A 1,153,433-nucleotide genomic window follows, 5' to 3' on the forward strand; every position below is an offset into this window, starting at 1 on the left:
AGCAATCTCCTGCTTTAGTATCCATGATGCTGAATTTCACTCTCAGGACCAGATTCCTCCACATGTCAAACTGATGAAGTCTTTTTTGACAATTTGCTCACGTTTATAAAAATTGATCATATATCAATATGAGCATAACTTACACTTTTTCCCTTAAACTAGTCCTGAATTAACGAGTACCTCCACAACTTTGACAACGTTTGAAAGTATTTGACCACAATGGGGTAATGAGACTATTGAGATATTAAGGTCCCTTGTCCGAGAGCTGGGTAGGCAAGCTGTGTCGGAATCTGAGGAAACATTTTTGTAGAACATCTTTGAATCTAACATTGTAGATTTGATTTGGACTGCTCAAGGAGTGACTTCTTCCACTATTAAATCATAATCCTCCACTGAGGATATTCTCTAATTTGTAGATTGTAGCTTTCTTATCAAAATGTTGGTCATAAATTAGCTTGCTGGTTAAAAGTGGCAAATTTGTTTGTACAATCCAATCGCGACAACACTGATACAGATTGTCTAATGGGCTCACTACTTCCCAGATATATTTGGCAGAATGTACATCATTCTATTGGTACATGTTTATTTAGTCTGATACAATTTTCAACAGTATTTACCACTGTGCATAAGCCCTCATTTTATGTTGCCCCATTTAATGTTATTTCACTTTAATATTGATTTGGAGATGGCGGTGTTGGACTGGGATGTGCAAAGTTAAAAATCACACAACACCAGGTTTTGGTCCAACAGGTTTAATTGGAAGCACACTAGCTTTCGGAGCGTCGCTCCTTCATCAGGTGGTAGTGGAGGGCTCAATCCTAAAACACAGAATTTATAGCAAATATTTACAGTGTGATGTAACTGAAATTATAATACCTTGATTGTCTGTTGAGTCTTTCATCTGTCTTTCAGAGACAATCAAGGTATTATAATTTCAGTTACATCACACTGTAAATATTTGCTATAAATTCTGTGTTTTAGGATTGAGTCCTCCACTATCACCTGATGAAGGAGCGACGCTCCAAAAGCTAGTGTGCTTCCAATTAAACCTGTTGGACTATAACCTGGTGTTGTGTGATTTTTCACTTTAATATTGTGTGGTTAGTAGGCCCTGTAATCTCATTGAGAGTGGTTCATTTTCAATTTTCAAATCTACAATTTGCACCCTCTCCCTATGCCTTCCCTGAAACTTGTGGAGTCTCTCCATAAATTCCCCACAACTTACAGCTTCTCACCCTGATTTGGCGGTATTGCAGTGTGGGTAGTGCTGGCAAGGGGGAAGGGGCAGCTTGAGCAGTCATTTTTTAAAAAAAATCATGAATTCTAACAGCCCCAGGACTTCTGTAGCAACCCTGGAAATTCTTAAAGAAGTGGAAGTGCTGAGGGAGGGAATTCCTGTTCAAAATCAGAAGTTGAAATAGCATCTGTCACATTATGAAACCTAAAACGAGAAAATAGGATTTCTTCGTGAAAGAAATGGATCACAATTTTTGGAAAATTCTGTGTAATCAGAAAGTTACATTTTTGTTTTGCATTTCTAAATTTATTTGAAATGTGATATAGCAATTGAAGGTACTTCAACTTCCATGGTATGATGTTGTAATATTTTCTTTCCAAAATGGAAGTTCCTTCAGAATCTAATTGCAGCCTGTACATTGATTCCTATGGGAAGCTATGTTTCACTTAAGGTGATTTTCACAAACTTAATCATAACCTTTAAGTGCATGAAACATTGATGTTTCTTCTGTGACGTGCCCTCTGCCCCAAGGCAATGGGTGAATATCTCCTTCTTGTTGGTCACTGCCATCTGCAGACGATCCATATCCATCGCAAGCAAACAGGTCTTAAAGTCCAAAATCACCTGCAAGAGAGGTCATTGGGCAGAATTATCATAGCTCATCAACAATGTGGGCAATCATGAGAAAGTTGGGAAAATTTGGCACTCATTAAAAATGAGATTCTCAATGTCGACAAGATAAAATTCAATTTTCTTAAGAGTTTTAACAGCCAGCTGAGAATCTCACTAGTGAACAGCACGATTGCTTTTGTCTCACCTCATTTATACGCAAGTTTTTATTTTCCCAGGTACCAATGAGAAACCATGTGATGCCAACTCCTGACTTGACAGTCAAAGTGGTAAGGCGGGAGTGGGTACTGCAGATGCTGAAGATTAGAGTCAAGATTAGAGTGGTGCTGGAAAAGCACAGCAGGTCAGACAGCATCCAAGGAGTAGGAAAATTGACTTTTCGGGAAATAGCCCTTCATCAGGAATGAGGAGCCCTCATTCCTGATGAAGGGCTTTTGCCTGAAACGTCAATTTTCCTGCTCCTTTGATGCAGCCTGACCTGCTGTGCTTTTCCAGCACCACTCTAATCTTGGGTCAAAGTGGTAAGCTGGTGGCTGAAGTTTGCCAGCATTTTCTCTTGGCAGCCACCTTGACCAGCATTTCCCAACAAGTCAGGGCATGTTTCAAGGCAGTGAACAGCTTCACCCTCTATCCATGGGAGTTGGCATAAGCAAAGCACCAACATCACCTCATATCATGGCATATTTCAGACTAACATATACAATTCAGCAGCTCAGTGCTGTGCTTTGGGGCACATTGACACCTTACACTGTGATGCTGCTGCCAGACAACTTTGTGCTCAAGGGCAGACATCCATCTCATGTTTCTCCAATGTAATAATTGATAGAGATAAAAAAAGGATGCCCACATACGCAGAGCTGTACTATTGTTCACTGAAAAATACTATTCTTGTAAAACTTGAAACTTTACAATTTTGATGTATATTAGTTCCATTTGTTTAAGCATTCTATGATTATGCAGTTCTTCTCATTTAGCTCTACAGAAGCTAATTCTCAGCCACATGAGCAAGCACTGCAATGAAATGTTCTGAGTTGATTTGTGACACTGATTGGCAATATATCATTTTTTGTAAATGAGTAAGCTATGCAATTGGACAATATTCTTCAGCAGTTACCAAATTTCTTTTCTTAATAATCAACATGCAATTTTAATGGATACGGCTATTCTTGAATGAACATCAGAAATAGGAAAGCTTTTAGGGTGTAAATTCAATAACCCCTGAAACCAAATGCACAGATTGCAGTGTGTGATTAACCCTCAGCCATTCACTGCCATGCAGTTAGCACAATGATTTCACACTGCCTGCTTTTCACACATTTGCAAAGACTAACCAGCACTAGCTGCATTGTGGATTGACTGGGTACATGAGCAGAGGGTTAAAATCAGAATCGCATGCACAAGCCTAAACCTGCACCACATAAAGCTGACTGCGTCTTTTAAAGAGAACTATCTTTTTGTCAGTTCTGTGGGAGCTAAATCTGACTTGGAAAGGATAGAAGAAGGTCATGCTTTGGAAATGAGCAATCCCCAAGGTTTTTGCACATTGTATTGGAAATGCAGAAAGTGGAGATACCTATCTGCTGATAAAAGACAGCATGTCCTCCATTCAATATGCAGAAAGAAATGAAAGCATATATAGGTAGCTGGCAATGCAAGGAGTCAATCTCTTGTGCCTGTATCCAATGCAGTAAGACATTCAAGTGCATGGTCAGGGTCAGCAAATGTTGTTTCAAATCCTTGGTTGTGCGAATACAGTTGACTTCTGCTACATTCGTCACTGCTCCATCATTCACCTTCCAGCAACACCTACTTATCAGAACTCATACCTGAAATTCATGCTTCACCTCACTGTTGCAGGCTTACCATTTCTGCAAACCACACACTCACATTTCACAATATTCACTCAACACCAGATATTCAGCCATGAAAACCCGCACATCAGCAAAAAACAAATTGCATAACACTCGCTTACACAAATTTCTCCGCACAAAACTGTACAGAGATAACAGAAGCTAACCAAAGGGAATAGGCAGACCTGCATGTCCTAACCCCGATGTAATTGGAAGACCAATTGCTGAGACCATGGCCAGCGGTGAGGCTGAAACCAATGAAGATCAAGGTATTCTCATTCTTAGTCCTCCTTCCCTTATCTAACCTGCCCCTTATCCCACATCCTGTTCTGATGTGCAAATTATATTTGTTATAAGCATGCCCATCTCACTTTACTCTATTACAAATCACAACCTCACCCTCATGGCTTCCTCCTTTCAAATGTACAAGAGGCACAGCCCAGTTAGGCACTGGGGGAATACCTAGCAGATAGTGATGATGAAGGTGCAACTCTGTCATTTGATTCACATTCACAACCATTAGTTCAAATACTGACACTGAGCACAATTTAGAGAAAAATAAAAATAAGAGATCTGTAAATGGTGAGGCAGCAGGCAAGGAGCAAAATTAGTGCAGGTGCTGGTTAGCTAGAGGATGAGGGAGCATATGAGTTCTGTTGTTGAGGAAGCAATTGGTAAGGCAGTCTCCAATAAAAAGCTGATGAATATTCATAATGAATGCTTGATTCATTAGGAAGGCTGCTGGAAAGCACGGGGTCACGGATAAGCAGTATGTAAGAGTGCAGTACGATTTGGCACAGGAATTTGCACAGATCCTTCAGCCCATCAATCTCTCATTGATGTGTTGGAAAGTTACATCAGTACTCTAGTTGCACCTACCAATGATGCAGTGCCTGCTGGACAATGTCTCTGTTGTAATTGCAGCACAAGTACCTTCCATCAGAAGTCTGAGTGAAAGATTAGACTGGAATTGTTCAAGCTCAGCTTATCCCATGCAAATCCAGACTGCTGCCACCATGCTTGTTGTTAATGGTTTTTGAAATAACATGCAGGACATCTCAACAATCCAGCAATCTGTCCTTGGTTCAAACAAAGATAAAGCAGTTGAATTCTAGTGGTTAGATCAGAGTGATTATCCTTGACATTAAGGCCACATTCAACTGAGTGCAACACCAAAGAGACCGAATAAAACTTGAAGTCACTGGGAATCGGGGGGAAAACTCTCCACTTGCTGGATTCATATGAAGTACCATCAGTAATCTCAGCTCCAGGATGTCTCTGCAGTAGGTCCTCAGAGTAGTGTCCTGGGCCTAACCATCTTCAGCTGCTTCAATGATCTTCTCTCCATCATGAGATCAGAGTGGGGCCGTTCATTGTGCAATCATCAATACTCAGCACCATTCATGACTCCTCGCACACCGAAGCAGCCCATGTCCAAATGCAGCAAACCCGAAACAATATCCAGTTTTGGAGCTGTCAAGTAGCAAGTAGCATTCCTGCCACACAAATGCCATCTTCTTTGATATTCAATGGCATTACCATTGCTGAATCTACCCTCAATCAACATCTTGGGGATGCCATTGACCAGAAATTAAACTGGACTAGCTGTATAAATACAGTGGCTTTGGGAATAGGTCAGAGGCTAGGAATCCTGACATGAGTAACTCACTTTTCAACTCCCCAAAACCTTTACATAGCATAAGTCAGGAGTACGAAAGAATACTCCCCACTTGCTTGGATGAGTATGGCTCCAATGACACTCAAGTAACCTGACGCTATCCATGACAAAGCAGCCCTTTCAATGGCACCTGATTTGTAAACATTCACAAATGTCCACTCCCTCAACTATAGGCCCTCTGTAGTAGCAATATGTAAAATCTATGAAATACACTACAGAAATTCACCAAGGTTCCTTTCACATGACAAACCCACAACCCCTTCCATCGAGAAGGGCATGGACAGCAGATACATCATTGCTCCTTCACTGTCATTGGATCAAAATCTTGGAACTCCCTCTCTAACAGCATTGTGGGTCTACCGACACCAGATGGACTGCAACTGTTCAAGAAGGCAGCTCCCCACCACTTCTCAAGGATAAGTAGAGGTTAAGAATAAATGTTGATCCAGCTAGTAACACCCACATCCCTTGAATGAATTTTTAAAAAAATGTTACAAGGATTGGTGGAGGGCAGTATAACTCTAAATCTTATTTCTGGGAGAGAAACTAAACTTGGTCCTAAACTCAACACTAATGTCTTCTGAAATGAACTGAAAAACTTCTTTCTGAACTGTATTTTAAAACTTGCTCATTTTAGATTCTTCTGAACTGAAAGCAAAGTTCGTGGCCTTTCATGTTTACCCTACCTGTCATGAACACCACAGTATAAATATCTTTCTATTAACCCCACAGATGCTTGCAGTCACCTGCTCTCTAACAAATACTGGATTTAATCTCTGTTCTGAAAAGACTGACTAACCTTGTTTTTGTTTTGAAAGGTAGCCAACACCAATAAACCACTATTTTGAAATCCACACTCCAAAACCGATGATTATCCTTTCAACAGCAGTTCACTGTGTATTAATACAAAAATACACTAACATCTAAATACACTAATCTTGGATGCTGAACAGGTGATACAAATTTCACATACCACATCTCCTAAGGGAATTTAAGTTAGATGTGGAGCAGTTTGCTCAGTTTAAATCCATTACCTTCTAGCTAGTCATTAAAATGGGATTGACAATGGTCACAAAGAAGCCTACAAACCCTTCTCACACCTTAGCTGGAGAATTTGCAGTTGTGAGAAAATGAGGTGGGTAGGGAGCGAAATAACTAACATAAAAGGATGCCAGATTGTCAATAAAGTGATAGTCGTTTTAGCTCTCCTTTTTGTGTTTGTTCGTGGAATATGGGCCAACATTTATTGCCCACCACAATTGCCCACCCATTGTGGTGGTAAGCTGCTACCTTGAGTCCATTTGGTATAGGTATACCCAGAATGGCACTAGGGAAAGGGTTCCAGAATATTGACCAAGAAGAAACAGTGATATATTTTCAAGTCAGGATAGTGAATGGTTTGAAAGGGAACTTTCAAGTGATGGTGTTCCCGCGTATCTGTTCTCCTTGTCCTTCTACATTGTAGTGATTATGGGTTTAGAAGTTGCTTCCAAGGAACCTTGGTGAATTTCTGCAGAGCTTCTTGTAGGTGATACACACTGCTAGTACTAAGTGTGGGTGGTGGTAGCAGTGAATGTTTGTGATGCCAATTAAGTGAACTGTTTTGTCCTTGATGTTGTCATGCTTCTTGAGTCTAAGTGGAGCTGTACTCATCCAGACATGTAGGAAATATTCCATCATTCTCCTGGACATGTTTTGGTGAGTCAGGAGGTGAGTTACCATAGGATTCTGAGTCTTCTAACTGTTCTTGTAGCCTCAGTATGAATATCACTAGTCCTGTTCAGTTTCAGGTGTTGATATGAGAGTATACAAGGATGGTAATATCACTGAATGTCAAGGAACAATGGTTAGATTCTCTCTGGTTGGAAATGGCCATTGCCTGTCATTTGTGTGGCACAAATGTTACTTGCCACTTGACAGCCCAACCTGGATATTGTCCAGGTCTTGCCGCATTTGTGCATGGACTGCTTCAGTATATGAGGAATTGCAAGTGAAGCTGAACATTCAGCAATCATTGATGTACATCTCCACTTCTGACAGTCATTGATGAAGAAGGTAAAGCTGCAAGGAACACCTGCACAGATGTCCTGGAATTTTAATTCAATAAAATATTTTAATTAAGAACCAAATGATTAAACAGTTGCTTATTGTTAGACAAACCTATCTGGTTCACTAATCACCTTTAGGGAAGGAAACTGCCATCCTTACCTGGTCTGGCTACATGCGACTCCAGACCCAAAGAAATGTGGTTGACTTTTTATTGTCCTCTGGGCAATTGGGGATACAAAATAAATGCTAGCTCAGCCAGCAACGCCCACATCCTGTGAATGAATAAATTCAAATTCTCCTTTACCACCAATAGCCTTTGTCTTTGGCTTTGTTTCTCCTCCCCCACTGCCACCATTTTCCAGCTCCTTTCAGTTCCGAAGAAGAGTTAGATTTGATTTTGCTTCTGTCTCCACAGACGCTGCCAGACCTGCTGAGTTTCTCTAGCACTTTCTGTTCTTGTTTGTTTTTCCCTCTTGAGAGTTCCCTCAGTATCTGCCACAAACCCAATCTTGCAACTGTGTTCTTATAACTCAACCAGCTCAGTAGGTAGTGGTGCTGCCAAGCTACTCTTGGTAGTGGACATTGAAATTCCCACACAGAGTACATTCTGCACGTGGCCTCTCTGAATACTCCCTCCAAGTGGTGTTCTATTTGAAGGACACAAAAAACAAAAATTGCTAAAAAGCTCAACAGGTCTGGTAGCATCTGGACCCAAAACATTAACTCATTTTTCTCTCCACAAATGTTTCCAGACCTGCTGAGCTTTTCCAGCAATTTCTGTTTTTGTTTCTGATTTACAGCATCCGCAGCTCTTTTGGTTTTTAATCAATTTGGAGGAGTTGCATTAAGATCAATTCTCACAAAGAAAGAACAAAATACAAATTGAAAGGAAACTGAGTAACTTATTAAAGCAGGTCACTCAGAGAATTCCAAAATAATCTTTCATAAGAATTCAGCAGGGTGGTGTAAAATAAATATAGTTCTGAAGTCTTCCATATTCCATTGCGTATGATTATATGCTTTGGCATTAAAATGCCCTTGCAAGCAAATGACCTGTACCTCTGTGCCCAATCCAAGAAAACCTACACACTATTTTCACAGGGTGTATATTAGATGCTTAGTTTGTATGATCATAATTCAAGAAAAATTCAAACCAAATAGGCAAACATCAAGCAAAAGTGTTCTTTATGAAAGGAATTGTGTAAAGTGAGTGCTCTGCTCTTTTACAAATATTCAATTAGTGTAATGTTTTCTTCTGAACTAAATTGGGAAACTTTCTATACTTTTGTTACACAATTTTGAAATTGATAGAGTCAATGTAGAAGTTAGCTCCCCCTTCACTGAAGAAATGGAGGCTAGAATACATGAATGTTAAAAGAGGCAAGTCATTTGATCTCTGGTGAGCCCTAATGCAGGAACCTCTTTCTGACATTAACTATATAGATTGCAGCATGAGAAGTAAAGGACATCTGTTATGTAGGTTTTGTTGTTGTTGTAACATTCAAAAAATGTGCATTAATTCAGGGAAGGGAGGCAGAAGCAGTTATCATTTACTCTAAGATTAAAACGAACTCTACTCTAGAAATAACATAATTCTTCTTTGATACCAGACTGGATCCCACCTAGCTGTATTTACATAGACTTAAGTGAGCATGACTAATACTCCCACTCCATTTTCCACAACCTTCGCTCTAAGTCTGATCAAATTTTCCAAAGGCAGCAACCCAGAAATGTAGTGGAACCACCTACAACCATCCATTGATAATAAGAACTCTGCGAGACACGTTTTGTGGGTTAGTGGCATATTCACGTTGTTGGCTAGAAGGCCTGTCCTTGCTACTATCTCAGTTAACACTCCAAATAGGGAAGAATTTATCTCAAAACCCCAGTTTCTTCCATCAGTGAAGAGTATGGTTTCAATTAGGGGCAAGTAGTAAAGTGTCTGTGCTTACAGACAAATTCATTCCATATTAAGTGGATGCATTATGAGAGAAGCACTGTTCTAAAGCTCCAAACCTGGGTTGTTCAAAAGCACTGCTAGGTGAATAAGACAAGGTCAAGATATGGTTTCCATTAGCAGCAACAAATAAACTGGCAATGACAGGAATGGGCTCTACATCAAGGAAAGAAATCAAGTTTCCAGTTCCAGAGTTTCAAACAGCACAAAGAAATTAATCAGGATTCAAGTAGCTGACTTTCAAGTGGGGTGTATTGCTCACCATCACCATTCCCTTCCAGTAGTAATGTTGGACACATGCCAATTGGCTTTAAAAAAGCGATAATATGTTGGGAATGGCCTTTAATGAGCTGTGACTGGGATTTGCAGCCTTCAGGGAAAGAGAATGCCACCCTTGAGTGGATCCAACAGCCCCAGAACAAAGCAGCGGCCACTGCTGGAACTACAAACAGTCCCAAGGACAAGATCCACAGTGACAGGACTTAAAAGTACCTCTGGGATTCTTGGGTGGGGAGTAAGTGGGTGTGGGAGGGGAAGGAGGTCGTTAGCAATTTAGGGTGTATAGTGATTGTAATGAGGTCAACCATCTGGACATCATAGAATATGAGTTCCCTGATAAAGCCTGTTAATCTGGTTGACATATAAAAAGGGTGAGTGTCAGAGGTACTGCACTGGTGCCTGACTCTGTCAAAGACCGTTCATGTGTAAATAAAGGGTGACTTGGTGATAGAATACTGACCTGTGTGGAATTATTTCAGGGTGTGGAGAGAGATATGAGTATTTGGGCTATGGAAGCCAATTGGCAGAGGAATATCACCATGTGGGGGCTTCCCCCCCCCCCCCCCCCCCCCCCCAGGCAAAGGGCAATCCACAAAATGCAGCATGTCCACGCCGCCCGCACCCCCCCACCACCACCACCATTCCTTCCTGCCTTTTCACATGAGATGGTGAAACCGTGAGTTTGTCTCTTTCAGTTCACCTTTCCCAGTCACGTGTTAACTGACCTGCCAATCGCCTCGATGGGCTGAAAGGTAAGCAGGTTAGCTGATTCTTTAACCATCTATTGCATTACGGGGACAACTCAAGTATGGGACAAAATGCAACCTAGCTAATCAACCCGTTTGTGAGGGAGAGAGGGCTGTAAAATCTAAAACAAACATGAGCACATCAAAATCATGTAATTATGAAAATAATTATCTTTTTTCTTATGTTGAAATAGCTTTTTTTTAGATAGTACGATTCTAATACTGTTATTTGCCTACTTTGCCTTAATCTGTGTAAATGTCAGCATTTTACTTCTAGCTGGAATGGAATATGTCAAACATTTTCAATAACCATGAGACATCTCAAGTAGCCATAACTATGGCTCGGGATGTTTATCGGATCCTTAGCATCTTTCCAATTCTAATGTTGTTGGTTTCAGTTCAAACGTTCCTTGGGTTGCCTGTGGAAACTACCTCTCTGTCATGAGCATTGACTAATAATGTGAGGTCCAGAACGACTGGCAAGAAAAATATTACTTGGAGACTAAGAATTCTATTTAAAGTTTACATTTAAGTAAATTGCCAGAAGACAAAACAGCAATTACAGTGAATTCAGAAACCCAGAAAAAAAATGTGGTTAGTTGAGTAGAATTGACTTACTTTGTCAGAAAAACAAAAGGGAAACCAAAAATGTGATGAAACTAAAATTAAAAGGTTGGCACTGGAGAAGGAAAAGATACACTGCAATCATGAAAATGAATATAATGAATAAAAGCATCAGAACAAGAAGAAAGAAAAATGTCAGTTTAAATATAAGGCTCAAGACAAGGAGAGTTATGAAGCAGAGCATTACATGAAACATGAGATAATTTGAATTGGATTAACAACTCTCAGATTCAACAGTGGCAGATGAATGTATGATTCATCAATCAAATTTAACTTTCTTCCAAATGTAATTAAGGGAACGGGACCAGCTTACATATTTCTTACATCACATCAGTGACTACACAAGTATCTCTTTAGTTGTAAAGCTATTGTGATGCAGCGAGATTATGAAATACACAATAGAGATGCTAGTTGTTGTATAAGTACACAGATCACAGAAAGGCACTGTATCTTTAAGAAAGCTAGATGGCTTCATTGCATCTCGTCGTCTGATGTAAAAGGTCTCCATCTCACTATCTGCTCATTTAGACAGCAGATAGATAGTCAGTCGGTCAGCCAATCCGAAGGTCGGTCACCACAGTCCTTTTGGACCGTAGAGCTGCTTTCTCATTAGAGAGAGATAACTGACAGTGGTACAACCTGAGGGTCACCACGCCTCAGGAAAGGAAGTGGTTGAGAAGGAGAGTCGTTCATGGTAAGCTCAGACAGTGTGGGAATTGAATGCATGCCGTTGACATCACTCTGCATTGCAAATCAACTGTCCAGCCAAATGAGCTAACTGACTCTCATATAATGTAGCAATAGTCTAAATAAGCCCATACCCTATTCTGTATAATGTAAATCTGAGGCATCATATTAGTGTACATAGTTAGTTGCTAATAAATGTCCAGATATCTGATTCAATACAAATCCATCTATGGATCTATGTGTGGTACATGTCATTTTTAGATTAGATTCCCTCCAGTGTAGAAACAGGTCCTTAGGCCCACCAAGTCCATACCGATCCTCTGAAGAGTAATCCATCGAGACCCTTTTCCCTCTGACTAATGCACCTAACACTATGAGCAATTTACCTCACCTACACATCTTTGGACTGTGGGAAGAAACCAGAGGGAACCTACACAGACACAGGGAGAATGTGCAAACTCCACACAGACGGTCGCCCAAGGCTGGAATTGAACCATGGTCCCCGGCGCTGTGAGGCAGCAGTGTTAACCACTAAGCCACCTTGCCATCCTTTGTAGAACATCCTGAAGCAGATTTACAGTTGTGCTTTTCTTTTAGATTTCTTTGGGGTTTTTAGATGATCAGAAAAGCATCATGGGAGGAAGAAAGAACTGTAAGCTATCTATATCCTTATTTTCAGCTGCTTTCCATCCAACTTCCCCAGCTGTCTTTGTAACATCATCAAATTACTTACGTATATAGATTTAATTCTTCCAATCCTATGTGGGAAAACATGTAGTTGTTACACTCTGCCATTGGCCCCAGTCCAAGACAATCTCTTTTGCTCCAGCCCAGGTGGTGTCTTCATGTGGAGAATCTCCAAACGACAAAGTTTGCTATTGTAAGCTGATTGTTATTTGTGGCTTTTAACATGATACCAGCGCACCTTAAATACAACAGTTCATAAGATACAGACTGCCAGGATTGTAGTTAGTTGCTCTCTAATTGAAAAGTATGATTAGATGAAGGAAAAAGAAAGATTACATTCAGTATTCCAAACCTTCATACTTTCAGGATAGAGTCTTGCATGCTGGACCCACTGTAAGGTCATATAAACATGTAGACTCTTTAAACAGTGCAGTCACCAAGTAAGACCAGATAATTATTATAATTGTAATCATACTGGTAAAATCATGTTGCTGAAAATCAACAAACATTAGAACAGGTTTCAGTGCTGGACCTTCCCTACTAGGAATATCAGTCAATGATCTGACTGAAGGGTCAGACACTGGTTTCCTAATTGTAAGATCACAAGCAGTGCCAGCCATTCAGTGGATCAAAGCAGCCACAACTTTTATTGAGTCTATATTGGAAAGGTAGTCCCTCTGGATGAAGTCTTCGACCATCATTAGGATTCAAGCCTATGACAGATGAGTCCTACATCCAACACAGAACTGGAGGTGTTGTCTGATTTTTTTGCTGTATGAGCTGTCCTTTGCACCCTAGACTGTAGCAAAGTAAATTTACAACCTGGAATTTCACCAGGATGCTGGTAACTAAAACAAGGACCCAGTCAACACTAACCTCAATTACAGGGACTTCTACTCCATTTCCAGTGAATGACAAATGTACATTGATTTTCAGAAGGCATTTTCTGAAAGGCTTAAGCAGAACCAAGAGTTCCTAATAATAGATCAGTCTGTGAATTAGCTGCAGCTTCAGAATAAACCATAATAGATCCATAAAGTGAAATACTTTAGCAGAATGAATGGCTGGAAAAACAGCCAGAGCCCCATTCTCCCTCCTTCAGAACTTCCACCTTGCAATTTGCGGCCCTTAGAGAATTGGGTGGCTCCAGTGGTGAGACGGTTGGTGTGCATTCTAGAATACAGGTTGTACCTCTCTAATCTAGCACTTTCTGGTCCAACAACCTCTGTGCTCTGGCAGTCGCAATATTTCTGATTTTCCCTGTGGTGGCATCTACTTGCTCTTCATCGATCTATATTCATGTTAGTTCTGTTATACTTTATGAAGATGCCCTGAATATTGACTTTGGTGTTGCTTTGGAAAATCCTTCATCCATTAAGTTTGTGAAATGTGCAAGTCGAGGTGAAGTCTTACCTTTTGAAGTATGTGTGCATTGAATATCCTTGATGCCACTGGTCCAGTAAATTCTCTGATCTGGTGAATGCCTGATTCCAAAGCTCCCAGATTAAGGAGATACAGCCTGCAATGCCAACAGAGTGGGTTTGATTCCCATTTTGGCTGAAGTAGACTTGGGACCTCCTTCTTCATCCTTTCCTAAGATTAGTTGGTAAAAGAAGAGAATCTCTGGGAAAAGAAATTCCGAAAAAATGTCTCAGCATGAAGCATCAGCAAACAATGAGCCCAAGGACCTGCCTTTGGGCAGAGGCACATGGAATGCAGTGCCTTGGTGGTAAGGGGATATGAGTGCTTCAAATATGGGTGGTATGGTGGCTCAGTGGTTAGCACTGCTGCCTAGCAGCACCAGTGACCCGGGTTCGATTCCACCCTCGGGCGGCTGTCTGTTTGTAGTTGGCACGTGCTCCCTGTGTCTGCATGAGTTTCCTCCCACAGTCCAAAGCTGTACAGGTTAGGTGGATTGTATGGTAAATTGCCCACAGTGTCCAGGGATGTGCAGGCGAGCTGAATTAGCCATGGGAAATGCAGGGTTACAAGGATAGGGTAGCGGGATGGGTCTGGGTGGTTTTCTGTTCTGAGAGTTGGAGTGGAGTTGATGAATCAAATGGCCTGCTTTCAGACTGTAGGGATTCTAATATCAAACATCCTGTGCTTCAAGCCTTGTAAGGATTGTGATTAAAGGGAGTCATGGGCAGTGTGGAAGGTAGCCTTACAGTATTTCCATCACCACTTTTTAGTCAACTTTCTCTCTAGAACTGCAAGAGATTTTCAAGGCCATTCATTTGACATTGAATAGTTTGCCAAAAGTAGAAATAAAAGCAATGAAGATTTACACAGTAGCAGTTGAAAATATAACGTATTAAGATGTTTTGCTGCTCTAAGAATTCTTCCTTGATTAGAAAAAGGTGGTGGAAAGTGAGGGAAATAATGTTACTCCTTTGTTGTCAAGTTCTAATTATGAATTTGTACAGTTGCTGCTAGCTCCAGCATCAAATGAATGTTTCAATGCTTTGCTCCCGGTCAAGAGCTGGCTGTAGTGAGTTTAAAGGGAAAATCTCAGCAGCACATAGCATCAGGAGTCATCTTCCCATAAAGATGGGTGTAGATATTATAAATGAGTACATCAAAGTGCAATAAGAACAGACCGTCATGTAGGAATGCAAAGGAAACAGATGGTATACCATTCATCAGTCAATTAGTAAAACGTCAGCATCATTCACAATTCCTCAGATACTCAAGCAACTTGTGTCTGCAGTAAGACCTGAACAACATTCAGGTTAAACTGAAAATTAGCAACTAGGCAGAAGTGGGTACTGCAGATGCTGGAGATTAAAGTCAAGATTAGAATGGTGCTGGAAAAGCACAGCAGGAACCTGATGAAGGGCCTTTGCCTGAAATGTTGGTTTTCCTGCTCCTCGGATGCTACCTGATCTGCTGTGCTTTTCCAGTACCACTCTAATCTTGACTGAAAAGTAGCAAGTCACATTCCTACCACACACATGCCAGGCAATCACCATCTCCAACAAGAGACAATCTAAATGTCTCCCCTTGACATTCATTTACAGTACCAATGCTTGAATCCCCCATTATTAATATCATGGAACTTACTATTGACCAGAAATTGAACTGAACTAACTTTATAAATGCTGTGGCTACAAGCACCAATCAGAGGCTAAGAATTCTGTAGTAACTGACTTCCTAACTTCACCCTCTACAAAGCAAAAGTCATAGTGTAATGGAACATTCTCCACTTACCTGGATGAATGAAGTTTAACCAATACTCAAGAAACTCAGAACTAAAGGAACAGGAGAATCGACATTTCGGGCTTATGCCCGAAACATCGATTCTCCTGTTCCTTTGATGCTGCCTGACCTGCTGCGCTTTTCCAGCAACATATTTTTAAGCTCTGATCTCCAGCATCTGCAGTCCTCACTTTCTCCTAAACTCAGAACTATCCAAGACAAAGCAGCCTACTCAAGTGGTAACTCATCATCACCCCCAACATTCATTCCCTCCACCACTGACATCCAGTGACAGCAGTGCACTGCATCAACTCAATGCGGCTCCTTTGACAGCCCTTTAAGATCCATGGCCTCCAAGCCCTAGAAGGACAAGGGCAGCAGCTGCACAGGAACATCCCCACTTTCAAGCCACACACCATCCTTCCTTGGAACTATACTGCTGTTCCTTCACTGAAACTACCTTCCTAATCGCACTTTGATGTATCACTGCATTTAGTGGACAGTAACATGTTCAAGACGTCAGTGACACCCATAAACTAAATAAAAGCAAGCTATACTTGCACTGAACTCACCCCTTACGCTGTTTAGATCTTCATTGCACCAATAGGGGCTGGATCAGTGGTCATACAGCAGCAGGCCATATTTCAGTAATACCATTTAGGAAAAGCATCCAGACACTTTACAAGAATGTGGAAAAAATAAATAAGAGAAAATTGCAGTTGACTCAGTTAAGGTTGCAAAATCTGATTTGTCAGTCACTCTTATTGTCATATCAAGGTTATTCTCAGTTAATGATATATATTGATATAAAAGGTATCAGCTTTCTTTATTCTTTCCACGACTCAAGTTAACAGAGGTTTCAGGGTTAGATAAGCAATATTCAGGTATATTCAGCTTACTCTGTTTTCTGCAATCATTCAAATGAACGACAGTAAACTGGACAAATCTTGGACGTCAAGGTCACTTTGACAGATACTGACCAGAGCCTTCAACTTTAAAGTCTAATATTTGTCTGTGCAAGTATTAGCAATGTTAACCACAGAGAGAAGTTTAACAAGGAGAAATCCAAACAAAGTTTTTTGCAATAATAAGCCAAGTTCACAGCATTTACTGCTTGCCTTGTGATTATCATATCTGTGACCTTGATCAGTAAAAAGAATAGATATCATTTATAAAAACTTTAAAATGAAAACAAATGCAACTCATATTTCATGCAGCTGTTCCTGGATGTCTTTTCATATTTTGCTAATATCTCAACTCAATAAATTGCTCCCCCCTGTCCCAAGAAACTCTGAAAGCAGACACTACATGTCACTTCTCAAAGATAGACACTCAATTTGACCTAAAGTTGTCGCTTTTCCCCATAAACATAAAAAAGACAAGAATACAATGCTGTTTTTCTGATGGAGTGGAGTTCAGTTCCACCCAATTGCGGGAGGACTAACCTGTTGCAAGTTTTGGAGTCAGATTCATTCAAATATGGTTACAAACAGCTTTCAGGGAGCATTCAGGGAGACACTGTGCTGTTGAAGGATTTAAAGGATTGCAGCAGTTTAAAATGTATTAAAATAATTAAACTATCACATTTATCTTTGCTGTGCAAATTTGCTTCCAGAAAATAAAAGACAGATGCTCCCATTTTCTTTGATGCACATTTGGAGAGACAAGGAAAGAATGCTATGTTGAAATCATGAGCTTCAGTCTCCCAGGAGGCACGATGAGCATGTATTTATATAACATATTTTGCATTTTTAAGACATTTCCAGCCAACGAATTTAACTTTGAAATATATTCAATACTCTTATTTGAATTAGCAATATAACACCCAGAAAACAACAAAAAGTTGCTTATGGACAATCATGAATTGGGGTAGTTTGTGACTATTAGGTGAAAAGTTCCACATGTACCTACATAAAATATTTAATAATCTAACCGGGTCAGCTAAATTCAGAAAATAACAGCCACACCTTCCAATAATGTAGTATGCTTAGCATAAACACCAATTACAATGACTTGCAATAGGTTGTTCCCTTCCCTGCAAATTTTGTGTGTGCCTTTAGAAAATCTTTCCCCGAAACACTGAGCATGTGTTATATACGAGCCATGGGGGAAATGGCCAAGGCATGAGGGACCTCAAGGGGGAAGGCAGTGAGAATGGAGGTAAAATAGGGTGCTAGGCTACTTAACACTCATGTATAAAACTGGGCTGATGTCCCAGTGAATGGAGGCAGGCCTTCCAACCTGCTCAGGTAAAAACAAAAACTGCAGATGCTGGAAACCAGATTCTAGATTAGAGTGATGCTGGAAAAGCACAGCAGTTCAGGCAGCATCCGAGGAGCAGGAAAATCGACGTTTTGGGCAAAAGCCCTTCATCAGGAATAAAGGCAGAGTGCCTGCAGGGTGGAGAGATAAATAAGAGGAGGGTGGGAGTGGGGAGAAAGTAGCATAGAGTACAATAGATGAGTGGGGGTGGGGATGAAGGTGATAGGTCAGAGAGGAGGGTGGAGTGGATAGGTGGAAAGGAAGTTAGGCAGGTAGGATAAGTCATGGGGACAGTGCTGAGCTGGAAATTTGGAACTGGAGTGAGTGGGGGAAGGGGAAATGAGGAAACTGGTGAAGTCCACATTGATGCCCTGAGGTTGAAGTGTTCCGAGGCGGAAGATGAGGTGTTCTTCCTCCAGGCGTCAGGTGGTGAAGGAGCAGTGGTGAAGGAGGCCCAGGACCTCCTTGTCCTCGGCAGAGTGGGAGGGGGAGTTGAAATGTTGCGCCACAGGGCAGTGGGGTTGATTGGTGCAGGTGTCCCAGAGATGTTCCCTAAAGCACTCTGCTAGGAGGCGTCCAGTCTCCCCAATGTAGAGGAGACCGCATCAGGAGCAACAGATACAATAAATAATATTGGTGGATGTGCAGGCAAAACTTTGATGGATGTGGAAGGCTCCTTTGGGGAGCCTTCCAACCTGCTCAACATGGTATACTCACAACTCTGTTCCCACTTCAGCCTTGCTTTAGATGGGAACAGCCCTGACTCCAACTCATCTCTGCTACCTTACCAGGACAATAGCATTGGCAGACACTGCCTTGCCCCGAGTGACATTTCACACTGGCTTTGCCTCACTGTATCATAGTTGTACAGCAGTGGGAGAAGCATTCTCAACAATACTTCAATGCAGCCCAGAGCAACCTACTTTGGTTATTGAGACAATCACTGAATCTGAAAAGGGCTCTTGATAATGGTGGCAGATGAGCCCAGGGTTTCTAGCATTAATTGCTGACAGCTTTCACTATCTCTGGTATGGAATTGGCGGGTCTCCTATAATCATCATAATAGAAAGGGGGACCATTTCTCACTAAGAGGCCGCAAGGAAACACTACTAAACTATAGCTAGTTAGCCTGGAATTTTGGCTCACCAAAGCAACTACCTGCCAAGTCCTCTGTCTGATCCTTAAAGTCTCAGTTGCAGCTTCCATTCTCTCCAGATGCTGCTCGACTGAAGTGGGACTCATCTGTGTACCTCTCCTTGCCTGCCCCGTCCCCTTCATGCTTACAATGGCAATCACAGCCAGTGGCAGTGGAAACAAAGAATGTATGTACTTCCTCTTTGCACAAGTTTTGGAGCCAGCCCAGACTTCAGACTGGGTGAAGTGCATTTGGTTGCTGCTACCTTAGAGTTTGCAAATGTCCAGGTAATGTTAAAATTGACTGTCCCCTGGCTCTTTCTACATAATCGAGCAATTCATCCCAGTGTACCATTTTGCTGTGATAAATACCCAATACAACTGTTTCAGAGAGTGGTTTTTGGAACTTGGAGTGACTCAGTGTTCACCCTCAGGTGAGTTTACTCAAAGTCAACCACCCATTAGAATCCTTCTAGCTAATGGACACAGAACAGGTACAATGTAACAGCACATTCATCTCCCACTTTGCACTCCTCGCAGCTTGCGGTCAGTTTATATGATACCTGGTCAATTCCCCTCTTTCTTATCACATACATAAATAACAAGCTACACCAGGTTCCATTCTGTTAACTTGGAATATCAACATGGTAGCCTGATTTGAGTGATCCAGATGCTTCAAAGGGTCTCTTTTTCACCTTGTTTATGCAATGCAAAGAAAGAATATCAATATTGTGTTACTGAGTTTCATAATTTCTTTATGATGCAGAAAAGAGTTTGTAACTAAGGGACCCAATTTCGAACAGAGTCACATGAATTCTGCTGTTCTCTTTCTGTAACTATTTAATTGGCTAGTAGTTGCTGAATTTAATCATACACTCTTGTTCTAAAATGTGTGTAACTTTACAAATAAAGGTGTCACCCCTGCATTTAAAGAGGATTAGAAGATCTTGGTAATTTCTTCATCAATTTTCACCCTTACTTCCTTAAGCATCCTCAGATGCAGCCCATTCATTTCTGGGGACCTACTAACTTTCAAGTAAAGTTATCCTTTATAGTACATACTTTTTAAAAAAAATCAATTTCCAGCCAACCAGTGTCTCAGTTCCGTCACATTTTTTTATGTCTTTGACAACACAAACTTCTTTGAAAAAAGAACAGATGCAAAATACTCATTTAGTACCCCAAACATACCATCTGCCAACCATGGACAAAAAAAAACTGACATCCCTCTAAAAATATGTTCAAATCTTCACATAAGCAAGAAGGCAATTCAGTGGAGGATTCAGTGCAATCACCCATTCTTTATCTCCACATTGCCCCTCTCCAGAAGCTTGAACGTCATGAAGCTTCAGCCTTTTTTTAAAACTTGCTGGGCTGGAGTATTGAAAGCTGCAGAAAACCTGATCTCCACTTTCTGTAAGTTCATCAATCAGGCAACAGCTTTTTCTAGTCCTCCAGACCTTGAATGTTTAAAGACCTAAAAGTGACCACTTGATAAAATCAATTTTTTCCACATCTAAATTAGGGAGAAGCATCAGAGATTCTGAGAGTTAAAGTAAAGAAGTTTATAGACCAGATAGCTATCATTTTGGATCCATTTGCTCTGGAGTGGCAGACACCTTAAGATAGTTTGGAACATTTTGAAGACAAATGTTGCAATAATATGTACAATCCCAGGTGTAAAGATTCAGATTAAATTAAGATCATTTGTCATTTTCAATGTTTTGGCAGACCTCATTTACTTGCTAATACATCTTTATATTTGGGCTTGAACATAATCAGGAACTTCCAAGGAGCATGCTTTTGCTGATGACTAATTCACTATATTGCATTTTTGACCTTTGTTAAATAAGTTACAATAGATACAGTCACTTTTCTTTTAAACTGACCTGAAGCATTGAATCTCTATAATTTTTCAATGTATTCACAATCTACTTCATACTCTAATAGTTGCGATCAATCAATTGGAAGGACTTCCTCACTCACTTGTAAAAAGACTTGCGTTGAATGCTTAATGGCAGGAAGAATAAAAATGTAAGTTACTTTTCAAGAATTGTATCCTGTTTAAATTGAAATTACAATTTCTAAGTGACATTAACTCAGCTGTTACACATCCATAACAATATTAGTTTCACAAAGTTTGAACACAAAGATTGCATAGGGCCCCCCTGCTGAACAGCTTGTGGGTCTGAATGATAATGTGAGAAGCCTTTGGACCTCCAGGAGGGGAGATAGTGGCCTGCCTTCTCCAATAAAACACTTTAAGCCTCAAGAAAACCAGTTTACCTTGTGTCACAAGGTGTTGTAAAGTGATCATTTTAATCAATAAGTCAGAGACTTTATCATTCATGATCTAGTTACTCAATGCCTCCCAAGTGAGAGAACCTGAAGGAAAAGGTCAGAGAACTCAAAGATGTAAAAATGGTATACGGTATCAAATCCTGAAGATTGGTGCTATTGAACTGTTTCCACAGTGTTTTTTTGTTTGTCTTCCTACCATAATATCAATGTCTTTTTGTTTATTGTTGTTTGTTTTCCTGGTACAGCTTTATTTTTATCATTTTGTAGATATTTACTGTGGTTGAAATCTGTTAATTTGCAATAAATAGTTCTTGGAAGTACAGGAACCTAGTCTGTGTTTTCTGGGAACATTACATACTTTGATTTCATTTTTAACTTGTGGGAGCACTGGGAATAGCAGGGCTTGATTTTGAGCCAGTTACCCCAGTGAGGCATGATAATGGGAGCACATTCCTGTTATGTGAGTATAAAATAACCTTGGATAACCTTGAATTTGGTTTCAGAATGATGTGAGATGGGCTGGAATACACTTGCAGAAACTTCATATAAATTGGACCTCAAATATTATTAATATAAAATTATCTTTAAAGTCATTAGGAATCAGGAAAATACTTCACACGTTAAGAGTCATAGGTTTCATACAGGATGATGTCAATAGCTTCTGGGGGCTAATCATCCCTGTCCTTAGACACCAATGTAGGAGTTCCTCAGGGCAGTGTCGTTGATCCATCTTTCAACTGTTTCAAAGTCCTTCCAACCATCATCAGATCAGAAGGGGGAATATTTGCTACTGATTGCACAGTCATCAGTTCCATTTGTAACTTTTCAAATAGTAATGCAATTAAGTCTGCATGCAACAGGACCTGGATAACTTTGAAACTTGGGCTGATAAGTGACAATTCGCATTCGCATCATGCATGTTTGAGGAAGAGACAGAGAAACAGACAATAATATGCCAGGTGTAAAAGCTGAATTTGTGCATTTTCAGAGATTAAATCTCATAACTTCCAAAGATGAGTTTGTGAATGTGGGAGAAATATTTCATGAATATTATCATGACAAAATATTATACACTAATGGTCCGATTAGTTGGTGCATTATCACTAAATGCACAGTGCAACATAAGCCTTAAGCAATCACAAAAGAATTTAAGCACACCGCCAAGAATTAGCCATGTCCGGTATGCATGCACTTTGTGGTTAGATCCAGCCTAACCATGAGAATAGTAGCAACTACAATTAAAGTGTTTGATAAGGCTGTTGACTGTTTTTAGAGGCACACTGACTGCAGTCTTGAGGTTTTTGGCCAGACTACATCGCTGGACCAGTTAGATCAGTTTAACCATATCAGCATTGACTGCCTGGGCAAACTCTAGTAGCAGAGAAAATTACAGCTAAATTCCACAAAGTTTCCTTTCTAATACAGAACATGAAATTAGACACAGATGTCAGTGTTGCCAGTTTCCAGATCTTCTAATTATTATAATTAATTTGACCTTCGCATTCAATACCTGGTATATCTGGTAATGCAATTAAGTCTGCATGCAACAGGACCTGGATAACTTTGAAACTTGGGCTGATAAGTGACAATTCGCATTCGCATCATGCAAGTTTGAGGAAGAGACAGAGAAACAGACAATAATATGCCAGGTGTAAAAGCTGAATTTGTGCATTTTCAGAGATTAAATCTCATAACTTCCAAAGAATTTTCATTTTTTAAAATATCTGCTGTCTTTTATTTCAAGTTTTGTCTTGTGTAACCTCCCTTTCCTCCACAGCCTTGCCCCAGTATGACTGGCTTGCTCTTGGATGTCATGCTTACGTGATGTCAGCTGGTTGATCTCAATCTAGGTCACTGTCAATTACCTCAGCAGTCAACGCCAGAGACTGTGTATACATATCTTTACAATGGCAGTCAAAGGGTCCAGGAATTTGATTATACAGAAGTCAGTAATTGGAATCACTACAAGCTGCATCAGTTTCTGGACCAGCAGGCAAAAAAAAATGCCGAATGATGCCATCTGGTGTGGATTGTCTGCAGAAATGGGGCAGGAACATGTGTTGGAGGGCATCTTTAACCATGTGGGCTTCCCACCCTAGCTCCTGCAAACTGGATTACACCTCTTCCAACCCTACCTCCTGCAAAAATGCCATTCCGTATTCCCAATTCCTCCGCCTCTGCCAAATCTGCTCCCAGGAGGACCAGTTCCACCACAGAACACACCAGATGGCCTCCTTCTTTAGAGTTAAAAATCACACAACACCAGGTTATAGACCAACAGGTTTAATTGGAAGCACACTAGCTTTTGAAGCAACACTCTTTCATCAGGTGATAGTGGAGGGCTTGATCGTAACACAGAATTTATAGCAAAAAGTTACAGTGTGATCTAACTGAGATTATACATTGAAAAATTGATTGTCTGTTAAGCCTTTCATCTGATAGAATACAGTGATAGTTTCACTTCTTTCATGTGTAAGTCACAAAACCTTTTTTTAAAAATTGCGTTCTCGGGTTAGCTGTTAACAATGGTGATAGCTAGACAATATGTTGAAGGTGTTATCCCCTGTGTTCTCCGTCTATGCCATGATGTTTAGATTGATTCTAATCTAAAAAGTGAGATAACAGAGTTTTACATAAATTCATGCAGTTTTTGAGCTCAGAGTTCTACATGAATGCATGCAGTTTTTGAGCAAAGTACAATGTAACTCTGCAAGTACAAATTCACCCCACAAAATATATGTGTGCATGTGGGTTTTTGTCTGTCTGTGTGTGTCTGTCTGTCTGTCTGGGATGGGGGTTGTGAGTGTGAGAAAGTGCGTGTGTGTGTAGTGAATGCAGAGTGTCTTAAGTCTGTGAGGGGGTGCATGTGGGAGTGTGTGTGTCTATAAGGGTGTGTGTGGGTATCTGTGTGCGCGTCTGTGTGTCCCTGTGTCCATGTGTATGTGAGAGTGTGTGTATGTGTAGGAATATCTGTGTGTGTGTAGTGCAATGGTGATCACCTGTAATGTGACATGAACCCAAGGTCCCGGTTGAGGCCCTCCCTATGGGTACCAAATTTAGCTATCAGCCTCTGCTCAGCCACTTTTCTCCGCTGCCTGTCCCGAAGTCCACCTTGGAGGATGGTCAGCCTAAGGTCCGAGGCTGAATGCCCTGGACCACTGAAGTGTTCCCCAACTGGGAGGGAACCCTCCTGTCTGTTGATTGTGTGGTGCCCATTCATCCGTTGTCATAGCCTTTGCTCGGTTTCCCCAATGTACCATGCCTCCGGGCATCCTTGCCTGCAACGTACATGCCCGGAGGCATGGTACATTGGGGAAACCGAGCAAAGGCTACGACAACGGATGAATGGGCACCGCACAACAAACAACAGACAGGAGGGTGCCCTCCTACTTGGGGAACACTTCAGTGATCCAGGACATTCAGCCTCGGACCTTAGGGTGACCATCCTCCAAGGTGGACTTCGGGACAGTCAGCAGAGAAAAGTTGCCGAGCAGAGGCTGATAGCTAAATTTGGTACCCATAGGGAGGGCCTCAACCGAGACCTTGGGTTCATGTCACATTATAGGTGATCACCATTGCACTACACACATACAGATATTCCTACACACACACACACTCTCACATACACACGGACACAGGTACACACAGACGCGCACACAGACACCCACACACACCCTTATAGACACACACACTCCCACATGCACCCCCTCACAGACTTAAGACACTCTGCACTCACTACACACACACACACTTTCTCACACTCACAACCCCCACCCCAGACAGACAAAGACCCACATGCACACATATATTTTGTGGGGTGAATTTGTACTTTCAGAGTTACATTGTACTATGCTCAAAAACTGCATGCATTCATGTAGAACTCTGAGCTCAAAAACTGCATGAATTTATGTAAAACTGTTGTCTCACTTTTTAGATTAGAATCAATCTAAACATCATGGCATAGACAGAGAACACAGGGGGTCAACACCTTCAACATATTGTCTAGCTGTCACCATTGTTAACAGCTAACCCGAGAATGCAACTTTAAAAAAAAGGTTTTGTGATTTACACATGAAAGAAGTGAAACTATCACTGTATTCTAACAGATGAAAGGCTTAACTGACAATCAATCAATTTTTCAATGTATAATCTCAGTTAGATCACACTGTAAATTTTTGCTATAAATTCTGTGTTACAATCGAGCCCTCCACTATCACCTGATGAAGGAGCATCACTCCGAAAGCTAGTGTGCTTCCAATTAAACCTGTTGGACTATAACCTGGTGTTGTGTGATTTTTAACTTTGTACACCCCACTCCAACACCGGCATCTCCAAATCCTTCTTTAGAGACTGCAATTTCCCTTCCCACGTGGTTAAAGATGCCCTCCAACGCATCTCGTCCACATCCCACACCTCCGCCCTCAGACCCCACCCCTCCAACCGTAACAAGGACAGAACACCCCTGGTGCTCACCTTCCACCCTACCAACCTTCGCATAAACCAAATCATCCGCCGACATTTCCGCCACCTCTAAACAGACCCCACCACCAGGGATATATTTCCCTCCCCACCCCTTTCCACCTTCAGCAAAGACCATTCCCTCTGTGACTACTTGGTCAGGTCCACGCTCCCGTACAACCCATCCTCCCATCCTGGCACCTTCCCCTGCCACCGCAGGAATTGCAAAACCTGCGCCCACACCTCCTCCCTCTCCTCCATCCAAGGCCCTAAAGGAGCCTTCTACATCCATCAAAGTTTTACCTGCACATCCACCAATATCATTTATTGTATCCGTTGCTCCCAAAGCGGTCTCCTCTACATTGGGTAGACTGGATGCCTCCTAACAGAGCACTTTTGGGACCATCTCCAGGACACCTGCACCAATCAACCACACCACCCTGGGGCCCAACATTTCAACTCCCCCTCCCACTTTGCCAAGGACATGGAGGTCCTGTGCCTCCTTCACCGCCGCTCCCTCACGACCAGACGCCTGGAGGAAGAACACCTCATCTTCCGCCTCAGAACACTTCAACCCCAGGGCATCAATGTGGACTTCAACAGTTTCCTCATTTCCCCTTCCCCCAACTCACCCCAGTTCCAAACTTTCAGCTCAGCACTGTCCCCATGACCTGTCCTACCTGCCTATCTTCCTTTCCAGCTATCCATTCCACCCTCCCCCCCTTTACCTATCACCTTCATCCCCTCCCCCACTCACCTATTGTACATTATGCTACTTTCTCGCACCTCCACCCTCCTCTAGCTTATCTCTCCACCCTTCAGGCTCTCTGCCTTTATTCCTGATGAAGGCCTTTTGCCCGAAACGTCGATTTTATTGCTCCTCGGATGCTGCCTGAACTGCTGTGCTCTTCCAGCACCACTAATCCAGAATCTGGTTTCCAGCATTTGCAGATATTGTTTTTACCTATACTATCACACATACCAATGCCTGCCCCTCGGGAATTTTGACAAGTATTTCTAAATCTCCTGCACCTTTGGCTTTACAAAAGCTCTTGATGAACCTTTTTGGGCAGCAGCTTGCAACACTCACTACCGCGACCTTTCTAACACCTTGGTTAATGACAACAGTTACATGGGAACATACCACCTGCAAACTCCCATCCAAGCCCCACACTATCCTGGCTTGGAAATATATCACTATTCCTTCACTGTCATGAGTTAAGATCCTGAATTCCCTTCCTAAAAGCACAGGCAAGTGTACCTTTATCCCAAGGATTGCTGTAGTTTGGGAAGGCCATTCACATCCACCTTCTCCAAAGTGGAAATGCTGGCCAAGCCAGACAAACGAATATCTGAGAAGCAATTTTTTTAAAGAATAATCAGTCATACCACTTGTATCTTCTTACAAATACAAAGACTGAGTGGTAAAATTGTGGTCAAAACTCAGGTGATTTTTTGTTCAATACTCAATGCTGATTGACAGAGAGCAAGTCACTAAGTTGCCTTTAGCAGGATAATTCAGGATCACTGCCATCCAGAACACAAACAATCTGTTTGGGATAATAATATTTCTCACTGAAACAATATGTACACATCAGGAATTAGGTATAAATAACTGAATATGTACTACCAGCTACAAACCATATCATGACATAGGGAAATTATTCTCCAGAAAAATTGATTTCCAATTATGCACTTCTTTTGCTTTTGCACTGAGAGTGTTTCTGGCAGCAAGGATTAGATTCTAGAGATGCACATTAAATATTCTTAAGTGATGTGGTGTGAAATCAAGCAAAAGAATGTAAAATATTTTCTCCAAGTATTTTTTAATAATAAACATATTAAAATAAAGGAGTTCTAAGAAATTTAATAAGAAACTGCATGGAGTATGATCCAAAGCAATTTAAAATGAAGGTCTCATAGATTACAATTCAGGATGCTACAGATAACAAAGGTCCTTAGCTCAATGCTGTCTGAATTGAGTTAACTGATCCAAGCCCAGACACACACTGGGACATCTATAATTTGCCTTACCACCTGGCGCTTGATAGAAAAAAAATCAAATGTTTCCATGCCATACTCCCTCATCCAGCACTCCAACCTGAGCAATCCACAGGTTGCATAACCAACTGAGAGTTAATGAGAACACCTCCCTGCTCTCTAACAAGGTAAACAAATGATTCAGCAACCACCATTGTGGATTTTATTGATGGATTACAATCTAGAAACAATCATAGAGCTGAGGATGCACGTTGGATATGTGATCTGAATCCATACCGAAAGAGGTGGCAAGTTGTTTCTACATGCTGCATGAACATTGGAATATTAAGAGATGGAATATCTGTGAGGCTGCTAAAAATAAGAGAAAAAAAATCACTTTCATTCAATGCATTATTAACATCCTAAGAGGAAATGAAATATTTAATTGATGTAAAATTTGTTACAATAGTGATAAAAATGAACAATCAATTTTTGACTTCCATTATTTGATTTTAATACATGGTAATTGTCATGGACTAAAATAGTTTTTAGAAAAATGGAAAGCACCAACTTAAGATGGCTGCAATGGTCACCTGATCAGGTTGCGCCAAGCCCATTTAATCACTAAATTTGATGAGAAAGAAGTGGATGCCTTTTCCATCTCTATTGGGTGTTTAGCACAGCAGTTAAAGTAGCCAAGCAACAATGAACAGTGCTATTGTAGCACAGGCTAAGGGAAAGCTCATGAGGTAACTGGCAAAGACAGAAGTCAGCATGCTCCATGACACTGGTGCCCACAGACCTTATTCATGCAAAGATTATTCCTTTGATGCAAGCTAAATTCCAGCATGCTAACAAAAGTGTTCACAGAAAGAGGTGTCACTGGTTAATATTTAGCTAGAGTGGGAACTTGTTATGAGCTTGGCAACAGTGTGAGTAATCCCAAGCTTCCATTGCCAAGGATAGACATTTTATTGAGGACAACTTATCTGACAGGAAACTCTTACCCTCAATTACAAAAGACCAGTCCAGACAGACTGCAAAAGCTGGAGAAAGCCAGTAGCAAATGTCAAAAAAAGACCAGGAACAGAGAGACATTCAGTAGTCTGAAAGGGGATAATAAAACCCATGATGTTTGAAGTAACTCTCAAAGAGTCACTTCAGGCAGAGAGATCTCAGTGTCCAGATACATAGATCCTTGAATGTTGCCACCCAGGTTGGTAGGGTTGTTAAGAAAGCATACGGTGCATTAGCTTTTATTGGTAAAGGGATTGAGTTTCAGAACAATGAGGTCCTACTGCAGCTGTACAAAACTCTGGTGAGGCTGCACTTGGAGTATTGCATAAAGTTCTGGTCAGTGCATTGTAGGAAGGATGTGGAAGCTTTGGAAAGGGTTCAGAGGAGATTTACAATACTGGATGTTGTCTGGTATGGAGGGAAGGTCTTACAAGGAAAGGCTGAGTGACATGAGGCTATTTTCATTAGAGAGAAGAAGGTTAAGAGGTGACTTAATTGAGACATGTAAGATAATCTGAGGGTTAGATAGGTTGGACAGTGAGAGCCTTTCTCCTTGGATGGTGTTAGCTAGCACGAGGGGAAATAGCTTTAAAATGAGAGGTGGTAGATATAGGACAGATGTCAGGCATAGTTTCTTCACTCAAAGAGTAGTAGGGGCATGGAACGTGCTGCCTGCAACAGTAGTAGACTCGCCAACTTTAAGGGCTTTAAATGGTCATTGGACGAGAATGAAATAGTGTAAGTTAGATGGGCTTCAGATTGGTTCCACAGATCAGCACAACATCGAGAGCTGAAGGGCCTGTTCTGCGCTATAATGTTCTATGTTCTAATTAAGCAGGCTGAAGACAGTTCCACAGAATTAGAAAGGAGTTAAAAAGGTTGGAGTTAGAGCTACAGAAATAAAAGAAGGCAAGAATATTGCACAACAGGTGACAGAAGCTGGAAAGACAGAGCCTGAGATCTGATAAACAAATATTTCCATAGACAATTTACAAGAGAGCAGAGAAGTTCCCAGATGGGCCAGGAGGACGTGAAGGTGGATCTTCACTTGGGAAAGAGCCGCAGGGGAGCATAGCAAAGACTGAACATGCACCCAATGGAAGATATATTCCAAGAAAAGTGGAAGAGATTAAGGGAAAAACCTATTCCCAAAACAAAGAGAAAAGTGAAGGGAACTTGAAGCATACACTAGCAGCGGTAAAAACAGAGTCACCTGTTGGTGGATCAAAGGAACAGAACTACGGTTCAAACCTCTATCAATCCACCCAGGTGGATATAAAGTTCAATGAGAGAGAGAGAGAGGTGCAGGATCCAAGGCCAGACACTCGAAGGGAACCAAACATCTGATCATCCCTCACCCTGAAATCATAGAAATCACATTTGTAAAAATGCTTGAATGCAGTGCATAAATTAAACAACTTGGCAGGGTCAAAACTTGGAAAGCTTAGGCACCCAGGAAAAGTGTCTGGCTGCCAATCCCAAAGAAGATTCTGAGCCCAGATTAGGCCAAAGAGATGAAAGTGGAATGTATGCCTGTTTGTATTTCAATGTTTGTATTGTTATTTCACACCAATGTTGGAACAGAACAATAACTTTAAACAAAATAAAAAATATTGTTTGTGTTTATTTTGTGCGGCGATAAGTGTTACAACAATGGAAAAACCAGATCATTAATTTTCAACTTCTATTAACCTTCATAGATCAAAATTTTTTTTTTAAAAGGTAAAACACTGGTTGAAGACAGTTGCAGAGGTTTCCCGAGGTTGAGCTGAACTCATGAAACCATCAATATACAAGCACCACTCTGAGCTGAAATTAACATAATCACCAAAATGACTGAAACCAATCTTTGAGATTTCTAACTCCCATCTGATTTACCCTTTTTTGCTGGAAATATCATGTATTGAGATAAAACTCACCTGCAAACTAAAAAGCTTGAGAAAAACAATGAAGACAGACAGAGAAATACATAAAGGAAATGTATTTCAAGCAATCACTTCTGACACAGAGCAGAGGGAATCAATTGCATTTGTAACAGTAGAACTGAATGCTTGCTTTCTCACACTTGGTTCCTATCAGCTCCTTGAGAAACAAAACCCAGTCTTCCTTTATATTACTGGCTAGCTTACCCTCATAGTTAATCTTGTCCCTCCTTATTTCTTTTTTTGTTGCCCTCTGTTGGTCTTTGTAAGATTCCCAATCCTCTGGTTTCCCATTGTCCTTCGCTACTTTATATGCTTTCTCTTTTGCTTTTATGCTATCCCTGACTTCCCTAGTTAGCCATGGTTGCCTCATTCTCCCTGTACCATGCTTCTTTTTCCTCAGGATGATTCTCTACTGTGTCTCCTGAATTACTCCCAGAAACTCCTGCCATTCCCGTTCCACTGTCTTTCCTGTTCGGCTCCTCTCTCAGTCAATTCTACCCAGCTCCCCCCTCTATAGTTGCCTTTATTCAGCTGTAATAGTTACCACTGATTCTATCTTCTCTCTCTCAAATTGCAGAGTAAATTCGATCATGTTATGATCACTACCTCCAAAGGGTTCCTTCACCTTAAGCTCCCTTATCAAATCTGCCTCATTGCACAACACTAAACCCAGAATTGTGGTGGCCTCCACCACAAACTGCTCCAAAAAGCCATCTCGGACAAATTCCACAAATTCCTTTTCTTGCAATCCACTACCAACCTGATTTTCACACACCACCTGCATATCAAAATTCCCCATGATCACTGCAACTTCACCTCTCCCGCACATCTTTTCTATCTTCTGGTGTATCTTGCACCCCAGCTTCTGACTACAGTTTAGAGGCCTGTACATAACTCCAACTATGTTTTCTTGTTACCTTTGCGGTTCCTCAATTCTACCAACACAGATTCTACACAATCTGGCCCTACCTCATTTCTTACTATTGATTTAATTTCATTTCTTACTAATAGGGCAACCCCGTTCTCTGTGCCCACCCACCTATCTTTTTGATAGGATGTCTATCCTTGAATATTCAGCTCCCAATCCTGATCCCATTGCAGCCATGTCTCCACGATGCACACTACATCATACCTGCCAATTTTGACCCACGCCACAAGCTCATTTACCTTATTCCTTATACTGCGTGCATTCAGATATAACACCTTCAATCCTGTATTAACCATCCCTCTTCTCATTGTCATTTGTTTGTTCAGTGTACTTGAAGTTTGATTGCTAACCCTTTCCAGATACTTTGACCTATTTGTGTAGGAGAGTTTAATAACCTGTCCTGAGATCTGTACTCTTACCTCCTCTTTTAATTCAGTTTTTCTAATTTCTCCTATAAGTGAACTCTCCACATACACTCCCCCCCCCCCACAACTCCCAATTTAGTTTAAAGCCCAGTCTGTATCCCTAGTTATGGGCTTTGCAAGGCCTCTGATCCAATCACGGTTCAGATGAAGACTGTCCCATTGGAACAGGTCCCTCCTCCCCCAGTACTGGTGCCTTTGTCCCATGGATTCAAATCCATTTCTCCCACACCAATCTTTGAGCCACACATTTACCTGCTTAATCTTATTGATCCTGTGCCAATTAGCTCATGGCTCAGTAGTAACCCAGAGATTATTACCTTTTCAGTTTTGCTTTATATTTAAGCTTCTAGCTGTTCATACTTCCTTTGCAGAACTTCTGCCCACATTCTATCTATGTCATTGGTACCTATGTGGAGCATGACCACTGGACCTTTACTCCCACTCCAAGTTTCTCTGCAGCCCAGGTGAGATATCCCAAACCTGAGCACCAGGCAGACAACCTTCAGGACTCTCGATCCTGGTCACAGAGAACAGTCTATGCCCCTAAACTATATTATCCCCATTTACAACAACATTTCACTTCTCTCACCCAATTTGAATGGCTCCCTACATCATGGTGCTGTGATCAGTGGCTCATCCTCCTTGCAGTCTCCATTCCTGTCCACACAGGGAACAATACTCTTGAACATGTTGAACAAGGGTAAGGGCTGAGGCTCCTGCAACTGTACCTCTGGATGCCTCTACCTACCTCACTCACAGCCATACCCTCCCATCCCTGACCACTGGCTGAATTTGAGTTAGTTAATCTAAGGGGTGTGAATGTCTTCTGAAACACAGCATCCAGGTAACTCTCCCCTCCCTGATGAATCACAATGTTTGAAGCTTAGACTCCAGCTCATTGACTCTGAGCCAGAGTTCTTCCAGCAACCAACATTTACTCCAGACATGGTCACTGGGAACTACAATGGGGTCCACCAGCTCCCACGTCATGCAGAAACAACACATCACCTGACAGTCTGTCCTTATTTAATTACTTTTGAATTTAAAAAAATTAACTGTTTTTGTTTCTCTGCTTATGCAAGATGTAACCAATAAATTCATAGGATTCAATTCAGCGCTGATTCAAATCAAGCAGACCACTTATTAGCCAACCAAATCACAGCCTCCTGTGACATTACCTCTCAGTTTCCCACTTAGATTCAAACAGAATCACCCACCTTCCCAGACTGCCCTCTGCTCAGCTCCTCTCCTGAAGTAACGGCCCCATGTCCACGCAGTACATTTTTGTACCTCTCACATTCCTGGACTGCTCTCCACTCGGCTCCTCTCCTAAAGTGAAGGTCCCAAGTCTGCGCAGTAAGATTTTATAATTCTCACTTCCTTATACTGCTGGCATTATTGGTATTAAATCATTTGAGACTTCATTTCAATCTGCACTGCTTTGGAGATTGCTGAGCTAACAGCACCTTTGCTGCCACAGACATCCTATCCCTCTGACAGACATGTGTACACTTACTGACCTTCCAGATGGTTCCATCTTCCAGAAAGAACTGGTTTCTTATCACTGCTCCTTGGATGCTGCCTGGCCTGCTGTGTTTTTCCAGCATCACATTTTCCAACTCTGGTCTCCAGCATCTGCAGTCCTCACTTTCTCCTGGTTTCTTATCACTGTCTCCTCTCTCATAGGACACCTTGGTGCTAGACTCTTTGCCTTCTAGAGCATTGAACCTTAACATTTTCTCATGTTTTGATGTATTAGATGCTTGTTATGTAGTGTATTGTCTGTGTTCATTTTAGTCTGTTTGTGACAATTAAAGCCTTAACACAGCCAGTTTATTTCCAATGGTCATTTGGAAACTAATTAAAACTGTTCACCGTCACTCTAGGGACAATAACAGAAGCAATAAGAGCAAAGGCCAAGCAAGTTCCTTCATCTCCTGTTACTGGGTTGCCCGTCCCACCATTAGCTGCTAAAGTGTATGGGCTACATTCCAATTTTCACAAGTCATTGTGAATCAAATCAGCTGACCCATAGAAACCTTGCATATTAGATTAGATTACTTACAGTGTGGAAACAGGCCCTTCGGCCCAACAAGTCCACACCGCCCTGCCGAAGCGTAACCCACCCATACCCCTACATCTACATCTACACCTTACCTAACACTACGGGCAATTTAGCATGACCAATTCACCTGACCTACACATCTTTGGACTGTGGGAGGAAACTGGAGCACCCGGAGGAAACCCACGCAGACACGGGGAGAACGTACAAACTCCACACAGTCAGTTGCCTGAGGCGGGAATTGAACCCGGGTTTCTGGCGCTGTGAGGCAGCAGTGCTAACCACTGTGCCACCATGCCGCCCAAAAGCATGTCAAGTCAAAGCAGTCAACATAGAAAGTCAAGCCCCTTATTTTCCATTTTAAGTTCACAACATATTTAAAACAAAGTAAATTATGTTGTTGTTGAGAATATTAAAACGGTGATGTGACATGTTGTGAAATGATAGATGATGGATCCGTGCCATTGAATCACAACAGTATTTGTCCCTAATCTCAGTACTGTCGCCATGGTGATATACAACTAACAGCTAGGTGTTTATCCAGTGCAATATGTAAAAATCAATAGTTACTTGCCAATGCTGAGATCAATCAGTACATCAAATTGTTTTGTGATATTTGCTGGATAAGGTCTCCTATACTTCTCTTGAGAACGGTGTGAAATATGAGGGAAAAGGAAGGGACCAAGATGAGAAAGTAACCCAAATGTATTGTCTTATTTTTAAAATGAACTGGAATTACACATTGAATTCAGAACCAAAACCTTTCCCTCCAACCTTCAGGCCTGACATATTTCAATATTTCTTCAAGCATTTCTTTGGTATCAACACCAACAGGAATGGTACGAGAGAGATTTTCGAATTGTTGAAATTCACCATTGTCAGCCAGTGAATTTTCCACTGTTATAGATGACTGAGGCTGGCACTGCATGCAGTAATACAGTGGAGGCTAGGTGAGAGGATGCTGAGGCAATTTGAGGTTCTAACAATTGCCTCATTCATATCCTGGAGTCAGGGAGCCTGACACACCATCATGGAGGAGCTATATCAGCTAACAGCCTGAGGGACATCATCTCAGTGGACAACAAGTTTGAAATGCCACTCATCAACCCATGTGCCAATGCATGCAGTAAGTGAGGCCAAGGAGGGAGCATTTGCACTGTGTAAGAGACACAGCAACCCAGCGGATTCCAAACCCCAGACTACCTGATAACGGCCACCATAACCAACTCATGCAATGTGGCTCTGCAGTAAGCAGCCTGCTGCACCACTGATAAGCAGGTCAGTGTCACACCACAGCACAGTAATGAGAAATGTAAGGTGTTATGAAAGCACAAATGTGGCACTTTATGAATTCCAATGTCATCTGTAAGTAATTTATTTCAATTATTTTATTTGTATGTGGTGATTGGCCAGGTTTTTGAACTTGTGAAAACACTGATGGTTCGTAAGTAATTATTTATTTTCTAAGCATTTATTGTGTCTCTGGAAATCATTAGTCATTAATGGGCTGACAAGGATGTGGTGGCTTGCCTGTGCACATTGTGAAATGGCAATCATTTCATTTCTCAAGCTTTATTATTTCACTGGATTATCACTGGGAATTCAGCATATTGTAGTCCTCTGTTATTTCACCAGAGCAGATGTTGTCACAACAGAATCTGCACTGTTACACATTGCTATGAACCCAATTCTGAAAATATCAGATTTTTGTTATGATCTGGCTTGGTAAACCATAATTGTCTGAAAAACGAAATACATGGAAAACTCATGCACAAGAAAATATGCACCAGGATTCCAGGGTTAAACAAACACTGAAAGACTCTTTACTACACAAACTGAAACAAAATAAACATAAGCAATAATGATGACCAAGTAGACTGGGCAAGTAAGAAAATGATTCTAAACTATATACAGGTTGGTTTGAATCATATGTTTTTGGGCAAAGTGAGAGTTGTGTTGGCTTCTATTGGAAGAATTTTCACTTCAAGACCTTTCTCTCCATAACATATCAAGCATGCCTCAGTTACAAATACAGAGAGTGCAGGAGAAACACAGCAGCCATCATCTAAAGAGAGAAAGACATAGTTAACATTTTGAGTCCAGTGACCCTTTGACAGAACTGGAAATAGCTGGGAAAGGGTGGCAATTATGGCGGGATGTGAATGGAGAACATGGAGATAGGGCTCAGAGAGAAAGTGAGAGAAAAACGGGACAGACAAACAAAGAGATAACTGATGATAAGCTGAAAGAGAGACAAATACTAAGTGGGGTGCTAACAAGAAGTGTGAACAGTTGAAAATGGGTTGGCCGTGCAGGGAGAACCCTTACACAACAGGACCCTAAGGATGTGGGGTGGGTGACAAAGAGGAGGTTATCACATCTTGAAATTGTTAAACTCCATTTTGAGTCCTGAAATTTGTAAGATGCATAGATGGAATGTGAGTTGTTGTTCCTCTAACTTGCATTGAACTTTGCTGGAGCACTGCAGCAGGCCTGAGACAGAGAGGTTGGCACAGGAATACAGTGATGTGTTGAAATGACAGGCAACAGGAAGCTCAGGATCATTTTACATCTGTTTTCCATCTGTCTAATGTAAAGGAGACCACATTGTGAGCTGTGAATACTGTAGACTAGATTGAATGAAGTGCAGTTAAATCACTGATTCATCTGTGAAGGTGTGCCTAGGGCCTTGGATAGTGAGAAGGGAGAAGGTGAACAGGCACATTGCATGGGAAGATCCCATTGGGGTGTGGGGAGATCTTGGGAGTGGAGGAGGAGTGGACCACAGTGTCCTAGAGGAAATGGTCCCTGCTGATTGCTAACAAGGGAGGGGAGGGGAACGTATGTCTGATATTGACATCCCGCTGCAGACGACAGAAATGACAATATATGAAGCACCCATTTTCAATTATTCACACTTCTCATTAACATCCTGCCCAGAATTTAGCATTCTCTCAGCTTTTCATTAGTTATCTCTTTGCTTTCCTGCCCCATTTTTTAAAAATCTGTCTCTGGACTCCATTTCCAAGTGCTGTATTCATCCCACCCCCATCCCATCACCAACGTAAATGCCACTCTTTCACAGCTACAATCAGGTCTGATGAAGAGTCAACTGGACTCAAAATGTTAACTGATTATCTCTGTGCAGATGCTGATGGCCCTGCTGCGTTCTCTATCACTCTCTGGCTATGATTCAGATTTCCAGTATCACCTGTTCTATGTTTATTTATCCCTCATTAATTACTTGCTCTGGCCTGATGGCATGCCTCACATTTGATTGTATCTTGACATATTGTACCATTCCTGAAACAAATCGTCTCTCACTGAATATCTGCCAAAAGACCTCAAAGAGAAAGAAAATCTCAGAGTAAGATTTGTTGCAAAGATTCATATTTCTCAAATAATGGTCATCGACAAAAACACAGAAGTGGGCTTCCACCCCAGCCTGTTGCCCACAAAATGGAGCCATGGAAATTAAAATAATAAGCAGTACTCCCAAAAGTTTCCTATTAAATTTGACATGAATTAAATATATTGTCATTGCTACGTACAAACATTTTGCAAAATTTAAAACCCATAATTCACACCAGTTGCAGAGTTTAACTTACAAGGTGTACCATTCATAACTCACACATCAACAAATCAAATTGAACAAAATGACATTGGTACAATTAATATTTAAATAGGTATTGTAAAGCAAGTCTCTTTTAATTTTCTCTGACTCGAACTTTATTATCAAAATGTTGAACCTAATGTATAAGTTATTCCCTATCTCAAGTAGCTTTGCCTTATACACAGCCATTCTGGCTGGTATTCTTCACAGAACTGTAACGTAAATGAATGTTCATTAGGGCCAAGTAATTTATTTTATTTCCTCATCACTCACTTCACATTTTCATTTGCAGCTCATTCACAATAATTTGAATATTGTCCTTGCTTTGTCCGTGACCGGAGATTGAAATGTGGGAGTAGGGTGGAACTTGCACTTCCTGTTCCGAACACAGAGTATATTTTAAATTTAGAACGAACAACTGAACTCACTTTTAAATGTAAATCACAATAAATTCAATTCAATATTAATTAATCATTTTTTCTGAAAAGAGAGTATGATGGAAATGGAACTATATTTAACAAGTGACTGAATACAATTGTACCATCCTCTTTGGTTTTTGCAATTTGACTCAGTCTGTAATCCCAAATGAGAGAAATCACTGTATGCAGCTTTTTTTTAAAATACATGTAACACCTTTTTACTGACTTTAGGTCTACAAAGTATAATTCAAACTGAGTTTTTCATATTTTTCCCACATTATATAGGGTTCTTGTAACATGGCTTTCTGAAAGACTGCACTGCATGTGATTTGTTCAGGCTGTCCTGTCATCTAGCTTCTGGACCAATATGGAGTTTACTTGACGACTGATAATGCTGTTTCTACTTCATTAGGTGTATTTACAGAAAGTAAGTCAATTTCTGAACTGTATCCCAACTATTTTAAAGAAAGCATTATTTATACATTTTTTGTTTATATTTAGATGTAGTTTTAAAATAATCTGTATGAAAGCACAAATAAACCTTGTTACAACATGGCAGCGAACCCCTCTGTTAATTAAACCAAACACCCAGAAAAGCTCACCTCACCTCATAATCTGTTAAAATATGAATGGTAGAGAACTCCAAATTGCACTATTTAAAGGAAATAGTATCAATTTATTCTTTAACTCTAAAAGTGAACTCTTAAACAACAACTACTCACTACTCTAAGCCCTCCTTTCTTTGAACTGCTTATTACCTGCCTCCAACTCTATAACAATATGCTGTTCCAATAAGACACTTATTAAAATTGCATCAACTTAATTTCAAAACCACACAGCAGCTGTCATCGTTGATGTCTATCTTCTTCCAGCTGAAGATCTCCCTGGGTCATCTTCTTTCTTTTTACTACTGATATCTTTCATATGAAAAGAGAATTTTTTCTAATTTCTTCGATCTATGTTGATGGCAGTTGCTCTGCCTGCAATTTTCAAGATGTCTGGCTTTTTATATCCTCAATATCAGATTGTCTCATTGGTTTGATGTTGGCAAAACAATAAATTCAAGTTCGATTGGGTTTTGGTATCCTAGGGCATAACTTAAATTGATTGGTTAAGTTGTTGTCAAAACAGCAACCACCTTAGGAATCCATTTCACAGCCTAATATTACTTACTTTCAATTTTCTAGTATACTCTGAGAGTGCCATATAGTCATATCTCACAGATGATCTAATCTGTAATCTAATCTAATCTAAAAAAAGATGCTTGTAATCTCCCAGTTCACAACAACATTCACTCTCTCCTAAAGATAAACTACACACCTTCAACTTCATAACAATCTGACCAAGCCCAAACAAACAGGAAAGTGTTACATTCCATAAAATCATCTTCTATTTCCAGGTTTTACATTTGGTTATTATTCCAGGTATTTTCAATGCACTTTTCTTTCAAAATTTTATTGTTTTAAATTGTCATGAACAGTAGGAGACCATGTTTTGATTATTGCATGTTTTGGATTCACCGATACAGAAATTGAGTTCTTCAAGTTTAATATCGTCAGATTCCAATCGACTCCAACAGATCAGTTGAATGACTCATGATCAGATTTGACCATTTTATCTTAACCAGAGCCTGTTAGATTGATGGAAGGGAGGTGGGGCTGTTTTGACACAACCTATTCAAAAATGGATTCATCCATATGAGCCAAGAATTCAATAGTCAAAATAAAGATGCCTAGACCTGATCAATCAGCTCACTTGTTTCTAATATTGACTGTTCCACCAATACCTTACACTATTCCGACCATTGTTTGTCATGTGATCACTTTAACAAGCAAATTGGGCGGGTAGTGAGACTAATCCAATTGCTGCAACAGCACTAGGTTAGTTAGAGAGAAGGTGGAAATCAACATCTCTAATCACCATCTGGTGAATTCTGCTGGAAATGACAGTGCATGCAAGTTTGGGGATAAAGTGTGGGCCATGTTAGAGGTGTCCACTCCAGAGAGAAGCTAATCTCTAAGATACATATGCAAAGAACCATTTGGACAAGGCACCAAAGAGCTTTTTCACAAGAACTAAACCATAAAGTAAGTTGTGTTTTCCAACAAGATATAAATACACACACATACACATTCAGACATACCACACCCACTCTTGCCTGCAAAAGTCACCACATAATTGCTGTGTTTACAGGAGCCCCACTCAGCGGAATTTTCTTTATGAGCAGTAGCTAGTGCTAACCCATGACAATGTTCTTAAAGTTGCACTCAATTTATGTTTCCATGCATATGTATATAGTTTTAAATGAATTCAGTTCTCAAAATATATGAAGTTACATTTTTTTATCATTATAACATCCTATTTCAGCCAAGGACTATTATACACATGAGTAAAAGAATTTGCCTGTCTTAATAAGCCTATTAATCTTTCAGTGTCAGCTAAACTGCCATTGTGATAACAGGAAGACGATAGATAACAAAGAACTTCTTTTCCCTATACCCTGCAGAGACTGTCTCTATCAGTGATAATGAACTCAAAATGAACTGTTAACAATGTTCTAACACATCAGTATCTATTCTAACATTTGGCATTCTACCAAACTGAGAATTGATTTAGATTAAATGATTATCTATATTCTTGTTTTTAAAATGGCAAAAATAAAAGGCACAGATGAGGCTTTGCTGTTAGAAGGTAGAGCTGAACATCTGTGTGACCAAAAAATACAGTAGTTGTAATTGAGAAATTTTCCAATGAGTTTCTCTTAGCTGGGCGGAGTTTAAATATACCAGGAATATTTCATGAAATATTAACTCTTTACAGAGTTGAGCAGTTTGTAACTAAACTGCTGGGGTTAGCATGAGAGTTTTATAAAAGATCATTACTTTATCCACCAACCTGAGTTAAGGTCTTCAATTAGTTAATTGTTCTAACTCAGCCAAAAAAATTAGAAGAGTCAAGATTGGACTGGTGCTGGAAATGCACAGCAGGTCAGGCAGCATCCAAGTCTTGACATTCAATAGATGCAGCCACATTTAATGATCAGATTGAGATATTAACCAAGAGATGGAAGTAAACTCATTCTGATTTTCATGATAAACAGAATATTGGATAATATCTGTTGAGTAAATTAACATGCTGGCCTCTTTAGTTGGAAGCATAAGACTAAAGAGCCGATAAGCACCATCAATGCTATCTTGCTCTGCCAGCTAGCAGGTCTGACTAAGTATTGTAGAAAATTGTACCCATGTCTTCAACATTGTACCCATGTCTTCAACATTTAGCTACTTACTTTTTAACATTAAAGCATGGGTGAGCACGGCATTTATCCATCTCCTCCACACAAAGTAGTAATGTATTGAAATTCTATTAACAATAATCCTACTATAAGAATGTCTCTTTGTCTTTTTCTTCCTTGACTTTGCCTCATGTATAAGGGTGGCACGGTGGCCAGTGGTCAGCACTGCTGCCTCACAGCACCAGGGACTGGGTTCAATTTCAATCTCGGGCGACTGTGTGGAGTTTGCACATTCTCCCCATGTCTGTGTGGGTTTTCTCTAGATGGTCCAGTTTACTCCCACAGTCCAAAGATGTGTAGGTTAGGTGAATTGGCAATAGTGTTCTGGGATGTGTGGTTTAGGTGCATTAATCAGGGGAAATGTAAAGTTATAGGGTAGGTGAATAGGTCTGGGTGGGGTACTCTTTGGAGGGTTGGTGTGGACTTGTTGGGCCAGTGTTTTTACACTGTAAGGATTCTGTTATGATTTTTGTCACTAGCTGATTTCTAATTGGCTGAAGGTTAAGAGGGAATGATGGTTTATAGGTAATGTCACTAGTTTAAATATCCAAGTGTAAAAAGTTGAATGTTTCGGGAATGTGAGTTTGACTCCCACTATGCCAGCTGGTGGAATTTAAATTCAAATATTAAAATCTGGAATTGAAAATTTGTTGCAGTGACTATGATAATATCAACTGTTGTTAAAAAAAAAAGCTGCTCTACTTCACTATTGCCCTTTAGGAAAGCAAACATGCCACCTTTACCTGGTCAACGTGTGATTCCATACTCACAGCAATGTGATGTCACTTCTCTACCTTCTGAAATGGTCTAACAAGCCACTCTGTTCAAAGACAATGATCAATGATCACCAAATGCAGGTCTCGTCAACCATGTCTACATCTCATGAAAGAATGAAGGAGGTTAAAAGGATTAAAGAGAAATGAAATATCCTCCATTACTTACTCAGATTTGCATGGATTTTTTTTTGTATTGAATTATTTTAATTGCCAATTCTGTAAACTGACTATTACAAGTAACAGGTTGAAAGCATGTAGAGAGGCAGGACCAATGGAGATAGGAAGAGAAAAGAAAAAGTGGAGATCTGAAAGAAGTAAGGAGAAATTAATTGGCGAATGAGGTGATGGTGCAAGACAAAGAGGATGGTGATTGAACAGAAAAGATTAAACAATGGGTTTTTTTAAGAGATGGAAACAACAGATTCATTACTGACAGCTGCTATTTAGAAAATGGGGCTGAGGTTATGATCTGAAACTGATGAACTCAGCGTTGAGTCTGAAATGTCTCATCAAAAAGTGAGGCGTCAGCCCTCAAGCTTATGTACTGTTCATTCAAACTGGGTTTGTGCTTCCAATGCAAAGTGAAGACTATATCATGAACAGTGAATACAATATTGTGCAGGAAATTAAGTACAGATAAATCACTATTCAGATGTAATGTAAAACTCTAAATGTCCTGAGATTTAGAGGAAATGGTTCTGAAGTATCTTCAGAACCTGTGCATTGCTGTCACCCTCCTCCTTCTCTAGCATCGAGTCCTGGTCTGCATAGCCTCTTTACATTCTCTTAGGCTACTTTCGTTTGGACGTATTTATACATTGTCAATTGTCATTGTTTTTTAACTTAAGAGAAACAGGCATGTTAGAGGCCAATTTCAATTATTTCTTTGTTATGGAACCACTGAGCGGCCTGTAGCCCGTCCAAATAAACCATTACAGCCTGATTTGCATACATATAGAAGGGGTTTGCTGCTTTTTGCATAACTCTTACTTATGAGTATATTAAAATTTCACCTTGCAGGAAGCCAACAAGATTGAAAAGCGTAAGTTACTGCAGCAATTTTAATCACCCTGTTTCACTGAACTAAAGTCTTTGCTGCAATCTGCAAAATTGATGCTAAACACTATGTTAAATAATCTGTCACATGGATATTTCACATTTGTTGATATGTACAAGTACCACGATTTTAAATATTCTATGAATAATTGTTTTTTATTCTTCTATTTTGTCACAATTTCAAATATAAAGGAAACCCTGTTGACTCCAAACAGTAGGGGGAAAAGAAAATCAGTTTTATAATGGCATAGATGGTATAAAATCAAACTTCTAAATGATTACATGGTATTCTAATATTCAGAAACAGAGCATACAGAGGCTTATTGCTTCTACAGATTGAGATAAAAGTCTCATCACATTTTTATAGCAGCTCGACTAAACTAGCAGACTAACATCAGATATGTTGGTTAAACAGAAACTTAACCAACACAATACTCAGAGACAATTACTGCTGTGAAATGTAGTAAAGAAATCATTTACAATGCTGCTTCCAAAATGATTTTCCTTGAACATGCCGATCCTTTTGGCTGTGTGTGCCAGCACTGAAATTACTTGGCATGAATCAGATTGAAAAGTATTGATGAGTATATCAAAATCAGCACAGAGCTGCCTGCTCAGACAGTCGTCTGTCTTTTTCAATTTGCTTTGGCATTAATCTCTACTTGAACTCTCTGAACACTATGTTCTGGAGCATTTGCTTAACACTCATCGTATGATGGAATGTTAGCAAGAAACAAAAAAAAGGAGAAAGTATCACAAGATACTTAAGAAACATAAATATAGAAGAAATAGACCTTTAAAAAAAAATTGAATTATCCTCCAATGCAAGACATTAAAATCAGCAGATTGATGATTTATGCTGGCTGTGGAAGCAATGACTGCAATAAATGAATGTCATTATTAAGCTAAGGTAAAATGATATCTTGAAATGAAAGTGGGTGGGAAACTAATAATGTAATGAATTAGAATAATGGCTTAACCGGAGTTAGATAAAGCAGTCAACTGGGCTTTTGAACACTGATCTGTATAATTCACTCAGAGATGTTATGATGATTCAGGAAACAATGCATTAAGGATACTCCATGACTAGAGTTAATTTCTTGTTGCCATGGCAATCAAAGAACTCTACCTGCCATTTAACACATGCTTCAGCCAATTTGGAGCACACAATAGTTAATGTTTGTACAAATGTTTACTTGTCACTTCTGAGATCCTCTTACTCCAATTACATGCCTACCAAATACGAATTCAATAGAGTAGGATTATTTTTCTTAGAGTGTAAGGTAGAGCGCATAGCCAAAAATTGTTATTCCTCTGGTATTTCACAACTAATTGTGAATTTCTACAAGTTTTTGGAAGAACTTATTCCAGACAATGTACACGTAATTTTCTGCTAGTTCTATATTGTGAAATTGTGAAAACCATGTAAATAATAATGAGTAAGCAGTGATTATCTAAGTACTAGAAAAGTCAGAAACTTGGCAGAATTCTGTTCCCATTTCACATTATTGGTTTATTGGTGGCAAAAGGAAACAAGTTATTGGCTGTGCAGAAGAATTTGTCTGTGACCTCCTTGTTTGGGTGCTGTTGGGTGCAAAGTGGCAACCAATGAATTGGCAAAAAAGTGGCACATGCAAGCAGAGGCAGGCCATTCAGCCCTAAAACCTGCTGCTCTATTCAAGTAACTTGTGGTTGATTTGTCACTCAATATCAGTTCCCAGACTTAGACTCATATCTCAATATACTTGTCAACTGAAAATCTGTCCACCAAAATCTTAAACATTTCATTCAATCATTCTCTCAACATAGCTTTGAAGATCTTTATTCTTCAATCTGATATATTTTCCAGATTTTTGTTCCTACTATTTTTTACATCACTTGTTACCTGTTTTTATATCCTTTTATTGTTATTATTTATCTCTCTTTCAATCAGCTGGATTCCAAGTTCTTTTGCATTTGCGTAAATCTTGTCTTTTAAGTTAATACTGTCTCTTTCTTCATTTGTTGACTACGCTGCATTAGTGTATCTGTTTCTTTTAAATCTATGCATAAGATTTGTATCGTACAGAAAACATCCTTTAAAACTTAATATTGTTCACCTATACATTTGTTGGCTTTGAGAAAATGGTACCAGTACAACTTAACATTACAAACACCAATGCCCTACTGCCACCTTTTTCCATGACACAAATAATAACAGAACATTAATTAAAGTCCTCATTGTTGTGAATTTTTGACTAAGTAATTGATTGAAACCTTGATGCAGGTGAAAACCTTATCCATTAACATACACTTTGTACATGTTGAAGAACAAGAAGGGCATAATGTGCATCACATGAGTAGAGTGTGAAGGGAGTAACATTGTGAGTTCCTAAATTACAAGCAGTATTTCCCAAATAAATACAGTCCAGGATGAAATTCATCAAAGGATGTCAACAAAACAAAAGCAGATAGAAGTCTCGTTTTGCTATCTACCTTTTTTCATTATTACTGAGCAACTGAACCACTTCTATATAATATAGAACACTCAAGCCAAATCATGCCGTGAGAACGTAAGGCAAGAAATGTACTGGACTGGAAGCATAGATTCACAGGGCTGAATCGTGCACCTTTTTTGCTAAATATGAGTTGTATAGTGTTTTTATTATGAGGGATATCCACCACAAGGCCTGGCAAGATTTCTCATTGGATCTTGCCAAATGCATTTCATTAACAACCTACCCTGCCCCTATGGCACCATGTCCAGGTCCAGCCCATCTTATCACAGACTTTTCCTGGAACAATTTACTATTCAGCAGATATCCACTGAACTATCCACCTTTCCACCCATGCCACCTTGAAAATGCTATGTACACAGCAGGTGAGCAGCAGTTGCACGAGTCAAGGACATTGTCTGAAGATATTGGAGAAAGTGAAGTCAACATTGCGATTCTCTGACAGACTCCTGGAGGATTTGTTTGAGGGGATAGTGCAGAGGGAGGTCTTCGTTTCCACGTATGGACCCAATGGATTGACCATGCACACTAACCACACAGACTGATGCCTGTACATCTCCAAGATCATGTTAGCCTCGCTACTTGGACTACATGACTGTGACCCGTTATCAGATGACAGAGATACCGACCACCTGATCTTGAACACCCAGAGGAAATCCTGACCAGGGCCAAACCCCTAAACTAGTATTGGAGGCTGCCCCTGACTCATTGTGCCAGAACCCCATGACTGATGGAGGCCTCCACAGACTTTGGTGCTGAATGCTATCTAAGACATAGAGGCAAGATTCCTTACTAGCTGTACACTGTGTAAGTCCCATTAGCTAGAAGATCATGGTGCAGATGTGATTTTGATGTAGTACACTGGCCAGATGTATACCCTCTGACTAAAGACTGTTGACCAGCAATACAAGATGTCTCATCCTGTGACTGCATTAATTGGTATGGCCTGCAAGACATGGATGGCAGAGCACACAGATAGATATGAGGTTTGCAAGCAAGACAATAGCTAGCAAAAAGCCCTGTGATACAGCCTTTCCAATATCTGAGCTGAGTCCTTGCTCATACACGCAATGTGTTTTTAGAGCAACCTTTCAATGCCAGTTGCCAATGCCAGACATAATCTGCTATTGTCTGAGAGGTGCCATGATGGTCATGAGGTGCTGGCTAATGTTGGATGCCAACATCCATAGAAGAGAGCTGTGTGTGGCTGGTGCCGTGACTCATGCCCAGAGATGCGCTTTGATCCCAAGAAACATGCAGACCATTCGGAGCAAGAGATGAGCTGAAGTGTTATGGACCAGATCAAAGCCCCTCAAAATATTCAGAAATGGGCTAGACCATACCTTTTCTGACTTTAAAGGTAAAGGTAAGGTATTGTGTTCTAGATGAAATTTGATTGTTCAAACCACTGGATTAAAAGCAAAACGCACTTTATTCATCTACTATAGTTAAAATACAACAAAAGAAAGAAGGAGTTGGAATAACTTCAGTCTATTGGAAAATTTAACAGAATAATAGATACAGTAATTGTTACTAATTAACTGTTCCAATATAGTAACATTCCAAAAGCACATCCCTTGGCAAAAGGCAAATTCAAAACAGATTGTCTCACATACAACTCTCATGGCAGTCAGAGATCCCCAGCTTTTGGTTGTCATCAAGAGAGGGAAAAAATAGCTTCCACTTTTTCAAGCCCCCAACAGGAACTGTTGAAAGCTAATCTAAAGATCCTGGTTCTGTGATAGTTTGGCCACACCCAGTCAGGCTGCTTCTATTGCTGTAACTTTAAAAAAAGCACCAAGGCCTCACAAGCTCTTTACTATAGTGGTTCTGGTAGATTGATCACTACCTCTGCCTTAAAACCTCTCTTCAAAAAAAAACAAAATAACCTCTTGAAGCCACGGCATCGCAGAAGTCAAGAGGTATCTGCCCTGTTTTCCATGTACAGCTTTCTCAAGGTTCTTCAGCATGTTTAGTATAGTAGGAATCTGAATACTAATGAGATGAATTGTGTCATGAACAGCACAATGTTCAATTAGCAATAAATCCCCTTAATTAGAGCACGCCCTGCCTGGCAAGAAGCTGGCATTTCACTTGTGAAAAATAAAGTAGATGGAGTGTTCTAGATAAGCATTGCTGGATTTCTCAATGGATTCTGCCACAAATCTTGCCCTAGGCTATGCCATTCAATGGAGAGTGCAGGAGGGCATGGCAAGAACAGCACCAGGCATACCTGAAGATGAGGCATCAACATGGTGAAGCTACCAAACAGGGATACTTGCATGCCAAACATCACAAGCAGCAAGTGATAACAGATCACATCTGCACCTTGATCTTGCAGCTAATGGCACTAACACACTGTATAGTTAGTAAGAAACCATGCCTCTGTGATTTAGATAGTATTCAGCCCCAAAGTCCATGGAGGCATCCATCAGTCATGGGGTCCTGGCACAATGAGTCAGGGCCAGCCTCCAATACTATTTAAGGGGTTTGGCCATGATCATGGTCAGGATTTTCTCTGGGTGTTCCAGGTCAGGTGGTCTGTATCTCTGTCATGTGATCACAGCAATCCCACAATCAACGGATCAAACCTAAGCTCCAAGGTCCTGCCATATCCAATCGTAAATGGCACCTACCCCTGCAACTGCTGAAGGTGTAACACCTGCCCATTAACCTCCTCCCTCCTCAGTATCTAAGGACCCAAACATACCTTCCAAGTGAAACAGCGCTTTACCTACACTTCACACAATCTATTCTACTGCATTCACTGCTCACAGTGTGGTCTCTTCTACACTGGGGAAATGAAGTATAGACTGGGTGACTGCTTCGCAGAACATCTACATTCTGCCCGCAAGAAAGACCCTGAGTTTCCATTTGCCTACAACTTTAACACATTACCCTGCTGCCTGGCCAACATCTCTGTCTCAGGCTTGCTGCAGTGTTCCAGTGAAGCTCAGCGTAAGCTAGAAGAACAGCAACCCATTTTCCGCTTGGGAACCCTGCAGCTCTCCGTACTCAATATCAAGTTCAATAATTTTAGGGTCTGAAATCTCCCATGTCAGACCCCCCTACCACATACACCAGGCCTTGTTATCACATAGTCTGCTATTACACACTACCTTTTGTTAGCCACTAACAGTCTCCATTTACAGCTATTCACCCTCCCAGTCAGATGGTTATCAACACCTTCACCTGTCCAACTGTTCTTCTCTCTCTTAGGGCTCATACCCTAACTATCATTTACTCCTTATCCATTTCCCCACCTTATGTTCTGCATAGAAACTGACATTTTCCAAGCTACTATCAGTTCTGAGGAAGGGTCACCAGACCCGAAACATTAAATTTGATTCTCTTCACAGATGCTGCCAGAATTGCTGAGCTTTTCCAGCAACGTTTTAAGGTGAAGGGTGGAAGGTATAGGGGAGATGTCAGGGGTGGGTTCTTTACCCAGAGAGTGGTGGGGGCATGAAATGCGCTGCCCGTGGGAGTGGTAGAGTCAGATTCATTGGCGACCTTTAAGCGGCATTTGGATAGGTACATGGATGGGTGCTTAATCTAGGATAGAAGTTCGGCACAATATCGTGGGCCGAAGGGCCTGTTCTGTGCTGTATTGTTCTATGTTCTATGTTCTATGTTTGTTTTTTGTTTCTGATTTACAGCATCCGCAGCTCTTTCGGTTTTTATGTACGATCTACAATTGCACTACAGAAATCCTTCAAAGGTCCTTATACTGTACACCACTTTCCAAACTCATAACCACTCCCATCTAGAAGAATAAGGGCAGCAGAAATAAAATAACACTCAAAATCTAGTATCCTAAGAGAACATAGTATTCAGGGTACACTGTGCTTCCAGGCATGTTCTATTTAGTTATTCCAAAATATTAATTACATGTAATTCTGTCTGGAAATAGTGGTGAAGCTGGTTATAAGGTTTTCAATAAGAGAGATAGACAGACAGACAGAAAGAGACAGATTGATAGCAACTCCATGTTAGACTGCTTTTGGCTGTACTGCTGGGAAGTCAATTAAACTGTGTGCTGTGCAGAGAACTCTGAGAATTACCAAAGGCAGTTAGAAATTTGTATGCTATTAAAACTCAGGTGCAGGTTCTAAAGTTAGTAGGTAGCTAAGTATTGGAGTCAAGGCTGTAGAAAATTTGGGAGTTGTAGAGGCTCAGAAGAAGCAGTGCACCATTAATAATTCAGTCCAGTTGAGAGTGTGGTTAAAAAGCCCACAAGCAGCATTTGTTTGATGCAACCGAGTAAGATTAGTGTTCAGGGAATTTCTTTGGGGTAGTTCTAGCTTAGTGAGCCTAGCTGTCTGTAAAAAGCTGGAGTTGTGCCTGTGAGTAAGAACTAGTTTATGGAGTCCAGGAGAATGTAAGCCCAGGATAAGAGGAAAAGTCATTGATTGGAACAGGAGCAGTCATTGTGGCAATCAAGGGTTGGTTGGATCAATTGGCTGGATAGCTGATTTGTGACAGAGAGCGATGCCAAAAGCAGGTACTCAATTCCCACACAGCCTGAGGTTACTATCTCAAACTGTCCCCTCACCTAAGATGTGGTGACCCTCAGGTTAAAACATTACCAGTTATCTCTTTCTAGTGAGAGAGCAGACCTATGGACAAGTCAGACAATGGTAAATTTGCAACTACCTTACCATGACAGAGCGACTCATGAGAGGAATTTTCAATGCCAGATTGACAAAAGTGAAGATGTGTAATCCTTTGTGAAGTTCAATAAGTTTGATAATCCAGTATGTCATTAATACTCAAGGGGAAAGTGCTGAGAAATCTGTGGGGCCTGCTTTGATTACATTTGATATTTAACGTGCAGCATATGATGTCTAATCACAGTCTATTTCCACGTATTAATGTTGCATGTATGTATGTTGCATATAAATTGTAGATTGTATTACTGCTCTAATGGTGTGTAGTAACACATATTGTTTTTCAATTCAATACCATGCAATCTGTAGCTTTGTTCTCATCATATGTCCCCTCGATCTCACACTTTGTCAATTTAAAAACAAAATTATTGCTCCCTAGCCAGAATTTAACCAAACACATGGTCTGAGACCACAACAACACCTGCACACACCTCTACCTCTGTGTACTCAGCTGATATGTTGCTAAATCCATCAAATACAAACACCTTCAGATACCAACACTTCCATGTTATCCTTGCAGGCATCCCCATCCTCTATCTAGATAAACTTAAGTTCATTCAAAATATTACCATTGAAAACTATTCTGAACTAAATCCCATTCACCTATCACCTATCCTCTCTAAATCTTGAAATCCCAAATCCTAATATGTTAAATTCAAGCCCCTTATGTAGTTCAATTGCACTTGAACTCACAATTGGCTCCCGTACCTTCAGTCACCTGGTTTGCACTCTTTCTGGAATTCCTTCCCTAAAACATTCTCCTACCCTAAGACGGATTCCCTTAAACCCTATTTGACAAAACTTTATGTTTCCATTGTAATCTATTTCTCTACTCTGTGAAATGCCTGTGGCCATTTTGTTACATTGAAAGCATGTAGTTGTGACAGTTATTTTGATGTGCTGTCTACCTGGTTCAGGTGGGACAACCCACTACAATGGTAATTCTTAGAACAATCATGCTCTGGACTTGAAACTGTAGCTCACTAATCAGAGGCTTAAAGTGAAGAGTCCCTTATGGAGAAAATAATAGTGCTGGTCCAGTTGTCACATAAACTAAGCACACCCAGCATTCTTCTCTTTAATCTCAGAGAGATTAGATTCCCAACAACTCGGTTAAAAATGACCAACTAATGAGAAATCCTGGACAATTTGTTTTACTATGAATTCATAGCCACTGGAATGAGACTAAAAATAGAAGCTGTTTCCCAAGCAACAACTGCTGTGACTTTGACATATGTATCATTTCAAAAGCTTTTTTTTTGGTATATATAGAGACTGTTGATTAGAAAAAATTGCTATGGATCTGTGAGCTGGGCTCTAAGCCAACTGAGACATATGTGATTAAACTCACCCTGCCTGATAGCGAAAAGCCCTAAGCTTAATTAGTTTGAAAACGTTCAATCCAATTCCCAGGAAAGTGCAGGACTGCTGTTACATGTAGTATTGGCTGCCACCCTAAAAACACACAGATTAAGAGTCAGGAAATAAAAATTCCTGTGGTGGGAGGGAAAAACCTTCAATACGTGCTACTCTGCAAATGCTGTTGATTGTTTCAATAATGTTCATCCTGGCCTAGAATGAACTCAGGTAACAATTTGTATTTGTCACACACGTACAATGCTTGGAAACGGAACTTAAGATAATTGTGTGATATTTTAACAAAGGTAGCCCAAATATATTTGGAATGGTGAGGAGGGAATAGGGAGGTCAGTGGTTCCACTGGGAGAGAAAGTCAGAATTCTGGACAATGCGGAGATCCAATTGAATTTAATGGAAGAACCAGGTTTCTATTCTTTTCTCTGTTTCCCATCGGTCAGCCAGACTGAGAAGCTGGTTAACTGGAGATGAAGCAAGGAGGATTCAGATTGTGTGGTGTGGGGTAGTATTGCAAGGCAGTGAAATTGCCCGGGAAGATCTTTCGAATATAGGTTGGCTTCAGATCACAGGATGAGGCTGTGACAGGTTAGTTTTGGCAGTGTGGACTGAAGCATGCTTGCTCTTCCTGGCCCACAAATACATGCTTGAAAGATACTCTACTGCTCAATCCCACTGTCCTAATTTAGCAGTTCATTAAAATGTGAAATATACAGCCTCCTCAGCATAAATTACAGATCTACCTCTGCAGAGCACCATATCTACTGGCGCCCAAACCCACCCTGGTTAAACCATTTCAGAAGTTGAATCTAGCTTTCAAAAGTATTGGAACTTAAACTCTCCTCTACTAGCAATTCTGCTACCCCACGTCCTATCTTTCAATCAAGTTCCATCAGCCCACCAGATCTACTCTCATTGTCTGTATTAATTTGGAGTGCTGCAACACCTCAGTATTTAAAATGTCATGATTGTGTTCAAATCCCTCATGACTTTGTTCTTGTAATTGTAACTGTATCCTTCACCAGTTCTGAAACAACCCCTCAGCCTTTCATCAATCCTTTATCTCCAGCCTTATTTGAATTCCACCCTTCTTCCTATGCCACACTATTGATAACAGTGCCCTTAACCACTTATCCCTACTTTATGGGACACCTTCCTAAAATTTCTGTACTTTTCCAACTCATATTCCTTTTTTATAATCACGTTTTTGACCAACATTTCTGACTCACATTATCTTTGGTTTGGTGTCTATTTTTCCTTCAGTTTGATCCTAAAGCCCCTGATGTATCAGTAACTACATTTTCAGCTCAATATTATGATGTTTGTTATAAGAATAGCCGTGTGGAGGCTTGGAGTGTTCAAATAACTAATCAGGTAGAATTGAAGGCCCTCCCTCAATGCGTGTTTATAAGCAGGAAGGTGTTTCATGGGTATGAGGGTGTTGGGCAGGGACACCACACTCAACCTACTCTACCCTGATAAAGTTTAGGCCCAAAACTCTCATGGCCAGTCTTCCTGCTGGATGCCAATTGAGGAAATTAAATGGGCAGTTAATTCAGGAAGCCTGACAAGTAAAGCACAATGCTGTTCTTGGCAGCTGTCCAGCTGGCAGTGAGACACCCATTGCTTTGATTAGATTCTACCGTCAGTGTTTGGACATCTTTTTGATAGAATAGCCACAAAGCTTTGTATATTTTCATGATTCATGTAATTAAGTTTATCTTAAAAGAAAGAATAGATTCCTGTTTCAATTATTTTCTCTGGCAAAAACATTCCATACACGAAAAATCCAGCAGGCTAAAGAAAAGTCTCTTACTCTCTCTCCTTCCTCTCAGTGATAATTCACAATTAATGAGCCCTTGCCATTGATTTGCCAACCAGAGGAATCTGTCTTTGCTTTATGAATGCTACATTCAGATTCCACAGCTGAGTGTCCTATGTATTCTCATTAAAGGAGGCTTTACAGAGGCTTTCTTTGGCTTACTTTCATTCCTTTTATTACAGCATGGTGCTTCTTATTCTGTATAATGCTGACTCAAGCAATATCTCCAGTCAATACATACATATGAACATATCATTTAGGAGCAGGTCTAGGCTACTCAATGCCACAAGTCTTTGATAAACGTTCAGCCCTTGCTTATCAAGAGTATATCTTTTCTTTGTTCGTACACAGGATGAGGGCATCACCGGCTAAGTCAGCATTTATTGCCCAAAAATCAGTTAAGAATCAACCACATGGCTGTTAGTCTGGAATCTCATTAGGCCAGATCAAGTAAGGATGGGTCTTCAGTTTCCTTCCCTAAAGGACATTAGTGAACTGGATGGGGTTTCTCCCAACAATTGCTTCATGGCCATCATTAGAGTTTGAATTCTAAATTTTATTTTTATTGAATTCAAACTTCACTATCTGCTGTGGCAGGATTTGAACCCAGGTTGCCTGACCATTACCTGGTTCGCTGGATTAACAGCTCAGCAGTAATACCAATAGGTCATGAGACCTCTGTCTCAGCTGATTAAACATTTTCAAAAGCTCTGCTTGCACCATGTTTATTTTAAAGTTTCAAGGACTCAAAACCTTCTGACAAAAAAAACTCTCATCGTCTCTACTTTAAATGGTCGATCCCTTACATCTGCACAGTGAGCCTCTTGTCCATGAAATTTCTACAAGAGGAAATATCTTCTGGGGCTGGATTTTCTGAAGAGTATTTTTATGGTTTTTGCAAAGATTTGTAGCTCATGCATCAACAAGCATGTGGAAATAGATCCCATAAACAAACCACTGCAGAGAAAAACCGGAAATGACAACACCCACCTTAACAGACCAGATCATGTAAATATCAAACAGAGGAGAGCAACAATGCTTCATGGAAGTCACACTGATGAGGTTACCTAGCATGGTGACAAAATATCTGCATGACAATCCACCAGCTCGGTGAGCAAACCAACAACCACTTCTGTAGAGTGGCAATCATAATCAGTTTGTCATTGTGCTCCTATATTCTTAAATTAAGAAAGTGCTGTATATTTCTGGCAGGAGATTTTGATCAAGGATCATGCAGAATTGCAGAGTTTGACTTCAATCCAATGGTGTCCAGTCGTACAGAATCACCAGAAGGCAAACTACCTTTGCTTTCTCACAGCCGCAGTCACCATGTTCTCTGATTAAAATGTCAGCAACAGCACAGACATCTTTTACACTTCCTGCGAAAGGAAAATTAGGTAAGGGAAGTTTGAGGTTAGATTGCCAAGTGGATAGGTGCCAGGGTGCCTGGTAGATAGTTGGCCAGAGTGTGCCAGGTAAGCAGAGTGCTCAGTGAGTACACACCAGGATTCCCAATGTGCAGGATGCCAGGTAGTAGGACTGTGAGTTGGCAAGTTACAAGGTGGATAGGGTACCCGAACGCAAGATGGAAAGGGGACTAATAATTAAGGAAATGTCAAGGTCACTAGTGGTTGTGTATTAGGTCCAGCAGAGAGGTGATGGGTGTCAGGTCCCAAGTGAGAATGGGGCGTGGTGTTGGGTATTGGGAGAAAGGGAAGGTTTCAGGTACAATGGCAGTGGGGTATTTATTTTCTACAATATCCTTTGATGTGGCAACGTATCAAATGCCTTCTGGAAATCCAAGTCCAGTAAATACACATGTTGCCTCTTATACCTGCACATGTTAGTACTGAAAGAGCTCCAATAAATTGGATAAATATGATTACCCTTTCATAAAATCATGTTGACTCTGCCTAATTATCCTGCATCTTTCAAAGTGCCCTGTTATAACATCTCTTATAGTAGCTCCTTACATCTTCCGATGACAGATGTTAAGCTAACTAACCTGCAGATTCCTGCTTCTGCATCTTTTACTTTTTGAATATAGGAATTGTTTATACTATTTTCCAGAATAATTAAATTATTTAAATTAAATATTTTCCGAATTAATGGAAATTTCCCTGAATTTGGGACATTTGGAAAATTAAAACTAATTCATCAACTATTTCACTAGTGACTTATTTTAAAACCCTGGGATGAAATCCTTCAGGATGCAAAGACTTGTCAGTCTACAGTTCCAACAATTTACACCGTATCGCTTCATTGGTGTTTGCAGTTTTCTTGAGAACCTCCCTCCTTTCCATTTCTTGATTTAAAGCTATTTCTGAAAAGTTACTGGTATCTCTATAGTGAAGACAAATTCAAAGTGCCAGTTTAATTCATTCACCATTTCCTTATTTTCCCTGATTAATTCCCCAGTCTCATTTTCTAAAGGATCAATGTTCAATTTTTTAGTTAGATTTATTACTTTTTAAATATCTAAAGAATCTGTTACTGTCTGTTGTATATTTCCAGTTAATTTTCTCTCATTCTCTATTTTTCCCCAAATTATCAATCTTTTACTTAATTTCTGCTTCTAGAACAAAGAACAGTACAGCACAGGAACAGGCCCTTTGACCCATCAAGCCTGCTCCGACACATGACACCTTTTCAAAATAATAACCTTTTGCCTCAACACAGTCGATATCCCTCCATCCCCTGGTTATTCATGTATCTGTCAAGATTTCTCTTAAATGTTGCTATTGCATCTGCTTCTACCATCTCCTCTGGCAGTGCATTCCAGGCACCTACCACCCTCTGATGTCTTTCAACTTTTCCCCTTTTACCTTAAATCAATGTTCCCTACTAATTAACATTTCTATCCTGGGAAGAAGACTCCAACTATCCACCCTATCTGCACCTGTCATAATGTTGGAAACTTTTATCAGGTCACCCCTCAGCTGTTGTTGTTCAAGTGAACATAAAACAAGTTTGTCCAATCTTTCCACAACACCCTCCAAACCAAACAGCGTCCTGGTGAACCTTTTTCTGCACTGTCTCCAAAGCTTCCACATCCTTCTGTAAGTATGGCAAACAGAACTGTACACAATATTTCTGATGTGGCCTAACTAAATATCCGTGCAGCTGCAAATGACTTCTCCATCTTTATATTCAATGCCCTTTCCCTTGCTACCTTCATATTCTTTATATATACATAAAACACCTTGGGATTTTCCGTAATCCTGTTTGCCAAGGGCACTTTGTGGTCTCTTTTTGCCCTCCTAAAATATTCTTGAATTCTTTCTAACTTTCTTTATATTCTTTAAGGGCTCTATCTTCAATTTCCCAAACCTTGCATGTGCCTCCTATTCTGACTAAGCTCGTATCAGCCAAGGTTCCCAAATCTTGCCATCCTTGGCTGCCTTTTTCACAGGAATGCACTGGTCCTGAACTCTAATCAACTGGCCTTTAAAAGATTCGTGCATGTCAGATGGACTTATCAACAAACAGCTGCCCCCAGTCTACATTCTCCAGTTCCTGCCTCAATATTGTGGCAAACAAAAAACAAAAGAGCTGCGGATGTTGGAAATCAGAAACAAAAACAGAAATTGCTGGAAAGTCTCTGCAAGTTTGGCAGCAATTGTGGAGAGAGATCAGAGTTAACATTCCGGATTCAGTGACCTTTCTTCAGAACTGATGGTAGCTAGGAAAATGTTGGTTTATATGCAGAAGATAGGGTGAGGGGAGGGAGTAAAGAGTAAACGTTCGGTGAAAATAAAACCAAAAGAGAAAGAAAACAGTTGGGTAAACAAACGACTAATAACAGTCAGCCTAGGAGAATAAATAGCTACTATGGGGGTCTGTTACTGGCTAACAATGAGTACTATGTAATAGCAGACTTTGTGCTAACAAGGCCTGGTGTGTGGGGGTTGGGGTAAGGACATGGGAGAAGATGCCTCAAGCCCTAAAATTGTTGAACTCAATATTGAACCCAGAAGGCTGGTGAGTTCCCAAGCAGAAAACAAGGTGCTGTTCTTCAGTTTGCACTGAGCTTCAATGGAGCACTGCAGCAAACCTTAGATAGAGATGTTGGCCAGGGAACAAGGTGGTGTGTGGAAGGTGGTCCAGGCAACCGGAAACTCAGGGTCTTTCTTTTTGTGTTCTGCGGCATCAGTCTATGCTGCGATTCCCCAAAATAGAGGAGACCACATTCTGCGCAGCGGTTGCAGTAAACTAGACTGAGTGAAGTGCAGGTAAAGCACTGTTTCACCTGAAAGGTGTGTTTGGGCCCTTGGATACTGAGGAGGGAGGAAGTATATGGGCAGGTGTTATACCTTCGGCGTTTGCAGGGGAAGGTACTGTGGTGCTGTGGGTGGCTGTTGGGAATGAGGTTGGAGTGGACCATGGTGTCCCAGTGGGAAGGGTCCTTGCAGAAGGCTGACAAGGGAAAGGAGGTTAATATGTGTCTGGTAGTGGCTGGAGGAGACTAAAATGGCAGCTAATGATCTTCAGGATGTGGGTGCTGGTGGGATGGTAGATGACAACCCGATTGCTGATGTGGAGAGAAGAGAGGATGGTGAGGGCTGAAGTGTGGGAGATGGGTCGCACCGGGCTGAGGGCTCTGTCAACTGCAGCGCTGGGGAATCCTCAGTTGAGGAAGAAGATGGACATTTTGGAAGCCCCTTTGTTGAAGGTGGTCTCATCAGAATAGATGCATTAGAGGTAGGAGAATGGAATAGAGTCTTTGCCAGAAGCAGGGTGTCAGATTGTGGTAGTTAGACTTCCCCAAGTTTAGTACTTTCACATTAGTACTACTCTTATCCTTATTTTATTCATTCACGGGATGAGAGTGTCATTGTCTAGGCCAGGATTTATTGTCTATCCCTATGGCTGTGAGATCAGAATGGGTAAGGAAGAGTTTCCTTCCCTAAAGGACATTAATGAATCAGATGGGTTTTTCCAAAAATTTATAGTGGTCTCTTAATTTCAGACTTGCATTGAATTAAAATTGCACCATCTTTCATGGTGGGATTTGAATGCAGGTCCCCAGAACATTACCTGGGTCTCTGGATTAGTAGTTTAGCGACAGTATGATTAGACCATCACCTCCCCTATCTTTATCTATGTGACTTAAAACTTGCAGAATTATGGTCACTGTTCTGAAAATGATGCGCCAAAACTCCAATCACCTGGCCACACTCATTCTTCAATACCAGGTCTGGTATAGCCCCTTCTCCAATTGGACTATTTACATATTTCTTCAAGAAGCCCTCCTGGATGCATCTAATAAATGCCAACCCCCACCCCTCCCTCAGTCCCCTCATCCAACCCGCTGGCACTAAGTGAGTCCCCGTCAATATGGGGGAAGTTAAAATCACCAACCACAACAACCCTGTTGTTTTAATATTTTTCCATAATCTGTCCACATATCTGTTCCTCTATCACCTGCTGGCTGTTTGGAGGCCATTAGTACAATCCCATCAAAGTGATTGCACCTTTTCTATTCCTGAGCTTTACCCATATGGCTTTGCTGGATGAGCCCTCCAAGATGTCCTCCCTCGGTACAGCCGTGACATTCTCCTTGATCAGTAACACAATTCCTCCACCTCTGTTACATCCCTCTCTATCCCTTCTGAAACATCTAAATCTCAGAACATTAAGCTGCTAGTCTTGTCCTTCTCTGAATGAAATATCTATAATAACTACAACATCATAGTTGTAAGTACTAATCCAAGCTCTAAGTTCATCTGCCTTACCTGCCATACTCCTTGCATTTAAAAAATCCTCTTCAGACTGCCGCTTGCACCATGTTCAGTAACCTCTCCCTTTCTGCATTTCCTCTTAGCCTTATTGGCCTTAGTCTCAGACCCTTCCTTGGTCATTTCACTTGCTGACCTGCTGCTGTGGTTCCTGCTCCCTTCCCACATGGCACTCCCTACCATCCCTATCACCAGCATAAATACCACTATCTCCCAACTGCATCATATCAGCTGAGATGAAGGTTCTCTACAGTCAAAATGTTAATGCTATGTTTCTCTCTGCAAATGATGCAAGGCTTGCTGAGTTTTGTCAACACTTCTTGTTTTTGTTTCAAATCTTCAGAATCCACAAGTTCATTGTTTTATTATATTGTGATGTTCCCTACTGGACAATGACCAGATGTAGGTATACAGTGAGCACTGGGCACAGGGTAGTGCTGACTTAGAGGGTGTTTAGACAGGATGTAACTAATGACAGGTTAAAATGTGTGTTTAAGTTGTGACTAGTGTAAGAGGATGGGGTGTGTGTGATGGAATGACAGCCATGTTGGTTAGGTGCTGTGAACCAGCGTGGTTTTGTGGCCATAGTGCTGTGAGACTGCCAGGAGGGGATAACAACAGATTGCCAATGTTTGTCCCAATGCACATCAATCTTTTAAAGACCATGCTGGTGTAAGGGCTGCTGATTTTTCAGTGGGTATCCATTAAGTGGCACATTGTTGTAGGAATGATACTTAGTAAGATTGGGTTGTCATCAGACGTCAGGGTACCATAGGGTTGGGGTAAGTAGTTAATGACGTGAGTTTGATAACAAATGGCAAGAAAACTTAATAGGGCCTTGTGGTGTAAATCCATTCAAAGAACTTGACACAACTCGCACTTAGCCAAAAAGGGTTTAACCCTAAGTCTCTGCTACACAGCTATAGGTTATAGAAATAACTAACAACCAACAACAAACTGACCAGCTCCTCCCAAAGGCAGAGGCAGTCATTTATAAATCTGTAGGTGCAGTTGTTCCAAAGTTTTCAAGTTAATCTTTTCAGACCAACTGTCTTAAATAACAGGCTCCATTTTCAGCTTCTTTCATTTCTTGTGAAAGGCTGTGTCCACAACATTGAAAAGATAACATTGTGCAGTGAAACAGAAATGGATGCCTCATCCACTGCGGCTGAGACTGTTGATTTTACCTTGTGTTCAGGAGAATTGCCAGGGAAACTTTGTGCTGTGTTATGGAGGAATTTGGCACTAATTTAAAATCCACAGAGTCTGTGGTGGGCCAAATGGCCTCCTTCCATAATGATTCTGTGAACACATCATCCTGCAAGGAAGCTTCAAGCTACACTTGTTTCATTTACTCAACTGATGGCAGAGCAACATCCACTCCCACAGGAGAGACCTGGGAAGCACTGGATTGATTAGGAATCATTTCACCTTGAATTAAACAGCTTGGACACACTTCAGATATAATTGCTTCCATCCACAAATAAATACCTTTTGTCCTGGAGTTTCTAAAGCTTTTCTTGGCTCTTAACTTTCCTGCTGAGCCTCGGAATAGTGGAACAAGTAGAATTGCCACTCCCTCCACCAGAATTCAAAGGTAGTTTATAAATGGAGCAAAAATCCAGAGTAAATAGATCTTGGTCCAAATTTCTGCTCCCCCTGGAGGAAATCACTCTCAGCTGTTCCAGGAATGTAGGGGACTCTCTTTCTTGCCAGAGCTCTGCCCAGAGTTTAAAACTTCATGTTAAAATTCAGATTATTTAACCATTAGGAAAATCACTTCACATTTTAACCTTTCGATAAGGAAAAGCAAAACTCAGCACTGCCTACACAGCGGGGAAAGTGAGGATCAGAGTCGAGAGTGTGTTGCTGGAAAAGCACAGCAGGTCAGGCAGCATCCCAGGAGCAGCAGAATCAGGAAATTTCCTGATGAAGGTCTCCGGCCAGAAACGGCAATCCTCCCGCTCCTCGGATGCTGCCTGACTGCTGTGTTTTTCCAACAACACGGTCTCGACACTGCCTACACAGCTACAGCTGGAAAGTGTGAATCAGAGGAGCTGGACTACAGTATTGTAGAACTTTCACGGAACCACATCCAAGATGAGAATGCTTGAACATCCATTGACCAAAAAGACTTCATGAAATCATGTAATAAAGCAAATAAGGGATTGGAATGAATTTCCTGCCACACAAAGGTTCATGTTACAACACTTCATGCAAACTTCAAGCCATGTAGGATTGTCCACTAGAAGGTTGCTAGTACAGTCATAGCAATCAATTAATTCCTAACTTATAAAGGCTTCTTCTCTGTTGCATATATTCTGTATATTCTGTAGGTACCTGAATTCGATAAAAAGAGTTGAAGGCCCAAATCATTGATTTGCCACTTCTTATATCTGTTCCCAGGGCTTTTCCATAGGGCAGAGACGAGACTGCTCTGCCTAAGGAGGACATAGGCTAGACAGAGCACTAGGAATAATAGGGAAGGCTGGAATCTCAGCCTCCTCAATCTGGTTCTCTCAATTGTGCTTAATCTTTGGGCAGACTTACACTAAAGGATAGACAGAAAGCTGGTGTTGCAGCCTGCCCTGAAACCTAATGACGAGAAGGTCCTCAGGATTTCAGGTCAGGCATAAATCTACTGGTATGTTGCAATTTTTAAATATTTCTCCTCCTCGTTCCAGACGTTTACATTCCATCTGAACTAAACAGTTATGATCACCCAGCCTAGACAGCAGGCTTTGGACTTGATGGAGTTTCCGAACTCTGGTGCTAGGCTCAATCTGCACAGGGCTTTTACAGGGATATTTAATTAAGGAATCATGAGAGTCTCAGGGCAGGATGTGTATAGGATTCGTGCAAAAAGAAATGGCTTTAGTATAGTCACTTTAATAACAATGTGAAGCAAAGACATTTTCTCACTGGTACGAATGTGGCAGCATAACTATGTCACGCTGCTCGAAAGCCAAGAAGTATATTTGTATTTGATTACATTGCTTCACTGCTTACTAAATTTCTCTTGCCAGTTCTGTGTTCTAGCTTATTTATACTGTACAGAATTCGTTCTGTTATTCTTGGCTGCTTAAGCTCTGAAATGACTCTGGTTTACAAGTGCAATAGCAGCAACAAAAACAACTGTGCGTGCTTAATCTTGCAGCTGTTTAAATGCTATGAAGCAGGACTTCATTTTCAGGCTGCTGGCTGTCAAAGGACAAAGCACTAACTGCTCAGCTCATTCATATCCACATACAATTGACCGATAGCTTTCAGCAGGACCAGTTGTAACCATTTCTTTCCTGTTGGCAATACTGTGCCTCCAGCAACATTAGGGAATTAAACTTCTTTGGGTAATTGCCCATGGTTCCAGAAGCAGTGGAACCACCTGGTTCACTTCACACTGTAGCTGGGGGAAGCTGAGGGCTTCCACTGTTGGCAGGGTTATTGTGTGAGTGTCGTATTATAAACTATTTTAAAGTTGAACCTCATGATTACTGTTTATTCTGAACTCGTTCTCTTAAGGGAACAGAAATTAAAAGTAAACCTTAGTGAAATAACAACAAAGCTTACTTCTTATTACATGGCTATTTACACATTTTGTACATAGTAAGCAAATGATTAATTCAATCTCTGTACAGTATCAAGGCAAGCCTCAGAAAAACACTCAGAACAGCCTATCTGTTAAACAGTTCAGTGCTCAGAACATTTTACCTTTGAAGATAAATGGTCTGGAAGTTTTTGTAACCTTGTAAAGATCAATAAAAATGTTTTAAGCATTGATGAACAGAAAGAAAAGGAAAACTCTCTCTGCTTTCTAAGTAACTGGATGTACAATATAGAGAACATCTTCCATATTACATTATAACAAAGAGGAAAATCTTCTTCCAAGAAACTGTAATTTTTCCAACAACAGAGAGACCTGTCACGCCCACTATCCTTCAAAGTCAGTTTATAAAATGTCTTCCTATGAACTTAATTTCACAGCTAATGTAGGAAATGTATAAAATATGCCCCAAGATTTTGGTCAATGGGTCAAAAATGATCAATTGTCAAAATAATAGTCACTGGTAATTGGTTAGACAATGACTGTTCTTTCAAAGAGTCAGCACTGGCACAAAGCGCTAAATACTGACAATTCCAACAGTCTGTGATTTCACTTACTAAAAGTTGCACGTTTGGAAGAAGAAAGACAGAAGAGGTAGACGTCAAGAAGAAAAAATGTTATGTTGATTTTGAATCTTGAGTGTTTCTGAATGGTTAATCTTTAAATCATAATCAAGTCATTGCAGATATATTACCAAATTGTTCCATCTAAATGTAAAATCACTTCTTAGTGGAAAGAAATTGCTTACAGATGAGTAAACCTTCACTTATCCTGTCATGTGCCACAGACAGGATTTTGGATGTCATATTTGTATTTCTCTAAGTGTATCAGAGATTCAGTAACAGACAAAAACAGGGGATCTGAAAATCCTTGATTTTTTTTTGGTCTCCATAGAAGAAATTACATTGTTTTTCTGCCATTTCCAGCTGCCTATATAAAGAGACATCCTCCATAACCTAACTTTGTGATTCATTCTCCCAATTCTAGCCTTGAGGTCATTAATGAAATTCGAATAAATCAAAAGTTATAACACCAGTCTTAGCCAACTACCACCACTAACAGATTTGCACTCATTGACAACAAAATTATGCTTGTAGGCATTCAGTCAGTTCATAAGCCACAACAAATGACTCATATCATATGTTTTTAATTTTGTAGAGAAACCTAACTGGTTTCCATTTGGTGTCTCAGAGTCATACAGAACTCTGGTCCAACCAGTCCATGCCAGCCATAATCCCTAACTAAATTCATCCTACCTGCTTGGCCCATATCCCTTCAAACATTTTTTTTTATTTATGTACTTACCTAAATACTTTTAAATGCATCCATTACTTCCTCTGGAAATCCATTCCACACACAACTCACTCTCTGAGTAAAATAAATGCCCCTTGTCATTTTTAAATCTTTTTCCTCTTACCTTAAAAATATAGCACCTAGTCTTGAAATAGCCCACCCTAGGGAAATGGCATAGATGGCACGGTGGCTCATGGTTCAATTCTATCCTGGGGTGGCTGTCTGTGTGGAATTTCCATACTCTCCCTGTGTCTCCATGAGCTTGCTCTGGTCTTCTCTCACAGTCCAAAGATATGCAGGTTAGTTGGATTGGCCATGCTAAATTGCCTATGCTGTCCAGAAATGTGCAAGGTCGGTGGATTAGCCATGGTAAATGTAGGGTTGCAAAGATAGGGAGGGTCTGGGTGGGATGCTCTTTGGAGGACTTGATGGGCTGCTTCCATACTGTAGGCATTCTATGGCATGTGCAATTCACCTTATCTATGCTGCTCATGATTTTATAAACCTCTACAAGGTCACCCCTCAACCTCCTACATTCCAGTAAAAGAAGACCCAACATTTCCAGCCTTTCCTTATAATTCAAACCCTCAAACGAAAAAGTGAGTTTAATAGTACACTGTTCTTGCTGCACCTCCAAGCCAATGATGGCCCAACCAATCAGACCCTTGTCTTCTGTTACATAATTTAATGTCCCTTCATTTACATTTATTTGCCTTGTGTCCTAATCCTCATACATGGAAACTGAAAAGCTTTGATTTCTTGTCTCCTTCTTGTCTCCTTATATGTTCAAATATTAATTTCTATATTTAGAAATTAGAACTAACATTGGCCATTTCTGTTCTTGAAATATTCAGTTTAAATCAAAGTTAAGTGTTTCCTTCAGAGGATTTTGTACCTACCAAATGCATTTATCTCTCAGAGAGAAACTAAACAGACCGACATCATCAGAGTTATAGGCTAGCAGCTAATAACTTGTTTCATAATTCTGTGCTGTAAATTGCCCATAATGCAGTGTGTAGTGAGCAAATTAAAATGTTCATGCAGTGGCTGCAAGCACAATTCACAAATCATATGTCTTTTTTTACTGTGACCCAACCATCCATCTAGAATGGAGATTACCAGCTCTAAAGGGTGGCATATTAATCAAGTCAGTGCCAGGCTGTCTGGATATAAAATGATGATTGTGTCAATATAGGCTGAAGAAATAGCATCACTTGAAAATGGTTCATAAGGTCAAACAGAATTGAATTTCAGCCTTTGAGTCAGTTATGAAATCCTATTTCAATACAGTAGCTTAAAGTATAATAAACATATACATTTGTAGTGTTAGGCACAGACAGGTTTATGTTTGGTGAAAGTGAAGGGAATTCAAAAGGATCTATCATGTTTCCATCGTTAAGGCAGTACAGGAATATTTGACTGGGCCTGCAGCAATGATGTCATGTTTCCAGGAAAAATAATTATTTAGTAAGGGTCTAGAGAGGGTCACTGGAAATGTCCAACACTACAAATATCAAAATGCTTTCTTGAAGAGGAATGGGAATGAAGGGATGGAATGGTTGGTGTGTGTAAAATTTGTACTCTATTGTCCTGATCTAGGATGTAAACAATACCATTGTTTCTACCTTCATGTGCTGAGACAGAACAGCTTTGGAATTTACTACATTTGAAAGCCTCAGCAAATTGGTAGATATGCCGATTTCTTCGCGAATGTACACTCTGCTGTTGCCATTGGTGCTGATGAAACTATTGACCAACACAGTAAATCACAGTGAGTTAGAATATCAGAAACCCCAGGAGCACTGCTCACCCTGACTGCCAGCTCATAACTGCAATTGTGATCTACCAAGAGTCAGTGACATGATAAAGCACACCAAAATTTTCGAATTAACACCAAAACAGTTATTATTCATTGGACAAAATGCACATATATCTCCTAGTGAGGTTTTATTTTACTCATTCAGGGGATGTTGGGTACTGCTGGCTAGGCTAGCACATTTGCCCAACCCTAACTGCCCAGGAAAAGGCAGTGGTGATCTGCTGTTTTGAACCACTGTAGTCCTTGAGTGTAAGGACATCCATAGCGATGTTAGGAAGAAAGTGCTAGGAATTTGACCCAGTGCCAGTGAAGGTATGGCAATATATTTTCAAGTTGCAATGGTGAGTGGCTTGGAGAGGAACTTGGAGATGGTGTTCCCATAAATGTCCCATAAATCATAGGTTTTTAAGGTTCTTTCAAAGGAGCCTTTCGGAGTTGCTACAGTACCTTGTAGATGGTACCGCCATTGTGCTTTGGTGGTGAAAAGAGTGAACATTCAAAATTGTGTCAATCAAACAAACTGCTTTGTCCAGGATGGTATCACATTTCTTGAATATCACTGGAGCTGCACTCATCCAGGCAAGTGGGGAATATTCCATCACACTTCTGACTTGTGCCTTGTAGATGGGGGACAGACACTGCCAGACAGATGAGTTATTTGTCACAGAATTCCTAATCACTGACCCGTACTTGTAGTCACAGTATGTAAACGGCTGGCTTCCAGAAACATAGAACACTCCCCTCCACAGCTACAGGAGTCTCCTAGTGTTGCATTCTTTTTACAGCGGTCTAGAAGTTCTTATTGTGTTAGCAGAAGTGTATGAGAAAATTGATGACTACGTATTTATGTAAGTGGATGCGATGAACGAGGTAAGTGGGTAAGGGGTTAGGTTAACAGCTGACATGTTGTTAACAGGTGACAAACTGGTAGGGTGGGTATGGAGTGGAATGGCAGCTCTGTTGGGTCAGTTCAAGTTGAGAAGATCATTGGAGAGTCAAGGTGGGAAATTTGGGAGTGGGGTCAGTTGTACAGTTATCAAAGAGTTAGAGCTGGTTTTATCAGTTTAGCATTTCCTGGTTAACATTCTGGATAAACACATCCAAATCCATAATCCATAATCTAGCTCAGGATTGAGAATTTTTTGGAGTGCTCCAGAAACATATTCCCCATTGGAAGTTTAACTTCACAGCCAGTTTACATGTAGTCATTGCATTTAAAGTTCTGAAGGGGTTGTCCCTAGACATACCTGAGAGGGTACACCTGGTCTCCACCTAGTCAGAGAGCAGAAGATCCAGGCCTGAGTCAGAAAAGGGGTTAAAACATCAGCAAGGGCAAGGAGGGGGCCTATCCTACTGACTGTCCCAGCCCAAGTCTGTGTGCTGAATGCTGAGTCATTTCATATCCAGCAGAAACTGATTGAAGACCCTTCAATCCTACCCCTATGATTTTTCAACTTTAAACGGAGGATGTGGTGACAGTCTAGCAGTGATTACCAATACAGTGATTGAAAACACAGAATGGAAGCATTATAGAAAAAAATGAATTAGCGTGGAGGGAAAATATATCATTGTAGATTAACACACATCTATCCTTCAGCAGATAAGAAGATATCCTAAAGAGAGAATGTCTAAGACCTGGAGTTTCACTGAGTTGAGAGCCCTTTACAAATGGTGGGCAGGAGCCATTTTAAGGATTTCTGGTCACAGTGCCTCTTTGGCAGTAGTGTTTATATAGAATACTGGTGTGGGGTAGTCCCACATAGCACTCCTGCACTTGACATCGCTGTTGCAGGGGTTTGACAATTCAAACTCCATACTGCCATTCTGAGGAAGGGTCACTGGACCTGAAAATGCTAATAGAAGACCTCAGAGGCCAGATTTCTGCTTTAGGTTTGAGAAACACATTAGGTCCATTCACATTTCAGAAGGCCAACTCACTTCGAATCCCAATACATCTTTACTTTTGAGAGCTTGGGCAGGGAAAGGTGTGGCCTTGTGGACCATGATGATGTATGGAAAGAGTATCAGTGGGGAAATGATCTGGCTAGAAGGCTCTCAATGACTCTCAGGAACAGTAGCCCAGCTTTGAACAACATTCCTTAGCCACCCCCAAAGGGTCATTCCCTCATCCCTCAACCCCAATCAGCTAAACTGCCTCTTCATAAGCTCCTCTTACTCTCCACGGACACATTGTGACCCACCAAATCCTTACACCTCCTCCATTCTCCTCATGCTTCCGATGTATGCTGTATAGCCACTCACAATATCCACAATAGACGGACCTCAGGAGCTATAGCTTTGAAATGACATTTTATATGAAGAACATCTAACAATCTCGTAGAACTGCCTTATAAACAAACTTCAATTCTTTCATGAAGAATTCAACAAAGTTAATGCTCTTCAACCAATCAATCTGTTGTGTTGTGTTTAAAGGCTTCCAAAACAAATACATATTTGTTTATCTTGAAGGCAGATAACACTTTAATGAAACTGTCACATGTACTGTGAGCACAGTCTCCAGTTGAGATAAGTGATTTCGTAGCTTTTAAATCTCAGTCAATAGTTTATAATAGGCACAGGTACTAAAGAAACCCAATGAAACATAAACAATGGAGACCTTGAAATTAGAAACTAGACTGCATTTTTTTAAGCTACATGAGATGTCCTATCAATCAAAACATTCCACAAGCAAGTGGCTGTTTTCCTTTAACCAAGGGAAAGCTGCTGATGGTTATTTTCTCCCTATTTTAGAAAGTTCTTTGCATACTAAAGTCACTTCAGGATGTTACACCAATGTTTACTAGCAGTAGTTTCTTCAACTTTTCATGCATTAGGACACATTTACCAATGGAAAATGTACTTTAGTGCATTTCAACTCTTGAACAATGGCAATTCATTTGTTGATCAACTTGTGTTTTCAGATCAGAAATCTTCGATGAATCACCGCAATTCAAAAAAGCATCTACGTTAATATACATTATCTAAATAACTTGTAATTTTATTAAGAGGTACCTGTCAGAAAGTTCATGATTCCTCCTTTGGCTTCCCCTCACAAATTCTCCATTCAGGTGATATATTTTAAAGCTTCCAAATCTCATACCAGAATACAGAAATAGTGTGTGTGTTGGGGTGGGGGAAGGAAATACAAATCTACATTTTTTTAATTACCAATCCCATTCCCACCTTTATCATCAGACAAATATCTGGCCCCATGTAGATTCAAAAATCAATGGAACTACATCACTTTCCCTGTCAATGTATTCTGCCATTTTACTGAAAGTAAAATCAGTTTAAAGGATAGATATATAAACCTTTGGACAAAAGTAGAAAATGTTGAAATTTCAATGATACCAACATTTGTTATCTCTTCAATCATTTGCAGATTGAATATCAGAGGACATGGAACCCTTATTATACCACATCCCAATATACAGTGCCTCTTTCCCTGTTGATGGACATTTAGTATGTTCTTTGCACTAACTGCCCCACTTAGGTAAATCATTTGTTAACATTAACAATTTGCATGAACATATCACCTTAATTATAATGTTTTAAAGTCACTCATAAATACCAGTACTAAAAACAGATGTTGTGCCAAAGGAGATGACATTAGGAAAGGTCACCAAAGGTTACTCCTAGAGTTTATCAAGGAGAAGAAAAGGTTTGAAGGGATGCTAGTGGAAATTACAAACAGCTTTCTCTCAATGGCAATGTTAGGTTATATGCAGAACAGCATCGATTTGGTTAGCTTTCAGAAGAGATTTGGCTGTTTCCAATCCTTAAACACAATACAAATATTGGAAGCACTCTTCATCACAGTGGAAGCTGACAAATGGAGTACTCTGGTTCTGGTATTAGTCAGTACATGCTGAGCTTGTGTACAGGAGTGAAACATAGCATTAATGTCAGATTTACTTCATACCCTGAAATCTAGAATTCTTTCCTTCAAAAAAAATGGAATCAGTTTGTATTTCCAAAGTATGAAAAAAATGCATATACCTGAGGGCTGTGCATACATTCATGATCCTCAAATAGCGGCACAAACTATCCACACAAACCATGTATGGTCTTGCATTATATTCAAAGCCATACAGTAATTAGCTACATAATTCTACTTTGAAAAAAACTGCCTCCCATTATGAAGTGAGAAAAATGAAGGCTTTATGTCAGCTACTAATGGTTTAATATTGAACAGCATGAGTTGTTATGCTTTTTTGTAAAGATTCTTTCCCACACCTCAAATGCACCATTTTGCAACAGAATAATTGATTGTTATCCCTTATGAGTGCTTAGGTGGCAGTGGGACAGAAGTTCAGAGTGGTTGACACTTACATGTTCACCAATAGCCTTACTGACTTTGCAGATCAAACTGCATCAAGCCGCAGAGCTCATGGGTTATTTCTATGTTCACATTATTCCGTGCCCTATGGTTAGTTTCAGCTGTTTTTCCATAATGCATCGTTCTGGGGATAGGTTGATGAAACTAAGCAGAGTCTCCGAGAGCCTTCACTTACCTTGGAAGCTAACACCTCCTGTAGATCTTTCACAACACTACAATTTTGTTTTTACTACTCTGTTTAATCAAATAAAAATTTCCTGTTTCAAACCAATTCTTACTTCAGAAAAGTTCCAAATGTTTCTAACAAATTGACTTCAACAAATAAAATTAAGATGCCAATAAGTAGTTAGCAAGTCCCTGACAAAACTCTACTTTTTCTCCAAGTAAAATATTTGCATTTAGACAATTTTTGCAGATAAAGAAATCACAGGTGAGAATGACACATGTATATATTCATAAAACAACTAGCTTTCTTCAATTCTTTTCTTTAATGTAAATTCTTTTCTGTAATGCTTTTTACACTGTGAAAATATTCTCCAATATCACTGGAAGTTAAAAATGTAAATAAAATAATACAGTACTTAGTTGAGCAATCTAGACATAGAAACAATATTTTTCAATATTTGAGCCATCAATCCAGATGCTGGAATGAGACATCTCACAACATGTTCCATTAATTGGAGTTTTTTCATTTCTCACAACTCAAAAATGGTTGTGCCATAACATGCTAGAAACACCAGCTGAAAAGTATATAATGAAGACAGTCAAAGCAAAAAAGGGAAGCAGGGATTGAACTATTTAATCTGTTCTAATTCTAGGCCAAAGGTTTGATCAGCACTGCATTAGCAATGATCATAATGTTGAAAGATACTTATGGTACTAAATTCTGGCTCTAATATTCTGTAATGAGTTTAATGGTCAACAAATGTGCAAATATAACAATACCTTGAGGACACTAAGGAGGCTAAGTGCAAGCTCCTGTTTGCACAAAGCTACCCAAGATATATCTAATAATTCCTTTAATTGCAGTATATTAACAATGAATGGCATTACTTTTCCCAGGTGATCCAGTCCATTATTCATTAACAGTCAATGTACAAAAAAACATTAAAGTTCACCTCTTATTCAACTATCAACGGAATACAAGCAACAGGCTGTTGCAATTTTGGGTTATTTGATTTGTCTTAATAACAAGTGTTACTTTGAACATAGAGTTAATTCATAGGGCATGCTGGATCTTGTGGTAGTGCTATTTTGCACCAATGAAAGATGCAATTAGGTTCTTTAACTCACTATAAGAATACTAAGTTGGATCCCATTGAGGTTGAGCAGCTGCACAGTAAGCACATTCCAGTACACTTTTTATATGCCCTGAGGTGGAATATCAGTTATTCTTAGCATCTTCACAAAATTGTAAATTCACTAAGAATTATGCATAATCTTGTCTCCACTAAAACCTGGGGTGAGAAATCATCAAGTCTATTTCATACAAGGAATTGACTGGCAATAAATTAGGTTATGCAGAAGGCTGAAATTTCCCATTTTCAATCAAAGTCTTTTTTGAACTGAGATTCTTGGCTCACAGTAGAGTTTATCACCCAATCTTCCACTTCTAACCTCATTAGTTATATATCCAGGCAATATGGCACTCGTCTTGAGGAATCACATAGCAAATGAGGCTGAAGTGCTTGCCACACAACGTTCACACAGCTGGCGCCTTATTTAAAGCCCAGCAACAAATCACTTCCGATGCCACAATTGAGGAACTGCCCTCACATTATGGCACTGGGGTGTCTACATTTAGCATATGGCCCAGTAAGGAAGATCTTAGTTCCTCACTTCGCGAACAGCCATCTGGAGGTTCTGTTTGAAGGGGTGTTGGAGAGGAAATCAGTGCTTTATTCTTCTGACTGGTAAGTAGTAGTTTATGTGCTGTCTGTATGATATTGAATGGTAATGGGTTAATCACACATTCCTGCATCCATCTTTAAGGAGATTAGATTAGATTAGATTACTTACAGTGTGGAAACAGGCTCTTCGGCCCAACAAGTCCACACCGACCTGCTGAAGCGCACCCACCCACACCCATTCCCCTACATCTACCCTGCACCTAACACTACGGGCAATTTAGTATGGCCAATCACCTAACCTGCATATTTTTGGACTGTGGGAGGAAACCGGAGCACCCGGAGGAAACCCACGGAGACACAGGGAGAATGTGCAAACTCCACACAGTCAGTCGCCTGAGGCAGGAATTGAACCTGGGTCTCTGGCACTGTGAGGCAGCAGTGCTAACCACTGTGCCACCGTGCTGCCCACAAGTTTAAAATTGTGGAATGATTAGATTAGATTACTTACAGTGTGGAAACAGGCCCTTCAGCCCAACAAGTCCACACCGCCCCGCTGGGGGCGCAACACCCATACCCCTACATCTACCCCTTACCTAACACTACGGGCAATTTAGCATGGCCAATTCACCTGACCTGCACAGGTTTGGACTGTGGGAGGAAACCGGAGCACCCGGAGGAAACCCACGGAGACACGGGGAGAATGTGCAAACTCCACACAGTCAGTCGCCTGAGGCGGGAAGTGAACCCGGGTCTCTGGCGCTGTGAGGCAGCAGTGCTAACCACTGTGCCACCGTGCTGCCCACAAATTAGGAGAATTAGGAGCATGTGCAGAAAATAGTCATGGAGGCTAATGGAATGCTGACCTTCTGCAGTTATACAAAACCCTAGTTAGAACCCACTCAGAGTAGATTAGATTACCCATAGTGTGGAAACAGGCCCTTCAGCCCAACCAGTTCACAACTACCCTCTGAAGAGTAACCCACCCAGACCCATTTCCCTCTGACTAATGCACCTAACACTATGGGGCAATTTAGCCTGACCGGCACATCTTTGGATTGTGGGAGGAAACCGGAACAAACCTGCACAGACAATTGCCCGAGGCTGGTGCTGTGAGGCAGCAGTGCTAGCCACTGTGCTGCCACTAAGAGTACTGTGAGCAGATCTGGGCGCCACAACTTAAGAAGGATGTTTTGGTCCTGGAGGAGTACAACACAGGTTAACAAGGATGATACCTGGACTTCAGGGGTCAAATTATGAGGGAAGATTAAACAAATTAGCCCTTATTCTCTAGAATCTAGAAGGTTTGGGGATGATCTAATCAAGGTCTTCAGGATATTAACAGGGGAAAGCAGGTTAGATAAACATAAATTATTTCCATTGGTTGAAGATTCTAGAAGCAGGGGACATAGTCTAAGAATTAGGACTAGGCCATTCAGAGAAGATGTTAGAAAGTACTTCTACATGCAAAATGTAATGTAGGGTTGGAATTCTTCCTCAAATGCTAGTTGATACTTCTCAGTTGTTAAATTTAAATCTGAGATAGACAAACTTTTATTAAGCAAGGGTATCAAGGGATATGGGCCCAAGGCAGGCATATGGGGTTAGGCCACAAATCATTGAATGGCAGAGCAGGCTCGAGGGGCTGAATGGCCTTCTCCCGTTACTACTATGATTATAATTTTAGCTGGTATTACATGAATCACGTAGCAGATTCATATCAATGTAAAAATAAATTATGTAAGCTGCGAGCAGTATTAACTGAACCTAAGTTTCAATATGACCTAGGCAGAACATTTTAAACAGCAAAATAAGCAGTACGATACTGAGTATTTATTTTCAAATGAGTCACGCCCATCTAAATATTTTCAATTGGTGTTTTACTCAACTTGCTGCATTCGTTTATTTTCCATGCCGATTTTTCTCTATTCATGTTTTCTACTGAAGGTGTTGATTCCACACACATGAGCTAAACTTTCAGATCACATCTAAGAAGTTAATTTTCCCCATTGAGTTTGAATATAAGAAAGACGTGGAACTATAAGAGAAATCACAGCCATGCTTGAATCTATCCTCAGCTGCTTCAAAACGGTATTGCTCCTAAACTATTTTGTTCTACCAAAGATCGCGATAAAATTTCTGTCGTTCCCCTAGGCTGATTGAAATGAGATCAGTGAATTATACATCGGAGATTGAAACTGAGACCTTTAGTCTGTAAGACTCACCAATTCACAGGAGAAAAATCCACAGTAAAGACTTACTGTGTCATTTGGGAAATTCCACGTTAGCTTATTATATTATGTTTAGCGCTGTGGTTTTATGAAGTAACTACAATTACTATAAATATGAAGCGACCTTCCTCTACGGCAAGATATCACAGCTACACAGTAACAAATCAAGGATTAGCAGGCATGTACATGCCCAGTATACACATATAAGTTGACTGCAAAGGCTTTTTGTGCAGTAAAATAATTTTCAATGCTCAGCACCCAGAGTTTACCAAGTAACTTCAATCAGGCAGCTTGTTACAGCTTCTCGATGAAAAGAAAGCCAGCTTTAAAAAAATTAGTATAGTATATGGCAACCATTTATGATCCATAGTATAATCTTTGATAATACAGAAAATCATCATTTTACCTATCAGATTACTCTATTGAGAAGCATAGGGGTTGTCCTGTTGTAGTGTTACATGTATTTAATGCATGGTTAAAAAGCTAAAAATGACAATATTCATATTCCTAATCACTTAAATTAACTATTATAAAATTTAACTCTGAAGTAAAGATTTTTTTTTTATTTCAAAAATATACTTTATTCATAAATGATTTGATGGTCTGTACATTGGATCATGCCATACATATGTCCATATTTACAAACACAGATTCGACTTTATTCTTGTCCTTTACAATCCTGTGCATTTTTTCAATCTTGTATATATACATATATTTGGCTGAGGCATCAGCAGAGCCCAAAAAAACGTCTGTATGGGCCCCCTGTTCTTCTTTCGGCAGGCCGATCTTACACGGTGGTCTTTCCCCACCGCGCCTTGGCGGCAGCTGCCCCAAGCTTCAGCGCGTCCCTCAACACGTAGTCTTGGACCTTGGAATGTGCCAGTCTGCAACACTCGGTCGGGGTCAACTCCTTCAGCTGGAAGATCAACAGGTTTCGGACCGCCCAGAGAGCGTCCTTCACCGAGTTGATGATCCTCCAGGCGCAGTTAATGTTCGTCTCGGTGTGAGAAGTGGCCATTTAATATTGCTTAACAAGTTTAAGACTGAGGCCTTAACACAGCTGACTCCTTGATACACTGGCAAAGCCACTTCTCAATCACAGATGCATGGTTGCAGGCCCTATCAGAAATTCCTGTCAAATGCTTTACAAAATACTTAACAAAACAAATTCAAGAATCCCACTAGCAGTAACACAAGGTACTGAGCTACAGGTCATTCTGCTATAGCATGCATTTTGTTAATGCGAATTTGCAATAACACGATTGGTGAATTGGGGACATTGGTTCTAAAGCACAAACTTTTACAATCTGCATTGGTTATAAAGCGATTCCAGCCCCATTAGTTTAAATGGTGTTGCTATTATATCATTTCCTTATAACACAGATTGCACGAAGATGGAACCACCGTTTTACAGCAGAACCAACTGTATATGGATGGGGAGGGGGAATCGACTACAAAGAGTAAAAAGGAGATAGAGCTTGAGAACAACTACATTTTTAAAAGGCCTTGGTCAATTTGATAAGATGGAAATGAATATCTGATAAGGAAATTTGGCAGCTGCAAGACACATAGAGTCATACAGCAACTTGTCTTTGTCAATGAGGTTTCCTAAACTGAACTAGTTGCATTTGGCCCATATCCCTCTAAACATTTTCTATTCATGTACTGTCCAGGTGTCTTTAAAAGTTGTAATTGTACTCACCTCGAACATTTCCTCTAGCAGTTCACCCTCTGTATGAAAAAGTTGCCCCTTCGGTCCCTTTTAAACCTTCCCCCTCTCAACTTAAACCTATGCCTTCTGATTTTGGACTCCCCTACTCTGGGGAAAAGACCCTGCTGTTCACCTTATCTATGCCTCTCATGATTTTGTAAACCTCTATAAGGTCATCTCTCAGCCTCTTCCACTTTGGGGGTAAAGGTCCTAGCCTATCCAGCCTCTTCTTATAACTCAAACCTTCCAGTCTCCGTAACATCCTTGTAAATCCTTTTTGCACCTTTTCAAGTTAAATTACATCCTTCCTAACAATGAGTGATCAGAATTGTGCACAGTACTCCATAAGTGGCCTCCCTAATGTCTTGTACAGCCACAATTTTATGTTTCAACTCCTATACTCAATGCTCTGACCATTGACATGCCAAATGCCTTCTTCACCACGGTGTCTACCTGTGACACCACTTTCAAGGAAGTATGAACCTGTACCTTTAGGTTTTTCTGTTCAACAGCACTCCCCAGGCCCCTAGCATAACTTTGTAAGTCCTGCCCAAAGGAAAGGTTAGCTGTGACCAATACAAATGTTAAATTAAAGAAAGCAGTAGTTTATATTTAGTGAGTCTTTTGTGAAGGAAGCTTACTTGCAAGTCCTCTTTTTAAATTGCTGTCATTATAGCTGAGTGCTTTTTTCACAGTTTACATTCAAAGCAGCTACACTTGATGTTTCTGTTTTTATACACTCATGGGATTTGGGCATCACTGGCTGGGCTAGCATTTATTACCCATCCCTAATTGCCTTGAAGGCAGTGGTGAGCTTTCTTCCTGAACCGCTGCAGTCCATTTGGTGTAGGTATACCCACAATGCCATTATGGATGGCTTTCCAAGGCTTTGATCCATCATTACTGAAGGAATAGCAATATATATTTCTAAGTCTGGATGTGAGTGGCTTGGAGGGGAACTTGCAGTTGGTAGTATTCCCAATTGGTACTGCCCTTGTCCTCCTAGATGATAGTCATTATGGAGTAAGGTGCTTTCTTCAGAGCCATGTTCAATTTCTGTAGCTGTTGCTACTGAGTGTCAGTGTTGGAGGGATTGAATGTTTATGGATGTGGTTACCATCAAGTGGGCTTTTTGTTGTAGATGGTGCCAAACTTCTTGAGTTACCTTAATAACTTGTGTTGGGATATTACTAAGTTTCTGATAATTCTAGCACTTGATGTTGCGCCTGCCACTTCTATATCTTACAAAAGAACTGCGAGTCAACTCCATAACAATAAGCAATACTATTTATTTATTTGACACAATTAATATTATCACAACCAAATACAATATAAACTAACAATTTCCTCTACAAATCTATTTGCACTTTAATTTAACCCTGGAAGATCATATCACACCACACTAGAACTTCACCTTGCTCCATCTGATGTCGCCTGGTCTTCTCCCGATCATCTCAAGTGTGTCTTCTCTTCTCGGTGGGAGGTCTCAAATTGCCGATCTCCAGTTACCACTCTCCAGTTACCTCACCTGACGGTGGTCTTTCAGCAATTCTTATACTCCAAAATATTCATGCCCTTTTGGGAGGGTCTTGAGTGTCCTCCAATAGATCCATCAGGCTTGATCACCCTGATCAAACAGACCCAACCAGGCGTGGACATGTTGATGGCAAGATGGTCCTTAGGGCTGCATTCCTGGAGGTGCTGGTTACACATAGTCACATCCAAATAAGGGTGTGAGGCGCCTCTGTGTCTGGTACACAACTCGATGTTTCCAATCGCCCTGAGGACAACATCCATTGCCTCCATTCAAACCCAAATTCAGGTGTGTATTGTAGGGTCTGCAGCTGCCAGGGTTAGTTGCAAACTGTCTGTTGGTGGCTACAGCCAGTCTGGATTCCGCAGTATGTTTATTTGCACAGTCAAGGCTGGGTTCCATTTCCCAGCATGCTTGAATCATTGTTCATAACTCCATGAGGCGTTCATCATTTTACATCAGAAGTTCATTATTTTGAGTGGCCCATCTGGCCATATTAATAAATTAAAATATTCCAATAATGCCCTGAGTAATTAAATCTTAGTTTCTTAGACAAGTTTGACTTTTGTACTGGTTATGTTTACGAGCTCATTTGCCCACATATTGATATACCTGGATTATCAAAAAGCTGTTCCAATGAGGTGCTCAGAAGTACATGTTTTACTAGTGTGTTTTGAAATTCAGACACAACTGTTCTCTACCTAATAGGACTGTGGTGTAACTACACCACATTGTATTTCATTGGACAGTTCACCACCACCTTCTCCAGAAAGATTAGGTAATTGATTCCAGCTTCGGCTGACTGTCTGTGTGGAGTTTGCACATTCTCCCTGTGTCTGCTTGGATTTCCTTCAGGTGCTCCGGCTTCCTCCCACAGTCCAAAGATGCCGCCCACAGTCCGTGGGCGGCACGGTGGCACAGTGGTTAGCACTACTGCCTCACAGCGCCAGAGACCCGGGTTCAATTCCCGCCTCTGGCTGTGTGGAGTTTGCACGTTCTCCCCGTGTCTGCGTGGGTTTCCTCTGGGTGCTCCGGTTTCCTCCCACAGTCCAAAGATGTGCAGGTCAGGTGTTAAGTAAGGGGTAAATGTAGGGGTATGGGTGGGTTGCGCTTCGGAGGGTCGGTGTGGACTTGTTGGGCCGAAGGGCCTGTTTCCACACTGTAATGTAATCTAATGTAACCTAATCTAATCTAACGTGCAGATCAGGTGAATTGGCCATGCTAAATTGTCCATAGTGCATTAGTCGGAGGGAAATGGGTCTGGGTGGGTTACTCTTCGGAGGGTCGGTGTGGACTTGTTGGTCCGAAGGACCTGTTTCCACACTGTGTAGGGAATCTAACTTAATCTAAAAAAAATGTGGCCATACCAGCAACACCTATATCCTGTGAATTAACAGGTAAAACAGCTAGGAATTGCATGATAACAAAAAACGTAATTGAAAGTCTTAGTTGTAATTAAATGAGAAAGTCAGTGTGTGGGTTAACCTGCTGAGTTGTCCTTCTATTAATCTACACTGTCTTGTAACAGTGCTGCTGTCAAAGTCCCCAGCTTTTACTTGCTGAGTTCTGAGTTATGCACAGAAAATGTCAATTCAGCATCTGTACCATCTCAAGTCAGCCACCGAGGATAGACAAATGGACTGCTGTTCTCCAGTTTGTAATAAACTTCTCATTGGAACTATTCACAGATTTTTTTTTAAAGAAGCATGTACACTTTTAAGTGCACAAGCAAGTAGACTAAAGGACTCCAGTATTTCTATGTTCAGAAGAACTGTGAATAAAACAGATGGCCAATATCACCACGTTTATGAAAGTTATAGTCATGTTTCAAATAGTATTACTTTTTTAAAGGCTCACTTCATCATATGACTTTAACGTCCTCCAGGGTATTTTAAGACTGAGGTTTGTGTGCTCTTTATTTTTTGTTCGCTACAGAACATAAAGCATGATAAATGGGGAAAAGAGTGTAGTTGGATTATATCCAAAAAGACACAAAACCACCAATTCGTTTAGGTCACGTCCTGAGCTATGCAGGAGAACTACCTTTTTCACTTCACACTTTTGAGAAGGTTAAAATTGTAAAGCTGACTTCAGTTAAAATTTAAATCCATGAATGATATATTCCAATCCAGATCATCTTTTTTTTATTCATTGGATCAATCTCTTTGTATTTTCCAAAATAATTAAGTTGAAAGTTAGAAATTTCATTATTTATAATTATAAAGTTTACCTGTTGAAACATATGTAAACATTTTATAATTCACCAAAACATATCAGATGATTACAAATAAAAATGTAGCTTCAGTTTTGTAAGTTTTGATGGCCAATGTCTATGAAACACGCCATAACAACTGAGAGTGTGTTTAAAATTAAGTGTTGAGATGGTAAATCTATTTGCTCCATGCTTTGAGTTGATAGACCATCAGATTAGCAGGCATCTGACAAATTGAAATATGAGATGTGGTTTTTCAGCAAACTTCGTGACTGTTCTGATCTTGGGGTTTATTTACAGCAGACCAGCCTTCAGCTGGAACCTGGTTTCAACTTTCCACATCGTCCATTGCTCCAATAACAAGAGGAAGCCCAGCCTCAAAGGTAGCACTCACCCTGAGCACTTGAGATACATTTGTCAAGGTTGATTAACTCTATTCCTGTTCCCTCAGCCAGAAGCTATAGTACTTTTTTTCCTTCAGTATCATCAGAAAAGGGATGCTAACCTGCATCATTTCACAGAAAATTTCCAAATGTTTCTATGAGGTGATGGCAGAGGCTGTCAAACTAATGAAGTGGTTGCGTCTGAAGCTGTGAACCATGAGATGAGGTTTGACAGCTCTGGGTATGCTGCTGAGTACCTAGTTGCTGGCTAAAAGTTAGGTGACTGACCAGCTCAGAAAGCAATGAATAAGCAGTGAGGCTATTGAAAGACAATCAACCACAATGAGACAGGAAAAGTTCATCCTTCCCATTGTTACTGTCTTCTTTTGAAAAATAAAATCCATCTGCTGACTGTGAATGTGCAGCATTTGACAATGAGGTCAAATATGGACATTCTTCCCATGTCTGCGTGTTCTTTCCCACGTGCTCTGGTTTCCTCCCACAGTCCAAAGATGTGCATGATAGTGGATTGGGCATACAAAATTACCCATAGTCTTTTCACAGATGTGAAGGTTAGATGGATTATCCACAGGAAATGAAGGGTTACAGGGATAGGGTAAGGGGATGGGTCTGGGTGGGATGCTCTTCAGAGAGGCAGTGTGGACTTGTTGGGCCTGTGGGGATTATATATATAAATATATAACTACTCAAACCTGACTTCATTATGTATCATAGATTATAGAATCCCTACAGTGTGGAAGCAGACAACTTGGCCAATTGAGTCCACACCACCTATCCAAAGAGCATTCCACCCAGATCCACCCCATCCTGTAACCATGCACATCCCATGGCTGATCCACCTAGCCTGCTTATCCACCGACACAATGGGGCAGTTTAGCATGGCAGTCCACCTTCCCTGCACATCTTTGGGAGGAAATCAGAGCACCCGGAGGAAACCCACACAGACACGGGGAGAAAATGCAAACTCCACACAGACAGTTGCCTGAGGCTGGAATCAATCCCAGGTCCCTAGCGCTGGGAGGCAGCAGTGTTAACCACTGAGCCACCATGCCACCCCCTGCATGTACATTTTCCCCTCAGCTTATGTTACATGCTCCTAGCTCCGAATTCTGGATTAGTGGTGCTGGAAGAGCACAGCAGTTCAGGCAGCATCCAAGTAGCTTCGAAATCGACGTTTCGGGCAAAAGCCCTTCATCAGGAATACTGTTTCCCTGGCCCCCAACGCCTCATCTTCACCATAGATATCCAATCCCTCTACGCCTCCATCCACCATGACCAGGGCCTCCAAGCCCTCCGTTTTTTCCTCTCCAGACGTCCCCAACAGTACCCTTCCACCAACACTCTCATTCATTTGGCCGAACTGGTCCTCACCCTTAACAATCTCTCCTTTGAATCCTCCCACTTCCTCCAGACCAAAGGGGTAGCCATGGGCACACATATGAGCCCCAGTTATGCCTGTCTCTTTGTTGGCTACGTAGAGCAGTTATCTTCCGTAATTACACCGGCACCACTCCCCACCTCTTCCTCCGCTACATTGATGACTGCATTGGCACCACCTCGTGCTCCCGCAAGGAGGTCGAGCAATTCATCAACTTCACCAACACATTCCACCCTGACCTTAAATTCACCTGGACCATCTCTGACACCTCCCTCCCCTTCCTGGACCTCTCCATCTCTATTAGTGACGACCGACTTGACACTGACATTTTTTTACAAACCCACCGACTCCCACAGCTACCTGGATTACACCTCTTCCCACCCTACTTCTTGCAAAAATGCCATCCCGTATTCCCAATTCCTCCGCCTCCGCCGGATTCCTCCCAGGAGGACCAGTTCCACCACAGAACACACCAGATGGCCTCCTTCTTTAGAGACCGCAATTTCCCTTCCCACGTGGTTAAAGATGCCCTCCAACGCATCTCGTCTACATCCCGCACCTCCGCCCTCAGACCCCACCCCTCCAACCGTAACAAGGACAGAACGCCCTTGGTGCTCACCTTCCACCCTACCAACCTTTGCATAAACCAAATCATCCGCCGACATTTCCGCCACCTCCAAACAGACCCCACCACCAGGGATATATTTCCCTCCCCACCCCTTTCCGCCTTCCACAAAGACCGTTCCCTCCGCGACTACCTGGTCAGGTCCACGCCCCCCTACAACCCACCCTCCCATTCTGGCACTTTCCCCTGCCACCGCAGGAACTGTAAAACCTGCGCCCACACCTCCTCCCTCACCTCTATCCAAGGCCCTAAAGGAGCCTTCCACATTCATCAAAGTTTTACTTGCACATCCACTAATATCATTTATTGTATCCGTTGCTCCCGATGCGGTCTCCTCTACATTGGGGAGACTGGGCGCCTCCTAGCAGAGCACTTTAGGGAACATCTCCGGGACACCCGCACCAATCAACCACACCACCCCGTGGCCCAACATTTCAACTCCCCCTCGCACTCTGCCGAGGACATGGAGGTCCTGGGCCTCCTTCACCGCCGCTCCCTCACCACCAGACACCTGGAGGAAGAACGCCTCATCTTCCGCCTCGGAACACTTCAACCCCAGGGCATCAATGTGGACTGCAACAGTTTCCTCATTTCCCCTTCCCCCACCTCACCCTCGTTCTAAATTTCCAGCTCAGCACTGTCCCCATGACTTGTCCAGACTTGTCCTACCTGCCTATCTCCTTTTCCACTTATTCACTCCACCCTCTCCTCACTGACCTATCACCTTCATCCCCTCCCCCACTCACCCATTGTACTCTATGCTACTTTCTCCCCACCCCCACCCTCCTCTAGCTTATCTCTCCACGCTTCAGGCTCACTGCCTTTATTCCTGATGAAGGGCTTTTGCCCGAAACGTCGATTTCGAAGCTACTTGGATGCTGCCTGAACTGTTGTATTTTCCAGCACCACTAATCCATAATCTGGTTTCCAGCATCTGCAGTCATTGTTTTTACCTAGCTCAGAATTGGCAGGCACAGTGTGCTCTTGTTGGCCTATGTTCTTGCTTCTTGCTGCACTGAGGGAATCCCTTCCTCCCTAACTCCTCTATTCCCATGTTATGTTCCTCAGCCTCTGTCCCTCAGTGTCTATCAGTTGTGGCTCATTGCCTATGAGTCACAAAGCTGTGGGTTTAAATCCCACTCCACAGACTGAAGTACAAAAACTTAGACCGATGCTTAGTTCATTCCTGATGAAGAGCTTATGCTTGAAACGTCGACTCTCCTGCTCCTCAGATGCTGCCTGACCAGCTCTGCTTTTCCAGCACCACCCTTTTCACTCTAGTTCAATACTGAGGGATTGCTGCACTGTCAGAATTAGTGTCAGTTGGATGAGACATTAAACATCTGTTCTCCCACATGGATGGAAACGATACCTTTCACGGTTTTTGAAGGAAAGAGGGATAGTTCACCCCAGAGCCCTGAACAACTTTAACCTTCAATCAACATGACAACAGCACATTATCTGGTAATTGCCACCCTGCTGTTTGTGAGGGTTTGCTGTGTGCAAATTGGCAGGTGCTCTTCTAACACTGTCACTAGTGAACTATTCTTGAAGCATAGTAACTGTGGGAAAGTGCTTTGGAATGACTTGTGATTGTAAAGTGCTAGATAACTTAAAGTGTTTTATTTTCCAAAGTTTGATTAGATTACATTCCCCACAGTATGGAAACAGGCCTTTCAGCCCAACAAGTCCACACAGACCCTCCAAAGAGTAACCCACCCAGATCCATTTCCCTCTGACTAATGCACCTAACATTATGGGCAATTTAGCATGGCCAATTCATCTGACCTACACATCTTTGGATTGTGGGAGGAAGCCCATGCAGACATGGGAAGAATGTGCAAACTCCACACAGACAGTCACCCAAGGCTGGAATCAAACCTGGATCCCTGGTGTTGTGAGGCAGCAGTGCTAACCACTGAGCCATCATGCCACCTGTAAAACAGTACCTGCAAAGTGCGAACCTACCACGAGCAAACCCCAATCCTATACCTGGTCAGTGCAGAGAATGAACCCACGACTTGACATCACTCACACCAACCTGATGAACATGACTCCAATTGATCTCAAAAAATTCACAACTGATTAGTTTATACTTGAAGAAACGTAATTTTTATACCAAACCTATTGAGTTTTGAGAGTTGCTTATAATTTATGATCATTGGGGTGGACCTTACTAATCTGGCGATTTGTTGAAAACACCGAAAGCAACATGTCTTTACACATTGGTTTTGTTGGTTAAACAATCATATCCTATGAATAAATTCTGGTTTTACATACAAAATAAAGTTATAACACAAATGTTTGTCACACTTCTTTAGGTGTCAAATAATTATTTCTAGTTGCTTATCTTTCTATTCTTAGCTTTTGGTGTTAAAAATTGAACATTCCACCCATCAAACATGCCCATTCTATATGGCTATTTTAATCACACTTCCCCTCCTTTACAAACATTGTGATTTGCTTCCTCTTTACATGAATCAGAGAGAATCTTCATAACTCACTTCCTCCTTCAACAGATTGTGATTGAGTCGTTGTTCAAAGACATAATTATCCATAAAATTGACTGAATTTTCTGGAAATCTGAGAGTCAAACAACTAAAATAAAATAAATTCTTCTAATGTTGCTTGAAGTTTGTAATTGTTATAATTGTATTTATTAGTTACCTACTCATCAGTCAGGTTGTGTGCATGCCTCTGTATTTCTTTACAGACTTTAACATGTATGTTCTCCAACTGGCATAAATTCATGGATGTGCAACCATCCTGTTTGTGAATTATTTACTGCAAATCTTTTCAAAATAGCAACACTACTGAAATAGAGAAAAGAGTCTTAAGTAGAAAATATAGCTAATATAGGAAAGTGCATTAGGTCGAGAACAGAAGGTCCATTAACCTCCCCACCTATAATTCACTTACTGGAGCAGATTATTATATACACCCAAAGATCAACCTCAGTCACAGATATATCTATCTAGGATGCATTGTCTGGGAAGAGTGCACTAGTGGTAACAGTTTCCTTCTTCAGATGTTCTGATTGCGATTTACTGTCTTGGAAGGAGAGAAAGGAGACTCCGCTCCCTGGGTCCAGTGATTCTCTTCAGTTCTATTAAGAAGGCTGGGAGCAGAGCCTGATGCTTTTTTGTTCAACAATAGGCACATTCCGTGGATTGGGTGATAAATACGAGTTGAATGTCGTTTATGTCTTCTCCCCTTCATGGCTGCAAGTGAAACATTCCAAGATCATGGAGAAATGCTTGGAAAGCATTAAGAGGATTCCTGGCTGTCTACCTTTGTGTTTATAAGCATTCGGGAACCAAACATTTTCCAGCAGTCAGACAGATTGCTTTCACAAGGCAACTTCATGACTCATTGAGGCTTGTTTTGACAACAACGTTTGTATTGGAAAGCAAATATTTTTTCCTTTTGATGTGAGCAATAATCACCTCCAAGTCAGGTAGACATCCAGATGTTGCAAAAGTTCCATCTACTCTATTTCAGCAGTAAATGTCAGTACTTGTCATGCTTACTTTGTACTTTTATTTGTAAATTGATTTGAATTGAATTGAAGCCTTAAAGAAACATTCAATATTAAACTGGGCAAAAATGTTTCCACATAACCATAAATTCCAGGTGTGGATTTGACACTATTTTAGAATTATCACAGTAATTCACTTCAGCAAGAGTATCCACATGTTGAAATTAAATCAGTGGATCAACGTTTAGAAAGAGCAATTCTGGTGAAAGTCAATGGTTAAATATAAATTTCACTTTAGCATTAGGTAAGACTTTCCCACCATGAATGTTTATGTCAATGAATCACAATGTTGCACAACCCTGGATTTTGCTTCTAACATTTCTTTTGTTCAACATGTTGGAAAATGAAATGATGACATCAGTTCAAATTACTGGCAAATTCCCAATTAGCGCAGGATTAAAATCTATAAATAGGATTGGGAACAGTGCAACTAAGGCATGGTGGCCTTCTATCTTGTCCTCAGATCTTCATTCCCATCATGTGAAAACCTGTAATATGTCACGGACAATTTACAGCTCTAAAACAAGCGTTTCTCCCCATTCTTAACATCTGCCCATAAGCAGATTGTTGATTCTTTCTCCCCCTTTGTTTTCAAAATGATTGCACTTTGCAAGGACCACAATAACACTGTGGTTTATCTCCTACATTCCTCAATGTGATGTGTGTTTGTGGGGGAAGAGGGAAAGGGAGAAGAGGCACTCACAGCACAGACAAACCTACAAGGATACATGAAAAAAAGAATTGGAAAAGATTAAACAAAAATTCAGCTGGAAACAACTTAACTGCAAAAGAAAAGAACAGAGGGATACCAATTTCACTATAACCTTGTTTTAAAGCTGCTACTGTTCTAGAGGATCATAGAGCTGATTTCTCATTAGACAGTAATGCCTGGTGGTGACCTTAATCTCTGCCGGGCTGGTTCGCTCAGTTGGCTGGTTTGTAATGCAGACTGAAGCCGACAGTGAGTTTAAATCCTACACTGACTAAGATTACACGGAAAGTCCTATCTTCTCAAATTTGCCTGAGCTGTGGTGACCCGCGGGTTGATCTCATCTCTCTCTACTGACAGAGCAGTCCCCTGGGACTACAGTGACTTTGTTTGTATTGTTATTTTTACATTTGGAGTCCAAAAATCTAAATTTGGCATTTGGCTAGAACGCTTTGTGGATGTGGTTAGTTGGCTAGCCAGCAGATGAACAGTAATAGACAGTTTCCTGTCCTTGAAAATCTCTTCAAAAATCTGCTGAAGAAAGTTTTGCTGAGTTTTAACTTTTAGTTCACTATTTGAGTGAAAGATATTTACCTGTGCAGATTGTTGGCTGCTTTTTACAGGAAGGAAGTTGAGTTAGGGGTGGTGATATTCAGCAGATGTCCTATCAAGCAGCGCTGACCCATAAATTATCTGCTACTTCAAAATCCTGGACTCAAAATGGTATACTGTGAACCTGTGGAAGCAAGTCTTCTGATAGCTTCCTCAAGCAACTTTTGAAGAGATTATCAAAGAGAGGAAACTCTGTACAACTCCTCAGCGCCTCCTCCCCCTCCCCCCACCCCATCCCAGCTAGACAACCAACAACTCCTTCTGGTAGTCTAAATTTTAAAGTCATTTAAAAGAAACAATTTTCAGTATAGATAAAATGGTATAGTGTAACATATGAAGTAAGAAAGACAGGAGCACAAGGCAGGAGCTGTGATATAACCCAGTACTGTCAGGCTGAGGTTCATCTGTAGCTGTAAGATACTAATTTAGTGATGATTATTGATTAACTTTTGAGTCATAACTACTCAGATTGTTGTAAAAATGAAAAATAAATCTAATATAAACTGAAAAGTGCTATGGGGTGACTGCCTGCAGGACAATTGTTGCCAGTTATAAGATGTTAATTGACAAACAGCACTCAAGCTTTTTTAAAAGAGTTATGCATCATTAGAAGTAGTAAACTGATCATATTCCCATGAACTGTAAGAAACCCAAACTGAAACTGACCTACAAAGGAAGCTTGGCTTTGCGTGTCAATTCAATGTTGACAAGGCATTCAGCAAAATATTAGACTAAGTTCAAGTAAGAGGTACTTAACTGGTGAATAATTAATGTGGTAGGCTAGGCATGAAGTGGAAGTTTCTGGAAACTAAAACAATCATCAAAAAACACAAAGGCAAGAAATGTCACTAGTGGATTGTTCAAACTGAAAGAGATAAATTTCCCCTGCAGTTTCAGGAGACAGAAATTGGGGCTGTTTTGTCAAATGTCCCTTCCCCAGGGCAGTGGAGTGAAAATTCACCCATTGGGATTTTCCCTATACATGTACTGTAATTGACATGGAGCCTTGTTCTCTGTACAACTAAAAGCACTAACATTCTCAAAACTGGAGGGCCATTCAGAGGCCTTCCACTTTCAGAAGGTCAGTCAGTTGTAAGAAAGGTCTGATAATCATGGCTGAAGTGTAGATGTTGGTAAATGTAACTTTACTCTCCAAGAATGGGGTTACCAGAATATACCACACAATAGTTACTCCATTCGTTGGCTATCACAAAGGCCAGTAGTTTCATGGTTTTACTTCAAAAGTAGTAATCGACAAGTTAACAGTTTATATCCCTGGGTGGGAGGGAGTCAGGAGTCAGTTCGCATGTCTCCTTCCTGCAGAAACCATGACAGAGTGTAAACAGGAAGACCCAAGGGTATGAGGCTCCTATTGGAGGAGATCTTGGTGGTCATCATTGAGAACTGAGTTAAGTATCTGTTTTCATGTCTTCCTTGTTGTCCAGAGCTTAAAAATGTGCTGCTAGAAAAGTGCGGCAGGTCAGGCAGCATCAAAGGAGCAGGAGAATCGACGTTTCGGGCATAAGCCCTTCTTCAAGAATGAGGACGGTGTGCCAAGCAGGCTAAGATAAAAGGTAGGGAGGAGGCACTTGGGGGAGGGGCGTTGGGAATATGATAGGTGGAAAAAGGTTAAGGTGAGGGTAATAGGCCGGAGAGGGGATGGGGGCGGAGGTCGGGAAGAAGATTGCAGGTCAAGAAGGCGGTGCTGAGTCTGAGGGTTGGGACTGAGAAAAGTCGGGGGGGGGGGGGGAAATGAGAAAGCTGGAGAAATCTACATTCACCCCTTGTGGTTAGAGGGTTCCTAGGCGGAAGATGAGGCACTCTTCCTCCAGATGTCATGTTGCTATGGTCTGGCAATGGAGGAGGCCAAGGACCTGCATGTCCTTGGTGGAGTGGGAAGGGGAGTTAAAGTGTTCAGCCACAGGGTGGTTGGGTTGGTTGGTGCGGGTGTCCCAGAGGTGTTCACTGAAAAGTTCCGGAAGTGGGCGGCCTGTCTCCCCAATGAAAAGGAGGCCACATCGAGTGCAGCGGATGCAGTAAATGATGTGCGTGGAGGTGCAGGTGAATTTGTGATGGATTCGGAAGGATCCCTTGGGGCCTTGGAGGGAAGTGAGGGGGGAGATGTGGGCGCATGTTTTGCATTTCTTGCAGTTGCAGGGGAAGGTGCCGGGAGTGGAGGTTGGGTTGGTGGTGGGTGTGGATCTGACGAGGGAGTCGCAGAAGGAATGGTCTTTCCGGAACACTGATAGGGGAGGGGAGGGAAATATATCCTTGGTGGTGGGGTCTGTTTGGAGGTGGCGGAAATGACGAAGGATGATACGGTGTATCCTGAGGTTGGTGGGGTGGTAGGTGAGGACCAGTGGGGTTCTGTCCTGGTGGCAATTGGAGGGGCGGGGTTCAAGGGCGGAGGAGCGGGAAGTGGAGGAGATGCGGTCGAGAGCATCGTCAACCACGTCTGAGGGGAAATTGCGGTCTTTGAAGAAGGCAGCCATCTGGGTTGTTCGGTATTGGAATTGGTCCTCCTGAGAGCAGATGTGGCGAAAGCGAAGGAATTGGGAATATGGGATGGCATTTTTACAGGGGGCAGGGTGGGAGGAGGTGTAATCTAGGTAGCTGTAGGAGTTATTCGGTTTATAGTAAATGTCCGTGTTGATTCGGTCGTCTGAGATAGAAATGGAGAGGTCTAGGAAGGGGGGGGGGAGGAGTCTGAGACGGTCCAGGTAAATTTGAGATCGGGGTGGAAGGTGTTAGTAAATGAGATGAACTGTTCAACCTCCTCGTGGGAGCACAAGGTAGCGCCGATACAGTCATCGATGTAGCGGAGGAAAAGGTGAGGTTGGTGCCAGTGTAGCTGTGGAAGATGAACTGTTCCACATATCCAACGAAGAGGCAGGCATAGCTTGGGCCCATGCGAGTGCCCATGGCTACTTCTTTGGTTTGGAGGAATGGGAGGATTGGAAAGAGAAGTTGTTCAGAGTGAGGACCAGTTCAGTCAGTCCAAGGAGGGTGTCAGTGGAAGGGCTCTGGTTGGTTTGGAGGGAAAGGAAGAAGTGGAGGGTTTTGAGGCCTTTGTGATGGGGGATGGAGGTGTAACTTTCTCCTTCGTTGTTGTCCAGTAAACTAACATATTGTGTAGTGTGGATACTGCCAAGTAGTTTAATGGAAAATGCCAATATTTTGCAACCAGTAGAATCCAGATTGTTGCCTTGGCTTCAGAAAACATGAACTGGCCCCATTCCCAATTTAAGAAACAAGTGTGGAATGATATTGGCTTTTGCTGAGCATAGTCCAATGCTAGAGCAGTGAGGGAGCAATGTGGGAGCAGAGATCAGCAGGTTAGAAGAATCCCCTTCATTCACAGGAATAACAGTTCAGTTCTTACCAGTTTTCCTATACTGCCAGAATTCAAGCCTCACACCTCCATTACCCCGTGCCACCAAAGCAACTAGAGCCACTCACCCAATATCCACCAATAGCGTACTGCAGGATGTTTTTGAAATGAATCTTATAAATAAACCAATAAAGCTGTCATTGAATCAAATCTCATACTGAAAAGCTGTCATTCACAAAGAACAGCATTCAAAAAATGGAATTCCATTTAAGGATCAATTTGTTGTAAAAGCAAACAAACGCTTATTCACTTACCATTTCAAAGACTACTAATCCTTTAATGGACTCTTAAAACTGTCAGACTGTAAACACCGGTTCCTACTGAGATAAGCACTTCTGTGGACTTTGACACTCACACAAAACTTTCATATTATGGTGGATGAGGGCGTTGCTGGCTGGCCCGTATTTATTCCCTGCCCTTGGTTGCCCTTGAGAAGGTGTTGATGAGCTGCTTTCTTGAACTGTTGCAATCCACCTGCTGTGGGTTCACCCACAATGTCCTTAGGGAGGGAATACCAGGATTTTGACCCAACAACAGTGAAAGATCACCGATATAATCCCAAGTCAAGATTTTGAGTAACTTGGAGGGGAACTCTAAGGTTGTGGTGGTCCCATATACCTGCTGCCATTGGCCTTCGAGATGGAAATGGTTGTAGGTTTGAAAGGTGCTATCTGAGGATCTTTGTTGAATTTCTGCAGTGCATATTAAAGATAGTACACACTGCTGCTACTGAATGTTGGTGGTAGAGGTATTGGATGCTTGTGGATGCAGTGCCAATCAACCGGGCTGGTTTGTCTTGGATGGTGTCAAACATTTTGAGTGTTGTTGGGGCTGCACTCATCCAGGCAAGTGGGAAGTATCCCATCACATTCCTGACTTGTGCCTTGTAGATGATGGAAAGGCGGTCAGGAGTCAGGGGGTGAGTTACTCATCACAGTATATGTAGTCTCTGACCTCCTCTTGTAGACACTGCATTTTTGTAGTGAGTCCAGTTGAGGATGTTGAGAGTGTGGGATTCAGTCATGGTAGCACCACTGAACGTCAAGGGGCAGTGGTTAGATTGTCTCTTATTGGTGATGGTCATAGCCTGGCATTTGTGTGGCGTTCATGTCACTTGCCACTTGTCAGCCCAGATATTGTCCAGATTTGGACACAGACTGCTTCATTGTCTAAGGAATTACGAATAGTGCTGAACATTGTTTACCGATGCTTGCACTTCGCCACTTCTGACCTTACGATGGAGGGAAGGTCGTTGATGATACAGCTACAGATGGTTGAGTCTAGGACACTAGCCTGAGGAACTCCTGCAGAGATGTCCTAGAGCCAAGATGACTTAGATCCAACAACCATGACCATCTTTCTGTGTATCTGCTCTGACTCAAACCACTGGAGAATTTTCCCCAATACCCAATGATTCCAGTTTTGCTAGGGCTCCTTGAGGCTACACACAGTCGAGTGCAGCCTTGATGTCAAGGGTTGGCATTCTCACCCCACCTCTGAAATTCAGCTCTTTTGTCCATTTTTGAAACAAGGTCAGGAGGTGTGTGGTCTTGGCAGAACCCAAGCTGAGCATCAGTGAGCAGGTTATTGCTGAGCAGGTGTTGTTTGATACCTTCCATCACTTCAGTATACTGATGGGACAGTAATTGGCTGGATTGGATTTGAGCTGCATTTTATGTACCGGATATACTTGGGTAATTTCCCACATTGTCAAGTAGATACGACTGTTGTGGCTGTACTGGAACAGTTTGGCTAGGGGACTAGCAAGTTCCGGAACACAAGTCTTCAGTACTATTGCTGGAATGTAGTCGAGGCCTGTAGCCTTCACAGTATTCAGTGCCTGCAACCATTTCTTGCACATGGAATGAATCAAATTGGCTGAAGACTGGTATCTGTAATACTTGGCACCACTCGAGAAGGCTGAGATGGATCATTCGATCGGCACGTCGGACTGAAGATTGCTGCAAATGCTTCAGCCTGATCTTTTGCACTAACGTGCTGTGCTCTTCCATCATTGAGGATGAGAATATTTGTGGAGCCTCCTCCTCCAGTGAGTTGTTCAATCGTCCACTACCATTCACGACTGGATGTGGCAGGACTGCAGAGCTTAGATCTGATCCATTGGCTGTGGGATTGTTTATCTCTATCTATCTTGCTGCTTATGCTGTTTTCATGCTAGTAGCCCTGTCAGGTGGATTCACCAGTTTGAAACCTTAACTTCAGGTATGCCTGATGTTGGTTAATAATCAGAAGTGATTTAAAATCCTCAGAATCCTTTTAATTTGACTCAAAATGTTCAGCATTTTTCACTTAAAGATAAAGAGTCATTTGCTTCTAGAGTACTTTGATTGAAGGCAATATGGTGTAGCTGAAAGAAAAAAAAAATCTTCTTTCCCAATAAATTATCTTTGTATTTCCAGCAATGGTTTCTATAGCTGAAATCATTTGGAAAGGGAAAGGGGATGGTCGAGTGATATTATTGCCAGACTATTAATCCAGTGACGCAGGTAACGTTCTGGGGACCTAGGTTAGAATCCCACCATGGCAGATGGAATTTGAATTCAATAAAATAAGAGTTTGGAACTAAGAATCTACTGATGACCATGAAATCATTGTTGATTGTCAGAAAAATCCATGTGGTTCACTGATGTCTTTCAGGGAGGGAAATCTGCCATCCTCACCTGTCTGGTCTACATGTGACTCCAGATCCACATCAATGTGGTTGACTCTCAATTGCCCTCTGGAATGGCCTAGGAAATCTTTCAGTTGTAGCAATCGCTACAAAGTCTCGGCATTGACCTAGGCACCAGAAAAGGCAATGGTAGAAACAGTCCTATTGACCCTGCAAAGTTCTCCTTACTAACATCCAGGGGTTAATGCCAAAATTGGGATAACTGTCTCACACACTAGTCAAGCAACAGCCTGACATTGTCATACTCATGGACTCATACCTTAGAGAAAATGTTCTGGACATTACCACCACCATCCCTGGATATGTCCTGTCTCATCAGCACGCAGACCCAGCAGAGGTGGAAGCACAGTGGTACACAGTTGGGAGGGAGTTGCCCTGATGGTCCTAAACATTGACTGTGGATCTTCAGCTTCTTCTGTTTTGAATGCTTAACAGTATTTTATCCTAATGGTAAAAGTACTCTTAGCCATCTCAATTTTTAAACCATTTTATGATTAACATAACTTTACAGGATAAATGGCTGGAATGAACCACTGCAATGTAAACCCGTCCACATTGTAATTCAGTAGCTAATTGGGATATTTAGAGTTGCCAAAACTTTTAACACTTATTTGTTAAGACATTCCTGACTGCTCAGCAGGTTTCTGCCCAAGGGTCACCAAGCCTCCAGCATGATAGGGATTTTCTTCAGGCGTTCAAAATCTGTGACGGCATGAAGAATTAGCTGGGGGGAGGAAATACACATTTCTTCTGCTTTCATTATCCTTTCAGCTGCCCATTACTGTGTCCAGGTCATGTAGCCTTGTGCAACTATTACATTTTGCTAACATCATCTTACTGTGTGAAGGAATTTCTGTCTCAGCAGAAATTATAGGATACAACGTCATTGCTTGCCCTCTCTCTCATATGCTCATGAGACATAAGCAGTTTGCTCCAAACTCCAAAGGTACAGGAATTGATCCATATTGTCCAATGGCTCATTGCGATTAAGACAGCCAGGGACAGCATTGACAGTAAGAGCAGGCTGGTGGAGGACCCTTGCCTTCCAGACGTTTAGTCTAAGGTCCATTCTCTCATACACCTCTGGAACTGCATCAACGATATTTTGGAGCTGAATTCTGAATGTGAAAATCTTCAAGTGTCATCTCAATGACAGAGGTTGGGGTGGTCTTGGTTCTAGACTGGAGGTGACTGAGGTTGAAGAGTTTCCCACTCAACCTGTTGATTAGTTCCACACCAGAGAAGTTTCATGGATTTGAAAAAGAGTGTTGCAGCAGTGAAGCTGGAGCGGAGTGTTGGTGCTTGATCCCAATTTGCACATGCATTTGTTTTGGTGAGGATCTCAGCTTGCATGCCATCCTGCAACAGGTGATTAATTTCTACAGGAAGCTAAATTTAAGGAGAACTCTCTATGGCTGTTCCTGGTCGACAGAGTTAAAGACCTTTGTGAAGTTGAAGATCTAATGCCATGTATAAAGGTTGCTGTGGCTCTTTGTTTCAACTGGATTTCATTTTGCAAGGACCACAATAACACTGTAGAAAAGCAGAAGTAAGGTTTATCTCCTACATGCCTCAATGTGATGTGTGTTTGCGGGGTAAGAGGGGAAAGGGAGAGGGCGGACTCTCAGAACAGACGTACCTACAAAGATACATGGAAAATAGGATTGGAGAAGATAAAAAAAATGCAACGACAAACAACTTAAGTGCAAAACAAAAGAACAGAGAGATACTAATCTCACTATATCATCAGTTTTGCTATAACGCATCTTTTGTTAACATGAATTGGCTGTAACGTGGTTGGGTGCATAGGGAAGGCGGTTTCTAAAACGCAAACTTTTAAAATGTGTGTTGGCTATAACTCTATGACATCGTCAACACTTTATATGTTATTTGTATTGTTCAATTTTTGTATAGCTTGGTGTCATACAGGGACGCAACTATTGCCTGGACCCTTGTTTTAAAGTCGCCATTGTTCCAGAGGACCATAGGGCTGATCTCTCATTAGACAAAGATGCCTGCTGGTAACCTTAATCTCTGTCAGGTTGGTTAGCACAGTTGGCTGGTTTGTAATGCAGACTGAAGTCAACAGTATGAGTTTAAGTCTTACACTGACTGAGGTTACACTGAAAGTCTATCTTCTCAAACTTGCCTGAGTTGTAGTGACCATCAGGTTGATCTCACCTCTCCCAACTGATAGAGCAGTCCTCTGGGACTATAGTGACTATATTTGTTTGCATTGTCGTCATTTTTATATTTGGAATCCAAAAGTCTAAATTTGGCATTAGCAGTCTGGGAATGCTTTGTGGATGCGGTTGGATGACTAGCCAGAAGCTGAACAGTTATAGACAGTTTCCTCTCTTTGAAAATATCTTTAAAAAAACCTTCTGAAGAAGTTTTTCTGAAATATAGCATTGACTTCACTATTTGGGTGAAAGCAATTTACTTGTCCAGCCTCTTACAGGACGGAAACTCCATTCCTTTACAGTCTGGAATGATTGAGGAGGATTTTTGCATTGCTTTCCCTATGACAGACAGCAGGTATATCCCACTGTGATCACTAGACTCGACCTTTTCTCCTTTCTTGGAGGTTTAGATCAACGTCCAAATCGTGAGAGTTTCCTTTTTGCAAGATGAGGCATGGCTGATGAAATTCAATATTGCCTCCAACCATGGCCACCCGAGGAGCGGACTGTTTGATGACAAAAATCTCAAAGTGAACAGCAATCCCATGGCCTGCAGGGCAGCGGCATAACCTCCCATCCTGTACATGGTGAACACATGGAAATGTATCGCAGAGATTTCAACCTATTCGAGAAATATCACCAACTGTGCTTCTGCAAGATCCTGCAAACCCACTAGCGGGATGGCTGTTCCAATATCTGTGTCCTTTTTTATGCCAACATTCTCAAATCAAAACATTGGTTACAGTCAATTAGCTTGGTCAAACCACATCCTTTACATGCCAGGCACAAAGCTCACAAAGAAAGCTCTTTACTCTGAGCTTCATCATTGCAAGCAGTTTCTTGGAGGGCATAAAAAATGCTCCAATGGTGCCCACAAAGCTTCCCTGAAAAATGCAATACCATGACCAGTTTGTGGGAACTTCTGGCCCATGACCACCCAAGCTGAGGAGGAAGCATCTGCAATGATGCCAACTATTGAATGCATCTCCAACAGAACTGGATGGAGGCCAACTGCAAACAACGAGGGGATATGTGAAGACACCCGAGTATCCAAGCTGCTCCAGCAGCACCACCTTTGGAAGGTTTGCAGACCAAGTAGTAGACTACCTAAACTAGTAAAAAAATGTTATCCTTGATCGAGAGGGCCTGTCTAAAGATTGATCTGTTTGTGAAGGTCACTCAAGATCAGTTAACGGGTTCCCAATACTCCGATTCTCTGCCCACTTGGCATCTGCACTCTATGGGCATCAGCTTAGATAGGATAGGCAGGCCATGTAGCCAGAACAGCTAAGGAACTGAAACAAGTGTTCAACGGTAGATTGATCGAACCAAAATGTTCATATGGTGTCCAGAAAAAGTGCTTCAAGGTTACCCTGAAGGTTTCAACATCACCCCTGAGGCATGAGAGATCCTCACACAGGATTGCTGTCTAAGACACCATATCATCAGCAAAGGTGTGACCCCCAATGATCAGAACAGTATCACAATGGTCACCTGAAAATGGGAGCTTTGCAAGCCCAGAGCTACAAGCACTTCTTCCTCACAATGATGCACATGCACAGATCTTTCCATGCTCAAATTGCATTTATTTTGAAACTTTCAATTAATTCCAGCTGATTGCATGATCCTCTTCAACTATAAAAGAATGATCTCACAGCCATGTGCAAGAGTTGGTCCATGTGACACTGACTGTTTGATTCATCTGTCTCCATACTCACCGTACTGTCACCCTCTGGGCAGTCCTGTTCTGGAGGCCAACATTTCAGTCTCTGATCCTTGCCCATATCATCTCCCCATAATACATTTCTGGAAGTATCCACCGCTGCTGTTCATTCTGCCAGTTAAACGGTTCTGCTGCCTCATTACACAGTGACTGCATCCACATGACTTTTCTTGCCTACTGGCACTTCACTGTGTTTGTTCAAATTAATTACTCAACTTTCCTGATGGGATGTGAATCATTTCATTGTCCAATTCAAAATACTGAAATAGCTCATCCTTTCATGTGACCTCCCAACCAGCACGGTCTTGGTCTGTTCTCAGTCTTTTTACTCTCTACTTATTTTATAATACTCTATACCAGTGAATGAAAAAGTAAAGTAAATAAGGAGAGATCATTGGCAGCGATTTAACATGAGGGTCTCTGCACCTCAGACAGGGGCAGAAGTTGTGAAGGAAAGTCTTTCATGGTAGCCTAGACAGTGTAGGAACTGAACCCATGCTGTTGGCATCACAAACCAGACATCCAGCCAACTTAGCTAATCAACCCCTTTAATGTACTGCTGTGACACACTTGCACTGACAAATATGGTTAGGTGAATGGCTGACTATATGGGGTGGGATTTTACAGACCCAGATGAGGCGAGAAGAATGATAAGTGAGTTGACTTAATAAGGTGAGAAGAAAATAAAATCTAATTCTCATTGTCAAGATGGACTTTAGTCATTAAGTTCTCCAAAAGACGAGTGAACTTCTTAATTGCAGATGTCAGCAAGTTTATATTCCTGTATCAGCATGATGGAGTTGTGGCTTAAACTTTGTGCATAACTGAAGGGACACCCCATTAATTATGAGTCTAGTGGATGTAGACCATGGTGCTTTGAATTCCCACAAAATCAGCAAATCAACATAATTCACATTATCACTTCTAACAAGAGCCATTGCAAGTGGGAAAACGTCTATTTTTGTTTAATGTCACCTTTCACTTTGATTCAGTGGGGAGAGGAAAATTTGCAGCCACTGCGTCTTATTCAGCTCTTTCCATTACAGCCTGCTTATTGTTCTTTTTCTGTGATTTCATAATACCTTTAACCTTTTTCTGCAGTTTCTGTCTTCTTCATTTAGTAACTATGCTACTACACAACTCTTCAACGTTCAATCTCAGCTCTACTTTGATGCCATATTACAAACTCGCATTTCTAACAGGCCCAATGCCATTTTTAACTCCAGAATGTAAAGGTCTGGGAGTTTGCTTTTAAACTTCACTTCAAGCATAAGTAATGTCAGATGTAAAACTTTATCTTTATGATACAAAAGGTGAAAACCAGGAGTCTTGCTAGGAGAATTATACCCCAAAAATCCATGGCTTCAAACAAAATAATATTCTCCTAAACAAGACATAACAGTAATACAATGTACAATATGTGTACAACTTATTTTTAATATCCAGAATTGACAGATAAACATGAGCAATAGACTGTGGATGACTGGTCCACAGTGCACACCTAGCAGTAAATGCTTTCAAGACAATTCCAATGGATTGTTTTAGCAACATCCCGCCCCCCCCCCCCCCAAAAATCAGTAATGACGCAATGAATAATCAAATCTCATCATATTTGATAAAAGATGTATTAAAAACTTTGCAATATCCTTTGCCCCTCTCTCAGGGCAGATTTGAACATTGCCATCCAGCAACTTTTGGATCTGTCCGTTCTTTGAATGCTATATTGCACAGAGAATACTGGTTTGCTCAGTAAAAATTAAAATGGACACAACTAAATTATTTCATCACAGCACCCATGATTAGTGCTGACTACTATAAACCTTAGATACAAGTCTTCCATTGCATAATTGTCATTGAAACAGATCATTTGGCAGAACTAGTCCACGCAAGTGATTAGATGCCACGAGGTTCCTCTCACCTTTTCTTATCATACTCTGCCATCACAAAACATTAATCCCTTCTATCACCTACGTTTGCCTAGCTTTCTCTAAAATCTGCCTATAATATTCACTTCAACCATACCTCGAAGTGGCGAGTTTCAGATTCTCACCATTGTTTATGTGAAGAAGGTGCTTCTGAATTTTCAATTAGATATCTTCGCGATTATGCTACAATGCAATACTTCCATGAGAAAAGACCAAGCTGGTCAACCCTTTCCTGTTAAGTTTATCCAAGCATTTCATATCCAAGCAATCAGTGTAAATCTTCTCTGTGCCTGCTTCAGTCCTTTCTATAATATGCAGACTAGAACTGCACACCGTCACAGAAGTGTGGTGTAACGAAGGTTCAATACAGGTAGAACAAACTCTCTACATTGCAATTCTGTCTCTCTAGAAATAAAGTCTGTGCTTAGTTTGATTCTTTTTTTAATGTCCTCACTAATTATGATAAAGCATTCAATGATATTAAAATATGGAAATCCGGCAGTAACCCAACATGTCCAAAGATCTCCCAGTCACAAGTCAACCTGTTCAACCACATAAGAAACACATCAAAAGCTGACAACCCTATGTTGGCATCCTCCTCAAACCAAAGGACAGCCGATGACAATGATAACTAATTGTTATATTGAGCAAGAATGAATGTCTTCCCAATGCATTTCTCAAGCATGCATTATGAAAGTTTTTTTTATTAGTAGCTTCATCAACATGTGGCTGAAATAAGTTGCAATTCAACTATAGTTCATTAGCACCCCCTAGTGTGATTGCTGAGACTGACAATACTTTGAGCTTTGCATTGCCCAGTAGCTATATTTCCTCCAGGTTGATTTGCCATTTAGATAACTGTAAACTCTGGAATAAAATTATGTAGGAGATCAGACAAGTGCCATAAAAACTAGATCAGCTTCTTACATCCCAGGTAAATTAAAAGCACAAAATAGTCCTTGGGGAAATCTATCAAACTAAAATCTACCATTTTCGTTATGGGGTACATAGCCTAACTGGGATGCTTGCCCCCAGCAGAAACCAAGCCTATTATGTGGGCAAGCTGGTAACAAACCTGTTCTACCTTCACTGACTTTGCATACATTTCAGTCTTCAGGAGGCCTTGAATGAAGAGAAACACTCCCAATCCTCCTGAAAGACATCAGACTCCACAGCTGGCCCTCAGAAAAACTTCATTTTCTCAAAGGGTCTAAAACTAGCACCAGGCCAATTAATCTTTCTTATGCCCAGCATTGTAGATGAGCTAGGAGATGACACTGAAGATACAATGGAGAACAGGAGTTAGAGTAAACTCAAGTGAAAGGACAATTCTTCAGTAGCGTAAGCATTAAGAAATACAAGTTTGCAGTTTAAACAATTACATTACATTAAAAGTGCTGAATCAAATCACATTTAGATTTGTTATTTATTAATAATACACTGCTTGTGTAGCGGTCAGATAATTGATTTTATTTCCACATTGTGTAGCTGTCCAACTTTTTCTGCTGGATTTTCTGATTGGTTTGGATTTTTGACCATCTAAAAAGAATGTTTAATCTCATCAATAATGCATGATAGTTGGGTGAAATAGGTTAAGAAACTGTTCCCTAGTTCTTCAGACTGCTTCACAATTCTGGAATTCTCCATTAAAGTCAAAATTGTTCCTGATACAACCACTCAACATAGAGAAGATATAGGGAAACTAATCACAAATTGTAAGATTCCCTCCAGGACAGAAAATATGATAAGGAAATAATTGAATTGATAGATTTTAACAAAGTGAATTGAAAGAGCAACGTTTGAATGGTACTGAGCACCTCAGTCAAATCTTAAGATATAGATATTGTGGTGGCTTGTCACCATTCTTCCAGTCTTTATCAGATAGACCAGATGAAACACCAAAACGTATAGAGCGGGAGTAGTCACTCGGCTTCTCCGCCATTCAATATGATTATGGCTGATCTGATTATGTGAGTACCTCCACTAAACTTTCATCCTATGGTTTATCAAGTATCTATCTAAAAGGTGGTGGAAGCAGATGTAAAGATGAGAGTTCCAATCATATATGATCCACTGAGATAAAAACTCTCTTCCTTGCCCATAAGGGTAACTCTTCCTTTATAAACAATGGCCCTTGATTGTAGTCCCTCTTTATTTATTCATTAGTGAGATGTGGACATCACTGGTTAGGCCAGCATTTATTGTTCGTTCCTGGTTGCCATTGAGAAGGTGGTGATGAGCTGCCTTCTTGAAGTCCTGCAGTTCACCTGCTGTGGGTTGACCCACAATGTCATTAGAGATGGAATTCCAGAATTTTGACCTAGTGACAGCGAAGGAATGGCAATATATTTCCAAGTCAGGATGGTGAGAGGCTTGGAGGGGAACTTGAAGGTGGTGATGTTCCCGTGCATCTGCTGCCCTGATCCTTCTAGATTGAAATAGGTTTAGAAGTCTGAGGATCTTTGAGGAATTTCTGCAGTAGCTCTTGTAGATGGTACATGCTGCTGCTACTGAGTGTTGGTGGAGGAGGGGGTGGCTGCTTGTGGATGCAATCAAGGTGGCTACTTTGTCTTGGATGGTGTCAAGTTTCTTGAGTGTTGTTGGGGCTGCACTTATCCAGGCAAATGGGGAGTATTCCATCACACTCCTGGCTTGTGCTTTATAGACAGGCTTTAGGGAGTCAGAACTATGTAATTTATCACAGCATTCCTTGCCTCTGACCTGCTCTTATAGCCACTGTGTTCATGTTGTGAGTCCAGGGGAGTTTCTAGTCAATGATAACCCCCAGGCTATGAACGTGGGAGCTTCTGTGATGAATGTCAAGGGTTGGTGGTTAGATCGTCTCTTATTGATGATGGTCATAGCCTGGCATTTGTGCAGCATGAACGTTATCTGCCACTTGTCAGCCGAAGCCCAGATATTTTCCAGATCTTGTTGCATTTGGACACAGACTGTTTCAGTGTCTGAGTCACGAATGATATTGAACACTTCAATCATTGGTGAACATCCCTACCTCTGACCTTATGATGGAGGGAAGGTCATTGATGAAGCAGCCACTACTCTGGGGAACCCCTGCAGCGATGTCCTGAAGCTGAGATGACTGACTTCCAACGACCACAACCATCTTCTTATGTGTCAGGTATGACTGTAACCACTGGAGCGTTTATCCCTGCATTCCCATTGATTCCAGTTTTGCTAGGGTTCTCTGATGCCACACTCAGTCGAATGCAGCCTTGATGTCAAGGGTTGTCACTCTCACCTTATCTCTCTAATTCAGCTCTTTTGTCCATGCTTGAGCCAATGCTGTAATGAGGTCAGGAGCTGAATGGCCCTGGTAGAACCCAAACTGGGCATCAGTGAGCAGGTTATTACTGAGCAGGTACTGCTTGATAGCACCGTTAATGACACCTTCCCTCATTGTACTGATAATCCAGAGTAGACTGATTGGGGCAGTAATTGGCCAGGTTAGATGTGTCCTGCTTTTTATGTACAAGACATACCTGGGCAATTTTCCACACTGTTGGGTAGATGCCAGTGTTGTAACGGTACTGGAACAACTTGGCTAGGGGAGCAGCAAGTTCTGGAGCACAAGTCTTCCACAAAAGGAAATTTTTTTCCACCTCCACTGTCAAACCCCTCAGGATCTAATATGTTTCAATGAAGGCAACTTGAATTCTCTGAACTCCAGCAGATCCAAGCCTCGTCTGTCCTCATTAGAGCACCAACTTAATAGAGGTATCAGATGATAAACCATCTCTGAACTGCTTCCAACATAATTACATTTATTATTAAATATGTAGACTTATACCATTCATAATGCTCCAGATGTTCACCAGTTCCCTGTACAGCTGAAACAAACTCCCTACTTTGTACTCAATTCCATTTGCAATAAATGATAACATTCTATTTGCTTTCCTAATTATTTGCTGTACTTACAAACTAACCTTTTGCAATTCACGTACTAGGAATGAAATACCTCTGCATCTCAGAATGCAACAGTCTTTCAATATTTATACAATATACTTAATTCTTCCTACCAAGATGGACAATTTCACATTTTCCACAGATTATAATCTATTTGATAGGTTTCTTTGTCCACTCACTTAATCTATTTATATCCTTTGGCAGAATCCTGGTGTCATCTTCACAATTTATCACCTGACCAATCTCAGTTTCATCAGCAAACTTAGCAATGTACAATCGCCACTTCATCCAAGTATTTAGATAAATTGTAAAATGCGGAGACCCCACTTGTTAAATCCTAACAACTAGCAAAATATCTATTTGTGCCTTCTATTGGACATTAGTCAGCCAATCTTCTAACTACACCAATATTTTACTTGCTATACCATTAGCTTTTACTTTCTGCAAAGCCTATGTGGCATCCTATCAAAAGCTCTCTGGTGATCTGAGTACAATAAATCTATCAGTTCCCCTTTACCTATAGAATGTTACATCTTCAAAAGAACTTTAATAAATTGGTTTGACATTTCTGCTTTCTCAAAACCATTTCGCCTGTCTGATTACCTTGAGATCTTCTAGGTAACCTGCTCTAGATAACAGTTTCTAATATTTTCCCCATGACATATGTTAAACTAACCTGTCTGTAAATTCTTACTTTCTGGGTTCCCCATTTTTTAAAATATAGGAGCTGATTTCACTATTTTCCAACCTATTTGATCATTCTCCAATTCAGGAACCTTTGGAAAATTTAAACTAATGCATCAACTTTCTCACTAGCTATCTTTAAGACCTTGGGATGAGATTCATCGGGATCCAAGAATATAACAGTTTGCAATTTGTCTAACAATTTGTACCAATTCCCTGGTGAATGTAATTTTCTAGAGTTTCTCCCTCCCTTCCATTCCTGATTTACAGCTACTTCATTAATTTTACTTATATCTTTTATAGTGATGGAGAACATCTGTCCAATTCATCCAACATCCCTTAATCTTACATTACTACAGTAATTCCCAGACTCCAGATGCTATGGTGCTTCGCATCATCAATAAAGCTTATTTATTTTACTCAATACTTCAGGCTCTTGAAATTACTGTTCAGAATTTGCTACGAACCTGTAGAATACCAGCTCTTGGCTGAGGCGAGGCTGAGCACTGTCTGCAAACAGGAAAACTAGCCTGCTTCCACACTATAGGGATTCAAAGTTTGGGAGAAGATTTGTAGCTCGGGTGCTCATTGTTGTGATTCTGTTCGCCGAGCTGGGAATTTGTCTTGCAAACGTTTCGTCCCCTGTCTAGGTGACATCCTCAGTGCTTGGGAGCCTCCTGTGAAGCGCTTCTGTGCTGTTTCCTCCGGCATTTATTGTGGCACTCATCCACAGACTCTATCAACAAACACATCGACCTGGACCCAATATACCGGCCACTACAGCGGACAGCTCGAACTGACAACCGGAAGCGGCAGAGACAGGCCACAATAAATGCCGGAGGAAACAGCACAGAAGCACTTCACAGGAGGCTCCCAAGACTGAGGATATCACCTAGACAGGGAACGAAACGTTTGCAAGACAAATTCCCAGCTCGGCGAACAGAACCACAACAACACTATCAGGATTCTGAGAGGTACAGTGCTCTGAATTTCAAAATCATTTTAAATACATTCCTTGTTAGAAAAGTAGTTTTGATTGAAAAATAAGAAACTAATTATTGTCTAACACAGGCAGATGTTAAAATCATTTAAAGGTAAAGCTTTATCTAAGAGTTTGCCATGAGAAATTCCATGGGAGATGGAGACAACAACACATTTTAAATTAGTGTTCAATACAGACAATATGAATAGTTTAATGGCTAAAAAGAATTCCTGGAAAGACACACCGCAACATCATAGCTGGGCATGTAATTAAAATGTTAATTAAAGGAGAAATACAACTGATAAGAATAAAAATGCTCCCTATCACATTGAATCCCATTCAAAACCAGGAGAAGAGAATACTCAAAAAGAAAGAAATAAATCACCTTTATTGATAAATCTTTAACAAAGGTTTGTTTAAAATTGAAAGAAGAAAAAGGAGATGAAAGGAGTGTAAAACGTTGACTAGATAAAAGCTCACAACTTTATAAAGGAATATTATTCAATAATTAAGGAATAAATGATACAGTATCACATGAAAGTGGAAGGAATGTATACAAAGAGTTGACACCCACATTAGCAAAGCAGGAAATGTCAGCATAATATAAAAAAGACCCTCTTCGTGAAACTTTTGAAGTATTTGAAACACTCAGTAATACTTCTTAAAAGATATTTTCTACCATAAGAAAATACCTTTTTCACTCACAGCTTTAAAAGTAGAATTTTGCTTTCAATGTTTATGGATATTCTATTCTTAGATATTGTTATATATTTTGTCCTTAGATAGCCCTATATGTATGCAACAACTCAGAATAAGAAAAATCAATTAGTGCAGAACTGACTTCAATGGGACAAGAAAAGAACAGGCAGACTGACTGGAACAAGAGATTGTTGGGAAATACAATAACTGAACCACAGGCTACCTTCAAAGGGCAGATGTTTCGGGTACAGTTGACGTATATTTCCTCAAATGAGAAAGGTAGGACAAACAAATCCAGAGTTCCCTGGATGATAAAGGAGGCAGAAATGACCATTAGAAAGAAAAAGTATGACAAATGTAAGACAGAAAATACAATGTGTTCCCAAGAAGAATACCAAAACTTTAAAGGGGAGGGGGAAAACTAATAAAAACAGCAAAGACGAATTACGAAAAAATGACTTTCAGTTAACATAAGGGGGCAATCCCAAAGTTGTCTATAGACATATAAATAGTAAAGGATTGATTAAAGGAGGAGTGGGGCTGATGAGAAACTGAAAAAGGGATTTACACATGGAGACAGGGACCTGGCTGCAATATTAAATTAATACTTTGCATCTGTCTTTACAAAAGAAGAGGATGCAGGGTGAAAGAGGAGGAAATGGCATCACTAAAATGGGTTCAAAATGAATAAGGAAGAAATCTTGGCTGGACAATTGATACTTTAAAGTTGGCACTGGGATCAGATGAGATGCATCCAAGGGTTTTGAAGGAAGAGAGAATAGAAATCGCAAGGGCACTGACCATAATCGTTGAGTCTTCCTTGAGCTTGGAGGAGGTGCCAGAAGACAAGAGAAATGCAAACATTATGGCCTTCCTCAAGAAATGATTATCCCAGCAATCACACATCCATTTAACTTCAGTGGTGGAGAAGCTTCTAGAGACAATTATTTAGGATAGAATAGTAGTCATATGGAAAAGGGTAAGTTAATTAGGGAGAGTCAGCATGGAAATCTGAGGAAATTGTGTTTAACTATCTTGCTGGGATTTTTGAACAGAAAGCCTTGAAGAGGATAATGCTGTTGATGTGGTGTACATGGATATCCAGAAGGCATTCGATACGGTGCCACATGACATGTGGGGAAAGTTAGAGGTCATGGTTCAAAAAAGGAACAGTAGCAATGTGAATATAAAATTGTCTGACAGATAGAAAACAGTGAGTAATGGTCAATGGATATTTGTTGGGCAGGAGGAAGGTTTGTAGCGGAGTTCCCTGGGGTTTGTTATGGGCACTCCTGCTTTTCCTGATACATATTGATAATCTAGATCTTGGTATGCATTAGATAACTTATGCTTGAAGATGGCATGAAACTTGAAAGCATTGTAAACTGTGGGGAGGACAGTGTATAACCCCAAAAGGATAATGACATGTTGGCAGAATGGACAGATGGCGATAGATGAGATTCAGTACAGAGAAATATGAGGTGGTGCATTTTGATAGGAAGAACATTGAAAGGTTATATAAAACTGGGATTATAATTCTAAACGAGTGCAGGAGCAGAGGGACCAAGGAGTATGCATGCATAGATCATTGAATGTGGCAGGAGAGGTGGAGGGAACAGTTAATAGAACATGGAGTGTCCTTATCTTTATTAATAGGGACATAGAGTATAGGAACAAGGAGATAATATTAACTTGTATAATGCACTTGTTAAACTTCTACTGGAGTATTATGTAAAATTCTGGGTGCTACATTATAGGAAAGATGTGAAGGCGAGAGTGCAGAAGTGATTTACAAGAATGCTTCAGCAATGAGAAACTTCAGTTATGAGTATAGATTGAAGAAGTTAGGACTGTATTCCTTGGAGAGAAGAAAGCTGAAAGGAAATATGGTAGAGCTTTTCCAAACTATGAGTGGACTGAATAAAATGAAAAGGAAGAAGCTCATTAGAGGAGCAAGAGGGCACAGATTTAAAGTGGTGAACAAAAGAAGCAAGAGTGAGAAAATATTTGATCACACAGTGAGTAGTTAGGGTGTGGAATGCACAGCCAGGAAATGTGGTGGAGGTGGGTTCATTTGAGGCAGAGAGAGGCATTGGTTAATTATGTCAGTAGAAACAGTCTGCGAGGATATGGTGGGGGGGGGGGCGGGTGGGGAGAAGGAGTTGCCACAAGGTAATGATGCTCAGTTAAAGAGCTAGTACAGGCATGATGTCATCCTTCTCTGCTGTAATACTGCTGTGGTTCTATGTTCTTAGATATTCTAGAATAGTTAAAACTAACATCCAACTGGATTCTATTGGATTTGATCTTGTGTCTTTTGATAAATATATGGCTATGCTAAAACTATCTATTTAAGAAGTGTATTGTTTATTAATTTCTGTTAATGAAGTTGTAATATTAGCAAATCATTTCATGTGTATTTACCTGTTACTACTGGAATGAATCCAAATATCTGAAACACTTCCTTAAACAGGAAGGAATATTAAATCATTTCACATCAAACTTTAACATAGTTTTAAAAAATGATTAAGGGCGAAAATTCCCACAGCTCTCAACAGGCAGGGACCCCACCCGCAGCAGCAGTAGCAGCAGGGACCCCTTCCCGACCCCCTCCCGCAGCAGCAGGGACACAGCCTTACCTGCAGAGGTGAGCCTGATCTCAGAGATCGTCAAACTCCAGGAGAAGATCGACATGTCCATCGAGGAGGCCCGGTCCAAGTGGGAGTCGAGCATGACCGAGAGATCAAAAAACTTGAGCAGTGCATTGGAGGGGCGGAGCAACAGCCCACAGTTTCGCTGTTCTTTACTCTTTCTCGAGTCTCCTTTTTATAGCTTATGTGGCTTATTTGATTTGTGGGGGAGGGTTTTCTTTTTTCTTATTATTTAGTTGCCAAATACTTGCTGGGATTGTAATTTTGTAACTTCATATATTTGTATCTTGTATTGTTTTTATTAAACGTACCCAGGTGTTGGTGTGTGGGGGTGGGGGGGGGAAGGGGTTGGGTCACTCACTTTTAACTCCTGTTTTACAAGACACTTGAATTTATTTATTCCATTTTGTAATGCCTGGGCCGAGGGCAGGGCCCTAGCTGGGAGAGGTTATGGTGGAGTTATTGATAGATAGTTATGTCCCCTGGGAGCAAGGGGGCAAGTCTCCTTTCAAATATGTTTTGAGTTATTTTTATTTAGAAGTAGTTCTTAATTGTGTTGATTTAAATGTTTTAAAGAGTTTTTTTTTATTTGTGAACTTTCTATTGTCTTTATTCAATATCTTTTGGGTGGGGTTCTTCCTCCTCAGGGGTGGGGGGGGGGTCTTGGGCTTGCCTGGACGATCATGGCTAGCCATTCGCTTAGGTGGTGCACCTGGAATGGGAGCCATTTGCCAATCAAAAGGAAAAAAAAATTATCAAGTCTTAAAAAAAGAAAGGGTTGATGTAGCTCTCTTACAGGAGACACATCTACTTGATAAAGAATGCTCAAAGCTACAATGGGGTGGGTTTGGTTAGATATTCTTTTCATCTTTCAGCTCAGAAAGTAGGGGAGTAGGCATTCTTATTCGGAAGAATCTTCCTTTCCAAATGTTAAGCCAGATGAAAGATGAGTCTGGACGATATATATTGATCAACACCCTAATACACAAAGAGGAATACGGAATTTTGAATCTTTATTGTCCCCCGGCCCACCCTTTTAAATTTGTAACGGAAGCATGCAATTATAGGGGGAGATTTTAACTGTATTATTGACCTAGAGACAGATAGAATACCTAGGAGCACTATGGGTATATCTCTGAGATCTAGACAACTGGTGGATCTGAATAAGGAGCGAGGGCTAGTAGATGTGTGGAGGTGTCTTCATCCCCAGTGTAGAGTCTTTACTTTTTACTCTAACCCACACAAGTGCCATACCAGAATTGATATTTTTTTTTTGCCCCTTGACCCTTTTGAATTCGATACGGTCTTGTAAAATAGGTAATATAACTATTTCTGATTATGCTACAGTATATATGGAAGTCAGGACTAGGGATGATGGGATAGGTCCACAACATTGGCGTATGGATCCTTTCTTATTGAAGGATAGCAAATTTATAAAGTATTTTTCTCAGGAATTCAAAACCTTCTGGGATATTAACTCAGGTACGGCCAGTAACCCTTCAATGATGTGGGAGACCACGAAGGCATATTCTGCGACGCGGAAAAGACAAAAGGGAGAGCAACAGCGCCTGCTCGAGGCTCACTTGAAGGCAGCTGAGACAGGGTATGTTGATAGTAATGGAGGGCCTAAGCTACAAAAGATCACAGCCCTTAGGGCAGCCTTGAATACCGCACTTACCCAAACAGTAAAGAGGGAAATATTATTCGCAAAGCAGAGATTATTTGAATATGGCGACAAGCCTGGCAGATATCTAGCGTACCTTGCCAGAAAGAAAAAGGCTCCCCAAGCTATTACTTCCATTAGAGAAAGTGCTGGTACCCTAACTTGTAAAAAGATCAATACAGCCTTTAGAAAGTTCTATTTTGAATTGCATAAGTCGCAGGACTGTAGGGATAGAACTGGTAAGGTGGAGACCTTCTTTAAAAATTTGGCCCTTCCAGGCATAACCTCAGAACAGGTGTCGATCTTGAATGCCCCCGAGACAACCCAGGAAGTACAGGACACGGTTAGGCAGCTTCAGAGTGACAAAGCGCCTGGACCAGACGGATTCCAGGTTGGCCAGGCCACTCATAAATATGTACAATTACTCACACAATCAGGGCTGCCTCCCGCCTTCGTTGAGAGAAGCAAATATTTCTCTCATTCTCAAGAAGGGAAAGACCCCATATAGACCAATATCCTTGTTAAATGTGGATTTTAAAATTCTTTCAAAAATGTTAGCATTAAGACTGGAGAGAGTTTTACCATTCATTATAAAAGTGAACCAGATGGGGTTTATAAAGGGTCGCAGGTCAACTACTAACATTAGACAGGTCCTAAATGAGGTACAAGTCTGTCAACAGGGAACAATACCGGGTTTAGTTTTCTCCCTAGATGCAGAGAAGACATTTGATTGGATAGAATGGCCATATCGTTTTTAAATGCTGCAAAGGTTTGGTGTTGGAGAGGTCTTTATATAATACTGAAACCCATCTCGTAATGATCCCAAAGCAGCAGTGATCACCAGTGGTTTAAGTTCAGATAGCTTTAGCATTGGCAGGGACTGTTGTCAGGGATGTCCTCGTTCACCATTACTATTTACACTAGTGATTGAAGCACTAGAGGAAGCTATACAAACTGACCCTAATATAACGGCTCCGAGGGTTGAATCGGGCAAGCACAAAATTACTCTCTATGCAGATGATATCCTCCTTTTCTTACGTGCTCCTTTGACATCAGTACCCACTTAATTCAAGTGTAAATCTATTCAGTATGTTCTCAGGTTACAAAATCAATTTTATGAAATCAGAGGCTACGCCAGTGGGAGGCCTTGCCAGTATATCCAATTTACCGGACAGATCGTGCTTTCCTTTTCGGTGATCACTAGAAGGTTTCCTGTGCTTCAGTATTTTTATCACTCCAGTATTTGGTCAGCTGTATAAAGCCAGTTACGTACACTTATTAGAGAAAATGAGGCAGACCTTCAACACTGGGGAGATCTCCCAATATCCTAGCTAGGCAGAGTAGCCTTAGTTAAAATGAATATCCTACCTTGTCTTCTATATCCTATGAGAATGCTCCTCCGATGTTGCCAAGACAGGCGTGGCGTAAGCTTTATGGCTGGCTCGGCTCCTTTATTTGGAATCATAGACTGCCCCTTATCAAATTACAAAAGCTGCAGCTCCCACAAGCAGGGGGAGGAGTGGACTTTCCAGATTTCAGGAGGTATGAATTGAGCTCCTCATTATCTTATGTAGCTGATTGTGGGTCACAAGAGATCCAATCGGGTTAAATATCGAGACCTCCCAAGCAAAATGTCCCCTCAATCTATTACTTAGGGACAAGATGAGAGTTATTACGGACTATTCTAAAAACCCTATTGCACGAAATACAATTAAAGCCTGGAGGACAATGCAACAAGATGAGGGTAACCTGCAAAAAACCTGCCCTTCTACCTCATAGCGGGAGCATCAGGATTTCAGCCAGGGCTGACAGATGCTACATTTAAAACTTGGGAGTCCAGAGGTATCACCTGCTAGGGAGACCTGTTCAACGGGGAGGTTACAATGTCCTTTGAGCAGCTGCACCAGAAGTTTGGACTGCCTAACAAGGACCTCTTTCAGTATTTTCAAAAACAAGACTTTATACAAAAGAAGACCACACCGATGGCCAATCCTTACAAATCGGAAAGAAATGTGCTATAGCTGATGGGGCTGCCCTCGGTCAGTACTCTTTATCATTCACTATACAATAAGGTCTCTAAAGACATGGAATGATTATATAAAACCTAGAATCAAGAATTAGGGTTGGAAATCACTTTAGAAATGTGGGAGGACATCTGGGAAAATGCCAGAAAGATCTCTATTTGTAACAGAACTCAAGCTATTCAATTAAAGATACTCCACAGGGCTCACATGGCACCTGAACGACTCAAAATTCAAGGCAGGAGCATCCCCAATGTGTCCTAAATCTAAAATAGAAGTTGGCACTCTCACACATTGTCTATGGATATGCCATAAGATCCATAGGTATTGGGATAGAGTAGCGAATGCCTTGACAGACATTTTGGGTGCAGAGTTTAGATCGGATCCAATGTCCCTACTTCTGGGCTCTCAAATTTTCCCTCCCTGGTTGTATACAGGAGGAAATTATTTACTATCCTCTCCTTTTGTGCAAGGAAATATATTTTAGCGAATTGGGTATCCGAAGGTCCCCCAGGATTTTCAAACTGGCACAAGATAGTCATGGAATATATCCCCCTTGACTTCCTCACTAATATGGTGCACTAAAAACAGATTTATTTTATAAAACATGGCAGCCCTTTTTGAACTGTATTGACACAGATATTTCAGCCATATGGTCCAGGGCTTTTGTTTGGTTGTGGTAATGGTTCTGGCTGGTTCATGGGCCCCCCTGGGAGGAGGGATCCTCTATAAATACAGGTTCTATTATGACTTAATGTAAATCTATTTTGAGCATGTATCTAGTTATTTAATTACTTTGCTGTTTGTAATGAATGAAATCCTATTTTATGTTTTGGTTGTTTGTAGAATAGATTAGTAGTTAGTTGGGCTTTTTCCTTTTTTTTTATTTAATTTTATATTGGTGCTGTTATCATATTGTAAAGTGGAATACACTTGTTTGTATTATTTTTGTAATTTTGTAAAAAATCTTAAATTTTCTTTTTTCAATAAAAATACCTATAAAAATAAAATCCTTATATAGGTTTGGCAATTATTAAGAATACAGCCTTTTCAAAATTGCAAACATAGCAGGTTCCATTTAGCAGGGATTGGTTGTCAATCATTTTCATCAACAACATTGAAAGCTCACTCTTTGAAAGCAGAGGTTTTATGAAATACCTAGTTTACAAAACTGCCTAAATTAATGACATTTAGATAAGATGAATGGTCTCTGTGGAGCAGAATTGTTTTAAAATTGAATTTTGTTTCTTACTCAAAGCTACAAACAGCCCATCGATTCTTTTTATTGATTCTAGGTAACAATCCATAACAGGCTAAAGTAATCACAAATTTATATGATCTAACTTGTAACTTTACAAGACAGATATAGTCGAGGAAGACCATTTAGTTCATCAAATTCTATAAATAATCAAGAGAATAATAGTCAGCTTCATATTTCATGAAATTGGAGTTCTTGTTTTAAAACATTATATTGTGATATTGAAGGAAAATTAAAAGTATACGGTAAATGAACCTTTGGAACTCATTTGGCAATTGCTAATGAGAGTCAAAAAGTGCAGTGCTGGAAAAGCACAGTAGATCAGGCAGCATCTTAGGAGCAAGAGAGTCAACGTTTTGGGCAGAAGCCTTTCAGAAATGTTTTCCCTCTCAACAATTGCTAATAAGACATTATTAGCACACAGCAAAGGACATGGAATAATGAACATTATAATAAACTGGATTTAGGGAGAACACAGTAGAAATTAAGGTTAGTTTTTTTTCAGAATATTGGAGGGATGCCCATCTGATTCATTTCCAGGGCCACTGTTCCATTGTAGGGAAAACCCTAAACACACAGTTAACACTTGAAAATTTTAAAACAAAAATGAAAGAATGGGTGAACAAACCTTCTATAAAGAGTACTTTGCAAGCAGGAGACCAAGTATTAGTATTATTGCCATTATAAGGTGAACCTCAGAAAGCAAAATTCAGTGGTCCCTACAGGTAGTTAAGAGGGTTAGTGAAGTGACTTCCCTGATAAATACTCCTGATTGTCGTGAGAAAAATCAGTTATGTCACATGAATATGTTAAAGCGACATCATCACAGGGGAAAAAAATAAGATAGGCCAAATTTGTCAGGTGGTAAGAGTGGTGGAGAATGAACAGGGGCAGTAATAGTGCAGTAGACACAAAGCAAACTCCTACAGTTCAACTAGTCAAAACAGAAATATTGGGACAGACACAGTCTTCTTTTATTTAGAGGAAGGATAATGTTATGGTCAAATACGGCTTTTTGGATTGTAGAATGAAATCAGTAGAAATAAAGCAGGAAGGATGATATGGCATAGCTAGGCATGAAGTGACGTAGGAGACTCAATGCTGATAAAAACAGCACTAAAACAATTGAGCTCAGAAAAACAAGCTCGGGTAAAAATGCAAGACTTAATACATGATGGAAGATCATTTGATTGAGCCTAGCCAAAAGTAGCTGATGTTCCTTGGTGATGTTAATTCTTAAACCAGATGGATCAATTAGATTCTGCATGGACTGCAGAAAAGTAAATGAAGGAAGGAAAACAGATTCAACCCAATCCCTCAGAAGATGCTAATGATAGGATTGGCACTGCTTCATTTCTTTCCGAGATTTATCTGTTGAAGAGGTTCTGGCAAAGGTCATTAACATCAACAGCTAAAGAGATGTCCTTTGTTATACCAAATGGGCCATATCAAAATTGAATAATGCCATTTGGATTTAAAAACATCCCTGCTACATTCAACAGATATAAATTAAATCATACCTGAAGTATCTAACTGTGCAGTTTATTTAAATGATGCTGCAATATATAATAACACTTAGTAACAACAGTGGGCTGTTTAACCAACTTTTCATAGCTGGATAAGTAAAAAACCTGGCAAAAAAAAAGTGAATTCGATAAAGCATTAGTAACTTACATAGGATATTTCGTAGGTGAAATACAGGTGCTGCCAACAACAGCAAAAGTGAAGGCTCTGGTACTCAGTGGATTCAGAAAATTAAACTGGAAATCATGAGGTTTTTAAAGAACATGTGGATCTTAGTAGAAAGTTGTGCCTTACTTCAGAACAATAGAACCTTCGACATATTTATGTTCAGGAAAATAGAAAAATATTAAACAGCCTTTGAGGAGCCAAAGGCAAAGGCAATCCTAATAAAATGAATCAGTGTTTACTATCCCTGACTTTTATATAAAGCTTTTAAAATGATAATTGTTGCTGGTGTCTTATGAGTAAGTTCAATCTTGTGTAAGACGATGAGTCAGGAATAAAGAATCAATTTTAAGAAATTAAACCAGTAGCAGAGGAAGTATTGCACAGTAGAAAAAGAGACAAAGAATTATTATTGGCTTTTCAATACTTAAAGTCTTTATCCAACTGTGAGTCATGACGCTGCTCTACCACTGGGGTGGCACAGTGGCTGGGCACTGCTGCCTGGGTCCCAGGTTCAATTCCAGAGGGTCGATGTGGACTTGTTGGGCCGAAGGGCCTGTTTCCACACTGTATGGAATCTAATCTAATCATACTTTTCAGAGAAACGGTTTAGATGGGATACAAAGGAAATCTTTGACAGATAATCTCAAAAACTCAATGAAGGTCTGCTGTGTTTTTAAAAAAAAAGGGTATTAATGCTCAATTACAATCAAAATGCCGATGGATTAAAAATTCCAATTGACATGTGCAGTCACTAAGAAAGAACAGTGAGAGAAATAAAAATAGAGGCCACAGATAATCAGCATCCATCACCATTTCTACCAGCTGACAATCAATGGCTTCACTATGTGAAAGTGCAGAAGACTAAGTTTCAAAAGTCATTTCTCAACTCCAAACCAACATTAACATCTCACTTAAGCCAGGAAGGAAGAGTCATCCTTGATGCAAGGAATTACTGATGACGACGACGATTGGTGACGATGACGAGTGAGCAAACCAGTGCAAAACAAATTCTGGGCAGTGCAGTTTTGAATGAACTGGAGTTTTCAGATCAGGGCCAATGGGAAGTTTGTAAGGAGAGCATTGGAATAGTTAAATCTAAAAATGAGTGTCAGGAAGAGGAGGAGCAATAAGGATTCATCCTTGGGGTATTCCACAGTTAATGATTCAGGGAGGAAAATAAATCATTGCCAAAGGAGCTCAAACTATAATTTAATAGACAAAAGTGGAAGACAGCACAAACGGGAATAGCTGGAGGAGGTTGTGGAAATGAGGAAGAAAAGTGCATCTCAATCAGTTACAGAAGGTACTGGAAGGGATTTGCTCAGGGTCGTTTAAATGCTGTGGTGGCGATGAAAGTCTAACTGAAGAGATTCAAACAGGAGACAGCAGGAAAGATTTTGGGAGATGACAACACCTTGAAGGAATCAAGAGGAGGGGTGTGTTGAATAAAAGATGGCAGTGGATGAGGACAGTGGGGTTGAGTGTGGATTCTTTGAGGTAGAGGTATGAGATTGACTTGCAAGTCAAGCATGGAAAAATGAGTTACTCAACAATTTTGTAGGTCATGGAGTCAAGAATAGAGATAGGTCCCAAGGACAAAGGGGAATTCAGGTGCTCAGGACAGAAATGATAAAGATATAAGATTAGTGGTCAGGCTTACTGATAAATGGAAGAGAGGGAGGCAGAAGAGGGAGTTGACTGAATAGCCTCAATTTAATGGCATTGGAGTTTATAAAACTCCCTCATAATTGCTACCAGTGATGTGAAAGGACCAGATGAGGGGGTTAAGGAAGCATTTGTTATCAGAGAAAGAACTGGAATTTTCCCCTTCCTCCTCTATGCAATTTTGGAGTAGTAACCAGTTTCAGCAGAGGGGAGTGAAACCTGATATTGCTTGAGGACTTGCAGGTGAATCTCAAGGTGCAATGAAACTAGGTATATTCAAAACTTCACAACAGCAAAAATTGCCAGAATTGGAAAAAACTAAAAGTTCAAACTGAACAAGTGTAAGGTGATGTAATGCTTAAACAGATTGAGACTATGAAACATACATCAAATGGAATGTTAAAGGGTAACAGGCTGCACTTTAAAGTGCAGCAATAAGCAGTTTTCAGTAATTGAGATGTCTAAAACATGGACCATACACTGATAAATTAAATGTAAAATTTAGAATAAAAACACTAAAGTTCTGAGGCTGAGGAATTCACTTCCAGGATTTGTGGGTGATCTCAACAGTTGATATGTAATCATCATAAGATCTAAGGAGAGGGGAACATAGTGGACAATGTGATGACTATTTGCTTGCAAAAAAAAGGGGAAATATCAAGAGACTGGGAAAGCCGAATTACCAATTTCCACATAATAATCTGCTCTGATATTTATTTTTCCAATATTTACTAATATTACCTTATTTATTTTAAATTGATCAATTATTCAGCTAATAATAAGTAAAACATTTGCCCACTATTATCAGTCATTTCTAGGCTTCATTGCCAAGAGATATATGATTAAGCTATTGTTCTGGACATTATTGGATAAGAGTTCCAGCTTAACACAAGAGTGCCCTCCAGTGAGCAAGTTATTAAATGGCCAGATTTTCCATTCCATACTTATTCTCAAAAGTACAGCTTTGCAAAACAAAAAGAATTAAATTTCATAATATAAATACAAGATTTAAATTCTATAGCACAAATGTTATATTGGTAAAACTTAAACTTCTTCAGAATTATTAAATGTTCCAGATTTCATTTCCCTGGTGGTAGAGGATAGAAACCCATGGATCAATATCCAATTTAAGAGTCTCAACTTAGCATTAACTTATAAAATGAGGCTTTTTGTATTAAGTAAGGCAGACGAAAAAGTTGAGGAGTTTAAAGTTTTTATAAAAGTACCAGTTGTGAAAAATAGTTTTGTTAGATAGTTAAAATATTTATATTTATAAAGGTTAGATTTCGCATGAAAGAACTAAGTGGGAAATATTGGAGAATGAAAGAAAACAATCAGTGTAAAAAGATTATTAATGCTTATAGAAATACATATATCTGTATAATATAAAAAAAAGTTGCTAAAGTATGTGTTGGTTCTTTACAGGTGAGACAAACTTAGTTCCTCTGGTCCCATGGACAATGGGATAATGGGCAACATGGCTGAGTTACAAGCCCAACTTCATTGCAATCTGTTTTGCTCCAGTCCAGTGGTGTCCCACTTTTGGGAAACCCTCCTTAAATGCAATTTGTCAGGTCTTCTTTGGCCAACATCTTTTTCCATCTGGCTATAACATGAAACTTAGGCATACAGATAGCCCAAAGATCATGAAGCAAGGATTATTTGTTTCACTGACAACATGAAGGGAAACTTAAAGGTTAAAGTAAGAAAACAAAATATTTATTTGGAATTAAGCCTGCAGCTCACATCTGGTTGAAGAAATCTTTCATTTGTCTCTCTCTTACTTTCTGACAAAAACATTTTTTTTTCTCCACAGATCAACTGCTTGAGCAACCTTGCTCAGTCTCTATGCTCACCTCCAGTATACACTTGCCTGCTTGACTGTGCCATTGTAGCAACTAGACATAGTGTACAGTGACCATTTACCAGATCAGCAAATTCAATTGAGCTATGATAGAGCAAATTATGGGCAGCATTCGCTTCTTCCATCACCTTTCTGTGCAAATGGTAAGAGGTGGTGTAGTATCCAGCATTCACTTGAGTGAACCTTCTCAGCCTATTTTTGTATTGGCACTTTCCGTGGGATCCAGGTGCTGTGATGGATTATCCACATGGGGGTTCAGGTCAGTCAGGTCTTCAGGAATAATGTCAGATATTTTGCTTCAGTTGCTACTTCCCAGCAGATGATTCCTTTGCCAGCTTTAGGTCAAGAATTATTTCCCTTCACTAGGTATAACCTCCATGATTCCTCATCACTACCCAACTCCCCTCCAGTCATAGCATTTCAGGTTCTGCATCGCTACTCCACATCATCCACCAGACTTTTGACCTCAAAGCAACTCCCCTGTGTGAACCGAATTTCAAGGCTGCTGTCCAGCTATCAAATCAACAACATAGCTGTGGCTTATTGTATCCAATCACTTGACAATTTACTGGAGCTCTGGAATTCCGGATATCCTTTATTGCATTCTGACACCTGGTAACGTCTTGAGGAATAGCCTCACAATTGGGAAGGTCAGTCCAGTCAGCCTTGCAGTCACTCGTCCATTTTCTACCAGACATTTGTGTCTCAGTCCTCGTGCATGTCATCTTGAATGCTGGCTTAGCTTCATCTAATCTGGCAGCATCAAAGAGGAGAAATCAAAGTTAACATTTCTGGTCCAGTGACTCTTCCTCAAAACAGATGGTAGCTAGGAAAATGTTGGTTTATATTAACCGGACACAGATCGTTAACTTTGATTTCTCTTCACAAATGCTGACAGACCTGCTGAACTTTTCCAGTAACTTCTGTTTTTGTTTCTGATTTTCAGCATCTGCAGTTCTCAGGTTTTATTTAGCCTCCATCTGATGTTTGGTTAATCACTCTGACTTGGTTACCAACAGGTGTGGTAAGCCTAAGGAAATGATTTCTGGAAGGATTGGATCTCATAGAAGAATAGCCCATGGATGAATGTGGGATGCTATTATAACCATGAACCAGCTTTTGAAAGTTCAGTCCACTTTTCTTTACTCTTAAATGGCAAGGTGCGCAGATAATATGGATTTGTTCCTGATCTTCCCACCATGAAGTCGGCTTTTGCTTTTAGCAAAATATTTGTACTTAACTAGAAATGGATAACCTATTACTGAAATTTTCAACAAATGGTGACTCTAGCTCCAATTTGATCTTGGTTAAGATGCAGATTATGACATCTATACATTCAGACCATATGCAAAGATATGATTTCATGAGCATGTTTCTTATAAGCATTCTAAATGGCAATCTCCACCTAGTTTTCTACCTGCTCATCCATCATCTATCTCTTTTTTTTTAATGCTTGAAGAATGCCCTGCTTTTCAGAATTAACTAGACAATTGGTTATTAGACAGATCATTTGCATTTCACACATTCATTTTATTGGTTCCTTCTACATTAGTGCTGCATGAAAATTCAGCAATATAATGTGAGAGAATCTTGCTATGCTGAGTTCAACAGTTGAGGATCATTGATAGTACACAACAAACAAACATTCCACAAGACCGTTTGAGTAAGGATGATAGGACATCAAAGTGAGAATATGCACTCCAACTTAATGCACAAATCGTTAAAACAGTCTGAAGGTGAACTACAGTCCCTTGTCAAACATTTTTTGTTATGCTACACAAACTGAATACAGTCATTACCGAATCCGTAATGGTGACACAATATTATTCTACTAAGTCATGGATCACAGGCATGCAAGCTTCACCACACACGTAAGTCACAAGTGAATGAATATTTTGGTTAACTTCCTTAATATTAACAGGTCATCTTTAGAAAATAGTCTTTTGCAAACTTTGCAGTTGTTTATCTTCAGCAGTTGCCTATTGCAACGGTCTACACCAGCTCTGGGCAAAGCGTAACAAATTTACTTTGAATTTAACTTCAATTAATTAATTGCATTATGCCTAATTTGTTACACTGTAGTGCGGTGATTTGAATCTCATGAATTTTGATTCTTTTGATAGAACATGGGTACCCAAGATGATTCTGGGAAACCAAAATGAGCTTGTGTATTGGCACTGCAGTGTGATTATGTCAATCCATGGTCTCTCGTAGACTGCACCATGGAGCAGCATCACTTGCTGAGGATATGTTATAATACGATAAAGCTCTGAAGGCCACAAATGCTGCCAAACTTGTCACCACGCTCTTGCAACTATGTGCACAGCTATCTAGGTTTTGACTGTTGCTAAGATTTTTCTTGGAGTGAAACATGATAGCCAATAGTCAAAATGTTCAAATAAAAGCCCAAAAGTTAGCATTTAACTTACAGGCAAAAAAGCAAGATGCTTAAACTAGTGACAGAATTTAGAATTCAAAAGGAGGGAAATGTGCGATTACTATAAATTAGCCAATATCCCGTTAAAGAAAAGATTGCAATAGCAGAAAGAGAGAAATGAAGGGAAAAATGAAGGTGGAAATAAAAAAAAGCTTGAATTAGCAAAAGACGAGAAAGTAGTAATTTGAATGGAAATGCAATTTAAAAGCTTCAATTCTAAAGAGGAAATTCAGGGTGTTCTGGTAAATACACTTATGAATGCTTATCAGAATATCAAACTGCAGACTACAGAGCTATTACTCAAGGTTTGCCCCGAAGCTTACCAATTGTAAAAAGCAGTTGAACTTAAGAAACCCAATCAGGCATTTGTAGAATTTGTAGAATCAGCTGGTTCAGTGCGCTACGTGTTTGATGTGGCAGGTCAACGACTCTGGTGTGTCTGGCTCGTATATGTGTGGAAAGTGTGCGCACATTCAGCAATTGACCGAGCATATTGCAGCACTGACGAAAGAACTCGAAGACCTTAGGCTCATCCGAGAGAACGAGATCTTTCTGGACAAGACCTTCAGTGATGTTATTACACCAATCATGCCAGAAGAGAGCAGAAGAGTGCAGACGATGAGGAAGGCAGAGAGGAGTCAGGTGCAAGAGACGCCGGGAGAAGTACCTGTCAGGAACAAGTTGAAGCTTTTGGAAACAGTAGAGTCTGATGACACTGCCAGTTCGCAAGGCGGCCATGTTTGTCAATCAAAAGTTGCCGCAGAAGCAGAGCGGAAGAGTCAGACATCGCACAGAGCCGTGGTAATAGGGGACTCCATCGTGAGAGGAACTGACCGGGGTTTTTGTGGCAGCAGACGGGATTTAAGGATGGTGTGTTGCCTTCCTGGTGCTAGAGTGAAAGACATCGCGGACAGAGTGCAGGACATCCTCAAGGACGAGGGTGAAGAGCCCGAGGTGGTGGTACACGTCGGCACAAATGATGTCAGGAAGAGGAGGAGGAACATACTACAGCGAGACTTCAGACAACTAGGAAGGCGGCTAAAAAGCAGGACGTCCAAGGTGGTTATCTCCAGTTTGCTTCCAGTTCCTCGGGCTAGTGTGGCCAGAAACCGGGAGATAATGGACTTGAACGTGTGGTTGGGGAACTGGTGCAGGAAGCAAGGTTTCAAGTTCTTGGATCACTGGGGTATATTTTATGGTAACCATAAATTCTACAAGAGAGACGGCTTGCACCTTAATAGATCAGGGATCAGCATTCTGGCAGGCAGGTTTTCTGCTGCAACACCGCTACATTTAAACTAAGTAGCGGGGGGGGGAGGGGACAAGCTGGATGTTTAAAAAGGAAATTGAAGGGGTAGTTAGAACAAGAGAAGTCAAGAAAGACAACTGTATCAAGGAGGCAGAAAACTGGAAAAGGCATCATGCTGTAAAGTTGAGTGAAATAAGGGTTGAGGGGAAGGGTGAGAGCAGTAACAAATTAAAAATTCTATATATGAATGCACGAAGCATTAGACACAAGGTGGATGAGCTTGAGGCTCTTTTGGAAATTGGCAGATACGATATTGTGGGGATAACAGACGTGGCTTCATGGGGACAGGGCCTGGGAAATAAATATTCAAGGCTACACGTGCTATCGTAAGGACAGACTGACGGGCAGAGGGGGTGGGGTGGCCTTGTTGGTAAGGGAGGATATTCAGTCCCTTGCGTGGGGGGACCTAGTCAGGGGATGTAGAGTCAGTGTGGATAGAGCTTCGAAACACTAAGGGTAAAAAGACCCTCATGGGAGTCATCTACAGGCCCCCAAACAGTAGTCTGGATGTCGGATGTAAGTTGAATCAGGAGCTGAAATTGGCTTGTCGCAAAGATGTTACTACAGTTGTTATGGGGGATTTTAACATGCAGGTAGACTGGGAGAATCAGGATGGTATCGGGCCTCAAGAAAGAGACTTTGTGGAGTGCCACAGAGATGGATTTTTAGAGCAGCTGGTGCTGGAGCCGACCAGGGATAAGGCGATTCTGGATCTGGTATTGTGTAACGAACCAGAATTGGTCAGTGACCTCGAAGTGAAGGAGCCATTGGGAAGTAGTGACCATAATACAATAAGCTTCAATCTGCAATTTGAGGGGGAGTGGGTACAATCGGAAGTGACAATATTTCAGTTGAATAAAGGGAAATATGGAGCTATGAGGGAGCAACTGGCCAAAGCTCAATGGTGCAATACCTTAACAGGGAAGACCGTGGAGGAACAATGGCGGATATTTCTGTGTATAATGCAGAAGTTGCAGGATCAGTTCATTCCTAAAAGGAAGAAAGATCCCAGGGGGAGACATGGGTGGCCGTGGCTGACGAGGGAAGTAAAGAAACATATAAAGTTAAAAGAGAAAAAGTATAACTTAGCAAAGATAAGTGGGAAAACTGAGGACTAGGAAGCTTTTAAAGAACAGAGGATTAGTAAGAAGGAAATACGCAGAGAAAAAATGAGGTACGAAGATAAACTGGCCAATAATATAAAGGAGGATAGTAAAAGCTTTTTTTAGGTATGTCCAAGGCAAAAAAATGGTTAGGACAAAAATTGGGCCCTTGAAGACAGAAACAGGGGTATATATTACTGGGAACAAAGAAATGGCAGAGGAATTAAATAGGTACTTCAGATCTGTATTCACTGGGGAAGACACAAGCAATCTCCCTGAGGTAACAGTGGCTGAAGGACCTGAACTTAAGGGAATTTATATTTGCCAGGATTTGGTGTTGGAGAGACTGTTAGGTCTGAAGGTTGATAAGTCTCCGGGACCTGATGGCCTGCATCCCAGGGTACTGAAGGAGGTGGCTCAGGAAATCGTGGATGCGCTGGTGATTATTTTCCAGAGTTCAATAGAATCGGAGTCGGTTCCTGAGGATTGGAGGGCGGCTAACGTTGTGCCACTTTTTAAGAAGGGTGGGCGGGAGAAAGCAGGAAATTATAGACCAGTTAGTCTGACCTCAGTGGTGGGAAAGATGCTGGAGTCTATTATAAAAGGATGAAATTACAGCACATCTGGATAATAGTAACAGGATAGGACAGAGTCAGCATGGATTTATGAAGGGGAAATCATGCTTGACTAATCTTCTGGAATTTTTTGAGGATGTAACTCGGAAGATGGACGAGGGAGATCCAGTGGATGTAGTGTACCTGGACTTTCAGAAAGTTTTTGATAAAGTCCCACACAAAAGAGGTTAGTGAGTAAAATTAGGGCGCACGGTATTGGGGGCAAAGTACTAGATTGGATAGAGAATTGGTTGGCTAATAGGAAACAAAGGGTAGTGATTAACGGCTCCATTTCGGAATGGCAGGCAGTGACCAGTGGGGTACCGCAGGGATCAGTGCTGGGACCGCAGCTTTTTACAATATATGTTAATGATATAGAAGATGGTATCAGAAATAACATTAGCAAATTTGCTGATGATACAAAGCTGGGTGGTAGGGTGAAATGTGATGAGGATGTTAGGAGATTACAGGGTGACCTGGACAAGTTAGGTGAGTGGGCAGATGCAGTTTAATGTGGATAAATGTCTGGTTATCCACTTTGGTGGCAAGAACAGGAAGGCAGATTACTACCTCAATGGTATCAAATTAGGTAAAGGGGCTGTTCAGAGAGATCTCGGTGTTCTTGTCCACCAGTCAATGAAGGCAAGCATGCAGGTACAGCAGGTCATGAAGAAGGCTAATAGCATGCTGGCCTTCATAACAAGAGGAATTGAGTATAGAAGCAAAGAGGTGCTTCTGCAGCTGTACAGGGCCCTGGTGAGACCACACCTGGAATACTGTGTACAGTTCTGGTCTCCAAATTTGAGGAAAGACATTCTGGCTATTGAGGGAGTGCAGCGTAGGTTCACGAGGTCAATTCCTGGAATGGCAGGATTGCCTTACACGGAAAGACTGAAGCGACTGGGCTTGTATACCCTTGAGTTTAGAAGACTGAGAGGGGATCTGATTGAAACGTATAGGATTATGAAAGGATTGGACACTCTGGCAGGAGGAAACATATTTCCGCTGATGGGGGAGTGCCGAACCAGAGGACACAACTTAAAAATACGGGGTAGACCATTTAGGACAGAGATGAGGAGAAACTACTTCACCCAGAGAGTGGTGGCTGTGTGGAATGCTCTGCCCCAGAGGGCACTGGAGGCCCAGTCTCTGGATTCATTTAAGAAAGAATTGAATAGAGCTCTTAAAGATAGTGGAGTCAAGGGTTATGGAGATAAGGCTGGAACAGGATACTGATTGGGAAAGATCAGCCATGATCATATTGAATGGCGGTGCAGGCTCAAAGGGCTGAATGGCCTACTCCTGCGTCTATTGTCTAATTTGCCAGAGAAAATTAAATGTTGATCACAAAAGTTAGAAAAAAAAATTGAGAATGAGAGATATTATGGAAGAATTCTGAAATAACATTCCAGTAACCCTTAAGACTTAGATCTTTTGGGAGCTTGGACCGTCCTCTAAGTGGCAGGAGGTCGGGCAGATACCTCACCACACAGAAGTTACAGGAGGAGAAATGGTCACATGGTTCCCAGTTCACAGTACTAAACAAAAATTACTTTCACTTTATGAAAATCAGTGACAGCTCAAACAGCACAAACATACCAAAATTTAAAAGGAGGAGAAATCTCAAAAGGGATGCACAAATGACTTCTATTATTTCAGATTAAACAAAGATATTGCTGTAAGTTAAACAAGGAACACTGCAGTAATGCCAAAGGAATACTCAAAAAGGGTGAAGCAGGAAATATAGATATTAAAACCGTAGCAGTGACACAGGTTTTCACTCAGAACTTACAGCTCACCTGTGATAGCACCAAAACTTCTCAAAGGTTGTGTGGATTATCACTTAAATTTTGTGATTGCAAAGAAGATTCATATATGGATCCCATGTTTGGAGAGGATTGTACGAGAGAATAGGATAAGCAGTTTGCTGCAAAGGTCAACCTGTTAAACAGATACTGGCAGATTCCATCAACCTACAAAAGCTTTTTTTTTGGCTGTCACACAGGTTAGAATACAAGAACCAGGAGTAGGCCATCTGGACCTTTGAGTCCGCTCCATCATTCAATAGGATTTGACTGAATTTTGTGGCCGCAGCTTCACTTACCCACCCGCTCACCATAACCCTTAATTCCTTATTTATGCAATATTATGCCATTTTGAACAAATGCACAAGCAACTTCACAATGACTAAACAAAAAAAGTCTTCGAGGGATTATGAACGGTGTTGTACTGTATATCCAGCCCAACCTGGGAGGTACATTTACAACACAAGCAAATTTGTTCAAAAGAACCAATGTGTTCATAAGCCTGGCAAGAGTGAATTTGTTGAAACAAAAAGGTAACCCAGTTAGGCCACACTATTGGACAAAGCAAAAGTAACACAGAAGCAAAAAGTATAATCATGTCCATGCCAAAGGCAAAATGTAAACCTTTGCAAGATATCAGCACAAGTGGATTTACAGACATATGTCCTAAATCTCAGCACATATTGGCTCACTGGACCAAGTTTAAGAAAGCAAGAAATTTAAAAGACAAGAGAAAGACAGGATCTTTGACAACTTTAAACCTGTACTAACAGGTTTAAGGACCATATAGTTTCCCCTCAGTAATTAAGGACTCCCTCAACTGCATCTCCTACATCTCTGCCCTCAAACCCACTCCCCCAAGGATAGAGTCCTCTTAGTCCTCATACCACCCCACCAACCTCCAAATCCAATGCATCACCAACACGTCCCCACCTACAATCAGCCCTCACCAAAAAGATAGATTTCCCCAGAAACTGTTCACTCTACGACTCCCTCATCAACTCTACATTCCCCGTCAATGTCTCCACCATAACTGGGAACTTTTGCTGCAAGTGCAAGAGGTGCAACACCTGACCCCACACCTCCACTCTCACCTCTAAGGTCCCAACAATCCTTGTAAATCAGGGAGATTACCTGCAACATCATCCAACCCTATCTTATGCATACTTTGCACCCAACATTGTCTCTTCTGTATGCTTGGGGGCGGCGGGGGGGGTGGAGAAGAAATCAAATGTAGACTCCGGAGCTGGTTTGCAGAGCATCCATGTTCTATATACATTAACCAACCAGATCTACTCGTTTCCATCCACTTTAATTCCCCCTCCCACAGCAACATGTCAAACCTTGGCCTCCTCCACTGTCACAATGAGGCCGAACAGAGACTGGAGGAACACCTTATTTCATCTGGGAAGCTTACAGCCCACAGGCCTAAACATCAACTTTACCAGTTTTGAGATCCCACCTTCCCCAAGGTCTAGCCCCACTCTTCCTCACCTCCCTGACTTACCCATCTTCCTACTCACCTACCCACTCCAGCTCTCCCACTGGCCAATCACAATATCCCCCTTCTTGCATCCACCTTTCACCACCCAATCTACCCCTCCCCAGCCCTATCCATTCCCTCTATTTCTAGGATCTCTTCCCCTCCCCAGTCCTGAAGAAGGGTTTCTGCCTGAAACATTGACTTTCTGGTTCCTTAGATGTACTTTTCCAGCTTCACATCTATTGACTTTAAAACCAGCAAAATTGATATTAGGTCTAGTGTTCTTGCTTGACAAGATGTGGATCGAACAAGTTATTTTTCACATGAACTAAAGTGTATGCCAGCAGAAATATTCAACTTTGGAGAAAGAAACCTTGAATTTATAGTGGTTATACATGTTAAGGTTACTTATCACAACTCTGCAGTAACAGTTGTTCATAGAGATCATAATCCTCACTTCACTAACAAGATTCTATAACAAATTGAGACTGTCTTTGAAACTGAATGCCATGCTGCCTGGTTGTAGCAATCATTCAGGTCTTAGGAAAAACTAAGATAGTGGATGCTTCATCATGAACATGGAATAGAAATGATCAAAAGGGCCACATAGGTGATTTTTAGTAAGTCTTCCAGCACTTAATGTAAATGGTACTGTTAAAATCTCTAGAAGTAGCATAATGCAGGGGAAATTGTAAAAGAAGTGAAAGTCCCTCAAAAATATTTCTTTCCCCAGTGAGGTATGATTGCTCACTATGCATTATGATTTACTAAATTTGGACTGTAAAGTGAATAGAAGCATGCATAGCCTTAAGTACGATATTTTTATATTGTGTATCTTAAGGGCTTGGTTTTATTTGAGTCTGAGTAATAGCATCAGGGTTACATGCATTTAAATGAGGCTTTTAGAAAAATCCCTTTTTGAGGTGAACAGCTCAGCACTTTAGAAAAAAGGAACAAGGCAGGGAGACATGTAAACAGTATCTCATTACCGAATTAGCCAGAAGACAAAGCAATGTGCAAATTTACATTGGGAGTAAACAGGTCTATGGCATCAAGACTGTTAGCTGCAGAGTCTTCCAAACAGTTTAGGTTGAAAAGTCCTGAATGATTTAATAGGAGGAGATAGCTCTAGCAATCCTAATCCATAATATAGATTCCTTAAACAGGAGGCTAAGTGACAATAGGCATGGGTTAGCAGTTTAGTCTCATGAAGAGATATTAATTAAAGCCAACATCAAGTAAAGGCAGAAGTTTGCTAGAAACAAACTAAGTACAGCCATACCAACTGAAGAAACATTGAGATGGATATGGCAAGCTTTCACGGAGGTTGGTATATTTGTAACACTGTCACTCAAAGAAAAATGGTTGAACCTTCAATGCGGATTCTCCTGGATGACAATTTCAACAGTTATTGCGTGGAAAAAAGGTCCTCCTCCACCAACCCCTCCCCACCCCGGGTGCGTAATAAGCTTTGATGTTTTGTTAAAGATACCCTGGCAACCTCATATGAATACATTCAACCACAGTAATAAAATTGCACGAATAAAATTTATGGCCTATCAAGTCAGGTTTTGTTTTGATCTGACTTGTCAAGTATTACCGTTACCTGGAATTATAACTGGCACCTCATCGCCATAAGGGCATTTTAAGCAAACTGTTTTCTTAGCATTAGCATTGTCTATTGTTACACAATGTGCAAGAAAGCAGCCAGCTGAAACATAGGGTTTGCAATTATGTGCATTATAGAATATATTTTACCAGCCATATCTTAATGAGATCTACCTTTTAAACAGAATGTATGAGTGAATATTACCATCTGAAATAACTCTGCAAGTTATAATAGTTAATGAAGCCAAGTTCAGGATTTCAATATTTTAGCTATCTGGAATGGTCAATATCAAAATGTAAAAATGTGAAAACAATGAGTGTGTCAACAAGTAACAAAAACACTGAATGCATGTTATACAACATTTTACTGAAAGGAAATTGAAGATTGAGACTACTTATAAATCTTTGAAATGAATCAGTATTTCACAAGGGAAATATAAGTTTATACTTCAACAGAAACACAGCAAAAGTAAGCTATTTCCAATCACCCACAGCAAGATTATTGCCCTGTGCAGGAAGGCATCTAAGAGTTGAACATGTTGGTATTAATAAGGCACTGCCACCAAACTGGTTATGAAGATAATGTACAGAGAGCACATCCCCTTTAGTTGCATTAAGAATAGCAAGAACACAAATGTCACTTATGCTTGGATCCTTCAAACTGCCAGTTACAATTTGCAGGCATACACCCATTGCCAGAAATGGCTGGCCACAAACACTTGAGATGCTTGCAACTTCTCCACTGAAATTAGACAGAAAATCATTACTCATCGTTCTAGCATTCTTTTCATAACCCAGTTGGACTAGAAACATGCTAAGCAGATTTTTAAACCGATGTTGATAAAGTTTACTCAAAACTCAATTTGGGATTTCTAACTATTGGCCAGAAAGATCTTTGGATGATAATATTAAAATGTCAATACATTCAAGTCTCCAGGGGTTAGCAACTTGACTTCTGACTGTAATATTAAATATTACAACATGGGCAATAATTTTTTGCCCTTCCTTCCCCAGCAAGTGAAGTTACATTTTGAGCCTACAGTCTCCTTGCATCTATGCATTTATTTGTAAACAAATTTGCCCTGGACAATGACATTACAATCCAGGTGTCAAAGCATTCACCAATTACGATCTTTAGGCTATAGTTCAGTATGACACCATACAATGTTATGCTTTGAAGAGAATCACAATTTGCTTCAGAGTAAAGTGCTCAAAGCCAATCACTAGAATCATAAGCATACAGCAATACCTACAAATTCATTTTTATCTACTATGGTTCTGCACAACATGGAATACTCCCTATCAATGTTCCCTCTAAAGTGCAAAACCTAATAGTTCCACAACAGATACTACAAAATTTGGCTTTTAAGTAAGTGTACAACTTCGTTAAAAAAAGATAACACAGTAGAGAAAAAAAAAGTACATCAGCCACACCACCAGTATTCAACTTGACAGCCTTCATTTGATCTTTTTAACGCTGCAGAAATAAGTTAACAGTCGACACTAACAATTAACAAAACAGCACATATCCAAAGGCCAGTATCTTGAAATGAAAGGTAAACTTAAAAGCCACAAATTGATTAATGTGTTACACTGGATTTAACAAAGACTTCTGATCAAATCTAACTAGATTTGCATCATTTCACAAAATACTAAAATTCAAACACTCACTCAACAGTTCTGATAACAATCCTCTGTGGACAAACTATCAATTTACTTGTTAAAACAGCACAATTTCAGTAAATCAGACGTGTCATAGAAATTTTAATCTGTTTTTCCTGAAGATCTTTTATATTACCAAAGAATTATGCAAGTGTACAGCATGTTAACCAAAATGGTCTTGAAGTTAAACTCTACATTCCATGCTTCAGTGATGCAATAGTAATTAACCTCCCAGAGCTGATTGTAATCTTTATTACTGCATTAAGCCAAAGACATTCACATGGGAATTGTATTAGAACAGATTATTTGTGCATGGTTGAAAAAAATCTATTCCAAAACTCTTCAAATTTTCTAACTAACAGTGATAAAATAGGAGCTATAATTCAGCACAGTTATATGCAAAATATCATTGAAAATTTCAACCAAAAAATGTAACAGAACTCTCATAGATTACTACAAAAATGTGTTTTATGGATGACAGCAAGGTGGCAAGTTTGATTCTTACGTTGCATACCATAAAAATTTTAAATGAAATCAAAGAGCTTCTATGTCCATACAAGATAATGGACTGTCCAAATATAATACCACACAGTAAGTTATCAGGAGAAGAGAATTTTTAGTGGTGGATGTATATATTGGACAGCACAAGTGAACTTGAATTGCACCTCAGATTTCATTGTCAGTTTTAAAATCAGACTTGCAACACAATACAAATTGTCACTAGGTTAACAGTCAACCAAAGACCAATTTCAATTCTGAAGTTAAATGTAGCTTAATTAAAGATAAAGCTTTTAGAAATGCTTGGCAGGTATCAAATATTTTGAATAAAATACCATATAGCTATAGAAATCAAAATTACATGATGAACCCATGACTCAAAAATGTTTTCGAAAATACATTTTAACACTATCTATATACTTCAAAAAGACAAAATAGTCTTCTGAATGATGTCCACACATTCTCTTAATTCATCTTCCTTGATGACAAGGGGTGGCGCCAGTCTAATGATGTCCCCGTGGGTTGGCTTAGCTAGCAGACCGTTATCACGTAGACGAATACAAACTTTCAGTGCATCAAAAGCTATAAGAGGAATAAAAGTTAAAGAAGCTATTGAGATGAAGTGTTCTAAAATCATTCAAAACAAATCTTCATAGCTTGTTCATTGTTTATGTAGTGGAAAGTTGTCATTAAAATATCTTTCAACAGTAAGTACAATTTTAAATATCACCTTGCTTTGAGCAAAGCAGTAGAAGGGGCACTAAAAATCACCCTGCACTGTTGAGCTGGAAATGCAAGATAACTAGTAAGGTTGCTACCCAATGGCTTTATGTACAGGCTCTGACTAGCTTGGATTCAAATAGAATGCTTTAGTTAAATAGCCAACAACTAAAAGTATAGCTCATGTTCACTTCCTCCTAAAGGTAGTGGCTATATGGAAGGGCGAAGGAAATTAAATCTTTTAGGTGAAGCAAGAACTCAGTAGAACGGAGTAGAAAGCAAACAAGTCATGGTTAATACTTCATCCACTATTTTGGGTCAACTTTGTTCATGCATTTTATGACCCCTAAAGGATTAAAAAATTGAAAAATACACTTACCTAATACAGAACAGCTTAGACTAGAAGGGTCCAAAGTTTAAACAGGTCACAAGTTAGCTGATCTTAGTGGGGATTAGTAGGAACGAGAAAGTTACACGTCCATAAATAGAAACATTCGCTCAATATTTAAAACAAAGAATGTTACCTACTTCTGGCGATATTAAAATGTTCACTCTGCATACCAGAACGTTTATTATATTGCAGTTTAACCTCTGGCAGGAATGACCATCATCTAGACCACTCAAGTGACGACAACTTCCACTGACAGGCATTACCACTGTGCTGCTGACCTAACAATCAGGATCAGACAGATAGTCTATATTGGCATAGTGAATATCTTGAATTGCGTTCCACAATCTCTGATCCTTTGGCTTATCATCTCTCTCACTGTAGCACTACTATTCAGGCAACCCAAACCTGGCTCAATGGGTGCAGAAAAGCAGGTTAGGAGTAGCACCAACTTAATAGAGGCAAAGAATAAAATAATATGTAATTAAAACTCTCATGGCATAGAAAGATGCATCAGTTTTTGAACACAAAGCTTCATGTAGACTAACAACTCAGATTTCCCACCCTCCACAATAACCCTACAAATTAGTTCTTCTCAAATATATGCCCAACAGAATAGAATTCCAGTACCCATTGAAAGGACAGACTGACATTTATCTCAGTTGTTCATATCAGCATCTGAGTGTAAACTTAAATGAGTAACGTGTACAGATTAAAAAAAAGAACAGCAAGTGATTTTCTATGCTCTTCCTCAAATGTGCTTAAGGGAGCACAAAACCATTTCCTGAAGGAAATGCAACCACATTCAGCTCTTCTTTCAAAGGTTTGACAGCTTTGTTGTTGGCCACTGCTCATAATCCGAAACATCAGGCCCTCACTTGAAACAATGGTTAAAGGGCAGCGATGACCCTGACACCATAAGTGAACCTGCTACCCCCAGTTCCAGGATATATCAGTAGTGAGATGACAGGCTCTCCAACTGCTTACATGACTACAGCCCCAATAACACAAGATGTTTGTCATCCAAGGTAAAATAGTCAGTCTGATGGGCACTAACAATTACTTTGAATACACACTTCATCCGCAATCAAAAGATTGCAGCTGCAGCATGCACCAACTGCACGATCACTGCATCAACTCAAGGCAGTTTTGTTTTTAAAAACAGTACATCACAAACTCATTAGCTCTATCACCCAGCAGGGTGGTATGAGGTGCATGAAATACCACCACCTCAAAACTCCACTTCCCAGTCACACAACATCATCTGACTTGGTGCATGGAGGCTCTTGACATTGTTCTTTGGGCAACTACAGTACATAACTATATAGTTAGGTATAGACAAGTGAGATCAAGTGACTCTTGAAGAATATAAAGGGACTAGGGGCAGTCTTAGGGAAATCAAGAGGGCAAAAAAGGAGATACAAAATAGAATTGGCAAACAAGGTTTTAGGATAACCCAAAAGTACATTAAGAGCAAAAACAGCAACTCGAGAGAAAATAAGGCTCTTTGAGGATCAATGAGGTCCTGTGCATGGAACTACAGAGGATGTGAGAGAAACTAAATGAATATTTCTCATCAATTTTTGCTACATAAAAAGCAAATGGAGGCTCTGGAACTTGGAGAAATAAATATTGATGCCATCAAAACAGTCTACATTACAGAAGAGGAAGTGCTGGAGGTCTTAAACGTAAAGGTGGATAAGTCTCGAGGACTTGATCAAGTGTATACTAGGACATTATGGAAACTTAGGGCAAATATTGCAGGGCCCCTAGCAGAGATATTTGTATCGTCTAACAGGTGAGGTACTGAAGAGTGGCTAATGTTATGCCTTTATTGAAGAAAGGCTGTAAGGAAAAGCCTGGGAACTATAAACCTGAGAGTCTGACATCAGTGGTGGTTAAGTTATAGACTCAGTTGTACAGCATGACCCTTCAGTCCAACTCATCCATGTCAGACTGATACAGTCCCAATTGTCAGCATTCGGTCCATATCCCTCTAAACCCTTCCTGTTCATGTACCCATCCAGATGCCTACTGAATGTTGTAACTGTACCACTTCCTCTGGCAACACATTCCATACACTCACCACCTGGTGTGTGAAAAGATTGCCCTTCAGGTCATTATAAATCTTGCCTCCCCACCTCACATTAAACCTATGCCCTTTAGTTTTTTTCCTCTCCTCCCTCGGAAAAAGACCTTGGTTTTTCACCCTACCCATGCCCCTCTTGATTTTATACACCCCTATAAAGTTACCCCTCAGTCTCCAACGCTCCAGGTAAGAACACCCCTACCTACTCAGCCTCTCTTTATAGCTGTAAACCTCCAATCCCAGCAACATCCTTTAGATGAAGCCTTTCAAAGTTTAACATCAGGGAGACCAAAACTGAATGCAATATTCTATAAGTGGCCTAACCAATGTTCTGTTTTGCCACCACATAACATCCCAAACTCCAGTACTCAATACACCGACAATAAAGGCAAGTGTACCAAAAGCATTCTTCACAATCCTGTCTGCGATTCCAACGTCAAGGAACTATGAACCTGATCCCAAGGCCTTTGTTCAACATATGCTAGGGACCCTCATCTGCCTTACCAAAATGCAACAGTTCACATTTACCCAAAAAAATCTCCATCTGAGAGATGCCAAACCTCCATCCTCAGCTCCAGGTTCTCTAGCTTTTGCATTCTTCCCCACAGTAAATACTGACAAAATACTCATTTTGTATCTCACCCATCTCCTGGAGTTCCACACAGATGGCCTAGCTAATCTTTAAGAGGCCTATAATCAGCAGTGTTCAGCAGGGATCCACTGTGGCTTGTCATTTATATATATACAATTTGGATTAGAATTTAGGAGGCATGTTTATTAAGTTTGCAGATGACACCAAAATTATTGGTATTGTTGATGGTGAAGAATGCTGGGGCAATGGGCTAAGTAGTGGCAGATGGTGTTTGTTTTACCAAAATTCATCCAAATTAAACAAGGACGGATTTATATAATTAATGGTAGGGTCCTGGGTACTGCTGTCAAACAAAGACCTAGTTCTTTGGAAGTTGCATCACAGGTAGACAGGGTGTTAAGACAGCAATTAGCATGCTTTCCTTCACTGCACAGACCACTGAGTATAGGAGTTGGAATGTCATGTTGAGGTTGTACAGGATATTGGTAAGGCCACTTTTGGAGTATGTGTACAGTTCTGGTTTCCCTGCTGCAGGAAGTGTATTATTAAATTGGAGGGGTTTCAGAAAAGATTTACCAGCATGTTTCAAGAAGGATTTAAGGATAGGATGGGACTTTTTTCACTGCAGCAAAAGGAGGTTGAGAGGTGACCTTACAGGGTTTTTTTAAATCATGAGCAGCATAGATAGGGTGAACAGCAAATGTTTTCCCTAGGGTGGGAGTGTTCAAACGAGGGTGCATATTTTTAAGGTGAGAGTTGAAAGATTTTTAAAAACAAAAAGGACCTGAGGGGCAACTTTCTCCAGAGGGCAGTTCATATAGAGAATAAACTTCTAGCAGTAGTAGTAGATGGGGGTACAGTTGCACATTCAAAAGACATTTAAATAGTTACATGAATAGTAAAGGCTTAGAGGAACAAGGCTAAACACAGGCAAGTGGGACTAGTTTAGTTTGGGAAACTTAGTCAGTATAGTCAAGCTGGATGGAAGGGTTTGGTTCCACGTTGTATGGCTCTGACTATAATTTTTTATGTACAGTAGAAGGTTAGACCATTCAATGAGCTGCATGAAAGGAGGTCTAAGGTAATGAAACTGATGAAGAATCCAAACACAGGTTTAATTGTAAAAGATGTCAAAGAATACCTATCAAACTTCTGGTTGTAGAATGCAAGACTGTGGGCTCAGCCTCATACATTTGGCTTTGCACTTCTAGATACAGTTGGTCTCCCTTGTAGTACATCAATTATTTTACAGATAATACTCTACAAATGCTCTATGTGCTGGAATCTAAGCTCTCTGTTCGGTGTCCAAAGAAACTTGAGAGTTCTCTAACAATTGGAGAAGTTGAGCTAGTATACGGAATGCAAGTGAGCAAGAGGTATTGAAAAACTGCCTAGCCCATACCTTTTGTTTCTCTAATAACAATGGCATTCAATAATCCTTTTCCTCTTACAGCAGTCACAACATCGGATGGCAATTTCATCAGCTCACTTCGGAGAAGCTTTCCCATTTCCTCTGAATTTTCAGCCAAATTTTCTTCTTCAAGAACCTGTATATTTCAGTTAAAGGACAGGGAGGATAAATAATTTAGCCCAGAAACAAAACCACAGACTTAAACAAGCTTCCCTCTTTTTACATACATTAACTACCATCTAACTGTTCATGGTTCCATAACAGAAACAGTTTGTCTATTTTATCTACACAGATGTTTTCTGATGACAGTTTCAGATTCCACTAGATATGCCTCCTAACTTCAAGTTTCTTCACTTTTAAAAACTTCCTGCAGTTCATATGTGAAACCTTGAAACTGAACAACATTACTTAGTTACTTCACATTTCTGAAAACTGCAGCATGAAATCATATTGAAAAGGAAAGCAGCCAAAACAAATCATTAGAATTTTTGTCATATTTCCAAACGACCTTTTCAGATACCATCCAAATTTGTAGCCCTCTGCTTTCCCTAAATACCAAAGCCAATTTCTGATCTGCCCACATGACCACAATTGTTAAAGTTGTCAACGTATAAGATTTAAAGTTCCTTAAAAAGGAACATTCCCCATTAATCTCAAACATAGCACACCTTCAGTGTTTTCAATTCCAACGTATAAACTAACAATTTGTTGCCAACATTCTATAGCATTAGCAAGATTGCATCCTTTGCTTTCTTTTACCATTCACATGTTATGGAAAGCATAAAGCAATTGTGTCTGTGCCAATGATTTCCACCATGGCTGTGAAGGACATGGTTACACTATGAGATGCCTTTCTAATTTCAGAGCCCTGGGTACATTCAGTTTCCTTTCAATCTATGGGAGCAAAATCAAAGTAATCATTTGGAATTCAAGAGGAATGGGTCCTTAAGCTCAAAGCTTGGTACCCCTTCCACCCCACAAACTAGCCAAATGATCCTCCACCCCAAACTATATGCATTAAAGTATATCCTTCCTTAAAACAGTTACTCAACGTATGATCTCATCAAGCCTCAACAGTGGCAACAAAACTAACAACCTGAAGGTTACAATTGATCAGAAACTCAACTGGACCAGCCAAACACATGGCTCAAGAACAGGACGAAGGTCAGGAATTACACTGCAAATAAGTCACCTCCCAACTTTCAAATGCCTGTTCACCATCTACTAAAGAAACCAGCAGTGTTATACCACATACGAGTATAGCTCCAACAACATTCAAAACAGCCAACTCCATTGAGTACAATGCAGCCAATTTGATTGGCACCGAATCCATCACCTTCAACATTCACTGTGTGTCAGCAGTGACTTGTGCTCCATCCACAAACTGCACATAGCAATTTGCCAGACTCACCTGAGACCTTACCAAACCTATGGCCTCTACAAGCAAGAAGGACAAATGCGACAGATGCATGGGAACACTTAACCACAAGTATGCTCTCAATCTCACACCATGTCCACTTGAAACAATACCAACAATTCTTATCTGTTACTCAGTCAATACACTGACTCCTTTCCTATCAGTATTGTCAATGAACCTATACCATAAGAACTACCACAGTTTGAGAAGGTTCACCATCAAGGGCGATTAAAAATGAGCAATGCTGACCTAGCTAGCAATGACATCTATGAATGAGCACCAGAAATTCCTTATTTTTGCATTATTCCATTTACCTTAAATACTTGTTCTATCTGCATGCTAATTGTTGATCTAGAATGACACCTGGATTATGTAATACAACAATTTCAGTCTCCCCCATTCTAATAATACCTCTATTATCGGAATACCTGATTATCCAAAGGGGATCTCAAGCTCACAATAGAAACATTACGTCAAAGAGCGGTTTCAACCCCGATTATGTCTTTTGTTTACAGGTATAATGATTAAAAACAAACTCGGCTCACTGAAATGCTGCCAAGAACAGTCGTGGACAGCCGAGGCACTGTCTCCAAATGAGTGACCTTCTGCCCTCTTCCCCGCATCGTCCCCCCAGACCCACACTTTCACTGGAGTTCTACACAGGGATGAACCCTAAACCCCTCTTCCCCAGATAATCGCTCCAACATTGTCCTGTACAGGACAGAGGTGGAACCTATCAAAAAGGTTGTGTATGTGTCTGTGTGCTATTTGGAGACTTACCCCACAAAGGCAGCAGCAGTCTTACTCTTGGTGTACAGTCCGGCTGTCCTGGAGACGGTGGGGGTGGACAAGGGTGCAGGGTCGAGGGAGCAGGGTTGGGGGCAGGCGGGGGGCAGTATTGGACAGGGTCCGGGATGAGCAGGGGAGGGGTCTCGCATGCAGTGTGCTTTTGCCTCATCTCCTAAACGAAGATGAGACTTCACAGAAAACTCCAAGCCCCAGAGGAAATCAATTAACCAAATTAAATTATCCCAACAGTGTCTGCCCATCTCGTTCAGATAATCGAGGTTCCTCTGTACACTTTTCCTAATTTCCCCAGCCAGTGTTGTATTGCCCATATCTTTTAAATCGGTCAATTTTTTTTTTTACTTATTTGCTTAATCTAGATTCCTTAGCAGAGGCTGATCCTTTCCCAAAGCTTGCTTTCCTACTCATCTTCAGAAAACGTGGTGACAATACAGTCACTCCTTTGATCCAAGTTATTTACATGGACCATGAACAGCTGATGTCCCAGCATTAACAAACTAACTAGTGAGGTTTTGGGCAGCACAATGGCTCAGTGGTTAGGACTGCTGGCTCACAGTGCCAAGGACCTGGGTTTAATTCCATTCTCAGACAACTGTCTGTGTAGGGTTTTCACATTCTTTCACTGTCTGTTAGAGTTTCCTCAAGCAACTCATTTTCTAACAGTTCAAAGATGTGCAGATTAGGTGGATTGGCCATGCTAAATTGCTACAATATTAAATTGTTCATAGCGTCCAGGGTTGTGCAGACTAGGTGGATTAGCTATGTGAAATGCAGGGGGTTGGATCTTCAGAGGCAGTGTAGACTTGATGGGCCGAACAGTCAGGGTTCTATGATTGATCCCAGCTTAGTTTGTTAATTAGCAATTTCTCTCTGCACACTAAGAGATGACCCAATCTCCATCAACTCTGATCTTGTGCAGCCTTCATGGGCAGTGTGGATAGACAGGAACTTGGAAATGTGTATTTGCAGTCCAAAACAGATTCAGTCTGCCCACACTGCTCACCATATTTTACCACAAAATCATAAGTTTGTAGTTTCAACTGTCACTTGCTTTGTCAATTTGGCAGAACATCAATCAGATAGGGTTAAGTGGAATTCTGAAATTATACAGACCCTTTTAACCTCTTACTTCAGTAAGGTCTTCAAGGTTCCACATGGTAAACTGGTTAGCAAGGGTAGATCATACAAATAGTGAGAACTAGCCATTTGGATTCAGAACTGACAGAGGGTGGTGGTGGAAGGTTGTTTTTCCAGACTGGAGGCTTGTGAAGAGTGGTGTGCCATAAGAATGGGTGCTGGGTCCACTGCTTTTCGTCATTTATATGGAACATAGGAGATATGACTAATAAATTTGTAGATAATGCCAAAATTGAAGGCATAGTGGACAAAGGTTACACCGTCTACAACAGGATCTTGGTCAGATGGGCCAATGGGCCAAGGAGTAGCAGAGGGAGTTTAATTTAGATTAATGTGAGGTGCTGCATTTTAGAAAGACAAATCAGAGCAAGACTTGTACACTTAATGGTAAGGTCCTGGGGAGTGTTGCCAAACAAAGAGACCTTTTGAGTGCAGGCTGACAGTTCCTTGAAATGGAGTCGCAGGTAGATAGCATAGTGACAAAAGGTCTTTGCTAGGTGTGCTTTTATTTGTCAGTGCATTGAGTATAGGAGTTAGAATGTCATGTTGTAGCTGTTCAGTACATTGCTTAGGTGACTTTTAGAATACTGCACGCAATTCTTGTGTCCCTGTTGAGGACATTGTGAAACTTGAAAGGGTTCAGAAAAGATTCACAGGGATGTTTCCAGGGTTGGAGGGTTTGAGCTGTAGGAGTGGTTGAATAGACTGTGGCCATTTTCCCTGGAGCATCAGAGGAAAAGGGGTGACCTCAGAGGCTTACCGGGTCATTAAGGGCATGGATAGGGTACATAGACAAGGTCTCTTCCAATTTTGTTTGGGGGGGGCGGATGGTTTCAAAACTGGAGGGTATAGATTTAAAATGGACCTGAGGAGCAACCTGTTCATAGAGGGTGGTGAGCATATGGAATGAACTACCAGAGGAAGTGGAGGCTGGTACAATTTACAACATTTAAAGGCCATCTGGATGGGTATATGAATGAGAAGGTTTAAAACAATATGGGCCAAATGTTGGCAAATGGGACAAGATTAACTTAGGATATCTGGTCAGCATGGACAAGTTGACTGAAGGGTCGGTTTCCTTGCTGGATATATCAGATTCTCAGATCAGCTATCTAGCTTTAACTTCCCCTTCATAACTTTGCCAAATTTTCCTCTGTTGATGAATGAATGCCTTTAAATCATCCTAAGGACTGGTTTCACGAATGGCTCTCAGGTTTTCCTTCCTTCAATTTTTACACATTAATCCCAAGTTATTTTGTCTCCTCAGTTTGTGTACCAAACATTTACTTGGTTTCACAAGTCAATATTCCATCAGCTCAACCAAAAAGCTGATCTTATTTTTCAGAACTCCACCAATCGCTGATTATCTTTCTTAAATCTACTTCAGCTAAATGTATTATGTAAATCCTAGGTCCCTTAAGTTATATACTACTACTTAACATTGGTCTCTTGAACATTGGATAAGTACTAAATCAAGGTACATAGGAACGGGGGTCTTGTTGTTCCATTTCTTCCAGCTAAAGTTTTAAAGAAAGATGGGGCTCACGTCAATTTAACTCCTCCCTTTCCCAAACCACTTCCCACACCCATCACCCCAATAATTTTTTCATATGCCTGTTTAGTATTCTCTCCCACTTGCCAGGAACAAATTATTTGTATCTAAATGGCAGCTGTTATTTTAATGCTTATTCACTATAACCATGATAATCTAAGATCAAATTTATTAGCAGTGAAAAATCAAACTAATTACACATATTTCTAATCAAACATACCTCAAGTGCAGCAATAGAAATACGACATGCCAATGGATTGCCACCATATGTTGACCCATGCTGACCTGGTTTAATAGTTAGCATAACTTGATCATCGCTCAAAATCGCCGAGACCTGTAAAGAAATATTACCAACTGTATTCCAAGAAAAACAGACAATTGTCAGCAGTGCGATGCACAGCTAAAGGCATTCCTGCTGATATTTCTAAACAAGTCTCATTCACTGGAAGATTAAATTTATTTTGTGTCCATCCATTGCGCAAAAATTCTCCAAAAGTTCACAGTAATTTTAAGCTTTCTGGAGCAGAACTGGGAAAAGTATGGTCCACAGGAGTCTTAATTTGGTCTATGCTGAACCAGAATTTCCCCAAATACTTCATAGGCCAAAAGAATAACAGAACTGAAACTAAGTTGGAGTTGGCCAAGGAGACAGATTTATATGAGGCCAGCATGTTATGAGACAATCACACAGGAGAAATGAGAGGGGCAAGTATTTGTTTAATATTGATTATATTACTGCAGCACTGATGTACATTTTTATTTGGCAAGCTTATACTCCAATTTCAAAACTGCAACTTATTTTTCACTACAGGTTAAATACTCTATAAAGAGTCAAGTCAATTCTTTTATAGTTGTGTTTCCCATTTTTCTCAATCCATCAGCGAAGGTGTGATTCTGACTGCCATTTGGTGCCAAGGGTGCAGCCAGTTAAATCTCCTTCAGAATTTATAGATAGACTTAAATAGAGGTGCTCAAATTCAGGAAGGATATTGATTTCATAAATCAGGAAAAACTATTCTTAAGGTGAGAAAGTCAGTCTAGGGGACAAATTTAAGCTAATAGAAGACAAAATGAACAAAACAAAATTTGGTCAGAAGTCAGACAACACCGGGTTTAGTCCAACAAGTTTATTTGGAATCACAAGCTTTCGGAGCATTGCCCCTTTGTCAGTTGACTTCTGGTGTCATCTGACTCTGACCTTGTTCACCCCAGTCCTCCAAGTTATAGAAAATTTGGATTATCCTGCCAATGACCATGAGCTTTAAATATTGAAGTAGAAGTGCCGAGATATACATCCATGAAGATCTCAATCTGCAACCTGCTTTAAAAATTTTAAAGTGGGTATATTAGGGATTTGTTGATGCACTTCCAAAAATTAGAACTGAAAAAACACTTTTCCTGCCAGAGATAGCTAAAGTTTAGATTTTGGGAAGGATAAGAAGAACAGTGCAAGAGAAAGTGAAAAGCGGACGTTTCATGTTAGAGTTGCGTATTCGAAGAAATTGAAAAACAACCTCTTTAACAGAGAAGATATGGAAAAGATCAGATTCATTCATTCAATAGCACTTTTTAATGTTATTAAATCCTAGCTTTAGGAATTAAAGTTGGGAGAGGGCACATGACACTTCTTCCTAGAAGACAGCAGAGACTGCTTGAGATGCCTTTTCTTTATGACATTGTCATCATCTTTTCTTTACTATTTTCCCCTTGTGGTTCTTGCAACACCATATTGCAGACCACAGTAAAAAGTATACATGGCTGACAACAAAGAGGTTAGGAATCTAAACAAAAATTGTTGGAAAATACTCAGCAAAACAAACAGCATCGTAAAGAAACGAGATAGAACGCTGGAGATTGTTGATGTTATTGTAAAGAGGCATTGTTCATATTAAGCCAAGGTGTGAAAGGAAGGCACACTTGGTTTCATTAGGGTGGCACGGTGGCTCAGTGATTAGCACTGCTGCCTCACAGGGACACAGGTTCGATTCCAGCCTCAGGCGACTGTGTGTGGAGTTTGCATTCTCAGAATCTGCGTGGGTATCCTCCAGTTTCCTCCCACAATCCAAAAGACATGCAGGTCAGGTGAAGTGGCCATGTTAAATTGCCCATAGTGTTAGGTACATTAGCCAGGGGTAGATGTAGGGGAATGGGTCTGGGTGGGTTACCCTTCAGAGGGTCAGTGTGAACTTGTTGGGCCGAAGGGCCCGTTTCCAGACTGGAGGGAATCTAATCTAATCATTATTCAATCCTATAGTCATCCTAAAAAAGGTATTTTTGTTTCAAAATTTCTTTATTATAAACTGTTGCTAGCTATTACATAACTTGATTACTGAAGACTAGGTAGGGCAAAGGTTTTTCATCTTTCACTCATCAGGACAAATGTAAAAATATCAATTTCAAGAGGAGCAACAATTTATGCTGCATGTGAGAAGCGTGCAGCTTTGCTGTGGAGAATGATTAATTTACAGTGCGCCGCCCTGTACAACTTCTATAGCTGGTCAAAATACATTCCCACTACTGGTCTGGAGTCCACTTTACAGTGCTGTACTACTGTAACACATCCCCCACCCAATGTGTGTTATGGAGTGTCTGACAACACTGGTTTAGATAATACTGAATTTGATGTATAGTCACTTCCCAGGATAATTACTTGGCAGAAAATTCGTCAAACATTTTCTTCAGCCAACTAATAACTTCAAGCAATAATATTTGTTCCAAATATTAAATCTAGATGAAAAGTGATTACTGGAGTTTTCAATTCATCAGCCTACATTTTCCTTATACTCATTTATAGGCATACTGTTGAATTGTTAAATATTTTCTTTAAAATACAGGACATTTTATTTACCCAAGACTTTTTTCTCTAGAGGGCTTCAATGACACCAGAAACGGTGTATTTCAACTAACCCTAACAAATTGTGTTGCGAGTTCATGCAAACTGACTGGATTAAGGATTAACTAAAACATTGTGGTTAAGTCACACATCAGTTCCAGTGTGACAGGCTCAATTTCATGAAGAAGTGTTGATCTTAGTTGAACTTCTACAGCAACTTAGTACCTCCAACCACATCACTCACAGGATACACTCCTCCAGAGAGGGCTTTTCCAAGCATAACAATATCTGGTCTGACATCTTCATGATCACAAGCCAAACGCCGCCCAGTCCTTGCCAGACCAGTCTGCACTTCATCTGCGATGAACAGAACCTGTGTAATGAAACAATCGTAACTAAAGATACTCCAGTTAAATTTATTAAACTAGTAATGCTTGTAACTGCAATGTCTCTGCAACTCACATTATGCTTTGTACATAATTCTCTCACTCCTTGAAGATAGCCTTTGTCAGGAACAACTACTCCAGCTTCTCCCTGAATTGGTTCCACCATAAACGCTGCCATGTTAGGATCCTGGAATGCACGCTAAAGAGAGATTTGCAATTATATCATAGTAATGCCAAGAAAACGTAATTGAAAGCATTGTTTTGCAGTTTACAACTGTTAATACCTCTATTGCCGGCAGATCATTGTATGGAATAATTTCGAACCCAGGCATAAATGGTCCAAACCCTTCATAACTACTCGAATCTGTTGAACTGGAAATAGCAGACATGGTTCTACCCCAAAAATTACCAGCTGATGGAAGAGAGTTTAAAAAGGATAAAATTGGTTAACATGTCTTGAATATTAGGCACTTGAAACTCTAGCTCCATTTACACAAGTATTTCCTACATGAGTTCAAGATGCAGGTCACAAATTTGTGGTATTTCAAGAAAATATGTTGGCTACCCAAATTTATGTTTTTCTAATCTGATTTACTAGACTTAAAATTATGTAATAATCAAATGATAAAATAAAGAACTATGAACAATCATACTCATTGCCAACTAAAGTAATAATTTATGGTTCAGTCCTAGAGCAACCTGAAGTGTAAAATAATGCACTTGCAGAGTGCCAACGATGCAGGTGATTGCACAATAAAGGGTAAGACTCTGGAAAATACTTCTATCAGAGGGAGCTAGATATATACATCCATAGATTCCCTAAAGGTAGATGAGGTGATTAGCCAAGGCATATGGAACATTTGTGTTCTATGCCTTGGCTAATAAATGCAAGAGCAAAATGCTTACGTTGGAGCTACACAAAAAGCTAGTTACACAACAGCTGGTGTACTACACATAGCTCTGGTCACTACATTATGGTAAGGATATGGTTACACGAGAGAGTACAAAGGAGATTTGCTAGGATGCTGCCTGGGCAGGAGGTTCAGAGATATGACAAATGGATAGGCTGGGGCTGGTTTTCTTGAAGCAGGAGGTCAAAAGACGACCCAATAGAGATTTTTAAAATTATGGGGTTGAACAGGGTGGAAAGGAAGGCACTTTTTTTCCATTAGCAGTTGGGTCAATAATCAAGGAGCAGAGATTTAAGTCAAGTGATGAAAAAAAAGAGAACGGTGGAGAAGAATTTTTGTTTCACTCAAAGTGATGGCATTCTGAAAGTCACTGCCTGAAACAGCAATCGAGTTATAAGCTCGACATTTAAGCAGTTTTTAGATATTCACTTACATTGCCATATGCCCCACAGCCCTGAGGACTAAGCTGGAAAATGGAGCTAGTGTAGTCAGATCTTTGGGGAATGGCAGACACAATGGGCAAAATGGCTTCCATTTGAGCTGTAAACATCCAGGTTAAGGGACCAATGTTAAATTTCATACTTTACTCAATCGTGGGCAGTCAGTAAAAGGTGTTTCAATAATAGAATCTTGTATCGAGCTATGTCCCCCTTAAAAATATCTTACCTGCAAAAAGGATCTTTGCTTTATATTTGGGAATTCCTTTAACTTCATATGCCCATTTACGAGCCAACTTGCAAGCACTTTCTCCTGCTTCCACACCTAAAATCAAATTTAAGAATACAAAAACAAGATCTGAAAACAATTACCAAAAGTCAAAAAGAATTTGGTTTGCAAAGCAAGATTAAAGTTCCAAACTCAAATTCCTACATTATTTTGTTAACCAGAGGCAACATTAGGAATGTTAGAAAATTTTGACATAGCAAGAATGTAAAGTCCATACTGCCAAACTTCAAGTCATATTCTATGCATTATAAAGTGCACTCTTCACAACAGGGATAGTTCATGACTTCCATTCTATTATGTTGGATGTAATTTCACGTCCTTCCAGGGACTGGAGTACTTAGCCATCAGAAGTCATGAATAGAAAGTCACAAGACTAAAACTTTCAAATGTTGCTAACTGCTTTCAAAGTGAAATGATTATGTTTATGTTGAAAATGTCTCATTTTGAATTATGACTGGAAAAGAATAGTGACAAGTAAAGGATTCAGCAGTAAGCAATATGAAGTTGCTACTTGATCACCAAACTAGAATACTGGACAAGTGAACAGGACCATAACAGGCCAGACTGCAATTAATTTGAAAAATCACACCACCAGGTTATAGTCCAACAAGTTTATTTGGAAGTACGAGCTATTGGAAGCTGCTCCCTCATCAGGAAGCTGTACAGCAGGATCATAAGATGTAGAATTTATAGCAAAAGATTACAGTATCATGTAACTGAAAAGAATGTATTGAACAAACTGAGATTGCTGTTAAGTCTTTCATCTTTTAGAATGGGCTGCAAGTTTTGGTTCATTAATATGTAAATCCCAGAACTTCTTTCCAGTCACATTCGAGATAACACAAGGTTTTATTAAACTGACATCTCAGCTCAGATAGACACACAATGTATTGAAGGTATGAGGTTAGAGTCTGTCTGTATCCCAATCTTTAGTCAGACTGGTTCTATTTCCAATGTAGGAATTTATAAAATGTTAAATGGATTGACTGCCTGCATATTGTATGCTTTGAGCAAAATAGAAGGTCGGCAAATACGAATTCACCCCATAGACCTATGCATGTCGGAGCATGGAGCAGAGAGAGAGAGACACAGCATAGTGTAGTGGGGTCACTTGGGGTAATGTGACATGAACCCAAGACCCCGGTTGAGACCATCCTCGTAGGTACCGAACTTGGCTATCAGCGTCTGCTCAGCCACTCCGTGTTGTTGCGTATCCTGAAGTCTGGCTTGGAGGATGGTCACCTTAAAATGTGAGGCAGAATGTCCCTGATGCATTCCCCAACTGGGAGGGAACATCCCTGTATGGTGATGGTTGCACTGTGACCACTCATCTGTTTTCACAGCGTCTGTTTGGTCCCGCCAATTTACCATGCCTCAGGGCATCCTTGCCTGCAGCATATGAGATAGACAATGTTGGCAGAGTCACAAATACCTGCCACGTACATGGTGGGTGGTATCTCCACATGTAATGGTGTTATCCATATCAACACTGACACGTCTTGCAGTGGTTGCCATGACAAGGTTGTACAGTGTTGTGGTTGATGTTATCCTGAAGGCTGGGCAGTTTGCTACAAACAATGGTCTGTTTAAGGTTTGGCAGTTGTTTAAAAGCAAGAGGTGGAGGCATGGGGAAGTATATTGGTGAGGTGCTCATTCTCATTAATAAAGTGTTGCAGGCTACGAAGAACATTGCTCTGCTCCCAGCAAGTACTGGACAATGAAGGATACCCTATCAGTTGCATCCAGTGTCTGTATCCGGAGGAGGTCATTACGGTTTCTCACTGTGGCATGTTGGAACTGGCGATCGATGAGTTGACTGTTGTACCCTGTCCTTGTGAGGGCATCCTTCTGCACCTTCAGGAGTCCATCACATTCCTCTGCATCTGAACAGATCCCGTGTATGCGTAGGGCTTGTCAGTTGGGTTTGGCTGTCTTAATGTTTAGGATGGAAGCTGAAGAAGTACAGCATTGAGAGGTTATCCGTGGGTTTGCAGTAGAGTGAGGTACTGAAGCGCCCACCCTAGATGGATATATGTGTCCAAGAATGAGACAGATAATAAGAGTAGTCCAGGGAAAGTCTGATGGCAGGACGAATCTAGTTGATCTCACCATTTGACTCCTCGCCATGGGTCCAGAGGAAGAAAATGTCATCAATATATCTAGTGTATAGTGCTGGTTGGAAGTCCTGTGCAGTAAAAGTAGTCTTGTTCCAATTAGTGCATGAAAATGTTGGCACGTTGGGGTGGAAATATGGTTCCCATGCTGTTGTGTCTGGATGAAGAACTGGTTGTCAAAGGTGAAAATGTTGTGGTTGAGGTTGAAGCGGATGAGCTGAAGGATGGTGCTTGGCAGTTGTTGGTATTGAGTACTGAGGCTATTGCAGCGATGCAGAGTGCCAAAACATTCTATTTTGTTCAAAATAAAAAGCATACAATCTGCAGGTAGTCAATCCATGTAGGATTTTATAAATTTCTATTAGGAAATAGAACCAGTCTGACTCAAGATTGCGATACAGAGACTCTAACCTCACTTTTAATGCACAGAGCTGAAATTTCACTTTTTAAAAATAAAATCTCAAGTTATTTCAAGAATGTGATTTGAAAGAAGTTTGGGATTTACATATTAATGAACCAAAACCTGCAACCCATTCTAAAAGATGAAAGATTTAACAGCAGTCTAGGTTTGTTCAATATATCGTTTTAGTTGCATGACACTAACCTTTTGCTATAAAGTCTGTGTCTAATGATCCTGCTCCACAGCTACCTGAAGGAACAGCACTCCAAAAGTTGGTATTTCCAAATAAACCTGTTGGATTATAACCTCACGTTGTGTGATTTTTAACTTTGTCCACCCTAGTCCAACACCAGCACCTCCACATCTTAATCAATTTAAGTATAACTAATCAAAATATTAGAAATAAAAAAAGTTGAAGTAGTAACAAGACTTAAAATCTTCAGTCTATTGATCAATCATTATCTCATTGTGAACAGGTAACATGTTAACATCCTGCAAGAAAAAGGAAATCATACTGTTACCAAATTTTCCAAAAGACAGGGATAACTGGGTTCATAAGAAGGAAACAGACAATTAATTCTGTAGAGGAAAATCAGTGAAAGAAATCTACCATGTAAAGCTGCATGATGGGGCATATCTATTAATAAGCACTGGTGGGATACTAATCAGTAAGACATTGACAAATACTTGCACCCTGATAACTTATGCACCGTATAATTTGCTTTGACAGCAGGGATTTAGTCATTCAGTTGCTATCTGGTTCTAAATCCAAATTAGTTTACTCAGAGAAGAGCACTTTTTTTTTTACATTGTTGAAATGTTCTGTTTGCAAACACAAGAAATAACCCAACCATGTATAAAAGACAATAATCTGAAGGTTAAATTTAATTTTAAGCATCCAGTCTCTGAAAACTAATCGGCAACTAGAAGCATTTACCTGAAAAGCAGATTAACTTCAAAAAAATTCAAGTTAAAGAAAAAAAAAGTAACAAAAAATTGGTAGAATTGCAGATCAAAATAAACGGGGAAATTAAGCGTTTTAGCAATTAATAAATAAAAGTTATCCTTAACATTAGCAAATAAGCAGAAATTTTGTAAAATTAGTCAGATCAAGATTGCACATGTCAAATAGTGCCAGATCTTCAATTTTCTACACAATGAGATATTGAACAGAGGATAATTACATTCTTACAGTCATCTACAAGTATCCCCAATGCATACTTAAAAGATGCACTTCAGATATTGGACAATACAAACTAGTGCCTTATAGAAACTGAAATGGAATAGAGTTTTAGCATACCATAAGAAAATGTCCTTTTTTAAAAATCATAGCACTGTGAAGAACTATTAAATAAACATTGTCTACTAACCTGTATTCATTGGCAACACCTTGTTGTAGTTGAACAGCTTTGTGACATACTCTTCATACTCTCCCAGTACATTATTATAGAAAGCTCGTGAAGTGAGAGTCAATTTATCAGCTTGAGATTTAAGTGCTCCGATAATCTTTGGGTGACAATGGCCTTGATTCACAGCACTGTAAGCACTCAGGAAGTCAAAGTACCGTCTGCCTTCCACATCCCATACATAAATTCCTAAAAAGACGAGTATGATCAAAGCTAAGACTTCAGTTAAATAGGTATTCTTGTAAATTAAACAAGTCCACTTTAGCAAAAATGAATTCACTAGTAGAGACAAAATGCCAAATTCTCGCCTCCTGTGCATCTTTTCACAGGTTTCACAACAAAGCAAACAAGATCAATTTGAGGATGATTCCAAAGTGGGAGATGCTGTAGAGTTGAAGCAGGCAGCATAAACATTTTCAGTCAGACCAGCTCTGGGAATAAGATTAGTATACCTAAACGCATCAACTTGTGTGTACTCAATATGCCCAAACAAAACCAATAACCTTCAACAATTGTTAAAACAGTTTGAGATAAGTCCAAGGAAATTATGATAAAACTGCATAATGCTCTAGCTAGATTATACTGGTGAATTGTGTCTAGTTCAGGTCTCTGAAGCACAACAAAAAGACAGCGAGAAAAAGGACTTTGATTTCAGTAAAGCTCCAGATAAATTTGAACTTTTCAGCCTAACAAACACCATTGTCTGCAGCCAAAAGCAAGAGTCTAGCCACTGTGTTGCCTACCACTGCTGTATGTGGGACATCTGCTCAGGGCTGATATGGTATTGGGAGGGGGAGAATCCAATGGTTGTGGTCATCTTTCAATAGGAAAGAGGTTCCGCACAAAGAGTAACTAAGCACTATACTAAAAAGCAGAAGTTCAAAAATTATGGTCACTGGATTTTTACTTGAGCAATATGTAAATTGACAGCGTACAAGCTAGAAAAATTAATCAGTGGGCTCAAAGACTGGAGAGAGAAGTGGGCTCCAGTTGTGGGGCACTGCCACAAGTTATGAGGAAAGTAGGAACTGTACTTTTGGGACATCTACATCTAAGGCATGCTGACGCCAGTTTTCTTGGAACCTGCATAATTAGAAAAGTAGACAGCATTTTAAACTAAGTAAGTGGGGAAAGTGAGTAAATGTAGTAAGACAGGTATATCAAAAAAATTAAGACAAGGTAAGAAAAGAAAATATTAACATGGGAAATTAAGGTCAGAATGACAAAGGAACAGAAAAAAAGCCTAGAAACATACCAATCAAGACATTACAAAGATAACAAAAACGTATTAAAGGCTCTGCCTATAGATGTGTTGCAGTCATAAAGTAAACTAATTGACAGCAAACATTGAAGTAAATAAATATAATCGAGAACCATGACAGACATGGCTCCGGGACACAGTTGACTGTCCTGAATATTGATGAGTATGATATTCAAGAAGAATAGAAACTAGGGTTAAAAGTAGAACACTTAATTAAGGATGGCATGTGCTTTATAGTTAAGACAGAAAATGGTAACATAAATTGTTTTGCTTGGAGATGTGGCATAGTCAGGGAAAGTAGGAGAGTGATCCATGCAATCCCTCACAGTAAATACAATGTATGACAAAGTATGTAAGAAATATCAGACAGTTGTGAAAAGGGGACAGTAATGACCATGGGTGATTTTGACGTATATATAAATAGGGAGACAAAAATCAGATTGGTAGAGGTGGCCTGAAAGAGGAATTCAAAGAACGTTTGAGGTAGTTTATGAGAGCAACACATTCTGGAACCAAAGATTTGTCATTGTGCAATGAGACAGAATTAGTGACCCTAAAGGCATTTCTAGGTACCAATAACCATAATATGACAGAGTTTTATAGCTAATCTGAAAGGGAGACGAATGGATCTAAAGCCAGTATTTTAAATTTAATTAAGGGTAATGAAACCTCAGCCAACACAAGTAAAGTGAACTGACACTCTATTCATTTGTCCCTTTGTCTAGTATTGATGGAAAACACTAAAGGAATCTTTCTGAATAAGTATACAGTAGGCACAAAGAAAGTTTCCACAGTCAAATAAAGCAGTTAGGGAAAACTCCAAGAAAAAGCAAATGAGATAAAAGAAGTGGCAGATTAGAGTAATGGTCAGAATATAAAGAACAGCTGGGAATGACTGAAAGGGCAGGCTAGCCAGAAATTTTAAAATAGAGAGAAGTGCTTTTACAGATCATTGAAAAAAAGGAAGGGTGAGGAGAATATTACTCAGTGAGAATGGGAAGTTAATAGTAGACAACAAGAAAATGGCAGAAGGCGTGATTCAAAGTTTTGCTTTCCTCACGAGGCAGGATATAAAAAAAACAAACAAACAGTCTAGTAACAGTTGTGAATTAGGAGGAAGGGAGAGAAGAACATAATGAAATTGCAATCACGAGAGAAACAGTACTAAGCAATGGATGACACATCTAAGGGCCCAGATTGATTTTTCTTAGTAGGATTGAGAGAATTCATGGGATGCAGGCATTGCTGGCCAGGCTAGCATTTACTGCCCATCCCCAACTGAGGGAGTCATACTCCTAGGGATTTTTGTGAAGTCACATGCAAGACAGACCAAATCAGTTATGGCAGATTTTCTTCCCTAAAGGACATTAGTGAATCCAATGGGTTTTATGACAGTCAATAATGATCGCATGGTCATTATTGGACAAGTTTTTTTCCAATAATTCCAAATTTTTTTTAAAAACAGAATTTTCACTATCTGTCACTTTGGGATTCAAACTCCTAGTACAGAACATTACCTTGAGGTTCTGGACAACCAGGGAGAAAGTGAGGACTGCAGATGATAGAGATCAGAGTCAAGAATGTGATGTTGGAAAAGCACAGCCAGTCAAGCAGCATCCGAGGAGGAAAATTGACATTTTGAGCCTGAGCCCTTCGTCAGGAATGGACAACCAGCCTAGTAACACTTACACTATGCCATAACCTCTCCAAAACCAGAGGATCTTAAAAACTCTGGTAGTGAGTCAGCAGAGGAGTTTGAGTCGATTTTCCAAAATTCCCTAGATTCAGCTAAGATTCCATCAGGCTGGAAAGTAACAAATATATCCATTCAGAAAACAGACAGCCACAGGCAAGTTAACTTGACATCTGTTCAAGGGAAGATGTTAGGATCGACCAAAGCTCTTGGAGCTTGATACTTCAAAAAGTTAAACATAATTGAGAAGGGTCAGCATGGTTTAAAGTGCCTTAAGTTTAACTAATATATTGGCGTTCATTGATCGAATAATGTGCACTGTGGGTAAAGGGGAATCTGTACTTAATTTCCACAAAGGATTTGATGCCACGTCAAAGCTCATTTTGGTAGATTAAGCAATGTATAAAAGGTGTAGGTGGCAACATAATAGCATGGATACAATATTGGCTAGCTGGCAGAAAACAAAATATACGTAAATAAATCTGATTGTCACGATATAATAAGTGGACCCTATGCTGGTGCGTCAACATTTGACAATTTGTATAGATGATCTAAAAACAAAAAAGGACAAAACAACTAGTAAAATTCATAAACAAAGGTAGGTAGAAAAGTATGTTGTGAAAATATAAGAAGGTTGCAGACAAAAATAAATTGAGCAAATAAGAAAAATCTGGTAGGTGTATAATGTAGGAAAATGTGAAGTTTACTTCAACAGTTAAAATGAAAAAGCAGAGCATTACTTAGTGTGGAAACAGCTGAAGAATTCCAGGATGCAGACAGATTTAGTTATAGTGCATTAGCCACAAGATGTCAGTATGCTGGTTTGCATTTAATTGAATAAATAAACATTGCAAGACGAATTAAACACGAAAGAATGTAATGTTTTAGTGATGCAGGGCCTTAGTGAGAGAACATCAAAAAAATCTAAATGCAATTTCACCTCCTTTTATATAAAGAGAAAGAAAATGTATTAGAGTAATTCAGGGGAGGTTTGCTAGATAGATACATGAAATGAGTAGAGAGTGTGGTGCTAGAAATGCACAAGTCAAGCAGCACCAGAAGAGCAGAAGAATACACGGTTCAGGCAAAAGCCCTTCATCAGGAATCTGATGATCAAGACTCCTGATAAAGGGTTTTTACCCGAAAACGTTGATTCTCCTGCTCCTCGGATGCTGCCTGACCTGTGCTTTTCCAGTACCACACTCTAGACTCTAATCTCCAACATCTGCACTCCTCACTTTCACCCAGATACATAAAATGAGTAAGTTTAATTGCGAGGATAGGTTAGACAGACTCTGCTCATTTTCATTTAAGAGTGAGGGATGACTTGACCGAAGTATGCACGATCCTGAATGATTTTGACAAAGTGGGCCGAGAAAGGATGCTTCCTTTGTGGAGGAATCCAGAATTGCGGGGCACTGTTTTAAAGTTAAGGACCCCCTTTCGAGGCAAATCAGATTTTTTTTTATCTCCCAAAAGTTTGAGACTTTGGAACACTGGTCATTGAATCTATTTCTGCTTTTAAAGTTTAAAGGTTATTGAGAAGTTGGAAACTCAAAACATGAATAAATCAACCATGAACATATTGTACAGTACAGCAGGCACAAGAGGCCAAATGGTCTACTCCTACTTCTATATTTACTTGCAACACAAATACAACATCCACTATTTCACTCAAAAGCACAAAAACATGCTGCGGAGACATTTACCTTGGGCACTGTAGGTTGTAGAATTGATTATAGTGTTAAGAATTCAGCAATGCTTACCTTCCCCTTTGGCCAATGCTACAGGTAGTGGACTGTAATTATGTGCCCCATACTTTTCTTCACGTGCAAAGACTTCTTCTGAAGTGAGTGATTTCTCAACTTTTAATGATGTTTCTGTGGCAGAGTAAGCTACGGTCTTGAATCTTTGTCTTAAAGTTAAAGTGCAGGAATTTATGCACCGTGAGAATCGGGACAGCATTTTTAAAAATGTTCAAGCTTTTCTCTACAAATAAAAGAAACAGAGTTAGTTATATATTAAATGTTATGCAATTTAAGTAGCAAGAGTCTTGGGCTCAATTCTTATTTCAGCTCAATGCTTCAGCTATGATACTGAAACATTCAAATGGCTTTAAACTAACAGGGAAGTATGTGTGGATGAACTATCCATTCAAATATGAATCACTTCCTGATTCCCAAACAGCAATGGTAACACCAGTCCATTTAAAATTTCTGGTCTACATTAGAATATTTATCGCACAATAAAACTGCTGAAGATATTACAAATGACCAGCATTTAAAAAGGAAAGAATGACAGAGACTCATCTCCTGATTGATGTGCATGAGGCACATTTCCAGAATTCCTGAACAATCCAGACAACACACAAAATAAGCCTAATTCTTTCCTAACATTCCACAGAAGGCAAAATCTTAACAATCCTTTACAAATCCATGATGCAATCTAATGTCTGATGTCAAGGGCATCATCAAATTGCATCACACTCAAAAAGTACCTTTCCCCACACAACTGTACAACCAACTCAACGAAGTATATTAGTCTGAAATCACTGCATAAATTAGTTCATAAGTATGCATTTTTAGGATAACTCTTCATGAAATAGAAATCAAAACTAAAACAGTAATGAAAGATTGAACAATGTATTTGAATTTGAATGTTTTTGCGTATACAAAGTTCATATAACAAAATCTGCACAACTGCTAATTTCAGTGCCAGTGGAAACTTGGAACATAGTAATCTGATATTTTCAGATGATGCAATATTCAGGAATCATTGCTCTATTTAACAAAGGATTAGTTTATACAGCCTTGGATGAACACCTCTGACGCAAGCACCAATAGACAAATATTTACAGAAGTTTATTATATTGTATTTTACAAACAGATTAAGGTATAAGGAAGGCAATTTATTTCCTGCTTCATTCTACTCTCAGCCCAGAGTCCAGCCCCAAAAAAACAGTCTTGTACAGCTTCAGTTTGCATTTTTTTTTACTCCTATCATGAATTAAACCATTACATTGCAGCTGTGCAAACCAAAATATTATATTGTCTTTGTTTCAGATTTTCCACAATGCTGTAAATACTAATCGCAAACAGCATCTGGAGACAGAAACAGTTCAGGTGAAATGTTTCATGCTACAAATGCTGTCTCATTTCCAGCTTTTTCTCAACTTATTGCTTTACTACAATTTCAAGCACTTAGGTTTAAATCTGAAATTATAAACTGTTCCTCTTGCTAACTTGAGGTTCTCAAAAAGAATTTACTCCACACAAAGTTTTACTTTGTGATCAAACCCAATTAAGTTTGTTAAACTATACATAGACCTAAACATAGGTATTATTTGACATTTGACCCTCCAACTGTCCTACCTGTCCATCTTCCCACCTATCCGCTCCACCCTTCACTCCAAACCATCACCATCACCTTCATCTACCTACCATATTTCTAGCCATCTTCCACACAGCCCCCACCCACTCCCATTTATCTCTTAGCACCCTTGGCCCCCACGCCCCCCTCCCACATTCCTGATGAAACGTCAACTCTAAATGTCAACTCTCCTGCACCCTGCTGCTGCCTGACCGGCTGTTCTTTTCAGCGCCTCAATTTTTGACTCTGATCGCAGGAGAAAGTGAGGACTGCAGATGCTATTATTTGACATGTTACAAAGTTATCCATGAAATTTTATTTTTTCAACAAATCCCAATTAGTTTTTTTTCCAAAATGTCAAAAGACTTTAACTGAAATTCAAATGCACTAGTGCTAAATTAAAACAGCTTGGTCCAGCTTCACCCTCCGAGCACAAAATGTAAACTATAAATCGTGTACATACACAAAGTCTAAAATAAACAATATACTTCCTTTTGAAACCAGCTTAGGAGAAACTGATGAAAAGTTTGATTAAAGATCAACCCAAATCAAAAATCATTGCCCAGCCACAGCCTGGTCAGGTTTGTTTTCGCTTATAACATACAAACTAATTCTGCATTCATAATAGATATTCATACAAATAGCACTTTAAAACCAAACTAAACATAAATAGAATAAAATCAGCAGTCAGTCAATTAATAGACTAATCTCAAGAGCTCGTGGCTTCCTTTAAATTTCAAAAATATATTTTTCAGAAAAATGTCTTTACATATTAAAACAGTTCGTTCTGTCCAGTAGCACATGAAGAAATAAACAAACATTGCAGTTCGACTATATCCAACCAATAAACCAAAGGCATTTCTTACTTGCGCAAGATTATATTCCAACGTAAGCAATGTGGTACTTATAAATTCTCCAAAGTGCGCTGCCCAACTAAGTGAGACAGACAGTTGTTGAGAAATAATTTTAGCAGATCTGCAGCTTGTGGGCAGGTCCCTGCGGGCCAATCACCGGGCTCCCTTTCGGTGGAGGAGCTTGTGACTAGACACTGGGGAGCTTTGCTTCGAATATGTTGCAAACTGAAGACAAAGCAAACACCTTCCTCGTTCCCGGTTGCACCTCAACGCCCCCCCCCCCCCCCCAAAAAGAAGCTTCTCGATCTTCCATCCGTCCTAACGCGACCTGAGCGCATCAAAATACACGCAGTCACAATCCACTTCAGATATCATCCGAGTCTACACGAACTGTTTATTCGGCAATCGGAGACTGCGGCTGTCTCCACATCCTGCACAGCCCCATTCCCCTACCCTCCCCAGATGGCAGACACTCTCTCCGAATAGCAGGCCAGACCCTGTTCTATTGCCCCAGGAACGGAGACCTCGACCAGTCGCAGCGCGTGGCGGATTTCCCAGTGTTCTCCACCATAGAGGATTAACACGGCCACGCCTGGCCGGCCCGGACAGGGGAGGGGAGGGGAGGGGAGGGTTTCCCGGGTGCTGAAGAAGGGCTGTATAACCGATAATCACCGCCTGCCAGGAACCCCGGCTGCCCGATTCTCAGGCGGTCAGGGAAGAAGGTTCTGGATTAGTGGTGTCCAGCATCTACAGTCATTGCTTTTACCTCAGGGAAGAAGGTGGTACGTACACTCTCGATCCTCACCTCCTCCGCTGCCGTTGGTTTAAATGCAATCAGGTGCGCGCGCACGCCCGACGACCGTTTAAATGGGCGCGCTCGCGAGAGGACCACGTGTCGCCGTACGTTAGCGCGAGCCGGTTGGGTGCGCTGCGAGTTGGGAACTGCGTCACAAACCGCCCCTGTGAGTGGGGGAGGCCATTCGGTCTGTTGTGTGCTGGTGCTGGCTCCCTGCAAATGACAAAACCGGTTCTTTAGAGTGATGTTTTCTTTACCCATGGTCAGGTTTTTTTTGCCCCCCCTTTGGCGTTTAGGTGCTGGTTGAATTACCTCAGAAAGCAGCCTTCTGCTTCCACCACGTTCTTAGATTGTGCATACCCGAGTCTAATCACTGGTTGTGGAAGAAACTGCTGCCTGGTGTTGTCATTACTTATTTTCTCATTCACCTTAAATCCTCTGTTAACCCACCAACTGATGCCAAAATATCATGAACAAATATTAATGGTATTCAGAAGCAGTGTTGGTGTGTGATTTAGTGGGTAACTTTTGAGTGGTGGTGTGAAGTTTTGCTCTTACTATTTATTATTCATTTGGGAAGTGTTATTCAAAGAACCTTCATAATTAATGATATGAAAGGAAGGCCTTATAAGGAAAGGCTGAGGGAACTGAGGCTGTATTCCTTGAAGAGAAGTAGGTTGAGAAGTGACTTAATTGAGACATGTAAGTTAACCAGAGGGTTAGATGGAGTGGACAGTGAGAGCCATTTTCCTCGGATGACAAGGGGGCATATATTTAAATTGGAGTGATAGATTTAGGACAGATATCAGGGATGGTTTCTTTACTCAGAGTGTAGGGGCATGGAACGGCCTGCCTGCAACAGTAGCAGACTCGCTGAAGTTATGGGCATTTAAATGGTTATTGGATGTACAAATGGATAATAATAGAACGTTGTAGGTTAGATGGACGCCAGAATAATTTCACAGGTGAGTGCAACATCCTCGGCCAAGGACCTGTATTGTACATGGAACTTTACATGTTGCAGCAATGTGTTGCATTTTGTAATAGTAGACAATAGCCCACTACACAGACTTAATAGATGAAATTCAGGCAAGTGGAGAATATTCTCCATCACACTCCTGATTTGTTCATTGTAAATGGTGGAAAGGCTTTGGAGAGTCAGGACGTGAGTCGCTTGCTATAAATGTTCATGCCTCTGAACAAGTCAGGCCTCACATTATTTTAGTAAAAAGTCCACTTCAATTTGTGATCAATGGTTATGTCCATGAATTTGATGTTAGGAGATTTTATGATAATGTTACTATTGTCAAGTTAAGGCAATGAGAGTCTTCATGTTGGAAGTAGTCATTGTATGGCACTTGCATTACACAAATTCTGCTTGCCACGTATCAATCTCAATTTTGCTCTAGTTCAACTGCATGTGTGCACATTGTTACCAAATGGTGGTAATTAAATACACAAAACTAACTAGCTTCCATCATCTGGCTGTCATACCCAAGACCTTTTATGGATTAAAATGCTTTTTTAAGGAAGAAGCATGAAAAGACCATAGTTGTTAGCGCATCACTGATTGTGACCCATATGGAATAAACAAAATTGACTGCAATTAAATTACTATTTTTAACTAAAGATGTAGAAATGAGGCAATTGGATTAGTATCATGAAATTCTCAATTCCTGTTTTTAATTACATTTGTATGATTTCACATAGTGGGAGATGAAAGGTTCACCTACCAGTTAGCTACTTTTAGAAGATGATGAAATTCGAATTATACATTGGACGACATTCAAGCAGCTCCTTTGTGGAGCAGTGGGGAGAAAGAACCTAGATTGTTAACAGCAAGGACTTGCCCCAGAGGTGTGTCATAACATATCCAAATAGATTGATTAAAAATAGTTTCCTGTCCTGGGATGCATTGACAGTGATCTTACCTATGGATTAGAAGGTCCAGTTTAAGTTCTTGTGCCATAATGTGTCAAGTAGGCTGACTGCAAATACACTTCTTTCCTCATAGTATCTAATTTTGATCTAATCTTGTGAAGAAATAGCTAAGAGTACAATGTGCCTTAATGGGCATCTTGTGATCTTTGAGGTCAACAAGTGTCAACGGAGCAAGGTACATTTGCTTAATACCTCTCTTCCCCGTTGGTGAAGGTACTCACACTCTATTGAACTGCAAGTCATGACGTTACAGCTTTCATGTCCTTCCATGCGAAATGAAGGCTGCTAGGATTGTGCTGTTGTGGTAGGTTTGAGATGGCAGTGTTGCCTCCAGTTGTTGATTCATTCAAAGGTCAACCTTTTTTTTGGGCCACTTTACATATATTCAGAAATAACAATAGGAAACGATGTTGTCAGGCTTGAGGGTAATATTACAATCATGCATGCCTCCAAGTTTCTGTTGGACATGGCAAGGTGCTTTCTACTCAACTCAAAGCAGCAGTGCAGAATTAAATGGTGCACATGTGGGTTGGGGCCTTGGCCAGATGCAACACTGTGCTCTGTGTGGGCAAAACCTGAAGCTCAATGCTTGAGTATGTCAAGTGTGAAGCATCCCTTTACTAAGACTGTTCTCTTACTGTCCCAATGATCTGTCTCATTTGAGAAAACAAAACAGATATCAATCCAACAGTTTTTCTGACACTTAAAAGAACTGCCGTAGAAGACAGAGGTTCTCACAATAATCCTCTAAGACTTTGTGGAAAGGAAGATTGTGCCAGGGCAAATATTGTTTCCATTTTCAAAGATACCAGAATAAACCAGGAAATTGTAGACCTGATAGTCTTCAGTTATTGGTAAATTGGTTATCTTTAACACAGGATTGCACTTTTAAACATTTGGAAAACAGCTTCATCAGTAACTGGGCATTAATTTCTAAAGGTCCTGAGAATTACAAAAGAGATATGATGAGAATATGGAGTGTTCTTACTCAATGGTGGAAATGTGATTAGAGGACAAACATTAAAGATAATTGAAATAACTCCATAAAAGCCGGTATTTCGACACCAACTCAACCATCATTTACACGTATATAGTACTTCGAACACTGCTTCGACATTTTCAGAGCCAACTCTGAGTGAACAGAATCTCTGACACTGCTGTTTAGATCTGTCAGCCTGGGTTCAACAGATTAGATAAGGCAAAAGTGAGGACTGCAGATGCTGGAAATCAGAGTCTAGATTAGAGTGGTGCTGGAAAAGCACAGCTGGTCAGACAGCATCTGAGGAGCAGGAAAATCAACATTTTAGGCAAAAGCCCTTCAGGACTGAAGGCAGGGAGCCTCCAGGGTGGAGAGATAAATGGGAGGTGGGGGGGGGGGGGGTGTTGGGCTGGGGAGAAGGTAGCAAACAGAACAATAGGTGGATAGGGATGTGGATGAAGGTGATAGATCAGAGAGGAGAGTGGAGCAGATAGGTGGGAAGGAAGATTGGCAGGTAGGACTGGCCATGAGGATGGTGCTGAGCTGGAGGTTTGGAACTGGGGTAAGGTGGGGAGGGGAAATGAGGAAATTGGTGAAGTCCACATTGATGCCCTGGGTTGAAGTGTTCTGAGGCAGAAGATGAGGCATTTTTCTTTCAGGCGTTGGATGGTGAGGGAATGGCCATGGAGGAGGCCCAGGACCTGCATGTTCTTGGTAGGGTGGGAGGGGGAGTTGAAATGTTGTCCCAGGGGACGGTGGGGTTCTTTGGTGCTTGTGTCCCGGAGATGTTCCGTAAAGCGCTCTGCGAGAAGGTGTCCAGTATCCCCAGTGTAGTTTCCCCTACCTCCTTCAAAAATGCTATCCCGTATTCCCCATTCCTCCACCTCCACCATATCTGCTCCCAGGACCTCCGCCCTCAAACCCCACCTCTCTAACCATAACAAGGACAGAACCCCCCTGATCCTCATCTTCCACCCGACCAACCTTCACATAAACCGCATCATCTGCCGACATTTCCGCCATCTCCAAACGGACCCCACCACCAGGGATATATTTCCCTCCCCACACTTTTCCGCTTTCCACAAAGACCATTCCCTCCGTGACTACCTGGTCAGGTCCACACCCCCAATAAACCACCCTTCCCTCCTGGCAGCTTCCCCTGCCACCGCAGGAATTGCAAAACCTGCGCCCACACCTCCTCCCTCACCTCCATCCAAGGCCCCAAAGGAGCCTTCCACATCCATCAAAGTTTCACCTGCACATCCACCAATGTCAATTTTGTATCCATTGCTCCCGATGTGGTCTCCTCTATATTGGGGAGACTAGACGCCTTCTAGCAGAGCGCTTTAGGGAACATCTCCGGGACACCCGCACCAATCAACCCCACCGCCCTGTGGCCCAACATTTCAACTCCCCCTCCCACTCTGCTAAGTACATTCAGGTCTTGGGCCTCCTCCACCCCCATTCCCTCACCACCCTCCGCCTGGAGGGAGAACACCTCATCTTCTGCCTCAGAACACTTCAACCCCAGGGCATCAATGTGGAATTCCCCAGTTTCCTCATTTCCCCTCCCCCAGTTCCAACCTTCCAGCTCAGCACCATCCGCATCACCGGTCCTACCTGCCAATCTTCCTTCCCACCTATCCGCTCCACCCTCCTCTCTGACCTATCACCATCATCCCCACCCCCATCCACCCATTGTATTCTTTGCTACCCTCCCCCACCCTCCTCTCTGACCTATCACCTTCATCCCACCCCCATTCACCTATTGTACTGCTACCTTCTCCCCAGCTCCCCCCCACCCTCCTATTTATCTCTCCATCCTGGAGGCTCCCTGCCTTCAGTCCTGATGAAGGGCTTTTGCCCAAAACATCGATTTTTTTTACTGCTCCTCAGATGCTGCCTGACTGGTTGTGCTTTTCCAGCACCACTCTGGATTAGATAAGGTTAACAGCCCAATCAGGGATCTCATTCTAGAGGTCCACCTGGCTGACCTGATTACAACCACTACGTCGGTCCTCCTCTAAGTCCAAAGAAATAGGCCTGTTCTTTTTCCTGTAGCCTCTCCTGGGGCATTTTTACACCAGGTCCGGTTCTTAGCTCTGACTCAAATAAAGAAGTATGTATCGGACTATAGTCCAATTCTTGTGCATAGGCCATCTCAAGAAATTCATCCTCTTCAAGCAGTAAAGTCGTCAAGGCTCTGACATTCGCCGTGTCCATCTGAGAATCCAAGGTTTCATCAATGCTTGACATAGGGGGCGAACATAGTGTTCTGACGGCCTGCTCTGAGAGACTGGGTATGGTTTGCACCTGCCCCGATTGCACGCTTGCTCAGAAGTGACTCACCTCCCCGAACTTCATACTTCATGGGACCTGACCTTGTGTTGTCTTCCTGTTACCCATGTCTAGCCATTTCCCTGGTTTTAGTATCAAACTGTGTCCCCTGAAATAAACTGTCTCTCTAACTTTTAGGAGTTTTATGTCTGACATTGATGCCACTTCATCCTCCCATGTCCAGGTAGATCAGACTTAACCTGGTGCAGAGTCTTCTCCCCATTAGCAATTCTGCTGGAGCTATCCTTGTAGTTGTACGGAGGGTGCTCCAATAATCAAATAGGAACCAGGACAGTTTGATATCAAATGAAGCTGTTTCTTTAAGACTGCTTCAAAGTTTGGACTGCTTTTTCTGCCAGACCAATGGACGATGGATAGTACAGAGCTGTCCTTAAATGTTGAGTGCCTTTTGACTTTAGGAATTACTCATTCCTTGCTGGTAAATGATGGCCCATTGTATGTGACCAACACTTCCAGGAGCCATGTATTGCAAAAGATGCTCACAACTTTTTTTATCATCATCCATGTGTTTGACAAATGACCTATGTGCACGTCCAATCACTTTGAGTGGGTGTCCACAATGACTAAGAACATTGACCCCATTGAAAAACCTGGCATAGTCAATGTGTAATGGAGTCCAGGGTTTACCCATCCATTCCCCCAAATGTGGGGGATCAGCTGATGTTAATTTTTGTTCTTGTTGGCACTCTGGGCACTGCCCCACCAACGTGGCTATGTCTGGATCCTATCCTGCCCACCAGACAATGTCTCAACAACATCTTCATTTTAGACAATCTTTGATGACCCTGGTGGAGTTCAGCAAGTTTTGCTCAGGAGAATCACTTGCTCCCCATATTAAAATGTCATCCTGCCATGGTCTCACTGGGTCCAGAAAGTTTCAATGAGGAGAAAGTGAGGACTGCAGATACTGGAGTTCAGAGTGGACAGTGTGGTGCTGAAAAAGCACAGCAGCTCAGGAGGCATTGGAGGAGCAGGAGAATCAACATTTTGGGCATAATCCCTTCATCAGAATGCCCTCATTCTTGACGAAGAGCTTCTGCCTGAAATGTTGATTCTCCTGCTCCTCGGATGCTGCCTGACCTGCTGTGCATTTCCAGCACCACGCACTCGACCCAGAAAGTTTCAATTCTGGTAGTGATGGCCCTTTTGTTTCCCCGATCACCACCAGCTGTTTTAGTTTTGCCAGGACCGGATCTTTTAGCATCCACAGTCTGATATTGTCAGCGGTGACCAGAATGGTGTCCATGAAGTTTAAAACCGGAAAGGGTTCTTTCAGTGGTGTATCAGCCAGTGGGAGGTGGCTCAAGACATCCATATTTGCTACTTGGCCTCCCGGATGGTATTCCAACTAACAACCGTATGCACTTAGAATAAGAGCCCATTGCTGAATTCAACCTAAAGCTATGTGTGGCATGGCCTTATCCATTTTGAGTAGCCCGAGCAGGGGTTTATGGTATGTTACTGTTACAAACTTACATCCATAAAGGTATTGGTGGAATTTTCTCACATCAAGGATAAACACCAAATCTTCCTTCTCTGGCTGGGTGTATTTGCACTCTACATCAGCCAAGGTCCAGGAACCATATACAACAGGGTGTTCTTTTCCATTGGGCCATCTCTAAGCCAACACTATCCCAATATTGTACAGGGAGGCATTGCATATCAGCACCAGATGTTGCTTGGGCTCATAGTGTGCCAACATCTTAGACAATGATATTTCTTCTTCACTTCCCTGAAGAAAACATATTGGCGACAAGGCTATTTCTAAGGTTGACCCTTTTTCAATAGCAGATGTAAAAGTGCCAGGATGAAGACCAGATTACATATGAACTTTCCATTATAATTCACTATTCCAAAGAAAGAGTTAAGTGCTGGTACAGACGCGTGAGCCAGGGCACCTTTGATCAGTCTTATCTTCCAATGGATGGAACCCATAGACACTTGTCGAGTCTGTGGCCCAAATAGGTTACCAGGGGTGCCAGGTACACATATTTTTCCCTTCTAACATGTTCACCCATCTTGTAGAAACATCTAAGGACTATGTGTAGGTTCTCTAAGTGCTCTTTATTGGTTTTCCATGTTATTAGCACATCATCCAGAGAAATGGTGACCTGAGTAGATGTTGTAAAATGTTCTCCATCATCTGCTGAAAAATGGCACAGGCTGATGATTCCAAATGGCAATCACATATATTGGTACAACCCTTATGGCTATTACAGGGGAACCTCGATTATCCGAACATGATGGGCAGGCACTATTGAGTTCGGATAATCGATTATTCGGTTAATCGATTAAATACTTTTCCTCTGGGGCTCAGAGTTTTTGAAGTCTGCTCCCAGTTCAGGAGACTGCAGCAGCACACACCCTCAGACCCAACCCATCCAACACTGCGCCCCCCCACTCCAACATTGTCCCCCGACCCCAACCCTGTCAAACACTGCCCCCCCCACGTACCCTCAACACCAGCCCCCAACCCTGTCCAACACTGGCCCCTGCCCCTAACACTGCCCTCTGCTCACCCCCGAACCCTGCCATCCCACCCCTTCTCCGGGCAGCTGGACTGGACACCAATTGAATTGGCCATGCTAAATTGCCCGTAGTATTAGGTAAGGGGTAGATGTAGGGGTATGGGTGGGTTGCGCTTCAGCGGGGCGGTGTGGACTTGTTGGGCCGAAGGGCCTGTTTCCACACTGTAAGTAATCTAATCTAATCTAATCTAATCTAATCTAAAAACAACAAGACTGCTGCAGTTGCCTGTGTGGGGTAAGTCTCCAAATAGCACACGCAGACACACATGCAACATTTTACTGCAATGTTTTGACAGGTTCCACCTTTGCTGTGTGCAGGGCAATGTTGGAGAAATTATCCAGGGATGGGGGGGGTTGCGGGGTTAGGGTACACACCTGTGCAGAACTCCAGGGAAAGTGTGGGGACAGAGAGAGGGGGGACAGAGAGAGGGCGGACAGACAGTTATTTGGAGACGGTGCCTCTTTAGTCACTGTAAACAAAAGACACGATCACTATTGGAAACATGTCTTTGGTGTAATGTTTCCAGCTGGACCTCGCGATCTCCTTCGGATAATCTGATTTTCGGATATCGAGGAACCTCGATTATCCGATTACCAATTATGGTGTTGGACGGGGTTGGAGGGCGGAGTTGGACGGGTTTGGGGTGGGGGCGGGAACGGGCAGGGGGGGCAATGTTGGACGGGGTTGGAAGAGCCGGGAACTCGTGCGCTGTGTGCTGCTGCAGTCTCCTGAATGGGAGCAGACTTTAAAAACTCCAAGCCCCAGAGGAAAGGCATTTAATCGATTAACTGAATAATCGATTATCCGAACAAAATAGTGCCCGCCCATCTCGTTTGGATAATCGAGGTTCCCCTGATTGGTATTCGGATAATCGAGGTTCCTCTGGAATTGTAGCATACTTATGGGAATCCTCATTTAACGCAACTATAGGTACGTATGGCTCATTTCCAGTTTTGTGAAGCCCTCCCACCAGCTTTGCATACAATTCCTTTCTGCAAGGGATTGGATATTTATCCAGCTGCGAGAAGCAGTTTACCATTTGTTTAAAATCCCCACAAAGACAAATCAACTACGATTGGTGCTGTCCATTCCGCAGACTATACTGGTTTGATGATTGCTTTTGAGCCTCCTAATTTCTGCCTCTACTTTTACAAGGCAGTGGGCAGGCCTTGCAGAATCACGGAACAGCTTCCTGGTCAACAGGCAGGGTGGCCTTGGCTCCTTTGATAGTCCCTAGACCTTCCTGAAAAAACTTCCAGGTATTTAATTTGGACTTCACTCAGGCAGCCATATTCTAATTGAAAAATGTTGAGCTAATCAATGTGAATCTTACTCAACAAATTTCACCCGATCAAGCATGTACCCAAGCCTTTTTCTGTAATCAGTGGTAACTGAACAAGCTGTTCTCTTGAGACTGGAACTAAGTTATACCGTAAACGTTTCACGGTATAGTTTCTCAGTCTAGCCAAGGTCTTGAGCAAACTTAAGGGTTGGAGTCCATACCGAATTTTGTAAAAGACTAGTTCTCCAATCACTGATACAGCTGTGCCAGTATCAACCTCCACTAGAACAAGGTAACCATTTATTTTGATTGTTTCCGATTTGAAGGTTGCTAAGCAATTTGACTGTTCCAAGCCAGATATATGATGGCTTTGCAGGATGTGCACTGTCCTAGATACTGGCCAATAATTTGTCTTACTCAGTTTAGTCTAGTGGGATACTTTTGCTGTCTTGAGTTGGAGTACCAGCAGCAATTACAATGGCTTGCCAGCCCAGATCCTGAAGAAAATATTAACAGTTTGGCTGAGGCTTTGCTTTGTTTTGGAGTTTTGCTGTGGACTGACCTAGAGTCCCTCAGTTCAGAACATGTCCTGAGTGAGGCAGTACAATTGCCTTTATTCAAATGGTGTCCCCCAAGCTCAGGCTGCCTGGCAAGGGTATCCACTTCCACTAGCATACCTTGTAAGTCAAATGCTCAACTTACGCATTTTCTCATGACAAAGACAATTGTAGTGCCTGTTTGAAGTCCAGTGGTTTTGCATGTTTAAATCATTAATCCCACATCCCAGTCTCGGAAATCTCATTATTCATCAAACCGAAGTCACATGCATCTGTCAGTCCTCTTAACCTAGTCAGAAATCCCATCGCAGATACCTCAGTTCTCAAATTGCCAAGTAAAACTGATAACTGTGAGATGTGAAACTCAGTGGTGGGGTGCAACATTTTGAATCATTGATAACATTCAAAGAAGTTACTTAATGAGAGCAATATTACAGGATATAAAAGAACAAGTAAATTCTTGGTAACTTGTATGGCAAAATTAAAGCAGACCAAATGGGATGAATGCTTCTGTGCTGTAATATTCAGTGTTTATAGATTGTGTAAAATCTCAAACTTGGCTGACCCATGGTCTGTTTAAATATTACACGTGTGAAGTATACTGATTAATTTGTAGTGACAGTTCACAGTGCAAATATGGACTTCTGACCCTGTTCACTGTGCCTTATGTTTCACATTTCCAAGTCATTGATACTACCTTTTTAAGTGGTTTTTAACCAATAAAAACAACTAAGCATTTAAGATGATAAATGTTAGCTGTATATTTGATTCTGGTTATCATGAGCAGGGACAATTGTAGAAGTTTTCTAATGAAGAGTCATGTTGGTCTCAAAGCATTAACTCTGCTTCTCCATCTGCAGATGCTGCCAAAAGAGCTGAGTTTTTCCAGTGCATTCTGTTTCTGTTTGTCGAGGTTTTACTTTGTTTTGACCAGCTTTCCCCAAAACCTCAGGCATGCTGCATGCATCCTTTGTCCATGGAGATAGGCATCTGACGTGGACCAGCATCGCTACATCTTCTTGGCACATCTCCAAATCAAACATAGTATAGTTAATCATTTCAATACTGTACTTCAGAGCTCACTAATACCTTGCAATACAATGCTGCTTTGTGTTGTTGGCCAGAAGCTGTTCACACATAAAGGCAGGAGCTGTGAACTGAAGTCAGCTGAGCCCTAGCTGCTGGCTCGGTCGGTTTGAGCTGGTTCAGCTTTAAGAATGACAAAGGAGTAAATCCTAATTGGTGCATTGAAGTAATCCTACAGGTGTCCTTGAAGTGAGCCTATAGTGGAAAGGCAACACTCTCAGTTGAGCTGAGGAACCAACAAGAACAAGACACCACAGTTTGGGAAGATAAGAGAAAAGGATAAAATTGAAGGATTTCAGTGTGCCGTCAGTGGAAACTCCAGAAAGCAATCTCCATGAAGTGTGGAGAAGACTTGGAACAGAAGCCCGGCCTGGAGGCTTATTTTTTGGTCTGTTCTGGGAATATATAGCTCACAAGGTTCTGCATTTGAATTTTAGCCTTGTGCGATTTGCATGCTTGTTGTTAACCTTTTTCTAACCAAATGCTGTGAATTGTATGTATGTTTTAACTAAACTAATAAAGGCAGTGGTTAATTTATGTAGACTTGACTCTTGACCACTTTGTGCCAAGCCAGTAATTGTTGTCGAGGGAGGCAACTGGGCAACAGTGTGCAAGCACAGGCATCCATCTCAGTACATCTCAGGAACCTTTGCTTGCTTCTTTCGTTCTCACTAACTTTAAGCCTACTTGGATCCCCACAACATATGCTTTGCCTTGTATTTTTACACATTGCTACCTCATTAAGAAGTAGCAGCCTCATTTATACTTATGACTTAGCTTGCATTTTAGCATAAACAGAAAGCCAGGTAGCCTGTCATGTTTGCCAGCAATAATCAGCAAAGGGGGCAGTAATGTTATTGTTAATGTATCTGGCTTCCCACAGGTGCAATGTGCTGCAGACTGTACACACATTACAGACCGCCACATCACAATGCAGCTGACTTCATCAATAGAAAAAAATTTCTTAAGTCAATGTACAAGCCATTTGTGATTATTTCACCTCATCTTCAGAGTCTGTACCTAGTACCTCACCCAGAAGTTGCCGTGATGCCTTCATTCTAGAGAACACAGGTTTCTATTGCAGTTCAAAGGACTAGATGCATTACAAGGATTGCTGTTTGGAGACAAAGGCCATCCTCTGCAACCATGACTCATGACTCCCTTACACAATCCCTTACACAATGCAAGATCAGTCTGGTCGGGGTGTGAGTGAATACCTTGAGGTGGAAAACCTTGAAGTATTCTCAAAATAGGATTATGCAGCAGACTCTTTCATGGTGCGCTCTGCACAGTTGGTCAGGCAGTAATGCGATGTGATGAACTCTGAGGAACTGTGAGTTTGGCTGCAGTCTTCTGAGAAGGAATTTGAGCATCTTGAACAGTAAGAACATACAAACAGACCTTCACTATGAAAGTGTGTTGCAGCTTTGGGTATAACAAGCCTGACAGCACTTAATTGACCCACAGTTCCAATTTACCTGAGTTGGGGGAAGTTATCAATTTTTAATTATAAACCGATTATTCCTCAACAGGCAATCAGCCCTGTTTATTCCAAGAGGCAGATGCAGCTTTTATTTTGTTGTTGTTTTTTGTTTCTTGCTTTTCTTGTTGTTCATGTTTGAGGGCTTTGCAACGTGTAATGGTTCCATATTGAAAAATGACTATGATGTGCATTAGGGAGAGAGCAGTGGAGCTAAGGATAGATAGCTCTGGGGCTTCATTCTGATAGCTGCAGCTACAATGACAGCCAATCAGTCAGGTGACGATTTCATTAGCAAATATATTTGGAAATACGATACTCTATTTACGATTAAATATTATCTATATGCCCCCATAGCTTTCCCTTTTTATTTCTATCTACATCTGCTGTGAAGGGCTATTCCTGGCTGGCAGTATTTGCCCTGCTGCACAACTGGGCTTCAAATATAGTGCCAGCAGCAGGAAATCCAGAAAGTTATGGATACAACAAGCATTTCCAATGCTGCTGAGCATTAAATAGCATCAAAGCAATTCCTAAAAGAGGCCTGGTGCATTCTTAATGAGGTGAATAGCAGAGATTTGCACAAGGTAACGCATGAGAGCTCATAGAGAGTAATCCTCCATGAAAGTCTCCAAAATTGGCAAATAACTGATTTATGGGAAATATTTTCGACACTGAAATGCCTAGAACTGCACATAATACTCTAACTGGAGAATGCATTTCAACTTTGTACAAGCCTGATACATAGCCTTTTTCAATATTCTCCATAATTTCTAAACTCTAAGCTCCTTCACAAAAATTATTTTTTATAACATTTTGAAATTCTCTTTGGCTGTTTACGCTATTAAATGCATCATGCTTTGTTCAAATATGACTTCACCAAATTGCTGTATAACATTTGGATAACTTATCATTATAGGATCTCAGATTCCATTCCAACATTTTAAAATTAACATTCCACAATCAGCAAATGTTTGTTAATTCCTTTATTACTTTTTGCCAATGGACACTTACATTTGTGTGAAATAACTCCACAGAGACCGATATCCTGTCACCAGTTCGCCCTTTATTTACACATGGAGAATACTTGACACTGATCTAGCTCCCTCAAAGACAGCTCAGAGTGAACAGAACATCTGATGCTCCTGTCTTTTTTTTCTTTTATTTCTTAACCCCACAGTACCGCCTAACTGCCCATGTGTGTGTGCAGGTGGATGTTCCTGTCCTTTTTTTTTACAGTCACACACTGATCCAACTCTCCAGATAGGCAAAACACCCGAGTGGCCAGTCACAACTCCAGGGTGTTGGTGGACACCGCGTGCTCCCACACTCCTGCTTATTTATTTTTTTTTATTTAACCCCCACACTACCGCCAAACTGTGGTAGTGCTTATTTTTTCCCCAGCACCCATGGTGTGTGTGTGCAGGTGTGAGACACAGTGAAAGACACAAAGTGCACGAACCTTTATTCAATTTCTACCACCAGGAAAATAGGAAAACACCCGAGTGGCCAGTGACAAGCACTGCCCTTCACGTCAAAGGGCAATGCTGTGTGATCAAAACAGTGAAGGGGAAGGTAGGGATTAAATCAAAATAGAGTTGGAGGGGGAAATAATGCACTCCACTCCCTGCGGCGCCCACCTCTCCCTGAACGACTCCAGGGTGTTGGTGGACACCGCGTGCTCCTTCTCCAAGGACACCCGGGCTCTAACGTAACCCCGGAAGAGGGGCAGGCAGTCGGCCCTAACGACCCCCTCCACGGCCCGCTGCCTGGACCTGTTGATGGCCAGTTTGGCCAGTGTTCCTGTCCTTTTTTTTAAATTTAACCCCCACACTACTGCAGTTAGGTGGTAGTGCTTATTTGTTTTTCCCCAGCACCCATGGTGTGTGTGTGTGTAGGTGTGAGACACAGTGAAAGACACAAAGTGCACGAATCTTTATTCAATTTCCACCACCAGGAAGATAGGAAAACCCCCAAGTGGCCAGTGACAAGCACTGCCCTGCTTATCAAAGGGCAATGCTGTGTGATCAAAACAGTGAAGGGGAGGGTAGGGACTTAAATCAAAATGGAGTTGGAGGGGGAGGCCCCTGTTAATATTTTTTTTCACCTGAGTGAGTCCCCTGTTTATATTTTTTTAACCCCCACACTATTGCCTAACTGCGGTAGTGCTTATTTTTTCCCCAGCACCCATGGTGTGTGTGTGCAGGTGTGAAACACAGTGAAAGACACAAAGTGCACGAACCTTTATTCAATTTCCACCACCAGGAAGATAGGAAAACACCCGAGTGGCCAGTGACAAGCACTGCCCTTCACATCAAAGGGCAATGCTGTGTGATCAAAACAGTGAAGGGGAGGTTAGGGACTAAATCAAAATAGAGTTGGACAGGGAAATAATGCACTCCACTCCCTGCGGCGCCCACCTCTCCCTGAACAACTCCAGGGTGTTGGTGGACACTGCATGCTCCTTCTCCAAGGACACCCGGGCTCTAACATAACCCCGGAAGAGGGGCAGGCAGTCAGCCCTATCAACCCCCTCCACGGCCCGCTGCCTGGACCTGTTGATGGCCAGTTTGGCCAGTGTTCCTGTCCTTTTTTTTTCAAGCAGTGGCCCTTCACAACCAAGGCTCCATGCTGCAATCTCCTAGCTACATTTTTTTTTAATGCTGTGTGACCAAACCAGTGAAGTGGAGGGCAATTCCTGTTTATTTTTTTTCTGGGGAAGTAACACACCTGTTTATTTTTTTTTCTTAACCCCCACACTACCGCCTAACTGCGGTAGTGCTTATTTTTTTCCCCAGCACCCATGGTGTGTGTGTGTGCAGGTGTGAGACACACAGTGAAAGACACAAAGTGCATCAATCTTTATTCAATTTCCACCACCAGGAAGATAGGAAAAGCACCCGAGTGGCTAGTAACAAGCACTGCCCTTCACATCAAAGGGCAATGCTGTGTGATCAAAAAAGGTGAAGGGGAGGGTAGGGACTAAATCAAAATAGAGTTGGAGGGAGAAATAATGCACTCCACTCCCTGCGGCGCCCACCTCTCCTGAACGACTCCAGGGTGTTGGTGGACACCGCGTGCTCCTTCTCCAAGGACACCCGGGCTCTAACATAACCCCGGAAGAGGGGCAGGCAGTCAGCCCTAACGGCCCGCTGCCTGGATCTGTTGATGGCCAGTTTGGTCAGTGTTCCTGTCCTTTTTTTTCTTCTTGATCCTTTTTTTTTCTTTACACCCCCACACGACCGCCTAACTGCGGGAGTGCTTATTTTTTCCCCAGCACCCATGGTGTGTGTGTGTGTGTAGATGTGAGACACAGTGAAAGACACAAAGTGCATCAATCTTTATTCAATTTCCACCACCAGGAAGATAGGAAAAACACCCGAGTGGCCAGTGACAAGCACTGCCCTTCACATCAAAGGGCAATGCTGTGTGATCAAAACAGTGAAGGGGAGGATAAGGACTAAATCAAAATAGAGTTGGACGGGGAAATAATACACTCCACTCCCTGCGGCGCCCACCTCTCCCTGAACAACTCCAGGGTGTTGGTGGACACCGCGTGCTCCTTCTCCAAGGACACCCGGGCTCTAACGTAACCCCGGAAAAGGGGCAGGCAGTCGGCCCTAACGGCCCGCTGCCTGGATCTGTTGATGGCCAGTTTGGTCAGTGTTCCTGTCCTTCTTTTTAAACAAGTTTCACAGTCTTTTTTTTTATTTTTTTTATTTTTTTTCATCAAAACAGTGAAGGGGAGGGGAGGGACACACTCCTGTTTATTTTATTTTTTTTTCTGCCCTTAATTCCCTGTTTTTTTTTCCCTTCTTTTTTCATTAAACCCCCACACTACCGCCTAAGTGCGGTAGCGCTTATTTTTTCCCCTGCACCCATGGTGTGTGCGTGTAGGTGCGAGACACAGTGAAAGACACAAAGTGCACCAATCTTTATTCAATTTCCACCACCAGGAAGATAGGAAAAACACCCGGGTGGCCAGTGACAAGCACTGCCCTTCAAACGAAAGGGCAATGCTGTGTGATCAAAATAGTGAAGGGGAGGGTAGGGACTAAATCAAAATAGAATTGGAGGGAGAAATGATGCACTCCACTCCCTGCGGCGCCCACCTCTCCCTGAACAACTCCAGGGTGTCGGTGGACACCGCGTGCTCCTTCTCCAAGGACACCCGGGCTCTAACGTAACCCCGGAAGAGGGGCAGGCAGTCAGCCCTAACGGCCCGCTGCCTGGATCTGTTGATGGCCAGTTTGGACAGTGTTCCTGTCCTTTTTTTTTTAGGGTAACAATCACCCTTTTTTTTTCTACCAGGGCCATCTCCTGGTTATATTTTTTTTTCTTTTTTTTTCTTTTTTTTCTCCCACACTACCGCCTAAGTGCGGTAGTGCTTATTTTTTTCCCCAGCACCCATGGTGTGTGTGTGTGCAGGTGTGAGACACAGTGAAAAGACACAAAGTGCACGAATCTTTATTCAATTTCCACCACCAGGAAGATATGAAAAACACCCGAGTGGCCAGTGACAAGCACTGCCCTTCAAACCACAGGGCAATGCTGTGTGATCAAAACAGTGAAGGGGAGGGTAGGGACTAAATCAAAATAGAATTGGAGGGAGAAATGATGCACTCCACTCCCTGCGGCGCCCACCTCTCCCTGAACAACTCCAGGGTGTCGGTGGACACCGCGTGCTCCTTCTCCAAGGACACCCGGGCTCTAACGTAACCCCGGAAGAGGGGCAGGCAGTCAGCCCTAACGGCCCGCTGCCTGGATCTGTTGATGGCCAGTTTGGACAGTGTTCCTGTCCTTTTTTTTTTAGGGTAACAATCACCCTTTTTTTTTCTACCAGGGCCATCTCCTGGTTATATTTTTTTTTCTTTTTTTTTCTTTTTTTTCTCCCACACTACCGCCTAAGTGCGGTAGTGCTTATTTTTTTCCCCAGCACCCATGGTGTGTGTGTGTGCAGGTGTGAGACACAGTGAAAAGACACAAAGTGCACGAATCTTTATTCAATTTCCACCACCAGGAAGATATGAAAAACACCCGAGTGGCCAGTGACAAGCACTGCCCTTCAAACCACAGGGCAATGCTGTGTGATCAAAACAGTGAAGGGGAGGGTAGGGACTAAATCAAAATAGAATTGGAGGGAGAAATGATGCACTCCACTCCCTGCGGCGCCCACCTCTCCCTGAACAACTCCAGGGTGTCGGTGGACACCGCGTGCTCCTTCTCCAAGGACACCCGGGCTCTAACGTAACCCCGGAAGAGGGGCAGGCAGTCAGCCCTAACGGCCCGCTGCCTGGATCTGTTGATGGCCAGTTTGGACAGTGTTCCTGTCCTTTTTTTTTTAGGGTAACAATCACCCTTTTTTTTTCTACCAGGGCCATCTCCTGGTTATATTTTTTTTTCTTTTTTTTTCTTTTTTTTCTCCCACACTACCGCCTAAGTGCGGTAATGCTTATTTTTTTCCCCAGCACCCATGGTGTGTGTGTGTGCAGGTGTGAGACACAGTGAAAAGACACAAAGTGCACGAATCTTTATTCAATTTCCACCACCAGGAAGATATGAAAAACACCCGAGTGGCCAGTGACAAGCACTGCCCTTCAAACCACAGGGCAATGCTGTGTGATCAAAACAGTGAAGGGGAGGGTAGGGACTAAATCAAAATAGAATTGGAGGGAGAAATGATGCACTCCACTCCCTGCGGCGCCCACCTCTCCCTGAACAACTCCAGGGTGTCGGTGGACACCGCGTGCTCCTTCTCCAAGGACACCCGGGCTCTAACGTAACCCCGGAAGAGGGGCAGGCAGTCAGCCCTAACGGCCCGCTGCCTGGATCTGTTGATGGCCAGTTTGGACAGTGTTCCTGTCCTTTTTTTTTTAGGGTAACAATCACCCTTTTTTTTTCTACCAGGGCCATCTCCTGGTTATATTTTTTTTTCTTTTTTTTTCTTTTTTTTCTCCCACACTACCGCCTAAGTGCGGTAGTGCTTATTTTTTTCCCCAGCACCCATGGTGTGTGTGTGTGCAGGTGTGAGACACAGTGAAAAGACACAAAGTGCACGAATCTTTATTCAATTTCCACCACCAGGAAGATATGAAAAACACCCGAGTGGCCAGTGACAAGCACTGCCCTTCAAACCACAGGGCAATGCTGTGTGATCAAAACAGTGAAGGGGAGGGTAGGGACTAAATCAAAATAGAATTGGAGGGAGAAATGATGCACTCCACTCCCTGCGGCGCCCACCTCTCCCTGAACAACTCCAGGGTGTCGGTGGACACCGCGTGCTCCTTCTCCAAGGACACCCGGGCTCTAACGTAACCCCGGAAGAGGGGCAGGCAGTCAGCCCTAACGGCCCGCTGCCTGGATCTGTTGATGGCCAGTTTGGACAGTGTTCCTGTCCTTTTTTTTTATTATTATTTTTTTTTTTTTTTTATTTTTTTTTTTTTTTTTTAAAATTTAATCCCCACACTACCTCCTAAGTGCGGTAGTGCTTATTTTTTTCCCCAGCACCCATGGTGTGTGTGTGCAGATGTGAGACACAGTGAAAAGACACAAAGTGCACGAATCTTTATTCAATTTCCACCACCAGGAAGATAGGAAAAAACACCCGGGTGGCCAGTGACGAGCACTGCCCTTCAAACCACAGGGCAATGCTGTGTGATCAAAACAGTGAAGGGGAGGGTAGGGACTAAATCAAAATAGAGTTGGAGGGAGAAATGATGCACTCCACTCCCTGCGGCGCCCACCTCTCCCTGAACAACTCCAGGGTGTCGGTGGACACCGCGTGCTCCTTCTCCAAGGACACCCGGGCTCTAACGTAACCCCGGAAGAGGGGCAGGCAGTCAGCCCTAACGGCCCGCTGCCTGGATCTGTTGATGGCCAGTTTGGACAGTGTTCCTGTCCTTTTTTTTTTTTTTTTTTTTTTTTTTTTTTCTCTCTTTTTTTTTCTCTTTTTTTTTTTTTTTTTTTAAATTTAACCCCCACACTACCGCCTAAGTGCGGTAGTGCTTATTTTTTTCCCCAGCACCCATGGTGTGTGTGTGCAGATGTGAGACACAGTGAAAAGACACAAAGTGCACGAATCTTTATTCAATTTCCACCACCAGGAAGATAGGAAAAAACACCCGGGTGGCCAGTGACGAGCACTGCCCTTCAAACCACAGGGCAATGCTGTGTGATCAAAACAGTGAAGGGGAGGGTAGGGACTAAATCAAAATAGAGTTGGAGGGAGAAATGATGCACTCCACTCCCTGCGGCGCCCACCTCTCCCTGAACAACTCCAGGGTGTCGGTGGACACCGCGTGCTCCTTCTCCAAGGACACCCGGGCTCTAACGTAACCCCGGAAGAGGGGCAGGCAGTCAGCCCTAACGGCCCGCTGCCTGGATCTGTTGATGGCCAGTTTGGACAGTGTTCCTGTCCTTATCTGTTAGTCATGGGTCCCTGATTGGACACGATTAGCAGCTCTAATCAGGGAATTCATATTCTATGATGTCAACCTGTTACGGCCACTACTTTATGAATTACGAAAGCTAAGAAACAACTGTGAAATATAACTTTACTCCAATGCATTGGATATATTTCTGACTATGTTATCAAATTAAAATGTTAGTAGAGTGCTTTAAACAAGTATTCACTGACATGTCCACAAAACAAATCTATTCTTAAGCCTTTGGCAACCAAACAATACTCTTAATTTGAATTTCCTGATATGAGTTGGAATTAGAAGAAAAATGACATGTCAACCAGCCTGCTAAATATATCATATTGAAGGTAAGCCACTTCATCAGTCAAAAAAAATGTTCCATGTTGAACTGCATTCATTTGAAGGTGGTGAATGTGAAATAAGCTGCAATGTAATGACAGGAGTTTGAAATAGAGATAAAAACATATATTTCGTGCTATCTCACATCTACTTTGAGAGAAATCTGAAAGCTTTGCTCGGTAGTTGAGAGGTCAGATTGTTAGAACAGTTAACAAAAAAACAAGTAGAACATTATTTTTAATCAAACAGGAAGTGTGAAATGAAGCCCGTTCTTTTCAGCAACTAAGGGTTTACTTTGATTTAGTTTAATTAAAAACAATAAAATTAAAGACTTGTTAGATTGAACATGAAACAACATTTATTGAATTGTGGATAAAGGCCCAGTTCACAGCAATGTTTATTTCTTACAATTAATTAAATAATTCTACTTGATTTCACTTTTAGCTACTCAGTTACAAAGCTACTGCTGCATAATCGCTATCTGTTACTGATAGTCCTGATGTCATACATCTCACGTGCTCACTTGCACACATGTACAGATATATATTTATATTATATACACACATCTATTATACATTGCCTAACATGTTAGAACGATGTGCATTAATTTAATACAGCAAAGTAGAAGCATCAGTCACTTTGGATATGACTTAATAATAAAACTGCAGGTAGTAAATTATGTTATACAGTAATTCACATTAGACCGTTCTTTACAATTGCATGAATTTTTGATTTTATAACTCATAAATGTTGTTATTTTGATGTTTCTTACTTTCCATCAACTATATGTTGGAGCCTTCATAAATGCTAATTTATTCCCAACTACAAATATTTACAGGCTCCTGAAGTCTCCATTTCCTACTTTTCAAAAAAATTAAACAGAACAAATCATTGCCATTTTACCAGAAAACTCGCTATCATAGGCATGTAATAAATCAGAAAGATACATAAATCTGTTGACATGGGCAGGAAACCTTGGGAAATTCTTTTGCATCCGTTTTCAAATTTGTGATAACTATTCCAACTTGTTCATTCAAATAGATCTCACATAGAGTCCTAGAGATGTACAGCACAGAAACAGACTCTTTGGTCCAACCTCCCCATGCCGACTAGAAATCCTAAATTAACCCATTCACATTTGCCAGCATTTGATCTATATCCCTCTAAACACTTCCTGTTCATATATCCATCCATGCTACTTTTATATGTTGCAAATGTAACCACTTCCTGTGGCATTCCATGCATGCACCACCCTCTGCATGGAAAAAGGTTACCCCTTAGGTCCCTTATAAATCTTTCCCCTATTACCCTAAACCTATGTCCTCTAGCTCTGGACTCCCTTCCCCTCGGGAAAAGACCTTGTCTATTTATCCTATCCATGCCCCTTATGATTTTATAAACCTCTATAACATCACACCTCAGCCTCTGACGCTCCAGGGTAAATAGCACCAGCCTATTCCTCCTCTCCCTATAACTCAAACTCTCCAAACCTGGCACATCCTTCTAAGTCTTTTCTGAACCTTTTCAAGTTTCACAATTTCCTTCATATAGGAGGGAGACAAGAATTGCACACAATATTCCAAAAGTAATCTAACCAATGTCCTGCACAGCCGTAAAATGACCTCCCAACTCCTATACTCAATGTTATAATAAAACATGTAAAATTATATTATCACTTCCAGTCAAGCTTAGAACCTTGTTGACTGGATTTCCAGAACAGCAGATCCTGTAGCATTGTTGCTCATTATAAGTAGTTACATATGTACATTGTATTTCTCATCTGGCAAAGAAATATTTACTTACACTTTACCATTTTATGAAATGCATCTTTCATAAATTAATGTCATTTGTTTGTATTGTAAACTTTGCTGTTACTGATATTGCTGTCATCAAAAATGTAATTGGCATTTTTAGTGTTACTTGTGTTTCCATTTTTTAGATTCATTTATTTCAAGACTTCATACAAAGACAAGTATCATAAATGCAGGGAATTCCAAATATTTCTGTTACTTGATAGGTGACCCTAGTATCAATCAACACCAATGTACAGACCTGTATATCTGATGGTGATGATCAGACTCCTGTTTAATTTCTGATCAAGCAGGATTTTCTTAAAATACAACCAATTAGTTTCCCATTGCAGTACCTGAGTGTGTTAATTATTCCTGAATGGATTGTTTCATGCAACTAAATTAGAAAAAGGAGATTCATTAAGAAAACCACAATGGGCATGCAGAGAAATAGTATGTGCTTTGTGTTAATAAGATCCCAGTGTGCGTATTAGCCATTAGATATATTCCACTCTATTATTTGCCAAATGATGATGACTGTACATGATATTAATGTAATTACATTGCTGGCATTAATTTATTAGTTGCTTATTTTTATCAGGTTCAGAATAAATAGTTTCAACTATGTTGGACATTAAACTTCCTTAATAGTTTCTATGTCAGTACATTGTGCAAGAATTAAAACTAACCAAAGCCTCCCTATCTACATTGTCTTCTGCACCAAGTCCTCCTTCGCTCTCACTCTTGTTTGATTTCTCATTATTTCACAATATAAATTATATATTTTAACTACAGAGATGTGAATATTTTGGACTCTTTGGAACAGTCATAAGTTTGTAAATATATGCTCATAGGATAGAACTTAAATATTGGTAAAAGGAGATAAGAAGTTGAAGCTTTTTGTCTTGCACTCCTCAGGACTAGAACATTAAGAAGGAGACTTGAAGTAAAGAGACACCATTTTATACAGATGAGAAGAGGTGTAAATTGGCTGGGTCATATTTGGCAAGGCGATGCAACAAGAATAATTAGCAATCAATCTTAATTCTTAGATTAGGTGATAGATTCTTACTGGTCAGAGCATGCAGAATTTAGCTGTCTCCGTGACCCTGTTTTGGAAAAGGTAACAGTATTTACAAATTCCTTTTGTTTACATAAAGCAGGATCCTGAGTAATTACATAAGTAGCTTCTAGCACATGCAAAAGGATCATTCTGCAGGCCCGGCTGATGATCTTAAATTGATTTGTGGTGTACCTTTCAGTGCTGTCTGGACTTTTTATGAAATGATATCAAAAAGCAGAATCACTTCTAGTAGTGGATATATTATTCTGATGTTTGCAACCACAAGATGGTTGCATATAGTGACATGTTACCCACGCTGATTGTTTGATAGAACATGTTGATTGGTATGGACCGTCTGTCATTAGGACTGTAATTATTAAATAAATAGTCAATTAATTAATACTAAGTGATTATCCTCTATGTCTATCCAGCATTTAACCATGTATAGCCCAAAAAAAAATTGAAATCAATGGAAATTATGTAGTATAGACTCCACAGATTGCAGTCATACACAGTGCAAATGTAGATGGCTGTGGTTGTTGGAATTAAATCACCTTAGTCCCAGTATGTTTCTGCAGGGGTTCATCAGCATAGTGATCTTGAGCCAACTATCTTCAGCTTTGATCCAAGATTTTCCCTCCATCATAAAGTCAGAAGTAGGATGTTCACTAAAACTAGGAGAAAGTGAGGACTGCAGATGCTGGAGATCAGAGCTGAAAATGTGTTGCCGGAAAAGCGCAGCAGGTCAGGCAGCATCCAAGGAGCAGAAGAACGACGTTTCGGGCATCAGCCCTTCTTCAGGAATGAGGAAGGTGTGCCAAGCGGGTGAATGTGATAGGCCGGAGAGAGGGTGGGGGCGGAGAGGTCGGGAAGAAGATTGCAGGTCAAGAAGGCGGTGCTGAGTCCGAGGGTTGGGACTGAGATAAGGTGGGGGGAGGGGAAATGAGGAAGCTGAAGAAATCTGCATTCATCCCTTGTGGTTGGCGGGTTCCTAGGCAGAATATGAGGCGCTCTTCCTCCAGGCGTTGTGTTGCCATGGTCTGGCGATGAAGGAGGCCAAGGACCTGCATGTCCTTGGCGGAGTGGGAGGGTGAGTTAAAGTCTTCCGCCACAGGGCGGTTGGGTTGGTTGGTGCGGGTGTCCCAGAGGTGTTCTCTGAAACATTCCGCAAGTAGGCGGCCTGTCTCCCCAATGTATAGGAGGCCACATCGGGTGCAGCGGATGCAGTAAACGATGTGCGTGGAGGTGCAGGTGAATTTGTGATGGATATGGAAGGATCTCTTGGGGCCTTGGAGGCAAGTGAGGGGGGAGGTGTGGGCGCAAGTTTTGCATTTCTTGCGGTTGCAGGGGAAGGTGCCGGGAGTGGAGGTTGGGTTGGTGGGGGTTGTGGGCCTGACGAGAGAGTCGTGGAATGCTGATAGGGGAGGGGAGGGAAATATATCCTTGGTGGTGGGGTCTGTTTGGAGGTGGCGGAAATGACGGAGGATGATATGATGTATCTGGGGGTTGGTGGGGTGGTAGGTGAGGACCAGTGAGGTTCTGTCCTGGTGGCGATTGGAGGGGCGGAGTTCAAGGGCAGAGGAGCGGGAAGTGGAGGAGATGCGGTGGAGAGCATCATCAACCACGTCTGAGGGGAAATTGCGGTCTTTGAAGAAGGAGGCCATCTGGGTTGTTCGGTATTGGAATTGGTCCTCCTGGGAGCAGATGCGGCGGAGGTGAAGGAATTGGGAATATGGGATGGCGTTTTTACAGGGGCAGGGTGGGAGGAGGTGTAATCTAGGTAGCTGTGGGAGTCGGTCAGTTTATAGTAAATGTCCGACTCCCACAGCTACCTAGATTACTTTAAAACATTGATCCAATGAAGATATTTTCCAGTTCAACTGTTTCCATTTAAATTACAATAACCCTCCAAAAATACATGACTTTCCCAAGTAAAGCCTACATTGATAATTATTGCTTGTTATAAAATGAAAGACAAACTTTTTTAAAATTTCTGTTTGATAATGCTGGGAAAATGCTGCATGGTGAAAAATGATCTAGATTAGATTTTCATTCAGAACTCTGAATGTGAGTACAATCTTGGTTTGTCCAATGCGGAAATCAAGTGTGTTGTAAAGCACCAGATTTTCTATGATAAACACCAGGCCTGACTATCAAAGCATGTTGTGATATTCTATTTGCAAGCCTCACTGTTCGACCACAAAAAAGTTGCTTGGTATATCCTGGTGCATTCTAGATGTTTTAATTCAAACTTAGCTATGATTGGAGGGAATATACGGAGAGTGGCAGTGGTGAGTTCTGGGAGTTCTAGTCTAGAAGACTGCCATACCTAAAGTGACAGTCTTAGAGTTGTCAACTGTGATCTGCTGAAAGCTCAATGTGAACAAAAAATGATTGCAAGTTTCAGTAATGTACCATAACCTATGCATTAGGTCTAATTATTTCACTGGGATCTGTAGAATGAATCATTGTTTAAAAGATTTCAATCACAGTGAAGCTACCATTAAGCATAAGTTTAATTATTCAGTTATAAACTCATTTTTTATATAGTGAGGTATTAATTTAGAAATTGAATGTTAATATTCATTCATTGAATGAAAAATTATGCAAGTTAAAAGAAATTTCAAAGTTTATTTTTGCGGTTTGAATCACCTTGACATGTTTTGTGATGTGAAAGGGACAATATAAATACAAATTTTTATTGCTTTAAACACTCATGGATACTTTCTGCTGTTCCAATTCTGTTCATTGGTAGCCATCTATTTATTTTACCTTGTTCTCTATTGGTAGTTCTCATATCCATTTACCTTCAGGTGGTGCAAGGATTTTCAGATGGTACAATTTCCTGCTGTGCAACCCAAAGAGTTAGCTCCACTGCCAGTTAGTACTTCAGGACATCAGTTGTCTGGAGATGGAATGCCCAACAGTAGTCAAGTCTGGGAATGCAAGTAGTCCCCTGATTCAAGAAAGTACAAGGGTTTTCACGGTGGAGAGGGGATGCGATGCCTGGGTCATGGGGAATGGTGGTAGTGGAAAGAGTGTTAATGGAGAAATAAAGGAGGGAGCATGCACAAAAGAGAGAGCAACAGACATGGAGAGAAGGCCTTTGAAGGGAGACACCACCCACTTGCAAGCAGGTGACCTGCTGGACTTACCCATGCTGCTGAAATTGTCCACCAGTTTCAGTATTGATTTAGGACAGGAAACAGCCATTTAAGATCCTCCATTGTGGCAGCGAGGATGGGCTAATTTCAGTCTCAACATAACAACATGCACTCACCTCCATCCCTGCCCACCACCAATACCCACTCCACCCCCCCACAACTGTGAAAGTGCAGGCAATTCAGGGACAGATGGAAGACAACAGGGAGGACAACACAATGTTTATGGACACTTCCACCTCCTGCAACTGAGCCAGAAGGCAATGTTAGAATTTTGCCCGTGGCTGAAAAGTACCAGAGACTATTTGTCAAATGAACTGTCCTAGTGTTGTAATTATTTATCCTCAGTCAGCATCACCAATAACAGATTAACTGGTTATTCATCCCATTACTGCACTTGGGACTTTGATCTGCACAACTTGGTTGTCAGGTTTTCTTACCAGACAAGAGTGACAGTATTTCCAACGTAATAATTGTTTCAGGGTGCTTAAGGATGCGAAAGTTGCTAAGTTCAATTTCTGATTCTCTGTGTAGTATCTTTTAAGCCTGCTTTCAACACATCTAATCATATTGAGGCTACCACCATTGTTCCACGATTTAAACAATTGTGATGGACGTTTTGCAAGTATGACATTGTAATATGCAATGGACAATTTTCCAATGCACCATAAGTGGACGCAAGGCTTGTAATTGTATTTGTAGCTAAGTTTAGAAAATTATATTCTGCAAGGCTCATTTAAGTAACACAAACATTATGATTTCAGCCTATCATAAATTTATGATGTTATAGTGTGGTATATGGAAACTGTTTAAATATTGCTTCTGTTCAAATATGAACATGTATAAATCTGCACTCTTCCCAGAGATTTGGATCATGTAAAGATTGTTTTTAAGTCCTTAATATTGTTTTCAATTTGTACCTGAAATGTGTTAATTAAGCACTTCCACTAGTTTGCATTCATTTCCAATGGTTTCATAATTTATTTTAATGGATAATTTAAATAAGGATACAGTGGTGCAGTCAGAAAATTGCTGTTCTTTTCTAAACTTTATTCTTGTATGTTAGTATTTTATTTAAATAATTTACAGCATACACATAAACATGGACCATATGTTTGAAAAGCGTGTGAAATTTAATACACATACGTTCTCTCAAAGCCAGAAGCCATGAAACCAAAGCTATTGTAGTATTGGATTTTGCCAGATTACATGTTAGTTATTTGGGCCATGGGCGGTTTAGGTGGATTCTGGGTTAGATGGGGTTAGGGGCACTTGAAATACAGTTATACATTAATGTTAGGGACAAAGCACATAATAAAGTGCAGCATCTAGCTGAATTGTCCAGGTATGTTAATTTTTAATTCAGTCATGCTGGAAAAATAGATTCGCATATTAGAAAGAGAGTCCAATTCTTGGGGTTTAGACAGTTGGTTTGGAGAGACTGTATATGTACCAGAAAACTGAAATTAAATAATGGTAAAACCTACCTGAAAAATTCAGTAACAATAATATTGCAAAGTTCATGGTTTGCCAAGTTTTAGCCATTTTATCTTGTGGATTATCACAAAGCTTATCTGGATTGTAATGTCAGCTTAAATAATCAACAAATATTTAACTAAAGTTAAAGATCAATAATGGAGTGGGGAATGAGAAGCACTGGGGATCAAGAATTTGGAATCCAAATATGCATAATTACGAGAATTCTGCAAATAAGTTTGCTAATGTCTGGACAAAAATTCCAAATCTTTTTGTTCACCTATAATGGATTGAAGACAGAATTTTTTTTCATGGTGCTCTGAAGACTGCTGTTACATTATATTCAAATATACTTTTTAATCTAATCCCAGTGACTTCTCATCATTTTTTGGTCAGCTAAAGTTTACATGATTTTCTTATTGGGTTCAGACAACGTCCATGCAAAAACAACCTTGCAGAATGTCCACAAACATCTCTATGTTTCAGCAATTCATCTTTTTAAAAATCATATACTGCGTTAAACCTCTAAGGATGATGTGTATGCATCCCTTTACTCGATGAATGGAATTTGCAATGAGTTCTCATTCAATTTGAGAACAAGACAGTCAGCATAGGTTCCTGTAATTTCTGCTGTTAGCACTGGTCCCAACAAACTGAAATAACTTACTATGCGTAACAGTATGTATCTACAAGATGGAGTTTAACTACTTCAAGTAATAGAATATTTGTGCCCTTTTCAGTAGCTAACAACACAAATGAATTCTTAGCTTTGTAATTGTAGAATTAGAATCTTAAACAGATAGTGTTCCACAAGAATATATCAGACGTTATGGTCTGTGTGGACCTGACCCTGATGGATTTGTTCATTCTCCCTTTGAGAGAACAGTAGTATTTGTCTAGTACCTCCTCTGAGACTTTCATAATTGTCACTGTAAAACAATTGAATTAGACTGACTGTTGAAGACAGATTCTGAGCTATTCACTATTACAACCAATTGGTCCCTTAGAAGTGGTGATGTTGCTGCTTACAATACCATTGATTCATTAAAAAGAAGCACACGAGGTATTATAGAAAAATGGCAGCCTAAGGAAAAAGCTGGTTGTCAGTCTACTGCACAACAGTTCTTATTATTTGAAAGAAATAAATGGCACCGTTTTCACAAATGTGGAGCATAAAAGGGTGTTAGGTAGGCGGAACTCAGGAAAGGAGACATCAGCCCTGCTGCAGATGATATTAAAGGGACTGGGGTTGCTGCCTGGCAAATGACGTTTCCTGCAGCGTAAGTCTGAAAAGTTGGGAAGTTGAGAACACTTGGTCCCGGAGGGCTTGGGCTGACTCGAGACAGGCTAGTAGATCCAGGCTGCATAGTGGTGTCTGCCCCAGGGTTCTGTTTTTTCCACTTGGTGCGTCTGTTTTGAAACCAAATTTTTACCTGTGTTTCTGTAAGGCTGAGGGCCAGGGCAAGATTGAGACGCTCACAAACCGATAGGTATCGAGTTGAACGGAATTTATTCTCCAAAGCCACTAGTTGCTCATAAGTGAAGGCAGTCCTAGCTCGTCTTGGTTTGGCACAGCCTGTTTCAACACGACGGCGTTTTTGCCTTGTTGCGGTATGTTCAGCTCTGGTTTCCAATTCAGTAGAGGCAGTATGGTCTTTGTCAAATTCAGCTTGCGTTGAAATTTTATTGTCTTTAAATGATTGAAAGTTTCCACAAGTTTCCGGAGACTTTTTTGATGTATTAGCATTGGAATGTGTATCTTGCTCCCAATCACTTCCATCTGCAAAGAAACATTTAAAATATTTTTTGAAATGCCTATCATTGCAATCTTTAACTCCCTTTTTCCACATCTGCGTTAAATGTGTGTGAATATACAATAATTGGTCATTGCTATTCTCAAGTTTAAATATAGCCTAAGAAAATAAATAGGAGCAGGGAAGGGCCATTTGGCCCTTGAGCTGGCTCTATCATTCAGTGAGATTGTAATTAATCTCTGGTTACAAGAATACCTAATCTCTCTATGCCACATCATTCTGCAGTTTCTCTACACTTAAATAATATTTTGTTTTTATATTGTTCCTATTAAAATGACAAACCTTATACTTCCCATGTCTACCACATCTGCTAAATGTTTGTCCATTCACAGAGCTCAGCTACATCAGACACTACAGGTCAAACTGGACTTGTTTGACATCAGTTCCAGTGGATGAGACCTTGGTGTGGATGACCATCGTAGAATGCTAATTAGTCATTAGCCATCATGCCACCACTTAAGTTGCATTGTGAGGGCAAACTCAAGACCCTGTCAGTTTTGGTTGTGTTCCCTTTAATTAGCCAAATATGAAAGTTCATGTGTGAAATTGCCTAATTGCTTGCCTGCATGTGATGGTCCCCTATTGGACAATGACATGATGCTGGGGTCCTGTGGGTATTTGGGGCAGAGTAATGGTGACCTAGAAAGGGTGTTTAAATGGAATGTAGCTAAGAACAAGTAAACGGTATGGCCAAGTGCCAATCAGTGACTAGCATGAGAAAATGGAGTTGGATGTGGGAAGATGTGTCAGACATGCTGCCTATGTACTGTGATCAGCATAGCTTTGTGGTTTTTGTACCATTACATTTTGAGTGTGGGGAAACACCAGTTTGCCAATGCTTATCCGGGTACAGTGGTCTTTAAGGATGCCGTAGGTACAAGGATTACTGGACGTTTAGTTGATATCTGCTGAGTGGTGAGTTGTTCTGAGAACAGTATGTGGTAATAATGGGGATAGAATTGGATGTGAGAGATGCCTTAGAGGCTGGTAGATAGTTAATACTTGGTAAGATGTGGCGAGAAATTTTAGGGCCTCATTGTAAGACTCCATCCAAATATACTTGATGCACTCCTACTTAGTAAAAAATGTAAATTCTGCCCTATGTGTGCAGTTTCAGTCTTTCCACCTAATTTGTTTTGTCTTTAAAGATTGCAAATAAATTTGTCAAACACAATGTCCCATTTCTAAAACCATGTTGACTTTTTAATTGTGCTATGATTTTCTACGTGCCTTGCTATTACTTCCTTAATAATTAGTTCTATTTACCCAATGACAACGGTTAAGCTAACTAGTCTATAGTTTCCTGCTTTCTGTTTCCCACCTTTTTTTGAATAGGTACATTACACTTGAGGTTTCCTAATTCACTGTAAGCTTTCTCAAATCTAGAAGGTTTTGGAAGATGACACCTAATGCACTCATTAAATCTGCTGCCACTTTAAAAACAATCAGGTGCTTATTTCTTAATAATTTCCTCTAACATGTATGCAAACTTCCATATACATTGCTTTAGACAAATTAAAATATACTTGAAATTGCATCACCAAAAGGATGTGTGTTAGGTGACATACAGAAAAAGAATTGTCAGTATTTCAGCCATTTGATTAGAACTGAAAAGCTACAGAGATCTAAGGCAAAATGGAGAGCAGCAAAAGAGGGATTGACATGATACAGTTGGATGATGGATGTCCCAGAATATTGGCAGATGAGCCTTAATGATTGAGTGAGTATGGTACAAGACAGATGAGAATGGCATATCATGACAGTTGATCTCTTGGTAGGAGTGGCTACAAACAGTAGTTTAGTCTCATATTCTATGGGGTTTTTTTGTATAGTCGTCCTTTCTTAAATTTTTCCAGTCTTCAGGCCTATCACTATTTTTGCAGTATGCCTTTCCTTTCAATTTGATGCCACCCTTAACTTCCAGCATTGAGAAATGGTCTGCCCTTTCTTTAAAATTGAATATGTCATTTTTAGGATATCTTGTTAAATATCTCCTTAAATGCCTGGCATTTCTCACCAATCCCTTCACATCATTGTAATTATCTATATTTAAGTTTAAGACTCTAGTTTTAGACCCATATTACTCACCTCCAAATTGAATGCCATATTCATCATGGTATGGTCATTTCTCTTGAGGATACTTTACCATGAGACCTTTTAATAATTCAATCTTATTACATTTCATCAATTGTAAAATAACGTTCTTCAGTTGGTTCCTTGGCATTTGGTTAAAAGAAATTGTAATGAATAGACTTTATGACTCATTCACAAAGCCACATTTGCTGATTTGATGTACCCAAGTTATATGAAGATTGAAATAACTCGTGATTGTAGCTTTCGTTCAGAGCTCCATTATTTCCTGAATGTCAGCTTATAAATGGTTCCCTTGGTATTTTTAACTTTGTATGAATCACATCCTTGATTAACAGAGCTACTCCATCTGCTTTTCTTTTCTGCCCATCTTCCTGAAATATCTAATAGCCTGGAATATTCAGTTCCCAGCCTTTGTCACCTTGGAACTGCTTTCTAATTCTGTCACACAAAGTTCTGTTTAGCTATACCTGTCATAGCAAGACAGGGAAGAAAGATTAAATTGGGTTCAAAAATAGGAGTAGGAATAATTGTAGAAATTAAAAGGTGTAAATGAGGGACGATATCATTGTGCCAGACAGAGACATAAATATGAGAAGGAAGCAAACGTGTAAGAGCTTGAGACATAACGTCAAAATTAGCCAGCGATTCCGTGGTTTACATCAATAATTATAAAAGTGTGTACAGAAACGTGCTAACATAATTGCAAAAGTGGTGACCAATCGTGAAGGACTGTTGAAAATGTCAAACAGTATAAACGTGACTTCCATTCCTTTATTGTCACTTGCAGTAATGTGTCTTGTATATGTTTAGCTCTTTGCACACAAGCCCGGCAGCCAGTTACCATAACAAATATTTTTAAAGCTCATATCACTACACTAACCCATTTGTTTCCTTGAGCAAGACATGAAATTAGTTGTAATTTCACTCCTTATTGTAAAATACCGTCTTGTAACATTCATTGTTGCACACGCACAGTCGAGAGTATTTAACAGTTGCTAATCAAAGATTAAACCATCTACAGAAATCTCGGTATATCGTGAAGGAAAAAAAAGAACGTTGTTCTATTTCTCCCATCTAGTCAAATTCTTATCCATATTTTCTCCACGCTAACTTTATTTCTTTATTGTACTCGGTTCGATTAGATCACTGTCGTTTAATCTTATGCCAATAATCGTTAATAGTTGTGTACATAGATGTCTGAACCTATTGTCTTCCCCCATATCATCCGCTCAATCATTGGTCGCTTAGTTACCTTAGCTATTTTGCTGGCTTTCTTACGGTCTTGGAAATGATAATAACGTTGAGACCGCGGCCCAGTGGAAAATGTTGACCCATTTGTGTCGATTGAAATGCAATACAGGAGGAATGAAATCAACAGATCCTACCACATACTGAATTATTACCAACTGGCAATAAATAATATGAAAACATGGAGATATAAATTAGCTAGCCTATGTTTCTTGTGTTAACACCTTAGCCTTCTCCCTGAGTTCTTTTGTAATATTTTAATGTTATTTCTCACAAATCAATAACAATTAGAAACTACAGTAAACTTTAACAAGCCTGCTTCATCAACAGCTTAAAATCGGCCCAACTGTGTGAGTGTTCTGTATCCGTAGTTCATTTTGGAGTTAGTATTTGTCCAAAAACTTCTTGACCTGGCGGGTCGTGCGTGAGAAAGATGACCAGGACGACATTCTTTTTTAAAAAAAACATGGTTAGAAATAGTGCAAATCTGTGGCTGGTGTTGTTCCGGTAATTTCCCTATCTTGTGCTGTAAAATCTAGAATAGGTACTGTACTTGAGTAAAGGTGCACGGCACTTCTTGAACATCATCTTGGAATGCAAGAGCCCCCATTCCCTAGGGTACAACATATTTTATTGTCATTGTAACAATTGCATGGGGTTTTATTCGACTCGTCGCTTCTAGTAGATGACGGGTTTCTGACTTTTGTTTGGGGAGGAATGTTAGTACCGTCCTGTTTGGGAGGAAGCTGCGACATAGTTAAAAGGCAGGTGGAAACGTTATGACAGGATCCACGAAAAAAAAAGTGTCCAATCTACACAAGCCACGATGTGCAATTAGAGTTCCAGATTTTAACAGATCGATAATGCCATCTATTAAAGGTAAGTTTTAATCGAAAAATATTTGGACCTTCGATCTGCTTCAGACTCGCGTTTTCACGGCTATACCTGCAAGCTGTTGGAAGGAGATATGCACAAGTCAGTAATAGGATATCGATCATCTGAGCAGCGGCATCCTCCATGGGACGATTTAAACAATTACCCAGACTCTCTCCCAGTGCCAATCACACCTAGCAAAGAGCTGTTATTGAACAACTGTAATTGTTTTTTTCAAGATATAACACGTAGTGTATGTCATATTTATCATTTCTGTGGATTTCGCGATAAAGAACATAAGAAGCGGAACAGCAAATTAAAATGGACTAAATATGGGATGTCGTGGAAGTGATCACAGCAAAATAATCTTCAATGAAACAAAGTACTTGTTTCTCATTTGAGCACTTGTCTCCCAAAAGTGGATGTGATGGTGCGCACATCAAACTGCAGGTGCACTTGACACAGTCTTAACAAGTCTCCCGGTTTGAAAGCAAAACTGAGCCGAAAGCTAATTTATCTGGTTCAAACACTAAGCAATTTTAGTTACTACAAAAAGTCACGCTCTGGAAAGTAAACAAAAAGCATGGAGTTAGACCAGTGTCAGTAAACAAATACTCCTCCATCCTTCTGCAGATGCTTCTGCAACCAACTCCTTATCAGTTTCACAAATTCATAACATCCGCTCGATTTGAAAACATGGGGTTAGAAAATAACTGGACGACTAATTCAAATAACAACACTTTTCGTGAGGGAGTCCAGACAAAATAAGCAAGAAAAAAGAGCTGCGTAATTTCTTGATTAAAGTCAAAAGCCTGTGGGAGGCCTAGCGACAGATCAGTGTCACTTTGGTGCAGTCAATGTACAAGAGTTATTGATGTTTTGTAATTAAAGTATCGCAACGCTGATTAAGATGAGAACATGTAATATTACTCACCAGAATCAGTGCCGATTTGGTTGCTGTTCTTTTCGGCACTTAGTTTTGCACCTGTCCCCTTCCAATTCTGTTCTCCACTGCAGGGCACGGGCAATTCACTGCTTTCATTTGGTCCATTCTGTTGCAGCTCAAACGGCTGGGATCTGCCTGTGAATTTTTGAGGATCGAGTATATCTATGATGGAGAAGGAAATCTTGTGGGTAGGAGCCATCTCTTCCCCAGTGTCCGGGGACTCGAACATCGCCCTCTTGCCCTTTAGACACTGTCCAGCGGGCTACAGCTTGCTCCGCAGATCAGACAAGACGGCGATTCTGTCACAAATTGAGCGGGATGCACACAAAAATTCACTTTGGAGTTAAGATTGCCTTGTAAGACAACGCCGGCCACTTCACACCTGACACTGAAACTTAGTGAATGCTTTAGCAAGGGTCAATGAACGGTGGATATCAGTTCTGCCCGTTTTAAAAAGAAATTGCGATGCCTCTACATATATAAGTAAGCACTGCTCCAGTGCTGGTTTTGCCGGGCTCCTTTTCTAGTTTGAGGCTGGTCTGTTCAACGTCTGGCTACAGTGACAGAGACTAATAATAACAGTGCACGTGGTATAAAGCCCAGCAGCAGATCAGCTATTAACACTACAGAGGCCTTTGGATATGCATGGGCAGGTTCGCCACGTGTGATTGCAATAATAGTTTAGCTGAACATCAAAGGGATCTCTACTGACATCACAATATATAGAAACCAAAGGTTTCTTTTGTTTGAGAATACTTAATTTCAATTAACTGCTGCAGTAAATGAAGAATCGTTTAACAGAAAATGCTTCCTACAGCTTTTTAAAATGTTAATTCTGCCTACTGTATCAACACATTTGAATGGATATTCAGTACAGAATATTCTTCAACGAGTTACCTTTTTATTTATAAATAAGGTATTCAAGTTTAAGTAACACGTATGAAATCCTTAGTGTATCGGCATTTGGTCATTTTCATTTGCAACCGCAATTTTTAATCAAATTTTAAAAATGCATATCAAATAATTTGATTCAATTATTTTACTAACTGCAGCTGTTAATTATTTCCCAATCTCGGATTCCATTGACCTTGCGCTGCATGAGGTAAAGATGTGCTGAGGACTGAGGTGCAATATTTGCAATTGTATATCTTCCTCTTCCTTTGCAGAAAGTTCATGTTTAGACATCGAACACTACTTCGCGAAAAGTTAGTTTTCAGCTCCTGACACAGCCGAGGAATTCCAGGTGCATTGTAGAAACTACCCTTTAGGTAAAATCGGATTATTTACACAGTGCTTCAACATTTTAAAGTTGGAATGGGATAAACATGAAACAATCTCTCATATAAAAGGCACCAAATTGACTCTATTTTTCAATAAACTGTTCTTTTATCACTGGCAAAACCTCAAAAGCAAAACGTAATGTCATTCCCTTCACTTTCATTAAAGGAGGGCATTTTCGAAATAGCCAGCAGAACCATACTTTAATTTACTTTAATTCGATCACTTTTTCCTCCATTGTTATTGAAATGACGCGAATTTACTTTGGATTAACCTGTTGTGGATAGCGTTTTGAACGTCGAGGAAAATGCTCTAAAATCCATTCGATTCAGTCCATCTGGGACTTCTTGCAAATCAGCGGAACAATTCCTGTTGCACTTTAACCGTCCATCCGGCACTGCAATTATACCCCATTGTCCGCTCTAATTACATGGATCTTTTAAAAACATTATGTAGATCAATTCATTTGCATCTGTTAATACTTTTAGAGGCGTTCCCAGACTGTGGAAATGCAGAGAGCGGGAGGATATATCTCATGTCAATGTTATAGTCATCCTGCACCCAGCTGGCAATGCAAATAAAGCTTGAACACATCGTCACACCCACTTCGGACTAACTTCTCATAAGCCTGATTTTTTTTTGCAATTTAACTAGTACACTGACTCTTTAAAAAAGTATGCTTTCTTTTCCTTTTCCTGGTATTTAATATGTTGCAATAAACCGAATGCATATCAGTCATATCAAACAGACCATTCCTAGCCTTTACTGTCTGCGATCTTTGGGCTCCTAGGTGTTTTAAAAACGTTGTGGTTAAATCTGTGATGAAGAGACAGCAGCACTAAATTGACTCAAAAACTGGTACCGAGCTATTACATCGTCACCTTCTGAGGACAGTAACAAAGTTCCGGCAGACATTTTTAAAATGATAATTATCTGATATTTATTTGTTTAAATATTGCAGTGACATTTAAGCAATTTTTTCATGGGATTTGGAAAAGGATCGGGGCTGTGGTTGTTCTTGCAGCTGAACCCAATGTTGGTACTCATACAAAAACAGAAGTTGCTGGAGAAACTCAGCAGGTCAGGCAGTATCTTCTCCGGCAATTTCTGTTTTTGTTTCAGATTCCCAGCATCCGCAGTTTTCTATTTTACTCCTAATACAGGCGCTGGGATGTCTTAAAAGACCTGGGATCTTTCGCTTTGGTGCAGCACCAGGAAAGTAACTTCAATAAGTGAAGCTCATACCAAGCCATATTCAAGGCGTTAAGGCATCAATGAAATGTAATTTCTTGATTGTTAAATTGCGCAATGTACAGATTCAAAAATAGCATACTAGTCAATAATGATGTGGTGGCCGAGTGACTTTTTTAAATTCCATCTGCTACTGTAACCAGTTTGCTAGTAGCTTCTGCAACGCATTACCTTAGAAATGCTGTTAACAGCAAAAGGCTCGCTCGCCTATCTTCCTTTATATACTGTTTCTATGTCTTGTGCTCAGAAGTCTATTACGCAACGGCCTGAGGTGTCCTACATGGCTGGTTGTTATACTCGGTAAATGTTATAATTGAAAGCAGTGTTGTCAATTTTGTCACTTTTCTTAAGTGTATTTCAAGTTTTTAAGTATATATTAACACTTTTTTTAAAAAAAATCTTGCATGGGATGTGGGTGTCATTAACAATGCTAACGTTTGTTTTAACTGTCTTTTTGGGTTTGAGTGATGCTAGAGCCGTGTCAGTCAGCATTTAAGAGTCAACCATATTTCTTGAGGGTCTGGAGTCACGTTCAGGTCAGACCAGATAAGAATGTCAGATTTCCGGTTTTTTTTTCATACCACAGACATCATTTGACGAACATTTCATTCTTGGTTTTACTGAATTCAAATCTCACCATCCAGTATGATTCGAACCCTTGTCCAGCAAAATGTTGGCTTGGACGTGTCCAGTGCCAAAACTAATTTGCTACAATCTCCTCCCTCAGCTGCAAGTGCATAATCTACCATCACAGGCTGGCTCAAGGAAAATACGCCGTGAATATTCACTGCACGCTATGTAAGTTTCTGTTGTACCTCCTATTTCAGAACTTCAACCAGAACTGTAGTTTTAAAAAAAACTTTGTTATTTTGCCTAGTAATCAGAAATATGGAAGTATTGTGTCTTTTCCGGAGAATTGGAATGGATTCATTGAAGACTGGACACTAAAAATCATTGGAACCGACTTGTCATAGGGACTGTATATTTTCCTCGTGATGCTGTTATTGAGTACCGCCCAAAACCAACTCCAAACGTTCATAATATCTTTACTACCTGTTTTAGAATAGCTCGTGTTTTTTGGTTACTGACCAGAATACTTACGGTCTGCTGCAACAATCCCATTACAGACCTCAAATGGTTAATTTCAAAAGTTATTTTCTACAGAGTTGTTGTGAAATGTCCTGCCTTTTGGCAGTTTTAAGTGGCTCTGCCAGGGCAACAGATTAGAATTCAATGTGAGTGCTGTCTTTAAATTGCTTTGACGCCAGGTGGGATTCAGACCTGACCTGTCCTGATGGCAGCTGATGGCTTGAAACAAGCTGGAATCAATATTCACAGCGGGTGTCCTCTGCTGATAAGACTGTCCAAGACAATGTTCACTATCAAAGTAGACAGCTGAGATATTACACTATTAGTGATGTTGTTTTAAATAACTTGCTCAATCTCTTATTCTGGTTAATGAGTTTTACAGTATAGATACTATCAGCAAGAAGATAGAACCATTGCCAACCGGCAATATCTAAAACACTGTTGGAAATTATATTCAGATTTTCAAAGAAATGGTTGAGAGAGAAAATACAAAGCAAATATAGCGGTAATACACAAGAACAAGCTATAGCCTTTATCGGCTGTATGGGTTGGCCATCCAAAGGAAAAATCTTTACTTACTGTATAGATAGGTAAGAAACGTTATCTAAATAATTATCATCAAGGGTGATTAATTACTTATTCATTGATAAATTAATTAAATCCTGTCCTCTTCTATCTGGACAGACGTTTTGCGTAATTTGTAGTTTACCTTCTATTTTCTTTATCATAACTTATGGTACACATTTTACATATTTCCTTATAGTACAAATATTACGCCCTCGCTCAATGCCGCGAGAATTGACGGCGCCGGTACCTGCGTTCTGCCTCTTTGCCAAAGGAATACATTACTGCGTCGTTATTTCATGAATTTCAATATTATAAGAACAATTCGTTCAGCGTGTAATGTTTTGAAGCATATTCATACACAATCACTTCAAGAGCCCACTTTGGCCGCAATGTAACCGCATTGACATGAATATTTTTGTCATGAACTGCTATGAATTGCTCTTGGATTAATTATAATATACCAGCAGTACGTATTCAGTTTAATAGGTGAATAATAAAATGCCATTCAGGTTTCCATTCTATGTTCAGTAATCGCACTCGGAAAATGTTTCTGTAAATATTATCACAATTTGCATGCATTGCACATTCCTCTGTTGTGTGACACAGCCCGGTACTGTGGAAATATAGCGCGGATTGGACACTGAGTAGAGTTAAGGTTGTACACCAATTATTGCCAGAGACTTTGAGAGGTAGCGCTGTCGCACGGGCCACTGGCATCTGTAGTTCACTTCCCATTGAGCTCAACAACTCGTAACATCTAACAGACTGCACCTCCCGAAATGCAACGTACTTTAATTTCCATGATGGCCGAATGGTGTAAACCTGCAGGAAGAGTGAGAGGAGTTCTGTTAGATATTAGTGGGGTTCTGTATGACAGTGGGGAAGGAGGAGGGGTTCCCATTGCCGGCTCAACAGAAGCGGTGAGAAGGTGAGTGTCAAAGCTGCACGGGAAGCCTGTTTGCTCACTCCTAGTACTGTGTGGAGTGGCACAGCGTCGGTTCCTTGTCAGAAAAAACAGCAATCAAACACAAGCATTGTGAGGATTTGTATATACCGCTGACACCCTTAGGATGGAATGGGATACGGTGGCCATTCTCCTCCCCTTTAGTGGTTAATTCATGAACCATAAAAACTGGGCCTACAAAAACAAAGTGCTGGAGAAATAGACTTTCAGAGTTTCTCCAGCGCTTTCAGTTTCCAATACAGATCTCTAGTAACTGCATGTTTTTTTTTGTTTTAATCGAGTGATGCAGCCTCTCTGGCTGAAATACCCAACATATTCTCTCAACTCCAGTTTTTTTTTGAGAATCACCATTCGTTACATTCCGAGTTTCCTAAAATGTTCCCACTCTGTGATATCAGATGAAAGTGCTTGTGTAAAACCCACTGAACACAACGTGGGAAGAGCGCAGATTCCTTTACACTTCATCGTACAAACCTTCACAACTTTATTGTGGTCGAAACTAAAGCAATGAGTCCAAAGTATTTGCTGTTTTTGTCGAAATAGACTCCTTTATCTGAAAGTGATATTCTGCTTGAATTCAAACATGGTGACTAATGTTCATTGAGTTTTGTATTGAGAAATTAGAAGGAGCCTCCATGATTTTATAAAACAATTTTCAGACCTAAACGGTGATAGGGAGGGAAAAGTCAGCCCAGAATCCAATTCCAAGTTATTATCCAGTTGGTATTATTAAGTGTGTCTTGGGGTTAGAACAATATCAGCTAGGCATGATGACCTCTGTCCTATCCAGTCACCCAGAAGAAGTCATACAGCATGTAAATAGACCCTTTGATCAAACCAGTCCATGCCAAACATAATCCCAAACTAAACTAGTCCCACCTGCATGATCCTGATCCATATCCCTCCAAACCTTTTCTATTCATGTACCTATGCAAGTGTCTTTTAATCATTGGCATTGTAGTAATATCAATCACTTCCTGAGGAAGTTCATTCCACATGTGAACCACCCTCTGTGTAAAACTGGAGCTTCATCCTAAGAAGTGTACAGAAAGGCAGGCATCACCAGCTTGCATCTCCAGACTAATCAACTTGTTTAGGTGTATTATGCTGTACCTCTGGAAAAGGTAGAACATGAACCCTGAACTGTCTGGCCCAGAGGTAGGGACACTACTACTGCACCACAAAAGCTCTCCGTCATACCCTTATCCTACATTTAGGAACAGGAGTTTTCGTAAGGTTCTAATCAATCTGTTCAGAGATGTTATCAAGCACCTCTAGAGCAGGCAGGACCTGAATCGAAGTTTTCTGGTTCAGGGGTAGGGACTGTAATGCTGTGTTGTACTAGTATCCTTATCTGTATGTAAGGATATTAGTGACAGAGGGTCCTTACATACAGATAAGGAAGGACACCACTTTGACTGGGACAACACATCCATCCTCGGACAAGCCAAACAAAGTCAGGCATGAGAATTCCTAGAAGCATGGCATTCTAACCAGAACTCTATCAACAAACACATTGAATTGGACCCCATCTACCACCCTCTGAGAAAAGGAACAGGAAGTGACTTCACCACAGGAAATGACCACCAACCCAAACATATAAATAGAAAGCAGGAATTTTCAGCATATCTTCGCCTGAGGCCCACTGAAGATGTTGCCTAGTAGGGTAATGAAATGTCTGGAAATGAACCTTCCAGCATCAGCAAGCAAACCTACATCCAAAACCTCAACCTGAGCTACAAATCTTCTCAAAACTCACTGTAATGCTGCTCCACAGCAGCCATCCTTCCTATTCTTTTCCTATAGTTAGGAACATGAGTGAATCACCAGTATATGCCCACAGCCTGAACAGAATTGGACATTATTTATACAGCAATGATGTGATTACTAAAATACCAGGGTGATTTGGTGAAGAGAAAAGTAACATTCAGTTGTAAGAGCACTTCTGGATAAGAAAAAAAAGACAAAGCATGAATATTCTTCACCCACGTTTCCCTCACCTTTGATGATTTGTAATTCCCTAAACAGGCTGTGCACTTGAATTATTCAGTTGGAAACTCTGTGATTTGCTAGTGGTGGTTAATAGATGGGGGGAAAAAAAACACAGATACGCTGATGGGAGAAAAATATCCATTTGTGTGTAACAGTACTTAAGGATTTTTTAAAAATCCTTTAATAAACTCGTGGGTGAGCTATCATTCTGGTTCCATTCCTTTCCACATTCTTTAAAACCTCAATACCTTCATTATACAGAGGGACTGAAATCAAACGCCTTTAAGAGTGAACATATTGATGACTTCATGTGTAATCTAAGACTAATTGGTAATGCAGCTCTTTAAACAGCATCAACAAAATATTATACCTTGTTCTAACTATGACAGTGGTTTTTACATGGACCAGGACAACTGAATCCTCCCTGGCCCACTCCAAGTTCATTCCAGTCACAGGAGATATATTTAATCCTGGCACCTGGCAGACCATACAACTTTGGTAATTCTCTGCCATGGTTGCAGAGAGTTGTATGTATCTCGCTGGCTCTACAGTCTTCTATCATTACCATTTTTTTTTACTTCTTCTACTTGAATAGCATTCTATACCTTGGTCAATTTGTTCATCCACCTTGTAAGAGTTTTCCATTACCAGTACAAGCCTCAGGAGCCTTGTTGCTATTGGTTAAGGGCAATGGATAAAGCCTCTTGAGCTTGGAATCCCTTTACTTGCTTGACTTTCAATCACACTCTCGAGTTCTTTACCATTAACCATCCGTGTACCATCTACTAACCCATGACTGCCTCCTGAAACAAAATGTTTCAGCAGCTGTTTTCTACTCTGCCCTGGAATGTTTGCACCCTTGTATTTAAGCTTAACAACTGTCAGTTGAAATACTTTGAAAAACAGACACTTACTGCCGATGTGCTGTCCGCAAACCATTACATGTTGCAGTTGCAGCAAAGCTCTGCCAATTTAATGAAACCTTGATTTAATGAAATAATTAGTCTATATAACTAATCAGCTCTGCTTACAATTATTAGTCTTTAATATTTGATAATTATATCTGATGCAAGCTGATGTAAATACCGGTTCAACAAAAAGCTCTTTTCCTCTTTGCACTGAAGTTTCTCATTCTGGCAATATTCTGTTACTACTTTTTGCTTTAAAAATCAGCACAAAACTGTTATTGAAATGGTTTATTCAACAATAATCATTTTAGAAGAGGAATGATCATTTCTGAAGTTGCTTCAGGATCCAATAAGAAGCTGAGCATAATGTTGAAAATTCACATTGAGCACTGAAACAGCTACTCATAAATGCCACAAGTAGTTTTGAAAAAAAACTTTTGATGTTTTCTACACCTGTTATATTTGTTGAACTTCAATATTTTCTAATATTGTAGTTAAAATTACAACAACTATTCTAACTATTCAGTTAACAAGTGCATGTCTTTGATCTACTAGGGTTGTTGTGGCATAGTTATACTACCTCTTTATACTAACATGCCTGCACTGGTTGGTTAGAAATAACTATGGTACTTTGAAGGAGATCGAGGGAGTTTTCCTGATTCCCAGGTCAATAGAAATCCTTCAGCTGCTTTAAAAAAAAGACATTTATGGACCTTACTGTTGTGTAGTATACTGATGGTATTTTATAGATTTCAACAGTTGCTACATTTCATTGACTGCATCGTGTTTTGGGCACCCTGGGAGCATGAAATACATTATTGAAATGCAAATATATGTAAAAATCATACTTTTGTATATGTGTCAAATGTAGGAAAATCTTGACTTTTGCATAGTTGCACCATTCCAGTTTGTATGTTACAGTGGGAGGCTTGAGCTGATTGCAGATTTAATCACAGCCTTCTGCTTTAATTAGCTTTAATCATCCCTTTCTTTTCCTATCACCTCTCCCTGCACCCCCCCCCCCCCCCCTCCCCCCCGCCCCCCCCCATTCCCCAACCTCTGCCTGATTCCAGCACAAAGCATATTGGAATTTTCATTATTGTCATTACTAATTGAAATGATTTTCATGTGAATTATGACTATACAGCAAAAGGAAGTATGTTATTTTTGATCTGATGAGTTTTTTTTCAGCATGGATCGTTTGCCACCTGTTCCCTTGGTCATTTACCCTATTGGACTATAATTAATATTGTATGGTCAAAATTGAAGAAATATGCCTTTAGATTGTTTCATTAAACTTAATCTTGTAAACTTGCTCATTTTTTGGCTTGGGGTAGAATTGCTCCCATAATGCTCCAAAGCTAGTTATCAGTAAGAGGAAATTGTCTGTTAAATTGCCAGAATTGTAATGCTACTGGAGGCTGTGATTTGTGCTTCCTTTTCATATCTTAGATTTATAAAATACTTTGAGTCTGTTGGGGATTAATTTATCCAAACATTGCACTAATTTATTAAATCCAGGTCAAAGATAGTTATAATATCATAATATTCTGTAGTGCTATGAATATTCAATCTGCTTTCATATTAGGGACAGGCAATAAATGCGGCCAGCCAATGATGTCCACATCCCACAATTAATTATAGAAATGTAAATCAATATAATAAAAATGAGCATAGATAATGCAGAATAAATTGAGTTTTATTTCATTTTAGGAACACATTCTTGACTTTTCTATGTCTCCTCCTGGCTTTAACCAATTAGAATCTGACTGGAGTAAAAGCTGGGCAAAGGTTGTGGAGCATGTGATATAATGAGATTGAGATTGAATGTTCAGAAAAATATTACCAAGAATACTGGAAATGTGAAGGCAGAACCCAGTCTGTCAACTGCAAAGGGAAAATAGAGTCATAGAGATGTACAGCATGGAAACAGACCCTTCGGTCCAACCCGTCCATGCCGATCAGGTATCCCATCGCAATCTAGTCCCACCTGCCAGCACCCGGCCCATATCCCTCCAAACCCTTCCTATTCATATACCCATCCAAATGCCTCTTAAATGCTGCAATTGTACCAGCTTCCACCACTTCCTCTGGCAGCTCATTCTATACACGTACCAGCCTCTGTGTGAAAAAGTTGCCCCTTAGGTCTCTTTTATATGTTTCTCCTCTCACCCTAAACCTATGCCCTCTAATTCTGGACTCCCTGACCCTGGGGGAAAAACTTTGTCTATTTATCTTATCCATGCCCCTCATGATTTTGTAAACCTCTATAAGATCACCCCTCAACCTCCAACGCTCCAGGGAAAACAGCCCAGCCTGTTCAGCCTCTCTCTATAGCTCAAACCCTCCAACCCTGACAGCATTCTTGTAAATCTTTTCTGAACCCTTTCAAGTTTCACAACAGCTTTCCGATAGGAAAGAGACCAGAATTGCACGCAATATTCCAACAGTGGCCTAACCAATGTCCTGTACAGCCGCAACATGACCTCCCAACACCTGTACTTAATACTCTTGACCAATAAAAGAAAGCATACCAAATGCCTTCTTCACTATCCTATCTACCTGCGACTCCACTTTCAAGGAGGTATGAACCTGCACTCCAAGGTCTCTTTGTTCAGCAACACTTCCTAGGACCTTACCACTAAGTATATAAGTCCTGCTAAGATTTGCTTTCCCAAAATGCAGCGCCTCACATTTATCTGAATTAAACTCCATCTGCCACTTCTCAGCCCATTGGCCCATCTGGTCAAGATCCTGTTGTAATCTGAGGTAACCCTCTTCGCTGTCCACTACACCTCCAATTGTGGTCAGTCAGGGTTGTTTTATTCGTTCACAGGATGTGGCCTTCATTGACTAGGCCAACATTTATTGTACGCCCCTAGATGCCCTTGAGAATGTGGTGATTAGCTGACATTTTGAACTGTTGCAGTCCAACTGTTGTTCCCACAATGCTGGTAGGGAAGGTAAGGATTTCCAGGATTTTTACACAGCAACAGTGAAGGAATGGAAATATATTTCCAAGTCAGGGTGGTGAGTGGCTTGGTGAGGAACTTGCAGTTGGTGGTGTTTGCATGTACCTGCTGCCCTTCTCTTTCTGGTTGGTAGTGTTCATGTGTTTAGAAATGCTATCACAGCAGCTTTAGTGAATTTCTGCAGTGCATATTGTAGATAGTACACACTGCTACTACTGAGCTTCAGTGGTGATGGACTGAATGTTTGTGTAACTCCAATTAAGTGGGCTGCTTTGTCCTGCATGGTGTCAAGCTTCTGAGTGTTGCAGGAGCTGAACTCATCAAAGCAAATGGAACCTATTCCAGCCCACTCCTGACTAGCACCTTGTAGATTATGAACAGGGTTTGGCAAGTCAGAAGTTGAGTCACTCGTGCAGGCTTCCTGCTCTGACAGGCACATATATTTAGTCCAGTTCAGTTTCTGGTCAATGGTAAATCCTTGGTTGTTGATATTGGGTGATTCAGTGATGGTACTACTAGTGAATGTTAGAGATGGTCATTGTCTGGCATTTGTGTGATTATGAATGCCAGTTGTCAGCCAAGCTGGATATTATCCACATTTTGCTGCATTTGGGTCATAGACTGCTGGTATCTGTTGGCCTTTCATGGAGTGCAAATATAACATTCAATTTATTGAAAATATGTGAAATGGTGTGGAAAGGAATAGCTGCTGGACAGCTATTATATGAAGGGTCATGTCTTAAAAAAGAAATGGGATGTACGTTTGAAATATAATTCAAAAAGAAAGCATTAGGAAAGGACTCATCACCCTATTAAGTAAACTTGATGTTAAACTCAGATTGCAGATTAAAGTGTGTTCTAAGCATGTACAAAAGTTACTTTTGGACTACTGTTATTTGTGCATCAATTCAGCATAGTCAAAGCAGTACATGTTGGAAGAGATATATGATGCAAAGAGGTTGCAAAGGTCAGTCTGAGATCATAGAAGGGTTTAAAGATGGTGACAGGGATTTTAAATGAAATATAATAGAGGGCAATATACTGTAGATCTGTTAGGAAAGAGAGACACAGAACCTATTGTGGTACGATATAGTAAGCTCAATTACAGTTAAATTGGAGCCTTTGATGGGCGGTAGATGAGAGATCTTTGAAATTAAATCCAGGATTGACATCAATATGAACGAAGTTTTAACATTGAAAGGACTGAGGTAGTGCTGAGGCTGGAGATTATTTCTGTAGGAAGTGTGTTTGGACGCGAATACTATCGTTTCAAATGGAGGGGCAGCTAGAGCCAATGAGGAATTCACAAAATGCAGGAGGTGTCATGGATAGCAGTTTCAGGCCCGATGGGACCATTTGCCGCCACCGATTAGCCACTGCCCTTTCACCGCCGAGGACAGTTAGCCACCGCCCATTGGCCACTGAAGATGATTCACCACCACAAGTATTTGTAACTCTTTTTTTATATATAAACCAATAAAATATTATTTATTTTACCTCTTTTTTAAAAAATCAAGATATAGTATGTACTTGTATAAATAAAGGGGACTGAGAAGTATGAAAGAACGGGCGGGAGGGAAAACAATCAGTACATATATATATTTCCGGTGGCGAATAGTCTCCAGAGGTCAAACGACCCCAGTGGAGAAACGCTGGTGGTGAACCGGCAGTGGCTAATCAGCGGCGGTGAATGTGCCGTGGCAAATTGTCACCAACCCAAAACCTGGCAGTCAGTGCTACATTCCCCTGAGAGTCCATCATCCCCAACATTATCCAAAACAGCACACTTGTTTGAGGTCAGGATAGCCACAGGAGACTCCTGCACTACTTGCCTATCTCTCCTGGAGCACCCTATCTAGCTGACTGTATCTATTATTTTTCTATCTTCCTGAAACGGTTTGGTGATGATTCGCCATGGCACATTCGCTGCCTGTGGCTATCCTGACCTCAAACAAGTGTGCTGTTTTGGATAATGTTGGGGATGATGGATTCTCAGGGGAATGTAGCACTGACTGCCAGGTTTCTGGTGCCAAGACTAGCTCGACTGTAATGTGAAGTATGTCAGGTTCCAAGCGTTTGATTGCAATAGGGGACTCTTCAGTCGGGGCACAGGCAGACATTTCTGCAGCCGACAACAAGACATCAGAATGGTGTGTTGCCTTCCTGATGCCAGGGTTAAGGATGTCTCAGAGAGGGTGCAGAATATTCTCAAAGGGGAGATAACCAGCAGAAGGTATTTGTATATGTTGGTACAAATGGCATAGGAAAAGAAAGGGATGAGGTTCTGCAGAGGGAATATAGGCAATTGGGCAGGAGGTTTAAAAAGTAGGTCCTCGAGGGTAGTAATATTTGAGTGTGTGGGGGCGGACATAAGTCTGTCAATGCTACTGGAGAGAAGAGGAGCAAGTTAATTAGTCAAGGCAACCAAGAACAAGGCAGAGAACAAGGTAAGACTGATAAATTAAACTACATTTATTTCAGTGCAAGAAGCCTGACTGGTAAGGCAGATGACCACAGCGTAGTTGTGAATGTGGGACTGGTATATCATAGCTATTACGTAAACATGACTGAGGGAGGAGCAGGATGGCAACTTAATATTCCAGAGTATAAATGCGATAGGAAGGATAAGAGGGGAGCAAGAGAGGTGGGAGAGTGGTGTTTTAGGTTAAGGATCACATTACGGCTATACTTCGAGAGGATGTTTCTGGGAGAAGGTACAGTGAAGTTAGATAGATGGAGCTGAGAAGTAAGAAAGGGATGATGACATTATTCGGATTATACTATTGGATCTCAATAGTCAGCAAGAAATTGAGAAGCAAATATTTAAGGAGATCTCAAATATCTGTAAGATTAATAAGGTTGTCATGGCAGAGGATTTTTAACTTTCCAAACGTAGACTGGGACTGCAATAGTGTTAGGGGTTGGATAGAGGAAAATTTGAGGGGTATACAAGAAAAAGTTCTTATTCGGTATGTAGATGTACTCACGAGAGTAGGTGCAAAACTTGACCTTCTCTTGGAAAATAAGGCAGAGCAAATGACTGGGGTGTCAGTGGGGGAGCACTTTGGGGCCAATGATCATAATTCTATTAGTTTTAAAATAGTAATGGAAAAGGATAGACTGGATCTCAAATTTAAAGTTTTAAGCTGGATTAAGGCCAATTTTGATGGTATTCGGCAAGAACATTTAAAAGTTGAATGGCAGAGGATATTTGCTGGTAAAAGGGTGGTTGGAAAGTGGAAGGCCTTTAAAAATGAGATAACAAGAGTTTGGAGACTGTTGTTCCTGTTAGTGTGAAGGGCAAGGCTGGTAGGTGTAGGGAATGCTGGATAACTGAAGAAATTAAGGCTTTAGTCAAGAAAAAGGAGGAGGCAGATGTCAGGTCCAAGTGTTGGCAAATGGGACTAGATTAGTTTAAGATATCTGGTTGGCATGGACAAGTTGGACTGGAGAGTTTGTTTTCATACTATACAACTCTGTGATGCTAAAAAGATGTCTTTGTGTTTACTGCTAGAAACAAGGTTGTGAAGAGCAGGGAGGTTTAAGGAGGTATTTCATTATGAGAAATGGATCTTTCCTCTCACAATTGATCTTGGAATCAACAGAGAAGAGCAATAGCTGGTAGTGTTCAACATTGTGGAACCAACCTGCGTGTAGATCACTGGAGAGGTTGTAAAATTCCAAGGATCTTCAATTCAGAGCAAGTAATTTTAGGCCTATTGGGGAAATAAGGAATTCATAAGACCCATGAAACCTGAAATTAGTACTGTATTTATTTGAATGTAAAACTGCACAGAAACTTTAGCATATTGAAGTATTGTGAATATGAACAGCATGACATGAGGCAGAATTCACTGTACAAGAAAGCGATCAAATTCTGTGAGCTGAGAAACTCCCTTTGAAGTCTGTGACATTAGCACATCTCAAAAACTGGATGGGCTTGTGATCCATACAATCTCATTACAGTATTCCCAGTGAGTGGTTTATGGGCAGCATGGTGGCACAGTGGTTAGCACTGCTGCCTCACAGCGCCAGAGACCCGGGTTCAATTCCCGCCTCAGGCAACTGACTGTGTGGAGTTTGCACATTCTCCCCGTGTCTGCATGGGTTTCCTCCGGGTGGTCCGGTTTCCTCCCACAGTCCAAAAATGTGCAGGTCAGGTGAATTGGCCATGCTAAATTGCCCATAGTGTTAGGTAAGGGGTAGACGTAGGGGTATGGGTGGGTTGCGCTTCGGCGGGGCGGTGTGGACTTGTTGGGCCGAAGGGCCTGTTTCCACACTGTAAGTAATCTAATCTAATCCATCGTTTATCATTATGAGCAAGTAGTTTCCCCTCTGTTTTTGTGAACACTGGAAAAACTAAACATAGAAAATTTGAAGCATTTTCTTATGGCTTAACGTTGACCAAACCTTACTTTCATTGCTTCCCAACATCTCTTGTCTCACCTGCATGAGCCTTCCTGTGTGCTTCTTTGAGCCAAATTGGATTGTATGGAAACTTGACCCATACCAGTTAGAACTTACCTTGGTTTCCCTTCATTCTCATCCCACTGTTCCTATCCTCATCAATACCATTAACTTTGATTCTGTTTTCTACCTCAGCAACTATATATTGCTCATTTTCTGACCTCCTCCTGTCACCAAGATCTGAGTCTGTTCTTTCATTGTCTCAAAGTCAAACTTCCAGCACATTCAAAGTTGGACTCGTTCTCACTGTTGCAGCTCCTTTAATCTTCAACCTTTGACAAGCTTCCCATGCTCCTTTGACTTGGGTTTAGAATTCTCATTCTCATTTTTGAATCTTGATATTGGTGATGATGTTCTGTTTTACATTTGTGAACACTTTTTTGATCAGTATTTACTATTTTATAATCTAGTATCAAGCTGTTTGGGTGCTCTGTATAAATATTGTTTGTGTTGTTCTTCTGCCAATAGATAAGTATATAAATTCTTTGTACTGATACTTTCATTGTTCTCTGAACTGACAGCTAACTGAAGAATATTACGGTAAATCTACAGGGAAATAGCACAATGGACAATTCTGCGTACAGTATGCCATCTCTTTGCGAGAGCAATCTTGAACAAAAAAAAAGCCAAAGAACTGTGGATGCAGACGTCAGAAACAAAAGCAGAAATTGCTGGAAAAACTCAGTAGGTCTGGCAACATATGTGAAGACAAAGCAAAGTTAACGTTTGGGTCTGAAGAAGGATCACTGGACCTGAAACCTTAACTCTGCTTTGTCTCCACAGATGCTCCAAGACCTGCTGAATTTTTTCCCCATGCAATTTCTGCAATCTTGAACTAATCCTTATTTTCTTCACATAGCTTTGCATTTTCCACAGCTTCAGTAAGATGCAGCAGTCATTGCTTGAACCACTCACTACACATAGCATAGTTTTCAGATAAACATTCATAACTCAGAGGGATTAACAATAGTACCACCTTGAGGTTAGAGTGTTTTGGAGGCATGCATTTTCCATTAACAGCATGATACTACAGTAGTAAGTCTTAGCTCACCTTCCAGAAAGCAATCTGAAATCCCTTTTCAGCCATAGCTCTGTTTACCAGTACTTTACGTTTGTTTCCTGATGGCCTGCCCATTGAGAGTGATTCCATATGAAAAGCAAAGAAATGTTGGAGTTTTACAACATCCTGTTGTTGGTTTGGTATAGTGCATCTGTTAGCAGAACTTTAAACAAGGAACATGGAACATTAACAAAAGACCAGCAAGGACTATCCCCAAGAAGGCAGTAGGAGCAGCTGGCCAATATGTGGCCAGACAAAACCCTGCAGAGCCGTAATAATGCCAAGATCACAGGAAAACCAGCAAGGGGCTTGTTGGTTCACAAAAAAACCCATAAAGTAATCTACCACCAGGGAGTCCCACATTTGTTAATTATCTGCCAAGTCTGAATCATTCCTTCTGGTAAGAAAAGATCAGTGAATCTGTCTTAGTTGTATTTACCCCAAGTTGACCCCGACCCACAGAATGTAAACCATATTCCATCCCTGATTTCCAATCCAGAAGTGCTACAAGAGTGAGGTTACAACAAATCTTATCTTGTTCTTCCTGATGGCAGATGGAACAAGGTACTTGGCATTTTTGATCTATTTATATGGGAAACCCACTGATTTTATACAAGCAGGTAGCTCTGTGATACCAAATACGAGATGTTCGTAGTTGTTTAGGGTGTAAACTGGATATCCTAAAGGGATATTAATTTTTCCCTAAACGGATATCCTAATTTTAAATGGAAGTCCAGATGGTCAGCGAGAGAAGAGTTGAGTAAATTTCAAGCGGATACTGTCTACCTAAATGAAAAGGTTGTATGCATATAGTAAAATAAATACATCGCTAACCGAATGCATGTTTAATGATTTGACGTAGGTGCGCATCAGTGATTTCCTTCCTTAGTTATGATTTCAGCTGGCAATGCCAAACATGCCCTATCTCTACTACTAAACAAATTTAACTTTGAATGTTTTAAAACTTACATAGACCCATTAAACCTGTTTGAAGTATTTGATATTTTTCTGCTTTGGCAAAGAAACTAGATAGGGATGCGATAAAGAACATTTTGATAAAATACTTCCTTTTAGGGAGTTAGCATAGCACAGGCAATGATTTCTTTGTGGACATTAGTCACCATCCATTGCAAGTATCAATATGTTAATAGATTGCTGAATAATAGCCACCTCTTGCTCTCTCATACACACATATATAAAAGACACACACACATGTACATGTATATATATCCAAGATATATTACCATTGAACATTAATGGATAGTCTTTCTATGGCTCTGTGATTGTCCCCAATAGGTAATAGCAATTGATGCCTGGGTGTAATTCTTTTGATTTTATCACTGCACCACCTATTTTTTGGAGTAGTTCTACAAAGATCTATAAACATTTTATATCCAGCAGAACTATACTGTCCACAGTTGGTCAAGTATAAACTTGCACTTTTTTTTTACTGTTAGGAGCTCATGTGAGATTATATCAACTACACAGTTTCCCATTGCCTGTGTGCATTATTAGCCAGTTACAACTAGAAAATGGCATAAAAGTTCCTCATTTGTTTATAGATAGTAATTTTGTTATAAATCTCCTTTTAAACTATAATCTAATATGTTAATTCATATGTAATGAAACCATGGATATCCATTATATTTGTGGTAACTTTCTTTACTTGAACCTGTCTTAAAGAATAATTGCATACTTGTGAGAGTTGGCCCTCTCTCAGCTAATGGCCATATATTGTACTTCTGAATTCCTTGCATACCTCTAACTGAAAGCTATCAGGCTGCCTAAAAGAGTTAACAGATTGAAAATAAACCTAAGAACCAGTAAGCTGTGCAGTCAGGAGTGTATTGTGTAGAGCTCTTGTTCCACCTCTAATTGTGTACTGTTTAATTTATATGGAAAAAGAAGTGAGAGAAGACCATAAAAGTCTATTCGACCATAAGGAGCTGCAATCTCCTACATTGCCCTAAGTAATGCTAACACCAGAGAGACAAGTAAGCAATCTGTGGCTAGTTAATGGCAAAATCTGGGTTTGGGAGAAATGTTCCAAAAATTAATTAACATGTTGCATATAACTGAACAATTTCTTTCCTCCTCTCAGACTCCAGATGTTCTCATTTAGAGTCACATCATTATCAGTAATGCTTGGTTACTATGACAGCTTCTGATACCTTTAATTGATCCAGCAAATAATTAAAATTTACACCATTATCCACTTGAATCACCACATAGAAGGATCTTTATTTATCTCCTTCTACAAAACGGATCATATCTTAACAGTGTAGTCAGAATTTCTAATCTAGAACTTTTAACCAATATCCCAGTATTTCCCAAACTTTTCCCTATTGTGACTGAAATTTGAGGCTTGGAGATCGTAGTGACCCCTCAATGATCACTGTGAAGAAGGTAGAGGGGTTGATGCTGTTAGAATGAGGGTCTACCTACTTGAATTGGAGTGCAGCTGTTATAACTGAATCAGAGCTCCACAATGGCCATTGTTGCCTCAGTGTTCAGACCCTCAAAACTCAACTCACTATCCCTACTTTGGGATATCCCCTGGTGCTAAAAAAGAAACATGATTCAACTTTGTCCCCTTGAAGATCTTTCATGTTTGAAATCCCCTTATAAGTTGCAATTCTTTTTTACCAAACATGAACATTTTTAATATCCTTCATATTACCTTATACCTCAGGTGCCCAATCCCATTATTCAGTTGTGAATCTTTTTGTGCTGTCTTCAGGGCCTGGAAGTTTCCTCTTAGTTATTGGCACAGAGCCATGAACAGTACTGCAGTTGAGAAGGACCATTGTTTTACATAAGCTAACTATTATTGGACATGTGCTGTATACCCAAACTCTTTATTGCCCTTTCCATCATAGCTGCACATTGTACTGATAGTTTAAAGGCTTTTCAAATGAAACTCTCGGATCCCTTGTCTGTCTCCATTCCTCTTTATATTGTATGGCTACTCTGTATTTGCCTCCGCTTTACAACTTTTCACTTTTAAACATTTCTCTTTTTAGCTCAATTCCCTAATTTTGCCAACTATCTCTATTGCAGGTTAGAATCATAGAATTTTACCGTACAGAAGGAGGCCATTCTACCCATTGTGTCTTTACCAGCTTCAGAAAGAGCTACCCTGCTAGTCCCATGCTCCAGCCCTATCTCTGCAGCTCTCTAACTTCATTCCTTTCAAATATATATCCAGCTCTCTTTCAAAATCTCCTATGGAATCCACCACTACCACTCTCTCAGGCAGTGCATTCCAAATGCTAACAATGCTCTGAGTAAAGAAATTTCTCCTCATCGCTCTCCTAGCTCTCTTGCTGACAATCTTAAAGTTGTGACCCCTAGTTGCTGACATACTAACTAGTGGAAATGGAATATCCTTCCTTACCCTGTCAAAATTGTTAATGATTTTGAACACCTCAATGAGGTCACCTCTTAATCTTCCCTGCTCCAATGAGAACAGGCCCAATCTATCAAATAGAAATGTACTGTATGGAAACAGTCCCTTTAGTCCAACTTGTCCATGCCGACCAGTTGTCCTAACCTAACCTAGTCTCATTTGTGAGCATATGGCCCCTATCCCTCTAAACCTTTCCTGTTAATATACCCATCCAGATGTTTTTTTTACAGGCCATCTAACCCTCGATGTTGTGCTGACCTTCTAAGATCAGACTAACCTACATGCCTTTTATTGTATTGTCTTCCATGTGCCTATCCAAGAGTCACTTAAATGTCCCTAATGTATTTGACTTGACTACCACTGCTGGCAGTGCATTCCATGCGCCCATCACTCTGTGTGTAAAGAACCTACCTCTGACATCTCCTCTAAACCTTTCACAAATCATCTCAAAATTATGCCCCCTCGTGATATCTATTTCCTGGGGTAAATTCTCTGGCAATCCACTATATCTATGCCTCCCATCATCTTGTACACCTCTATCAAGTCACCTCTTATCCTTCTTCTGCCCTTCTTTTAAATGTTGTAATTGTTCCAGCCTCCACCACCACCTCTGGCAACTCCATACACACACCACCCTCTGTGAGGAAAATGTTGTCCTTCAGGTCCCTTTTAAATCTTTCCCCTCTCGCCTTAAACCTATGCCCTTTAGCTTTGGACTCCCTGCCCCAGGGAAAAGTCCTTGTCTATTTACCCTATTCTCCCCTCATCCTCTGACACTCCAGGGAAAATAGTCCCAGCCTATTCAGCCTCTTTCTACAACTCAAACACTCCAACCCTGGCAACATCCTTGTAAATCATTTCTGAACCCATTCAAGTTTCACAACATCCTTCCTACAGCAGAGAGACCAGAATTGAATGCACTTTTCTAAAAGTGGCATAATCAATATCCTGTACAGCCACAACATGACTTCCCAACTCCTATACATGATGCCCTCACCATTAAAGGTAAGTGTACCAAACTCCTTACTAACCATCATATTTACCTGCAATTCCATTTTCAAGGAATTATGAACCTGCATTCCAAGGTCTCTTTGTTCAGCCACACTCCACAGGACCTTACAATTTACTTTACAAAATTATGAGGGGCATGGATAGGATAAATAGGCAAAGACTTTTCCCTGGGTTCAGGGAGTCAAGAACTAGAGGGCAAAGGTTTAGGGTGAGAGGGGAAAGATATAAAAGACACCTAAGGGGCAACTTTTTCACGCACAGGGTGGTATGTGTATGGAATGAGCTGCCAGAGGATGTGATGGAGGCTGGTACAATTGCAACATTTAAGAGGCATTTGGATGGGTATATGAATAGGAAGGGTTTGGAGGGATATGGGCCGGATTGGAGGTGGAACTAGATTGGGTTGGGATATCTGATCGGCATGAAGGGTCTGTTTCCATGCTGTACATCTCTATGACTCTGTGGTCCCAAAGTGCTCCCCCATTCAGACCTCAGTTATCTGCCCTGCCTTGTTTCCCAAAAGAAGGTTTTGCACCTTCTCTGGTAAGTATATCCACATACTGAATCAGAAAATGTTATTGTACACACTTAACAAATTCCTCTCCATCTAAACCTTTATCACCATGGCAGTCCAAGTCTATGTTTGGAAACTTAAAATCCCCTACCATAAATAACCTAAGTTTGTTTCTCAATTTCCTGCTGACTGTTGGGAGGTGTCTCTAATACAATCCCAATAAGGTGATCATCCCTTTCTTATTTCTCGGTTCCACTCAAATAACTTACCCCAACACACTCCCAGGAGTATCCCCTCTAAGTACCCCTAATCAAAAACACCACTTCCCCTCCTCTCTTGTTCCCTTTCTATCCTTCCTAAAGTATCTGTACCCTGGAACATTAAGCTGCCTGTGCTGTCCATCTATGAGTCACATCTCTGCAATCGCTATGGTATCCCAAGCCCATGTTTCCAACCATGTCCTGAGTTCATCTGCCTTCCCTGTTAAAACTCTTGCATTGTAATAAATGTAGCTTAATTTATCAGTCCAACCTCATTCTCTGCTTTGTTCCTGCCTGACCTAACTATTTGATTTGCTCTAGTTCCCAACTGCACCAGTCTCAGACTGATTTCTTTCCTCGTTATCTCCTTGGGAACCCCTCCCCCCTTTACTTGTTTAAATCTTCCTGAGCAGCTCTTGCAAATCTTCCTGCCGTTATCTTAGTCCCCTTCCAATTCAGGTGCAATCTGTCCTTCTTAAACAGGGCACTTCTTCCCCAGAAGAGATTCCAGTGATCCAAAAATGTCAATCCTTCTCCCCTGCACCAGCTCCTCAGCCACACATTCATCTGCTCTGTCCTCCTATTCTTACTGTCAGTAGCTTGTAGCACTGGTAATAATCTAGACATTACTCCATTCAAGGACCTCTTTTTTAAATTCCTGCTAAACTTCCCATATTTTCTCCTCAGAATCTCATTCTATTTCCTTTCCTATGTTGTTAGTTCCAATGTGTACAATGACCTCCAGTTGGTCCCTCTCCCCTTTGAGAATATTCTACACCTTCTCCGAGATATCCTTGATCCTAGCACAGGGAGGCAACACACCATTCTGATGTCTTGTTGCTGGGCGCAGAAATGTCTTTCTGTGCCTCTGACTAGAGAATCCTCTATCATAATCGATCACTTGGAACCTGATGTACCCCTGATTACATTAAGCCATTCTCAGCACCAGAAGCCTAGCTGTCAGTGCTACATTCCCCTGAGAGTCCATCACCCCCTACATTTTCCAAATACTTATTTAAGATGCGGATAGCCACAGGAGACTGCCTGCCTCCCCCTCCTACCTTTCAAAGAGGTAGTCCATCGACATGACTGTATCTTCAGTTCATCTCCCTTCCTATAACTGCCATCCATCACACCCCTGGCTCTTGTAAATTCCTCATTGCCTCTAATGGCTGGTCCAACCAATCCATGTATTCCAGAGGTTTCATAAGCAAACATAATTCCTGTAGACATAATCATCAGTAATATAGAAACTCTCTTTACTCTCCCACATCCGACAGAAAGAGCGTCTACAAAAGACCATCTTTGCACCTTAACAATGTATAGACCCAGAAAATAGGACAGTCCTACTGCTGTAAAAAAACATGCCTCTAGGCTAACTTAGTACCTATGTTTTATATTTTAAAAGTTTAATCAAGAGACAGATCTCAATAAAACATGTGGGTGGCACAGTGGTTAGCACTGCTGCCTCACAGCGCCAGAGACCCGGGTTCAATTCCCGCCTCAGACGACTCTCTCTGTGGAGTTTGCACATTCTCCCCCTGTCTGCGTGGGTTTCCTCTGGGTGCTCTGGTTTCCTCCCACAATCCAAAAAAGGTGTAGGTTAGGTGAATTAGCCATGCTAAAATTGCCCGTAGTGTTAGGTGAAGGGGTAAATGTAGGAGAATGGGTCTGGGTGGGTTACGCTTCGGCGGGTCAGTGTGGACTTGTTGGGCCGAAGGGCCTGTTTCCACACTGTAAGTAATCTAATCTAATCTAATCATTACTGGAAGTCCCGGGTTACGAATGTGTTCCTGTTTTTAAGTCTGTTCGTAAGTCAGAACAGTTACATACTGTTCACGTATAGTGTCAATTAGTCAAATGTTTGTCTTAGTATATAGTATATCTTTTACCTAAAATATCTTAAATATAATAATACAGTAATCGTAATAAATGTAACTACAGTACAGCGCAATGTTTTGAGCGTTATGCAAATTAGTCCGACTTACGAACGCCTGTACTTATGAACCATTGTATGTAATTTTTTTTAAAAACAGTACGCTTTACGGAGGTCACTTCATAAGTACGGGTGTTCGTAAGTCGGGTGTTCATAACCCAGGGAAAGCCTGTAATCAAAAAAATGAGCCCACTCTACTCACTGTTGTATATTTACCAAAAAAAATGTAAGGTTACACTTTAAAAAGCCACTTAGCAGCTCCCATGCAGTGAGCTCTCCTATACAGATTTCTCCAAGGTTAGCTGTGAATATTGCTGTTTGTTAGTTTTTCTTCGATGACGCCAATGTCCAGAGATATTTGCAATCATACAGCAGAGCAGTGCAGGTTTATTTCTCCATTTGATTTACTTATCATGTGGTCACTGCCTTTGTCTGTCTCTCTCCTTTTTAAAATGTCATTGTTTTGCTCTTTTTGTTCCCAAAGTTCCAAAGTTGCAACAGCTTATAAAACAGTAATTACTACTCCTAGAAATCAAGGAGATCAGCTCCAACACTGAAAATACATCAAAAAAGGAGCAGCTGTTACAGTCACAATGTTTTCCCATCCTCCATCTTGGATTACCCATAATCTTTCCTTTATATCTAAAATCCTTCATTCCTGATATCATTCTCGGAAATCTCCTTTGAACTCTCTCCACAGCTTTAACTTCTTTCCTTAACGGAACAAGTTACTCCAAATGTGGTCTGACCAATGATTTGTAGAGATGTAGTTTCGCTTCCTTGCTTTTATATTCTGTGCCTCTATTTATAAATCCAAAGATCCTATAAACCTTCTTTGTGGCTTTATAGTAGAGATTTGCCTTACTATTTTTGGCTCCTCCCAGTGTTTTATAGTTCACAAATTTGGAGAGAGTTTTGTGTGACTCCTGTCTCCACCCCCACCCCCCAAAATATTCGTAAACCCCAAAACAACTGATGGAGAATCTACACTGAATAATGTGTGAGCTTTTCACAGGAAACTTTTTAGTTTATGCTTTTTACGAAATGCCAATAATAAAAACATGTAGGAATATTTGGAGTTTGCTAACACTCACAAACCAAATTCCAAGATCAAACCAAATAAACAAATGAGATCCACATTGATTTTAAAACAAAATGGTTTATCTGACCCTTTGTGCTGCTGTTTTGGAACAGAGGAACAGGAGTAAGCCATCGAAGCTATTGAGCAGACTCATCTACTTCAATGCCACATTCCTGCATTGTCTCCATATCCCGTAATATCACTAGCCTCCAGACATCTATTGATTTATATCTTGCAGATGCTGAATGATTTGGCTTCTACAATCCACTGCATAGAAAATTCAAAAGATTCACCCCTTTCTAAGTGAAGAAGTTCCTCTTCCTTAAATGGTGCTGAGGTTGTGGCCCTGGTTCTGGACTCTCAGCTAAGCAAAACTTTTACATCCACCCTTACGTTGCCCTAAAGAATTCTGGAAATGAATATATATTTCATTCTTCAAAACTCTCGGGAATCCAGAGTTGACTTCCCCATCTCTCCATAATCCATCATCCCAGGGATAAATCTGGTGAATCTCTATTACACTCCCTCTAAGCAAAATATATCTAGCGAGTTTTGAGAAGATTTGTAGCTCAGGTTGAGGTTCTGGATGTAGTATTGCTCGCTGAGCTGGAAGGTTTGGTTTCAGACATTTCATCACCATACTAGGTAACATCATCAGTGAGCCTCTGAATGAAGTACTGGGGGTATGGCCTGCTTTTTATTTGTTTGGGTTTCCTTGGGTTGGTGATGTCATTTCATATGGTGATGTCATTTCCAGTTATTTTTCTCAGGTGGTGGTAAATGGGATCCAAGTCAATGTGTTTGTTGACAGAGTTCTGGTTGGAATGCCATGCTTCTAGGAATTCTCATGCGTGTATCTGTTTGGCTTGTTCTAGTGGTCTCCTTCCTCATCTGTGTGTAAAGATCAGAGTGAGAGCAAGTCATGTTTTTCTGCGGCTAGTTGATGTTCATGTATTCTGGTGACTAGTTTTCTGCCTGTTTGTCCAATGTAGTGTTTGTAATAGTTCTTGCAAGGTATTTTGTAACTGACATTAGTTTTGCTTGTTGTCTGTGTAGGGTCCTTCAAGCTCATTACCTGCTGTTTAAATGTGTTGGTGAGTTTGTGGGCTACCATGATGCCAAGAGGCCTGAGTAGTCTGGAAGTCATTTCCGTCCAGAAACCCTAGCCATTCTCCCCTACATCAAAGGCATCTTGGAAATGACTGCAAGACTACTCAGACCTTTTGGCATCATGGTAGCCCACAAACCCACCAACACACTTAAAAAAAAAAAAGCAGCTAATGAACTCGAAGGATCCTACACAGACAACAAGCAAACCTAATGTCAATTATAAAATACCTTGCAAGAACTAGAACAAACACTACATTGGACAAACAGGCAGAAAACGAGGCACGCGGATACATGAACATCAGCTAGCCACAAAAAGACATGACCCACTCTCACTAGTATCTTTACATACAGACGAGGAAGGACACTATTTCGACTGGGACAACACATCGATCCTAGGACAAGCCAAACAGAAAACACCAAATCTAGAAACTTGGCATTCCAACCAGAACTCCATCAACAAACACATTGACTTGGATACCATTTACCACCCCAGAGGAAAAGAACAGAAAATGACATCATCACATGAAATTACATCATTGGCCCAAGGAAACCTAAACACACAAGTTAAAAGTGGGCCATACAACCAGTGCTTCATCCAGAGGCACACTGGTGATGTTACCTAGTATGGTGATGAAATTTCCAGCTCAGCAAGCCAGAAAGCATATCTTCCTTGAGATAAGGAGATCAAAACCATCCATATGTACACCAGCTGTGGCCTCACTAAGGTAGTGTAGATTGTAGCAAGATATCTTTAATCATGTGCTCAAATCCCTTTACAATGAAGGCCAACGTATCATTTCTAATTGTTTGCTGCATCTGCAGGATGGCTTTTAGCAGCTTATGGAATCAGCTTGCTGTTGTGGTTTCCAGGTAAAGTGTGAGCAGGCTGAGCCACAAGTGCTTTGAGTAGCAATGTATTTCAGCTGCTTTTACAATTGGATGGGAAAAGAGCTTGGTGTATCAAACTGATCACGTAACAGAATGCACACATTTCTAACTATTGTACTTTAGGTTAGTGCTCTAAATGGATGCATTAAATTGAAAGGCCAAGCCGCCTGGTATGTAATTGGGTAATGGATAATCCAACTACACCACCTAATTTAAAGCTGGAGAGGAGATTGCAACAATAATATCTGTAATACATTAGACAGGTTTGGAATTGTCTAACATTCTAATTGTGTAATCCACTAAGAAAAGATTAGCATGGAATTACAGAAGGCAGTTATTATAGAACTAACTTTAGAGAGAATAGTATGCTAAAGATCACGTCTTGTAAAATATTATATTTCCACATTCAGGACCCCACAGGTGGGAATGAATTAATTGTTTGTCAAGCTCTGTGCGTTCTGAGGTGTGAAACTTTGTTCTGATGTTACGTGAGGACAATTTCAATTTTAATTTTGGGTGGGGGAAGGGCTGCATTTGTGGCTGCCTGCCCTGAAAAGTGTTCGGAAGCAGCCACAGGGATGCCAATGTAGGGGTGAACAAAGTTACAAATCACACAACACCAGGTTACTGTTCAATAGGTTTATTTGGAAGCACTAGCTTTCAGAGCATTGCTCCTTCATCAGGTGGTTGTCCAGTGTAGGGGTAAGTTTTTTGAAAGGCCCACCTCAGTGCTCCAGCACTTTGTCCCAGCTTTAAAACAGCCCTCACCCCACCATGCTGCATGTCCAATAATGCCAACCTGTGCCCCTATACGCACCTCTATTGCCCTCATTCCCTCCATTCCAAATTATGCCCTATCTGTACCCCAAGGTGCCTCAAAACTTTCATTCCAGTCTATATCTCTCGACTCAACCCACATGTTTCCTTATAGCCTTTTGCCAACTCATCTGCCCAAATTACCACCTTTTGCCCTTATATCTACCATGCTAACTATTATATGGGTTAAATTTACAAATTAATAGAGGATAGGAAAATGGGAAATCATTTTGTTTATTTAGTACACTCATATGGACAGAAGCTTTACACAGAAGGTGAAAACGCAATCTGCCAAATTACAAAAAAATACAAAACACTTTCGAGATTTATACAGATTACAGCATACATTACAACAAATCTTACAGTTCAATATCCATACATGCCGAAACAAAAATCAGAGTGGACTGAGACAGGTGCCTCTGTGAATCATAGATGTGTAATTTAAAACTCTCTCACCACCCGCACCCCCACCTCCTGTAGTATCCACCCTGCAAAAATGGCAGGGGCCAGTTCCAGGTTTCAGAAGTTCAGGATTTATTTCACTGTTGCCATTTTCATTAAGATGGACAATCTCTCTGTGCAAGTATTCACATCTGAATTGTGGTATTTCAAATATTTTTGTTTCCTTAAATCTGTCAGGCAGTGTTTTAGAGATTTACTGAGAAAGTAAGCTTCTGTGGGAGAACAATTTGTGAAGCGCTTTATTTCTTTCTGCCTTTCACGTATATCCTTTTGTTTTCTTTGGCCACCTCAGTTTAGGAAATATGAAGTTCGACATCTTGATTAGATGGGTCAATGGGCTGAGGATTGGCAGATGGAGTTTAATTTAGATAACTGCAAGGTGCTGCATTTTGGGAAAGCAAATCAGAGCAGGACTTATACACTTAATGGTAAGGTCCTAGAAAGTGTTGCTGAACAAAGAGACCTTGGAGTGCAGGTTCATAGCTCCTTGAAAGTAGAGTTACAAGTAGATAGTGAAGAAGTCATGTTGCAACTGTACAGGACATTGGTTAGGCCACTCTTGGAATATTACATCGAATTCTTGTCTCCTTCCTATTGGAAGGATGTTGTGAAACTTGAAAGGGTTCAGAAAAGATTTATAACAATGTTGTCAGGGTTGGAGGGTTTGCACTATAGGGAGAGGTTGAACAGGCTGGGGCTGTTTTTCCTGGACCATCTGAGGCTGAGGGGTGACCTTATAGAGGTTTATAAAATCATGAGGGACATGGATAGGATAAATAGACAAAGTCTTTTCCTTGGGGTGGGACAGTCCAGAACTAGAGGGCATAGATTTAGGGTGAGAGGGGAAAGATATAAAAGAGACCTAAGGGGCAACATTTTCACGCAGAGGGTGGTACGTGTATGGAATGAGCTGCCAGAGGAAGTACTGGAGGCTGGTACAATTGCAACATTTAAAAGGCGTCTGGATGGGTATGTGATTAGGAAGGGTTTGGGCCGGGTAATGGCAAGTAGGACTAGGTTAGGTTGGGATGTATGAATGAGTTGGACCGAAGAGTCTGTTTCCATGCCATACATCTCTATGGTGCAGAAAAGATTTAAGGGAATGATTCTAGGTATGAGAGACTTCAGTTATGTAGGTAGACTGGTGAATCTGTGAATGTTTTCTTGAAGAAGAGAATATAGAGAGGTGATTTGACAAAAGTGAAACATCAGATTAGAGGAGACAGAAAGAAACTGATTCCATTGTTGGAGAATACACACTGTAATTTTTCTTCAGTGCTCACATCTCCGAGGTCCATGCACCCATCAAATTCCAAAACTGGAATCTCAGGAACCTCCGAGCGGCTGCTTAGAGAGAAAGTGGGAAGATCATGAACCAGAGGTCACCAACTTAAGGTGATTCACAAATGAGCCAGAGCTGACCTGGAGATAATAGTTAGGAGATAATATGAATATTTTTGGAAATTTTTTAGTTATGCCACTGATCAAAGTCTTAGATTCTGAGAAGAAATGGAAAGGTTGCTTGTCAAAATAAACAATTCATCTGCTAATTTAGTCAATGAAACATCTGAACTCAGAAAAGAAAGCCAAGAAATGTTCAGAGACAGTAAATGATGTGATAAACTTTAAGCTTTAGGGTCAAAACCATTGCTTTGAGAAGAGACAGTGGCAGGAGATTGACTTGAGATGTTTCCACTGGCATCGTCTGCTGCAAATACAGCTCTTGATATACACAGCCTCACATTCAAACATCTCAAAGCACTGCAAGAGAAGTTCACATTCTACTTCCCTTCACTAAATGTGGAAAATTATGACTGGATATGTGATCTGTTTCATCCAATGGCTTCTAGTGTTTCGTCTTAAAAGCTGATTTTAAAAGAAAAAGAGGAGTACACAAAGCTACAGATGGATCACACAATGGAGCTAAAGTTTGGAAAGGTGTCTTTATACATATTTTGGTTGACTGTGGCACATGACTATCCAACAATGTCTGACTTACTGTTACTGTTTGCAGCAACATACCTCTGCAAACTAACATTTTCAACAGTGCCATACATGATGATAACAGGAGCTAAAGCTTGTCAATGGAGCAAAAAGTTTGGGTGGCCTCTCGGCAATTGTTCCCCAGGTCAAAAGGCATGCCCAGGTTTCCCACTAAACTAGTAATGTACTCTTCTTTGAGTTTTGTTCTGACCCATTGTTAGTCAATAGTTAGAAATAATCGAATTGAGCAGATTTTGAAAGTGTCTGTGTTTGCAGTCAAAGACAGTGTATTTTTAGAAGTGGATTTGAAACACAAAGCTTTTGATTCTTCTTTAGCTTATTGTATGCACTATGTTGCAAACCTCTCTAGATTGGCCATAATTATAGTAAGTTTAGTTAACAGTGACATTTATGAGCAATCAATTCATCAGGAAAAAGTCTGTGGACCATAGAATTGTTTGTATCTCAATACTGAAAAGTTTGGGAACCATTGGCATAGAATGCCATTCTGCTCTTCTGCCCTTTCAGTGAAGAATGTGTGAAATACACCAGCAATTAATATTTCCTTGTGGAAATTACTTGAAGTAACCACCTCAATTCAGTACTCAACATGTAGTAGAAGTTGGATAGATTGGAAACAAGAATTTCTAACCGTTTTAACTTGAAGCCTACTTGTGTTATGAGGTGTGGAGTAGAGACGTTTTGAGAATCAATCTTTTGAGAAGTTATTGTGATTGGAAGTGTAGTTCCTCCACATTTCTCACATTTAGCACAAACCTGATTGTGCATTGAAAATTGATCCCATGAATTGCTATTAAATCAATTGCTCAAATCTAGACTGTTACACTCTGGATTTGTGACCATATTTACCGTACATGTCCCTGTACAAATCAAAGCCTTGAAGAAGTTCTCTTCCTCTCTCCACAAGAATCTGTGAGTCTCTTTCTCACTGCAACCCCCAGGTTATCTCCTCTGCCCTGATGCTCTTCAACCATGCACTGAAACAGACTTGCTACTCTTTGCTACCTTCTCCCCACCCCCTTCCCCCCCACTTATCTCTCCACCCTGGAGGCTCCCTGCCTGCACACCTGATGAAGGGCTTTTGCCCGAAACGTCGATTTTTCTGTTCCTCAGATGCTGCCCTGACCTGCTATGGTTTTCCAGCACCACTCTAATCAAAACACAGGTTGGCCCTATCGCTATGTCCAGACTTTGTAACTCCAAGGAAATCGGCTGTGGCCGTGATTGTGGAACTTCAGTTTTCCTCCTTGAACTGTTCCAAAAATGCTTGAGTTTAATGTGATCCAAAGCATCTTATAAATTCCCCCTGATATTTGTTTCCATGGCTACTGCTTTCTGCGATCCCTGTTTATTGTACAATTTTCCATATCATGTTACGTTCCCTTACAAAATAAGAGATGTTAGTGCTAAGAGATTGAACATTTTACCTATAATTGGTGGTTTTCTTGAGAATGAAGTGATTTCAGGTGAGGGATAGCACTGTATAGTTCAATCCAGTCTTCCCAGCCTTTGAGCACTCTTTGCTGTATCTATATGGCACTTATATTCCATTTCCACTTTAAGTGTTCTGTGCTATCTCTAAATTTTGTTATCAAACTGGAGATGATTTTGGGTTTCGCACACTGACATACCTGATTGCACATTAATCTCTTACAGAGGCTTTTTCACAGTCTGAACGAGATTCACTCAATTCTGTTGCCAGACTTTACATATTCCTGTGTTACGAGTCTGACACACAGGATTAAAGTAAAGTTATTCCAAAGTCTTAACCAAATACTGCTGTCCGGTTAAATATTCCAATTGGGGAATATTTGCATTCTTCAACATTGTACAAAAAGTGAACGTTTCTCTGTCTCTTCCAGCTGGCAACTGAAAAAGATAGAATTTGTCCAAAATTCGTTCATTGATGTCAATCACTTTCAACATCCAAATATCCATGGCTTAAAGGGTCATGGGATTTAGATTTACACAAGGTCAGTTGGGATGTGCAGTAATTGTCATAATGCTTACCTGTTCTGGGGCAATAACAAATGCTTTTCATTATTTGCACATGACTGAGCGTGGCAGATGCTGACAGCCAGCAGATGTGTAGAATTCTGGGTGATTTGTAAGGAGTTGCACATCTGATGCTCAGTAATTGCATTGTGGGGCATCATCAGACTGACCTGTTAGGGCGAGGTAAAGGTCAGTTCAAAGCAGTCTTGTAGTGGCTAAGCTACAGATCTTCAACCAACTTTTAAACTCCTCTGACTGTCCTGCATTTGATCTGAAAATGATGAGTGGCTGTATAAGCAGTTAATACAGCATTTCCATAGATTAGCCAGCATTGTACAACATGGTTTGAGATGGAATGGATCACTTTGTGTTTTCCTGACACACTGAGCAGATTCTCTTTCCCAGCCTTGGGAAGATGCAGGTGGCTGGAGACCAGTGTGTACCCACTTCTCCTGACCAATTGCAGAATGATCTGGATGATTTAGAGAATAACATTGTTCGGGACCTGGGAACATGATACTTGGTCAGTCACGCATTCAGTTTGGAAAAGGGATTCTGTGTGCTTAAGAAATCTAGAGAAAGGGGGAAGTGACCTTTCAAAAATTAGTCCAGGGAGAGGGATATGTTTATACTTGGTTCTTTGCAATTGTTTCAGCTCAAAAATCATTTGGACATTAACAATGAACTTGCCAGAGAATGTACTGTTCTTTAAAGTTCATAGTAGTAACAGTAAGAGACATAATTACCGGCACTCGCTCCTGCCCCCTTCCATCCTATCCCTAGACTTTGCTGAATCGTTGTTATCAGTGGCATCATGGGAATGCACTATACACATGGATGAGCAGAATGTAGTACTGAGGACAAAATAGAGTGACTTCAATTCTTTTAATTTTTTTTAGACTAATCAAATGAGAAATGTTGGAGTTAGATACTGGATTTCTCCCTTTTATTATTTATTATTTAATCATGGAATGTAGGCATTGCTGGTTAGGCCAGCATTTCTAGCCCGTCCTTAATTATTAAGAGTAAACCACGTTGCTGTGGGTCTGTAGTCACACGTAGGCCAGACCAGGTAAGGATGGCAGATTTCCTTCCCTAAGGGACATTGATGAACCAGTGGATCCAGAACCTGATAATCAGCAATGATTTCATGGTTATCATTAGACTCTTAAGTCCAGATTTTTTAAAAATTAAATTCAGTTTCCACCACCTGCCATGGTAGGATTTGAAACCAGGTCCCAAGACCATTATCTGAATCTCTAGATTAAGAGCCTAATGTCAATAACACGAGACCATTGCTCCCCAGACAGTCTATCAGAATTAAGCACTGCCATTCTCAAGTCAGTTGTAGCACAGGTAGATATAAAATTCTCACTATTATGATTGAACAATTTGCCTCAGTCCGCACCTTGAAAGTACACCTCTACTGAATCAATATGACCTATATTCCATTTTCTACTCATTCATTCTGGGGATGAGTGAAATTTCCAAATTAATTCCAGATTAGAACAGGATGTGCTTGCAAGGAAGGAATCGAAATTGCTTAAATTAACTTGCATAGGTCTCGTCTAGTCAGGATACAGGGAAAATTTCCATTCCATCAATCCAGGCTGGATTGGAACCTAGAGCCAAATGCTAACATTTCACCCACCGTAACACAATTACCTTGCACAATCCTTGTAAAACCACAGTCTAACACCACTTATTAGTTTTAGAGAAATATTGTTGGTCTGGCAAAACATTAGTTTCCTTTCTGCCTTTCAGGGTTTGTAAAGAGCAAGTAAAAAGGGAAAAATAATAGAACCTATCATTATAGCAAAATAAAGAAATCCCTAAAGAATTGGTTGGATTTAAATTGAGAGGAGATTCAGGCAATAGGGATCGTTTTGAAATGAGCCTGTGAACAATCCAAGCAAAGATGCTCGAGATTACAGAGCATGCTGCAATTGCTCGTGGTGTACAAATGGTAGTTGCGGCTCTTCTGATGTAGTGGTAGTGTCCCTACCACTGAGTGGAAGGCCTGGGTTCAAGTCACATTTGCTCCAATGTCTGATCAGATTAGTTAAAATATCTACAATAGGTAGTTTTAATTGGAGCCCTCAAGGACAGCTGAGTATTTGGCATGGAAGAAGTGATAGAGTAGAATTGACACTGTAACGTACATGACACCCATCCTTTATGTTGTAAAGAAACGATAATTGAGAACCGTTTCCAGAACTAGCTTTCTATTAACTTTGAAATACATCATACTTACTTAGAATTGAACATGGAGTCAACAGTAAGAATTGATCTCTGCATGACCCCATTAATACTGCATTGTGTGCAGTGCTGTAAGAATGCAAGGTTTTTCATATTCATCAAAATTTTTTTTAACACTGACCTTATGGCACGGTGGCACAGTGGTTAGCACTGCTGCCTCACAGCACCTGGGGCCCGGGTTCGAGTCCCGCCTTGGGTGACTGTGTGGAGTTTGCACATTCTCCCCGTGTCTGCGTGAGTTTCCTCCGGGTGCTCCGGTTTCCTCCCACATTCCAAAGATGTGCAGGTCAGGTGAATTGGCCATGGTAAATAGCCCATAGGGTTAGGTGCATTAGTCAGAGGGAAATGGGTCTGGGTGGGTTCCTCTTCAGCGAGGGTCAGTGTGGACTGGTTGGGTCAAAGGGCCTGTTTCCACACTGTAGGGAATCTAATCTTACTTCTGTCACCGTATCAAAGTGCTTTGGACTTTATTTACTAGGCACTGGAGTCTCACAGTAGGAAATGAACAGAAGGACGATTGCCAGTATAAACTTGCCTTTTTAAACGATTCCAATTTGAATTGTCTTCTGCGAGGCAGCCTGAGGGCGATATTGGCACATTAGGGAAGCCAGCTTTCCCTGTGTTTTGGTGATTAGCCTTTATAGGGCAAAGGGAATAACAACAATATCTCATGCATGGCTGGTCATTTCAAGGAATTATGTTTACAACCTAATAGTACTAAGGAACTACCATTTTAAAGTTACTCACAAACTGTTTTTGGTATTTTGTTTTAATGAATCACATTGTGCTCCCTGTTCTGCAGCCAGTCTCGTAACATTCTGCAACCATACAAACCAAAATTCATGATCTGTACCTAAGGATGAGCGTTATTGAAAATTCTAACATTGAAAGTATCATTTTGAGACCCTTCCATCTATTCTCCCATTCTGTAAACAACATCACCAAATATTGTCATGCTCTGTTGACATGGTGCAGGTAAAACTCAAAATTACATTTTTGACTCTTAAAAATTGGGTACAACATTTATCACTTCACAGAAGTTGACTGTTTAAATGGTATGTTTAATCCCTGAAAGTCTCGTACCAAAGATCCATGAATTTTGAGAATGATAATTACATTCTAACTTACAGATAATTATCACCTTTGTTACCTGTTTTCTTCTAATTTGTGACATAGTCTATGCCTTTACACAAAAAGCTAAATTCTTCTTGCTAGAAAATGTTCTAAAAAAACATATGGAAGAGAAAAACCTTTGGTGACACCTGGTATCAAATTTTCTTTCACTTTCCTTAATGGGAGTTTCCAGCTAAATGTTTTAACTTGTACTGATAATTTTTTTCAATGTCTTTTTTTTTATTCTGTTCACTGATGTTGATTGTTGAGAAATGATTTTGCCCTAGACTATCAGAGCGAATGTATTTTCTAAATAATTAGCTGTATTTGACTCGATATGTGAACACAAACTTTGTGAAAGTGAAAGTTCCAGCAGATGTCAACTGTAGTTATCCAGAGGGAGCATGTGTTGTGCATTACCCTTACAAGGTCAAAGGATAATTCATTATCACTGATTAGCCCCATGACAGTCTCTCTAGTTATTCAGTCAATTGCATCAGTAAATTAAGAGAAGCTCTCCTGTGAAAAATGAAATTACTTCACAATTTAGAACAATGGAGATATATTGGTAATGTAAATGTGACCGTTAATTGTAGCATTATATTAATGGCTCTGAATGAACTAAAAAAGCTTTCTGTATGAAGGGCAATTACCTCTAACTGTAATTGATAATTCACACTCACTGTAATTAGCTAAGATAAATAGTGCTAAAGAAACTGATCATCGGTCTCATTAAGAAAGACCTGTTAAGTCATGCACTTTTTTGTTGCTCAGATCGCAGACTGACGTGCTTTCCAACACAAACATTCATAAAACAAATGGCTTTGTTATCCAAGGGTTGATTGCTATTCACAACATATATTTGCCTGCAGTGGAATATTTGGCAAAATTTAAGAAGAGTTCAGTCATTAGAAACTTCTCAATGAACAAACGTGTGTTCTGTTTTGTCCATTTAAGTTTAATAATAAGGTGCATTTTGCCACTCCCTAAAATGCAAAGCAACCATGTTTCAGCTGTGACCTAGATTTGATTTTTAAAATCTTATAGTCATGTATTTTAATAAATCTTTTAAAAGGAGATTGGGAGTGTGAACACTGGGACAGAGGCCATTCAGCCCGTTACGCCTGCCTCACCAATCAATACAATCATGACTGGTCAAACCCTTTTAATATCTTTTACCCACCCCATCTCCATACTCCTGTACCCCATGGGTAACCACAAATATTCAGAAATGTATCAAACGTATTAGGTTGGTTTGGAGCCCTGTTAACTGCAATTTCAGGAAGCCAACGGGAATTTTCCAGACAGTGTCTAGTTTCCCACAGTGGCGGGAGGCAGTTTAACTGCATGGAGACTGACAGCAGTGACGGCCTGGGGCAAGCTCTGCAGGCAGGGTCAAGTCAGAGTCTGAGTCAGAGTCTGTCCCTACCTGGCCATCCTGCAGGGAGATACCCTTGCTCCTCTTGATAGTCTAGCTGCCAGATCCATCTTTTTGTTTATAGTTTCACAAGTGTTTGTGACCAGGAACTTCCATGTTGAAACACCAGTCTTATTATTTGCCCTTTATTACGGCTTGTTGCTCCTCTGAGGCTACAAGGCCTGGCATCTGTTGGGTTCTTCAGTTCCTCAGACCCACCCATTCCCTTCAATTGGACAGGGAACTACTGTGTGAGCCAAGGAAATATCTCTACTAAAACCCCAAAATTTCCCGTATGCCCCCACTGGGGCTAGGTTTGGGAAACAGAAACAGCCCCATACTCTATATGGAGCTCCAGGAGGGAAATTCCTGACTGTTGAGATTGATTATATTTTCATTATTTGCATTGAAATAATAGATCTGGTCATATGTCCCACATGTATAACACCAGTGTATTTTGTCCATAGGTCCCTCTAATCTCATTTCTTTCCACATATTCCCAACTCTGGTGAAAGAACTAACTTTCACAAAGGGCTCAGTTTTATCCCATTAGGACTGCATTTTACTCAGTCTCAAATTTGACATGGTATTGAACTTTTCTTCCATTGCCTTCATCAACATTTTTTTTCTTTTTTTGACTAGGAGTAACTCCCTCCTGCTCACTGTCCCCAATGTTCTCCCTAACCCTAGGCCTTGCTGTCTTAGTTTCACTGCTCACCTGAACCTGTCTTCCTTTGAACTTGCTACACTGTTTTCTTGGGTTTAATCCAGACATTGTTATCAAATTAGATAACGAGGGGTGGGGACATTGTGTCTGGTAACTGACCTCTTTCTTGCAGAAGTTGAATTCTGATTCTCCATCCATTTCTCGTCCTAGCTTCCCAGACCATGATCCCACCAATCACCTTCAAGCTATTGCCATATCACCATCTTCTCTCGTTATCTTCCCTTCATAGCTTTTTACCATCTAGTTCAACGAACCCAAACAGCCCTTGCTGTTACCTCCTCTCCAAGTTCCACAAACATGGTTACTCTGGTAGTCCAATCTCATTTCCTCAACTTGAGAAACCCCCAGCATGTTGAGAGGATCATTGACCATGTTGAATCTGTTCCCCATGCTTCTGATCTCACCCCTTCTTCTCTCCAAGAACCATGATAGAATTCCTGTTGACTACCGCTCCCTTTGTATATAGCACACAGTGTATAATTTCCCATTTTTTCCACCATCTCCAGCGTGCTATCACTAGCAACCACATCTCCCTCTCCTTTTCCAGCATTCTGAATGGAATCTTCCCTGCATGATACCCTGGTCTGTTCCTCTCTCATGCCAATAGGCACTTTTCCCTTCCCAAGTCATCTTTCCATGGAGGTGCAGGAGATGCAGCATCTGGTCCTTCATCTTCTCTCTGTCCAAAGACTCAAATATCCCTTATGAGTGAAGCAGCAATTTACATATATTCCTTTTCATTTGTTTCACTGTGTTTGCTGCTCTGTGTTAGTGATACCACACAGATTGAGTAGCTGCTTTGCAAAGAATCTCCCTTTAGCTCACAAGTGTGACCGTGAGCTTCTAGTCGCCTGTCATTTCAAATTTCCACCTTCCTGTCATGCTGGCACCCTGTCCTTGACTATTGCATTGTTCTGGTGATGTTTAATGTCAACTTGAGGAACAGCACTTCGTTTTTGGATTAGGCATTTTATTGCCTTCCATACTCAATAGTGAGTTCAACATTTTCTGCCTGTAATCTCTGCTTCACCAATTTTTTGGTTCCTTTCAATTCAATTTTTTCTTTGACTTTTTTTTCACTTTTGGGCAGGAGGACTTCTGATTAAGGCACATCTTTTCTTGGTTTTTTTTCCCCCTCCTTCATCATTGCCTTTGGCGCTGTGACTAAATCTGCTATCATTCATTCTGTCCCATCTTTCACCTATCCCTTGCTCAAATCCAATTACATCTCTTAATAATTCCCAAAGAAAGATTATCAACCTGAAGCGTTAACTCTGTTTCTGTCGCCAAAAGTGCGACCAGACCCAACTGAGTATTTCCATTACTTTCAGGTGTTATGTTGGATCTATTCTGCTTTTCTTTTGCCTCGTCTTTAATATGAAATTACAATTCCCCGCACACTAGAGGGAGTGTCACAAAGGTTCACTGGATCTGTTCCCAGGCTGGTGAGATTGTCCTACAGAGAGATTGGGCAACTGGGCCTGTATTTTCTAGAGGTTCAAAGAACAAGAGGTGATCTCATTGAAACTTACAAAATACTTAACAGGATAGACATGGTAACTGTAGGTAAACTATTTCTCTCGTTTGGCAGTCTAAAGCCAAGAGATACAATTCAAAAATGAAGCGGGATGGCATTTAGTTCTGAAATCAAGAGAATTTTGTTTTACTGTGGAGGGCCTTTGAAATACTGTATCCAAGAGGCCTGTGAAAGCTCATTCTTTGAGTATGTTTAAAGTAGAATTGTGATAAATTTATGATTCCCAATGTCATAAAGAGTTACAGGGATGGTATTGATAGAAGACATTGAAGAGATTGATTGGCCATAATCACGCTGAATGGTTCAAAGGGCTGAATGCCCTATTCCTATGGAATTATAGGACTTATCATTAATGATATTAATCATGCCCTTTTGTTATATTTAATGCTTGCATTGAAACATAGCTGTCTTGTCAGACAGTTGAACTATCTTTAGAGTAAGTTATGGAAAACATTTTGTGAGAAATTTGAGTAGCATCACATCTTTCCATTTACAATCATTTCACTTAGTTGCTCGAGTGCTGCCAGCATGGCACAAGTTCAAGACTCAGTTAGACTTGTTCCTGGTGTCTGTCTAATATTGTTAAAATTGCTGATACATTGAGGAAATCTTACATAATGCTCCAGAGCCCGTCATTTCTGAGACTTCTTTTTCCTTATTTGTAATTCTGATAAACATCTGCCTTAATTGAAAACATGATTGAATGTAAATGATTTACTTTTTCTGGTGCAGAATCAAAGAGGCCAATTTAAAGGTGCGTTTTTGCACCAACGAAACTCAGGCCACCCGGGAGAAGTTTGTGGCGAAGTTGCAAAACCTGGGATTTGATATCACTTTGGGTGAAGTCTTTGCTCCTGCCCCTGCTGCTTGTCAAATTTTGAAGGAACGTGGACTTAGACCACACCTCCTTGTACATGATGGTTAGTGCTCAAATGTTCTTTTATTAATTAACCACCAAATTTATAGCTGCAAAGCATGTTTGTTATTGAGTAACGCATTTCACTGTTGTGGAATTATTTGAGATCTCCTTTGTTTTGCTCCTTTCTAATAGGCAAATGTTAGTTGTGTGCAGGAGCTGTCATGATTTAATTGAGAAAACTTAACACATTTGACCAACTTCAGTTATGTGGATATATGGGGAATGTACTGACAGACCAGGTCTTCTCTCTTGAAACTAGAACAGTGATGAATGACCAAACAACGGTTTAAAAATTGTGAAAGGTTTTGATAACGTGGATGCAGAGATAATGGCCCAAACCTTCTAAGAGGAAGATAATCATTGCAGCAGTTTAGACTGGAATTAAGTGTTGCCACCATTTAGTCCCAACACAGCTGACTCTACAGAAATTGCCCTGAAAGTTTCAACTTTTTCAAATTCTGATGGTCAATTATCTGGTGCTTGGAATCCTCTGTAAAAGTCCCCAAATCTGAGTGAGAGTAAGACAGTATGGGTGGGGGGGGGTTCTGTCATACTTTAGATTAGACTAGATTCCAGACAGTGTGGAACCAGGCCCTTCAGCCCAGCCAGTCCACACTGACCCTCTGAAGACTAACCCCCCCAGATCCATTTCCCTCTGACTAATGCACCTAACACTATGGGTAATTTAGCATGGCCAATTCGCCTGACCTGCACATCTTTGGATTGTGGGAGGAAACTGGAGCACCTAGAGGAAATCCATGCAGACACGGGGAGAATGTGCAACCTGGGACCCTGGTGCTGTGAGGCAACAGTGCTAACCACTGAGCCACCGTGTTGCCCCTAGTTTAATAGTTACTCAGGCAATGGAAGAGGAACTCAAACCTGTTCTAATTCCCGGCTAACCATTAAACTGACACACCATTGACTCATCCCTCGGCTACAGTCCTCCCTGGACCCAGCATACCATTCAACCGCAACCCCGACACTCTTGCCCCTACCACAGACACCTGGCAGCTCCAGAACTGACATCCCCAACTCTTTGATCTGCCTATTCTCAACTCCTGACTACCCTCCCCCTCTGATGTTAACTGCTGCTTTTATTGGGGTGTTTTCAGGTTCTCTGGTATCTGGGAGGTGTGGCTGCACCTGCATTATGCTGAATCAAACCCTATACAGTAGGTTATCATGGAGGGACTTAGGAGCAGCCAGGCTGGGAATTCTGTTCAGACACTGGTTCCTCTGGTGGGGAAAAAGCATAACTTGAGGTTGTCAGTATAAAATAGTCACTACAAAATACAGAAGGGGGTTTGAAAAAATTTCTTTAGTCGAAGAGTGGTGGAAATTAGAAACTCTGCACGCAGAAAAGATTTACCAGGATGTTCCGGAACTGGAGGATTTGAGTTATAAGGAGAGGTTAGATAGGCTGGGACTACTTTCACAGGAGCATAGGAAGTTGAGGGGTAAATCTTAAAGAGGTTTATAAAATCATGAGGTGCTTAGATAAGGTGAATAGCAAAGGTCTTTTCTCTCGGGTTGGGGAGTTCAAAACTAGTGGGTGTAATTTTAAGGTGAGAGGAGAAAGATTTAAAAGGGACCTGGAGGTAACATTTTCACACAAAAGGTGGTTCATATGTGGACTGAACTTCCAGACAGGAAGTGGTAGGTACAGGTTCAATTACAACATTTAAAAGACATTAGGATAGCTTTGTGAAAAGGAAAGGTTTAGAGGACTGTGGGCCAAGTGCAGGTAATTGGGATTGGTTTAGTTTGGGAAACTTGGCCAGCATGAATGACTTGGACCGAGGGGGTCTGTATTTGTGCTGTAGGGCACTCTGACTCTGTACAGAGTGCTTGAAATAAATATCGTTGATGCATTTAAGGGGAAATTGGATAAGAATGTGAAGAAAAAGATGATGTTGGTTATTGTGGTAGATTTAGAAGAGAAAAGCAGGGAGGAGCTGGGAGCATAACGATGGGCATGGACTCATTAAGCTGAATGGCTTGTTTCTATTGTCTTGTATCCAGTTTTCCAAAGTCTGCTTACCTGATAACTCTGGGACTTCTGAAGAAACAGATTGATGTTCTTAACAAGTCCGTTTTGTTAAAAGGCAGATGTCATCTTGTACAAAGTTGCAATAATAATTCTTTCAGAATGTTGTTCTGACCATTGTCCTCTTTGGCGGAATTGCCCCTTGTATATAGAAGAGAATGGAAAAGCTGGCTAATGAATGAAAATGTTCAACACATGAAAGCAAGATTACTATCAAACATCAGTCCACTATAGAATGACAAAAAGCATATTTATGTAATAGTCTGACTGTTAATCTTTACATGCATTGACGAGTAAAATACATGGGCACAGGAATGTGCAGAACCACAAAAGACCAATTAGGTCCATCGACCCAGAAGCCAGCTTACCACCTGTGTAACTTGATTTGAGTTTCCCACGAATTATTCATCATTTAACCACCAGCCCCACTAACCAGCGCATGTAAAATTATTAATATTGTAAATTAATGTTATTGCTTCTGTTGCCTCCTAAGCAATTTGAAGTTGTTAGATCTGTTGGTCAACTACATAGCAAACTCTAATTTCATTGTGTGGTTTAAAAACATTTTGAAGTGCTTTTGGAGTTTGAACATTAAGGAGCATGACAGAACATTTGCCCAAAAATTGAGAGCAGTTCAATTCTGCCTCAGTTGGCAGGTTTTTCTGTTTAATGAAAGCAGTATTTGAAATGCTAACTGCTTGCATAATGCTGGAGTAGAATGCTTCAATTGTACCCTCAGAAAATATGCCTGAGTCAGGCAGTATTTGCAGATTAGGAGTTTTCAATTTTTCATAATTAAGTGGTATGGTTAGTTATGTTGAATAAGATCTAGAAACCTTTTTGCTGATATTTAAAGTAATCTTTTCCCACAGTACTTAGACTTATTTTAATTTAATTGTTTATGCCATGTTTGACCATTGTTCATTTATCATTTGATTTGGGAACATGGGTGACATAGGCAAGCTTGCATTTATTACCAATTTGCTACTTTCCCCGAAAAGGTACTGTTGGGTTGCAATTTTTCGATGTGACACTGAGAGTGCTGGTGGCGCTTGCCTGATGCTTTTGGGTCAGAAACTGCAGGCAGTTTTAAAAATGGCAGTTTGGCTCAGACTCTTGTGTGAGTACATTTGCACATTGTGAAATTTGTGCCCACCCTTTGACCGGGGCTTTGACTTGACACAGTATATTTCGAGAGCCACAATAGCATGTGTGAGGGGTCTGGTGTGGAGGCAGGCCATATCAAATGCCTGTTGCAGTTCTCCAACAAAGTAGTTCAGCTCCCAACATTGTTTAAAGGTGTCTCATTTCCTTTTCTGAGCAGAACACCTGTCAATCAATGGAGGGAAGCACGTGCAGAGGTTTTATTTTAAACTTTGAAAAGCAGTGTTTCTTTAACAGTCAGCAGTATCAACATATTTAAAGCAGAAAATGAAACATGACAACAAAGACGGACAGAATTTTATTTTACATTTTTAATACATTATGATGTGTTTAAAAATTGAAAACTCATTGCAATATTGGATGGCAATTGCTCAATTCTAGTCAATGTAATGGTCAACTGCTGAAAACAATCAGTGTAATGTGATAATAATACCTAAGAAGAATGGGTGAGAATTAGTAGGCTGTGCTGAATGCAGCCCCTGTCATAACTGGACTGGGTGTGTGGATGGTTAAAAACATGAAAGGAATTGATCAGGCTGTAAAGTTATGGAACTCAATGTTGCCTCCTAGAGGCTGCAGGGTCCCCAAGCAGAAAATGAGATGCTATTCTTTGAGCTTGAGCTGAGGTTCACTGGGATATTGCAGTAAGCCTGAGAAAGAAATGTTGGCCAGGGAGCATGGTGTTGAAATGGCAGGCAACTGGAAGGTCAGGGTCACTTTTACAGACAGAACATTCTGGGAATCTGTCACCAAGCCTGCATTTCATCTGCCCACTGGAGAGGAGACTGCATTGTGAGCAGCACAGGAAATTGTTTGCCAGCAGAACAAAATGAAGTTCAATATTTCACAACTAGGCCTGACATATTGCATTGAGAATGGTGTGTGCCTGAAAAGGGAGTTGTCACTAGTAGTGGAATGTTATTGGTCTTGGCCTTTTTGGTTCAGTTCAATGGAAGGTACTGTTGAAATAAGCCTGGTGGTTATTGGTCCTGCATAATTATTATAATAGTAAGGATTTCGTTGAAATGAATTGCACTGTTCTGGATGGTGTCCGATTTCTTGACAGGTGTAGCTGCACCTGCTTGAGCATTTCACTTCATTCCTGATTTGAGCCTTGTATCTCGCAGGCTTTCAGGGTCAAGAAATGAGTCATTTATCATCAACATTTTTATAGCCAGTTTATTGATGTGGTTGGTCCAGTTACCATCCTCCTCACTGACAACTCTAAGCTATTGCTGGTCAGTAACTGAGTAGTGATGCCTTATAATAAAAGGTTGGACTTTTTGTTGTAACAGATGAAAATTGCTTATGCTGGTTTCAGCTGAACCTGTACCTTATGCAGCTCTCCATGTAGGCAGGCATATATTCCTTTTATTTTCAAATAATTCAGTTCCTGTTTTGAAAAAATTACTCAATATATGTACCATGAGATTTTGCACTGAGTAATTGCATGTAGAAGTGTGTCAGCCTCTTTCAGATAATTTGCAGTCAACGATATTTCTTTATCGCCAGAGAGATGTGAGTTTTGTATATAACTAAAAAGGTATTGTAACAACCTTAAAGGTGATAAAATGCTTATACAGAAGTGTTTCTGAAGTCTTCTCTGGTAAAATTCATATTATCATTATTAACTCTGATTATTTGATCTAACAAAGCTAAATGGTAAAATGGTAACATTTTATAGTGATTTTGTTTTTCAATTCAATTCCAGATCTTCTACCAGAGTTTAACCAGATTGACCAATCAAATCCCAACTGTGTTGTGATTGGAGATGCTGCAGATAATTTTTCTTACAAGAACCTGAATCAGGCTTTTCAAGTTCTGATAGGACTGGAAAAACCTGTGCTGCTATCTCTTGGCAGAGGGTAAGAAGCTTTTTACTGTTGGATAAAAAGGCCTTAACCACAGACGATGCTGCCATGTGAATAATTCTGTTTAAGGCTGTGTAAATAGAGGAAAAATCAATGGGTCTCCCCTCACAAGATCAATGCTGAGAGATTACCAGAGGTTATCCTGACAAAGATCTTTAGCTTGACTTTGGCTCTGTCATTGTGCTAAGAACAGGACTATAACATGGAACGCCCCAAAACAAGACTGTAGTTGTGCATTGTATTTTCAATTCAAATATTTTGTATGTCCTTTTTGATGCCAACACAAACATGCTGTGACCTATCAAATTGCCTGTAGGACTGTCGATACGATACAATTAATCCTCTAGAATGTCTGCTCCTAAGACTTTTGTAAACAGGGTATTGTATCTTTTTAATCAATCACCAATAATCCTCATCTACGGAAGCAAGATCAAGTGCTATTTTATAGGTCAAGGTGGACATTTCAGCCATGGGGTGGGAATGAGTGGGAAAGTGTGAACCAATATCTATTTTTTTGGGGAGTGGAGGGAGGGGTGGTTGGTAAGTGGAGTAATGGAGGTTTGCCCCAGGAGATCAAAAAATGACTGCAATAAAGAAGGTGGCTAATTTGAAAGACGAGGATCGGCAAACAATTTGAATGGTGAGAATTGTAAGCCTGCAGATTGCAGAACTCCACTTGGCCTTCGTATTTGGTGATTTGAGTTCTATACCTCACTTTTGAAGATATTAATTGAAGCAGTGAAATGCATTTGGTGAGATTTACTGGAGGTGGATGAGCTTTTATGGTTGCACTGACTGTGTCTTAAGTCATGGCAAGTAGTGAATGAATAAGTTCGTCAGTATTATCTAGCTGGGGAATTAGCTGAACTAGGGGTCCTTTCAGGGTGGGTGTGTGTGTGTATAATTGGTTGCTGTTGGGGAAGAGGAAAGATTTGGAATGACTGACTGAAAGCATTCTACTGAAAAGATTGACCTTCTGGTCAGTCAGGTTATCAGTTGGAGAGAAATTAAATAAAAGTGAATTAGTTTAAGGTGCTTGCAATTCATAACATTTGAAAAATACTAAAATTTCACTGCTGTCATGTCTAACAGAACGCAAGTTAGTGCAGAGTCATCCAGTGGCCAGAACAGGGAATTACAAATGGGGCTCAAACCAAGATTTATAACTGGAAATCTTCCTTCAAACTTCTGATCCCTTCCCTTCCTGTTAATTACATGGATTATCACAGAACACCCCTCCCCCATCGCCCCCCCCCCCCTCCCCCTTATTCCTGGACTTTTCTTTCTATCCTTTTATTATTATTTCCTTTTCCTACCATCAATTCAAAAGTACCCACTTTTTCACTATATATTTTCTCATCCCATTCTCGCTCGCACTCTCCCTTTCTTGCGCTCTCCCTCTCTTGCTCCCTCTCTTGCTCCCTCTCGCTCTCTGGTGCTCTCTCTCACTCTTTCTCATGCTCTCTCTCTCTCTCTCTCTCAGCTGAGGGATGAAGAGGGGACCCTGGAGGAGGCTGTGCCTACAGGTAGTCTTCAGGAAACACTTTACTTCTAACAGCCCTTCATTCTGGTGTGATATATCAACCTACTTAATTTCATCACATTAGAGAGGCAGTGGCCTGGTAGTGTTGTCACTAGACTATTAATCCAGGGAGTCTACTGATGATTTGTGGACCAGGATTCAAATCCTGTCATGGAAGATGATGGAATTTGGATTCAATAAAAAATCTGGAATGAAGACTCAAATGGTCACCATGAAATGGATGTGGAAAATCCCATCTGGTTCATTCGTCTCCCTTAGGGAAGGAAACAGCCATTCCTTATCTGGTCTGGCCCGACACATGATTCCAGAACCACAGCAACCTGGTTGACTCAACTGTGATAAATATGGCCTAGCCAGTGACACCCACTTCCTGTGTATGAATGAAAAAGAAAGCTGCCACTGAGCTAAGTAGCCTGCTACAGCTACAGTTAGTCTCGAGCAAAAACATGGTCTGTGGCTGTCAAGATCATTGAGGGATCTATATCAGCAGGATGACAGGTTTGGACTTCACCCAAATTTCCTCCCTCTGGGTTGAAAAGGGCCAGAGACTGAACCTTCACTGCTTTGAATGCTCATCATCACAGTTGAGGTAACTTTCTTAACAGAAAATGAGTTCATGATCCAGCTTGTTGGACCAATAGGCATCATTGATCTGTGCCTAGATTTCTGGCAGCAGTCAATTCTCTGCTTTCATTCTGTACCAGAGCTTTGCGTTACCTTTGCTTCAATAAGCTGGCTTCGTGTGACAAAAGGTATTTACTCCAGATCTAGCCTATGACTCCTGTCACAAATTGATAGCTAGCCACAGAAATGGTGTGGAATAAAGCCATGGTGCCAATGGAAATATAATGGAGCAGATGGACAATGTGCACCTGCATCACTATTGATGGGCTGCTTGGGATGAAGTTTACAGTTATCACTTAATGCATTTCTAGACTTTGAAACAGAGGAGCAAGAGTTCACCAACTTGTGCTTCAAATCCCTTATATATTTCCCCAACAAAGATGTATTTTCTCAGTCTTGAAAATTGCAATGGACCAGCTTTTGTGGAGAAAATTTCAGATTTCTACTGACTTTTGGATGGTCAATATTTCTATCCTAAATGGCTTTGTTTTTAAGATTATGTTTATGCCCCTTTGCTCTTGACTCTACCACAAGAGACATCTCTGCATCTATTTCATTGAATTAGATAATTATAGAATCCATACAGTGTGGAAGCAGGCCATTTGGCCCAAGGCATCCACACTGACCATCCCACCCCTACCCTTCAACCCTGCATTTCCTGTGGCTAATGCACCTCGCCTTCACATTACTGGACTCTATGGGCAATTTAGCATGGCTAATCTACCTAACATGAAAATCTTTGGACTATGGGAAGAAACCAGAGCACTCAGAGGAAGTCCATGTAGACACAGGGAGAGTATGCAAACTGCACACAGATAGTCGCCCGAGGATGGAATCAAATCTGGGGTCCTGGCGCTATGAGGCAGCAGTGCTAGCCACTGTGCCACCCCAAGGTGGTAAGGAGATAAGATTATCTCTCAAACATAAAATACAAGAGAATGTTAACCAAATGTGTCCAACCTGTCTTCGTAATTTAACCCTTTAAATCCTAGTATGTTTGTTATTGTACTGCATTTGGTATTACTTTGTAATCCTGGTTCAAAACACAAAAGCAAATAGGTTCAGCCCTCTAATTTTAGTCTGAATTATTTGGCTCCCCACCTTTTTGGATGGACTGAAGTGGATGCAGTGTAATCTCTGCAAATTAACTCTTCATGAGCTGATTGTTAATGCAATGATTGATTAAACATTTGAACACTGTCAGTGGAGGTACATTTTGAATCATGAAAGCTAGGGATGAAATTGTGTGAGCATATAAAACTTGGAAGAAAGTCTCCAAGCAGGAAGACAATATCAAAGAAACTGATAAATAAAGAAAGAGGATGGAAAGATCATGAAGGAATAAAAAAAGGAGAACAATGAGCTGAAAGGGTGGACAGTTACAAGCAAAAACAAAATCGGGCAGCATCAATAAAAATCCCGAATTAGACATTCCATTATGCTGGGCACGAAAGCATAACCAGTCTCATTAAAAATCGGTCAGTAAAGAACGAACATTTGCACACAGATGGATATGGTATGCATCTAGATTGATAAAAATACAATGTGACTCCAGAATGAAGTCAAAATTGGCAAGATCGATCTATACTTCAGTCAGCAAATGAGAAGTTAGAAGTTATGCCAGCATGACAGAATTACTCAAAGAGTCTCCTCTAAATATATTGATTTACATTCAGCATCTCTTTTAGATGGGATGTGGAATTGGCAGTGTAATTTCTCTGGTCATGCCAGTGTCAGAAAATTAAGCTGCTTACCTTAGCCTATGGAAGGTTAATGGTTGCTCAAGCAGAGGTCAAGTGGTCATTTGAGAGAGAGGCTTTGATGTATAATTGAAAATGGCAGAAAGATAAACCATAAAACCCATGTCCAACCATGTTGCACATTTCTCATCTGCTGTCGGAGACCTTAATACAGTCCATCTGGCATGGAGCTGAAATAGTTCTGAAAAAATGATTTGCTCAATAACTCTGTCACTCAGCTGACATTATCTGCTTGAGTGAAGGTGAATTACATTTAAGTGAGAGAACAATATGAATTATTTTTTCAAAGTTTATTTAGCTGGCAATAGATTGAAAGACATTTAATATTTCATACCTTCTCCATTAGCCTACACATTTTCCTCTTTTTTTTTCTCTCTACTGCACGGTTACTGTGAAAAACTTCACGGAACACTGTGCACCTCATAATGAAAATGAAATATTTGATCATTTTGTTTCTCTTAACATGAATGCACAAACATACAGGAAGAAGCTATTTAACCTATTGTATCAGCTGGGGATGGCTCCATACTGGAGTTGAAAACAGAACTAAAGAATGAGTACAGCACAGAAAGAGGCCTTTCAACTCACCATGTCTGTGTGGCTCTCAACAAGACAATCTCAGCTAGTACAATTTCACCATCCTTTCCCCATAGCCTTTTAATATATTATCCAAATCCCTTTTGGTTGAATCAGACTCTACTGCGTTTTGAGGTAGTTGCATCCCAGTTCCTAAACATTTCCTGTGTGAAAATGATTTTTCTCATGTCACTGATTTGCCATTTACCTTAATTTATGTTCAATGGTTCATGACTGTTACACCAAGGGAACAGTGTCTCCATGTCTTCTCTATCTAAATCCCTCAAGGTTTTGAACACCTCTGTCAAATCCCATAGCAGTCTTCTGTTCTCTAAGGAGAACAACTCCAGCCTCTCCATTGTTTCCACATCACTGAATTCTCTAATCCATGGAATCGTTTTCGTGACTCTTTTCTACATCCTATCTAAACCTTGCACCTCCTCCCTAAATTGCAGTTGGAAGCACAACTCCTGTTGAGGCCAACTAGTGTTCAGTAAAGGTTTAGTATAACTTTCTTGCTCATGTACTCTGGGTTCTGTTTAAAAGCCGAGGGGCTTGTATGCCTCTTTAACACTTTTAACCTACTCTGCCACCTTCATCAAGATGAAAGCATGTTGCTGCATCCTATTTAGAATTGTACCCTTTACCTTGTATTGCTCCCCTTATTCTTCCTATCAAAATATATTGCTTTTTTCACCTTTCTGTATTGAAAGGATTTATTTTCTGCTGTCAGAAATCTGGTCTTCAGTGACATTTGCAAAATTGAAGTGTGTTAGCCCTCATGTTATGCTAATGATGTAATTATATCCATTGTTTTGTTCACTGTGGTGATGATGTCCTCTCTAATATGCTGGATGCTAAAGCCAAGCTTTCTGTATGTCCTCAAAAGACTACTTTGCAAAGGAGCCTTCTATATTATGGATTTTTGATTGTACTGACCTCCACATTTCTTGATGTTTCCATATTCTAGGCGATATTATAAGGAAACCGATGGAATGAAACTTGATGTTGGAGCTTACATGAAGGCATTGGAGGTACTTGAATGTTTATGCTTCCTTTTCTGTTCTGAAGGTGTTATGCTGTTGGCTAATGTTATATTATACCTCAAAAATATTCAACTTGTTTAGTGTTCTTCTCGTTCATGTGATGTGGGTTTCATTACTCATCCTGATTGCCCTTGAAAAGAGATGGACAATAAATGCTGGTGTTACGTTAAATATGCAACCAGATTACCAACTGGGAACAGAAAAATGTCATATTTTGAAGTTCTATGACTCTAAAATTGGAAGGCATTCTTACAGAATATGAAGAATGGCTAGTGCCCTGTAAATTACCAAAACACTTCAAATGAAAACTGTTCTTAATGCACTCATTATGTTTAAATTGTTAATATCCTTTGTGAAATAAGCCTTTTTTTTGAGCTTGTTATACTTCTTCCAAATTGTCTCTTCCCTCCCCATTTTGAAACTCTTGAGGCCTGCTTTGAAAGATGCAGTCAAATACTTCTGCCAAGACCCTCAGCTATAGGGCGCTTCACAGATTAACTCAATTGTACCTGGGCTGAAATTCAGAAATGTGCAAAACAGCCAGAAACAGGCACCCTTGGCTTTCTTCTTTCCTCTCTTACCCTCTCCCACACACGACTCCAATACCTCTGTCACCATCCTGATGGAGGTCAGCTCATTCAGTGAAAACTGAGAATGGAATTAATTCAACACTTTCCTTAGCAACGTAGCTCTGCTACTTCCAGATAAAGTCCTCAAAAAATAGACTTCATTAGAACACCATTGACTATTCAAAAGGGGGTATTGTATGTTGGGCAGTGTGTTTCTGTATGTGTGCAGACATCTTGATTGTAGTCAAAATCTATGCAACATAGAAAAAAAAATGGTTTGAGAAGACAAGGGTATGGGGTGGTGATAGTTCTTGGCAACGATTATATTTTTCGAGATATGAAAACACAAGGTACTTTTTTTTTAAGTGTTGATCCATGGTGGAAGCAGCAAAGGTGTACCCTTCCTTGGAAAACGCTACTAGGAATTGCAGGTGAAAACTTCAGTGAAAACTTTGGCAAATGTGTCTAATAATTAAGCTGTCAAAGTTAATTGGGCAGAACTTGAAGCTGGACAATCCATGGGGTCATTATAATATTCAAGGCTGAGATAGGTAGATTTTTAATCAGTAAGGGAATCACATGTTATAGGGAAAAGGCAGGAAAGTGGAGTTGAGGATTACCAGATCATCCGTAATCTCACTGAATGATGGAGCAGACTAAATGGGCTGAATGGCCTACTCTGCATCTGAATTGTAGAGTCTTATTATAGAAACAGTCACACCCAGGAAAGAATTTTCACTTCTCATCAGATAACAGTTCTGTTGTTTTGGTGGCCACCTTTCTTAAAAGGAACTCCAAACCGAAGAGGGACACACAATGCATGGTACCATTTTTAAATGGAACTCGGATGATGAAGGAAAGAATATTCAGTTAATTACCAGGAAATTATGGAAAGTATGAGAATTGAAGACATTAATATGGAAGACAAAGAGGCGATGAGAAAAGCAGGCCATTACAACAAACTCTAAAACATAATATAAACATATAGGGCACATTTCTCCCCTCTCTGGAGGTGGTGAGAAGGACCAACAATTGGACAGATTGTTCCAGGAGAGACGCTCATCCCTTCTCACCGCCTCAGCAATACACAGCTGGGCAAAAGATCAGTTGGAACTTCCCAGCAGTTCAGGCCCATAAGTGGGCAACTAACAGCTGCTGAAGCCACCTTTTTCCTTTTCCTCTGATACCCCTGACTAGTAAAATTCCTACCTTCTCGCTGTTGGATCCCCGAAGAACAATTCAACTCCCCCTCCCACTCCTCCAAGGACATGCAGGTCCTGGGCCGCCTCCATCGCCACACCCTAACCACCCGACGCCAGGAGGAAGAACACCTCATCTTCCACCTTGGGATCCTCCAACCCCACAGCATCAATGTGGACTTCACTCGTTTCCTCCCTCACCTTATCCCAGTTCCAACCTTCCAATCTGGCACTGCCTTCTTGACCTGTCCTGCCTGTCCATATTCCTTCCTGCCTATCTGCTCCATCCTCCTCTCCAACCTATCACCATTACTCCCACCTCCATCTACTCTAAGCTATCTTCCCTCAAGCGCCACCCCCCCCTCCCATTTATCTCTCTAGTCCATCGGCTCTCAAGCCTCATTCCTGATGAAGGCTGCTGCTGCTTGGATGCTGCCTGACCTGCTGTGCTTTTCCAGCACCACACTCTCGACATTGATATCTATTACAAACCCACAGACTTTCATGGTTACATTGACTATACATCCTCACACTCTGCTTCCATAAAGACTCTATTCCATTTTCAAGGTTTCTCTGCCTCCACATGTGTTTTGTTGATGCCAAATTCAGCAGGGGAGGGTCTCAGAATTTGCCACCCTTTTTCCTCATCGCTTTGATTGTCAGGGCCCCAAACCATGTCCGACCATCTCCCACACTTACACTCTTAACCTTTCCCTCCCCTGCCACACAAATGAGAGAGTCCTCCTAGTTCTCCCTTTCCATCCCATCAGCATCCACATCCAAAGAGTTATAAGCTGCCATTTCTGTCACTGCCAACAGGATGCCACCACCAGACACATGCTTCCCTCCCTTCCCTTGATGGCCTTGAGGTACAGCACATTATATTCCTCCACTGTACCTTACAGCCTTCAGGACTCAACATTGAATTTAACAATTTCAGAAGGTGAACACCCTCCTCCTTCACTACCCTTCCCCCACACCCAAAGGTCCTCTTCTGCACTGGTTTCTCCCAGCATAGCCGACACATTCAACTATTCATACACAGCATTCCTGCCTTACCTTGTCTTTATATGCTTTGCACCCTCAACCAGAGATGTCAGGCTCATATACTTCTATCTTGTTTTGCTGGTTAGAGCTGACACATAAGCAGGAAGCTTGTTATAGTTGTAGACAGGCCTCAGTCAAATTAAGAGGGATTGCTTTTGCTCAGGGGATCTCGGCACAGTAAGTCGAGGGCAGTATCTGATACCTGCTCGGAGCTGGATTGATTTATCAGCCACTCAGGACAATCAGATTCAGGATGTTAGCCAATCATTGGATAAGGAGCCAAATGTCAGGCAGTCCACCACCCATCCGGACTCTTTTTACCCGAACGTTAGCTGTTTGCCTCCTGATATTATGGGAGATGAAAGTGGGCAGCACAGCTGTTCTCTTGATGCAAATGGGAGGTATCCCAAGCAAGCGTGTAGGCAGCACACAGGGCGTGTAGGGGAGTGAGGAAAGATGTTACAGGCAATAGTGAGAGTGGTAGAGCATGGGAGGTGGGTGCAGAAGCAAAGATAGAGTCAGTGTGAGATATCAATGAAAAGATGGTGCCTGTTATGCTGGGTGAATGGAGAAGGACATTGATGATGCTGGTTATTCCTGCAGAAAGCCGAAACCGCTTTAATCTGCGTGGTAACCTCCGACGAGGCTGATATGGTCTGGTGTCATGGATTCCACTGCCAGTCCTGGGGAAAGAGGAAGTCCTATGTTTTTTTCCAGCCTATAAAGCAGGATGTACTGGTTCCCCTATGTAAACTAGGGCACCGATATCCCTTTAAAAATGTGTTGCTGGAAAAGCACAGCAGGTCAGGCAGCATCAGAGGAACAGGAGAATTGACGTTTTGGGCATAAGCCCTTCAGGAATGAGGAGGGTGTGCCAAGCCGGCTAAGATAAAAGGTAGGGTGGAGGGACTTGGGAGAGGGGTGCTGGGAATATGATAGGGGGAAGGAGGTTAAGGTGAGGGTGATAGGCTGGAGAGGGGGTGGGGGGGGAGAGGTCGGGAAGAAGATTGCAGGTCAAGAAGACGGTGCTGAGTCTGAGGGTTGAGACTGAGAAAAGGTGGGGTGAGGGGAAATGAGAAAGCTGGAGAAATCTGCATTCATCCCTTGTGGTTGGAGGGTTCCTAGGCGGAAGATGAGGCGCTCTTCCTCCAAGCGTCATGTTGCCATGGTCTGGCTGCACCCGATTTGGCCTCCTGTGCGTTGGGGAGACAGGCCGCCTACTTGCGGAACATTTCAGAGAACACCTCTGGGACACCCGCACCAACCAACCCAACCGCCCCGTGGCTGAACACTTTAACTCCCCCTCCCACTCTGCCAAGGACATGCAGGTCCTTGGCCTCCTCCATCGCCAGACCATGGCAACACGATGCCTGGAGGAAGAGCGCCTCATCTTCCACCTAGGAACCCTCCAACCACAAGGAATGAATGCAGATTTCTCCAGCTTTCTCATTTCCCCTCACCCCACCTTTTCTCAGTCCCAACCTTCAGACTCAGCACCACCTTCTTGACCTGCAATCTTCTTCCCGACCTCTCCGCCCCCACCCCCTCTCCAGCCTATCACCCTCACCTTAACCTCCTTCCACCTATCATATTCCCAGCACCCCTCCCCAAGTCCCTCCTCCCTACCTTTTATCTTAGCCTGCTTGGCACACCTTCCTCATTCCTGAGGAAGGGCTTATGCCCGAAACGTCAATTCTCCTGTTCGTTTGATGCTGCCTGACCTACTACGCTTTTCCAGCAACACAGTTTTAAGTTCTGATCTCCAGCATCTGTAGTCCTCACTTTCTCCACCAAAATCCCCTGTTGTGCCATGTTCAGGGCAATGTCAGGAACCTTGCAGGGTAGCTCCAGAAGGACAGTCCATGACCAGGTTCTAGGAACAGCATGTAGGAAGACATGGCTCGACCAGGATGACGTGAGGAATGCCATAAGGGCAGGAAAGGAAGTTAGTTTGATGTGTTTGGTCAGATACATTGAGAAATGTTGCCTGACCTCAAGATGAGAATCCTGCCAAAAAAAACCTGATGCAACTTGCATTTAACCTAAAAAATGTAAGATTCAGCCCAATGTTTTGAGTCCAAAATAAGTTCTTTTGAGTCACATGCCAGCCAAACTAATATATATTTAAGGAAAAATGCTTAAATCTGTTATTGATGATTTTATAACAAGCAGTTACAAAATGTTAAGGTAGTCAGCCAGAGTCCACATAATTTTGTGAAAGCAAAATTGTGTTTGACAAATATATTAGAATGCTTTGAAGAATTAAGAAGTAATGTGGATAAAGGGGAATGAGTAGATGGGAGTGTATTTGGATTCCCAATGTATTTGAGTTCCTACATTAAAAGCTACTATCGGTTAGCAAACAGGAAGCAGAAGGCTGTGATAACATTTCATTTTCTACTTGGTAAACTGCAACTCATGGAGTGTCAGAAGTCTCAACTTTTCACAACGTATGTGAATTAATTGGATGAAGGGGCCAAGGCTATCATTGCTCAATTTGCTGATGTCATAGAGTTATAGAGATGTGCAGCATGGAAACAGACCCTTCGGTCCAACCCGTCCATGCCAACCAGATATCCTAACCCAATCTAGTCCCACCTGCCAGCACCTGGCCCATATCCCTCCAAACCCTTCCTATTCATATATCCATCCAGATGCCTCTTAAATGTTGCAGTTGTACTAGCTTCCACCACTTCCTCTGGCAGCTCATTCCATACACATACCACCCTGTGCGTGAAAATGTTGCCCCTTAGGTCTCTTTTATATCTTTCCCCTCTCACCCTAAACCAATGCCCTCTAGTTCTGGACTCTTCCCCACCCCAGGGAAAAGACTTTGTCTATTTATCCAATCCATGCCCCTCATGATTTTATAAACCTCTGTAAAGTCACCCCTCAGTCTCTGAAGCTCCTGGGAAAACAGCCCCAGCCTATTTAACCCCTCCCTATAGCTCAAATCCTCCAACCCTGGCAACATCCTTGTAAATCTTTTCTGAACCCTTTCAAGTTTTACAGCATCTTTCTGATAGGAAGGAGACCAGAATTGTGTGCAATATTCCAACAGTGGCCTAACCAATGTAAGTTTTGTAGGAAAGCAAGTCCTGAAGAGGGCATAAGGAGTCTGCAAAGCTTTGGACAGATTTGGACTGGGCAAAAAATTGGCAGATGGAGAATAATGCAAACTTGTCCAATTTAGCAGGAAAAATAGAAAAGAAATACACAACCTAAATGGAGAGCAATTGAATATCTCTGAGGTACTAAGGCATCTGAATGTGTCTGTACAGTATATGAATCACAGAAAGTTGGTGTGTGGCACTGAAGGCAAATGGAATTTAGTCATCTATTGCAAGGTAAATGAATATGAAAGTAGGTAAAACTTAATACAGTTGTGGGGTCGTGTTCGAATAAAGATTGGAATCAGTGAGTTGTTAAAGTAGCCTCTTTTAGTCAGCAATAACAGCACAAGTTCGGGTGGCAATAGAATCCTGAAATACAGTTCTTACAATGAGCCCCTTTATACACAGTTCTTACATATATTAAAATTCCATTACTATAGTGTTACATTTTTTATCTCTAGTACACAAACGTTTGAAGAGCTTCTGTCCAGGAGGACAGGAGATTGGTTAAAACATGCAGTAGGTGCTGATTGCTACTTCTAATGGAATGTCTGTCCAGCCTGCTTGCATCCTAAGGAGATGTTAGTCCTTTTGTCTTTTAAGTTAGTAAATATTAGTAAAAACGCTAGGCATATATGCTCTAAATAAGTTAAAAAATGTACCCTTACTTAATAAAAGAATAAAGGATATTAAACTGATTACTGCAGCTAGCTTGTGAGATTTATTTACAATTTGCTGGTATGAGTTTCATTCATTCATGCAATTTCATGGAAGCACTGTTTTGTCAGTTAGTTTCTTAAAGGGATAATGGCCCAGTTAAAAGGTTCAAAATCACACAACACCAGGTTATAGTCCAACAGGTTTAATTGGAAGCACACTAGCTTTCAGAGTGCCGCTTCTTCATCATTTTGTGTGATTTTTAACTTTGTACACCCCAGTCCAACACCGGCATCTCCAAATCACAGTTAAAAGGTATTTAATAGGTACTTAACCTGTTCAGGTCAAGGAGATGGTTGGTAAGGGCTGATTAATATTATAATGTTTCGTGAAGACTTGATGGGGATGGTATTGTTCTGTATGCTACACTTATTCAGAGGTAAACACTGCTTGTGTTTACCTCTGACAGGTGTGGAAATGCAGTACTGTAATGGATTTGAAAGGGATATTTTTAAGTTTGGATAGTAAAATATATTACAGATTTGCGGTTTTGTGAATGAATAAATGAAAGTGTTTTATCGTAAATAATGGGTTAGTAAAGGGTTGTGAATGAATGAATGGGAACCAATATTAATGAATATAAAGCGAGCTGATGAGTGAGTTAATAAAGATAACCTATAACGCAATATCTCACACAGTATACAGGACACCCAGGGCCTGTATCCACCTGAGTTCAGATGAATGAACAATAGACTCATATAAAATTCTGAGTGGATGTGATAGAGTCTGAGAGGATGGTTTCCCTTATGGAAAAGACTAGAACCAGGCGACACAAGTTAACAGTAAGATGTCCTCTTTTTAAATCTGAGAATGGGAGAATTTTTTTAGGTTGTAAGTTTGCTCGCTGAGCTGGTAGGTTTGTTCTCCGACATTTTGTCACCTATGCTAAGTAACAACATCAGTGAGCCTCCAATGAAACATTGGTCATCTGTCCTACTTGCTATTTATGTGTCTTGGTCTGTTGGGTGATATCACTTCCAGTTCAGTTTCTGAGAGGTTGGTAAATGGGCTCCATATTAATATGTTTGTTTATGGAGTTCCGGTTTGAACCACAACAAACTAAGACACATAAATAGCAAGCGGGACAGAACACCAGTGCTTCATTGGAGGCTCACTGATGATGTTACCTAGTATGGTGATGAAACACCTGAGAGCAAATCTATCACCTCAGCAAGCATACTTATCATCTGAGCTACAAATCTTCTCCAAAATTGCAACTTTTAAAAATCTGTCAGAGCATTGTTAATCTATGGATTTATCTACCTCTGAGATGAATGGAGGTAGAGTCATTAAACATTTTTAAGGATGGTGTTAGACAGATTCTTAATTAATAAATTAATTGAAGGTTCTTTCCATGCAGACAAGAAAGTTAGGTTGAGATGCTACAACCCACTGCGGTAGCGTACCATAAATTGAGCCCAGTATTGCCAAAGTCATACCAAATGTTAAAGTTGCTTTTAAACATGTACATTACCCCAATTTACCTAACTTTCAGACCAAAGTTGATTAAAATAATGGACCAGGTATTTGTATTAACAAGCTGGGTCAACTGCTTTTTTGACATTTATGTAAATTATTTGAATGTGAACATAGAAGTATGGGAGAAAGTTTGCAGATGACACCAAAATTAGAGGGGTAGTGGCCAATGAAGAAGGTTACCTCAGAGTACAACGGGATCTTGCTCAGCTGGGACAATTGTCCAAGAAGTGGCAGATGGGGTTTAATTTAGATAAATGTGAGTACAGCATTTTTGAAAAAACGAATCCGGGCAGGACTCGTACATTTAATGGTGAGGTTCTGGGGAGTGTTGCTGAACAAAAAAGCCTTGGAGAGCAGGTTCATAGTTCCTTGGAAATTGAGTCGTTTGTAGATAGAATAGTGAAGAAGGCATTTGGTATGCTTGCCTTTCTTGGTCAGTGCATTGAATATAGAAGTTGGGAGGGCATGTGGCAGATGTACAGGATATTGGTTAGGCCACTATTGGAATACTGCATGGAATTCTCGTCTCCCGGCTATACGAAGGATGTTGTGAAACTTGAAAGGGTTCAAAAAAGATTGACAAGGATGTGACCAGGGTTGAAGGGTTTAAGCTATAGGAGGAGGCTGAACAGGCTGGGGCTATTTTTCCTGTAACGTCGGAGGCTGAGGGGTGATCTTAGAGGTTTATAAAGTCATGAGGGGCATGGATAGGGATGGGGAGTCCAAACTAGAAGGCAAAGGTTTAAGGTGAGAGGGAAAAGATATAGTAGAGACCTAAGGGGCAACATTTTCATGCAGAGGGTGGTGCATGTATGGAATTAACTGCCCAGGAATGTGGTGGGGACTGGTACAATTAAAATATTTTAAAAGGCATCTGGATGGGCATATGAGTAAGCAGGGTTTAGAGGAATGGGCCAAATGCTGGCAACTGGGGCTAAATATAATTTAAGATATTTGGTCAGCATGGACGAATTGGACCAAAGGGTCTGTTTCCATGCTGTGTATTTCTGTGACTCTCTAACTCTAAGTAGACAAAGTTGAAGGTCCTAGATACTTACTAAAAGAATAAAACCACAGGGTTCCATTTCTTAGAATAAAGAAACTAAACTTTACAGTGCAAAGTTGGAAAGTAAAACAATCTGCAATATATTTATAACTTACACTCTAACATTTAAAGTTAACATGAAATAAATCTGAGTTAACAGGCAATTTATGGTTGAACATCTCACAGATTTTAAATAGATGATGCTGTTGAGACAGATTCCACAAAGCTATGACATCTATGACACTGAGAGTCTCAAAGTCTAATTAAAATGCTTTCTCTTTTGCAATGGATTTCAATTATTTCACTTTTGAAGATCCAACTTTGGAAACTCCTTCACAGACTCTCTGACTCAGACACCCTCAACAGCTGCTCTCATCTTTTTAGTTCAATCTCTTCTCCTAAAACCGAGTTCTTCAGTAGTTTTGAGACCATTCCCAAGCATCTAATTACTGACACAATTTAATCTTTTATCAAATAGTTGGCTTCATTGAGCTGTCATTGAATTTCTCCAAGCTAAAAATCTTTCTCAGTTGCATAAGCAAATACTGTTTGTGGGCTTCCTTCAATTGCACAGAATTGTTCTGCAACTACTCCCTTGGACCCCTTTAGAGCCTTAACTGTCTGACGTCACTTCTTTCGTATTAGTATTCCCTCTACTCCGAACTGCAACTAACATCTTCTTGCAAATACAAAGATAAATTGTAACCAGAGAACCTTTTAAAGCTATACCCATCTCCATAATGCTTAGCCAGCTCTGAGCTATGTTTGCCTGACCTTTCAGTTAAATATCCCTCATTTACAATATCTTCTTTGATCTGAAGATGTAAGTTAGTTTTACTATCTTTGAGTTCACAGAATATTTTTAATTGATGCAGTTTTAAGCCCAAATCAAACAATCCCTCTGAACTGTCATTACTGAAAGCAGTATAGACACGATGGCTCAAACCTTCTGAGGAGCGGTGATCAGTGTTGAATTGCTATTCTGTCCCTAATTTTGGACATTAGGACCCATCTTCACATTTCTCATCAGCACTTCCAAGTTCAGAAATGTGGAGCTATCTGAATTCAAAATGGTGCCTTATACTGCAGCAAAGATGAGGAAGTCAAACCATGCCCCTTTTTTTACTTACAACAGTAGATGACGTATTTTGTTAAATTGTTATAATTAGTTGTCTTCTACAATTATTAATTATCCCATGAATGGTATTTCCTCATGTAGTATGAAGACCCGTCTAACCACAGTTCCCACACCCCCATCAATAGTTTTAAAAGACATTTGAAGTTGAGGAACCGATAGGATCATGGAAAAAATCCGAATATGGGACCAAACAAGACTACACCTTTAAAGAACCATCTTGTATGATGAGCTGAACAGCCTTGTTCTGCACTGTAAATGTCAGTTATTCTATATGTTCATTAACATGACTGTATATGTGTGTGGGATATGTATATAACATGCACAACTAAGATTTAATAAAAATGAAAAATCAATCTCAGCAAGATCAACATATGCGTTCTTCCTTCCCCAATACATTATTTGAGGGTCATGTAGCTTAGATGATGATTGTGTGATTCATAATACAGAAAAGGACAGAGTTTGATCATGTTCCAGCTAAAGTGGACTTTCTGCTCTGTCCAGTTATAAAATCGTGACACAAACATGGTTCAAAAACTACCTGGGTAAAACATTGTCAAATTTACTACTCCAAATCATCCCAGCCAAGTCCGTAATAATGCCAACCCCAGAACCAGGCTCCCTCTGCTGAGCGGATATGAACTTGTACAATGAGCCCCAAGCATCACATTTTCATGAATTGTCTTGCCATGAACAACATCTGATACCTTTTTGTTTTAATTTATATTTGTGTTTTTTAACTTGTTAAAACTTGAGACAGTTAAAAGAAAAGGCACTCCTGCAAATGGATTGAATGTCAAGCTAAAAAGAGCAAAAACTAGAATGTCCCTTTTCTCATTAATGCACTTCTGAGAGTCATGAAACGTTACTTTACCTACCTTTGCTGTACATGATAACTGCATTTAGGTGCATCATCACTTGGATAAAATGATTCTTTGTGCATGACGTTTATTGATTAAGTTTTTTATTCAAAAATGCAAGTGACCCAATTGGTATTGAAATGTTCTGCTTACCCGCCCCCCCCCCCAAAAAAAACCTTTATTTCAAAAATCAGACTCAAAGTAGCTTTCAGCATACGTAATTGTAGATTTAGTCATCAAAGAAGCCGATATTGTCTGCAGCACATTTGACAAAGGAAGTGTTTAATTCAAAATTTTATTGCTTTGCTAAAAATCCAAATGCTTTGTTGTCTTTAACATCAAGTTGTATTCTGCCTTGAAGCCTCAGGTGCCTTTTTCTCTCAAGAATTACATATGCATCTGAAACAATTTGAAACAAATTTTGTTTCTGATTTGCAGCATCTGCAGTTCTTTCGGTTTTTATACATGAATTTGACTTTATTTTCATTCCCTCCTCCCAGTACGCCTGTGATATCGAAGCTGAAGTGGTAGGAAAACCAGCAAAAATGTTTTTCCTGTCCGCCGTATCTGACATGAGCTTAGAGCCAGATCAGGTAAGAGCTAGTCTTTCATGCCTGACACCTGTGCTGTTATCTGTTGAATAAAAATACCTTGTTTGAATTGTTTCTCGTCATTTGGTTCATTTGGATTTTCAAATGGCTACAAATTTCCCTTCCAGGAATTGTTAGTTAAAGTTTATTTTGAATGAATTGTCAACGTAACAGAATTATTCCAGAGTTTAGAGCAAATGACAAAATGACTAAATGTTTTGTGTTTATGAAAGATAATAAATATAGAGTAAGCAGACATTTCCTTCTGATAACTTGTGGCAGAGAAAAAAATTGTGTCATCCTTTTATATTAATTTTAGATACTTTTTTTAAAAACAGTATGAATTATGAATCCAAAAATCATAAATCTGTAGATTAACAGCAGCTTTGCTTTAACCGCACATAGCATTGGACTCTAGAGGATGGTATGCAATTGTGATTTGAATTTAAATTCTCGTGTGACCAGGCATCCTGAATTGAAGCTTAATTAACTGATTTATAACTTGAAATTCATAACTTCCATTTTATTTTCTGCATAAAAGTTGTTCTTTTCACCTTGCAAATATAGTGACTCTACAAATATTTAGTCTCATTTCCAGTTTACAAATAGAATCATATGGACAAGAACCTCAGCTAGAGGCTGATAGTGATTGAGAATGATAGTGCTGTTGAGTTAAAAATCGGATATTAATGTTTAATAAACTTCCATCCAGTACTCAGTGGCTAACTGTTTGGAGGAGTTTATTTCTTAGCAGTAATGAATTGGAATGTATTTTCTACTATGTGGCAGCCTTCTCTCTAGAAAGATGGTTTGTGCTGTAGTGGTCAACTCTGGGTCGGCAACCACATCAGGAGCTCACTCTGCATTTGCTACAAGGAAGACTGCAAAAGTGCATGATTTGCTGGCCTGTGTTTTTGTCTGAGCACTTCTCAGCCAGCTGAGCTTTTCATTCCTGTTTGCATCCTCCAGGGCCCTCCCAGACGTATGGCTTGCAATGGTCACAGCGCCGCTGACTGTCTGCCAGGGTCGGTGTCCTTTTAGCAGGGATATGGACACCTTGAAGGTCATGACCCAGTGTTCAGTTCATTGTACAGAAGGAGTTTGGGTATATGATTATCACCCAAGTGGTACATGTAGCTGAGTTGCCAGCACAGGCACATTGAATTAGTAATGAGTGTATGGTATCACCATACTTCAGAACTTCTGAGCTGGTGCCCTTCATAGAATCTCTACAGTGTGAAAACAGGCTCTTCGGCCCAACAAGTCCACACCAACCCTCTGAAGAGCAACCTACCCTACCCTATTATCCTATATTTACCCCTGACCAATGCATCTAACCCACCCTGAACGCTGTGGGAAATTTTTAGCATGGCCAGTTCACCTAAACTGCACATCTTTGGATTGGAGGAAACCCATGCAGGAACAGGGAGAATGTACAAACTCCACACAGACAGTCGCCTGAGGCTGGAACCAAACCCGCATCCCTGGCGCTATGAGGCAGCAGTGCTAACCACTGAGTCACCATGACCTTGTCCTGCTATGAGCTGCTGAGCATACATCTGAGACAGCAAAGGGGAAAATTATTCAGCCTTTTCTCCTGCCTAACATAGGGTGTCCGGTTCTCACAACCATAGGAACAGAGGTTCACAAGGCTGTGTCAGGTTGCTGTTCTTCCACACCCTGTAGCTCAGCTTCAGCATAACAGCTGAAGGTTTTGCAATGTGGGTGTTTCTTCAGCAGCAAGTGATATATTTTTGGTGCTTGTGGCGACTGGTATATGAAGCTATCACTATCCTCTAACATCACTTTGTCACGTTGATGCATGGCAACATCCTAGACCCTTGGCATTTGTCTTCCTGATGCTGATGGTCAAACCAGATTCTTTATGGATGTCAGAAAGTATGTCAATTTGGTACGGCAGCTGTTCCTCAGAATAGACAATCCACGTGCAAGCCTTGGTATAGAACAACTTCCTAATGATGAGTCATTGCACCTTTCTCAGATGCAAGACCAAGGAGAGAAATTGTGCATCTTGCCACTTTTCCTGTTTCCAGGTCTCTTATTCTCCCAACACATTTATCCCTCCTTGATACTTTAACATTCAATAATTGCCACCAAGTGCATTCATGATACACTATGTATCCTATAAAATGCAATAATGCAACTAATAGCACAAGGCCTTTCAGTCCAACAAACCTGCATCAGTTCTTTTGAACCCATATCCATCATAATATCAGGGAGGGAGTGCATTCCAAAGCCTAACCATTATTGGTGTAAAAGACTTTTCCTTCTGTAACCTCTGGGTCTATTGTCAACTAACTTAAGTTAAATCTGGATCATTTGATTGCAATTGTTTTTTATGTATTCCAGCTAACTATTCATAACTTTATACACCTGCATCAAATTCCTTCAGGTTTCTTGGCTGTAGGAAGAGCAACCCAAGGTTCTCTGTAATCTCTCATCCTTGAAGCCATTCTAGAAAATATGTACTGAACCTTTTTCAAAGCTTTCATATGCTCTGAATTAGGAGCTACAAATCACAGTTTGGTAGAACAGCATTGCTCAGGTTCAACTACACTTCAGTGCCTCTATTTATAAAACCCACTGAAAGCCCAGATTTCAGTATGATACATTTTACAACCACAGCTTTGTCAGACAATTACACATAACTTGGATGTTCATGTCATAAAATCAGCTCTGCTTCTTTGAACTTGACCTTATGCAATATCATCCATTAGGCCTGAACCCCACAAGTACCAAAATCAATAATTTCATGTAAAAATCAGCATATGTTGAGCTCAGTGATATATTCTATCACAACTCGTTTCATTTCCAAGTCTAAAAATAGCAAATCCTGCAGTAAAATTGCACCAACTAATTCACCTGCAGTAATGTTCTATTGCAGTCCATGCTCTAATTGAGAACATACACTTTGCATTGAGTGGTAAACATTTTCTCATCTTAAGAAATGCCACACTTGCAGATGCCCAGCATTGAGTGTCTAGTAGGAAAGCAAAATACTGAAGGTGCTCGAAATGTGAAATGTAAATAGAAAATGCTGGAAATACTCAGCAGGCCAGGGAGCATCTGTGGAGAGAGAAACAAACGCAGTCATTTAGGACTATGATTAGCATTATTTCAGGCAAAGAATCACTGACTTCAATTTCTCTTAGTGTAGATGCCAAATGCACTTGTCAGCAAAATTCACCCCTTTTGCCAGGCGTCCAGAAAGTAATCAGAGTTTTGTCAATCTCTCATTCCTCTTCAGCACAAAACACAGCAGAGACTGCCAGAGACCTAGCTTGACATTGGCACAACATAAAACATATATTTTTCTTAAAAATTTAAGCCTGAAGAAAACATAAGCAATTTACTGAGCCATAAGCTGATGAATTTTAAAAATGAGTAATGGGTAGATGCATCCTCTTTATCTGAGCTGCTTGTGGGCTTTGTGAATTGTAAAGTGACCGGCCATTGCTTGGAGCTGTATTGGGACTGCTGCTCTGAGAGGTGGTTAATTTAGGTGCCTTGTTCAGGACCCCTGTCAAATCAGCGACGATGGCCAGAGTTTCTGATTTGGAGATGCCGGTGTTGGAGTGGGGTGCACAAAGTTAAAAATCACACAACACCAGGTTATAGTCCAACAGGTTTAATTAGAAGCACACTAACTTTCGGAGCAAAGCTCCTTCACCAGGTGATGGTGGAGGGCTCGATTGTAACACAGAATTTATAGCAAAAATTTGCAGTGTAATGTAACTGAAATTATACATTGAAAAATTGATTGTCTGTTTAGCCTTTCATCTGTTAGAATACAGTGATAGTTTCACTTCTTTCATGTGTAAATCACAAAACCTTTTTTTTAAAGTTGCATTCTCTGGTTAGCTGTTAACAATGGTGATAGTTAGACAATATGTTGAAGGTAAAAACAATGACTGCAGATGCTGAAAACCAAATACTGGATTAGTGGTGCTGGAAGAGCACAGCAGTTCAGGCAGCATCCAACGAGCAGCGAAATCGACATTTCGGGCAAAAGCCCTTCATCAGGAATAAAGGCAGTGAGCCTGAAGCGTGGAGAGATAAGCTAGAGGAGGGTGGGGGTGGGGAGAAAGTAGCATAGCATACAATGGGTGAGTGGGGGAGGAAATGAAGGTGATAGGTCAAGGAGGAGAGGGTGGAGTGGATAGGTGGAAAAGAAGATAGGCAGGTCAGACAAGTCCGGACAAGTCAAGGAGACAGTTACTGAGCTGGAAGTTTGAAACTAGGATGAGGTGGGGGAAGGGGAAATGAGGAAGCTGTGGAAGTCCACATTGATGCCCTGGGGTTGAAGTGTTCCGAGGCGGAAGATGAGGCGTTCTTCCTCCAGGCGTCTGGTGGTGAGGGAGCGGCGGTGAAGGAGGCCCAGGACGTCCATGTCCTCGGCAGAGTGGGAGGGGGAGTTGAAATGTTGGGCCACGGGGCGGTTTGGTTGATTGGTGCGGGTGTCTCGGAGATGTTCCCTAAAGCGCTGTGCTAGGAGGCGCCCAGTCTCCCCAATGTAGAGGAGACCACATCGGGAGCAACGGATACAATAAATGATATTGGTGGATGTGCAGGTGAAACTTTGATGGATGTGGAAGGCTCCTTTAGGGCCTTTGACAGAGGTGAGGGAGGAGGTGTGGGCACAGGTTTTACAGTTCCTGCGGTGCTAGGGGAAAGTGCCAGAATGGGAGGGTGGGTCGTAGGGGGGTGTGGACCTGACCAGGTAGTCACGGAGGGAACGGTCTTTGCGGAAGGCGGAAAGGGGTGGGGAGGGAAATATATCCCTGGTGGTGAGGTCTTTTTGGAGGTGGCGGAAATGTCGGCAGATGATTTGGTTGATGCGAAGGTTTGTAGGGTGGAAGGTGAGCACCAGGGGCGTTCTGTCCTTGTTACGGTTGGAGGGGTGGGGTCTGAGGGCGGAGATGCGGGATGTGGACGAGATGCGTTGGAGGGCATCTTTAACCACGTGGGAAGGGAAATTGCGGTCACTAAAGAAGGAGGCCATCTGGTGTGTTCTGTGGTGGAACTGGTCCTCCTGGGAGCAGATACAGCGGAGGCGGAGAAATTGGGAATACGGGATGGCATTTTTGAAGGTGTTGGCCCCCTGTGTTCTCTGTCTATGACCTGATGTTTAGATTGATTCTAATCTAAAAAGTGAGATAACGGAGTTCTACATGAATGCATGCAGTTTTTGAGCAAAGTACAATGTAACTCTGCAAGTACAAATTCACCCCACAAAACATATGTGTGCATATGGGTCTTTGTCTGTCTGTGTGTGTGTGTGTGTCTGTCTGGGGTGGGGGTTGTGAGTGTGAGAAAGTGTGTGTGTGTGTGTAGTGAGTGCAGAGTGTCTTAAGTCTGTGAGGGGGTGCATGTGGGAGGGTGTGTGTGGGTGTCTGTGTGCGCGTCTGTGTGTACCTGTGTCCGTGTGTCCGTGTGTGTGTGTGTCCGTGTCCGTGTCCGTGTGTGTGTGTGTGTGTGTGTGTGTGTGTGTGTAGTGCAATGGTGATCACCAGTAATGTGACATGAACCCAAGGTCCCGGTTGAGGCCCTCCCTATGGGTACCGAACTTAGCTATCAGCCTCTGCTCGGCCACTTTTATCTGCTGCCTACCCCGAAGTCCACCTTGGAGGATGGTCACCCAAAGGTCCGAGGCTGAATGTCCTGGACCACTCAGAGTTTCTGAGTAAGCCTAAGCTCATGGTATCTATTGCTTGTGTAGAAGGGCAGTGCTGCGAGTAAGACAAAAACTGCAGGTTGAGCCCAGGCCTGTGGACGGTAAGTGAATTCATTCACCATACCCAGCACATGAGGTAGCCACTTAAGAGAGAGGCTAGTGCCTAAGCCCAGCTCTCCTAAAGATATGGGCCCTAGGGATTGTCTGCAGTCCCCTCTCCCGGGCTCTGCTCCTGTGGGTAAGGCTGTACAGCTTCCTGTTAATTCTGGTATTTAAGTATACACTCTCTGTAGTTGATCTGAAGACATTTAACAGCAGCAAACAGAAGAATACACTAAACAGTGTCACTGTCAGATGCAGCACAGTTTGAGCCCACGATGAACCAATAGCTTCTGATGTTGCTCAAGGTCATTGCTGTCCTTAATTGTTATATTGTGATGGAACAAGAAGATCACATTGAGCTCTTCAATGGGAAGCCAGTCTTCTCCAACAGCTTAAATAGACCATTTTTGCTCACATGGCCAAACGAATTGGTGAGATTGGTGAAGACTGTGTCTAATGTCTCCTTTCCCCTACATTTCTCTTGGACTGAGAAGATTGTGGCCAATTGTCAATCCTTTCTAAAACTGCTCAGGCTTTGGGGAAACGTTTCAGCTGAGTTCTGAAATCTGATAAGAGCACCACAGACAAATACCTTCCCCACACTGCTCAGCAGGGAGATGCGATGACAGTTGTTACAATTACAGCGGTTACCTTTAGATTAGATTAGATTAGATTAGATTACTTACAGTGTGGAAACAGGCCCTTCGGCCCAACAAGTCCACACCGCCCCGCCGAAGCGCAACCCACCCATACCCCTACATCTACCCCTTACCTAACACTATGGGCAATTTACCATGGTCAATTCACCTGACCTGCACATCTTTGGACTGTGGGAGGAAACCGGAGCACCCAGAGGAAACCCACGCAGACACGGGGAGAATGTGCAAACTCCACACAGTCACCTTTGTTCACATACAAGGGAAAAGTCTATACATCTCACATGTTCTCATACAGAGTCCCCTCCCTTCAACAGAGACAGGGAGGTTAGTGCACATGCTGCAGGAGTGTCGGATTCCTGTGTTTAAGTTCAGGCAATGTGGAGCTTTGCCCATATCTTTGCTAAGGTACCTTACGACGGGTTCAATATCCAGTTCTCCTGTGACCAATAGGTGTCACATTTCTATGAGCTTCCATTGTGACTATGTTCTCCCTAGAGTGCAACTCAGGATAGCGTTCAGCCCAACTCTCCAACTATTACAGTCTTTGATGATCGCCTTTCCTTTGATTTCAGTGGATCCATTTGCCTTCCTCTCACATCTGTATTCTGAGTCGCCAGATGTCTGGATATTTTGGCAAAGTTGTAAACAATAGTCATTGATCCACTGCCTACCATTCTGTTGGACTTTACTTTGAGTATGTTTACGTAAGCAAGAACAATCTGAAGTTTACAACTCTATCTCAGAGTCAGAGTGTGTCGAGGAATCAGAAGTTCAAATTTCCCAGTGAATTCCCTTGGATATAATGTGTCAGCATTTCTTCTGGAGTTTTGACATAAGTTAAATAACCAGTCCACGAATATCTGGAAACCATACTGCTTGAGCCACTGTTTCAGGGTTATGACCCTACCTTCAGAACGGGAACGATTAGATATGTTAAGAAAGTGAAAGGGCAAGGGGGTGGCAAAAGAAGCTCTGTGACAGGGTGGAAGGCAGGAGAGATTAAACAACAAAAAGAGGCATGGTATAAGGCCAAAGGTAGAGCAGTGGAAATGATAAAGATCTGTTCAGAGGCATTCTGGATGGCAGGATCCTGAATAATGAACCATTCAAGTGTGTAAAAAAGGAAACAAAGAGAGAAAAATGGAAATAAAACATCAAAAGCAAACTGATTTGATCTGAGGTTACACTATAAAATTGTTGAACTCTGTTGAGTCCATAAGGCTTTGGGTTTCCAATTGAAAGATGAGGTGTTGTTCCTTTAGCATGGATTGAATTTCATTTAAATATTGCAGGGGGCGGAAAACAGGAAGTAAAGGGAGAATTTAAATGACACATGACTAAAAGCTTGGGTCCACACTTTCAAACTGAGCAGCCATTTTCTGCAAAGCAGTAACACAATCTGCATTTGGTCTCCTGTGTGTAATGGAGATCACAATGCGAGAAATGAATACAATCATCTAAACTGAAAGATGAACTAGTAAGTCACTGTTACACCTGGTAAGAGTGTTGAAGGCTTTGAATAGTGAGAAGAATGAAGATGAAAGTACAGAGGGATGTCTCAGGAAGGGGAGAGAGTGCTGTGAATGACTGAGGAGTCAAACTGGGTATCCAAATCTCTGGGGAATGCTGGAAGTGAAAGAGAAGATGTGTTTTGAGGGTGATATGCCAGTTGTGGGCAGAAATCAGTGATTCCTTCAGTTTTCAACCAAACATAAAGTCCACGCCTATTTAAATATTTTTAATGTTTAACTGTCTAGTTAATATTTCTGGTGGAAAATGACTGGATGTGGCCTGTATCCCATCACCAAGACACTATTTGTTTACAAATGCATAGTACTTGATGTGAGTCCAGCTTCCTCAGAATCAGCTCTGAGTGAACAGGATGTCTGGCACTCCTGTTTATGTCTGTCTGCCAGGGCACCCTGATTGGGTCAGATTAACAGCCCCAATTAGCGAACTCATATTCTGAGGTCTATTTGGCTGCCCTTGTTATAGTCATGACAGTGTCTTCTTTGTGAAGATGACTGTTACAGTATGAATTATTGGCAGTGAGTTCAAATGCAGAGGTTCACACCAGATTTTCCATTGGTTCCCTGACTTAATGCCAAGCTACTTCCCAATTAATAGCAGATCGGGAGCAAATAAACTCCTATTATTAAAAGTGAAAGTCAAACCCAGCCTCACTCTTTGGAAACCACATTTCACAATATGTTGTTACTTGAGCTATTTGCAGCATTCAGTGTTTGAACACCAATATTTCTGCTCCTTCAGTCCACCATTAGTTGTTATATATCCCAATTGCTACCTGAAGCACCCCATTGACTGGACATAATGCACTGTTATTGCATGGAGATGCCTGACTGCTTTATCTTCAGTTTTCCAATGGTGTGGGTTTTGCAGATGTCTGTGTATTTTAACAGTAGGTTATGAGAGTTGAAAGTTTTTTTTCAATATGACAGAACTGGGAGTATACGAACATCCCAGGGCTCACTAATCTATGGGTGAGAATGAGGTTTGCAAGCTGTGTGACCTCAGAGCACTGGTTCTTGCCAATGGATGCTGGTGTAAACCAGGTTGACTGGCAGTGAATTTAAAGCAAGATCATTTGTAACCTCTGTAAAGTGTGATCAGGTGACTTTGTCATCCGCCACACACCCAACAACCCCAACAGGGTTGAATAGCCTCCTTCCAAACTGAAAACCTCTCCTACTGTGATACCATGTTAAGACAGTAATTCCAACAATTATTATTTCTGAAGGCTTTATTAATAATAATGGGTGGGGATTTCCCTACCAGCCATGGTATGAGTAATGGTGAGAAAGATGGGAAAATATGGAGCAAATGAAAAAAATCAGGATCTTAATGACAAGAAATATTTTTGCTATTTTCCTCTAAGGCTTTAAGTGGAGATATAAGAAACCCAGTATTGAGCAGCAACTGTCTGACTTCCATTCATTTATACCTCATTAAAGCCCCAACATCACTTCTGACTCTCCTCTCCTTCCCTGAGAAACTAAATGGTGCAAATTTCCTGACATATGAATTTCGGTGGGTACCTGCTAGCTGCAGCCATGATAACACTTGTCTGAGTCTTCATCCAATTACTTCTTCATAACAATGCCCCTGCATGCTCCAGGGCCTCTCTCCTCCTTTGAGGATAGTGTTCTGAAGAAGTGTCATATTGGACTCAAAATGCCAACTCTGTTTCTCTCTCTGCAGATGCTGCCAGACCTGCTGAGTTTCCCAGCGTCTGTGTGTGTTTCACTACCCTCCCTGACATTTGGTCCACATCGATCAGACTCAGTGGCTTACCACATCATCGTGCCTGCTCTTGGATCAACTCACATACCACTTCAGGCCTTCGACATGTCACTACAGAGGAGAAAGTGAGGACTGCAGATGCTGGAGATCAGAGCTGAAAAATGTGTTGCAGGTCACCTGACCTGCTGTGCTTTTCCAGCAACACATTTTTCATGTCACTACAGAGCTTAGGGTCACCCAATACTTGCTTTTTCTGCCAGGTTGCTTTTTGCGCAGAGTCACATGTATGTCTAGGATGCATCTCATAGCTCTTAGCTTGGTTTCTCAGCACCCAGTCACTTTGCACTTATTTGGAGATTGCTAGCCTCCATCTACTTCACAGTATTTTCTCAGTAAATGTTCTCAGACTTTGACATACAGGCCTCTGGCTTCTATGTCGGCCACCTTGGTTTTTTTTGCACACAGGGTTTTTGGTGCTCCATTTGAGGCTACCAGTCTTTGCTTTACAATGCCATTTAGCACAGAGAGAAAGCCAGGTCAGTTGTCACAGCGGGGAGCACTACCAAAGAGTGAACAGGTCACTGTCTGATACTATGCATCAATGACTTCATACACACAGCATAAAGTGCAATAAACACACTGCAAATGGCCCATGTGTGAAAGTGAAAGGGAAGCAAACCTTAGTGAGTGAGTGTGTAAAAGTGCAGAGGGCAGGAAGGGTAAATAGTTAAGGAAGGTGAGGTAGGTGACAGCCATTGAGTAGACAGAATGCATGAAATAGTGAGTCTTGCAGTCAATAAGCCTTTGTGAGAGGTGTGTGCAGTGACAGTGTTAGAGTGAGTTGTTGCTATTCGAGTGAGAGGCAACATAGAGAAGATGATGGCACTAACCCTTTTAGAGCCAAGATTATTGACCTGCTCCCTGCACTGTTTGGCATCCTGCTTCACCAGAGACAGGGTCCTGTCCCAGGCTGCAATTTGGTGAGTTTGGTGGCATTGTATCGTGTGACTGATGGCAGGATAAAGGTCTGTCCTTCTCTCCCCCTCCCCATTCAGGAACATCTCCAGGCCTCTGTCCATGAAGCATGGAGTGAGCTGTCCTTTCCTCTAGGCCATGCTGTCAGTCCTGATGGTACAAGAACCCAATTTGAGGGCCGGGTCCTGGCCTGCATTGTCTAAAATGGTGTTCAGTTGGATTTTAAATATGGCGCCAGCGGTGTGACACCATAAGGTGCAACTCTTTATTTCAAAACATAAAATTTACTTTTAATATTTTCATTTTTCCTTTTCTGACATTTATATAATGAAATAACCTACACCTGCACAGCGATAGTTGAAAGGTTGTTGAATATCCTAATCCTCAGAGAGGGGAATGGTGGGGTGGATAAACCAGCAGAATCAGAACAAGAAACTAGATAAATAAATGATTCAAAGGAGTAAATACTCTTTTTGTTTTATCAACAGCATTTGATTGTGAGTAGAGCTGTTGCGATCTCAGCACTAATCTGATGCTGATGTACCCTCACTAAGTCCTGTTTGTAAGTGTAGGTCTGTAATAGCTCATCAGAACTACAACATTGATTCCAGTGCATTCTCTTAAAACTTAATCTATTTCTGTTTCCTTCAAATATCCTTTTAATAATAGAATAAATAGGTTTTTTTCTTAGTTTCATAAATATGAAATATTTTGTGCTTAAAGCTGCTTTGATCAATACTGTTGTGATCGATGATTTCTGCGATTGCATGTTTTTGAATAAGTATTAACTGAGTATTCTGTTATGAAGGCAGTCCTGTTGCACACAGTCTTTTCTCTGAGAGCTTGACATTAAACCTGGTCTTTACTCATAGTACAGCGCAGAAACAGACCCTTCGGTCCTACTCATCCATGCCGACCAGATATCCTAAATAAATTAAGTCCCATTTGCCAGGATTTGGTCCATATCCCTCTAAACCCTTCCTGTTCATATACCCATCCAGATGCCTTTTAAATGTTGTAATTGTACCAGCCTTCACCACTTTCTCTGGCAGCTCATTCCATACATACACCATCCTCGGTGTGAAAAAGTTTAGGTCCCTTTTAAATCCCCCACCCCCACCACCTTAAGCCCTCTAGATTTGGACCCCCCCCCTCACCCCAGGAAAAAGACCTTGACTATTTACCCTATCTATGCCCCTCATGATTTTGTAACCTTCAATAAGGTCACCCCTCAGCCTCTGACAATCCTGGGAAAATAGCCCCAGCCTATTCAACCTCTCCCTATAGCTTAAACTCTCCTCTGGAAGCATCCTTGTAAATCTTTTCTGAACTCTTTCAAGTTTCACAGCATCCTTCCTGTAACAAGGAGACCTGAATTGCACACAGAATTCCAAAAGTAGTCTAATCAATGTCTGTACAGCCACACTATGGCCTCCCAATTCCTATACTCAACACATTGACCAAAGAAGGCAAGTGTACCAAATGCTTTCTTCACTATCCTGTCTACCTGCAACTCCACTTTCAAGGAGTTATGAACCTGCACTCCGAGGTCTCTTTGCTCAGCAACACTCCCTAAGGCCTTACCATTAAGTTTATTAGTCCTGCCCAGATTTGCCTTTCCAGAATGCAGCACAGAATGTAGCACCTCACATTTATCTAATTAAATTCCATCTACCACTCCTTGGCCAATTGGCCCATTTGATCAAGATCCAGTTGTACTCTGAGGTAACCTTCTTCACTCTCCACTACCCCTCCAATTTTGATGTCATCTGCAAATGTACCATACCTCCCTTTGTTCACATGAAAGTCATTTACATAAATGATGAAAAGCAGTGGACCAACTGATATTGCACACATCTGGTCACAGGCCTCCAGTCTGAAAAGCAACCCTCCACCACCACCTTCTATCTTCAAGCCAGTTCTGTATCCAGTTCACTCCTTTTAAAGGAGCCAAGAACTGAAGCTCACAACAACACTAGCATGTTGTGCTCCTCCCATTACTAACTTTAAAAAGCGCTTTTTAAAATTGCTTGTCCTTTGCAAAACTTCATGTGTACTTGCAAGTGTTTTGTATTCTGCAAATCAAGTGATTCCTTTAAATAAGTGAGGATATAAGTTACTATTCTTTCTACCTGGGGTATCTGTCACGTGTGTTTAACAGAATAATAGCTGACCCTCTATCAGGTTTTCACTAATGTTGTGACCTAAAAATGAAACACAGAGTTCAGGTCATGTGTCTCCCCACCATAACCCCTCTGATAGTCTTGAATGATGAGATATTCAATAAGAGAGGGACTCCGTCTGTAGTGTCAATGTAATATCACTTGTTGCATCAATGTTATATCCTACATTGACCATCTTAAAATCGTCCCTGCTAACATAATTGTGCAAGTTCACAATGTAGTAAGTGTTTTGCTAATAGTAGAATTGGTCTTTTTATAATTCCTAGGATCTGAGTTTGAACATAACTCATACTCATTTTAATCGTTCTTTCTTCTGATAGTTCTAAGTGAAGTAAACTGAGTATTTCTCCCAACCAATTGGCAGCTAGTGTTAGATTCCATTTCCTCCCCCTTCTTTGTCTGACCATTTGGTATTGGCCTGATTAATGCTAATTTTATCAAGCCTGCTCAGAAATACTGTAAGTAGTTTGTTGGGGGTGGATGGGACAGGAAATGAGGCATTGATTTTGCATCCAAAGTGCTAAAAAAATTCTGCATTTTTAATCCATATTCTGAAAACCTTTCACAGCTTCCTTTACAAGGAGTGGTGACACCTTTCTCAATTTTATGAACAGAAAATTTAACAGGTGAAAATCATCAGTCCTTAAGCATCACAAATGGAAGAGAATTGTTATTAGTGAGTTGCATTTGAACAGAGGAATAAAGAAGAGCATTTTCTTTATTTGGAGAAAACTCCAAGCACTGGGGTAGGCAAGGACTCAGTCTGTTGACTGAGGACTAAGTTATGAGATCAAATTTGAAAAATATAAAAGTGACAAATGAAGACAGATCACTTATATGATACTAACTGTTAGTCAAAAGCGCTATTTAAAGTTTAAGGTCAACAAATGAGTACAAATTGGTGGAAAAAGTGAGTTTAGAATTGATATGAGGAAGCATTTCTTCATGCTAGGAGTGTGTGTGTAGAAGATAATCTCAGATATTGAAGACAGCATGCATTAGGGGAAATGGTCCTCACATCTATAATTTTGTGATGAACTTAATATAAGGGATAAAATGAAATACAAACAGTAAAACTTGCACTAAACCTAGTTTGCTCTTATTTACTTTTCCTACAAGTTATATTTATTAATGGCCCAAGTTTAGTTTCTTTCTTAAGAATTTGAAATCATAATAGCTTTTTAATTTCTTAGCAAACCAGAACTTCTGCTGTCCAGTTATGTTCAACAAAGAACAAGGAATTTCTGCTCAATCTGGATTAAAACTTTTCTGTCTGCCCTATTTGTTAGGAATTCATATGTTTGTTATTGAGTGTAAATTGTAAATAAGATAGTGATCATGTACTTCTTGTACAAATTCACTGGTGCACTGTAAAACTAGTGGTATGTTTCAATTAAACCTGTTGTTTTTCAAAAAATTTTATGTGGTTTTTATTTAGTGATTTCTATTCTTTTGTTCAGGTTCTCATTCCCTGATTTCAGTGTATGTCTGCAGCCTTATTTTGTTCATAGGAGCATTAAGAAAGTAAAAACTTGCCACACTTTAATTGCATGATTACATTTCAAAGTAAGTAGTCTGAAAATTACTGTTGGTGAATAATGTAATATTGACAAAGGGACACCAGGGAATGACCTTAAATGAATGGAGTGAGCTCGTTAAATTAAGTTGTGGATGCACTTAATCTATAGGATGATGAAAATGCACAAGGTCATCATGAACCACATCTGGTTTTGAGAAAGTACTGATTACAGTTAAAGTTACTTTTGCCTGAGGTCTGAGAGGTCTCAACCCTAAAATGTTATTCTTTGTTACCAGAGAAACTTTGTCTTTGCCATATGTTCTAAACCTGGGAATGCTAGATCTTGTCAGTGAGTGGTAAGTGAGAAAGGCCTCCATTGTATCAGACTAATTTATTCACTGCAAATCTACAATAATTTAAACTGGCTCTTTGAAATTGAGTCAAAAGCATGTTTATTAGTATGATTTTAGTTTGAAATGCTTTGATTGAAAGTAGCTCATTTTGACATTTCGTGAGTGAGACCACTCCCTTATAACACCGTTATTATAACAAATTGCTGTTTAGCCTATTTAGCAGTAATTTTCATATATTTTCAAGCAAGCTATTGTGACACACGAGTATAATAGGCTAAAGGTGACACATCGTTATACTATATTAATGATAGTTCACCATAAACATAAGAGGGAATAAGTTTTTAGTGGGATGCACGGTGGCTCAGTGGTTAGCACTGCTGCCTCACAGCGCCTGGGTTCGCGTCTCACCTCGGGCGACTGTCTGTGTGGAGTTTGCACATTCTCCCTGTGTCTGCATGGGCTCCCTCTGGGTACTCTGGTTTCCTCCCACAATCCAAAGATGTGCTGGTTAAGTGAATTGACCATGCTAAATTGCCCATAATGTTAGGTGCATTAGTCAGGGGTAAATGTAGAGTAAGGGAATGGGTCTGGGTGGGTTACTCTTCGGAGGATCAGTGTGGACTTGTTGGGCCGAAGGGCCTGTTTTCATACTGTAGGGAATCTAATCATTATACCACTCTAAAGATGGCACACCACTATGCCATAAAGTGAGCAGAAGTGGGCTCAGGAGACTTGTGTTTTCAGACTTATGCTGTTTATACAATGTAGAACATGTAATTTTCCCACTGGATGGAAGAAAAACCATGAGTCATTCCAAATTACTATACTACTGATGGACAGGCCCACTAGATATAGATTGACTAAAACGATAGTGGAACTGAGAGGTTATACCCATCAGGCTGTATTGATTAGACATAGACCTGTTTTTCTCTGGTAAAGGAAAGATTTTGAGTTGACTTGAGGTTTTTAAAGAGTTTGATGGATAGATGAGGAGATGATACCAGAATTACAGGTGATAAATATAAAGTATTAATTGATAAATCAAATAGAAAATCAAAATAAACCTATTTTCTTAAAGAATTGTTAAAATATGGAATTCACTCCCACAAGAAGTGATTGAAGCAAACAGCATGAATATATTTAAAGGGAAACTAGATATACGTAAAAAGAAATAATGTTTTAGACAAATATATTGTGGATGTAGAAAGTAGGACATGTGCCTGTTGCAATGAATAGTTTGTTTCTCAATGTAAATGTTATGCAATAATTTTTAGTAGGCTATGGCAATTGAAGAAATCAAATTTTGTTGCTAAATGAAATTCTAGATTTTTCACTTCAATTTGGTGCTCATATTCTGCAACTCTTAACTTGATAATTGAGACTAAATTGTTGGTGGCATAAATTAGATGGGTTTATAAAATATTCACAGGTGCTAGTCGGTATTTTGAGGTCAAACATACTTTTCCCATGTGAACTGAGACATTGACTGACATCTAATTGCAGGCTGGCTGATTACCCAGTCTTTTTAGATGGAAAGGCCTGAGGAGGGTCAAAGAATTCTTCTTTATAAGAAGGCTTAATGGAAAGAATTTGCTTGATTTTAGTTCATTAGGTTACATGGCTGTATTTTTGTTTCTAAATGATTACTCTTAGCATTAAGCTGTTTATCAGGAACATAAATGAATGTCTTTGTAAAAATGGAATGAATAACAGGAGGTCTGTTACAGCTTAAACATTATCAAGCATTAGTACTTCTATTAGTGATTTGTCTTACAGACTAAAAGGAATACTGTAATGTTTGTACTTGTGAGTTCAGTTTGACATGTAATGTTTGAGTATACTGATGAAGCAGGACCATTACTGTGAGTAATTCATACTTATCTGCATATCAGAACAGCAGATCAAGTGTAGGGATTATTATTTAATGCCCATCATTATATGAGATATGTTTTGAAGTGGTTCGAAATCCCTCAGGAGACATCAAGACATTGAATAAGCCAAATGTTTAATCAGTGACGAGGAGTTTGGGGTACTCTTTTATGAGTACAAAAAGCTGTATTAATTTGCTCATGGCTACATTGGGCATGAGATGTAAATTTTTCAGAGTTCTTAATGAACTGTTATAACTCGCCATTGCTGGTAACCTAGATAAGAAAAGTATGGGTTAATTCAGCAGATTTATTCCTTTGTAGGATGAACCAGTTGTAGTCAAAGTATCAGTTATCTTTTATCTGTTGGCAATATTTAATTCAAATGAATTTATTTAAGATTTATTAAATGGAAGATTCTTTGCACTTGGCAAATGTGTAAATTCCCAAAACATGAAACAGGCAAGAGGATTTATCAGTCTATTTTACTGAACTTCATGCATTTGCTGCGCATTTCTATGTGCCTAAATTTAGCCTCAATGGTTAACTTAATCCTGACAGCCAGACTACCAGCCTCAGAATGTGAAATTCTTAACCCTAAAGTGAACAGTTTTATTTTCCTACTAATAAAGAAGCTGCTATTTACTTTTCCAATTTACTACTTTTATTGTAGGCTGGTCATACTATCTGTCATGGATGTTCATCCTCTTAGATATTCCTCCCTACCTTGTCAGCCTAAAAAAGTATTTTATACCTTACTTTTGATGACCAGAGCTTTTTATTTCCCCTGACATAAGACCTTTCGACCTCCATCTTCTCACCAATGATTTTTTAAATCCTGAATGATTTGGGAATAATTGCAGTGCCTTTAGTGATTATTACCCTTCACTGATAGTAAATCACTGAACTCCCCTGAGGCCAGAACCCAATTTTTGTCTGCGTCTGCCACTGTCTGTTTCTGCAAGCACCACTGCTCACGTGCAACTGTATTTTGCGCAGCATCTGCATGTATCTGTCCTTCCTTGGTTTGATGCATGGGATGAAAGAAAACCTAACTTTATTGATTAGAGTACTATTGCCACTGTTCGTAAGTTAATGACAACATTGGTAAAGAGGGGAAACCAGTCTGAATGTCTAGTTAACTGACCACCTTCGTTCCACTTCAGTCCGTTGAATGAAAACTACTTTAAGGCAAAGAACAATTACGAGTATCATTAGAACAGATATTTACAGATAATTGGCATGCAAAGCAAACAGCATACATGACTATTTCTGCTATATCACTGTAGTTTCTCCCCAAGTTATGGTAGGAGATCAGGAGCATCCCATTGAAATCCTGCCCAACAAGAATGCCTCCCTTCTTGTGAATTTTCTGCACTTGCTACGAGCTGTTTGCATTGATGTTCCACAAATATTTTCTCTTTTTTTTATTGAAATGTGAGCATTGACGGAAGGAATTGGAAAACGTACAACAGAAGAAGGGGTCGTAGTTAGTGCCTGAACTCAAAGGTGCTTTATATATAACACCAAGGACTTACGTTGTCAAAAATAATGTAAAAAGGAATTCAATTCAAGTTTTGTGGACATTTCTTTGACCAAGGTCATTGACTACTGTGGACCTTGGAATTTGTTTAGGCAAGATTTCCTTAACATTTTTTAAAAAAAGTTCATTCATAATATATGGGTGCAACTGGCTCGGCTGGTGTTAACAAGGGAAGATTCCACCATCTGCCACGGCAGCGTTCGAAACGGATTCCCAAGAATGTTGTCTGGCTCCCTGCTTGAATAGTTGAACAATAATACCACAAGGCTATTGTTCCAGCTGTACCTTTTTGGGGTTGTTTCTCATACTGAGTGGTTTGGAGGGGTTCTTGTTTAATTTAGTTCACTTAGAGGATAGCCTAAGAATTAACTTAGTTGGAGGAAAGCATGCTGACAACCAGCAGAGTTAGAAGAAAGCTTGCTTTGAGCAATCTGTCCAGCTTATCTCTCCCATTTATAAAAAGAAAAAAAAACTCTCCACATCAATTCAGGGTAAAACCGGTCTATTCCCTAGAAAGAGTAATTGGAAGAACATCTCAAGATTGTATTTGCTGAGCAAGCTATGTCTGTAAGACTTCAGAGGCAACCAGGCATTATTCGTGACTTAACTACAATGTGCTAGAACATCAGAGTAACAGATTCCAGAACATATTGCAGTTTATCCTTCTGGCTTCAAGAATAACCCATTTGCTTAATATTTTTATGTCAGAAAACTAAACTGTACAGAGAATTCATTTATCTTCTCTTTCCCAGAAGTATGTCTGTGTGTCTTGCATATATTTAAAGAGTTAGCTTTATGCTTCTATATATTACTGATTTGTGTATGTTAACCAATTATTTCAGGTTACTGAGAAAGTTTTCCTTGGATAATAAACCTATAACTGTGTTTATAAAGATACCTGTTGTTTAAAACCTGATGTAGACGAGATATTTAATTGGCAAACTTGATAAGTGGGAACATTATTTTTATTTTGTGTTGCAATCCAGGAAGTAGTGATCAAGAGCAATGGTGCACTACTGCAGCTTTGTAACATAAAAGTGGGCGCTGACAATGAGGGATACTCAATGAGGACATCATTTTCTTGGAAATGTGGTGCTAATAACTGGAGATGTACCAAAGGAATTATACAAGACTTCTTGTATGTTGTTAGTTTTGGCAGTTATCATGATTTTTCTTTTGAGTTGTAAATAACCATGGCTAGGCTAATTGAATTGGCTGGGAAGTTATGGTTTGAGTTAAAAGGAGGAGTTAGGAAAGCTGATATTTTTAAGATAATAGCACAATTTTTCTAGTTGGAAGAACAGCAACACAAACCAGGTGGTGAGTCAATTGTGTTAGTGACAAGTTGAATTCAATGAAGAAGCTTGAAAAAGAAAAAGAAATGGATATTAAAAAAACTTACATTTGGGGAAAAAGAACTAAAGAACACTTCAAAGGGAGTTAAAGGAAAAGAAAAGCGTACCTCAGAGAGAGCCTTGAGAGGAAAGAGAAAGAATAAGAAAGCAATTCAGACAAGAGCAAAAGAGAGAAAGGGGAGAATATTAGCTGAGAAAGCGGTAATTTAAAAAACAATCATCTGACTTCAGGGAACATCCTGCCAAGGAATGTCTGAATCAAAAGCACAACTCCGTGTTTAAGTTTCTGCAAGTCCCTCCAAAATTTGATGAAAGGGTTGCTGAGTTTTTCATTTCTTCTGTTTAAAAAAAAAAGCTAAGCAAATAAGGTGGTTAAAAGGAAACTGATCATCACCTTGGCAAAGCAGGTTTGATGGGCCTAATTTATGAAGTTTATACCTTGCTTTCTGAAGTGGCTTCTATAGATTATAAAGGGATTTCTTTTAAAAGAAAAGGTTATTCTCAGTGCATATGAATCGGACCTTCGGGGCTTACAGCTGGAAATTTCAGAATGCTCAGCTTGGGCAGGGTAAAGCCAAATACCTTTGACTGTTGTGTGTGGGCATTAAAGGTAGAGACTATATGTGAAACCCTTAGGAAAGTAATTCTCTTGGATGAAGATAAAAGTCCATTCCTTTGGTAAGAACTCACATAAAAAGCCAGAAGGTTGCAGCGCCAAGAAGGGCAGCTGAGTTGTCTCCAGTTACAGCCTGGTATAAAAATTTTCCATCGCCACTAACCTAAGAAAGATACCAGGTGGAAAGATGAAAGAAGGCAATAGTCATTGATGAGAGGGACAGTTGGGGATGCCCCAAGATCTCTTCCTCAGGTCAGACAGTAAAGTGCTGGGAGTGGGAATGATATCTGATGGCCTAAGCATTTCTGACATCACAAAAAACACCTTCATGCAGATTAGTGGAATTTGAGCAGTACACAAATCAGTGGAGAGAAAGGCTATGGGTTTCAAATACCACGTTGTAGCTCTGACTACAGCTGGGAAACCAAATATAAACACTACGAACTATCCAGATGTTTGTTTGCCTGCAATTTTCGTTGATTTGGATAATCAAAGGAAGTGTTCAATATGTTTTCTCTGGGTGAGGCTCAGAAAGTTGATCCAAAGTTAAGTAGCCCAATCATCTCAAACTGAAGTTGAAGTCAAGGGAGTTCTGAAATATTGCTACATAAAAATGGGATTTTGATGGGGAAACAGAGACCTTTTCTCAAATGCACAGATGAAGAGTTGACAGTGATTCACCAGGTACTGTACCGCTCAAATAGCAGGAAGAAATTTTAAGGATAGCCCATGAAATTCCCTTGGAAGGGCATGTTTGAATCTAGAAGATCTAAACACCTGTAGATCAATATTTTTACTTGGTCAGGTCTTTATAGAATGTCATACAGTTTTGTAAAATATGCCATACACAACAGACTGTGGAAAAGTGCAACATACAAACAAGCCAGCATATTTAATTGCCATATCAGTTTTGAGAGACCATTTAGCTGGATATTAATGTGTTACATTGAACTTTTACTGAAAGCAAAAACAGGACACCAGTGTATCCATGCTATCATGGATGTGGGTACTTGATTTCCAGAGGCCATACTCTTAAGAGCAATCACTTCTATCATAGTGGTAGAGGGATTAATCAAATTCTTCATTCGATATGAGTTGCTGATGGAGATCCAGTTGAATCAAGATTCCAATTTTATGTCTCAAATTTTAAGGCAGTTATGAGTAGTCTCTGTATGACACAGTTACAGTTTTCAACATTCCACCCATATATGCCAGGAGTTTACAAAAGATACTATGAAACCCCAAAAGTCATAATAGGGACATACGTCATGGATATCACCAAAATTGGAGCAAAGGACTGGAATTTCTTTTGTTTGCCATGCTGGATTCATCTAATGAGTTGACTGGTTTTAGTCCTTTTAAATTAAGTTTTAGCCATGAGGTAGGGAGACCCTGGAAAGTAAAGCTTTTAGGACTGAAGGGTGAGTCATCCATGTTATATGACATCTGTGAACTGGCTCACAGAGACATGCAAAGTTGCTCAAGAACACCTAGAGCCATCAGAAACAACTGTGAAACAGTGGCTGTGAAACATGCCAAGTCTCAAACATTTCAACTGGATTGAGGTGTTAATATTACCTCCTTTATAAGGTGAACCTCTGAAAACATACAGGACAATCAAAAGAAATGAGCTGAAAATGTGTTGCTGGAAAAGCACAGCAGGTCTGGCAGCATCCAAGGAGCAGGAGAATCGACATTTTGGGTATGAGCCCTTCTTCAGGAATATATAAATAATCCAATCAAAAGAAATGGTTCACCCCAGGGCAATCTCGATTATGCGAACAACACGGGTGGGGAGTATTTTGTTTGGTTAATCGAATGTTCGGATAACAGAGTTTACCCAAGTATCGGGACCTTGAGATCTTGTTTGGATAATCCGAAATTTTAGATAACCGAGGTTGTTCTTTAGGATTTAAGTGACACCTCAGATTGATGGAAAAAGAATCTGCACTAAAATGTTGAAACACTGCACCCATCCAGAGGAGCATTAGCAAGTATGGATCATTCAGATAGTAAGGACAGTGGAATATAGATGGGGCAAATAGAAATGAGGCAGAAGGAGAACTAGACCATTCCCAATTGAATCGCCAACTATCTAGTTACTTAACACTGAACTGTTAGGCAGGTTAGACACCATGCTTTTATGTTTAAAGGCAGAAAAATGAAAACACTAACAAGGTTATGCATCAAATTTAAAGAAGTCTGTAGGGATAAACTAGGATGTATAGTTTTAGCCATACATTATGTGGAATTAGGAGAATTCTCCTATAAAATAGTTTCTTTACCATTTAGGGAAGAGAAACAGGCCTAGTGAAAGCAGAAATCCAACACATGTTGTAAAGCAGTCTAATTGAACCAAGGCAAAGCAACAGAAGTTCCCAATAGTTTTAATGCTTAAGCCTGATTGGTGAATCAGATTTTGTATCAACTATAGAAAAATCAAGCAGCAACAAAGGTTTGTCACTTGGAAAATTGCATGGATAGTTTTGGCAGTTGCCAGACTTCTTACCAAAATTGATATGTGAAATGGATACTGATGAATTTTGTTTTAGCATCGAAAACTAAAGAGTTATTTGCCTTTGTCATCCCAAATGATCTTTTCCAAAACCTGGTGATGCCTTTCAGGCCAAAAATGCTCCAACAACTTTTCAGACGTTGATGAATCAAATGTTAGATAGTGTCCCTAATTATGCCGTACGCCTTGTTGTATTGGTATACTGTGACATGTGGGAGGACCATTTGGAACAAGTGGAAGTTTTATTCAGGGTAATGCATTTAGCTGATTTTGGTGAAAAATCTTGCCAAAATGAATTTATAAAGGCAAGAGTAACCTACATAGATTATATTACATGTATAGGAAAGGACAACTGCTGTGAATGGCATTGTGTGTGCATCTACAGTATATGGATTGCAGCAGTTCAAGAGAGCAGCTTACCATGACCTTCCCAAGGGCAACTAGGGATGATGGCCCAGCCAGTCCACATCCCATAATTTAATAAAAAGCAATTTTGTTTTGTTTTGGTTTTTCATCATTAACCTTTCTCCTAAAAGATTGGAGCTCCCAAATGGCTACTATACAAACATACTTCAGTTAATTCCTAGTGATGACTTTCTGGTAACTCTGTAAATTCTTCAGATTTGAGTACTGAATTGTTTTTAACCATCCCAGTTGAGTGATCCCTGTGTTTATTAAAAAGAAAAATGTTTTTAAGACTGGAATCCTGACCAGTGGTTGGTAGTGAATGGTGACTCTTTGATCAATTCCTCACATTCTTCAGAAATGCTGCGGCCCAGTGCCTCCTTGCCCCAGCTCTGAAAAACACTACAGTTAGATCAGCTAACTGAGGACAAAACACACATTGGTAATCCCCCTAACCATTGGATTGGTTGGTTGAGTGGCTATGTACTATTCTAATGCCCTTGCTGACTGCTTTTCACAATAGCATTTACTCCAGCATCATGATCTATTAACAAGGTGTTCCATTTAAAATTAAGCTTTCAAAATTTTCCAAGTATTGAAAGTGTAATGAATAAGTGCTTCTTATCCAAGCTCTCTTTTATTAAAGCTGTCTGCAGATCGTGTATAATGAGTGAATGCAAAATAGATGCTGTTCCACTTCAGAGTGAAATGCTGTTGATTATTCTACAAGTTGGTTTTGAAAATGAAATTAGTACAGGGCTCTTTTCACAAAGTGTCTCCTTGGTTAAAATTTCATTGAAAATTACTAAATTTACACCATTCGAAAGCAAGTAACTGTTCTAAAAATAAAAAGCATTATCTAATCAATTCTGCAATTTTCTTGCTTTGGACAAAGGAAATGCAAATTTATGGAAAATTACATAGTAACACTCTTCATGACGTCTTGTGCCTAAACCACTTAAAATAAGTCCTCACTTGCATAACAAAAGGTTTAGCTCGATTACGATTCTTTAAACCATAATAATGATATACAGAATATATTAACAAAAAACTTCAAATTGATTCCCTCGTGTTTATGATTTAATGGGACTTAAGATTCTAACTGTATGAGAAGTAGTCAATAAATATATTTGTATTATTATTAACTATTAATGATTTCCATCAATTCAAAGATCATCCAGGCATTACTAAAAAGGCTGTTGTAGGAATTGCATAATGCACTTGCTCACAGAGCTCTTTCAAAAAGAAAACAAGTCACTTGCTTATTTTCATTAGGTGTGACAGATGATTAATGTTGGACTGACTGACGTTGACAATAGGTTATCAGTTTAAAACACAGGGCAAAATTTTTCCAGCGTCTGATAGATGCGGGTAATGGTGAGGAAATGGGGAGAATGCAATGAGAATGAAAATATGACTGGAAAGGAAAGTCTGATTTACTCCTGAAGGTTTCAATAGCTGGATGAGGAAGTTAAGTCACCATAGTCTCAGAGAACCACAGACCTAATCACTCATTAGAAAGAGATGACTGGTGATGGTTTAACCTGACGGTCACCCATGCTTTAGGTGAAGAAAGAGTTTGAGAAGGAAGGAACTTCATGGTAACTTCAGCTGGCATGGGAATTGAACCCGTGCTGCTGGCATCATGTGCATTGTAAATCAGTCATCCAGCCAACTGAGCTAACTAACCTCAAGTGGCACAGGCTCTATTTACTTACATCAGATGGGTCAAGAGGTCAAGGAGTAACAGATGAAGTTTAATTTAGATAAATGTGAGATGTTGCGTTTTGGTAAGGCAAACCAGGGCAGGACTTATACAGTTCATGGTAGGGCCCTGGGGAGAGTTGCTGAACAAAGAGACCTAGAGGTGCAGAGGGATCATTTGCCCCTTGATAGTGGATTGAGTGTAGGAGTTGGGAGGTCATGTTGCAGCTGTACAGGACATTGGGAGACAATGAGGTCTGCACATGCTGGAGTTCAGAGTTGAGAGTGTATTGCTAGAAAAGCACAGCAAGTCATGCAGCATCCAAGGAGCAGGAAAATCGATGTTTCTGATGAAGGCCTCATTCCTAATGAAGACTCCGGCCCGAAACGTCGATTTTCCTGCTCCTCGGATACTGCCTGACCTGCTGTGCTTTTCCAGCAATACACCCTGTACAGGGCATTGGTTACGTCACTTTGAAATACTGCATTCAGTTCTGTTAACCTTGAAAGAGTTTAGAAAAGATTTACAAGGATGTTGGTGGTATTGAGGGGTTTTAGCTACTGGGAGAGGCTGAGTGGCTGAGGCTATTTTCCTTGGAGTTTCGGAGGCTGAGGAGTGACCTTATAGAGGCTCATGAAATCGTGAGGGGAATGAATAGGGTAAGTAGGCAATGTCTTTTCCCTGGTATGGGGAAACTCCACAACTAGGGGGCATAGGTTTAAGGTAAGAGGGAAAGATTTAAAAGGGGCTTGAGGGGCAACCTTACGCAGAAGGTGGTGCGTGGGTAGAATGAGCTGTCAGGGGAGGTGTTGGAGGCTGGTACAATCACAGGATTTAAAAGGCATCTGGATGGGTATATGAATAGGAAGGGCTTAGAGGGATATGGGCCAAGTGCTGGCAAAGGGGATGGGATTAATTTAGGGTATCTGATCAGCATGAATGAATTGGACTGCAGGGACTATGTTCCTCGCTGTATTAGCATCTATGCCACAGCTATTAGCATCTCATTATTACCTAATCTCACTTCATTTATATGCAGGTTGCTACTTACCCAGGCAGTAGAGAGAAATTAAATGGCGTCAATTTTTAGCTTGGAATTCAGAGCAGTTACTAGGAGGCTGCAACTTGCAAGCATCTTCTCTGAATATTCATATTGGCCAGTTTTCCTCCGCATTCTCAGGCATGCTTTGTGGGCAATGGACTGTTTGCAACCTCCAACTCAGATTTTGGTATCAAGAAAGCAGCCTTACCACATCATTATGACAAATGTACAATGCCAGCATTTCATCAATGCATTTTGGAGCTCACTGACACCTTGCATTGCAATTCTTTTGTCAAGCCACTTTGCACACAGGGACAGACACCCATTTCGTGCATCAGAACAGGGTGACTCTCAGACCTTTACCTTGCTTTCTTAGTGCTCACTCACTTTGTGCCTGCTTGGACACTCTTTGCTTTACCTGTATGCCTAACCTTCCCTTTTTAATTGTTGCTGCTTCAGTTGGAACTTAAACTCACCAATCCCTTGCACACTCTGCTCGTCACAACTGGGGCAGGCAGAGATGGAGCATGATGAACTATGGAGAGCAGGGAGAGTGGCAGCAATGTCCTGAGGAGGAAGAAGAGGACAGTGAGCAGGAGAAACATCACCTTCAGCATAAGACAGTGCTGCAGTATTGGATGCAACAAGCAAGGCAGGATTTAATTGGTACCCAACTTCCAACAGATCAGAGTTGGGTGACATCATTCATTGACTGAAAAGTTTTTGCTCTTCAAAGGGGAAGCAGTCTCTGTATAGTCCCAAAAGAGAGCTTTGAGATTAGATTCCTTACAGTGTGGAAACAGGCCCTTCAGCCCAACAAGTCCACACCGACTGTCTGGAGAGTAACCTACCCAGGCTCATTTCCCTCTTACTAATGCACCTAACACTATGGGCAATTTAGGATAGCCAACTCACCTGACGTTCTTGCTGCTTCTTTGCTTTATAGTTGTTTAATAAAGGTCATTATTAGCAACTGTTTGAAGGCTTCACAATATCGGATTCTCTATCATTTGATGTTTACAATGTGTTATGTCAAGATGGGCGCTGGGGAAAGTGTAATACTCCTTCAGAAATGGTGGTAACATTGCATGGTGCTAACATCTCTAGGCTTTGTCCTTGTACCTGCAGCTAAAATGGAAGCGAATTAGACAGGTGATGATTTGAAGTGCTAATATATTTGTACATATGGCACATTTTGTCTACAACGAAGTGTCACCCATGTCAAATATGTACCATTGGATGTTTTTCTTTTCCCTTAACCCTCTTACTACAATAATGTGAGGTCCTGGGACCCCAAGCTGGAGTGGAAGGAGCCTGTCTTCTAGTGGAGAGGCAACTCTAGAGGATCTGGACATGCTGGGAGTGTCCAGCCTCAATGCTGATTTACCCTCCTTGTCTTGTACTCCCACAGGATTAGTGCAGGGTTTGGCTGGAGGGGCTGGACATCTCTGGATTATACTGAGAAGAGGCTTCAGGAGAGGGCTTGTGTGTGTTCCTCATCTGTCCGGGTGCACACTGGCAACCCTCTGAATCCTTGAGTCAAAGGAACTCCCGGAGTGAGCTCAGTGTCCCTCATATCGCTATCATCTTGCCATTGATGCTGAGCACCGGTGGCTAACTGGGATGCGGTGTGAGTCTGCATTTATTTCTGGCAGCCACTGAGCATTTTGCTGGACCTGAATCTCCATGGGAACTGCCAACCTGTCTATGGAGACAGCCAAATTCTCACATGTCAAAACCAACATTTTATAGAGAATTTTAGTGGACACTTTCTGCCTTGGATCCAGTCAGTGAGTGCCTCCAACAAGCCTGCTGTCTGTTTTTCACATTTACATGAAGTTTTAACAACAGATGCACTGGAGTCTTCTCTTGTTTGGTGCTAAGTGGATGCTTGGTTTTCAGGAGCCCTCAGAGTGCTAGCTACCTGGGACATTGCTTGCTCAACAACTCCAGTGAGATTTCAGTGAAGTGAAGCTCTCCAGCATACGATTCACACTCTGCTCTAGCTAAAAAACCCCACTGAGATGTCAGTATTGACAGACTGTGAGGATGTCACTGGTGGCTGCAGAAGACAAGAGAAGAAATGAGTTACTGAAGTCAGGGAGAAGCTTGAGTCTTAAGAGTGTGTTCACAGTGGTGGGAATAAGGGAGCACCGCAGCACTGGGCTGTTGGGACATGGAGGCCTTAACACCCATTACAAGAGCAGTCTCCATCCTCTTCTCTTACGGGGAGAGCAGACTGATATTGCCCATCTTGCCATCATTCCCCCGCTACCCTATTGTTAGTGTTTCGTCCTGCAGTAAGACAAAGGGAAGGATTGAGTGGGGTGATGCCTGGCCCAACTGTTGGTGCGGTTGCAAGAAAAGTGGTAAACTATCCGGAGTGAGTAGGAAGCACAAAGGCGAGGGTGGCTCAGGAGTTTGGGGGATGGGGTCAGTGAGAGGCCTTGAGGAAAGATGCTCCATGCAATGGTCGCCACAACATGGTAAGCTGCAGCATGCAATGGTGAAAGTGATGGGCCAGGAACCTTAGTGGAATGTGGGTGCAGTAGCGAGAGAGAAGATGATGGCACTTAACCTTGTGGAGAGCAGCAGGGCATCAACCTTTTGCCTGCAGTGCTAGGGGTTGTTGTTCTGCACCATGGTTATCACAGTGACCAAGGTGGCATCTTCAGACTGAGCTGGCAAGGTTTGATGCTGTCATCTCCTCTTGTGGCCTAGGAAAAGAGGACAGCTGTCCTCTCCATGGCTCCATCCAGCAGGACCTTACTCACTGTCAGCAAAGCAGGGTACCAATTTGCCTCTCTGACCTGGTCTTTTATAGGATTTAGGAATAGCAGTACGCCATTCAGCCCCTCGAACCTGTTCCGTCATTCAGTGAGATCATTGTGGTGATTTGTGGCCTAACTCCATATATCTGCCTTTGGCCCATTATCCTTAATACCTTTGCTTAATAAAATTTTTCTATCTCCGTTTTAACACGAACAATTTGTTTAGCATCAGCTGCCATTTGTGAAAGGGAGTTCAAAACCTTGAACACCCTTTGGTGTGTAGATCTTCCTAATCTCTCCTGGGCAGTCTGGCCCTAATTGCTGGACCTAATTGCTGGACTATGTCCCCTAGATCTAGAATTTTCAACCAGTTGAAACAGTTTATCTTTATCTACCCTGTCTTTTCCTGTTTATAATATGGAAGAATTTAATCTGATCATCCTCTAACTTTTAATTCGAGAGAAAATAGGCCTAATTTGTACAATCTCTCCTCATAACTTAACCCTGAAGTCCTGGTATCATTCTTGTAAACCTACATCCAAGGCCAGTATTATCAACTCTGGTGTGGTGCCCAGATCTGCTCACAGAACTCCAAGTGGGGCTAACCAGTGCTTTTATATAGCTGCGGCATAAATTCAGCATCCTTATACTCCTGTCCTCTAGATATAAAGGCCAGCATTCGATTGGCTCACTTAATTATTATCTGCACTTGCTCACAGTATCTTAAAGATCGATGTACCTGAACTCCCAAATCTCTTTGGACATCTACTTTCGTTAACTTCATACTATCTAGAAAATATCCTGATCTATCCTTTTTGGTCCAATATGGATAACATCACATTGAACTCCAAATGCTGCAGTTTTGCTATTCATCTGGTGTATCGATGTCCTTTTGTAATTTTGTTATCGTCTCCACTATCTACAATAATCCTAACTGTTGCACCACCTTTCCCTTGCTCCCATTTGTTCTGAAAAGCAGAGTCTCTGGACTCAATGTTAAATCTGCTTTCTCTCCACAGATGCTGTCAGACCTGCTGAAATTGTCCAGCAATTTGTGTTTTTGTTCAGATTTCCAGCATCTGCAGTTCTTTTGGTTTTTAAAAAATTCATTTGTGGAATGAGAGTGTCACCGGCTGGCCCAGAATTTGTTGCCCATCCCAGTTAAAAATCAACAACATTTTTGTGAGTCTGGAGTCAATGAGAGTCCAGACTCCCATCAAACTGTTATCTTCTTCTGTTGACACAGTTAGGGAAAGGATTTCTAACTTCATTTACCTGCGTTTCAGGTAAAACATTAAACCAAAGCCCTGTCTACCTTATCAGACAGTCAGAAATATTCAGTGCAATTATTTAAAAGATGTGTCTTTTGAGATGTGCAGCTGCGATTTGGTTAAACCTGGAGGATGGCACTTCTGTAGCTTTTGAAAATGTAAACTTCTAGCTACCAAGGAAATGATTCAGTGTGCAATGTGCATATCATCTTTCACTTTCAGGGATTATTCTGAATCATTTTTTTGGAATGCTTTTAGTATAATTTTATTCTCCCATGTTCATTCTTTTTTGCACTGTTGATGATTATGTTCCTATTTCTTTTGGAATAAGAACTTTTGTGTTTTGAATTCATCCTGTTTAAATTATATCTTGCTTAGCACTTTTGCCTTTACATGCTAGAAAAAGTAGTTAGTTTCTTAACAAGTGCTGTTTTAAAAAAATGTTTTTTCACAAGCATATAGATGCACAAAGTATTAGAGCGCAGCATTGAAACCAGGCAGTTCTGTTTGTTTACACCAACTTTGTCCACCAAGTTTTAATATAAATATATCTTTAATCCTATCCCTATACAAAGATGTATTGCAGGAGAGGCACACCATAATTTGACGTATTCAGTTCAATTATGATAAAAGATTTCTGGTCAGTTACCTATAATACAGGAAACTATTGTGTGAAATTACATGGAAATTGAAATTGGCTTAAGTTCAGTTGAGCAAGGGAGTACCATTTGAAATAAGAATTTATGATTAATTGAGGAGTTTCTTGTACTGTTGAGCTGTTTTGATTTTGCTTGGATTGTATATGAGGACAATACTGCCTATATTCAGGTATAGATTTACTGTTTGTGTGATTTTGCCATCAATGTTCCATTCAGACAGCATCATAGGGATCTGGTCACTAAGCTTTTCAACATTTATAATTCCAGATGTTGGACTGCTTTCACTCTGACTTAACTGAGTTTTGCATGAACTAGACAGGTATGGTAAAGTCGTTCTCACGTACTTTAGAGCACCATGGAGATATCAGCTAAACCTTTAGGATTTTTTATATTCTCAAATCAGATTCTCTCTCAAATCAGATTCTCTCCCAAATCCCAGCCATTGATTGTCAGCTGGTAAAAGCAAAGGAATTATGTTGTTGTTCTCACTGATGGCAGAGTTGAATTGCAAGAACAAACTGGAATGTTCTTATTCCTCTATTTGGAGGAGGGATGCAGATTTGCAAGAGGTTACCCTTCACCCTCTCAACCTGTTTTATTTTGGTGTTACACTATAGGTGCCTCTTTATTTCATGTGGTGAGAGTGAGGACTGCAGATGCTAGAGATTAGAGTTGAGAGTATGGTGCTGGAAAAGCACAGCAGGTCAGGCAGCATCTGAGGAGCAGGAGAATTGATGTTTCAGGCAAAAGCCCTTCATCAGGAATGGGCTGATGCTGCCTGACCTGCAATGCTTTTCCAGCACCACACTCTCACCTCTTTATTTCATTAATATTTTAATATTTGATATTGAAATCAAACCTCTCTGATTGGAAACTGATGATTCTTTCTTCACCTCAATCTGTACTCAGAATGCCATAATAATAAACTTCTAATTGTGTTTTTCACTAATTAAAGAAACTGGTTTGAATTTTCCCATTTGCAGTTAGTACTTTTACAAGTGAGATTCACAATGCCCAGTCCATTATTGCTCACAGCAACTTTTCTCACACAGTCCTCTGTTCTTCATCTCATTCCCTGTATGTTAGGCATCTTTCTCATGTGTTTGTAGCAGTAAAGGTAGAAGTGCTTGCCTGCACCTTCCAGTGCTCATGCTACTGGTGCCATATTTATAGACTGGGCAAGCACCATTTCAGGCATTGTAAGTCAGAAACTGACCTTCACACTGCAGTGCTCCAGAATGATCTCTGAAGACACCACCCAGTGTGGGCAGAGATGTAGAGCTACTATGGACAGGGTGATGGAGCAGAGCGCAGTGCTGTGTCCTGCTGATCACTGCAGAAAATCACAGCAGCAGGTTCAAGGCACCTGGACTGGGATAGCTGCTCAGATCAGTGCAGTGTTGCTGGCATTAAAAAACACACAGCAATGCTGGGAGAATGGTCAATGATCTGCATTCTGTAAACATAAGTGCCACCATTATCTGTCTGCTATGTGACACTCTTAGAGCCACTATTCTCTCTAAATCTGCCACTGCATATGTCTCTCACCAAGGCAAATGGACCCCGTTTCTCACTATTGCACACGTTGTACCCACTTAACAGCTCTCCCCTCATCCTCATCCTCCTCAAACTATTCACCCATCCTGAGGTCTGCATTTCCTACTTAATTGCTAGGGACATCTCACCACCTCTGTATTGAAGCACACAAGATTCTTAGAGGATTTGACAGGGTGGATGCAGAAAAGCAGTTTTCTTTTGTGGGGCAGGATAGAAGCAGAAGACATAATCTCACAATAAGGAGTCAGCACTTCTAAGACAGATGAGGAGGAATTTCTTCTCAGGCTTCTGAATCTGTGGAATTCTTTGCCACCCAGAGCTGTTAAGGCTGGGTCATTAGTACGTTCAAGGTTGAGATGGACTGATTTTTATTCAGTAAGGGAATCAAGGGCTAAGGGACAAAGGCAGGAAAGTGGAGATGAAGTTGGTCAGGTCAGTCACGATCTCATTGAATGGTGGAAGCAAACTTGATGGGCTAAATGGCTTGCTCCTACATTTTATGGTCTGAGTCATAGAATCATGGAGATGTACAGAAACAGACCCTTCGGTCCAACTCATCCATGCTGACTAGATATCCTAATCTAATCTAGTCCCTTTGCCAGCACATGGCCCATATACCTCTAAATCCTTCCTATTCATTTACCCATCCAGATGTGTTTCTTGTGGTCTCTCACTCCTGCATTACCACTGACTTCCATCTACTTCCATCATACTCAATTCCTTCCTTTGTCTACTTGCAGGGAAAGTTCCCCATATAAGTATAACACTTGTCAACTTGCATCTGACCCTTGGACATATGAGATTCAGAAGATGTCAGACCCCTTCAGCCAGCTGTCTCTCTACTTTGTCTACTGTGGAACTCTAGTGCGCTAAATATTCACAGCAGTTCAGCACTTTTCTAAATATATTTAACATTTTCTAATACTATATAGTTGATTTATTTTAAAATTCCAATGAGTTCACTTTTCAATTTTTTTTCAGAATTCATATTTTTGTCTTTGCTTTACTTGTGCGGACCCAGCTTCATGATAGTATGATTTTAGTTTATTTTTGGAAAAGCTAATGATAACAACTTAGTGACTTGATGGCTGTACATTGACTGTCCACCTTTTGCAACCTGCCATTTCCACATGTCATTATACTGTATTCCAATATCCCCTGGTTCAATGACAGTGTTCAATGTCAGCTAATTCATCTTGGTGACAGTTTACATCAAATATTCTGAGAAATGCAAACGCATCAAAATAATCTAATCTGACATCAAATACCTCATTCTTTCTTGACAGGTCATCATGATTGGAGATGATATTGTGAATGATGTAGGTGGAGCCCAGCAGTGTGGTATGAAGGCTGTCCAGGTCAGGACAGGGAAATACAGGTTAGTGAATTTACAATCCTACCCTTCAGAAGACCCTTAAAGGGTTTAATGAAAATAACTGCACATCTGTAGATTTAAATGCCACAGAAATCATAGCACAGCTAAGGCAATGGGTGGAGAACTTTATGAAAGGTAGGAAAGAAAATAGGTGTATTCCAAAAAGCTTAGACTACATCTTACAGTAAAGGAGACTCTCTATTAAAAGTCATAGATGTATTTTAAAAAAACTGTAGGCAAAGAGAAATTTATTTAGTATCCATTTCAATCTAATCATGTAGATTTTTAAAGATTCACGACATTCTTGCACTCCAACTCTATGGAATGGCAGATGTAGGAAAGATCAGACGTTTTCTTTTGCATTTGGCAATGATCCATGGCTGTCACAGGCCTTTTTAAAACTTCATTCCGACTTGTATTTTTACATCACAAATGTTATGGAGGTAAGCGTATGTAAGGAAGTCCAATTGGTACAATCTCAGTTTTATGTACAACCTACAGTTTATCCCAAACCACAATTATCTAACTGTCTTTTGAATAACTTAACGATTTTGCTTTTACAGCAGGAGGCTGTCATGGACAATGAGTATTGTTTATTCTTAATGCAAGAACTTCCTGACATTAGTCTTGAACTTACATTGCCAATTTAGACTTGTATCCTTTTACATCAAGGTTGTGATTTGGCTTGGAATAGTATTGACAGTTTGAAGTTGAAGCTTTTTACTGTATTATTCACTGTAAAATGCAAGTGACAATGAATCGTTCAGAATCTGATTTAGAATCTGCATAAATGCCTCTGGAATATCCCCTTTCTTTTGCTGCCTTTTGAGGTTAAAGCATCCCAATTTGTCAGTTCTCTTCTCATGTCTCCATCCTCCCAGTTTCTTGGATGTTTTCCTTTTGTACTCCATCACAAGGCCATTGACTGTATATTGCCAAAAGTGTCTCAGGCCCAGAATATGCATGTTGAACACTAATAATCACCTGTAGTCTCTGAACACCTTTAAATATAAATGAGATCACAGGGTAATGCTCCTTCTGGGATATTTATAAAGTGAGATTTTAATCATATTGAGATTGAGTTTTTTTTTTGTAGCCTCGCAGGCGTTTGACATACTTTGCATTTTTTTTGCTATTACTGAGGGTTGTTGCTCTCCAAAGGTCACATTTCTGAATTCTTTCTAATTTATCTGTATACATGCTGTCAAGAATGAAAGAAGAATTTGGTTTATAAAAGAAGCATACAACATATTTCTTTTGCTGGTCATCTTTCAAGAAAGATTCTGTTTAACGTCTAATCTTGCATTTTAATACTCCAAGAAAAAAGGAGGGAATTTATTGATGTAATGGAGACGTGCAAAGAATAGCTACTTGCATTTGTCTAATATCTCTTAACCCTGTCATTTTTTAAATGTTAAGATGACTGCAAAAACTCAACAATTGAAATTAAGCAGCTTAAATAAAAGAGGACCTGCTTTTGCATAAATTCAACATAGAGTCATAGAGATGTACAGCATGGAAACAGACCCTTCGGTCCAACCTGTCCATGCCGACCAGATATCCCAACCCAATTTAGTCCCACCTGCCAGCACCCAGCCCATATCCCTCCAAACCCTTCATATTCATATAACCATCCAAATGCTTCTTAAAATGTTGCAATTGTACCAGCCTCCACCACTTCCTCTGGCAGCTCATTCCATACACGTACCACCCTCTGCGTGAAAAAGTTGCCCCTTAGGTCTCTTTTAAGTCTTTTAAGCCCTCTCACCCTAAACTTATGCCCTCTAGTTCTGGACTCCCCAACCCCAGGGAAAAGACTTTGTCTATTTACCCTATCCATGCCCCTCATAATTTTGTAAACCTCTATAAGGTCACCCCTCAGCCTTCGACGCTCCAGGGAAAGCAGTCCCAGTCTGTTCAGCCTCTCCCCATAGCTCAAATCCTTCACCCCTGGCAACATACTTGGAAATTTTTTCTGAACCCTTTCAAGTTTCACAACATCTTTCCGATAGGAAGGAGACCAGAATTGCATGCAATATTCCACCAATGTCCTGTACAGCTGCAACATGACCTCCCAACTCCTGTACTCAATACTCTGACCAATAAACGAAAGCATACCAAACGCCTTCTTCACTATCCAATCTACCTGCGACTCCACTTTCAAGGAGCTATGAACCTGCACTCCAAGGTCTCTGTTCAGCAACACTCCCTAGGACTTCACCGTTAAGTGTATATGTCCTGCTAAGATTTGCTTTCCCAAAATGCAGCACCTCACATTTATCTGAATTAAACTTCATCTACCACTTCTCTGCCCATTGGCCCATCTGGTCCAGATCCTGTTGTAATCTGAGGTAACTTCTTCGCTGTTCACTACACCTCCAATTTTTGTATCATCTGCAAACTTACTAACTGTACCTCTTTTGCTCGCATCCAAATCATTTATGCAAATGACAAAAAGTAGAGGGCCCAGCACCGATCCTTGTGGCACTCCACTGGTCACAGGCCTCCAGTCTGAAAAACAACCCTCCACCATCACCCTCTGTCTTCTACCTTTGAGCCAGTTCTGTATCCAAATGGCTAATTCTCCCTGTATTCCGTGAGATCTAACCTTGATAATCAATCTCCCATGGGGAACCTTGTTGAACACCTTACTGAAATCCATATAGATCTACTGCTCTGCCTTCATCAATCCTCTTTGTTAGTTCCTCAAAAAACTCAATCAAGTTTGTGAGACATAATTTCCCATACACATAGGACTATCCCTAATCAGTCCTTGCCTTTCCAAATACATATACATCCTGTCCCTCAGGATTCCCTCCAACAATGTGCCCACCACCGACGTCAGGCTCACTGGTCTATAATTCCCTGGCTTGCCCTTACCGCCCTTCTTAAACAGTGGCATCACGTTAGCCAACCTGCAGTCTTCAGGCGTCTCACCTGTGACTATCGATGGTATAAATATCTCAGCAAGAGGCCCAGCAATCACTTCCCTAGCTTCCCACAGAGTTCTAGGGTACACCTGATCAGATCCTGGGGATTTATCCACCTTTACCTCATGCGTTTCAAGACATCCAGCACTTCCTCTTCTGTAATATGGACATTTTGCAAGGTGTCACCATCTATTTCCCTACAGTCTATATCTTCCATATCCTTTTCCATAGTAAATACTGATGCAAAATACTCATTTAGTATCTCCACCATTTTCTGCGGCTCCACACAAAGACCGCCTTGCTGATCTTTGAGGGGCCCTATTTTCTCCCTAGTTACCCTTTTGTCCTTAACGTATTTGTAAAAACCCTTTGGATTCTCCTTAAATCTATTTGCCAAAGCTATCCCATGTTCCCTTTTTGCCCTCCTGATTTCCCTCTTAATTATACTCCTACTGCCTCTATACTCTTCTAAGGATTCACTCGATCTATCCTGTCTACCTTACATATGCTTCCTTCTTTTTCTTAACCAAACCCTCAATTTCTTCAGTCATCCAGCATTCCCTATACCTACCAGCCTTTCCTTTCACCCTGACAGGAATATACTTTCTCTGGATTCTCGTTATCTCATGAATTGAAGACTGTTGAATTAAGCCTGTAAAAATTCCTCCTTGTTTAGGTATGTCCAATGTGTATTGGTGACCCAGTAATAAACTGTTTAATCAGAAAAGTTACTAGAGAAATAGTTTTGAGCTGGAATGGATGGTATGCCTCCTGAGAAAAATTTGGGCAGGCTAGGCACTTACCCACTAGAAGAGTAAGAGATGGCTTGTTTTTAAGATGCTGAGAGGCGTTCACAATGTGTAGAGGATGTTTCCTCTTATGGAAGAATCTAGAATCAGGGCTCGCTGAGCATTTGAAAACTATTAAGGCAGAGGTAGATAGATTCTTGATAATTGTAGGGGAAAGGGGGTATGAAAAGTTATCTAAGAACAGGGATTTCGATCAGCCATAATCTTATTGAATGATGAAGCAGGGTTGAGGGGCTAAGTGGCCTGTGCATTGTGTGTTAGGAGAATTTTTGTGACTGCATTTGTCATCAACAACTTACAATTAACATTTTATGGGAACCGTAGTGAAGTACATGGAAAGGTAAACCAAGCAGCTGTCTAAATAACCAAGGCCTGAGGGAAAGCAGTGAGAATGTACAATATGCCTGTTATTACATTTGAAAATGAAAATTTAAAGCTATTAAACCATTATGCAGAGTATATTTTAAGAAAATTAAATCATGGAAGATTATAATTTTTAATGCAGTTTATTTTGATAAGGACTGGAAATTAAATTGAGTTAATGTGAAAGATAGTGGAAACCTGGAAGTAGAATGTAAAACCAACACAATTGCCTTTTTGCGCAGTAAATCAGCATTCTGCCGCATTTGCATTGCTGTTTTGACGCACACGTTGAGGAAATTCTGGGCCACTCTTTCTGAAAAGTAATTTTCAGTTGTTAAGGGTATATGTTCCATTGCTGTTTTAAATATTGGCATTTGCTGAACCACTTGTTTTGTGACCTAACCTGAGGTGTTCAGGTTTTTGCAGGATTGCTCCTGTGTTGTCTTTTGAACGATTGGAAGATTTTGAACTACCTCTGGGTGGCACTGTGAGCTGCAAATATGGCTTATTGAAACACACATAAATAATTAGATAAATTGGTGACATTTTCCATTACTAAACCAACAACTTAATATTTGTTCTAACCTGCTGGAGGTGAATTTTGCTCTTCTGACTATATCTGTAGTTGAGATATTTGGAAAAACAACATTCATTGGTAGTCCAAGGCAAATCCTTCAAGCTTGTGGTTCAGCAGCTAAAATGTACAGATTTCATTGTGTCTTTGTGTGACATTTAAGCACAAAAATAGATTTCCAAAGGATGCCAGTCAGAGTCCAAACTAAGTTAACACAAAATTGGAATTCCCATTTGCTAGGCAGATTTTTAGTAGCCTCCCATTTTAGGGAGCCTTTAATAAGGCAGAAGAGTGGGAATACGTCTGTGTCAGGAATTGTAGTGGACCAATGCCTACCTTTCACTGTTGCTTCTACCTGTGCATCTGCACGAGTCCCTCTTGGCCAAAAGCTCTCCAGGACCCTGGTCTCCGGAGATGCTCCAGTTGCATGTGGCCTGGGCAATTTTGCCCTCACCCTTGTGTGGAATTGCAAGTGTGTGTAACTCCGTGAAGGACCTCAAAGAGGCCTGCCATGTATTGTCTGTAATGCTGGGGGCCCAGGAGTCAGTGCAGTCGATGGTCCTCCAGTGTTTTCCCATGATGATTCAAGGAACTTGAGGGACTCTTGTCAAAAGGAGACAGGCTGGTCCTTGCAATGATGGATCCACCTGTAAGTCATTAAGACAGAAGACATTGTGGTCACTGGTTAGTAGTGGTAATCGATACCTGGTTAATATGACCATTGCAGAGGGATGACCTCTGTTACTTACTTGGGTGGTGAGACATGGATGTCCCAGCATTCCCACAGGATCAGTTCTGGTCTTTCCCCCGAGGGGGTGAGGACATGGATGTTTGGCACCCTCCCACCTGTCTAATATCACTCTGCATGGGTTTGGGATGTAATGGTGTAAAGGAGGCAAATGAATAAAACACAAGTGGGTGGCATGACCTTTAGAGCTGGTGCATTGGAGGAATAGCGCTACAGTGTTCCAAGGGAATGAGGAAGAAGTGAAGAGAAGACGTGGGGTTAGAGTGTGGGAGGAGGGGTCCTGATGAGAGTGCGTGAGAAAAGGTCTTGCATATGCAGAACAGGTGTTTTCAGAGCCTAAAGCCTTCAGAGTAGGGAGGGTATAGTGACATGGGTAGGTGTGAGATAGCACAATATTGCACCTATGCTGACAGAGCAATTGAAGATCATTGACTTTCTTCCCACACTGTTGCCCAGTCTTCCTCACCATGGAGATGGCACCATTCTGGGTTGTGATCTCTGATCAGGAAGGCATGGTGTGGTGGTGTGGTCTTCTCTGCTAGCCTTCTTGGAAGAGACTGCTCCTCTCCACCAACCTGTCCACAGGTTGCTGGAGGTCCCTAACTGGGAATGGTGGCTGCCAGTTTCCATGCCATCTCTCCTGATGTCTATCTCAGCCGAGAAGCAGAAGTTACAGATGTCAGCACCCTTGTAGGTACTCGGTTAGCTTTAAAAGTTTGCATGACCCCTGAAGAATGCTGGGCTTATGAAGGATCCCCATTGAGCAGTTGGTTCCTCTGTGAATGGTGCATGGAATTGATGTGATTCTTGCTGGAGGACTTGAATGATACTTAATGCAGCGAGTATGGTAAGATATGGCAAGACATTTCACTTTGCCTCGCCGTGAGAGTCACTCTACCAAACTGGACGTGACTTGTACATAACCAAAGAAGACATAACATTTATCCATTGTGACAGAGGTACGGCTCCTTGGACCTTCTCCCAACCTTCTGTCTGTCTGTCTTGACCTAGCTTTTCTTTTGTAAAATTTCTTTAGAAAGAAAACATCTCCAGCCAATCCTCCTTATCCTTCCTAATCTTTTCCTTTCTGGCTCATCATTCAAGTTAACTTCACCTTAATTAGAATTTTAATTGCACTTGCATTCTTATGTGTACATTAATAATGAACATAAGGTGGTTATTCTGGAAGACTGGGGAGGGATGAGGTGAATTAGATTAATGTCTATTCTGATGTTTTAAGCTATGATCTACACACACAAACAATTGCAGTAGATTGGAGCAGGACAGTATTAGGATTGTGAATCCTGGATGTTTTGCACTATTCCTTAACCCAGTGTTGAAGCCAACAGCAATGTCCATTATGGTACTGCATCTAAAATCTAATTCACATTAACTTGGGAACAAACCTGGTTTCTCCTGCGCAGATACAGGATAAACATTGTGAGCTCTTTTAAAATTTGAGTAAGTGCACAATATTAAAATCATAAAATAACAGTGCTTTGTGATGGAAACACTAATACCTGGCTATCAAATTCTGTGAATAAATCTTAAAAAAAAACTAAATCCTTCATTTGTACTCAGCCACTATCACCTTCCAATCTCTGGTTATTGGTGCGGACTAGAACAGCTACTTGTAACTTGAAAGTCTCATTTTATCCAGTCCTTGATCCTTCTCATTAACAAGATTATTTACTTCCACCTACATATCAATAGTAAGTCTCAAAAGCCCTGCTCCTCAGCCCTTATCTGTACCTTTTTCACACACCTCTGGACCCAACTCTCCTGGTTAAGCTGTCACTTTCCAGACTATATTAACATCCAAAACTCTGTTCCCCATATCCTATCCTTTGCCAAGTTTCACTTAATCATCGCTACTGACCTCACTGACTGTTCCCGAACACTTTCAATTTAAAATTAATTTGAATTCTTTCTTGGCCTCTTCCCTCTATCTCTAAACTCTGCCAACTCTCCAGTCCTTTCTTCTCAAACCCACTACACCGTGACCCTAACTTTTTCTGTACTTGCACCTCTTCATCCGTAATTGGCAACTGATCCTTTGGTGTTCCAGACCCTGTATTCTCAAATTTCTCTCTGAACTCATTTGTAATTGCATTTGTTCCCCACCTTTTAAGATCTGCTACTTGAACCAAGCTTTTGGTCACTTATCTGAATATTTTTTCCTTTGAATCGGTTTACATCATTTACTTGTGCCTCTGAAAAGTGCCTTGAAATGTTTGAATGTTTTGCTGTTGATAGAGGTGCCACAATCTCTCATCCTGTATGTGCACTTCAAACTGCTTTAATTTCTTCATTGTAAACTCACGTGGTAGTCATTTGTTCAGAAAGATAATTTCTCTTGACCCACCACCATGTCTGACTGTTTGCCTTAATGTAGGCATCTGCTTCAAGTCTGGAATTGGGCCCATGCATTGCATGGGATTTGAATCATTATCTGTCATTTCATTCTGGGCAGTATTTAAATTCTATCAAATTCAAATCAGAGCTCAGGATGGAATAAATGTATGGTATATTGCAATTGTAGTATTCTACCGGAAAATACAAGACGATCTCCCACTGAAAAATATTTTGTCACCTATTCAGCGCTAATTGAACATGCCCATGCTTAAGATGTTTCAGGGCTCTGAGTTAATTAACATAGTTAACATAATTTTAACTTTGTATGGCACGTCAGCCTCATTTTTCTTTTGGCCTGAGCTCAGTCCATTGTTTCAGTTCGTTTGGCTCGACAGTCAGGCTTAGTTGATGATTTCCATATTGAATCAGTTAGATTCAAGTGTGCATTATGACTGGATGGTATCGCAGCAAGTCAAGTTAATATTTGATACTGAGAGAAAAAAAAAGACTAATTTAACATCAAAAGTATTTTAAAAGAAATAGGGTTTTGATGAACTTGGAAAGATGCAAGGTCACTGAGAACCATAATAGACATTGGTGGGCATGTGGTTTTTTTACATGTCATTTTCCCAAACTTTCAAATACATTTGTACATTTCATATTTCTTTCTAGAAGAAAATCAACCTTGCATGCAAGTTATAAAATGTTTAGTCTGCAGTGATGTGGATATCTGGATTTGATCAAAATATAACCCAGTCCCATTAGATTCTAAAATTAAACCAGAGTAGTTCATTGCACAGTCATTTGAGGAAAAATTGAAAATGTGAACTTGCATTAAACCAAATATAAAGGCTAAGTTTAAATCAAACTCTCTGATTTAATTGAAGTTTGTAGCTATTGCATTAATGAATCCCCTGGGGTCGGTCTTGCCTAAAAGATGTTGAAGAGAGGGAGGAATGGTATATAGGAGAGAAAAGAACATTTTTTTATATTTTGATTATTACTGTTATCTAATGACAAGATTGACTTAATTCAGATTTTTGGGCTATAATTAAAATATAATTTAATAACTTTTGCAATCAGATGTCTTGAAACCTAGCATTTCAAAAAATTACTTAATCGTTATTCAATTAAATTTTAAATATTGCACATTATATTACTGAATACTCGTATTTCTGGCAATTTTCCCTTTCCCCCACGTATTCCCCATCTCTTTGCTTCAGGACACCAAGGTTAAACTTATAGCTTTAAAGTTGTTCTATCTGCGATGTTTTTAATTGCAAAAGTATACTTTGTTCATAATAAACATTCACAGGTACTAAAGCAGTTCTGTACAGTCTTCTCCAAGAAAGTCAAACATTGAAATTTGACACATACTACAGTTCCAAAGACATTTACTCATGTAGGAAAGTGTTTACGTACATTTGAGGCAATGGGTTGTTCTGGCTGAGATTGCCTAACTCAGCATTGGGATGGAAGTCAAAGCTAGACACTTGCTGGTACATTTACCTCAGTAGTATACTGGAGGGCCACCACTATCTATGTAAGATTTATATGTATTAGATTGTAGGTTGTCTCATGAAACCCAAGTTTGTTAATGGTGGATCCCAGATTCTATGAATAACTAGTCATCAATGTGTGCTTGTTGATTATTTTTACTATCCCAATATGCATCTTCTTACATTTCCCATGATGTGTAGAATGGTGCCTTTCAGCATGGGTGGATTGACTCACTGGTAGATTGGATTTCTGGTAAATGGCAGAAAACTGCAGTTGCACACATCATGACACAACTTAAAACAATGTGGTTCATCCACCACTGAAGTTATACTTGTGTTAAGATAAATTAGAGTGCACACAAATAAAAAACTGCCAATGGTCATTTAATGTTAACATGAAAAGCCTTATTTGCAAGAGGCACCTGCTTTAGTTTTAGTAATGGTCACATCATTTCAACGTTTCTGCTTATTTGACCCTCTATTCTCTTGTTAACTGTTTTGATTCACATTGCAATCTTAGTTCTCTCAAATTCTGCATTCTTGCAAAATCAATGAGGCTGGGGAATCTGAGTACCAAATCAGCACCAGAATATGTAGTGACAACAGAAACACTGCCTAAGACTACAGACTCAATTGGTAGTTGAGAGAGAGGTAAAGATATATACATGAAATCGAAAACCAAAGCTTTGTTGGAACTGCAGAAATCTTCATGAAAATGCTACTGGTTATGTTTAGATGGTCAGAAATTCACCTGAAATGTGACAAAATCAAGTGTAGAGCAGGAATTAGAGTTCCCAATTTAAGTGACAAAAATTGTATTGTCTCTGTGTTATTTCAGGTGCATTGTTATGGCAACATGTACATTCATAAGGAAATCCAATTTAGAAAATGATCATTTAGTCCTGTGTAAACCAACCCTGTTCTGTTAGGTGGAAAATAAAACGCAAGAATCATTACTTTTGACACCCTCATGTAATAATTACAAAAATATGATGTGCTGCAGATAGAGTCTGTTTCTTTTTCTTTAAAACATCAGTCAGTGTGTGTTTTATTCTCTCTTTATTCTATCGGTTGACTTCAATTTTTCAGTTATTTAATATGGTAAAACGGATAAATTAGCATATAGCTGGGGGAGCTAAATGAAGTTGAACTAGTGGAAATGATAAATCCACACTTCAATTTAAACAACTTACAATTAAATAGATCTGCTTTGGAAAGCCTTTCTGGTAAGCTTGCCACTGTCAGCATGTTTAAAATCATTCTGACATTACTGAATGCAAAACCAAAAGGGCAATTAATTGAATGCAGTTGTTAAGGAACACAATAAATTAGGGCAAGTGTACTGCCACAATCAATCCAGTGGCTGGACTGCCTCTAATCTGAAGCTAGTCATGCAGTTTGACTAATGCAAGTCTGGGGTTCACTGTCATTTCTGGCCAGGAGTTGGACCATGATTAGTCCTGGAAGTCAAATAAAATCAGTCTCGACCTTCCTAGTTGGTCAATCGGGATCATCAGACCAGGCAGTGGTCAGCTGGGTTTGTCCTGCAAATGTTTTCCATGGGATAGGCCATCTGGCATTTGGGATCTCTGCCTGTGTTAGTTGAGGTATAAAAGAAAAAGGAGCAGGGATGTTATTTTTCAACTGTATAAAGCACTAGTTAGGTCACAGCTCAACCACGGTGTGTAATTCTGCTCATTGCATTGTAGTAAGGATGTTATTGCACAAGAGAGGCCAAGGAAATTTACCAGAATGCTGCCTGGGCTGAAGGGTCTGATCTATGGGTAAAAGGTGGGATGGTGTCGTTGTTTTCCTTGGAAGAGTGATGGTTGAGAGGGGGATCAGATATAGGTATGTAAGATAAGGGGAGACCGTGATTAGGAAAGCACTTTTTCCATTAGTAGAGTGGTCACTAACCACTATTTAAGGTAAGAGGTAGAAGGCTTAAGAAGTGAGTTGAAGGGAATTCTTTTCATCTAGAGGGTGGTGGGAGTCTGGAACTAATGCCTGAAAAGGTGGTTGAGTCAGAAACTCCCATCACATTTAAGTAGCATTTAGACTCCAGGCCTATGGGTCAAGAGCTGAAAATAGGATTAATATAGTCAGATCTTTATTGAACTGAATGGCCTTCTTCTGTGCTGTAAATGTCCATGAGTCTTTGGGCTATGGTCATTTGAGGGAGTGGGTTGACCGTAATCTGGTGGGGTGGTCTCTAGGGTCTACCATGGCATTATCAAGGTTGCAGGCAGCTCAGGTCTGGGGATTGGTCTGGTTGTATTGGCTAGTTGAGGAAATTGGTTGATTCAGAGTGGGCAATTGAAAACAATACAAAATATCATCCTTTGTAGTCATGTACTTGACCTTTAGTGAAAAGTATCCAGGCCCAGTAGCTTGAACAGAAATCCCAAGGAAAACTGTGTATTCTATTTTATATTTTCATGTTTAAATTCTGTTTCTTTTAAAAGTGATCAACCTCACTAGGCACATAAAATGGCTGCTGCTGATTATATGATTGTATTTCCAGGAGCTTTTGAATCCCTTGAATATTATAGATTTCCTGCCAAAGGTGACACAAAGGGATTGGAGATGATCTGTCTGCCTCCAGCCAGTTCTTATTCATAGAATCCCTAAAGTGTGGAAACAGGCCATTTGGCCCATCAAGTCCACACCAACCTACAGAAAAGCATCCCACTAACTCTGTAACTCTTCATTTCCCATGGCTAATCCACCTGGCCTGCACATCCCTCGACACTATGAGCAATTTAGCATGGCCAATCTACCTAACCTGCGCCACTTTGGGCTGTGGAAGGAAACTGGAGTGCCCGGAGGAAACCTATGCAGACACAGGCAGAAAATGCAAATTCCACACAAACAGTCACCTGAGGCTGGAATTGAACCCAGGTCCCTGGCACTGTAAGGCAGCAGTGCTAACCATTGAGCTACTGTGCCCCATGGACAAAGGAAATACTTCAAACCCATTATGGTAAAATTGATGCTGAAGCCTTTCCAGTTATCTCATTGACTCACAATGGAAACTCTGGAGGAGATAAAGCAACACTGCTAGTTTATTGCCCTTCCAATTAGCCCCCAGTATGGTCCATCAGCGTTTGAAATGCCTGTCTTTGTCACATAACTCATATCTAAGCTTCTTGAATTACATATGTATACAATTCTAGGATTCTGAGTCAGTTGCTGTTTGATCTCCTGGCAGGGTTCCAAGACTGAGTCGCCAGATTGTACTAGATCCTCCATCTCTGTCCCCAAGTTACTAGCTGGAAAGAAGCCTACACTTTGGCTGCAAGAAGGAAAATTGCTTGACCCAGCTCACCGAGGAAGCTGTTATTGGGCACTGACCTCCAGGCAGTTGTAACTTTATGTAAAACAATTTCTTTCTGTCTCTGGGTTTACCAACATTTGTAACTTATAATTTTTCTCCTGTCCTGTTTTAATTTCATGAGTTCTTGTGTGCGTGAATAGAATAGCAAAGCAATTCTGCTGCATTTTGAATGTTTCATTAATCTTCATTAATTCTTTAAGGACTTTGCTGTTCAGCATACCTGCAGAAGGGACAAGAATGAAAAAGAGTGTAAATTAAACAATGCATTACTATCTTGGGTGTGAGGGGGTAAAAGTGATCATAACTTAAATTTATCTCATTCCTTTTATCTATGACAAAGGTTAATGTAATGCCTCTCTTTGCCTGGTCTCTAACATCGCCAAGGGTTAATGGGGTTGACGCAGAGGTTGTGGTTTCTTGTGTTGGGCCTGGTGATGCTACTGCCTGCAGAAGAGATCAGGAAGAACGAGTTGGCAAAGATGCAGAATAGCTTACACAGAGCAACATGTTTGCCATTGTGCACATTCTAGAAGAGCAGAGCACAATGTTGATTATTCAGCAGCTGCCCCTTTCCTGGCCAGCTTATCTTCCTTCCCCCACATTATGGAGGAGAAAGTGAGGACTGCAGATGCTGGAAATCAGCTGAAAATGTGTTGCTGGAAAAGCGCAGCAGGTCAGGCAGCATCCAAGGAGCAGGAGAATCGACATTTCGGGCATAAGCCCTTCTTCGGGCTCATGCCCGAAACATCGATTCTCCTGCTCCTTGGATGCTGCCTGACCTGCTGCGCTTCCCCCACATTATGGGCTAGTTCCTCCTGTAATGAATTAGAATAGGATTGGGTGTGATGGAAATGCGTGCAGGGACACTTTGTGAGCATTTGTGACCATGTAAAATACTAAGCTGCCCCAGTGGTGAGTAGGAAGTGCAGTGGATGGGAAGGGTTTGTTTTTGAGTGCTCAACATTCATTTGATGTCGCAGCTGGCAGGTTGAGTCTTTGTGAGATGCTTGTGTAGTGCCAGATTTAGATTGTGTGATGCTCCAGTGAGTGTGAACTGACAGAGAGGAGATACTGCCATATGCCCTTGAGGGAGCACAGACATTCATTGATGTTCTTGCTGCACTGCTTCCTATTCCTTTTCTTTGGGCAGTGACACTGACCTGTACTGTGATCTGCTCCCAGGCCAGGTGTATCTGATGGGATAGCCTCCTTGTGCCATTCCCCTTGGGAACTGGATGGACCTTCTCTCAGTGACTCCATCCAACAGCATCAGTAATCTTGGGAGCCAGCATAGATTCCTTATGAGGTTTTCCTGGGATCGTGGGGACCATGTATGATTTGTCAAGCAATTCATGCAACGTCTTCCTGGCATAGATAACGAGCTCAGAAATCCATGATCATGAAAGATGTCCTGCCCTGGACATTGGCAGACATGATGCTGCCTAAGATAATTGCCAACAAACTTATAAAATGGGAAGTCTTGGCCAATCTGTTTATTTCCCTGTGCAGCCTTTTAGCTTTATCCTCACAGTTTACTTCACTTTTAAGCTTTGTATTCATTGTCACCAAACTGGAATTCATTACCTTCTGTCACTTCATCAAAGGCATTGAAACAATTTGTAAACTTCTGAAGCCCAAGCACTAATCTTGCAGTACCCCACTAATTGTAAACTCTTACCCAAAAATAACCTCAAGTCATACAATGGTTTCAGAACAAAAGAAAGCCATTCAGCCCCTTGTGTCCATGCCAACACTCTGCAAAAGCAGTTCGGCAAATGCATCTCATGCCCCTATCCTGTAGCCTTGTGAGTTTTCTCCATTTACTGCTTATCCAATTCTCTTCTGAAAGCTATGGTTGAATCTGCCTCCACCACTCTCTAGGCAGTGTGTTGCACATTTACGTGATACATGCATTACATTTGCTGCATAAACCACTCTCTTCAATTTTCCTCCCGAAAGAGAGCACTTCAAACTTCTCTGTATTGTATTTCACCAGCCACATTCTAGTTATTTTCTGTCAGTTAAGCCACCCTCAACTCAAGCTAATATTCTTCTCCTAATCCTACCAGCTCCAGTTTTGTGTAATCACCTCTTGTGTAGCACCTTATCAAGTATTTCTTGAAAATCCAAATGCACCACATCCAGTTCCCTTGATCTGTTCCTTAAAATCTCAAGAACTTTTAACAGATTGGGCAAATCCAAATTTCCTTTCCTAAACCCATATTGATTCTACCCAATTTGGTTGTGATTCCTCAAGTGTTTTCATATTGCATCCCTAGAAATGACTCTAGCATTTTCCCCACTATTGAATATCAGGCTATCTGGACCGCAGTTTCCCTGTTTCTTTCGCCTGCTTTACTTGAATAGCAAAGTTTCATCTACTAGCTCTCTATCTGTGTGCACCATTCTAACATTAAGGGAAGCCTGGCAGATTAAATTATATCTACTATCTCAATAGCCACCTCTTTTAAAACCCTAGCTTTAGCCTTACAGGTCCGGGGAGTTTGCTGCTAATATTCATTCTTCATATGACTTAATCTATCTAGGCACTTAGATGAGAAATAATTATGTCGGTGACATGTTTAATGAGTTCAATTGAAATATTGACCTTTACCAGAACCATAAGACGATGAAGGAGGCCCCTTAATTGCTGCACTTCCTGACTGCCACCATTAGCCATTCATATTCTACAGTTACTCCAAGGAAAGGTTACCTCAAAGAATAGAAGCTAAAGTACCCCATGAGCTTGATCTGTTTTGTTTCAAGCAAACATATTTAATTTAGACATTCCAAGTGTATATAGATTTTACTGTGCACTGGTTTGTCAATGGTCCATGACAAAGATTCTGTCTATTCAGAATCCATTTGTAAACACACAATCCCAAAATAATGACAGACTACATATCTCAGCAACTTCCCCCTCCCACTTCTGGCATCCATTTATAAAGCACAATTTTAAAATTGCCTGAATTTCTCTGATGTTCAAACATACATAAGGTAATGAGCAATAATAATGTCCAAGGTACCAGATTACTGTCATTTTCTGTTGAGTGGTCTGATACAAAATAAATGAACATTTTAATTGCAAGTGAAGTCAAATGAGTCAAAATATATTGATATTATGTGTTTTTATATGGTCCTAAATTCTGAACATATTATCCTGTTAGAAATGAAAGTAATGATGCCGGCAAAAAGAAAATTCAAGTTTGTTTGATGGGTCTTGGTAATTGGACTTCATTAAATATGCTATTGTTCGTCATGGACTGGTGAAAAATAGCTTAGTGGTTTAAAACTACACTGGCATTGAAGCGGTAGCATTTGGATTCACTTCACACCAACATGAATGTTAATTGTGTAAGTCAGAGCTGCAAGTTTGCCTGATTTCGAAGTTAAGCAGTGGAAAATTGCCTCAAAGTTGGGCCTGGGGTGACCTTTACACTGCAACTTCAACATCAGTGAAAAGCAAAATGGCTTCCGACTGGCATTGCTGTTGCATTGTATAGTCATGAAAGAAACAAACATTCCTTGACCAGAAACGATTGTAATACGGGAAGATGGTCATTTCTGAGGTGGGGAGAGAATGAACAAAGGATTAGGTCCTATGTTTATGCTCTCACCTATGATGCCATCAGTCTGACTGTTGTCCATGATCTGAGCAATGGCCAGCATGATCTGCTCTGTGGGGATTAGAAAACACAGAGAACTGTCAACTCCTCCAATTAATTCCTGCTGTCTCTGATGACGAATTGAGTAGTGCCTAGAGTTAATGGTGCATTGGTAGGATTGACACTTGAAGATGCATTCATTCACCTTAACCATGCATATGAGATGATAATGCTTCCTCCTGCATTAAAGGATTCATGTTGGTTAAATTGGAACAGGAGTTGAATCCACAATCTTGAAGGAAAGAGTGCATTAAGCCAACATGACACTCAGGTGCAAACAGCTGAATTGTGAATTTTACTTGTATAATCTGATTTGGTTTTTCTTTACTCCAGTAGCTTTTAGATTAGATTAGATTAGATTACTTACTTACCTTCGGCCCAACAAGTCCACACCGACCCGCCGAAGCACAACCCACCCATTCCTCTACATTTACCCCACACTACGGGCAATTTAGCATGGCCAATTCACCTGACCTGCACATCTTTGGACTGTGGGAGGAAATCGGAGCTTCATTGAACTGTGTAGGCATTTTAAAGTTTTCCTTCTTTTTTCCCTCAGTTTAGGAATGACCATTAACCACTTTCAGAATCTTCTATTGGAGGTTATAATTAAGTCTTAATTTTGGCCCAGATCTCCTTTCTCTTGAGCTGAAAGCAGGTCTCAGTGGACAATATGCTGAGCCATTGCAGTGTGCCTGATATTTAGTTATCAGGAGATGAGGAAACGGGCGCGAGCATAGGTCAAAAGATCAATGATGGAACAAATGGCATTAATATGGTCCATATGGTTAGCTAACTGAGGTAACTGGAACGTGCTTATGTCCAACTGTCTTCAGCTATGTCTTCAGTAACTGTCCCTCATCAGAAGTGGGGATGTTCATTCATGACTGCACAACATTCAGTACTATTCAAGATCCCTCAAGTACTGAAGCAGTCTGTGTCCAAATGTGGCAAGACCTGGACAATATCTAGGCTTGAGCTGATAAGTGTTAGTAACATTTATACCACTCAAATGCTAGGCAATGACTATCTCCAATAAGGGAGAACCTAACCATTGCACCTTAACATTTAATGCATTGCCATTGCTGAATTCTTGACTCTCAACCTTCAGGGGAGTACCATTGACCAGAAACAAACCGGACTAATTGCTGCATTTTATATCCATTTTATGGTAAAATCATTGTTACAGAGCAGGTTTGCTTGGAAATAAAGGAGAGAACCGAGTTGTGGAGGATGAAGGTATGACAGTAATACCTAATATTTTTCATTTTATTGTTACAACTGGAGGGTAAAGTGAAATTTGAGCTGCAATTGGGAATATGAAACTGTAATGGAAGATGTAGAACAATTGTTAAAGATGATACGTATCTTCTGAAAAACTTTCAAAAAATGAAAGTTGGTTAATCTCCAGCCACAATGTCAAGTCCTGATACTGTTCAAAGAAATCAATGAGAAAATAGAAGAAGCTCTAAATAGTTTTTGAAACTTTCTACAAGTATGCTTCATGTTGGGAGATAAGAAGCATACACAGATATGTAGCAATGAGGATACACCAGGGAGCCATAGTCTAGCAGCTTAAAATGGATTCATTCAGATCTGATATACTTTTTTGCCACTAAATGTCTACTTTCCTTCTATTAACATGAAAGTATACTTGAATTATTAAGAATATATTGAACAGAGTAATTTAATGTCAGATGCAAGCAGTTGCACAGCATCCATGAAATCAAACGAGTCAGCATGAAGCAGTCAGGCCAGCTAGCAAAGAAATGTTAAAGAGAAGTGGGTTTTTTTTGAGAAATGTGGTAATTTACTGTTAGGTAAAGAAAATACAATAAATCAGGCACGTAGGATTATTTAACATTATTTAATTAAGTATTTTTCAACAGGTTTTGTTTTTTTAAAAAAAAAGATGTGATGAGGAAATGCAACAACAAGGCAAATTACATGGAATTTCAAAAAGGCATACACTTAGCAGAGTGGGCAGCTTCATGACAATAGAAATTTGAGAAAGAGAAGTGCGAGACCATTTATTGAGAGGGAAAGAGAAGGTAGATGCACTCTGACAGGATTTTCAGCAGTACATGAATAGATAGCTCCAGGAGACTGGAATACACTGAAATTGCTTTTACTGAGTTAACCAAACTCATCTGAAGGCCCTGCAATTGGCATCTGCATATCTATAATAGAGAAATGTAAATACTGGATTAGTGGTGCTGGAAGAGCACAGCAGTTTAGGCAGCATCCAACGAGCAGTGAAATCGACGTTTCGGGCAAAAGCCCTTCATCAGGAATAAAGGCAGTGAGCCTGAAGCATGGAGAGATAAGCTAGAGGATCTCTCCACGCTTCAGGCTCACTGCCTTTATTTCTGATGAAGGGCTTTTGCCCGAAACGTCGATTTCGCTGCTCGTTGGATGCTGCCTGAACTGCTGTACTCTTCCAGCACCACTAATCCAGTATTTGGTTTCCAGCATCTGCAGTTATTGTTTTTACCTAGAAAAATGTAAAGTCCACTTGGACCTGTGGTCCAGTTAATATATCCTGCTGGGAGATTACAAAGGCTGGGCTAGATATTCTTTATTGAGATGCTTTTTGTTGATGAATGGTCTGCCAGAAATGTTTAAATTCACACATAACAGATGGGCACTTGGAGAATTTTCACAGATTAGGATAGTAAATCTCTGCAAGTATTGGTTAATTCAGATACGGAATGAGAATAAAAGACTTTAGTATAATTTTTAGTATAGATGATGGAGGATTCCAGAATAATCCTGTGATTCATTCAAATCTGTAGTAGAGATGCTTATGAAGATGTCACCATGAATTGTATCCTAATTTTGGATATTTGGGAAGAAAAAATAAAGGTGTTTTTACAATGTATGCCTTAGTGTTGTCATGATCCTTTTAGAGACCATTAATATTTAAAAAAGAAATCCTGACACACAGTGATTAAGTAACAGATCTTTGCCAAAAAACACCAGGGCAGAAACTTATAGGGGTCTGAGTGATATGGTGAGATTTGTGGCAGAATCAGGTGAGAGGTCTGTTATGTGTTCTGATTCTCTTCACTGTAATCCAACTGTTCCTCGAGGTATGAGGTATCTTTCCATTTGCTTTATGTTCAGTGATTCTTCAATTTTCTTTAAACACCTCATAATTGTGTAGACCCTTTCAACTCGGTTTCCTGTGTTTAGTGATATGTAGACTCAGTCTGTTCCCATACTTCTGCACATCTCTTACCACGTTGCCATTCATTGCTAACGTCTTTCTGCCACAATGATCTTGGAGGACCACTGTGGATTTCTTCCAACAACGGCAAGCTCGAGCAAACCTTAGCGATGCCTTTCCTTTACAAAACCCAACTTGAGCTGCTTCTATCAGTGGACACATCAGATTGATTAGATAAAAGAATCTGATAACCTAGACCCCACTCTGAATCTCTATCCCAATGGCAGTATGCTTTGGGATACCCTGTATTCTGAACCAGAAATGTGAATTGATTTTCTTACCTTCAAGAATTCTGTAACCCATATGAATAATTTATATTTCTAATGGATTTAATTGCCCTGGTCCCAGACTTTCTGACTCCATTCCAAGCATAGCAATGGATCTGACATTTTTAAGTATTTACGCTGACCTCGTAAGCCAAACTCAAAATACCTTTTATCTATGACTCTAAATTTGTTTGAATAGCATGTAATTTAGGGCTGCTTATGAGTTTCTGAATCACTTGCCCCCGTTTTTCTAAGACTAAAAGTTATATTTTAAAACATATGAATTATGAACAAGATATCCACAAGATGTTTAAATCGTTGTTATCAATATAGTTTCTATGTTGTAGAAATTAGCAGAATAGTGAGTTTCGGGAAATATTTATCAGCACCTCACAATTATCTTCAGGCCATATTCAGAAAGGGAGCTTACATCATTCCTTTGTTTTCTTTATTTTCTTTTCATGGGCTGCATTTATTGCTCATCCCTAACTGCCCTGGAGAAAGGGCTGGTGAACTGAGTGACTCACTATGTCATTGCAGAGTCAATCACATTGTTCAGGGTCAGGATCCACACGTAGGTCACTTCAAGTAAGGATGGCCTAACTCCTTCTGCAAAGAATATTACTGAAGAAGATGAGTGTTAATCAATGCTAGTTTCACGGGGTTCGTCACTGAAAATGGCCTACAATTGCAGATTTTATTAACTGAATTTAAATTCCATCAGTTGCTATGGTGATATTTGATCCTACGTTCACATGGCATTAGCCTGGACCTTTAGATTGCTAGTCCAGTGACAGGGCATTACTATTATGCTATCAGTTTCCTTGTCATCCATAGACCTGTTAGGATAGCGTAAGAAGAAAAGGCAATTAATTAGTTAAGAGGCTGAGTGGTTAGCCTCACAACACCAGGGACATGGGTTCGATTCCAGCCTTGTGTGACTGTCTGTGTGAAGTTGCATGTTCTCCCAGTGTCTGCGTGGATTTTCTTTGGGTGTTTCACTTTCCTCCCACAGTCCATGATGTGCAGCTTAGGTGGATTGGTTGTGCTTAAAAAAATAAATTGTCCATAGTGTTCAGGGATATGTAGGCTAGGTAGATTAGCCATGGTAAGTGTGGGGATATGGTAGGGGTGAATTATCAGATGGGATGCTCTTTAGAGGGATGATGTCAACTCGATGGGCTGAATGGTCTACTTTGCATTGTAGGGATTCTGTGATTCTATGAATCAAAACTGGAAGGAGCTAAAATAATCTAAAAACTGGCAGCCAATGTGCAATTAAAAAGTGTAGATCTGGCTTAATCTCAACTTCTTTGTGAAGGCAGTGCCCACATTGATGAAGAGAAGTCTTCTGAAGTGGTCTGCTTAGCATTCCAAAACATTTTGAAACATTACATGAAATACTCCTTCACAAAGCTGACTGGTTTTTTTGAGGGAAAATGTGGAGAATAGTAACTGAATGAAAAGCCAAAGAAAATGATGAGGGATCTTGGATTAAGATGAAAAAATATTGAGTACGATAGGATGCGCCTGGTGTGTTTGACAGTTTTCCTGTTGTTAAATGATCGAATGACCTGGATTGGAAGTTTTATGAGAACCTGGACTCAGTTCAAAGTTCCTAAACTCAGGTCCAATGCCAAGGTAGAGAAAGTATGGAATTTGAAGAGTCAATTAAAATCTTAATAGTGTGCTGACTAGGGTTCATACCTTAGTTGATAAGTGGCAACTTAATTTGATTGCGGTCAAGAAAACTACATTGTAATATTGAAAGTAAAATATTTAAATTTGTGAGCTTTGCAAATAGAATAAATCTTCTCAGGGACTAAAGAGAAAGTTGTGAACCTGAAAACTGTGTAAGGGTGTTGTCTTTTACACACAGTGAAATAGTGAAATGCAGCTTTATTTTCAAAATATGTTGAATCAAAATCTTTAAAAATTGTCTTGGAGCTATACAGCATTTTGATTGAGTTGCTTGTTTGTATATAGCGCTGGTTAATGATATCCAAGATTCTTAGTGATCCTGGACAGTAACAATGCTGTTCCCAGGTCTAGGAAGAATTATGTATTAAGAATAGGACATCTTCACAGTCTGTTTTGTTGCTGATTTTAAAAGCTTTTTCTCAAGTAATTTTCTGTTTTAATTTTTAGTATCAAAACCTGAGATAAACTCAAGAAAGTAGAAAATTAGAGCCACAAAACTTGGAAAATAAGGGCAACCTTGCTAAATCCTGAGAAAGCCATTGTAAGACTAACCAGGTACAGTTTCACTAAATGACAAACAGGGATAATTTATACATTCTACACACTCTACAATCAGAAATGCTGATACAGGTTTACATGATTACATTGCTTGTATTAGAAATTGTCAAGCTGTGTTAACAGTGGAGTACTGGACTGTCAGTTGCTTAAATGGATATGTTAATGTAACACACCACCATCATGAGACAGAAGTATGTTATAATTCTGAATAAATGTGAAAGAGTGTATGTTTATAGTTTATTTTTTAGTAAGTGCTATGTGAGCACTGTAATGGTGAGCACATTACGCAGAATCCATTTTGTTAGTAGCATCTCTGTCATCATTACCAATGTGCAGTCTGACTTTGGCAAAGGTATGTGCACGGTGGGGGTGGTGATGGGAGGAAACCGTGCTATTATTTTTTTATTCACTGTTCCATTACCCAAAATAATCAGACATTGCATTACTGAAACTTGATTTAAAAATTAATTTCGAAAAGTATAAGGACTGAATTTTGATATGTTGATACCGTTAAACTGCACAGGAACCATGATATACAAATTGTTGAATGTAAACATTTAATTTGGAGATTGCATGTGTATTGTGATTTTAATACAGAACTGTAATTTTATTCATTTCATTTGGGACACTGCCAGGAATTTATTTTTAGTGTGTTTATTCCACTGATGTAGGTAATGGTCAAGACACTGACCGGTTTTAAGACCTGTCAGACAAATGACGGCACTGGTATAGTTGAAAATAATATCCTCATGTATGAATGGTTAATCTTCATCTGAACTTTTGAAGAAAAAGGAAGAATTCACATTTTGGATTTTATCATCTCTCAGTGTCACAAACAACTTCATGTCCAATGAATTATTTTCTGTAATGCAGTTATTGTTATGCGGATAAATGCAGCTGGAAGTTTGCACACAGTTTGGTCGCATACTTAGTGAATTATATGAATAATAGATTTATCAGCTTTCTTGGTGTTTGAGACAATAATTTTGGTTAAGGTACCAAGAGAATTTCCCCTTCTGTTGAATAGTAAGAGCCATCAAAGCAGAGAAATGGTGCTTTTGTTTAAAATCATAACAAAAAGACAGCACCTCCAACAATGCAATGCTCCCTCAAAACTGTAGTCAAGTGACAACCTCGCTTGTGATCGGGAAACTATAATGCTGCTTGTTTTTAATTTTGGGTGCTACTTTGTGAAATATTTATGGGTCTCTGGTGGATCATATATTTCCAGCAGAATCAACTGAAATGCTTCATTGTTAGAAGTGACACAGCACAATATTTTTTAAGTTAAATGATTCACCGTGGCTCAACGAAGTGTTCGACTCAGACAGGTGGTTGAGGAACATTATAATGTTCCATGTACCATCTACTCATAAATCATTTTGTGAACCAGGAGTTGGAAATGTGCTGATAGTACAGCCAGAAGACCTATCTATCCTATCAGGTTATCTGTGCAAGACTAGTTTGATTAATGGTACCTACTATGCGAACCAAGCACCTTTATTAATAATACAAAAGTCAAAATGCAGCTGGAAGTCTGAAGTATAAAGAGAAAATGCTAGAAATACTCTAGGTCAGGCAAAACATTCAGAGATTTCTTACCCTAGATGCTGTGTGACTTTGAGTGTTTCCAGCAATTTTTATTTGAATATTAATATTGAATATTTATTCTTGAGGTTTCCTTTCATTTACAATGATTTCCTGATATATGTTTTGTGTTTGTTCATATTGACTGCAAAATACAATATCTTTCTGCATGATCATTTGTGGTAGCCTTCCAAAACAAAAACAGAAATTGTTGGAGAAACTCAGCAGGTGCAGTAACATCTGTGGAGAGAAAGCACAGTTAACGTTTCGGATCCAGTGACCCTTCAGGATTAAATGTAGTTAGGAAAGGTTTAATATATATGCTTAAAGATGGGTTGGAGGGAGGAGGAAGGAGTAAACAATGGTGGAAATGGAGCCCAAGAAGGAACACCAGTTGGATAGACAAAGGAAGGGGTAAAGGTCAGCCTGGAAGGTCTTATGAGGAAAGGCTGAGGGACTTGAGGCTGTTTTTGTTAGAGAGAAGAAGGTTGAGAGGTAACTTAATTGAGACACATAATAATCAGAGGGTTAGATAGGATGGACAGTGAGAGCCTTTTTTCTCTGATGGTGATGGCTAGCACGAGGGGTCAGATGTCAGAGGTAGGTTCTTTATGCAGAAATTGGTAGGGGCTTGGAATGCACTGCCTGCAACAGTAGTAGACTCTCCAAGTTTAAGGACATTTAAATGGTCATTGGATAAGGTTAGATAGTGTAGGTTAGATGGGCTTTAGATTAGTTCCACAGGTCGGCGCAACATTGAGGGCCGAAGGGCCTGTACTGCGCTGTTATGTTCCATGGAAGAATCAATTGTTGCTAATGGGGACCATTACTGGCTGACAATGGGATGGTTGTGATGACAAGGCCTGGTGTGTGGGGATTGGGGTAAGCACGTGGGAGAAGGTGCTCACGCCCTAAAATTGTTGAACTCGATATTGAATCCAGAAGGCTGCAGAGTTCCCAAGTGGAAAATGAGATGTTGTTCTTCCAGTTTGTGCTGCACTTTGCAGGAGCACTGTCGCAAGCCTGAGACAGGGATGTTCACCAATGAACACTGGTGTGTTGAAATGGCAGGCAACTGGAAGTTTCAGGGTCATTTTTGTGATCAGAACATGGATGTTCTGCAAAGCAGCTGCAAAGTGGTTCTGCATTTTGTCTCCCCAGTGTCGAGGAGACCACTGTACAAACTAAGCTCATAATAATAACTCTGGGAAACAAAATAAAAAAATTCACAGGAAAACAGCCTGCAGCCAATTGCATGAAAAATCTCTTGGAAAGTTTCTCTTGTTAATCAAGAGAATATATGTTCCAGAAGACATTGATTACTTTGGCTAAAAGACTAACCCCACCCCCTCCTACTAATTCCCATTTTGTTGAGGACTACAGAAAGCAGAGGCTTGATTATATGTTTCATTGAGATCTGTCTCTTGATAAAATTTTTAAAATATAAGCCATAAGTATTAACTTAGCCTGGAGCAGTTTTCTTTAGAGCAATAAGACGGTGCAATTTTCTGGGTCTGTATATTGTGAATGAGCAAAGATGGCTTTCAGTAGAATGATGTGCTCTTCCTGTTGGAAGTGGGACTTTAGGGAGAGTTTCCATGTTACTAATGATTATGTCTGCAGGAAGTATCTTTGGTTTCAAATCCTATCAGATCGCATGGATTGGTTAGAGTGACAGATAGGGGCAATGAGGAATTTACAGGAGATGGGGATATGATAGATGGCAGTTATAGGAAGGGAGAAAAACTGCAGATACAGTCAGTTAGATGGGTTAACTCCAGGAAAGGTGGAGAGGGCAGCAGGTAATGCAGGAGTCTCCTGTGGCTGTCCCCATCTCAAATAAGTCAGCTGTTTTGGAAAATGTAGAGGGTGATGGACTCTCAGAGCAATGCAGCACAAAAGCCAAGTTTTTTACTAGAATCCCTGCAGTAGGAAACAGGCCCTTTGGCCCAACAAGTTCACACCGACTCTCTGAAGAGTAACCCACCCAGATTCATTCCCCTGTATTCACCCCTGACGAATGCACCTAACCTACACATCCCCGAACACTATGGGCAATTTAGCATTGCCAATTCACCTAACCTGCACATCTTTGGATTGTGAGAGGAAACTGGAACACCCAGAGGAAACCCACGCAGACACGGGGAGAATGTTTAAACTCCACACAGATAGACGCCCAAGGTTGGAATTGAACCTGGGTCCCTGGTGCTGTGGGGAAGCAGTGCTAACCACTGAGCTCAGTGGAGTTTGCACATTCTGCCAGTGTCTGTGTGGATTTCCTCTGGGTGCTCCGGTTTCCTCCCACAATCCAAAGATGTGCAGGCCAGGTGAATTGGCCATGCTAAAATTGCCCATAGTGTTAGGTGGATTAGTCAGGGGTAAATGTAAAGTGGGGGAATGGGTCTGGGTGGGTTGCTGTTCGGAGGGTCAGTGTGGACTTGTTGAGCTGAAGGGCCTGTTTCCATACTATAGATTATCTATTCTAAGTTTCTGGTACCGAGATTAGGTCTAATCTAATGAGGGATACGTCAGGTTCCAAGCGATTGACTGTGATAGATGACTCTCTAATCAGAGGCACAGACAGACGTTTCTGTGGCCAGCAGCGAAAAATCAGAATGGTGTGTTGCCTCCCTGGTGCCAGGATCAAGGATATCTTGAGGAGCGTGCAGAATGTTCTCAAAGAGGAGAGGGACCAGTAGGAGGTCTTTGTACACATTGGAACAAATGACATAGGAAGGGAGAATATAGAAAGTTAGGCAGGTATTTAAAAAGGAGGCCCTTGAGGGTAGTAATGTCTGGATTACTCCCGGTGCTATAAGCTGGTAAGGGTGGGAATATGAGGATAGAGCAGATGAATGTGTGGCCGAGGAGCTGGTGCAGGGGAGAAGGATTCACGTTTTTGGATCAAAGGGGTCTCTTCTGGGGTAGAAGTGAACTATACAAGAAGGACAGATTGCACCTGAATTGGAAGAGGACTAATATCCCAACAGGGAGATTTGCTAGAGCTGCCCGTGAGGCCTTAAACAAGTAAGGTTGGAGGGGTGGGGGCGGTGTCACCCAGAGAAATAGTAAAAGAGATCAATCTGAGACTGGTGCAGTTGGGGAAAGAAGTGAATAAAATAGTCAGGGCAGGCAGGAGTAAAGCAGACAACAAGGCAGGACTAATGAATTAAACTGCATTTATTTCATTGCAAGAGGCCTAATATGGAAGGCAGATTAACTCAGGGCATGGATGGGAACGTGGGACTGGGATATCATAGCAATGACAGAGACCTGGCTCAGGGATGGACAGTTTAATGTTCCAGGATACAAATGTTATAGGAAGGATACAAAGGAGTGGGGGGGGCAAGAAAGGAGGGGGAGTGACATTTTTCATAAGGGATACCATTATGGCTGTACTTAGGGAGGATATTTCTAGGATTATGTTCAGGGAAGTTATTTGGGTGAAACTGAGAAATAAGACAGGGATGATCACCTTATTAGAATTGTACTATAGACTTCCCAATAGTCAGCGGGAAATTGAGGAACAAATTTGTAAGGAAATCTCCGGTATCTGTAAGAATAATAGTGTAGTTATGGTAGGGGATTTTAACTTGCCAAACAACGAAGGCCATAAAGTTAAGGGTTTAGATGGAAAGGAATTTAAGTGTGTACAAGAAAATATTTTGATTCAGTGCAGTAGAACCTTGATTATCCGAATGAGACAGGCGGGGAGTATTTTGTTTGGATAATTGATCATTCGGATAATCAATGTGATCGTAAAACAAGTGGTAATTAATGAGTGCCATTTATCGAACATTTCTCAGTTATCTGGCAATGCACGCCATAATGCTGTTTAACTGATAACTGAATGCTGAGTTGACTCATGATGTTTTTACGGGACCTTGAGACCTTCTTCGGATAATCTGAAATTCGGATAATTGATGTTCGGATAATCAAGGCTGTACTTTATGTGGCTGTACCTACTAGAGAAGGTGGAAAACTTGACCTACTCTTGGGAAATAAGGCTGGGGAAGTGACTGAGGTGTCAGTGAGAGTGCACTTTGGGACCAGTGACCATAATTCTATTAGTTTTAAAATAGTGATGGAAAAGGATAGACCAGATCTAAAAGTTGAAGTTCTAAATTGAGGAATGCCAATTTTGACAGTATTAGGCAAGACCTTTCAAGAATTGACTGGGGACAGATGTACACAGGTAAAAGCTCCATTGGAAAATGGGAAGCCTTCAAAAATAAGATAACGAAAGTCCAGAGACAGAATATTCCAATTAGGGTGAAAGGTAAGGCTGGTAGGTGTAGGGAATGCTGGATGACAAGAGAAACTGAGGTTTCGGTTAAGAGAAAGAAGGAAGCACATGTCGGGTATAGACAGGAAAGATCGAGTGAATCCTTAGAGTATAACGGTAGTAGAAATATACTTAAGAGAAAAATCAGGAGGGCAAAAAGGGGACATAAGATAGCTTTGGCAAATAGAGTTAAAGAGAATCCAAAGTGATTCTATAAGTACATTAAGGACAAAACGGTAACTTGGGAGAGAATAGGGCCCCTCAAAGACCATTAAGGCAGCCGATGTGCAGAACCGCAGGAGATGGGGGAGATATTAAATGAGTATTTACTGTGGAGAGGGATATAGAAGATACAGAATATGGGGGAATAGATGGTGACATCTTGAAAAATGTCCATATTGCAGAGGAGGAGGTGCTAGATGTCTTGAAATGCATAAAAGTGGTAAATCTCCAGACCTGATCAGGCGTACCTGAGAACTCTGTGGTACACTAGGGAAGTGATTGCTGGACCCCTTGCTGAGACATTTGTATCATTGTTAGGCACAGGTGAGCTGCCGGAAGACTGGAGGTTGGCTGATGTGGTGCCACTACTTATAAAAGGGGTAAGGATAAGTCAGGGAACGACAGACCAATGAGCCTGACATCGGTGGTGGGCAAGTTGTTGAAGGGAATCCTGAGGGACAGGATTTACATATATTTGGAAAGGCAAGTACTGATTAGGGATAGTCAACATGGCTTTGTGCATGGGAAATCATGTCTCATGAGCTTGATTGAGTTTTTTTTGAAGAAGTAATGAAGAGGATTGATGAGAGCAGAACAGTGAATGTGATCTATATGGACTTCAGTAAGGCATTTGACAAGGTTCCTCATGATAGACTGGTTAAATCTCATGAAATACAGGGAGAACCAGCCATTTGGATACAGAATTGACTTGAAGGTAGAAGACAGAGGGTGATGGCGGAGGGTTATTTTTCAGACTGGAGGCCTGTGACAGTGGTGTGCCACAAGAGTCGGTATTAGGTCCACTACTTTTCATCATTTATATAAATGATTTGAATGTGAGCATAGGAGGTATAGTTAGTAAGTTTGCAGATGACACCAAAACTGGAGATTTGGTGAATAGCGAAGAAGGCTATCTCAGTACAACGGGGTATTGATCCGATGGACCAGTGGGCCGAGGAGTGGCAGATGGAGTTAAAATTAGATAAATGTGATGTGCTGCATTTTGGAAAGGCAAATCAGAGCAGGACTTATACACTTAATGTGTTACTGAATAAAGAGACCTAGGAGTCAAAGTTCATAGTTCCTTGAAAGTGGAGTCGCAAATAGTTTGGATAGTAAAGGAGGCATTTGGTATGCTTTCCTTTATTGGTCAGAGCATTGACTATTGGAGTTGGGATAGTGGTGCTGGAAGAGCACAGCAGTTCAGGCAGCATCCAACGAACAGCGAAATCGACGTTTCGGGCAAAAGCCCTTCATATTCCTGATGAAGGGCTTCATCAGGAATATGAAGGGCTTTTGCCCAAAACGTCGATTTCGCTGCTTGTTGGATGCTGCCTGAGCTGCTGTGCTCTTCCAGCACCACTAATCCAGAATTTGGTTTCCAGCATCTGCAGTTATTGTTTTTACCTATTGGAGTTAGGAGGTCACTGTGCCTGTACAGTACATTGGTTAGACCACTTTTGGAATATTGCGTGCATTTCTGGTCTCCTTCTTATCGGAAGGATGTTGTGAAACTTGAAAGGGTTCAGAAAAGAGTTACAAGTATGTTGCCAGGGTTGGAGGATTTGAGTTAAAGGGAGAAGTTGAATAGGCTGGGGCTGTTTTCCCTGGAACTTTGGAGGCTGAGGGGTAGCTTTATGGAGATTTATAAGATCATGAGGGGCATGGATAGGGTAAATAGACAAGGTCTTTTCCCTGGGGTGGGGGAATCCTGGAACTGGAGGGTATAGATTTAGGGTGAGAGGGGAAAGATGTAAAAGAGACCTTAGGGGCAATCCTTTCACGCAGAGGGTGCTGTGTGCATGGAATGAGCTGCAAGAGGAAGTGGTAAATGCCAGTTCAATTACAACATGTAAAAGGCATCTGAATGTGTATATGAATAGAAAGGGTTTAGAAGGATATGGGCCAATTGGAAATGGGACTAGATTGGGTTGGGATACCTTGTCAACATGGGTGTGTTGGACTGAGGGATCTTTTTCCGTGTTGTACATCTCTATAACTCTATGACCAATAATCTTCTCAGTCTACCATCTTCATTCCAATCCCAAAAGTAACTTCTGCTTCACTTCTTCAATAATTCTACTTGCAGAAGTTCTACAGAAGAGATATTGGCTAGAGTATGTTGAAGTAGCAGGCAACTGCAGCTCAGGGTCATTTTTGCAGACAGACATAGCTGTCCTGAAAGACTGTAGTCTACTCTGCATTTCATTTCCCCAATGTAGAGGAGACCACATTGTGAGCATCAAATACAGCAGACTTGATTGAGTGAAGTGCAGGTAGATTGTTATTTTAGTTAGGAGGTATGTCAGGGGCCTTGGATAGTGATGAGGAAGGAAATAAATGGGAGGTGTGTTGCACCTCCTGCGATTGCAGAGGAAAATACCCGTGGGGGTATACAAAGCTCAGCACAAGTTAGAAGAACAGCATCTCTTTTTCCCTCTTGAGCACCCTGTAGTTTTAATGACTCAATATGAAGCCTAATCACCGTCTCCCATGTCCTTACCCAATGGCCACACCCCTCTCCTTGTCATCACATGGGCTGCAACTACAACCATCCAATTGTCAGATATTAATAGTCCCCATTCACAACCTATTGATTCTCCCAGGCTGACCATGACCCATTCCTTCACCTGTCTAACTGCTGTTCTCTCTCCCGCACTCCATTTCCACCCATTGTTTATTCCTTCCCCGTCCCCCCACCTCATCTTAAGAATATATACCAAACTTTTCCAAGCTATGATTAATCCTGAAGACGAGTCACTGGACCTGAAATGTTAAGTCTGCTTTCTCTGCACTGATGCTGCCAGACCTGCTGAGTTTCTCTGACCATTTTCTATTTTTGTTTTAGATTTCCACATCTGAAGTTGTTTTTAATGAGGCAATCGTCCATTTTAATGGCCATCTCTGTGTTAATCATAGCCTGATATGGTGTGGAAGGCCTTCTCTGGCAGGCAGCCTGTGCTGCACTTGTCACAGGAAGACAGTAGGCCGTTAGAGCACACTCGAACTCCCTATAAATAAAATTTGATCCTGTGTGCAAAATACGTTTAGAGTAGTGAGACCCATAAATCTTTCACCACTGAGCCATAGACAAGAATTGGTATGGAAAGCTGCCATGCACTTCTCATGTTTTCCAGCAAACAGAAAATGCCACAGAGACTACCATGCCGCTCAGGCTAAACTCCCTATTCCTCCCTTAGTTTTAAGAGATGGGCAACTTTCATCTTAATATCTAGGCTGGATTCAAAGCCAGGTTGGAGACTACAGTATTGACAACGGTAACACTGCCTGGTTATGGATCGTTTTGACTTTATGCAATGTTAATAATAGGTGACAGCTAACCATTTTACATCTCTCCCAATATTCCTTTCCATTGATTGGATTCAGGATATCACAGAAAGGTATTGTGTCTGTGTGGCACTGTTGAATGTAGCGAAGTATCGCCACATACATCTCACAAGACAAGAAACGATGTTTTGCTGAATACAATACAATATTTGCCTTTAAATAACTAAATGGGGGATATCTAATTTAAATTTTGGAAGTTTGACCTCATCTAAGTCTGCTGTTGATGTCATATGTGGGAGCTGTTTGAGCAGCTCAATTAATTTTAGTGCAAGTTAATGATTTATATGGGCATGGAGGCTGATTTGAGACTCTTCATCCTTGGGAAGAAAATACTGGAAGGTTGTAAACACAGATATATCAGTTAAATTGAGACATCTTTTAACAGATTGAAGAAAGAAAGAGTTGCATTTATACTGCATTTTTCATGACCACTGTATGTCTCAAAGCACTTTACAGTTAAGTACTTTTGAAGTGTGTGCGCTGTTAGCATGCAGGATCTGGGGCTTGGGATTTTCACTGCCTGTAAATTAAACAAAGCAGTTATGCCTTTTTTGAGTATGGACTTGCATTTGTATTTACTCACTAAACTTAGTAAACCTCCTTTTGTTTTTGATTAAGAATGAGTAGAGTGTTGTTCTGCAGAAACCTCAACCACCCTTTGACCTTGAACCAAAAGGGATTTCTTTCTTCCCTGATGTGTTTACTCACCCATCAGTAGGATTGAGTAGACCTCATCTACTTTCTGAAATATTTTATACTTTATATAGTGCATAATTTGTCAAATTAAGAATGTAACTATAAATGCTGCTGTTTTGGAAAATATTAGAAAAGGGCTGTCAGGCGGTTATTTTAAACAATGTATTCAATCTATAACCTGGTAGAGAATTGTGTTTACAACAATTTAAACAATGCTATACCTCCTAAATATAAACCTTTCAGTTACTCTAATTACTTAAGCAACATGCAAAAATTGTGAAAAGTGAATTATGTGCTTCCAAGTTTTAAAACTGCATCATAAAGCAAATCATTTAGATTGGTCGTCTTAAGCATTGGCAGGGTACAATTTGTCAAATAATGACCAACATGAAAGATGTGACGTAACCTTGCTACATTGCCAAATTCTCCACAGTAATAAAATTGAGCATAATATACAGTCCTGCTATATGACTCTGTGTTGATTCAGCGAAAGGACTGCCTCTAATTTTTACCTATATTTATTTACTCTAATGTTTAGAAGTGTACGTTACTTGCATTTTCCCTCAAGAACATTTGAAAAATGTACTTACTGTCAGAAAGGAAACATGAGATTCGGTCAGGATTACAGTCTATCAGCAGGAGGGTCTGAACACTTCTTCAAGTTATAGGTGTCTGACTCAGCACTGAAGCATTCATTAAAGTCTTAATACGAAATAAAATAATGCTGACTTGATTAGTAAACAACTAATTTTTCCTGTATTCTCCCTGACTGTTTTGTCTATTTTGAATCTTTTTTGATACTAATAAACTGTGAAGCGAGGGACAAACTTGAAATTTCTTGATGAGCATCATTGCCAATAATGTTATTAAATTTGTCCTGAATATCAGCTGAAAAAATGGAAAGTCATGCAGAATGCTAAATGAATGGTGAAGCTATTGTTATTGTCTGGTTTGTACTGCAGTTAGGAGAAAGTGAGGACTGCAGATGCTGGAGATCAGAGCTGAAAAATGTGTTGCTGGAAAAGCGCAGCAGGTCAGGCAGCATCCAAGGAGCAGGAGAATCGACGTTTCGGGCATAAGCCCTTCTTCAGGAATGAGGAAGGTGTGCCAAGCAGGCTAAGATAAAAGGTAGGGAGGAGGGACTTGGGGGAGGGGCGTTGGGAATGCAATAGGTGGAAGGAGGTTATGGAGAGGGGGTGGGGGCGGAGAGGTCGGGAAGAAGATTGCAGGTCAAGAAGGTGGTGCTGAGTCCGAGGGATGGGACTGAGATAAGGTGGGGGGAGGGGAAATGAGGAAGCTGGAGAAATCTGCATTCATCCCTTGTGGTTGGAGGTTCCTAGGCGGAAGATGAGACACTCTTTCTCCAGGCGTCATGTTGCCATGGTCTGGCGATGGAAGAGGCCAAGGACCTGCATGTCCTTGGCAGAGTGGGAGGGGGGAGTTAAAGTTGTAGACTATTTCATAACCTTTTGTATCCAGCAATTGATAAAACACAATGTATTAGCTTCATATGGGACCTGTTAATATGTAGACAAAATGTTTGCCAAAAATTACTTATCTATGTCCTCCAAATCTCTGATAATGTGTATTATTTTAATCATTCATGCAACCCCATGTTTGATTCCTGAATTCAGATTTCTGCTGCTGCCACATTACGGAAGTAACTCTTATCAAAGTGATATCTTGTGAAACTTTGACAAAGATAAACATACCCTCCTCATTTTTTTCCATCTGTCTGTAGCCGTTCACCACACTATCTTCTCCTAAAGGCCTGCTTGGGATACTTACTTTCTTTCAAACAGTTGTGAATCTGTGGAAGCTGTCATGGCTGGGCCATTAGGGTGGCATGGTGGCTCAGTGGGTAGCACTACTGCCTCAAAGTGCCAGGGACCTACATTCAATTCCACCCTTGGGTGATTGGCTGTGTGGGGTTTGCATATTCTCCCCATGTCTGTATGGGTTTCCTCTGGGTGCTCCGGTTCCCTCCCACAGTCCACAGATGTGCAGGTTAATTGGATGGCCATTCTAAATTGCCCCGTGATGTTTGTGGATGTGCAGGCGAGGTGGATTAGCCATGGGAACTGCAAGGTTACAAGGATTGGGTAAGAGGTTGGGTTTAGATGGGATGTTCTTCAGAGGGTCAGTGTGGACTCAATTGGCCCAGTGGCCTTTTTCCACACTGTAGAGATTCTGTGGATTCTGATTCTGTACTCAAGACTGACATAAACAATAGCCATATCATTATGGGAATCAGGGGTTATGGAGATAAAACAAGAAAGTGGAGTTGAGGATTATCAGAACAGTCATGATCTCATTGCATAACAGAGTGGACTCGATGCACTCAATGAACTACTTCTGCTCCTACGTTTTATGGTTCATGTATTGCACACACCTGTTTCCAATCCTATCTATCTAATCATAGCCAGAGAATTACCTACAATGGCTGTCTTCTTACAGTTCAACATGCATCTAACCTGGGCCCCTTCTTATTTCTCATCTACATGCATTGGCACCATTGAGCATACAGTATTCATCTTATATACACTAATGATACCCAATGCTACATCCTCACCAATTATCTCCTCTACTATTGCTAAATTATCAGTCTGTATATGCACAAACCAGTCCTTGATAAGAAGAAACGTCCTCCACTTAAGTACTGGGAAAACTGAATTGTTTTTGGTTCCCACTCCAAAATCCATTCTGTATCTACCCATTTCTTACTGGCATCCATCTAAAATTGCTCCTATCTGCTTGTAACATTGGTGTCACATTTGTCCTCAAGAGGAACTTCCAACCTTGAATTTACATTGTTAGTAAGACCACTGTTTCTACTTCTGCAGCATTGCCTAACTTAGCCCCATCTCAACTCATCTGCGTCCGAAATTCTCATTTGTGCCTTGATTACCTCGATACTCAACTATTCCAATACATTCCTGGCCCTTCTTAAACTTAAATTTAAATCGATGATTTTCAGGATGGTGGGCTTTCCTTTCTTACCACATGAAGGGTTGGTACCGAATGCATCACTAATGGTAATTGGCTACCTATAGCCATTGACTGTGGATGGGACTCTACTCCTCACTCTAGTCCCAGCCATGCCACAAGTCAGATTTAGAAAATCATACTTTGATCAGTTAGAGTCAACATGCTGTTGTGAAAACGTAGGTATATTTGATGAATTTATTAGACTTCTGTGAGGAAGTAACAAGCAATGTTGATAAAGGGAAAGCTGTAGATGTCGTGTACTCTGATTTCCAAAAGAAATTCAATCATTTGCCACATCAAACATTCGTCCACAAAATAAGAGTTCATGATGTAGAAGGAAACATATTGGTATGGAAAGAAGCTTGGATAGATAATGGAAGCAGAGGGTCAGGGTAAATGGATCATTTTCAGGTTGATGGGATGTGCCCAATGGAATGCCACACGGATATGGGGTTTCAAGTGTTTACAAGCTACCTCAACTAGTTAGATGAATCTTTGGTACTGGACTGAAATGTATGGTCATGAAATTTGTTAAAGACTCAAAGATAGATGGGAAAATAGGTTGTCAAGATAATATAGAGTATACGGAGAATTATAGAGAGATAAAGTGAGTAGGCAAAATTCCTGCGGATGGAGTACAATGTGGGAAAATATGAACGTATCCACTTTGCAAAAAGACTCAAAGCAAAACATTATTTAAATGGAGAGGAATTCGAAAAGTAGAGGAGTTGCTATACTCATCCAGAAGAATCTCCTATTTCAGCTGTTCGACCAAACTAAGGACAAATATGGGTGGTTTATGGTTCTTAAAGCTTTAATACATAGAGAGGAGTTTGGATCTTGAATATATATTGCCCCCGGCACACCCCCTCAAATTCTTAATGAATGCGCTTTCCAGGTTGATGGCCCTTGGGACACATCATACAATTAATAGGGGGAGATTTTAACTGAGATATGGACCCCGAAGTGGACAGGATGCCTCTGGGTCTTGCAGGTGTATCCCCGCAATCCAGGCAGCTAGTGGACCTGAAGAGAGCTGGGGTTGGTGGATGAGTAGAGATGTCTTCACCCTGAGGGTAGGGACCTCACCTTCTTCTCTAACGCACGTAAGTGCTATACTAGGATTGACTCTTTTTTTGCCCCTTCGGCCTTTTTGAGTTCGGTGCTGTCCTGCAGAATTAGTAACATAGCCATTTCTGATCATGCAGCAGTTTACATGGAGGTTAAGGCTAGTGGTAATGGTACAGGCTTGCGGCATTGGCACATGGATCCTTTCCTCCTGAAGGATAGCAAGTTTATTGAGTATTTTTTGCGGGAATTTAACGTTTTTTTGGGACATTAATTCGGGTACGGCCAGTAATCCATCAGTGCTCTGGGAGACTGCCAAGGCCTATGCAAGGGGTTTGATTATTTCTTACTCGGTAACCTGGAAGTGGCAGACGGGGGGCAGCAGCATATGCTCGAGACTTGCCTGAAGGCAGCTGAGACAGCATACTTTGACAGACCATCTATAAACAAGTTGCAGCGCAGTACAGCCCTCAGGGCTACTCTGAATGTTGTGCTCACCCAGAGAGCAAAGAGGGAAGTTTCCTTTGCAAAACAGAGGTTATTCGAGTATGGTGATAAACCGGATAGATATCTGGTGTACCTAGCTAAAAAGAAGAGTGCCCCCGATCTATCATAGCCATTAGGCTGTGTGCTGGTACTCTCACTTGCGATTCCAAAAAGATTAATGCAGCATTCAGACGGTACTCTGAGCTGTACCGACCGGAGGGCTGTGAGGACAGATTGGCGAAGATGGAGTCCTTTTTTAAAACCCTGGACCTTCCAGGTGTAACTTCAGAGCAGGAGTCTCGTTTGAATGCCCCTCTGAAAATCCAAGAGATACAGGAGGCGGTGAGACAGCTCCAGAGTGGTAAAGCGCATGGCCCAGCCAGATTTTAGAGTGAATTTTATAATGAGTTTATAAATATGCTGGCCAGGCCAATGTTGGATATGTACATTTATTCATACAGTCAGGACTGCCTCCCATCCTCTCTGAGAAAAGCAAATATTTCTCTTATCCTCAAGAGAGGGAAAGCACCAGAGGATTGTATTTCGTACAGGCCCATATCGTTATTAAACGTGGATTTTAAAATTTTGTTGAAAAAGCTGGCGTTGAGGTTGGAGAGGATTTCGCCATTCATTAATGAACCCATTAATGACCATGGGTTCTGGCAAGCCCAATCAGCCACAAAGGAGGACCAGACAGGTTTTATTAGTGGCTGCAGTTCTTCTCATAATATTAGAAGAGTACTAACTATAGTTCAGGTATGCCAGCAAGGGTCAATTCCGGGCTTGGTAGTCTCCCTGGATGCAGAGAAAACATTTGACCAGGTGGTGTGATCGTACCTTTTTTGTGTCCTGGAACAGTTTGGCCTTGGAGGGGTTTTTGCCAGGTGGGTGGCAGTGTTATATAGTGACCCTAAAGCAGCTGTTCTCACTCATGGTATAAGGTCTGACAATTTTAGTTTTAGTAGAGGCAGCCGACAAAGGTGCCCCCCTTTCCCCATTACTATTTACATTGGTGATTGAGCTGTTGGCAGAGGCCATCCAGAGGGTCCCAATATCATTGCCCCAGAGGTAGGATCAGGACAGCATAAGATCATCCGTTATGCAGATGATGTTCTTCTCTTTCTAACTGACCTGATGATATCTATGGCCCGTTTAATACAACTGATTATTCTATTTGGTTCTTTCTCAGGGTATAAAATCAATTTTATGACGTCGGAGGCCATGCCTGTGGGTGGGGGGTTCTTATTAGAGTACCTGATCTTGGGGTGGAATCCTATTCCCTTTCAGGTGGTCGCAGGAAGGTTTTCTGCATTTCGGCATTTTTATCACCCCGGCCTTCAATCAATTATATAAAGCTAACTTTGTGTAGTTGCTAGAGAATATACGACAGGACCTTTGGTGTTGGGAGGATCTTCTGATATCCTGTTTGGGTAGAATAGCTCTGGACAAAATCAGCGTTCTTCCTCATTTATTACATCCCATGCAAATGTTCCCTTTGATGTTGCCTAGGCCAGCACTACAGAGACTTAAAAGTTGGCTCGGTTCTTTCATCTGGTGTCATAGGCAGCCTCTTATTAAGCTTGCCAAATGCAGCTTCCGCAGGGGATGGGTGGTGTGGACTTTCCAGATTTTAAATATTCTCAGTTAAGTTCTCTATTATCCTATGTGGCTGATTGGGCTTGACAGAACCCATGGTCATGGACATCAAGGCCTCCCAGGCAGAATGCCCCCTCATTAATTTGTTGTTTATAGACAAGATGAGGACTATTATGGAAATCCAATTGGCCTTAACACGGTAAAAGCATGGAAAATGATGCGACAAGATGAGAGCTATTTACAAAAAAATTCCCCTTTTATTCCCAAAGTAGGAATGTTAGGATTCCAACCAGGATTGATGGATTTGGGAGATTTATTTGACAGGGAGGTCATGATGTCTTTTGAGCAGCTGAACCAGAAATATGAACTATCTAAGAGGGACCTCTTTCATTACTTTCAGATTAAGGACTTTATACAGAAAAAGACTACATTAATGGTTCATCCCTATAAGTCGGATGTGGAGAGGAGAGTACTTCAGTCCATGGGTACTCTCTCGGTCAGCAAGGAGGTAGTGTCTTGAAGGACATTGAGCAGCTGTGCAGAATCTGGACTCAAGATTTGGGGGTGGAGATCTCATCAGAGGCATGGGAGGATATTTGGGAGAATGTAAGGAAGATTCCGATTTGCAATAGGATGCAGGCTGTATAACTGAAGGTAATCCATAGGGCTTATTTGGCACTGGAGCGGCTTGCAAAATTTATGACAGGAGTGTTCCCAATATGCAACAAATGTAAAACAAATGTTGGTATTCTTATTCCTTATGGTCATGCCATAAGCCTCATAGAAATTGGGGCACTATAGCAAGTACTTTGGAAGGCATCTTGGGAACCGAGGTCAAGGTAGATCCAGTGTCCCTCCTCTTGGGTTTGCTGAATCTCCCCTGTTTGGACACGCATGGGAAGAAACTGTTTAATATTCTTTCATTTTATGCGAGGAAAAGGATTCTGATGAGGTGGGTGTTGGAGAATCCTCTGGGACTCTCGGGGTGGTGTAGGTTAGTTATAGAGCACAGTCCCTTGGACTTCCACATGAGCATGGTGCACCAGAAAACTGAGTTTTTAAATAGGACGTGATGACCCTTTTTCTATTATATAGATGCAGACTTGGTGGCTATATTGGTCAGCGCATTTGTGTAGTCATGAGGGCTGTGTCTGGTGAGCCAGCAGCCCCTGGAAGGAAGAATTCCGAACAAATGCGGGTATCCTACTGATGCTCCCGGTGATAGGGAGCTTTGGTGGGATTGCACTGATGTTGTAACTTAATTTAATTTAATTTGCCTTGGCTGAACTTGGTTTAATTTAGTTTCTTTTTCCTTTGATTTAGTTATTTATTGAATTGTAGTTTGTGTAGTTTTTTTCTTCCCTTTATTTTTTTCTTCTCAATTGTTTGTGGAGTAGAGTAGTAGTTTGTTTACTGTTATTGTTGTGATAAGATTGTGATACTATTTTATAGTAATTTTATAAACAATTCAAAATTTCTTTCTCAATAAAAATATTTACAAAAAAAATGAGAAAAATTGCAAAACTTTGGTATGGATGGAACTCTGGTACATGAATAAGAAAAAGCTAGTAAGCAGATACAGCAAGTGGTGAGGAAGGTATGTAGGATGCTGGCATTGATAACAAGAGAAATAGAACATAGTGCTGTACAATGCTTCAGTGAGACCACACCAGGAATACTGAGTGCAATTTTGATGTTATTAATTAAGAAAGGATAAAAATTGCATTAGAAACCGTTCAGTTAAAGCTCACTCAGCTCATTCCTGGGATGAAGGGGTTATCTTAGACTGAATGGCCTCCTCTTGCACCATAATTATTTTGTTGTTGGGTTTACACCCATCAGAGCTCGGAAGAAGAATGGTGATGGTATTGTATCATATACAAGCTTAGTGGGGGCTTGACAGGGTAATGTTGAGAGAAGGTTTCTCCTTATAGAAGCAGAACGATCTTGGAGTTGTAAAATTAGAACTAGATGACACATTAAAGGTGATCATGAGAATATGTTTTATCTCTTGGATAGCCATTAGTCTGTGGAATTTGCTTCAGAGAGCAATGAAGAATGTGTCATAGTATATGTCCAAGTCTGAGTTGGATTCTTGTTTGACAAGGATGTTCAGTGTTATGGAGGTAGACAGGAAAGTGGAACTGAGGTCACATTCAAAACAGTTAAATAGCCATACACAATGAAATAGGCCGTATGTACAAATGTGTAGAAATTATTGAAGAAGTGAAGCAGTGGTTACATTTTGGGATTTGTGTGATGGATGAAGATGATAGGCTGAGAAGATTACTCCGCTTTCTATAAATCTAACCAAAATAGGAATTTGAAGGAGGGGATGGGGTTAGTCTTTTAGCAGAAGTAATCAATGCTTTCTGGAACTTGTCTTCCATTGAAATATCAAGAGAAACTTTCTGAGAATTTTTTCATGAAATTAGCTGCAGGATTTCTCTTTGCCTGTGTTTTTTGTTAGCTTTCCCAGAGTTGTTATTGTGAGCCACTTAGTTTGTACAGTGGTCCCCTGTACTTCAGGGAGTCAAAGCGCAGACTGGGCAACCACTTTGCAGAACATTCATGTTCTGTCCACAAAAAATGTCCTTGAGCTTCCAGTTGCCTGCCATTTTAACACACCATCTTGTTCACTGGCAAACGCCTCTCTCTCAGGCTTGCTGCAGTGCCCCTGCAAAGTTCAGCTCAAGCTGGAAGAACAGCATCTCATTTTCCACTTGGAAACCCTGCAGCCCTCTGGACTCAACATGAAGTTCAATAATTTTAGGGCCTGAGCACTTTGTCCCATGTCCTTACCCCAACCCCCATACACCAGGTCTTGTCACCACACAGCCTGCTACCACAAACCACCGATGGAAAGCCACTAATGATCTCCATTAACAGCTAGTCATTCTCCCACTCCTTTTTATCCACTCCTTTGTCTGCCCAACTGTTTCTTCTTTCTCTCTGGGCTTATTCACCATCTATAGCTTAATCTTTCCCCATACACCCCATCCCTTCTCTAACATATAGACCAACCTTTTCCTAGCTACAATTAGTTCTGAAGAAGGATTTGAAGAAAGATGAAAGCAATGCAGTGTAATAGGCAGAGTCAAACATTTGAACACTGATCTTACAAACCCAACCAGGTCTTTGCAATAATGAATGAAGCCCAGATGTGAAAAACACTCATCATCTTATCAATACCACACATTTCTAATACAGTACATGTTTACATTCTTTATTCCATAGTTGCAAACCCCAGTTTCATCTTTTGATCTATTCTTCTGTGATCTCTGTGGTTAGAGAGTGTAACACTGAGAGATTTGGGTTAAAGAAAGGGCAATTCAATCAAAATACATTGATATTTTTCCATGGAGGAGATATCAAGTGTTATGGATAGTAACATGATGCTATCATAACATAAGGTGAGTTAGTCTTGGTCAGTATGTTGGAACATTATTTGGAAGGTACTGTAAGGGTTAAATTTTACCAACAATCAGCTAAGTGTCAATTTTGGCAAGTTTCATGGGAAGAGTTGTCTCAGTGTGAAACCAAATGAGTTTTTTTTCCACACTATTCTCTGCAACTTGCTTCATTAGCTATGTACCACACCACTATGGCACACCATTTGTCAACAGTGCAAACCACACCATGCACCAGATCAAGCAGTACTGGCCAGGAGTCACCCTTTGCAGGAAAGGAACTAAGCCACAAACCAAATCTCCAAGTGAGCAAATAATGTGACGGTGAAACAATCAAATGCACGTTGTTTCTTGGCAGCTAGCTCAAATTGGATTTGTGCATATGCTGATCCAATTATTCATTTAATGTGGCATCCTTCCCTCTCATGATACAATGGGTTGTACCCAAGGTGGCCAGTTCTGTGTTAAACATTATCAGCTGTGACTCAGGAGCTCCACTGTGGCATGTCAGTCTCAACTGCATTTGCTGCAGAAAAAGACAGTACGCTAATAGGGTGCACAATTCATTGACCTTTTGATTTCTTTGGGTCCTCTTCTCAGTCTTCTCAAGCAGTTGGGTTTTTTCTACTTCTCTTCCAATGCTCTGCCAAACAGTCAACCTCCAGAGGTCATGACTGCCTCCAGTTGTCAGTGTCAATGCCATTTCTCACTGACAATTGTTCTTGGAGGTATGGTCACCCATGCAGTTGTGACCATTGGCTGTGCTAAGGACCTTTACTTGTACTTCCATCATCCAAGTGATGAAGATGGCTGATCTGGCGCTGACATTATTTGGCATGGTATTAAGTGTATTCTGATGGAGTTAACACTGGTAGAACCTGACCCCTCTTATTGAAATCAACACTCATATCGCAAAAGCTGGGCGGCACGGTGGCACAGTGGTTAGCACTGCTGCCTCACAGCGCCTGAGACCCGGGTTCAATTCCCACCTCAGGCGACTGACTGTGTGGAGTTTGCACATTCTCCCTGTGTCTGTGTGGGTTTCCTCCGGGTGCTCCGGTTTCCTCCCACAGTCCAAAAACGTCCAGGTTAGGCGAATTGGCCATGCTAAATTGCCCGTAGTGTTAGGTGAAGGGGTAAATGTAGAGGAATGGATCTGGGTGGGTTGTGCTTCGGCGGGTCGGTGTGGACTTATTGGGCCGAAAGGCCTGTTTCCACACTGTAAGTAATCTAATCTAATCATGTAATTTAAGTAATCTAATCTACAAAAAAGCTGCAGCCATTCTGCCCAAGGTGAGTGACAGAAGGTAGAACAACAGCAAATGGCAAGTCTACTAAACTTGCATCCTCAGCACACTCCTCTACTGTGGGGAGTGGTGGAGTACCTTTATTTGGCAGGGGAGAAGGTTAAACAGGTTCCACCATGGTTGTTTCCGAAGTATTTCTTAGTAGGACACGATCGCGAACTCTGAAATTCTCAAGTTTAAAAATAAAAGCGTGGCAGGAATAGAAAAAAATGAACAAAGACAAATAATGGAACAAATGGGGAATGAAAAAAATCACTGAAGATTAAATATCTAGGAAAATACCAGAAGAAAGAGTAAAATCAAAACGAACAAATGTCAATAGAAAGTAAGAGAATTATTCAAAGTTAACTTCTATTCCAAAGAGATTGCTTAACTACTTAAAACCCTCTTTAATAAGCATTTTGAATTGTGATAGGTTTGCTGTCAAAGTCCTTGTTCCCAATCAATGCTGCAGTTATAGCTAAACTTTGTCAGGGATTCCACTTCAACTAGCTTGCAATATAAGATTTTGTGTAAAATGTAGAACATCTATTATCTACTCAACAAGAAGTCTTGCAAAGTATTTACTTTCCTATAGTTGGTTAGAGTTGTAGGTATTTAATCTTTGGAAGATTTCCACCGAAAAGTGAAAAGCTTAACAATGACAAATGAGAAGATCTGTCCAGTTTCATTTTAGCCAATTTTTCTTTTCTCCCCCACCTGCCATAACTCATATTTGTAAGAATGCATGTAATCAACACCAAAGGTCTAGTTTTGGGCCATGAGCCACTTAATTTAATAATAAATGACTTGAGCATTCAAATTCTTTAAAAAAATCAAACGTCAGGTTTATTTGGAAGTACAAGTGTTTGAAGTGCAAGTGGGACAGGATTGAAGGCTGTGCTTCTATCTTCATGAGATTGGCTCTTTTTTGCAAAGACATGCAGTGTTAGACATATGGATTGCTATCAATAAATCAGTGTAAGAGAACAGAAGCTTTGTTCAGAGATCTGACATCTGGGAGTCTAAAGAAAATAATAGTTCTATTTTGGATTGTATCCCAATGGATTATGCATTTTTTAGATAACAAATATCGTACCCTTGGTTTCAGCATAGCTTTGTTTAATTTTTATTTAATGGCATCAAGAATTTAACAGTCCTTGATTCAGAATTTGAAAGTTGTCTGGCTTTCATACTGATTTTCATTGTTTACTAAATCTTGCTGTGGAAGGTTTATAAATGTATTCCTTTATAAGTGGTGCATTAAAATTTAGCAGAAACAAAAATTTGGAATAATTTGGAGATGCCGCTGTTGGACTGGAGTGTACAAAGTTACACATCACACAACACCAGGTTATAGTCCAATAGATTTATTTGGAAGCACTAGCTTTCGGAGCGCTGCTCCTTAATCAGGTATTCCACAACTACCTGATGAAGGAGCAGAACTCCGAAAGCTAGTGCTTCCAAATAAACCTGTTGGACTATAACCTGGTCATAGTCCAATTGTAAGACACAGAATTTATAGCAAAAGTTTACAGTGTGATGGAACTGAAATTATACATTGAAAAATATCTGGATTGTTTGTTAAGTCTCTCATCTGTTAGAATGACCATGATAGTTTCACTTCTTTCTTATGTAAATCACAAAACTTTTTTTTAATATAAGTTACATTCTCAGGTTAACTGTAACAATTGATGACAGCGCAGATAAAAATTTGGAAACCTTTGATGCGATTATTTCGAAATTATTAAAATCTATGCTGCAGCAAGGAAAAAAAGTGAGCTGTCTTGTTTTTACAATGAGTGATAACCACACAAGGGAAGTTGGGATGGCAATGCTTTGCAACGTCCTGAAGACCAAGCACCTTCCTGTATATCATGACTTGGAGGAGTCGGTGTTGGACTGGGGTGGACAAAGTTTAAAAATCACACAACACCAGGTTATAGTCCAACAGATTTATTTGGAAGCACTAGCTTTCGGAGCGCTGCTCCATCATCAGGTACTCCACAACCACCTGATGAAGGAGCAGCGCTCTGAAAGCTAGTGCTTCCAAATAAACTTGTAGGACTATAACCTGATGTTGTGACTTTTTAACTTTCTGTGTATATCATGCTTCAACGTTGTTGCAAATTATTTCTGAAGTCGGTGGCCTCAATATTACTCATCGCTTTCACCCTAGAATTTCTCTTTGCAACTCATTCACTCTTGGAGAGAGAGTGAGACTCTCATATGAAATAGGCAACAGCGATGGAGGTTAAAATGTTTCAAAAGAGGATTGCACCTTGGAAAAACTACAAATGCTCTTTGGTAGGACATCAATGTCCCTAGGACTTGCCAGCTTTCTCCGGGCCACGGTGCACTCTCGTTTCCTCACTGCTTTCCAATAAATAGCAGAGCCAATGAGTCACTAATCTTGAGCTTTTTCTTTAATCCGTTATTTTTATAGACTGAGTTAGCAGACCACACTCTTATCTTTCATCCCTACAGCTCTGTTTAAGTGTCACTTGTAAACACAGTGAGACCTTGCAGAATAAAACAGAACAAATCAAGGACATTAATCTTTTGGTCATGTTTATTGCCTTACCCTTTTCAACGCGTTTTACTTCCAGTCCAAATCTAAAGAATGGCAAAGAAATTTGAAGATTTTTAAATTCTGTTTGGACACTAATTGTATTTTACCTATTAAAGACGTTGCAGGATCATTTAGTACATTTGGAGGGAAGGCATTTGGCCCATTGCAACTATACCACTTCTCAGGAAAAGCTGCTATTAAGTCCCATTGTTCCTGTCCACAACCCTGTAAACGCTTCCTTTTAAGTTTGTCTCCAATTCCCTTTATCAACTGACTTCAGAATTTATTTCCACTGCAAATTGAGTAAAAATATTCTCATTCCTGTGTCTTCCATGCCCCTCCACATGCTAGTTTTTTTTTCTCCACTGGCTATCAAACCCCTGTCAGTTGAAAGAGATTCTCCCTATCTACTGTGCATCATTTTGAACACCTTTATTAAATCGCCTCTTAACTTTGTTGCTCGAAGGAAAACAACCCAGCTTCTCTTTGCCAAAGTCTTAACACTATCTCTGAAAGTGTATTACCCAGATAAAATCGCAGTACTTTAGCTGCGTTAGGCTCACTACATTGCAAAGGTTTATCATAACTTCTTTGGTTTTGTATTCCAGACTTCTCTAAAGTCAAGACTCATGTGTGCTGTTTGTAACAGCCGTCTCAACTTAGGCTGCCATTTCCAATGCTTTGCATAAAATCCAAGATCTGATTCTGCACCCTCAATCACATGACATCAACTGCTTTTCCTTGATTTCCTTTCAAACTGGAACACTTTACACTTCTGTGGTCTGCCATGTGTCTGCCCATTTCACCAGTCCTGACGTTTGCTCCATTTCTAAACTTTGAGTCATCTGCAGACTTTGAAATTACGCTGTCTATAACTTGAGGCTAAGGTCATTAATAAATATCAAGAAGATTAATAGTCCTAATATGGACCCAAGGGACACCATTATATATTTCATTCTAATCTAAAAAGTAGCCATTCACCAGTACGCTGCATTGTCCATTTTGTTCAACACTACTGCTGCTCCTATAATTGCATGGACTAATTATGCTATTATGTGGTACTTAATCAAGTGCCATTTGAAAGTCCCATTATACATCAATTGCATTGCCCTCATCAACCCTCTCCATTACGTTGTTTGTCTTTAAACAGACTGTTATCTGTACGCTTTTGTTTAGTGGCCCATGTTTTTCCAAACAACTGTTCATGTTGTTGAGGGTAAATTGTATGTGCAGAATTGTCCCCACGAGCAGTGTTAGGTTCGCTGGTCATTACCTCTAATTTTTATCTTAACCCTCACCCCTTTTTCAACAAAAGGTCTAAATTAATTCATCAAAATCTCATTTCCATTCTGTGACTGATCTTGCAAATATTTTAAAGGTTAAAAAATGGTAAAAAACTAATTATTTAGCAAGGGACAAGGAAACATTGGAGTTCAGGTTATTCCTTACTGCTATGCCTCACCTCATGGACAGTGCACAGAGGCCTGAAAGCAAATCCATTATTTTATTGTTCATAGGAATCTAAAGGATTGAACATTTTTTTAAATGGTATGGGTTGCTGGAGAAAGAGATTCCTCAGCTGATGACAACTCAAAATACTTTAGCTTTTTGGCTACCAGAAAAATATCTATGAATAATGCAGGAAATAGATACAATTCAGCAATGATTGGAGAAAAGTCAATCCACAGTTGGAGTAACTATCTCAAATGTGATTTAAACCTTGGAATTACTTTCCTCTTTAGACCAGTAGTTTTCAATATGATACATGTCCACATCTGAGCAGTTTAACACCTCTAAATGGTTGGGTTCTCTTATTATATGCTATTAGACATTATTAGAATATTAATGCAATAAGAATAATGTTCCTATTAAGTTCCATGTGTTAATAAAGTCGCTATGACTAAGTTGTCACCTTGATCACTATCCAGGAACTCTACACAATCAATATCAAGCTGGAGTCAGGATATACAATTAGATCATATTACAGTCGTTCTGTTCCAACACTTTGAGGGTGTTGTTGCATGACAGATATATGGCTTTGTGACTGTTGATAACATTTGCCAATATAGGACTTTAGTTCTGGAGCTCTGGTAACACTGAAACTGTGAATTTTTGTGCAGGGGTTGGCAACCTTCAAACAACAAACAGAGTCAGTGTTTTTTTGTACCAATTTAAAGAAAGGCATGATCTTAAAATCTACATTTGTTACTCAAATGTCAACAATAACTTTAAAAAGACACATTTCAAAAGCATTTTAAAGCTTCTACAAAAAAGTTATCTACATAATACTTTGTTCACCAGTACAAGGCAAATACGAGAGTTTCTGCTTGGGTAGATAATTCAGGCCAACTGAAATGATTGTCCTGGTAATGAAAACTTATAAATGGAAGTAATCTAAAGATGGTTGTTGAGGAGTTTAAGTGATGGAGTTGTGATTGATTCCTTTAGCAGCTTCTTGCACTGTGGGATTGTCCTTGGGAAGAAAGATTGCAGATATGCTGTCTTGGAAACCCTGATCTTTGTAGTTTGTATGGATGACTATTTTGTGTTTTGTCATTGCTGAGAGAAGTTCCCACTAATTCATTTTGTATTTTATAAAACATAGTCCATTTTCATCCCTCCTTTGCTGTTGTAACACTCGTTCTAAATCTTTGGTCAAAGCTGTGATACTAATGTATTTCCCAGATTGACTCATGCAGAATTGAGCAGCATTTCTTTGGATCATCTCAATCTTATTTATATTTCTTGCCATATAAGGATCCCATGCACAACATACATACTCCAAAGCTGAGCAAACAAATGTTTGGTAAGCTATGTCACTGATATTTTTGTTGCAGTACCAAAGATTCCTCCTCAGAAATCCAAGAACCCTGTTTACTTTGGATATGACCCGGAATCCCCACTGAAAATTGTTTTTAAGATGAACCCCAAGTATGGTTGTATTTCTGCCTACTGGTTAAAGGGTTCGATTATAGGAATTAAGGCTATCTGCTTTTCGATACTTTTTGTCTGTAATGTACATGGCATAGCATTTTTGGTGTTGAATTCCATCTCTCATTGGTGCTGCCATTTTTGCAATTTCAAAAGATCATCATGCAGTGAGTTGATATGATCTTGAGTATTCCCTGATGTATAAACTACACCGTCATCTACAAATAGTCACAACCTGCTTTTAAACTTGTTAGTAAGGTCATTTAGGAGACTAAGTGTTCTCTGGGTAACCAATCTGGTGAAGATTCATCCATCTGGCTGTTTTTAAAAAAGGCTTTTTGCTCAGCAACACTGAAGGAATAGTGATATAGTTCCAGGTCAGGATGATCTGTGGCTTAGAGTGGAAATGGCAGGTTGTAGAGGTGACAAATTTAGAAGATTTTGCTGAAAGAGGTTTTGTTGAATTACTGCTCTGTATCTTGCAGATGATACGTACTGCTACCACTGTGTGTCAATAGCGAAGGAAGTGGCTGTTTCATTCAGTGGATGGGGTGCCAGTCAAGCTGACTGCTTTATCCTGGATGGTGTTGAGGTTATTGAGTTTTCTGCCTCATCTTCTGCCTCCCTCCCTTCTTATACAGTGAGTTCCATTAGACATTTTTCGGTCCTCTGGGACCCAAATGTGATCTGACGGGAGCCTTATACAGTGTCAGCAGTACACTTCTGTTGTTTTATTCTAGCCCTCTTGAAATTAATGCTAACATTGTGTTTGCCTTCCTAACTGCCAACTGACCCTGACTCCAATGATCAATTTGGATTTCCAGAAGGCCTTTGACAAGGTGCCACACAAAAGGCTGCTAAATAAGAGCCCATGGAGTTAGGAGCAAGGTCCTCGCATAAATAGAGAATTGGCTGACTCCCCCAGGCTCCAATGATTACATGAAGAGTCTACAGAGCAATAGAGACAAGTTATGAGTGGGCAATAATGTGGCAAATGGAATACAATGTGGGAAAATGTGAGGTAATGCACTTTCGGGAAGAAAAGAGAAGTTGAATATTATTTAAATGAAAAGAGAAAGACTGTAGAAAGTTGCATCACAGGATTTGGAGGTCCTTATGCAGAAAACACAAAAAGCTAGCATACAAGTTCAGGTAACAGATAAGGCAATTCGGAATATTAGCCTTTGTTTCAAAGGGCATAGAATTGAAAATTAGGGACATTTTGCTAAAATGATTCGAGGCACTTGTCAGACCATAACTGGAATACTGAGGAAAGATATACTTGTAGTTCAGGGAAATTTCTCTTGGTTGATTCTTGATAAGAACTGATTTTCTTATGAGGAAGAGTTGAGAAGATTGGGCCTGTACTCATTGGAGTTTAGAAGAATGCAGTTTTTAAAAACATGTGGGGCTTGACAGAATAAATGCTGAGAGATTGTTTCTTCCTGTTAAGGATCTAGGACCAGAGGACATTATCTCTGTGTAAGAGGTTGCCCAGTCAGGACAGATGAAAGGATAAATTTCTTATCTCAGAGGATAGTGAATCAGTGGAATTCTTTTCTGTAGAGGACTGTAGCAGCTAGGTCGTTTCATGTATTTAAAACTGAGATAGTCAGATTTTCAATTCATTAGGGAATCAAAGGTTTTGAATGAAAAGGAGGAAAGTGAAGTGGAAGATTTTCAGAATAGCCATGATTGAGTAGCAAACCAGACTCGATGGACCAAATGGCCTACTTTGGTCCTAAATCTAATGGTACTATAAATGTAAAGGGCTGAATGGCGGCCTCCTGTCCTTTGTTCTTTTGTCATATTAATCTAATTATTATGGTAAAGGTGCATAGAGTCCTGTCCACTGTCAAGTTGCCATTTTCTTCCATTGTGAGATCAACTACTGACTGTAGCCATTCTGTACTCAAGTCTTCAGATTCAGCTTCTGGTTAAACCCTCTTCTGCCTCCTTGACCCTGGGCAGCGTGGTGGCTCAGTGGTTAGCACTGCTGCCTCACAGCACAATGGTCCCAGGTTCGATTCTAGCCTTGGGCAACTGTCTGTGTGGAGTTTGCATATTCTCCCCATGTCTGCGTGGGTTTTCTCCTGGTGCTCCGGTTTCCTCCCACAATGCAAAGATGTGCAGGTCAGGTGAATTGGCCATGCTAAATTGCCCATTGCTCTAGGTGCATTAGTCAGAGGGGAAATGGTTCGGCTGAAGGGCCTGTTTCTGCACTGTAGGTAGTATAATCTAATCATCCAATAATATCAATTTACAAAGCCTGAAATTCTAATACTAAGCATCTCTAGCTGAAGTCAAATTGGATAAGTTCCATAAATTGTTCATGTTCATTACAGGTTGAAATTTGTTAATGCTGAGTAGACAGGCAGGGGATGGAAGAACACAGCAAGCCAGGCAGCTTCAGGAGGTAGAGAAGTCGACGTTTTGAAATGCCCACTGTCCTCATGGCCTATTTTTAGTGATTTGTGTGAGGGTAGTTTTTTTAGCCAATCTAATCACACTCTTAGCACTCAGTATAACTTTAACAATAACTTTGTGTTGTAAATCTTCTTCAATTATTCCAAAGTTTTCATGCCAACTGTAAACATATTGGCATAAATGGACAAAGGTCATCGTAAACCACAATTGTGGCATTTGTTGTTTGAAAATTAAATAGGTTATTAACTTGTAGGAGTTAAGCAAAGATGGTGAGATAAACCTTTCTAAAACAACTTAATTGCAAATTTGAGCTATTTGTATTCGTGAAAGGCTGCATTACAGATTAAAATTACACTGAAGGAATAAAGAATCTGCTGTTATGTAAATGAATCCACTCAGTAATGTAAAGGAATTTCATTGTAAAGATGGAGGAGTAAATTACTGCAGATGCTGGAACCTGTACTATAAACAACAAATGCTGGAGATCACAGTAGGTCAGACAGTATCCATGAAAAGATCGCAAGCCAACATTTCAAGTCAAGATGACTCTACATCAGAGCTGGCATTTGTTCTTTTCGGTCACTGTAAAAATGATTTCCTTTTAAAAGTCAAGTTCTTTACTTAAAAAAAAGTTAATGAGTAGCATATCCTAAGGAATTCAATCAGTTAATAAGTGTCTACACTGTTTAAAAAATACAGTAGTGCAAAGGATGGTCCTGGATAAACTGGCTGTACAGTATTTTTAACATGTTCCTTTTCGAACTCTGTTGACTTCAGCATGGCTTAGCCATCCCAAACTAATCCCTGGTGAGATCATTCAACTTCCCCAAAATAGTGTCATCTGTCTTCATCTTTTTTTTTACAGGGAGTCACTGTAAAAACAAACCCTTCACCTTCCTCAGAAGAGCTGGCCTGGTAGATGGGTTAAACTGCTGTTCTACAGCCTGTACCAAATAATTGCAGTTTCTCTTTACTGAAAGAAACTTTAATCCATTTGGTTGTGAAGCTTCAGTGCCTATTCTGCAGCTATGGAGAAAAGTTATGGAAATACATTTTGCTGGCTTCACAGGACATTTCTGTTCCCTGCCCAGACCTTTTTAGATTATTCCTCAATATAATGTATGATTTGTAATTTCCTCTCTTCCCATTACCCCTCCCAAAAAAAAACACATTCATAAGAGGGTCGAGTGACCTTTCAGCTAATCACGTTGGGCTGCAATTTGAGTTGTCGTTTTAAATTTGAGATAATATATCTTTGCTTACTAAGTTCAGTACTTTGAGCATTTTCAAGCTTATTACAGTTTGAGGTCAAAATTAGTCATTAGGCTAAAGCTAAAAATGAAATGCGGTGTTTAGACTGAACATGTTAAAATTGACAAACCAGATTAAGGGGGCAACAGTTGTGTTCAGCACAGATGTCATCTGTTGGTTGGGTGTGTTAACACCATGAATTTACAGCATCATTACTTCATGTCTGTGAGCTAACATAGTGCTGAGTTCAAGTTCTAACATGCTGAGACTCATAAATTTGTTCTTCTTTCAACTCCCTACAACTGGTTGATTAAAGTGTCCCCCAGAGAAAATTGCCTTTCCCCTGTAATATCATTTCATTTTCTCTGATTCTAGTTGAACTATGAGCCAGTGTCGGTTTGGTTGTCTTGACCTTATAGAGATTTATAAAATCATAAGGGGCATGGATAGGGTAATTGGACAAGGTCTTTTCCCTGGGCTGGGGAGTCCAGAACTAGAGGGCATAGGTTTAGGGTGAGAGGGGGAAGATTTAAAAGGGACCTAAGGGGCAACCTTTTCACGCAGAGGATGGTGCGTGTATGGAATGAGCTGCCAGAGAAAGTGGTGGAGGCTGGTACAACTACAACATTTAAAAGGTGTCTGGATGATATATGAATAGGAAGGGCTTTCGAGGGATATGGGCCAAGTGCTGACAAATGGGACTAGATTAATTTAGGATATCTGGTCAGCTTGGACGAGTTGGACAGAAGGGTCTGTTTCTGTGCTGTATATCTGAATGACACTTACTATAACTGGAGTGTTGACATTTTTGAAAATAATCATTTTATTGAGTTGACAAACACAGAGAATGCTAGAGAAACTCATCAGCTGTGGCAGCATCTGTGAAAAAAGAAGCAAATACATGAATTCAATATGGCTTTCAAGTATCTGCGGTATTTTGCCTTTAATGTGTTAACAAGTGGTAACCATTTTACTTTGATCACACTTTAAAGGTACTTTGTACACTTAACGTTTTATCCGTTTTGTTCTGTGAAATTTTGCTGTCAGGACTTCAAATTGTGCTCCTGGGTGAATTCTGTTCATCTCACTACAGAGAAATGTCACATCTGGGTAAAAACAAGGGCATACTTGGAAAGTAAACTGATTTTCACATTATCCGAGGTACTAGTTTGATCCTGTGGATTGATGGGTATCCTTTTATTTTAAAAGTCATTCAAATGAAATTTACACAAATGTAAACTCTAATTGCCAATGTATTGTTTAATTGGAGACAGAGTAAATGTATAATGCAATTTTCACTTATCCACAGTAATTAGTGAGCTTAGCTAATTACTCCTCTGGTAGAAAATTATTTTTAGATGCATTTTTTTAAATTTTAATTTAAGATTTTCTGGCTTTGCTCATACTCACAAACTTAATGCAACAGTGAATAATTTGCAGTTTCTCAAAAGACTAAAGACAGACTCACTAATTTGTCATATCCTCCGAGCGTAGGTATTACTTGGACCTCATAGAGTCATAGAGATGTACAGCATGGAAACAGACCCTTCAGTCCAACCTGTCCATGCTGACCAGATATCCCAACCCAATCTAGTCCCACCTGCCAGCACCCGGCCCATATCCCTCCAAACATGAATTTCAATGATAAATTTAAATGATAAATTTTGCTCATGTACTTGGAGAGATCACACAGAATAATATAATATGCATGTGAATTAAATAGTTTGATTCTTTCCACAAGTTCCTTTAATCCTCCTAAACTGACAATTATTGTAACATAGTGATCTGGCACATTCAACCATGTGTAAAGTTGATTTTTAATCTCTTGAGAGCCGTGACAGAATTGATCAAATCAATACCAAGCTAAACTTGGCTTGCTGATTAAGTTGCCATAAGGCATTGTTTGTTTGCTACCAAGCACTTTGCTTAAAAAAGGACAAAAAAAATTACAATTAAAGTGTGAGAAATCCAAACAAGTTACACCAGCAACTGAAAGGAAGATAATGGTTGGTGTTTCATATGTGATGCTACACCTGATAAACTATCAGAACCAAAGCCCTTGTACAGGACCAGCTGCAGCTGTTTTCTATTACAGTTCCCTGCCTCACCATTGTTATTCTTGCCAATGTGTTCCCTTTATGATTACTCATCCCTGAGCTGTCTCCTGCTATTTTGATAAAACTGGCTCCTGCTCTATCCATAGCGTAAATCTGTTTTCTAGTCTACAGAGCCAGTAAATACTGCTGAGAGTAAAGTATTTGGCACAAAATAATAGCCATGTTGTGCAGAATAGTCAGTAATACTAGAGTTTATATTAACCTGTTACCAAGAAGTTGGAGGCGGTTGTAGAAGTGGTTGTTGGGAGAGCAATGAGTCACATAGTGTGATCAGAGTACAAGCAACACTGGCATTAAATCCATAAAAATTACCCATGTTTATGTAACACTTTTGGAGAATACATTCCAAGCTACATCAGAGAAGTATAATCAGACAAACAAAAATTGATAGCGAATCAAAGAAAAGTATGTAAAAGAGGCTGAACCAGTGTACAAAAGATGTCATCTTCCCCTATCCTTCCTTGTGTATTGTTGTATGGGGCATTAGGAACATGAGATCATGCTTTGTGTGCAGAGTTGCTCTGATATGCAGGGCTATCAACTCCACTGCTTAGTCCCAGGAACATTGCTTTTGCAGCTGTCTACAGCTGCTCTTTTTTCGAGCAAGAATCCAACACTTTGGTACACGATTTAATGATGGTTTCAAGCCAAATGCAGCAGAAGCTTAAGGATCCCTTTGTAATTCCAAGCATGATCTGACAATTGCTACTTCCCCAATGACGAAATTGTCTATCTTTTTGGGAGAGAGATTAATTGACGAGTCAGCCTACAAACCACGATTGCTGATTTTAAACCCTGTCAAGCCTACAGTGTCTGAGGACAGAAAAGAGAGAAAGTTGGCACAGAATGGTTTCAATAGAAGTCTCAAATAGGTTTTTCAGTCAAACTTGCTCATTTTACATTTGATAATATTGTTTTTCAGAAACCCCATTATTGATAAGTGTTGTGCATTCATATTTTGTAAGTTCTACTGCTGAATTGAGGCCTGCTTTGTGGTGATCAATTCCACCTGAATGACTGTGGGATAGCGCTATATAGAATGAGTATAAACTTTTCATTATATCTTGTCATGCAAAACTTTGGTGCTATATTTATGGTCATAATGCATAATTGCAATTTGAAAATCAAATGATATAACCAGAAAATCAAGACTGGCTGGAACTGGGTCACAAGCACTAAATTGATCATGTCAGCAATGTCTACCAAAAGAAGTTGCACGAATTGCCAATAAAGTACACACATTAGATCACCAGTCTAAGGCAGCATGCTGGGAGATTGCACATAAACCACCTGGCAAGTGCAGAAATGTTAGGCTTTTTGTTTCTGATATCCAGTGTTGAAGTAGCCTTAAATGCCTCCAGTTAAAACATTAAGAAGGCTAAAGGAATTGCCTTCAGTTCCCATTAAAAGCTTCTTATTAATACCACCCCTTCATCTCCTTCCTTCTCGCTACTATCCCAAATCGAATCAAATATTTTGCAATCTGAGAGTCCTATCCTTTTTCAAGTTGATTCCAAGGCAATATTCTCTATATCACAAAGAATTCTGAGCTCATCTGCTACAGGACCTCTTATCCATGTCTTTAGCATGACTATCACAATGCTCTCCTAGTCAGCTTCCCATCTGCCACCTTGCATACATTTTAACCTATTCAAACTCTATGGGCTTTGGCTCATCACTCCTGTCCCACTGTTGAATATTACAGCTTTTGGCTCTCCAGACCATCAAATTTATATTTTTTTTTGGTCCTGGTGTTTAAACCTCTGTTGTTTTGCCTACTGCTCCATTTCTGAAACCTTCACCAGCCGAAACAACCACCTTTCAGAAAATGTTTTCCAGTCTTGAACCCAGACAGTTGAAGGAGAAAGGGAGAAAAATAAACGGGAAACATGTATCACATTAATGCTCTTGGCACATCAATATTCACCAGACAATCAATACTACCAGTAAAAGATAAATTGCTGTCACTTGATTTTTGTTTTGAATAATGGATATTTGGATAATAGATATTTGGATTGAATTCTTACTCCTTTATATTTCAACTGCTAAAGATTTCCTTAACATTGACATCCAGGTGTAGTCCTGAAGCGTGCCAATATTTTCAGTTAAAACAAAAGAAGGACCAGAAAATCTATGATGTTGCCAAGCTTGAGAGTTTGCTGGAACCTGCTTTAGTACTATCTTATTTTCAGTATGTATTAGCTTCAGTTGAAACCATAAAATAAATGTTGATACAATTGAGCTTACTGTAACTGGTTAATCAGCATTGCCTTTATTCCTTTGAAATTGCATTTTTTTTCCATGTTTTGTTCAGCAATATTTTTCTTTTGCTGCTCTACTTTAAGCAAACAGTTTGCCAACAGGTCCAGGGAAGTCCCTGGGCAGCTTGGCCCATTATTTAGTTCATGTACTGTGTAAAAAGAACAAACACTTATAGCAACTCAAATGTTTTAATTGGAACCAGCTTTGTTTAATATAATAATCTTATGAAGCTAATCTGTGCGCAAAACACAATTCTAACAGTCTTAAAGGAAAAAGTCTGATCCACTATGTCTTATTCACTATGTCGACTATTCTCCATTATTTAGCTTTATTTTTTCCTGCTGATCTATCCTTCTTTTCCAAACATTCTTTCAGAAGAAAAACAAGACTTTTCAACAATTTTCTTTTCTCATTCTTAACAATTGGGTTGAGAAAAGTGATTTTCTCATTGGCTGAATGTCAGCAATAAAACCCCAAAGGATTGGTCAGACTTGGCAGACATATGCATGCATCATGCTGCTTTATTGCATTAACACAGGAAAGAGTCTGCCAAAGCCCTGGAATCTGAGAGTAACCACATTGGAGATGAATTGTACAACCACGAGTGCAACTGGGACTTGGATTAAAGAAATAACTTTTAAGATCATAACACTAATTATGTGGTAGTCACCTTCAACATGCATGAAAACGATGGGTAGCATTTTTTCTGTTTATATGTTTCAAAACATTCAAATGTAATGCAGTTACGATCATGTGGGAAGTGGCACTATGGCTCTCCTCTTTCTCTCCTCAATTGACCACAACAGGTGTTTTTTTTAAAGTATAGACTTGCCAATTCAGTGACTGTTTAACTGTTTAAATGCTGTGACCGACAAAGAAATGCACCAGCAGGTTTTATAAGCTTTCCTGAAGAAAAGGGCGTAGTATTTATCGCACTTTGATCTAAATAAGAATTGTAAAAATGCTCCAACTCTCACATGCATATGTGTGTAAAAGTACACACGTACACACACAACTATATTTTAAAGTGGGAAGATAGATTAAATATTTTAAAAGTCCAAAGACATTATTTGTTTGTGGATGCAGTAGATTGGTGTTTGGGTTGGTTTCAGACTTGGCCTAATGATCTTTCCAAATTCCTCTTCCAGATAATATAAAGTTGTCCACAGTTGATTTCTGTCTGGTCTTCTGGTCACTTGATTTTTTTTTGACAATCCCCGCTGCATATAAGCTGATCAAACAAGAGGCAGGGCTTACTTTTGCAGAATGGATTGATGGAGAAAGAGAGAGTGTTCACTCAGAGCCTTTCTTCTTTAGCATCTCTTCTCCCTGGACTGGAGAAAAATAGTTTCATTAAAATGTAATAGCAGGTTAGCTCAGTACATCACACGATCATACTCCCACAAATTGACCAGTTCGCCAAACATGGTCACACCACAATGATTCCAGGTCTGTAGTTCGGATATTATTGGATTGTGACTAGAAAAGTTCCTTTCTTTACCAGAGTCCTCATCCGAAGTGATTGTATCTAAAGAATTGTTTCATACAGAGTTGATAGACATGTGCTGTCTGGGTGTTTTATGAATTAATCAGGCACTGGGTCATTCACATTCCTCCAAACTGATTGTCTTTGGTGGGCTCTGCCACACAGCCTTACTCCATTTTAATGATTTTGTAACTTGGAGGTTGGAGTTATGTAAATGTACAGCCATCTTAGAAGCTGCTATTTTATGTCACAAACATTATTATTCAATCTTGACCAGTAGGTTTAGGCCAACAATAGCATAATTTTGTTATTAAAAATAGAATTTGTAACTGTGCTTTGAAATTCACTGGTAATTAGTTGTCTATCTAACTCCAGTTAATGTCGTATGATGAATGGTCACTTTGGTAGAAGGTATCTAGGCCTAAAGTAAAGTGATAATATCTTCTGAGAAAAGGATAAAACATTGACAGCTGTGAGAGAAGGAAGGTGAGCAGTGGAAGGAAGAGCTGCAAACCTTCATCTAAAATTCATGTGCCACTTTCACCCATTTGTTTCTGACTTAAGCTCTCTAGTATTTAACTGACTCACAGCTGAAAATATATTAGCAACATCAGAGGATTGTTAACCCTGCAACAGTGGTTTCTGTGTGACTTCAGCCCAAGGGACTATGGTTTAAAACAGGTTTCAAAATGTATTGGCATTAACCATGTATAATTCTGATATTACCTGTTTATAGTTTATATTAACTGATAACTAATTGATATAACCTTGTTCTGAGATTAACAGGGATTAGTTCCAGCTCTCTGGATTGTTAAAAGCCCTCTTCCCTACAGATGGCCAAAGAGGCTGCACACCAGCTTGGACAGGCCTTGCATCAGAGTTTAGTGCAGTGCCCAAGTGAAATGAGACCACCCCAGCAACGCAGGGAGAAGGTCAATGATCTACTGTACTCCACAAAATAAGGGGCCACCATCTCTCTGTGCCACCCTAAGGGCCAGTGCTCATTCCAACCCTGCCACTGCACTTGCATCTTACCCAGGCTGATGAGCTATAGCCCTCACTATCACATGCACCAGATCAGCTGAACAGCTCTCCCCCCACCTCACTCTGCCAAACTCCTAACTCTTCCTGCCCTCTGCATTTGTGACTCACTCACTAAGTCCCCAGTGAGTGAGTCATAGGTGCAGAGAGCAGAAAGAGTTAGTAGTTTGGCAGAGTGAGGTGGGGGTGAGCTTTTAGTTGATATGGTGCACGTGACCAGTGACTGTTTTTAATGCCCACTTCCATCATACTCTGTTCCTCTCTTTGGCCCCCATTGTATGAAAGGCTGGACCACAACCAAGAGACCCAACAGTGGTTTGGTGGGATTGGCCCTGACCCCTCCATCACTTCCTTGCCTGTGATCCCAAAGCCTGCAGCCAGACAAAACAAAGAGGCTGAACTGACATCTGAGCAGGAGATTCTTAGCAGGCCTGTAGGCCCAAAGGCAGAAGGGAGCGATATCCCATTTCTTCCAAATCAACAGGGTCAACCACAAAGCAGGCTCCCTGCACCCTAGCTACAGATATTAGGCCTACACCAAGATGTAATAGGAGGGAGAGGAAGGAGAAAACATACTGAAGGCATATAGCTGACCTGGCTGCTATTTATCATTGTCAATAACATATCACTTTTGTCAATATATTTTCACTTGCACTGTTACAATGTCCTATTATAGTATAACATTCGTTATCAGACGTGGTTAAGTCTCATCTACATGAGAGATGAGCAGTGTCTTCAGTCATCTTGAGGATGTAAGAAGTTGAAATCACAAAGTATTGCTCATCTCTCACAAGCAACCAACTATTTGTGGGCAGGTAGCCTCAGACAGCAGGGTGTCTTTGAAACTGGGCATAGAGAACTGCAGCCAAGACATCGCCCATTAACGTATCAAGATTGAGGTTAACTGTAATGTGCAGAAATTGTACTGGGGTTTGGTTTACACTTATCATTCCACTCGGCTATCTACCTCGTGAGTGAAAGTATGGAATCAGTACATCTCTGTAGGTAAAGGATCATTCTAGTCCTCAGCTTTTCAAGGGAACACAGTGCCATTCAAAGTTGGGAGATGTACAGAAGATAGTTCATTTGTCACTGTCCCTCATGGTCAAACAGTCATAGAGTCCTACAGCACGGCGACAGGCCTTTTGACCCAAACTGATCCATGCTGACCAAAATGTCCATCAACACTAACCCCATTTCCCTGCACTTGGCCCATCTCCTTCTAAACTTTTCCTACCCATGTATTTGTCCAAATGCCTTTTAAATGTTTTTAACCTACCCACCTCAACCTCTTCTGCTGGCAGCTCATTCCATATGTGTACCACTCGTGTTTTTAAAAAAAGGTTGCCCCTCAGGTTCCCTTTTATTCTTTCCTCTTTAACTTTAAACTGATGCCCTCTGGTCCTCAATGCCCCATACCTGGGAAAAGGACTGAGTGAAATCACCCTATCCAAGCCTCTCATAATCTTATACACCTCTATAAGGTCACCCCTCAGTCTCCTATGCTTTAAAGAAAAAAGTCCTGGCTTGTCCAACCTCTCCCTATAACTTGGACCACTGAGGCAATATCCTTGTAAATTTCTTCTGCACTCTTTGAGGTTTAATAACATCCTTCCTATTACAAAGTGACCAAAACTGAACATAATACTACTCCAAGTGCGCCTTCACCAACATCCTGTATAACTGCAACATAACTTCCCAACTTCTATACTCAATGCCCTGACTGATGAAGGCCAGAATGTCAAAAGCCTCCTTCACTGTTCTGTCTACCTGTGACTCCACTTTCAGAGAACTGTGAACCTAAACTCCAAGATCCATCTGTTCCACTACACTCCTTAAGGCTTTAACACCATTAAACTCCATTTCCCATATCTCTGCCCATTTCCCCAACTGATCAAGAACGTGCTGCAATTTCTGATAACCTTCTTTACTGTCTATAATACTGCCTAATCGGCAATCTTACTAATCATGCTTTGTACGTTCTCATACAAATCATTGACATAAATAACAAACAGCCGTGTTCCCAGCACCGTCTCCTGAGGCACTCTACTAGTCACAGGCCTCCAGTCTGACAAACATCCTTTCACTATTACCCTCTGCTTCCTACTATCATGCAAATTTTGTATCCAATTTGCCAGCTTGCCCATGATTCCATGCGATCTAATCTTCCAGAGCGGCCTACCATGTGAAACCTTATCAAAGGCCTTACTGGAATGCATATCAACTACGTCTACTGCCCTACCCTCGTCAACCTTCCTGGTCATTTCAAAGAACTCTAACAAATTTGAGAGGCATGATTTCCCACTCACAAAGCCATGCTTCTACTCTGAATCAAACCCTGTCTTTCCAAATGCATGTATACCTTATCCCTCAGAAATCTTCAGTAATTTACCTACCACAGATGTTAGGGTTACTGGTCTATAGTTCCCAGGCTTTTCTTTGCAGCCCTTCTTGAATAATGGCACAACATTCACTACCCTCCAGTCTTCTGGGACCTCAACAGTGGCTAACGATGATGCAAAAATATCAGCCAGGGCCCCTGCAATTTTTTTTCTCTAGCCTTTTGCAGTGTTCTTGGATATATCTGGTCAGGACAGGAGATGTTTCCACCCTCATACATTCTAATACATTCAACACCTCCTCTACTGTGATATGGACTGTCCCCAAGATATCACCACTAACTTCCCCAAGTTCCCATGTCTTCATGTCTTTATCCATGGTAAATGCAGAGGAGAAATATTCATTGAGAACCTCGCCTATCTCCTGCGGTTCTACACATACATGTCCAGTTTGGTCCTTGAGGGGCCCTATTTTGTCTCTAGTTATTCTTTTTCTTTTAATATGCTTAAAATACCTCTTTCAATTCACCCTAACCTTCTCAGCCAAGGCTATCTCATGCCGATTTTTCACCCTCCTGACTTCCTTCTTCAGTAAACTCCTGTATTTCCTGTATTACTCTAAGGATCCCAGCTTCCTGTACCTCAGCCATGCCTCCTTTTTTCTGGTCAAAGCCTCACTTGTCCTCCAGAGTTCCCTATTCCTGCCAACCTTACCCTTTACCTTCACAGGAACGTATAGACCTTGAACTCTAGTTAGCTCACTTTTAAAGGCCTCCCACTTGCTGAAGATCCCTTTGCCTGCAAACAAAATACTCCAGTCAACCCCTGCAAGCTCCTGTCTAATTCCATCAAAATTCACCTTGCCCCAATTTAGAACTTGAACCTGTAGAACCAGATTTGTCCCTCTCCTTAAATATTTTAAAATTAATGGAACTGTGGTCACTTGTCCCAAAGTGTTCCCCCCGTCACCTCCTTCACCTGTCCTTGCCCTATTTCCCAAGAGTAGGTCAAGTTTTGCCCCTTACCAAGTAGGACCCTCTATATACTGCTTGAGGAAACTTTCCTGAATGCACTTAACAAATTCCACCCCATTAATGCACTGGCTGTTCCAGTCTATGTTAGGAAAATTAAATACTATAACAACCCTATTGCTCATGCAAGTCTCCCCAGTCTTTCTACATATTTGTTCCTCTAATTCCAACTAACTATTTGGGGACCTATAGTACAACCCTAATAATGTCCCTTCTTATTTCTTAGCTCCAGCCACAAAGCCTCACTGGATGTTCCTTCAGTTATTTAATCTCTGATTACTGCTGCGATACTTGCCTTAATCAAAAATGCAACTCCCCCTCCCCTCCTTTCACTACCTCTGTCCTGCCTAAAGCATATTACGCTGCCAGTCCTGTCTCTCCCCTGGCCATTCTGTAATGGGTATAATATCCCAGTCCCACATACCTTTCCACACCCTGAGTTTATCAGCTTTACCCCTGTCAACCCTCTTCTATGAAAATTTAATCCAGCAGGTGTTCCTTGCTCCCTGTCATGTTCCAATCTGACATGTCTCTTCAATTTACTATTTCTGATTACTGTATTTCCTTGCACTTGCTTCCTGCTATTGAGGATTCCATCACACAACTGTCTCCCCTCCTGTCTCTAGTCAAAAGAAGTTCCTCAGGAGGGCCTTCACTGCACATCACTCAGAAGTCAGATCCTGATGGATGCTGTCAGATTGAAAGTCAACTCACAATAATTATGTAAAATGGCTGCTACTGCATGTAAAATAAGCGAAATAAGTTGCTACCTTCTTTCTTGGTGATTGAGTAAAAAGCTTTCATTTTAAGGCTATACTAAAGGCAATTGCAGTAACTATGCCTTCATGGATTAAGTCAATGCTACCTATTGGCCTTCAGTTTGCACTTCATTGGTAGGTCATAATACCATAAAATGCAGGAGCAGAGGTTGGCTATTCAGCACATCAAGTCTGCTCTGCCTTTAATGAGATAATTCATTGTCCAAGAATGCATGTTGAAACGACATGCCATTGTGCAGGTAAATAAGCTAGACAAGATGCGCGATAACAAGGAAAACAAAAAGCAAACATGAAGTTCCCAACTGGCAACCACAGGAACATGAAGACAACATATCACAGTGGACAGATTCTCTTATTCTCACAGTGAAATGTAAGCATGCAATGATCTAGGTTGTGATGTGGCTGGCAACCTTTTGTTTTAGGGAAGGGGATGGTTTTATGATAGATTGTTGGAAAAATTCTCCGCCCTATGGAGTATAAAAACTCTGGTTGTCCACCATGCAGTTCAATAATGTCCCAGAAATTTTCTATTAAGTCATGACTATTAAATTCCTGGGAAGCCTCCATTAAACACTGTGTGAGAGCATAATGCTGTGACGGATGTGAAGGTTCAATAAATTTGCATTAAATTTCTCACATTCCTCAGAGATCATTTGGTCATGGAGCTCATAAAGAGAATGTCATGGCTGAAGTCCATGTGGCCTGGATGATTCAGTGAAGAGTACACTGAAGGAAACAGTGATGAGAACGCATTCAATAAAACCCAGTAAGAACAGCAATCTCCCGTGGCTGTGACACAGCCTCCAGAGGAAGAAGCAGCAGGACATCCATAAAGGGACAGCTGCTGGGAGACAGGGGGTATCCTTTCCAAATGTGCCTCTTGGCTCCTTCAAAAAACCTTCAGATTGACACAGAATGTTGCTAAGTGCTAGTCACGTTTTGATGAGGCTGTAGTGCTGTGGCCTAACATTCTAGCCCAGACAATGGCATCATTATTGTGGCATTCTGCACCCTTCACATCCAGAGATGACAAAGGAAGTGGTGTCTTGGATTCAGACAAAATGGGAGATCAACAGCAAATTTTAGAAAAGGAAGATGAGGCTGATGACTAGGACATTCTAAGAGAACAGGACAGAACAATGCATCACAGAGCCTGAGACACACTTTTAGCTATCTGCTTCCAGACTTGAGACTCTGTTGGTAACCTGCCAAGTAACACCTGCTTAGCACAAAGGTTATGTGGACGTTGTTATTTTTGCAATCCTTGATCTTTTGTATTACAGAATAGATATCTCATTATCCATGTGATTGTCTGGAAGTGAGTGATGACCTTTTAAAGTATCTACACATAACCTGACCTACATGACCATGGGGAGAAAGCAGCAATGAGACTGTGCACCAACACTGCACAGCACTAACATTAGGTAGTTGATACAGCATCCATCAGGATCTGACATCTGAGTAATGTGCAGTGAAGGCCCTCCTGAGGAACCTTGATGACAGTTGCCCAAGACTTCTTGCATCCCTCAGCAAATAGTCCTGGACTTTGAAATGTCCCCATCTGTCAAGGTCTGTTCTTTGCATTCAAAGACCAATAAGTTGCGGACAGAGCATCTTTCACCATGTTGATTGTGCTCCAGGCTAAACTGATGTTTGTTTCAGTGCGTGTCCTAAGAAACAGATCATAGAACACAAGGTCCTGCATCTCCTCCTCTTCCTATCACTACCCGCCCCCCCCCCCCAAGCTTCCCCTGCCAATCGCTGTAGAAGACAGTTTAGGTGACTGCAGTGATGCAGACTTGGGGAATGGGCCAGACATGCACTCCATAAAACAATCAGAGTATCTCACACCTCATGACCAGGTTTTCACCCTCACTGGAGAGGGAGCAATGCTCCCATAAGCCCAGTTTCTGAATCCCCTTGACAGTAGGCTCCACACAATTTTTTGTGTGCTCCACAGACCCTCTGAGCCATATTCCCAGTGCCTTCAAGTAATCTGTTGTGACGGTGAAGGCCTCCCTCTTGCCTCAATTTACCTTGGCTCCTGAGGCCAGTTCAGTTTGGTTGCAGATACTAATGAGTCTGTGCACTGACAGTGGATCTAAGGACAAAACAATGACATCATCCATGTACAGGGACTGGAACCTGCAGCAATCCAGGAGGATCCTCTTCATGAAGAATTCCAGCTGACCAGTGTGCCTTCCTCCAGTTTCTTCACAGTCACCTTGACTGTATTCTGGGCATCTTGGCATAGGCTTCTCTTGCTCTGTTGACTGGATACTGAATTGGTGTTAGGCTGAAGCCAGCATAAAGATTCGCCAATAACAACTCAGCTCAATCAGTAATCCTCCAACATCCAATCACAATCCAGCGATAATCTCAAAATCCTCTGATAACTCGCAGCTCGGAACTTACTCTTGATCTTAGCCAAGAGACCAAGATGTGTTTGATGGTGACATGTTGCTGTAAGACATCATGCTATGCATAAGTTCAGTTTCCCCCACCCGCTGAGGTTATCATTGAAGGCCCCATCTTCTTGACCTCATGGTTTATTTCAAAGTCCCAGTGCTGTTCGAAGGTTTGTTGGTCTGCAAATTCCGGTTTACATTAGTTAACAGGTGAAAAATCCACTAATTAACTCACTATCACCTGTGGTAGTTTAGATTAGATTCCCTACACTCTAGAAACAGGCCCTTCGGCCCAACCAGTCTACACCAACCTCCAAAGAGTAACCCACCCAGACTTATTTCCCCTCTGACTAATGCACCTGACACTATGGGCAATTAAGCATGGCCAATTCACCTGACTTTGAACTGTGGGAGGAAACTGGAGCACCCGGAGGAAAACTCACACAGACACGGTGAGAATGTGCAAACTCCACACAGACTGGAATCGAACCTGGGACCCTGGTGCTTTGAGACAGCAGTGCTAACCACGGAGCGACCGTGCCGCCCCATTTATTAAATGATTGCTACCAGAATTTAATGTAGAAAGTGGTCAGGCATGAAATGGCCCATAACAACATTAAACCTCCTTTATCCTGAAGTTGTTCATAAAATACTTTGCCCCATACACTGTGTAATATTAATGTTAACTGATTTTATATAAATGCAATGGTCCACATTGTCGGTGGTAGTCGAAGGTAAGCTAATGAAAAGCAAATGTATCTATCCACTTTAAGTTTAATAATTCCACACATTTGAAGTGTCCTATGAAATATTTTCACTTACTGCAGATTATATGATTCCTTGTCACAAAAAGTTCTGATCTTTTTGGCTTTGGCCACTAATGTTCAGACATTTTTGTCAAATGTCTGTTTTCATCCTTCAACACATGCAAATGCACTTCATAAATCCAGGAAGCTTTTAATCTTCAAACTGCAGGGATTTTGCTCATGGTTTACAAACTACACATCAAACCAAAAACATTTGTAAAATCCAATCTTCATTAATAGTGAGAGTAAGAAAATGTCAACTGACCTGAGTTACTCTGCAGTAGTCCCCTGTTTCCTATTCAGTTTCAGTTTTTAGTGTTGAACCTTTTCAACCGGTTGCTTTACAATGGCCTATTAGCCAAGTTTGATGAACTCTTGATGTAATTTTGAGAAGTTAGTCTTATCCCAGTAATTTAGTATCTTTCAACTTATATGTCAGCTCATTTTAATTTGGCTTTGTAAGGATTAGCATTATTGTATGACTGATCTGTCTTTAAACAGTTCTGTCACTCCATGATTGAACACAGGCACAAATACCTTAGACTCCAGAACAAAGTTAGGCATTGTGCCATTCTCTAAATATACTGTAAGGAATGTGTCAGACAGGATGGAAAACACCATCATTGTATGTTGAAATTTATTCTTCACAACCACCTAGAACACTAAGTAAATCGAATAAAAGACAGATTGGATGGTTATACTTTAAAAGAATTGAAATTCTGTGGTGCAATGAATTGAAATGCAGTTGACATCTTTCACTGAATAAAAGCTGTTGGAAAGCTTATTTTGGCTTGTGACTAAAGCTGACGAAGCTGCACACTGCTGTGAATGTGTCTATGATCTCAGCTCTGTATGTGGTGTCCTCCTATTTCACTCGTATGTGACATTTCTTTGTACAAATGAGCTCTTTGTCTTCAGATTGCTGTTTTGTTCTGTCGCACTCAGGATTTAGAAGCCAGTAGGTGTGACTTAGCCTTGGGCAGACGGTAGCAGATTTGTCTCTGGTTTTAGCCATGGAAATTCCACATCAACTCCAAACTCAGTCTTTCTGAGGATGACAAGATAAAGGAGTGTGCACTTGCTTGGCAGACTTTTCTCTGCACGTTATGTTAACATTCAGGATCCCAGTGAGCAAGCTTGTAATTCCACTGATGTCCGTTTTTTGCACTTAAAGCAAATATTAGTGACTCAGTGAGAGTTAAAAAAAAATGTCCTTTTAGCTCCAAGACCTGAATTCATATTGTTTGAAATAAACAATTGAAAGTCGTCTTTCACAATTATTAGATCTCACCTTGGGGTGATTAGAACGTGGCCTCTCTAATTCCCAGGGGGTTTGTGTGCTACTTGTCTTCTCCGTGCCTTCATTTAACATTTTTAGCACAAAGCAGGAAGAAAGGAGCAGTCTGACTGATCAATCATGTCCAATACTTTAACTAGCTCCTCTCGTTTTTCCCTTCAACCTCCCTCACTAGAAATCAGTGGGTTTCCAAAAAACAATCAATGAAACCTGGCAAGTTGAGGCTAATTCTTTTTCTTAAAAGTTCATTTCCTTTTGGGATTGCCTATTTTCCACACAAGAGTAAATTCAGGGACTGTGGCCTGGCTATAGGAATCGATTACCACACCAAGTTACAGTTGCAAAAGTTTAATGTCACAGATGATGCCAAAAGTCAAGGTTGTTTTACTCTGTGCTGTTTTCACTGCTCAAGGCCAAATGTTAGGCAATTATTTGGTGCACAACCTGAGAAATCCTTTTGTATGGTTACATTCTGCATAGCATTCAGCTGAACACAAAGGATATTCACATACTTCCCTGAGACTTCAAATGTCAAGCTACTAGGCTGCTGTTAGGCTTTTAACCATTCTTTTGTTCTGTCCAACCGAAAATACATAATGCTTACAAGTGCCCAGACTGAAAAACCCTATTCCACAATAGTGAAGGTATTAATATTACCCACAGTATTTAAAGTTCAGGACTGGTTCATGACCATTCTCAATTATCCATCTCTGGAATTGTGCTTTAAACATTTGAAGTATCTGCTTTTGATATCTCAAATTCCGGAATACTGTACTCTTAAACACGTGTATTGCCTGCTGCCAAAAGGCTGCTCATAGCTATTTTGTTTCCTCAAAGCATTCTGTCGTGTACTTGGTGACATTTTCCATTTTTGGCAAGTTTATGGTTTGCTCCTCCATTATCCCCAATTCTTTACATATTCTGCAACATGGACAAGCCAGACTTGGTTACTTTTCTAGTTTTAGTTCCACTTTTTATGCATGTGATACCTTTCCTTGGATATATTTACAATCCCACACTCTCAGTCCTTTGTAAAAGCTAATGAAAACTATTTCTTGAAAATCTCTATCATCCCTTTGCTCAAATGCAAGATGATCCATTGTTGTCTTTGAGTCCAGCTTTTTGTTTGTACTTATAAAAATTGCTTATTGTTTTCTTAATGTTTATTTGTCAACCATCTTTAATATTCTCTTTTAGTTTTCAGGATTTCTAATTTTCCTTTCCATTTGTATCTCTTAGAGTTTTTGTTAACTTCTGCTCCCTTCCATTATTATTGTATGCCTCTAGAACATATAGTTTGATTTTTGCATAACCATTTTTTATTAATCCATGGAAATTCTATGTGTTTATTCCATTACTTCCAGTCAAAATATTTCTCCCGGTGTGAAGTTGCAGTATTTGTGCAATAGGTATGAACTAATTCCACCACAGAAAGTTAAGTCAAATCATTTCAATTCTTATATCCCCTTTCAAGGATGTAACAAATATTGAGTGCTGCCAATCAACCTCTCTGGCACTGAAAGTGAGCTATTTCAAATGTGAACTCTTAATCCATCAGGTTTTGACTTTGTAGACTTTTTAAAAAATCAAATATTACTTTTTAATTTTTTATTTCTTTCTGGCAATCCATCCAGAATTTCTTTCCCATCTCTTTATTTATCTTCTTGCGCACTTCGTTCTCATTGTTAAGTTCACAACTCATCAAACTGGTTAAGAAGATGAACAATTGCTTATCCTGTTCACTCACATTCTAGATATGGCATGCTGGTTTCCCTCTCAGCAACTTGCACATTATCAGCAACGTTCCATTGAAAAATGTAAAATCCTAAACCAGCAAGGCCAAATCTAACCAAGAGCATATATGCGATTAGATGCCTTAACAGTGGAAATTATCGAATTTTCAGAAGATTTGTAGATCAGGTTGAGGTTTTGGATGTAGGTTTGCTTGCTGAGTTGAAAGGTTTATTCCCAGACATTTTGTTACCTTACTAGGTAACAGCTTCAGTGGACCTCAGGTGAAACTTCTGGAAATGAACCTTTCAGCTCAGCGAGCAAACCTACATCCAAAAGTGGAAATTATGGTCAGTATATCATTTTTCCAGCCATTTGACCTGAACTCCATTACCTTCCACCAAATTTAGTTATATGATAGTTCAAAACATTTAGGCTAGATTCCTTTCTATTTGTTACGTGAACCAAGACAATGGGTAGCCACATCTCAGTGTATTCCTATTTTCTGGTTAATTATTCAGAACTGCTGAACCCTTGTTTATCAAGTATGCAATGCACTGCATTATTTTAAGTAGCACTCTACAAAAATCACTTCAGACTTTTATTCTAGCCTACTTTGCTTAAAAGAAGAACCTGGAACAAGTGTGGTCTATACAGAATGAACAGGACTTACCTAAGCAGAGCTAGATCAATGTTCTCCCTGAATCTTGCCCAGTGTCATGGGGAAAATTTTAATGTAATATAAATTAAAGTTTTAATGGTATATTAAAATTTATAAGGTAAGGGAGGAATGGAATAAACAAAATAAGTGATTCTTCTAAAATAAAATATAGTAAGATTGCAAATGAAAATTATGGTAATGTAAGAATTGACAAAGTAGAAGGGTTAGGAATAAAAAGCTGGAGGAAACTCAACACGTGTAGAGATAGAAACAGACTAAACATTTCAGGTCTGTAGAATTCCTCTTCAGAACTCCAAATTTCCAACATTCACAATAATTTGTTCTTAATAGTAAGGTTAAACAACTTGTTATTCCCAGTTATTATATTAGAAATGAAAGAGAATGGGTATGATAATGGTATTAATAAGGCCTTTTCTACAGTGCTGGGCAATAAAAAAAATACTGGGCAGATGGGATATAGATAGATTTAGAAACAGAGCGTGAAATTGTTCACTTCTCAATGTGCGTTAGAAACGCCTCAGGCTCACTGCCTTTATTCCTGATGAAGGGCTTTTGCCCGAAACATCGATTTCGAAGCTCAGGTATTCCTATCAGCTTTTTATCAGTTCGAGTATCCTTAGGTGCACTGTGTGTTATTACTGAATCTTGTAGTCAAGTAGGCATGTCACCACTTCCTTTTGTTGTTCAGGATGCTGCCTGAACTGCTGTGCTCTTCCAGCACCACTAATCCAGAAGCAAACTTATAGTCAACTTAGAGAGATGGAAGAAGAAGGTAATAATACTGGATGATTTAACTTTCCCTGGATAAACTGGATAAAGATAATATATGTAGTCAAAGTAAGAAATGGGGAGTCAGCAGCAGAGAATTAGTGTAAACAAGTCCATTTACATTGATGAACTTAGCAGTTTCAAAGGTTCAATATGTAGTGTCAGAAATGGGAAGTATTGTAGTAACGTAGGCAAGCTGTGCTGATGACAGGACATGGATTTATATGTTTCAAAGATCAGTGTGTTCTTTGACAAACAGGAAAGAAAGTGGGACAACAATTTGATGCACAGAGAACAACTGGGAAATAGTGAAAACAGCTTGTGTGGTTCAATGTCAATTTGGAAAGAATAACATCAAGTAAAAAAAATAAGATACTAAGCCAAACACCAGTGGCATTCAATGAGATGAGAAGTGATCTGACCCCAAAAATTGGCAGAAAAGTTAGCAAACGGCATGTTGGATCAGCATGAGGATTATTTAAATATTAAATGAATATGTTCTGTGCAAATTGAGTAATTAATGTTTAGAATTTCTTAGCAAAGTAGAGACAAAATTTGAACCTAAACTTAAGTAGTGGTAGATGTAAAAATTAAAAATAGGAAAAATAAGATTAGTTGAGAAATAGAAAAAAATGTGTTTGTGGAGGTGGAAGAAGAAATTCAAGTTAAATGTAATATATAAAAAGATTGGCAAATGATTCTTGTTTGTTCCTCTATCATGTAATATACTAAAACATTTTTTCATAAAATATGCACAGAAAGAATTGAGGTTGCATTCTCATCTGGCTGATTAAGATACAATGGTGGAATTAAATGATTTTCCAAATGATGGAAATGAGAGCAGAGTGTAGAACAATTGTGAGAAATAACTCTCAAAGCTCTTCCAAACCATTACCATATTTTTACTTACAAGCCAGATGACTGTACCTTTCTGATTAGTTCTTCAGGCAAGAATTTCCATTTGTGCTTTTTATCAGTTCGAGTATCCTTAGGTGCACTGTGTGTTATTACGGAATCTTGTAGTCAAGTAGGCATGTCACCACTTCCTTTTGTTGTTCTCCAAAAGCTATGCAGAATTTCCTAACAAAGTGTAGAATCTTAAGTACAAATTCTTAGGAAATACAATTTAGAGAATCAAGAAATAAGAAGCCCAGCATTACAGATCTTCAAAAGTACAATATCATAGGTAATAAATTAGAAAAATAAAGAGATAAGAAGTTCAGAATAATAGTCCTTCCATAATAATATAATAAAGAGAATAAGGAATTTTAAAAGAGGAGAATTCAAGACAAAGCCCACATAGTCCATTTCATGGCTCTGGACCCGTGGGCCCAACCTTGCTGTTGGAATCTCTGGTCTGAACCAGCATGATGTCAAAGAAAACACTGCATGGAATCACAGACTGACTAGTTAAATAGTCATATTAAGCTAGAGGACTAAAGAGTAATCAATGCACTAACCTTCCAGAAGCAAAAGTCATCATATATTTATTTATTTTTTATTTGTACATAAAACTTTGAATTTGTAATTTGAGATACAATTCATTTAGCATTATTTGATTTAGGGAATAACAAGCAGCCTGCCATTGTTAAAGTCAAATTTCGCAAGTTTGAAAGTGACTGAATGTGTAGATAAAGGGAATGCAGGAATTTATTATGGATGTATTTCAGAAGGTATTTGATCATGTGTACCTTGGGAAATGTATTACAGACTTTCAAGTGAACAGGTTATGATAAAATATGGCATTGTGTAAGGAAACTCAGTTAACGAATGGGAAATAGAAGATTAGGTTTAATAAAATCAAATAAGGCAAGTGTATCTTAACAGTGCAAGTGCTATAAGAATGGGTGTAGTAAGATACTGTACAAAAAGGTACTGTACTTCTATTTGCAGTAGTAAGGTGGTACATCCATCCTGTTGGCCAAGAAATTGCAACCAGAACTAATTGTGTGACTACTTAATAGGAAAGTGATGTGGTGTTTATTCTTGGGACATGCAATGTCTATTCAGCTCTTCCAGTCTGCTGCTGACAGCTAAGCCATTCCAGGTTCTTAGCTGATATTTGGTAATGGTGAGTGCTGATGGTTCTGCTTGTAAGACTGTTAAGCTGAGATTTAACTCTTTGAGGAAGTATAAAGGGAGTTTACTTTTCACTGAGATAGCATCAGTTTCTGGTTTCCTTTACCATCTGGTTAGTTTTATTGAAACCGTCACTTACTGCTTTTTTTTTCATTGTTGAACCAAACTGTCACTTTTATTCAATATGTTTGTACCATTTCAGTGTGCTGTTCAGCAATGTTTTGCATATGTATTTTACCTTATCGCTCACAATGAATTACAATATAGAAAAGAATGTAAATTTTCCAATGCAGCATTCAGTTAAAGGTCTACAGCAGTTTGAATTCTGCTTCCAAGACTTCATTCCATGCAGGATAACTATATTTCATGGCAATTTAAAAACCACCCTCAACAATTGTTCTCCTGAGTAATTAAGGCTAAATAGTTCATATGTTTGGTTTTTACAAAATTGAAAGTGAAACTTAATACATTTTAGCATCTCAGATGCAAGATAATCGATCATTTAGTCTCTTCTGAAACTCTGCATGGTATACAAACAGTGATGTGAAGGGGCCAAAAGTGTGTAAATACATTTCAATTATTGGTGCAAAATATGAATTTATAGAGGATGGCGGTTATTAGCAGTGCCACTTACACAAGGCCATAGCTTTTACCAAAGGCTGAAACTTCCTCTCTTACTTTTTGGCCCTCCCCATCACAGCACAACATGCAATTTCCCTTTTTTTTGTCATTTCAAACCATGTAAGGAGAATGGCAACATTTTTTTTAAAATGGGCAAGTTACATAGGGATGTTAAATCAGTATTTCACTTGCCTTTTTGTTGCAACAGTTGCTTCCATTAGCAAGCACCTGCCCTCTTGTTCAACTTAAAGACTCATTTTGTTTGTGTTCTTTCATTTCCTTCACCCTCTGCTTCACCTTTATATGTCCCAACATTAAACAGCTTGCTCAGGCTAAATGAGCCGGCAGACAGGTTGTTCCACACTTCTGCATATGTTGAGAGTACATCGCTATCACAGTATCTTTTGTATTTTTGTGTTACAGATGGTGGTTGTTAGCAGTGTGCATTTAAAGGCACCATGGTGTTGATCTGTGCTTGTGATTTTGTCACATTATTGAGTTCCCAGTTTCTTCCAGTTACTGTAGAAAATGGTTGTTGTAGAAACAGGTACTTCCTATACTGGGGAAAAGAAAAGGGAACAATTCAAAGAGCTGTCTTACAGCACCTTTAGCAGGCTTCTGGTTTTGGATATGAACTATATTGATCTTGTCCAGGAGAAAGATCTTGCACCAAAGTCTAGTTACAGTAATATTTCATTTGAAGATAGAGTTAATTTTTGCGTGTACACGTAAAAAGAACTAATGATATCTGGTGTAGAACTGACTCTTAAAAAATTAACTTTATATCATGCTTCAATGTAATCCACATTGTGAACAAATAAAGCCCATTTTAGATGCTGAATATCATGTATAATTAATCACATAACGGACACTGTGTCTAGTAAATGTATTACTTTTCTATGACTTTTACAGACCCTGTGACGAACAGCACCCAACAGTGAAGGCAGATGGGTATGTGGACAATTTGGCACAAGCAGTCAAAATCCTTCTTGAACATTTACACTAGCAACTCGAACACTGGTATCCAAGAAACATCTGACAATGAACAAAGAATGTGAAGTCATTAAAAATTTACAAATTCATTGCCCTTTGGCTGTTCAGGGGTGGGGGGGGGGGGGGGTGGTTACAGGCCCTTACAGAATTAGCATTGTTGTGCGTTTGGTAATTGTTTCAAAACAGTAAATATCAGATGAAAGAATTTATGAAGCTGTTTTATAACTGCCTAAATGATGTACTTATATAGATTCTCATAAACCTATGTTATGTGTGACTCATACTGCAAAATCTTTACTAAACAAGTGTTTTAATAAACCGAATATTGCTGTTTGCCATCAGACCAAAGAGTAAAATGTAATGAAAAGCATACATTTCATTTTTTAAGATCTCTGTTACACTGCAACTGAGTTTGACTTGTATCCAGCTAGGTGGAAGAACTGTGCTGCCTCTTTAAAGATTCAGATGTGATGGGGAAAATAAGCTCCAACTCTGTTTTCGAATCTAACAGCCAGAGAACATGCAATCCTAAATCATGAAAGCAAATTTGTCATTCAAAGGAAGTCCATGTTAAATGGCTAGAATAAGTGGTATTAGTGCAACTTGTCGTGCTTATTTAATTGCATATATACAGTTAGCTTAAAATAGGAAATAAAACTATAAATTAGATATCAAATGCAGTGTGAATTTTGCTGAACTGGAACTGTTAACCTTCAGGGTAGTTTTGGTCATTTTAAAATTAACATTCAAAATTTATTGTTTGAATATCAATAGAAGGTTCATCTGTTTATTAGGGAGGGTAATTGGTGGACTGCTACTGAGAGAATTTTAATTATTTTGCCTAGTAGGTGAGGCAGCATGCTGTCCCACAGCTAATTCTAATATTCTTATTATATTTGGGCTCTACTAAAATGTTTCCCTGTATTCACAGCTATTTGCATTTCCCTTAAAAACACCTAATGACCAAAAAACCCCATTTAAACATATCTAAGGTTGAGAGGCTTGGATTAACATTTTTTTCTATCAAATATTCACTCCAGATACCTTATGCATTTTCACCATTCACTTTGGATCTCGAGCAATACCTAGCCGAGCCAAAGGTCTCAAGAAAGTCTAATAGAGGACAAAATCATACAGCCATCAAAAGGCTCTTAAAGCATATGAACAATGTGTGGGTATTTATATATCTTACAGTAATGATTTGCTGAGTGTAATGCTCATTAACTGCATGGATGTCTATACCTGGAGTAGAAATTTCAGTATTCTCTGTTGAAATATGCATATAAGAATTGGATTTACATAGTATGTATGGCAAGAAATAATGTATTTAGAACAAAACCAAGCATCATGCTTAAAGAATCTATTTTTATACATTCAAAACCATTAAAGATGTCTCTGAACTAGTACAAATGGTGAAAAATGATCCAAGAGCTACAATAACTTCTGACTGACTTTTGCTGCTTAACATGGAGAAAGTGAGGACTGCAGATGCTGGAGATAAGAGCTGAAAAATGTGTTGCTGGAAAAGCGCAGCAGGTCAGGCAGCATCCAAGGAGCAGCAGAATCGACGTTTCGGGCATAAGCCCTTCCTGAAGAAGGGCTTATGCCCAAAACGTCGATTCTCCTGCTCCTTGGATGCTGCCTGACCTGCTGCGCTTTTCCAGCAACACATTTTGCTGCATAACATGCCCCACCCTGAAATAATGAAAGAAAAATACTTCAATATCCAATGATGTTTGTACCTGTTGTGTAGTCTTTTTAAAGTTACAATTTTGACAAGTGACTGCTCTTTTGAGCTCTATTATTTAACTTAATCGGCTCCTTCTAAGATTTAAATGCAAATTTGCTGTAAATAAAATGCACAAGACCCAAACAGTTTTACCCATTCGGGGCACTGTTTGAAGATTTACTTCAGAAGGACACAAATCTCTGTTTCAGTATTTAGTTAAACATAGAAGGTAGAGGTAATATCTAAAACCACCATAGTGCACACTTAGAAGTGTTGTCCTATTACTATTTTGGTAACATAATTTTCCGTAGATTCTACAGCATCATCCCAACACTTAAGCTATTCAAACAAGACCACTTCCAAAAAGGTGGTTATGCAGAGTGGGTGGGAATTAGGAACTGAAGCCTGCTGATGTCTAGAAATGATTTTCATATCCCATAACCCATTATGTATAACAAATTACTGGAGAATAGTTAATAATTTCAGTTGGATCAATGAGCTAATGTCTGCAATAATTCTTAACATATAACAGATTGGATGGAATATGTAGGTGTAGGTTAGCTCAGTCGATTAAGATCTAAATGATTAGTGTACAGTTCAGAATAATGCCAATAGTGTGGGTTCCTGCTAAGGTAGACTTGGGAGCTGCCTCTTTGCCCTGCCCACAGAGTGGAAGGCAATTACAAATTGCCATTGGCAAAAACTGCCTAAAAATCGCTCTGGGGGAAACATGTGCAGACAATGAACCAATGATGTGTCTTCAGGTACAGTGGAATGGAGTTGTACTATATAGGATTTATACAGTTTGGACACATCTTACAGACTGATATTAAGGCTAAAGTTTGATTAGCCTTTGTAATAATTTTTGTATGTCTCTGCTACCTTTTAGTGATTTTTGAACTTGGATTCATAAATCTCTGTGCTGCTTCAGAATTCCTGACTTCTCACCACTTCAAACATTGTCTGCCCTCTCTTCCTTAGGTTCAATGTCGATGACCTTACACATTGAACTCTATATACCATAGTTTTCTGCACTCAATCTAGCAATGTACTTATTTACATTCGTGACATTGACACTATTGTGCCAATATTTCAGTTTTGTCAGCATATGGGTATATGACTCTACTCCTTCAGTGAAGTGCAGTGAAAAATTGAGTACAGATCCCTAGGTGAAGCACCACCCAGCCAAGTAGAGTACATGCTTGGTGTCTCCTTCCTCCAAACCAATTCACCACTTATATCTGAAGATTGATTTCAATTCCATGGAACCTTTTCAAACATTTTTGTAGACAGTGCCTACATAGTGAATACCTCAAAATAAATTGAAAGGATAAATGGCCATACTGTAACTATTGCAAGCCCATGATAGTAAGTTCATATTCAAATGCTCAGTCACTCTGTTCCTAATGACATATGGTTTTGTTCGCTGAGCTGGGAATTTGTGTTGCAGACGTTTCGTCCCCTGTCTAGGTGACATCCTCAGTGTTTGGGAGCCTTCTGTGAAGCCTCAGGAGGCTCCCAAGCACTGAGGATGTCACCTAGATAGGGGACGAAACATCTGCAACACAAATTCTCAGCTCGGCGAACAGAACCACAACGAGCACCTGAGCTACAAATCTTCTCACAAACCTAATGACATATTGTCAGAAATGACAAACAATAAGCTACTCTACTCTACAATAGGGGTTAATCTAAAAGAGCCATATTCAAGGGAGGTAATGACTTAATGATATTATTGCTGGACTGTTAAATTCGGAGGCCCAAATAATATTTAGAGACCTGGGATCAAATCCTGCCATGGCAGATGATAAAATTTGAATTCTATTAAAACAAATTTGATATTAAGAGTCTAATGATGACCATTGTTGATTGTTATAAAAAAGAAGCTGGTTCACTAATATCCTTAGGGAAGGAAACTACCTGATCTGGCTTACATGTGACTCCAGACCCACAGCAATGTGGTTGGTTCTCAACTATAAATGCTGGCCTGGCTAGTGACACCCTCATCCCATGAATGAATGTGAGAAAAAACGTTTTCCTGGTTTAGCTCACCCATCATTCTTAAATAACAGGGTGAGATTGCAAACTTTCCGTTAACAGAGAGTTAATTGTAAGGATTAGCAACCCATCTGGTCTGCAATCATTTCACTTCAAAATTATTTCTCCATTATTTTCTGAGGAGGGAAGACCAGTACAGCATTCCCTGGTGGTGCCTTTCTGCAAACACATCCTCATCGACAATTCCCCAATCAGCAGCCTGGGGACAAGAACCCTGCTTGAAAATATAACCAAAAGATTTAGAGTCTCCTTAGTCCAGGGGACTGACTCTGAGCTGGCCGGCCACAGCCAGTGTACTGTGTAAATTTTTAAAAACCCTGCTTGACTAGTAACAGTTGTTCATCTAGCCAGCTAGATCTAACTGGTTAAGAATCATCATTCAGAGATGTGCCTCAGTCGCCAATGGGGTAGGGTCTAGCGGCTGCTGGACCACTGCAAACATGTATAAACTCTGGGGCGTATTGACTGCTGTGTGGCTTCTCAGTGCATTTCCACCACCGCAGAACACTGCTACAGTCTCGAAACTGGGAAAATAGTTTCAGGATGATGAGATTTATTGGCTCCTCTAATAAGTATAAATATGCGAAATTGTTTTTTTTTAAAAGAGTGGAATTTAACCCAATCATCCCCATTCATGTGAGGTTCTGATGAACTTGTTATATCTTTTGTTCTAAAATATCTTATAAAAGGATTTAATGACAGCTTTCCATCAGCCATTGGAATGTTAGAGAATGATTTTTTTTTTGTTTCTCTTATTTTCTTTGCCTCTGTTCCTGTTTTTCAATTTTTTTTGTCTCAAACTGGTTTCTGTTTTACTGTTTTCATTTTCAACATCTGGCTATGGGGCCAGGCAGTATGTAAGGGGAGACAAGATGACTCACAACAGCTGCCTATCCAGAAGCACAGCAAAACATGTCCTCTTCATTTAGCGCCTTTTACATTCCGCAGTGTTTTCCATTTAGCACTGGCGGGATATCTCTCTGGAAGACAATCTGCTAAACTCAGACAGGAACTCCAGCTTGAACAGCTACCTGTGCTGGTAAAGATTGGGTCTGCAGGGATCTGAAAATCAGCGGCGCTTGATGGAATAATTTAAAAACCACCCAACACCAGGTTACAGTCCAATTGGTTTATTCGGAAGCACTAGCTTTCCCTCATCAGGGGCAGTGTTCCGAAAGCTAGCACTTCCAAATAAGCCTATTGGACTATTTATAACCTGGTGTTTTGTGATTTTCAACTTTGTCCACCCCAGTCCAAGACCGACACCTCCAAGTCATTTAAAAACAAATACCAACCATAGAGCATGACCACACGATGTTATGAGTGTCCGACCTGATTTCTAGTGGTCACATCTGATACCCAACACCAGAACAGATCCAGATTCAAACTGATGCCCCAGACTTCTAAAACCATTACCTTTTGGGAAATAAATCTACCCACGGATGTGCACGTTCTGTTTCAACAATTACTTTTTGTAGGTTAATGTTCCAGTCAGTTGTGCAAAGCTGGCTGATCACTGCAATTCTTCCATTTACATAACAATATCAATGTTTTATAAATAAGGGATGAAATATTAATTATAAGATTGATGGAGCTTAATTTCAATCTTAAAACAATGTGAAGAATCTATAGTTCTGTGGAAGGGTCACTTGACCCAAAACGTTCACTCTGATTTCTCTCCAGAGATGCTGCCACACCTGCTAAGCTTTTCCAGCAATTTCTCTGTGTGTTGATGAATTTCTGGGCTTAACTCGGAAACAAATCTGCCTCTCACCACCCAAAAACTATTTTTTCTTCTCTTTGTCTGCTTTGAAACTGTGTCACAGCACAAGACAACTCTTTGTGACTGAGAAACAAATAGAGGTAGCAGTTGCTACTTAATGTGCAGTTGACAAATTGTGCTCAAAATACCCTGGAAATTGAGCTGCTTAAGTTACAGTTCAAATTTCTCTTAATACTCATTGGTACAACCACAAACGTACTGTCTTCAATAGCCGAGAATGGTCAAACAGAATAATAGAAGGCAATCCTTTTTATTCTTTATGTATAGTGATGTATTTTGATGGCTTGAGAGATCACCTCATGCAGTTTTATTAATATAGATTGATTTATTCAAAAATGTAAGTAGTTTCATTCTTGTGCATAAGTAAGTTCATTATTAGATTAAATATTTCATTTCTTTTGTTAAATGGGTTTACCCAAGAAGTCGAACCCAATTGGAAGGCCCATCCCAAATCGGGAAAAATTGATGGGAAATGAGTGTTTCGAACTGGGACAGTTCTGTTTGGGGCCTGATTTGGGCAAATTGAATATTGAACCAGCATAAAACATCATGGGAAACACAAACATTAAGTGGTTTTGGATACGTCACTTATGTAGGAGAAAGTGAAGACTGCAGATGCTGGAGATCAGAGCTAAAAAAGGTGTTGCTGGAAAAGCGCAGCAGGTCAGGCAGCATCAAAGGAACAGAAGAATCGATGTTTTGGGCATAAGCCCTTCCTCAGGGATGAGGAGGGTGTGCCAAGCAGGCTAAGATAAAAGGTAGGGAGGAGGGACTTGGGGGAGGGGCGTTGGGAATACAATAGGTGGAAGGACGTGAAGGTGAGGGTGATAGGCCGGAGAGGGGGTGGGGGTGGAGAGGTTGGGAAGAAGATTGCAGGTCAAGAAGGTGGTGCTGAGTCTGAGGGTCGGGACTGAGAAAATTTCCACCACCTCCAAACTCATCCTTCGTCATTTCCGCCACCTCCAAACAGACCCCACCACCAAGGATATATTTCCCTCCCCACCCCTATCAGCGTTCCGGAAAGACCACTCCCTCTGACTCCCTCGTCAGATCTACACCCCCCACCAACCCAACCTCCACTCCCGGCACCTTCCCCTGCAACTGCAAGAAATGCAAAACTTGCGCCCACACCGCCCCCCCCCCCACTTCCCTCCAAGGCCCCAAGGGATCCTTCCATATCTGTCAGATATTCAGATATTCACCTGCACCTCCACACACATCATTTACTGCATCCGCTGCACCCGATGTGGCCTCCTATACATTGGGGAGACAGGCCGCCTACTTGCGGAACATTTCAGAGAACACCTCTGGGACAACCGCACCAACCAACCCAACCACCCTGTGGCTGAACACTTTAACTCCCCCTCCCATTCCACCAAGGACATACAGGTCCTTGGCCTCCTCCATCGCCAGACCATGGCCACACGACACCTGGAGGAAGAGTGCCTCATCTTCCACCTAGGAACCCTCCAACCACAAGGGATGAATGCAGATTTCTCCAGTTTCCTCATTTCCCCTCTCCCCACCTTATCTCAGTCCCAACCCTCAGACTCAGCACCGCCTTCTTGACCTGCAATCTTCTTCCCAACCTCTCCATCCCACCCCCTCTCCGGCCTATCACCCTCACCTTAACCTCCTTTGACCTATCATATTCCCAACGCTTCTCCCCCAAGTCCCTCCTTCCTACCTTTTATCTTAGCCTGCTTGGCACACCGGCCTCATTCCTGAGGAAGGGCTTATGCCCAAAACGTCGATTCTCCTGTTCCTTTGATGCTGCCTGACCTGCTGCGCTTTTCTAGCAACACACTTTTAAGCTATGTCACTTATGTTTCAAATTCATGAGGTTGTGCTCTGGTTTCGCAGTTTCTGTCCCATTTGAACCAATAATCCTGATGTAAACGAGCGGAAATTCTGTGTTATAACAGAAGCCTATGTAAGTGAGAGGTTGTGGGTTAGTTGTAACCACAGAACCATGTGTTGGGTTGGAAATGTCAAGTGATTGCAATCTAAGCTGGGTACAGTAAGCAACTTCTATCTTTAGACAGCATCCAGTGTTAAAACATCATCTGTTGTTTGCACAAATGAACAGCTGTTTGCTTTTCAGTTCTGCTCACAAGTTTTCTATACTGCTTTTCTTTCTGCTGCTGAAGATCCTGATTCTGTGACTGGGGAGCATTGGCTAGCTGAGCAACTGCAAAAGGTATTGCACATCAACCTCTTTGTCCCATCAAGATTCACCTACAAATGGAATCGCTGCATACTATCGTGAACAGAAACTCTGACTAGTTCAACTTGGGGTGCTGAGGCCTGCAGCCACATGCTGGCTAAGATCAGCTAACTCAGCACAAACCTGGAGTCAAATATGTTATCCTTCTATGCACCTCAACCACTCATTGCGTGATCCCTATAAATAAGGATTTTTGAGGCATAGTTAGCAAAAAGATTACAAACCTCAGAAAGACTGAATTTTTTTTATGCATACAGTATTTGACTGCTGGACTTTGGATAAAAATTCCAACTTTCCCTTTCCATTTTCCTCCAAAAATTGATCTAGATTACAGTGTATTTCCAGAAGAAGCAATACACAATGACATTTCATTAACATATGGGTTACACAATTGCAAAATGATTACCTGAGGTTAAAGAATGATGATGTATCAGGTAAGATTTTGTCCAATGAATTCATACAGAAAAGACTTAAAGCTGCAGAACTCTGAACCAGACACTAGAAACAAAAAAAAAGTTATGCCTACAATATATTCCAAAGTTATCTGTCGTCTATTTTTTTTGGACAATTGAGGGTGATACTGCAAACCAGAGTTTTCCTTTGGTTAACTGAAAAATGGGTAATATCATGTTCTCTATCTATGATAGATATCCATTTAATGATGGAAAGATCAAGGTTAAATCCTGCAGTTAGTGTAAAATAAATATTTTGTCTCTAACTGCTTTCTTTGCATGGAAGGACAGAGGTTGCTCTCAAGTTAACCTTTAAGTAGCTGACATTTAGAAACTGTACTGTTGAATACAATTAAATGAAAACCTATTTGTATCAAAGACCACCTAACCAGTATATAACTTAAAACTTTTCTTCTAATACTTTTAGCTTATATTAACAATTGTTATGATGCTGAGAGATTGCAAACTTTTTTAATAGGATGAAATCCTATGACATCGAAAGAAAGAAAACCACTGGAAAATATTTCACTTTTAAGAATTTTTATTGTAACAAATGAATCAACATCAATCATTAAGTAACAGAAGAATATTTTGATTAAAGAGCTAAATGTAACTTTATATTGTCAATACAAGTCAACTTCTGCTATATCTCACTTCCCACTGAATTGTTTCAACCCTGAATCACTTTAATTAGAATGTGTTTCCATACAAAGTCCCCAAACATGGTTAACCGCAACAGGATGCAAATCTATGAACCCTCCTTCACTTGGGTCACGATAGTCTAGATGGCACATAATGCCTAAAGTCTTCCTTCTCTGCTCCCTTTAAACCGTCTGATGAACTCTAGCAACATTGAAATGGCAATAATGTGTCTTGTCCAATCATAGTTCCTTGCCTTTCCTGTTGTTAATTCTTTATCTTTTCCAATTATTTATCAGACACACAAACACAGTCTATGGCCAACTTTCAGACACCTCCTGCAACACAAGGATCCAGTCTGAACTACCATACAAAAGACTGTCCCATCTTGCTTGTTACCTCCCTTACAAATTCTCAGTGTGCTCTCAACTGCCAAACAGAAACATAGATCCTCTCAATGTAACGAACTTTGTATTGACCCATTGCTTCATGGTTGTTCATCCCCATGGCAATCTGAAGTAATAGAGCTGTTTCTTTTAAGCTAATGATGTCATAATCAGGTAACTAATTCGCTCACACATCTCAGAAAGTGCCCCCATTGGTCTGAAACAGGATAATGCACATTGAGAAAAAGCAGACTTTTACCAAAGCACATTAATCATTGTCCAGTCTGCCTTACAGAAGTAATCTGACCTGTACTTGGCATCAGTGGCAATTTTAAAAATAAAAAATGATCAGAGATCTTTTTTGCTTCTTTTTAGATAAATCTCAATAGTTGTAAACGTGGCAGTTTAGGGTCATCAATAGTCTCAAGGTGCTGTATCTCTGTGTGTTACTATATGCTGTACTGTTAAATGGCAAAATAGAAGTGCCCTTATAATTCCCCACAGAGTTAGTTTATTGCTCACCTGGCCTGCTGGCCAAATGCTTAATGGAGCCAAAACATTTCCTCCTGGTCATAGAGCAGAAACTGAAAGCTGGAAAAAAATGTCCTGCTCATTCTCACACAAAATCAGACATAATTTCAGGGGAAGAGCAACCTGATCAGAGAGAAAAAGTAACTAAAATTATTGGGAATAATTTATGTGATTAGAAGGCATTTTTTTCTGTTTGTGTGCAACCGCTGATATCAAGCTGACCCTTTGCAGGACCATAGGCCACTGGCTTAAATCAGAAACTGTGTCTTACTAACCCCAAATACCACTGTTATTTCAACAAATCAGAACTCAGAATAATTCACTTAACTACATTTCTCATTGGCTTTTGTGACAACATTGATGAATTTCCAACAAAAACAGTTGTGTCACTTATTCTATTATGTTACCCTCAAAGTAATTTTTTTTAAGATTACTTACAGTGTGAAAACAGGCCCTTCGGCCCAACAAGTCCACACCAACCCTCCGAAGTGCAACCCAGACCCATTCCCCTACATATACCCCTTCACCTAACACTACAGGCAATTTAGCATGGCCAATTCACCTAACCTGCACATTTTTTGGACTGTGGGAGGAAACCCACGCAGACACAGGGAGAATGTGCAAACTCCACACAGTCGCCTGAGGCGGGAATTGAACCCAGGTCTCTGGCGCTGTGACTCAACAGTGCTAACCACTGTGTTACTGTGCTGCCCAAAAAAATTGCCACAATGAAAAGCATATTTAGGGACCTCTAAAGTCAGCTTTAAACCATGTTAACATCACAGCCTTTTTCAGAAGTTTTCAAGACTTGTTTGTGCATTAAAAAACTGAAGGAAAGTAGAAGAAATTACAGCCCCAAAAAAGCAGAAAATTGAAAACAATTACTGAACCTGATATTCAGTTGCGAATTACTTTTAATAAATTTAGTTACCCCAAAATTCGAAGTTATCAGTGTATGTCAGTTCAAACTGATCTTAAAAAGGTCTGAAAAATATTCATGAAGAAATCATCAACTTAACCATACATTTAATATCAATACTTCCTCTTCATTTACACAGGGTACAGTGCTTCCAGCCGGGCTTCTGAATATTTTGGACTACAAAGGCTCCTTGCATTCCTTCATCTCATAAATCACAATCTTCAACCTAACGGCTGACACTCCAGATTCAGAGATTTGGAATAGTGGCCACAATGTGCCATCATATAGATGTCCATTTCAGATGCATAAATCTGTGGGGCTTGTCTTCATGGTCTTTATCCTCAGTGGTCATTAATCCACTGAGTGAAAAGCTGAGGAAGAAGAGAATAGGGACTAGTTACACAAGGTCTTTGTCCTCTTTATGCAGTTCTAGTCTTCCGCAGTATTCTGAGGCTCATTTGCCTGTCCAGAGTCAAGGCAGAGGCAAGGTATGGCTTAGCATTAGGAAGGGAAGGTGACAAGGAGCACAGCCCCTGTCATTCCCACATGTTATTGTACTGCCAGTGTTCAAAATGTGCAAAGCTTTAACTTCCTTCTTCATATAACCAACAATGAACTTAGTATGTATACCAATGCATCCCAAATGAATGACCTTATTATTTATTTCAGGCAGCATTGAAAAAGCATGTATACAGAAGAATAAGATCATTTTTTTCCATTTTTTAAAACCTATCTCAGAAAGGCACTACACCTTTAAGACAGTGAAATCATGATATGTGATGCTCTAGCATAAAAAAGGTCTCCATCCTACTCCCTGTACACTTAAACAAGCAGCATCAGTTTAGACAGACAGCTAGGCAGCCAATTAATCAATGGGTTTATCAGCCTGACAACCACATATATAATGTAATCATACTCTAAGTAAGCATATAGCCCAGATTGTATATGTAAATGTATGCATTTCTGTGTGTTCAGTTAGTTGTGGATAAACCTTCAGATACATGACTCAATAAGAACTCAACTCCTTGTGCTACATGTTACATGGATTACATATTGAGAACCATCTTTCCCACTTATTGTACTCAGTCAGCAGAGCGAGTAGAAAGGGAGGGAGGACAATAGGGGGAAGTTACTATTAGGTAGAGAAAGTGCAAATACAGATATAAAATAGATTTTGTTCCTAAAATGTCAGGTATTAGAGAAAAACTCATAAACAGTGAGGTCAGAGTAAATATTATTGACTGAAAGAGGAACCAAAACAGGATAATAAAAAGAGGAAGAAACTAATACTGAAACAGTAGAAATGAAAGTAGAAACAATGAAAAGAAAATAATTAATAAGAAAGAAAATATCAAATTAGAAGGAAAATGAGGAATTGCTATAATTTGACTTTGGACTTTTTATAGAATATTGAGGTAGTTTTGTTATATGTTCAATTTCCATCAATAGAATTTATCATTTTCATCTCCCTTTGAACTTTATTTACAGAGCAGTAAATGCATCAAAATTTTAGGAACATGGATTTAGAAATGGTGCAGAAAATACAGATCTTGCTCTGGATTCTATTCACAAACTTACTTTCAATGCAAACACACGAAGATTATGCCTCTTGATAGGGCAAGTTATTTATAGCCATCAGGTTTGTGTTGTTCATGGGTCTAGCAAGTGGGGTTTAGTTGGTGGAGGATCTTATTCTTCCCTAAGCTGAGGGTTAACCGTTAGTGATCAATGCTTTTGAAATACAATCCATAATCCATTAAAGACTCTAATTAGAGAGTGATGCAGACGCACAGTCATCAGCAAACAGTAATTCATATTATCATTATTTCTAATATCTTAGCCAAGGATTGTAGTCGTTCTGATTGAATGGATTGATACCTGTTTAGGAATTGAAATATATATTGCATCATTGTTTCCATCACATATCCTAGAATATATGACAACAAAGAATATACTGGAGAGCAGAGGGGCCATGATATACACTGGCTTCACACCACTTGTTACACTAAAGGTAGCAATGTATTTACCAGTCAATGATTCTGGTCATCAATCCATCATGAACTGCAATATTAAATTTACAGTTTTATCAGAATATCCAAGTTTAGCCAAGCCTTTCCATGAGACCTTCACCAGCCAACAAAGGCATAGAAGAGTTCCAGTTGTTGTTTGCTAATTTTCACTTGTATTTGCCAAAGGGTGATAGTCACGTCACAAGTGCCTTTGTGTTTCCTGAACCCGAATTGACTTTCTGGCAATACATATTCTACTATGTGGTTTACCATTCTGTTGAGTAGGAAGTTTGCTAGAATCTGCTAACACAAACAACAAAATTTCTCTGTGGGTGTCGCAACAGATTTTTATCCTTCTTCTTTATACATGTGAATTGTGTCAGGCTTGAACTCCTGCTGGATTGATGTGTTTATTCCACATTCTGTAATATCATTGTATGCGTTTGACAACTTGCTGAGATCCTCAAGATCTGGAAAATTCTCTTGGGATCCTGTCTGAATTTGGCACTTTTTTAAAGGACAGGGGTCTGGTGGCATTACTATCAGAAGGTTTGCTGAAGAGCTTTTCACATGTGGGTTAGTCTAGAAGCATGTCCTAAGTTGTTCCATTTACAGTAAATGGAAGGTTAAGTACAACTCATGTCCAGCACTGTGCCTTTTTCAATTAAATAAAAGGATGGTGGACACCTGCTCCCTTGTGCATTCCTCATGGCAATGTCTAAACGACTGGCCGTTTTTTGAAGTTTAATAAAAGTTTGGGGGGTGACTTTCCCCGGTACATTCAACACCTCATGAAGCAGAGTTCTTTTGTCAGGTTAAAGTCCAAATTGTGTTGGTCTGAGTTCTCTTGTCAACCAATTAACACCCTTTACTCATGCAGCGTATATTGTTGCTCTTTTTGAAATTCGTATTCTTGAATCAGATCCGGTGAAGATGAAAATGTTCAACAACATGTATCTTTTACAGCCACGTTAACTGAAAGTTTGATGCTTTCAAAGAACTATTGGTGTCTACAGAGATTAAAAATCACACAACACCAAGTTATAGTTCAACAAGCTTATTTGGAAGTACTATCAGCAGGACGCTGAAACCTGTTGGACTATAACCTGGTGTTGTGAGATTTTTAACTTTGACCACCCCAGTCTACCAACTGCACCTCCACATCATGTCTACAGAGATTGTAATACATCTTTGTCGAAGAAAGAACCTTGTAATTTCAGTGTGGGGCTCCAGTCATTATTCTTGACACAAACCAAAACGCTGCAGCACTCAAACAGTGACTGTCTAAATACCTAATAGAAGTGGAATTATTTATAACATGGATGCTTGCACTTTACAATCACACTGGGGCTGTCTACTCCAGACATTGAAACTCTCTGCTGCTGCTTCACTCAGAAGACCTGAAACACATATGCTCAAGTTCAGACACATTACTCAAGCTAATCATAAAGCAGAGCAAAGAGACTCTTTCAGATGAAAGTTTTGAGAGAGAACTGGAGGTAAGTCAGCTCAAAGGCAAAATGGTTGGAATCGTTCTTGTCCATGGAAGCCTTATTGAAGGTGATAGTGGGAGCAGACAAGTCTGAGGTAAACATTCCCATCTGTATTTTATGCTATTTTCTCTTATTTTGAGTTTTTCCTGTGTATATGAATACATAAATTAGCAGGAGTAGACCATTCAGCTTAATGAGCTCCTCCACTATTTGATAAGATCATGGCTAACTCCAGACCCACAGCAATGTGGTTGACTCTTAATAGCCTTCTGGACAATTAGGGATGGGCAACAAATGCTGGCCTAGCCAGCAACACTCACATCCCAAAAATGAATAAAAATATAGCTGATTGTGGCCTCAACTCCATTTTCTATTTACTCCCATCATTTGACAATCAAGAATCTATTTAAAATATTCAAGGACCTAGCTTCCACTGCTGGCTGGGAACACAAATTCTGCAGGCGAGAAACTTTCTTGAGAGAAAAAAATTCTTATCTCCATCTTAAATGGGAGACATCTTGAGTCAGATTTTCCACTGGCCACACAGTTGTTTTGTGAGCGAAGATCGGCGATGCACATAGAGAACATGCAGAATCCCCTTCCTAGCTTTCTCCAAAGAAATTGTCTGGGAAATGAATTTTCCTGTAGGCAATTCCTGCACACCTGGAACTTTCTGAAAATCAATGAAACTTGGATACTTTAAATAGTTCCTATGGAATTAAGTGAAATACTTACTCAAGAAAGGTTAGACTATTAAAAGGATGTAGGCCAACTCCTGAGTAACTGTGAAAAATCTCATACTTTCCTCCTCATACTGAATTTTTTTTTTTGCAAATCACTTCAAACTTGTGCTGTCTCACTCTGTGATGCCTCACTGTGCTGTCTCGCTCTGTGCGCTCACTCCGTGCTACCTCGCTGTTCTATCTCACTCTGTACCGCCTCACTGTGCTGTCTCGTTCTGTGCTGCTTCACTGTAATGTCTCATTCAACGCTGCTTCACTGTGCTGTCTCATTCTGTACTGTCTCATTCTCGTTCCTGTTATGAGTGGGAACAGCTTCTCCCTATCTATTGTACCCAGTCCCTCCATGGTTCAAAACCTTCCAACAACCTTACACTATTTCAAGGAGAATAGTGCCAATCTCTCCAATCTATCCCTAACTAAAGTTTCACATGCTTGGCGCAGTTCTTGAAAAATATTTTTGTACTCCCTCCGATGTGCAATTCCTCCACATGTGTTTACATCCTTCCTATAATTTTGATTATATTGTCACATGTACTCAAGTACAAAAGTATAGGCATATAGTGAAAAATGTACAATTTTGCCATGCAAGGTGCCATCTTAAGTACAAGTGCCTAGGTGCAGAATCTTAAAAACAAGTTCAAAGTTTGGGAGAAGATTTGTAGCTCGGGTGCTCGTTGTTGTGGTTCTGTTCGCCGAGCTGGGAATTTGTCTTGCAAACGTTTCGTCCCCTGTCTAGGTGACATCCTCAGTGCTTGGGAGCCTCCTGTGAAGCGCTTCTGTGCTGTTTCCTCCGGTATTTATAGTGGCCTGTCTCTGCCGCTTCCAGTTGTCAGTTCGAGCTGTCCGCTGTAGTGGCCGGTATATTGGGTCCAGGTCGATGTATTTGTTGATAGAGTCTGTGGATGAGTGCCATGCCTCTAGGAATTCCCTGGCTGTTCTCTGTTTGGCTCGCCCTATAATGGTAATGTTGTCCCAGTCGAATTCATGTTGCTTGTCGTCTGTGTGTGTGACTACTAAGGATAGCTGGTCCTCCGGTTTCCTCACAGCAGGTTAGGTGAATTGGCCATGCTAAATTGCTCACTGTGTTCAGGGATGTGTAGGTTAGGTGCATTAGTCATAGGAAATGTAAAATAATATGGTAGGGCACCAGGTCTGGGTGGGATAATCTTCGAATGGTCGGTGTGGACTTGTTGGGCCAAGTGGCCTGTACACTGTAGGGATTCAATGGGGAGAGAACGAGCAGACAGAATATACTCATTCGAATTCAGAAGAATGAGGGAGGATCTTGTAAAAACGTAGAAAATTATGAATGGAAAAGATAAGATAGAAGCAGGGAGGCTGTTTCCATGGTGGGTGAAACTAAAACTAGGGGGCGTAGCCTCAAAATAAGCAGGAGCAGAATTAGGCATGAGTTGAGGAGGAACCTCTTCACCAAAGGGTTGTGAATCTGTGGAATTCCCTGCCCAGTGAAGCAGTTGAGGTTTCCTCATTGAATGTTTTTAAGACAAAGATAGATTTTTGAACAGTAAAGGAGTTAAGGGTTATGGTGAGCGGGCAGGTAAGTGGAGTTGAGTCCACAAAAGATCAGCTGTGACCTTATCGAATGTCAGAGCAGGTCAACAGGCCAGATGGCCGACTCCAGCTCCTATTTCTTATGTTCTATAAAATATACAAAATAAGTTCAAAAGTTACATGTTGCAGATCTTCTTAGTTTTAAGTCAGTAATAAATGAATAAAACTGAATGGTCAAACATTACAGTCTTTCTTAAATGCTTACCCACAATAGGACAACACTTCGAGGAATCACCTCGAGGCTGGAACTCCATACTGAGGCCACACAGTGCCGAGAGACCACGATGTACCACTGAAAGACCGCCATGCGGGGCCAAGAGACCACCATACTGAGCGACTGAGAGATGGCCATACCAGACTGAGAGATTACATGTACCAGTGAAAGACCACCATGTGGGGCAAAGAGACAACCACATTGAGCTACTGAGAGACCACCACACCAGACCGAGAGATCACCTGTCTGAGTCCGATGCTGGGAGTCGGGAGCTAGGAGTCAGAGGCTGGGAGAAGAAATAAAAGAGATTGTAAAAAAAAAGTGAAAAAGAGAAAGAATGAAAAGGAAATAGATGGAGCAGATGAGCTCTGTCTGAAGCGTCGTCCTCCACCTCCTCTTCCGCCATTTTGGGTCAAAGGCCCAAGTGGCATCCAAGAGTGGGTTCAGAATCACCTCTTTGTACTCATATTCTATTCCCCATCTCAAATATTGTGTGCAGTTTGAGTCTCCTTATTTAAGGAAGGACCCCAGAATTACTAATGATGCAGCAGGAGGCCATTTAGCCAATCATGCCTGCCCCAGCCCGATTATGTAGCGCCAATCTCCTCCCTTTTCCCCATTTCCCTGCACACTATTTCTATTTTTAAAATTCTAATGTTCTCCTGAATTCTTCAATAGAACCTGCCTCCACTGTATTTCCAGGCAGTGTAATCCATGGCCTAATAATCACCATGTGTAAAAGATTTTTCTCACATTACTTTAAATCTATGCATTACATTTTTGTTTCTTTTACAAGCAGAAACAAATTCATGCTGTCTACTCTACTTGGCCCATTCATTATTTTGAAAACCACAACCAGATCTCCTCTTAGCCTTCTTCTCTCCAAGGAGAACATTCCCAACATCTTTAAGATTTCCTCATAGCTGAGGATAACCTGGAACTAATCTAGTAACTAACTTCAGCACTCTCTCCAATGGGTTTGCATCTTTCTTTTAAATTGGCACCCACAACTGTATACAATACTCCAACTGTGGTGCTGAAAAAGCTCAACAGGTCAGGCAGCATCCGAGGAGCAACAGAATCGATGTTTCGGCATAAGCATTTCATCAGGAATCTCCTATTCATTGGATGCTGCCTGACCTGCTGTGCTTTTCCAGCACCACACTCTCAACTTTAATCTCTAGCATCTGCAGTCCTCACATTTTCCAACTGTGGTCTAACAGGATATAAATGCTTTGGAATCAGTCCAGAGGATTTTGGTAGCAGTTGGTTAGGCCACAGCTAGAGTAGAGTGTACAGTTCTGGAATCCACATTATAGGAGGGAAGTGCTTGCAGTGGAAAAGGTGCAGAGGTGATTTACCAGGATATTGCCTGGGCTGCAGAGCTTAAGGTATAAAGAGAGATTGGATTGACTGGGGTTGTTTTCCTTGGAGCAGAGGAGATTGAGTGGGGACACGATTGAGATGTATAAAGTTATGAGAGGCACAGACAGGATAAAGCTTTGATGCAGGGTTAAATGACTAGCAGGGATAGATTGAAGGGGAACAATGTTTGGAGGGATGTGAGGAAATTTATTTTCACCCAGAGGATAGTGGGAATCTGGAACTCACTGCCTGTAAGGTGGTAGAAGCAGAGACCTTCATAACATTTAAGAAGTATATGGATGCACACTTGAAACGTTGTGGACCAAGTGCTGGAATTAGAATAGTTAGATAGCTGTTTTTGACTATTGCAGACTCAATGGGCTAATGGGCCATCTTCTGTGCTTGTAGACCTCTTTGACGTTTATGTTCCATTTCCCTCGCAATGAATAACAGTCCCATTGTCTTCCCAATTACCAGCTGTAACTGTACACCAATTCTTTATGTGATTCATGTACCAAGACACCTTCTGCAACACAGTTTTGTCCATTTAAATATGTTTTTTCTAATCTTCCTTTCATTTTAATTTGGTTTATTTCTAGAACAGCCTGTGAACGACATAGCCTGAGAGTCTTAGTCAAATGTTTTGAGCAGGATTGCAAACTGTATGGGTGGCCAGTAGTGAGACATATGATAATGTAGTGACTCTATAAGTTGTAAGGGTTGGTAACTTCAAATTCACATGGGAACATACAACCTTGGGAATAGGAGTAGGCCAATCAGCCCATCGAGCCTGTTTCACCCTTCAATGAGATAATGCTGATCTGTGATCTAACTCCATATACCTTCCTTTGGCCCACTGCAACCCCACACTCTTAGAGCCATCAGAAATCCCCCTTAACCGCCTGCTCAATTGGTCACCAGCATGACCCCCTTCAATTCTGATGGCCTACGTGACCCTTTTTTTTCCATAAGATTTGGTCACTAAGGGAAGAACAGTAGCAGGTGCTCCCCAGTCAACAGTGGTTAGCCACCTAGACCAATTAAAGGTCTAATAGTGGAAAGACCCATTGTAAATACTACTGGGAATTTGCTGACATTGCCCAGAGGGAAAAACTAGTGATACTCAGAGATGAACGGACTAGCCCTTCGATTTGAAGTACACAACACAAGTATTCCCCATTCACCAGTTTGACCATTTCTCCTTCTGCATGGCAGACTGGATGGACCTCAGAGTCAGGGTTGTTGGGAATAATTGGAGTTTCAGGCTTCATGCTGTGATGACAAGACCAAAAGGTGAAAGGCCACACTCTGGAGGGATTTCCCCTTCCACTCAGATGGCCCTATTAGTTCCAAGCCTCTGCATCTTCAAAATTATAATAATGCATCTGAGGGGTCACAATATGAAGACTCGTTTTCTCAAAATCAACCACAGCTACACCCACCACACCAAATCTCAAGTCTTCTTGTTATGCTTTTATTCCACTTTAGGAATCTACCTGCCCTCCCTCAGTGCTCACCCCATTTCAGTTGACAACAGAGGATCAATGACTGGCTCAAATGGGATCAGAACACAGAAGTGGCCATGAAAATATTCTATCAGTGGTATCTACATGATAAAGGAGCATTGAGAAATACCTTCCAACAAGATATCGGCATACTCGCTGGCTAAGAAATAATCTAAGGTATGTAGGGCCTAAAGAAAAAGACAATAATAACTAACACTTTTATGGATTTATTTAAAATGTTGTTAACATTGCATGAGCTTGATATATTTTGCATGTTTAAATCTACCTCAAATATATTTCTAAAATACTTATGATGCATATTTGCTCTCCTTCAATTGTGTCATGATTTTAAAGTATTAGTTATCTCTCTACTGCAGCACAGATGCCAAAATGATAATACCAGTTACACATGAAGTACAAAGATAGCAAGTGTCCATATGTCAGGAACAAAAGCTCTGCTCATTTATTTATGCACACTTTCTGATTACGCATGAATTGGCTGCTCTGTGTAACCAGGAACTGGTTTATTATTTTTAGATTTTGTTTCAAATCAAGCTATTCAGACATGCTACGACACACCTCTGAAGTAGGTGGGACTTGAACCTGGGCTTTCTGGCAAGTCCCATGTATATACTTACTTCAACGTGGCAACTTATTCTCTAAAATACCAACTGAGCATGTCAAGAATTAAGAATAAGAGTAGACCCTACAGCATATTGGGCATAATCTGCCATTCAGGACGATCATTGCTGATCCTGCGCTTTAACTCCACTGTTCCATTTACTCTTTATGATCACGCGATTAATTCAGAGAGGCCAAAATTAAATATAGGAGCAGAATTAGGCTATTCGACACATTGAGGCTGTTCCAGCATTTAATCATGGTTGATACATTTCTCAACTCATCCCTGGCCTTCTAGACATAATCTCGGAGTCCCTGTACCTTGCTCCTTATCTTATTTAGCAGCTCCTTTGTGGCACCTTGTTAAAGGCCTTCTGGAAATCCAACTAGATCACATCCACGGACACTTTTGTCTAACTTGTTTGTTACCCCCTCAAAGATTGTTAACATATTTTCCAGGCATGATCTTCCCTTGATGAAGCTGTGCTGACTCAGACCTATTTTTGCATGCACTTACAAGTATTCCACAATTTCATCCTTAACATGGGCTCTCAAATCTTACCAAAATCAGGCTATCGTTTCCTGTCTTCTGCGTCCATAATTTCTTAAACAGGGATGCTACATTAGCCATTTTCCTGTACTCTAGGACCCTCCCAGACTCCACTGGTTCCTGACAGATCACCACTACCTCTACAAACTCCTCAGTATCTTCTTCAGAATTTTGCAGTGTAGTCCGTCTGGTCTAGGTGATTTATCCACCTTCAGATCTTTCAGCACCCCCCACCCTGTACATTCCCCTTAGTGATGACTGCTATACTTGCCTTGTCCCTGGCTCTCTTGAGGTTCTGGTATGCTGCTGGTGTCTTTTACTTTGAAAACCAATGCAAAGTCCCTATTACTCTGCCATTTCTTCGTTCCCATTACTACTTCTCCAGCCTCATATTCCAGTAGTCCAATGTCCACTTTTGATGCTCTTATCTTTTAGATACCTAAAAAAACCACTTGCAATCTTCTTTTACATTACCAGGTAGCTTAATCTCACATTGTATTTTCTCCCTTATTGCTTTTTTGAGTTCTCCTCTGCCAGTTTTTAAAGACATCCCAGTCCTCTGGCTTCCCATTAATCTTCACCACATTGCATGCTTCTTCTTTTGTTTTTATGCTGTCCCCAATCTCTCATCAGCCACAGTTACCTCATCCTCGCCTTAGGAAGAATTTCTGCTGTGGTTCCTGAAATACTCCAGAAACTCCACCATCTTCCCTGCTCGGCTCACCTTCCTAGCAACTCTGGCCAGCTCCTCCACTATGTTTTTGCAGTTACCTTCACTCAGTTGTAATAATGTTACATTTGATTCCAACTTCACCCCCTCAAACTGTAGAGAAAGTTCTATCACATTATGGTCACTGTCCTCCTAGGAGTTCCTTCACCTTCAACTCCCAAATCAAGTCTGCATCATTACACATCACCAAATCCAGAATTGCCTGATCTTTAGTGGGCCGTACCACAAGCTGCCTCAAAAAGAAAATCTTGTGGACATTCCACAAATTCCTTATCTTGAGATCCACTACTATCCCAGTCCACCTGCATATTGAATTTCTTCTATCCCAACCTTAAATGATTCAATAATGGAGATTCCAGACGTTTTAGGGCAGAGATTTCCAAAGATTCATCGGCCTTTGGAGTGAAGCAATTACTCCATACCTCAGTCCTAAACGATCAACCCTTTTTCCTAAGACTGCACCTGTGTTTTTGATACACAGATCAGTGGAAAAACTCTCTTGGCATCTAATCTATCAAACTCCCTCAGAATTTTGTACATTTCAATAAGATCGCCTCTTGTTCTTCTAAATGCCCAATTTGCTCTGCATCATAGGACAACCACTTCCCTCATCCCAGAGACCAACCTGATAAACCTTCACTGCATTGACCCTGGGGCAAGTATAGGCTTTCCTAAATGTGGAGACCAATGTTCACCAAAACCCTGTACAATTATAGCAAGGTTTCTTTTCTTTCCCCCCACTGACCTCCAGTACTCTCGCAATAAAAGCCAACATGCCATTTGCATTCCTAGTTGCTTGCTGCATCTGTATGCTAACTTCCTGCATTCTTTGACCGCTTGCAAGGCTCCTTGAACATCAACACTTGCACATTTCACACCTCCTAAATATTTATTCTGCTTTTCTATCCTGATGACTAGATTGGATAATCTCTTTGTTACCTATAATATACACCATCTGCCATCTTCTTGTTCACATAATAAACTGGCTGATAAACTTTGTAGCAGCTCTGCATTTGCCCTTTTGCTCATCTTTCCATCTAGTTTGGTACCATTAACAAAAAGTTAGGCATATTACTCTGTCTCTTGATCTAAGTCATTGTGATAGACTCTAAAATAGTTTGGGTCCCAGCACTAATCCTGCAGCACTCCATCATTCACTATCTACCAAACTGAAAATGCCCCATTCACGCCCATGCTTTATCAAACACTATTCATGCTAATTCTATCAGAACACCTGCCAGTCAACTCTGTAATGTTTGCTTATCTGTGGTTTAAATCTCCCAGATTCTGATTTGCATTCCCTAATGCACATCCCTGGGTCCAATCGTCCTCGCTGTGATTGTTGCTGAATTCCATCAGTTTGCTGCGACAGGCAAATCCATTCCAGTGAAAGAAGGGAATGTGAAATGCACAAATAATGAACAGCATACAATGGCAGCATAATAAGGAAAGAAAACAAATTTAGCTTCAGTTTCTTTTTATTGAAAATTGAGAACAGCCCATGTAAAACAACAGGAAGTGATACAGTTTTGCTGAAGATAGTCTCATCATAGAAATCAGATTTACTGATTTAGAATTTGCCTCAAATCTTCAAAGACTTTCTTGCTTCTAGTTAAGAATTGCATACAAATTTTCTGAAATACAGCAGTGTTCTCCAATTTATTTCAGCAACTGTAGCCCATGCATTCACTGTATATGAGCAGTCTTTTCATACAAAGTATGCATCGAGATTTGCTAGCATAATTTCCCTTAAGTATCAAGTTGAAATGTCCAGATTAGCCATATATAACTGCAGCATTTACTGTGTAAGCTTTTGAAGTACAGTAAGGCAAACAGGTTATGTAGTGCTGCGTTATCGCTGCAAATAATGGTTGGAAAAACTACAATTAATCACTGGCTTTCATGGCTCAATTCTGAGTCATCACATACTAGATAGCATTCCATGAGCTGAAAGGCCTTTCACATTAAATAACACATTTTGCTACCACCAGTTTCTCTCACACATGCAGGTAGTACTGTCTCAACAGAAATATTGCTTGGTCTACATTTGAAAAAAAAATTTTAAAATAGTCAATACTTTCATAGACATCCTTGCATTTCTTCTTGGAATTCCTGACATTCCAGAAATTGTAATAAACAAACAAAGACAAAGACAGTCACACTTTAGAAGTGTAACCTCACTGTACACCATCTCATTCCCAGCTCACTTACAATAATAGCCTTCTGAAGTTCTATCTGAAACCAGCAGCACTGATATTAACTGTTAAACTTCCCGTGTAACTAATTCTGGTTAAAAACTTATTGCAAAGAATGAGGTTGTAGATAATTTGTTACATGCAGTATGAGAAAATAATCCTTGCAGTAGAAAACATTTGTCCTGTATTGTACAAGTTTAATATAAATTAAGAAAAGTTGTGGGTTCTTTAAAAAATGTTCATAAGTCCATTTATGGACACCCTGAGTCTACAGTAGACACACACACAAAACTGATAATTGGGAATTTTGTGTTGTCCAAGCCAGAGATGCCAATTCTTCCGATTCTGATAGGAATCCTGGATAGTTTCCTTTACAACTGGATTTTAGACCTGTCCATAAGTTTCTGCATGTTTTCACTGAAGTTAGTGAACTTCCATCCATTTGTGGTTCAAAAGATAGAATTCTTATAACTTTGAAATCCACTGATTATATATAAAGTGATTTTTCCATCTCTCACTGCCTGCCCTGCCCTTCTTTCATGACAGGTTGCTAACATCCATTGGTTAAGAGCTCAGCAACTGGCATTCTATAGATACCAGTGGGTATAGACACATCAGAATTTTACAGCAAGGTAGGCAGTCAATTGCCTCATTGCACCAGTGTGCATTGTCTGGAGGAGTTAGCGACTGAGTCCCACTGTAAACACAGAAATATATTTTGCTCCTGATTTTATTTTCACTCATTGCAGAGGAAAATATCTCAGTATTGCAGTACAAACATGCTGGGAAACATAAGACAGCAGTCAAAACTAAAATGGCTCTGCTTTGCTCACCACAGCAAGACAATACCAAAGTTTAGTTGCAAGAAAAAAGCAAGCTAAACATTAGGGCAGTTTTAAAAATAAGTTGGTAAGTACAAGGAAACAAAATAAAACACAAACAAAACAGTCTGCAAACGTGCAGCATGTGACAGATTGCTTTTGTGGCTTCAGTCCATTGAGATCACAGTTTCGGATTGGGAAATTTGGCATCTGTTCGGGTGGGGTAGGGAGGCCGGGGGAATGTTGGGTAAAGTGTCAATTACTAAATCAGAATGGCAAAGATCATTCACACTACATTTGAAGCAGTTTTGATATAAAACTACTACCGGTAAGCTTCGATAAAAACACAGAGAGGGGCCACGTTTTCTTGAGCGTGCCTTCAAACTCAATGTCTCCGACAATTATATCTGTGTATAATGAGTAGTTAAAAACAAACTACCTCTAGTCCTGTTTGGGTTTGCTCCAACAGATGCAGGACTGTCTGACTGTCTTTTGGCAAATTGAATATTCAGGTATAGACATACTGAGATGTGAAGTTGTTCGACTTACATGCCCTTGGAACACTATTTAAAAGAACACAAAAAATGCAGCAAACTGTGCACAATTTTATAGATCTCATCTGCTCATGCATCCTAGAACCTGATAGGCTAGTTGTTTTCTATTTGCTCAATGTCAAGTTCACCATCCAGCTGAAATACATCTTGTCCAGCGTCTTCCCTCCTCCAGGAGTCTTTATCATTCTTCTCACTTGGCCAGCTTTGCTTCACAACCCCAAACACCTCAGTGTTCTCCCTGCCAGTTGCCCCTTTGCTAGTAGAGGGTTTTTCTGAGTCTCCATGATGCTGTGGTTCTGGACTACAGGCAGGGGTTGTGCCTGGCATGGGAGTTGAAACATAGACGTGTGGTGTCCATGTCTTTGCTGCAGTTGAGCCCGGTGAGACGGTCTGTTCTCGTTGACAGCAATCATTCCCAGTGGTACCCACAGAGCTGGGGCTGTGAAAGTTCCTGAGATTCTATGAAGAGAAATCACAAAACAGCACATGAAAAGGTAATGCTTTCAAAATTCAAACATTTACTGACTTCCAGCTTTACCAGGACATTTTCCTCTACTGCCAGCATGATGTATTACTACTCAACAAAGTCATACCAGTTAGTAAAATAACACAAAAATAGAATCTCTTACTAAAAATCAAACTGTCACATCTGATTAAATTCCAGAAAATGTGCCTTTGAAATGGTTGCATCTTTTTATTTTCTCCTATATTTTAGATTGTGGGTTGAAATGAGAAATGGACTGCTTTGAAAACCAAAGACATAAGTATTTCTGCACTTTTTACAAGCAAATTGCCAACACTTCTTGTAAGTGGTTCTTATATTGGTATCTTTGTTTAACCGATTAGTTGCAGATGGGCTGGCAGCAGAGAGTGGGTACAATACTGAAATTACCAAGTAACTGATTGGAAACTGGTCACAACTCCACAAACCAATGACAAAAATACCTGCCAACAACAAAATGATTGATTCCTCGGTAGCTGAACAATACCATCAGAAGCCAATAGACCTCTGAAAGGGCATGTGGTGCCTTTCTCACTATAATAAAACATCGAAGACCTGAAGAAAACCAGGATTCTTTTTCCTCACCAGTTGTTGTAAACTGTGGCTTTTAGTCAGTAACTCACAGACTTTGCAATTTGTGACCCAGTCACTCTAAGCTTTTCTAAGCTTCCTATTAGGGAATGAAAGCACCTTGAGAAAAAGATGGATAAACAGCAAGTTCTGACAAGCAAAAGGATAATTTTACGGTGCGATAATGAGCTAGTGTATGCAAGTGTGTGTGTGTGTGTATATACATGTACATGTGGTTCAGAGTGTGTGTATGAGACAGAGAGAGAGAGAGAGAGAGAGAGAGAGAGAGAAGGCAAGTTATATAAGGAGCTTAGTGTATTAACTTGTAGAATTATTTACCAACAATTCATTGATGTTTACCTGTAGTTAGAATCTATTTATTTGTAATAAACAGTAATTCTTGTTAAGTACTGGCCCCATGCTTTGTGTTGAACTGGGTCTATAAAAACAGTAAGTTTGAGAATCTTGTGTAGGTTGATTGAATCTTTAACTTTTGTGGCAACACTGGGAATAATGGGGCTTGACCACCAGCATGCTACCCCAGCAAGACGTTACACCCTGGTGATGGAAAAAGGCAAGTTCAAATTTACCCCAAAAAAACTCCTTCCTTTCCCTCGATACAACTTTGAGCCAGAAAACAAAATGAAGTGATTATATGGAGACTAAATACAACATGCTGAAATACCATAAAATGTAAATTGCACTAGTTACCTGAATCAGTCAACAGTATAAAAAAATCCTGTAATGCAACCTTAAATATAAATGATCAGAAAGGCATTGGTTCACATTAAAGTATTTATTTCCTTCATGAAATAAAATTTTGGCATTAAACATGTGATTTACTCAAGACTTGTGCCTTCCTCAATCGATATCATCACACCTTCAGGCTGATAACTCCAATTATATCAGAGCTTACTTCATAGTGCAAAGTGCCATTTACTATTAAAGAAGATAAATTTTTAAAAAATTTAATTAATAAATAAGTAATACTACACTGTTAAAACAAATCTAAGTGAATCACATTTGAATAATAAGTAGTGTGTTTAATTTGTGATCATTTGATAGACAAATTCAAGAAAAACATTGAGAACACCATGACAACAACTATCTTTTTGCTGCATTCAGTAGCATGATAAAAGCAGTTGATTCAGTAAATCTGGAAGCTATGATTGTGCTTCAAAAGATGTAAATGTTCAAGAAACTTCATTATAATCCTGCAATTACTTTATCATCATGGGTCTGCAAGTTTGAGTGGAAGATCTGAAACAGATGTCTACAAATCCAAATCAAGTAAAAAAAAAAGAGATAGCCCCCATACTATTTATAATCTACCTGAAAGTGGCTATTCAGTTCAACAATTAACTGCTCTGTGTTGCATTAACTACTGGCTCGATGGAAATCTCCTAAAGCTCAGACCCCTCCATGCCAAAACTAAACTGACCACCATTGATATGATTTACAACGTGCAAGTGACAGCTGTGTCATTGCTCACTCTGATGTTTTATGAGTGACTCTCAATTTCTTCAGTTCTGTCATATCAGAGATGTCGCCCATCCTTACATGTTGCTAAAGCAAAACTTATACCAGCCTACCTTGGTCAGCTAAGTATTTCACCTCTCATTTACGTTAAAGATAATTCTGTGCATCACCAACACCCAAACTCTAGATAAATTCCACCAATAACACCTCTGCTTTATTCTCTGGATACATTGGGAGGACCATCAAACAAATACTAGTGTTCTTCTTGAAGACAGCTGCACAAGCATTCAAACAAAACCCTGGTAAAACCAAATCCAAATGGTTTGGACATTGTCCAATTGGCCGAGAAACATGCCTCCAGCCAGGACCTGGTTCTAAATTCTCATATTCTAGGGGAGGACAGAGAAAACCCTTCAAAGGAACTCTAACACTCTCCTTGAAGTATGGCAGCACTGATGTTAATGACTGGGAAAAGCTTGCTACCAAATTAGCAACTACTTATCCATCAGACTTCATCATATTTTGAATTACAACATCTTAATGATGAGGTCAACCAGCTGTAGAGAAGAAAGGTAAAAGGAATAAAATCCTGCAATCCAGAAACCACTATGTTGTGGGCTATCTTGCCCTGTATGTCCAAAGATCTGTGGGTCAAGACTCAGTCTGTTCAGTCACATGAAAACCCACTGCAGAAACCTGCAATTCTGACTAGATATTCATCTTGACTTGAGAGTCAGCTGATGGTGTCCAATATTTTTCAGTTCATTTTTAGAATATATTTTCAAATAGAACATTTAAAAGTTTACAGAACAGATGGCTACTGCGGAGAGTGACTATCCAGCTTCTTGTGTCCGCACCATCTCTCAGTGATTTAGTTAATCACATTCCTTCACCTTTCCCCACTGCCCTGCAAATTCTCTCCTCTAGAGCTTGCCCAATTTCCTTTGGAAAGCTACAATTAAATCTGTCCCCAGCGCATTCTACACCCCAACCATCTGCTGGGTAAAAATGTTTTTCTTCACATTATCATTGTTCCTTCACCATTCAACTTTAAATTGGTGTCCTTTGATTCCCAGACCTTCCACCAATGGGATGTAGGTTTTTATATCTACATTCTTCCAGATTTAAATACCCTCTCTCAACCTTCTTTTCTCTTAGGAGAATAACCCTAAGCTTTTCCATTCTATCCATGTTATTGAAGTCCTTCTTTTCTAGAGTAATTCAAGTAATTTTTTTTTGCATCTTCTCTAAAGCCCTCACCTTCTTCCAAAATGCTATGCCGAGAATTGGACACAACATCTCAGTTGCGATTGAAACAGTGTGTTGTAAAAGTTCAACATAACTTCCTTACTTGTGTACTCCACACTTCATTTTATAAACCCCTCCTTCAGTAATTTGTGAACACCTGCAGGTGGCTGTTCCTGTTTCCTTTCAAATTATATCCTTTCTTTTGCCGTCTCTCCTTAGACATAAAATGTAATCCATCATATGTCAATCCATTCCACTGCGTTTGTGCTCTTGAAGTGCAGCACCATCCGCCTCACAGTTCACAATATTTTAAAGTGTTGCATTATCAGCAAAATTTCAAATTGTGCTCTCTGCACCTGGTTCTAGGTCATATATATTAAAGAAAAGCATTGGTCAGTGCCAATACCTAAAGAACTCCCTTATGTTCCTTTTTCCAGTCCAGAAATCACCAGTTTACTACTGTCTGGTTTCCTGTCACTCAGCCAACCTCATACCTATACTGCTAATGGGCTCCAAATGTGCTACCAAGCGTATGACGTGGCATTATATCAAATACCTTTGTTTCAAATTTAAGACCATTGTAACACTGGTTGGATGAAATATTTGCTTCAGCTGCGATAAATTAACCCAAAATTCTACTCATTCCATTATCTTGGAAACCACCAAGATCTGGTCCAGGTGATATTACCACAGCTTAAATCAAACTTGAATTACCTCCCGAAAAGAAACAAAATCATATCACTGATCCTGAAAAGGCAAACATCCAAACACACAACATTCTCTTGTTTCATTTTTAGTGTGATGTTTTTGGGTTTACTCTTTGTTCTGACATCGTATTTTTGCACAAACAGCATCTGTTTATTGTCACAGTTATTTCTCCAAGATTACAATGACCATTCAATGTAATAATTCTTGCAAATATATTGGTTTAAATATTATGCACGATTATATTTTATACATTGCTAAATGCACTGCTAAAATTCATCAAAGCTCCTGAGACAGCACCTTCCAAATTTACAAACACTTGCACTGAGAAGGACAAGGGCAGCAGATACCTGGGAACACTACTCCCTGCAAGTTCCCTCCAAGCCACTCATATCCTGAGACTTGGAAATATATTGCCATTCCTTCATTGTCGCTGAGTCAAAATCCTGGAATTCTTTCCCTAAAGGGATTTTGGTCTATCTACATTAAATGGACTACAGCAGTTCCAGAAGGTAGCTCATCACCATCTTCTCAAGGGCCACTACAAATGGGCAGTAAATGCTGACCAGTCAGCAATGCCCCTGTCCCAAGAGTGAATTTTTAAAACAAATTATACTCTAAATTTCTAAAAATTCTTTTTGAACAAAAATGAGCAAGATCAAGATTCACATTGCTAAAATTGAAAATTTGAGCACATGCTGCTCTCAGTTTTCTAGTCAATTAAATTAAAATAATCAAGACAGCTAATGGAATGCTGGCCCTGAGAGGACTGGTGTATAAAGACTGTGCTGCAACTATACAAAACACTGGTTAGACCCATGTGGAGTCCTAGGAGTAGATCTGAGCCACTGAAAGGATATATTGGCCCTGGAAATGGAAAACACTAAGTTTACAAGAATGATACCTTGATTTCTGGGGCTAAGTTATGAAGAGAGATTATGCAAATTAGGCCTGTTTTCTCTAGAATTTAGAAAGTTAAGGGGTGATCTGATTGAAGTCTTCAAAATAATAAGAGGAAAAGATAGTGTAGATAAACATAAACTACTTCCACTTGGAGGAGGTTCTAGAACTAAGGGCATAGTCTAAAAATAAGGATCTGATTATTCAGAAGAAATGTTAGGAACCACTTCTACACACAAAGAGTGATAGAGGTTTAGATATCATTCCCAGAAACGACAGTGAATGCTAGCTTAGTTGTCAGTTTTAAATCGGAGATAGTTTTTTTTGTTAAGCAAGGGTATGATGGGATATGGGCCAAAGGTAGGTATATGGAGTTTGACCACAGATCAGCCATGATCTCAATGGATGGCAAAACAGGCTCAAGAGGTGAAAGGCCCACTCCTGTTCTTTGGTTCAAAAATTTGGTGCAGTACACAACTGAGTTTCAGGTACATGCTTCCAACAGGTAAGTGAGCACTAAGTCAAAAAATGTTCCGGTACTAAGTAAACAAGTGTAGCTTTCCATTAATTTGATATTTTTGAAGATACTGGCGATGTTCAGGTATGCCTAGATTAGGCAAATTCTAATGAACTGCTTAATCAAAAATACTTCAGTTCAGTCAGTGCTCTGCTTCAAAGTTAATGGTGTTCTGGTCTCGTTGCTACTATCCTGACACTCTGATGGTAGCCAAGGATGATAAATGCCATAGTACAGTAACCAAATTATAAAGGAGGTTAACTGTAGTCATTGGTAAAACAAATGCAAATCACTTTCAATAATAGAGGAATTGTACTCATCTATTTTCTTTTCATCGCTCTCATCATCCAATGAAAGATGGCAAAAAACAGCAGATTTTAGCCTCCCCAGAAGTTCTAGTCTAGCATTTAAGGACGCTGAGCTTTCTCACTATGAAAATGTTTTCCTGCTGCTCCTGAACCACCATAGAAAAGTAAATAAATAAACAGTAGGCGGTCACTAAACAGTAAATCCCGTAGACCAATCAGCCTTAAAGACAGAACAGAAAGTTAAAATGGTGCATAAAAAAGAAATAAAGGGTTCTGATCCCTAAGCATTTTTATTACCCCCAAGTTTGATCGGTTATTTCGGACTAATTTTGCTCACTTGCTCAACAATATTAGGCAGGATCTCCAGAGATGGGAGGGTCTTCCAATTTTATTGTTGGGCCAAGTATCTCTCATTCAGTTGAATGGTCTTCCTCGTTTGCTTTATCCATGCGTATGCTCCCTATAATGTTTCCCAGGTCAACGCTGCAGAAACTTATGGGTTGGTTTGGTTCCTTTGTCTGGCATTGTGGGCGGCCCCTCATCAAACTTACTAAATTGCAGTTGCCTAAAGGGGGCGGAGGAGCTGATTTTCCAGATATCAGGAGGTACCACTTGAGTTTCCTGCTGTCCTTTGTCTGCGATTGGGTAGTTAACGATCCGGGCTAAATATGGCTGGATGTCGATGCCTCCCAGGCAAAATGCCCTCTTATTAACCTGTTGTTTATGTTTATGGATAAGATGAGGAACACTGCCGAAATCCTATTGTTATTAGTACAGTCACGACATTATCCAAGACTTCGCCACTTATGACTATAGTTGGTATGACAGAGTTCCGACCAGGGATGATGGACTCAGGGTTCAAACTATGGGCAAGATAGTTCAGTTTACTGAGACCTGGGCCTTGGCGAGGGGACTGCTGAGTTAATACAGGTATATACACAACACTCCCATTCTTTTGTTTGAGAACTTTGCACCAAGCATAGCTATTTTGTGTTTTTTGTGTTTTCTTTTGTTTTTCTTTTTTTTGGTCTATTAGTCACCTACTTATTTATTGGTATTGTTTTGCAGAGTGTTAGGTTTTGTTTCGTATTATAGGGTAGGTTAGTAGTTAGTAAACAGTAGTTGTATTGCAATTAATGGGTTTTTTTTCCTCTTTATTATACAGGCATTTGTTATTGGTTGTATTTTCAATAACTTTGTATTTTTGTAAAGTCAAAAAATTTTTTTTGCTATAAGTATATTCACAAAAAAAAAGCAAAAAAAAAGGGAAAATAAATTCTGCTATGCAGAGGGAGCTGGGTGTCCTTGTGCATGAATCACAGAAGGTTGGTCTGCAGGTGCAACAGTAATTAGGAAGGCAAATTGAATTTGTCCTTCATTGCTAAAGGGATTGAGTTTAAAAGCAGACAGGTTATGTTGCAGCTGTACAGGGTACTGGTGAAGCTACTGCTGGAGTACTGTGTGCAGTTTTGGTCTCCTTACTTGAGAAAGCATGTACTGGCACTGGAGGGGGTGCAGAGGAAATTCACGAGGTTGATTCCAGGGTGGAGGGGGTTGGCTTATGAGGAGAGACTGAGTAGACTGGGATTATATTCATTAGAATTTAGAAGAATGAGAGGGCATCTTATAGAAAGATATAAAATTATGAAGGGAATAGATAAGGTAGAAGTAGAGAGGATGTTTCCACTGGCGGGTGAAACTAGGACAAGACGGCATAGCCTCAAAATTAGGGGGAGCAGATTTAGGACCGAATGGAGGAGGAACTTCTTCACCCAGGGGGTTGTGAACCTGTGGAATTCCATGCCCAGTGAAGTAGTTGAGGCTTCCTTTTTGAAATGCTTTTAAAACTAAGACTGATAATTTTTTTGAACAGTAAGGGAATTAAGGGTTATGGTGAGAGGGCGGGTAAGGGGAGCTGAGGTCATGAAAAGATCAACCATAATCTTATTGAATGGTGGAGCAGGCTCGAAGGGCCAGATGACCTACTCCTGCTCCTGGTTCTTATGGTCTTATGTTTTAATATCAGTTTTATGTAAAATGTAATTATGTTCAATTGCTTCCTCTCAAAGTAATGCAAATGAGGGCCAAGTTTTTCCTTGCTGATAACATTTGAAGTTTTGAAAGCTCGTGTTCCACATAATGCACCATCAGACTGTGTTTATACATTTACGTAGCCACAGATTTTGATGAAATACATGCTCCTTGCAAAAGTCTTGCACTTGGAGAGCTGGCACAGTCTGTTCTTGGCAAAGGTAAGCAGAGTGACATAAATCTTTTTTAAAAAATCAAAACAGGTGAAGCATTAATATTGCTGAAGAATTGGAAGGATATTGGTTAATCTTTCCTTCAGCTGGTAACTGCACACAGTGAGCAGAACAGCAGAGTAGGAGCCTGCAGAAACTCAAACTTCATAGTTTTGTAAATCCTTCTTAATCCCACACGACATCTTCTGAAATTGAATAGCCCTCAATTCAGTACTTAAATGAATCCAAAGCAAGAAGTTCAAAGAGTTCATGTTCAAAACCTGCCTTTCTTGACTCCAGACTCAATAAAAGGTAATTTTCAATTTCCCAAGTTTTGTTATTAAAGAAACTGGTTTGCCCTAGTTTTGGGGCATAGTTGTTGTGATTCGTCAAATTGGCATGGATAGTACACTACCACCTCATCTCAGCAATTTTATCTTCAGCCCAAGTGGTTCCTGCATTGATTCTCCATTCTTGTGCCTGCAGTCTCTGCACTCTGTAAAAAGATCTCTGCCATCCTAAAACTAGCCTACTGTGCTTAAAGGAAGGCAGTACCTTATAGGAAAACCGCATTCAACAATCTTCTTGTATTGTCAATTCTTGCAAAGTTCACACCTGGGCAGAGAGAGTGACTTATCATGATAGACCTGGGAGTGGATGGGTCTGAGGTGCAGCTGGATAGGTGGAGTGACTCCATGTTTTCACAAGTACTCAGCAGACCCTCGAGGAGAGGGTCCTGCCATTGAGAACTCAGATATGGATCTCAATAGGGCAGCATTCAGCTGAGTGCTGATGGGAATGAACGCAGCATGCTGGGTGTATTGCCTGATCTACCAGGCAGTCTCCAATCACTGCCATGGAGTGTGGGTCAGTCCAGCCCAAAGCCAACACAGAGTAGGGAGCAAACCTTGACCACCCCAAAACCTCTACTCCTTGTTGTATAACAAAGCCATAGGGACTGGTATCCCTATAGGTATACCTACACCTCTGGCTCCAACCAACACTTTCCCCATGTCTTGTGGAAGAAGCAGGATTATCATGAAGACCATGAACTCATCAAAGCACCTTCAATAACACACCACAGGCACATTTTCATAGAAAACATGCCATAAATTTATCTAACCTATAAAGTAAGTGCTGTCCTTTAATGTAACTGGCTGTTTTAAACTCAAATTATATAAAGTGATCAGTGTAGGCAGAGTTTTCATATGTCTAATCCAAATTTGGGATCCTAGAGTTACAACAGCTAACTGGGCTGTGTGACCCCAGGATAGTGCTGAACCAAGCTTTTCAGAGAACACATGGGGCTCAATGGTGGTCACCATTCTTTGCCAAATAAAGATATACAGGAAGTGGCATAATTTGTCTCCAGGAAGCAATAGTAGGCCTCCGAGTTGCTGCTGCTCAGGGCAGCACAGCGGCAACAAATTTCTATCCCTCCGTATGCAAATGGGCCCATACCCAAAGTGGAAAATATCAGAGGATTTAAATATTGTATGAGGAATCTCCACCAAGTATCGTTAGCTTCTTCACCCTAGCTTTGAATATTTCTGTCAGGTTACCAAAAGAATGCCAGCATCACAAAATCCCCATGAGATGTTTCCCAAGGCTGCTTTCAGAAACAAGGGAGAAGATTGCTGGGGTTCACAGAGAGATTTAAAACTTCACTGACCACAGTTGAAATACCAGATGACTGCAGGATAGCTAATGTGGTTTCTATGTTCAGGAAGGGCAGCAGGACTAAGCCAGGTAATTATATACCAAGTTAGTCTGATGTCAGTGGTTGGGATATTTTTAGAAAAAATTATGAGGGACAGGATTAATCAACACTTGGAAAGTCAGGGATTGATCAGGGACAGTCAGAACAGATTTGGTAAGAGGGAGATCCAGTCTCTCTAATTTAATAGCGTTTTTGTGATAAGGTGACTAAATATATTAATGAAGAGTGGTGCAGTGACATGGTTTGCATGGACTTTAGTAAGGCCTTTGTCAAGGTTCCACATGGAAGGCTGAACCAAAAGGTAAGTGCCCATGAGATCCAAGACAATTTAGCAAACTGGATCCAAAACAGGTAGGAGGCAAACGGTGACGCTAGAGGGTTATTTTTATGATTGGAAACCTGTGACCAGCAATAGGGATTGGTACTGGGGTCCTTGAAGTTTGGTTTGTACATGAACAATCTGGATGGGAGTGCAGAAGGTGAAAGTTTGGAAGAACAATGGCAGATCTCTAGGGAGTACTGAGAAACAAAGGGACCTTGGTGTACAAGTCCATAGATCCCTGAAGGTGTTAGCAGAGGTAACAGGATGGTGAACATAGTATATGGGATACTTCCTTTCATTCGCCAGGGCATAGAATATAGGAGCAAGAGAGTCTTGTTACAAATTTATAAAACGTAAGTCAGGGCACAGATGGAATATTGGGTGCAATTCTGGTTTGCCACACTATTGGAAGAACATGATTGTACTGGAGAGGTGCAGAGGAGGTTCACTGAAATATTGCCTGAGATAAAACGTCTTAATAATGAGAGGAGACTGGATAGACTAACGATACTTGGTGGAGATTCCTCATACAATATTTAAATCCTCTGATATTTTCCACTTTGGGTATGGACCCATTTTCCTTGGAAGAGAAAGGGAAGGCTGAGAGTGGAGGTGTACAAAATTATAAGAGGCTAAGACAGAGTAGATTGTGAGGATATTTTCTCCAGACATGTCTTAGACCAGAGGGCATAGGTTTAAGATGTGGAGTAGGTGGTTTAGAGGAGATCTGAGAAAACATTTTTTCACCCAGAGAGTGATCAAAATAAGGAATGTGCTGCCTGAGAGAGTGAGGGAGGCAGGTACTCTCAACATTTAAGAAGCATCTGGATGAGCACTGGAGCAAGTGCAGGTAAATGAGATAAGTGTAAATGGGTGTTTGTTGATTGGCATGGGCGTAGTGGGCTGAAGGGCCTGTTTCTATGTTGCATGATACAATGACAAAGTTCAAATTCAGCAACAGATCTAAATCATTTATGAGTCAACAGATGGAAGAAATCCAACAATTGTCAGGATCCTATTTGAAAACATTTGCTATGGAACAATTTAGCAACTTTTAACTTGGTCACCGTCGGGTTTTCTTAAGCGGAATAAAGTTAAAATATTACCACAACAGATGGATAGTCTCTGGGGGTTTGTGGAGGTGCACATTAAATCTGAATATTAAATATTAGACAAATATATAGACTGAAAAAAAAATGAAGAATGAACAACAGGTCAGCAGCATCTGAAATTAAAAAAATATTTTGGGCAAAATACTTTGCTAAAACAGAGCCTCAGAATTCTTTTGGCACTTCCAATTTTCAGCTTTCGTGGCTTTTCCTACAAATATATTTTTCAACATTATTATTCAAATATCCATCCTTTGCATACCTTATCTGCTTTCAAGAAATATCCCATAGAAAGATTTAAATTAAGTCATATTTATGAGGGTAACCTGAACACAAGCAAATTAGACTGGGATTTTCCAGTGCCATTTGGAAATACAGGAGGGGGGCAACTCAAAAAAAAACAAATGCCAACAGCTTGTGTGCCAATCTGCTGCCTCTGTTCCTGACTCTGATATTTCAGACAATGAGGAAGAGTGGGGTCAGACAGGAAAGTGAGGTTGCCCGAACTGTTGATTGGACAGCTTGAATTCACAAGGGAGATCGTTAGAAGCTCACCTTCTGACATATTAAGTTGTTATAGGAGCACGCAGCTACAGGAAGCTCTCGTGCAGCTGACCTGATACAACCTGGCAGGAAGAGAGATGGCAACACTGAAACGGCTTTACTTAATGCCAAAAAATTTGAAATTTGGACAGAAAACTACTGAGTAGCAATAAAATTTTATGAATCATCCTTTCCCTACCATATCCAGTCTCAGCTCTCCACATACCCTGGCCACTGTAAAAGATTAAGATCATCTTATTTTTAATGCTATGCAGATGCCTGTCAATTCAGACTCAAACTTGACCCACTTTCTTGGTGTCTCACCCACATCTTGCACTCTTACTGTTTTAAAGAACTTTGTTGCTTCAAGAGCTAGAGATGCTAATGAGCAAAAGGCCAGATGTAAACCACACGACCAACAGCAGTCCAACAAAAAGAGGTGAGTTTTGTTTTACAAAACAACAAGGCAGTAACGTAAATCTTGAATAAAAAGAAACACGAGAAGTTCTCTGACATGATATGAAACCGTGCAGAAGTTACATCTACAAAAGGACCCCAGAAAGTAGAATCACTACAAGTACACGGAATGCTTAATTTGTAACAAAAAGAAAATAAGCTAAAGCTTCCGCTGAAAGCCGCAAAGACAGAGTTCAAAAAAACAAACCCGAGACATTGATAACATTAGCAATGATAGGGAGCACCAGAAAGAGTCCAAATTAGCTAGCACAAATTGGAAGGCCTCAGACATCCTTTATAAATGTAGGATTTTAAAAAATAGAATGACGTTATACTTTTTTGATTTAGCTGTTGCAGAACTAGATAAGCAAGCAGTAAAAATAAAAATATCCATTGGAAATAAGGGGTTAACACCTCAGACCTATCCAAAGAAGATCAGAGAGATCCTACTTAGCTATGGGAAGTGTTGGAAAATCAGTTTTGTGTAAAAGCACACTTTAGCATTCGCCACTTAGAACAGATATTTTTCAGGCAATAGTCACAGAATCAACTAATTAGTTTGTGAATAGGTGCCACGGCAAGGTTTAAGGGGAAAGATGATGGCTCAATGGTTAGCACTGCAGCCTCACAGCACGAGGGACCCGGGTTTGATTCCACTCTTGGGCAACTGTCTGTGTGGAATTTGCACATTCTCCCTGTGCCTGTGTGGGTTTTCTCCAGGTGCTCCAGTTTCCTCCCACAGTCCAAAGATGTGCAAGTTGGCCATGCTAAATTGTCCATGGTGTTCAGGGATGTGTAGGTTAGGTACATTAGTCAGGGGTTAATGGAGAGCAATAGAGTAGGGGAATGGGTCTGGGTGGGATACTCTTCGGAGGGTCGGTGTGGACTTGCTGGGCTGAAGGGCCTGTTTCCATACTGTAGGGATTCTATATCAAACTTAGATGTTGAGCTGTCTTGGATGGTTATAACTTAAATGTCTAGCAAAACTTTCCAAAAAGGCCACTTGGAGACAAAGAAGGGTCACAACATTGAAACACTGTTAAGATGATAAAAAGTTATTGCAGTCAGACAACATACGCAAACAATGGGTGCAGTTACCAGCACTGCTACAGTAGCCAGGATGCAGAAAGTAAGCATGCTACGTGGGAAGTGCAGCCTGTTGTACCCTTGGCAAAGTTATCCTGCGTTCCAAAACCTTTAAAAGTCATGTGGTACAAAAGGACACTGGCATCACCCATGCACAAAATATGGTGCCAAAAAGCAACTGGAGGCTGACCAAGATGCAACCAGACAAAAAACTTGTGTAGCATTCTGGTAGTAACAATAGGGATTGCATCAGAAACATGCAAGAATTTACATACGTTAACAGGATGAATATTCAGTGTCGAAGAAACTTAAATCAGAAGGTGAACAGCTTTCCCACATTGTAAATGGGATACATTGTAAGGATGAAGTCAGTTACAAGCTTTCCCTAAATAGCATTACATTCCTAAAGAAAATCCCAAAGTTTGATCAAATCACCTGCACGTTAACCTCTTAAACTCTTAATTCTTTCAATCCCCATTTCTTTATAGTAACTACAAAACTATTTACAATGCATACATATTTCAGTGTATAAAATAATATCTTGAAAAAGAGATACTGTATTATTAACATAGGAGCTAGGTTACTTTAAGAGCTAGATCTGTTAATGAGCCAAAGATAATGATGTAAACACATGACCAACTACCATGTACAGTCCAGCAAGATGCATGCTGACAGGAGACTGCATAAACAATTACCTGTAATTGCACATTAAACATAGAAAATAGGAGAAGTAGGCCATTTGGCCCATCGAGGCTGCTCCATCATTCAAGATGATGGTTGATCATCCAAAACAAGACCCTGTTGTCACTTTCTCTCTATACTCTTTGATCGCTAAAACCCTAGGAACTATGTCTAACTCCTCTTGAAAAACTGTAGCAGACTGAGAATTCCACTGCTCACCACTCTCTAGGTGAAGATATTTCTCCTCATCTCAGTTCTAAATTGCCTCCCCTCTATCCTTGAACTATGACCCCTAGTTCTGGACTTCCTGGTCATTGGAAACATCCTTTATATATTTCCCTTGTCTAGTCCTGTTAGAATTTTATTGTTTTCTATGAGATCTCTCCTCATTCTTCTAAAACTCCAGTGAACATTGTCCTAAATTGTAGCCTGTAAACAGACTCGCTTGAACTTTATTAGAAATGGAATCCACACTACTGAAATCGGTGTTATTCACAAATAACACAAAATAACAGAACAGATCCTTCTCCTACCCCACCTATTAACTGGGTGGTAATCCTGTTTTCCAGGGACTTCAATCGCATTAAAACGACAGCACACTGAAGACAGAGGCAAGTCAGTGACTCTCAACTGAGCCAAATCTCCCAATTCTCATTTCCAGCTCGAAAATCCAGTCCACAACCTGGTTCATTGTGGAGTTTGGTAACATTGGAAAACAAAGCATCCAACCTTGCAATTTGTATCCAACATCTAGAGGCTCTCAGCTTCACAGCTGCAAAGTGTCAAGCAGAAATATAGTTTGATTGGACAACTATCATACCTTAAGCTCAGATGAGAGGATGGCATAGGGGAAATCAGAATACTTGTGCAAAGAAATCTTACTTCATTTCAGCTTTTGCACATGCTGAAATGATGCTTTGAAATGGTACCAAGCATTCTCCCAACACTTGTGAGATCTGTAATACTTTCTGAACTCAAGTTAAAAGTGGTAAAGATTATAATGGAAGGGAAACTTAAGAAGCAAAATTTCAAATCCACACAAGTTTTAAATTTATGTTGTCGTGGATGAACTAGTGAAGGGTGAAGTGAGACTTACTCAAATAGTTTCTTTTTAATAAAGGTTTTCCAATCCTTCCATTAATTTTCAAGAGGAGCATAATGATCCACCATAGTCATATTAATATGTTTCAGAACCTTTCTCAAGTGGGTATTCTTTATTTACTGATCAGAAACCAGTGAGCTACTCTACCACAGAGGGTATCACAGTAAATCACACAGAGTGAGGAAGAAAAGCATTGCTGTTAAAGGTTGCAGAGGAGACAGAGTCAGGATCTCTCTATGTTGACAACTACTCTCACTGCAATAAATATGGTACTCTTTTACTGGACTCCCTGTCTCTTTGTTGCACATGCACTCCCTTAGTTGGCAGTCAGACGGAAAATCAACCTCTCAAAGTCTCTCAGGGTCAACAATGGAGGTTCCCAGCTGGCATAAGTTTAATTATTTTACAACGACATGTATTGTATTCCAAATAGCCATGAGAATTAAGAAATCTGTTCTGAATACTCCCCTGCCAGAACTCGCCCCTCTTGCTGGTCCAGAGACAGTGAAATAAATTGTAGGATCCCAAATGGTCCCTTGGTTGATCAGCTAATTGAAATAGACTGGAATGTTCAATATCACATTTCAAAAGTCTAGTTTACTTATGAAATCTTTGACTTGATTTTGAAATTATAATTTAAATATTCAAGACAATGCCTCCCCATTGACAACACCACAGAGGGAATGACTGTCAGAACAGCTGCTATCTTTACCTCAGCCATACTTTGTGAAATATTGTACACGCTGATCTCACCAGAGCTGAGAAACAGATTAAAAACAGCTAGATCTTCATTTTTTCCATCATGACTATTTCAAAGGGATTTATCCCTAGTTAATTTTAATTGTGGTAGATAATTAGAACGCCCACTGAAACCTCACCATAGCTCCCAAACACACTATGTAATTCACATGTTGTTCGATTTAGTAATGCCCATACTAACCTGAAGTAAACAGCAACATTGTTATTGGCAAAACATGGAACCCTGCATTTCAACTTTTTGTGTTAGCTTGCCGAGTTCTGGCTTGCTTAGTTTGACTATTTGCAATAACCTCGGCTGATTTAGAACCCTTGCACTGCAAAACACCACAAATATGTCAGAATAGCATGAATTTATTAACATATTAATCGCACTCAAGCTGCAGCCAGCAATAATGTCGTTATTTACTTCAGGCTAGCATAAGGCACTTGTAAACTGATCAACATATGAATTACAGATTGACTGAGCTGGGTGGAGTATAGATATAGGAAATTGGGCAGTTGATGCCACTGCGTACAATTTGCACTATTCTTCATTACTTATTCCCCAGTGAAAGCAACCTTTAATGAACTTGTCATTTTAGGATTCACTCTGCATTTATTCTGCTACATCTCCTTTGACTTTCCTGTCAACATGCATCTTGCACTCTCAAACAGAGAAAGACATTTAATACATTGCTCTTTTCAAAGCTACAAGATTCAGAGAATCAATGATGTTTTCATCTCTTTGGTATTTGCCGAGTAATCACAGTTCCAAAGTTCTTGGGTGGAGGTCACAGCCTGACTGTGAAAATAAGTCATTAGCGCAAAATCAGTTTATAAAAAGAGTAAAAAAAATTAAACATACACACGCTGCACTTTTGTGATTTAAGCAAAAATCATTGCTTAAGTTGGTGTCAAATTTCTTACAGCCAGAGGAGGAGGAGGCCAGACAGCAACCGTTACTCAATTTTAGATTTATTCATGAAGTGAAACATTACAAATCTATAGCTCCTAACGCTACAACAACCTATCACTATTATCAAGAAGGTCACTTCATACATTTTTTGAGTGTCCCTACCTGGAAATACTTAACTTTAAATTTATACCATCAGCAGAAGAGGGGCCCTTTTGGTGCAATGGTAGTGTCCCTACCTCTGAATATGATGACAACCGGCTCAACCTCTCCATTACCTTTTTTAATCCTTCTACTATCGTCATGAAATCAGATTGCTTGTCTGACATCCAATTTTGGATGAACTGCAATTTCTTCCAGTTAAGGGTTTCAAAAACTGAAGCTGTCATCTTTACCCTCGCTACTAATCTCCTCAAACTCCACAGCCACTGTTAGACTGAACTAGATTGTTCAGAACATCACCATCCAATTTCACCTCAATATGAACTTTTAATTCCACATCCTCCCCATTACAAAAACTGGCTACTTCCACCATTGACTGTCTTTATCCTTACATTAACCCATCCACCCATTAGAACCTTTATCTCTGTATTTATCATCTCCCGATTGGATTTCTTCAGTTGTCTCCCAGACTGCTGCTCACACTCTAAGTTCTGATCAGTAAGTTTAGCCAAAACACTGCTGCCCAGATACTGTTGTATACCAGGTTTTGTTTCTCCTGTGTTTTCATTATCTACATCTATCTCCCACAATGTCAAAATTAAAAATTCTCAGCTTTGTGTTTGTATCATTCATTACCTTGCCCACCATACCTCTCTTATTATAGCCCCATGCCTTTGAACTTTGTTTCTGTGACTCCAGTCAGAGACTTCCTCCAAAATCTTTTAGCGCCTTGAACCCTTACTTTCACACCCTCCTGTAAAACCCAGTCTGGTTGACCAAACTTTTGGTTTAACCTTTTAATAATCTTCATCTTTGTCAACACATAAAACTTCGATTACTGCAACTATATAAACTGATGAGGAAAAAGTTATTCTCAAAATTTAGTAATTTTTATTATTGGGGGAAAGAGTTGGTAGGATGCCATCTCTGGCCATGATTATCTGTCATGTAAAGTTTATAACACAAAGTTTTATGCTATGTCCTGGCCTTCACAGCTCCTTAAATGAATGAACCAGCAAGAGGCAGTTTGGTTTCCCATCTCTATTAACTCAAAAAGAGCATGGAGAGAACACAGCAAAATAAGTACACCATTTAGAACCTCAAATGAGATTTCAGATGATCTCTAATCTAAAAGTCCATTTATTTGCTGGGGATCTACAGCCTTCTTTAGCGTAACCTTATTGATCTCAGATTTAAAATGACTAATTATGCTAACACCGGCTGCTTGTGGAGGGAGGAAAATTTCACAGTTTTATCATGCTTTGTGTGAAGAGTTTCACAACTTCGCTCCTGAATGATCTGATTCTGATTTTAGGGTAATGTCCTCTTATCTTAGACTTTCTCATGAGCAGAACATGTTTCCCTCTATCTTGGCATTTAATTCCAAAATTCTTTTGGGAAAAAAAAATCAAGCATAACACCTGTGAGAAAACCACCTGGCAATTCGTTTGGCCAGTGTACATCGATTACAAAGACTGATTAAAAATATGAGGATGGGTTTTGCAGTGGGGCAAGCATATTGCTTGCACAACAGCCCCCGCCCAGTGGAAAAAGTTGATTACAAGCCAGCTGACTTTAAAATCTGCTGCCTCACAGCAATATAACACTTGGAAGGCAATTGGAAAGGTATTGGGGACTTCAGGCCTAGTCCTATCAGCAGTCAGCTAATTTGATTGACTGACAGCTGAATAATCACAGCAGTTTCAGTACTCAAGTATGGCTGCTGCTGGGACAACATAAGATGTTTAGGATGCGATCATTGGCAACCATACTTACAGCCGAGTCCAGGGTTCTTGTTTGGGGAGGAATTATGGATGCAAAGAGGAGAAACATGGTGAACAATTTGGGTCCCTTACTCCATGAAAGATGGATTGCCTTCAGATCAATGTAAGAATGTTCATTACACTGATACAAGGGTATGAAGGGTCTGTCATATGAAGAGATTGGAGTAGATTGGCCCAGTCTTTGTAGGGATATAGAAGAATGAGATGAACCTTATTGAAATATACAAGTTTTTTATTTAAAAGCTTTTCACAGGGTAGATGCTGAAAGGTTTTAAAGACAGATGAGGAGGAATTTCATCTGAGGGTTATGAATCTGTGGAATTCTTTACCACACAAGGCTGTTGAAGCTAGGTTATTAAGTATATTCAAGATTGAGATAGTCAGATTTTTATTCAGTAAGGGAATACAGAGCTATAGGAAACACAAGAAAATGGCCTCTAAGGTTATCAGGTCAGTCATGATATCACAGAGTGGCAGAGCTGACTCAGTGGACAAAATAGCCTATTTGTTTCTATGTCTATGATCTAATGGATTAACAAAAAACAAAAACTGGTTTGTGGTTGGACTTTGATTCTCAAAAGGAACGCGGAGCTAGCTAACATCTTGGGGTGGTATCCCCTCAATGAACCTCCACAAAGAAGCAAACCCCATGCCTCCCTCTTTTCACTGTAGATGGTGAAATAATATATTGATCATTCAGTCTGCCTTCTCCAGCCATGTGTATTATTGCAGCATAGGCAGAATCAAGTCCTTAACTGCCCACTATTCTCCAGGCCTAAGGCCAGGGCAGGCTAACTGATACCCCCACCTGCCCACCATATTCTGGGGTAATACTCCGGGGTGGGCAGGAAGTAGTAGCTTAGCCACCCAACCCATTTTATGTGCCCCTCCACCCACCTGCAAATGCCCCAGTTGGGAGCTGTAAACTGCCCCCATGACCTCAGAGACAGAGATAAACTTAATTTAGGTTTTTGGTTTTCTTACTGCATGTTCCATTAACATTGAATGTTGGATTTATTAATGTCCCAAATCTCTTAGAGCATTTTAAAGAAACGTCAACACTATTGCTGAAGACATTGTTTTAACAAGCCTAGAAAATCCCTGTAAGTAACTAATAAGGCCACCCTTTGTTATTGGAAATGAAATATAAAAAATATATGAAATACATGAAATACATAAATCAGTGGGTCTGACAGCATCTATGGAGAGAGAAACCTGAGAGAATAATTTTGCCATGTGTTGGTGACATTATTGAAGAGCACAACACAACTTTTCATGTTCACTGGCTACCTCACCATCACCTCTCTCAGCTCTGCTATTGTTCTAATATTATCAAACTACTGTCCTTGCATCTAGTACTGGATAAGGAAAAATAAGTTCAACTAAGCAAGCAGAAAACTGAAGCCTGCCCTAAATTCCATTCCTTGCTATCTTCTGACACTATCGCTTTCCCAGTCTGAAGTTAAGCCAGTGTATTCAAAGGCTGATTTGACCCTGAAAGGAGCTTTCCACCCGATTTATGCAACATCACTAAGACCACCTCTTCCATGTCTGTAACATTACTTGACATCCCCCATTTGAGATTACTGAAACCCTATTCTTGCTTTTGTTACCTCTAGACCTGACTACATCTCAAACTTTTGGTTGTTCTCCCATATTTGTAACTCTGGAAACCTAAGCCTGTACAGCAGATTTTGGACTGCCTTAAGCCCCAGTTATCATTACTATGCTCACTGACCTGCATTGTCTTTTGGTCAAGCAGTGTCTTAACTTTAAAATCCTTTCATGACCTTGTCCCACCCTGTTTCGAATCTCTTGTGGCCCTACAATGCACTGAAATAACTGTGGTCATCAAATTCTGGTGTCTTGAGTATCTTTGATTTTGGTTGGTCATGTCCTCAGTTGCCTAGGCCACCAAGCTCTGGAATTCCCCCCTCAAGGGTCACTGCATTTTCACCTTACTCTCTTCCTTTAAGATATTTCTACAACTTTGAGTCATCATACCAAAAATGTATTTATTTATCTTGGTGTCATATTTTGTTTTATAATGCTCCTGTGAAGTGCCTTGGGATGTTTCATTATGTTAAATGCTTATATAAGTTATTGCAACTTTTATGACATTTTACTTATAAGTGAGTGATGTGTGCTCACAGTTTAACAATGTTAATTTGCTCAGCATTTTAATCCACGTCGATCATCAAGTATAGAACTAGTTATGCACAGTAAACTGAACTGCTCCACCAATGCAGATCTCTCTATATTGTGCATAACTTAGTTATATTTAGCTGCAACAACAAGCAAACAGGAGAGAACCAATATTGGCCAAGCTCTATCCTCACCGGCAAATCAACAAAATGTAAATTGAGAGTAAAGAGGAAGGCAATCCACTCACCAGATTACAGCCTAAGAAATAAAGACAAAAAATTAACCCAAAATATTATTTGAACAATTAAGGTATTACTTTAATTTATTAAAATTAAGCTAAAGCTAACTGAAGAACAAAATCAGCAGAGCAAAATGAAAATGATTGTATGGCAGCAAAAATATATTTTTCTAGAGACTTTTAGGCTGTTATTTGAAAATCCAATAACGTTAAGCTCAACTTTATTTTTAAACTGTGCAAGATCATCTATGAAGACAAGTAGAGCATTTTTAAAATTCTCCTGTCACCTTAGAGAAGTTTACAGTAAAGCATAGCAAGAGCAGATACATGAGACCACCATTATCTCCAAGGTCCCCTCCAAGCCACTCCCCATCCTGGCTTAGAAATATGGTCCCTCATGGTCTGAGTCAAAATCGTGGAATTTCCTCCCTAACGGCCTTGTGGGTCTAACTACAGCAGTAAAAGACAACAGTTCACTACCACCTTTTTAAGGGCAACTAGGGATGGGCAATCAATGCTCGCTAGACAGCGATGCCTACATCCCACAAGTGAATTTTTCAAAAAATCTTTCTCCAGCTCTGCAATGTTTTCCTTAACTAATATTGCCACCCTGCCTTTGTTTCTTCCTTGCCTATCTTGCCTTGTATCCAAGAACATTTAACACCTTGTCCTTCTCTTCCTTATGACAGATGTCAGTTATAGCTACATCATAATGCCAAATTGCAATCTGCATCTCTAACTCACCAATCTTATTTACTATGCCACAGGCATTCACAAATATGGACAGTAACCCTAGCTTACATTGTTTTTAATTTCTCCCTTATTCTGACTTCATTAACTTCCCATTCTCTAGTGCTAACGGTCTCTGCAAGTGTTTTGAACACAGTGGTATTCCTCTTGGATATTCTCACCTGGCTCCCAAATTCTGCCAATTTAATTTAGAGCCTTCCCATTAGTCTCGCAAAATATCCCAAAAGGAGTTCAAACCCTGATCTGTTCAAAGGCAAACTGTTGAGCTTGTTCCTTCTCTTCCAGACTCTCTCCCTCCTTCACCATCTTTATAGCCATGCATTAATATATCTTATTCTTCCAACTCAGACCTCACCTGCACATGCCACAGGTCTCCTGAACAATCTACCTAGCTTTCTTGAACTACCAGACAGTGACCCATTCCCAATCTGTCTGCATGCCTGAGGAATAGGCTTTTTTTTAAAAAAAAGTCTCTTTCATTGTTGTGATATGGGTGCTGCCGACAAAACTAGTATTCATTGTAAGAACAGCTGCCAACTGGTTCATTCCTCTGCACAGGTCATTAACAGCTGGAACAGGTTTCTAAGGAGGAATGTTTGAGGTCAGTACACTGAACTCATTTAAGACAGAGTTGAGCTGCTGTGATGGGAAGATATTACAGCTGGTAACCCCAAAACATGAATGTGAATATTTGCTTCTGAAACAGTCTTGTGACTCTATTACAATCAATTGCATTTGGACTTCGAATAAAGGAGATCCTTTACATTCATATAGATTTTCCAATTTCACTGAATATTGAAATGAAGTTAGTGGGTTCTCTTAGTGAATCTACAACAGGAAATAAAAAGGTGTATTACTGTGGACATACATTTCTTCCTATTTTCATACATCTCCTAGTGAGAATGACCAGGAATTTGAAACTGGACATACTATTCAATGGTGGGTAATCTATTCCTAATATGGTGTCAACATATAACTAACTGAAAGGCAGGTTTTCCAGGTGTTCAACTTTCCTGAGGATCTCATCCGTCAGGACATTACAGAAAATCGCAGTCAAGGTGGACAAAAAGAAAAATTCAACCAGATTTGCAATGGCCATCCAATAACGTGGCAGAGAATTTTCTCTAAACAAACATCAATAAAAACAATTGACTTTCATTGTAAAAGACCAAATTTGTGCAAAGGTAGTTTTAGGCCTTTGGTTAAATTCTATCCATAATTCCTTGATCTGGTGTCAATTCAGTTAAACATTTGCCAAAATCCTCCATCTCTCATTAACATAACTCCATACCCACACAACTACAGATCATACAACCTGTCCAAATTTAAATAAATAATAAAAAGTATTGTAGGATTCAAAGTCATTTTTCTGGTGTTTTGATTTTTAATTTTTTTTTTCTCCCTTAAGATCTATATTACATTTTGTTTTTATTGACATTAAAAACTTCCATGGTTATACTTCACATTTTCTTAAGCCTTTTAAAATGTATTTGGTCCCATGATGTGGCATAATAAAGTCAGAGTTACACAGCATAGAATCAGGGTCTTCAGCCCACCATGTCAATCAGTAAACACCAAACTACACTTATTCCATTTACCTGTACTTGGTCTATAACCTACTATACCCTGGCATTTTAAATGCTCATACAGATGCTTCTTAAACATTGCACGACTACCTGCCTCCACCACCCTCTCTGGCAACATGTTCCACATTTCTACCACTTTCTGGGTGAAAATGTTTTTCTTCAAATCTCCTCCAAAATACTTACTCCTTATGCCCTTTTACACACGTCCACTCTGGGGAAAAGATGATAAGGATCTATTGTCTGTGCCTCCTATAATTTTGTACACCTCAATCAGATCCCCCTCATTCTCCCCTGTTCCAAGGAAGACAAGCCCAGCCAATCTCTCTTCATAACCGAGACTTTCCATCCAGGCAATGTCCGATGAATCTCTTCTGTACCTTCTCCAGTGCAAGTACGTCCTTCCGATAGTGTTCCACCCTGTTTACAGGTAAGGAGTATTCATTTAAAGATCTAACCCACGTCCACTGGCTCCATACACAGGTTGGCCCTTTGGTCCCTAATAGATTCCAATTTTTCCCTGTTAATTCGCTTACTCTTAACATACTTTAAAAAGGGTTTTTTTTCTTGCTCCCATCTGCCAAAGGTATTTCATAGCCCTTATTTACTGTCCTAACTTACTTATTTAAGCAATCTCCTACTCATCTATATTTTTGAAGAGTCTCCCCATTTTTTTAATGCAATGTACCTGCCATAACCTTTTTTCTTTACCAAACTCTTAACAGCTTTTGACAACGAGATTTCCCTGGACTTGCTACATTTGCCCTTCATTCATAAGTGGAACACACTGGCCCTAAACTCACTCAGAAGTACTTTAAAAAGACTCCCACATTCCAAAGTGCAAGTAGATGCTCCCAGACCATGTTTGCCAGGTCTTGTCTAATGACAAAGAAAATTGGCCTTCTCCCAATGTAGACATTTTAATTTCTACACTACCTTTAACACTTTCCATAATGACTTTGAAACTTAGAGTTGTGGTCCCTATCTCCAAAATGCTCCCCCACTGAAACTTTAACTACTGTTAGTGAAATAACTCTACAAAGGCGGATATCCAGTAACCAAGTTTCCCCTTTATATAGACATGGTGAGTCTTTGACACGGATGCTGCTCCCTCAGAGCCAGCTCTCAGAGTGAACAGGATGTCTGACACTCCTGTTCTTGTCTGTCAGCCATGGCTCCCTGATTGGACCAGATTAATCACCTCAATTGGGAAATTCATATTCAATGAGGTCCACTTGGCTGACTTTGCTACAATCCCTACAGTTAGCATGTCTTGACCATCCCTAGTTGTTCTTGAGAATGTGGTGGTAAGCAACTTTCGTGAACCAATGCATTCCATGTATTATTGGTGTACCCATGTAGTGTTAGGAAGGGAGTTTGAGGATATTGACCCAGCGACAGTGATGGAAAGATGTGTGGCTTCGAGTGGAACATTTTTGGTTTAAGTTCATGAGATGTGGAAGCTGCTGGTCTAGCATTTATTCTTACTGTTAATTGTCCCACAGAAAGATGGTAAAAGAATCAATTCCATGGCTGTAGGTCTGGTTGCATGTATGCCTGATCAGGTAAAGACTAGAAAACTTTTTCTCGAAAGGACATTGGTGAATCACATAGGTATTTACAACATTCAACAATGACTATCATTACACTAGCTGCTTATTATTCCAGATTTTTTTAATTGAATTTGAATTTCACCATCTGTTATGGTTGCATTCAAATCCATGTCCCTAGAACATTAGTCTGGAGATCTCAATTACTGGTCTGGTGACATTACCATTTCAGCATCATCTTACCATGCATATAGTCCTTCTAGGTGGTATAGGTCACAGATTTGGAAGACACAATGTCAAAAGCACCTTCGTTCCATTGACTTCAGTTTTGCATAGGCTCACACTCAGTTTAAAAACTGCCTTGAAGTCAAGGGCAATCACTCTGAACCCAATTCCAGAGTTCAATGCTTTTGACCATATTTGGATTAAGTCTACAATTAGGCCAGAGCTGAGTGATCCTGGTGGAACCCAAACTGATTAGCAATGAACAGATTATTGCTGAACAAATGCCATTCAATAGCACCATCACTGTAGCCTTCATCCACATTGATAGGGCAGTAACTGCCCAAGTTGCCTTTGTCCTGCTTTTCAGGGACAGGATATAAATGAGCATTTTCCACATTACTGGGTAGATGCCAGTGTTATAGCTGTACTAGAACTTGGCTATAGGCACAGCTAATTGTGAAACACAAGCCTTTATTCTTGCAAAATGATAGTGATGGCATCAACTTTTAGAGTTTTGATGCAGAAAAAGACAGTTAGAGATGGAACAAGCTCTAAGTACTGCACACTGTCCTTGGGTTTATACTGATCTCCACTCATTTAAGAAAGGATTTTAATCCTTCACAATATGGTAAATGAGGTCCTTAAGAAATTCTCAGGGTAACTTAGAGTTTTAGTGCGTATGAAGGGATTGCCTTTAGCTGCTTTTCCTGTATGTACTGGTCTAACTTTAAGTTATTTTATCATTTTAACAAGCAACTAAGATATTTGATGCTTGTTTCTATTTGGCTGAAGACTATTCAGGAGTAAATAATTGTTGTGTATCGACAGAGTATTAAAACTTTCAGCTTTAATCTAACTGTAAGCAGCCTCTTCAGCCAAATAGAAAAATAAAACCACAAACTCTTGAAATAAAACACTTCTTTAAAAAGCTGGAAATGAAAATACTGTGTAAGCCTTTGTTTATGGTTATGACTGACTGCATTTGTAACACCTGCAGGTGCTTTCTAAAATGCAGTGAAACAAGGCTTATCATTTAAATAACACACCTAATAAAGCCACAAAGTCAATGATATGCCAATACTTGTCCATATCAGAGGCTCTGTTATGTGCTTCTGAGCAAAGAAATAGTTATTGACACAGTACAACACGATGGAAAACATCAGAAATGAATTCATCATCTGTTGTTCAAGTAAATGATTAAAGTAACTGATACGTATGGTGCAAAGGTTCCAAATGCAGCCTTTTGCACCCTCAGGGCATGGAGAACAGAGAGGCATACTGGCAAACCCATCAAAGCTAATTTATGTTATATAACTAAGAGATGCTCAACAATACAAGCATGTTCTTTAACATTATTTGCTATTCTCATATTTCGCAGACTACACTAGTAAACTTTCTCAATTCATGCACTGTGTTTAGATTGTGAACAATAACTGGGCTAATCTAGACTTGGGTAAAACAAATCTTAAATAGCATGCAATCTTTTCTCATAAAAGCTGCTTTGGAAGCCTTGATACTATTGTGCATAGAATGGTGAAACCACCAGAGTTTAAAAACAGGATCAGAATATTTAAAATAATTCAAAATTAAATCATTGGTAAAACATTTTTTGAAGTATTAGTAAGATTTATATTTTACTTACATCTCTTGGATTATTCTGCAGTTATTTCTAACCAAAGAGAGCAGGAAAGGAGTTTCTTTCAGAACAGCTGCAAATTTCAGTTTATGCTTCACTGCAAGAGTATATCATTCTGCACGGTTTTACCACAAGTATGAGTAACTATCTAGAAAAGCTTATCCAGTCATAAGCAACCAATACATTCCTGATACGAGAATAACACTAAATAAATTTCAGCAGCTTGGTTAAAGTGAAAATTGATGGAATAGCATCAATCCTTATTAATTATTAATTAAAATGTGACTGCTGCAAACCAGAGAGAAATGTAAAAATCCTCTGTTGACATTATTTTGCAATGATGTTTAATATGGGATCTTTATTTTTAGCATTTTTACTGAAACTTCTGATAAAAGCCCATCAAATGCATTTCTCTGTAGTGGGAGCATAGCACCAGTCAAGCACATGGAGCCTTGCTTTCTTAAACATTTACCAACTCACAATAATGACAGAGAAATGACATTTGGCTGTGCTGTACCTGACTGGGGAATGATTCATGGGCATTCAAAATGGGAAAATGTTCCCTTCCTCAGCAATGAGATCCTTCATCTAGAGGAGCATAAAATATACAAAGAGCAAATGAAAGTGCAGTGCGATCAGAGCTAGAGATTACAGCAAGCAATTCAAACATCGAAATACTGACTGAATGCCAGGCAGAATCAACAGAGCTTCCAACAAAATACGCTGTCTCACTGCAGAAAATTAATGTGTGAGCTCAAAGCATATTTTAAAATTAACAGCCAAAGTACATTTCTATTCAAGCACAGCCAGATGCAGCTTGGTCCCCTGCTGGACCTCCTTCGACCTACACTGTCTGAATCTTTAAGGAAAAATTAGGCAATCGGTCTATGTAATTTATAATATCACATGATTGGAATGGTTACGCACACAAGCAAATGAAAAAGCAAACTCACTTATTTGAAATGATGATCCAACAACAATTTAACCTAATTTCAGGTGCCATAATTGATTGCTTATGTTTTTATAAGCAAAAGCTTAAATGTTTCAGATAAATGATCTCCAAGTAATTCTGGGAAAAGCCTTCAGCACCTTTTCCCAACAGCAGGGTTAACACTGTTGAAGCCTTAACACAAACATAGCTCAGTTACACTGCTTTTGAATTTGCTTATAAAAGTAAAATTGGAAACTGGTGTTGATTTTTATCCCGGGATTTCTGCCTCCGAGGAGAAGCTCGGTTCCAACACTTCTGAAGTTTAGATAAATTCCCATCCGTGTGTTTCTTTTGGCCAAAACCTGACCTTTTTTCAACAACACCCATCAATCCCAACTATAAACATACTTGTAACTCTTTCAGTACTTTAGTTCGAGGGATTCTATAATTCTTTGATTCAATGAAGTATAGCAAATATACTTAACAGGTGATGAATATGCACTGTCAAAGGAATTGGACTCTTTATGTAAAAATCTTCAATAACGTAAGAGAATAAGTGAGAAAAGGACATATACTTTCAGAACACTTGCCCTCCTTCAGATCCAGACAAGATAAATGAGAGAGGGGCAAATGCTATAAAATAACTTTCACTGTCTCTGTATATTATTACAAAACTCCAACTCTGGGTTGTTACATGTTTTGTCAAATCTCTCCCTGTACTGATCTCAGACACCACCATCCTGCTGGGATGTTGTCTGAACAGTCATTTTGCATTTGAGATTTGGCACTGAAAGTCAGCAGTTTGTTATGCAGAGGACTTGTTGACCATTCCATGCCACATTTGGTGTCATATTTCCAAAAGTCATTGGATAGCAATAAGGAGCAAAAACACTATAGAGTCAGTATAGTACAGAAACAGACTCTTCGGTCGAACATGTCCATGCCAACCAGCTATCCTAACCAAATCTAGTCCCATTTGCCAGCACTTGGCCCGTATCTTCTCAACCCTTCCTATTCATGTACCCATCCAGATGCTTTTCAATGTTGTAATTGTCCCAGCTTCCACCACTTCCTCTGGCAGCTCAACTGTTTTGTTCTCCTTAATCAGAAATGTAAAAGGTGTCCCCATATCCATGCCAGTGAAGATTAGCTAATTTAGCACCAATCCAAACTCAATCTCGGAACTTCCTTGTTTGTATGCAACTCACTGCATGAAGTCACTCAGCCATGAGAGGGAGCTTTTTTTTCCCTTCTTAAATCCTTGTCCTTGATCACTGTGGGTTAGGGAAGTGTGGGTTAATTAGGTAAATCTTAGATTAGAGCTGTAAACATCTGGGACTTTATAATCCAGGCTGAGGGAGTGTAAGTACATGAACAGCTTCTTGCACATATTGCATGATGTAGAGTCACATTGACAATCTGCTTTGGGCTGCTCTTGTGTAGTACACATGTAATGAATGATTAATTTTGGACTAGCTCCTAGTGAAGAGAGATCACTGGTGTTAATACAATGTCCTCAGCACGACAGCTTGTGTAGTAACAAACTCTTCAGAAAGTGTGCTTTTAATATTTTCAAAAACATAGTTTACCTAGACCTAATGAGAGAGAATTTGTATTTGTATCAGACAGAGCATGACCGTTAGATTAAAGGATCCTTTTGACATGAGCCATTATTGGGACTCATGTAGGCTAAAAACAACATTGGAACATCTGTCAGTTTCAAAAACAAAGTTGTCAGTAAGAAGCAAGGTGAATCACTAGCAAAAGTGCATAATGACTACAATACAAATCTTATAAATGAGGAAAAGAAAGGTGCTTTTTCACCAAGGTAGCTGACTTTAAGAAGTTTTTCCTTTGCAGTGAGGTACATGTACATCAATAAAAATAGTGTTTAAGGTTCTTTGATCCTCAGCAATATAGAAACATATTAAAGAAAACATAAGGACTGTATTTTTCTGACTTCTCTCAGTTTGAAGACGGATTTCAGAAAATTGTCTCTGCTAACTGAGGAATAAGTAGACAGAATAATTTTAATGAGTTTATTAGGCAATCAAACTCCAGAAGTAAACTGTACATGCGATCACATTAGCTCAGGTTTAATTAAGAGTGAAGCTAGCTTCTTGTAAAAGCTAATCTTTCCTGAATCCCAGTTTGCTCGTCAATTTGTCTGCAGCAGCAGGGGGTTAGGGCTAATAGGACATCACTCATAAGTGTGCTCACAATTGGTTACTTTGTTCACCCAGTTTATAACAAGTAACATGATCATTTTACAACAGATCACAATCCAAAGGGAGATATTGCAGCTGCAGCACATGGAGGAAAAAAAGGCTACAAAGACTAGACTTGAGTGTTTATTGGGAAATGTCTAGAATGTGTTTAAATAAAATTTGACAATGTGACCCAATGAAATTCTGAATATCTGCAGGAAATAAATATCTGCACTTATGAATTGTCTGAATTTCTTTCCAGTTTACATATATAGCAAAGAAAATGTGCAAAACAGACTCTAAGTTCTACACAAGTTATTTTGAGCATCCTGACCAAGGTTTCTTCTAATTTCTTTGCACAGATGATGCAATTAAATGTACAGCCTCAGTAAACTGGTTTGTGCACATGCTCAAATATTTAAGGGCCCAATGTGTGTAGGACTTGTACTGAATGTTTGGATCGTTAAACAACTAAGCAGCTGTGAGGGAATAGTAATGCTGACCATGTGATAAATTACAGGATCACTTAGAACAGGGCTTGCCAATGTGGGGTCCTCAAACAGAGTCACAAGCTGAAAGCTTGGTGTTGCAATATCAGAGAGAGAGTGATGGCTGCTAGTCCAAGGAGGACAAAATAGCCATGTTCACATCCTAACAGACCCTCTATTACATACTGCTTATATGAAGGGTCGCAATAACTTTCAAGCCTCAAAATAGTTTGGAAAACACTGGTTTAGGATGACTTTGGGACATTTATAATAAAGAAAGTTAGTGCATTGACCCCAAATTTCCTTAGACTGCCACTGCAACACCCCATGAGTTCTCCAGATGTGCAACAAAAGCTTTTGTCAAAATTATTGCAGGAAAGAGACAAAGCTTGAGAAGGTTCAGGGCTTTAAAGCTATTGAGATTCATAATTAATATAATTGAGTTAAACTATGAACAATGGCATCTGTGTCCTAATTATGTAAAAAAATTACATGATTTTACTTTTCTGATTATGCTTCAGTTGTGCCATGTGGGTCCTCTTCTGTATACTAAATGATATATACATTTTTGGTCATCTCATTGTAACAGGAGATTTGAACACCTGGATAACTCAAAGATCATGAAATAAGGATCCTTTACTCCACCAGCATCATGTCATTGCAAACATAAGGATAATTTAAGGTTAAACAAAGAGGTCACAGTATTTACATGGATTTAAGCCTGTGGAGTATTGATTGTTGAAGAAATCCTTTTTGGTCTGATTCTTCTCCCCTTGAGACCACCTTTCCCCAATGACCCCTTTCTCTTCGGGGAGGATACATTCAACTGCTCCAGCTGTTCAGGGCCCTTCTCACCATCACCACCTGCTTCTGGCAGTTCCAACACAACTGCTCAAACTCTTTAAGATGGTGTCCTCCTCCCTTCACCATCCTCACCTGCTGCTGGAAAATCCATCACACCACAAAGCAGGATTCCAAATAGAAAGTTTGCAATTTTAACCGGGGCTGCTTATGACTGGTTAAGCTAAGGATAAGGTAAACAGCTACTTGGAGTCTAGTATATCTTCGTTCCTTAACAAATCCTGCTCCTGCAGCAAATGTTAAGCTCTGCTGCATTAGGTGCTCTAATCTCTCCATCTCCATTGCAAGAAAGGAGTCATTCCCAAAATACTGACCTATCAGTTTCCACCATACACCCTCTCCACGAAGGATTCATGATATTTATTGAACATTTAAGCCTGATCAAGTCATACAGCGCAGGTAATCTAATAGCCAGTCCTCAACCACTGGAAGTGTGCACGAGGGGACTGAATATTCAAGGATGACACTGATGGCTGTTTGCTGCTTCCTTTTTAATGTTGGCATCTGGAACCTAGTGCCCAGATAATTTTAAGAGTGTCAGCCCAAAACACATGCAATTTTCAATTGAAGGTGGCAAGGACCACCAGAGGGCAGGAGCTTCCTGCAGAGCAGGAGTGGCAAAGGTGGATGTCAGCCATGAAGAGCTTGCCAACACACCATAGGAAGCATTGACAAAACAGCCAGATGAGCTTGCTCAGCATTCAATGTGGTTACAATTGACCTTGGGTTTCAACTCCATTTTCTCACCTGACCTATATCCCTCAACTTTTTGAGAGCCGAAAATCTCAGCCTTGAATGCATATAATGATGATGGTGCATCCATAACCATCTGTGGGGAAAAAAGTATTCCATGGATCCAAACATTTGAGTGGAAGAATTTCTCTTCCTCATCTCCGTCCTAAATAATCACCCCAATATCGTGCCCCATATTTTGGGATTGTCCAAGCAATGGAAACGATCTCTCAGCTTCATCATGTCATTGCTTTGCATAAAAGAGCAGCTTACCCCTCAGGGGGTCAATCACCTTACCAGACCCAAAAGCAGTCAAACATCCAAATTAAAGATATTGCACACAATCTGGACTGGACCCTCCAAAGAACCCAATAACTTCAGTTGTGCACCAGACTATTCAGATTTGGCTAAATATAAATTGAAAATAGCCTCCTTACAAACACTGACCTGTTAAAAACCTTTGTGGAGCTTAGCAGACTGTTTTAGAGGTGAATGTGTTCTTGACCATCCCAAATGCACAATATCAGTCAGCACAGGCACAGTCAAAAACACTAATGCTGGACAAAGCACTGGTACATCTCACCAGCTAGAAGATATTAGATTACTTTAGCACTGTATGACTTGCCCAGGTTCAAATGCTCAATGTAGGCTGGCAGATGGTTAGAATAGAGTACTGAAGCTTTAGTTCTATTTATGATTTTGTTTTATAATAATCTCATTTTAATGACTGTTTTATGATCAAATATGTCTGGAAGTTAATTTAGAATTTTGATGCGCAGAATATTTTTCTGATTTATTGTCATTACTCAAAATCTGTCCATAAATCTCAGCACTGCTGTGATTTTTACCTTTCAACTTTGTAAGCCTAGTTTGTAATTAGTGTTTTATTACTCAACATTTTAATTTGTTTCCTAATTTATTTTAGCAGCAATATACATCGCAATAAAGCAATCTGATTCTGAATAAAGAGCTTTAAGATTTATGTTTCTGTAACATTGGGATTCAAAAGCGACAGCATGACTGTCCTGCGGTTAATCATGATGTATTCTAAGTTAAAGACAATCTCATCTTTCTTGTCAGCAGTGTGATCATAACAGTTCAGAACTGCTCAAGCTATCATAGTACATGGTTATGATACTTGTTATTTTCCAATTCTCACTCTCTCATCTCCTGAGCTCTTCATTTTTCTGACCTATCTGTATCACTCACCTGGAAAGCCATGATTTGGCATTTTGTATCCCAGCTTCTCCATCTCCCTCTCACTTTGTTAAAACCCTCTGACTTTGGCCTAGACATTGGTCACCCCTTCTTTGTACTGATGCCCATTTGTTTCTGATTAAGGACATGCAATATTTTTCTTTTGTTTAAAAGTACTATACAAATTTAACTGGTTATTGTTGCTGTCTTCTGAATGTGCTCCCCTCCATTTTAGGGGCAGAGGAGTTGTTGTTGAGTTACATAGGAATGCAGTGCAGGAGGAGGCCGTTTGACCAATTTTACCATACTGATCAAAAATGTATTATTCACGCCAATACCACTTTCTAGCACTTGACACAATACCCTGTAAGTTTCAGCATTGCAAGTGCTTATACAGGTACAAGATTTCTTTTAAAAAGAAGTGTGAGGAGGAATTGCACCTTTCACACCACTTCAGACAGTGAATTCCAGACTTCAACGTCCTCGAGGTGAACAAAATTCTCATCTTCCTTCCCCCAACCCCCCCTAGTCTTTCTGCCAATTATAAAGTTGATGCCCTCTGATTATTTAGTTCTCTGATAAGGGAAATGAGTCATTCCTATTCATGCTATATTCTCCTCCCTCCTATCCCAGTTCACTGAGGCCAATTAAAGCACCAACAAATACTTCAAAGGAAAATTAATTCAATTCAGACTAGAGGCTAAATAAATGCATTGCTCTGATATTACAACCTTTAAAGCATTCCATTTTAAATTTCACAGAAAATAAAATGCATGTCCTAGTCATGATGTATGCAAATCTAATTCTCCCCCTCCCCCCAACATTTCCTTTATGCCTTCATTTAGAAATTTTATAATCAAAGCTTGGAATCATAATTCAATTTGTCTTCTATTCATTTACTCAGTTCTACCAAAACAGAATCTTTCATTGCAAACTTTCATCCGATTTGTACTCTCATTCCCATTTAGAGTCATAGTCTTAGAGATATACAGCACGGAAACAGACCCTTCAGTCCAACTCATCCATGCCAACCAGATGTCCTAACCTAATCCAATCCCATTTGCCAGCACTTGGCCCATTTCCCTCTAAATCCTTCCTGTTCATATACCCATCCAGATGTCTTTTAAATGCTGTAATTGTACCAGCCTCCATCACTTAAAAGGCCCTGTAAGGCAATGACAGGTCCATTCACTCCACTTTCACTTGAGGTATCACACACTGCTTGAATAACACTGTCAATGTTTCTGTTCTGTGCTCAAGTGTCAGCATAGATATTTCCTGTTCACTGAAAATATCATTTGTAAAAAGGGTTCAATGAAAATATCAACAAAGACATCCTGTTGCATCAATTCCCTCACCCCACACACCGAGCATTTAATTATTGTTTTTGTTGTGATGTATTTTTACAATTTATCAGATAATCAATACAGAAGGTATTTTTACCCTGTACATAATCTGGGGTGTAAAACTATGTAATATCAGATTGCACAAGAGGTGAAAAAACACAGCTAAATGAGTTTTATTTACATGAGAAACTAAACCCTTTGTCGATAGAAACAGGTTTAAAATTTTCAGTTTTCGACAGTTTGCAATTTTCAACTATTTGAGAGTATCACAAAACTGACAAAGGGTGCATATGACAGATGTCAGGTGGATAATACAACTGAGCAGTGGACTGAACATAGAGTGCAGAGGGGAAGTGAGAAAACAGATTAGGGAAGGAGACAGCATGAGAAGCAAACAATAATGGACATAAAAGGAATTCAAAAGTATTATACAGCCTTATAGTATTTAAAGGGTGTGAAAAGGAGTGGGACTAATTAGGGATTTATACATGAAGGCAGTGAGCTTTGCATCTATGTCTCCCCAAGGAAAATGAGACTGTCAATTCATAGTGAGTTGCAGTGAGAGAGGAGGTAGCTAAGATATTGGATAGAAGGTATTGGATGGGCTAAAGATTTATAACAAGATGTTGTTGGATAGACTTGATGGGCTTGAAGTAGATAAAATGCCTCAACCAGTCAATATTCATCCATGGAGATATGGAGAGGGCACTGGTTATAATCTTTCATTCCTCCTTTGAAATAGAATTGTCAGATGGCTAGGAAACTAAAGTCGGTGGAGTAGTGGACAGTATGGAAGAATGTTACAGATTGCAGGGGGACTTGGATAAACTGCAGAATTGGGCTGAGAGGTGGCAAATGGAGCACAATGCAGTTAAATGTGAGATGATGCACTTTGGGAAGAATAACAGGAAGACAGAGTACTGGGTCAATGGAAAGATTCTTGGCAGTGTGGATGTGCAGAGAGATCTTGGAGTCCACGTACATAGATCCCTGAAAGTTGCCACCCAGGTGGAGAGTGCTGTTAAGAAGGCATTCTGTGTGTTAGGTTTAATTCGTAGAGGGATTGAGTTCCGGAGCCGCAATATCATGCTGCAACTATACAAAACGCTGGTGTGCCACGCTTGGAATACTGTGTACAGTTCTGGTCCCCATATTTCGGGAAGGATGCTGAAGCATTGGAAAAGGTGCAGAGGAGATTTACCAGGATGCTGCCTGGTCTGGAGGGAAGGTCTTATGAGGAAAGGCTGAGAGACTTGAACCTGTTCTCATTGGCAAGAAGACGACTAAGACGGGATTTGATAGAGACATAAACAATGATCAGAGGATTAGATAGGGTGTACAGTGAAAGTCTTTTTCCTAGGATGAAATCAGCGTGTACAAGGGGGCATAACTACAAATTGAGGGGTGATAGATTTAAGACAGTTGTCAGCGGCAGGTTCTTTATGCAGTGAATAGTAAGGGTGTGGAAAGCCCTACCTGCTAATGTAGTCAACTCAGCCACGTTAGGGAGATTTAAACAATCCTTAGATAAGCACATGGATGATTTTGGGATAGTGTAAAGGGACGAGCTGAGAATAGTTCACAGGTCGGCGCAACATCGAGGGCCGAAGGGCCTGTTTTGCACTGTACTGTTCTATGTTCTAAACTACAGATGTTACAACCTTATTCATTAAAGGGGTACAGGGATAAACCCAGTAACTACAGTCCAGTTTTTAGTATCTCAGTGGTGAGAAAGCTTTTAGAAACAATAATCCAGGGCAAAATAACAGCCATTTGAACAAACATGGAGAGAACTTTTGCTAGGAGAAAGTGAGGACTGCAGATGCTGGGGATCAGAGCTTAAAAATGTGTTGCTGGAAAAGCGTAGCAGGTCAGGCAGCATCAAAGGAGAAGGAGAATCGACATTTCGGGCATAAGCCCTAACTTTTGCTGTCAACACCACCAATGGCAGAACCCGCAGCATAAATGACACCAAATCCATCACAATCTCTTTTAAAATAAAACTCCCAACATTTACAATTGCTTCCAATTGAGTACTGTTATGAACAATGCAATCAGCTTTCTCTCAGAGTAAACCACTCTGAAAATACTGCTCCCTATTTGAAACACTCTTGTCAAACTTTCTGCCCCTGGGGACTCCGAACAGGCTGGAGAGCCAAATATCATTTCATCAAGAGATGTCACGTACAAGTGGTATGGTGAAGCGTTTCAACACCTTTTATACAGTAATCGAGTTTAGATGCTTACAAAATGGGCAAGAAATCCCTACTTGCTGAAGTGATACTGCTTTAAATTACATCAATTTATGGCAGAGTGTAATGGGAAAGGGAAAAACAAATATCTCACTACCTCCCCTATAAATGGTTGGTTGTACCATCTCCCATGTAAATCAATGAGTGAATTAAAAACCAGTCTTAAACAAAGAGATAGCTGGACCCTGTGATTTCGCTGCATTTAATGCAGAGTTTACTAAAGGCCACAATCAGGGTCTCAAGCTGAAATTTGGGGGTTGCAAGCTCTGATGAAAAACATGGCTGACCATGCACCCCTTACTCTCAAGGGTACTCATTACCACTACCCTCCCCCGACACCCACCACCATCAGCACCTATACTCAGTGAGGTGCAACAATTTTCAAATCTTAAAACGGGCAAAGGTGTGGGAAGTACTGACCAAATGTTTGAGATCATTTAGTTACTTAGAGTCATAGAGTTATTCAGCAAGGAAACAGACTCTTCGGTTCAATGCGTTCATGCCAACTAGTTATCCAAAACTGGTCTAGTCCCATTTGCCAGCATTGGGTTTCTATATCCCTCTAAACCTAGATGCGTTTTAAATGTTGGAATTTTACTAGCCTCCAGCACTTCCTCTGCCAGCTCGTTTCAATCATGCAACACCCTCTGTGTGAAAAAGTTGTCCCTCAGGTCCCTTTGAAATCTTTCCCCTCTCACCTTAAAGCTATACCCTCTAGTTTTGGACCCCACCAAATTTGGAACTGCTGGAATGTATAAAGACCAAGGATATCAGAAGAAGAGGGAAACTGTAAGAGTTTTACATAGCTATTTGGATACAGAACTGGCTCAAAGGTAGAAGACAGAGGGTGGTGGTGGAGGGCTGTTTTTCAGAATGGAGGCCTGTGACCAGTGGAGTGCCACAAGGATCGGTGCTGGGTCCACTACGTTTCATCATTGATATAAATGATTTGGATGTGACTATAAGAGGTATAGTTAGTAAGTTTGCTGATGACACCAAAATTGGAGGTGTAGTGGACAGTGAAGAAGCTCACCTCAGATTACAACAGGATCTTGATCAGATGGGCCAATGGGCTGAGAAGTGGCAGATGGAGTTTAATTCAGATAAATGCTAGGTGCTGCATTTTGGGAAAGCAAATCTTAGCAGGACTTAATGGTAAGGTCCTAGGAAGTGTTGCTAAACAAAGACCTTGGAATGCAAGTTCATAGCTCCTTGAAAGTGGAGTCGCAGGTAAATAGAAAAGTGAAGGTGGCGTTTGGTATGCTTTCCTTTATTGGTCAGAGTACTGACTACAGGAGTTGGGAGGTCATGTTGCGGCTGTACAGGACATCGATTAGGCGACTTTTGAAATATTGCGTGCAATTCTGGTCTCCTTCCTATCGGAAAGATGTTGTGAAACTTGAAAGGGTTCAGAAAAAATTTACAAGGATGTAGCGGGGTGGGTGATTTGAGCTTTAGGGAGAGGTTGAATGGGCTAGGTCGGAGGCTGAGGAGTGACCTTATAGAGGTTTATAAAATCATGAGGGGCATGAATAGGATAAATAGAACAAGTCTCTTCCCTGGGGTGGGGGAGTCTAGAACTAGAGCACATCTCTTTAGGGTGAGAGGGGAAAGATATAAAAGAGACCTAAGAGGCATCTTTTTCACGCAGAGGGTGGTATATGTATGAAGTAAACTGCCAGACGAAGTGGTGGAGGCTAGTACAATTGCAACATTTTAAAAGGCATTTGGATGGGAATAGGAATAGGAAGGGATTGGAGGGATAGGAGCTAGGTACTGGAATGTGGAATTAGATTGGGTTCAGATATCTGGTCTGCATGGATAAGTTGGACCGAAGTATCTGTTTCCATGCTGTACATCTCTATGATTCCATATTGTACTGACGTACTCTATGTATATTAGTTCTCCAACCGCTAGCTGACTTTCTTATTTAAAAAATAGCTACAGTCCCAAATTCCTGAAGGCAAGTGCTGCATAATGCAAGTATTGTTTGTCTATCTAATGGTTCGGATATTAAATTTGATCCTGCCAATGTACAGTGTATCATTACAGTTCCAATTTGGCATTCACCAGCTAGAAGTTGCTATTCATACTGACCTTGAGGCAATTCCAACATTATGACATATAAATAGCTTAAAATACTGCTGCCAGATGAATGCCATTCAGTTTGCCCAGGAATGCCAGAATAGTTTTGTTCTAGTGTTGCCAGTCAATATCATAATTCCATTATGGATCTTGGAACCTGGCCAAAGAATGAGTACTGATATCAGAATCCCACATACCACAAAATCTCAGCACTTGCACAGATCATTGTTGAGTTCAGACGGATTACTAAGGGATCAGAATTGTAGATAGTCTACAAAATAGGTTAGCTTGTCTCTTTAAAGTACCAAAGAAAGAAGTAAATCTCTTACTAACAAAAACATAATAGGAAAAATCTCCCTCACCGAGAATTACCCAAAGATAGCTTTGAAGGAAACATTGCATAACTCCACTTGAGATTTAATATTTACTGCAGCCATCAAGAGCAGCAGTCCTACAGTACCAACTCCTCTAAAGGCTCAAGCTTTGTTAAAGTCTCATGGTAGAGACAGGTGGATGTTCTTTTTTTAAAAAAAGGTGGCAAATTACTGCAATTATATAGCATCCTGGTATAGAAAACATCCCAAAGTATTTGACAAGAAATGGATTAAGAGAGAATTAATGTTAACCAAAAAGAGAAAAATATCAAGGGGACTGCAAATATGGTCAAATTGCTGCATTTCAGGGACAGTATGGAAAAAGGAGAAGAGGGAGATTGAGAGACAGATGAGAAAGGCCAGAGCATGGACTGGAATCAGCTGACAATTGTACAGCAACAAGAGGAAGTCATGTACAAGCAAAGAATTTGGAATGGGTTAGACGGCTAGAGGTGGTTAAAAAAATCACAGTTTTGAACATAAGCATGATAATTTTGGCAGCGAGCTAAAGTAGGTCAACAAGGAGAGGGTTTTGGTGAAGGATAGGAACGTGCAGCAGCGACATGGATGAAATAAAATTTACGGAACATTGCGGATGAGAGGCCAGGAAAACACTGGTAAAAGTTATGGAACAATTTCAGAAGCATGGCTGTGGCTTTTAGCAGCAGGTAGATTGAAGTAGAGACACAGGCAGGTCCAAGGGTGGACAAAAATGTCTTCAGTGATGAAAACGATACAGGATCAGACACACAGATGAACAAACAAGACAAGTTAGAAGCTGTGGGTTGTACGTTTTCATGTTTATTTTAAAGATGTCATCTTGTGAATGAGGTTGCAATACTATGCTGTGAATAGACTCTGTGCAGCACCCTACAGACAATAATCTGCAGTCTATCTTAGAATGTGCTGGTGAGAGGGCTGCACACGAATGCCAAATAATGATTTGAAGATCAGGAGAAACAGGTGTGACTGTCAGAAATTATGGTGAAGGAGGAGAAGGAAGTGCTGGTTTTACTGTGTCACATTATTGCCAATGATATAAGGCAGGCCTTAAGACAGGGATATGAGAATCCCATTCTGCAGTTGCAAACAGTTGTGGCTTTGTGCTAATAATTTCATTTGGTCTCAAAGTAAGGTCTTTTGATGCAGGGTGCGGGGGGAATGGGAAGAGGTGCCTGCTCAGCAGAAGTTCAAAACCTCCTGGGAATTCCCATGAATCTGCACACTAGAGCTGCCATGGGGGTCCCAACAATTAGATCACATGCAGACTGAAAGATCTCAGCCAAGGTAAAATACTAAAGGCCTTTTTGGAAGCACTGTAGCGAAACCAATTTTCATTTATTTGAAATCCAAATAAAAACCTTCCCTTGATGATATCACTTGGAGGCCAAACAATAATGTCGCATTTTAGTCAAACAGGTTTTCCCATTCTGCGCAGTGTTAGAAAGAAAATGAGTATTTAACATTGCCGATACTGATCTATATTTAAAAATTGTACTGTGACACCCTTTTCAGATCTGAAAAGCAAGGAAGCAAGTTTAGATCAGTCATATTAGGGACAATTGAAGTAAAGGATTAAGCAAGTATTCTCTTTTACATTGCACCCATTTGTCAGCCATTATATAGGTCTAACAGCTTTACTAAGTGTAAAGTTTTGAGGTGATTAATACAGATTAAATTAAGCATTGCACTTAAACTATTCCTCAATAGAGGCATTGCCTTAAAAATCATTACCATAATATAATGAGCAGGAAATAACATTATAAAGCTCTGACCAATCCTTTCACAATTGTTTGAATGTAAGTTTTCAGTTAAGACATATATTGCTGCAGCAACATATGAGACATCTTAAAGAGAAAGTGAATGCAAATGGTCTTATGAAAATTGTTTCTATTATTGACAAGTTCTTTCAGGTAAACTGTCTGAATTGAATTGGGGGGGGGGGGAAAAGATGTGGGAGATTCTCTGTTGAAGGGAAGTTGGAATCTCACTGGTAAGTTCTTGAATTTGGCTGAAAGCAAATTGAATTGATTTTTAAAAAAATTCATAAGTTGGCAGACTCCCAGTCTCCCAAAGATTTAAATATTGCAAATTGCCTTTGGCTATTAATTTTGAAGACCACTTCAGAGAATATATGCTTGGTGACAGAGTGACACCACCATGTTCTATCTATTTACTAATACAGGAAAATAGCTTTTGTAACAAATTAAACACATGACCATCGTATGAATAATGAAAGTCTCAAGACAAGTATTATGATCAAGCAGTTTGATTCATACAGGCCTGCAGCCCACATTTTCCAGAAATTTCCGAGGTAATACGAGGTCAAGTCATTACAGAGGAACCTCGATTATCCGAAGGACATGGACGGGGAGTATTTCATTCGGTTAATTGAATTCTGGATAATCAAATGCCAGATAACATAGTTTAGCCGAGCATTGGGAAATGCGATCTTGCCAGATAATCCAATATTCAGACAAACAAATGCTGGATAATCGAGGTTCCTCTGTATTCTGTTTGTATTTTTCCAAATTGTATCTCCAAGATTCCCAAGAAATAAAGAAAAAGATATGTGTGAAACCCATCTCATCATATCCAGTCCATCATGATGCAATTACTCTCAGATTCAAGAGCTTTTCTTAATTTTCTTAATGTAAGGGGATTTATTTTTTAAATTAAAAGCTTCTGAAGTACAGAAATTCAACATTAAGTATATAGAGCTCAAAACATCCAAGTGAAATTATGCAAAATCAGAAATGGCTTGTGTACTCACTTTTTATAGTGAGGTGCAAAGGTTACAGTTTTTAAGCCATGGGAGTGAGATTGAGACATAACAAAACCCCAATACTAATTATCCTTGCTTGTGGTGGGAAGGGGCAGGAATACACAGGGTCAGTATCATTGTGAAATATTACTGTGGTTCTATACATCTGTACAGATATTATGTGAGATTGTTTGACAATAAAGAACGCTGTATGCTGACCGTGTCCACTGCATTGTGCACTCTGTTGAAAGGCACTGTGCAGAAAAATGTGTGATGTACAAATCATTGCTTTAGAATCCAAAACGACTGTTCTACACTTAATAGCAGAAAGGAGACTGGAGCAGCTGTAATCTAGGTAACACATTCAAAGTTCAGAAAGAACTGCAAAAGCTTAAGAAGGAAACGACAGTTATCCAAAGATAACGATGGAGACTGGAAACCATGTTTCAGACAGTCGTGGGAACTCAAACAGAGCAACCCTTTTGTAGTGATGACAGCCCTGCATGTATTGGTTTGAATAAAACACCAAAACCCATCAGAATTGCTCTAGATTTCAGCACTTTCTGTTAATTAGCTATTTTTCTAACCTATTAGCTGTACAACGGTCAGCAAGTAACAAGAAACATATGATGCCAACACACAAGCATACCAAGAATGCAACAAAATTCATTAATGAGAAATCCATTATACAGCAAACAAAAGTGACCTTCAAGTAGTATCACATCACACTGTGGTTGCTGTGAAGTATTAAATACTTTTCCAAAACAAAGAATACACTGGGCTGGAGAAGGGTTTAAGTGTCCAAAACATCTTGTATGTATTGGACAGACGGTTATGCATGCCTTGGCAAGGCAGTGTTTCACTGGATTAGCCAGATCTGATTAAAACCCTGGAAATACCCCTTGAACTGGTCAGTTCTATAATCATTGCAATGATGTTTATGTCAAATGACATCTTGTTGCATTTACCCTTTTAAATTTCCAACCTACACTGACTGTTAGGAAGCCAAAAACTTTGAAAATTATTTTCTTACAGTTATTAGTCCACTTGGCAATCAGAATCCCTAAAAGAAATCTAATTTATGGATGTTCTACACAGTACTTTGAGAAAGACAAGAATTTTGCTTTTGAACATTTCAAAATTAATGGAGTCAATGTCAAAAACAGCTTTGCATTCAGCATTTTATTGGATTGGAAATCAAAACCTCTCATTGCAAATTTTTTCACCAAGCCCAAGATCATTTAATATTTCTCAAATCTATATGGCTGAAATATCATAAACCAATTTTTAAAACAATTCATATTTTTAGTAATGGAATGGGCATATTTAACCATTTAACTATAAAGTTAGCCAGAAGGGGTTTTCAGCTGTAAATATGATTTGGTTTGCTGTTTAAAACCCGTTACACATCATTTCATGAGAAAGAAAGTGGTTTCTAATTGACTTCCATCAACAAGCTCTCCAGCAGTGTGTCCTGCCTCTAAGTTAGTGGGAAATCATTGACAGCAACTTTGGGATTTCACTGTTTGGTTATACATGGATAGACGTTGCTGTTAGAGAACTGAATGTGTTCAGAGCATTTGCTTTCTAGGTCACGAAAATATGCAGATAAGTAAAGTGGGGAATTTGGAATGACACTATACAATAAATTTAAGGATAGTTTTCTCTTCAACAGACAAAGCTGATCAGCTGAAGGTGATGATGAACGCTCAACAATCTTTTTTTCTAAATTAGTAGCAAAAAAGGTAAGGCCTACTTTGAAAGATCATATGACAAAACACAAGAAGTCACTCACAGATGCGAAGTAATTAAGGGAGCAACAACTGTAGATGCTGGCTTATTATTCAAAGCTTTTATGAACAGAGAAAAAATAATAGAGACAATCCTGAGCATGTCACTTATGCTTCCAGATGACCTGCAACTGCAATACGACCTGAAGGACTGTGAAGCCACCCACATGATCAACACAGCCCAGCTGACTGTTTTGTGCACATGGGTTTTAAGGACATAACAACTAAAGAGGATCTTTGCTCCCTTTTGCTGCATAAAGAGAGAACAAAGAGTGAGGATATCTACAACAAATTCAACAGCTTGAGAAAAACCTTCCAAACAAGAAACTGGTTTCCACCACCAGCCATATGAGGCACAAATGTGGATTTTTTTGTATTTTGCAAAAATGATCCTGATTTCCCCTCTTTTGTCAGTCACCATTGTATAATCCACCAATAAGCATTAATGAATAAAGTTATGGACTTTTCTCAATTCGACTGAAGCAAGGTCTTTCCAGCACTGCTTGATACTGCCCATGGTGAACTAGTCCTCCATCCAGAAGGGTGATGGGTAAGTTGAGGGAAGTTGCTGCAAACATCTTTAGATCTGATGCCCTGAATTGTCACTTTTCTTAAATCAAGGAATGAAATCTGCAGTGAGCTGTCAGACAGTGAACAATTGCTCAACTTTAAATTCCTTCAGATATAACATTAAAACTGAATGCGCTGAACTATGAATTGCAGGGAAAAGACAGGGACTTTGCACAATATTTTCAATGTAGCAAATGCATTTAAATTGAAGCAGGATCTATGGTACTCCCAATTACAAAATAAAATACTTCAACACTTGCCAAGTCCAGAAAAAAAAAGCTAAAAAAAGACAAAAGAAAAATGCTTCAATTCAGCAAACTGCTGGGTATATTTGAGGAAGTTAACTGAGGAATTAACAGCTAATTTCAGGAATTAGATGTGATGGAACAAACTGTCATGTTTGTCTCAAATTCATTCCTTCAGATAGATATTGATAGGTTGGCTACCAAACTCCTTCAAGTATTTGATATACAAAGCATTGAAGTTGATATGGAAATAATCACTATGCAGGCTTATAGTGAGCTGAAAGTCAGTTCAAATGGCAGTGATTTTTGGGAACCAAAAGGTCCAAGAATTGCACCTTCCTCACAGAAACCCATTTGACAGTCTATTTACAACTGACTGGCTTAAACTACAACCCAAATTTCAAGGCACTAGATGATGATACGAAGTATCATAAATGGTAAGGTCTTGGAGAGTGTTGCTGAACAAAGAGACCTTGGAGTGCAAGTTCACAAATCCTTGAAAGTGGTGTCGCAAGTAGGTAGGATAGTGAAGAACATGTTTGGTATGCTTCCCTTTATTGGTCAGAGCATCGAGTACAGGAGTTGGAAGGTCATGTTGCAGCTCTAAAGGACATTGGGGTTAGGCCACTTTTGGAATAGTGTGTGCAATTCTGGTCTCCTTCATATAGGAATGATGTTGTGAAACTTGAAAGGGTTCAGAAAAGATTTGCAAGGATGTTGCCAAGATTGGAGGGTTTGAGCAATAGGGAGAGGCTGATTAGGCTTGGGCTGTTTTCCCTGGATTGTCAGAGGCTGAAGAGTGATTATATAGAGGTTTATAAAATGATGAGGGGCAGAGATAGGCTAAAGAGACAAATGTCTTTTCCCTGGGTTGGGACAGTCCACAACCACAGGTTTAGAGTGAGGGGAAAGATTAAAAAGAACCCAAGGGACAACATTTTCACGTAGAGGGTGGTGCGTGTATGGAATGAGCTGCCTGAGGAAGTGGTGGAGGCTGGTACAATTACAACATTGAAAAGACATCTGGACGAGTATATGAATAGGAAGAGTTTAGAGGGATATGGGCCAAATGTTGGCAAATGAGACTAGATTAATTTAGGATATGTGGTCAGCATGCACGAGTTGGACCGAAGGGTCTGTTTCCATGCTGTATATCTCTATGAATCTATGTCACTGAGACTTGGTAAGTAGAAGACAGAAAGACTAATTACACCTGATTTTAAATTTATATAGCAACTAAACCTAAACTGGGGTAGATCCTGAGTTACACTTAAATTGAGAAAAAGTGATCTAGTCCTTAAAAAGGTTGGAGGCCACCACTTAAAATCGACATTCACTCAGGAAGAAGTCCCACCTTATAGAGCAGCTGTTCAATTGGAGAGCTGACAGTTCTATAATTGCGACAGTAGTAGTATTTCACCCCTAAAATCTCAGACAGATTACAGACAGGAGGTAAGCTACTGGCTGCATTTCACAAGCCTGTCAGTAGGGAAAGGTGTAGTCCAGCTGCATGGAAACCTCAGGAAGTGCACTTTATCCTAGAGGCATGCAGAGGAACATGCACTTCACAACAGCAAATGTTTCACAGTTGGAAAAATATTGGAAAAGGAGAGAGTATATTGAGGTCTCAATATGTCAATTACAATTGTAATGCCTCTTTCCCCTTTTGCCTGTTGCACACAATCCAAAAAAATATCAAAGTGCACGCTCTACCAAGGGATTCAGACTAACTGATGTTTTTACAGCACTCAAAGTAACAAGCACAGCCCAGAAATGCTACACTGAAAAACAATGATACTGTATGAGCTCTTACATTGATAGCCATAGTGTAGGACTATTATACAGCACCAAACTGACCAATAACCTTCACTCACCTTGTGAAATTTATAGAACTGCTGCTTTGCAAAATAAAAACAACACAAGTGGAAGGAGAGACAAAAATAGAATGTGCCTGCAGCAAGGTCTTAGACATAGCTTTACTAGTAAATATGCTGGAGATCAATATTTTTGTACTTGGTGTTTGCTGAATGAGACCTTCAATTCACTAAATATTACTATTCAATACACAGTAGTGTCACAGCAGCTGAAGCTTTTAGCATTTCTTGTTACCAATTTCAAACATCTGTCACAAATACTGACTTTTACAAAATTGCATTCTGCAGCCCAGTAATTGTATTATAATATACTATATGGTTTGAGGCATGAAGCAAGAATGCTTTTAGTTACATTAAAATTCCAAGAAAGGTTCCAGTTTTCATCAGATTACAGTCTTCACATCATTGTTAGCCAGGTATACAATGTTTAGCGTTATTACTTATGTATTTGCTGCCACTTGTAAACAGCATTGTTACTTAAATTATTTATCGTTTTATAGTTACTGGAGTTGAAGAGACTTAACAGTAGTTCACAGTTAATGCCTTTCAATGGGTATTTCTAAAGTTTCTATCATTATCATCATAACCAGTTGACAATTATTCAAAACTACAGAAAGGTCAGCAGACAATTGATTACATGACAATACTACCCATTTCTGCTTGCTGTGATAAGAGAGTAACATGTTTCCTAAGGGGAATTTCCACAGGAATTTCCGAACGCCTTGCTCTCAAGGTATTGATTAAAACCTATTTAGTATGTGTCTGAAAATCCACTGTGGAACTAACCTTGACCCAGTGAAACACATCTGTTGTGAAGGCAAGCCCAATCAAAGAGTGAACTAATTGTAAGATCTATGCACAAACAGCCATTTTGTATGCAGATAAGCAAAAGCCACAAGCATGTATTTTACTGAAAAACATACCAATATTGCTGAACTTCCAACCACTGTATTAATCTGACACAATTACTAAATGCATTTGCTATGAAGAAAATATATTTTTGTCCAGCAAGACTTTTCGCAAATCAAAAATATCTTTGCCCTAAGTGTACTTTCAAACTAAGAAACATTCGATGATGAAGTGATTACACTTAAACTGCAAAATGCACTAGATAGCCTCAACAATGACCTAGGAAATAAATGCATCTTTTTCAGACGAATACTGCGGTCAACCTAAAAAACTGAATGAGAGGGCAAATTAAAACTGTGCATAATATCTCTGAACCGGTCAATCACACTCTAGCTTGCAACAACCATTGTCAAATTAGTTATGCCAATAAAAGGGTGAGGCAAAATTGGAGAGTGCAAACTGTGCTAAAAAACAGAAGTCTATATTAAAATCATTTTATGACTATCAAGTAGTAGAAACGATGATTTGTTGCAATATTTTCTAAATAATCATTAATAGCCTAATAATTTAGCAAGCCACTGGAAAATTCCCTTAGAACTGTAGACTAGTAAACATAATAACACACAATGATGGAAACTTTATGACATTAAAAGGACTTTGCAGTTCACTTTGCTATTGCAGATTTTCCACTTCCAGGAAGGTTTTCCCAAAGTTGAAGATTCAGACAAGCTTCAAAAGTTGGAAAGTGCAGTCAACATTGGAGCACAGGAGCTGCTCTGGGTCCCTGAAACTTCACGTTTACTCAGTCTGGTATAAAACATCTCAGATAATAAGTTATAAAATGTTAATGATATACTAAAAATGCAGGCAATTATTCAAAAGTGACAGAATTTGAAGAGTTGCTATTGCAATATTAAAAATCTGAATTTGAATGCTCTTTGAACACAAGATATGTGGGAATTAATTTGATTCATTGTTCAATATTAGTTCTAAAAGAGATTTGTCCCTTGGTAGATCCACAAAGTATTGCTCCTGGAAATGATCATAAAAGCACATATATAAACCTAGCTTCAAACAATCTATTTCAATTTGATTGGTTGAATTCATAAGAAAACTTACCCCACGATTATCACCTTGATCATAAGCTCCAACTTCTTCAATTCTCTTTCCAATGGTATGGTCACTGTTTAAGGGAGTTTATAAACTACTCACACCAACGTTTCATGGCACTTGCTATTCCCTATCTCTAATCTTACTTCCTGATCTTCTGAACCAGGAGCCTTACTCTTTACGATTCTGGTGTCAGCCTTCACAATCACAGCTAACCCTCCTCATTTTCCATTTACAATTTTTTGTAAGGTTGGATATATTAGAATTATATTTCCCCAACTGTGGTCACCTTAAATATGCAACAATGGTTAGATCACAACTGTTTATCCCTGTTATTTATTCTGCCACAAATTCAGCAGTCTTATTGCAGATATTTTGCATCTTCAAATAAAAATTATTTAATAGTATTTTAGTATTGTTATTTTCATGAACCTTATTTGCTGATTCACTTATATTGTTAACTTTCTGCCCCTTCCTATCACACACTGCTCGAGTTTATACACATTGCTAGTGTTTCGTTGTCTCGATATTTTCTCTTTGGATTTCTGAAATTTCCTTTACTTGAACCCTTTAACTTAAAATTCCAGCACCACTCTAATCTAGACTCTGGTTTCCAGCATCTGCAGTCATTGTTTTTACCTTAAAAGCCCTATCCAAGGCAAAAGTACAAATTGGAGAAGCTTCCAGAAATACGTGGAATCCCTTCTCCCAAGCACATTGCATAACCACCAACATCAGTAACCATATTATTTTTATCATTGCAAAAAGAAAAAACTTAAAACATGATTTACATATTTTAAAAAACTGAAAACAGTTTTGCAACACATCACTTATGGTATCTGGGATCCATCATAAACTGCCTGTGCCATTGATGATCTAGTCATTGGCTGAATCCAGTCACTTCCTATTTAATTACTACCAGAACAAAAAAGGATGTTGAGGTCTTGGACTTCCTGGTTTTGTGTTAGATTGTGATGGTGTCAGCTTGGTTTCCAAAACTCAAGTCAATCCAGGAATACAGGTTCAGCTTCCATCTAGCTGAATTTCACTGAAGTCACAACACTGCAAACACTTAGGTTATTGTAATGAGTTTTAAAGAAGCAAAATTGGTACTGAAGAAAGGAAAACAACTGTAATTTTGACTGGACACAGAGTGAAGAACACTATTTAAAATGTACAGCAAGTGTAGTGTTTGAGGTAAAGATATTATATTAAGATACTGTGAGAATGAAGACATTAGGCAGTGCCTTCATGAAATGGAAACCCAACTCAAAAGTAAAGCAAAGGAACATTGCAATTTATCTGACATCTCCAGAGCAGTCTTTTTTCATACCTATTTGTGTCCTACACAAGTTCCTAAACATAATTATTGATCCTCACAGGTTATAACTCAATGTCATCCTGTGAAAAAGTCAAGGGGTCACAATCAAATTATATCTGTTTTATGTACTATAGAATTTGGCACACAAATCATACTCAATAAGCCAGATGTTGCAGTCAATGGCAAACTAACCACACTTGCTGCTGACTTTGAAAAAAAGCTGCTCACCACAATCTAGAAATACCTGAAGTGTAGATTTTCCCTTTTCTGACCTCCATGTGAATCTAGTTCTGAGTCATGAGAAATTAAACACCCAGCAATGGAAACATTATCAAGCAAAATAAGCAGCCAATAATACTGAATTATTCTCAAAGACAGCAAAGCCGGAAGTAAAGACTAACAAAATCTTTCCATTTCAATTTAAATTTTAGTGATTGCAAGATAAATGATTGAGATATACAGGTCAGATTAAGACAACATTTAGGACATTAACAAACTTTATTTAAAAAAATTACAGAAATTATGTGGACTTAGGTTTTAATCACAACAAAGGAACTTATCCTTTCCTAAAAAAAAATCAGGCTCAATATGACTGTTTGCAGTAATTATGAACTTATTAAACCAACAAAACCCCAGTTCTAATTCATTCAACAATATGTTACATTTCAAAGGGTTTTTGCAGTGAGACAGGTAGCTAAAATAGTTTCTTGTCATGATTTGAAGGTGCTGGTGTTGGTCTGGGGCGGACAAAGTCAAAAGTCACATGACACGAGGTTACACTTCAACAGGTTTATTTGAAATCACAAGCTTTTGGAGCACTGCCCCTTTGTCAAGTCATCCATAAACCTGTTGCACTATAACTTGGTATTGTGTGACCTCTGACATGGGAGCTTGGATTTTTTCCCCCTTGTTATCAATTGCAATCCAGGAGACCATCAACAGTGAACTACTGACAGTAACTTCGGGATATTCATATTTAACTCTATACATGCGGTCCCAAAACCTGCTACAATTTCAGAGTAAAGAAGGTGAATGTCAACTGTTTTGCTGTCATTACCACAATATAATGTAGACAAATGTGTTTATGGCTTTGTGTAATACAGACAGTAGCATATACATCAACATGTTTTATACTCCATTATTACTCCAGCTTTGTGTTTTTTTTAAAAGAGGGAAAGGAAGTTGAAAATGAAAATCAGCCTGAGCCTAGATTCTGCCATATCGACACCTCATACCTGAGTCATCTTGGCAAGGTCAAGCGACGGTCTTTGATCTTCGTCTGGTCTGCGGCGTTTCATCCCAACTTTCTGATCATTGTGGACACACGGTTGTGACCTGGAGCGGAGGAGTCGGCTGGCCTGCTGCACAGGTTCGGGAGTTGCAGCAGACGCACTCTTTAGGGACGGTGTGCCAAACTCCAGGCCAGAGATCTGCTCGTGAGAGAGAGAAAGAGGTCGCAGGAGATCGACCCCGGACACAACTCCTGAACTGGAGTCAGGACGCAGATCATCTTGAAACCTTCCAAAGGTGGGTGCGGTCCAAAAGCCCTGTCCGCGGGGGCACACAGAACTGTTACTGCTAGCCAAGGGTTCACACGAGAATGAAAAGACATTGCATCTTGAAGGCAGACTAAAACTTGAACTCCTCTGCATTGTAGATACTCCATTTGAACAAGGTTGAACACTGCTCCCACTGTGACAGCGTCTTTTATCAACTGGAGTCCAGACTTTTGACCCACTGGGTTTCCATGGGGACCGACAGCTCGTCAGTTCATCGGAAAACGACAAGGACCGACATTGCCGTTTGCTGGGAGGTGCTGACGGATGGCCATTTCGATCACTCAAACTGAGGTCTTTAATTAAACTGGTCACAGCAGACGCTGGATTTGAATCACTCGGCCAAACGGTGTTCTCCTGACAGTTCTCCGACCCGGTCAAACAAGTCCAAGGTGAATCCAGTTCATTGGTGGTGTGCTCGAGGTCAATTTGAGACTTCCTACTGATGTCTCTCCATCGATCCCCCTCTTTTTATTTTTTAAAAAATAAAACAAAACACAAAAGGTTTTCATTAGTTTGAACCCTGATGCCACAGAATGGATCAGTTATTAAAGGAAATAAACACTTCAAAATTAATGATACATCTTAATTTAAATTGGTTTCATAAGCACAAAAATGCTTTAATCCTTCAAAAGAGTTTTATATAAATCAAACAGGAGCCAAGAAACAGGAGGCCATCAAGTCCCTCGAACCTGTACTTCCATTGGATCATTGACCTATTTGCTTCATATCCCACAATGCTTGGTCTCAAAAGATTCGATCAACTTCAGTTTTAAAGTTAAGAATTCCTCGAACAATAATAGCTGCTTTCCGGCTGAGAATTATGTTTCTACCACCCTGCATAAAGGGCTTCTTGATATCACTCTTGAAAAGATTATCTTGAATTTTTGACTACAACACCAAATCTTAAGGCTGAATATTCATTCCTGGAAGCAAAGCCAAATCCCTTGATGAATTCTGGGTCTGGTCAGCAAAACAGAGCGATTTCCAAGGAGATAGCCAGTTAGATGGCCAACGCCGGAGGATTGGTCCAATTAAGGATGGTGACATGGCTCCCTATGAAGGTATGCAGCTGCCCCACTACAAGGGAGAGAAGTTGCTGATGTGAGAAGGAGAGAGGCTGCCTCAAGCTGGAGTTGCCCTCTGAAAATTTCTTATAAATTTATAAATGCAAGATATCCAGAAGCTGCAGATGTGGCTCTATGATTTTGGAAGATACAAAATGGAGTGCCAGTTGCCACTCCCTCCCTGGCTTCCACAGAGGATCACATCCCAACTGGAAAATTTCAATCAATCAATCAGTATTGGCAGAGTGGCTTTAATTGACCCTTTTCATGGCCAAACAGGCTTTCCCAATGCGCCAATATGATCCAGCCAATTTCAAAATGGCCACGAGGTGGGAATAAGCCAACCAGCTGCAATGCCTGCTGGTCACCAGATTGCCAGCCCACCCACTACCACTGGTCTCCCACAGATCAGTGAGAATTAGGCCCTGGAACTCCTCAACCAGTAAAAACTGGATAAACAGAAATAAACTCTGTTTTGCTTCAGATCAATATAGCATCCACCAAATCACGCCCTAACTTTGTAAATCCAACTCTAATTAACATAATATTTTCTTATAAAACTTAACTCTTGGAATTTAGATTCTGTTAAATCAATTCTGCTGGCCTTCCAAGGGCAAAATATTATTTTAATGCTAGTGTCCAAAACCTGTCCAAAGTATTTCAGATGTGCTCGAACCAATGTTTATAAATCTGAAACATAACTTCTATCCTTTGTATTTTAGTTTAAGATATCCAAATTATTTTGTATATAGGTTCAGGGCATTTTAAAGACTTTCCCATGTCTCTTTGGACCACCTGTTCCTAGATTTTCACCATTTTAGGAAATACCCTGTTTTTTGTCTAATTTGAAATCCATTTGTCTCAGTTTTGCTAATCACTTATGATCAATATTTCTTTGTAACATTAGAGTCTTATATGTTCATCCACACTGCTTAAGATAGCGCCAATCTGGATAATCGATATTTGGATTTGTGGCTTTATTTATTTGTTAATATATATTGTGCTCATTTGACACCCCATAATAGAAATTGCCAGGTAAGACTAGTCACACGCTGCTATTTAGAGTATCTCTTCATTATTCCTGTTGCCTGTCAGCCAGCCAATTTCCCAACACAGTCAATAACTTGCCTTCTATTCTATGACCTTCAACTTAACTTAAGAACTATCTACAAGAGACTTTGTCAAATTCCCTTTGAAAGTTCACATGAAAAATGTCAAAGGACATTCCTCAATCTATAGCATTGAAAAAAAAATCAATCAGGTTCATCAGACATGATCTGCCATTTACAATTCAATTTGAATACTTGAAGGTTAGGCTATTATTCTCTATACTACATCCCTCCAGCATCTTAGGAGTCAGATAACGGAAACTCACCATGTTAATTAATTGATTCATTGATCATCAGCAACATGCTGATAAAAGACCACTTGTGTTGAGGAAATGCTACCCAAAAAGTTAAAGTATCTTCAAAAAGTAAATAACTTCAGCCTACCCACACTGAAATAGGTTCCTTGGCTGAAGATAATTATGAAATATTTAATTTTCCTCTCCTAGCAACAGGATCTCAGTGTTAGTGCTTTTCCTACCAATACATAAACAAGCTTACTGTTTTTAGATGTGTGAGGTCATGTCAATGATTTAGTACAGCTCATCTTCACTGATTTATTTATTTAAAAAGGGAACTACATTCTACATGCCTAACAGTCTTAATTGTTTTAACAATATCAATATACTTAACTGCACCTCACAGTAATCTTTTAAAAGAAATTAAAACGAGGCAATAACAGTTATGGTTAAACAGGGTCTGGGACGGATTTTTGACATATCTTTGCACAATCTTCTACCACAAAAGTGGTAGATACCTAGATGCTTCACTCATGTTGCCATGATTCTAAACAGTATCAGAGGAATAAAAAATAACAGATGTTGTTAAGTGTCAAAGCACCTCTTTTTATTACTTTTAGAATTATGGGTTAATTCAGTGAATATGTTACTTCTTTTGGCGATCGCAATTTAACACAAACTTAAATAGCTTTTTCCTGCCAAACTGGCTGCTCACCAGCATTTATGACAAATGGTTCTGTGAGGCAAAACATTCTAACACAAACCGGGCAAATTTCGTCACATGCTGTATATATTAAACTCTAACATTGAGGGAGTCGAATCGTATTTTAAAAGTCCCAAAGTGCTCTGAACAACACTGTTAGTTTGAATTAACGACTGGACTCATAATTCCAAGTTGCTTCAACCTACACTACGGAGCACATAATTTATACTAACACATCAGTGAAGTACTACAGGAGTCCTACATTGTTGAAGGGATCTTCTCTCAGGAGGAAATATTAAACCAATGCCTTGTCTTTTTAAAATTCAGACGTAAAAATTCTATGGCTCTAGTCAAGGAATTCTAATGAATTCTTATCTCAGACCAAAATAATGAAAAGGTAATCGCCTTGCTGCAAGTGCTTGCCTACAATACAACAATGATGGCACACCAAACAGCACAAAACATTTTTCTCCATTATTTCTTGCGATAAAAAAAATCACAATGGGTGAATACTGTACCCAGAATATCCTTTTTAGTGATGTGCATTGTAAAGAAAAGTTAGAGAAATTTAAGTTTTCTAACTTGAAAGGAGGCATTTATGAATGTAATGTGTTGTTAGAGTAATATAAGATAGCTAACAGTATAGAATAAGTGAGTACAGAACTTTATTCATTGTTTCAGAATTCAAATCATTATGGTCTATTGAGTCAAGTAGACCAGCTGAGGTTCCCTTGCAGAGAATAGCAATGGCTGACAGACTGAATGATCTCCTCTGTACTGTAAATGCTCCAATTCTATCAAAAATCTGTAAATTATGGCTTACAAAGAATTTTTAAATTATTCTGGGGTTTGATTTTGAGCTCAAGATTCATTTATATTGCCATGAGTTCAAACTAATAAAAAGGTAAATTTAGGGCAGATATCATGAACTTCTTCTACACAGCTGCCCTATTTAGTGGAACAGAGTTGGTTCAGATCAAACATCTAACTAATGCACTGGCCAATTTTATGCTCTGTTGAAATCAGATGAGGTGTAAAATTGGGCATCCAACCCAAACCCACTGTATTGTTGCCAGGCAGACAATGTTAAAATCTGGGTTTATGTAGCGATCAATACATGAAAATAATTTCCAGATAAAATACGAGAAGCAAAAGCCCTGAAATCATTCAAAGACAAGTTGCTTGCTACAACTGACAAATTTAAAAACACATTTCAGATGGATGATCCAAAGTGGCCTGTACTTCTTTATCCATAGTTATTTTGCATTATTGTGAACAACTATTAGTAGTTTCATGACCAAGTAACATAGCTGATCAGTCCCATAGCTAAACAGTACTGCAAGCCTCTGTTTCTCCTTTACGTGAATAGGAATGGAGTTGTTTAAACAGCTGAATGAATGTCTGATATGACAAAAATGATTGCCTTCAGTAGTTGTGCAGTTCAACACAAGTTATTCTAAATCAAAAGCAATATGTCAGCTCACAGTTGAATGATTTATTAGGTTGTTAATATTGTGTTTATTGTTTTAAAATATTAGTCATCATGAATGTTTCATTTAACTATTAACTCCTATGAAGATGCAAGATGCTTTTATCTTGCCTTTTATTTGCCCACATCAAGTATGAATTCAAAATTCTTCCAAATATTAATCAAATACTCAAACTCAGAAAGCTGTCTCAACTCCTAACATAACCTCCATAGTTGACTCCTAAATTATTTTAAATTTTCAGTTCATCTGCATAATTCAAATCAACAAATGGCGATGAAACAGATTGATTCAAAAATTGATTGCAACATATAATAAAGAAGAATCAAGTGGTACAATTTGATAAGTCAAAAAGGGAGGAGGCAAGGATATTGAAAAACAGTATTATTTAGCATTTGTTATTTGATCCAGAACAGAATTAAAAGGATGATTAATGTGTCAACACAACACACAGTGCATTCATACCACAGCATGTCCAAGCATGTAACTCTGTCATCATATGACAAACTGACAGTTCTGGATAAGGCACAGGAGAATGCACTAAATGAAGCTATGATTATTCTTAGAAAAATCAGTCCCAAAACCACCCTGGGCTACTCCTCTATACTGGCTACAGATGGATTGGAAGGGACCTAGGAACAGATTAGTTGCTTGCCAGTTAGAGCAGAGAATAATTCATGAAAAACTACTAAAGTGACAAGGAGAAATATGAATCATGTACAGGAGTGTAACTTAGAAGACAATGCAGCTCGCTAATGCACACAGAGCACAATTTGAAAGGAAAAGTTGACAAAAATCATTCAGAAGGGAGACCAAACTCCACATTTACACAAGTGGATCTCAAAATAAAAAAATGGATGTTTAATTTTTCAAAAACAAAGCATGAATCTTAAACATGAGATATGTTAATTTTTCCGGCTTGTCTTTAAGTAACAGAAAAATAGATTTCGTTTTTATGTTATTATCCAGATTGTCACCATTAGCATCTCATAGTATCTGTCATCTCTGCAGTGTGGAGTTCAGGTTCAGGGTTGTTTGAGATAGTTTGCTGCCATCAATCCTCCTTTGTCCTTGGTCCAGGACCAATCAAATGACCAGAAGTACAGAATATATTACCAGGCTCAGCTCTGGGTTAACAAGATGGTTGATTGAACATTAGCAATATGTGCACCTACATACTAGTCAGGCAAAATTACAAGGACTCCCAGCTTATAGAGAATACATCACTCAATCGTAAGGCTAGTATAAAATTCCCCATTTCCACCACAGGTTGTGACACAAATGCAACTTCAACATGAACTTTTACAGAACCTGTAACATAGAGAGTTGTTTTAAAAGCAAGAGGCAGGGTGCAGAATTTTAGTTCAGTTTGGTCCAGAAGTTTGACTTCTGTTACTCAGCAATGCTAAGCAATAGCTTCACAATATATTATTTGAAGGAAGTTTTATATTGTTTGTACTGTTTTTCTTCAATTTGGGATTTTATTTTACAGCTGCATGGTCAGATGACCTCACAACAGAGGAAAAGCATCAGAATAATTAAAATTAAAATTTTCAAGGAAAACAGGACATTAAACAGCATTAGATATTGAACCAGTTCTCCTCTCCCATTTTAAAGATAATTTACTGGCTGTACATCTCAAAATCCTTCCTGGAGGAACAAAATCTATTTTATTAAAGTGAACAGACCATTGTAGGGCAAGTGTGATAAATATTGCAGTATCTCAAAACTATATGACAACCCCTTCCATACCGGTGTTAAAAAGCACAATGGGAATATAGTCCAAAACATGCATTTATGTAAAACGTGCTTGCAATATGGACATTTATCAAAATACAGTTTTGCTTCAAAAGAATAAGTTCAAATTTTAGCTCAGTTTCTTTCTCTTCCCTCACAATATGCTTCCCTTCTTGATTGGATAGAGTCTTAGACTTCCTTCATGCAATTTATTTACGTCTAGAGTCAATTCGAACATGGAAGACATCAGAATTGAGCACAGCCTTTAATTCAAAGGCACATGCTCACTTCTCTCAGAAGTCTGTGAATAGTAAGTCAGAACTGGAAACAGCTGATTTTCTTCCACCTAATGCAGACTCAAAGGGCCTTTGTAGGTCTTATCTCACGACAGTGGCAATAACAGCCAACTCTGCAGTGACTTGGGAAACAAATCTTTTTGCTGTGGCTTAACTGTTCATTGGCTCAATGTGCGGAGCTACTGGGAAGGAGACATGTTTTTACAGTCATTATATATATAACTCTATTGTCACAGCAATTATTGGATTAATTCTATTTTTGAAATTGCTATTGTTTACAGTTTGCAAATTTTAAGTTTCACCAAACGTTGCAGACAATGAACCATATTCTCTAACTGATTCCGATTCTAGATACTGGCAGAACAACTGCAGTACATTGGAACATACAGCTGGGTTGCAAAGGAATTAAGCCAAAGTAGGAGACACTGTCAGGAATTCAATTTGTATATGTTATCCAAGCAAGTTTGTTGGTTTTTTTTAAAAAAAGGCTGAATAGATAACAATGAACATGAACATTCACTCTAATGATAGTTACTTTGAGCAATCTGCTCCCACAGGACCATCGAGTTGAAAAGTCAGAAAGAGTAGATCCAATCTGGAAAGTAACACTACTAACATTAACAAATGAAAAATTGTTCATTACAGGTAAATACTTAGCCATTAATACCAACTGTAATAATTCCTAGGCATCAATTTTTAGCTTTTTTTTAAAAATGGGAATTTGAAATCAGATCAAGAAGCAGCTAAATGTGGCAAAATTGCAAAGAAGAAACCATTTCAAAATCAACCATTTTGCTGGGTTTTGAAAATTCAGTTGGGTTGATTTGACTGACGTCTTTTGTATTTCCTTAGAACTGTGAAAAAAAATTTCAAGTAAACTTGGAAAGGCAAAAACAAAAGCCCATCAGCTGAACTGTGTTCTGACCTCTCTGACTTATGCACTGGTGTAACTCAAGTGCTTCCTGAGCAACTTCCCTTTGGGAGGTCGACTTCTGAAGAAATTTTTTTTTAAATTGCACTAACGCAAGAGTACATTGCCACTTACAGTGCTTCTAAAGAAAACAGGCACTTTTCCTGACCTGGAACCATGATCCATAGTCCAAGGAAATGTCTTATTTTCAGGCAAGACAGAAGGTTGTTTTTTTTAGCATCAATTGGTGAGAGACTAATGGTATAATCCAATATATTTGTTGGATTATCGAACTCCACCACATTCTGTTGGGCTCCCTGCTAGGACTATTGTTAGGAAACTTGAAAGGGTTCAGAAAAGATTTACAAGGACGTTGACATGGTTGGAGGGTTTGAACTATAGGGAGAGGCTGAACAGGCTGGGGCTGTTTTCCCTGAAGCATTGGAGGCTGAGGGGTGACCTTACTGAGGTTTATAAAATCATGAGGGGCATGGATAGGATAAATAGACAAGGTCTTTTCACTGGAGTGGGGGAGTCCAGAACTAGAGGTTTAGGGCAAGAGGGGAAAAATTTAAAAAGAACCTCAGGGACACCTTTTTCACAACTGGTGCTGCGTGTATGGAATGAGCTGCCAGTGGAAGTGGACAAGGTCGGTACAGTTACAACATTTAAAAGGCATCAGGATGTGTATATGAATAGGAAGGATTTAGAGAGATATGGGCCAAGTTCTGGCAAATGGGACTAGGTTAATTTAGGATACCGAAGGGTGTGTTTCTGTGCTGTACATCTATATGACTTTATATCACACTACAACATCCGCTTTGATCTTCTCCTCAATGTTAGAAGGTAGCAATCAAAGCACCACCAGGAAACAAACAGAGTTATCTGAATAATCTTGACACCAGAGTTGACTATGGGCTTGGTTGGAAAGAAGCCTTGAGATAAGCAGAAGACAGGTCCCAAAATTGTACCACAGTAGAATCCATGAGGAAATTCTGCTACCTGGCAGTATAAACAGATGTTGTGCATATGTAGTTAATGATTCATGTGTTTAGTTTTAGGAATATTTATATGAAAGATACTATTATGCTGGAGAGGGTTCAGAAGAGATTTACAAGGATGTTGCCAGGTATGGAAGCTTCGAGTTATAAAGAAAGGCTGGAGCTTTTTCACTAGAGCCTAAGAGGTCGAGAAGTGATTTTATAAAAGTTTTTAAAATAATGAGGGGTGTGATAGAGTTAATGGGAGTTATCCTTACCCTAGGATGGGGGATTTTAAGATGAGGGGGCACATGTTTAAGGTGAAAGAAGGGAGATTTTAAAAAGGCACAGGGGCAAAATTTTAGACAGAGTGGTTTGTGTGTGGAATGAACTCCTGAGGAAGTGGTGGATGTTGGTACAATTATAACATTTCAAAGACATTTGGATAAGTACATGAATTGGAAAGGTTTGGAGGGTATGGGCCAGGACCAGGTAGGTAGAACTAGTTTAGTTTGGGATTATGGTCGACATGGACTGGTTGGACCAAAGGATCTGTTTCCGTGCTGTATGACTATAAGACTCTATGACTCCATAACAGTAGAAAGTAGGATGAATGCAATTAAAGCACTTTAAAATCAAGTGTACTTAAAAGATTGGGTTCATGTTGATTCAAGAAGTTGCCCATGTTTAATAAAATCAGGATAGCAGAAATTGTTTTGGGAGTTAGAGCTAAAGTAGAATGAAAGCATCTTTTGAATTAAAATGTTGTAAACCCCATTTACTTTATAAGATCAAAGTAGGAATTGTCAATGAGGATACTTAACACTCAAAGCCAAGTTATGTGAAGCCCAAAATAGAATAAATTGTCATCAAGATGAGTGCAGATGCTCGAGTTTCAACTTACCTTGTGACTGCTGGGAGCCATTAGTTGTAGTATGGGAGTTTGGAAAGTGCTGCAATTGGCAGACTCTAGGCAGTTAGGGAGAGGAGAAAAACTAGTGATAGTTCAGTGCAAATGAGAGTGGGTGAAGGATGCCCACAACCAGTATTTGCTTGGTCCAACTGAAAAATATTGAAGCTTAATGAAACCCCAGGGGTGGTGTCAACTTAGTCAAACCAGCTGTCTGCAAAAAAACTGGAATTGTGTCCAGGAGTGGATGCTGGAGTGCAATTAATTGCTTTCGTGGAATTTAGCCTCAGGGCAACAGATCAAACTTCATTCCCATGAGCAGCCAATGAGGCAGTCCATAGCAGAAGCATCTTGTGAGAGAGCTTTGAAGCTAAATCTTCAAAAGTGAAGAATGGAATCTCTTGTAAAGGAGATGAAATTTTAATGAGATTTGACGTCTCAGCGTCACTAACCTCTGGAGGTTACTGAGGAATCCATGGGATCTGCGTTGACTGCATTTGCTACTTAATGTATTCTGTGTGGTGTTCAACCATGGTTTGTCTTACCTATATTTACCTCCTGTTTATTGTGGATGTTGGAATATCTTATATAATAGATAGTTTTATTAGAACATAGAACATTAAAAGCCAATACAGGCCCTTCGGCCTTTGATGTTGCTCTGACCATTGGAACCAATCTGAAGCATATCTATCCTAAACTATCCATTTTTATCCAGATTAGATTGCTTACAGTGTGAAAACAGGCCCTTCGGCCCAAATGTCCACACCAACCCTCCAAAAAGTAACCCACCCAGACCCATTCCCCTACATTTACCCCTGACTAATGAACCTAACACATTGAATTGGCAATGCTAAAATTGCCCATTGTTGGAAAATACTGGAGTACACGGAGGTAACCCACGCAGACACAGGGAGAATGTGCAAACTCCACACAGTCACCTGTGGTTGGAATTGAACCGGGTCCCTGGCGCTGTGAGGCAGTCGTGCTAACCACTGTGCCACTGTACCATCCCATGTTTATCCAATGACCATTTAAATGCCCTGAAAGTTGGCAAATCTACTATTGTTGTAGGCAAGGCATTCCATACCCTTACTACTGAGTAAAGAAACTACAGGACAAATACATTTGTCCTGTATTTATCACCCCTCAATTTAAAGCTATGTCCCCTTGTGCTAGCCATCTCCATCTGAAGAAAAAGGCTCTCACTGTCCACCCTATCTAATCCTCTGATCATCCTCTATGTCTTAATTAAGTCACCTCCCGACCTTCTTCTCTGTAATGAAAACAGCCTCAAGTCCTTCAGCGTTTCCTCATAAGACCTTCCTTCCATACCAGACAACATCCTAATAATTCTCCTCTGAGCCCTTTCCAAAGCTTCCACACCCGTTCTATAATGTGGTGACCAGAACTGTACACAATACTCCAAGTACAGCCACACCAGAGTTTTGTACAGCTGCAATATGACCTAGTGTCTCCGAAAATCAATCCCTCCCCCAAAAAAAGCTAACACACTGTATGCCTTCTTAACAATCCAATCAACCTGGGTGGCAACTTTCAGGGATCCATGTACAAGGACACCGCGATCTCTCTGCTCATCTGCACTACCAAGAACATTATCATTAGCCCAGTACTCTGCATTCCTGTTGCTCCTTCCAAAAGGTGAATCACTTCACACTGTTCCACATTAAACTCCATTTGCCACCTCTCAGCCCAGCTCTACAGCTTATCTATGTCCTTCTGTAACCTGCAACATCCTTCAGCACTATCCACAACTCCACTGACCTTAGTGTTATCTGCAAATTTACTAACCCATCCTTGTACACCCTCATCCAGTTAGTTTATAAAAATGACAAATAGCAGTGGCCCCAAAACAGATCCTTGTGGTACATCACTAGTAACTGAACTCCAGGATGAATATTTCCCATCAAGCATCACCCTCTGTCTTCTTTCAGCTAGCCAATTTCTGATCCAAACCACTAAATCACCCTCAAACCCATGCCTCCGTACTTTGTGTAATAGCCTACAGTGAACAACCTTATCAAATGCCTTACTGAAGTCCACTTGCACCCCATCAACTGCTTTACCCTCATCCACCTGTTTGGTCACCATCTCAAAGAACTCAATAAGGGTTGCGAGGCACGTCCTACCCTTCATAAAACAGTGTTGGCTATCCCTAATCAACTCATTCCTTTCTAGATGATTATAAATCCTATCTCTCATAACCTTTTCCAACACTTTACCCACAACTGAAGGAAGGCTCACTGGTCTATAACTACCAGGGTTGTCTCCACACCCCTTCTTGAACAAGGGGACACCATTTGTTATCCTTCAGTCTTCTTGCACTATTCCTGTAGACACTGATGACATAAAGATCAAAGTGAAAGGCTCTGCAATCTCTTCCCTGGCTTCCCAGAGAATCAGAGGATAAATCCCATTCAGCCCAGAGGACTTATCCATTTCCACACTTTCAAGAATTGCTAACACCTCCATCCTGTCAAGTAGGTAGCCTGTAACTCAGTATTCTCCTCGACAACATTGCTTTTTCCATTGTAAATACTGACAAAAAATATTCATTTAACACTTTCCCTATCTCCTGACTCCACGCATAAAACTTCCCACTACTATCCTTGATTGGCCCTAATCTTTCTCTGATGAAGGGCTTTTGCCCAAAATGTCGATTTTCCTGCTCCTCGGATGCTGCCTGACCTGTTGTGCTTTTCCAGCACCACTCTAATCTAGACTCTAATCTCCAGCATCTCCAGTATCCACTTTTGCCTAATCTTTCTCTAGTCATTCTTTTATTTCTAATATATCTATAGTCTTATTGAATTCTTCGAGGAGGTGACCAAGCATGTGGATGAGGGTAGAGCAGTGGATGTAGTGTACATGGATTTTAGTAAGGCATTTGATAAGGTTCCCCATGGTAGGCTTATGCGGAAAGTCAGGAGGCATGGGATAGAGGGAAATTTGGCCAATTGGATAGAAAACTGGCTAACCGGTCGAAGTCAGAGAGTGGTAGTAGATGGTAAATATTCAGCATGGAGTCCAGTTACAAGTGGAGTTCCGCAGGGATCAGTTCTGGGTCCTCTGCTGTTTGTAATTTTTATTAATGACTTAGATGAGGGAGTCGAAGGGTGGGTCAGTAAATTTGCAGATGATACAAAGATAGCTGGAGTTGTGGACAGTGAGGAGGGCTGTTGTCGGCTGCAGAGGGACTTAGATATGATGCAGAGCTGGGCTGAGGAGTGGCAGATGGAGTTCAACCCTGCCAAGTGTGAAGTTGTCCATTTTGGAAGAACAAATAAGAATGCGGAATACAGGGTTAATGGTAGGGTTCTTGGTCAGGTGGAGGAACAGAGGGATCTTGGGGTCTATGTACATAGATCTTTGAAGGTTGCCACTCAGGTGGATAGAGTTTGTAAGAAGGCCTATGGAGTATTATCGTTCATTAGCAGAGGGATTGAATTCAAGAGTCGTGAGGTGATGTTGCAGCTGTACAGGACTTTGGTTAGGCCACATTTGGAGTACTGTGTGCAGTTCTGGTCGCCTCACTTTAGGAAAGATGTGGAAGCTTTGGAGAGGGTGCAGAGAAGATTTACCAGGATGTTGCCTGGAATGGAGAGTAGGTCGTACGAGGATAGGTTGAGAGTTCTCGGCCTTTTCTCGTTGGAACGGCGAAGGATGAGGGGTGACTTGATAGAGGTTTATAAGATGATCAGAGGAATAGATAGAGTAGACAGTCAGAAACTTTTTCCCCGGGTACAACAGAGTGTTACAAGGGGACATAAATTTAAGGTGAAGGGTGGAAGGTATAGGGGAGATGTCAGGGGTGGGTTCTTCACCCAGAGAGTGGTGGGGGCATGGAATGCGCTGCCCGTGGGAGTGGTAGAGTCAGATTCATTGGCGACCTTTAAGCGGCATTTAGATAGGTACATGGATGGGTGCTTAATCTAGGATAGAAGTTCGGCACAACATCGTGGGCCGAAGGGCCTGTTCTGTGCTGTATTGTTCTATGTTCTATGTTCTATAACACTTTAGGGTTTTCCTTGATCCTACCTGCCAATGACTTCTCATGTCCCCTCCTGGCTCTTCTTAGTTCTCTCTTTAAGTCTTTCCTGGCTAACTGGTAATTCTCAAATGCCCTAACGGAGCCTTCATGTCTCATCCTAACATAAGCCTTCTTCTTCCTCTTGAAGAGAGATTCAACTTCTTTAGTAAACCATGGCTCTCTCACTTGACCACTTCCTCCCTGCCTCACACGTATATACTTATCAAGGATACACAGTAGCTGTTCCTTGAATAAGCTCCACATTTCAATTGTGCCCATGCTCTGCAGTTTCCTATCCCATCCCATGCATCCTAAATCTTGCCTAATCACATCATAATTGCCTTTCCCCCAGCAATAATTCTTGTCCTGTGTTATATACCTATCCCACTCCATCGCTAAAGTAAACATCACCGAATTGTGGTCACTATCACCAAAGTGCTAACTACCTCCAAATCTAACACCTGGCCAGGTTCATTACCCAGTAGCAAATCCAATGTGGCCTCGCCCCTTGTTGGCCTGTCTACATACTGTGTCAGGAAACCATTCTGCACACATTGGACAAAAACTGACCCATCTAAAGTACTTGAACTATGGTATTTCTAGTCAATATTTAGAAAATAAGAGTCCCCCATAACAACTACCCTGTTACTCTCACTCCTATCCAGCATTATCTTTGCTATCCTTTCCTCTACATCCCTGGAATTATTCGGAGGCCTATGTAAAACTCCGAACAGGGTGACCTTTCCTGTTTCTTACCTCAGTCCACACTATCTCAGTAGATGAGTCCTCAAACATCTTTTCTGCCACTGTGATACTGTCCTTGACTCACAAAGCCACACCTCCCTCTCTTTTACTATCTTCTGTGTTTTACTGAAACATCTAAATCCTGGAACCTGCAACAACTATTCCTGTCCCTGCTCTATCCATGTCTCTGAAATGGCCACAACATTGAAGTTCCAGGTATCAACCTATGCTACAAGTTCACCCACCTTATTCCAGATAGTCCTGGTGTTGAAGTAGACACACTTCAAACCACGTTCCTGCTTGCCGATGAATTCTTGTGACCTTGAAACCTCATTTCTGACCTCACTACTCTCAACCTTCTGGACACTGGAGAATTTAAGTTCCCATCCCCTTGCTGAATTAGTTTAAACCCTCCCTCAAATTAGTTTGTTAAAAATTTATATAGAAATGTTGATTTTGTTGTTCAAAGCCATAGAATTTTGTAGCTTTATTCTGTTAGTAAGCACCTGGTGCAAACTGTGTTGACTTTAAACCAAAATAAAAAAAAAGTTAATCACTTCCTAACCAGGACATACTTAAATTTGACACTCATATCCAAGATCCTAACACAGGGCCAGTGATCAACGGGAAGATACTACAAATTCTCACTGTAACTTTTCAGATCTGTTCTGTAGAATGAAAATTGATTGATGGGTCCCATTTGGTGCTCCTATTGCAAAAAGTAAAATAGGCTACAAGTGGGCGAGTGGATGAACACAATGATTGGTTAAGTATTCAGCCTTACAGATTTCCTGTTGGGTTGCTTAGTGGATTTCAGCTATGGCAGGGAAAGTGTGCTACAGTTACGGTCAGTGCTCTCAGAACAAACAAACATGTATGTAGGAGGGAATAGCCAAGAACCTGGACAATGAACTTATGAAAGTTAGACAAGAGCTTCATTGGGTTCAGCTGGAAGAGCTTCCACAGTCAAATAGGGCAATGACACATGTGACAATTTCAGAAATGCATCAGACACAAGAGAGCCTCTGGGGGGACAGAGTTCAGCTCCCTGTGGAACAGTGCCTTCAGGAGAATTAAAACATAAGCTTGACAAAGAAATAGATGATGGGTGAGACAGAAGAAGTGGCCAACAGAACTGACCACACAAAAAACAATTACATTAAAATGTGAGAAAAAGAATAGCACAGAAAGGGAATTTGAAAAAAAAAACTCCAGAAGCAGACATTTTCAGAAGAAAGAAACAGATGCAATGGAAGAGTTTTGAAAACTAAATTTGCATAAGGCATTAAGTAAAAATAGAAGTGAGGGGTCAAATCATTAAGGTACATGAGCATCTGGAAAACAATCACACCGAAATATTCCAATAAAGGGCTATAAAACAGCTGAAACAAAGTAAGAATGTTGAAGAGACTCTCATATTTCTCTTCACTCCATTAGGGACAGAAGTGATCCTTCAAAATGTAGTTGAGATTTTCCATTTTCATTCTGTAAGTCAAGATCTGACAAAAATAGTTTCAGAGTTGCTTCTGAATTTGGAGGTAAAAAGGGAAATAAAATAAGAACAAACTAAAGACTAAAAGCTAAAAATAATTGAGCACTATTTAATTTCATGTTCTGTGAAATGTCTTAACTATTAGTTGACAAAAAATAGCCAGCTGCTCTCTAGATCTAAAACTGCAGCGGTAAAATATGTGTTGTTTTTGTACAGCACAGGATGTGAACTGCACTTTCAACTTTTCTTTAAGCAAAACAACATTTACAATGTAAAAGTTCAGAGTCAAAATATCCTCTTATTTAGAAAATCAATGATTATATGTGAAATGGCCAATTCCAAATAATAATCTTCATATCACAGACCTGGGGATTGAGATTTTGATGATAATTCTACCACTGACAATAAAATTAATAAAAGTAGGTCTACCTCTCAGGACACGAAATAAAATGAGAAATTCAAAAAGAAAGATAAAATTAAAAGTAAACAAAATTTATATTTCATTTGTTTTACTACTGTTAAGTCTAAAAGTTAAGGCATCCTTTTGAAATTTTACCAGTTAAGAGTGTGAACAAACTGCATTACTTTACAAATAGTATGCAAGTGATTTGCAATAACATAAAAGCATTACGTTTCCAGTCTCTCTTCACAATATTTGGTAACAAACTCAAAAATTGTTATTCTAAGATTGAAAAGTGTTAAAGACTCGCAAATGGGCATGTTTTGTAACCTGAGGTGGGAAGGTAGTGTAATGGTGGTAATGTCACAGGACTAGTAATCCAAAGCCTTGACCTAACATCTAAAGGACATGGATTTGAATCTCACCATAGCAGGTGGGGTCAAGTTTCAATTAAGTAAAATCTGGATTTTAAAAAAAAAGAGCTAGTCGCATGGTGATCATGTAACCATTGTCAATTGTCATAAAAATCCATCTCATTCACGAACGTCCTTCAGGGAAGGAAATCTACCATCCTCACCCAGTCTGGCCCATATGCAACTCCAGACCCACAAAATATGGTTCACTCAACCTCCATCTGAAATAGTTGAATTTTTAAATCAGAAGTTTTTCAAAACCTTTTGTTAGATATTCTAAAATAGACACCAAATAAGCTGAGCAGCCAGGCATGTTGTGGTTAGAATACTTTCCAAGCCAAGTGACAGGAGTTTCTGTTTGCCCACCATTAATTAACAGATCAAATTAAATTAAGGGTCTACATTCCCAGCAACCACAATTGTACTACACTGGATTACTCCAAAAATGAGAGCTGATTTATATCAACAGAATATCATTTTGCAAAGACCATTTCCCTCTGTGCTGACTGAAAGTCCCTAATTAGCCGTTAAGCATGTGGTAATATTGCTGGTCTTAGAGAGAGTGCAGAATGATGTTGTACGAGAGTAGAATTTGCTGTTTTATGAGAAGAGAATCAGTAGACAGGGTCTATATTCTCAGGAAAATGAATGAGATTATCTCAATTAAGTGAATAAACATTTCAAAAGGGCAGATACAGAGGGACTATTTCTTCAGCTGGAGAATCTAGCAGCACAGGTAATCGTAAGAACTGAGATGAGGAGGGTTTTTTTATTCCATTCAGAGGGTTTTAAATTCTTAGAATGTTCTACCTCAGAGAAGCAGTGGGTGCTCAGTGAATGAGTGCAATCTGGGCACAAAGGGAACAGGATAGGAAAGATAAGGGAAATGTTTAGCCATGATATTCTTAAATGGCAGAGCAGGTTGGAGGGACTGAATAGCCTGATCCATATATTTTTAAGACTTCAATCTATTCTAGAAGAATAGCTAACACCAGGAGCTTTTCACGAATGTTCACCACTTAGCTGGATGGGCACCTCCAATACTGCTCTCAAGAAGCTCAGCATCTTCAAACTTCACTGCCTCCACCACTGACAAAACACAGCAGTATCAGTGTGTGCCAATGACAAAAAAAGACTGCCACAACTCAACTGGACTCCTTATGTAGTACCATCCAATACACTAGGTCTACCACCTAGAAGGACAAGTGCAGCAGGTACACAGGAACAACTCCGCTTTCAAGTATCGTCCTAACTTGGAACCATATTGCTGTTATTCCTTCATCAACGTTGAGATGAATTCCTAGAAGTCCCTAAAAGCAGTGCAATTGAACCTATACCACATGAACTGCAACAGATAGGGTTGCACAATAAATTCTGGTCTAGCCAGTGATGCTTGAAAGAAATTAAAGAAAAAATCCAACAAAATGCATCTTAAAAAAATGTGCATGTCCAATACAACATTTAATTAAATCACTACGTACCCTAGACATTGAATGATGAATAGCTTGGTTCGAGCCGCAACTGCTTGACTTTCTACAACCCAATCCCATCAAGATAATATTTAGTTACTCTCATGCTAAATATTTAGCAATCCCTGTCATCTAAACAACAGACAGCAGCATTTAGAGTGATATCTATGCAGAACATGTATTGTTCAAGTCAGCTTTTTAACTTGACGATAAGTGACTGGACTTCCCACATAGATACGATGGTCAAGAAGGCACTACAACACCTCTTCTTCTTCCAGCAGCTCAGTAAATTTGGCACGTCCATAAGCACCCGCACCAACTTTTACGATGCTCCACAGAAAGCATACTGCCTACGTGCATAATAGCCTGATATGACAAATGCTCTGACCAGGACTGTACGAAACTACAGAAAGTAGTGTGAACAGCCCAGACCATCATGGAAGACGACCTTTCATCTATGGGGTCCATTTACACATCCCATTGCTGCAGAAAAGCTGCCAGAATCAAAGACCCTGGTAATGCCTGCCCTCCCCTTCATTGTTTGATCATGCACTATTGCCCTCTGAGAAGGGCAGTGCTTGTCACTGGCCACTTGGGTGTTTCTTTTCTTCCTGGTGGTAGTACATAAATAAAGACTTACACACTTGTTGTTTTTCACTGTGTCCGACACCTGCACACACAACATGGGTACGGGGGAGAAACAAACTGTCAGGGGGAAGTGTGAGGAAATAAAAACAAAGGAAAAAAAAGGAAGGAAGAGAAAAATAAACAGGAGTTTTATCCACTCGGAGAGCTGGCTCTGAGGAAGCCAGACTAGTGTCAAGTGCACAGGTAAATAAAAGAGTGACTTGGTGATGGGGTACTGGCCTCTGTGGAATTATCTCACACTCTTTATCGCGTGTTCCTCCTTATAACCTGCTCCTAAACTTTCAATATAAACCAAAGAAAGCCCTAACGCCATTTCCCTTTTAGTTTGGGAGATCCAAGAAGAATTATTTGGACATAGGTGTTATCACACTTAAAACATTAACCCTTTTCACTGGTTCACAGATGCTGCCAGTCCTGCTGGATTTCTACTTTTGTCTTTATTTCTGATCTCAAGGGAATCTGCAGTACTTCAGTTTTCTGGAATTATGAGGAAACAAAGGTCTGATTGGATTAACAGTCCAGTGTAATACTAAGACCCTGGTAATGTTCTGGGGACCTGGATTCAAATCCCACCATGGCAGATGGTAAATTTGAATTTAATAAAAAATCTAAAATGAAAGATCTAATGATGACCATGAATCCATTGTGAATGCCATGAAAAACCCATTTGGTCCACTAATGTCCTTGAGGGAAGGAAGCTGCCATCCTTATTCCGTCTGGCCTACACATGACTCCAGACCCACAGCAATGTGGGTTGACTCTTAACTATTCCCCTGGGCAATTAGGGATAGGCAATAAATGCTGGCCTAGCCAGCAACACCCTCATCCCATGAATGCATAAAACAAAATTAGGAGGACTCTGGAGAGCTAGACAGAGTACATCTGCTCCCTATGAAGGTTCCTGTAGAACTCTCAGGCTGTGTAATGACATCAACACAATGGGTAGAGCTCTATGTAATATGAACATCAACGCCTCCAAAAACATTACTGAATATACCAGAAGCTTGTTGGCAATAGTGGTGTTGATAGTGGGGGGTGTAAGGGGGGGGGCGTTAGGATGTGGGTAGGAGGTTGGTGGTGATGAAGAAAGAAAATCATGATACATCTGTTCACAATGCAACGTTGGCATGGTTTGTTCCTGGACCTCTGCAATCACAGTGATCCGAAGGATGTAAAAATGAAGCAGGTTGAGAAAAGGACAATTATTGAAGTTACAATTTTTAAATGTTAGTTCACCCATGAAGGATGGAAGAGGAGTGATAAGAATACTAAATAAGTATTTTGCACAGAAGAGTATAATCATGGTGAATGAGGGAATTAAACAGAATTATATAGGAAAACTGTACACTAAAAGGTTGTAGTCCCAAAACATTTTGGTGAAATTCAAATTTGGGATAAACATCAGGCCATGATCGTACACACAGGAGAGTGAATGGCGATAGCAAATATTTGAACCTCAAATCATTCTAATATCCTCTAAAATGGAAATTGTGCCAGTTAACAGAGGGCTACTGTCATAATTTTTGTGAAGAAGGGAAAAAGTTGAGAAACTGCAAACCAGTTGAAAGTAGATGATTTGATCAATAAGTTTGCAGACAACAAAATTTAGTGCTGTGATAGTTTAATCCGGAAAAGCGTGAGGTGATACATTTTGGAAGATTAACAGAGCACGGGAGTACACAACATATGGCAAGACCCAGGAAGATCAGTCAGATCTTAGTGTGCACATCCACAGATCAGTTATGGCAACAGGTCAGATGGTTCGGGTGTTTAAGAAGGTAGCATATGGGGTGCTTGCTTTAATTAGTCAAGACATTGAATACAAGAGCAGGGAAGCTACAATGAAGATGTAGAAGATGTCAGTTAGGCCTCAGCTGGAGTACTGTGCGCAGGTCTAGTTGTCATGCTATTGTAAGGGTGTGATTGCCCTGGAGACGGTGTAGAGGAAGTTCACCAGGACGTTACCCAGGATGCATCTTTTCAACTAAGAAGGATTAGATTAGCTGTTGTTGTTTTCCTTAGAGAAGAAAAGGCTGAAGTGGGAGTTGATTGAAGTGACCAAATTAATGGTGGCTTAGATGGGGTGGATAGGCAGGAACATTTCCCCTTATTGGAAGGATTAGTAACCATGGGGCACAGATTTAACACAAGGGACAGAAGATTTAGGAGTAATTCAAGGGAATTAAAATCACCCAGACTATGGTGGATATCTAGAATCCTTGAAAGGGTGGTAGAGACAGGAAATGTCACAGCATTGAGTAATGAACATCTGAAACACAATAATATACAATGCTATAGGCCAAGTGCTAGGAAATGGGATTAGAGTAGGTAGGTGCTTTATGACTACCACAGAATAATGGGCGAAAGAGTCCTTTTCTGTAGTGTAACACTGACTTTGCCATGAGGACTGGGAAGAAAAAGAACAGCAATAAACTAACATTGGTGGCATAGACAGAAAGAGCACAGAAAACAGTAAATAATGAGTATTTTTCTGACTTGGGTGATATAGACAGTGGTATTCAATGGATGTCAGTGTTAAGACTCTAATACTTTTATCCTTTATATATTCAGCACTGTATTTAAACTTGCAATGTTATGAAAATATTTATATTCAAAAGATCACAAAGAACTGGCATATGGAACAGGTCGGACATTCTGGATTAAAAGGTTTTTCAAGGGACATGATTTCTTGAGATGATTCAATAGTAATGTGAGGTCATGACCAATCTAATTACTGAAAAGTCAAAAATATTGCAAGGGAGACAAAAACAAAGCTTGAGAGAGAGAGAGAGAGAGAGAGAGAGAGAGAGAGAGAGAGAGAGATAAGAAGGGATTTCTATGGCTTTAAATGGTGGACAGACTTGGTTTAGAAAAGATGGGGCTTAGGTGCTTAAAAGTATCCACAACACTCTTCCAAAGTCGATTCTTCTTTCATTCAGGATAGATTAATAGATGAAAACATTTATCCAAAGTATGCAACAGACAAGTCTCTCTCTCTCTCTTTCTCTTTCTTGCTCTCCCCCAAAGAAAATAAGCAGCAAATTTAATATGAAGAAATGTGAGATAAGAGCTAAAAATGTGTTGCTGGAAAAGCACAGCAGGTCAGGAAGCATCCAAGGAACAGGAGAATCGACGTTTCGGGCATAAGCCCTTCTTCAGGAATGAGGAAAGTGTGTCCAGCAGGCTAAGATAAAAGGTAGGGAGAAGGGACTTGGGGGAGGGGCATTGGAAATGCAATAGGTGGAAGGAGGTCAAGGTGAGGATGATAGGCCGGAGTGGGGTGAGGGCGGAGAGGTCGGGAAGAAGATTGCAGGTTAGGAAGGGAAATTAGGAAACTGGAGAAATCTGAGTTCATCCCTTGTGGTTGGAGGGTTCCTAGGCGGAAGATGAGGCGCTCTTCCTCCAACCGTCATGTTGCTATGGCCTGGCGAAGGAGGAGTCCAAGGACCTGCATGTCCTTGGTGGAGTGGGAGGAGGAGTTGAAGTGTTGAGCCACGGGGTGGTTGAGTTGGTTGGTCCAGGTGTCCCAGAGGTATTCTCTGAAACGTTCCGCAAGTAGGCGGCCTGTCTCCCCAATATAGAGGAGGCCACATCGGGTGCAGCGGATGCAATAAATGATGTGTGTGGAGGTGCAGGTGAATTTGTGGCAGATATAGAAGTATCCCTTGGGGCCTTGGAGGGAAGTAAGGGGGGAGGTGTGGGCGCAGGTTTTGCATTTCTTGCGGTTGCAGGGGAAGGTGCCGGGAGTGGAGGTTGGGTTGGTGGGGGGTGTGGACCTGACAAGGGAGTCACAGAGGGAGTGATCTTTTTGGAACGCTGATAGGGGAAGGGAGGGAAATATATCCCTGGTGGTGGGGTCCGTTTGGAGGTGGCGGAAATGACGGCGGACGATACGCTGTGTATGGAGGTTTGAGGTCGGGGTGGAAGGTGTTGGTAAAGTGGATGAACTGTTCAACCTCCTCGTAGGAGCACGAGGCAGCACCGATACAGTCATCGATGTAGCGGAGGAAAAGGTGGGGGGTGGTGCCAGTGTAGCTGCGGAAGATGGACTGTTCCACATATCCTACGAAGAGGCAGGTATAGCTGGGGCCCATGGCTACTCCTTTGGTTTGGAGGAAGTGGGAGGATTGGAAAGAGAAGTTGTTCAGAGTGAGGACCAGTTCAGTCAGTCCAAGGAGGGTGTCAGTGGAAGGGCTCTGGTTGGTTCGGCGGGAAAGGAAGAAGTGGAGGGTTTTGAGTCCTTCGTGATGGGGGATGGAGGTTTACAGAGACTGGATGTCCATGGTGAAGATAAGGCATTGGGGACTAGGGAAGCGAAAATCATGGAGGAGGTGGAGGGCGTGGGTGGTGTTCCAAACATAGGTGGGGAGTTCTTGGACTAAGGGGGACAAGACCGTGTCGAGGTATGCAGATAAGTCAGGGCACTGAAAGGAAATGCCCATCCAGACAGCTAGCCCTGGTGAAATCTGCTGGTTGTATATCAGAGACCAACTAAATTACATCCATCATTGTGACTTTTTTATTTCAAAAATTGTTGAACCACAGCTATTACTCTCCTGTAGTTCCTGGACTTCAGTCAATCAATCAATATTTATTATTTGGTTATTCCTTTGTATATTTCCTCAGATATCATTATCGTAGACAGACTCTCATTCACCAATTTTACATTGCATCATTCACCTGAATATCTGACAGAACTTAAAAACACCCCATCTGCTCCCACTTTTCATTATACAATAATACGTACAAGAGGTTGAGATTTCAGACGCAGTACTACAAGGATCTAGCTTGTCATTCCCAGGAATCCATCCTGTTTCTTTGTGACAATACAACTGCAGCTGTTGTATGGAAGTGCACAGCCCATTTTAAAAACTGAACATTATCAGGATTGCCTGAATACACATAGTAAACATTGGAGAAAATTCATGCCCTTCACACTCCTTAAAACAAGGCTTTAAATTTTCATGTAAAGTTAATTTCTGTTTTAAATTGTTTTAAAAAGTTATAAACTTATTTTAAGTAAGTTACAAAATGTTATAAACAAAATTTCTGAGAATACTCCTCTAACCAATATACTCCTTCAACCAGTTAATAGGAATATAACTGTCCCCTTCCTCAAAAGGGTACCACTCACAAACTAACGAAACACATAATTTAAAGAAAACATAATTCAAGGGGAGTATTGCTTGGACAAACTGATTTTTAAATTTTTTCTGCTATCCATGACTGACAGAGGAAGCAGGTCTAAGTTGGTGCCATCTTGATGCTTTATTCCTTTTTTCAATGAGCAGACATTTGTCATTTTATTTTCCCAACCAGAAATGGTACAACATGAGGTAGAAGAATAACTTCCAAATGCTGGCTTGATTTCACCCAGGACCACTTCCCAATTGTTGGAGCTGACACCATTAGCAACACCACCTACCCCACCCCAACCTTCTACAAGCACTCATTCACGTACGTGGCACTTAGCCACCCTACCTACCTGATATGCTGCCAACCTTACCCACCTGGCACATTACCCATGCTTATCTTAAATAATTACCTTATCACACATGCTGCCGAAGCATCTGGTTGTGCTGCTGGACATTTAGAATCATAGAATACAGCACATTGATCCACAGCAATTCTCTTTACGACTGGATTTGTGATTTACTGGACAGGTTTGTAAAAGGAGGCCCCTGTCCAGTGCAGAAGATATCTGAAGACAAGTGGGTCATTTTTAATCTGATTAAGGTCAGAAATAGCTTTTGTATCACCAATTGGAATATCTGGGCCATTGACCTATTTTTGTATTAGCTAACAGTTTGTTGATTTGATTGCTATTCCAGCATTGCGTAACATAGTTAGGACACAATCAATAGTTTATGCTATGCAGTTGATGAGTTTAGATAATGCAGATACACAACTGTCAAGAGAAATATTATGTGCCTGAAGAAATCCCATGACCTTTAAATGAATTAGGTGCAAGTTCCTCTTCCTGTTCAATTAAAGGAGTGAGATAGTTACACCCTTTTGTTCCTGTCAACACGTAGTTTTACATTTAGAGATTATGCAGCATCCAGTTTCAGGAAAGCAATTATGCTGCACCTTTTTCCCATTTTTAGACCTGGGTGTGGAGCTAGTGTCTGTGAAATGCTAGACTCTGATTTTATACAGGAAAACAAACTTACACAAGCAGTTCCCTGCGTTTACATTACCAAAATCAGATTACTTAACTAACTGACGGGGTTATGAAGCCATATTTTAACTGGGTCATTGGGAAATGGGAGGAGGTATGTTTACATCAAAGATTGGATCTTGTGACCTACCACTTAGAGACTCTGTGCACCCAATAGCAACCTCAATTTGAAAGTAACATAATTCAAAGTCAGGGCTGCAATACTATAAAACTAATTCTGATTCACATTTCCATCCCCACCCAAGCACAGCGCAAATCTGGATGTACAAGACTGACAAATTTATTCCACAGTTTAAAAACCCTTCATGTCACTTTCCACATTGCCTCTGAGGTTTTGAAAAGATTATTCATGAGGTGTGTGCCTCAAAGTAGTTGTAACATATTACCTATTCATTAGACAACTAGTTTTAGAGCTATGATTCAAAGCTTTTAAAAAAGGGTTTGAATCATTTCCTTTCAGCATTATAATATTGCTTTTGGAACTCATGTCCATAAAAACTTCCCTTATCAACAACTGTGAAAGATGACTAAACTCTAAAGAAAACATCATGTGCACAGCCCTAAATCTATGGAATTAGTCTCCCTAATATATTTTATTATAGAAACATCAGCCTCCTTAGTACTGTGTCTTAGGAGATCATTACTGGCATATGTAATGTCTATTTTATCAACTTACCCATGATTCCACATGAGAGGAGAGTAGGCCCTTTACTCATCTTCTTTGGATGGTGCTGTAAACAATTAAGAAATATTGTTAAGCCAGAACTTATAATAATTATCAGCTTAATGAGTTTTTAAAATATCAAAAAATGCACTTACAGATAGCTGACTAAAAAAATGCATTTAAAAAGATATTACAATTATGTCATGACGTGAACCAATCACAAAGCTGGAGAAAAGACAGGTAATTGACAAAACCCCTGATGTAATTTGACATTTTACAGTGTGAAATTACCCAATCACAACAAAAGAATTGCATCATGTGACCACATGACATTATGACACCATTAACTGACTTGACTTTGAATATCACCAATGTAAGAATTTTTAAATAAACAACATTTTTTTTGCATGGAAGGTGAAGCCACAGAGAGTAGATCTTTCAAAAGATAAATACTTCCTTACTGAGCACAACTGTGTTCCTTTTTAGAATATACATTTATTTACATATTATAGATATCAAATAGTTGACACTTTTTAGCACAACTTTCTTACAGGAGTCCCGTAAATGGAATATTTTCTGTTCCCTTCATTCAAAGCATTGTGTAGCCAAGAAGCTAACAATTACTTTGAGTCATCTGGGTACTAGATTTAAATTTGGTATTGCAGTACAAATATATACAATTTTTGAAAAGGCAAATATAACTGACTGGAGGTTTACAGACTAAAATAATTAAATATTTTAATTTACAAAGGTAGCACTATGAAACATTATAATCAACTTGAGTTAGTGTTATATTTGAACACAATAAGAATTAATAAAAGATCAATTATACTTCATACATCAGTTCCTAATGGAGCGCAGGAACCTCTTAATTTGTTACCGTACATGGAGTTTGACTTCTTCCTATTCTATGTCATGCTACTTGATTCTTGGACACTGCTTAGTTTTTCAAGGTCTCTTGTTTAGTTCAAACAACTTCTGTTGCAAGTGTCTGTGCACTATCTTAAGCTCACCAATTGACATACTTTAAGAATTAAAACCAATGCCAAACTGCTTCAAAGATCGGAAAATCAAGAAACTGGAATAGTTGATCTACGCCAGACCAAAATCTATGGCCTTTTGCTATGGATTCTGCTGAGGCAGGTCAACTGGAGAACCTTTTAAAAATGGCAGCTGGGACAAGGTTCCAGAATTCCTGTCCTCATTCCCAGCACAGGATGAATGTGTTGGCAGCCATCTGGACACAGCACTCCCATTTGTGGAAGGTTTGAACACCCCCATCCCATACTCAATGGAGTCAAGGCCTTTATGTAAGCAGATCTGGTTCACAGATTATCAAAGGAGGAGATGTAAACCATGAGGAACCCTAGGCCCGAACAAGGGCCAAAAAAAAATGTCACCTGCTCCTAGAATTCTCATAGTGACGAAGTTAAAAATACAGTTTCAGTTCTTTCAGTTTCAATGGATAGATGCCGTATTGTGAGATGAATCTTTTAATTTATTAATTGGGATAATCTGAAGTGTTTTAAATTCTCAGCATCCTTTGAAAATAAAATAATCCTTCAATCGGTAGAGAGAAAACAAAGGTCTTTACTGGACTACTGTGTTTGGTAGGTCATGTAATGTACTTTAAATATAATAACCAGCTGCTTTTACAATTTCAATAAGCTCCAATCTTTGTGACATTGAATAATGTGATCGGGAATAGATTTTTGAATGACAGCTGTGCCTATTATGCATGCTCAATTAAATTTCAAATGGTCCACTTGTACTTTATCTTAGCAGGCACAATATAAATATTTTGCTTGAAAGTTTTAGACACTAAAAGGTTAAACCTATATTATGTGACTAGCAAAAGGTTTGTGTGTACAACAGAATGGCCATTTGAGGGCTTTTTTGGAATGGCATTTTGAAGGAGAGTCCTTTTAATAGCATTGTATTTTTAAATGAGATTGTTTGAAGGTTATTGATTTTAAATGGGAGGAGAAAGTGAGGACTGCAGATGCTGGAGATCAGAGCTGAAAATGTGTTGCTGGAAAAGCGCAGCAGGTCAGGCAGCATCCAAGGAACAGGAGAATCAACGTTTCGGGCATAAGCCCTTCTTCAGGAATGTCTCTTTCCTCATTCCTGAAGAAGGGCTTATGCCCGAAATGTCAATTCTCCTGTTCCTTGGATGCTGCCTGACCTGCTGCGCTTTTCCAGCAACACATTTTCAGCTATTGATTTTAAATGTCTACTTCAGACATCAGACATTTCCTTAGATTTGAGGGAGAAATAGACAGTGAGAGATGGAAGATGGAGTACAAGGAAGCATGCATATATGAGGGCAACAATCTGAGGGCCTGCTATTCATAAGTAAAATTGGCCCAGTGAAGAGAGATCTCTCATTGCCAGCCCAGCGATTAACTTGGCCACATTGCCAATTTTGGCTTGTCCACAAAAGTGGTGCATCCAACTTCATCCTACTCCTGCCCCCATGACACAGAAATTTGCTGGAAAGGGATTTTTTCAAATTTAAAAGCATCTCTAAGGTCTCAAAAGTTTTTGACTCAACCTCCTGCCTCCTCTACATTAATCCAGCCCTCTTCCTCGATTTTCTAGTGTCACATCCTTCCATCCCAATAAACTGACTACGTTCTTTTTCTTAAAATCTAAATTCTGAATCTTAATTCTGTCTCGTACACAGATAAAACACATTCATAACACATTGGTTTTGTTTCTGAACAGCAGCTTAAAAAGTAAACATATTGTGTAGTAAAGGCAGATTACTCACTAATATAAGATCAACAGTTACTGTGAGTACAGAAGCAGAAACTCTTCTGTTAGAGATTTTCCCAAATTCATGACATGCTGCATCAATCTAAGCTTGTCATGTGATAGCTATCTATTGAAATGCCTGATAGCAGGGGACAATTCCAGCTGGTTGTATCATCTAGAAACTGGCACCACAAGGCAGTCCATATTTGAAGCATATTTCCTTGCATCTGTACACTTTCTTTTCTAAATTGATGTAGGATGATGTCATTGTTTCTATGAGGTCAGAAAGTGAAATTTATCAAAAACTCTATAGATATCATGGTCTTTTGGTCTGACTGTCGTAAATTACCAAGAAAGTTATTTCTGAGTGGTGACACTTGAAGGCCTTGGAATTATTGTTGTCAATATTAGTAGACCAATGGTTAACATTTATGGAGTCAGAGATGTACAGCACAGAAGCAGACCCTTCAGTCCTCACCCATGCTGACCAGATATCCTAAATAAATCTAGTTCCATTTGTCAGCATTTGGCCCATATCTCTCTAAATCCTTCCTATTCAGATACCTATCCAGATGTCTTTTAAATACTGCAATTGTACCAGCCTCCACCACTTCTTCTAGCAGTTCATTCCATACATGCACCACCCTCTTGTGAAAAAGTTGCTCTTTAGGTCCCTTTTAAGACTTCCCCCTCTTATCTTAAACCTATGCACTCTAAGTTTGGACTCCACCTACCCTAGGGAAAAGACCTTGACTATTCACTCTATTCATGCCACTCGTGATCTTATAAACCTCCATAAGGTCATCCTTCAGCCTCCGACACTCCAGTGAAAATAGCCCCAGCCCATTCAGCCTCTCCCTATTGCTCAAACCCTCCAACCCTGGCAACATCCTTGAAAATCTTTTCTGAACCCTTTCAAGTTTCACAACATCCTTCCTATAGGAGGGAGACCAGAATTGAAGGCAGTATTCCAAAAGTGGCCTAACCAATGTCCTGTACAGCTGTAACTCCTATACTCAAGGCACTGACCAATAAAGGCAAGTGTGCCAAATGTCTTGTTCACTAACCTGTTTACCGGTGACTTCAGCTTCAAGGAACTATGAACATGCATTCAGAGGTCCCTTTGATTGGCAACATTCCCCTGGATGTTCCAATTAAGTGTTTAAGTCCTGTCCTAATTTGCTCTAACATGATGTAGCACCTCACATTTCTCCAGGTTATACTCCAACTGCCACTTCTCGGCCCATCTGATCAAGATCCCATTGCACTCAGACACAACCTTCACTGTCCAAATGCCACCAATTCTGGTATCAACTGCAAATTTACTAACCATACTTCCTAAGTTCACATCCAAATCATTTATATAAAATGGCAAAAAGCAGTGGACCCAGCACCAGTTGCATGCAACCTTAACAAGAGCTACTTTAGCACTTCAGGTAAGTGTTGTGTTCGGAACCCAACTATTGTTATTACCAAATAAGTCAGACCCCAGACTGAATTCTGGCTAAAATAGACTTTTTAAAATTTAATGTAGTGGCCTTTTTCACTAAATCATACAATGTACAAAGCTATAAATTTGTTTCCACATTAAATAAGTTTATTACACAAAGAATAGACAATAAAATAGAATGAACCAAGCAATTTATACAGTACACAATTTGAAAGATTTTGAACCACATTGAAGAAATACAGTTCCATTTATCTGAACACAATATTTCACAGTACTCAAACACCAGACAGAATTTGCTTCGCTGTCACATCTATAAATTTAGATTAACTGTTCCGTTCAATTCCCAGGCTTAAGTTTGGTAATCTCTTTCTTAATTAGCTGTACAACTGAGCTTAGAATTTCTCAATTTCAAACAACTCTTCCTGGGTTCTAACCAAACATTTCTGGCCTGGAATTTTCAAACTAAACCCCTTACACCGAGGTAACCTATGCCCTAAAAGTTCTAACCTAACCACTTCCTTTAGGAGAAACAGTTTTGTACATCTATCTTCAATCAATCAGGAACTTTGTGAAGTGAACAAAACAAAGATCCAACCTATAAGGTCTCCCCAGCAGGTAGAAAACATAGAAAACAATACCTGATTCTTCTAACCAGAAAGTAAGCCAATTATTCTTAATTCTTAGCCTACTCAAAAAAAGTTTCCAATACAAACAAATTCTCATTATCACCCCAGGTATTCCTTCCCTCATATTAGTTTTAAACAAAATCATGACCCCAGAAATGCTGACAAGTTAATCATTAAGCTCTCTCATACACAAAAAACCCATTGCTACTAGTTCCAAATCCATTATCTAAAATAAATTATATTAAAAATGTACATATAATCAAAAATCTTTCATCACATCTGGACAAATGAATGTCAAAGACAGGAGTTATGTTCTTCTCTATTATAAACACAGAATGTACTTCCTAAGTTATGTCTAACTGCAATAAAATTAGCAATGAGAAAGGCCACTTAATCCATTCAGATAACTTTCTAAACCAAGCGTGGATTCCATTTCATAAACCAGGGAACATTCTGCTCTTCAATGTCCAGGCTGAACAGTTGGCAGAGCAGAAATGTTCATTGCAAGCGAGGACATAGGCAGCTGACAATTTAATGAATGGAAAATCATGAGCAACTTATTGTCCAAATTTGTGATAAATATTTCCACCTTGTCAAGTGCCTTGTGCCAAGGTACTGAAGAGGAAAATCTGCCCTGTTACAAACAATCAATACATTTTCCATGATGTGTGGAAGTATAGCAGCAATTTCATACTTGTGTGAGTAGGAGGAGGGTGACCTAGTCAAATCTCCTGGAGCTGCTGAGTGAAATTATTAATTCGTTCTGAATTCCAATTAATCATTCAATCCACCAGCTTTGGTGAGCTCACACATTTTGAGATGGGATATATGGCACTGCTGCAAGTATTTAAAGGGTGACAAAATCCTTTTGAATGGAAGGGACATAGGTTGGCAAAATGAATTTCAGAGTTTTTGGAGCATTTGTATGGAGAACAAAGGAGTCTGCATTTTGAATAGTACCAACAATCAAAATATAAACTGATCAATTAATTCTCTCAACAGACGCTACCTCACCCGCTCAGCTTTCCCAGTAGTTTACACTTTACTTGCACATTTGCACAACTGTTGAACCAAAGAATGTTCATGGTAAAAATTAACTGGTTAAGAAATACATAGAAGAGAAAGAAGAATAGGCAGTTTGACCTGATTGACACTCCACTGCGCACTTGCACATGGTTACAATTGGTATACGTCATGTTTAAGTTTAGCATGGAATTCAATTATTATATAGATTCAGGTTTTTACACCATGGGAGGTGGCCTTTTTGCCCATTGTGTCTATGCAGGTCAATAAAAGGACTGATTAAACAGATACTATTTTACAGCTTTTGGCTCATAGCCCTGTAAAATACAGAAATGCAATCTTAAACATCTCTATTTGGGCTCCTCTCATCCTTTGCTGCTTCAAGGCAAACAATCCCAACCTATTCAATCTTTGCTCATTGTACAAGCCTTCTAGTCTGGATAGCATCCTAGTAAACTGAACCTCTGAAACCTCTGGCACAGTGGTTAGCACTGCTGCCTCACAGCGCCAGAGACCTGGGTTCAATTCCCGCCTCAGGCGACTGACTGTGTGGAGTTTGCACATTCTCCCTGTGTCTGCGTGGGTTTCCTCCGGGTGCTCTGGTTTCCTCCCACAGTCCAAAGATGTGCAGGTCAGGTGAATTGGCCATGCTAAATTGCCCGTAGTGTTAGGTAAGGGGTAGATGTAGGGGTATGGGTGGGTTGCGCTTCGGCGGGGCGGTGTGGACTTGTTGGGCCGAAGGGCCTGTTTCTACACTGTAAGTAATCTAATCTAATCTCTCGAATGCAAACACAGCCTTCCTATAATCTGGTGACCAGAAATGTATTCAGTACTCCAGTTGTGGCCTAATCAGTGTTTTGTGCAGTTCCAGCATAACTTTCTTGCTCTTATAATCTATGACTCAGCTAATAAAGGCAAGTATCCCATATGGCTTCTTAACTACCTTATCGACCTACCTTGCTAGAATTTGTGCATATGCACACCAAGATCCTTATGCTCTTCAAGATTACTGGAGGCCTACCATTCGTTGTGTAAGCCCTTGCCTTATTACCCCACACTTTTTTTAGGTTGAATTAACTTGCCACTGCTGTACTCACCTGATCAGACCATTGATATCGTCCTGCAGTTTATGGCTATGTTTTCTCACTATTGACCAACCTAACAATTTTTGTGTCATCTGTGAACTTCTTAGTCATATCCCCTATATTTAAAGTCCAAATCATTAATGTATGCCAGAAACATCAAGGACCTCAGCAACAAGTCCAGCAGAATACCACTAGAAACAAATTTTCAGTCACAGAAGGTTTGTATTTACTTGACCAGTCTGCAATCAGGGATCTTACCAAAAGCATTACCCTCAACAACGCTATTGATTATGTCCTGAAATAATTAAATCAAATTTGTCAAAACTGACCTTCCCTAAACACATCCGTCTTGATTATCCCTGATTAATCCCTGTTGCTCCAAGTATAGATAGAACATAGAAAAGTACAGCACAGAACAGGCCCTTTGGCCCCCAATGTTGTGCTGACATTTAATCCTAATGTAAAATATAGTAACTTAACCTACACACCCCTCAACTCACTGCTATCCATGTGCATGTCTAGCAGTTGCTTAAAATGTCCTCAAGGACTCTGCTTCCACCACCACAGCTGACAGCGCATTCCATGCATTCACAACTCTCTGCGTAAAGAACCTACCTCTGATATCTCCTCTATACCTTCCTCCTAATATCTTCAAACTGTGGCTTCTCATTCCAGTCAATCCTGCCCTGGGGAAAAGTCTCTGGCGACTGACTATCTATTCCTCTCATAATTTTGTACACCTCGATCAGGTCTCCTCTCTTCCTCCTTCTCTCCAGAGAGAAATGTCCGAGCTTATTCAACCTTTCTTCATAAGGCAAGCCCTCCAGTCCAGGTAGCATTCTGGTAAACCTTCTTTGCACCCTCCTCCAAAGCCTCTATCTTTCCTATAGTAGGATGACCAGAACGGGACACAATATTACAAGTCATGGTCTCACCAGGGACTTATAGAGGTGTAGCAAAACCTCGCAACTCTTAAACTCGATCCCCCTGTTAATGAAAGCCAAAACATCATATGCTTTCTTAACAACCCTATCCACTTGGATGGCAACTTTGAGGTATCTATGTACTTGTACACCCAGATCCCTCTGTTCCTCCACACTGCCAAGAATCCTGTCCTTAATCCTATATTCAGCATTCGAATTAAACCTTCCAATATGCATCACTTCGCATTTATCCAGGTTGAACTCCAATCGCCATTTCTCAGCCCAGCTCTGCATCCTGTTTATGTCGCGCTGCAGCCTGCAGTAGCCATCTATACTATTGACGACACCTCCAACCTTAGTGTCATCTGCAAATTTACTAACCCACCCCTCAACCTCCTCATCCAAGTCATTTATAAAAACTACAAAGAGCAGAGACCCAAGAACAGAGCCCTGCAGTACCCCCAGGCAGAATACTTTCCACCTACAACCACACTCTGCCTTCGGTCAGCCAGCCAATTCTAAATCCAGATAGCCAAATCTCCCTGTATCCCATGCTTCCTGACTTTATGAATGAGCCTACCATGGGAAACTCTATCAAATGCCTTTCTGAAGTCCATATACACCACATCCACTGCTCAACTGTCATCGACCTATCTTGACACCTCCTCAAAGAATTCAATAAGATTTTGAGGCATGACCTGCCCCTCACAATGCCATGCTGACTGCCTTTAATCACACTATGCTTTGCCAAATAGTCAGAAATCCTATCCCTCAGAATTCTTTCCAAAACTTTGCTGACCACAGACATAAGACTGACTGGTCTGTAATTGCCAGCGATTTCCCTATTACCCTTCTTGAAAAGAGGAACAACATTTGCCTCCTTCCAATCCTCTGGTATGACTCCTGTGGAGAGTGAGGAGGCAAATATCCTCGCCAACGGCTTAGCAATCTCCTTTCTCATTTCCTGGAGTAGCTTATGATAAATCTGGTCTGGCCCTGGGGACTTATCAATCTTAATGTTTTCCAAAATTTCAAGCACATCAACTTCGTCAATCTTGATCTGGTAAAGACTGTATCCCAGCTCCTCTAAGTTTTCATTTACAACAAGTTCCTTTTCCTTGGTGAAAACCGAAGCAAAAACTCATTTAGGGCTTCAGAGTTGCTCAGACGCCACGCAGAAGTTCCCTCTGCTATCCCTGATTGGCCCTATCTTCTCCCTGATCATTCTATTATTCCTCATGTAGGAGTAAAATGCCTTTGGGTTTTCCCTAATCCTTCCTGCCAAGCCTTTTTCGTGCCCCCTCCTGGCTCTCCTCAGTCCATTTCTGAGCTCCTTTCTAGCAAGTCTGTGATCCTGTAAAGCTGTGCTAGATCCTTGCTTCCTCCACCTTACATACGCTGCCTTCTTTCTTTTGACGAGAAGTTCCTCTGTTCTCGTCATCCAAGGTTCCTTAATCTTACCCCTTCTTACCTGTCTCAGAGGAACAAATTTAGCCATCACTCGCAACAACTGCTCCTTAAACAGTCTCCAAATGTCTGTGGTGCCCTTTCTGTGGAACAATTGCTCCCAGTCTGTACTTCCCAACTCCTGTCAGATAGCGTCATAATTTCCTATTACCCAATTAAATATCATCCCTCAGTAACTGCTCCTTTCACTCTCCTAGGCTATGCTAAAGGTGAGGCAGTTGTGATCACTTTCACCAAAGTGCTCTCCCACCGCGAGATCTGACACTTATCCTGGCTCATTGCCAAGCACCAAAATCCAAAATGGCCTCTCCCCTCGTCGGTCTGTCTACATACTGAGTAAGGAAACCCTCCTGAATACACCTGACAAAAACGGCTCCATCCAAACCATCTGCACTAAGGAGGTCCTAGTCAATATTGGAAAAGTTGAAATCACCCAGAACAACAACCCTGCTACTTTTGCATTTTTCCAGAATCTGCCCAGATCTTCAATCTCTCTACTGCTATTAGGTGGTCTGTAGAAAACCCCCAATGCGGTGGCTGTTCCCTTGCTGTTCCTAACTTCCACCCACACTGACTCAGTAGACAAACCTTCCTCAATAACTTTTGTTTCTGTAAATGTAATGTGCTCTCTGATTAGCCATGCTACACCCCCTCCTCTTTTTCCACCCTCCCTGTTCTTTTTATACGTTCTAAACCCTAGAACATTAAGCAACCATTCCTGCCCCAGTGAAACCCACGTCTCTGTTATGGCTACAACAGCGTAGCCCCAAATACTGATCCATGCTCTAAGTTCATCACTCTTATTTCGGATACTCCTTGCATTTAAGCAGACACACTTTAACCGATCCCTTTTGTTTCATCGCGTGAGAAATCTTCTGGATAGATTCAATATATCCTGTCACTGTCCCATCTGCAACTGACCCCCTCTCAGACATGTGGCTCTGATTCCCACCACCCCGCCAAACCAGTTTAAACCCTCCCGAATCACAAGAGCAAATCTTCCACCCAGGACATTTGTGCCCCTCCAGGTCAGCTGCAACCCGTCCTTCATGTACAGGTCCCACCTTCCCTAGAAGGTATCCCAATGGTCTAGATATCTGAAGAACTCCCTCCTGCACCAGCCTTGCAGCCACGTGTTAAGCTACCATCGCTGACTGTTCCTCATCTCACTATCACGTGGCACTGATAGCAAACCTGAGAACACTACTCTATTCTGTCCCTCAGAATCCTTTATAATAACCTCTTCAGCACGGAGGTTAGACTGTCCTGTAATTTCCAAGTCTATCCTATCGTCTTCTTTTGTAAATAATGGGACAATGTTAGCAATGTCTAAACCTGTTGTGTCTCACCTGTGGGCTGCGGGGATTTGAAAATTATTGTCAAGGCCCTCAATACTTCCTATCCTGCCTCAGTCAACAGCTTGGGACACACCTCATCCAGGTTTTCAAGTTTATCCACATTTAAGGCTGCTAAACCTTCAAATATCTCCTCTCTCCATGTTATTTTCTTATAAGATTTTACTGTCCACCATCCTATATCTATACCTGTATCATTCTTTTCCGTTGTGAAGTCTGTTCATTAAGGGTTTTGCCCATGCCTTCTGGGTCCCCATACACATCATCTCTATGGTTTCTAATGGGCACTACTCCTTCCCTAGTGATTTTCTTTATATTTATAATTTATTTTTCTTTATTATATCTACCAATAATTTGTCTTGCATCTCTTGGCTTTCCTAATTTCTTTCAGGTTCACCTGCATTTTTATGCTCCTTTAGGGACTCTGAATTGAGCTGTGGGCACCTGCCTGAAGAGTCTTTTTCTTAAATTTTACCCTTAATGCCCCTTGACATCCAGATTTCTCCTGTGTTGGTCCCACTCTGTGTCTTGACAGGAACATATTCACCCTAAGATATTTTCTAATCAAACTGTTCTGAGATACTTAGCTCTGGAGCAGATGGGACTTGAACCCAGCTCTCCTGGCCTAGAGGTAGGCACACGACCATTGCAGCTGAAGAGTCCTCTGTATTTCCTATTTGAATTCCTCTCACAGCTCTCATGGTTTTATTTGCAAATAGCTGCCGTCAGTCCACTTGAGCCAAATCATATCTCTTCTTATTAAAACTAGCCTCTCCCTAGTCTAGAATTTTTATTCCCATCACAGTATTTTTTTGATAATTATCCAAATCTAACTGAACTATGATCACTATCTCCAAAACGTTCCCCTACTGTTATGCCTTCCCAATGCCCAAGCTCATTTCCAAATATCTGATCCTGAACTATCCTCTCCTATCTGGGGCTTTTTACACATTCACAGAAAGTTTTACTGGATGAAATTTAAGAATTCTGCTCTCTCCCTGCCTCGGACATGAACTATCCCAGTTAATACTGGAGTAATTAAAATCATCTACTATTACTGCCTTACTAAGCTTGCAATTTTTAAACATTCAATTACATATATGACCCTCTCTCTCGCTCTGACTGTTTGAGTACCTTTTAAATACCCCAAATGCATGCTTGCTTCTTTTGGGTTTTTCATTTCCACTCTGACTTAATTGAACAAATCTTCCAGAACATCATCTCTCCTCAATGCTTTTATTGATTCCTCGATCAACACTGTGACCTGCACTCTTTTCTTTATCTCATTTGAATGCCCCATAACCAGAAATGCTCAGCAGCTAATCATGCCCATCTTTCATAGCTATGGTATCATATTTCCACGTGGCTATATGCACTCAGCCAGTCTGTCTTATTCCTCAAGCTGCTTGCATTAAAATGTTACATTTAGCCTTACTGACCTTACTATTTTCTTACCCATCTTATGTTTCCTGTGCCTTCCAGACTCACTCATTTGTATTTTTGCTTCTAATCTCACTTCTGACCAATTTGTCAGGATCAGATTCTCCTGCCAACCTCATTCAATTCTGCCCTAACACATTGGCAAATCTCATAGTGAAAATTTTGATCACACTTCTGTTCAGATGTAATCTGAACAACAGGTACAGTTCCCACTTCGCTCAGAAATAGTGCCAGTGTCTCAGGAATCTAAAGCTCGATGTCCTCCACTATTTCTCCAACTGTGCATTTACCTGCTGCATGCTTCTATTCCTATACTCACTACTCCTTGGCACTGGAGACTCCAATCCAGAGATTACATCTTTGGGAGTCTTGCTTTTCTATTTCATGTCCAACTTCCTGAATTCTGATTGCAGGACCTCATATCTCATTCTTCGTATGGCATAGAATTCATCATCAGGCTGTTCACCTTCCCCCCCTTCAGAAAACTCTTGTTCATGGCATCCTCAACCCTAGCATCCAGGAAGCACCCTATTGTTGCAGCCTCTCCACTCTCATTGGTACCGTTCGAAAGTCCCATACAGCTCCAACACTGTTTGCCTGTGACTGGCACCTCTCTGCATTCACTACTCCTTTACACCTTGATGCTATCACTCCCAAGTCTCAAAATGTTCCACCAATGGTCTGTTTCTAGGACCTCTCTGCTCTTGCTGTTCATCATAATCTCAGAGTGGTCGCTCTTGGTCCTGAAATGTGCCAAAGTCTACCTGCAGTTACCCTGAATGCTTGCAAAATGTCCAACCCAGAGCCTATTGTGAGACACAATTCTGCCATTTGCTGGATAATCCTGAGTGTGCAAAGAGTTATGCTGATAATCAATTTAGGATTGTTAGCTGTGAACAGAGTGAGGTGGTCTTGCAGATATTGGAAGCTACACATAATAATTCACAGGGTCCTGTTCTTTGTAGTCAGGAAGACCATGTACATGCACTGCACTTGTTTTCACTCAACAACAGTTAACATCCATTTGCTGGTTCAATTCTCAGGGAAATACCTGAACCAGAGTCAACCTGCCTGGCTTAAGATGTAACTAAAGCTTGGTAGTTAACTGTCAATCATCATTAATTAGTACATTCTCCATGGTAATTTTCCTGCTTAGCGAGACTTTGGGGTGCAGTTTCATAGTTCATCAAAAGTGGAATCACAGGTAAGTAGGGTAGTGAAGATTGCTTGGTATGCTTGCCTTTATTGATCAGTGCAATGAGAATGAGAGTAGGGAGGTCATGTTATGGCTGTAGAGAACATTGGTTAGGCCACTTTTGGAATACTGCATTCAATCCTAGTCTCCCTGCTATAGGAAAGATGTTATGAAACTTGAAAGGGTTCAGAAAAGATTTACAGGGATGCTGCCAGAGTTGGAGGGTTTGAGCTATAGGGAGAGGCTGAATAGGCTGGGTTTCTTCCCCCGGCCCACTGGAGGCTGAGGGGTGATGTTATAGAAGTTTGTAAAATTACAAGAGCATGTATTGGGTTAACAGCCAAGTTCTTTTCCCCAGGGGAGGGGAGTCCAAAACTAGAGTGCATAGATTTAAGGTGAGAGGGGAGGCTGGTAGCACATCTAAAAGGCATCTGAATGAAGATATGAATACGAAGGATTTAGAAGGATATGGGCCAAGTGCTGGAAAATAGGACTAGATTAATTTAGGATGTCTGGTCGGCATGGAAGAGTTGGACTGAAGGGTCTGTTTCCACGCTGTACATCTCTGTACAGTTTAGGACAGAAGATGAGGAGAATAAGCAATTTCAATTATCTTCTCTGCCGTTTCCATAACAAGACTCATTTTCTTTCTTTGCAAAAAATAAATCTTCTCCACTGACATCCCATTTCTGCTGGGAAATGCCATTTGCAATTGTTAACTGAAGTATATCCTCCCACCTCAATTTAAGTTGAATTGCAGTAATATTGGAAATTTGTTGAAACAATCTGGTTTGTCTCCTTTAACGTTTGAAACTCATTCCTGGAAAGCCCATAAATAAAGTGGAATTTGGAAATATTCTCATTCAGAATTATCAGTGCATTGCTCCTATGGGATAATAGTTAACTCTGTTTATCTATTTAGCTGTAACTGAAGAACACGAGAATACCCATAGGACCAAGCAGGATAACTGCACAGACTCACCATTTGGAGTCTGGATAAACATACACATTTTGTGGGAAAATACATTTGTTGGCCCACTCTCAAAAATTACTGGCAAAACTGTCAACATTAAGTATTTTCTGCTGCTGCAGATAGAACCTCAGCTCTTAAAGACATTTTTGCTATTGTTAGAAATTCATCTGTTAGTTGAAAAGGAATACCATATTCCCCAAAAAAAGCTCACAATCCTTTGTGACACTTTTCTGAAACATTTGTAGTGTTCTCTCATGCTACAATTGAGAAACTTAGCTGAATTAACTTCTATAAACAGTTAATTTCAGAAGCTACCCTAAGAATCAGAGCAGCAGCTTTAATTAATACAGTACATGGTTACTCTTTTGATTTCAAGAACAATCTTTGCTAAGTATCAGTGCTGGATAAGACTTTTTTTTAAAAACAAAAAGACAACTGCAACCATTTCAATGGAATCGAACAGATATTGTCCAGAAAAAAAAAATGCTTGAAGTTAAAGGTACAAATTCAAAGAGGCATGACTTAAGAAAAGTCCCAGTGAAACAACATTTGAAGAGTCTATATAATTGAAATGATGTTGCAAAATTACACAATATTACCAACCTATTGAAGTTTGTTTCTGAAAGATTTATATTGCAAGCATAAGGCAAGTGTTATGTTTTAAAACTCCGCATTATAGGTTTAATTAATAAGCTTACCAGTTCAGAGTTGAAGGTGTTGCATGTACCATAATCCAATCCCTTGTTTTCCAGACCTTTGGTTAAAAGAGTCACCATGGTAACATAGCCACCTCTCTGGATTCACTACATTGGGGACAATCGTCTGTCAGTATCACTTTAGGCTGCATCTTCCATTTCAGGTCCACATGAGAGCTAATTGCAAGAATGTTACTGTTGTGCTCTTCATTACTGTCCAATACCACAAAAAGGAGGGAAAAAAACAAGAGGGACAGATAAGTTTTATGTTCAATAAATCAAAGCTTTAATTCTTTGAGTTTATCTACTGAACATTTATTTTGTCCCCATAACGCACAATGCATTGTGTCCCAGGTAAGATTTGGCAAGCGACTTGCATTCAGATCTCGGGCATTGCTGCAGTTTAACCATCTGCAACTTATTAAATCAATCAGTGACATCCCCAAGAAATTTCACTTCCGGTTTGGAGAGGTGACTGGCTTGTATTGTGTCCCCATAACTTAGTGACTGAGAACTTTTATTATCCCCTTGTGGAACTTGGGTGTCACTAGCTGGCCAGCATTTCATACAATCATAAAATCCCTACAATGTGGAAGCAGGTCATTCAGCCCATCAAGTCCACACTGACCTTCTGGAAAGCAGCCCATCCCTTGCCCTATTTTTCCCCCATGGCTAATCTAAGCTATGCATCCCTTGACACTATCAGCAATGTAGCATGACCAAGCCCATGTTTGGACTGAGAGAGGAAACTGAAGTACCTGGAGGAAACCCACTACAGACATAGGGAGAATGTCGGAGGAGTTTGTACAGTCATCCAAGGCTGGAATGAAACCTGGGTCCTTGGCACTGTGAGGCAGTAATGCTAACCACTGAGCCACTGTGCCATTCCCTATAGTCTGTCCTTAGTTGCTCTTACGAGGGTGATAGACAGCTGCTTTCTTGAACTGTTGCAGGTGAGTGACTTAGAGGGAAACTTGCAACTGATAGTGTCCCCATGTGTCAGCTGGCCTTGGCCTTCTAGCTGGTAGTGGTTGTGGGTTTGCAAGGTGCAGTTTAAGGGTCTTTGGTGAATTTCTGCAAAGCTTCCTCCACATGGCACCTACTGCTGCTACTTGACATTTGGCAGTGGAGGGAGAGGATACCTATGGATGCGGTGCCAATCAAGTAGTCTGCTTTGTCCTGGATGGTGTGACACTTCTCGAATGTCGTTAGAGCTGCATCCATTCAGGCAAATGGGGAGTATTCCATCACACTGGGGAGTCAGGGGGTCAGTTACTCACACAGTATGCCCAGTCTCTGGCTCGCTCTTGAAATCAACATGTGGAGATTCACAAGCATGAACCAGATGCTACACCCAGTTCCACAGCATTGTAAATTATTAATACATTGAGTCTAACAATGTTGCATGGAGAGAAAAATCAACACCAGCTGCTAAACAGAATCAATGGGAAATATTGGCATTAAAAATCTGTAACACATTTTATTTCATAGCAAAGTTGTTTTGTAGATGACTGCAGGGGCAAAAGTTCCAAAGGGATTACATGGCATAAAGATCATATCTTGCATCCAATTTCTCTTCCAGTAAACTTAACACAATAGTGGATAGTTTTACTTGGACACAACCTACAATAATTGTTTAATATTCTTTAATAGATCTGTACCTATAGTTTCTAGGGAGAGCAGACTTCATACTTGGTTTCTGCAACAGGTTTGGCATCCGTCTGCAGACATTTGACCGACAATAGAACAAATCATAACAAGTTCATTTGTACCCTATTAAATAATTACCTTTAATGCTATTTTTTCCTGGTTAACTGAGTTTAATGAGTTCAGTTAAAATGATTAATTTAAAAGACTGCTGACCATCTTCTTAAACCTTTTTCCTCTGCCTCCTCCACCCACTTGGCAAACAGCAAATGCGAGCAGGCCGTTGATTTCTTTGCAAAGATGAAAATCGTTTCACCAGTTGCCTCTGTTGCTTCCTCTCCTCACCTGTCCTCTAGCTCATTAGGCCAAATTTACTCTAAATTTCCTGTGCTCTAGCCCTGAATCTAAGAAGTCACCTTGTCCATGAGACACACTTCTTGTTCCTATTCCCAATGCTCATCACCCAACTGCCTTTTCCCCATGTTAGCTGATATTGTTAAGAACAACAACTACTGTCAAGTATCATTGCTTTATTTAAAACTCAGGCAGACATCACCCACTCCTCAAATGAAAGCAATCCTTGGCTCCAGTGTCCATCTCCAATATCCTTTTCCTCTTCGAACTCTGAATGTGTGTCATCCACAAATCTGTGCCCATCTCTTTCCTAGTGTTCCATGTTTGAACCCCTCCAGTAAGATTTTTATCCATCACCATACTCAAACATCTCTTATCAAAAGTTATGAATGATATTGTATTTGAGAGTGACAAAGGTGAACCATTCCTCCTTATCCTTCTCAACCTTCTTGCAATCTTTGGCATCGTTAACATACCATTTAGCTCTAATGCCTCTGCAGCTGTAATAAACCAATTTTCATAGTACGTTCAGCATATTATTTGAGGGCACTTGTGATGCAGTGGTAAGGTTCCTACCCCTAAACCAGGCAACCTGGGTTCCAGTCCTGTGTAGAACAGAAGTCTGTAAAACATCTCTCTGTGTAGGTTGATGAGAAAATATTCAGAATATTATTTGATCGTCTCGTGGCACAGTTGTAATGTCTGTACCTCTGCGTTAGGAGGCCAGGGTTCCAATACCACCTGCTCCTGTTACATGTAATACCATCTCCGTACAGGTTGATTAGAAAACATCCAGAGTATTACTTGTGTCTCTTGTGGTGCTGAATGGGAGAGGAAAAAATATTGAGCGCAGGTTGGAAGAAACAAGTTTCATGTGACAGAAATAGGTCCTTTTTGCTGGTCACCCCTGTACTGGCTGATTTACATTCGCTTTCAGTCAAGCAACACTGAGTTTAAACTGTCATCCTCATTTTCATCTTCTTCTATGGCCTCCCCATCCCCATCCCTCAACCTCTCCACTGCCGTGACCCTCAGGTACCTACACATCTCCAACTGTGGCCTTTTGTGCATTTCAAATTTTAAATGTCCCACCATTGGTGGCCAGGCCTTCAGTTGCCCTGACCTCAGGATCTGGAATTCCCTCTTTATATCTCTTCACTTCTCTGCTTCACTTGTCTTCTTTAAGATATTTCTTAAACCAACCTTCAACCAAACCTCCTCTAATATCTACTCAAGGCTAGGTTATGATATCATGTTTTTAAATCATTCTGTGAAAAATCTGGATGCATTTTGTGATGAAGGTAGTTTACAAATGTAGGTTGTTGTTATGGGATTATACACTGAAGCAGAGGAATGAATTGCCTACTGAAAATATGACTGAACCTCAGTGATGAACTGCTGCTTGATTCAACTTATAGCAAACTTGTTAAGACATTATTAGACATTTGAGTTTTGGTATAAAGATTACTCACCATGTACACAATTTTATCAAAAGAAAGACCGTTCAAACTCATGAAATTGAGCATCATGCTTGTTACTTACATCACATGTAGATACCAAATCACTGTTTACACTTTAAGTAAATACACAACTTTTGAACTGAAATTCTACATTAAACAGATGCTAATAGATTTTGTTGTTCATTTTCAGTTCCAAATGTGCAATAAAAAGGGTTAGGTTTTCTAACAGGGTGTGTTAACAGTGTCAAATACAAATTGATTCACCAATTAAGAAGGATTACCTTCCACGTAAACCAAGCCATTTTCAAGAAAACTTGGGACTTCATACTTCATCTACTCATTATTGGATTGGCCAGTTTTGTTTGAAAGTGAAAAGAAACACACGTGGTGCTTTCTAGCCAATCACTAACAAAATAAACAGAAAGGCCTGAAGTGTTTTTTTAAAAAACTCCTTCTGCCTTCATATGAAAGCACCCAGCTTTCCACCTGAGGTTAAATCAGTCTGTTTGTATATTCATGCAGATTTGAAGGAATTCCAGGAAAAACATGCTTCTCGTACCTCTACTGGGATTCTGTGCCTTGCTAGAATAAGATCTCATTTTTCAATCATTAAGTACTAGGATTCTTCACTGCAAAGCCACATTATTTGGATACGGGATAGACACAACGGATGCCAGAACTGAAGAATCTGTACACAAATTGAAGCAAAAAAAAAAAAAGGAAAGATTTTGACTTAGGAGCAAGATTGTCGAAACACTCTTTCCTTTAGCACACGGTCTTCCTGCTGGAAACCTCTAATGATTTAGCACAATGCTCAGGCAACAGCAGCCATTGGTGATACCCATGCACTGGTAGATTTAACTATGGCAGATCAAACAGACAAATTATATAACACTCAATAGGATGAAAATCTCTTGGGGTGGGTGAGGGGAGAACTCTGTGAAAGGCAGTCAGCATCACTGAGAGGAACGAGGCAGGTACGGTGATGTAGACAGACCCAGCAGCAGATCTGTGGGGGATGTGGGAGCAGTGGCAGAGCTTAAAATGAGCAATAAATACAGAGATGCGCTGAAGCGGACTAGACCGGTAGTCCATCTGTGTGGGACTCAGAAGCAGTGCGAATGGAGAGGTCCCAGAAACAAACTGGCAATGGAACTGCTTCAACAAAATTAAAGTGATAGGACAGCAGGGAGGTAATTGGCCTTGGCTCTTGTGACTAGATATTGATTTAAGTTAAGGCTATAAAAGTACAGCTTAAAACCTTTACAGAGATGATTAATATTTTAAAACTTTAAGTACACAAATAAGATTTTTCTCGACTATACTCAAGTAGACAGAAGTGGGTACTGCAGATGCTGGAGATTACAGTCAAGATTAGAGTGGCGCTGGAAAAGCACAGCAGGTCAGGCAGCATCCGAGGAGCAGGAAATTCCTGATGAAGGGTTTTTACCCAAAATGGCGAATTTCCTGTTCCTCGGATGCTGCCTGACCTGCTGTGCTTTTCCAGCACCACTATGATCTAAACTCTGGTTTCCAGCATCTGCAGTCCTCACTTTTGCCTCTATATCTGAGGAGGCCAAGCTTAAGATTTGCATATCCTGCACTCTGTAGAAACTCCTAGATGCTCCTGGTGGTCTAAATGGTCACATGTACAGGAGGTGTCTTCAGATGGAGCAACTCAAGCTCAGGATTTTGGAACCTGAGCAACAGCTCAGGGCATTACTGTACATTCACAAGGCTGAGAGGTTTGTGCATAACATGCTTGAGGACATGGTCACCTCGCAGCTTAGGGTAGTAGTCACCAACAATCTGCTTTTCTGCTTCAGGAAGGCTGTGTGGGAAAAGCTGACGTACAATTAGAATTAAAAGCATGAGAAAGTGATGCTGGAAAGCAGAGGAAACATAAGTTAGATAAGAAAGTAGGAAGTTCAGCAAACAGAATGAAGATCAAGACAGGCAAGCTAAAGGCACAGAAAGTTATAATAGCATACTGCTATGTGGCTATGACAGAGACTCAGCTGAAAGATGGGCAAAACTGACAGCTTAACATTCCTGGTGCAATGAGACAGTGTGTGGGACAAAAGTGTTTGCAATATTGATCAAGGAATTAATTGTAGCGGTAAGGAAGGATTATATTTTTGACAAAGGGTCAGTTAGACTCGAAACATCAACTCTTTTCTCTCCTTACAGATGCTGCCAGACTTGCTGAGATTTTCCAGCATTTTCCCTCTTTAGGTTTCAGATTCCAGCATCCGCAGTAATTTGCTTTTATTAAGATTCATATCTTGGTAGGATCATCACTTTAGGATATATAGATAGAAGTAAAATGCACAAAGGACCAAAAGCACTGTTGCATGTGTACTATAGGCTACTCTTCAGAGGGTCGGTGTGGACTCAGTGGATCGAATGGCCTGCTTTCATGCTGTAGAGATTCTAATACTCACTGGGATAGTTTTAGTATGAAGGGTAGGGAAAGAGTATAAGTTTCATCCAGGAAAAAGCATTTTTTTAAGCTAGTGAGTAGAAAGCCCAACAAGGGAAGGGGCAAATTCGGGCCTTGTATTTGGAAATGAGCCTGAGCAGGCGGAAAGTGCACTAATAGGGGAGCTTTTGGGAGAGTGACCATAACTCAGTTAGATTTAGGAATAAGATAATCGTGTGCTGGAAATAAGAGTTCCAAACTGGGGAGAGGCTAATTTTTCTGAAGATGAGACACAATTTGGCCTGATTGGATCAGGAGCAGCTACCGGGCACAGACAAAACTATGGCAGAGTGGGAGACATTGGAGGAAGAAAGAGAGAGAGTACAAGGCATTATATTTCCATAAAGATAATGATAAAAGACAAAGACTAGATAACCTGGATGCCAAGGGATGTAAAGGTTAGGAGAAAAAAAAACTGAAGCATATGGCAAATACTGAGGGCTCAATACAGCAGAGTCTATAGGAGGTTAAAATGTGTGGAGTGAGAGGGATGAATAAAAAAGAAAATTAGGAAAGCTAAGAGACTGCAGTAGTAAGTAGAATAAAGGAAAATTAATAAGGCTTTTTAAACACATAAAAAAGGGGAGAACAGGGCCCACTTGGCAGCACAGTTGCTCAGTGGTTATCACTATTGCCTGATAGGACCAGGGACCTGGGTTCGATTCCAGCCTCGGGTGGCTGTCTATGTGGAGTTTGCACAAACTCCGTGTCTGTGTGGGTTTCCACTCAGTCCAAAATGTGCTGGTTAGGTGGATTGGCCATGCTAATTTGCCCCATAGTGTCCAGAGATCTGCAAGCTAAGTGCTGGTGGGTTAGCTATGGTAAATGTGGGGTTACAGGAATAAGGTGGGATGCTGTTCGGAAGGTTGGTGCAGTCTCGATAGGCTGAATGGCCTGTACCTGCACTGTAAGGATCCCATGATTCTAAAGGCAACCAGTGTTTGGACCCAGAAGAAGTGGGCACGGTCCTCAATTAACACTTTGCATCGGTCTTCACAATGGAAAAGGACGGCACAAGTACAGATGTATGCAGAGGACAGTGAAACGTTAACTAACAGTGGAACTAGCAGGTTTAGCAGCCTTAAAAATGTGGATGTGCCTAAAGCTTGAAAGAAATCTATTCTAGGTTGTTGAGGGAAGCAAAGGAGCAGATATCAGGGGACCTGGCAGTAATTTTAAAACCCTCCCTGCTCATAGGTGAGGTGTCAGTGGACTGGAGGACCTCTGAAACTGTCTCATTGTTAAAAGGAGAGGCACCAAGAAAATACAGGCCAGTCAATCTAACCTCCAAGGTGGGAAAGTTATGAGAAGAATCCCGAGAGACAGAACAGATTTGAAGAGACACAGATTATTCATGGAGAGTCAGCATGGGTTTGTTAAGGGAATGTCTCGTTTGAAAGATTTGATTGAATTATTTGAGGTGGTAACCAGTAGTGTTGATGAGGATAATGCATTTGATGTGGTCTACATGGATTTTAGCAAGGGTTTTTAATAATGGCCCTCATGGCAGACTCGTCAAGAAATAAGACTCCATTTGATCCAAGGCAAAGTGGCATGCTGGATCCAAAATTGACTGACAGGCAAGAAGCAGAGTGTGATGGTAGAGAAATGTTTCTGTCACTGGAATTTTGTTTCCTGTGGGGTTTCACACAGCTCAGTCCTGATGCCTTTGCTATGGCGAAAATGTATGACTTTGGACTTCATTGTAAGGAATAGGATCAAGAAGTTCACAGATGGCATGAAAACTGTTGGGTTCTTAAGCAGGTGTGAGGGTAGCCATAAACTGGCGGAAATTATGAATGGACTCAGGTGGGCACAGCAGTGACAAATGGAATTCAACTCTGAAAACTGTGAGGTTTTGCACATTTCGAGGGAGTTGTGATGGGTGAGAGGAGACATGGTAGATATATATATATATATTGAGGTGTTTTGGTCAGCTGGAAAGGAAGACACTTTTTCTGTTAGTAGAGAGGTCATAACCAGGGGCACAAATTTAAAGTAAGAGGTGGAAGGCAAAAGAGAAGAGTTGAGGAGAAATTTCTTCTCCTAGCAGATGCTGGGAGTCTGGACCACATTGCCCGAAATGTTGGTTAAACATAGAAAATAGGAGCAAATGTCAGCTATTCAGCCCTTCGTGCCTGATCTACCGTCCAATTTGACCATGGCTGATCATCCAGCTCAGTACCTTATTCCCACTTTCTCCCCATACACTTTGATACCTTTAGCCCAAAAGAACTATAACTAATCTCCCTCTTGAAAACATTCAATGTTTTGGCCTCAATAGTTTTCTGTGGCAGAGAGTTCCACAGGCTCCTCATTCTCTAGGCGAAGAAATTTCTCCTCATCTCAGTCCTAAACGACCTACCATATCCACAGAATGTGACCCCTGGTTCTGAAATAGGATTAGTGTAATCAGATCATTGACGACCAGCACAAAAGCATTGGCCAAATGGCCTCCTTTCGTGCTATAAACATTTTTGAGTCTAAGTGCAGAAAAAGACCCTGGAGGAATATCAGCCAAATGAATAAGGTATTCTCTGACCAGGGGCTTATTTCCACTGGGAGAATCACATTACTAAGCACACAATTTTGCATTGGTAATGGGGTGAACGTCACATATCTACAGGACATCATTCAGTTTTTGCTTGTATGGAGGCATTACATACCATCTCATAATAAACTTAAGTCCAACCATACTAGATTCACTGAAGCTAGCCATTCTGGGTTAGAGATCCTAGATGATGGCGATGATATAGTTGAACCATGATCTTCTTGAATGGTGGAACAGACACGGAGGGTGAAATAGGCTATTCCTGTTCCTATGTTGTGTTTCTATGATCCAACAATCTCTAATGGGAATCTCTCTCTTTTTTCCCACAAGAAATACAAATGGACCTTGGGAAACTCTTATTGAGCTATATACATAACTTTTCCCCTTCATGCCTTTCTAGGTATGGTTCATTAGGTTTTGGAAATAACTACTCCAGAGTTTCTCGAACACAAAGGGAGTTGGATGCCGATCTTGGTTAAATACTGGATTAGTGGTGCTGGAAGAGCACAGCAGTTCAGGCAGCATCCAATTTCGCTGCTCGTTGGATGCTGCCTGAACTGCTGTGCTCTTCCAGCACCACTAATCCAGTATTTGGTTTTCAGCATCTGCAGTCATTGTTTTTATCATCTTGGTTAAATACCAATTCAGGGCATAAGAGCGAATGAAATGTTTACTTCAAGACATTTTTGTTCTTATCTATTCACCCCACAGGAACTGCTGCTACAATGGTGTCTGTAATGCGTTAGATAATTTATTACAATACCAATCGCAAATTTTATCCTTAATATGTGCCCTATTGAGAGACTGAACATTAGTTATTAAACCAATCAATCATTCAGGTTTGGAGTTCAGAATTTACTCAAAATCAGTCAAGCAGAATCACAAAACTGTTGTGGCACAGAAGGTAGCCTGAACAGGTTATATTACCTTGTGCCAATCGCCTGCATTTTCAACGTATTCCTACACACTATAACCATCAGAGGTTGGTTAGCTCAGTTGGCTGGATGGTTGGTTTGTGATGCAGAATGATGCCACCAGTGTGGGTTCAATTCCTGCACCAAGTGAGGGTACCATGAAAAACTCAAACCTCTCCCCTTATCTGTTGCATGGTGACCCTCAGGTTAAACCAGTCATCTCTCCGTCCAATAGCAAAGCAGCCCGATAGTCTAGGAAAATTATTATGACTTTTCCTTTATCTTTTATACTAGATTTCAGCACAGGAGATGGCCACTCAGCCCACTTTGTCTATGCCAGTGCTAAATCCAGTTGAATTTTTTTTTGGCTGTTTTATACCCATATCTTTTAATATTTCTGCCCTCCTCAAAAGAATTTTTCTGCTTCTTTATTGAATTCTGCAATTCGTATGGCCTGGTCACTAGCCACTCTTACCATATAAAGATTTTTCCTCCTTGTTGTGCTTTTAATGCTGATGCAAAAGATTTCAATTTTCATTAGTTCTCCACCTCACTGATGGGTTGGTGTGAGCTAAGACTTAAACTAACAGGTTGAGGTAATTTCTCTCACCTTTAAAAGAAAATAACTTGACAGAGGAGTTTCTTGCAAAACCCATGCAAGTGGCTCATTACCATTCCAAAGTGGGACCTGGTCATATTATTGGTGCTGTGAATCATATTTAACAAAAGCAAGGTTTGGGTGCAAGTAGAGGGAGGAGGCCAGAGCTACAAGCATCTTGACAATTGGTCTGAGAAGACAATCTCATGGAAAGTGATCTTGTCAGTACACAGAGCCAGGAGAAGGAGAAAATGTTCAACTAAGGTGTCTCAAAAAAGCCTTTGACCTTCCCGAAGTACTCCAATTGATTGTGAACATCCCCCCCTTTCCAACAGCTAATGCCCACCCATCCCAAAAGAGCTGTGCTTCACCCTTCTCAAGTTCCAACCTTTCCCATTCAACTGCCGAAAGCTATCCTGAAGGGTTCCCAGCTCGAGCTTCCCTATTTTAGTCGTCAGTCATGCCTATGAGGCAGACTTTATATTTGAACAGCTTTTGGTGGTGAAGCTACAATATGTTAACAAGTTCTAAGATTTCTAGCTTCTTAGCTTTGGTGGGTTAATTGCAATCTTTGACCTTGCCTGCGCATTCTTCACTGCTTGGTAGTAAAATGTCTTATTCCCAAGTTATTTAGAAGAAATCATTTTCAGCTTTTAATATTCTCAATTTTTTGAGCACTGGCATTATACATAACAATATTTATACATCCTACATTGTATGTATATGTTGTGTATTATATCACCCTTCATGAATACAAACTTAGTTTTTCAAACTTTTGTAACACCTCATCCCTAATATCATCCCAGTAAACCGGTCTTCTAGTTTTGCTAGACCTTCAACATGCCACGTGCATAGGAGTACCTAAAGCTTCATGGAGCACTCCAACTTATACAATTCATTACACCCCTATATAAAATTCAGATCTTAATTTGGCTTTTTTATAGCTGCTGCTGCAGTTCATTATTGCAAGGTCAATGTATCTGGACACTCTCGATCACTCGTTCTTTCCCTCCACAATACTGAAAACATTACTGTTTAGATTGATGTTCCATTCTCATTGTTGCTGTTCTAAACGTTGAGTGCTTTCACTCCTAACAGTCTATGTCCTCTAACAGTCATCCTCAATCTTCCACCACCCCCCAATTTAGCTTGCACATTCTATATTCCATTTCCAAGTTATACATAAACATAACTCAAATTGTGCAAAACGAAAGAAGGCCATTAATGGATCTTGTCAATTAAAGAATTATAATTTACCTCTACTGGCGTGCATTCTACCTTGCATCTATTCATGCTTTCACTATATTTTCAACAAGTTTCAAGTCTCTCTCATACAATTTAAAAGTAGCCTTTGCAAACAAATACAAATTAATCTTTCCAAAGATGTCTTTTGGCTTCTAAAATTCAAACAAATGAGTTTTATAAGAATGGATTTAAGCTCAATTTCAAAAGTTATTTTCTCTGCTACCAAGTCATTATTGTCATTGTTTCTTTGGTAAATGAAATTGCCTAGGAACACACAAAGGCAATACTTAATTGGGTTCTAAATTCCACAGCTTCCAGGGTTTAAAATCCTATTTCCTTGTTATCATAGGCAAATGAAATATGTTCACTAGTATCAGTCTGAACTGACAAGTAGGTAGGAAATCTATTATTCATTGCATCTAAAATGTCTAAGACACAAGCATGGGGTTGTTTGACCTCAGTGATGCAGCTTGAAGTAAAGCTGAGATTCAATGAATAAGAGTCTCCTTTATCTGGAAAAGAACTATGCAAGATCAGTGTGAGCATTTGCAACTAAAATTCCCTGGAGGCAGACATTGTCAACAGCACAAAGCTGATCATCTCAAATCAACAAAGTCCATAAAATGTCTGGGGTGGTGCATGGAAAACACTGCACTGCTGCAAACTGTGCTGCTCTTCAGAGGGGGAGGCTTAGTTCCAATGTGCAAGTAGAAAACAGTCACAGAGACCTGGCCTGGTAGTGCTTAATTTGGGCACTGGCTGAATTCCCAGTGCAATGATCATCTGGATGATGGTTAAAAATTAGAAGTTTTTTGGAGCACAGCTCTAGACTGTCCAATAATCTCAGCTGGAGGAGGCCACAATGGGACTACAACTTGCTTTTGATTTAGGATGCAGAGTATTTTGCTGACTTGGCTTTCAAAGAAAAGTTGGAATCCAGTCAAAACTTTACTCTAAACCTTTAATTTTTTTTATGGATTGTATTTTTTATTTCTGCTAATTAATATATTGCTCTTTAAACCTGTTCATACAGCAATATCAATGTCTAGCTTCTGAGGTAACCTAGAGATTAAATTGTACTACACTATCAAGTTATACTTGGGGTCTAGTTTCATGCTGTAGTCATCCCATACGTTAGATATTGTGACCTCAGAATATTTCTACTGTTTGCATGTTAAGAACAGCAGCATTTGCAGCTCTGGGTTCTCGTAATCATCCTAGTCTGCTTTCATTTATTTTCTCCTTCAAGGCACAAGATCATAATGTTTAATATCATGGTGATCAAATAGTATTTTCAACATTACAAAAAAAGTTTATCTTTTCTTCAGAAACTTTTTGGCGGATGTATGGTACATACAGTTTGTGGGATCTTGATTTGAAATAAAATTTCATCAGTTTCCATTTACAAAAACCCCCAGACGAAGTAAATACTCATGTGTACGAGGTCAGGAAGTTTAAAATTTACTTTTTTAGAAACGAAGATGTTGGTTGAAGCAGTATCAGGTTTTGCATTTACATTATCAGGTTTTCCATTATCAAGATTGATATCAGGAAGGAAATTAGCTAAGTGCATAGATAAAAGCAAATAATTGTTATTAGCTTCAGGGAGAGGGGGAATGGGGGATGGTGTTAGCATTAATTGACTACATAATTACACCCTGCAAAGTTGGTGGTCACACTTCTCATTGAACTCTTCCAATTTTTGTGATGATAATGTTACTATGATAGTAACAGGTTTAAAAAAAAATCAGAATTTTGACCTGCTGATTATAGACTGGCAGTTTATGTCTCAAGTCAAAGCAAATGTGAATTGGAGGAGACAGTGGAGGTGATGTTCCTACCTGTCTTTTTATCTATATGTCAAGTGATGGTATGTGAGAGCACTACTACATACTGCAAAGGAAGGTTGAACTGATTAACACAAGAATAAATTGGGCCACATTTTGCAAAAAAAAGGTTGCCCTGACGATTTGTGTGAAAACCCAGACTGAGTGTGAATTAACAGGTTGTTGGTGAATAAATGTCACTTAATAATATTGATGGCACTGCCAATAACACATTACATTAACTCACTGAAGAATGTAAGCTGAAGGGATGGTAATTAGTTGGTTTGTATTGTACAAGATATTGGTTTTGAAAGAGCTGATGTTGGAGATTGCATTAAGATCCACCCCACCTGGTAACATATAATGGTGGGATGTGGGACATTACCTCGGGGCCTCAAAAGGGGACAAGCATGTCATCTATGTCTCCCAACAGTCTAGTAACAATATCCAACTATTATAACTTTTCCTAACTGTAGTCATGCAACAAACTACATCTTGTCCAGAGAAAACCCTCTTCTTATTACTAGTGATTGTTTCTTGTCACTGTAAACAAAATAGGCCTTTGAACCCAGTCAAGGAAAGAGGAATGCTAGCAGCATCCTTCTGGCCACGAACACTACAATTTATAGGCTCATTCCCTCTCTCGTGAATATTTGAAAGATCAAGAGTGGGCGGCACAGTGGCACAGTGGCTAGCACTACTGCCTCACAGCGCCAGAGACCCGGGTTCAATTCCCGCCTCAGGCGACTCTGTGTGGAGTTTGCACATTCTCCCAGTGTCTGCGTGGGTTTCCTCCAGGTGCTCCGGTTTCATCCCACAATCCAAAAATGTGAAGGTTAGGTGAATTGACCATGCTAAATTGCCTGTAGTGTATCTAATCTAATCAAATTCAGGTGTGAATTATACAATAAATACCAGGACCCTTAGGAGCATTGGCATACAGAAGAATCTGGGCGTTCAGGTCCACAGAACCCTGAAAAACTGTCCACACAGGTGAATAAGGTGGTCAAGGCAGCATACAGCACGCTTACCTTTGTCAGCCAAGCCATCGAATATAGAGTTAAAAAAATCACAGAACACCACGTTACAGTCCAACAGGTTTATTTGGAAGCACTAGCTTTCGTAGCGCTGCTCCTTCATCAGGTGATCATCAGTGCTCAGAAAGCTTGTACTTCGCAATAAAGCTGTTGGACTGTAACCTGTTGTTGTGTGATTTTTAACTTTGTACACCCCAGTCCAACACCAGCACCTCCAAATCATTGAATATAAAAGTTGGCAAGCTATGTTATAGCCGTACAAAACTTTAGTTTTGGCCACATTTAGAATATTGCATGCAGTTCTGGTTGCCACCAGGACATGGTACTTTGGAGAGGGTGCATGGAAGGTGAACCAGGATGTTAGGCAGAAGTGGGTATTGCAGATGCTGGAGATTAATGTCAAGATTAGAGTGGCTCTGGAAAAGCGCAGCAGGTCAGACAGCATCCGAGGAGCAGGGGAAAAAAAATTCTACGATTCGGGCCAAAGCCCTTCATCAGGAATGGCTTCCTGATGAAGGGCTTTTGCCTGAAGCATCAATTTTCCTGCTCCTCGGATGCTGCCTGACCTGCTTTACCAGAATGTTGCCTGGTGTGAAGGGTGTTAGTTAGGAGGACAGGTTGGATAAATGCAGACTGTTTTCACTGGAAACATAGACGTTGGTAGCGGTCTACAAAATTATAAGAGGCGAAGATAAGGTGGCTAGTCAGAGGCTTTTCCCAGGGTGGAAAGGTCAACTACAAGAGAGTCGAGGTTCAAGGTGAGAGGGGGAAAATTGACAGACACATGAACGTGAGGCAAACAGAAGGATAGAAACCATGCATGGGCAATAAATAGCAGGTCTAAATAAGGACTAGGATTCAGTGCAGGTTTGGTGGACCAAAGGACCTGTTCCTGTACTGTTTTGTATTGTATAATATCACTGTGCCACTATCTTTCGAGGATCTACCCTACTGATGGGAAAGATTATACCAATCAAATGTAAACAACATTTAACATTTAAACAAAGACTTTTGGTTAAGTTAACAATATTGAAATCTCCTGACCCCACCTGAACAAGGCCAAACATCCTTTAAAAGAAGTGAACTTTTCTTAAAAGGGAATTGATGGTGCAATTTTTTTTATTAAAACAGACTGTTAAGATTCCTACTTCCCCCGAAAATGTATGTCAGAAAAAGAATTGTAGGATACTGAGAGAAGAAAACTAATTATCCTTAGCCAATATGTCTCGTGTGCACCAACAATGTCTTGAGGTTAGACTTTGGACCAGATTCCAAAGACACATGTATGAATATACATTGGTAACATATCCTTCAAATTTTGCTTTGTATTGCATATTTGAAAACTTCTTTTTAAGATGATCCCTATAGTGTTCTACCTTTGAATTTGTCCTTTCCCAATGCTCTATTGAAAAAGAGCCTCTTCTCTCAGCCCCCTCTCTGCTTATAGGTCAGAAGGAGAGAAGTACAGAATGAAGCAAGGAAGAAATGGGAGAAGAAATCAAAACCATAGACAACATAAGACAAACTTTCAGAGGAATAGAATGAGTGTGTGGAAAGGAGGGAGATAAAGCTTGAAACAGCAAGAGCAATGAAGGAACAAGAGTAGTTAATGGCACAGAATCAATGTAAGACAGGTAAACAAGTTACAGAATGAAATACTATTATTTACATTTGTCCAAGGTCAATGGTCAGTGCATTGGGGTTTGTTTTAAACCCAATTCATTCTGGCACATTGCCACAATGGTGATGCAGTAAGAATGACAGGATTTGTATTTTATCATCTAATTTTAAAATCTGGGACCTTCATTGACTGAAATGTTTTTTTTTAAAAAAGGAATAAACATTGTTGTGACTATTTTAAGTCAATCAGCTGACCACACAGGCTGGCCAAGCTTTGTGAAGCCAATGTGAAACAATCAATACAGCCTTCATTGCAGTTAGCATTGTCAGCAAAAGTCACTGAAACCATCAAGTCAGGCATGAAGAAACCCTCACCTCCTATTTTTAGCTTACACATGCAAGATGACTCTCAAAAATCAAGGTGAAAGATATCACTATTATCAAACTTGGAAACAGTGAACTCAGACATTGAAATACACAAACCAGCTGCTTTTCAGGGACTACTTCTGTCAGAGCAGGAAAGATGGATTTGTGACTGCAGAATTTCAGACGCAAAGACAAAGCACCCAGTCAAAACATAAAGTGAACAGAAGCATATGAACACAGAACTTAAGTAGATCTGCAATCTTGCTATTGCTAACAGTCCAAATAATCAATTAAACATCTCTGATCTCGTGTTCAAATCTAATAACTCAAAGTCACCCAAAGGACTTAGAACTATATCCCTTCCACATATTTCTAATTCTTCCCATTTTTAGGAGGTAATAAAATTACTTTTTCACTCTAGAGCACTTCACAGTTGCCTCTGTAATAATACAATAGACATTAGGTGATTACATTTTTATTAACAAGAGGTATAGATGTGTGCTAAAAAGAACATTAATCTTTGTTGAAGCTAATGAAAGAGGGGACCTAATTCACTTCTCCTCAACTGGTTGCAACAACAATCATTGAAATCCTGAAATATTTACAGTAAGCTTTTTTTTAAACTATGTGAAGATGAAATAAAAATTTCAGCATTAATCTCTAGAGTTATCCTAAAGAAACATAGATTGAGAGATCTCTATCAAGAAATTAGGTCTCTTTGCTTATGAATATCAAAGTTATTGTTCTCCATTTATATTCCATATTTTGCATTCTAGATTTTCCTTCCCCCCAACTATTAGAAAGTTGGTTTTCTGGAACACTGTAATGATATTTAGCTGTCAAAATGGATCAGTATTCAATCTTGCCTGACCGGGTATTCCCAGTATAGGTGCAGTCTAAATGGGCACATTTAACGTAACATTAATTAGTAAAACTGAATTATTCAGAGAAGTTTCTGTAAATTATCGGTTGCTTCATAATCCCAGCTACCCAAGTTGTCAAGATGAGCTAACAGGTCACAACTGTCAGTATTTTTCACTTCTGCCACTTTTGGATTTTTCAAATGTGACAGTTAAAGGTGATTGAAGTGTAGTAGACACAAAACTACACATGTACAGAAAATATAACCTGTGGAATTACTTATCAGTACCAATAGTATTTATTATTTTATACCCACAAGGATATGAAGAAGAACTTATGACAAAGCTAAACTTAAAAAGGAGTGTGGCACATTTACAAAAAAGTTCTCACTATTACAGTCAGATAAACATGTGTTTCATCAACACAAGCACTAACATATCTTCATAAACATTTCCAGTGGATCATAATTATATGTATTATTTTGAGCTTTTTTTTTTTCTCCTTGACCCTTCTTCTGAAGATGGTGACTCAAGTGGGGTAAGTCAGTTAGTATAGGATGAAATAAGCTATGCCTTTGTTCTAAGGATAGCTACTGAGCATTTGCAAAAAGGAGCTATATCAAATAGAATTGGAGCTCCAATTCTGTAAGCTCCAGATAAAACATCCTCTCTTCCCATCTTTTGTATCTAATGCTATTCAATGAAGACTGCTAACTATACAATTGAGCATGGACTTCATTTTTCTGGAACCAGAGGCAGGTGTTAAGGGTCTAAAATGAAGCCCAGTAATGGTACATTGCAAAGGAATAAATTCAGGTTAACCCAACAATCTAATCTCAGAAGTGGAGGAAATACCCAAAGTGAAGCTCAGCAGTGATAGGGGCTGAATAACAATGGATTTCAACATGTACCTAAACACCAAACCATGGAATGGCAAAACTGCATAGAACCTGAAAAAAAAAAGAGTGTACGAGAAGCCCCACAGCAGAGAATGTGGTAAGTAACAAGAAGAAATCAATTGTGTGAGTAAAGTATTACAGAAATCAAATGTGCATACAGAGATGGGGAAGAGATTAACACTCAGAAAATACACTGCCAGCAAGCATGCAACGTAACAAGGCATAGTCCAAACCACAAAGACTTTCTACCATATCAACCAGTTTATATAGAGAGCCATGAGTGGAGAGGAGAAACCAGTACTATCTGGAAAACTAAACACAGGCCACAGCAACAAGGCATGCAAAAGTGTTAAACTATGAACAGTTCCTGGGGATGCGGCAGGACCACAACAGGAAATAATTCCCTGACAGTAGAAACCTATACAACAAATTTGGTGTACAAAGATTAAAGTAGGTAGCAGGGAGACCGAAATTGGATACTGGAAACAGTTCCACACAGACTCTTTTCCATTCATCCCTGGACCTGGGGAAATACGAGAATTGGAGTGAGAAATCAGGCATGTGCCACACTTTGCTTCAATGAAAACAAAGATTAATAATGCCCTTGTACATGAGTCTTTATTAAGAGGACTATTTGCAAAGCTTTAAATATTGTTTATTTGGCAAACACTAAGGGGCTTCAGCCCTAGCATTACAAAATGGTGAGACAACACCTCATTTCTCCCAACACAGAAGCTAGAAATGGGGAAAAGAGACAGTGCCAAAGCAGATGATGATAAGATACCAGATAGCATTTTGCATGTGTTTACAAAAAAAAACACAGGAAACCATCACTCAAATAATTCGTTGACTGGAACTTTGATCTTTCTGTATCTTTGAATTCAGATGACACTGTTCCTGAAAATCCAGCTGTCCCTTTTAAGGAGAACCATTCCTTTCTTCAAGGAAATAAAGCAGCAGTAAAATTATCTACCATTTGCTGAATTTCAACTGGTTCTGTACAACAGCAACTACCATCACAATCAGGAGAGGGAGTTGCTCCAAGAGGTGAAAGCTTAACTACTGCAGAGGAGCAAGAAAGTGACATTGAACTAGTTCAATCAAGTGAAACTACAAAAGAATTATGCAACTAGTAAAGCAATCATAGGACTGGAGATATCTAGAATTAGTTTGAAAGAGATTTTCAACCCTGCAAGAAAGAAATTTCAGAGCGTCAAAATTGTTATTAGTCTATCCGTTGAAATAAAGCAAAATGAGCTTGATACCACTGAAGGAAAAAAACTTCAAACCTCAGAAACAGTTCACCAAGAGGTGGTTTGAAAATAGCTAGCAACTGGTGAAAAGCTATCCAGGGAAAAGTAGTAACTGAGTTTTATACTGGATTCTTATACAACTGACATATCAAAGAGACATCCTGATGAGAGAGAAAGTTTCTCTTTCACTGAAATATTCAGAGCTCAAAGCACACCATAAATATTAGCTGAGGAAAACATTTTGCTCTGATCCACAAGCAATGATCGCCCCTCTGAAAAAAGAAAACTCTCGAGTAGTAGAATAGAGATCTTCATTTACAGTATTGAAGACCATACTGGAAAAGCAAGCCCTCGTTATGAAGGTCATCAGCTCAGAAAGATTATGTTCTTGCAAAGAAGAAATACATGGAGAAAGATGCAAAATTCAAGTCCTCAGCATCTTGCTGGTTCAAACTCTAAAATGAGATTAAGACTAATAGGGACATGGAAGATTCTGTATATTCAGCTATAGTCCAATCCTCCATCAGATTTCTAGATCGCAATATTGCAGAAGAGTTTTCCAGAGATCCCACTGCTGATGATGGGCCACTTTCAAAGTTTTCTCTTGGTCGTGATGGCAAGCCTTCATGTTTTTCTGGTGTCCTAGGAGCCTGGATCTACATACAGGAGTATGCACTAGTTGACATGTGTGTCTCCAATGACTTAAGAAATGAGTAATTCTTACCATGGATCCAGGGATGTTGCCACCCAGTCCAAACCAGCTTCCAACTTGTGACAATATCGCTGCCTTTGCATTTTATCTGTTATCAGAGGCTGGATCTCCAATCTACCAAAGATTTTTCCATTCCAAGGAGCACACCATGCCACCTGTCCTCAAGTAGGGTTAAGAATATAGTTACTGGATTAGTGGTGCTGGAAGAGCACAGCAGTTCAGGCAGCATCCAACGAGCAGCGAAATCAACGTTTCGGGCAAAAGCCCTTCATCAGGAATATTCCTGATGAAGGGCTTTTGCCCGAAACGTTGATTTCGCTGCTCGTTGGATGCTGCCTGAACTGCTGTGCTCTTCCAGCACCACTAATCCAGTATTTGATTTTCAGCATCTGCAGTCATTGTTTTTACCTTAAGAATATAGTTGAAAATTGAAATGTTGGCAAGAGGAGACTTGCAGGATGGGTGAAGTGTGAGTAAAGAATTACATTCAAAGTTTGGTAGAAGAATTACATGTTTATGATCAAGTACTAATGGTTAAATGGGGTACCAAAAATGGGGGGGGGGGGGGGGGGTCACAAAAGGCAAACATAACTTTATTGTAAGGTTGTCTTAGGCAGCATGTGTGAAAGGAGCCATACCATAGTGACAACATATCACATGGAGTTCAAACCTGGGTCTCCAGACAAGACTTTTTCTGTATATAGTTGTCTTCAGTAAAGACTTCAAAAATGTTCACTGAGGTGAATGTGGACTTCATCTTACGACAGTTAGTTATCGCTGAGTGCTCTCTCATAACTTTCCCAATTGTCTAATGTTTCTTGACTATATAAGGATATTCAGATCATCCATTTAAAGAGTTACCTTAATATTAGCATAAACTTGTTTTAATTGAATAAGTGACATCAGTTGGAAATCTAGGTTTAAGCATTGGTAAGATTTGCAACCCTATTCCAATAGGAACTACTGGTTTTCAGAAAAATCTAATAGAGATGCTGAAGGCCACCTTTCGTGTTCTTTCCATTATTCATAGTGAGCCCAGCTAATATGGCATAGATGAGGATCAACACTAAATCACATTTTGAGAGCTCTAAAGTTGCAATGTTTTTAAAAAAAACACAAAAATTCTTTAACTCATTCTGTTTTGTGCCTTCTAACATTCTCCAATCAAGAATGAGAACCTATTCCTAGACTATGCTGTTTTGAAGACTGCATGAACAGGACAGTGTGATTGAGCAGCAATTTCCTGCTCAATACTTAATCATCTCACCAGTGACAGCACTAGCACTTGCTGCATGCAATGACAGTATGAGAAAATCACAGGTCAAACTAACTTGTCACTCAGTCAGCAATGCAATGTGTTACACTGTCAAATGCTGCTCAATTTGCAAAGGAAAAAGTTATACTATCTATTGATCGAATTCTAGAAAGCCTGTTTTCGAAGCAGGATGGATTAAAAATTACCCATTTACCATTAAACGTCTTCTGTGCTAGAGAAGCTTTCTGGGGTCGGGGTAGCAGACAAGGTGCTGGTTTTGGGGTTGGATGTGTCTGACAGGGTTGGAATGTGGTTGATGCACGGCAAATAATGCAATGGGGTTGGATTAGTGGAGGTTTGATTGTGTCATGGTTGTAGTCAGGGGAGGTGTAATGTGGGAGGGTTCCAGTGGTGACAAGAGGGTCAGTTTAATAATTATCCAGGAGTTAAGCTAAGTTTTCAAATTAAATATGGCGAAACTCTGCAATGGACTCAGTCAAAGGAACTGCACATCAGAAAATTGAATTTCCTGGATAATTCCCATGGAGTCAACTGTGTCAGATTCCATAGGGTTACAATGTGCAATTTCAGTCTATATTACAGAAATTATCCTGGCCAGAGTATCTGGGCTAAAGTGGCTAAGACTTTAGCTCAGATAGACAGATTTTGAAACAGTAAAGGGAATAAAGGGTGATTGGGAAAAGGCAGGAAAATGGAGTTAAGGATTATCAGATCAGCCATGAACCCACTGAATGATGAATGGATTCAAATGGTCTGAATGACCTATTTCTGCTTTTAAGTTGTGTTCTTATACAAGTTGGAAGAAAGCTTTCCATTTTCACATCTATCTCTGAGCTTTGATGTCACATCTACCCTCATGGCACATGCAGGCTGACATTTCAGTGCATTTGGAATCATTGGTTCATACCAAACCACACCACATTATAGAACCAGCGTGTGCTGATAACTATATAGATATAACATACAGACAATTCATAAGTAGGATATATTCCCTGATGTGTCAAAGCCACAATCTCATCTGTAGAATTCGATAAGATGTCTCTTGCAAACTATTTCAATGATATGGACTAAGATGCAGCAAAACCTCAAAGACTGAATCACTTCCAGGTTTCCAATATTATATAGAAATATCTCATATCTAAAACATTAACCCAATGCTACTGAAACTTTTCAGATGGTGACCTTTTGAGGTTCAAAAATTGGTGTGATCCTTCTGTGAGAACTGTGAGGCTGTGGGTTGGGGTGGGGGTGGATGGGGTTTGTGGGAATGTAGGTTTTGTAATTTAGTTGCATTGCTGTCTCAGGACTCATGACCCCAAAATTGGAGTCTTCACCCCTACTTTGGGAAGCCCTACATTAACTGATTTATTCCCCCCTTCTATAAGTTACAGACTAATATGAAATGTAATTCACTGTTTATTTACTTATTTCAACTCTTAAACATTTGCAGATTTTTAAAACTGTGTTAACCATTATTTCAATTAATACTAATTTCTGAAAAAGCATTGCACAACCTGCAAATGAAACAAAGGAGTTAATGAGTGGAACAAGCTAATGTGTCTGCCTTAGTTTGACAGCTTAAAGGTTTCAAGCAATAGATTAATGAGCAGGTATGCACAGTACTGTACCTCAACTTGACTTTTTTAGTGAAAGTTATTGAGACAGCTTGTTTAGGCAGACTCAGTCCGAGGAAATCTCCAAAACTTCCATATCATTTCTGCTGTGCTCTCTGCTGATTGCAGTTTTACTTCTGTGTCTGTAAACCAGGAAATTTACAAAATTGTTTCAATAATTAGTTAGCTTTTCAAAAAAAAATAAATGAAAATCTGACACTGAATTCAATGGCATGATACTGATGATTTCAATATGCTCTCCAACTGTAAAAAGACAATGAGCCTTGACAGACAAGTTGTAATAGATAGCATTGATCCTTTAGAAAATAGCACAATAAAAATCCAAAAATGGCATTATCAGCTCCTATAAAAATTGCTTTCTTTAATTTGAAGTGATTTTGATGGAAAGCTATTCATCTAGAATATTTTTCATGAAGAAACAGTTTTATTTAGGACCAAGGGTGTATTATGATTGCTTTTCATAAATTCTTAGGTTTTGTAATTCACAAGCTAAATGAGACAATACAAAATGTTCCATTGTACATTTGCCTCAATACATTGCTAATTATTTTCACTCAGTGGCCACATGGGTCAGAAACAAATTTCTAACTGGCAGATTGCTTCAATTTGATGATTGGCAAGCCATGTTATTAAAGTGTAAAGACACGATCTCATGAAATAGAAAATCTCAAATTACAACTGTAACAAACCATGGATTCTCATAATAAATATGGCTGTGTCCCTTGCTCCATCTTGTTACACAGGAAATGTAGACTATAGTTTTCACCAAAAAAATACTCAGCTTGAAAATTCATTTTCCATGAATATATTGTTTCAACAACAATTATTTCTCAATAATGTGTTGCAAATCATTAATCCTTCCCTATGAAGGCTGTAGTATATTAGAACATATATTTGTGTGTTTTGGAGCTGTCTTTAATTTAAAAAATAAAAGTAATGTGATCTACCCTAAAGTATAGACAACAAAATGCTTTTGTGACAGAGGTAAAAAACTAAAAGGAAGCCTGGATTTTTCTTCTCTGGAAGGAAGGAATGACAAATGTCAACGATCAGTTTAGAATTGGAGTCTAATCTGCGTTTCTACCTGGATATGAGGCCCATATGATTTATATTGCCATGAAGGTGAATTTTGACAGTGGGAGAATCCTCATGAACCACTGAAGGATCAGATTGCATGCTTTTCTAAAACATAATGAACTCCACATCAAGCTAGTCTGCCAGGATCTGGAAGTGAATGTGCAGCTGGAGGCAAAATGTCTCTACATTTCAGCATGCAGAAATATCAGGAAGCGCACACAGACTAAATAGATAATATTCATATTCAGCAACTAACTGGAATTTGATTTTTTTAAAAGTATGTTATTGGTAATAGTGATTGCAGCATATTAAAATGGTGTGTTGCAAGTTGTTTTTAATGTAAAGGTGAGCCAAAAACAAACACAGTAACTTAACATATTGAATTAATGACCTATAATTGACTAATTACTATTGAAGTTTGTAATGCAGATTTGGATTGTATTACTACCTTTCAATCACTTTTTATAAAATGTGCTTTACTATTTTGTATGCAAATTCAAAAAGACTAATATAGGAAGGGGAAAAATTCCTATAAAATACCCCAAAATTCTAAGAAATTATTCAATACTCAATGAACAAGGAAGATTTTTTTTAAAAGACACAAGAAATCATCACATATCTGTGAATAGTATATCTTATTAATGATTTTGCTGACAGTCCCTGCTTTTAGACATCAATAAGTACAATTTAGCAGTGCTCAGTGTAGAAGACACTTATGTGGGCAGATCCAATCCATGTATAATTGTGTTATCCAATCTTATTAATGTTTCAAACAAAAAAAAACTTTAAAATTTTCTGCTAACATTCTGAAATAAATTCTCAGTTAGGAACAAATGTTTAACAGAAACTGCCATGAACTCACCCTTTGGAATTGCCTGCAGGGCACCTGCAAGTCTTTGTTCAACTTTGGGTTTGCTTACCTGACAGTGACAAAGCAACAGTAACTGTGACATGACCAAATCATGTTTAAATCTAGCAAGATGGTTTCTTATCCCAAGAAAGTTAAGATTTTGCAGTGAATTAATACATGTGGTTTTCTAATAAATCACTTTTGAAGTAATTGCTACTGTAAATGTTCATGAAAACACACAAATGGAAACCATTACAAATAAAAAGTGTTTGCAGATGAACAATGCAAATCATTGCCAAAACATGTTGTTACTTCCCATATGTTAATGAGAGTAAAAAGTATTCTTTTTCCTGACATCCTCCATCCTAAAGAAATATTTGCCAATATTACAGTGGTTAGCACTGCTGCCTCACAGCGCAAGAGACCCGGGTTCAATTCCCGCCTCAGGCGACTCTCTGTGTGGAGCTTGCACATTCTCCCCGTGTCTGCGTGGGTTTCCTCTGGGTGCTCCGGTTTCCTCCCACACTCCAAAGATGTGCAGGTCAGGTGAATTGGCCATGCTAAATTGCCCGTAGTGTTAGGTAAGGGGTAGATGCAGGGGTATGGGTTGGTTGCGCTTCAGCGGGGCGGTGTGGACTTGTTGGGCCGAAGGGCCTGTTTCCACACTGTAAGTAATCTAAAAAAAAATAAGATTACACAGGGATGGTGCCTATTTAATCTGATCATGCAGTTACATAGGACTACCAAGACTTAAAGAAATGATGCAACACTTGGTAACAGTTGACTTAGTCAACCTTCTGTACTTAAACGGTGACTCAACATGAAAATTGGGATTTGTAGCTGGAAAACTCGAAGTAGCTCTGCAGAAATTCTCCTGTTTTCCTCTCTCTTCTTCTTCCTCCTCCTCCTCCTTTCTGATACAGATCCACAGAGAGGGGTTACAGCTAATTAGTCAAGAACAGGCATTCCTACTGATTTTCTTTTCACTGTCTGAGGGGAATTGCAAACAATTGTGCTTTACTGCTTCCCAGCCGGAATCAACTATCACAGCACAGTCCAGGAATTTTATTTGGCATCATCATGGTCTATAGCTACCAGGGTGAGGAACTGTTATTGTTTATATTAAAAAGCAATTTGTCCTTTGCTAGATCAGCACTTAACATTGCACATAACAAGTGTGCAATTGTTAAAGATAGTATGCCACATACATTCGAAAATCACAATTCAAGATTTTTTTTAAAAAAATTGCTGCTTTGTTCAGGGATGAAGATCTTCAGTTGAGATTCTGAGCTGGTAATTAGTAGTTCAGAAGTAGTAGCCCCTCTGGCATGTGCCAAGTCTTTGGCTAACTTTGAACAAAAATATGGTACTGAACTTTTTCTCTGTGACAGCACAATCTTCAGAGGTATGTTCTAGTGCCAGCTTTGACAGTGGTACATATCACCTCTGACAAAACTGGTGCGAATTTGTCCCCAATTAATTGGCCAGCCTCACACTGTCATTAGTGCAGGTAAAGTAAATGATATGAAAAAGCTGACCAAATTACAATCAGCAAACAAATAAAAACATGCAACTGGCCCAATGCAAGAGCAAATTCTTTTAATCCAAAGTTCTTTCCAAGGGAACACAATCAAAATGGTGGTCCTTCACTTTTTATAGCATTGATCAACAAGGAATAATTACTTTTTGTTATTTTCACATTAATAATTTGTAAGTATTTTCAATGCACACTGCATAATTCTCAAAAAAGGAAGCCTTAAGACTACATTTCAATGTTAGAGAATTCCCCTGAAATATATAAAATTATGCAAATAAGCATACATAGGAAAAATGGCAAGAACTTTGTCCATTGATCAAATTCTGACAGTGCTCAAGTTTGTTTCATTTCATACATCACCCAAATCCACCCATTGTTCTTAATCATGCATAAACTGATTTGGCACAATCACTTTTGGTGAAAAGAATGTAGACTTGGATATTGGTTTCATTGCTTAATACTTGATTCTCACAAAGTTAAAACTATTCCTTGTTCCAAAATAATCTGATACTCAGCACTGTGCAGAGAGGGATTACACTTTCAAGGTACTCTCTTTAGATAAGGTGCTTTGTGCTTTCTCAAGTTGATGTAAAACATTCCATATCACTATTCAAAAAAAAAGTGGCTATTTTTCCCAGTTCCATGATCAAAATGTATCCCTTAAACAACATCACATGAGAAAAGATTATTTGACAATTTAGATCATTGCTGTTCATAGCATTTCCAAATTTGAAAAATGATTATTGTATAACTGTGACTAAACTTCAAGAAATGTTTCCCTTTTTTGTGAAGCTAGTTGAGACATCCTAAGGTCATGAAGAGATGTAAAAGTTTAATCTTCAAGTTATTTCTTGAAGCACTTCAGAACATTTTACAAAGCTAAAAGATGCTACTGAAATGAATTTAACCACAGGAAAGCCAGAGTACCATCTCATTGCCTTTTAGCTGGTGAAAAATTGGAAAAAGTACAACCATTGGAAAATGTGGTCAACAGCAGAAGATGAAAGATTCAGAAAGAACACTTAAGTCAGAGGACCGGATGGTGGCCAACATTAGAAACTGGATGAAGAAATGAATATTGTACACAGAAATGTAATGAATTGAGGGGAACTTTTACATCCCCTTATGGATTAGGGCTAATTAAGGAAGGGGAGCTGCATCTCAGATGCTGCCTGACCTGCTGTGCTTTTCCAGCAGCACTCTAATCTAAACTCTGATTTCCAGCATCTGCAGTCCTCACTTTTGCCTAATTAAGGAAGGATATAAATGAAAGTTCTTGCTGTTTGAAAATTAGCTGAGGCTTGATGCCATATAGCAAAGTAACATATCAGCATATTCATTTGGTAAGTCTTTTGCTACTGAGTCACAGGTTGTGAATTCAAGCCCCATGCAAACATTTGAGCATATAATCTAGACTGATATGTCTGTTTGATGAAGGAATGCTAAAATGTTGGTGAATGATATGTTGAGTAGAATTATTTGTCAATCAAAAGGTAGGAGTTCTTCTAGTCTCTTGGCCAATATTCCTGCCTCAACTAATGTCACCAAAATTACTTGCCCATAAACCAACAACAATTACATCCCAAAAGTAATCCATTTTCTGTAACAGTGCTTGGCACATTCCAAAGATACAACATGTGTTAGAAATGTAAGTGAGTTCTGTGTAAATGTTAAAGAATTAAGTATTTGCATGGAAATGATCCATCCTTGGATAACGAGTTGCAATTTAATTGTGTAATTATAACCCTCAGCCTCTCTGCATCAACTTGCACAAGCTTAGACTTTTTAAAACAATCTCTTCATTGTGGGTCCTCTCTGGGAAGCGAGATAACCAAGCTATCTGCCAATTCAAAGGAATTAAACCTTTCAAATATTTGTAATTCTTTTCCATTCTTTCTCAAACGCTATTAGGAAACAAGTGTTGTACTAAAGTAAAATAATAGGGCATAGTATCATGCTTTCATTGGAAAATATCAAACATTGAAACTGTTGAGACTCTAAAAAGGGGAAATAGAACTTTGGCCAATGCCTGTAAGTGGTATGTGACAAAAGGGAACAAGTACAACTCATGTCTTAGAAATATCATGCTACAACGCACTGCTGCCAACTGCCTTCATAAAGGCGTCCAAATGTACTTACCATATACTGTACAGGGTTCTCTATGTGACACCAATCTTAAACCTCAAAATACCTTACACATTCCATTCTCCCAATTACAAACAGTCACGTATTGTAGCACTAGTCTGTAGAGGAGAAATATACTACAGTAGCTGATCTTGGCAGCAAGTCATGCCTTCATTTGTCAACACAGTTAAAAAGAAACATCATCTCTACTTTGTCTTGAGACATCAAGAAAGCCCAGTCAACTGTTTAACGAAACAAAATCAAGAACTTGTATCAGAACATCAACAAATAGGCTAAAATTTTACACGCTCGCAAAAGCTACCCAGGCAAAACATAAATACATAAAATATTTTAACTGCCACCCGATTCTTTCCAGAGAGCAAAGTAATGTTGATGGAAACACGGTTGTTCCAAGACGATGATGGCTCAGTAATTATTCAGACAATTATTTGCTCGAAACGGGTTTTGTTTTGCTGCAGAGTGTAAGAAATCATGCCCTGTGAACCTTGTTCCCCACCCCTCCCCCAAAAAACAAAACTTGAAGGACTTTCCCTTTAATACAAATGTGACAACGAGAAAGCAAACACGCGGAGGAAAAGTCCCTGGGATAACTGGCGTTTCCCCAAATCATTGGTGTACTGCTGGGAATACGATCTTCCTATGGCAGCCTTCAAGGGCAGACTTCGTGTATCGAGCCCTCGCCATGTGCAACCCAGCAGTGCGCTGGCAAACTGCTCTAAATGAGCTGGAAAGGATTCAGCCAGAAGCAGAGACTCCAAAAGCTGAAGCTGTCACTAAAAATACCAATCAGCGCCTCCTCCAAACAAATAAAGCACTTTCCACCTCCCTCAAACTCCACCGCATGATTTCTTAATAAATTTAAAATCAAAGTTAAAACTATTGAACAATAGGTTCAGGCATCATAAACTGTATATGAGCGTTTGCCCGTTCTTGTTTATTTAAATATTACTTTTGGCACGGGCTGGATATGAAACTACTGTATAGTCACATGAAAATTAATACCCACAGGATCATCCATCCTTTCAGGATGAAGAGGATGCAGAGACGTGCTGGATCTTAGATATACCTATATATACACACGTAAAATATATATTTTTGTTACTCCAACGTTATTTCTTCAAATCAGATTTCCGCTCCTTTGAGCGTCTTTTTTTTGCCCTCACAATTCCTGGAGGTGCGAAGCTGAGGACATGTTCACCCCAGTAGAAAGGTTTCAGCTGTTGTTCACGCTGCTTCTGCCTAGGCTGCCTCAGCCCTGTCACAAACTCAATATCAGAGCTTTGGACGCTACACATTGTAACAATATCCGCACACAGCCACTCCACTTCGCAACAAGAGAGGGAGGGACCCACTGTGTCAACTTGCCCCAACCCATTCCGTGCGGCACCTCGCCCCCTCGCTCAGCAAATACCTTGCCGAACTTCCCTGCACTCTCCCGTCCAGACAGCCAGCAGCCTTCCTCCGCTCCGACCTCTCCTGCACTGTTCCACTTCCCTCTAAATAAAACCCCTCTCCTCCTGATGTGGAGCCGTCCACTCACAACTACTGATCAGCTGAAATTGCGAAGGGAAGTAGGCTTGTCACTTCCTGGACGGTCTGTAGTAGGGAATCTGTGTCTTTCCTTAAAGGAAGAAATAGCTGTTGTTGGCCAGCCAACCGTGCAAAGTAGGAACGTTCCAAACAACGTGAAACGCCAGCTTTATAAAAATGATTCGTTTTCAGATTGAAACTCCCCCTCTTCCACGCCCGAGCCCCCAGGCTTTGGATCAGGAGTACTTTCGTGATTATCGTGCTAGATGGCGCAGTGACCCAAGTGAAAGAGAGCTCCCATTACTACAATAAAGAAAATTGGCTTTTAAAAACGGGTGTTTGTCTGCAGAAGGAGCTGAGCAGCCAAAAGAAACGGCCACATGTATACATGCAATGGCATTTCTTTGACATGACAGTGTATACGTGACAGATGTGAAACCTAGCCCCAGTATGTACGGCCTCTGCTCAAACATAACATATCTAAAAACAATTGAGTAAAGCATAAAGTCGACTGCAAGCACCAGGGTTGGCCACAGTTCATGTAATTCGCCACAGATTGAATATATGGCACAGGACCCATGCAGATCAGGAAAGTGCAAGCGTTGATTTCTGCCCTCAACTAGAAAACTATAGGAGCGCCTCAACAGCCATGCCATTTACATAGCCTTAACCTGATCAACATCTTTCATTAGAGAGTTCTTTTCACGTTGAATGTATACAGAATGGTAACAAATTACTTAGAAGAGACAACCACAAAAAGCATTCAAAGACGTTCAGAGAAAACTTTTAAAGTGAGGGTAAGGAGGAGAGACTTTGGAGGAGATTATGCTGTGTGGCCAGGACAACTGAAGACTCTGCCTGGATTCGGATTTTTAAGGACGGGAAGAGCAGCCATCAGAAACATTGAGATTGGGAGAAGAGGAACCACAAAAGGACAGTCTCTGAAGTGGACTGTGGAGATGCAGTTGAGACAATGAAGGAGGATGAAATGGGAAGTGGTGAATTGAAAGAACTCCAGGACAATAAGGAAGGGTCATAATTGTAAACATAGAGGCTATTGTTGATAACCATTAGAAATACAGCCTCTCTATAGATCCTCCAGAACCACATGCTTAATCAGTACAGTTAATACTTGTGCAGATCATGAAATATAGAGAATGCAGCACTGCTCCACATGCATCGATTATCTTCTGGTGTGGTACACAGGCACCAGAACCCTTGATAATGCTTTTCCCAATTTACCAATCTTCATTTATGTACCTAAACATAGGAAATCGAATATGCTCAATGCCTGAGCCTCCATTGCCCTCTAAAGTAAAGTCCAAAGTATCACCACTCTCTGAGTGAAGGCATTCCTCTACTTCCAAGTCTGAGATGACTTCTTATTCTGAGATTGTGTCTTCTTGTTCTAACCATCCTATCCAAGAGAAACATCCCTCCTGCTTTTTATCCTGTCAAACCGCATAAGAATTTCTGAGTGGCATGCTGGCACAGTGGTTAGCACTGCTGCTTCACAGCATTAGAGACCTGGGTTCAATTCCTGTCTCAGGTGACTCTTTATGTGGAGTTTGTACATTCTCCCCATGTCTGCGTGGGTTTCCTCCCACAATCCAAAAATGTGCAGGTTAGGTGAATTGGCCATGCTAAATTGCTTGTAGTGTTAGATGAAGGGGGGAATGGATCTGGGTGGGTTTCGCTTCAGTGGGTCGGTGTGGACTTGTTGGGCCGAAGGGTCTGTTTCCACTCTGTAAGTAATCTAATCTGAAAAATGTTTCATATGCTTCTATTAAATCACCTCTCATTCTTCTAAATTCTTCAGAATATAGGCCTAGTCCCTCATAGGATAACTCCACCTTCCCATTTGAGTTCTGCGAACCTTCATTGGACAGCCTGTATGGCAAATAGATCCTTACCCAGCCAAAAATACAGTCTCAAGAGACTATTGAACTGGTGGTAGAATTTGACTGCACCTAATAATATCTTGTTCCAACATCTGTCTGGTAAGAATTTATAAGTGCTTCATTCAATAACAGTAAGAGGTAGGAATCTCCAAAATATTACTCTCCTTTAGTTCATATGTACTAAAGTCATTATTAGTTATCCTATTGCCCTCCAGCAAGCTGATATCAGCAACTCAGCATTGAGGAGGGATCACAGCTAAGAGTTCCAGATTTGGGTAGTTCTGGAAGGGCATCTATCAAGTGAACCATTAATAACAAATGTTCTATGTCAATAGGATTGGATAGTTCGACTTTATTTGTTTCTCCAAGTTTGTAAAATTTGCAAAAAGAAATCATAATTTTGAGCAGTGAAAGAGTTCAGAAGAATCACAAATATTTTCAGGACAAATGGTTTCTTATGATTTATGTTCTCAAAATCTGATGACACTTAAGCCATTAATATCATTCATGCGTGTGCAATAAATGATGAGAAAGCAGCTGGCCTAATTGTTTTCAGAACAGCAAAGTCCACTTATTCCATTGATGATTTGTATTGATCATATGCTTATCAGCAGATCAATTGTACCTGAAGTTTAGATCAATGGGAGTGCATATCTGATGTAAGCAGCATTTTTTCATTGCTCATTCAAGCAATGTAGAAGAATTGATCTGATATAATACCCTTTTAAGGTATACTATTTAGATAGATCAATAAGAACTTTAATTAATGGAAAGTTTATAATATTTTAATAAATTATTCCAAACATAGGAAAATTGAAAATGTCGTTCAAGAATATATTCTAATTATTCTATTTATGGTCATCTCTTACTGCGCTTATTAACTCACATGGTTAAATATGGACTTGTAACTGGCTGTTTACATTACTGAATGTTTTTCAAAGTATTGAAGTTTCTCCTCAATTGACAAGTACATTGACAGACTTTATGGTTAGGAGAAAGAAAATGGTGCAGAAACTTTTGCCCTATTTCTCACCTCTTTTCAGCAGAAATAAGTCTGTTACAAGAGAGTCTTTTAGCTTTTTCAGTATTGTAGTTGATAGTAAAATACATGAAACAGATGCTTCAGTAATTTGAATCAGAATAAAAGTCATATTTATTCAAACATTACCCCAGAATGAAATTATAACAAGCACACTTACTTCCTCGTGCAAAGAGACACACAAGTAAAGATGGATGCTGAAGAACACAACAGTTATCTAGATTGGTAACAGAATACAAGAAGCAAATCATGTTCAGATTGAATCACTTCAGGTGTACATGGTGCAGGCCGAAATATCTTCTCTCTTGGAGGGAATGGAGTTTGAGAGGTCTTGGGATTTCTAGATGAGGTTGTAGCCAACTTTCTATACAGGAAAAATCATTCTAAATAAAAGTAACTGAACTACCCTTGGCTGGCTGGAGGAATTTTCACACTAATCCTGGTTTCCAGGTTCATTAATTTCTGTTAGTCTTGGAGTAATAAGCTTCTGAAGTCAATTTCAGTCACATGACTAACACTTCTATTTTCCACTCCACATATGGAATCTTCTAATTTATGGTGTTTGATTTTTATTTCTTCATTGTAGAGACTCTTGCTAAATAGGTTCAAGTACAACTCCCCCCATCTAGATTTCTTTGTACATTCATCAATTTCATATTCACCTTAAGAATAGGAAACTCATTTGGGTTTATTTTCCTCATTTATACTTAAAACAGAAAAATTTGGTGCACTAAATATATATAATGGTTTGGTTGTTGCCTTCAATGTTATCAAGGGAGATCCCTCATTCCTGATGAAGGGCTCTTGGCCGAAACATCGATTCTCCTGCTCCTACTCCTCAGATGCTGCCTGACCTGCTGTGTTTTTCTAGCACCCCACTCTTCACTCTGATCTCCAGCAGCTGCTTCCTCACTTTCCCTTAGTTATACTTATCCCAGTCATCCATATTACCATGATTCACTCTTCAAAGTGGTAAATAAAGCAAAGAGTCTATTTTGTATGATAAATCCGATGTGATACACTGAAGGTTCAGTCTAGTGAGGATATAAACTCTTTTATACAATGATCAGAATTGAATTTGAATTACCACAAGAGGAAGGCCTCTAAAACATCTTCTTGTTGTTGGCATTCAGATAGAAAATTTAGAGAGCTGGCAAATTCTCTTTCAATTGGCAGTTGTTGATAGATTATTACTTTGGATACAGCTTGAAGTTTGAAAGCTAACACTGGGAAGCAGAGGATCGTCATTGGGAGGATATTCATTTCCCTTAACAAAATTAAAATTTATGTGACAAGCAAATAAAATACTAACCTTTCAGCAAGATCAAGATTAGTGTTTTGAGCTCATAAACATAATGAAATATTCTAAAACTCCAGTTGTCATATTCCCAAACTAAAAATCTATCAATAAATGGCAATAAAAAGGAAGCATCTGAATTGATACAGGGCGTGTCTGGGACGGTTGAATCTGTAAAATGACCAAACCAGGGAAACAGATACATTTCAGGATTTTAGACTTTCCCACTCTGAGAGGGTGAAATCTTTCTAGTGCTGTGGAGGTGAGTTTGGAAACAGTCGGAGCGATTCTGGAAATATATTGTCTGGGAAGCTCCCCAACAGATTGCCAGCTCTGGATATTTTGTCAGGAACTGGGGTCAAGCCAGGATCAGTTGAGCAATAGGGAACAATTAATCAGGACCAGAAGTGCCCAATTTGAGGAAAATTGGGGATTCTGCTGGGATCTTACTACTAAGAAACAGGTCAATGCTGACATCAAAACCAACAGGTAAGTGGAAGCTGCCTCCAATGGCAGTCCATGAACCCCCCTTCCTAATGATTGCCTGGCTATTATGGCAACAGTTTGTCTGATCTTCTACTGAAATGTAAGAAGAACTCTCACCTTGAGGTACATTCAATGTCTCTGACCCACAATGTCAGTGCCCTCTTTACCAAACGTCAGAGCCTTGAGCATTCCCATTGGCATACTACCTGCATAACTAATCCCCTGCCTTTAATGCACAGTCCGAGAGAACTTCATGCCATTGGGGAAACTGGCCTCTCAGAGCACATTTGAACAAAATACAAACACCTTGAATTTATTTTGCATAAAAGACAGGTACAGATTTGATACACACAGGTGAAATATATTACTGTTTAATAATCCAGACCCCGACTGCATAAATTTTATATGATTACTTCAGATCTGCCTTAAAGCATATTTTGCTCCTATAATTCATATAAAAACTAACTGAAACCAAACATTGACATGCACAAGATTGCTTTCTATTGTAGTTGGAGTTCTAACAAGGTGTTTTCATTGCAAAAGTATGTTTCTTTTTCCATGGTGTTTTGTGTTGGTTGTGCAAGTGAAATTAACAATGTTTTATCCCAGGAGTCATTGCAGAGTCCAGAAGGAACATCACATTCACTCACCAAAAAAGCAGATTGGATAATAGGTCCTCAGCCTGCTGGTGTAATGTCAGAGTAACAATGAAATGTACATAGAGCAGTTTTATGGAGACAAGGATCAGTTGAAGCATTTGTGCAGCTATAATGTCAATGCATCTTTCTGACAATTGAGTATAAAAGTGATGTACTCAAACTGACAGTGATGCCTTTGGCTGACAGGATGAACACAGGCTAGAAAATGTAAAACTTTTAAATCAAACCTTTACATTGGGCTTTCACAAGTTTATGTACAGTTCTTGCAAAGCCATATAATTTTCCAGCTTGTCTGCAACAATTTCAGGGAAAGCTTTACATTTAGAGCCTCTTGCCTTCTTTATTTATGGTAATCTGATTTCACATTGAAAATTAAAAATAATTATAATTCCCATTCATACTATACATAGTATGCATAGCTCTTATAGCTTAAAATTGCAGTAATTGCTATTCAGAGCTCAAGAAACATTGATGGATTCCTAACACTTTTCTCTCTTGTTTTCTCCGCGTTTCTGCTACACTTTAGGAATGTTTATTGGCAGTTATTAATAAAAGAATGACACAATTTCAACCATTAATGTATGCATAATCTGCAAAATCATGGTCCGGCATCTCTTCCACTCTACAATCGCTTTCAAGCTAGGGTTCATCTCTGGTTCAATGAAGTGTGCAGGACAGCATGTCTGGAACAACACCAGGCATACCTAAAATTGAGGGCTGTCAACTTTGTGAAGCTACAAAACAGGATTATTTTCATGCGAAACAACATAGGTAACTAGTGGTTGACAGAGCTAAACAATTGCACAAACTACAGATCAGATCTGAGTTGAATGTACAAAATATAATCTGCAAGGTGCACTGCAGAAATTTACCAAGGCTCTTCAGGCAGCATCTTCTAAGTGCACAACCAGCCGCATCTAGAAGGACAAGGACAGCTGAGACATGGGAACACCACTACCACCTGCAAGCTCCCCTCCAAGCCACTCACCATCCTGATGCAGAAGTATATCACAGTTCCTTCGATGTCGCTGGATCAAAATCTTGAAACTCCGTCCTTTCCAGTATTGTGTGTCTACCTACATTAAATGAATAGCAGTTGTTCAAGAAGGCAGTTCACAAACACCTTAACAAGGGCAACTAGGGATGCACAATAAATGCTGGCCCTGTCAACAACAACTACTTCCATGAATTAATAAGTACCAGCTTTTTCCTTCTGTTTTACCCAAGCCTATGTTAGCAACTATTTTAATGTATGCAGATATCTTAAATTCTTGGATGCTCTATGAAAGTTTATATGGTAGCAATCTTGTAAACCTTCAAAAGTATAATCAATTAGTATTTGATATTACAGTGTAGATTAGATTAGATTACTTACAGTGTGGAAACAGGCCCTTCGGCCCAACAAGTCCACACCACCCCGCCGAAGCGCAACCCACCCATACCCCTACATCTACCCCTTACCTAACACTACGGGCAATTTAGCACGGCCAATTCACCTGACCTGCACATCTTTGGACTGTGGGAGGAAACCGGAGCACCCGGAGGAAACCCACGCAGACATGGGGAGAATGTACAAACTCCACACAGTCAGTCGCCTGAGGCGGGAATTGAACCCAGGTCCCTGGCACTGTGAGGCAGCAGTGCTAACCACTGTGCCACAATGTCCATTCCTAATTTCTGACCTTAATTTCAAAGGCTGCTTCCACCTAGAATAATTATCTGTCAAAATACCTTGACAAAATCAATTTACATCATCCAATGTTATTTTCTCAACTGTTAATTTTCCAGTTCATTGTAGCATAATTCTGTTTGCACAGCTATTCACTTAGAAAGATTTAATTTCCATTTCTGATTGGTTTGTAATACAATTTAAAAAGAGAAGGTTGTTTTAGAAACTAATATCTGAAGAATGATATTGGTGTCTCAAAATTGCTTCTTACATATTGATTCCTGGAAACAATGTTTATTGGAAAAGTAGCCTGAATCCAAGTTGCACAATGATGAAGAATTTGCAACCATCTTCAGTTAGAAATTAGAGGAGATAAAATTTATTCTTTAAGGTCCCTAACATTGTTATTTTCTCAACAATGCATGTACCATCAAGGAATAGCAGAGTGCATTGATACAACATTACAAAATCCTGGATGTAGTCTCGAGGACATGTGCTGCAATACTAATTGGCACCTTTCTTTAGTACTGGCATCTGCCTGGCAATGTGAATAACTACACAGGTATGTCCTGTACATAAAAAAACAATTAAAATAATTTCAAACTGGCCAAGCACTGCCCCATTACTGTAATTCCAATCCTCAGCTGATGGAAGAAGTCATTAATAGTGCTATCAAGTAGACATTTCCTCATTAATGACCAATGCTTTGCTTTAATTCTGCCATTGCCATTGTATTGTAAAATTTATTCAAACAAAGATACAAGATTTAATATCCAAGGGTCAAGTTAGAGTGACTGCCTATGACATCAGAACCCCCCCCCCCCCCACCCCCGTTAATTAGCAGGGGGAAATACTGTTACGGAGAGGTGAGGAGAATGGGGTTGAGAAACATATCAGCCATCATTGTATGGTAGAGCAGTCTCGATGGGCTAAATGGCTTAATTCTGTGCTTCTCATGGCCAAAATAGCTTGCAATTGATAATTCAACAAAGGGAGCCTATTAAAATTTATATCAAGGAGGATTAAGGAAAAGTCTCACAAGTGTCTGAAAATATATTTGACATGAAGGAAGATGATTGTGGTTATTAAAGATCAATCATCTCAGCCCCAGAACACTGCTGGAGTTTGTTAGAAAGAGATTCCTACTGCCCAACATTCCCAACCAATTTCTTTCAGTTGTTTAATAATAACATACTTCTTTGATAAAGTCAGACTTGTGGTATTTTGGTGTTGATTGTGCAATGTTCTGCTCAATTCACAACTCCTCAGGTAATGAAGCAGTTCATATCCTATATGCAACTAGACTTGGACAACATCCAGAATCTTGATGATAGGTGACAAATAACATTCATCATACAGGTACCAAGAAGTATTCATTTCCGGCAACAGAGGGCTTAACCATATCATCTAGATAGTCAATCACATGAAACTGATCAAACTCTTCACCATTCGTATCACTATTGCCAAGATACTGAACTGGACTAGATATGCCATGGTTGTTAGACCATCTGCATTAAGTGGCTCATTTCCAATCTCTACAAAGACCCTATGCTATCTGCAAGGCACAAGATAGATATGTGATGGAATACTTTTCATTTTCCTGAATGGGTTCGATCACTCCAAATTCCAAAAATATAACAGCAACAAGATCAAAGGAATTTATTTGGTTGGTATATAACAGATTAGCTTAAAACAATTGACCACTTATGTACCAAGTTGCATTGAATACTATCCATTAAATGTGCCACAGTAGCTCCTCAAAACATTTTCAGCAGCATCACTCAGACCCATTCTTGTCCCAACTGAAAAGACAAAATATATAGGAACAGCACAACCTCCAATTTCTCCTCCAAGTATTATATGTATTGCTGTTTCTTCATTGTTACTGAATAAAAATCCGACAATCCCTATCTTGGAAGTGTGGAATCACAATTCACCACACAGATTGCAGCGGTTAAGGAAAGCCCACAGGCATTTTCTCAAGGGCAATTACGCATGCTCAATAAATGCTGATCTTGTCAGAAATACCTATACGTTGGAAATGAAAAGAATGAACAGAGGGACCTGGGCTGAAATTCACCAATTTTTAACTGACTCCTACAACATGCAAATATAACTCATATTTCTCTTCTGTTAGACATTACAATTAGCTATTAGGGAGAAATATTCATGCATTAAATTATTTACCCGATTCCAAAGGTAGTGAAGAGCATTCTGGAAATGATCCAATGTACTCTTATACTACATAAAGACATTTGATAGTATATATATATATATATATCCAGAGAATAGATATTCGCATTTGGCTGTTGAGATTAGAGGTCCTCTGACAAGATGAAACTCAATTTATAGCATTAGTTGTAGTAAAAACTGGAAAATATGGAGGAATAGAATACACATCAACCACAGGATGAATTAGACAATGTTCTTTCAATGAGAAACTACTGCACCACTTCACAGGCATTAAAAGGTATCTCAAAATCATTTGAAAAAAATTGTGACAATTCAGCTAAATTATGGATGAGCATGAGGTTGCAACCCTGCTGTTGACCTTTTGCCACTCTCAGCCAAGTATAGATGGTTTCGTGGATTACCCAAAAGAAAAAAATGTGTTTTTACTTACTAAATTATAGTGCAATAAAAATACAGAATTCAGGGCACTGATAGCTGAAAAGGAATCTGGGAAGATCTATCCTTTCTTTGACTATCTATGCAAATATCTCTAACAAACTAATAGCATTTAATTATGAAATTCTTTTCAAGTTCCTTAAAGGTCTTCCGGAGGTTCATGTTTTCCTTTTGTAGTCTCTTTCTTAGTTTCACTAATCTTTTGCCATTAGTAGTAAATAAAACATTTCAAAAGGTACTTAATATCCTGTTTGCAAACCATTTTGGAGTCAACCTTCCAATACTAAGAATTGAAGCTTGCTTTAAGTTGCTCCAGCTGTTGTTTCTACATAAATCTGTCTGAAAATAAATTGGTTTAAAAATCTGTCATTTGTTTTCAGTATGCTTTTCTGCAGTTAATTAGCAACTGAATGGCATCAATGCCAAATCAAGTTTTCTTTGTCCTTTCTTGATCAGTTATCATTGTCTGTCTTTGTGTTCTTGCGTTCTAATTTTTGGATGTCAAGCTATGGTTTGGTGTTAGTTTTCAGTGTAATAAAGTGCCATTTCAACATTTGTTTTCATATTGGACAAATATTAAATGTACAGGTTTCTGATTCCTACAACAGATCGACCACACCAATACTATAGCTGTTTTCAATCAAACTATTTGAATTTAAATTCTTAGGTGCAAATGATTTTGTAACATGGCCTCCAATAGCAAGTGATGATAGTTACAGAATGCACCAAGCAGGGGAGCTCAAACAGTTTCTCTCTGGAGGAAAGGATGTCTGTCAAAAAGAGACCACATAGACAGGGATGAATCAGGATTATAATTGTACACTTTATAAAATATGTCACTTACAAACCTAATCAGATATAATAAGAACAGTCCATATATGCTATATACATGACCACAGCTGTTAGTTACTTTCAATCCATTAAAATGCTAGAGTATTTCTGGAAAAACATATTTTGCCAAAGCTTTTCAACTTCAATCATCAGGACAATTTGCAGGAATACCAATTCAAATAGGAAAACCTACAGTTATGTGTTGTAAGGAATGTGTTGTTTGGTTAGTAGGTCAACTCTGGTTGGTAGAGGCATTGCCTTGATAAATGCACCCATTAAAGCTGAGACAAAAGTGAGGACTGCAGATGCTGGAGATTAGAATCAAGAGTGTGGTGCTGGCAAAGCACAGCAAGTCAGGCAGCATCCAAGGAGCAGAAAAATCGACATTTCATGCAAAATCCCTTCATCAGGAATGAGACTGGGAGCCATGGGAGTGGTGAGATAAATGGGAGGGCGATGGGGCTGGGGGGGAAGGTAGCTGAGTGATAGGTGGATTGAGGTGGGGGTAATGGTGATAGGTCAGAGGGAAGGGTGGAGTGGTTAGGTCGGAAGGAAGATAGACAGATAGGACAGGTCATGAGGACGGTGCTGTGCTGGAAGGTTAAAACTGGGATAAGGTGGGGAGAGGAGAAATGAGGAAACTGGTGAAACCCCACCGCCCCATGGCCAAACACTTCAACTCCCTCTCCCACTCAGTCAAGGACATGCAGGTGCTGGGCCTCCTCCTTCGTCACTCCCTAACCACCTGATGCCTGGAGGAAGAACGCCTCATCTTTTGCCTCAGGACCATCGAACACCATGGCATCAATGTGGATTTCACTAATTTCCTCATTTCCCCTTTCCCACCTTATCCCAGTTCCAACCTTCCAGAAATGTATACTAATATCTCTGAACATGTTGATTAGAATAATAGATTTCAAAAAAAATTAAGTTGTGAACCAAGAATTTTGACTCTGATTGGTCTGGGCTTTGCCCTGGAGAAATGCAAAAGAAAATAGTTATCACCAATTTTGTTGAGTAGAAATAGGCACAGTAGATGTATATGTTGCTTCTGGTCTGTAAATAACAGGGCTATATATATTAATATATGTACTAACCTGTACTTGCAAGTGCACTGCACTGACAGCCCACAAACAATCTTATGTTATCAGCGTAATTCTTCATATATGGAGGATTATCCAGCAAATATTGTCCTATTGTAGAATCACACAGTTATAAGTTTTGCAAGTGCAGGCTGGTTCAATACGGTCAGTACTTAATTTGTTACAGCAGTATGCTGTTTGATACAATCTGTCAGTCTTTGGAATGTATAATCTACATACCTGGCATCACACAAGCACTGAAATTCAAATGTCACATTATTCATTTGTGTGTTAGGCAGAATACCTTTCTGGATTCATGGCAACATCTTTTTAATGGTGAACACTAATTATGTGGCTATTGTATATCAGGAGCTTAAAACTGCTAGCTTCAACTATTGCTCAAATCTTTGAGATACTTATGCAGTTGGCAGATTTCAGTGGAAATGTCCTAGCTGGAATGCAGCCATCTCACACCTTGCTCCACTCTGAGTTTCAGGTTAGTAGATTTGCTCAGGAGCACCGTGAGTGGATATAACTTGTTACTGAGAGCCCTTCTCCCTCTTTTTGCTCTCCCTCTGGCACTTGACTTGTTCCATGTGGCCACTGTTCAGGACCCAGGACAAAACCCTACCAGAGCACTCATACCTGGATGTAATTGGATCTTTGATATCAGCAGAAGGTTCATCAGGACAAAGCACATCACTATCTATAGACTTTACCAATTTAGCCATGGAAAATGCAGAGTTACAGGGATAGGGTAGGGCATGGTTCTGGTTGGATGCTCTTTGGGGTGTTGGTGTGGACTAGATGGGGTGAATGGCCTGCCCCCACACTGTAGGGACTCTATGATCTTTAAACAATTAGAAAAAGTACCAGTAGGATCAAAACAATGGTCAGAGGTAATCAACTAGCAACCAGCCTGTAATGATTGGTCCTACCTTTAGATAACACTGGCACAAGGTTCTTTCAACTGGTAAGTCTGCATTCATTTTTAGAGTCATAGAGGTGTACAGCATGGAAACAGACCCTTCGGTCCAACCCATCCACGCTAACCAGATATCCCAATCCAATCTAGTCCCACCTGCCAGCACCTAGTCCATATCCCTCCAAACCCTCCTTATTCATATACCCATCCAAATGCCTCTTATTTTTTGCAAAAAGAGAGCATGTTGGCTGGACTGCTGAGTTCCAAAATGATGTGTAATGGGTCACATGGATTTACCTCTATATTACTGAATGCTGATGCCAGTTTGAATGTCAAAGTTATTAACATTATACAATAATTCATACTTCTCTGATTAAGGAAAAAAATAATATTGGTGTTCAAAAATGCATGAGATGTTTTGATAGAGTAATTAAAGAGAAATTGTTTCCAGAGACAGGAGGTATGGTAACCAGAGGATGCAAATGTAAGGCAATTGGCAAAAAATGAGAGTTGAGCAGGCTTTTTTCTTAAAAAAGGACAGAGTTGTTATGAACTATTTGGTTAGATAATGGAAACAAATTCAATAACAAATTTTCAAAAAGAAATTTGATAAATACTTAAAGGGAAACAAATGGATGTGACTCAGAGAAAATTCAGGAGAGTGGGACTAATTGGATACTCCTTTAATGAGGTGGCACAAGAATAATGGGCCAGATGGTTGTGCTATTCTATGATTCTATGACAAAGTATTTGGAGCCTATTCAAGCAGGGAAATGGGAGCGGCAAACATCACTTGGGATACAAACATATGAATTAGGAGTAGACCTCCTCCACTATTCAAGAAGCTCGAATTCTTGCCTCAATTTCATGTTCTCACCTTTTCTACTAATCTTTGAATGTACTTTTACAAGAAGCAATACTATGTTGCTTCTGTTGCTGAAATTGCTGGTCTCAAATAAAAAACAAAATCACTGTATCAACAATTCCTCCTGTTGAGGCTAATCACTAGTGAAAGAAAGTGTTGACCAATAGTGCTCTCATGAGTTTGGAATAAAATTATGGTGCCTACACTAATAAATCAATTGTTACATGACATTACAGATAATATTATATTTTCACTCACATCTAAAATTGCTCAAATAAAGTTAATAATCACACAACACCAGGTTATAGTCCAACAGGTTTATTTGGAAGCACTAGCTCTCAGGCCAACTACCTGATGAAGGATCGGCGCTCTGAAAGCTAGTGCTTTCAAATAAACCTGTTTGTCTATAATCTGATGTAGTGTGATTTTTAACTGTGTCCACCCCAGTCCAACATCGTCACCTCCGAGTCTTGTTCAAATACATACATCCAAACAGCACTTCTCATCAATTCTAATTTGCTACTTTCACTAAAAAAGGTTGCATGTGATGGCATTGTCTCAAAAGCCAATCATTGAAACATTAGTTACTTCGGTTCTGAGGCCAATTCTGCCTCACCCAAAATCTACAGGTGACCTATATAGGATAAAACTGGACATAATAATAAGGTTAGATTCTATGAGATTAGATTAGATTTCCGCTACAGTGTGGAAACAGGCCCTTTGGCCCAACAAGTCCACACTGACCCTTCGAAGAGTAACCCATCCAGACCGATTTCCCTCTACCTAATGCATGTATGGGCAATTTACCTGACCTGCACATCTTTGGACTGTGGGAGGAAACGGAAGCACCCAGAGGAAACCCACACAGACACAGGGAGAATGTACAAACTCCACACAGACAGTTGTCCTAGGTTGGAATCGAACCTGGGTCCCTGGTACTGTGAGGCAGCAGTACTAACCACTGAACCACCATGTTGTTGTAAGTAGTCAGAATTCCAGTTAACTGGAGTTTACTAACATTGGGACTTTAAGGCCAAAATAGCATACATATTACCAGTGCGACTATGAGTAACTAAAGCAACACAAGACAGAAATCATATCTATGGCCTTTCTGGCTTAGTTGAATTCATTATTGTAGAAAGTATTATTTCAGCATTTAACTAAAATGTAACTCTTACATGTAAACAAACATGGTATTCAAGAGACATCCATTTCACACAAGCCTTGCCTTGTTCCACCAACAATATTACTTTGCTGCATATTAAGATATGCTGGGCAGGTTTTCCTTTTCAATATCTCATCATAAGAGCTTGGTAAAGCAAATGGTCTTAATACAAATCCAACCACAAGCTGCTCACAATACCCAGCCCATTAAAATCAGTTAACATATTTTAATTATGTGTGGCCAGGTGTTAACATTCCTATTTGGGATTAATGTTGCATCACATATAACCATGTTTAATTGTATATGAAGAGGATATAATTTGTGAACTCTATGTTATAACCAGTTAGTGATTCTCCTGTATTTATGCTATTTTTTATATGAAAAGATTATTTCCTCTAATACAGGCAAGGTCACAAATGTAAGACAATTTGAGTTGTAATTGACTATACATACATAGATTTGATTCTGATGATATCATGATTATTGAGTATATTCGGAACTTTTTTGGAACAAACAAATAAGATGCACTGGGCATGTACACATTTTGTTGAAGCTTTTCTCTTTATCAGGACAATTCACACTGATGCCAATGTAAAGGGGAGCAATAAGATTAGACTGGATGAGAAGAGTATGCTTATTGTTCTACCTGAACAAAATACGTGACAGCCATTCTCAAGTTTATTCCTCAGGGTAATGCTGTAACCAATCAGAATCAAATTTCCTACTTTAAATGTCAACAAAATTTAATAGTTAACTGTCAGTCATCTTTTAGGGCGTTGCCTCAACCAAGCAGAATCCATTTGTCCATCAATTAGCACAGTCTTCTCATATAGTGTATGCATATTGGAGCTATTTACATTGGCATTACTTGAGAATTGTTCTGATGAGTGCAAGATTAAAGGTTTTAACAAAATGAAATCTTTTTTTCAAGCAATATTCAGGTCCTGTACTTAACAAACAACTATTTGTGCAAATACAATTCAAATTGCATATAACTTGCGATCTGCATCCACAAACATAAACTAGCCACTAAATGCCACAACCAGCTATCCCTAGTAGACACACACACAGATGACAAGAACCACAAATTTGACTAGGACAACACAACGGTCATTCAACAAGCTAAACATAGGACAGCCAGAGAGTAGACACACACACAGATGACAAGAACCACAAATTTGACTAGGACAACACAACGGTCATTCAACAAGCTAAACATAGGACAGCCAGAGAATTTCTAGAAGCATGGCACTCATCCATGGAATCCAACAACAAGCACATAGACCCAATATACCGGCCACTACAATGAACAACCGGAACCAGCAACCGGAAACAGCAGGAACAAAACCAAATAAATTCCGGAAGACACAGTACACCAGCATATCACAGGAAGCTCCAAAGCACTGAAGATATCACCTAGACAGGGGACAGAACGTCTGAAAATCAACTTTCCAGCTCAGTGAACATATCCATAACTACGACAGCTGGCACCCAATCTGTAAATCTTTATGCAAACCTCACATACCTCATTACATAACAGGTCAGATTGACGTTTCTCTGTATTAAAAACTGACATCAGCACCCAAGAAAGTCAACATTGCAGGTAGCTAATTCTGTCCTATGTGACCAAATGTACCATGTAATTTTACTCTATTATTAATTGTAGAACATCTAACATGACTGCTATGTTCAGGGTGTTCTCCAGATCCTTTATTTTCCATGATCATTGCAAAGAACCATTTAAACATGCAATCTCATACTTCTAAACAGGTGAAATATTATTCATAAGTCAAGTTAGAATGTGTGCCGAGAAAGCATATAGATATTTACTCTCAATACATCCCTTGTTAGCTCCTGGTCTTTTGGAATGAAAATTCAGATAGTACTCTGACTGTATATCTCAGATTACACACTGTGAGTTAAGTTTATTAAGAAGTAGAATGAAATGCAAACAAGGGAAATCATAGCAAGTAAAGTAATTTTAATTTCTGAACTGCTCTGTCAATTTATTTCAATTTTTAAGCATCTGAAGGCTTTAAAACACTTCTCAAACCAGTGACTTACACATATACTTCTGGAGTGTTTTTGGGAGCTGAACTGACTGCCTGAAGAAATGTAACACAAAAAAAGCCTGTAACTCTCTGCTCTTTGAAGGTTCAATGAAACAAAGGAAGATCAAACACAGCTGTCAATCACAAACAGCAAAGAGAATGCCTGTCGGCCAGTATTCCTGATATAACATGTGTAGCTTTGAAATAACAGCTCCCACACAAATTGTATTAACTTATTTCCCAATGGATGAGCAGTTCCAAACAATTAGTCATTTTTTCCTAGTATGGTGTTTAAAACAACCCACTTGTAACATCTGGCTGACCTTTGAGGATGGGATTGATTGTGGGCAGGATATAAAACTGGTTGCTAATCTGCTCTTGCCCACATTGAGCTGGTCCTGAAGTTCAATTTCATCCCCTTTGTCTCTAACACTAAAATGTTCATCCAGACAGAGGAAGCTTCTCCACAACTGAAGTAGAAGTCATACAAGTTAACAATGTGCTTTCTCTTTAACATGTCAAATTTGAAAAGAATTGCCCAGAAAATGCTCATTGAAAGAATCTATCATAAAGTGGGTAGATACAGGGGACAGATTGAAGACTCTTCATTAAGTGATATTAACATACAAGAGCTCACCATTGGGCAAATGAATCATATTTTGTAACTTATCAAGTCTTATCAAGGGCTTATCAACTGCAGTCAACTTTGCTTCTATATGTTTCCAAAATAAATCGTTTTCCTTTCCATCCATTGGCTATCTCAATTTCTAGAGATACTGAAGATTAGGTTGACAAAATTGAAAACAAATTGCTTGTGACACCAAACTAACCTTGTTACACATTTCATGAATTCTTGTGAAATTCACAAATAACCATTCTTTCCTTGAGTTTGTGATAATGACCTATTATCCAGGCTTAAAATAGCTCATATTCTAAAGTGCTTGCACTACTGTGGCAGAGATCTATCCAAAGGCAGGTGCTCTGCCCAAAATTCCAGCCCTTGCAGTTTAAGGTTCCCCTTCAGTTGCTGGCAGGAGTTTTCCATTTTCAAATTCAAAAGGCAATGTGACTGAGGAAAATCGTGTGAGGTGGTTTCCTATTGTTTTTCCCATGTGTACTTAAAAGAAACACAAGTCCCCTTCCCAAAGGATCCTTTGTTTGTCTGTTGAAATTCTAGGTCTTCTTCCATCACCACCATTGACTATGGCTCATGGAGTTTAGTATAGGGCCCTTACATGAGCCTGGGCAAATTATAAATGGCAGTACCAAATTACTAGCCATTATAAATCCTGAAAACAAAAATATTGCAACAAAGTTCTTTAGGTTAACACAAGGAAACTGATTTATATTGTTCAGGAAGTTAGGGCTTAGAGCAGGAAGAGACCAGATTGGCTCTTCAAGCCTTCCCCAACATTCAATAGGATTGTGTCTGATTTGGTTGTGATCTTTGCTCTACTTTCCTGTCTGCTCCACATCTGCTCCACATCTACTCAGTTATGTACCAAAAATGTATCTAAAACAGCATTGAATAAACTTTAAAATTCAGTCTCCGCAACCTCTAGGAAGAAGAATTCTTGACCTTTCAAGAGAAAGAAAAATCCTCAACTCAATCTTAAAGGAGAACCTCTTATTCTTAAACTATGTCCATGCTTTCAGACTGTACTAAGTAAGAACAAGTTTAGGGCCTATAAGATTGGATTTACACATAGTAACTACAATCTGTAAAACAGGTTGTCTGTAATATGACCTTGGTACAATTCGATTGCATTTATGCACTTAATTCAGCAAAGGAGGCGTTGGAGGCATGTATTAAAGCAGCAGTGTGCAGTTCTATAAGTAACAACCCGATCACCCACACCACTGAGGATCAAACTGAGGGAACGTCAGAGGAACAACCACCAAGTTTAGAACAGAGTCCATTCTCTGGAACATAGTTAACCCTGAAAGACTTTAATCAAAAGGGGAGAGGAAATAAAACAAATCTGTGGGATTTGGAGTTAAATATTAAGGTGAAATATTTCATTTAAAGAAAGACAGTATATGGTATGTTGAACTGAATCGGTTAGGCTGATTCAACTGCACTCTAGAAAACAGTCAGATCAAAGCAAGGCTCTGAAAAATGCATTACTCATACAGCTAATTTGGTACATCCTCTCACTACACACTGCAATGCATGATGTGCTTTTGCAGTAAACAGAGTATTGGTGCCAGAAGTAATATTAACTTAATGGGATTTCATAGTGAGCTGCATTTGCCAAGGCCTTCATTGGGATATTTATGAATTCTTATCATTCAGTCACATCTGTATGTGTCTGTAAACTGTCTCCACACAAAACTACTCATCTCTATATATTTATAGTAGATAGATATTTCTAATTTTCAAAGTGAAAATGTTAGGAATACATTAAACATTCCTCGATGAATCATTTCTCACAAATTAATCACATCTTTTTAAAAATGTAACTTTTAGTTGTTCTACATTTCTGTTTTTATTTAGAAACTTCCGGAATAGCAAAGCATGAAATACAATTTCAGATAAATTCAATTTAGCAATTAGAGTTTTGATTTCCACCTTAACAAAGGTCTAATTGCTTCTTTCTCCATTAATTAAATGCTTGAGGCATGTACTGACTCCAAATGGATGTAATGGGCAGCTAAATAACAACAATATTGGAATTCAGCTTCAATATTCAACACTTAGGGCATTCAACAAAATATTAAAAAGATTTGTTGCCTCTAAAATGTTGCACTTATTTGTGCTGAATTGTGCTCTAAGGTGGTTTGAAATGCTCATCCTTAGAAAAACACAACAGATACACTTGACCTGGCTGTATATATGAACAGAGGAACAAATTAAATAAGAGTAGAACACTGGTTAGGCTATTTTTGGAATACTGCACTCAAGTCTGGTCTCCCTGCTAGAAGAAAAATGTTGTGAAACTTTAGTCAAGACGACGGTCAAGAATTTAGAAGAATTGGGAAGATCTTATAGAAACATTATGAAGGGAATGTATAAGATAGGAGTAGAGAGGATGTTTCCAGTGGTGGGTGAAGCTAGGACAAGATGGCATAGCCTCAAATTTAGGGAGAGCAGATTTAGGACTGAATTGAGAAGCAACTCCTTCATTCGGAGGATTGTGAATCTGTGGAATTCCATGCCCAGTGAAGTAGTTGAGGCTTCCTCATTGAATGTTTTTAAAGCAAAGATAGATAATTTTTTGAACAGTAAGGAAATTAAGAGTTATGGTGGGAGGGCGGGTAAGTGGAGCTGAGGTCATGAAAAGATCAGACACAACCTTATTGAATGGTGTTGCAGGTTTGAAGGGCCAGATGGCCTACTCCTGCTCCTGGTTCTTATGTAGGGCACTCCAACTCGAGCTCCTCTGCTCCTTCTGTTATCCCATTTCCTTCTCTTTTTTTCCCTTTTTTCTCCTCCTTTTTGGTGTTTTCCCCCTCTAGGAATTCACATCCCCTGTGGTGACTCTCAGCCTGGTCTCTGGGTTTCTCATGGCAGGTCCAGCCTGATCTCTGAGCGACTCCATGGTTGGTCCGAGGCTGGTCTCTTGGTGACTCTGTGGAGGGTCCTGGCCTAGTCACTCCATGATTACGTGCAGGGTTCTGGCCTTGTCATTTGGCAACTCCATGGTGGGTCCTGACCTGGTCACTTGGTGACTCCGTGGTGGGTCCTGGCCTAGTCATTTGGCAACTCTGTGGCAGGTCCTGGCCTGGTCACCTGGTGACTCCGTGGTAGGCCCTGGCCTGGTCACTCAGCGACTCCATGGTGGGTCCTGGTCTGGTCTCTCAGTTCCTCATGGTGGGTCCCAGCCTGGTCTCTCAGTGGCTCCCAGCCCAGTCTCTCGGTTCCTCATGGCAGATCCTGCCTGGTCTCTCAGTGACTCTGTGGTGGGTCCTGGCTTGGTCTCTCAGTGCCTTGTGGCCTGGTCTCTGGCGGCTCTATGGTGGGTCCTGGCCTGCTCTTGATATGTCAGCTGGTCTCTCGGTGGCTCACGGCAGTGTCTCAGCTTAGCATGTGAATGGATCTTACCTGGGCATGTTTTGGGCACCTGGGAAGATCAGAGAGGCAGCAGTTTCAGCAGCGGCGATGATACCTGCAGCAGCTGAGGCCTCCCCAGGCTGTGAGATAAGTGAAGGACTCATCAAAGACTCTTGAACTTTTAACTTATCCCTTTATTTTCCTAGTTTAAACTATGAAAGACTTTAATGTAAACTATTACCTTTCATTTATTTTTCTACTATTCTATGAAGTAATGCTGAACATCTTAACTCTCGTTTCTCTTACTATTTTGCACCTAAGTTTTTGAAACTAGGCGCCTTAGTACCTAAGATGGTGTCAAGTGCAATGACATTATACATTTTTCACTGTCCTCCTGTGCTGGAGTACACATGACAATATAATCTAAAATCTAAATCTAAAAATTCTAACTTAAAAGGGTTCAGAAAAGATTTACAAGTATGTTGCCAGGGTTGGAGGGCTTTTGGCTACAGGGAGAGGCTGAATAGGCTGGGGCTATTTTCCCTGGAGCATTGGAGGCTGAGGGGTGACCTTATAGAGGTTTATAAAATCATGAGGGGCATTGAGAGCAAAAATAGTCAAGGGCTTTTTCCCCAGGGTAGAGGTGTCCAAAACAGGCATAGGTTTAAGATGAGAGGGGCAAGATTTAAATGGAACCAAAGGGGCAACCTTTTCATAAAGAGGGTGCTGTGTGTAAGGAATGAACTGCCAGAGGAGGTGATGGAGGCTGGTACAACTACAATATTTAAAAGGTATCTGGATGGGTATTTGAATAGGAAAGGTTTAGAAGGATATGGGCTAAATGCTGGCAAATGGGACTAGATAAATGTGGGATATCTGGTCATCGTGGATGAGTTGGACCGAAGGGTCTGTTTCCGTGCTGTTTCTATGACTCTAGAAGTAGGTCATTCGGAACTTTGAACCTACTCCTTTATCCAATAAGAGCATGGTAGATCTGTTTGCATCGCGAATTCCAATCTACCTTTGATTTCCTTGCCGAACAAGAATCTTTCTACCTCCACCTTAAAAGTATTCAATGACCCTACTTCCACTGTCTTTGGTTCAGAGGAAGTTTACTAGATAGATACCTGGAATGAGTGGGTTGTCTTAAGAGGAAAGCTTGGACAACTTGGGCTTATTTTTACTGGAGTTTGGAAGAGTGAGGGGTTCTTCTTGTGGGTGAGTCTAGAAGTAGGGGGATTCCATTTTAAAACTAAGGACTGCCTTTGAAGACAGAAATGAGGAGAATTTTCTTTTTTTTCAGAGATTTGTGCAATCTTTGAACTCCACCTCAGAAAGTGATGGAAATAGGATAATTAAATAGTTTTAAGGTAGATGTAGATAGATTCTTGTTACACAAGGAATTAAGGTCCACCTGTGATAGAATTTGAAACACAAACAAGTCAGCCATGATCTTATAGAATGAGAGAGGAGCTTGGATAGACCGAATGGTCTACTTCTGCTTTTATTTCATGTTCATAAAACTGCATACAGTATTCAAGATATCATCTCACTTGTGACCTATGGTACTGAAACATAACATTTTTACCATTATGTTCAATTCCTCTCATAATAAAGGAAAGCATCCCATTAGCCTTTTCGATTCCATGTTGTACCTTCATACTAACTTTTTATGACATATATTCTCTGTTAAAGTAATATTCTTCCTGCTAAAGTGAAGAACTTCACATTTGACCACATGATATTCCAACTTCTAGATTTTTATCCATTTACTCAACCTTTCCATACCTTTTTCACAACAAAATATCTGACTTATCTTTGTGTCATCTGTGAATTTAGCATCCTGCTTTCACTGCCCTCATCTAAGTCACTGATGTAAATTGAAAATATTGAAGTCTCAGCACAGATGCCCTGCAGCTCCATTCGTCACATCCTGACACAGACCCAATCCTGCATACTCTTTGTTTTCTGCCATCAGGCAACCTCCTATCCATGCTAATATGTTATCCCTGATACCCAAGAGCTTTAATTTATTGCAATCAGCTTTGATATGGCACCTTATCAAATGCCTTCTGGAAATCCAAGTACAATATGTTTTCAAATTTTTTTTTACCCACACTACATGGCAATTGAAAAGCTGTCTTTAAGTTATTTAAGACCTTTCTCTTCAGAAGAAAAACATATACAAACAATAGAGCTTCAAGCAATGACAGGCAAAGAGACCACGTTTTAATGGCAAGAGAATTGTGTTACTTTTTATTATCCATACTCATAGAGTCATACAGATACGCAGTACAGAAAGAGACACTTCTGTCCAACTTGTCCATGCTGACCAGATATCCTACATAAATCTAGTCCCATTTGCCAGCATTTAGCCCATATCCCTATTCATATACCCACCCAGATGCCTTTTGAATACTGTAATTGTACAAGTCTCCACCACTTCCTCTGGCAGCTCATTCCATGCACTCACCAACCTCTGTGTAAAAATATTGACCCTTAGGTCCCTTTTATATGTTTCCCCTCTCACCTTAAACCTATACCCCCTAGTTTAGAACTCTCTCACCCTGGGAAAAAGATTTTGCCTTCCTGCCCTCTCCATGCCACTCATAATTTTATAAATCTCTTTAAGGTCTCCCCTCAGCCTCTGATGCTCCAGGGAAAACAGCCCCTGCCAATTCAGCCTCTCCCAATAGCTCAACCCTCCAACACTGGCAACATCCTTGTAAATCTTTTCTGAACCCTTTCTAGTTTCACAACATCCTTCCTATAGCAGGGAGACCAGAATTGCATGCAATACTCCCAAATTAGCTTAACCAATGTCATAGAGATGTACAGCATGGAAACAGACCCTTCGTTCCAACCTGTCCATGCCGACCAGATATCCCAACCCAATCTAGTCCCATCTGCCAGCACCTGGCCCATATCTCTCCAAACCCTTCCTATTCATATACCCATCCATAGCCTCTTAAATGTTGCAATTGTACCAGCTTCCACCACATCCTCTGGCAGCTCATTCCATGCACATACCACCCTCTGTGTGAAAATGTTGCCCCTTAGGTCTCTTTTATATCTTTCCCCTCTCACCCTAAACCTATGCCCACTAGTTCTGGACTCCCTGATCCCAGGGAAAAGACTTTGCCTATTTATCCTATCCATGCCCCTCATAATTTTGTAAACCTCTATAAAGTCACCCCTCAGCCTCCGACGCTCCAGGGAAAACAGCCCCAGCCTGTTCAGCCTCTCCCTGTAGCTCAGATCCTCCAATCCTGACAACATCCTTGTAAATCTTTTCTGAACCCTTTCAAGTTTCACAACCTCTTTCCGATACAAAGGAGACAAGAATTGCATGCAATATTCCAACAGTGGCCTGACCAATGTCCTGTACAGCCGCAACATGACCTCCCAACTCCTGTACTCAATACTCTGACCAATAAATGAAAGCATACCAAACGCCTTCTTCACTATCCTATCTACCTGCGACTCCACTTTCAAGGAGCTATTAACCTGCACTCCAAGGTCTCTTTGTTCAGCAACACTCCCTAGGACCTTACCATTAAGTGTATAAGTCCCGCTAAGATTTGCTTTCCCAAAATGCAGCACCTCACATTTATCTGAATTAAACTCCATTTGCCACTTCTCAGCCCATTGGCCCATCTGGTCCAGATCCTGCTGTAATCTGAGGTAACCCTCTTCGTTGTCCATTACACCTCCAATTTTGGTGTCATCTGCAAACTTACTAACTGTACCTCTTATGCTCGCATCCAAATCATTTATGTAAATGACAAAAAGTAGAGGGCCCAGCACCGATTCTTGTGGCACTCCACTGGTCACAGGCCTCCCAGTCTGAAAAACAACCCTCCACCATCACCCTCTGTCTTCTACCTTTGAGCCAGTTCTGTATCCAAATGGCTAGTTCTCCCTGTATTCCATGAGATCTAACCTTGCTAATCAGTCTCCCATGGGGAACCTTGTCAAACACCTTACTGAAGTCCATATAGATCACATCTACTGCTTTGCCCTCATCAATCTTTTGTTACTTCATTAAAAAACTCAATTAAGTTTGTGAGACACGATTTCCCACACACAAAGCCATGCTGACTATCCCGAATCAGTCCTTGCCTTTCCAAATACATGTACGTCCTGTCCCTCAGAATTCCCTCTAACAACTCGGCCATCACCGAGGTCAGGCTCACAGGTCTATAGTTCCCTGGCTTGTCCTTACCATCTTTCTTAAACAGTGGCACCACGTTTGCCAACCTTCAGTCTTCCTGCACCTCACCTTTGATTATCAATGATACAAATATCTCAGCAGGAGGCCCAGCAATCAATTCTCTAGCTTCCCACAGAGTTCTCAGGTATACCTGATCAGATCCTGGGGATTTATCCACCTTTACCCATTTCAAGACATCCAGCACTACTTCCTCTGAAATATGGACATTTTGCAAGATGTCACCATCTATTTCCCTACAGTCTATATCTTCCATATCCTTTTCCACAGTAAATACTGATGCAAAATATTAATTTAGTATCTCCCCCATTTTCTGTGGCTCCACACAAAGGCCGCCTTGCTGATCTTTGAGGGGCCCTATTCTCTCCCTAGTTAACCTTTTGTCCTTAACATACTTGTAAAAACCCTTTGGATTCTCCTTAATTCTATTTGCCAAAGCTATCTCATGTACCCGTTTTGCCCTCGTGATTTTCCTCTGAAGGATACTCCTACTTTCTTTATACTCTTCTAAGGATTCACTCGATCTACCCTGTCTATACCTGACATATGCTTCCTTCTTTTTCTTAACCAAACCCTCAATTTCTTTAGTCATCCAGCATTCCCTATACCTACCAGCCTTTCCTTTCACCCTGACAGGAATATACTTTCTCTGGATTCTTGTTATCTCATTTCTGAAGGCTTCCCGTTTTCCATCCGTCCCTTTACCTGCGAACATCTGCCTCCAATCAGCTTTCGAAAGTTCTTGCCTAATACCATCAAAATTGGCCTTTCTCCAATTTAGAACTTCAACTTTTAGATCTGGTCTATCCTTTTTCGCCACTATTTTAAAACGAATTGCTGGCCCCAAAGTGGTCCCCCACTGACACCTCAGTCACCTGCCCTGCCTTATTTCCCAAGAGTAGATCAAGTTTTGCACCTTCTCTAGTAGGTACATCCAAATACTGAATCAGAAAATTATCTTGTACACACTTCAGAAATTCCTCTCCATCTAAACCTTTAACACTATGGCAGTCCCAGTCGATATTTGGAAAATTAAAATCCCCTACCATAATTACCCTATTATTCTTACAGATAGCTGAGATCTCCTTACAAGTTTGTTTCTCAATTTCCTTCTGACTATTGGGTGGTCTATAATATAATCCCAATAACGTGGTCATCCCTTTCTTATTTCTCAGTTCCACCCAAATAACTTCCCTGGATGCATTTCCGGGAATATCCTCCTTCAGCACATCTGTAATGCTATCTCTTCTCAAAGATACCACTCCCCTCCTCTCTTGCCTCCCTTTCTATCCTTCCTGTAGCATTTGTATCCTGGAACATTAAGCTGCCAGTCCTGCCCATCCCTGAGCCAAGTTTCTGTAATTGCTATGATATCCCAGTCCCATGTTCCTAACCATGCCCTGAGTTCATTGCCTTCCCTGTTAGGCCTCTTGCATTGAAATAAATGCAGTTTAATTTATTAGTCCTAACTTGTCCCTGCCTGCCCTGACTGTTTGACTCACTTCTATTCTCAGCTGTACCCATCTCAGATCGATCTCTTTCCTCACTATCTCCCTGGGTCCCACCACCACCACCTCCCCCCCCCCCCCCCCCAACCTTACTAGTTTAAATCCCCCCAAGCAGTTCTAGCAAATTTCTCTGCCAGTACATTAGTCCCCTTCCAACTTAGATGCAATCCTTCCTTCTTGTACAGGTCACTTCTACCCCAAAAGAGATTCCAATAGTCCAAAAATGTGAATCCTTCTCCCATTCACCAGCTCCTCAGCCATGCATGCATCTGCTCTATCCATCTATTCCTGCCCTCACTAGCTCATAGCACTGGGAGTAATCCCGATATTACTACCCTTGAGGACCTCCTTTTTAAAATTCTACCTAACTCTCTGTAATCTCCCTTCAGAATCTCAACCTTTTCCCTTCCTATATCATTGGTTCCAATGTGGACAATGACCTCCTGCTGGCCCCTCTCCCCTATGAGAACATTCTCCACCCTCTCTGAGACATCCTTGATCCTGGCACCGGGGAAACAACATATCATTCTGCTTTTTCTCTGCTGGCCACAGAAACGTCTGTCTGTACCTCTGACTACAGAATCCCCTAACACAATTGATCTCTTGGAAGCCGGCATATCCTTTGTCGCATTAGAACCAGTCTCAATACGAGAAACTTGGCTGTACGTGATATGTTCCCCTGAAAATCCATCACCCCCTACATTTTCCAAAACAGCATACCTGTTTGAAATGGGTATATCCACAAAAGACTCCTGCACTAGCTGCCTACCTCTCTTACTCTTCCTGGAGTTAACCCACCTATGTGACTGTATCTGAGGCTTACCCCCTTCCTATACCTGCCATCCATCACGTACTGTTGCTGTTGCAAATTCCTCATCGCTTCTATCTGTCTCTCCAACTGATCCACTCGATCTGATAAGATTCGCGTCCAACAACATTTATGGCAGATATAATCCGCAGAAACCCTTTAACTCTCTTTAAACTCCCACATCTGGCAAGAAGTACATATCACTGCAAAGGACAGTTTTTCTCCTTCACAATCTACAGACCCAGAAAGTAACACCATCTTATTCCTCTACAAACACTGCCCCAGGTTAAATTAATAGCTGTGGCTTATATTTTAAGTTTAATCAAGAGACTTATCTCCAAAAACATATAATCAACAAAGAATCCGCTATACTCAATATTGCAGCCTTTGTCTTGGACAGACTTAAAACAACAATTTGCTTATCTGATTCTGTGCTGCGAACTTCGCCCAACAGTTCCTCCAAGATTAGTTGTGAATTTCACTGTTTGTTAATTTTCTCAGATGCACTCCTATGTCCAGCGATACACAAAATCAAACAGCAAAGGCGGTAACTGTGCAGGTTCTCTCTCTCTCTCTCTCTCTCTCCCTCCCCTGCACTGTCCTCACCATGCCCTTTATAAATGCAACATGACCTCCCAACTCCTAGATTCAATGCACTGACCAATAAAGGCAAACATATCAAATGCCTTCTTCACTATCCTACCTACCTGCATCTCCACTTTCAAGGAACTATGAACCTGCACTCCAAGGTCTCTTTGTTTGGCAACACTCCCCAGGTTTTTACCATAAGTGTTTTAGTCCTGCTCTGATTTGCCTTTTCAAAATGCAGCACCTCACATTTATCTAAATCAAACACATTTACTCATTTTTTAAAAAAAACATTCACAGGATGTGGGCATCATTTATTGTCCATCCTTAATTGCCCAGAGGGCAGATCAAAATTGCTGAGTGTCTGTGGTCACAAGGAGGCCAGACCAGATAAGGATAACAGTTTCTTTAAAGAACATTAGTGACCAACAGTTTCATAGACATTTTAATAGCAGACAGTTATTGAATTAAAATTTCATCATCTGCTATAGTGAGATTCAAATCCAGGTCCCCAAGACATTACTTGGGTCTCTGGATTAATAAGTTCAAGTCCTAATACTACCATGTCATCGCCTACATACATTGATATAAAGAATTTTCAATTGTATAGAAATTTATTATTTGGCCAAACGTACTTCACTAATATTTGTAACTTTGAGACTGCAAATGTGCAGATAATCAGGGAAATCTTGAAGCTGCTATTGGAGATGCTTTTTCCTCCAAAAAGCATCTCACAAAATGTCATTTCATGGAGTGATTCTTATTCAAATATATAGTGGTACAAGGTTGCTCTGCACATCTTATATATATGCAGTAATCCCTCCACAAAAAAGTGAGAATAGGTCAATTTCAGTGTGAGTACCCTTTCAATGTCATGGTATATCTTAATTATGGTCAATCCAACTCTGGCATTGAAAATATTCTATTAGAGTTGTGGACACTCATTTCTTCAAATTTTAATTATTGTTGGAGGTACTTTTTAAAAAGAAAGTTCTTTTTTCCCTTTTCTCCTTAATCCAATCTTTAATTTTCTCTATTTCAATTTTTTTGCACCTGAATAAATATTTAATTCAATATTCAACAAACTGATGTATCCTGATTTGGATTTTCATACTTCATTAATGATTCATTATCTGATTGGTCAGAGAGATGCATTGTTCTTCAGTTAGGTCCCAGATGAGTCGTACTTTATCACTAGTTGGCTGACAGGGACTTGCACTGTAAAAGCCCATCAAAATTCACTGAGCAAGTGCAAATGTAACCAATGAATATACTCACAGTGAGATCTGGCTGCTACTCAGTTCTGTTGTTTTTTTTGTCGATCTGGAGGAGATTAGGAAATATTATCTGCCCTTTCGTCTTTGAACAGCTAGTATTACAAGTGTGCGATCTTGGTAGGTAACCTCATCCACTGAAACCAAATACCATTAAAATCAGGTGCACATCCAATTTTCTAACTGTGCATTATAAACTAAGCTTCATACACTCAGCTCTGAAAACATAAGCAGGAAAAGAATTGAATCTGCAGACACATTGTGAAGCTGAGCACAAGGGCCATCCTGGCATTACCAGGGCAATAACACAGAGCAAGTTTCTTGTTTTGTGTTTAGTTAAGTTTTGGCAGAGATGCCTGAATCTTCAATGATTAGAAAAATAGTCATTAAGTCTGCACTATTTGGGACACTGTGATGGAAGATTTAATTAAAGCATACTGGCAACTCAAGTTTCCATGTTTGATCACTTGTTCAACTGCTAATTGTGACAGACACACCATTTACTTTTACTTTATGGTTTAAAGAGTGAATTATATATAAAACAATTAGAGCAGTTTCCAGACTATAAAATCAATTTGAAATACATTCTATCCAATTGTCATTTCTGAAAAAGGTAGATCACAAGCTGAGGAAAATGCCAAACCAGCTAGTTTCAAGTACAATTGACCAGAATGAACAAACGTGGTAAACAGAGAAGTGATATTTGCTACAATTAGTAATGCACCAAACACCCATTAATTGGTGTTGAGGGAGGAGTGGGGAAAGGCAGTCAGTTTAATAAACCTGCATGAAACTAAATTTTGTTTCCTACATCCTTAACTGGAATGAATAGAGGGTGAATAAAATGGGGTTTAAATATACTATTGAGGAACATAGGCAATTTAATACATTTATTAAGTAAAATTAACTTATGAATAAAAACATAATTAATTAAAATTCAAGGAATTAAATGTCTGTTGCCTTATGTAGCAAGCACACTGACTCCTCATCCACCTATAATCCTTAGTGATTTGCAGCTTCATGACACCACCACAAGGTTACTACTTACATGGCAAACTGTACCAAATAAAGTGTCAAAATCTAAAAATCTCGGGTGTCATCAAAGTACAGTCAAACTGCATTCACTGAATAATAGCTCAACTATGTCTTTAAATAGGTGGCAGGTTTAGATAGAGGATCTGGAGAGCTGAAGGGCCTGATCCTGTTCTGTAATTTTCTTTGTTCTTCGTTCTTTAAATGCTCGTGGTGTTCTGTTTGGGTTCTGCCAGCTCCAGATTGCTTTACTGACTTGGTCCAAACAGATTCTAAAAAGTTGAACTCCAGACGTGAGATGAGAATGACAGCCCTTGGCATCGAGGTAATGTTTGATCAAATGTAGCATCAAGGAACTTTAATACAACTGAAGACTATTAAAATGAAGGGAACATATCTCCATTGTCTGATGTCATAGAGTCATGGAGATGTCCAGCATGGAAACAGACCCTTCGGTCCAACTTGTCCATGCTGACAAGATATCCTAACTTAATCTAATCACATTTGCCAGCACTTGGTCCATATCCCTCGAAACCATTCTTATTCATATATCCATCCAGATGCCTTTTAAATGTTATAATTGTACCAGCCTCCATCACTTCTTCTGGCAGTTCATTCCATACACGCACAACCCTCTGTATGAAAACGTTGCCTCTTAGGTCCCTTTTAAATTCTTCCCCTCTCACCCTAAACCTATGCCCTCTACTTCTGGACTCCCCCACTCTGGGGAAAAGACCTTGTCCATTTACCCTATTCATGTCCTTCATGATTTTATAAACCTCTATAAGGTCACCCCTCAGTCTCCAATGTCACCTGGAAAACAGCCCCAGTCTATTCCACCTCTTCCTATAGCTCAAATCCTCCAACCCAGGCAACAATGTTTTCTGGACCCTTTCAGGTTTCACAACATCTTTCTGATTGGAGGGAGACCAGAATTGCACGCATTATTTCAACCTCCCAACTCCTATGCTTGATTAGATTCTCTACAGTATAGAAACAGGCCATTTGGCCCAATAAGTCCACACCGACCCCACAAAGAGTAGCCCACCCAGACCTATTTCTCTGACTAATGCACCTAACAATACAGGCAACTTAGCATAGCCAATTCACCTAACCTGCACATCTTTGGACTGTGGGAGGAAACCAGTGCACCCAGAGGAAACCCACGCAGACACGGGGAAAATGTACAAATGTCATTTTCAAATCCCTCTCCAAAAAAACACATTATCCTGACTGGGAACTACATCTCCATTTCTTAATTGGCATTGGGTCAAAATCCTGGTTCTACCTCCTGACAAATGCTGTGGGTGTACCTGTATCTATGTGAACTGTTGCAGTACAAGAAATGAGCTCACACCATCTTCTGAATCACAACTAGGAAGTAACAGTAAATGCTGGCCTTGCCACTGACACCCATATCCCATGAATGAATTTAAAATAAAGTGAAGAGCAGAGACATAAACAAATTGTCTCGTTTGCACATTGAAGGCACAGTCAAAGGAACAAGTATGAAATGTAGTTAAAACAAAGAGATGGAGCAAGAGACAAGAAATAACTTAGATAACGAGGAACAGAGGGATAGTGGCTAGAATGAAGAGCTGAAGAGTGTAGACAAAAAAGCGAATACTGAAGCCTTGAAAGGAATCCAAGTCTCTCAGCCACAGGAACTAAGTTGAGCGCAATTGATGGATATTGTACATTTATAGATTTTCTTTGTGATGGAGAGTCAAAGAAAAATAATACAGTTGGACTATATATAGAGATAGCAGTAGTTAATCAGAAAAATGGGATAGAATTTAGATTACTTTGCAACAGCTGGAATGGTACTCTCAGCAAATCTGTAATCAGCTTGCTGTCAGAAAGCAGATTGTTCATGACAAAGCCAGCAATCCCAAGTGAAAGAATATCCCTCTACCTCAACCATAACCCCAGGGCTACTCATTTCCATAGATTGGCTTGTTTACAGCAACATACAGAAATAATTGAAAACACACTACTTCACAAATCACAGCTTCAAAACTGTCATTTTTACCACACTAGAAAATGAGGATAAAGAAGACGTCAAACAAAAAAACACACTCTTGTGAACAAGCCATTGAGATTTTTTGGTACAACATAAAGGCAGCACATGTTTAGAAAATAGAAAGGTCAAAGCTTTCTCAAAATAACAGAACCAGGAAGCTGCAATTAGACGTGTGGTCATCCATATATCAAGATTATTGAACATCAATAGGTCCGTAATAAGTACAGGTTAAAAGCTATTCAGTGAAAGTTACATTTTAGGAACCATCACTTTCCCACTAGTAAATTTCTCACATTTTACATTTTACAGATTATTCAATACAGTTTTGCTTGTTCTGATTTTCAGATTCTATTAACTTCACTACTGTCAACTGCAGTCTATGCCACATAATAGGAACGGATTTCAAGCAAAATTGAAAGGACTAAATTGTAAGCGTATTGCAGAGTTTTTCTGAGGATAAGTAAGCAAGGAAATCAATTCCAGTACATCTGGTAAGATTAGGTGTGGATGGTTGACTTAGGAAACTCTGTAATTGCATACAGGTTGGCAACATGGTTCTGTGTGACACTGAGGCATTGTTATGTAGCAAGCATAAAAAAATTAAATTAAATAATCAAAAGTAACATATTACATACTATGTACTTCATGTTATTATGTAGACACCAGATTCTTTGACTTACACGTTAAACTTTTTTGACTCCTGTAGGATGCAGGATTAGTTTCCTGACCTTTGTTCAGACTCTGGTCGGATATGACCTTCTTGCAAGCCACAAAATACTCTCTGGCCTCCTGGCTGATCATGACTCCTGACTGTCTGAACTATTTCCTGCTCCAGGCACTGCATCTTTCACCAATCCCCAACCTTAAATTCTCAGCTTACTGTTTGATGTTTATGTTGTAAACTCTGCTTAGTGTCTTAAATTCTGTTGCTTCTATTTGCACTGTGATTGCAAAAAGATGCCAAACCTAAGGGAAAGCTCTCTTCCACCCTTCCTCTCCCTGCACTGGCTTTTACACTCCCCACTATTACCATCCTCTCATACTTTTGATCTTTTCCAACAAATGATTGCAAGATCTTACTGTCTTGCTCTACTCTTCAGTCAAACTCCTAAATGTATGCAGAAGCACATTGCTCCTGCATAAACTTACTGTCACTCTCTCTGCCACAACCTATCAATCAAACTAGACATCATACAACAACTATTGTCAAAGTTTTCCCTATAATTGTCCTAATTAGCTCAATGATTCCCTTTATCAAACAGTTTCCCTGGAGGTGATATCATTAACCTTCCCTCTCTCCTCCTCAGTATTACATCCTTTTCAAAGTTTGAAGCTCTTTCTGTGAGATGAAGGACACTTCCTTTTAATATTTTAATGTACATCCGAAAAGGAAAAGAATGAGTTTTAATAATAAGTTGCAAAAGGATTCAGGTTTATACTTACAGGACTGTAAGGAAAGAACAGGGAATTAGGAAAAATTGGTTAGCTCAGCTCAACCCAAGTTCTGGAACAGGTTTAATAGGCTAAATGGTTTCCCCCAGTGCTGTAAGATTTTATAGTACTCATTCAGTCCCTGAAATCACTGCTTAGCATTGCCTTCCTTCTCTGATGTTCACTTCTAACTCTGTGTCTTTATGGACACTGTCTGCATTTCTTCCATTGCCCTGTTTCTCCTTTGCCATCCCTGAACTCTTAATTCCCTCTTTCAGTGTCACTGCCTTATCATTTCCTTCTTACCTTCAAAATAATCCTTTAGAACCTTCTATTTAGAATTACGGAGTCATACAACTGTGTAGCACGGAAACAGACCCTTTGGTCAGACCAGATATCATAAATTATTCTAGTCCTATTTGCCAACAATTGGCAAATATCTCTCTAAACCTTTCCTATTCATACACCCATCTAGATGCCTTTTAAATGCTATTGTACCAGCCTCCCACTTCCTCTGGCAGCTAATTCCATACACACACCACTCTCTTCATGAGAAGGTTGCCCCATAAGTCCCTTGGCTATTGGCTATTCACCCTATCCATGTCCCTCATGAAGTTCTATAAGATCACCCCTCAACCTCCAGCACTCCAGGGAAAATAGCCTGAGCCTATTCAGCCTCTTCCCAATGCTCAAACCCTCCAACGCTGGGCCTGGCAATATCCTTGTAAATCTTTTCTGAACTCTTTCAAATTTCACTACATCCTTCCTATAACAGGGAGACCAGAATTGCATGCAATATTCCAAAAGTGGCCTAATCAATGTCATATGCAGCTGCATCATGACCTCCCAACTCCTATATTCCACGCACCGACCAATGAATGCAAGCGTACCAAACATCTTCATTATCCTGTCTAACCTCCCACTTCACTTGACAACGCATTTTTTTGGTCACTAAAACCCTTTGTCATCCTCCTGTTGTTCACTGCTCTACGTCATGAAAGGTGGTGGAATTTGAATTCAATTAATAAATATCTGGAACTTTTCTCTTAAAAGGGGCTGCTTTTAGATTTTTTTGGTTGTATTGCAGCCCGATGCTCTTCCTCAATGGGCACCCCACGTGCAGATAGGGAAGAGCGGTCAGAAGTCCACAAACATGGTGTCTGGACTAGAAATGCATGACAGAAATTTAAATTGTTGGCTTTCACATCAGTAGTAATAGTCCTTTTCTTCTAATTCACACGAGACATTTACACAAATAGAAATGAGTTGGATACTATACTTGACATCTTGTTGATAGGAAGTCATCACAATTATGACTGTGCCAATCTGGTTCACTTAACTCTCAATATCTGCTACTTAATTTCATTGTTTAATAAGCAAAATATAAATGCTCGCTAAGTGACAAAAGGCAACACTTAAAGGATGGTGTTACATAGTTACTTAAGGAGCATGTTGATCTCTCTCTAGCTAATCATATTTTTAATGAGTGAATTGGGTGACGATCTGTGTGGCATAGACCACCACCTACTGTTTGCTTGACAATTCTGCAGTCAGGAGAATACAACGATTCCCATCATTTATTTTTGAGAAGTCTCAATCTTACTGTTTTCACTCCATTAAAAAAAAGAGTATTTTTCAAACTGGTCCTCAATTAATGGAAAAAAAGTGTGCACAATGAGCACAGATGTAACCAGAAGAGGGACAGACAGTCAAGCTGCCTGATCCCCTCCAAAGCCCATTGCCTGGACCCATTAATAGCCACCTTCGCCAAGCCCACAAGGTGGACTTTTGACTAACCTTCCCAATCTGCACATGGGGTGCCCATTGAACAGAAATGCAAGCAAAAAAATCTAAAAGCAGCCTCTTTAAGGGAAAGGTTCCAGATAATTATTAATTGCATTCAAATTCCACCATCTGCCATGATGTGATATGAACCCAACATTTCTCCTAAGTTGTTGATCAGAGGTGTCTTGCACATTGATAGGTGTGATTAGCGCATTGACACATTGGTGTCCAATGCTACTCATGGATGTCAGTGTTCCACGCTCTGAAGAAAGTATTAGAATTATTGCACATGATTCAAGAGTATACTTTGTTTCAATAATTCGGCCATCCCTAATTGCCCTTGAAAGATTATAATGAGGTGCCTTCTTGGATCATAGCAGTCCATCATCCATTGGTACGCTCACTTTGAGGTTAAGTAGGAAACTTCCAGATTGTGACCCAGTGCCAGTGAACGAATGATAATATGTTCCAAGTCAAGATGGGTTATCATTTTATGTAGAACCTTTCGGCTAGGCTTTCCGATAGGTAACCCACGGGCCATGGTCTGTAACAGTCCCACCTCCAAGAGTGTAACTGGAAGATCGTGAACAAAGTTGATGCTCCATTCACAGGAAAGTTCTCATTTGCTTTCTGATGAACCTATGGTAACAACTGTGCTATTGGTGATGTAGGGAGCAGTGTGCGATGGGAAAATCAGTAGGCAGCACAATATAAATGACTTAACCCAGCCATAGATTTGGAATTGTGAGAGAGTCTGTGGGACAACTGGCAGCTCTTCTGGCAGAAAGACTCTGGCTTGAGGGGAAGGGAAATGATGATTGTGCCACAGACCAGTTAGGGGAAGAGGAGATGAGTGCTGGCTGGCAGAGAGTTAAGAGTCAGGCAGACTGTTGGCTTAGGGTTGTGTGGGAGTTGGGTGGTTGTTGGCAGCTTGTCAAGAGTCTTTTCAATGCTTTGATAATTCCTGGCTGGTTATTAGCCTATGAGTCCATCCAATATGCCAGACGGAAGGCAATAAGAGTGAAAGTTTTCTGATCAGTCATAATGGAGATGGCACAGGAAAACCGCTACATAATGCAGCCATCCATTGGAGGTCTATGATTGCCAACGCCCTCTTAGAGAATGGTATTAAGACAGGAAAATAGTGGAGAAGTGGAAGATACCGGAAGGTTGATTGTCTATTGATGCTAAAACAAACACTTGTGACTTGTATCTCAGTCAAAAATTGCCCCTCTGGTAACAGTCAAAAGGAAATGAGGGAAAAAAGAAAATCAGGAATGCTTGGGAACAAAAGAAAACATACTAGGACATATATTTAACACTATCGGACTTGCACTTTATTGTGAGAGTATTAAAATCAACATAAAGCTGTGACTTTCTTCTCCCACCTTTCCATTCCAGTCTTTATATTACTATTTCTATCAGGAACCTCCAGCTTCTCAAGTGTTCATTATAAATTAAATAAGCTTTTCCAAAAAAATGAAAACAAACACTAATGGAGAAACTCAGCAATTTCTGGCAACATTTGTGGAGAGAGAAGAACAGCGTTAGCTTTTGATTCTCCTTCAGAATTGCTCTATCGATAAGGAAATTTCCATATTTATGACTGTCACTCTCAATCCATCCACACCAAGGTATATTAACTTGTAAATGCCAACATTTAAATATGCAAACACATCACATTTGCTGTCAAACTTAAAGATTTAGCCAATGTTCTTTGTAGATTTGAAAACACCCACAATAATTCTGACATGTAACATGCACCAGAACAAATAACAAACAGAACTCTGCAGAAATTCAGCAGATCTGGCAGCATCTGCTGACTCAGAAACAGAATTAGTCCAGAGTCATACTAGACTTGAAACACTAGCTCTGTTTTCTCTCCACACAGGCTACCAGACCTGCTGAGTTTCTCCAACATTCTCTGTGCTTGCTTCAGATTTTGAGCACCTATCTCTATTTTATCTTTATCCATCAAAAAAAGTTCTGATGTCTTTTAATACAGCTTCTGAACGTGATACAAAATAAGGCAATAATGAATTCAGAGCACTTTTGGAATAAGTGACTGAACTGCAATTTGTTGATTTTCCCAAGCATGAGCAGACTTGGTAGCTGAATGTCCTACTTCTGCTGCTCAGAACAGCCAGCATGAATGTGACAGTTCTGATTCATGTACTCCCAGTCTGCTACCACTAGAGGCCACTGGTACACTTTGAATGCTGTGTGCTGTTTGTAATGGGGCAAAAGGAGAGGAATAATAATCTTCACTTGAAAAGTTATACGTCCATTCAGACTACCTTTGCACAAATCTTTTAGTTATCACTTCAGGCTTTGTTGAGTGATTGAGTTCAGACTGAAAATGATTGTTTTCACAATGAAGTGCCTATGAAATGCCAAAAATCGTGAAATTAAACATATAAATAACAGGAATGCTCATCTCATGGGAGCACTATAACTTGTTTAAGTGATTCTGGTCTGAGAAGAGCAGTAGTTTGGAGCTGACCACTCAGTCTTATGTTCTGCAATTATCCTGACATCATTTCCGTTTGAAAACCAGTGCTGTTACACTATTTCCAGTCTTGCCTCCAAATTGGAATTTGGGTGTTGGTAGCTCCTGCAGCATCTCAAATCCTGGAATAAAACAAATATGTTTAATTTTTCATGGCTATTGAATTGCCCAGTCAAAAAAGTTAATTTGACACTTTAAAGCATACTTCTCAAATACTTGCCCAATTAAATCCATTAAAGAGGATGTTAAATGTAAGAGTGAAGGTCAAGAATTGCCTAAGCCTGATACAAGTTAATGGCATTCTCCGTTGTTAATATGTTATTATATGAGGGTCTGCTAGAAGTCATATGTTCTTTTAATTTGATGTAGCAGATGTGCTGAGGGATCATCTTGCAATATTTCTACCTCAGAGCGAGTGCGCTGAGGGGGATAAACGTATTTAATACGCTGAAGAAATCAGAGAGAAGCACATAAGGTTCTTTCTTGCTATTTGATCGCAGTCGGTGGTCACCTGAGACATGGCAAAGACAGGCTCCTGAAAGGGTATAGCTAGGAGGGAATGGTCTGTGGCACTGAGAAGGAACCAAATTAGGTGACAGAAAGATAATAGGACAGATGTAAATCAAAGATGTCTTAGTGCCAGGCACTTACGCACTTTCTTCCACAGTCTATATCAAGTACTGTTCTTTCAAACAAGAGTATCTCAGTTTCACAAACTTCACAGAAACAGTACACTGCATGAAATAAAAATGCCACAATGATAAATTATGATTTCAAAGCTATTGCTCCTTAGTTAACGAATACCAGCCTTAGACTTAAATATAACAAAGTTGGAAATTCAAAATACCAGTGAAATAAATGATAAAAATGTTGTACCTTTATTGAAATGGCTGATGAGTTCCTCTTTGGTCCAGTTACAGCTTGTTATGAGGAAAAGGCCTCCATCTTTCAGGACACTATGCAAGGCTTGCCGATATAAACTCAGTTTTTCAGCTGGGTCGTCAGGGCTTAGGCTAATGGCATCAAAAGTGCCTTTGTCGATGCAAATTTCATACTGAGAAAGATTAGGAAATGGGTGCAAAATGTCTGCCACCTAAAAACAAAAGGAAAGTCATGTTGAGAATAGAATCTCATAAGTTCCAACTGCTCTAGTCTTTTGGCACCAACTCAAGGGAGTGGTGGGTGTTGGGAGGTAAATCGATGGAATTCTCCCTTTCATGTGTATTAGTCACATTTCTCCAGAAACACTTAAGAATAAAATTACTTAGCTATAAACTGTAGCTATCAGTATTACCCATAAATTCACCTGTGGGGCCAGCTGGAATGACTGGTCATTATGGTAAAATATTTGTGCACGACGGACCAATAAAACTGGCTCTGATAAATATTTGGCATATAACCCTCTTAAAAGCAGAACAGTTTATTATAACTCATTAAAGTGAGTGTAATTTCATTGCAAAAACTGCCTACTGGTAGCAAGGATTATAGAAAAAGTACGCCCGGCAACAAATTATTATTGCTATATTCACTGGAACTATGCACAACCAATGTCTAAGTGCCTTAAATTATTCTATTATTTACTGAACTTAATCACAAAGGTGTGCAGATACAGAATCAGTGTCTGTTGCGCTTAAAACAATTAGTTAGTGCCAGAGCTTTAGTAGTAGCATGCTTCAGAAATGCTTAGAATTCCTGCACAGACAAAGAGCTTGCAAAGACTAAAAATAAACTTGGCATGAGAATACTCCTCCTTCTTGTGTTATGTTACCAGCAATTAACTTTAGTGTAATTACTCTACTTAATTTATGAAACAATTACACCCAAAGATCTATTTTAATTGCATTAACTCTTCATTCCAACTAACCAGCTAATCCTCCTCTGCAGGAACGTACAAGTCAACTCCCTGTCCCTCCAAACACTTGACAGCATAACGTCAAATTCCATTCCCCCATGGCTGACATTCTCAGATTCCTCTCCGCCACCATTACAAGCCAAAACATGAAGAACTCACTGTATTCAAAGGTCAAACTTGAGGCTGATTGCATTGAAGCTGCTGCCTTCTCTGGACATTGCAAACCACACCCTGCTCTCTCCTGATTCGCCCCACCTATTCTCCAAATATGTTTTGCTTACTCTTTGCATTGCTTCACTATTAACTTCAACTCAATCATCCATGAAGTCCATCAACTTGCTCTTTCAAGCCCCTTCCATTCCTGCTTCTGAATGCTCAAACTCAACCCAATAGCCGATATCCTTGTTTGACTTTTTTTTTTGCCTGTGAAACGCATTTTGTGGGGATCAATAGTCTAATGGTGATGGTATCTAAACTGCAATCCAGAAATTTTCAGATCATATCATGTCAGATTATATTCTATAAACCTCGTAATTTGTGGGCTAGCACAGAAAGTTGCCATCAAATCTGCCAGATTGTCATAAATACTCAACTGATTACCTTCCCTGAAGGCATTAGTCAATCTGTTCCACCCTACTTCTCTGACCTATATCTGACTCCAGTCAACCATTATATGCTTGACTTTTAATGCCTTTTGGGCAATTGGAACAGCAATTAATTCTGCATTGCCATATCACAGGTGCAAACAACAAAACATCTAAATCCCTTCAATCATTTAAACAATACTTAAATATTTTCCTTTGTTCACAAAAATCCTGGAATATCTTGCACCAATAGGCTCTTACTTCTGTCAACAGTCCTTATTCAAATCAATCTAATTTAGCTTCCATAGTATTGAGACCACATAAATTTTATCTTGTGCATTTGTGATTGTGGCTACTTTTTCTCTTCCTTTCATCCTCAACTTCTGTTTCCTTGAATATCAATGATTATTTCATCATACTGCAATATCTCCTCTGCTATCCAGTCTGAGGAACTTCCCCTTTCTCCTGTCAGCTAAGGCAATGCTGGAACCACATTGTTTGCACAACCATCTCAGTTACATCCTTCTCTTCACTACGTTGCTGCCCTTTGGTGACATTTTCTTCAAACATGGGTCAGTGCCAACATGTAACAAAGGGACAACCAGTTCAACCTCATGCCGCGTCCAATAAACCGGTGACTTTTTCTTTTATTTGTTCATGGGAAATGGGTATTGTTGGCTGGGCCAGTATTGACTGCCCATATCAAAGGGAAGATGGTCATAAGCTCAACACCGCATTGTGTCTCAGACAAGTGGTATTTTATGCACCAAAATGTCTTCCAACTGCTTGTTAGCAAAATAAATTCACCCCCTTAGCTGCCAACAACATCTCTATAATATGCTCAATACCAAATTCAGCTTTCTCCCATTTCAATTTAGTCCACGTTTGTAATATTCTCTATCTCTCACCCATGTTGTCATCACCTTAAAGCTAGGCTTTACTATCCTACATCTTAACACTAACATATCATAAGCTTCAACTTATGTACAGGCCAAATTCCCATATATTCCAAGTCACATGTTCCCATCATCCCATCTCCCCTGAACTCCATTGCATTATTACAATGAATTCAAAATTCTTATTTCTGTTGCCCAGCCAACCAGCCCTGCCCTACCATATGGACGTCCCTCTGCTTCAGGTCTTGCATGATCTCAAAAGATTGGAATTCTCCTCAAGCCTCACACCCTCTTCTGTACCACTTCCCTCTCTGCTTTCCAAACATTCTTTTGTTTCACAATGCTAACATATCACTTTCTCTCTGTGTTTCCACCTTATCCCGTCCCTCCTTCTCACAGATGCCTTCTTGCGTGGAAGTAGTGATACTTCAAAGCAAGTTGTCCCTAACGTTTTCAGTGAAAAAAAAACAAATTTGGATTAGGATAAAATGGGAATCAATCTCTAACTGTAGTGCTTTAACCTCCACTTTGAAGGCCTCAGGTTATATAACGGTCTCATATCACACAGATTTCCTTTATCATCAATTGTTCTCTCATGTAGTTTAATTTGAGCTCTGAGAATACCAAGTCATGATTAAATGTTCCATTCCTGAGACAGGGATGACAACATAACCACTATCACGGGACCCTGCAACAATATTAGCAAATATGTAGAACATCACCCCACATAAATAATTCCCAGTTTGACCAATGAAGGAAGTGGTGAAACCATCAGCAGATAAAGCATTTAACGAATAAATGCATGAAAAGAAATTGCAGCAACCATTTCCCAAACATTTATATTTAAAGTATCTTTTGGGGTGTAAGAACCGGAAAGTTTAAGGCATTACAATAAAACAGCAGACAACTCAATTGGCAACAAAGAATAAACAAGCAGTTTGACAAGTGAGATGCTGTATCATCAGAATCACAACCAAGTCATTGGCTGTCACGGTCTTCAACATGTGAAAAGTGACAGGGCTAGCTCACAAAGGGAAGTTATCCTCCATTCATGGCTTGTGACAAGTCGGAAATTCATAAGGGAGTACCCTTGTAACACAACACATCCATGCTTCACCAGAGGAAGTAAGATGCAGGCTCTTATTAGGGTTGTTTGAGCAGTGCAAATTCCCAGCCTTTTTCAAGCTACCTGAAAAAAGGCCAATATGTTTCTCTTCTGAGCGGATAATTAGTTGTTAAGTCAACACAGATAATATCCATCCCTTCTCAGCTGTCAGTCAAAGTCTGATGCTAGCAGAAACATGGGGTAAGTTGTATGTGGACTTTCAGGATTCGGAATGCCATAGCAGTTCTTGTGGGGGCCAGCAAAAAGTTAAATAATTAGAAAAAGCAACGGAGAAGAAAGGTAAATTTGATAGCCATAAAACTGGCAACCAACAGAAGGAAATGTTTGCTAAAATCCTGACCTGTAATTTCAAAGTCATCACCTCTTCCTTTTCAGCAAAAGCTTTAGCAAGTTCCACTGCAGGAGGAGAATTATCAATTCCAGTCAGGTTAGTAAATCCAGACTTTGCCTGAAATAAAGAAATTGAATACCATTAATCAGCTCAGAATATACTTTATATATAGGCTGCCTTCACATGCATGTATCATATAACTGATAAATGTGTCCTAGACCTGACAGTCCAAAACACAGCTAAGCAACAGGCCAGGAACTAAAAATGTTGGAAATTAGTATTCACTGGGCAATTTGAAAAAAAAACTTACATATTTATAGCATTTACTACAAACATAAATATCTCAAAGCACTTTGCAGGGAACTGGATAACTAGTAGACAGGCCTAGATTTGAGGTTTATGGGAGGAAGAGGTATAGGAGGATAAAAACCTTGGTCATAAAGGAAGCTGTTGAGGGGATTAACAGAATAGAAATCCTGGGGAAGGAGTTAAAATAATAATTAGAGACACAGAAGCTGTAAGATTGACTGAAACAGAGAAGGAGAAACAGATGAATGTAACAAAAAAGGTGAGGTTATAATATTTATAGGACTCTAGCAAAGATATAGGTAATGGGTATGTAGCTGGAGTGGGGGGGGGTGCAGAGCTTAGTTACTTTATGATGACTCAGACTTTAGTCATGTATTTTGAAATCAGAAAACACACTTACAAGTTCAATCAAAAAATACCCATTTCCTGTCCCAATATCCAACAGGGCAGCATCTTTGGGAATGTCTTGCAATGCCAACCATGTTATAATACGATCCATGCTTTCTTCACCAAACCTAGAGGACAACAGATTTTGTGACTGTTAACCAATCATTATTTACTATTATAGATTGGTGTATTTTGTTAATAAAACAAGAGCAAAGAAAATAAATCAGAAAATTATATATCTGCAAGACCTACAAGATGTTTGTGGACCATGTAAGATGCTAACTTTATTAAACTGCATTTACAGTTCACAGGCTTTGTAGGTTTATTTCCCCACAAACTATATATTTGAAGTTAAAAGGCACTAAATTATAACATGAATGAATACAGTGTTCTTGAAAAGGTATTCATAAATCTTCCGTGCAAAGACACAAAACAACTCTGAATATTTGCCTGGAGTGCTCATTGATTTATGAGCTTCAGAGAATGAGTGGCAATGATGATTCCATAGTGAAGGCAGTCACAACCCAGTAAACTCTGATCATCACAAAAACACTTTGGGCCAAATTAACAGTCGGGTCAGAAACCCAACACCACGATGAATTTCAGGTCCCAAACCTGAGTCACAACAATGTCGTGCTTTCAACATGATCTTTAATTTCAAAGACTGGATTTATACACCATAAATTGATGTACAATTAAAGATGCCGAGTGCCTCAAGGTGGTGGGAGCTGCTTACCTGGAGCCACTGGCAGAGGCAGCAGTCACCTTGAGCCTACATTAAGAAGACAGTTGCTGGAACATGAGAGTGGCCACACCAAAAAAAAAACAGATAGTACATGACCATTAGTTCATTAAGCATGGGCTTGATGCAAATTCAAATAAATTTCCCTTGTTCCCACAATGGACCCAACAGTTGTGCACTAAAAAACATCACACTATACAGATAGTCTTTTTAAAAATGTTTCAAAAACAATTGTTTTCTTAAATAAAAATCCAAGAGAGGAGTGGCTGAGGGGAAAAGAGATATAAGAAGGTACCCTCACTAATTCTTATCTAAAGCTTCATATTCTTTCACTTTTGGAACTTACCAAATTTCACCAACATCACCAGAATCATAAAAGGACTGCAGCTCCCTTTCATAAGCATGATCCCAACTATAAGAAGAAGATAAAGAAAGAAAAGACTCAAAACTAAATCATCGCTACAAAGGATTAATGTAAGGCAGAAGAGCAAAATAAAACACACAACTTAACACAAGTTCCCCTGTTTAAAAATTAAGTGTTAGAGTGAATTTTTTTTCCTCAAAAGAACAAACTATAGTTCAACAGAATGGGGTTTCAAACCTGTATCCATCATTACCATTACCATCATTCTTTTACATTGTTGTAAAAGAAGCATGTATGAGCACTGGATTAAAGATGATGCCGATACTCAGTCATGTCATTTCATTGTATGGACACTAAAATAGTCAAGCTTGAAAAAAAAAAACATGCGCTCCAAGGATGTATGTTGAATTTTTAAGTTATAGCTATCAGCAAGCTCAGAAATGATTTTATAATTACTGGAAATGATAACATAACAGATCTTAATTCAGTGGCTGGAACTAATGCGCAGAGACTAGCCTGCAAATCCATCAGGACATCTGACTTAATGAGGTCTGAAGTCAAGTATTCCTGTCAGCACCCAAACTGGTTATTGCTGCGTTAACATTGTTGATGTGACCTCCCATCATTTTGCTGATCATCAAGAGTACATTGATGCGGCTATAAGTGTCTGGATTGGAAATATCCTTTTTGTAGGGAAAGCATAACTCAATAACTTTCTACATTACTAGATAGATGCTAGTGTTGTGGATGTACAAAAAACATTTGGTTAAGAGCACAACTAGTTCCAGAGCAGAAGCCTCAAGTTTTATTAAAAATAAAGTACTGTAGACAATGGAGATCTGAATTAAAAATGGCATGAGCTGGAGAAACTCAGCAGGTCTGGCAACATCTGTGGGCAGAAAGAAACAGTTAACATTTCAATTCCAATATAATCCTTTTTTCAAAAATCTTCCAGTTCTACTGTTGGAATATTGTCAGGGTCCTTAAGCTTTGCTTGATTCCATATGAAGTGAACAAAATGGCCCCCACGATGCTGGGGACATCAAGGGGCGCTGAGATATATCACCTACACAACATTTTCTTAAAATTGAATGAAGACAGAGAGATTGGGTGAATGTTTAAAAAATTTTTATGTTTAAATAACATTCTGATTTTACATTCTATCTACCATAGATTATAATATGGGGAAAATATGAGATTATCCACTATCTGCCACTCTCTTGCCCACTTGTGTAACCTGCTAACATCTCTTTGAAACCAGTGTCCTCCTTACAGCTAACTTCCTATCCTAGTTTACATAAGGAAACACAGATACTCTTGGCATTTTTATCTGAGACATTACTGTAAATTACTAAAGCCCAGCACGGATCCATGCTCCACCTAACTCTTTGAAAGTTGACTCTGCCAACTTGAATGTCCCCTTTGTTACCTCTAAGAAAGCAACTAATTCCAGAGCACTAGGCTCAACAATACAACACATGGGCTCAATATTCTACCCTAAGTAAATTTGATGTCATCAAAAACTCTGCTGCCCATGTGTTAACTTGCAACAAAGTTCTGTTTCTCAACCATCCCATGCTCACTGACTGAAATTAGCTCTCAAATCAATAAAAAAATACCAATTTTAAATGTCTCATCATGGTTTTCAAATCCTTCCATAGCCTCACCCTCTCCCTATTTCTGTATCTCCAGTCCCCCAATCCCTGGAGATATTAGCATTCCTCTAATCCTGGCATCTTGAACATTCTAAATTTTAGTGGATGTTTTGTTGTCTATGCTTTCAGTTATCTAGGCCTGAAGTCTGCAATAATTAACATCTGTCCACCTTACTTTCATTTTTTAAAAACATCCTTTCACGTTTACCTACCAAAAATCTCCAAATGCAGCTTGATGTTCGTTTTAAAATTGATCTTGTAAAGGGTTAAAAGGTGCTATAAATGCAAGCTGTTGTTGACCGGCAGCTGTAAGATGTAATGGGATGGCGAATTAGTTGGATTTAATAACATAATCAGTGTTCCCATCTGGTTTATCCTGCCAACGGAATGGTGACCATAGAATCTGGAATGAGTACAATTAATGTGAGGTTGTTGCTTTACCCTTCTTGGGAACCGTTACTCATCTGCAATCAGATGTGAATAGGGTGCATTTTAATGTCGAGCGGCCTGCGGTTCTCTAAGTTTTGTCCTAATACAGTAACTGGGTGATTGCCAATTAAGTGATTTGTCTCAGTTTTAGTTTGTTGGAAGATTGTCCCCATACAGCGGCTGGGTCCTGGTTTTCAAAAGGCGGGTCATTGCTGCGAACGATGGGACTGGAGCCACCTGGATCAATCTTCACTGTAATGAGCAATCAATCAATGAAACATTTAGTGAATACGTTTCATGAAATTTCGGCAAGTACCGCGCTAACTCTAGTCACTTTCCATTCACTGGAGCAGTTATATATCGCAGGGCTCGCAATTGAAATACAAACAATATAGAGCAAGTAACAATTTGTCACATACTATTCTTTAGTTCCCAGTTTAGAAGGCTGGAACTTATCATTAGACGAGAACTGACTCTGAGAGGATGCATCCTCGCAGCCATGTGGATTCCCAGCATCTTCCATCACTACTGACCCAGGAAGTCCAGCTCATCAAAGAAGTGCCTGCATGAAACACTGTGTGTGACTTACGCGGTGGACGCCATATTTATGACTGGCAACACTTAACGCCTTCGCCGCCTCCTTTCTCCTATGAAATGTCAGAAATTTGGATTTCGACCATTAATCAAGCACAGAACCAACAAAATGACCGGCTGATCGAACTATGCCAACAATTAAAAGTAATGCAACATCTATTGTGCGGATTAAATTTTATATTACTGTATACTTGAAGGAAGGAAGCACGTTACCACTTTAATTCTGCACGGTCAAAGATGCTTGTTGGAGAAGATGGTGGGAATTCTATTTCCTGAAATAAATCCTGTTCTTCAGCGGAGATGGTCTCACATTCCGTCTCATTTCCTTAACTTAATTCATTCTCGACACATGACTGGCATTTCAGCCAGCTTGCCCATCTTGACACACACTTGAGAAGCTGGTTGTGAGCCAGTTTTATCGCTGTTGCTTATTAGATCACAGCAAAGGGCAGATGCATTGTGGGTTTGGCATCATATTCAGGCCAAACCACGTTAGAATGAGAGATTTCCAGAGTGAACTAGATATATTTTATAAAGACAATCCACGGTTTCATGGTCGAGATATATTAATTAATAGCCTGAGAATTCAAAGTCAACCATAGTCCCATTTGAACACATTTCTGGATCAGGTCTCTGGATTACTAACCCAGCAACAATACTGCGACTATGTGCCTGACATTGTCAGCATATGTACATACATTTGCAACATCAAAGTACCAACGTCTTCCAATTACTTTATTTACATATTGGAGTTCCACAAGATAAGCAAAATATACTCCAGGACTTGCAAGTTTGAATCTCAACCTTCTAAAAGTCATATTACCATCTAAAATTCCCAAAAAGTGCTAAAGAGGGAAAGTATTGGACTACAAACATATTGTGGAGAGATTCACTAAATAGTCTATAAAAACATAATGTATTAGTCAAATTCAAAATTATATTGTCATCTTGTCTAATTGTGAGATACGGACTTCTGATCCCAATCTGGGACATGCATCTTTGGCTTAGCAGGAATGGAAACTGCAAATTCTGGGAATGGTCGAGAAATTTATAATCAGATCATAAATTTAGAAACCTCGTAGTTAGGCGTCATTGATAATTTATTTGGCTTTGGGAAGTGTGGTTCAAAGGGCACTGCTTCAAGTGAGAGCCAGGCCCTGAATTTATACACAGCAATGAGACAACGGGGCGGAAGTGAGGAAACTGCGGGGCGGAAGCTGTCCACCTTTAGGGGACTGTGCGTGGACCGGAAGTGCCCGCGCCGCGGTGGGGTGTGGGTGGGAAGGTTGTAAAAAAGATGGCCGCCTCCGTCTCGGGCTATACTTTCAGTTCTTTAGTTTACCATCACGCCAACAGCCCCTCGGACCATGTAGGTAACAGCGCTGTCGCTGTTTCCCCTCTTTCCTCGGAGCACGGCTGAGCGCTCGGGTTCCGGTAGCTCGTTGGGAGCGGGTGTTTTCGGGCTCCTGAAGAGAAAGGCCGAGTCCGTGTCTCTTGTCGCTCCAGACCCCGGCCTTTCCTCGCAGGAGGGATCGGGGTCTGTTTAAGAAAATGATTCTTGAACCCGCAGAATCTGAGCCTGGGAATTGTGATAGACCCGGGTTGGGACGGCTGGCGGTAGCTGTCCTACCCCCCGCACATCCCAAACGCCGTGCCGGAAACCGGTGACTAAACGGTGCATTCTGCAGCTGGGGTTTCTGGTCAGAGTCTGTTCCAGGACTCGCCTCTTTGCAGCCTTGACGCATATACAATCCTCTTCATTCGGTTCGCTGTGTTTCTGATTTCTGCGGGTTCTTCTTTTCCGTTAAAATGTATTTCTCCAAAGGTTTTCTTCAGCGAAAGTGGTAAATGGATGTAAAGTTTTATGGGTGATAAATGCGCTTCGACGAGGTTTACCTTCGTAGAACTTTAAAATACCTTTGCTGTGAGTTTGTTTTAATCGGGCCCTGTCTTCTTGATTCAGAACGGAAGTTATTGGAAATACTCAGCAGGTCTAGCAGCATGTGTGAAGAGAGGAACAGAGTTCAGATTTCGTCAGAACTTCACTTTTTTGAAGTTTAAATTGTTGGTGTAGAATCTCTTTATCAGCCAGAAAGATATTTGAGTCTCGAGTGTTTCTAATGATCAAATCTAGTATTAAAATGGTCAGAAGTGAATTATACTTACCTAGTTGTTAGAAATTATCTTGATCAAACAATTGAGCTAGCAATATTTTCACAGGCCTGTCAATACTGTCATTTTATTCTCATGTTAATCTACTGGAGAGTTTGGATCAGTAAAGTGCACGGTTGTTACTTGAAAGTACTTTTTTATTTACTTCTGTAGTTTATGAAAGTTGCATTTTGTTTTCATTGCTCTAATTTGACTGAGTTCTCTACTGCAGGAAGGATTTCTTTTGGGAGATGTGAAACAACTAGAGACTTTCAGTATTAGTGATTCACAGATCAGCAACACTGAGCTACTGCAAGTAATAGGTAAGTCTGCTAATCTTATACATCAAAGTGGTAGCAAGAGGTTTGGATTGCAATCTGATCCATGCTGCAAGTTATGAATTTGGAAAATATCTATTTTTCTGTTGAATTGGTATTACTGGTGTAATTTTTTAAAATGAAAATAATCAGAACAATTAATATTTATCAATCAGCTTCTGATGAAAAAGTGGAAAGTGGTTTTGTTTTAAATTCAGCTTCTGTCCAGGCTTCTTGAAAAAATATAATCCAAGTGTCACCATTAATGGTGCATTATATCAACTTTAAAAATTGGAAGAAGTATTAAAATGTCAAAATAATTTTAAGCAAATGCATTTGGCTTTAGCAGTGTTTTTAATTTTCCTTTGCAACAAAGTAGTTCATTTTTGTTTCGAATCTGCTGGAAATAAATGTGATGCTTAAGTTGTTAACTTTGAAGCAATTTCATCTTGACTGGGGAGTAATAGCTGTAATGTTTGGTGAGGAATAAGTGAACTGAATCTATCCAAATGGTATGATTTTTCATGGATGCAGTGAGATATCACAGATAATAACGTGCTTGTAGAAGGCATTATTTGCAGAGCTTTTGTAAATGTACTTTTTAATATTGATACATCCAAATAAATCTGAAATAAGTTTTTTGGGGTTTGCATTTCGAGTCTATGGATGCTATTGAGCTATTGCAGAAATGTTGGTTTGATTTATCATAGTGATCAAATCAGTGAAAGATGTAGTGCACAGTTAGAATTCTGTCAGTACATGAGCTGAATTCAAGCTTTTCTTTCTCCTTTCCTTGATTCTTTTAAAGCTAGAGTTAAAGCTAGAATTAACATCTGTTGTGATTATAAAGCTGTTTGATTCCTCATATGGGGGTGTCAGTCTCATTCTATATCTTTGTTTTGGTTTAATATAAATATGCAAAGAGTAGTTGGTCCTGCACCTGTTGAGCTTCCTGCTGCAAAATTTGTGAGAAACTAAAGAGTGAAGTATGTACCATGAATGCGCATGACTAGTTTTCCCAAATCTTAAAAGGAATGTTAGAACTACAGAAGAAACAATGGGGAAAGTTTTTTTCATGCCCATCCATTGTGGTTTAATAGACTTCGATTAGTAAGTTGACCATTTTAGGTAAAACAAAAAATTAAGTGCCTTAGTGTTTTCTGCAATGAATACTTTATAACATTGATATAAAGGCAATCATTGTGCTGTAGAATGTTGGCCACTTTGGGAAAGTGAGGACTGCCAATGCTGGAGGTCAGAGCTGAAAAGTGTGGTGCTGGGAAAGCACAGCCATTCAGGCAGCATCCGAGGAGCAGGAGAGTTGATGTTTTGAACATAAGCTATTTTTGGAAAGTGTTGAATATTATTTACTGTGCTTATTAAATTAAAATTTATGTGCAGAAGTGTTTTGTTCAGAAAGCACTGAGGTGTCATATGGTTTCAGATACTAATGATCTGGGTAATTAAATTGTTTTCACAATGACTGACACCAATAAAAGTTTGTGTAGTTGATATGTCTCGCATTCACTGTTTTGAATGTTCCTGGTTGCAGGTGCTTGACTGATTTGTTTTAACATTAAACCCTCCCCTGTGGCTATGAACACTGAGCCTAAAAATAGGGAAATAAACATCTACAGACCAGCTTTAAGTAGCCATTGTTAGACAGGTTTTAACCAGATGCATATGACTAGAATGTGGGAGAACATTTTAAAATTACTTTATATTGAGCAAGGTGACCCAACATAGGGGAGTATAGATATTATGCAAATATAAACTCTAATTGAATTGTATGACAGTGAAAAGAAAAACAAAGCCTGTTTTGTGTTGGCCTTGCCTTAGTTACTTTATCAGGCTGCAATGAAATTGGAGAGCTGTACATGTAAAGGATGTACTGATCAAAATGAGTACAGTTATTGTATTCTTGTGTAACACCATTGTATTAATAAATACCAGGCAGTATATAAAAGTAAGGTGTTTGGCTTGCTAATGGAGTAACCAATAAGACTACACTCAAGAAAATACCTAAGGCAATATTTAAGTTCACAACGGGAAATTTAGTCCGAAGTTGCCGATGTTTGGAAAAAGGACTGAAGACTTCAACTGTGAACTGCTGTTCGAGTCATAGAGAAGTACAGCACAGAACCAGACCCTTCAGTCCAACTCGTTCATGCGGACTAGATACCCCAACCTAATCTAGTCCCACTTGCCAGCATCTGACCCATATCTCTCCAAACCCTTCCTATTCCTATACCAGATGTCTTTTGAATGTTGCGATTGTACCAGCCTCCACCACTTCCTCTGGCAGCTCATTCTATGCACGTACCACCCTCTGTGTGGACAAAGTTGTCCCTTAGGTCTCATTTATACCTTTCTTTCCCCTCTCACCCTAAAACTATACTCTATAATTCTGGACTCCCCCACCCCAGGGAAAAGACTGTCTGTTTATCCTATCGACACTCCTCCTGGTTTTATAAACCTCTGTAACGTCACCCCTCAGCCTCTGATGCTCCAGGGAAAACAGCCACAGCCTATTCAACCTCTCCCTATAGCTCAAATCCTCCAACCCTCGTGACATCCTTGTAAATCTTTTCTGAACCCTTTCAAGTTTCATAACTTCCTTCCAATAGGAAGGAGACCAGAATTGCATGCAATATGCAAATATCTTCCATGTCCTTCTCCACAGTAAACACTGATGCAAAATACTCGTTTAGCATCTCCCCAGTCTCCTGTGGCTTCACACAAAGGCTGTCTTTCTGATGTTTGAGGGGTCCTATTCTTTCCCTAGTTAGCTTTTCTCTTTAATGTATTTGTAAAAACCCTTTGGGTTCTCCTTAACCCAATTTGCCAAAGCTATCTCGTGTCCCCTTTTTGCCCTCCTGATTTCCTTCTTAAGTAAACTCCTACTGCCTTTATACTCTTCTAAGGATTCACTCGAGCTATCCTGTCTATACCAGACATATGCCTCCTTCTTTTTCTTAACCAAACCCTCAATTTCTTTAGTCATCCAGCAGTCCCTAAACCTACCGGCCTTTCATCCTAAAAGGAATATACTTTCTCTGGACTCTCGTTCTCTCATTTCTGAAGGCTTTCCATTTTTGAGCTGCCCCTTTACCTGCAAACATCTGCCCCGAATTAGCTTTTGAAAGTTCTTGCTATTATGGAAACTATTAAAGATATTTTTGATCATATTAAAATCAACCATTATTGTTTTGACGTCAATAATACATTTGTCAAATCTGCATACTAAAGTTGATTATTAAATTGATAGTTAATATTGTACTCTCAAAAAAAAATGCCTGTTTACCTGTGCAGCCAAGCTCTGAACTTTATGCATGTTATTTAAAAGAGAACGATGAATTTATATTATGTCTTAATAATTTTTCTCAAATGTTGAATAGCACCTTTTTAGTTAAGATATCCAAGGTGATTTACAAGAAAGTAATTTCTAAAACTTAGTTTGCATTCCACATCCAGTTTGTCTTAAAGTTCCACACAGTGCAATCAGATAATTGATCTATAGATTTTTTGGGGAACACGCTATTCTTTGAATTGTGATGCCTGGCTTATTTTTATTCTTCATTCTTGAAAGCTGGTCATGGGATGTGTGCTTCAAATGCAATTATTGTCTTCCTTAATTGCCCTCAAGAAGTTGCTGGTGAGCTACTTCTTCAGCTGCTGCATTCCAGCTTGTGTAGAGACACAGAGTGCTGGGAGGAAGTTCCAAGAATTTGACCCTGTAACAGTGAAGGATATATATTACCAAGTCAGAATAGTGAGTAGCTTTCAGAGGAACTTGCAGTTGATGTGTTACTTCCACATATCCACTGCCCTCCTCCTTTTAGGTAAAAGAGGTCATTGGATTAATAGTTGCTATCAAAGAAATCTTTATTGGTGTTGCACTGCAAGTCATGGATGTGGCTGTTGCTGTGTGTTGTTGGATGGGACACTAATTATGCAGGCTGCTTTTAACCTGGGTGATATCAAGTTTTTTGAATCTTGGAGCTGTGTTCATCCAGGCAAATGATGAATATTCCATTCCCAATCTTAACTTTGTGTCTTGAGCGATGGGCAAGTTTTGAGGAGTCAAGATGTGAGTTCTGTTTTTGGGGTGGCATGGTGGCTCAGTGGTTAGCGCAGCCTCACAGTGCCAGGGACCCAGGTTCAATTCCAGCTTCAGTCAACTATTTGTGCGGAGTTCGTACATTCTTCCCGTGTCTGCGTGGGTTTCCTCCGGGTGCTCTGGTTTACTCCCACAGTCCAAAGATGTGCAGGTTACGTACATATGGGCAATTTAGCATGGCCAAAATGTTAGGTGCATTAGTCAGAGGCAAATGGGCCTGGGTGGGTCATTCTTCGGAGGATCAGTTTGGACTTTTTGGGCCGAAGGGCCTGTTTCCACACTATGGAATCTAATCTAATCTAATTCCCAACTTTTTAACGTGCTCTAATTGGGTTGCCAATCACCAAAAACCATAAGACCAAATGATGTAGGAGCAGAAGTAGACCATCCAGTCGGGCATGTCTGTTCTGTCATTCAGTAAGATCTCAGCTGATCTGATCATCCTCAACATCATTTTCTGACCTTTTCCCACATAACCCATGGTTCCCTTACTGATTAAAGTCTTGAATATTCATAACATCTCACACTTGACAGTCCTCTGCAATAAATTATTCCACAAATTCTCAACCTTTATCAGAGAAGAAATTTCTCTTCTCATCTGTCTTAAATGTACAATCTCTTATTCTGAGATTATGCCCTGAAGTTTGATATTCATCTTCCACATCCAATGTGTCAAGACCCCTAAGAATCTTCCTTGTTTCAATGAGGTCACCTCTCATCCTTAAATTCCAATAAATACAGGGCCAGCCTGCTTGACCATTCCTCATAAAGGCGAAAGTGGGTACTGCAGAAGCTGGAGATTAGAGTTGAGTGTGGTCCTGGAAAAGCACGGCAGGTCAGGCAGCATCCGAGTTGCAGGAAAATCAATGTTTCGGGCAATAGGCCTTCATCGGGATCCCTTTGTACCTGCTATCAGCTTGGTGAACTTTCTCGAGACTGCCTCTAATGGCAATATATCTTTCCTTAGATAAGTGACCCAAAATGGTTCACAGTATTTCAGTAATGATCTGTCTTAACCTGCACATCATTTTGATGGTATAGTCTTAGCAAAATCTTCCTACTTTTAATACTATAATGCCTTTGAAGTAAAGACCAACATGGTATTTGCTTTCCCCATTAGGCCAAACTTGTGATTCACACTTGAAGACTCCATTTTGGCAGTTTCCCTTAATTTTTTTAAAAAGATGTCTGTTTTACCTGTGACACGAAAATTTAATTCCAATATTATGCATGTTTTGTAGAAGATGAAAGAGCTGTCTCCTTGTGTTGTAGGTACACCCACAATACTCTTAGGGAGGGAATTTCTGAATTTTGACCCAGCAACAGTGAATGAATGGAAATATGTCTCCAAGTCAGGATGGTGAATGGTTTGGAGGGGAAGCTGCAGGTGGTGGTGTCCCCATGTACCTGCTGCTCTTGTCCTTCTAGATCAAAGTGGGTGTGGGTTTGGGAAGGCGCTGTCTAAGGATATTTGGTGAATTTCTTCAATGCACCTTGTGAATAGAACCCACTGCTAATACTGAGTGGTGGTGGTGGTGGAGGGAGTGAGTGCTTATGTATGTAATGCTAATCAAAGTGGGCTGTTTACTCCTGGATGGTGTCAAACTGCACCCATCCAGGCAAATGGGAAGTATTTCATCACACTCCTGACTTGTGCCTTGTCAATGGTAGGTAGGCTTTGGGGAGTTAGGGGGTGAATTGCTTGCCACAGTATTCCTAGCATCTGACCTGCTCTGTTTGCGTTGAGTCCAGTTCAGTTTCTAGCCAATGGTAACCCCAAGGAGGAGGATAGTTCTGATTGGCTGATGTTAACAACATCTGAATGTCAAGGGGTGGTGGTTAGATTCACCTTTTTATTGGAGATGGTCATTGCCTGGCATATGTGTGGCTACTTGTCAGCCCAAGACTGGATATTGTTCAGATCTTGTTGTGTTTGAACATGGACTGTTTCAGTAGCTGAGGAGTCACAAATGGGGCTGAACATTGTTTGGTCATCAGTGCACATTCCCACTTGAAACCTTATGATGGAAGGAAGGTCATTGAAACAGCTGAAGATGATTGGACCTATACACTATCCTGATGAACTCCGCAGAGTCGTCGTGGAGCTGAGATGACTGACCTCCAAAAACCATAATTTTTTTCCTATGTGTTAGGTATGACTCTAACCAGTGGCGAGTTTGCTCCCTGCTTTCCATTGATTGCAGTTTTGCTGGGCTTATTGATGCCACTTTCAGTGGAATGTGGCCTTGATGTCAAAGGCTGTCAATCTCACTTCACTTCTGGAATTCAGTTGTTTTGTCTATGTTTGAGCCAAAGCTGTAATGAGGCCAGGAGCTGAGTGACCTTGGCAAAACCCAGATGAGGCATTACTGCTGCTGAGCAAGTGCTCTTTGATAGCACTGTTGATGACACCTTCCATCATGTGATTGAGAGTAGACTGATGGGGTGGTAATTGGTCCAATAATTACCTGGTGGTAAATGTATTTTATTTTGCCTTTAGTGGATATATCTGGTAATTTTCCACATTGTGAGAATAGGGCCCTTCAAAGATCAGCAAGGCGGCCTTTGTGTGAAGCTGCAGAAAATGGGGGAGATATTAAATGAATATTTTGCATCAGTATTTACTGTGGAAAAGGATATGGAAGATATAGACTGTAGGGAAATAGATGGTGACATCTTGCAAAATGTCCATATTACAGAGGAAGTAGTGCTGGATGTCTTGAAACGGGTAAAGATGGATAAATCCCCAGGACCTGATCAGGTGTACTCTAGAACTCTGGGAAGCTAGAGAATTGATTGCTGGGCTTCTTGCTGAGATATTTGTATCATCGATAGTCACAGGTGAGGTGCAGGAAGACTGGAGGTTGGCTAACGTGATGCCACTGTTTAAGAAGGGGGGTAAAGACAAGCCAGGGAACTATAGACCGGGGATCTTGACCTCGGTGGTGAGCAAATTGTTGGAGAGAATCCTGAGGGACAGGATGTACATGTATTTGGAAAGCCAAGGACTGAATAGGGATACCAAACATGGCTTTGTGCGTAGGAAAACATGTCTCACAAACTTGATTGAGTTTTTTTGAAGAAGTAACAAAGAAGATTGATGAGGGCAGAGCAGTAGATGTGATCTATATGGACTTCAGTAAGGCATTCGACAATGTTCCCCATGGGAGACCGATTAGCAAGGTTTGATCTCATGGAATACAGGGAGAACTAGCCATTTGAATACAGAACTGGCTCAAAGGTAGAAGACAGAGGGTGGTGGTGGAGGGTTGTATTTCAGACTGGAGGCCTGTGACCAGTGGAGTGCCACAAGGATTGGTGCTGGGCCCTCTACTTTTTGTCATTTACATAAATGATTTGGATGTGAGCATAAGAGGTACAGTTAGTAAGTTTGCAGATGACACCAAAATTGGAGGTGTAGTGGACAGCGAAGAGGGTTACCACAGATTACAACAGGATCTGGACCAGATGGGCCAATGGGCTCAGAAGTGGAGTTTAATTCAGATAAATGCGAGGTACTGCATTTTTGGGAAAGCAAATCTTAGCAGTACGTATACACTTAATGGTAAGGTCCTAGGGAGTGTTGCTGAACAAAGAGACCTTGGAGTGCAGGTTCATAGCTCCTTGAAAGTGGAGTTGCAGGTAGATAGGATAGTGAAGAAGGCGTTTGGTATGCTTTCCTTTATTGGTCAGAGTATTGAGTACAGGAGTTGGGAGGTCATGTTGCTGCTGTACAGGACATTGGTTAGACCTCTATTGGAATATTGCGTGCAATTCTGGTCTCCTTCGTATCGGAAAGGTGTTTTTTTTTAGATTACGTTACAGTATGGAAACAGGCCCTTAAGCCCAACAAGTCTGACCCGCCGAAGCGCAACCCACCCATACCCCTACATTCAACCCTTACCTAACACTACGGGCAATTTAGCATGGCCAATTCACCTGACCTGCATATCTTTGGACTGTGGGAGGAAACCGGAGCACCCGGAGGAAATCCACGCAGACACTGGGAGAACGTGCAAACTCCACACAGTCAGTCGCCTGAGGTGGGAATTGAGCCGGGTCGCTGGCGCTGTGAGGCAGCAGTGCTAACCACTGTGCCACCATGCCACCGTGAAACTTGAAAGGGTTCAGAAAAGATTTACAAGGATGTTGCTGGAGTTGGAGGATTTGAGCTACAGGGAGAGGCTGAACAGGCTGGGGCTGTTTTCCCTGGAGCGTCGGAGGCTGAGGGGTGACCTTATAGAGGTTTACAAAATTATGAGGGGCATGGATAGGATAAATAGACAAAGTCTTTTCCCTGGGGTTGGGAAAGAACTAGAGGGCATAGGTTTAGGGTGAGAGGGGAAAAGATATAAACGAGACCTAAGGGGCAACGTTTTCACACAGAGGGTGGTGCATGTATGGAATGAGCTGCCAGAGGAAATGGTGGAGGCTAGTACAATTGCAACATTTTAAGAAGCATTTGGATGGTGATATGAATAGGAAGGGTTTGGAGGGATATGGGCGGGTGCTGGTAGGTCGGACTAGATTGGGTTGGGGTATCTGGTCGGCATGGATGAGTTGGATGGAAGGGTCTGTTTCCATGCTGTACATCTATGACTCTGTCAATGTTTTAAATGTACTGGAAGAGCTTGGCTAAGGGAACAGCAATTCTGGAGAGTGACTCTTCAGTACTTGTGCCAGAATGTTGTTGTGGCCCATAGTATCAAGACTCTAAATATTTCATGATATCAGGTAGAGTGAATCAAATTGGCTGAAGATTGCATCTGTAATTCTGGGGACTACTGGTAGAGGCAAAGATGGATCATTCATTTGGCACTTCTAGCTGAAGATTGTTGCAAATGCTTTAGCCTCATCTTTTGCATTGATGTGGGCTCATCCATAATTCAGGGTGGGAATATTTGTGGAGCCGCCTTCTCCAATGACTTTATGAATTGTCCATCACCATTGATGACTGAATATGGCAGGGCCTCTGAGCTTAGATCTGATCAACTGAAGCACTCTGGTATTAAGGCAATTATTTATATTCAAATAATGTTTCAGGGAACAGGGAAAATGTGGGAGAATGGCTCAGTCGTAATGTTCATTTAGCAAGCTCATACAGACATGATGGATCAGATGGCAGTCTCTTGAGATTCTGTGGTGTTCATTTGAATCTATTAGACTTGCTTCCATTGTCTGAAGTAATCTGGTTTAGATGCTTAATCTGAATTTGCAATTGTGAATTCTTGAATGAACTCCGTACAGTTAATAGCGTTCCTAATATTGTAAAATACTCTGGCGTAGTTAGAAAACTCTAAAGTTGACAAGAATTGAGAATGTAAAATTTTTAGTTTAATTCAGTGGCATGAAGAGTATTCTTTTTATAGAATTAGGTCAAGTGGTTTTCTAAACCAACTAGCAAAGAGCTAGCATTTTAATACTCTTTAAAGCCTGTAAGATTATACAGCATTAGCTGCCAGTAGTGAATTAGCTGAACAGAAATAACTTGGTTCCTAAATACTCCTATAAGACATAGGATAATGTAATCTGTTGGACAATGCTCATTTTTAATTTGTACTTAAATAGCTTAAGTTAAAACTTGCTGTTTGCTTAAAGCATAATCAACTTTGGCAGTTTCATGCAGTCGTTTCAATTATGGAATCTGAAGCTACAAATTTGGTTTAAACAACATTAATAATAAAAAGCTGGGTTTAAAGTGCTTTAGAAAGATTTATGAAGGATATTTCACCGGTTACTTTCATTTCTCTTTCATTTCCTTGCTTTTACTTAACTTTTGAGTTTCCTGTTTTCTTTCACCTCTGCACTGATATCTTGCTTTGATGCTGGCCACTTGGTGCACATGAATAGCTTAAATGGACTTCTTTCTCAGTTCATCAAGGTAGTTATTATCTGTGAATAAACACTTTGCTGCCTTTGACCTCTGGCCCAAAGGCACAGCTAATATCTGGAAAGTGCCTGAAATTGCAGGATTACCTTCTACCCTGGCGCTTACAGTGCATAGCATTAATAATTCAGACTTGAGCACAATGTGTAAGATGTGTTAAGAAGACATTTTAACTAATGGGGTTCTCAACCTAGGGGGCATTCATTTAAAATTGAGATACGAAGAAATGTGTTCTTTAGAAAGTAGTGAATATCTGGAATTCTGTATCATAAAATGTTGTGAAGGCTAGGTCACAAAGTATTTAAAGAAGAGATCACTCTGATTATTCAAAAACCTGAGTGCATCAAGGAGCTGAAACAAACAAGTTGAGGCTGGAGATAGATCAGTGATTACTGTTATGAAGGTGTAGAAGTGTACTGTACCTTTTTAAGAGTTAAAAGCTTGCAGAACTATCTGACATCACCAAGTGTTCTGAACAAGATACAATGTAACATTTGGTCGAACAGCTAGGTTGCCTGTAGATGACTGGCCAAATTCGAATTTGGCCAATCAGTTTAAATTATACCCCAAAATACCAACCTCCCAATCTAGTTTGAATTCAGTGTATTGACAAGCTTAAAAACCGATGAAACAATCAATGGTTTGGGGTATCAGACAAGGAAAAATTGAACAGTTGGAGGAGAACCGCCAAGCCACCAACATATGCAGACTGTCTGGAGAATAACTCTCTCTCTTAAAGGTACCTTTATCGCTCAGTGACCTGTGAAACAGAAACCCTAAGAAGAAAAGATAGGAAGATATAAAGAGAAGATTTGCCAGCTGGCTGGTTTTGAAATTTGAATTTTTGGTAAATCTTAGTCGGAAGTTTTATCGGATTAATATCATAGACCGGTTAGACAAAGGAGTTGTAAGCAGTTGTTAGTTAATTATTCTCTCTTAACAACTTTATTTAAAGTAAAAGTTATACTTTTAAGAAATAGTATTTGGGATAGTTCTTGGCCTCTGGAATTTTCATAATTTACTGCACAGGATAAATCTTTTCTGTGTTACTGGTGTAAATTAAGCAGGGGGGTTTACCTGTGTTGTGACATGATCTTTTAGAATAGTGAGGTGTGCTTGAGGATGCCAGTGTCCTATTCCTCTCCTTATTGTTCACTGGTGAGACTGCACCTGGAATATGTAGTTCTGGTCCTTTGCATCTTTTGTTTACAGGTACATTGATTAAAAACTAACTCAGCTCACTGAAATGCTGCCAAGAATAGTCCTGGACAGCCCAGACACTGAATCCATATGACTGACCTCCCACCCTCTCTCACTTCCCCCCCACTTTGCCACTTTGTTCTACACGAGTGTACCCTAAACCCCCCCCCCTTCCCCAGATAATCTCTCCAACATTGTCCTATACAGGGCAGAGGTGGAACCTGTTAAAAAGTTGTGTATGTGCATGTGCACACATGTGCTATTTGGAAATACACACCACACACACACACACACACACACACACACACACACACAGTCTTACTGTTGGTGTACAGTCTAGTGGGGTGAGGGCACAAGTTGGACGAGGGTTGGACGGTGGATGTAGGTGCAAGGTTGGGGGCAGGCATGGAGCGGGTTTCACACACTGTATGCTACTGCCTAGTCTCCTGAACTGGGAGCAGACTGTTTTTTAGATTAGATTAGACTACTTAGTGTGGAAACAGACCCTTTGGCCCAACAAGTCCACACTGACCCTCTGAAGAGCAACCCACCCAGACCCCTTCACCTCACACTATGGGCAATTTAGCATGGCCAATTCACCTAACCTGCTCATCTTTGGACAGTGGGAGGAAAACTGAGCACCTGGAGGAAACCTACGCAGACACGGGGAGAATGTGCAAACTCCACACAGACAGTTGCCTGAGGCGGGAATTGAACCCAGGTCTCTAGCGCTGTGAGGCAGCAGTGCTAACCGCTGTGCCACCATGCTGTCCAAATATACATGTCCACTTTTTGGTTCTGGAGGGGTCCTATTGTCTCTCTAGTTATTCTTTTTCCTTTACGATATTTAAATGACCTCTTTGGATTAACCCTAATCTTCTTAACCAAGGCTATCTCATTTCCCCCCCCCCCCCCCCTTTCACCTTCCTGATTTTCTTCAGTAAACTCCTCGATCCCCTATACTCTGCTAGAGCTTCCCTTGATCCCAGCTGCCTGTACCTGAGCCATACCACCTTTTTTATTATGGTCAAAGCCTCAATACCTTGTCATCCATGGTATTGTATTCCTGCCTACCTTGCCTTTCACCCTCACAGGAACATATAGACCCTGAATTCTAGCTATCTCACTTTTAAAGACCTCTCACTTGGTGGAGATCCCTTTACCTGCAAACAAACTACTCCAATCAACCCCTGCAAGAACCTGTCTAATTCCATCCAAACTCACTTTACTCCAATTTAGAATGTGAATCTGTGGACCACTTTTGTCCTTCTCCATAGCTGTTTTAAAATTAACAGAACTATGGTCACTGGTCCCAAAGTGCTCCCTCACCGTTACCTCGGTCACCTGTCCTGCCCTGCTTCCCAAGAGTAGGTTGGGTTTTGCCCCTTCCTGAGGAGGGGCCTCTATATACTACTGACAAAATTTTCCTGAATGCACTTAACAAATTCGACCCCATCCAAGCCCTTAATGCTATGGCACTCTCAGTCTATGGTAGGAAAATTAAAATCCCCTACTGTGACAATCTTTATTGCTACTGCAAGTCTCTCCAATCTCCCGGCATATTTGTTCTAATTCCATTGACTATATGGGGGCCTACAGCACAACCCGAATAATATTACCACCCCCTTATTTCTTAGCTTCACCCACAAAGCCTCACTGGATGATCCTTTGGCTATTGCATCTGATTACTGTTGTATTACTCACCTTAATCAAAAATGTAATGCCCCCCTCTCCTCTATCCACCACCTCTATCCCACCTAAAACACCTGCTCCCAGGCACATTTAACTGCTAGTCCTGTCCCTCCCTCAGCCATGTTTCAGTAATGGCTATAATAGCCCAATCCCACATGCCTATCTATGCCCTGAGTTCATCAACCTTACCTGTCAGCCCTGGTGCATTGAAATAGGTGCAATTTAATCCAACAGGCGTTCCTCGCTCCATGTCATGCTCCACCCTGATCTCTCTCTCTTCAACTTACTGTTTCTGATTACAGTAGCTCCTTCCAAGTTCATGCTTGCCTCCAAGCTGTTGAGGATCCCACTACCCTGCTAATCTAATTTAAACCCTCCCCCCTTGCAGCACTAGCAAACCTGGCCAAGGTATTGGTTCCCCCTCCAGTTCGGGTGCAACATGTCCCTCTTGAACAGGTTTGCTTTAAAATGTAGTTAAAGCAGAATTTGTTAATTCTTTTAGATCAGAATTAGATAGTTAAGAGAGGAGATTGTCAGGAACAAGGAGTTGGGATTAGACAATGGATTACAGCAGAATATACCACCCCAGACCTAATGTGGTAAACTGGCTGTTTCCTAACGAGAACACTAATAAAATGCTGGATTTACCTATTAGAGATTCCTTTACATGAATCAACACCTACAAATATGACAATTATTATCCTAGTCTTTGAGGCAAGACTACTATCAAACAAAAAGTTTTAAGTAGCTAAGCTTGTTCTAAGTTAAGTGCGCCCGACATATGGGATAAATCCTGTAAAACCTTTATTGGTCATTATTCAATGTTTTCTGATCTCATTAGCTTTTGAAGCTATTTACTATACAGCTTGAGAACTCGCCACAAATGATGGTAATTCTGCTTTCATACATACTGTAATCAGTGAACAATTTCGAAGTCAATCTTCAATTCTCCAACTTTACTAAAATGTATAGATATATGTTTTTAGTATGCTTGGGAAAAACAGCAGTATGTACAGCCAATCAGCTGCTCTGCTTAAAAGCAGGATTGGATGTCACCATTTAAAGTTTTGCAGATCTTGAGTGGAGCAAAGCATCCAGCATGAACAACTGAAAAAAGAAATCTACTGTACGTATTCCAAGGTCTTTTGGACTTCAGTTTGAAGTTGCACCAGTAAGTTTACAGTAATTAATAAACTAGAAAGGCTGTTCCTTCAGACTAATAAGTGACAGTGGTCGTGTTTCAGCAGATAACTGTTCTGGATTTTGAAGTAGTAGTGCATTTTGAATTCCAAGGCATTTCATTGACTGATAATGGCTCATATCACACAATGAGCGTGTGTCACTAAAAGTATTTTGAAAATGCATTCTCTAGCTGATAAGGGATATACCATTGTATAGGCCCAATTAAAATTCCTTTCACTTACAAGTATTTCTGTTCCCTCCTTCACTCCACCTTAAAAGTCTTACAAAAGTCCAATTTTTCTTTAAATGATATGATTTTTTACTGTAACAACCTTTTAATGGTCAGTGCATTGAGTCTTGGTGTTGAGCGGTCATGTTGCAGCTGTACAAGACATTGGTTAGACCACTGTGGGAATATTGTGTGCAATTCTAGTCTCCTTCCTATCAAAATGATATTGTGAAACTTGAAAGAGCTCAGAAAAGATTTATAACGATGTTGCCATGGTTGGATGTTTTGAGCCAGAGGGAGAGGCTGAATAGTCAGGGGCTATTTTCCCTGGAGCATCAGAGGTTGAGGGGTGACCTTTATAAAGGTTTATAAAATCATGAGGGTCATGGATAGGGTAAATACTCAAGTAAGTACTCAACCTAGCAAGCATAGGTTTAGGGCGCAAGGAGAAAAGAGATAAATGGACCCAAGGGGAACCCCCCCATGCAGAGGGTGGTGTGCGGACGGAACAAACCACCAGAAAACTCCGAGCCCAAAGAAAATCAATTAACTGAGTAATCAATTATCTGAATGAAATGGTGCCCGCCCATCTTGTTTGGATAATCGAGGTTCCTCTGTAATTCCTGGGATAGTGCGATTGTTCTGTGAGGAGAGATTGTGGAGATTGGGTCTACGTTCTCTGTAATTTAGAATGAAAGAAAATCTCATTACTGTACATTGCTCGTCTTACAAAATTCTTACATGAATAGGTAAATTAGTCATAGAAAGAATGCCTCTGGCTGACAGATCTAAAACCGAAATGGGCAATAAATGCTGGCCTATCCAGTGATCCATTGACAAATTTTTTAAAGAACAGTCTTAGTCTAAAAGTCAAATCATTTGACGCTGAGATGTCGCAAAACTTCTTCATTGAGTGGGTGTTTAATTTTTTAAAGGTTTGCCCCCAGAGGGCTGTTGGAGCTCAATCATTAGGTTCAAGAAAAAGATTGACCGATTTCTAATTACTGATGATATCATGAGTTTGTGGGTATAACATAGGGATATGGTATTAAAGTAGATGATCAGCTACGGTCTCGAAGGGCTGAATGACGGACTCTAAAGCTGATATTTTCTGACCTTGTAGTGTTTTTTTTTGAGTTACTGCACGCAACAGCAAAGACACAACCTGTCCTAATGAGGTGTTGTATATAAGTTGTTTTGTGTGTGGCAGGCTGTACTTTGATCAACAAAGAACTTTATGTTGTGATAAAAGGTATTATAAAGTATTAGTGGTTAATTTACAAAGCATTTTTTTCTTGTCAGTCTTTATATAACTTCATATTATTTAGTACTATGCTCCAGTTCTAATTTGTGAACATTCCATACCATCTTGATATTTGTAAACATACGTTGGTGATAAAATAATTGTATATTTTCATCCTTTTGTTTTAACGGTACTGCTACTATAGATTTTCTTTGTTCATTAGCAATATAATTTATGCTGCACAATAAGTACTTAAACCCAAGGGAGTGTTGAAATTGCAGAAATTTCTCATGGGTGTTGTGAAGGGATTGTTTCATTAAATGTGGAAACAACTATGTTTGCACAATAGGGTGAGATCCTCACAAGATTTGTCTAAAATAGAGAATAATTGATTAGGAGAGTTTGGAGGCAGTAATCTGATTGTAATGTAAACTATAAGAGCAGAGGTGATGCTAACTCACTGGCTAGATGGCCCATAGAATTGTGCAAAATGGTAACATTAAAATATTCGTGGGCAGCAAAGCAACTGTGTTCCTGTGTGACCTGTGATACACCATCACACTTTGTCAGAAGAATAGGGAGCTCACTTAACATTTAGGAAGTGCAAATCTGGGTCAGATAGAGAAACAAAGGAAACTTACGGCAGGAATTCATCAATCATTTCAAGTTGCATCACGTATTTACCAAGGCCTTTTTTTAAAAAAAGCAAATTGTTGAACTTTGTTTCTCGATGGATAATAGTAAGAAGAACCTGTATTTAATCTTGAGTTGGACCATAGTTCAGCATACTTCATGCCATTCTGGTCACCATATAAAAGTTTGTAGGGTCACTGGAGAGGGTGCAGGGAAAATGTACAAGTGATGCCTGAAATGTGTAGGTTTAGATATTAGAGCCATGGAGATTTGCAACTTGGAAAAAGTTTGATTAGCCTACTAACTCCACTCCAGTCATTGAACATCCATCTACTCAAATCTCATTTTGAGTTGGAAGGATTGACAGGCTTTGATCGATTGATGGAGGCCATTAAGTAATCAGTATTTCTTAGAGTCATAGAGCTGTACAGCATGGAAACAGACCCTTTGGTCCAGCTCCTTCCTGACTAGGTATCACAACTTAGTCTAGTCTCCTTTGCCAGCATTTGGCCCATACCCCTCTAACCCCTTCCTATTCATGTACCCATTCATATGTCTACTAAATGTTGCATTTGTACCAGCTTCCTCCCTCTCCTATGGGGATACAGGTTCATAGCTTATTCAATGTACACACCACCCTCTGCATGAAAAAGTTGCCCGTTGGGTCTGTTTTAAATCTTTCCCTTCTCTCACTTTTTAAAGCTATGCTGTCTTTTGGTTTGGACTCTTCTACCATGGCTATTCACCTGTCCGTGCCCCTCATGATTTTATAAACCTTTAACATCACTCCTCAGCCTCCAACACTCTAGAGAAAATAGCCCCAGCCTATTCAATATCTCCCTAAAGCTCAAACCCGCCAACCTGGACAACATCCTTGTAAATCTTTTCTGAATCCTTTCAAGTTTAACAATATGTTTCATGTAGTAGGGAGACCAGAATTGAAAGCAGTATTCCAAAATTGGCCTAACCAATGTCCTTTGCAGCCTCCATGTGACCTCCCAGAATAGTCCATATTCTGACCTATAAAGGCAAGTGTGTCAAACATTGCCTTCACTACCCTGTCTATCTGTGATTCCAGTTTCAAGGAACTCTGAACCTGCACCCCAAGGTTGCTTTCTTGGCAACACTCCCTGGACCTGACCACTACGTGTCCAAATTGTTTATATAAATGACTAGCAGTGGACTCCTCACTGATCATTGCAGCACACCACTGGTTACAGGCCTCCAGTAGAAAAAAATACCCTTTACCACTTGCCTCTGTCTCCTACTTTCAAGTCAGTTTTGTGTCCAAATAGCTAGCTCTCCCTGGATTCCATGTGATTTCAGCTTGCTAACCAATCTACTATGCGGAGCCTTATCAACCATTTTGCTGAAGTCCATTTGGACAACATCCATATGTTGTGCCTTCATTAGTAGTTTTTGTCACTTCAAATACTCAATCAAGTTCGTGAGATGTCATTTCCCAGGCACAGAGCCATGTTGACTATCCCTAATCAGTCCTTGCCTTTCCAAATACATGTAAATCCTGTCCCCTCAGAGTACCCTCTAACAACTTGCCCACCACTGATGTCAGGCTTACCAGTCTATACCTCCTTTGTTTACCTCATTAGCCAACCTCCAGTCTTTAGGCATCTCATCCATGACTGTCGATGATACAAATATCTCAGCAAGGGGCACAGCATCACAAAGTTCTGGGCTACACCTGATCACGTCCCTGGGATTTATCCTCCCTTTTATGCGTTTTAAGATATTAAGCAGCACCACCTCTTTAATCTGGAAACTGTTCAAGATATGACTATTTCTCCAAGTTCTCCACAGTCAATACTGACGCAAAATATTTGTTTAGTGTCTCATTCATCTCCTGCGATTCCACACATATGTGGCCTTGTTGACCTTTTAAGAGGTAATCAAAGAGGAAATTCAGAGGAAACCACTTTCACCAAAGAATGGTGAGAATGTAGAATTCACATTTCACATAGCATAGATACTGTGAAGCGGAATCTAGACAGGCATTTGAGGGAGAAGGATGCAGATGGCTGAATAGAAGATGAACAACTAAATGATTTGTTTCTGTACGTAACCTATGTAACCTTGTGTAATGTTTAACAATAGAGTTTAAGTTCTGCTGTACTATGAAATACAATTATGTAGCTTTGGGCTTTTTCAAGGAAATCCCCTGAAGTTGTGTTGATAACTGAGTTCACTAGCGTTCATCTTTGATAGAGTCCCTACGGTGTGGAAACAGGCCCATCGACCCAACAAGTCCATACCGACCCTCTGAAGACTATCCCACGCAGACCCTTTGCCCTATTACATTTACCCCTGACTCATGCACCTAACATACACATCCCTGAACACTATGGGCAATTTAGCACGGCCAGTTCACCTAACCTGCACATCTTTGGGTTGTGGGAGGAAACCCATGCAGGCACAGGGGAGATGTGCAAACTCCACACAGACAGTTGTCCAAGGCTGGAATCGAACCCGGGTCCCTGATGCTGTGAGTCAGCAGTGCTAACCACTGTGCCACCCTGCTTATATTTGCAGGGGATTTGGCAGGAGAGGTTATTCAAACAGCTTTCTAGTCTGTTATCATATGGTTTTATTTTTCTCAGGAATCTAATAGAAGTGTACTAAAGGAGAGGATGGGACAAATTTAAAAAGATGGGAAAGTAGAACGGGGAATCTTCAAAAAGGGCTGTAACTATTTTTACTACATGAGCGAACTTTTGTAATTTGTCTTGAAGAATCCTTAAAACAACTTTTTGTCTGAATAGAACCAAATAATTATCTCAATGTGGTGTTTGTTAAATCTGGAATAATGTAAAACTAGCCATAAGTTGGGTTTTTTAAAAACTAATTCCCGGTCGAGTTTTCTTTTAATGGCAATGTGCAGCTCATTTATCGCAAGCAGGGCAGTAGCTGATGTAGTGTGGTTTCATGTGGAATGTGCTTTGATTGTTCAAAATAAATTTGGAAGTAACTATAAAATAAGTATTAACTCTTGTGTTCTTCAAACTAGTATGGGAACTGTTCTGAAATGTGAATGGGAAGTTCATGAATTAGTTGAACTATACAGTCTTAAAAATAAGAAATGCTGGAGATAACAGCAGATCAGGTAGCATCCATGGAAATGAAAGCAAGCTAATGTTTGAAGAATCACCTAGGCTCAATGTAAGTTTGCTTCCTGCCCATGGATAATGCCTGAGCTGCTGTACTCTCCCATCATTATTTTTTTGTTTTCAGTTCAGATTCCAGTATCTGCAGCCCTTTGTTCCTGCAGTCTTAAAAATGTTAGGGCGAATAACATTTTCACAGTAAGCTTTCCTGAAATGACTCTTGAATGTCTGCAGACTCACTTTTTAAAAAGAAAATCGCCCAAGCCAAACCAGTTAATTTTGTGAACAAACATTCCAAACCCTAGAAAATGACAATTTTCCAATTATACCATGTGCTTAACAGTTGTATGTAACACTGGATTTTATAAAGGCATTGGAATGTTAAAAAATGCACGTGTATAGTTCTTTTATGTCTGTCTGAAGTATAGTAATTATTCGGTTTATAACCCCAGAGATTGTAAGTTTGTGTGCAGATATTTTAAAATTTTTAGTTATTCATCCTAGGATTTAGTTTTCAAATATTTCTTTCTATTTCGTTCCAGAAATCCACAACCATGAGCCTGGTTACCAACTCTTTAGGTAAGTAATTTTAATCTGCTTGATTACTTATTTCAACTACTTTGATAACCTGTGAATAGTTTTAGTTTTAAATGCCAGAGTTGCTTGGCATTCGAATAGTCAAATCCCTGATCGTTTTTCAGCTTGATGACAAACTTAGAGTTTGGTAATTAGTGATGGCCATTAAATGCTGGCCAAGCCAATGATGCCCACATCCCTTGAATGACTTTTAAAAAGAGACTACTCTGGAATAAAGGACACAAGGGTAAGTTTTTTTATGTGCCAAGATAAAAACATTTTTTTATTTCTCCTTTCTCTATTGATGACCCTTTCTTCTTGCTGGAACCAGTTTCATTGGTGCTTTTTCAATGTTTCTTGTTAAAAGGATGACAGTATATATCAATTACTGGAGTTTGAGATAGTAGGCCAAAGCATTATAGCATCACTCCACATGCACACCAGCAGGGATTGGAAGTGTAGCTAACTGCATGCACTGACTGTGCTAGGACCTCCACCCATGAATGAGCATGTTGGTTCAATCCCCACTAAACGACTTGAGCACATACTCGAGAACGATATGTCAGTGTATAACTAAGGATTGATGCACTGTTGCAGCTGCCATCTTTTGGATGGGATGTTACATCTGTCTTTTCAGCTACTTACGAAAGATCTCCTGGAACTATTTGAAGTAGAGCAGAAGAGTTCAGTGTCCTGGTAAATTTTTATCCCTTAACCACAAGATAACTGCCCCAAAGCCAAGCAGATCACTTATTAATTTATCTTATTTCTGTTTGCTGGATCTGACTGTGTGCTTATTGATAATTTTCCAAATAGAGGCTGCAGTTCTGAAGTATTTAATTGGATATGAAGCACTTCAGGGTATCTTGTCCAGCAGTGGTGTCCCTACCTCTGAGCCAGGGTGCCCAAGTTCAAGTCTCACCAGCTTCAGGGGTGTGTTGTTAACCTCTCTCAACAAGTTGATTTGAAAATATCTGGCATTGACAGAAGCATATTTGTCGGGGTGAGGGGGATGGTTCAGAGTCAGTGGTGTTAGTTACATTTAAACTATGGAAATAGAATGTGGGTAATAACAAAAGTTATGGAGTGTTTTGTTACTGAGTAGCACTTCAATTGCGTATTGGTATGTAGTGGTAGAGCTAGCATTCAGAATGTGCAATTTAACTGGACTGGTATGCTGAGCCTCTGGTCGGAGCTGATCAGTTTGTTGATGTTACAGCTTCTCCATGCGTTGACGTTGGAAGGATAGTCAATGGTTCACTGACACTCGTGAGTGGTTAAGGGGTAAAAAAAGCTATACATTAACAGGTGAATGGTAGTTGATAAAGAATTGTGGGACTAACAACAAAATAGCAAATGTGGTAGGAAAAGAAAACTATTATGGATACTTTACTGTAGTATTGAAACATATAGATCAGAAGTAATTTAAAAATACCAGTGTCATCCTTACCGATCCCTTTTCCTACTTTCATCATCTGTGTCGTCAATTCTGCTGCTATTCTTCTCCTCCTCCACTCATCAGTATATTTATGGCCTGTTCTTTTTTTACATTAAAAGATGTCCTCTACTGTGTTATGTCTTGGCTTCAAAAAATTCTTGATTCTTCATTGGCGGTGTCTTGTTGTTTTTGTTTTTATATCCATTTTATCTTGGAACATTACATTTACCGTCATATTCCAAAAGGTTCAGTACAATACACGCCAAAGGAAATTACTTTGGTTACAGGAGAGCATTTCAGTGAAGGAGGTCAGATAATGAAACAATAAAGCTGTTTCTGCAGATCATAAAAAAAAGTCATGTCCTATTTTGCTGCCAAGTTAGAAAGGTGTGCCACTTAGCTCATGTGACAATATTATGGCTTTAAGAGGTGTATTTTGTCTTGGGTTTTTATTTGAAGAAGGGTTTTGAGCCACGGGTGCCAGGCTGTCTCTTCCATGTGAGGTCATTGTCTGTCTCGGACAGTGTTGCCCTAATTTTTTTCTATTATAACTGCATTTGGAAAATTGCACTGCCCCCATACTTAGGGGTTTGGTGTGGGGGGGAAGAAAGAGAAGAGAAAGAGTCCTGTGAAAGAGGGTGGGATGCCAAAAAGAGTGGGGCAGGTGAGTTACAGAATGTTTAAGCAAAAAAAAGCCTATCTTTGACAATTTGCTGTGGAAACTCGAAGTTTTATTTCACTTATGAAGTAATATTTATTAAAGCAAGGAAGCAACTTTGTAGGTTTAGCATGGTTCCTGTTTTCAGGTACAGCTTGGGGTGTGTTGTCAATACAGTCTCTGGCCTTCTGCTTTTGACACAACTACAGGTGTTACTAATTGCTTTATCAAACCAAGTGCAAGCACTTTGGTTAGTGAATGTTGGTGTTTATTAGCTTCTTCTGAGCCATAGCCAACTGCATGGTCAATGATATAATTGCATTCTGATTGGCTTAAGTGAGATGCGACTGACTTCTGATTAGTTCAAGCTCTACTTGATCAATCTGTGATTGGCCACTGAGAGTTGTCACACCTTGAACTTGGTTACTTATTTTAAAAATCTCTCACACAATCAAGTACTGTAACAATGATTTTAAACTTTGTGTGTTGCAGCTAAAACAAAACCCTTCCAGTCAGCAAAATATGTCTCACAACTCAACTTGGGCTATTACTTGAATTTAGCCAGGATTCCAAAGGTGCTTGACTCTGAATGTGTCCAAGGCTTGATCTTTGTGCAGTGTCATTCTTCGAAGTTCTGTTAAGGGAGAGTTTTGGAGTTGCTGTCTTATTCAGCTTTTCATCCTTCAGGTGACAGGGAAGTGGGCAGAGGGGGCAGGGTTGCCTTGTTAGTTAAGGACGAAATTAAATCTATGGCATTAAATGACATGGGGTCAAATGATGTAGAGTCTGGATTGGTGGAATTGAGGAGCCACAAAGGCAAAAAAAAACCATAATGGGAGTTACGTATAAACCTCTCAGCAGTGGTCAGACCAGGGGTGCAAGATGTACCAGGAAATAGGGCATGTCAGAAAGGTAAGGTCATAGTGACCATGGGGAAACTTCAATATGTAAATGGACTTGGGGTGGTGGGGGGAGGAGGGGAAAGATTAGACAACCATGGCTGACAAAGGAACTCAGGAAATATATCATAGAAAGAGAGAGCCTATAAAATGGCCAAGAGCACCGGAAATCAGAAGATTGGAAAGACTACAAAAACAAATAGAGAGGATAATTGAGAGAAATAAGGAAGGAGAGGATCAAACATAAGCTAGCCAGTAATATTAGAAATGATAGTAAAAGTTTCTTTCAATACAAGAAACAAGCAAGAGGCAAAAATAGAAATTGGGCTACTCCAAACTAGCAGGAAGGCTAGTGATGGGAGATAAGGAATTAGCTGAAGAACTTAATAAATACTTTGTGTCACTCTTCACAGTGGAAGGCGTGAGTAATATCTCAACGATTAAGGAGAGTCAAGGGGCAGAGTTGAGTATCGTGGCCGTTATAAAGGAGAAAGTACTTGATAAACGAAAAGGTCTAAAAACTGATAAATCTCCTGGCCCGACCCTAGAGTTCTGAGGGAGGTAGCTGAAGAAAGAAGAAACGTCGGTTGTAATCTTTCAAAAATCACTGGAGTCAGGGAAAGTACCAGATGATTGGAAAATCACTTTTGTAACCCCCTTGTTCAAGAAAGGATGAAGACAAAAGATGGAAAATTATAGGCTGATTAGCCTAACCTCAGTTGTATGTAAAATTCTAGAATCCATAGTTAAGGATGAGATTTCTAAATTCTTGGAAGTGCAGGTTTGAATTAGGACAAGTCAGCATGGATTTAGCAAGGGTAGGTTGTGTCTGACAAACCTGTTAGAATTCTTTTGAAGAGGTAAGAAGTAGATTAGACCAGAGAAACCCAGTGGACATTAACTACCTAGACTTCCAAAAGGCCTTTGATAAGGTGCCTCACGGGAGTCTGCTGAGTAAGGTGAGGACCCATGGTATTCAAAGTGAGCTACTGGCATGGATTGAGGATTGGCTGTCTGACAGAAGGCAGAGAGTTGGGATAAAAAGTTCTTTTTCGGAATGGCAGCCGGTGACAAGTGGTGTCCCGCAGGGTTCAGTGTTGGGCTCCCAGCTGTTCACTATATATATTAATGATCTTGCTGAAGAGACTAGGGGCATTCTGGCAAAGTTTGCCGATGATACAAAGTTAGGTGGACAGGCAGGTAGTATAAAGGAGGTGGGGAGGCTACAGAAAGACTTAGGCAGTTTGGGAGAATGGTCCAGAAAAAAAAGAACACCGGCAAGGACTCTTTTCTCAATGCTGAGAAAATTCATAAAGCCAAAGTACAAAGGGATCTGAGAGTGCTAGTACAGGATTCTCTAAAGGTTGACTTGCAGGTTGAGTCTGTGGTTAAGAAAGCAAACATAATGTTGTCATTTATTTCAAGAGGGTTGGAATGTAAACGCAATGAGATGCTTCTGAGACTTTATAGAGCTCTGGTTAGGCCCCATTGAGAATATTGTGTCCAGTTTTGGGCCCCACACCTCAGGAACGACATACTGGCACTGGAGCATGTCCAGCAGAGATTCACATGGGTGATCCCTGGAATGGTAGGCCTAACATATGATGAACGGCCGAGGACCCTGGGATTGTGTTCGTTAGAGTTTAGAAGGTTGAGGGGAGACCTAATAGAAACTTACAAGATAATGCATGTCTTAGAAAGGGTGGATACTGGGAAGTTGTTTCTGTCAGGCGGGGATCCTAGGACTTGTGGGCACAGCCTTTGAATTAGATGGAGTCAATTTAGAACAAAAATGCGGAGACATTTCTTCAGCCAGAGAGTGGTGAGCCTGTGGAATTCACTGCCACAGAGCACAGTGGAGGCCGGGATGTTAAATGTCTTCAAGGCAGAGACTGATAAATTCTTAATCTCGCAAGGAATTAAGTAATTGGGGGAGAGCGTGGGTAGGTGGCGTTGAAATGCCCATTAGCCACAACTGAATGGCGGAGTGGACTCGATGGAAGTAAGGCTATTTGGCCCATTCTTATGTCTTATGGTATTAGGTCCAGGATATGGTACTCTTGATTCTTTAGATTCCTGTCATTCAAAATATTAATTATTCTTTGCAGTTTCAGAAAAGATTTACAAGATGTTGCTAGGGTTGGAGGATTTGAGCTATAGGGAGAGGCTGAATAGGCTGGGGCTGTTTTCCCAGGAGCGTCAGAGGCTGAGGGGTGACCTTTATAGAGGTTTTCAAAATTGAGGGGTATGGATAGGATAAATAGACAGTCTTTTCCCTGGGATCGGGGAGTCCAGAACTAGAGGGCATAGGTTTAGGGTGAGAGGGGAAAAATATGAGAGAGACCTAAGGGGCAACTTTTTCCACGCAGAGGGTGGTATGTGTATGGAATGAGCTTCCAGAGGAAGTGGGGGAGGCTGGTACAATTGCCATATTTAAGAGGCATTTGGATGGGTATATGAATAGGAAGGGTTTGGAGGGCTATGGGCCGGGTGCTGGCATGTGGGACTAGATTGAATTGGGATATCTGGTCAGCGAGGACAGGTTGGATTGTTTCCATGCTGTACATCTCTATGACTCCTCGGGTCTGCAGCTTGCTTCCTTGTCAGAAGTAACTCCTCTGTTCCTTGTTACATTTGGCCTTAACTGCCTGTTTTGAAAACCTGTCCTATCTTGTAATTAACTCCTTAAATTCTTCAGCAGGGGAATAAGTTATTTATTAGATTAGATTACTTAGTGTGGAAATAGGCCCTTCAGCCCAACAAGTCCACACCGACCTGCCGAAGCACAACCCACCCAGACCCATTCCCTACATTTACCCTTCACCAAACGCTACGGGCAATTTAGCATGGCCAATTCACCGAACCTGCACACTTTTTTGGACTGTGGGAGGAAACCGGAACACCCGGAGGAAACCCACGCAAACACGGGGAGGATGTGCAAACGCCAGACAGGTGGGAATTGAACCCGGGTCCCTGGTGCTGTGAGGCAGGAGTGCTAACCACTGTGCCACCATGCTGCCCATGAGGCATCCAGTTAGCAAGCATGTGTCAAACAGTTTTGTTTATGTAGCCTCAAATCCTCCTTTCACAGGCATGGCTAATTGTTTTCAAGCCGTTATGTAACAGCTTATCTTTGTCCCTTAATAGGTTATTCCAGGTGCTCTTATTGCTGGTGTGTGTCTGTGTGTGTTTAATTTTGAGCCATTCAGTCTATAAATAGTTCTTCAATACCATGGACTTCAGAACTTTAAGATCTGGATCCCCAGGTGGGGTCTTTCGGTTTCGCGATCGGTCAAATAATCAACAAAAATGTGGTCTGCTTCAGCAAGATTTCACAGTTTATTGCAACACCAGGCTCCAGTTTGTTCAGCAACACAAAGGTTAACAGCTTCTGTGTTCTTTGGAGAAACTGCGCAATTCCACTTAGAACAAAGGCAAATTTTATGTTTCTTACAAAACAGTACAGCTTCAATTACAGAATGAATACAATAAAATGTCATAATGGACGGCAGGTTAACCCAATGACATTTTCTGGAAAACAAAGTTGTTTACTTCATCTTTATTTCTTTCCACCTGATTAGATTAGATTTAGATTACTTACAGTGTGGAAACAGGCCCTTCGGCCCAACAAGTCCACACCGCCCTGCCGAAGCGCAACCCACCCATACCCCTACATCTACCCCTTACCTAACACTACGGGCAATTTGGCATGGCCAATTCACCTGACCTGCACATCTTTGGACTGTGGGAGGAAACCGGAGCACCCGGGGAGAATGTGCAAACTCCACACAGAGTCACCTGAGGCGGGAATTGAACCCGCGTCTCAGGCGCTGTGAGGCAGCAGTGCTAACCACTGTGCCACCGTGCTGCACCTGCATTTCAATGTTAACTGAGATGATTAATAATGTCCTATCTAACTTAGTTAATTCCATGCTGTAAAGGGTCCATTGTTCTGCTTTATCTTTAATTCAGTTAGCTAAGCGAGGCAGGAATGCAGCTATTTTGTTATTAATAAAAGCATGCATAAAAAGTATTACTCCTGACAATGGTCTAATTCCAGATTTTAGATCCATATCTCTTTCTCTTCCCCCCCCCCCCAAACTTTGGTCATTCCATGACCACACCATAGGATGTGAGGGCATGGGTTAGATTAGTCCAATAAAATGGAAGCCAAAAACTGCCATATTTCCTTCTCCAATGGCGAAGAAGCATTTTCTGGGTAGAACCAATGCTGTCAACAGAAACCAATATTTTAGCAATAATACACTTAACAACAGCAATACCAACGAAAAGACCAACTAAAACAATGGCAGCATACATAGCCATATTGATCAACCTGTTGTACGATGAGCCGAAACCCTAATCTTCCCACCCTGCGCCTTCAGTCGTTTGGCTGACAAAGGTGCGAATGTTATGTATATGGCTGGTAATATTTTCGATGAGGTCAGTGACCCCCATGATGCATTGGCTGTTGACTATGGTGCAAACTCTTCTTTCCTTTGCCAGTATGTAATCGAGGGTGTACCGGTTTTGTTGGGAAACTAGGCCAAATTCTGAAAGCATGTCCCTAACTCCTGTCAGGGCAGCATCTGTCTTATTACCCAAGAGGGTGAGACTGCAAATGAGAGAATTTTGATTCTGATGACTGGATTCCTGCAGAACCTCCCAAGGTAAAGGTACTAAGAAATGCATACCCTAGAGAGTCAGTTTTAGTGGAGCTTGAAGTCTTAGTATTCCTCCAATGTGTGCAAAACTCTGGTAAGACTGACTGTTTTACAGGGAAATCCCAATCCAGTTCCCAAGTAATTGGACAAGGAACTGTAGTTGGAAAAAGTGTCTCTACAGCTACAGCACCTATTTCATGAAGGGCAAGGTCGTTAGTTGCTTTACCTTGGCTGAACAAAAAAAAATCAGGTTTAGTGTAAATAATGGAAGGAGTTTCCCAGTAAGAAGCAGGCCTGTCTTTATGACTTCCCTGAACATATGGGTAGCCCATGGTACTTGGGGTGAAATCTGCTCAATAGAAAGAGTTGGGTCTTTAGGTAAGAGATGCGGTTATTGACCCAGAATGGTTCCTTCCATCTCACAATTGAGAAGATGTGAGTACCATTAGGGGTCTCATAATAAAGGTGGGTGCTATTACCCATTCCACAAAGGGCCTGAATACAGTGATAACAGAGGCATACGCATGAGATGAGAGCTCCTTCAGGGGAGCAGTGGCGACTGGCACATTTGATCATGGCACAGTGGATAGCCTTAGTCACATTTACATTGGTGCACCCCCATCCCTTACCACTAACAATTTGGATAGGCTACCCTGGATTTATTGGAGGAAGTCCATAAGCAACTGGCAGGTGCAGATAAGTAATAATCAAAAGAAATATTACATCCAGTAAACACTTTAGAAGTGTTCTTTACTCCTTCGTTGGGATTTGGGAGGGGAAAAGGGGCCAAAGAGTCTCTCACTGAATTTAGGGCATAACAAACCACTTAAACCTGACCAAATATTCTATTGTGACTTTGGAGAAATAAATTGAGTGAAAGATAATCGTATCGCAGCATAATGGATACTGCTGTCACCTTGTAGTATCTCCTGATTAGATCCTTAAGAATTCGCTGATCAATTGACTCCCTTCAGTGTAGAAGCAGGTCAGTCGGCCCGGCGAGTCCACACCATCCCTCCCCAGACCCACCCCCCTACCCTATCCCTGTAACCCTGCATTTCCCATGGCTAATCCACCTAGCTTGCACATCTCTGGACTGAGAGAGGAAGCCAGAGCACTAGGTGGAAACCCACGCAGGAGAGAGTGTGCCAACTCCACACAGGCAGTTATAGAGTCATAAGAGATGTACAGCATGGAAACAGACACTTCGGTCCAACCCGTCCATGCCGACCAGATATTCCAGCCCAATCTAGTCCCGCCAGCCAGCACCCGGCCCATATCCCTCCAAACCCTTCCTATTCATATACCCATCCAAATGCCTCTTAAATGTTGCAATTGTACCAACCTCCACCACATCCTCTGGCAGCTGATTCCATACACGTACCACACTCTGCTTGAAAACGTTGTCCCTTAAGTCTCTTTTATATCTTTCCCCTCTCACCCTAAACCTATGCCCTCTAGTTCTGGACTCCCTGACCCCAGGGAAAAGACTTTGTCTATTTAACCTAGCCATGCCCCTCATAATTTTGTAAGCCTCTATAAGGTCACTCCTTAGCCTCTGACGCTCCAGGGAAAACAGCCCCAGTCTGTTCAGCCTCTCCCTGTAGCTCAGATCCTCCAATCCTGGCAACATCCTTGTAAATCTTTTCTGAACCCTTTCAAGTTTCACAACATCTTTCCGATAGGACGGAGACCAGAATTGCACGCAATATTCCAACAGTGGCCTGACCAATGTCCTGTATAGCCTCAACATGACCTCCCAGCTCCTGTACTCAATACTCTGATCAATAAATGAAAGCATACTCTCCTATCTACCTGCAACTCCACTTTCAAGGAGCTATGAACCTGCACTCCAAGGTCTCTTTGTTCAGCAACACTCCCTAGGACCTTACCATTAAGTGTATAAGTCCTGCTAAGATTTGCTTTCCCAAAAATGCAGCACCTCTCATTCATCTGAATTAAACTCCATCTGCCACTCCCGAGCCCATTGGCCCATCTGGTCCAGATCCTGTTGTAATCTGAGGTAATCCTCTTCGCTGTGCATTACACCTCCAATTTTGGTGTTATCTGCAAACTTACTAACTGTATCTCTTATGCTCGCATCCAAATAATTTATGTAAATGACAAAAAGTAGAGGGCTCAATACCGATCCTTGTGGCACTCCACTGGTCACAGGCCTCCAGTCTGAAAAACAACCCTCCACCACCACCCTCTGTCTTCTACCTTTGAGCCAGTTCTGTATCCAAATGGTGAGTTCTCCCTGTATTCCATGAGATCTAACCTTGCTAATCAGTCTCCCATGGGGAACCTTGTCGAACGCCTTACTGAAGTCCATATAGATCACATCTACTGCTCTGCCCTCATCAATCTTCTTTGTTACTTCTTCAAAAAACTCAATCAAGTTTGTGAGACATGATTTCCCACGCATAAAGCCATGTTGACTATCCCGAATCAGTCCTTGCCTTTCCAAATACATGTACGTCCTGTCCCTCAGGATTCCCTCCAACAACTTGCCCACCACCGAGGTCAGGCTCACCGGTTTATAGTTCCCTGGCTTGTCCTTACTGCCCTTCTTAAACAGTGGCACCACGTTTGCCAACCTTCAGTCTTCCTGCACCTCACCTTTGATTATCAATGATACAAATATCTCAGCAGGAGGCCCAGCAATCAATTCTCTAGCTTCCCACAGAGTTCTCGGGTATACCTGATCAGATCCTGGGGATTTATCCACCTTTACCCATTTCAAGACATCCAGCACTTCCTCTTCTGTAATATGGACATTTTGCAAGATGTCACCATCTATTTCCCTACAGTCTATACCTTCCATATCCTTTTCCACAGTAAATACTGATGCAAAATATTCATTTCGTATCTCCCCCATTTTCTGTGGCTCCACACAAAGGCCGCCTTGCTGATCTTTGAGGGACCTTATTCTCTCCCAAGTTAACCTTTTGTCCTTAACATACTTGTAAAAACCCTTTGGGTTCTCCTTCATTCTATTTGCCAAAGCTATCTCATGTCCCTGTTTTGCCCTCGTGAATTTCCTCTGAAGGATACTCCTACTTCCTTTATACTCTTCTAAGGATTCACTCGATTTACCCTGTCTATACCTGACATATGCTTCCTTCTTTTTCTTAACCAAACCCTCAATTTCTTTAGTCATCCAGCATTCCCTATACCTACCAGCTTTCCCTTTCACCCTGATAGGAATATACTTTCTCTGGATTCTTGTTATCTCATTTCTGAAGGCTTCCCGTTTTCCATCCGTCCCTGTACCTGTAAACATCTGCCTCCAGTCAGCTTTTGAAAGTTCTTGCCTAATACTGTCAAAATTGGCCTTTCTCCAATTTAGAACTTCAACTTTTAGATCTGGTCTATCCTTTTCCATCACTAGTTTAAAACAAATAGACTTATGGTCGCTGGCCCCAAAGTGCTCCCCCACTGACACCTCAGTCACCTGCCCTGCCTTATTTCCCAAGAGTAGATCAAGTTTTGCACCTTCTCTAGTAGGTACATCCACATACTGAATCAGAAAATTGTCTTGTACACACTTCAGAAATTCCTCTCCATCTAAACCTTTGACACTATGGCAGTCCCAGTTGATGTTTGGAAAGTTAAAATCCCTTACCATAACTACCCTATTATTCTTACCGGTAGATTCCAGCCTTGTGCAAGCTAACTTTGGTCCCTGGCACTGAGAAGGAACAGTGTTAACCACTGAGCCACCATGCTGCCCTTAGTAGTATATTTTTGGTGGTACGGACTTGACAGGTCAAAGGGACTCCTGTGGTGTATGGTTTTATGATCTCTGTTTCTTGCCACAAAATTTTCCTCATTCTGTTTGTCTGGCTTATCACTCTCCCCTAACCCTTTAAAACTTTACCTTCGGTAACGTTAATTAACAACATTACTTAAGATTGTTCCATGGGCCCCTCGTCTTCATTATGATGATTTGTTACTTTTCTAATGTGGGAGGGTATTTTATGATTTCCTTGCTGATCTGTTTAGGATAAAGGTTTGTATGCTGCCTTGTCCTCATGTTTAATAATCTGAGCTCATCATTTCAGTGGCTGGCTGGGGAAATTTTCCCTTGAGCATTGAAGACTGAGGGGTGACCTTTGTAGAGGTTTATAAAATCATGAGGGGCATGGAGGGGGTGAATTAAAAGGGCTTTTTTTTTCCCCCAGGGCAGCGGAGTCCAAAACTAGAGGGAATGGGTTTATGAGGGGAAAGATTTTAAAAGGGACCTGCAGGGCAACTTTTTTACCTAGGCGATGTGTGCATGGAATGAACTGCCAGAGGCAGTAATGGAGTCTGGTACAGTTAGAACATTTTAAAAGTTAAAAATCACACAACATCAGGTTATAGTCCAACGGGTGTATTTGGAAGCAATAGCTTTCAAAGCACTGCTTCATCAGGTGGTGAAGAAGCAGCGCTCTGAGCGCTAGTGTTTTCAAATAAACATGTTAGACTATAACCTAGTATTGTGATTTTTAACTTTGTCCACCCCAGCCCAACACTAACAATTCTAAATCAGAATTATTAAAAGGCATCTGGATGGCTGCATGAATAGGAATGGTTTGGAGGGATATGGGCATAAAGCTGATGAATGGACCAGATTAATTTAGAGTATCTGGGCAGCATGGATGAGTTGGACCTAAAGGTCTGACTCCATGCTGTACAGCTCTGGTACTCTGGTTTAATTGGTAAGAGTCTGTCATTAAATTTAATAAGACTGTCAGTTGCAAATATAATGCTGATGTATAGTGCAAAGGACACTGGCTGCTAATAGTGTAGCATTACCAAGTGAAGTCTGTGAAGGTTATAGAGAAAAAGGAGGAGAATGGTATTGAGAAATGTATCGGCCATGGTCAAGTGGTGCAGCAGACCTGGAGTGAATTGCCTAATTGTGCTCCTGTATCTTATGGGGTTCTTAACAGAAACTCTATCTTCTGTAATGCAGCTCCAGTGTTGGGTCTCAAACTAGTCATGACTACATCATTTAAATGTTACCCGTAGACATCATCATTGTGCCAAGATTATAATGTATAGTTATTTCAGTGACTTTCCTGTGTGACTTTATTGAATGTGAATAATTGAAAATAGAGCCCTCACCCAGTTAAACTCACTGCTGATATTCCTGTTACTTGTTGTGAACAGATGACCAAATCTGTGATTTGCATGTAAACTTGTTACAGTTGCCTGATACTGTATTTGTGATTGAAAGACTATAAATAGTTTAATCGAAGAGATTGACATCCAACTGTATTTTTGTACATCTTTAAATCATTTTGGTTCAGTAACTTGAAGATCTGCACTTCCTTTGACAATTACACTGACTTCAATTCTTTGATTCTGGTGATTTTTCTTGTAAAATATTTTAATCCCTCTTTGTTTATGCACTCATACAATTCAAATTTAACTTGAACAGTTTAATGTCACAGTTCCCTAGTGCATTAAATAAAATGTGTTGTCAAGTGTAAATCAGTCTATGAACGGCACGAAATAATTGGAACACATAATTTTAAACAATGCCTTTGTAATGGGCTTCTGTAAGACTGGAAAGTAGTAAGTGCAAGTAACCTGTTTGGAGATGGCTGATCAGCATGAACATGGTTGCCATAAATGGAACGAGCCCATTTCTTTGGTCAATGTAAGCACACTGTTGCTCTGATCTCAGTGCAGGTAATGACAAACATATTTTTCTAAAGCTATCTTCCCCTAGTAAACTGATTTTAATTGTTTAAACAACTTAAGGTCTCCCCAGCATTTGTTTGTGTTGAGAGTATGCTATATTTCACACAATGTTATAAGGACTGCATTCTTTTAATCTATAATTTGTCACTTTCAGCTTTTACGATTATGCAGGAAGAGTCAATGAAGAAAGTCTGGATAGAATCCTGAAAGGGAGGAGGAAAGTAAGTGCTCATTTTTGTTTGTAATTCTGCAGGTTCTTCCTTTATAAGTTATTGCGACATAAGATTGGGATATGTAATTTCAGCCCGATGAGACTTTTACCCCATTCAGTTTGATTTTGCTTATTTTGTGATGTCTAATGTGACTTAGTTAATAGTGCTGCCACCTATGAGGTGGACGATTCTAGGCTCAAGTACCACTTCGGACTGAAGTACAAAAGTCATTCCAGTGCAGTACTGAGAGGATGTTGCACTGTTGGAGGTGCTGTACTTTTGGTTGAGATGTTAAACAAGCTAATCTGTTCTCCTGGTTGGTTCTGGGAAATCCTGTACTACTATCTTAAAAAAGGGTACTTATTTGATTGTCCTGATCAATATTTAGTCCTCAATCAACAGCATAATTTGATTAACTAATCATGATGACACTTTAAGTTTGTGGGCACGCACTTGTGCAAAGCAGACAAAGTGTGCTTCACTCCGATATTGAAAATGGATAGATTGCACTTAATTCCTGTTGGTTTACTATGATGCACTTTGCAACATCTTGTGGTTCTGTACAAATGACTGACAGTCTTTTTCATGCACTTACCAACTAAAAATCCATTTCTGTCTTGAAAATACAATCCAGTATCCCAGTTTTTGTTTGGAAGGTGACAATATTAACACTAGCTTATGTGGGTGCAAGTCTTCTAGTTTCACTACAAAGTTATCTAACATGAACCTTCAGATTGTGTCCCTTTATTCTGGGTTTCTCTCCAATGGACGTAGCTATACCATTAGTTGCTTTATCATTTTAAGCTCGGTTAGATTGCCCTTCAAATGTTTCAACTCAAGGCAATACATTGCATGATCATGGAATCAGCCCTCATAATTTAATACAGAAGGATGTTTGTTTGGGGAATCTGTCATATTCTAAATGCTGCTATATCTGTCATGATGTTCTCCGCTTAATCCACTTCTTTAGGTTATCTGACCAAGGCTCTGTATAACTGAAACCTCTCCTCTTTCCCTTTGTGTTCCAGTTCCTTTGAACTAAAAGCTAACATTTTTCATTAGCTTTTTTTTAGGTTTTCATTGATTTCTGAGGGAAGCCATACAACTTTTACCTGCTTTTCACATGATGTCTTAAGATGGAAATGTTTTCTTTGAATCAGAGTTTGGTATCCTACAGGCCTTTTATTCTGTTCCAAAAAATAGTTATACACAAAAGAGCTAAGCTGATTACAATGGCATGTGCTTATCATTCATGGTCTGTGTTTTGTTTTTAGTATTTTGGAATAGGAGGACACTAACATCTAGATTTTTTGGAAGTGTAAAATTCTCCTGATTCCAAGTCTGATTTCTTAAGTAGATATTCCCTCCGTACCTTCCCTTGGAAGATTTGAATGTTTGAAGATGTGTTGCAGTGCAGTTCTGTAAAATGGTTTTGTTCACCATTAAAGTCCTAATGCGTTTCTTCTTTTGTAGAATGTTATTGGCTGGTACAGATTTAGAAGGAATACACAGCAGCAAATGTCCTACAGAGAACATGTTATTCATAAGCAGCTGACAAACATCCTTGGAGTGCCTGATCTAGTCTTCCTTCTATTTAGCTTCATCTCCACAGCAAACAACTCAACACATGCTTTGGAATATGTGCTGTTTAGGTCTAATAGACGGTAAGCTATTTGACCTTTTAAAGCCTACTACATGTTATATTAATGACTTAAAACCTAGAGCATTTATACTAGAAAAAAATAAGTAAAACTATTCAGTTTTAATGGCCATTTCTTTTCAAAACTTCCCACTTGGAAAGTTGGCGCTATAGTTCAGTATTTGTGTTTTGTACATAACATGCCCATTTTATTTTTAGACTGCAAATCTAAGATTCTGGATTATGTAGAACCAAAAGGTAGTCAAGTTAGAATCTGTATATACTCAAAATTTATGGAAATGTTTACTTTATGAATTATAGTGTTTAGTCTATTTAAGATACTCAAATATGTAGTTGTTTTACGCAGGCTATTTTAGTTTTTAAAATATCCTACCTTTTTTCTGAAGGTATGATCAGAGAGTTTCACTCACTATTCCAAATTTGGGGAACACTAGCCAACAAGAGTACAAGAGTTCCTCAGTGCCAAACACATCACGGAATTATGACAAGGTGGTAACAGAACATGGGTGAGTATTTCAATAAAGGATTATTTTGATAAATGATATATAGTAAGATGAATTTGAAATTCCTGCTTTGAAGTTTATCTGTGTGTCAATATTTGTCTGCAGTAACTTATAGGAATTATGTACATGTTGTGGAATATGTTAAGTAAATATTTTGTCCAACTGATCATGGCACTGATTTCTTGGACATCGGTTTCTTATTCTTAAGGAAATCTCACTGCTCAGTGAAACACATCTATTCTCAAATTTTAAGGGCAATCACAATAGTGTAAATTTAAACTTTCTATTGACAAGCTTCTAACTTTTGTTAATCAGTGGTCTGATGTCTAAAGGAGTTGAGGATCTGGCATATACAAAAGCAAAATACTGTACTTGAAATTTAAAACAAAAACTGAAAGCACTAGAAACATAGCAAGTTAGTTGATATCCATGGGTAAAGAAATAGCCAAAGAAGCTTTAAAGATCTTTGCTATTTCGTGCATTTTCCTTCGTAACTACCTGTACATTTTTAAAAGGAAGTGGTACTGCTAATAGTTAATATCCACCATCATTGGCATTTGTATGGATGCACATGTCACAAAGAGGCAATTTGGATTCAGCTTGTCTGCTGCTTCACTAATTTCAGTTGTTAATACAAGAAAATGTTATGCTTTCTAATGTGTGACAGTCCCTGACATTTTGCAGGAATCCTGTCAAAATGAGTTTGAAATTGATCTTGCATGATTTGGTGTGTAACTTGAAGACTTGTGAATGTGTAATATTGCTAGTCACATTTTGATCATGTATTATATACCATACCATTACATACACAGTTGAGACAAACTGCAGTTTACAATTAAGTGGATTAATTACATTTTAAAATGAAAGCCCACGCATTATCTATTGCAAACTAAACATGGTGGTCTGCTCATAGATCAAATTTTGGTCAGAAGTAGGAATAAAGTTATTTTAATAAGTATTTATTACATAGTATACAATTGAGCTGTAAAACCAGGAATGTTTGACGTACCATCCTGGCTGAATTGATTATCTCCAAGTCAGCAATCAACAGATTACAACTGATTTCATTTTGTTTTCTAAGTGGAAGAGAAAAATGGCATGATTTCCCCCTTGTGATTGCTACCCATTGCCCCTGCTGGCTGCAGTGTCAAACACCACCACCTTTCTTTCCTTTGGTCACCAATCCCCTCCTAACCATCTCAACTAACCCGAATAGGCTGTTGACACTTGGCTGAAGCTCATCTCTGAATAACAATTAGTTAGACAAAAATATTCATGTACATGTTACCTATGAAACTATGTTTCAACAAGAATAATGTTAAGTGAAGGGGTAAATGTAGGGGAATGGGTCTGGGTGGGTTGCGCTTCGGCGGGTTGGTGTGGACTTGTTGGGCTGAAGGGCCTATTTCCATATTGTAAGTAATGGGGAAAAAGACAGGCATGCTAAAAGTTGTAAAACTAGCAGTAAATGAAAGTTATTAAGTTAAAAGTTGTACAATGAACAGGTTGACAGGATATATGTCTCTTTGAATCACCAGACCTTTTTATCCTCAGCAATCTGTAGCAGTATTTCAGAAAATTTACATAGATGGTTTCTCAGTCATTAGAAAGTCTGAATAAGATTAAGTCATAGTTGTTGATTACAGAACAAAAAAGTCTTTCTGGTCAATATTCCCATCCTATTAACTGATCGACTCATAGGCAAATAAAGTTTTGTAAAAAGACTTAGTCATTTACCTGCATATACTGCTTTTAGAAATTACTCTTCATTACCAAAGCTTAATTTTTAAATTTCTTTTTCCTTCAGCATTGAAAGCAGACTTATTTTAGAACTAACTGGAATCACATGGTTCTGTTAAACATGGTGCATAATTGCAATTCCAGTCTTGAGTTAATGAGGTATTTTTATTTTCTCTGCATAGGGCTGAGTTCTTTGACAAAGATGGGGTGATTAAAGATATCAGGGCCATTTATCAGGTGTACAATGCACTTCAGGAAAAACTGCAAGTAAGTTAGATTGTTGGGAGCTGTGATGAATAACTATGCATGATCTTGAGTAATTAATGTTAATTCTCTTGCTATTAATTGTCGGGATTACATTTTTATAAATGTACCCTGTTTTGATTTTGCTTTAGCTTTCAAAAGGTGGTGATTATTTTAAAGGATTAATGTTGTGGATGCATAGCAAAATGAAACTAATGATTTCCAGTTTTGACCATTTTAGTTCACAATGTTGAACATGTAAGACCTTTTGAGTGCCTTGGATATGATTTTGTCCCTTTCTACATGTGTCTGAAACACAGGACACATTACATTACCATATTCCAAAAGTTTAATTTTCTACTTCCCTGCTCCCTAGATTTTTATTCGGCCCTACCAATTTTTCTGTATTGTATTCTGGGGCAAGCAAATGATAATTGGCTTCATAAATTTCTAACTTGTTCATGTATCAAACACAGCTACCTCCATAGTGTCCCACTCTTGCATCTAACTTAAAATCAGAGTCCTCATCTTCAGACTCCACCTTACCTCACTTCACCTCCATTTTAACTCCATTTGCTTCTCTGACTGCACTTAATATTTTCTCGTTGCTGCCTCTGAGTTTTTTAATGAATTTGCACTGTATTCTGGAATTCCTCTGCTAGATCCCTAAAACTGATTGATAAGACTTCTTTGAAGATTCTGATTTTGAGCTTTCGATGCCATTTCAAAATTGTCTACGTTCTCCTCCATAACAATGCCTTTGTCTGCCCTGACTCAGTCCATCTATAGCTGAAGCCTCCAGGTTTGCCTTTTGCAATGCATTACATCTCTCCCCTTCCAATCTTCATAACTTCATCCACGCTCATCAAACATTCTGTGGCCTGTACCTTAACTCATACTATCTTTGTTCACTTGTCATCTTTATTTCCCAATCCACAAGTGCCTAAAAATTAAAATTCTTATTTTGTGTTCAAATCCATCTGTGGTCTCCTCTCACCATTTTTTTTCCTTTGGTTAAATCTCCAATAGCTCTGAGAGCTGTTCCTCAATTCTGCCCTCAGTGCATCTGTGGCTTCCTTTACTGTGCCATTGGTGACTGCATCCCCAACTATCTAAGGCTTATTGTTAAGAATTCCCTAACTTAAATGTTTTGAACTCTCTTTTAAGATGTTTCTTTGAAATCTACCTCTTTGGGCAAACCTTTTATCACGTATCTGAATGTTGTCTTTAGCTTAATCGCAATTGTTGTCCAGTATGCTCCTGCGAAGTAAGTTAGGATACTTTGTCATATTAAACATGCAATTGTTGAATTAAGCTTAATACTATAGTTTTCTTTTTTCTTTTTTTCAACCCTCTTGCAGACTGTATGTGGAGAAGTGGAAAAAAGTGAACGAACAGTTGAAAACTATCTACTTGAAGTGGATAAACTGAAAAAACAAATAGCGCGTAGGAAAAGAGAGATTGCAGATGAAAAGAGTAAGTAGCTGTGAAACATGAAACATTACTTTTCTTCGAATTGTTTTCAGTAAGAGCTGTTAACTAATTTACTTAAACCAGTAAATCTGAGCAGAGTCCTGCGATGAGTATGCAAAATGCAATGAAGTGGAGCTAAAACTGGAAAAAACATGTTTTTGAATTGTAGGGAAAAGTAAGTGAAACTGTTTGCAATATAGCAATGTAATGCAATAATATTTTATGGACAACGTGTATGCTCATTGACTGTTGTAGATGGACAACAAAGTAAACTAAAACTCTACTGGCCTATATCGTTGCGTCCTCAACGAGGTGTTGAAGTATCAGTGATGCAAAAGTAAAATAAAATGTAAAATCAGTCAACTGCATTTAAATATTTATGCCCTAATTTTCAAGCAAAGATTTGTTTTAAACAAGAAGTTGCTAAACTGTTCATCTGGTAACACGCATGGTTACTTACCTAGTCAACATTGCTTTTGAAATGTGAATATGAATTTGCTTGCTTTCAGCTAGGTGAGAGTTGAGCTTTTAATTTTATTTTATAAATTCAATATGTTTCTTCTTAACCTCCTGCACTGCGGGGGAAAGAGGATAAAGATTTTATAGTTAGAATGTAGGGAGAAAAAGTGTGATCAAGCAAGAATCAAAAGGAACAGAATTGAGTTGACTGTGAATGACCAGGTAAAATTGAAGGTCTGTGTTTTTGAATTTGAGGTAATATGTGAAGCTACTGCTGAATTTGCTTTATTAACATAAGTGTCATTATATAAGTTGAAACTTCTAAAATCTGATGACCCAAAGAGTCTACGAATTCCCCAAAACATTTTCAACCTATGCGGTTAAAACAAATTACAGTAACAGACCATAGCTTATAATGGCCAATATCTTTCAATTTTAATACATGAAGCACCAGTCAAATCTGACGACTAGACAAATCATCATCTTTTAAACAAACATTTTAAAAATCTATCGTGCTTTAGTGCCAAAATAGTTACAGGCTTGCTGTTTGCAACATTGTTTTCAGGATGTATTAGATTAGATTAGATTAATTAGATTCCCAACAGTGTGGAAACAGGCCCTTCGGCCAAAACGTCCACACCGACCCTCCGAAGAGCAACCCACCCAGACCCATTTCCCTCTGACTAATGTACCTAACACTATGGGCAGTTTAGAATGGCCAATTCACCTGACCTGCACATCTTTGGACTGTGGGAGGAAACCGGAGCACCGGGAGGAAACCCATGCAGACATGGGGAGAATGTGCAATCTCCACACAGACAGTCTCCCGAGTCTGGAATCGAACCCGGGACCCTGGTGCTGTGAGGCAGCATTAAAATCCTTCCTTCTGACTAATTCTCTATGCTGCTTATTGCTCTCTATTGCTTCCGCATTTATATTGTAGAACTGCTTCAGCCAATAACTCTAAATCTTAGCCTGTGTACCGTTGCACCAAACCATATGTTGTGAAGGTTTCTGGAACACATTTAAACTGTTTGGACATGTTGTTTTCTTGGGCTAAAATCAGAAGTTATGAAAATGCATTCAATACTTTTTTATTATTGGTATCTTTCCACTTAGAACTCCAAGAAGCTGCACTCACCAGAGGATTAGCTGAAGAAAATTCGGCACATGTGCCTACTCAGAAGTTCTGTCCTGGACAAGCAATGGAAGTGAATATGCAAGAAAGCTTGGACTCCTCTGTTGCTCTGTTGCCTAATTCTGATCATTCTGATGTTACTACTAGGGGCAATTTGCAGGTGATGAGTAGTGTTTATGTGCCTCGGTTACAGGGTGTGGGTTCTACTGGTAAACCTTCAACAAGCGCAACTGCTTCTAACTATTACGGAATCAGGATGGGGAGTCCCCAGTCACAAAAAGCACATGGTGATGCTGTTAATAAAGAAGAGAACAGTTATGAAAGCTTACATGAACCTTCAGAAACGTCTGACAGTGAATATGCTGCATTGGGTGACATGTGTCCGAATTCACATCCAAACGAAGACACAAATGGCCCACAAACTTCACAAATATAACAGACTCTTAGGCACTAATTTTGTGATGCACATAAATGTGGAAGAAATGAGAGAGATGGTGTTCAGGTCAAGCAATTGAATCAATGTGTAACAGGAAGGTTTCTGTGTGCAGAAAGCTTGAATATTCTACATGTGATGGGCATTGCCTAGTGCAAAGTGTGCTTTCAGATAAACAGGATGTAGGATTATTTGTCTGTACTCTTTGGAAAGATTCACATGTAATAGCCAAAATTTGCTTCCAATGGCACAACACAACTATTGGCACATAATGGTAGCACCAGATATTTTAATTTAAAATTGGTATCACAGGTTAAACCAATCGCTGCTGGGTCTGTATCTAATGAAGAATTTGTTTTAAATTGACAATATTGTACCTCTTGCACTATATTTTGTTTCGCCTTTTTTGCAGGCTCACAAAAGGGAACGTTGTCAGCGGTCTTCAAAATTTGCCCCATTTAAGAGCCAAATTAGTGTTTGTTGAATTCTTCATAGCCAAATTGGAACAAAAAATGAATGCTTTAGCTTGCACGTAAGATTATCTGTGAACAAAACTTGTCTTGTTTAGAAATTTTGAACTAGTGTAGTGTACTGTATCACTACACTGAACCATCCAGTCCTCTTAAAAAAATGAAAGTGTAAATTACCAGTATGTAATCAAAGGTTTGGTTTCTTCATCAATAATGTGCCTGACTGGTGTTAGTATAGCAAAATTTGTATATAAAAATAATCTACTGCTCACTGTTCCTGTTTCCTAGAATTATTGCTATATTCCATTTTGGGTGCTGTTAATTTCTTGATTTTATTGCAATTCAGTTTGCCAAATTTTGTCTCTTTTAATTGAAGCTTCATAAAATATGATGGTCAATGCGTTTGCTCATGGACTCAGCGATAAAGGAAAATTGAAGTTCATAGAATCATCTCTTATAGGAGAAAATGCAAAATTGTGTTTTGATTTACCAACTTCTGAATTTTCTCAAATGGGGTTGCCAAACGTGAAAGATATAAAGTTAACTTTATGAAACCCATTAATCCATTGTACGTCAGAGTAGATGTTTAATCTTTGAAAGGGTGACAATCTTTTTTTTAAAACTTGAGGCAAGGATTTATGGAGAAGTTCTTTTTGAGCTATTATTTGCCATTCACAAGGAGCTTTTACATTAGGTAATGTACCCAATCCTGTACTCAGGAATTTCTCGTGTGCATGCGTTTGCGTGTGTATATATAGAATGTAACGCGCCTTACCTATTTCAAAATGAGAGCTTACTCCAAGCTGGTTTTATAAATCTGAAGGAACCTGCTATGGTAAATTTCTGGTTAAGATTTACCTAACTATATTTGAAACACTTTTCTCTCTTAAGTTATATGCTGATAAGGAAGATGTACTTTACACCACACCTCCCCCAAACCATGTTTTTTAAGCCTTCAGTGGATTTTCAATCTGTTGTACAATACCAAATTTTTTCTCTCCCCTTTTTTTTAAGTAACAAATTTTGATTTGGTGTGCATTGCAACTGAATAGTTTGGTTTTATGACTACTTCAGCTTGACCTGCTAACAAACATGAGAGGAAAACATATTAGTAATTGACTTGGTTTTTCTTCAGTGTTTGGCTGATCCCTGAATGATGCTATATTTTTATAACTAGAACGATACCAACATTTGTATTTCCCAAAGTACATGAGTATTGCTGTTACCATCAAATGATAGGACATGTGATGACAGAATTTTGCACAAGCTTTAAGTCTCAATGTTACTTACTTTAGCTTGCTGAATTAAAGTTTAAGTGGCACTTGGGAATGATAATCACAGAAATTTTGCAGATAAGCATTTAAAATTGGGCAACATAATTTTTATCCTAATCAAAACTAATATAAATGTAGATGTTAAAGATCAGCTGTTGGCTACATTAAAATGATGAGCTGGAAGAAAATTAACTTGAGCATTAGAGTCCCACTACATTTATTTTAAAATTATTAGAATTTTGAAGTCTGTAAAAATGCATCTACTTTCAATGGTAGAAGTATTAAATTAATTTCAGAATAAAAATAAATATTTCTGAATCTAATTTATCCTATTGATATTTCTTCCATAACTTCTAAATTCAAAGACTGCACAGACTCGTGGCAACCAAATCGTCACAGTTTAGTAACAGTGGAGGTGATAGTGGTGCTTTTTTTCTTTTGAGTGCTCTCTCAGGTTGGTCAGTGTTGCCTGTGCGTGATGCAGAAAATGCTCATTTCATACATGGAGGAATGTAATTCTGTCACTGTGTCTGCAGTTGAAGACAGATCCCTTTCTCTACTAATGTCATCCCTTACAAGCATCAACATTCAGTTTTACATGGTGCCAGTTTTAATTTTCAGTAAGCTTAAGTTCCTGAAGCGTTAAGAAACAATGTTTGTGGCTGTAAATATTGCTTGGAACCTATTTAAATGTAAATCTCTGTTCATATTTTTCCCAATTTATATGGCCATATCCTCAGTTGTAAAATTTTAAGTTCATATTTTTAATTGTGCCAACCACATTTTTCAGCATTTGTGAACTACAAAGTTGTTTTTCACCTTTTCACTGTCTAAAACATTGAACTCATTGCTTTAGGGATACTGTATCTTCTGTGGACAGTGACTACACATTTTGATCTAAACTGCAGGAAAAAAATTAAATACAATTGAGTGCACCCATACAACATTAATTTCAAATTGTATTTGCTTAATTGATTTATTACTGCTATTTGAAACACCATAATTTTAAAACTGCAGGAGTTTCAGCTATTTTACAAAGCTGTAGTCTCAAAATATTCAAGCGACAATTTACAGTAATATTTTATGCTTATAGAATTGTACTAAGAATGATTCCTGGTGAAGTTTTTGGTAATAAATGCTTCATGTCTAGAGTCCATACACTACTGACTAACCAGTTTCTAAAGACTGACATCCCAAAGATTTCCCCATAAATTCAGACGAAGCACTCCAAATGGTGATTCTCATTGAGGACCAAATCTTTCTGAAATTTGCAAAGCTTATCAATGTGGCATTATATTGCAGCAGTTCATTTGTGCTCAGAATAGTTTTGAGGGAGAAGCTGAATACTTGCACCATTTAAAAAGTTTTGGAAAAAGGAGCCCCAGTAGTTATTGACCCAGTTTGTGGTATAGCATTGGAGTGTAGGTGGTGACAGTGGTGATAGCATATCCATTGGCCATTTCATCAGGGAGGGCAGGTTCTCAATGTCATATGCTACATAATTTTGAACGCCAGTGTTGGTTTTTAGTAAAATGTACTTAGGTTATATTGATTGAGAATTATAAAGTATTCACTGGCCGTTTAGAAAGTTATAGTGAGCAAACCTTAGCATTGCACTGTCTGAAATATCTGGAGTCAGCAAGTTAGTGCAAAATGGGAATGTGGAAAGAATGAAGATAGTTAATTTTTTTATAATATGCATATACACAAAATATTGTATAGAGTCTGTAAAATAAGTGGCAAAGGAAACTGCTTAATGGATGTTATCTTCACTGTCCTTGGAAATTATTGAACTATTGAAAATAAAAAAAGTGAAATGCCACTTAGCCATTGATATCCTGTTTTTATCCTGAACTTTTATCCTATTTGCAGCCTTGTATTTATACTGAATGATCTCTGCCTGTTCTGTGTTCACTGATCAGTTTGCATTAAGGCTATAGTCAGTTGCAAACTCTGCTAGAATTTGCTGTTACTGCACTGTAATTTTATTGCCATCATAAATTCAAAAGTCTCAATCCAGTTGCAGTCTCAATAAATCCAATTTATTTTATTTTTGTCAGCAACGATCTTCCAATAGAGTTTGGTTAATGAAATATGCTTTGCTGTTCTGTATAAATTAATTTCAATTTTCCCTGCTGGGAAAATAACAATGGTCTTTTGTCTTTCATACAATTACTCCACAAGTGTGAGACCAATAACATTATGCAGAATCACAAGTGATCTGGATAAAATGTTATGTGGTCTTTATGTTCTTTGTACGGAAGACATCTGCATTACTTTGATAAGACTCAACTGTACACCTCCAGATTATTAAACAATCCTGTGTGCGAATAGTCAACAGTATTGTGTTACTTGGGAACAGGTGGTTTGCACATAACATTTGTATTGCATCACTTAGTATAGAATGATGTTTCTGAAGGATAAAAATGGATGCTGTGACACAATGGGATGGGAAGTGACTAAGAATTTAATAGCATAGTTAAGTTTGAAGGAAGTTCTTTATTAGGAGAGGGCAGATACTACCTAGTTTTAAGTTGTACTACTGTTAGAAGTTAAAAGTGGAATATAGTGAGACTATGCAAAGATTTTAACTTAATACAAAATTGGTGTTAAGATGAGGGAACGAATGGCTATTTGTCAATTGTTGGTACTGTTCAGATAGTCCCAATCTATCATTTGCAGAGTATTGTGTTCAGGGTGAGTTTGTCATTCTGCCATCTCAGATTGGCACCAAGACCATAATATGTGCTCTTGGGCAAATCCACAGAAGATGGTAGCATTATACTCAAAACATTCAAGTATGGAGAAACTTGTGGTTGTCTTTAATCTGAAAGAGGGCATTGTGCCCCAGGATAACGTTTCTGTACCCCAACTGTACACGTGGAAGCAATCAAGAAATCTGTGGTAACCATTATGCTATTTCTGCTCAATTGTAGCCGCAATTAACAAAACTTCTGAATTGATTTGAGAGATGTAATAAATATGCAAGTTAAAATATCTGGTAAACACCAAATTGTCTGGTCAAATTTCCTGGCAAAAGCAAGCTTAGTGTTTAGTAGGCTCATCCACAGCTTTTGGAGAGAACATGAAGTTTGTTTTAAAGATCAAAATGTGGTTCTTGATGACATTGATGCTTAGCCAATTTGCTGGTGTTAATAAAGCATCTAACCATATTTCATCTTCGTTGCTTAAGATCTTTTTGCAACATGTCTAATACTGAAGTTCTTGCAAGCAATTGCATGCCTGCAATCCAAAGTGTGTGTGTGTCAGAGCTGAAGTTTGCAAGGACGATTCCCACGCACAAAAAGAGATATTTTGCTGCCAGCTGAGCGGAGAGCTGGAATTGTAGGATGCTGCAAACTCCATTGCAAAGGCATTCTGAAAGCCAACCTCTGATCCTTCCCACATCATCCCAATCCCCTCAGTTATATGGTGAGTAGGGGAACCTTTCCATATCCAAGTGGAAAAGTCTGCCAGCAAACAATCAACATTCAAGAACAGTCAAATCACTAAAAGTCAACCAAACATGCTGCAAAACCAATTTTTTCACCCAAGCTTTGTTCATTAAAATATTTTAATTTGCAACATCAAAAAGACAGTCCTTTTCCAGCTAAATTCTTCTTAAGATGTTGAGGGAGTAAGTGGTTCTGACTGCAATATTTAAAAAAATATGTAACCATGGAAGTTTTATTAAGAACTGGCAATTCATTCTGTTTTGACTAGACTGATAGAAACCTAGTAAATCCCTGTGTATGCTAAGGACCGGTCAATTTCACCTTGCGGATAAGCTTCCGGCAGGTCATATTTGGATAATATATCCATTAGAGTTAATGCAGATTTAGAGTGTTATGCCTTTACAAAATGGCTCCTGTAGATTTATATTTTTGAAAATATATTAGTTAAATTTAAGGTTACACATGCAGAGATAACAAATGCAAGGGATTTGTGAATTGTAGGCCTTTCAGGAAGGCTTGTTATCAATTATTTGGTATTAATGGGGCGACATGAAAAGGAAAGTTACTGAATTTCTATAACAGTCCTGCTTAACAGATGTGGGGATGGTCTGAAGTGCTGAAATCAAGATTTACAAATATAAAGAACGTAGTTGGAATGAAAAAGACCATCAGCAAGCTGATCAAGACCAAGATAAATAGATTGTGTTGGATTAATTAACGTGATTTATGAAGACAAACATTTTTGGGAATAATAAGGAAAAAAAAAATCAATTCTTAAAATATTAAAAACAGACTTGAGTTTTGGATAAACCAATTAAATTATATTTTAAATAGCATTTAGAATGATCGATACTATTTTTTAAAAAGGCTGTGCAAGGAAAAAAATGCTAAATTAATACTAGGCTTTGCAAGATAGTTCTCTATCAAAACATTAAAAGTGACTTTAGGTAAATCAGAACACACTGGAAGAGTTTGACGAGTCAATTTATTTTGTTTACAAACTCATGATCTGAACGCCATGGACAAGAAGTTCAAACCAAAGCTTATTGAAATATCAAATTACAGTTTTCAAACCTTGGCACAATAAGTAACTGAAAAAGGTTTAGCTGCTTTGAGATAAATAAATAGAGACAAGACAGCCTTCACTGTAAAAATACGAATGACTATTTTGTGTTAATATCCAGGCAGGATGTTTGTGCAAGCTTCTTTTCTGTCCAAAAGGGAGATGGAACAGATAAATCTTTGGAGCTGAAGGAACAAGGAGCTGTGATTGGGTTTGCTGGCAAAAGTCAAATCTGGAAGGTACAGGCTAAATTGAGTGATTTTTGAAGGACACAGGGAAATTTGACCTGGCATGACAAAGAGCCTATATGAACAACAGGAGCAACTTTAGTAATGATCCTGTGAAAATTGATAACTTTAAAAAGAATATTTAAATTTTCACTGCTTTGACAGCGTCAACATGGATTTATGAAAGGGAATTCAAATTTAACAAATTTATTGAGTATTTTTTGAGGAGAGCCAAGTAAATAATGGGAAAACAGGAAATTGGTGTATTTGAATTTTCAGAAGATTTTTAACAAAATCCCACAAAAGAGATTAGTAAGCAAAATTAGAGCACACTCTACAGTGGATCTTCTACTAGCATGGATTGAAGATTAGTTTATGGAAAGCACAGGATGAATAAATGAATCCTGTTCACGTTAGCAGGTTGTGAGTAGTACACAGCACAAGCGTTGGACTCCAGCTGTTCACAATATATATCAACAATTTGGAAGTGAAGACCAAATGGAATATTTTCAAGTTTGCAAATAATATAAAACTATGTGGGAATGATCGTTATGAGGATGATGCAAAGAGATTTTAATGGAATTTGACAGGTGAATGAATGTCCATGGTCATGATAGATGGAATATAATGTGGAGAAATATGAGATTATCCAGTCTGCTAGGAGGAATAAACGTATTGAGTTTTTTAAACTGGTGAGAGAATAAGTGTTGATGACATAAGTTCATAAGCCACTGAAAGCAAACCTACAGGTACAGTAAACAATTAGACAAATAGTACGCTGGTCTTTATTGCAAGAGGATTTGAGTACAGGAGTAAAGATGTCTTGCTTCAATTGTACAGAATTTTGATGGGACCACACCTAAAGTATTGTGTGAAAGTTTGGTCCTGTTCCCTGAGGAAATACATACTATCTGTGAAGGGAGTGCAGAGGAAATGCAAAAGACTTTTGAGTTTTTTTAAAATGTCAATAAAGAACCATTGTTTAAACACTCTTCACTCAGGAACTTGCACTCTAATCTCCAGGAGAAGATTTGCCAGTTACATTCTAAAAGAAATAAAAGCCCACTTCTGCATCTATTATTTACTCTGTGCTACAAGTGGATACCCATTCTTCAAGAACCGGTCCAAAGCTGTTCTCAGCAGCTCATGGATTGTTATTTTTCTTTTACCAGCTGGATAATACATAATCCCTGACTGATATGCATGGAGAATTGTAGACTCATAGGGAATGCACTCGAACAGAGGGATCTTGGAGTCCAGGTGCACGGTTCTCTGAAAGTGGAGTCACAGATAGACAGGGCAGTGAAGAAGACTTTTAGCACTCTGGCCTTCAGTCAGGGTATGAAGTTGGGAAGCTATATTGCTGTTGCACAGGACATTGGTGAGGCTGAACTTGGAATATTGTGTTCAGCTTTGGTCACCTTAGCGAGATTTGTAGCTTAGGTTGAGGTTTTGGATGTAGGATTGCTCGCTGAGCTGAAAGGTTCATTTCCAGACATTTTGTTACACGACTGGTAACATCTTCAGTGGCCTCAGGCGAAGCAATGCTGAAAATTCCTGTTTTCTATTTATATGTTTGGGTTTCTTTGAGTTGGTGATGTCATTTCCTGTGGTGAAGTCACTTGCTGTTCCTTTTCTCACAGGGTGGTAGATGGGAGTCTAACTCGACATGTTTGTTGATTTGAGTTCCAGTTGGAATTCCATGCCTCTAGGAATTCTCATGCATGTCTTTGTTTGGCTTCTCCGAGGATGGATGTGTCCTTCCTCATCCGTATGTGAGGATACTAGTGAGGGAGGGTCATGTCTTTTTTATGGCTAGTTGGTATTCGTGTATCCTGGTGGCTAGTTTTCTGCCTGTTTGTCCAATGTAGTGTGTGTTACAGTCCTTGCACTGTATTTTGTAAATGACATTAGTTTTGCTCGTTGTCTGTATAGGGTCTTTCAAGTTAATTAGCTGCTGTTTTAATGTGTTGGTGGGTTTGTGGGCTACCATGTTGCCAAGGGGTCTGAGTAGTCTGGCAGTCATTTCAGAGATGTCTTTGATGAGGGGAAAGTGGCTAAGGTTTCTGGATGTGTTTTGTCTGCTTGTTTGGGTTTGCTGCTGAGAAATCGGCGGACTGCGTTCATTAGGTACCCATTCTTTTTGAATACACGGTATAGGTGATTTTCCTCTACTCTGCTTAGTTCCTCTGTGCTGCAGTGTGTGTTGACTTGTTGAAATAATGTTCTGATGCAGCTTCGTTTGTGGGTGTTGGGATGATTGCTTGTGTAGTTCAATATTTGGTCCTTATGTGTTGTTTTCCTGTAGACGCCGGTTTGAAGTTCCCTATTGGCTGTTTGTTCTACTCTGACATCTAGGAATGGCAGTTTGTTGTTTTCCTCCTCTTTAGTACATTTTATGTCAGTAAGGGTGTTATTGATGGTCTTGAATGTTTCCTCTAATTTATTTTGTTTAGTGATGACAAAGGTGTCATCCATGTAGTGAACCCAGTTTGGGTTGGATGGTTGGAAGAGCTGTTTGTTCAAGGCTCTGCATTACTGCCTCTGCTAAGAACCCTGGTATCGGAGATCCCATGGGTGTTCCGTTGGTTTGTCTGTAGGTTTTATTGTTGAAGGTGAAGTGTGTGGTAAGGTATAGATCCAGTAGCTTGATGATACTGTCTTTGCTAATTAAGTTAGTGGTGTTTGGTGCATGTGTCTCTGGGTCTTCTAATAGTGTAGTCAGTGTTTCCTTGGCCAGATTAATGTTGTTTGATGTAAACAGGGCTATTACATCAAAGAAGACCATTATTTCATCCTCTTCTATCTTAGTGTCTTTGAGGTCTTCAGGAATTCTTGGGTGGCGTGAGTCTTCTACTACGTGTTTAGTCTTTGATGTCGATCCTTGGCCAATCTGTAAGTTGGTGTTCCAGGTAGTGAGACTATGGGTCATAGGGGGGGCTCCTGGTTTGTGAATTTTGGTCACCTTGCTATGCTATTAAACTGGAAAGAATGCAGAAGACATTTACAAGGATGTTGCCTGTACTCAAGGGTTTGAGTTTGGATGAGGTTTGACAAGATAGGACTCGTTAGGGCATAAGAGAGTGAGGACGGATATTGTAAAAGTGTATAAGATCATGAGACATGGAGAGGATGAATGCATTGTCTTTTTCTCAGGGCTGGGGAATCCAGGACAAGAAGGCATCAGTTTAAGGTTAGAGGGGAAAGATAATAAAAAGGAACCTGCGAGGCAGCTTTTTTACACAGAGGATGGTATGCACATGGAATGAACTGCCAGCAAAAGTGGTTGAGGCAGATATATTAACATTTCAAAGGTATTTGGACAATTACATGGACAGAAAGGATTTAGAAACATATGGGCCAAGTGCAGGAAATGGGATTAGCATGGATGGACATATTGGTCATCATGGACCAGTTTGGGCCGAAGGGCCTGTCTCCATGCTGTCGGACTCTATGACTCTGATATGCATGGTGAGGGTTACCCTGGAGAATCCTCTCTCCAGATAATTCTAGTGTTATTTAAATCCTCTCAAACTGGTTGCGCTGGAACCTATTTTTAATGTGACAGTATTAAAGGGAAATAAAATCCTAGATTTTAAAAATTCAATTAAATAATTAATTAAACATAACTCTAAGTTAACAGAAGTTAAGGTTTATCGCAGCCTTAAATCAGGACTTTACAAAATCCGAGAGCCCATAGATAATTGGTTAGGGCTGTCTTAAGTCTTTTTTTAAGCTTGAACATTAGTTTCTGAGAAGCATAAATAGAAGTCTTATTAAAGGCTGCCTTAACTGGTTGCATTGGATGCTGCTTTGATTGCACAGTGTGTGAAATGGGAGTTTGGTGAATTACAGGGAGATCAGTAAGCGGTGAGGACCAGGTACTCATTTATCTTGTATTGTTTTCAGTCTCCTGTCATTGACACTTTGGTACATGGAAGAACCTAATTCGAGAGTCATGGTAACTTATTCTACTTTTCTAATTGTAGCAAATAGTTTTCAAAGTAATCTGACGGCAGGTCAGTTCAGTCATCTGGAGTGTATATCTGCAATAAATATTAAATAACTGATGCATCATGTGTCCTGAACACTTTTTTGCAGGATCTGTCATTGGCTGCAGAAGCATGAGTGGATTAGTGGTGCTGGAAGAGCACAGCAGTTCAGGCAGCATCCAACGAGCAGCGAAATCAACGTTTCGGGCAAAAGCCCTTCAGCACAGCAGTTCAGGCAGCATCCAACGAGCAGCGAAATCAACGTTTCAGGCAAAAGCCCTTCATCAGGAATAAATGAAGGGCTTTTGCCCGAAACGTTGATTTCGCTGCTCGTTGGATGCTGCCTGAACTGCTGTGCTCTTCCAGCACCACTAATCCAGTATTTGATTTTCAGAATCTGCAGTCATTGTTTTTACCTTGCAGAAGCATGAGGCCAAGGTTTCAGACCTTGAGCAGTAGATAGAGTCACTATTTGCATCTGTGAGGCAGTGAACTACATGATCGCACAATTATCGAGTGGAGCACAAAACAGGTTAGAAGTGCACAGACGGTATGTGGGATCAACAGGCAGCCCAGGAAAGTTAGGGTAGTATTGCAGAAGTAGCATGGCCAAGTGGTCTAAAACACTCGACTCGGGTTCCAGCCTCTGAGACATGGGTTTGAATCACACCACTGACATTTGGGTGGAAAGCTTGTTATGCTGCAGCTTGTTAGAGATGTGCTGTGTTTAACTTCAACGCAACAAAACTGATTCACTTCTTTGGTCGGCATGGATGAGTTGGACTGAAGGGTCTGTTTCTGTGCTGTACCACTCTAACTCCCCTGCATCTATCTTGCTTGATAACTGATATTCCACTTTAGGTAAAGGCAACAGTTCCTCAGGACCACAACTTTGGTAGCACAGCAGGTGTCTCAGTTATTCTAAGAGTTGGGGGAAGGGGACTAAAAAGTGAAAAACAAGTGATAAAGAATAGTCAGGGCCTCAGACAAGTCTTTCTACAAGTATTGATATGACTCTACAGTACGTTGTCTTTTCTGGTGCCAAAGTTGATGATGTTACAGAGCAGCTGTATGATATTTTTCTGAGGGGCTGTGATTGGAGGTTGTAAATGTTACTAAAAATGACTTAGAGAGCCTCCTTTCAGGACCTCATCCCCATTCCTAAGTCAGTAGTCCCAGGATTACTCCCAATTTCTTGTGATGAGCATAAAAATATGAGCAATTAACACTTGACTGGAAAATTGGTGTAGAAGGGCAGCTGATGGCTTACAGAGACATTATGATTGGTTCAGTAGACTGTTGTATCTATAGAAGCCAAAAAGGACGAGGACGAATATCCTTACTAGTGCTGTTGGGGTGAGTTTTAAAACTACATTGGAAGGGGCATGAAAACCTGACATCAGATTCACAGTAGAAACAAAGGCAGAAATTTAATGAGTGACTTTGACAGGCAAAGGAAGCAGTGAATAAGAAAGATATAACCATAGGAATACAGCAATATTAAAAGGTATGCATATCAATGCAAGGAGAATAGCAAATAAACCATGAGCTGAGAGCACAGATGGACACTAGATATAATGGAAATTGGCTTAGAGGAGCAAGGATGGCAGTTTAACATCTCTGGCTATAAAGGCTTTCAGGTAGGATAGAGGAGTGAAAAAAGGGCAGGGTGCAAAATTATTGGTTAAATAATTAATTACAGCTACAAAGAGGGAGGATGCATTAAATGAAGTGTCACAAGGCGGTATGGGTTCAGGTCAAAAACAAAAAAGCAACTGCTCCATTGCTTGCCATCTACTAAACCTCATAGTGGGAGCAAGTTGGAAAATGTTTATCTGCCAAAATAATAGGGCAATAACAGGTGCCTAAATATCAACTGGGGTACGAAGAATGTAAAAGGTATAGATACAAAATTCTTAATCTACATTCAAGAGAACTTTAAGCCAGCAGGTGCAGGCCTAATCAGATGGGATGCAACTTTAGATTTAGCATTTAGAAATTAAGCTGGACAGGCAGATAAATTAGCAGTACTTGAATATTTTGGAGATAGTGAAAATAATGCAATTACACCACATCCGTATGGGAAGGCATAAAGTTAGGACAAGCGTAAAAAATTTAAGTTACAGAAAACTACATTTAATCTGACAAAAGTGGAATAGATACAGCCACTTGCAGGAAAGTACGTGGCAAATCATGTGAGGAATTCAAGAATAAGATTTTATGGGCATACTGCAAATACGTCCCCTGATCTTGTGCAGTATGCATCTTGCAGCTGCTTCTGGAATTGCAGGCTTACTTTTAAAAAAAAACTATAATAAATCTTTATATTGATGAATTATAATGACTGTAATAACTTAAAGTTTTCACATTTGGATGGATACATGAAAAGCAAAAGATTTGGAGGGATTTAGGCCAGGAACAGGCAGGTGGGATTATGTTCAGCATGGATGGCTTAGATCAAAGGGGCTGTTTCTGTGCTGTATGACTATGACTCTATAAAAGGGTGGTATTGCTAACTTCTAATCAGAAATATACAGGGCCAGTTTAAAAAAAAAATTCCTTAATTCCAAAATAATGCAGTATTTGGGCTGTGCCTAAAATTCTACTCTTCTCACGATGACCTAAGATTTTCTAAACTCTGTGTAATATCTTGTAGCTTCTTAGTATATTATCATATTCCCTTGCTAATCCATTGAGTGTTTCTGGTTTTATGATTGAAAACTTTGAAGGAAATTATTTTTAAGAAATACAGTAGATCCAAAAGTGAGGTGAGGTATTATACAGATTCCAACAAGAATAAAAAACACAAAGCCCCAAAGCCAAGTGAAGGCTGGATATGTTCCTACACAAAACTAAAAGTTGTTTATTCTGTTGCCACATTCTGTTACTCACAACCTACTATCACCAATTTTGTCTCAAACATTCTGAGACGTTCTGTACAGAGAAAACAATGATATCTTTGCTTCAGGGATTTCTACAAGAGTTAGGAAAAAGAATGCTGAAACACTGATAGGCTACATACAAATAAATGAGTTAGAAAGATGATCAAGTAGTCACAAAAATTATTACATTATAAACAGAAACTGGCATTTAACAATTTTACTCAAGTGACCAAGTTACCATCAAAGACCTTTATTTATTCACAATAAATAGTCATGAATGTGAATCACCATTTAATTTTCTGAATAGAACACAAGATCTGAATACAATAATGCACAATGCCAATTCAATTTTGTTTATGATGCTCTTTTCCATATTTTAGTGTTAATCATCAACCCTGTTATTTTGAAGAAATGTACACTTTTAATTAAATAAACCTTTCCAAAAATCTAGACAACAGGAACTTACATTTGAATTCACAACTTATCAAAGTTTGAAACATATACAAAAATAATTAACTCAGAATTGAAGTATTCACTTTGGGATCCATTGGTTGTTGGAAAATCATAAAATGGATCAAAAATAAATTAAGGCACAATTTGCAGATTAATAAGTGCACAGTTTTTTTTTTGAAATATTCAAAAAATCTGAGAGCCCATAGATAATTGGTTAGGGCTGTCTTCAGTCTTTTTTTAAGCTTGAACATTAGTTTCTGAGAAGCATGCTGAATACATATTAATATGAAGATCTGATCTTCATATTATCTCAAAGCAAACCATTACCCAGAGTTACATGGCTAAACAGTAGCAAATTTAATAGGTTAACAGTCTTGAACCTTAAGACATTAATTAGATTAAAAAAAAATCACCTGGGTTTGTGCTCCAAATGCACGCAAAGGATTAAGGCAAAAGTCCATTAACTAGAATGTTCCAATTAGTATGTCAAATAGGTAAGGCCTTGTGATGATTTTCAATGAGAAGTATTGTGGAAAAACATTTTCCACCTGAGGGGTTTTTTTTAAAATCGAGAGGCTGCAACTTGATGACAATGATTTAAAAATATCTCAGATCAGTACAGTATATAGAACACAGCTATGTCTTGCACCAATAGGGAATGTAGGTCCAATTTCTTTGCTAAAATTCCAATTTTGCTAGAGAAGAAAACACCAAAGGAGGAATCCTGTGGGCTGTTCTTGCACATTCAGTGGAGCTTATCAATGGCTTAGACAAAGGAACTCCGTATAAGACGCCCAAGTTTACTGACAAACTAAATGAGAAAGTAAGCTGTGAGGAGGGAATAAAAGGCTGACTTTTAACTTTGTGCAAGCAATAGGCTCTGACTGAATTAAAACCTCTTTCAGTCTGCAAAAAAGGATATTGAGAAATTAAGAGAATGACTTGGATGTATGAGTGTATAAAGCATTGAAAAGGCCAGCACAGAGCTATAAACAAAGCACAAAGCGTCTTGAAATTTATCAATTAGGGCACCAATATCCACTACAAACTAACTGATGATACAGCCACACACCCTGCCTTCTGCAAGACTCTATTCCATTGCGCCTGTTCCTCCAACTCTGTTCTGATGATGCCAACTTTGACAAGTGGTTATCTGAGATGGCCACCTTCCTCCTCCACTAAGGAGTCCCGAGCACTGTAGTTGACAGGGTCCTCAGCCAAGTTTGACTCATCTTGCACATTTCAGCCCTCACCTCCTTTCTTCAGGAATAGGGTCCCCCTTGTCTTCACCTACCATCCCACCAGCATCCACATAAAGAGGATAATTAGCCGCTATTATCACCAACTCCAGTGCGATGTCACCATCAGACACACATACCCCCCCACCCATCAGCCTTCCACAAGGACTGTTCCCTCCAGGACATCGTGGTACACTCTTTCTTCACTCCCAACAATCCCCACAACCCCATGACACCTTCCTCTGCAATGCAGAAGGTGTGGCACCTCTGTTTACTTCCTCCCTCCTCAGTATCCTAGGGGCCTAACACACCTTGTAGGTGAAGCAGCATGTTTAACTGTACTTCACTCAATCTAGTCTACAGCTGTCACTGTTCACAATATGGTCTCCTCTACATGAGGAGAAACGAAGCATAGACTGGGTGTTCGCTTTGCAGAACACCAATGTTCTGTCTGCAAAAAAGACCGTGAACTTTCAGTTGCCCACCCCTTCAGTACACCACTGTGTTGCCTGGCCAACATCTGTCTCAGGCTTGTTGCAATGCTCAGTGCAAGTTGAAGAACACCACCTTATTTTCCACTTGGGTACTCACCAGCCTTCTGGACTGAATATTCAGTTTGTAGCACCTTCTCCCATGTCCTTACCCCAAACTCCACATAGCAGGCCTTGTTATCACAATGTCTGCTATTACACAAAACCTGTTATTGGCCATTAATTGTCCCTACTAGTAACTATCCATTCTCCCAGGCTGATGGTCATCAACCTTTTGTCTGTCCAACTGTTTTTCTCTTTGTGAGGTCTATCTCCACATATTGTTTACTCCTTACCCTCAACCTATCTTCTGTATAAAAAACTAGCTACCATCAGTTCTGAGGAAGGGTCAGTGGATCCGAAATATTAACTCTGATTTCTCTCAACAGATGCTGCCAGACCTGCTAAGATTTTCCAGCATTCGTTGTTCTTTTGTTTTTTTTTCCAAAATAAAATCATCAGTTTGGAAAGACAAAACTAATAGAGTCCCACAAGGATCACTCCCAGCCCCTTAATTGTTTATCATTTATATTAATGACTTAAGAGATGGGGCAGAGTGTAATGTATCAAAATTCAATGATAATACAAAAATAGATAGGACTGTATGTTGTAATGAAGACATAAGAATTCTGCAAGGGGATATCAATAGGTCAAGCCAGTGGGCAAAAGCCTCGAACTTGGAGTTTAATGAAGGGAAGTATGAGAGCATACACTGGTTAGAGGGATCAAAAAACAGATTATTTAACTGAGTCTCCAAGAATATGCAGAGGGGGATATGGGTGTCCTTGTGCATAAAATTCAAAACTAGCAATTAAAGCAATAAATTGAATTTTGGCCATTGTTGTTTAAGGACTGGAGTTTAAAAATAGAGAAGTCTTATTACAACTATCGACCACACAGTGTATTGAGTACAGTTTTTGCCCACTTATTTAAAAAAGAATATATTGGCAGAGGCTGTTCAAAAGGGATTCAGTAGGCTGATTCCGAGCATGAAAGGGTTGACTTATCAAGAATGATTAAACAGGTTAGGCATTTATTCATTAGTTTTGAAAAATGATCGGTGATCTTATTGAAGCAAAGAAGATTCTGAGGGCACTTCAGAGGGGTGATGTTGAGAAAATCTTTTTGAAACACTGGGCAGGCTTGAGGGACCAAATGGCCCATTCCAGCTCCTATTTCTTATGTTACATGCAGACACAGGAAGTTACTACCAATTCCAACAGCATAATGGCTGCGAACACCAACAGTTTTACTGTCATTATCTCAAAAATCCAAGCCAACATATCTGATTGCAAGGAGATAGGAAAAAAAATATTAATTAGAAAACACACAGAAATGTGTTGAATACAACTAATACATTGTTGGATTAAAAATCTAACAATCTAAATAGCCCCACGGAGGCCAGTATCCCTTCACCAAATCACCGTTTATTTACATGTGCATAATGTATGACACTGGCCCAGCTAGTTCAGAGCCAGTTCCAAGAGTGAACAGAACGCCTGATACCCCTACTTATATTTGGCAGCCAGGTCTCCAACTGGACCAGGTTAAGAGCGCCAGTCAGAGAACTCATATTCTTTGACTTCCATTTGGCTGACTCAATCCAATCACTACAGAATCTAAGGAAAATAAAAGATAAAAACCACAGTAGTTCCAAAGTGCAGTGTAGCTCACTCCAGTCAGTGTGGGAGGGAAAGGACAGTTAGAGAATTCCTGCATTTTGCAAAATTGAGAAAAAATTAAATCTAGGTAAACATATTCCTGAGGCCCTTCACATTTTAATGGCTTGGTTAAACTGTATTGTAAGCGTCACTCTTTCTGCTCCAGTGCATATATGCAAGACATTTTTTGCCCCTGTGTAATGTGGCTAGTAGAAGCCTCATGCCACAAGACAGCATTGTGGCCAATGGACAGCACTTTATGTAGCAGTTTTCAGCTGTTTGCCACCATTGGCCTACCCATTCCTAGTTGATCTTTCTTTCACAAATTTTTGTCCTCCTGCTGGTCCATGCAAATCTGAACAGATTTCCACAGGGCACGGATATTTCCTTCTCCAAATCCTGAAGCACCCTTTCGTTCAATAAGCTCAAGGAAAAAGGTCTCCTCAGAAAAAATTGGTTTTGTGAACGTTTGCATTAGATATCTGTAATAAAACAAATATTTTGGTCGTGAAGATAGCATTAGAACATTATTTCAATGAGCCACCACACACTGCAGCACAAAGGATTTACAAAGAGCAGAGGAAAATCACCTATACAGTGTATTCAAAAAGAACGGGTATCCAATGAACTCAGTCTGCCAATTTCTCAGCAACAAACCCAAACAAGCATGCAAACCACGTCCAGAAACCTTAGCCATTCTCCCCTACATCAAAGGCATCTTGGAAATGACTGCCAGACTACTCAGACCTCTTGGCATCATGGTAGCCCGCAAACCCACTAAAACAGCTGCTAATGAACTTGAAGGTCCCTTTCCAGACAACAAGCAAAACTAATGTCATTTACAAAATACCTTGCAAGAACTGGAAAAAACATTACATTGGACAAACAGGCAGAAAACTAGCCACCAGGATACATATGAACATCAACTAGCCACAAAAAGACATGACCTGCTCTCACTAGTATCTTTACATACAGATGAGAAAGGACAACACTTCGACTGGAACAACACATCCACCCTCTGACAAGCCAAACATAGACATCCGCGAGAATTCCTAGAAGCACGGCATTTCAACCAGAACAAGATCAACAAACACAATGACTTGGATCCCATTTACCATCCCCTGAGAAAAAGAACCAGAAAATACATTAACACAGGAAATGACATCACCAACCAGAGGAAACTTAAACACATCAATAAAATGCGGGTGATACCACCAGTGCTTCACAGGAGGCTCACTGATGATGTTACCTAGTATGGTGACAAAACGTCTGAAAACCTTCCAGCTCAGCGAGCAAACTTACATTCAGAACCTCAACCTGAGCTACAAATCTTCCCAAAACTTGTTAACATTACACATACACTGCTTAAAGATCAGTAAATAGGCAAACATTTGGTCTCTGCTCATCAATATGTTCCTTTTTTATTTAAAAAGGAGAGAAAGTAAATTGAAGCATCCTCTCAGAGATTCAACTAAAAAACTACATTTCTCAGACACCTGATTAAAGGATGACAGGTTGCAAATGTGTCAAATGACAACGTGAAACATTTGTTAAGATCCCAATTGCTGCAATGACTATTTCATCTCTATAGCGTCTTTAAATGAATGTGTCAAGATGCCTCACTTATCAAGTCACGAGGAAATATGAGAGCATCAGAAAGGAAGAGACAGCGGTAGTGAGCTGGAGAGGAATAAGGAAGGAATTCCAAGTTTAGAGTACATGCAGCTAAAGATATCCTCTTCAATAATGCAGACACAAATAGGAGCTGCACAAGAGCTCAGAATGCAGTGCAGAAATTTCAGAAGGTTTTACACGCAGATGAAGCTACATCTGGAGAGACAAGGCTTGGATGGAGTCAAAACTAAAAATGGGGATTTTAAAACTGGGTGTTGCTGACCTGGAAAGCACTGAATGATCAGAACACCCAGGAAGGCATTTAGCAGAACCCAAGAATGTCCTAATGCCATTTTGCGCCCTGTGGACAGAAGCATCGAGTTTAATTAGGAGGTTACCCACAACTTAATTTTGGCTCAAGATGAAAATCAAAAAGCACTTCGTAAAAAGAATTCTATGGATTATTGTTTTCAATACTTCATTGAATTGTCTGGACTGACTTGACCAGAAGGTTTCCCGAAAACAAACCTTGTATTAGCTGGTCCCTGACACTTGGCTTCTCCTTTCCAATGCTCATCATCTATGTCAGAATCCAGAAGAATGCCGTACTGCGAAAGCAACTCTGGGTCTTGTCCTGCTTTCATGATCTCCTGCCATTTCTCAGTCTGTGAAAGAAGCATGACAATTTACTGATGTTTACAATTTATAGTTTGTTGAATACAGATATTAGATTCAAGTGCAAAAATTAAAAATGGGGCTAAAACAAACTAAAACAGTTAACTGTTAGATGTATTTAATACTATAAATAGTGAACCTTACAGCTAGTTTGATACTTTTCAAAACGTGGGAACATCCACTAATTTAGAAACTAGTTTATTTGCAAACAAGTTTTATTTTCCAACCAACTGTTGTGTATTTTCAAATAAATTAGTTTCTAAATTAGTGGATCTTTTGAAAAGTATCAAACCTGTACTTATAGCATCTACGGGTCACTCGTTCCTCAATAAGGTATAGGAAAGATGGTTAAGTCCACAGATGTGAAGAAATTAAGAACAGAAGTATATGCAATTGTATATCTCAAGAACATTAATATTGTTCCACTACTTTTCAGTTGCTGTCCTATGCGAGATAGGTACTCATAGATGAAAAATATGTGGTGGTGTTTGCATGTTATAGGGTAGTATATTTAAGAGTAGGGAATGACAGGTTTCACATCTGATTTTCACTTATTTTGAAAAAGAACTGTTCGTGTGCAGAAGTGTCTTTTGCAAAGATATTTTCTATCTGCGTTTTATTTAATCTTGCCAGCATAATTAATATAGAGGACATCTAATCAAAACTAAGGCAGCATACTTCACATGTCCATGTGGTCTGACTGAACTAAACATTGCCTTCGCAATCCGGAATGATAAATACTGATCTGGATTTTGCAGTCAGCAAAGCAATATCACTTGCTATTCATCATACATGCAGCTACTCAGAAAAATATTTTAGAGCTTTTTATGTAGCAGTTTGTGGTGTTTGATGTCACTTTCAGCACTACAACTTCTCCAGGGGATCTGCAGTGTGAGAAGGTAATCATCAATGTGGCTCTTCAATCAGACAAAAAGAATCAAACAGAAATGACACCACTTCTAATGCTGTACAAGTGAGCTAGTTTAGAGTCTATTATTATTAATATAGTAGACTAACTTTTAATTCATTGCAAGATCAGAAAAGGGAAAGATTACCTCTTGTATCTCTCGCAAGTCTAAGCTTTTTTTTCAAAAAGTTTATTTCTTCAAAAACAAGCAAATTCTAAAGGAATGAGTCTCTGTATTTACAAAATCTTCTTCTGGTGTGTTTGTTAAAGAGCTAGTGGATAAGTAGAGCAACCTCACTGCCCAAGCAATCCGGGTGATCATAGATCACTGGCTCCCTCAATTACTGAAGACTTAGCAATATCAACCAATTTACTATATACAGATTTACAAAAAATGATTGATAATTCCATTCTTGACAATACAAACATGGAGGTGGACATCATGCTTTGATTGCTGACTCACAAACTGAAATATAAAAAATTCTGAACTGTATTTCGCTCTGGTTTTCATCTTGACAACAATGAATGAATTAATTAATCAATCAAAAAATACTTAAGTAAAACAAACTTTCCCAAGTTAGAGTCTTGCCTTATGTTTGGAGATATTGAAAATGCACATATTAGACCAAGTTGTTATGAAAAATCCAAAGCCACACATAGATTCAGTACTTTCATTTTTTTTATAAGCTCAATTACAATCCAGCTTATGATTAGCAAGAAAACACAATCTTTAAAATCTTTACATTCGAACAGAAATGATTGACATCAATAAGCATTAATGAATGGAAGTTCTGTGTAACCCTTTGTAACCACAATAAATTATTCAGCATTAGATTAACAAGAATGCACTAGCAGCATGCCAATTAGTTCTAGTATAAGCTTTTTCATTCTCCATTTTTGTTTTGTAGTATTAAATAACTCAAAGCAGTGCTTTCCAAAGTTAATCAGATGTTAAGTTGGAATTCAAATATGAGATTGTTTTCTTGATTATAAACAAAGTGAAAGGGCAAGTGACCCCAATATTAGTATTTTCAGCATATTTTAATGATTATATTTTACTAAAAGAAATACCAGACTTCCTTTTATTTCTCTCAACTGCGCACACTCTACTCCCTTGGTTTCTGCTTATCTGTAAAATGGTATGCACTACCAGGCTTCAGCATACCTGCCATGGACCTTGAGTGGGCCCAGTATGGAGGAGAGTGAGCCCCTAATTACTTTTCTGGATCAGGAATTGTCAGCCGCTACATTGGCAGAGGTGACGTCAGCAAGGCAGGCCCAGGATCAGATGGAGTCTTCATTGGCTTCAGTACTGGCGGTGATGGAAGGACATTACAACAGTGTTGATGAGGTAGGTCCATCAGCAAGCGACAGAACTCTGACATTGCCTGAGCTGGACTAACACCAATGGCGGAGGAGTATCAGCCAAATGGCAAAGTTGGTGCTTGAGGATCATCCACTTCAAATGTTGATTAGATCTGTTGTAGACAGCGGCAAAGTGGTAGTGGAGGTATAGCAGCACAGGGGTCGTTGACGGTGATGAGCTGGCTCAGGACTGATAGATGTAGTTTGGAGAGAGTCTTTTTTCCTTAGTCTTAAATTATTCAAAACACCACCACTTTGTGGTGAAAAGTGGCTTTTCACTTTATTATATTTTTACTCTAAAATACATGTGACAATAAAATCAAAAACTGCATGGAGTAGGGAGCGGTCATTATAATCAGCTCAATGAAACATAATTACACCTATAGGTCAGAAGAAAGCAAGGAAGCTCAAACAATGAGCAATGATAAAATTATTGTATAGAAAAATAAGTTTATCCACAGCCACATCTGTGGCAAATCAGTGATTTCAACAAGCATGCTGTCTGAAAACTCTAATTTTAAGAAGTTCCTCTTCCACTTTTAGTAAAGAGTTCAGGAGTAGATGTTTATTCAACTTTTGATGTGGAGATGCCAGTGTTGGACTGGGGTGGACAAGATCAAAAATCAGACGACACCAGGTTACAGTCCAACAGGTTTATTATCAGGTGAAGGGGCAATGCTCCAAAAGTTTGTGATTACAAATAAATCTGTCGGACCATAACCTGGTGACGTCTGACTTGTGATCTTATTCAAATTTTTAACATTCTAGGCAGTCAGTGCAAACCCAAATTATCATATCAACTCAGTTGAAAGTCACAAATATAATTTGGAATACTAAAGGTAACATTATCATTAGGTGCTTCAGCACCACTCAAAATTGATTTTAGATAGACAATAGTATTACTATTATTAAACATTATCTTTTGACACTGCAATTCAATTTAATTTCCTTTACAGATCAAAACTGTTGAACTAGCACTGCTGCAGTACCTCATTGTAATATGCAGAAGGGGGACAGAAAAACTGAACTCCAGCATCTGTAAGGAACTTGCAAGTTGAAACTATGTCAGTCGTGTACAAGCCCACATGCTGTATCCCAGCTCCATGGTGCTGATCTAAAAATGTGTCAATTTGATTTTTACCTAAAACACAAACAAATTATTTGTGAAAGATACCTAACAACTTATTTTCATATTCCTTACATCAATCTATAAATCACTGAGCCATACTAATTGTTATCCTCATTTCACTGTTTAGAAATTTATTTCAAATTGAAAGATCAATCAATATACAAGCATTACAGAATGCAGTTGATTCCAAAAGGATTAGTTCTCGTGCTTATGGGTATGTTCGCCAAGCCAGGAAGTTGATTTGCGGACTTTTCATCCCCTGTCTAGGTGACACCTACAATACTTTACAGCGTCCTGTGAAGCGCTGCTGTACTGTCTCTTATGGAATTTATTTGGTTCCGTTTCTGCTTCTTCTGATTGTTTATTGTAGCGGCCGGTATATTGGGTCTAGGTCTATGTGCTTGTTGATGGAGTCTGTGGATGAGTGCCACGCTTCTCGAAATGCTCTGGCTGTCCTCTGTTTGGCTTGTCCTAGTTGAATTTGTGGTAACTGTCATCTGTGTGTATGGCTATTAGGGACAGCTGGTCATGGCGTTTAGTGGCTAGTTGGTGTTAATGGATGTGGATTGTTAATTGTCTGCCTGTTTTCCATATATCGTGTTTCGTGCAGTCTTTGCATGGAATCTTGTAAATTACATTAGTCCACAGCCAGCTGTCCCTAGTAGCCATACACAAAGATGACACACAGGGACCACAAATTCGCCTGGGATAACACAACGATCATAGCACAAACCATACAGAAGACAGCCAGAGAATTCCTAGAAGCATGGCACTCATCCACTGACTATCAACAAGCAGTTAGACCTAGATGCAATACATCGAACAACTACAACGAACAACTGGAACCGGCAACCAGAAGCAGCAGAAACAGAACCAAATAAATTCCAGAAGACAGTACAGCAGCGCTTCACAGAAGGTAACAAAGCACTGAAAATGTCACCTAGACACGGGATGAAACCATCTGTAAATCAACTTCCTAACTCTGCAAACATACCCACAAGGACGACATTCAGCACCCGAGATACAAATCTTTACACAAACCTTGAAGATGCACAATTCTTTGTGCAATAATCAGCGACAGAAATCCATATTGTTGTATCTTTCATACAAGCACTGGAAAAAGCAAGCATACAAAGGGCTGGTAGAACAGGGTCTCAAAATATTTGATAGCACAAAGGGGGAAGTTATGGTCTGGACATTGAATAGAAAAATGGTACTGGCATACATTACATTAGGTGAGAACCAGCATGGAAGCATTTGGATTACAATAATTGGAGGCAAAAAATCCTCTCTTTTGGAGGGGTGGGATGGTGGAAGGTCAGAGACAATGTTGCAGCACTTTCTCTGAAAGATTATACACACCTATGAGAATTGATCCATTACTACTGATAGCTCACATAGGTAAAGAAAAACAAAAGGTCTCAAAACTTTGATCAATGAAAAGTTTAAAATTAGCATTATAAAAGATAGTGAAGAACAAATGTGTCCCTACTTTTAAAGCAATGATAGTGCTTAAACATGTATACATACAATAAACACAAGTATGTTGAGCCTGAGAAGATTACTCAGGTATCCACATTATTAAAAGCACTGTACCTTGACTGGCTAAGGACTCAGCTATCACAAATTTGCAGTCCAATTTCTGCTGTCCATTTGTAGGCATGGACATGCCAACCTCACTGCATTTCCAATACTCCATAGCAGTTAAGCGCAGACCAACATTATTTCCTTCAATGACGTAACCGTGATTTAGATCTTCACTTCTGTAAACTCAGCAAAATCAAAACCAACATATTTTAAATTAAATCAAGTGAAAATACTCTTAAGAACTTCAGATTGTATTTTAATCAAAATTATTCAGAATAGTGTCAATTGTAAAATTACATTCTCCAACAAATACAATTTGCATTTATATAGCATCTTTAAATAAAAAAGGAATCTCATTCAGAGGGTGAGAAAATAAATAGGGAGAGATAATGGAAAGGATGTTAGAATATCAATAGATGTGGCAGTTCTTATGGTGAATAAAAAGGTAGACCAGTACCAGACAACTAAGAAACCACTGAACAATGAGCATTGCCTTTAAAGTCTCTTACGTGTAGTGAACAGCACTGGTGGCAAAATGGCTTTTGTCATGGACTTCACCCGCCAGTGCTATGGAAACAGCCCAGGGTAGATACCATAACGCAGGCAGCAAGAACAAAAACATCTGTAAAATCAAGATTTAGACAGCAGAGGGGATGCTCACAAATGTCTTGGCAACGGGCAGGAAGCTAACTAACAACGGCAGATACAGCTGGTCACGTGTAAATGGTCATTACTTGTGTAAGTGACTCATGTCTTGAAACAGTTAACAAAAAGAAAAGTGTTGGAGAAACTCAGCGGGTCTGACAGCTCATATCTAGTGAGACTGCATAACTGAAAGGTGCCGGCAAACTGTAGTTTTTATGCTGTAAAGAGGTCGGAGGAGGAGGACGAGTGAAAAGAAGAAACTTGGTCCGCTCTGCAGCGAATGAGATTGTCGAAATAACGGTCGCTGCGTTTCTAAGTTAGTTAGCCGGAGGCCGCTCCTCCTTTCCCGAAGTAAAACAAAAAGGCCCTGCACTGACCGGTTGACAAGGAAGCGCTGGAAGCCGAAGCAGCGGCGGTACCAGTCCATGATCTGAACGCTCTGCCGCCGGGGACACGCGTAGGTGATGTGATCGAAATGGCTGATGGCTACCGGCCCCCCGGACACCTCCCGCTCTTCAGCCCAGTCCCCGGGGCAAGGCGGCTGCACGAATCCGGGCAGGAACTCCCCACGGTAACCGCTCCGGTCGATCAGAGTGTGTGAGATATTGCCCACCACTGAGCGCACCACCGAGTAGGTGACCCAGCCCAGCTCATCCTCCACCGGCCTCGGCGGGACAACGACCTGGCAGCCCAGGCGGTGCAACCGCAGCGTCGCCCGCTCCACATCCTTCACCTCGAAGGACACGTTACAGGCGCTGTCCACCGCCTGGGCCGGAACCACATCGTACAGGAGGCCCCCGGGCTCCGAGCGCTCGCCGACCCGGCTCTCGTTCACCACGAAGACAGCGGAGCCTCTCCTCAGAGCGATCTGCTTAGCCCGCTCTGTCACCCGCGTGCCGCACAGCTGGAAACGGAAACGGCGCAAGAGGTCGCGCGCTAGGCGCTCGCTATCGCGCACGTGAAGGGCGATGTGGGACAACCGCTGAAGCTGCACCGCCATCACCGCGGGGGACACCTGTGGGAGGGGCTTAGGGACTTGGCCCCAGGGATTAGCAAGTGGAGGCAGAGCCTGGAAGTGGTGTCACCAGGACTTTTGCGGACTGACTTCTCGGGGGAGGGGAGTGTTGTGTGCCACGGAATAGGGAAATAGATCCTCGGTCCCCTTGGGGTGGTTTTGTCAAGGGGTGAGGAAGGGGCGGGGCTTGGAGCAAAGGGCGAGGATCGCCCCGCGCAATGAGGGGCGGGATTTCGATGGGTGGGCGGGGCCTTGTGGCAAAGGGGCGGGGTGTGTAGCGCTGCAGGGCGGGGCTTTGGTTGCTGGTGTAAATCCCGACGCTGCGAGGGGGCGGGGCGCTTCCCTTTGTGATGGACGGCACCTGTGGGAGAGTAGCGAGGCATCGAGCCTTTTCTCTTCGGTAGGAGGCGGGGCCCGGGGTGAGGCGCGGAGTTTGGAGGAAAGTGGGCGGTGTTATCCACTCTGTGATGTGGAGGTGCTGATGTTGGACTGGGGTGGACAAAGTTAAAAATCACACAACACCAGGTCATTGTCCAACAGGTTTATTTGGAAGCACTAACTTTCTGAGCGCCTGGTCCTTCAACTCCGAAAGCTAGTGCTTCCAAATAAACCTGTTGGACTATAACCTGATATTGTGTATTTTTTAACTTTAAACAAATCTAACGCTCTCTGAAGATGGGGTTTGGGAAAGGGGCGTGGTGTGGATTTAGGGGCGGGCTCCAGGTTTGGTTTGGGGGGCGAGGCAGTCGTCTTCAGAGGCCCTGGTGAGTGGCAGTTCTGCTTTGCAGACTTACAAGATGCTATTTCTGAACTATATTGCCATCTCAAATTTGTTTCAAAGCAACTTAATGATAAATAATGAATGCCAAGTCAAATATGAAAACGATAACAATGTTATTCAAATATTTGTTGAAAGAACTGGGTTTGAAGATTTGGCTTAAAAGAGGAGTGAGAAACTTAAGCTGGCATTTTCCAGATTTCAGTGTTGGAAGGTAACACAACCATTCTATCAATATCTAGTCTGTAGCCGCCATTCTGATAGTACTTTTTATTTTAATCTTTAACATTTCTTATTTCTCCCTGTATTCCATTTTAACAATATTCTTTATCATAAACTAAGGAATTGCATATGAGACAAAATCAGCAAGAAAGGTAAACTTGGACAATAAAAACTTCTACAAGTACATAAAAAGCAAATATGAAGCTAAATAACATGTTTTTCCAAGAAACTATTTTTCTTTGGGTTACAAAATGGCAATAATAACACCTATATTCAAGAAAGAAGGGAGTCTAAACAGGAAATTAAAAGCTGGTTAGTCTAACATCTCTCATTGAGAAGTTGCTGGAAACATTATTAAGATGTTTAGAAAACGGTAATACACAGGCAGAGAAATGTGGTTTTGAGTGAGTGGAAATTGTTTGCAGAATTTATTAGCTTTTTTAAGTATGTCATAAGCAAGGTGGATAAAGGGGAACTGTAGGTGTAGTGCATTTGGGTTTCCGAAAGGGATTCATTTAAGGTACCATGTATGAGGTTCTAGCATAAGACATTGTGGTGTTTTATTAGAATGGATAGAGAATTGGTTAGTTAGCTGTAAACAGTAAGTTAAATGTTCGGTTTTGAGGTTGATAAAGTGTAAAAACAAAATGCAGCAGGGATGAGTACTGGGGCCTTGATTATTTACAATTTAGATTAGTTGCATGAAGGAATTGACTATTGTAGCTATATTTACATGTTAGGTAGAAAAGAAAGTTGTAAAGAGAAAGGTTGAGTGGGTAGGCAAAAATATGGCAGATGAAATATAATGATTGAAAATGAGGTTATCCAATTTAGCTGGAAGAATGGAAAAGCATAATATTATTTAAATGAAGGTAGACTGTAATGATACAGTGAAGATGGGTCTGGATATTCTTGTATCATTAAAGGTTGACATGTAGGTACAACAAGTAGTTTGGAAAGCAAATAGAATCTTGGCCTTTATTGCAAAGAACATTGAATGTAAAAATAGAGAAGTCTTGCTACACACGTAGTACAGAGTAAGAGCATTGTGGGTGTACATACATCCCAAGGATTGTAGTAATACAGGAAAGCAACTCACTTCCTCCACCTTGAGGGCAACTATGCATAGGCAACCAATGGCACTCAGATCCCATAAATTAATAAGAAAAATAAAGTTTATAGTCTCCTTACTTAAGAAAGGACACACCTGCTTTGGAAACGGCTAAGAGAGGGTCCACTAGGTTGATTCCTGAGAAAAAAAGTTTATTTTTTAGAGATACTTTGAGGAGAATTCAGTATAATGAGAGGTGATCTTCTTGAAACATGTAAAATTGTAAGGGAGCTAAGATATTCAGGGAATGTTTACTCTAGAACAAGGGACTTGGTTTAAATGAATTCTTCTACTTAAGATAGAGATGAGGATTGTTAGGCTATGGAATTCTCTTCTAAAGAGAGCAGTGAAGTCTGTGCCATTGAATATCTTGAAGGCTGTGCTAGATTGATCTATAAAAACTTAAAGTTTGAACACCAGCAGGAAGATGACCAACTGAGGTTACCATGAAGGACACTCCTCAATCTTTGCCCCTCACTTGAGGCATGGTGACCCTCAGGTTAAGCCACCAACAGTCGTGCCACTCGAGTGAGAGGGCAAGACTATGGTCCAATAGGAATATAGTGATTTTTCCTTTCATGATGGAAAATGTGAACTTGTTCACTTTGGCGATGAGCATTTTACTAAAATGGTGTGTGGTTGCAGAACTGTGAAATAGAGAGATCTGGCTGTCTTGGTTCATGAGTCACAAAGTTAATATGTAGGTACACCAAGTGAGTTGGAAGGCGATTAGATTATTGTCATTTATTGTAAAGGAAATGATGTATAAAAGAATGTCTTGCTACAGATGTATAGGACATTAGTGAGACCACGTCTGGAGAACTCTATGCACTTTTAGTCTCCTTAGTTTTTACAAGAGTTGCAGGAAAAAGTAGGAAAGACCTCCTCTTATTCAGCAAGGAAAAATATAGATGAGTTAGAAACAGTTTAGAGAAGGTTAATTTAACCGATACCTGGGATACGGAGGGTTGGGCCTGTATGCATTGCATATAAAAGGTGACCCTATGAGACATAAGAGACCCTGAGATGTCTTGGCTGCATGTATGCTTAAAGGATATTTCCATTTGTGGGAAAGACATGAACTAGGGGATGTAGTTTAAAATTAAGGAGATGAGAATTTACGATGGAGATTTGAATTTTTTTTTGAGGTCTTTGAAACACCCATCCTCAAAAGACAGTGGAGGCAGAGTCATTTGATTGTGTAGTCAGTACTGTAATGTAAGAAACAATGTAGCCAATTTGCGTTCAGCAAGTGTCCACAAATGATGTGATTTTGAAAAAATTGTTTGAAGACAAAAAATTGGTTAATACATTTCGCTCTTCTTTGAAACAGTGACATGGGATACTTCACATTCACCCAGGCAAACATATAGCATTTCAATTTTATATCTCACCAAAGTGGTTTCTCAGATGATGCAGCACTCTCTTCATACTATGATTTAGAGACGCCAGTGTTGAACTTCATTCTATATTAGAATGCCAGCCTATATACATTATGTAATCAACTCTTTTCAATAGTTGATTCAAGCCGCTTTATGAAAACTGTTAGAGTCCCCCTACCAATAACATTTGCAACACATTAATCATGAATTTTAAGACTGAAATGTGTTTATAACAAATTTAATTTGTTAGTATTTTTCAGTTTCAGGTGAAACTATTTTGTACAAATAGTATTTGCCAACTAAACAATAGACTTACATTTATAATTATGATGTGGAAAATGTTCTTTGTGAGTCAGATAAGTAAACAATAGCCAGAAAAGATAATAGAATTGAAAGCAGCAGATAGTTAGAGAGGTGATAGCTTAGATGAGGGAAAACTTTTAAAAAATTGTAACATAGTTGCAACATCCAATCAGTCAAACATCTAGGACTATCTCCAACCGGTGGTTGTCAACCCTAATGTAAGAACTTAAACTGATTTTATGTGCTTTGCATCAATGTTAACTTAGCCTCCAGTATCAGGTTCTACAACATGTCAGCTGTGGCTCAATTCATAGAACGTTTGGCTTCTGAATTTCAAGGAATGGGTTCAAGTTCCAACTCCAAAGCTTAAGTACAGGAAGCAAAGCTGGCATTTCAATACAGGGCAGAAGGAATGCTGTTGTCTTTTATGTGAGATGTTAAACTGAAACTTTGTCTGGATGGATGTTAAAGGCAATAAAAGGCAATCATTTGCTTTGGATCACCAAGTTATGTCACAGGAGGAGGTAATTTATTCGTCAAACAGATGCTTGCTCTCTGTAGAAGAATCCAGTTAGTCCTATTTCTCCGCTCTATGCTTGTAGCCCTGCAAGATAACTTTTGAGTGCCTAATTTTCTTTTGAAATCATTGATCATCTCTGCTTCCACTGTCCACATACACAACTAGTTTCACTTGCTGTATAAAAGCGTCATTCCCTGCAGCTCTTACCAAAAACCTTAAAACTGTGTCCACTCATTCTTGTAGCATCACTGGGAACAGCTTTTCTTTCTGTACTCTATCTAAAACTGTTACAATCTAGTACACTTCCTTAAAACTCATCATTCACCAATGCTTTGAGGAGAATAACCAATTCTTCCAGTCTAAAACTCCTCTACCCTGGAACTTGTAAATCTCTTTCACTGTCTAAGATATTGAAATCTTTCTGAAAGTGTGATAATCAAAACTCGATACAATTGTCTCTGTAGGCAAACCAGAGCTTTCTAATGGTTCTTTAAATCTTTGCACTCAGTTGTGAAGTTCTGGTTCACTAAGCAAATGGGATCATTTCTGTGAATTTGTACTGCCACACTCAAAGATCTGTGTACATAGATCCATAGATTCCTATATCCAGACTCATGGTGTTGAATATTTCTATGAAATCTCATCGATATTTTCTTCTCTAAGAAGTACAGTCGTAATTTTGCAAATGTGTCTCGTAATTTTGCAAATGTGTCCACATAACTGAGCTTCTTCATCCCTGGAGCATTTATTAATATTTTATGAACTTCTACTGTCTTAACATACTTCGTGAAGCATCATGCCCAGAACTGTACGTGATACTTCGGTTCAAGCCAACCTAGCATTCCATACAAATTTATACCGCCCCATTGCTTTTGTACTCCGTATTTCTACTAATAAACCTACGATGCTGTATACTTTAACTGTTCTCTCACCATGTCTTGCCACCTTCAATGATTTACGTACATATGCACTCAGGTTACTCTGCTCCGATAGCTGTTTAAAAATTGAACCTTTATTTAATCGTGTCTTCACCTTGTCACTACCAAAATAAATAGCCTGAATTCCAAGTCTGGTGAATTCAACGTGTGTCTTCCTCCAATTAACGTTTAAATGGTACAAACAGTATAAATGCTACTCTGGCGAGGCGAGGCTAAGCCTCGTTGCTATGAAAGACTCTTGCCCGAAATGTCGATTCTCCTACTCCTCGGATGCTGCCTAACCTGTACTTTCCCAGCACCGCACTCTCGACTCTGATCAGCTGAGTTGCATTCTGTCCGGAGTAGTAGGTGACGTAATGGTCGGCTAATCAAAGAGCAGCGCGGTGTTGGTTTACGTGACGTTCTAATCGCCCCGCCCCTAGCGTTCTGTTGACGCGATGATGTCACAGCCCGGTTACCCGGGGTAACGTCGGTTCCAAAACATCAAGGACGGCGGCTACGATTGGTCCGACGCCTGAGCCCGAGCGGCGGCCAATGAGGGCAGCAAGCTGGCGCGTGTTGCGGAGTGACGTTTTAAATATCCCAGCAAACTTTGTCCGATGTTGTCTTTGCCGTCGCCATTAGAGTCGAACGGAGAAGCCTGAGAAAAGAAAGGGGGGAAAAAAAATGTCATAAAGAGCAAAAAAAAAGAGAAGAGGCTTGGGGAGGGTGGGGGAGGGTGGGGAGACGGGTGGAAGCTGGAGGTTGCCGTTTGGACGGGGTGAGGTGCGGCGGGAGTGAGCCGGGTAGAGGGGGAGGGGGAATGTGGGATTTCTTCTTATTTGACCCGGCCACCATGTAAGGGAAAGAGCGGAGGGGTGGGGGGGGGCTGCGGGGGAGGGGTGGGAAGGGGAGGGGGGGTAAAGAAGTGAAATCGACTGGAACGGCGGTGGAGGAGAAGGTCTGTTTGTTGTATGCAGTCCCTCCTAACACTAATCGTAAACGAGATGGGGCAACGACGGCGGCGGTGGAATGGAGGTGTAGCCCCAGCGCAGATGAATGTCAGGCCGGTGCCTGAGATCTGGATTTAGGTAATTGCTGGTGGTCAGTCACGAAAAAAAAGATACCGCAGCACTAACCGTGCTGCTGAATTTATTCTGCGCGAAGTGGCAAGGAAGGACACAGCCCGTCTCGGATCAATACAGGTCCGCTCCTTTGGAAGTGTGAAGTCAGCGTTAAGACAAATCTGCCTCCTTTCTTTAAAAGCATTTTGTGGGAAGTGCAGCTCCTCTTGATCTGTTGTGCAATCTTTGCTTCAACCCTAGCAAAACTTATTTATTAGGTAAAGGTGCACGTAGAGTTTTCAAAAGTTTAGCTGAAGTAGCTGCGAAGCCGGTATGGTGAAGTTTTGGGGGGCGAAATGAGTCGGTTTCCTATTTCGTACGGTGCATGAAGAAATTTAGTATTCTCTTAAATCTGGTTTAGAAGCTGAAGTTTCCTATTATTGTAGCAGGCTGGATGTTTTTTCAAACTAATTGTGGCTTTCTAAAGCTAAAACTGATGTTCCGATACAGGAAATTATACGCACTGTACCTGACTTGGCATAACTTTCCCTTTTTTTGGGGTTCTGTTTCCAATTGCATTTTATCCAGACCCAGTGCCACGTTTATGACACTTAATTTACCTCGAATGAACAGTACGAATGTTTGCTAACAGAACTCTGTACAAACAAGAAATCAAACTGCATTTCGTCTTTATTGTTGAAACCCTTATTTTTATGGTATAATCTCCATGGCCAAAAAGTAAAACATTTCTAACTGTGTGACTTTGTAGCAGTTTATTTTGTAACGTGGCCATCATTCCATGTTTATGAGTGCTATCTTTGTTGAGGCCTGTTTGTTGATTTTACAGTTGCCATCTATTATGAAATTTTTGTTCAGAATTAGTGGGGGGGGGGGTTAAGTAAATGTATAAATTGTTTTTTAACATGTTTAAGCCATAATTTATCAATTTATTTTTGCTTTCCCAATTCTTCTCTAAGTTCAGAGTTGCAGTTCAATTATTCCAGAATGACTATTTTATTTAAAAATTACATAATTATGTTTTAAATTCTACATTCTCACATTGCGCTTTTCAATAATTTGAATTTGACAATAAACAAATATTTTAGTCACACAGTTCAGGTATAGACTGTTTGGGCACTTAGAACCTTCCTGTTGATGTTTACTACAATATTTTTAAAACCTTGACTAAACCAAGGCATCCAGCTTGTGTCGCCAGCAGATGTAATTTTATTCTTGCTAAAGACTGCAACTGGTCCCTTCCTTCCACTCATTAATATATTCAGCTTCTTGCTAATAAATGAGTGTTTGGTTCTGCTTTCTGAGAGCTTTGCTTTCATATCAAACTGTGAAGCTTGTACTTTCCTGATAAAGTTAATTGCTAACTACTTAGAATATTGTTTAGTAATGAAGTGCCATGTTTTTAGTCTTAAAGGATTTCTGAAGTGAAAACTGTACAGAATAGTGTGGTACTGTTTTCTAGGTTTATAATATTATTGATGTTCAGCTTAGTCAAAACATTTTGAACTTGTATGTTGTATCGTAAAGTTCCACACACAAGGGCTGATTTGAATATTCCATAATGGATTCTGTGTACTTGGTGTTCTGTGCATTGTGATTAAATTGGATTAAACGTTTCGGTGTGAGGTTGAATTTTTTTGTTTAGGATAGTACTACTTCTAATTTGGTTTAATTAGAGTAGTGGCTGTTATAGTTATCTTCCTTATGCCGAGGCCATGAAAAGAAAAATGAACAACCTGAATCCTGCTGATCAGTATGTGACTACTGGATATTGCATGTTTATGAATATGGGTGGAAATGAGATTGAATTTTGCTACCTACCTTCATGGTTCCAAAATGATAATCAAATTTTTGGTTGTTATTTTTCCATTGTTTGTTTTCCCTTGCTTATGTTTTCTTCGACTCGAGGTATTTTAAATCTTCCTCACTTTGAGGAATCTTACAAAATACAAGTTAAAATGTAATGTTGTCTAATGTACTATAAGTTAAATTTTGATTTAAGCTAGCTTGTAAAGAAGTTTGCCAGTTCCAATAGTGCTTTAATAATCATGCAAGGTGTAATATTTAAGAAACATAAACAATATGTAACACTTTATAAATAGGGTTTCAAAACTACTTGTGGTATTTTGGTGAAGTAATTCTTTTCTGTAACAATAGTCGCTATTGCAGCATTAATTGGTTAAGTGTCTGAAAGGTTTACTGTGTTAAAGCTCATTTTTTGAGTTATTTTTGTCTGAGTTGTGGCCTAATTAAAGTAATGTCATACTTGGTTGGTTAGTACTACCTCTAAAACAGTTGATGGAAAGCTGCTTGACAAAGCTAAAGCAGAAGTAAAGTTTCTTTGGAGGTAATTTTCTAACTTTGTAAACCTGTTTTAAATCAAGTGCATTGTAACAGCTTTCTTTCCCAAATGGAAGGACTTTTGTAAACATACAACCTGTTGCATTGTAGTTTGATAGAAATAGCTTTAGATTTCTGGATTTTATGGGGTTCAAAAGAAAACGTAGTAAATAATTGTGTGACTTTGAAATACATAAGTATATCTACAAATTAAATTTTATTTCTTCTCTCATGATAAAACAGTGATCAGTTGAAAACAGAGCTAGCAAGTATATCTGTCATGCACTCCTTGCTACTTTCTTTATATAATGTCTTTGAAAAATTATTTATTTTGATCAAAATGTACTTGTGAAGCTATCAATGTTTTTTGGGAAGTTGGAAGTTAAGTTGTTTTGCGTGGTCAATTTGTGGGAGCTCAGTCAAAGTTTTCTCGACAGCACGCTAGGTTACATCAGATACCATGTTTGCTGTAGTTTCCATATTGTGAGGAGCAACAGTGCTATTGTATGTACATTTGTAGAATGAGGGGAAACCTGATTGTGAGAATATAGTATGAATGCAAACAAAGCAATAAAATAAATGTTAATGGACATCTCTCAATACACTGAGATCTTAGTGTAAAGTGATATGCTAAAGCACAGAACTCTCTATGTTGTGGGTTTGTGTTGGACCCCATATTTTTTATATAAATAGAAGTTGTCTTGTGTGATATTAAAACATTTCTTAAAATAGGAAAGTTTCTAACACATTTGAGATTGTGAATTCACTATAGCACTGTTCCTATATATATATAAAAATAGGATAGTTTTGGGTGCATACTTTTTTTCCAGAACTAGATATGTCAGTTTTCCAATTTTGAAAGAGGGTGTCCAGCGATAAACCTTGGCTACTCCACTCTTCAGAACAAAGCGATTTGCCAGATATTCTGTTTTGCAGCTTTACTCCTAAAATGTGCAGGTCAACTGATTTCCGCTACAGTATGTTTTAATTATCTGTCAGAATTTTTAAAAAATGGAGAATACCATAGACATTTTATGTGGTTAGTGTATCTTTTTAAAATTCAGGTTCATGACTCCATTTCACCCAACTTATGAAGTAACCTCTGTTACAGAGTACTTTTTAAGTATCGGTTGTGATCTGCAATGGGCTTCTGGAAAGGATAGTAAAAGCAGAGTTTAATTAACATTGAAAAGAGGATTATATGCATAATTCAAAGTACGGAGAGATCCTTTAGCCAAGGGGAAAAGAGGAGATGGAGTAATTGGATAGCTCTTTGATAGAACTGGCACAGGTGCACGGCTGAATAACTTCCTTCCATGCAGTATGATTATTGATTATTTACTTGGTTTGGCCCTGGTGAATGAGCAGCTCATAAAATAAATGCAATAATTGAAACTGCTGTTCCAATCAACCATAGACTTTCTTGGTTCTTCATTTTAAATAGAAATTTCCCAGTTCTTTTTTTTCAATTGTTCATTCTCAGGATGTGGGCATCAGTGGAACAGCTGGCATCTTCCCATCCCTAGTTGCCTTGAGAAGGTGGTATTGAACCTTCTTCTTGAACCGAGTGATGTTCTAGGCTATTTCAACGGGCAGTTAAGAATTGGTATGGAACTGGAATCCCTTATGGGCCAGACCAGGTAAGGTGGGCAGGGTTTCCTTCCCTCAGAGGGCATCAGTAAAGCTGTTGTGTTTTTAATGGCAGTCCAAATAGCTTAACAGTCATTCTTCTTTTATATTGATAACCAGATTTTTAAAAAGTGGTTTTCAAATTCTCAAACCAGCATTGGTTAAAATAATGTACGTAATTTACTTAATACAGAAGATTTATGTAAATTGTGCAAAAGAATGCCATGTACATAAATTTGATATTTGTATCCAAGTAGCTTTTCTTCATGTATATGAGGTTTGTTTTCATAATAATTATTGCAGAAGTAAGCATAGACGTCCTGACTGATTCTGAACAAATGGGTTCTCGAGTTGCTTTTCAAAGCTTGTATTGAATAATGAGACATGTTGGGTATAACCAAAGGCATCTTGATATGGAAATGAAATATATATATTTGCTTGGTGAAGTTTCACACTTATAGATGTCGTACTGTCCTAACCCATTGGAAGAATAAGACAAAAGATTCCCCGACTTCAGTCAGTTTCATTCTTTTCTCTTTAATTCCACACTATTGTAGGCAGATTTAATCCAGGCATCTTTGTGGTTTTGATTCTGTCAACTTTCATTAATCTTTAGATCATTTATGATAGGAAAGATTAAAAGCTACTTTAGTTTAAATGGTGTATACAGAAATTGTAAGTTTAATCCAAACTTCTATTCATGATGATTTCTTAAGGCATAAGGTCTCTGAAGACTTTTTGAAGATTACCTTCACCATTAGTACAGACTTAGGTTAATTTTGTTCAGTGATAAATTTATATTTTAAATCAGTAATGTGTTCTCATAAATTGAGTTAGTTTGGTTGGAGTGAAGGTTGATAGCAGGAAGACTAAACTGTAGAGTTGTCTGGGCCTCAACAATATGTAGTGTTACCTGATAAACTCAAATACATTTTTACTGAAAGGGTGTTATCAACCAACATTTCGCACAAAGTAATGTAGAGACCTTTACAGTGCTCTCATTCAGTAAATTTGGGTGCCAAAATGGGTTTTAAGAGAATTGCCGTGTTTCATACTTGTTAATTTTATTTTGCAGATTCCAATCCAGCTTTGAAAATTGGTGTGAGCAACGATGACTGAATATGGAATAAAGTGGGCTTGTGAATATTGCACATATGAAAACTGGCCCTCTGCAATCAAATGTACCATGTGTCGTGCACCAAGACCTACTGGCACTATAATTACTGAAGATCCAACCAGGGGCAGCTCAAGTGATTTGAATCAAGTCTGGGATACCCCAAGTATAGAGGGTGGTAGCAGCCCTTTGATTTGTCCAGACTCTAGTGCTAGACCAAGGGTTAAATCATCCTACAATTCAGAAAGTACAAGCAAGTGGTCATGCCACATGTGTACATATCTGAATTGGCCAAGAGCAATAAGATGTACTCAGTGTTTGTCCCAACGTCGGACTAGAAGTCCTACAGAATCCCCCCAGTCATCTGGTTGTATTTCAAGACCAGTTCAGGCTTCTCAGGATCCATGTGAAGAATATAATGACAGGAACAGACTGAATACAAAAGCATTGCATTGGACGTGCACAGCTTGCACATACGAGAACTGTCCCAAGTCTCGGAAGTGTGTAGTCTGTGACTACCCTAGACCTAACAATTTGGAAGCAATTGAATTTACAGAGCCAGAAGAAGCTTCATCATTAATAAATGAGCAGGATAGGGCTCGATGGAGGAGCAGTGTTGGTGGTGGCAATAGCCAAAGGAGATCTCCTCCTGTACCTAAACGTGAATCTGCGATGAAAATGGACTTTCAAAGGATTGAGTTGGCACCTGGGGCAGTAGGCAGTAAAGAAGAGTTGGAAGTGGACTTCAAAAGACTCAAACAAATAAAGAACAGAATGAAAAGATCAGATTGGCTGTTTCTCAACGCTTGTGTTGGTAGGTCTTAATTAAATTTTGTTTAATATTTTTGTAGTTTTCCAATAAATAAGCTATTCACAAATGAGTATCATGCAGAATTTTAAGAGAACATTGGGGAGAAATGTGAAAATATTGCATATATTCAATAGCTGAAATTATCAGTGAATGGTTTGTAACAGTCTTAATGGATATTTTGATTTGAATGTATCTTTTCTGCTATCCAGTTTGTGCGCAGTATTCAATAAATTATTACTACATTGGACTTTAGAATAGTAGAATTGTGTCACCTTCAGCACCTGTTTTCACAAGCTTGTTTGGGAGAGAAGGAAAATGTGAGTAGCTGAATGCAAGGAATTCAGACATGAAGTGAAACAAGTGCAGCAATGAGATCAAAAGAAACGACTCGCAGTAAACATAAAAGTCATGTATTGACACATAGGTAGCATGTGGATGGGTAAAAAGCAAAATGCAGTCAATTTATGACCACAAAGGTAATTTGGGCATGGAGGATAGCTGGTTGAGAGATTGAAAGGACTGCACATTGATATAGAGTCAGTATCAGAAAGATTTGCTGCACTGAACCTTAATTCACGAAGACTGGGTATTCAAGGATATAATGAGAAGTAAGGATGCTAATAGTGGAGGAAATGGCCATTTTTTTTCATTTCTCCTTGGATACGGCAGTGGTGTCAGGATACGTGTGAATTACCAATGTTACAGCCTTGTTCAAAATTGGACGGATGAACCCAGTACCAACAGGCCAGTCATTTCTACCTCGATAATGGGAAACCTTTTGGGAATGACAATCATTTGGATACGTATGGATTAGCTAAAGTAAGCCTGTTTGGGTGGTTTTGTAACTAGGGTAAATTATGTTTATCTAAATTGACTTGTTTGGCATAGATATTGATGTGATGCACATGAACTTTCAAAAGGTGTTTGTCCAGCCTGTTATGTGCCACTTCAGCAAAGTTGAAACTCATTGAATAAATAAAAGGACAGTGGCAGAATTGCGGTGGCTCACTGACAAGAAACAGCCATGTTCAGTGATTGCCTTTTGGGTTTTTGGAATGGAAATAATGCAGTTATTCAGGTTCAATGCTTTACCTGATCTAATAATGACTTAGGCTTGATATATAGGATGCAGTTTCAAAATTTGCAGGTGACATAATGTGGAAGTATTGTGAACTGAGCAAGTTCGTGCTGGAAGTGGTCCAATTTGTACAGTCACATCAGTGCATTTTTAAGTATTTGAAATAACAACCTACTGTACTAAAATCTATTTCTAAAATAATTCAGTACCAAGTTTTGGCAATCATGCAGGTTGAACAGATGCCATACAAAATCCACCTGCTTCATTGCTGCCCTTCAGAGAAGAAATTTTGCTGCATCCACCTTGATCTGCTGCACACTGTCTAAGATTGACTTTTAATGTCCTGTCCAAATTTTGGTAAATGATCCTTTCTTGTGCTCCAATTAGATGCGGTTGCCCACACCATTCTCTCCAGCCCCTGCCTGTCAAGTTAGATGGAATGCCCTCATTCTTTCTTTTATCTGCAGCCAGAATATTCCTTGCAATGGCTTATTTTTCACTCTCCTGCCATTATCTGTGTTGTCCCCACATTCTATCCTTTGTCCTCCCCACTATTTCTCATTATATGCTGCCATTGATGCATATTGGGAGATGTCACACATCCGTTTTCTCTCACAACTCTATTTTTCACAGCTCCTCAACTGTTGTTTGAAATCATTCCGCAGAGACCGGTATCCCATCACCACGTCTCCCTTTATTTACACAAGGACAGTCCTTGACTATGGTGCCCTGATGCAGCACTAATGTGTTAGTGTCACAGACGCTCATCCTTTTTATGTGTCAGCCGGACTCCCTGATTGGACCAACTTCACGGCCCCAGTCAGGGAACCCATATTCTGAGGTCTAGTTTGCTGACCTTATTACAAAACATCATAGCTAACTTATCCAACAGCTTTTCCAGTTGCCAGCACTGACAGGGAAGTAATTTGTACCAAAGTATTGGTAGGAAACTAAAGCCATTGCTCTTATTACCTTATCAAACTCCATTTACTGGCAATTGACTCCATCCCTGTCACATTTGAGAGAAAATAAGTATTTTTAATCTTTAAAGATAATATTTAACCCTGAGATAAACTTCTGACTGCACCATTAAGATGGCGTAATGTCATCTTTGTATCAGCTCATATGCAGAAATCCTCATGACTTTTGCTTATGAACATACATTGGCTCTAGATCAAGCAACATTTTGACATTTGAAATGCCTGCTTGACATTCTAACTCCCAATCTCTGATCTCCTTCATGTGAGGTGTTTGCACGCACTTAACAGTAGCCTCTTGAGTGTACCTGGTTTTAATTGTTCTGCCATTTGTGGCTATAGTTACAACTGGATGACTTTAGGCTCTGGAACTTGTTTCAATCCCTGCGCATTCACACCAAATCCCAAAAAACAATAACATCTTTCTTACTTTTAATTCAGAAACTGACCAATTGTAGCGCTAGTCCACCATTTAGCAAGGTTCTCTGACTGTTCCTAATGTAACCCAGTCGAGCCATCTACAACGTCCAGGGTTAACTGTTGTTTAAAATCCTGCGTTAGACTCTGTCACATACCTAAATTCAGCTGTATTGCAATGAAGAATGGTTTTAACTTCTTTCAAGGGCTCTGGGTGTTACTGTTGAGACCATTTCTTTTCATCCTAATTGCTCTTGTGGTGATGGTGAACCATCTTTAAACCACCCCAGTGTGTTTTATTCAAGTGCTGATGCAAAGGGAGTTCCAGGATTGTGACAGTGGGTAAATTGATATAATTTGAACTCAAGGCAATGTGTGACTTGGGAGTAGAATGAAGGTTTTTGTGTTTCTGGATGTGGGCATCATGAGTAAAGAGACATTCACTGTCCACCCTTGAGGCGTTTCAAAGTAGGAAGGCAACTGCCTTCACCAATCATTTTCCAAGACTAACCTGTCTTTATAATCATGATTTGGAGATCCCTGTGTTGGACTGGGGTGTACAAAGTTAAAAATCGCAACAGCAGGTTATAGTCCAACAGGTTTAATTGGAAGCACATTAGCTTTCGGAGCGACACTCCTTCATCAGATGATAGTGGAGGGCTCAATCCTAACCCACAGAATTTATAGCAAAAATTTACAGTGTGATGTAACTGAAATTATACATTGAAAAATTGATTGTCTGTTAAGCCTTTCATCTGTTAGAATACATTGGTAGTTTCACTTCTTTCATGTGTAAATCACAAAATCTTTTTTTAAAGTTGCATTCTTGGGTTAGGTGTTAACAATAGTGATAGCTAGACAATAATGTTGAAGGTGTTATCCCCTGTGTTCTCTGTCTATGCCATGATGTTAAGATTGATTCTAATCTTAAAAAGTGAGATAACTGAGTTTTACATAAGTTCATGCAGTTTTTGAGCTCTGAGTTCTACATGAATGCATGCAGTTTTTGAGCAAAGTACAAATTCACCCCACAAAATATGTGTGCATGTGGGTCTTTGTCTGTGTGTGTGTGTCTGTCTGGGGTGAGGGTTGTGTGTGTGAGAAAGTGTGTAGTGAGTGCAGACTGTCTTAAGTCTGAGAGGGAGTGCATGTGGGAGTGTGTCTCTATAAGGGTGTGTGCGTACAGTGCAATGGTGATCACCTGTAATGTGACATGAACCCAAGGTCCCGGTTGAGGCCCTCCCTATGGGTACTGAACTTAGCTATCAGCCTCTGCTCGGCCACTTTCCTCTGCTGCCTGTCCCGAAGTCCAGTTTGGAGGATGGCCACCCGAAGGTCAGAAGCTGAGTGTTCTGGACCACTAAAGTGTTCCCCAACTGGAAGGGAACCCTCCTGTCTGTTGATTGTTGTACAGTGCCCATTCATCCGTTGTCATAGCCTTTTGCTCGGTTTCCCCAATGTACCACGCCTCTGGGCATCCTTGCCTGCAACGTATAAGATAGACAACGTTGGCAGGTACTCATGTGACTCAGCCATGTACAAGATGAGAGGTGTTCCCACACTTAATAGTGGTATCTATGTCCACAATCTGACACATCTTGCAGCGTCCACCGTGACAGCGTTGTATGGAGTTGTCCTGAGAGCCGGGTAGGTTGCTACGAACAATGATCTGTTTGAGGTTTGGCGGTTGTTTAAAGCAAGTAGTGGAGGTGTGGGGAAGGTCTTGGTGAGGTGCTCATCCTCATTGATAACGTGTTGCAGGTCACGAAGAACATGGCATAATTTTTCAGCCCCTGGGAAGTACTGAAAACGAAGGGTACCCTGTCGGTTGCAGCACGTGTCTGTCTCCTGAGGAGGTCATGACGGTTTCTTGCTGTGGCACGTCGGAACTGGCGGTCGATGAGTTGAGCATCGTACCCGTTCTTGTGAGGGCATCCTTGAGTTCTTCCAGGTGTCCGTCACGTTCCTCCTCATCTGAGCAGATCCGGTGTATGCGTAGGGCTTGTCCATAGGGGATGGCTGTTTTAATATCTTTTGGGTGGAAGCTGGAGAAGTGTAGCATTGTGAGGTTGTCTGTGGGTTTGCGGTAGAGTGTGGCGCTGAGGTGTCCGTCCTTGATGGAGACGCGCGTGTCCAAGAATGAGACAGACAGTCGAGAGTAGTCCATGGTGAGTTTGATGGTGGGATGAAACTTATTGATGTCACTGTGTAGTTTTATCAGTGACTCCTCGCCATGGGTACAGAGGAAGAAAATGTCATCAATGTACCTGATGTACAATGTTGGTTGGAGATCCTGCATAAAGAAGAAATCTTGTTCGAACCTGTGCATAAAAATGTTGGCATATTGGGGTGCAAATTTGGCCCCATGTACAGTAGGTTTCAAGATGCCATCTCGAAACCTATTGTACAGGGGATCTCCAGCTTCTGTCGCGACACTACGGATTTCTTCCAGAAACTCAGCACCCACGGACCAGTCGAACCGGGAACATTCCTCGTCACAATGGACGTTTCCACACTCTACACCAGCATCCCCCCACAAGTACGGCATCGCGGCAACAGCCTCAGTACTTAACACCAACAACTGCCAGTCTCCAAACACCATCCTACAACTCATCTGCTTTATCCTCGATCATAATGTCTTCACCTTTGACAACCAATTCTTCATCCAGACACACGGAACTATGGGGACCAAATTTGCACCCCAATATGCCAACATTTTTATGCACCAGTTCAAACAAGATTTCTTCTTTATGCAGGATCTCCAACCAACATTGTACATCAGGTACATTGATGACATTTTCTTCCTCTGGACCCATGGCAAGGAGTCACTGATAAAACTACACAGTGACATCAATAAGTTTCATCCCACCATCAAACTCACCATGGACTACTCTCGACTGTCTCATTCTTGGACACGTGCGTTTCCATCAAGGACGGACACCTCAGCACCACACTCTACCGCAAACCCACAGACAACCTCACAATGCTACACTTCTCCAGCTTCCACCAAAACATATTAAAACAGCCATCCCCTATGGACAAGCCCTACGCATACACCGGATCTGCTCAGATGAGGAGGAACGTGACGGACACCTGGAAGAACTCAAGGATGCCCTCACAAGAACGGGTACGATGCTCAACTCATCGACCGCCAGTTCCGACGTGCCACAGCAAGGAACCGTAATGACCTCAGGAGACAGACACGTGCTGCAACCGACAGGGTACCCTTCGTTGTTCAGTACTTCCCAGGGGCTGAAAAATTACGCCATGTTCTTCGTGACCTGCAACACATTATCAATGAGGATGAGCACCTCACCAAGACCTTCCCCACACCTCCACTACTTGCTTTAAACAACTGCCAAACCTCAAACAGATCATTGTTCGTAGCAACCTACCCGGCTCTCAGGACAACTCCATACAACGCTGTCACTGGTGCACGCTGCAAGATGTGTCAGATTGTGGACATAGATACCACTATTAAGCGTGGGAGCACCTCCCACCTTGTACATGGCAAGTACTCATGTGACTCAGCCAACGTTGTCTATCTTATACATTGCAGGCAAGGATGCTCGGAGGCGTAGTAGTTTGGGGAAACCGAGCAAAGGCGACGACAATGGATGAATGGGCACCGCACAACACTCAACAGACAGGAGTATTCCCTTCCAGTTGGGGAACACTTCAGTGGTCCAGAACACTCAGCTTCTGACCTTCAGGTGACCATCCTCCAAGGTGGACTTCGGGACAGGCAGCCGAGAAAACTGGCCGAGCAGAGGCTGATAGCTAAGTTCGGTACCCATAGGGAGGGCCTCAACCGGGACTTTGGGTTCATGTCACATTACAGGTGGTCACCATTGCACCACACACGCACACACGGACGGACACACACCCACACGCAAACACACTCAATGCACCCCCTCACTGACTTAAGACACTGTGTGTGTGTACGCGCACGCACACAAAGACCCATATGCACATATACATTTTCTGGGGTGAATTTGTACTTTGCTCAAAACTGCAGGCATTCATGTAGAACTGAGATCAAAAACTGCACGAATTTATGTAAGACTCTGTTATCTCACTTTTTAGATTAGAATCAATCTAAACATCAGGTCATAGACAGAGAACACAGGCGGCTAACACCTTCAACATTATTGTCTAGCTATCACCATTGTTAATGTCTAACCCGAGAATGCAACTTTAAAAAAAAGATTTTGTGAGTTACACATGAAAGAAGTGAAACTATCACTGTCATCTAATAGATGAAAGGCTTAACAGACAATCAATTTTTCAATGTATAATTTCAGTTACATCACACTGTAAATTTTTGCTATAAATCCTGTGTGTTACGATCGAGCCCTCCACTATCACCTGATGAAGGAGCGTCGCTCCGAAAGCTAGTGTGCTTCCAATTAAACCTGTTGGACTTATAACCTGGTGTTGTGATTTTTAACTCTGTCTTTATAGAACATCATTAGCATTGTAAGGTGCGAAGGGTACAGTCAGTTACTGAACCATAAAGCTGATGAGATCTAATGACCAATAACTTGATTAAAGTGAGTGGTAGAGGAGAATCTTAAAGGGTCAAAATGACGTAATGAAGGAGTCAGCACTTTCAGGAGAGGGTGACGCGATTAAGATCATGTCTACTCTCCTTTTTTTTTCTGCAGTGCAACCTCTTATAAATCCTGTCATCCTTGCATGTTCTGAGCCTTCCAGTGCTTCAATGTCTCTTATTTGAGGTCAGTTATCCAAATCTATATTGAGATATTTTCAAAAATGGCTCAGTTATTCTGTGTTCAAGTGACTTAATTTGCTTGTAATGTGATTGGCAATCTTGTTACATAATTGTGTGTACATTTTCTCCAATTTACTTTTTGCAAGAAGATCAGTTTGCTTAGTTATTATATTGTATTAAATGATAAATTTTTCACATTTATAGGAAGATTTCAAGTTTACTTAGTAAATTTCCTACACTCTTAATCTGAAGATTAAATTCAGACTAATATATGCAGAAACTGTTGATGAATTCATGCATGAATTCAGCCTTTCAATACCTGCAGATTTTTTGTTTTGAATCTTAAGTTACGAAGTTGTCTCATCTAAGAATTTTTTTTTGACTGATACAAAAATTAATTGCTGCCTCTGTTAAATTCTAGTTTATATTCACATCTTAAACTAGGTGGCTGAGGGCTGAAGTGTTTATATTTGTGTTGTTGTATAAGTTGTACCATTTGGGATGATTTAATTTTTAAAAAATGCTTTGGGGTAGACCATTCTAATTCAACTTCATATTATAAGCAAAATTGTTTCAATTGGTCCTGCTTGCCTTCAGAAAGATAGTTGGCGCATTATTGTGTGGAGTTCATTTTGATCAAATATGCTTTCTGTACCATGAAATGTTGGAAATATTGTCCAAACATTGGACAAGTCAGAAATTACAAATCTCTGACCAGTATTAAACCTCATTGCTCTGTAAGTTAGTGATTTTTCAGATCTGGGATTTATATTAAAGAACGCTATTTGGGCAGTGTATGGATTACCATGAAAATGCTTCATATGACTAGTTTCTGTTCTGAGTTTGAAAAATTGAGTATTGTGCCTGGGTTGTCTTTTTGAAAAGTTCAATGGAAAGTTGTGTTTTTTCAGCAAAGCATTTTGTGAAAATCTTGATTGCTCTATCTTCCTTCAAGGAAAATACATGCTGATTTTTTTTCTGTTTTGTTAGAACATTATTTTTCTGATTTGAAATTTGTATGGATTTTCAGCTGGGAAAGCAATCCCAGTTTGTCTTGTTTTTGAATCACTTCTTGAGAGGCCAGGTTGAAACCAGATTGTTTTTATAGAAGTTTGACTGAAAGAACTTCCCAATATGGTATTTCCTGAGCAAACTGTATGCCAGAGCACCAGAGACAGCCTGAATGTCTCCATCACGTGTTTACCGCACCAGATTGACAGATCTCAAACTTTCTATGCCTGAACTTTGTTTATTTTGAACAATAACCACCATTGGCCAGAAAGTTTTTTTTTTCCCCCGAGTAACTCATTCCAGAAAGGAATCAGTTTTTGTTCTCTTCCACATCTCCACCCTCCATATAGCTGAATTGTTTGTGTTTTGGGTTATTTAGCAGGATAAATATTTATATTTCCATATCGCACATACATTTGCCAATTCTGCATCTTTGTTTTGATTTCATCATAACATAATTTTGTGTATATTGAAGAAACCTAGTTGCTAGATTAGATTAGATAAGATTCCCTACATTTAGAAACAGCCCAACCAGTCCACATCGACCCTCTGAAGAATAACCCAGTGAGGCGCATTTCCCTCTGACTAATGCACCTAACACCAAGCAATTTAGCATGGCTAGTTCACCTGACCTGCACATCTTTGGATTGTGGGAGGACTCGCCTGAGGCTGGAATTGAACAGGGGCCCTGGTGCTGTGAAGCAGCAGTGCTAACCATTGAGCCACCGTGCCGCCCCTAATCTTTACATTCTCGATCTAATATAGAGAAAGCACCTCATTAGCAATCTCTTGATTTGACGTCCGAGAGATCTATAGCACAGAAAAAGGCTACTTGTTTCTCAAGTCTGCATTGCTCAAAAACAAGTACTAGCATTTCAACTTCATTTTCCAGCACTTGGCCTATAGATTTGTATGTCTTGCCATTGTAAGTAGACATCTAAATACTGCTAAAAATGTACGAGGCTTGCCTTGCATAAAATATATTTTTGTTCCATATTGAAACTTGTGGAATAGTGTACTAAAGCAACAGTGCAGTGCATTCCTCTCATCTCAATTGTAACAGAATCTAAGAGTACAGAGAATTTAAATAGCAGCTTTGGAAGTTAATTTTGGGTAATGATTGCCAGGTTTGGCTGTAGTGCATGGCCCAGTAAACCCAAGGGCTGCACAGGAGAATGGGACCTGAATTACACTTGATGACTTTCAGCAGTCAGGCAGTACTGTCCTTGTGTTCTTGATTGTTAGCATCCTCACCAAACCTATTTAGATCCCATCTTGTCTTGCAGAGACCTTTACCCACCGTTGTTTTCCTTGTTTGGAATAATTGCTTTTAAGTTGTTACAGAAAAAAATTCTGCTTGAAATTAATGGACAGAAAATTACAGATTGGGAGTGTGAAATTTATAAACTACTGGGCCTGAATTGGAAAATTATTGGTTTCATGACTGCAGGAAGCAAGATTTTCAATTTTTTTTTGAACAAGTATTTTATCAAAGTTCTTTAAAGCAATCTAGGATTTTAAAAAAATAGCTCTTTTTCACCTTTTCCTCTCTTCCTTACCATGCTTTTCCCCCCTCCCTACCTTTGTTTAGTGACTATTCTTGTTTTAATTTGTGGGCGGCACGGTGGCACAGTGGTTAGCACTGCTGCCTCACAGCGCCTGAGACCCGGGTTCAATTCCCGCCTCAGGCGACTGACTGTGTGGAGTTTGCACGTTCTCCCCGTGTCTGCGTGGGTTTCCTCCGGGTGCTCCGGTTTCCTCCCACACTCCAAAAGATGTGCAGGCCAGGTGAATTGGCCATGCTAAATTGCCCATAGTGTTAGGTAAGGGGTAAATGTAGATGTAGGGGTATGGGTGGGTTACGCTTCGGCGGGGCGGTGTGGACTTGTTGGGCCGAAGGGCCTGTTTCCACACTGTAAGTAATCTAATCTAATCTAATTTGTTATAGCTGAAATTTACAGTACGTTCTTCAAAAGGTTTTAATTTTGCCACGTATCTCTCTTGAATAATAAGGTATCTTTGAATTGATAGGTTTGTAATACTGAGGTCATTAATGGACTGAAGCAATATTTTACTGAATTTTGTTTGGAAACTTTGCTTCAAAAAGGTTACCATTTAAAATTCAAATCTTCCCAATCTGTGACCCCTACCACCAAGAAAGACCAATGTCTGTTTGAAATTGATTGGGAGCACTTCCACTGTCAGTACCTCACCAAACAACACACTATCCTGACGATATACTAATCCACATTCCTTTGCAATTGCTAGGTCAATAAATGTTGGCCTAGCCAGCAGCATCTGCAAACAATTTTTAAAAAAAGTCTCTTTCCCTGGCCCTTTTTTCAGTTTGCAAAATTTATGCTTAGACTAGAACAGCTGAGTAGAATTGTTTTGTGCTGTAAAACTGCTCACCAAAAAAGTAAGAAAAACAAACATGGGAGCACCACTACTTGCAGGTTTCCCTTCAAGCCATGTAGCATCCTGAATTAGGACTATAATCACTGCTGAATCAGCATCCTAGAATTCTTTCTTAACTGCACTGTGGGTGTAACTAAACCACAAGAGCAGTTTTAAAAGGCAACTCTCCCACTATCTTGAGGGCAATTGACAATGGGAATAAAATCTGGTCTAGCTAGATTTCCCCTTTGAAGATGTTTTCTTATTGTTCATGTGAGTGTATAGTCATGGAGGTTGTCTAATTTATGGTCTACTTGTGTTATTGGACAGTTGCAGTCAGAAATGCTGCAGTGTTGATGGTTTCTAAGGTTATGGGGTCTTCCCATAATGTAAACAAGGTGAATTTCACAACATAGGAGCAAATGACAAAGAAACGCATGAACGTTTGTATAAGAACTTTCTGTAATTCAAAATTTGGCTATTTATCAGCATTCCTTTCTGAGGGCAGAAAAACACAAGCTAATAATGATGAGCCACACTCTTCTTTCATATCCAATTGAACACTTGGCCTTCTGGAGTAGTAAAATGGTGATGTATGGTAAAATTGCAATTAATGGATTTCCTGCTACCTGACAAACCGTTGGGTGCAAAGCAGCTTTGGTGATCCGCAGAGGTACGGTATACTTAAAATATACTTAATGCCCAGTAGAACCAAATGATGGTTCCAGACCACTAAACTATTGTGAGAACACTAATGTTTAACTTTGGTGTTAAAATGGATGCAATGCAACACATTTTCTAAACAACTTTTTTTTTATAGCTTGCAGTAGGACACAATGTTCTGAACCCTCTGTCTTAAAGAATTTTGGCCATTTCTACTTATTCTATTAAGATTCGTCGAAAGCTCTTAGTTACCTGGTCAAGGACTGCCACTTGAGTACAATAAAAAGAGAAAATGCTGAGTGTAGCCAATGGGGTGGCTACCATTGTAGAGAGACATTGCTACAAAACACCAAATCAGTGACCTTCATTAGAACCGGAAAGGTTTGAGTAGAATTGATTTTATACAAGTGAAATTTAAAAAAGAACATGCAACTGTAATACAGAATAAGGCAGAAAATCGTAAATGAGAAGGATTGGTAGTTAAAGCCCAAAATGTGAGGTGTGCATGGTAGAGTAATGAGTTAGGTGCCAGCTGAAAACAAAAGCAGCAGATAAAAAGCATGACCAGAAAATGAAGCAAAATCACTGGAGAGATTCCGATCTGAATTTGTTGGCAATGTTGAGTCTGGATAGCTGTAAAGTGCCTTATTCAAAGATGAGGTGGTGTTCTCTGTATTTTTGTTGACCTTCAGGGTAATGCAATAGGAGTCTTTAAGCACAAGGTGGAGAACAAAAATGGCAGGTTACCAGAACCTCAGGCTCGAGCTTGTGTTCTGCAAAGCAGTCATTCATGGTGCACCTGGCATTTCATTGTAGACAAGACCACATTCTGAACAGTGAATATAGTGTACTAGGTGGAAAGCAGTGCATATAAATCGCTTTCACTTGGAGTGAGTGTTTGGATTTTAAATCTTGAAGCAATGGGAAGTTAAAGGCAGTTGCTTTGTGCTTTTCATGAGAGGTGCTGCAGGTAGGGAGCAAGGTGTTGAGGATTATTTAGGAGTTTCCATTGGAGAAAGTTCCTTTGTAGTGCTGAAAGTGTTTGGGGGCAATGTTTTTGGAATAATTGTGCTGGAAGTGCCACAAGTGGCAGAGGTTAATCTGCAGGTAGGGTGGTGCAAGAAGACAGGGAATGCAACTTTACCTTGAGGACAGAGGTAAATGGATGAGAACAGAAGAGCAGGACATGTCAGATACAGCCAAGGGTTCTGTCAATGATACTGACCAGAAATCCTTTCTTTCTAATTAACTTGTTCAGAGATGTAATATCACTCCTCTGAAGCAGGTGGAACTTGAATTCAGTCCTCCTGGCTCAGAGGTAGGGATGCTACCACTAACACACTCCCCCTTGGGTAGAATCCTTAGCTAATGAAAGAAGGCACATCTGAAGCTCGAATGTGGGAATTCAATAATCAGAATTGATGAAACACACTGAGGGAGTGGGAGTCCTTATGAAAGGAGAGCAGTTGACTTAGCTGTGCAAGTCAGTAAGCTTGGCAGGTCTCATTTGTTTTGATCCACATATCTGGGGGATAGGCAGGGATATCAAGGAAGGAAAGAGAAAAGGCAGGTGAAAGTGAAACTTAGAAGCAGGGTTGATTTTTTTCCAGCTTTAGCTGAAAGCAGAAAACTGTACTAATGCTCTAATAGTAAAGGAAAAATAAGCATTTTCAGACTGGAAAAAAATTCCAGGTATCCCACACAAAAAAAGGCACAGTTTCATCCCATATGAATAGCTCGTATTTGGAGCATGTCAGTGGACTTAAATGAGAGGAGGTTCATTGCAAGATCAAATTAAGCCTAGTGGAAGATGGTGGTTGATGAAGACTGGGCATCAGTTTAAGGACAAAAAGCCATCCTGATGGGAATGGAGGTGTAGGAAGATTTGGGTTCTATGGTGGAGGAAATGGTTAGAGCCAGGAAGTGGAAAGTGTTACTGAGGGATTCGGATCACCAGAGGCAACCGGTTAGTGACAGCTCTGGAAGCAACAGTTTGATGTTTGTTGGGGCTGTAGTCCATGGGAAGGTGGGATTAAGTGTCTTGAGATTTGGCACTCAGATGGCTTGTTTGCCAGTTAACAGAAGCACCCCTGGCAGCATGTTAAATAACAATATTATGGTTGTATCTAAGAGAACAGCATGTGGCAACTTCAGAGGGCAACCTGCTCATATGTGAGAGGATACAGCAAGTGTGACTGTCAATTTGATTTAAAAAGAATCAAGAGGAAGAAACCGGCTAGAGGGAAGCACCCAAATATAAAGAGTGTGGTAAAATGTCCTCTGAGTGTTGTGTGCATCCTCTAGAGAATGTAAGGAATTTGAAACAAAAGACATGTTTTTCTTGATTTTAATGGATGAATTTTATTATTCAATATACACCCAGTTAGTAACTATAGCATTGGACATTTCTTATTTTATCCAAATGATAATTATCATTTGAAATTGGAATAGAAAAAACCATTCAGTCTATTAAATCTGCTGATTTGCCTAACATGCATAACTGCTTTAATTCTGAATTTCCAATCTAGTATTACGTGAACGTGAAACAAAAGTTCTTAAGCTGACAAAGTTTACTATTGTGAATTAATGATGAGTTATATCAAACAATAACTTGCACTGATAAGTAGGTTTTAATTTTATAAAGTTCCATGCTGAAATACATTATCTGAAGATTCACAATGTTGCCATGTATGGAAAAACCTATTGCTTTCTGACAATATGCTGACTTGTAATGGGTTTTGGTGAGTTACTGTTTACTACAGTGAATCAAAGATAACCGACAAGGAATTGAGAAGTGTGTAACTGCTGCCAAATAGAAATTAATGTTACCAAGTTGAAAATTAATTTGCTAAATTTAAAGGACAATAATCTTTAATAGCTGCCTATTTAGTTACACTGCAAGTCACGCAATGTTATCAAAGCTCCAGTAATGTGTTTTTTTTCTAAAATTTCAATTGACGACAACTGATGGGCACCCTGAATTTGAAATTGTGCCCCAAGAGAAACATTACAAATAATGTAGAGTTTTGTGATTGTAGATTTCATAGTATCCACTTAATTGATTATGCTAATTTATGTGCATCATCTTGGTTATGTGCATGTATTCTCTTCAGAATGTTCTGTTTGCTCAAGTGTTCTCAATTTACATTAATACAGCATGTGATTTGCCGAACTGCACAAAGGGGCTTTTCAGTCTTGATGCATCCATGTTGAGTTGAATAAGTTTGTATAGGATCCATTGTTTGAGGCATTCTGTGGAACACTTTGTTCATAAAGACACTATCTTATAACCATAGCATTTTTTGCTACAAAATGCTTACACCATGACTGCCTCTTTTCTAATTTCAAAATTCAGAAGGCTGTCTCGTATACTTGAGATAAGTTGGCAAGTACGTTTTATTTTGTTCTATTCACCCTTTGATAGTGCATTTGTCATGTTTGCTTTTTACGAGCAATTATCTTATGTCAGTAAAAGTGATGTTCTGTGTTGTGTTCCTTTTGTACGTTCAGTTATGTCAATGCACTACTTCAATTTTAAGGAAAATATAACATTTTTCCGAAGGTGAAGATGAGGATATATTTAAGGTCATGTTATTATACTTATTGGGAACTGTGTATTTTACATGTCAAATTTTCAATTGTACAACTTTATTCACTTTCAAATTAGATTTTATTGCACTGTATTCAAGTTTAGGCCTACATGAGTACAGCGAAAAGTGTACAAAGTTGCCATTCTCTGGTACCATCTTGGTTACTTAGCTAGAATTTTCAGAAATACTAAAGAGAAGCAATACTATATTCTTGACCAGATTTAAATTTCAGTATTCTGTATGGTCTGTTCCAGTTAATTCTTAACTTTATTTGTCCAGAGGTGAAATTTAAAGTACATAAAACAGTGCTCTGTGCAGTTGGAATGGCAGAAATGGCTGAATAGCTGACTGTAAAAAGCCAAGCACAGAAATCTCATTTTCTTCATAAGTTGTCCTTTTCAGATGATATAGGACTTTGCTAATTGGGTGCTGTGATCTTGATAAATAAGGTCACTGCTCTTTCCAGGCAATAGAGGCTGGTTCATTCCATTTTTCAATATTAGAATTGCAGGATGCCAAGAAATTTCTGTCTTAAACTTTTTTTAAAATTATAAAGCAGCCAACCAGTTTTTAAAAAATAATGTATTAAAGCCCTCCTCCTTAGAAGCATGTTCCCGTGTCTGTCTGCCCGCCTGCCTGCCCGCCCGCCCGCCTGTCTGTCTGCCTTTAAGCAAAGGACTGGAAGGTAGTACAATTGATGCCTGTGATTCTGGAGTAGAATATTATAAGCTAGGGTCCTCCTTGTAACCTTTCTACTGAATATTTTGAAGAAAGGCATATTGGTGGCTACTGAAGATACAGGTAAAGCTATACTTGATCAAGAAATAGCAATTCAAAATCTCTCAAGCTGTGTTTCAGTTACTTATGAAACCTAAGTGGTACAACAAAACTGATTGCAGTTCTTTTGAAACTGTGTATGCAGTGACATAATTCCTGTGAAAACCTATTTGGATATTCTATTTTGTGTTTAGTTTGTGTTTATTTTCAGTTTGTTGTGCATTGGATGACTATCTTTTTGTCTGAAGTTGAGAGCAGCAAATTGTTCACAGATTGTAAACATACTGTGTTTGACCTATAGAATAATAGTATGCCATGGTAAACGTGTTGATCACCATGTATGAGTTAATGAACCAAGCAAGGGCCGGGAGATTTGCTCCTGATAATTGGGAGGATTTAAATTAACTTGACAATGGTGTTGCAGACCAGGGCATAAACTTGGAGGGGAAAATCAAGGTGCACAGACTTGAGACTTTAGTGTAGTAACTTACGCGATGGCGTCAGAGTAAGAAGCAATGTATTAATGTCTAGTTTTGGTTTACTGTGCACACGAGACTGTATTGATTATGTAAAATAAATTTGGAGCTGCAGGTGCAGGATATTCATGTGGAACTTTGATAACAGATACTTAGGTTAAAGAAGAGAGCTTGAGATATGATTTCCCTAGTACAAAACCATGCTGACTATCTCAAACTAGTCCATGTGACTTCAAATGCTTACAAATCTATTTTTCCAGCATCATCTCCAACAACCAAAGCCAGCCTCTCCAATCTGTAGTTCCCAGGTTTCTCCCTATATCCCTTCCCAAATGAAGCCACAGCATTAGACATTCGCCAGTCAACTGGCACCTCGCCCGTAGTTATAGATGACATAAATATTTCTGCAAGTGGTGCCACAATTTCCTCAGAGTTTTCACCACATTCTGGGATACACTAGATCAGGTTATGGCGGTTTATCCACTTTGATATTTCTTAAGACCTCCAGCACTACCTGTTCTGTAATTGAGCTCTTTTGAAAACATAAAAATTTGTAGCCTCCATTTCTTTTTCCATGATAAAAATTGATACAAAATTTTCATTTAATACCTCTTCCCATTTCCTGAGGTTCAACACAGATGACCTCTTCGATCTTTAAAGGGCCCCACTCTCTCTAGTTGTTCTCTTTTAATGCATTTGTAGAATCTCTTTGGCTCATCCATAACCTTATCTGCTAAGTTATTTATATCTCCTCCTCCCCGCTCCCCACCCCCCCAATCTTGATCACAAGATTGAATGTGTTCCTCAACTAACACTTCAGTCATTCGTGCTGTCCTGTAAGCCCAGAGAAGGTCAGGTTTTGCTCCTTCTCTAGTAGGAAAGTTGACATATTGATAAGAATTTTTTTTTGACCACATTTAACAAATTATTCACCATCCAAACCTTAAACGCAATCGTAGTCCCAGTCAATGTTTGGAAAATTAAAATCATCAACTCTTACAACCATATTATTCTTGCATATATCTGAGATGTTTGTACATATTTGTTCCTCAATTTCCCTCTGACTGTTGTGGGGGCCTCTAGTACAAAGTGTTCATCAAGGTGTTCATTCCTTTTTTATTTTAACTTAAACAGATATTTTCACTAAACAATTTTTTAGAAACATCTCTAGTTGCAGTAGTAACGTTTTCCTTAATCAAAAGCAGTACTGCTCTTGTCTCTTATCCTTTCTAGCCTTCCTATAACATCATGAAACCTAGAATGTTGAGTTGTCAGTTCTGTCCAGCCCTCAGCCCGATACCTAATAGCTATGACATCCAAATGCCATATTCCCAAACATGCCCTGAGTTAATCAGCCTTATCTGTAAGGCTCCTTGTATTGAAATAATGCAGTTTAATTCTTCGTTTCCTTCTCTGACTTGTTCTTGTCTTTTTTTTGATTAACCAGTTATTTTCTAAGAAATATCCTCCTGTATCTAGGATTCTGGTCCCATTCCATTTAAAGTGAAACCCATCCTTTTTGAAAAGGTCTTCTCTGCCCCAGAGGAGATCCAATGGTACAAGAACCTGATGGTGTAGTAAGTTAAGGATTAGGCTCGTTATAGAAGGTTGAGAGGGGAAGCGAAACAGTTAAATGGAAAGCCAAGCAAGGGAATGAGGGAAGACTGGCAGATGACCTAAAAAGGAATGCTTAAGGTTTTCTATAGGCATATAAATAGTAAAAGACTGGTAAGTGAAGTAGAACTGACTAATAACCTAAAAGGAGAGCAATGTCAAGAACCAGCAAGCTTGACTGAGGTATTAAATGACTGGTCGTTTGTTTTTAACAGAGGATAATGCTGATCAAAACATTATCGCTTGATATCCTTTTTTTAAAAAAGAATGATAAATCGGTATTGGGTTGACTGGCTACACTCAAAGATAAGTCACCAGAACCAAATGAGTTGCATACTATGGTTACCAAAAGAAGTGAAAGTGGAAATTGTGCAAGCATTGGAAACATTTCATTTTTTTAAAAAGGGGTAATACCAGAGAAGTGAAGAACAGTAAATGCTGAAGGTTCTTTGAGTGTATAGGCTTAGAAAATTTAGGCCAGTCAATTTAATCTTGATGGTCGGGAAGCTTTTAAGGAAGGTAATTGCGGCAAAATTAATAGTCACTTAGACAATTGCATATCACTGAGTTTCTATGCACGAGCTCCTGTCCCCTGTTTCCCCCCCCCCCCCCCCCCCCCCCCCCCCGCCTCTCATGCATACACACAAGACTATGGGGTGAATTTGCATTTGCAGATACATCTTATTTTGCTCAAAACGTGCACCACCTGTAGGTGCTCGATGCAGGCAGTTGATCCGTGTAATATTTTATAAATTCCTACTTTTGGAAATAGAACCAGTCTGACTGAAGATTCGGATACAGACAGACTTTAACCTCACACCTTTAATGCATTATCTGAGCTGAGATGTCACCTTAAGTTATCTCAAGAATGTGACTGGAAAGAAGTTCTGGGTTTACATATTAATGAACCAAAACCTGCAACCCATTCTAAAAGGTGAAAGACTTTACAGCAATCTAGGTTTGTTCAATAAATCATTTCAGTTGCATTACACTGCAATCTTTGCTATAAATTCTGTCTATTGATCCAGTTCCATAGCTACCTGACGAAGGAGCAGCACTCAGAAAGCTAGTGCTTCTAAATAAACTGGTTGGACTATAACCTAGTTTTAAATTAAATTCTCAGGTCGGGCAATATTTTTTTTGGATCAGATTAGATTATTTTGTGAGGAAGCAGGCCCTTCAGCCCAGCAAGTCCAAAGCGCCAAAGCGCCAAAGCGCAACCCACCCAGAACCATCTCTCTCTTTCCTCCCCCCCCCCCCCCCCCCATTTTACCCCTTCACCTAACTAACACTATGGGCAATTTAGCGTGGCCAATTCACCTAACCTGCACATTTTTGGATTGTGGGAGGAAACCCACGCAGACACTGAGAGAATTTGCAAACTCCCCACAGAGAGTCGCCCGAGGTGGGAATTGAACCCAGGTCTCTGGCGCTGTGAGGCAGCAGTGCTAACTACTGTGCCACCGTGCCATGTTCAAGATGTCTTGAACAAGTCTTCTGCTAATGTAAGAGAAATAATAAAAAGGCAGGTTGAAGATGGCAGAGAAAACATTGACAAAGCAATGTTGGTGCCAGACAAAAGGAAATGGTGATGGGGTAATAAGCAAGCCTATTAGAGGTGTTGATTTTGGTCATTTGGATGGTCACTTTTGTTGAGGGGCCATGGCATTCATTTTTCAGGCAATCGTGGTCATTTGTGTTGATGTTTGCTATCTGTTGATCTAAAATGCTTGCGTATTGAGACCTTGTATTCGCTTGACGTTCCTTCAAATTTTCTGTTCATAAAAAAGCATCTTAATTTTTACCAAATAACTTGAGAGAAATGTTTTATCAAAGTTCAAAACTTTTCATGGACTGTTTAATCGCGAAGGAAAACTTAGGCCTCTCTAAAATAAGGAAATAAAAATTACTGTTAAGCAATACAAAATAAATTAGACAAACTCTTACAACTTACCCCAAGAACTAAATTAAGGAACCTTGATGTGATTTCTTTCCATGTTAAAACTGTGTGATTATGTTAAAGTTGCTGTGTCCTTTCATTCTTCCTCACTTCCCTGTTAATGAAATACAAAAGTCATATTTTAGTAAGTGACCCTTAAAGGCTACTGGCAGATGTTGTGCAGCAAATTATCATGGCTATAACTGTTTTGCCTGATTTGCTTGAAATGTAATGATCTGCTGGAGATCTCCTCCACAGACTTGCATGCTAATAATTTTCTAGAGTTTGGCCACTTATTATACACATCTGATTTATTGTCAGATTTAGAGCTTTTTGCTATAACTTAAAAATTTCATGTTTGAAAATTGTAATACTTATTAACAATTGTTACTTGCATAAAGCTGCTGAGTCCCACTAAAATGTGGTAAAAGTACAGATGGTGGCAAATGTCCAATAGTTGTAAAAACGTAAATATATTGAAGTTATATTCTGAGTTCGAGGCCCTGTGATATATGTAAACTCTTATATGTGTGATATATATTGTAGGTTGTACTGTGTAGCAATATTGAAACAGGTAACTTGAATCGAGCATGCTTTGTGTCCGCCAGGAGTCGTAGAAGGGGATCTGGCTGCAGTAGAAGCTTACAAGTCATCAGGAAGTGATATTGCTCGGCAACTTGTATCAGATGAAGTGCGCTTGTTGAATCGTCCTTCAGCTTTTGATGTAGGTTACACCCTAGTACACCTTGCTATCCGTTTTCAGAGACAGGACATGTTGGCAATTTTGTTGACGGAGGTGAGTTAGCCTAATAGTTCTACCATTTCTTTTCTATTTCTATTTAGGAAAACTACGGGTTGATGTCAAATGAATCCTTGCAGTTTGAGGTTAAGCCTAATATAGTAAGTACCAAGAGATTTTTGTAATTCAAAAGTAGTGAGGGCAGTAGTCTAAATCCAAAGTGGCAGAATCTACTTAATTCATGGTACTTGTCTAACACATGCGAGGTGGCACAGTGATGAACCTGGACTAGCCTAATCTGGAGGCCCAAGCTTTCCCACTATACCAGCCAAAGGAATTTCAATAAAACTAAATTTAACAAATTTAAAATCCAAAGTCGAGATAATAACATGAAACTGTCATTGTTGTTTTCTTTTAACAAATCACGTTCGTTTAATGTTCTTGAATGAAAGAAATGTTGTCCTTATTTGAAAATGACTTCAAACCTTGTACTTGACTTCTAACTGTTCTCAAAGATGGCCCAGCAAGCTACTCATTGGCGGAGACATTGAAAGAAGTAAAGTTGGAATGACTGGCGCAGTAAAGAATAATACCATTTCCTGTCAACACTGCAAATTCCTTCTTGGTGACTTCTTGAGTTTACACATAAAGGGAGAGAGCAGTCTCAGGCTAGTCAACAAAAAGCCTGAAATAGTCACTCGAGTCATTTTACAGCTAATAGCCTGGACATCAGCATCCCTAGATACAACCTATTGCAGGACCGAAATAGCAGAGGTGATGGAATAGTTGTAACCATTCAACAGGGATTTATTCTGAGTTGTTGATATTGACGCTGGACTTCATATAGTCTCAAGGCATCACATCAGATGTGGTAAAGAAACTTTGTGCTGCCATTCCTCAACTGATGAATTAGCACTCATTCATCTCTGGCACAACTTGAAGCATCTGAGGGTGGGATGAGCACAGACTGTACTTGGGTGTTGGTTGGTTGTTGAGTGTGGGGGGGTGGTTTGATATCCATCGTCAAAAATGACTTAGTGGTGCCACTGCTGACTATGTTGCCTGAATCCTCCAAAAAGAGACATATCTGCCAGACTTGGACATGTGGCAGATGATGAGGTAAACATGAGACTTTGTCTTCACCAATATATTCATCAATGACAGTACAGAGCAGTGTGACTACTGCATGCTCCTTTTTTAATGTAAATTCCCATTTTACAGTGGTGTTACCACTGTATGAAATAAGATGGATTAGAAAGATGTAGGAGCTCAAACCTGAGGATCATCAGCATTGTATTGATTGGTGCATTGTAACCTCATGGCTTGGCATAGCTCCATTTTACCATTAGAATTTACTTAGGGACCCTCTTTGAAGGATGCAAGAGGGCGTACCAGTAGCAGACATTGGCATGCCAAACTGTAGTTGTGACAAGTGAAAGCCTAACATGTCAGTGCAAAGAACAAGATTTAGAACACTTGTAACCATCATCCGTCAGAGCTGCCAAGCAAATGGTCCACCTTGGCCACCACCTGAGATTCCCATCATTAATGCCAACCATCAACTTCACAAGATATACAGTGCCTTCGGTTTGTTGATGCTGGAAATGTAATGGGCATGGACAACATAATCATAGTGTTGAACTCCAGGACAAACTGCACCAATGGCCAAGCTGTTGAAGTATAGCAAACCTTTTATTAACCAGCACCTATGGGACTAGGAGTGTGCTGGTTGATCGAATGTTCCAGTTAATCAAGAGGTCCATATAATCAATGTCGAAACGCACACTAAGTAGTAGAAATGTAATGTAAGGGGTATAAACATCACTGTTGACTTCATTTACAGCATAAATCACTTAAATAAAAATGCAATTTTTCCTTAAATAAAACTTGTTGGCAGAGTCTTCTCTTGTGTTCCCTCAAATGACGACTCTGATATTGCGAAGATTGGAATAATACAGAAGACTCTTGGTATTTTAGGGATATAATTTAATTAAAGATGCTGGTTAAAGCAAAGTTTGCTGTATCCTGGAATGTACCCATGATGTGGAAATTGCCCTGTCCACAAAAGGCAAGACAAATCTATTTTGGCCAATTGCTGCCCCATCCACTTTCTCTCAGACATGAGCAGAGTAATAGAAGATGTTGACAGTGCTATCGGATAACACTGGTCACCAAAAACTTCCTCATTAATGCTCAGTTGGATTTCACCAAGGTCACAGCTGCTGACTGCAGCCTTGGTCAAAATGTGAACAAGAGGTGAAGTCAGTGACTGCTTTTGCCTTTGACATCTGGGTAACATTTGATCAAAGGTGTCATCGGAGTTGTGACAAAACTGGAGCGAAAACTATCCTTTGGTTGGAGTCTTGCAGAGCAAGAGAGGTGTTGATTGTGGTCATTGGAAGTCATTCATATCCTTTCAGAGGCATAATTGCAAGAGTTCGTCCTAAGTTTTTTTTTGTGTGGTTGTAGTTGGCAAGGTCAACATTTGGTGCTTATCCATAATTGATCTTGTACAGAGTGGTTTATTGGACCATTTCAAAGGACAGTTAAGAGTCAGCCACATTTCACATGAGCCAGACGAAAAGGATGGCTGATTTCCTTCCCTGGAGGGCATTTTTGCACCATTGGGTTTTTATGACCATTGGTCTCACGGTTACCATTCCTGAGAGGAACTTTCGTTTCTAGATTAATTGAAATTAAAATTCTGCCAGCTGGCTACATGTCCCTAACCCTCACCTTGGGCCTCTGGACTACTAGTCCAGGGATATTACCTCAATGGCACTTGGTTCACAGATGTTATTACACATTCCTGCAGGAGATGAGATTTGAACCAGGATTACATGAGTCCCTACCATCTTGGCTTTGGATATTTTCTAACTGTTGAAGAAAGTTATTACACAGCTCAGGAGTATGCAGGACTTGAACCCAGGCCTCCTCGCTTAGTGGTAGGGGTACTAGTACTGTGCCAGCAATTCCTCTGCCATTTCTCCTTATATATTATGTAATTATCCTGTTCAGAGATGTTATAACACTTTTGAGCACAGTTGGGACTTGAAGCTGGGCCCCTCAGCTCAAAAGAGGGGAAGCTGCTACTGAACTTACAAGAACCCGCCATCTCCCCTAGATGTTTCTCTAATCAGCCTGTTCAGAAATGTTATTACCCATCCTGGGCAGATGGGGCTTTAATATAGGCCTCCTGGTTCAGAGATATGGATGCTACCACTGCACCACAAAATTGCCCCACTATTTCTCCCTATTGTCCAAGGCCCAAATATCTTGAACAACTTCATAATTAATCCTCCTGACCTTGTGATGGTGGAAGTAGGGATGTTTACTGATGGTTGCATTTTCTTCAGCACCATTCTCAACTAGTCAGGTAATGATGTAGTCTCTGTCTGTGTGCATAGCAATACATGGATGACATTTTGGGATTTGGATCATAAGAGGCAAGTGACACTTATGCCATGCAAGTGCCAAGCAATGACCATCACCAACAGAGAATCCAACTATCATCTCTTGATATTTAGTGTATTGCCATTGCTGACTCCCTACTGTCAATACTCTTGTGGCCACCATTTGACTAGAAACTGAAATGGGCCAACTGTAAAACTGTTGTGGCTACAAGAGTAGAATGGGAGTTTGGAGGTGAGTAATCTACATACCACCTGGCTCCCCAAAGCCTGTTGAATTACAAGGCATAAGTCAGGAGTGTGATGGAATATTTTACAGTTGCTCAGATGGGTGCAGGTCTGATTACATTTAAGAAATTCAACGCCATCCAGGATAATGCTGTCTGTTGATTTAGTACCTCTTCATCAACTTGAACATTTAATTCTTCGCCTCCCGATGTGGTGGTACCAGTGAGTACCAGATACAAGATGCACCACAGCGACTTGTCAAATCTTCAGTAAAGCAGTTCCCAAACCTGACCTATACCACATGGATGGGCATGAGTACTAGACTCCTAGGACATCACCAGTAGCAACTATCCTCCAAACCTATTTTGGTATTCCTTCAGTAAATCAAAATCCTGGAATTACTTTCCCAACAATGCTGTAGGTGTACCTGCACCAGATGGACTTCACACACCAGGTTATTTGGAAGCACTAGCTTTCGGAGCCTTGCTTCATCAGGTGGACAACAACTACCTAATAAAGGAGCAGTGCTCTGAAACCTAGTGCTTCCAAGTAAATCTGTTGAACTATAACCTGGTGTTGTGATTTTTAATTTTGTACACCCCAATCCAACAATGCCACCTCCAAATCATTTCATAAGCATAATTACAAATGGACAAAAATGTATGCCTCACCTGTGATACTCATATCCCACGAAAATATGAACAAAAAGTAGTTTTGCATAGGAATCTTGAGTGCAGCAAATAAAAATAACTGATTTCATGTGAGCTTAACCAAGCCTAAGGTATCTTTGACTTGTGCTTCAAAAGGAAATAACATTTTTGAACATCTGAATTTGGTTTTCATTGTTATTCTTTGTATATATCCTAGGAGTGTTCTAATGCCAAATAAATTTCTTTAAAATTAAGCGTTGAGTAGTTTGTATAATAGGTACAATCTAAGATTACAGTGGAAGTTGAAGGGTTTCTAGTCGAATGGTGGCCACAAGAGTATTTTCCCTTTGACTATATTTGTAATCTAAGCAATGAGAAAAGTAAATGTTGCATTGGAAATTCTTGAATGTGTATATCAGTGCTTTCATTTCAATTCTGATATATATTTTGTGTGCCTATTTAGTGCTTTTTATTCTCCCTATTTTTTTTCTATAGGTGTCTCAACAAGCTGCCAAGTGTATACCTGCTATGGTATGCCCAGAGCTTACTGAACAGATACGTCGTGAAATAGCTGCATCCCTTCATCAACGCAAGGGAGACTTTGCCTGTTATTTCCTCACTGATCTGGTGACATTTACATTGCCTGCAGGTATCCTAGCATTTCGATGGGTGTGTTTTAAAATGTTGTCATGTGTCAACCTTTTAATGAAAGGAGTAATTAGATTTGATGAAAAGTACAATGTAGATCTGTCTATTTGAACAAATGATTGAGTTTAGATATGAAAGAAAATTTAGAATTGTAGCACTGTCATATAATAGTTAGCTTGTTTGTATTTGACCTTTTCTCTCACCAGCCATTAACCTCAGCAGGAGGGAGCTTTGCAGTGATTTTTCTCTTTATTTGAAGTTAATAACTTCAGTAGAGAAAACAATACAGTCCCTCAGCATGTAAAGGCGCATTCAAAGACCGCTCGGGTAGATGGAAAGGTGAAATTGAGATAACGGTGCAATATTTTTCAATGGTGAAGCATTTTTTAGATTACATTAGATTACTTACAGTGTGGAAACAGGCCCTTCGGCCCAACAAGTCCACACCGACCTGCCGAAACGCAACCCACCCATTTCCCCTACATTTACCCCTTCACCTAACACTACGGGCAATTTAGCATGGCCAATTCACCTGACCTGCACATCTTTGGACTGTGGGAGGAAACCGGAGCACCCGGAGGAAACCCACGCAGACATGGGGAGAATGTGCAAACTCCATACAGTCAGTTGCCTGAGGCGGGAATTGAACCCGGGTCTCTGGCGCTGTGAGGCAGCAGTGCTCATCACTGTTCCACCGTGCCGCCCACCAAGCATACTCTAGAATGGAATAGCCACCTACTCCTAATTTGTATGTTCACATTGTAAGGTGCAACAAAGGCATAGTCAAGTATATGTATGCTATAGAAGAAATATTGAGTGGCTAAAAACAAAAAAAAATTTTGAAAAGGGAGATGGCAGAATGTCGAAGGGTTCAGGCACTCCAGCTGATGACATCACTTTCAATGAAGAAATAAACTCCTGAACAAGAGAACTGCATTAATCAGCGTCTTTTGGGCTTATGCCTGAAACATTGATTCTGCTGCTCCTTGGATGCTGCTTGACCTGCTGTGTTTTTCCAGCACCCCACACTCTCTACTGTGATCGCCAGCATCTGCAGTCCTCACACTCTCCCAACTGCATCAATCATGTTGAGAAACTTTTGTGCTGTCAACAGCTGCAAGGACACGAATGATGACAGCTGCGGTGCTCACATATTGTGCAATGCTGTGATCCATGTAAAAAAAGTCAGTCCTTTAAGTCAGCACCATGTACTTGTGCAGGTGGATGTCAAATATACTATGGCACCATTAATATCTGGATAGTTATCCCCAATTTGTGAGAGAGATTATCTGGTTTGTAATTGTTACGTATGGGACCTTGCAGCACACAATTTGGCTGTCATATTTCCCATGTTAGAACAGTGCTGGCAATTTACAAATACTTCATTGTTTGTAAATGCTTGGGACAGGCTGCATTTATGAAAGCATTATAAATTAATGCCAGAAACAAATTGGTCATTTGCTTCATGGTTGTTCACATGTTGGCACAGTTTGCCTCTTTTGTTTTCAATGGGAGCACCACCACAAACCAAACAACATAGAAAGTGGCTGATTGAAAAGTTTTGATAATATTCAAACAAAGTAAACTTTTAAAATGTTTTAACAGATTAAACCAAGACATTGGAATGTTAAGCATTTAAGATGGCATGGTGCATTTATTTAATTCATAGCTGAGCCATACAGAAGTAACTGATCCCCAATCTTTGAATAAGCTGATACATGCTAAAGTAGTTGTCTGGGTGATTAGATTCAGCTCACCTGCGATACAAAGAGAAAACTTATCACTGATTTACCGCCTTGGTACTGTTTAATGACCTAGTTTTTATTTTCCTTCCCTTCAACTGAATTGCATACTTGGAATCTGCCAGTGCTGTGACAAATTGCAATAGCAGAATTATTGAGATCCCTGAGCCATATGAAGTGAGATGAATCAATACACTACTATAAGATTACTGTTGCAGTAATTAGTCCTGATCTCATGCCACAGATGTTGTTTGATTTGTATTTGCCCTGCTGCTGAAGTTCCATTTGGGCAGATTTTCCCCCACATCCCCCTCCACGTTGCCAGTGGATGAAAACTGCATCGCCAGATCTAGTGATATAGGGGGCTGTAAATTTTATTCAATAGTTTTGAGCAAATTGAGCAATGATTATTGGCCTCAATGGTTGTTCCCTTGCCTTTGAAGAAGGTTGTTTTTTTTTTGAAAAGCTGATTTGGCAAAGTAGTTATGGCTGCAGAATTTGTATCCCACCATGGCAGCTGGGGAATTTGAATTTGGTTAATGGAGTAAAAGTTAAGTCATTGGTAATCACTTGCTAACGAGTATGATTGTCCATGTCACGATCATAGATTCAGTGGGTCCTTGCAAAACTGCACCCTATCCGAGAGCCTCATTTCTGATCATGCACTTAGCAGGTATGTCCAGGCTCGCTGACATTCCATTCCCTTTTCTTCTTTCCTCTTGTTGACAGGATATCTCAAAGAATTGTCTCTTCATACACGAGGTTCCTGCAAGTATGGTCCTTCTGAGTGAGGGTCTCCCAAAATTTGACATCTATGTTGCATTTCTTGAAGAAAGTATTCAGTGAGTCTTTGAAACCCTTCCTTTGTACTCCTTTTGTTCAAGTGACTTCCTTGAACTGGGTGCAGATGATTTGCTTTAGTAGACGGAACAATGGCATCCCATGCATGTTTCCGGCCCTACTGATTTGGTTTTGGATGATTATGGCCTCCGTGCAGTTGCTGTTGGCTCCTTCATGGTTATTGATGTCTGAACGCTTGTCCTCTTTACTGACTCAAGGAATCTGTCTCAAACAGCATTGACAATACTTTTTGTGGGCCTTCAGGTAGCTATTATGCGATGTTAAGTTTTGGAGCCAAGAATGGACAACCATGGAGTTTATCTGTGTTTTCCTTGAGGATATGCCTTCCTTGTCCAGGCTGACCTGTGTATGACTTTGGACCCAATGTAACTGACTTATAATTTCATCCACATGTTGGCATGATGAGCTACTTGGTGTCAGAAGCATTGAAATGAGCTATAAGATTGCATTTGGATGTGCCACCTGACAGATCAGAGTATGCCAAATTCTTTCAACTCACAAAAGAAAAAAATTCCTTGCAACTTAAGTTGTTTAATGTTGAAGAAAACGTTCAAAGTATTGCATTATTCAGTCTCTGTTCTCAAGTTGTCTTACGACTGGAAAGTTTTTGTTTTTGCCAAACAGCAGGTTTTGAGTGTATCTTTGCCAATGTGGTATTAGGTTAGAAAGGTGTACAATCTTATGTGGCTTGCAGGTGGAAGGGAGGTGGTGTGTGGTTGTGATGAGAATTTAGCAGCTCTTCACTTCGTGTACTAATCAATGAAATGCACTCCAGGTGTTAGGCTGCTAGTGTAGAATTTAGACCCAGGCTTTGAAGTAATTCATTACACTGTCATTTTTGTGAAATACCTACAGGTGTTGAAAAGGAATCATGGTTTAAATTCAGGAGGTTTTATTTCCATTTAAGTATTAACATTTTACTAAGAAGTGCTGTCATGAACAACTTAGGTACAGCTATTATATGTAATAAATTTGATAAGGAAGCTTATTGATGCAATTTAAATCTTTTGTCACTTTATTCAATTAAACAACCTTCTGAAACATGTTTGAGGTTTAAGAGATTTGCTCAATTTTAAAACTTGGAAATTATAAAATGGTGAGTGTTCTAAAGTAATTTTAATTTATTTAATGGACCTGTTAGCTACTGGTCATAGACTTGAGCAAATTGCACTCTACATGTCAGGAAGGGTATCAGCAAATGGGATAACCTCATCTCCTCCCTAATCCAGCTGGATTCCATTCTCCCATTCTATATCTTGTCCATTTGAATGCTTGCAAACTTAAGACCCTATTTCTAGTGCTTCCTCATTCTAGAACTGTATTTCATGCTCTCAGTTCTTGACATCTTCCTCTTGAATAATTTTATTCTGGCTGTGCTGCCAAATTTACTATTTGTTAGCAGAGATGGAACTCGCCATCAAAATAATGCTCAAAATATTAATGAGATATGGTATTACAATCACTTTTCATGTGCTCCCAGGGATTATAGGTTTGTTTGTGAATACTACTTTGCATTATACTGTTGATTTTGTAAATGCTAAGTAGCATTGTGAGAGATCTGTACTGTGTAATGACACCATAACACATCTGTAGCATTTGATAAATGCCTTTTTCCCACTCAACCATTTATGCTGATAAGGTTAGTAAATGCCAATTTTCAACTAAAAAGCTCAATTTCTAAAATAATTTTTTTTACCTCTTCCCCACTGTCCCACACCACTCTGTATTTAGTTTCAAATGCTGGAACTGCTTGAGGACCTGTTTTAACTTTGTCCTTAACAGCTGGCAGCATTTTTAAAAAACCTAAAGAACTGTGGATGCTGGAAATCAGAAGAAATTCTGAAGATGGTCACTAGACCCAAAACATGAAATGTTTTCTCTCCACTGATGCCGCTAGACCTGTTTGAGTTTTTCCAATAATTTCTATCTTTGGCCGGATTTTCATATATATTTTCGTGTAATAAACATCATTTCAGCCCAGTTCCCGCTCTTGCGGTCAGTAGCATTAATAGCCATACTAATGGCTGTAGCCACAGTGCACTCCAAAAAAAAACCAACTCAGTGACTAACCCTTAGCTATCATGGGCAAATGCATAGCACCTGCCAGGAAAGTACATAATACTCTTAAGAATTTGCAATCTACAAAATCAAGCACCAAGCAATCTCCCTGAGGTAACAGTGGCTGAAGGACCTGAACTTAAGGGAATTTATATTTGCCAGGATTTGGTGTTGGAGAGACTGTTAGGTCTGAAGGTTGATAAGTCTCCGGGACCTGATGGCCTGCATCCCAGGGTACTGAAGGAGGTGGCTCGGGAAATCGTGGATGCGCTGGTGATTATTTTCCAGAGTTCAATAGAATCGGGGTCGGTTCCTGAGGATTGGAGGGCGGCTAATGTTGTGCCACTTTTTAAGAAGGGTGGGCGGGAGAAAGCAGGAAATTATAGACCAGTTAGTCTGACCTCAGTGGTGGGAAAGATGCTGGAGTCTATTATAAAGGATGAAATTACGGCACATCTGGATAATAGTGACAGGATAGGACAGAGTCAGCATGGATTTATGGAGGGGAAATCATGCTTGACTAATCTTCTTGAATTTTTTGAGGATGTAACTCGGAAGATGGACGAGGGAGATCCAGTGGATGTAGTGTACCTGGACTTTCAGAAAGCTTTTGATAAAGTCCCACACAAGAGGTTAGTGAGTAAAATTAGGGCGCACGGTATTGGGGGCAAAGTACTAGATTGGATAGAGAATTGGTTGGCTAATAGGAAACAAAGGGTAGTGATTAACGGCTCCATTTCGGAATGGCAGGCAGTGACCAGTGGGGTACCGCAGGGATCCGTGCTGGGACTGCAGCTTTTTATATATATGTTAATGATATAGAAGATGGTATCAGCAATAACATTAGCAAATTTGCTGATGATACAAAGCTGGGTGGTAGGGTGAAATGTGATGAGGATGTTAGGAGATTACAGGGTGACCTGGACAAGTTAGGTGAGTGGGCAGATGCATGGCAGATGCAGTTTAATGTGGATAAATGTCTGGTTATCCACTTTGGTGGCAAGAACAGGAAGGCAGATTACTACCTCAATGGTATCAAATTAGGTAAAGGGGCTGTTCAGAGAGATCTGGGTGTTCTTGTCCACCAGTCAATGAAGGCAAGCATGCAGGTACAGCAGGTCGTGAAGAAGGTTAATAGCATGCTGGCCTTCATAACAAGAGGAATTGAGTATAGAAGCAAAGAGGTGCTTCTGCAGCTGTACAGGGCCCTTGTGAGACCACACCTGGAGTACTGTGTACAGTTCTGGTCTCCAAATTTGAGGAAAGACATTCTGGCTATTGAGGGAGTGCAGCGTAGGTTCACGAGGTCAATTCCTGGAATGGCAGGATTGCCTTACACGGAAAGACTGAAGCGACTGGGCTTGTATACCCTTGAGTTTAGAAGACTGAGAGGGGATCTGATTGAAACGTATAGGATTATGAAAGGATTGGACACTCTGGCAGGAGAAAACATATTTCTGCTGATGGGGGCGTGCCGAACCAGAGGACACAACTTAAAAATACGGGGTAGACCATTTAGGACAGAGATGAGGAGAAACTACTTCACCCAGAGAGTGGTGGCTGTGTGGAATGCTCTGCCCCAGAGGGCAGTGGAGGCCCAGTCTCTGGATTCATTTAAGAAAGAATTGGATAGAGCTCTTAAAGATAGTGGAGTCAAGGGTTATAGAGATAAGGCTGGAACAGGATACTGATTGGGAATGATCAGCCATGATCATATTGAATGGCGATGCAGGCTCGAAGGGCTGAATGGCCTACTCCTGCATCTATTGTCTATTGTCTAGTGTCTATTTGCACAATAACACCTGTAAAACAAAATATTGCAAATAAGCTAAAACACAACTCAAAATAGAAACAAATAACCCCTCAGGGCATGCTGTTGAAAGATATCAGCTTTGTATTTAACATTAGTAATTACGCCCAGGAAAATAGATGTATAAAGACCCCTCTGTAGGAATAAAGCAAGAATGTTGATGGGTAAAGTTCGTGGAGACTGTGCTTCGTTTCCCAACGATCAATGCAACAGTCTTCTTTTAAGTATTAGAAATAAATCTTTTTTTTAGATATAAATAGAGATTTGAAATTTCTTGATTCATTCACAAGTTATATGGAAAATCATTTTATGACATTAGCCCAATTTTAATTCTGCTGAATCAAAATATAACATGGAAACCAACGTTTGGTATTTAGATAAACTAAAATGAATCCTCAGTTCATCTGTATCCTTGTCTGGATATGCTTATTTCTATGCATGTTTTGTCTTTGGCATTGTCATGATTAAAGTCATCTCGTCATTAAAGAATAACTATTGCCTTGGGGAGAGGCCAAGCAACCCTTCATGTTTAAATAGGTAGTGAGATTAAGGAAATCTTAATCGTGCAAAATTATGTTTGGCAGTTGAATTTTGCGCTTTTTGTGTAAACCTACTGAAGCTTTCACAGTGCCTTTAAATTCACTTCTACCCTCTCAGTATCTCCATTGGTTTCTTCAAGTTAACTGTTTTCTTTATGGGTGTTTAAGCGTTCTATTGCGTTGTCAATTAATATACAAAACAGTAAAATTATCAGAATCTCAATTCTGCCGGAGTAAAGGTGGAGTTTAAAATGTTTCTCGATAGGTTAACACAAATTGAAATTCAATTGTAAGATAATCATCCTAGCACATTTAGTAGCGACTTGGCCCAGTTATGAAAAGTTAGATTTGAGCTATATGCAAGATGAAAAGAGGATTATGACTTTAGACTTAGGTCAGTTATGTTGAATGGCTAAATAAATCTCTAAAATCACAGACTTGCATTATTTCTGCATTTAAATGTAGATTTGGTTAATCTAGTACTTATGAAAGGTGATGCGAAATTTAAATAGTTATTAATTTTATCATATTCCCCATGCACTGCAGAATGACTTCGGAAATATATTTCTTGCTTGTAGTAATGTTCTAGGGTTAATTTTTAAACCATTGAAAGGAATTGGCATGTTTTATGTTTAGACACCTGAAATTATTGTATAGTTTATTCTCAGTAAGGTTGAAGGAGGGGAATATTGGATATGATTGATACACTAATTTCAAGTCTTGTTAGCTAGCCTTTTGCATACTTGCAAGCTTAAGGCTGATACCCCTAATTTGTAGCTTGATTTACTTCGTCTTACCTCCAACTCTGTTTTTAATCCTTTTGTGGTGATGTATTGTTCATCTGCTTTGTAATCTGAAAGAAATAAGTTGGAAACCAGTAATTAAGCTTGTGTACTATCCTAACACATTTGGTACAACGTTGCAGTAATGTTTATCAAACCAAGTGGAAATGATCCTGCAGATAAAAGCCAAAAGCAAATATTATAACAGTAAAAATACTCAAGGGAAACAGCTCTATTTATTGTAGTTGCAGTGATTAGATTTATTGGGTACATTAGTCCTTGATCTGTTTGTCTGAATTAACAAAGATTGACTATTCATAGCATAGCAATAGTGGTAATAACTTCAATCCAGTTTCCATCTTGATTGGTAGACAAAACTAATTTTCATTTAGAGATACATGATTGATTAGGGGGCACCTGCTCTGGTGTATTAAAAGTAAATGATACCTGACTAACTTGATTAATACAATTAATAAGAATTCAAAGTAGAACTGATGTTCTGTACATGTGGATGTTTAAAAGATATTTCACCATGTATTATTACTTTATTGAGTTGTATGTGCTGCTGAAAAGGTCAGTGTTTGTTGTCTGTCCCTAACTGCCCTTGAATTGAGTGGCTTGCTTGGCCATTTCAGAGTGTTTTTGAGACAACCAGAGTGCTATGGATCTGGAATCAGTTGAGGCCAGATCGGGTAAAGAGGGAGACTTCCTTCCATAGAGGTGGCTGTGCAGGACATTGGTTAGGCCACTGTTGGAATAGTGCAATTCTGGTCACCTTCCTATCTGAAAAAGAATTCAGAAAAGATTTACAAGGATGTTGCCAGGGTTGGAGGATTTGTGCTATAGGGAGAGGCTGAACAGGCTGGGGCTATTTTCCCTGGAGCGTCAGAGACTGAGGGGTGACATTTGTAGAGGTTTACAAAATTGAGGGGCAAACATAGGGCAAATAGGCAACGTCTATTTACCCTATTTGGGGTCGGGGAGTCCAGAACTAGAGGGCAAAGGTTTAGGGTGAGGGGAAAGATATGAGAGACCTAAGGGGCAGCTTTTTTCACGCAGACGGTGGTATGTGTATGGAATGAGCTGCCAGAGGGTGTGGTGGAGGCTGGTACAATTGCAACATTTAAGAGGCATTTGGATGGGTATAGGAATAGGAAGGGTTTGGAGGGATATGGGCCGGGTGCTGGCAGGTGGGATTGGTTGGGTTGGGATATCTGGTCTGCATGGATGGGTTGGACCAAAGGGTCTGTTTCCATGCTGTACATCTGACTCTAGTGGATTAGATGGGTTTTTATGACTTATGACTACTGATAATACTTCAGAGGAAGCCATTACTGAGTCTGCCTTTTAAATTTCATATTTATAATTTCATTTAAATTTCATGAATGATGTCATTTGTCTAGTGAGCCCAGAACATGAGCCTTAGCATCTATTGGGACTGTGTTAATTTAAGGACTTGGATGGAGAGGAATTGAAGTGTGTACAAGGAAATTTTCTGATTCAGTATGTAAATGTACCTACTAAAGAAGGAACAATACTTGACCTACTCTTGGGAAATAAGGCAGGGCAGGTGACTGAGATGTCAGTAGGGCAGCACTTTGGGGCCAGGGATCATAATTCTATTAGTTTCAAAATAGTGAATGGAAAAGGATAAACCAGATCTAAAAGTTAAATTTCTAAGTTGGAGGAAAGCCAATTTTGATAGTGTTGGGCAAGGATGTTCAAAAGTTGATTGGGGGCAGGTATTCACAGGTAAAGGGATGGCTGGAAAGTGAGAAGCCAACAAAAATGAGATAGTAAGAATCCAGAGATGGTGTGTTCCTGTTAGGGCAAGGCTGGTGTGTTTAAGGAATGCTGGATGACTAGAAAAATTGAGGTCTTGGTTAAGAAAAAGAAAGGAAGTAAACGTCAGGTATGGTTAGCAGGGGGTCATGTGAATCCCTAAAATAGAGGTATACTTAAACGGGAAATTAGGAGGTTGAAAAGGGGACATGAGATAGCTTTGGTAAATAAGGTTAAGGAGAATCCAAAGGGTAAGGACTAAAGGGTAAGTCGGGAGAGAATAGGGCCCCATGAAGATTAGCAAGGCCTCCCATGTGTGGATCAGCAGAAGATGAGGGAGATATTAAATGAGTGTTTTGAATCAGTGCTTACTGTGGAGAAGGATATGGAAGATACAGAATGTGGGGAAAGAGATAATGACATCTTGAAAAATGTCCATATTACAGAGAAGAGGGTGCTGGATGTTTTAAAATGCATACAGGTGGATAAATCCCCAGGACCTGATCAGGTGTGCCCTCAAGCTATGTGGGAAGCTCGGGAAGTGATTGCTGGGCCCCTAACACATTTGTATCATCGATAGCCACAGGTGAGGTGTCAGAAGCTGGCGGTTGGCTATTGTGGTACTAATTAAGAAAGGGGGTAAGGAAAAACCAGGTAATCATAGACTGGTGTGCCTGATATCAGTGGTGGGCAAATTGTTGGAGGGAATTGTGAGGGAAAGGGTTTACTTGTATTTGGAAAGGTGAGAACTGATTAGGAATAGTCAACATGGCTTTGTGGGTGGGAAATCATGTATCACTAACTTAATTAATTTTTTTTGTATAAGTGACAAAGTAGATTAATGAAGACAGAGTGGTGGACATGATCTAAATGGACTTCAGCAAGACATTCGATAAGGTACTGTGTGGTAGACAGGTTAGCAAGGTTAGATTGCATGGAATACAGGGAGAGATAAGTAAATGGATACAAAGTTGGCTTGGAGATAAGAGTCAGTCTGATGTGGTTGTTTGGACTGGAGGCCTGTGACCAGTGGTGTGCTGCAAGGATTGATCCTGGGTCCACTGCTTTTTGTCATTTATATAAATTAACTGGCTCGGTGGGGACGGGGGAGGATGGGACTTTGTCTGGTAGAACATTTTAATCAAGGATACTCCTGCCATTAGTCTCAGGTTTGGTCTCTCAAATTAAAGCTTAACTGATCTTTTCTTTTAACCCAACATGTCCCAAAGTCCATCAGTCGTTTCCAGCTCCTATTCAAAATTGATAAATAAAATTAATTTAAAAATCAGTGTTTATTATCAGAAGGGAAAGAACTTATGCCAAAATAATAGCCTCGTCAAGAGCTAATTGAAATATGTTTGTTCTTCAGCTGTAAATGCAAGAATAGTCTTGCAATGAGAGATTTATAAGATTTAAGTTATCTAAGTACATTTTAAGCTCCTACAATTTAAAATATTACAATTTGCGTTGTACTTGATGCATTGAAGTTTGAAATAGGTTGACACAAGGTTGGAGAAGTAAACTCTGCTGAGTTATCAATTTATCATGTTTCTAAAATCTAATTTTATATTTATTGGTTATGTTAACAGCCCTGAATTTAAGTTATGCATGTTCCACTTTGGAACAGGGAGGGCCAAACTGCACGTGTAACATTGTCCTGAATCTTTTTCATTATTTTGCCATACAACTGGCTCATTCAGAAATTAGATTTAAGAATCCTGCCTGGAAATGAAGGTGCTGGCAGAATTATTCATGTCAACAGGCACTACTTTAGATGTTGATTATGTTGACACACTTGCATTATACAGTACTTTTCATGCCCACTGGGTATTTCAAGTTGCAAAGCATTTTGAGGTATTTTAGGAGGCTGTTCTTTTGTAACATAGGAAGCACTGCAGCCAATACCCCCATAGTGTGATCCCAGAAGCAGCAATATCATAGATATTGAAGGATAAACGTCGGCCAGGACACTCAACGTTCTCTCTCCACTTGTCACTAAATTCAGTTAGAGATTTTTTCCACCCACCTGAGCAGGCAGATGCTGCTTCAGTTGAATCTTAAGCAAAGGACAGCCCTCTCCAATGGCTGAGCACTCTCTCAGTGTCACACTAGAGTATCTGCTTTGACTTTATATTCAACTCCCTGAAGTGGATTTGAAATCAGAGCTCTGTAACGGAGAGGTATGGATATTACCAACTGAGCCTTAGCTGATGCTATCTATGAAAAGATAATTGGCTCGAAGGTAGGCGACAGAGGGTGGTGGTGGAAGATTGGTCACAGGCCTCCAGTCTGAAAAATAATGGTGTGCCACATGGATCAGTGCTGGGTCTACTGCTTTTCGGCATTTATATGAATGATTTGGATGTGAGCACAGGAGGTATGGTTATTAAGTTTGCAGATGATACCAAAATAGGTGGTGTAGTGCACAATGAAAAAGGTTACCTCTGAGTACAATGGGACCTTGATAAGATGGGCCAATGGGCTGAGGAGTGGCAGATGGAGTTTAATTTGGATCAGTGTGAGGTGTTTCATTTTGGTAAGGCAAATCAGGGTGGGACTTGTACACAATAATAGGGTGTCATACAAAGAGACCTAGGGGTGCAGGTGCACAGTTCCTTGAAAGTAGAGCCATAAGTAGACAGTAGTGACCAAAGGTGTTTGGCACGTTTGCCTTGATTGGTCAGAGTATTGAGTACAGGAGTTAAGAGGTCATGTTGTGGCTGTCCAGGGCTTTGGTGAGGCCACTTTTAGAATACTGTTTGCAATTCTGGTCTCCCTTCTATAAGAAGAATGTTGTGCAACTTGACAAGTTGCAGAAAAGATTTACAAAGATGTTGCTGGGACTGGAACGTTTGAGTTACAGCTAGGGGGTGAATAGCCTGGGGGTATTTTCCCTAAAGTGTTGGAGACTTAGGGGTGACCTTTAGAGGTTTATAAAATCATGAGTGACATGGATAGGGTGTACAGTCTTTTCCTAAGGTGGAGTTATCTAAAACTAAAGAGCATGGGTTTTGAGATGAGTGGGGAAAGATTTAAAAATGACCCAATGGGTAACTTTTTCAAGCAAGGGTGGTGTGTGTTTGGAATGAACTATCAAGGAAGTCATGGAGGCTAGTACAATTCCAAAATTTAAAAGACATCTTGGGTGGGTATATGAATAAGGAGGGTTTCGAGGGCCAATTGCTGCCAGATGGGACTAGACCTAATTGGGATGCCTGGTCAGTGTGCATGTGTTGGACTGAAGGGTCTGTGTGCTGTATGACCTTATAATGCAGTCAGAGTCATAGAGACGAATGTTTGGGAGCTTAGAAAAAGTTCGTTATTTCATTTCTATCCTTTTGACTCTTGTAGATTTTTTCAGTATCGTCGTTTAATAGAATGAGCCTGCATGTTCTGGAGTTTAAATTAATGAGGTTATCTGTTTGAAATATCTAACATTCTTGGTGGGTTTGAAGCTAAGAGCTTGTTTTCCTTGCCTGGAATGCCTCGAACTAAGATAACCGATTGACTGACTGTTTAGGGTGGAAATGAAAAGTACCTTCAAGTTTCATCCATTGGTGGAATTCTGTAGCCCAGAAGGATGTGGATATTCAATGAGTGAGTACATTCAGAGCTCTGATTTGCTAGAGACTTGGAGAGTTTTTTTCTTATTCACTTATGGAACCTGGACTTCGCTGGCTGGCCAACACTTTTTTTTTAAATTGCCTGTTCCTAGTTATCCTTGAGAAGGTGATAGTGAGCTTCCTTCCTGAACCACTGCAATCCATCTGCTGTAGGTTGACCAATAATTTGGGAGGGAGAATTCCAGGATATTGACCCAGCAATGAAGGAATAGTCGTATTTTCACGTCAAGATTGTGAGCGGCTTGGAGGGGAACTTGCAGGTTGTGGTGTTCCCATGTATCTGCTGCCCTTGACCTTTTAGATGGAAGTGGTTGTGGGTTTGGAATGTTCTGTTTAAGGATCTTTAGTGAATCCTTGCAGTGCACACTACTGCTACTGATGGTCAGTGGTACAGAGTAGATGCTTGTGGATGTGGTGCAATCAAATGGGCTGTTTTGTCTTTTGTGTCAAGCTTCTTGAATATTGTTAGAGTTGCACCCATCCAAGCAAGCGTTGGGTATTCCATAACATTCCTATCTTGTGCCTTGCAGAGTCAGGAAGTGAGTTACCTGCCGCAGTATTCCTCGCCTCTGTAGTCACTCTGTTTATGTGACCAGTCCAGTTGAGTTTCTAGTCAATGGGTAACCCTGAAGATATTGATGTGACAAATTCAGTGATGGTAACACCGTTGAGTATCAAGGGTTGTGATTCAACTGTGTCTCTTATTAGAGATGGTAGCTGCCTAGCATTTGTTTGGCACACGTGTTACTTATAGGATATAGAAACAGGTCAGAAAAGCAGAGTTAAGATGGAACGTGTAACTTTATTTAATGCAGTGTTAAGTAGTATTTGGTCTATTTCCTGTTTGTTTTGTTTGTTAATAAAATTGACTTCAGAAATTAATGTTGATCTGTTTTAAAGATGAGGTATTTCATTATTAATCATATAGTTTGAGATAGGTAATGAATTTGACTTGGGGTTTGGGATGAGTTGTTTGTGTGGTTATAGTGTATAATGCAATGTTGGCTGTTATCTCTTGCAGATATTGAGGACCTGCCACCATCAGTGCAGGAAAAGTTATTCGATGAGGTACTTGATCGGGATGTACAGAAAGGTCAGCAGTTCAGTGGGTTTTTCCCTCTGACTTCTAATTGAATGATGACACTCCTGATGAATTACACTTAGATTTGTTAAGAATTGTAGTGAGTGTCCGTTTTCACAACTTTCTTTCCTAGGATTACTGGGCAGCACGGTGGTTAGCACTGCTGCCTCTCAGCACCAGGGACCCGGATTCGATTCTGCCCTCAGGTGACTCTGTGCAAACTTCACACAGACGCATTCTTCCACATGGCTGCGTGGGTTTCCTCTGCGTGTTCCGGTTTTCTCTCTCAGTCCAAACACGTGTAGGTTAGGTGGATTGGCCATGGTAAATGCAGGGTTGCAGGGATAGGTTTGGGGGTTGCACTCCTCAAGTGTACACTGACCCTCTGATGGGACAAATGGCCTGTTTCCACACTGTTGAGATTCCATGATTGATTCTGAGCAATGTTAAAACTTTCAACACTTCTAGTATTAGATCAGGTGAAAGGTTAATGTGCTGTTTCACTTAGGGCATTGGGATTCAAATGAAGGGCGAGTAAGTGCGTTTTTAAAATTTATTCATTCACACGACAAGGGTATCACTGGCTAGGCGAACATTTATTGCCCAGAGGGCAGTTAAGAGTCAACTACATAGCTGGATTTCTGGAGTCACATATAGGCCAGACCAGGTAAGGTTAGCAGTTTCCTTCCCTAAAGGGCATTAGTGAACCAGATGGTGTTTCCAACAATTTGACAACAGATTCATGGTCATCATTAGACTTTTAATTCCAGATTTTTATGGAATTCAAATTCCACCATCTGCCTCGGCAGGATGTGAACCCGATCCCAGCTTCATTACCTGGGGTCTCTGGATTAGCTGTCCAATAATAATGGGCTGTGGTCTCCTTGTGCTTAAAGTGGTCTCTGCTTCTTGTAAGAAGACTTTGGGAAGTCTCTGTTACAGGGCAAAGCCAACTCTGAGGCTCTAAGATGGTCTGTCTAGGCCTTTGACATGACTCTAGATTTTTTTTTAAAATTACACTGCGTTTGGGAGAAACTTGAGACTTGATGTTGTGGGCAAATGTTTTATTTTGCTTTATTTGAGGACTAGATTCAAGTCCCATCTGGTCCATTGGTGTGTAATAGCAACTGTGAAAAGGTTGGTTATGAAATACCAGAGGGTTAACTAATTGAGATGTAAACAATGAAGGGACTTGTTATAGTTCAAACAATGCCCTTTAGGAAGGAAACTGGGAAGAGAACTCCTGGGAAGGTTCGAGAAAATCTCTTCTATCTATACTTCTAGGTTTAGGCACAAAACAAAAGAGCCAGTTCCTAATCAGATTTGCTAAGGTTGATCAACAATGATCCAGTTAAATGGTCACCATCTGTTTGAGAAGATTAACAAAGCAGTTTGTTGGTTCCTTTGAATGAGTGCATTAAAGATGTGGGTAATTGCATGCCTACTGCATGCTGCAATCTAATTTCCTCTGAATAGGAACTGACTTTGTAGAGCTTTATAGATGTGAACCCATGCTCCCAGAAGATTGAGTATCAGCATATTGCTTTACCAAATAGGCATATTTTTCAGGAAAAAAATGTACTGAGATTTACAAACCTATCATTGGCAACTGAAATACTAGAGGTACTTTCTCGAGTAAATTGGTTTTATTTTATAAGTGTACCTTTTGTGAAGCTAGCTTTTCAATAACTTGAATTTGCAAATAGTTTAAGCTAAGTTTAGAGTATTGTTTCTAATCCTTATACATTTATAGAATTAGAGGAAGAATCACCTATTATAAATTGGTCCTTGGAGCTAGGAAGCCGGCTGGATAGTCGATTATATGCTCTCTGGAACCGCACAGCAGGTGACTGCCTGCTTGATTCGGTGCTACAAGCAACGTGGGGTATTTACGATAAAGATTCGGTTCTTCGGAAAGCTCTTCATGACAGCTTGCATGACTGTTCACACTGGTAAGGATTTTAAGAATCGTTTTGATCATTTTTCTTCTACAGCGAAGCTCTGAGGTATGCAAACATACTCTCTCTTAGCTAAGGCTAAACAGTTGGGACACTACTCACTGGACTTTAGAAAAATTAAAGATGATCTCATTGAAACATGCAGTATTCTTAAGGCACAAGACAGGGTAAATGCTGAGAGGATGTTTCTACTCATGGAAGAGGCTTGGACCTCAGGGCATGGTCCCTGAATAAAGGAGTATCTTTTATCTAATCACTTCCCTGAGAATTACTAGGTTTTGTGCATTTTGTTTTAAAAAGGGCAAGGAGGGTTTTTAAACCTAGCTGGAATTGTTTCCTTTCACTGACTTATACTTAAAATATTTGTTTTTTCCTTTGTATTGTACTGAACTATTTTTTATTCAAGATTAAGTGCAAGAGATTTAGAGCAGAGGTCAGGAGAAACTTGTTTTTAAATAATTGCATGGCTAGCATCTACTGAGTTGGTTGATAAAACAATTTGTCATTGAGTACATTAGAATGGTGAAGTGTGATTGGGATTGTTTGTATGGAAGTTAAGTCCAAATGCAAACTGACTGATCCAGGTGGTTTTTTTTTCTTTGTTTCAACCTGTATGTATTTTTGTGGTATAATCTTAATTATATCTTGCCACCCCAATTTCTTCTTATGTTTTGATGCCATTTGGGGAGCAGGCTATTATAGATGTGGCACTGTGCAATTAGACAGAATTAATAACTTTGTAGTAAAGGAACCTTTTAGGTGATAGTGATGAAACATGATGATGTTTCACTTTCAGTTTTAAATATGAGAATTGTGAACATAACAATTAGTGTTTTAACCTGATAAAGCAATGTAAGAATATGAGGGTAGAATTGTCTAAAGTTAACTGTGAAATGAGATTAAAAGGTCTTAAGATCTTTAACTCTAAAGATTTATCCTGGTGACAAAAAACTCCGAGAAGATTGCAAAATCTGTGGTTAAATTATGGATGGTATCAAATTGAAAGAAACACTGTACAATACTCCCAAAATTAGTGTCAGGTCAGAAGAGGCACGGTGGCACAGTGGTTAGCACTGCTGCCTCACAGCGCCTGAGACCCGGGTTCAATTCCCGCCTCAGGCGACTGACTGTGTGGAGTTTGCACGTTCTCCCCGTGTCTGCGTGGGTTTCCTCCGGGTGCTCCGGTTTCCTCCCACAGTCCAAAGATGTGCAGGTCAGGTGAATTGGCCATGCTAAATTGCCCATAGTGTTAGGTAAGGGGTAAATGTAGATGTAGGGGTATGGGTGGGTTACGCTTCGGCGGGGCGGTGTGGACTTGTTGGGCCGAAGGGCCTGTTTCCACACTGTAAGTAATCTAATCTAATCTAAAAGATTGGACAGATTCTAAGAACAAAGATATGACCCTTTTTTAAACAAAAAATATAGGTGGAGTATGAGGGAATGTTCACTTAACAATATATGAAAAAAGGTTGTTTCCTTAAGTATTTTCATCATCATGTAAAAGGCACTGGGACAGTTAAAAGACCCAAATGTTAACAAGCTTCTTGGATCGAAAAGAAGTAGTTGTTGTGACAGTAAAGATGCTAGTTATAATCTTGCATCGTTCCATAAATTCTGAAAGAGTCCCTGTAGATTAGAAAATACTAAATGTAATACAATTTATCAAGAAAGCAGGAAACGATAGGACCTAACATCTGGCATAACTAAACTGCTTGAAGAGATATTAAGACATTTCAAAATAAATAATAGAATTAGACAAACTGAACATGACTTTTTGTAATGGAAGTTCAAATAATTTCTTATTGATGGAAGTGACAAGCAAGGTGGATAAGGCTGAACCTGTCGATGTATACTTGGATTTCCAAGGACTTTTAACGTGCTACATGAAACGCAGTGACATTAACGTAGGGGCTCGTAGTGGAGGGGCAAATGTATTAGCATATTGGATTGCTTAGCTTAACAGAATGCAGAGAATACAAATAAATAAATCTGAGGTATAACTAGTAGAGTTCCACAGGTATCAGTGCTGGATTCTCAACAATATCAATGACTTGGTTGAATGTGTTGGCTATGTTTGCTGATGACACCAAGATTGATCGCTTGCCTTCCTGCCTATGTGGAGTTGAGGATTTTCAAAAGGAAATAAGTTAATTGAGTGATCAAATATTTGGCAGATGGCATATTAAGTGGAATAACGTGAGCATGACCTCCACTTCTGCAGAAAGAATAGGAAAATAGTAAACAACTTAAGTGAAAAGAGACTGCAGAACTCAGTTGTACCAGGAAACTCGGATCCCTCTGTACATGAATTATGACGCAGGTTAGTATATATGTATAGCAAGTGTTAAGAAGCATATGGAATTTTGGTATTTATTGCAAGGGAAATGGAATACTAAAATTTGGAAGTTTACTGCAGTTTTACGCAAGCCTTGATGAGATTGCATCTGGAGTACTGTGTACTGTTTTAGTCTTGTTATTTGGAAGAGAATTTGATTGCAGATAACAGAACATTAATATGGCTTATTACTCTGATAAAGAACCTTCTCTTATGACACTAAGTTGAAAGGTTGGGCCTTTATCTATTGGAGTTTCTGATTGACAGGTAATTTTATTGAAAGATGCAAAATTTTGGAGGTGGGGAGGGCTCTTTAACATAGTGAAACACTCCCTTGAGGAGAGACCAACATTACAGACATTGTTTAAGAATAAAAAGGCCCCCCTTTTAAAATGATATGCGCACACACATGCGTTCTCCCCCACTCCCCAAACGCTTTGGACAAAGAAATCCAGTGTTTATAGGGGCAGAGATGACAATAGAATCAAGATCACCTGATCAACCATGATTTTCCCAATTGATGGAGCAGGCTCAATGGTTTACTCCTCCATGTCCTCTGTTCTAGTATCATTTTCAACTTGCTTTCAATTCGAACACTTCTGTATATTGGAATTGGGTGAACTGCTAGAACAAATTGGGTTTCCATACAGTGGTGCACAACTGGACTGCACTCTGAAATATACTTAATATTAACCATCTAAAACTGCAAGTGTTTCAAATTTGGAATTGGATTTGACAATCATACAGTGTGCCTCAAAAAAATTGAAATATAAAAATGATTCACATTGCTTTCATCTCTGTACTGGCACTAATTCCTTTAAACCAAAATGTTGTGATCTATTCCTACTCCAGCATCTGAACATTATGTAATTTTCTATTTAACTACAGTGTTAAGGTAATGCTGCACTGTTGAAAAATCTGTTATATGGATGAGCAATTCAACTAGGATCCCGCTTGCCTATTCTAGTAGATGCTAAAAGTCATAAAACACTTAAGTTTCCTTGGGACATGGTTGATATTCCTTTCTGATTACTTTGCAACAAGCTGATCAACTTTGCTTTGCACAAAATTTATGATAATAATGTCCATATGCAACAAGACTTGGATAACATTCAGGCTTTAACTGAAGCAAAAGAAACATTTCTACCTCAAAAATGTTGGGTATTGACTAATCTCCAATCAGACAGTATCTAATTTTCTTCTCTTCATGATGTTCCCTTAATTCATCAGTCTTGACAGCACCTCCATAACCTATAACCTCTGGAGATGCTGTCACCTATAAGCTTCTCTCCAAAATGCACGTGTCCTGATGTGGAAGTGTATCACTGCTCCTTCATTGTCACCGGGTCTTGGAACTCACTTCTCAATAGTATTGTTTTGTACCTGCACCAGAAAGACCTCAGTGGTTCACAAAGCTGGTGCACAATCACTTTAATTTTCTCTGGGATGATTTAGTATATGTAAAACAAAATCTTCCTTAGCCGCTGATACTCACATCCTGTGAAAGATTTTGTTTAAAACCTGAGTCATGTTTACTTACAGATGTGATTGAACTTTTTAAAAGCAATTTTTAATGTTTTGACACTACTTGGATGAGCTAATGTGCTATTTAGATGCTACTTTCTAGTCCCATCCTTTCTCTGTATATTCCTGAGCATTCTAATTCTTCTAATCATAAATTATTAACTGTCACCTTATTTCTTCAGTTGTAGTTGGTCATCTGTTCCAGGAAAACTCTAGTTTCCATTGCATACAATACATGCAATTCATAGGCTGTCATAGTGGGAGGGTATTTAACCTTTTTCACATTTTGTAGATTAACTGAAAAACATGCATGAAAGGAAAAAAGCTTATCATGTTGAAATTATTTTTTGCCCTATCAGGTTTTACACACGCTGGAAAGAATGGGAGTCTTGGTACTCCCAGAGTTTTGGATTACATTTCTCACTGCGAGAAGAGCAGTGGCAGGAGGACTGGGCATTCATTCTTTCCCTTGCCAGTCAGGTAAATAGTGAATTTTCTATTGTCTTCAGAGATCTTTAAGTAGATTTTTGTTTCGGGTGTATAATTTTGCATTAAACCACTGTTTCTTTTTTGGACTGGGTGCAGTCTGTAGGAGAGCTCCTGCATCCAGATTAAAATGGGAAGACCTTTCAGATCTGTTTTTCATTTTTCAGAAACAAAGCCGAAATTATCTATTTAATCCAGTTCTACAGTTAACTATTGAGGCAATCACTCTGACAATTGGACTGTAACTATAGAATTAGTGGTCAAATTTGATTTTATGCATAATGTTTTCAGAATTCCAAGATACAGAAACAGAATTTGTTTTAAACTAAAACCATAAATTATATCAATTTTGCACTAATGGATAATGTTGAGTATTAATGTGTTTGCCATGATGATAATTATAGGACCTTGTGGATAAATATATTTGTGCAAATGAAATGATTAAAACTCAAAGGCATGAAATTAATCTTGTTTCAGAAGAATTGTTTCAGTAATAAACTGTTAGGAATACTGGAAGACTTTATAGAATTCTGAATAATATGAGCATCTAATAATGCTGTAGGTAGAACAGGATTGCAGTTGATCTGAGGACAGGAATATCATAGTTCATAAACTCTGGACAAATCTCCAAACAATGGAACAGTGTTTTAACTGCTTTAGTTGTTCTTTTAACTTCTTTTTTCAAATTGTTCTTCAACATGATAACTGAAATGTTTGACAAGTTTTGGATAACTTGCGTTAGGTACACCAGTTGTATGGCTAGCTATAAATCACTGATCAGTTACGAGCTTTACTCTGAGTAAATAAATTATATCAGTGTTTGTTTAAAATGTGCATTCAAATATTAGCATGTTGAAATAACTTTGGTCTTCCAACATAGGTGGGAATTCAGCTAATAAATATGGTTGCTAATGTGAGTTGTTGGTAACTTCAAGGAATAAGACATAACATTTTTTTCTTAAGTATTGGGAATTGTATAAGGTATTAAATGGATTTATTTGATATCAAGATTTCAGTGTTTTCTAATAACTGCATCTATTTGAAAACTACTTCTGAAAAACTGTACTGATTGTAGTGTGAAGTTATACACTTGGGCTTGGTTTTCAAATTGTAAACTTTTCGACAAGTATCAAGTAATATAAAGCAAAATAACTGCTTACAATTGGAGCGATGGGCATTTGGTTTGTCTAGATATTTTGTTATTTATGGTACTTGCTACAGTTTTTGTTTCCACAGCAATAGGTACGTAATTAAGTTTTGGCTCAAGGTGACATATCGCAGTTTTTTTACTGCTAACAATTACTTTCATTTCACTTTCTGTTTTGAGGTTTACATTGAAAATTTAAGTAGTTGGAGCAGGGGAGTGTCTAGAAATCCAAAGGTTGAGTTTTCAAAACCTATCTTGGCAGAAACTGAAATCGTTGCATCTAATTCTCTGGTTGTGATTAGATGGGTTACGACTGAGCAGTGTGAGAGCCATCCCTGTCAACTGGATGACATTTAAGAGATATTGGAGGAGAATGCTGTGGCTAACTGTCAAAGGTTGTAAAAGTTAAAAGCTCACTGAAAAGAGAAGAACGATTAGATTAAACAAAAAAAGAAGAGACCAAGATAATCCAAAAGTAAATTTAAAATTTGAGATTAACACCTCCAATAATTAATATTTAAAGGATGAAATTCTGCGTGTCAGTCATTAATTTTTGGTGCGAAATTCCTACAGGGCAATTAAGTCATCTCATCATTAGAAGGATGCTAAGATTTGAGATGACTGCTGAGTTTATTTCATATCTACAGGTCGTTCTGTTCTAACGTGTGTTTTGTCAACGCACATTTGCAATAACATGATTGAAAAATTGGGGTTGCTGTTTCTACAGCGTTGACTTTTAAAACGTGTTGGCTGTAACGTGATCACATCGCCAACACTTTAAGCGCTGCTTCTAAAGCGTGATTTTTCTATAACACAGATATTCACAAGAATACAGCTATAGTGTTACAGAAGAACTGACTACTACGCAAATATGGAAGTTTCACATTATCTGATAGGTGCCGGGACACACTTTTTGCAAAGCTGATTGTGAACAAATGCCACAACTTGAGACAAAGTTGATGGTGATCATTCATCATGCTGTTACCTTGACAGATAATGTGAGCTATTGAAATTCATGTTACATCCCTAGCTGCCCTTGCATCACCATCTTTGGCTTGTTACATTGTACACCACCATTCACAGCTAGATGTGGTGCTGAATTATACAACTAAACTCCTGAAGGAGATGTTTCCACACATCCCCAAGCCCAATGATGGGGACATCTACACATCAATGCAAAAAGAAAACGGAAGCATTTGAATCCATTTTCAACCAGAATTGTCGAATGGATGATTAATCTTTGCCTCCTTGGGTTTCCCACATTAAAAGCCAGTGTTCGCTCAATTTGATTCACGCCAGCTGTTTCTTGATACCACGTGAAGACACTGAATACAGTAAAGGCTATTGGTCCTGACAACATTTTTGAAGAAGTGCTGAAGGTCTATGCTTCAGATGCAGTGTTGCTCCTAGCCAAGCTCTTCCAGTACTAAAACACTGGTATCTGTCTGGAACTATGGAAAATTGCCCAGGTTTATCTTATCTACAAAAAGCAGACTACTTCAACTTAGCCAGTTGCACTCCCGTCAGTCTACATAATATCATCCAAGGGATGGAATATGTAATTGACCATGCTATCAAGCAGCACATAGGCAGCAACAGTCTGCTTACTGGCAATTCAGGTTCCATCAGGTTTTGACTTTGAACCTCATTCAGCCTGCGTCCAAAATTAATAAGAGGTGAAGCCCTGGCAAAATTGGAGGCAGTGGGAATGGGGGAAATGCTTTGTTGTTTGGATTCAAACCTATCATTGAGGAAGATGATTTGTTTATTGGAAGCCAGTCAAGACAGCACTGTCAAGACAGCACTGGTCCAACTATCTTTAATTGCTTCATCAGTGACCACCCCTGTGTCATAGAGTCATGTTTAATGTGTAACATTCAGCACCATTTGTGGCTCCTCACATACTGAAGCAATCTTTGTCCAAAGGCAATAATGTTTAAACAACACTCCGGGCTTGGATTGGTGATTGGCAAATAACATTGTGCCAAAGGCACTGGGTTGTGACCATCTCCAACAATAAAGAACTTTTTAATTGTCTTCTCTTGACATTCAATAACTTTATCATCATTGAATTCCCCACTGTCAACATTGAGGTTTACCATTGACCAGGAACACCATCTAAATGCAGTGGCTATAAGATCAGGTCTTGGGCTGGGAATTCTGTGATGAAATTCTGCTCCTGATTCACCAGTGCCTGTCCACCATCTAAAAGGCACAACTTAGTCATTTAATGGCATATTTATGGATGGGTGTTGCTCCAACCATACCAGTAAAGCTTGACACCATTCAGAATAAAAAAGCCGTCTTGATTAGTACCCTATGTACCATCTTCAACATTCATTCCCATCGCCATTGATCAACTGCAATGTAACACCTTGCCGCATCTCCCTCAAAATTATCTTCAGAATCTGTAATGTCTTTGGAAGACCAGGGCACCATATGGTTGAGAAAGCTACCTGCAGTTTTCCCTTAGCAGGGCATTTACCATTTTGGCATAGAACTATATTTTCCATTCCTTCACCCTGATAGGGTCAAAATTCTGGGATTCCTGTCTGAACAGTGTTATGGGTGTACCCACACCAAATGGACTGCACCAATTAATAAAGGCAGCTCACATCACCATCTTGAGCACAATGAGGGATAGGCATTAAATGCTGGCATTAGCCAACAACTCCTACATCCCATGATAGAAAGAAAAAGCAAACATTATGGAAGATTTGGTGAGGGATAATTTGCAGTTCCAAAGAAGAATCAATTATGTTATAATACACATTTCTTCAATGCAAATTGGCTATAACGTGATTGAAGAATTTAGACCGTTATTCATAGAATGCAAACTTATCATACTTGTGTTGGCTACAACATGATTCCAGTCCCATTGGTTAAAATGGTGCTGCTATTATGCGATTTTGTTATAATGCGGGATTGCACGGGCATGGAACTATTGTGTTATCAGAACAGACTGTGTATTGTATGGGAAATGACTGGAACCCAAAGTAATTAGTATGAATAAATTTGTTATAAGTGATCTACTTTAAAATGGAGTTGCCTATAGTTGTTCTGTATAGTATTAAAATTGAGGTTGGATGGATAGCTCTGCATATGCCACTTATTCATATCAGATACTTAGTGCATCCCCAGATGTCACAGCTTATGCTTAGTCATGTTCTTGTTTTGCTTGCTACAAATTTATAACCAAGTAATGTGAATTGTCTTTTGCAAAAGTCTGATGGACATGTCAGAATCGTTAGACTGAAGTGACTTGACACCCTAATGCAGAAATGAAAACTTAAGGGTGCTTTTTGCCAGAGGCAACATTTAAGTACTGATTTGTTCATTGCTTTGGCTGTCAGTTGAAATTTCAACAAACTTCCATCTGATTCTTTAAAAATAAATCTTTATTTTGTGATCTTTCCAGCACCCCAAGTGTTGTGTAGTATTTACAGCAGTGTTATTTTAAATGCTTGAGATGAGGTATGGCCTATTGCCATGTGTTGCTGTCATTAGAAGGTTTTTCACTTCGTAGCAGGTGTTGCTGATACCAGGAATCAAGTGTCCAAGCTGACGTTGTCACCAAAGGTTAGCTGTGTGACATGATCACAGTGAAAATAATCCTCTGCAGATTACCAAGAAGTAATGCTTGCTGGTGATGTATGTTTATATATAGTATGTTTGTTGCAAGTCTACTAAACCAGCCAACCTAGCTTCCAGAAGCCATGGCAATAGGATGCGTAAATGTTTTGCAAAAATGTGTATATTTTCTTTCTTTCCAGCAAACTCTGATAAATTTGTCTTATGTATCTGCTTAGGGTTGTATTATAAGTGACTTTAATTTAGAGATGATACACTACTTTTTTTCAATAATAAAATGTACATTTTTTTCCAAATGGGTATACTGAAAATCTATCTTGTCTTTTCTGTCCAAATAAAAAGGTAATGCAACTTTTGATAGGGTATTTTAACATATGTAATTGTTTTAACATGTTTCAGCCTGGAGCCAGTCTAGAACAGACTCACATCTTTGTTCTGGCTCACATTCTTCGCCGACCAATTATAGTTTATGGAGTGAAATACTACAAGAGTTTTCGTGGTGAGACTCTAGGGTACACACGATTTCAAGGTAAGGAGTTTACAACATGAAAATCGACTATTCTGTGATCTGTTGCAAGCATTGTCTTCCTAACTATAAATGGATTGGGTTTTGTGCTTTTTATCTTTGGAAGAGGAGCTTAAAACAATAACCTTTTGACTCTAATTAATTATTGCTGACAATGAATTGATGCTGATAATTCTTAAGGCTGCAAAAATAATTGAATCTATGATGGCTCAATTTCCTATTCCCAAACTTTCGAATGTACAGTTTTTGGAAAACTGGCATTACTTCGAGGAAATCCTACTGACCAGCTCCTCCTGCATTCTTATCTCACAGTATGCCTAGATCTTGTAAGGATTGTATTTTGCCATGCAATAATGGTATATCTATCTTGTACTTCGTTGAGAAATCTAAAACGTCAAGATGACCAACATTCTCCTAACAAATATGTTTTAGTAAAATTGAGTTTTGAGGGCAATGAGGTTAATGATACAGTCATTAATGCACTTTTCTGTAGTTAAACATGAGAGTCATAAAGACAGGTATTAGATGTTGTTTCAATACTACACTCAGTTGTCCAAAAAAAAACGGTATTTGATCAGTTGCTTAGCCAGAATTGTCAAATATTTTGTATAATGGTTGATTTGGACTAATGGTTTAAGATCAGGACAACTCTCTCAGAACTGATCTGCTCATACATCTCACTTCTGAAGGTAATTTTAAATTAAGATATTTAGCTCAACAATCAGAAAACTTGGTTTGTCTATTGCTAGCTGGATTCCGAGAAGAACAACTATGCAACAATTTATTTGAGGGATAGTGGTTTATGCAACATTCTTCTAATGTAGAACCAGTCAATCAACTTCACTGGAAATATTATTGACGCCAACTCTGTTCAGGATTGCGAAAATTTTTCCAAAGTAGAGTAGCATTAAATAAGTGAGGATGGCTGTACTGTCTGTCTTACCAGTTTCTTGCTCGGGTGCTACCTTTTGACTCCTTCTTAAGCATAAATCAGTTTTGTACATTAACAGAATTTCCCATTATTCACATCCCTCACTCTTTTAGAAATTGAGACAATTCCTTATTTTGTAGTGGGTTCAAAATAATAATATTGTAGATTAGTTAATAACCACAGAATTCTAGAAAGATCACTTAACTGAAAGTTTCCTTATTTATATTAGTGAATAATTACATTTTTAATAAAAGCAATTATCATTTGTCATTATAATGTAATAATGTATATATTTGTCACATTTAGTGATAAAAATGTTTCCTCTTCCAGTTTGTTGAATTTTTTTTTAATACAATGTATGTTATACAAATCAGCATGCTACTCTTACTATTAATACCCAATGGGTGCATGTGCAGTTCTTGCATAAACCTAAGCCTTTGAAATGTGTAGTTGCTGTTTTGGGTACTATTAATCTTTGCATCAGTTTTTTTCAAACAGATTTCAAGCAAGTTGCTTAGCTAGCCTAGAATAGAACATATGCCAAACATTGTAATTTAGTCCTGAGAACAGGGTGTAAATAGTCACTGTAACATTTTGATTGGTTTATTTGACCTGATTATAAACATCAGTTACATTTGCAACCCTTCCTTCTGGCAACACCACGTCCATTAGGAATTTGACCTTGTGTCCAGACATATTTTTCAGCTATGTAAGTAGGAGTGCTAAAGAACAGTTTGGCATTTCTCAAAGATGTGTGTGGGGGTGAGAATTGGAAGTCACAAACATTACATTTTGAAAGTTGTATTCTGTTAGGAAGGCAATGAAACAATAAAAATATGAACAGATGCACCCTAAGATCCTCCAGTAAATGAGCAAAGTGTAGGGAGTTGTATAAATACATGGTAAAAATGAAGGATGGCACACACGTTATCAGTGGTTAAAAACAAATATGATGTTAGAGACCAATTATTCCAATATTTATGGTGAAAGTTATTGGATCATTGTTAATAACTTTCAAGTTAGCCCACTAATATGATACTCCTCTTCACAGGTGTGTACTTGCCTTTGCTTTGGGAACAGAGTTTCTGTTGGAAAAGCCCTATTGCTCTGGGGTACACTAGGGGCCACTTCTCCGCACTGGTCGCGATGGAAAATGTTGGCTATGACAATCGAGGTGCTGGCGCCAACCTAAATACAGATGATGATGTCAACATTACCTTTTTGCCACTGGTGGACAGTGAGAGGAAGTTATTGCACATACACTTCCTTTCGGCTCATGAGGTACATATATATTTGGTGTCTGTTTTGAAGTAACTTTGCATTGTGTTCCATTTTTGTCTGTTCTTGTTAACCTGGAACACTTGATTTAGAATGTATTAGAGAATCCTGACATCTAGCTTAAGTTTATGCAATGTTAACCAGTTTGTTATATTACTTTGGGCTCTTGTAAATAAGTATCATCACTAGATTTGGGTTTCAGTTAATGAACAAAAGGCAATTTACTTTTTATGGACATTTTGATGAATAATCATGAGTTGAAACATTAAAAATAAATTTTGGAGAAACTCACTAGGTCTGATAGCATCTATGAAGAAAATGTTTGGAGTCCCAAACTGAGCAGCTGGGAAAGAATGGTATTAATGCTGATGACTTAGGGTGGCATGATGGAGTGTGTGGATAGGTGGAGACTGGTAAGAGAGAGGCAAGAAAGGTCAGACAGATGAGATTGTTGATAGTAAACCAAGGTAGAAGCTGGATGGATCATAATGAAGGCAATGAGTGGGTGAAAATAGTTTGGCTGTGTTGTAAGCAACCATGTAACGACAGGACCTGGAGTGTGGGTGTGGATAATAGACATGTAAAGTGTTGTTCATGCTCTAAAATTAAATTTGATAATGAGTCCTGAAGGTTGTAAGGCACCTAGGTGGAATATGAGACATTGTTTTTGTTGGGCTTTGGACCACCGCAGCAGGCCTGAGGTACAAATTTTGGCCAGGGAGCGGAGTGTTGTGCTGATCTGTCAGGCAGCTGGTGGTTTGGGGTCATTTTTATAGATAGGGCATAAGTGTTCAGTAAAGCAGTCACCCAATCTGCAAAGTAGAAGAGACCACATTGTGAACGGCAAATATAGTAGACTAGATGGAGTGCAGTTTAGGTACTGGAATGTATGTTAGGGTCCTTGAACAGCAAGGTGGTAAATGGGTGTGTGGCACCTTCTGTGATTGCATTAGAAGGTGCCGTGTGGGTGTTGGGAGTGGCGGAATGGGCCAGGGTGTCTTGGAGGGAATGGTCCATGTGAAATTTTGACAAGGGAAGGAGAATAAGTAACATCCCACTGGAGCTGGCAGAAACTGCAGCTTAATCAGCTGGGTTTTATGAATGGATGAAATTGATGTCGAACCTTAATGTGTATTTTACAAATTTAAATTGTGACAGAGAAATGATCTTGTCTAGAACAGTTATACTGCAATAATTATAATTAATTTCAGTAATTGGTTTGATTTGGCATTTTAAAAAAAAAATTCATGAACTTCATTCTTATCTCAACTGGTCAATTGCATTATATCATCCTTGGAATTGTCACATATGTAACATCTCTGTTCCCGCTCTCTTGAAAGTAAATGCAGCCCTTCCTTCTCTAACTGAATTAATTAAAAGGATAAAATGATTTTTAAAAACTTACTTGAACTTTCAAGATTAAAAAGGCTGTAGTACTGGTCCTGCTTTGGTGACAAAAACAAAGTTTGGATGTAGGTTTGCTTACTGAGCTGGAAGGTTTGCTTTCAGACATTTCATCACCATACTAAGTAACATCTTCAGTGAGCCACCAGATGAAGATTATTTCAGCGAGCCACCATGCACTGCAGCACAAAGGAATTACGCAGAGCAGAGGAAAATCACCTATACAGTTTATTCAAAAAGAACGGGTACCTAGTTAACATAGCCTGCTGATTTCTCAGCAACAAACTCCAACAAGCAACAAAATATGTCCAGAAACCATAGCCACTCTCCCCTACGTTAAAGGCATCTCGGAAATGACTGCCAGATTACTCAGATCTCTTGGCATCATAGCCTACAAACCCACCAACAGACTAAAACAACAGCTAATGAACTTGAGAACCTGTACAGATGACAAACAAAACTAATGTCATTTAAAAAAAGCCTTCCTGAGGCTCACTGATGTTACCTAGTATGGTGATGGAAACGAACCTTACAGCTCAGCAAGCAAACTTGCATCCAGGACCTCAACCTGAGCTACAAATCTTGTCAAAACTCTCAAACAGGAAATTGTTAATAAATATGAAGGTTCCTAAAGATAAATATTTGTTGTTTCCTATTGTTTAATGTTCAAAGTTGCAATTAATTGGATAGACAGTGTCGCTTAAATATAAAAATGCTGTACATGGGTTTGGGTTTTATTGCATTAGGTATTGTGACCCGGTACAGGACTCAGGAGACGATGGTGTAGACTCTCTTAATCACTGGGCCTCAGACCTTCGGGGGCCTGAACCTGAGCCACACTGCCCATCATCTCCTCTCAGGTGGTCCCTCCAATCATAAATCCTATCTGGCCTGCTCAATTACAGGGCATGCTGCTGATATAGATTCTGGGCATCCGCAAAAGATACTCAACTAATAGAGAGCCAGGAAAATTTAATCACTGAAGTTATGAATGAAAATAATAAATTCTGGAGATACTTTATGGGAAAAGAAGTAGTGGATTTAATATAAATGAACACTGTCAATTGTTCAGTTTAAATCTGGGATTGAGATGCAGTAAATAGCTTAACTATTTGTTGATGTTCCAGCTTAGTGCATGTGCAATGAAAACGCATTAGCTGTGACAACTTATGTAGAAGATGGCTTTAGAAGATCTTTTTTGTGTATATAGGATAGTTATTTTGGAAGAGTTTCTACTGATTTATTCTTTGGGCCAATTTAAATATTGTTGAGGAAATTAATGCATTTCTTGTATATTGTAGGGTCAAGTTTAAAAGAGGGTTAATAAATGTGGATATTGTTGAAATATTTAATTCTGCCTCTGAGTCTAAAGGAACAATCTGTAAACTCATACAGAAGGTATTGTTGCTATTGGTACTGCATCATCTGGTAAAAGAGTAATTGAGATTCAAGAAGGTGCCCCTACAAGCAAAAAAGTAGACCTTTTAAAAATCAAGACTTACCCCAAAAAATAGAAAAACAATTTTTAGCTTCTCATGCTGAATATAGTGTTCAGAAGGAAATTTAATTCTAAGGAGGAACAAAATGGGACAGAACAGGTCGAGAGGCAGGATGGATAGACTGATTTGGATTGCTCTCTGAAAGTACTGGCAGAAACTTGATGGCCTGACTGGCTCTCTGTCTTTTACTGCTGCACGGTCCTATACTATAGAACCCAAAGTGCATTGTGAAGGTCCTTGACAGAAGCTTGAGGTTTAAAAAGATGGTAGAGCCCAATTACCTTTTTCTTTTGCCCCAGCCATTACCTGATGAATGATTCGAGGCATTGCTAATAGCCCTGTTGTTGCTGACTTTTAAATTGATTGAAATTGCTGAAGCTTCCTTTTCTTTTACAGATCGGTAATGAGGACCAGCAGGAGAAGCTACTAAGGGATTGGCTCGACTGTTGTGTCACTGAGGGTGGAGTTCTTGTTGCACAACAAAGGAGCTCTCGCCGGCGCAACCATCCATTGGTTACACAAATGGTGGAGAAATGGTTAGATCGTTATCGGCAGATACGACCATGCACCTCTCTTTCAGATGGTGAGGAAGATGAGGAGGAGGATGATGAATGAAGCAAAGTTTCTGATGGAGTCATTGGCATTACTTTGCTGAGAAGCCTGTAGATTGGACTCTTCTGGTTTGACATGCATCATGGAAAGTTTGGATACCAAATAGAAGTCACATTTGAGGTCTGGTCTTTGGCAGCCAAAAAAGGCTGATCTGTTTTGCCATGTTGAAATCAGAACTGGCGTGGTTGGACAACAATAAACTATGAATGCTAAATTTACTTTAATGTTAAGAGAAAAAGCTTTTTTTCCCCCAAACTGTACATCCTTAGCTATAAATGTACTGCATGTGGTTGTGTAAGAACTTGTGTAACAGGGAAAGAAGTATACCAGCATCTAAAAATAACAACTTGTATTGGTTTCCTAACAAGGGCACTTAAAAAAAACCTCCTTATTTTAAATTCTGGTTTGTTCCTTCAAGATTTATTTTATTATAGCCATTTTTGGTCTGTAGCCAATGTTTTTAAAATACTGGTGCATGTGTTCTTTTGAGAGAGATTTTAATGCCAAATTATGTTGCTGAGGGTCAGGTGACAGGTTGTACACTGGGATTTGAAGAATAAGGGGCATCATGGGTGGCAAAAACCATGAGAACAAGTGCATAGGTATTCTTTTGAATACTATAATGAAGTAAAATCTCTAAGGAACAAAATAGAGATGTTGGGTTGTGTTGGAAAGTGTTCACCAAAGTATTGTCTTTGTTTCTGACTTTTTAAGAGACTGTTACTCTATATAGTATGGAGATGGCAAATTATTGTTTTAAAGTTTGCAGACATCATACATGTTCTCATCTTCACTAATGTTCACAACTACAAACCTAGTTTAGATCCTGAACTCTGGCAGTAATTCTATTCTGATAATCCTATTTATTTAAAGTGACCTGGAGACATGAGGTACTTTTTTCCCATAAAATTAAGTTCAGAACCAATTGCGTGGATTTTGTTGATTGTTTACTCAACCCCAATGAAGAATTTCATGTTGCACAAATACATACTCTTGCTGTGAAAATGTTGCTGAATGTGCTGTTGACTTTTTTTGTCTATGCAAATACTGTGCACCACTGCTAAGCCAAAGGTTTCCACTTAATAAGGTCATTATATTGCAGTTGCATGTGTCTCACTTAAATTTTATAATTCTGTTTGGAACACTTTTGAACTTTACAGGAAATACTTTCTTTTGGAAACATTCTAGGCATCTTATGCAAATTGAGTTATCTATGTAATCCCTAATGTTCAGTACTTGTCACATCAGCAGCCATACAGATTAAACTACATTGATGTGAAATATTTAGATGAGTTATTTAATGAAGAAAATTTCAACTTTATATTTCAAAAGGTAAAAATGAAAATGTAAGCAAAATATTCATCGGTTATAAAGTAATATCAAAATTAGGAGTACTTTTTTAAAGAAAAGTGTTTTCTGGAAGTGCCACAAAATCTCACCTCAGGTTTGAGTTAAATTTCTTGCATGGCTTTGAGGCAATAGTGTATAATTTTTAGTTGAGGTGTACCAGGTACCAGTTTCTGTGCCTCTTTTTTTTTACTGCTATGCATTAATATTTGCAAACAATAAGCCTTTGTACAACACAGTATCGTCAGCTGATGCATCATATAGAGTGCTGTGCCACAAAAATGAAGAGAATTGGATTGTAAGTGTGATATGAGAGGCATACTCTTTAAAGGTTTGGTTTTGCAATTTAAGTGCTTTCACTTTTAAAATATCATATCTGCATTGGGATATTTAATATTTTTAAAAGTAATCTTAACTTGGTTAGGCCACAAGTGTGATAATTCCAACGACACTGTCCATATTGTAAATGCACAATTTCCTTTACTATATCTGCTCAGTATGGGAGAGAAGAAGTCTACAGTATCATGCCTGTAGAAATGTTTCTTCTGTTCTCTCCACACAGGTGGGCAGTAAGCTCTTGATAAGTTTTTAATTGTGAAACAGGACCTGTAAATCTAACCACATTCTCTTAGAATCAAATTATTTGATTAAAATGTGTTCAGGTTTGTTTGGAAAAGTGGTCAACAGTTTATCTAGATCCCTTGAAGATTCATGAAATATCAATGTCAGTGTGTCATTGAGGTCATCTGAAATTTATTAAATCTGGGCATGTATCTAAATGGTACAATTTTAATTTTTGTTTGTAACATGTACCTGAGATTGTGCAAACTAACATCCATAATTTTATTAGACGAGCTGTATGAAATGAATCTGTTGATAAAGGAAGATGCAAACAGATATGAACTCCTGAAGGGGCACAAAATATAAATTAATGAGGAGCCTTTTGGATGTTGCTGTCTGGCTGACTACCCTTAGGTTAATATCATTTTTCAAGTTTCAAAAGTAGTTCTCAAAATACCTGGTTAAAGTTGAATCTAAGTTTGTATAATGAATTATTTAGCTAAAACAGCTTCAGTAATGCTGATTCATTGGATATCTTTTTGCTATCAAGTTTTGTTTTTGAGATCCTTGTCAAGATAATTTATTTTGAAAATGAATATTATTCCTAAATACCTTCCTCCTTTGAGTAGTTTATGTTCTGGGGAAAATATTGAAATATGTGCAAAAATCAAACAATTACATTTTTCTCATCATTCTTCCATGTAACGTAGGTGTGACTGGCTAGGTATCCTTAATTCACCTGGAACTGAAGTGCTTGCAGTTCTAGTTCAGAGGGCAGTTAAGCATCATCTTGAGTTCCATTAAGGCCAGATTGGGTCAGGACTGTAGTTATATATAGAACATAGAACATAGAACATTACAGCGCAGTACAGGCCCTTCGGCCCTCGATGTTGCGCCGATCAAAGCACCCCTAACCTACACTAAGCCACTATCCTGCATATACCTATCCAATGCCCGCTTAAATACCCATAAAGAGGGAGAGTCCACTACTGCTACTGGCAGGGCATTCCATGAACTTACGACTCGCTGAGTGAAGAACCTACCCCTAACATCAGTCCTATATCTACCCCCCCTTAATTTAAAGCTATGCCCCCTTGTAATAGCTGACTCCATACGTGGAAAAAGGTTCTCACTGTCAACCCGATCTAACCCCCTAATCATCTTGTACACCTCTATCAAATCACCCCTAAACCTTCTTTTCTCCAATGAAAACAACCCCAAGTGCCTCAGCCTTTCCTCATAGGATTTTCCTACCATACCAGGCAACATCCTGGTAAACTTCCTCTGCACCCGTTCCAGTGCCTCCACATCCTTCCTATAGTATGGCGACCAAAACTGCACACAATATTCCAGATGCGGCCGCACCAGAGTCTTATACAACTGCAGCATGACCTCAGGACTCCGGAACTCAATTCCTCTACCAATAAAAGCCAGTACGCCATATGCCTTCTTCACTGCACTATTTACCTGGGTGGCAACTTTCAGAGATCTGTGTACATGGACACCAAGATCCCTCTGCTCTTCCACACTACCAAGTAGTCTACCATTAGCCCAGTAATCCATCTTTTTATTACTCTTACCAAAGTGAATCACTTCACACTTAGCTACATTGAACTCCATTTGCCACCTTTCTGCCCAGCTCTGCAGCTTCTCTATATCCCGCTGTAACCTGCCATATCCTTCCTCACTGTCTACAACTCCTCCGACTTTCGTATCATCCGCAAACTTGCTCACCCAACCTTCTAACCCTTCCTCCAGGTCATTTATAAAAATGACAAACAGCAATGGTCCCAAAACAGATCCTTGCGGAACACCGCTAGTGACGGCACTCCAAGATGAACCTTTGCCATCAACTACTACCCTCTGTCTTCTTCCAGAGAGCCAATTCCTAATCCAAACCTCCAACTCACCTTCAATGCCATATCTCTGTATTTTCTGCAGTAGCCTACCATGGGGGACCTTATCAAACGCCTTACTAAAATCCATATATACCACATCTACCGCTTTCCCCTCATCTACCTCCTTAGTCACCTTCTCAAAGAATTCAATAAGGTTTGTGAGGCACGACCTGCCCTTCACAAAACCATGCTGACTATCCTTGATCACATCACTCTTATCCAGATGTGCATAAAGAACATGAATGAATAATCTGTGGTCTTATCACCAATGTTGAGATGAGCTTTCAATTCCAGATTTATTTAACTTCCACCAACTATCAGTAGTATGGTTTGAACCCATGTCCCTGGAACATTAGCTGAGCCTCTGGATGATTGGTACAGTGACATTACCGCTATTCACTCCCTTTTCTGATATATTAATTGGTACATTAGAATAGAGCAGGAAGTAATTTGAGCGTAAATCATTGCTCAGATCAGTAATTGTGTTAAGTCGGATGTTGCAGTTGATGAGAAGTAGAATTTGTTTGAGCTGAACAGGTGACAGCATAGTTAAGGGAACAAAAAAAGTATCTAACCTGTTGGCACTTCACCTGTCTGTATCTCCCTTCTCCACCCCATCCTCTGATTATTTCATGAAGAGAGCAAATGTACTGTATTTGGGGAGTCCTGTTAGACCAGCGAGGAGGTTGCTGTGAAGTTAGGGGAGTAGGGAAGAGTTGGTGGTCACCTGTTTGTAAAACTACCAGCTATTGGGTCATGCTGTTGCCCTAATCAGCTTACATAATTTTGTCTTAATATTATACTTCAAGTTTCACCTTCTGCACATCATGTTGGTGATATTTTTTTATCCACCTATTTACTGCTAATCAACACTTATAAGTATTTTAGAACCACAATGCATGTCATATTCAAGGTTTCTCAAATGTCAGCCTGAGGTCAAAGTTGATGTGAATAAATGGAACAAACTAGTTTCTGTCCTAAGTGAAAGGGGTGTTAAAAGCCTTTCATTGGGACTTGTGAATGGTGAGATGCAAATTTTCCTAGTGATGGTAGTCTTTCAGTCATAAACTGAGTAGAACAAATGGAGGTATAATACAGTGCAGGTGGAAGTAGACCCAATGCCATAACTAGATTTGGGTGCTCCAAGAATTAGACTGGAGGAGAGAACATTCACTTATCAAAAATCAATCCATTTTTTGCATCTGAAAGTTCGTGAGCATTTCCATTTACTACAATAAAAAGTATTTTTTTTAAATTAGACCAGAATGGTATCTACAAGGTAGATGTGAATGTGATTGAAACATGCATAAGTTATTAATACAAATCTGCAGTTTGAAATGAGAACTCATCGTGATAAAAACGAGTATAAAGTATTTGAGAAATGAATGTTGTTGGGAATGCATTGTCTGTAAATAAAAATTTGGAAAAACTGGAAGATCTGGAACAGTTTGGAAATTTTCTGGATTGATTACTATATGATCTCTTGGAAACTGAGGTCAACAGTTCATGTGCTTTATTCTACCTATTAATAGAAAGTCAAGTGACTTTGAAGGAAAGTTGAGCAAAGCTTTTAGGAAAATGACAGATGGGCTTCTGTTACTGATTTTCAAGCATCCCTTTCTGGACTTCACCTAAATTTATGAAAATAGAAACGGTCAGTAAGGAAATAAATTTCTGGAGCTAGAAGTCTGTCTTTCCTTCTGTCAGCAGAAGTTCTTGGGAACCTGATGATGGTTTTTGATTACTTTATAAGCCTTGAAAAGTTGAACTGTGACTGTTTTTCTCTAAATGATCAAATTCAGGTTGATTTCAAACTGAAGATTTTCCATCTAGTCATGGGCTGTCACAGTTTGACTTTTGCGAAGGGAAAAATACCCACTGGACTGAGCAGTTAATATATTCTCTCCATTATTTTCACATCCATGACCAGCAAGATTATTTCTTTTGTCCTTTAAAAATAAAAACCCTCATTTGTGTTGGGATTAAGATGAGCGTTCCAATTCTGGATAATAGTTTAGTTGTTAACCAGTTTTTCCACTTGTTTTAAGGATATGGTTTGTATTACTATTAACAGATTATTTTGTGTTCATTTAGAAGAAGCTTAGTGGAAGCCCCTCAATCTGGATAGTTGTACAAAAGATTGATCATTTTAATTATTTATACTGAGGGGTAATGGGGGCTTAATACCAGCACATTGTTTCCATAAGTCATACAGTTTAGATACGGTGAGTTGGGATCATGCTCGTAATAGAAAATTGATCGTGGAGTAATAGTAATTGGTAAATGATAAAAGGAGAGATACCAGGTTTCTCATGCTGCAACACCAGAATGGCATTGGAATTGTCTAAAATTTTCTTTTAGATAGGGAAGGTATCCCTGAGTTGTTCACAAGATTTAATTTAAGGGCAAGCTGGTACAATTGGTAAGAGTTTAAAGGTGGATTGTCTACAAAAGCTAAAAAGGTGATTGTGAATCCGCAACCATATGTGCTATGCTCTTAAATGAAGGATTAGTGGTGAGTTATAGTCAGTGAAAATTCCATTTCAATTAAACCAGATTGAAATAAAAATACAGTGGAAATGTAAAAATGAAGTTGAAGCACTTCAAAGGGGGAAAAAAATGTTGCAATTCTATTTCCAGCTTTTCAAATGCTAAGTTGGGGAGTGGTGGAGAGAAGGAGAAAGCAGGGATACCACTTAGACTGGAGGTTTTAAAAAAAAAACTCAGGTTCTGGCATGGAAAGGCTGAAGCATAACTCTAAGTCCTGTGAGGGCTGTCTTTTCATTTTGGTGTTTTAAAACCTGTGGACTTGAATTTAAGAACTTTTAAAAGCAGAGATTTACCAGGATGACTACTTGATTTCACAGCAAGGAATTTGATGCCTACTGTGAGTTCTGTTTTTGTTTGTGGCTTCCTGTGATATGCAGATGATCAGAAACCAATGAATTGTTTACAGATGAAGCTGACTGATGCTTTGCTAAGTGAGCATGTTGGAACTAAAACAAGTTAGAGATATAGGGAATTGGAGAATGACACACAATATGTGCAGTTCTCCCCAGCAGAGGTCCTCTGCAGTAAAGAAATATCAATTTAAACGTAGCTTCCTTTCAATAGGGGTTGCTGTGAGCTGTGACTTTTGAATTGATCAACTAGAGACATTTCACATGTAAACTACTCCACTTTGTACCTCTTCGAAGCCAGTGAAAGCGTTCAAAGTCTAAGCCTGGCTAGCTGAAGAAGGATAATCTCAACACTGGAATTAGGAAGCAAAGACCATGAAACAGACTTCCCTGTTTTTCTACCTCTGCCAGTAATCACTTTTCACAACATATTTGTTTGTATGTAAGGGGAAGTTTATAAAAGGGCAAGAGTTTTAATTATTGTTAAATGCTTTTATATCTGCTTCCTTGTCAATGATAGGTTGACTAATTGTAATAATTCTTGACTCATAGAAATCTGCTCTGTGCTTTCTATGAATCTTGGTTTGACAATCATTCACTATTTGTTATCAGGCTGCCCAAACCATGAACGAAAATTGTAACTCTGGGACTGAATGAATATTTTGTTGAATTGTAATTTCTTTTTTCAAATGTATTCATCAAGTGCAACTTTCCAGAACTGAGCAGTCAGCTCCACATACAATGAGTTTCTGATGGTTAATTTCCCCCTCAGCTGCCTCTCTGAATATGACCGATAGAAATTGATTTATAGGAAAAAGAGAGAAGGCTTGGTATATTTCACATCCCGAGGTACGAATATGGCTGGTGGAAGTTGCTCATAGTAGAGCAGGCAAGTAAAATGGGACAATCATTTGATGTGGCCTGGAAATCTAGTCTGTGCTTTCTATGAATCTTGGTGTGACAACAAGTTTTTTTAAAAAAAGTATATGCAGCACCCTATTTAAAATAACAAATTTTACATTTTGGTATGTCTCTGAAGAGTGGGGTTCAATTTATGGCATGTCACCCCAGTGGGTTCTAACAGTCTGTGAAGGGGAATGTTCAAATTTGTATAAATTTGAGGAAAAGGATCTGGAAGAATTCTTTATTTTGTTTGAAATGGTAGCAAAATGTTGAAGTGATGGAAGTTAAAATGGGCGTGCACAACTGGTTGGCAATTAAAGTGTACAATGTTTATGCATCACTTTTAGAAGAGGTTGATTTCAATCAATTATGGGATCATAGAGATGTACAGCAAGGAAACAGACCCTTCGGTCCAGCCCGTCCATGCGACCAGATATCTCAACCCAATCTAGTCCCACCTGCCAGCACCCGGCCCATATCCCTCCAAACCCTTCCTATTCATATACCCATCCAAATGCCTCTTAAATGTTGCAATTGTACCAGCCTCCACCACTTCCTCTGGCAGCTCATTCCATACACATACCACCCTCTGCGTGAAAAGGTTGCCCCTTAGGTCTCTTTTATATCTTTCCCCTCTCACCCTAAACCTATGTCCTCTAGTTCTGGACTCCCCGACCCCAGGGAAAAGACTTTGTCTATTTATCCTATCCATGGCCCTCAATTTTGTAAACCTCTACAAGGTCACACCTTAGCCTCCAATGCTCCAGGGAAAACAATCCCACCCTGTTCAGCCTCTCCCTGTAGCTCAGATCCTCCAACCCTGGCAACATCCTTGTAAATCTTTTCTGAACCCTTTCAAGTTTCATAACATCTTTCCGATAGGAAGACCAGAATTGCATGCAATATTCCAACAGTGGCCTAATCAGTGTCCTGTACAGCTGCAACATGACCTCTCAACTCCTGTACTCAGTAGTCTGACCAATAAAGGAAAGCATACCAAACGCCGCCTTCACTATCCTATCTACCTGCGACTCCACTTTCAAGGAGCTGTGAACCTGCACTCCAAGGTCTTTGTTCAGCAACACTCCCTAGGACCTTACCATTAAGTGTATACGTCCTGCTAAGATTTGCTTTCCCAAAAATGCAGCACCTCGCATTTATCTGAATTAAACTCCAGCTGCCACTTCTCAGCCCATCTGGTCCAGATCCTGTTGTAATCTGAGGTAACCCTCTTCACTGTCCACTATACCTCCAATTTTGGTGTCATCTGCAAACTTAACTGTGCCTCTTATGCTCGCATCCAAATCATTGATGTAAATGACAAAAAGTAGAGTGCCCAGCACCGATCCTTGTGGCACTCCACTGGTCACAGGCCTCGAATCTGAAAAACAACCCTCTGCCACCACCCTCTGTCTTCTACCTTTGACCCAGTTCTGTATCCAAATGGCTGCTGCTTCCTGTATTCCATGAGATCTAACCTTGCTAATCAGTCTCCCATGGGGAACCTTGTCGAACGCCTTACTGTAGTCCATATAAATCGCATCTACTACTCTGCCCTCATCAATCTTCTTTGTTACTGCTTCAAAAAACTCAATCAAGTTTGAGACATGATTTCCCATGCACAAAGCCATGTTGACTATCCTGAATCAGTCCTTGCCTTTCCAAATACATATACGTCCTGTCCCTCGGGATTCCCTCCAACAACTTGCCCACCACCGAGGTCAAGCTCACTGGAGTATAGTTCCCTGGCTTGTCTTTACTGCCCTTTTTGAGTGGGAGCAGTGGCCGAGGAAAAACGAACCCGGGAGACTACAGCTAAGGTAAGACAGTTTGTTTCAAAATTACTTACCTGTAGCGGGCAGCGGTTTTTTTTTCTCTCTCTTCACAAAAAGAGCGGGAGCAGCAGAGGAAGTGATGGTAAACAGAGGGGCAGCCGGGAAGGAGAACGGTGAGTATAAATACTCCCCCTTTAATCACCAACGGTCATTTGAGTGGGAGCAGCGGCCGAGGAAAAACGAACCCGGGAGACTACAGCTAAGGTAAGACAGTTTGTTTCAAAATTACTTACCTTCCCGCCCAGCTATGCGCTCCAACCTCACTTCCGCTGCCCGCTACAGGTAAGTGATTAGTATTTGAGTGGGTGTGTTCTAGACCCCAGGTCCTACTTCCGTAGGGCCTCCCTCCCACCCTCCTCCTCTAACCTAACTTTAAAGTCCACAGGTTATTGACTCAGTGTTCTTGTTTTTGGAGACAGTGTACAGTCATGGCAGCGCAGGCGGTGGAATGTTCCTCCTGCAGGATGTTTGAGGTAGGGGTGACCACCGATACTCCTGCCGACTTCGTGTGCAGGAAATGCAGTCAGATCCTGATCCTCACCGAACAAGTTAGGGAACTGGAACTGGAGCTGGATGAGCTGAGGATTATTCGAGAGGCTGAGAGGGTGATCGATAGAAGCTACAGGGACATAGTTACGCCAGAGAACAGAGGTAGCTGGGTAACAGTTAGAGGTGGGAAGGGGAAGAAACAGGCAGTGCAGGGTTCCCCTGTGGTCGTTCCAATAAAAAATAAGTATGCAGCTTTGGAAACTGTTGGGGGGGACAGCCTTGCAGGTGTAAGCTACAGTGAAGGGGTCTGTGGCTCTGAGATTCAGAAGGGAAAGGGGGAGAAGAGGAGAGCGCTAGTTATAGGGGACTCTCTAGTTAGAGGGACGGACAGGCGGTTCTGTGGACATGGGCGAGACTCTCGGATGGTTTGTTGCCTCCCAGGTGCTAGGGTCCGAGACGTCTCGGACCGTGTCTTCAGAATCCTTAAGGGGGAGGGTGTGCAGCCAGAAGTCGTGGTACACATTGGCACCAACAACACAGGTAGGAAGAGGGATGGGGAGGTCATTCAAGAGCTCAAGGAGTTAGGCTGGAAGCTAAAAGCTAAGACAGACAGAGTCTTCATCTCTGGGTTGTTGCCGGTGCCACGTGACAGAGAGGCAAAGAATAGGGAGAGAGTGCAGTTGAACATGTGGCTGCAAGGATGGTGTAGGAGGGAGGGCTTCAGATATTTGGACAATTGGACTGCATTCTGGGGAAGGTGGGACCTGTATAAACAGGACGGGTTGCACCTGAACCAGAAGGGCACCAATATCCTGGGGGGTAGGTTTGCTAGCACTCTTCGGGGGGGTTTAAACTAATTTGGCAGGGGGATGGGATCCGGACTTGTAGTCCAGCAAGTAAGCTAGCTGTGTGTCAGGATGTCCAAGACTGTAGGGAGGCTGTGGAGAAGGTAGCACTGACAGGGACTACTTGCGGACACAGAGATGGGCTCAAGTGCGTATACTTCAATGCAAGGAGTATCAGAAATAAGGTGGGTGAACTTAAGGCGTGGATCGGTACCTGGGACTACGATGTTGTGGCCATCACGGAAACATGGATAGATGAGGGACAGGAATGGCTGTTGGAGGTTCCTGGTTACAGATGTTTCAGTAAGATTAGGGAGGGTGGTAAAAAAGGAGGGGGGGTGGCATTGCTAATTAGAAATGGCATAACGGCTGCAGAAAGGAAGTTTGAGGGGGATCTGCCTCTGGAGGTAGTATGGGCTGAAGTCAGAAATAGGAAAGGTGCAGTCACCTTGTTGGGTGTTTATTATAGGCCCCCCAATAGCAGCAGAGATGTGGAGAAACAGATTGTGGGCGGCACGGTGGCACAGTGGTTAGCACTGCTGCCTCGCAGCGCCGGAGACCCGGGTTCAATTCCCGCCTCAGGCGACTGACTGTGTGGAGTTTGCACATTCTCCCTGTGTCTGCGTGGGTTTCCTCCGGGTGCTCCGGTTTCCTCCCACAGTCCAAAGATGTGCAGGTCAGGTGAATTGGCCATGCTAAATTGCCCGTAGTGTTAGGTAAGGGGTAGATGTAGATGTAGATGTAGGGGTATGGTTGGGTTATGCTTCGGCGGGGCGGTGTGGACTTGTTGGGCCGAAGGGCCTGTTTCCACGCTGTAAGTAATCTAATCTAATCTAATCTAATCTAATCTAATCTAATTGGGAAACAGATTTTGGAAAGGTGCAGAAGCCACAGGGTCGTAGTCATGGGCGACTTCAACTTCCCAAATATTGATTGGAAGCTCTTTAGATCAAGTAGATTGGATGGGGTGGTGTTTGTGCAGTGTGTCCAGGAAGCTTTTCTAACGCAGTATGTAGATTGTCCAACCAGAGGGGAGGCCATATTGGATTTGGTACTCGGTAACGAACCGGGACAAGTGGTGGGCTTGTTAGTGGGTGAACATTTTGGTGATGGCGACCACAATTCTGTGACTTTCACCTTGGTTATGGAGAGAGATAGGTGCGCACAACAAGGAAGTTTTTACAATTGGGGGAAGGGAAATTACGATGCTGTAAGACAGGATTTGAGGAGCATACGTTGGGAGCATAGGCTGTCAGGGAAGGATGTGGTGGAAATGTGGGACTTTTTCAAGGAGCAGATACGACATGTCCTTGATATGTATGTACCGATCAGGCAGGAAAGAAATGGTCGTGTGAGGGAGCCTTGGTTGACGAGGGAGGTTGAATGTCTAGTAAAGAGGAAGAAGAAGGAGGCTTACATAAGGTTGAGGAAACAAGGTTCAGACAGAGCAGTGGAGGGATACAGGATAGCCAGAAGGGACCTGAAGAAAGGGATTAGGAGAGCTAAGAGAGGGCATGAAAAATCCCTGGCGGATAGGATCAAGGATAACCCCAAGGCATTCTATGCGTATGTGAGAAACCTGAGAATGACGAGAACGAGGGTAGGTCCGATCAAGGACAGTGGTGGGAGACTGTGTATTGAGTCGGAAGAGATAGGAGAGGTCTTGAACAAGTACTTCTCTTCAGTATTTACGAACGAGAGGGACCGTATTGTTGAAGAGGAGAGTGTGAAACGGACTGATAAGCTAGAAGAGATACCTGTTAGGAAGGAAGATGTGTTGGACATTTTGAACAACTTGAGGATAGACAAGTCCCCCGGGCCTGACGGGATATATCCTAGGATTATGTGGGAAGCAAGAGAGGAAATTGCAGTACCGTTGGCAATGATCTTCTCGTCTTCACTGGCAACTGGGGTGGTACCAGGGGACTGGAGAGTAGCGAATGTTGTGCCCCTGTTCAAAAAAGGGAATAGGGATAACCCCGGGAATTACAGGCCAGTTAGTCTTACTTCTGTGGTAGGCAAAGTAATGGAAAGGGTACTGAGGGATAGGATTTACGAGTATCTGGAAAGACACATGCTTGATTAGGGACAGCCAGCACGGATTTGTGAAGGGTAGGTCTTGCCTTACAAGTCTTATTGAATTCTTCGAGGAGGTGACCAAGCATGTGGATGAGGGTAGAGCAGTGGATGTAGTGTACATGGATTTTAGTAAGGCATTTGATAAGGTTCCCCATGGTAGGCTTATGCGGAAAGTCAGGAGGCATGGGATAGAGGGAAATTTGGCCAATTGGATAGAAAACTGGCTAACCGGTCGAAGTCAGAGAGTGGTGGTAGATGGTAAATATTCAGCATGGAGTCCAGTTACAAGTGGAGTTCCGCAGGGATCAGTTCTGGGTCCTCTGCTGTTTGTAATTTTTATTAATGACTTAGAGGAGGGAGTCGAAGGGTGGGTCAGTAAATTTGCAGATGATACAAAGATAGGTGGAGTTGTGGACAGTGAGGAGGGCTGTTGTCGGCTGCAGAGGGACTTAGATATGATGCAGAGCTGGGCTGAGGAGTGGCAGATGGAGTTCAACCCTGCCAAGTGTGAGGTTGTCCATTTTGGAAGAACAAATAAGAATGCGGAATACAGGGTTAATGGTAGGGTTCTTGGTCAGGTGGAGGAACAGAGGGATCTTGGGGTCTATGTACATAGATCTTTGAAGGTTGCCACTCAGGTGGATAGAGTTTGTAAGAAGGCCTATGGAGTATTATCGTTCATTAGCAGAGGGATTGAATTCAAGAGTCGTGAGGTGATGTTGCAGCTGTACAGGACTTTGGTTAGGCCACATTTGGAGTACTGTGTGCAGTTCTGGTCGCCTCACTTAAGGAAAGATGTGGAAGCTTTGGAGAGGGTGCAGAGAAGATTTACCAGGATGTTGCCTGGAATGGAGAGTAGGTCGTACAAGGATAGGTTGAGAGTTCTCGGCCTTTTCTCGTTGGAACGGCGAAGGATGAGGGGTGACTTGATAGAGGTTTATAAGATGATCAGAGGAATAGATAGAGTAGACAGTCAGAAACATTTTCCCCGGGTACAACAGAGTGTTACAAGGGGACATAAATTTAAGGTGAAGGGTGGAAGGTATAGGGGAGATGTCAGGGGTGGGTTCTTTACCCAGAGAGTGGTGGGGGCATGGAATGCGCTGCCCGAGGGAGTGGTAGAGTCAGATTCATTGGCGACCTTTAAGCGGCATTTGGATAGGTACATGGATGGGTGCTTAATCTAGGATAGAAGTTCGGCACAACATCGTGGGCCGAAGGGCCTGTTCTGTGCTGTATTGTTCTATGTTCTATGTTCTTAAACAGTGGCACCGCGTTTGCCAACCTTCAGTCTTCCAGCACCTCACCTGTGACTATCGATGATACAAATATCTCAGCAAGAGGCCCAGCAATCACTTCTCTACCTTCCTACAGAGTTCTCGGGTACACCTGATCAGGTCCTGGGGATTTATCCACTTTTAACCATTTCAAGACATCCAGCACTTCCTCCTCTGTAATCTGGACACTTTGCAAGATGTCACCATCTATTTCCCTACAGTCTATATCTTCCATATCCTTTTCCACAGTAAATACTGATGCAAAATATTTATTTAGTATCTCCCCCATTTTCTGTGGTTCCACACAAAGGCCACCTTGCTGATCTTTGAGGGGCCCTATTCTCTCTAGTTACCCTTTTGTCCTTAATATATTTGTAAAATCCCTTTGGCTTCTCCTTAATTCTATTTACCAAAGCTATCTCCTGTCCCTGCTTTGCCCTCCTGATTTCCCTCTCAAGTATGCTCCTACTTTCTTTACACTCTTCTAAGGATTCATTCGATCAATCCTGTCTATTCAAAGTTTGTGAGAAGATTTATAGCTCGGGTGCTCGTTGTGGTGGTTCTGTTTGACGAGCTGGGAATTTGTGTTGCAGACATTTTGTCTCCTGTCTAGGTGACATCCTCAGTGCTTGGGAGCCTCCTGTGAAGCGCTTCTGTGATGTTTCCTCTGGCATTTAGAGTGGTTTGTCTCTGCCGCTTCCGGTTGTCAGTTCCAGCTGTCTGCTGCAGTGGTCGGTAAATTGGGTCCAGGTCGATGTGCGTATTGATTGAATCTGTGGATGAGTGCCATGCCTCTAGGAATTCCCTGGCTGTTCTCTGTTTGGCTTTTCCTATGATAATGGTGTTGTCCCAGTTGAACTCATGTTGCTTGTCATCTGCGTGTGTGGCTACTAAAGATAGCTGGTAGTGTTGTTTCGTGGCTAGTTGGTGTTCATGGATGCGGATCGTTAGCTGTCTTCCTGTTTGTCCTATGTAGTATTTTGTGCAGTCCCTGCATGGGATTTTGTACACTACATTGGTTTTGCTCATGCTGGGTATTGGGTCCTTCGTTCTGGTGAGTTGTCCGAAAGTGACCGTTGGTTTGTGAGCTGTTATGAGTCCTAGTGGTCGCAGTAGTCTGGCTGTCAGTTCAGAAATGCTCTTGATGTATGGTAGTGTGGCTAGTCCTTTGGGTTGCGGCATGTCCTCATTCCGTTGTCTTTCCCTTAGGCATCTGTTTATGAAATTGCACAGGTATCTGTTTTTGGTGAATACATTGTAGAGGTGTTCTTCTTCCTCTTATTGCAGTTCTGGTGTACTGCAGTGTGTTGTGGCCCTTTTGAACAGTGCCTTGATTCAACTTCTTTTGTGTGTTGGGGTGGTTGCTTTCGTGGACAGCTGGAACTGACAACCAGAAGCGGCAGAGACAAACCACTATAAATGCTGGAGGAAACATCACAGAAGCGCTTTACAGGAGGCTCCCAAGCACTGAGGATGTCAACTAGACAGGGGACGAAACGTCTGCAACACAAATTCCCAGCTCGGCAAACAGAACCACAACTATCCTGTCTATGCCTGACACATGCTTCCTTCTTCTTAACCAAACCCTCAATTTCTTTAGTTATCCAGCATTCCCTATACCTACCAGCCTTTCCTTTCACCCTGACAGGAATATACTTTCTCTGGATTCTCGTTATCTCATTTCTGAAGGCTTCCCATTTTCCATCCGTCCCTTTACCTGCGAACATCTGCCTCCAATCAGCTTTCGAAAGTTCTTGCCTAATACCATCAAAATTGGCCTTTCTCCAATTTAGAACTTCAACTTTTAGATCTGTTCTATCCTTTTCCATCACTAGTTTAAAATGAATAGAATTATGGTCACTGGCCCCAAAGTGCTCCCCCACTGCCACTTCAGTCACCTGCCCTGCCTTATTTCCCAAGAGTAGATCAAGTTTTGCACCTTCTCTAGTAGGTACATCCACATACTGAATCAGAAAATTGTCTTGTACGCACTTCAGAAATTCCTCTCCATCTAAACCTTTGACACTATGGCAGTCCCAGTTGATGTTTGGAAAGTCAAAATCCCCTACCATAACTATCCTATTATTCTTATAGGATAGCTAAGATCTCCTTACAAGTGTGTTTCTCAATTTCCCTCTGACTATTGGGGAGGGGAGGGAGAGGGGAGGTGTCTACGATACAATCCCAATAATGTGATCATCCCTTTCTTATTTCTCAGTTCCACCCAAATAACCTCCCTGGATGTATTTCTGGGAATATCCTCCCTCAGCACAGCTGTAATGCTATCCCTTATCAAAAATGCCACTCCCCCTCCTCTCTTGCCTCCCTTTTCTATCCTCCCTGGTAGCATATGTATCCTGGAACATTAAGCTGCCAGTCCTGCCCATACCTGAGCCAAGTTTCTGTAATTGCTATGATATTCCTAACCATGCCCTGAGTTCATCTGCCTTCCCTGTTAGGCCCCTTGCATTGAAATAAATGCAGTTTAATTTATTAGTCCTACCTTGTCCCTGCCTGCGCTGACTGTTTGACTCACTTCTGTTCTCAGCTCTATCAGTCTCAGATCGATCGCTTTCCTCACTACCTCCCTGGGTTCCCCCCACCCCCCCCCCCCCCCCCCCCCCCCCCCCAACCTTACTAGTTTAAATCCCCCCAAGCAGTTCTAGCAAATTTCCCTGCCAGTATTAGTCCCCTTCCAATTTAGGTGCGATCTGTCCTTCTTGTACAGGTCACTTCTACCCCAAAAGAGATTCCAATGATCCAAAAATGTGAACCCTTCTCCCATACACCAGCTCCTCAGCCATGTATTCATCTGCTCTATCTTCCTAGTCCTGCCCTCTCCAGCTCGTAGCACTGGGAGTAATCCAGATATGACTATCCTTTATGGACTGTCAGCAGTTGGATTTTTGCGAACAAAAACATATTTATATGGTAACCACTGTTTATCACTTGTTTTAAGAATATGTCTATTAGAATCAATAGATTTGTTCCATTTAAAAGAAGCCTACTGGAAGTCTCTGAAGTTATGGAAAGTAGTCAAAACAGGAGGTTGATTGGCAATTTTGATTGAATCAAAACATTTTTATAAATGGTGCAACTGGAGAAACAGTGGAGCTTCATTGCTAGCTCATTCCTCCTGTCAGCTATAAGTATGTAAATATTTGAGATTGCATTCAGAGCAAATGTGACCAAACAAGCATTTGTTTTAATCTGTATGTTTTCTATACTGAGAGTATGAATCCTGTGTATGAACAATGAATTTACTTCGGCTGATTTTGTTACTGCTGCAGAATAGGAAGTCCTTATGTTCAGAGCATTAATTTCTTTGTAGGTTTACTTGCATTCTAAACAACTGTGTTGTATAAAATATTTACTATTTTTTAAAATTAACTTGTGCATTTGTAGGCGCTATAGATGTTTTGCAACCTTCTCGCCATTTTCTAATGGGCAATAATTGACTAATACTATGAATTATGCTCAGGCAATGCTTGTGGACTTCATCCAATGATTGATTTATACTCTGGCATACCTATGTACTAGGTAAAACTGCATAGATCATTCTAGCAAGTTTTGAGAAGACTTGTAGCTCAGTTGAGATTTTGGATGTAGTTTGCTTGCTGAGCTGGAAGTTTCAGTTTCAGACGTTTTATCACCATACCAGGTAACATCAGTGAGCCTCTGGATGAAGCACTGGTAGTATGGTCCACTTTTTATTTGTTTAGGTTTCCTTGGGTTGGTGATGTCATTTCCAGTTCTTTTTCTCAATTGGTGGTAAATGGGATCCAAGGCGATGTATGTGTTGATCTAATTCAGGTCGGAGTGCCATGCTTCTAGGAATTCTTGCCCATGTCTGTATTTGGCTTGTCTTAGGATGCATGTGTTGTCCCAGTCGAAGTGATGTCCTTCCTCATAATTATACAAAGATACTAGTGAGAGTGGGTCATGTGTTTTTGTGGCTAGTTGATGTTCAGTATCCTGGTGGCTAGTTTTCTGCCTGTTTGTCCAATGTAGTGTTACAGTTCTTGCAAGGTATTTTGTAAATGAAATTTAGTTCTGCTTGTTGCCTGTATAGGGACCTTCAAGTTCATTAGCTGCTGTTTTAGTGTGTTGGTGTGATGACATGATGCCAAGAGGTCTGAGTAAGCTGGCGGTCATTTCCGAGATGTCTTTGTAGAGGAGAGTGGATAGGGTTTCTGGATGCTCGTTTGGGTTTGTTGCTGAGCAATCAGTGGACTGTTCGTTGGGTACCCGTTCTTTTTGAATACACTATATAGGTGATTTTCCTCTGGCTCTTCATAGTTCCTCTGTGCTGCAGTGTGTGGTGGCTCATTTGAAATAGTGTTCTAGTGCAGCTTCGTTTATGAATGTTGGCATAATTGCTGTAGTTTAGTATTTGCTCTGTATGTGTTGTTTTCCTGTAGACACCGGTTTGAAGTTCCCCATTGGCTGTTTGCTGTACTGTGACATCTAGGAATGGCAGTTTGTTGTTGTTTTCGTCCTCTTAGTGAATTTAATGCCAGTAAGGGTATTATTGATGGTCTTGAAGGTTTTCTCTAATTTGTTTCATTTAGTGATGACAAAGGTGTCATCCACGTAGAAGACCCAAAGTAGGGTTCTTAGAGGAAGTAATGCAGAGACTTGAACAAACAGCTCTGCCAACCATCCAACCCAAACTTTGGGTCTGCTACATGGATGGCACCTTTGTCGTCTTGTTTCGTTTAATCTTCAAGACCATCAATAATACCCTTACTGGCATTAAATTCACTAAGAGGAGGGAAACAACAACAAACTGCCATTCCTTGATGTCACAATAAAGCAAACAGCCAATGGGGAACTTCAAACCAGCGTCTACAGGAAAACAACACCTATGGACCAAATACTGAACCAAAGAAGCATTAGTCCCAACATACACAAATGAATCTGCATTAGAACACTATTTCAATGAGCCACCACACGCTGCAGCGCAGAGGACATTTATTTATATAATGTATTCAAAAAGAATGGGTACCCACCGAACACAGTCCACTGATTTTTCTCAGCAACAAACCCAAACAAGCAGACAAAACATGGCCAGAAACCCCAGCCATTCTCCCCATGTCAAAGACTTCTCTGAAATGACTGCCAGACTACTCAGACCCCTTGGTATCATGGTAGCCCCACAAACCCACTAAAAGAGCAACCAATGAACTTGAAGGTCCCTATACAGACAACAAGCAAAACTAATGTCATTTGCAAAATACCTTGCAAGAACTGTAACAAACACTAGATTTACAAACTGGCAGAAAACTAGCCACCAGGATACATGAACACCAATTAGCCACAAAAAGACATGACCCACTCTTTCTAGTATTGTTGCGCACACATGAGGAAGGACACCATTTCGACTGGGACAACACTAGAACAAGCCAGAGACACTTGAGAATTCCTAGATGCATGGCGCTCCAACCGGAACTCTATTGACAAACCTATTGACTTGGATCCCATTTACCATCCACTGAGAAAAAGAACTGAAAATGACATTGCCACAGGAAATGACATCACAAACCAAAGAAACCTAAACACCCAAAAAGCAGGCTACGTCACCAGTGCTTCATTCAGAGGCTCACTGGTGATATTACCTAGTTTGGTGACAATGTCTGAAACCGAACCTTTCAGCTCAACGAGCAAATCTACATCCATAGATCATTTGCACAAGGCTGTTACTAAAGTTAAAATATAAATTGTTCATTGAATGGAGCTATGACATACTGAATAAATTAGTAAATTGATTGCACAATTTTTTTACTTTCCCTGCCTGCATGCTAAACAAGCTAGTTAATATGCTCTTTCACCAAGAAATTGTTTCCTTGTATATAAAATAGCATCAAGTTGTAAGTTCCACATACTGGTCCCCATCTTTTGTTATTTCTGAAAATAGTTCAGTAATGGATATAGTGCATTACTTTTGCTTTGAAAGTGCACATGCTGAAGATATTACTACAACCTAGATTTAGGGGATTATTTTGCATTATAATGTTTAAAATCTTGATAGAAGTTATTTATTGCAAATGCCCTGAAAGCACAGTTATTAAAGGCACTGTACTCCAGTAATACACGTATCTATTATTTCCTCTTTGCATATCAGCAAAATTAAGTTTCATGGAATTTTTAATATTATTCTTTGTAATTTGCCTAATACATGAACAGCAAACATGAAATTAAGCAAATGAATGTATTCTGTAAAATATTTAACTTTATTTTGTTGTGATTTTTCCTTTTTCTTTCTCTTGGGTTGGTTTTATTTTTGCTGTAGCTCTCCGCATTCAACTTGCTCCTCTGTTTGTTTATTCTCCATCCATTCTGCTATTTTTCTTGATTTCCTTGCTAGATTTCCCTCTATTACATACTCTTTGATTCTTGCTTTTCTAGCTATACTCCATTGGGTCTTTGTCTTAATGACCTGTTTCTTGTTTCTTCTATTTTCAGGTCTGTTATGTTCCTTCTTTGCAACTCGAGCCTTCTCGTTTCCTATATTTATCATTCTTTATCCAATTGAAGGGATGCTTTAGTTCAATGCTACTTAGTCTGTTTTTTTATATCAGGTGCTTGAAATCATCTAAATCTAGAGAAATATTTCAATGTTTGATTGTATATATTAGCAAGAAAGATATCTGATATGTTGAAAACCTCTGAATTATTATCCATTCCATTCTGATTTTCTCCTCTACCTGAAGAACGAAGCTAGTGTATTGCAAGATAATTTTTTGGCCAAGGGATGGTTTATAAACATATCATTCAGGGAATATTGTTTTCTGAAATAAATGTTGTGAAAGATATTCATGTATTTGGTGGTGAATAAAGTTTGTAAGGAAATGTTTAGAACAAGTCAGCATGGATCTCTAAAGAGGAAAACGTGCTTAACTAACTTGAGATTTTTGAAGAGTTGACAATGCTGTTGATTTGCTGTTTGTTGGCTTTCAGAAGGCATTTGATATAGTACCACATAGACTTGAGGAAAGTTATGTCATGGAATAAAAGGCTTAGTGTCAACATGGATATAAAATTGTTTGAGTAATAGGAACCAGTAATAGTCAATGGCTGTTTTGTTGGCTGGTGCAAGGTTTTTTAATTGGAGTTCCTGAGGGGATGATATTGAGACACTTTTCCTGTGTGGATTGTGGTATTGCAGAGGGAAATTACAAGGTTTACAGATGACAAAATAAAAACCAAAAGAACACGATGCTGTAAAACAGAAGTTGCTGGAAAAGCTCAGCAGGTCCGCCACCATCTATGAAGTGAAATCAAAGTTAATGTTTTGGGTCCAGTGACCCTTCCTCTGAGTGACGAGAATGGTTAGGGTAGGGCAGTGGCTGTTGTCTACACAAACTTTAATCATTTGACAAGGTTTCTCATGGTGGGCTGGTCCAGAAGATCCGAGAGGTTCGTCATAATCATTAGTTGGGTGGAGTGCACTATTAATTTAATATCTCTATTGGTTTAAGTGATTCAAAGTATTTCCTAAATATTTTTGATAAAACTCTTTAACATCTTCTCTAACTATCGCTGGCATTTTCTAGCTGAGCATTTGCTATTTATTCTCAACGTCCATATCCAATTTACTGTGACTCTCAATTTTAAGCTTTCTCATTTAATCTAATTTGTGATCTGTTTTGTAGTAAACATGACACAGAATTTGTTGGCATAGTCACTCATTTGCACAGCCTCCCTGACCAGCTTGCTTTGTCCCTCCAGTTAATAAAGCAATTTCTGCACAAAATTAACATGAAGACAAAAGAGTAACATCCCAGGACCAATAGCACATAGATCACATGACAAAGTAATGAGTGGGATGAATTAGTGGATAGTGGGAAAGAAATTGTGTGGAGATTAGAGTAAAAGAAATGTTTTAATGAGGGAATGTTGAGTGTGAGGTACTTGTAGTTCACCGAGGCCAATGACCCAGCAAATGGTATCAATTCGCACACAACTGCTTCATTAAATGGTCCAGAATTTGGGAGGACTCTGTCCAGTTTTAAACTTTGCATTTCTGAGGAGATTCCGATCAAGACTTCAAGATTTTGAAGATAGCTTTTATTGCATAGGAATAGGAGGGGTGGGATGCCAATCAGGCCTGTTTTTAGCAGGAGTGATTTGTACAGACGCTGTGAAATTACAGAAGTGTTTGAGCTCCTGTAGCACTGTGATAGTGTGTCACCTTTTGAGGCAGCAGGGCCGGGTTCCTGTCCTACCTGCTCCAAATGTGTTGTAACATATCTGAAGATTTTGATTTTAGAAAAATCTAGAAGTGGGAGGGTAGGGAGACAAAGTGATGCAGTGGGAGAAATTTGGCAGATCTAGTCCAGAACAGGAGTTATAGGGGTTGGTCCCTTAACTTCCTAGTTGTTTTAGAATTTTTTTTGCCTGCAGAAGAGGAAGTAAGTTGGAAAAGAAGACCTTAAAACAACCAGGAACTTTTATCTGAGGACCTTTTTATAAGAGGTGAACATAAGAGGTATGGTTAGTAAGTTTGCAAATGACACCAAAGTTGTTAATGTAGTGGACAGTGAAGAAGGTTAGCTCAATACAATAGTGGGCTGAGGAGTGGAAGGTGGAGTTTAGTTTAAATAAATGAAGTGTGGAAAGGCAAATCAGGGTAGGACTTGAACACTTAATGTTAAGGTCTTGGGAAGTGTTGCTGAACAAAGATCTTTGGAGTGCAGGTTCATAGTTCCTTGAAAGTGGAGTCCCACGTAGACAGCATAGTGATGAAGGCCTTTGGTATATTTGATCAATGCATTGAATGTAGAAGTTAGGAGGTCATGTTGCGGCTATACAGGATGTTGGTTATACCCTCTTTGGACTACTGCGTGCAGTTCTAGCCTCAGTGCTATAGGTAGGATGTTGTGAAACTTGAAAGGGTTCAGAAAAGATTTACAAGGATGTTGCCAGGTTTGGAGGGTTTGAGCCTTGGGGAGAGGCTGAATTGGCTGGGGCACTTTTCCCTCGAGAGATGGGGGCTGAGGGGTGATCTTAGAGGTTTATAAAATCATGAGGGGTATGGATAGATAACAAAGGTATTTCTCCCAGGATGGTAGAGTCAAAACCAGAGTGCATAGGTTTAAGGTGAGAGGGGTAAGATTTAAAAGGAAACGAAAGGGCAACTTTTCCATGTAGAGAGTGATGCATGTATAGAACTAGCTGCCACAAGAAGCAGTGAAGCCTAGTACAATAACATTGAAAAGGCATCTGGATGGGTATGTGAATAGGAGGGGTTTAGAGGAATATGGGCCAAATATTGGCAAATGGGACTAGATTAACTTTGGATTCATGATGAAAGACTTATGTCTGAAACATTGCCTCTTCTGCTCCTCAGATGCTGTTTGACCTGTGCTGTTCCAGTGCCACACTTTTTAAGACCATAAGACATAGGAATGGAAGCAAGGCCATTTGGCCCATTGAGTCCACTCTGCCATTTAATCATAGCTGATGAGTGTTTCAATTCCACTAACCTGCACTCTCCCTGTAGCCCTTAATTCCTTGTGAGATCAAGAATTTATCAATCTCTGCCTTGAAAACACACGTCTTGGCCTCTGCTGTGCTCCGTGGCAATGAATTCCACAGGTGGCTAAAGGAATGTCTGCTTATTTCCGTTCTAAACTGACTCCCTTTTGATGTTAAGGCTGTGCCCACAGGTTCTAGTCTCCCTGCCTAATAGAAGCAACTTTCCAGCTTCCACCCTTTCTAAGTCATTGTAAGTTTCTATTAGATCCCTCCTCAACCTTTAAAGAATACAATCCCAGGATCCTCAGCTGATCATCATCATATGTTAGGCCTACCATTCCAGGGATTATCCTTATGAATCTCTGCTGGACAAGCTTCAATGCCAGTATGTCCTTCCTGAGCTGTGGGGCCCAAAATTGGACACAGTATTCTAAATGAGGCACAACTGGAGCTTTGTAAAGGCTCAGAAGCACATCACTGCTTTTATTTTCCAACCATCCTGAGATAAAGGACAACATTAGCTTTCTTAATATAGACTCAACCTGCAAGTCCACCTTTTAGAGAATCCTGAACTAGCACTCCCAGATCCCTTTGTACTTTGGCTTTATGAATTTTCTCACTGTTTGGAAAAAATACAAGCATGGACTATTTTCTAAAAGTGCAAGACACTTGCTCAGGTTGAATTTCATCAGCCAATATGACTCCGATCTCCAGCATCTGTAGTCCTCACTTTCTCCTAATTTAGAATTGGACAGAAAGGTCTGTTTCCATGCTGTACAGCGAGATGATTTGAAGTGGCCAAGAGATGGTGTATGGTATTGGATAGAAACAAAGTAGGAAACTATAGGCAAGTTAAACTTACCTATAATACAAAAATGCTAGAATTCATTATTAAGGGAATTTTGAAAAAAATTGTGGGATCAGATAATGTGTTTTTGTGAAAGGTAAACTGTATTTAGCTTTTTTGAGGAAATAAACACTAGATGACTAAAGCATTTGATAAGCTATCATGTCAAAGGATTTTGCATAAGAGCCTATGGTGAAATCAATAGGACATTAGCATGATAGAGCTAACAGGAAGCACAGAGGTATTTTCAAATTGGCAATCTGTTATAAGTGTTGCCAACCTGAAAAGGATTGTGGGGGCTTCGACTGTTTAAAATCTATCATAGCATCCCTACAGAAACAGGACATTTAGAGTCAGAGGTGTACAGCATGGAAAAAGACCCTTCAGTCCAACCTGTCCGTGCTGACTGAATTTACACTGACCCTCTGGAGAGCATCCCACCAAGACGCAGTTCCTCACCCTATTCCTGCAACCTCACATTTACCGTGGCTACCATAATCCCTGGACATTATGGAGAATATTAGTATGACCAATCCACCTAAGCCTCCCATCTTTGGATGGTGTGAGGAAGTCAGAGCACCCAGGAAAATCCATACAGGCACAGGGAGCAAATGCAAACTCTGCAGTCGTCCAAGGCTGGAATTGAACCAGGATCCCCGGTGCTGTGGGGCAAGAGTGTTAACCACTGAGCCACCATGCTGCCCACTTAGAAGTAAGGTAAGGTACTTTTGAGATGAACTAAACATCATCTTACTAGTCGAGGACTTGAAGCCTGTGGTCCTAACCTTCCAAGAAGTAAAACTTACTATCTGATTGCGCTGTTTCTGGGCTTTATCTTTGGTCAGGACTTCCAATCACAGCTTCTTCAAAATTGCTGCCTCCCTTTAAGTTGCAGTCCTTCCTGGGAGTGCCAGGTCTTTAGAAGAAAATGAGCCATGCCGCCTATATGCAGCACAAGCTACTGGATTTTAATAAGAGTTCATGCATACACTAAGAAGCTCTGAAATGTTTAAAGCAGCTTTTCAATGTGTTAATGGTGTGGTAAGGGGAATAGCAAGATGATGAGGGGGGGGGGGGGGGTGGGGGAAGCTGTAGTCCAATTTAGAAAGTAGTAAAGATAGTGGATTATCAGGTGGTGAGGTCTACACAGTCACTGACTGTTCTCAGGAAGGAGTGAATTGGTGGAGGGAGTATTGGGAGTTCAGACGAGGAAATCAACTCAATTTTAAATTTCACTTACAACTTCCACAGCCTCAGCATATCGAGACCCTGGGCAAGGTTTCCCAATTTGTTACAGTCCCAGACAGAGTACACCAAAGTGTTAAGCTGACATAAAGAGGATGAACTGGCTGCCTTTTTTTCATTCATCCGTTCAATTGGTCGCAAGGGTAATTTAAAAAACACCTTTCTTCCAGACTAACTGAAGTAATGTTTCTGAAAGGAGCCAATTTAACCAAGTTTTTTTTTAGTTTATTAGTTAATTAACATAAGAAATCCTGATAAAACTCCCAAACAATTGGTCAGAGAGTCATTTGCAAAGAGTAGATGGTAGAACATTGCTGCAGTTACTCTGGATGTTACCGGTCATGTAGCTGTTGGTAGTTGAAAAATAAATTTCCAGGTTCTTTGCAAGTTGATTCATACTTTTGTCCTTGTTCGTTTTGACAGTGGCTAGCTGGCAACACTAAGTATTTGCCCCATTTTTACCTGCAGTGCAGGTATATTTAACGGCTTAATCAAAGCTGTGACCTTTTCAGCATACTAGTCCACACACTAATAGTTGGCTACTAATGCAAAGGTACAGTATTGAAACACTTTTAGACCCCTTTTGTTTTCTGTAACTCTCAACATATGTGGGAAAATATGAACTTGTCAACTTTAGTTGGAGAAATAGAGAAGCAATAAAGTATTTAGGTAAAGGGAGACTGCAGAATTTACAGACAGATGTATTCTAGTACAAGTCATAAAATGATGGTATGCTGCTACAGTAAGTCATCAAAATAAAACATTTGCACTTATTTCAAGAGAAATTGAGCATAAAAGTAGTGAAGTATTCCTGCAGCTCCACGTGGCCTTGGTTAGACAACCTCTTAAAATATAAATTAGAATTAGAAACAGTTCAGCAGTTCCTTATAAATTCTTCTGTTTGTACAAGTGATTGAACAGTTCATAACAAAACCTGATAAAGGTTTGGATATAGAGTGTAAAACTACTTTAAATTCCCATTTGCTTTGGTACAGTATTATGCAAAGGCTGAAATTACAGAGGTCACAGTGGCTCACAGGACCAGGGACCCAGTTCAATTCCAACTTCTGGTGACTCTGTGGATTTGCAAATTCTCCCCATGTCTGTGTAGGTTTCCTCTGGTTTCCTTCCATAATCAAAAGATGTGCAGGTTAGATGTATTGACTATGCTAAATTGCCCATAGCTTTCAGGGATGTGTCAGCCAGGTGCATTATGCAGGGTAAGGGAATGAGTCTGGGTGGGTTACTCTTCGGAGAGTCTGTGTGGACTTGTTGGGCCGAAAGGCCTGTTTCCAAACTTTCAGGGTTCGATATTTTAAAGAAAACATTTAGTATGTGCAATGAGTAGTGTGAATAGATTGAAATGTTAGAAACTAATGACTATACAGCTTTGTAACACACTGACAAGTCATTGCCCAAGTTGTATATCAATTGGCCAACTAACCAGCTGATCCTGACCACTCAATTTAGAAACATGGTTGAGTGTCTTGTTAATTTATTTGGTCATGTTCCTGGACAGTTATCTAAGATTCACCAACTGAGTTAAAAATGTGAACTAAGGTCCTATAGTGTGCCAATTCAACTAATCAATCAAACTAACTGAAATTATAAACATGAAGATTTGAGCTGTATCTAATTTGGGACTACTTGCTTCATCACTATTGACAATAACCTGTAGAACTCTTAAAATGAAAACAACTTTGATAGTATTCATCACCACCAGATGTTAATCAAATGTGGGGGGAGTCTGTGGTGATAGCATAATAGAACATGCAGTTTTGCCAGTGTTTGGGACACTACTGGCATCTGTGGCATTGCCTGAAGAGTGTGATCTATTGGGTCTACTGTTTCCAGTTCAATGCTTCTGTCTGGGCTCAAGGGAGAATTGGGTGGAAACTTCTTTTTGGGTTCACCTGGATCCTAATCTCTTCACTACTTGATTCTGAATATAAGGAAGTCCCATAAACTTTATATTTGGGAAAAGTACAAGTGAGTTTTTCAAAATCCTGGAGTTTCTGGATTTGAGATATTATACCTTTTCAATCAAATTCTTAAATTATAGTTTCTCTCCACTATAAAAGGTGTACAAGTAATAATTAACATGTACACTGGTGCATTGGAACATATTAAATGAATTAGAAAATCCAGGTGTAGAATAGCTTTAGCTGCAAGCAAAAAATATTATTAAAACTAGAAAATAATTCATTCCATGCAGTACCAGGTCCAACAAAATACCTCCGCTGTTCCAACAATTTGCTAGGTGTTTCTCAAGTGCTCCTGCCAGAAAAAAAATCTACCCATGTACAGTATTTTCAATTTTGCTCTACAAACTTAGTGTTATTATAGATATTAGCCATTCAAATTTTTATAGTTTTGATGAAATTACTGGAAGGCAATTCCTGTATTGTGAGTCATTACTTCTGTGGAAAAGAGATCATTTACCACCCTCTCCATTGTTAAGAATGGAGCTAGAACTTGTTTTGGGAATAAAAAAAATAAATGCTGCAGAAAACCAACACCCTTCATTCTTCCCTCAGTTACACCCTAACAAAATATTTAATATTGTCTTCACTGCCAGTGACTAACCAATTTACTTCTATTATAACCTCTTGGCAGCCATATATGATTTAATTGATCAATTTCTCAATGAGCCCTGAAACATGCGATACAATTGTGACAATAAAAAGTTAGAAAATGAAATTCAAACCACATTTACTGCATTCTGTGTACAACACTAAGAATGACAGTGGTGAATCATACCAACAATTAAAGTATTGTATGACATTTATACATTATTCAACAGTGAAAATTACTATTACTCCTGTAACAATGAAGTATGACAATTACTTTATCAATCTCCTAAAAGGCATGAACTTAGACTGACATAGATTGTATGCTAAAAAGTTTGGTGAAATGCTGATACCTAGTGTTGTAATTTTGGTCAGAAATAACGAGAAATGCAATCTATCAATCAGCCCTGTCACAATAAAACAAAAATCAACTTCTGAAATTAATTCCTGAAATATCACCTTTGAATATTTTCTCCCATTTCTTGATGATATTCATTCCATAAAGATTGGATCAAAAAATAAAGAACCATGCAGTATGAGAACTGGCCCTTTGGCCTACCAAGCTAGCACTGACACCTTTTGCCTCTGTGCTCTAATCCCTGCCTATTCATACATCTACCAAGATGCCTCTTTAATGCTGCTATTGTGTCTGCCTCCACCACTTACCCTGGCAGCATATTCAAGACAATTGGCACCCTATCTATAAACAAACCTGCCTCTCACATCTCCTTTTAAAACTATATTCCCTCATAATTGACAAATCTCCCCTCAGAAAAGGACTCTAACTATCCATTTCTATCAGGTTACACCCCCTCCCCGCCCCAACCCCCCATCCATTGATGTTCAAATTAGAACATGCCAAATCTCTCATCACAGCTAATATCAGAGTAAACTATTTCTGTACCCTCTCCAAAGATTCCACGTCCTTCTGGTAGTATAGCCACCAGAACTGTACACGTATTCCAAATGTGGCCAAACTGAATTTCTATAATAGTTACTTGATGACTTATCAACCTTTTACTCTATGCCCTGACTGATGAAGGCAATAATGCCATATGCCACCTTGACCACTTTATCCACTTGTGTTGCCACTTTCAGGGAACTGTGGACCTGTACACCTAGATCCCTCTATGTTCCTGTTACTAAGGGTTCTGCCAGTTACTGTATTCTTTGTTTCTGCATTAGATGTCTCAAAATGCATCACCTCACATTTGTCTGGATTTCTTCAGCCTGAACTGCTGTATCCTCTGGCAATCGTTCTAACTTTATGTAGCCCCCACCAATCTTTGTGTGCCCACAAACTTATTAATCACACCGCCCACATTCTCCTCCAAATCATATCAATCAAAAGAAATCCATGCAGAACACCACTTGTCACAGGTCTCTTGTCAGAAAAACACATTGCTACCCCAATGACTAAGCCAGTTTTATCCACCTTACCAGCTCACTGTGGATCCCATGTGATTTCACTTTTCTATCAGTCTGCCATGAAGGACTTTGTCAGACACCTTGCTAAAGTCCATGTAGTTAAAATCTACCACATTGCCCTCATCAATCATTGTCATTTCTCAGAAAACTGAAGTTTGTGACACGACTTTCTTCACACAAAGCCATGCTGCCAATTGCTAATATATTTATATTTTTCCACGAGTAAGTCTGATCCTTAAGAATCCTTACAATAATTTAAGCTAGGCTTACTGGCCTGTAATTTTCAAGATTATCCCAATTGCCCTTTTTAAATGAAAGAACAACGTTAGCTATTCTCCAGTCTTCTGGGACCTCTCCTATGACTAAAGAGAATGCAAATATTTCATACAAGGTCTCAGTAATTTCCTCACCTACATCCCTCAGCATTCTGGAATAGATCCCACCAGGTGCTTGGAACTTGTCTACCTTAATGCTTTTCAAACCACCATTCACTACCACCTTTATTTTATATTGACATGCCCCAGAGTATCAACATACCCCCCCAAGAACATGTTGGTCCTGAATTTGAATCAACTGGCCTTTAAAACAGTCCCACATGCCAGATGTAGATTTACCCACAAACAGCTGGCTCTGATCAACATGCCCTAGCTCCTGCCTAATGTTGTGGTAGTTAGCCTTCCCATAGTTTAGTTCTTTCACCCAAGGACTTTTAGTCATAAGTAACTTAATACTAACAAAATTATGGTCCCTGTTCCTGAAATGCTTCCCCCCCACTGAAAATTCGACCTCCTGTATGGCCACTTCCCGGGGGTCACCTAACTCTTCACAGTCTGCAAACCCATTAGTGAGTTGGTCACACCGGCAGTAAACATGCTATCCATGACATCCTTGGTCTCATGGATGTTCCGTAGTGTATCTAGCTACAGCTCCAGGTGCTTCATGTGACAAATCAGGAGCTGCAGGTGAAGTGTCCCTGATTTCCCATATTTTGGGGTAAGAGCATTTGCATGGGGCCAAATCCTCGCCCTACAATTAAATCAGTCTTATTATCTATGGGAGAATTTGACCAAAATTGACACAAAACTGTACGGAAGCCATTTTTGTCACAAACCAAGTTTTGCAGTAAAATGTATCCTGCCAATTCTTGCGGAAAAGTAAATCTTATGCAGAATCATTTAAAACCAACTGGTTGGGAGAGGAGACCTTGAGCAATTAACTAGCTTTTAGTTATGGCCATGGGGAATTGTGTCAGACTTCTTCCCCGAATGAAGATGTAATTCCCCATGGCCATGAATAAAAGCTAGTTAATTGCTCAAGGTCTCCTCTCCTGACTACTTTGTTTTAAACTATTCAGCATAAGATTTACTTTTTCCCCCAATGTTACAGACAACAATCCAGGAGCTGATTACATAAACATATGTATTTGTCACTTCCACACTCTTTTCGTAGCAGACTCGGACTACCAAAAATAAGTACTTGTCTCTCCAGACACTACTCGCTCAGTCTGCAAACCTGGGGTCCTGAGCAGCCAATATTATGTCACATTTGGAACCGCGATGTCATCTCCAGAGTTCAGCCCTCCGATTCAGCTCCATGTTTTCTCAGCAATTGATCCTGCTGCCATTGCTCATGTCAAGGTTTATTCACCTTCACCTTGTTGTTCTTTGGACTGTCTTTGGTCCAGGCCCTGCTCCTGACTTATTTATCCTACTGTGGCTGCTGTTCACCCCTAGGTTCACTCCTTCACTCCATTACTGCTGCTTTTGTTGCTTGGACTGACTTTGGTCTAGACCCTGTTCCTCAGGTATTTATCCTGCTATTGCTGCTGCTGTTCACACAGGTTCACTCTCCTTCACTTAGTGTTCTTAATAAGTTATTGTCTTCAAAATGGTATCCACACTTTGTGGCCTTGTAGGCAAGGTACAATGACAAAGCTTTGATCAGTTTTGAGCAGTAATGTGAAAACATGGTGTACATTATAACCTCCTGGTGAAAAGTACGGGATTACTGAAACTGGATATTTTACATTAAACTTGAGTTAGAGCCAGAAGATCTTTGATTCTGCTTTCCATAGAACCAGGGAAGATTAGATGTCATAGAACGTTACAGCGCAGTCCAGGCCCTTCAATGTTGCACTGACCTGTGAAATTAATCTGATGCCCATCTAACCTATATTATTATTCATATGTATGTCCAATATCCTTAATGTTGGTGAGTCTACTACTGTTGCAGGCAGACCATTTCATGCCCCTACTACTGAGTTAAAAAAAAACCCTGATATCTGTCCTAAATCTATGTCCCCTCATGTTAGCCTTCACCATCCAAGGAAAAAGGCTCTCACTAACCCTGACTCTGCCACTCCCACTTGCAGCGCATTCCATGCCCCCACCACTCTCTGGGTAAAGAACCTATCCCTGACATCTCCCCTATACCTTCCACCCTTCACATTAAATTTATGTCCCCTTGTAACACTCTGTTGTACCTGGGGAAAAAGTCTCTGACTGTCTACTCTATCTACTCCCCTGATCATCTTATAAACCTCTATCAAGTTACCCCTCATCCTTCACCGTTCCAATGAGAAAAGGCCTAGCACTCTCAACTTATCCTCGTACGACCTATTCTCCTTTCCAGGCAACATCCTGGTAAATCTCTTCTGCATCCTCTCCAAAGCTTCCACATCTTTTCTAAAGTGAGGCGACCAGAACTGCACACAGTACTCCAAATGTGGCCTTACCAAGGTCCTGTACAGCTGCAACATCACCTCATGACTCTTGAATTCATTCCCTCTGCTAATGAATGCTAATACACCATAGGCCTTCTTACAAGCTCTATCCACCTGAGTGGCAACTTTCAAAGAGCTATGAACATAGACCCCAAGATCCCTCTGCTCCTCCACCTTACTAAAAACCCTACCGTTAACCCTGTATTACGCATTCTTATTTGTCCTTCCAAAATGGACAACCTCACACTTGACAGGGTTGAATGCCATCTGCCACTCCTCAGCCCAGCTCTGCATCACATCTAGGTCCCTTTGCAGCCGACAACAGCCGTCCTCACTATCCACAACTCCACTAATCTTTGTATTATCTGCAAATTTACTGACCCACCCTTTGACTCCCTCTTCCAAGTCATTAATAAAAATTACAAACAGCAGAGGACCCAGAACTGATCCCTGCGGAACTCCACTTGTAACTGGGCTCCAGGCTGAATATTTACCATCTACCACCACTCTCTGACTTCGACCAATTAGCCAGTTCTCTATCCAACTGGCCAAATTTCCCACTATCCCATGCCTCCTGACTTTCTGCATAAGCCTATCATGGGGAACCATATCAAATGCCTTACTAAAATCCATGTACACTACATCCACTGCTCTTCCCTCATCCACATGCTTGGTCACCTCCTCAAAGAATTCAATAAGACTTGTAAGACAAGATCTACCCCTCACAAATCCGTGCTGGCTGTCCCTAATCAAGCAGCGTCTTTCCAGATACTCATAAATCCTATCCCTCAGTACCCTTTCCATTACTTTGGCTACCACCGAAGTGAGACTAACTGGCCTGTAATTCCTAGGGTTATCCCTATTCCCTTTTTTGAACAGGGACACAACATTCCCCACTCTCCAGTCCCCTGGTACCACCCCCGTTGACAGTGAAGATGAAAAGATCATTGTCAACGGCTCTGCAATTTCCTCTCTTGCTTCCCATATAATCCTAGGATATATCCCGTCAGGCCCGGGGGACTTGTCTATCCTCACGTTTTTCAAAATGCCCAACACATCTTCCTTCCTAACAAGTATCTCCTCTAGCTTACCAGTCTGTTTCATACTCTCCTCTTCAACAATACGTTCCCTCTCATTTGTAAATACTGAAGAAAAGTACTCATTCAAGACCTCTCCTATCTCTTCCAACTCAATACACAGTCTTCTACTACTGTCCTTGTTCGGACCTACCCTTGTTGTCGTCATTCTCGTGTTTCCCACATAGCATAAAAGGCCTTGGGGTTAGCCTTGATCCTACCTGCCAAAGATTTTTCATGCCCTCTCTTAGCTCTCCTAATCCCTTTCTTCAGCTCCCTCCTGGCTATCCTGTATCCCTCCAACGCTCTGTCTGAACCTTGTTTCCTCAACCATATGTAAGCCTCCTTCTTCCTCTTTGCAAGATATTCAACCTCCCTCGTCAACCAAGGCTCCCTCACACTACCATCTCTTTCCTGCCTGACAGGTACATACACATCAAGGACACGTCGTATCTGTTCCTTGAAAAAGTTCCACATTATCCAAAGCGATATACTTATTGTTGAGGGGAACGACCACAGGGGATCCCTGCACTGCCCGCTTCCTCCCCTTCCCCTCTCTGTTACACAGCTACCTCTGTTCTCTGCCATAACGATGTCTCTGTAGCTTCTATTTATCACCCTCTCAGCCCCTCAAATAATCCTCAGTTCATACAACTCCAGCTCCAGTTCCAGTTCCTTAACGCGGTCTGTGAGGAGCTTGAGCTGGCCGCACTTCCTGCAGATGAAGTCGACAGGAGCATCGGTGGTCACCCCTACCTCAAACATCCTGCAGGAGGAACACTCCACTGCCTGCGCTGCCATAACTCTCCACTTGTTTTGGAGACTATGAACACTGAGTCCTTTTTTTAAGGTTAGAGGAGGAGGGAGGGTGGGAGACACTACACGTGTAGTGTCTCGGGTTCCTTCTCCACTCAAATAACAATCACTTACCTTCCCAACCAGCTCTGCGCTCTGACTTCACTTCCGCCCAGCTCCCGCCGCTCTCTGCTGCAAAAATCTAAAAAAAGCTCTCTGCTGCAAAACTTCTCAACCTTTACTCAAAAGAAAGTCCCTCCATACCAGGAATCAATACACTGAACCTTCTCTGGACTGCTTCCAAGGACACCAGATCATTGCTTGAATAAAGAGGCTATAACTGTTCACAGTATTTCAGCAGTTGTCTCACAATTTTAGTTTTAGCAAGACCTCCCTATTTTTGTTCTCCATTCTTTTTAAAATAAAGGCCAACTTTCCATTTGCCTTCTCTATTAGCTACTGAACCTAGGTGCTAGCTTTTTGCAATTCATGTACCAGCAGCCTGAATATCTGTGCTACAGCTTTCTGCAGTCTTTCCCCATGTAAAGTCAGCTTTTCTACTCTTTCTGCCAAAGTGCACAACCTCACATTTTCCCACAGTATCCTTCATGTACAAAGTTTCTGCTCACTCAAATATCTGTTTACATTCCTGTGTAGACTCCTTGCGGCATCCTCACCACTTGCCTTTCCACTTATTTTTGTGTCATCCCCAAACTTAGAGATAGCACTTTCACTTTCATCCTCCCAGTCATTAATATTTATTATAAATTCTTGTGGCCCAGTAACGATCTCTGTGGCACTCTACTACTTAAAGTTGCTATCCTGAAAATACTTCCTTTATCCCAACTTTGTTTTCTCTTTATTAACTAGTCCTCTATCCATGCTAATATACTAACTCCAACACTATGGGCTCGTATGTTGTTAGGCAGCCTTATGTTCAATGCTTTCTTGAATGTCTTTTGGAAATCCAAATGTATTACATCTACCGGTTCCTCTTTATCTATCCTGCTTATTACTTCTTCAAAGAATTATAATTAACTTTCTTACTTCTGCTCGATTATATTTAGCATTTCTGAATGCTTTGCTACTACATATTTTATAATAGACTCAGACACTTTCCAAATGAGATTTTAAGTTAGCTAGTCTATTGCTTACCTTTTTTTTTGTCTGCCTCCCTTTTTGAGTAGGGACAGTACATTGGCAGTTTTCCAAAACTCTGGGACTTTTCCATAATCTAAGGATTCTTGCAAGATTCCTACCAGTGCTTCATGAGCTCTGTAGTTACTTCCTTTAAATTCCTAGAAGGCAAGCCATCAGGTTCAGGCCTTTGGCCTCAATAATTTCCTTAGTACTTTTCCCTTGTTACTTAGTACTTATTTCCTTCCCCTCACCTCCACTTTAGCCCATTTTTAATTAGCACTTTTGGAATGCTAATAGTGGTGTCTACCATGGCAAGAACTGTGTTTGTGAGAAAACTGCTATTATATAGTAGGGAGTGTCATAGTTGTTGATCCATGACCAACAGTGAGAGAGACCAATTATAAGGAGGGTAGCCTAGCTTGAAGAAGCAGGCATAGAAAAGATTTAGGGCAGCATTTATTGTCTGTACTTGTTTGCTGTTGGGGAGATAATTAAAACTTCCAGAAGTACTTTCAGAGAATGCAGAAAGAGAAACATAAACTATAGCTGTGGATGTGTTAAAGGGCGATTTTAAAGATTGATAAAATTCTTTGAGGGGCTATCAATTTAAAATCAAAGTTTGAGGATTCAATGATTCAGAAATTAACACTGTATATAAGAAATGCTGGGAATTCTGCAGCAAGTAACTCACCTTATGACACCTCACAGCCTCTTCACCATGTACAAGACAAAAGTTTCATACAATAATTTCCACTTGGCTAGGTTAGTATTTCAACAACACACAAGAATCTAGACACCATCTGTGATAAAACATCCTGCTTAATTAATATCCCATCCACTCTGCCCTCACTGGTGCATTGCAGTAACTCACCAATGATCCTGCAAAACTAACTTCTAAACCAGTGAATTTTATACCTCTGAAGGACAAGGGCCGTTGATGCATGGAAACACAACCAACCACCCCTCAAGTCTCACAGAGAACTTTATTTCTTTGCTGCTATTGGGTCCAAGTTCTGTAACTCTCTTTTTTAAGCACTCCAGATGTATTACTTCATGGTCTGCAGCGATAAAGGAAGCAGCTTGCTACCAACCAAGGTTAATTAAGTACAGACAATAAATGCTGGCCTGACTAGCAACATACAATCTCTGTGCACAAATATAAAAAGTATATGTAATTTAAAGGAAAAGCCAATTGGTATTTTAATTAACCATAAACAGATTGATTAATTTTGAATTCCTCCAAAAAAGACACAATAAAGTGAGTGGTCTCCTTCTAATTTGTAAACTATTCTCATTCCTGCACTGACGCAATGTAGCCTAGATCATGGCTATGTACATTGAAATCAGACAATAAATGAGTGGATAAGAGCAATTAAGAGACAGGGCTTTTTTCTCCTTTATGATGATTCCTTACTCACTGCTGATTTTCTACCAAAGGAAAAAGCCCAGTTATTGTGTTGAGTATTATTAAAATCTGAAAATGAAGAACAATCCATTACAGATTACAATATTCTGGAAACTTACATTAAGGCAAATGATTCCAGATTTTAAAAATGACGTGACAGAAAAAGAGTTTTCAGGAGCAGCCGACAGTAAGACACATGCAAACATAACTTGGAATATTTTTTAATTCTTTATATTTTCACTGTTAACACAAATTGTTGAAGAAATATAGAAATTGAAAGACTGACTTTAAAAATGATTTTACCTGCAATTGGAAACTGTCACTGCACAGCTACCAAAAAAGTTTCAAGTGAAAAAGGTTTAACACTAGTAATGTTAACCCAACATGGCTGCACACAACATCTGAACAACAGAACAGCAAGTTTTATGACACAGTTTAACAAACAGTAATAAAGAGCTTTCTAGATTAAATGATAACACTTTAGCCTAAAAAAATGTTTAAACAGAGTTTTCACATACAAATATTCCATCATTGGGTGATGACCCATCTTATAAAGGGGTAGGTTAATATCAGGTACAGTCAGTATCTCTCCCCCCTCCACCTCTCAGCAGTGGTATGCACTTCCATAGGTTCACAGAAATCATCAGACATTTTGTCTTTGCTGATATTTTTAAAACATTGCAACCTACATATAAGAAATTAACTCTAGAATAAAAATAATTGAGGGAATCACAATAAACACATACTGAGCAAAGATAAATGTTTGGATCAGGACTTTGTATGGTTTCTAATAATGTGCAATACTAAACGCAACTTAGCCATTCACTCAACAACTGAATATAACTAAATAAAACATAAAATGCTTCTGTTACTTGAAAAGAACATTAACCAAAGATTAAGTTTACAGGAAATTGAACATGTAATGTGAGCTGCTGTTTTTAAGTGAAATCAGGCAAATGGATTGATAACATCCAGTGTTTTGAGTATCAAAAAAAAACACATTGGGAGGGGAAATACTTTGGATGAATAAAGAGTAATGCTGGGGTAGTAAGCTTGACCTGGATCATGAGTTCTGTCTAAGTGGAGTGAAGGGGAAGGGATTTGTAACATTCTACATTTGGATCTGGTATGCTTTTTACTGGGAGAGAGTCCACTTTAACCAACACAACATCATAAGGATCATCACTGCTGGCTGTCACATCCCATGTAACAGTTCATTCTTTTTCACCAGCTTCATTGTTGATGCACTTAACTCTAAGACCATGATGGACTCAAATGTCCAGCCAAAACACAATGAATTCATATAAAATGCCACATGGTGAGAAAATTAAGTTTTGTGTGTTCAAGAAATGGGGGTCCTTGAGGAACAAATGTTTTGAAGTCAAACTTGCTGACAAACAATACAAATAGGTTTGTTCCTGAGAATGAAGGGAAATGCTTCAATCTAACTATTAAAATTTCACACCTAAGGCTACCATTTTCTGTCAATAACACATTTCACTCTCTCCTCATCTATCAAACACTTATTTCAAATGATATAAGAAAAATCTACCCAGTAAAGTTTGTGATCAACAGATAAAAGATATGAGGGAACGTGACACACATTTATCAACAGGGACATATCATTGGAAAACACACTCTGTAAAATACTTCTTAGTTTCTGTTGAGTGAAGGGAGATCTCTTGGGTTTAATGCAGCTTTTATCCCCATCCATGGGTAACACTGTAACATCCCAAGCTGGCGGCTGTAAAGAGTACAAATTCTTAGAAGAGTTTCAGGTCTCAAATATCCTATAAATATTCAATTTTTATAATGATATTTTCAGCGTCTCTTGGTCCCAACCCTATACTGGATGAGCTCTGTAATATGCTATTGCTCAGTGGTGTGCTCTCTGTCGCCTTCGTGTTTTGTGGGCTGATTGGGAGATGGAGTGTGGGAAGGATGCACCACTGCGGGAAGGTTATGGGAGACGGGCACCCCCCCAGGAACCATTCCTTCCATAGATGCTGGGATTCCTGCAGGTGTTACTCCTACTATACCCGGAGGGTACCTACAAAAGAAGACAGGATTAATTAAATGTAAAACTTCCAAAAGGTACAGACAAGCCTGACTCAGACATTCTGTTCTACTTAACAATAGACTCTTATCAGTAATATTTCTCCTCTGTCATCCAGTCAATGAGAAACTGAAAGCATACCTGAAAATCTGATGTTGGCATTTGAGTTTTATGACTCGCTGCACACCCAGAAAGACATGCTAGATTTCAAACAAATTACATTCATAATAAACAATACTTCAATTAAAAATGAGCATCAGCGTCAGATAATGAAGTTATGGATATCAGGTAAGGCTGTAAAGTGAGGTTTGATAGGATGCCCTGCATTTAAAAACTCTCTCATACTCCAGCTAACATTACCTAAGCAAGATGGACAGAAAGAAGTACAAAGAACTGGAAACATTAAAGTTGCTGAACCACAGCATAGATCAACATCTTTCGAGGTAAGGGCACAGGGCAGATCATAGTCATAGGGATGTACAGCATGGAAACAGACCCTTCGGTCCAACTCGTCAATGCTGACCAGATATCCCAATGCTGACCAGATATCCCAACCCAATCTAGTCCTACCTGCTAGCACCTGGACTATATCTCTCTGAACCCTTCTTATTCATAGACCGATCTAGATGCCTTTTAAATGTTGCAATTGTACCAGCCTCCAGCACTTCCTCTGACAGCTCATTCCATACACAGACCACCCTCTGTATGAAAAAGTTGCCCTTTAGGTCTCTTTTACATGTTTCCCCCTCACCCTAAACCTATGCCCGCTAGTCTGGACTCCCCCACCCCAAGAACTTTGTCTATTTACCCTATCCATGCCCCTCATGATTTTGTAAATCTCTAGGAGGTCACCCCTCAACCTCCGAAACTCCAGGGAAAACAGCCCCAGCCTATTCAACCTCTCCCTATAGTTCAAATCGTTCAACTCTGGCAGCATCGTTGTAAATCTTTTCTGAACCCTTTCAAGTTTCACAACATCTTTCCCATAGGAAGGAGACCAGAATTGCACGCAATATTCCAACAGTCACCTAACCAATGTCCTGTACAGCCACAACATGACCTCCCAACTCCTGTACTCCACTTTCAAGAAGCAATGAACCTGCACTCTAAGGTCTCTTTGTTCAGCAACACTCCCTTACCATTAAGTGTATAAGTCCTGCTAAGATTGGCTTTTCTAAAATGCAGCACCTCGCATTTATCTAAATTAAACTCCATCAGCCACTTCTCAGCCCATTGACCCATCTGATCAAGATCCTGTTGTAACCTGAGGTAACCTTCTTTGCTGTCCACTACACCTACAATTTTGGTGTCATCTGCAAACTTACTAATTATACCTCTTATGTTCACATCCAAATCATTTATATAAATAATGAAACGTAGTTGACTCAGCACCGATCCTTATGGCACTCCACTGGTCACAGGCCTCCAGTCTGAAAAACAACCATCCACCACCACCCTCTGTCTTCTACCTTTGAGCCAGTTCTGTATCCAAATGGCTACTTCTACCTGTATTCCATGAGATCTAACCTTGCTAACCAGTCGCCTTTGGGAAATCGTGTCGAACGCCTTACTGAAGTCTATTTGGATCACACCTACTGCTCTACCCTCATCAATCCTCTTTGTTACTTCTTCAAAAAACTCAATCAAGTTTGCGAGACATGATTTTCCACGCACAAAGTCACGTTGACTATCCCTAACCAGTCCTTGCCTTTCCAAATACATGTACATCCTGTCCCTCAGGATTCCCTCCAATAACTTGCCCACCACCGATGTCAGGCTCACCGGTCTATAGTTCCTTGGCTTGTCCTTACCACCCTTCTTAAACAGTGGCACCACGTTAACCAACCTTCGGTCTTTTGGCATCTCACCTGTGTCTATCGATGATACAAACATCTCAGTAAGAGGCTCAGTAATCACTTCTCTAGCTTCCCACAGAGTTCTAGGGTACACCTGATCAGGTCCTGGTGATTTATGCATTTTTATGCATTTCAAGACATCCAGCACTTCCTCCTCTGTAATATGGACATTTTTCAAGATGTCACCATCTATTTCCCTAAATTCTATATCTTCCATATCCTTTTCCACAGTAAATACTGATGCAAAACACTCGTTTAATATCTTCCCCATCTCCTGTGGCTCCACACAAAGGCCACCTTGCTGATCGTTGAGGGGCCCTATTCTCTTCCTAGTTATCCTTTTGTCCTTAATGTATTTGTAAAAATCCTTTGGATTCTCCTTAAATTTTATTTGCCAATGCTATCTCATGTCCCCTTTTTGCCCTCCTGATTTCTCTCCAGTATACTCCTACTGCCTTTATACTCTTCTGAGGATTCACTTGATCGTTCCTGTGTAAACCTGACAATATGCTTCCTTCTTTTTCTTACCCAAACCCTCAATTTCTTTAGTCATCCAACATTCCCGATACGTATATCAGCCTTTCCTTTCACCATAATGGGAATATACTGTCTCTGGACTCTCGTCATCTCATTCCTCAAGGCTTCCCAGTTTTCAGCCGTCCCTTTACCTGTGAACATCTGCCCCAGTCAGCTTTTGAAAGTTCTTGCCTAATTCCATCAAAATTGGCCTTTCTCCAATTTAGAACTTCAACTTTTAGATCTGGTCTCTCCTTTTCCATCACTATTTTAAAACTATTAAAGTTAGGGTGCTGGCCCCAAAGTGCTCCCACACTGAAACCTCAGTCACCTGCCCTGCATTATTTCCCAAGTGTAGTTCAAGTTTTGCACATTCTCTAGTTGGTACATCCACATACTGAATCAGAAAATTTTCTTGTACACACTTAAAAATTCCTCTCCATCTAAACCCTTAATGCTATGTCAGTTCCAGTCTATGTTGGGAAAGTTAAAATCCTCTACCATAACCATCCTATTATTCTTACAGATAACGGAGATCTCCTTACAAGTTTGTTTCTCAATTTCTCTGACTATTAGGGGGTCTATAATACAATACCAATAAGGTGATTATTCCTTTCTTATTTCTCAGTTTCACCCAAATAACTTCCTTGGATATATTTCTGGGAATATCCTCCCTCAGTACAGCATTAACGCTATCCCTTATCAAAAATGCCACTTCCCCTTCTCTCTTGCCTCCCTTTCTGTCCTCCCTGTAGCATTTGTATCCTGGAACATTAAGGTGCCAGTCCTGTCCATCTCTGAGTCATGTTTCTGTAATTGCTATTAATTCTGTAATCCCAATCCCATGTTCCTAACCATGCCATGAGTTCATCCGCCTTCCCCGTTAGGGCTCTTGCATTGAAATAAATGCAGTTTAATTTATCAGTCCTAGCTTGTTCTCTGCTTTGCCCCTGACTGTTTGACTGTACCAGTCTCCTTTGATCTCTTTCCTCACCATATCCCTGGGTCTCAACTCATCCCGCCCCCACCCCCGACCTTACTTGTTTAAATCCTCCCGAGGAGCTCGATCAAATCTCCCTGCAAGGATATTAGTCCCCTTCCAATTCAGGTGCAATCTATCTTTCTTGTACAGGTCACTTCTACCCCATAAGAGATTCCAATGATCCAAAAATGTGAATCCTTCTCCCATACACCAGCTCCTCAGCCATGCATTCACCTGCTCTATCCTCCTATTCCTGTCCTCACTAGCTCGTAGCACAGGGAGTAATCCAGGTATTAGTACGGTCGAGGACCTCCTTTTTAAATTCCTACCTAACTCTCTAATCTCCTTTCAGAATCTCAACCTTTTCCCTTCCTATGTTGTTGGTTCCAATATGTACAATGACTGGTAGGCCCTCTCCACCTTGTGAACATTCTGCACCCTCTAAGAAATATCCTTGATCCTGGCACCAGGGAGGCAACACACCATTCTGATTTTTCGCTGCTGGCCACAGAAACGTCTGCCTGTACCTCAGACTAGAGAGAGTCCCCTAACACAATCGATCTCTTGAAATCCAATGTACCCCTCACTGCATTGTGGTCAGTCTCAATTCCAGAAACTTGACTATTTGTACTACGTTCCCCTGAGAATCCATCACCCTCTACATTTTCCAAAACAGCATTCTTGTTTGAAATGGGGATAGCCACAGAAGACTCCTGCACTAACTGCCTACCTCTCTTACCTTTCCTGGAGTTAACCCATCTATGTGACTATATTGCAACTTTTCCCCCTTCCTATAACTGCCAACCATCACATCCCCTTGCTTTTGTTAATTCCTCATTGCCTCTAAGTGTCTCTCCAACTGGTCCATTCATTCTGATAGGATTCTCAACCAACTGCATTTATTGTAGATATAATCCTCAGTAACCCGTAAACTCTCCCTAACCTCCTACATCTGACAAGATATCACTTTACTAAAGGCCATTTTTGCTTCTTTCAATCTACAGACCCAGAAAATAACACTGTCTTATTCCTCTACAAAACACTGCTTCAGGTTATGTTAATACATATGACTTCTTTTTTAAGTTTAATCAAGAGACATATCTCAATGAAACATATAATCAAGAAAAAACCTACTCTGCTCACTACTGCAGACTTACTGTAAGGTCACGGTGAGTTAGGGACAGAAGCTTCGCATCACCTATTAACTGAAACTTAACTTTAAAATGCATGTTTTCTTTACTATATGGTATTTAGTCACCAGATGATATCAGACGCTGGCTGAAATAAATGGCATGCTTTAAGTATCAAGATAGGAGTTTTTTTGTGAATGAGGAGAGCTCACAACATTTAAGACTTTTCTTAAATGATTAACAGCAAAGGCATTCATATTCTGATAAAGGGTATCGTGCACCTTAGTGTTAGGAACTCATGTCTTGCCATCTTTAAGCCAGTAGTTTGTACCACAAAAAGCCACTAACCATCTCTCCAAATGTTTTGGATACTCATCAAAACTGAAGTTACAGCTAATGCATCCTTCAGAAAAATACTTTGTATTCCAGCTTAGCATCATATATTTTGTTGGTAAGATGAAGCGAGTGCCTTCGTTGAACTAAAACCCTAAATTATTTCAGCAGTTTGAATAGTGGATGTTAAGTAGCCTGGCTGAAGTTTAACTAATGACAGCATTATTGAACAAGTCCACTCACAGCAAGTGGAGCCACATAGAATTAAAATACCGAAATGTTGGAGAAACTTACCATGTCTGGCAGCATTTAGGGAGAAAGAAAGAATTATTTTGGGTCCAAAGATCGGTCTCCTTCAGATCTTCAAGTATTTAGACTGGAAATGTTAACTGTTCCTCTCTCCACAGATGCTGCCAGACCTGTAGAGTTTCTTCAACACTTTATTTCTTTATGTCAGATCTCCAGCATGTGTGGTATTTTATTTGAGTCACATAAAATTACCTGATGATCTACAGGTATGCATTTAGGATTTTAAAACTAACAATAATACTTACATTGCTTGATAGAATTATTATTCATCATCAGTAATTTGTGTACAAAGACTTAAGAAATCTGTACAGAATTACTCTACTCAGTATTCTACCTGAGGCTGTAAACAGTACAGCAACATATTTCAAACATATCATATTGTTTAAACACTAACAGGACAAGGTAAAATTTCTGGGCAACAGTCAGTCATGAAAAAATGACGACTGCTCCAATAGTTCATTGGCAAATATATTAGATGAATGTTCTTGAGGGGGCAGAAGGAAATTTCTGAGAGGACAGAAAGACTTTTGATTAAAACCTCCAGTTCATTCTTAGACTATTATGGTCTTTAATGAATAATTACACATGAATGGTTAGTTCATACTTACCAAACATCAGCAGTTGCAAAATTATCATAATATTCTGGTGATTGAAATATCCACTTTAATCTATAGGTTAGCTAATTATTTAGTTAGTTAGTACTGCCTGATCTTGATTCTCATGACAAACTTATCATTTGGTTAAAGATGGTGCGACAATTTAATATATAAACTGTTGAACAGCCATCACTAATTACACTTAATAGCATGAACGTAAACCAATACCAACTTCCCCTGAACCTCCACAATTAAATGCTTAATTGTCCAAGGCAATGCTGATCAGCTCATCCCAGAGATGAACATTGAATAAATCATGGCTAGACTTTAAATTCAAGGTCATTCACATATCATCAGTCAGTTAGCAGGAGTTAACAGGCATCATGTACAACGTTTTGACTTAAATTAGCAACTTATAACATAATAGGCTCAATTCTAATAATTCCTGATGAAGGGCTTGTGCCTGAATCATTGATTCTCCTGCTCCTTGGACATTGCCTGACCTGCTGTGCTTTTCGAGCACCACGTTCTCAACTCTGATCTCCAGCATCTGCAGTCCTCACTTTTTTCCCCTCTCAATTCTAACAATTAATGACATCAAATTTTATACCTATAAAAGCTATAAACTGTGAAACATTCTGGTCTCCCTGCTATAGAAAGCACGTTGTGAAACTTGAAAGTGTTCAGAAAAGATTTACAAGCATGTTGCCAGGGTTGGAGTATTTGAGCTTCAGGGAGAGGCTGAACAGGCTGGAGTTGTTTTCCTTGGAGTGTTGGAGGCTGAGGGGTGACCTTGTAGAGGTTTACAAAATCATAAGGGGCATGGATAAGGTAAGTAGACAAGGTCTTTTCCCTGGGGTAGGGGAGTCCAGAACTAGAGGGCATAGGTTTAGGATGATGAATAGGAAGGGTACAGAGGGATATGGGCCAAATGCTGGCAAATGGGACTAGATTAGGTTAGGATATCTAGTGGCATGGATGAGTTGGACTGAAGGGTCTGTTTCTGTGCTGTACATCTCTATGACTCTATGTCAATGTCATGATTGGAATATTCCAATAACAGTGCATTTTCACCAATGAAATAGTTAAAATATTAAGCAAATAAGTCACTATCTTGGCTACAGCTAGCAATGTATTTGCTTGTCAAAAATGATCATTTTGAGTGCATTGCGCTCATTATCCACAGTCTGACAGTTGGATCATACATGGCATCAATGTTCATGCTTCTCACAACTGTAGACCATTCCCTCCCAAGTGGTTAGGTGGGATCTGAAAATCAGCAGCATTATTATTTTGCCATGATTTGCATCAGAGGAAACATTAGTTTTGTGCAAAGACTACAACGGCTACCTAAAGTGAATTGCCGTTCAAACAGCCGAAATCCTGAGTATGAGGAGATATCAAAATTACACAATCCAGAGGTCCATGTAGCAGCAAAAGAAATTACAGAGAACACTGTATGTAATCCAGTCACAATGTAAAACACCTCAAAGTAGAAGTGCTACTTAATTTTGGAGCTTAAAATATTGAAAGCAGATAGACCAATTAAGACCAGCAAAGTTCTCCTATTATCGGCTGTTAATGTAAAATGTTTGATGGCAGTTATCAAACAGCTATGATATCTATACCCTACAATGGAATTCTTGAAGGCTAATAAAGGACAATAAGGAAGCAGTGGTAATATCGCAGGATTAGTAATCCAGAACCCTACGCAAATGCTTTGGGGACACAATGGAAGATGGTCAAATTTGAATTTAATTTAAAAAATTGAAATAAAGAGCTACCCTAACAGTGACCATATAACAATGGTTGCAAAAACCCCATCTGGTTCACTAATGCCTCTAGGGAAGGAAACTTTTAATCCTTACTGGTCTACACATTATTCCTGACAAACAATGTGATTGAGTCTTAACCTCAATTAGGAATGGACAATAAAGGTTGGCCTGGCCAGCGATACTCACACCCATGAACGAATTTTTAAAAATTTATAAAATCACAAGTAAAATTAAAATGATAAAAATTAAACTTACTACATTTAGTATTAGTACTATATTCCTGCAAACACACAAATATGTAATTTTCCTACCTGTAGGTGGCCCCATTGAGCTCTGGGTGGACAGCTTGCTGGTCCATCGTTGGCCAGGCTGCAGTCGTAACAAAGTAATCCTTATTTACACAGTTTCTTAAGCTGTCTGGAATTCGGCCTGGAGCAAGCAAAAGGGCATGGATAACAGAAGGTAAAAACTGCATCTATATATTCATGAGGAAGTAGTAACAAATGTAATAATTATTTTACCTTAAACATTCACACCCTCCACCACTAATGTGTCATCTACAACAGGGCTGGGTAGGTGTGGGGCAGGTTCCCAAGTGGGGATTGCGAGCTGAAGACTTGCGGTCACATGCTCTCATTAAAAGGTCCTCCCCTCCCCTATGCACCACCACTCATCAAAGGGTCATGCTATTTTCAAGCCTTGAAGTCACAGTGAGAAAAGGTTTGGGAAAGAGAGACCTACAAGGTGCACTGCAGCAACATGTGAAGGCTCCTTCAACAGCATATTCTACCTTGTGGAATAACAAGAGTAGCAGGTACATCGGAATGCCCGCCACTTGCACTCTCCTTTCAACTTGCACATTACCTTGACTTGGAAATAGATCTTTTGCTGTTAGAGTTAAAATTCTCCCCTTCAGCAGCTTAGGTGTTACTACACCACCAGATCAAGAAGGTGACTCACTATCTATTTCTCAAGAGCAATTACTTTGTCAGCAGTAGCCAAGTCCCACAAATAAATAGAAAATTTTATTTCTACATTGTTATACCTATGAGATTAAAATGGCAGTACTTCTAAATGTCTTAAGTATTAAAATTATAATATTGAGTAGATTGATGAAAATATTTACTTAAATCAAAACTGTCATACTTTTCCATAATTACTCATAAATAGGCATCATTATTGTTTGTTTCTTAAACTGCATCTAAATTACATCTAACTGTCAGATGGTCTCACCTGTAATAGCTCTACGAATCTCAGTAGCAGCTGCTTCTCTCATCTCTAGGGATGCCTGCTCACTGTACCAAGATGTGTGTGGTGTGCAGATCAAGTTGGGAGCATCTTTCAATGGGCCCTGTGTAAAACTGCACAGGAATGAAAAAAAGGGACAATTATCTGTTATGTTTACACTCTCTGCATGTGGAACAAATAAATAAGATAAAGCAGCACAAGAACCCTGCTAACATGGCAAGCACATCTAAGTCAAACTACTAAAGTAGTTCATGTTGACACTGAATACCAGTTTCCTCAGGCCAAAAAAAATGTTAAAAGCAACAATTTTTGTCATTGCTATGGGTTGCAGTACAAGGAGAGTGGCATTAGTGTACTCTCCTAACTTTATTATCTCCTTTTATCTTCTCACAGATCCCACCTTTCAAAAGAGGATAGATTGCAGAAAATCACTAGGCTCCTTGAACAGCATCCTCCCAACCCATGACCACTTCCATCTCGACAGACAAATGCAGCAGATACATGGGAACACCACCACCTGCAAGTTCCTCTCCATTCTAACTTGGAAATATATTGCTGTTCAATCAATGTTGCTTGATGAAAATCCTGGAACTCCCTCCCTAATGGCATTGTGGGTCTACATACAACAACTAGGGCAGAGGTTCTGCTGAGGGAGGATGAACAGCTAGGAGCTAAATTAAAGCTCTGGATTACTACCTCAGCCACAAGCTAATGGGCACAGGATCAATAAGATTAAGTAAGTAAATGGGTGGCTCAAAGATTGGTGTGGGAGAAATGGGAGATGGGCACCAGTATTAGAAAGGCCAAATTAAAGGAGGTGATAAAGATCCAGAACTCAGCACAGACACAAAGTGTTTGGAAAGGGTCAGCACTCAAACTTCAAGCACACTTAACAAATGAATGACAATAAAAAGAAGGACTGTTAATACAGGACTGAAAGTGTTCTATCTGAATGCACACAGTATAAGGAATAAGGTGAATGAGCTTGTGGTGTAGATCAAAACTGACTGGTGGGCATCACAGAAGGAGTTGGGGTGAAGGGCAAGTGGGCTGAGAGATAAATGGAAGGGGTATAGGGCTGGGGGGGGGGGGGGGAAGGTAGCTAGGAATGCGATTGATAAATGAAGGTGGGGGTGATGGTGTAGATTGGAGTGGAGGGTGGAGCGGATAGATGGGAAGGAAGATGGACAGGTAGGGCAGTTCAAGAGGGTAGCGCCGAGTTGGAGGGTTGGATCTGGTATAAGGTGGTGGGAGGGGAGATCAGAAAACTGGTGAAATCAACATTGATCCTGTGTGGTTGGAGGGTCCCAAGGCAGAAAATGAGGCATTCTTCCTTCAGTCATTGGGTGGCTAGGATTTGAAGGAGGCCCAGGACTTGCATTTCCTCGGCAGACTGGGAGGGGGAGTTGAAGCGTTCGGCCACAGGGTGGTGGGATTGATTGGTGCATGTGTCCCAGACATGTTCTCTGAAATGTTCTGGAAGTTGGCGTCCACAATGGAGACCACATCGAGAGCAACAAACACAGGAGATGAGCAGGAAAACCTCTGCCGGATGTGGAAAGATCCTTTGGAGCCTTAGATGGAGTGTGGGCATAGGTTTTACACCTCTTGTGGTGGCAAGGGAAGGTGCTGGGACTGGAGGATGGGTTGGTGGGGGGGGCATGGACCTAACAAGGGAGTTACGGAGGGAATGGTCTCTGTGGAAGGCTGAAAGGGGAGGAAAGGGAGGATGAAGCAACCATGGCTGACTAGCAAAGTCAGGGATAGCATAAAAGCAAAAGAGAAAGCATATAATGTGGCAAAGGGGATTGGGAAACTTACAAAGACCAACAGAAGGCAACAAAAGGAGTGAGAAGATTAAATAGGAGGGTAAACTAGCCAGTAATATAAAGGAAGAGTTTCTTTAGATATATATATAAAGGGCAAGAGAGAGGCAAAAGCAGACATTGTACTGCTGGCAAATGACACAGAGACAGTAGTGGGGAACAAGGAAATGGCTGAGCATCAGTCTTCACAGTGGAAGACATGAGTAACATTCCAAACATTCAGGAGAGCGAGGGGGCAGAGCTGAGTATGGTGGCCATCACCAAGAAGGTGCTAGAAAAACCGAATGGCCTGAAGTGGGTAAATCATCTGGACTCGATGGAGTACACACCAGAGTTCGAAGGGAGATAGCTGAACAGATAGTGGAGGTGTTAGTGGTGACTTTTCAGAAATCACTAGTATCAGGAAGGGTCCCAGAGGACTGGAAAATCACTAATGTGATACCTCTGTTTAAAAAGGGAGTAAGGCAAAAAATGGAAAATTACAGGCCAATTAGCCTAACCTCAGTCATGGGTAAGATAGTGAAATCCATTGTGAAGTGTAAGATTGAAAGTGTATGGTAAAATAGGGCAAAATCAGCATGGTTTCATCAAGGGGACGTCATGCCTGACAAATCTGCTAGAATTCTTTGAAGAGCTAGAAACCATGTTCGACCAAGGAGACCAATGCATGTTATTTACTTGGACTTCAAGAAGGCCTTTGAAAAAGTGCTGCACAGGATCCTACTGAGCAAGGTAAGGGCCCATGGTATTAGAGGCAAGGTGCTAGCATGGATAGAAGCTTGGCTGTCTGGTAGAAAGTAGAGAGTGGGGATAAAAGGCATTTTCTCAGGATGGCAGCCCGTGACAAGTGGTGTTGGGACCACAACTTTTCACTTTAAACATTCACGATCTAGATGATGGAACTGAGGGCATTCTGGCTTAGTTTGCAGACGATACAAAGATAGGTGGAGGGACAAGTAGCACTGAGGAGATGGGGAGGCTGCAGAAGGATTTGGATAGGTTAGGAGAATGGGCAAAGAAATGGCAAATGGAGTACAAAGTGGGAAAGTGTGAAGTCATGCACTTTGGTAAGAAGAATAGAGACATGGATCAATTTCTAAATGGGGAAAAAAAATCAGAAGTCTGAAGTGCAAAGAGACTTGAGAGTTCTAGTCAAGGATTCTCTCAGTGTAAACTTGTAGGTTGAGTCAGTAGTTAGAAGGCAAATGCAATAATGGCATTTATTTTGACAGGACTTGAATATAAAAGCAGGGATGTACTTCTGAGACCACATTTGGAGTATTATGTGCAGTTTTGGGCCTCATATCTCAGGAAGAATGCAGTGACCCTGGAGCGTGTTCAGAGGAAGTTCATGAGAATGGTCCCAGGAATGAAGAGCTTATTATATGAGGAACATTTGAGGACTCTAGGTTTATACTCAATGGAGTTTAGAAGGGTGAGGGGGATCTAATTGAAACTTTACAGAATATTGAATGGCCTGGACAGAGTGGATGTTAGGACGATATTTCCATTGGTAGGACAGACTAGGACCCGAGGGCCTGGCCTTCAAGTAATGGGAAGACCTTTTCGAACTGAGATAAGGGGAAATTTCTTCAGCCAGAGAGCAGTGAATCTATGGAATTCATTGCCACAGAAGGCTGTGGAGGCCAGATCAAGGGATCAAGGGTTATGGGGAGAAAGCAGGAAAATGGGGTTGAGAAACTTATCAGCCATGATTGAATGGCGTAGCAGACTCGATGGGCTGAATGACATAATTTCTGCTCCTATGTCTTAAGGTCTGCAGCAATTCAAAGTGGCAGTTTTCTCCACACTTTCTCAAGGGCAACTAGGGATGGATAATTAATTCTGGTCCAGCCAGCAACGCCAACATTCCCTGAATGAATAGGAAAAAAAGCTTTCATTTTTCTTGCTTGTTTCGTCTCAATTTCAAGCAAAGAAAGAGCCAGCTACAGAAATTAAGATATCCTATCATTCATAATAGTAGTGAGATGTCCACATTATGCAATTAATACATACGTATATATTGACATAATAGCATTACATAGGGTATACATAGAAACATTTTCTCATCTGAATCTATCACTAATTCTCTATTCCGGTCTCCCTCATGGACTCATCTAAATCCCCTTTAATTAGGTGCATAGAATTAGCTTTAGCCAGTATGGTACCAAGTTCCACATTCACATATCTCTTTGGCTAGAATAGTTCCTTCCTTAAATTCAACTGTTGCTATCCCTTCAGAGATCAATAACTTTTGAGAAGGAATTCCCAGGACAGGAACAGAAGTAAACAGAATTACATAACACAAAAATGGACAAGATCCCACTTGTGAAGATTTTTACTGCATCAAGTAAGCTAAAATCAACATGGATCAAACATTAACAACTATCTGATACATCAAACTAAAGAAAAAAGTTATGCTTCAAATTAACTAACTAATGCTACCAAAATATGTCTTACAAAATGTTTTTATTCTGCCATTTGTGCAGTCTTAAGAGAAAAAATTGAAAGTCACTTCCAATACAAACAAAAGGGCACCACCCTCTGCCAAACTAAGATAAAACTTCCAGTGTTTTCCAACAATCCCTTCACTCTGCCTACCTGAGTTGATATCACCAGCAGACTGTACCTCAACGACTCAGATTCCTTAAATGTTCAAGAGACCTATTTGTCCTGTTCCCATTCTTTTGAACAGAAATGAAGCACCCTGTCCTTAACAGAAAGCAGTTTCCCTGCTTCTCAAAGGTAACAACTTTCTGTCCCTCTGTGACTTAGCAGCAGCTTTTCTTCACTGCCCTGTGAGCTGTGAAAGCTGCTAAAACTGATAATTGAAAGCCTTGGTGGGTTACTATTTGGATTTTTCTCCCAATGGTGACCTACATTTACATGGCATGTCTGTAGAACTTGAGTGTTCATTAAGGAATTCACCAAACCCAACAATCAGAATGTTCTTTTCTACATTGAGTTTAAGGTACACTTTTAAACATAATACTCTTGTAAATGTCATTATTCATGACAACAGATTCTGGTTCCTTTGGCACAGTACATAGAAGGGATCATTACCTTCAGATGGAGAAATTAGAGACTGAGAATAAACAGAAAATCTATGTTTTGCCTGTTAGTGTAAGCTTTGCTAGTTAGCAATGATACCAGTGTTTACATTAAAACTCCAGCATAACAGATTATAAAATCCTGGATTAAAATAGCAGTTCTGCAATGGATTTCAATTTTGAAAAAAGGTATTCATTAAAAATAAATAATTTTCTACAATCTATATATAGACATTGCTAACAATGACATTTGTCCCTAAGGTGTCTATTTTCCTGACGGAATAGAGGAATTACTTAACAAAAGAATTTATATTTTGGATGATTAAATGTCACACAAATATTTTTTCCCCAATATTCTTTGTTACAATCTAGCTATCCTTAAGTCTATGATCAAGATTTAGACCCTTATGGTGGTGGTCATTTTGTGTCCGCCTGAAACACCAATACTGTTCATTTCTCCTGTAATAAAGCTTTGTATAGTTTACTGTTTTGTATCAATACAATACAGTGAATGTACCATTAGAACTTGGTGACTGAATATTGACACTCTAAGCCTGATGGTGTTTCAATCCTGCTACCACTTTTCACACAAAATAACAAATTAAAAGGAGGTAGTTAGCAATTTGCACAGATCATCTGCAATAGACCAAATAATTTTAGCTATGTAAAGAGCAGAACATGAATTTATTTGCAAGAAGGCTATCAGCTTTAAGGAAGTACAATGCTTCAATGTGAAAATCCAGTCACAGAAATAAAGTTGCAGGCACTGTGTTATAATTTACAGGGAATGGCTAATGAACATATAGTGCATGTATTGAGAAGTAGAGATATTTGGAAGTGAGTATAAACATTTTAGTATCTCTGTAAAATGCCAAAGCAGATCTTCAGTAGTTTGTTGCTGTCATCCGAAGAGCTTGTTTAATACTGCTGTAAAATCACAGGCAAAGTTATTTGGCAATGGCTCCCCTGGGTGGCACACTTGTTCAATACTGTCCAGTAACATGTCAATGAGTCAGACTGGGAAACTACTAACATTCAATCTGGACCTGCGCTTGGCTAAAGGCAAAAGAAAGAAAAATGAATGTTTCACACCCTACAGTTACTTAAAGCTGAAGTATACATGTGGACAGAGGTTTAAGGTCATCACCTAGTCCAACATATAGAAAATAGAAACAGTTGGTCCTGGGAACAATTGCAAATTAAGAACAAAATCTGAGCATGATGCTAACCACCATAAGCTACCTGATGAAGTAGCAACACTCCAAAAGCTCATATTTCCAAAGAAACCTGTTGGACTATAACCTGGTGTTGTGTGATTTTTAACTTTGTCCAACCCAGTCCAACACCTGCACCTCCACTTCACCACAAGATGAGCACAGGAGCATCTGACGTGATATAGCATTATAGGAATAAGGTGGCAGTGTGTCACTGTAACATCCTCTTGAATTTACTTAAATTTAACCATCTTGCTCAATTTTTTGGGAATAGTTCATTCGTTTTGGCCAAGTACGAGTATACAATTCTACCATATGGTTTAAATCTATAAATCATTTACCTTTTATAATAAATTAAAAAGCTGTGTACACTGCTTGTCCAAATGAAACCTCAATGTTCTCATGTTTTGTCAGATTCTAAAGGTTAACTATTCCTAATCCTAACTTTCCATGTCCATATTAACAGTAAAAGGAGCAACTTAAAGCCAACTGAATGTCCCTGCCTCAAATGCAAAATTGTTACTCTCTGGTTTAAAATCCTTGTGTGACTTTTCTTATCCCTAGTCTCCCACAAATACAAGAAATACCTATAATGCAGGATGAATATTTATGATACCAGAGTAACAATATTTGGATGAATAAACAACTTTTTTTAATCCTTAAAGTGATGAAACATTGAATAACACATTTGTCACAATTCTGGAACTGCAAAGCTGTAAAGAATTAAAACATACAATAACATTTAGCTTTAGGCCATTCAAATAAAATCTCTCAAGTAAATATTCTGGTTAATTGATTTTTATCGCCACTTTTGGATCCATTTCATTGTTACCGTTCCCGGCCTTCGCTAATCCAAAAGGGGTCTCTCCTGAATTGCTCTCTTTCCATTAACAGCTCATTCCATTTCTCCCATTCAGCACAAAGTGACTGTCTCTTTCTCTCCTAACACCAAGGGTGTTTCTCCCCAATAAGATGTCCGTCCTATTAACAACTTAGAACACTACATTTTCCCCTCTCCTTTTCTCAATATGTTTTCATTTTCTTCTTCACTTACTAACAAAATCTGCACTGTCTCCTTGAAAAAAAAACACTTTCCAACTGTTTGGTACCAAGCAATGACCACCAGCCTAATTACACAGGACAAGGATCCATAGTTAGCATCGAGGTAGTGACCCATCTCTGTAGGGAGAGCTGGATGACTGTGCAACTGATTCTGTAGCATACATCAGTGCTAGAGATTCCAGTACTAACTCCAGACGACAATGAATTATGTTATGGCCACAACATTTGGGATCAAGATAAATGTGAGGTGCTGCATTTTGGAAAGGCAAATCAGGACAGAACATATACACTTTATGGTAAGGTCCTGGGGAGTATTGCTAAACAAAGAGACCTTGGAGTGCAGGTTGATAGACTCCATTTTCAAGGAACTCAGGTAGATAGGATAGTGATTTGGGCATTTGTTACACTTGCCTTTTGTGATGAAGATGTAGGGGTACTGTACCTTTAAGAGAGTTGAAAAGCTAGCAAGGACCTAGAGAAGCACAGAAAGTCTGGAACAAGGTAACAATGTAACATTTGGTCAAAACAGCTAAGAGATGTGTTGCCAGGATACAAAATTTGGCCAATCACTTTAAATTATGCCTCAAGTTACCAAAATCCAATCGAATTTGAAAAAAAATGTTTTGACAACACTAAACCAATGAAATGATCCGATGTTTTAGGGGATAAATATCAGACATTTTGAACAGTTACTCAGCGTGGCAAAGAGCTGCTAGCACCAACAACTAGAGAGGCTGCTTGCAGAAAGATCTGATTTCTTAAAGGTACCTTTATTGATCAAAGACCTGGGAAGCAGAATCCCCAAGAAGGAGAAAAGAAGAAGAGGAAAATCTACAGAGGAAACTCGGCAAAGCTGACTGGCTTTGAAACATGATTATATTTTTTTAAAATTGTAATTGGGATTTTTTTACCAGACCAGTATTGTAGAGGGGAAGGTAAAAGGTAGGTTTAGAGAAAGGAGCTGTAAATAGTCATTAGTTAATTATTCTCTGTTAGACTTAAAAAATAAAAAGTTGTTAATTTTTACTTTAAATAGTGACTTTTGGGATAGTTCTGTGCCTCTTGAATTGTAACAGATTACAGCATGGGGTGACTCTTTTCTGTGTTGCTGGTTTAAATTAGTAGAGGTGTTCACCCTGTGTCGTGACACTTTATTGTCAGTGTATTAAGTTTAGGAGTCGGGAGGTCATGTCGTGGCTGTACAGGATATTGGTTTGGCCATCTTTGAAATATTACGTACGGTTCTGGTCTCCCTGCTATAGGAAAGATATTGTAAAACTTGAGAGGGTGCAGAAAAGATTTATAAAGTGTTGCTGGTGTTGGAGGGTTTGAGCTATTGGGAGAGCCTGAATAGGCTGGGGTTATTTTCCCTGGAGCGTTGGAGGCTGAGGGGTGACTTTATGGAGGTTTATGAAATCGTGAGGGGCATGGGTAGGGTGAGTAGCCAAGGGATATTGCCTGGAGTGGGGAAGTCCAAAACTGGTGGGCATAGGTTTAGGGTGAGGGGAAAGATTGAAAAGGGACCTAAGGGGCAACTTTTTCAGGCAGAGAGTGGTGCGTGTATAGAAAGAGCTGCCAGAAGAAGTGGTAGAGAATGGCACAATTAAACATTTAAAAGACATCTGGAGGGGTATATCGATAGGAAGAGTTTATAGGGATCTGGGCCAAATGCTGGCAAATGGTACTGGATTAATTTAGGATACCTGGTCAGCATGGATGAGTTGGACCAAAGGGTCTGTTTCCGTGCTGTACAGCTATATGTCTCTAAGTGCTCATCCTAATTGCCTTCATTGAAAATGGCTTTGAAAAACTCATAACAGTACTAAGTCTAGAAATTTAACCACACGGTTTGCAGTTGACTAATATAAAGCAGGCATGGAAGGGTCCAAAATGACAGGCAACACTTGAATGCTCATTCTATGATGTGTTATCATTACATTGGTGAAGCTGATCAGTAGACATCAGAAACTGGCATTCGGTTCATGTCATATACATTGAAGGTTTAACACCTGTTCATGGCCTTTTTGTCAAATTATTTTGTGGTGTGCATGTTGTGGTCATTTCTACATATTCTCAACTTTGCGAAAGATTGAACGAAGATTTATTTAATAGGAACCTACCTCAAACTTACCAATTTCTGGTAATATAAAGGAGAGGATGAAGGATGGACTATGTGTCTTGCAGGAAATGGGTTAGTTACTTATATATTTTAATTCAGCTGTGCACCTTCATTTTAATAGGCACTCTTATTTTAACTACAGTTGGCTAGGTTCCCCAGGCCTCAGAAGATCTGGCAAATTAAAGGAGACAAAAGACAGTTGATGAGGTTAGTGCCTTTACAGCACTAGCTGTTGGCAGGATGAACAGCAGCACTTCCTTTAACTGTGCAACCAACCACCTGCTAAAAACCCACCCCTCTGACAATATGTCAGCTTGTCTAAAAACCACTGCAATTTAATATGCTTACTACCCCTACCATCATTAGTTTCACCTCATCATCTGACCCCACCAATACGCTTGGTCTCTCCTTCCATTCCTCACTGCGTCCACCTCTCCTCCAGTATGTATATTTTAACAAAAGTTGACTGCATCATCTTTGCACTGATCCTAGATAGATGAAACTGTAATTTTACATGAAGGTGTCTTGCTCAGATTTCTAGAATATTCTTAGTGCATATGAAGTGTTAGTTAGGTACTAAATGTCACAGCTGAAATCAGAATATAACATCAAACTGTTCTGGTCATGTTAGAGTACAAATTAAAACCTTAATTGGAGTTGTACAAAATGTCAAAAAGAAAATACAACTGGATGCTCATACAGCAAATCTGTACAAAACAATGAGGGCCTATTCACCTCAGGTTAACTTTCAGACTAGATTAGTGATTTTTATTGCCTCTCATATAACGTTAAAAAAAACTGGGTCATCTTGAGTAGTTGTGCAGATGGAATGTATCACACTGACCAATATTTACTGCTGTGGAACAATCAGAAGAATTAAATTCTAAACAGAACACCACTACCTGAGATGAAACTCTAACGAATAGTCATTATTAAGTAGTGAGTACAAAGATAGTATTAACCAGTGACCGTAGATGCCTTTAACCAGTGTGTTATTAATAACCTATGTATGTAGATATAATTAACCAGTATGTATATCACTGACCTGTGTATAGTTTGCATTAACTATTATACCTGGATAACATAAATCAATGTACCTAATTAGTTGTGGCAAGTATGCTAAGTTCAGTGGGAAAATTAATCTGAGTTAGTTTTCTTCATAGTGAGTCAAGTTGATTGAGTCAAGAATATCAGATGAAGTATTTGTTTGTATCCATGATTAACATCCAAGCATTTTGAGACTTAATACAATGCTTCTACTTGTAGTCACTTTTGCCAATAACACAAAGTAATTATAAAGAAACAGGCAAGGGAATCAAAATTGTTAATTCTACTCAGTTTCCAAAAAGGTATGTTTTATTTTAAAGCTATCATAACTGAGGGACATGTGAAACCAAAAGTGGCAAAGAAATTCCAATTTTTCAGAGAAAAGATAAATTAATGATTTGTTGGTGAACATTTGTAATCTTTATAAACACTTAACAAACATTTCATTTACATCCTAGTCAAATGACATCTTAGACACTATAAAGAAGTAAATAAACTCAATTTGAATACAAAATGTCAGAGCCAATAATTAAGATTAACTATATCTGAAGGCATAGATACCTCCAGTCTTACAAAAGAATATTAGATTTGCTATATTTAATGTCTTGTTCTTTTCTTTACAAAGAATGTATTTCCTAACTTACCATGAAGTGCATGTAGAAAATTTGGTGGTATTTGCAAAAGGTAGTTTGCACTTAATACATCTCAAGTATAATTTTGAAGGCATCCATAACACTTTCATATCATTAGATCGGATTTTACTTTCATGAAACACCAACAAATTCTAAGTACAGAGATGTACAGTACATCATGTGAGAAACATGAGAACGACGAGAACAAGGGTAGGTCCGATCAAGGACAGTAGTAGAAGTCTGTGTATTGAGTCGGAAGAGATAGGAGAGGTCTTGAATGAGTACTTTTCTTCAGTATTTACAAATGAGAGGGAACGTATTGTTGAAGAGGAGAGTATGAAATGGACTGGTAAGCTAGAGGAGATACTTATTAGGAAGGAAGATGTGTTGGTCATTTTGAAAAACTTGAGGATAGACAAGTCCCCCGGGCCTGATGGGATATATCCTAGGATTAGATAGGAAGCAAGAGAGGAAATTGCAGAGCCGTTGGCAATGATCTTTTCGTCTTCACTGTCAATGGGGGTGGTACCAGGGGACTGGAGCGTGGCAAATGTTGTGCCCCTGTTCAAAAAAGGGAATAGGGATAACCCCAGGAATTAAAGGCCGGTTAGTCTCACTTCGGTGGTAGCCAAAGTAATGGAAAGGGTACTGAGGGATAGGATTTATGAGTATCTGGAAAGACACTGCTTGATTAGGGACAGCCAGCACGGATTTGTGAGGGGTAGGTCTTGTCTTACAAGTCTTATTGAATTCTTTGAGGAGGTGACCAAGCATGTGGATGAGGGAAGAGCAGTGGATGTAGTGTACATGGATTTTAGTAAGGCATTTGATAAGATTCCCCATGGTAGGCTTATGCAGAAAGTCAGGAGGCACGGGATAGTGGGAAATTTGGCCGGTTGGATAGAGAACTGGCTAAGCGGTCAAAGTCAGAGAGTGGTGGTAGATGGTAAATAGTCAGCCTGGAGCCCAGTTACAAGTGGAGTTCCGCAGGGATCAGTTCTGGGTCCTCTGCTGTGTGTAATTTTTATTAATGACTTGGAAGAGGGAGTTGAAGGGGGGTCAGTAAATTTGCAGATGATACGAAGATTGGTGGAGTTATGGATAGTGACGAGGGCTGTTGTCGGCTGCAAAGGGACTTAGATATGATGCAGAGCTGGGCTGAGGAATGGCAGATGGCGTTCAACCTTGTCAAGTGTGAGGTTGTCCATTTTGGAAGGACAAATAAGAATGCGGAATACAGGGTTAACGGTAGGGTTTTTAGTAAGGTGGAGGAGCAGAGGGATCTTGGGGTCTATGTTCATAGCTCTTTGAAAGTTGCCGCTCAGGTCGATAGAGCTTGTAACAAGGCCTATGGTGTATTAGCGTTCATTAGCAGAGGGATTGAATTTAAGAGTCGTGAGGTGATGTTGCAGCTGTACAGGACCTTGGTAAGGCCACATTTGGAGTACTGTGTGCAGTTCTGGTCGCCTCACTTTAGGAAAGATGTGGAAGCTTTGGAGAGGATGCAGAAGAGATTTACCAGGATGTTGCCTGGAATGGAGAATAGGTCGTACGAGGATAAGTAGAGTGCTAGGCCTTTTCTCATTGGAACGGCGAAGGATGAGGGGTAACTTGATAGAGGTTTATAAGATGATCAGGGGAATAGATAGAGTAGACAGTCAGAGACTTTTTCCCCAGGTACAACAGAGTGTTACAAGGGGACATAAATTTAAGGTGAAGGGTGGAAGGTATTGGGGGGATATCAGGGGTAGGTTCTTTACCCAGAGAGTGGTGGGGGCATGGAATGCGCTGCCTGTGGGTGTGGCAGAGTCAGCATCATTGGTGACCTTTAAGCGGCAATTGGATAGGTACATGGATAGGTGCTTAAGCTAGGACAAATGTTCGGCACAACATCGTGGGCTGAAGGGCCTGTTCTGTGCTGTATTGTTCTATGTTCTATCAACCAACAAATAGCAATTAACCCTCCTAAGTGTGAATTCGTGGTCAAGGAATAACAACAAAAGACCCTGAAAATCATGCAGTCTGTATAACAGGCTGTATTGTTTTGTTAGAAGTTGACAGCTTTAGTGCTTGAAATAAGGTTTCTAAATTCTGAACAATTTTTAAAGAAAAGTTGCTTTCAAATGACTATAATCAATTTTCTGTTCTGTGTCCGAAATGTGTTGAACAATGTATTTTGTTAGAGGCCAGTCTGATGATCACTACACCGGATCTTGGGGGAGCAACAAGGGTCATAGATCGACAGGTTATCATCATGCTCTAGTGGTAGATCTTGGAACCCATGTGCCATCTGAATTCTCTGCCCACTACTTCTCAGGACTCTGTCCTTGGTATATTGCAATATTCTAAGACAAGCTCAAGGAGCAGCACCTCATCTTTCCTCTAAGAATTTCACAGCCTTCAGGACTCATCAAGTTCACATCAGAACTGCTCCCCCTTCTTTCTAGTCAGCAACTTTTGATGACCATTCTGCTTCACAGTTACTTTTCCTGTGTGGCAGGGTTTAAAACATTGCTATTGTTAAGGACTCATTTTTTTGAGATTTTCAGGCAGGGCACACTTTTGAGTTTTTGAGGCTAACTTTGGAATTTTCTCCAATTTCATTAACTCACTTATTTGGTGATGCAGTTGCATAGTAACACTACCTTTTATATTCAGGGTTCCTTCTTCAGATAAAAAAAATACATAAATACTAAAGACTGTGTGTGTGTGTGTGTGTACTTATATTACCCAAAGATATATATACACATATATTAATATGCAATCTTTTAGTTTACAAGGTCAGGTGAATTGGCCATGCTAAATTGCCCATAGTGTTAGGTAAGGGGTAAATGTAGGGGTATGGGTGGGTTGCGCTTCGGCGGGGCGGTATGGATTTGTTGGGCTGAAGGGCCTGTTTCCACACTGTAAGTAATCTAATCTAATTTATAAATACAGTGTTTAGTTAATTTATTATAAATGAATCACCCATACTGCATTTGTAAAATGAAAATCCTAACTATTTGGTGTAAGATAACATATTGGGAAATAGTCTCACATCTGTAGTTTGTTTATAAAAAATAATTGCAAGCAATTCGCATTCTCCAGTAATCTTTGGTTTTGTTCTGCTAATTTAAAGTTTATTTCTCCTCAATATGGTTTAAAATGAAAGTGATGATGAATGTATCAATATACTGACTTCCAAAGGTCAAAATACAACTAAAGAGAATAAACAAATTATTGCTTGCCTGGCTCCCCCACTCCTCTGCTCGAGTTCCACATTCTCCCCACTTTTTAGTTAAGGAAATTACTTCAGGGTTGCTATTTCTCACTTCTAGTTTAAACAGGGGACCTTTTATTTTGAAACTGTGTTCCCAAGTTCTAAACTTGTCCATCCTGTCAACATTTAGCCTGTCAAGTTCACTCAGAATGTACTATGTTTGAAAAGATCCTCCCCATTCTTTTTAATACCAATAATGACGAGCCCAATCTGCTCAGCCTTTCCTCATGAAAAAAACCTTTTCATTTTAGGAATCAGCCTGGAGAACTTTCTGTGAGCTATTTTCAGTGCAAATATATGCCCTCAAGTAAGGAGATCAAAACTGTATTCCAAGTAAAGTCTCACCAATACCTTGTACAGCTGTAGTATGACTTACCTACTCTATCCCTCTTGTCAACAGTCCACAGGCCTTCCTAATTACTTGCAGTACATACATCCTAACTTGGTAGTTCATGTATAAGGACACCCAGATTCCTGTTATCCAATCTAATCACATTAAAAACTCATAAGAGCAAAATACAAAACTTTCATCTGTTTTTTTTTTTAAGTGACACTCAACTGGTTTACTGCCTATACCATAACTAATTTGTTTGCTACAGCTTCTGCAATATCAAAATGTGGATTTTTCTGTTACCCATCATACAATTTGACAACTATTTCACAGAATATCAAGGTAAAGTCAGGCTTCTACGGATTATAATGGCATTTCGCGATATGTGCTGTCATACTGCACCTTCCATACAAAGTATCGAGGTTTGCTGAATTGTTGTTGCATCTTACCTGAAAGGCTCACTTTCATGAACATCGAGAGCAGCACCTCGTATTCTTCCCTCTTTCAGCCCCTGAGCTAAAGCCTTCTCATCAACCAATCCTCCTCGGGCTGTGTTTACCAAAAATGCTCCCTGTCTCATCTGTGGGCCAAACAATAAGGAAAAAAAAGTTTATTCTTGCTTTTTTGTCTTCAAAGAATTTCTGGAGTCAGTCAGGGCAAAATGCAGTACCTCACAAAAGATATTGAAAATTGTCATGACAATTCCTCAACAACTTTAAAATAAATAAGCCAATTAAATCACAGTTTAATATAAAACAAAGCAAATCCACAGGAAAAAAATGACACCTGGTTTTAACAGAAATTCTGCAATATTTGATGCAAGGCTTTTGCTATGCTGTAATTTTACATACTTAATAAAGAGCTAGACTAAAATAACTGTGCACGCTTTGTAATGGAATCATTACAAGAGAGGCTCTCCAGTGTAGAACAACCTACTCAACCTCAACTGGTTTAAAATACAGACACTGCCACATCTCTCCGAATATCATGAATCTGCAGTCATTTTTGAGCGATAGTCCAGACTCCGTCTGATACGGTCCAGATATTTCCATACAAACAAGAATAAAGTATGAAAATAAATTATATTTACAATAATAGTTTCTATCAAACCCACTGTAAAACTGATTAAAAGCGCAACTCAAAAAGAGGTCAGCTCTGAGAAGTGAAACTAATTCAGCGGATTGACAGCTACAGTACACAGCAACGTGTGTTCACTGGTACTGGGACCCGAAAGAAGAAAAAGACAGCTGTTGGGATGAAGTATCTTTTCTCATGCTGGAAAATAGATATTCACATAGGACCAGACTCCACCTTAAAGAGTTGAGGCAGAGTGGTATATTACCAATTGCCATTTGGAAATTATTGTACACGCAGCAGAAGTCAATACAATTTGAAAGAAAAGGGTAACAAAAGGCAAAAACAATTCATTATTTTTTTAATTGGTTAATGAACACTATTAGAAGCAATTCATTAGGTGCAAGATATGCTAATGATGGGTTAATGTGCGAGACAAATGTAAGCTCACCCTTAAATAGAACACAGGGAACAAAATACCTATTCGTGAATAACATAGCCCCAGTGGGATGGTTCTGGCAGAATTCAGGTGGCAACAGCTAAACCAAGAATCAATAAATTGGCAACTTCAATTTCTAGATTGTTGAAACTCAATTAGCATAATGCAGATACCATCTGGTTTCTGCTCACTCTCCCAGAAACCCCTCATCTTCTAAGGATACTAGCCCATTGCAATGTAATTTTAAAAAATATTACAAATCTTATACTTCAAGCACATTTAAGGAGGGATATATTTGCATTGGTAGTAGTTTAGAGAACTCCCACTAGATTGATTCCTGGGATGAAGGGGTTTTTTATGATGACAGTTTGAGCAGGTTGAGCCAATACTCATGATACATTATAAAAATGAAATGTACAGGATTCTGTGGGAGCTTGACAGGTTAGACAGTGGTTTTCTCCTTTTGGGGCCATCTTGAACTTGGGACTACAGTTTTAAAATAAAAGAGGTATCCCACTTAAAACAGCAATAAGAAGGAATCTCCTCTTTGAGGGTTGCTAACCATTGGAATTATCTACCCCTAAGAGCTGTGAAGGCAAGGTCATGGATTCTCCATCTACAACAGGGTCAAAGGTTACAAAGGGGGCAGATGTAAAAGTGGAGTTAAGGCCCTGATCAAATCACCCATGACCTTACTGAACTTACTGAACAGTGGATCTGCTTCCAGGTGCTAAACAGCTTCCTCCTACTCATATTTCTTATATTGTCAGAATAAATACAATCTTGTCATATGATATTTTCCCATTTAAATATGGCATTCATCAGGAAAATGTGTTAAATCAAAAAGTAAATAAAACAAAGGGAAGAGAAATGGTAAAGAATGCAAAATAACATGTCATCATCTTCAAAAACATTGTAAATAATTGAAATCCTGTTCATTGTTATTTGAAAGATATTTTCTCTCCTTGGGCCTCATCCCATTGGCTGCTACGGAGAGTAAATAAGTGACTCTTTCTTAATCCTCTCAGAATGTTAATTTCAAACTTGTTGCCAAGACAAGGACACAGGACATGATTGAGAAATTTGATCTGTTGATCTTCCTTCTTGCCAAAGTTGATCTAAGATTATAAAATTGTCACGTGGCAAGTTCTTGCCATTTCATTCTGCATCACACTGAAGTCCAGACAGTACACTGAAACACTCAGTTGCTCACATAACATTGTGGGCACTGGGGCCTGACTCAGTTGATAGCACTCTTGCTCTGAATCAGAGTATCTAATCCCACCCATGTTGAAGGATGAAAAATCACCACTGCCATTCCAGTGTGCAGTGCAATGCAGTACTGAGGGAAAGCTGCATTTTCTGAGATGCTGTCTCTTGGATTGAATGTTAAATTGAGGCCCCATCATGTCTGCTTAAGTAGATATTAATAAAAAACCTAGCATTACTTTGACATGGTACAGGACAGATCTCCCTGATATCCTAGCCAATAATTATCTCTCAATCAACATCACGAAAACAGATTATCTGCTCATTATCACCTTGCTGTTCGTGAGAGTTTGCCATAAGCAAACTGGCTGCCACATTTCCTACATAATAACACTAACTACATTCAAAAGTATTTCATTGGCTATAAAGTACTTAAGATGTCTGGTTCTGAAAAACACTACACAAAAGTGAGTCTCCTCTTAATAACAAGAACTAAGGAACAGAGTAATTGTAAAACACTGGCACCAATAATCCCCTCTGCTTGGACTGGACTACTCTTATCTTTTAGCTTTCAACTGGAGAAAAAGACCAGTGGCAGAGTGAGGGATGTCAATGCCATTGGTTTTAGCTGTGACCATTGTCTGTGTCTAATAGAGCTAGTTACCTTTCCTCTGCTGACGTTGCATTATTTTTCATTGTAAACTAAAACTAGAAACGGAGAAAACCCCAAAAAGTGTGTGAGCCTACAGCGAGGATTAAAGTGGAATTACCTGTTTGATGGTGAAGTCATTAATAAGATGGTGGTTGTGTTCATTCAGATTGCAATGCAATGACACACAGTCACTCTGGTACAGCAGATCTTGTAGGGTATAAACTCTCTGTACGCCTAGAGATCGCTCAATACCATCGGGCAAGTATGGATCATAAAATATTATATTAAACCCAAAGATTTTGGCTCGAACAGCAACCGCTTGACCGACACGACCTGCAAAAGACCAAAGAGCATAACTTTAGGGTTTGCGTGATGGTGATGTGAACAACAGTATCAGTTGTATAATGTAACCAATGTAGTACTTCAGTTCAACTTATAAATTATAATGAACAGGCAACATAATAAAAACATCCCAAGGAACTACATAGCAGTGTTATCAATTTCTACATTGAGCCACAAAGAAATCTTAGAATAGGCTTAGCCAAAGTAGTAGATTTAATGGAAAAATTTAAAGTAGCATGGAGAAGCAGAGAGGTCTATGAGGGATAATAACCATTTTATTATATGTGCAGGTATTCTTCTACAAAGAAACTTCTAATTTTCCCAAAAACAAGTGCGCGCAAAGACGTCCATATCATGGGAGAATTGCCAGCAACATTGTGGAACCTCAGGTTCTGGCCCAGGAAAGCCTAGAATGATTGTCAGCCTTAACACATGTTTACAGGGCTCCTGCTGTGAGGAAGTTTTGGTATCTTCCCAACCATATTGTCTTGACTAAAAATAGATAATTGACGAGGCTTCCATGTGCTGCCTAATCAATCAGATATTGGCACTAGCAGAAGTCCTGAAGATGCCCACAGATATCATTTGTCTATGCGGCTCACACAACATGAGAAAGAATAAGTTATTAAAAATATATGAGAAACTGGATTCATGAGCACCCTTTTACGGGTACTACAGGATGTGTAGAAATCTAAAATAGTGCTGTGGCATGGGTGTACATATGTTGGGCTAATTACATAAATGTGCCGTATTGGTGAGGGCATTTCTACATTCAGTGGCCCCTGCCAGAGTGTGAAAAGCAGGCAAATCATGAGGTAAATCAGAATGCAACGCTGACTTGACACCTTTGTGAGCTGACCACTTTATTTATCACCCTCTTGTGGATCTGCCATCAGGCCTTTTAGTTGGCAGTTAATATTTTTGACTGTTGCTATCATTTTACAATTTTTAGTTTTCTATTGAGTTGTTTCAATTTGCAAAGTTCTACAGGCAGTGGAGTGACAGGTACAAAATGATTTTTTTGGTTGATATCAAGGCTTCTGTCAAATCTGTTCTTTTCAAACATGGTATTCTCCTTAGAATACAGCATGAGTGGAAAAATGAACTGAAGCTGCCCAGATCAGGGTAAGTTGTTGGAAAAGGGAATGGAGAGAACAGCAGTCAGAATGAAACCATTTTGCTCAGGTTGTTTGAGGGAGCAATTTGCCTATCTGAAAACAATTATAAAAAGTCCTCAGTAAGATCTACCACTGGTTGTCAGGCAACAAGGCGGCACTGGCGGAGTGTTAGGTGTATGAAGACACATTCTTCCTCCTTGAGAGGACAGAGGTCTGTGCTCAATGGAACCAATGTCACTGCCTCGATGATAAAATAGTGAAGGGCAGATTGGTGAATGGATCCTTGAAGTCCATTTTGTACAATGCAAACCCCAGTCATGATGGCAACTGTCCCAAGTATCCACTGCAACACTGGATGTTGCTACTTGTGCTATAACAGATACTGTAACAAAGGCCATTAGACGCTGCATCATAGTTGGGTCCAAATGTGTGTACATGGAGGTAGTCACCATTACCTTGCTGGAAAGGATGAGATTCCAAAGCTCTAAAATTCTCTGCACCAAGTTGGTGCTGGACTCCCCCATGCTCCTGGATAATATTTGCATGCCTTCCCAACACATCAAACATATAGCTGTGCCTACCTGGCAATGTTTTCCCGTAGACTGCTCCATCAAAGGCCTCCAAACATCCCCTGAGCAGTGTCCATTAGTGACCTTGCCCTCCAATGGCCTGAAATCTCTATTATTCTTAGCCTTTCTCTGGCAGTACACACGCCATTGCTCACCATGGATAGATTCCACAACTAATCTAACCTTCACATTTTACATGTTGACACATCTGCCCCAATGATGAACAGCACTATCCCTTCCATCTAAGAATAAGATGGACTGCGATGTTTAATTTTAACTTTGTTTCTTTTTCTAATTTGTAGCTAAGATTTTGTACTCTAGATACCTTTGTACCTAAGAGGGCACGAGGAATGGTGACATTGTACAGTTTTCACTAAACTCGTGTACTTGAGTACACGTAGCAATTAAATCTAATTCTAAATGTGGAGGAACGCCTGCCCCTCCAATTAGTTTCAGCTACTATTGGCTACACACCATTTTGTCTTCAAGAGTGTGGGAAGTGTGAGAGTGCTGTGCAATCTGTTCAGGTGACATGGTTGAGTAGTTGGCAATACATGCAAGCTGAGAGATACATGTGAGAACAATACAGAAATGCTAAATGAGTGAGTGTGCAATAAAGACTATAAGTGCCATTCTGAGTCGTGATTAATAATAAGCGTACACTAGTTATGCATTTGGTAGGATATGATGTTTGAAAATCAATTCAGTGACTATGACCACACATTTGAGATCACCATATACCTTGTACTACTCCATTCAGATTCACTGGGTTTGGTGAATTTTCACTGACTTTGAAAATACAGTGGGAGAAGATTACCAATGAACCCCATGCAGTTACAAAATAACTCTCCTTTTCACCAAGACCTCCAGTGCAGAGTTGAAGCTAACTCTCCCCAGTGTTGCGTTACTCTTTTCCAAGTCATATCCAGTTCCTTGTCAACACATGCCTCCAGCCACAATGCACCTTCCCTTTAAAAGGTGCAAGTTAATTTTAAATGTTGCCAGCAAATGCCAAAATTATTCTGGGGCCCCTTCGGATGGGTGCCGCTAATTAAAAATGCATTTACTGTTTGTTATGTGCTGTAATCATTCTATTGAGCAGGGAGCTGACATGTTGTCTACATTACATTTAGGAGACATAAGTTCAATCACATCACAAAAGCAACTCAGTATTTACCCAATCAAGCTTCCCTTATTTTTCCTTAAATCAATTTTTGTAACTAAAATAATTCTAAGATGAATGAAATAGAAACTCTCAATAGTTGGTAGAAAGGATATTAAACAGTTAATTAAATAATTCTATCATTTTGCAACTCCGTTTTTTCACCTGACTATGAAGGGCATGTATATAACTGCAGGTTAATGGCAATAGTGAAAAGACAACAGCACTACACCTCTTCCAAATTTAAATGAGTCATTTAAAAGCAAAGTATAAAGAAAACAAAAACACTTCAAGGTGGCTAGAGGTAGCAAGAAGCCAGTGATTTTGTTCTGTCCCTCTGACCCACAATTATCCTCTTACAGCTGCTATTCAGCTCTGTACACATCTTACAATACAAAACCCCAATCTCCAATGCCAGATACCTAATTTAGGTCAGAAGCCTTGAGACATTGCTCACTTAATGCCAAAATTTCAAGTCACATTCAAGTCACACTAGGATGGCACAGAGGCTAGCACTGCTACCTCACAGCACCAGGGACCCAGGTTCAATTCAAGCCTGTCTGTGTGGAGTCAACACATCCTCCCAGTGTCTGCATGGGCTTTTGCCATGTGTCCTGGTATCCTCCCAAAGTCAAAAGGATGTGCAGGCTCGGTGGATTAGTCATGGGCAATATAGGGTTTCAGGGATAGGGTAGGGGAATTGGATGTGGGAGGGATGCTTTTCAGAGGGTCGGTGAAACTTGATGGGCCAAATAGCCTCTTGCTACGGCTGTAGGGATTCTATGATTTTAATTCTATATGTATGACCACTTCATCACCTACAGAATATAGAGATGAATAATATACCAAAATGTTTCAATCTACTATTTGCATCATATTCCCAACAAATTGATCAGTACTGACATTTCATCTTGAGGCACATGAATATTTTTCCAATTTCATGAAATACATTGTTCACTATGATATCAATATTGTAACTTGTTGTCATGGCAGTTTATGTTTAAATGGATTTTTAATTGGGCATGACTAGGACAACTGTCACAGCTCGAGCAGAGGGTCCTGACACATTTAATGAAGAGTTTCAGATAAAGAAGAACAGCTGCAGTATAATCACTAGGTCATTAGACACAAAGTCATTCTATTCAATATTCTATGGACAAGACAGTAAGCAAGCAAGTAACTACAATTCAAACAATTGTATGTTTCCTTATTAAATGGTATATTATAAATATAAGCACTTCTTTTAACATCAGCACATATAATATCTTGACAAATGTTTAAATGTACAACTTAACATTCTTGTCACTGGAAAATTACATCATTTATGTCACAACTCTTTAAAAGGTTTCACAGCATAGATTTTGGTTAACGTCAGCAGTAATTTGTTTATTTTAAATGGGTGCTGCCAGCAATGGCAAGGTCTTGTGGTCCAGTTGGTAGCATCCATGTCGGAGAGCCAGAATTACTTGGTACGAGTTCCACTCAGTGACCTGATGGACAGGGCAGGAGAGTTCATAATGTGGTCAGACTTGCTGAATGTCAGCTTGCCAGTTCCTCCAGCATGTCAATGGCAGGCAGTAAGAGTGCAAGATTCCAGGTCACTCTGGGGAGTGTGCGCAGTGGCATCCCTGCGTCTTTCTTCATTGCCACATCGTCCTGCTATTAATGAAGAAGGTGGCCCTTCTACTGCCAAGTGACCAAGTAAAGGTTACATTCCAGAGCCACTGGGGTTTGACCAGCAATGGGTGGGCCCCTGTCATGCAGAGAAACTACTAACTAATTCCTGGCAGTCACAAGGTTGAGGGGGAATCTGATTGAAGTGCATAAAGTTCTGAGGGGCATAAACAGGGAGTAGATAGAGAAAAACATTTCCCCTTAGGAGAGATGTCAATAATCAAGGGACATAGTTTAAGGTATGAATTGTGTTTGTGCGTGTGGGTGGGGTGGGGAGGGGTTGGGTGGGGGAGGGTTTTGAGGAGAAGATTTTTCACTCAGATGATTGTGGGTGTCTGGAACTCACTGCCTGAAAGATTGTCAGAGCGGGAAACCCTCAAGGTATTTAAGAAATGTTTAGATGAGCACTTGAAACACCACAGCTTACAAGGCTACAGGGCAAGTGCTGGAAAAAAGGATGCACCTCAATGAATGTTTGATGACCGGTGCACACATGATGAGCCAAAGGGGCTCTTTCAGTGCTGTAAGAACTCTATGACTCTCCTGGTTGGGCACACTTTGGCCCATGCAAAACTGCCCCAATGAGGCTGCCAATCCTCCCTGGCACCCATCACACACAAACAGGGGCCTGTCTGACTTGCCCAATTGTTCCCAAACCCTACTTGCTTGGTTGGGGAGGCTAAATGTTTCCATGTTGTCCTCTTCTTCCAGCAGCCACCTCTAATCAGTTATCTGCCGCATATAAAATGTGAACCTCAGTTGTTATGAGTGGGCTTGCCCCACTTCACTGTCAGTGTTACCTTGTCCCCGCCCTGAGGGCAAGATTCCAGTTCTTATGTCTCATAGCTGTCTAGTTTAGAACTAATATTGAGTCAGATTTAGTTAACAACCTAATAATGCATAAATATTTATCCCACCAAGATCAACAGTGCTCTTGAAAGCGGAGGGAGGGGATTTTTGTACTGGTGATGGTGGGTGGGGGGGTTTGCAAGGGTGAAGCATCAATACTAAGGCTGGGATTTTCATTTTATTAAATAGAACCAGCCTCAGGTCAAGACAAACAGAAAAGGAAAATTAAGGATAAACAAGGAACTATTTATACTAGGTACATGGAATAGGTTAGGTTGGGCTGAGGAATTTCTTTGTCAGACTCCTGTTCCTTCCCATCAGCCTTCTCACCACCAAAGATGCTCTTCCTCTGTCTAGACAGAATCCATTCACCTTCTCAGCTGTCCTCCCTTCCCATTATTAGCTGCGGGTGGAGATCCTGTACATCTGCTCAACACCCTTCATCAGTGTCACCATCTGTCGCCGGAGGTCCTGTTACAGAATGACCAGTGACCTCCTACTTCCCCATGCATAGTCCCGAAATTTAGATGACATGTTTGCAATATTTGAATCAACAAATGCAAAGAATTTCTAGATACAGCTTAATAAAATAAAACTCCGTCCTGTGCTCAAATGTTCCACAAAAAAGCAATCAAATGAGCTCCCTTTCTCAACGTGTTAGGTGAGAAATCTGTTAGAGGGTTCTCTACATTACCTACTGAAGACATATGCTCACTGCAGAATGGTTGGGGTTATTGGGATTCCTACAGTTACATGGACTGCTTGATCAATCTTGTTTGCAACCTCATGAATAGGGTTCTACCCATCTCCTCACTGTGTAAGAATGACATTGAGATTGATTATATGAAAACTATCCTGCATTGCAATGGTTGCCCTGACTAGATCTTCACTTGTATATATTGCAGAACTCATGAAAAGGTCAATGGCCACCAAATCTGATCCTGAATGGTGCTCAATCTTAGATTACCTTGCAAATGGAAGGTCTCTCAAAAATGTCAAGTGAAACTGGCTCTCTCTTACTGCTACTTGCAATAAAAACACCAGTGCTTTTCCCCAGTAACAGAACATTGCCATCAAGCCAAAAAGATGTTTTGTTTACCATGCACATGAGTAATGTAATAAAGGATTTCCACTGTTGGTGTGATGTCAATTATGTAGGCTGTACATCCCAACAACTGGTAGACTATATTAAACAACACATCCTATAGATCATTCCTAGGGGCTGCATGCTCAACCAAGTCATAGTTGCAAGGCTCAGAACATCATGCCTAATATTATTTGTGACTTTGCTGTTGGACGTTAATTAAATAACCCTGACTGTGCTAAGAATTATCATCAGTTAGGTATGCATATTGTGACACATTTGTGCATGTTACAAGCTTCATACATGAACACACAGGATCATCTTTTTGGAAGCAAAAGGAACTTGCATATCCATAACATCTTTCCCATGGGGAAAAGGAGGGTCTTGGAGACTGCGATCTTGGCTTCAATCCCATGGCAATATCCTGACGCATCAGAATGTACCTGCCGAATCTGAGAACTAAAATTGACAGTCAGCTGTTCCTGCTGTGTCTTCAAGCCAACGTTGGCCCAACCATGAGTATCCCCTTCTCGTGTTGTACAGGTTGGTGCTATTTTGTCAAGACTGCTCCTTGCATCCTAAGATGGATGAATGCAAGACAAAAAGTTTCAACTCCATGTCTCCTGAGATTGATAGATTTTTGTCATCAAAAGATATCAAGAAAACTGAAGCAAAGACAAAATTTGCAAATTGGCCTTCATTTTACTGAATGATTGAACAGGCTCAAGGGGCTAAAAGGCCTATTCCTGTTCCTATGTTCCTCACAGCAAGGGTTAAACCAACTAATCCATGTCTAATACTTATCTGTCTGTGATCGGATAAACCAGAGCAAATGGGAGATTGATCCTCGCCTCATTGTGATCTGTACGGCTTAGACTTCCTTGGATAAAGTCAGCAAGCCATTAGTGTCAACAAGATTGGTGTTATAAACATGACTGAGGTGTGAAAAACTCAACATACATTTATTTGCGATCTGTTAGAACTGTTAATTTCATTCAGTATTTGGATACTGGTGAGATTATCAAGATAATTAAATATCAAAATGATTAGTCATCAAAATTCTAATCTACAACAGTATTCCTATCATCGTTTGTGTGTCACATTTCTAGAAGCAGATGATGGAGAAACTACAAAATAGGTTTGCTGCACTAATATTTTACTAGCCCTTTCATTCAATTTAAAGAAACACTGAACCTGAATTACAATGGTTTGGTCTGACTCCTTATAACCAATATTCACTCTTGGCTACAAGGGTACTCAGCAGCACAATAATTTGGAACATGGTGTGCTGCACAACAAATAGACTGCACACAATCGATGTCCCCTTTAACATACCACACAATCTTAAAACAATCATGCAATACGATAAACAGGCTGCACACAATTAAAAACATGGAAAAATATAATCACCTCCATTTATATAGCACCACTAACTAGTAAATCATCCCACATCACTTCCAAAAATGGAACCAGAAGGAACAAAACACAATGCAACTCAAATCACAGTCAAGTTTAGAGCTGAGCAGTCAAAACAACATGTGATGTGTTGTGCTAGTTGTCAGTTAACAGCTTTTCAGGATATCTCATGCTGTGAAAATGGTGATGGCAAGTATCTGTAATTTTAGTCCTTTAGCCAGCATCCCCTTACTGGCTGCTCCATTAAATAGTACAAAGGTCCTGTGATGGAGGAGGTTACAATTCTAAGCAATCTCTCTTCCAGCCACTGCAATTGAAAGCATCCATGAAACAAAAAGGGCACTGGAACAGTCAGGAGGAAACAGAATTGTTCAAGTAAAAATGAAATATTATTCACTGCACGAAAATAAAGGAACTACCAGAAGATATTTAAAGATTTAACAAGTAGTTCAAATGACATCTCTTTTGTGTATTCCTCTAATTGTAGATAAACTGAAAGCTTATCATTGTGATAAATTTAGATAATTTTACTAAACAGAACTACTGAACCAGAGTTCCTTTGCTTCATTTCCTGTTTTGAGGGGAAGTCAAATATCTAGGCAATCTTTTGCCTCTGAATTGTTCTGCATTGTATTCATGCATATTTATCCAAATATAGTTTGTTATCAAAACCGGTTAAAACAAACTATTGAAAGTTCCTTAGGAAGTCATGGAAATACACTTCCTGTGCACCTTCTGGAAGAAAACAAAGAATCATTTGACCAGGCTCTCACATCACCTGAGTGATCAAAATACACATTTCTGTTTTGTTCAATCTGAATGGAAAAAAACCGGACAGCACTTGATCAAATGTAAAACTCACATCAAACCACTGTTAATACTTAATTACACAAAATCTTGCAGAGGTCACTGCCAGACATCAGTGACCTATAAATAGCTATGTAATTTGAGCAAATAGAAGCAAAATACTGCTGGTGTTGGACATTTGAAATAAAAACAAAGTGCTGGAGAAACTCAACAGCTTCTGGGGAAGAGAAACAGAGTTAATGTTTCAAGTCCAATATGGCCTATCCTTGTCAAGTCATTTTCTCTCCACAAATGCTGCCAAATCTGCTGAGGTTATTTGAAATGTTATGTATTTTGAGCAAACTGCTTCCGGATGATTTGTTTCTTCGGCACACTGCCAACGTAGACTCATCTCAGCATCCAGGTTAGAAAGGATAACATTTAATATGTTGTACACATGGTGCATTTTTGAGAAAAACAAAAAGGTGGTGTAACAGGCAGAAACAGGTAATATTTCTTCGTAATTACACAGACCTCAATTTTCCATCCGATTAAGTTAATGGACCAAAAACTCAGGAATTACTATCTCTGGGCCCAATCTTATGGGTTTTTTGGGCTGAGTGCAAGTTGCACAGATTGTCTTAGAGGGATTTCAGCTGCAAATCCTGGTGAAATTTCTCGCTGTATCTGAGCAAACTTGTCTCATTAACTGCCTACCACTCCCTTATGGTATTCCTCTCATTCGATTCTATCTCCATCTTACCCCTCAATGTTCCCAGAATAACTCACCACTCAGCAGCTATCTACTGAAAGACCACATTCCTTGTAGCTGCACCATGTTTACAAAGTTCATTATGGTCCCAGAAAAGCACCGTCAATCCAGAGCTGCCTTCTGGATGGGGTGCTGGATTAGTGGTGCTGGAAGAGCACAGCAGTTCAGGCAGCATCCGAGGAGCAGTAAAATCGATGTTTCGGGCAAAAGCCCTTCATCAGGACGTTGATTTTACTGCTCCCCAGATGCTGCCTGAACTGCTGTGCTCTTCCAGCACCACTAATCCAGAATCTGGTTTCCAGCATCTGCAGTCATTGTTTTTACCTTCTGGACGGGGTGGTGCAAATGCAAGAGATCCTCTTGCCCCAAGACCAGCAGCGGAGGCCACAACACCAGATCATGTCTGGTTTGAGCTTGCCACCTGCATCAGTGCAATCTCAGTTGTCTGGACAAATGTCAAGCATTGTAGGAAGAAGGTCAATGACACCCTCCACTCCACCAGCATAAGTGCCACTATCTTGTCTCTGATACCTTACACTTACTCTATATCCGCTACTGTACCCACCTCCAACTATGGGTGGCTCAGTGGTTAGCACTGTCGCCTCACAGCATCAGGGACTCAGGTTTGACTCCAGCCTCGGGCAACTGTGTGGAGTTTGCACACTCTCCCTGTGTCTGTGTGTGTTTCCTCTGGGTGCTGTGGTTTCCTCCACAATCGAAAGATGTGGAGTTTAAGTGGATTGGCCATGCTAAATTGCCCATAGTTTCTAGGGATGTGTAAGTTAGTGGAGTTACCATGGGAAGTGCAGGGTTACAGGGATAGAATGAGGGGTGAGTCTGGGTGTATTGCTCTTCAAAAGAGTCAGTGAGGACTTGTTGGAACAATTTCCAACCACAGGGATTCGATAATAATGAAGGCTCGTGCCCCACCACTCCCACTACTGCCTGCAACATCTTCCCTCACTCACTGTCACTATACCACCTCTTAGACCACTACCTTGCATGCCCTATGAGCTCCTTACTCAATCACCTGGGTCACCTTCCCACCTGCTCCAGATAAAATTGCTATTTCACCCATTTTCATGCTCCATAATACCTGCATCTCTCTCATTCCAGAAGAAAAGCAGCCTCCAATAGGGCAGAGATAGTCAAGATGAATGGTGAGCTGTCAGACATTCAGCTCCTGTCTTGATTTGACCACCCAAGTGGCTAAATAACCATGTGCAAGATCTAGGACTAGTATGGAGGTTGCCTTTGACTTGCTGTGACATAGTTCCCTAACTGATGGCTACCCCTCGTGACTTGACTGAAGCCTACTGACAACCATGCCAAGTTTCCTTTCTTTCTGACTGAGCTAAATGGAAAGGTAAGACAGAAGTAAAATCTCTGGCTGACAGGGCAAAACAGAAAAAAACAAGGCAATGCAAGGCAGTGATGCTGTGAGCATCCAGGTAGGCTTAGAGGGAGAGAGTGAGTGCTATGGTAGCAAAGAGCCTAGGGAATCAGCCTGGTCCAGTTCATGAGCTAGGTGTGTTTCTCTCAGTGCAGTCTCCTTTTTGTTTTTGCAGCATTACAAGTTACTGGTGCAGCCCTGAACTGTAGAAGCGTGCTCTAAGTGGAGCAGAGAAATGTCAAAGGTTGACACATTTTGGATGCCAATATTTGTGGATATTGGGTGCCTCCCGCTGGTACCCATGCAGCATGCCCTGCAATATTGTTGCTTGGCCCAACATGAAGGCAGTTTGCAGTCAGCAGCAAGCTGAAGTTGCTAGGTACTTGCTCTGACTTGCATCTCCAGGATTCTCAACATGTATTTTGAAAGTGTATTTGGTAAAATAAGAAACTGAATATTAATGAGTCCATTAATAAGGTATTTGACAAGCAATTATCCTTTTGAATTGACAACTCACTGCTGCCTAGTGAGAAACTTGCCTTACCATTTGGCAAATACATAAAAGATGAAGCAAGATGTTCTTGACCTCAAGATCTGCCTTACTGGATTTCTTACTGATTCTGCCAAAAACTTTGTAATAGCCCACGTCACTCAGGCCCTAGTCAGATTCCACTTTCTAAGATATCCTGAGTAGTGCTGGCTGTGGGGATTGTTTTCACCCATTCATGATTAATTGTTGTACATTGGGCAGTTATATCTAGACTTTAGCCCGAGACTGACAGGTCAAAACATTCTTCTTTCCTCTCTTCTCCATGCCCCTACATTGGCAACAATTCCCAAATCGAAAGTCAATTTCAACTTCAATCATGTAATTAGGACATTTTGAAGACTAAGATAAATGCACATTTAATTTTGTGATTCTATTAGATCAACACTATCAACCTTTCGATCAACAGAAACATTTCTGCAACCTACGTAAAACAGATTTGTAGGAAGTGAGTAATAATTTAGACTAGCAATCTTCATTATTAGCAAAGTTTCCTCTTAAAAAAATTTACAATTAATTCTGAAGCCAATCTGCCAATAAATCAGCTGCAGCTGTCCTCAACATTCAGATTTGAATCAATAAGTGACAAGTGATGATCATGTGACTCAAATGACAGCCAATGACCAATAGAGAAACACCTTTGATAGTCAATGTCTTATGATCACTGAATCCCCCACTGTCAACCATCTTGAGATTTACCATTTACTAGAAACATATGAACATACAAATTAAAAACAGCAGTAGGCATTTGGTGCCTCTAGCATGTTCAACTATTCAATAAGGCTGATCATAATGTGTCCTCTACTTCACATTCCCACCTATCTTTCATGACCTTTCATTCCTTTACGTTAGTCAGGAATCTATCTACCGCTGCTTCAAGAAATATTCAATGATCCCAGCTCCACCACTCTTTGGGAAAGTTAGTTCCAAAGACTGGTGACCTTCTGATTTATACAGGAGACCTCTTCTATTTAAAAATGTTAGTACTCTGACAGCATTTTTAAACTGGCAAGTTCTACCACCAAAAACAGAGTAAGGCAGAAGATGCATTGGAACATCATCTCCTGCAAATTCCTTTCCAAGCCACACACTATCTGGATTTATATTATTTACTTCACTGTCATTGGATCAAAATCCTGGAATTCCCTTTCTAGCAGCACTGAGTATCCACCTTCACTAAATCGACCATCTTGATTCAACAAGATAGTTGATTACTATCTCCAGGGCAATTACGGATTGCTAACAAGTGCTGGCCTTGCCCCTGCCACCTACATCCCATGAAATAATAAATAATACAAAACACAACTACAGATTACATTAACTGATATGACACAGGGTTAGGCACATCCTAGATTGCAATATCCAAGATAAAAATGTCAGCCTCTAATAAAGTTAGGTAAATTTTAAATCCTTCATCACTGCCGGGAATTAGACAACAACCACCTATAATTACATTGCACCTTTATTTTAATGAAACTTCTCAAGGTGCTTCACAGGAGCACCTGTGAAACAAAAGCTCAAGGGGATATCAGGTTAGATGGCAAAAGGTTAGTTAAAGGGGTATGCTTCAAGAAGCACCTTAAGGAGAAAAATGAGATTTGAGACACAGAAGGGCCTGAGTAACCAATAGCATAGTTACCAATGGTAGAGCAACTATAATTGAGAATGCACAATACACCAGAACTAAATTAATACAAAGACCACAAAGAGTTGTATGGTAGGTGGAAATTACAGAGCTAGTGAGGGGCAGACATCATAAATAGATTTGAAAATATTGATGTAAATTTTAAAATCAGATGTTGCTTGACCTGGAGTCAATATAAGGTCAGTGAGGAAAGTAGGAGACTAGATGAGAGTTAAGACACAGGCAGAGCTTGGATGAGCCCAAGTTTACAACGGGCAAAAAGTGGGAGATTAGCCAGAATGTAATCGTCAGGTCGAGAGATAACAACAGCACAGATAAGGGTTTGTGCTGTAGATATGCTGAGTTGTATATAATTGAGCAATGTTACAAAGGTGAAATTAGTTGGCCTAAATGATCTTGTAAATATGAGATTGCAAACCCATCTCAGGAATCAAACATACGAAGTTGAAAACATTGTGGAAGGAGTGTTTAAACTAGAACTGGAGAATGACCTGCCCTAATGCTGTCAGCTGTAATTGTAAGTTGTTAAGTACCAAGGACATATGCTCAGAGTTGCTGGGTTCCTTGCTTAAATATGTAAATTGAGTTCCAATGACATCTTTGGAACCTGATTACAGTATTAACTTTTTTTTATTTCAAAAATATACTTTATTCATAAAATACTTTGATGATCTGTACAAGTGAACATGCCATACATATGTAAACATTCCATTTCCTTGCATACCGAAAACAGAGTAATCATTCCTATTTACAGATCTGTACAATTACATTTTTAGCTGAGGCGTCAGCAGAGCCCAAATGACTGTGGGCCCCCTGTTCTTCTTTAGGCAGGCAGAAGTTACACGGTGGTCTTTCCCCACCGCACCTTGGCCCCAAGCTTCAGCGCATCCTTCAACACGTAGTCCTGGACCTTGGAATGTGCCAGTCTGCAACACTCAGTCGGGGTCAACTCCTTCAGCTGGAAGATCAACAGGTTTCGGACTGCCCAGAGAGCATCCTTCACCGAGTTGATGATCCTCCAGGCACAGTTGATGTTCGTCTCGGTGTGCATCCCAGGGAACAGGCCGTGGAGCACGGAATCCCACGTTACGGTGCTGCTCGGGACGAACCTTGACAAACACCACTGCATTCCTCTCCAGACTTCTTCTGCGTAGGCACATTCCAGAAGGAGGTGTGTGACAGTCTCGATCCCCCCAGCAGCTGCTTCGAGGGCAGCGTGCGGTGCGGCAGAGAGTCCGGGCGTGCATAAAGGGTCTCACAGGCAGAGCCCTTCTCACCACCAACCAAGCCATGTCTTGGTGCTTGTTGGAAAGTTCTGGCGATGAGGCATTCTGCCAAATAGCTTTGACAGTCTACTCAGGGAACCGCTCGATAGGATCCGCCCTCTCCTTTTCCCGAAGGGTCTCAAGGACACTACGTGCTGACCACTTCCTGATGGACTTGTGGTCAAAGGTGTTTTTCTTCATAAACTTCTCCACGAAGGACAGGTGATACGGAACGGTCCAACTACTCTGAGCGTTCCACGGCAGCGAGGCCAGGCCCATCCTTCGCAACACCGGGGACAGGTAGAACCTCAGTATGTAGTGACACTTGGTGTTTGCGTACCAAGGATCCACACACAGCTTGATGCAGCCACACACAAAGGTAGCCATCAGGGTGAGGGTGGCATTGGGTGTATTTTTTTCCCTGTTGCCCAGATCTTTGTGCAGCGAGTCCCTTCGGACCCAGTCCATCTTTGACCTCCATATAAACTGAAAGATGGCCCGGGTGACTGCAGCGGCATAGGTTCTGGGAATAGGCCAGACCTGTGTCACGTATAATAGCAATGACAGTGCCTCACACCTGATGACCAGGTTTTTTTCCCGCGATGGAGAGCGACCGTAGCCGTTGTCGTTTCCCTGGCAACCCAAATCCAATGGGAAGTGATGCCAGGGTTAGAAACAACACAAAGGCTGCCACTTTTAATTCATTAGAACTTTCTTATGGTCCAGAACTAGCAGCACGACTGGATCGTTCCTTTGCTACTTCAACTGAAAATACCATCCACTAATTTGAATACAACAATCAAGATTGTTGGCTCTGAAAGTGATTAAACAATATCCCCATTTTCATAACGATAATGAAAAGCAAATGAACACTCAATTGTGAGAGTTAATGTTCCTCTGCATCATGATTAAAAATTTTACTTTATGAACCTGTATCAACAGCTGAGAAAGCAGCTTTATCTTCACCTTCCACAGATCTATCACACAGAGCTTACCAAAGCCAATTAGTCCTAACGTCTCCCCTCGGATTCTCGCTGCTCCTGATGCTACTTCTCGGATCTGCTCCACACTCTGCACTCGGGTTCCCTCACGCAGTGCCTGGTATAGCCAAGTGTTCCGCCGGTATAAATTCAGAATGTGACAGAGCGTGGAATCAGCTGTTTCCTCAACAGCTGCTGCTGGGATGTTACATACTGCAATCCCTGCACAAGAGGAAGAAAAGCACATCAGTAGAGGGAAAAGAAGGGAAAGCCAAAACTAAATCTAATGAAATGCAATAAAAAGCAATATCAAGTATCAATAACAAGCAAATGTTGGCAGTATTTCCTGGTGTAAAATAAACAATGGGGAAATCCCTCAGCCCATAACTCCCCAACTCTCATGTGAGACTAAAGTAGGTAATTTATTCTGATGAAGAGTCACTGGCCTCAAAACATTAACTTTGTTTTCTCCCTACAGATGCTACCAGACCTTTTGAGTTTCTCAGCCATTTCTGCTTTTGTTGTAGGCAATTTACTCATTAATTGTGTTTGCTCTGTTAGGTTTCTTTATCTTCATTATTCTTCCCTTATGTACTTGAACCATTGGTTCTCCTCTGGTGTCACTGCCTTGTTTTGAAATCAGGCATTTCAAGTGACAGCAAATCCATTCTGTTTCCTTCAATTTATTTCCAAGTTCTCCACTCATTGACTGAAGGTGCAGACTTTTATTGAGCTGTGGTTCTATTCTTCATATTGAATCTAGACAGTTTCCATTAGCCTGCTGTTCAGCTGAGATGAAAAGTATGTTGGACAGATTGGGTATTCACTCAGTGAAAGAATTGCCCATTTCTCAGCCTTCAGGATGGAAAGCTATGGGTTATGTTGTCATGACCATGAGTCAGAAACGCAGTGCTGTGGACATTTTTAGTCCTTAATTCCACAAGGTGTTTTTTTTTAAAAGAGATCTGTTACAGAAACAAGAACTGGAAGTGCAAGATCCTGGTGTGTGGGACCATAGATCATAGAGATGTACAGCATGGAAACAAACCCTTCCGTCCAACCCATCCATGCTGACCACATATCCCAACCCAACTAGTCCCACCTGCCAGCACCCGGCCCATATCCCTCCAAACCCTTCCTATTTATATACCCATCCAAATGCCTCTTAAATGTTGCAACTGTACCAGCCTCCACCACTTCCTCTGGCAGCTCATTCCATACACACACCATCCTCTGTGTGAAAAAGTTGGCCCTTAGGTCCCTTTTATATCTTTCCCCTCTCACCCTAAACCTATGCTCTCTAGTTCTGGACTCCCCACCCCAGGGAAAAGACTTTGTCAATTTATCCTATCCATGCCCCTCATAACTTTGTAAACCTCTATGAAGTCACCCCTCAGCCTCTGACGCTCCAGGGAAAACAGCCCCAGCCTGTTCAGCTTCTCCCTATAGCTCAAATCCTCCAACCCTGGCAACATCCTTGTAAATCTTTTCTGAACCCTTTCAAGTTTCACAACATCTTTCCGAAAGGAAGGAGACCAAAATTGGTGCCAAAAGAACTTCAAACACATTGTACTGTGATGTCTTGTGACTATAAAGGTAAAAGGGGGCTGACAATCACCTGCTCAACAGCAAGCCACCATCAGCAGATTTTCCTTTGAAGAATAGGGTTTAGAAAGCCAGCTTCAACTCTACTAGAGTGAATTAGTGGGACTGAGCGTTCTCATGTGTACCAGCCTGAGTTCGATCACAGCATGCAGTGATGGCCACAGGTGAAGAACCATCACCTAGTTACCACTGTGTGAAGACCCTCTGTTACTCCAAGTCCTACTATTCAGTTAGAAAGGAAACAGAATAACAAAAGACTCACTCTAATCCAGAATGATGGAATTCAACCATGGTCAAAGGTCAACACAACTACAGATTCTCAATCAATCTGAAAGCTCACCAACGTCAACACTAATGGTAACCCTCACTGCAATGGCTGCAATATTCCACTGTCTGCAGTTCATGAACAATTCACAGTTTGATCTATACACCCGTCCATTTAACATTTATACTTTTGGACTCACCTCTTATTTCTAATCTGTGTGAACGCGTGTTACATCACAAATTCTTCTTCTGTTTAGTAATCACCAAACTCTCTTTTCGTTAGTTCAAGAAAGCCTGGTTAAATGATCTCCTTCCATAACATAAGTTTGCTTGGATCTGGGAGAGAGATATCCATAAGGGAAGGGATCCTTTTTAAATTAATTTAGTTGCAGCAAACTGAAGGGGAGGTGAATAAAAAAGGGGAACCAGTTAAGACACTCCTCACTCATGAGCTTCAGAGCTTGCGAGGGACTAACCCATTTGGAACAGTAACAAATTGGACAGCCCTGGCAAGAGTCTGGTCATAACAATGGTAGCACAAAAACATTCTTGTGCACCTAGTGCTATGCTGGTTTGAAAGCGACTCATTGAGATAAGTCTGTGGATTAAATCTAAGATTTAGTTGGAGGATTTATTCCTGTATGTGTGCTCGGAAACACTGACCAATGCAATTCATGATCTCTCTCCTAGAAAATGGGATCAGTGAGCTCAGTTGTCTGGGTGGCTGGTTTGCAGTGTACCCTGACACCAACAGAGTGGATTCAATTCCTGTACTGGCTGAGAACACCACTGTATTCTCAACCTCGTCCCTCACCTTATGCATAATGACCCTCAGGTTAAACTATCACCAGTCATCTCTCTCTAATGAGATAACAGCCCTATGGTGCCCAGTCACTATGGTGACTTTACCTTACTTTACTGGGAAATGACAGGACAATTTCCTACAACTGGTAGCTATTCCTTCTATCACTTCGATCCCATGCTGTTGAGTTGTTTCTCTAAAGGTCTTTGCATTTCCACCTGTCTCCTTCAATTCCAGCTCATTCCCTAATCCCTCTTCCTTTGATGCGACATCTTCATTCCTTGGGTCTCTGAAGGGATTGGGATGTTCATCTACATTTTGACGCTGTATAAATGCACGTTTTTGATGGTGCCTAGAATAAAATGTGAATAATATGAACTTGGACAAACTGTCAGGAGGCATCTGGACTGTTGGAACCAGACTCAGATTAGAAGTCAATGTCTTCAGTTGAGAAGGGGAATAAGCTGGTATCAACTCAGGAATCACGTGGATTGCTGAAAGTTCAAATACGAACCTTTTTAAAAAAAAGGTGATAAGAGCTGTCAGCTATGACAGCGAATGACCTTTTAACTGGACATCCCAGGACAGTAAAGTCACTGAATTCCTAAGCATTGTTTTACATTGAAAGTCCATTTGCTACACTGCACATAACCGTCCTTGCTTTTGTTTTTAATGTACAAGATGTTGTCAGGTTCTCCAAAAAACAAAAAGATTCCTCAGTCAGAGCCTGAGTAATTTTCTCCTTGAAGTGAGAAAGCTTTGAGACAAAAACTTGGTTAGTGTCTGAGCCTGTGACACTCTAACGCAGTCCAAAAGACCCTGCTTGGTGATAATATTGTCATTGGCCTGTGAGGATCAAGGAACCAAGAGAAAAGTATACGAATATCTCCTACAGAACTGTTTCAGTATCCCTCCCTACATATACTTCCTAATATTGTGGCAGAGGTGCTGGGTTGAGCAGACTGGCATTGACCTTTTGAACTGCCACTGCCATGAGTTTAGTACCCAAAGCAACCTTTCAGGTCTTTTTGTGTACCTTCTGCCTGCAGAAGAGCTGGGTGACTCCAAAGAGCACAAACCTGCCCATAATCTCATGTGCTGTCGCTGCATGGTGCAGTGAGTCAAAAGAATCAATAAACTATATGTCCATGCTGTGAGGACACATAAATAATGCTGAAAACAAAATGAACAACTGCAGGCATTTATTGTATTTGTTACAATGTGTGAAATGCACCACTGAGAGTATTGTTCACTAAGTGGTGAGCTCTGTATCAATATTTAAAAGCCACAACCCTGTTAATTCTGTATTTGTTGTAGAGGCAGAATGTAATAATAATGGAAATGCAATACAGTATCACATTGACTCCAGTCTCCCTGCTAGTCTTCGAAACCATTACAATCCATCACTGTCACTTGAAAGCAAACTGGCAGGCTGATGCTTGCAGCTGTAGCTGCAGTTTGTAACTAACAGCAGTAAGTGGTAAATGCTTCGACCTCCGAAGAAACAGCATTCCTGAGGGGATATTTACACTCTTCCAATCTGTCAGATTCTGTGTACGTCTGTCACACATGTGTAAACTGAAGTCTAGCAGAGCTGCAGAGCTCAGTCCCATATAGTTAAGTAATATAAAATATCCTTCTCTGGACCAGATGCAAAGTATAATGAAAGAGAGGAGAAAGCAATGGAGAATAATATTGATATGACTCTAACCGTGTTTTAAAGCTCTGCAGTTTTCCCCAATTAACATGCTTTGATACTCAAATGTTTGGTTCCAAGCCAACTCTGGTCCAACAGCTCTACTTGTCTTTCTCTGAGTGGAAAGGCACCCAAAACAACCACCAAAAATCAAGGCATTTAAGCCAATTCCAATTCTTCATCCCAAACAAAGTTTAGGCCTATGCTCAGCATGCAAATCAAACTCCCCCACCTTTTCTGCTCAGAAGTGTTAAGCGTGCATAAGAAGTCAGCCTCAATATTATTTTACCTCAAATACTTACTCACCGTACAAGTTGGCAAATGGGATCAAGTAGTCAATATGGACCATGTTGACAAGATAACAAGGTAAATAAAGAGATGTTGGAGTGCAGGTTTATTGTTCGTTGAAAGTGGAGTCAAAGGTAGATAGGATATTGAATGGGGCCTTTGGTAACCTTGCCTTTATTGGTCAGTGCATTGAGCATAGGAGTTGGGAGGTTAATTTGTGGCTGTATAGGATATTGGTTTGGTCACTTTTGGAGTACGGCATGCAATTCTGGTCTCTTTACTATAGGAAGGATATTGTGAAACTTGAAAGGGTTCAGAAAAGATTTTCAAGCATGTTGCCAGGGTTGGAGGATTTGAGCTAAAGGGAGAGGATGAATAGGCTTTGCCCACTTTCTCTGGAGAGTCAGAGGCTGAGGGGAGATTATAGAGATTTGTAAAATCATGAGTGGCACAGAGAGGGTAACTAGACAAGGTCATTTCCCCGGGTGGGGGAATCCAAAAGTAGAGGGCATAGGTTTAAGGTGAGAGGGGAAATCTATAAAGGGGACCTAAAGGGCAACTTTTTCAGGCAGACGGCAGTGCACGTATGGAATGAGCTGCCAGATGAAGTGGTAGAGGCTGGTACAAATCCAACATTTAAAAGGCATCTGGAAGGGTATATGAATAGGAAGGGTTTAGAGGGATATGGGCCAAATTCTGGTAAATGGGAGTAGATTAATTTAGGACATCGGTTGGCATAGACAAGTTGGACCAAAGGATCTGTTTCCATGCTGTACATCTCTATATCTCTATATGTGGGATTTTAGGATATCCACACAGAACAGATCCAGGTGGATCTTCCAAAGGGAATTAAGTACAAAGCTGGTTTCAGGTAAAGTTTTGTTAACTTGTCAAAGTACTGAGAGAATTTCGTATTGGTGAAAATCTGGCATGATAATGTAAGAAGGAATGCATTCATTAAGAAGACAGCCAAGATCTAATGAGTCTGAAAATAGGTACCAGCAAGTGGCCTAAACTAGAAGCACGTATCTGAATGAGTCCTCAAAAATTGTCAGCTTGTTCACATTGTCAGCTTGTTCACATGGTCACCAAAAAGGCAAAGCATATATATGCCTATAAGATGACCAAATCTAAATCCAAATCTAGCAAAAAGCCTGACAGCAACAGCTAGCTGGTGTAGATGCTTTATGGAACCAGAATGTCTAGGGTTCTGACAGAAGACCAAAAGTACCAGTTTCCAATGATGTTTCAGCATGCAGTTAAAAAAAAACACAAGAACCCATATATTACATTGACAACATGGATGAAGCACCCATGAATTTCCACACACCAAGCAGCTAAACAATGGATGGAGAGATTCATTCAACCAATCACGCCTACTCCACCATTCAATGAGCGCATGCTGATCCAACAATCCTCAACTCCACTTTCTTGCTTTTTCCCCATAACCTTTGATTCCTTTACCAATTAAACATCTGCTTAGCTCAATCTTGAATATATTTAAATAACTCACACTCTATGGTCCTCTACAGTAAAGAATTCCACAGATTCACTACCTCCTGAGAGATGAAATTCCTCTCCATCCCTTTTTCTAATTATGCAATGACTTATTCTGAGATTATGACCACCAGTCCTGGACTCTCCTATAACATTTCCACATCTACCTTACCAATTCCCCTTGGCATCTTGTATATGTCAATAAGTCACTTTTTGTTCTTCTATATTCCAATGAGTACAGATCCAATGTGCTTATTGTCTCTTCACAAGACAGTCCCTCCACAGACGTTATCAGGCTAGTGAACCTTCTTTGTACTGTGTCCAATGCCAATGTATCCTTCCTTAGATAATGGGCCCAAAACTTTTCACAATATGCCAGTTGTGGTCTGACTAGCACCTTGCGTAGTTTTAGTTTTCCAGGAACATGCTGAGTCTCCCAATATGATTCAAAGATGATAAATGACCATTTAATTCAGGTACAGCAAGGCTGCAAATATTCCTACTGGAATCATGAAATTAGGGATGGGGGTGGAAGATAGTGAATGTGTTTTTTTTGTAAAAAGTGTAATAAACATGTAAAAATCCAAACCAAAGAGCAAGATAATTTACAAGCTGAAAGATTTAGCTTTCATGTGAGCCTTTATGTATGTTTACTTGTTTGGGCAATTAAAATACCTGAAAGGTGTGGTGTTTAATGAAATGTCAAAGCAGCCCAATGTAACCTTCAAATACATCCTATCGGCAACTGAAGTTCACATCTACAATGAAAGTACGAACATTAACAATATGGCATTGGATAATAATTACTGCAGTTAAATTAACTAAACCTGACAACTGATTATTTCCATTAAGTGAACAGAAACTAGAAGCCACAATTCCTTTCTCGCTATATCTATTAATTACCATCTGACCATTGTCACAGCAAGTGGTTTTATTGTGTCCAAGTAATGATTTAAAAATAGAAAACCATGCCAGGGAATGATAATGCAAAAAAAATGCTGAGCCAGTGAAGAAAGAATCGCTGCCTTGCATATGGAAATACAAATATGAACAAAAACACAGGCAATTATAAGACAATTTGGTAAAAGTGATTACAATTCTAAGGGTTGAGACAGAGAAAATAGAAACAACCTTTTCTATTGGTTGGAAAATCCAGAATGAGGGGAAGGAGGTTAATGCAACACATTAAATTAAGATAGCAGAAGCAATTTATTTATACACAGAGAATGATGTTCTGTTGAATGTTAGCAACTGGAGAAGAGAACATGTTAACTTTTAGGAATGGATGACATAGAAGAATGAAGGAATAGGGGATAAAAGGGTAAAAGGTCACAACTTGGATTAACAGTATTGCTTGTATGGAGGATAAACAATGATATGGATTGTTTGGTCATGTAGTAATTTTCTGTAACTTTAGAAATGGAGACAGGAGGAAAAGGTTGATCAAAGATGCGAGTGAGTTTTAAAGAGGGTAACGCAGGTACATTGGGAAATGCAGGAGTGAAGGATTGAAGTGTTAAAATTCCAGAGTTAAAAATCACAACACTAGGTTATAGTCCAAAAGGTTTAACTGGAAGCACTAGCTTTCAGAACACTGCTCCTTCATCAGGTCACAATCACCTGGTGAAGGAGCAGCACTCCGAAAGCTAGTGCTTCCAAACAAACCTGTTGGATTATAACCTGGTGTTGTGATTTTTAACTTTGTACACCCCAGTCCAACACCAGCACCTCCACATCATAAAATTCCACACTGGGTGATCTAGGTGGCTTAAGGCATGACTGCCAAAGATCAGTCTGAAGTGGTGCTGCACAAGAGAGTAGAATCAGATACAAAGTTGGAATAAGGTGACAGCAAGGAAGAGATTGTTAGGGTGGGGGTGGTTGGAGATTGTAGGTTCAGTCCCTGAGAGGGACTAAGTGAGGAAACAAGGATGAAAGTAGTAGCAGACTTGCTGCAGCCAAAGTATATCAGTGAGGGAATTCAGATTGTATAGCCATTGTGAAGTTTTGCTCCAATTGCAATATTATGTCCAAACATTTGAAGACTTTTTAAAATATACTTCTGATTGTACATTCCTAGTCTAGTTCACAGCTTTTAATTCAGTAACTCGATAATGTACAATAGTGCCTCATTTATCTCTGGTCATCCCTTCAAGGTTCCCTGCACCACTGCCTTTCTGCTCTACTCAACCAACTGTTGCATGGCTTTAGGGCAGTTTTCTTTCTATATTTGCTCCAAACTGTTGGCTGTAAACTGTTAAACGTGGTCATGTAATTTGTAAATGTGTGTGAAATTTAGATGATGGAATTTGGCTTTAAATAAAAGTGTGGAATTAAGAGTCTAATGATGACCATGAAACCAGTGTCAATTTTCAGAAAAACCCATCTGGTTCTCTAATGTCCTTCTTGGAAGGAAATCTACCATCTTTACCTAGCCTGGCCTTCTTGTGATTCCAGACCCACAGTAAGATCGTGGACTCTGAACTGCCCTTTCGATGGAAATAAATGCTGGCCTAGCCTGTGGTGCCCACATCCCATGAATGAATATAAAGAAAAATCTGATTTCCTATTTAAGCCTATTATCTCCACTTATCTGACTGCGGATGACATGCTGAAGATCTCAATAAATCTTGATTTCTGTACTCCTCCCATTAATTTCCAAATATACTGTCGTAATAGGATGTAGACCATCATGAGTAGTGGATTTGTCAGCTTTTAGTTTAGCTCATTAATTTTGCCAGTTCTTTTGCTTGACTAATATTAATCACTGTAAGTTCTTACTCTCATTAGATCCTTCATTCTCTATTATTTCTGGTAACTTGTGCTAAGATGATAGACTCAAAATGTATGTTTAGTGTCCTGTCATTTCCTTATCCCCCATTCTAATTTCTCTGGTCTCTGCCTTTCAAGAACATACATTTACTTTTGTTGCTCCCTATTTACACACTGGCCAAAGTTCTTAAAATCTGTTTTATATTTCTTTCCAATTTACTCCTACTCTATTTGCTCTCCCTTTACCAATTTCTTGTTTACCAGTAGCTTAATACTTCTTTGGCAACATGATAAACTGCTTCTTTTAATCTAGTATTTGCTTTAACGTATCTTATAAAATAGGGGCTACAATCCTTTAGAGGGTGCAGGAGCAAAGGGACCTGGATGTATATATACACAAATGATTGAAGTTGTCAGGTAGAGAGAGGAGTAAGTAAAGCATACAGTATCCTAGCTTTATAAATGGGTGTTTCGGGTACAACATAACGGAGGTGATGTTGAACTTGTTGAACTTGCACGACCCTTGTTAGATATCAGCTAGGGTATTGTGTACAGTTCTGGACATCATAATACAGGAAGGATGCGAATACACTGGAGAGAATGCAGAAGTGAGGTACAAGAATGGTTCTAGGAATTAATAATTTCAATTGTGAGGACAGTTTGAACATGTTGGCACTGTTCCCCTGGGTAAGAAGGCAGTTAAGACAAGATAGAACACAGAACATCACAGGCCCTTGATGTTGTGCCGACCTATGGAACCAATCTGAAGCATATCTATCCTACACTATTAGATTTTCATCCATATGTTTATCCAATCACCATTTAAATGTCCTTAAAGTTGATGAGTCTACTCCTGTTGCAGGCAATGCGTTTCACGCTCCTACTACTGAGTAATGAACTACCTCTGACATCTGTCCTATATCTATCACCCCTCAATTTAAAGCTATGTCCCCTCGTGCTAGCCATCACCATCTGAGGAAAAAAGCTCTCACTTTCCACCCTATCTAACCTCTGATAATCTTATATGTCTCAATTAAGTCACCTCTCAACCTCCTTCTCTCTAATGAAAACAGCCTCAAGTCCCTTAGCCTTTCCTCAGAAGACTTTCCCTCCATATCAGGCAACATCCTAGTAAATTTCCTCTTAACCCATTCCAAAGCTTCCACTTCCTTCCAAGAATGTGGCGACCAGAACTGTACGCAATACTCCAAGTTCAGCCACACCAGAGTTTTGTACAGCTGCAGTATGACCGTGTGGCTCTGAAACTCAATCCCTCGACCAATAAAAACGAACACATTGTATGCCTTCTTATCAACTCTACCAACCTAGTGGTAGCTTCCAGGGATCTGTATACAAGGACACAGAGATTTCTCTGTTCATCTGCAATACCAAGAACCTTATCATTAGCCCAGTACTCTGCATTCCTGTTAGTCCTTCCAAAGTGAATCACCTCACACTTTTCTGCATTAAACTCCATTTGCCAACTCTCAGCCTGGCTTTGCAGCTTATTCATGTCCCTCTATAACCTGCAACATCCTTCAACACTATCCACAACTCCAGCGACATTAGTGTCATCCACAAATTTACTAACCCATCCTTCTACGCCCTTATCAAGGTCATTTATAAAAATGATAAGCAACACTGGCAACAAAATAGATCCTCGCTGTACACCACAAGTAACTAAACTCCAGGACGAACATTTCCTATCAACCAACACCCTCTCTCTTCTTTCAGCTAGCCAACGTCTGATTCAAATCACTAAATCATCCTCAATCTCATGCCTCTGTATTTTGTGCAATAGCCTACTGTGGGGAACGTTATCAAATGCCTTACTGAAATCTATATACACCACATCAATCATTTTACCTCATCCACCTGTTTGGTCACCATCTCAAAGAACTCAGTAAGGTTTGTGAGGCACAACCTATCCTTCACAAAACTGTGTTGACTATCCCTAGTCAATTTATTCCTCTCTCGATGATTGTAAATCCCATCTCTTATAACCTTTCCCAACATTTCACCCACAACCGAAGTAAGGCTCATTGGTCTATAACTACCAGGGTCGTCTCTATTCCCCTCTTGAACAAGGGAACAACATTTGCCATTGCCCAGTCTTCTGGCACTATTCCTATAGATAATGACGACATAAAAATCAAAGCCAAAGGCTCTGCAATCTCCTCCCTGGCTTCCCAGAGAATCCTAGAATAAATCCCATCCTGCCCAGGGAACTTATCTATTTTCACATTTTCCAGAATTGCTGACACCTCCTCCTTATGAACTCCAATCCTGGCTAGTCTCGTAGCCTGTATCTCAGTTTTCTCCTCGACAACATTCTCTTTTTGCAGTGTGAATACTGATGAAAAATATTCATTTAGCATCTCCCCATCTCCTCAGAATCCATGCACAACTTCCCATTACTCTCCTTGATTGGCCCTAATCTTTCTCTAGTCATTCTTTTATTTCTGATATACCTGCACAAAGCTTTAGGGTTTTCCTTGATCCTATCTGCCAATGACTTCTTATGTCCCTTCCTGGCTGCTCTTAGCTCTCTTTAGGTCTTTCCTGGCTGAGCCTTCACATCTCATCCTAACATAAGCCTTCTTCTTTCTCTAGACAACTTCTTTAGTAAACCATGGCGCCCTCTCTCGAACACATCCTCCATGTCTGACAGGTATATACTTATCAAGGACATGCAGTAGCTGTTCCTTGAATAAGCTCCACATTTCAATTGTGCCCATCCCCTGCAATTTCCTTCCCCATCTTATGCATCCTAAAGCTGGCCTAATTGCATCATAATTGCCTTTACCTCAGCAATAACTTTTGCCCAGCAATGTTTACCTATGCCTTACCATTGCTAAAGTAAACATAACCAAATTATGGTCACTATCACCAAAGTGCTCACCTACCTCCAAATCTAACACCCGGCCAGGTTTATTACCCATTACCAAATCCAATGTGGCCTTGCCCCTTATTGGCCTGTCTACGTACTGTGTCAGGAAACCATCCTGCACACATTGGACAAAAACCCATCTAAAGTAGTCGAACTATAGTATTTCCAGTCAATATTTGGAAAGTTAAAGACCTCATAACAATACTCTGTTACTCACGCTCCTATTCAGAATCATCTTTGCTATCTCTGGAACTATTAGAGGTCTATACAAACTCTCGATAGGTCGACCTTTCCTTTCCTGTTTCTAACCTCAGCCCATATTACCTCAATAGACAGGTCCTCAAACATTCTTTCTGCCACTGTAATACTGTCCTTGACTAACAGTGCCACACTTCCCCTTCTCTATTCTTACTAAAACAGCTATATCCCAGAAGCTGCAACAACCATTCCTGTCACTGCTCTATCCATGTGTCCAAAATGGCCACAACATCCAAGTCCCAGATACCAACACATGCTGCAAGACATCTCACAGAGGTTTCCAAAATCACTAGTGGGCTGGATGTAACAGATTGGGAAAAACTGTTTCCACTTGTAAAAGGAACAAGAGCAAGAGTGCATAGATTTAGAATGATTTACATAAGAAGTAAAGGTGATTGAAAAAAATTTTTTTTTTGCAATCTGCATTAATTAGAGTATGGAATGCACTGCCTGGAAATATTGTGGAGGCAATAGAGGCATTCAAGAGGGTATTGGAAGATTATTTGAATAAAAATCATATGCAAGGGATCGGGGTAAATTAGGAGAACGACACTAGATATCAATGCTGGCTTGAAGAGCTGGTGCAAGGAGGATGGGCCAAGTGGGCTCCTTAATCATTGAGTTATCGAGCTGTACAGTTTGCAAACAGACCCTTCAGTCCAAATTATCCATGCCAACTGGTTACCCTAAATTACCTAGTCTCTTTGCCAGCATTTGGCCCATAGCCCTCTAAACCTTTTTGTGATTCCGTGAGCTAGTTAGATTGGACATAACAATTTTCCAAGAGAGATTTTATTCTTTAAGGGAATGTACATTTGTTGAGAATTATGATATTTCAGAACATTTTTACCAATGTTTATCTACTGTTACATGATGCTGTAAGGTGATGCACTTTGGAAGTCACAAGACAAGACTGTACTCAGTGAATGGCAGGACACTTGGAAGTTCAAAGGAACAGAAGAATCTTGGCCTGTTCACAGATCGCTTAAGGCAGCAGGACTGGTTAATAGGGTAGACAATGCAGCAAACAGGACATTTGCCTTTATCAGGAGAAAGTGAGGATTGCAGATGCTGGAGATCAGTCAAAAAATGATGGTACCTGACTGGCTGTGCTTTCCAGCACCACACTTTTTTGACACTTGCCTGCATCAGCTGTGGCATACATTATTAGAGCAGTACAAAAATCTTTTGTTTGGCCACAGTTGGAGTACTGTGTACAGATTTGGTCCCTGACTACAGGAAGGATGTGATTACACTTGAGGGGTTACAGAGGGGTTTACCAGGAATGTTGCCTGGGATGGAGTTGTTTCCCTCAGAAGAGAGTTAGGATAAAGTCAATTTGTTTTCTTTACAGCAGAGAAGGTTGAGGGAGTCCTGATTGAGGTGCATCATGACTATGAGGGGCATGGACAGGGTGGATAGAAATCAGTTGTTCCCTTTAGTTGAATGGTCAATAACAAGGGGGCATAATTTTAATATGAAAGACAGAAGGTTGAGAGGAGATTTCAGGAATTTGTTTTTCACCCAAAGAACGGTAGGATCTGGAATGCACTAGAGAATATTTAAGAGGAGAGACCTCATAACCTTAAAAAAACACTTGATTGGGCATTTGAATTGTCATAAAATTGAAGGCTTTGGGCCAAGTGCTGGAAAGTGGGACAAGTAATGATTTAGAGCAATTTTTGTAAGTGCAGATCCATAGGCCAAAGGGATTAGATGAGTCTATGATTAACCAGATCCTTCTCAAACCTAAGATGAAATTTTATTACATTATGATTACTGTTCCACAGAGAATGCTTGACCATATGAAAATTAATAAATGCAGTACCATCAGATAAAACTGGGTCTAAAATAGTCTGGTTCCAAAGTTGTTTCTTCCATTTATTGTACATGAACATGTATTCCATCAACTTGTCTTTTTCACCCTGACTTTTGAAACTCGCTTCATCCATATGAAAATTATAGACATTGCTCTATTGTATTGGTCTTGTTTCATGCTCTTTTAATTCCTTGCCTCATATTCTGTCCAGCACTAAACTAAGTTGGGTGGCTTTTATTGTCACCAGCATTTTCTGACCTTTGTTATTTCCTTGCTCCATCCATATTGATTTTATATTCATATTTTCTAGGCTCCCCCTACTGCCTTTGCCTTCATTCTTTATCATTTCTTTCTTACATCCTTTATTATCAGGACCAATCTGCCTCATCCGCGATAAGATAGTTAGAGCGCAGTAGGAGGCCATTCAGTCCATTATCTGTATGCCAACTCTCTGCTGGTCTCATTCCATTCTCCTTCTACATCCTGGCAAGAGTACTCTCTTCACCTTAGAAAACCCCAACTATATGGTCACCATCACGTTCTCTGGTTAAAAAATAGCTTCTTTTCATATCGCCTATTGGTACTTTTGCCAATCACTATAAATGAAGTTGTGGTGTTCTCAGGCCTGCCAGTGCAGACTCCATAGGCTAAAGGGCCTCTTATGGTTAGATATAATCTAGAACCTGATGATCTTGAACACCTCTATCAAATTTTCTCTCAACTTACTCATAGTTAAGGAGAACACCACCAGCTTCTCCAATCTATTCATCTAGATTAAATTTCTCAGCCCCGGAATGACTCAAAGGTGAACCTTTCAGCACTCTTCCCGAAGCTTTCATATTCTTCCTAAAGTGTGCTCAATAGTAGACAAAATACTCCAGCAGTGCAGTTTTATAAAAGATCATCATAACTTCTTTGTTTTGGCACTCAATGTTGCTACTTCTAAAATACAAGATCGCATAAAACCTTTTAACCACTTTCCCAAACTGCTTTGCCACCTTAAAAAATTGGCATAGACAAATTTCCATGTCTCTCTGCTTCTGACTTGCTTTTAGAATTGTATTTTTTATTTCATATTGCCTCTCTTTGGTTTCCGAACAAAGGGTATCACACCCATATTTCTCGACATTAAATTTCATCAGCTAGGTGCCCACCCATCCTACCAGCCTATGTCATCATAAAGTTTATCTCTAGCCTTCTTGCTGTTTACAATACATCCAGGTTTCATACTATCTGAAAATTGTGAAACTGTGTCCTGTACATACAAGTCTAAGTCATCACTGTAAGAAAAACATGGTCTCAACTCTCAATATGGTCTCTCAACTCCATGACACATCTACTCTAATAAGCAATTGTGCACAACTTATTTTTGTTTCCTATGCCTCAGCCAACTTTGTATTCACACTGTTCACTATCCCTTTTATTCTACAGGCTTCAAACCTTTTGACAAGTCTATTATATGGTACTTAATAAATTGCCTTTCAGGAATTCATTTATCCCACGCCAAACACAACTCATCTATCATTTCTGTTACTTCATCAAAAAAAAATCAAGGTTTCTGGTAAAAGCATTACAATTAACTAGTGGTGCTTATACGTGTAAAATTATCTACCTCCCAACCAGCAGTAAGTACGTTACAATTCACAACTTGATTAGTTGCCACACTACTTCAATATATTGAAGTGAGACATGAACAATATCTCTGGCAAATTAATAATACAGCAAAGACTCTATGTTGAGACAAATGCACAGTATGTTAGAACACTTTACAAGATTAGATAGGTAACCAGAATTATGCATCTAATTTTACACTAAATGTGTTGTTGTATCTTCAAACATGTTTTTTTCATATAAAATCATTCTGAATTTTCTACTTATTATGTTTATTGTATGGATGACAGCAAACTCGCATTTGAATTAATATTGCCAACTGCAAAGATCGAATTTCTTAATGCAACAGCTCAGACTAGTCCAATCATCATGGTCCCTCCCTACTCTATGTAGACAATACAGTTCCTTAATAGGAATAAATTGTGCAAATATTTCAGCCCCAGGAAATGTATGTAACCAATTAACTTACTACATTACACAGCAAACATATTAAGCAAAATATTTAGGTAAAAACCAACTAAAGTGCATCTTTACACTTGAAAATGTATCCTTTTACAAAAAGATCAAACATTACAACAGGGCTCTTTGTTCAGTTTTTAATCTGGCATACACTTAAAGCAGCATCTTGTAAGCATCAACAAGAAGTCTGGGCTGTTTCTAACAGAAAGTACAGTTTATTAAACGGCACGCTGCCAATTCACTCTGGTGACCTTTAATTTGGCACAAGTGTTCTTTACTAATAGTAATCCAGACTAAATAACTACATGGTTCCAGAAATTAGATTCTTAAAAGGTATTTATGCTAAATGATCATATATTTTTCTTTTGAAATACAGTGCTTGTCAATTTTGGAAAACAAGAATTCACAAAATATAACACAGGGAGTCTCTTCTGGTTCCTTGAACTAGGTTTTAATGACAACTAGTACTCATCCCATTTTTCTGTGCTTCCTATGAAGATTGTTTTTAGAATTAATATCTGGAAAGAACCTGAATCATCCATTTGGTGCTTTTGAGAAGGAAATGAAAGTCTGAGAAGTGATGAAACTATTGCTTAAGAGCACAAGCAAAGCTTCAATATTTTAATTGTTTTGCAGACAATTCAAATAAGGCAAATAATGCTTCAATTCTGCTTTTTTATTGTTATTGTGACAAAGGAAGTAGATCTATTTTAATAGAACTAATTTACAATTATAGTCATTAAAAAATTACTAAAATGGCCAGAATTGGCAGCATAGCTTGGAACAATTTTTTAAAAATCCATTGTTGGCTGCTGCTGAGATATGACTCTACAGATGCATCTACTGAACACATGACAAATCATCACATGTAAGTTCACTGAGTGAATGTCAGCAGCTATTCAACCATGGAAGGATAAGTAATTAGGAGCAGTAACTGAAATGATTCCAACTCCCCCACCCCTGTACCCTATAGGCAAGGGGTCTCAGAGTCAAATTGCAGCCATCTTGACTATTTTTTATTAAGTCAGTTCAGGTTGGAAATACAAACATCATTTCATTTCAGACAATGTAATTGCTAGTTGAGAATTCAACAATTACAACTGAGCATAATTGACACTGAACCATTGAGGTGCCTCTGGACAATGAGTGGCAACACAGGACAACAATAAGCTGGTATCCAACAACGAATTCAGAAAATGTAACAAAGGGAATGTCTTCTGGTTTCTTGAACTGGGTTTTAGGCAATATGGACAGGATATTTTGGAACCATGTCCGTTAATCTGCATTCATCTATCAGAAAAATTAGACGTTACAAAGAGACTGAAGGTCTTACAATGAAAGAGATAGAGGCATCTAAGTAGGGGTGTCCTGACAATTTGATGGCAGTAGTTCTGCCAATAATAGTCAGATGAATATTTTGAGGTTTATAATGGGAGACTGGCAAGGAATACATTAAAATAATTTTGGAAGTGACATAGCCATTTCTACCGGTTTCTGCAGAAATGGAGCTGGACTGTCAAAATGATCCCTCTCACATATGTAGAAAGTTGATACATGATTTTACAAGATGTTTGATGCACATATGCACCACCTATTCCAAGCAATTGCTTGTCATCAGTTCTACTTTATGTCCTCTACTGATGTATAGCTATTCCATTTCTTATCAACTCTATGAAAAAAAAACTCCTATTCAAAATTTTAATGTTCTTGAAAGTCATATTTAAGGAATGCAAATACAATCTGATGTGAACTAAGTTCTTAAGGACATGCATTTTTGTTAATCAATCATAACTATTTTCAAAACAGAACAAATTGTATTATTTTTCATTGTGTTTATGAAGTTCTCTGTGACTAGAGATAGGGAAACATTGCTGACATAATCTGTCACTTTCTGCTGTCTTCCCAACGTAATACTAACCAGGAATATGTTAGTACATTTTCCATTGACTGTGATGGCACCTATGCACATACAGCATTTTATTTTCTCCTTTAATAAGTTACAAAAGCACTTACATCTGTTCCATTGCTGACTTAAACATGACCCTGGGAATCAGATTTTACAAATAAGCTTAAAAAAGATATCTGCTAAAAGCAATGCTTGGACTTAACTTACCGAGCTCTCCTGCAGTCTTAACGTCAATGTTATCATAACCACTGCCTATCCGTACGATTATTCGTAATGCTTTGAACTTTTCCAGGTCTTCTCTTGTTAGAGTAATATTGTGGTACATTAGTGCTCCCACTGCTTCATTTAGAACCTACAGAGTAAGAGAAATTATTATTCAACTACAGCAAGTAGTTAAACTTCAGACTTTATGAGGACTTGATTAGTGCCTCTCAAGTACAGTTACAAACAGGCATGGGAAAAGCACAGCATCTGAGGATCAGAGGAGTAGACATTTCAGCATAAGCCATTCATCAGAAATGTGAGGAGAGGGTAAGGGGGCTGAGAGATAAATAGGAAGGTGAGTGTGTGGGAAAGCACTAGATAGATGCAGGTGGGGGGTGATGGTGATAGGTCAGAGGGAAGGGTGGAGCGGATAGATGGGAAGGAAGATGGACAGATAGGGCAGTTCAAGAGGGTGGTGCCGAGTTGGAGGTCTGGATCTGGGATGAGGTGAGTGAAGGGGAGATCAGAAACTGCTGAAGTTGACATTGATGCTGTGTGATTGGAGGGTCCCAAGATGGATGAAGAAGAGTTCTTCCTCCAGTCAACAGGTGGCTTGACTTTGGCGGTGGAGGTGGCCCAGGACTTGCATGTCCTTGGCAGAGTGGGAGGGGGAGTTGAAGTAGTTGGCCACAGGGTGTTGGGGTTGCTTAGTGCGTGAGTCCCAGAGACATTCCCTGAAACATTCCACAAGTTGGCATCCTGTCTCCCCAATGTAGAGGATACTACATCAAGAGCAACGGACACAGTAGATGAGGTGTTTTGATATGCAGGAAAATCTCTACTGGATGTGGATGGATCCTTTGGGGCCTTGGATGGAGGTGTGGGGGGAGGTGTGGGCACATCTCTTGTAGTGGCAAGGGAAGGTGCCGGGAGTGAAGAGTGGGTTAGTGGGGGATGACGACCTAACGAGAGAGTCGCATAGGGAATAGTCTCTGTGGAACTCAGGTATGGGTGGGGAGGGAAATATACATCTGGCGATGGGGTCTGGCTGTAGGTGGCGGAAATGGCAGAGAATAATGTGTTGCATCCAGAAGTTGGTGGGGTGGAAGGTGAGGAACAGGGGGGTTCTATCCTTGTTGCGGTTGGAGGGGTAGGGTTCAACAGTGGAGGGACGGGAAGCAGAGGAGATGAGCGGGAGGGCATTTATGATCACGGGGGAGGGGAAATTACAGTACTTGAAATTGGAGTTCTGGAGTGGAATTGTTGCTCCTGGGAGCAGATACAGTGGAGACAGAGGAATTGGGAGTAAGGAACAGTGTTTTCACTGGGGTTGGGGGAGGGGTGTGTTGTTGAGAGGAGGTGTAGTCCAGGTAGTTGTGGGAGTTGATGGGTTTGAGATAGATGTCAGTGTTGAGTCGGTCGCCGGAGAGGTCCAGGAAGGGGAGGGAGGTGTCCAAGATGGTCCAGGTAAACTTGAGGTCAGGGTGGAAGGTGTTAGTGAAGTTGATTAACTGTTCAACTGCAAGAAGATAGAACCTCCTGGTCCTCATCTTCCACTCCACTAATCTCCAGATACAGCATAATATTTTTTGCTATTTCTGCCACCAGAGATATATTTCCCTCCCCATGCCTAGCTGCATTCCACAGAGACCATTCCCTCTGCGACTCCCTCATTAGGTCCATGCCCCCTACCAACACCTGGAGGAAGAACATCTCATCTTCTGCCTTGGGACCCTCCAACCACACGGCTCAACGTCGAGTTCACAAGTTTCCTCATCTCCTCTCACCCCACCTTATCCCAGATCCAATCCTCCAACTCGGCACCGCCCTCTTGAACTGTCCTACTTGTCCACCCTCCTTCCCACTTATCCGCTCCACCCTCTCCTCTGACCTATCATTATCATTGCCCACCTGCATCTACCTATCGCCTTCCAAGCTACCTCACTCCCACCCTATTTATCTCTGAGTCCCCTTCCCCACCCCACATTCCTGATGAAAAGTTTACACTTGAAACGTCGACTCTAATGCTCCTCGGACGCTGCTTGACCTGCTGTGCTTTTCCAGCGCCACACTTTTTGATGCTAATCTCTAGCATCCGCAGTCCTCACATTCTCTCAGTTACAAAGGGGCACATATTTGATATTCCAAAACATTGGATTTGAATTTATACAAGGACTTTATAACCAACATCCAGGCAGTGTCTGGACAGAAAACACAGGTACACTTTAGCAGCCATTGCCCCTATTCTCTTCCAGCAAATATAGATACAAAGCATAGGTTTTCTTCTTGCAGACTTTACATTTTTCATTTTGATATTTACATGGGCGAGAAGCAAGTGTCTTGCTCCAGATCAGAGGATATTAAATGCCCCATCAAGACAGTGTCGGTCCTTTACTTCATTAGCAAATAACATTGATATTAATTAACTATGGAAACCTCATCAGAAGCACAGAAAATAGGAACACAGAAAAAGGAGGGGGTCATTTAACACCCCTCCAAATCTGTTGCACCATGTTTTGAAATCATGGCTAATCTTTGGGCAAACTCCACACTTGCTCTTAGCCCACATCCCTTGACACATTTGCACAACAAATATTTATCTACCTCAGATGTTAGGCTAAGCTAGCTTCAATTGTGGAAGAGAGTTCCAAACCTCTACACCCTTTGTGTGCAGATGTGCGTCTGAAAATCTCTACTGACCCAATTCTCAGACTATGCCACTAGTTATAGAATATTCAACAAATAGAAATAGTTCATCTTTATCTACGCTGCCTTTTCCTGTTACTATCTTCAAACAGATCATCTTTTAACTTTCTGAATTCTAGAGAAAACAGGCCTAATTTGTATAATGTCTCCTCATAACAACACTGTATTTAACTTCGCACCATCTAGAAAGTACACTGATCAAACCTTTTCCAATCCAAAGTTAATTACCTCACACTTGATTATTTTGAACTCTGTCTGCCAGTTTTCCCCATTCATTTAGCAAAAAATTACGAAAGTATATCAATAGAGTATCAACTACACTGTCTACACTGCTGCCCAAATATGTGTCAGCAGAATATTTGGATATATGACTTTCTACATCATTATTTAAGGCGTTAATAAATAATATGAATAATTCATGTCGTTAATAAATAATGTGAATAATTGAGGCCCTAACACAAATCTTTGTGGGACACCACTGGTCTCTTCCTGCCAGCTTGAATACCTGTCCATTATCCCTACTTTCTCCTGCCTGCCCCTCAATTAATTTCCCAGACACAATCAGTAATTTGCCTTTAATTCCATGTACTTCTAACTTAGTTAACAGTCTCTTGTGCGAGACTCTATCAAATGCCTTCTGGAAGACCATATAAACACTATCCCCAGATATCCTGCTATCCACTACCTGAGTCACCTCTTCAAAAGATTCAATGAGCTTTGTCAGACATGTCCTACTCTCATGAATCCATACTGGCTCTCCCTGAACTCAAGGTGTTCAGTTATCCTATTACTGGTTTATAGACTTGCACAATTTTCCCACCTCAGATGTTAGGCTAGCTGGACTGTAATTTCCTGGTTTTTCTGTTTCACTCTTTTTAAAAAGCAGAGTAATGTGCAATATTCCAATCCAGAGGGACTACTCCTATGTCTAGGGAACATAGAGTCATAGAGATGTACAGCATGGAAACAGACCCTTTGGTCCAACACGTCCATGCCGACCAGATATCCTAACCCCATAGCTAGGACATATACAATGTGCTCCTTGAACACCCTCAGATGGAAACCGTCAGGTCCTGGGAATTTGACACTGTTTAATTCCATTAATTCCTCAAAACCAATGTTTTTTTTACATTAATTTTATTCAGTCCCTATTCCTGATCGATTATTAATTTCTCTGGCACTTCTGGCAGGCCATTGTCCTTTTCTACTGTAAATACTGAATTAATTATTCAACATGTCTGCCACTTCCCTGAAGTCATTGACAATTTCCCATTTTCAGTCTTCAGCAAATTTCTGACCACCCATTTTGCCTTTCTGTAACTATAAAATGTATTCCTACTGATTTTAATTTCCCATGCAAGTTTTCTTTCATAAACTCTTTTAGCTCTTACAAACTGCTTTGTAGCCCTTCGATGGTCTTTGCATTTTTCCCAATCATCTTCAGACATTTTCGCCACCTCCAAACAGACCCCACTACCAGGGATATATTTCCCTCCCCACCCCTTTCCGCCTTCTGTAAAGACCGTTCCCTCCGCGACTACCTGGTCAGGTCCACGCCCCCAAACAACCCAGCCTCCAATCCTGGCACTTTCCCCTGCCACCGCAGGAACTGTAAAACCTGCGCCCACACCTCCTCCCTCACCTCTATCCAAGGCCCTATAGGAGCCTTCCACATCCATCAAAGTTTTACTTGCACATCCACTAATATCATTTATTGTATCCGTTGCTCTCGAGGCGGTCTCCTCTACATTGGGGAGACTGGGCGCCTCCTAGCAGAGCGCTTTAGGAAACATCTCCAGGACACCCGCACCAATCAACCACACTGCCCTGTGGCCCAACATTTCAACTCCCCCTCCCACTCTGCCGAGGACATGGAGGTCCTGGGCCTCCTTCACCGCCGCTCCCTCACCACCAGACGCCTGGAGGAAGAACACCTCATCTTCCGCCTCGGAACACTTCAACCCCAGGGCATCAATGTGGACTTCAACAGTTTCCTCATTTCCCCTTCCCCCACCTCACCCTAGTTCTAAACTTCCAGCTCAGTAACTGTCCCCATGACTTGTCTGGACTTGTCCTACCTGCCTATCTCCTTTTCCACCTATCCACTCCACACTCTCCTCCTTGACCTATCACCTTCATCCCCTCCCCCACTCACCCATTGTACTCCCAGCTACTCTCTCCCCATCCCCACCCTCCTCTAGCTTATCTCTCCATGCTTCAGGCTCACTGCCTTTATTCCTGATGAAGGGCTTTTGCCCGAAACGTCGATTTCGAAGCTACTTGGATGCTGCCTGAACTGCTGTGCTCTTCCAGCACCACTAATCCAGAATTTGCATCTTTCCCACTAAGCAGGATTTGTACTTTTTTTTTGCATTTTTGTAAGCCTTTTTCTTTTAGATTTATGCTGTCCCTTATTTCTTTAGTTGTCTATGACTGTTCTCCTGTGAAGTGAAGTTTTTCTATAAACTGGTTTTATATTGTTAAATCAAAGAATCCTAGAATCCCTGTAGCGGGGAAAGAGGTTCTTCAGCCCAGCAAATCCACACCAACCCTCCCAAGTGTATCCCACCCAGACCCATTTCTCTATTACTCTACATTCACTCCTGACTAATGCACCTAACCTCCACATCCCTGAACACGATGGACCAATTCACCTAACCTGCACATCTTTGGACTGCAGGAGGAAACCAGAGCACCTGGTGGAAACCCGCACAGACACGGGGAAAATGTGCAAACTCTATACAGACAGTCGCCCGAGGCTAAAATTGAACCTGGGTCCCTGGCGCTCTGAGGCAGCAGTGCTAACTACTGAGCTACTGTGCCGCCCATTTCACCATGCTGCCCGTTTCTTTACACATCTTCCACTGATCTTCAGTTGTTTTACCCACAAGCAGATTTTCCCAGTTTACTGTGGATAGTCTCTATCTCACCTCATTAAAGGTGGCCTTACCTACATCTAAAATTGTATTCGCTGATTCATTCTTTTTGCTTAGAAATGCTATATTGAACCCAATCACTTTATGATCACTATTTTGTCATTGCAATAAAATGAAGGCAATGTTATAGAACTGCAGAGTTCTGTTTTCTCCCCCCAAGCAGCAAACCATAACTGAGAAGTCAAAACCATGCAGAAATTAGGCTGACAATTTCTTCACAATATCATAGTTAATAAAAATTTTGTATAAGTTATCAGCTAAAAATGTTTTAAATTAGTGAAAATAAACTGAATTTGTGAAATTAACACTACATAGGATTCCTTCAAGATGCTAAGTATTGATAGGTGTACTGGCGTAAAAATAAGTGGCTCTGTGAAAGTCTTGCCTGTAAAAGTCTTGCCGAAAGGAAATTGTAATAGATTGTTACATTTTTAGCACTTCACTAGGTAGTTTACTCTTCTCAGTGCTAACCATCAGACCTGTAAAATGAAACCACGCTCTCTACAAGCTGCAGTGAGACTTGAAATGTGCAACATCTGGCAATATACTGCTGCCCAGAGCCAAACAGAAACACTTGTCAGTCTATTTAGATCACTCAATTGACACTACACAGTTTGTCTTTGCCCAGACTTCAATTAGCAGCAGCATAAACACTGTGAGTCAGCTTATAAATTGTGAATCAGATTTATTAAAAGTAATAAAAAATAATTAAAAGTCGTAATTCCACTTTAGTTAGGAATCAATACAGCTAATTCTACTTGATTACAGAATGTTTAACTCCTCAGCTAGAAAAATAACAACAAATAAAGATATTTTGCTAACTCTTAGTTATAATGAATGTAATGCATGAATGAGGTTCGTTCACCAGCAAAGAACCTATCTTGATTGGCACAGAAAATCTGAATGTGGTTGGAAAGACAGACATGTGCTCCCTTTGATGTTGAAAACTAGAAAACAGGAAATGAGCTACCAAAATGAGGGATTTGCTCAAAATCTTCAGGAGAATGTGGATAGAATGGTGAAATAGGCAGTCATGTGGCAAATTAAAGTAATGCAGGTAAGTGTGAAGTGATGGATTTTGAGGGATCATAGAATTGAATCCCTACAGTGTGGAAGCAGGTCATTCACCCCATATCGACTCTCCAAAGGGCATCTCATCCAGACCCACCCTCCAACCATGCATTTCCCATGGCTAACCCATCCAGCCTATATATCCCTGAACACTCTGAGCAATTCAGCATAACCAATCCACCTAACCTGCACATCATTGTGCTGTGGGAGGAAACTGGAGAACCCAGAGGAAACCCATGCAGACACAGCAGAATGTGCAAACTCCACACAATTGCCTGAGGCTGGAATTGAACCCAGGTCCTTGGCGCTGAGGTGCAGTAGTGCTAACCACTGAGCCACCATGCCACCCCAAATAAATGTTGCAATTCAACATAAATTAAATGGAACAATTTTACATGGGGTGCAGGAGGGGGAAAGAGAGGTGTGTGTAGGTACACAAACCAGGTGAACAAGCTCAGAAGGCCTTTAAATCCAAGGCATTGTAGATAAAGCACAAAAGCAAAGAACTTATGTTTTGATTTTCTCAATCACTAATTAGGCCACAGCTGGAATATTGTGCCCACATGGGATTCTTCACTTCACTTTCAGAAAGATGTCATGAAGCGAGAGAACACACACAGCAGAGGTACTAGAATGGTGCAAGGATTGAGGGTTTTTCGGTGTGTGGAGAGACTACAGAAGTTCTGATTTAAGCAAAGAAGATTAACAAGTGATTTAACTGAAACACTAAAAATAATGCAGTGTTTTGATCAAGAAGGCGGGAGAAATATTCTGCAATGGCAGTAGGATTGGTAACAAAAGGACAGATATAGGTAATCGGGAAGGCAAGGAGCATTCTTTTAAATGCAGTAAGCTATTTTGATCTGGACGTCTGAAAGGACATCGGAAACAGATCCAACAAAAACCTTCACAAAGGAAACTCAATATATAATCAAAAGGGAAAAATTAATGAATGGATATGGAGAAAGCAGGTTCATGGGACTAAATGAATAACTCTTTCAAAGGGGGTCAGAACAAATGTGATGGGCCGAATGGCCTCTTAGGGTCATATAGATGTACAGCACAGAAACGGACTCTTTGGTTCAACCCATCCATGCTGACCAAATATCCTAAATTAATCTAGTGTTATTTGCCAACATTTGACCCATATCCCTGTAAACCCTTCCTATTCATGTACCCATTCAGATACCTTTTCAATTTTGTAACTGTACCAGCCTCCACCATCAACTCTGGCAGTTAATTGCATATACCCTCCACCCTCTGTGAGAAAAGATGGTTCCTTAGGTCCCTTTTAAACCTTCCACCTCTCAACTTAAATCTATGCTCTCTAGGTTTGGACTCCCCTACCCTGGGAAATAGACCTTGGCTATGCATCCTATCTATGTCCTCATGATTTTATAAACCTCTATAAAGTCACCTCTCAGCCTCTGCTGCTCCAGGGAAAACAGCCCCAGCCTATTCAACCTCTCCTTATAGCTCAAACCATCCAACCCTGGCAACGTCCTTGTAAATCTTTTCTGAAGCCTTTCAAGTTTCACAATATCTTTCCTATAGATTAGATTAGATTATTTACAGATTGGAAACAGGCCCTTCGGCCCAACGAGTCCACACCGACCTGCCGAAGCACAACCCACCCAGACCCATTCCCTTCATTTACCTCTTCACCTAACACTACAGGCAATTTAGCATGGCCAATTCACCTAACCTACACATTTTTGGACTATGGGAGGAAACTGGAACACCCGGAGGAAACCCACGCAGACACGGGGAGAATATCAGTCGCCTGAGGCGGGAATTGAACCCGGGTCTCTAGTGCTGTGAGGCAGCAGTGCTAACCACTGTGCCACCCTGAATTGAATATATTATTCCAAAAGTGCCCTAACCAACATTATGTACAGTTGCAACATGACGTCCCAACTCCTGTATTCAATGCACTAACCAATAAAGGAAAGCATACTAAACACGTTCTTCATTATCCTATCTACCTTTGACCCCATTTTCAAAGAACTACGAACCCGCATCCCAAAATCTGTTTGTTTGGCAACATTGCCCAGGACCTTACCATTAAGTGTATAAGTCCTGCCCTGATTTGCCTTTCCAAAATTCAGTACCGCACATTTATCTAAATTAAACTCCATCTGCCACACCTCGGCCCATCGGCCTATCTGACAACATTCCCTGCACTCTGAGGTAACTTTCCTCACTATCCACTACACCATCAATTTTGGTGTCATCTGCATATTTACTAACCATACCTCGTATATTCATATCCAAGTCATTTACATAAATGACTCCTGCTGTGACATTGAAACGGAATTCTCCTTAACTTCATCTGGTTGTTAGACCCAAATCCATTCCTCTGACTCCAAGCAGTAACTGACTCATTTCAGTACAAACCAAGCACAGAATCAATAGACCCATTTGATGAAAGCTCACAGAATCTGCATGAGCAATAATTGATGACCTCATCAATGACACTTACATCCTGTGGGCAAATTAATGTTTTAAAACCTCGGTATCCTGTCATTTACGTACATACCTCACTTGTGGGAATTCATTGTACCTATGTATGTTAGGTCAACGTAACACTGAGAAATTTGACTTAGCTCCAAATTTCACCACCGTCTGGAGTCATACCTTTTCACCTCAAAAGGGCTGTAGAATTTCAGGTGGCTTACTGAACAAGGCTTACATTATTTGTTTTCATTCATTCATAGGATGTAGATATCGCTGGCTGAGATACTTATTGCCTATCCCTTGTTGCTCTTGAGAAGGTGATGGTGAGCTGTCTTCTTGGTCTGCTGCATCTATTATAATTAAATTATCATAATTTCCTGGGTCATTAATCAACAGAGAACTAAATATATGACACTTGACTTAGCCAATCATTTGGGTTCAGATATACCTGCAAAGGAGACCTAAATAACTTATGTAACCAATGCAAATTCAGTCTGCTCTAGACTTGGCTAATATATTTACATTTTCAAAGGAAGCTTGTTTTATTTCACATTAAATTGTTTTATTTTATAATATAGTCTGCATTCCTTTCACAGATGTGCAGCATATAATAGAAAACAGAAAAAAAAGACTACTTTCTGCTAATCAAAAGTCAAAGTGACCTACTGTTATGAGAACTAACTACAATTTATCAAAGTCCCATGAAACAAATTGCAGAACATAAAGAATGTTGCTATCACAGTTATTAGAGTCAAATATTTCACAAATTGAAGTCTCCTTGCAATGAATATACACCAGGAAACTCTTTGGTTTGAGAAACCAATCAACTTTTACTTAGTGAATCTACTTAAGATTCATAATTAAATCAAACGGTCAGTAAGGAATTATTTCTATAACCTAGGCTTGGCATAAAGCATCCTTTTTAGGAGCCAAGCCTAAAACACCAGGATGCAGATTTTTCCAAATCCAAGTATAATCTATCACAGAGCTGTTTGCTACATTAAAGGGAGATTCAGACATATAGGCACTGAGTAGGTTTTGCTAAGGAGACAATCAATCAATATTATAGATGACTGTAACCTTTGTCTCAGCATTTTCAATTTTAAAAAACTGTAACGTAGGTGCTGTGGTACAGTCAGCAAAATGGCTGAAGGAGACCAGCTATAGTGGCTTTCGTATGTAGCAGTGATTCGATGGAATAACTCATTGTAGCATTTTTGAAAATATATGATTTCTTCCATTCTAAAGCACATACTACACTGCAAGAATGAGAGTTGAAAGTGTAACAGTGGAAAGAAATGCTTAAAACAACTGAATAAAATATGTGGAAGGGTTAAATTGAAGTAAACCAAATCACAAAATATTAAAGAATACAGGTAACCAAGAACAACTGATATACATATGTGCCAATTTGGGAGATTCTAGGGGAGGGACAGGATCGGAGGTGAAAAGGTATACTTCATAAATTGAACTGAAAAGTTCTGTATGCTAAAAGGATCATGTTGGTTTCTCACTGCAGAATTATGTCACCTGGGGCTTCAGCCTGATCCTTGCTCAAGCTTCCTGTTCTGGTCCAAACTACATTCATGGTTAAGGCATCAGTACAGAGTTAGTGGGTGTAACTCACAGTGTTAGCTTATCGGGATATGCTCCTTATTAATTAAGCCATAATTTGTTTGCTTTATTGTTGGCAGGCTGAGGATTTTAAAATTCGTTCTTAGAATAAAACAGTCATTATAGGAATCAACGGCTGTTGCTGAACCCATCTTGAGCATTTCTTAATCTGACAAAAACCCTACCAGGGAATAAGGGGAGGTGGACATGATGCTAGAAGGAGCAAATGGATATATCAGGATTGTTTTACATTGTCCTACTTGAGGATTAAACTGAATGCAGTACTACCTTTTCATGAATCTCCTGAGTAGATTGTGCATCACAGAAAGCAACAGTTGCCATGTCCTTCAGGATTGGCATCTCCACGGTACAGTCTCTGCCATCTAGCAGTGCCACCAGGGGGCGTGGGTGCATTGGTCCATTCATAATTTGTGGACGGATACCTGCAGAGAAGAAATTAATGCCAACCATTATTAAAGGCCAATTCAATGGGATGAGATTGTCTCTTCAGCAAATTGAAAAGCATCCAAATAAATCAACAATAAAAAATGCTGGAGATCTAAAATAAAGATAACTGTCAGTGAAATATTGATGAGAGTTTTAACAAAAGTACCATGTTCAAGGTTGAGAGAGAGAGATTTTTATTCATTAAGGGAATCAGAGGTTATGGGAAAATGGCAGGAATGTGGAGTCGAGGATTATCAGACCAGTCATGATCTCATTGAATGGCGAAGCAGACTTGATGGACCAAATGGCCTATTGCTGCTGCTACTTCTTACAATACTGGTTTTTGCATTTCTTTCCAAACAGTATTGTGAAATATAATCTACAGAAGTTTTGGAATTCCATGCAATAAAAATGGAATTTGCTATTTTAAACCCCATGGACTTGACAAGCAAATATTTCTTCAAATATGTCAGTAGCTTTTCCAGTTGTACATACACTGTTCTCTCAACATGTAAAGTCTGAGGAAAAGACCTTTATACCGCAATTCTTGGTGCTTAATTCAGCACACAGCATAAAAATAAAGTAGATGCAACACTGATATGACAGCCTTCACATACAAGTGCTGCAATTCTGGCAAAGGGATCACATACCAATCAGACTTTTCTATCAAAGTTTCATCTGTCAACAATGAAGGGGGAAAATATTGCCGGATATGAGGAAATAACAAACGATTTGAATGAATAAGACAAAGATTTCCCCTCCCTATTTCCTCCCCATTCTGTGACTCTCATGGAATGTATGATTGCCGAACCTCCCTCAATTAAGAGCCTCTAACTAGTATCCTTTAGAGTACATGTCACATGTCACATATATTTAATAACAGACAACAAGTTAGAAAGCTGCATAGGTGCAGAAACAGGAACTCTATGGTTCTTTGTTCTCCCTAGCCAAGGCCACTTGTACTATTGGCTGGGATCAGCTGACCTGGCACAGAAGAGTCAATCCAGGGACTTTCCAAAAGATATTTTGAAATATATTTTCTGACAGAATATGAAGTCTACCAGACAGCAAAGTCAGCATAACTTATGTTGCCTGCAAACTGATGTCGTACAACTTCTGCATCAGAACAAGCTCAGGATTGAATATATAGTCTCTAATCCAGGTCTGTGCAAGATGGAAACATAACCTTTCGTATTCAACTTTGGAAGTGAAAAATAAATCCAACTTCACATCCTGTTTGGACACAGACGATGGAGACGGCTATAAGGGAAGATATACTGGCATTGGAGGCAGTCCAGAGAAGATTTACAAGGTTGACTCCTGGTATGGAGGGATTTTCTTACAAGGAGAAGTTGAGTAGGTTGTACTTGTAGTGATTGAAATGAGGTTAGCCAGGTCAACCTCATAGAATAAGAGTTCCCTGATGCGGGTAATTAATCTGGTCTGGCCAGGGAGTCCTAGCTGACAGATTAAAAAGTAGAGCATCAGACATTACGATACTCAGAGCTGAGCCAGTACCACATACCACTCAGATTTTCCTATCAAAGTTTCACCTGTCAGCAATGAAAAAGGAAAATATTCCCAGATGTTTTTGCCATATGTAAATTTAGGGTGACTTGGTGATGAGATACCGACTTTTGTGGATATATTTCAGTGGCGACGTGACTGAGATTAATGGTGTGATCACGCAAGAGCAGCAACTAGATGAACCCCAAGTGGACTTCAAACAAGCACTACATTTGGCTTTATCATTGGAAAATGTGACAAGTGGAGCATATGAGTTACAGGATATGCAGGATGGAAGTGGACACCACCGCCAGGTCTGATCTTGGGGGAGCACCAGCTGAGTGAAGGCAATTATATAGCCTTACTCAGGACATATCCTAAACATATGGACTCTAGCCCACAGCAAAACTCCTAAACAAGTCCAAGCCTCGGCCAAACAGTTAATTTTATTTTTCAGAACCCAGGCTGGTAAGCCAATGTAGTTGCTGCTGATTTGCGGACATGAGACAGGAAAGGAGTCCCACTAGATCTAAATTGAATGAGAGAACATACAGGCCAGTATCCAGGAGACTGCACACTCTGGAAAGATCACCTAAATTTGGCTGGAACAGTTCACTTGCTTAGCAACATCCAAATCCAAACTAATCAAAATAAATTTCTGGCTAAAATGGAGGGCAATATCGGTGCAGCTGTTTCAGGGATCGCAGAAGCAGTTTTAACAAAGTTCACCTTGAACTCCAACCCTTAAGTTTGCGCAAGACCTTAGCTTCACTGAGAACCTATACCAGGGAACGCTTACAGATAAAGGGTATAACTTCTGTTCCGGTCTCTTATGAAAACTTATAGCTTAATGGGGAAAAATTGAGAAAGATTCACCGAGCTTGGCTCAAGATTTTTCAATTAGGAAGCGGCTGCCTGAGTGATGCCCTCACTAATTACCCAAGTTTTTTATGGGCAAATGTAGAGGCAGAATCAGCAGACTGGAAAGCAAAAGAATCATCAAACCAGTCCTGTTCGTGGAACGGAATGCACCGGTTATATTGATATTGAAGCCTGCCAAGTCGGTTTGTCTTTTTAAATAATTGGTAAACTGCTTCTCCCAGCTGGATGAATACCCAATCCCTTGCATAGAGGATGCATATGCAAAAACTGGCAAGGGGGAACTGTCCTTCTCGCGGCTGGACTTGAACCATCTGTACTTGCAATCATGGTTAGATGAGGATTCCCAGAAGAACGTTACAATTAATACCCAAAAAGGTTTACCAATATATTCTGGAAGGCTATCAGGCGCCTGTGTTCTCCCTCTCGGTCAAGTATTGAAGGGACTTCTGAAGCTGAGATGACACAATAGATCTTGCCACATCAACGTCTTTGCTGCCAGAAGGAGAGCGTGAATTTCTTCCAAGATGCTTCAGGGTCAAAAATCAAGCTCCTGTGCGTTACATAGCGCCCGTAACCAATGGAGAGTTGGTGGAACCTGACCCAGTGCTAAAGTGCCTCAGCAGGCATTACAAGAAAAATAACCAACCTATGGACTCAGGAGGGGTGGGACTTGGTGATTATAACGGTGGTCCTCATATAAGGTGAGTTCCCTGATTGAGGCTGTTAATCTGGTCCAGGGAACCCCTGGCTGAGAGATATAACCAGGAGTGTCAGACATCTGACACTGAGACCTGGCTCTGAGGGTGCTGGACCAGTATCAAGGACTTTCCTCATGTAAATAAAGGGTGACTTGGTGACGGGATATCAACCTCTGGAGTTATTTCAGAACTCATTGGAGTTTAGGAGAATGACAGGAAACCTTATTCAAACAAAGGGCCTGTTTCCACACTGTAGGGAATCTAATCTAAATAGGATTCTTAGGGGTCTTGACAGATGCAGAAAGGTTAGTTCCCCTTTGGGACAGTGTAGACCTGAAGCATAATTTTAGTGTATGGAGTTACCCACTTCATACAGAGATAAGAGGGAATTTCTTCGCTTATAGGCACTGAATTTGTGGAATTCTTTACCACAGAAGGATATCGAAGTGGGTTAAGAATATTCAACACTGAGAAGGTCAAATTTTTTACTTAGGAAGGGAATCTGGGTTTTTGAGAAGAAGTGGAGTTGATGGTTTTCAGCTCAGCCATGATCTCACTGTCTGGTGGAACAGACTTGATGGAATGAATGGCCTACTTTAGCTCCACCACCATATCGTCTTATTTCCAATTTGTTGGCAGCTATATGGATGCATTGTGTTGAAGATTCAACTAATTACTTCTGTAAATAATGGCCTGGTGAATCTTTTCTTATTATAAGCACTTGAACACATGTTGCCATTTTGAGACTGAATTGTATCTGGATGGTATGTTTGAGTTAAATGTTTTAGAATGAAGGTGAAGGAAGCAGGAGATATGAGGTGAGTTCAATGCAAAGCCCATGTTTACTTGGATATTTCTGACATCTGTAATAGTTCCACATATTAGAGCTGATGAAACTGATCCTGATATGAACACTTTAAAAACAGTACACACCAGCATATTAACATCAATTCTTTAAGTCTGATCTTTTGCTGCAAGCTATTAATAAAAAACAACTGCAATTAAAACCAGAGCCAACACTGACCACTGTTTCGCACTATCAGGTATTCATAAAGAAATCTCAATGAATTTCCAAAAGACCGGAAGAACTGTCGATTCTGGAAATTAAAAACAAAAACTGAAATTGCAAGAAAAACTCAGCAGGTCTGACAGCATTTTTGAAGAGAAAGCAGCATTAATGCTTTGGGTCCAGTTTTAGCGGTTCTGAAGAAGGGTTCCTGAAATGTTAACTCTGCTTTCTCCCCACAGATGCTGCCAGACCTGCAGTGTTCTTTCCAGCAATTTCTATGTTAGTCAATGAATTTCCAGCTGGGTTTCACATACAGAAATTACATCAGGGATCTGGATTGGGTGAAGCCTCCCATTATCTAGGGTCAGAGAGAAAATAATTTCTTGTCGAGAGAATGCAAGCATTTGGAAACCCTGTGAAACTTAAGGGGGAGAATAATCCTAAATAATTCACCATGGTTGCACATGACATGCACTCTGGTGTAATATATACTTCATGACTGGTGAGCACCGTTCATTCTCTAATAAGGGAGAGAGAGGATGGGATGGCATTATTGGAAAAACATATTCCCATGTTGCAATGACACTAGTGTGTTGGTGTCATGAAATAAGGAGAGAAACATCAGGAGCCTAAAGCAAATATAATGAACCGTTAGAGCAGAGAGGATATTATCTGATCCCAAAACCAAATTGCGAACACAGGAAAAATCAGACACCAGTGAACCAAATCCAATAGAGTTTGAAGCAGTGCAGTTTCTTCCGTTAGGAGGTTTTCACGCTGCTTGTTCACATCATCTCAATTCTGCTTGTACTAGGATAGCTTACAAAGAAGCCCAGCACTTGGCTTTAAGACAGCAAAGCAATGTCTTAACACTGTACAATTATTTAATGTACCACCTATAACTAATAAAGGCAGGAATTCACCTTTCTTTTAGTGCAGTTCCTAATCATACTGAAGCTAGAATCTACGCAGACAACATAATTTCTAACCAGAAGATATTAAAAATGAGGTTGGTCAAGCATCCTGTATGACAGGAAACGTCCAAGTCAGCAGAAAAAGGCTTGAAGTTTACCACAAAACAGTGTGCACTACAATGTGCTGCTTTAAGCTCCACAAATATGTTGACTGATCAGATGCTAGGACTAAGACTGAGATGCAAAGACTGTGTTCTGGTATGATTTTAAATTATTCAAACTGAAAACAGGAACGATCAGAGCATGATTTGCAGAGATGTCCCTTGGCTGAATAGTTCAAATAAACCATTGTGTAAGTTACGAATTTGATCACAACACAGGGTACATTAATAAAATCATATAGTGACAGCATCAGAATACAGTGATAAAGTACAAGTTTAATGAATACTTCATTTCCCTCGTGGTCACTACCTTTGACCTAGCAAGCCGAGCAAAGCAGTTACGAGTCTCCCTTTGATTGCTGAACAGAGATACAGCTCTCCCCTGAAATACAATGCTCCATCTGGTAACCTGGCAAAACATAACTAGCAAGGAAAGGCAAGCTTGAGCACCATGCAAGTCCTGCAGCTATTGCACATTTCCATTAAGAACTGCTTGTCAACAGCGCTGTAAATTAAAGAATTAATAATAAATTGCTCGCCATAGGAAGAATGAAAACCACTAAAAATCACACTGGCCCAAGTCAACAAAATGCAATTTAGGTGCAGTCCCAACACACTACAGTGATCCTTTCAAACAACTTGAGCTCCCAGAAGATGAAGAGCTGGCAAGAGGAATGCAGCAATGGCAGGTTTGCAGAACATCTGCTACTGCTATCATCTCTATCCAAACATTCAGTCACACTGCATCTATGCTAATTATTTAAAAACCTGCCACTGCACATGTCATTTTTCTTCATCATGCTAAACACCATTTTAACTTATGAATGATTGTAGCAGCTGCAATCAAGTTTGGCAATGAAAATACATTGCATGACGGAATTATTAATTTAGTAAATAAAGCATTTGTGCCATGTCAATAATGCAGACTATTTAGATCAGTAAAAATCAAATATATCAATCTCAAATGTTATTTCTCCCTAAAACATTCCCAAAGTTAACATTTCAAATAATATCTTAAATTGAAGGTAAAAGGCTATCTTATCATAGAGTTATTTCTAGAGATAGTACATACTTGTCTATGTTTCTTAATCATTATATTGACATTATCTCTGAATGTGTTGCTATTCTACCATTTTGAAAAGGGCAATTTAGCAAGTTCCTTGACCTTTTTTTCTGAGTCCATTGATTGGAGTATAAAGGATTAAATCTCGCTGTGAGGTATGCTGATGAGATAGTATACATTATCACAGGAAGTGATGCAATGCCACAGGATCTTGTTCTCTTGGCTTCAAGGCAAGTTTGAAGCCACAGAAAGATGTTTCTGAAATAATGTTAATGTTTTCCTGACCTCAGCGGATTCTACAAATATTCTTTAGTAGCATGAGATCAAGAATATTAAATCAGAAGCAGCAAATGAAAGGTTAGTTTGGGGAAATCACTGCTATTACCATGAAGCTTTTGGTAGGTCACAGGTCCTGATCAAGCATAACGGTCAGGTTGGATTGGTACCAAAAACTTACAAGATATTACCCTGGGGATAGAATTTACAATAAGGGGCTTCCCATTCAAAACAGAAATAAAGAGTAATTTCTTTTCTCAGAGGATCATTAATCTTCGGAATTTTCTTCCTAAGACAGCAGTGGAGGCTGGCTCATTGAACGTACTCAAGACTGAGTTAGACAAATTTTCTGATCAACAGAGGGGATGACAAAATCTAGTATAGCAGTTTAATCTGTTTGATATTAGAGACACTATATATTATCACAGCAAGTGATGCAATGTCACATGATGTCTCTTGCAGTCACTGGGCAAGCTGAAACCACTGTAAGATGTTACTTGGAATCACAGAATTCCTACAGTGTGGAAGGCTATTCAACCCATTGAGCCCACACTGACCCTCTGAAGAACACTCCACCCAGACCCACTCCCTTACCCTATCCCTGTGACCCCACATTTCTCATGGCCAATCCACCTAGCCTGCACATCCTTGGATTGTTGGTGGAAACCGGAGCACCCAGTGGAAACTCATGCAGATACACGGAGAATGTGTCAACTCCACATGGACAGTTGCCAGAGGATGGAATCGAACACGGGTCCCTGGCGCTGAGAGGCAGTAGTGCTAACCACTGAGCCACCATGCCATACTGCTTATTAGAGGTTATTTATTTCCTTACCTCAGCAGTCTCTGTAAATATTCTTTAACAACATGGGACCAAGGATATTGTACTGACAAGCTCGTAAGTGCAATTACAATTAAAGGTAACTCTTTAAAAACCACTTTTTAATTCTGGAAATGTTTATGTTGAATGTCCCCATTGCTTATACAATTTTCAGTGTTCCAGGCAGTGTAAGGTTTTATTAACAGTATTAAGAGAGATGGAGGTTAATGCTATTCAGCTGGATCAGGAATGTGAGCGACAGCAGGAAGGTGTTGCCAATGCAGGATGTACGCTTTACGGAGCCACAAACAAAAACTAAGTTTTGAAATTCTTGAATTTTCACAAACCTCTCAACATGCAAGCTTATCTAAATTAGAACTCCCTGGCATAAATACAGGATAAACCAATTTGAAGAACTGGTCCTTGTGGAAAAATCCTACTGTTAGGATTACACCCTCATTTAACATGATTGCCAAATCACAAATTATCAACCTGACATCAGGAATTTGTCTTGCAAATAAGAAAGGGAAACTTTGTCACAGCTTTGATGAAAAAAACTATTTTCTTCAAATTCTTTTCAATTTAAGACATTACAGTTTTACCTTTGGCACAGGCTGCTGACCTCTACGGATCAGAAAGTCCAGCCAGTGGACTATGCCCTCATAGATACTAATCAATAATACACATGACAATAAGGCACTTTGCTTTGTTAAACAAATACAATTCTTTCCCTTTTCTTGCAGGAGCAGTCGACAGGCCGTGCAAAATGGCACATGTTTATTTGCACTGTTGTAAATAGAATAGGGTGCCAGGCACTTTACTGTTATGCAGCCTGATACATTCTTGCTACTAATTTACATTTCTTAACACAGAAACCTGGTACAGGCCATGCATCTATGCTGAGCTGAGGAATGAGGGACTGGAAAGAGAGAGGCAGGAAGAAAAAATCTTGTCACTAATAAACATATCAAGTATGTGCTTAGAGATGGGCTCAGGTCTCCACAAAAGCAAGCCTCAGCAACTGCTTGTAAATCAGCCGGTCCTTATTACATATTCTGATGTGCTTGCTTTGAGAAGCTCGAGTCAAAAAGGACAATACTCACTCGACAATGAAGGTCTATAACATTTCAGGCCCCTTTCAGCTTGTGTGTTTTTTTTAAAAAAGCACACAATCAGCTACAGCCAAGCTGCCCAGAAAATGTTGAGAAGTTTGTTGAGAAGATTACATGTTTGGATTTCAGGGATACAATAAGTCAGTAATGTGACAATAGGACCCCATTCCGTCCAACTGTACATCTTTAGCCACAAATGCAGTTCTTAATTTCAGCTGTTTTACAATATTTGCTGCTCCAGGCTGTATTTGATTCAGTGGAAAGCTAGGAGTTCCCAGTGTCTACAGTACATGGGACCCACCTCCCCCTCAATTGAAAAAGCTGAACAGCTTGTTGCATGGAGCACACTGTATAAAGTGTCTTTGTTTTCCTGCTGATGCACAAAGACTGCTTGTCCTTGTTCACGTCTCTTGCTCTTTGCCACCCAGTCATATCCTATTCCAATGCCACCCCTGCCAAGTAAATTAGAGATTACTCCTCGCTAAATAGCAGCCTTTGTGTGACTGCAATGTTGCTGGTACAATCTAGCAGAAAAACAAAAGGGAAGCCATTTCTCTAATTCTCATTAATCTCCATTGCATGCAACACAACAGCGCTTAGATGGTTTAAATGTGTTAAACTGTAGCATATGAAGTGCGCACAAGCAGACTAGAGACTCCCATGAAACACACGCACTCTCACACTCAAACGGAAGGATTAATCCACTAGTATAAACTAAACGTATACAGTTTGAAAAGATGGTGCACAATTATTAAACAAAGAGAAAAGAAATAAGAAGTTTTCCTTGCCTGGAAAATGTTGCTTCCACATTCTTCACATTAATACATTAGTAAGAAATCACACATGGTAGATGGTAGCAGAGGAAAAAAAAACGGAGTAATTAAAAAAAACACAAGCAGACACACAGTGTTCAGGGTCTAGTTCGCAGCCTCCGTCAGTACAACTACAAGAGATGTCTTCGATCAAGCAGTCCCCCTGCCCACAGCTGCAACATCTCGAGACAAATGTCTCTTTGAACACAAATGGAAAGAAAAGGCTTTTGTCCTGAGCTCCGAGGAAAGGTCCAGACTCCTCTAACATGGATAGAGTCACCTTCACACCACTGTAAACTCCTCACAGCACTCGCTCTGGGCTAGCTTTTAACTAATCACAATTTATTCCAACCCCTCGAAAAATCATGTGAGCCAGCCTTTTCTTTTTTTAAAAAAACACACATATACTTAGAAACCTTACATACTAAATGTTATTTTTAAAATTATTATTTTGATTTGCAGTTTGATTTTCCTTTCACAACGCCTTCCAGTCTTCCTGCATTTGTTTATTTTTCTTTTTGTTTTCATTTTACACCTCAACTGATTCCAATTCAGAATCTGAGAGCTTTGATACTTCTGAGCTTTTTATTTCCATTTATCTCAATCCCCTGCCTCCACTACCACCTCCCCCGCCACCCATTTATTTCTGGCACCTAGACTTTACACGACCTATCAGCAGGGTAGGAGGGGATAAACAAGCCCTTCCCTTTATCTCTAATACCAAGGGCAGTGCTGCCCCATGGGCAGATGGCAGGACATAGTCAGCTGTTTCCGACTCCCACAAACCCCCACCAAACTGAGATACATCATAGGTACCAGCAAAACAGCAACAAATCTAACCAGATGGTGGCAAGTTAAACTTGACAATCAGGCAGACTTCAGCAGCAGAGTTAGTTTGAAATCCTTACTCAATACATTAGTTCGGCTTTGATGGGACACCCTGAGTAGTAAATACACTTTAATCGCAACAGCACTGTTAAAAATGCGAAACTATCCTAAAAAGGTCGAAAGAAACTAAGGAACGTTCGAAAGGAACCCGAACGCAAATTTGGAAAGCTGAGAATGAAACAAAATCTGAAATATCTCACTCAGGCCCAACTCCACCATAAGGTCATTAGTTAGGATTCAAGCTCTCCATCTGTTGCCACCAGGTTTGTAACAGTATCAAATGAAGAATGGTTCAGAAATTTGCCTCAGTGTCTGAAATACAAAATTAATGTTGGCATTTCTTAGCCATTTAAATCATGTTTACCTTAAAGGGTAAAGCAGCAGTGGTGGAGCAGCAGAAGCAACATCAGCTTACTTACAGGGTTCAATTTTGAGAACAGATTACATAATTTAGAATTATATTCTCTTGTGTTTAGCAGTTTGCTAGGTAATCAGATCAAGGTATCTAAACTTCCAGCCTCAAAATGACTCTGGAGTGGTTTCCCGGCCCCAAGGTGAAGCCCAATGCTGTGGAGTGAAGGCCTGATGTGAATTAAAGGCTAGTTGCTGCTCTGGACTGGGTTAGAAGGACTGTTATTCAGAACTTTTTATTTCTTTATTTTTCTACTTGTTTTTCCCCCATTAAGAATCAGTACCTAGGTACCTTTGTACCTGAGGTGGCGCTGTAAGTGGTAACTTGTAAATTTTTCATTGTACTCATTTGAGTAAGTGACAATAAAGCAAATTCTAATTTTAAATTGATAAAAACAAACCTGATGGGATAGTTTCAGATAATTTATTTCCTCTGATGTGGAAATCCGGAACAAGACACCACAACCTTAAAATGAGTTGATCAATTAGCAAAGGACTTGTGAAGTATTTTATCCTCACAAATAGAAATCTGGAACTCGTTACCTCAAATGGCAATGGGGATGGAATCAATTAGAATTTACAAGACTGAGATCAATAGATTTCATTTTGGTCAGCGTACTGACATATATGCACCAAAATTAAGTCCGAGTACGAAACAGTGATAATCAACTGGAACAACAGAACGGATTCAAAGAGCTGAATGATCTACTCCAATTCTTATGGTTTTACATATCTACACATATTATTTGCAACTCTTGGTGTGAATTTGGTTGCCAGCAGCTACCAAGTTAATATTCTGAACTAGCAGAACAACATTAACAGAAATATTATGTGAGCAATGACTGGAGAGAGGGAGAGAGTCAGAGAGAGAAAAAAAAATGTGCAGCAATACAGATCAGACCCACAGAGCCTGCATTAATCCAACAAATTTCCAATCTCCTATACCCTTTGGTTTCAAAGGATTTGCATTTCTTTCTCCAGACGGAAGGTAACACAGGGGTTGCTATAATAATTAAGTGACAAGAACACTGTTGACTTCTGTAATTCCCTCTAGCTATGTTCCTTGCTGATGGGATTTTCTTGGTGATGTTTGAAGTGACTGTGACGAGTGCTTTCTCCTTGCTTTTATGTGTATCTGTGCACACAGAGAGAAGTCATTCGCTGGGGATTTATTCTTATGTAAGACGTCGTACTAGACCAAACACGAGACTGCCTTTTCAAAAGGGAACTAAACCCCAGTGGCAATGTCATTTCTTTCAATATGTTACCCGTTGTTGTAAAGGACAGGCTTCACACAGAAACCATGAAAGCACATTGACATTACTTACAGAGAATTCTCAGCTGGGGAAAACAAACTATCACTGTAACTAAGTTAACTGAAGTAAGTGAGCACTGGAATGGAGCCAGAAGATATTCACAGAACTTAAACCAAGAGAAATCTAATAAAATAAATTACTGTATTATTAATGTTTGCTAGCCACTGTTCAAAGAATACAATATATGGTTCAAAATTTCCCACATCATTCCTTATTTGAGTAACTTGCAGCTTGAAATGAGAACGGATTGTGAGCAGGCATGGGGATCAGAATATGTAAATACCTCATGCTCAGATAAGGTATTGCAGGCAGCAATACAGACTTTGTTGTGTTTCTTCATCTCAACCCAGCCCAGCATGAAGTGTGTCATTGACTGGCTGGACACCTTGCAGGGTGACTCACATGATGCACAGATATCCTGCCATTCTTAACATGCAGGCTGCAATAGGTGGTACCTAAAAGGCTACGAGGAAGGAAGATCACTATCAGTGGAGAAACAAGCCACAGCAAATATTTCCAGACTCACCCTGGTGAAAAGGAAAAGACAGACATGCTTCTGCAAGGAGCTAGGAAGATCTTAAGGCATACATATACACATACACATAAGTAATTGGAGCAGGTGGCCAGGAAAGTCAATTCCAGGAGTCTAGTCCCCATAACCTTGCCACACGATCATAAAAGGTTCAACTACCTCAAGTGACAAAGATCAGTGAATGCATCTTCACATGAAATCTAGCCTGTGTAACACCAATTGCTCATAAAACTCAATGCAGATTGCTCACTCATTGCTCACTCATCAGCAATATCTAACAATCAAAATTTATGTCTAACATTCAGCTGTGTCACCTCACCCTCACATTCATGTCTTTGGAATTACTCATCTCGCCTCGCACAAAACACTGCACAAAACACTAATAGCCAATGCCTTTTCTACGCTGAGGCAAGATGAGCTGACTAATTTTGTTGACTAAATAAGGGCTGCACGGTGGCTCAGTGCTTGGCACAGTGCCAAGGACCTGTGCTCGATTCCACCTTCAGGCAACTGTCTTGAGTTTGCAAATTCTCCTGCCTAGGCTTTCTCCCAAAGTCCAAAGATGTGCAGGTGGATTGGCCAGGCTAAATTGCCCATAATGTTCAGGGATGTGCAAGCTAGGTAGATTGGCCAAGGAAAATGCAGGGTTGCAAGGGTAGGGTCGGGAAGTGGGTGCTTGAGTAATGCTCTTCAGATGGTCAGTGTAGCCTCAAATGGCACAAATGGCCTGCTTCCACACTGTAGGGGAGTCTATGATTCTATTACTTCAAATGCTTCCTTGTTTGCTGGAGCACTGCTGCTCACTATCCGAAAAGACGTTCAAAGTCAAGAATTCTCCACATGTAACACCTGAGCGTTTGAGAACACAGAATCTAGATAACAGTACATTAAATCAAGAAAGAAATTTCCAAGCACTGGATTTCACAACGTTGTATCATTTTCCTTCAGGTCTTATAGGGTTAATATAATCTTGTAATATCTAACAGCTCCTCACTAGGCAGGGATGAACTGCACATTTTTGAACTTGACTTAGTGAAATGTGGCACATATAAACCCTGGAGCAATGAGATTAAACCTCAGCAAAGAACAACTGCACATATATTCTGAGGATGCCTGTTGTTCCATGTGACAGAAAACTCAAATCCACAAGTGTGTGAGCAGCATCTGGTTACTGAGCTCAGGTAACAAGCAGTCTTACAAACAGAGACAGTCATCTACCCCACTTAAATAATTAAATTAATAACACACAGTGAGAAACAAACTGTTTCTGAGATTCCCTTCCTTAGAACATTGACCAACTATTTTAAAAAACCTGACAACTCAAATACCCCTAGCCTTTCACATGCAATGACACCAAATGTGTAATGCAGTATTGGCTTGGCAATAATTTAGCTGTGTCTGTTCCTGACTTTGTATTACTGAAAGCAGAAGAATATGGATTTATTTATACACTTACTGTTAGTTACATTGTTACTGCAGTCAGATCTCCCTTACCTGTCCCAAATGATAATGAACAAATAGAGAAGTGCAGTAAACTCTTACATTAGGTAGACAATAATCTAATTACTTCACACAACCTCTAGGATTGGGGGCTGGAATTTAAAAACCTGTAATGCAGAAGAGTTTCTCAATATCAAGGAACATGGGTAAATCATGTCTTTAAACTTTGGGTAATACATTTCTAATTACAAACACATGGATTAACAGCATCAATGGTATCATTAATTTAAGAAATGTTTGCTTTTTTGTTGAATTATCACACTGTCAGTATATACTACACAGTGATATTCCTAGATATGCATACATTTTGTTCCCATTATTCCCAGTTCCAAGGGACTTTACAGCTCATTATCTTAATTATACCAGCAAATTCTGACATTAACCAATGTTATTCAATAATCTCCACTCACATATTGCACAAGACTTAAAGAAAGTTTTGGATGCAAACGTCATAAATCACAACTAACAGACTAATTCTCACTTCATAAAGCCAAGTTGTATTTCGATTCTTATATTTCTCAAGAAGCTACATGTTGAAAACACTTTTAAAAAATGTTATACAGAGAAAATTTTCCTAATTATAAATTATCAGGATATTTAAATAATTTTGACAGAACAGGCCAGGCTATTACCACATGCCTTCCTTTCACTATTAAGAGAATTGACTCTGTACAGCGGTATGTTTTCTATTAGTTAGATTATACCTATAAACCGTGACAGATTTTAAAACCACATTTAGCATCAGTCTTGGAAAAATGATATAGAATGACAATATTTCCGAACATGGCGTAGGGTTATCAGCAGTGCATAGCGCATTAAAAAAGCACAAATAGCAGCCTGTCACCTTATGTTGGCCCATGAGGGTGATAAAAGATGCTCTTATAAGAAATTAAATGCACAAATTATTACCATACTATCAGTCGTTAGATAACGTAAAGACTAAACTGTGCTCTGCAGGTGGAGTCCACATGTGCAACCTCAGTAGGTGGTGCTTGGAAGGGTATTAGTTGTGCATTCATAGCCAGCTGGCCTAGTCAAGGTATGAAAAATACCAGCATGATTTTGGCCTCTTTCTGTGCAAAGATTGTCACGCTAGTGAAGATTTGGCTGGTACCAATTTACTAACAAGGAGTCAAATCAGTTTAACTGCACTATAATATGTACTACAAACTTACAAAGTTTAAGCCTTTTTATAAGTCAATGCTATTCAAATTAATAAGAAGCCTATTCAATAGGCTGAATGATTTAAGAAAAAGCCATTAGTTTAACAACACATGTATCAGTGCAGTGCTGGACCATTGTTCCAGATCACTGGCAATCTTGTGCAAGAATTGAAAGATGTGTAGCCTTCTAACTATGACACTGAGTTAAAGCCAATAAATTGACAGGCTGTCATTTCACAGCATACTTTCTAGATAACACTTACCTCAGGTACCTGGAAAGGCAAATCACTGCATTTTCTTGAACCCATCACTCTGATTCACCGTTATTATTGGTTGGGTATTTTAGTTAAGACTTTTTGAAAGAAACCAGTAGACATACCATTTAGATTTTAGTTGGCTCACATATAGAGAATCTGACTGCCTTGTCAACAGCCAGGTTTGTTGTAAATGAAGTGACAAGTGGATGAATAAACCTGAAGTGAAAACTCTCATGTTGAGGAGAGAAAATATGTCTCCCTTTCAGCCAGCCATTTTAATATCTTCACACAATTGTGTTGCAGAAATGCACAATCTGCTTCTGTTACATTGAATTTTGGCTCAACTACATTCCAGGTATGGCATAACGATAAATGATCAAATTTCTAACTCTTCTGCAGAAAGAAAAATGTGGAACTGAAACCTGGTCATCTTTAAATTCCTCCCACTCAGCAGACAGAGGTTTATGGAATGTTTAAATTGCAATATCCATACTTTCAAAAAAAAAATGCCAGAATGAACATTTGTATTTCAGGCAAGTAAATTCTGATTTGTAACCTTGCCTCCTAGGAAGGTAAATTTTGGAAGTAATGCAAAAAGGAACAAGGTTTTAGTAAATCACTGATGACCACCCTTTTGAACAGTATAACAAGGTGGGGCTGGAGTACAGTGCCATGCAGGAAGACCAGAAGGGAAGGGGAAACATGGTTTATTAAAGAATTCTGGTTACTCTTCAATCCACTGCAAAAGGGATTGATCTGGAATCTCAACACAAAGAATGTTAACTCTGCCAATTTAAATTACACAAGCGCTGACTTTCCTGCTGTTACCCAACAAGCAAGTTCTGCACAGTGGGCACTCCAATTGGAGCGATTGATCTGATGCTGGCTTACAGCTTCACTCACACCTCTATTGTCAGATCTGACTGGTTGTTGTCCTAGCAGCACAAGTTTCAGTCTCTGCAGTTACATAGACCCTGACTAAGAATTATTCTTGCTTTGGTAGCTGAAGGACTGCTCTCAAACTGTATCACACATATCCTCTAAACATTCTACTGCAATGTCCATTGAATAAAAGCATTAAATTTTCCACCCATTCATAATTAACTGGCACAGATATAAACCCAGTTATGGAGAGTGAAGGAACAGGGGAATTTGGTCCAATGTGAACCAAGATCAGAAAGTTTAAATTGACCTTTTAGGTAAAGTGCTTGCAGGCTGTTAGTTGAGTGAATTCAGCATTACTGCAGGTGACTGCAGTTTGTGCAATGATAGAAGTGTTTTTACACAGTATGTCATGGTAAAACAAGAACGACACAGTGGCCTGGTACCAAAAACTAGCCCAAATCTGTCCTGATCTTAAGTCCACAAGGATCCTTTTTGGACAAGTACATCAGGAGATATGTTGTTCATTTTCCCTTCACTGATGCTACTGCAGGTAAAATGCTCTGGAACCAAATGTCCCTTGCTTTTGCATAAAGTATGGTGGTGACACAATTATGATATTGTACCAGCAACCCAGAAGTTATGTGCATCTATGAAATCGCATACAAACTCAACCAATCCAGTAATCTCTTCCAGAAAAGGATGTGTGCCATTACTATACAGTCTGGCTCAAACATGACTGCAGCATCATATGGTGTGGGTGACTGCTAATGCCCTCAGCAAAACTTAAATAATGCTACAAGTTTAATAAGAAAAAAAAGGAACCAATTGGATTGGTTTGTACCACCTTGCACCTTCCTGTCAATTGAACTTATTTAAAACTTCACTGCCTGTATCCTAACTTGTACTAAGTTTCATTCACTGATCTGCACTGCTTATCTGTCTTCCTTATGTGGATCAGTTTCAAATTTTGCTTGAAATGCGATGAGAAGTTTTAATATGTTAGATATGCTATTTAAATGCAATGAATACTGTGGGATAAAATCCTATAATGGCTTTTATTTTGTAAAAAAAAAAGTGTAATTGCATAAAGGCTATTTCAGGATCAGGTATGAAAATGTGAAAATGTAACAGCATGGCCTCAGCATCTTCGCTGGACGTAATGAGTAGCTAAGCGTCCTGAGATACAACCAGACACAGAAATGCCAAATTTCAGCAGCCGACACTGGAAACATGGGGAAAGTGCAGAGTCCAGCTATTCAAACATTTACCAGCTGCACATTTACTTGTCTAAATATTAACCACTGATCCCATCTGTGGACAATGTAACTGTGCATAAGAGAACATCCCACATGTTAAAGAATAATAAAAAGTTATGAAAAGTCAACATTGGTCTAGTTGTCCAAGTTTGACTGTCTTCAATAAAACATTTGCCCCAAAGGTCTTTTTGTAATACTGATAGTGAGTTCTCAGTCAAGGAACAAAGTTAACAAATGGATTAAGCAAAGGTTAACCTTCTGAGGTTATCGCTGTGGTACATTATCAGAATTAAGGAGATCAATTAGAAATGGACAAACGTAAACCAACAGATGGTGTCAAATGGAGTGACAGCTTGTTCGCTAGTCCACTAGTCTAACATAAGCATGTAACCAGTTCCAATGGTCAAACGATAATATGAGTTTAACCTTGATGAAGAGCTAGCAAAGTTCATCTCACTTAATATTGTCAATTCATTTTCCTTGAAAACAGTTCAAAAGGTAGGTGGGTATAAGATTTAATCTATTAGATCCTGATCAAGTTTTATATGTACGGTGTAAATACTAAGAGTATTTAAAGACAGAAGCTGCCTCCATGACAAAAGATGGAAAATTGCTCCACAAAGCATAGACCTGTGGCTAGTGTTACTCACTGTTTACATTAACAATTTGGACTTGCATATCAGAGGAACAATTTTAAAATTTGTGAATGACATAAAACTTGCAGGGGAGTGTTAGGGGGTTGTGAGTAATTCAAAGTAAAAATGTGACAAAATACAGCTAAACAACAAATTTGCAAAATGATATGCAACTGAAATAAGTTTCAGTATAAATAAGTGAGAGAATGCATTTCATAGTAAGAATAAGGAGACCAAATATTTTTTGAATAGCAGTGAAATAACTCCACAGGGGCTGATAGCCCATCACCAAGTCACTCTTTCTTTACACATGGAGGGTACTTGACACTAGCCCAGCTCCCTCAGAGCCAGTTCTCAGAGTGAGCAAAATGTCTGTCCTATTTATATCTGTCAGCCAGGACTCCCTGACTGGAGCAGATTAACCGCCCCAAACAAGGACCTTATATTCCTGGAAGTCCATCTGGCTGACCTTGTTACAATCATTACAAGCAGGAGTCGAAACACAGTAGACAAGCAAAGGCAAATGACTAAAGGTTGTAACAGTTTAGTCAGGCAAATATGAACCAAGCACTAAGATTCATTTCCAGTGTCAAGAATTGACATGTTAAATTTGTAGAGCCATGGCTAAAGCTCAACTGTTATGGTCTCCACATCTTAAAAGGACATAATAGCAAGAGTGAAGATGTAAAAAAAAGGTTTCATAAGTTAGAAGTACCAGAACTGTGAAGATATAATTATCAGGAAAAGTGAACTAGACTGGATCTTTACTTCACAAAATTAAGGCTAAGGGTGGATGGAACAAATAAGGTCCTAGCATTTTGAAATTTCATTCATGTCATGTGGATGTCACAGACTGGCCCATGAGGTGGTGATGGTAAGCCTCCATCCCTGTAGTCCATTTGGTATAGGTAGACCCACAACACTGTTCAGAATAGAGTGTCAGGATATTGACCCAGTAACAGTGAAGGAATGGCAATTCATTTCCAGGTCAAGATGGTGAGTGGCTTGAAATGGAACATGCAGATGGGGGTGTTCCCACGTATCTGCTGCCTTTTGTAACTATTGCCTTTCTAGATAGAAGTGGTCATGGGTGTGGAAGGTGATGCCCAAAGAGCCTTGGTGAATTTCTGCCGCGCAGCTTGTTATTGGTGCAGCACACTGATGCTACTGACTAACAGTGGCAGTGGAAGTGAATGTTTGTGGATGTAATAATCAATTGGGCTGCTTTGTCCTGGAGGGTGTCAAATGATTGAGAATTGTTAGAGCTGCACTCATCCAGGCAACGGGGATATATTGAATATTCTCCTGAAATGTGCCTTGGAGACAGGGGATAGGCTTTGGACTGTCAGAAGGTGAATTACTCGCTGCAGGATTCCTAGTGTCTGACTTGTAGTTGTACCCATAGGTAGTCTAATTCTGTTTGTGGTCAATGGCAACCCTAGGATGTTGATAGTGTGGGATTCAGCAATGGTAATCCCATTGAAAGTTAAGAGATTATGGTTAGATTCTCTCTTATTACAATCATAACAAGGTAAACATATGGAAGATGGTCCCATTTGTGTGGAATTCCAAAACTAGGAGCCAATAACACAGGGTAAGCTACAAATAAATCAAATAGAGAATGCTGAACATACTTCCTTACCTAAAGGATTTTGTAAATGTGGAATTTTCTGCCACAGGAAACACACGAAGTAAATTGCCTAGATACATTTAGGGGGAAGATAGATAACATTATGAAGGAGAAAGGAACAGAAGTTGGCGCTAGTAGGTTCAGGTAGAGAGGTGAGGGGAGGATTGAGGGGGAGCACATGATGTGCGTTTTGAATTTATGGACTTGGGTTAGATGGGGATTAAAGTCTTAGAAATCTACTTCCTGACTCTAAACCTGCCTCTGAGACACCATATCCACCTTTAACTCAGAGACAATGTCAAAAAGGTGACCAAACCAATCTAAAAAGTCAGGTCATAATAACAAAGTTACGAATTTTAATGTCATCCAGCTTTTACAAGTTAATTACTGTTGATTGGTTTTCCCAGGTGTCAAGGAACCCAGTAACTTCCTCAAAGTAATGCCTTGGTGGACTTGGGAGAGGAGTACCTTCAGAATTGCTTCCTGGCCTGGGAGCTCCATGACTGAGGAGCCACCGTACTGTGACTGGGGTTACTCAGACCTTTGACTTGCCCCACCCATGCAGTCAGCCAAACCAAATCCACCTCCTGACCCACAAGGCCTCAAAACACCACCCAACTACCCCCACCTCCCAGCAATCATGGAGTCTCCAAACTTCCACTCCCTCAGTCCCTAAACCGTGCTTGATCAATCTTCTTTCTCTACACAACGGGAGGCCTAGAATATCAATCATGGAGGGCATTTGGGCAGGGAATCAATCCTTGAGGTCAGAAACATGTTATGGAGTTAAAAGTCAACATCATGTAGAGAACCTGACCCTCTCAGCTCACTAAAATCTCTGCTCTCAGTCAATACCAACGGTTCTTCAAGGAAATAAATCACCCCCCATTTCTATTTGAGCTAATTTCAGTTTAAAAATTCTTAGTTCCCTTTAAATGTTGACTTAAATTTTCTTTCTTACAGAAACAATTTCCATCAATGAAGATTGCCAAGTCATTGACCTCAGGCCTTTGCCAGTGCAACTTTAGCAATAGCCCTGGCAGCTTTCCTGCTCAGGTACTTGGGAGTTTCTATCTAATATTACAGTCTAGATCAGGGCAAGAATGAGTCAGAATTCTATCTCGATCTGAAATACTATTTTAACATGCTAACATGGTACAGCAGGCCAGCCTCAGAAAATTGTTTCAAGAGACATTTCAACCGACTTACTTTCCTACTGGTGTCTTTCAATTAAAAGGTAGAAAAATCTTGTCCAATAATTACCCCATTGAATACCGACCATTAGTTCAATTCTGGTCTATGGAGTATTCCAATTTTAATCGCTCCAATTTTGGAGGACTTGCCTTCAGCTGCTGAGATCCTTCGCTCTGTAATGGCTTCCCTAAACCTCTCTGCCTGTCCATCCTCTTCCAAATGCTCCACAAAGCATACATTTTTGGTCATATGTAATTTCATTTTCTGTGGCTCAGCGCCAAAATCCTTGGAAGCTTTATTATATGAGAAGTGTTACATAAACAAAGTTGTTTTTGTAGAAGACTCTGGAGACTCCCTCTCATTCCATCTGGCTCTGTTTTATTCCTTCTCTGAGACTACCAATCCTTTCCTCGTCAGATCACAACACTAACTACTAATCTGTATCAAAGCCAAAAGCTGCCTGGGTCAAATATTCCAAAACTATCAGCTGTCTTTTTACGCGGCATCTAATCAATCAGTCAGTGACTATGGAACATGACAGTTCTATGCTCTTTTTGAACTGCTTTTGACCTGTCACAAAAAATTCAATTCCCCCTTTCACTATTAACTCTAATCTTCCTTGCTTGTTGTGCATGTGCCAAATGAAGCATTGCTATTTGCTAGACAATTTAAACAAATCCTTATCCTCATTTTGAGGTACAGATCTTACCTCCAAAGCCAGGATTACTCCATGCCAGTTGCAATATGCAGTCTCTCATCAAAAACAAGGTCACATTCATGCCAAATGCAAGTCAGTTAAGAAACTGCTAAGTTCAGTTTATTCTGAAGCATCGCATTAACTTTTAAATGCTGACGAACATTCTTCATTATTTAGGGCGAACCTCCACATTAAATTTTAAATAGCATCTTACCACAAGTTGAAAGTTTGATCTGGGCATGTGCTACTCACTAAAAGCTGACCAATATCAGGCTGGTGCAGATGCCATTGAGGAATTTCAGCATCAAAACTGCTTCACTGGCACAGATTGCCAGTAGAAATACTCCAGGATTGTCATACCAATAATATCATTTGCCATTCTTTATTAAAACAAAATGGAACAGTTTAACACTAGTGCACTGAATCCATCTATATCAAGCCTAACTGATAGAGTATCAGAAACAATTTTTCAGAGATTTATAAAAATACTTGAACTGACATGAAATACTTTTAATATGGATCACATGTCATTTCTTTATTTTTGATGGCCTTACATTGGGGAGGTGAATGGTTGCTGTGGCAGAGGTGATGGATAGGGGCAGGGAGGGGGCTTGTAATCATGGCACTTTATGTTATACCGAATTTAGACCATAAAGTACAGACACAATAAATGGTCTTGCATATCTTGAATTCTTTTTGACCCAAAGGTTAGTCTTTAAAATACTACTTCTGTCCAATATATTTCCATCGACAAACAGATCCCAACAACAATTTTAAATGATAGGGCTTCAGTTTCTCACTGAAGATCGAACAGATCTCACTTTCCTGGCCTTGTCCAAGGTGTGGTGATCCTCAGGTTAAACTCACCATCAGTCCTCTCTCTCTCTCTTTTTCTTTCTAATGAGAAAGAAAGAGAGAGAGAGAGAGAGAGAGAGAGAGAGAGAGAGAAGGCTTATGGCTTATGGTCCTCTGAGGCTATGACAACTTTACTCACTACTTTTAATTGAGAAGCCAGTCCTTCTTTTGGAGGGTGTTTAAGGTCTGGCAAGGCAAACACCATCCCATGTAAGTTCAGCACATCCTGTTAATAAGTCAGAGAACAGCACTTATGGCTGCCAAGAAAAACATAACAAATCGGGCCATCAAGTTAAGGCAGAGTATAAAATTTCAGCTTAAAAAAAACAATAGTGGTAAACTCAGCAATGAGAAATCAGTGTGGGTAAAAGATCAGCTGGTTGCAACATCTGGCATTTTCCAGTGTTAACTGTATCATTTACCCAATGATGGAGAAACATTAGAAATCTCAGGATAATGGTGACAACTATACAAAGACATTGGAAACTATCATTGTTAAAATCTCAAGTTTGATCTTTTATGAGCTTAAAAGAGCATCTGTAAGCATAATCAAATCTCTATGAAAATTGTGGCAACCATTGTATCAATTTAAAAACAAATTGTGAGATTTTCTATTTTCTTATTCTATATCTGCACAGCAAGAGATGAGACAGGGAGCAAGTGAGAGTAGAGGAAACAAGTTAAACAAAGAGAAAAAAATTATGTAAGGATCAAAAAATAACAAATGAGATTGAAAGAAGCAGCTAAATAAATAGAAAGAAACGCACTGGGAGAAGAGAAACATCAGCAAAAGTAAATCCTTGAAGCCATGCAAAGAAAATATTTGGGCACAAACGTCTTCACATGTTTATAACAAGGTAAGAAATAGCAACAAGAGTAGCCCATCAAGCCTGCTCCACCATTCAATGCAATTGTGGCCGATCTTGGGCTTCAACCACTAATCCATCTTCCCCCATAACTCTGAACTTCAGGAGAGAAAAAAAAAATTGTCTATCTCGCCTTTAGATATAATCAATAATAGAACATCCACAAATCCTTTAATGTACAGAATTCCAAAGTTTCACAACCCTTTCAGTGAAAAAATGTTTCCTCATCCCACTGCTAAACAATATGAGACTGTGCTGATTTCCTATGTTCTAGTTTCCCCACTGGAGGAAACAACTGTCAAGCCCCTTCAGGATCATATACATTTCAATGTGATCACTTCTCATTCATCCAAACTCCAGAGAATACAGATCTAATTTATTCAGTCCCTTTTTTCACAGGGAAAACCTTTCATCCTAGTAACCAATTCAGACTATTTTCTTTGCAAGCATATCCTTCCAATGAGACAGTACTGCAAGTGCGTTCTTGCCAAAGCCCTACAATTTTATCAAGACTTCCTTACTCTTATAGTCCAATCTCCTTGCAATAAAGTGTACCATTTGCTTTCTTAATTACTTGTTACACCCGCAATCTAACTTTGTGTTCTTGTACAATTAGTTCAGATGTTATAATCAATAAAACTAGGAAGTCCTTCAAGAGTATAGAGATTGTAGGGGGGTGCTTTAAAAAGCAATTAGGAGGGCAAGGAGGGGCCATGAAATATCTTTGGCAGATGGGATTAATGGAGACCCCAAAGCATTTTATAAATGTGAGAGAGTAGGAGGATTACCACAGAAAGAAAGAGGAGTCAGAGAATGTGATGAGGTCTTAAATGAATATTTTTCATTTGTATTCACAAAGGAGAAAGATACTGTAGGTGGAGATTTCATTTGGGATTGAGAGGTTCTAAAGCATGTTAAAATTACTAAGGAGGGGGTATTAGATGTTTTAGTGGGCATAAAGATGCACAAATCCCCAGGGCCTGATTAAATGTATCCCAGGCTGCCATGGGAGGCAAGGGAAGAGATTTCTGGGGTCCACTGAGACATTTAATACAATGTTGGCCAGAGGCAAAGTGGCAAATGATTGGAAGATAACTAATGTGGTTCCTTTGGGTAATTACAGACCAGTTAATCCTACCAAAAGTCAGTGATAGGGAAATTATTGGAAAGAAAATTGTGAGGGACAGGATTAATCAGCACAGGGATGGATCAGGAATAGTCAGCATGGATTTGCTGAAGGGCGATCCTGTCTGACTAATTTAATTGAGTTTTTTGAAAAGGTGATTAAATATATTGATAAGTGTAGTGCAGTCAATGTGCTTTACATAGTCTTCAATAAGGCCTTTAACAAGGTCCCACATGGAAGTCTGGTCCTAAACGTAAGAGCCCACGGGATCATGGTCAGAGCAGATATTGGCAAACAAGATCCAAAATTGGCTTACAAGTAGGAGTAATAATGGAGGGTTATTTTTGTGATTGCGAGTCTGTGATCAGAGGTGTACCACAGGGATTAGTGCTGGGACCCTTGCTGTTTGTTATATACATTAATAACATGGGATGTGAATGTAGAAAGTATAATTAGTAAGTTTGCAGATGACATGAATGTTGGTGGTGGTGTTGATAGTGAGGAGGATGGTCTCAGGCTACAGTCTGATATTGATCAGCTGGTAAATTGGGCAGAGGAATGGCAGATGGATTTTAATTCTGATTAGTGAGAGGTGATGCATTTTGGGAGATCTAATAAAGTAAGGATATTCACAATGAATGGAATGTTCCTAGGGAGCACTGAGGAACAAAGGGATCTTAGTGTACAAGTCCATAGATCCCTGAAGGTTTCAGCACAAGTAGACATGGTGGTGAAGAAAGCATATGGGACGCATGTCTTCATTAGGCAGGGCACAGAATACAGTTGCTTATACAGAGAGAAGTAAAAATATTCTGTGCCTTTTCATTGAAATTTTGAGACCCTCATTTTCCCCTGACTGTACAAATCAGGCAGTTGGTCCATGGGATCATCTTCTTCCAGACAAATGATTTGCAAATGTAAGAAGTTATTTTTCTCAAAAGGAGAACAAGTAGGCTTTGTTTACAGAAAGATAGCATCTGTGAGAGTGTGCTGACAACATACTTTTGCCCACTCCCAGATTGAAATTTATACAGGAGGCCGAGTACTTACAGACTTTTATTAGTCAACCTGTAACTTACAAACTCATTTGTAAAATTCCAGAATCAATAGTTACATGTTCAGTCAGGCCACTTGATTTCTACTTTCATAAATCCTTTTCTTTAACTTTCCAATACTCATTTAAGCCTTTCTACAGAATGCTTAAATGAACAACCATTAAATACAAAACAAAGATTACTCTTCAAATTCACATACAAAGCTGTAAAGCACATTAATATAACAGTCTTGTGAAGACTTTTTGAATTGTTGTTAACTTATTTATTTTAAATGTCATATTTCCCCTCTTAAATAACAGAAATATATCATACAGATCTATTAGACATTCATATGCTGCAAACAGTAATTTCCAGGCAGGAAGAATTCTCTGAAACATGCATATCTAAATTTGGACATTTCACTCACTACTAAACATGGTCTTATTAATAATAATGAAGTGCAGAATCTGTCAGAAATTAATAAATTTTGGGGGATCTTGACAGTTAAAGAGGAACAAGGTAAATTCTGATTGGGGAACAGACTAAGTGTAATGAACAGAACACATTAAGCGCAATGTGCAATTTTTGGAAAACCATAAAACCTATACCTAATACAGTGCCAGTAGAATTCAATAACTTAAATTTTGAGGTACACTTAAAGAGTTATTAATATATTTTCAATTTCTGATACTTTAGTCGTGGTTGAAAGGTACTGCTGTATGAAAATGAGAAATGCCTGGAGTGGTTTGGTACAAACTATACTTCAGGGGAGGACTGCCGCTCTGAAAGCGAGACTCCCTGGCTGTGCCAATTAACAGACAGAGGGCCAGCATATTTAATTTTTTGTTCAGACTGCTGTTTAGTACAACTGAGAAATATTTCATTTCTGTCTATATGGTAACATTTTGCATTTGGTCACTTTTAAAAAGGAACATAGTCAGTAGTTGGAGACAATAACTCAAGAGTACTTGAGTTCCCAATTCTGCACACTAGCCGTTTTAGCAAATTCATGCATTCAAACTGATCAACTGTATTAGAATAACAGCAGGGATGGAACATTGAAGGCCAAGATACACTGCTAATTATAGCTTAACAGCTCTTACAGGTTTGACATGACAGACATCTAAATTAGGGTTTTATCATGCTGACTGGGGCTATTTTCTTCAACTTAGGGCGGTGCAGTGGCTCAGTGGTTAGCAGTGCGGCCTCACAGCGCCAGAGACTTGGGCTCATTTCCCGCCTCGGGAAACTGTCTGTGTGGAGTATGTACATTCTCCCAGTGTCTGCATGGGTTTCCTCCCACAATCCAAAGATGTGCAGATCAGGTGAATTGGCCATGCTAAATTGCCCATAATGTTAGGTGCATTAGTCAGGCGTAAATATAGGGTAGAGGAATGGGTCTGGGTGGGAGACTCTTTAGAGGGTCGGTGTGTTGGGCCGAAGGGCCTGTTTCCATATTGTAGGGACTCTAATCTCAATGTTTTAATATTATTCAAGTTAACTGCGACCACCTTCTATTCTGTGAACATATTCAAATCAGCGAAAGCTTTTTTTGCTTGATTAGCGGCAGCTAACTTGAACTGTCCTCTTTATTTCATAAAGTGCCCTGGTACAGTACTGGTTAAATTATTTCAATAGACTCAAGATTCCTTGTGATATAACAAACAACTTGAAACATGCTGCCCAGTAAATAAGTAAAAATTACAGTTACAAATGTGAATGGATTGCTTGACAACTCCAAGCGAGTTTTCACACTAACAAAAACAAAGTTTTGTTGATAACTTGATCTTTCCGTGTGATACCAGGATACATCATAAACACCAGAGATTGAAGTTATTAAGGCTTTTATTTCTCTTGATGGATGAAAATTATCGAGGTTCTGTTGCCATACAGCAATGTGCAGAGGATACAGAGCCTGTAGCTAAGCACTTTGATCCTGTGGATCACTTTGATGTTATCCATGTCCAATTTGTTAGTCCAGCAAAGTTAGTGGCTGCTTTTCCAATGCACATACTGAGCTTTTGGTCAAGAGACAGATTATCTCTCACTGTGGATCTAGCAAGAAGAATTTGCTGACTGCTTCAAATGGTGGGTTCCTGAGCCTGATCAGAGCTGGGGACATACACCTTGTACGGTAACTATTGGTGTTGTGACTCTGACAGTGAGAAAGAGTGCGAGACTTGATGGAATAGATGATCCAGGAGCCTTTGGAACTTGTATCCTGCCTGGAAAACTAAGGCATCATCATCAGTGTACTCAAGGTCTCTGAAAAAGGCACACTGCACTTTCATCATGGCTTCAGATCTTGATTAGTGGCCAGTGATCATTGTCAAAAGAACTGCCACGTGTGATTATCAGATCAAGACAAGACTGACTACAAGGAATCAGTCTATGTGCCTCTAGTAGCCAGGAAAGCAGTCCTTTCTTGTGAAGAAATGAAGGACTGCTGATATCAGTAGATCTCAGCAGGAAAGGTATCAGTAGATTAGACTCTTGGCAGCTGTGGTGCCCAGAGTGGGAACTTCTAGGTGGCAGTAGACCTGGAGCCCAGTATCTTGGCATTGTCAGGCAGCAGAAGAGCCAAGATCTCCTGGGACATCTGCATCGTTGTTGTTGTTCCCTGAGTGGGACTCCTTGAGGACCCGAACACCTTCCAGAAACCTTGCAGTAGCCCTGGAGCCTTGCTTGAGACCCAATTTGGACAGAAGATGAACTCTATTCAAGTAATTTCTTTTTATTCTTTTTGTGGCTCAAAATGGTGCTGGGTTGTGGCGACAAAATACTTTTCACGTATCTTCAAGATGTAAGTGACTAAACTCATTCACTCATTCATGTATTAGACAGAATGCCAAGAAAATTTTACACACCTGATATCAAACTAAATTATTAAGCATTAACCATATGCCTTCAGCTAGTCAAGCTGTAATCCCTCTTTTTATTAAATATGGTTGCTGCAACCCTATGTCATGCTTCTTTTGGTAGTATCAAGAAATATCATTACATGGGATTCTTCTGACAACCCTCTTAATTTCACAAAGTGCTGGTTAAGTTATTTCAATAGACTTGAATCTCAAGGTTCCTTGTGATATAACAGGTAACCTGAAACACGCTGCCTGGTAAATAAGTAAAAATTACAGGTACAAATGTGAATGGATTGTTTGACAAGGTCCAAGCAAGGTTTCACACTATTAAAAACAAAGTGCCAGAGAAACCCAGCAGGTCTGTGGAAAGTGTGTGTGGAAAGAGAAATAGAGTTAAAGTTGGGTCCTATATGACTCAGGGTTCAGAATAAGACTCAAAATTCTGTTTCTCTTTCCACAGGTGCTGCCAGATCTGCTTGGTTTCTCCAGCATTTTGTTTTTATTGCAGATTTCCAGCACCCACATATTTTGCTTTCATTTGAGGTTTTACGCTTTCTTTCAAATGTAGTTGACTATTTGATGTATATCATTGAAATCTCTAAGTACTGCAATCTTAACACTGTCCACAGAAGCATACAACAAAAAGCAGGGGTCTTTGTGGAAAATAGTTTCTCAAAGCACAGTAAAAGAATATTACTGGAAAATATACAAAACATTAAAAGGATAGTTGTCAGAGAGAAGATGGGAATCTCCCTGACCAAAAGTAATCAGTTGGAACCAGAAGGATCTGAGCAGCTTCAAATGACGACATCTGACATGTGTAAACAAATGCCTACAGAAACAACATGCAGTTAAGGATACAGAAGTGGGAAGTGTACTTCCACATGTTGGGAATCTGTTGCATATATCGTTTCTAGATAGGTGGGGAATTAAGTCAGCATATTTATGGCAAATGATACAAGTATGAAATGTGGCTATTAAAATGATACACATTTCTTGTTTAATAAGTGGACCATGAGCTCAATTAAAACAGTGGATAAAAGATTTTGTGGAAATGCTTTATGTACATGGTACAACTTCAAGTTAATACATCAGGAGTGATGGTTTCTGAGTGGTCTAATTTAGCAGTGGTTGCCTATGGCAGATTAATTTAAGACTGCAAACATAGTAAGTCTGTGATGCTAGTTAGAGATTCACAGGTCACAAGTACAAATTTGGACCCCATGCTTGTCCGATAAAGAGTCCCGTTTTGTGAGCCTCAGTTCATAGAGTCATAGAGATGTTCAGCATGGAAACAGACCCTTCGGTCCAACCCGTCCATGCCGACCAGATATCCCAACCCAATCTAGTCCCACCTGCCAGCACCCGGCCCATATTCCTCCAAACCCTTCCTATTCATATACCCATCCAAATGCCTCTTAAATGTTGCAATTGTACCAGCCTCCACCACATCCTCTGGCAGCTCATTCCATACACGTACCACCAGCTGCGCGAAAGAGTTGCCCCTTAGGTCTCTTTTATATCTTTCCCCTTTCACCCTAAACCTATGCCCTCTAGTTCTGGACTCCCTGACCCCAGGGAAAAGACTGTCTATTTACCCTATCCATGCCCCTAATGATTTTGTAAACCTCTATAAGGTCACCCCTCAGCCTCCGACACTCCAGGGAAAACAACTCCAGCCTGTTCAGCCTCTCCCTATAGCTCAAATCCTCCAACCCTGGCAACATTCTTGTAAATCTTTTCTGAACCCTTTCAAGTTTCACAACAGCTTTTCGATACAAAGGAGACAAGAATTGCATGCAATATTCCAACAGTGGCCTAACCAATGTCCTGTACAGCCACAACAGGACCTCCCAACTCCTGTACTCAATGCTCTGACCAATAAAGGAAAGCATACCAAACGCTTTCTTCACTATCCTATCTACCTGCGACTCTACTTTCAAGGAGCTATGAACCTGCACACCAAGGTCTCTTTGTTCAGCAACACTCCTTAGGACCTTACCATTAAGTGTATAAGTCCTGCTAAGATTTGCTTTCCCAAATGCAGCACCTCGCATTTATCCGAATTAAATTCCATCTGCTACTTCTCAGCCCATTGGCCCTTCTGGTCAAGATCCTGTTGTAATCGGAGGTAACCTTCTTCGCTGTCCACTACACCTACAATTTTGGTGTCATCTGCAAACTTACTAACTGTACCCCTTATGCTTGCATCCAAATCATTTATGTAAATGACAAAAAGTAGAGGACCCAGCACCGATCCTTGTGGCACTACACTGGTCACAGGCCTCCAGTCTGAAAAACAACCCTCCACCACCACCCTCTGTCTTCTACCTTTGAGCAAGTTCTGTATCCAAATGGCTACTTCTCCCTGTATTCCATGAGATATAACCTTGCTAATCGGTCTCCCATGGGGAACATTGTCGAACGCCTTACTGAAGTCCATATAGATCACATCTACTGCTTTGCCCTCATCAATCCTCTTTGTTATTTCTTCAAAAAACTCAATCAAGTTTGTGAGACATGATTTCCCACGTACAAAGTCATGTTGACTATCCCTAATCAGTCCTTGCCTTTCCAAATACATGTACATCCTGTCCCTCAGGATTCTCTCCAATAACTTGCCCACCACCGAGGTTAGGCTCACCGACCTATAATTCCCTGGCTTGTCCTTACCGCCCTTCTTAAACCGTGGCACCATGTTTGCCAACCTCCAGACTTCCAGCACCTCACCTGCAACTATCGATGATACAAATATCTCAGCAAGAGGCCCAGCAATCACTTCTCTAGCTTCCCACAGAGTTCTCGGGTACACCTGATCAGGTCCTGGGGATTTATCCGCCTTTACCTGTTTCAAGACATCCAGCACTTCCTCCTCTGTAATCTGGACATTTTGCTAGATGTCACCATATATTTCTCTACAGTCTATATCTTCCATATCCTTTTCCACAGTAAATACTGATGCAAAATACTCATTTAGTATCTCCTCCATTTTCTGCGGCTCCACACAAAGGCCGCCTTGCTGATCTTTGAGGGGCACTATTCTCTTCCTAGTTACCCTTTTGCCCTTCATGTATTTGTAAAAACCCTTTGGATTCTCCTTAATTCTATTTGCCAAAGCTACCTCATATCCCCTTTCTGCCCTCCTGATTTCCCTCTTAAGTGTACTCCTACTTCCTTTATACTCTTCCGAGGATTCACTCGCTCCTGGATTTTAAATGAATGATTAAAACAAGGCAGCATTTGATACTCCAAATTAAATATTTTTCTGGATAGCTGCTGCTGCTCATTGAAAGGGAGAGGGATATTCTCCAATTGGAGTTTCTAGTGAAGAAACCTCTGAGGCTATATACAACATACAGGCAGAAGCTATACATTACAATTCACGATGATCTGTTTAACCCACAAGCCTAATGTCTGCACCTTTCAATAACAAAAGAAATTTTGTTCCAGTAGCTCAAACCATTTTTAAACACAGAAGTAAGAAAAATCGGTCAATGATGATATGGTCACTGCTTGTTAAATTTTAACTTTACATAAAATCAAAGGTTCTCCACTAATTCCAATGACAGTCTCTCTACCAAGAGCCACAATTTGTTTATATCATGCACCAGCTTGACTGAACAGGTTTAAATATGAACTTAGGAGAGACGAGCATGTATAGGCCACACATTGAATGACTTTAGGGAGTCATGATGTGGAGGTATCAATGTTGGACTGGGTTGACAAGGTCAGAAGTCACACAACACCAGGTTATAGTACAACAGACTTATATGAAATCATAAGCTTTTGGAGCACTGTCCCTCCATCAGGTGACATAGTTCAAACTCTGATCAAACATTAAAAAATCCTCAAAGAGCTCTCCCTCTGTTCAGAACAGGCAATTGCTAGATTTTCAGAACCACCTTTTCTGAATGCCTTTTGAGGGCTACACCAGGAACCATGTAAAAGAAAATTACAGTCCAATCTGGTCACTGTCTTAATCTGCGCTTAATAGTTAATATAATTCTCACCAAAAAAAAGTTAAAATCAGTGTACATTTAATGTTTTCTAGCACAGGAATGAGTCTTTGGCTAAGTGGTAGCAGTCTTACCTTGGAGGCAGAAGATGCTGAGTCTAATGTTCACTCAAGCTCTTGTTCTTGACATTCAGGGAGATAGACACATTTGGTGTGCACATACTAACCAATGCCCTCCACTCCACAGCATTATGAGTAATGGGAGCCAATTAAAACTGCTCATCTTTTTGGACTAACCAACTTATTGACAGGTGTATACCTGATTATGACCATGAAAGGAGTGTTCACATCTTACTAGGTCACACAATAGATTAGCCTGTAAATCCTTCCACTATTTCATACTATTCTCCAAAATAAGAAGAAATGAAAACAGACACCTTCTTGACACCTAAACAATTAACAAGTAATAAAAAGAATGCTACACCAACATAATTCTGGACGATTGTGTGGTCTTTGTAAGTCATTAAGTATTTGGTAATGAGCACAGCAGGAAAAGTAAGTACGATCATGTTAAAATTAAAAAAAAGTATTATTGCTCTTATATCAATTTAAAGTTATCAGTATTGTTTTCCTTTATGTTCTCCGTGTTCTGGCAGTAACTCTGTAGAGTTCAATTCTTCCACTTGCTGCGGTTAAATTCACTAGGGCATCGCTAGCTCTCCTTATGAACTTCTCAGAGGAAGGAAAAGCCATATAGACACTTGAAGCTCTCTGGTACTTGTTGTGCTTAGCTATTTTTCATTTTTTGAGCCTTGGTAATTAGTGTCCCTTGCCTATTTGACATATTTGCTTTAGGCTCATATATAAGCAGCAGTCACTTTTGAGGGAGTGGAGAAGAAAAGATTTTCTAAAATGTAGTAATAATTATGTAAAATCTGTGAAATGTTTGGAGACACTAGTTAGGTGAGCTACAAACTGCTACAAAAGACTGATCCATTGTTTATAATATAATGGTGTCATACAGCACGCTATTTTTAAAAATTTCCGCTGCTAAATGAGGTGGATTATCCATTTTGCATAACTAAGCAGTTGATGCAGAAGGAAGGAGCGTCTATAAGCAATCTGTTCTGGTTTGGCATTATAACGTGGAAAATCTTTTCGTGTTGCTCTGCTTGTATAGTATTTTGATTTAGAAACTGCAGACAGCATTCTAGTTTCTTGTAGATTCAATTTGCCTTTGGAAATCTGGCCTAAACTTTGAGCAAAAATCCCTTCCTCTCATATGATCCACAGTGCTATAGAAAAATGTTTAAATTACAAACGTTGTAAAATGCATGCAAGCTTGCTGGAGAGGCATCAAATTAAAGGATTCCTTCCGAACCTCACGTCTGCTTTTTTAAATCGTATATCCATTCAAATAATGTCTCCTGCTGGCCTCACATAACCATAGATTCCTCAGTGCTGCTACTCACACCAGTGTCTGGGATAGTACATGCGCAGTTTAATCTCCAAGTGGGAAACTCATCTGTGACCTTGGCAGAAAGTAATACTCAGGGACACATGGCTGTTTTCATTTACTCAGCAGAAAGCCAATGATATGACTTACACACTTGCAGCTAAAAATAATGTTCCACACACTCTAATTTTGAAGATAATTGTTTGTTACTCAGTCCTCTGTCCTAATCTGTAGCAGGCCAATACTGTCAAGCCATAATATTTGCCATATCTTCTCCCCTACTGGACATCTAGCTTTTCAAGTTTCACAGGAATAGCTGTGGCCAAGCAAAATTATAACTTTGGTTAGGAAATATACCTGTGCATATCACTTCACTGCAGTTTAATAAGTAGCACAAGTTATGGTATCACCTTTATTTTCATTATGATACAAGCAGAGCACTACATTTTCACTCATCATTCTCACCACAATGAAAACAGAGAAGTCTATACTGAGTGTATATTTAATCACAGTTACAGAGACAGCATATTGCTCTCTGATTTCCAATTAAATTTTAAACAACTGGAATGAAATAATAAAATCTGAATGTGCCACAGCCGGATATTAAATGCTACATTGAGTAACTACCTCATGGAGCTTCCTGGTAGCTCAGTGGGCAAGGTATGGGAGTCAAATAAGGTCAATCACTGGTCAGTGATAAACTAGCTGGTGCAGTGATAGAGGTACTGCAATTTGTAGCTGCAGGCTACCATGATCTGGAGACAAGATACCCGGTTCCTGCTCCTGATCAGTATCCGGAGACCTTACAGGAAACTTCCCTGTTGTGCATGTTGTGTGAAGACAGAATCAGGTCAAGTTGTGATGCCATCCAATAACCAAATCTGATCACAATACCCACTGTCTTGGCATACTGATCGAAAAAAAAGCCCCATAATTGAGGTACTGAAGGACAGTCAGTTTTGCAGAGAAATACTTAATGCTATGTTCAGTGCTGTAAGAATAAAGAAACATTAATGTTCCTTTCTAATGCTTCTTCTTCCAGAATTAATTGCTGATTTTTGGTAAAATACCACTTAAGTCCCATCGTCTGAGATACGCAATCAGGAATGTACAACAAACCACGCTGGGGTGATGTCACACTTTAGGAAATATTCATTGTTATTGGATTTGTACAAGACGTTTTGTTAATGACCCCTTTCCCTCTCTAAGCAGCTATTTTTAAAATCCATTGAACAATGTGTTTTAACTGTCAAGCACTCACAAATGGACCCACCCTTTCCCAAGTGCATGCTTGAATAACCTTCAACCCCTTCCATCTGGAACACTGTAGAATTTGTTCTGTTTCAATGTGATTTGAGCAGCTGTTTTTGACTGCTTGGATGGAGAAGAATGGAAAATAAGAGAAGTTTTAACAGATGGCTATGATAAATGCTACAATGCTATTTATAAAGACCCTTAAATAAAAACAAATTAATTTTAAACAACATGCACATTTTCAATAAAAAATAACTTTGTCTTTTGCTTGTGATGAATACAGCTGCCAAAGGGATTGAATCTGCGGTGCTTCACAAAAGTTGATTTAATCATGATCATCCCTGGACTTCAACTGTGAGGTAACCATAGATGGTCAATAATATTTAAAATAATATGCTGCCCTGTCAGCATTACTGTCCTTAGACATTTTGTGAGGTCATTTGTTGAAAAATTTAGAATCCTAAAAAGAATTAAGAAATTTGCAGCTACTGAAAGGCTCACAGGAATCTTTTTGTTACTGAAGTTTAGCATTTCTCTTCCACTACCTACCTAAAGAATATCAGGCTGACAGTGAAAGAAAGATTTTGTACTCTCTGACCAATTTCCTACAACACAATCACAGTCTTGTCTTTGATCCTTACTCTATGTGCAACCCCTCCAAAATATCCAATATCACGATGCCATTAAAACTCCTTTATACACTGCATACAGTACACAAGTTTATCTAATATATAAGTATAGGCATACCTTTGATAAATTTTGTTTTACAATTCTCCTCTCACCAGTTCAGACAGATCGAACATTAAACTTTCCTAACAAATATCCCTCATACTTCAGTTTCATTGTAGCAGCTTTTTTTTATTTCAGATAACCAACAAATCATTTAGACAGAATCAGACAGCACAAATGATCGATTTCATTTTGGTTTAAATTCCAGCAGAATGTTTTGTTTTCCAGGATAGATAGCATTTCTGTATCAATTCAGATTGGATCCAAAAATACTTCTGGTGGTCCAAACCATGCTTCAAATCTCTGTTGTGGCTGAACAATGCACCAGGTGCTGAAATAGCCAAAGTGGTTAGTTAAACCTATTTTCAAATTTAGATCATGTGTCTGAATATGACCTTTACGGCACGGATTGTCTAACAACCAAAGAATCATACTGCATAAAAGGAGGCTATTCGACTGATCATTTTTGTTCCAGCTCAGAGTATTCTCACTTCTCTATTTATTCTCCATAGACTTGCAATTCGACCTCATTTCACCCATTTCAAGTATTTATCCAACTCCTTTTTGATAGTTACTTCTGAATCTATTTTCTACACATTGGAGCAGTGTGTTCCATGTCATACAACACACTACATTGAAACAGCTTTCAACTTTTCTCTGATTCTTATATCAACAAGCTTAAATCTGTATCCCTTGTTACCGTCCCTCCTGCTGTGGAAACTGTTTTATTAAGCCTATGGGGAGAAACTAACTCCTTAATTTCAAACATCTCTATTGAATCTTCTCTGAACCTTCTTGACTGTGAGGAGAATAATCCCAGCTTCTCCAGTCTCTGCATGTAACTAAAATCCCATATACCTGATACCATTCTAGTAAATCTCCTTTGCTCCCTCTCTAAGGCCTTGACGTTCTTCTTGGGAAAGCCCAGAATTGGCCATGGTACCCCAGTTGAGGCTTACACTGTAATTTATAAAGGATGAGCACATCTTCCTTGCCTTTGTATTGTAAGCCTGTTTAATGTAGCTGCAAAACCAAGGACAAAGGTTTTTTTTAAACAACTTTCTCAGCTCAACCTGACATTTTCAAAGACTTAAGTCTACAAACCCAAGTGTCATTGTTCCTGCACACCATTCAAAATTGTACCATTTAGTTTACACTGCCTCTTGTTATTCTTCATTCAAAAATGTATCAATTTACACTTCTCGGCATTAAATTTCATTTGCCACCAATCCAAATGGCACATGTGTCACAGATACCAAGCTCCTCAGAGGGTTGGTGCAGATTCAACAGGCTGAATGGCCCCTTTCTGCACTGTAGGGTTGCTATTATTCTATGAATAATCTTAGGTTTTGCATTCAACTCCCGGAGAGAGACTTGAAATCACAACCTTTTGACAGAGGGACCAAAGTCCTACCCACTGAGCCACAGCTGACAGTTATTCTCACACGAGTAAGTTTGGTTAATGTTTCTGCCCAGTATTGAACATTTTGTGTTCGGTACATGTGATGCTCTCTGGATTATAGGAGCATTGCAATGTTTCTTTTGAATAAACAAGAAACAAGTGAACAAATTAACTAATTAACAGTCTCTTAAAAGGGCACTGATACAAAAAGATAAAACTTTAAAGACATAACATTTCAAATAAAATCACTATTTTGGGAACTGGTAATATGCCTGTGTTAACATTTGTCAAGGTCTCGCCATCCGAATACCTTTAACCTTACTTTATATAATCAACCTCAGTTCATACAAGTAACACTAAAGCCAGTCCCCCTAACATCACAGCACTTCCTCAAAACTGCACTGGAATGCTAGCCAAGATTTTGTGCTCAAATCTCTGACATGGTCTTGAATCCACAAGCGCTGAGTCAGAAACAAGAATGTCACTCACCGAGCCGTAGCTGATGCAGTATAATGCTGTTAGCATAGATGGCATGTCAGTGAAAGAATGAAAATTTAATGCCTGTTCAATATGAAGCTCAAAAGGCCTCTTTTATATTAAGTCATTGTTTGACAAATAATTTGTCATTGCATGCTATTTTATCATAAAACTAAATGATGGCATTTTGGCAATTTAGTCATGAAGATCATGGAATTTGCTAAAGACAATATAATTTGTTAAACTGTCTTGTTGAATTACTCAGGTCTAAAGAAAAGGCATATAAGGCAATTGGTAATCCATTAAACTTACTATGCTTGTGCTAAACATTAATCAAGGTTCCTGGCACTCTGAATACTCTGAACATTGCTGACCCATGCTGGATTTGTCCAATGTAAGAAATACTGAGAAAGAACAGGACAGCATTACTGAGGTGAGAAAAGACTCCAATCATCCCCTCATATTTGATTTATTAATTAAAATTGATCTAGTTTTATTGATTTTAGTATCTAGTAAATGTAATTAAATTCAGAGATAGGAGATTTTCTGGCATCCTCCATCTGACCATAACTGCCTTAGTTTAATTTTATCATAGAGATACTTCATGGTCCATATCAACAAACCTGAAGCTTTATTTTACTGGACTACACTCAATTTCAAATTACAATTACTAGGTTAAGAGCAAACACCATGGAGAGAGATTTATAATGACAGATTCACTACAAATAATGCATTTAAATTTGTTCAGTTTAGACAAATTAAAGTTCCATTTTCCATCGATTTGTCACATATGTATGCTGAGAATACAAGCATTAGTCCACATATATTCTTGCTGTTATTGTCTGACTGCAGTTGTTCAAAGCACGCACTGCCCACTGCTTCAGCAAGGGCATCAAATACTCCATAAAACACAGTAGCAGTCATTGTGAAGACTAGAGCATTTACCTTACAATGATGCACTTCAGAATAGTCCAAAATGGCTTAATGCTTCTCAGAGGAAACGTTATTATAAAGAATTGCAATTGTATTGTTCATGGTGAGAGAAAGAACGTGAAACTGAGGGGACAGTAACACAGGGAACAATTACTTAAATAGGCCTTTTGAAATATAAGAAGTTCAATTATGTAAAAAGACTAGAGGGGAGAAAAATATTCATGAAAAATAAAACTAAAAAAAATTATCTTGTAAATTAAGTGGCTTAACTCAAAAATGTTTGTGTGGGAAGCACTATTTATTGTGCTTTATCTTGATCTAACTTGCAAAAAGAAATTCCCAGTTACTTGTTCTGTCCTCCAACAGAAAGAAAACCACAAAGGCATCCTGGAATTTTAATAAAAATCTTGTGTAAATGGCATGTTCATATACAGTACATATCAACACAAATACAGAAGGTATTTTTACTAAGGATTGAATCAGCTACCAAGGGAGTTATGTCCAACTTTCAAGGCTTTTTATTGATAATATATATTTGGGGTACTGCTAGCAAGTTTGAGGTTTTCACATTGCTGATCAGATTTGGCGAACCACATGATGCCATAAACTAATCAGATACATACACAGGTCTTAATGAACAAAGTCATTCCCATAAGAAGCAAGTAGGCTGCTGACTTATTTGTAAAGTTTGTATTTATAATCAAATGTGAGGCACTGTACCAGTTTATCTCCCTGTCATTGATCCCTGGTTAACATCCTTATCTTCCCCAGTCACCGGATTTTAATACACCTTGCATCAGTGCTTCATTCTAACTTGAAATTTCCCAAATCACTAATTTAATTAAATTAAATTAATTTAAATTAATCAAGTCTTCTGATTATGGCAATGTTTCGGCCAGGGTACAATTTTCTTCTCAACCACCCCACACACCTTTCCAAGGACTCTTATTGAGGACTACTTTTTACATTTTCAGGGATTACCCTTTCTTTTTCACCAACACCCTTATTAAGTGATGTAGGCACTTAGTAAAAATACTTTCCGTTTTTGTCATAGAGTTATAGTCATAGAGATGTACAGCATGGAAACAGACCCTTCGGTCCAACCCGTCCACGCCGACCAGATATCCCAACCCAATATAGTCCCACCTGCCAGCACCCGGCCCATATCCCTCCAAACCCTGCCTATATATATATTATACCTCATCCAGATGCCTTTTAAATGTTGCAATTGTACTAGCCTCTACCACTTCCTCTGGCAGCTCATTCCATACATGTACCACCCTCTGCGTGAAAAGGTTGCCCGTTAGGTCTCTTTTTTATCTTTCCCCTCTCACCCTAAACCTATGCCCTCTAGTTCTGGACTCCCCCACCCCAAGGAAAAGACTTTGTCTATTTACCCTACTCATGCCCCTCATGATTTTATAAACCTCTAAGGTCACCCCTCAGCCTCCGACACTCCAGGGAAAACAACTCCAGCCTGTTCAGCCTCTCCCTACAGCTCAAATCCTACAACCCTGGCAACATCCTTGTAAATCTTTTGTGTTGATATATACAGAGTATTCGGACTTGAACAGAAGCAGAATTGGTAGAATTAAATCAATAACTTCAATAATTATCAACCCCATTCAATTTAAAGGCGTGATAAACAAAGAAAACATTAATTTCCTATACATCATAGGATTGAGATTGGCCTAAGACACCAGGCAGAAGTCAAATTATTTTCAAAAATAACTGACACAAATTTGCACACAAAATAATACACCATCCTAAATACATCATCTACAGGCTAGTGAGGTCACAGCATTTCTATTTCATATTCAAAAAGCTGGAATTCTTTAATCATACTGTCACTATTTTTACTGCATCTCAGATCTCAAGTTCAGATTTAAATTTAACAATTGTCTGTGTTCACTACTTCAAATCATTGAATAGCTCCTGAAAATATGCAGCCTGAGCTAGAGAGATCATATTCTTTTGCAAGGAATTAATTAATTAGCTAACTGTTCCTTTGTTGATCAATTGAAAACTATTCTCCTCTCTTTGCAATCTCCCGCCCTGTCCACCCAGCATCCTTGGTGTTTCCCTTTCTCCCTCAACTAGTACCACCATCTCCTCCAAGTCCCCATGTGACCTGTCTATCCCCTCCTTCCAGACCAGTCTCCCTCCAACCCCTTTACAGCCTCCTCACTTCTCGCGACCTCTCTGCAGCCATTCCGCTCTCTCCAAATTACCTGCTGGGAAAATAGCCAGCTCAGCAAAAAAAGTGTAGCTCCCCCTTTCCAGCATTGTGAGAAGGTCTGTTCTTGGACATTGCTTCCGCTCTTGGTTGTGGGTAAATTGAAATGGACTCCCAGCCCAGCCCTCTGGCCTCCTGTTTCTGCATCATATCTCCCTACTATCAGATCTCAGCCTCCCTGTTCCCTCAAAGACTCCCTCACGGCTGGAAATCACTCAACTATCTACTTACTGCTTGTCTAATCACAGGTTGCTTCTCTTCCAAGTTTGTTGTGGATATGTTCACTGTAAACTTATTAGCAGCCATGTGAGTGTGGAGCTCATTAAAAATAAGCTAAATAAGTGATCTTTTCCCACAGATGGTTATTTTTATTGTTACTCTTTTTTGGAGCAGATAAGTGGAATTATGATTCGTGATTGCATGGATACAGAGGATTTACTGTATTTCTCACCAAATATTCAATGATGACTCTCCACCTTAATTAAAGCCAATATTTTCAATTCAACACGAACTAAGGACTAAACCTGGACTTTTCCCCTATTGCCTGCAAATGAATCATTCGTATTATATGTTTTGCATTTATTCTTCATAATAATATATACGACAAATAAAATTGGACGAGATAAGAAATTCTGCTCCATACTAAACAACTGTTCTTTGTATTCACTCATGTATAGTCATAGGTGATTTTTCTGCCCTCATCAAGCTATGCATTATACATTATTTGGAAATTTCCTGGAAAGCTTAATTATTTAAAAAGAAACAGTCGTTTCTATTTTTCTTATTATTTATTTATTAATTATTAAGGTTTGATAGATTAGTGATCCACTACTTTTGTTTTTGAGAATTGTTTTTGCGTATCATTTTACTAGTTTGACTAATAATTCTGATGATTGGTTAATGCTCTTCATGAATAACTGCATGCATGAAAAATCCAAAAGCAATTTTCTCCAGGTCCTTTCTCAATGAAACCTTTCAGCAATTAAAATTATTCTATAATCTCTCTCTGATTGTGGTCAAACTCTCTTGTTACCTAGCAACACACAATTAAGGAATATGTTTTCAGATCCACTTTGCAATCACGCCATTATCAGATAAAATTACTGGAGCAACAAATGTCAAGCTCTTGCAAATGAATTTGTTGCACAGATAGAACGTTTTCTCACTTTAAAATATAAATAATCTAACATTAACATAATTTAGCAGACTTCTCACCTCCTCTACCTGTCAAGGACAAAATGAGGCACAAATAAGGAAACTGATCATATTAATCAACCATCAAATAAGAATAGAAGACAAGATATGACCAATAGTGACAGAGATCCAGTGAAAGTGTGTGCATGGTTGTATGTGTGTCAGCCCAGGATGGGTGTGGAAATGGGATTGGTTCTTTTCCCCTTCCCTCTTTACTTCCCTTATGTGATTTTCTCTTCCTCTTCTATTTTCTCTGACTCTCTGCCTTCGACCCCCAGATCCAAAGTGGGACATCCGCGACCAATGGCCCAATGCGGGGTGTGGCAGCAGTGAGGTTAGACCATTTGGAAGCCTCCTGTGCTGGTCTGCTGCAGAGAGCCCTCGGAGAAAGACTGTGATGTTTGATCTTTTTAAACTTTGCTTCTTGGTTTTCTGACTTATGGCAATACTGTGTATAGCTGTAACATAACTTTGCTTTTCTTCATTTCTCTATTCTTTAACTAAGGAGTATACCTCGGTACTATGTATCTAAGATAGCAGTGTGTTGGTGACACTGTTACACTGTATCTAATCTTGTATCTGAAGAAACTGTACCTAGGTACCTTTGTCGCTAAGATGGCGCTGTAAGTAATGACTTATAAACTTATTACTGTACTCATTTGAGGATGTGACAATAAAGCTAACTCAATTCCATTCAATTCAAACTCAAGCATGTCCAAGAAGCTCAATAAGTGATGGTGAAAGGTTTGAAATGGAATCAGTGGAATACAGAAGATATTAGTGATGTACAAATATTCATGTACTCAATGATCATATAAATAATTTATTCATGAACTATATCCCACTCAAAAACATCAGCACATTCTGACATCTCACCCGATTCTAGCTATGAGCCTGTTTCAACACATTTAGTGCATACTACAATCCAAAGGTGCATCGGAGCAGAGCATCTCAAGAAACCTCACAGCATGAAACACCAGATCCAAATTTCTGCAGAAGGTTTATTCATGTTTGTAGTACAAATCCAGCAATTTCTGACATTTATGAGGAAGCTGAAGGTGTGCTGCTATTTTTGTCAGGTAAAGATGGAAATGGCATATGCTATCCAAAAATGTGTGGTGATTTGAAAATCTCACTGAAGTTGCAAAATTTTTATTTATGCACAAATAACAGAGTGTGATCTTGTCATTAATTTTCCAGCTAACATAAAAAAGAAAAGCAGTGTGGCTTTGACTGCCACTCTTCGGAATATCTGAGCTAAGGTACTTGAGGTGGATATTAATGTGGCAGGGAAAGGTGACTGCTATTTCAGGCACATGTCATGTGCTGCTTTTAAGTTTCTTTCTTGTAAGGACTGTCTTTAAAAACTGTGGACCACAATGAGAAAAAAAACATTTTAAAAAAAAATGAATTTACCAGGATGGCTGTACAATTTCAGAGCAAGGAATTGAATGCTTATTGTGAACTGTGTCTTTGTGGCTGTGGATTCCTGCTATGAGCAGACAATGAGATGACAAATTAAGCTGATTGTAACTTGTTTCCAGTTCCAATCTGCTCAGTTATCTGAGAACCAGAGACACAGACACAGAGAGAAAGAAAGACACAGGAGGATGTGCTCTCTGTTCTGTGCAGTAAAAGACAGACATTTGAAGAAAAACAGTTACTTTATTGTAGCAGTTGCTGTGAGCTGTGACTTTTGACTTGTTAAATCAGAGTCATTTTCCAAGTAAATCAGATGCTCTGCACTTCATACAAAGCAGGGGAAGCTTCTAAAAAAAGACAACTGAATACCAAGGTCTAACTAAACTAAGTAGGTTTAATTCAACATCAGAATCAAGAAGCAAATAACAGTCAATTGACTTTCCAGTGCTTCTCTATCAATAATCTATTTTACCCATTTGCTCATGTTTGTCTGTGTGCACGCGTGTGTGTATGTATTGGAGGGGGGGGGGGGGCAGTGTTGTAAGAGGATTAGTATTTTCATTGGTGGTGTTATATGCCAATACTTCATATCTGTTTATTTGCAACTATAATCTAATTACTTATAATAAACAATCATTCCTGTTTATTAGAGACCTGGTCCATGTTTTCTATCAATCTTGATCTGAAAGTCAAGTAAATCAGGGTACTGTGCTTTTTTTAAAAAAAACGTTAACACCTGGTACAGCTCCAGGAGTACTGGGGCTCAATATACAGCATGCTATCACAGTAGGTCTTAACATTCTTCAGAATGATTGAAGACAAATTGGTGTTTCCTTAGAAAAATGTCACATTTTCATTTGCATAAGTATTCATTCAGTTGTAAATTGAAGCAACAGCATGTAATGAAATGCAACAATGAAAAAAAACATTTCAAACAAGCAAGATATGACCTTGCTGCAGATTTGATTTAGGTATTCACTTCTAATCTTGGCTAACATATACATTGGTAGTGAATATAGTGTGCCTGCTACGACTAAGTTATGCTGAAAAACTGCGACTAAGATAGAATTGTTTTCCTTGGACCACTCTGATCTGTCTTCAGATTATTAGATGGAACTATAGAAACATTCAAAATAAAGGTTAATGTTTGTATGTGCAACACTGGATTTGCTGTCCTCGAAGTCGACGTTTCAGGCAAAATTTTGCCTGAAACGTCGATTTCGCTGCTCCTTTGATGCTGCCTGAACTGCTGTGCTCTTCCAGCACCACTAATCCAGAATCTGGTTTCCAGCATCTGCAGTCATTGTTTTTACCACCTTGTTGTCCTCTACTCAATCTGATGTAAGAGTTCTGCTTTGGTGGCAAGTCCAAGTGGCTTATTAATAATCAGTTATTTGGTAATAAATCCAGTCATTACATGTTATATACCTTCTCAAGGAAGGCTCATTAAATAACTCAGGAATGCCAATGTAGTGATCACATCACTGGATTGGCAGTAACTATTCAAAACTATTCTTTAAAACACATTGCGTATTCTGCAACTTTAATGAATTTTAATAATGTATTTTCTATGGTGCAAGTAGAATAGTCAAGAGATTATTTTGTCAACACAATTTCAAACTACTAGCAACATGATCTGGGATACTTGACATGTTTCTCGTGAAAAAAAGGGCAATTTTCAGATACTCCCAAATATCTCAAAAATGATGATGTTTTAGCTCTGCTTACTTTATAGGGAGAAATACTCATCACATTTTTTACAAAACCTATCTGATATGTAAGATTTGCCTGACTTTTTTTTAAAATGTGCAGAGTTTATGCATCCAAGACAACACATAGAAAAGTTGAGCAGGTTGGGGCATTTTTTTCTGTGACAAGGAGAATACTTGACTGAGGGCATTAAAATAATGAAGGGAATTGATTCTATGACCATCCTATTTCTACATGTTAAATCAAGAACAAGGGAGTGTAAGAGCACTGGATTCTGGATGTCTGAAGGATATTGGAAATCTGAAAAAGAGAAAATAATGGGAAACACAGTCAGACAGCAGCTGTGGTTGGAAAAATAGTCAATGTTTCACACCTATGGCTTTTCATCACAGTTTGAAAAGATTAACTCTGCTTCACTCTCTCCATAGATGCTAAATGTTAACTTACCTGCTGAATGTCGCCAAAATTTTCTCTATTTATAGGATAAATAGAAGAGAAGTCACTAACAGATCAAGCACAAACTTCAGAAGGATTTTCTTTTACACAGAAAATGACAAATATATGGAAATTGTTGCTACATGGAGTGGCTGAAGCAGCTATATGGTACATTTATGGGGAGATTTAAGTATACATGAAGATAATGAGGCAATATCCAAGAAATTAGATAATTCAAGTGCAAGGAAGGTTCTGTGTCATTGAAACATAAACTACAACTGTTCCTGTGCTGAAGCTTCTATATAATTTGATGTAATCTATTAAAACTGCTTTACATTGGCACATTAACACAAAGGGTTTATGTCCGAAATGTTGATTCTCCTGCTCCTCGGATCCTGCCAAACTTGCTGTGCTTTTCTAGGACCACACTCACGACTCTGATCTGCAGTCCTCACTTTCTCCACATTAAATACTTCTGGATTTAAGGTATTTGTATAAATCTCAAATGTTCCAAGTGCTTAGAAACATTTTTTAGATATTTTCTTGAACGTTGTGAACTTTAAATTAGGCTTTTAGATTGCTTAGGCCTGAACTACTTGCCTTGTGCTGCTATGTCAAGTTAGGAGATTAACGTCTGCTTCATATTCACTGGATCTTATTTCACACAAGCTTCGTGCATTCTCTTCAGCTCATCTCTGTGCTTTTTATTATACTTGAGGCACTTTGTCCCCGTTTCATCTTCTTGTAGCTGCAGGTCTTTCCATCACAACAGTTTCTGTTGTGCAGTTCCCCTCATCAAATCTCAGCATGCTCATAAACCATGGGATGCTAGAGTGCTGGAGGGGAAATATGTTCTTAGCTGTCTCTTTCAATAATATTTCTTCTATTATATCATCTGCTGCCATTTGTTTAGTTCCTTTATCCTGCTGCTTTAATAGCTTTGTTTTGTAATCATGTGGCTTTATATACATCTGATTTTCCTCATGTGCCAATCTATATTTAATAATGCAGATTGATCAGTTAGACCCGTCTTTTGCACTTGCAGAAGAAATCTTGCAGGTACAGTGTGTACTTGTTATTGGAACTGTTATTATGTTACGTTATGACTATATTATAGTTTTTTGGCTATTTTCTTGGGGATTCTTTCCTATTCATGGAATCATTGAATCTTTAGAATGTGGAAGCAAGCTATTCGGCCCATCAAGTCCACACTGAACCTTTGAACTGCATTTTACCCTATCTCTGTAACCCTGCATTTCCCATGACTAACCCAGCTCACCTGCACATCATTGGACTGGACAAGAACACATGAGCACCCAGAGGAAACTCACGCAGACAAGGGGAAAATGAGCAAACTCCACACAGAAAGTCGCCTGAGGCTGGAATTGAACCCGGCTCCCTGGCGCTGTGAGGCATCAGTGCTAACCACTGAGCCCCATTCATTAGCTTCAATCTTGGAGAAGTTGCTTTTGCTTTACCTTCTTTCTTCTATTCCAATGGAACTTGTCTGTTTCTTCACATTTCATTCAGTTTTTCTTCTGCTGACTTTTTCATATTTCATTCTTCCCTCTACTAAAGCCATTTTTATCAGCCAACCATAACATGCTGCTATGTATGCACTGACTATCTGTTAGTTAAATACTGGGTGATTTTTCAATGGTGGCAGTCAGGTTAGGGGTTGGAGGGGTACCAAATAGTGTAACTTTAGTTTCTCTTTAGTTTCCCTGAGTCCACAGGCCTAACCATGGGATCTTGGCATCACTGGCTCATCCAATGTTTATTACCCATCCCTAATTCCAATCAACAATGTGCTGATGAGATACCTTAGTGAATCGCTGCAGTCTGTTTGGTAAAGACACTGTTCAAAATATAATGTGTTCAAGATATTTGACCCAGAAATGATGAAAGAACAAAAATATACTTTGAAGTCACTGTGGTATATGATTTGGAGGTGACTATGTTCCCATGTACCTGCTGTCCTTGTCCCTGTAAGTGGTATATACTTCCATGGCTTTGTAAACCTTTAGTTAAAGGAAAATCATGACATATGCTTTTTCCAAGAAACCCTTTAAGAGTCTCATGCAAAAGAACTTAGTAAGTGGGTCTCAACTGTCCATGTGCAGCAATACTTTAGTTGTTGAATCCTCCACTAGCTGTTTGTCCCTGCTATGCTGTACCATGTTTACCAAGCTCCAGCTCTGAAGAAAACACCCTCATGTACTCTACCTTCACCACAACCAATATCTGCAGCAGACACCAACAATTACATCTATTTTCACATAAGGTGAGTAAGAAAGGAGGGTCTGAAAAATTTGCATATCTTACTCAGCCAATTAGTATGGTTGTTTTGGCAGTGTCCGATGTAGCCAATGGATGGAATCAGAATCTGGACATGCAAAGTGAGAAAATGATTACAGAGAGGGATAAGCAAACATCAGAAAAACAGTGGCAAAGGATAGAAGCGACAAAAATCTTTTCCCTCATTTTATAAAAGTTCATTACTTTTAAATTAACTTGGGTTTATTTGAACCTTTCCATTATTTATTCAGGTCTGCAGAAGTAATTTAAAAATTCCATAGATATTTTAGACTTTCCATGACCCACACAAGCCCTGCACATCCTTTCACATGCTGTGCCAATAGCCGCCAGAGTAAATATTTAACATGGTGGATGGTGTTCTGACCAGCCATGTTGCTTTGGTCCTTGATGGTATCACTTCTTGAATGTTGTTGAAACTGAACTCAATCCAGCAAGTGGAGAGTATTCTATTACACTCCTGATATGCCTTTTAACTGGTGGAAAATTAGTTTTGAGCTACTTGCCACAGAATACCTTGCTCAAACCTACTCTTGTGGTCGCAGTACTTACATGCTTAATCTAGTTAAGTTTCAGGTCAATGGATATCCTTTGTTATGTTAAAGAATAGGGTATCCAATAATGGCAATGCTGTTGATTATCAAGTGGTGATGGTTACATACTGCTGTTTAAAATAGTCATTGCTTGGCACTTGTGAGGTGGAAATATTTGTGTCACTCATGAGCTCTATTGCCACAAAAAGTAGTTTGGGACATTTTTTCAACATTAAAGTTGAGACACAAATGCAAGTAATCATGGGGGTGTGGTGAAGAGTTTCACTACAGCTGTTATGAAGGTTCATGATATTATAATTTTGTAAATTTGGATTCTGAAGTGCACAGATCCATGTACATATTTAAGTTTGATTTGTATTTACTGATGTGCAGGCTAAGGAGGGAAGGACTTAGTTTCATTTTTGAGTTCTGAGACTGGTATGTATCAAGCCAGATTTCACTGTCTAATTAATTGTCCAGTATTACAATCAGTTGGAATCATAACACTATGCAATTATTTGATTAAAACACATCTGGGACTGTGAATAGTTCTGGAAAGGTATACTGATGTATAAAGAACTGTAGCAGAGATTCACCAGAATAGTACTCTGGCTCCAACGGTTAGATTAAAATGGGAGACTTAATGTATTCCCTGGGTGATCTGATGAGGTCTTTGGGATAACAAAATAAATTGATGGTGCAGATCTGGAAAAATGTCTCCTGCTGGTGGAGGTAAATCTAGGGCAATCAGAGACAGGCCATTCAGGCAAGTTAGAAAACACTTCTTCGTAAGAAAAGTTGTAGAAATCTGGAATTCTCTCTCCCAAAAAGATACCAGTTCAATTAATAATTTTAAGCTGAGATTGATCGATTATTGACAAAATAAAAGGTACATGGACAGGGCAGCGCAGTGGTTAGCACTGCTGCCTCATAGCACCAGGGACTCTGTTTCGACTCCACCCTCACATGACTGTGTGCGGAGTTTGCACAATTCTCCTAATGTCAGCTTGGATTTCCTTTGGGTGCTCTAGTTTTCTCCTGCAGTCCAAAGATGTGCAAGTTAGGTGGATTGGCCAGGCTAAATTTCCAATATTGTCCAGGGATGTGCTGGCTAGCCATGGGAAATTCAGGGTTATAGGCATAGGATATGAGAGTGGGTCTGGGTGGGATGCTCTTCAGAGGGTCGTTGTGAACTCTTATTGGCTAAACAACCTGTTTCCACACTGTAGGAATTCTATGGTTTGATGTGGAGACAAGACAAATGGATGATGTTAGGATTCTGATAAATCATAATCTCACTGCATGACAAAATAAATTCAAGGGACTAAGTAATTTACTCTTATTTCTACATTCCCAGATTATAACCAGAAACAGGATTTAAGGGATAGATTCTAAATAGTTTATAAACTTTCTTTCAACTTACTTTATCTTGCTCTCACACTAAATAAAACAATGCAATGGGGCTTTAGCCAACATAATATTCTCCAACACACAGTCATTGCAAAAAGCAATTTGCAAGTGAAGCACTGAGATAATGAACATAAGAGATTAAAATGTGATCCAGTTGAGGGGTTTAAGTTAAAAGATTTAATAGGAGAGAATCTACTGTTTCTGGGGAAGGTATTCAAAGCAGGGAGCATGGAAAAGTAAAGATAGGCCACTCATGAGTGTGTGAAAAATGTTTCTAACAGCCTTTGATGTCAGTAAATCTGGAACTCTATCCTTCAATGCTGCTGAGACTGGTCAATTTAAAAGTTCAAAGAAAGTCAGATGTTAAAGATGTGGAGCAAAGACAGGCATTTCGTGTTGAGTACAGATCATCCATGACCTAAATGACTGGTGGAATGTGCTTGGTGGTCGGAACGGCTTGCTCCTGTTCCTATATTCCTTCCTAAGTTCTTGATGGCAGTAATAATTATTGTATTTTTCTGGAGTTCCTGATTAGATTGTTTGTGACTGGGAATTTCTTCCTTCTAACTGTTGTGATAAGAAGAGTACAAGAGAATGTGCGCAGATACTAAAATTTGGTGCCAAGTGATAGGAAAGGATCAATACTATCAAACCATAAATGAACAGATCAACAGGGGATGGTATGAAGAGAAGGCAAAAGTGGAAACTTGAAACAATCTGGAAAGAAGATTAAAAATACAAGCAAAATCTTCATTACAGTCTGAAGTCTCTCTCATAACCAGAACTATGAGCTCAATACTGTTCACTTCTATGATTCAGCAAGCAGCTCAGAGAAAACATCCTTCAAACAAAGGCTTGACCTTCCTAGGAAACTCTTTATAGTTTATTATAGCATGGAGCTCCTACATCAATAACAAAAAAGTTTCAGATAATTTCTCTAAAACGTTTCAACTTTTTAAAGCTCTGCCCTTCAGATAAGTGGATTTTCTCAATCAATGGTAGAATGTACAGAAGACAATTTCCTAGCATACACAAAGGGTTTGTGTGCTTGTGGTCATGAGGAACCACTGATTTATAAATTAATTAAGATCCCAAGGACTAATCATTTAAATGTTACAAAGTACCAGAAACATTGGAACTCAGTGGAATCAAATATTAGAGAAAGCAGCTCAGGAATTAGAATTTTGAGAATTCACTGTAAAATTAAATGAACTACCCGACCCACAACAATGACCTCTAACAGCAAAGAGACACCATTGTTATAAAATTGAGCGCGAGTAATTAGTTAAAAGCTAAAGCAAAGGATATTCATGGCAATCTAAAGGAAGAGTCACATTCTAAATAACTAACAACGAGGATTTTAAGGTGAGAAAAGAGAGAGTTTCCTTTTGAAATAAGTATTAGTGTTAACTTCAGTATAAACATTCTAGCAGAGAGTAAACTGGCACTTAAAAATCAATTTGGGTGACTTATCTGTCACAGCCAGCCCTCCAGACACTAGCTTCAGAGCACAATATTTCTATCTGCAGGCCACTGCCCTCATGTTAGTGAGACACCACCCTTAATGTGGGCCAGTCCTCTTGTCAAGGCTATTGGGCAGGTATAGGTGTGCTGTTACCTGCCAGCAGACTACTTAACATCTCCACCGAAGGGAACACTAATCCTTTCGGTCATTATTTGATTAAATAGGTTAGATGGCCATCAATGGCAAGAGACCGTTGAAAGTTCACATACTGTTCAAAGATCGACACTAATGGTATCATTGACAGTTCATTTTTTTATGAATAAAGAGAACCAGTTATCAGTAGTAATGAATATTCAGAAATGTAACGGTCTTCACATATTATGTAATGCACGTTAGCTTTTAAACACAACTTGACTTTTTGACCTAGACTGAGATAATTACTGAGTGGATCTACAGATTGAAAAAGGAAGTAACCCTCAAAAGGATTCTTCCCACCAACTGGAAGATGGGTTGAAAAGTTCACTTATAAACATAAAACAACATATGGACAAACTATTTATAAACATGAGTGTTCTGCCAAAGCTGCTCTTTAGAAACTGCTGGGTAACCTCTTATATTTCAGCGATAAGTTATTCCTGCTCAGCTTCCACAGTCAATTCCATAGTCCTTCTTCTATATCATTTTCATTTGGGCTTATTTTCCTCTTTGGATCCAAGAGCATCAAGAAACCCACAGAGTGATGGTTTAGGAGACTACGTCACTCATTGAAAACGGAAGACTCAAAATCGCGCGACAGTTACAGGGCTCAGATCCACAATCCAGAGATTATGACACGGATTTTCACCCTGGAGGCTGGAGTCATGAGTAATGCTGCTCCCCAGCCATGTACCCAAACTCCTACCTGCTTGTGCCACATGTGCATTTTCTGAAGTAGTGAGGATGGGTTGAAAAGGATGCTGCCACAGGCCTGAGGCAGGAATGGAGCCAGTGGATGAAAATGGTAGCAGGCTAGGTGGTCTGCCTCAGCTGATTGGGACACTGACTTAGTTTTATAAATTACTGCAAAGTCTATCAGACATTCCCAAAATTTCCCCCCTAACCCTCATCCGCAATTATCTCTACCACTGGGTATTGTGGCCATCTATCTCGTATGCTTCAAAGGTTCAAAGTATTCAATTCTAGAGCCAATGTACACAGGGTACATGGCTTTGAGAAGGAATCCTACTATGAATGTTTGGGTGAAGTTCAAGCAGTAATGTATCAGCTCTAGAGAGAGACTGTTCACACAGATATGAAGGGTGTTTGTCTAACTGGCACTTTTACAAGCTGGTATGAAAGATATGCATCTCTGAAATGCCTTTTTGAATTTTCTTTGTTTGTTGTGACAGATTTATGAGCATTTAACAGGTGTAACTCTTCTTCAAGACATGTTTGAAAAGGTATTTACTTTAACAGTTTTATGAGCATTTCAAAGTTCATGGGTTCTGCTAAAATTGGATTCTAGAAGACTGTTTCAAAGGCTCAACAGATCTGCAGACTTCAGTGGTAAGATGAAAGCAGCTATCCATAAAATATATTAAATGCTTATTCTCAATCATATTGAATACAGAAGAGAACCTCATCTATTAGACAAAGTTCTGCACTTAAGACAATGGAGGTCAATTTAAAGATCACTTGCATTTTAAGGACAGAGACCTACAAACTATCACTGCATTAGAAACAATCTGAACTTACCCTACAGCATCTACTTATTACAACTAAAGTTGGAAAGAACTTTTGATCTCACCTGGCGAAAGGCTTCTGACCCTAAAACAGTGTTTTCCCAAAATTCACGACCCTGAAGTGCCATGACACTCAGTTCCTCACAAAATGGCCCAGCTAAAATACCCAGCCCGAAATTTGGGTCAGCAAGAGTAGGATCAATGTGTACAAGTTACTGTCTGCATGCTCATCCCAGGGCTACCTTCCACAGGGGGGCCTCAAATATGTTCATCTTTTCTCTCAACAGAGGTTCGATGTCACTGTAATTGAGAGGGCCCTCAGTCATGTCTGACCCAATTTCCATCTCTTCCTCTTGCCTCCCACAAAAATAAGGCATGCCTGGTCTTCATTTCTGACCGTACCCAACAATCAAAATCTGCCATTTCCACCACCGCCAGCAGGTTGGCACCACTGGACAGACTTTCCCCTCCCTTGTCGGCATTCTCTCTGGGACATCCTGCATCTTCTACTCCTCCACCCCCTACCCCTCTCCATCCCACCACTTGACCCTTGCCCGCAATCACCGAAGGTGTTACACCTGGCCATTTAACTCCTCCCTCCTCACTATCCATGGCCTCAAAAACACACCTTCCAGATGAAGCAGTGATTCAACTGCACTTCACTCAATCTAATGTATTTGCAGTTCACAATGTGATCTTCTCTATGCTGGGGAGATGAAGCGCAGACTAGAAAGTGCTTCGCTGAACACCTACGCTCTGTCCATAAAATGAGCCTGAATGTCCAGTTCACTGCCACTTCAACAAAGCACCATGTTCCCATGCCAACATCTCTGTCACAGGCCAGCTGCAGTGTTCCAGTTAGACTCATATTCCACCTGGGTACCTTACAGGCTTCAGGATTCAACACTGAATTTAACAATTTCAGGTGAACACCCTCCTTATGCTCATTAGCCTTCCCCCACACGTCCGAGGTCCTGCCATTTATACATCTCATTAGCACCTCACCTAGCATTTCTTTCTTCTGGCTTAATATCAATGATCTCTTTGCCTATTTCTTTTAGCTTGCTTGCTCCCTCTCTCTTTTTGCACTGTTTCCATGTACACTATTCACCCACACTGCCCCATATCTCAACATTAACATAACTCACCAATGAAACTTACACAAAACTGAATTTGGAATTTTCCTTACTTCTTCAGAAAATAGAATCATAGAATCCCTACAGCGTGGAAACAAGCCATTCAGGCCATCAGGTCCACATTGAAACTCTGAAAAGCATCCCACCCAGACCCACTCCCCTACTCTATCTCTGAAATCCTGCATTTCCCATGGTTAAGTCATCTAGCCTACGCATCTCTAGACACAATGAGCAATTTAGTCTGGCCACTCCACCTAACCTGCACTTCTTTGGACTGTGGGAGGAAACCAGAGCACCCAGGGGGAACACACGCAGACACAGGGAGAATGTGCAAATGGCGCACAGACATTCGCCCGAAGTTGGAATTGAACCTGAGGCCCTTGTGCTATGAGGCAGCAGTGCTAACCACTGAGCCACCGTGTTGCCCCTTCTCAATGCTAAATGACAAAACGGTATCATTAATAACTCGAGGAAAAATTTAGACAAACTTTCTACATCTCATTCAAAATTATGACTTTGAATTTAAAATGATGTATATTTCGAACTTCATTATAAAATGATAAAATAAGTTTCAAAATAATAATTCTCTCTTATTACCAGAACACACTGACAATAATTTATTGCAAGGAATTCATAGATGGGAGTAATCCAACTGGTTTATTACTATGTTTCAGCCCTGAGATAGATTAACATGGATGTATATACTGAACTTTTCCTGGCAAGTGTTAGCCATTTTTTAAACTGGATGTAATTTTGCTTGAAGAATTTTTCTGATACTTACATACACATTCTCAACTTTAAAACAGAACCAGCATCATGTTTTAGCTCTGCAAACTGATCGTTGTAAACATTTCAGTTCTAATGCTATATGTAGTGCAAAATATAGGCTAATGAACCCAGGATATCAGAAAGAATTTTATCTTTATATAATGCTTTTCCTGCATCAATACTTATATCTCTCCCCATGTGTATTGGGCTGGACCTCTGCATTATAATACTGTACTTTGACACCCTCAAAGGTCAACAGTTCTATTAGTTCCAGTATATGTCACAATCCTTTATATCCCTCAATCCCATCAAAGGAGACTGGAGACCTTGCATTCAGCAGATATATTTCCTGACTGCTATTCGACTGAGTCTTCAATTCTTAGGTATACTTTATGCTATGGGATAGAGTTTTGGTGAAAGCTCTCCAGCTATAGGAGGCTACTGTTAACCACTGTCACTGATTTCTAATAAAGTTCAATACAGTTGAAACTGGGTTTATTAAAATAAGGAAAAGATAGTTAAATATTCTTTAATTACATCTCTGAAATCAGCTCTGGTTTCAGAGTAAAATAGTTCCATTACAATAACTTCTGTAATGCTGCCAATGATAAAAGTTCTGGGTTTGGGGCAACTGTCAGTATCATGACCAACTGTCAGTTCACATCAAAGGATTATATGTTGCAATTCTGTCACTTCATAAGTACGGAGATGTGGTCTACACTTACTGAACAGGAAGCCATTTTTTAAAAACTGTATAGTTCATAGCCTTGTAATTACCATAAGGGTGTGACTGGAAATACACTCAACTATGTTAAAGATTCTTTTCAGAAACACTCATACAGAACTAACTGGAATAATAAAAGTAATATGAAGCTCAGAAATCTACAATATGGTATAAAATATAAAGAAGATGTGTCCCATGTATTACCAGTATCTACTCTATGCAGTGTCATAAAGTGGTCACAACTATATTTGCTATAATTTCCTGATTAAAATGTCCAATTCTCGGAATGCTGAATGGAGGATGCCATTGGGAGGATGCTGCAACTCCAGAGAGACGACAACCAATCACCTCTTCAGTATATCATCAACAGCAGCTCGTTCTCTGCTATCTTCAAAATGGCAGCTCTTTCAGAGGTGATTGACTTGCTGTTCATCAGTAATTTTTTGACAACAAAATGCATAAAATGGGCTCTTTCTGAATTATACCAGAAGTCTAACAATTCAATTAGCTCATCGACAATCACCACCCTTAAGTGATCTAAGCATTTTTACTCATTTAACATTTCACCCTGACACAATATAAATATGGTGTCCTACAACATATGACTGCACACAAAATACTGGAATAGCCATGATTAGACAGATTAGTTTTCTCCATCAAGTATTTTAAATTCTCTAGACAACACTTTGAAGTTAAATTCCTGCCTGTGATGTTTTACCACATTAACAACCCTGGATTAAGAAAAGGTCAAGCAGGAATTTAATGTGATTACACTAACCAATACACGAAGGAGTTGAGAGAGACAAGTTACTGTTCCACCAGATACCCCTTTCATGATTTTCCACAATATATCCTTTATATTGCATTTTACTCAAATCTACCACTTAAAACATAACTTTCAATTCTCTCAAATGAAAGATTTGTATAAATAGTGACTTTGTTTTAGGTACATTGTACAGCTGGCTTCTTGTCCTTCTTTTAATTTTTTTTTGATATTCCACTGTCCTGCTGTGTAAGGTTCTCTAACTAAAACTTGGAAACCTCAATGTAAACAGAATATGGGAATGCTAGTGATACAATGGTATTCCACCACCCCCCCATTACAAACAGTGACATGTGCCAAATGTAGAGTTCAGTCTTTAGGTAGGTTAGGGTTGTCATATACATATTAATCTACATTATACAGGAACACCCCCCCTCTTGTATTTATGATAACTGATGATTCATCCAGAGACTCAACTGTACAGCATAATAATATTGTGACGAGAGACTGGTACAAGATTCCTTTCTAGTTACCAGAATGCAAACTGTATTAATAATAAGGTAACCAACTGAAGGGTACCATGATTTGCATAATATTTGTGGTCAAGTAAGCAGCATCAGAGAAAATAATACAAATGATCAAGAGTTTGGATATCAGCCCACAAAGGTATTTCCAATACATTAATACTTTTCTGAAAACTTTGTATCAAGACAAAAATAACATAAGTCTATAAAAAGTGCAAACATACTTAGATTTTGTTTACAATGGATAAGAAAATTATTGCAGATATTGTAGGACCCTCAAGCATACATATCACACAGAGTCAAAATATATTAAAAAAATGAATTACTTGGTTCAGGTGAAGCCATTGTGGACACAATGATTGGTGGTCCTGTACGTCTTGTCACTTTCTGGTTTGCAGTATTCGGCAATCTGTAAGCTGAGCTTGTAGGTATCAGTGTAGATTCCATCTGTGTTCCTGGCTTTCGGAGAATCTGAGGACTACTGTGAGGGCTGTGTGCTGGAGAATGAGCTTGGTTGCGCTCCCTTGTCATTAGTTCAATGGGTACAGTGTAAGTAGTAGAATAGGCAGTTTTGGGACCTGGATTTGGAGTAACCTGTCCAGTATTCATTGCTATTCCAGACTGAGCACTATAGACAGGCCCCGATCGCAGATTTTGCAGCCCAACAGGATTGCTATAGCCTGAGAAGCTTGGAAAATGACTCCCTAATCTTCCAAGCCCAGACGAACCATAGTTTGCAGTTTCCAGGAGATGTTGAGATGGGGCACTAGATGGTCGGCGGTTCAATTCACCAAGCCTGGGTGACATTGGCTGCAATGCTATTGGGAGCTGCTGAACAGTAGAACTATCCATTGTAGGGGCCATTCCTGGTTGGACTCCGTAGTCATTACGCATTAGCTCACTTCTGTGGCTGAAGCTGTTTGAACGTGTTCTTACACGAGCATTGGTATTTTGCAGCTCTTGTCGTAACTGCATGTCTGCTTTGCAATTCTGGACAATCCGTAACAGCAATCGTGCCTGACCCAGATTTGGAGCCACTGACTTAATGTCATTTTCTTCTAACATAGCTAGGCAGCTTGTTGAATCAAAACCTTGTTGCAGCAAGGCAGCAACTGTACTTTCCGAAAGCCCCTCTGAGCGCAACAGTGCCAGAAATTCAGCCTTGTTGTCCTGTCCAGGGAGGTGACCACGAGTTATTATGGTGTTGTCATAACCATCATAAACTGGCTTTGACACCAAACCATCTCTCTGCAAGTTGTAATCAGACATCATTCTTGCTGCCATTCCTTGTCTAGGAGTGTGATTTAATACACCAGGAGACATCATTCTATCCAAAGTGTTCTCACATCGAGATCCAGTGGCAGGATCAACAACTAAACATGTTGGAGTGATCTGTCGGGCACCTGTGGAATCACTGTACATCTGCTTATTCGCGAGAGATGGTGGCTCTGTTCCGTAACGAGGGAGAGGCGTTTCAGCACCATATCTGGCAGGAGAAGGATCACGGCTACGTGTTTTCTGTCCATCGAGAATCAGCTTACCAGAAGGATCATGGTACATACGATTTATCTCAGGACGGGGAGACCTCCCTTGTGAGTGGTCCCATGACATCCTTCCTCCTGACATCCCATAATTCTGTGGTGATCTGTTAAGCATATGATCCCGATAAAAACGTGCCTCTTCAGATGGCCTAATGCCCAAAGCAGGATCTGGGTAGTAATCCTGAGGAGGCACTGAACTGCGTCCAGACATAACGGGCTGCTTTTCATAAGAATAAGAGAAATCAGGCACAGAACTTTTCCTCACAGGTCTGCGGTCATATCGATTGGGGTAAACCTGGTCAAACCCAAAGTCTGAATACATGTAACATTCAGAGTTATGTTCATTTCCACCTGTCAAGTTGTTGCCATGCGCTCTGATGCTATGTGGGTCATCAGAAACAATTTCACCGTGGTAGTTTAAGGAATTTGTTCTCCTAGGATTCCTTGCATAGTCACACGCACTGTTGTATTCCCAGTTGTCTTCACAACATCCACTAGCGTCCCAGCTCTGAGAGCGGCCAACAGTTGTATGCTTGCTAGGGACAGGCATTGGAATAAAATGACTTCAGCTTAGTTAAAGAGGCGGGACCTCTGATTACAAAAACATGAAACAAAGCAGACTGGATTCACCTGAGCCCCGCTGGGACTGCAGAACTAAGCAACTGGAGGTTTTCTATTACAAAGTACTGCTTGAATTATTAATCCACAGAAACATCAGTAGAAACAAAACACAACGCACCTTGTTATCAATTCTCATTTCACAGCGCCCGAATGAAAGGTCTTCTTTGTGTGCCTGCTTGCAGATGGAAATGGTAGCTTCCTTTAATCCATACATTTATCCTTTCTTGCTTGGGACACTGCTTTTGTGGGCAACTGGTATGGCAGGGCGCACGGATTAAGCACTAAATTAAACCAGTAAAGCCTTTGCTCTTTGTGACATCAATCGAGCTCATTCCAAAGCTCTGCATCGCTCCTTTTTAATGGGACCACCACAATTTGCTGCAAAATTATTTAAATGGATTTTTGCAATATTTCGGAAATGCATCTAAATGTGGAGAGCCGGTGTGTTTTCTGGTAAAAGGGAGGAAGGGTAACAATACAGAGAGAGGGAAAAAAAAACTGGAAATCCTTCACTGTCAGCACAATTCAAATCCAGCTTGACATGATACTAATCCAGTGAATACAGCTGGAAACAAATTGCATGCAAGTGGGAATGTTGACAAAATAGAAATTTTGAACTAAATAAGCAAAGAATTTGAACTGAAAGGATTTCTTTCAATCTTGACCACAGAAATGTTTCTGTGCTCTATTGGTTTAGTTACGCAATCATGGTATTTATTTTATACGCAAAGTCAAATCTAGCAACCTAAATCACGCTGAGTGAAGTTTCAGTGCCACATCATTACTATAAGATGAAAATCCTCTCATCATCTCACAAGGGAAAATTGCCAGAACGTAATCTGGAATTTGCAGCATTAAGAGCACAGCAGAGGTCAAACCACTCCAGGAAGGAAACAAAGGCACAGAATTTAACTCTCAAGTGCACAGAATTTAACTCTCAAGTGCACAAACTGGTCATGATGAACAGTCCACTGACTAGCTAGGTTTATGCAGCCAATCACAAAACAATAATATTTAAACCAGAAAGTAACTGCAAATGATCATTTATTAACTTGACAGTTTTGGTTTTCTTTAAAAGGCAATCAATTTTATATCTTGCTTATAATGGTTCAGAAAATATGTGATGTTATTATTTTTTCAATCAAGGTCCATTAATGAGTATTTCCAATCCAGTCTCTCATTGTTAGATGACATGACAACTCAGATCAAACCTGACCCTAGAGAAACCCTGCTTCATACCACACCCCTATCACTGAGGATAGTTTGCATTCTTTGCTCAATAGCTCCTAGGCTATTTAGGTTTAAGGCAATGCTAAGTGTACAGAAGATACTAAGAGGACTCTCGTGGAGCCACTGTAGTGCCCCTACCTCTCGGTCAGAAGTGCATCAGAACCAATCAGGTTGATTAAATATATTTATAGCAGATATTAAGAACTCTTCAACACAGTCCATTATAAACTGCAGAGACTTTGCAGTCTTAACAACCAACAATATACTCTGATCCTGAAATACTTGAAACGTGCCAACAGTGTTATTTGCATGAGAACACCTGCCAAGTTCCATCTCAATGTACAGGATGGTTATCATCAGACAGATGATCTACGCAAGAGAACTTCTTAACAAAAGGTTTCTTCGTACTTGCAAAACTCAATTAAGAGACACCATAAAAGTTAAATCAAATGATCATTTGACAATATCGGCACTGACCCTCATGCTTTGTGCCTGTCAATTTATGTTAAAGTAAAACACCTAAAGCTATTAACTTCACTAAGGCTGCTTTCCTGATTTGCTGCTGATACCTACTCAATATTATTAAGTATTCTTTACTCATTAGAAAAATCTCTGTCACAGTGAATATTACTAAGATATTAAGCTAATTCATTTACTTGTAAATCTTCCACTGCTTGCAAGAGATGTTCTAACACAGAACAGTATCACAAATAGTATACTTTAAGCATTATCTGAAACAACATAAAACAGACTGCTTTGGAAACAAATAACATAGCTTTAAGGTACTAAGCCATGATAGTGCAAATTAAACCAGTAACTAACCGTTCATGAAGATGAAGCAATAATGCAGTTAAAAATAAATTAAGGTGCCGAAGTGTTTAATCAATGTAGTGTTTATGTTCAGGGCTTTTACTTAGGCTGACCAGTGGGTAAATATCAAGATCAATATTTGCAGAAAAACAGAAGTGCCGTTAATTTCAGAATTAAAAAATTAATAATTAATTAACTAAGAAACAGGACTGCTCCAAATGCCACAGGAAATAAATGATAATCCTTTTAATACTGGGAAATGTCATATATGGTCAAGAAGAAACAAAATGTGAACGATTGTGCAAGGTTTAAATTACTATTAATTGTTACTTTGAATAATATACTTACAGTGTTGTTGAATTAAAATGTCTCTTTCCATTTCAGCCAGACTGCCAGCTCAACAGCCAGGAACTAATGGAACTGTCAGTACTGCTGGTGTTTGATCTAGAGTAGGTGACTGTCTAGTTTTTTCTCGCCTGGAGTATTGCCACTGACGAAACTTTCTATGATTCTCTGTTGTTGAGATTAAATCCTGTTTATGTACAATGGCCTAGAATTTGACAGCTGCATGCCCAAATAGTAGCAAGTCCAAATGAATCAATGACTAGAATGGAAGAAAATGTGTATGTTTCCTGCAGGACTTAACACAAGGCATAACTGGCACAGACCAAGTATTATTACTTTAAAAGACAATAGTAACAGAAATTTGCAGAATAACCAGGAGTTAAGAGGCTCTATTGTAATTAGCTAGAGTTCCAAATTTTGAACACTGAAATCTAGTAACCACCTAAAGAACAGATAACTGTTCTCACCCAGGTCCATGAACAGGCCATTTCACATGGAATAAGTTTAATGTTCAGAGGTGTAGAAGAGGCCGCTGTTCATTCGCACATCTTTGCGGTTGAAAGGAGAACTCGTGAAGTGCACTGCAGTAATTTATGAATGAAGTAAACATACATATTGAATGAGAAGGACAACTGAGCAGCCGATTGAAAAAAAAAAGTTCAACTGCATAGCAACAAAGTAGAAACAGATCCTCAACGTGCCTGATGCTCCTAAACCTAAGCCCTTTTGGTTAAAAATAATCTAGTTGCTCGGGTAGTGGACTAGTGTGATTTATTTTCGATTTGTCAATACTTCTTAATTTTAGTTTATAAACCTCCAACAAAGGCATTCACTTTTTTTTACTGCATCAGACCCTGCCAAGATAGATCTCAAATATGTGCTGGGAATTTTTACTGTTCTAATTAATTGACTGTATTTAACAGTTTGTCATAAGTACACATTATAGGCTCCTGGGACTTCAACTCACTGAAACTACCAAACAACAAAAACAATTTGTAATCACAGGGCAAAGTGCTATCATTAAAGAATACAAATAAAACCATTCCACTGTTCGACTATTGCACACAGGTAGTGAACATTTGTAGACATTTGTATAGCAATAAAAAAAAGACCACAGATGTTATATGCTCTATTGTAGGAGTACAGTCAATTAAAGATTTCCCATATTGGTGCACAGATGGGTTGCAAAATACCTCAGCCACACTTTAAATGAACACACAGGGCAATCAGCACATCAGTATGCAGAACATAGTACATACATAATACAGTATGCAGAACATAAGACGTAAAGTAATGGCATGCAGAGGCTTGAATTTCCAATTGTCTTTTAGGATACATTCCATCGGAACAGCCATCTGCATTCTTCATCCACAGAGAGGTCAGCAACAGACACACAGCAGCCTCAGATGTCATGGCACATCTCAGATTCAATTAGAATACTGATCTCCACTTCAATGCTGTACTTTGGACTGCACTAGCACCTTGTCATGCAAAGCTGCTAATAGGCCACTTGTCTCCTAGACTGGAACATGGTGTTTCTCAAGGCTCTTACCTTGCTCTCTCAGTGACCACTCACATTGCTTCAACACATATGCTCATGGCACCTTGGCTTTGTCCACCTCATTCACAACTTGCAGGCTCATACTACTTCAGCCTTGCCTTGTCTTTTATCACAGATCAAGGTTGTTAGCAGTTATCAGTCAAGGGGTAGATATGTTGCTGTATGGCATGGTACTATGTCAATGTCATACCTACAATATGTGCCAAACACACAGAATATGCTTCAACCAAATTGCCACGCTTCAAATCCTGAGGAGAGTAGAGTAGTGTTTGTCAAGTCAAGGAGGACTGTCAATTAGGGGCACCAGTTCAAAAAGTCACTGGAAATTTTCTGACCTCAGTGCAGGAGCTTGGACTTAGTTAGATGGCTTTTTTGGGTTGTTTGTTTAGGGTCTGTATCGTTATCAGCATATCACTCCCTGCACCTGATCAGGGAATGGGCCACATTCTCTCCTGAGGAGAAAGTGAGAACTGCAGATGCTGGAGATTAGAGTCAAGAGTGTAGTGCTGGAAAAGCACAGCTGGTCAGGCAGCATCCAAGGAGCAGGAGAATCGACGTTTCGGGCATAAACCCTTCATCAGGAATCCAAAACATTGATTCTCCTGCTCATCGGATGCTGCCTGACCTGCTGTGCTTTTCCAGCACTACACTCTCATTCTGTCCTGTACAAAGAAAAGATGCTCTACTGAACATTAGGAAAAAAATAGCACTCCCATAGATAAGGTTCTAACAAGGACATTTAGGACAACTAATCTAAATAACCTTATTCTTGTAACTGTTATTACAATTACAGTTGGAGGGATGAGGATGTAAAACAGCAATACATTTATGAATGTATGATTTTATTTCCAATGAAATGCCACTCGGGCCACCTATATACCATTAGATGATTTTATAATTTCTTTCCCATCCACTATACTGTGAAGGGCTGGTTGGCAGCGTTTGACCTGGTGTACAGTTGGGCTGTAACAGAAATCCCAGAAGATTCCAGCAGTGATAAGAGTTTCCACCATTGGTGAGCACAAGATATCACAAGCAGAGTGCCAGAGTAATGGGGTATCCATAATGAGGTGAGCTGTAGAGACTTGCCTGAGAAAACTCACTAAAGCTTATGGAGAGAAACCTTCCATGAAACTCTCCAAAATTGAAACAGCCTATTTTTGATGAAATCCAGCCCAGTGTCCACACATCTAATAGGCTCATTCCCTTGAACAATATCACAAGTCATGAATCTACAAACCCAATTTTTTTTTAAAAACTGAACACGATAAATATTGAGCTAGACAAAATAAGAAAATCCTGCCACTTTAATCAAATCCACACCAGTTCTGTTCAAGTCACCTTCTCCATTAAGAATATTTGTCTCTGCAAATGTTTCTGCACAGGGACATCTCAACACTGAAACACCATTGCTGAGAAACTATTGAATAATTGCACGCCATTGATTCACTTTGCCGCGTGCTGGCAAGCACTTTGCCATTTACTGAGTGTACATCGGCATTAACTAAACATGTAACGTTCAGTAGCTGCAGCTTCAATTCAGCTTAACTTTAATACCTTTCTACTTTTGGCATGCCCTGGATACAAAAAAGTTCATATTTCTTGAAACTAAAGCTGGAATATTTGCATGAGTGTAAGATGTGGCAACGGTACTGAAATGGAATAATTTTTTCTTTACTTCTATTTATATAGCCATAGAGCTATACAGCACGGAAATAGACCTTTCAGTCCAACTCATCATGCCAGACAGGTTTCCTAAATTAATTTAGGCCCATTTGCCAGCTTTTGGCCCATATCCCGTTTAAACCCTTCCTATTCATATACCCATCCAGACACCTTTTAAAATGTTGTAATTGGACCAGTCTCCAACACTTCCTCATTCCAAACACGCACCACTCTCTGCAGTAAAAATTTGCCCCTGGGGTCCCTTTTAAATCTTTCCTCTTTCACTCTAAATCTGTGCGCTCCAGTTTTGAAATTCCCTACCCTGGGAAAAAGGTCTTGACTATTGACCCTATCCATACCCCTCATGTTTTTATCAACCTCTATAAGATCACCCCTCAGCCTCCAGTGCTCCAGCAAAAATAGCCCCAGCCTATTCAGCCTCTCCCTATAGCTCAAACCCTTTGGCTCTGGTAACATCCTTGCAAATCTTTTCTGAACCCATTCAGGTTTCACAACATCCTTCCTTTAGCAAGGAGACCAGAATTGAATACAATATTCCAAAAGTGGACTAACCAATGTCCTATACCGCAGCAACACGATCTCCCAACTCCTATATGCTCAGTGCTCTGACCAATAAAAGGAAAGCATACCAAATGCATAGTCTTCTCATGTAGGTGACTTCTATTGCCTTCCGAAGATACACAAAGCCAACACACCAGGACGCCTCATCATATCAGGCAATGGGACTATGTGTGAAAACCTCTCTGGCTATGCCAAAGGCATCTTGAAACCCATTGTACAGGGGACCCTCAGTCTCTGTCGCGACAGATTTCTTAGAAAAACTCAGCACCCAAGGACCAGTGGCACTGGGAACATTCCTCGTCACAATGGATGTTTCAGCACTCTACACCAACATGCTCCACAATGACGGCATTGCGGCAACATCCTCAGTACTCAACGCCAACATTGCCAATCCGCAAGCACCATCCTACAAGTCATCTGCTTTATCCTCAATCACAGTATTTTTACCTTGGACAACCAATTCTTGATCCAGATACACGGAACAGCCATGGGGAACAAATTTGCACCCTCATATGCCAACATTTTCATGTACAGGTTTGAACAAGACTTCTTCTCTATGCAGGACCTCCAACCAACACTATATACCAGGTACATTGACGACATTTTCTTCCTCTGGACCCATGGCGAGGAGCCACTGAAACAACTACACAGTAATATCAATGAGTTTCATCCCACCAAACTTACCATGGACTACTCTCGACTATGTCTCATTCTTGGACACATGCATCTCCATCAAGGGTGGGTACCTCAACACCTCACTCTACCACAAACCCACAGATAAACCTCACAATGCTACATTTCTCCAGCTTCCACCCGAAACACATTAAAACAGCCATTCCTCATGGACAAGCCCTACGCATACACCGGATCTATTCAGATGAGGAGGAACATGACAGGCACCTGGAAGTACTCAAGGATGCCCTCATAAGAACAGGGTACGATGCTCAACTCATCAACTACCAGTTCCGATGTGCCACAGCAAGAAATTGTAATAATCTCCTCAGGAGACAGACACAACCGACAGGGTACCCTTGTTAGTCCAGTACTTCCCAGGAGCCGAAAAACTACGCATGTTCTTTGCAGCCTGCAACACATTATCAATGAGGATGAGCACCTCACCAAGACCTTCCCCATGCCTCCACGTCTTGCATTTAAACAACCACCAAACCTCAAACAGATCATTGTAGCAAACTACCCGGCTTTCAGGACAACACCCCACAACTTTGTCACTTTGACGCTGCAAAATGTGTCAGAGTGTCGACACCATTACGTGTGGGGATACCTCACACCATGTACATGGCAGTTACTCATGTGACTCAGACAACATTGTCAATCTCATACGCTGCAGGCAAGGATGCCCTGAGGCATGGTACATTGACGAGACTGAGCAGAGGCTACAGCAACGGATGAATGGACACCGCACAACAATCAACAGACAGGAGTGTTCCCTCTCAGTTGGAGAACATTTCAGTGGTCCAGGACATTCAATCTTGGACCTTCGGGTGATCATCCTCCAAGGCAGACTTCATGACAGGCAACAAAAAGTGGCTGAGCAGAGGCTGATAGCCAGGTTTGGTACCCACGGGGATGGTCTCAACCGGGACCTTGGATTCATGTCACACTACAGGTTACCCCACTGCACTACATACATAAACAGACAGATGCACACACACACGCTCCTACACACCCATACACTCATGTAGACCCTCTCTCATACACTCACACATACACTCCCATAGACTTATACACCTTTACACTCACTGTCTCTCACAGACACTCTTAACCCCAGCTACCCACCCCCCATCCCCCCCCCACCCCACCTTTGTTCAGCAACACTTCCCAGGACCTTACCATTAAGTGTGAGAGTCCTGCCCTTATTTGCCTTTCCAAAATGCAGCACCTCACTTTTATCTAAATTAAACTCCATCTGCCACTCCTTGGCCCATAGGCCCAACTGATCAAGATCCCATTGTAGTCTGAGGTATCTTTCTACACCTCGGATTTTGTTTTCATCTGCAAGCTTACTAACCATAACTCTTGTTCACGTGCAAATCATCTACATGGACCCAGCACCAACCCTTGCCACACACTGCTGGTCACAGGTCTCCAGTCCATCTTGAAATAAGGATTATTTTAGGTAAGATTCATTCATTATTACCATGTAGACGTGGCAAGCAATACCACATTTATCATGCATTTCCAATTCTCCAGAGAAGGTCATGACTTGGAGATGCCAGTGTTGCATTGAGGTGTAGAAAAGTTAAAAATCACACAACACCAGGTTATAGTCCAACAGGTTTAATTGGAAGCACTAGCTTTCAGAGCGACGCTCCACTAGCACCTGATGAAGGAGCGTTGCTCTGAAAGCTAGTGTGCTTCCAATTAAACCTGTTGGACTATAACCTGGTGTTGTGTGATCTTTAACTCCAGAGAAGGTGGCAGTGATAAATGCCCTGATGGTGTTTAAGAGCCAATGAGCTATGTCTGCAATGTGAATCTCTAAAAACCCAAGCCATTAAGGAAAGTAGGCTTTCATCCCTAAAGGGGATTAATAAATCAGGCAGCTTGCTGGGCCACTTTTAACATAGTGCCAGCTTTTCATTTTAAATTTCTAAAGAAAATTGGTTCAAATTCTCTAAGTACCACGGTTGGATTTAAATTCATGCTATGGAATTATTAAACCAGTCTCTATTATTGCAGCAACCTTTCCTATATTGTAACGTGCAGGCATGTTGGTGGCTAATCCTTTGTATTGGCCACACAGTGACACTCACTGACATCACATTCCCAGAGACAGTTCACTGTTTGGGTGGAGAGCAAAGCGACTACAAGCAATCACAGCGTGGACACCACAAATGGTGGTTGACAGTTGATTGAAAATTTAACACAGCCGTTGTGATTATTTTGCAAAATGAAGCTCGAAACAGTCATCAGACCCTTTGCTCAAGTAAGCATAAGATTTAATGGTTCTCCATAGGCCCCGGTACATTTTGTAACAATTTTTGATCCAAAGCAGGACAGTACGAAAGGCAGAAATTCTTTAAACTGTTCAAGACAATTGCAGATTCTCTAGACAATGTTTGAGGGGATCGTTAAGTATTTACGATTTATCCCTTTATAATTGATGCAATTGTCTCAGATGAGTACTTGTCCATGCACTCCAGTGACCTTTGACCTAGAAGCTAACCAACAGGAAAGGTGGTTTAACAAGAGGCTGTGTGGTTGGTAGACACAATGGAGCATGCCTGACAGAAAGGGGAGCTGGAGGGTGAAGACAACCAGCACACAGATAGAGACAAATAGATGCTGCATTAGGGCACAGTCATCGACATCTTGGAGTATTTGGGAATAATCTAAGCTCTTCATAGAAAGATCAGTTTTCTATGTAGCAAAGCAAAGAATAATCTAAATCTAGGAGGTCTTGTGGAAACAATGTAAAACCAAACCAAAAGGGTTGAATCCTAAAAACAAAGGTGGATTGCTCAGCCATGTAAAAAGAGCTGGGAATTTGTATTAAAATGCTAGATCATGAACTAGATACTGTTTGTTGGTTGACTGAAAAAAATTCTGGAGAACAATGCCATTAGGACTGAGGTGAGCCAAGTAACAGCAAGGTTTCTTAGATGTCAGTCTTGTCTGGTACCTTGAGTGAAATACAACTGCCAATAGTGAAATTGATTACCTGGGCAAATGAAAGATCCTGCATACCCCAGAGTCCAAGTTGGGAAGATTGGGCGATTGCTCACGATGCCACATTTGTGCGGGCAGTTGGGTAACATACTTGCATTACCGCATGATCCGCTTTCATGACTGACCTTTTAAAAAGGAATTTGTTTCCTTTTGGAATATTTGGCTGTGTAAACGCTACAAGAAGTGAAATCTTCTCCGTGATTTCTTTTACTGGAGGTCACTCAGTAAATTTAGTTGTTTGATTTATTGCTTCTGCATGGGGCTAGAACATTTCATAGTGACTTACCAATATGTTGTAATGCACACTTCTGCCATAGAATCGGTGTGCACATGCCACCCTTCATAAGGCACACATGGATGCCTATCCTTCAGTTGGAAGAAAGGAATAACATATGTGCACTTCTAGGCAAAACAATGTATTTCACTCATTGTAAAATGTACTCAAATGTTAATGCATCCCATTAATTAAATTTTTATTAAATATCTCTATAATTTTTGATCTGCTTAAAAGATGTTCTCCGCTTTAGTTCAGATTTGGTTAATTGTGGAGATTCCCAATTCACCTACCCTAATTCTGTAAAATTAGTATGTGAATTAGATGTCAGCAGTCAAGTAGAGGCAGAAACTCAGTGATTATATTACTGGAGTAACAATGATTTTCAGGTTATAAATTTCCCTGCAATACTATTCTTTTTGCCCCTGAAAGTGGTAGCATATACCTGTATTGGGATAGAATTGCAAGTAGTGCCAGCATTTAATTTCCCATACAATTCACCCAAGTAGCCATTTTCTATCGCGCACCTTAATCTAGTTCACTGACTGCAAGTGCCAAATGACATTTATATCTAACTTCATCACAAAAGCCTGGACTTTAGTTTCTGCTACATTCAGATAAATGTCAAAAGGAAATTCACTAACCAGCAAGAAGAAAAATCAAGAAGCCCACAACTTTAAAGAGAGATAGTCAGAGCACACTTAGGCTGAAAATAACAAATGCTCCAAATAATATGGTATTAAACAGAATATAGAATTGCTCATCAGTTAATTAAAAAATACTTTGGATTGCAAACTGTCTAACTGTACTAGGACCCCTGAGCTTGGTAACCTTTAAAGTGCTTACTCAATATTTACTGTGCTCCATCTGTAGGTTTTTATGTTTGTTTTACTGAGTGAGGTTCATTCAGGTTTAACAGGCCATGACACATTTCTGTCCAGTTAAGCACTTTCATATTTTTAGAGTCATACAGTATAGAAAATGCCCTTCAGCCCACCAAGTCTATGCTGATCAACAAACACCAAACAATACTAATCCCTGCACATTGTCCACTGTTTACTGTGCCCTGGCATTTTGTGTGCTCATCCTGATATTACTTAAATGTTTTGAGTGGATCTGCCTCCACTACCCTCTTGGGCAATACATTCCATATTTCTACCACGTTCTGGTGGAAAAAAATACTTTTCCTCAGATCCCCTCTAAATCACTTATTCCTCATCTTAAACTAATATTCTCTGGTTTTAGACATTCCTACCATGGGGAATAGATTTGCACACAGTCTACCCTGTCTATGCCTCCCATACCTTTGTATGCCTCAATCAAACCCCCCCCTCCTCCACCCCCTCCAGCTGGCTCTGCTTCATGGAAAGTAAACCTAGCCTATCCACTCTCTCCTCATAACTGAAACATTTCATCACACACAATATCCTGGTGAGTCTCCTCTGCACCCTCCCCAATGTAATCACATCCTCCTGATTGTGCAGTTCTGACCGCTGCACTCAGTGTTCCATCTGTAGCCTAAACAATGGTCTATAAAGCTGCAGCAAGATTTCCCTGCTCCTTTATTCTATATCAAGTTAGCAAAGGCAAGCATCCCATATGCCTTCTTCATCACCCTATGTACTTGTACTGACACCTTCAGGGATCTATGGACTTGTGCAATAGGTTTGTTTGTTTCTCAGTTTCTCAATGAATGGATCTACCATTCATTGTATATACCCTTCTCTTAATAGGCCTCCCAAAATGCATCATGATTGATCACTTATCAGGATTAAATTCGAAATGCGATCACTCTGCCCAATTTAGTAGCCAATCAATATCAGACTGTAGCCCAAGACCATCTTCCACACTATCAAAACCACCACCAATGTTTGTGTCATCTGCAAAATTATTAATTTTACTCTCCGCTTTCCACACCCAAGTCATTAATGTACATAACAAACAACAAGGGTACTAGCATCAACCCCTCTAGTACACTGGTGGTCACAGGCTTTCAATCACAGGATGAACCCACAATAATCACACTTTGCCTCAGATTTGTATGCCAATTTTGAATTCAGTTTGCCAACTTGCCTTGGGTCCCATGGGCTTTTACCTTTTGGACCAGAGTTCCATGTAGGACATTATCAAAAGGTTTCAATAAAGTCCATGTAAATCACATCAACTGCACTACCTTAATCAATATATTAGTCACCTTTTCAAAAAAATCCAACTAAATTAGCAAGACAGGATCTCCATTCAACAAATGTGTGCTGATTATTACCTGATTAATTCATGTCTTTCTAAATATTGATTAATCCTGTCCCTCACAATTTTTTCCAATTATTTTCTTACTACTGATGTCACACTAACTGGTCTGTAATTACTCAGCCTATCCTTGGTGCCCTTCTTGACCAAATGAATCACATTATCCTCCAATCATTTGGCACTTCTCCTGTGTCCAAAGTATTAAATATCTCTGTGAACCCCAGAAGCTCTCCTCCCTTGCCTCCCACAGCAGTCTGGGATACATTTCACCATTATCTTTAGATTTATACCTGTTACTATTCAGGTAACTAGATATCAATAGATTGAAGAAAATTCAAATATTTAGTTAATACTTTCATGTCCTTGAAAAATCTCAGATGCTTCTAGGTTCAATAAATTACATTGTATTAGTGCTCACTATCATTATGTGGAACATTGCAGCAACTAACCCAAAACAGTAGGATTCTGCAAACACAAATGAGATAAAAAGATGTGTATTGTTTTGATGCTGTTGAGGGCACTCAAAGAACTTTCTGGTCTTCTTTCAACAGTTACACTCATCCGATCTGTCTCTAGTCCCCCGCTCATCAATTTAGTAGACAGTTTAATTCACCTGTATTGCACAATCTCACTGTCAGAAATCTACATCCAAAGTGATCTCAAATGGGATTTAATACTTAAGACAGCAAATGGAAGACTTCATGTACTGTCTTCTCAAGCATCACAATGCACGATAAACTGGTCAAATTCAGTTTGTTTAATAGATACCTTTAAATCCATTACTAAACAGATTAAATCAGATGAATAAGGTCAAAAGCATTCAAAATCCAGCACTAAAACCGATCCTAGGTGACGTGGACCAAATCGACTCTAACACAAACAAACCACTGAATGTGCTCCTTTGTTGCCAATTGAAAAAGGCAATGCCTAGACTTTGCGATAAAACTCTTGAATTCCACTTTCCATTCCCACTATCTCTTGCCACAACTGCACATAAAAGCAATTGTGCAAAATTAAGGAGAAAAATATCATCCTGAAAATAAGTTAGTAAAAACTCACTTATTTAATTTTATAAAGTATAGAAATAACTGAGAATTTAATCAAGTCAACCTAACAACATGATCAACGGAAAGTGAAATGTTTATAACTCTGAAATTCTTTTTGTTTTACACTATTTTTATCTTAATGGTCATCCATAATAATATTATTCATTATGACTATGGAGATCCCAGGTATCCAGACATCCAATTTATGAATGATGTATTTAGAATCATGATTTCACACAGTGATGCCATTTTAATGATCCAACGTTTCCTGTATTTATGAATGGTCCTTTATATTGTCCAACACTGTGCTCTGCCTTACGTACAAATTGACTCGCAATCGGGACTTCAGAGTGGAACCAGTTCACAACCAAGGGACTGCCTGGGCTTACTTTATTTGCATCATCATCTCAATTCAGCACCTGCTGCCATGACGACTTTACAATAACCAATACTCAATGCATGTAAGGGGCAGATGTTTAACAGAAAGACAACACCCTGACTCAGAATGTTCCTTCAATACTAATTGAAATGACAATCTTGGTCTCGTGTATTGTACAATATAATGGTTGTGAAAAAAAAAATCTGAAGCTGTATTGTTCCATCCAATTGGGTGTGTTATGGACTAGACCAGACCACTCAAAACATTCTTAAGCAAGCAGCCCTAGACCTAACTTTGCACTTTGTTTTGCGAAGTGTACAGTGAAAATTACCCAGAATAAGATAGCTAGGTTGACTACTAGATTTTAAAACAGACCAAAAGTTTATTCACACAATGAAACACAAAGAACAGAACAAAGAACCCTTACAGAACTCAACCTATCCAGCTCAACTTAATTGTGCTGTTCTGAATACACACATCAGTCCCAATAAGCAAACTCCCTTTTAAAAAACAGTATAAATGAAACAACATGCTTACAGATTGAAGTTGAAGGTCAGAAAAGAGAGAGAGAGTTTCCACACAGCGCTCTGTTGAACTTCCCAGTTCAGGACCAAACCAAAAACTGCTCAGCTCAGCTAAAGAGCTGACCACTCCCCTTTCATTACACAGGCTATTGCATAAACATGACTACCCTGGCCTGTAGTCTCATCTGTTCACATATAAACAAAAGGCCTCTCAAAATCCTTTTCATCTCTGTACCAGACCAGACTGATCGAAACCCGGCCTGGTTTATCGCCCCTCTGAAAAACATCAAGGACAGACACTGCCACGATTTTTAAAGTCTAAATAAAATTTCTAGAAAAACTCAGCAGGTCTGGCAGCATCTGTGCAGAGAAAACAAAATTAACATAGAGTCCAGTGACCCTTCTTCAAAACATTCTGAAAAAGGGTCACTGGTCTTGAAACGTTAACTCTGCTTTCTCTCCACAGATGCTGCTAGACCCACTGAGTTTCTTCAATAATTTGTTTTTGTTTGTTTCAGATCGACAGTATCCACAATTCTTTGTTTCCATACTTTATTGTATCCATGTCTCTGTTCAATTAGCTTTCTGATCAACAGATAATTCACCAGTAATTCTGAAGTTCAAGGTTGGCAAGTGAAGTTGAGTACATGTGTGCACTGCTCTGCTACCAATTCCATCCCACAATATAGATAGGGTAACCAGTGCCCTAACAGAAACATACACACCATTATTCACACTCACTCACTACACTGTTGCACAAAGGTTGGCATTACTGTTACAGAAATGTATCACAATGACAGCTTTAGCTTTGGAGTCTTTCAAGAGCCTTTCAGACAGTCCACGTTGTACCAGATATGTTTCACCTAGTTTACATTTACAATCTGGGAGCTGGAAATGACACTGCACACTATTGCAGAAAAAAACCCATTTGTCTGCAGTTAAAAACAACTGGGCACAGATTTCTTGATCTTGAAACAGCCCCCAGCATAGAATGACCAAACCAAAATCTCACCCTATGTTTGCAAAGAATAAAACTTCAGACTATGCTAAAGTTATCTTTAAAATCTGTGCAAATACAAGCGTGTGTCAGGGTATTAAAAGGGAAATTTACTGAGAAGGTAAACACTTACTTGAATAGTAATATTAAGTACTAAACGCAATTGAAATGCTTTGGAAAATTATCTCCACAGATAAGTGAATTTTGCTCTGATCATATTACTTAAGCAGCATTATGTGAAATGAGTTCATCTTGAATCTAATCAACACACCAAACACCAACACACAAAGATTTAACCAGGATGTAAAGGGGGGAAGAAAGAAGTCTCATAAGCTCATTAAACTGTTGTCATAACTCAGATTTGTCACATAATAGCCCCAGCAAGTTTCTGGGTGGTTTCCTGAGAATGACATATTATGCTGCTGGGCACTGAATTTCATTAGTGTGTTGTAGCAGAGAAACAGATTTTGCATCACATAATCACTTACAAAACTGTGTTATTATACACAGGCTGCTTCTGCTTTTAAGATTCAGTCTTAATCATGATTAAACACCTATTAATGGAACCTAGGTTAAGCAGTCACCTGTCTTATGCAGACAATTGTTATTAGACTAGGAAGTGAAATCCAAGGACTTTACAAAACAGCGTACTAAGTACTATAAAACAGAATATCTAATAATACAGAATATCCTACAAGGCACAACATTGTACTGTATCCTACTATATTTATTTAATCCACAAAAGACATACAAGGAAACCTTTGTGAAATTAGTGGTACCATATAGTCATAGTAGTTGATGTTAGGGTTCCAGGCTCGAGAGGCCAGTTCCATCACATTTTGTGTGGCAGCATGATCATGTGTCACTGTTGAAAACACCTGTCCTCACAAGTCATAGTAAGAGTAGAAGACCACATGGCCCACTCATTGAGCCTTCTCCACCACTCAATATGATCATGGTCGATTTTCAACCTCAACTCCACCTTCTTGCATGTGTCAGTTTTCTGAGATACTGAGAAATCTGTCAATCACAGCCTTAAAGTTATTCATCCAGGAGCACCCACAACCCTCTGTTTGCAAATTCCAGAAACATTTTGACTGATGTAATTTCTCCTCAACTTAGTCATAAGGGATTGGACCCTATTCTGAAATTGTGCCGTATATATTAAATTGCTCAGTGAACGCAACAATCTCTTCGTACCTATCCTGTCAAGTCCTTCATATTTTTGTACATTTAAATGAAATTGCCTCTCATTCTTCTAAATTCCACAGAACAAAGAGCCCATTTACTCACGACAGGGCAACCTTCTCAACACTAGGATCAATTAGGTAAGCCTTTGCTGTGCCACCTCAAATGCAAGTATATCCTTTTTTAAGGAAACCAAATCTGCATATTATATTCCAGTTGAGGTCTCACCGAAACCCTGCATTCCATTGACTGCAGCTGTAGCAACTGGTAGCAGATTTAAGGGTGAGCCCCTTGGAGTGAAGCAGTGACAAATGCATTCTTCTTCACAGAAGTCCTAAAGTAGAGAATTGCTGAACACATTGGGTGGATATGGTCAGCACAAAACTATCTTCCCCTCGTACCTCACTCAGCAGTTTGTTCTAAGCTGTATTGCCACTGTCCCTTCTCCCCATCATGCTGTAGGTGAAAGAACTCTAGGGAAGGTGAAGGCCTAGTGGTATTATCACTGGACTATTAATCCAGAGACCCAGATAACGTTCTGGGTACCCAGGTTCAAACCCTGCCACAGCAGATGGTGGAATTTGAATTCAATAAATATCTGGAATTAAGAATCTAACATTGACCACAAATCCATTGTCAACTGTCAGGAAAAACCCTTCTGGTTCACTAATGTCCTTTAGGGAAGGACACTGCCATCCTTACTTGGTTGGGCCTACATGTGAATCCAGACCCACAGCAATGTAGTTGACTCTTAACTGCCTTCTGGCAAATAGGGATGGGTAATAAATGCTGCCTAGACAGCGACACCCTTATCTCGTGAATCAATAAACAAAAACAAACTGCACTTAAGTTTTGAAACAAGTGACTTGTGAAGAATTGTTGAAGTTGGACCAAGTCCTGTGGCACACAGCACACCATTCCCTTCAGACTTCAGGAACATAAGACAACTCTGAAAACTACTAATCCTGAAAGTAGAAAATGATCCCTTTCAGCACGACTTGTTGGAGCTTCTTGCTCCAACACATTCAACTCCACAAGGTTAACAGAGGACACTAATGGCTGCACTGAACCTCAAAATGGCAGGGCTGATATTGACTCTGCCACATGTTCACAACCTCTTTGTATACATATGGTGTCTTACACCAGGCAGTCACAAGTACCTTGAACTCCAATTTGAAGACAAAATAGCACTTATAACATTAACAAACCAGGTATTGCAGAACCAAATTTCACGGCTACAGACATTGATATATTCAAACGAGTGGGCACTATATAACATGTCAGATTACTGAGGAGTCAAATCTAAAATTTAACTCTCCAGAAGTGAGAGAATTGTGAACTCTCCAGATCTCGGCTATTGATCGCAATCATCAATTTATAATCAGCAAGTAGCTAATGCAGAATTACTGTAAGATAATGGAACTGACTTTGTAAACTGTTACTTAATCAATTAACCATATGTACTAATTTTTTGGAGTACTCAATGTTAGTGCACCGCTAAGATTCGAAAGCTAATAAGTAATTCATAGCTCATCTTGCTTCTTCCATAATTGGCACAAAAAGTTTCATCAATTTTCTCAGTAAATTTGGAATTCCAATCAAGGCCTGCAAAAGTATAAATGCTAATATAATTCCAGCAGGTTGATGTTCAACAGTTCAGAAATCCAAATAATTCCTCGCGTTAACCATGTGGTAAACCCCAGGTATTTCCTTGACAAGTTGTTAATATAGCAATGTTAAGGATATATCTAGTGCCTGTAATGAAGTATTCTTTTTAAGAATTTTCACATTCCCATTATGATCATAAGAAGAAAATGCTAGAATTTATGATGAAAGAATTGTAATAAATGTTCAAGGCAACTTAGTGCATGACTTTCAAGTGATGACATTCCCCTGATGTTTCTCAGGTACTCTTCACTAAACCGTTCCATATATGAAATGATATGGCAAAATTCTTCATAAACTGTTGGGTAGATTTTCTAAATATTTCCTCTTGTCAGGACCAGGGAGAGAATACATGGGTCAAGGTGTTTCTCCAGTTTCTGGGTTCCTCAGTCAAGAATAACATATTTCATACATTTTGCATCAGAAGTGTGTACATGTGCCAAAAATTCTATTTCAGACCTTCGAAAGGCCTTGAAGCACCAAAAGATCCAACTGCAGCACCAATTGGACCTTCCCATTTGTGAATCTCGGTTGTCAGAATTGTTTACATAACTACACTGAAGACAAAAGTACTTCTCCAAAAAGCATTTCTGAGAGGTTGTGCAAGGCACTGAATAACCCAATACACAAAGTGCAACCAGGGCTACAGAGTTGAACGCGGAAGTCATAAAGGGCCACATCATTGAGGGAGGAGATAGAAAAGGGACACAGCATCAAGAGACAATTTTGGGAAGAACCCTTGTGGAGATAAAGTGAACTTAGATACACTGGGTATCTTATCTTGCCTTGTGCTCTGGGTTTAGAGTCAAGAAAGCATCTAATGCCCAACAGAAGCAGAGTGGTACATGACAGAAAAAGGGAGGAGTGTGGCATCTTGTGCGATCTACTTGACCAATGATTGCTATTGTGCTGGAAGAGAGTCCAGGACCCTCAACTTGAGAAAGAGCCCTGGTGCTCTGCACGTTTTGCATACGCACCTTCTGGCACAGATCTGTGTGTGATCTGAACAGAGTGTAAAACTAGGAATTTTAAAATTTCCTAGTTTGAGAGAAGATTTGAGAGATAGGTCAGCCATGAGTCTAATCCCCTGCTTAAGGAACACGCAAACCACTATAATTAAGACAGGATACTGGAGTTATTTGCAACATCAGTGGGTCAGGCCTGCTTTCAAAGAGGACAGGGAGGAGCAATAACAGGTGTGGGAGAGCAGGAGAAAGAGAAGTACAAGAAAAGGAAGATAATTCCAATTCATGCATGCGCATCCACCCACTGACAAATTCAACTCTAAACCATGATGATGACACTAGTTTTGTTAGAGTTGCTGTGCATATAAATCCAAAAAGAGGTTTAGTATGGTCACAAATAAAAGTCAATAATGACATCTCACTATCCAAAGGTATAACCATGTCATTGAAACGCTTGTTTCTGGTGGTCAAAGTTGATACTTCATGTTATGCGAAATTTAAGACGGAAGTTCAGATTAAAGTTTAGTTTCAACTTTCTGATTTGCAACAAATCTAAATTTTTGTTGGAACATTCCTGCAGATTATGACAACTCGTATAGTGTTAGTATGAAACATATTTGACTTTTAAACAAAATCTGCAATGCACTCACTGAGTTGCACAAATATATATCAACAACTTTGAAAGTAAGCCAGGTCAGTGTATAGACAAAGTAATCAATATTCAATTCACCTACTTCCAACAAAACCAGTTTCAGGACAACGAAAAGCAAACTAAAAAAGGCAATGCCAGAAAATTTGAAATGAAAACAGAAAATGCTGGAAACACTCAGCTTCTAGAGAGAGAACAGAAAATCTTATTTTCAAAAAAGAAAATCCATTCATGGAATGTGTACACTGCTGGAAAGGCCAGCATTTACTATCCATCACTTGAAGTGGTGGCGGTGACCCAGAATCACTGTAGTTTATGTGGTGTTGGTGGCAGGAGGGAGGACTTCAGGTGCAGACTGATTCCAGCATTTTGTCTTCACTGATAATTCTTGATGCATTGTTATCAATAAATTCTACAAATAAAAGTAACATGTAATACACAAGTAATTCACTATGATATTGGAAATGTACTGGAAGGCATTAGGAGTCTAATAATTTTTTAAAAAATCCTAAGTTGTCTGTTATATTCTGCCAATATTTTAATTTTGTACTGCACTACACTGTTGTATTTCTTTATGTTATATAATGCATATATTTCCAATACATCATTGCTAATTTACACATGCTTTTCACACCAGTTTCAATTATGTGTTAATAGTGATATTGGTAAATCTATTTTTAAATGTATTAAAATAATGCACTATTAGTATTTTTCTTAAATTTATAGAGTATCCTACTATCCCCAAGTAAGCAGTGCTCAATTGGCACTAAACTCAATGACCTTAAGATTCACCAGTATCATAAACTTTGTGACTGGACGTTTACGGCAACAAAACCTTGAGATCTGATAGGAGTAAGAATATCAGAGCCATTTTCAATTTTGAATGCGAGAGTAAAGGGAATGACATCTCAGTTCATTTGATTCTTAAACATTATTCATGCACCTTCATTAATGTAAAATTTCAGCAGACATTTTCAAATTTTAAAAACTGTATTACAATAAATTAAACATTTTAATATACACAATTAATATGTTCACAAGAATCTGCATATTTAATAAATGTACACATTCTAAACTCATCTGTAATGTCTTTGTATATTCAAATTGTTCCCAAATCACCCATTTTCAAGTTCATTAAACCAATAGTAAATCAAATTCTAAAATTATCAGACCTACAAATCTTTTTGATCAGAAGCCCTGCTATCCACTCTTCCTTCAAAACTTGAAATTAAAATTTCAAATAATTTGCAGTGGTTCACAGATATAACTACTATGGGGTAACATTTCAATCAGGTGAACAGTGCCACATTCTCTGAAGTCAGCTTCATTAGTTAACATTTTGTTCTGTTCTGTAGCATCTCCAATTGAATGGTGGAAACCTACAAATATTGACAACTTCAACATAAGCATTAATATCTATTCAAAAGGGACATCAGTCTTGGATTTAAAAGCATTTCTTATGCCATTCTGCTCAAATGCAGGCAATGTTTAGGTCTGTATTTCTACCACTTACTATAAATAGAGGATTTTTTTTAAAAAAAACACAAGCCTTGGATGTTTTGGACTTGATTTAGATCTCATATTAGATTATTCTTTTATTTTGAAAGCTAACGTAGTGTCAGGTTATGGCTAGAGTAATGGTTATTGGGGGGGTACACAATAATCATGAGCTGTTCTCATCTCATAAAAAGTGATACTTTGTTCTTGTTTCTGATTGTCCTCAATCTGAAATGTGAGTACATACCTCTCCTTGCTGCTGCTTTGCCTGCCAGACTGCCACGTTCCTCTGTAGGCCGCTGCTGGTTTCCCCACCAAGCCCCCGCTTTAAAAAATAACAAGAACATAAGGGTCCTACAGTTTGACAATACACGTTTTACAATGTAATTAGGGGCGAAGGGATGCGGTGTTTTTTAAAAAAACGGTTTAATTGCTAGCTTGTTATATACAAATACACAAATCCACAATCATGCAAATTCTCACATGCTGCAGTTGTAACTTTTGTAAAGCACCAACACTATCTTAAATGATCTTCAATGCAGCACAATCAAGTAGGCATTCAGTTTAGGCTCAAGAGAATATGACATAACAAGAATGTGAAAGCATATAATGGCAATTCTAATTCATGTATCTTGAGTGCATTTGTTCAAATAAAGAGCTTTCAAAATAAATTTGATTTAAACATTTCATTTTTCTATGATAATTATCAAAAATAGTTATTAAATACATGTTAATCAAGCCATTCGAGTACAGACAAAGCACTGGGGTTTATTTCATTCGAATAGTATTCAATGAAGCCATATTATACTTATATAGAACCTGGGTTAGTCAACAGTGCAGAAATATATAAGCGTTGAATAAAGTGCATAAAAAATGTATCAGGATGATACCAGAACTGAGAGGATACAACTATCAATAAAGTTTGAATAGACTTGAACACTTTTATTTTGATAAGACTGAGGAATGACCTGATTGCAATGTTTAAAATTATGAAGGGATTTGATAGCACAGCAACGGAGAACATGCTTCCATTTATAAGGGAATTCAAAACTAAGATAATATATAAACATAATATAGTTACTAATAAATCTAATAAGTAATTTAAGAGAATTCAATTCAAAATTCACAGGTAGTGGTGAAAATATGGAACTTCCCTAAAGCAGGTAATAACACCAATATATTTCAGGGGAAACAGGATTTGCACACAAGGAAAGAAGGAACAGGAGCATACTTTGGTAGAGTTGGAAGGAAATAGCGTGGAAAGACACTTGGGGTGACATATAAACATTGACAGAAACAGTACTCTGTTTCTGTTCTGCAAATTCAAAGCATCATTGATACAAAAAGATTCTGCAGCACCTAACCAGCACAGTGCTGAAGATGACTTTTACTAAAAATCTGTCGATGTTCCATGCAAATCTTTTTGAAGTACATCTATTGACACTGTGCAGACACGCACAAGTTTGCAAGCAGCAGAAGGCAGCATATCTATGAAACAGGATGGACTGAAAGATCAGATGTGAGCCCAGTTCCTCTTGGTCAGGTACTTTTACAGCATTAAGTAGCTCAGGGAGAGACATGCATTCCCATCCAGGAGGAGGGGCTGTCTCAGAGAATGATGGCTGGCAGTGCTCTAACCTCAGCAGCACCAGAGTTCACAATAAGAACCGTCAATGGAATGCAGATAACGTATAATGCAATCTTCTGCTGTGCACGTGGGGGGTTGGGGGGGGGGGAAGAGTTTGCATGGTGCACAAACAGGAGACATCAGTCACCCATTCCCTCAGACAGAAAGAGGCCCATAAGCAGCCACTAATTTGCAACTTTGTGGAGTCAACTGTCCCTCCCTCATGCACTAAAATATAGATTGGGAATATAGGTCAAATATATAGGCAGCAGGCACAGAACAGCTGCCAATTTTATAAGCCACCCTACTTGCTGGTCCACTCCAGGAATACCTGCAAAGTTTTACCTGATGCATTTTTGAAACAGGAGGCAATCACTAAAACCGCCCTCTTCTCAGAGATTACCTATACCTTCAGTTTCATTTCTTTTCTCTCCAACAATACGCTTGTCGCTTGATCCCTTTTCGACAGTGGTTTCAGTTGCCCTCCCTGTGCCTCAACTACGTCCATATTTAATATTTAATTACAGAAGGATTTGTTTCAATCAATTTTGGCAATTCACTGCAGGGAATAGATGGAAAAAGACAATTCCTCAAAGGACTTAAAGTACTTCACAGTCAAGGGATTATTGATGAAGAGCGGTCATTGTTATTATTCAGACAGTTCCATAGCCAGCCCAGTTATTTTAGGACGTGTACCATTTTTAGTCTATCCTTACCTCAACTCTTTCAATAAAAAGCCCAGCATGGCAAAGAGCAATTGATTGAATGAACCAGGATATGGATACCATCAATGAACTGTGAACCACTCACAATAATGGGAGGTTGAGAAAGGGCTCCCAGTCCACCCCAGGGAGGAACAGTGAAATATATTGACGGTAGATGTCTAGCTGTTTCAATTTACAGCAGGTAGAAGGTAACAAACAGGCCCACAATTATATAATTTTGTTTCAGCAGCGGGAGTCGTGACAGCGGGAGCCAGGGAGTAGATGGGAAGATACATTTGAATATGAAATACTTTCCTCATGAATCAGCAGAACGAAGGCTGAACAGGATCGGAAGCGGACACGGGGACTGCTGGGTAAGTGAACTAATATATGCAGGTAGTGGCTAAACCCAATACACTACAAGTGTAATGTCTCCCTCCCATCATCCACCTCTAACCAAAGAAAAGACTCCGTATGGAGTTGGTAAGGTAAGGCTTTATTTGTAATCTCTTTTGGTAATTTAGAGCAGGGAGTTGGAAGCTAGGGCAGTTGCATGCTCCTCTTTCAGAATGTGGGAGGCAAGGGTCACCACTGGTGTTCCTGCTGACTTCACCTGCAAGAAGTTCAAATCCCACCTCAGGCGACTGTCTGTGTGGAGCTTGCACATTCTCCCCATGTCTGCGTGAGTTTCTTCTGGGTGCTCCAGTTTCCTCCCACAATCCAAAGATGTGCAGGTCAGGCGAATTGGCCATGCTAAATTGTCCATTGTGTTAGGTGCATTACTCAGGGGTAAATATAGGATAGGGGAATGGGTCTGGGTGGGTTACTCTTCGGAGGGTCGGTATGGATTTGTTGGACCAAATGGCCTGCTTCCACACTGTAGGAAATCTAATAAGTGCACCCAACTCCACCTTCTCACAGACTGCGTTAGGGAACTAGAGCAGGATAAACTTCAGATCATTTGGGAGGCTGAGGGAGGTGATAGAGAGGCATTATAGGGGGGTAGTCATGCCTAAGTTACTGGATAAAGGTAGCTGGGTGACCGTCAGGAGAGGGTAAGGTTATAAGCAGACAGTGAGGGACCCCCGGTGGCAATCTCCCTCAATAATAAGTATAACATTTTGGATACTGCTGGGGGAAATGACCTAACGGGGAAAGCCTCAGCAGCCAGGTCTCTGGCACTGAGTCTGCCTCTGTGGCTCTGAAGGTAAGGGGGGAGAATAGGAGAGTGATAGTGAGAGGAGATTCAATGGTGAGAGGAACAGACAGGAGATTCTGTGATGGTGAATGAGACTCCCAGATGGTATGTTGCCTCCCGGGTGCCAGGGTCAGGGATTTTTCGGATCGAGTCTACAGGATTCTTAAGGGGGATGATGAGCAGCCAGAAGTTGTGGTACACACTGGTACCAATGACATAACTAGGAAAAGGGAAAAGTGAATATAGGGAGTTATTAGATTAGATTACATTAGATTCCCTACAGTATGGAACCAGGCCCAACAAGTCCATACCGACCCTCTAAAGAGTAACTCACCCAGACCCTTACCCTATATTTACCCCTGACTAATGCACCCAACACTACAGGCAATTTAACATGGCCAATTTACCTCACCCACACACCTTTGGATTGTGGGAGGAAACCGGAGTACACGGAGGAAACCCACGCAGACACGGGGAGAATGTACAAACTCCACACAGACAATTGCCCAAGATGGGAATCGAACCCAGGTCCCTAGCGCTGTGAGGCAACAGTGCTAACCACTGAGCCACTGTGCTGCCCATTGGAAGTTTAAAGGCAGGATGAGCAGTGTAGTAAACTTAGGATTGCTACTAGTGCCATGGACTAGTGAGGCTAGCAACAGAGAGCGAGTGTAGGTGAACATGTGGCTGCAGGGCTGGTGTAGGAGGGAGGGCTTCAGATGTGTGGATCTCTAGGATACCTTCTGGGGAAGATGGGATCTGTACAAGGAAGATGGGTTGCACTTGAACTGAAAAAGGCACCAACATCCTGGCCGGGAGGTTTGCTCGAGCTCTTTGGGAGGGTTTAAACTAGTTTGGAAGGGAGATTGGAACTGGAGCTATGGACCAGAGGATAGGGTAGCTGGTGAACAGGCAGATACAGCGTGTAAAGTGTCTCTGAGGAAGGTCAGACAATTGATAGGGCAAAGTTGTAGTCAGTGTGATGGGTCAAAATTTGTCTATTTTGACGTAAGAAGTGTCAGAAATAAAGGTGATGAACTTAAAGCATGGATCAGTACTTGGAGCTACGATGTTGTAGCCATTACAGAGACTCGGGTATCACAGGGACAGAAATGGTTGTTGGAGGTTCCAGGGTTTAGATGTTTCAAAAGTATTAGGGAGGGAGGTAAAAGAGGTGGGGGAGTGGCATTGCTGATCAGGGATAGTGTAACAGCTGCAGGAAGGGAGGAATATGGGTAGAAGTCAGAAACAGGAAATAGGCAGTCACTTTATTGGGAGTTTTCTATAGTCCCGCAATAACAACAGACACACTGAGGAGCAGATTGGGAAGCAGATTTTGGAAAGGTGCAGAAGTAGCAGGGCTGATGTCATGGCTGACTTTAATTTCCCTAATATTTGGAACCTACTTAGTGCAAATTGTTTGGAGCTGATTTTGTCAGGTGTGTCCAGGAAGGATTCCTGACTAATATGTAGATCGGCCGATGAGAGGGGCGGCCATATTGAATTTGATGATTGGCAATGAACCAGGTCAGGTGACAGATCTTGCGGTGGGAGAGCATCTCTGCGATAGTGATCACAACTCCCTAACCTTGACTTCAGTTATGGAGAGGGATAGGAGCAAACGGTATGGGCAAGTACTTAATTGGGGGAGAGGGAATTATAATGCTATTAGGAAGGAACTGTGGAGTATAAATTATGAACAGATACTCTCAGGGGAATGCACAACAGAAATGTGGAATTTGTTTAGGGAGCACTTGCTGCAAGTGCTGGATAGGTTTGTCCCATTGAGGCAAGGAAGGGATGGTAGGGTGAAGGAACCTTGGGTATCAAGAGTTGTGGAACATCTAGTCAAGAGGAAGAAGGAAACTTACTCAAGGTTGAGAAAGCAAGAATCAGACAGGGCTGTAAGGGTTTACAATGTAGACAAGAAGGAACTGAAGAATCAATTTAGGAGAGCTAGAAGGGGGCATGAAAAAGCCTTGGCAGGTAGGATTAAGGAAATCCTCAAGGTATTCTACACTTATGTGAGGAACAAGAGGATGGCCAGAGTGCGGGTAGGGCCAGTCACAGATCGTGGAGGGAACTTATGCTGCCTGGAGTCAGAGGCGGTAGGGGAGATTCTCAATGAATATTTTGCTTCAGTATTCATTAGTGAGAGAGACTTTGTCGTTTGTGAAGACAGAGTGAAACAGGCTCATATGCTTGAACGGATGGATGTTGAGGAAAAGGATGTGCTGCAAACTTTGAAAAACATGAGGATAGATAAGTCCCTTGGGCCAGATTAGATATACTCTAGGTTACTAGGGGAAGCAAGGGAAGAGACAGCTGCACCTTTGACAATGATCTTTGTGTCCTCACTGTCCACTGAAGTAGTACCAGATGGTTGGAGGGTGGAAAATGCTATTCCCTTGTTCAAGAAAAGGAACAGGAATAACCCTGGGAATTACAGACCAGCCAGTCTTACATCAGTGGTGGGCAAATTATTGGAGAGGATTCTGAGAGACAGGATTTATGATTATTTGGAAAACCATAGTCATGCATGACTTTGAGAGCCTCACAAGCCTTACTGAATTCTTGGAGGATGTGACAAAACACATTAATGAAGGTAGAGCAGTGGATGAGGTGTATAAGGATTTTAACAAGGTATTTGATCAGATTCTCCATGGCAGGCTCCTTCAGAAAGTAAGGAGGCATGAGGTACAGGGAAATTTGGCCAACTGAATACAGAATTGGATGGCCCATAGAAGGTAGTAGATAAAATTATTCAGCTTGGAGCTCAGTGACCACTGGTGTTCTGCAGGGATCTGCTCTGAGACCTTTGCTCTTTGAGTTTTTTATCAATGACTTGGATGAGGAAGTGGAAGGGTGGGTTAGTAAGTTTGCCAATGACATGAAGGTTGGTGGAGTGTTAGATAGTGTGGAGGGCGTTGTAGGTTGCATTGACAGAATGCAAACCTGAGCTGAATGCAGATTACAGGGTAAAAGGCTGAATTCTTGGCTGTGTGGAGGAACAGAGGGATCTCAGGGTACACGTCCATAGATCCCTCTAAGGTGCCACCGATGTTGATAATGTTGTTACAAAGGCATATGGTGTGTTGGTTTTTATTAGCGGGGGATTGAGTTTAAGATCCACAAGGTTATGCTGCAGCTCTACAAAGTCCTGGTTAGACCACAGTTGGAATATTGCGCTCAGTTCTGGTCACCTCATTATAGGAAGGATATATAAGCTTTAGAGAGAGTACAGAGGCAATTTACCAGAATGGAGGGCATGTCTTATGAAGAAAGGTTGAGGGCGCCAGGGCTTTTCTCACTGGAGCGAAGGAGGAGGAGGGGTGACTTGATAGAGGTATACAAGATGATGAGAGGCGTAGATAGCATGGATAGCCAGAGACTTTTTTCCAGGACAGTAATGGCTATCATAAGGGGGCATAATTTTAAGAGGATTGAAGGTAGGTTTACGGGTGACATCAGAGATAGGTTATTTACACAGAGAATGGTGGATGCATGGAATGCACTGCCAGCAGTGGTAGGGACATTTAAGCGACTCTTGGATAGGCACATGGATGATCGTAAAATGAAGGGAATGTAGGTTAGTTTGATCTTAGAGAAGGACAAAAGGTCGGCACAACATCAAGGGCTGAAGGGCCTGTACTATTCTGTGTTCTTAATCCCTCACAGCATCCTAAAGTACTTTATGAACACCAAATAACATTTGAAAATGTTCTCAACGCTATTGAGTAGGCAAAGTGTTATTTTGTCAAAGATCCCTAATCTCTCCTGATATTTTTCTGAGGAAGTCTTAGAAACATCAAGAAGCCTCTAATTTTTATTCTAATTGGCTGTTCTTCAAGTTGAAGTTGAGGAAATGAGTGTCAGTCAATGTTCTTATCACTTGATATCCAAATGTGCACAATGCTAAAAGGACCAATGTTCACTTCCAATGCCTGCCTAGACTCTGTGGTTTAGATAAACCATTGTTTCGGCTCTGTGACTGGTCAAAAGTCCATTTTTAAATTTGAATTCCCATTTTCAAATCCCATCGTAGACTTGTCCCTTCCTATTTCTGTAGCCTCCTCCAGTCTTACAACTTTCAAGATAGCTGCACCCACCTAAACATGGCCTCTTGAGAAGTCCCTTTTAAATTGTTCCACCATTAGTAGCTGTGCCTTCTGCTGCTGAGTGTCCCACTTCTGGAATTCTCTTTACTTGCCTTCAAAAAGCTCTCTCAGACCAACTACTTTGACTAAACGTTGATCCCCAATCCTAATATTTCCTTAGGTGAGTTTACGGCAAGTGTGGTCTGTAAATATGCCTGTGAAATGCTCTGGGAATGCAAGAAGTAACTAACACAACACTGGTCTAATGCAAACTATAAGTATAGTTACCCAAACCAGCATAATGTACATAGCCAAACATATGAGTTGGTAAACCAAGACAAATTAAAGCAGCATTATGGTTTTGAAGTAACAGTACAAGATAATGTTAAAACAACCATACATTTGATGCAAAGTGTCAGAGACTGAATGTGAGAGACTGAAAACTGCAAGCACCTGACTTCCTATCAAGATGGCAAAACATAAGAAACTGCTCGATGATTAAGTCTTTGATCCTCCATATCCCCATATTCCAACGGGCAGTCTCAGTTTAAAAAGGGAATGCCATGATTAATATATCATGCAATGAAATAGTGGCAAGAATTGAGATCCATTTTAAAATCAAATTTGAAATTATATTTGTTAAACTTCTCAAATTGTTTTTGAAACAATCAATTGTAGAGTCATAGAGATATACAGCACGGAAACAGAGCCTTTGGTCCAACTTGTCCATACTGACCAGATATCCCAGCCTAATCTAGTTCCATTTGCCATCACTTGCCCCATATCTCTCTAACCCCTTCCTATTGATATGCCCATCCAAATGGATCTTAAATGCTGTAATTGTACCAGCCTCCACTACTTCCTCTGGCAGCTCATTCCATACATGCACCACCCTCTCTGTGAAAAAGTTCCCCTTTAGGTCCCTTTTAAATTTTTCCCCTCTTACCCTAAACCCTATGCCCTCTAGTTCTGTACTCCCCCACCCCAGGGAAAGACCTTGGCTATTTATCCTACCCATGCCCCTCATGATTTTATAAACCTCTGTAAGGTCACCCCTCAGCCTCCGACGCTCGGGGAAAACAGCCCCGGCCTGTTCAGCCTCTCCCAATAGCTTAAACCCTCCAAGCCTGGCAAATGTTTTGGGAGAATTAAGGTCTGTCACTGGCAGCATGGACATAAATTAATAGGTACAGTCAATATGATGAAATTGCGTGAAATAACGAGTTAAGAATTGTACATCAAATATATTGATTCAGAGCCATCAAGCTGTTGGCCTCCCTAATTCTGGTTAACTACTCCATCCCAATAACCTAATGAGCAACGAACATGTAAATAAGAATATTTTAAAGAATTAAGTCAGAGGATAAAGTACAAAAAGCAAAATGCAATAAAAACTTTTTGAAGCTGAGTTTCAAAGAGATAGCAACTAAAAGACCTCGATAATTAGTGGGACTCTGGCCGAGATCAAGGATGGATCTCTGCTGTGAAATAGTTCTGGTGTCTATGTATCGGAGGTCAGTTCAGTTGCTTCCTGGATAGGTGCAATTTAATTGGGGCAAATGAATGCTTCAGCTTTTACACTATCTCTACAGGCAGATGTATTTTGCTGCAGAATATTTCATCACTAACTAACTACACAAAAAAAATAGTTGGTTAGGGTGTTAAACACACTTTAAATATAGTCACAAGGTGCAATAAAGCAGTTTGCTTAAAGAAAATAATATGCAATCAGCATTCAGCACACTTAAAGAAATACCTGCTTTTATTCAACACTTCAGCATAATTCAGAAATCTCCCAAAATACACATACAATTAATTACTTTGACAGGTAGTGGTCGAACACAGTAAAGCCCAGGAACAGCAATAATATGAATGGCCAGTTAGACAGGACACATCTTTACCATTCGCCCAAATGAAAGAGGGTCAACATTTCATCTGAAAGACATGACACTTCTTGAAATGCAACACTACCTTATTACAGCACCAGAACGTCGGTTTAAATCACATGCTCAAGTTGGAGGGTGAATCTTAAACCCACGACTTTCTGACTAAGGCAGGATTTAACAACTGAACTAACCTGACACAACAATTGATATTGACGCAACCTGTCCTACATGAAGCAGAATTTAAAAATCACAAGGTAACTAATCCACCTGATATTCAACTTCAATAATACTGCCTTCGGCTCAGATACTAAGCACAGCCAGCTGACTGAAATGATAAGGCTTCAACTGTTAACATAGCTGGTGTGAGCAGAGAAGCTGCTGGGGATTTCCCACTAGAAACTACAAATAGAATCCAGGTCCAGAAAAGGAGCAGCTATGTAAGGATTGCATTCATCATGTACTGCTTGGAACCTCCTCATAGCCCAATATGGGAAGTTTTCAGCCCCATATGCCACCCTTTTCTCTCCCAATGGGCACCGGAAATCCCATTCCAGCAACTTTGAAAACGACCTGCCACCTGAAATCCCATTCCTGCCAGTGAGTTGCCCATTTGGACCAGCAGCAAGTATATGAGGTGTGGTGGTTAAAACGGTTGCTGAGGTCTGCAGGCCACCAACTATGGCTTCCACCTTACCTCTGAGTCCACCTGACAGCATCAGAATTTAGATGTAAATGCAATGAAATGCTCCATTTTACATGCAAGCACAATACCTCTTTTGTACTTTAAACCTTACGCTTCTTTCTTTTAGGATTGCTGACCATTCTATGAATATAAAAGTAAACAAAATGGCCTATTCCCACATACTATATGGTAGAAAGTGAGCTGGTTAAAACCTTTCTGGGGATGTCATCCTTTGATTTACCCTTTGTAGGAGGGAGCACAAGACTGAAAACAGAATGTAGAATTACAGAACAAGAGGAGAAAAGGGATGGGCGTCATCGCTTTCATATAGTAGCATTTTATATGTATTTAAGATGTAATGTAACAAAATCTGATGTGACTTTGTGCTAATTATCCAAGTGGACAGAGATGCTGCAGGTATCACTGCACAATTTGGTGAAATGTGGTTCAGTGAACTGTTCCCCCTTAACAGGAAATGACAAATTAAAGCATGCAGCTGGAAATAATCTCCACTCATAATCAAATCCTCAACCATGGAATTTTTACTGCCATTGCTGTTCTCTCATTCCATTTATTCACAAATCTGTAGCTATCAGATCTAATGAAAAACATCAAACAGCAAGTCAAATTTCAAAAAGCCCAGCATCTGCTTATTTGTTCTCTTTTAACTTGGTTTCAAAGCTACTTCTTCAAAACAACAGAGGATGATTACCCTCAAATGTAGATGAAACTTGCATATCATGGGCAAAAGGGATTCTTAAGCTTCTTTTAATACATTTGATACAAAAACCAAGAACAAATGAAAGATACACCATGGGAACACTGCCTTTCTTTCTCATCTTGCTACTCAGCAGCATTGTCAGCCACCACAACAATCATTAAAAAGGGCCTTTGCCAAACTACAAATGAGATGCGGCTGTAATATGTATAATACGATTAAATAGAACATGTTCAGCAGTTTGTCATGGAATTACATTTCCCTCGTTGAATCATGCTGAGGCACAGTTTTGTGAATGCCAGTTGCCCGCCAGCACTTCCCCAAAGTACCCATTCTTTATGCTTGATCCTGAGAGTGCTTACAGGTTACTTGACCAGAATCAATCATAGCCAAGTCTGATTCACCCCTCTTTCACTGTCTATACAGTGCAGTTGCCAGCAGGGGCCACTGTATAATAATGAGAGCAGAAAGCCTTTCTGATTTCTCCTGTTCTTGCTTTAAAGGTTTTGCAGCCAACTGTTCTTTTCCTACAGTCATCCCGGTTAAAACTGACTATCTCAGCGGAGAATGACGACTGAAGCTGGGACTTTCTGGTTGTGTGTGCACAAACACATTGAACATTGGTCAATAGGTTATTTAAGAATGGATTTAAAATATCCAAAACATTGTAACCCAGAGAGATAATCTCAAATTTAACCTTGGAATCGGACACCCTGCTGAACCAACAAAAAAAATTATGTAAATAGCATGAATCCAAACTAGCTCTGCATGAGTAATTATTGCCAAAGATTCATATTAAGTGCATTTGTGGTTGTTATATACTTAAGTGACATGACTTAAAGTATTTTGCTGTCTAGACTTGCTCATAATCACATCACTAACTGGAGATGGAAGATCTGCCTGCTAGAAACTTTTTAAAAGACTAAGCACCAGGATACACTATTTAAGATGGCAAGGGTAATGAGTACAAAATGAAAGCGCTTTAGAAAACCAGATAATAACATGTGCTTGAAATTGGGGACCCATTTCTGTTCAATTATTGGATGAGTGATTTTGATTTTCATTAATGGCTATTCAGAGGCAGATTTTATTTATGAATATTACCTGTCTCCAGGCTTGGTCTGATTGACTTCTATTTGTCTCAGATGCAGTCGAAATAAAGTCAGGCATGTATACTTGCAATACTTAAATCAGACAACATTTTGCCAATTGAACTACCTTGTGTTTTAATAATCAAAAATATATAAACTTGTGAAAGACTTTCAATTACAAACCATATTCTGGAAGAATTTGCCTGAAGACAGGTAACTATGATAAATCTGTCAAGTTTCTACAGGACATTCCTCTAGCTCCAAATTTATTAATGTAGAATCGCCACAGTAGTTAGAGAAATGTTAGAGTCAGAGTCATACAGCACAGACATAGACCCTTCGGTCCAACCAGTCCATGCCGACCATCATCCCAAACTAAACTAGTCCCACCTGCCTGTACTTGGCCCAGATCCCTCCAAACATTTCTTATTCGTGCACTTCTCCAAATGTCTTTTGCATATCGTAAGTGTAGCCACACTGACCACCTCCTCTCGATGTTCATTCCACACATGAACCACTCTCCATAAAAGATGTTGCCCCTCATGTTCTTTCTAAATCTTTCTCCTTTCACCCTAGTCTTGAAAGCACCTACCATAGGGAAATGCCATTAACCTTTATCTGTACCCCTCATAATTTTATAAACCTTTATAAGGTCATCACTCAACTTCCTATGTCCCAGTGAACAAAGTCCAAGCTTATCCAGCCTCTCCTGAAAATTCAAACCCTTCTTCCTGGCAAAGTCCTGGTAATTCTCTTCTGAACCCTCTTCAGCTTAATAATATACTTATTATAACAGGGCCACCAGATCTGAACACAGTACTCTAGAAGAGACCTCACTAACATCCTGTACAACCTCAATATGATGTTCCAATTCCTAAACTCTATGATCTGAGCAATGAAAGCAAGCCAAATGTCTTCTTAAACACCTGTAAACAAACCACAAAGAATTATGTCCCTGACCCTACAGGCCTCTCTATTCTACAACACAACCCAAAACCCTTCTTTAATTGTATAAGTTCTGCCCATGTTTTACCAAAATGCAATACCTCTCACAGAGTCATAGAGATGTACAGCATGGAAACAGACCCTTCGGTCCAACCCGTCCATGCCAATCAGATATCCCAACCTAATATTGTCCCACCTACCAGCACCCGGCCCATATCCTTCCAAACCCTTCCTATTCATATACCCATCCAAATGCCTCTTAAATGTTGCAATTGTACCAGCCTCCACCACATCCTCTGGCAGCTCATTCCATACACGTACCACCCTCTGTGTGAAAAAGTTGGCCCTTAGGTCTCTTTTATATCCTTCCCCTCTCATCCTAAACCTACGCCATCTAGTTCTGGACTCCCTGACCCCAGGGAAAAAACTTGCCTATTTATTCTATCCATGCCCCTCATAATTTTGTAAACCTCTATAAGGTCACCCCTCAGCCTCCGACGCTCCAGGGAAAACAGCCCCAGCCTGTTCAGCCTCTCCCTGTAGCTCAGCTCCTCCAACCCTGGCAACATCCTTGTAAATCTTTTCTGAACCCTTTCAAGTTTCACAACATCTTTCCCATAGGAAGGAGACCAGAATTGCACGCAATATTCCAACTGAGGCCTAAACAACGTCCTGTACAGCCGCAACATGACCTCCCAACTCCAGTACTCAATGCTCTGACCAATAAAAGGAAAGCATGCTAAACGCCTTCTTGACTATCCTATCTACCTGCAACTCCACTTTCAAGGAGCTATGAACCTGCACTCCAAGGTCTCTTTGTTCAGCAACACTCCCTAGGACCTTACCATTAAGTGTATAAGTCCTGCTAAGATTTGCTTTCCCAAAATGCAGCACCTCGCATTTATCTGAATTAAACTCCATCTGCCACTTCTCAGCCCATTGGCCCATCTGGTCCAGATCCTGTTGTAATCTGAGGTAACCCTCTTCGCTGTCCACTACACCTCCAATTTTGGTGTCATCTGCAAACTTACTAACTGTACCCCTTATGCTCACATCCAAATCATTTATGTAAATGACAAAAAGTAGAGGACCCAACACCGATCCTTGTGGCACTACACTGGTCACAGGCCTCCAGTCTGAAAAACAACCCTCCACCACCACCCTCTGTCTTCTACCTTTGAGCAAGTTCTGTATCCAAATGGCTAGTTCACCCTGTATGCCATGAGAGCTAACCTTGCTAATTGGTCTCCCATGGGGAACCTTGTCGAACGCCTTACTGAAGTCCATATAGATCACATCTACTGCTCTGCCCTAATCAATCTTCTTTGTTACTTCATCAAAAAACTCAATCAAGTTTGTGAGACATGATTTCTCACGCACAAAGCCATGCTGACTATCCCCAATCAGTCCTTGCCTTTCCAAATACATGTACATCCTGTCCCTCAGGATTCCCTCCAACAACTTGCCCACCACCAAGGTCAGGCTCACCGACCTATAATTCCCTGGCTTGTCCTTACCACCCTTCTTAAACAGCGGCACTATGTTTGCCAATCTCCAGTCTTCTGGCACCTCACCTGTGACTATCTATGATACAAGAACCTCTGCAAGAGGCCCAGCAATCACTTCTCTAGCTTCCCACAGAGTTCTTGGATACACCTGATCAGGTCCTGGGAATTTATCCACCTTTAACTGTTTCAAGACATCCAGCACTTCCTCCTCTGTAATATGGACAGTTTGCAAGATGTCACCATCTATTTCCCTACAGTCTATATCTTCCATATCCTTTTCCACAGTAAATACTGATGCAAAATATTCATTTAGTATCTCCCCCATTTTCTGTGGCTCCACACAAAGGCCACCTTGCTGACCTTTGAGGGGCCCTATTCTCTCCCTAGTTACCCTTTTGTCCTTAATATATTTGTAAAGTCCCTTTGGATTCTCCTTAATTCTATTCGCCAAAGCTATCTCATGTCCCCGTTTTGCCCTCCTGATTTCCCTCTTAAGTATACTCCTACTTTCTTTATACTCTTCTATGGATTCACTCGTTCTATCCTATCTGTACCTGACATATGCTTCCTTCTTTTTCTTAACCAAACCCTCAGTTTCTTTAGTCATCCAGCATTCCCTACACCTACCAGCCTTCCCTTTCACCCTGACAGGAATATACTTTCTCTGGATTCTTGTTATCTCATTTCTGAAGCCTTCCCATTTTCCAACCGTCCCTTTACCTGTGAACATCTACCTCCCAATCTACCACTCTTCAGTTCATTGATATAAAGAGATCTTGATCAACTGGAATCTTGGACAACCTTCTTCACTGTCCACTATATCACCAAATTTGGTGTAATCCACAAACTTACTAACCATGCCTCTTATATCCTCAGCTAAAATCATTCTTCTAAATGACAAATAAAAGTGGACCCAGCAGTAATCCCTATGGAAACCACTGATCACAGGCCTCCAATCTGAAAACCAACCCTCCACCATCACACACTGTCTCCTGCTATTAAGCCAATTTTGCATCCAATTAGCAAGCTCACCCTGAATCCCGTGAGATCTAATTTGTAAAGCTAGTCTACCTTGCTGAATCCCATCAAAGGCTTTACAAAAGTCCAAGTAACCAACATCTATCGCTCTGCCCTCAGTAATCTTTTTGGTTTCTTCCTCAAAAAACTCAATCAAATCCGTGAGACATGATTTCACTCGTACAAAACCATGCTGACTATCCCTAATTATTCTGTGCCTCTCCAAAAGCACATAAATCCAATCTTTCAGACTCACAGGTTGATAGTTCCCAGACTTCTTGGCTTTGATTCCACCTTTGGGCATCTGTCTGTGTGGAGTTTGCATATTCTCTCCATATCTGTGTGGGTTTCCTCTGGGTGCTCCGGTTTCCTCCCACACAGTCTGAAGATGTGCAGGTAAGGTGGACTGGTCATTTTAAGTTACCTATAGTGGACGCGCAGGGATGTGCAGACGAGGCAAATCAGTCATGAGGAATGCAGGATTACAGGGATAGGGGAAGGGAGTGGAACTATTGGAATGCTCGGTGGGTCGGTATGGGCTCAACAGGCCGAATGGCCTGCTTCTGCACTGCAAGAATTCGATCTATTTCAGTTTATTCCAATCAACTTCTGAAAGTTCTTGTCTCATCCCATTAAAGTTTGCCTTACTTCAAGTAAAAACTTTAATATGAAAGGCTTATCTTTTTCCATAGCTATTTTAAAATGAATAGAGTTACTATAACTGAACCCAAGTGCTCCCCTACTATCACTTCAGTCACTTGCCCTGTCTTATAATCCAAGAGAAGATCAGGTTTTGCTCCTTCTCCAGTAGGAATATTTTGCTATTGATAAAGAAAATATTCTTGAACACACTTAATAAATTCTTCATCATCTAAACCTGTAACACTACGGTAGTACCAGTCAATGTCTGGAAAATTAAAATTATCTATTACAACCTTATTATTCTGATATATCTGAGACCTCTTGACATATCCATTCCTCAATTTTCCTTTGCCTATTGGGGAGGAAATACAATACAAACCCATTAAGATGATAATTCATTTTTTTTCCTCATTTCGACCCATATATTTTCATGGGACAATTTTTCAGAAATATATTCTCTAGTTACAGCAGCACCAGCAGTAATGTTTTCCTTAATCAAAAACCCCCTCCTCTTCTGCCTTTCTTTCTTCAGCATCTGAAAGCCAGTCTTGTCCAACCCAGCAATGATGCCCAAATCCCATGTTCCCAAATGGACCCGGAGTTTATCAGCCTTACTTGTAAGAGCCCTCGCATTGAAATACATCAAGTTCGATTCTTCAGCATTATTTCATTCTCTGAGTTGCTCTTGTCTGACTTTTTTAAGTAATGATTTGGAGATGCCAGTGTTGGACTGGGGTGTACAAAGTAAAAAAATCACACAACACCAGGTTATAGTCCAACAGGTTTATTTGGAAACACTAGCTTTTGCAGCGCTGCTCCTACATCAGTGAGTGCAACCACCTGATGAAGGAGCAGTGCTCTGAAAACGAGTACTTCCTAATAAACCTGTTGGACTATAACCTGGTGTTGTGTGATTTTTAACTTTAAGTAACTTGTTCTTTTTCAGATTCAAAGCCATCCTCATCTATCTTCCTATTTTCTCTGCCACTTAGAATCCCTCCAACCCCCTCCTCCAGTAGTTTACTGTCTCCTTTAATAGAATTAATAAAACTTCCCACTCGGATATTGGTCCCTTTCCACTACAGGTGAAACCCATCCTTTTTTAAACTGGTCTTTTCTGCCCCAGAAGAGATCCCAAGGATCCCAGAAACTGAATCCATGAATATTACACCCATCTCTTCAGCCATTTATTTACCTCCTCCATGTTTTTATTCTTTCTCTCATTTGAGCTTGGCACTGGGAGTAAACCAAAGACTACTACTTTTGAGGGTCTTTTTTTTAATCTGCTAGCTAACCTCTTATATCCACTCTGGAAAGCCTTAATCTTTTCCCTAACCATGTCATTCCTAGCAATGTGTACAATAACTTCAGTTTCTCACTCTCCCCTTTAACAATATGCTTCAAACTTTTGCTGACATCCATAATCCTGGCACCAGCAAAGCAACGTACTATCCTAGATTCACGTTCACTGCTGCAGAATCTTCTGTCGGTGCCCTTGATAATTGTTCTTTTAAATTTTGTCACACCCTGCATGACATAAGATTCATTCTTAGTGCCCAAGAGCTGACTGCCTCTTATTTTCTTCTGACAGACTATTCTTTTCAACAGTACCCAAAACTAAGTAACTGTTTGAGAGAGGAATAGACACAGGAGACTTCTGAACTACCTGCTTACTTTTCCTGACAGTCATCCATCTATCTGACTGACTGATCCTACTGTGTAATCACTTATCTAAATCTATTCGCCATCTAACTCTGTCTGTTGTATGTCCTCAATGACGTTAAGCCAAAAAAGAAGCGGTTTATAATTGCACTTTATATATAAAATAAACTATCTTTCCTTATTCAAAGAATACATACTAACTATGCAAAAAGTAAGAAATTAAAAAAAAGCAAACATATAAATCTTAAATAAATTCAAACACTTAACTGAACAGTCAAATTTAAAAAATGACTCAAGTGGTCCAGCAGACAGCTTTCAATTAAAAAAAAACTCACTCGACAGCCTCCAAAAACTCTGTAAACACAATCTCGTGTTTAAAACAAAACTCCTCTGCGATTTAAAAAAACCTCAAACAATTTAAAAACACTCTCTCTTCTATGCGCATAGTTTTAGAGGAAAAACCCCGAGCTGTCCAAGTATATGCCTCTCCAAAACAACTGTTAACAGAACGCTGTTTGAAAAAGGATTATGCACTTTTTCCTTTTATTTTTTGAGTTTTTGACTATACACAAATCAAAAATGAATCTAAACAAAAATCTTATACTACTGAAATGTTACAACTGTAAGAAATCTAGAAGTAAATCTAGATATAAGCCTACAATCTCAGCAGCAGCTGCAAGATCCACGCTACACTCAGTTCACCATTTTAGAATCCAGTGTACTGTTATAACCAAATGATGTGCTGAGCATATTAGAGGATTTCATAGACTATTTTATATTGTTACAAGATTTCTTTATTGTAGTTAGAAAATCCATTTTTATCCAGGTAAACATGAAATGAGACTGCCATAGGCTGGTACTTGTTAAGATTACATTTTCAATGTAGTTCCCAAATGGATGGTCCTGTTAATAATGTATCCATTACCAGAAATCATAAGCTCTATTTCTGCTTCACCCACTGACCTATTGCAGTGTGCTAATTACTGCTGCTGAGCCAGCAAAAGAAATAAACATGGTCTCAAATGCAACAAGGATGTAAAACAAACTACATCCACTCACCTGTCCTGTTATACATTCCATCCATTATATGCCCCACCACCGTTCTGCACTCCACCTAATCTTTTCTTCCACTCACTTGGGGAAAAAAAATTGAGGAATCCATATAATAGGTAGCCGAACCAATATCACTCATTTTATAACTCAGTTTCTCCACCTTTCTTCTCAGAAGCACAATCTACCTCATTTTGTCCTATAGGTAATACAAGAGTTTGGATGAAAAATCACATTTCCTTTTTAAAGTGACAATTTTATTATAACTTACCATATAGCTGAGTAAACATCATGTCATTTGCAGTTTGTTACTGTGGATCTTCATCAATGTAAGAATCAGAAAGCTCCATGCAAACTAAAAATTGGCTTGCTGTAGCTAGCATCATTTAATTTACACTGCAACACTGAAAGAACTTGAGTTTATTTGGACCTGTTACAACCTCAGAATGTCTCAAGGAAATGTAAAGCAAATGCATTGTTACATTTGCTGTGTTGAGAACTCACAATCTAATTTAACAAACAAGAGGTAAATTTGCTTTAGCTTGCTGATTTAGAGGGAAATGTTGGCCAGGACATCAGGAGAATCCCTGCAAATACTGCCAGATACCTTTCATGTATGTCTAAATAAACAGAGTTAATTTCATATTTCACCCAAACGACACTACGTCCATAAATCCAGAACCCTCTCAGTGCTGGACTAAAGTGTTAGCCTAGTTGCTCAAGTGAGATATTTAGATTCTAGGTTTTATCACCCGGGTGTAAAAATCCCTACCATTGAGTCAGTTTGGCATTGTGCTATGGTTGAAGCAAATGCAATGCAGGATCAAGTCTAATTTTAATCTTTGAGCTAGAATTTAGAAAAGCTACCAGCCCAGATTATTAGATCAAATGATCAAGAGATTCTTCAATAATCACTTCCATTTTTGTTAAAGACCAAATGACTGTACAATCTGCTTACCTTCACAAATTCGATCCAATCGCTGTCGCTTCACTTTGTGCTTGTCCATCAGAGACATCAGCAATGCTATTTAATGAATTCCTCCCAATATAACAAGCAATGAGGGTTTGAGGTGGTCACAATTCAGGTGAATCCACGGTAGCTCATATGCATAACTCCAATCCAAATCCTGAAAAGAAATTCGAAGACAAGAGAATAGTCCATGAAACTGGAACCAAGTGAAAATTTAAGACAAAATTTATACTAAGATCATGACAAATAAAACTTAGAACACTTCATCACATCAACATCCCAATATTCTACAAAGTATAAATTACATTTACAAATATACACAAAATTGATGAAAAATCTTTTCACTTGTGTATTCTATCAATAAACGGCATCTCGAATGCAATAATTTATGTTCTAAACAGCAGAGTCTAGCTTGTGTAATTAAATATTTCTCAGTAAGGTGACTATGTGCACTAATTCAGTCATTTAATGGTTAACTAACCTATTGAGTATGCAATAAAACCTTGCACCTCACTTACACAAAACCAAGACAATAGTTCTCAGCTAGAATAGCAGCCAAAATCAAAATCAGGGACTTTCTGATAGCTTGTGACTTTTGCTGATACCATAATAATTAGATAACCATGAAACTATGCAAGATCTTCATTAATAAGCAGTTTAATGGTGAAGTAGAAGACCCCAAGAAACCAGTCTGCCATCTGTACTCTCAACCAATCCACCACCATACTAAATGGAGGTCAGGGGTTAAAACGTATATTGATTTTGATGCAACACTCGAGGTAAATATCTAATCCCTAACCATGCTTCCCTTGTGATACACTTGTTAAACTATTTAAGCAATGCACTGACAGGAGTAGAACTCTGACTCAATTAAGCTATGCTACATACCACAACATATCACAGCATCTTCCTGTCACTATTACAATTGTATGATGTAACCTCAAACCAATCACAGTACAGAATGGGTCCTTTGATGGATAATACTAGTAATAACCTCCTTTCCTTGAGAGAATACAAAGCTTATATGTTGATTAAATATGTTATTCAGCACAAAGGCGCCCACAATAAATAGATACAATTGCGGTTTTGACCTCGTAAAGGCTGAGGTTAAAGTGAAAAGAAGCTTGCTGAAATCAGAGCTGGAATTTCAATGATTATCCACACGTATTTATTCTTATACATCATTTTTTTTCTTCCCCTAATCTTAAGATTTTACGTACAACAACTCCAAATTCAGTCAGTTTCGGACACTGTATTCATGAGAACAATCACATTCAGTAGCAGCAGCTTAAATAATTGCAAGAAATCTATCCAATTCAGAAGAATTTGCACAGACCAACATGCTGCCATTATTTGAAAATGTTCCAACAGTAAAAGAACTTAGCTTCAAAAGGAGAGCAAAGAGAAAGCATATGGAGTTTATGGCAAACATTATAATTCCCAATAATCAAAACTACCATCATACTGAGCCATTGGAGCTGTCCGAGACACAAATTCAGTAGATAACTAACATATTGCTTCAAATCTGCTTTTGTTTAAGACAACCAGGACAAAAAGAAACAATTGCTGGTAAAAAGCTATTACTGCTACATTAGAATAATAAACTTCCAACTTCAGTTCAAAACACATTATGTTATAGGTTGGGGAACATGGCGCCACAGTATCAAAATGACAATGCACATGCAATTTTCAGAAGATAGTATATTAGCTCAATGAGAAAAGCTACTAGAATGAAATTATTTGATGAATAACTTTTCTAAGATCAAATCAGCATTGCCATTCATTGATGATTTAAAAGGTACAAAGAGTTTTAAATAGTAAAAACAGGCCGTATAGTCCATTTTGCCTTTGCTAGGTCTCAAAAGTGCTTTGCACCTCATACACTGAGTCTCTTAGCTTTCAATATTTATCAAATTCCTTTAAGAGCAATGTGAATTCCTCTAACATTACTGTTTCTAGTATAATTTTTGTGGCTTCCTGTGTGAAAGAAATTCTTTTTATTTTTGCCTATTTTGGTGACAATCTTAAATTTATGCATAAGATGGAGGTTTTACTATTTCATCAGCTGTGCTTATTCCTAATTGCTCCTGAGAAGGTAGTGATAAGGCACCTTCTTGAATCACCTACAATATTAAAGTCAACTGTAGTCCACAGTACACCCACAATTCAGTAAGGGGGTTCCAGGATTTTGACTTGTAATAATGAAGTCACAGCAATATAGTTCCAAGTCAGGATGGTGTTTGGCTCAAAGTGAAACATGTAAGTGACCAAGTTCTTGTGCCTGATGCTCTTGTCCTTCCAGCTGGTCAAGGTCATGGCTTTGGAAAGTGCTGTCAAAAGGAGCCTTGGCAATTAACCGCAATATATCTTGGAAATGGAGCACACTGTTGCCACTTTACATTGGTGGTGGAGGGAATGAAAGTTGGTGCGTGAGGTGCCAATCAAGCAGACTTTATCCTGGATGATGTCAAGCTTCCTGAGTGGTGTTGGAGCTGTACTCATTCAGACAAGTGCATACTACTTCATCACATTCCTGACTTGAGCCTAACAAAGGGCAGACATGCTTTGGGGATCAGATGTGTTGCTTACCATAGATGTCCTAGCCTCTGACCAAGTCTTGCAGGCACTGTTTGTATGCATGTACAGAGCCATTGTCATTTTCAGTACCAAGGAGCCGGTCTGATCTTAGTCCAATACACCATGCTATCAGTGCGCTAAGACCAATTGAAATGTTTTTGTCTTACTTACTTTGCCACAACCTGCTTCGGTTTTGAACACATCTGTTCTCCTCATAACCCTCTTTCTTTTAATACATTAACCAGACAACCAGATTTACTCAGCCACAACCAGTCTGCCATTACAATTGATTGAATTAATATAGAAATTACAATCCTGTAAGGATATGAACTGTCAGATTGGCAACACAGCCAAAGAAAATATCTCTTAACATGCAAGATGTTTGAAGGATTGTTAATATACTAATCCAGAATACTAAAGTGTATAAACATCCAAGGAAATGGAGGACATACTCAATCATGGCACAGAACTTGGACTAGAACAATTTCACCAGTGATGAAAAACTATATAACAAAGTATTCATTATCATGCTGTAGCAGACAGGCAACAGGATAATTCAGAACGTAAATAGTGCCAAGGGATTTAAAGTGTATTTTAACAATTGAAGGATTTCCACTTACCTACTGGAACAATTAAAGAGATTACCCTGTCCAAGTACTTCCAGAAGAGCACATTAATATTCTTTGAGTCTTTAACTGCTGCACATTTTTAAAATGCCAAATATTAAAAAGTTGAAGCAGAGAAAAGGATAGAACCCAATTTCCTTAGAGCAGTTTCTGAGAAAGAAGTCAGTTCATTTTGAATGATATTCTGCACATTAAATTTTGCCATGCCGTTGGATTTTGAACTAGCCACAGAAAAACTGAGTGGCATTATGTGCCTGCAAATTATCTTGGCCCTTTTGCACGAAAATCTCTATTTAAATCCCATTTGGGAAGAAGGGATAAAAGGTAGACTTTCAGTTTACTCCTGATAAGTTTCTTATTACATTGAAAATACAAATAACCCAGGTTATTTTGAATTCAGCGAAATAAATATAACAAGAAATAAGGGATTTTGCACATTAAACTATCAGGTGATTGAAACTAAATGCAATTGAAATAACAGCAGATTGTATGCAGTTCAGTTAATTCAGGTCATGTTAAGGTTGCTCATTGTATTCGTCCTGCTAAAATCATTGTCTTATTCTCCTGTTAATTTACTGTTTAATTTGTAGGACTAGTCTAGGTTATAAAAGGTCAGGAGCTGGTTTACAGATAACAGGATCGCATAATCCAAGTCAGAAGACAGGAAGGCAGTTAATGCCTCCTCCGTCAGCCTGTTACAAATTCAATGTACTTCAAACTTTAGGATCAGCTGCTTTCTCCTCAAGTTCAGATATTTCAATGGTTTTAACTCAAATATCTCGAGTTGTCTTGGCACATTTATTTAAAAGGGGAGGTATTCTGTAGCTGTGAAAGATTTTACTAGTTAAGCAAGGTACATAAAATAATTTATTGCTGACTTTGAGAGAACCAAAGCAATGCCTGCTTAAGGATACTGTAATAAAGACTGCCATGATTTAAAGTCAAAATACTTCTCCTCTGGTATATGAATGAATCATCATCCTTATTCTTTCCTCCCAATCCAAATAATTAGTAAACATGTTTTCTTCCAACACACACACACACACACTTAGCATTTCATTCTCTTTTAGTTCTGTTAAATTTTCCTTCCTCTTTCTTGCACATTTGCAAGTGCACACAATTTTTACTCACTGTTTTCTTTGAGGTCTGATTTGCTGCAACTTGTAATAACAATACTGAGCCACTCATTAATTGTCATAACAGGAACACAAATGGTATGCATAATCCGTTAATGCCACATTGGAATGTGCAAATTTGGTGCTCGTTGAGTCAGCAAGGGATCCATAAAAGCTTTGTTCACAAAAGAGGCCTTTTAGATTGTTGCTGATAGCATGAGGGAACAGCAAAATGCCTTCCACATTGTTGAAAGGCAATTTGCTAATAATAAACAGTTCTCAGCATGCTTTAGTAATGATAATATGTGCAGGATGTGCACTATGTTTCCAGCAGTACACATTAAATGGTATGTGCAAGGTGGTGTTGAATTGAAGGAGAAAGTGAGGACTGCAGATGCTGGAGATCAGAGCTGAAAATGTGTCGCTGGAAAAGCGCAGCAGATCAGGCAGCATCCAAGGAGCAGGAGAATCAACGTTTCGGGCATTCCTGAAGAAGGCCTCATGCCCGAAACGGGTCGATTCTCCTGCTCCTTAGATGTTGCCTGACCTGCTGCGCTTTTCCAGCAACACATTTTCAGCAGTAGTGAATTGAAGACAAACTCCAAACTAGACTAACGGGATCATGACTCTTACATGCCTCAATTATCCAAGAAGGTAATGAAGGGGTATGAGCTCCCTCCAATTATTGAGGCTTGGGACACCTGCTTTAGGAAGCAAAACATCTCTGTTTAATCTGGATTTTTATTTATTACAATTTTTTTAGGCATAAATTTCATCGGCCTCAAACTTTGTTAAAAGTAAGGTAAGATCTAAAGAAGAATGAGGGCATTTTATTATCCATTGCTTGAAAAATGTCAAATGTTGGAATATTGATTTAAATTTTCCATGTGACTCACAAAGGAGCCATTCTACACAAGTGTGATACAATACTCTCCACTTACCTGGATGAGTGTACCTCCAATAACATTCAATAAGTCAGTCACCATCTAGAACAAAGCAGACTGCTTGATTGGTATCCCATCCACAAATGATCTCCATCACTAACACTCACTAGAACTCGTGTGTAACATCTACAAGATGCACAGTAGAAATTCATCTTCCAAATTCACTACAATCTACAAGGACATAGAATCCATAGAAACCCTACAGTGTAGAAACAGGCCCTTCAGCCCAACAAGTCCACATCGACCCTCCGAAGAGCATCCCATCCAAACCCACACCTCATTACTCTACATTTACCCCTGACTAATGCACCTGACCTATACATCTCTGAACACTATGGGCAATTTAGCATGGCCAGCAGATATATGGGAACAGGGTTAGGATTAGTTCCTCTCCAAGCCACTCATCATCCTAATTTATCAACATGTTGCCATTCTTTCAGAGTTGTGGTATTAAAATCCTGAAACTCACTCCCAATGGCATTGTGGGTCTATCGCACATGGTCTGCAGCAGTTCAAGACGACAGCTCACTACCACCTTCTCAAGGGTAACTAGGGATGAGCAATAAATGTTTGCTCAGCCAGTGATGTTTATGTCCTGTGAATGAATAAAAACAATATTGTAACTTACAAAGACAAAACTTTGCTTCATTTCTGTTATAAATTATAACACATTAGAAAGGGTGAGCAATGTTTAAATTGTGGACAATTCTTGGGATCTTCTGTGGATCTGAGAGTGGTGCAACTCTGACCTCCTGAACAAGGCGTTCTAAGATGTGCACACAGATAAGACCAGTTGCAGCCTGTATGTGTTGAAGTATTTCTGCAATCATTTATTTCCCTGTCCTGCCAAAAACAAACTGCTATTAGTGACTCCTAGGCTTAGGATTCAACTTACATAATGAAACAATAATTGGCTTGTTGTACACTGCTGGAGTAATCACCATTTCACTGGTCAAAACCACACATCAATCCTTTGGGGACTGCTGCCATGGTGGGCTTTGCTCAATAACAGCCAGTCCTTCCCACCCTTGACCAGTGATTCCTGAACATGGCAAACCTTGATCCATCACAGAGTCCTGTCAACTATTCAAAGTCTGGGAGAAGATTTGAGCTCGGGCGCTCGTTGTTGTGGTTCTGTTCGCCGAGCTAGGAGTTTGTGTTGCAGACGTTTCGTCCTCTGTCTAGGTGACATCCTCAGTGCTTGGGAGCCTCCTGTCAAGTACTTCTGTGACGTTTCCTCCAGCATTTATAGTGATTTGTACCTGCCACTTCCGGTTGTCAGTTTCAGCTGTCCGTTGCAGTGGTCAGTATATTGGGTCCAGGTCGATGTGCTTATTGATTGAATCTGTGGATGAGTGCCATGCCTCTAGGAATTCCCTGGCTGTTCTCCGTTTGGCTTGTCCTATAATAGTAGTGTTGCCCCAGTCAAACTCATGTTGCTTGTCACCTGAGTGTGTGGCTACTAAGCATAGCTGGTCATGTCGTTTAGTGGCTAGTTGGTATTCATGGATGTGGATCGTTAGCTGTCTTCCTGTTTGTCCTATGTAGTGTTTTGTGCAGTCCTTGCATGGGATTTTGTACACTACATTGGTTTTGCTCATGCTGGGTATCGGGTCCTTCATCCTGGTGAGTTGTTGTCAGAGAGTGGCTGTTGGTTTGTGTGCTGTTATAAGTCCTAGTGGTCGCAGTAGTCTGGCTGTCAGTTCGGAAATGCTCTTGATGTATGGTAGTGTGGCTAGTCCTTTGGGTTGTGGCATGTCCTCATTCCGTTGTCTTTCCCTTAGGCATCTGTTGATGAAATTGCGGGGGTATCCGTTTTTGGTGAATACATTGTATAGGTGTTCTTCTTCCTCTTTTTGCAGTTCTGGTGTACTGCAGTGTGTTGTGGCCCTTTTGAACAGTGTCTTGATGCAACTTATTTTGTGTGTGTTGGGTAGTTGCTTGAATTTCAACTTGAGCAAGGTTGCAAAACATACCCAGTGAACTCAAGACATTTAAGTTCTAGCTACAAGATTGTTATCTGTGGGTAAGAGTTCAATATTGTCACAGCCAATGTGTTCTCTGTACAAATGCAGGCTCATTGGAATTCTGTGCAAAAAGACACAAGTACTGTTAGAACTGTTTCTCTAATAGGGAAAGGAAAAAAAGAAATTATTTTGGCTGTAAGCAGAGTTGTAAAGTATAGCTTTATATTTTCAAATCAATTTGCATGGTGCAAAATAACATCAATGCTATTATAAATGCCTTCTATATTGATCTCATCAATATTCTGACTTCTGAGAATTCCTATACAACATACATTAGCAGTGCTGGACTTACTGGAGAACACATTGCAGATTTGCAAGTGATAAAGTGATAAATTGGACTGGAAGTTCAATTTCCTTCTGTTCATTTGCCACAAAGGCTAGATTTCTTCCTCATTCTTACTACTAATTGAAAGGTCCCCTCCATTCAGCACATTACACAATGATAAGATATAAAATCTAGCTAGGAAAGACAAAAGCTTTCAGAATCGCAGAACCAGAACATTTGCATGTGCTTTTAGATTTAAAAAAAGTACTAAATACTTGAGGAGATAAGAGTTGTTTGAGTTTAAATGTATTATTTTAGGCACAAGATAATAATCTGGAGACCTAGTAATTACATAATAATTCTCATATCCCCATTATACAATGTGTATTTTTTCAGTAAGTCAAGTTCAATACTCTCTTTAATGATACTTCACATAATCTTATAAGTAAAGATCACATAAATGTGCTGCTTAGCAAACTCTCAGTGTTTTACTGGAGCCTATAATCCTATTTTTACAGTCATTCCAAAATGTCCTTTAAAAAGAAACTCTTGTGTGTTTTAAATGACTGTAATAGCTGAGTCTTTGCACACAGTAACTCTGTTCTGTGGTCAGGCTGGATGATGCATGCAAAACGTAGCAGTGAACTTTCAACTTGGGTTCCTGGGTTCAAACTCGATCCAGATAAAACTCTGCCTCTATCCATCTCTATCTCTCTGGGTTTCTTTCTCAGCTCTTTGACAATAGCCACAGTTCTTAAATGGTAATGAGTTTAATGAATTCTGACAAGACTGGTTTATAGTGGAACTGCTGTTGGCTGGGCCAACCAATATTTCAGCAACCAGCCACACAGAACAGCCTATTGGCACCAATATAAACAGCTAAATAATGGGACAATCATACCAGACGCAGGCCATTTTCAATACCCCTAAACAGCCTCCACATGAAAGAACATCTGGCTACTAATTTCTACCTAAACACTTGTGGCTGTAATAACTTTTTCCTACATCAAAGAGGGTTCTGCACTGGCCAGCATGAATACACTAAAGCTTGTGAACAATTGTTCATTTGAGATCATTTCCATAAAATTGCCTTGGCTATTTGTTGGCCTAATCTAATTAATTTCTCATTTTATTACAATAGCTTTCTTATCAGACATTAGAACAATATCTTGTACTGCTTATGTAGAACTAGTGTGGCTTCCTGTTTAGGGCAACTTGACTTAACAATCTTCAATAACTGTTTTCAAACTACCCAATAACCAAATTCTCATTCCAGCCAGTGCAACAAGCTCATAATCTACTTAGCTGGAACTGTATCCCTGCATGCATTAGCCAGTTAAATTTTCTTTTATATTCAGGAGCTGGTCCATTCAGTTCAGTTTTATCAGCTCAATAAATACCTTGCTGCTGACACAATGCCAGAACTTCTAGTCTGCATGAAAATTCGCCAAACACATCTTGCAAATCAGATGGATATTAAAACCAATTCATCATCAAGACAATTTAGCTTAATCTCCCTGGGCCAGCAGTTTGCAATTTCATGAGCCCAACTTTGTTGCTTTACTTTCAAAGGATAAGCTGATGACTTCTAAAAATTGCCCGCTGAAGAACCACATTGAAAACCAGTGTGTCTATCGAGATTTCAGTCAAGAGAAGGCTGACAGTAGGTTTGCATATCTTTGAGTTGGATGTAGTTGAATTGTCAAAAATACAAACCAATACAATAGCAGTGGCTCTTCCACCAACATGTGTTCATATGTGACGCTGTGACACTTGTTACATATGAGTTAGTCACTCGTGTCAAATATTCCTTCTGATGACCTGCTACATATTGTTGCAGTTTAATTAAAATTAATTGTATTAATGTTATTGCTGCTGAGAACAAGTGAGCATATACGACAGTCTACAAACAACTGACTCATGGATGCTGCTCTCCAGTAATGCGTTAGAACAAGACCAATATAAAACACTGGATGAACTATTAGTGGCAGGCAACAAATCTATTACTGATGGAGCTGTTGGTTGGAACAATTTGAGTTGATGGATTGAGAGCATCATACAAAATAAGTATTGTTATAAGAATAAAATGCATGGCCAAGAGTGTAACACCTTTCCTAGAGTATATTGACAGTAATGTACTAAATAAACCCAGTGACAATTCTAAAACATTAACCTTTTCTTTTCAGATACTGATTAACCTGTTGAGTGTCTCCAGCATTTTTAGCATGCCTGGTTTCTCCACTCTTTGAACTGTTCAAATACCTTCAGAGCTTCAAGGAACAGAATCAAGTTATTATATTCCCCAATTTCATTCGTTGCTCCCTCCACCCTGCAGAAAAGTTGTAATTTTCATGCAGCACTATGGGAGTTACAGAAAAGTGCTAGCCCCCCCCCCCATCAACAACTTCAACACCTATTTGTTATATTCTTCTACTCTTCTGTAACTCAATTGCAATTAGATCTATGTAACTTTCAGAAGAGAAAAATCATTACTGAGTTGGCCCTTCTACAGTATCGTATTTTGCTTCACACAAAATAATGCAGGACTATGACTGAACCAAACCTAACAAATTAATCGATGCAATTTTTCTTCTGGGTATATTGGAAAAAGGCCACTTGTGTTCAACATAACATTCTGCTTCGCTTGGCTAAACTCAACCCTTTTGCCACTTTATGAGAACTTGTAAATGGAGCACAAGGTTGTAAAAAACACTCTGCAATTTATTAGAAAACTATATGAGGAATTTAAAGCAGAATTAGATAGTCATTATGAAGAATATGTACCAATACCAGTACATGATTGATTGTGAAAAATGTTGAAAGAAAGATACTTCATATAGAAAGGGTGTAAGACTGGGATCCAGACTGACAAACACGTATTTCCAACAGGACTAACCAATCAGATGCTGAAACGCTGGGCCATTTTTAACTCCTTAGCTCAGGGACACAGAAACTAATTAAGAGGTCCCTCTGGTTGAAACTGGATAATTTAGTGTGGACAAGGGATCAACATGGACTTCACCGATAGAGCTTAATGCTACACGGTTAATATTTAAAGCCAAGCCTGAAATGTAGGTAACATGTTAAGAATGTGAAAGAAAAGCACATTTATTCACTTTAAGTAAATTATTTATCTTAAACTTCCCAGTTAATCACAAATTAGAGGGTACATGTCCTCAGTCTGAATATTTACGAATCTTTTCAACGACATTCTGCCCTGGAGACTACAACTGTAAATCTTGTTCCAGTTTACAATATTCATTTGCAGATGATCATGAACTATCATCTACATGTCTATTCACATCACGAGTAATACTCCAGGCAACAGCCAGAATACCATTTAACCAGTCTATTTTAAAGAGTAGTTCATAACATGGAACACGGCAAGGTAAACTCCAGAAATACAAAGTGGATGCAAAATGGATTAAAAAGCAAGTAATGTTGCTGCACATGAACAAATTCATTTAATGTTGCTATCAATAGACTGGCAGTAAAAAATAAGCTCATTTAACAGACAAGACAGAGCTAAAACAGCATATTGTTCAATGACCACCAATTTGATCAGAAATATTTAAATATTGATAAGGTTATACAAAGTTTTTCTATGAAAGTAGGATATTTCACTTATTATGTGTTTAACTTGCCATAACATTCATAACATCCCAACTACAGAAATTCTTGAAGCTAACAATATCATACTATAGGAATCGTTTCAGGGTGGAATGATGTAGCATCAGTTCGCTTCCACAGAATGGACCAAAAAACACTCTTACAAATGGAAAGTGCCTGCCACACGAAGAGGTGTAGGCTCATTATTCATGAGGACCACCAAATCTCTTCCTCATTTTGAAGCTGTCACTGAATGGAGAAATGCCTCTTCCATCATCCTTTGCCTGATAGAATGCATACATTTACACAAAGGTGTGCACAATTTGAGAGAAAGTCCCACTAGGGAATTAGAATAAACAGAGGAAAACACACTCTGTAACTATACTAAGAGAATGAATAAAATCATCCGCCTCCATACTGTTCTGTCCCATAGTTAACAGAAATCTTCTTTCCAAACTTTGCACATTTGGTTCAGCATAACCTCAATGATAATTGTAAACTGCAAATCTTAAATACACCCTGGAGGAACAATTTTACACATGCTGTACTGTATATCTCAAACACACAACAAATGCAAGGCTTTTAAGTGTGAAATGTTATGGAAAATATCTAAGTACTTGCTTCTGGGGTTTGAAATTTAGATAGGACTGGAAATGATGCTCTAGTTGTAGTACAAAGCAAGGAATGAGAAAATTCTCCTCACGACCTTCAGTATAATTAAAAATTCTGAGGAAAAGCATTGGTATTACTCAAATCACATTCAGCCATAATTTAACAAGAGTCAGGTAATGTGCTGCAAAATACAGATAAAATGTACTGCAGAAATAAAAACACATTTAAAATGGGTGTGCTGCCTTCCTAAATCTGCTGGGGATACTGCTACAGTAATTTTCACGTTGAGGTGACAAGGCTGAAATATAATGAGGACAATGTGGATACAGTGACACTGGAAACTCAAATTTTTCACAAGCTGTCTTCAGTCTCATGTACTGGCATTGCACTCTCAACATTAGAGAAGACAATGGTAGATAGAGGGGGAAGAGCTTTACTCTCAATACTGTCCTTCTAAGTCTCGGACTTGAAAATAAAAATAGCTGATGAGAAAAAACAAGAGTCTGAGTTTAACACCTTTGCCTGAGGTGGGTTTTGTTGCAGCGAAGTTTTTTAATTAGACAGGAGATTGACATGTGGAGACCCAGCCTCCACAAGGTCCAGGGTGAGTAAGACTCAGGAATGGCTTGCTCACTCTAATACAAGTGGACAAGTAAGGATATCACCCTGTCTCTGGTGGCGAACTGGTCTTGGTGAGACCCATGAAGGGCAAAACCTGCTGGGGTTGCATGCACGGGGACTCCTTCATTTGACCAAAAGAATCAGTGCCCATTGCTAGACACACATATCATCATTCAGTTGTGGTCATGGCTCCTCAGCAGCCCTGGGCCTCTGGTGGGTGCAGCATCCACCACCACCCCAGTGGTGTCAAAGAGCAATGCACAAATGCTTGCCTCTGATTAGCTGACAGCTGTCACTCATGGAAGCGGTGGGATTTCTGCCCCTAATTTTCTTGATCCTGGGGAATACTCACCGCTGTCCATTGAACAACTCAACTGGTCATCAGTTTGTGCAGCTACTTTCTGGGATAGCTTGCCTTAATTTGACAGGGTGTTTGTCTCCGGGACATGGAGGCAACAAGCTGGTTAACATTCCAAAAAAGTGATTGCTGCCTCCAGGATATGTTTAGGACTCAGAAACCGTCTTAGCTCCAGCTTCCTACACCCAAAATGAAAATCCCATTCTAAATTTCAAACTGCGGACTGCAAGAGAATTTTAAAAAAATTATTCCAACCAGAAAACAAGTGATCTTCATGCTACAAACACCCAAACAGACAGTAATAAATCTAAACCTTCACTTCTATCACACACGCAATTGTTCCAAATCTAAGTAAATCCAAGTCCTGCTGTTCTGTCTAGTTAATGTGACTATTTAGTTTTGTGACTTGAAATATACTAAGATCCTGCAGTGCCACATTACTAATACCTTTATGTGCTGTACCACTAAATGGGTTTTATCCTATAACAGGATTTGCAATCTTAAAAATCTGCACAAACACATGCCCTTAAAATGAGCAGTTAAACACTTTCTATAACTAAAAAAAAGGATTGATCTTTATTCATTCAAAATAATGTATTTTTTAAAAAGAAAACTTTGCTCATCTAGCAGAACATTTCTTCAATATCTGTTGACCAACTGGATAGCTCACAGCTGTCATGGAAACTAGGTCAAATGAACAAAGAAAACTGAAGCAGATACCAAATGGGACAATTGACTGGACTTCAGAGCACTCTACTGTTTTTCTTTACAAAATAAACCTTTCAAGAAGAGTTACCTTTAAAGATTGCTATCAGTTTAATAGTGCTGTATGCTGCTTCTAACAACTCACTCTTGACATAGGGCAGACACAGTAGATACTTAAAGTTCTGTCACCTACATATGGTATTCCAGTTGTGATGCTTTAAAAGAAATAAGTTTTAGGTTGCCACAGCAACAACAACAAAAAGAGAGTCTGGTCAACCCTGCAAAGTTTTCCATGCCAATTTTGGAAGCTTGTGCCAAAATTGAGAGCGCTAAACCAACGATCAATTAAGCAACAGCTTGACTTTGCCGGTCACATATGATGTGATGAGTATGGTTAGGTCCCAAACACAATGACCATTCGCATTAGTGAGAAAGGACAACCCAAAGGTAACAGCACAGTGGTATACAGTTGGGAGGAAGTTACACTAGAATTCCCAAACAGTGACTCTCAGGCATCAGATCAAACATGGGAAAAGCATGTCTCTGATTACAACATATTGCTAACAATAACCAGACCCCCTTTAAATTACAAAATCTGCAATAAATTGTAACTCCTCTCCACAGAGCATGGTCCACTCAATATGATTGTAATGGATTTAGTATTTACAGATTATATGTACGTCCTTATTGATGCCAGGCCAATAGATGGATGAAAGAGCCCAACCCTTTTTTTTTGGGTTCAGGAGACCTACATGTATCTGAATGTGGACTAGCATGGAGCTTACACTTGTTTGTCTTTGAAGATTACATCCTTTAGTTTTAGCTCGTCTCTGAATGACCAGAATGAGCATACTAGTTCCTGAAGAAGGGCTTATGCCCGAAACATCGATTCTCCTGTTCCTTTGATGCTGCCTGACCTGCTGCACTTTTCCAGCAACACATTTTTAAATACTAGTTCAGAGACTAGTTGGATGCATTCATGCTACCTGCTTATGGTGATCTTTTTGAGCAGCTATAGTGGATCATCATCTGACCAGTTGTTGGATCTGCTCTGTTCAGTTGTGACCAAAATGTTGGAATCCATGGTGTTGCCACTAATGGGCTTGCTATCTTACATTTTGTAAGAATACATAGACGCAAACTGATTATAGATGGTCCATTTGATTCATCGAAATGTTTCAGGTGTCCATCACCTGGAACCGTATTGATATTTAAAATGGATAAGGAATGTCAGACCTGTTGCAAGCAGTTAGTTTAACTTGCGTGGACTATATTATGCTGTGCCAGTTTCCTAAGGACATCTTTGATAAGTTGCACTGGCACCAGTGTCAATTTTGGCTTATATCATATAATGTCCATTCATTTTTGGATTTACCACTCAAATGGAGGCAAACGCAACCACGTGGTGTGCGAAGTTTACAACGTGTGGTGGCGGACCAGGGTCTGGCAGCTGTATTATTGCAGTTACCTCTTAGATTGCATTCTCACGCTTCTGGGCCATGGCCAGAACTTTAGAAACTTCTTCAGCAACATTGCTTGGTTGGCTCTTCTTTACATACAGCTGTGGAAAGATGTGGCGTGGAATGTAGCTTGCAGATGTCACACAAAGCTGGACACTGCCTTGGTGGGTGAGACAAGCCACACCTCATACAAGATTGTAATGTTGTATTGAAACTGTTGACAGCTATACCAGATGCGCCAGAGTCAGGTACTTGCTGATGCCGCTACAATTGCTCTGAACTTGCATCCTTCGGGTTACTCCAAAAGTACTTTTGAAAAGGATTTGATGGGTGTGGAGACAATGACTAGTTCGAAAATCTTAAATTAGCTTGAGCAAAATCACAGTCCTTGCCTTCATTGTGACACCCAATAGGTTGATGGTTTCATCTGGCTGATGGTTGTATGACATCATCTTAAGCCTGTTTATCTTGAAACTGATTTGATCCTTCGTCAACCTTCTAAAATGTGAAAAATATTGTCAGGATCATTGTCGCCATCATCAGAAGTACAAGAAAAATATTATTTTCCTTAAGCCTGTAGTGCCCAAAGTGAGAAATATGACAACCTGTCACTCTTTGTCAGTTATCTGTGGATCTATAATGAAAAGACAGATTATTTCTTGAAATAACCAAAGCTTTGACAGAAAGTCAATGGACTGACAGAAGACAGGGAGATGCTTGCTTTCCGTCTTTCTTGTCGAGCTTCATGCTTGCTAAAATGTGAGTGTAAAGATCTGAAGTGCAGTGTAATGCTTTTCTGTTTTATTTTGTTGTTAACTTCTCTCTTTTATTAAATGTTGCTCCTCTTCAAAGGCTTATGTTCATAGATTGAATTCACATCAGTAAGGAAGTGAAGATATGTGCGTGTACATGTGTGTGAGAAAGAGAGACAAAGAGAGAGAGATGAGCACCTTTATACTTGAATAGTTGCCTTAAAAAGTACAGGCCTGTCTGGTTTAGAATCTATGCCATAACACAACAAAAAAAAATCTACCAGCTTCTTTGACTGCCTCCAGCAGTCCCTTTAAGGAGAACTGGTTAAGTTGCTTAAAGCTTAAAAAAACTTTACACAATTAACGCAATTTCCCAAGAATAGCTGCAGGACAATTTTGAAATGAAAAGTAAGCTCACGTTACAACAACCCAAAACTTTGTGCTGAATTTGTAAGTAATAAAACATTCAGAACAACCTCCAATTTCATTCAACATCTACAAAAATGGCTCAACTGGCCACAATATCCAACTTCCATCATTGCCGCCTTCCCATCAGGTGCAGCAATGACTTCTTACTGCAAGTTGAAGGACATGGGGCCCCAAGACTGAACTGATGCCAGTCTGTCAGTTAGATCACCAGCCGGTCAAAACATGGCAGAGTGGTGCAAACTCATTGGTTGTGGAGAGGAGAGACGGAGTGTTTTGCTTGCCTCAAGTGTCTCTCAACAAAAGGAGCTACTAACTCTGAGTTGAATTGACTTTACATGTAAATTAAGCACATGATGCTGCACTGCTAAAGTTATAGTCACACCTGTTGATGCTTCTGTTTTACAGGAGTTCAATGTTGAAAATTGGCCCAGGCTTTTTTGGAGAATTTGATGGGTATTCCTCGAGTAAGATCTCATTGTAACTGAAATACTTCATGAAATTCAAAGTACAATCTGTGGTCCTGTTAATTGATCACTTAATTCTTACCTTTGCCAAGCTCATGGTTACTGAAGCTGGAACAAGTTCCTTGATGGTTGGTAACACATTGCTAACTCATTCAAATAATTAATCTTTGTGTCTAGACACTGAGGAAATTGACAAGCCGTTCTGGGTTGAATTTTGTGGCTCAGGACTCTTAGAGTATTCTCAGCCATTTCAGTAGGCATTTGGAAGAGAAGCATGAGAGATCAGCTGATCCAGATCATAAAGAGCCAGACTCTGGGTCTCTCCTGTTGTGTGCGCATCAAGGTCAGCCTGGGATGCTGTGAAAATCCTAGTCAGCTCAGAATGAATGAGCACTAAGAGAGCGATGCAACAACTTGAGATGCTGCCTGATCCAGCCCATCAGCTGGGAGCATGTTTCTAAGTGCAAAATGCCCTTGATGCACCATTACAGGGATAGTTGCCATTGTTCGCTAAGGTGAAGCACTGATGTGAAGGAGTGCCTTATAAATGAGTCAGTGATGAGCTATGAAAGTTTTGAGAAGCTGGCACATGTCAGATGCTATTGCTTATGGATGCAGGGTGCATGTGGCCAGCGCTCATGGTGTGCACCCTGGCATCCCTGATGTCCAACAAGGAGATGATTCGGAGCAAGTGATGAGCTGAAGTCACCAGGTACCCACACTGACTTGCGTGTTGAGAATTCTCAGTGTCTAGTTTGCTCACAGTGGGTGGTAGGATAGGAAACAACATGTTATTGAGGAAAAATCTGAGGTTAATTAGGTCATTAACAAAAAAAATCCCCCTTCATAGACGGCATGTCACTGCCTAGTGGGAACATCAGCTCGATACCCAAACATGAGTTAGGCCTTGCTGGCCATCTTGCCATATTTCCTTGCCATGGCCCACGTTGTTCAGGTCCCTATAAAATTCTGCCTGCTTGCAGATAAGATTTAGAAATATCTATTAGTTTAACAGAAAATAAATTTTTGAATACATGTGCAATGGCACCTGAATATTCTCAAAGGAGATTTCTATGAAGAGAACTCTTCAATGAAATAATGTTGTAAACGCAGAAACTGATAAAAATAAAAATGCAACCTGTTTGTGACAGTTGAGCAGCAAGACCCATGACAATGCATACATTCAGCAAACACGATCGATGCCTTGGTGAGCAAGTATGATTAGTCAATGAAATGCATTTGGCTTCACAACTTATCTGAGACTGACACATTTTAAAGAGAATGAAGTAAAAGAGGAAGTGGTGTAACACGACACACACTACAGATTTAAAACACAAGTTCTCCACGGATATGAGATACAGAATTTTGAGGTAAAAATGCAAGATGTCTAAAGCATTTTTCCATACTGCACTGACAAGGCAGCATGTGCACAGGACCAGGATTACAATGAACACTCCACATTAATATTAGCAACTGTACTCTATCAATATCCTGATATTCCTTTTACAATATTTGTAACTGAACAGTACTACAACAAATACTTGAAACAAGGAAGAAGTTAGTAGCTTTGAGGCTTATGGTGCATCTCAATTTATTTACTCCAGACAATGTGCAAACTATTTTTATTGCTGCAATAGATAAAAAGCTAAATACAACTTAAACAGGAGTATTTGTGGTTCTTCATCTTCACTAACACTCTATAGCATTAAATCTCAATATCTTGACCAAGATTCTTGCATCTCTTCACATTTGAGTACGCCAACTATCTCATTCCTGGCTACCATTCTCCAGCCAACTTCAGAAAAGTCAGTTCTGAGGAAGGGTCACTGTCTCTCCACAGACCTGCTGAGCTTTTCTTTTTAGCAATTTCTGTTTTCATATCTGATTTACAGCATTTGCAGTTCTTTCGGTTTTTGTTCAGAAAAAGCATATACTCTGTACTCAAACCCATAACACATTAAATTTAAAAAATCTGCCTTCATCTTTAAATTCCTCCATGATCTCATCTATCTAAAATTCACTTGCCCTAGGTGCTGCCTCATCTCTTCCCCCGCTGCCCCCCAACCCTCACACACACAAAAAAAAAGTCAGTCCTGGACTTGGAAGGCTAACAATGCTCTGTTCCTTTATCGCAGTACTAGTGTAGACCTGTTAGCTGTCCAAGTCCAACCATCTGAAATTCCCTCCCCATTGTCCTTTCAGCTCTCTCCTTTCAGAGCAACCTAAAGACCTACCTCTTGGACGAACCTTTAATCACCCTTTCAAATCTTTCCTTCATTGGCTTAGTGCCCATTTTCCATTCATGGTTCAGTTGTTTTTGTAACACTGAAAATTGATGTTAATGGTTTAGATGGAGCTATGGAGGGTATAAATCGTGTTGAAATTATTAACTTACTAACATCATTTATTTTCATAAAGAGGTGTAGAATAAAGGGAGGTCTTTCAACTTGATCATGTCTGAGCCAGCTCTTTACAAGAACAATTTTGTTAATTTCATTCCCCATACTTACCCTGAAATTTTTCCTTTTCTTTTCATGGGCTTAGAATCTCAAAATCCTTGACTGATTCTGCTTCTATCAGATTATCAGGCATTTAGAAAGTTTTTCCTCAAGTCTTTCCTAAACTGCAGAGCACACATACATACATTTGAAACTGCAGAGACTAACTTGTTAACAAATTTTACGTTAGAATACCAAAAAAAACCATGAGATTCAAAACAGAAGAGATCAGTGAGAGATGCAAATACAAAAAAAACTCGAGCTGCCTGGACTTCAAAAGGTTGAATTTAACAGGGTCATAAACCACAAATGACCTTTATGCTGTAGTGCAAATTTTGTTGTCTGAAAATGACTCCCTTTAACTATGGACAGTTTGAGGGTTGATGTTGTTGGAAGTTACAATAAGTAGCAATCACATTTCAATCCAACTACAGATTTTGAAGAATGCCCAGTCACAATGATTACAGTGATTGCGCATATCTCATTCCCAAACCTCAGCAGAAGCTCAAGTTTGGAGTAGCCTTTTGCTCTTTATATACCCCATTGTGCATGGATCCAATACCAGAGAAGCAGTCTGTATCTCTAACCAACATTAATAGGAAATCATTCAATCTAGCTCCCATTGCTCAAGAGACCAGTCAAACTAACCACCAGACAATACTTCAACATAGACCACAGGCTATTCCTATATCTCTCAGTGATCTTGAAACAGATCACAAATATTTGCAAGACTAAATCTAACTATGAGGTAAAAACAATGATTGCAATGATGAAGGGCTTTTGCCCGAAACGTCGATTTCGCTGCTCGTTGGATGCTGCCTGAACTGCTGTGCTCTTCCAGCACCACTAATCCAGTAAATCTAACTATGGCCAACCTCACTTCATGCACTGAAACACTGAGATACACAAGTGGAGTTTTTCACATTAGAATGGAATGTTATCTATAATTCAAACTGAGTATCAGAATGTCCAAAATTAACTTTTGATATTCTGTCTTTGACATAATTCGGTTTACCCCTTGTGACCTTGAATTCTAAATATTCTTGCAACTGCCTGCCTTATACATTAATAATCTTATTGAACAGTAGCAAACTAAGATGGTGTTTCACCGTCTCAATAGCCCATATTTTCCAGTCAATAAAGAAAATGGTAGGATGGCAGCTGACTTTGAAGAAAGCTGCCCACAAAGTTCTACCCTCAAAGGGGTCTCCAGACATCCCGCAACAGTGATGGCATTGAACAGGGTAAGTGGCCAATCATATTGAAGAAGTCTTATAGACAGCAAAAGTGGAGGTGAGATGCATTAACTATCCTCCACTTTTAATTACATTTCAGAGTGTGAAATGTCAATAATGTAATTAAAAAAGAAGCTACAAGATCATTAACAATTTATTCTTTAAAGAAATTAGAAGTGAAATTTATCACAATAGAACAATTTGACTTTTTGCGAGTATAAAATTAGATTTTCAAGGCCAGAGGATGTTCAGCAGCAACTATAAAGTTAATTCATGAATACAAGTCCAATTACATCTCTCTACATCATTAGGTGCTCTGTAAAGAGAGTCAGGCCGAACTTCAATCAGTCATCCTCCTCATACACTTCCCATACCCGTATAGTTCACATTTTATTTGGTGTTGCTGTATGTTCTGCTGTTACCGCCATCTCTTTTGCTTTTTCTCACCTTTCCTTTTGCCTCATTCTCTCATATTATTGCTCTCCAAACCTATATTCTTAGTGTTGCCCTCCAGATAGAGATGGTTAACTTTTTACATCCTTCATTTATAGCACCAAATCATCTGGCTACATCACACTGCACTTTATTAACATATACTCATATCAAAATTCATACTCCCTCCGCATTTATTTTAAGGGAAGCTGCATTTATTTTGGTTTGCCTTATCTCATTTCCCTTTCACTCATTTTCCAGTGATAGCTTTTTTTTTAAAAAGCAATTTACTTAGATCTCACACGACCAGCTGCTGCAACAAACAACGGATAAGACCCAACCCATCCAACTCCATCAGCTGCTCTGCATTATACCACAATCCACTTTATTCTACAGGAATCTCTTTTCTGGTATGAAAAAAAAGTGCATTTTCTGTCAAACTCAGGGATCCAATAAATTCAGTACATCACAAAAATACACGGTCTGCAGCACACTGCTGGTTCATTGCACTTCTAACGATGCAAACATTTCTGCAATACACTTCAGAGTACAGTATAAAGAAATGAGAGAGCTTGGAACAACCACAAAATGCTGCAACGGGGATGTCTGCAGCTTTTCAACTGATACGTTAACAAAGGTTATTCAGTGTTTCCTTGACAGCAAGTGGACTTTGAAACCTTAAAGGGAAACAAGACGACATTTTGGGAGACAATAAATTCAAGTAAAATCTAATGTTATATTCCTGCCCATAAAAAAAATTAAACTTACTTCAAGCAGTACCACAGATTTTCTTTTGATGAACATGTAAAATTGCTACACTGTGCACTCTATCTTTCCTATTTTGGGCTTAGTACATCTTGCATCTCACCCCAGGTATACATCCTGCATTCACATGACTGGCTCAATTTCCATATTCATAAAACTGCTCTCAAATCACAAGTGATGAGACAGTGAAAATATATATCGCATGAGAGAAAAGAGGGTGGGTACTCTTCTAATCAACAAATCCTTAAATCACACTCCAACACAAATCAGTCAATCCAGCAATGCAAGGAGAAAAAGGGGAACAAATCAAATAGCTCCAATGCCTCACAAACCTGATTGAGTTTTTTGAGGAAGTCACTAAAGATTGAGGAGGGCAGAATGGTAGAAATTGTTTACTTGGACTTTAATAAAGCTTTTGATATGGTTCCACATGGTAGACCAATTAGTAACTTTAAGTCACGTGGGAATCAGGGTGCGATTGCCAATTGGATTCATAATTGGCTTAACGGTATGAGACAGAGGGTTATCATAGAGGATTACTTTTCAGACTGGAAGCCTGTGACTAGCAATGTTCCACAGGAATCAGTACTGGGTCCACTTGTTTTTCATTTATATAAATGATTTGGATGAGAATATAGGAGGCATGGCTAGTAAGTTTGCATAAGATACCAAAATTGGTGGTATAGTGCACAATGAAGAAGGTTATTGAAGATTACAAAGAGATCTTGATCAATTGGATCAATGAGCTAAGGAGAAGCAGATGGAGTTTAATTTGGATAAATGTGAGGTACTGCATTTTGGTAAAACATAGTAAGGGCAGGACTTACATAATTATTGGTAGCACCCTGGATAGTGTTTAAAAATGTGTTGCTGGAAAAGCGCAGCAGATCAGGCAGCATCAAAGGTTCAGGAGAATCGACGTTTCAGGCATAAGCCCTTCTTCAGGCTTATGCCCGAAACATCGATTATCCTGCTCCTTGGATGCTGCCTGACCTGCTGCACTTTTCCAGCAACACATTTTTCAGCTCTGATCTCCAGCATCAGCAGTCCTCACTTTTTCCCTGGATAGTGTTGTAGAATACAGAAACCTAGCGGTTCAGATATTTAATTCTTTGAAATTTGCATCTCAGGTAGACAGAGTGACAAAGAAGCACGCTTGCCTAAATTGCTCAGACCATTGAGTATAGGAGATGTGACACCATGTTGAGCTTGTACAGTGCGTTGAAGAAGTTTCTTCTGGAATACTATGTGTACTTCTGGTCACCCTGCTATAGGAAGGATATTATTAAATTGGAGAAAGTTCAGAAAAAATTTACCAGAATGTTGCCAGGAAGGGAGGGTTTGAGTTACAAAATTAGTTGGATAGGCTGGGAGCATAGGCACTTGAGGGGTAACCCTATCAATGTTTATGAAATCATGAGGGGCATAGGCAAGATGAATAACGAGGGTCTTTTCCCAAACGTGGGGCAGTTCAAAACTAGGGGACATTTTAAAGATGAGAGGAGAATGTTTTAAAAAAGGCATGAGGGGCAACTTTTGTACACAGACAGTGGTTCATGCATGGAATGAACTGCCAGAGGAGATGGTTGTTGCAGGTACAGTTACAACATTTAAAAAGACATTTGGATAAATATACGCATCGGAAGAAACCCGAGCCGAATGCAGACAAGGGGGACTGGTTTGGTTTGGGAATGTGGTCGGCATGGACTAGTTGGGCCGAAGAACCTGTTACCATGCTGTATGACTATGAAAATAACCTGGTTAAACCTACTTTCAGCAGCCATTAAAGGCAGGGCCAAGTTAAAAACTGAATATCATCATTATCCACACCAAGTTATATCAGCTAGTCTATACTGAACTCACTATATAGCGTTCCCTCACATCTTGTGTGACTTTTCCTTCACACCAATTCTATCATGTTACTTCAATTACACAGCCACAATTAACTTACTTGGTATGTTGGCTTTTATTCCAGAAGGATTTGATAAAATAGGAAAGAACTCTTACTGCACTTAGACAGGGTAAAGGTGAGGCTACGCAGGAGTACTACGTGCAGCTTAGGGCTCCTTACTCAAGGAAGGGTAACGTGCTCCAGAGGAAGTACCATAAAAGTTACATTAGCCTGATTTCTAGGATGAAGATACTTTTCCAGTTGAGAGATTGAGAAGGCCAGACCTGCATTCCTACAAGCTCAGAATAATAAGAGATGTGCTCACTGGAAATTGTATAATTTGCAAAGGATCTTGACGAGGTACATGCTAGGGAATCTAGAACAGTGATTCTCAACCGTTTTTTTGGCCAAGGCCTCCCCCTCCCCCAGCAGCTCTTCTCAGGTTCCACTGCCCTCCTTTCAAACAAGGATACTACACAAACAGATAGACAGAACATAATTTATTATTGAACACCAAGAAAACTTGAACATTCCAACATACTGGACAAAACTTGAAAAGACTATGAAATTAAACATCTATCAGGCTGAATGCAATCCTTGAGCTTACTGCTTTTTTTGCAAGTTTCGTGATATCAGGTCCAAATGCGATTTGGCTCAGGAATTTCATCGGATCAGTTACCAGGGCCCCTTCTCACAGTTTTCAGTCGTCAGCTCCCTTCAAATGTGCCAGGAAGATAAGCGCCCCCCACCACCGCCCCCGCCCCCCGTTGAGAAAGGCTGATCTGGAACACAGGATTGCAGTGTCAGAATAAGGAACTGACAATTGAACTGGGATAAAGAGAAATGTCTTCACTCAAAGGGCTGCAAGAGGGAGTGAGGATGCTTATTTATTAAAGTAGATTAGCTGTGATCACACGGACTGAACACACAGATCCGAAAAGCCTCAGTTGCCATTTGTCTTGAGACATTTCTCACTTCAGGGTCCTCCAGCTCAATTTCACATACAGATGACACCGATGTATACTTAGGCCTGAAAGTTACAGCTTCACTCCTAAGTCTGCTCACCATGGCTGTGCCCAACTTCTGGGATGAGGATACTTAAGTGCCTGCTGCCATATTGATAATGCCCTTCTGAGCCTGATGTGACTCAAAGCCCACTTAACTATGTACAGCATCATTCAGCCAACCACCTGAAACCTAATTCAATCCAACCCAAGCTTTTAGTGTGCAGTGGAGTCTTAGGATGAATGGCCTATATTCTTAACTCAGCAAGCAGATTTGAAAAGCTTCCAACATTGCTGGACATGTGATTTTGCATACTAGAATCCCTCAGCAACTTAAATGTGTCAGCCCTTAGCTTAAATATGTCCTCATCAGTACACTACTAGATGATGGATCCTGGAACAGAGTGCTGGGGAAACCCCTTTTCGAGACTTCTGGGAAGTAAAGAGAATTACTTTATCGTTCACCTGTTCTCCGAAGAAGCACCTTTGTACCTTCACATGCCTTAAACATTTCTCTCCTCCCTCCTTTCCAAACTAAAGCTTCCTCCTCCCATGTCTTTCTCCCTGCTTACACCTCTACAAGATATCCCGAAATTCTAGTTTTGCTTTCAACTGCTTTCTTTTAAGCCATTACTCTAAGTACAACTGTCGCCTGCCAGCAGTCATCCCAGCTCTTCCACGCCTAGACCAAATTTCCACTCCTCCAATACGCCCACACCCCAACTTCACTTTCCCATTCCAATGAGATGTTTTCCATTATTCCAGAGCACGAGAATTCCCACCAAATACAGACCATGCTACAATCAATTCCCCACTTCTCCTAGGTCCATACCTCCCTCTTAAGTCTCCCACATTCTGGAATCTCATTTAACTCACAATAAATGTCCAGTAGGACAGCTGCTATATGCTATATATGTTCTTGCATGTAAACAGAAATTGCTAAAACACAGAGAGAGAGACCAGGACATGGATTTAGGATACAAAAAGCATTTTAAAATGCCTGGCAAGTCAATAGTCAATAGTCAATCTTTTGCAATGCCTATTAAATTAATACTCAAATTGTTCAACATCTTGATGAACACTAGAAATTAAGTTTTGCTAATTCCTGCATTAAGTCCTTAGTGTTACAATTTTCTATTAAGAGAATACAATTTTTGGACTTCCATCCAAAACACATACATTCAAATCAAAAAAATAGTGGTTAGATGCATATTACTTAATTTTCCTTTTTCTTGCTAATCGGCTATACATTGATTGGATTTTGAGTTCTGCACATTGTTAATGAGATGGAGTTTCAGAAAGCACAGTATACTATTTGTGTGACACACTGGGGAAAATAAGAAACTCTCCTTCACTAGGAACAAGAATAGCAGTCCTTTAACAAAGGAAGCAGCAATTTGAAGTGTTGACGCCAGTGCAATACCATCCCTTTCAGAATTGCCTTGGAATCTTAGCAACGCACCATAGCAACCAAGCATGCTAGACTCCATCACTGAGTTCTGCTGGGTACCACCTTACCTTGGTCAAATCAAATGTCCAGACAAAAAGCTAACTCTAGAATAGGAATTCTGAGAAAGACCAGTAAAAATATATTGTAAAACTGTTGTTGGACAAATAATATGCTAAAATGAGTGATGCCAATATCACACAACTCAAGGACCTAGTAGAACTTAGCACATTTACTTGGATGTTTTTTGGGGTATCACACTTGCAGCATGCAATATTCTCAGTTGTCTTGTTGCATTCCTAGTCAGTGCAAATGACTGGCAGAATTTTATTTGACAATATCATTTCTTTTTTCCTGGCAGATGCACCCCTTGGTTGCAATGCTAGTTCACACTCAGTGGGAAGTGCCCTAAGTACTGTGGAGAAACGTACACCTGAAGTTCAAAATTAAATGTTAGAATTCAAAATGAAATCACTGTGCATGCTGCTGTGACAAGCTTGTCAGCTCACTGTCTGTATTGAACGGTAAAGCTCATTCAAAGTCTGAAACGGAAATAGTTGCAGATCTTCATAAAGCACAAAAGTGAACTCTGTCTCTCACCAGATGTGTGAGCATCAAACAGAGCAAATCATCAGTTTCCTATTGAAAGGGTCACCCACCTCATTGAAAGACTTGTGGGTAGTAGAGATCAGCAGTTCTATGGGGTCTTCAGAAATGTGACAACAATTACACAGGTGAAATTTTCAATCGAAACATCCTTTGAGAATTGAAGGGTAAAGAATATACTCAAGTTATTAAAAGATTAACAAAAAATAATCTGCCAGATGCATGAAGGCAATTTCCACAGCTATCCAGAAGGGGGCACTTTAATCTGAACACAGCTTCAGTTACACTGTATCAGCATCCACAATGACAGCCGTCTGGTACATATCAAGCTGTGCAGTGGCAAAAAATGAATCTGCTCTGTGTCAGGGACTAATCTTTTAATTAAGAAAACAATGTGAAGTAATAATTATTAAAACATACAAAGAAAACAAGTATTACAGCTAGTGAGAAACTACCAGTGATTGTGTTTCCAATTAAATCTTCTAACCAGCCTGCAACAGGATGATGTCAGAACATTTTGACATATTAGCGTATGCTTCATGTTCTGCTCCATGAGTCAAACCTCACTTTGAATGCATGACAGCCAATGCATCTCCTCCTGTTATAATATGCTCTGTGACCACTTAACGTCTGCTGGTGTGGCACTAAACTAACTTGCTTCGCACAGCTGTAGATACAGAGACAACTTCCAGCAGTGACCGAGACTGGCAAGTGTCACCCACATGTGGTGATGTTCATCAGTTCTGGATGAGACCCCATTGCCATTTAGTATTTATGTCAGCCAATACCCCTTCCTATCCACCCTCCCGCCATGCCCTTTGGTTAACCTAAAGGTTTAAATTGAAATTTATCAAGGACTCAATTTTCATCAACAGATCATGAAGAGAGCAAACCAGTTGCTGAGTTCCTGTACTAAGCATGCATAGATGAACTCCCAATAAAATCCAAGTGCTTCATGAATAATCTTGTTAAAGTGTTTTTCAAGCAGTATCAGTGTGATTTAAAAATGCAGACAAAAATGAGATTTAACAAAGTTGGCAAGAAAACATTAGAAAATAAATACTGAAAACTCTTAAGACCGTTACAAACCCATCATTTTACAGTTTTATTGTAAAATGGTGAATTCACAGAAATTGAACTATTGGTCTACAAAAAAGCCTTTGAACTTTAAAAGTTTGATAACTTCCCCACCTATGGAATCCAGAATGTTTTCTCGTACAATGCACAGAAGTAATTCATACATTTAAAATTGTTGGCAGACAACCAGACATTAGTTTAACATAACTTCAGACATTTGAGATTTAATAACCCAAACTACTTTGGGATATAGGGCAAAGGCAGATATTTGGAGTTGGGTTATATGAATTAAGATCTTAGTCAATGGGGCGACAGACTCTCAGGGCTAAAGGTCCTAGATCCATTCCTAATGTTTTTTTCCCCATTGTGATAGTAGTTATTATTTCACTTACTTCCAAAAAATCTCAGTTAACTGCTCTGTAAAAAAAGTTTCACTATTTGTCTCATTCTTTGCTTTTCTTTGTCTAGTTCAGTTGCACACTGGCTCAGGGCTGAGATCAGAGGCGCAGCTGGTGAGAGAGCTTCAGTCTCTGCTAGTACCCTGCAACCATCCTGAGCATGAACCAATTCCAATAAGGGAAGCTTGAAGTCAGCTGGGTCATTTGCCTGCCACCATAATGTAGGGAACCTTTCCCCAACCGGTTCATGTCGATTTAGAGATATTCAGTCAGTGGTGTGAGCGGTCTGTGTAATGTGGTGGTATCAGGGCAGGAAACAGAGGAGGAGAAATGTATGCGAGGGGGCCCGACCCATATTGGATACTTGACCACAGCTATTATTGCTATCCCATGGATTGATTACCACCCTCCACAAACAAGGTCAGGCAGCTGAAGCCATTTTAAACTTATAGCAAACCAGCCTCTCCTTCAAATGATGCTTCCATGTTAAGGTGTCCTCTCATTCTCTCTCCACATCAGGAATCAGCTTTCCCCTAGTCGATGGGGCCTGCTAATGTGTGTCAGTGCAAGAGGACCTACCATTGGGCCTTCAGCCTCTGCAGCCAACTCACTGCCTGTAGTCAGGCACAAAGCCCACACCTTGCTGTTAATTGGCCTGGCCTTTTAAAAATCACAGTGGGCGTTTCTGGAACATTGATTGAGTAGATTGGGTCTGTTCTCATTGGAATGTAGAAGAATCAGAGGCAATTTTATTCAAACATAGAAGATTTTTAAGGGACTTGTCAAGATTATTGCAAAAAAGGTTGCCCCTTGTGGGAGAGTCCAACACCTGAAGACATAAACTCAGATTAAAGGGGTTGCATATTTAAGCCACAGATGAGGAGAAATCTCTTTTCTCAGAGGATAATGTATCTAGGGGCTGTTGAGGCCATATATTCAAGGCTAAGATAGGCAGCTTTTTAATCAGAAAGGGAATCAAGGGTTATGGGGAAAAGGCAAGAAAGTGGAGTTGAGGATTATCAGATCCCACGGAATGGTGGAGCAGACCTTTTGGATTAGATTAGATTCCCTACAGTGCGGAAACACAAGTCCACGCTGACCCTCTGAAGAGTAGCCCACCCCTCTGACTAATGCACCTAACACTATGGACAATTTAGAATGGCCAATTCATCTGCCCTGCGCATCTTTGGATTATGGGAGGAAACCCACGCAGACACGGGGAGAATGTGCAAACTCCACACAGACAGTCACCCAAGGCTGGAATCGAATCTGGGACCCTGGCACTGTGAGGCAGCAGTGCTAACCACTGAGCCACTCCAAATTTGATGGGTTGAATGGCCTACTTCTGCTCCTACACATTGTTTGGGACGGTCTGGGACTGAACCAAAGCCCAGTTCCCAAACTACAATGGACAATTCCAGCCACAGAGTACAATTATGAACAGAATTGATGACTGGCAGTGTGAGAAGGAGCTGAAGAATGGAGTCCATTATGAACCAACACCAGTATGCAAAACATTCAATTCTGTTCCTCTCTCTACAGATGCTGTTACACCCAAGTTTCTCCAGCTTTTTCTCTTTTTATTTCAGGTTTCCAGAACTCTCAATACTTTGCTGTTATTACACTAGTAAGCATCTGGTTAGGTCTATACCCATGAAATACATGGTCCTTCAAATAGTTAACCAAGTAATAAATTAAACATCTGGACGAGACAGTATACTTTTTAATTTCCAACTTCAATCCTCTTTACCCTGCTGAGCAGGAAATAAAACTAAATAGCCGGTAATTGTTAATACTTGCAAATTGAAAGAGCTCCAGTTACTTTTGCACCTACTTACAATGGCTGCTCCTAACCAATGGAGCAAGGTGATAACTGCAGATTTGCTATTCACTCGTATTATGCTGGAGTGCAATGGGACTTTTCCAGCAGTTTTCCCAACTACAGCTGCACTATCAGATTGACAGTCACGGAGCAGGTGCAAAAGAACAAGCTACTGCAACACAAAACCTGCAATATAAGAGGAACATTACTCATGTGGGAACGTGTCCTATTGTTGCAAAATAGCAGCTAATCTATTGCTGAGTGTTAATTGCATGAACTAAAGGCTATGAGTTTCTGTAAATCAGTTCTAAATAAAAAACTGATAGACAACCGGACCCACAATATCATACAATGTGAAACCTTACTTACCAGTCAACTAAACATAAATCCTAACTTTAACTCGGGCATGAATTGGGCAGACAGCAAGGAAGGCTCCCCAGGTCACAGTCAACCTAATGCTAGACAATGCGCATGTTTGATCCTCAGTCTGATATTTCAGTCTTGCTGCCCAGCCTGACCTGCTTTAAAAAGGTACAGCAGGACTCCTGACCCCCACTTAAAACAGGAATGTCACTCAAGTTGTATTGCCTGCAGACCGGTATCGTTTAACTCTTGCTGCATGGAGGGGAATCTGAGAAGTTCAAAGTTTGGGAGAAGATTTGTAGCTCGGGTGCTTGTTGTTGTGGTTGTTCGCCGAGCTGGGAATTTGTGTTGCAGACGTTTTGTCCCCTGTCTAGGTGACATCCTCAGCACTTGGGAGCCTCCTGTGAAGCGCTTGTGTAATGTTTCCTCCGGCATTTATAGTGATCACTATAGATATCACTATAAATGCTGGAGGAAACATCACAGAAGCACTTCACAGGAGGCTTCCAAGCACTGAGGATGTCACCTAGACAGGGGACAAAACGTCTGCAACACAAATTCCCAGCTCGGCAAGCAGTACCACAACAAATCTGAGAAATGTCAGAATCCTGCTCCTGGCCTTCTGATGTCTCCTTGGAGGTCACTGTAGAGAAGGTCAAGATGACAAACAGCTCCCAAAAGCATCCCCAAGGCTTTCACAATAGCAACTTCCAAATCTCCTTCTAGTTGGTAGAGGCTGCTACAGGGCAGTGAACCCTATCACTTGCAGGTTCTTCTCCAAGCTCCAGTCAGGGTGATGTGTATCCATGTTGCTGTTCCTCCATTGTCAGTGGTCAAAGTCCTGGAGCTCCCTTCCTAACAGCACTGAGAGTGTACCTATGCCACAGAAATTGCAACAGTTCAAGGAAGTGGCACAACGTGTTCTTAAGGGCAATATGGAATCAGCAATAAATGCTGGCCTTGTCAGGGATGCCAACATCCCACAGGTGAATTCAATAAAAACTTTGCAAGAGCAACAAGGCTCAGTTCAGCACTTCATCGCGCCAGCTCCTTCAAAAGCTAATGCAATCCCTTCCACCAGTCCCCAATAGAGGATGAACAGCAACATGTCCTCCAAAGATTCTTACCTCGGCCTTTGTCTCTTCACACCAGATAGCAACATTATCTTCTCTTACATTAATGCTGTCAGAACTAGCAAATTCACCTGGACTCCTTCCTTACTTCACATTCCATATGGTTAGCTTGCAGTCATCTCCCAAAGCTTGTCACTGCTTATTCTTCAGCTCTCAAAACACATACTATACGCAGAAGCCTTGCCCTTTTCATAAGTGTGCGAGAGTGCAAGAGACAGGTGTGAGCATGATAGAGCACATGAGCGTGCACGACAGAGCGCTTGTGTGCGCAAGACAGAGCGCATGTGAGTGTGCATGCATGAGAAAGAGAAGAGTTGTTGGAGTGTGAGTCAGAGACAGTGAGTGACAATTCACTACTCAGTTCAACAAATATTGCAGCTTCACAACTGCAAAATGTATGTGAAGATACAATAGTTACAAACGAACATGCAACTTATCACTGCCATCGCAATGCCAGCCCCTGTTCCTTTCTCTCCAAGTCTTATGTAGCCACGAAAGCCACTGAAGAGGGTTTATACAAAACTGCACTATCCTGATTATCTCATTGAAAAGTAACTGCTCGTTAATGGAATGGTAGCCTTTCCTATTCACAACTGTTGCTGGATGGACATTCTGACATGCTGATGACAAAGTGCTCAGTGCCAGTGGATTTAACAACATAAAGGTTACAACCTAGCTTGAAAGAAAAAAAGGTATAAAGACAAGTTCAATAACTATAGCAAAGTTATTAAAAGTTATAAGCCGGTGCAACATTAATAGTCACTTAGAGAAATGTGGACCAATTAAAGGAAGCCAACATGGATTTGTTAAGGGAAAACCCTGTTTAACTAAGTTGATTGACATTTTCTTTATGAGCTAACAGAGAGGATTGATGAGGATAACGCAGTGGATCTGGTATACATGGACTTCCAAAAAGCATATTATAATACGCCACTTAAACTTTGCTGTTAAACCCTTTTTAAGTGCATGAAAGTAAACAGATAGTGGTAGCACAGATACAAAGTTTAAATGACAGGAAACAGAGAGTTGTGGCAAACAATAATTTTCCGGAGTGGAAGAAGACACAAAGTGGAGTTCTCCAAGGTCTGCAACCGAGACTCAAATATACAGAGCACAACTTCAAAATCTGCAGATGACATAACGTGGAGGCATTGTGAACTGGGAGGAGGACAGCGGTACACTTAGAGAACGTCGACAGGCTGGTGGAATGAGCAGACATGGCAGATGAGATGTAATGTAATGAAATGCAAAGTGACACATTTTGGTAGGAAGAAGGGAAGCAAGGCAAAATGAAGAGGATAATTCTAAAGCAAGTGGAAAGGTGGAACCTGCAATGCTCAAATCATTGAAGGGCTAAGGACAGATTGAAAAGAAATTGCTGAAAAGAGGATTGTGGACTTGATAAATAGAGGCATAGAATGTAACAGCAAGGAAATTATGGTGAGCCTTTATAAATCTCTGATATGGTTTCAACTGGCATACTGGACACAATCTTTTATTTTAAACAGAGAGCCTAACTTGGTCACTGGGCCCAAATTAACAAGGTATGTCTACCTGGGGACATTGCTGGAGATTAAAAAACAATTACACTCTTCTGGGCTCATTCCATATGCATATAGGTGCTGAATGTCCAAGTTAAATACCAGTTCGGCCAGAAGTTCTGATACTGGCTGATCCTTCCAGGCTCCTCCAGGTGCCAAATTTAAACGGCGTCCAGAGAACACTTTATTCTTTGTAAGCCAATAGCATCATTCAACCTTTGTAGGTCACTCCTGCCCACCACCAGAATGGACAGAAGGTGGATCAGCGATCCCTAGAGGTTTCCTGCAGTGTTCAGAGGGAAGGGGTATACTGTCTCAGAGATCTCAACAGGAGGCCAGTCCAAACTAGCAAACATAGCCTGGACTGAGATTCCGGCAGAAGTCAATCATTGCCTGTGCACAGCACAGGCAAATCTGACTCCATTACCACAAAAGAATGAGTGTTCTCTTGCACTCTAGCAGGAAAAATACCACTGCCTGCTCGATGCTAACTCATGGGCCACGAAGTATTTTTAAGTTTCCTACAGCAGAGTACTGTCACACACAAGACTGGTAGCCGGACATCTCCATCAGATGCCTCTTGTGCACTCCAAGTGTCCCAATTCACGAGAGCTACTGATGGTACGACTTGCACAACAGTGGTACTGATTCTCTCACATCTGTTAGGATTAAGGGTTAAAACATAAAAGGAAGTACAACACTCAGCAGCTCAGGTACTATCAGTTCACTGACCTTTCATGTAAACAAGGCGGTGAAGAAAGGATGTCTTTCTTCAAGTGTACAGGGCATTGTCAGACCATCTCGTAGAATCACAGACTGTTCTAGCACAGGAGGCATTTGCCCTTTCGTGTCCACACTAGCTCTCCATATGAGCATCAAGATTCATGACAATATGCCTGCTCTTCTCCATCCCCTTGCACATTATTTTTATCCAAATGATCATGCAAAGCCCTCTTGAATATCTCAATTGATCCGGCTTCAACCACTCTTCCAGACACTGCATTCCAGATCCAAACCACTTATGTGAAAATGTTTTTTCTCACCTTGCACTTGATTCTTTTACACATCACTTCAAATCTATGCTGTCTCATTCTTGATCCTGTTGTGAGTGGTAACAGGAAGAAGAAGAGTGGGAACAGCTTCGGTCTACTGTATCCAGCCACCTTATGATTTTACAAGCTTCCATCAAATCTCCTAATATCCCCCTTCCTATCAAGAACAGTCCCAACCTCTCCAATTTATCGTCAAAAGTAGTTTCACATTTGTGGCACCATTCTTATAAATTTTGTACTCTGTCCATTACATTCATAGCCTTCTTACAATATGACACCTAGGAATGTACACAATACTCTAGCTGAAGTCTAACATCTGTCTTATACAAGTTCAGAATCACCTCTTTGCTTTTACATTCTATGCCCCTATTTCAAATATTGCGTTCAGTTTGGGTTTCCTTATTTCAGGAATGATCACAGAATTATTACAGTGCATAAGGAGGCTGTTTGGCCCAAACTTGCCCCAGTTCTATTATCTAGTGCCAATCTCCTGCTTTTTCTCCATGTCCCTGTACACTATTACTACTCAAAAAAAAGTCCAGTGCCCTCTCGAATTCCTCAATTGAACCTGCCTCCACCATATTTCCAGACCATGTATTCCATACCCTAACAACATGCTGTGTAAAAAGATTTCTCTCACTACCTGCACATCACTTTAAATCTATGCCCTTTCTTCTTGTTTCTTTTATAAGGATAAATTAATTCACCCTATCTAATTTTTTCAGCTTGCTCATAATTTTGAAAATCTCAACCAGATATCCCCTCAGCCATCTTCTCTCCAGGGAGAACAGTCCCACCTTCTTCAACCTACCCTCATAGCTGAAGCCTCTAATACCTGGGAACCATACTAGCAAATCATTCCAGCACTCTGTGCCATGCCTTTGCATCTTTCCTATAACGTGGCATCCATAACCATATACAATACTCCAGCTGAGGTCTAACAGGATATAAATGCATTGGAATCAGTCCAGTAGAGATTTCCTATATTGATACTTAGAATGAGTTGGTCATTTTATGTGGTTAAGTTGCACAGGCTGGACTTGTTTCCACTGGGGCTTAGAAAACTGAGAGGTAATCACAGAAATGTATTCCATCCTGAATGATCTTAACAAGGGTGCTTCCTCTTGTGGGTCAATCCACAGCTAGGGGGCACTACCCTGAAATTATGTGTTGCCCTTTCAGAACAGAGTTGAGGTAAGAAAAAATTTCACTCCCGGGATTTTGAAACTTTGGAGTACTACCTTAGAAGGTAGTGAAGGCAGGGTCATGGAAATTTCTAAGACAAAGGTGGATGTATTTCATTCGACAAGAGAATCAGAGAAGGATGAGAATGTGGAATTTGAAACACAAACCCATTAGTCATGATCTTACTGAATAGCAGAGCAAGCTCAAGAGCTGAATGATTGACTTCAACTCCTATTTCTTTTGTTCATTTGATCTTGGAGAATTTATACATTCAATACATTTAATCAATGTGTTTCATGGGAAAAGGACATAACCACAAAAGGTAGCTTCAGTCAAGATAGCTCAGACAATCTCAATCACACACATCATACTTTATCGTTCTTGTACCTACTTTGCCCTTTGGATGGAACAGAAGCATCAATTGTGCAAAATCCTTAATTCCTCAGATGCCCAAACCACATCCTTCTCACTGCTAGTGCAAAAACAGCCTGAAGGAGCATCATTTCAAACTGTATCTATGAATGCAAGAGAAGTGCTCAGGTCCATGTTAACGTCTCCTGAAGCTTCTGTGTCTGCAGGAGAACATGCTGGGAGAATACCTGACATAAGTCTGCAGACCCCTTTGAGGAGGAGGCAGCAAGACTGAAGGTAGAACAAGGAGTCCACACTTGTACTGAAGGGGAGATTGGATAATGTACACCTGTCTAGTGAGAAAGCAAACACTCTGCTACTTCCAGTTGCAAGTGAAGCAGCAACATCTTGGGTAAGAGTAGAAAGTAGCAGCCTTGGGAGTTCCAGCATCAAGATTTGTGACTGCTATTTGAACAGGTCAATGATGTACAGTGGGAGAAGAGGAGAAAGGAACTTAAAAGAAAAGAAAACAATATGTTCTTTAATTAGAACAGAATGGGTGACAAGAGGGCACAATAAGTTAATGTCACAAAAAGCAAATAAATTATTCCAATTGCTAACTTACCTGAAATTGTTCCCATGCCCAGTGGCATCTCAGGAGCTTTATTCTATTTAAAATCTTTTTAGTCACTAACAGAAGTTCTCCAAACTTCAATTGCCTGCAGGAGTGAAATCTCACTAATTGCCTCACACACCACCTGTGCTCAGTTGCTATGGCATTTCAGAAAATATTTGCCTGAGCAAATCTTCACATTCAGCACTTTCATCATTTTTGGCAGATACCAGTAAAAGGAAACAATAATTATTAAAAGCCATTAAAATTAATAATGTTAGATAAATCATTTTAAAATGTTCAGGCTGGAGTAACAACATAAAGAGACAAAATTCGTTAACATTTGAAGATAAAAACACAGTTAGAACAAACAACAAAAAAGCATAAAATCCATCTCTTCATATAATCCCTCCCAAATTGCTCCAGACAGCTTTCAGATAGTCAGATTAAAAAATGCAAGAAAGATTATCTCATTTTTAAAAGTATGAAACACAAGGGACAGCAAAGCAATAAAAACAAAGATGTCAGATCTGATGCAAATTATTAATACTTCTACTTTAGAAGCAAAGTTCAACAGAAAAAAAGACTCCAAGACAATTTTTTTTGATGGTACAAGACTACAGGCCCTGTTTTACAGAGATGTTTTACAAGCTGAGTCAAGCACATATCGACCCCTGAGATCTGAACTCAACTGACCTCCAAGGTCTCTACAACTGGCAAATAATCCACTGGAGGAAATATGTCAGCTCCTCTAGTGTCACATTCTTGCTCAGACATAAATAGCAGCAACATCAACACAAGGTTCGAATCCTTAGCCCCACTTTCATTTCCTGTTAGCAGTGCTGAGACTCTCACAGGAAACCATAATATAAAACAAGCAAATGTATGAATCAGTATTTCCTTGTTGGAAAACAAGATGGTGACAACACGGTTCAAAGAATGCACACTTAGAACAATAACTGTCTTGGTAACTGAACAAAATCTCAAAAAAGTTCTCCTTCTCAAATGAGCTTAAACTCCTCAAAAGGGTTAAAGAGAGAACAGGGGCTACGACACTGTTTAGAGGTTTATTTGTCTTCAGCATCATATTGCTGCCTGCTGATTGCTTCTACATATCAGACACAACAGATGGATTAAGTAGCAAATGATTAAGGAGATTCAAATTCCGGGAGGATTTTACTCAGACTGGGCAAGGACTATTTTGGCTTTGCTAAAATGAAACCTTAAATGCTAAGAAGTACCAGAACTATATATTTCAAGTCTGTTCTTAGTATTTAGGAAAAACCTATATAAAAAAAAGTGACATTAACATTTACCGAGTTCTGGAAATTTAATTATGAAGATTGGCACTGCTCACCTGAAAATGTTACTAACCACAAACTAAGGGTTCAATCAGAACATTTGCAGCTTTGAAAAAATACTGTTTGAAATTCAGGAACAGCATTTGAACAGATACCCTTAAATAAATGGAATGAAGCATGTTATTGCATACGTGGCTATCTATTACATTTAAAAATACCCAAATACTGAAACTTATTTAGATTTTTAAGTTAATTCTGTATGAATGGACTGGTACTGGCATAAATGTGGGCAATTTGATCTCGCAAATAAAAACAGCTTTCAGTTTACCCCAAAGCATTAGGCAGAAGGTACCTATAGGGCTGTTAAACAGAGCATGCTTAAATCAGTTCCACTGGGGTACATAATTAACCCTGCAATAGTAGTATCTAAACAGCCTAAAGTGCCACTATATTACTCACAACACAGCCAAATTCAATTGCATTTTCCTAACTGTTTGATCACAGGTTCTGTTCTGACATCTACCAGAACCGAATGATGGATAGAAGTGAATTAATTTAAAAGCAATACTGCATCACTCAAACATTCACATCTCAGATTTGACAACAGATGTTGTGCAAATGTACAAATTAATTGTGCTCTATACTGACAGTACAATTCCTTCTCAGATTAATCAATATCTTCCTTTTTACTTAAATTTGTTCCAAATTGTCAAACATTAGGATTTGAACAGGATAAAATTCCCTGCAACATATTCAGGTTTTAACCCTGGGCTCATGGGTCTGCATTCAAGCCATGAATTCAGCCACCTCATCTGGTGGATCACTCGAATTAGAGCCTCCCACAACTAAAGAGATTCAATGATTCAAAGTTCAAGTGTCAGGTGCAAGATCTTAGAACCTGATAAGCGAGCTGCTTACTGAATTGGTACAAGTTTCAAGTGGTGAGGGCAACCTAGAAGTTAACACTCCTTTGCACTGGCATGAGCCATATGCACAATGATGGGGATTGTCAGACAGGGAAGGAGTTTTTCGATGGAGGGGTTATCTACCCTGCCACCGAAAGTGTCAGTGGGGTACACTTCCCTGCCACTGTCCAACCTCAGTCCTACCTCAGACAGATGTCGCTCCATCTGAGGGTAAGGTGGTAAGACCAAGTTCGCGGTTGGGAGCGGGGGGAATGGGAGAATGAAGGTGAGGATGGGTGGCTGCAGTTGTAAGGATCTTGATGGCAAGGCCAATGTGGAATATGGACAGAACACCCAAGATCTGAACAGGGCAACACTCTGAGCTTTCTCCCATCCTCAAGCATCAGCTGCTTGACTCAAGTATGAGACCAGCTGGGAAGTGGCAGATATAGGATCAAGGAAGGCAGGCTACCTTGCCTGTTCCCTGTAAAAATTGAGGACAGCTCACCACCCCCTCTGGCAACCTATCAGCAGAGAAGCACAAACTTCTGTCCATGAATAAGCAGATGTGCAGTTAGAGAACATACTACGTATTCTACTACCATCAACAGTTTTCACATCTTCACAAAAGCCTCTTTACCATAAAGCAAAGTTCACAACTGAAAAGTAGAATAAATCAAAACTGCTAGTTACATTACAGAAGTCAACTTGTATAATTGAAAAGTATATCAAAAAATTACAGAACGGGAGTGAGGAAGGAAAACTCGCTGTCACTCTCTGTTTCCAAAAGAAACAGTTAACAGCTCTGTTTTACAACAGCTTACAAGCTTGGCTTTGTCCTAAGGAAACAAGGTCTCTCTTCTTTAAAATGACATTTTCTGTTATTATTCTTATGTAGAGTGGAACTTTCTCCACTAAGACAATAGCTGACATTTCTTTCAGCCAATCTGCGTATTTAGCAACACATAGCAGCTTATCCAGCTGTGTAAGAGTGTCTTGAGGGCCACTAAGAATCTCAAACAGTAATCACACATTATTGCCTATTCCACCAACTGTGTCTGGGTCTCACTGTATTCTCGGGTGAAGGATTTTACTAGGCAGTTTGAGAAAGGTGAAGAGCAAAGACCTCTTCCACCAGATGGTAGACTCCATCAGCCTCAGAGGGTCTGACCCTCCATCCTGTGGAGTCTGACAGGCATAAACAACAACACCCTTCAGAAACAGATGTCACATCACATACTGCTGCACTGAGCCATGCAAATAAGATTAGATTTCAAAAGGCCTTGAGTTTTATTCCCAAGTACCTCATTCAGCTGCAGGGTTTTCCCTCTGACAGGTCACAAAACTATAAAGAGAGTTAGTTAGCATAACGGCTCTCTGGGAGCAACAGCAGAAGTAATCTTCAGCAGAAGAAAACCACAGTGTCCTTTTCAAGATATTAATACAGAATCAGCTCTCTGTACTTGCCAAATAACTGCAAACATGTGACTACAAGACCAACCGTAAGCAGATTGTTTATCTGACTTCCAGCCAGAAGTACTCTCAAACTATAAATAGGCTTTGGGATCAGAACCAACAACCAAGAGTTTAACTGAATTGAAAAGGTTAACAAAGCCTGAAGTGATATGTATAAGACTTCCTTGGTATTCTTTACAAATACAACCATTTCAGAGAACACAATCTCATTGAAGAAAAAAGAAAATTTCTTTGCTTGCAAGAATCCAACAATGGCTTGAGAGCATGCACATGCATGTGTTTGTGTGAGAAATGGGTGGAATCGTACAATATTGCATGAATCATAATAGCTGTCAAAACCTAGACGTTGGTTCTTCAGTAATCAGTTTTGCATCACAGAGTGCAAGTTATTGATATGAAGCAAAAATAGTTTCAATATTTAAATGAGACATCGTGTTAGGGTTAAAATGCATTGCAATTTAGGAAACCTCAGACTGCAACTCTTTGTGATCCATGACAGAGTTCTAAATATACAGTAAAATACATATTGAATATGCACAGAAGAGTTTGAAAATTTATACAAGGTAGGTGTAGACTATAAAAATTGAAAATGGGCATTTCTTCTTGATAGGACTTCCTTGCAAATGTAAAAATGACATATCTATTACCAATGGCAGAAATCAATTTGAGGTCAAATTCGGAGACTACTGTGGGCATTTGGGTCATAATGTTTCTTTAGCACAGAGAGGAATTAAGACATTGCAGGAGGGAGGAAGGGGTGAAAGGAAAGAGAGAGACAAAAAAGTTGTAGAAACGTAAAATACTTAAAGAATCTATCAAATGGTGGCCAGCAGATAAGAGTTTATTCTCCCTCTGTTTGTAGATATTAGTGATTTATTTTAATAACCAATACCTATCATTAACAGCATTCCTTTAGGGGAAACAGCTCCTTTAATAATACAGCTGCCAATTTCTAACTTGGAAGTCTGATAGAGGAGTGAAGTATTACTGAGCGGGACTATATGCTGCTCTTATTTTTGTTCTGCTCACCAATTATCTGTCACAGGTCAACAATCAGTAGGGGGAATTGTGACCAAATTTCCTCCTCTTAATCTACTGCTTTTGCCACCAGCCTATCAAGGGATAGTTGCTAACAGAGCAAAGGCTGAAAAAGAGATCTTTCTCTTTTGGAGAGGTTGAGTGCCATCAATGAGGCCCTGTGTAGCTTTTATTATCTAAGCATTGCACCTCTTGCCTGTTCGGGTAAAAGACCACAACATAGTCTCTGTGCTAAGTTAGCCCGTAGCATGCAAAAAAAAACTGAGACGCAGTGTACAAAGGAATTTCAACTAAGCTCAGGATCTCAGGCTTAGAATGGGGTAAAAATAGTGAAGAATCAAACAGCTTGAAACCCCGGTCTGATGATGACTTAAGCAGTCAGTGTTCACTAGACTACTGGGTGAAGGTGTGAGTGCCACGTTTGTGATGTGCCCAGTGCTCAGTCATCCCACTGACACTCACTAAAATTCTCAGTAGAATAATATCACTTGACTGGCCCTGCCTGTGGGATTGTAGACCAGCAGGATCTACCACTTAGAAATATTTCTATTCTCACTCTCTGACTGTTAGCCATAACTACTGCCTGGGTTACCAATGTCAAACTGCACTGTTGCTGGGATGCTCCAAGTACAGATCAGGTAACACACCCCCAACACCCCTCAGCCCCTTCCCAAGAGGACGCTGCTATTGGGGGAGGTCAGGGGAGAGGCAAAATGTCAAACTAACACAATCAACTTGCCTGATACAATCTTACAACAGCAAAAGGCATATACAGAAGTACACAATGTAACCTTAGCTCAACCTTAAAAGGTAGGTCTCATAATAATATGTCAGTTTTTGAAGTTCCATGCACAAAAATATTGGTGGAGTTCAATTTAGCTCGACAAGGAAATGGAAATCTGAGTGTAGATTCAGAGCAAAGAGAAAGAAATTGTAAATAAAGGCATGCATTACTAAGTGATTGTGAAGAGGTCAAGGAAGCAAAGATTAGAAAACAGACAAAAAAATATTGTTCACCGATTGGCGGTATACACAATGCCTGTGCCTGGTGAATACTACAGATAGGCTGAGAGTACAGATCGATTCTAGGAAGTATGATATCACAGATATGACTGAAAAATGGTTTAAAAAACGGCCAAGAATGGGAGCTCAACATTCCTCTTACAGGGTTTTCAAACAGGACACAGAAGGGAACAAAATGGAGGAGGGATTCACACTACTGGTAAAAGAAACAAACACAGTTATGAGTACAGATAATGTATTCAAAGTATCAAATAAGGCCATGTGTGTGAAGGCGAGGCGGGCGGCACGGTAGCTCAGTGGTTAGCACTGCTACTGCACAGCGCCAGGGACCTGGGTTCAATTCCTGCCTCAGGCAACTGTCTGTGTGGAGTTTGCACATTCTCCCCATGTCTGTGCGGGTTTCCTCTGGGTGGTCCGGATTCCCCTCTCAGTCCAAAGATGTGCAGGTGAGGTGAATTGACCATGCTAAGTTGCCCGTAGTGTTAGGTGAAGGGGTAAATGTAAGGGAATGGGTCTGGGTGGGTTGCTCTTCGGAGGGTCGGTGTGGACTTGTTGGGCCGAAGGGCCTGTTTCCACACTATAGGGAATCTAATCTAAAAATATGGAGAAATCACACTGATGGACCACATTATTGGAATGATAAACAGCCAGAAGGAGGTAGAAGTACAAATATGTATCCAAATTACACAGAAGTGCAGAAAAAACAATGTAGGGAATTAACAGGGAAATTCAACTACAATAATCTAACCCAGCATAAAATCAGTGTAAAAGATATAAAGGGTACAGAATTCTTAAAATTTGTACAGGAGTACTGTTTTAGTCAGAATGTAGTAAGACCATTGAGTTGGGGCATTTCTTAGGTGGTGAATCTGACTAAATGGAAGGGTATTACTGAGACAGCATTTTTGTATTAGTGGTCACAGTTCAGTTAGATTCAACCTCTAAATCTACACATTCCTGGTTAGTCTCCCACATTCTATTCTCTGTAAAGTTGTGTTCATTCTTGACTCATAGCAAGATGCGGGTTGACCTTAATCAATTGGTCTTAATCAATTAAATCTTGGACTTTAAAATCCTCAACTATGTTTTCAAATCCCATCACGACTTTGCTCCTTCTTATCTACGTGATCTCCTCCAGCCTACATCCAATTTGCACACTATTTCTGGCCTCTTGAAGATTTGCAATTGTAATGACTCTGCCATTGGTGGTCATGCCTCAGTTTCTGAGGCCTCAAGTCTGGAATTCCCTACCTACAACTTCTGTCTCTCTAACTTGGTTTCATCTTTCAGGACAGCCCAGTCATCCAACCTAAGAACACCTTTTGTGGCTCAATGTCATACTTTGTTTTATAATATTCCTGTGAAGCGCTTTGGGGTCATAAATAGCTCAGCAGGTCTGGCAGCACCTGTGGACAGAAATCAGAGTTAATGTTTCTGGTCCAGTTTTGAGGAAGGGTCACTCAACCCAAAACGTTAACTCTGGTTCTCTCCACAGATTTTTCCAGCAATTTCTATTTTTGTCTCCAACATACAGCACATGCAGTTCTTTTGGTTTTTAATTAAGCGATTTTGGATGTGTCATTTATGTTACATGTTTAATAATATGTTGTTATTTAAAGTATTACAGAAAAGAACAATGTTCGCCCAAGAGCACAAGTTTTAAGTGGGCAAAGGCCAATTTAACGGAGGTGGATGTGATTTGGCTTAAGTGGAGTGGAGACAGTGACTTGAACGTAAGTAAGTGTCAGAGACATTGAAGGAACAGAGGAGGTTCAGGACAAGTATGTTCCCACAAAGAAAAAAAATGACTCACAAATCTAACATCTTGCCCTGTCACCACCTTGACGTCCTTAGATGCCAAGGAGTATACAGGTTAAAATAAAGGAAAAGACAAAGCTTGCACCAGATGTCAAAAGTTCAATGCTGAAGGAAGCTTACAGGAATATAGAAAGTGCAGAGGTGAAACTAGAAAGGAATTTCAGAATTTCATGCAGTTCACATGATCCAATGGAAGCTAAATCTAAAGCAAAACAGAAGTCGCTGAAAAAGCTCAACAGGTTTGGCAGCATCTGTGAAGAGAAATCAGAGTTAATGTTTTGGGTGCAGTGAGCCTTCCTCAGAATTGGTCACCAGACCTGAAACGTTAACTCTGATTTCTTTTCACAAATGCTGCCAGACCTGCTGAGCTTTTCCAACTTCTGTTTTTGCTTTAGATTTTAGCTTCCCTTGGATCACATGAACTACATGAAATGCTGAAAGTCCTTTCTAGTTTCACCTCTACACTTTCTATATTCCTATAAGCTTCCTTCAGCATTGAACTTTTGACATCTGGTGCAAGCTTCCAGCATCTGCAGTTCTTTCGCTTTTTATTTAAGCTGAATCTAAAGTTGGCTGATTGGCAAGCAGCAAACTATAATGGTCAACAAGCATTTTTTGTGACTGGCAGGCTGTTTCCAGTGGGGTTCAATGCCTGGTCTGTTGTTCATTAGGGCATAAAATACAAGTTTAGTTCAAACTGAATAATGCATCCAGTCCTGGGCACCACATTTTAGGAAGGACATGAAGGCATTAGAGGCAGTGTAGAAAAGGCTAGAAAAACTCAGCGGGTCAAACAGCATCTGGGGAGAGAAACGGTGCTAACATTTCATGGCAATTATTCACTGGAACCTTTTGTCATATTGTTGACCCTTTTGAAAAAATCTTAGTGTTTATTCTCAGTCTACATATACTGGCTGTATACTTTGCTTGCTTCCAGAACTTCCAAGTCTTGAAACATTTCCAGAGGTGGAAAATTCAGCTAACTGGAAGGGATGTGAGATTGTGTAAGATGCATCAGAGGTATGCAGGACAAAGGTGTCCATTGGGCCCATCAGGTTTCCGCTGGCTCTTTGGTTTTGGCTTTCACTGGCAATCCCATAGCCAGAGCCTTAAATCTTCAGCTGTTTCAAAAGCCTCATCCCATTTTCCCTGAAAAAGTGCAATGGCCTGTATCACAACCATACTATTTGGCAAATTGCCCAATCAATCTTTTATCTAAAGAAATTTGAGTGTGGACTGATAGTTGTGAAGGAGCAGCACTCCAAAAGCTAGTGCATCCAAATAAACCTGTTGAACTATAACCTGGTGTTGCGTGATTTTGAACTTTATACACCTCAGTCCAATACTGGCATCTCCAAATCATCGATTGTGGGAGTTTGCTGTGTGTTTGTTGGCTGCCACATTTCCCAAGGGGCACATAAATACTTGTTTTCTATGAAGGGCTTGAGACATCCTGAAGTCACAAAAGACATGAGGCTGTCTTTTTAAATGATCAACTTCTTTTCATGTGTGAATTCTTTCATCTCAACTGGGTCTATCTCTGGAGTGGGACAATGTCACTACCATGGTAGCTCATTCGGACACTGCCCAATCCTGGCTGTATACTTTATTCTCCTCCAATACTCTCCTTTCAAAATCAGGAACACTACAGTTGAAGCTGGTAAACTCGCAAGGCATTGTCCCCCACATTTTCAGTTCTTACATGTGTGACTTCCAGTTGGGCTTTGTTTGTTTTGTGTCAGTGTAATCTCCATGACATTTCCAAATTAAATTTGATTTAAATATGAATGCAGCTGAATTCTAAAAAGCACACAGTTTAAGTACTTGCCAAGAAATGTTCATGCCTGGACCACGCTCTGCTGAGCTCAGGTATAAATCTCTATTACACTCCAATGCAAAACCCAGATTTAAAATTAATCTTCAGAATACATTTTACCATATCAGTGCTGCCCACTCTTTTTAACAGAAAGAAGAAAATTACAGGCTGCTACCTGCTAATGGTAGATTAAATTAATTATAGGTTAAAAATGTATTACCAATACCTTTTCCTGATGGCCATTAATTTATTTCTCTATGAGCCCTGATCCATTTCAATGCTTGATTTTATAATCAGTTATCACAGAGGTTACACTCTGTCTAGCATGACATCAACTACCTTTAAATTGGGGGAGGGCAGTGAGGTAGAAATGAACTGCACTGACTGTTTCTAGGTACCCCAGTTTACACACGCGTGATGCTGCCACATGGTCAACATTTAACGCTTAAGCAAAAAGGTCTAAGTATGACAATTGCTGACAAGAAAGAAGTTAATGGTTTATCTGAGCAGCTCTCTCAACCCTATTGCTGTCTGAAGAGCTGTGTACCAGTGTTAACTCTAACATAGAAAACAACCAATCATGCTGATCTTTCTTTGTTCATTTTCATACTCAAGCCGATCACCCTCAAAAAGCTGCTAATTCATTCCAAAATACAATGCCACAAGTGCTGACTGACCTCTGAAAATACACTCCAGTGGATTAATTTTCATTCAATATCTTAGATGGAGAGAATCCAACGTTCAAAACACCTCAATGACACGTTAGCACCTGTAGAGCAAGATATTTTCGGAATATTAATTTCAAAGCTGGGTTCTCAATTGAGATTGCAATCACAGGAACTGATCATCATGAGATAGTTGAAGGGAAATTAGTTAACAGCAATAACAAAAGTGGAAAGTCAATCCTATATTGCATCGGACTTCAAAGTCAACAAAAAAGAAAGATTGCTCATGATGTAAATCTGCCCGTTGATTCTCAAACTCCTTCAGTTTCACTCCCACTGCTTCCTGCCAAGCGCTGAAGTAACTGAACAAACATATGTATCCAGCCAAATGATGTGACTGTCTACATACCTTAGAGATACATTATTCCCTCCAAGCAGCTCAATAACTCAACATCCCACTAATATGATTGAAAAATACTGCTTAAAAACAAAAAGTACAGATTAAAGTGGATGAGAATAACATTTTGTAAAAGTTTGATATAAGAAACAAAATCTTACTTTATATTAAAGTGGCCAAATTTGATGAACAAAATGATGGTTCTCAAAAGGGAGTAGCACCAACTGGGAACAGAGATAAGGAATCCAGATATAAGGAGTGAACACCACGCACAGAACAATCCATTGTGTGGCCCACTGATTCTTGCCTCCAAATTTTTTTGTAACCACAGATCTGTAAAAAGCATCCTTATGTATAATCTACAATGTGAAGAATTCTAATGTAATTAGCCCTCGATAGTTTTCTGATAACAACATGCACCTCATTTATACTGCAGATCGAAAATGTCAGTTCTGGTATGCTGTTCTCCAAATATAATTAAACAGTTTGATGTGGAAGATCCCAATTCTTACATTTTATCTTAATAACCATCCTTTGCATTTCAAAATGCAACATACTCAGGTATCTTCATCCCACGCAAAGGACTAATGCAGTATGCTGGTTCGACTTGTGTGTCAATTACGAGGTGACATGCACTATGGCATCAAGTAACTCAGCCGAAAAGTTCTCGCATGAGAACTGCTTGGCTTTTGTACAGAGGAGAGACAATGAACTAGGTTTAACAGAGGCCAGAGGAATTTTGCCCACTGGCTGCATTTGCCTTTTAGGGATGGCTTGTTCAGGTAAGCATCAAAACTTTCTCAGGGAGAGACTGAAGCAGAGACAGGCAGCTCCAGTAAATGGCAGAGTGACTACGGCACCCATCGAGGCCAAAGGTTGTTGTTGGATCCAAGTCATAAGTGAGTGACTGGTGGAGGGGAGTCACGAGGACCAGCAGTAGGGACCACCTACCCAAAATACAACTAACAGGTCTCTCAACTGGGCAATTAATATTTTCTTCTTTATTCTTTCATGGGATTAGGGCATGATTTTTCTCCCTAATTTCCCCTGACCTGATTGGCTAATTAGGCTATTTCGAGGGGCAGTTCAGAGTCAGTAAATCATGTCTCTGTGGATCAGCTGTCACATGATGGCAAGACCAGCAAAGAATGACAGATTTCTTTCTGCCAAAATAATGGTGACGAAATGGGTTTTTAACAACAATTTTTGACAGTTTTGTCATAACTACTACCCAAACTAGCTTTCCATTCCAGATTTGTTAACTGACTTCAATTCCAACCGCTGCCATGGTGAGATTCAAACCCATATCGTCAGAGCTTGGGCTTCTGAGTTACTAGCACAGTGACATTACCATTACGCTGCCATCTCCCCTCTGAGTACCTTTGAACAAGGGAGCCCTTCTGGAAGCCATAAGCAAACCTGCAGGACTTTGCTGTCATGATCCTGTATGGCTGGATCCCAGCCATACGGTGGAATGAGGTCCTAAAGGCAATAACTGCCTAATTTAGAAACCTTAATTGGCAGCAGGGTTGGAAGACCATCTCTAAACCTACCCACCATAGGTTTAATCAGTGGAGGGAAGATGGCAGTGGGGTCCAAAGTTGGCACCTTTTCACCCAATAACATACCTCCCTCACCAAACTTGCTATACAGAGGAAATCAAATTTGTTCTATGCAACGATTTTGGTTCTTTGGGCACATCTCAATGTTTATACACAGTGGTTGAACCCTAAACAAATAAACACTTCCATCACCAACATGGCTTGATCTGCCATTAAATGCCAGCCCCTGCACTGTGGCAATTTATCCAGTTCAGAGTTTACACGAACAGGATTTGGCAAATACACATGAGCCAGAAAGGAGATGGTTTCCAGTATCTGCTTAGAATGTTAGGCTGTAGGTAACTGGATGAGAAAGGGGTCAGTGTGACCATTTAATCTGCAAAATTGAACGGGGATAGGTGTGTGCATCAGCTTGCATTCAATAAACAGTGAGGGATCAAAAAAAAAGACCTGCTTGACATTGATTTTTCTAGCATTTGCACTGGGATTACTGTTAAGATAGCACTAATGGTATTACTTTCTGATTAAGTGATTACAGCGAGTTAGAAATCTCCAAATACTTTTCCACTATAATTCATGCAGACGATGCACACACTTGCATCCAAAAACTGCTCTAGATAATGCTGTTACCACAGCAGGCATCACTCATTCCAGAAAACAAATCCACACCAATGCTGCAGAAGAGATGTTCTCTGCTGAAACTGAAAAGGCACCTATTCTCTAATGAATGAGAATAGCCAACACTACAGAGAAAATTACATTTCAGGCTCATTCTTATCTGCAAGTCATTAACTTTTGATAAATGAATTATTGCAACTATTGCTGGAATTAATGCTATTCATAAAGTAACTCTAAATAGTTTAGAGTGAGGCTGTAATGATTAAAGAGTTCAATGTTTCTATCAAATATTCTCTAAAAACTCATTAAATGTAAACTACTTCACCCTCTGTAAGTGTATAAAACTGTCTTCTCCTTCAGTAATTTATTACGCCATAAGACAGCTCATGGCCTAAACTATTACATGCTTCCAATTAGCTGCTTGCAGCTTTTCTCTGAAAATTTAATGAGATAACACTATATAAAGCTGCTGACTTAAGATACTATGCATAGCTTTAGTTTTAATACAAAACATTCAGCAAACATACTCCACATCTTTTACTAACAGTTGTATTGTGACTTCTGTTTTTTAAAAAAATTTTGCATGTGATACCTGTGGTTTAAATGAAAGTCTTTTCCTATAAAGAAATTTCAGTGTTTTTAGGAAGCTCAAAGTCAGGGGAAAACAAAAAAAAATGGTCTATGGTTTTAGAACGAAACACTTGTTAATAAGCATTTGCTGATAGCATTGCAAGCAGGTCATTCATATCACAATCGAAAGCCTGTAGTCATTTCACAATTTATTTCATTATGAGTTTCATCAAATTTTAATAAGGATATTAGAATCAAACTCACCAGAACACTATTGTGATGTATTTCAGTGAGCCCTACAGAGACAACGCTCCCAAATGAATGGTTAAAAATCATTATATTACTTGAGGCCTCACTAAAAGTTGAAAGCCCAGGATTGCCACTGATTACGGAGTTCTATCAAAAATTAATTAAATCACTTAAAGCATATTGTCTTGGTTTTAATTCCTTTCTCTTTGCATCTACGTACATGATTGAGGCTTTGCAATACTGGCAACATGTTTTAAAAGATTGGATGTGCACGTGGTTCATATTGATGGCACTGCCAAATGCCGTTTCCCATCTAAGGAATCATTGTAAATGATCTTTTTGCTGTGTATCTGCACACTTCTTTATACCAAACCTCTTATGAGGTTAACAATTGAACAAAATGCAGTTTCAATACAAATGACCTGTTTCTTCAGAAAAAAAAATCTATCTATACATTAGAGGAATTCAACTTACTGCAGTGTTGAGGAACAGCCAACAAAATAGTTAATTCTGTGGCAACAGCGCACCGCACCAGTCATCGTGTTAGAGGCTTGAGGCAAGAATTTCACACATTCAAAACGCAACCAGTTGCAGAAAACTAAAATTGGGCCCATGTATTTTGTGCTGCAAGAGTCAAAAGGTTACGCTCTGCCAGAACATCATTTCGATAGTGGCCAAATATTTGTGATGATTGAGATTACGGAAAACGTACTTCTGTGTTGTAGCATGGCTGGCTGGACAACCTTTGAAAAACTAACACATTATTTTCACCAGCAAGTAATCGTCAGGATTCAAAAGCAATTAATAAGAATAGTTTTAGTTAATGCACGGGACATTTTAGACAAATTTTCACAAAGATTTTGTGATATCCATTTCAGGATAGCCTCATCTGTATTTTCTCAGTTCTTCCTCAGTCAGGAATTCTTTCTGGCTGAGCAGCAGAGCTGGTGTTTTCTCATGTGTCTCTCCCAATTCACCAACTTTCCCAAATGCAGACGGATTCTTGCTGTAGGATCTAAAGATTTAGTACAGGACTCTATTTTTCAAAAATATTATGAGAAACTGATCTCAGTCAGCAGCGTTTTCTTACTTTCACTCTCCAGCAGAAGGAAGCAAGAAAAGGCGATAGAAGCAGCAACACCGACAACCAGTTAGTGTACACAGTCAAAAACAAAGTAAAAACTCGGAACGCAAACAACGCCTTCAACAAAGGACTTTTAAAACCTTCAGAAATTGAAGTGGTGAATGTGGATAGTGGGAGGAGGGGGTGACTAAAGATTTGTATTTTGAGAGAGGAAATGCAGGAGTTATAGAAGCCACACAGCTGACGGCCCTGTCACCACTGGTGGAGAAAAGAGAAGGAAAAATTGGGAGAAGGTCAGAGTCTGAGAAATCGTGTCAGGTTTCATTTAAGAGCCATTTAAATTTTAATGATATAGCAGCAGAGACAACCCAAAATGAGGTTGGGATCTCAAACAGGGTCCCAAATTCAAAGACAGCAATGGCTGCCAAGGGTCTCAGGCAAGATACAACAGCCGTCCTGCTGTTTAAACAGGTATCCATTCTCACTACCTTTCCCTCTTCAAGGCTCTTGGAGATTGACCCTCATGATTTCATTGAGGAGTCAACACAGTTTTCAAGCCTTGAAATGGGGCAAAGATGTTTGGGAAGCATTGGAAACTGAATTGGGTTTGATACAAACTCCTTATCCTTTGGGTAGAGCTTCAGATTTGTAGCCAGCACATTAGTACTTTATCTTGTATGTTTTTTTTCCCCCCAGAGGGGGCAGGCTAACCATCCCAGGAATGCTGGGTTCATCGGCTAAGTGATCTGCCAATGCAGCTGACTGGTGTCCAAAATCTGATGTGCTGACCACCCCAACTGACAGGCTACACAGCTATTTAAAGGTCTTGAGCCAACATGTCCAAGTACTGAGCACACTGGCAAACGCAAGAGAGAGAGATTAACAAACAGCGACTGGGGCTTATATATGTGGACATCCCAAAATGCACACCACAGTCTTGGTTTTTGTGTCTGAGTTTCAGGCCACATGGTTTGATCAGATTAGATTCCCTACAGTGTGGAAAGAGGCCCTTCGGCCCAACAAGTGCACACCAACGCTCCAAAACGTAACCCACTCTACATTTACTCCTGACTAATGCACTCAACACTACGGGCAATTTAGCATGGCCAATACATCTGACCTGCACATCTTTGGACTGTGAGAGGAAACCGGAGCACCCGGAGGAAACCCACACAGACACGGGGAGAATGGGCAAACTCCACACAGACATTTGCCAGAGACGGGAATTGAGCCCGGGTCCTTGGTGCTGAGAGGCAGCAGTGCTAACCACTGAGCCACCGTGCTGCCCCAGGTTCTTAATCTAGTTTAAGAAACATGGCAATACAAACTCACATGGACAGCCAGTAATACAAGCATTTGGACTGGGAAACCTCTAACTGGAAATCTCAGAGGCTCCACAGGATCTGTGGTCACATAGAGCTGGGAAAGACAATGAGTCAGACAGTGACCATGCAAGAGGCAAGGCAGTAGGGGAAGTAGTCAGAGTGAGCAACAGTAAATGACTGAGGGAGACGGAAAGATCAAGAGTGACAATGCAAGATCACATATGAGCAAGAGAGGATGTAAGGGAGTGACTGAGATGGAGAGCAAATGTGTAAAACTGAGTGTGAAAAATAGCAAGAGGAAGAGAAGAATGCAAGTAAGAAATAGAGAAAGCGCACACATGACAGAGAGAAAGCCAGAGTGCACGGGCTGCGGGTGTGCAAGTGGAAAAGGCAGGTCGGTGAGAGGAGGTAGTGCAAATGGGCGCAAGGGAGTAAGCGCAGACTCAAGGGAGAGAGGGGAAGCACGTGCCGTAGAGAGGGAAGAAAAGGAGTGCACAAGGGGGGAGCGCGGCCAGAGAGCACGGGAGGAGCACACCGCAAGGGAGAGGCGCAGAAGGGAGGGGTGAGAAAAAAGCGTGAAAGGGAGAGGTAGGAAACACGCGCGCAAGGGAGAGGTGGGAAATGCAGCGCAAAAGAATGACAGGGGATAGGCACACGGGAAAACGGGCGCACAAGGGGGAACGGGGAAACAGGCAGGCAAGGGGGAAAAGTGGGGAAACTGACATGCAGGAGGAAGAGGGGAAATGGGCGCGCAAGGGGAAACAGGGAAAACGGGCACAAGAGAGAAAGGCTAAACACTTGCAAGACAGAGACAGAGACAGAGAGAAAGGAAGAAAGAAAGAGAGGAAACATGCGCACAATGGAGCGAGAGACAGAGGAATCATACGCAAAAAGGAGAAAGGAAATGCGCATGAAAGAGAGAGGGGAATCGCGTGTGCAAGGGAGAGGGGAAACACGCTCTCAAGAGACAAAGAGGAAATTCTCCGTGAGATAGTTAGTGTGCACGGGCTAGGAGAATGGGGTAAACTGCATACACATGGGAGAGTGACAGAGACAGCGAGAGAGCAAAAAAGAGAAAATGCACACGCGAGAGCAATAGGGAGAGCGCACGCCAGAGAGGGGGAAACAAAGTCCACATGCCAGACAGAGCGAAAGAAAGCGCGTGCCACAGAGTGCAAAAGGAAGTGTGAGAACGAGACAGTGAGAAAGAAAGCCCGCGTGTGACAGGGAGACAGAAAGAAAGCGTGCGCGAGAGAGGAAAGTGAGAGACGGGGAGGGGATGAAGTGAGAGAGACAGAGAAAGTGACAAAGTAGTGGGAGGGAGAGAAAAAAGAGAGAGAGGAGAGAGAAAACAAGAGAAAGACTGAGAATAAACCCTCAAACTCGGTCTCCCTCACACACACACCTTACTCCACCTTTCCACATGAAAAAAGCTCCAATTGATTTCAACACCCACTTCGATATTATTTCTGCCCAGAGTGAGTTCAGTTTGTGCGCCAGAAGGCTAAAGAAGTTTTATTCGTTGCCTTTGCCACTTGGGAGACTTTAATGGCACTTTTTATTAATTACTTATTTTCAAAATTATGAATTGATAGCTTTCATACTGGCCTTCTTTTGCTCAGCAAGTTACTTAGGTTATCTTCATTCCTTACATTCTCATTTGTAAGCAGCATAACATCAACCCTGCGTATGAGGTTTAAGTCTTTGTTTGTTGCTACCAAAATACAGGGTCAGGTTCAAAGGTGCAGAGCTGATTGGATAATATGAGTGACCAAGCTACATGCAGATATCTGACAAAGCAGTGCTTGTGAAGTTCATCATACTGAAACATGTACTTATGATGAGCTTTACAAATAGAGGCATGGACTACAAAAAACAGAAGGTTTTTCTGAACGATATCCAAGAGTTCTACAATAACTCCAATTCTGGGTACCTGAAGGATGTGAGTAGGAACGTCAAAAGGACCCAGAAAATGGCAAAGGGCAAGGGCCCATGATTCCTCTTTCTGGCCCTAGCCATGCAACAAAAACTGAATATGCAGCAAACTCAGGACTAAATACCTCGTCATTGGTTTTGCTGAAAAGGGCTATTTTGGGCTGGTCCTTAATCAAAAGGCATTCCAGAATGCACCAAAGGTGATAATTCCTCTATAAAGAGGAACCTCGATTATCCAGCATTCGATTAACCGAATTTCAGATTATCTGAAGAAGATCGCAAGGCGCTGATGCTTGGCTAAGTATGTCATCCGGTATTCGATTATCTGAACAAAACACTCCCCACCAGTGTCCTTCGGATAACTGAGATTCCTCTGTATTTCTTCCTGCCCTGTGGACAAGCAAATTTGCCTTTCCTTGTCTTCCCATAACAACACAAAGATCACCTTGTTGTACGGAAGCCTGCACGTGTTAACTTGTACCATATCAACTAAGAACATCACAATGCCATGGGATGGGAGGCCCAGTTCATCCCAAGTTTAAAGTTCTCAAATGGTACACATTCCGCACAGCTACTCTGTAGACAATTCACGGGTGGTTCTGTTTCAGGACTGGCAGAAACTTTGTTTTTCTACAAGTCTGTGCATTATTGAGAATGCTAATAAGACTTGCTCTGAGTCCAGACCTTTACAGCAGTAAATTACAGTCACAAACACATGAAACTAATTTAAATAAGTTAACTGTTAGCTAAACCACAGCACAACACACATATCTTAAAAAACCATTTAGGAAAGCCATAATTATTAGCTGGGCAGCCAAACCTTGTGCTTTAATTAACAGAATATCCTCTTAAGGACAGTGGAATAGTTTTTTTGAGCAAGGCTATTACTTTTCTTTCCCCAAGTACAATAAGCAATCCATAACAAAAGGTTTGTTGCAACACTAGAAGAAACTAGAACTGTTATTAATCTTATTAAAGGCCATAATGAATAATCCATCACAATTTTGCTTGCAATACAGGACAGAAAACTAATTATCTCAAGATCAGGTATTCCATCATAAATATCTCCCACCTTCATGAAATATTTTGACATGCTGCTTTTCCACATGTTTAAAGATCCTCTCCCTTCCCCCATTGCATGAGAGAATCAAAAGATTCAAAGTGGCATTTGAAACACCCACCATTAGGATTATAGGGTTGCAAGAACATTGCATTAGCATTATTGAACTTTGCTATACGAAGGCAAAGCAGGAAATATTAAAGTCCAATATTAATTAATATAGCATCATATTGTTAAAATAAAACTAATAAAGAACTAAATCGATCATTCCTAATGAAGGGCTTATGCCCAAAACATTGATTCTCGGATGCTGCCTGACATGCTGTGCCTTTCCAGCACCCCACACTCAATTCTGATCTCCAGCATCTGCAGCCCTCACTTTCTCCTAAATCAATAAACAGCACATCCAAACATAGGACTGTGTCTTCAACTGTAACAGAATGCTCATTCAATCTTGAACCTTGTTAACAAAATACTGCAATAACAACACAAACACAAACCAACATGTCCACAATAGCTGGATAGGTTATCCAAACCACACAGCTGTTCATTGATAATATTGTAGACCACCAAGCAGAAAAATAAGGTGTAGGTATCAGCCAAAATAAACATCAAATTCAATGTAAAAATATTTGCAGCTTAAGACTGTGGCTTTTCTTTCAACATTTTAATTACTTGCAATAGCAACAATATGTGAAGGAATTCCCCAGCAATAACGCAACAAAAAGAAAAAGAAAACAGAAAACAAAATCAAATGCACAGGAACAGAAGGGTTCTTGCAGTTTGAAAAGGTACCTCACCAACACCACCTTTCCTGGGGCAGTGAGGGACATGTTAAAGCTGACACCCGCATCCATTAACAACTAAAACAAAGACAAACTTAAGACAAGACTGTCAAGCACCTGAAACATGATTAAAACAATGAACAACCACTTTGTATAAACTTTAGACAAGAGATGAGCCTTCTGGCATGGATTAATCTAAACAGAACCATGTCCTGGTTTTTTTTTGGGGGGGGGGGAGATATCACAACTTGTCTCGGTATTAGACAATATTTTACAAGGGTTATTTGATCTCTGAAAACATTAAAAATTAGTCCAATTGAAATACAAATTACAACCTGGCCTAGAAAATATTATTGCAAACTCAAACTAATTTACATTTGAAAAAAAATTCAGTGTCGCAGTTATTTATGAAACATAGTTAAGCGATTGTTTTCCTGACTCTCATACAGAAAAAATTCTTAATTCAAATTCTCTCTTCAAAATTCATTATGCTATATTCTATTGTTATATTGCATCCTGGGAGCTATCAGAGTCATTTTCATCTCCCTAAAACACGAGAAAGGGTGAATGTTTTCTTATCTCTTAAAAAAAAGTGCTCAGAAGAGTCAAGGTATCAAGACTTTATTTACAACAGAGGTTACATGCAGTTAATTAACTGGTTCCTGGAGGCTGTCTAAATGTTGAATCACGGCACCATTAGCTCTTTCAGTTTGTGAGCAAAGCACCCCAACCAAGAACAGCAGAAAAGTTTGGAAATAAATTACAGTTCATCAAAAGGTCCATCTTATTGGCTTCAAGACTCATAGAACATTGCAAGACTGTATTGCAAAGATGAAAGTAAAATTCTGAACAAAAATGCCTATGAACTGCAGATAGACAAGCAGGAGGCTGAAAGAACATAACAAACCAAGCAGCATCAGGAGGTGGAGAAGTCAATGTTTCAGGATGTAGCCCTTCTTCAGGCATGGGGGTGGGTGTAAGGGGAGCTGGAGATAAAGGGGTTGAGGAATGGGGGAAGGTTTTGGGTGGTGAGTTAGGCATAGGTGAACACAGGTAGCGGGTACAGTCTGGTTGCTCAATGGGAGGAATGAATCCGATTAGCAGCTGGAAGGAAGGGTTGATCAGAGGAATGGAAGGGGAGGGAAAGGGCTGTAGTAGCGGGTTTGTTTCATTGTGTAGTCAAATTATAAAGGTTGAAGGGGGGGAAAGAGTGGGGAAGTATTTCAGAAACTAAAACAGAAACTATTGGGAAAACTCAGCTGGTCTGGTGGCATCTGTGGAGAAAAAGCAGAGTTAAATATTTCAAGTCCAGTGACCCTCCTTCAGAATGGATTGTAGGTAGGTAAAAGGTTAGTATATATGCTGAAGATGACCCTAAAATGACTCTGAGCTTCCTACTGCCTGCCACTGTGTTCCCTGGTCAACATCTCTGTCCCAAATTTGCTGCAGTGCTCCAGCAAATCTCAGCATAAGCTGGAAGAACATCATCTCACTTTCCACTTGGGGACCCTGCAACCTTCAGGACTTCATATCAAGTTCAACAATTTTAGGGCTTCAGCACCTTCTCCCACATTCTTATCCTAATCTCCACACACCAGGCCTTGTCATCACATGACACACTACCCATTGTCAGCCACTGATGGTCTCCCATTAGCAGCCATTCATTCTCCCATGCTGACCTGTGGCCATTCCTTTGTCTGTCCAACTCTTGTTCTTTCTCTCTGGGCTCCACCTATTTACTCCTACTCTTCCTGCCCTATTCCACCCCCCTCCCCCCCACCAACACCCCGCAATAGTACCTTCAAAATACAGAGGAACCTCTATTATCCAACAATTGATTATCCAAATTTCAGATTATCTGGACAAGATCACCAGGTCCCGATGCTTGGCTAAACTGTGCTATTCAGCATTCAATTGTCCAAATATTCGATTATCTGAACAAAACATACCCTGCCGGTGATAACCTAGGTTCCTCTGTCAATACCAAACTTTTGCTTGCTATAAATCAGCTCTGAAGAGGAATCACTGGACCTGTTTTCTCTTCATAGATGCTGCCAGACCTGCTGAGTTTCCCCAGCAACTCCTGTTAAAAGAAAACTCCGTTTTACTCACCACAGAGAAGGATGTCTAACAAATCAATGATTTTTATAATGCAATTCTTTTGAAGAAATATTCTGAATTATATGCTCAAGGTCGATATGAGAAGTGAAAGTTCATTATGCCTCACCCAATGAACTAGCTGAAATAAGGCTGCACAACATTCTGGGAAGTAATGCATGATCTGCTCAGCTATATGTTATCTGATGTTTTACAAACTTGTTTTAAAATAGTGAAACAACCTTTCAGACTTCCATACAAAAATATAGAAAACACTGAAAATATTCACAAATATTTTTGTCTGACACGAATCAAAAGTGGATAATCCAACTATTTCAAGAAAAATATCAAGAGGAATATCCAGAGTACTTGCTTTGAGAGCTGCTAAGGTCACAGATCTGAAATGGTAGGCATTACCTTATGTTCTCCACCTTGGCAAATATGTGGCTGGATAAGGGAGGGGGGCATTTAATCAGGTCAGGGATGGGTAAGGAGGAACCCACCACCTTCCAACCTCCCTCCGATTAACTCCATGGCAGGAAGATGGACTTAATGATGATTGTTTTCCCACTTTGCTGCTAACTCAGACCATTAAGTCACCAAATTGATCAAAGCCTTCATGAAAGCCTCAACAAAGTGGCTAATTAATGCTGAGTTAAGGGTTCCATTGCATCCAGCAGTGGGAGTGGAGAGATCTCAGCACACAGGAAACATAACAAGTGAATCTTGGCGGGTTTACTTGTCACTCAAAGGCTCTTCAGACAAAGGAATGCTTACAGTATCTAGGCACTGTCATGTGTAAGTGCTGAAACAGTGATTTAATGATCCATACCAACACGTCATAAAAACATGCTCAAGAAGATTTAATGCTCCACTCGTTACCATGGTGATTACCACTTACAATGCTTTACCTAAACCAAATGTAATTTGTTCAAGTGTTATGCAAACAAAAGGCTGTTTGACTTTTCATTAATTTTTAAAGTCAAGGACAGTGAAAGTTCAAATCTTGTGTCAATTAACTGCAACTCTGATGTCATGTGATCAGTTATGAACCAGTAGAGTATTAATAGGTTCAGGAATGTGAAGGCCACAGTGGTCTAAATGACATATCAAGATTGTACCTGTAATGACATACTTCATTTTGAAAGCTTTCAAGCTACGCTAATTTCCCCTGTACACATAAATCCTATTCCTGCAAAATGACTGGTCTCTTCCTCGTACTAAGCTTTTTACCCATTCACATAGTCTTGTTTGTTAACTTCAGTTTCTAAAATTTAAAACTGTTTTATTACCAATTCTGCATTCAGAACCCAAAACCCACAAAACAAAAGACAGACCTTTAAAAAAAAAGTTTATTTGTGAAAAGAATATTAAGGGGGAGATTGACAGAAGTGTTTACAATTATGAATGTTTTTATTAAATAAATCCAATTCAGTCTGTATTTATGGGTAAGGAGACTAGAATTGGGGGGTGGGGGGGTGAGGGATACAAAGGTTAAAGGTTAAGATCTAGGACAGGGAACACAAAGCTTTATTGACACTGAGCGCTGTAATTTTGTGAAATGCACTGGCAGAGTTAGTGATCAAGGCAGAAGCCACATCAACATGTAAGAATACGTTAGATAGGAACTTGAACAGATGAGAGATATAATTAAGTGAGTGCAGAGTAGAGATGAGGTTCAGACTATTCGAACACTAACATAAACAGAGACTGGTTGGGCTAACAGCCTGTTTGTGCGTGCTGATCTTTTTTCTGTCAATAAAATAGTCTGATCAATTTTCCGATCCAACAATTATTTGTTTAAAGCACATAGTGATTACATTACAAGAGTAGTGTAGGATGGTCATCCATGTGAAATATATGTATTCAGACATTTATCTATAATAGTGAAAATAAATATTTTCAAGTCCTAAATGAACCAATGTATGAACTAAATTTAGACATTGATGAAAGCAAAGCATATGGCACATTACATATATACTTGAATACTTTGCACAATTTTATTTCAAAGGCTGAATTTTGAAGAGACATCACCATCAGCAAGTTGAATCTAACATCCTTGTATGTGCAAGGACCTTATAGTTCTAGCTCCTGCCTATCCCTCAGTCTCTGATTTGGACAGATTAAAAACATGATCCACTCAGTCTGCACTTGACTGCCTCACACCAGGAGATACGACTGCGCTATTCAACTCAATTCTATAATGGCCTACTCATATTTAGGCTTAAGCAAATTACAGACCAAGAAGCTTACAGATGGTGTACACGTCAGTTAGAAAAGACACACAATGCTATTTTTACTGGACATGAACTGTTCAAATCCAAGATCTTACACTTTTGAGACAACAGCACTGTTGATGCTCTTTTAAAAAGATGCATCAGTGATGCCCATTAAGAAGTTCTGTTAAAAGCAAAGATAGAAAGTATGTTTATTAAGTCATGATAGTCCAAAATTATTTGACAAACTTCAATCTTTACCACTGGCTGAACATCATAGCTTTACTGCATTCACCTGTAGATATTTCTCTTATAGCTGTTGAAATAGTCACTGTCTGATTCTTTCATGTACTCACATTAACACTGCTTGGCAGCGTACAGGTATCAAATGAGAATTGGATTTATACTTGAAAAGGAGAAAGGTAAATCTCGTGGCACTGCAGGAGCAGAGCAGGGAAGTGGAACAGAGAGCACTTTCAAAAAGCCAACACAAGCATGCTGAGCCAACTGGAGTCACTTGCGTTTAATTATTCCACAATTCTCCGATTCTATATTGTAGAAGCAAAACGGACATACGCTGGGATTCTTTAACCCTAGATCTCATTCTGACATCACAGCGCTTATTAAAATACGGCTATAAATACTGTGATCATACTGCTCATAACGCCAAGGAAAATGACCTCTATTCTCTGGATTATCATTCCTATTTGGACAGTGGCACAACAGAGCTTTCAAATCAAGAAAAATCAATCTGTTCTGATATAATGCAATGGTTTCATTCCCATGCATTCCTGCTTTATAAGAAAATCATATAATAGCATCACCATTTTAACCAATGGGACTGGAATCGTATTATAGCCAACACAGGAAAGTTCGCGTTCAACAAAAAAAAGGTCTAAATGCTTCAATCGCATGATAGCCAATTCGCATTGAAGAAACATGCGTTACAGCAAAACCAACTGGAGTGGATTTCCTGTGCTTCTCAACCAGTGAGACGTCCTAAAAACTTCAACACATGAAAAAAAGAAATACTACAATCAGGAATGCTGGAGAAACTCGGCAAATTCTGAAGTGTCATACAGAAGTCAAATTATTAACTGTTTCTCCATAGATGTTGCTAGACCCACTGAGCTTCTCCAGCACCTTCTATTTTTATTTCAGCTCTCCAGCGTCTGCAGTATTTTTTATTTTACAATGTTTCATTCTCAAACCACAGGTTTCTACAAAATAGTGGACAATTCTCTTCATGGACAAGCATAAAACATTTAAATCAAAATAAAAACTCAATAACTTTAGATGCAGGAAATCAGAAGGAAAGACAGAAATTGCAGGAAAAAGCTCAGGAGGTTTGGCAGCATCTCTGCAGAGAAAGCAGTGTTAACGTTTCGGGTCCAGTTACCCTAAGACCCCAAAACATTAACTCTGCTTGCTCACCTCAAAAGCTGCCAAACTTGCTGAGTTTTTCCAGCAAATTCTGTTTTTAAACCAAGCAAGTATCTGCTGACACTAGCTCTAACGTCTGCAAATTCAGCAACTCAACTTGAGCAGCGTGGAGGTTACAGATGTTTGTCAGAAGCCAGGGCAGAGCTGGCAGAATTAACAGCAGAAAATGTAATTAAGAACAAACATTGGGAATAAATAAAACAAAAGAAAGACATGCATCTACAATTGCTAATTACAAACATCAGATGTCTCAAAGCACTTTAATGTCAATTAACTTTTTTTAAAAGTGCAGTCATTCTCAAATGTAGGAAATGCAGCAGCCAATTTGCACATAGAAAATTCCCATTAATAGCAATGCGATTATAAATAGATATGCTGATTTTATGATGTGCAAGTATCAGCCAGAATAGTTCCTGGTTCGTTTGAGATTGTCATGGAATCTTTTACATTCACCTGAGCAAGCAGATGGGGCCTCACTTAACAACTCTTCTCAAAGACAACGCTTCCTCAGTTCTCCGATTCTAGACTCGAAAGGCTAGCTTGCTCTCTCGCTCGCTCACTCCATGGATGCTCCCTGACATGTCGTGATTTCCAGCATTTGTTGTTTCAGTAAAGATTCCAGCATCTGCAGTAGTTTGCTCCTTCCTGTCCTGCACAGGAGTGTCAGCCCTGATTTTTGAGTTCATGCACAGCATTCCAAGCTCATAATTCAGCGTTAGGTCCAAATGCACCTGTCAGTGAACCCAATGTCACAGCTGAGCCTAATAATGGGTCAGTACTTGAATTCAGTGAGCAATTACAACAGAGAATATGGCTAACATTAATTCTCTGTGCCTCTGACATTAGCATTTGTAGAAAATTAGCCTCTTCAATTTTTTATTCACAATAATTAGGAACTCTTAATAACAAATTATTCTTTGACTGCATTTGGTGATGACTAAAAATTAGTCATCTTTATTACTTCAATTTAGCTGGCTTTAATAAAAATGGTATAAAATTAAGATAAATGCTAACTTAAAATGATTTTTCGAGCAGGCACAAACGCGGGTCTCCAGTCATGGAAGATGGTAACTTGGCTCCACAGCATTTTATTACCATTCCATTACAAAATAACTAACAGCGTCATCTTTCCACCTTTAATATAAATTCGTGCTCACCTGCCTTACAAGGTACCGAAGGAAACAAAACCTTCAGCTTTATATTTTTGGACATGCACCCAACATTATTAAATATTAACACACCTATATTTACAATTATACACTGGTAGCCCCCAAATAACAGTCAGCCTCCGACAAGCGAAAACCAACTCTTTTCCACAAGATATATATACTTTTTAAACTAGATTAATATTGAAAATTTTGATACATCTCTGTAATATAGAAATTCTCTAGTGCTGAAATATGTCTTTAAAAATACATGAAGCCTAGGCATGATTAGATCAGATTACTTACAGTGTGGAAACAGGCCCAACAAGTCCAAACCGATCCTCCGAACAGCAACCCACCTAGACCTATTCCCCTACATTTACCCTTCACCTAACACTATGGGCAGTTTAGCATGGCTAATTCACCTAGCCTGCACATCTTTACACTGTGGGAGGAAATCAGAGCACCCGGAGACACGCAGATATGGGGAGAATGTGTAAACCCCACACAGACAGTTGCCAGAGGTGGGAATTGAACCCGGGTCTCTGGTGCTGTGAGGCAGCAGTGCTAACAACTGTGCCACTGTGCCGCCCATGGTACAGAATTTCTTGAAAATACTATTCAAAGATTAAAAATGTTGCCAGTGTTTGTGACAGGAGCAATGAAGGGATTAACTCCTTTTGCTTTCTTTGAAACAAAGTAAAATCAATTGAACAGTATCAAATATTATCTACATTAAATTCAATACATTTTCACATCACTCACATGAAAGTCCATAGAAATTTAGAACACAAAAAATGTTCACTAGCCAGACAGCAAAGAATGTCTCAAAATAATTTTGAGGAAGTGGAACTTCTGTATTATCTGTTGCAAGAATGCAGATTAAAAATCCAGTTCCAAGTCAGAGGTATGTCAGAACAGAATGGAAAGCTTAAGTTATAAGGAGAGACTGGATAGACTGGGGCTTTTCTCACTGGAGCATAGGAAGTTGCGGGTGATCTTAGGGATACATTCAATCATGAGGGGTGGAGATAAGGTGAATAGCAGGTATCGTTTCCCTAAGGTGGAGAATTTCAAGACGAGGGGGTATATATTATTAAGGTGAAGGGAGAGAGATTTTAAAAAAAGACAGGAGGGGCAACATTTTTGAAAACACAGTAGTTCATGTGTGGAATGAACTTCCAGAGGAAGTTGTAGATGCAGGTACAATTGCAATGCTTAAAAGACAATAGGAAAGGATTGGAGGGGTATCGGCCAAATGCAGGCAGGTGGGACTAGTTTAGTTCGGGATCATGTTTGGCATGGAATGGTTGGACCAAAGGGGTCTGTTTCCATGCTGTATGACTACCTGAAACAAATAAGAAACATTTCTTGATATACTATATAGATCCTACTAATTTTCTTTAAAAATGCAAAACAAATCAAACAGACTACATGAACCCAAGCTGATGGACGTTTGTTGTTTTACAGATACATCTAATATTCTTTGGAAGATGAAGTTTTAGTATATTCCATCTTAGATACAAGCTCACATGACAGAAGTGATACAAGCAGAGATTAAAACAGTAGCCTCATGGAAAGCCACTACATACCCATCCTCATCGCCATCCACATAATTCCCCTGCCCCAATACTATTAGAACTACACCTACACCAACACCAACCCACCAACACTTTTCTATTGGGACATCACTGGATCTACAAAGTCATTTTAATTTAACTGCAGGTGGTCAACAGGTGAAACAGCCACAGGTGAAAGCTGGCCAGAGGCAGTGGACGGTTTAAGTTTAAATAAGGACCCATGAAGGAAACAGCATGGTTCTCACAATAGACTGTCCAATGTACCAAACCTGACCATTGTCTCATTGTTATTTCTGGAGCTTGGAAAATTGAATTAAAATTGCTCAACTACTAAACTGTTGCTGCATTTCAAAATAAATTCAGTGGCTACAAAGAACTGGGAGGGCTTTTAGCCCCTTGAGTTAATCCTGTCTCTCACTGAGATCATAGGTGAACTGTGACCCAACCCCTCCATAGCTGCCTTTGCCCGAGATCCCGTAAACTTTGCTAAACAAAATCTTCTAATGTCAGGTTTCTAATTAACAACAATTCTAGCATGAGTTGCCAGCAGTGGGGGTAAATTCCAAGCTTCTGCCACCTTTAGTGCGTAGAAGTGTTTGCTTGGGAGAAATATTCCACTCTCGCTGGGGGTGAGGGTGGATGTGAAGTGGGGTTGCATGCTGAGCAGCACACTACCCTTGCTGCTGACTACTGACCTCTCCTGGAGGCCCTGAACACTTACATTACATTTTACTTACCTGTGCTCTAGGTGGCTCTGTGATCCTGGGAATCCAGCAGCAGCCAAGCCCTCCCCAGTGGTTCTGTTCAGTCGGCCTGACTTCCGCCCTTGTGGTCCTGATTGCAGGCGAAGCTCTTCTCTCTTCTTTGCAACAGCCTGACTGTTTCGGGACTCTGCGGGCATCCTGAAAAAAAGAGACTGCACCAGTCTTCTGGTGGCCCCTCCAGCTAGAGGTTAGGAGCCCGATGCTTCAACAAGGATTCCACCTTCAATTTCACTCCTGAAGATCACATTCTAACTTATACATTATATCCCGTGGGCACTATACAAGTGCAATTTCTTCCTTCGGTATGAAAGTGGTTAATAGTTTAAAATATTAGACTGCAGCGATCCAGAGAAAGCAGAAATGGTAAGAATAATCAGTGCTACTTCAGTGGTATCTCCTTAAAGGCTGGTAGGATAAAATGAGGTCTACACTTAACATCTGGGAGTGGGAAAATGTTTTCATCTGCTAAAAGCCTCAATCCCACAGGAAAATTCAAACAAAGCTATCTCCCTCCACAGTTCAAAAGCAGATTTGCTGTTCTTTGGCATCTTTTTTCTTAAATTCTCAATAGAAAAACACATGGTTATGCATGCAACGTTTTTTCTGTTGTAGGCAAGTACTACTCAAATGCAGATAATCAAAAGGATAGAAAGTTTAGATAACATATTATCAGAGTGTTCCAACCAAACACAAAATAAATCTAGATGCATACCACAGTTGAAAAAAAAAACACATTTAGAGGCAGGGAAATAATATTGTTAAAGACTTCAGTCAGTCTTCTCTTTCAAAGATGTATTATTGAACTTGGGTTAAGCACCTAACTTTGTAAAGAGGGTAGCAGTGATGCTAAAGAAGGGAAGTAATACCAACTTGATAGTTACAAGACTGCTTATTAAAAGAGAATGTGCAAATTTTGCAAAGGACTGAAGCAGGTGAGGCTATAATGGCACCCTTTTTAAACTGCCGGCTCACTAGGGTAGAATATAGACTTCTGTGCATCTATTTTATGGGGGTTTGTAACGTACACAATGTACATCATTGTCCTGCTGTCAAAAAGGTCTGAATTATGTCCTGTCCACAATTAGGTTGGGCTCGCTCTCAGGAGCTCCCAAACCAGCATGGGAACTCAACAAACATAACCAAGCAGGTCTGTTTTAGGGCCCACAGCAAATGTGATCTTTGGAGAATGGGAGAGAAGTGAGTTTGCATTCTTCAACAGTAGCCAATTGCAGGTTTAGATTTTATTAAATGAACACATGCTCTTGTGGAGTCCCAAATAGCAGCAGAATTTCTGACTGCTCCAATAGCAAGCCATAAATTGGGCCCTTGCCCCTCTTCTGGTCTCTTTCCATATCATCGACTGCATTGTTGCCTTCATGCCTGAAACACATCCCTCATCAAATGCAGCCACTTAAGCAAGGTAAAACAAGGCGATGCCCTTGAACCTGGACATGTATTCAGAATAAAAAGGCAGCTGTTGCAAAATAGAATGGAAGCCTTCTACTAGATGTCATATGATCTCCGGTCTACTGCAAGAACAGTCTTGTCTGTCTGTATAGCGCTTGTGAATTGAGATTGGGCAGTTTATTTCCATAAAACTACTTCTTATGCAAGTCGGCTTCTCTCACTAGACTAGCGGATTATCCCTAATTGCTTTCGAGAAGGTGGTGAGCAGCTTCCTTCTTGAAAAGCTGCAGTCCATGTGGTATCAGTGCTGTCAGTATCAGAACAATTCCCATTTTGTATAGTTCCCAAACAAAAATTGGCCATCTGGTTGGATAAGTTATTGACTGACTTCTATAGAAATATCACATTGCTGCACTAAGTTTCTCTTTCTACTGTTTGGGATATGGCACATGGTGAGTAGATGGAGCTTGATACTTTAATTGCATTCCAGATGCTAAGGTTTGAAATGAAACTGTTCCACATGCCCAGCCCTAAGATCCCTCACAAAATCTAACATATAAAAAGCAGATTCAGCTTTTTAAAAAGATCTGTATTATTACCCTGGTTGTAATGAAAATCCAACCATCACACAAGACCTTTAAGTACTCAGAAGCATATTATTTTAAAAAAACAATTTTTTCTTGAATCATGTCATACTTCTGAAGTGAGGAAGCAGAAAGCACTACCTGACTGAGAGACAATGAAAGCCAACTCAATGTGTGCACACAAAGGATTCAGCAGTATTATCATTTCAAATTAGACACTTTCCTTCACAATGGTCCACTATGTGCTCTTCCCTGATAAAAATTGTGCTTTTGTGACTCAGAGTAAATTATAACATTGCTTCTAGCTGCGCAAAAAAGCAGGAACCTCATTATGCGTCATTAGCATCGAATGATCTCACTCCTCGATGAAAACATACAATGGTAAAATATACATTAAAAGTGAATGGGTAACATTAGGGGGATAAAGATTCACTCAGGCTGTTCTGTAATTTCACCTTAGTAAAGTCACGGAAATAAATAGTAACATTTAGCAACTCCTTTATCCAAGCAAAACTCAAAACCCAGTATAAATGAAGGGGTGAAGGCTTTAAAGAGGGCGCAGTCAGAATTTACAAGAATGGTCCCAGGGATGAGTGACTTCAATTACAAGAAGAAACTGGAGAAGCTGTGGTTGTTCTCCTTCAAGAAAGGAAGGTGGAAAGGAAACTTGAGAGAGGGGTTTGAAATCACAAGGGTCTAGACCGAGTAGGTAGTGGGTGAAAGGGTCAAGAAGCAGAGGATACCAGTTTAAAGGTAATTTGTAAAGTAAACAAAAGGAGACACAGCGAAAGACATTTTACACCATTAGTGGTTAACAGCTGGAAAGCATGGAGAGATGATCGAGAAACGGAAATTCAAATATAGCTTTCAACAGGCAACTGATAAGCATTTGAAGAGGGAAAAAATCCACAAAGCTACAGAGAAAGAGTAGTGAGCAAGCCGAGCTAAACTGCTCTCTGAGAACTCCACAGGCTCAATAAGTCAAAGAGCCTCCTTCTGTGCTACCATTATTTTAGGATTCAAAGAAAGAAACATTATAACTCAAATAGATTTCCCTTTTTCTCTATAGCACATTACATGCAAGTGAAATACCTCATTCATTATAGGTCATTGTATATTCTTGCAAATCATTCTACTTTAGGAGTGTTTCCTCCACCCATTTCCTTCCCTCTTCTATGTTGATTTAATCTTTTGCAAGGACTTTTCATCTCCTGTTGGTCAATCGATATCACAAAGGTAGAGGTATGACAGGATGTTAGACAGGGCTCACATCAGAGAAAACAAACATGGAAAGTAGGAGTAGAAGCAGACCATTCAGGCCTTCAATCCTGGTCTGCCATTCAATCTGATCATGGCTAATCCTCTCTCTCAATGCCATATTCCTACTTTCTTTCCATACCCCTTGATGGTTTTACAATCTAAACATTTATCTGTCTCTTTCTTGAATATATTCAGCGACTGGGCCTCTATAGCCTTGTGCGATAGGGAATTCCACAGGTTCACTGTCCTCTGAGCGAAGACATTTTTTCGCATCTCCGTCCTACTTGGCTTACCAAGCAACAAACTTACCAGCAAAAAGAGTCCACTTAAACAACACGGTCGAGTGAGCAGCTCCACAAAATAAAATGAACACGCAGAGTTCCTGACTGAAACTACTGCAAAACTAAATAGTGATTTTGCCAAAATGAGAGGACTGGAAGGTAGCTAAATACACACCACATACACAAAAATCACTCCCAGTCATTCAAAACAGTGACTCGCAGGATTTACCAACTATTGCCAGGCTGGCAGGGAATAACGACGTCACGAAATGCAGCAGTGAATATTAATATCTAAACAAACTATATATTGATGTGAATTTCTTTTGAATTAATGGATTAAATCCCCTGTTAAAATAATGAGTAACAATAGTAATAAAACTACATGTAAATCAAGTAGTTTACAGCTAATATTTATGCAACATGATCTCAGGTGCTTACACATTAACTGAGAGAGTTCAGCCATGGAGGCAATCAAAACCAATTTGATTCAGAAAATATTCAGCACATAATCAATTATTATTATGGGTCTATTAAACACTAAATGTCAATTGGTACATTTATATCACATTGTCATCATTCAAATATATGGAACAAATACCTCAGAGGTCATGTTGGACATGCTCTTACAAAAGACTGGACAACTGGCCTTTGCAAGCCTCTGATTCTCAGGTACAGAACCGTTAACGACACCAAAGGAGACTATTCTGCCCATTAAATCCATGCCAGTTCTGTGTAGAGTACCACAGTCAATGCCATTCCGGTGTTCTATCCTCAAGTAAATCTCATCTGCACCCTCAAGGATGTTCATGTTCTTCCTAAAATGTGGGGATATATCTTTGTTAGGTAATGGTAGCAAAAGCTGGTCATTTGAGTTAAAGTGAAGATTAGCCATGATCAAAATGAAGGAGAGACCAGGCTTCCAATGGAGTTGTGCATAATACTCCAACGTTATGTGTATTATCATTTTACACCAATAGTGGAGCCCTATTCTATATTCATGATCAAGCCTCAATCAAGACAGCCTCACTGGACAATCAAGTTCTAAAGATTTATCTCAAACAACTTACATCTGAAACCCCTTAATAAGTATTTGCATGTGGGAAATGATAATTTAGATTAATTACTTACAGTATGGAAGTCCAACAAGTCCACACCAGCCCGCTGAAGCGCAACCCACCCAGACCCATTCCCCTACATTTACTCCTTCAACTAACACTACGGGCAATTTAGCCTGGCCAATTCACCTAACCCTCACATTTTTGGACTATGGGAGGAAACTAGAGCACCCGGAGGAAACCCAAACAGACACGGGGAGAATGTGCAAACTCCACACAGTCAGTCGCCTGAGGTGGTAATTGAACCCGGGTCTCTGGCACTGTGAGGCAGCAGCGCTAACCACTGTGCCACCGTGCCGCCCATTGATCGATTAGCTACTGAGCACAATGTTACTGAATTGAATGAGGATCAGCTATGTGCTTGGAGTGCAGGAAGTTTAGTGTGCAGCTGGCTCATACTATATTTAACCTGACGCCAGTATAAGAAGCGGAGAAGTGTTTAACTCTTCATCACTAACATCGCTCTGCTCAGATCATCAACATTCCCAACTAGAAACCAACTCAATAAATAAACTGAATGGCGCATCTGTTACCAATGTGAAGCATTTTGAAGAAATATGCCTATCTTAATGTGGGCTCTGGGTTACCTTTCAACTAACCATAAAATTAGAGAATCACAGCACAGAATAAGCCCATTCAATCCATCAAGTCTGTTCTAGCCAAGAAAGCATTTTTCAGCCCAATCTCACTTTCCACCTATTAGACCACAGCCTTGATGATTGCTATATTCCATACCTCAGATATTTTTAAACACAATAATCGATTTTTGCCTCTCCCATCTTATCAGACACTGAGTTTCCAGACTCCAACATCCCAGGAGTAAACAAATTTATCAACTCCCACCAATACTTGAATTCTATGCCCTAGATCTCTGTTGATGGAAATAGTCTTCCTTATCCACTTGATTTGACCCTCATTATTTTATAGAGCACAATTAAATGGACCCACAGCCTTTTTAATTTGAAAGAAAACTACTCTGGCTTATCCAAACTTTCCTCACTGCCAAGATTTCATTGGAAAAACTGACAAACCAACAGCAGCAACTTCTCTTACATACAGATTAGCTTGACGTTCTTGGTTACAACAACTAGAATCTAGTGCACAACCTGTGGATTACAAATTGTCTACAAGAAAAACTGATCAGAGCAATATCCAACATTCCCCTAGGACTTATATTTTTGTCCAGAGTCTGGGCTTGAATCAAGCCCACAATGGGAGGGGAGGAACGTAAATCTTCTACTGGAATCCAATATGAAACTATCTTAGGGAAAGTTTCAATCCAGTTCCTATAAAGCAAGAAACCTCTACACTGATCGATAGGTAATATAATCTTCTCCACAATTCCAAACAAATTATTAAACACACTTTAAAAATTAATAAAAGATCATTGGCATTAGAAATGATAGATCTACAGTAAATCCAGGAGGATTTCCATTCTGAAAACAGGATTAAAAACACGTAGTTGACTCAATGTACAGAGTCTTTCTCTGAAAACTAGGCTTGTGATTTAAGGTATGACCGAGGGACAGTTGCATTATCAAAAGTTGCTGTGTTTTAATAAGACATAGTAAACCACAGTCGCTTGATCAGGTTATGTAAAAATAAAATTCCCACAGCACTATTCAGAGAGTTGAGAATTCTTTTCAAGCCAATATTTCCACCCTCCACCCCCCCCCCCCCCCCCCCCTGCCAACTGCCATAAAAAAAGGTAATTCAATCATTTGCAGTTAATGTGATCCTGCTCTGCACAATTTGGCTGTCACATTTATCTACGTTAGCCATGGAGATTGCACAACAAAAATAATTCACTGGTTATATGCCACTTGATGCATCCTGAGAATATGAAAGACCTTGTATAAATCCAAGTTCTTCCCATCCGGCTGCGCTATGTTTGACCTGGGAGTACTTGGCACTGTGTTATTAAAGTAGAAAGTTTCCCGAGACTGAAATCCTTCACTTTGATGAATCAAAAAAAAGAGTTACAGTTTCCGGTAATTATTCTTTCCCACAGTATAGCATATGGGGAAGATTTTCTCTGAGAAAATATGAAATTTTCAAACCACATCTCAATTTTGATACACAAATGTGTCGAGAAGAAATCTCCCCTCCCCCCACAAAAGGAAGTTCATCTCTTTTAAAGTGACAGATTAAAAATAGCAACAATTCCAGCAACAGGATTGTGCTTGTTTACTGAAAAGGTTCAATCACGACCCGTTGCTAGGTTCCACCCAAAATTATTCTGCTGATTCTTTTAATGAGTTCCAGCTTCCAAATACTCGGAACAGGGCATTCTTTTTTTAAATCCCAGTGCCAGGTAGCCTCATCTTAAGTTTGAGGATTGGCCAGAACAAACACGGAGTTGTGCCAAGGCAGATCTTTTTTTTTAAAAGAAGAGCTCCTAAATCAATTATAAACAGACAGTGTCCCAAACAGGTAAATGAGTAGTTGAGATAAAACCCTAGAAGGGGAAGCTAAAGATTTTCTACTCATGACGGCTAATTGGCTTAAATGGAAGAGGGGTCAGACTTGGTTATGCTATACCCCATTGTTAAAAACAATGTACTTCCTGTGCTCTTGAATATTCAGAATCATCTTTTGATAAAGAGGGTGAAGCCACTAGTCATGAGCAATTGCAAAGGTGAAACACAGACAGGGACCAAAATCTAAAAGAAAAACGAATGAATTATTTGACACAGGTTAGGTCACCTCTCTGCCATCTTCCCTGTTCCAAATTTCATAGTTGTCTGATTTTTCCGCAGCAATTAGCTTCGGAATTCTTTTACTGATAACCACTGTACACACAGTGGCTGAAAGAGAATTATTGTTAACTGTTTTTTGCTAGCAGACAGGAAGGAGAGAAAAATCTGCATTTACATAATGTCTTTTATGACCTCAATGTCCCAAATTGCATTAGGCCAGTGGGATAGTATGTAGTCACTTTTGTAACGTTTTTGAAATATGTATCGTTTGATAGTGTGGAGTATTCCTGAATGGGGACATCAACCAGGTCAATCAAAGTACATGTCATAGAAAAAAAAAATCAAGTCACGCAATCAATTGCAAACATTCTCAGGTGACTGACATTCTGGGTTCATGACCTTGACTGATAGTTGTATCTGAGGTGAAGGCTTGAATCAGGTGAGAGAGGTAGGATCAATGACTGTCATTCTTTTTGACAGATGTGTTTTTGACTGTGGACTGCTATTGGCTGTTTGAGCTCAACTCAGCAGTCAATATAAAGCTAACAGGGATGGCCTACTGGTATCATTGCTCAACTTAATCCAGACACCCGGGTAAGTTTCTGGGGACCTGGGTTCGATTCCTGCCATGGTAGATCACAGGACTCTTGTGAAGATGGCTCCATAACGTCATCTCAGGCTGACGTCATGAGGATCAGTAAATCCTTCTATGCCAGTCTGTATGACGCGAAGCCGACCGACAGCGCGGTCTCCCAGTCATTCCTGTCCTCTATCATGGAGGTCTTAGATGACAGAACACGCGAGAGGCTGGACCAGCCGCTATCTCTGGACGAGCTGGCCAAGGCCCTCAAGTCCTTCGAAAATAATAAAATTCCTGGAAGTGACGGCTTACCGGTCGAGCTCTATTCCACTCTGTGGGTCTTGATTGCCCACGACCTGCTGGAGGTATATGTCAGTATGCTTCAGGCAGGTACCATGAGTGAATCCATGAGGAAAGGCATCATCACCCTCATCTACAAGCAGGAGGGGGAGAGGGAGGAACTCAAAAATTGGAGATCAATCTCACTGTTGAATGCGGATTACAAAATTCTGTCTAAGGTAATCGCCAACCAGGTCAGGTCTGCTCTGGGGTCGGTGATTCACCCTGACCAAACCTGTGCTGTACTGGGCAGGAAGATTGCTGAGAGTCTTGCATTCCTCAGGGATACGATCGCCTACGTGCAGGACAGAGGGTTGGACACCTGCATGATCAGCCTGGACCAGGTGAAAGCCTTTGACAGAATATCACACAGGTATATGAGAGATGTTCTCTCCAAAATGGGCTTTGGGGAGGGAATCTGCAATTGGATCAGACTGCTCTACACCAACATTGTCAGTGCAGTCTCAATCAATGGGTGGGAATCAGATAGCTTCCCAGTCAGATGTGGAGTCAGGCAGGGCTGTCCTCTCTCCTGCCCTGTTTGAGTGCTGCATAGAGCCATTTGCCGAGTCCATCAGGAAGGATGCGAGCCTGAGAGGGGTGACTATTCCTGGCAGCGGGGGCCTGCAGGTTAAGGCCTCCCTGTACATGGATGACGTCGCTGTTTTCTGCTCGGATCCACTGTCCGTGCGCAGACTCATGTGCATATGTGACCAGTTCGAATAAGCTTTGGGGGCCAAGGTAAACCGAGGCAAGAGCGAGGCCATGCTCTTCGGGAACTGGACCGACCAATCCTTGATCCCCTTCACCATCAGGACCGACCACCTGAAGGTGCTGGATATTTGGTTCAGGGGGGCTGGGTCGTGCGCCAAGTCTTGGGAGGAGCATATCAGCAAAGTGAGGCAGAAACTGGGCAGATAGAAGCTACAGTCGCTCTCCATCGCGGGAAAAAACCTGGTCATCAGGTGTGAGGCACTGTCATTGCTATTATACGTGGCACAGGTCTGGCCTATTCCCAGAACCTGTACCGCTGCAGTCACCCGGGCCATCTTCCAGTTTATATGGAGGTCAAAGATGGACCGGGTCCGAAGGGACTCGCTGCACAAAGATCTGGGCAATGGGGGAAAAAATACACCCAATGCCACCCTCGCCCTGATGACCACCTTGGTGTGTGGCTGCATCAAGCTGTGCGTGGATCCCTGGTACGCAAACACCAAGTGTCATTACATACTGAGGTTCTACCTGTCCCCGGTGTTGCGAAGGATGGGCCTGGCCTCACTGCCGTGGAACGCTCAGAGTAGTTGGACCGTTCCGTATCACCTGTCCTTCGTGGAGAAGTTTATGAAGAAAAACACCTTTGACCACAAGTCCATCAGGAAGTGGTCAGCACGTAGTGTCCTTGAGACCCTTCGGGAAAAGGAGAGGGCGGATCCTGTCGAGCGGTTCCCTGAGCAGACTGTCAAAGCCATATGGCAGAATGCCTCATCGCCAGAACTTTCCAACAAGCACCAAGACATGGCTTGGCTGGTGGTGAGAAGGGCTCTGCCTGTGAGATCCTTTATGCATGCCCGGACTCTCAGCCGCACCACACGCTGCTCTCAAAGCGGCTGCGGGGTGGGGGGAAACGAGACTGTCACACACCTCCTTCTGGAATGTGCCTACACAGAAGAAGTCTGGAGAGGAAAACAGTGCTGTTTGTTGAGGTTCGTCCCGAGCAGCACCGTGACGTGGGACTCTGTGCTCCATGGCCTGTTCCCTGGAACGCACACCAAGAGAACATCAACTGTGCCTGGAGGATCATCAACTCGGTGAAGAACGCTCTCTGGGCGGTCCAAAACCTGTTGATCTTCCAGCTGAAGGAGTTGACCATGACTGAGTGTTGTAGACTGGCACATTCCAAGGTCCAGGACTATGTGTTGAGGGACACACTGAAGCTTGTCGCCAAGGCACAGTGGGGAAAGACCACCGTGTAACATCTGCCTGCCTAAAGAAGAACAGGGGCCCACACGGTCATTTGGGCTCTGCTGACACCTCAGCTAAAAATGTAATTGTACAGACCTGTAAATAGGAATGATTACTCTGTTTCAGTATGCAAGGAAATGGAATGTTTACATATGAATGGCATGTCCAGTTGTATAGATCAAAGTATTTATGAATAAAGTATATTTTTGAAATAAAAAAAGATGGATCACAGGACTCTTGTGACTTAGAGGTAGTGTCCTTATCCTTGAACCAAGGGGCCCAGATTAAAGTGTCACCTGCTCAAAAGATGTGTAATAACATCTCTGAACAAGTTGATTAGGCAAAAAAAAGTTTTAAAAGAAGAGGGTGACCAAGGTAACATTTCATACAATAAAATAAAAAGACAATCTTTCAAAAAATGATGGATGAGTGGTGGAGAAATATCTTTGTTGTTTTGATACATCAAGGAAAAAAGCAAAGGTTATAAATATTCTCATTGTATTTCATGACTGTCTACTTCTTACTTAATAGTTAATAAATGTATTTCGTAGTCGCATCCAGCTAATGCTTACCTACCTACTGAATACTAGATTATGGATGATTTATTCCAATGTGCCAAGACACAGTGAAATGGATTGTATATTCAATTACTGTGTGATGCTACATCTAGCCCAATCCTTGGGCAGATAAAGACACACTCAAGTTCTTAAGTGCCAAGAGATGGAGTATAAAACAGGGAAGTCTTGCTAAAACTATACAAGACACCACTTAACCCATACCTAGAATATTATGAGTTGTAAGGAAAGATAGAGTCGGTTCTGTTATGACATAGTAGTTCTGTTCTTGTACAATCCCATGTTATAAGACAATAGTATAATAATTCAGCACCATTTAAACTAATGGGGCGGGAATCGCATTTTAACCAATAAGCACTTTAAAAGTTTGCACTTTAGAAACAGTGTCCCCAATTTGTCAATCGTGTTACAGCAAATTAGCATTAATGGAATGCACATTACAGCAGAACGACCTGTACAGCGAGTCTGGAGGTAGCAGAGAAGGCACACTAGATTGATCCCAGGTCTAGAGGAAACATCTTGTGAGAAGAGGCTGAGTAGTTTGTGTCCATACTCATTAGCGTTTAGAATAACAAATTAGATTTTGAGGGTATTTGACAGGGTAGATGTGGAGAGGTTTTCCCGTATGGGAGATTCTAGGACCAGAGGGTGCTATCTCAGGGTAGGGGATTGCCCAGTTAGGATAGAGATGAAGAGGAACTCTTTTTCCCTCAGAGGGTAGTAACCCTGTTGAATTCTTTACCACAGAGGGATGTTGAGGCTGGTCATTAGATATATTCAAGGCTGAGATAGACAGATTTGTAATCAGTAAGGGAATCAAGGGTAGTGGGGATCAGGCATGAAAGTGGAGTTAAGCATAATTAAATCAGCCATGATTTCATAAATGGCAGAGCTGACTCACTCAATGGGCCGAATGGCCTGCATCTGCTCCTATAAAAATGTTGAGCAATTCACCTTCCACTGTAACTTGATACTTGTAACAACGTATTCATTTATCAAAAATTTCCAAGTAGCCACCAGTTAATGGAAAATTCTAGAGTCTTCAACAAACTGGACTGGTGATCCTTACAATCTTGTTTGATGACAGTTGTATCACACCATAACAAATATTTGAATTATTCAATAACTCCACCCCTGCCTACAAGAAAACAAGTTAAATTTACGCGTGGTTAAGAATTGTGGAGGTGTAATTTTAATATTCATTCAAGTTGTTTTATTAAACTAGTGACAGGTTCAGCATTTCTAGTCAGAGTTAGGAAGATATTAACATGCTTCCCTCAGGCACCCAAACTCAAACTCCAAGTTCCAAAGTTCAGTCTCACTGACCCTCAGCTTAGATTTCCATCTGTCAGGTCAACCTAACTACTCTCACTGAAAAAAACAGAAAAGTCGAGGCGACCGTGGGAAGGAAACTAACAGGAATTAAGTCCCAAAAAACATATATGTACCCTCTCTGCAGAGATTTCTGCTGTGTTTACCATTCTGTGACATTCGCAGTCTTGATACAATGTGTACAAAAATGATTTTAGGGGAAAAAATGATTGGCTTATTCGCATTTAATTGCTCCACAATCTTCATATATTTGCAAGGAAATAACTTTTGTAATGAGTTGACGCATTGATTTGTGCAGATCAGCTGCTTCAGTGTTGAGTATTCTGAACTTCAGATCTGCAATAAAAACCTCCAGAATTTATGAAGATTGCTGGATTATGTCAAGAATTTAAAACAAATATGGCAGGAAAAGGATCTCCATAATTAGATTGCAAAGAACAAAAACTTCACAGATTAACGTAAAATCATTGTTGCCATGAAACTAAATTGAATTAGAATGAGTGGTAAGTAGTATTTCACATCAAGCTTTAAATGACCAAATCCATTCCATCCACTTTAGGAAGAAAATATAATAAGACGATGCACTTTGTCAAGTTCATAATGCCCTTACAAATTAATTTCAAATGAAAACCACTGGGAGCAGTCCATATGTATGTGGGACTATAGGAGGTGAAGCACAGTAATAAACTAACTATGTACAAGATCACACCAAAAAGTAGGAGCAGAACTAGATATTCAGCCCATAATCTGCCACTCAATAAGAACTTGGCCAACGTGTTTGTGGATTTAATATCATTTTCTTGTCTGTACATATCCCCAAACCCTACCCCCAACCAAATTACCTTCAACTCCCTTGTAGATCAAACATCTGTCAAACTCAGTCCTGAATATACTCAATAGTCCAGTCTCTGGGGAAGAGAATTCCAAAGATTAATGATCCTCTGAAAGAAGGAATTCCTCTTCTTGTAAACTGTGCCCATTACTTTTAAATTCCCACATGAAGGGAAACACTCCATGTTTCAATAATATCACCTCTTGTTCTTCAAAACTCAATGAATATGGTCCAATCTAAATAGAATAGTACAGCACAGGAATAGGCCCTTAAGCCCACAATGTCTGCACCAACTGTGATGCCATTCTAAACTAATCCCATCTGTCTGGTCCATATACATCTATTCCCTGCCACTCATGCATCTGTCTATATACATCTTACATGTTGTGGAGGTGCTTGTGTTGAAGAGGAGTGGACAAAGTTAGATATCACACAATACCATGTTATAGTCCAACAGGTTTATTTGAAAATACAAACTTGTAGCCTTCTTCCACCTCCCCTGGCAGCACGTTCTAGGCACTTACCTCCCTCTCCGTGGGGAAAACAAAATGTCTCACACATCTCCGTTCAGCTTTCTCCCTCTCACCTTATCGTCCCTAGCATTTGACATTTTCACCCTTGGAAAAAATGACTCAAACTGACCTCCCAATCTATGCCTCCCATAATTCTATACTTCTATCAAGTCACCCCTCGACCAACTGACGCTCTAGTGAGAACAATTTAAGTTTGTCCAACCTCGCCTTTTAGCTAATATGCTCCATCCAGGCCATCCTGGTAAACCTCTTTTGAGCCCTCTTCTAAGCCTCCACATCCTTCCTACAGTGTGCTGAACCTTTCCACACAAAACAACTCTTTCATCCCAGTAATCAGCCAAGGTGAGCCTTCTCTGAACAACTTCCAAGTATATTCTTCCTTAAGCAAAGAGATCAATTTTGTATAGTAATCTAGGTGTGGGTCTCACCAATGAGCTGTTCTATTACAGCAAGACTTCCCTACTTGCCTCTCCATTCACTCGCAAAGATTTGTTATGATGGCTCATTTGTAAAAATAGATTATTCAACAATATTATTGAAATAATAATAATAATAATAATAATAATAATAATAACAACAACAACAACAACAGATAAAAATTATAAACACTTTGTCTCTAGATCTTTTAGCATTTACCACAATTTTCACAATGCAAGTTAAAACTCACATTAATTAAATATCACTTCCATCTTTAAATTGCCTCTTGCCTGAATTTACAACATTTCAAGATGCTTTCCATAAACATTTTATATTTCTGCATATTCAGGATATCTGAAGAATATCCATCGTCAGTCAGAGGCGAACAAAAACCATTTCATTGAAAAGCAAATCTTGAATGCTAATTCAATCAAAAAGATGAATTAATAGCAACAAGCTCCAAGATGTCAGTAACCATAAGACAACAGGAAATAGGAACAGGCATAAGCTGTTCAGCCCCTCAAGCCTGCTCTGCCATTCAATAGGTCTTGACTGATCAGACACTCCTTACATCAACTATCCTGTCTTTTCCCTGCAAGCTTCAATTCCCCTACTGATCAAGAATCTATCTACCTACCTCAGCCTTAAATATCCACAAGAATTCTGCCTCAAAGCTGTGGCCAAGTTTAAAATTACACCCCCTCCACTTTATTCTGAGACTTTGCTTTTTGGTCCTAGACTCTCCCATGAGTCATAGAGATGCTCAGCATGGAAACAGACCCTTCAGTGCAACCCGTCCATGCCGACAAGATATCCCAACCCAATCTAGTCTTGATTTCAATGAAGGGGGAGGATGTACAGTGGGATGTTGATAGTCCAAAGTCAAGACATATACGGTTTTCAGTATACAATGCAGCTGGTTATGTCAGTGTTAAAACGTACAATATTTAAACTAAAAAGTTACAATGTTATTCCTTTCACACAGTATTCATACCACGAATATCTCCTGAAGTCGGATTCTGCAAATGAACAAACAGTTTGCTCCTACAAGTTCCTGACTTTAAAAAAAATTGATTGGGAAACATCTCAGCACTACCCTGTCAAGCCCCTGAAGAATCCTATATCTTTCAATGAAATCACCTCTCATTCTTCTAAAATCAAGTAGAGTCCTAACCTGTCCAAACTTCACTCAAGACAATTCCCTATCATTCCTGTGAACCTTCTCTGAACTACCTCTAATGAAATGATATATTTGCTTAAATAAGAGGAACAAAACTACTTACAGGACTCCAGATGTGGTCTCACCAGCACTTTGTACAGTTGTAGTAAGACTTCCCCACTCCAGTACTCCAGCCCTCTTGAAATCAGGGCCATCATGCCCTGAGCCTTCCTGATTACCAGCTGGGCCTGTTTGCTAGCTTTCTGTGTTTCATGCACAAGTGCCAAGTCTTTTTTGCTTGCAGTTTTCTGCAGCTTTTCTCCATTTAAATAATATTCTGTTCTTTCGTTCTCCCTTCCAAAATGAACAACTTCACATTTTCCCACATTAGTACTAGTACCACACCCAATTGCCCAACAAACACAGGAGCACATATGCAGACAGCCAGGAAGAGGAAGATAGACAGTGTGTTTCCTTTCATGTGGCTTTGTCTCAAACGGATGGGTTCCTTTTGCTTCACCCCACCCCCAACTCTGGAAAATAAAAAGTTATTTTAAAAAAAATACACATCTAAGAACCTCGATGAAGAGGTCTACTCGACCTGCAAACCGCATTCTGCAACGCCAATGTTGCTATCTTAACAAAATTAAGCTCTGAAGCCTATATTAAAAATGATTAAAACTAAAACTCCACCAATGGTACCTCACTAGAGAATTCACACAAAGAGAAATCAACACAAACACTCAGGAAAAGGAACCAACGCTAGTTCTGTCTCTCAAAGTCAAAGATGATCATATGTTGTTTCCAACTTTGAAGGAGGTTAACCAATTCCAATATAATAAGTCATCTATTGATTTAATTGCACAAATATGTCATAGTCACGTGATTGAATACTGCCTATAAAGAGTACATTAAGGAATCACACTGGTTCTGTGGTAACAGGGGCACTCTGTTCCTAAGCCATTGGCATCAGGACAATTATTTGTTTGCTCCATGACTCATTTCCACAGAGTTGGTTTTTGAACACCTCAAAGCTTCAATAATAGTCAGTGACTGCAGCAAATTTTTCTGGTAGATAGAAGACCTCAGCTTTGAATCCCTAGTTTTTCCTGCATCCTAAACCATGTTGTGTGAAGAGAAATGTGAGCTGAGCCATTGCTGCAGCTGCCTACTGGCATGTTTTAAACTGTTTTACAACTTCCACTTATACTCAATCACCCTGACCTGGGTTCTACAAAGATTGCAGTCTGGGTGTCATGACTGGCACCTCTGTGTGTAAGGACTCAAAGCATCAGCAGTCAACTTAAGGAAAGGGACCTTGAGTTAAAACTCATTGAAACTCCCATAGTTTTTTGTTTTTGATTCACACGATTATCTTTGCAAATCATGAGTCAAAACACAAGTTCATCATTGGTTATGTAACTGCTCCATCATTTCTAACATTCTGTTCTGTGGTTTTTAACACCCATATTCACATGCTGTTTATAACACAGCTCAGCATGCAAAACTTTGTGGTATTCAAAACTCTCAACATTTGAGCTGCGCCATATTCCTAGCTACCATTTTAGTCTCTAGGGCAGATTTCGGTAGCATTCAGCCAATTCTGCTGCTGGAATCAGACATGTCATAACTCTACTACACAATGCTTCAGCACTGTACTTCACTGATGGTCTAATAGTTAATACCCTGCTTAAGGCCAGAATTTGCTGCTCTGTTATGTCCAAAATTCCAGCTGTGGTTAATAGAGTGATCTAGCACAATCACCAATGGAATTCACCACACTACTAGCTCAGGGTTACAACCAAAGCCTGTTTAATTGCACAGAGCATTTGCCATCACCTTTAAGTTTGGGATGAATTAGATGCAATAGAAAAGAGTGACACTAGAAAAGCACACCAGGTCAGGCAACATCTGAGGAGCAGAAGAGTCAATGTTTCGGGCATAAGAGCTTCATCAGGAATATGGGGGGGGAGGGGGTGGTGAGAGATAAATTTGAAGGTGGGGATGAGGGTGGGAGGTAAGGTAGGTAGGAAGGCAATAGGTGGATGCAGGTTGGGGGTTATTGTGATTGGTCAGTGGGGAAGATGGAGCAGATAGGTGGGAGGGAAGATGGATAGGTAGGATAGGTCAAGAGAGCCGTGCCAAGTTGAAGGGGTGGATCTAGGATGATGTGGGGAGAAAGGAGATTTGGAAACTAGTGAAGTCAAAGTTGATGCCATGTGGTTGTAAGGTCCCAAGGTGGAAGATGAGATGTCCTTCCTCCAATTGGCAGGTGGCTTTGATTTGGCAGTGGAGGCAGCCTGGGACTGGCATGTCCTTGGGTGAGTGGGAGAAGGAGTTGAAGTGGTTGGCCACAAGCCAGTGGGGTTGTTTGGTGAGCGTTTCCCAGAGATGTATGATTTAGTTGTATTAAGGTACCAGGAAGAGCATCAGTTTTCCAAATCCTTGGTCATCAGTCAGAGAAGGTGGCAGGGCATCTTTTATGACAAAGTCTGCGATTTCCTTTGAACCTGAGACGACGTGCTAGGGGTGCTTTTTCTGATTGTTATTCATTGTGTCCTTGTATCAACTTGAATGAATTTCAAGTGAGAGAACATGGATGGATCATATGCTTTAGTCGTTTTATCAAAATAGAAGTTTGAGGTTAGCTCAGACATTTAACTGATTACTGATAGCCAGGCCTCCCTGATTTGCCTCTGAAAAAATTTCATGTTCTGCTCCAGATTCTGGTGTGACTGCAGAAAGTTAATTCCATTTTCTTTGGTGCATACAATTTTTTCAAATTTCAAGTCAAGTTTAGTGAACAAAGCCTGAGCTATTTCTATTCTGTTACAGCCCTGGTCAAATTTCAGATATAAATTGCCACTTGATCAAAGTGAGCTGAAGTGATTTCATAGTGAATAGTGAATGGCTGTGGGGAAGCTACCCAGCACACTCTTCTTTCCTGTTGTGGGCCAAATCTCTCCCTGGAAGGTATTTGTTCTCTATACACAAGAGCCCTACTCTCCAGCCTCAGAGTTTCAGGGGAAAGGTCAAGCTGACTTGATTGCTAATCCTCTCTTCCTCCTAAAGTACCTAACCTCTATTAAAAGATGCATACAGTTCTATTTTAAGGGTTATTTCCTCTGGTTACAGTAAGCTGTAATTTGTAAAACCAAGGGAACACTCGCAACCTCTTAACAGGAATGCTGAAAAGGAATGAATGGTCAAAGGGAACGGACCACATGAACAATTTCAACACAGTAAAACTGTGCAAAATACAAAAGCATTTGCACCCACCCACTGTCTTCAAAGGCTTAGATTATAATCAATAGTACTGAAAATGAAAACCACATCATTTAATGAAAACTGCTTTTAATTTATTTGGCCTGCTCCTCTTTTTTTCTGCTGAAAGATAATCTTAGCTTCATTTCTAGGAGACAATACTTTTTCCTTTTTATTTTAAGAACAAAAACAAGGTGAATGAATATATCATATTCAAAAGTCGAGTAGAATGGGAACATGACACATTAATGACATTCTTTAACAATGAAGTTAGAATTAACACATTAATGATAATCTTTAACAATGAAGTCCAGTTACATTTACCCTTGTTAAATGGCAAACAATGTTTCTCTAAAAATGTAAATGTAAGTTTTCAAGTTTGGAAATATCTCTTAAAAAAAATCGGAACTTGCATTTCTTTAAGATGGGAAAACCATTTTGCATCAATGTGCACATGACCCCCATATGGAAAGAGTCAGGTGAGGGAGTGAAAATCAGACTGGATAGATGGATTTTAAAAACATTTTGAAGAACAGAGTGGCAGAGCCTAAATTAATGGGAGCTCCAGAGAATGAGGTTCAAGTGACTGAAGGCTCTGTTCCCAATGAGCAAAGGGAAACAATGCATTGAGCTAGTTTGTGGTAATTAGCATTGCTAAATGCACTACGGCAGTAAACATTCATACCTAACTCCTTTGCAAGTGCATTATTCTGCTGACAATATTGTGTCCTTGCATAAACTAGATATTATTCAATTCTTGATCAGCCACATATTTCATAAAATGTACATTACAGAAACAGACCACTTGACCCAACAAGTCTATGCCCGAGGTTACATTCCATACAAGACTCCTCCGTCCAAGCTTTAAATATCCTATCATCATACCCTTCTCTATTTATTTCACACTCAAATATTTATCTAGATTCCCTTGAATGCATGCATATCATCTGCCTGAAAACACTATGTGGTAGCAATTTCCATATCCAAATAACTTATTAAACATGTTTCTCCACTTGAACAACAATGAGATGAACAAACTTACCACAGTTTATACTGGTCAATGTGTTAAAGACTGATTCCTTTTTGCTCTACCATTTTCTACAAGAAATATAAATTTCAAAATCGCACATTCCAACGGTTAGAAGTAAAGACAATTTTCTTTACTCCATATTTTTGTTCTTGTGTGTGTGAGAGGAGTCAGACTTTCCTTTTAATATTAAATGCGGCAGCAGAGATGGTTAACTGAAAAAAAAAATTGATTTTGATTTCAACTTGTTTATTTTAGATTTTTCATATCAAATATATGAAGAAAGCTCCACAACTTTCCAGCTCAAGTAAACAGTTACACAGTGAGAGCCGAGCGGAGAACCTTTGTTCTGACAGTGTAACATGAAAGTTATAATCTATAACACAGATGTTAACATTTAACACTGAACATCGGTTTTATCAAATGATAATCAAGATATTCAGATTTCAAATTTGCTCAGATAGTGGTGAGCAGCATCTTAATAAATTCCAGGAAATGACATCCACTGCACAGAAGCTCATTAGTAATACAGATTACCCCCATAATACTCCAACTGAAGAAGAGTACAAGGTGGGACAGTATTAGGGAGTTGCTAATGCCAATTAGACTGCACAGGACACCATCATTGCTGGCCTCAAAATAGCAGACAAAAAGCTGCACAACAGAAAGTAAACACTTCCATCCTTGTAATCACTAGTATGTGTAATTCAGAATCAGTGATGCACTTTAAAAATCTAGATATAAAAAATACTAGACACTAATTTGACTACATAATAAGTGATTGCACTACATAAGTAATACATTGGCTCTGAAGCATATTGAGAACTTAAAAGGTGCTATTTAAAATTTCAATATTTCCTTAAAACACCAATGTTGTTGAAAAGTTGACTTAATATTCTGTTTACCAACTTCTCTGACTGCTTACAGCAAAGGATCTACCTGAATACTCTGTGTATACTTTACAAACTGTGCACAAGTATAAGACATAAGGAAATGTACAGTCAGCATCAAGAGCAGTTTATCTCACTGGTCGAGTGAGAGAGAGAGAGAGAGAGAGAGAGAGAGAGAGAGAGACAGACACTGAGTGTGTGCGTGAGAGAGAGAGTGAGGGGGCAGTGATTGGTCTTCGGCAGGGAAGTCAAAAGTCACATTAATCCCACTGTCAGGTGTTTGAGTTTGAAGGGAAAGATAGTAGAAATTTGGGCTCATCAGCGGTGAAACACATTAGCCTGAGTGTAAAAAGGAATTATTCAACTATCTATGTGTGCTCCATCTAAGAGCTTTCCTAAATTAATTTGAATATCCCACTTAATATCTTTCTCCAATAATTTGAATCTTTCCTAACTTTAATACTTACCCAATTTCCCTCAGAAAATGCAATGATCTTGGATTTATTTCCTGTGCCAAAAGTATTCCATATTACAAGAGCATTCTATAAATAACATTGCCGAAACTGCTCTCCTCACTCTTCAGTGATGAATTTAAATTGATGATTCTGCATCATTTCTACTTCAACAAGTGGAAATTGTCTCTCCCCACTGACCTTATCAAAGCTCTTCACATTTATACGCTTTTGTAGAAAATCCCCTCATTCTCTTCTGTGCTGAAAATAAAACTGGCACCTCAGGAGTCTCCTTCTAACTTTAGTTTCCATTCCTGGTCAAAACGTTTAAATAGAAGAATGGAAGAAACAGAAATGTGAGGGGCTATTCTGCCCTTCAGTCTATTCTTCTCTTCACTTATCCTCGACTTCAACTTTACTTTCCTCAAGATCGCCAGAACACTGAGCTCTTTTAGTTGCCAAAAATCTACTGATCTTGAATATGCTCCAATGCCCAAAGATCTATAGTAATTGCGACTTTGATAATGAGTTACATCAACAAATTCATCAGTTTCAGTAACCAAACCATGCAACCAATGACCAGTACAGAATCATTTTGCTTTAAGCATGTCTCCTACTACTGAAACAATTGTGTGCGCGCTTGTGTGTGCACACGTGCACCAAGGGAGACTGGCCGCACAAAAGAACTATCCAAAATTATAACAGATTGAAATATGACAACAGGAAAAGAGTGCACAGAGGTCATTTTGATGAACTTATTCTAAAGCCCAACTCAAAGTCGTCATAGAATTATGATGACACTAATAAAGAGGCCATTTCACCCAATGAGCCCATATTAGCTCCCCATTACAGCACTCCAAATCAGTCTAATTTTCCTGCTATATCTCCATTGGCCCTGCCAACTAATTTTTCTGAAGTAAATGTATTCTGTAATCTCTCAAAGGGCCTTCACATCCTTCTTAAAACATTGTAACCAGATCTTTGTTAGGTAAGGATGGCAATGACAAGTAAAGGGAATTAAAGTGAAGTTCAGCCATAACTGCAGGATAGAATATGCTGACAGTCTAAACTTATACTTAATGTTCCAGTGTTTCTGTACTGTCAGTCCACACTGCTTGTTAAACAGGTACAAATATTGTCTGTACATCCTCTACCGGGGTAGCACACTTGCATTTCTTGTGTCCTCTGCACTCCATAACCACTTGTCTTCTGTACTGAGGGATAACAAGTTTGGGGCTAACATTGCAGTATCTTCTTCATTTCTCTGTGCTGGGGTAATAATTTCAATCATTCTTGGCCACGACCATCTTCCCCTCCATTCTGCAGGGGTTCCTCTTGACTGGTTTAAAACAACTTCTAACTGGAAAAATACTTTTTCTTGGTTTGACTATTTCCATGAACAGATTTTAAATAGGGAGCAAGAATTATATTTAAGGAGAAAGTGAGGACTGCAGATGCTGGAGATCAGATGCTGCAGCTGAAAATGTGTTGCTGGAAAAGCGCAGCAGGTCAGGCAGCATCCAAGGAACAGGAGAATCGACGTTTCGGGCATAAGCCCTTCTTCAGGAATGAGGAAAGTGTGTCCAGCAGGCTAAGATAAAAGGTAGGGAGGAGGGACTTGGGGGAGGGGCGTTGGAAATGCGATAGGTGGAAGGAGGTCAAGGTGAGGGTGATTTGCCGGATTGGGGTGGGGGCGGAGAGGTCAAGAAGAAGATTGCAGGTTAGGAAGGCGGTGCTGAGTTCGAAGGATTTGACCGAGACAAGGTGGGGGGAGGGGAAATGAGGAAACTGGAGAAATCGGAGTTCATCCCTTGTGGTTGGAGGGTTCCTAGGCGGAAGATGAGGCGCTCTTCCTCCAACCGTCGTGTTGCTATGGTCTGGCGATGGAGGAGGCCAAGGACCTGCATGTCCTTGGTGGAGTGGGAGGGGGAGTTGAAGTGTTGAGCTACTGGGTGGTTGGGTTGGTTGGTCCGGGTGTCCCAGAGGTGTTCTCTGAAACGTTCCGCAAGTAGGCGGCCTGTCTCCCCAATATAGAGGAGGCCACATCAGGTGCAGCGGATGGAATAAATGATGTGTGTGGAGGTGCAGGTGAATTTGTGGTGGAGATGGAAGCATCCCTTGGAGCCTTGGAGGGAAGTAAGGGGGGGGGGGGGAGGAGGTGTGGGCGCAAGTTTTGCATTTCTTGCGGTTGCAGGGGAAGGTGCCGGGACTGGAGGTTGGGTTGGTGGGGGGGTGTGGATCTGATGAGGGAGTCACGGAGGGAGTGGTCTTTTCGGAACACTGATAGGGGAGGGAAGGGAATATATATCCCTGGTGGTGGGGTCCGTTTGGAGATGGCGGAAATGACGGCGGATGATACACTGTACATGGATGTTGGTGGGGTGGTAGGTGAGGACCAGTGAGGTTCTGTCTTGGTGGCGGTTGGAGGGGAGGGGCTCAAGGGCGGAGGAGCGGGAAGTGGAAGAGATGCGGTGGAGGGCATCGTGGACCACGTCTGGGGGGAAATTGCGGTCTTTGAAGGAGGCCATCTGGGTTGTACGTTTTTGGAACTGGTCCTCCTGGGAGCAGATGCGGCGGAGACGAAGAAATTGGGAATATGGGATGGCGTTTTTACAGGGGGCAGGGTGGGAGGAGGTGTAGTCTAGGTAGCTGTGGGAGTCGGTCGGTTTATAGTAAATGTCCGTGTTGATTCGGTCGCCCGAGACAGAAATGGAAAGGTCTAGGAAGGGGAGGGAGGAATCTGAGACGGTCCAAGTGAATGAAGTCGGGGTGGAAGGTGTTGGTAAAGTGGATTAACTGTTCAACGTCCTCGTGGGAGCACGAGGCAGCGCCGATACAGTCATCGATGTAGTGGAGGAAAAGGTGGGGGGTGGTGCCAGTGTAGCTTCGGAAGATGGACTGTTCCATCCTATCATAAACTTTCATTATCTTGGGTCTCTGCATTACAGTACAATCTTCTTCGCTTCAAAAGAAAAACCTTAACTCCTTTAATTTCTCCTCGTAACTAAGTCCTTACTCCTTTTAAAATCTATGAATCCTTGCTGCATCTTTTCTATTGGTTTGTACCTTATTATGGAATACCCAAAACCATCCCTAATACATCACCAAGTCAGAAACTGAATGAGACGGAGATTGTACCTTTCTGCTTTCCATTGGTCCTCTCGTTTACAAATACTTATATCAGAAACAAACAACAGATGAATATATGGAAATATCAGAGCACTACCTCTACAATATACCTGTATTGCTTGATTAGGGTTAAAATACACTCATACGTTCTTATATTCAGAACACTAATAGTTCTACTGATGTTTATTTCTGCTTGGGTGGAGGGGGCGGTGGGGGAGCAACACTGCTGTACAAAGGACATCTGAAATATTTCCAACAACACAACTGATAGCTCATGAGAAAACCAAAGTCAATAGGTTACTGCACGTGCCACCAAAAGAAACACTGACCCCACCTCAAATTCCCCCATCAGCACTGTATTCATACTAATCAGTTTAAAAAGTCTGCGCCTAAGCATTTCAAAGGTTCTTTTGGACACAGAACACACCAGTATTTTCATGTTAACACTAGATTTTTCTGGTAATGAAATGAAGTTCATTGTCTTCAATATAGTTTAATCTCTGTGACATACATGCATCTAGAACAGAGAGGCTGGTTGGAAATGCTCCCCTACTTCTAAAAGTGCTCCTGTGAATACAGAAACTAGGAAATGTGGGGATGTATAGAATGACCCTCTGCAAATTACCTCTGACTCTGACTTAAAGTTGAAGATCCTTGGTAGATTATTTTCTAAAGGGTTGGTCTACTGACTGAATTATCACGAGAAAACAAAGTTAGGCCAATTTATGGTTACTCTGCCCAGGTTACAATGAGAATCGAGATATTGAAGAACCAAGACAAACAAGTGAAATGCAGGAAACTGACAGTGGGGGGGCAGTGGAATGAGAAATCAACTGGATGGTGTAGAAGTATCAAAACTGGGTCTGACTGCTCTTAACCAATGAGGATTGAAACTACAAGACTGTAAACTCATGAACATTTATAAACAATTTAAAAAAGACATGCAGCAGCCTTCCATCAAAATCTTCTTCCCTCAGGTCTCAGTTCCATGTGATGTAACATCATCCAACTCACTGATGTTGCTCTTCAGCTATCAGTATAACAGCTATTAACCCCTGCAACTGCAGATAGTGAGGCAAATCATATAGGTTTTGCAACCTCTATCAGAGTAAAACCGTAAAGCTGCTTTTATGAAGGAGTTTTAAGTAGAAACATTCTTTTACAATTAAAGAATGGAAACAAGTTTGTATTTTCATAGTCATGAAATGCATTAATATCTGCACATCTCAGCCCATCCAAATAGTAGAAACCATTAAGATTAATGTCCCAAAGCACACGTTTTAATGCAATGCAATATGGGTAACAACAGATCACTTTAGTCCAAGTGCTGTGGGAACAGTGTGTACATGAAAAGCAGCTCATATTTAATCTACACTTGCTTGAATTGCCAGGGCATTTAATGGTACTGTAATATGGTCTGAAGATAATTAAACCATAACTGCAGTTTCCTGGTTTAGTGCAGTCTAAAAGAGACATTAGATTTATCCACTTAGAATGGTGTAATCTTGTTCCTTCAGCTGATAAAACTTCTGAATGGTCAACCCAAATTGACTAATCATCCCAGAATCCAAACATGATCATCTGTATCCAAGTCCACAGATGAACTAATTAACCTCTTGACTTCCAATAATAATTAAGTCAACAAGGCATATTGAGACAACTTATCCAGTTTCAAAACACTTGTTTATGAACAACTCATGTAGCAGACAAAATTATTTTTGAATGGACAGAGAGCACAGCTAGAGTGGTAATTACTGGGTTCACCTCAAATTAGTAGGCAAGTTTTCTACAAGATGAAGCAGTTACATCCTAATCAATGTGACAGCCATTTTAGTTCCTGGGATTTACTGACGATAAGTAACCCATCATTCTAGTTAATCAGAACACAAAAGCAAGAGCCAACTTCCTCAAAATCAACAGGTCTTTAAATTAGGCCTCACCATAGATTTACTGAGAAGCTGCCATTTATGCCTTAAACTTGAGCCACTAGGAACAGGTCACCACGACAAAGGAGTAAAATAACCATCTACATGAAGGGTTATCAGAAATTCTACTACACTATACATTTCCTGTCATTTTATTTCATATTATCAGAAACTCCAGTATTAAGCATCCTGTGAAACTCTGGACAAAACCAGAAAGAAAAAAAGGAGTAAATATTTGATCAATCCACCTAAGTGCAAAATCAAATTATATTATATACCTGAATGATTTGCTTTTATGAAACAAAAATAAATAGGTACAAGGCAGATAAACAATTATGCAAACTAGTGTTACCACACCAACTGCAAGAGGCTTTAAAATGAGTTAGACTTTAACTAATTCCAATCAAAGCATTACTTTACAGGACAAAATACAAATGTTTCTTCTTTACATTTTGAAGTGTGGACACTCTGTTTTTAACTTGGCACACTGTTTGTTACAAAACAGGAATTGAACAGAAGAATTTATAATTCTTCAGTGACATTGCACCACGGAAAGATCAACGATAAAAGGACAACTTTTAATACTGACAATTTATACATTACATAGTTCAGGAGGAACATTTACAGTTTAATATCCAAGGCATAGAGTTCTGCATGATGGGAGTGCATAACTTTAATTCACAGAGGCACTTGTAATTTTCCATCCAAATATTTTATTGGCTGCAAATTAGAAATGGTGAACTCTTCTCCTAAATTCCCAATACTTGCTCTGCAGTACAAACAAAATTCACCTGCAGCTTCAAGCAGGTTTGCCTTATTGTTGTTCATTGCATAAGTTTTATCTACACCATTTAGAAGTAAGCAGCTAGAATGCAAAGACAGGCCATCAATCAATCTGTAGTTCCTGAGAGTTATATACTTCTAGCAGGCACAAACTCATAAGAACATGCAGAATTTGTGGGCTTTCAACATTAGCAGATATCAATTCTCGAATACCATTCATTTCTAGTTTGAGTCAAAGCAAGTTCACGGAGAGAAGACAAACATCATTTTCAAAAGCAACGACACAAAAGCTTGCACAATTTGAAATATCTTCGACTGATAATGAAAGATGAATTAGGAATCATACTGAAATTCCCCACTGGTTTTTAAACTGCAATACATAATTTGTGGACTCCCAAATAAAATAATTATATATATATAAAAAAAATCTAAAGCTTAACAACTGTATTCATCCTTGTTGCATTATCAAATGCCATAGGATAGTTTGTGAAGTTAAAGGTATTATGTAAATGCAAGTTGTTATCAATTATTCTATGTGCATATTTTGTATTTGTCCTACATTTCTATGATTCCATTCTCAGTGTATAAGTGATTCATATTTTCTGTTTACATATTTCTAACTGTATCTCTGTACTGCTTAGCTTATTTACCAGAATGGCTTTGAATGTATCTGGTCCCATGTCTCGGTAGCAGATGTGATAATGTCGTGTGCAGTGACGAGCCGACCAAGTTTCTCCTTTTCAAGGAACAATCGCTGCTCAGTGCCCATCAGCAGCAGCACAGACAATTCCACCCAGGAATGCTGCCATCATTTTATTGTACTACTTGTGGGTCAGTTAAAATAAACAAATAAACAAACAAACTAACTAACAATGAAAAACAGCAGACAAAAATAACTCTCAGAAGTCAATGTCTTTAAGAGAACTCAGGAAGCCTTTTTCTTAGGGCTGAAGGGTTAACATACTGATCACAATTACAGAAGTTAGTTCATAAAAGACTAATTCTAGAAAACAGGAAGAGAAATGCACAAACTTAAGCACTTCCTGGTCCCACTGAGATGAAGTCGGAGGTAGGTGTTGAACGGCAGGAAAGGAAGAAGAGCAGTACTGGGGCTGCTGCCCAATGTATTCTGCACTCCAGGGGAGGGCCAGCTAGGTACTGGATTTTGCTGCCCACTGCTTGGTGAGAGCCAGCCAATTAGTACCATTCAGGGGCCATGTTGAGCCAACGCTGGTATTTTACTGACCAAAGCAATATCCATTATCAAACTCCTTTAACTCCCACTGTCCTATGTGCAAAAGACACAGCTCAATCGAGGTGGTCCCTCAGGGACAGGCCAAGGGTCTATCAATCCATGTCTAGCCTCTAAATTGTGTGTGTATGTGTGTATGTGTGTACGTGTATGCTGGGGGCGGGGGGGGGGCCAGGGGGGTCAGGGAGCCATTCAACATTTTTCCTATGGCCATGATTGGACTAATAGGCCATGGCCACCATTAGAAATATTGACAAATTTAAAGGGGCTATCCAACATGGAGCCCCATGGCATATGCACACATAAAGTTGAGGGCCCTCTTCCGCGGTTACGTTACAGCCCGGGTGTCCTTGGAGAAGGAGCACGCGGTGTCCACCAACACCCTGGAGTTGTTCAGGGAGAGGTGGGCACCGCAGGGAGTGGAGTGCATTATTTCTCCCTCCAACTCTATTTTGATTTAGTCCCTACCCTCCCCTTCACTGTTTTGGTCACACAGCATTGCCCATTGATGTGAAGGGCAGTGCTTGTCACTGGCCACTCAGGTGGTTTCCTATCTTCCTGGTGGTGGAAATCGAATAAAGATTCGTGCACCTTGTGTCTTTCACTGTGTCTCACACCTGCACACACACACCATGGGTGCTGGGGTAAAAATAAACACTACTGCAGTTAGGCGGTAGTGTGGGGGTCAAAAATAAAAAAAAGAAATAAAAAGAAATAAAAAGAAAAAAAAATAAAGCTGAGGGGTGAATTTGTATTTGCAGATACATTCTATTTTGTTCAAAAAGCACAATTTGTAGACAGATAGGCAGACACACACACACACACACACACACACAGAGTCAACATGGCATTTTATAAACTCCTCATTTGGAAATAAAACACAGACAGACTCCAAACACAACCTCACATCTAAAATACATTCTCTGACCAGAGGAGTCACCTCCTTTATATTGCTAACACCTTAAAAAGTGTCTCAGGGCAATGACTTGAAAGAAATTCTGGGATTTGCATATTAATTAATCAAAACCTGCACCTCCATTCTAATGGATTAAAGATTTAAGAACCATCCTAAGTGTGTTCAATTTATTCACAAGTTGGATGACCCTTTAATCTTTTCTTTATAAATTCTGTGTCTAACATCTTCCTCTCTCGCTAACAGCTGACAAAGGAGCAGCGCTCCAAAAGCTAATGTCTTCAAATAAACCCATTGGATTATAATCTGGTGTCGTGTGATTTCTGACCTTTCATAAATCCCACTCACCACCTCAAAACCTAGCTCACCCCTCTGAAAATCTGTCCTCGACTGCTTTTGTATCTTTGGACAAGTTCCTACATTAAAGGCACAAATTATTATGAATTAACATTCTCCATTCACCTTTTGTAATGCTAAATGGCAAGAAGAACTACTGCTATAAGTTGGCATGAGATTTATAAAGTTATATGTATGAGCATAACAATGCTCAGGTGTGCAGTCATGTTTAACAGGAAATGAAATGGAGTACAATGTAAAATCTCTGCATGTTAAAGTTTAAAGCTGATATATTTACCTAAACAGTCCATGTGTAAAAATTACTTTAATAGTAAATAATAAAACCTGTACACCGTACTGCAATTCAGTCCATCCTTGCTGTCAACAATTTTAGGGAAATATTAACTCTCAGCTAAACTCCTAAATAACACAGTCAGTTCCTTTCAAATGCACAGACTAGTTCCACAAAATTGCTCTCTTATTAGCAGTGATGCCATTGTATTTTCTAAATTGGAGTTGATTTTTATTCACCCATGGTCAAGTACTGGACAAGTGCTGGTTAATATATATAAACATTAACCAATCATTTTCCTTTAGATATTTAGACAGTTTTGCAGGGTGCAAAATTACTGTTCTGTGCTGAGATTTCTACATAACACAATTGTCCCAAACACCTGAATGTGTGATGCATTTCAGGAACAAAAAGCCATCTTCAGAATCATGGTTCATCTCACTAATCCTGTGGAACTTTTTGTTCTCTATTTGATTAAACTAATCATGGGAAAAGGTGAAAGATGGAACTTGAATTACAAGAATTTACTCTTGCGCAATCTATCTCACTTTCAGTTTTCCATGAAAGGTTCTCTAAATTGTCAACTTTCATTCTGGCGTTAATTCTGAAACTTGCTGTGATTGTTGGAAGAATGTGATGAATAAAATCACAGTATATTGTGGTCTCTGAAAATGCTTTCCTTCTGTTTAAAATCAGCAAAACTACAATACTCCAAACTTATTCCCCCATTTGTCTTGTCTGCCAGTCCAACTGAACCACCAACATCCTGAGAGTTATCATGACCAGAACCCACACTGGATCAGCCATATAAATACTGTGGCTACAGGAGAAGCCAAGAAAGGCTCATTCTAAATTATTCCAAAGGAGCTATTTAACAACTGTCATAGAATAGTTCCCACTTGCCTGGATGAGTGTAGTTCCACGAACACTTAAACTCAGCACCATCCAGGACATGGCAGTCTGCTTGATTAGCACCCCATCTTAACATTCACGGGCTCCACCACTGAAGCACAATGGCAGCAGTGTATACTACCTGCAAGATTAACTTCAGCTACTTGCCAAGTGTCTTTGAGCAGTAACTTCAAATCCACAAACCCACTTTCCCTGCCATCTAGAAAAGCTAGGGCTGTAGGTACATGGAACAAAACCAAATTCAAGTTCCCCTCGATACCATCGCCATGACTTTGAATTGTATCACCATTCCTTCACTGTTACTGGACTAAAAACCAGAGGCTTCCTTCCGAACAATACCTTGGGAGTGCCTTCACCAGATGGACTGCAGCGATTCAAGAACACAGCTAAGTACTACCCTTCTTAAGAGCAATTTGGAAGGAGCAAGAAATGCGGGCCTTGTCATCAGCACAGAGATCCAGTGAAATCAATGAATAAACTATGATTGGTGGCTCCTTATTTGGACAACACATCACAAGTTTAATTATTAAAACATATAAGCAACATCTGACAAGTGAGTCTGTTTCTCAGTGGCCCTACATTTTCTTGATAGAAACTGTAAAAGGACAATAAGCACAAAGAAAATATACTGGGTTAGACATTTCAACTGAGAACTGTATTCTTGACACGATATTTAGGTGGCATTTTCCCATCATCTGTAATACACGGTGGAGATGAATCCAATTCCTCCATTTCCTCCTAGTTCTCATCTAGTCCCATTCAATTTTATTACAACTGTCTGTTTATTGAATCGTCAGGCTTGAATGAGTCACATTCCAGACTTCATACATTGGCATGTCTGGCTATGCAGAAGGTGCAATTTGGGTTCTAAGTATGTTCAAATGTGTAATCTTCACAGAAAGGAATACTCACTCATTGCAATAAAAGCAGACAGCACACATTATCCAGCTAACAGTACAGAGCAGAATATGTGTCTATAGAAAACAGGTTGGATTTTTAATTCCTAGTCAATTCACAGAGGTAGTCAATTAAATTAAATCAACAGATACATGAAATCCTTGGTAACAGAGTATTGATGATGCTTTTTTTTAAAAAAACAGGTTATGACAAAACTTTAAAAGAATAAATTCAATACTGGCAATAACAGCTGGCTTAGCCTCCAAAGAGAAAGAGAGAATGGCACTCAAGCTGAAATATCAACGATGCCATGCACTCAATTGTCACTACAGTAGACAAAATAAAATACAGATTTCACCTCTTGACCTGTTGAGGATATGAGGCATATCCTGCATACTATGAAATTGGTGCTTACACATTATTCATGTCTAAAAACAGTACGGAATAATCATCGATATGTCATACTTGATTTCCTGAAGCATGTCTGGCTAAATAGTAAAAGATAAATACACCAGATCACACACTCAAAGAAAGTTATTTTTCGCAAGCTAATGTTGAATGATCCAGAGTATTGATTAATAGCAATAATAATCAAAAGATGAGAAGTAGTGGACTGTAGGTTAATTGGAAAGATGCCGCAGATTAATCGAATGGGTGTTTTGCTATTCAGAATGAAACTGGTAGAACTACCGTACACTCGATGTCTCCAGGTGTGATTCCATTGATCACAATTCTCCAAGACAAACTAACAAAGCATTCCAAACAACACACCCCAATAATACAGAGTGGCTTGTGTAAATTAGATAATATTTAGTATAGTTAGATAAGGTAAAACAAAAGTCAATCACCAAATCACATGCATCTTTTTTCTAGCTGCTTGAAAAACAAACCATTCCATTTATAATAAAGAAACACCTAGGAAACACCACTTTACTTAAGTCTGCACACCCAACAATTTCCAGTTATTCTTATACTGCTTTCAAAAAAATCCAAATTCTAATGCACCCTTAGTTGACAATCAGAACTAGAGATTTTTAAATAATTAAACAGTGTGCCCTGACAAAAAAAAAGCGTGTTAAGCACTACCAGCTTTTTCCGAATCAAGACAATTACATCCTCAGGTTTTTAAATCACTAAATAACAAAACAGATCATACCAAAACATGTTGAAATTATCAGAACTGAATGCATGCATCTACGTTCGTCCTTTGATTTTCTGAAATAACACCTTTTGCTATCCTGTGTCTGATCAGTAGGGAATTTAGATCAGCAAATCAGGTAATGATGAAAGAAAATGAGAAAATAACTGGTAGTCAATCTTAAAGGCAAACTTTAATGTTAAGAGTTTCTAAACTACCTCAATGAATAATTCCTCAACTGAATTGATGTAAAGTTAATAATTGATGATTACATTCTTTGCAAATGTTTTTTTCATATTCTACTCCTCCTCTTTTGAAGGCATTGGGCTATAGCTCCATAATCCTCTAAATCCAAATAGTCATTCTTTGTATATGCTAGCCATGACAACCAATGTCAGCAAGCTATCACTGCCCTCACCCAACATACATGTTAGTGTCTATTCAAGCTAAGGGTGTGGTAATAGCAAAGACTTTTGCTGTTGAGTCCCAGCCAAGAGGCGTGGAGCACAATATTTCAGTATAGCGGTAACTCACCTTGCATTTTCTAGCCTCGATAATCAGGCTACACTGAAAAATAACTGAAGCACATTTATGAGAAATATAGAAATACACAGAGATCAGTAAAGTTCTGGTTGAAGCAGATTGAATGGCCACAAGGCCGGTTTCAACAGACCGCATAGCCCCATTATAAAGAGTGGTAAAAATCTGTCATCAGGTTTCCTATGACTCCAGGTAGAAGCTTGTGTTTATGAGTATTAAATGAAAATGGCAACAGGCTTCTCTCTGATCTCACCTGTAGCTCCATTTTGTACTCGAATTTAAGGACAAGATTCACAGATGAATAATGGCTGCATGAGCACATTACGAAACAAATGGAAAGGGTAGGGCTCCTGTACTCATCCATCAACTGTCACAATTAAAATCCAAATCCTCAGCCTGTCATGCAATCACAACTAGATTCAGCAATGCATGACAGTGCTAATGGCTTCTTTATAGGCCTACAACTTAATAAAATATCTTGTTGAACTTCATTGTTATTCTCTCTGCAACATTTAGAGCCTGTAGTATCAGATTGAGCTGTAAGAACAATCTTTATTTCCAGACAGCAGCAGCTGATGGACTTTTGTCCAAAGACTAATATTGAGTCATCATGCTCGTCACCATTGACTCAATGGTAAATCAAATTTTATCTAGTGCCTTCAAAATCCTACAAACTTTTATTGTTTGATCTCCCATTTAGGAACTATTTAAGACGGTGACAATCAATCTCATGCTCAACAAGACCTTACACAATATGGTTTCAGGTCTCCTTTATATTGCAGGATTGTCTCTAGTGACAAAAAATACCTACAAAACATGGTTAACCTAATACCATTGCCCCAGCACAACAAAACTACCCCAGGAAGAAGTTTCACTGGGTGCTCCTTATGACCAAATCCCACAGGCTAAAAGCTGATTCCTTGCCAATTTGTCAATCCATCTGTAAAATGCCAGCTGCAACTTCTTCCCGATGTCTGTGCTTAAAGATCACCTCCCAGTGTCCAGCAAAGTCCAAACTAGCAGTACAAAATCAAAACTGTGGTTTTGCATTACCACTACAAGTGTTAAAAAAAAGCCCTATCTACAGTAGTGGTTCTGTTGTTGCCAAATGCACCCTACACTGCAACACAAACAAAGCAGGTTCAGAAGCAAGAAAATTAACCACACAACCACATTTTGGAATAAAAATGAGTTATTAATCTCTCATCCATTCAACAGCTCACATTAAGATCCTTAAATTAAAAATTATTTGAAAACTTGTTCTTTAATAAATTATGCTTTATATGCCAAACTCTGGTGCTGATCATGACTGAACTCATTTAGAATGCTGGGGTCATTTGGTCAGCTGCACTCAAGGAATTAATAATCAGATCTCAAAGATTCTTGAAATATGCCTTCTATACATCACTTATTTATCAAAGATAAATATGAGCGTGAAAAATCTAAAACATATTAGTAACTGGGGCACAGTTACTTTAAGCACCAGACCAAACTAATCATTAGCAAAGTAAACTAAATTAGTCAATTAATATTTCTGCAGAAAAACTTGTAATAGGCTTCAGTAATCTCAAGGAATATAGTTCTTCCTATAAAACCTTCCTTGCTCCTCTTCTCATTATAACTTAAAGATTTAAACGATCTATTTGACTGGAATTTTCTGAGGATCTCCTCAAACTATGATGGCCCTCAAGTTTGTTGGAAACAACCCAAAAATTTTAAAGTAGAAATGAGTTAACTTGATTTTCTAGCTTAATTGAAAATGTTCTATTCTGTTTGTTAAATGATCACTTTGTGGTGTTAGTGTTTTAAGTCAAGAATAAACAACACAAAACATTGTTAAATGCAGTCTCTCTCACCAAAAGAAAATAGCAACTACTTCTGGTCAAATTATCGCAAATCAACACTTAATGCATTTACATGACTTTCTTGATACACTGCTTAAGCAGAACCAGGAACCCATATCAGATGATACATAAAATAAACTTTGTTCCTCAAATATCAAATCAATGATTTCATACAGCATGTTAAGTGTTCATCTTCCATTATCAACAGTAAATTTATGGTTATGGTGCATAAATAATAATAAAACTCTTTCTTACAGTTAGTAAACAAATTGTTCTTTTGCTCTCTGTTATAGACTCCTTTGTTTTAATCAAAACTTAGTTGTGTTTTTAAATTCTGAAGTAATGACACATATCCTTGGTGATTGTGATAATCAAGTCTATCTTTTCTCCTCTCTTCATATTATGGTACATCACCTGCCTAAACGTCTGTCTGGTGGAGATAAAGTATTAGACCCAAGTTTTTTTTTTAAATACAGTGAGTCACAGCTAGTTTAAAACAAATGTATCAGATACATCAGCATCTATCAAGACAACCTACAAACAGGATAGAATACAGAGAATAAACAGTCCAAGACAGTCAAATACTCCACAAGACATGGGGCACAGATCCAATACTTTTGAAATGGGGGGTAAAAGTGAGAAAGGGTGATGAAATGAGCGACCCAGATCTAACTGGTGCAAATATGGTGACATACACACGTTTTGAAATTTAATAAATTTTTAAGCGATTAAAATTTCCCTTGGATTTACTGACAAGACTCAGTCTGTGAATAAATAGGTGGGGCAAGAAGGGCCGCGCATTGCCTACGGCACAATTGGGTTTGATAAGATGAATGTACTTTTCCCATTCCCATTTAACCAAGACTTAAGTGCTGCAACAATCCCTCAGAATACTCCAGCATTTACCTGCAAGTAAGGGGAATAATTAGTTCTGGCAGTGAATAGTTACAGCGCCAGCAATAAATTTCATATCACGCTGGAGTGAGATAACATCTTTTAGTCACAGAAGAATACTTGAGCACCTGTTTGGCTTAATACATCACAAAATGTTGGACATACAACATACAGCTGCAGGCAACTATCAAACAATTCAGCCTTTGTTTGCCTTGAGAAAATAAATAACTAAAAAAACAGTAGAAAATGGGTTGATTGTACTTGCATCAATCTTGGAAGTGTATCTGTGTCGGGTTACTGTAACTTTTCTAAGTTCATTCATCATTATATTACTACAAATCCATTCAAATTTAACAAACCACCAAAACAAAACAAGCCCCACAGAAATTCCTCACACAATGCACTCATTATTGTATTAGCACTTCCTCTGAATCATGTGGAATTCAGAGATCAACATTAATTAATAATAAATCCCTCAAATAAACAGTTATTTTTCTTCACTATTAGGTTGAATCCCTGAATGAATATATTGAAAATGTCAGTAAGTGAGGCAAGCAACAGCTAATTAAGCCTGTTGGAATGGAAGAAAGTATAGCAAGTGACCTTGGAATAATGTGGTTACCTCATATTCAGAGGGGAAGTTCTGTTATAAACAGAAGGGCAAACCAGGATATCTTTTACATTGTACTTTAGGATGTAAATTATAGATCAGGAAAAGACAAAACTGCATTTTGGGGAAACCACGTGTATGGGCTGGGAAACTAGATGTGACAGCAACCTTTAAAAGTTGATCAACATTAAAACAATGCACAGAAGAACTGTAATTCAATGTGTCAACCATGCTGGCCTCTGAATTAGAAGGGTATAGACTCAAGTCCCGCTTCAGAGCAGTGCTGAAGCACAGAGGATTGCTGGAGGTGCCATCTTTCAGATGTGATATTAAACTGATCATCCTTCTCAGGTAGAAGCAAAAGATACCATCTGATTATTTGTAGAAGAACTCAGCAGTTTTCCTTGTTGTCCTGGCCCTCAACTATCACTAAAGCGTATTATCTCAACAATTTATGACCATTTGTTGAATCCTGCTGTTTGCAAAAGGAATAGAACAACAATAACACCTTAAAAATACTGTAAAGCATGTGACTGGTACATGATGAGCTCACAAAAGCAGAAGCTTTCCATCTCGAAAAGGCTTCCAGGTAGGACAGTCTGCTTAGAGATTTGTCTGAATAATGAGAAAAGAGAACTCTACTATCCCGATCTGAACACGTTTGGCAAAGTAGATGTAACCAGAATATCACCCCCTGGACAAACTGGGATTTGACCCTCCTCTCTCATTTTAAACAGCATACAAGGTAGGAACAGGTTGCACATAATCGTTTGAGTGAACGTTGCCAGAAATACTTGTTAAACATACTGCTCTTCCTTGCAGTTCATCTTTTAAAACAACTATGCTCCTAAAAGTATGTTTGGTGCTTCTGATGTTTAAGACTCCAGTTATGCAACAATTTAAAAACTGACACTCAAAATTAATAGTGTCAGAATGCAAATGCGAATTCAATTAGTGCAAAAGAAACTGAGTCATTCCGATGCTATTTATATACGTAAATCTGCAACCAGTGAGCACTAAATAATCCACATTCTTGAAATTGAGGATTCCGAACCTAACAAAATGACTTGACTCCGTATTCAAACTGCAGCCACACTAATTAAATCACTCAGCTGGTGTTCATCGGTCTTCATACAACTTGCTTTACAACATCAGTGAAACAATTCCTCTACCTGAAATGCTATTGCTCTCTTCACAGATGCTGCTTGACCTGCTGTGTGCTTCCAGCAGCTTCTGGCTTTATCGTTCCACATTTTCAACAGTAAACGTCATTTGCTTCTGTTACTTCCCATATAAATGTTTTTTCACATTAGTGGAAAAACGTCAAAAGAAAAATCCATTAAAAAATCCACACATTACATACCTGCCAATATCCAGCTTTCCAGCACACTCAAATTAATATTGCTGTTCTTTTCTCTGGATACATTTTAAAATTAAGTCCCATTTAACATGAAGGGAGCCAGTTCTCCACTTCAATCAAGCATTTCCAAAATTTTACAGTTACATTATGGCCCAAGAAGGACTGATTAAGAACAACTGACATTGGTTAACTTATTCTTTTGTGAAGAGTGGTTATGTCAAACAAGTTTTAAGAGCCTTTGGAAGATAATGAAAAATGTAGTGAGGAGAATGGTGAAGTTGGAGGGAGTGGAAATACACATTACGGCACATGTTGAATATGTTGTGTGTTTTTTTGGAGGGTTTCTCACCACAAGGCCTTGCAAGGTTTCTCACTGTACTTTATCAAATTCGCCTCAGTAACTACCAACCCGACACCATGCAACTCTCTCATCCAATTGTAGACCTCACCTTACCGCACATCGTTCCCAGGACAACTTGCCATTTAGTGGATCTCAAAGACTGACCCAAAAGGCCATTGTTCACCTGGCCAAGCGTTGATCATCCAGTGTTGCCCCTCACTGACATTGTCATGGCTAGGCAGCCACAAAATCTCACTGCTCACAGCAAATAGTCGATATGATTGACATTCTTGCACCTTTGACCCCGATCACTGTCTAACCAACAAGCCACACAGTTCACTTGCCCTTAACTACATCCTGTCTGAAAACTCTCTCTACACCCTGGCTATTGTGGCCTCGGTACCCCTGACAGACCTGCTGCTTGTCATTTCCCAGAAGGAGAACATCACACACGTGCAAACAAATGTACACACTGCAAACATGAGCTGTTATTTACAGTTAGCAAAAGTGAACATAACAAAAGGTAGAAGATGCTGGAGTTTGCTCCCACAATGCAAACCACAAATGTGATCAACCCAAGCAGACAACTGACAAGACCCAGCCCCTGGACTGTACCTGGCGGTGCTGGGACCCCTTGACCAACAACAGCACTCCCTCCCGACTGGATTGAGCACTAGCCCCACCTGTTTCCAGTACGACCATTTGAGTGAATAAACACACATGGTGTTTGCTGCATATCCTCTCAGTGTTAGACAGGTGGAAGATGTCTCACCTACACCAACAGATTCCTACTGACAAGCAGCCCATGTATCTGCACAAAACAGCGCCTCAGTCTGACAGTACTGATCAACATTAGACTCTGGAAGAAGCACCAACAGGCATGGCACAAAAAAGAAAGACATGGATGCTGAGCTTTGTGAACAAATGCCAAGAGAACCAGCGAGCAGGCAGCGCTAAGGTGCAACCTGGTCCAGTCATTGAGCTGAACATCTCTGTAAGTAAGTGTCCTGGCAGCAGGTTTCAATACTAGTTGCTTGTGCACCCTGCAACACAGCTGCTTCCAAAGGGTCCTGCAAGTGGATCAGAGAGTTGTCATGAAGATCACAGGGATACCATCTTGATCATGAGGATTTGGAAAATATTTGACACAATGGTCGGTGGACAAGGAGTACATGGATCATGCCCCGAGATGCTGTTTCGTCATGAGCAACATAGAGGCTCCTAGCATTCAGTGGTGAGATGAAGTCACCAGGTTTCTACTCTGTCTTCGATGTCGAGACTTCTCAAAGTGTAGCTTGGTGGATTTAGTAAGATAAGAAGCTATATATTAATTACCCTATTTGCACATTAATAAGGTCACTAACAAGCAATGATTCTCCCTTAATAGGCAACACGCTGCTGTCTGGTAGTTACATAAAAGAGGCAATGAGTTGCTCCCAATGTCAAGCTAGGCCGTGAGAGATTTTTCACGTGATTCTACCATGAACCTCGTCATAGCCCATGCTGTCCAGGCCCCTATCGGATTCTATCCATTGTTTTAAAGGTAGCAGAAGCCAAAGTTGGAGATGTTAGACTAAACAGTGCAGCAGATGTGGCAGAAGAACTGAAGTGGAAGACATTGCTGTGACACAGCTGAGCTGACAGGATGGTGTAATCCCAATTCAGGAGGCGGAGTCTCAATGACAGCCCACACACTTAGTTTGCAAGTTTGAAGTCTGTTTACAGCCTGCAGGGATAATAATTCAACTCCAGGAGAAAGAAACTAGCAGAATCAGTTTTGTGGAAGCAAAACTTGTATCAGCTGATCATGATCCGAGTGTAGCGGCAGCAATCATGGTCAAACATGCAGCTATCCCTATGGTAAAAAAAACAACCTCAGTTGTGTAGAGAGCATGGAGAGATCTAAAACTATTCACAAAATAAAAACAGCAGTTTGTCCAAAGTTATACTTTCATTTTCTTTCTGTACAAAGTCTTTTTTTAAACAATTGCTTATCTTCAAAAAAAAGACAACAACCATATTAAGATTCAAGATAGAGCTGCCCACTTTTTGGGCACTTTTTCCATTTCCTTTTATATCCCAAAAACTGTTCTTCCTATAATAAAGGCCAAATACAGGTCATTAATCGACACACAACTCTCTACCAAGAGGACTAGCAAGTTACAATAGCAAGTCACCACTCCTATGGGTATCACTCCAATATTCAGACAAGGATTAAATGAATTTCTTTGAAGGTGCAAAACCTGTCAAGATATGCAGATTGCTTAATGAAGTTAAGCAGTCAACTGATATACCCTGGATAGTGATAATAGAATTGTTGCGCTAATGGAATTTCAGGATAGTCAGAAAAAAGTTGGCTGGAATAAATATCAGCCATGAGTAAGCCAAATCCCTCAAGGTACTCTGTTTTCTAACATCCAAGAACAAACTAATTATTCCAAACTAAACAAAGTTGTATTTTTCACCTGTTTTGATGTCACCCAGCAGCCATTGTCAAAACAAAATTGACTTTTTGAACAGGGTATTTATATAAATACCCAAGATGCAAGTTCTTTTATTGGTTGTAATACCTGGACAGATTTCTATTCTTATGTAATCCCCAAAATCCTTTGGTAAAGCAGATGAGAATACATACCTGTATATTCAAAACAGAAATCAAAAACAATAACATACTCACAGAACAAACTTTGAGCTTCACCCCTAGTGCAATGTAGTGTTAAAGAAGCAAGATGCTGAGACCGAATTTCTTATCTCTAACTGAAAATAGCAGAGCAATACATCTGATCAATTTCACAACACTGCAAGTTAAATGACTGAAACTTAATAGAATTTCAAATAAGTGGAATGAACAACCCTTATCCTGTTTGAATAATAAACAATTTAAAATACATCAACAATCCCTCTGATCAGCTGTGCAGTAGGGCAAAGTTAGTTGTAGCAATAAACCAGAGAGACCAAAAAGGTAACAGAGTTGAACTTCCAGCTTCAATGAGTTAGTCAATCACCACCAGTGAGAAGTGCTTTTACAATTGGTGAGAATGCACCTTGAATTAATGAAGTCAACAATCCTATTCCTGATCACCACCCAATGTCAGTGCCGGAACATGGCTTTTAGATAAACTGTGATAGCTTGCCTGGTCACACAGTCTGTCCCTATTCACAACATCTAGAATCGTGACTAGGCTACTCGAAGACTAACTGTACCCTAGCAACAGCCAGAATCTTTAGAGAACAGATGGTGTGGAAGAAAGCTGGTAGAACTACATTTACAACAATTCACTTGGACAATCCCTCTTACCCCATCATCATCCATAAAAAAATCTTAAAGTGAAAAATCAAAGCATAACACAAACTCATAGGCTTCGACCACTTTGAAACTTATTATCAGCAAATGCACCAAATAAACTCAAGAATCACCACCAAACTCTTCAAAGCCCAAAAAGAAGAATTGAAGTAAACCATACAACCTTAATAGGAGCTGCCTCCTCCCCAAGATTGTTCTACCATTCTTTTACAGCTGTATATCAATGCATTTTGCTTTCAAACCAAAACCATTCAAACCATTTATTGACAGAGCAAATAGGGGATATATCAAAATTCACAGAATAGTTACATTCCAAGAAGAAAGAACAATTCTAAGGGCAAGATCCAATTTCTGTCATTAATTAAAAAGTTAAAGATAGCATCAAAGCTAACAAGAAAGCATAGAATTAAATAAAGGATAGTAGCAAGTCAGAAAACTGGAAAGAATATAAAACAAATCAACAGGGTGTGACTAAAGATTGATAAGGAGACAAAAAGCACAAGAGAAATTTAGCTAGAAACATAAAAACAGATACTATCAGTTTCTATATGACACAAAAAGATTACAGAGGAATATAGATAGGTTAAAAGAGTGGGGCAAAAATCTGGCACGTGGAATATAATGCAAGAAAATGTAAAGCAGAACATTTGTTTTGGCAGAAACAATAGAGAAGTATAAAATCTAACTGATAAGAATCGCAGATTTCTGAAATGCAGAGGAATTTGGGTGTCCTAGTACATGAAGTGCAAAAGGTTAAGTATAGCAAGTAATTAGGAAAGCTAATGGAATGTTATTTATTGGAAGGGAAATTGAATGCAAAAGTATGGAAGTTATGCTTCAGATAATGCAGAGCATTTGGGAGACCACATTGTGTACAATACAGACTCCTTATTTGAAGAAGGTCATAAATATATTGGAAACAGTTCAGACTAATACTTTGAATGAGTAGGTTGTCCTATGAGGAAAGGTTGAACAGGCTAATTTGGTTGGAGTAAGAGGCAACTAGATCGAAATATATTAGACCCTGTGGGGTGTTGACAGGGTAGATGTGAAAATAATTCTTGTGGAATATTTCAGAATCAGAGGTCACAGTTTATAAGTACAGGAATATTCATTTAAGACCAAGATGAGGAAAACAATTCACGGAGGGTCATGACTCTTTGTTTCCATTGCCATTTGAGGAAGACAGTTCAAGAGACTTTGAATATTTTTAAGGCGGAGGTCAATTGATTCTAGATAGGGATGGCATGAAAGATTGTCAGGGATTTGTGAATTAATCAGATCAGCATGATCGTTTTGAATAATGGAGCAAAGCTCAAAAAGCCACGTTGCCTGCTGCACATTCATATGTCTGGTCCATTCCTCAATTCCATTTATCTCGATTTAAGTACCTGACCACAGCTACCAATCCCAATCTTGGAAATTTTTTAACCCAGCATCCAGACTCTTTTGGAAGTGAGCTCCAGCTTCTCATAATTTTTATAGAGAAAGGGGTTTCCTGACTTCAATCCAACTGATTAACCATGAATTTCAGTGTGTTCAGATCCCCCTCACAGAGAACATAACGCTGGCCCAGAGAATCCATCATTTTAAACATTTCAATTAGATCAACCACTCAATCTCTTAAATTTAAGGGAACCAAAGATAAGTTATGGCAGTCTCGTAATTCAACTCTTTAAGCATTTGTATAATTCAGGAGAATCCATGCTACACCCCTACAGGGACCAAAATCGTTCCTGATGTACAATGTTCCAGTTGGGATTTCAGCAAAGCTCTGTACAACTGAATTTTCATTTCCACAACTATGTAATTTATTCCCCTTGAGATAGGGGCCAACATTCCATTAGCCTTTCATTTATTCACTGAGATTTTAATGATTTTGAAACATAGATACCCTTTGTTCCTCCAAAGCTCCTAGTCACTCCCATTAAGAAAAGATTGATTTGATTTGATTTCCTGATCTGATTTTCTCAAATCTGAAATGGATGGTTTTATAATTCCTTGCATTGCATTTCATCTGCCATTGTTTTGCTCGCTCACTCAATCTATGGTTCCATTAACACAATTTACTCTGCTTGAGTTAGTATTATCTGTGAGCTTAAATATACAACTCCCTAAAATAAAACAAAGAACTGAAGATTGAAACAAACGAACAGAAATTGTTGAGAAAACATCTGTGAAGAAAATACAGAGTTAATGATTTGAGGCCAGTTCCAAAGAAGTAGAATGGATTTGAAATATTGCCACCACTTTGTCTTCACAAATGTTGCCAGACTTACTAAGGTTTTCCAGCAATTTCTGTTGTTTGCATATAACTCCCTACTCCTTCATCTAGTAGGTATACAACAATGAATACCTGTGGCATAAATACAGGATACTGGGAAACAGCACTTGTCAATTACCCCTATTCCATTGGTTATTACTCTGTCCTCGACCAATTAACAACCCACTGAACGTGCCCCTGAATACAGGGCCTCTCCTTAGAGTTGACAGGAATTTTGGAAGTTAAGATAGGAAAGGGAGTGAAGCTTCTGCATATATGTCCATAATTGCTGGACAGGCCACACAGAGCAAGTATTATGAAAGCCATTAACAGAAACTGTCAGAGCTGTATACCTTGCCTGCGATCCAAAATGAGTTAGTATCAGTGTACTAAGCCATTTTGCCTGTGGGTAACTTTCCCTTTTCATTGGAAAGTAGGAATGTAACTGTATCTTGTTTGGATTTCCAGAATCCACTGTACTTGATTGACCGTTTATGATGCATGTGAAAGTCATATTAATCTGACTAATATATCACTGAAGTAATTTAGAGGAATCATTAAACAGCGTTGAAATTTGCTGAATCAATCTCTATTGAGCAGCATAGCTGGGTTATTGTACAAGTCAACTCTGAAGTGATTTAATCTTAATTATAGAGCAAGAAAGTTAGAGTCAGATGCAAATCTATTTGTGTCATTTACCAATGTTTCCATTACTAGTTCATCATGCTTATTCACCTTGCCTTGTTTAACTGGAAACTAAACTTAAAGATTACGTTTTATGTCATTTCCTATCGCTGTTTAATTGTTCACCATGATGTGACAAGTGTCTATTGTTACACATGATGCATCCTGCAAAATATCTGTACCAACACAGCTGGGAAACACATGCAGTGCCAAATTCAGGCTCAAATCCTGCCTAGGTCAAAGGTCACATATTAGACCATATGATCATAAGATCAAGGATGAGAGTTAGGCGATTTGGCCCATTAAGTCTGCACCAACAATCGATCATAGCTGATGATATGTTTCTCAACCCCATATCCTGCCTTGTCCTCATAACTTTTGATCTCCTTACCAATCGAGAAACTATCTTGCTCTTAAATATACTCAATGACTTGGTCTCCATGCCCCTTAGCGGCAATGAGTTCTACATTCTCTGGCTGAAGAAATTCCACCTTATCACAGTTTTAAAGGGTTGCCCCTTTTCTCTGAGGCTGTGCCTACTGATGCTTCTACACTACATTTTATTTATTTATTTATTTATTTAAGGAATAAATAATGCAAAATTAATTCATTAATCAGGAAAAGAGTATGGAATAAATTCATTAGACACATGAACCTGGATTAGAATCTGTGCACCACTTGGCAAGTTTGATTTCAATATCTTTGAAAAATTTGCAGACAAAAAGAAATACAATCCTGGTGTTGTGACACAGAACTTCGGAAAAGGAAATCTGTTTAACACTCATAAACCTTAATCCAAAAGCCTGATTTGAGACAAGAGGCTGTGTTTTACATTTTAAACTACGTAATTATATCACAACGTTGTAAGATAACTGACCTTGTAAGGTCACTCACAATCACAGTGATGTCATGTGTTCTTTCAATAAGACTTCAAATCTGAAAACTCAATGTCAAAATGGTCGACTTCTAAAACCGTAAACACTTCTTCAAAGCAATCTAGAAATCAATGGATGTTTTAGTAATAGCTCTTTGCCAGTGATGCCAAAAATAAAGTTACTGAGTTGCCATTTTGAAACAACTTTTAAAATGATGAGAGGACTTTTTACACATTGTGGAGTCTGTAGACTGAAGCAGACAGTGGGGCAGCAAATGGGGCAAAAGAGAACCACAGGAGGAGAAGAGAGGAATGGAGGAGGTGGGGGGAACAAAGGACAGGGGAATAACAAGAAATGGAGGAATGGGGGATAACAAGGAAGAATGAGGAAGTACACAGAGAAGGTTGGAAACAGGGAACTGGTGAAACAGAGGATGGTGGGGAGTGGAAAACATGGGGGAACTGGGAATGGGAGGGTCAGGGAACACAGCTGGAAGGGAAAATAGAATCCAGGTGCATTGGCTGCAACTTGACAAATACTCAGTGTAATGACAAAGGCAAAAGCTCAGGTCCCTACTCAATGCTGATACTGCCCATCACTGGGCCCAATATAGTGTGTAGAGCCACATAACCCCTGGCTCCTTCTGGGGTAGACCACCTTCTCAATCAGTCCCCTCCCCAACTCATTCCCAGACAAGTAACACTGAGCCATCCTCGTTCTCAGTGTAAGGGTGGTAAAACGCTGTGACCAACCCTGACTATGAGCTTGATCCTGGGGACAGCAGCAGAAGTGTGAGCATGTTGGGGAGGGGGGCTGAGGATAGTAAAGGTTAGGGTGATGGGTAAGAGGGGTGGAGGTAAAGGACTGGAAGTGGGAGTTGGAAGTGAAAGTTGTAGGTGGGGCTTGTGATGTAGAGAGAACAAGGGGACATGGGATCTGGGTTTGGGGTAAAACAGGATAAGTGTGGGTTGAGTCGGAATGGAAAGGGCTGGTGGTATAGCAGCAGCAGGAAGAAGAAAGGATGATGAAGTGGGAGCATTTGTGGAGAGATGGAGAGATGACTGGCCAGGCAAGCTCTCTGGTTCGGGGGGGGGGGAAGCTGGGCAGCAAGGGGGCAAAGGACAGTGAGGGGGCATTGGGAAGCGGGAGCAACAGGTATTTGGTGGCAACGGTCAGTGGGGGGGGGGGCAGTGAGCAGAAGACAGATAGTGGGAGGGCACTGAGGCTAATGCATAGTGGGGGAAATAGGTCAATTGCAGTAGGGATGGAGGCAATAAACAGCAAACATTGAGGGCACTATGGTGAGAATGGGCAGAGTAATAGGCAGTGAGGGGGTCAATGGACAGTGAAGGGAAAACTGCAATGTGCAGTGGGTGGAGGGGGGACGAATGGGCAGTGGTGGCAATAAGAAGTGGTCAGTGAAGGGTCAACAGGCAGTTGGGTGTCATGGATAACGAATGTGCAATGGGGAGGGAGGGCAATGGGCAGTGTCGCTGGGTGGGAGGGAGGGAGAGGGGTCACTCCCCACCCCCACCCCTGTCCAGCCGGCTCGGTACCTCTCTCTCTGATCGCCGCCAAGTTAGAGCCGCCCGTCCCTGGGCGCCGCCGCCACTCTCCGCATCTCCATCACTCGCTGTCCCCGCACACGTTTCCCGTCGGCTCTCCGCAGACAGCTGGTCCACATCCAAAACACACACAACAAAACAAATAAAACGTTAAAAAAAAACTTAATCCTCCAACTAACAGCCTGTAAAGATCCGAGTGCCGGAGCCGATCTCCTCTCTCAGCTCCCCCCCTCCCCGGGGCAGCAGCAGCAGCAGCTCCTTTCTTGCAGAGACTGGGAGATCCAAGCGGCTTCCTGCTGAAACCCTGGGCGAACGCCTTTCACTGTCCGGGCTTGCTATCGCTGGATGGGAAAGGGGGGGGGGGTGGAAGGAGGAGGAGAGCAGCTTCCTCCTCCTCCAGAAACAAACAGATGGAGTTAGACACACACCGAGAGAGAGAGAGAGAGAGAGGACGGAGGGGGTGGGGGGGAAAGAAGAGGAGCCTCGCTTGGTCCGGCTTTGCCTGCGATCGAGCTGCGCTCCGCGGGCGGAGTCTGCTCCAAACCAATGACACAGCCCCACATGGACAGCCGCGCCTTCGGCGCTTCCCCACTCTCTCCAGCCGCTCTCCTTTCACACTCAGTCTGACAGCGGAAGGGGAGAGGTCCCTTCATCCAAATCTCACTCACACACACAGAGAGAGAGCGGCAGCACCGCCTACAAATCCTCAACTTTCCAACTGCGGCGTTTCCATTTGACAAAAGAAAGAAACAACAGTGCAACCGCTCTCAAATCTACATAATGAAATACTTGCACTCTTTTCTTGTTTGCCATTTTCAGTCTTTTTAAAAAAAAGCAACATCCAATGCAAGTGAGGAGGCCTTAACTTTTATTTTGGTGCTTCCTACTGCTTCATGACAATGCCAGACCTCTGCTCAATGAAAATACAGACAGTTTCATTAAACGTACCTGAGCAAGACTGCAGTAATATTTTAATTTTATCTAATTGAATATTGATTAAAAATACCCATCCACCCGAAACCAAGTTACAGGGATGGGCATTTTTAAAAATGTAATTTAAATTAAAACGCTTACTGTTGTATTAAGTTTTGTAGCAAAAAGTTCCGGCTCGTATTGAGCAGGATTGTTCGCATTTCTGATCGTCTATGACGATGGGCTCATTGATTTGAACGTTGGAGTGTGAGCGTGAGATGAAGAAATGTCTGTTCCATTATAGTTATTTCATTGGTGGTTTCAGATTTAATCTATTTACATCACTTACAGCGTTTAGCTTTTTTTTATGCATGTGGGTCAAACTGCGCTGAGCTTCGGTGTCAAGCAAATCGAATGGCTCAACAGGCCAATTATCCTTTCACTCTTGCAACTAGCATGTGGTGTCACCTCAGACATCAGAAGTATAAAAAACGAAGAGAAAGAAAATCACTAATTTCCTCTGACTTTGATAAATTGGCATCTCTGCATGGGCAGGGGCCAAGGATTTTACAAGTAGCTACTAAATTACAGAAACTTCAAGATTCTTGGCTAACCTCAAGCTATTTAGATCACTTCCTCCACGTGAAAGAGAAACACTAGTTACCCAGATATAAAGCAAAACAAAGTAACCCTGCTTCACCATCTACTTTCCTCAAAGAACTACACAAGAGATCAGCACCAGTTATTCTGTTTTGTGATAGACCAGAGCTAATTTCAAATAACTCCAAGAATCCCTTGGATTTCAAAAGCTTGTTTAGGCCACTGTTCTATTTGGCAAATAACCATTACATTTCTGGTGTCCATCACATGAATGGTGATCAGCTTGAATGGAATACAGTAATATTAATTTGAAATCCCTACTGACTGAAAATAGACTATATAGTTAACTAATTTATTCCAGATGAATAAATATCACTAACATTTATTCAGGATTTATTTTTAGATTTTTTTTAAAAAGGCCAGGAACAATTAATGGCATGCAGAAATGAATTGTTTTGACAAAATTTAACCTGATACTGACATAGAAGATTGCATGTGACAGACTTTTGCTGCTTTTCTGGCACAAGCAGTCAAGTATTGGAATTCCTCCAAATGTCATGAGACAGCAGGAGAATATATGGAAATTCTTCTAAAATGTCTTCACTTACTGTGGAATTCTCACAAAATGCTTTTTGATACTTCCCAGCAGCATCAGCGGTGCTCCATAATCAGGTAGCAGACTGAGGGATGCAATTATTCCCATCCTCAGCACAATTTCACAGAGTACTTCTTCTGTTGCTTAAATAAAAAGATTAAATTCTCTGAACAGAGCCAAATGAGTACAGGTAATAAACATGGCCAGGACTCGCAGTAACTTCCTCCTGTTTGGGACAACTGAAGAATCAATCAAGCTGCCAAAATTATCTTTCATTTACCAAAATCTTAAGTAGCAGTCTGTTTGTTGAGGGCATTTACTTTATAAAACATTGGCTTGTTGACTTTAAGATTATATATTAACCTGAAACTGACAGGGACAATGGGTGTAGAACATAAATTCTTCAATCTACCTCTACAAACAGGAATCAACAAATACTAATGAATTCCCAACAAATCTGCAAAGTAATATTTTAGTTTCAACTTCAGAGACCATGCTGCTGCACAATTCTCTGTTTCACAGTTAAAAATCACACAAAACCAAGATATAGTCCAACAGATTTATTCGGAAGCACTAGCTTTCAGAGCACTGCTCCTTCATCAGGTGGTTGTGGAATATAAAATCATAAGACACCGAATTTAAAGCAAAGGTTTACAGTGTGATGCAACTAAAATCACCACATTTTTGTATGGTACCAATTTTCTCCAAAGTAACAAAGTTAGGGAAGAAATTGCAGGGCCCCCAGCAGAAATATTTGTATCATCTTTAACCACAAGTAAGGTGCCGGGTACTGGAGGGTGACTAATGCTCTGCCTTTATTTAAGAAAGCTGTAAGGAGAAACCTGGGAACTGTAGACCTGCGAGCCTGACATTGGTGATGGATAAGTTGTTCGATGTAATTCTGAAAGATAGGATTTAAATGCATTTAGAGAAGCAAGGCATGATTAAGGATAGTCAGCATGGTTTTGAGCAAGGTAAATTGTGTCTTACAAGCTTAGTTGCGTTTTTTGAGGAAGTAATCAAAAATATTGATGAGGGTAGAGCAGTAGACATTGTTTATATGGAGGTAAAAACAATGACTGCAGATGAAGGGCTTTTGCCCGAAACGTCGATTTCGCTGCTCGTTGGATGCTGCCTGAACTGCTGTGCTCTTCCAGCACCACTAATCCAGTAATTGTTTATATGGACTTCAGTAAAGCCTTTGACAAGGTTTTTTATGGTAGACTAATTAATAAAGTTCAATCACATGGACGTCAGAATGTGCTTGCCAATGGGATACTACATTGGCTTGATGTTAGGGGACAAAGGGTGGTGATGAAGGGTTATATTTTGGACTGGAAGCCCAGTGACCAGCTGTATTCCACAGGGATCAATATTGGGGCCACTTTTGATTTTCATTTATGTGAACAAGTTGGATGAGAATCGAGGAGGCATGCTTAGTATGTTTGTGAATGACACCAATGTTGGTGGTATGATGGATAGTGAAGAAGGTTATTGAAGATTACAAAGAGACCTTGATCAATTGGGTCAATGGGCTGTGGAGTGGCAGATGGAGTTTAATTTGGATAAATGCGAGATATTGCATTTTGGTAAAACAAACAAGGGTAGGACTTATACAATTAATGGTAGGGCCCTGGGTAGTGTTGTAGAACAGAGAGACCTAGGGGTTCAGATACATAATTCTTTGAAATTTGCATCTCAGGTAGACAGGGTGGTTAGCACACTTGCCCTCATTGCTTAGACCATCGAGTATAGGAGAGATACCCCTGCTCCACCTCACACCAGACAAGTGATTTGATTTCATTAGTTATTTTATTGCATCAGGTCTGGAATGCACATCAGTATCATTTCACAAGGTTAACAGAGGGATTGAAGGGTGCAAGTTCATAGTTCCTTGAAAGTGGCATTCACATGTAGCTAGGGTAATGATGATGGTGTTTGGCATGCTTGCCTTCATTGGTCAGAGCATTGAATATAGGAATTGAAACATCATGTTATCGCTGTATAAGGCCACTTTTGGAATATTGCATACAATTCTGGTTGCCTTGCTTTAGGAAGGATGTTGTTAAATTAGAAACGGTGCAGAAAACAATTTACAGGAATGTTCCCAGGACTGGACAGGTTGAGTTATCAGGAGAGACTGACACTTTTTTCCCTGGAGCATAAGAGGTTGAGGGGTGACCTTATAGAGATTTATAAAATCGTGAGGGGCATAGCTAAGGTGAATGGCAAAAAGTTTTTCCCTAGGGTGGGAGAGTTCAAGACTAGGGAGCATATTTTTAAGGTGAGAGGAGAAAGATTTAAAAAGACATGAGGGGCAGTTTTTTTTACACAGGGAGTGGTGCTTATGTGGATGAACTGCCAGAGGAAATAACGGATGTAGGTACAGTTACAACATTTAAAAGACGTTTGGCTAAGTACATGAATAGGAGAGGTTTGGGAGAATAAGGGCCAAATGCAGGAAAGTGGAAGTAGTTTAGTTTGGGAACATGGTTGGCATGGACTACACGAACCAAAGGTCTGTTTCCATGCTGCACGGTTCTATGACTATGGCTCTATTACATGGTATTTCCCTCAGTCTGTGTCAAACAGGCCAGTTCTGAATATCATTTGTACTTATTTGTTGTAGATTTTCTTTCAGGCTCCAGTTCTCAGCTTGGGAAAAGAATTCCCAGTTTGTGACATGTTTATGGTTGAAGAAAATATCATTCCAATGTCCAATAAACTACAATTTCATTTAACACAGTAAGATGGCAAGATGCATCTCTGGAGATTTATTAAACAAAATTTGACAAAACACAACACTGAAGATATGCATTCACACATCTCCTTTAGATTTGTAATACAAATCCTCAAATTAGCAACTAGCTTTTTAAACACGATGGAGGAACATTCTGGAAGGAATATTTTTCCAACCATTAATTTTCATTGAGTATAGCATTGCAGAAACCACAAACAACAATAATAATAATCAATAAAACAATAAAGCTATTTCTTTCTGTTTGGTTCCATTTCTGGAATCTGATCCCTTTAAACTGCAGTAATAATGCAGAAAAGATAAGAACAAAGTCAAATTTTATCTGTTAGTACATTGTTTAGGTGGATAAACTCATGTAACATTTCACAACTGTGCAACCAAATATAAAATATTTTAATCCAGTTTACACCTGAAGCAGAGCTTAACAATAAATGATTTTAAAATGACTGGATGACGATTAAATACTATAACTAATGTACTACCCAAGACCATGGGTCGAACCATTATCAGATGTATCATTTTGTGACAGGAACAGTCAGTTAAGGCCGTACTAGCGTAACGAAGGCATAGAATATGCAAAGCTCACAACTCAGGGAGTGGGTTTATTTTGGCAGCTACCTGCCTGGTAAAAGAGCCTCAAACCCAGAAAAGAGATTGTGACTAAAATGTGCCATCTGGGATGTAAAACCCTGCAGGGACAGTTAACCATCTGCTACCAGTCACAATGAAGGTCAACACTGCTCTCAACTTTGAGGCCATGTTCAAATTACAAGCACCACAGAATCATGATGAGAATCAGTCCCTTGATTTGAATGGTGTCAGACCATCTGGGGCCTGAAAACCCTTGTGAGGTCTTCCTGGTGCTTATGTGATTGCCATTTCAGTTGGAACTCTAGCACAATACCCTGCTATAGTTTGCGATAGGGGCATCTTTCCTTTCATGGAAGTGGGCTGGTAAAATCCCATGTTCTGTGCAACAGAATATACGGTGCATGCTCACTACTGAGGGTGACAAGGAAGTGGTGGGTGGGATGGGGGGAAGGAGGAATGTTTGAAATTGCCAGTACCAAATAAGTCATCATCATTATATATGTAAAAGGTCAAACAGTTTTTTTTTCAAGTCTCTATCCTAGAAAATCCCTGTGGTCTATACTCACCAAGCCCTCAACTCACAGACCCATCGCTTGAAGGGGCTGTTTTCACCTTCTTGAAGTTTCATCCCACAGGATGCAAATGCCATCAGATTCAGACTTGGTCCTAACCAACCCTTCACCCCAGGTTCCAAGCCCCAGGTGAAACTTTTTTTGTTAGGAGTGAAGCAACACTCAGTTCCTTTCAGTTCATAACAGAAGATCCCAGAAAGGATGCAATCAGCTTCTGTCATTTCTGGTAGGTTCCGTCAAAGTTATCATAGAAAACTGCCAAAAACCCTAAGGATGTTTGGGTCTCCAAGTTGTTTTCTCTGATTAAGCATTAATTCATTTTATAATAGTTTTCAATTTGTTGTAGTTGACCAACTGATGGGTTGGGTGAATAAAATGCCTCTTAGCATTTTTAGTGCCAGTAGTGCGTTTGATTTGAACTATAGTGGTTTAACATGTTTAGAAGCTACTAAAACTTCTGCAGAGTCACATTGTGATGCCAAACCACTACTAATATAAATGCCAACCAGCTGTTTTTATGCTACTGAAAGCATCCCATTGCTGGACAGCATGTCCTCATCATGCCCATTGATCTGTCTGAGCAGAGTTTATATCCCATGCAATTTATAAGGATGATAGAACATTATCTCAAAGACACCTGGTCCATCATCAATCCTTCCTACCGCTACCTTTTTGTCTCTAGTATTCAGTGCATATATTGCTTTCTGAAAATCACTATTTGTTTTTTTTATTCATTCATGGGATGGGGGATCACAGGCTAGGCCAGCATGTGTTGCCCATCCCTAATTGCCCAGAGGGCAGTTAAGAGTCAACCACATTGTTGTGGGTCTGGAGTCACGTGTAGGCCAGACCAGGTTAGGCTGGCAGTTTCCTTCCCTGAAAGACTTTAGTGAACCAAATGGGTTTTTCCAACAAAAACAATGGATTCATGGTCATCATTAGACTCTTATGCCCAGATTTTCGTTGAATTTAAATTCCATCAACTGCCACAGCAGATTTGAACCTGGGTCCCCAGAAGATGACCTGGGTCTCTGGATTAACAGTCCAGCAATAATATCAATAATACCACTAGGCCATCATCTCCTCATGATTGATTTCCATTGTGTTTTTAACCATTTTAATGCCTGCTTTAATGGTTACTGCCAACGTGGCAGGTATGTTTCATTTCTCCTTCCCAATCACTGCATTGCTCTTTCTATGTTCCTACATGAACCTACTGGGAGGAACTTTATCAGAGTACTATTGTTCTCAATGGTGGGGCTGGAAGTGTGTGCGTCTTCTACCCTCTTCCTTTTTCCCAGTTTCCCACAGGATTATACTTAATCTTTAAACTGCTGATGGTGTACATGGAAGCTATGTGCAATTCTGCTGCAGGACAAGCGACTCATTTGTAACACTTCATCATTTAACATTGATGCAACTATGAATGGGCCATAAAAGAGCTTTCTGACTCGACAAGGAGAATCTGCATCATGGGCAAAACTTTCCTGCCCAACTCATTAACAAGTGTTTTTGAAATTGATATTTCACTTGTAAAGATTTCCTGTTAATTGTTGACACTAGTTTAGTCAGAGAGCTAAATGTACTACCACAGCTTGTGGTTGGTAGAATAATGGTCACAGGGGAGTTTTGGACGTTTGCTTTAACATGAAAGAAACAATGTTTTGCTTTCTTGATCACTTTTTATTAAATCTTCATGTTTGTATCCAATGTTGTATAGTAATATTTGTATCATCCAACACTTCACAAACTGGAATTTTACACCAAACAGCAACTCTGAGTACGTGAGTTTCTCATCTGTTGCCAGGTTACAAAACCATAGTATTCCGTGGAAAAGCAAAACACAGTTGCTTTCATGTAAGCATTAAAAACTGCATATGCAAAGTTTACCACTTACAACTGATGCCCAAGCCCTCGCAAGGACATAGACACTTAAAATGAAGGACTGGGTCAAAACAACATTAAATTTGGACTGGAGCTCTGTCCCTGATCTTGTGCTTTTACTCCAATGCAATTACTTGCAAATTGAATTGCTGGTCTGTGGTTTCCATGGCTGTGGGCTTCAGCATGTACACTATCGACAAGGCTGCTTGTAAAGTAAAGTTTTCCAAATTCTTACAAGTTGTCACTTTTCTTCATTCACATCTAACCCATGAGGTTCTCAATTACAGCTCTCTACTGTGGTGCTTAAGGCCTTGCTCTTCCCATGCTCATTTTAGATACTTTTTGATCAACATGTTCAGAAATATTATTATGCACCTCTGGAACAGGTGGGATTGGAACCAATGCCTTCTCGGCCAGAGGTAGGGACACTAGCATTACACCACAAGATCTCTGCCACACATGCTTATTCTAGATCTGTATCTTCTCTCCTATTAATGTTTGACTCATGGATCAGTTATGTGCTCATAAAACATAGAACACTATAGCACAGGAACAGGCCCTTCAGCCCACCACGTCTGTGCCAACAATGATGCTGTTCAAAACAAATCCCATCTGCCTATACATGGTCCATATCCTGCATGTCCAAATGCCTCTTAAATGTTACAGTTGTATCTGCTTCTTCCACCTCGCCTGGCAACACATTCCAGATATCTACCACTCTTATGATTTCCATTCTACCACATACTGGATGATCATTCTGACAGGGTGACTGTGCTAAAACATTTGCCGAAAATATTTTACAGCCAGAGGACCACAATCGTGCTTTGAAGGTTGTCAGTTTTTAAACAAAACATGTGTTAAAGTTGCTACCACTGTTTTTAGTACATCTGAGGTGATTGCTAAAGTACCAGCTCCTCTGAATAGCTGATCTTTTAACCACTAGGTTAAGCAGGATTTTTGATTTATCACCAATGCCTGATCTTAGTGGGTATCGGATAACACAAATGTTACTGTACTTGCCACCTCTGTGGGTTGGGGTTGAACTTAGAAAGCTATCCGAGATCCCACTCAGTGAGAATAGTTCAGATGTTGTGGGTGAACTCAATCCCTGTAAGAACTCTGCGAGCCAGTGCCCTGAAGTGGCTCTGCGTGTGGACAGTACTGATCCCATCCTCTGTCCCTCTTACCTTCTTACCGAGACTGACTGTTCCCACCACCCAGCATGTTACACCCTTCCAATTTCATTCCTCCATGATCTCAAGCCCACCCTTTATCCTTCTTAATATCCCTCTTTCACTTCTTTGTTCACCCATATCTCAAACTTTCAATACCCACCCCCTTGCTGTTTACTCACCTCTCATGGTCCCAAGCCTCCATGCACACTGTCATTCTCCTGCTCCTCTCCCTTGTGCAACAGAGTTCAACACGGGGAACAGCTGACCTCACACAATGGGATAAAGCTAATTGGTGCATAGCATCTTTAAATGAAGATGGACTGGGTGCCACAAGATTTTTAACCTGAAGGTACAATATAGTTTTAAGAAGTTTTAACATAATAAATTTCATTTCATGCAAATATATTACAAGAACAAATCCGTCAAAGGACAATGTTATTCATGACATGCCACAAACATACCATTCACTTAGTCCCTGCATTTCACCCCCCATCAGGAAATCAAAATTTTTGTTGCTATCTAATATGTGCACACAGCACACACCATGTTGCCTACTCTGGTAAGCATCATAAAATGACTCCATTAACTTGCTTAGATTTTGATGGTTATGGCACATGCATGAACACATTGATGTAACATAACTAAGCAATGGAGGATTGGGGGCTGAACTTTCTCATGTTTAGTCACATTGTTCTTTGTTTGGGTGTGGATCATGAGGCCTGATTCACCATTAGCCATGTCAACTTTTCTCACTCAACCTTCTACTCGCTAATTATGCCACCAGTCTCTATGGCACCTATCTCATCAGATTATGCAAAAGGGCACTTGAAAGTGCTTGCTGCAGCCAAACCTTTGCGACATTCATGCTATAGCTTCAGATTTTAAACCCCAGCTCCACAGCACATTCTGGTGATGCAATCTGGAAAGTGCCCCTCACAATGTGGTCCTACATCCCTGTAGGGACTGGCTGGGAAAGGCAAGTTAACTACTGGGTTTGCTCACAGCAACATGGAGGTGTTGGTGGACAGGGTAGAGAAAGGAAAGGCATTCATGGCTCGCAAAGGAGGCCCCGCCACCTGAGCCAGCCAGCTTGGACCGAGATAGCAACCCAGTTCAGTACGCGGTCATAGAGTCATAGAGACATAGAGATGTACAGCATGGAAACAGACCCTTCAGTCCAACCCGTCCATATCAGATATCCCAACCCAATCTAGTCCCACCTGCCAGCACCCGGTTTGGTCCTGGGTGAAATGCAATGCGCTGCAATGCAGGGCGAAAGGGAACAATTTCGACACACCACAAGGATAAATATCAATATCTGAACTCCTGGTACCCCATAGTCATAAGGCGACCATTCACTATAACTCTACCTAGTTTGAAATAAGACAATCCACTTGAATTACTGTGGTAGGACCCACTGACCATAGTCCCCCTTCAACACACTAAGAACATGTCCCATTTGAATTTTACACATGGTCATTTGACGGAAACAATGCAATGTGCTGGCCAAATAGGCTATTGGAACATGCAGTAGGTGTGATATATAAGTAGCATGGTGCTGTGCAGAAACATGTCAAAACTTTCAGGTGTTCAAGAAGAGTGGATCAGGCAAGGTGATGGGCAGTCAGCTTCACCAAGAGGAGCTTCCATGAGAGTAAGGTTTTATCATAAGGTCATGTTTGATTAAAGGGTAACAAATAGTGTTCATTGTTACAGGATGGCACGTCAGTGCAAACCAGTGGAGTGTACGTCCTGTGGTAAATGTGAAATTATGGACTTACTATGTATACCAGACAAACACATGTGCAGGAAATGACATCCATTGTACAAATTTCAGCTCCAAGTTTTGGGATTTGAGTTGCAGCTGGAGCCAATCTGTGAGGCAGAAGATTATGTATATAGGAAGCTGGTCACATTGCAGATTAGAAGTATTCAGGCAGAGCAGGAATGGGTGACTGACAGGAAGTTTATGAAAACCAGGCAGATAGTGCAGGAATCCCTTGAGATGATCATACTTGCCTTGGCCTTCTCCTGAGTGCTGGATTCATATTAAACTATACTTTTTGAGAATTGATAATTTTTGTCAGCTTCTGCTACCTTATTTGTGAGATCATTGATCATTTTTTGGTCAGGAAATATATTGTTAATGCCTATTAATTTTTCTTCATGTCCCTATAAGAACATTTTCTCTCCTGACTAACAACTAGAACAACTTATCACAGACTCCTGAGGAAGGTAAAGTCACCAGAGTCCTAGAGGCCCACTGCACTCTTCTCTCTTTAGACAGAAATGACTCATAGTGGTTTAACCCAAGGGTCACCATGCCTCAGGCAAGGGAGGAGGTTGAATTGGTGACTTCAGCCAGATATGAAATTGAACACATGCTGTTAGTTTCACTTTTCATCGCAAGCCAGATGTCCAGCCAATTGAGCTAACTGTCTGCCAGGTTCCTGAGAACAGTACTAATGACTCTCCATTCATTAAAATTAATAAGGTTGGAAACTTGAAGGGAGCTTGCTTACAATGTCCTGGTAAGTACCTCAGGGGTAAGTGAGGCCTGTGTGGGCTCCGATGTTGAAAACCTGGTGCTTGTCTGTCCAGTTTCTTCACTTTATCGTGACATACTTTAGTTATCCTATTTACTCATTTAATCTTTATCCTGGTCTTCCTGGCAGATCCCTCGAAGTGGTAGAGTTCACTCTCCGAGTGACAAACTCATCTCTGTTGCTTCCACAGTTTATTTGGAGGCTGTCAACTCCAACCACAAATCCATTTGTGATGGTCCATTACAAATATAGTCAGTCAGGCTTTACATTGCTATAGACGTTATCTGTAAATATTTTATTTCATATTCGACAGGTGCTTTCATAAACATTTATGGATTCATTTTGATAGGGATACTTGTTCACTAACTTGAGAAGCATCAATAAATGATTTTTGCAAAAATATTATGAATAGTATCCATTTCTTAATACTATTTCAGATCGATCACCCCCAGTACATTGTGGCCTGAACCCTGAATTCCAAATCTGGAGAACTATTTATTCATCTCTCTTTCTGTATCTCCACTAGTGGCCAAACTTTCAGCTTATCCTTCAACTCTCTCAAACTATTCCTCCAAACCATTTGGTATTAGAAGTTTTCAGCCTTCCTCTGAAGGCCCCTATAAACCAGGACAACAAGTGGGTGGCACGGTGGCACAGTGGTTAGCACTGCTGCCTCACAGTGCCAGAGACCCGGGTTCAATTCCCGCCTCAGGCGACTCTCTGTGTGGAGTTTGCACATTCTCCCCGTGTCTGCGTGGGTTTCCTCCGGGTGCTCCGGTTTCCTCCCACAGTCCAAAGATGTGCAGGTCAGGTGAATTGGCCATGCTAAATTGCCCGTAGTGTTAGGTAAGGGGTAGATGTAGGGGTATGGGTGGGTTGCGCTTCGGCGGGGCGGTGTGGACTTGTTGGGCCGAAGGGCCTGTTTCCACACTGTAAGTAATCTAATGTAAGTAATCTAATCTAATCTAAAAAACAATTAGTGCCACAATTACAGTGGTAGCAATTTGTCTCATGATTGGTCTGAGGATCATTAACCTTGTTAAATGTCCTCATTTATTCTGGATGAGAAGTAATTTCCTCCAATTAGATCTTGGGAAGACTGAAGACATTGTTTTGCTTCTATTCCAAACTCCATTCCTTAGATACTGACTCCTCAATTGCCACTGGCAACAGTGTGAGGCTAAACCAGTCCCCTTACACTCTCGGTGTCACATTTGACTGCACAATGAGCTTTCAATGATATTTTTACACGATTGCCAAGACTGCCAGTATTCACCTCTGCAATATTGTCCACCTTTGTACCTGTCTCAGTTCATTGCTGCTGAAGCACTTACTTATACCATTTTCCATCTGTGGACTTGATTACTGTAATGCACTTCTGGCTGATTCCACATTTTACGTTCCTTCAACACTTGAGTTCATCCAAAACGCTGTTACATATGTCTTAATGCACACCTGATCCAATTCATCGATCACCCCTGTTTTCAAATATATCCATTGTCTCCCAGTTAAGCAACACCTTGATTTTAAAATTCTTATCTTTTCTTTTCAAACCTTGGGTGATCTTGCCCTTTCCCTTTCTATAAACTCTTTCAATCCCAAAAACCTTCAAACACATGCATTTCTCTCATTTTGGCCTATTGAGCATCCTAATTTTTCATAACTCCACCATCAGTGACCGTATTTTTATTTGCCCAGGAGCTAAACTCTGGGATTCCTTCCTTGAATGCCACCACCTCAGTTACTTACTTTCCTCATTTAAGATAGTCCTTAAAGCCAACACCTTCAACTAAAATACTGGGCATTTGATCAAAATATCTATGTGTTATCTATCTGTTTATGTGATGTGATGGCACTTTTTAGTTTATAATGCACGTGTGACACATCTCAAGACATTTTATTATATTAAAGATGCTATATAAATGTAAGTTGTTGCTGTTGCTCTTCCATCTGCAGAACATATTATTGTGCCAAACATAAATTTGTCTTCGGAATTGCACATTTCCATAATTTTGTTAAGAAGTTGTAAATTGAGATATCAAATTAATGCTTCTCTCACTTTTCAAAAAAAGGGAACTATAGTCCTTGTTAAGTATATGAGATCTAAGTGCTCCTTTATAAAGGGTTATCAATGTGAGGTGACCTGTCAAATTTAGTCCTGAATACAATTTGCCATTTCATTTGTTTACTGGATGATTGAAAAATGCAACCTCACCTCTTGAACAGCCTCTAACAACATAGCACTGAATTCCCCATTTGAGGTTTGTAAACCTAAGCCTCGACTAAATTTGAATTTGCCATCCCATTGAACCAGGTCAGACAGAACCCTAGGCTTAGTCTATCCAATGTATAGAGAACTATGATAGAAATGTCTTGCACTTCAGGTCAGGTCAAAGAAACTATTATCTACCAAATAAGATATATAACTATCAACAATTGTGGGGAAGCAAACACATGTTTGCTTCACAACGATGCTTGCAAAAGATATCATAAAAGCTCAGTCCTTCAGTCTATGAAGGCATGTTATGTTTGGATCAATCAGAGATTAATTATTAATTCTGAAATAATCACTTGACAAGGGATGCATTGAAACAATTGCTTGTTTCTATATTTAAAAAAAATGAATAGAAACTGCTGTTACTGGAATCAGAGCTGATTCTAGCTTATGCCAACATCTTTTAAACCATTTTGGCTTCTACACTGATACAACTACATAGTGCTTGCAATATCAGAAGGAAGCTGTTCTGATCATTTAGCTGATAAAAACACTGTTCCTAAAACTGCTTTGGGATTACACCAATCCCTAATTATAACACCTACAGAAAATCTCTAGAAATCTAAAGGATGTAATGTGTATCTGCCGTTTTCAAGAGTTTCCTTTGTGTTAGTCATTTTTGAACATTTTCTGACAAGAAGTGATAGTATGATACAGCAACGTAATCTTAAAAATCCTAATAAAACTATTTTGAAAATGTTAAAATCAGAAACATTTTGAATAGTGCAATATTTTCCAAAACATAATGCAATAATCAATTAGATTTAATGTTATGGAGACAGAGGAAGAGTTAACAAATACTTGGGGTATATTTCTGCTCTAAATAATAAGATAAAAATTAGCCCTAGTCTTGATCTCCTAAAGCTAAATTGATTCTTGGATTAAGACATAATGTATTTTCAAGCCACCTTTTTCAAACATGCAGTGATAAAAAGAGATTTCTGCCTATGTAGTGCCTTTCAAAATTACAGAACATTTCAAAGTACTTTATAGACAATTAAATACTGTTTGAAGTGTAGTCCATGTTGAAATGCAGTGTGCACAGTAAGGCCTTTCAGAAAGCAATGTTCTAATGATCAAGTAATCTTTATATTGGTTACGTGCCAAAATGGTGAGGCCCCAAGCATGTAGCCCCTGTTCCTCATACTGTCCAAGCTCACCATAAGGAATGTCAATTGAACCAAATATCCACAGCTGACAGGAACCTGTAGAGCTGAACTGAATCCCATGGGAGATGGGAATAAAGTTTGTAAGAAGTAAAAGATTCAAGATTATACTTTTTAACCTACGAGGAAATATAACTTATTAAAACAAAGGTACTGCACAGAATTGCAACACCGCAGTCAAATTGACAGGCTTATTAAACACTGAACTGAAGAATTATAATGGAAAAAAATGTTTCAAATCCATTGCAGGATCAAACCTGGGCTTTCCAATTTCAAACTTTCAAAAGATGGGAATGGAATAGAAATATTACTATGAAATATAATCCTAGGGTTAGGTATGCATTACCCTGGGCCAAGTTGCTTCAATGACAATGATCATTCCCACCTTCCAGGATGAAATATGAAGAGAAAATGAAAGTGCTAATTTCTACTATAAAATTCTGCACATTTCCATACAGAACCAGTTTCTGTAAGAAGTTACTTCCTTCGTTCCTGCAATCAAAGAGTATCCATGACCACACAAAGAAACAAACAATTTTATGTATTTTGCAGGTCTTTTTTTTGAATAAAATAAAACTTGTCATTCCAAACTAATGTTAAAGGTGTTACTTTCTGTCCCTATGTAGAGTTTCACAGAAAAACAGACAACATGACAGAAGACACTTATTATCACCTATGATGGATGAAGGGGTCAATTAGGGTCAATTAAGTTAAGGATGTAAGTGGATAGCCAAACATGTAGTGCAGGATCCTTAGGGCACAGTACAGGAATGAGTTTAACAATGGGACCATCCATACTATATCAAAACAGAAATGGAAGGAATCGCCCCATGTTGTGGGAGAATTACGTCACAATTTTGATGGGAATGCAAGTGTTAGATTTGCCAGTAATAAAGAAAAGAAACTTGATACATGTTAAATAAGACAGAAAAAAAATCAGAGAATGGAAAGATAAAGAGTAAAAAAAAGCCAAGTCAAACTATGCTGAACTACATAAAAGAAATTAATTTGAGAAACTAAAATTATTAATTCAAATAGAAAATCCTGACAAAGTAGTCAGAACATGGCTGGACTGCAATATCAATTCGTAATTAAATATCACTGAACATAAAACACAAGTACAGTAAAGGAAGAAAGGGAGGATGATAATTCAGTTAATTAGAGATTTTGACCAATATCAAAGCAAAAGAACACAAGGAACCTAAACAGAGAAGTGTGTAAAGAAAAGCCCTTTAAATTAAGCTGAGGAATAGCAAGTAATCAGTCATTATCACTTGAAGTATGTTATAGCATACTGATCAGTGGAAAGAAATTATGGATGAAAAATGTACTTAATTTAGAAAGAGTTTTATTCATAATAATGTTAACTGTAGGATATTTCAATTATCCAAAAATAGACTGCAATGGGAAAATTATCTGTGATGAGGAAATAAGAAAGCTTTTTGTAATATGTTCAGGACTGACTGAGTGATCTAAAATGTAAAGATCATTTAGGAAATACTAACCGAAATATAATTAGGTTTACTGCAGGAATAGAGTGGGGAAAAAAAGATGAAAGAGTGAGTACTTGAATGAATAAACCAAAATATAGGTAAAACAAAAGTTGTGAATATGCTATATGAAACATAAGGAAAGAATTTAAAATATGTAAATAAAGTTTAGAAGCAAGTTTTTGGCTGAAGTATTTACAGGCATGTTAATAAAAGTCAAAGCCAGGATAAATATAAAGGGTATGGAAAGTACAAAAAGTGAGATTAAAATTGCTAATAAAAGATGAAAATAAATTTGTAAAAACCATAAAAGGAAATAAAATGGCTTACAATAGGCATGTTAGTAGTAAGAGTGTAGTCAAATTGGGAATGGGTCACTAAATAATTAAGGAAGCTTGCTTGTGGTAGAAAGTGAGGAAGTAGCAAAGATACAAAATGAATATGTTTTCTAATTGTTAAAAGAAGAGGTTAATTTTGTAGAACCATGAGAGCTTGGTATAGAACAGTCAGTGAAAAGTATTACTGAAAGAGAATCTGTATCGATAGAAGTTAAGGATAATGAATGGAGAACACTGTATGTGATTTTTAAACATTTCATGTTTAGGAAACTTGTGTGAGAAGGATGATGGTCAGTGTGCCAAACCACTTTGAAAAAATGATAAGGGGATAAACCAGAAAATTAGTCTTACTTTCAGTTGCTGAGAGACTATGAGAGTCCATAATATTTGATGAGGTTTTAAATGAACTTTGAGAAACATAAATTATTGAGCATGGATTAAAAGGTTCCTTGTGATTGATTAATTATTGAGAATTATTTGGGAACTTACAGAAACAAAGGTAAAAGGAAATGCAATATTTGTAGATTTTATGGATTTTCAAGAAGCTTTTGCTTTTCTCATAACAGATCAATATAATAGCGAATAGCACGTAGACCTACAGAGAAAGATGGTTGGAGGATGAAAAGCAAAGGGCAGAGGTAAAGATAACTTTCTCACTTGGAATGGTATTCCACAGGGATTGTATTTGGGTTGCTGTCATTCTAATTGATCTGAAAGTAGTAACTGGGGAACAATACTGAAATTTTCTGATGGTATTCCATTGACAAATTGTGATAACAATTTTAAAATATTGGAAAAGGTCACTGATAACAGAATGGGCAGCTAAATGACAGGCAAAGCAGTCTAGGAAAAATATGAGTGAGTGCATCTTGGAAATAAGAGTAGAGCAATGAAACAAACTTTCAGTGGTAATATATCAGATGTTATGGAGGAGTAAAATGATTTTAAAGTGCATTTTCTCAGATCATGAGAAAGTTGCACACTTCAGATGCAGAGTCCTAAAAACATAACTGACATGCTAATTTTTCGAAAAGCAGATTAGGGAAGTAAATGTGTGGTTGGGAATACTGTATTGCAAATTCTTGTATTCTGGGATGGAATTGCTCCCATGGTCAAATAGTCTGCCAACATTTTCTACCATGGCACACAAATGTGTAGTTAACAGATTACCAATAGGTGTCAGCATTCATGACATCTAACCTGCGAATAAGCCAACAGGAGAAAAATTGGACTTGCACCCATTACAGATGGAAAGTTGGTTAAACAATTGCTTCATGTGCCAGTCCAAACTATTCTGGGGTTCCAGTCAAATTGGAAGAGGAGAATGTATGTTGATAGGGTATAGCTTTCAGAGCACTTGTCGCTTGAAAATGGAACTGAATGTTTCATGAAATTATACCAGTGGTTTGGTAAAAGCAATGATAAGTCATGGAATGACGGACCTACAGATGTGAAGTCATAGGAGTTAACAAAAAGTTGCTAGCAACATTTGACAGATCAGTCAGTATCTGTGGAGAGGTAACAGCCAAGCTTCTTAATTGCCAGTAGGATTGGGTTCAGGTCTGGAGTGATTTAAAAATTATTATCCCAGAGGGCATCTCATTACCCAACTGATATATTCTCTGATTTTTTTCCAAGTTGGAGTGAGAGGCGGAAATGGAGAACTTGGTGACCTTCAATAAACATCCCATTAGGTACTTGTTAATTGGTGTTAAGGCTAAAATTGCAATTTTCTAAAGAAATTTTATCAAATGCAAACAACCAAGGACATGTTAGTGTTCAGCTATCAGGTTCAATGTAGGACGAAGGGAAAATTAACAGGCACTTACGTACTTTACTTTGGCTCATGCACAGTATGATGGTGCTCATATGCACCTATGCTGCTGACCTTCTCAAGAGTTATTTATTCTTTTTGGCAAAGCAGGTTCCATCATGGCTGCCAATTGCTGCTTATGCTTTGCAGACAGTTCCTCCATCTTGTGGACATGTTTGGCACTACTAATGGCATACTGAGCTTGCCTCCTGCCCAGTTAGGGCAGTTGCTTTTCAAAATAGCATTATTGAGGCTGAGTGGCACTTGGATGGTATGGGGCTTCTTCAAAATCCTGTCTTTTCATCAGTCCTAGAAAACAGAGATGTAACACTTTTATGATAAAGAATAGCTATTTGTAATCAACCCATTCGGTCACATTATGAGACTCATCCGGAGTAGTAGGACTTGAACTCAGGTATCTTGGCTTCAGGTAGAGTCACTACCATTGCACCACGAGAGATAAAGTATAGATGCTGGGAAAAAGTCCAGGGGTGGGACAAAGAAACGGAATGTTAGTGATAGCATGGGAAGCAGGAGAGGTTAAATAACAAAAAGAGTGATGGTGCAAGGCAAATAACATGCAAATAGAACAGGAAAAGAAACAAAGGATGTGTCTAGAGGAAGTGGAAATGGGAAAAGCAGAATCAGCACCAACAGCTGCAGTCCAAAACAAAGGCAGAGACTATGATCTGAAATTCATGAACTTAATACTCAATACCATCCAATACCTGGAGAGTTCAATTAAAAGATGGGGTTCCGTTCCTTAGGCTTATGTTGAACTTCCGTGTAAGATTGTCAGAGGCAGACGTCAGAGAGGTGACAGTGAGTGTGAGGCAGAGAAGTAAAGTGTCAAGTGACTAGAATCTCTATATCATGTTTGCAGACTGAAAGGAAGTATTCTGTAAAATGGTCACTCAAATTGCATTCAATCTCCACACATTGTGAACAGAAAATACAGTTAACTAAATTAAAAGAAGAATGTCACTATTTTATCATGTGGAGGTGACAGTGTTGTACTGGGGTGGACAAGGTTAGAAGTCAGATGATACCAGGTTATAGTCCAACAGGTTTATTTGAAATCAAAAGCATTTGCAGCATTGCCCCTTCCAAGGCAGCCTTCAAGATACACAACAATGTAGAATCTCTGAGCAGAAACTGATAGCCAAGTTCTGTATCCATGAAGACAGCCCCAACTGTGATCTTGGATTCATGTCACACTACATGTGACCCCACCACACTGATCTGTATTTGTAGTATCTTCCTTACTGTCCTGTTTTGACACCATCATCTTGATTTCTTGTTATGATCTCTCTACCTTAATTAGTTTGTGTAGTTTTGGATGACTTATTACTTTGGTTAAACCCTTGGCATATGACTCTTATACCTATTATGTTAGTTCAATCACTTGGATTGTCTCCAGCACCACCTTACTTTTAATTTTTTGTAAATATCTCTTTGCCTCCTTTAATTGGATTATATGTCATCCCTTCACTTGTTATTCAACTGTTGACACTTTATTCACACCATGTAACATTCTTGATCACCTGCAGAAACATATTATTCGGTCTGTTGACATTCCACTCACACCACTTGTATGATCTTTTGATCACTCTGTCCATTGATCTCTATCTATAAATGTTGTGCCTATATGCTTCCCTCTCAATTCGGTCCAACAGTCCAAAAGTTAGTGATTTCAGATAAACTTGTTGGCCTATAACCTGGTGTCACCTGACTTCTCAACTGAAGTATTATAAAGGATAATGTTAACCTGATTCATTTGGAAAGAAAGGAATCTAATCTAGCAACTGTAGCTAATTGGAGATATACAGGGGCCTAAGTGAAAGGAAAAACTGAAGAGGCTAAATCTCCTTTTTAACTATTATCCAGAATGTATTTTTTGATCAAGAGACAAAGTGTCTTTCTGGCATTCACTGATCTAGAGTGTTCCTCTCTTCCTGACTCACTGACCAGAAGAGAATTCTGTCAGAAACATTGAAGTGTTTCTTATTTTTTGTTAGATTTAATGACCTCAAATTCAATTAATTTGTCTATTACTGAAACAAAAGCAAAACAAAATGATCACAAGACTTTAAGAAATTGTGGAAAGAAACTCATTTCATATAATAAATTTCTTTAAATAATTCTCGCAGTTTATTGAAGATTGAAAATGGAAATGTTGAATTGTTCTATCAGCTTCATTATTACTCATTGCAAAATCATGTTGAATCTCCTTTCTGTGATCACTTTGCCATGAGGGAGCCACTTCCTTTGTATTATTGAGATTACCAAATCAACATGTGCTCTGACACTTGTAATTTTCCAGATACATTTAAGTAGTCATGAATTACTTATACCAATGTAGGCTTCAAACTATTTGGGCTATTTCTATTCATATTTTTTGATTAATTTTTAATCCTAAAAATGTTATCTTGGTTTCATATAATCTTAGTTGCATGGGACACAATGATCTTTTTGATTAGACTTGGCTCTGATACTTTGAACGTTTGTTGGTTCAGACCTTGATTTCAATGTTATATATTGTATTCATGGTCATCCTCTGATTTCAGACTCTGATTCCTTTGTTGCAGACATTTCTACTCTGGGTTCTGTTGTGCTCACTGGAGAAAAAGCATATCAATTTATTCATGTACCTCGACTATGCTTCAGCTAGAATTATGTGCCTTGCATTGGTGTCCTGACAGGCTGGATGGTATTAAGGGCTTTGCAAATCAAGACTCACTCTAAGTTTAACCACCTTACCCAGAAAGGCTTAAGGTTTGTATACTTTAGAAGTGTATTCTCAGAACATTTGATTGATATTTATTAAATAATGAATAGACTGTACTGTGCTCAATTCAAGCAGTTCTTTAAACTGAGTATGTAAGAGGGAGCAGGTTTGCAAGTTATGTATAGACAAAACCAGGTTAGATATTGGCTGGTTCTTCTTTTCTGAAAGAATAGGGTCAATGCTTATGCAACAGGTGCAGCAACTGATTTGTCAAATTCACTCAAGGAAGAAAGAGAAAGAGCAAAAGCGATTCCTATTTCCACCTGAGATAGGAATCACTAAGTACAAGGATTATATATCAGGACCAGCATGACTTTCTGGAATAGATTTGATGACCAAAAGCAGTCAGAAAGGATTGTTTTTGATTTCCCAACCCCCACCCTACCCCCAAACCCCAGCTCCTAACTTTTTTGACTTTTTGTGTAGTATTTTGCCTCTGCCAAATTTCAGTGTTGTGGATGATTATGGAGTGTTTTGTGTTATGAGTCATAAGATGCCATAAATATATGGGACAAGATTGAGGGGTCAGTTGATCTTTCCTTATCACATATATATTTTGTATGTGTTATATTGGTTTTCCTTATTGAACTAATCCTTTCACTTCATATTCTTGATATTTCTGGTATTCATGTACACATGTCCTATTATAGATCATCTCTAACTGCTCATTAAAGATATCAGGTTACTCTATATATCTCCAGATTGCTGTGTTAATCCCCATCTGTTAGATATAGGGCAATTATCACTCTTTGATCAATCTCATCTAGGATTAATTTCCTCCTTGCTTTCTGCGTCAAATTATCTAGTTTAAATAATTATTACTAGGATTCACATCAAACTATATTTTGTGGTTGTCATGGCTAATTTATCAAACAGACACACCTACACAGTTGGAGTTGGACGTTGAACGCACAATTGATGCCTTCCAACAGCAGACTTTAGATCTGTACTGACTGATATCACTTCCCATCTCTGATAAATGGATCATTAGTATTTATGACAAAGACAAAGTTGCTCCCAGCAGCAGTTTGGAAAACAGTTGTACAATATTTTATGTTCATATGGAACGCTCAGGTTTGCTGTTTAATCTTAATCAATTTTGCTAGATGGTCGATTTTGCCACAATCTAATGCCAGATCAGAATGGTTGCTTGCACACTGGAAAATTTGGGCAGGGATTCATCTCAACTGATCTCTACCCATAATGCACAACACATAAATTTCTAGGCGGACCTGAACATTATGAATGCATCTGTAATTCATGATATTTTCACTAGCAATGCACACTCTCTTCATTTGTTCATGGGATGAACATCATTGTTTATCCAGAATTATTCTATTCCCTAAGACTTGTGACAAAGACTTCTTGTGGGCATCCTCCCTATTTGGTATCAATACTAATAGCAAGAAGAAGGACTGGTGACAATGAACCTAATCAACGTATCCCTTATGGTACTGCTAGATACACCACAATGTTACCTGATTCTCCTTGGGAGAGTGAGCTGACTTCTTGAACTGTTGCAGTCCTTGAGGCAGGTGTAACCACAATGCTATGAGGAAGGACCTTTGACTCAGTAATAGTGAAGGAATGATGATATAGTTCAAAGCAGGACAGTGTGTCACTTGGAGCGGATCTTGCAGGTGGTGATGTTCTCATGCATCTCCTGCCCTTGCCCTTCTTTGTAGTCGACATTGTAGGTTTGGAGGTTCCTGTCAGAGTTGTTAGGTGAGTTGCTGCAGTGCATTTTTCAGATAGTACTCAGCGTTGCCACTGCGCATTGAAGTGAAGAGAATGAACGTTGAAAGTTTTGGATGGGGTCTCAATCAAATGGGTTTCTTTGTCTTGGTTGGTGTTGAGATTCTTCAGTGTTTTCAGAGTTGCACCCAGTCAAGCAAATGGTGATTATTCCATCACACTGCTGACTTGTGCCTTGAAGACAGTGGGCAGATACTGGAGAAACATTGGGTGAGTTACTTGCCACAGGCATCCAAGCCTGTGATCTGCTCTTATAGCCACATTATCTATATGGCCAGTCCACCTCCAATGTTAATGGGTAATTTGGCCCAGGGTAACTACCAGAATGTTGATAGTGAGATACTCAGCGATGGAAATACCATTGAATATCAAGGCAGTGGGAGGTAGATTCTTGTTGGAGATGACAATTGCCTGGCTTTTGTGTGGCACACATATTATCTGCTGCTTTATGGGCTGAAACCTAATATTGTCCAAGTCTTAATAAAAGCAAATTACTGTGGATGCTGGAATCTGAAACCAAAAGAGAAAATGCTGGAAAATCTCAGCAGGTCTGGCAGCATCTGTAAGGAGAGAAAAGAGCTGATGTTTTGAGTCTAACTGACCCTTTGTCAAAGCTAAAAAAAAGGGAGAAATAGGGAGGTATTTATACTCGGCTGAGAGAAGGTGAGTCATGGCTCCAGAAGCAAAGGTAGCAATAAAGAGGCGATAATGACAGTGCATAGAAAGATTATAGGGAGATTAGGAGCTGTGAATGACCAAGGCTGAAGCTAGTGCTATGTCACAAAATATGTGGGGGATGGGGGGGGGAATGGGTGAAGCAGAGGCAAAATGGAAAACAGGGGAGAAGGGTAGCAAAGGGGGAAGAGGAGAGGATATGAGTGATGAGAGAGCGGGGAGCGAGAGAAAGAGAGACAATCACAAAATAAGAGGTACAGAACAGTGAAAAAAAATTTAAAAAATAAATAAAATAAATGAAATAAAGTTACAGAGGGGTCGAGATGGGATAATCATCTGAAGTTGTTGAATTCAGTGTTGAGACCGGCAGGCTGTAACGTGCCTAGTCGGAAGATGAGATGCTGTTCCTCCAGTTTGTGTTGAGCTTCACTGGAACATTGCAGCAGGTCAAGGACAGACATGTGGGCATGGGAGCAGGATTGTGTATAAACACTGCTTCAGGACATTTTAAAAATTCATTCATAGGATGAGGGCATCACCAGTTAGGCCAGGATTTATTGCCCATTCCTAATAGCCAAGGGCATTAACAGCCAACCACATTACTGTAGGCCTGAAGTCATTTGTAGGCCAGAGCAGGTAAGGTTGGCATTTTCTTTCTCGAAAGGACATTAGTAAACCAGATGGGCTTTTCCTGACTATCAACAATTGATTCATGGTCATCATGAGATTCTAATTCCAGATTTTTATTGAATTCAAGTTCCACCATCTCCCATGGTGGGATTCAGACATGGGTACCTGGAACATTACCTGGGTCTCTAGATTAATAGTCCGGTGATAATACCCACTTGGCCATCACCTCCCCCATGAGGAGTCAGAAATGGTATTGAACATCCCTAATTTTGTGTAATGATAAAGGAAAGATCATAAATAAATCAGCTGAAGATGGCTAGGCCCAGGGCACAATTCTGAGGAACTCCTGCAGTGATGCCCTGTGACTGAGGGTGTTGACTTCCAACAACCAAAACCATTTTTTCTTTACACGTGGTATAACTAACCAGCAGAATGCTTTCCATCCAATTCCAATATTGTTAGGGCTCCTTGATTTTGTACTCAATCATCTGCTTCCTTGATGTGAAGGACAGTTACCCTCTTGAGCTCAGCTATTTTTTTCATACTTTGAAGAATGCAGACTCACCACATCCGGGTTTGCTATTGTCAGTCCCAGTGTCTATGTGCTTTCAGATTATCTGTTCAGTTTAATCCATTTTCAATGGTTTGATACAACTGAGTAACTTGCTAGCCAATTTTGGAAGGTACTTAAAAATCAACTACATTGTTGTGGGTCTTGAGTCACATATAAGCCAGACCAAAAAAGGATGGCTAAATGATGTTTAGTCCAGCTGGAATTTTAATGATACTTATGTGGTTGTTATTATTAACCTAACTTTTAACTCTAGATTTTGTAATTGAATTCAAGTTTCACCAGCTGCCATGCTGAAATTAGAACCTATGTCCTGAGAACATTAGCCAGGGCCAACTGGATTACTAATCCAATAACATTAGCATTATGCCACCACATTATTTGTGGCAAGCAATTGATACTTGTTCGAGGAGTAATGAGGAGTAGGCATTTAAGGAGTTTCATTCTGCACTTTAGAAAGCTGAATTTAAAGACTGCCCTGAATGGGAACAGTCTGAATGTTGGGTAAAACTGTCAGAGGAATCGCATGGTATTCTCACCCTACCCAGATCGCTACCTGAGCCAAGAGCAAATTAGCACAAGGTCAATGAGATTAGAGAGGGAAATGTGTGGCTCAATGATTGGTGTGGGAGAAAGAGGTTCAAATTCATGGAACATTTGCACCCACAAAGGGGAGGGAGGGAGCTGTTCTGATGGGACAGGCTCCATCTGAATCATACTGAGACCAGAGACCTGGTGAATTGCATAACTAGGGCTGTGGATAGGGCTTCAAACTAAATGGTGGGATGTGGGTCCAGTTGCATGGAAAAAGTTAAAGTTGTGGGAAGGGGGCGCTCAGCAAAAGTTATTAAGGTTTCCAGAACAAATAACATGACAGTGTACGGAAAGGCTCAGGAACCTAACTTCAGTCACAGCAGATATGGGGACATCTGCTGACCTGAGACGGGGAACAATCAAGGCAGGACTGAGGGTGTTGTACATAAATGCATGCAGTATACAAAACAAGAAAAATGAGCTTAAAGTCAAAGAGTGTGGTGCTGGAAAAACACAGCCAATCAGGCAGCATCTGATGATCCGGAGAATCGATGTTTCGGGCATTAGCCCTTCATCAGGAATGAGGGCTCAGGCTGTGCTTTTCCAGCACCACACACTTTGACTCTGATCTCCAGCATCTGCAGTCCTCACTTTCTCCTAAATGAACTTATAGGGCAGATTGGAATTGGCACACACAATGTTGTAGGTATCACAGAGTCGTGGCTGCAATGAAATCGGGGAAATAAATATCCAAGGATACACAGCCTATCAAAAGGTCAGGAAAATGCAGAAGGGGGTGGGGTTGCCTTATTGATAAGAAATGAAATTAAGTTGATAGAAGAAGTGATATAGAATCAGAAGCCATAGAATCTGGGTGGAGTTGAGGAACTGCAAATGAAAAAGTCCCTGATGGGAGTTATGTATGGGTCTCCGAGCAGTAGTCAGGATGTGGAGAAGAAATTGCATCAAGAGGTACAAAAAGCATGTAAGAAAGGGAGTACTACAATAATTATGAGGATATCAATATGTAGGTTGACTAGGAAAATCATGTTGGCAGCAGACCTCAAGAAAAGGAACTTGTGGAATATCTACGAGATTTTTTTTGAAGCAGCCTTTAGTACAGCCAACTGGGAACAGGCAATTCTGGATTTGGTGATGTGTAATGAGGCAGACTTGATTAGGGAGCTGAACATAAAGGAACCCCTTGGGGGCAGTGACCATAATATGATAGAATTCATCCTGCAGTTTGAGAGGGTGAAGTTGGAATCACTTGTAACGTTATTACAATTGGGTGAACGTAACTACAAATACATGAGGGAGGAGCTGGTCAGAGTTGATTGGAAAGGGAGGCTTGCAGGGTGGTGGTGGAACAGCAATGGCAGACATTTCTAGGGGTAATTTAGGAGGCATTTCAGAAATTCACCCCAAGGAAGAAGAAACATATTAAGGGAACGATGATGTAACCATGGATGACAAAGAAGTCAGGTTCAGTATAAAAGCATAAATGCAATTTTGTGAAGGTTAGTGGGAAGCCAGAGAACTGTGAAGTCTTTAAAAACCCAGCAGAGGAGAACTAGAAAAGCAATAAAGGTGAGAGAAGATGAAATACAAGAGTAAGCTAGCCTGTAATATAAAATATGACTTCTTTCAGATTCTCTAAAAGGTAAGAGAGAGGCAAGGTGGACAGTGGACTGCTGGAAAATGAGGCTGGAGAAGTAGCAACGGGGAACAAAGAAATGGCATAAGGAACTTAATAGGAACTTTGCATCTGTTTTCACAATGGAATATTCCAGCAGCATACCAAAACTTCAAGAGAGTCAGGGGTCAAACTGAGTCAGAGTGAGTGTAATAGCAATTACTTGGGATAACATGGATAAATCACCCTCATAAAATGGTCTACACCCCAGAGAAGGAGATAGCTGAGGAGATTGTACAGGCATTGGTGGTTATATTTCAGGAATCACTGGAGTCAGGGATGTCCCAGAGGACTGGAAAATGGCTAATGTAAAAACCCCTGTTTAAGAAGTGATGCAGAAGACAGGAAACTATAGGTTGGTTAGACTGAACTTAGCTATTGGTAAGATTTTAGAGTCCATTATTAAGGATAGGATTGCAGAGTACTTGGAAGTACGTGGTAAAATAGGGTAGAGTCTGCATGGCTTCATCAAGGCACGCTCATGCCTGACAAATCTGTTAGGATTTTTTGTGGAGGTAACGAGCAAGTTAGACAAAGGAAAACCATTGGATGGGATCTATTTGGATTTCCAGAAGGCCTTTGATGAAGTGCCACACAGAAGGCTGCTAAATAGGACAAGAACCCATGGTGTTGGAGGCAAGGTACTGGCATGAGTAGAGGATTGGGTGACTGGCAGAAGGCAGAAAGTGGGGATAAAGGAAACTTTACAGGATGCCAACCAGTCCCGAGTAGAGTTCTGCAGGGGTCGGTGTTGGGACCACAACTATTTGTCACAAAGCTGGTCGTTTTTTCCTCAAAGCTGTTCCTTTTCTCAAGGATACTGTGTCCTTGTTTTTTTTTTCAGAGGGGTAACAAAACACTCCCGGTGCTGATTAGGCTGGTTTGGTACAGGGATTAAAGGGTATTGAGAGGCCTTTTTTTTAATATGTAAACAGATGAGACTTCAGGCCCAAGTGGTCATGTTTTAGAAGTGACCTGTACAATGAGATGATTGGAAAGGGAGTTTTGCAGGGAAGATGATGGAACAACAATGGCAGAAGTTTCTAGGGGTAATTTAGGAGGCACTTCAGAAATTCATCTCAGGAAGAAGAAACACACTAAGGGAAGGATGATGTAACCATGGCTGACAAATGAAAGGGGAGTGGTCAGCTCTCTAGCTGAGCAGTTCAGTCCAGAACTAGTTAGTAGTTCAGCTGTGTGGAACCTCTCTCTATCCCCTTCTGCCCTTTTAACTTCAATCTGAAAGCATCTGTTCCATTTTTATTGGTGTTTTAAGGGGGTTTGCTTTTTGGGACTGTTGTATATATTCAGAACAGCATAATTAAGTCCAGTTTGGATAGACGGAGTTTTGTAGGGGTTCATTATTCTGTTCTTTGTGTTTCATTGTGTAATCTTGTGAATAAATTTCTATCTGCTTTAGAACCTAGTAGTCAACCTTGCTCACTTACTCTGTGTAATTCTCACTGTACACTCACCGAAACAAATTACAAAGTTATGGTCTGGGTTGCCTGCTCAAGAATGTTTTGAGTGGTCTGGTAGGCGAGTGTACAGTGAGAATTACCCGGAATAAGTGAGCAAGGTTGACTACTAGGTTTTAAAGCAGACAGAAATTTATTCACAGATTGGGGGCTGTTTGCAGGATTTTAAACAGTGAATGGTAGGTACTAGTGCCTTTATTTCGGATGTTAGTTTGGTTGGATAGACAAAGCTCTTTCAGTCACCAAAGGTTTTCTAGAAGTGGATGTGGTGACTTTGGAAGTTTTGCAAAAGGTGAATAAGACCAAGCTGCAGGAATTAGCAGACCAACTGGGATTGGACTTGCCTGCTTCCCTCAGGAAAGGAGAGATAATTACAGCAGTAGTTCAGCATTTCAACTTGCTGGAGAAATCATCAGAATCAATAGAGATGGCAAGAATTCAATTGCAAATGAGGCAGGTTGAGTTGGAGGGGAGAGATAAGGACAGGGCAGCAGCAATGAAACAGTTTGAGTTACGATTAAAAGCAGAAGAGAGGGAAAAGAGAGAGCAGCAGAACAGAGAGAAAAAGAGACAGCAGTAGAAGAGAAAGAAAATGAGAGCTTTTGAATTTCAGGAACTGACACTTAAAAAGGAAAGTCAGCTTAAAATCTGGAGATAAAGGCTGAAGGTGAGGAAGAGATTAAGGAAGAGCAAGCCCCTGGTAGTCAGAAGCCCAGTGAGAAACTGTTTAAGCATGTTCAAGCATTGCTTAAATTTGATGAGAAGGATGTGGAAGCCTTCTTCATTTCATTTGAAAAGATTGCTAAACAAATGCAGTGGCCAGTGGCAACGTGGATGTTGTTCATCCAAATGAAACTTGTAGGTAGGGCTAGTGAGGTATTTGCATCCCTATCAGATGAAGTATCTGGGGAGTATGAGGAGGTGAAACAAAAAACACTTTAAGTGCATATGAGCTTGTACTAGAAGCTGATAGACAACATTTCAGGAATCTAAGGGAGGGACACAGGTCAAACCTATATTGAGTTTGAAAAATTCAAACAGAATAATTTCAAGAGATGGATAAGAGCTTTTAGAATTTAGCAAACCTATGGTGCCCTTAGAGAGGTAATTATTTTGGAGGAATTCGAAAATTCACTGCCTGAAGTAATGCGAACTCATGTGGAAGAGCAGAGAGTTAATACAGCAAGGTTAACAGCTGAAGTGGCTGATGATTATGAGCTGGTCCATAAAACTCAGTTTGGCTTCCAGAATCAATTTCAGTCCATGAGGGATAGAAACTGGGGCAAAGAGAAATCCTCATGTGGAAAGGGAACGATCATAAGGAGAACTTACCACAGGGTAAAAAGGAAACCCTTGAGGGGGACAAAGAAGGTAAAAAGCTCCGGTATTTTCATTGTAATAAAGTGGGCCACATGAAATCACAGTGTTGGTGGGCTAGGAGAAAGTCAGATGTAGGAAAAAATGGACAAGCCTGGGAGTTTTGTTGGACTGGTATTAAAAAACACAAGGGAAGTTAGACAACTGCCTCAGAATGTACAAGGTGATCAGATGTTGATTAAGGAGGAAGTGTCAGATCTGCTTAAAAAATATACATGCAAGGGTAAAGTTTACTCCCACAGGCCAAGAGTAGCAAGTAAAGAGGTTACAATATTAAGGGACACAGGATCCTCTCAGTCTGTAATGCTGAAGGATGAGGAGATATGTACTCCTGAGGGACTATCACCAGAAAAGGTTCTGGTAACAGGAATTCATGGTGAGATAAAATTGCTCAATTATTTAAAGTGAGGCGAGAGAGTCCAGAGAAGAGTGGAGAATTTGTGGTAGAAGTACTGGACAAACTCTCAGCTCCAGGAATACAAATTGCTCTCGCAAATGATATCGCTGATTCACTGGTAGGCATGCTGCCTACTCTAGCTGAAAAGCCAGTGGAGATGCAGGCAACAGAAGAAATGAAAGATGTTTTTCCAGGAATTTTCCCAGATTGTGTGATCACAAGATCACAGAGGCACAAGCTGAAGCAAGAGAGATCATAAGGCACAGATAAGGAAGCTGACATAGCTTTAACTGAGACATTTTTGATCAGATAAGTGGGACAGAAAAGAAGCAAATAGGGAAACATGGAAATATCTTTAGCGCTGCTAAGCTGATCAAGTTACAGCAGAAAGATGAGAACTTAAAACAATTATATCGAAATGCATTTAAAGAGAAAAAAAGTGAATGCATCCTTGTGTGTTATTATGAACCAAATGATGTATTAATGAGAAAATGGAGACCATCACACAGTCAAGCAGATGAGAAATAGGCAGAGATTCATCAAATTGTTTTGCCAGTAGGGTATAGAAAGGCGGTGCTATGAGTCGCGCATGAGCTACCACTTGGAGATCATTCAGGGATGAGGAAAACACAAGCTAAAATACAAAGACATCTTTACTGGCCTGCACTATACAAAGATGAAGTTGAATTTTGCCAGACATGTCACACATGTCAGCTAATCGGAAAACCTCAGGCAGTAATAAAACCTGCACCTTAATAGCTATTCCAGCATTTGAGGGACCTTTCACAAGAGTCTTGCTTGATTGCATAGGTCTCCTACCTCAAACAAAAAGTGGGGATAAGTATTTATTAACAATAATGGATGTGTCGACAAGATTTCCAGAGACAATCCCATTACGCAACATCACAGATAAAAGGGTTGTAGAAGAGTTACATAATTTTTTTACTCGATACGGACTACCAATAGTGATCCAGTCAGATCAAGGATCAAACTTCACATCCAAACTATTCAAGGAGGTTATGGATAACTTGGAAATAAAATGATTCAAATCTACTACGTACTATCCAAAATCGCAGGGAGCACGAGAGAGCTGGCATCAAATACTGAAGACCATGTTGAGGGCTTATGGTCAGGGTTATCCAGATGATTGGGATAAGGGAGTTCCATTTGTACTTTTTGCGATCAGAGATGTATCGAATGAATCAACCAAATTCAGTCCATTTGAATTAATATTTGGGTGTGAAGTAAGAGGACCGTTAAAGTTGATTAAGGAGAAATTAATAAGTGGGGATTCAGAGACTACCCACTTGGACTATGTGTCAAATTTTAGAGAATGATTAAATTAAGCTGGAGAATTGGCTAGACAGCATTTAAAAGTATCACAGCATATAATGAAACAGGAAACGGATAAGAAATCACAAAATTGCAGTTTTGAAATTGGGGATAAGGTATTGGTGCTACTTCCAGTGATACATGAGCCTTTAAAAGCAAGGTTTAGTTGTCCTTATCAAATCAACAGGAAATTGAATGAAATGAACTATTTAATAAAGACTCCGGACAGAAAGAAATCTCACAGAGTGTGTCATGTGAATATGCTCAAGAGGTATTTTGATAGGTGTTAATGATTACAGCACAGAAGGAAGAACCAAGTTCAGATGATTCTGAATTGGACATTCCTCAAATCAAATTGGACAATGAGGAGGTTGTCAAAAATTGGGATAAATTATTGAGTTATCTTCCACAAGAAAATCAAAATTACCTGAAAGAGTTATTACTATCACATACTGAGATATGCGGAAATAAACTGAGAAATACTAACCTAATTGTGCATGATGCTGTTCTCATAGGCACAACCCTCTAAAGTTGGCACAGGTTCAGAAGGAGACAGAGCACTTGCTCCAGGATGGCAAAATCAAAGTGAGTTACAGTGACTGGAGCTCACCCATAGTCATGGTGCCAAAGCCAGATGGTACCCAACAGTTTTGTGTGGACTACTGGAAAGTCAACACCGTTACAAAGACTGATGCATATCCAATTCCATGGTTTGAGGACTGTGTCGAAAAAGTGGGACAAACAACTTACATTTCTAAATTGGACTGACTCAGAGGTAAGTACCTCTGTCAAAGAGAGCAAAGACAATTTCAGCTTTCATAACGCCAAAGGGACTATATTAGTTCAAATTCATGCCATTTAGTATGAAAAACGCTCCAGCCACATTTCAGAGACTGACTAATAAAGTCAGATTAAGGCAAGATTACCCAATTGTGTGGTGTATATTAGTGACCTGGTGATTTTTAGTCGCTCATTGAAGGAACATTTACAGCATTTATCGAACTTGTGCGATTCACTTCAGAAGGCAGACTTGGTTGTAAACCTATCTAAAAGTGAATTTACTAAAGCCCAAGTCACCTTCCTGGGCCATGTTATTGGATATAGACAAATGGCCCCATGGGATGCAAAAACAAAAGTAATTGGAGAATTTCCCACACTGTTGACAAAAATAGCAGTACTACAGTTCCTGGGATTGAGTGGATTTTACCGAAGGTTTGTGCCCAACTTTAGCAGTGTGACTGCTCCACTCACTGAATTGTTAAAAAAAGACAAGAAGTTTCAGTCAACAACGGACTGTCAAAAGGCATTTGACAGCCTAAAAACTGTGTTAACCACAGCCCCAGTATTAGCCACACCTGATTACTTGAAGTCTTTCAAGGTGGCTATTGATGCCAGTGATGTGGGTGTCAGTGCAGTGCTCCTGCAGGAGGATGACGAGAGAATAGAAAGACCCATCAGGTATTTTTACAAGAAATTACAAGGGCGGCACGGTGGCACAGTGGTTAGCACTGCTGCCTCACAGCGCCAGAGACCTGGGTTCAATTCCCACCTCAGGCAACTGACTGTGTGGAGTTTGCACATTCTCCCCGTGTCTGCGTGGGTTTCCTCCGGGTGCTCCGGTTTCCTCCCACAGTCCAAAGATGTGCAGGTCAGGTGAATTGGCCATGCTAAATTGCCCGTAGTGTTAGGTAAGGGGTAGATGTAGGGGTATGGGTGGGTTGCGCTTCGGCGGGGCGGTGTGGACTTGTTGGGCCGAAGGGCCTGTTTCCACACTGTAAGTAATCTAATCTAACTGAATGTTCATTTACAGAAATATTCAATGGTGGAGAAAGAGACTTTAAACTTGGTGTTGCCATTACAACATTTCAGTATTTATATTACCAGAAATGCATCTGAGACAATCATACACACTGATCATAACCAATTGACATTTGGGGAAACATTTAAGGACAAAAATGCCAAACTGTTTAGATGGAGCTTGTTGTTGTAGCCATTCAGTTTGACAATTGTGCATGCGGCAGTTTGCGAAAACATGGTTGCCGATGTGTTATCGAGGCTCGAATGAGATACAGAGGCATTCAGTGGTGGATATGCCGTGGCCTGAATTTACATGTGGTTGTGCACGTTTGCATGTTTATAGTTAGTATAGTATATATGTGTGTTTAGACTACTAACCAGGTTTTTGAAGTGTTTTAAAAAAGAAGCCATCTTTGGGTATTGCTGGTTCATTTTTTTTTAAGGGGGGAGGTGTCACAAAGCTGGTCCCTTTTTTCTAAAAGTTGTTCCTTTTCTCAAGGATACTGTGTCCTTGTTTCTTTTTCGGAGGGGGAATAAAACACTCCCGGTGCTGATTAGACCTGTTTGGTACAGGGATTAAAGGGTATTGAGAGGCCTTTTGTTTATATGTAAACAGATGAGACTTCAGGCCAAAGTGGTCATGTTTTAGAAGTGACCTGTCTCATAAAAGGGGAGTGGTCAGTTCTCTAGTTGAGTAGTTCAGTCTGGAGTGGAACCCTAGTTAGGAGTTCAGCTGTGTGGAACCTCTCTCTTTCTCTCCTCCTACCTTTCTAACTTCAACCTGTAAGCATCTGTTCCATTATTTTAGTGGTCTTTCAGCAGGTTTGCTTATTGGAACTGGTGTGTATATTCAGAGCAACATAATTAAGTCTAGTTTGGATAGACTGAGTTCTGTAGGCATTCTTTATTCTGTTCTTTGTGTTTCATTGTGTAATTTTATCAATAAATTTCTGTCTGTTTTAAAACCTAGTAGTCAACCTAGCTAACATACTCCAGGTAATCTTCACTGTACACTTACCAAAACAAATTGCAAAGTTATGGTTTGGGTTGCCTGCTCAGGGATGTTTTGAGTGGTCTGGCCTAGTCCATAACAGATTTATTTAGACATTTACGACCTGGATGAATGATTTGGAGGTGCTGTTGGTGAACAGGGCTGTACAAGGTTAAAAATCACGCAACGCCAGTTTATAGTCCAACAGGTTTATTTGGAAGTACTAGCTTTCAGCGCTCTGGTCCTTCAGCAGGTTGTTGTGGATGAAGGAACTGAACATGTTATTATGAAGTTTGCAGATGATACAAAGATAGGTGGAGGGGCAACTCGTGTTGAGGAAGCAGGAAGGGTGCAAAATGATTGGACAGGTTGGGAGAATGGGCAAAGAAATAGCAGATGGAATAAAATGTGGGAAAGTGTGAGGTTTATGTACTTTGGTAGAAAGAATATAGGCATGGACTATTCTCTAGTTGGGGAGAGATTTTGGAAATCTGAAGCATGAAGGGACTTGGGAGTTCTTGTTCAGGATTCTCTTCAGATTAACATGCAGGTTCAGCTAGCAGTTAGGAAAGACAATACAAATTAGTATTCATTTCAAAAGGGCTAGGATACAAGTGTAGAAATGTACTGCTGAAGCTGTATAAGGCTCTAGTCAGACCACATTTGGAATATTGTGAGCAGTTTTGAAGCCCATGTCTAAGGAAGGATTTGCTAGCATTGGAGATGGTGAAGATGAGGTTTACAAGATCCTGCGAATGAAGAGCTTGCCATATGAAGAGCAGTTGAGGACTCTGGGTCTGTACTAGACGGGGTTTAGAAAGATGAGGAGGGATCTAATTGAAGCTTAGAATATTTACAGAGGCCTGGATAAAGTGGCAGTGGAGAAGATATTTACAATATTGGAAGAGAAGAGGACATGAGTGTGCAGCCTCAGAGTGAAGGGATGGCCCTTTAGAATTGAGATGAGGAGGAACTTTTCCAGCTTGAGAATGTGAAACTGATTGCCACAGATGGCTGTGGAGACCAAGTCACTGAGTGTATTTAAGACAAAGGTCTTGGTTCTTGACCGGTAAGGGGATCAAGGGTTGCGGGGTGAAGGCAAGAGAATGGGGTTAAGAAACATATCTGCCACGATCAAATGGCAGAGTAGACTCAATGGTTTGCTCCTGTGTCTTATTGTCTTATGCCCCAGTTTAACTTGACTGAATTCGATAATGAGAAGGCTACCACCAAGAGGAGTTGAAGCTTCATTAAATCGCAAAAGCATGTCCCAATAATGCAATCATTCCTGTTCATACATCAGCAGCTGGCACACACCCAAATACAATGGAAACTGCAAGACCATGCAATAGGCATCTGTCTCATAAGCAATATACAGCAAAAGGGCAGAAAGTGTCCACCCTTGCCATGAATTGACTCAACTCCAGTTTAGGGATGGGTTGTAAACTTCCCAACTCTACAAACATCCAATCTCTTAGGGCAACCAAAACTAGTGCTAGCTCGGAGAAGTCATCATCCACTTGTTGCCATCGAGAAAGAACAGTTCCATGGTTTACCAATACCTCTTGGCAGGTTTTCCTCCAAGCTATCCGGCATAGGCTACAGACATTGTTCCATGCCCCAGAGACAGGAATTGAGAGCCACCCTCTTGACCAATGCAGTCTTTTGAATCATCACAGATGCAGCTATGCAGTCCATCCAAGATTCAGTATCAGTGCTGCATATGGATAGAGGTATCTTCTCTGATCACCCAGGCTAAGTAGCGAGTGGTATGGCATCAAAGAGCTTCTCAAGAAATTACCAACCAAGGGACTTTGCAGGTAGGCAGAGAGGTTAGGCTGGGAAATGCATGCTTACCCTCAGTACCACACAACAAAAGAGGTCAGGCTGGGTGACAAGCAATTGGATATCTGTTAGATTGTGTTGCTAGTAAATGGCATGTAACTTCATGCAGACAAGGGAGCTGGGTGTCTTTTGGCATGTTAACAATTCTGATCACTAGATATGGAGACATTCGATTGCTACGACAGGGCAAAGACAGAAGGAGGAGTGATTGAGCTAAGCTTAATCATACCTTTGGTGCAGAGGCTTTGGAGGTTGCTGGGAACATAGAGGATGCTCAGTGCAGATGGTGAGGCTGGCCTAGTCAGCCGACAGAGCTCGAATATCTCCAGGAGAGTGTTCAGACATTGTTACATTTCAGCCGCTCATGACACTAGGTTTTCCAGACAAACTGAGATGGATTATTTTTGTTATTCTCCACTGCAGATCATTATCACAAGCTGAGAAGGGCTATGTTGATAGTGCTAACAGACAAATTCACCTCTGATGAAGATAAAGAGTGCCCAGAGGACGCATTGTCATCTGCCTCTCCCTCATCCTCTAATGGCTCAATTAGGGTCACACCACCTTTCAAGGTCATATTCCGGTGATTACAAATAGATCTCAACATCTGGCAGAGGCTGTGTCAACAGGGAGACTTGACAGTAAGTGAAGCATTGGGCATCAGACACATATCCCCAAGATGATGATGAGTTCCAATAGACTTGGAGTTGCAGAAGCAGGCAGAGGAACCTCAAGTGGGGTGCCAGAAACTAGGGGGAAAATTATACAGATGGAAGAGGAATCCATCAAAACCTTGATCTCTCCCACAGCTCTGGCTTGACTTTCTCCAAGATGACATTAGCAACCACCAAGGAGAATCAAGTCTATTGTACAATCCTTACACATGAGGACCTGCATTTCTCTCACTCTGGCCATGAAGTCACTGCTGACGGGAAAAAAGTCAGCTTAGCCTCACTCCTCAGGTTGCCACCTCAAGGATGCAAGAAGCACCATTGTGAGCCTACAGGGAGGAGGGAAATGGGACTGGGTGGGTTACCCTTCGGAGGGTCAGTGTGGACTTGTTGGGCCGAAGGGCCTGTTTCCACACTGTAGGGAATCTAATCTAATCTAATCTAATCTCTCTGAGATGTCCTTTCAGGACACACAGTATGAATGGCTGCCTTTCATCCCTTCTATCAATGATCCTATTGTATTCAATAGACAAGGCTAAGGAAGGTCCATCCTTTGGTTCCTGCACCATCAGAGGACATGCACCAAGGTCATCACACACAATGGGTTTGTTTTGCACACCTGCCTTTCATGTACTAAATACTTATCCCAGAATATTTGCTTCACCCAGACAAGCTTAGTACTTCCACCATTCTCTGTTTTCACTTCAGATTTTCAGCATCTATAACATTTTGCTTTAATACTTACTTCTGTTACTCTGCTGTTATCTTGCAGTCTCTTTCGTTATGTGTTGCTAGCTTACTAAAACCAGTTGATGCTGTTAATTTAGTAGCCAACTAATTTTGGACCACTCACCAATTTGCATTGTGTGAGGGACACAGGGTCATAGTTTTGCTTTGCTGTTAGTTTTCAGTTTGAACTCGGAATAAATGAAAAATAAGCAACTCTGGCAAATAGATCAATTTAAATACATTTCACTTTTGAGAAATTGAACAAGAGATTGTGAAGGTTGAATTCAAAGTGATTTTATTTTGATACTTTTCTATAATCATACTTTATCTTGCCAGGGCAGATGTCGTAGACAAGAGCCTAGGGACTGGAGCCAATTTTTTTTTTTACTTAAGTAACTGTGGAGTTCAGAGATGAAATTTTTTCCGAATACCTTTGTAGGCAAAACTAAATAATCATAGGGAATTTTAATTTCAGAATAAAACAGAGCATAGTGGAAACTTTGCTTTCAAAATAGATTTGAATTTTTGATGCAATATAAAATATATTCAATCCTTTTCACAACAGAAGTCGTATTGTCATCCAGCTGGAGGAAACGTTTTGGACCTATCACCAGATTGTAAAGCATAACTGATCTCTCAACTAGCCTTGATTTTTCTTTGCAGGTTTAGACTGCATAAATCTGCCATATGGGAACCCTGACATAACACTTTGTCTCTTATTTGTAAAGTTCAGTGACTGGGCACCAGCAGCAATATGATTATTAAATTAATAATTGATTATGTTGGCTGTCAAGTGAATTTATTGCAGTACATATCTTTGTGGAAACCTTGGGATTAAGTATTTTACATAATGAACCTTGTGAAACTACATAATTTATATCATTAAAAAAGACTAATACATGTGGGATTAAAACAGACCAAAATTGACTTGCCCCTGTAATTCTGTTATTAATTTCATCTTACAATTAATTATTAATTAATCACAACTGGTTCACATTTTGGTATGAAACAAGGAAAATGTTAGTTTTGGTTAAAAATCAGCAAAAATTATTTGCAATTTGTTTTTCTTAAAATCAATAAATCAAAGTGTCTTAAGCATCTGGTATGTTGAATTCAGTTTTGTATTTCAGTAATGTTACTGTTTCCCAAGTCTTATACTTGAATTTTTTTAAACCAACCTGATTTATTCTCATTTTGAAAAATTTTGAATATTTATCTCTTGATCCGAGCTCAGGAATCATTTACACATTAATCTTAAATATTGCTATTGAAAGGATCCATTTTACATGGTTGAAAATGTATAGTATAATTATTTGTTGCACTTAACTTTAATTACCAGTCAAAATGTATTAAGGATCAGATGTCCAGCTAAAGGGTAATGTCAATCATTCAGGATATACTGTAACAGGATCACTGATTGTTGCATAGAATTCAAATAATTGCTTTTTGTTGATTTTCAATAAAGTCACAGTTCAATATTTCTTAGTGATTGCATTTATCTGTAATACTAAATCATTATTTCACTAGATTAATTATTAGTCAAAATTTAAAGGATTAAAGGGACATTTTATCAGCATTGAACTTCAGCAATTATTTGACTTTGAAGTGTGATGATACAATTGATTTCTCGTATTCATCTTTTAATTGTTACTTAACAATTACCATGACCTTCACTACAACTTTTTATTAAACAGGTCCTAGTTTTAGTTGTGGCAATAGTAGAGTCAAGTGGTGGCAGTTTGCTTACTCTAGCAGAGAGAAGGATATCAATCAAGACTTTTACACGTGACCACTGTCCAGTGATTCCTAATGAAACTGCAATTGTGGAAATCAAGAAATCACTTTACTTTTCAAAAATGACAAAATTCCTGGGCTTTTTGTTGAAAATTAACAAACTTGGACTAAGCAGTTTTGTTAGTGGCCACAAACTAACTGGCAGAAATGATTATCCATGGTAATTATTCTTTAATGCTTCTCCAATTCCTATGGAATGTGCAATTGTCACTGAGAGGATTCAATACAACTAGACAAAGTATTGTTTCAGCATCAGTCAAGCTTTCATGACATCTAAAATATTGTATTGTTGGTGAATTTTCAGGTTCATGGATTAAGGAACTAAAGTAAATCACTTATTTGATTAACAAGGTGTCAATAATTAGAAAGGTTCTGACAAAAGAGAGCAAAAGCTATATGATCCAAAGAACGTTAAGGCAAGTTGTGAATATATCTGTAAAAAGAGCTTGGGGTACGTAGAAAACATGAAGAAAAGTTGTGATAGCAAACCAATCTAGACAGAGACGTTTTAACAGAAGTATGACAATCAAAAATACAGGCTTACATGAATGGTATTGGGCATGGTATGATGGGAGGTGAAGCTGCTGCAGTAAGCAATTTCCACGGACTGATTTTAAATTTGCCAGCTGAGTGTAAAACTGGCATTGTGAATTGACTGACCATTACAGAAATAGCCTGAACTTCATCCACAATACCAGGTGAAAATACATTCTATTGTGTTTCAATTTCCACAGCAAAAACGTGCCATTGGCAACTAATAGCAGTGTTCAGCCTGAGAGCCACGTAGCAGATCTGAAACCATAAACCACTGGATAATAGGAACAAGCTGCTGACTGAGGAGAACGTTGGAAATTTAGTATGTGGAGTGGGAGGAAAATGCAAAATTGTACAGTGTATCATTTTGTTTGCATCGTCTATGATTTGCATGTACAAGTTGACACAAAACATTTTTGCCCAAGCACACAAAATAGTGTGACAATAAGGCTTCCAGATGGGTAAGTGTTCTTGTTTACTTGAAATGTTCCAACTGGTCTGTTTATAAAATGAGGAAACATGTTCACTGTGCAGTTAAAACCAAAGGACAATTTCCATTGCCCAATATTCAGAGGAGTGGCAATCATAGTCAGAGCCACTCTGCTCATATTTTAGTTCAGTTAGTGCTGAGCTCCACAGTTTTAGCTGCAAATTCCATCCCAGCCTTTTTGTACATATGGAGCATAGCTGAAATTAACACAATTCCACCCTTATTGTCGCATATGTGGGGGGAGATCAACCATGGCCCTACCTTTGCAGCAGCCATTGTGATTTCTGAAATTTAAATGTTCAGCAGCCCAGCCAGACACTTTGTCAACTGCTGTGAAGGGCTAAGTATGCCCAGTGAGTGTGAGGTTAGGTGGCAATTGCCTAAGGGGTTAGAATGCTAGGTAAGAATAGTGCCATGGTGCTAGGTGAGTGATGGGTGCTTAGGGTGGATTGTTGGAGATTGGAGGTGATGGTGTGTTGGAGTCAGTGATAGGAGAGGGTGTATTGTCCTTGAGATTCAGGTTGGTGTTGGGTGTCAGGTCTCAGAGGTGGAGGTGCTGCAATTATGTTGAGTTAGTTGGGCTCTGTTTAAGGGCTGTTTATCAGGAGTCCTGGGGTTGAAAGGAGTTTGGGAGATATAGTTAGAGTTAGTGTGGTGGTCTAGGTTGGGAGGAGGACAATTTAATAACTATCCAGGAGTTTGAGTAGGTTTTTAGTGACCTAACTTTTCCTAGGAGTCTGTTAAGTTCATGGAAGTGGAACCCTCCAAATTCTCCGATGTTAAAGGGTTTTCTGGAGGTTTCAAGGTAAAGGGAATTGTCCATCGGAATCTTCAGTTTTCCAGGCAAATTCCATAGGGTCTACTGCGTTTGAAATTCTGTATGATGTTGATGTGCAATTCCAGTTTATGCTGATCCAATGACCATTTGGCTATTGGAACATCTGGGCCATTATCCCCTCTCAGGGATACACTTTGAAAATGTACGCTGCAGTTGAGGTCAAAACAAAGGATATGGCTTAATTGCAGAAGAATAAGGAAAAGTAGTGGTTGATAAAGGAACACATGATAACTAGATAATAAGTAACAACTGTGACAGCTTTAATTACAGATGTCCTTGGTCCTTTGTTACATAATCTATTGTCATCTTTTAACAGATGCAGTATTTACAAGCCCTAATAAACAGTCATAGTCAGCTTCAGCTGACTTCAAAAGTGGCCGCATGTTGCCATATTGTTTACTTTTGCAGATTGCAAAGATTATCACTGTTATATGCACAGACCGGTCAGTATGTACAGTAATAATATTCGACTCATCAAATTTCATCCACCTAGGCAGATTTTGAAGTCCCCCGTTGCATTATTGCCATTGGACTGAGGCTTTGATGTACGTTTCTAATGTACCTTTGACACGAATGACACAAGATATTACATTTCTATAGTTTAGCTGAAACTGGCCGTATTAAAATGTACACAATTCACAAATAAGTTTAATTGGTCTGATTTTACTCATCACAATTTGCTGGATGACCATGTCTATTTTTGTGGTGCACAAATCACCCTTTGGGTTTTAACACATTCAATTCCTAAGCAGAAAATAGATTTTGTCTCAGGGTAGATCATTGGTGCAGACAATAGAGCAATGTATTTTACAGGATAGATAAAGGTAAAATAGTCAGTACTGCAATAGTCTGTGTGCTGTGATGTTAACTGCAAGTTTATACCATTGGTCAGGAGCAGTCCCTGTCTCGATACAAATAATTTGTGCGTTGCCTGTTTCAGTTTCTCATTAATATGTAAATTAAGAAACATGGTTGTTAGGTTAGAAGAAAGCTGTCATGTTTAGTGTGACAGGTTTAATAGATGTGTTTGGACTGTGTATTCACACTGTTTTGAGGAGGCTGTCTTATCTTTGTTTAGGCAGTAAATCAAAAATGTAAACATCACTTAATTAACATCTGTCAGCAGCTTGATGCTTCAGCTTTAATGCATGAACAAACCCCCTAAGGTGTACAGTGTAATACTTCCAAAGTTAACTGTGTTCAGCTTATTCCTTCTGCATTTCTGATACCTTAGAATGGTAATTGTATATTAATTTATTCTGTGTAAGTGAGCAGGTTTCCACTGACCTACAATTGATATTTTCACTCAATATTTAGAGGATGTTGCCTGTTCACACCAGTATTCTGGTTGCAATTTTGTGTTCTGATTTTATTGTTATATTTTCTCATTTATACGTGAATACAATAAACAGTAAAAATACAGCAACGGGAAAAACAATAATAAAACTAAAATGAAAGATGACAAATAAGGCCAAATCCAACACATCAGTATTCCCAGGGGATAGCTGTGCTCAGCAAGGCAGATTGTGTGATTAAACAGTTCCTTGCACTCTCTGGGACCACCCAGTGAATTATTGCAGCCCACAAAAACCATGATTTTAACATCAAATGGAAGAATAGAATTTCATGAACTATAGACTATCAGCACTGCTTCTTTGCAATCCAAATTGGAGACAGCTTTTTGGGGAGCACAAGTCTGAGATGTTGCTGCAGCACTATAGTGCTCTAACTTAGATCTACTAAGCGAAGCAATCACTATTTTTCCTAGAGTGAAATTAAATTTTAAAGGAATTAAATTACTTAATTATTCAAACAAAAAATAAAGAAGAAACTTTGTATCAATTTTGTTCCTTTCACAACATCCCAAAGCACTCCATCGCCAGCAAAATTTGTTTGAAATGTAATCACTGTTGTAATGTGGCAAACATAACAGCTAATTTGCACACAACCAACACACAGCAAGTTCACACAAACAGCAATGTGATCAAGATCAGACAATATGTCTTTTAATGATGTTGATTGAAAGGTAAATACTAATTCAGAGGGAACACTCTCTCATTCTTTTCTGAAATATGTGCCACTGGCTTTTTAACATCCACCAACAGCAACATGTCTTCCTTTAATTTTTAACTGAAAAGATAGCACCGTCCATATACAGTGTCGTGTGCTTCCTCAATAGCGCACTGGTGTGTCAACTTAGCTTTGCATTCCACCAAGGGCTGAATCTTAGCTGCACCAAGGTCTTTGGAGGGATTTCTGCTGTGCTACCTGGTGGATTTTCTCATTGTATCTGATATCTTTAACGACTTACCCAGGCACCATAGCATCCTACAGACCAATTCTAGCCCCATATTACCATGCACTGTTCCCAGGACAATTCGCCGGAGATATTCCAGAATTCACCGGCATCTGTTTCACCTGCACCATCTTTGAAAGCCTGTTGTGTACCCAGACAAGCACTGTGTCTCTGGAGCTAGTCTGCCCAAATATGGCAGGCTGGGGAGAATCAGCACCAAGCTGCAAGGGCTGGGACCTGGATGTCCTGCTACACAGAGGAGTGCAGACAAGGGATGTCCTCTTTCCCCAGGACCAGCAGTAAAAACCATGGCACCAGACCATGCCAGCTCAGGTTGAAGACTCTCCGCTGTCAGGAGGATTGCACGGCATTGAAGGAAAACGGTCACCCACCCACCGTGGCTCATGCTCTTCCATTCTCACTATTGTCTGCACTCACTCACTGTCATCCAGCTCAACCCCTACACCACTGTGCTGCCTAGTCACTCACTCCACACACCTCCTCACCTGTAACAAAAAAGTGATAACTATGCCACTCTCTTTCATCCCCTTTAATACTCGCCTGTCTCTCATTCCAGGAAAATACCAGCTCTAAATAAGGCAGCAAGAGTCAAGGCAAGGGGTAGGCTGCCTGGTGAGTTTGGTAAGATGAGATTGGAAGGTGAATATTAATGAGGTGAGTTAGGCCTTTAATAAGGAGTTTAATGAGCAATAACCCCTTTCATTGGAAACTCGCTGCTGTCTGGTGAGGAACTCGCCACACCACTTGTGAAAAGCATAAAGGATGGGCAGGATGTTCACGACATCGAGATGAGCCTCACTGGACTTCTCATCTGATTCAACCAAAATCCCACCATAGCTCACATTGCTCAGATCCCTACAATATTCCACTCAATATTCTGACTTAGGGATGGGTGTATAATCAACAGAGCCATAGTTTACACAATGGGTCTCCTGCCAGCCTTTCTTGGTGAACAATAGAACAAAATAATTTCTAACAATAGTAAGGAGATGGAAATACTGTGCAGTTCCCTTTGCACTAAACGCCCATGAACTGAAATAAATAATATTTTAATTGAAGCATTTTGTGTGAGCACCACATGGCTATGGTCAATTTCCTATTGAGGAATGATAACTTTCAGGTAGAATAATTCATCAATGTGTAGGATGTTAAATGTTGGAATTGGAACATTTTCTCTTTCTAACATCAAATGATATTGGCTAAAGTTCCCTTTACTTTGTTTCAGAAATATATTTTAGCACAAATCCAAAGTAATACATTTTATTCCCATCAGTGAGTATCCTGTGACTTTCCTGAGGGAAGTAGACAGTTTAGTGGTAAAAACAATGACTGCAGATGCTGGAAACCAGATTCTGGATTAGTGGTGCTGGAAGAGCACAGCAGTTCAGGCAGCATCCAAGTAGCTTTGAAATTGACGTTTCGGGCAAAAGCCCTTCATCAGGAATAAAGGCAGTGAGCCTGAAGCGTGGAGAGATAAGCTAGAGGAGGGTGGGGGTGGAGAGAAAGTAGCATAGAGTACAATGGGTGAGTGGGGGAGGGGATGAAGGTGATAGGTCAGGGAGGAGAGGGTGGAGTGGATAGGTGGAAAAGGAGATAGGCAGGTAGGACAAGTCCAGACAAGTCATGGGGACAGTTACTGAGCTGGAAGTTTAGAACTAGGGTGAGGTGGGGGAAGGGGAAGTGAGGAAACTATTGAAGTCCACATTGATGCCCTGGGGTTGAAGTGTTCCGAGGCGGAAGATGAGTAGTTCTTCCTCCAGGCGTCTGGTGGTGAGGGAGCGGCGGTGAAGGAGACCCAGGACCTCCATGTCCTCGGCAGAGTGGGAGGGGGAGTTGAAATGTTGGGCCACGGGGCGGTGTGGTTGATTGAGGGTGTCCCGGAGATGTTCCCTAAAGCGCTCTGCTAGGAGGCGCCCAGTCTCCCCAATGTAGAGGAGACCGCATCGGGAGCAACGGATACAATAAATGATATTAGTGGATGTGCAAGTAAAACTTTGATGGATGTGGAAGGCTCCTTTAGGGCCTTGGATAGAGATGAGGGAGGAGGTGTGGGCGCAGGTTTTACAGTTCCTGCGGTGGCAGGGGAAAGTGCCAGGATTGGAAAGTGGGTTGTTTGGGGGCGTGGACCTGACCAGGTAGTCGCGGAGGGAACCGTCTTTGCGGAAGGCGGAAAGGGGTGGGGAGGGAAATATATCCCTGGTAATGGGGTCTGTTTGGAGGTGGCAGAAATGTCGGCGGATGATTTGGTTTATGCAAAGGTTGGTAGGGTGGAAGGTGAGCACCAGGGGCGTTCTGTCCTTGTTACGGTTGGAGGGGTAGGATCTGAGGGCGGAGGTGCGGGATATAGATGAGATGCGTTGGAGGGCATCTTTAACCATGTGGGAAGGGAAATTGCGGTCTCTAAAGAAGGAGGCCATCTGGTGTGTTCTGTGGTGGAACTGATCCTCCTGGGTGCAGATCCGGCGGAGGCGGAGGAATTGGGAATACGGGATGGCATTTTTGCAAGAGGTAGGGTGGGAAGAGGTGTAATCCAGGTAGCTGTGGGGGTCGGTGGGTTTGTAAAAAATGTCAGTAATGGAGATGGAGAGGTCCAGGAAGGGGAGGGAGGTGTCAGAGATGGTCCAGGTAAATTTAAGGTCAGGGTGGAATGTGTTGGTGAAGTTGATGAATTGCTCAACCTCCTCGCTGGAGCACGAGGTGGCGCCAATGCAGTCATCAAGTGACCAGTGGTAAATGAGTGTGGGTTTTATGCTGTGTGCCCATGAACACTATAAACCTATTTGAGATTATTCAATTTCATTTCACAAAGGACATTATGTTACAGAGAACATAGTTGGCTCATCAATCCAGTCAGTATTGAAACCCAAGCCTCAGATATGAAAATCCAGAACTGGATTTCCATCTCATTCCATTGAAACATGGGAAGAATAACAAGAATGCTGAAAACAAAGGTTTTCTTTACACTCTACAATATTTGGCTGCATGGACCATAAGACCATAAGACATAGGAGTGGAAGTAAGGCCATTCGGCCCATTGAGTCCACTCCGCCATTCGATCATGGCTGCTGGGCACTTCAACTCCACTTACCCGCATTCTCCCCGTAGCCCTTAATTCCCCGAGTCAAGAAGAATCTTCAGTTCTTCAGTTCTGTATATATAACTGAACACTTCACACTAGGGAGGCTATAGCTGCCCTGAAAGGTCTGTGGTGCAGAATGTTACCGGGATCTAAGGTTAAATTATGAGGAAAGGAAAGTTTACATGAACGAGATTTGTATTGCTTGGAGTGCAGGGGATTAAGGTGTGATTTAATTGAGGTTTTTAGGATTTTGAAAAGAATTGACAAGGTAATCTTGAGAAACATTTTCTGCTGGTGGGCAAGTAAAGGACAAAGGAATAGATCTAGATCAAGAATGATGGTTGCGCAAATCATCCTCTCATAAAAAAGCAATAGATGCTAGGTCAATTAACAATCTTAAAGCTGATTTCATTTGTTTTTTGCTAACTAATGCTTATAAGGGAAATGAAACTAAGATGGTTTAAAAAGAGTTAGGATGCAGTTAGGCCAATGGTTTCACTGAGTGGCAGTACAGGCTCAAGGTGCAGAATAATCAACTTCTGTTTCCAGATTCAAACATCAATATTCATATTTCCATTTTAAAATCAGTGACAAAAGATGCGTGAATCATTTATACCCTAATATTATGGCCGTGTCTGAGGCTTATTTGCCTGTTTCATCTAAAACTTTGTTTTCAAGAGTTATTAAGCCCACAGTGAGAGGGATCTGAATTTAGATCAGTGGAGAGAAGGATAGTTTCATGTATAATTTTATTTTTTATTGAAATCACTTCACACGGTTGGGGTCTAAAATATGTGACCAAACTGTTCCCATTGGCTTTCTGCCAGGCTGATTCTAAAATTATTATACCACCTGTTTTCAAGTGTTTGCCCTCCTCTTTGGAAGGTGGTTGATTTATACTGAGGTATTATTCCATGGGAAATAGCCATCCTCTGGTCACATGCTCAGACAGTTATTCCTTTGCAAGTCTTGATAGTAAGCATCGATCAATGACTGAAGAGCAGGGACAATGTGGCGGAGTCAGAATTTGTCCTCACTAAATGTCCACAAGTGCATACTTTCCAACAGGAATTACTGGAGAGAATTCATGAAACCAATTGAATTGCACGTTATCGAGAGAGCTGAGATCAGCCATTACAGTGCAGAATATGGAGTGAGAGAATATACCAACTAATGTATATTAAATACACCCCAACAAAACAGAAATTGACAGACTTGTCAAAAATGAAGAATATTTCATGGCAGCATCTCACATTTAAGAATGATCAATACTACCTCACAACCAATGAAGGAACTCCTTATTCTATTCTAGCAAACTGCGCTTTGTGAACTATTCTGAAAGCTGCTACATTTTCCCCCAATTCCAGAAGTATTATTTGATTGACTTAGTTGATAGGATTGTTTAGGCTTCAGATGTCACTTGGAACGTTTGTGCTAATTGTATAAATGACACCATTGCTTTGGTCCCCCACTTCCTGACCAAAAAATGTGGAAAATCCATAACCTGTCACTAGTGTGTGGCCTCTGCATTCAATTATTACTTCACTGAAGTAACTTTATTCACAGTGCACTAAGTAACCCGATACACTAGAAGGAAATTAAGAATGCTGGCCATTGGAAAAAAATGAAGGAGAATTGATGACATTGATTTTTACTTTACTGGCAAGTTGTATAGCCCTTTTTCAAAACTGAAAGAAAAAATCAATATGATGCTGCATATTTACTTCATAAAAATGTAACTTGAGAAAATAAACAATGCAATTCTTCAATGTTACATGTAAAGAATTGTAATTTGTATGCAAATTGTCATCAGAATTTGTGCAATGCTAGCCTGTGTGGTGTAAACCTATATTATTCACTGTTGAATCGTTGTATACATACTCACTCAGGTCTCAGCCTTGGCTCAGTTATTGCACACTTATCTCTGAATCAAAGAGTTAGAAATGAGGTAAGGCTGGAAACAGGTGTGCAGAACATGTGGTGTCTAACCTGTCTCTGCTCATTTTGAAGCAGGCAGCTATAATATGTTTGGGCACATTGTGCTGCATTACATTGCTGAGGTTAAAAAAACACTTTTTGTGGCTTTTTCTTTCCATGAGGCTTCAAGAGATAGCAAGATCATGTGATATTGCACCACTTCCTGTGTTCACATATACTGTCTCATATGCCACACTGCCAGACTTAACCTCTCATGCTGCATCTCTAGCTAAATCTCCCAATTCAATTTTCTTTTTATGGCGACAATTGCTATAATGATTTCCCTAGTCTACCTGAATGAGTAGACTCAACCCCTTTAGAGAAGATTGATTTGGAGGTGCTGGTTTTGGACTAGGGTGTGCAAAGTTTAAAAATCACACAACACCAGGTTATAGTCCAACAGGTTTATTTGGAAGCACTAGCTTTCGGAGCACTGCTCCTTCATCAGATTGTTGTGGAGTATAAGACAGTAAGACACAGAATTTATAGCAAAGATTTATAACAAAAATTTCTAAAAAATTAGAAATAGAATCAGTCTGAACATTGGGGCACAGACAATCTTACACAGGACTCCTCACACCTTCAAAGCATTATCTGAGCTGACATGGCACCTATTGAGAATGTAATTTTAAAAAATGGTTCAGGGATTTACATATGAAAGAACTGAAACCAATATGGTCATTCTAAAAGAATTGAGAGTTAACAAACAAACCAGGTCTTTTGCAACATATAATTTCAGTGGCATCACCCTGCAAACTTTTGCGATAACTTTGTGTCTTATGATGCTATACTCTGCAACCATCTGATGAAGGAGTAGCGCTCTGAAAGTTAGTGCTTTCAAATCAACCTGTTGGACTATAACCTGGTGCTGTGTGTTTTTTAACTCAGAGAAGATTGGGAATTTAAGTCCTCTATGTGGTCTTTTGAACTCTGCTGGACAGAAGATGAATTGTCGGATGACTCCAATTCAAATAATCAGGTTGTTACTTGAACTTCATGATGGTGCACCACCTCTTGTGTGTTTGATTGTATCGATGACTCCTTTGATGCTTTTCCATTGCACCAGTTTCCATTTGATTGAACTAGAAGCATGGATACAGTATCTGTTCCATCACTTGTCCTTTATGAGCTTGGTTCAAACACAACTGACCCTCTTGGTTTGAGGTCCAGTAAGTTGCATGCTTTGTGACATTTGTCACAGCTCCATATTTGATTGTAAGAGAAATCATAGTCTTCCATCCTCATTTTTTCAAGTTATTATTTTGTACACAGAGCATTAGTGTATGTGAGAAAGTAGAGAGTTAAATCCTCAGTTTATTTCTTCATGGAGCTTAACCATTTTGGAATAGATTTGGAAGTAGCAACATTTAGATAAAATCAAAATGCCTGCAGATGTTGGAGATTTGAAATAAAAGCACAGAGTGCTGGAGGAACTCAGCAGGTCTAACAGCATCTGTTTGAGATATGAAAATACCTATGTTTACCCTGCTAAATAAACCAAACCACAAACACAAATGCATATAAACTCACCAGGTAAAGAGAAGAAGTCTAATTTCTCTCTGTAGAAATTCACCTTGGAAAGAAAATACTTTTGGCCAGAAATGTTTAACTCTTGAAGGAAACAAAAGAATAAGTATGAAATGTGGCATTCAGGTGCATGTAGGCAGAATATTGGATACGATAGTGTTTCTGGGGTCTTGGCAGATTTAGCTTGCTCAGGAAACATAGTATCAAGTAGTCTTCTAGCTACTCTTCAAGAAAACAATCAGCTTTGACACTGATTTCACAACAAGGGTTCTTCTGAAAGAGAGGAGATGAGCTTAGCAACCAATTCTTCAGCATACAAATTCTCCAACTACCTGAACAACACTGATCAAACAGAACAGAGTGGAAAAAAAAGACCAGTAATTAGTTGAATCAAATTGTTATGGCCCAGGCCAGACCCCCTCAAAACATTTCAAGAAAGTAGCCCAGACCCTAACTTCACTAGTTGTTTTAAGCATGTGTTTAGTGAATATTCCAGGAGTCATGCAGCTTGTAAAACCACTTAGTTTGAAACAAAACAGAATTTGTTTACAAGATTACTGAATGAAACACAAACAAAACAGAATACTGAATAATTTAACCTATCCAAAAACCCACCAAATTATACCACCTTAATGATACTGTTCCCAACACTTGCAACAATTCCCATTTACACTCCTTGGCACAAAAGGCAAAATCAAACACAGGGTCTTATAGGAGAGAAGTCAGAGAGAGAGTCAGCAGGGACCTGCTTCTTTGAGTCCAGCAGCTTTCAGTGAACAGCCAGACCAAATCAAACCAGAGAAAAAACTGAGCTGGGAGAACTGGCCGCTCCCCTTTCATTGTTCAAGCATTTTAAATAAAAACTTGAAAACCTTTTTGCCTGAGGCAGTATCTGTTACTTATAATCAAACTGATCCTAAATCCATTCAAACTTAGATTTTTCTGAGTCTATGTCATTTATGACCTTCCTGAAATAAAAACCAAGGACAATATAACCTTGTTAAAGGAGCAGTATCATCTCAAGATGGTGTCCAGAAAATGCTTTTTGAAAAAAAAAAGAAGGTCCAATTGTGTGTTTTCATTGACCTTTTAAACACCAGGCCAGGTATCACCACAGAACTTGAAATGAATCAAATTTCTCATAATACTTCAAAACTGAAGTCTTCAAAAATATTAATTACGAAGCCTTCATAACATTGTAGCTTCATTTTGCTGGGACATCCACAATCCCACTTAAATCCAATCTCTTGCAGCAACATACAAACTTCATGCCATATGTTACTTTAAATGTTAGTAGGGCACAGCCCAGAATTAAATCTGCTGCTGAGTGGCTGCATGCCTCTGCAATGGCTCCAGCATGAACTCCATTTCAAGCTTGCTGCATTCCTTCAGATAAAACAGAGTTAATGTTTTGAGTCTGGTCAAGTCATTGAACTCAAAGTATTAACTCTGTTTTCTCTCCACAGATGCAGCCAGACCTGCTGAGTTTCTCTAGCATTCTCTACTTCTACTTCAGATTTTCAGCATCTGTAGTTCTTTGTGTTTATTCACGACAGACTGTATTTCTTAACAGGAAGACACGTCAGCAGCTGGAAATGACCATGTTAGAGTCTCTAACCTGCAAGATGAATGTGAAGTAGCATTATTGACAGAGGGGCAGTGGTGCATATGTATTTGGCACATCTTGACACCATGACAGGAATGTTCTGGTGTTCTCCTGCAAGGGTCAGTATTTTGCCGTTATAGAGGGTGAGGACAATGATGTTAGGCATGCACCACCTGTATGGGCTGTCTCTGCCCTGTTATAGGCAGTCTTTCCTTATAATGAGAAAAAGTGAGGGGAAACGAGTGAGATGATAGCAGGCGTCACAGATGCTTGTTCTGGTGGGTGTGGGAAGAAATGGTATGTTTTCTGGAAAACGGAGGAGACAACATGGAGGGCATGCAGAGTTAGTGGGGTGGGAGGCTGAAGAGGAAAAATGAGGGAAGAAAAATGTTGTAGACAGTAGTGAGGCTGGTGGGACATGAGCCTTGGTAGGTGGTGGGAGCAGAAACAGAAATAGGGTGAGCGTGAAGTAGCAGAGAGAAGACATAGCACTCACACAACGGTTAAGTGGAGAAAGTATTTGACCTTCTTTCTACATAGCAGGCTATTTCACCAGATCCTGGAGATTCCATTGACCTGGGTGGAAACCTGGGACCAAGCAGGAAGGCTCTGGTGGCTTGGCTTCCTCAGCTGGTCCTGAAGGAAGAGGAGTCTTCTGCTTTATGCTACCGCACCCACCAGGACCCCCAAGTTCCCGTCAGAACAACACAGTGCCATTTTCCCCCTTTCCAACATGTTCTGATTCTGTCTATTAATTTGCAAGGCAGCTTCAGAATGCCAGTGCTCACCTAGATACACTGCAGTATTTTAAAGATGCTGGGCTTTGGGCTGATACCTGCCGAGTGGTGAGATGTTCTGGGAACAATGCACATTTAGATAGGAGGAATCCTGATGAAGGACTTTTGCCTGAAATATTGATTCTCCTGCTTCTTGGATGCACCTGCTGTGCTTTTCCAGCACCACACTCTAGACTCTAATCTCCAGCATCTGCAGTCCTCAGTTTTGCCTAACTATATACGAATGGTTTTATCTTCTCTCAGGTAACAAACAGGCAGCGACATTTATGAGTGCAGTGCACTGTGTATAACCGCATCAGTAGCAATTTTCAGAATATTAATTTCTTTGCTTCAGAGGCAAGTTAGAATCTCTCATGTTGATTTTGATAGCTATGAGGAGATTGATCCTTATTTCAAAAGATTCCTGGTTATTCCGAAAGAGTTGGCTACCTTTGTTATGGAGTAGATTGGAGGTATATCTTCACAGTGTAGAAGCTATTCATAAGAAAACTAAAAAGTTGAAATTTGTGCCCAAAATGTGATATTTTGAAGTCTCATTGCTCAATCTCAAGGCTGTATTGTTCAAGTTCTACTTCTTTGATTAGACATTATGACAAGGTCCTGTTTGCATTCTTGTGGATCTTAAAGATCCCTTGACTCGTATTCGAACGTAGCAGGGAAAGTTCTTTCTGGTGTACTATTCAAAATTTGTCCTTTAACTAACATCTAAGGCAGTCACACTGGTCATTCATTCAATTGCCATTTACAGATGCTTGCTGTACACAAATTTGCTGCTGTGTTCACTGCACTACAACAGTGACTCCACTTCAAAAGGACTTCATTTGCACTTTAGGGTATTCTGAAGTTATGAAAGGTGTTATATATATGTGATTTCCTTCTTTGCTTCCTGTTTCATCCTTTTTCTCTCCCTTTCCCCTTTTCTTCCCTTCCTCCCCTCCTTTTTTGCCTCCCTAAAGGTTTGTGTGTTTAAAGTTTATGACAATTGAGAGGGAAGTGCAAAGGAATTCTTACATACTTCTTGTCAATTTGATTGAATAATATTTTAAACTAAGTCCAGTGAAACCATTGAACCCAACATTAGGAGCAAAATTAAATCTTGATAAAAAAACTTATATTGTAGCTTGTCATTAGGGAGAGCTCATGTAGATATTTTCCTACATATGTATCTTTCTACTTACGGATTCTAGAAGAGGGGGAAATGAAATAGATCAGCCATAGAGATCACTTTCTGGACCATTCAGACATTTTGGGATTTGGACGTGGGTCACCTAGCTTTGAGTTTCAGCACTACCATTACACCACAGACATGGTAGAGTGTCTCTTACTTCTGCCTGTCAAATGTTTGACACTGCCTTTTGTAGTGTTTGGGACCAGGTGCTCCTCGTTGTCTATGAGGTTCTTGATTAGGATTGTTAACCTTGGCCTCGACTGACCAAGATAACCAGGAGATGGTCTGTTGGGCCAGTGGTATAATGGCTAATGTAGCTGACATTGGATCAGATCGTTGTAGGTTCGCAGCCTCCCTGACTTGAGTGCAATGTGCTACTTTGTCACTATTGACCGTTGGCTGTTTTTTGTTTTGTTTATTAGATCTCTGTTGAAAATGTGTTGCTGGAAAAGCGCAGCAGGTCAGGCAGCATCCAAGGAGCAGGAGAATCAATGTTTTGGGCATGAGCCCTTCTTCAGGAATGAGGAAAGTGTGCAAAGTGGGCTAAAATAATAGTCTATGAAAGGTCTCAGCTATGAAAATCAGATGTTGGAAGTTAAATGTTGTAGTCCATTTTTACTATGATTATAACAAGCAAAAAAAAATATTTTTAATTATATTCTTATTATTGCAAAATTATTTTATTTTGCTGCAAAAAATTGAAACGTGATAAAACAAGGATCATTTTGCCAGTCTATACAGCTGATGTGGACACTTGTCAGCTGGCAGCAATATGTGGATATGCACTGTCCATTGTCAGAAAAACATGATTTGGAGATGCCGGTGTTGGACTGGGGTATACAAAGTTAAAAATCACACAACACCAGGTTATAGTCCAACAGGTTTAATTGGAAGCACACTAGCTTTCGGAGCGACGCTCCTTCATCAGGTGGTAGTGGAGGGCTCAATCCTAACACACAGAATTTATAGCAAAAATTTACAGTGTGATGAAACTGAAATTATACATTGAAAAATTGATTGTCTGTTAAGCCTTTCATCTGTTAGAATACAGTGATAGTTTCACTTCTTTCATGTGTAAATCACAAAACCTTTTTTTAAAAAAAGTTGCATTCTTGGGTTAGCTGTTAACAATGGTGATAGCTAGACAATATGTTGAAGGTGTTGGCCCCCTGTGTTCTCTGTCTATACAAAGTACAATGTAACCCTGCAAGTACAAATTCACCCCACAAAATATATGTGTGCATGTGGGTCTTGTCTGTCTGTGTGTGTGTGTCTGGGTTGGGGGTTGATGTTTCTTGCGGTTGCAGGGGAAGGTGCTGGGAGTGGAGGTTGGGTTGGTGGGGGATGTGGACCTGACGAGGGTGTCACGGAGGGAGTGGTCTTTTCGGAACTTGCGCCCACACCTCCCCCCTTACTTCCCTCCAAGGCCCCAAGGGATCCTGCCATATCTGCCACAAATTCACCTGCACCTCCACACACATCATTTACTGCATCCGCTGCACCCGATATGGCCTCTTTTATATTGGGGATACAGGTTGCCTACTTGCGGAACGTTTCAGAGAACACCTCTGGGACACCCGGACCAACCAACCTAACCACCCCGTGGCTTAACACTTCAACTCCCCCTCCCACACCACCAAGGACATGCAGATATTTGGACTCCTCCATCGCCAGACCATAGCAACACGACAGCTGGAGGAAGAGCGCCTCATCTTCCGCCTAGGAACCCTCCAACCACAAAGGATGAATTCAGACTTCTCCAGTTTCCTCATTTCCCCTCCCCCCACCTTGTCTCAGTCCCAACCCTCGAACTCAGCACCACCTTCCTAACCTGCAATCTTCTTCCTGACCTCTCCGCCCCCACCCCCACTCCGGCCTATCACCCTCACCTTAACCTCCTTCCACCTATCGCATTTCCAACGCCCCTCCCCCAAGTCCCTCCTCCCTACCTTTTATGTTGGCCCACTTGGCACACTTTCCTCATTCCTGAAGAAGGGCTCATGCCTGAAACGTCGATTCTCCTGCTCCTTGGATGCTCCCTGACCTGCTGCGCTTTTCCAGCAACACATTTTCAGCTCTGATCTCCAGCATCTGCAGTCCTCACTTTCTCCTATTAGATCCCTGTGCCCTGTTGCAATAGGTCTTGCATTCCTGATTTCTTTGCCCCAATCATGGGGGAACAACATGGCTAATGTTTTCCATCCCTTATCTAGAATTGGAAGCAATTATTGAAAGTATTTCATCTTGCTGAAAAATGATTCATAATATTCTGATCTAAAATGAAAAGGGGTAATAAATACTGTGGTAAAATTTCTTGAGGTGTAACCTATTCTTGTATAAATGCTTTTATATAAGTGCATTTTAAAAGCGGTGCAATTTATAAATTAGCAAACTTATTGAGTCCTAGCTTGCCAGTTTAGAAATGAAGTCTTTTTTAGTCCATACATGGACCTAATTGATTGCTTTTAGAAGAAGAAAATAAATATATATAACCAGGAGATTAAAATCTCCTCAGTTGAGGTTTGACTTTGAGTTGGCTGGCCATAGCCAGTGTATTGTTCCCTGGTAAATAAAGGGTAACTTGGTGTTGGGATACTGGCCTCTGTGCAGTTATTTCAGTGGCGACAAGAGAAAACAGGACAATCCTGAGAAACATTCCCTTGCAATAGTCATCTGGGAGATGGGGTAAGTATTTCTGGCATCATGCCTTTATTTGGGAAGCTTGACTCATTTGATCCTGCTGTCGAAGACTGGGTCCAGTCTGTAGAAAGAATGTGATTTTTTTTTAATGGGCAAAAAATATTCTGGCAGATGAAAAATAACAAGTAATCCTTCCGATTGCGTGTGGGCCCATGGCATTGTTGGTTATAAGGGGCTTTATTTTCCCAGAGGCACAAGACACTAAAACCACCCAAAATGAAGATGCTGGCAAGAAGGTGTGTCTGGTGGCCAGGGTTGGATGCCAACATAGCTGCTTTGGTGGGGCAGTGCCCAGAGTACCAACAAGGACAAACATTGCCACCAGCAGTGCCCCCACATTCATGAGAACGGTCAGGAAATCCTTGGACTTGGTTGCATGTCGACTATGCCATCTTTTTATGGGCACAATGTTGCTGGTCATTATGGATACACATTCACAGTGGCTGGACATGCATAAAGTTTGTTCAGCAAACGCAAGGATGACGATTGAGAAGCTGCGAGCATTATTCTCGATACACAGACCTCAGAAGTATTGGTCATGGACAATGGGATGCCATTTACCAGGGAATCTGAATATTTCCTAAAGTCCAATGGCATTCAGCACATAAGAACTTCTGCATACCATCTATTGTCCAATGGCCTAAAGAAAAGAGCAGTCCAAACATTGAATGCACCTTAAAGAAGCGGCCTACAGCAACAATTGATACCAGACTGTCCCAGTTCCTGTTCGATTATAGGAACACCCCACATGTCACAACAGTGATAGCCCAACAGAGTTGTTGCTGGGGAGAAGACTCCGCACCATGTTAAACTTGATATTTTATAGACCGTGGGGTGGGGGAATGTGGGGGAAGTGAAGAGTGAAATGTCAGGAGGAACATAAATACTGGTCAAATGCCACCTCAGCTAGTGAGACAGTTTAATTCAGGAGTTGAAGTATGGTGCTGAAACCATGGAGATGGCTCTGTATGGGTACAAGGTGAGTTTGACTTGAGGTCAGGTTCCATGATTTACAAAGTTCAGGTCGGTGATGTAGTCCTGGACAAACACATGGATCACCTGAAAGCTGTCATCTCTCACAAATGGGATAAGATTAAAACACACCTGGCCCCTCAGAACTGCTCAAAGGCCTGGCAGAAGCTGGAGGTTCACAACCTCTGTCTAATGTCAAGGAAACGGCTCTTGAATTCTTTATTGAATTCAAGAGTCGTGAAGTGATGTTGCAGCTGTACAGGACTTTGGTTAGGCCACAGTTGGAGTACTGTGTGCAGTTCTGGTCGCCTCACTTTAGGAAAGATGTGGAAGCTTTGGAGAGGGTGCAGAGAAGATTTACCAGGATGTTGCCTGGAATGGAGAGTAGGTCGTACGAGGATAGGTTGAGAGTTCTCGGCCTTTTCTCGTTGGAACGGCGAAGGATGAGGGGTGACTTGATAGAGGTTTATAAGATGATCAGAGGAATAGATAGAGTAGACAGTCAGAAACTTTTTCCCCGGGTACAACAGTGTTACAAGGGGACATAAATTTAAGGTGAAGGGTGGAAGGTATAGGGGAGATGTCAGGGGTGGGTTCTTTACCCAGAGAGTGGTGGGGGCATGGAATGCGCTGCCCGTGGGAGTGGTAGAGTCAGAATCATTGGCGACCTTTAAGCGGCATTTGGATAGGTACATGGATGGGTGCTTAATCTAGGATAGAAGTTCGGCACAACATCGTGGGCCGAAGGGCCTGTTCTGTGCTGTATTGTTCTATGTTCTATGTTCTATGAAACCTCAGAGTCTGAAATGGTTGCTACTGGAGGAAGAGGAGGAAACTCTCCTGAGATGTTCCAGATGCAAGACACAGGCTACGGTTCAGTGCATGCCACCTGTGACCATGTCAGAGTCAGAGGAACCGGACCTTGATCACAAGAGAAGCTATAAGTGAAAGGATTCTGGATTAGTGGTGCTGGAAGAGTACAGCAGCTCAGGCAGCATCCGAGGAGCAGTAAAATCGACGTTTCGGGCAAAAGCCCTTCCAAGAGATTGAAAATTTCCTCAGTTAAGGACTGACTCTGAGCTGGCTAGCTACAGCCAGGGAAATGTGCACTGGTAAATAAAGGGTGATTTGATGATGGGACCTGGCCTCTGTGCAATTATTTTCACCAACTTATATTTCCTAAGGAGTTATTTTCTTGTTTCTTCACTAACTTAGGTACACCTCGTATTTCCTATAAACCGGGGTGAGCCATTCCTGCTTGGTTTATAGTGAAGTAGAACCATAACCTGGTTACTTCAATATAGAATCCTACATGATAAAATAATTTTTTCAGTACATGTAGTCCCCAGCTTGCAAACAGATTCCATTCTTGAGTCCGGTCACAAGTTGATTTGTGTGCAGATTGGAACACAATGCAGGACAATATAAAAATGGCATTCATATACGCAAGGAAATGTTTTCATGTTTAGATTCCCTACAGGCCCTTTGGCCCAACAAGTCCACATTGATGCTCCAAAGAGTAACCCACCCAGACCCATTTCCCTACCCTATATTTACCCCTGAAACTACAGGCAATTTAGCCTGACCAATTCACCTGGCCTGCACATCTTTGGATTGTGAGAGGAAACCCACACAGCCACAGGGAGAATGTGCAGCCTACACACTTTTTTTTAATTTCAAAAATATACTTTATTCATAAATGATTTGATGGTCTGTACATTGGATCATGCCATACATATGTCCATATTTACAAACACAGATTCGACTTTATTCTTGTCCTTTACAATCCTGTGCATTTTTTCAATCTTGTATATATACATATATTTGGCTGAGGCATCAGCAGAGCCCAAAAAAACGTCTGTATGGGCCCCCTGTTCTTCTTTCGGCAGGCCGATCTTACACGGTGGTCTTTCCCCACCGCGCCTTGGCGGCAGCTGCCCCAAGCTTCAGCGCGTCCCTCAACATGTAGTCTTGGACCTTGGAATGTGCCAGTCTGCAACACTCGGTCGGGGTCAACTCCTTCAGCTGGAAGATCAACAGGTTTCGGACCGCCCAGAGAGCGTCCTTCACCGAGTTGATGATCCTCCAGGCGCAGTTAATGTTCGTCTCGGTGTGAGTCCCGGGGAACAGGCCGTAGAGCACGGAGTCCCGCGTCACGGCGCTGCTCGGGACGAACCTCAACAAGCACCACTGCATTCCTCTCCAGACTTCCTCTGCATAGGCACATTCCAGAAGGAGGTGTGTGACAGTCTCGTCCCCCCCGCAGCCACTTCGAGGGCAGCGTGTGGTGCGGCAGAGAGTCCGGGCGTGCATAAAGGATCTCACGGGCAGAGCCCTTCTCACCACCAGCCAAGCCACGTCTTGGTGCTTGTTGGAAAGTTCTGGCGATGAGGCATTCTGCCAAATGGCTTTGACAGTCTGCTCAGGGAACCGCTCGACAGGATCCGCCCTCTCCTTTTCCCGAAGGGTCTCAAGGACGCTACGTGCTGACCACTTCCTGATGGACTTGTGGTCAAAGGTGTTTTTCCTCATAAATTTCTCCACGAAGGACAGGTGATACGGAACGGTCCAACTACTCGGAGCGTTCCGCGGCAGCGAGGCCAGGCCCATCCTTCGCAACACCGGGGACAGGTAGAACCTCAGTACGTAGTGACACTTGGTGTTTGCGTACCGGGGATCCACGCACAGCTTGATGCAGCCACACACAAAGGTGGCCATCAGGGTGAGGGTGGCATTGGGCGTGTTTTTTCCCCCATTGCACCGGTCTTTGTACATTGAGTCTCTTCGGACCCGGTCCATCTTTGATCTCCAAATGAATTGGAAGATGGCCCAGGTGACTGCGGCGGCACAGGTCCTGGGGATAGGCCAGACCTGTGCCACATATAGCAATACTGAGAGTACCTCACACCTGATGACCAGGTTTTTTCCCGCGATGGAGAGCGACCGTTGCCCCCATCTGCCTAGTTTCTGTCTCATCTTCCTGATCCGCTCCTCCCAGGTCTTGGCGCACGCCCCAGCCCCCCCGAACCAAATACCCAGCACCTTCAGGTGGTCAGTCCTGACGGTGAAGGGGATAGAGGATTGGTCGGCCCAGTTCCCGAAGAGCATGGCCTCGCTCTTGCCTCGGTTTACCTTGGCCCCCGAGGCCCGTTCGAACTGGTCGCAGATGCACACGAGTCTGTGCACGGACAGCGGATCCGAGCAGAAAACAGCGACGTCATCCATGTACAGGGAGGCCTTAACCTGCAGGCCCCCGCTGCCAGGAATAGTCACCCCTCTCAGGCTCGCATCCTTCCTGATGGATTCGGCAAATGGCTCTATGCAACACACAAACAAGGCGGGTGAGAGGGGGCATCCCTGCCTGACTCCAGATCTTACAGGGAAGCTATCTGATTCCCACCCATTGATTGAGACTGCACTGACAATGTTGGTGTAGAGCAGTCTGATCCAATTTCCGATTCCGTCCCCAAAGCCCATTTTGGAGAGGACATCCCTCATATATGTATGCGATATCCTGTCAAAGGCTTTCTCCTGGTCCAGGCTGATGAGGCAGGTGTCCACCCCCCTGTCCTGCACGTAGGCGATCGTATCCCTGAGGAGTGCGAGACTCTCAGAGATCTTCCTGCCCGGTACAGCACAGGTTTGGTCCGGGTGGATCACCGATCCCAGAGCAGACCTGACCCGGTTGGCGATGACCTTTGACAGGATTTTGTAGTCTGCATTTAACAGTGAGATCGGTCTCCAATTTCTAATTTCCTCCCTCTCCCCCTTCCGCTTGTAGACGAGGGTGATGATGCCTTTCCTCATGGATTCACTCATGGTACCTGCCCGGAGCATACTGACATACACCTCCAGCAGGTCCTGGCCGATCAAGTCCCAAAGAGCGGAATAAACCTCGACCGGTAAGCCGTTGCTTCCGGGAGTTTTATTCTTTTCGAAGGACTCGAGGGCCTTGGTCAGTTCATCCAGAGATAGCGGCTGGTCCAGCCTCTCTCGTGTTCCGTCATCTAGGACCTCCGTGATAGAGGACAGTTGCCTGAGGCAGGAATCAAACCCAGGTCCTTGGCACTGTGCTGCAGCAGTGCTAACCACTGAGCCACTGTGCTGTCTTGGTGGATGTTGGAGTTTTAAAATTAATGTCAATACATTCTTGCATGGGAATGCGTTCATAAGCATGACCATTTGTAAATTGGACATTCATAAATTGGGGACTTCCAGTATTGTCAAAATCATTCTGTAGCCTTTATGGGAAATGAAGCAAAAACATTGGTCAAAATGAGGCAATTGTGAACGAACAAAGTCACTTTTTAGTACAAAATATATGATTAAATGCAATGCAGATTTCACAGTAAAGTCCATCAGTTTCCTTTTAATTTTTGTTCCATGAGAAACAGTACATGTGCAATTTTGATGCTGTTGGGCAAGACTCATTAACTCATTTTTAGTCTAGCTGTTCTCAAGCCTCTGAGCTGCAATAATTTAATGCAAGTCCTGCTTTATGATTGTCTCAATCTGATTCTACACATTCAACATAATGAATCCAGAGTATGCAGCTTACAGCTCAACACTGCCAGAGCAGCAGTTAAAGCATTCATAGTGAAAGGAAGCACAAATGTGGGTTAAATGACCTTCAAGGAATATCTATAACTTGCATTAAATGTGTGACATGATCTCAAGTGGCTCCAAGCAGCACTGATGCTGAGCTACCGAACAGTTTAAACAGCTTGATATGTTAAACTTCTCTAAGCCCATTGTGTCTTCTTCAACTTTGCCTGTGCCATCTTTCTTCATGCCTCTCCAAGTGCAACCGCCCTACCCACACCCCAATCCCAGCAACTTGCTGACAGATTCCTTCTCCAGAGTGGAGGTGTGTGTTGGCACTCAACATGGAAGGAGTACTCAAAGCAGTGCCCAGTTCAGTGTGATGAGGTGCTTGGTTGAGCCTAAGCAGTTTTCTCAGGTACCTTGTCGTCTTGAGAATGTCAGGGTAGGGGATGGCATATGGTTGTAAGGAGAACACATTTCACAATTACAGAAATCAGATTAATCGCAAATCAGCAGTCGATTATTCATTGCTTGCCAGATCTTCTTTCTCCTAGGTCACAGAAATGATATCCAAATTCTCTTCAGAGGCTGTTTCCTAGTCTCAGTATCTCTTTTATTTGGATTGAAATTAAAAATCTTGGCAATATTTTCCACGGCAATGGAAATAAAAACTGGCACAGCACATCAACCTGTTGGTTCTTCCCAAGCTGTCTCTGGATTGCTTTGAGAATTTTGTGTTGTCTTTTCTCATGAGAGTTTCCAACTGCCAAATGCCTTTCATTCAGAATGCTTTCAACTCTCCTGATTAAAAAAAATGCTTCTTATTTCTTCAAATATAGTTACTTGGTCATCCTGGACTTTGGATATCTGACATCACAAATTCAAAATGAAACTGTCAGTTAAATACAAACTAAATCATGAAGTCTGTGTTAATTTGAGAATCAAATATGGGGACTTGCTTTCAAACATGTTACCAGGGAAACTATAAGAGCAAACTTCACAGCATTGTAATAGATAGGTTTAGTGCCAGACTCTGAATTTAGTTGGCTGTTAAAAGTCCTTGTCCACAATGGTTACATTTTAAAAAGGCAGCCAACCATTCAATTCAAAATTTATGCAGAAATACATAATTTTGTCACTGGAATATTGATATTAAAAAGGTGTAGATTGCAGGCAAAATGCCCAAGATAACTGCCATCTTGTGTAAACATGAAGTTATAGCTGTAATGAACTTTATGTCAACATCATACTTGTTCGACATTGGAGTCACTGTTACGGTAAGATGGCAAAGTGAAAGATGAAAATGGACTTAGCCTGATTTCCTTTTATCCAATTTTGATATCAAGAATGAGAAATCACTGTTGAAAAATAAACATCTCTTTGTCCAAGGGAAACTACACAAATTAGATCCCACATCAAACTTCACAAGGTTGTTACTGTTTAAAGTGGCACAATAAAGTGGGAAATAAATATGACCTGCTCGGAATATTCCTTAAGGATGGTTTGCTTCGGTTGTGTTTTAATGCCCTGAGAAGTTCACTGCTGCTGGCTTAAACATCTTGTGCCAATCATGTTCTCTCCCCATTCTGTAACAGAGCAACTTTAAGAAAGAGCAGTAGCTCCCTTAACAGCATGTTAGCTTGACTTGAGAGCATTTCCAGAATTCCATTTTGTGATTGTGCATCCTACTGTGTGTTGGTTCAGTGCAGTATACTGGAAACCCAAACATGGCCCTGAGATTATCGGGCTGAGCATCACTCTCACCAGTCTATGTTAATGGCCCATGAATGGATGGCCATTTCAGTTTGCACTTTTGCAGTACAGATTGACACAGTCACCCAGAACATATTCCTTAAAATGTTATAGAGGTATAATGTCTTAGCATACTGGTTTACAAGCTGTGATTCTGTTCTTATTGAGGTAACATAAAACAGTTTGGAGTGCATCATTGCAGAGAATTACTGGGGAGGTTTCACTATTAGACAGAAAATGAGACACAAGGTATTAAGCTGATAATTAGAAAGATAGATATCCTAATGGTTTAGGAGCAAAGATACCAGCCTATGATGTTCTGCTTGAATTATGCCAACCACCAGTCCCCCTCTTCAGTGTAAAAAAAACAGCAGGAAGTAGAACCTTATTCAGGAAACCATTCTACTCATTATTCGGTCACCCCAGCAATTTCTACCACAACATGTTTCAGGTAAGTATTGCATCTGTTAAAATAGGCTCAATCTTGAAATCCAGAATTCTGTGGATGGAGGAAGAAGGATTTAAAATGCTTAATTGCAAATTTAAGTGAACTGGCTATGATTTAAAAGCTCTTAAAAACAAATTTACCTCCTCATCAGTTGTCTCTGCAGCCACAGGCCAAGACACATGCTATGTTTACATTTTGAGACTTATCACTTTTTGTCCACTACCCTATCCCGGTAGACTGATATACATGTGATCACAAGGCTGAAATATTGGCAGAACTCTGGACCACCATCCTTGTATTGGCTCCTTCCACCACCCCACATATCCACATCTAGCCGGCTGGGATCGCACTCAAAAAAAAATCCAGTCACAGTCTATGTTAATGACCCATGAATATATAGCCACTTTAATTTGCAATTTGCAGTACTATTTGGCACAGTCACCAAAAGACATTCCTTGATATGTTACAGATTCCTTAAAATGGCTTCAGAATACTGGTTTACATGCTGTGGTTTTGCTCTTATTTAAGTAACAAGGTGATGGCCTAGTGGTATTATTGCTAGACTGCTAATCCAGAAGTTCAGCTGATGTTCCAGTAATCTGGATTCAAATCCCACCACCGCCGATGGTGGAATTTGAATTCAATAAAAATCTGGAAATAAGAGCCTAATGTTGACCATGAGTCCATTCCCAATTGTTGGAAAAACTCATGTGGTTCACTAATACCCTCCAGGGAAGGAAATCTGGCATGTTCACCTGTGACTCCAGATCCACAGACTCTTAACTGCCCTCTGAAATAGCTGAGCAAGCCGTTCAGCTGTACCAGTCGTTACAAAATCTCAAAGAAATGAAACTAGATGGATCACCTGGCATCAACCTATGCACTGGAGAAGACAACAGCAGAAATACTCCTGTTGACCCTGAAAAGTCCTCCTCACCAAAATCTGGGAGCTAGTGCCAAAATTGGGAGAGCTGTCACTAGTCAAGCAGCAGCCTGACAGAGTCATACTCATGGAATCATACCTGTCCCAGATACTACCATCACCATCCCATATATGTCCCACAGGCAGGACAGACCCAGCACAGGTGGCAGCACCATAGTATGCAATCAGGAAGGAGTTGACCTGGTCGTCCTCAACATTGACTCAGAACTCCATTGAGTCTCGTGGCTTCAGGAAACCACCAGCTGATTACCTTGTGCTATCGTCCTCAGCTGATGAATTGATTCTCCTCCATGTTGAAGAACACTTGGAAGAAGCACTGAGGATGGCAAAGGCACAAACCGTGCTCTGTCTGGGGGATTTCAATGTCCACCATAAAGAGTGACTTGGCAGCAGCATTACTGATCAAGCTGATCCTAAAGGACATAGCTGCTAGACTGGGTCTGTGAGAGGTGGTGAGGGAACCAACAAGAGGGAAAACCATACTTGACCCCATCTTTACCAATCTGCCAGCTGCAGATGCATCTGTTCATGACAGAATCAGTAAGAGTGACCACCGCACAGTCCTTGTGGAGACAACGTCCCATCTTCACAGTGAGAAAACCCTCCATCATGTTGTATGGGACTACCATTGTGCTAAATGGAACAGACTTCAAACAGATCTAGCAACTCTAGATTGGCCATCCATGAGGCCATGAGGCACTGTGGCAGAATTGTACTCCAGCACAATTTGTAATTTCATGGCCCGGTATATCAACAATTACCATTAAGCTGGGGGATCAACACTGGTTCAACGGAGAGAGCAGGAGGGCATGCCAGGAGCAGCAGCAGGCATACTTGAAGATGAGGTGTCAACCTGATGAAGCTACCAATCAAGGCTACTTGAATCTCAAACAGCAAAGGTAGCATGTGATAGACAGGGCTAGGTGATCACATAACCAAAAGTTTAGACCTAAGCTCTGCAGTCCTGCCACATCCAGTCATGAATGGTGATGGACGACAGAGAAGGAGGGTCCACAGATATCCCCATCCTAAATGCAAAAGATTAGGCTGAAGCTTTCAAAGCAATCTTCAGTCAGAAATGCTGAGTGGGTGATCCATCTCGGCCTCCTCCAGTGGTCCCCAGCACTACAGACACCAAACGTTAGCCAATTTGATTCACTCCACATAATAGCAAGAAATTGTTGGAGACACTGGATGCTGCAAAGGCTATGGGCCCTGACAACATTCTGGCAATAGTACTGAAGACTGGTGCTCCAGAACTTGCTGCTCTCCAGCCAATCTCTCCCAGTGTAGTTACAATACTGGCATCTACCCTGCAATGTGGAAAATTGCCCAGATATTGCTTTCTTTTAGATTTGATTTGCTCGAAACAATTTTTTTTTAAATGCAGCAGACTTCCTTATGAAAACTTATTGTATTACAGTTCACTATAATTGAATGTGTTATCTATAAATAAAAGCTGTAACATTATATAGAAGAATTATATATATATGTGTGTAATATATATATAATTACAATCCCTTTCATATCATTGGATTATGTCTGTGAATTAATGTCAGAGATGCTGAGAAAAATAGATGGGGAGAGTTGTGTTGAATTGACTGGAGGAAGTCCTGCCGTGAGGCCGAGTGAGATTTTTCAACATATCTTAAGAAACACACCTCATTAACTATCTACTCTGCCCCATGACATCCTTCACATCAGATTCTAAGCACATCTTACAATGCACTGTTCCCATAATAACTTGCCAATCAGCAGATATCTGGCAAAAAACCCAACATCACTTGCAACCATGCCATCTTTGACAAGCCATGTGCAGCTGGATAAGTGTTGGCAATCTGGTATTGCCCCTCACCCTGTGGATGAAGCTATGCTGCCCACAACACATAGATGGCATGGCTGACACCCACTCGCACATACAACCCCATTCTTTCACCCTAGTTTAACCACCAGGCCACCCACTTTATTTGCCCCTGGATACATTCTTCTGATGACCCTCTCTGAATCCTCAGTACTCTATCCCCAGTGCCCAGCAGCAACTCACATCGAATCACTGCTCAGTAAGGGAGCATCACACACAGGCAAGCCTTCAGGTAAGCCCAGACATGGGCTTTTATTGACAGCCAGCAAAAAAGGAACTCAAAGGAAATGAATGTTGGCTGTAGTTCACAGCCACAGTGCAAACCAAATTGATCCTGGGGCAGCATGGTGGCATACTACCTCACAGGATCAGGGACCCAGGTTCGATTTCAGCCTTGGGTAACTGTGTGCAGTTTGCACATTCTCCCCATGTCTGCGTGGGTTTCCACCTGGTGCTCTGGTTTCCTTCCACTATCGAAAGATTAGTCATGATAAATGCAAGGTTACAGAGAATAGTTGGGGAAGTGGGGGATGGGTCTGCATGGGATGCTCTTTGGAAGGCCATTGGGGTCTGGATGGGCCAAGCGGTCTTCATCAGACTGTAAGGATTCTATGATCATATGACCCTGACAATCCCCCATGATGGGTCTTCTGCACCCAGCTAGCACCTGCTGGAAAGGAGTGTCAATCAGGTCCTGTTCGGTTTATTGGGGTCAACGTAGCTGAGCTCTGTTATACATAAAGAAAGGTTCCCAGCTCAATACCCTCATGCTTCTCTTCATACTCTTCTCCTGTCTCCCCCCACCCCTCCCCCACCCCCCAGCTTTTCTGCATCTATCACATTATCTCATTGTTTGCTGCAGTTGTGCAGAACACAGCAGGCCAGGATGGTGCAACCTACTTGGTCCAGACAATACTGGAGGATCCCAACAAGCCTTCCAGCTCAGCAATGCCCTCATGACCTGTCCTACCTGCCAATCTCCCTTCCCACCTATCTGCTCCACCCTTCCCTCTGACCTATCACCTCCATCCCCACCCCCATTCACCTACTGTACTCTTTGCTACCATCTCCCCAGCAACCCCCCCACCCCCCATTTATCTCTCCATCCTGGAGGCTTCCTGCCTGTATTCCTGTTGAAGGGCTTTTCCTGCTCCTCCGATGCTGCCTGACCTGCTGTGCTTTTCCAGCACCACTCTGATCTAAACTCTGATAATGACATGGTGCAGTCTACCTTTGAGCAACATTTGAAATGTAAATTTACTCTGCATATGGGTAAAAAGTGTTTGCAAATGAAATGTAGATGGAGTTTGCAAACCCATGCTTCATGTATTTGCCCCTTCAATGTCCTAATGTCCAGCAGTCATGGATGCTATACTTTCATCCATCAAAGTGACTCTGGGTCCACACAAACTGAGCATTATACAGCCATTTTTCAGTTACATTGCACATCTAGAGAACTGCAAGTGTTGGCAGAGAATACAGCTCACCATCAATACCAGGCCTATGGATATTCCTACAAAGCATTACCCTCCACTCTCCAAGCCTAGACTCCTGCACTCTTTTTGGCAGTGATCTTCTCGCTTGACCTGCACCTTCCTCAATGAGGAATGGAACAACTTCCAGGACAGTATATGTCCCAGATCTCTGACTAACATTGATAGGCAGTCCCTAGACATGACTGACCAGACTCCAAATTGTTGTCTTTACACCTTCTCAACTGATGTTGCATTATTTCCCTGGCTGTTTGACCCTGCAGGACTGACTGTTTCCCAGTCCTCAACTGCAATCAGGCATATCTCCTGAGGTGAGTGTTTGAAGGTGACAACAGACTGTGGTCCAACACTTGAACGTAATACGGAATGTGTCCATGACTGATGGCACCAGCACACCCCTGACCAACAGCAGTACATCATTGACTGGACTGAGGACTAGGAGAAAGTGAGGACTGCAGATGCTGGAGATCAGAATCGGGAGTGTGGTGCTGGAAAAGCCCAGCCAGTCAGGCAGTGTTCGAGTAGCAGGAGAATTGACATCAGGAAGGGCTTATGCCTGAAACATTGATTCTCCTGCCCTCAGTTGCTGCCTGACCGGCTGTTCTTTTCCAGCACCATGCTGTGGACTGAGGACTAGCCCTATCTAGATTTTGACACAGCAGTCACAGTGTGCTTGTTATTCAGACAGCTGGTACCTGCTGTAGGTGTTAGATTGCCATCTCAATGTACCATACATCAAAATGTCACTCCCCTTGGCAAAACTGTACTGGCAAGCAGCCTGTCAGTGATTGTGTACAAAAAAAAACGTCAATGCAACAGTCCTGATTGCTTTTGGCTTGGGCTAAAGCACAATTTTCTAATGACAGATGTTAAGCTAACCGGCCTTTGGTTACCTGCTGTCAGTCTCCTTCCTTTCTTAAACAGAGGCATCACATTAGCAGTTTTCCAATTTGTTGGAACCGTCCTGGAATCCAGTGAGTTCTGGACTATTTTGACCTACACCTCTATTATCTCTGCGGTCACTTTCATTAAAACCCTTGGATACAGACTATCAGGTCTTGGCCACTTGTTTGCCTTTAGATCTATTAGTTGTTAAGTACTTTGTCTCTCATGATCTAGACAGTTATAAGATCTTTCCCTCCTCTACTGATGTTTATAAAGTTCTCTAATGTAAGACCAACCCAAAAGTTAGTTTGTTATCTGCTGTTTCTCTTTTCATTATCAGCTCCCCTGTTACACCATCCAAGGTCCCACATTTAGTTTAGCTATTCTCTTTTTATATACCCCTAGAAGCTCTTCTGTTTGTTTTTGCATTTTTGCCAATTTAATTTTCTTCCTCATTATTGGCATTTTCGTTTGACGCTGTTGGTTGCTAAAAGATTTCATTCCTCTGGCCCACTATTAGTTTTTGCTCATTTGTACGCTTTAGTTTTTGATTGGATACTTTCCTTGATGACCTTTGTTAACACCAATGATTCATCCTTCTCATTGAGTCTTTCTTTTTGACTGGAATACAATTTTGCTGAAATGCCTGCTTATATGTCTGTCACTGCTTATCCACTGTCTCTGCCCTTAGACTATTTCCTTGTCCACTTTAGACAACTCTCTTCATAACTCTATCATAATCTTTAAGTCGAGGCCACTTGTTAGAGACCAGAGTTGCTGTCCCTCAAACTGAATTAGAAATTCCACTATGCTGTGATCGCTACCACCTACTGGAGCCTTAACTACAAGATTGCCTATTAATTCTATCTAAGTTAACATCACTGGACTTAAAATAACCTGTTCCTGGCTAGGTTATGTAATCTATGTCTCAAACAATAAATCTCTGATGTACTGCAGATATTTGTTTTCCATATTATACTTGCTCAGTTGATTTGTCCAGTCAAAATGCAGATTAAAATCACTCATGACAATTGTAGTGTCCTTTGTAAATGTTTCAGTTATTTCCTAATTCTGACTTTGTCCTAAGGTGAGGCAACATTTCAGGTTCTATAGATGACTGCTGTCCCTGACTTCTTTCCCTAGCTATTCCTTATTTCTGCCCAAACTGAATCCACATCATGACCACTACATCACTACTCACTACTGCATTTTAGTATTGAAGATACCCCATCTCCTTTCTCTTTTTGCCTATTCTTTGGGAATGTTGAATATCCTTGAACATTGATTCCCATTCCTGGTCACCTTGTAATCATACCTCCACAATAGCTATCAAAACATATTCATTTATTTCAATTTTTGCTGTCAACTCATCTTTTTGTTTCAAATGCTGCATGCATTCAGATAAAAAGTGTTAAGCTTTGGCTTTTTTCCATTGTTACTCGCTGTGGTTCTCATTTCTGCATTCTTCGATATAGATTTAAAACTCTTCCTGTCACGCTTTGATTCTTATTCACCCCTTCAGTAGTTGCATCTAGCCTCTTATTTCTTTTTCCCTTCAATCGAACACTCTATCTCCACTAAATTAGTTTAAAGCTATATCTATAACCCTAGTTCTATGATTCACCAGGATATGTGTCCTAGCTTGGTTCAAATTAAGCTTTTCCCAATGGGACAGCTCACGCTTTCCCACCACTGGTTCTTGTATCCCATGGACTGAAACCCATTTCTCCCACACCAATCTTTGAGCCACAGTTATCTATTTACCTTGTACCAATTTGCATTTTTTCAGGTTGGTAAATCCTGAGATTATTACCTTTTTGGTTCTGTTTCATAATTTAAATCTGACCTGCTTGTAATCCCTTGGCAGAGCCTCTTTCTTTGTCCCATGTACGTCATAGATACTAACACTGACCTTGATATCGGGATCCTTCCTATTCCACACCAAGTTCCTTTCCAGTTCAGAACCTTAGCACCAAGTAGGAAATGCAGCCTTCAGGATTCTGTCTTTTGTTCCCTTAACTATCCTATTCTAATTAAAACTGCATTTCTTTTTCTCCCTCAACTTGAATGGCACTCTGGGCTTTAGTCAGCTTGCTCATTCTTCTTACAGTCTATGCTCTTGTCCACACTGGGAGCAAGAACCTCCTATCTATTAGATAAGACCACTGGCTGAGGCTCCTCCAAAGCTAAACTTGGATTCCTGTATCTGCTACATTTGTAGTCACACCCTTCTGTCACTGACCACAGAACAAATCTGATGTAATTTAATCCAAGGGATGTGACTCATGAAACACAGTATCTAGGTACTTCTCCTTCTCCCTGATATATAACTGTATCCATAGTTCATTAATGAGCTAAAATTCCTCAAGCAGCCAATACTTGCTGCAGATATAGTCACCATGGATCAAAATGGATCCAACAGCTCCCACGTACTACAGCTGCAATACATCATCTGCCCAGCCAATTCTATTCTATTCAATTAATTAATTTTGATGTTAAATTATTTTAAAGGTGAATTTCCTAACTGTATCCTTCAGCTGTAATGATATCCCCTGATTTTAATCACTTGGCTATTCAAGAGATACAGGAGGAATTCCCAATCATTTCCCTTGCTTCCTTGATATCATGCTTTGGTTCTTATAGGAAGGGGCAAATTGAAGAGGGTCTTTGCTGTTAATTTTTGTCTCCTACTGCCTCTGTTATTCTCACACAGGTTCGTTCTTCTCTTCGAGCAGCTACTGACTCAATCTCTAATGTTGTTTGAGAAGCTGCTGCTTTTACTCTCTTTCCTGCTCTTTATGAAATGTTGTCCCACTTTCACACACTCGTCTTTAAGCTGTAGTCTCCACTTCCTTTTGTGCTGTTTCAGAAGCACAGGCTTCTCCTCCCTCTTGCTCAGTCTCAGTGCGGTGCAGGTCAACAGCCAGCAGTGATCTGAAGGCATTGGGTACCCGCTCTGAATTCCATGTTAAAATTTCTCTTATTTGGAAGTTTGTTTGGAAGTTGAGCTGAGTTGTGGTATTGTTAAGACATTTCAGAAGCAATCGTCTCCTTCATTGACAACTCACCAATGCCTGGTGAGAAACTTAGCTTGCCCCTTGGCAAAATGATAAAAGATGCAATGAGAGGCTCCTGCAATGAATATCTGTAATTGGACCTCTCATCCAATTTTTGCTACAAATGTTGCTGTACCCAAGTTGCTCAGACCCCTTATAAGATTTTGCCCTCCATTTTAAAATAATGTCACAGGAAAACAATGCAACAATGATGTATAGCTTTCAGAAGCTGCTCGTTTAAACTTTTTCCATAATTAGTATGACACAGTTTAACAAAGAAAAATGCTATAAGTAACAGATCTGAAATGTAATGACATGAAAAGAACACATTAGGCAAATCTGTCAATTATTACACAGGGATGCTGTTTAGTGGTATTATCACTGACTAATGTAATGGTCCAGACTAAATGCTCTGGGAATTGCTGGAATTTAAATTCAATTTATAAATCTGGGATGTAAAGCTTACTCTCAATGGTGACCATGACAACAATTAATGATAGTTGTAAAAACCCATCTGGTTCTCTCATGCTCTTCAAAGAAGGAAATCTACCAAGTTTACCCAGCCTAGCCTACATGTGACTCCAGAACAAAGCAAAGCAATTGAATTCTAACTGTTGTCCAAAATACTTAGACATGCCACTGAACTCAAAGGCAACTAGGGATTTTCAGCAAATATTTGTATTACAAGTGATGTCAACATCTCAGAAAAGAATGTTGAAAGAAGTGGCATGGTGGCACAGTGGATAGTACTGCTGCCTCACAGCACCAGAGTCCTAGGTTCAATTCTCAGCCTCGGGCGACTGTCTGTGTGGAGTTTGCACATTCTCCCTGTGTCTGCGTGGGTTTGCTCCGGTTTCCTCCCACAGTCCAAAGATGTGCAGGCCAGGTGAATTGACCATGGCAAATTGCCCATAGTGCTAGGTGCATTAGTCAGATTGAAATGGGCCTGGGTGTGTTACTCTTTGTAGGGTCGGTGTGGACTTGTTGGGCCGAAGGACCTGTTTCCGCACTGTAGGGAATCTAATCTAAATGACAGGCAACATAAACAAACTGGCGTTTTCCACATTGCGGACAAGTGTGCTACAAATTATGCAAATAACTAAAAGGCAGATTGAAACTATGATTTCAACACCAACAATTTGTATTTATATAGAGCTTTGAATGTAGTAAAATATCCCAAGGCACTTTCACAAGAACCTTATCAAACAAAGAGAATCTGCAGAATATGAGTGTTCATTAGTTTACATAAAACTATCTAACTCCATTAGTTGACAGCTTATGAAATGTACCCATGAATTTGTAAAAGACATGACACTAACAAAAGAAAAAAAACCAAAGCATCAAAAGCTCACAATAAAAAATTGTGAATTACCTATAAAAATTACCTATACAAATCATACCTCAAAGAATTATTTAAACTGCATCAGAAATGAAGCAAAACTGAGCCTTGTTTTGGGAAACAGCACACCACAGAATATGTAATTTAAGAATAATTTGTGAACAAAAATGAAGGGCTGATGCCCGAAATGTCAATTCTCCTGCTCCTTGGATGCTGCCTGACCTGCTGCGCTTTTCCAGCAACACATTTTCAGCTCTGATCTCCAGCATCTGCAGTCCTCACTTTCTCCTTGAAAACTCTAATAGTTTGAGAAGTTTGCCTGATCAAAGCAATATAGAGCAATAGATATCATGCAACCAGTTGAAATTAAATAAGCAGAGAGGAAACTTATTGAAGTTTGTATTGGGACCAACAAGCAGAAGTAGGAATCAGCCATGTATTATCAAAATAGAGAACAACCAATAAATAAGCAAGCCAACGTTGTTTGTCTTGTGTGCTCTGAATTTTTTTTGGAGATAGTTTGGATCATTTGGAAGTTTGGTTCAAGATCAATGGAATTTTAATAAACAATTTAAAGTACACCTACAATAATGTTAATTGTAGGCAAAAAAAGGACAATACAATAGATTCTTGAGAAAGCAAATGAGGTAAATTTTAAGTATATATTGGAAGCAGATGGTAAGAGGATAAGGTCAATGGTAATCACAAAGAAACATGAATAGGCTAAAGGAGGAGTGAGAATAGGAAACTATATCACTTCGGTAATATTATACATAGGAGTATTGTCAGATGGCCAACGTATTATCAAAGGTAAATAGAGGATGCCAATGACATATGAAGCATTTAACAACTCCAAGAAAATATCAATGAAACTGTGAATTAAGCTGGTGATGGAATGTAAAGTACTAAGGAGTTATTTATATTTAGCAGCATGGTATAGATGTGCAAATTGTAGCTAACTGATCAAACAGAAATGGAGGCATTCTGTTGTAACACTGCAGAACAGTACTGCAAAGTAGTTGGCCAAGAAAAATGTCTAATGACAAGGTCATTGAAGCAGAACAATAAGGAGGCATGGTGAGTAAAATGACATCCTGCGGACAAAACACACAAGAGGTGCAAGGAAAATGTTTGGAGTTGTTACTGTCCAGAAACATGAATTGGAAAAAATCAAAAGGCAGAAACACAATAACGAGAGTAGTCCATTCAACCTCTTATACATGCTGAAATATTCAATTAGATCACAGCTGATCTGTACTCCAACTCAAATTATTCGCCTTTGCTCTACATTCCATGATAGCCCTGCTTAACAAAAATCCATTATCTTACTGCAGGGCTGCAGAAACCATTCCAGGGGTATAACTGACTTTTCAACTGATATCAGCGTACACAGTAGAGACTGAAGATCATACTAGTCTGCAAGGGTGAATACTACAACATGCGATGCATTTACACAATTAACATCAGGAAACGTATAAGACTAGCCCTTCAAGAATAGGGATTATGCTTACCAGTCTGCACAGCTACTGAGAAGCTCATTTAACAATACTGAATATTAGGAATTTGGGCCCTTTGGTACAATCCCAGCTGATGATATTACTAAACAAGTTAGTGGAACCTGGCTCAATAGACCACAGGTTTGATTTTTCTTTTGGTTCACCTTGAAGCCTAGTCACTGAAAATATTTATAAGAGGCTGCCAATGTACTTTCAGAAAAAAAAACATAAAAGTTCTCATTACAGATATCAGAGAGAAAGATTTATCCCTTTAATCCCAGGATAATCCTACACTCAAATATCAGTGAAGAGTAACTTTTAACACCACACGAAAGCTTCTTGGTTCCCTGGCATGGTTATAATCAATTTCCTTTTAACAGACTTCTGTACAATCGCTCAATGCAATTTTCTTTTGCTTATGTCTCTTTATAAGCTGCCACTTCAGTTCACTTATTACTTAATATGGATTCCCTAAACTCAAGTCCTCAACAGCCTTGTAGGATGTCTTCCTCTTTGACACCTCCACAGCCTGTTGCTCTTAGAGATTTTTTATGACTCCGAGGCATCTCAGAACTTCTCTCCAGCCTCACCGCTTGGAGACTGCTATTAACAACATCTTAACTGCTATGATTCTTTTCCCTCTATGAACTTGCTTATGTCGTTCTTTAACTTCATCTCTTTTTCTCACTCTCTCTCTCGTGAAATTCAAATTAGTAAACACATAGACAACCTTTTCCCCAGCTGCCTTGTTGGCCATTTAACTGAAATCACCTGATACTTTTGGAAATGTGCTTTGGAATCATGCTTCTGGATAGGAGTTAAAACTAAAATCCCTTTTCTCCACTTTATAAAGCAAGTTCTCAAAAAACCCCTCAATATATAATGTACTGTCATCAGAGCATACTACCCATGTTTTTCTGTTAAAAATCACACAACACCAGGTTATAGTCCAACAGGTTTAATTAGAAGTACACTAGCTTTAGGAATGCTGCTCCTTCATCAGATGGTAGTGGAGGGCTCAAACCTAACACACAGAATTTATAGCAAAAATTTACAGTGTGATGTAACTGAAATTATACATTGAAAAATTGATTGTCTGTTAGGCCTTTCATCTGTTAGAAAACAGTGATAGTTTCATTTCTTTCATGTGTAAATCACAAAACCTTTTTTAAAAAAAATTGCATTCTCGGGTTAGCTGTTAACAATGGTGATAGCTAGACAATATGTTGAAGGTGTTGGCCCCCTGTGTTCTCTCTCTATGCCATGATGTTAAGATTGATTCTAATCTAAAAAGTGAAATAATGGAGTTTTACATAAATTCATGCAGTTTTTGAGCTGAGTTCTACATGAATGCATGCAGTTTTTGAGCAAAGTACAATGTAACCCGCAAGTACTAATTCACCCCACAAAATATATGTGTGCATGTGGGTATTTGTCTGTCCGTGTGTGTGTGTTGGTCTGGGTTGTGGGTTGTGAGTGTGAGAAAGTGTATGTGTGTGTGTGTAGTGAGTGCAGAGTGTCTTAAGTCTGTGAGGGGGTGCATGTGTGAGTGTGGGAGTGTGTGTGTCTGTAAGAGTGTGTGTGGGTGTCCATGTGTGCGTCTGTGTGTATGTGTGTCCGTGTGTATGTGTGTATAGGAGTGCTTGTGTGCGTGTGAGTGTGTGTGTGTGTAGGAGTATCTGTGTGTGTGTATAGTGCAATGGTGGTCACCTGTAATGTGACACGAACCCAAGGTCCCTGTTGAGGCCCTCCCTATTGGTACCGAACTTAGCTATCAGCCTCTGCTCAGCCACTTTTCTCTGCTGCCTGTCCCAAAGTCCACCTTGGAGGATGATCACCCGAAGGTCCAAGGCTGAATGTCCTGGACCACTGAAGTGTTCCCCAAGTAGGAGGGCACCCTCCTGTCTGTTGATTGTTGTGCGGTGCCCATTCATCCGTTGTCGTAGCCTTTGCTCGGTTTCCCCAATGTACCATGCCTCCGGGCATCCTTGCCTGCAACGTATAAGTAGACAACGTTGGCTGAGTCACATGAGTACCTGCCATGTACAAGGTGGGAGGTATCCCCACGCATAATGGTGGTATCTATGTCCACACTGTGACACATCTTGCAGCGCCTACCGTGACAGGGTTGTATGGAGTTGTCCTGAGCAAAGGCTATGACAATAGATGAATGGGCACCGCACAATAATCAACAGACAGGAGGGTTCCCTCCCAATTGGGGAACATTTCAGTGGTCCAAGACATTCAGCCTCGGATATACACACACACACACACACACATACACTTTCTCACACTCACAACCCCCAACCCAGACACACACACACAGACAGACAAAGACCCACATGCACACATATATTTTGTGGGGTGAATTTGTACTTGCAGGGTTACATTGTACTTTGCAAAGACAGAGAACACAGGGGCCAACACCTTCAACATATTGTCTAGCTATCACCATTGTTAACAGCTAACCCGAGAATGCAACTTTTTTTAAAAAAAGGTTTTGTGATTTACACATGAAAGAAGTGAAACTATCACTGTATTCTAACAGATGAAAGGCTTAACAGACAATCAATTTTTTCAATGTATAATTTCAGTTACATCATACTGTAAATTTTTGCTCTAGATTCTGTGTGTTAGGATTGAGCCCACCACTACCACCTGATGAAGGAGCGTCGCTCCGAAAGCTAGTGTGCTTCCAATTAAACCTGTTGGACTATAACCTGGTGTTGCGTGATTTTTAACTTTGCATACCCCAGTCCAACACCGGCATCTCCAAATCATGTTTTTCTGACAATGGACAGTGCATATCCACATATTGCTGCCAGCTGACAAGTGTCCACATCAGCTGTATAGACTGGCAAAATGATCCTTGTTTTATCACGTTTCAATTTTTTGCAGCAAAATAAAATAATTTTGCAATAATAAGAATATAATTAAAATATGTCTTTTGCTTGTTATAATCATAGTAAAAATGGACTACAACATTTAACTTCCAACATCTGATTTTCATAGCTGAGACCTTTCATAGACTAAAAATGGCTTTATAAAGAAGAATACTAAACTAAAATGGCTGCTGTGATTCCCTGATCTAGTTTATCCAAGCTCATGAAACTATTAATAAACAAGGGTCAGTCTGAGCCAAAATTAACATTGTCATAAAAGACAGTGTGACTCAGATCTGTTTTTTCCAGTTGACTCATACCTTTCAGGAAGTTATAAATTGGGATGAAATCTGCCTGCGGATTATCCAGATTGAAAATAAGTGATGGAATTAGACTCAGGAATAAAGATTGTACTACATTTCAACAATTGATTTTGAGCAGCAGGGCAGAGAGAAGGAAAATCAATTCTTAAGCAAGAACTGGAAGGGTCCCTCTTTCTCTATGTCTCACTGTGTCTATTAACCTCAAAGGCAGGGCTAGGGGAAAAAGTTATGTGGATCATCAATCATTCACTGAAATCTCAAGGATATCTACAAGGTGAGAAAATGAGACAACAACTAAAACAGTCAGGAGTCAGGTTTTTCTCACAACTCAGGGACTCAATAACTTTAAACTCCAAATGTCTTTGTCTTTGTGCCTGTCCTAGACACCCTCCCTCCTTCTTATGAGGATGTGTTTGTAGTTAGTGTCTTTGATGTTGCTTTTTTTAATCTTCATTAGGTAGTAGCTAATAAAATTCCTTTCATTCAAGAAAGCATTATAATTTGGCTCCTTCAATTTTGAATTAATTAGTTACCTGTTCACTGAAGTGTAATAGTTGTGTGCTAAGAATGAAATGAAACTATTTGTCGTGACAAAACAACCAAGAGTAAAATAAAAAGAGGAAAGTGGAATCCCTCTCCTTATCCAGCCACAACATTATCTTGATAGTTTCAACACCAACATGGCCTGGATCCTTTCATTTACCACCTCTAAATCAACACCTCTCAAAGACTTCCTCATTCCATTAATCATTCCATAGTGGTGACCAGTTACTCCCCACCTCTCCAAACGTTTTACCTTTCTATCTCCCTCTGTTCCTTTAAGACTCTCATCAAGAGAAAACGTTTGATTGCCTATCCTAAAATGACATCACACAGTTCAGTGTTAAATTTTGCTTTGATAAATCTCAATTAAGCATTTTGGAATGTTTTAATGAAGACATTATAAAAATGCACACTATTATTTGTAGAGTAAAGGTTTACTTCACTTAATATTTTTACAAATAACTATATTTCTATCTGTTAAAGAAATACATGTAATTTATTATTATTTTACTAATAAATTGGCAAATAATTGGTTCCTTTTTTCTCTAACTGTAACTCTTGTCATTTTCTATTATGTCTGATATTATTTAAAGATATGGATCAAATAACAACATTTGAAATTTGCAGTAGCCATGCCTGATGGAATCCCATAAGATCATGTCATTTCATATCAATATATACAACATAAGCAGGCAGAAAACAAGAAAGAAAGATGCTGGGAGGATATTAAGAAATAATGTTATGATGTTCAGAACATTAGGCATGCAGGGCATGTAGCTCAGTCTGATTCAATTAAAATAACACAATACTTCTTCAAAGTGAAACAAAAACACAAATTAACTGCCAAAATACACTAGAGCAAGAGTATTCTGTTCCAACTGTGCCACTTGCACACCAGCATTGCTACCCATCCTCAGAAGTTAGAATGTTCACTCCTTCGAGAATTCTCAAGTGTGAAGGTCAATTAAACCTGGAATTCAGGCTCAGTGTCTGACCAATAGTCCAACAGGTTTATTTGCTCACACTAGCTAGTGTGCTTCCTATTAAACCTGTTGGACCATAACCTGGTGTTGTGTGATTTTTAATTTCTGACAGTGTAATTTTGTTAGTATATTATTATGTATTGTTGCAAAAAAAGCTCATTCACAATTATTGTTTAAAGAGGAATTTCAACTCTTTAAATCCAATGTCTTGATTTCTCATAGTCTTGCTTCCATGAAAATTGCTGCATTTTGTAACAATAAAAGAATCAACATAAAAGGAGTTAAATCAGATGGACCATCTGGCATCAAAGCAAGAACAGCAGACTCAGCCCTATTGACCCTGCTAAGTCCTCCTTACTAATGTCTGGGATCTAGCACCAGAATTTGAAGAGTTGTCTCACGGACTAGTCAAGCAACAGCCTGACATAATCATATTCACAGAATCATACTTTACAATGTTGCATTTACTATCATCACCATCCCTGAATATATCCTGACCCAAATAATGTGTAGAAGCAGAAGTAGGCCATTCAACCCATCAAATTTGGGGCAGCACAGTAGTTCAGTAGTTAGCACTGCTGCCTCACAGCACCAGGGACCTGGGTTCAATTCCAGCCTTAGGCGACTGTCTGTGTAGAGTTTGCATATTCTCCCCATGTCTGCGTGGATTTTCTCTGGGTGCTCCGGTTTCCCCCCCACAGTCCAAAGTTGTGCAGGTTAGGTGGATTGGCCATGCTGAACTGCCCATCGTGTGTAGGCTAGACGGATGAGCCATGGGAAATGCAAGGATAGGATAGAGTAGGGGAATGGGTCTGGGTTAGATGCTCTTCAGAGATTTGGTATGGATCTGTTGGGCTGAATGGTCTGTTTCCACATTGTAAAGATTCTGTGATGAAGGTTCCTTTGAATAACATCTTCTATGAACTAGACAGGAAAGGGCAGCAGATGCATTGGGAATACCATCACTCGTAATTTCCCCTCTAAGTCACAAATCATCTTGATCCAGAACCTTACTGGCATCCCTTCGCTTTCTGTGGGTCAAAATTCCTAAAACTTCCTTCCTAATAGTTCTGTGAGCGTACCTACACTCCACTGTGGACTGCAGCAGTTCATGAAGGCTGTTCGTCAAGAACAATCAGTGATGGGTGATAAATGCTGGCCCAGCCAGTAATGCTTATGTCATATGAACACCTAGAAAATCGATGCTTACAAAGTGCCTTTAAAAAAGCAAAACATGCCAGTGTGCTTCACAGGAGTATTATAAAACAAAATTTAACACCAAGCCACATATAGAGATAATTAGACAGATGGATAAAATTACAAAGGGAATCCTAAAAACTTGGCAGCTGAAGTCACAGTGGTCAATGATGGAACAATTACATTTAAAGATACTGAAGTGGCCAGAATTAGACAAAATAGAGATAGGCAGGGGCAATGTTGTAGAGAAATTTGAAACCAGAGATGCATAACATAAATGAAAGCATTGTTTAACCTTAACCAATATAGCCAATGAGTATAAAGGTGATGGGTGAATGGGACTGGGTACAGTTAGAATATGGACAGCAGAGTATTGCACGGTCTTACCCTTATATGGAGTAGAATGCAGGAGGCAGCTCAGGAATCTACTGGAAATCTAGAGTTAATAACGGTATGGATGAGGGATCCAGCAGAAGATGAACTTGGGCAGATGTGGGCTGAGACAATATTACTAAAATGAAAATAAGTGATCTTAGTCATTGCACAGATACATCATCAGGAGCTAATTTCAAGGTCATATACGGCACCAAGCTTTGAAATAGTCTGGTTCAACTTCAGACAGATCGTGTGTGTGTGACTGTTAGAAGGTGGGAGGGGGGGGGGGGGGGCGGCGGGGGTGGAGGTGGTGCGGTTCTGCGAGGTCTAAACAGCCCTAAGCTGGAGCTGCAGACTTTGCTGCAGGTGGGTCAGGTTGTGTTTGATAAGGGAGATGAGCGAGATGGTCTGAATTCTGCATGCTATTACTGCCACTTGTACTTGGTCTCCACATGCTTCACTCTGACACTTGAAGCAGCTGGCAGCTTTGCAGATTTTTCAGCCCTAGTTTGTGGTTTCTAGGACAAATGATTCCCACATGTCTGTGGGGATGATGCATTTGTTCAGGGTGGCTTTCAGGGTGTCCCTGCTGCATTCCCTCCTCTCTCCAAGTGATGGTTTACCATTGCAGGGTTTGGGGTAGAGCAATTGTTTTGGAGTATACTTTGTATATATTCATGATCTGGACGAAAGAACTGAGGGCCTTGTTGCTAAGTTTGCAGATAACACAAAGTGCAGAGATGATTAGTATTGAGGAAGTGAAGAGGCTGCAAAAGGACTTGGACAGGCTAGGATAGTGGGCAAAGAAGGGGCAGATGGAATGCAATGTCAGAAAATTGAGATGTCGTGTACTTTGGCAGGAAAAATACAGGTGTACACTATTTTTTTAAATGGGAAAAGGCTTTGGAAATCTGAAGCACAAAGGGACTTTGTGTCTTTGAGTTTGAGACCTAGTTCCACATTCTCTTAAGGTTAACATGCAGGTTCAGTTGACAGTTAGAATGTTAACCTTCATTTGGAGAGGGCTAGACTACAAGATCAGTGATGTAATGCTGAGGCCGTTTAAGGCTCTGGTCAGAGCATATTTGGAATATTGTGAGCAGCTTTGGGATCCATATTTAGGGAATGATATGCTGGCACTGGATCAAGTCTGGAGGAGGTTCATATGAATGATTCTGGGGATGAAGGGGTTGTCATATGAGGGGTGGTTAAGGACTCTGGGTCTGTACTCAATGGAGTTTAGAAGAATGAGAGGGGACCTGGATAGAGTAAAAATAGAAAAATTACTTCCACTAAGAGGACAGACTACGTTCCAAGGACACAGCCTCAGAGTGAAGGGACAACCCTTTAGAACTGAAATGAGGAGGAATTTCTTCAGCCAGAGAGTGGTTAAGCTGTGGAACATATTACCACAAGGCTATGCAGGCCAGGAGGATAGATATAGATAGGTTCTTGATTAGCAAGCTGATCAAAGTTATAGGGAGAAGGGAGGAGAATGGGGTTGAGAAACATATTAAACATGATTAAATGGTAAAACAGACTCAGTAGACCTAATGGCCTAATCCTGCTCTGATATCTTATGGTCTTTTGGAGTCTTGTGTTGGGCATGTGGACAATATGACTGACTCATTGCAGCTGTCCATGAGTGACCAGTGCCTCAATACTATTATGTATTACGTCATCAAGCTGACAGCAGAGAAGGGTTCCTGAGCCACGGCTTGTCCGCCCCAACAGCTTTTCTTTTTCTTTTTATTTTACTTACCTCTTGTCCTGAGCTCACACAGCATTGGCCGTGGTGAGGAAACCAAGTGCCGACTTGAGGAACCCCAGTGCAGACTCAAGTGGGCTCAGCAGGGATCTCATGGTGACAGCTGAGTGCTGACTCGAGTGAGCCCTTACTTACTAATCCAGGGCAAGCACGGGAACTGGCATCAGAATCAGCGGCTGCTGCGTTGGTAGAGGCGATGTCGGTGAACTAGGACCAGTGGTGAAAGATGGCGCCTGAGGATTGGCGGCCTCATCATTGGTTGGGTCCACTGCTATCGGTGATGGAAGAGCATCACAGCAACATCACAATATGGGCCCAGCAGTGAGAGATGTGACTCCGATGTTGGTGGATCTGATACAGATGGCGGTGAGATGGTGGCTGTGGAGAAGTGGCCTAGTGGCAAAAGATGGTGCCCGAACATCATCTTTGGTCTGGTCTGGTATAGATGGTGGTGAGGGAGTGGAGGAGAGAAGGAGGCACAGGGCGTCAATGATGAGCTGGCGCAGGACTGATTCCTCTTAAGCTATATCTTTCTATTTTCTTTCTCATTCACGAAACTATTCAAAATGGCACCCCAGATCGTGGTGATGATGGAAAAGATTTTCACAATATTTTAGTGCTTTTCTCACTGTAACATATACATGACAATTAAATCATTTATTCATGCTGGGGATATTAACCTGGGAGAAGATGCTCATACTGGTGCCCCTATCCTGCCAGTGGATTTGCAGGATTTTGCAACGACAGCACTGGAGATAATTCTCCAGGAAATTGTGGTGTCTGCTGCACATGGTCCATGTTTCTGATATATACAGGAGATTCAGGATCAGGGTTGCCCTGTACGCCATAAACTTGGTTCTGGGTGCAATATTTCAGGGTCTGTTAGCTCAGTTGACTGGATGGCTGATTTGTGATGCAAAGTGATGCTCACAGCATGGGTTCATTTCCTTTGGTGGCTGATGTGACCATGAAAATCCTGCCTTCTCAAACTTGCCTCTCGCCTGAGGTGTGGTGACCCTTAGGTCAAATTACCAGCTGTCTCTCTGTAGTGAGTGATCCTTTACTGTGGTGTTGTTATTGAGATTGATGAGAATGGTTTTGACTCTCCCAATGATTTGCTGGAGGAAAGTTCTATTTATCTGGTACTCTCTGCCAGACAAGCAGTTAGATAATAGACACAATGAAGGAATTCAGAGAGATAGATGACAGTGGCATAAAGCTGAGTGTCTTCACTGTACATGACAGAAACTGATGTGGTTTTAGAACAGTGCACAGAGGAGCAGCATCTGGAGAAGAATTAGGAAGAGACCATGAAGAGATCCTTCAAGAACACTGGAGGTAGAGCAAGAACTGGAAGAGGAGCCATTCCTAGTGATACACTGGCAGTGTCTGGGTCTACAGTAATGGAACCGGGTCATTGCAGCTACCCAGCTGGACAACAGCAGAGATCCATTGGTCAGAGATCATGCACTCAACTGCGCCAAAAGCTGCAGACAGCTTGTGAGAGACAAAGAGGGAAGATTTACCTTTGTCTCAGCCAGTTAAGGTATGGTTTGACCTTCAATAAGAACTGTTCCAGGATGTGGTTTGGGTCTTCAATAAGGGTGAGGAAGTGTTTATGGAGAGAGAAATTAAGGCAGGAGAGGAGGGCTGTGAATGCAGGTGAAAAAGAGCTGGATAAATTGAAATGAAAGTTGAAATTTTCCTGGAGGAAGAATTGGTCAGTGCTGAGGGAGGAAGGCAGTGGAGATATCTTGGTTAGAAATCATTTATGCTACTTAGAGATAGAATAATAATTCTTTTATTATTTCCCATTATTATTTCCAACAGAAATATATTTATTGTATAAAATCACCGAGTTTTTGAGTAACTTGACTTACGACGAGTTCTGATTTTTTTTAATGTTATGGAGTAGGAAGTACATTCTAAATGTTTGTGAACATTTTTCTGGTTGGCTATGACAAACCTGCTAAGTAAACATATAACAGGTTCAACAGCTTTGTATGAAATAGAGCAAAGGCACCACTCACCATGACCGCTTTTATCATCCTAGTCTGTACTGAAGTAACGGCTTCATTAATTTGGAAATTATATTACACACCTTCTGTGCATCTGTCCTTTCTTTTACATCTTACATGGTTTGCTGAGACAGCTGTTACACATTGCTAAGGAACATCAGCCAGTAATAAACAACATTTTTCTCTCAATTTCCAGCCAAAATTTAAAAATATTGCAAAGTGCAGGCACACTCTCTCAAAACCAGTTGTTGAAACACAAGATTTGTCTGAAAACCAGATTGCCATGCATCTTTTAAAATTTTTTTTATTGAAATTAAATGAAGCTGGCAGGACTACTTAGCTAGGCAAGCATATTATCCATTTTGATACTTGCATGCCAGTTGATTCCCACACTCCATGTGGCCTTTGACCCCACCCTACCAGATTGATCCAAGCCGGCCATGGCCCGACCTGAAAGTTGGCAAAATTCTAATTCTGACATGGCTTTGGTCCTGAAGCTGCTAGATTGGAAGAGTGTGCTGTAATCCATTTAACAAAACACAAACATTTAGAGTGAACAAATTGTACACAGTGCATTAAAGTAAAGACATAAAAGGATCATTTGCACAATTTAACCAATTACAATATTATTAAAAACATTAAATGTTTGCTACTAAGGAATTAAAATCATCAATTTGGACATTTATTTCAGGTCCAATTAACCCAAGTAATTTAATATATGACAATGCTGATAATTTTTTATGATGTTTGTAGTGTGTCAATGTGAGATCATGTATTATTATCAGCAACATATTTGAAGCACACGCGTTAGATTTTCTACTAAAAATATCAATTCATCATAAAACAATATTTTTAGGATTTATCTTGAGTGCGGTACTGCAAAGAACATTATTGACGTAGTGTTGTATCACTATATATTAGCCTGAGCCTTCAAGAAGGGTCACAAAGATTAAGTTGCCTCCTAATGTACACGTGAATGATATAGAACTGAAAAGATGAAAGAGCATCATGCATAACATGAGATTTTAATAGAAATTACTAAAGATGGATGGTCAACAAACTGCTGATTTTGAATATTGACTTGAAATAGAAATAGATAATTACATAGAAGAGATGACAGTGGATGAAGATATGATTGGAAAACCAAGGATTCTTAAGATAGTTAAAAAGTTAATGTAGCATTTGCATTACTCAATGAAATTAAATGACTCTAAAACATTAACATTAGCAAGTACAGTTACTGAAAGTAAATTCTACTCTTCATGCCATGTTCAAAATTAATGAACAAGTAAGTAGAGATATTTTTAAAATGTCTTTAAATTATCTTTGCTGAAGATATTTATAGAACTTACAAATGATCAGACAACGTATTGCCCAAAGGATCACTGAGAAAATTTACTCTGTATGCAATTGGACACCAGTCGAGAATGAACTTGAGTTCTGAAGAGACATCATCAACAACACCGTCACAGGCATAAAGTTCACCAAGAAGGAAGAAACTGACAACAAACTCGCATTTCTGGATGTCACAGTAGAAAGAAAGGACAACAGAGAACTACAAACCTGCGTATACAGAAAACCGACAAACAATGACCAAATACTCAACTACACCAGCAACCATCCCAACACACACAAACGAAGCTGTATCAGAACTCTATTCCAGCGAGCCACCACACACTGCAGCACAGACGAACTTCGAAAAACAGAGGAGAACCACCTATACGACGTATTCAAGAAGAACGGATACTCAAAAAACACAGTGCCAGATTCCTCAAGAACAAACCACAACAAGCAGACAAAACACAGCCAGAAACCCTAACCACCTTACCATATATTTAAGAAGTTTCAGAAATGACAGCCAGACTACTGAGACCCCTCGGAATCCTAGTAACACACAAACCCACCAACACTCTCAAAACAAAAACTAACAAACTTAAAAGACCCAGTACAACCCATGGACAAAACCAACGTCATCTACAAAATTCCATGCAAGGACTGCCACAAACACTATGTAGGACAAGCAGGAAGAAAGTTAGCCACCAGGATACACGAACACCAGCTAGCCACAAAACGACACAACCCTCTCTCCCTCGTAGCCCTACTCACGGATGAAAAAAAACACCATTTCGACTGGGACAACACATCTATACTGGGACAGGCTAAGCAAAGACATGCCAGAGAATTCCTAGAGGCCTGGCACTCCAACCACAACGCCATAAACAAACGCATAGATCGAGATGCCATCTATCAACCCCTCAGAAAATGAACAGGAAATGACATCACCACAAACCCCAGGAACCCCATCCAGGAGAAAGATATAAACAGAAAGCAGGAGGCAACAGCTTCGCTTCACTTGGAGGTCGCCACTGATGATGTTACCTAGCCAGGTAATGAAACGTCTGGATATAAAACCTACAGCTCAGCGAACAAACCTACACCCTACCCCTCATACTCGAGTAGAAATATCTACTGTTTCTCTCTCCACAGAAACTGCCAGAACTGCTGAGTTTCTCTAATACCTTTTGCTTTGATTACAAATGAACTTAATGCTGGCTCCATGTTTCACTATTGGACTTTAAGGGAGGAATCAAGAGAGTTTGAGTGACATTTCAAAACTGCAAATGATGCTATCAATGTTTTTCCAACAGTCTGTTGAATAGATTAAGCAGAAACTGTTATTCAATGTACTCTGGCAACTGTGTACAATCAAACTGCATTACATTATGCAACATTACCGTGTAACTTTCCAATTGGGTGCTATCGGACTGAATGGTGTACTTTGGTTCGAATGGTCTAATAAACACAGTAAATGTGCATTTCCCTGGCACTTTAGGTCTGTTGCTTTCTGACCACCATGGGTGATATATTCTTATATTTAACATTTAACGTTTTCAGTTTATAGTTTGTTCAGAAATGGCATAATAGAAACCTCTTTAGCAGATAGGCAGTTCTTCCTTGATTCTGGATTAGTAGCGCTGGAAGAGCACAGCAGCTCAGGCAGTATCCAAGGAGCAGTGAAATCAACATTTCGGGCAAAAGCCCTTCATCAGGAATAAAGGCAGAGAGCCTGAAGGGTGGAGAGATAAGCTAGAGGAGGGTGGGGGTGGGGAGAAAGTAGCATAGAGTACAATGGGTGAGTGGGGGAGGACATGAAGGTGATAGGTCAGGGAGGAGAGGGTGGAATGGACAAATCATAGGGACAGTGCTGAGTTGGAAGTTTGGATCTAGGGTGAGGTGGGGGAAGGGGAAATGAGGAAACTGTTGATGCCCTGGAGTTGAAGTGTTCCGAGGTGGAAGATGAGGCGTTCTTCCTCCAGGCGTCTGGTGGTGAGGGAGCGGCGGTGAAGGAGGCCCAGGACCTCCATGTTCTCAGCAGAGTGGGAGGGGGAGTTTAAATGTTGGGCCACGGAGCGGTGTGGTTGATTGGTGCAGGTTCTCTAAAGCGCTCTGCTATGAGGCGCCCAGTTACCCCAATGTAGAGGAGACCACATCGGGAGCAATGAATACAATAAATGATATTCGTGGATGTGCAGGTAAAACTTTGATGGATGTGGAAGGCTCCTTTAGGGCCTTGGATAGAGATGAGGGAGGAGGTGTGGGCGCAGGTTTTACAGTTCCTGCGGTGGCAAGGGAAGGTGCCAGGATGGGAGGGTGGGTTGTAGGGGGGTGTGGACATTACCAGGTACTCACGGAGGGAACTGTCTTCGCGGAAGGCGGAAAGGGGTGGGGAGGAAATATATCCCTAGTGGTGGGGTCTTTTTGAAGGTGGTAGAAATGTCGGCGGATGATTTGGTTTATGCGAAGGTTGGTAGGGTGGAAGGTGAGCACCATGGGCATGCTGTCCTTGTTACAGTTGGAGGTGTGGGGTCTGAGGGCGGAGGTGCGGGATGTGGACGAGATGCGTTGGAGGGCATCTTTAACCACGTGGGAAGGGCAATTGCGGTCTCTGAAGAAGGAGGCCATCTGGTGTGTTCAGTGGTGGAACTGGTCCTCCTGGGAGCAGATCCGGCGGAGGCGGAGGAATTGGGAATACGGGATGGCATTTTTGCAAGAGGTAGGGTGGGAAGAGGTGTAATCCAGGTAGCTGTGGAAGTCAGTGGGTTTGTTAAAAATGTCAGTGTCAAGTCAGTCATCATTAATGGAGATGGAGAGGTCCAGGAAGGGGAGGGAAGTGTCAGAGATGGTCCAGGTAAATTTAAGGTCAGGGTGGAATGTGTTGGTGAAGTTGATGAATTGCTCAACCTCCTCGCTGGAGCACGATGTGGCGCCAATGCAGTTATCAATGTAGCGGAGGAAGAGGTTCACCATGGATATCCAATCCCTCTACACCTCCATCCGCCATGACCAGGGCCTCCAAGCCCTCCGTTTTTTCCTCTCCAGACATTCCCAACAGTACCCTTCTACCGACACTCTCATTCGTTTGGCCAAACTGGTCCTCACCCTTAACAATTTCTCCTTCGAATCCTCCCACTTCCTCCAGACCAAAGGGGTAGCCATGGGCACACGTATGGGCCCCAGCTATGCCTGTCTCTTTGTTGGCTAAGTAGAACAGTTGATCTTCCGTAATTACACTGGCACCACTCCCCACCTCTTCCTCCGCTACATTGATGACTTCATTGGCGCCACCTCGTGCTCCCGCGAGGAGGTTGAGCAATTCATCAACTTCACCAACACATTCCACCCTGACCTTAAATTTACCTGGACCATCTCTGACACCCTCCCATCCTGGCACCTTCCCTTGCCACCGCAGGAACTGTAAAACCTGCGCCCACACCTCCTCCCTCACCTCTATCCAAGGCCCTAAAGGAGCCTTCTACATCCATCAAAGTTTTACTTGCACATCCACTAATATCATTTATACGTATCCATTGCTCCCGATGTGGTCTCCTCTACATTGGGGAGACTGGGCGCCTCCTAGCAGAGCGCTTTAGGGAACATCTCCGGGACACCTGCAACAATCAACCACACCACTCCGTGGCCCAACATTTCAACTCCCCCTCCCACTCTGCCGAGGACATGGAGGCCCCGAGCCTCCTTCACCGCCGCTCCCTCACCACCAGACGCCTGGAGGAAGAAAGCCTCATCTTCCACCTCAGAACACTTTAACCCCAGGGCATCAATGTGGAGTTCAACAGTTTCCTCATTTCTCCTTCCCCCACCTCACCCTAGTTCCAAACTTCCAGCTCAGCACTGTCTCCATGACTTGTCTGGACTTGTCCCACGTGCCTATCTCCTTTTCCACCTATCCACTCCACCCTCTCCTCCCTGACCTATCACCTTCTTCCCCTCCCTCCACTCACCTATTGTACTCTAGGGTACTTTCTCCCCACCCCCACCCTCCTCTAGCTTATCTCTCCACGCTTCAGGCTCACTGCCTTTATTCCTGATGAAGGGCTTTTGCCCGAAACGTCGATTTCGCTGCTCCTTGGATGCTGCCTGAACTGCTGTGCTCTTCCAGCAACACTAATCCAGAATCTGGTTTCCAGCATCTGCAGTCATTGTTTTTACCTTTTTCTTCCTTGATTGTCAGCTCAGCTACACAGCTTGGAGGTAGGATATATTGCTTTAAGTCATTATGACATTTTCCTCTGCCAAGTTCATCGCCTTTATGTTGTCCTTCTTTGGTTAGGGACATGTTTAGGGTGCAGTTGTAAGAAAATGAATACTCTGGAACAACTAAACTATTAAGAATGTTTTCTGGAACTGATCTTAAACTCTAAACGAATTGCAGAATTTTGGAAAGAATATATTTAAAGAGACAGAGGACCAAACATTAATGTACTTACTTCAAGTACAACAAACATAAATGGTTACAATGATTTCAAGACTACCCAAAAATAATTATTGACAAGTCAACTGCAGAAAATTACAAACAGTAATCATCTGGTTTCTTGCTAATGGCTAACTGAAAAACAATATTAATACTGGCTAGAATCATAATTCCAAGGATCTGTTGACATGCACATTCAAAATTTTGAAATGCACAGATATTTTCTCAACTATTTCAATATTTTGATCCATTTGATGTGTATTTTGTCTGATGTTTTGTGTCTGCAAAACGTATCATTTTGTAGTGTCTATTTTAAGTTTGGACAGACTTTTATATGACCAGGATATTCTTTTGCATTTCAGCAATTAAAAAAACTTTTGAAATCAACGCAAATGCTTCGCTTCAAAAGAAGAGTGTAGGAGAAAAAAGCAGGTGGGGAAACATATTTGCATATATCAGCCATTGTAAGGTATTCCAAGCATTGAAATCATAAACTTCCAAGTCCTTCAAAGCATATGCAAATATTCTTGGTCAATAATAGTTTGCTTTTCATAAATTCATTGCTCATCTTTGATGTTCCAAACTGCCAAAAAGCTTACTTTGATTTAATTCATTGGTTTATGTATACTCTAAACTTTACTAAGTAAATCTCTTATCCTTACTTCTGCTGAGATCAGCCTTCAAAGCACTTGGCTGAAGAGGTCTGGACAGAAGTAAACTACCATGTTCTCAGAAAAGTAAGTATCTGTGCATTGTAAGAGATGAGTGATGGTCTTTCACACAATTCACAGTGCTAATCACATATGACAGATGCACCAGACTGAATTCAGAGTTCAATTTCTTTATTTTTCGCCACATGAACAAAGCCAAATGTGGAAAATTTGTCCACTGAATTGAATGTTCTGCAACATCTTGGCACACAAATACCATTGCTCTTTGTTTTGTCGATCAACCTGATTTACATTTGAAACTCCTCCAAGTCTTTTCCCTTTCTGTGCTAGAATATTAAATATCAGCAATGTGAAGTCTATGCAGTAAGTTGAGGGCCACTGTTGACATATCATCCGGTTGTGATACAATTAAAACATCACTCCAGGTAATCCAATGGGAGAATCGTCTCAGATCATTTTAGACAAGCGTACTTAAAAATCAGTCAAATCTATATTTCAGTTGAAATTGATGAATGGTAAATTATGGACAGGCAATTTCCCAATATACGAAAGGCAGTAGCAATGTGATACATCAATTTTAGCAGCAGTCACTCCTGTAAGATTATCTGCCAATGGAAAGTTTGGACATTGCTACCTAAATAAATATAAATGGAAATATTCCATACCAACATTCTGATTGAATAGCAGGCCAGCATACTGGAAATTTACATTACCCTAACACATTTCCAAAGATTTGTTCAAGGCAGAAAATCACCATATATTGTTGACAACCTTGGCAGATCAGTACAATCTCAATTTTCTACCATAAATACAATGTTCAAAAACTGAAAAATTGGCAGAAACTCAACCAAAAGCTTGTTGACTTCACATCACTGCACAGAAACTGTTTCAGAATTTAGATCTGATTTAAAAGATTTAGTCTCAGGAACAAGTAAAATCATGAGAGGCATAGATAAGGTGAAATAGCGAAGTTTTTACCCCAGGGTAGGGGAGTCCAAAACTAGAGGGCAAAGGTTTAAGATGAGAGGGGGAAGATTTAAAAGACACCTGGGGGGGAAAACATTTTCATACAAAGATGCGTATATGAAACAAGCTGCCAGAGGAAGTAGTAGAGGTGAGTACAATTACAAAATCTAAAAGACATTTGGACACGTACATGGATAGGAAAGGTTTGGAGCGGTATGGGAAAAATATAGGCAAATGGGACTGGATCAGTTCGGGAAAGTTGGGTGGCATGGACCAGTTGGGCGCAATCGTCTTGAATTAACTCTACAGAGTCTGATATCCTGTCACCAAGTCACCCTTTATGTACACATGGAGATTCCTTGACATTGATCCAGCTCCATCAGAGCCAGCTCTTGGAGTGAATAGGATGGCTGACGCTTCTGTTTTCTAAAGGGCAATGCTGTGTGATCAAAACAGTGAAGGGGAGGGTAGGGATTAAATCAAAATAGAGTTGGAGGGGGAAATAATGCACTCCACTCCCTGCGGCACCCACCTCTCCCTGAACAACTCCAGGATGTTGGTGGACACCGCGTGCTCCTTCTCCAAGGACACCCGGGCTCTAACATAACCGCGGAAGAGAAGCAGGCAGTCGGCCCTAACGACCCCCTCCACGGCCCGCTGCCTGGACCTGTTGATGGCCAGTTTGGCCAGGCCCAGGAGCAGACCCACGAGGAGGTCTTCGGACCTGCCCTCCCTCCTCCGTACCGGGTGCCCGAAGATCAGAAGACACTTCTGTTTTCTTTTTTTTTTTACAGTGAGAGACACAAAGTGCATGAATCTTTATTCAATTTCCACCACCAGGAAGATAAGAAAACACCCGAGTGGCCAGTGACAAGCACTGCCCTTCACATCAATGGGCAATGCTGTGTGATCAAAACAGTGAAGGGGAGGGTTGGGACTAAATCAAAATAGAGTTGGAGGGGGAAATAATGCACTCCACTCCCTGCGGCGCCCACCTCTCCCTGAACAACTCCAGTGTGTTGGTGGACACCGCGTGCTCCTTCTCCAAGGACACCCGGGCTCTAACATAACCGCGGAAGAGGGGCAGGCAGTCGGCCCTAACGACCCCCTCCACGGCCCACTGCCTGGACCTGTTGATGGCCAGTTTGGCCAGGCCCAGGAGCAGACCCATGAGGAGGTCTTCGGACCTGCCCTCCCTCCTCCGTACCGGGTGCCCGAAGATCAGGAGACACTTCTGTTTTCATTTTTTTTTCTTACTTTTCCCCAGCATCAATGGTGTGTGTGTGTGTGTAGGTGTGAGACACAGTGAGAAACACAAGGTGCACGAATCTTTATTCAATTTCCACCACCAGGAAGATAGGGAAAACACCCGAGTGGCCAGTGACGATCACTGCCCTTCAAACCACAGGGCAATGCTGTGTGATCAAAACAGTGACAGGGAGGGTAGGGACTAAATCAAAATAGAGTTGGAGGGAGAAATGATGCACTCCACTCCCTGCGTCGCCCACCTCTCCCTGAACAACGCCAGGGTTTCGGTGGACACCGCGTGCTCCTTCTCCAAGGACACCCGGGCTCTAACGTAACCCCGGAAGAGGGGCAGGCAGTCGGCCCTAACGACCCCCTCCACGGCCCACTGCCTGGACCTGTTGATGGCCAGTTTGGCCAGGCCCAGGAGCAGACCCACGAGGAGGTTTTCGGACCTGCCCTCCCTCCTCCGTACCGGGTGCCCAAAGATCAGGAGACACTTCTGTTTTCATTTTTTTTTTTTTTTTTTGAAGGGGAGGGTAGGGACTAAATCAAAACAGAGTTGGAGGGAGAAATGATGCACTCCACTCCCTGCGGCGCCCACCTCTCCCTGAACGACTCCAGGGTGTCGGTGGACACCGCGTGCTCCTTCTCCAAGGACACCCGGGCTCTAACGTAACCCCGGAAGAGGGGCAGGCAGTCGGCCCTAACGACCCCCTCCACGGCCCACTGCCTGGACCTGTTGATGGCCAGTTTGGCCAGGCCCAGGAGCAGACCCACGAGGAGGTCCTCGGACCTGCCCTCCCTCCTCCGTACCGGGTGCCCAAAGATCAGGAGACACTTCTGTTTTCATCCATCAGCCAGGGCTTCCTGAGTGGACCAGATTAGCAACCCCAATCAGAGAACTCACATTCTACTGGTCATCTAGCTGACCTCATTACAATCAGTACAGGTCTGTTTTTTGTGCTACATGACTCTATGATTGTGTGTAATAATCAATACTTTTTGTTTCAAAATAATATGCTGTTATGGCTGGTTGCAGAATGTTGTTTGTTTGCCCTCTATTTATAATCCTTTTGGTCAAGTTGTTTTTAACGTGCAACAATGTCACATGTCAATTAAAAATGTAGTTAACTAGGTCTTGAGGGAAAGCAAAAGGAATTTTATTACATTCTAACAGTGAGAAAAAGTAATAAAAATATGGCAGCAAACACACAAGCAAACATGGGTATGAAGTTTAAAAGGAAAGAGTGTTTGGTACCGAAAGACAGAATAAAGGCTCTCTATGGTTTGAAAATCCTTAGAGTCCTTCAGGTGGTGGATTTTTATCCTGATACCACAAGTTTAATGGCTGGCCTATACCCTCAGCAGTGGGAGAAATTTCTTGGTAAGTTTTTTTTCAAGTTTGATTTTTTACTTGTTATTATCTTTATTGGTGATGAGGAGGAATCAAGTTTGGGGAGATGATGATGGCTGTGGTGTGGAAATGAGAGCCTTTAGGTTCTGCTGTTATGAATCTTTCATTTCTTCTCTAGGTTTTGTTGCTCAATAATAGCTACTGAAACATGGTTTGCTTGTACATTTCCAAGTCTGACTTCATCTTCTTTCCAAGTTAAACAGTTACAGGCAACTCCAATCTGTGCATTTATCCGACAAGTCTGAATTGATTTTAAAGATGCAATTCCTTAGTGCTAACTCAGCTGCCTGGTTTCAATGTTTTTAGTTAAAATGGGCATTTTATTTCAGGTAGTTTCATTTCTGTGGTCAGGTGCTCATAACTGCCATTTTAGGTCAGTATTTGTCCTTTGTTACGACCACTTTTGTCCTGAAATGTCTCAGGTATAACAGGATATTAAAATTTGACAGGAGCGGAAAAGAATCTAAAGATCGTCCAGTGATTTTGGGATAAAAGAGGACTGACTATTAATATTTGGGAAAACAAAGTGTTTCCACTTTTTATTTAAAGGTAAGATTTTATTTATAATCACTTAAAGAACTGGTTGCTGGGCTATATTTGACAGACCATTATCGTAACACCCCACTACCATGGAAAGTTAGCATGAACATTATTTCTCCTTTTAGTTTATTGTTAGCATTCCATTACAAGGTCAAATGAAATTGCAGGGCATAAGTTAGGATGACAACACACACATATTCCTCATCTCAAACTGGATTTAAAGCTTGCTTTGGGACTAGCAGTCATAATTGTTCCCTGAACTCTGACCTCTTCCCAAGTTTTAACCCTTCACTGTGCAGTTCTAGAATCCATGTACTGGTTTGAGGTATTTTTATAAACTTAATTTCTCAGAAGTCTGTAGGTCATTGATATTTACCTCCTTCAGGATATTTGGACTGGCATTCTGCAATTAATTCTGATTTGGCTTTACAACAACCTAATTGGACTGGTTAATGTTCGAAACTTGCTTTTGTTTCCTTTGATCTCGCATTGTGTAACCCAGTTTCTACCTCACTGCTATTTTCCTGGTGGCCTCCAGGTCTCAGCTAGAACTAACAGGTGATGGATGTTACAGTTTGACAGTCCATATCATAATAATGCATACATGTTGAACACTATAGCAAATATTGACAATGGAATTTCATATGCATTAAAACTCTATAAAAATTGAGTCATGAAATTAGGATTGCTTTGATGGCTATATGAAGTTGTAGTTTTGAATGAAAAAAATGCATTTCAGTCTGTGTTTTATTGTAAGGCTGTCAACAAGATAAATTAAATGAGAATCTCTTATGAAAAACCTACTGATAGTAATGGATATTTCAACTTTTGAGGGATGAATTAATTTAGCAATTTAAAACGTATTAGCATATTTACTGTCGCGTGATAATATTTTACACAAGCAAATTATACTTGTGAATGTTATGAAGAAAAATGAAGGACAAAAAGGCCAAAACAGGCTTATTTAGTTGAATGACGTGAAATTGCTTATTATTGCATTAGCAAAATTATTATTATAAATATTGGAAATGAAGATGACCAAAAAGCCACATGTAAGCCATCTCTGCAGTACATTATTTACTGTTTCCTGCCCTGCCAGTCTCAGTGATTCAATAGTAGGCTATGATTTTGATAATTACACTGCTATGGCAAATTATTTTTTAAATGCTGTCCCTGAACTGAATATAAAAAAGGAAGTGAGCCTCGTCTATTGTTAGCTGAGAACCTAAAATTCTGAGATCCCTGTTGAAAGATGCGCTCTGTCAGGATAATGAAGGACTGTAATATCTTAGCTCGCATCAACATGGAAATAATGCTGCAATCTGACAGATCAGATGCTAAAGGCAGGACCAATCTATTTGATATTCACATGGCTTTTGCTCATGAAAAATAGTGTCTCCTCTCGTAAAACAGCAAAGTGTGTTATTAATGAAGCTGTTCTATTTATTTGAAAAACATACTGACGCTTATATTTATTTGATCTTTTGGATTGACCCAAAAAATGTATCATAAAATACATCAAAAACACTGTTGTTTCTCTTTCCATAGTCAGAAACCTTATCTGTCTTCATGCTGATAGCAATCTGAGTTGTGATAAAAAAGGATCATTTGTGCTTCAGCAAGATCCTTGATATAAGTGCACTTTTTTGTAGAATACAGTATTTTTGCTGTTTATAAATATTAAAAGGACTGTTGGATTCAGCAATGATGTATTTGTCTTTTGATGATTTCAAATAAATACATAGGTTTATTGTTTTATACATACACATTTTGGTAAACAAGGCAAAATAAAATAAGACATGTGTGACAAACGATACAAAAGCTGGAACTCTGGATAGCATAGCAGTGCTCTATTTATATTGTTGATTTAAACCAAGGCTGATGCTTTCCTTCATTGCTAATTTCAAGAATGTTGGCAGGTTGTATCAACTCCTTCCTAATGTTTAGCTTCAGCTGTCAAAATCTCCCAGCTTTACTTATTCTCAGTAAGTGAACTTACTTCTTTTTCTCCTGAACATTTTGTCAATAGTGTCAAATGAAATACAAGCTGTTAACTGCCAAAGGAAAGTTAAACAGTGCAAGGAGGTAAGCAACATCAAAGGATTATAAACAGGATTAGTTAACTATGCTGACTGATGTTGAAGTGGAGCAAAAAGATCATAGTTCTAATCCTTAGATTTTACTTAGTAAACAAATCTTAACTGGATTCCTCTTTGTTATGAGATCCACGAGAGGAAAAGTGAGTCCTGGAGCAGTGTTACTTACCTTGGTGCAGCCGAGTGCCAGTGTGGAGCTGACTGGAAACTTGGAGTGGAGCGGGACTGTTGTTGGACTGGGGCCTGGTGCAGGTGGTCAGACCAAGTGCCCTCTGAGCTGCTGAAATGCCTCTGCAATATAAAGTCAACTTGAAATTCTATACCGGACTGTAATATCAATCCTTTAACTATGTTGTAACTATCTTACTCCTAACTTATTTTTTAAAATACTAAGTAATGCTACAACGTTTCCTTTTATTCGTCTTTTGTATCCAAAGTTTGTACCTCGGTACTTGTACCTAAGATGGTGCCAATAGAGGCAGCCATTGTAAACACTTTTCACTGTACACGCGACAATAAAGGACATTCTATTCTATTTCATCGTCATCCAGCACCACGTGTCAAAAACTGAAGTCTGGGTTTGGTAACATCAGCATACCAATACATTGCAGATCTCTTGCCTTTGCTAATGTCTCAGAAATGTTAATTAAAATAAAAGACTTTGATATATTGGTAAAGACATCAGTCAGTCAATTCTAACTACATCTGCATCTCGAGTGTGTGCCTGTGTGCAAATAAATTAGTTAAAGACAGAACACTTTTGTTGTGTAAAGATGACAGCAACAACTTCATTAACCAGGATCAAAGGGAACATGTCTGAAACATTAGGAATGATTGACAAAACCCTCAGGTTTTCAAGCTTCTCTGTGGAAGCTGAAGTGGGGAAAAGAAGGAACAGTTGTTTAACCCAGAGGAAAACTCAGCCCAAAGAAGGTCCTGTCACAGTGAAATGTGAGGGCCTTGGTAGTCAGTGGTGTCTGCACCAACTGCTGCTGGCCAATATAATGCAAGATTCAGGTAAAGGACCTCACCAGGCTGTCAAAATAAGAGGCATTGGACAGATCAATGCAATGTAAGATCGATGTTTCACATTTGTAGTCACCTTGGTTTCAGCATTTGAAGACCATCTACAACTTATCCAAAGATGCCCTGAGGAGGTTCTTTGTTCTACCTCCCCCTTTGTAAACATGTCTCTATTTCCCATGAAGGCAAATGGGAAAAAAATCACATTATATGAAGTTGCCGTTGTTTGCACTCAGTGCAAGAATGCTTACTAACAGTCGAGCTGTTTTCAATATATTTAGCTTTAATTCTTCAAAAAGGAAACAGTGACCATACATAACAGCTAAAAAGAACAAGCAAGAAGTAATGGAACCTTCCATCACCATCTTCGAGAAGAGATCCAAATGTAGGAAGCTTTGGTACTTCTGAGCAGGATTCCAAGATGATCATTGGGAAATGAAGAGTCAGAAGGTCATACAGCACAGACACAGACCTTTTGGACTAACTTGTCTGCAACAACCAGAAACCCCATTTACCACCATTTGGCCGATATCCCTCTGAACCCTTCCTATTCATAAATGTTGGAATTGTATGCGCCCCCATCACTTCCTCTGGCATTTCATTCCATGCACGTATCACCCTCTGTGTGAAGAAATTACTCTTCAGATCCTTTAAAATCTTTCCCCTCTGAATTTAAATCTATGCCCTCTAATTTTGGACTCCTGCACCAGAGGAGAAAAACCTTGGCTTTTTACCTTATCCATGCCCCTCACGATTTTATAAACCTCTCTAAGGTCACCCCTCAACCTCCGACTTGAAGAAAGTGGTAAGGGTCACGAGGACATGGAGTGCAGTCTAGGTAGGGTCCTGAAACTCCACTCACACTTTGCTGAGAGAAGCAATAAAAGGTAAAAAAAAAGTTGACTTTGTTCCAACAGTTTATGTGTCACAGATTAATCTGCCTGTGACAGTATTAGTACCAGTGACCATCACACAATCCTCTTGGAGATCAACTTCCATCTTAACATTGAAGAACCGTCCCTTCTGCTGTATGGCACCAGCATCATGTTAAATAGGATAGAACAATAAGAGATCTGGTACCTGAAAACAAAGTATCAAGCAAACACTCTCAGTCACCAGCAGCAACAGAACTGTGTTGGGAGCCAGTTGTGTTGCTTGTCTATCCCAGCTTAACTCTCTCCTCTTTGTTCCATCTCAGATATGTCACAGAAACAAGCAAAGAGAGAAAAGCAAGAGTACTCTGTATCAGACTAATTATCTCGGTCTTTCGTTACCACCACTATCCAAAATAAAGCCTGAGATAGATGTAGCATGTGTTAGAGTTTGAATGGCCCTCAGAAACTAAAGGTATAAAATAGTTGGCAGCAGCTGTTGCTGATCAAGAGAATTGCATCAAGAAAAATCTTCCCTTATCCTCGTAATTTTGCCACAAGCAGCTCAAGCTTTCTGCAGTTAGAAGGATGTTTGTAGAACATCGTAAATATATGTGCAAGCATTTGAGATAGTGTCCCCCAGAACGTTCGACAGATGGTGGGTCAGTTGTAGCAGTTTACTACTTGCATCAATGACATTATGATGGATGTGCATTTGATGCAGTATTGAATAAGAAAGGAATAGGTTCACTGAGGCATTGGCATTTCTTAGCATATACTGTTGTTCTTTACTACCATGATATAAAACAATACACTTCAGAATTGACATGCTACAACCAGTGAAGACAAATTTAATTAAGCAGAGAAATTTTTGTTTCTCAGCTGTTTCCACATACTTGGCTTAAAGCAATTTACATTTAACAACCAGGGCATACAGCAACTTCATGGTTCTCTTGCTGTTTTCGTTTAATAAACCACCACCAAATCACCCGTGTCATCAATTAAACAGTTAACGATTTAAGGTCACTGATGAACCAGGGGCAATACAACTAAAATCGGAGAGGCTACGGAAAGAGGAAGGGACTAAATACAAATGGAGTTGAGGGAGAAGTAATACCCGCTGCTCTCTAAAGGGCATTGGTGAACACAAACGTATCCATGGAAGAGGGGAAGGCAGTCGGGAATGATGACCTTTTCCCAGCCTGTTGCTTAGAACTATTGATGGATAGTTTGACCAGGCCCAGGAGCAGATCCATGAGGAGGGCTTCCAACTGGCCCATGTCCCCCTCTGTACAGGGTGTCCAAACATCAGGAGGTGGAGTTGAAGTGCAGCCAAAACAATGGTAACAGATTTGTTCAATAACTAAACAGGGGATATTCTCTTGTTACTGACCATTATTAAAAAGCTAAACCACCTGACATTTTTGTCATAGCTGCAGTGGAGATCTGCTTTCTATTTGGTCTTAATGATTTCTATTGGAACCAATTGCAGTTCCAATATTTGACAGAAGAAAATACAGGGTGAAGTATAATAGATTGTTTGATGAAAAATATTTTGTTGCTTGTAAGATTACAACAGTGTTTTGACTATTCTGTCTCTCCTGTCTTTTTATTTTATTCATACACAGGAGCGGGTGTCACTAGCTAGACCAGCATTTTATTGACCATCCTAATTGCTCAGAGGGCAGTTAAGAGTCAACTACATGGCTCTAGGTCTGGAGTCACATGTAGGCTAGACCAGGTAAGGGTGACAAATGTTCTCCCCCCAAGGACATTTGTGATCGAGATATGTTTCCCCCCCAAACAATCAATAACAGATTCATGGTCATCATTTGTCTTCTAGTTTAAGAGTTTTGAAAAAGAAACAAATTCAATTTCTATTCTGTGCCATGGTAGGATTTGAGCCCACGTGCCCACATTAACATGGCCTCTGGATTAGTCGGGCTGGAGATAATACCACTAAGCCATCACTCCCTGAGAGGAATCTTGCCTGACCCTTTTTGTAATCAAAGTTTTATGGTGTTGTTAAAAGATTTAACGCAACTCAAAAGAAATGATATGTCACATGCTTTGAACCACTAAATGGAATTGTTAAGTACTCAGTTACTTGAAGTTAAGCTCATCACCTTCATTGTAAGTTCTTTGCAATGGCTTGTATTTCATCAATGTACATGAATTTCTGACATGAAAAGGTATCCATTTTAACCATTTGTTGAAATCTAATATAGCCTTGTATTACATCATAGGTAGACCCTTCCACAAACAAATACATATGGCTGAATATCTTTTTAATTTGCTGCACCTGAGTACATCTGGGTACAAAATATTGGACTGCCGCTTGAGCAAATACAGAACAAGACATTTTACTGTAACATTACAATTTGTGCACAGTGTGCAAAACCAAGATTATTCCCAATTATTATCCCCAGTGATAACAACCAGCAGACCAGGTTCAAGTAATGAATTCAACTTTAAATGCAACTACATGAAAATAGATAACTCTTCCCCGAGCTTATTTCAATATTTGCCATGGTATTCATGGGGCAAAAAATATTTGTCAGTTGTCTCTGGTTCTCCATTATACCAGCTCCTACTATAACATTATCCTGTTAGTCTCCATGAGAGGCTTACGCTGGAACAGATCTGACATCCCACTTTAGTGAAGAAGAGAATTTTAACATGGCCGGAACTATGGAAGTAGTTGAATTTAAATTCCACAATCAACTGCAATTGAAAAGATTAGTCTGGATTTCTGAATGACAAGTCCAATGACATCATAAATATGTTATCATCAGCACTTAATTATGCCAAAAAAGAGTTACACTCTTTAACTTTAATAATTGATAGTATTTGGCCTGGATTCTCCAATGGCCAGTGTAAATTCGAGTTTCACATGGAGACTATTAAGAATCCCCATCCTAACACTCTGAAAGAATTGCACAGGAAATTGAAGTTTCCACTGGGAATTCCTATATGCCTGAAACCCTCTGAAACTCCATTTAAGTAAAGTAAAATAGTCACTCATGAAACATTAAACTATTAAATACATATTCTAACTCCTGAATAACTATTAAACTGATCCCACACTTACCAAGGTACACCTCTCCCTAGCCCAACAACCACCCCTCATTTCCCCTTGTGCCTGGCCCCTCCTCTCCTGATAGACTCAGCCTCCTCTTCTCTGCCCAGTGACCCAATTGCCCTCACCCATCGAGGACTCCATCCCTGGCACTCATCACACCCCTTTTTACCAACGACCCAACATGACAATCCCCCTGTATCACTGACCCACCCCGGTCCGACCTGACCTATCACTCTTCTGCCTCTCATTTGACCTGATCTGATTTCCTTTCTCCCTCTGCCAGATCCAACCCCTCTGCAACACCTACCCCCAGCTCCTGCCCAACTTGACCTGACCGAACCCCCCAGATCCAAGATCCACATTTACCCCCTGTCACCGGATCCAATTTCTCTCATCCACCCTGAACGATGCTAAACACAGCATCACTTACCTTGCCACCTTGCACCCTACCCCTACTCATCTGGTCTCCTACCCCTGGCACACTACTTCCTCCACAGTTGGCATACTTCTCAGCTGGAATCCCATTTATTTGGGTCCTTTTCCCCCTACCTACACAACTGACTTAACCTAGCACCATATACCCATATCCATTTGGCACCCTAAATTTTCAGCAACCTACCATCACAATCCTTGGAAAATCCAACTCAGTACATTTAACTTATTATGAATCATATTTCTGGCAATTTAATAATTTAAAACACAATGCTTATTGTAAGTTATAACAATGACCTGCACTTGCATTCCACATAGCTGTACACTGCATACATTTTACATGCACAATGGTAGGATTGCAAATGGCTTTAACGTGCAAGTGCATGTTTGATGATATTACCTCATGAAGGACCTTCCGTCCACAGGATTTGAATCTGCATATTGGGACAGAAGAGAAAAACAGTGACACTGCCTACTCTGAGGGTGGTGCAGCCATTTTCCATTTCTGGTTTCATTTTGGAGTAGAGACGACATGGCACCAACTGGCACAATGAGTCACAGCATCTGCCTCATAATCAAGGGGATACCCAAATCTCCATGGCCGTTTTGACCTGACACTCCTTGAACAGCCTGTCAGTACTGATCTCTTACATGTTTCCATACAACTCCACTCTCATTCCCACCTCAAAGCCCTTTTCCTATAGTTTAGTCCAGTTACTATCATGATGCATACTTCTCCCATCAAGGACACAGTGATAATGACTGCCAATTACCATCCCCTGCACAATTAAAGTGCAGAAATATGCTGTACGTGGATTGGAGATATGCCGCGATAAAGCAATGAGGCTGGCATGTGTCAAATGCCAAGGTTCATGGACGTGGTATACATGTGATCATTGCCCATGGATTGTGATCTGAGATGTTAGTGCCACAGTCTCAATTAGAGGTTCAGCAGAGCAAGTGGTGAGCTGGTGTGGCCAGGTGCCTGTTCTGACTTTCATGTCAGGAATTCATGGCATCTAGTTTCTACCGAGCAGGTGACAGAATGGGAAGCTGTGTATTAATAAGGTGGGATCAAGTATTAATTAGGCTGTTAATAAGTGACAGTTAATGTAAAAACGTCTCTCACCACACATTGGTGACAATCTCATGTTGACATTGAAAACTTGGTTGGAAAATGAGACCTTTTGGTTTTGATGTCGAGAAACCCCTGTATGTTCAGGGGCTGGGAAGAGTCTGCCCTGAGTAACTGAACCTGCAAGTGCACACCTGAGCCATGCACATCAGGAAAGCTCCAGGTTTTATCCATAAAACCTTTTTATTTACCAAACATCCAAACTTCCTGCTTCAGTTCTGTATTAAGTGCTTTAAATTTTCTACATTCAGTGTTATGTGGTAGTCTACTCCATTGGCGATGTGTGAAGCAGGGGGTCAGCTAACTTATTTCTATGAAGTAAGTTTAATTTATTGTTGTCACATGTACTAAAATACAGTGAAAAGTGTTGTTTTGCATGCTAAACAGGTAGGTTATACCATACCATACACTACCATCAGGTAGCAGAACAGAATGCAGAATATAGTGTTACAGCCGCAGAGAAGGTGCAGAGAGAGAGATCAGGTTTACATTTGAGAAGTCCGTTCAAAGGTTTGATAACAGCAGGGAAGAAGCTGTTCATGAATCTCTTCGTAAGTGTATTCAAACTTTTAATATCTTCTGCCTAATGGAAGAGGGTGGAGGAGAGTATAACCGGAATCGGAGTAGCCTTTGATAATGTTGGTTGCTTTCGAGAGGCAGCAGGAAGGGTAGATGGAGTCAATGAATGGAAGGCTAGTTTGTGTGATGGACTAGACTGTGTTCATGGCTCTCTTCAGTTTCTTGCGGTCTTGGGAAAAGCAATTTCCATACCACGCTGTGATGCCTCTGGATAGGATGCTTTCGTGCATCTATAAAAATGGGTAAGAGACATTGTGGACATGTTGAATTACCTGAGCATCTTAAGGAAGTAGTGACATCATTTTGTTTTCTTGACTATTGCATTGATGTGGGTGGACCAGAACAGACACTCCGAGAAACTTGACACTCTCGACTATCTCCACCTCATCACCACTGATGCAGACAGAAGCATGTCCTCCACTCCTCTTTCTGAAGTCAATGACTAGCTCCTTCATTTTGCTGACACTGATGGAGAGTTGCTGTTATTATATTTATACGGAGTCCTTGCAATAAAATTAAACTCAGTACTGGTACAGGATACATGATCATTTGGGGGGAATGAAGTCAGGAAGTGAATTTTAACCAAGAGCACTGAGGATGGAATGAGCATGGAAGTCCCATCACCACAGCTGAACCTTTGTGGTTCAAGTATGAAAACATGAAAAATATCTCTGCTGTACTCAGACCACACATGTTGTATTCAACTCAATGCAAGATGCAACCAATTCATAATGTTAGCATTTCAGGAATTCATAGCTGCCAATTCAGAAAAGTCAAGAAGAGTGAAAAATGCCTCTTCTTTCTTTGTCACATCTAAGCCATTTGCAAATTGGATGTTAATATTGCCAAATTGCAAAACAAATTAAAACTTCTTGTTGAGAAATCAGCAACTTGAGCAGCATTGAGTTTCCATGTGGCCTGTTTTCAGTAGTTTGTATTATATTTGTAGTTGAATATGGCTGTTCTGTCATTGATTGCTTTGCTGAAATGCATTTCTATGACATCTATCTGCAGGGCCTTTCCAGTCATTGCCTCCTATACCTGAAATCTTAGCTCAAATGAGTTTAGATTGATTTAAATAAAACATATATTCTTGAAGCATGAGCTGGAACTATGCTGCTTCATAATGCAACAAATTGGTGACTGACCTCCAACCCCATGTGTGCATCTTAAATAAGTTATACAGTTGACTACAAGACTGGCATAGAGGCATTGACAACCACACATATAACTTACAAAGGAGTTACTCTGACTTGGACATAAGTGGATCAGTTAGATCATTATTTTGTCTCGGCACACATTCTTATTGAGTGACACAATCATCATTATTACACATAAAAAGGAAAACTGCAAAACTGTACAGAAGTTTTGCCAGCAGGTAAGAAGTGAAGAAGATAAGCCACTACTTTGATAGTAGACTTTTCACCATAACATCCTCGTCTGACAAAGGATCTTGACCAAAAATCTTGACACGCCTTCTCTTTCCAGATGGAGACTTAAAGGTTTCAAGTTTTATGTCACGTTCATGTCAAGAAAACGGACAAAAGACTCAATATTGTCTGAATCCAAGCACCCCTTTCAACTGAGGCAGCCATGAATGAGGGACTGAAATCAATCAATGACATCATGAAACCATTGGCCTGCCAAGCTGAGCTGTTAGATAATGTACTTATACTTGTGAAAGCACTTTTGATTACTCACTGTCGCTGTTTTAATCAGATTCAATTCCAGATGGATCATTGCAGCAGCAAGAATTGTGTAAACAACTTACAGTATTAAGCAGAAAAATAATTTACATTGTTCTATTTTTAGAGCCTTAGGGATAAATGTTTCAATATAGTGTTAGAAAATTTTACTTGCTTTCTGATAACTCATAAAGTAAGCAGGGAACAATTACCAGGGAAATACCAAGTTCAAAAGCTTACAAATCATTCTAAACAATTCAAGCCATCACTATTGGCAACTGAGCAGGGTGTGGTGCAGAATTTTATGTCTTGCAACAGACATTGTGTGAAATTAAAGTCTAATTTGTACACATTTTTTTTTGCATTTTTGTAACAACATGTTGCAATAGTATTAATACGCGGAACAGTTTCTATAATGAAAAATAATACCTGAAAATGTAAATAGATAAGTGAAAGGATTTGACTAGTAAGACAGAAAATACTAAATTAAAAAAAAGCTTGCAATTATATATTTTTTCTCATCAGAATATCTCCAAGGACTCACACAGTTAATTTTTTATTGATGTAAAAGAGTGTATTGATACAGTTAAGCAGGCTAACATGACTGTCATTCTGTGTTATCATTAGCAATGAGATAAGTGATAAATTAACCTTTCTCATTCATGGTGCTTATTTGGAGGAGGATCATTGGCCAGGCTTCTGCTTCGTATATAATAATGCTTTGGATCTTTACTATTGGACACAAGCAGCTGACATCTCCTCAGAGGGGTAACTCCTCCAATAGTGCAGTGCTTGTATGCACTCTACAACAGTGGCACAGCAAATTGCACCCTTAAATCTTGGAATGGGAATTATATCCACTATACTCAGGGATGGCAAAATAAATTAAGATGAACTATGTAGAAAATAAAGCAGCTCAGGATTTCTTTGATCATTGGGTCTGACCCTGATTTTTCTTTCAACTGAATATGTTAGAGGGAATAAGGTCACATACAAACAAACTATGTACAGGCAGACTAGGTTAGGTATTAGCTGGTTCCTCTTTTCTCAAATAATAGTAGACCTGTGGAATAGATTGTAAGTTCATGCAGCAGGTGCTGATTTGTGAAATGCACTGAAGGGAGAGAAAGAAAGTGCAAAAGATGTTCCTAGTTCTGCCTAAGATTGAAATCACTATGTACAAGGGATGTAAATCAGGGCCGAAGTGACTTCCTGGAATAGTTCTAATGACCAAAAGCAGTCAAGGAGGATTATAGAGTCAGAGAGTTGTAGACATGTGCAAAATGGAAACAAACCCTTTGTCCAACTGGTCCATGCTGACCAGATATTCTAACCTAATCTCATCCCATTTGCCAGCACTTACCCTAAATCCCTCTAAATCCTTCCTATTCATATATCCATCCATGTCTTTTAAATGCTGTAATTATACCAGCCTCCACCACTTCCTCTGGCAGCTCATTCCATAATCATACCACCTTCTGTGTGAAAATGTTGCCCCTTAGCTCCCTTTTAAATGTTTCCCCTCTCACCACAAACCTAATCCCTCTAGTTCTGGACTCCCCCACCCCAGGGAAAAGACCTTGTCTATTTACCCTATCCATGCCCCTCATGGTTTTATAAATCTCTATGAGGTCACCCCTCAGCCTTTGCTCTCCAGGGATAACAGCTCCAGCCTATTCAGCCTCTTACTATAACACAAACCTTCCAACTCTAGCATCACCTTTCAAAATCTTTTCTGAACCTCTCAACTTTCACACCATCTTTCCAATAGAAGGGAGACTAGAATTGCACACAATATTCCAAAAATGATCTAACCAATGTCCTGTGCAGCCACAACATGACATTTCAACTCCTACACTCGATGCTCTGACCAATAAAGGAAAGCATACCAAACACCTTCTTCACTATTCTATCTACCTGCGATCCTACTTTTGAGGAGTTATAAACCTGCACTCCAAGGTCTCTTTGTTCAGCAACACTCCCCAGGACCTTTATTTATTTTTATAAGTCCTACCCTGATTTACTTTTGAAAATGCAGCACCTCACATTTATCTAAATTAAACTCCAGCTACCACTCCTTGGCCCATTGGCCCATCTGATCAACATCCCGTTGCACTCTGGAGTAACCTTTTTCGTTGTCCTTTACACCTCCAATTTTGGTGTCATCTGCAAACTTAGTAACTATGCTAGATTTTTCACCACCCACCCTGCCTCCACACTCCCAGTTCCTAATTTGCCTGAAATTTTGCATAGTATTTTGTCTTGGTGAGATTTCATAGTTGTGAATTGTTATGGAGTGTTCTGTGTTATGATTCGTAAGACACCATAAATATAGAGGACAAAATAGATTGGCTTTCCTTGACACGCTCATAGTTTGCATCAACTATTTTGATACTCCCTATTGGTGGAATTCTCTTCACTTCAGGCATTTTATTCTTGATACTTCTGATATTCATGTACATATATCCAATTGTGGATTATCTCTAACTCCTTATTAAAGATGTCAGATTAATCTATGTATCTCCAGATTCCTACGTTAATCCTCATCTGTTACATAGAGGGCAATTATCACTCTTTGATCAGATTCATCGAGAATTAGTTTCCTCCTTGCCTTCTGCATCAACTTATCTAGTTTAAATAATTATTATGAGGGTTCACATCAAACTGTATTTTCTGGTTGACCTGGCTAATTTATCAAACAGATACACCTACACAGTTAGAATTGAAAGTTAAACATACAATTGATGCATTCCACCAGCAGCCCTGAGGTGGATAGTTACTACGTTTGCACTTTTTTAACCTTACAGTAGAAGTTGAGAATTAAGCTAGAGATCTCTGTCGTGGCTTGGGGATTTGAATGCATGAGCTCCTCCATTGAGAGAGTGTCAACTGCTCGGCATTATGAAGAGTTGGTATAGGAACAGTATGTTGTCAACACAGAAAGAACAACACTTTCTGTCATATGGAACACGCCATTTCAGTGATGGCTCAAAGATATGAGGAGAGGATGCCAGTCATAGTCCAGCCATGGTCTCACCAATTTTTGAAGAGCATCATGAAAGGGCTGAGTCAGTCGAAGAAACTGATGAGGGTGACACCTTTATCCCTCGCCTTTTATGCCCTGCTGACTCTGAAGCTTCACTGCATTATGACGCAGGCTGCCCCAACAACGGTGCAAGCACAGTTGCCTATAAAGGAGCCGCAAAGCCGCATCCAGAAAGAAGTTGGCATAAGGGGATCTGTGGTGAATGCCCGCACATTCATGTTGCTATACTTTATACTGAGCCACAAGGGAAGCATCATGTATGATTAGATCTGATTGTTAGGTCACATACTGTTGTTTGCAATTGATGTTATGTTATATTATGTTGTTTAGTGATGCTACTCAGATCTGTGTGCATTCATAGAAAATTGTAATAGAGAATTGAAAGAAGGTGAAGAGAGGACATGGCTTGGTGGAGACGCATCTAGATGTGGCACCTAGTTTGTGATGATGGGCGGTGGTGATGGTGGAGATCCCATGCTCTGTGGCCATTGATGGGAGTATCCAAATGTGCCCTCTGGCAGGAAATCTTGACATAATGCAAGTTCAGAATGGCAGCCACTCATGTGAAATATTGCTGGATTAGCATGGCCATTGTGGCCATGCAGGCCTGTCGATCATTATGGGCCCTGGGATGGCCTCAGCATCCTCCCTGCAATGTGTGGGCACCAGATCCCTCTCTAACACTAACCTTTGTCTGCCTCCACCTCCTCATTTTCCCATTCCTTCTCCAAGGGACAGTGGCCACAATCCCCCTTCTTCATTTAGCTCTAATTCTCTGTTCAATAAGGGACCACAATATGGAAGGATGGGGACACCACTCAGCTATCAAAAGCAATCTAAACATATTTTCAAGATGCCAACAGTCTGCTGAATGTAGCTTTGTGTTAGATGGCTCTGGTTACGGCTACTTCCCAGCTCAGACTGGGTACCAGACTGACATCAGGAGTCATGTCATTAGAGGATGTGGCTTAAGACCCTTACAATCATGTGTGAAGCTTGGACGTTGATCTAAAGATGTCTAGCACATGGGACCTCTGAAAGATCAAGAAATCATGACAGCTTTGGGGTAATCAAATACATTTCTGGAGGATAATGCAGTTATAGAGCTATAGAGATGTATAGCATGGAAACAGAACCTTTGGTCCAACCCGTCCATGCCGACCAGATATCCCAACCCAATCTAGTCCTGCCTGCCAGCACCCGGCCCATATCCCTCCAAACCCTTCCTATTCATATACCCATCCAAATGCCTCTTAAATGTTGCAATTATACCAGCCTTCACCAAATCCTCTGGCAGCTCATTCCATACACGTACCACCCTCTGCATGAAAGAGTTGCCCCTTAGGTCTCGTTTATATCTTTCCCCTCTCACCCTAAACCTATGCCCTCTAGTTCTGGACTCCCCAACCCCAGGGAAAAGACTTTGCCTATTTATCCTATCCATGCCCCTCATAATTTTGTAAACTTCTATAAGGTCACCCCTCAGGCTCCGACACTCCAGGGAAAACAGCCCCAGCCTGTTCAGCCTCTCCCTGTCGCTCAGATCCTCCAACCCTGGCAATATCCTTGCAAATCCTTTCTGAATCTTTTCAAGTTTCACAACATCTTTCCCATAGGAAGGAGACCAGAATTGCATGCAATATTCCAATAGTGGCCTAACCAATGTCCTGTACAGCTGCAACATGACCTCCCAACTCCTGTACTCAATACTCTGACCAATAAAGGAAAGCGTACCAAACACCTTCTTCACTTTCCTATCTACCTGCAACTCCACTTTCAAGGAGCTATGAACCTGCACTCCAAGGTCTCTTTGTTCAGCAACACTCCCTAGGACCTTACCGTTAAGTGTATAAGTTCTGCTAAGATTTGCTTTCCCAAAATGCAACACCTCGCATTTATCTGAATTAAACTCCATCTGCCACTTCTCAGCCCATTGGCCCATCTGGTCCAGATCCTGTTGTAATCTGAGGTAACCCACTTCGCTGTCCACTACACCTCCAATTTTGGTGTCATCTGCAAACTTACTAACTGTACCTCTTATGCTCGCATCCAAATCAATTATGTAATTGACAAAAAGTAGAGGGCCCAGCACCGATCCTTGTGGCACTCCACTGGTCACAAGCCTCCAGTCTGAAAAACAATCCTCCACAACCACCCTCTGACATTCAATGAATGAATGGAATTATTTTCCATTCAGGAATCTGCTGTCTGGTCTGAGACAATCTAACAATGGTAGCAGATTCCAATGTCTTCTTACCATACTCACTCATCCGTCTCAAAATGGATGTAGCCCCCTGCCTTACAAGATAAGGGATCCATGATCTGCTGATGGTGTGCAAGATGGTTGCCAGATCCAAGCTGATCCATGCAATGCTGCAGATGAAGCATGACTGAATATCCTGAAGGTCTTGATAGATAAAGGACTTCCATTTGGGTCACAAGGCATCAAGTCATTGTGGACCAGAATGCGAATATCCAAGACCAGTCCCCTGGAGAGAAGCAGGTCTCTTACAGCACTGACACTCTGTAATTTGTGACCAGTGTAACAAGGCCTTCTTTTCCTTTCTGTCCCTCTCTGCTGTCTTCCTGACCAGGATGATGTCTCTGCTCGGGCTTGTCCTTGTTACTCTCATTTATGCTCTGTCAACAGCATTTATCCATTCACCGCGACTTCATCATCCAAACTCAGATGCTGAGCTGATACCTTCTGCCCCTCTCTGAAGTTCCACCCTTTAAATGGTGAGAAATACAAGCCTCCCAACAAAGCAAAGACAGCAGTATACAGCACAGGATCAACAGGTGAATGTGAGTGTCTTACTGCGTCCACTGTGAATTGTTCCCTGTGGCTCTCCTAACCGCTGGCTGACTGAAATGCTGAAACTGGTCGATTCCAGACAATAGCTCCCCCACCACAATCCCATCAAAAATTGCATTGCAGTCCAAAGGTTGCTACGTTCTGTTAGCCCACAAGGGAGCAGGCTATTCTGGACCTAGTGCTATGTAATGAACCAGACTTCATAAAAAATCTTAAAGTAAGGGAACACTTAGGAAGCAGCGATCATAATATGGTAGAGTTCAGTCTGCAGTTTGAAAGAGAGAAGGCAAAATCGAATGTAATGGTGTTACAGTTAAATAAAGGTAATTATGAGGGCATGAGAGAGGAACTGACGAAAATAGACTGGAAGCAGAGCCTAGCAGGGAAGACACTAGAGCAAAAATGGCAGGAGTTTGTGGGTAAAATTGAGGACACTGTACAGAGGTTCATCCCCAAGAAGAGAAAGATTATCCAGGGAGGGATTAGACAGCCATGGCTGACAAAGGAAGTCAAGAAATCTATCAAAGAAAAAGAGAGATCCTATAAAGTGGCCAAGAGCACTGGGAAATCAGAAGATTGGGAAGGCTACAAAAATAAACAGAGGATAACAAAGAGAGAAATAAGGAAGGAGAGGATCAAATATGAAGGTAGGCTAGCCAATAATATTAGAAATGATAGTAAAGGTTTCTTTCAATACATAAGAAATAAACGACAGGCAAGAGTAGACATTGGGCCACTTCAAACTGATGCTGGAAGCCTAGTAAAGGGAGATAAGGAAATAGCAGGAGAACTTAGTAAGTACTTTGCATCAGTCTTCATAGTGGAAGACATGAGTAATATCCCAACAATTAAAGGGAGTCAGGGGGTTGAGTTGAGTATGGTTGCCATTACAAAAGAGAAAGTGCTAGAAAAGCTAAAAGATCTTAAAATTGATAAACTCCTGGCCCTGATGGGCTACATCCTAGAATTCTGAGGGAGGTGGCTGAGGAAATAGCGGAGGCGTTGGTTGAGATCTTTCAAAAGTCACTGGAGTCAGGGAAAGTCCCAGATGATCGGAAGATCACTGTTGTAACCCCCTTGCTCAAGAAAGGATCAAGTCAAAAGATGGAAAATTATAGGCCAATTAGCCTAACCTCGGTTGTTGGTAAAATTCTAGAATCCATCATTAAGGATGAGGTTTCTAAATTCTTGGAAGGGCAGGGTCAGATTAGAACAAGTCAACATGGATTTAGTAAGGTGAGGTCGTGCCTGACAAACCTGTTGGAGTTCTTTGAAGAGGTGACAAGTAGGTTAGACCAGAGAAACTCAGTGGATGTTATCTACCTAGACTTCCAAAAAGCCTTTGATAAGGTGCCACACGGGAGGCTGCTGAGCAAGGTGAGGGCCCATGGTGTTTGAGGTGAGCTACTGGTATGGATTAAGGATTGGCTGTCTGAAAAAAGGCAGAGAGTTGGGGTAAAAGGTTCTTTTTCGGAATGACAAGCGGTGTCCCATAGGGTTCAGTGTTGGGGCCGCAGCTGTTCACATTATATATTAATGATCTGGATGAAGGGACTGGGGGCATTCTAGCGAAGTTTGCCGATGATACAAAGTTAGGTGGACAGGCAGGTAGTACTGAGGAAGTGGGGAGTCTGCAGAAGGATCTAGACAGTTAGGAAGAGTGGTCCAGGAAATGGCTGATGTGAGCAAGTGCGAGGTCTTGCACTTTGGAAAAAAGAATACAAGCATAGACTACTTTCTAAACAGTGAGAAAATTCATAAAGCCAAAGTACAGAGGGATCTGGGAGTGCTAGTTGAGGATTCTCTAAAGGTAAACATGCAGATTGAGTCCGTGATTAAGAAAGCGAATGCAATGTTGTCAATTATCTCAAGAGGGTTGGAATATAAAAGCACTGTTGTGCTACTGAGACTTTATAAAGCTCTGGTTAGGCCCCATTTGGAGTACTGTGTCCAGTTTTGGTCCCCACACGTCAGGAAGGACATACTGGCACTCGAGTGTGTCCAGTGGAGATTCACACAGATGATCTCTGGAATGGTAGGACTAACATATGAGGAACTGCTGAGGATCCTGGGATTGTATTCATTGGAGTTTAGAAGATTAAGGGGAGATCTAATAGAAACTTACAAGATAATACATGGCTTGGAGAGGGTGGACGCTAGGAAATTGTTTCTGTTAGGCGAGGACACTAGGACCCGTGGACACAGCCTTAGAATTAGAGGGGGTCAATTCAGAACAGAAATGTGGAGACATTTCTTCAGCCAGAGAGCGGTGGGCCTGTGGAATTCATTGCCGCAGAGTGCAGTGGAGGCTAGGACGCTAAATGACTTTAAGGCAGAAATTGATAAAATCTTGATGTCACAAGGAATTAAGGGCTACGGGGAGAATGCGGGTTAGTGGAGTTGAATTGCCCATCAGCCATGATTGAATGGCAGAGTGGACTCGATGGGCCGAGTGGCCTTATTTCCGCTCCTATGTCTTATGGTCACTCACATCCCCATCCAAGACACCAAATTTCAAACTGCATTTGTACCTACTCCCATTCCCACCAAATGGAAATTGCAGCCCTGAACAACATGGGCTATGGTGAGAATTGTGGCAGAATCGGGTGAGAATCTGGTAAGGCTCATCTCAACATTGGGAACACATCGCTGCATCTTTTACACATCTGCCAGGCAGCAATGCAGTGAGGTCATCTGATAGATTATGGGAAACTGGGGCAATAAGAACAGTCTTCTGAGTAGGAGCACAAGGAAATTGAGGAAGCGGAACCTGATCTTGTTCATGACGGATGTCAGCTGTGTTGGGCCAAAGAAGCCTCAATGACGCCTGGTTCCTGTCAGCAGGAGCTGGATGCAGCACACCATTTGGGACTGTAAAGCAGTTGTTGGTCATGATGGAGGTGAACTGTGACCTCGATATGTTTAGCTTGCATTTACTTTTGCTGTCTGTAAATAAAACCTCATGTTTGGAACATGCATGTAATACTCTCCTCTGAGGCAATAACAAGTTGCAGGTCCCCAGTGGGCACTGGGGACAGAAGAAGGTGTTTAGTCAAGATGTAGCTAAGGACAGGTACATTGTGTGGCATGGATTAGACTGTAGCTAGAGTGAGAGAATGTAGCAGTGTCAGCCATATCGATTCTGTGCTGTGAGCAGCGTGGCTTTGTGGCTGCTGTGCTATTACAATTCTAGTTAAGAGCAATATCAGCTTTCCGGTGTTTGGCTGGGAGCACAACGGCATTTTCAAGGTGCTGTGAGTGCAAGGGATATTGGTCTTTTGGTGGATATCATAGAATTCCTAATGTGCAGAAACAGGCCCTTTGGCCCAACAAGTCCACACCGACCCGCCAAAGAGTATTCCACCAGACCCATTCCCCCTGCCCTATATTTACCCCGACTAATACACCTCACCTACACAATCCCTGAACACTATGGGATAATTTAGCACAATCAAACTACCATAACCTGCACATCCCTGGGACTACGGGACAATTTGCATGACCTCTTCACCCTAACCTGCACATCCCTGAACACTATTGGATAATCTAGCATAGCCAATTCATCCTAACCTATACATCACTGGACACTGCAGGACAATTTTCCATGGCCAATTCACCTAATCTGCACATTTTTGGATTGCAGGAGGGAACCAGAGCACCTAGAGGAAACCCACAGAGACACAGGGAGAATGTGCAAACTCCACACAGACAGTCACCCAAGGTTGGGATCGAACCCGGGTCCCTGGTGCTGTGAGGCAACAGTGCTAACCCTGAGCCACCGTGAAAGGCAAGTTCTGTTTTTTATGCAGAGGGTGGTAAGTACTTGGAAGGCACTGCCAGAGGAGCTGGTGGAGGCAGATCCAATAGCAGCTTAAGGGGCAGCTGGATGGATACACCAATAGGCAGGGAGTACAGGGGTACGGACTGCACAGAGACAAAAGGTTTTTAATTTAGAAAGGCATTGTGTGTCGGTGCAGTGCTGCGGGCCGAAGAGCCTCTTTCGGTGTTGTACAGTTCTATCATGACCAACATACCATTTGACATCTTCACTGCCTGTTGCTCCTGCCAACGCTGACATTCAGTGCTCGGTGTATGAGGGATACCCAGATCTCGCTTCATCTCCCGCTTTCCCAATCTCTTGTTCATATAGATAACAATGGACCATTCTTTTATTGTTACCCAATTGAGTAAAAACACATATTCCCACATTGCTCACCATCTGCCATGCGTCTGTCCACATCACACCAAAGCATCTCTGTATGTTCCTCACAGCTTATCCTCCCACCCAGCTTTGTGTCATCTGAAACCATGAACAAGAACATTACACAACTCGTTTCACCATCACCCCATCCCAGGACTCGATCAGACTGCATTGTGACAGGGTCCAGATGCTTAAACCGAAGAGGATGCATATCCAGGGAACTGTACAGTGCTCTAAGTGCAAGTCTAACTGAGGTGGGGGGAGGTGGTTACGGAGATCAGGGAACTGTGCAAGGTGCTCCGAGTGTGGGTCTAACCAAGGGAGACTGGGGAAATATGCACAGTGCTCTGAGTGTGGGTCTAACTGAGGGGGATACAGAGACCATGAAACTGTGCAGGGTGCTCTGAGTATGGGTCTAATCGTGGGGGATACGGATCCGGGGAAATATGCATGGTGCGCCAAGTGCAAGTCTAACCGAGGGGTTATGGAGATCAGGGAACTGTGCACAATGCTCCGAATGTAGGTCTAACTGAGGGAGACTGGGGAACTGTGCATGGTGCTCCGAGTGTGGGTCTAACTGAAGGGAATACGGAGACTGGGGAACTGTGCACAGTGCTCCGAGTGTAGGTCTAACAGAGGGGAATATGGATCCAAGAAACTGTGTGTGGTGCTCCATGTGCAAGTCTAACCGAAGGGTTCAAAGATCAGGGAACTATGCACAGTGCTCCAAATGTGGATCTAACTGAGGGAGATCAGGGAACTGTGCACAAGGTTCAAGTGTGGGTCTAACTGAGAGGAATATGGAGATTGGAGAACTGTGCTGGTGCTCTAAGTTTGGGTTGAACCAAGGGGGGATACACAGATCGGGGAACTGTGCACAGTGCTCCAAGTGTGAGTCTAACCGAGGGGGGCACGGAGATCAGAGAACTGTGCACAGTACACCAAGTGTGGGTCTAACCGAGGGGAATTCAGAGGTGTCGGGGAACTATGCACAGTGCTCCGAGTGTGTGTCTAACCGAGGGAAACCAGGGAACTGTGCACGGTGCTCCGAGTGTGGATCCAACCAAGAGGAATATGGAGACCAGGGAACTGTGCACGGTGCTCTGAGCGTGGGTCTGACCGAGTGAGAGCAGGATTTCTGCACGGTGCTTCAAGTGTGGGTCTAAGTGAGGGGGGGGGGGGGGGGGGCACAGTGATCAGGGAATTTTGCACAGTGCTCCAAGTGTGGGTCTAACAGAGGGAGACACAGAAACCAGGGAACTGGGCACGGTGCTCCCGGTGTGGGTCTAACCAAGGGGGGTTACGGAGACCATGAACTGTGCATGGTGCTCTCAGTGCATGTCTAACTGAGAGGGGTGCAGAGATCAGGGAAATCTGCACAGCGCTCTGTGTGTGGGTCTAACCGAGGGAGACTGGGGAACTGCACACGGTGCTCCGAGTGTGGGTCTAACCGAATTAATGAGATAATGTAGGTAGTTAATCAGATGAGTTTGGTGAGATACAGAGAGACATCTTGTTAGGCTTTGTGGTTATAAACTCTCCAAAGAACTTGATACAGTTGACGCTTAGCCAAAAAACGATTAAGACTTAGCCGATGTCTCTGACAAGTAACCAAACTGAATTAAGAGGTTTTGCGATATGGGAAGAATCTTACTATATAAATTTGCTAGGGATATAAATCATTTTTGTTTAATTTTAAAGCTCAGGTTGAGTTCTGATTTCATCAACTGACATTCCCATCTTTAGGTAACTACTATTGCCAGAGCAGTTAGCGAATTTTATTGAGAAACGTTGGTGTTCAAAAGGTAGCAATATTATTGGTCTCTGTCATTATCCAGTTCCAATGCCAATCAAATCCCACATAGCAACATCAGTCCATTGAAGGAGGATATTTGGGAGGTCATTGTTGGTATACCACATCACAATACCTGCTTAAACATGCTGAAAATGTTACGTTTTGCTAGTTTTATCATGAAAAAAACATTGCTTTAAAAATGTATCTGTCTGCATAACCTTTCTCTTTCTTTTTGCAGCCTCTGCTCGATTAAATGTCAGCAATGACAGATAGCGGTCGATTAACTGAAAGGGCAGGTTTTTACTTTAATAAAAAATGAAGTCTGGTGAACTGTTCGACAGTATATCATAAAGATAAGAATGTGTACAAAATATTCTCTGCTTGGTTCTGTCTAATATTATTGCATCATTAATTATTTTTATTACAGTACAGGCAGAGACTGCCTACTGCAGAGGACAGTAATGTATTCATAAGCTGTAAACCATTTTACTATTGATGCTTGAAAGAACTGCAGTTTTACACAATTTTTCCAGCTTTAGGATAGTCTTCCAGTCCCCAAACAGAATGATATATGTGAGTTCTAGAAATTACTTTCCATTCTCATCAAAGGAAGATAAACTTACATTTTTATAACACCTTTCATGACCTCAAGACTTTCCAAAGCACTTTACAGTCAGTTAAACACTTTTGAAGTATAGTTAAAGTTGTAATGTAAGGATTGTGGTTAAGTGAAGAATGGCAATCTTAAAGGAACTGAACACTTTCCCCTGTTGTGATCATTGGCAAAATCAAACACTTCCAAGCCACTTACAGCCACTGTTTGGATGTAATATAGAGACCTGACATGCTGTCCAATAGGTGCAATGGAACCTCATGAACACCATTCCCCACACGTAGCTTTCACTTCCATTTGCTACTCTTAGCTGGCTGAATGAATTGGGCAATTTGTGCAAAACTGTAGTCAAGTTTACATGTGGACTTTGACTGTTACGAGATCTAATTTGAAGCTGTTCAAACTCATTCCTTTCAGGAGAATTAACAGATCTCCTGAAAAGGATGCATATGATTTAATTTTGGTAAAGAATGAAAAGCAAATCTAATTGTTGATTAGATTGTGAAATAATCAATTCTATTACTAGAGAAATTCTGTTTTTCAAACATTGTATTTTAATTTGAAACCCCAACAAGAATATTTCTGTTCTTTGGTTAACAGTCCCATAGTTCAAATCTATCAAAGAAAGACAATCAAAATGATTTACATCTAGCTGTCATCGGCTACAGTGCAGTTGCCAATTGCAGTATTTTTCTGAATTCTATTCACTGGTGCAATGGAATGAGTAGTGTTCAAATCATTCAGCAAAAATAAATGTATATTTATTATTGAAGCTTGATGGAACTGCTGTAAAAGCAGGCAGTTTATTCAATCACACCAAAGTGTTGATGGCATCTCTAACTTACTTACAAATATTTTAGTTCTGAGACATAAATCTGAATTCTGCAATACTCTTCTCCTCAGGTACAATTTGTGTACTTACAAAACTCATCAGTGACGCTTTACCTATATACTTCCCATGTCCTTGATTTTTTTAGCTGAATGCTCTCAGTTCATGGCCAGTATACATCAACATCCATGTTAATTCCACATGCTTTGATAGGGCCTGTAGTGATTGTAATGAAGATCTCATAGAGTACGAGCTCCCTGATTGGGTCTGTTAATCTGATTGGGAGACAAGACCAGAAGTGTCAAATCTCCTGTTCACTCTGAGAGATGGCTCTGAGGAAGCTGGATCAATTTCAAGGACTTACCATGTGTAAATAAAGGGTGATGCGATACCAGCCTCAGTGGAGTTATTTCAGTGGCAATGAGAGTAAAGCATGCTTCTGAAGAAATTCGCTCGCAACAGTCATCTTTGAATTTGGGTGTGCATATCCATCATCATGCCATTATTTGGGAAATTTGACTTCTGGGCCCAGTATGTGCATTATTTTTTCTGGGCAAATGACATTGGGGCAGATGAAAAGCAATTCCCCTGACAGACTGTAGACCCACAGCTTTTTCTGTTATTAGGATCCTAACCTTCCCTGAGGCACCACATACTATAATCTTTAAAGATTTAGTTAAGGAATGGACGTAGGTGTGTTCACTGAGTTGGAAGGTTCATTTTCAGACATTTTGACATCATACTAAGTAATATTATTAGTGAGCCTCCAGATGAAACACTGGTGGTATGACGTGCTTTGTATTTATGTTTCCTTGGGTTGGTGATGCCATTTCCTGTGGTGATGTCATTTCCTGTTCTTTTCTCAGGGAATGGTAAATTGGATCCAAGTCAATGTGTTTGTTGAATGCCATGCTTCTAGGAATTCTCACGCGTGTCTCTGTTTGGCTTGTCCTGGACGGATGTGTTGTCCCAGTCAAAGTGGTGTCCTTCCTCATCTGTATGTAAAGATATTAGTGAGAGCGGGTCATGTCTTTTTGTGGCTAGTTGATGTTCATGTATCCTGGTGGCTAATTTTCTACCTGTTTGTCCAATGTAGTGTTTGTTATAGTTCTTGCAAGGTATTTTGTAAATGACATTAATTTTGCTTGTTGTCTGTATAGGGACCTTCAAGTTCATTTCCTGCTGTTTTAGTGTGTTGGTGGGTTTGTGGGGCTACCATGATGCCAAGTGTCTGGCAGTCATTTTTGAGATGTTTTGACGTAGGGGAGAGTGGCTAGGGTTTCTGGACATGTTTTGTCTTATTGTTTGGGCTTGTTGCTGAGAAATTGGTGGAATATGTTCATTGGGTACCTGTTCTTTTTGAATCCACTGTATCTGCTCTTTGATTACTTTGTATACAGCATGGCTGTTTCAATGATTGTAGAACCAGTCTTTAACAAAATTCACTCTGGAGTCCAATCCTTAAGTTTGCGCAAACCTCAACTAAACTGAGAACCAAAACTGGGGAACATTTACAAATTGAGGGTACAACTTCAGTTCTGGTCTCTTGTGAGAAGCATTTGGTGCAGTTATCACTGAGTGTAGTAAAAAGCTCAGTCGCTTGATGGGATGAAATTGGCTGAGAAACATTCACCTAGGTTGGCTCAGTATTTTTCAATTAGAAAATGGCTACCTGAGTGAAGTCCTAACTAAATCCCCGAATGTTTTTCAGGAAGATCTAGGAACTATCAAAGGAGTCAAGGACACCTTCCATGTTGAGCAGGAAGTAAATCCACAATTCTATGAGGCCCACCCAGTGCCATTTGCCTTCTGGGCAATAGTAGAGGCAGAAATCAGAAGGCTGGAAAGAGAAGGCTGGAATCATCAAACCAGTCCAACCAGCAGAATGGGGTGCACTTGTTGTATCAATTATGAAGGCAATGGGTTGATTCGCCTTTGTGGGGATTTTAAACAAAGAAAAAAATGATTTTCGAAGCTGGATAAATCGCAAAGTCTCACACAAAAGATTTATTTGCAAAGCTGGCAGGGGAGCTAAGTCTCATGAAGCGAGACATGAAGTAATCATACTTGTGGTTAGATGAGGATTCCAGAAGTATGTTAAAATTAATACCCGTAAAGGTTTGTACCAATATACAAGACTGCCACATGGGGTATCGTCAGCATGTACCATTTTTCAGCGGATGATAGAGAGCACTTTACCCAAGTCATTATTGATCTAGACGATGTGCTAATAACAGGGAAGACCAGTGAGGAGCACTTAGAGAACTTGCTCATAGTCCTTAGACATTTCTTCCAGGCGGACGTAGAAGGGAAAAATCTGTGTTCCAGACCTCCCAAATGACCTAGTGAGTGCAAAAGGGATTAAATGTACAATATTCCTGGCTCTGACCTGGTGTTCTTGAATGCGTGCTCAAATCACTAATGATTATTGCTTGTTCCTGGAGCTTTGGCAGACATCGCTTGCTCAGCCATTGTTATACTGAGAAGTTTTTCTCGGTCATTCTTCCAGAGGAAGAATCAGGTTACATTATGATCGCTCAGCATAGCTCTTTCATAAACAGGGACATGAGCTGAATAGTTTGTTCTGCAGTGGTCTTTCTTCCAAATGACATACCCCAAGCCTGTAAATATTGTTCAAACAAAATAGCTAACAATCCAATGTGAAACAATCAAATATTTTCCCTAAAATTAATTCAAAATGCAAAACCATGAAATGCCTTATTTAAAAAAAAGTTCCAATGTGTCTTTTAATTGACCTTTCTAAAAATCAATCCAGGCATCTCCACAATCAAGCAAACCCAAGACCACATAAAATATTAACTAGAAAGCATCTTCTTAACAAGACTACTTGAATTTAAGCAGATTTTCATTCAATCCTGTTAACATCTAATTCATTCCATATGTTCATCAATTAGCACCAATATCCTTCAAAGAAGGAAATCTTTTGTCCTTATCCAGTCTGGCCTCCATGTGACTCCAGATCCATAGCAACATGGTTGACTCTCAACTGCTGTCTGTGATATCCCAAGAAAGACACTCAGATTGAGGAATCAGCAATTAGGAGTGAGCAATAAATGCTGATCCAGCGAGTGATGCCCACACCAATGATCAAATAAAGCAAGAATAATGGTTAGGTTTCCCTGTCCATAAAGTACAAAAAGAAAGCACTGTAACAAATTATGTTAATAACATCCATAAACTGCACAATGGAATTTCTCTTTTTCTGTTTTCTTGTTTTCTCGATCTTCTATTTTCCTTACTTATCTCTTGAGCTCGCATGGTGGTGGACCTCATGGACCTTGAGCAAGCCCAGCATGGAGGAGAATAGGCCCCAAATGGACCTTGGGCATTTGTAAAACTGGAGTTGTGAAGGCAGCGGCAGTGATGGAGCATGGCAGCAGCTGGAGCCCAGCATGAGCCTGGATGCTGGCAGCAGCCATCAGTGGCGGAGGATTGTGGCAGCAGCCATTGATTTCATCTACACTTCCCGTTGCCTCGGGAAAGTAACCAACATAATCAAAGCCCCCTCCCACCCTGGTTCAACCCTCTTCATCAGTCAGGCTGAAGGTATAAAAGGTTAAATACACATATGAACAGATTCAAGAACAGCTTCTTCCCCGCTGTTATCAGACTTTTGAATAGACCTCTTTAATGCTAACGTTGGTCTCTCCCTGCTCTCCTTGGCAGTTATAACATTATATCCTGCACTCTGGTCTGTTACTCTGATGCATTTGCACTGTCTGATCTGCCTTAAAGCACATAAGACAACAGCACATGTGACAGTAAGAAATTAAGTCAAACCAAAAATGTAGATTTATAAAATATTGCAATAATTTCAAAATTTGCATCCTTTACTTACTGCATTTTCTCAAAGTTGTTCACATAGTTTTATTAAAAGAAAACATGCAGGGAAAAGTGTCCTTTTGCAAGTTAACACTCCATATTACTACCATCAGCAGTGGTATGATAAATTATTGAGTGCATGATGTTGGAACTCAGTAGTCAGACAACGAAGAATACAACATTAGAGACAAGTCTTTATGAATTTACAAGTTTGTTTTCTTAAGAGACTCACTATCTAACATGGGCTTTGAAACAATAATCCATCTTTCCATTTGCTTCTGTTCATGTAACGCGTAATGACACATCTTCGTGGCTGTCATATCCTGAATTCGTGACTTGAACTCAGACCTTCTGGCCCAAAGATAAGGACTGTCATAAAACTGTTTTCCTAGAGATATATGAATACAGATGATTCCTCCATTAATAGCTACTGTCTAAACACAATTAACTGTTAATTAATATACAAGGCATAGTTTAAGAATAGCACTTTTTTTTTCCTTTTAAGTCAAAGCTCAAACCTATCTATAGAACAATTCTAGTGACTGAACATTCAAGAATGAGTGGGAGACATGAATTTTGACCAAATAATTTATTATTATATAATTTTACTTTTTAGTTGTATATAATTGCCATTCCCAAAGTAAAGGAAGTAATGCTGTGAATAAATTAATAATTATAAATGGCAGAGTCATGAGTCAGGCTGAATGATTCTTATGATATCATAAACTCTGAGAATGACACGGAATGCTCTCTCTACTTCAAAAGAGTTTCAGCAACTATTACAACCACTATCAGATATTTGTTCCACCAGACTAAAGCTTATTCTAATATAGCATTCTGTAAACCTTGGTGTGAGGCTGTATGTATCTGATATATGGAACATTGTTTGGCAGTGCATTACTGAAAGTGCACAGAACATACAATATTGTAATTTGTAGCTTGGGAGCTGTATTATCTTAGTAAAGATAAACATGCTTGAAAAAGACATCTGATTCTGGAATGGTTATTTGCATATTAAAAAAATACAACAAGTACAAATAGAAAATGCTTCTAGTGTCCAGGCACACATGTTCATTTTTGTGCAGCTCAATATTTTATGATTTGTAATAATCTTGAGGCATCATCAGTCATCACCTTAGTCTTCTGGGAGCATATGGACAGATAAAACTAAAAAAAAGAGTCATTGTAATCTGCACCACTGTTAGATAATCCTGGATGGTTTCGCCCCAGAACAGACTGCACAAACAACTCTCTCAGCTTTTGTTTGGTTTAACTCCAAGAAAGATGACTCGGTTAACACACAATACTGTGCTGGCATACATCAAACAACAAGCCTTTGTGCTCTTTGTGCTTTGCTGCCACTGACTTTTTCCATACACCACCATACATCAACGGTAGTTACAGTCAAACATGGGTAAATTATAGCTATGTCAAAAATATATTTTCTCACAAGGAAATTAATTTCCAAGAAAGACAGGAAAAGTAGGACCTTTGAAGGCTGGCATTTCAAGTTTCTTCTTTGATCTCTGATTCAGTCATCTTTCAGATTAGCTTTCTGTATGAGTTAATTAACTGAAGTGTACAGTAAAGAAACTTGTGCACCTTACATTGGTCACCAAAACAAGAGAGGGTTATGTTAGTTTTAGCCTTGTGGAAACTTGACCTTGCACAATCAAGGTCATGTCTTTTTGTTTAAACAGTCTTTTTAAGGTGATTTATTTTCAAAGGAAGTAAAAGAGAGACATACAAATAAATAGTCCTTAATGAAACACCTCTACAAAGCAACTTAAATGAGCATATTCTGGATGTAGAAGTTGGTTATAATGAATGAATAGTGCACATTACAGTTGGGAATTAAATACTGGCTTAAATATCAGAAAGAATTAAATTCCTCTCAACTTAGGCCCAGTGGCAGCTGGAGAAAGATACCTATGATGGAAGGCAGCTGTGTCTCCGAAATTTCAATGATTACATTTCCAAGAATCAGCCCGAATATTTTTGAAAGAGTGTACAAGGAAAATGAATGAAAATGCTTTACAGCCCAACAGTAGCCAAATCAACCTCCACGTACATCATTAATTTAAAAATAGATTCTCAAGTCTGTTGATACTCAATAATTGTAGTTACTAAAATAATGGTCAATGGCATTGCAAATGTTTTCTCACTTTGCTTTGATGCAATGGTCAAAATCCCATCTCTGAATTATAAATTTGTGGATTTAAATCCCATTTCAAGAAACTGAAACACATCAGGTGTGTGAGTGACATGGTCTATAGTGAGACGTATGGCCCATCTCGACACTGGGACCAATGGGCTCCATTGTTTATACTTTTGACAACCAGTGAGACATGTTCCTTGCTAGGCAATTTAAGTAGATCAATGCTTGCTAAATACCTTTTTATTGGACCAACTTGCTTCAATGGCACATAGCTTTCTATCTCATCAAATGCTAAATGACAAGAAAGCACAGCATGGATACCAGAGCAGGTACCTCGCAGATTCAGCTTCCCATTTGATCCGAATGGCCTCTGTATTGCTTACACCCAAACTTCATTTAATAGGATCCACAGGCACCAGCTGCACACACCTCTATAGCCATTGGCATCCATAACCAACATGGCAGCTCTCTGATACATTGGCAGGCTGCTTGAGAAACACAGACCAGCATTGCAAGGCACACTGACAACTTGCAGTGAAAGGCTGCTGCAAGGACACTTTGCCTGCAGGGATAGGTCCCCAGCTCATTGTTTGAACCAGGCTGCATCTCAGGGCTGCAGATCTGCCCTCTTAGCAATCACTCACTTAGCATCTACCTTCACGTCCTCATGTCTTGCTGTGCCATGGCAATTAGCATGTTGGCCCTTCAGACAAAGCTAAAGACTATCAGTATTGCTGTAATGATATCCTGTCTAGTATAGTCACATAGACAGGCCGCTTGTCACACTCAAAGGAGGGTATTCAGAAATACCCTCCTTTTTTTGAAGAAATATGCAAAATTCAAAGTTTGTGAGAAGATTTGTAGCTCGGGTGCTCGTTGTTGTGGTTCTGTTCGCCGAGCTGGGAATTTGTGTTGCAGACGTTTCGTCCCCTGTCTAGGTGACATCCTCAGTGCTTGGGACCCTCCTGTGAAGCGCTTCTGTGATCTTTCCTTCGGCATTTGTAGTGGTTTGAATCTGCCGCTTCCGGTTGTCAGTTCCAGCTGTCCGTTGCAGTGGCCGGTATACTGGGTCCAGATCGATGTGCTTATTGATTGAATCTGTGGATGCCTCTAGGAATTCCCTGGCTATTCTCTGTTTGGCTTGTCCTATAATAGTAGTGTTGTATTAGTCGAATTCATGTTGCTTGTCATCTGCGTGTGTGGCAACTAAGGATAGCTGGTTGTGTCGTTTCGTGGCTAGTTGGTGTTCATGGATGCGGATCGTTAGCTGTCTTCCTGTTTGTCCTATGTAGTGTTTTGTGCAGTCCTTGCATGGGATTTTGTACACTACATTAGTTTTGCTCATGCTGGGTATCGGGTCCTTCATTCTGGTGAGTTGTTGTCTGAGAGTGGCTGTTGGTTTGTGTGCTGTTATGAGTCCTAGTGGTCACAGTAGTCTGGCTGTCAGTTTGGAAATGCTCTTGATGTATGGTAGTGTGGCTAGTCCTTTGGGTTGTGGCATGTCCTCGTTCCGTTGTCTTTCCCTTAGGCAACTGTTGATGAAATTGCGCAAGTATCCGTTTTTGGCGAATACATTGTATAGGTGTTCTTCTTCCTCTTTTTGCAGTTCTGGTGTACTGCAGTGTGTTGTGGCCCTTTTGAATAGTGTCTTGATGCAACTTCTTTTGTGTGTGTGTTGGGGTGGTTGCTTTCGTAGTTCAGGACTTGGTCTGTGTGAGTGGCTTTCCTGTATACTTTTGTGGTGAATTCTCTGTTAGGTGTTCTCTGTACCATCACGTCTAGGAATGGGAGTTGGATCTGAAAGAGTACTATACTGTCAAAGTAACAGTCTGTTTAAGATGATCCCTCTTCCAGCACCACTAATCCAGTATTTGATTTTCAGCATCTGCAGTCATTGTTTTTACCTATATATACTGATGGTCCAGTTAAGCTTTGATCAATGGTTGGTGGAGTACAATGATAATAATGAAGTCAAGGGAGATGATTACATTCTCTCTTGTTGGAGATGGTCATTGCCTGGCACCTCCGTGGGGGTGAATATTACATAATTTGACCAAGACTGTGAAATTGTCATTTGGAATATTGAGAGTATCATTGTGTGGTATAACAAAGTTTGTACTTCAAAATGTGACACCATTTGATTACTGAAATGTTTTTGTCGTTGTGCACTCAGAGAAATCTTACTCAAAATTGAAGAACCAAAGAAAAATATTAAAGTTATGCAACATTGAAGCATAAGTATAAGGTGACAAAGCACTTATAAAAGAATGCAGTCATTCAGAGGCATTGCTTCACATTACTCAACTACGTAGAATCCTTATGCCAGGCTATCAAACCTTGCGCCTACGTTGTACAATTGAAACAATGCTCACAGATTCACCTGCAAAAATAAACATCAGACAAAAATAAAATTAATTTAGAGCTCAGAGCACGAAAAGGATAAAAATACATTATATAATCTCTTGTGCTCTGTGCTGCTTGTCTACTAGTTGACAGCATGTCAGATTGTTTGTAAATATTTTCTGGAACAGCAATCTGGAAAAATGCCACTGTATTATATGTAACCGTATCACATGGCAGGAATGAAAAAATGACATTAAGTCTGAGGATAGAGAGTCCTCACGAGCACATAACCTTTGACCTTAAAAAAGAACATGGTGCACTGCCAAAGATATTGTGGCCTGTGTCAGTTTAGTATCGGGATTTCTCTTGCATGACATTCTCTGAAAACAGTCAAGCTGATGGAGTTCATAAATTGTGCCTTGGGCTGAATTACTTCTCCACTTGAGTGACAATGTTTGGAGCTGGCTCATCAACCCCTGTGGTTTACTGTAGCATTGATAACGTACAACACTATACATAATTCTCTTCATTTGCTAGATGACAGTCATTTCTGCCACTGCAGCTGGATTGGACCTCATTTGTTCACAGTTGATTTATTGGTGCAGAAAATAAGTTGTTTTTACCTTTTCCTTTGCTGTGCAATAAAATGAAAAGTAATGATGTTGAAAAAGGGATTACAAAGGGTGAACATGGATGAAATCCTCTAGTCACTGATGCAGAGCCTTGTATGCAAAACTATACCTTTTTACTGACAGACCATCCACAATATGAGAGTCCCTCCTGTAGGGAGCAGGATCTTGGCATACCCCACATAATATGGCGTCCTTAAACACAGCACTGAATCTTCCAGTGACCAAATAGAGGCTCCTTTTGTACTTGAGATTTCCTTGCAAGAATCTGCAACAGAGAAAATCTCATTTGCCAGGGGTGCTTATAGTTGTAGATCTATCATCATATATTTCATCCTCTTTTGAAAGATATAAATGCTTCATCTGGCTCAGTAGTCTCATCGAGTCTGTACTCCTTCGCATACATTGAGGTACTGAGCTATATTTCAATGGCAATGGTATTTGCTCTTTGAGAACAGAGGAAGATATAACTTTTTTTTATTGTTCATGGGATGTCATTTGCTAATTACCTAATTAAGAGTCAACCACACTGCTGTGAGTCTGGAGTCACATGTGGGCCAGACTGTGTAATTATGTCAATTTTCCTTCCAAAAAGACAACAGGCTTTTACAACAATTTTAAGTCTTTTATTCCAGAATTTTATTGAATTCAAATTTAGACATGGTGAGAGTTGAACCCATGTCCCTAGAACATTAGTTTGAATCACCAGTCCAGTGACTTCAACATTATGCCACCACCCCTGCCACCTCATGATGGCTTTGCAGCTTTGTGATCCACTCAACCTGGTGCTTGTAGATTTAATATTGTGAAGTGCAGTTTTTTCTTCTGATATGGGGCTTTTTCAAACGGTCATGGGGACATTCTTAATATTTGTTAATCATTTCTACATAGATGCATTAAGCAAGTCATGAATACACTGTCTGCTGGAGCAAGCAATTTTATCTAATTTCCCACTGACAACCAGTAATAGCATTACAGACCACTGTAACAGAGTGGAAGGATTCTCAAAGGTGCAAGGAATCATAGGTTTCACCCGTATGGCCACGTGTGCTCCCTTGCTAGCCCCAGGCAGCCAGCTACCTCTTGAGAAATAGACTCAATCTCAAGCTGCATCTCATTTGTGAACAACAGCAACATTACATTGTGCAAGTGACTGCTTGAGTCCCTAGCAGCTGTTGCAGCACATTTATTTTAAGTCTGTCTGGTATGCCTACCTTATGTTCTAAAATGGTAGTTTTGAGATGATTTCTGGCTGATTAAGAGTCATAGAAGCAAAGAAACAGGCCTTTCAGCCTACCATGACAATGCCAATGAGCCATGAAGGCTCACTTTTACTGCATCTACCACACTCCCAATATAATTCACACTTACATTTGTATGATAACTACAGTAAAAAATGTACAGAAAAACTTTTCCACTGGCAGAAAATACCCTCAAATTGGCAATCAGTTGCAAAGGCCTTCAAATGGAAAGGAGACTACATTTCCCTCTAATTGACCAAAAGTATCTGTGCTGTGACCCCCAGCGATGAGTAAGTCATGCCTATGTTTGGGTGTATGACATCTTATTAACATCTTTTCAATTAGCTTATGTTTAATGCTGGTGTTATCAAATTCCTGGTCTCCTACCCCCAAGAAACGCATCAGAAATCGGATTGTAGAAAGCATTGGGATCCAACCATCTAGGTCTAATCTTAGTTTCCCTGATGTTTGCGGTTATTGGACTATGCAAGGTTGAAGGGTCAGGAAAATCCAACTGAGTGTAAGCAGTGCCATGAGGAATCTGGAAACACAGTCAATTAAGCTGTAGTACACAGAACATAGAACAGTGCAACACAGGAATGCCCCTTCAACCCACCATGTTTGTGCAAACCTTTCCAAACTAATCCCAACTGCCTGCACATGGGTCCATTAACTTCTATCCCCTGCTTGTCTGTCTAAATGCCTGTTAAACTTTGCTATTGTATCTGCTTCTACCACCTCCACTGCCAGTGTGTTCCAGGCATCTTACACCCTCTGCTTAAAACACTTACCTTGCACATCTTCTTCAGACTTTCCTCTTCTCACATTAAATCTATGCCCCCCCAGTATTTGACACTTCCATTATGGGGAAAAGACTCTGCATTATACTGCCTCTCATGAATTTATATACTTCTATCAGGTCACTCCTCAACCTCTGAAACTCATATAACTTTCTTTGTAGCTAATATATTCCACTCCAGGCAAACATTTGGTAAATCTCTTTTGAACCCTTTCAAAGACTCCACATCCTACAGTGTGGCAACCAGAACTGCACACAACACCCCAAATGTGGCCTAACTGAAGTTTTGTATAACTACGACATGACTTGCTACCTTTGAAACTCAATACCCACAACAGTGAAGGCAAGCATACCATATACTTCTTTACCACCTTATTCACTTGTGTTGCCACTTTCAGGAAACTGTAGACTTGAACCCCAAGATCCACCTGTATATCAATGCTCCTCAGGGTCCTGCCATTTACTGTATACTTTCCTCTGTATTTAACCTCCCAAAATGCATTACTTCACACTAAACTCCCTCTACCATTTCCCTGCAAACAACACCAACACTTCCTAGCTACCATAATTTCTGAGGAAGGGTCACTAGACCTGAAACAGTAACTCTGATTTCTCTTCACAGATGCTACAGACCTACTGAGCTTTTCCAGCAATTTCCTTTTTTTGTTGCTGATTTACAGTATCCAGTTATTTAAGTTTTTAATCTATCAATTTTCATGTCAACTGCAGACTCACTAATTAGACTACCTACATTTTCATCCAAGCAATTTATATAAACTACAAACAACAGAGGTCCAGCACTGATCCATGCAAAATACCATCGGTCACAGACTACCAGTCAGAAAAATACTCCTCCACAATTCACCTCTATCTTCTATGGCCAAGCCAATCTTGATTACAACTTATCAATTCACTGTGGATCCTATGTGACTTAACTTCCAGTTTACCATGTCAAATACTTTAGTAAAGTCCATGTCGACAACATCACTGCCCTATCCCCATCAATCATCTTCATCACTTCCTCATAAACCTCAAACAAATTTGTGAGACAAGACCTCCCTCCAAAAACCAAGCTGCCTGTTCCTAATAAATACATTCTTTTCCAAATGTGAGTAAATCCTGTCCCTAGAAATATTCTCCAATAATTTCCTTATCATTTATGTAAGGCTTAATGACCTTTAATTTCCTGGATTATCCCTGTTGTCTTTCTTAATCAAAGGGACAACATTAGTTATTCTTCGGTCTTCTAGGATTTTGCCCGTGGCTGAAGAGAACACAAAGATCTTTGTCAAGACACCAGCAATCTCCTCCTTTCCCATGCCTCTTATAGACCATCTTTTGATAGGATTGAATTTTGTGTTGTGTAGAAGTCTGTGATATATTTGATGATGTTCAACATTGATTCAACCAACATTGAAATCAGTTTCTTCAATAATCATTCATTGTTGGATAGCCTTCAGTCATAGTCTATTGGCATAATTATCAAATGAAACCTTTTAACCAGTTTTATTTATAAAATACAGAATAATACAAGTCATAATTAGCTTCCATCAAAATCTTTTAGAGGGAAGTTTCCAATGGTCTCCTATCACTTTTACTTAACACTACTTACTACCGTTTGCAATCACCACCGGTGATAATGCATACTGAACAACAGGCATTATAACAGTTGATACAATATTGTGCCAATCAAATCCTTATGGAGCATATTATTTTCTTTGTTGATACAAAGAAACTTCTTGGGGTGAAATTATATTTAACATAGCAAGTTTTTTTTACATCTGGCTTTGTAACGCATTTGTCAGAACATGCCCTGAACAGTGTGACTCCTGTAAGACTGGAGTTGAGAACATGCACATAACCAATAAGTAACTCATTATCAATCTGCATTAATGTGTCAGTGCTACTTGGTAACAAAATATTACACAACTGATAAGTGACATAAACATTTCATATGAGTCTACAATTTAGGAATAGAGCAGGAGAGGAAGGGAAAGCAAATAAAGGTTTCAGTGGTGATAAATAAAAACAGAATTTGCTGGAAAAACTCAGTAGGTCTGTCAACATCTGTAGAGAGAAAGCAGAATTCATCTTTCAGGTCCAGTGATCTTTTTTCAGAACACTTCTTCAGGTGGTGAGGTTTTGCAGGCTCTTAAGGATGGCATAATGTACAGCACTCAATAAACAGCCACAGGCAGAAAAATAAACTTTCGAGAAGAATTCTCAGTCATGGTGCAGCTGATCAACAAAATAGGAATGATGTACGAACTTCACAATTGATGCAAATCTTTCAAATGAACCATTGTCACAAAGCTTTCACTCATTCTCTAATTATACATAATAGTTCAAGTGTCAGCTAATGATTCATTTAATATACTCAGAGGAAGTGAGGACTGCAGATGCTGGAGATCAGAGTGGAGAGTGTGTGGTACTGGAAATGTACAGCAGGTCATGCAGCATCCGAGGAGCAGGAGAATCGACATTTGGGGCAGGAGCCCTCCATCAGAATGCTTTTCCAGCACCACACATTCTCATTTGATGCACTGCTTGGCTTTGATGCAAAATGGTCTGGGTTCAAGTCCTGCTTCACAACCTGGGCACAAAAATGAACGCTGATCATCCAGTGCATTAGGCTGCCTATCTGATGAGGCCTTTCATGCCTACTCAGATTGAAACCAAAGATTCCTTGATATTTTCCAAATAACAGCAAGGAAGTTATCCCTGCTACCTTGAGCAATAGTTATCCCTCAGTCAACATCCCGAGAAACAGATTACCTAGTCAGCTTCTCATGGTTTATTGAAGAAAGTTATTGCATGCAAGCTGGCTGCTGTATTTCCTACAACATTGACGACACTGCAAATGTATGTTTTAGTCAGAAAATGTTTTGGGAGTTCTTAAGGTTGCATGAACAAGAAGCATGATTTTTCTTTTTTTTAAAATAATGCAGGATGATGTAATAGGAATGATGACAGTGGAAGTTATGATAATAACACATCACACTGGAGTTACACAGCAAGATTCATCCTTGTGTTCCCCGACCCCACATCATTGATTATCACCCATACCTCATTTACTTCCTTTCTTCAGTGCAGCGTCTCAGATGCTTCCACCCAAGAGGAAGGAGATAACTTCAGCAAAGTTGTGATACAATGTGATTCAAACTTCCTGAGGAGCAGGTAAGGCTGTGCCCATCTCCCAGCAGGGGCTCCAGAGACAGCTCCTGTTTCCTCAGGTGTCATGGGACTCACAAGGTAGCCATTTGAGACCAAAAAAGCAACATCACATCTACAGATAGATATTGAGGTTTGTGTTTGAGGACATGCAACAGTTGACAGGAAAATGCAATCAAACATGATCAGGAAAACCAGTCACCGTTTCCTTTTTTAACAGAGTTGGAATGTAATTTATGAGTCCACCATCTGGAATTTTTCTATGTTTTTGAATCGGAATGATGCCATGACTGAGCAGGTGCCCGAACTGCACTCAGCCATTGAACACAAGGCAACATCAATGGCATCTGCTGTGAGAGTCTTAGTATGCAGATGGCAAGCACAGTAGGAACATTTCCCCTGAATACTGATGCCTTTGAGGTTCCAAGATCCTATAATCTCTGGCTTCAACATATTTGGAAAAAGAAAGCAGCCAACTATGATAATGGGAACCAGAGACCTCATGGAACTTGTGAGGACTCAGCTTTGATCAGTGGCAGTCAATCCTTTCTCATGTAATTAAGTGTAAACTGTCTGCTTTGGTGCCTCTATGCAAGTGACAGAAGATGTCCAAATGCAAGTATCTGTTTAAGTGTGTGTAACATAGGATATCCCTGGCTAATGCTCTACTTTGTGCTACTAGAATACAGAAACCTATGAGAATTTAAAGAAGTTTGTAAGTAGAATACAATATTTTGTTTAGAGGTGGGACATAGTTAAGAAGGACATCCGAGACCTCTTTAACCTAGCTTTTCATGAAAATGTTTTGACTCGAGGCGTGTCTTTGGGTGTAGACGTGTAGTATTGAAGATATGGTTGATTTTACCTACTATAAAATCATAAAAGTTGTAACTTACATGTACATACGCCAGTAACTTACTTGTTAACCAGTGCTAGCTACTTAACAGCCATTTCCCTGCTTTCTTTTCAAATAATGATTATACATCCCTTACATTATGTTAAAAATCACACAACACCAGGTTATAGT

General features: G+C 40.1%; 9 protein-coding genes across 38 annotated transcripts; 3 read left to right on the top strand and 6 right to left on the bottom strand.

Annotated features, from left to right (window-relative positions):
• Window positions 1-128,947: 128,947 nt before the first annotated feature.
• Window positions 128,948-157,724, bottom strand: oat (ornithine aminotransferase). 4 transcript variants are annotated; one of them, XM_072557524.1, is made up of 10 exons: window positions 157,594-157,724; window positions 154,371-154,593; window positions 149,615-149,839; window positions 145,671-145,766; window positions 144,378-144,505; window positions 144,170-144,292; window positions 143,952-144,080; window positions 141,095-141,208; window positions 135,953-136,097; window positions 128,948-131,343 (listed from the first exon to the last, which is right to left on the bottom strand). In XM_072557524.1, the coding sequence occupies exons 2-10, from the start codon at window positions 154,567-154,569 to the stop codon at window positions 131,183-131,185; spliced, it is 1,320 nt and encodes a 439-aa protein (XP_072413625.1). In that variant the 5' UTR covers window positions 154,570-154,593; window positions 157,594-157,724; the 3' UTR covers window positions 128,948-131,182. The 4 variants fall into 4 exon arrangements, with proteins under 4 accessions (XP_072413625.1, XP_072413627.1, XP_072413626.1 ...); XM_072557526.1 differs by having other exon boundaries at window positions 157,633-157,651; XM_072557525.1 differs by lacking the exon at window positions 157,594-157,724 and adding an exon at window positions 156,840-157,010.
• A 26,908-nt stretch (window positions 157,725-184,632) lies between these two features.
• nkx1.2la (NK1 transcription factor related 2-like,a) lies at window positions 184,633-192,563 on the bottom strand. The gene is made up of 2 exons (XM_072558070.1): window positions 192,049-192,563; window positions 184,633-186,865 (listed from the first exon to the last, which is right to left on the bottom strand). Exons 1-2 carry the CDS (start codon window positions 192,287-192,289, stop codon window positions 186,243-186,245), a joined length of 864 nt encoding a protein of 287 aa, XP_072414171.1. The 5' UTR covers window positions 192,290-192,563; the 3' UTR covers window positions 184,633-186,242.
• A 4,425-nt stretch (window positions 192,564-196,988) lies between these two features.
• On the top strand, window positions 196,989-362,848 carry lhpp (phospholysine phosphohistidine inorganic pyrophosphate phosphatase). Of its 2 annotated transcripts, XM_072557528.1 has the most exons (7): window positions 196,994-197,173; window positions 231,880-232,067; window positions 236,992-237,145; window positions 242,625-242,688; window positions 254,365-254,457; window positions 287,795-287,886; window positions 362,430-362,848. In XM_072557528.1, exons 1-7 carry the CDS (start codon window positions 197,025-197,027, stop codon window positions 362,521-362,523), a joined length of 834 nt encoding a protein of 277 aa, XP_072413629.1. In that variant the 5' UTR covers window positions 196,994-197,024; the 3' UTR covers window positions 362,524-362,848. The 2 variants fall into 2 exon arrangements, with proteins under 2 accessions (XP_072413630.1, XP_072413629.1); XM_072557529.1 differs by lacking the exons at window positions 287,795-287,886; window positions 362,430-362,848 and adding an exon at window positions 264,130-268,703 and having other exon boundaries at window positions 196,989-197,173.
• A 22,659-nt stretch (window positions 362,849-385,507) lies between these two features.
• fam53b (family with sequence similarity 53 member B) lies at window positions 385,508-546,201 on the bottom strand. 8 transcript variants are annotated; one of them, XM_072557534.1, is made up of 8 exons: window positions 542,466-546,201; window positions 516,100-516,187; window positions 502,585-502,712; window positions 483,877-484,005; window positions 479,860-480,069; window positions 464,880-464,934; window positions 439,053-439,840; window positions 385,508-388,065 (listed from the first exon to the last, which is right to left on the bottom strand). In XM_072557534.1, the coding sequence occupies exons 5-8, from the start codon at window positions 479,935-479,937 to the stop codon at window positions 387,700-387,702; spliced, it is 1,287 nt and encodes a 428-aa protein (XP_072413635.1). In that variant the 5' UTR covers window positions 479,938-480,069; window positions 483,877-484,005; window positions 502,585-502,712; window positions 516,100-516,187; window positions 542,466-546,201; the 3' UTR covers window positions 385,508-387,699. The 8 variants fall into 8 exon arrangements, with proteins under 8 accessions (XP_072413635.1, XP_072413632.1, XP_072413633.1 ...); XM_072557531.1 differs by lacking the exons at window positions 516,100-516,187; window positions 542,466-546,201 and adding exons at window positions 482,566-482,678; window positions 509,206-509,451; XM_072557532.1 differs by lacking the exons at window positions 516,100-516,187; window positions 542,466-546,201 and adding exons at window positions 482,434-482,678; window positions 509,206-509,451.
• A 110-nt stretch (window positions 546,202-546,311) lies between these two features.
• Window positions 546,312-557,278, bottom strand: eef1akmt2 (EEF1A lysine methyltransferase 2). 6 transcript variants are annotated; one of them, XM_072557545.1, is made up of 8 exons: window positions 556,605-556,659; window positions 555,969-556,062; window positions 554,084-554,149; window positions 553,732-553,787; window positions 553,009-553,123; window positions 552,309-552,416; window positions 548,387-548,603; window positions 546,312-547,632 (listed from the first exon to the last, which is right to left on the bottom strand). In XM_072557545.1, exons 5-8 carry the CDS (start codon window positions 553,105-553,107, stop codon window positions 547,538-547,540), a joined length of 519 nt encoding a protein of 172 aa, XP_072413646.1. In that variant the 5' UTR covers window positions 553,108-553,123; window positions 553,732-553,787; window positions 554,084-554,149; window positions 555,969-556,062; window positions 556,605-556,659; the 3' UTR covers window positions 546,312-547,537. The 6 variants fall into 6 exon arrangements, with proteins under 6 accessions (XP_072413646.1, XP_072413645.1, XP_072413644.1 ...); XM_072557544.1 differs by lacking the exons at window positions 555,969-556,062; window positions 556,605-556,659 and adding an exon at window positions 556,993-557,278; XM_072557543.1 differs by lacking the exons at window positions 553,732-553,787; window positions 556,605-556,659 and adding an exon at window positions 556,993-557,274.
• A 744-nt stretch (window positions 557,279-558,022) lies between these two features.
• On the top strand, window positions 558,023-603,911 carry abraxas2 (abraxas 2, BRISC complex subunit). The gene is made up of 9 exons (XM_072557539.1): window positions 558,023-558,148; window positions 559,163-559,253; window positions 579,095-579,131; window positions 592,639-592,705; window positions 594,170-594,360; window positions 594,743-594,862; window positions 596,782-596,866; window positions 598,204-598,318; window positions 599,894-603,911. Exons 1-9 carry the CDS (start codon window positions 558,077-558,079, stop codon window positions 600,346-600,348), a joined length of 1,233 nt encoding a protein of 410 aa, XP_072413640.1. The 5' UTR covers window positions 558,023-558,076; the 3' UTR covers window positions 600,349-603,911.
• A 9,760-nt stretch (window positions 603,912-613,671) lies between these two features.
• Window positions 613,672-626,676, bottom strand: hpdl (4-hydroxyphenylpyruvate dioxygenase-like). Its single transcript, XM_072557546.1, has 5 exons — window positions 625,890-626,676; window positions 624,877-625,043; window positions 623,141-623,292; window positions 619,733-619,869; window positions 613,672-618,072 (listed from the first exon to the last, which is right to left on the bottom strand). Exons 1-5 carry the CDS (start codon window positions 626,510-626,512, stop codon window positions 617,910-617,912), a joined length of 1,242 nt encoding a protein of 413 aa, XP_072413647.1. The 5' UTR covers window positions 626,513-626,676; the 3' UTR covers window positions 613,672-617,909.
• Window positions 626,677-632,670: 5,994 nt separating this feature from the next.
• Window positions 632,671-696,663, top strand: LOC140463506 (ubiquitin thioesterase ZRANB1). Of its 5 annotated transcripts, none has more exons than XM_072557549.1 (11): window positions 632,671-632,851; window positions 636,666-636,822; window positions 637,887-638,739; window positions 659,019-659,206; window positions 663,933-664,086; window positions 678,304-678,375; window positions 680,117-680,315; window positions 684,540-684,660; window positions 689,804-689,933; window positions 691,913-692,142; window positions 695,439-696,663. In XM_072557549.1, exons 3-11 carry the CDS (start codon window positions 637,923-637,925, stop codon window positions 695,655-695,657), a joined length of 2,130 nt encoding a protein of 709 aa, XP_072413650.1. In that variant the 5' UTR covers window positions 632,671-632,851; window positions 636,666-636,822; window positions 637,887-637,922; the 3' UTR covers window positions 695,658-696,663. The 5 variants fall into 5 exon arrangements, with proteins under 5 accessions (XP_072413650.1, XP_072413652.1, XP_072413651.1 ...); XM_072557551.1 differs by lacking the exon at window positions 636,666-636,822 and adding an exon at window positions 659,254-659,310 and having other exon boundaries at window positions 659,019-659,134; XM_072557550.1 differs by lacking the exon at window positions 636,666-636,822 and having other exon boundaries at window positions 632,671-632,965.
• Window positions 696,664-732,701: 36,038 nt separating this feature from the next.
• LOC140463507 (C-terminal-binding protein 2) lies at window positions 732,702-1,018,314 on the bottom strand. Of its 10 annotated transcripts, none has more exons than XM_072557560.1 (11): window positions 1,017,903-1,018,314; window positions 906,299-906,467; window positions 886,761-886,838; window positions 805,957-806,111; window positions 794,888-795,032; window positions 776,829-777,035; window positions 761,330-761,544; window positions 758,287-758,417; window positions 743,283-743,410; window positions 742,361-742,478; window positions 732,702-734,546 (listed from the first exon to the last, which is right to left on the bottom strand). In XM_072557560.1, the coding sequence occupies exons 2-11, from the start codon at window positions 906,354-906,356 to the stop codon at window positions 734,366-734,368; spliced, it is 1,416 nt and encodes a 471-aa protein (XP_072413661.1). In that variant the 5' UTR covers window positions 906,357-906,467; window positions 1,017,903-1,018,314; the 3' UTR covers window positions 732,702-734,365. The 10 variants fall into 10 exon arrangements, with proteins under 10 accessions (XP_072413661.1, XP_072413660.1, XP_072413662.1 ...); XM_072557559.1 differs by having other exon boundaries at window positions 1,017,715-1,018,314; XM_072557561.1 differs by lacking the exon at window positions 1,017,903-1,018,314 and adding an exon at window positions 912,042-912,167.
• Window positions 1,018,315-1,153,433: the final 135,119 nt, after the last annotated feature.

Source organism: Chiloscyllium punctatum, chromosome 38 (genome assembly GCF_047496795.1).
Source record: "Chiloscyllium punctatum isolate Juve2018m chromosome 38, sChiPun1.3, whole genome shotgun sequence".
NCBI classification, from domain to species: Eukaryota; Metazoa; Chordata; class Chondrichthyes; order Orectolobiformes; family Hemiscylliidae; genus Chiloscyllium; species Chiloscyllium punctatum.

Coding starts and splice junctions, on each gene's coding strand:
- eef1akmt2 (XM_072557540.1), bottom strand. CDS start 556,708: ATGGAAGATGCTGGGAATCCACATGGCTGCGAGGATGCATCCTCTCAG. Junction 553,124..554,083: donor GGTGATGTTGGTGAAATTTG/GTAAGTTCCAAA, acceptor GTTGTCCTCTAG/GTTTGGTGAAGAAAGCATGG. Junction 547,633..548,386: donor CATCAGCCATTTCAATAAAG/GTACAACATTTT, acceptor GTTTTATTCCAG/GATTTGAGATGCTGCAGGAG.
- fam53b (XM_072557536.1), bottom strand. CDS start 479,937: ATGGTGACTCTTTTAACCAAAGGTCTGGAAAACAAGGGATTGGATTAT. Junction 464,935..479,859: donor ACACCTTCAACTCTGAACTG/GTAAGCTTATTA, acceptor AATTGTTTACAG/CACCATCCAAAGAAGATGAG. Junction 439,841..464,879: donor CCTCTCATGTGGAATCATGG/GTAAGTTGATAA, acceptor AAAAATAAAAAG/AGGGGGATCGATGGAGAGAC.
- abraxas2 (XM_072557539.1), top strand. CDS start 558,077: ATGGCCGCCTCCGTCTCGGGCTATACTTTCAGTTCTTTAGTTTACCAT. Junction 559,254..579,094: donor TGAGCTACTGCAAGTAATAG/GTAAGTCTGCTA, acceptor ATTTCGTTCCAG/AAATCCACAACCATGAGCCT. Junction 598,319..599,893: donor AGAGATTGCAGATGAAAAGA/GTAAGTAGCTGT, acceptor CTTTCCACTTAG/AACTCCAAGAAGCTGCACTC.
- nkx1.2la (XM_072558070.1), bottom strand. CDS start 192,289: ATGTTCGAGTCCCCGGACACTGGGGAAGAGATGGCTCCTACCCACAAG. Junction 186,866..192,048: donor CCAAATCGGCACTGATTCTG/GTGAGTAATATT, acceptor GTTTCTTTGCAG/ATGGAAGTGATTGGGAGCAA.
- oat (XM_072557524.1), bottom strand. CDS start 154,569: ATGCTGTCCCGATTCTCACGGTGCATAAATTCCTGCACTTTAACTTTA. Junction 144,081..144,169: donor AATTATGTACAAAGCATAAT/GTGAGTTGCAGA, acceptor TTCATTACACAG/GTTCTGTTCATCGCAGATGA. Junction 136,098..141,094: donor TTTCTATTGCTGCACTTGAG/GTATGTTTGATT, acceptor TGAAATATACAG/GTTCTTGAAGAAGAAAATTT.
- LOC140463507 (XM_072557553.1), bottom strand. CDS start 865,128: ATGCCTGTCCCTAGCAAGCATACAACTGTTGGCCGCTCTCAGAGCTGG. Junction 795,033..805,956: donor CTCAGGAGATTCATGAAAAG/GTAGTACTGCAT, acceptor CTTACTCTGTAG/GTTCTAAATGAAGCAGTGGG. Junction 777,036..794,887: donor TAAGACTGCAGGAGAGCTCG/GTAAGTTAAGTC, acceptor CCTCTTGTGCAG/GGATTGCAGTATGTAACATC.
- lhpp (XM_072557528.1), top strand. CDS start 197,025: ATGCAACGTACTTTAATTTCCATGATGGCCGAATGGTGTAAACCTGCA. Junction 232,068..236,991: donor ACACCTCCTTGTACATGATG/GTTAGTGCTCAA, acceptor ATTCAATTCCAG/ATCTTCTACCAGAGTTTAAC. Junction 254,458..287,794: donor TGAGCTTAGAGCCAGATCAG/GTAAGAGCTAGT, acceptor CTTTCTTGACAG/GTCATCATGATTGGAGATGA.
- hpdl (XM_072557546.1), bottom strand. CDS start 626,512: ATGGCGGTGCAGCTTCAGCGGTTGTCCCACATCGCCCTTCACGTGCGC. Junction 625,044..625,889: donor CAGCGCTTCCTTGTCAACCG/GTCAGTGCAGGG, acceptor CTGAGTTTACAG/AAGTGAAGATCTAAATCACG. Junction 618,073..619,732: donor CAGGGACCAGCTAATACAAG/GTTTGTTTTCGG, acceptor GTTTTATTACAG/ATATCTAATGCAAACGTTCA.
- LOC140463506 (XM_072557550.1), top strand. CDS start 637,923: ATGACTGAATATGGAATAAAGTGGGCTTGTGAATATTGCACATATGAA. Junction 659,207..663,932: donor TGGCAATTTTGTTGACGGAG/GTGAGTTAGCCT, acceptor TTTTTTCTATAG/GTGTCTCAACAAGCTGCCAA. Junction 680,316..684,539: donor TTGCATGACTGTTCACACTG/GTAAGGATTTTA, acceptor TTGCCCTATCAG/GTTTTACACACGCTGGAAAG.